The 937782-nt window shown below is 47.0% G+C and overlaps 294 protein-coding genes across 294 annotated transcripts; 147 read left to right on the top strand and 147 right to left on the bottom strand.

The window, feature by feature from the left end:
- Window positions 1-1103: 1103 nt before the first annotated feature.
- BHQ10_006340 (uncharacterized protein) lies at window positions 1104-4725 on the top strand (the record flags this gene model as incomplete). The annotated part of the gene is made up of 3 exons (XM_040878916.1): window positions 1104-3567; window positions 3614-4561; window positions 4622-4725. The coding sequence occupies 3 exons, from the start codon at window positions 1104-1106 to the stop codon at window positions 4723-4725; spliced, it is 3516 nt and encodes a 1171-aa protein (XP_040734844.1).
- A 1646-nt stretch (window positions 4726-6371) lies between these two features.
- BHQ10_006339 (uncharacterized protein) lies at window positions 6372-7565 on the bottom strand (the record flags this gene model as incomplete). The annotated part of the gene is made up of 2 exons (XM_040878914.1): window positions 6372-6774; window positions 6868-7565. 2 exons carry the CDS (start codon window positions 7563-7565, stop codon window positions 6372-6374), a joined length of 1101 nt encoding a protein of 366 aa, XP_040734843.1.
- A 333-nt stretch (window positions 7566-7898) lies between these two features.
- Window positions 7899-8379, top strand: BHQ10_006338 (uncharacterized protein; the record flags this gene model as incomplete). The annotated part of the gene is made up of 2 exons (XM_040878913.1): window positions 7899-8004; window positions 8066-8379. The coding sequence occupies 2 exons, from the start codon at window positions 7899-7901 to the stop codon at window positions 8377-8379; spliced, it is 420 nt and encodes a 139-aa protein (XP_040734842.1).
- Window positions 8380-8966: 587 nt separating this feature from the next.
- Window positions 8967-10177, top strand: BHQ10_006337 (uncharacterized protein; the record flags this gene model as incomplete). Its single annotated transcript, XM_040878912.1, has 2 exons — window positions 8967-9493; window positions 9550-10177. The coding sequence occupies 2 exons, from the start codon at window positions 8967-8969 to the stop codon at window positions 10175-10177; spliced, it is 1155 nt and encodes a 384-aa protein (XP_040734841.1).
- A 2641-nt stretch (window positions 10178-12818) lies between these two features.
- Window positions 12819-16466, top strand: BHQ10_006336 (uncharacterized protein; the record flags this gene model as incomplete). Its single annotated transcript, XM_040878911.1, has 8 exons — window positions 12819-12823; window positions 12904-12974; window positions 13040-13271; window positions 13323-14716; window positions 14779-14940; window positions 14997-15158; window positions 15807-15972; window positions 16043-16466. The coding sequence occupies 8 exons, from the start codon at window positions 12819-12821 to the stop codon at window positions 16464-16466; spliced, it is 2616 nt and encodes an 871-aa protein (XP_040734840.1).
- A 172-nt stretch (window positions 16467-16638) lies between these two features.
- BHQ10_006335 (uncharacterized protein) lies at window positions 16639-17798 on the bottom strand (the record flags this gene model as incomplete). The annotated part of the gene is made up of 5 exons (XM_040878910.1): window positions 16639-16962; window positions 17033-17359; window positions 17425-17583; window positions 17658-17723; window positions 17796-17798. 5 exons carry the CDS (start codon window positions 17796-17798, stop codon window positions 16639-16641), a joined length of 879 nt encoding a protein of 292 aa, XP_040734839.1.
- Window positions 17799-18474: 676 nt separating this feature from the next.
- Window positions 18475-19371, top strand: BHQ10_006334 (uncharacterized protein; the record flags this gene model as incomplete). The annotated part of the gene is made up of 3 exons (XM_040878909.1): window positions 18475-18553; window positions 18611-18890; window positions 18957-19371. 3 exons carry the CDS (start codon window positions 18475-18477, stop codon window positions 19369-19371), a joined length of 774 nt encoding a protein of 257 aa, XP_040734838.1.
- A 679-nt stretch (window positions 19372-20050) lies between these two features.
- On the top strand, window positions 20051-21452 carry BHQ10_006333 (uncharacterized protein; the record flags this gene model as incomplete). Its single annotated transcript, XM_040878908.1, has 5 exons — window positions 20051-20083; window positions 20160-20214; window positions 20274-20348; window positions 20410-21313; window positions 21365-21452. The coding sequence occupies 5 exons, from the start codon at window positions 20051-20053 to the stop codon at window positions 21450-21452; spliced, it is 1155 nt and encodes a 384-aa protein (XP_040734837.1).
- A 451-nt stretch (window positions 21453-21903) lies between these two features.
- On the bottom strand, window positions 21904-22814 carry BHQ10_006332 (uncharacterized protein; the record flags this gene model as incomplete). The annotated part of the gene is made up of 2 exons (XM_040878907.1): window positions 21904-22726; window positions 22792-22814. The coding sequence occupies 2 exons, from the start codon at window positions 22812-22814 to the stop codon at window positions 21904-21906; spliced, it is 846 nt and encodes a 281-aa protein (XP_040734836.1).
- Window positions 22815-23302: 488 nt separating this feature from the next.
- BHQ10_006331 (uncharacterized protein) lies at window positions 23303-24078 on the top strand (the record flags this gene model as incomplete). The annotated part of the gene is made up of 2 exons (XM_040878906.1): window positions 23303-23372; window positions 23435-24078. The coding sequence occupies 2 exons, from the start codon at window positions 23303-23305 to the stop codon at window positions 24076-24078; spliced, it is 714 nt and encodes a 237-aa protein (XP_040734835.1).
- Window positions 24079-24589: 511 nt separating this feature from the next.
- BHQ10_006330 (uncharacterized protein) lies at window positions 24590-28504 on the bottom strand (the record flags this gene model as incomplete). Its single annotated transcript, XM_040878905.1, has 3 exons — window positions 24590-24621; window positions 24675-25313; window positions 25363-28504. 3 exons carry the CDS (start codon window positions 28502-28504, stop codon window positions 24590-24592), a joined length of 3813 nt encoding a protein of 1270 aa, XP_040734834.1.
- Window positions 28505-29536: 1032 nt separating this feature from the next.
- Window positions 29537-31691, bottom strand: BHQ10_006329 (uncharacterized protein; the record flags this gene model as incomplete). Its single annotated transcript, XM_040878903.1, has 3 exons — window positions 29537-29668; window positions 29725-31549; window positions 31639-31691. The coding sequence occupies 3 exons, from the start codon at window positions 31689-31691 to the stop codon at window positions 29537-29539; spliced, it is 2010 nt and encodes a 669-aa protein (XP_040734833.1).
- Window positions 31692-32072: 381 nt separating this feature from the next.
- BHQ10_006328 (uncharacterized protein) lies at window positions 32073-33077 on the top strand (the record flags this gene model as incomplete). The annotated part of the gene is made up of 5 exons (XM_040878902.1): window positions 32073-32151; window positions 32207-32507; window positions 32567-32751; window positions 32807-32958; window positions 33021-33077. 5 exons carry the CDS (start codon window positions 32073-32075, stop codon window positions 33075-33077), a joined length of 774 nt encoding a protein of 257 aa, XP_040734832.1.
- Window positions 33078-33260: 183 nt separating this feature from the next.
- On the bottom strand, window positions 33261-34078 carry BHQ10_006327 (uncharacterized protein; the record flags this gene model as incomplete). Its single annotated transcript, XM_040878901.1, has 2 exons — window positions 33261-33948; window positions 34008-34078. 2 exons carry the CDS (start codon window positions 34076-34078, stop codon window positions 33261-33263), a joined length of 759 nt encoding a protein of 252 aa, XP_040734831.1.
- Window positions 34079-34586: 508 nt separating this feature from the next.
- On the top strand, window positions 34587-35368 carry BHQ10_006326 (uncharacterized protein; the record flags this gene model as incomplete). The annotated part of the gene is made up of 3 exons (XM_040878900.1): window positions 34587-34661; window positions 34718-34772; window positions 34821-35368. The coding sequence occupies 3 exons, from the start codon at window positions 34587-34589 to the stop codon at window positions 35366-35368; spliced, it is 678 nt and encodes a 225-aa protein (XP_040734830.1).
- A 476-nt stretch (window positions 35369-35844) lies between these two features.
- BHQ10_006325 (uncharacterized protein) lies at window positions 35845-36746 on the top strand (the record flags this gene model as incomplete). Its single annotated transcript, XM_040878899.1, has 3 exons — window positions 35845-35874; window positions 35933-36080; window positions 36142-36746. The coding sequence occupies 3 exons, from the start codon at window positions 35845-35847 to the stop codon at window positions 36744-36746; spliced, it is 783 nt and encodes a 260-aa protein (XP_040734829.1).
- Window positions 36747-36879: 133 nt separating this feature from the next.
- Window positions 36880-37932, bottom strand: BHQ10_006324 (uncharacterized protein; the record flags this gene model as incomplete). The annotated part of the gene is made up of 3 exons (XM_040878898.1): window positions 36880-37012; window positions 37075-37796; window positions 37918-37932. The coding sequence occupies 3 exons, from the start codon at window positions 37930-37932 to the stop codon at window positions 36880-36882; spliced, it is 870 nt and encodes a 289-aa protein (XP_040734828.1).
- A 386-nt stretch (window positions 37933-38318) lies between these two features.
- On the top strand, window positions 38319-39780 carry BHQ10_006323 (uncharacterized protein; the record flags this gene model as incomplete). The annotated part of the gene is made up of 5 exons (XM_040878897.1): window positions 38319-38399; window positions 38455-38486; window positions 38555-38677; window positions 38806-38899; window positions 38944-39780. The coding sequence occupies 5 exons, from the start codon at window positions 38319-38321 to the stop codon at window positions 39778-39780; spliced, it is 1167 nt and encodes a 388-aa protein (XP_040734827.1).
- Window positions 39781-40353: 573 nt separating this feature from the next.
- On the bottom strand, window positions 40354-42042 carry BHQ10_006322 (uncharacterized protein; the record flags this gene model as incomplete). The annotated part of the gene is made up of 1 exon (XM_040878896.1): window positions 40354-42042. The coding sequence occupies one exon, from the start codon at window positions 42040-42042 to the stop codon at window positions 40354-40356; it is 1689 nt and encodes a 562-aa protein (XP_040734826.1).
- Window positions 42043-44596: 2554 nt separating this feature from the next.
- Window positions 44597-45238, bottom strand: BHQ10_006321 (uncharacterized protein; the record flags this gene model as incomplete). Its single annotated transcript, XM_040878895.1, has 3 exons — window positions 44597-44848; window positions 44904-45117; window positions 45177-45238. The coding sequence occupies 3 exons, from the start codon at window positions 45236-45238 to the stop codon at window positions 44597-44599; spliced, it is 528 nt and encodes a 175-aa protein (XP_040734825.1).
- A 243-nt stretch (window positions 45239-45481) lies between these two features.
- BHQ10_006320 (uncharacterized protein) lies at window positions 45482-46723 on the top strand (the record flags this gene model as incomplete). Its single annotated transcript, XM_040878894.1, has 4 exons — window positions 45482-45704; window positions 45754-46340; window positions 46395-46632; window positions 46683-46723. The coding sequence occupies 4 exons, from the start codon at window positions 45482-45484 to the stop codon at window positions 46721-46723; spliced, it is 1089 nt and encodes a 362-aa protein (XP_040734824.1).
- Window positions 46724-47006: 283 nt separating this feature from the next.
- BHQ10_006319 (uncharacterized protein) lies at window positions 47007-48282 on the top strand (the record flags this gene model as incomplete). The annotated part of the gene is made up of 2 exons (XM_040878892.1): window positions 47007-47300; window positions 47359-48282. 2 exons carry the CDS (start codon window positions 47007-47009, stop codon window positions 48280-48282), a joined length of 1218 nt encoding a protein of 405 aa, XP_040734823.1.
- Window positions 48283-48602: 320 nt separating this feature from the next.
- BHQ10_006318 (uncharacterized protein) lies at window positions 48603-52244 on the bottom strand (the record flags this gene model as incomplete). The annotated part of the gene is made up of 2 exons (XM_040878891.1): window positions 48603-49752; window positions 49807-52244. 2 exons carry the CDS (start codon window positions 52242-52244, stop codon window positions 48603-48605), a joined length of 3588 nt encoding a protein of 1195 aa, XP_040734822.1.
- A 1100-nt stretch (window positions 52245-53344) lies between these two features.
- On the bottom strand, window positions 53345-55778 carry BHQ10_006317 (uncharacterized protein; the record flags this gene model as incomplete). The annotated part of the gene is made up of 8 exons (XM_040878890.1): window positions 53345-53761; window positions 53809-54342; window positions 54393-54575; window positions 54629-55257; window positions 55309-55461; window positions 55515-55524; window positions 55594-55603; window positions 55654-55778. 8 exons carry the CDS (start codon window positions 55776-55778, stop codon window positions 53345-53347), a joined length of 2061 nt encoding a protein of 686 aa, XP_040734821.1.
- Window positions 55779-61240: 5462 nt separating this feature from the next.
- On the bottom strand, window positions 61241-67093 carry BHQ10_006316 (uncharacterized protein; the record flags this gene model as incomplete). The annotated part of the gene is made up of 5 exons (XM_040878889.1): window positions 61241-61659; window positions 61743-61819; window positions 61927-62132; window positions 62225-63716; window positions 63771-67093. 5 exons carry the CDS (start codon window positions 67091-67093, stop codon window positions 61241-61243), a joined length of 5517 nt encoding a protein of 1838 aa, XP_040734820.1.
- Window positions 67094-67493: 400 nt separating this feature from the next.
- On the bottom strand, window positions 67494-74312 carry BHQ10_006315 (uncharacterized protein; the record flags this gene model as incomplete). The annotated part of the gene is made up of 6 exons (XM_040878888.1): window positions 67494-68057; window positions 68112-68569; window positions 68622-71829; window positions 71907-72079; window positions 72461-74017; window positions 74072-74312. 6 exons carry the CDS (start codon window positions 74310-74312, stop codon window positions 67494-67496), a joined length of 6201 nt encoding a protein of 2066 aa, XP_040734819.1.
- A 977-nt stretch (window positions 74313-75289) lies between these two features.
- BHQ10_006314 (uncharacterized protein) lies at window positions 75290-76533 on the bottom strand (the record flags this gene model as incomplete). Its single annotated transcript, XM_040878887.1, has 4 exons — window positions 75290-75811; window positions 75877-76251; window positions 76311-76461; window positions 76517-76533. The coding sequence occupies 4 exons, from the start codon at window positions 76531-76533 to the stop codon at window positions 75290-75292; spliced, it is 1065 nt and encodes a 354-aa protein (XP_040734818.1).
- A 2202-nt stretch (window positions 76534-78735) lies between these two features.
- On the bottom strand, window positions 78736-79248 carry BHQ10_006313 (uncharacterized protein; the record flags this gene model as incomplete). Its single annotated transcript, XM_040878886.1, has 1 exon — window positions 78736-79248. One exon carries the CDS (start codon window positions 79246-79248, stop codon window positions 78736-78738), a length of 513 nt encoding a protein of 170 aa, XP_040734817.1.
- Window positions 79249-79816: 568 nt separating this feature from the next.
- Window positions 79817-80679, top strand: BHQ10_006312 (uncharacterized protein; the record flags this gene model as incomplete). Its single annotated transcript, XM_040878885.1, has 4 exons — window positions 79817-79823; window positions 79884-79898; window positions 79948-80008; window positions 80082-80679. The coding sequence occupies 4 exons, from the start codon at window positions 79817-79819 to the stop codon at window positions 80677-80679; spliced, it is 681 nt and encodes a 226-aa protein (XP_040734816.1).
- A 435-nt stretch (window positions 80680-81114) lies between these two features.
- BHQ10_006311 (uncharacterized protein) lies at window positions 81115-82167 on the top strand (the record flags this gene model as incomplete). The annotated part of the gene is made up of 5 exons (XM_040878884.1): window positions 81115-81219; window positions 81280-81357; window positions 81427-81743; window positions 81792-81866; window positions 81918-82167. The coding sequence occupies 5 exons, from the start codon at window positions 81115-81117 to the stop codon at window positions 82165-82167; spliced, it is 825 nt and encodes a 274-aa protein (XP_040734815.1).
- Window positions 82168-83099: 932 nt separating this feature from the next.
- BHQ10_006310 (uncharacterized protein) lies at window positions 83100-87092 on the top strand (the record flags this gene model as incomplete). Its single annotated transcript, XM_040878883.1, has 4 exons — window positions 83100-85658; window positions 85716-85940; window positions 85993-86349; window positions 86418-87092. The coding sequence occupies 4 exons, from the start codon at window positions 83100-83102 to the stop codon at window positions 87090-87092; spliced, it is 3816 nt and encodes a 1271-aa protein (XP_040734814.1).
- Window positions 87093-88937: 1845 nt separating this feature from the next.
- BHQ10_006309 (uncharacterized protein) lies at window positions 88938-90979 on the top strand (the record flags this gene model as incomplete). The annotated part of the gene is made up of 4 exons (XM_040878881.1): window positions 88938-89178; window positions 90320-90381; window positions 90441-90731; window positions 90785-90979. 4 exons carry the CDS (start codon window positions 88938-88940, stop codon window positions 90977-90979), a joined length of 789 nt encoding a protein of 262 aa, XP_040734813.1.
- Window positions 90980-92017: 1038 nt separating this feature from the next.
- On the bottom strand, window positions 92018-99189 carry BHQ10_006308 (uncharacterized protein; the record flags this gene model as incomplete). Its single annotated transcript, XM_040878880.1, has 3 exons — window positions 92018-93879; window positions 96583-98903; window positions 98957-99189. The coding sequence occupies 3 exons, from the start codon at window positions 99187-99189 to the stop codon at window positions 92018-92020; spliced, it is 4416 nt and encodes a 1471-aa protein (XP_040734812.1).
- A 1012-nt stretch (window positions 99190-100201) lies between these two features.
- BHQ10_006307 (uncharacterized protein) lies at window positions 100202-100630 on the bottom strand (the record flags this gene model as incomplete). Its single annotated transcript, XM_040878879.1, has 1 exon — window positions 100202-100630. One exon carries the CDS (start codon window positions 100628-100630, stop codon window positions 100202-100204), a length of 429 nt encoding a protein of 142 aa, XP_040734811.1.
- Window positions 100631-101806: 1176 nt separating this feature from the next.
- On the top strand, window positions 101807-103429 carry BHQ10_006306 (uncharacterized protein; the record flags this gene model as incomplete). The annotated part of the gene is made up of 1 exon (XM_040878878.1): window positions 101807-103429. One exon carries the CDS (start codon window positions 101807-101809, stop codon window positions 103427-103429), a length of 1623 nt encoding a protein of 540 aa, XP_040734810.1.
- Window positions 103430-104094: 665 nt separating this feature from the next.
- Window positions 104095-106677, top strand: BHQ10_006305 (uncharacterized protein; the record flags this gene model as incomplete). The annotated part of the gene is made up of 7 exons (XM_040878877.1): window positions 104095-104261; window positions 104315-105127; window positions 105175-105241; window positions 105292-105481; window positions 105541-105721; window positions 105774-105932; window positions 105996-106677. The coding sequence occupies 7 exons, from the start codon at window positions 104095-104097 to the stop codon at window positions 106675-106677; spliced, it is 2259 nt and encodes a 752-aa protein (XP_040734809.1).
- An 830-nt stretch (window positions 106678-107507) lies between these two features.
- On the top strand, window positions 107508-108041 carry BHQ10_006304 (uncharacterized protein; the record flags this gene model as incomplete). Its single annotated transcript, XM_040878876.1, has 1 exon — window positions 107508-108041. The coding sequence occupies one exon, from the start codon at window positions 107508-107510 to the stop codon at window positions 108039-108041; it is 534 nt and encodes a 177-aa protein (XP_040734808.1).
- A 404-nt stretch (window positions 108042-108445) lies between these two features.
- Window positions 108446-109432, bottom strand: BHQ10_006303 (uncharacterized protein; the record flags this gene model as incomplete). The annotated part of the gene is made up of 1 exon (XM_040878875.1): window positions 108446-109432. The coding sequence occupies one exon, from the start codon at window positions 109430-109432 to the stop codon at window positions 108446-108448; it is 987 nt and encodes a 328-aa protein (XP_040734807.1).
- Window positions 109433-110771: 1339 nt separating this feature from the next.
- Window positions 110772-112085, bottom strand: BHQ10_006302 (uncharacterized protein; the record flags this gene model as incomplete). The annotated part of the gene is made up of 1 exon (XM_040878874.1): window positions 110772-112085. The coding sequence occupies one exon, from the start codon at window positions 112083-112085 to the stop codon at window positions 110772-110774; it is 1314 nt and encodes a 437-aa protein (XP_040734806.1).
- A 1365-nt stretch (window positions 112086-113450) lies between these two features.
- Window positions 113451-114575, top strand: BHQ10_006301 (uncharacterized protein; the record flags this gene model as incomplete). The annotated part of the gene is made up of 2 exons (XM_040878873.1): window positions 113451-113810; window positions 113868-114575. The coding sequence occupies 2 exons, from the start codon at window positions 113451-113453 to the stop codon at window positions 114573-114575; spliced, it is 1068 nt and encodes a 355-aa protein (XP_040734805.1).
- A 169-nt stretch (window positions 114576-114744) lies between these two features.
- On the bottom strand, window positions 114745-115947 carry BHQ10_006300 (uncharacterized protein; the record flags this gene model as incomplete). The annotated part of the gene is made up of 1 exon (XM_040878872.1): window positions 114745-115947. One exon carries the CDS (start codon window positions 115945-115947, stop codon window positions 114745-114747), a length of 1203 nt encoding a protein of 400 aa, XP_040734804.1.
- Window positions 115948-116231: 284 nt separating this feature from the next.
- On the top strand, window positions 116232-117098 carry BHQ10_006299 (uncharacterized protein; the record flags this gene model as incomplete). Its single annotated transcript, XM_040878869.1, has 4 exons — window positions 116232-116517; window positions 116573-116731; window positions 116786-116982; window positions 117039-117098. 4 exons carry the CDS (start codon window positions 116232-116234, stop codon window positions 117096-117098), a joined length of 702 nt encoding a protein of 233 aa, XP_040734803.1.
- Window positions 117099-118204: 1106 nt separating this feature from the next.
- On the top strand, window positions 118205-118936 carry BHQ10_006298 (uncharacterized protein; the record flags this gene model as incomplete). Its single annotated transcript, XM_040878868.1, has 3 exons — window positions 118205-118297; window positions 118363-118766; window positions 118849-118936. 3 exons carry the CDS (start codon window positions 118205-118207, stop codon window positions 118934-118936), a joined length of 585 nt encoding a protein of 194 aa, XP_040734802.1.
- A 780-nt stretch (window positions 118937-119716) lies between these two features.
- On the bottom strand, window positions 119717-123515 carry BHQ10_006297 (uncharacterized protein; the record flags this gene model as incomplete). Its single annotated transcript, XM_040878867.1, has 5 exons — window positions 119717-120397; window positions 120456-122848; window positions 122892-123051; window positions 123100-123147; window positions 123207-123515. The coding sequence occupies 5 exons, from the start codon at window positions 123513-123515 to the stop codon at window positions 119717-119719; spliced, it is 3591 nt and encodes a 1196-aa protein (XP_040734801.1).
- Window positions 123516-123943: 428 nt separating this feature from the next.
- BHQ10_006296 (uncharacterized protein) lies at window positions 123944-126071 on the bottom strand (the record flags this gene model as incomplete). The annotated part of the gene is made up of 6 exons (XM_040878866.1): window positions 123944-124759; window positions 124811-125153; window positions 125215-125501; window positions 125555-125708; window positions 125804-125944; window positions 126004-126071. The coding sequence occupies 6 exons, from the start codon at window positions 126069-126071 to the stop codon at window positions 123944-123946; spliced, it is 1809 nt and encodes a 602-aa protein (XP_040734800.1).
- A 1837-nt stretch (window positions 126072-127908) lies between these two features.
- BHQ10_006295 (uncharacterized protein) lies at window positions 127909-129659 on the top strand (the record flags this gene model as incomplete). The annotated part of the gene is made up of 2 exons (XM_040878865.1): window positions 127909-128490; window positions 128544-129659. 2 exons carry the CDS (start codon window positions 127909-127911, stop codon window positions 129657-129659), a joined length of 1698 nt encoding a protein of 565 aa, XP_040734799.1.
- A 517-nt stretch (window positions 129660-130176) lies between these two features.
- Window positions 130177-131827, top strand: BHQ10_006294 (uncharacterized protein; the record flags this gene model as incomplete). Its single annotated transcript, XM_040878864.1, has 4 exons — window positions 130177-130665; window positions 130721-131234; window positions 131289-131427; window positions 131515-131827. The coding sequence occupies 4 exons, from the start codon at window positions 130177-130179 to the stop codon at window positions 131825-131827; spliced, it is 1455 nt and encodes a 484-aa protein (XP_040734798.1).
- Window positions 131828-133029: 1202 nt separating this feature from the next.
- On the bottom strand, window positions 133030-135059 carry BHQ10_006293 (uncharacterized protein; the record flags this gene model as incomplete). Its single annotated transcript, XM_040878863.1, has 5 exons — window positions 133030-133380; window positions 133575-134004; window positions 134058-134283; window positions 134345-134876; window positions 134931-135059. 5 exons carry the CDS (start codon window positions 135057-135059, stop codon window positions 133030-133032), a joined length of 1668 nt encoding a protein of 555 aa, XP_040734797.1.
- Window positions 135060-136484: 1425 nt separating this feature from the next.
- BHQ10_006292 (uncharacterized protein) lies at window positions 136485-137120 on the bottom strand (the record flags this gene model as incomplete). Its single annotated transcript, XM_040878862.1, has 2 exons — window positions 136485-136805; window positions 136872-137120. The coding sequence occupies 2 exons, from the start codon at window positions 137118-137120 to the stop codon at window positions 136485-136487; spliced, it is 570 nt and encodes a 189-aa protein (XP_040734796.1).
- Window positions 137121-137975: 855 nt separating this feature from the next.
- Window positions 137976-138958, bottom strand: BHQ10_006291 (uncharacterized protein; the record flags this gene model as incomplete). The annotated part of the gene is made up of 5 exons (XM_040878861.1): window positions 137976-138008; window positions 138064-138141; window positions 138298-138544; window positions 138649-138696; window positions 138945-138958. The coding sequence occupies 5 exons, from the start codon at window positions 138956-138958 to the stop codon at window positions 137976-137978; spliced, it is 420 nt and encodes a 139-aa protein (XP_040734795.1).
- Window positions 138959-139472: 514 nt separating this feature from the next.
- On the bottom strand, window positions 139473-141652 carry BHQ10_006290 (uncharacterized protein; the record flags this gene model as incomplete). The annotated part of the gene is made up of 4 exons (XM_040878860.1): window positions 139473-140447; window positions 140498-141039; window positions 141096-141396; window positions 141458-141652. 4 exons carry the CDS (start codon window positions 141650-141652, stop codon window positions 139473-139475), a joined length of 2013 nt encoding a protein of 670 aa, XP_040734794.1.
- A 597-nt stretch (window positions 141653-142249) lies between these two features.
- Window positions 142250-143436, top strand: BHQ10_006289 (uncharacterized protein; the record flags this gene model as incomplete). Its single annotated transcript, XM_040878858.1, has 4 exons — window positions 142250-142318; window positions 142382-142635; window positions 142685-143220; window positions 143285-143436. 4 exons carry the CDS (start codon window positions 142250-142252, stop codon window positions 143434-143436), a joined length of 1011 nt encoding a protein of 336 aa, XP_040734793.1.
- Window positions 143437-143977: 541 nt separating this feature from the next.
- Window positions 143978-145720, bottom strand: BHQ10_006288 (uncharacterized protein; the record flags this gene model as incomplete). The annotated part of the gene is made up of 2 exons (XM_040878857.1): window positions 143978-144562; window positions 144617-145720. 2 exons carry the CDS (start codon window positions 145718-145720, stop codon window positions 143978-143980), a joined length of 1689 nt encoding a protein of 562 aa, XP_040734792.1.
- Window positions 145721-146361: 641 nt separating this feature from the next.
- On the top strand, window positions 146362-147294 carry BHQ10_006287 (uncharacterized protein; the record flags this gene model as incomplete). The annotated part of the gene is made up of 1 exon (XM_040878856.1): window positions 146362-147294. The coding sequence occupies one exon, from the start codon at window positions 146362-146364 to the stop codon at window positions 147292-147294; it is 933 nt and encodes a 310-aa protein (XP_040734791.1).
- A 153-nt stretch (window positions 147295-147447) lies between these two features.
- BHQ10_006286 (uncharacterized protein) lies at window positions 147448-148975 on the bottom strand (the record flags this gene model as incomplete). Its single annotated transcript, XM_040878855.1, has 4 exons — window positions 147448-147813; window positions 147867-148204; window positions 148259-148589; window positions 148670-148975. 4 exons carry the CDS (start codon window positions 148973-148975, stop codon window positions 147448-147450), a joined length of 1341 nt encoding a protein of 446 aa, XP_040734790.1.
- A 1500-nt stretch (window positions 148976-150475) lies between these two features.
- BHQ10_006285 (uncharacterized protein) lies at window positions 150476-152710 on the bottom strand (the record flags this gene model as incomplete). Its single annotated transcript, XM_040878854.1, has 4 exons — window positions 150476-150921; window positions 150971-151106; window positions 151158-151974; window positions 152025-152710. 4 exons carry the CDS (start codon window positions 152708-152710, stop codon window positions 150476-150478), a joined length of 2085 nt encoding a protein of 694 aa, XP_040734789.1.
- Window positions 152711-155222: 2512 nt separating this feature from the next.
- BHQ10_006284 (uncharacterized protein) lies at window positions 155223-159761 on the top strand (the record flags this gene model as incomplete). Its single annotated transcript, XM_040878853.1, has 3 exons — window positions 155223-155611; window positions 156567-156752; window positions 156824-159761. 3 exons carry the CDS (start codon window positions 155223-155225, stop codon window positions 159759-159761), a joined length of 3513 nt encoding a protein of 1170 aa, XP_040734788.1.
- Window positions 159762-160138: 377 nt separating this feature from the next.
- BHQ10_006283 (uncharacterized protein) lies at window positions 160139-162532 on the bottom strand (the record flags this gene model as incomplete). The annotated part of the gene is made up of 2 exons (XM_040878852.1): window positions 160139-161928; window positions 161977-162532. The coding sequence occupies 2 exons, from the start codon at window positions 162530-162532 to the stop codon at window positions 160139-160141; spliced, it is 2346 nt and encodes a 781-aa protein (XP_040734787.1).
- A 1695-nt stretch (window positions 162533-164227) lies between these two features.
- On the top strand, window positions 164228-169397 carry BHQ10_006282 (uncharacterized protein; the record flags this gene model as incomplete). Its single annotated transcript, XM_040878851.1, has 9 exons — window positions 164228-164631; window positions 164686-165123; window positions 165170-165438; window positions 165489-166022; window positions 166074-166346; window positions 166878-167236; window positions 167312-167373; window positions 167567-168793; window positions 168845-169397. 9 exons carry the CDS (start codon window positions 164228-164230, stop codon window positions 169395-169397), a joined length of 4119 nt encoding a protein of 1372 aa, XP_040734786.1.
- A 1378-nt stretch (window positions 169398-170775) lies between these two features.
- On the top strand, window positions 170776-172836 carry BHQ10_006281 (uncharacterized protein; the record flags this gene model as incomplete). Its single annotated transcript, XM_040878850.1, has 5 exons — window positions 170776-171067; window positions 171212-171311; window positions 171361-171373; window positions 171420-171787; window positions 171837-172836. 5 exons carry the CDS (start codon window positions 170776-170778, stop codon window positions 172834-172836), a joined length of 1773 nt encoding a protein of 590 aa, XP_040734785.1.
- An 887-nt stretch (window positions 172837-173723) lies between these two features.
- Window positions 173724-177345, bottom strand: BHQ10_006280 (uncharacterized protein; the record flags this gene model as incomplete). Its single annotated transcript, XM_040878849.1, has 6 exons — window positions 173724-174429; window positions 174484-174696; window positions 174754-175324; window positions 175394-175667; window positions 176490-177067; window positions 177132-177345. 6 exons carry the CDS (start codon window positions 177343-177345, stop codon window positions 173724-173726), a joined length of 2556 nt encoding a protein of 851 aa, XP_040734784.1.
- A 430-nt stretch (window positions 177346-177775) lies between these two features.
- On the top strand, window positions 177776-179539 carry BHQ10_006279 (uncharacterized protein; the record flags this gene model as incomplete). Its single annotated transcript, XM_040878847.1, has 3 exons — window positions 177776-179163; window positions 179223-179367; window positions 179432-179539. 3 exons carry the CDS (start codon window positions 177776-177778, stop codon window positions 179537-179539), a joined length of 1641 nt encoding a protein of 546 aa, XP_040734783.1.
- Window positions 179540-180610: 1071 nt separating this feature from the next.
- Window positions 180611-183398, bottom strand: BHQ10_006278 (uncharacterized protein; the record flags this gene model as incomplete). The annotated part of the gene is made up of 3 exons (XM_040878846.1): window positions 180611-182248; window positions 182307-182428; window positions 182474-183398. The coding sequence occupies 3 exons, from the start codon at window positions 183396-183398 to the stop codon at window positions 180611-180613; spliced, it is 2685 nt and encodes an 894-aa protein (XP_040734782.1).
- Window positions 183399-185197: 1799 nt separating this feature from the next.
- BHQ10_006277 (uncharacterized protein) lies at window positions 185198-186115 on the bottom strand (the record flags this gene model as incomplete). The annotated part of the gene is made up of 1 exon (XM_040878845.1): window positions 185198-186115. One exon carries the CDS (start codon window positions 186113-186115, stop codon window positions 185198-185200), a length of 918 nt encoding a protein of 305 aa, XP_040734781.1.
- Window positions 186116-188121: 2006 nt separating this feature from the next.
- On the top strand, window positions 188122-189915 carry BHQ10_006276 (uncharacterized protein; the record flags this gene model as incomplete). Its single annotated transcript, XM_040878844.1, has 2 exons — window positions 188122-188368; window positions 188453-189915. The coding sequence occupies 2 exons, from the start codon at window positions 188122-188124 to the stop codon at window positions 189913-189915; spliced, it is 1710 nt and encodes a 569-aa protein (XP_040734780.1).
- An 863-nt stretch (window positions 189916-190778) lies between these two features.
- On the top strand, window positions 190779-192713 carry BHQ10_006275 (uncharacterized protein; the record flags this gene model as incomplete). The annotated part of the gene is made up of 2 exons (XM_040878843.1): window positions 190779-191008; window positions 191069-192713. The coding sequence occupies 2 exons, from the start codon at window positions 190779-190781 to the stop codon at window positions 192711-192713; spliced, it is 1875 nt and encodes a 624-aa protein (XP_040734779.1).
- A 120-nt stretch (window positions 192714-192833) lies between these two features.
- BHQ10_006274 (uncharacterized protein) lies at window positions 192834-194081 on the bottom strand (the record flags this gene model as incomplete). The annotated part of the gene is made up of 1 exon (XM_040878842.1): window positions 192834-194081. The coding sequence occupies one exon, from the start codon at window positions 194079-194081 to the stop codon at window positions 192834-192836; it is 1248 nt and encodes a 415-aa protein (XP_040734778.1).
- A 791-nt stretch (window positions 194082-194872) lies between these two features.
- Window positions 194873-196792, top strand: BHQ10_006273 (uncharacterized protein; the record flags this gene model as incomplete). The annotated part of the gene is made up of 1 exon (XM_040878841.1): window positions 194873-196792. One exon carries the CDS (start codon window positions 194873-194875, stop codon window positions 196790-196792), a length of 1920 nt encoding a protein of 639 aa, XP_040734777.1.
- Window positions 196793-197268: 476 nt separating this feature from the next.
- BHQ10_006272 (uncharacterized protein) lies at window positions 197269-199543 on the bottom strand (the record flags this gene model as incomplete). The annotated part of the gene is made up of 3 exons (XM_040878840.1): window positions 197269-198454; window positions 198512-198756; window positions 199118-199543. The coding sequence occupies 3 exons, from the start codon at window positions 199541-199543 to the stop codon at window positions 197269-197271; spliced, it is 1857 nt and encodes a 618-aa protein (XP_040734776.1).
- Window positions 199544-202540: 2997 nt separating this feature from the next.
- BHQ10_006271 (uncharacterized protein) lies at window positions 202541-208861 on the top strand (the record flags this gene model as incomplete). Its single annotated transcript, XM_040878839.1, has 3 exons — window positions 202541-204526; window positions 205929-207253; window positions 208669-208861. 3 exons carry the CDS (start codon window positions 202541-202543, stop codon window positions 208859-208861), a joined length of 3504 nt encoding a protein of 1167 aa, XP_040734775.1.
- Window positions 208862-212884: 4023 nt separating this feature from the next.
- Window positions 212885-213970, bottom strand: BHQ10_006270 (uncharacterized protein; the record flags this gene model as incomplete). The annotated part of the gene is made up of 1 exon (XM_040878838.1): window positions 212885-213970. The coding sequence occupies one exon, from the start codon at window positions 213968-213970 to the stop codon at window positions 212885-212887; it is 1086 nt and encodes a 361-aa protein (XP_040734774.1).
- Window positions 213971-214813: 843 nt separating this feature from the next.
- On the top strand, window positions 214814-215779 carry BHQ10_006269 (uncharacterized protein; the record flags this gene model as incomplete). The annotated part of the gene is made up of 1 exon (XM_040878836.1): window positions 214814-215779. One exon carries the CDS (start codon window positions 214814-214816, stop codon window positions 215777-215779), a length of 966 nt encoding a protein of 321 aa, XP_040734773.1.
- An 831-nt stretch (window positions 215780-216610) lies between these two features.
- BHQ10_006268 (uncharacterized protein) lies at window positions 216611-218650 on the top strand (the record flags this gene model as incomplete). Its single annotated transcript, XM_040878835.1, has 6 exons — window positions 216611-217133; window positions 217188-217471; window positions 217526-217661; window positions 217715-218080; window positions 218145-218249; window positions 218298-218650. 6 exons carry the CDS (start codon window positions 216611-216613, stop codon window positions 218648-218650), a joined length of 1767 nt encoding a protein of 588 aa, XP_040734772.1.
- Window positions 218651-219211: 561 nt separating this feature from the next.
- On the bottom strand, window positions 219212-223303 carry BHQ10_006267 (uncharacterized protein; the record flags this gene model as incomplete). Its single annotated transcript, XM_040878834.1, has 3 exons — window positions 219212-219244; window positions 219300-222971; window positions 223076-223303. 3 exons carry the CDS (start codon window positions 223301-223303, stop codon window positions 219212-219214), a joined length of 3933 nt encoding a protein of 1310 aa, XP_040734771.1.
- A 3413-nt stretch (window positions 223304-226716) lies between these two features.
- Window positions 226717-228329, top strand: BHQ10_006266 (uncharacterized protein; the record flags this gene model as incomplete). The annotated part of the gene is made up of 2 exons (XM_040878833.1): window positions 226717-228185; window positions 228236-228329. The coding sequence occupies 2 exons, from the start codon at window positions 226717-226719 to the stop codon at window positions 228327-228329; spliced, it is 1563 nt and encodes a 520-aa protein (XP_040734770.1).
- Window positions 228330-229106: 777 nt separating this feature from the next.
- BHQ10_006265 (uncharacterized protein) lies at window positions 229107-229429 on the bottom strand (the record flags this gene model as incomplete). Its single annotated transcript, XM_040878832.1, has 2 exons — window positions 229107-229335; window positions 229398-229429. 2 exons carry the CDS (start codon window positions 229427-229429, stop codon window positions 229107-229109), a joined length of 261 nt encoding a protein of 86 aa, XP_040734769.1.
- A 254-nt stretch (window positions 229430-229683) lies between these two features.
- Window positions 229684-230810, bottom strand: BHQ10_006264 (uncharacterized protein; the record flags this gene model as incomplete). The annotated part of the gene is made up of 3 exons (XM_040878831.1): window positions 229684-230285; window positions 230338-230699; window positions 230758-230810. 3 exons carry the CDS (start codon window positions 230808-230810, stop codon window positions 229684-229686), a joined length of 1017 nt encoding a protein of 338 aa, XP_040734768.1.
- A 471-nt stretch (window positions 230811-231281) lies between these two features.
- Window positions 231282-233183, bottom strand: BHQ10_006263 (uncharacterized protein; the record flags this gene model as incomplete). Its single annotated transcript, XM_040878830.1, has 3 exons — window positions 231282-232423; window positions 232624-232932; window positions 232991-233183. The coding sequence occupies 3 exons, from the start codon at window positions 233181-233183 to the stop codon at window positions 231282-231284; spliced, it is 1644 nt and encodes a 547-aa protein (XP_040734767.1).
- Window positions 233184-234036: 853 nt separating this feature from the next.
- On the top strand, window positions 234037-235208 carry BHQ10_006262 (uncharacterized protein; the record flags this gene model as incomplete). The annotated part of the gene is made up of 5 exons (XM_040878829.1): window positions 234037-234110; window positions 234174-234290; window positions 234352-234552; window positions 234621-234785; window positions 235046-235208. The coding sequence occupies 5 exons, from the start codon at window positions 234037-234039 to the stop codon at window positions 235206-235208; spliced, it is 720 nt and encodes a 239-aa protein (XP_040734766.1).
- A 150-nt stretch (window positions 235209-235358) lies between these two features.
- Window positions 235359-235819, bottom strand: BHQ10_006261 (uncharacterized protein; the record flags this gene model as incomplete). The annotated part of the gene is made up of 2 exons (XM_040878828.1): window positions 235359-235472; window positions 235532-235819. The coding sequence occupies 2 exons, from the start codon at window positions 235817-235819 to the stop codon at window positions 235359-235361; spliced, it is 402 nt and encodes a 133-aa protein (XP_040734765.1).
- Window positions 235820-236734: 915 nt separating this feature from the next.
- BHQ10_006260 (uncharacterized protein) lies at window positions 236735-241607 on the top strand (the record flags this gene model as incomplete). The annotated part of the gene is made up of 3 exons (XM_040878827.1): window positions 236735-240335; window positions 240386-240664; window positions 240718-241607. 3 exons carry the CDS (start codon window positions 236735-236737, stop codon window positions 241605-241607), a joined length of 4770 nt encoding a protein of 1589 aa, XP_040734764.1.
- Window positions 241608-242279: 672 nt separating this feature from the next.
- BHQ10_006259 (uncharacterized protein) lies at window positions 242280-244087 on the top strand (the record flags this gene model as incomplete). Its single annotated transcript, XM_040878825.1, has 4 exons — window positions 242280-242361; window positions 242424-242535; window positions 242595-242676; window positions 242747-244087. 4 exons carry the CDS (start codon window positions 242280-242282, stop codon window positions 244085-244087), a joined length of 1617 nt encoding a protein of 538 aa, XP_040734763.1.
- Window positions 244088-244866: 779 nt separating this feature from the next.
- On the bottom strand, window positions 244867-247733 carry BHQ10_006258 (uncharacterized protein; the record flags this gene model as incomplete). Its single annotated transcript, XM_040878824.1, has 3 exons — window positions 244867-245271; window positions 245322-246455; window positions 246504-247733. The coding sequence occupies 3 exons, from the start codon at window positions 247731-247733 to the stop codon at window positions 244867-244869; spliced, it is 2769 nt and encodes a 922-aa protein (XP_040734762.1).
- Window positions 247734-249358: 1625 nt separating this feature from the next.
- Window positions 249359-252582, bottom strand: BHQ10_006257 (uncharacterized protein; the record flags this gene model as incomplete). Its single annotated transcript, XM_040878823.1, has 2 exons — window positions 249359-252438; window positions 252489-252582. The coding sequence occupies 2 exons, from the start codon at window positions 252580-252582 to the stop codon at window positions 249359-249361; spliced, it is 3174 nt and encodes a 1057-aa protein (XP_040734761.1).
- A 361-nt stretch (window positions 252583-252943) lies between these two features.
- On the top strand, window positions 252944-253853 carry BHQ10_006256 (uncharacterized protein; the record flags this gene model as incomplete). The annotated part of the gene is made up of 2 exons (XM_040878822.1): window positions 252944-253224; window positions 253283-253853. 2 exons carry the CDS (start codon window positions 252944-252946, stop codon window positions 253851-253853), a joined length of 852 nt encoding a protein of 283 aa, XP_040734760.1.
- Window positions 253854-254095: 242 nt separating this feature from the next.
- BHQ10_006255 (uncharacterized protein) lies at window positions 254096-254835 on the bottom strand (the record flags this gene model as incomplete). Its single annotated transcript, XM_040878821.1, has 4 exons — window positions 254096-254270; window positions 254322-254428; window positions 254484-254668; window positions 254790-254835. 4 exons carry the CDS (start codon window positions 254833-254835, stop codon window positions 254096-254098), a joined length of 513 nt encoding a protein of 170 aa, XP_040734759.1.
- A 1235-nt stretch (window positions 254836-256070) lies between these two features.
- On the bottom strand, window positions 256071-257300 carry BHQ10_006254 (uncharacterized protein; the record flags this gene model as incomplete). Its single annotated transcript, XM_040878820.1, has 1 exon — window positions 256071-257300. The coding sequence occupies one exon, from the start codon at window positions 257298-257300 to the stop codon at window positions 256071-256073; it is 1230 nt and encodes a 409-aa protein (XP_040734758.1).
- Window positions 257301-258480: 1180 nt separating this feature from the next.
- On the bottom strand, window positions 258481-260352 carry BHQ10_006253 (uncharacterized protein; the record flags this gene model as incomplete). The annotated part of the gene is made up of 2 exons (XM_040878819.1): window positions 258481-260231; window positions 260286-260352. 2 exons carry the CDS (start codon window positions 260350-260352, stop codon window positions 258481-258483), a joined length of 1818 nt encoding a protein of 605 aa, XP_040734757.1.
- Window positions 260353-260877: 525 nt separating this feature from the next.
- BHQ10_006252 (uncharacterized protein) lies at window positions 260878-262218 on the bottom strand (the record flags this gene model as incomplete). The annotated part of the gene is made up of 1 exon (XM_040878818.1): window positions 260878-262218. One exon carries the CDS (start codon window positions 262216-262218, stop codon window positions 260878-260880), a length of 1341 nt encoding a protein of 446 aa, XP_040734756.1.
- A 3236-nt stretch (window positions 262219-265454) lies between these two features.
- Window positions 265455-268981, top strand: BHQ10_006251 (uncharacterized protein; the record flags this gene model as incomplete). Its single annotated transcript, XM_040878817.1, has 4 exons — window positions 265455-265781; window positions 265830-266180; window positions 266227-268562; window positions 268612-268981. The coding sequence occupies 4 exons, from the start codon at window positions 265455-265457 to the stop codon at window positions 268979-268981; spliced, it is 3384 nt and encodes a 1127-aa protein (XP_040734755.1).
- Window positions 268982-269221: 240 nt separating this feature from the next.
- BHQ10_006250 (uncharacterized protein) lies at window positions 269222-271063 on the bottom strand (the record flags this gene model as incomplete). The annotated part of the gene is made up of 1 exon (XM_040878816.1): window positions 269222-271063. The coding sequence occupies one exon, from the start codon at window positions 271061-271063 to the stop codon at window positions 269222-269224; it is 1842 nt and encodes a 613-aa protein (XP_040734754.1).
- A 1000-nt stretch (window positions 271064-272063) lies between these two features.
- Window positions 272064-272936, top strand: BHQ10_006249 (uncharacterized protein; the record flags this gene model as incomplete). The annotated part of the gene is made up of 1 exon (XM_040878814.1): window positions 272064-272936. The coding sequence occupies one exon, from the start codon at window positions 272064-272066 to the stop codon at window positions 272934-272936; it is 873 nt and encodes a 290-aa protein (XP_040734753.1).
- Window positions 272937-273233: 297 nt separating this feature from the next.
- BHQ10_006248 (uncharacterized protein) lies at window positions 273234-274022 on the top strand (the record flags this gene model as incomplete). The annotated part of the gene is made up of 2 exons (XM_040878813.1): window positions 273234-273308; window positions 273366-274022. The coding sequence occupies 2 exons, from the start codon at window positions 273234-273236 to the stop codon at window positions 274020-274022; spliced, it is 732 nt and encodes a 243-aa protein (XP_040734752.1).
- A 394-nt stretch (window positions 274023-274416) lies between these two features.
- Window positions 274417-275360, top strand: BHQ10_006247 (uncharacterized protein; the record flags this gene model as incomplete). Its single annotated transcript, XM_040878812.1, has 4 exons — window positions 274417-274678; window positions 274735-274911; window positions 274967-275151; window positions 275205-275360. The coding sequence occupies 4 exons, from the start codon at window positions 274417-274419 to the stop codon at window positions 275358-275360; spliced, it is 780 nt and encodes a 259-aa protein (XP_040734751.1).
- Window positions 275361-276457: 1097 nt separating this feature from the next.
- On the top strand, window positions 276458-278404 carry BHQ10_006246 (uncharacterized protein; the record flags this gene model as incomplete). Its single annotated transcript, XM_040878811.1, has 8 exons — window positions 276458-276500; window positions 276593-276655; window positions 276725-276830; window positions 276880-276990; window positions 277042-277320; window positions 277367-277616; window positions 277666-277979; window positions 278026-278404. The coding sequence occupies 8 exons, from the start codon at window positions 276458-276460 to the stop codon at window positions 278402-278404; spliced, it is 1545 nt and encodes a 514-aa protein (XP_040734750.1).
- A 282-nt stretch (window positions 278405-278686) lies between these two features.
- On the bottom strand, window positions 278687-280189 carry BHQ10_006245 (uncharacterized protein; the record flags this gene model as incomplete). Its single annotated transcript, XM_040878810.1, has 1 exon — window positions 278687-280189. One exon carries the CDS (start codon window positions 280187-280189, stop codon window positions 278687-278689), a length of 1503 nt encoding a protein of 500 aa, XP_040734749.1.
- A 2669-nt stretch (window positions 280190-282858) lies between these two features.
- BHQ10_006244 (uncharacterized protein) lies at window positions 282859-283788 on the top strand (the record flags this gene model as incomplete). The annotated part of the gene is made up of 1 exon (XM_040878809.1): window positions 282859-283788. One exon carries the CDS (start codon window positions 282859-282861, stop codon window positions 283786-283788), a length of 930 nt encoding a protein of 309 aa, XP_040734748.1.
- A 1379-nt stretch (window positions 283789-285167) lies between these two features.
- Window positions 285168-285940, top strand: BHQ10_006243 (uncharacterized protein; the record flags this gene model as incomplete). The annotated part of the gene is made up of 2 exons (XM_040878808.1): window positions 285168-285402; window positions 285465-285940. The coding sequence occupies 2 exons, from the start codon at window positions 285168-285170 to the stop codon at window positions 285938-285940; spliced, it is 711 nt and encodes a 236-aa protein (XP_040734747.1).
- A 10032-nt stretch (window positions 285941-295972) lies between these two features.
- BHQ10_006242 (uncharacterized protein) lies at window positions 295973-297108 on the bottom strand (the record flags this gene model as incomplete). Its single annotated transcript, XM_040878807.1, has 2 exons — window positions 295973-296949; window positions 297036-297108. 2 exons carry the CDS (start codon window positions 297106-297108, stop codon window positions 295973-295975), a joined length of 1050 nt encoding a protein of 349 aa, XP_040734746.1.
- Window positions 297109-297646: 538 nt separating this feature from the next.
- BHQ10_006241 (uncharacterized protein) lies at window positions 297647-298915 on the bottom strand (the record flags this gene model as incomplete). Its single annotated transcript, XM_040878806.1, has 1 exon — window positions 297647-298915. One exon carries the CDS (start codon window positions 298913-298915, stop codon window positions 297647-297649), a length of 1269 nt encoding a protein of 422 aa, XP_040734745.1.
- A 1838-nt stretch (window positions 298916-300753) lies between these two features.
- On the bottom strand, window positions 300754-302656 carry BHQ10_006240 (uncharacterized protein; the record flags this gene model as incomplete). Its single annotated transcript, XM_040878805.1, has 7 exons — window positions 300754-301339; window positions 301392-301567; window positions 301621-301677; window positions 301738-301782; window positions 301835-302140; window positions 302198-302331; window positions 302383-302656. The coding sequence occupies 7 exons, from the start codon at window positions 302654-302656 to the stop codon at window positions 300754-300756; spliced, it is 1578 nt and encodes a 525-aa protein (XP_040734744.1).
- Window positions 302657-304092: 1436 nt separating this feature from the next.
- BHQ10_006239 (uncharacterized protein) lies at window positions 304093-304974 on the bottom strand (the record flags this gene model as incomplete). The annotated part of the gene is made up of 2 exons (XM_040878803.1): window positions 304093-304658; window positions 304722-304974. 2 exons carry the CDS (start codon window positions 304972-304974, stop codon window positions 304093-304095), a joined length of 819 nt encoding a protein of 272 aa, XP_040734743.1.
- A 364-nt stretch (window positions 304975-305338) lies between these two features.
- On the bottom strand, window positions 305339-307394 carry BHQ10_006238 (uncharacterized protein; the record flags this gene model as incomplete). The annotated part of the gene is made up of 4 exons (XM_040878802.1): window positions 305339-305419; window positions 305535-306153; window positions 306300-306456; window positions 306734-307394. 4 exons carry the CDS (start codon window positions 307392-307394, stop codon window positions 305339-305341), a joined length of 1518 nt encoding a protein of 505 aa, XP_040734742.1.
- Window positions 307395-308153: 759 nt separating this feature from the next.
- BHQ10_006237 (uncharacterized protein) lies at window positions 308154-309353 on the bottom strand (the record flags this gene model as incomplete). Its single annotated transcript, XM_040878801.1, has 3 exons — window positions 308154-308628; window positions 308682-309017; window positions 309088-309353. 3 exons carry the CDS (start codon window positions 309351-309353, stop codon window positions 308154-308156), a joined length of 1077 nt encoding a protein of 358 aa, XP_040734741.1.
- A 6039-nt stretch (window positions 309354-315392) lies between these two features.
- On the top strand, window positions 315393-318959 carry BHQ10_006236 (uncharacterized protein; the record flags this gene model as incomplete). The annotated part of the gene is made up of 1 exon (XM_040878800.1): window positions 315393-318959. One exon carries the CDS (start codon window positions 315393-315395, stop codon window positions 318957-318959), a length of 3567 nt encoding a protein of 1188 aa, XP_040734740.1.
- Window positions 318960-320050: 1091 nt separating this feature from the next.
- BHQ10_006235 (uncharacterized protein) lies at window positions 320051-322234 on the top strand (the record flags this gene model as incomplete). The annotated part of the gene is made up of 3 exons (XM_040878799.1): window positions 320051-320300; window positions 320368-320697; window positions 320760-322234. 3 exons carry the CDS (start codon window positions 320051-320053, stop codon window positions 322232-322234), a joined length of 2055 nt encoding a protein of 684 aa, XP_040734739.1.
- Window positions 322235-322434: 200 nt separating this feature from the next.
- On the bottom strand, window positions 322435-323424 carry BHQ10_006234 (uncharacterized protein; the record flags this gene model as incomplete). Its single annotated transcript, XM_040878798.1, has 1 exon — window positions 322435-323424. One exon carries the CDS (start codon window positions 323422-323424, stop codon window positions 322435-322437), a length of 990 nt encoding a protein of 329 aa, XP_040734738.1.
- Window positions 323425-324427: 1003 nt separating this feature from the next.
- On the top strand, window positions 324428-325536 carry BHQ10_006233 (uncharacterized protein; the record flags this gene model as incomplete). The annotated part of the gene is made up of 4 exons (XM_040878797.1): window positions 324428-324494; window positions 324550-324846; window positions 324906-325286; window positions 325340-325536. The coding sequence occupies 4 exons, from the start codon at window positions 324428-324430 to the stop codon at window positions 325534-325536; spliced, it is 942 nt and encodes a 313-aa protein (XP_040734737.1).
- An 861-nt stretch (window positions 325537-326397) lies between these two features.
- On the bottom strand, window positions 326398-327567 carry BHQ10_006232 (uncharacterized protein; the record flags this gene model as incomplete). Its single annotated transcript, XM_040878796.1, has 3 exons — window positions 326398-326551; window positions 326609-327140; window positions 327204-327567. 3 exons carry the CDS (start codon window positions 327565-327567, stop codon window positions 326398-326400), a joined length of 1050 nt encoding a protein of 349 aa, XP_040734736.1.
- A 3023-nt stretch (window positions 327568-330590) lies between these two features.
- BHQ10_006231 (uncharacterized protein) lies at window positions 330591-331762 on the top strand (the record flags this gene model as incomplete). Its single annotated transcript, XM_040878795.1, has 2 exons — window positions 330591-330606; window positions 330660-331762. The coding sequence occupies 2 exons, from the start codon at window positions 330591-330593 to the stop codon at window positions 331760-331762; spliced, it is 1119 nt and encodes a 372-aa protein (XP_040734735.1).
- A 1070-nt stretch (window positions 331763-332832) lies between these two features.
- Window positions 332833-333960, top strand: BHQ10_006230 (uncharacterized protein; the record flags this gene model as incomplete). The annotated part of the gene is made up of 2 exons (XM_040878794.1): window positions 332833-333153; window positions 333208-333960. The coding sequence occupies 2 exons, from the start codon at window positions 332833-332835 to the stop codon at window positions 333958-333960; spliced, it is 1074 nt and encodes a 357-aa protein (XP_040734734.1).
- A 214-nt stretch (window positions 333961-334174) lies between these two features.
- Window positions 334175-343730, bottom strand: BHQ10_006229 (uncharacterized protein; the record flags this gene model as incomplete). The annotated part of the gene is made up of 8 exons (XM_040878792.1): window positions 334175-334916; window positions 334964-335100; window positions 335155-335590; window positions 335649-335969; window positions 336426-336817; window positions 336868-340413; window positions 340463-343542; window positions 343604-343730. The coding sequence occupies 8 exons, from the start codon at window positions 343728-343730 to the stop codon at window positions 334175-334177; spliced, it is 8781 nt and encodes a 2926-aa protein (XP_040734733.1).
- An 862-nt stretch (window positions 343731-344592) lies between these two features.
- On the top strand, window positions 344593-345830 carry BHQ10_006228 (uncharacterized protein; the record flags this gene model as incomplete). The annotated part of the gene is made up of 5 exons (XM_040878791.1): window positions 344593-344614; window positions 344684-344735; window positions 344787-344919; window positions 344977-345273; window positions 345327-345830. The coding sequence occupies 5 exons, from the start codon at window positions 344593-344595 to the stop codon at window positions 345828-345830; spliced, it is 1008 nt and encodes a 335-aa protein (XP_040734732.1).
- A 247-nt stretch (window positions 345831-346077) lies between these two features.
- On the top strand, window positions 346078-347385 carry BHQ10_006227 (uncharacterized protein; the record flags this gene model as incomplete). Its single annotated transcript, XM_040878790.1, has 1 exon — window positions 346078-347385. One exon carries the CDS (start codon window positions 346078-346080, stop codon window positions 347383-347385), a length of 1308 nt encoding a protein of 435 aa, XP_040734731.1.
- Window positions 347386-347774: 389 nt separating this feature from the next.
- BHQ10_006226 (uncharacterized protein) lies at window positions 347775-348385 on the top strand (the record flags this gene model as incomplete). Its single annotated transcript, XM_040878789.1, has 4 exons — window positions 347775-347795; window positions 347869-347994; window positions 348055-348252; window positions 348311-348385. 4 exons carry the CDS (start codon window positions 347775-347777, stop codon window positions 348383-348385), a joined length of 420 nt encoding a protein of 139 aa, XP_040734730.1.
- A 548-nt stretch (window positions 348386-348933) lies between these two features.
- On the bottom strand, window positions 348934-349854 carry BHQ10_006225 (uncharacterized protein; the record flags this gene model as incomplete). The annotated part of the gene is made up of 1 exon (XM_040878788.1): window positions 348934-349854. The coding sequence occupies one exon, from the start codon at window positions 349852-349854 to the stop codon at window positions 348934-348936; it is 921 nt and encodes a 306-aa protein (XP_040734729.1).
- A 793-nt stretch (window positions 349855-350647) lies between these two features.
- On the top strand, window positions 350648-354166 carry BHQ10_006224 (uncharacterized protein; the record flags this gene model as incomplete). The annotated part of the gene is made up of 1 exon (XM_040878787.1): window positions 350648-354166. The coding sequence occupies one exon, from the start codon at window positions 350648-350650 to the stop codon at window positions 354164-354166; it is 3519 nt and encodes a 1172-aa protein (XP_040734728.1).
- An 872-nt stretch (window positions 354167-355038) lies between these two features.
- On the top strand, window positions 355039-356804 carry BHQ10_006223 (uncharacterized protein; the record flags this gene model as incomplete). The annotated part of the gene is made up of 2 exons (XM_040878786.1): window positions 355039-355482; window positions 355545-356804. 2 exons carry the CDS (start codon window positions 355039-355041, stop codon window positions 356802-356804), a joined length of 1704 nt encoding a protein of 567 aa, XP_040734727.1.
- Window positions 356805-357000: 196 nt separating this feature from the next.
- BHQ10_006222 (uncharacterized protein) lies at window positions 357001-357667 on the bottom strand (the record flags this gene model as incomplete). Its single annotated transcript, XM_040878785.1, has 3 exons — window positions 357001-357076; window positions 357143-357483; window positions 357539-357667. 3 exons carry the CDS (start codon window positions 357665-357667, stop codon window positions 357001-357003), a joined length of 546 nt encoding a protein of 181 aa, XP_040734726.1.
- An 892-nt stretch (window positions 357668-358559) lies between these two features.
- Window positions 358560-360942, top strand: BHQ10_006221 (uncharacterized protein; the record flags this gene model as incomplete). The annotated part of the gene is made up of 5 exons (XM_040878784.1): window positions 358560-358807; window positions 358862-358937; window positions 358992-359356; window positions 359404-359832; window positions 359880-360942. The coding sequence occupies 5 exons, from the start codon at window positions 358560-358562 to the stop codon at window positions 360940-360942; spliced, it is 2181 nt and encodes a 726-aa protein (XP_040734725.1).
- Window positions 360943-361065: 123 nt separating this feature from the next.
- BHQ10_006220 (uncharacterized protein) lies at window positions 361066-362748 on the bottom strand (the record flags this gene model as incomplete). Its single annotated transcript, XM_040878783.1, has 4 exons — window positions 361066-361529; window positions 361597-362080; window positions 362148-362491; window positions 362559-362748. 4 exons carry the CDS (start codon window positions 362746-362748, stop codon window positions 361066-361068), a joined length of 1482 nt encoding a protein of 493 aa, XP_040734724.1.
- Window positions 362749-367838: 5090 nt separating this feature from the next.
- BHQ10_006219 (uncharacterized protein) lies at window positions 367839-368856 on the bottom strand (the record flags this gene model as incomplete). The annotated part of the gene is made up of 3 exons (XM_040878781.1): window positions 367839-368178; window positions 368240-368591; window positions 368643-368856. The coding sequence occupies 3 exons, from the start codon at window positions 368854-368856 to the stop codon at window positions 367839-367841; spliced, it is 906 nt and encodes a 301-aa protein (XP_040734723.1).
- An 885-nt stretch (window positions 368857-369741) lies between these two features.
- Window positions 369742-371659, top strand: BHQ10_006218 (uncharacterized protein; the record flags this gene model as incomplete). Its single annotated transcript, XM_040878780.1, has 2 exons — window positions 369742-369978; window positions 370025-371659. The coding sequence occupies 2 exons, from the start codon at window positions 369742-369744 to the stop codon at window positions 371657-371659; spliced, it is 1872 nt and encodes a 623-aa protein (XP_040734722.1).
- A 2071-nt stretch (window positions 371660-373730) lies between these two features.
- On the top strand, window positions 373731-375195 carry BHQ10_006217 (uncharacterized protein; the record flags this gene model as incomplete). The annotated part of the gene is made up of 3 exons (XM_040878779.1): window positions 373731-373973; window positions 374040-374606; window positions 374680-375195. 3 exons carry the CDS (start codon window positions 373731-373733, stop codon window positions 375193-375195), a joined length of 1326 nt encoding a protein of 441 aa, XP_040734721.1.
- A 106-nt stretch (window positions 375196-375301) lies between these two features.
- On the bottom strand, window positions 375302-375922 carry BHQ10_006216 (uncharacterized protein; the record flags this gene model as incomplete). The annotated part of the gene is made up of 1 exon (XM_040878778.1): window positions 375302-375922. One exon carries the CDS (start codon window positions 375920-375922, stop codon window positions 375302-375304), a length of 621 nt encoding a protein of 206 aa, XP_040734720.1.
- A 5822-nt stretch (window positions 375923-381744) lies between these two features.
- On the bottom strand, window positions 381745-383924 carry BHQ10_006215 (uncharacterized protein; the record flags this gene model as incomplete). Its single annotated transcript, XM_040878777.1, has 2 exons — window positions 381745-382856; window positions 382919-383924. The coding sequence occupies 2 exons, from the start codon at window positions 383922-383924 to the stop codon at window positions 381745-381747; spliced, it is 2118 nt and encodes a 705-aa protein (XP_040734719.1).
- Window positions 383925-385960: 2036 nt separating this feature from the next.
- BHQ10_006214 (uncharacterized protein) lies at window positions 385961-387484 on the bottom strand (the record flags this gene model as incomplete). Its single annotated transcript, XM_040878776.1, has 2 exons — window positions 385961-387082; window positions 387176-387484. The coding sequence occupies 2 exons, from the start codon at window positions 387482-387484 to the stop codon at window positions 385961-385963; spliced, it is 1431 nt and encodes a 476-aa protein (XP_040734718.1).
- A 3094-nt stretch (window positions 387485-390578) lies between these two features.
- Window positions 390579-392168, top strand: BHQ10_006213 (uncharacterized protein; the record flags this gene model as incomplete). The annotated part of the gene is made up of 2 exons (XM_040878775.1): window positions 390579-390843; window positions 390895-392168. The coding sequence occupies 2 exons, from the start codon at window positions 390579-390581 to the stop codon at window positions 392166-392168; spliced, it is 1539 nt and encodes a 512-aa protein (XP_040734717.1).
- A 1040-nt stretch (window positions 392169-393208) lies between these two features.
- BHQ10_006212 (uncharacterized protein) lies at window positions 393209-395098 on the bottom strand (the record flags this gene model as incomplete). Its single annotated transcript, XM_040878774.1, has 1 exon — window positions 393209-395098. One exon carries the CDS (start codon window positions 395096-395098, stop codon window positions 393209-393211), a length of 1890 nt encoding a protein of 629 aa, XP_040734716.1.
- Window positions 395099-395699: 601 nt separating this feature from the next.
- BHQ10_006211 (uncharacterized protein) lies at window positions 395700-399755 on the bottom strand (the record flags this gene model as incomplete). Its single annotated transcript, XM_040878773.1, has 3 exons — window positions 395700-395886; window positions 395948-396114; window positions 396168-399755. 3 exons carry the CDS (start codon window positions 399753-399755, stop codon window positions 395700-395702), a joined length of 3942 nt encoding a protein of 1313 aa, XP_040734715.1.
- A 1310-nt stretch (window positions 399756-401065) lies between these two features.
- On the top strand, window positions 401066-402089 carry BHQ10_006210 (uncharacterized protein; the record flags this gene model as incomplete). The annotated part of the gene is made up of 3 exons (XM_040878772.1): window positions 401066-401205; window positions 401259-401905; window positions 401968-402089. The coding sequence occupies 3 exons, from the start codon at window positions 401066-401068 to the stop codon at window positions 402087-402089; spliced, it is 909 nt and encodes a 302-aa protein (XP_040734714.1).
- A 325-nt stretch (window positions 402090-402414) lies between these two features.
- On the bottom strand, window positions 402415-403096 carry BHQ10_006209 (uncharacterized protein; the record flags this gene model as incomplete). Its single annotated transcript, XM_040878770.1, has 3 exons — window positions 402415-402557; window positions 402638-402998; window positions 403076-403096. The coding sequence occupies 3 exons, from the start codon at window positions 403094-403096 to the stop codon at window positions 402415-402417; spliced, it is 525 nt and encodes a 174-aa protein (XP_040734713.1).
- A 405-nt stretch (window positions 403097-403501) lies between these two features.
- On the top strand, window positions 403502-404192 carry BHQ10_006208 (uncharacterized protein; the record flags this gene model as incomplete). The annotated part of the gene is made up of 4 exons (XM_040878769.1): window positions 403502-403547; window positions 403624-403646; window positions 403769-403840; window positions 403902-404192. 4 exons carry the CDS (start codon window positions 403502-403504, stop codon window positions 404190-404192), a joined length of 432 nt encoding a protein of 143 aa, XP_040734712.1.
- A 508-nt stretch (window positions 404193-404700) lies between these two features.
- On the bottom strand, window positions 404701-406080 carry BHQ10_006207 (uncharacterized protein; the record flags this gene model as incomplete). Its single annotated transcript, XM_040878768.1, has 1 exon — window positions 404701-406080. One exon carries the CDS (start codon window positions 406078-406080, stop codon window positions 404701-404703), a length of 1380 nt encoding a protein of 459 aa, XP_040734711.1.
- Window positions 406081-406533: 453 nt separating this feature from the next.
- BHQ10_006206 (uncharacterized protein) lies at window positions 406534-407406 on the bottom strand (the record flags this gene model as incomplete). The annotated part of the gene is made up of 4 exons (XM_040878767.1): window positions 406534-406901; window positions 406964-407078; window positions 407137-407290; window positions 407357-407406. The coding sequence occupies 4 exons, from the start codon at window positions 407404-407406 to the stop codon at window positions 406534-406536; spliced, it is 687 nt and encodes a 228-aa protein (XP_040734710.1).
- Window positions 407407-408180: 774 nt separating this feature from the next.
- BHQ10_006205 (uncharacterized protein) lies at window positions 408181-409579 on the top strand (the record flags this gene model as incomplete). The annotated part of the gene is made up of 3 exons (XM_040878766.1): window positions 408181-408534; window positions 408587-409238; window positions 409458-409579. 3 exons carry the CDS (start codon window positions 408181-408183, stop codon window positions 409577-409579), a joined length of 1128 nt encoding a protein of 375 aa, XP_040734709.1.
- A 304-nt stretch (window positions 409580-409883) lies between these two features.
- On the bottom strand, window positions 409884-410515 carry BHQ10_006204 (uncharacterized protein; the record flags this gene model as incomplete). The annotated part of the gene is made up of 4 exons (XM_040878765.1): window positions 409884-410035; window positions 410094-410254; window positions 410310-410382; window positions 410446-410515. 4 exons carry the CDS (start codon window positions 410513-410515, stop codon window positions 409884-409886), a joined length of 456 nt encoding a protein of 151 aa, XP_040734708.1.
- A 479-nt stretch (window positions 410516-410994) lies between these two features.
- On the top strand, window positions 410995-412972 carry BHQ10_006203 (uncharacterized protein; the record flags this gene model as incomplete). The annotated part of the gene is made up of 6 exons (XM_040878764.1): window positions 410995-411056; window positions 411650-411696; window positions 411761-411909; window positions 411967-412569; window positions 412622-412753; window positions 412817-412972. The coding sequence occupies 6 exons, from the start codon at window positions 410995-410997 to the stop codon at window positions 412970-412972; spliced, it is 1149 nt and encodes a 382-aa protein (XP_040734707.1).
- A 375-nt stretch (window positions 412973-413347) lies between these two features.
- Window positions 413348-414172, bottom strand: BHQ10_006202 (uncharacterized protein; the record flags this gene model as incomplete). The annotated part of the gene is made up of 1 exon (XM_040878763.1): window positions 413348-414172. The coding sequence occupies one exon, from the start codon at window positions 414170-414172 to the stop codon at window positions 413348-413350; it is 825 nt and encodes a 274-aa protein (XP_040734706.1).
- A 2315-nt stretch (window positions 414173-416487) lies between these two features.
- On the top strand, window positions 416488-417432 carry BHQ10_006201 (uncharacterized protein; the record flags this gene model as incomplete). Its single annotated transcript, XM_040878762.1, has 1 exon — window positions 416488-417432. The coding sequence occupies one exon, from the start codon at window positions 416488-416490 to the stop codon at window positions 417430-417432; it is 945 nt and encodes a 314-aa protein (XP_040734705.1).
- A 1099-nt stretch (window positions 417433-418531) lies between these two features.
- Window positions 418532-420192, top strand: BHQ10_006200 (uncharacterized protein; the record flags this gene model as incomplete). The annotated part of the gene is made up of 4 exons (XM_040878761.1): window positions 418532-418553; window positions 418617-418669; window positions 418718-418897; window positions 418945-420192. The coding sequence occupies 4 exons, from the start codon at window positions 418532-418534 to the stop codon at window positions 420190-420192; spliced, it is 1503 nt and encodes a 500-aa protein (XP_040734704.1).
- A 98-nt stretch (window positions 420193-420290) lies between these two features.
- Window positions 420291-420676, bottom strand: BHQ10_006199 (uncharacterized protein; the record flags this gene model as incomplete). The annotated part of the gene is made up of 2 exons (XM_040878758.1): window positions 420291-420580; window positions 420655-420676. The coding sequence occupies 2 exons, from the start codon at window positions 420674-420676 to the stop codon at window positions 420291-420293; spliced, it is 312 nt and encodes a 103-aa protein (XP_040734703.1).
- Window positions 420677-422891: 2215 nt separating this feature from the next.
- BHQ10_006198 (uncharacterized protein) lies at window positions 422892-424559 on the top strand (the record flags this gene model as incomplete). Its single annotated transcript, XM_040878757.1, has 4 exons — window positions 422892-422993; window positions 423058-423545; window positions 423600-423867; window positions 423921-424559. 4 exons carry the CDS (start codon window positions 422892-422894, stop codon window positions 424557-424559), a joined length of 1497 nt encoding a protein of 498 aa, XP_040734702.1.
- Window positions 424560-425332: 773 nt separating this feature from the next.
- Window positions 425333-426369, bottom strand: BHQ10_006197 (uncharacterized protein; the record flags this gene model as incomplete). Its single annotated transcript, XM_040878756.1, has 4 exons — window positions 425333-425382; window positions 425435-425980; window positions 426027-426164; window positions 426213-426369. The coding sequence occupies 4 exons, from the start codon at window positions 426367-426369 to the stop codon at window positions 425333-425335; spliced, it is 891 nt and encodes a 296-aa protein (XP_040734701.1).
- A 520-nt stretch (window positions 426370-426889) lies between these two features.
- On the top strand, window positions 426890-427703 carry BHQ10_006196 (uncharacterized protein; the record flags this gene model as incomplete). The annotated part of the gene is made up of 4 exons (XM_040878755.1): window positions 426890-426958; window positions 427080-427197; window positions 427265-427567; window positions 427624-427703. 4 exons carry the CDS (start codon window positions 426890-426892, stop codon window positions 427701-427703), a joined length of 570 nt encoding a protein of 189 aa, XP_040734700.1.
- A 475-nt stretch (window positions 427704-428178) lies between these two features.
- Window positions 428179-430611, bottom strand: BHQ10_006195 (uncharacterized protein; the record flags this gene model as incomplete). Its single annotated transcript, XM_040878754.1, has 4 exons — window positions 428179-429933; window positions 429983-430385; window positions 430434-430512; window positions 430572-430611. The coding sequence occupies 4 exons, from the start codon at window positions 430609-430611 to the stop codon at window positions 428179-428181; spliced, it is 2277 nt and encodes a 758-aa protein (XP_040734699.1).
- Window positions 430612-431207: 596 nt separating this feature from the next.
- Window positions 431208-432002, top strand: BHQ10_006194 (uncharacterized protein; the record flags this gene model as incomplete). The annotated part of the gene is made up of 4 exons (XM_040878753.1): window positions 431208-431282; window positions 431442-431525; window positions 431583-431906; window positions 431976-432002. 4 exons carry the CDS (start codon window positions 431208-431210, stop codon window positions 432000-432002), a joined length of 510 nt encoding a protein of 169 aa, XP_040734698.1.
- Window positions 432003-434414: 2412 nt separating this feature from the next.
- On the top strand, window positions 434415-437263 carry BHQ10_006193 (uncharacterized protein; the record flags this gene model as incomplete). Its single annotated transcript, XM_040878752.1, has 9 exons — window positions 434415-434681; window positions 434732-434857; window positions 434906-434922; window positions 434970-435211; window positions 435260-435334; window positions 435382-436654; window positions 436701-436839; window positions 436887-437089; window positions 437140-437263. The coding sequence occupies 9 exons, from the start codon at window positions 434415-434417 to the stop codon at window positions 437261-437263; spliced, it is 2466 nt and encodes an 821-aa protein (XP_040734697.1).
- Window positions 437264-437728: 465 nt separating this feature from the next.
- BHQ10_006192 (uncharacterized protein) lies at window positions 437729-441743 on the bottom strand (the record flags this gene model as incomplete). Its single annotated transcript, XM_040878751.1, has 13 exons — window positions 437729-438232; window positions 438293-438814; window positions 438866-438918; window positions 438973-438994; window positions 439053-439133; window positions 439931-440027; window positions 440093-440294; window positions 440346-440507; window positions 440559-440874; window positions 440927-441071; window positions 441127-441417; window positions 441479-441546; window positions 441597-441743. The coding sequence occupies 13 exons, from the start codon at window positions 441741-441743 to the stop codon at window positions 437729-437731; spliced, it is 2610 nt and encodes an 869-aa protein (XP_040734696.1).
- Window positions 441744-442744: 1001 nt separating this feature from the next.
- Window positions 442745-446856, bottom strand: BHQ10_006191 (uncharacterized protein; the record flags this gene model as incomplete). Its single annotated transcript, XM_040878750.1, has 5 exons — window positions 442745-442816; window positions 442878-443747; window positions 444751-445438; window positions 445497-446182; window positions 446248-446856. The coding sequence occupies 5 exons, from the start codon at window positions 446854-446856 to the stop codon at window positions 442745-442747; spliced, it is 2925 nt and encodes a 974-aa protein (XP_040734695.1).
- Window positions 446857-447661: 805 nt separating this feature from the next.
- BHQ10_006190 (uncharacterized protein) lies at window positions 447662-451688 on the top strand (the record flags this gene model as incomplete). The annotated part of the gene is made up of 10 exons (XM_040878749.1): window positions 447662-447824; window positions 447889-448296; window positions 448347-448411; window positions 448471-448684; window positions 448752-448798; window positions 448869-449006; window positions 449103-449305; window positions 449362-449509; window positions 450576-450793; window positions 451304-451688. The coding sequence occupies 10 exons, from the start codon at window positions 447662-447664 to the stop codon at window positions 451686-451688; spliced, it is 1989 nt and encodes a 662-aa protein (XP_040734694.1).
- A 2057-nt stretch (window positions 451689-453745) lies between these two features.
- Window positions 453746-455579, bottom strand: BHQ10_006189 (uncharacterized protein; the record flags this gene model as incomplete). The annotated part of the gene is made up of 2 exons (XM_040878747.1): window positions 453746-455371; window positions 455424-455579. The coding sequence occupies 2 exons, from the start codon at window positions 455577-455579 to the stop codon at window positions 453746-453748; spliced, it is 1782 nt and encodes a 593-aa protein (XP_040734693.1).
- A 417-nt stretch (window positions 455580-455996) lies between these two features.
- On the top strand, window positions 455997-457289 carry BHQ10_006188 (uncharacterized protein; the record flags this gene model as incomplete). The annotated part of the gene is made up of 1 exon (XM_040878746.1): window positions 455997-457289. One exon carries the CDS (start codon window positions 455997-455999, stop codon window positions 457287-457289), a length of 1293 nt encoding a protein of 430 aa, XP_040734692.1.
- A 483-nt stretch (window positions 457290-457772) lies between these two features.
- Window positions 457773-459386, top strand: BHQ10_006187 (uncharacterized protein; the record flags this gene model as incomplete). The annotated part of the gene is made up of 1 exon (XM_040878745.1): window positions 457773-459386. One exon carries the CDS (start codon window positions 457773-457775, stop codon window positions 459384-459386), a length of 1614 nt encoding a protein of 537 aa, XP_040734691.1.
- Window positions 459387-459681: 295 nt separating this feature from the next.
- On the bottom strand, window positions 459682-461780 carry BHQ10_006186 (uncharacterized protein; the record flags this gene model as incomplete). The annotated part of the gene is made up of 2 exons (XM_040878744.1): window positions 459682-461506; window positions 461569-461780. The coding sequence occupies 2 exons, from the start codon at window positions 461778-461780 to the stop codon at window positions 459682-459684; spliced, it is 2037 nt and encodes a 678-aa protein (XP_040734690.1).
- Window positions 461781-462493: 713 nt separating this feature from the next.
- On the top strand, window positions 462494-465099 carry BHQ10_006185 (uncharacterized protein; the record flags this gene model as incomplete). Its single annotated transcript, XM_040878743.1, has 3 exons — window positions 462494-464593; window positions 464660-464935; window positions 464995-465099. 3 exons carry the CDS (start codon window positions 462494-462496, stop codon window positions 465097-465099), a joined length of 2481 nt encoding a protein of 826 aa, XP_040734689.1.
- Window positions 465100-465914: 815 nt separating this feature from the next.
- On the top strand, window positions 465915-466662 carry BHQ10_006184 (uncharacterized protein; the record flags this gene model as incomplete). The annotated part of the gene is made up of 2 exons (XM_040878742.1): window positions 465915-466337; window positions 466414-466662. 2 exons carry the CDS (start codon window positions 465915-465917, stop codon window positions 466660-466662), a joined length of 672 nt encoding a protein of 223 aa, XP_040734688.1.
- A 6139-nt stretch (window positions 466663-472801) lies between these two features.
- On the top strand, window positions 472802-475224 carry BHQ10_006183 (uncharacterized protein; the record flags this gene model as incomplete). Its single annotated transcript, XM_040878741.1, has 5 exons — window positions 472802-473170; window positions 473235-473262; window positions 473313-474067; window positions 474116-474912; window positions 474972-475224. The coding sequence occupies 5 exons, from the start codon at window positions 472802-472804 to the stop codon at window positions 475222-475224; spliced, it is 2202 nt and encodes a 733-aa protein (XP_040734687.1).
- A 296-nt stretch (window positions 475225-475520) lies between these two features.
- BHQ10_006182 (uncharacterized protein) lies at window positions 475521-479138 on the bottom strand (the record flags this gene model as incomplete). Its single annotated transcript, XM_040878740.1, has 1 exon — window positions 475521-479138. One exon carries the CDS (start codon window positions 479136-479138, stop codon window positions 475521-475523), a length of 3618 nt encoding a protein of 1205 aa, XP_040734686.1.
- A 1294-nt stretch (window positions 479139-480432) lies between these two features.
- On the bottom strand, window positions 480433-481877 carry BHQ10_006181 (uncharacterized protein; the record flags this gene model as incomplete). Its single annotated transcript, XM_040878739.1, has 3 exons — window positions 480433-480785; window positions 481118-481298; window positions 481536-481877. 3 exons carry the CDS (start codon window positions 481875-481877, stop codon window positions 480433-480435), a joined length of 876 nt encoding a protein of 291 aa, XP_040734685.1.
- Window positions 481878-489040: 7163 nt separating this feature from the next.
- Window positions 489041-491446, bottom strand: BHQ10_006180 (uncharacterized protein; the record flags this gene model as incomplete). Its single annotated transcript, XM_040878738.1, has 6 exons — window positions 489041-489264; window positions 489319-489447; window positions 489949-490056; window positions 490106-491074; window positions 491132-491289; window positions 491367-491446. 6 exons carry the CDS (start codon window positions 491444-491446, stop codon window positions 489041-489043), a joined length of 1668 nt encoding a protein of 555 aa, XP_040734684.1.
- Window positions 491447-492477: 1031 nt separating this feature from the next.
- On the top strand, window positions 492478-496397 carry BHQ10_006179 (uncharacterized protein; the record flags this gene model as incomplete). The annotated part of the gene is made up of 6 exons (XM_040878736.1): window positions 492478-493086; window positions 493140-494766; window positions 495216-495362; window positions 495429-495876; window positions 495936-496088; window positions 496148-496397. 6 exons carry the CDS (start codon window positions 492478-492480, stop codon window positions 496395-496397), a joined length of 3234 nt encoding a protein of 1077 aa, XP_040734683.1.
- A 1096-nt stretch (window positions 496398-497493) lies between these two features.
- Window positions 497494-499176, top strand: BHQ10_006178 (uncharacterized protein; the record flags this gene model as incomplete). The annotated part of the gene is made up of 4 exons (XM_040878735.1): window positions 497494-498057; window positions 498114-498666; window positions 498721-499043; window positions 499111-499176. 4 exons carry the CDS (start codon window positions 497494-497496, stop codon window positions 499174-499176), a joined length of 1506 nt encoding a protein of 501 aa, XP_040734682.1.
- A 430-nt stretch (window positions 499177-499606) lies between these two features.
- Window positions 499607-501553, bottom strand: BHQ10_006177 (uncharacterized protein; the record flags this gene model as incomplete). The annotated part of the gene is made up of 8 exons (XM_040878734.1): window positions 499607-499725; window positions 499792-500016; window positions 500078-500186; window positions 500244-500309; window positions 500372-500522; window positions 500586-501151; window positions 501208-501290; window positions 501352-501553. 8 exons carry the CDS (start codon window positions 501551-501553, stop codon window positions 499607-499609), a joined length of 1521 nt encoding a protein of 506 aa, XP_040734681.1.
- Window positions 501554-501988: 435 nt separating this feature from the next.
- BHQ10_006176 (uncharacterized protein) lies at window positions 501989-506601 on the bottom strand (the record flags this gene model as incomplete). Its single annotated transcript, XM_040878733.1, has 5 exons — window positions 501989-502969; window positions 503022-503762; window positions 503815-504369; window positions 504428-506152; window positions 506215-506601. 5 exons carry the CDS (start codon window positions 506599-506601, stop codon window positions 501989-501991), a joined length of 4389 nt encoding a protein of 1462 aa, XP_040734680.1.
- Window positions 506602-507119: 518 nt separating this feature from the next.
- On the bottom strand, window positions 507120-509140 carry BHQ10_006175 (uncharacterized protein; the record flags this gene model as incomplete). Its single annotated transcript, XM_040878732.1, has 6 exons — window positions 507120-507154; window positions 507209-508149; window positions 508230-508377; window positions 508426-508470; window positions 508535-508662; window positions 508725-509140. The coding sequence occupies 6 exons, from the start codon at window positions 509138-509140 to the stop codon at window positions 507120-507122; spliced, it is 1713 nt and encodes a 570-aa protein (XP_040734679.1).
- Window positions 509141-509448: 308 nt separating this feature from the next.
- Window positions 509449-511143, top strand: BHQ10_006174 (uncharacterized protein; the record flags this gene model as incomplete). Its single annotated transcript, XM_040878731.1, has 7 exons — window positions 509449-509562; window positions 509613-509771; window positions 509830-509968; window positions 510022-510237; window positions 510296-510888; window positions 510942-511064; window positions 511117-511143. 7 exons carry the CDS (start codon window positions 509449-509451, stop codon window positions 511141-511143), a joined length of 1371 nt encoding a protein of 456 aa, XP_040734678.1.
- A 20-nt stretch (window positions 511144-511163) lies between these two features.
- On the bottom strand, window positions 511164-512489 carry BHQ10_006173 (uncharacterized protein; the record flags this gene model as incomplete). The annotated part of the gene is made up of 1 exon (XM_040878730.1): window positions 511164-512489. One exon carries the CDS (start codon window positions 512487-512489, stop codon window positions 511164-511166), a length of 1326 nt encoding a protein of 441 aa, XP_040734677.1.
- A 478-nt stretch (window positions 512490-512967) lies between these two features.
- BHQ10_006172 (uncharacterized protein) lies at window positions 512968-514639 on the bottom strand (the record flags this gene model as incomplete). The annotated part of the gene is made up of 3 exons (XM_040878729.1): window positions 512968-513036; window positions 513093-514490; window positions 514547-514639. The coding sequence occupies 3 exons, from the start codon at window positions 514637-514639 to the stop codon at window positions 512968-512970; spliced, it is 1560 nt and encodes a 519-aa protein (XP_040734676.1).
- A 1194-nt stretch (window positions 514640-515833) lies between these two features.
- BHQ10_006171 (uncharacterized protein) lies at window positions 515834-518198 on the top strand (the record flags this gene model as incomplete). Its single annotated transcript, XM_040878728.1, has 9 exons — window positions 515834-515855; window positions 515944-516087; window positions 516137-516847; window positions 516913-516923; window positions 516985-517013; window positions 517067-517482; window positions 517532-517634; window positions 517685-517946; window positions 518001-518198. The coding sequence occupies 9 exons, from the start codon at window positions 515834-515836 to the stop codon at window positions 518196-518198; spliced, it is 1896 nt and encodes a 631-aa protein (XP_040734675.1).
- A 4941-nt stretch (window positions 518199-523139) lies between these two features.
- Window positions 523140-525245, top strand: BHQ10_006170 (uncharacterized protein; the record flags this gene model as incomplete). The annotated part of the gene is made up of 3 exons (XM_040878727.1): window positions 523140-523456; window positions 523509-523676; window positions 523730-525245. The coding sequence occupies 3 exons, from the start codon at window positions 523140-523142 to the stop codon at window positions 525243-525245; spliced, it is 2001 nt and encodes a 666-aa protein (XP_040734674.1).
- A 1062-nt stretch (window positions 525246-526307) lies between these two features.
- On the bottom strand, window positions 526308-527474 carry BHQ10_006169 (uncharacterized protein; the record flags this gene model as incomplete). Its single annotated transcript, XM_040878725.1, has 1 exon — window positions 526308-527474. The coding sequence occupies one exon, from the start codon at window positions 527472-527474 to the stop codon at window positions 526308-526310; it is 1167 nt and encodes a 388-aa protein (XP_040734673.1).
- Window positions 527475-530565: 3091 nt separating this feature from the next.
- On the bottom strand, window positions 530566-533498 carry BHQ10_006168 (uncharacterized protein; the record flags this gene model as incomplete). The annotated part of the gene is made up of 7 exons (XM_040878724.1): window positions 530566-531726; window positions 531775-532625; window positions 532679-533090; window positions 533156-533187; window positions 533241-533262; window positions 533312-533374; window positions 533481-533498. 7 exons carry the CDS (start codon window positions 533496-533498, stop codon window positions 530566-530568), a joined length of 2559 nt encoding a protein of 852 aa, XP_040734672.1.
- Window positions 533499-534000: 502 nt separating this feature from the next.
- On the bottom strand, window positions 534001-534833 carry BHQ10_006167 (uncharacterized protein; the record flags this gene model as incomplete). Its single annotated transcript, XM_040878723.1, has 3 exons — window positions 534001-534082; window positions 534135-534239; window positions 534295-534833. 3 exons carry the CDS (start codon window positions 534831-534833, stop codon window positions 534001-534003), a joined length of 726 nt encoding a protein of 241 aa, XP_040734671.1.
- Window positions 534834-535327: 494 nt separating this feature from the next.
- On the top strand, window positions 535328-537721 carry BHQ10_006166 (uncharacterized protein; the record flags this gene model as incomplete). Its single annotated transcript, XM_040878722.1, has 4 exons — window positions 535328-535527; window positions 535601-535682; window positions 535733-537274; window positions 537326-537721. The coding sequence occupies 4 exons, from the start codon at window positions 535328-535330 to the stop codon at window positions 537719-537721; spliced, it is 2220 nt and encodes a 739-aa protein (XP_040734670.1).
- Window positions 537722-538108: 387 nt separating this feature from the next.
- BHQ10_006165 (uncharacterized protein) lies at window positions 538109-539874 on the bottom strand (the record flags this gene model as incomplete). The annotated part of the gene is made up of 2 exons (XM_040878721.1): window positions 538109-539459; window positions 539516-539874. 2 exons carry the CDS (start codon window positions 539872-539874, stop codon window positions 538109-538111), a joined length of 1710 nt encoding a protein of 569 aa, XP_040734669.1.
- Window positions 539875-541080: 1206 nt separating this feature from the next.
- Window positions 541081-541873, bottom strand: BHQ10_006164 (uncharacterized protein; the record flags this gene model as incomplete). The annotated part of the gene is made up of 5 exons (XM_040878720.1): window positions 541081-541089; window positions 541150-541297; window positions 541366-541419; window positions 541588-541670; window positions 541871-541873. The coding sequence occupies 5 exons, from the start codon at window positions 541871-541873 to the stop codon at window positions 541081-541083; spliced, it is 297 nt and encodes a 98-aa protein (XP_040734668.1).
- Window positions 541874-542886: 1013 nt separating this feature from the next.
- BHQ10_006163 (uncharacterized protein) lies at window positions 542887-544643 on the top strand (the record flags this gene model as incomplete). The annotated part of the gene is made up of 2 exons (XM_040878719.1): window positions 542887-543093; window positions 544182-544643. 2 exons carry the CDS (start codon window positions 542887-542889, stop codon window positions 544641-544643), a joined length of 669 nt encoding a protein of 222 aa, XP_040734667.1.
- A 694-nt stretch (window positions 544644-545337) lies between these two features.
- BHQ10_006162 (uncharacterized protein) lies at window positions 545338-546546 on the bottom strand (the record flags this gene model as incomplete). Its single annotated transcript, XM_040878718.1, has 1 exon — window positions 545338-546546. One exon carries the CDS (start codon window positions 546544-546546, stop codon window positions 545338-545340), a length of 1209 nt encoding a protein of 402 aa, XP_040734666.1.
- Window positions 546547-547828: 1282 nt separating this feature from the next.
- On the top strand, window positions 547829-549559 carry BHQ10_006161 (uncharacterized protein; the record flags this gene model as incomplete). The annotated part of the gene is made up of 3 exons (XM_040878717.1): window positions 547829-547913; window positions 548025-548126; window positions 548172-549559. 3 exons carry the CDS (start codon window positions 547829-547831, stop codon window positions 549557-549559), a joined length of 1575 nt encoding a protein of 524 aa, XP_040734665.1.
- Window positions 549560-555044: 5485 nt separating this feature from the next.
- BHQ10_006160 (uncharacterized protein) lies at window positions 555045-556717 on the top strand (the record flags this gene model as incomplete). The annotated part of the gene is made up of 2 exons (XM_040878716.1): window positions 555045-555804; window positions 555852-556717. 2 exons carry the CDS (start codon window positions 555045-555047, stop codon window positions 556715-556717), a joined length of 1626 nt encoding a protein of 541 aa, XP_040734664.1.
- An 8011-nt stretch (window positions 556718-564728) lies between these two features.
- On the bottom strand, window positions 564729-568751 carry BHQ10_006159 (uncharacterized protein; the record flags this gene model as incomplete). Its single annotated transcript, XM_040878714.1, has 8 exons — window positions 564729-565474; window positions 565625-565718; window positions 566149-566642; window positions 567473-567643; window positions 567703-568247; window positions 568374-568490; window positions 568545-568567; window positions 568629-568751. 8 exons carry the CDS (start codon window positions 568749-568751, stop codon window positions 564729-564731), a joined length of 2313 nt encoding a protein of 770 aa, XP_040734663.1.
- A 517-nt stretch (window positions 568752-569268) lies between these two features.
- BHQ10_006158 (uncharacterized protein) lies at window positions 569269-570603 on the top strand (the record flags this gene model as incomplete). Its single annotated transcript, XM_040878713.1, has 5 exons — window positions 569269-569394; window positions 569454-569476; window positions 569521-569637; window positions 569740-570299; window positions 570398-570603. 5 exons carry the CDS (start codon window positions 569269-569271, stop codon window positions 570601-570603), a joined length of 1032 nt encoding a protein of 343 aa, XP_040734662.1.
- A 587-nt stretch (window positions 570604-571190) lies between these two features.
- BHQ10_006157 (uncharacterized protein) lies at window positions 571191-571921 on the top strand (the record flags this gene model as incomplete). The annotated part of the gene is made up of 2 exons (XM_040878712.1): window positions 571191-571244; window positions 571301-571921. 2 exons carry the CDS (start codon window positions 571191-571193, stop codon window positions 571919-571921), a joined length of 675 nt encoding a protein of 224 aa, XP_040734661.1.
- Window positions 571922-572819: 898 nt separating this feature from the next.
- Window positions 572820-573659, bottom strand: BHQ10_006156 (uncharacterized protein; the record flags this gene model as incomplete). Its single annotated transcript, XM_040878711.1, has 2 exons — window positions 572820-572986; window positions 573050-573659. 2 exons carry the CDS (start codon window positions 573657-573659, stop codon window positions 572820-572822), a joined length of 777 nt encoding a protein of 258 aa, XP_040734660.1.
- Window positions 573660-575117: 1458 nt separating this feature from the next.
- BHQ10_006155 (uncharacterized protein) lies at window positions 575118-576566 on the top strand (the record flags this gene model as incomplete). The annotated part of the gene is made up of 2 exons (XM_040878710.1): window positions 575118-575566; window positions 575624-576566. The coding sequence occupies 2 exons, from the start codon at window positions 575118-575120 to the stop codon at window positions 576564-576566; spliced, it is 1392 nt and encodes a 463-aa protein (XP_040734659.1).
- Window positions 576567-576710: 144 nt separating this feature from the next.
- BHQ10_006154 (uncharacterized protein) lies at window positions 576711-578279 on the bottom strand (the record flags this gene model as incomplete). The annotated part of the gene is made up of 1 exon (XM_040878709.1): window positions 576711-578279. The coding sequence occupies one exon, from the start codon at window positions 578277-578279 to the stop codon at window positions 576711-576713; it is 1569 nt and encodes a 522-aa protein (XP_040734658.1).
- Window positions 578280-578710: 431 nt separating this feature from the next.
- BHQ10_006153 (uncharacterized protein) lies at window positions 578711-580479 on the top strand (the record flags this gene model as incomplete). The annotated part of the gene is made up of 5 exons (XM_040878708.1): window positions 578711-578948; window positions 579005-579202; window positions 579259-579820; window positions 579876-580118; window positions 580182-580479. The coding sequence occupies 5 exons, from the start codon at window positions 578711-578713 to the stop codon at window positions 580477-580479; spliced, it is 1539 nt and encodes a 512-aa protein (XP_040734657.1).
- A 1286-nt stretch (window positions 580480-581765) lies between these two features.
- BHQ10_006152 (uncharacterized protein) lies at window positions 581766-583487 on the bottom strand (the record flags this gene model as incomplete). The annotated part of the gene is made up of 3 exons (XM_040878707.1): window positions 581766-582485; window positions 582552-582900; window positions 582952-583487. The coding sequence occupies 3 exons, from the start codon at window positions 583485-583487 to the stop codon at window positions 581766-581768; spliced, it is 1605 nt and encodes a 534-aa protein (XP_040734656.1).
- A 988-nt stretch (window positions 583488-584475) lies between these two features.
- Window positions 584476-585519, top strand: BHQ10_006151 (uncharacterized protein; the record flags this gene model as incomplete). The annotated part of the gene is made up of 1 exon (XM_040878706.1): window positions 584476-585519. One exon carries the CDS (start codon window positions 584476-584478, stop codon window positions 585517-585519), a length of 1044 nt encoding a protein of 347 aa, XP_040734655.1.
- Window positions 585520-585966: 447 nt separating this feature from the next.
- Window positions 585967-587086, bottom strand: BHQ10_006150 (uncharacterized protein; the record flags this gene model as incomplete). The annotated part of the gene is made up of 3 exons (XM_040878705.1): window positions 585967-586252; window positions 586310-586739; window positions 586795-587086. 3 exons carry the CDS (start codon window positions 587084-587086, stop codon window positions 585967-585969), a joined length of 1008 nt encoding a protein of 335 aa, XP_040734654.1.
- A 1120-nt stretch (window positions 587087-588206) lies between these two features.
- Window positions 588207-588677, bottom strand: BHQ10_006149 (uncharacterized protein; the record flags this gene model as incomplete). Its single annotated transcript, XM_040878703.1, has 2 exons — window positions 588207-588502; window positions 588566-588677. The coding sequence occupies 2 exons, from the start codon at window positions 588675-588677 to the stop codon at window positions 588207-588209; spliced, it is 408 nt and encodes a 135-aa protein (XP_040734653.1).
- A 2683-nt stretch (window positions 588678-591360) lies between these two features.
- On the bottom strand, window positions 591361-593053 carry BHQ10_006148 (uncharacterized protein; the record flags this gene model as incomplete). Its single annotated transcript, XM_040878702.1, has 2 exons — window positions 591361-592379; window positions 592426-593053. 2 exons carry the CDS (start codon window positions 593051-593053, stop codon window positions 591361-591363), a joined length of 1647 nt encoding a protein of 548 aa, XP_040734652.1.
- A 7331-nt stretch (window positions 593054-600384) lies between these two features.
- Window positions 600385-601870, top strand: BHQ10_006147 (uncharacterized protein; the record flags this gene model as incomplete). The annotated part of the gene is made up of 2 exons (XM_040878701.1): window positions 600385-600795; window positions 600848-601870. 2 exons carry the CDS (start codon window positions 600385-600387, stop codon window positions 601868-601870), a joined length of 1434 nt encoding a protein of 477 aa, XP_040734651.1.
- An 81-nt stretch (window positions 601871-601951) lies between these two features.
- On the bottom strand, window positions 601952-602743 carry BHQ10_006146 (uncharacterized protein; the record flags this gene model as incomplete). The annotated part of the gene is made up of 1 exon (XM_040878700.1): window positions 601952-602743. One exon carries the CDS (start codon window positions 602741-602743, stop codon window positions 601952-601954), a length of 792 nt encoding a protein of 263 aa, XP_040734650.1.
- A 1893-nt stretch (window positions 602744-604636) lies between these two features.
- Window positions 604637-605119, top strand: BHQ10_006145 (uncharacterized protein; the record flags this gene model as incomplete). The annotated part of the gene is made up of 1 exon (XM_040878699.1): window positions 604637-605119. One exon carries the CDS (start codon window positions 604637-604639, stop codon window positions 605117-605119), a length of 483 nt encoding a protein of 160 aa, XP_040734649.1.
- An 814-nt stretch (window positions 605120-605933) lies between these two features.
- BHQ10_006144 (uncharacterized protein) lies at window positions 605934-606847 on the top strand (the record flags this gene model as incomplete). Its single annotated transcript, XM_040878698.1, has 2 exons — window positions 605934-606016; window positions 606073-606847. The coding sequence occupies 2 exons, from the start codon at window positions 605934-605936 to the stop codon at window positions 606845-606847; spliced, it is 858 nt and encodes a 285-aa protein (XP_040734648.1).
- Window positions 606848-607218: 371 nt separating this feature from the next.
- BHQ10_006143 (uncharacterized protein) lies at window positions 607219-608487 on the bottom strand (the record flags this gene model as incomplete). The annotated part of the gene is made up of 4 exons (XM_040878697.1): window positions 607219-607368; window positions 607427-607458; window positions 607513-608293; window positions 608359-608487. 4 exons carry the CDS (start codon window positions 608485-608487, stop codon window positions 607219-607221), a joined length of 1092 nt encoding a protein of 363 aa, XP_040734647.1.
- Window positions 608488-609768: 1281 nt separating this feature from the next.
- BHQ10_006142 (uncharacterized protein) lies at window positions 609769-610260 on the top strand (the record flags this gene model as incomplete). Its single annotated transcript, XM_040878696.1, has 3 exons — window positions 609769-609849; window positions 609959-610033; window positions 610132-610260. The coding sequence occupies 3 exons, from the start codon at window positions 609769-609771 to the stop codon at window positions 610258-610260; spliced, it is 285 nt and encodes a 94-aa protein (XP_040734646.1).
- A 1444-nt stretch (window positions 610261-611704) lies between these two features.
- Window positions 611705-612379, bottom strand: BHQ10_006141 (uncharacterized protein; the record flags this gene model as incomplete). The annotated part of the gene is made up of 1 exon (XM_040878695.1): window positions 611705-612379. The coding sequence occupies one exon, from the start codon at window positions 612377-612379 to the stop codon at window positions 611705-611707; it is 675 nt and encodes a 224-aa protein (XP_040734645.1).
- Window positions 612380-612863: 484 nt separating this feature from the next.
- Window positions 612864-619803, top strand: BHQ10_006140 (uncharacterized protein; the record flags this gene model as incomplete). Its single annotated transcript, XM_040878694.1, has 14 exons — window positions 612864-613289; window positions 613340-613462; window positions 613521-613602; window positions 613653-613835; window positions 613895-614068; window positions 614124-614148; window positions 614227-614766; window positions 615034-615257; window positions 617340-617522; window positions 617576-617749; window positions 617806-617830; window positions 617887-618456; window positions 618510-618608; window positions 618657-619803. The coding sequence occupies 14 exons, from the start codon at window positions 612864-612866 to the stop codon at window positions 619801-619803; spliced, it is 3975 nt and encodes a 1324-aa protein (XP_040734644.1).
- A 236-nt stretch (window positions 619804-620039) lies between these two features.
- BHQ10_006139 (uncharacterized protein) lies at window positions 620040-621991 on the bottom strand (the record flags this gene model as incomplete). The annotated part of the gene is made up of 2 exons (XM_040878692.1): window positions 620040-621154; window positions 621202-621991. 2 exons carry the CDS (start codon window positions 621989-621991, stop codon window positions 620040-620042), a joined length of 1905 nt encoding a protein of 634 aa, XP_040734643.1.
- A 479-nt stretch (window positions 621992-622470) lies between these two features.
- Window positions 622471-623428, top strand: BHQ10_006138 (uncharacterized protein; the record flags this gene model as incomplete). Its single annotated transcript, XM_040878691.1, has 2 exons — window positions 622471-622584; window positions 622724-623428. 2 exons carry the CDS (start codon window positions 622471-622473, stop codon window positions 623426-623428), a joined length of 819 nt encoding a protein of 272 aa, XP_040734642.1.
- Window positions 623429-623764: 336 nt separating this feature from the next.
- On the bottom strand, window positions 623765-624413 carry BHQ10_006137 (uncharacterized protein; the record flags this gene model as incomplete). The annotated part of the gene is made up of 2 exons (XM_040878690.1): window positions 623765-624058; window positions 624132-624413. The coding sequence occupies 2 exons, from the start codon at window positions 624411-624413 to the stop codon at window positions 623765-623767; spliced, it is 576 nt and encodes a 191-aa protein (XP_040734641.1).
- Window positions 624414-624999: 586 nt separating this feature from the next.
- On the bottom strand, window positions 625000-628864 carry BHQ10_006136 (uncharacterized protein; the record flags this gene model as incomplete). Its single annotated transcript, XM_040878689.1, has 6 exons — window positions 625000-625264; window positions 625318-625991; window positions 626042-626416; window positions 626469-628626; window positions 628740-628780; window positions 628838-628864. 6 exons carry the CDS (start codon window positions 628862-628864, stop codon window positions 625000-625002), a joined length of 3540 nt encoding a protein of 1179 aa, XP_040734640.1.
- A 694-nt stretch (window positions 628865-629558) lies between these two features.
- Window positions 629559-631480, bottom strand: BHQ10_006135 (uncharacterized protein; the record flags this gene model as incomplete). The annotated part of the gene is made up of 6 exons (XM_040878688.1): window positions 629559-629654; window positions 629714-630068; window positions 630123-630391; window positions 630446-630510; window positions 630567-631331; window positions 631399-631480. 6 exons carry the CDS (start codon window positions 631478-631480, stop codon window positions 629559-629561), a joined length of 1632 nt encoding a protein of 543 aa, XP_040734639.1.
- A 1003-nt stretch (window positions 631481-632483) lies between these two features.
- Window positions 632484-633338, top strand: BHQ10_006134 (uncharacterized protein; the record flags this gene model as incomplete). Its single annotated transcript, XM_040878687.1, has 3 exons — window positions 632484-632838; window positions 632895-633061; window positions 633120-633338. 3 exons carry the CDS (start codon window positions 632484-632486, stop codon window positions 633336-633338), a joined length of 741 nt encoding a protein of 246 aa, XP_040734638.1.
- Window positions 633339-633754: 416 nt separating this feature from the next.
- Window positions 633755-635539, top strand: BHQ10_006133 (uncharacterized protein; the record flags this gene model as incomplete). Its single annotated transcript, XM_040878686.1, has 8 exons — window positions 633755-633800; window positions 633855-633879; window positions 633932-633991; window positions 634061-634088; window positions 634137-634482; window positions 634535-635089; window positions 635138-635395; window positions 635448-635539. 8 exons carry the CDS (start codon window positions 633755-633757, stop codon window positions 635537-635539), a joined length of 1410 nt encoding a protein of 469 aa, XP_040734637.1.
- Window positions 635540-635775: 236 nt separating this feature from the next.
- On the bottom strand, window positions 635776-636350 carry BHQ10_006132 (uncharacterized protein; the record flags this gene model as incomplete). Its single annotated transcript, XM_040878685.1, has 2 exons — window positions 635776-636186; window positions 636258-636350. 2 exons carry the CDS (start codon window positions 636348-636350, stop codon window positions 635776-635778), a joined length of 504 nt encoding a protein of 167 aa, XP_040734636.1.
- A 746-nt stretch (window positions 636351-637096) lies between these two features.
- Window positions 637097-639253, top strand: BHQ10_006131 (uncharacterized protein; the record flags this gene model as incomplete). The annotated part of the gene is made up of 2 exons (XM_040878684.1): window positions 637097-638587; window positions 638642-639253. 2 exons carry the CDS (start codon window positions 637097-637099, stop codon window positions 639251-639253), a joined length of 2103 nt encoding a protein of 700 aa, XP_040734635.1.
- An 11054-nt stretch (window positions 639254-650307) lies between these two features.
- BHQ10_006130 (uncharacterized protein) lies at window positions 650308-652416 on the top strand (the record flags this gene model as incomplete). The annotated part of the gene is made up of 3 exons (XM_040878683.1): window positions 650308-650853; window positions 650909-652219; window positions 652270-652416. The coding sequence occupies 3 exons, from the start codon at window positions 650308-650310 to the stop codon at window positions 652414-652416; spliced, it is 2004 nt and encodes a 667-aa protein (XP_040734634.1).
- Window positions 652417-653349: 933 nt separating this feature from the next.
- BHQ10_006129 (uncharacterized protein) lies at window positions 653350-654850 on the top strand (the record flags this gene model as incomplete). Its single annotated transcript, XM_040878681.1, has 2 exons — window positions 653350-654027; window positions 654086-654850. 2 exons carry the CDS (start codon window positions 653350-653352, stop codon window positions 654848-654850), a joined length of 1443 nt encoding a protein of 480 aa, XP_040734633.1.
- Window positions 654851-655568: 718 nt separating this feature from the next.
- BHQ10_006128 (uncharacterized protein) lies at window positions 655569-659717 on the top strand (the record flags this gene model as incomplete). The annotated part of the gene is made up of 4 exons (XM_040878680.1): window positions 655569-655611; window positions 655707-656156; window positions 657058-657936; window positions 658858-659717. 4 exons carry the CDS (start codon window positions 655569-655571, stop codon window positions 659715-659717), a joined length of 2232 nt encoding a protein of 743 aa, XP_040734632.1.
- A 607-nt stretch (window positions 659718-660324) lies between these two features.
- BHQ10_006127 (uncharacterized protein) lies at window positions 660325-660888 on the top strand (the record flags this gene model as incomplete). The annotated part of the gene is made up of 1 exon (XM_040878679.1): window positions 660325-660888. One exon carries the CDS (start codon window positions 660325-660327, stop codon window positions 660886-660888), a length of 564 nt encoding a protein of 187 aa, XP_040734631.1.
- A 740-nt stretch (window positions 660889-661628) lies between these two features.
- On the bottom strand, window positions 661629-668836 carry BHQ10_006126 (uncharacterized protein; the record flags this gene model as incomplete). The annotated part of the gene is made up of 5 exons (XM_040878678.1): window positions 661629-662624; window positions 662673-664461; window positions 667572-667674; window positions 667736-668579; window positions 668651-668836. The coding sequence occupies 5 exons, from the start codon at window positions 668834-668836 to the stop codon at window positions 661629-661631; spliced, it is 3918 nt and encodes a 1305-aa protein (XP_040734630.1).
- Window positions 668837-669276: 440 nt separating this feature from the next.
- Window positions 669277-671185, top strand: BHQ10_006125 (uncharacterized protein; the record flags this gene model as incomplete). Its single annotated transcript, XM_040878677.1, has 5 exons — window positions 669277-669515; window positions 669568-669748; window positions 669809-670392; window positions 670447-670769; window positions 671025-671185. 5 exons carry the CDS (start codon window positions 669277-669279, stop codon window positions 671183-671185), a joined length of 1488 nt encoding a protein of 495 aa, XP_040734629.1.
- Window positions 671186-671835: 650 nt separating this feature from the next.
- On the bottom strand, window positions 671836-673648 carry BHQ10_006124 (uncharacterized protein; the record flags this gene model as incomplete). Its single annotated transcript, XM_040878676.1, has 7 exons — window positions 671836-671995; window positions 672057-672220; window positions 672279-672363; window positions 672420-672445; window positions 672494-673340; window positions 673503-673550; window positions 673602-673648. 7 exons carry the CDS (start codon window positions 673646-673648, stop codon window positions 671836-671838), a joined length of 1377 nt encoding a protein of 458 aa, XP_040734628.1.
- Window positions 673649-674319: 671 nt separating this feature from the next.
- On the top strand, window positions 674320-675905 carry BHQ10_006123 (uncharacterized protein; the record flags this gene model as incomplete). Its single annotated transcript, XM_040878675.1, has 11 exons — window positions 674320-674376; window positions 674429-674466; window positions 674526-674576; window positions 674627-674633; window positions 674700-674744; window positions 674809-674844; window positions 674902-675023; window positions 675078-675103; window positions 675155-675185; window positions 675243-675597; window positions 675660-675905. 11 exons carry the CDS (start codon window positions 674320-674322, stop codon window positions 675903-675905), a joined length of 1014 nt encoding a protein of 337 aa, XP_040734627.1.
- A 1163-nt stretch (window positions 675906-677068) lies between these two features.
- BHQ10_006122 (uncharacterized protein) lies at window positions 677069-677920 on the top strand (the record flags this gene model as incomplete). Its single annotated transcript, XM_040878674.1, has 1 exon — window positions 677069-677920. The coding sequence occupies one exon, from the start codon at window positions 677069-677071 to the stop codon at window positions 677918-677920; it is 852 nt and encodes a 283-aa protein (XP_040734626.1).
- A 544-nt stretch (window positions 677921-678464) lies between these two features.
- BHQ10_006121 (uncharacterized protein) lies at window positions 678465-679435 on the top strand (the record flags this gene model as incomplete). The annotated part of the gene is made up of 2 exons (XM_040878673.1): window positions 678465-678829; window positions 678889-679435. 2 exons carry the CDS (start codon window positions 678465-678467, stop codon window positions 679433-679435), a joined length of 912 nt encoding a protein of 303 aa, XP_040734625.1.
- Window positions 679436-679682: 247 nt separating this feature from the next.
- On the bottom strand, window positions 679683-681081 carry BHQ10_006120 (uncharacterized protein; the record flags this gene model as incomplete). The annotated part of the gene is made up of 7 exons (XM_040878672.1): window positions 679683-680029; window positions 680087-680150; window positions 680206-680276; window positions 680327-680345; window positions 680403-680690; window positions 680744-680764; window positions 680815-681081. 7 exons carry the CDS (start codon window positions 681079-681081, stop codon window positions 679683-679685), a joined length of 1077 nt encoding a protein of 358 aa, XP_040734624.1.
- An 881-nt stretch (window positions 681082-681962) lies between these two features.
- Window positions 681963-684448, top strand: BHQ10_006119 (uncharacterized protein; the record flags this gene model as incomplete). The annotated part of the gene is made up of 4 exons (XM_040878670.1): window positions 681963-682062; window positions 682125-682156; window positions 682209-682283; window positions 682337-684448. 4 exons carry the CDS (start codon window positions 681963-681965, stop codon window positions 684446-684448), a joined length of 2319 nt encoding a protein of 772 aa, XP_040734623.1.
- A 2275-nt stretch (window positions 684449-686723) lies between these two features.
- On the top strand, window positions 686724-687437 carry BHQ10_006118 (uncharacterized protein; the record flags this gene model as incomplete). The annotated part of the gene is made up of 1 exon (XM_040878669.1): window positions 686724-687437. The coding sequence occupies one exon, from the start codon at window positions 686724-686726 to the stop codon at window positions 687435-687437; it is 714 nt and encodes a 237-aa protein (XP_040734622.1).
- A 270-nt stretch (window positions 687438-687707) lies between these two features.
- BHQ10_006117 (uncharacterized protein) lies at window positions 687708-688890 on the bottom strand (the record flags this gene model as incomplete). The annotated part of the gene is made up of 3 exons (XM_040878668.1): window positions 687708-688421; window positions 688479-688751; window positions 688831-688890. The coding sequence occupies 3 exons, from the start codon at window positions 688888-688890 to the stop codon at window positions 687708-687710; spliced, it is 1047 nt and encodes a 348-aa protein (XP_040734621.1).
- Window positions 688891-697141: 8251 nt separating this feature from the next.
- On the top strand, window positions 697142-697790 carry BHQ10_006116 (uncharacterized protein; the record flags this gene model as incomplete). Its single annotated transcript, XM_040878667.1, has 3 exons — window positions 697142-697347; window positions 697425-697641; window positions 697704-697790. The coding sequence occupies 3 exons, from the start codon at window positions 697142-697144 to the stop codon at window positions 697788-697790; spliced, it is 510 nt and encodes a 169-aa protein (XP_040734620.1).
- Window positions 697791-699535: 1745 nt separating this feature from the next.
- On the top strand, window positions 699536-700993 carry BHQ10_006115 (uncharacterized protein; the record flags this gene model as incomplete). The annotated part of the gene is made up of 2 exons (XM_040878666.1): window positions 699536-699796; window positions 699866-700993. The coding sequence occupies 2 exons, from the start codon at window positions 699536-699538 to the stop codon at window positions 700991-700993; spliced, it is 1389 nt and encodes a 462-aa protein (XP_040734619.1).
- A 1118-nt stretch (window positions 700994-702111) lies between these two features.
- On the top strand, window positions 702112-704811 carry BHQ10_006114 (uncharacterized protein; the record flags this gene model as incomplete). The annotated part of the gene is made up of 1 exon (XM_040878665.1): window positions 702112-704811. The coding sequence occupies one exon, from the start codon at window positions 702112-702114 to the stop codon at window positions 704809-704811; it is 2700 nt and encodes an 899-aa protein (XP_040734618.1).
- Window positions 704812-705601: 790 nt separating this feature from the next.
- BHQ10_006113 (uncharacterized protein) lies at window positions 705602-707533 on the bottom strand (the record flags this gene model as incomplete). The annotated part of the gene is made up of 3 exons (XM_040878664.1): window positions 705602-705720; window positions 705778-706649; window positions 706707-707533. The coding sequence occupies 3 exons, from the start codon at window positions 707531-707533 to the stop codon at window positions 705602-705604; spliced, it is 1818 nt and encodes a 605-aa protein (XP_040734617.1).
- A 798-nt stretch (window positions 707534-708331) lies between these two features.
- On the top strand, window positions 708332-709116 carry BHQ10_006112 (uncharacterized protein; the record flags this gene model as incomplete). Its single annotated transcript, XM_040878663.1, has 2 exons — window positions 708332-708588; window positions 708645-709116. 2 exons carry the CDS (start codon window positions 708332-708334, stop codon window positions 709114-709116), a joined length of 729 nt encoding a protein of 242 aa, XP_040734616.1.
- Window positions 709117-711590: 2474 nt separating this feature from the next.
- On the top strand, window positions 711591-719003 carry BHQ10_006111 (uncharacterized protein; the record flags this gene model as incomplete). The annotated part of the gene is made up of 4 exons (XM_040878662.1): window positions 711591-711941; window positions 712004-712179; window positions 712235-718897; window positions 718955-719003. 4 exons carry the CDS (start codon window positions 711591-711593, stop codon window positions 719001-719003), a joined length of 7239 nt encoding a protein of 2412 aa, XP_040734615.1.
- A 315-nt stretch (window positions 719004-719318) lies between these two features.
- On the bottom strand, window positions 719319-720428 carry BHQ10_006110 (uncharacterized protein; the record flags this gene model as incomplete). The annotated part of the gene is made up of 1 exon (XM_040878661.1): window positions 719319-720428. One exon carries the CDS (start codon window positions 720426-720428, stop codon window positions 719319-719321), a length of 1110 nt encoding a protein of 369 aa, XP_040734614.1.
- A 687-nt stretch (window positions 720429-721115) lies between these two features.
- BHQ10_006109 (uncharacterized protein) lies at window positions 721116-722431 on the bottom strand (the record flags this gene model as incomplete). The annotated part of the gene is made up of 3 exons (XM_040878659.1): window positions 721116-721662; window positions 721718-722177; window positions 722248-722431. The coding sequence occupies 3 exons, from the start codon at window positions 722429-722431 to the stop codon at window positions 721116-721118; spliced, it is 1191 nt and encodes a 396-aa protein (XP_040734613.1).
- Window positions 722432-725643: 3212 nt separating this feature from the next.
- BHQ10_006108 (uncharacterized protein) lies at window positions 725644-728901 on the bottom strand (the record flags this gene model as incomplete). Its single annotated transcript, XM_040878658.1, has 7 exons — window positions 725644-725787; window positions 725842-726403; window positions 726478-726633; window positions 727267-727309; window positions 727362-727955; window positions 728005-728104; window positions 728152-728901. 7 exons carry the CDS (start codon window positions 728899-728901, stop codon window positions 725644-725646), a joined length of 2349 nt encoding a protein of 782 aa, XP_040734612.1.
- Window positions 728902-729384: 483 nt separating this feature from the next.
- BHQ10_006107 (uncharacterized protein) lies at window positions 729385-736045 on the bottom strand (the record flags this gene model as incomplete). Its single annotated transcript, XM_040878657.1, has 11 exons — window positions 729385-729569; window positions 729629-730236; window positions 731090-732060; window positions 732117-732170; window positions 732228-732360; window positions 732784-732857; window positions 732904-733623; window positions 733670-733967; window positions 734015-734999; window positions 735085-735828; window positions 735880-736045. 11 exons carry the CDS (start codon window positions 736043-736045, stop codon window positions 729385-729387), a joined length of 4938 nt encoding a protein of 1645 aa, XP_040734611.1.
- A 3899-nt stretch (window positions 736046-739944) lies between these two features.
- Window positions 739945-742593, bottom strand: BHQ10_006106 (uncharacterized protein; the record flags this gene model as incomplete). Its single annotated transcript, XM_040878656.1, has 4 exons — window positions 739945-741835; window positions 741894-742137; window positions 742202-742406; window positions 742480-742593. 4 exons carry the CDS (start codon window positions 742591-742593, stop codon window positions 739945-739947), a joined length of 2454 nt encoding a protein of 817 aa, XP_040734610.1.
- Window positions 742594-742970: 377 nt separating this feature from the next.
- On the top strand, window positions 742971-744705 carry BHQ10_006105 (uncharacterized protein; the record flags this gene model as incomplete). Its single annotated transcript, XM_040878655.1, has 4 exons — window positions 742971-743091; window positions 743173-743737; window positions 743799-744287; window positions 744345-744705. The coding sequence occupies 4 exons, from the start codon at window positions 742971-742973 to the stop codon at window positions 744703-744705; spliced, it is 1536 nt and encodes a 511-aa protein (XP_040734609.1).
- Window positions 744706-745264: 559 nt separating this feature from the next.
- On the top strand, window positions 745265-747712 carry BHQ10_006104 (uncharacterized protein; the record flags this gene model as incomplete). Its single annotated transcript, XM_040878654.1, has 1 exon — window positions 745265-747712. The coding sequence occupies one exon, from the start codon at window positions 745265-745267 to the stop codon at window positions 747710-747712; it is 2448 nt and encodes an 815-aa protein (XP_040734608.1).
- Window positions 747713-748191: 479 nt separating this feature from the next.
- Window positions 748192-749787, top strand: BHQ10_006103 (uncharacterized protein; the record flags this gene model as incomplete). Its single annotated transcript, XM_040878653.1, has 1 exon — window positions 748192-749787. One exon carries the CDS (start codon window positions 748192-748194, stop codon window positions 749785-749787), a length of 1596 nt encoding a protein of 531 aa, XP_040734607.1.
- A 114-nt stretch (window positions 749788-749901) lies between these two features.
- BHQ10_006102 (uncharacterized protein) lies at window positions 749902-750852 on the bottom strand (the record flags this gene model as incomplete). Its single annotated transcript, XM_040878652.1, has 4 exons — window positions 749902-750570; window positions 750624-750702; window positions 750764-750776; window positions 750828-750852. The coding sequence occupies 4 exons, from the start codon at window positions 750850-750852 to the stop codon at window positions 749902-749904; spliced, it is 786 nt and encodes a 261-aa protein (XP_040734606.1).
- A 336-nt stretch (window positions 750853-751188) lies between these two features.
- On the top strand, window positions 751189-754068 carry BHQ10_006101 (uncharacterized protein; the record flags this gene model as incomplete). Its single annotated transcript, XM_040878651.1, has 3 exons — window positions 751189-751582; window positions 751637-753920; window positions 753981-754068. 3 exons carry the CDS (start codon window positions 751189-751191, stop codon window positions 754066-754068), a joined length of 2766 nt encoding a protein of 921 aa, XP_040734605.1.
- Window positions 754069-754635: 567 nt separating this feature from the next.
- Window positions 754636-755679, bottom strand: BHQ10_006100 (uncharacterized protein; the record flags this gene model as incomplete). Its single annotated transcript, XM_040878650.1, has 3 exons — window positions 754636-755018; window positions 755096-755277; window positions 755345-755679. The coding sequence occupies 3 exons, from the start codon at window positions 755677-755679 to the stop codon at window positions 754636-754638; spliced, it is 900 nt and encodes a 299-aa protein (XP_040734604.1).
- Window positions 755680-757342: 1663 nt separating this feature from the next.
- BHQ10_006099 (uncharacterized protein) lies at window positions 757343-758822 on the bottom strand (the record flags this gene model as incomplete). The annotated part of the gene is made up of 2 exons (XM_040878647.1): window positions 757343-758284; window positions 758355-758822. The coding sequence occupies 2 exons, from the start codon at window positions 758820-758822 to the stop codon at window positions 757343-757345; spliced, it is 1410 nt and encodes a 469-aa protein (XP_040734603.1).
- A 1678-nt stretch (window positions 758823-760500) lies between these two features.
- BHQ10_006098 (uncharacterized protein) lies at window positions 760501-762129 on the bottom strand (the record flags this gene model as incomplete). Its single annotated transcript, XM_040878646.1, has 4 exons — window positions 760501-760666; window positions 760766-761178; window positions 761270-761785; window positions 761872-762129. The coding sequence occupies 4 exons, from the start codon at window positions 762127-762129 to the stop codon at window positions 760501-760503; spliced, it is 1353 nt and encodes a 450-aa protein (XP_040734602.1).
- A 2955-nt stretch (window positions 762130-765084) lies between these two features.
- On the bottom strand, window positions 765085-766687 carry BHQ10_006097 (uncharacterized protein; the record flags this gene model as incomplete). The annotated part of the gene is made up of 4 exons (XM_040878645.1): window positions 765085-765617; window positions 765680-766078; window positions 766157-766472; window positions 766529-766687. 4 exons carry the CDS (start codon window positions 766685-766687, stop codon window positions 765085-765087), a joined length of 1407 nt encoding a protein of 468 aa, XP_040734601.1.
- Window positions 766688-769418: 2731 nt separating this feature from the next.
- BHQ10_006096 (uncharacterized protein) lies at window positions 769419-774735 on the top strand (the record flags this gene model as incomplete). The annotated part of the gene is made up of 5 exons (XM_040878644.1): window positions 769419-769670; window positions 769747-769774; window positions 769830-772222; window positions 772278-774590; window positions 774652-774735. The coding sequence occupies 5 exons, from the start codon at window positions 769419-769421 to the stop codon at window positions 774733-774735; spliced, it is 5070 nt and encodes a 1689-aa protein (XP_040734600.1).
- A 1045-nt stretch (window positions 774736-775780) lies between these two features.
- BHQ10_006095 (uncharacterized protein) lies at window positions 775781-777643 on the top strand (the record flags this gene model as incomplete). The annotated part of the gene is made up of 4 exons (XM_040878643.1): window positions 775781-776121; window positions 776173-776331; window positions 776385-776685; window positions 776741-777643. 4 exons carry the CDS (start codon window positions 775781-775783, stop codon window positions 777641-777643), a joined length of 1704 nt encoding a protein of 567 aa, XP_040734599.1.
- Window positions 777644-778045: 402 nt separating this feature from the next.
- On the bottom strand, window positions 778046-780166 carry BHQ10_006094 (uncharacterized protein; the record flags this gene model as incomplete). The annotated part of the gene is made up of 4 exons (XM_040878642.1): window positions 778046-778241; window positions 778297-778446; window positions 778497-779817; window positions 779869-780166. The coding sequence occupies 4 exons, from the start codon at window positions 780164-780166 to the stop codon at window positions 778046-778048; spliced, it is 1965 nt and encodes a 654-aa protein (XP_040734598.1).
- A 955-nt stretch (window positions 780167-781121) lies between these two features.
- Window positions 781122-782655, top strand: BHQ10_006093 (uncharacterized protein; the record flags this gene model as incomplete). The annotated part of the gene is made up of 6 exons (XM_040878641.1): window positions 781122-781226; window positions 781277-781372; window positions 781419-782267; window positions 782326-782390; window positions 782446-782557; window positions 782617-782655. The coding sequence occupies 6 exons, from the start codon at window positions 781122-781124 to the stop codon at window positions 782653-782655; spliced, it is 1266 nt and encodes a 421-aa protein (XP_040734597.1).
- Window positions 782656-782918: 263 nt separating this feature from the next.
- On the bottom strand, window positions 782919-784860 carry BHQ10_006092 (uncharacterized protein; the record flags this gene model as incomplete). The annotated part of the gene is made up of 3 exons (XM_040878640.1): window positions 782919-783462; window positions 783527-784444; window positions 784499-784860. The coding sequence occupies 3 exons, from the start codon at window positions 784858-784860 to the stop codon at window positions 782919-782921; spliced, it is 1824 nt and encodes a 607-aa protein (XP_040734596.1).
- Window positions 784861-789980: 5120 nt separating this feature from the next.
- Window positions 789981-790754, bottom strand: BHQ10_006091 (uncharacterized protein; the record flags this gene model as incomplete). The annotated part of the gene is made up of 1 exon (XM_040878639.1): window positions 789981-790754. One exon carries the CDS (start codon window positions 790752-790754, stop codon window positions 789981-789983), a length of 774 nt encoding a protein of 257 aa, XP_040734595.1.
- Window positions 790755-791155: 401 nt separating this feature from the next.
- On the bottom strand, window positions 791156-793930 carry BHQ10_006090 (uncharacterized protein; the record flags this gene model as incomplete). The annotated part of the gene is made up of 1 exon (XM_040878638.1): window positions 791156-793930. The coding sequence occupies one exon, from the start codon at window positions 793928-793930 to the stop codon at window positions 791156-791158; it is 2775 nt and encodes a 924-aa protein (XP_040734594.1).
- Window positions 793931-794463: 533 nt separating this feature from the next.
- BHQ10_006089 (uncharacterized protein) lies at window positions 794464-796209 on the top strand (the record flags this gene model as incomplete). The annotated part of the gene is made up of 5 exons (XM_040878636.1): window positions 794464-794536; window positions 794592-794672; window positions 794727-794837; window positions 794910-795129; window positions 795276-796209. The coding sequence occupies 5 exons, from the start codon at window positions 794464-794466 to the stop codon at window positions 796207-796209; spliced, it is 1419 nt and encodes a 472-aa protein (XP_040734593.1).
- Window positions 796210-800049: 3840 nt separating this feature from the next.
- BHQ10_006088 (uncharacterized protein) lies at window positions 800050-801321 on the top strand (the record flags this gene model as incomplete). The annotated part of the gene is made up of 1 exon (XM_040878635.1): window positions 800050-801321. One exon carries the CDS (start codon window positions 800050-800052, stop codon window positions 801319-801321), a length of 1272 nt encoding a protein of 423 aa, XP_040734592.1.
- A 1179-nt stretch (window positions 801322-802500) lies between these two features.
- On the top strand, window positions 802501-804418 carry BHQ10_006087 (uncharacterized protein; the record flags this gene model as incomplete). The annotated part of the gene is made up of 5 exons (XM_040878634.1): window positions 802501-802749; window positions 802802-802899; window positions 802960-803307; window positions 803369-803509; window positions 803569-804418. The coding sequence occupies 5 exons, from the start codon at window positions 802501-802503 to the stop codon at window positions 804416-804418; spliced, it is 1686 nt and encodes a 561-aa protein (XP_040734591.1).
- A 2352-nt stretch (window positions 804419-806770) lies between these two features.
- BHQ10_006086 (uncharacterized protein) lies at window positions 806771-808635 on the top strand (the record flags this gene model as incomplete). Its single annotated transcript, XM_040878633.1, has 5 exons — window positions 806771-806952; window positions 807007-807041; window positions 807112-807867; window positions 807948-808072; window positions 808129-808635. 5 exons carry the CDS (start codon window positions 806771-806773, stop codon window positions 808633-808635), a joined length of 1605 nt encoding a protein of 534 aa, XP_040734590.1.
- Window positions 808636-808679: 44 nt separating this feature from the next.
- Window positions 808680-813209, bottom strand: BHQ10_006085 (uncharacterized protein; the record flags this gene model as incomplete). Its single annotated transcript, XM_040878632.1, has 5 exons — window positions 808680-811780; window positions 811826-812415; window positions 812463-812664; window positions 812712-813095; window positions 813146-813209. The coding sequence occupies 5 exons, from the start codon at window positions 813207-813209 to the stop codon at window positions 808680-808682; spliced, it is 4341 nt and encodes a 1446-aa protein (XP_040734589.1).
- Window positions 813210-814173: 964 nt separating this feature from the next.
- Window positions 814174-816458, top strand: BHQ10_006084 (uncharacterized protein; the record flags this gene model as incomplete). The annotated part of the gene is made up of 5 exons (XM_040878631.1): window positions 814174-814211; window positions 814259-814675; window positions 814828-815091; window positions 815165-815186; window positions 815544-816458. The coding sequence occupies 5 exons, from the start codon at window positions 814174-814176 to the stop codon at window positions 816456-816458; spliced, it is 1656 nt and encodes a 551-aa protein (XP_040734588.1).
- Window positions 816459-816524: 66 nt separating this feature from the next.
- BHQ10_006083 (uncharacterized protein) lies at window positions 816525-820176 on the bottom strand (the record flags this gene model as incomplete). The annotated part of the gene is made up of 4 exons (XM_040878630.1): window positions 816525-817777; window positions 817835-818645; window positions 819322-820062; window positions 820123-820176. 4 exons carry the CDS (start codon window positions 820174-820176, stop codon window positions 816525-816527), a joined length of 2859 nt encoding a protein of 952 aa, XP_040734587.1.
- Window positions 820177-820497: 321 nt separating this feature from the next.
- BHQ10_006082 (uncharacterized protein) lies at window positions 820498-821676 on the bottom strand (the record flags this gene model as incomplete). Its single annotated transcript, XM_040878629.1, has 1 exon — window positions 820498-821676. One exon carries the CDS (start codon window positions 821674-821676, stop codon window positions 820498-820500), a length of 1179 nt encoding a protein of 392 aa, XP_040734586.1.
- A 1220-nt stretch (window positions 821677-822896) lies between these two features.
- Window positions 822897-826330, top strand: BHQ10_006081 (uncharacterized protein; the record flags this gene model as incomplete). Its single annotated transcript, XM_040878628.1, has 5 exons — window positions 822897-823370; window positions 823422-824055; window positions 824112-824381; window positions 824434-824562; window positions 824829-826330. 5 exons carry the CDS (start codon window positions 822897-822899, stop codon window positions 826328-826330), a joined length of 3009 nt encoding a protein of 1002 aa, XP_040734585.1.
- Window positions 826331-826766: 436 nt separating this feature from the next.
- On the top strand, window positions 826767-828077 carry BHQ10_006080 (uncharacterized protein; the record flags this gene model as incomplete). Its single annotated transcript, XM_040878627.1, has 4 exons — window positions 826767-826867; window positions 826926-827107; window positions 827160-827925; window positions 827978-828077. 4 exons carry the CDS (start codon window positions 826767-826769, stop codon window positions 828075-828077), a joined length of 1149 nt encoding a protein of 382 aa, XP_040734584.1.
- Window positions 828078-828183: 106 nt separating this feature from the next.
- On the bottom strand, window positions 828184-828671 carry BHQ10_006079 (uncharacterized protein; the record flags this gene model as incomplete). The annotated part of the gene is made up of 2 exons (XM_040878625.1): window positions 828184-828546; window positions 828600-828671. 2 exons carry the CDS (start codon window positions 828669-828671, stop codon window positions 828184-828186), a joined length of 435 nt encoding a protein of 144 aa, XP_040734583.1.
- Window positions 828672-829040: 369 nt separating this feature from the next.
- BHQ10_006078 (uncharacterized protein) lies at window positions 829041-830125 on the top strand (the record flags this gene model as incomplete). Its single annotated transcript, XM_040878624.1, has 2 exons — window positions 829041-829217; window positions 829271-830125. The coding sequence occupies 2 exons, from the start codon at window positions 829041-829043 to the stop codon at window positions 830123-830125; spliced, it is 1032 nt and encodes a 343-aa protein (XP_040734582.1).
- A 1477-nt stretch (window positions 830126-831602) lies between these two features.
- BHQ10_006077 (uncharacterized protein) lies at window positions 831603-834868 on the top strand (the record flags this gene model as incomplete). Its single annotated transcript, XM_040878623.1, has 9 exons — window positions 831603-832009; window positions 832069-832256; window positions 832308-832466; window positions 832533-832666; window positions 832718-832793; window positions 833040-833087; window positions 833151-833559; window positions 834385-834481; window positions 834536-834868. The coding sequence occupies 9 exons, from the start codon at window positions 831603-831605 to the stop codon at window positions 834866-834868; spliced, it is 1851 nt and encodes a 616-aa protein (XP_040734581.1).
- A 345-nt stretch (window positions 834869-835213) lies between these two features.
- On the bottom strand, window positions 835214-836299 carry BHQ10_006076 (uncharacterized protein; the record flags this gene model as incomplete). Its single annotated transcript, XM_040878622.1, has 1 exon — window positions 835214-836299. One exon carries the CDS (start codon window positions 836297-836299, stop codon window positions 835214-835216), a length of 1086 nt encoding a protein of 361 aa, XP_040734580.1.
- Window positions 836300-836784: 485 nt separating this feature from the next.
- Window positions 836785-838388, bottom strand: BHQ10_006075 (uncharacterized protein; the record flags this gene model as incomplete). Its single annotated transcript, XM_040878621.1, has 2 exons — window positions 836785-836928; window positions 836985-838388. 2 exons carry the CDS (start codon window positions 838386-838388, stop codon window positions 836785-836787), a joined length of 1548 nt encoding a protein of 515 aa, XP_040734579.1.
- A 429-nt stretch (window positions 838389-838817) lies between these two features.
- On the top strand, window positions 838818-840695 carry BHQ10_006074 (uncharacterized protein; the record flags this gene model as incomplete). Its single annotated transcript, XM_040878620.1, has 6 exons — window positions 838818-838892; window positions 838947-839221; window positions 839284-839833; window positions 839890-839977; window positions 840043-840241; window positions 840296-840695. 6 exons carry the CDS (start codon window positions 838818-838820, stop codon window positions 840693-840695), a joined length of 1587 nt encoding a protein of 528 aa, XP_040734578.1.
- Window positions 840696-840857: 162 nt separating this feature from the next.
- On the bottom strand, window positions 840858-841385 carry BHQ10_006073 (uncharacterized protein; the record flags this gene model as incomplete). Its single annotated transcript, XM_040878619.1, has 1 exon — window positions 840858-841385. One exon carries the CDS (start codon window positions 841383-841385, stop codon window positions 840858-840860), a length of 528 nt encoding a protein of 175 aa, XP_040734577.1.
- A 3000-nt stretch (window positions 841386-844385) lies between these two features.
- BHQ10_006072 (uncharacterized protein) lies at window positions 844386-845352 on the bottom strand (the record flags this gene model as incomplete). The annotated part of the gene is made up of 3 exons (XM_040878618.1): window positions 844386-844494; window positions 844548-844730; window positions 844784-845352. 3 exons carry the CDS (start codon window positions 845350-845352, stop codon window positions 844386-844388), a joined length of 861 nt encoding a protein of 286 aa, XP_040734576.1.
- Window positions 845353-845780: 428 nt separating this feature from the next.
- Window positions 845781-851433, top strand: BHQ10_006071 (uncharacterized protein; the record flags this gene model as incomplete). Its single annotated transcript, XM_040878617.1, has 2 exons — window positions 845781-846657; window positions 848534-851433. The coding sequence occupies 2 exons, from the start codon at window positions 845781-845783 to the stop codon at window positions 851431-851433; spliced, it is 3777 nt and encodes a 1258-aa protein (XP_040734575.1).
- Window positions 851434-853777: 2344 nt separating this feature from the next.
- Window positions 853778-855505, top strand: BHQ10_006070 (uncharacterized protein; the record flags this gene model as incomplete). The annotated part of the gene is made up of 3 exons (XM_040878616.1): window positions 853778-853991; window positions 854041-854404; window positions 854452-855505. The coding sequence occupies 3 exons, from the start codon at window positions 853778-853780 to the stop codon at window positions 855503-855505; spliced, it is 1632 nt and encodes a 543-aa protein (XP_040734574.1).
- Window positions 855506-856415: 910 nt separating this feature from the next.
- Window positions 856416-865164, top strand: BHQ10_006069 (uncharacterized protein; the record flags this gene model as incomplete). The annotated part of the gene is made up of 7 exons (XM_040878614.1): window positions 856416-856839; window positions 860077-860334; window positions 860391-860577; window positions 862568-862961; window positions 863014-863114; window positions 864811-865017; window positions 865083-865164. The coding sequence occupies 7 exons, from the start codon at window positions 856416-856418 to the stop codon at window positions 865162-865164; spliced, it is 1653 nt and encodes a 550-aa protein (XP_040734573.1).
- Window positions 865165-868618: 3454 nt separating this feature from the next.
- Window positions 868619-869083, top strand: BHQ10_006068 (uncharacterized protein; the record flags this gene model as incomplete). Its single annotated transcript, XM_040878613.1, has 3 exons — window positions 868619-868709; window positions 868766-868856; window positions 868939-869083. 3 exons carry the CDS (start codon window positions 868619-868621, stop codon window positions 869081-869083), a joined length of 327 nt encoding a protein of 108 aa, XP_040734572.1.
- Window positions 869084-873705: 4622 nt separating this feature from the next.
- BHQ10_006067 (uncharacterized protein) lies at window positions 873706-874713 on the top strand (the record flags this gene model as incomplete). The annotated part of the gene is made up of 1 exon (XM_040878612.1): window positions 873706-874713. One exon carries the CDS (start codon window positions 873706-873708, stop codon window positions 874711-874713), a length of 1008 nt encoding a protein of 335 aa, XP_040734571.1.
- Window positions 874714-876989: 2276 nt separating this feature from the next.
- On the top strand, window positions 876990-879384 carry BHQ10_006066 (uncharacterized protein; the record flags this gene model as incomplete). The annotated part of the gene is made up of 5 exons (XM_040878611.1): window positions 876990-878300; window positions 878369-878492; window positions 878555-878855; window positions 878912-879112; window positions 879177-879384. The coding sequence occupies 5 exons, from the start codon at window positions 876990-876992 to the stop codon at window positions 879382-879384; spliced, it is 2145 nt and encodes a 714-aa protein (XP_040734570.1).
- A 1104-nt stretch (window positions 879385-880488) lies between these two features.
- Window positions 880489-882657, bottom strand: BHQ10_006065 (uncharacterized protein; the record flags this gene model as incomplete). The annotated part of the gene is made up of 4 exons (XM_040878610.1): window positions 880489-882233; window positions 882313-882414; window positions 882473-882581; window positions 882637-882657. 4 exons carry the CDS (start codon window positions 882655-882657, stop codon window positions 880489-880491), a joined length of 1977 nt encoding a protein of 658 aa, XP_040734569.1.
- A 683-nt stretch (window positions 882658-883340) lies between these two features.
- BHQ10_006064 (uncharacterized protein) lies at window positions 883341-884332 on the bottom strand (the record flags this gene model as incomplete). The annotated part of the gene is made up of 3 exons (XM_040878609.1): window positions 883341-883379; window positions 883428-883889; window positions 883946-884332. The coding sequence occupies 3 exons, from the start codon at window positions 884330-884332 to the stop codon at window positions 883341-883343; spliced, it is 888 nt and encodes a 295-aa protein (XP_040734568.1).
- Window positions 884333-884465: 133 nt separating this feature from the next.
- BHQ10_006063 (uncharacterized protein) lies at window positions 884466-887498 on the top strand (the record flags this gene model as incomplete). The annotated part of the gene is made up of 3 exons (XM_040878608.1): window positions 884466-884485; window positions 886144-886769; window positions 886816-887498. The coding sequence occupies 3 exons, from the start codon at window positions 884466-884468 to the stop codon at window positions 887496-887498; spliced, it is 1329 nt and encodes a 442-aa protein (XP_040734567.1).
- A 51-nt stretch (window positions 887499-887549) lies between these two features.
- On the bottom strand, window positions 887550-888197 carry BHQ10_006062 (uncharacterized protein; the record flags this gene model as incomplete). Its single annotated transcript, XM_040878607.1, has 3 exons — window positions 887550-887638; window positions 887690-887842; window positions 887906-888197. The coding sequence occupies 3 exons, from the start codon at window positions 888195-888197 to the stop codon at window positions 887550-887552; spliced, it is 534 nt and encodes a 177-aa protein (XP_040734566.1).
- A 1422-nt stretch (window positions 888198-889619) lies between these two features.
- On the top strand, window positions 889620-890406 carry BHQ10_006061 (uncharacterized protein; the record flags this gene model as incomplete). Its single annotated transcript, XM_040878606.1, has 3 exons — window positions 889620-889714; window positions 889824-889910; window positions 889974-890406. 3 exons carry the CDS (start codon window positions 889620-889622, stop codon window positions 890404-890406), a joined length of 615 nt encoding a protein of 204 aa, XP_040734565.1.
- A 1617-nt stretch (window positions 890407-892023) lies between these two features.
- Window positions 892024-892512, bottom strand: BHQ10_006060 (uncharacterized protein; the record flags this gene model as incomplete). The annotated part of the gene is made up of 3 exons (XM_040878605.1): window positions 892024-892204; window positions 892264-892350; window positions 892409-892512. 3 exons carry the CDS (start codon window positions 892510-892512, stop codon window positions 892024-892026), a joined length of 372 nt encoding a protein of 123 aa, XP_040734564.1.
- Window positions 892513-893800: 1288 nt separating this feature from the next.
- On the bottom strand, window positions 893801-899079 carry BHQ10_006059 (uncharacterized protein; the record flags this gene model as incomplete). Its single annotated transcript, XM_040878603.1, has 2 exons — window positions 893801-894207; window positions 898338-899079. 2 exons carry the CDS (start codon window positions 899077-899079, stop codon window positions 893801-893803), a joined length of 1149 nt encoding a protein of 382 aa, XP_040734563.1.
- A 320-nt stretch (window positions 899080-899399) lies between these two features.
- Window positions 899400-900101, bottom strand: BHQ10_006058 (uncharacterized protein; the record flags this gene model as incomplete). Its single annotated transcript, XM_040878602.1, has 1 exon — window positions 899400-900101. One exon carries the CDS (start codon window positions 900099-900101, stop codon window positions 899400-899402), a length of 702 nt encoding a protein of 233 aa, XP_040734562.1.
- A 705-nt stretch (window positions 900102-900806) lies between these two features.
- Window positions 900807-903916, top strand: BHQ10_006057 (uncharacterized protein; the record flags this gene model as incomplete). Its single annotated transcript, XM_040878601.1, has 2 exons — window positions 900807-901401; window positions 902298-903916. 2 exons carry the CDS (start codon window positions 900807-900809, stop codon window positions 903914-903916), a joined length of 2214 nt encoding a protein of 737 aa, XP_040734561.1.
- A 3591-nt stretch (window positions 903917-907507) lies between these two features.
- Window positions 907508-911788, bottom strand: BHQ10_006056 (uncharacterized protein; the record flags this gene model as incomplete). The annotated part of the gene is made up of 5 exons (XM_040878600.1): window positions 907508-908116; window positions 908175-908804; window positions 908854-908942; window positions 908998-911445; window positions 911509-911788. 5 exons carry the CDS (start codon window positions 911786-911788, stop codon window positions 907508-907510), a joined length of 4056 nt encoding a protein of 1351 aa, XP_040734560.1.
- Window positions 911789-912206: 418 nt separating this feature from the next.
- On the top strand, window positions 912207-912805 carry BHQ10_006055 (uncharacterized protein; the record flags this gene model as incomplete). The annotated part of the gene is made up of 2 exons (XM_040878599.1): window positions 912207-912346; window positions 912403-912805. 2 exons carry the CDS (start codon window positions 912207-912209, stop codon window positions 912803-912805), a joined length of 543 nt encoding a protein of 180 aa, XP_040734559.1.
- Window positions 912806-912970: 165 nt separating this feature from the next.
- Window positions 912971-915655, bottom strand: BHQ10_006054 (uncharacterized protein; the record flags this gene model as incomplete). Its single annotated transcript, XM_040878598.1, has 7 exons — window positions 912971-913267; window positions 913323-913501; window positions 913552-913644; window positions 913716-913803; window positions 915233-915276; window positions 915349-915439; window positions 915515-915655. The coding sequence occupies 7 exons, from the start codon at window positions 915653-915655 to the stop codon at window positions 912971-912973; spliced, it is 933 nt and encodes a 310-aa protein (XP_040734558.1).
- A 501-nt stretch (window positions 915656-916156) lies between these two features.
- On the top strand, window positions 916157-919443 carry BHQ10_006053 (uncharacterized protein; the record flags this gene model as incomplete). The annotated part of the gene is made up of 7 exons (XM_040878597.1): window positions 916157-916285; window positions 916346-916438; window positions 916491-916763; window positions 916879-916969; window positions 917017-918300; window positions 918347-919303; window positions 919355-919443. The coding sequence occupies 7 exons, from the start codon at window positions 916157-916159 to the stop codon at window positions 919441-919443; spliced, it is 2916 nt and encodes a 971-aa protein (XP_040734557.1).
- Window positions 919444-922018: 2575 nt separating this feature from the next.
- On the top strand, window positions 922019-924836 carry BHQ10_006052 (uncharacterized protein; the record flags this gene model as incomplete). Its single annotated transcript, XM_040878596.1, has 3 exons — window positions 922019-922178; window positions 922228-923236; window positions 923291-924836. 3 exons carry the CDS (start codon window positions 922019-922021, stop codon window positions 924834-924836), a joined length of 2715 nt encoding a protein of 904 aa, XP_040734556.1.
- A 613-nt stretch (window positions 924837-925449) lies between these two features.
- On the top strand, window positions 925450-926086 carry BHQ10_006051 (uncharacterized protein; the record flags this gene model as incomplete). The annotated part of the gene is made up of 4 exons (XM_040878595.1): window positions 925450-925621; window positions 925695-925835; window positions 925905-925997; window positions 926058-926086. 4 exons carry the CDS (start codon window positions 925450-925452, stop codon window positions 926084-926086), a joined length of 435 nt encoding a protein of 144 aa, XP_040734555.1.
- A 261-nt stretch (window positions 926087-926347) lies between these two features.
- On the bottom strand, window positions 926348-927154 carry BHQ10_006050 (uncharacterized protein; the record flags this gene model as incomplete). The annotated part of the gene is made up of 1 exon (XM_040878594.1): window positions 926348-927154. The coding sequence occupies one exon, from the start codon at window positions 927152-927154 to the stop codon at window positions 926348-926350; it is 807 nt and encodes a 268-aa protein (XP_040734554.1).
- Window positions 927155-927421: 267 nt separating this feature from the next.
- BHQ10_006049 (uncharacterized protein) lies at window positions 927422-929622 on the bottom strand (the record flags this gene model as incomplete). The annotated part of the gene is made up of 2 exons (XM_040878592.1): window positions 927422-928258; window positions 928306-929622. The coding sequence occupies 2 exons, from the start codon at window positions 929620-929622 to the stop codon at window positions 927422-927424; spliced, it is 2154 nt and encodes a 717-aa protein (XP_040734553.1).
- Window positions 929623-930254: 632 nt separating this feature from the next.
- Window positions 930255-931681, bottom strand: BHQ10_006048 (uncharacterized protein; the record flags this gene model as incomplete). Its single annotated transcript, XM_040878591.1, has 2 exons — window positions 930255-931390; window positions 931441-931681. The coding sequence occupies 2 exons, from the start codon at window positions 931679-931681 to the stop codon at window positions 930255-930257; spliced, it is 1377 nt and encodes a 458-aa protein (XP_040734552.1).
- A 1688-nt stretch (window positions 931682-933369) lies between these two features.
- On the bottom strand, window positions 933370-937140 carry BHQ10_006047 (uncharacterized protein; the record flags this gene model as incomplete). Its single annotated transcript, XM_040878590.1, has 6 exons — window positions 933370-933659; window positions 933713-934369; window positions 934451-934562; window positions 934619-935095; window positions 935936-937052; window positions 937100-937140. The coding sequence occupies 6 exons, from the start codon at window positions 937138-937140 to the stop codon at window positions 933370-933372; spliced, it is 2694 nt and encodes an 897-aa protein (XP_040734551.1).
- Window positions 937141-937782: the final 642 nt, after the last annotated feature.

Raw genomic sequence — 937782 nt, 5'->3', positions numbered from 1 at the left:
TAATATAATTAAAATAGAAGAGATCTTCTATATAATCTAGTATCTATATAAGTATAAATACTTTACTAACTTTTATTATTATATTTAAATAATTTATATTAAAAAGCTATAAAGAATAATTAAATATATAAAAAATAAGTATATTTATATAGATTATATCTTTTATATTTTTTTTTATACTTTAATATAGATATTAATATATATTTAATAATTATTTTTTCTACTTGTATATAATTTTTCTATATTTTTATATCTTTTTAATTATATATTATTATATAATTTCTATTTATATTATCTATAAGCCTATATTTTTAGCTAGCCGCCCGCGTACCTAGTCGTGGAAATGACTAGTTATGGTGTTAGCTGCTTTAATAAACACCTTCCCCTAATAATACTAGATTCTGCCTAGTATTATGCAAGTTGGTTCGTAACATTTCCTTAATAGTACTAGATTCTGCCTAGTATCATGCAAGTTGGTTTCGTAACATAACCGAGCATCTTTTCAAAACAGTACTAGTTTCTGCCTTAATATTATGCAAGTTGGCTTCCTAACACTGTCGGCTTAGGTATAGACCTGAATAGCGGCCCGTAAGATTGTAGCTAGCTACAACAGATATATATCAAATCTAGCAATATAGTATTCTAACGAAAAGTCTCTTACTCCTACCACTAGTAGCAATGTCCTCTGGTTAACATATACGAACAATCCCTAGGTTTGCAGTACCTTACTACTTTAAGTAATGTGGGGCCGGGTCCTTCCCAATACAGCACTAGCGGTACTGACGGGTTCGCGGCGAGTGAAGCAATTTATGTGTCTGCTACACGTTCACAAGACTCAGTCACCTCACCTCCTACTTTCAAACCTTCCACCTCGAATCCCCAGCCTATGAGCCGGATCAGTTGCGCACGCGTACTCTTCTGATCCCCGCTACCTTCTTCATTGTAATAATCTATCCGCATGCCCTTTCCTCCATTGACATCGGCCGTTGCAATAAAACCCTTTGGAAAAACATCCTGGGTCGGTTGAGCCATCCAGGCCCAGTTCTGACAATGCTGCCGGCTGCGTCGGCTTGGAGAGGTCTCGGCGTATAGCCCTTTACAACATGTCGCGCTTGTCTGCAGGGTTTGCCGACTTCTTCCCAACCGCGCCATCTGTTCTGTCACGAAAATCTAAATTATCCGAGAGTCGTGCACGAAGCAGGTCACGGTCAGAGACCAGCAACGGACTCGCGCAACCAGTCACCATTGCCACCCAGAGCGCTATATTAACACATGAGAAAGACGGAGATGATATGTGTGCGCTCCTCATACCAAACGATGCATCTGCCAAGGATAGCAATCGTGCTAGTACTTTGACCTCTGCGGGCTCTGACCTCTCTGCTCATGCAATTGCGGCTGACTTGTCTACAATGAATGGAAATGGATTGCTACAACCAAAATCCCTCACACGGTCGCCATCGCGATATTTGTCGCATAACGCTAACAGTCCACGTGAGGATCAAACATCCTTGTCCAGGTCTGCCATCGATGTTAAGCATAATGAGCTCGAAGGAGGTAGCACGGCGCTAAGTCGCTCCGATGATCCTACAGAAATCCCCTCACCTGGAGTTCACGCTTCCCTACCTCGCGAACTAAAAGGCCGCAAGGTATTTTACGACCCAGAGTTGGATAAAAAACTTGGCACTACGGATAAAAAGAAGAAGCTTGAGTACTCAGACTTCGTCCTAAGCGACAGATCCTCAGTTCCGGCCGACCCTCGCCTTTCCATTGTCAACTACACTCGCGGTTCGGCTAATGCGCAGAAAGCACGGCTAAGATCATCGCCTTATTCGATACGTCACTGGCCTTTCGATGCTGCAACATCCATAGGTCGCGCTGCCCCTTCGCAACTAGTCGTCACCGGATTCGATCCCCTCACACCGATTGCTCAAATAACTGCGCTGTTCTCAAGCTTCGGAGAGGTTGCCCATATCGATAATCGCACAGATCCAGTTACGGGAAGGCCTCTCGGTATCTGTCTTGTTAAATTCAAAGATACCGCTTCCTTCCACAGTCAAGGGCCATTATCGGCTTCGGCTGCTGCGAGACGTGCTTACTATGAGTGCAAAAAGGAACAACGTATCGGTACACGACGCATTCGAGCAGAACTCGATCGTGAAGGACTTTTGTGCCAGAGACTAGTGGACAAAGCTGTCGAGTCATGGCGTAAAAGCAACCCGGCATCACTGGAATCAGGCCATCGTGACACTCCTCCAAGAAATAATGAGCCTCCCCCTACCGCTCCAAAGGGGCCTTCTGGGCGCTCATCGGCACGGCCAGCTTTTAACCCGCCAGAAGGCCCCAAGGCTGCTTCGAAGCCCGTCGTATCACCAGCCATTGAAGAAACACCTATCCTGCAACAAATCAAGCGAGACCCCTATATCTTTATCGCCCACTGTTATGTCCCAGTCCTGGGATCCACATTGCCTCACCTTCAAAAACGATTAAGAACGTTTGACTGGAAAGCCGTTCGATGCGATAAGACTGGGTATTATATCATTTTTGAGAACTCCAGACGAGGCGAAGAAGAAACCATGAGGTGTTACAAAATGTGCCATATGACACCTCTATTTACTTACATCATGAACATGGAAAGTCAACCCTATGGAAATCCAAATTATGAGCGCAGTCCGAGCCCTGAACGATTACAGGCAGAGCAGAAAGCTAGGGCTGAAGAGAAGAGGGTACTCAAAGAAGTCGAATTAGAGGTTGAAGAAGAGAAACAGCAACGTGCCAGTGGCCTCGACCCATCGAAAGAAGTCCTCAGTATCGTCATACACGAACTAAAGACGAAACTACTTGAAGACGTCAAGTTTCGCATTGCCGGCCCCTTTCTTTACGAATACCTTGATCCAGAGAGGCATTCGGAAAGAAGAAAGGCTCTAGGTATTCAGGACCCCGAGGCAAGCAAGTCTAATTCATTTCAGCTTGGATTACCGAACGATTCATTCCATTCTCGTCCACTTGATCTCTTGGCTCTTCCCCGCATTCGCAAGTCATATCATGACCAAGTCAATGGTACAAATTATCTGGACGAAAGACGTGGGCATATACGACGACGAAGGGATGTGCGACCGCTTCATCATCGTCTTCGCCATCTCCATGAAGCTGGAGACTCTGATGATGACATGCGAACACCTATGTCAAGGGACACAGACGAAATGGGGAGCAGATCGCCGAGCCAAATGAGCTTCGACACGTCTGTCACAGATACTGAGGATGATGCCTCCAACGTATTTACCTCACGAAGTCCCTCTGTAGACCCTGAGGCTACTGACTATGTCGACACGGCAGATATCAATAGCGAGCAGCATGAAGATCTGGTGCTTCAGCAAGTTGACCCCGATCTGTCCAAGAAGAGAAAGAGAACTATCGAGGGGGGACTTGATCCTCGAAAGCGACATAAGGAAGCATATGATAATCCTAATATCGATACTGTGACTCTTGATGTTGACGCTCAACCTGGCTCCTTCGATATTGCCAGTATCGACGATGACTTGATCCTACAGTCTGCAGAAACTATACTTGGTACGTGTACCCTGAAGAATTTAATATTTGAACATTTGCTTATTAGTGGCGGAAGCAGAGGCGGGKATCTACTCAAAACCAGAAGTTAATCTTGATGTCTCTTTTGATCAACCACGACCTAGCGTCTTGGACGACGACGCGCTCGTTTTGGACCTGGATGGCTGGCAATCTCTGATCAAGGATGACGAGGACCTTGATTTTCTCCGAGAAACTATGTCAAATACGTTACCATCGAAGGTCAGTGATATCACCATTTGGGCCTGGAAGCAGCGAGAAGCAAAGCTTTTGAATCGGTTCGGGGAAACTGGCCCGGTCTTTACCCCGACAACTATTCCTGGATACTTTGTGCCCAACTCAACCGGCTCAGCTCGAACGGAAGGCAAGAAGAGAATATTTGAAGCAGAGAAGTCGAAGTATCTACCTCATCGGATCAAAGTACAGAAAGCTCGAGAGGAGAGGGAGGCATTGGCTCAGAGTGACCCTCAGTCTGTTCCAGTTGAATCTGCAAAGGCCGGTCCAGCAAAGCCTGTGAACAATTCTACATCTAGATCCACGAGAGTTCAGAACCGCCGACTCGCGGCTGATATCAACGCGCAGAAACAAGTCCTTCCACCCCAGGGTGGCGATGGCGATGCTTTACGCTTCAACCAACTCAAGAAGCGTAAAAAGCCCGTGAGATTCGCGCGTTCGGCTATCCATAATTGGGGATTGTATGCCGAGGAGAACATCGCTGCCAATGATATGATTATTGAATACGTCGGCGAGAAAGTCAGACAGCAGGTGGCTGATATGAGAGAGAGAAGATATTTGAAAAGCGGTATAGGAAGCAGTTATCTTTTCCGAATTGACGAGAATGCGGTCATTGACGCCACAAAACGTGGCGGTATTGCGAGATTTATCAACCACAGCTGCACTCCTAACTGTACAGCAAAGATCATTCGGGTGGATGGTAGTAAGCGAATTGTAATTTATGCATTGCGAGACATCAGCAAAGGTCAGCCTTTCGGCTCCCTGAGATGAATTTGCAGGTCATGATGCTAATGATAAATTGCAGATGAAGAACTCACATACGACTACAAGTTCGAAAGGGAATGGGATAGCGAGGACAGGATACCCTGCTTATGCGGATCAGCAGGTTGCAAAGGATTCCTCAATTGATACGCGCTACATTTATACATTTCAGGGTAACATACTCGACGAAACTTTAATAACGGATATCTTATTTCCGGGATGCATTGGATAGGCGTACTTCGTGGAGGGCATGGCTTGCGGCGGCTTCATTAAAGATTCGGCGAACATGGAACCGACTCTTGTGCTTCTGATAAGGGAATTATGGAGTCTACTACTATGTGAATGCATGTGTGGTTGCTATGTATATTATTTGAACTTCATTTGGCCGTGAACCAATATATTTATGTCAAGCTGAACTGTATTCATTGAAGAAAGAGACGACGGCTTTGACATCTCACTACATGCCATCGGCAAAGAGTAGAGCCCGTACGTAGCTTGACATGCAATGGATGATAGACTATTGTTGAGAAAGGCAGATCACTCAAGCCAAAAAGCCCCAGTAAAGGAGACTTCCGTTGGAATTCGCTCTAATGGCTTTGATAATCTCTGTCTAGCTCCGCAAACTGTAAATTTCTCTTGCGACAACGTCCCGGCTTTCGCTGACTGCGGCCATTGTCGCATTTACTTTGTCGAACCGCATGATGCAGGAGGTACTACATATTCACCACCACAGAGAGCTTCGTGATGCGTGGGGACTTTGTAGGGCACGGTTATTCGGTAGAATGCTGCAGATTATTGAATGCTGCATCTCGATTCGGCACGACGTCAATGTTTTATGATAAGACTCTGTGGATTTTTGAAGCAATGTCCACATTCAATGCAGGCAACAGACGTCTTAGACTGGAATGGAGTAAGCATAACGAAACTTGTGGCAGGKCTGTCCGCCGGTAGGCATTATTAGCTGAAACTCACCTAGGTGACTGGGAAGAAGAAAGTTGGCGATTCCTTCTTTGATTTGATATTCATGGCCACAGTTTGCACAGCAGAGCTTTCCTTCCATCACATGTGTTTCCATAAGTAGTTTATGTAGATCTCTTAGCATAGTCTCGTCGACCTGCTCGTCACTGGGTTTGATGTTCGATATATCGGGGAATCCAAGCTGTGCAATTCACATGCAATGTCAGTTTCGAGATCTTGGAGCTAGGTTACGGACGAAAAAGGGACGAGGAAGTGGCGGGCTTTGCAAATAAACCAAGCAAGTACCAGGAAACGAGAAAGAACCTACTTCTTGAGCTGTGATTCTCAATGAATCCCAATCAATCCGGGGCAGAATATTTCGGATCAGGCTAGGATTGAAATCAACCTCTTGTTGTTCTAGCTCTGCGTCCTTGAAATGAAGTGGGGTGGATGCTGGTGAAGCCCGGCAGGCCTTCACAGCGCATGTGAGGAAATTGACAGTGATTAATTTCATCGTCAATATTTTATGGTCGAATTGCCGCACGGGTTAGGTCTTGAGTGTTAAGATTGGGAGTTGTTGACGTGTGGAGGGGCAAGAAATTTTTCCAGACTCCGACGGCACTTCCGTGTCGGTCACATATCATTGGTTGATCTATATCGATAGCCTAGGTTATACAACACCATGAATCTTCTAAGCAATATTCCATTTCAAAGGTATAATGTAGGTTATCTACCTAGGGGAAGATTCTGACTCAAGATTTGTGTGTGCTTGGTGAGCTCGCCAGCGTGCTTTCAAGGAAAAGTTTTATAACTAACGTCCACGAAGTGGGAAATCATCATCGGAGGATGACTTCCACAAGATCCATGTCATCGATGTCGTAATCCTTTAGTTGTGAGTCAGGGTCGAGGACGTCTCCGTCAAACGAGAGAAGAACTTGACTGCCCGGGGATATATTCCTCTTGCTCCGAAAATTGGTTATGATCTGTTGGACAGGCGTCCGGGGCAGGACTTTCACTCGCAAATCACCATAACCTGGACTCTTCAGAACAATGTGAAATGCCTCGCTATCGGCGGTTTGCGAAGGAGCTGAAGGTGCCGAAGCCAATTCCTCTGCTTCAGCCCGAGCTTTCAAGAACTCATCCGTCACGGCTTCAACGTGGATGCGCAGCACATCACGGGACCCCCCCTCCTCAAAGTCTAAATCATCAGATAGGGACGACGAAGAACTGATTTCAAGACTTCTACACGTTGTCACGTCAAAAAGTCTCCTTTTATTCCAAGTTAAATATACAGAATCAGTCATCTTCTGATCGAATCCCTGACGCGCGCACCACGTTAAGCGAATATCTCGAAATCGTTGTGACATATGTCGCCGAACAATCAGCGGTTTGGTGTTTTCAATCTCAGATGTGACCAGTATCTCTACCACGACCTCGGCTTTCATTTCTACTTTTCGATCTGCGTCTTCTTGAGTACCATTTGCGGCCTTTGCGTTTCCAGCGTTCGCTAATACTCCATCTTGACACGACGATGAGCTCCGAGCCTTTTCTGGCGATAGTGTAGGTCGGTGACGGGATAAAGATTCTTGGAACCGTGGTGGTTCTTCAACAACTTGAACCCCAGGCGAGGGCGTTCTCTGTTTCTCGGCAACAGCCAGCTCATTTTCGAGTGCGACCTCATCAATATCCTGGGAATTTTCTCGGCTTTCAACATGTTTGGTTTTATTATTCTTCGCTGACTGCTCGACCGGTGGTGACGAAGCATCTGATTTATTCTCGTCAGTCTCTGAAGCATCTTTTATCGACTCGTCATCTTGGCCTGATATGCGGCGACGCTTTGAAGAACGGACGGGAACTCTGGTCGACTCGACGACAGGTTTCAAGGCGGATTTTGCGGCTTCTTCGCGACGTTGCTCTCTATTCGCCTTTAGGATATCCTTGTATGTCTGATGGGATCTGCGATAGAATTCGGGCGCCGAGGGTTCGTCATCTGTCTTAGCCCAGGCTGGCTTATTGAAGAAAGAGCGCATCAAGACGCTATTTGGGGCGTTTCGGGCCGTATACTATGTCATATAAGTAGCTTCTGTATAAGTTGTCAAGACGGAATGAAGTCTCGGTCTTTTTGGCGATGACGATAAGATGTATTGATCTGCGTAATAGTTAATACGCTTCATTTTGTGGGGCAGACTGGGATTAAAAGGCGGAAATATTACCGCTAGGCACTAATCAGAGCTAGCGCCATACGGAGCCATCCTAGTTTCGTAATATACTAGCATCAGCCATCCGATAACATTGCCAATGCTTTCGTCAACCATCGACCGGCTGAACGAATAAGACCAGACACGACACACGCTCTAGACACCATGGACAACGGAAACCCAACAGAAGGCAAGGATCCTTCGACTTTTCTTAGCGAGATCACTGGAGCTCCAGTGACTGTGAAGCTCAACTCTGGCGTCGTTTATCAAGGTACGTATGGGACAAGATTCTTTTTATCATTTGGCGTACGCTAATCAGGATCACAAAAAAGGCGAACTCCAGTCTGTCGATGGATACATGAATATTGCATTGGAAAAAACAGAGGAATACGTCAATGGGCAACTAAGGCGCTCTTATGGTGACGCTTTTGTTCGTGGAAACAACGGTATGCTATTTCGCACTCATTATGGGGTTGACTTGGCGAAACTGACTGAAGGTAGTACTTTACATTTCAGCGCGATAGTCACAAAGCCGGCTCCGATTGAAGGGGACCATTTATACTCTGGCATCGTATCTACTACCACCGAGACGAGTTCCGATCAGACCACGAACAAGAAACAGAATTGTGATGTGGCTCAACAATAACACTCGAGCATGGCGCATGGTTTCGGATAGTATAGCTACTGCCAGGTAATGCAACGAGCATAGAGTTGAAGGTCAAATCTTGTGGTTTAATATTCGAGGAATAATGGCGCGATGCTAGTCGGTGACAGGTCGTGATGGTGCGACTTTATCCTAGCTATACCTCAAAGCCGTGAAAGTGAAATATTAAATGATATGCGAGGAGAGAAGCCAGAGATTTATGATATACCTCATATTAATTGTCAGTCAGTAAGAATGCGTATCAGTCGGAGGACAAATCATCTACGGAGAGCTCGAGAGTAGGAAAAGAAACCCCACACTTGAAGATTCGCCATCGGCCCATTCAGGACCTGCGCAGATAGCATGTGGCTGTGAATTTTCCAATATAAATCTCCTTATCTCCTGGGTAGACAGAATCAAATCCCTCCCTTGACGCTCACTGACAGAAAGATCCGTGGAAGTCCATATCTGACACTTCCTCAGTTCTCGCCAACCTTTTTTTTTTTCTTTTCTCTTTTGGTCCAGTGCGGGGTCATTGAGGCCATTCATACAGAAAACAACTTTTTCCCTGGTCTACAGACACCGACAACATGTCGCTTCAAGCCATCAAATATGCCAACAATCAGTTGCAAATCATAGATCAGCTGCAACTCCCGTTTATTACCGAATACATTCCAATTCGTTCTGCGCAAGATGGTTGGCATGCAATCAAAGAAATGCGCGTTCGTGGCGCACCCGCTATTGCGATTGTTGCGATCCTGTCGCTTGCGGTCGAGTTGAGCGAGTTACAAACTGCCGGGAAATTGTCGTCTTCGTCGGAAGAGGTTGGCCTATTCATTATCGAAAAGCTACACTACCTTGTCACCAGCAGGCCGACTGCGGTCAACTTGGCTGATGCGGCGCTCAAATTCGAACGTACGGTGACTGAGCACATCCAAACTCAGCTTTCTACGGGACAGTCACTCGTTGCAGCGTATCTTAAGGAAGCTGAGTTGATGCTGGTTCATGATCTTAGCGACAACCAGAACATCGGCGCATATGGAGCAAAATGGATTCTTGAACGAGCAGCGGCGCAAGGACAGAGCAAAGTCAATGTGCTTACTCATTGCAACACAGGGTCAGTAAGCCGATGTTTCTATAATGTCTTGTTTGACATGCTAATTGAGAACACAGATCGCTCGCGACTGCAGGTTATGGCACAGCATTGGGCGTTATCCGATCGCTTCACGCAGGAAAGGCTTTAAACCGCGTCTATTGCACAGAGACCAGACCTTACAACCAAGGTGCGCGGTTGACTGCATATGAACTAGTACACGAGAAGATGCCTGCAACCCTAATTACGGACTCGATGGCCGCCTCTTTACTTGCCAAAACCGAATCAAAAGTGTCGGCCATTGTTGTGGGCGCAGACCGGGTGGCCGCCAACGGCGATACTGCGAACAAGATTGGAACATACGCTCTCGCCGTACTGGCGAAGTATCACGGTGTTAAATTCCTAGTGGCCGCACCACGCACAACTATTGATCGAGGAACTCCGTCGGGAAATGAAATCGTGATCGAAGAACGTGCCCCGTCGGAGGTGACAACCATCAAAGGTCCCTTGCAGGGGCGCGTGGGAGACACTTTGCAGATGGAGACTATCCAACTGGCAGCCACCGGCATAGATGTATGGAATCCTGCATTTGACGTCACGCCGGCAGCTCTTATCGATGCCGTTATCACCGAGAAAGGGGTAGTCGAAAAAGGTTCAGACGGGTTTTTTTATTTCGACGCGCTCTTCGACGAATCGGCTTCTTCGTGATGCGTCGTCAGGTCGTCACGGGATTCTTGCTGATCGTTATGTGTGCCATCTTCTACTGCCGCTAGAAGTTCATCTATCTTTTGCTCTAGCTTAGACAAATGATTTTCCAAAGCAAGAGCTGTGTTTTCGCCGCTAGATTTCACTCGGATTAGCTTAAATGCCAGGAGAGGGGGGGGCTTAAGACACACTGGGCTAGATCCTTGAAAGCCTATCGTAGTCATATTAGGTTAGTCAACGATGCGTGACGGGAGGTATACTGAAAAGGGGGCAAGTTTGTTGAGCTGAAAGGAGGTATCTCGATTCGTGCGGGCAGACACTCGTACCTTTGCTAAGTCTAGGTCGTCTGCTGAGCCTGCCATTKTCCCTTTTTGACAGCCCCGCCGTAAGGGATCAAGTAACGGGATTTGTTTGTTCGGCCTGACAGATAGGCCCGGTCAATTTGACGGGCTTCACTTCTTAATATTATGCTGTCGCGCGAGGGAGAATGCGTGTAGGGCCTAATCCAGTCAATCAATGGAATGACATAACACTGGAGGAAGAAGTAGTTGCTAAGCAATGAGGGGAGATGCGGAAGTCAGCATACGTAGTGGCTCGGAATGGCTAATGTTCCGACCCGCTAGACAGATTCTAAATTTATCCCTTTCACTAGTCTGTTGTTACGTCAATGCACGACTCCTGAGCTCTTCTTCACCTCGGTCTATCTCATCCTACTCCTAGTCTCGGCATTAAGAAGATATTAAAATGCAATTGGTCGATCATGCATCTCATATTAAACTCCTGTGACATGACTTCGAATGCTTTTCTGTGCTTGGTTTAGCTTGACTTGATTGGACTTCAGCCCTAAGACTGAGGGCTGATTACTGGACGAGTTTATATTGAGGCTGAATATCAGCTCAACAGCCTCATCGTGACTTCTCTGATGGGAGCATTGGCCTATTACGAAAGTGATCGAATTACCATACATAGTAGTCTACGGAATAGCTCAACAATGTGACCAACTAGCAGAGGGCTCAAATCTCAATGCCGTGGATTGAGTCAATGCTCGGGTCACATACTTTACCAAGTCCTTGACGGTCAAAGCATAAAAATAGAATGTGCACTGCCACGCTTCTCGCGAACCCCTTGTCCAGGAACCATCAGTGGTTCGGTTCCCCTGAATCCTCTGCAGAAGCATTTTCGGCAGGAATTCGATAGTTGATTCTACAGATCGTTCGATAGCGTTATCTCTCGGTGGGGAAAAGGGCAGGAACATTCCTTTGTTCTTTCGAGGGACGACAGCGTATGGTATTGAACGTGTATATCAAACCGAGTCGTTCCAAACCATTGGTTCTCGCGTTCACCTCGTACTATGTACGTAGCTCTTTTGACTCTTGACAGGTACGGTAAAGGTGTTGTATAATAAATACAATGTCGTACAATACAAACCACCGCCAATCATTCAAAGTGGCATTGTATCGGTGTCATCATATGAGCTCTCACCGCGCATGCACAACTACTGACAGAGAAACATACCGGATGACGAAATATGTCCAACCACCACAGCTCCGAGTCAGCAATTCACCCCTCTGATAAAATTACTTTCTCTGTGCAGTGCGTACGTAGTATTAACACTGTTTGAGACATGGTTTCAGGAAAGTGGACACCACCCAGGGCCCGGGGTGTCTGTTGCCAGGCAGGGGACTCGCCAATGTCTGGATCTCCCAATCGCCACGCCTATGCATAGCCCACATTGTGGAGATCTTCGGTACCCGCGACCGCCATTTGGGCCTGTCCACTCAGTACGTACTTGGCTACAAAAGCACATACTAATGTAAAACAAATAAACAGTACAACGGACGAGGCTTCAAGCTTGGTCAGTACGCCCGTACCAATAGTGTGGCTGGCATTGCCCCTCCTATTTTTATCCATGCGTACTGTACGACGTAGTACGGTACTGTATACAGTTACACGGGACAGCATTGTTTGTGACGCACCAGTAAGTGTATATGTATGTTTGTATTGACCGCGTAATTACTGCTCGGCCTGCTCCTTCCCTTTCCTGAAGAGGAGCTGTTTCCATGTCGAACATCATTCAGGGCGTCGTTTCCTTCTTCGCAAGGCTATTGGCAAGTACTACGAGTAGCTCAAGCTCTGTTTTTGACTGCGCTGTTCTACCAGTGGGGACCCGTGTATACATCTCGTCTCCGTCTCCATAACCACCAGATTCCTGTTATTTATATCCTCTGTCCCTCTCATCCTTCCTTCTTTCACCCCTCCCCTTCTTCTTCCCATATTCACCCTCACCGTGTACTTACAACTACTTTTTTAAAAGTATCATTCTTCTCTCTGTCTAACTAATTTCATCCTTCTCCGTTCAAAAGTACGCCTCTCGCCATCCCCACCCTTAAATCTCAAACACCGCCCAGCAAGAGCTGCCTCGATCTACACCTCCAATTCGCCAGTCTTCAGCTTCCCCCCCCTCCACCATTCGCTCTTACCGCCTCCCCACCCTTTTCTCACGCCAAACGAAACGCCTCCTCATCAATTCTCTCTCCTAGGGCCTTGTGGTTGTCAATTGACTTGTAGCAATCTGTTTCTCTATTTTCCTGCTATCGCACATCGTCTATATCCTTCAAACCTTCCTTTTCATTGAATAGCAATCATGTGGTAAGCACTTCTCCCGAACACGAACCAGTGACCAACTCTATTTTGAAAGCTGGCTGGATAAGCTAACTCTATTATCAAAGTGGTATCTTCGGTTATATCAACTACCTCGTCGAGAAGGACCGTCGTCACATTCTAGAGACTCTTGTCAATGGTAAGTGTTTCACAGCCGACTTTTCGATCGTCTGCACAAACTGACCAACACTTTTCTGCTTCTAGGTCTTTCCAGACTCGAGTATCGTGGATATGACTCCGCCGGTCTAGCTATTGATGGGGATAAGAAGAATGAGGTCTTCGCTTTCAAGGAAGTTGGAAAGGTCGAGAAGTTGAAAGAGTTGATTGCACAGTCAAACGTCGACTTGGAAAAGACTTACGAATCCCACGCTGGGATTGCCCACACTCGCTGGGCTACTCACGGACCTCCTTCTCGCATCAACTGCCACCCTCACAGGTGAATCCTATCCTTCGGACCAGACACTTTCCAAATACTCACAGCTCGCAGATCCGACCCCAAGTGGGAATTCTCTATCGTTCACAATGGTATCATCACCAACTACAAGGAGTTGAAGGCACTTTTGGAGAGCAAGGGCTTCCGTTTCGAGACTGAGACCGATACGGAATGTATCGCTAAATTGGCCAAGTACCTCTACGACCAGCATCCCGATATTGACTTCACTGTCCTGGCCAAGGCGGTCATCAAGGAGCTCCAAGGTGCTTTCGGTCTTCTCATGAAATCTGTCCACTACCCACACGAAGTGATCGCTGCTCGCAAGGGTTCTCCTCTTGTCATCGGTGTTCGCACCTCCAAGAAGATGAAGGTTGACTTCGTTGACGTCGAATACTCTGAAGAGGGTGCTCTTCCTGCCGAGCAAGCCTCCCAGAACGTGGCCATAAAGAAGTCTGCTGCTAATCTTCTCGCGCCCCCTGACAAGTCGCTTTTGCACCGCTCACAATCTCGCGCTTTCCTTTCGGACGATGGAATTCCCCAGCCTGCAGAGTTCTTTCTCTCCTCCGATCCCTCTGCTATTGTCGAGCACACCAAGAAGGTCTTGTACTTGGAGGATGACGACATTGCTCACATCCACGAAGGTCAGCTCAACATTCATCGTCTGACCAAGGATGATGGCACCTCCAACGTCCGTGCTATCCAGACCATCGAGTTGGAATTACAGGAGATCATGAAGGGCAAGTTCGATCACTTCATGCAGAAGGAAATTTTCGAGCAGCCCGAATCTGTTGTCAACACCATGCGTGGTCGTCTGGATGTTGAGAACAAGAAAGTGACCCTTGGTGGTCTTCGTCAATATATCTCCACAATCCGTCGTTGCCGACGCATCATCTTCATCGCTTGTGGTACCAGTTACCACTCCTGCATGGCCGTGCGTGGTGTCTTTGAGGAGCTTACCGAAATTCCAATTGCTGTCGAACTTGCCTCCGATTTCTTGGATCGCCAAGCTCCAGTCTTCCGTGATGACACTTGTGTGTTTGTTTCTCAGTCCGGTGAGACTGCGGATTCTTTGATGGCACTCCGGTACTGCCTTGAGCGTGGCGCCTTGACTGTTGGTATTGTCAACGTTGTCGGTTCCTCAATTTCTCTTCTCACTCACTGTGGTGTGCACATCAACGCTGGCCCTGAAATCGGTGTTGCCTCTACCAAGGCCTACACTTCCCAGTTCGTTGCCATGGTCATGTTTGCCCTATCCCTCAGTGAGGACCGTGCTTCCAAGCAGAAGAGGCGCGAGGAGATCATGGACGGTCTTTCTAAGATCTCTGACCAGTTCCGTCAAATCCTCAAGCTCAACGACCCCATTAAGGATATGTGCGCCAAGTTCTTCAAGAACCAGAAGAGTCTTTTGCTTCTTGGTCGTGGTAGCCAGTACTCGACAGCTTTGGAAGGTTGGTCATCTGTCCTTTTACCCATCTTTAGTAATATTCAGGAACTGACATATTGGTTGTAGGTGCCCTCAAGATCAAGGAAATCTCATACCTTCACTGCGAAGCTGTCATGTCTGGTGAATTGAAGCACGGTGTCCTTGCGTTGGTTGATGAGAACCTTCCCATCATCATGATCCTCACTCGCGATGATATCTTTGCTAAGTCATTGAACGCATACCAGCAGGGTAAGATGACGCGTACCAACTTGCTACGAGATCATGACAGCTAACTCTTCGAATAGTCATTGCCCGTGGCGGTCGTCCCATCGTCATCTGCAACGAGAACGACGAGGAGTTCCCTACTTCCCAGACCGAGAAAATTGAAATCCCCAAGACCGTGGACTGCTTGCAAGGTCTCCTTAACGTGATTCCCTTGCAATTGGTCGCCTACTGGCTTGCTGTTGGTGAGGGATTGAACGTCGATTTCCCCCGAAACTTGGCCAAGTCTGTGACAGTCGAGTAAAGCGTTTACTTCTAAAAACTTGGTTCGCGCTGGAGTCTAGGGGAAAACGATAGGCATTTCATTGGCCCGGTTTATATTTTCATGTCTTTTAGCTTTCAGTTGTTTTGATCGGATAGTAAAACACTGGTGGGTATCTTGACCTTAGAACATTAATGACATACAATGAGTTTCATATCTACAAGAAGGGTGTATGTACACAGGTAATCCCCATTATCTGACCAACACCATTTGGTTGTGATATTTTCGATTAATTTCTAAGCTTTATATAAGCTAATGCATCTCGTAGTAATGATATGTGGAGAACCCCACCACGATGCCATAATCGGCGAAAATGACATGATCACTCTCTAGCATCTTCACTACTTCTCAATCATATCTAGTCGAGACTATACGTTGAAACACACAGAACAAGAGACAAATATTTTGATCGACAATATGACTACTATCAAAGGACCTGGTGACCGTGAAACCTATGACGGTCAGTCAATTGTCTATGCAGACTCCCCGCATTGGCTGCCACGACTTGCCAGCTTGCTGCCTACTGAAGCTCTGTAGTGCAATTGACACTAATTTTGTGCTGTGCGGATAGGTACCGGTCTCCGAATTGCCATTGTACATGCTCGTTGGAATACAAAGATTATCGACGCGCTCGTATCCGGGGCTGTGAATAGCCTCATTTCGACCGGAGTATCGAAGGATAACATCGTCATCCAGACCGTTCCTGGCAGCTATGAATTGCCAGTTGCGGTTCAAAAGTTGGTTCACTCTGAATTGCTCGTTCGTGTATACAACAAACTAAATATGTCTTTCGCACAGTATATATAGGGCCTCCCACGTCCAAGCTGCCGCTAGCTCGACAACCGGCGACATCGCCGCAACAGACCTTCTCTCCTCGTCAACCTCCGACTTGACTCAGCAAGCTGTCACCACCACCTCCTCTTCCGCAGCGTCTGCAGCATCAACAGCCCCCTTCGACGCAATCATTGCCATCGGTGTGCTCATCAAAGGCGAAACAATGCACTTTGAGTACATTTCCGAGGCTGTCTCGCATGGCCTTATGCGCGTTCAGCTCGAGGCTAATGTTCCCGTCATTTTCGGATTGTTGACTCTGTTGACCGAGGAGCAAGGTCTTGAACGGGCTGGACTCGGTAATGGGAAGAAGCATAACCATGGAGAGGATTGGGGTCATGCAGCTGTTGAGTTGGCTTTGAAGAGGAAGGGGTGGTCTGAGGGAAGAATTGTTGCATGAGCAAGTTTCATCGAGAAGAAGAAATCGGTTGATACGAGAGCGCTGGCCCTCTCCTTGAGAGAAGATTTACAAGTCACCGAAGTGTGGCAGAATTTGGCCAGGCTACTTATATAAATGGAAGGAAAGTATTCAATGCAACAAAGTAAATCATATTCTAGGGTCTCTGATTGATTTATTCTTCCATTTGCTCTCCCTCGCCCGTTTTTTCCTCTTCTTCTTCATCTTCGCCTTCAAGGGCCGCCTTTGCAGCCTTCTCGGCCTCTTCCAGCAGTTCACGGGGCACTTCCTCATGTCTTCCCTTAGTTGGGCCGTCAAGTGAACTGATCCATGTCATCTCAAGTTCAAAATCCTTATCTTCTTCATGCGCAACGTAGATGATCCGAGCTGCTTCCTTGACACCCTCGAGGAGACTGAGGTTTCCGGCCGGAAGGTCAAGTTTTTCAAGTTCTGCTTTTGCTGCTTGTCGTCCCTTGCCAGTCGCTGCACCGTAGTAACCCTATAAGATTCGAGGTCAGTTACTGTCCACAACCAAAGATCGGAGTCAACGAATATGTTGGATTTCTTACCCAGTAGAGACCACTGGGCTCGATCATATACAGCCCAGGGCCACCAGCTTTGAGATCCTTAGCCTTTCCACCAGCTCCGACGCTGGGTCCGGTTCCGACTTGGCCATCCACAGATAACTCTGTCTCTGAATCCCAGCCTCCCACTATCGAAGTAACACCGAACGGACGGACGCTAGAGTATAGGGTGTAGGCTTGTACGTAACCGCCAAGTCTGTTGGCGAGTGCAGATGTGGGAATTGGTCCTTTGTAGGTCTTTCTCCAAGAAGCGGCTTCATCGCGGGCTCTGGAGACGAAATGTCGTCCATCGGGAACAAGGCCGGAAGAAACCTATGATACGCGAACAAGCACTGATCAGCAAATATGACTATAAACAGAGACGGGGGGATACGTACGATGCCAACGTTTCGGTCAACAGTTGCTATCCTCTTATTCGCGCCAGGCTTCAACAACTTGCTTGTAATCAATTTCTCAACAGCAAGGACAACACCATCTTTGCATCTTATACCAATCGCAGTGCCTCCATTCTCAACTGCTTTGACTGCGTATTCGACCTGTTTGAGTCAAGAATTGAATCGAGTTAGTATCTTGCTAGATTCGATCAGCTCGTGCTGTAGGTGTTGCCTACCTGGAAGTTCCTGCCATCTGGAGAAAAGACGGAGTTTGAAAGATCGTAGCCTGTTCCGATAGAAGTCTGCAAAAATTTCGATTGGATTAGAACTAAAAGTTGATGATGAATGGGTGCTGGCTGGAGGGTTTAACCCACCATGATGTTGGTTCGGAGACGGCTGAGCTCTGGAAATGTTTAATGAGTTTCTCTCGAAACTGTAGCTACACAGTCGGTCTATCGAAACAGTCGAATCTGAGCACAGGTGATGGATTGAAGTAGTCTAGTGCTTCTTCAAGGATGAGTGCGGTTGACGGAAGCTGTTGCGATGCTGTGGTGCTGATTGATGATACTGGAGCTCTAGGAGCTCGGATCGCGTCACCCGTATCTGCCTGGCCGACACCTTGCAGCCTGAGGCATCATCAGCAATGACGAATCACGTGATTTTATTACCCTTATATTTAGAAAGAGTTTACAACGTCGTTTGAGATTGATGCAAATGTCATGATAACCAATTCAGTATAGCACTGCCTGCAAGCTTCAAACCTCTAATCGAGTTAAGCGGGCTTGTCAGCGTCCCTGTTCTTGCAGAAGGTCATGAGTGCTTCGATGCCCGATCAGGCAGCTATTACCCAAGGTCGACTTCCTATGCTTGAAGAGACATTAAAATATTGTAAAATAATAACTGCCAGGTATATTTTCGGTTACTTAATTCTTCTTCTAGCTCATATCGAAAGAAGTTCAAGAGATACTATTTGTTACTGACTCCAAACTCGTCGACTCAGAATAACACAGTACTTGGGACTTCAATTATTTGAAACTACAGTTCCGAAAGAGAATGGCGTCCAATTGTCCCTATTGCGGCCATGCCGCACATTCTACAGCAATGTATATGACTTGCGAGGAGAGCACATTATGTCAGCAGGTTAGATAAGATTTACCTTATTCGTTATCTACGTCGTGATACGGTCCAGATCGAAAGCCCGACCGATGTTATGCAAGCGTTGTCACTGACGGAGAAATCCAGTGCGGTCTATCAGAGTCTGACGCCTGGCTTCGAAGTCAAGAGGATGAACTCGTGGCTCGCTTCTCTGCTTACAGTATCACGCCACAAGTCGAGCAGGTCTCAGTAGAGAGCAAGCCGGCTGCGAATCGCATCGTGTATGCCTCTGCTGCAGCTCATAGCTTCATCGTATCGCCGTATAACATGAATGGTCATCCGAGTGTACCCAGTGAAAGCAACAAAGCTACTTGGTATGTCTGTTCCCGGCTTGTAAGCCAGTCCAATACCGGAGTACGACTAAGTCGACTAATCTCTAGGGTAGCGCAAACGGCTTCAAGACAATCTGATGCATTCGCCCCGACGCCGTCCGAATCGTTCGATATGGAGATGGACAGCGAACCGGAACTCTCTGATACTGCGACAAGAGACAGCAAGCGCTCGAGTTTCAATGTTGACAACCACTTCCAATCACAACTCATCGGCGGCTTGGACCCTGAGATTTCAGAGGCCGAGCCGTACATGTCGCTTGGATACGCGCATAGTCAAAGTAACAACACAATGAACCAGCCTCAGAACCAGAGCCTAGCTCAAGGMGCGCMCCTGCCACAAGAACCTTCTACCGGGTCGACATACAGCGCATGTAAGGACCCTGTGTATAACGCGCGGAGTTGGTGGGACTACGGCGGAGGGCATGAATATCGCTGGGACTGTATGAGGGAGCATGCGATGTAATGTTCTGCAGCGCTGTCATTGAGCTGTTCTCGAAATTAGTGTCGTAACTTGTACCTTTAGTGAGCTCTTTAGTGGCAAAGCGGTTATCCGGATGATCGGAAGGGTGTTAAGGTTGCTGCTGTGCGACTCAGGCGCAAAGTCATACCACCATTATTCGCATGTAATATGACGCATACTGCTGAACAAGATGTTGTCAATTCAGAGAAACCATATAGCAAGCTCAGACAGTTGAGGTGAATCCAACTATCCAGAAAAATAATGAAGCTGGAGAAGGTCAAAGATGCGACGTACGTAATTTGAGAATGGATCCGACGCGGGTTGCCGGCTGCCAATGTTTGGCGTGCTTCGATCCGATGCTCGTCACTTACCGTACTTACCGTACACGCTCCGAGATCCGGAATGAGCTCGGCGGCAGGCAGTCGGGCGCCAAGTCGGCTGTCCTGCGTAATTCTCCTGTATTAGCAAAAATACCGCAGCGAAAGGCGGGCATTTTTCCTTTCGCAGCGGATCCCGCCTGTAACCATTGCATCCATCCCAAACTGCCAAACAAGAACTTTCGCTGCGTGATTTTTCTCCTCATTATTCCCAACCTCTGCAATTGCTCTCCCCTCTCCCAATCGTTTCTGTTTCTTGTGGCTTGTTTTTTTTTAGACGGAAGGAAGTGATATAAACGATCAAGATGTTCTCTCTCAGATCTTCGCAGCCCACGCAGGTATGCTTCTCATAACGCGCCCCTCCTAGCAAGACCAAACTGGGACGGACTTCGGACTGACAGCACCTTTGTTTAGGCTATTTTGCGCACTGCCACTTCCACCAGCCGCCCATCCTATGTTGCAACGAGGTGTAAGTGATCGTGTAAGACACATCTTTCGTGAGAATGCAAGACTAAAGCTGGCGTATAGCTATGGCCACAGTTCAGTCTGATATCTTCAAGCCCACAAAGTACGGCGGCAAGTACACAGTGACTCTGATTCCAGGTATGTTTATATCGCAATCGGATGTGCGTGGTGCGGTGACTGAATGCTTCCTATCATCTAGGTGACGGAATTGGAGCCGAGGTCGCCGAATCAGTCAAGACTATTTTCAAGGCAGACAACGTCCCCATTGAATGGGAACAGGTCGACGTCAGCGGTGTGGACACTGGAAACAAACACTCCGAAGAGCTTTTCAGAGAGTCTATTGCCTCTTTGCGACGCAACAAGTTGGGTCTCAAGGGTATCCTGCACACCCCTGTCGAGCGCTCAGGTCATCAATCCTTCAACGTCGCTCTGCGCCAGGAGCTTGATATCTACGCATCTGTTGTCCTTATTAAGAACATTCCCGGATACAAGACCCGACACGAGAATGTCGACCTCTGCATTATCCGTGAGAACACTGAGGGTGAATACTCGGGTCTTGAGCACCAGTCTGTCCAGGGTGTCGTCGAGTCCCTCAAGATTATCACCCGCGCCAAGTCAGAGCGCATTGCCAAATTCGCTTTTGGCTTTGCTTTGGCAAACAACCGCAAGAAGATTACTTGCATTCACAAGGCTAACATCATGAAATTGGCTGATGGTCTCTTCCGCAACACTTTCAAGAAGGTCGCCGAGAACTACCCTACTTTGGAGACCAACGATATGATTGTTGACAACGCTTCTATGCAAGCTGTCTCCCGCCCCCAGCAATTCGATGTCATGGTCATGCCCAATCTGTACGGTGGTATCTTGTCTAATATTGGCGCTGCCCTCGTCGGTGGTCCCGGTATTGTCCCTGGTTGCAACATGGGCCGCGAAGTCGCTGTTTTCGAGCCCGGATGCCGTCACGTTGGTCTTGATATCAAAGGAAAGGATCAGGCTAACCCCACTGCTTTGATACTTTCCGGATCTATGCTCCTTCGTCACCTTGGTTTGGACGAACATGCCAACAGAATCTCCAAGGCTGTTTATGATGTTATTGGTGAAGGGTAAGTCTCAAAGCCAATAGCTCTAATTGCATCATGTCTAACGTCTTACAGAAAAATAAGAACTCGCGACATGGGTGGTGTCGCCACAACCCACGAGTTCACTCGCGCAGTCTTGGATAAGATGGAGGCTTCTTTCTAAAAATTTTTCGCTTTTTGTAACTCGGGGATGGCGCAGTGAACTTTTTATTGAGACACATGTACACTTATATTCATAGAGTTCACGTATTTATTTTAGATTTTTCATCTAGAATACTTTCTTTTACAATGTAGTATTTGTACGTTTAGAGTTTGCTCTTGAATTGTAAATGGGTAGGCGTACACGCGAAGTAGCATTTTGGGTATCAATTTTGATGGCTTCATCACCAAGGTAGACAAAGCACATGATGGTAGCATGACTCTTGTCAGATTCATGCCGTACAAGCTGACGAACGAGTTCTTACTTGCACTCTCTGCTCCGTGCCTGCCCATCACATGAGATGAGCACAGGGCGGAAGATCCTGGCGCGAGACAGTACAAGGAGCTTGCATGGACCTTGAAAAGAAGGCGCATATAATCATGGTGATTGTACGAAGGCTGTGACGATCAATTTTTTAAAACGCAATGCGTCTCTTCCTTCCAGTGTACTTTGAATCAGCCTTGACAACCTTTCCTTTCCGTGTCATCTGTTCCTTCTTCCTCAAAATCCACGATTTGCTGCCTTTCTTCTCTTGTAACGATCTCGCAATCTTGGCGGCGTTATCCCTCTTGCGCGAATCAACAATATCAACACCATCCATGCCGCCGACGACGCCAGTGATATCGCCAGTCAAACCTCCTCCACCAACAGTAAGTACGAGGTATGTCTTGCTATTTTTGGTACCGGGATCATCTTCCAATATACCAGCACCAAAGCCCGCCTTGACGGCAGCCGAACTGATCATGCTACGTTGAGCGTCATTCTTGGGATAAAACTGACAGACCGCGCGTCCACCCCGTCGCAAACTCGCATATAGACCCTCAAAGAAACGTTTCAATCTGCCCTCGGGACTCACGTCGCTAGTCTCTGCATTGCACAGCCACTGAATAGCACTAATACTAATCGCTGCATCGAACGAACCAGGCCGGAATGGTACTCCCTGACCGATATCTGCCAGAAACAGATCCCCCTCAACTTCTCGTTGTAAAGCGACATCAAGCATGCTAGGCGAAACATCCATGCCAATCCACATATGAGGGCCGCCCTCGTCCGGTGGCACACTGGAGAGAATTTCGCCTGATAAACCTGATCCACAGCCGAGGTCGAGAATGAGTGATGGACTTTGTAGGTCTAATAGTTCTAAGGCTCTGTGTGTCATGTCCGCCTGGATGTTGCGGATTCTAGAAGAGGTGGTATATTTTCGGGATTCATTGTCGTTATAGAAGAGATCGGGGGGACTGCATAAACTGTGTTAGTTTGTCGTTCGACTGAGCAAATCAAACGAGAGGTTCAGCGAACGCACAGGATATCCTCAGGGCGCGACATGGTGTCGTATATTGTATATTTTATGCCAAAAAATGGTACTCAGTTGATAAGAGCAATATGCCTCTGTGTATCAAGCAGAATTGATCGCAAAGCAGTCTGATCGTGGAGGTTGTTGGTGGTTGTATGAAGAAGTAAATTTGTGGCCCGCAATAAATTCTGTGTTGCCTTAGACCTAAGGCAGAACAGGCTATCCACGGGACCCACAATGATTACGATAAGCGCCTATCATCATCAGACTATTAAGCCAGATGGATATAACTTCGTAATATTGCGACCTGTATGGGTATATTCTTACATACCTGTCTACGCTACCTACTCACAAAGGACGATCACACAGCCAGACTGTTCTAGACACTCAATTCCTTGACCTTGGAGGAATCAAGGCTCATATCGCTACGCTACTACACCTGACTCAAATAAGCAAGGTCCTACACTCTTTACGCCGCTTCATATAGTAGCCAACATCTATTCCCTACACACCGTCGAAGATGTGGATTCTCCCACTAGTCGGATACACAGGCGTTGTCGTAGGCTTCGCTTTCCTAACTTTAGCTATTGGTACGTATTCTCGACCTACGTCCCTTCCATGCTCAAAAGCTAACCACCGTCCTACAAACCAGCTTCAGGATTATACTACCTCTCCGAACTAGTCGAAGAACACACCGTCATTGCCCGCCGCATCCTCTCACGACTCATATATGGCGTCATCGCAGTCCAGATCCTGCTATGGCTCTTTGACAGTTTCCCGCTCACCCTCTCCCTCCTCTCGATATTCTCCCACCTCGTTTACGCAAGCAACCTCCGCAAATTCCCTATCGTCAAATTATCAGACCCTCTATTCGTCCTTTCTTGTTTGCTGGTTTGTCTGAATCACTGGGTCTGGTTCCGGCATTTCTCGAGACCACCGGCCCCATCATCCTCGTCGCGCGATGCGACATCATGGCGTCGACCGTATCAGCCGGACTACGAGAATATGCCTACCTTCACTGAAGTGGCATCCTATTTCGGGTTGTGCGTTTGGCTGGTTCCATTTGCGCTGTTCGTGAGTCTGAGTGCTGGTGATAATGTGCTGCCGAGTATTGGGTCGGAGTATGCTACGGGCACAACCGCTGCTCCTTCGACTTCTCTACCTGAAGGTGGTAGTGGCAGGAATAAGAACGTTGGCCTTGCGAAGGCGCTGGTGGATGGTGTTAGGGAATGGGCGTCGGAGACGGGTGAATTGTTGGGGTTATATCAGGGAGATCGAACGAGGAGATTTCTGTAATTTGGATCATTGCATTTCACAAAGAACTGTAGGATATGTCATCATGACCACGTCGCTGGTGTACTCTGAAAGAATATACTGTAATTGTAGGATGAAACTAAGTTTACTGCAGCGAAATTCGCAAAGTAAGATTGAATGAATGATGATGATGTGTTGTCATGTATATCAATGGCTCACGTCAAGGACAGACTGAACAGAGTAAAAGAGTATAAATATGAAAAAGAAGGGTATAAATATAGAACAACTCAAAAGCAATCGGTGATAAAACGCTCCAAGTTCACGCTGATTGAGTGAAAAAGACAAGCAGGCCATCAAGACCTTACATTGCCCCTTTCTTTGCAAACAATTGAAATGGTTGATCTTATTAACTAGTCATTGAAATCAAGCCATAAGAGGGTTAGAAGAAAGTAGGTAAGAGCGTGTCATGTAGGGTTCGTGAGATTCTTCACATAAATGGCGTATATGGATGAAAATTAACGGATATATCTAGCAAAAATGAACAAGAAATTCATCATTCAAAGGCGGATTCGTGTGTGACAAGAGCTGCAAGCAATTGTTAGTTATATGTTGATTATTCGATGATGGTATCAACTCACTTTGGTCGTCTCCCATTCGAGGCGCAGAACTCTTGCGATGGCCCATATCCATGAAGAGCATAGAACTTTCTCTCCGCTTCGCTTTGGTGGACCTCATGTTTTCGTTAGGATCCAGCATACGTGTCGTGCGTTGGGCATTAGAAGGCTGACGACGAGGATCGATGCCTCTCTGTGCTGCTCCGTCATACGATGGGATCATGGGGATGAAGCCGGTGTCGTAGTTCGCTCTTATTGCATCTTGGGACTGATGATGATCGGCGTCGTCTGGGACATAGAACGAAGTCTGGCCGTACGACGGTGTCGGTAGCTCTGAGAACATTTGACGTCGGGGAGAACGAACATCCTCTGGTATCAAAGAAGCCGGTGCCGCTAATGTTTCCGTAGGGGGTATTTGCTGTGGTGCATTATTGAAGATGCTATCATACTCCGTGAGAAACATGGAAAAGACAGGCGCGGGTATGTTCAAGGTCGGTGCAAAGACGATTCCGATGTTGCGGACTGTCATTTTGTTCACGTCGGAATTATTAATGATGGTAATGAGAAATTGAGAAAGAGCCATAAGAAGAGAAAGATTCGGCTTGGGAAGCATATGCACCAATGTGCTGAGAGCACTAATCTTCCGTTCATGATCATCCAGTTCTAGCAGAGTCAGTTTTAAGTTTCAGAACGTCGCGCCAATGATACTTACCAGGTACCCGTCTGAATTCAGATTGAAGCTCAAGGGTTAAGACAGTGGTTGGTAGCTCTCGTAAGTATTGTTTGAACAGTGAAGCTACTGCATGGACGTCGTAGTAATGATCGCCTGCCGAAAAGTCTACGTCTCCCTCGGTATTGAAGCGTTCTTTGAGTGCCTTAATCACCAGGTTCGAGCCACTTAGCCTGAAGATCCCCTCTTCAGAAGCAGCGTTCTTGGCTTCCAAGTATTCGATACAGCGGTACACCACAGCAGGAAGATTTACGTCGACGTCTCTCGGCCCGCAGTACTGTACTGCTTCTACGAGAGGCATTCCAAAGACTGGTCGAACAGATCCTCGCCTCTCTGTTGAAGATTTGTGATTTTGGGACTCGGAATCTCCGGCCTGAGCTAGGTCTGAGTTCGAATGTCCTCTGAAGCCCCAGATACTTCGTTTCTTCTCTTTCACCGAAGTTGGAGCCTTATTGCCCCAGGCGCCGACGTCTTGAATGACAGAACCATTAGTTGGACCAGATATGATCTTTGAGTTGTTGTATCCCGCATTCATAGCATCGGAAATAATATGGTCGTTTGATGTCGGAGATCCTCGACTGGCCTCATCCACCGTTGTTCCAAAGACTGGAGGTTCAGCAGGAACAGCATCATCATACTTAAAGCTCTGTACAGAGTCCTGTACTTCAATATCGGGGCTCTCAGTACCCTTGTTGCCTTTTTTGCTGCCTGCAGGGAATAATCGCGGCTTCGTATTTGAAGTAGCCGGATGTTTTGTGCCGTTTGACGACTTCGCGTTCGGCTTTTCATCCTCGGATGATGGTATTTCAACGTAATGCAACAGTGCATCAACCCAAGAATCTCTCTCTGCATCGCTTTCTGCGCATAGAACATGACGTACAAGGGATGAGGTGTCCTTTTTCTTAGGTTCGAGAATGAGAAAAGCGTGACGGTATTGATTGTCAGAGTCATCTTCAGTTCGAGACGGAGATTGATTGTGTCCGCCTTGAGATTGCTTGCCTATCTGTGCATTGGGTATCTTGATTGTGCCTAAATGAGCTCCGCCGGGACCTTCAAAATACTTGAGCTCAGGACCATGCAGCACAAAGTACCTGGATTTCCAGCCACCGAAATTCTTGCCTCTCTTGGTGAGATAGCCTTCTTTCCTTGGTCGACCGTCAGGGCCGCGAACGAGTTCAGGTGTTGACTTGCCGTTAGCTCTCATTAGTACAGTCTCATCATCGCGCGGCTCGATTGCGTCGGAGCTCAAGAAGCGACAGATCACCAAGGCTGTAGGTTCTGTCATTGGTGTATCAAGAAGGGTTTCGAAATATAAATTCAACGCTTCCCTTCTGGCATCAATCTTGGCTGGAGAGTGACCACTGAAAATGGCTCGGTCTGGTAATCTTCCTTGGAAGTCACATGATTGGCGGACTTGCTGATCAAGCTGTGGAAGTGCAAGAATCGCCTTTTCTACACGCCATAGCTCCGCTCCATCAAAGCGTGAGAAGACACTGAGGACAAAAACGGGTTCCTCCTCGGGTCTGCCGCCGATATAACTGTGTCTAGAAGGGCGAAGCCGAGAAGATGCGACTTTGACTTCGATAGACGGCAATGCATTCGGTGGCAGAAGAAGACCAGGGTAATTCTCGGAGACGAGGCCTTGATAGATAGTCTTATTGAAACCATATGGAGAATGTGGACTATCAATCTCGACAGAGACATCAATGGTTGGAATCTCAGGTCCAGGACCATCGGCAGTGTGAAAATTTTTCTGCGGCTGCAAGCTAGGCTGTATGTTTGCACGAGGAGATTGAGGAAGACCTGTGACTGTGCCTCTTGGTGACATCGGCGGCGAAAAGGGCAAACCTGTTCCTTCTCTGGGTTGTCTTGGGAGGGGAGATCCTAGGGGTCGGTCTCCAGGCCGAGGACTCAGAGGTAAGCCAGGGGTTGGTGGAGACATAGCCCTTCGATCGGCCAGCGGCATAAGCTCTGATTCTTTCGAATTGACAATTGCTGCGAGAGATTCTGTCGCACCATACTGCCCACCAGCCATTTGTGAAGGAGACTGAGCGACGATCTTCCTGGGGCTAGAGGGGAGTCCGGTAGGTACGGCAGGAAATGATGATTGTTCACTAGATGAAGGCTCAGACGTTTGCTTCTTGGACCTACTGCGAGCTTCCTGTTCGCGGACAACAGCGGCTTCACGTTCCTTATCATCATCTTCTCTTGTTCTTCGCCGGCCTCTGTCGCGATCTTCGTACTCAGAATCGGAGTTCTGAAATGCATGCGGGTCTATTGGGGAGCTACGGCGAGCCATATGACTGAGATTGAGCGGAGCGGGAGGAGGTTTGCGATTTGGCGGCGGCAGCTCAGGGGGACCATGAGTGTGTTGCATCCTCGAAGCGTACTGGTTGGCGGTTCCTGTAGGAAAGGTATGCGCGTGAGGTGCGGGACTGACAGTATCTTCCGGTATTTCAGCCTCTAAGATCTCGTGTGAATGTGGAACGGATAGTGGCACTGGCGCCACAGCTGTTTTCGTCGAGTCTTGGGTCTTGGGTGAATCATCTTGAGGCGAGCTGTCTGAATGCTGCGGAGGGGAAGTATCCACGATAGTAGTCGAGTTCGACGCTTGAACTTTGGCCGACGCCTCCCTCAACGGCAAAGACTGTTGATTGTTCGTGGGTAAGGGCGGGGCTTGACTTTGTAGTTCTTTCAACTTTTTCTTGTACCGATCCTTATCCTTTATAGCGCGTTCTAGGTCCCTGTTTAACCCTAGCACAAGCGCACGTTGTTTTTCGAGCAGCCTCCAGAGTTGATCATTCCGTGCGATTGCATGTTGTCTATCCTTCAAAAGATGTAGAATTACTGCTTCCGCAGAACCAGCTGCTGTAATTATATTATTAATATCCGATGGTTTCAACGAGTTGAGGTCGATCGAGGAGTTTTGTGAATGAGAGGCGGAGGATATAGACGAAATTGCGGAATCGATCGAGGAAGTCCGTGGCATAGTCCTTGGTCCACGATTATGGAGGGCATTCGGTGGGGTTCGTGCTGGCGAACTGAAGGTCGAGTCGTTAGAGGGAGAAGATTTGACAGCGTCGGCCATTGTATGGCGCTCGCCGCTGATAGCATCCTCATTCATTCTGCATGCTCAAGATGACAAACTCCGACCTTTGCTTGGCTTGACGAGATCACCCCTGAAGGCGGAGACGAGGGTATTCAATCTATGTATTTTGTAAGAATTTCGTATAATGTATAAAGAAGTCGCTTGTGTATACCGTGCGCGACTTAATGAAGTGTACAGAACGTCATTTGTTGCTCAACGGAATACTTGCTGGATTGGACAGAGACAGAAGAGGGGCGGTCGCAGTAATTGTCTGAGTGAGAAGGGATCACGCCCATCCGAGCGCAAGGTACAAGAGGCCTCGTGATCGCGTCGAGGCTGGTGGAATGTTCGGATTCTTCAGAGCGCCTGCAGTGCTCTTCAACCTTGGTCTCGAGATAAGTAGCAGTCCAATGTTCAACGAGTAAATTGCATGAGAAAGGGGGTGGGCAGATTGGTTGCAGTCAGGTAGCGGGTTGCATACAGAGTCTGAAAAACAAGAACATGCAATCGAAGCCACAACAAGAGCAAGTACTCACGAGCTCTGAACACTTGATCACAACGTGAAACAGTCCCCTTGGAGGGAGTAGCAGTCAGTTGTGTACGAAACTCGAAAGAAGGACTGAAACCCACGAGATCCCCCCTGGCGGCAATTTGATATGAGGAGAAGGGACGGCCGGGGTCAACTGGGCAGGCGCCTGGCCCGAAGCGGCATGGCGCCTAAGGCCAGCAAGCTGAGGCCGCCCGTTCATTAGCTCGTCTGAAATTACCCTCATTTACTCATTTACCGCATCCCTTGTGGCTCTGAATTATTTACTAGAAGTTGTAGGAAGAGATTTCGTACGCTCTGACAGTGTGCGGCCATTAGATAGTGATATATACACAGAAGCTATGGTAAGATGATTTTCCAAATATCGCCGTGAAACACCGCTGTTTGTGAGTGGCTGAATCACGTGCTCCTTGAAGACATCAGACTGCCAACTCGACGGCCGACAAAGATGCATAACGCCGCAAACCCCCTGGAAACGCCTGCAATGATGGTTGAGAATGGTCGTTATTGTACAGTATAGTTCAAACAATGTTTCCAGCCATCCCGAGAAAGATGGCCTGCGCGGCGAGCTGTAGAGACCAGAAGCCGACTTTCTTGAACCGCCGCATGCGTGCTTGTTCGTCCACAACATCTGCGGCGAACGCGTCGTAAGTCTGAGAAAAATTTAATTAGTTTGACAAATTATGGACGGCGAATATTGAATACGTACCGCAGCAGAGAGGTCATCCATAAGTCCACTATCAAATACAGTCCAGCTTCCGTCAAAGTCGCTCAATCTCTTCACCAGTCGGCACTGTATAGGAATGAATGTATGTCGAGAGTTGATGTATGCAACGATCGGTCGAATCAAAGCACTGTTGATGTAGGAGAGGTCTTTGGTGAACAAGGGGACAACGGCCCGCACGTTAGTCAGATGGATCCGTAGATCAGTAACGAAGAATCGTTTATCGTTCTCATCGCCGACCGGAATAAGACTTGTTGTGGTTGTTGCTGTGTTGGTATTTTGTGGGAATTCGTGTGTTTCTCCAGTCTGGTTGTGCGATGTCACTGTAGCTTCGAACCGGTCGTAAAAGTCCGAGACAAATTTCGCTATAGACTCACTGTCGTCCGTAGGTAGCATGATATCCGCAACGATATCGACATTACCTTCGTGTATCCAGGAGAAAGGACCCTCGACGCCACGGTTAAGATGGTCAATATTGAGACCGTCTATCCTGATTCTGTTCTGTCTTCCCCAAGGGGTCCCTTTCACAGCTTCCTCACCGCTGGTAGTCAACTGAGCTCCTGTGAAATTGTTCGTCTGACGAGGATGGATGGTAAAGAGCGAATTGTCAAAAGAGCCCGACATCATATTTGCGGACAAGAAATCATAGAAGAGCCACTGCTTCCTAAGTTGAGGTAGATCGCACGAAAATATGCTCACTGCAAACGGTCTAAAATTGTTGGGTTGATAGACTGTCACAAGCAAGTCTTCCATCTTGAAAGAATCGATCTCAAAATCTCCTGGATTATGCTCATGACGGTAAGACTTCGGATCAGCATTGTAGTCTGTCCAGTGAACATGAGTACGATCAATGACACCCCTAATTCCTTTGACTTCCACATCTCGTAATAGTCCTTTGCCATTGAACCATTTGGTGAAGGACAGCGTCACATTAACAGTATCAATTGAAACATCAAATTGAGTATAATTGGTGTCTTCTTCCGTGGCCGCATGACTCGGATCGACTTCTTTTGTGTCGCTTGTCGCTGAAGCGGCGGCAGCAGCGGCGGCGGCGGCTGTCTTCGAGGAGCCCTTGCTTACATGTCCGTTGCCATGGCCAGGCCTGCGAGATACAAACACATTCTTGAAAGTAATAACACCGTCTCTCCATTTTGGTACGATGGCAGATTCGAAGACGACTTGGACTCCGGAGGACGACGTTAGGTAATTTCCGACCCAACGAGCGAGGGTTTCTTGCGCGAACACAGTATTTATGGTAAGGATGAGCAGAGAAAAGAAAGTTGTTGTTCCCAGAATGATCCATAGGACGTGGCCTAGTAGCACCCATGAGAAAAGGGCACCAATTTCGTCAAGCGTAAAAGGACGAACGCTCCTTATGGAAAACCATTTGAATCTGACCCGCAACCTGGACCAGAACCCAGTAGCCGCAGCTAATAACTCTTCTTTTGTAGGTCGATGGAATTGGTGAAGGTTGGGAAGGCGTTCACGGAGGTTCCGATGGAGTAATGAGTATTCAGCATTGTCTGCTTTTGTTTGTTGCGTGACTTTTTCGCTCTTGGACTGGCTGCTAGGCTTTTCAGCAGGTTCGTCTCGCTTAGTATGTAATGCCCGTCTCCAGATCTGTCGTGAAGAATTGGATAATACACCTCGCTGTGAGCACTGATGTCGATTGGGCGTACATGAAGTCGCCTTTCCGCCGCTGGAAACGACAGTACGGGTTGTTGCTCCGTTCTCGACAACCGAGCTCGAAGACAGTCCGAGCAACAAGAGACTACCAGAAGCGAACTTTCCACTAATCTTGAAGTTATTTCTGGTGTGTGAGTCGTGAAATGCTCCGGTTTGATAGGGGCTTTGTGTTATGAAACTCCGTCTAAGGTGGTTTGAAAGACCGAAACTGACGCTTGAACGAACGTCATGATAAAAAAGCGGACTGGCTGCCTGTCGAAAGACATTCAGCTGATGTCCGATTTTGTGAGACATTCTCTCCGTTACATTCTGAACAAGACGATAGAGCCGACAGACAAGAGCTGGTTGAACGGCAATTCGAGAATAAAGAATGATACGGAGAGGAAGGTCCAGGCTTGCCCGAGAAAAGCTTCTGCCGCCGCTGGGACAAACTGGGCTTAGCAATGAAATCATCCTGGTGGCTGTTTGCCGTGTTTGCACTCAACTTTTTTTTCCCAACCCCACACACTTTTTCGATAACTGAAAGAGCCAGTACAATAATTCCGGTATTTATCAAGCAATTATCTTAGATATCTCGAGGTTCAGGGGACAAGATATTCGAGATTGACTTATCACACCGCATATAACCCGGAAAAGAGGCGCCTACCATGCCTGCTCCAACCGCACTCTTGAGCAAGCCTGAAGGCACAGAAGACGCTGTCTTCAATAACTCACTTCAGGAACAAAGTCCGTATTGACGATATTTCGACGACCCGTTAATATTAACTAACAATGCTTCTAGACGATGATGAAGTCCTGATCGACCCATCTCAAAATGCCCCCGATTTCACCATCGAGTCTATCCAAGAAGATAACACAGAAGATGTCATGCACGTCGACGAAGAAGGCCGTCCGGTTTTCACCCCAGCCAAGGACACGCCTGGTGTCTACCGAGTCGAACAGAGAAAAGTTCCCATTCCCCCCCATCGAATGACACCATTGAAGACATATTGGCCAAAAATTTACCCTCCACTCGTTGAACACTTGAAGCTCCAAGTACGAATGAACGTGAAGAGTCGCACAGTTGAATTGAGGAACAGCAAGTATGAGCTATATATGATTAATTTTGGTCAGGACGCAATTATTAATGGTATCTCCGCAGATTGACCAACGATCCATCGGCACTTCAAAGAGGAGCGGATTTCGTGAAAGCCTTTGCATTATCATTCGACGTGGATGATGCTATCGCCTTGCTACGATTAGACGACTTATATATCAACTCTTTTGAAATCAAGGATGTCAAGACTTTGAGCGGTGACCATCTGAGTCGAGCAATTGGCCGCATAGGTACGTACTCGATGGCCCACGAAGTGACCGATTACGGCTAACCTTTCCCCGACAGCTGGTCATAATGGAAAGACAAAGTTTGCCATTGAAAACGCGACAAGAACCCGAGTAGTTTTGGCCGGTCAGAAGGTTCACATCTTGGGCACATTCAAAAATGCCAAGATGGCTCAAGAAGCTATAGTTAGTCTAATCTTGGGTAGCCCTCCAGTAAGTTTTCTTCGCCGCATCATTTTGATACCCTGTTAGTATGAACTAATACGTCGAAACAGAGCAAGGTGTATGGTAACCTACGGACCATTGCATCTCGAATGAAGGAGCGGTTTTAGGGAGTTGTTCACTCTTTTCGATTTCATTTGGCGCATGTGTCGGCGTTGGGTTACAATGAATATACTACAAGGTTATATTGGACGAGTACATGATTACCACGAGAATTCACAACCGGTCTATAAGGCTATGATTAAACTTTCCTAAGTACACCGTTCACTGAATAGATTCACCAAGTCTCCCTGTTAATCCTTCTTCAACGGTGTGTACGTCTCTTGAATACCGTCCTTAGTGATGATCATCATCTGTAATCCATCACCCACTTCAATGTGTCTCTCAACCGCACTGGTAAACGCATCCCGCACGAGCTCCTCCACAGTATCCTGGGGTAGAGGTGCAGGGGTGCGTCGTTCCAAAGCATGACCCTCTCCACTTCCAGGAATATATTGATTCTTGAAGTTGACTTGGTTGTCGAGAAAAGGCATGATCAGACTGGACGCCGCGCCTGCAGCTCGGCACTGCTCTCGCTCGTAAGAGCCCACAGGATCGTAACTGTATAGGGCACCCCGTCCTTCTTCATCCAACCCGCCGAGAATGGCATAAGCGTAGTATGGGAAAAATCGTTTCGAGTAGAGGATTGTCGACAGACGCTGTGCACATGCGTTGACAGTTATGGGTTTGCCGTGTTGGTAGCGGTACACCTTGACGATGCTGTCGAGTCTCTCTTTCAACGCTTGTCCATCTGCAGCAAAACCAACGACAGACAGAACAATATGAGCGCCTTCTCCTGTTTCGTCATCGCCGCCTATCTTGAAGAGCTTGGGTGCGTATCTGGAGTTGATGTTGTAGCCTGAGGTAGAACGAGTATCGCCGGCCAGAATGCAGAAATCGGATCCGGCAATACCGAGAGTTGAACCACCATTATCCGTGTATCTGCCATTGAAACAAAATGTTAGCGATCTGATCAGGAGCTCAACAGCGTGTTGACGAACGGGTTGAAGCTATGCTCTCTGTTCTCATGTCCAGTGGTCGGAGCACTAAAATGAGGTAGAATAGACGCCATCGCAAGGATTCAAATGAAAAATTGTTAATTCAAATGATCCTTTTGAGTGAATATAATGCTTTTAGGAGTTTTGAAGGTTGGGAGAAGGCTCTTTGAGATGAATGTGGTTTTGGAAAGGTGCTGGTGAGCTTTGGGATGAGGATAGTGACGCGGAGCTGTCGCTGCCTCGCAGGATTATGTAAGGATGTAAGAGCTCTCCAGCCAATCACATACAACGCATGCACCAAAGACGAATTTGTCCAGCTTCACGATTGACCACCGAAAACAATACACAATTACGAGCCTTGAACTTAAAAGAAAGGTCAACCATTCGAAATTCTCAGAGCTTGTCACATAGCCTCAGCGCCGTCAGACTACAACAGCTGATATACGTCCCAGCGCGTCATCCTCAAAAGACAGGGCAGGGCGCCTGAAGGCGCACCGAAATTTATCTGATAATACATATCTTTAGTGCTCAGCCTGGAAATTGATCATTACAGGTCTGATTAACACGCGAAAGACGGGGAAAATGCTTGGACTGGTGTCGTATGACAGCAGTAGCGAGGATGAAGTAGAAGTCCCTGAGGTGAAACCCTCGTCCAAGGTGAGTTCTTTGAGCTTGGAATGCTGTTCGAAGTTATATCACTAACTTTATGGAAGGCAAAGGATCAGGATGGAGACACAATACTTGAAGAAAGTACGAACCTAGAAAAAGGTTAGCATACCCTGTCCTACCAAGTAACTCTATGCTAACAAACGATAGAGGGACTCTCTACGGACCATATTGATACACCACCATTAGAGTCGAGACCTATAAATGGGCCTGTTCTTGGGCCAGAGCAGCCAACAGAGATAGTCGGCCCTTTCATAGAAGAACAAGAACCAGGCCAATCCTCACCATATTCTGCCTCCCGAGCCCTGGTACAAGATCTGACGCTGCCTCCCGTGCCTTACCTTGAGATACCTCCATCACCACCTGGATCACCAGACCCGATCGCAAGTGGGAAAACAACACAGTTTCTAGCATTGAAGAAACAAGGTGTACATTTCAATGAAAAATTGTCGGCTTCTTCTTCGTTGAAAAACCCGAGTCTGTTCCTCAAATTACGTGAGCATACGGGTATCGATGATGAGAGTCAATACGCAACAAGTCTTCCATCGGATATATGGGATCACAGTTCACTGCCTGCTTGGGCATATAAAGAGGAGCTTTTGAAAATGCAGCAGGCTATACGCTCCAAGATTGAAGAAGCGAAACAAGGAGACAAGAATCGGACCATTGACTTCGTGTCCTCTACGCGTCGTGAATGAATACCTAGGTAAGGCTTTTAAGATTGCATTTGTTCTCTCTTAAGTAAATCTGAACGCTACGAAGTAGCTTTTGAATGAATATAATGCCGGAAACGATACATTTTTCGCACCGTGGAACTATATCAAGCTCTGATCGCCACAAAAATGGCTAATCTTCAATGAGATCAAGTCCACTACGATGCACTGGCTCTCAGAATAAAAAATACAAATATTTTATAACTTAAATATCAATTTATCCCGTTTTTGTCGCTATAGACCTCATAGAGGTGAAGAGACACCAGCCACGTTGTGGTGTGGCTTGACTGATGCGGACTGACCCACCGTCCTCTGTCAGCTTCCTGCCTAGACAAGGTGAGAGCTCTCTGAAAGCTCCCTATCAACCATCAAACACCCACTTCATCACGACCTCGACCTCACACCTACATTTTCCTACATCTCAGATTTGCAGCAGCTTCTATTAATACGCACCTATAAAGATGGATCATTTTCCTGGAACCTGGGGTCGTGTAAGTCGATGCGTTCTCCAATACCGCGTGTGGATCAATGGTGTTGACGATATACCAGCCTAGAGACGACGTTTACGGACCTTATGACCACTCATATCTGCAATCGTCCGGGCCCAAAACTCACACACAGTCGCCAGCAGTGACAGGAACCTCGGTCATTGCAGTAAAGTTCAATGGAGGTGTAGCGATGGCCACAGACAACCTAGGTATGGTGCCTTGAACCACCAGGCCTTCATCACCAATACACTGACTCGCGGTCTCCAACAGCATCCTATGGCTCSCTCGCTCGATTCACCGATGTAAACCGTATTCGCACCTTTGATGATTCCGCCATCGTGGGCTTTGGTGGTGACGTCTCGGACATGCAGTACATCGACCGCCTGTTGGGCTCTATCCAGATCCGAGAGAACTACTCAGCTACAGGCAGCACACTCAATGCCAAGAACCTACACACCTACCTTTCCAAGGTTTTCTACAAACGCCGATCTGAGATGAACCCTCTTTGGAACCACATATTGGTCGCAGGGTTCGATAGCGACGGCAAGCCATTCCTCAGCTCCGCCGACTTGCTCGGAACTACTTACAGTGGACCTCACCTTGCAACCGGCTTTGGTGCTCATTTAGCTGTCCCTATTCTCCGTCGTCTTTTCCCGGAAGAAACGCCGGTTGAGGATATTTCCAAGGAGCAAGCAATACAGGCTTTGAGGGATTGCATGAAAGTCTTGTTCTACAGAGATGCACGAAGCTCGGATCAATACACACTTGCGGTCATTACTGAGGATGGCGTTGAGATCAAGGATAAAGAGAAGTTGGAGCAGCAGAGCTGGCAATTCGCCGAGACCATCCGTGGATATGGCACACAGGTGAACTAGGATTGATGTATATGGGTTGGCCATGATTTCAATAGAAATACATTATGATTAGTCTGTTGGACTTATTTTGATTTCATCAATTAGTGTAAGATGATATTATATCCGAATTAATAGGAACCACCTTTCTATACATCTAAAGTTTGGCAGTTGGCTTGTCAAAGAACACTCGGTTAGAGCATGTTCCTACATCCTGAAGAGACACTTCAACGTGGTCGCCATCTTTCAACCAAAGTTGGGGCTTTCTGCCCATGCCTACACCTTGAGGACTACATTGATCACCCATTAGCACCAGTTTCATAACCAGGTGTGATCGACCAGGGTAACTTACGTTCCAGTAAATATAACATCTCCAGGCAACAAGGTAACTCCCTGAGAAATGAACGCAATAGTCTTCGCAACCCCGAAGATCTGATCCTTTGTATTCGACGACTGCACGATCTTCCCGTTGAGCTTGGTAGAAATGTCCAACGCATTCGGGTTACGGATCAATTTCGACGACACAATGCCCGGTCCAAAGGGTGCCCAGCCATCGAATCCTTTACCCAGAGACCATTGGCCGCCACCTTTTTTTATTTGCCAATCGCGATGAGAAACGTCGTTGCCAACGGCGTATCCAAACACATAGTCTAGAGCCTTTGACTCAGGTACGTCTTTCGCTTCCTTGCCAATAATGATGACCAGTTCGCATTCATAGTCTAAACCCTCACCCTCTTGAGCCATGTACGAGACTGGAATGTCATCAGTCGGACCGGCGATCGAGGTAACGGGTTTATAGAACAGGACAGGATATTTAGGGATAGGCGCATTAGACTCTATCGCATGTTGCTCGTAGTTCAATCCCAGACATCGCACGGTCTTGATATCTGAGCGAGCTAAGGGGGCTAGAAGGAGCTTAACTTCGGCGAGTTGGTCCGTGACTTGGTGCTCGCCGAATATGTCGCCTTTGATGACTCGGGCTTTTGTGATTTGGGAGATGTCGGTTTTGCCAGGGGGAAGGACGGCATCGCCGTAGTATATCTGGCCATCCTTGGCTAGAAAGCGGACTAGACGCTGTTGTAGATGTTAGCTGGATCACGAATAGGTAGGCAACCACAATGCCTAAATGCATGAGCTTAAAGCACAGGGATCTAGCTGTAGTAACATTCCGATGTGGGAAAATAATAGCACCTACTGTGAATGTCGACATACTGCAGAGATTAAATAGTTCAACCACTGGATTGCGGTGTCAATGAATTAATTGAATACCAAAATGACTCATCCAGAGTCGTTATATACATAGGATACAAAACTCGGACTTGTCTCCCCACGTCCATACAATTTTTGGAGATAGCGAATCGATCTCGGCGACTCGGCCGATAAGCCGCACCTACGTAATCTTCAGCAGCCTATAGGGTTAGGGTTCCACATTCCGGTTACCGGCTATATGGGCCAACCACGGGCACCCTCTTCAACCCATTCCAACCATCGTCCGTTAAAGCTATCACTTCATCTATGCGATCCAACGAATAAGCTTAAAGCTGCTACAACAAAAGAGACACAAACAATCGAGCTAGACATTGCTTGCCTACTAAGATGCGACGATTATCAGGTCTGCAGCGAGAGGTCCTCTCGTTGTACCGAAGATGTCTGAGAGAAGTTCGAAAGAAGCCAGAGGTACGAGCTGCATTAGAGCAATTGTCGTATAATGACTTCTGACGAACTTGAATAGGACACGAGAGCCAACTTCCGCGCTTTTGCACAGTAAGTTGCCCGCGATACCCGAGTAATTCAGATTTGCATTTCTTGAAGCTAAGCACGGAAGCTTCCAGGTCAGAGTTCCGTAAGCAGCTCGACGTGAACAAGAAGGACTTTTCGACAATCGAACATCTACTGCGCAAAGGCCACAAACAACTAGAAACGTATTCATCGCCAGGGATTAGAAATATCAATTGGTGAGCAACTCGAAGCTTCTTCCTCACGAATCTTGATTAGTCACGTGGCAACATGACAAATTCGATGCCAAGACTTTCTACGAGCTGCTGTGGGTCTTCCCGCACCTTCTAGCAGCCTCAGGCTCTAGCTTATCTGATCTTCTGCCAAATACTACGCAGGTGCTGGAAGCATCTACAACCACCGAGACAGAATTGGTGGCTATCGCGATAATGGCGGATCACGTACGCAACGACCTATATAAAATCTACATCTGCGCTTTTCACAGGAGAATTTTCTTTCGATCATTAGCATCACTTTTCAGCCTACAACCTCCTTGAGACTCACACTCAGCAATCAAGCACTCATCTCCCATCTGTTCATCGATCCAATCATCATCCACACTCCAAAGATCTTTCTAAACAACCGCCACAACTCAAACGAAATGACCTTCTACACTACAACCCTCTCTCCTGGTGACTTCTTGCCCCTCTTCCAACTTATGGATGACTATTGCGACACACGCCGCCCAACAAAGCCAGCCCAGTCCCGCCGTGGCGAACCATCTGCAGCTCAAGCAGCCCCTGCCAAGCCTCAACTCTCATCATTCACACCTAAATTCGATGTGCGAGAAGCAAACCAATTCTACATCCTGGATGGCGAGCTCCCCGGCGCACACCAAGAAAACATCGAGATTGAATTCACCGATCCCGAGACGATGGTGATCAAGGGCCAGATCGAGCGCAACTACGACATCACATCTCCTCACTCTTCAGAGTCTACAAATGATAACGACGATGTCATGTCTGTTCACAGCGATGGCGCCTCAAGCACACACTCAAACTACCACTCACCCACCGTCGAGGATGAGGACGAAGATGGCGCGGTCAAAGTAAACACTGTCCAATCCACTTCAGTCAACAAGCACCAGTCACAGCCAGAAGTTCAGCAGCCTTCGTACAAATACTGGGCTTCAGAGCGCTCGATCGGAACTTTTCAGCGCACATTCACCTTCCCAACTCGTGTGGACCAGGATGGGGTCAAGGCTACGTTGAAGAATGGTATTCTCTCGGTCATTGTGCCGAAGCAAGCCATCCAGAAGGCCAAGCGCATTCGCATTGAATAAATGCATTCCACTTTTATACACACACACACACTCTCTCTCTCTCTCTTCGCTGATGACATGCATGGTTGCAAGGCGTTAATTTAGCTTGGGATTGTACTTCACATTTGGATTTTATGACTGTGCCATTTTATCGATGATGAGAGGCATTTACTGGATTATGGGCAAGCAAGGCTCTAGTGATTAGACATTATTTATGAATAATTTTCAAAATCAAATCTTGGTGAATTTTTCTGAGGAAATGTAGACTAGCTGATGGTCATCCATCCATACCCAATTATATTTCAAGTAATTTGAACATATACACACATATCTGTGGAATATCACAAAGGAGAGGCAAACTTGCAAAACGAAGAGACAGAAATCAGACTCCACACATGCTAACTCTTCTTCAAATCCCTGTATACCAACGCCCCCAAGGATATAAAGCGTGAAACAAAATAAATAGTGAAGTGGTATATAAACGAAAAGCGAGGTAAATGAAGACACGCTGAAAAGTAAGACGAGAGTATAACAAGAAAACATGAGAAAAGGTGAATATTTAGTAAGCGATTGTGATGATGAGTGAGACATTCATCATACGGCAACTCTGCGAGTTTTGACCAGTTTTGTGCGGCCGCGGCCAGCACTGCGTGATCGGGCCCGCCCCCGAGGTGCTTCGTAGGTTTGTGCCTTGTCTACTGGAGGTTTGTGGGTGGAGATAGCTCGTTGAACTGTTTCCTCTATTTGTTCCTTTGCAACTTGTGCAAAGGCATGCTTGGGAAGAATAGGCGAAAAAGGGCTTTGTATCTGCTCATCATCCATATCGCCCTCAGAATCGCTCTCTTTATCATAAATGCCAGCTGCCTCCGGGACAGATGGGATGTTCAAAAGGCTGAGCTGAGCATAATACCGGGTCTGTTCAGAACCGGTACATGGTATCTGCTGACTCCCTGAACTGCTGCTCCCGGATGGAACGAGATTCTGAAGCATAACCTCGTTCGGTTTCGATAAGCCATCGGCAAAGTATGAGCAATTGTCTGCAGGGCTTCCCACTTTGTACCGCGCAGGACTAGACACTGGAGAGCTGGCGGGMGAAGATCCGGACTGGGCTGAAGAGTTGCTGGAGTGGATTGAGCTGACAGAACTGTACCCGCTGTCTGCGTTTGTGTTGGAATGAATTTTTTGCATCCTTGTAAATCCGATTGCATCCGAGGCGATGACTCCAGGCGTCTCCAGGTATTGCCCATCGCCCGCTACGTCCAAATCTTCGAAGCAAAAGCCATTTTCGGGAATAACAACAGCCTCATCTTGATGTGCACTATTCGAAATGAACACGGCGGAGTCACCTTGAGACAAGACACTTTTGGGAAGTTTTTTGTGGGATGGGGATGTCGTAAGAAGGCGAATACGATCGGTGCTTGCTGGAGATACAGAAGCATTGACGATTCTTAAAGTGCCTTTCTTGAAACCACTCAGGTGGGAGTAGTCTAAGGCGACCGGAGAGGTGGCGCGCTCGTGATATCGAGAGAGCGGCATGAAGTCATCATCCTCTTCCCATTCATGTGAAAGCTGTGCAGTAAGAATTTCTGGTATGGGAGGTTTCTCGTCTTCCTGTTGGATCGATGATAGCGGCGTGCGATATAGACCCCAAGACGGAGTTCGCGTTGCAACTCCTGGCCTACGGAACGATTTCCGACGACCCATGAGAACGTAAGAATCTTCAACCGGAGACCTATCTTCTGACGTCAAGGTTTCGACCGATGAATGTAGATCGTGACTTCCAATATCCGAAGGACCAAAATGGATGACGGGCTCTCTGCGAGTTTCCCCAACAGTCACTCCTTCCGACTGCGACTGAAAACTAGGCCTGTGAATCATTGAGGACCGTCTCGAAAGTCTTCTAGAGAGGAAAGAGCTCGATCGTGACAACGAGCTATCTTGTTTCATTAGAACAAAGTCGTCAATGCTCGACCAGCGTTTGCTCCCCTGTAAAGAACCTCGCGACTCGGGTTGTAAACTAGAGAACGACGTGAAAGACCGCACCCGATTACGATCCGTCAAGTCCGTTTCGGGGTTAGATTTAGGTAAGAGATCACCCGTCCACGGGCTCTTCCAGAACATGGACTCGTCCAGTGGTGGGCTCTGGTCATGATTAGGACTTCTAGGAGACTTTCCGGCCTTTGTTTGTGCTACGTTGAGCGAGGATAAGTTTGTTGGTGGTTTCGACAATCGCCTCGTGGTTTGAGGTTCATGGCGCACTTCTTTCGAGGATGCGTGGCCCATTTGGAGAAGCTTGTATTAGCTCTATCATCAGTTGGCAATTAGCATGCGGATGGCAAGGAAATGTGTACAAGAGGATAATTTACCTTGGAGATTTTCTCTGTTACGGTCTATATGCGACAGAACTTCTCATGTACATTGCATGATCTGTATTCTTTGGCGGCTGAGAGAGGTACCAACTTTGGAGTAAGCAAGTCGCGAACTTGACTCGAGTAGAGCGATGAGCCTCAAAGAGTTAGAGAAATGGCCGTTTCACACAAGCATATGGTTTGCCTTGTAGATCCGGCAATTGAGATAAGAATACTCGAATGCTTCAAAAGGAGTTTCAGTAACGTGGAAGACGACATTCGACAAGCAGAATAACGTCAACAAGGCCGAGACCGAGCAAGGTCGAGACTAAGTTGATATTCAATTTCGAGCTAGGGCCCTCGGGCGTTGAGCATCAAAACAGGGACGAAAGCGTTGTGCTCTATCGTGGTGTATTTTCCAGAGACGTCTACTGGAATGAATTACTGCCGCATGCTGCGGTGGTTCCAGCACAGACATGATGGAACCAGACGTCAGAACGGATTTACTGAAATTAAGAGGTGCAGGACCGAACACTAGCGGGCTGTATTCAGGTGGTTGTGATGGATCGTGGTCGTCGACAAAAACAAGGTATTGTTCGAAAACGGAGCATCTGGCGCGGGTCGATTGGTGCACATGCCTCAGTGGCTGAGGACCCCCTGTGCGTCCCGGTTTTACGTAGCTTAGAAGCTCGCATTTGCGGGGATCAGTATTGCGGTGCCATCCACTCAGAGAGGCACGATATGTCCTGTTGCTGCACCTAGGCGGTGTAGTGTAACAGCTAGTCTTTGATCACTTTTACCATGCCATGCTTTAATGCGCCGTCGATGACATACATGCAGGCCGGCTGAGGGTACATGGGATCTAGGCTCTGTCTCACGCAATGCTATTGCGCATTGTGATGACTGCTGAACAGACCTACTCGATTGCATGTTGGTTAATTGCTGGCGAATCTGCGGTGTAGAAAGGTGAAGCTTATAGTCGGCTTCCGCAAACGGCGTTGTTCGGTTGTCCCTCGACGATGTTGTTGTTCAGGTACCCGCTCTTGTCACCAGCCACAAAGGAGAAATGATAGGTGCAAACGGTAATTATGTATTTTTGCATTCCTGAAATCGGTCGAAACTCGTCTGGAGTCAAAATGCACAAAAGACGGATGTTTGAAAACAGCAATCACAGATGAAATGAGATAAAGAATGCAGAAAGGATGACTTCTGACCGCCCCCGCCTACAAAGGCAATTGCAATTGCGCATTGCCGTCTTTCCTAACGTGACATGTTACAATCCATCTGCTGAGTCAGACATCACCACAATTTCAACAACCCAAATGCTACATTCTTTTATCCTGCAATTGGCGCGATTTCTTCGATCAGTAACCAGCGATATAGTTTACCTCCCGGGTTCCTCCCGCCGGAAGCTTCAGAGTTGGATCCGAATCACAACATCATCGCCACGAACGTAGTATACCAGGCAGTCGATAGTGAACACTACAATACAACGTGGGAGCTCTGCATGGCGAGTGGCGAAGACTGGAAGTTTCCGTTCCTGGCGGTTGGTAGCTTCGATAGTGCCTGTAAGGCGTTTGTGAGACGAGTTGATGCAGCTGGAGGTGCCCAAACTCTGGGGTGGCTAGCTGTGGAATATTTGGCATCTGAGGTCGGTGTGAAGCAAAAAGCGAATTGAGCCTGAGGACATGCGAGTCCCTTGCTTGATGCGCATCCAACACAGCAGTTGACGTAGCGGATTTGTACAGATCATAACTGATTAGACGCGTCTTACAGCTAGAAAATCCAATTTTGAGGATATCAAAACCTACTAGCCTTCAGAGAGAGCGCCTCGAAAATAGCAGTGTCATCGTGAATGAACGGGCAGATACATACGAGGATCTACAAGAAAATGTGATCGAGGACGACGATCGAGTAAGATCACAAGTCCCGTAGTTACAACGGTTCTAACAGGAATCTACGTACTAGGAAACCCTTATACGTGAAGGCGTCGAAGCACAACTGACCATTGACTATGACATTGCATTTTCAACATCGTATCATGTACCTGTCATGTTTTTCCGCCTCAGAGAGATCCCGCAGGTTGGCCCGGCGGCATTAGATGACATATACGATTCCCTCGTCCCGCGCCAACACCAACAGTCATTGAGAAGTAACGGCGTCATGGGCGGTATCAGTTTCGGAGTAGGTCACTCATCGTGATGTTGTCTGTGGTCTCCTTGAACTCACTAAGAACAGTATCACCCTCAATCTGGTGTTCCAGCTTACTTCATTCATCCATGTAACACCGCGAGCGCCATGAAAGCTATTGCCGGCAATAAAAACATTGAGCCCGAAGATTATCTTCTCACATGGCTCGGCCTTGTTGGTGGCTGCATTAATTTAAGTCTTCCCAGCCGGCTCTTCGTGAGATCATAGTCCGGAGCGATTGACGGTTCGACTTCATACATGTCGACATGAAAATTACTACCGTGTTGATCGCGAGACCGTTAATCCTCGTCCGATGATGCTTCCATCGAGACATCACTCTCATCTTCATCCATAGGTGCCTCGCCTTCGTCACTTTCTTCTTCACGATGACGCTTGGTACCGACTGTCGCGGCAGTCGCGGCTGAAGGGGGAGCACCGAAGATAGACTTTTGTAAGTCGGTCGATACGCCTGTGGGTGCAGCGGCGGTTGCCATGTAGGTGCCTCGAAGCTTCGCAATGACATGAGAACTCCCTTTGGCATACACGATATTCTATGGCCGATGTATTAGCGCTAGTCTTGTCGCAGTCGTGAAAAGTACAACTTACTAGCTCTTTTCCGAAGAAGTCGAATCCTTGAAGAGCACGCATAGCTTGAGTGCTGGCTTGGATATCTCGGTAAACTATATGTGCCTGTCCTCGCATCTTGGCCGTTTTCAAAACTACTACATCCAAGACGGGTCCGTATGTAGAAAACAATGTGTATAATGCCATTCTCAGGTCTGGTTTCTTGATCTTGTCGGGGAGATTCTTTATGTAGAGCCTGTTTGAAAAAGACGTTAGTTCTAAGAAGCTCATGAATCACTAGCTCGAGATACTTACGTCTGGTTTGGGGCGCCGATGTTTTTGGCATTTGCCTGGCCGTTCTGAACCTTGGTAGCCATGTTGAGCTTTGTAATGAATGCCAATTCTCTGAAATCAAAGGGAACTGTTTGGAGAAAGTGAAGATTAGAGACGTTCCCGTAAGAAAATCAACTAGCGCGTTACTTAGCTACGTAAGTCACGTGAACTGGGCGGCACGGCGTCATCGTATCCAACAGCGGCCCCTCACCAGCATAGCCATCACAAACAATAATCACACCCCGGCAGTAGAGAGAAACTCCTGTCGTTCACTTCCAATCAATAATATGGCTTCTTCCGAGGTTCACCATCTATTCCACTCCCCAGTTGCGGACCATTCGTTCTCTCAAGACAAGGGTACTTTGGCTGTTGCTCGAGACAACAATGTAGAGCTCTACCAGGCGTCAGGCAACGAGTTTACATTGAAAGATGAATTGAGGGGCCACGACAAAACCGTCACAAGTGTTGACATTGCGCCAAACAGTGGTCGCATTGTGACTTGCTCGCAAGGTATATAAATCGACTTTCGGTCAAACTTCTCGAAACTAATTTTACATAGATCGCAATGCTTACGTCTGGGAGCAGACACCCAACGGTTGGAAGCCCACCCTCGTTCTTCTCCGAATCAACCGCGCTGCCACATACGTTCGATGGTCGCCCTCTGAGCAGAAATTCGCCGTCGGCTCCGGAGCTCGAGTGATAGCAGTCTGCTACTTTGAAGAGGAAAACGACTGGTGGATTTCCAAACACTTGAAAAAGCCCATCCGTAGTACCATTACTACGCTCGCATGGCACCCAAACTCCGTTCTTTTGGCTGCTGGATCTACGGATTCTCATGCTAGAGTGTTCTCTAGTTACATCAAGGGCATTGACGAGAGACCGGAGCCTTCAGCTTGGGGTGAGCGACTTCCGTTCAACACCGTCTGCGGCGAGTTCTTAAATGACTCTGCTGGATGGGTGCATGGTGTTGCCTTTTCACCTAGCGGAAATGCCCTTGCATTTGCTTCTCACGACAGCAGTGTGACTGTCGTTTACCCGAGTGCTCCTGATCAGCCACCAAAGGCCATGCTCAACATTAGCACTCGTCTGCTTCCTTTCAACAGTCTTGTCTGGAGTGGTGAAGACCAGATCATCGCCGCAGGTCATGTAAGTATCCTCTCTTATTGTTAACCTCTCGGGTGTGGACTAATTCTGTTACAGGACTGTGAAGTATATCGTCTTCAAGGCGATGAGAACGGATGGGAACTAGTCGGCTCACTTGAAAGCAAGCGTGGTCCAGCTGGAGGTGCTCGGGAAGAGTCTGCCTTGAACATGTTCCGTCAAATGGATCTCCGTGGTCAGGCTCAGAGTACCACCCAGCTTGATACTGTTCACCAGAACACCATCAACACCCTCCGCGTACATGAGGAGCAGGGCGGTGTCGTGAAGAAGTTTACCAGTAAGTCTATCCTATCAGTTGGTATTTTTCCAGAAGCTGACATCTCGCAGCGAGTGGTGTTGATGGTAGGGTTGTTGTGTGGACTATTTAGCAAGTCCAGTATATGTACTACATACATACATACATTAAATCCCAAGAATTAAACAGTCACCTGATTCATCAGCTGAACAATATAGGGTTCATATTCCACTAGTACTAATCGAGTAAAAGCCGAGTTACCCCAGATTGGGCAGGTCGTGTGACGACATCACATCCTTCCTTCAGTGTGTACACTCCAACATATATTTGTCGCCTCCAGGTCGCAATGCTCGACTCGTGGCATATATCACTATGAATGAACCCAGAACTCATACGTTGAGCGTCTATTCGCAATAATGACGCCATTTACACAACCATTGCATGGCCTGATCAAATGCCTCGCACTCATCCTACTCGCCACAACCCTGCTGGCTGACGCCGCTGTGGTCCATGGCGACGCACAGCAGACCCGAAAACAGAAAGACCAAAAGGATGTCACGGATAGGACTGTATCCGAAGCCCTGTTCGTCGAACTCGAGGAGTCAGCACGCCTGGCGGATATCGCTTATTGCGTTGGGACAACTGGAATCCACAATCCGTTCGGATGTCTGAGCCATTGCGAGGACTTCAAGGGGTTTGAGCTCATTACAGTAAGTTTGTAGAATATAGACCATTTACAAATGACATTCTAAGCTGATACTGTAACAGACCTGGAACACAGGCCCTTTACTCTCCGATTCCTGCGGATACATCGCTCTGTCACACCCGCCCGCGGCGAAACGTATAATAATCGCTTTCCGCGGCACATACTCGCTGACGAATACCATAATCGACCTCTCAGCCGTTCCGCAGACGTACATCCCCTACCCAACCGACGGCAACAATAACACCAGCAAGGGATCAACAATCGAACCAAGGAAATGTCAAAATTGCACCGTCCACGCCGGATTCTGGACATCATGGAAAAACTCTCGCGACACGGTTCTTTCTGCCGTGACGCAGTCGCGCGAGATGTACCCGGATTACGAAGTAATGCTCATCGGACATTCTCTCGGCGGCGCAGTGGCTGCATTGGCCAGTCTGGAAATGTATACGCGCGGCCTGGATCCGCACGTCACCACCTTTGGCGAGCCCAAGGTCGGAAACGACAAGATGGCCGATTTCATCAACGAGATTTTCAATCTTTCGAGCGAAAAAAGGGGGGATGATACGCAAATTCGATACCGACGCATAACGCATGTAAACGATCCGGTGCCTCTTCTCCCGCTGGCGGAATGGGGATATGTGCCGCACGCAGGTGAAATTTTCGTCTCGAAACTTGATCTTCCGCCTTCACGTGAGGATGTCGAACACTGCACTGGGAATGCAGATAAGCGGTGTATAGCTAGTAGCGAGGGAAATGGCGAAGAAGAGAAAGTGGTGGATTTCTCTCTGCTAGCTTTGGGTATGCAGCAACAGCAGGAGATTCTATCATCTACAACACCATCCGAAGAAGACGAAGTGAGGACGCAATGGTCCCTGGTATCAGCCCGCTATCGAATCTGGGAATTATTCTTTGCGCATCGCGATTACTTCTGGAGAATTGGTCTGTGTGTTCCTGGCGGGGATCCTAGTTCTTGGAGATGGACGTAGTTATATTTTTGATTTCATTGTAATGTACATAAATAGGTCTATTAGTTGATGGAATGGTCAGGCGTTCTAATCTTTTTTATGATGAGATTGTATCATTATGTTGCTTGGCGAATATCAAATAGCATCTTTGTCAATCTTTGAAGCCTCCGTGCCTCTCCGACATATGACAAAGGTTACATGTAAATATATAAACAGTATATGCATTCAAGCACCTATGTAAAATCAGAATTTACAAAACGACGGCCTCATGGTATTGTTCAATATAGCACGAAAGAAAAGAACCGAACATAAAAAAAGAAATATATAAAAGGAAAAAAACATCATTGCCCAAATCCCAAATTCGGAATAATAACAGGCCCATACTTGACCACACTTCCATACGCGCCCTCACCCTGAACCATAAAATCCGCAGCGAGACTCAATTTACCTCCTCCACGCTGCATATCTGTCTGACCGAATGTGCCGGATACAACCTCTGGGTCATACGCGACGATGGCGACATAGTTGCGCCGACCCATGAGACGCCGGTACTCGCGCGGTTGGCCCGTGACATCTGTTTGGAAGAGCTCGAGCATGTCTTCTTTCGTGTCTGTTGGTTGGGAAGGGGTTGAGCGTTGGCCGTTGGCGGGCACGTACAGTGGTTTGTTATTGTGGAGGAGTTTGAGGATATAAGAAGATGGCGGTGTGTTGACGACTGGTGAGGCGATGAGCTGGTACATTGTTTTGTGGTCCGAGGGATGGCTGGGATCGTGCACCAGACCTGCGCCGCAGACATTGACTGCGCCAGACAAGAAAGTCATGCGGATTGATTTCTGTTTTGCGATGCCCTGCAGCGTGCGGATGAGGTATGTGCGCTCGAGGTCCTTGGAGTCGTGTGTCCATTGGTCGCGAAGCTCGTCGAGGATATCAATCTCGCCGAAGGGGTTGAGAACGCCCCCCATCAATCCGGTCTTGCCGACTGCCCTTTTGACGGCATCAAACCCAGAGCCTACTGCGTCTTTTGCTCCTACAACACCTGCTACCGAGCTGGTCACTTTACCCAGGAGGTTGTATGCACCGGTAACAGCCTTCTTTCCCGTAGCAACCGCATTTGCTATCTGCTCTGTGGATTCAAGTCGTGGATAGATCAAAGGGACCGAAATCATCCAGATACAGTGCTGTACGCTCGGAGGCAGTAGTGCGATCTTTGGGAACAGTCCTTGATACGTGGGACCAGCCATGACCTGGTGAGGGTTTCGCTCTGATCGACAGTCGGGGCCAACGACAACGACTGCAGGACCTAGGTATTTGACAAAATGCCATCCTGTACCCGTTATCGTGAATAAGTCATGGTCGGAGTGCATATTACGGAGAAGCTCCAGGGTTGTATGATGTTGGAAGAGTAAATACATCTCAATACCGATACGGCCAATGTTCTTGAACATGTTTGAGAATTGCATATGCTGTGGGTAAGAGCCAAAGCCATCGAATCTAATTCCAAGATTAGCATGAAACCAGAAAATTACATAGTGAGAAGTGACATACATATCGTGATCATCCAGCTGCAGGATGTATGGAATCTGCGCAAAAGCCTCTCGAAGATGCGGCTGATCGAAATGACTCGTATAAAAGTGGAAATAAGCATGCGAAACTTCCTCCTCGTGTGCCGGTGTCCATGGAGCATTTTTTCGCTGCTCCTTACCATGTATAGTTAGCCATTGCTTGAGCAATGGTATCTCCTTCCAGATCCTATCTGCTGAAATCTGACCACCAAGCCCTAACTGGCAATGAAATCCTCCGACTTCGGCATATTTCTGCATAATATCCTTCCACATAAAACCCGCACCGCCTAGACGAGCTCGCTCATTGGCACTGACATTCAGAGAAAAGTCGTTACCTGAGGTAGCGATGAATCTCCAGTTCGTTTCGTGTCGTCCCGCGACAAGAAATTCGTACCGGGTGCAGCCAAGATGAGAAGTGATCGCATATGTCCATTTAGCAGGACCCGCATCATCCATTTGCAAATCAACGTCGTACTTGTAAAATACCCAGCGCTGGTGTTGGTGTATATTGACTCCCTTCAACTGTCGGGGGTTGGGGGACAAATCCACACTTTGATGAATATGGATCGTCGGAGGCTGTGGAGCGTCCGTTACCAGCAAGATGGACCCTAGCCAGAGACCCCGTTCTAGATCCATGTTACAGTACCGCAAGTAAGGCCCAAAGTAGACACCATTCGTAGCAGCGACTTTGTATAGCTCGACTCCACTGCTCGGGGGAGGACCGGTGACGGCAGTTCCAACTGTACTAAGGCCCATTACACTACCTTCGTATAAAGGTGTCATAGGAACACCCGGTGATGCTAGTGGTTTACCACCAAAAGTAGAAAATGACGGGGAGGTGAGAGGGTGAGCACTGTAAACACTGCCGACGGGCGACATGGGTGTGTCGTTCAGGTTGAGCGGCGTGGGTCCCTTGGGAAATTCCCATTGAGTGGACTGCGTGGGAAGATGGATGTAGTAATATTGACCAGAGTTTGAATCAAGGTGCGCAATCCACCCTTCCGGTAAAGGAGGAGGTGATGCTGGAGGAAATCCTCCGGGGGCTGGAGAAGCGCTTGTTTGTATACTCTGCTCAATAATGGTGCCTGTTGGCTGTGCTTGTTGGGGCGACATTACTTGCTGTGGCCCCTGGGGAGGTATTTGTTGCGGTACTTGCTGTTGCTGTCTTGCATCATTGGCAAAGGCCGGGTGGCTCTGCACAGATGGAGCAGGAGAACTGATCGGGGGAATTCCTACAGCAGAACCCACCGCTGAACCAGCAACGGAGGGTGCCCCAGTCGAAGCTGGGTGTCCTTGAGGAGGAGGAGGAGAACCGACTACTGGGCGTCCCTTTTCATTAGGATATTGTTGAGAGGTATTGGCACCAGGCACACTTGAGTAAGCCGGGGGCGGAGAAGCAGAAAGGTTCATTCGCTGAAGATCCTGCTCCAGAGCATTCGAAGGAATTGCGGGCCGGTCAGCAAGGTTGACCGGAGGAGCCTGTTGAGGTATAGGCTGGGTAGATGTAGGTGGAGGGTATTGCTGGGTGCCAATCTCGCTAGAACCTTGGTATACAGTGGGCGGTCCATGTGGTTGCGTACCCGGTTGCTCGGTTGGCGTCCAGGGACGAGTCGTTTCAGTCTGCGCAGTATATTGGTTCGCTCGCTGTTGCGCAGCTGCATTTCGTGATTGCAAATTCGCCAGAGTAGATGTGCCCGCAATCCCCGCAGCCGCGAATCGAGCCTCGATATCCGCTCCAGGTCGTTGACCGGGGCCAACAATTGGTGTCTCAGGCGGCGGAGGAGATCCTCTCTGTGCGCGAGTTGTCGAGTTAGATGCCGTCGAGCTAATGCGATTGATTGAGTCCGGATTGTTGGCTCTCAAGCGAGCCTGTGCTGCACTCGTAGCCGACGGCGGCGGGAAGTATTGTTGATTATATCTAGCGTCATTAGACTCGGCTGCCACGGGGCGAGGAGGCCCGGGAGGGGGGAATTTCTGAAAAAGGGCATCTTTATCAGGCGTATCCGGACCAGGGGACTCTGGTAATGGCTTTGGAGGCGCATTACCCCGTCGTTCGGCCAAAGACGGCTTCTGTTCCCGTCCATCGCGAGGCCGCAAAGCGGAGGGGTAATCTGCTGGAGAGGTAGCACCCGTAGATGACGATAGGCTCTGCGCAGGACTGGCAATACGACTGTTTGGTTGAGGGTATGGCGCAGTCTGACTAGAAGGGGAGTATGATTGTGAGGGTCGTGGTCGGTCATCGGGATAAGGAAGATTATTAGGAGCTGTTGGCTGCGGGGTAGGCGCGGCCGATGGAGGTTTGTTGATTCTCAGAGGTTCCACGATAGGGGATTCATCGCCATCTCGTCGAGCAGCCGAAGTGTTGTTCAGAAACATCTCCTCCCCCTGTCGGCCATGATAATTAGTGTTTGTCGGACTCATGGTGAGCTTCAGCCCGATTGCGGGAGGCGCGCGATGACAGTGAGATCTGTGCCACAATTTTTTTTTAGTATGGATGCAACCAAAAAATATATGCAGATATATTCATGATGGTCATGTTCTGTAACCGCTCTCTATGCGATACGACCATCCTGAGACATTAGTAAATGCAGGCTTACCTGTTGGTAGTATGAATCCAGTTCACACTTGGAGGAGGGGCAATCTTATCGGCTGGKCTGCAGGGAAACGGCGCTCCCGGATTGAAGAAATGCAACTCTTGCACGAGTCGTAAGTGTTTTAAAATATCAATCAACTGGTAAATAGAAATGAGAATAAAAGGACACGAGATAAAAGACACGGTTCAGGAGCCGATGAGCAGACTACCAGATTGTCCAAGGTCAGGCGCCAACGATGAAGAAGAAGCGATCTCAAGCGGCGATTGGCTGGACTAGAGCTGGGGGGAAAAGCAGAGATTCGGGCTGCTGGAGCGGTGATTGGCTGAGGGCGGGAGACATCACAGGTCCTCGGCGGCTACCTTAACTGATAGAGTTAGTTATTATTCTGCCTTCTTGTGTATACATAGCATGCCTTGATTATTTGAAGGGATAAGCATTCTGACTATACTCTATGCAGAAAGCACTTCAATAGTTCGCCTTTTGTCGCAAAGTCCAGTAAATACATGGTAAAGGAGATTGTAGAGTGATTGGCGCACCTCAACAAGACCCGCTCTGCCGCACCGGGCCGAGACCCGCTAGCCAGGGTTCGCATCTATACATAGTATATATCTCTCTGGACTGTGTGATTCACCTGCATATTATACACCATTGAAGTACGTAGTATGTAGTATTGATGAATGGTGTAGTATTGATGGTCTTCTCGTGTATTGAAGTCCTCTCTGACAAAGTTACATATAATCTATATGCCCAAATGCAAAAACCAAACAACCGGCCCAATCCTCATATCGCTTGCTCACATGAATATCATCATAAAAGTACAAAATCCATCCCAAACCCGTGTATCTTCCCAAAGGAATCCAGAAGTGAAATCAAAAAAAGACATTGTGTAAAAGCAGACATGATCATGTAGTGTATATGCAGTTTAATCTACAATCCAAAGTTGACGATTTGTATCTCCTGCTGGACCATAACATCTGACCAGCCCACATTAGCCGAGTGACCAACAGTCATAAGCTGCTCGGTCTGTGCCTGATAGACCATCTGAAGCAAGTGTCGTGTAGTAGTCGCATTGCGTCCGATGCCTTGCTTTTCCATACTGCATATCAGATCCATTGCCATCATCTTCTGAACCGCCGACGAGGATGAGACACCGGCAATGAAAAGGGGAAATATGATAAAGCGAAGATCAAACTGGCTCGAGTGAACGATTGTCTCTGCAATGTGGAAAATATTGTTCGTGTGGTGAGCAATAATCTCGTTAGAGGCCCCTTCTGGTCCCAGTATTTGTCCATTCCATAAGCCGGTGTAGGAAAAGAGCATGCAAGAATGGTAAAGCGACAAAGCCTAAAACGTCAGTACTTGTTCAAAGAATGAAAAATGTGAAAACGTACATTTTGCAGGACCTCACGGGACCGCTGAGGTAGCACTTTCATGTTCTCACAGAGGTAATGTGCCTGTGGACAGTCCCACAGTCGATGAAAGCTGTCCCTGATCTCGTAAAGGCGGCCCTTAGGGTCGAAAGCCTGGTTCGGAGATCGTGGGGAACCGGTAGATTCGTCGCTTCGGCGAAGGTCGGCAGCAAGAAAAGCGAGTCTACTTGCAAGGAGGAATGTCTCTCGGTTGAAGTGAAGTACAGAAGGCAAAGTGTCATGTTCCTCTGGATATATCACGCTGTGCCCACTGGGAGCTACAGGGTACAACTGGCTTCCTGAACCAGGAACTAGGTTGTTGTCAAGCATGGTTTTAAGAAACTCGCCAGTGCCCGCACCGCTGAGTAAAGCGTAGAGGTCGATGTTGCACACCAACCAGACGATGTAAGGATAGTGCTCGCTACCAAACTGCGATATCCTCATGAGAGATATCTGAGTCAACCGGGCCATGTGATGTGACCATAAATTTGATCCGGCCTCTTCGGCAGCAGCGACCTGCATTCGCGTTAGTGAGAACAGAGTATACAATGGCAATGCCATCTTACCTCATAAATCAAAAGAAGGAAGTGGGTGAGGAAGAGGCCGTCGGAACAAAGATCATTTGTATCACGGAGGGCGATCTGAAGGGACGGGAATGCTTGGTGATAGTGTTGTAAAGCATCAATACTTTTGCTGCGATGCTGACGAGCTAGACTGAGAGCAGACACGGCCATTATAGCATGATATAACTTTGTGAGATGTTAGCATGACCCATAACGGAAGTGTAGGTTGCTTGACTAACAGGTTGAAAAGTAGATGCGAGATCTTCAAAGATCTCTACACCTGGCGTTATAGGACTAGAGATGGGGGAGAAAAGATCGTGACTGGATTGGCCCTGTATAAGTTGTTTCCAGACCACGTCGCGGAAGTGAGCGAGTAGTAGCTCTTCCTGGCTGCTGTATCGAGCAGTAGCCGGGTCTAATGTCAAGGGACCATGTTGTTCGGGAGGGAAGAAGGTAGGGGAGGCCAGAGTAGAGGCCGAAGTGATATCCGATGCCGGAGAGAGCCTTGCCCTCCTCCAGTTGGAAACGGGCGAGCGGTGAGTACTCTCTTCGAAAGTGTCGAGAATTACAGTGTTGGGGTCACTGACTTCGCTGATGCTGTGTAGGTCGTCTTTTTGGCTCAGCGTTGAGCTGGTTCCGGACCCCCGGCGGATCTTGAGATGTCCAATGTTGAGATCGACGGATGATGAATCATCGGTGTACTCTGGCAGACTTGAAAAGCTCTCCGGATTTACGATGACATGATATGTGCCCGGAAAGCTAGCTTCTGCTTTCTTTTCACGTTCGTCATCTGAAGTCAACATGAAGAAAGGAGGCAGCGGGTCGTGTACACCGGGAGTGACAGGCGGAGAATGAGAGCGTGCTTTGGCTGTTGAAGTTAGCACATGTCCGAATAACCGTAGTATCTAACTGAACGTACAATCCCATACTGCATTGCCGGTGGTGGAGACCTCGGTCATACGTTCCAATACACGAGCAGTGTCGTCGCGGAAAGTCAACCGGGGACTGTAGTCGCAGCGATGACCTAGACGAGCACATTGGCCACAGCTAGGACGACATTCATCACATTTTACTAGATGGCGTTAGCTTATCTCAGTGTCTAAGTTGGGGACAGAATAGCCATACCTTTGCGGCTCTACGAATGAGTAAACAATAATTGTTAATATGTAAAATCAAGGTAGACGTCATTCAAAGATAAGCTTACACGGCACGTCCTAGAAGCGAGTCAAAACCAAGCAGAATCCAAACAGTCAAAAGCACTCACCAACAACCTGTTCGCGATCGAGACGGCAGGCGTACTCGAGGTGGAATGTTCAGAGTCATAGCACTGGGAGCGCTCAAGCCCGGCGGGGTCGTGGGACTACTGGGTTCGTCTTTTGGGGCAATCATTGGGAGGCGGAGGGAATGTTTTCCGGCTATTATAGTTCCATCTTTGAGTGGCAGGGTGCTGGTGAGTATCATGGTAAAGTTCGAGCGTTTGTTGATGATGCGAACTATTGTTTCGCAGCTGGTTCTTCGGCGCAACTGGCTGTCGTATAGTATTCAGCCAAGATGTGGCATGCTAAAGGTAATTATGCAGAAGGGAGAAGGTGAGATGAGTGGCGTATGTATGCGTGTATGTGTGGTACGGAGAGAGTTTGAGTCAGGTTGCTGGCGAGGGAAGAGGATGAATATATAGAGGTGAGGTGTTGATAGCAATTGGAGCTAAAGTTGCTGCTTGACCGATTTGGAAGGCGCAGGCCCAGACCAGCCCTGAGTCCTGACCAAAGCAGATCCGCCCCATCAACGTGATCACGGGGAATACCGAAAGAGAAGCAAGCACTCGAACTAATGCATGTACGGATTAGGTGTACATGAAGAGTAGCTCAGGCAAAAGTGAGAACGAAAACCCGAGCTGTGCAGAAAGAGTCATCAGATGGGTGGTAATATTATTCTACAGCTAGTACTAAGCCGCCTGGAAACGAACTATACTATGCAATAAAATCGTGACAAATCTCTGACAGGGTTGTTAGTACGATACCGCCAGTACATCAGCAATACTGAGATCGTATTTCGTGGCAGTTGCTGCGTACGCCGTCTGTGTATGAAAGTTTCTGGCCCACAAAGGCACAAACCACGCGGTGGCGGTGACATTCCTGCCCTTGCTGGCTTCGTACTCCGTATGTGGCGGAGAAATGAATTGGGCCGTCTAACACCGAGCGCGAGAAAAAAACGATAGTACAGAAAGCGGGAGAAAAAAAAAAAAAAAAAGGAAAAAMAGAAWAAATTACGACCAGGGAAACAAAGGCAGTATGCGTAGTATCTGGGGAAAGAGAAACGATGAGGCTAAAATTGGAATGTTTTCCCTACTACATACTATGTAGTATGTAAGATGTACAGACTAAGGGGAGCGACGAAATGAAACTAACGGGACCAACCGAGTTCTCCGAGCGCCGGAGTCCGTCCGGGTTACGTGCCCGATATGGCTTAGTGTGCTTTGGTGTCGATTCGATCAGGGCTAGCGCGCTCGCTAAGCTGGACGGATTGGCCAATGAGAAATGGTTACTGCAAGCCATGAAAGGCGCTAGGCCGCATGAAGCAGTATGGTGGTTCACGCCTAGCTGAATCGGGCTTATCTGCAGGCTAAGCGAGTCCTTGTTTTGTCTGTTTGTCTGTTTGTGCCAGCCAGCCTCGACCAGACCAGACGTGACGTGACGGTACCTGGCTGCTATGGGACAACATTACTCCGCGGTGCTGCAGTTTCCTTGCATTCTCTCGACAACACTCCCACACACCCTCAGAACTGTTCATGCATGCATGCATACTATGTATAACGAGAGAACAGGGGAGAAGAAGGGCACATTCTCTCTTGACATCTGATGCTCAGCCACGCCCCCTTTGGTGTGTCGGTTTGGCTGCGATACTCCGCCTGAATGATCGATGTGAATCGTCGAGTTCGTTGGCCCGAATCATGGCAGAAGAAACAACTCTAACCCAGTTCAGTCACATTGCACGAACACCGTGCTTCGGTGCTGACAGAGGACTGGATTCGTTCGATCGTACTGTACGAAGTATGTCAGAGTGGGACATCTGCCAACTTTTGTATTGTACCATACGCACTAACCATATACACTAGTACGCCGTACTATTCGTCCGTGGCAAATTGCAGATTATTCCACATGGCTCGGAATATGCACCATGCACAGTCGTTTTCCATTTATTTTCTGAGACGCATTCCATGCATTCCGATGTCAGTCCAAAGTTCTTTTTGCTGATTGACAAGTAGGTTGGACGTCATTGTGTCGTCGACGCTGTAGCAGTCATGATCTGTCGCAAGCCCTTTGGAGGGCCCATTGGAGCTCAATGCTGTAAGCGTATCCGGTCAATCAGCGCCGGATAATAGGGTCTGGCCTTATCATGACTCAAGACCTAAGCGCATTTTACTAGTATACAATACATTGTCGAGAGTGTCTAGACTACAATTAGTAATGGTAATCGTAGACTTGTAACTTAGTCAGTTAGTTAAAGTCTGTACAATATGGCTATGGACGGAGTACGGCGCATCACTCCGTCGGTGGGAGCCAGTGAACTCACGCTTGTTTCGTCAGTGATGAAATGAAGAAACAACTGGAGAATCCAGTCATCCAAAGCTAACACTGCGTAGAACGGACAAAACTCGGTAGTGTTTAGGCTAGATGATCCTACAACTTGCGATCGGAATGTACACGACAAACCCTTTCGGCCGCCCCGGATGCCAAGCTTTGTCTAAGCACTTCGGTTCCACTAGTGTAGTATTTGGTATCGTGTGTATTATATTACGGGTCTTTCACACCTTGCATTCTGCTTTCCGACCGTCGTTTCGCCATCGTCAAAACATCGTCAAGCGTGGTTCATGTTCTCGATCGTACTGCAATCCCGGGGGAAATTAGGATTACCGACCAAATCCGAGAGACATCATGTCATACCAACTTCATGCGCCAGCAGGGGGAAAAAAACAAAGAAGCTAGATACGAAGACCAGCCTTAGCCCAATGAGATAAGAGCATCTGGACCGGATTCTACTACTCCGTACAATGTCGGTCTTAGACTTTCGCTTCGAGCCCAGCACAGTGGTTCAGCACATGCATGCCAGTATGTGGTCAAAGCGCGGCGACTGAATCAGTCAATTAGGGTTCGGAAACTGCAAAGTCTGCCGTCCACCAATGGTTCGACGCCTCACTCCTTTTTCTTATAGCTTTTGTCGGTCGGATCACGACATGGGAAGTAGATCGGCCTTATCATGATGCCATGCCATGCCTAAGTTTAGTATCGTCACGAACAGCAAACGAAATATGTAATCGCCGGGTGGATCTTGTTCCCAAGGACTTTGCGATTAGACTGGTCACTTACGTAGTCTACTGAACGTACGAAGCTGATTTCAAGTCTGATCTTAACAAATGAATTATTATGTCCAGGCCGCCGTCATGGTGATCGATCGGCCCCGGCTCGGAGCGTGTTGATTTGCGTGCAATATTGGGGTCAGACCTTACTACTAGCCCTATATGACCTCTGATATACTATGTACTGTACTATACCATCCGTAACAAGACTAACAGCCTGACAGTTAACGTGGATGTCGTCCTGTGCGGCGCGTATCGTATACGGCGTATCGGTACATACAGCGTACCACCAGAGAAAAGCGGCTAGACCAGGTCAGAGCGTTTGAAGTTTAAGAAAATAGAAAACCATGTGGTTGTCACATGTGGGGCGCGATGACAGATCAGCTTGGCCAACCCTTTCTTTTCCCTGTCATTTTTCACTCGGCCGACTGTAGTACGTAACTAGTGTCTAGCAAAAGGAAAGTCATGATTTCCTTCTTCAGCTGTGCATACAGGATGCATTACATCCTGACCCTTCTTCCCGTGCAAGTAAACTCCGTGGATACATCTCCGTGCTTAGACCTTCAGTTGTTCCATGAGACTCTGAGTATAATTGTAAAAATCAATAGCCATACTTATAGACCAGAGTTTATTCTACTCTAATCTAGCTTTGACTCATGTCAAAGTTCTGGAGAGTCGCATGTGTAGGATTGTAGGTCGCCGAAGAAATCTGCTTTCTCATGAACTCCATGCAGACCGTAGCCATGGCTGGCTGATCGTCATTAGGGCTGAGGCGTCGTGGTTGCAAGCGAACTGTTTCAGTCTGCATTAGCAGAACACCCGAACACAACAAATGCAATCATTCGCGATGGAAAAGTCATCCTGAATTAACCCAACAACCTAACAGCCCAGAAAGGCAGGTGAAGTCGAAAAGGGTGTCGACGCAATTAGTCTGCATGACGCCAGCACGAACTATTGCGCTGGTATAGCAGGGACGTTAAGACTTTTTACGGAGTCCTGGGCTTGTAATTTTGAGTTCGGGCGAGTCGGTGCCCACACAAAAGAAACAAGGTCAGATCCTTCCCACTCAGTCGGGACCGTATTTTTTGAGCTAGTTAGACTGTCTACAGAGTAGGTAGACTCTGTAAACTCGCACGTACGCCGTATTGTCAATACGGTCTGTACAGCGTCAGCTTGGACGTATTGAACCATGTTCCCCCTGAGGGCCCTAACGTTTTAGCAACCAAGTCTAATGTCGCCGTTCTCGCAAATGATTGGTGTGATCCCGCTTATCACTTCCTGTCTAGGCTTAGATTATCCGGCGGGCCGCATATGCACATTGCAGACTCATCAACTTCTCCCAGAAAAAGTGGGGAAAGTAAATCACGATTCGATTCGCCCTAGTGCTAGCCTACTATACTAGCACATAGTACATACATAGTGCGTACCATTGACCTTAAGGCTATCGAGTTAGACCAGGGCTAGACCAGATCCTAAATCCGAAATTGACTTATCACGCACATGGCAAGACCTGGCACACTAACCAACATCCCCGCGGACCTTGAAAGAAGGTAGGGTTGAGCCTAGTCCTCCTTCCGAACCAGGCATTGTGCCCAATTTAACTCTCTATACGAAGCTGTCAAGCTGCTCTCCTCCGTGCGCGAATGAAAGTCTAAATGAAAGAGAAAAATAAAAACTCTAAAGTTTAACTCAATTCGGAATTGCTAGTGGGTATCGCGCGTACGGCATACATTACTCTTTCCATCCTAGGCGCGACGTTTTGTGCCAGATGCAATATATTATATCTAGGAGATCTGATGGGACCTAATACGTGGTAAGCAGTAACTAGTAACTTAGCAGGTGGAAATATTTGAGAATATCCGCGCAGTTCCGTATCCTCTGTCGAGAGGAAAAGTCAATGGATCTGACCATGCTGACTTGGGCCGTGTTGGCGCTCAATTCAGAGTTTCTCGTGTTCGGGACGAAATCAAAACATAATTCAATACCGCACAGATACCTGGTAGTCCTGCAGCTTTCCAAGGACAGGGGTACGGATCGATTTCCCTTAAGCGCCGAGAATAATCATCACTTCAATGTATACAATATAGATATATCGTGTCTATGATTTCTGACTGGTCTATATGACTACTCTGATCACATAACATACCCACGGAGAAATCTCGGGGTTTGTTTCATGTCTCCCCTGAGATGTCAATACGTACTCTGTCCATATGCTGTATACATAGTCGTACGCGCTCCGTACGTAGCGGTAATGTCAAATCGTATTCAATTGCAACTTGAACATGCTAAGGCCATCTCGTCGATCTTCCACGTGGTGAAAATTTTCTCTCTCCCAATCAGCTTGCCCCTACTCCGAGTCCGCTATATCACACTAGTAATCCCGGTAGCGTATACCCAAGGACGACAAACCGGTCGAGATGGACTTAGTGAAGTAGGCTAAGCAAGCCCACATCATAACGTGGCTAGGGCAGGGTCTAACCACTTCGCTCTTCGCTCACAGCTCTCGTAGGGCAGATTTAAGAATCTGCTGGATTGATTCAGCTCGCTCTTGCGCCAGCCACAGCTCCATGCGTTGTCGTTGTCTGTCACTCAGGACCCCCGCGCCCGCTTCGCTAGTGGCCTGTGCAGCCGCTGTCCCCTGAGAAGCCACTTTGATGAATTTTTCTGCTGCTCGGGCACGCTTGAGACGAAGGCTTTCGATAGACGGGTCGATCTCAGCGAATAGGAGGCCATCACCCAACATTTGTAATCGTTCTTGTAGCGCCGGGCGGTCCACTGTTTGTTTCTCTCCGGATAATTCATCCCCTATCCTATCAAAGACGCCCTGTAAACCGGTGTAGAGGTTGTCCATCACTTGTCGCCTGTTCCCCTGTAGGCATTGTTCGACACACTTGATGACGAACTTCAGCTGATCTGTGGCTCGTTACGTATGTTAGTGGATCGATATAGTCAAGTTTCAACCATTTCAAAACTCTAAACGGCTGCTGTCAACTCACCAGATGCAGGCACTTTAACTGTGGGGTTTATGCACCGGATCAAACACCTGGTACATGCTGCTAACGTCTCATTCTCCCTGTCATGAATCAGTTACTCAGCCTTACCGGACAGAAGAAATAATCTGAAGCTAAAAGCCCGAGGAGCATGGAGAGCAGCAGGGGTCTACGCTAAGCTTGGACTCACAGGGCTTTGGAAGAGTGGTCCCCATCGATATCCATCTTGACATTGTCGCTATCATCGAGGTCGGCAATAATTGGCTCAACAATCATGATGGCGTCCGAAAGGAGGTCCAAATCAGGTCGCCGGATCTCTGCGAAATCTGCCAACGCATTTAGTGCGTGTGGGCGATACGCCACGTTATTTCGCTTGGCTTCTCTGAGAATAATCACCTGGCAAACATGGTTAGTAGCCGGCCGCTCCGCAAGTCTAATCGCCAGACTATTGAATAGGGCTGCAGGAAACTAATCTGTCTTGTGCTTACTTTCATTTGTTGGCTGACGTCTCCCCTGGATTGCCAAAAGGTCCGCGAGTTTTCCACGAATTTGACAAAAGCTTTCAAAACCTTCTCCTTACCGTCCCACGTTTTCCCATTCACGGCCTTTTCTAGAATCGGCCAGACGATTTCTGCTGTTGATTGATCGAGGGATTTCCCGAGACTGATGACCACGTCAGCTGTCGCAAGGCAGGCACTGTGTTTAATGGTCCAATTGGACGATTCTAGCCGCTCGGATATAATTGCTGTGATTTCTTTTAGGTACAAAGCGACTGCACGAGGTCCACCGACGTTGTCTTGCCAGGTCTTTTCGAATATCTCGCGAGTTTGTTCATCAATGTCTTGTTTGGCGACAAACACAAATGGTAGGGCTGCCGTAGCGAAGTTTGCAAACCTATCACTTGACAGCTTCGACATGGAATGTAGAATTTCTCCGGCGACTGTCCGCTGAGAAGTCTCCTCCGAATTGAAATATAGTGATTTGGTGAAAGCAATGGTCTCTAGCACGCGCTCGTCACTTGCCAATCGGATCATATATCCGATAGAGGCACTGTACGAAACACTGACTGTCTCGTTGCGGTCAAGAACGTGCTTAGTCAATAGTTGTATAAATCTGTCGGCATAAGGACCAAACAGGAGTTGCTTTCCGCTTAGGAGAGCTAGGACTCTGCTACACCCGACCTTCGAGGGCAAGCCCACAGCAGTGCGTAGAACTACCTCTAATCTGGCGGCAACCTCTTTCATAGCAGTTTCATCCAGACCGTCTAGAAGATATCGTTCAATGCTTTCCATCATCGGGGACATTCGAATACTCGATAGACGCATTTTATCAATCTCCTGTCCGGTAAGTCCGTATTTGTCTGCATTCAGATGGACGTAGTTCACCGCCTGAGGTTCAAGAGAACTTAGGGAAGATAGGAACTTCTCCAATATATGAGCCATGAATGGACGTAGAAGACCACTTGGACTCTTCTTGATGATCTGTACCAATGTCGATATCGCATAACCTTGTACCTCTTGTGCACTTGACTCCATACCGTCTTGACCTAGAAGGAATGGGATGATATGTCCTAGCATAGTCTTTGCTCGTTTCGAGTCTGTATCTCCGACTTCGAGGGTGCGAATCAAGATATTCGTAATGACTTGGCAAAGCCGCAAAGCTGCTGTACGTACAGACTCCTTGATGTCATCCATGACCTTGAAGGCTTTGCTTAGAATCTCATTGAGATACTTGTCGTACTTTTCAATCGAGCGTCCTTGTAACAGATCTGCAATAGCAGCACAGCTAGCTTGACGAACTCGCCACTCTCTTCCCGCGATGATACTGGACAACAAATCATCCATGATTGCATCGAATTGGATATCTAGCAGAGCTGTAGAATCCTTGACAAGCGCTTGCCAAATGTCGTTCATTGACCTTTGCACATTCGGATTTGGGTCAAATCGGTACCGATACAACTTGGGATAAATCTTCGGGTTTCTAGCAAGATATCCGCTCACACTCGAGTCCGACAAGACATTACTGAGGCCAAACCTGCCAAATGCTGCTCGGCTTGACCAGATTGCATTGTTTGACGCCAAGGACATGAATCGATAAACGAGACTTGGGTCACCAACTTCAGATGCCAGATTCATGATGTCCTTGTACGTAGTGACTGATTTCCCTTCACCAGTCGGAAGAGCACCGGGCTCGAAAAGCTCCGTGTCGCCTGTAACTTTGCCTCCCATGTTGGCACCATTGCCAGTGAAAGAGCCAACCAGATCGCGCACGAGATCGTCTCGCAAATCCTGGTCACCCATTTCATACACCAGACTCAATCCTCTCGAGCCTGTTTCTTGTACAACCTCATCCCGATCAGCCAGGAGACCAGCGAACGCAGCCTGGAATGCCCGAAGCCGTTGTTGCACTCCTTCAAGCTCTCCGCAATCTTTAACGAGACAGAGCGCCCAGATAGCGGATGCCTTTCGTAGCGAAGGCTTGGAAGCCTTGCAATCTGTGATTAGCTTATCAGCCAGCTCTGAAAGGATAGTTGCTGGGATCTTTGCATCCAATGGAGTCTCGTCCACGTCAAATTCACCGATCAATGACTTTGATGCCCATCCTGCAGCAGCAGTACTCAAAGACTCTCCGACTGGGAACTGGACTTCTGGTTTGCGAATTTCATGCAATCCATGCAGCGATGTCATGATTTCATTAAACGCCGCTTGATCTTCACCCCCATCACGTAGCACAACCAATGACAACTGACCTAATGCGTGAATTGCATTTTCCTGCTCTTTCTTAGCCTGTTCTTCAAGCTTAGACTGGATAGTCTTCCAACTACCAGCCTCGGATAATTTGCCGTAATTGAGTACTTGTGCGAGCGCTAGTTGGCCAATAGTCACTTGCACAGCCTCAGAAAGTTGTGAGTCTCTTGATTGATCCAGTATCACAATGACGAGCGCGATATATTGTTCGATTTGTGCTTCAGGAATGACACTCAATCTTCTACGATATGCCAATCGACTAAGCAGATACGATGCAGCAAGAACAGCTCCTCGGACTTTATTGGCTGCTTCACCGACAGCACCTTTCCATCCTGTGCTTGTATTGAATAATTCAGAGAATACATGTTGACAATCGGTCTCGGTGACGGATGTATGAGAAGCGAGAATCCCAAAACTCCTTGCCGCAATGCGCTGAAGTACATGATCGTTAGTCGAGTAGATTCGCTCTAGAATTGATGGAGCTTTGGATGTAACTGTTGCTATGTCTTGGTTCGAAGTCAATGAGCCGATGTCAAGAAAGTCTCGACCGCAGTCGCTGCTTTGGAGTCCGGTTGATCGAATGACACCGGTTAGAGCACTATTCAGCCATGTCGTCATCACCGAATTAGATTGTTGAGAGATAATATCCCTAACGCCGTGTCTCATTTGCGCGTCGGATCGAAGGAGGGTCTCGAGTTTATACTCCCATTCTTGGTCTATGTCAATAGGTGCTTGCGTCTTTGATAATGCTTCCCAGACTAGTAGATTTTTGCAGAAGCGAACTGCTGGTGCAATAACACCGCGTGAATCGCTTTTTGATGGGTCTGAATCACCTAGTTTCACCAGCAATTGTGCTGCTTGCTGAAAGCTGGGGAACTTGTATTGTGGTAAATCCTCCAACTTTGTTGAAGATGGTGCACCCCTGACAGGGTTGAGCATTCGATACCAGTACGGATGGAGACCCTTCTTTCCTTCTTCAATGACCTCTCTTGTTGCTTGTGACGTATTAGCAATAGCAAGAAGATCGATCCATCGAGCAGTGAGGTCCCAATAGGGTAGACACCGATTGGCATATCGTACAGCAGTATAGTGCGTACTGCGAACGATAGGGTAACCAGTCAACGAAGAATCCGTGCCGGGTTGGCTCTGCATCTGGAATTCGAGAAAGTTTCCAAGCTCAGACTGTACGCCTTCAGGAAGGTTTCCGGTGCAAGAATTCAGAATACTGCCCAATGCTTGCTCTATGCTAACGTATATCTCTGCAGCCGAGGCGTCCGAAGCAAGTGAGCTAAAGAGCCATCGTAGAAGATCCATATCAATGTAGTCTACGCCGCCACCTGACACAATTTTTGGAGACAACACGCCGATACTTTCATATGCCAATCCTCGTAGACCGACATCCGTCTGAGACAATCTTTGACCACTAGCACCTGGATCTGGCCACCCCTGCGACTCGACAAATTGACGTAATCCAACAACAGCATTTGGCGCAATAACCTTCAAATCAGACGGCGCGCCCATACGAACAACCCAGGTGATGAACATGAAAATCTGAGACCTTAGCTTGGAGGCCTGCAGACCCTGCGCAGATTGGGCAATAGACGAAAACAAGCCTTCGTCGAGTAGCTTGCTAATCTCGCCGGTGTATGTGGTTGCTTTCACGGATTTACCAAGAAAGCTCAGGATCTTGACCTGAAGCGGGATACGTGCAGAAAGAGCCGCATCGCTTCCTGTAGTTCCGAAGTAGAGCTTATACAACTGTTCAACAACCTCAGCATCTTCGAGGTCGGGGTTGAATCGCTTCAGAATATCGTCGCCAATGTCTGAGAGGCGAGAGTTAGAGTCAGCGGAGAGTATGACAGCTGGTAAAAATCGATCTGAATTGTCGAAAGCGCCGCTCGCAAGGAACTTTGCGACGAAATATTTCGTCTCTGTCAGATTCAGCCCGCCTTGCACAGTAGGATTCCAAGTTTCTTCGTAAGTGGCCGATTTGTTGAGAAATGTGTACTCTGACGGAGACAGCCCGGGACATGTACGAGCGTCTTTCGCTGCTTGCGACAGAAGCAGCAATTTTCCCAACCAAAAGGCCAAAGATCGCGTATCTGCCTTTGAAAGAGAAAGCTTCTCGCCCAATTTCTGATCCTCGGGACTATCCTTTGGCGGCAGCCGTAACAAAGGCAACAACCTCAAAATCAGATTAAACACACTCGCTGTCTGGGCGGATGTAACATCAAGCTCAGCAATACCCTGCAACGCAGCAGGTAACAGCTCTACTCGTGCCGACGCATCAAGTCGATCGATTCCCTGCTGAATATAAATCAGATCAAAATGTCTGATTAACTGCGAGCTCTGTTCCTTGAACTGCTTCAACAGCGCGGTAACGGGTAGCTGTATTGATTGCGGCTTTATCCTCAAATTGATATGTTGACAGATTGCGATGACCTTGTTGCGCACGGCTAGATGCTCTGATGCTAGTTTTAGGAGTAAGGGGGCTAGATATGTCTGGAGCAGCTTTTGGAGCTTCTCGTCTGAGTCGGCCAGGGCAATTCGGAGCTCCACTTTGGAGACCAAGCTGAGCTCGCGAGCTTCAGGGCTCTCGCCTGAGGACATTATGAGCTGTGGGATGTTTCGGAGAGACTCATGGATGTTTCGAGTTTATCGTGATGAGATTACCATGTGCAGACCTGACCTCGAGCTATGTATGTATCTGTTGTTTATACGCCACAGCCAGGCAGCGGAATTGGATGATTGTAAATCATTGACCGCTTCTGGAGCCCGCCAAATGGAAGTATGTAGAAGTTCACGTGACTTGTACAGTCGGCTCTTTGACAATGCTTTTTCAAGAAAAGAAAAGAAAATTAAAGAAGAAAAGTTAATTTGTCTTGTGTACTATTCAATTAGTGTATTTCATTGATACTTATTGTGTTCCAAGGTCGTCGCTCTCTAGATTACCGAATCGTACATCATCTCTATAACATAATTCATAACCAAGTTCGTCAAACATCTCCAATCAAATATACACTGGATCCTGTCGCCGTTTCTCGGCCGCCTCTCCTCTCAAGAAACGATCAACTTCCCGCACGGCGTCATCGTTCTGACTGGGTGAAGTTCTTCTCTGTCCATCGCCAAAAAGACACTGCCAAAGATCATCTTTACCAACTAGCTCGCCTCCCGAAACGCCTGAAGCCAGCAATTTGCCCAAAGTAGCATCTTGCATTTCAAGAGAATTAGCCGAGTCGATCGCTGTTTCGGTAAGATTTTCTATAGTGGTTCCGTTTTTGAGTCCAGGACTTGGTGAGTGCAGGACTTTTTGCTTTTCCATCTCCTTTTCCTTTTGTACGATGTGGCTCAGTCTCCGAGAGACGGAAATTTGGTAGATTGATTCCTCGACCGTGTCGGAGACGAGATACATCCATACTGTCGTTGGGCGATGTTGACCGATACGATGCACACGAGCTATGGCTTGTAGCTCGATTGCAGTGTTGATCAAGGGCTCGCAGAGGAAGACATGGGTCGCATTGACAAGATTTAGCCCAGACGAATGAGCTCGAGCATGCAAAAGGAAGCCTTCAGCCTGCAGTATTCATTAGCCATTAATCATTCAATATAATCGCCATATAGAACATACCGCCGGATCCTCTTTAAACCTCTGGATCCCATCCTTGGCCTCCACACTACTGTATCCTATCCCGAACCGAGAAAAAGCATTGGCCAAAACTCCAAGAAAGTCTTTGTATTGAGAAAACACAATCGACTTGGCTCCAGGATCATGCTCCCGTAGCCACATCAGATGTCGAGACAACGTATCGATCTTTGTGCCGAAAGAAGTCGGAAGATCAATGTCCTTGATCTCTTGCAAAATGCCAGTGCTAATGTCTGAGTATATGCCATTCTGCGAGGGTCGCTCATGTTCAATCTTTGTAGGAGTTCTTTCCTCTCGTGCAAGCAGCTCTTTTGGCTTGTATGTGATTTGATGGAAATCGTTTGCCTTGAGCTTCTTCTTGCATGCTGGACATGTCCGGTGTTGATGCCACCAGATGCGTAAACAGTCCTTGCAATACTTGTGACCACAGACAGTCAAAACGCCTAGGAATGTTAACATTGATACTTGGACACTGTGCGTGTGAAAGTAACTTACCAACTTCAAACGTGCATTGACAAATAATACACTGTCGTGTACTCTCATCTGGCTCCGACTCATCTCGTAAATGAATCAAATACCGTCGCTTAGATTGCAGACTATCCAGTTTCTGCTGCATCTTATTCTCGGCTTCGAGTTTCGAATCGTAGGCTGCCTGGTCAACAGGCTTGCCCACGCTTTCTTCGTCGTATGGTGCGACAGTGTCCGAAATTTGTTGCAATTGTCTATAGTATTCCAATCTGTTATTCATAGTGTCTCGGAACAATTCAACTTCCTTGTCCAAGGCTGTGATGACTTTTGCTTGCTCTGCTGATATCTTACTCACGCGCTCAAGAGCTTCGTTGACAATAACAGCTTCAGCTCGAGCTCGTGTACTCCCTTCATTGGCTTGCCATTCCAATGACGTAGTTAGGGTGCGCATATCGCTGATGATCCCTCGTAGCGATCCAAGATCGGCTTTTGGCTTCAGCTTTTTACGGGTTTCCATAATCTTGAGGTATAATTCAGGAGATGGGCCCTTTTCCTCATGTGCCTCGGCTGTTCCGACCTCGACTTCATGTTTAATCAAGAAATTCGTTTGACCAGTAAGAGCATCATGACGATCGGCGTACATTACACGAAGGCCTTCCATGTAGACGTACATTTCATCTTGATGTTTGGTTGATGTCTCGTACTCATTACCTTCGAGCTCACTGGTTTTCTCTTCGTCAATAAGCGACTGTCGAAGCAATTTGATCATTGCGTCCCTCCACTCGTTGAATTGCTCGCGGTTTTCATTCATAGCGTCACAGAAATCCTCCAGTCGTTCGAATAACCGGCGCGCCTCAATTCCCAATGTCGGAAGTTGAGCTTTCAACACAGGGATTTTGACAAATGAATTATTGTTTGCTTTATCATCAAGAACTTTGATGTACCTTCTGACCTTTCGCGCGACGTCTTTGAGTAGCTCCTTTCGGATCAGCTTTGCTTCATCGTAGGCTTCTCCTTCGGCTTTCTCTAGGGCCTTGAACTCTTCCGAGTTAGGCTTCGTCATCTTCTCATCGGTCTTGATTTGATAGAAAGCATTGGCGGTGAAGAACTTGCAAACATGCTGTACTTCCAAAGCTGCTCGAAGACGTGCTTTACATGCTCCGATGCGACTTGTCTTTCCTGACTGATCGGCTTCATCCTTTCCACTTTCGACGTCCGAGTCTTGATCTGAAGCGTCCCCGCCGCTACTTTTGGATTTTACAATTTCAGCTTCCAGTTGCTCCCTACAGTCACTGACCATCTGGGTTGCGCGCACCAATCCTTTTTGCCATATCTCTAGAGCCTCTCGCCGCTGAAGGGCGTTCTCAAGTAATTGACCACGACGAGCTTGCGAGAGAAGCAACATACGTTCTTCGGCGCGGATGGAGGTCTCGTTCTGATCGATCATTACCTCAAGTACCTCATCTACAGACCTTAATGGCCCGTTCCTGATACCTAGCGCTTTACGGTTTCGGTGAGCAACTTCAGGATGTAGACATGTCTGACGAAGCCTAGTAAGCCAGCCTCGCATCTTCTCTATCGAGGCCTGGGATTCAGGATTCCAATCCTGATTAAGAGGAGCACCAGTAGAATCGACACCACAGGCCTCGCACATCTGTTCGAATAATTGACCATAATGCTGCTCCTCAATCGCAGTAAACGGAATGGTTATAACGACCCTCTTCTGTGGTGGCAATTTCATTTCATCCCTGATGAAGTGCTTACTATGTCGAAGTGATAGTCTCTTGACGATTGACTTGAAAGCTGGGTAATAGGCGCTGTAAAGTCTGCTCCAGAGATCAATCGAGCCGCAAAATGGCTCATATCTCAAGAACTGCAATAGTCCAAAAAAGTCTCTCATGTCTTTGCGGATAGGTGTTCCCGTTACAGCCCAAGCATTCACTCGTGGAATAAGACGGGCGACTTGAGCCGCGTTGCTGACGCCGCTTTCAATCATTTGAGCCTCATCAAGACAGACACGCCACCAAAAAATGCGTACAAGCGGCGATTTTGGGGCTGTGAATCGCTTTTCATTGCGCATATTCCGCTGCGGCGGGTCGGTCGCAAAATGAACCTCTTTCGCGAGGACATTATATGTGGTCAAAACCACATCGGTATCCCTGAATATATCCAGAAGCTCTTCTTGAGACATTTTAGAGTTAGCTTGATAGCCCTTGTAATCGAAGACTTTAAGCGAAGGCGCGTGGTTTTGCAGCTCCTGCTTCCACTGTTCAAGGATTGCAGGTGGCGTGATGATGAGAGTTGCGCGCGAATTGACAAGAGATTCATGTGCATCATCATCAGCCATGGCACGCTGATGGAGAGATATCAATGTAATCATCTCAACTGTTTTCCCGAGACCCATCTCCTCAGCAAGAATGCCGCCTCTCAGGTTTCTATTCGAATCGTACCAGGGAGACATGTCGGTCGTCACAACCCTGTAGAGTTGGCTGGAAAAACAACGGCGGCCATCCACATCTGTAAATTCTTGAAAAGACTCCGGTAGGCCCGCTACTTCCTTTCTCCTTGGAACTACATTCCCATATTTATCTAGCTCCACGTGTTCCTTCTCCAACAACCACCGTACCGCCCGATTCTGAAACGGAAAGAGCTTGCATTCGACCAGAGGACATTTTATCTCACTAGATGCCGCTGGGGTATTCGCTGGAACATGAACATTATCATAAAAGTCCCGAGGCGTCCATTGGACATGTCTCTTGTTGAACTGGTCTGTCGTTTGCTGGTACAAACCTTCTCCAGACGGTGTATATTGAACAAAAGCTATTCCCGGAGGACCCTTGACTTTGGCATTTGCTGGGATGAACAAAGTATCTTTCCAAAGGACATCGACGTACAGATGAAACGAGCGGGAATCTTGACAAGAGAGGCGAGCCCGGTAGCTGAAGAGGGAACGATCCCCATTAGGAGTGTCTATCGAGGTGGCGCAAGTTGCCAGCGACAAATGCGAAACGAGATTTCCAACATCCCCTCCAAACAACTGAAACGAAGAAGTTTGTTTTTTGTTTTTTGTCCGTATATCCAGCCAGTGCTCGTTCGTATTGTTGTCAGATGTGGGGCGATCGGACGGTTTGAGGTCAGATGAAGATAACATGCGCTTCTCGTTTCGATACTTCAAAAGAACGGGCAGGTCATAGGACGGGGGCAGTGAATGTTGAAGACTTTGCTCTGATAAATTCTGATAAAATGATTAGTTTAGCCCTCTACGTCAGATTGATGCGCGCTTGTGTGCCAACTTGCGATAAAACAACTTACCAAGTCGATAGTAATTCGACAAAGAACAACATATTCCTTTCGATGAGGCGTATCTGCTACCTGGACCAAATCTGCAGTCGAGTCATCATCTAATTTGCGACGCTTGTTCGGCCGTTCATCGTTTGGTGAGATCTGCGATGCAATGAAACTTTCTATCGACTGCGCAATAGAGTCTGTAACGGTTAGCTTGAATCGACTCATTTTCAATCAACGATCTAGTGTACCTGTGATGTTCTGCCTGTACGTAACGACAGTCATGGCTACACCTACCCCAGCCAGCTGATGAGTAAAAGAAAGCAACGCGATGAAAGAGGCAAAGAAATGAAAAGAAAAGAGAAAGAGAAATAATCAAAGCATGGGCCGAATATGGTTGTAATTATGCACGTGACTTGCTTATCGGACTCCACTGTGGGGATTAAGTAAGCTTCTGGTGGGTCCCCGATAACCCAATGTTATCTTATTGTGAAATCTATATACGAGGCACAATGAAAAGAGTAGCGAACATCAAATTTCTGCAATATTAAATGATAGTCATAGAAATAACTAGTTCGGACCTCGTCCCAGAATGCTCCTAATACTAGGCCGTCCTCCAGCAGAGAACCAACTATTCTGAGCTGTCGATGACAAGGGCTGCGAGTCACTACTAGGCGTCACAACAGTGCCATTGATTGCTTGCACATAGGTGCTATACGTTGTCCCAGCAGAGGTCTCCGTAAAATCTTGAGTAGTCTCTCCAGAGGAGTAAGAGCCTGTCGTATTCCCATAATAATGCGCCTCGCCCCATTGGTGGGTCTGCACATCGATCGGCCCTGAAGTAAGCGTGTAAGTAGATATGCCGAGGCCTCCGGTGGATGATATTGACAATCCACGATCCATAATGGCGTCGATAGCCGTAGAGTTTGCTGTCAGGGCATAGGTGGTATTCACATCGATCGGATAGCTGAATGTGGTTGAGTATTCTTCCAACTTTCCGTCGAGGCCGAAGCCTTTAGCAATTGATACTCCAGTAGTTTTCTGGATATTTCTCTGGCTCAAACCGTCTTGGTTGAGATATCCGTCGTTATAAAATGACAGTTCTTGGGTCCATGAACTTGACCCCGACGTGATTATGAGGTTTCGGTGTGCAGAAACCGAATATGAAAGGGTCTCGTTTGTAGTCGAATTCGCAACCAGATTTCGTGAAAAACTGAACTGCGGTTCCGGAGCATTGATAGTCGGTGGCACGCCAGTCGGCTTGATAGTATTTTCCCCGCTATCATTAAGGTAAATGAAGACTTTACCCGTAACTATCCAATATGAATTAACAGTTTGGGTCAGACTTATGTCGTCACTGCTTGGGGTATCAAGACCAGCAACTTTGATCTCGAAGGAGTGTGCTTTGCCATCGAGCAGAAGTGGAAGAAAAGGCGAGATATCAATTTCTGGTTCCCGCAGGTCAAATGCATCAATTCCGACGATCGGCCGCCAGAAGCCGGGTGCGACACCTCCAGTAAAAATGATTGGGAATGGCCACACAACTCCAGCAAGTAATCCATCAATATAAAGCTGGACCTCACGGAAGGGGGAATAGCCGTAAAGTACGCCAATAGTCGAGTCAAAGTCGTCTGTGTCCTCGTTCAAAACAGCCGACCACCAGAATTCCTCCTCTGATTGACCACAGGCTGAGATAGAAACCACCGCTCTTTGCGCATTGCTAGGAAAGGTTAGATCAACAGTAGCGTTATCAGAAGGGACATTAAAAGCACTGGCAGCATCATCCACGGATTTGTGAGCCGAGATTGGGAAGATTAAATCCGCCGTTCGTACGTTATTCTCCTTGGTAAAGGATGCCGTCAAAGTAGTATTGAATGATCCCGTGTACGTGCTGTCAATCAGGTTGCCGAGGTCAAATATGATTTTTTGAGGAGTTTTCCACAATGTCAAATACTGCGACATTTCTTTGATATAGGTCCACGCAATCCCGTTGGTGGTCGGCTCTGCTGTGGATGTCCTGAAGACTTCTGTATCGTTCAGGTACATCAACGCCAATCGATCAAACTGCCGTCCTCGTGACGTGACCGTAAAATTGATCCTGACAGTGTCAAAGTCGCAATCAGGTGGTGTAAAATTTCCTATAACCATCATATAAGATAGATGTATCGAAAACAACTCGATAAATTACTAACCAACAAATGGCTGTCCATAGCTATACCCAAAAGAATATTCCATCAACAAAATGACCTGGTCACATCCTTGACTCGGAGGGTCAAATTCGACAGGTTTGTATACTTCGAAGTCAATTAAAACCGAGCTCGAGTTCGTGGTAGAAGCCTGTCGGCGCAAAACATTATTTGCATAGTCATTGTAAGCAGCCACGAAGGAGTACAACCCGAACAGGCTCAAGCAAAGAGCGCCTGAGGTCTTCATGATGTCGGATGTATTAGATGCAGATCTGTGACTTTTCTCGCTGGAAGGGAAAGTAACATCGCCTTTGCACTCTTTCGCGGACACAAGGTCGGATTTTATAGTGTCATAAGGCGAAATAGTGGGTGATTGACGCGTCCTTTGATACCATGCGATTAACCTGCAAATGGCCCACACAGGGATCAGGAAGATAACCAGGATCGCTAAGTACGAGTCAATGTGACCAAACTCCATCGAGAAGGTGTGTAACGAAACTGCAGATTAGCGTTGGCTTTAAATTGTGTAGCAACCAAGCAATCATTAATTGTGGAGATTGTTGACATCGATTGCCCCTGCCCCTGTTTGGTTACTCAACGGTCGATTCGATAAATTGTGTAAATGGGCTTGCAAATTTCGGCATCTTGTTTCCTTCTCAGACAGCACAGGCTAATAAACCATGTCCAAAGGCACCGACTTGGTTGGTGGACAATGATTCCAAATGGAGAGATCAGCACTCTTGCGGGATGTTTATTAGGCTAGTCAAGCCGTCGTGTACGGTGGACTGCAACTATATCAAGAGCAGATTCGTAATTCATCTGTATTAATACGTTATCTTGGGGATTCCTCCATAGACTTACAATTCTGTTACTTGAAAGATTACCGTTATCTTCTCTATGTCTATTTACATATATGTTGGTCGCCGTATAACAGAGCATTCAAGCTTTATTGAGGTTACAATCGAAAGAGGAGGCGCTCCACAGACCCTTGCCATTTTAGGGCTAGATATTAGAAGCGCATACAATGCTCAGATTGCAAAAGATATAAGATAGACCACCAAGCTATCATCAAGTACATGAATTTACAAGTGGATAGTACTACAATGATGAAAAGACTCGAAGTATATTTCTATCACAAACAACGAGCGTTATCATCACACAGAGGAGGTATTCAAATGAGGTAAATGAGCTACTTGTGTTGTGTTCTGGGTGCTAGCTGTCTAGCTACTCAACCATAAAAATCTCTGGTTTCGCGACGTATAGCTCATCCAGACTTTTAATTTCCTCATCTGTTAGCAGCTCATTCGAAGCCAATGTAACAGCCTCTGCGGCCTCATCTACTCTGTCAACACTTGCCAAGCCGACAATAGGATTGACTCCCTTCTTCAAAGACCACACGATAGCAATTTGAGCCATACTACAGTGCTTTTCTCCTGCCAGCTCCTCCACACGTTTGATAATTTTAGTGTCTGCTTCTGTCACTTTGCCGACTAAAAGTTGTGAGTACACGTCGCTCGTCTGACGAACTGTGGGCTGCTCTTGCGTCACCTTGTATGGGCGAGCAAGGAGACCACGAGCCAGAGGAGACCAGGGAATAATGCCAATACCAGCATCACGGCAATATGCATGCATCTCACGCTCTTCTTCCCGGTATAACATAGAATGGTAGTCCTGCATGCTGATGAATTTGTGCCATCCATGCTTGTCGGCAATGTTGTTGAGAGCTTGGAATTCCCAGGCGTGCATCTAGAGAAAGTAAAGGTTAGCTCTGGCTATTGATTTTAAAAACATGACAAAAATGAGGTACATACCGAACTTGCGCCGATGTAACGTACTTTTCCACTCTCCACAATGTCATTGAGTGCTTTCATGATCTCTTCACGGGGCGTGTTGCGGTCAAGTCGATGTATCTGCAATACATCGATATACGTACCCAGTCTCTCGACACTAGCGTCCACTGCATCGAAGATATGCTTGCGAGATAGTCCAATCCGATTGACCATGATGCCATCGTTAACTGCTAGCATACGGAGTTTCTCCTCATCTGAGCGGCCAACGAAATCTGCGAGCTCAGGGATGCCACCATAACATTTTGTCAAAATAACAACCTTTCCACGTGCTACGTTATAATGCTTCAGTGCTTTGCCAATGATGCGTTCCGATTCGCCAAACGAGTATACATCGGACTGTACGAAGGTAATTAGAAACGCATGCACTCTTGACAAGAAAGAGTGAGGGAACTTACTGTATCCCAGGTATTGATACCTAGGTCTAAGGCATGCTTGAGGATCGGTAATGCCTGCTCTTCTGGGATGGCCCATTGCATATGATCTGAGGAACCAAGTGACATGGCGCCGAAGACCACTTTGGAAATTTTCAGGCCAGACCGGCCAAGTCTTGTCATGGAGTCAGTAAATTCAAGCTCCCATATACAGTTAACATGCTTCTAACCGAGTGTATTCCATCATTTTGCGCGTGATGCTTCACTTATAGTGCAATCAATTAAGGTCGATGTGAATGGGAAAGTTTTTGGTGAAGAAAGAGTCTTGCTCTTTATCCATATCTGGACTTTTCCTCCTTGATGGGGTCCCATGTTTCCCTATATATAGATTCTCGGATTACCAAATTTTCCAATTAACATAGGTACATATTGGGATATGTCCTCGATGAGGTGAGCATTGCTTCGTTGAGCATGTGGTTTACTCTTACAACCCTAACGAATAACCTCGTTGATTGGTTGGCAGACCGGGTGGACCCAATTGCTCACATCAGCAATTCTGACTGCGAGTAGACGAACAAAGTAGACGTTTCGTACGAAACGATATTTGACAGGGTGTTCAATGAGCAGTTTCATTCGGCGACAATAGAATAAGAGAACCTTTCTCACCATGGAGCTACTAATCGATCGCCTCTCATCTCATGCCACCATCGGGTCTGTTGGAAAAGCTCGCCCTGCGATCCGCCAATGAAGAACCACCACTTTCTGAGAAACCATGGCTGTGCTTCCCAGCTGCGGAAATCCCACGGTGCGCCAGATCCAGTGGCACAGTTCCCGTCTCCGAGATATGATCCCCAGCAGATCAGCCCGCCCTTTTCAAGGTCGTCACATAATTCCTCTTCGTCAAGTATAGGTGACTCCAAGGAACAAGCTTCGATAATTCGTTCTCGGAGGGTTGGAAAAGGCAGCCCATCGAGATATGGATGATGGCGGTGTCGAATCTGTGCTATAGTTGGTCGGAGGTGTGGAGCCACGTCGTCAAATTTTTCTTTAGTGATGACCATCCCAGCGACATCCTTCGAAAGAGGACCCCGGTAAAATGGGGATTCCGTCTCAGGGTTGCTGAGCATGCTAAAAGTGAGACCCAAAGATTCAATGCTAGCTCGGAGAGCAGCAATTGTAGTAAACTGTTTTAAGCGAAGATTATTGGCATAGACGTTAGGCAAAGCATGTACATGAATGCGCGTCCTGTTTTCAGGAACGAGTATTCTGTCCGTACGAAGGGGGACATTTAGCTCGTCTATCAAAACCGTTGCATTATTCAACGGACGGTGTGGTCGTCGAATAGAAGCATGGCGCATTCCAGCTCGAAAGATTTCTGAAACGGAGATTTCCCCAGACATGATTTGATTGTACGCAGTCTCGTCAACGTTATCGATCTCCCGCATCAACTGACTAAATACTCGTTCTCTTAGCGGCAAGTCCAAAGACTTCACGGACTGAGCCTGTATCAGCGAGCTGTTACTTTGATTTATTGGAGACTGGCCCGTCTGTAGGGTTCCACTGGTAACTGAATTGCCTGCTCTTGAAGAGGAATCTGATGCAAGCGAAGGAGATGTTGAGTGTGAACGCGCGTGAGGCGTTGCTTGGCTCGCTAGCCCACAACCTAGTAAAGTTGCAGTCGACGCAGAGTCATTAAGAACCGGGTTTTCTACACATGGATCCTGGGCGTCGAGCAATCTTTCCAAGGCTTGCATCCGCTTTTTTTGCCTTTCTCCTGTCTATCGGTCAGCCAGACAGCCTTGATGGGGAATAGTAGCTCGAACTAACGGTAACCCTTTTGAGCTATTCTGTTTTGCTGCTTCCTCCGATCCGAAGCCGGTTTCTTAGGGCGTGCATCAGGCATGGTAGTTGAGCAGTTGTTACTATGTTTAGACGAGGATGGTAATTCAAGCAACGATCATAGATGAATTACTATGTACAACGGGGTGATGAAAAGTCCATCATTCTGACCCACTTGTTCACCTATGATTGGTGAGTTTATCTAATGGGCTCCTTCCTAAATAAGAGAGAATTTTGGGCAGGATGCCACCTTTCCTGTGTACATGGTACCTGTATGTTATGCTCAACTGTGCTCATTGCTCACTACCCAGTCGCTGTGTCTGCACGATAGGCAAGACACCGTGGAATCTTTGCATCGATGGAATCGCACAGCTTAGCTTGTTGGGTGACAACGCATCAAGTGGCCCTACCTGCATTAGGCCAGAGATAGTGTTAAGATTTACTTCAGCAGGATCGCTTATAACGTCAGACTACCACCCCAGTATATTTATCTATGGTTCCTTGATCGAATAACAAATTCATGACATTCATAAAAGTCCTGGGGATCCCCAGCTTCGAAGCGACCGCCCATCTACCCAATCTGAGACGAAAAGACCAGATGTATGTGTATCTACATGAACATTTTGGCAACTGTCATCAGCCCATTGATGCTATCTCCAAGTCCAGCGCCGCCAATACCGCCGCCACCCAATCCGCTCACGGTGCCGCGACGGCTTATCTGCTCGAATTCGCGATTTCCCACGAGGCCGCTCGGTAGCCGCAGACCAACCATGGCCAACAGCTTCTGCAAAACGCCTCCCGTGATCAAGGGCACAATGACGAATAGGAAGACTTTGATGGGGTTACGACGACCATAGCTCCAGATATCTCGTAACAGACGCTTGATGCGGCGGATCATGCGCTCAATGAAGCCGGATCGAGGACGGACACCCTTTCGTGAATTGGACGAGGTGGAGAAGAATGAGCTGGTCGATCTGTTCTTGCTACCACCTCCAAGACTGAATATTGATGGCGCCGAGTGTCTGGAATGGCGCGACGAGTAGACGGAATTCGAGCGATGAGGAGATCGTTTGCGTACCCAGCCGCTCCCCGAGACAGAAGAACTGCCATCGAACCAACCCATATTTGCGATTGTAGTGCGCTTGTTGATAATCTCCGATTAAGTGGCCGCTATCGATTTGGGAAGCTCTGGTCAATTCAATGGATTGATCCACAATAAGCTCCTATCCGTACCAAGGACTGACTGTGGTTCTATCGCGGCTCTCTTGATGGACACACTTGATGAGAATGTCCAGATGACCCGCTATCAAGCATCAAACGACAGTTGAGATCGAATGATGTTTGAGATAATGCATAGAACCAGTCCATCTGGCGGAGAAAGTAATTCATGCAAGTAAGACAGAGCTGTGAACAATTGTAATGAGGTGGCTGGGACACACAGTCATTGGACATTTCTTATTGGTTGTCTTCAATTTAGCCTGCCAGGGGCGCGAAGGTCAAAACTCGGTCACGTGGATGATATAGAAATGTGGCTTTACATGTGGCGCAGTAACATGTGATAGACAGCGACGTCATCTCAGGAAAGCAATTAAGGAACCCCCCGCTGATTATTCGCTGTCTTTAAAAAAGAATCATCGTTTTCTCAAGTTTTACTTTCCACAGATAATTCAAGTTTAAACCAGTCCGTCGCCATGGCAGGTAAGTACCCCTAAGGGAAGTGACCTAGATTCTCACGCCTTTACTCACATTTCGTTCTAGGCCAACCAGATTATTGTAAGTGCAGTCTCGCGAGGCTGACGATGATTGGACTCACACGTAACAGACAAAGTCTTGGGGGTCTCCCCTACTGCGACGCAGCAAGAGATCCGAACTGCATACAAGAGGTGCGCATCATACATGCGGTTAACCTCTCTGGATCTTGGAGTGATAGGCATACTAACGCTCAGATACTTTCAGGGCTTCTCTGCGAACCCATCCTGACCGGGTATCCGTCGACGCTCCCGACAGGGCTTCCCGGACGAAAGAATTCCAAAGAGTGAATGACGCCTACTATACACTATCCGACCCAGAGCGTAAACGGGACTATGATGCAGCCCGAAGAAGCTATTTCGGCGACGACCGTAGCGAGAGTGCCGACGAAGACATACCCCGTGGCGGCGCTGGTGGGTTCCCATGGTCTTCATTTGATTTTAGTGGCTCCGAGCGAGAACGAGAGGGACGTGACTCGAATCAGTTCGGTTCGATATTTGAAGAAATGCTTCGTGAAGAAGGGCTCGCCAGTGATGAGACCGATACGAACGGGCAAAGGAGAGCTGTGCCCACGAAGAAGTTCTGGTCGATTGTTGGCGCAGTCAGTGGTGGTGCTTTGGGCTTTATAGTTGCAAATGTCCCTGGCGCGTTAGCTGGTGCTGTGGCTGGTAACAGACTAGGTGCTGTCCGAGATGCGAAAGGAAAGAGTGTTTATGATGTTTTCATTGAGCTGCCACAATCAGATCGTGCCAGACTTTTGAGCGAACTCGCGGCGAAAGTTTTTCAAACAACTTTAGGTCGTTGAAGACTGACTCTGGGCTGTTTGAAGCTTTGCGGCGAATCTAGGCCTCAGTTTTGTTGACTACGTATCAGGATGGGCTGGAGGGCATAGCAATAGTTTGGGCTTTTCATTCACGTTTCGCTTTTTGGGCGTTCACTATGGTCTCTACTGTATTATACCATCAATTCATTTAGATCAGTACCGAATGTGCGTATAAATAGCTGAAACAATCTCTTATCGTGGAGGGCGATTTAACGTTATCGATAAGCAAGACCCTGCCCCCTCACTTCACCGCTTGAATAGACCACATGGCGCGGTAGCTTTGCCCCTTGATCAAATCAACATTCAACTGCTCAATTCTCGTTTCCATTTGTACGACCTGAGAAATTACAATTGAGCATTGTTTGAATCTCGATCAGCATATATCATCCCAAGTTTCAATTCAGTCCCACAGAAAAAATGGCTACGGCCGCTGCCAGCGTTTACCCCTCCCTGGAGAATCGTCCTCTCAAGGGCACTGTTGTCCTGTTTGATGTTGACAAGACTTTGTCGCCTGCTCGGGGGGTATGTTCTTGATCACAAAATATCCCAAACTTCAGATTCTACGAATAAATTGCTAATTAGCTCCAATTGCAACAGAGCGCTTCTCCCGAAATGTTGACCTTACTGTCACAACTCCGCCATAAATGCGCCATTGGTTATGTCAGTACTTGATTCTTTCGAGGCCGTCCATTCTGTGTACAGAATATCTAATGATTATTGCAAAACCAGGTTGGCGGCTCAGACTTCTCAAAACAACAAGAACAACTCGGCTCCTCCACCGTGTCGGTCACCTCGCTATTCGACTTCTGCTTCTCCGAAAACGGGCTCAATGCCTTTCGTCTCGGAAAACCGCTCGCCAGTACCAGTTTCATCCAGTGGCTTGGAGAGGAAAAAWATCAGAATGTGGTCAATTTTCTGTTGAAGTACCTCTCTGAGGTTCGGTTGCCGAAGAAAAGGGGTACTTTCATTGAGTTCCGTACTGGGATGATTAATGTTAGTCCTATTGGAAGGAATGCTACTGTTGAGGAAAGAAACGAGTTTGAAGAGTGGGTGTTTCGTCTCGCTATGGGTTTATGCAAACTAAAAATTTTCAGATATGACCAGGTTCACAACATCAGGAAAACTCTTGTAGAGGCTCTTAAGAAGGAGTTTCCTGACTACGGTTTAACGTGAGTAGAATTGGCAACTAGACTACATAATATGCTTACATTCTATACAAGATACTCAATCGGCGGACAGATCTCATTCGACGTCTTCCCCACTGGATGGGACAAGACCTACTGTCTCCGTCACATCGAGGCAGAGAAAGAGATCACCGGGGTCGAGTATAAAGATATCCACTTCTTTGGCGACAAATGTTTCCCCGGCGGAAACGACTACGAGATTTACAGCGATCCCAGGACTATTGGTCACTCTGTCACCGACCCCGATGACACCATCAAGCAATTGAAGGAGCTGTTCCAGCTGTGAAATAACAGCCCTGAGAGGAAGTCCTCTATGCTATAGTCCCAGGTGCTCGCGAATAGTTTATCGCGACTGAAACATTGCTCCTGATTATGAGGAGAATCCTCTACTAAAAGTGCCTAAATTTAATATGACCGACCAATAAAAAATCATTTTCTGGCAAATTATTCCAAACAACACGACTGATAAGCCCGAAGTATATGTTAGACACCTTACATTGCAGGCACCAATCGTGCTCCACCAGGAAGTTGCGATCTCCACGACCTCTTTCTTTCTTCATTTCCCTAGTTCCCCTTTCTCCGAATCTCCAATTTATCTCACATCCCTGAAATTCCTTCTTGTTTCAGCTTCTCGTCCACAGTCCCTATCCACCGCCGTGCAGATTCCCACATCTTATCGCGTGACGCTACACGCTGACGTCTGACGGCATTAATCCACCTTATCCCGGCAAGGAGGGAGAACAGCTAAGCTGCTTAGGCCTTAGCCTCTTATTTCCTCCGCGAACTGCTGCTACGCATTTACCCGTTCGACTTTTACACACTCTCCACCTGTTGAACAACGCACCTCTTCATCAGTTGCTGCTCTATTCTACAGCACTAAGAAGCTCTCGATAATAGTGCAAAAGCAGTGCTTTCTTCTTGTTTCCTCTTGTTGCATTTCGCAGGGTGGAAGGCGTTGTTAGCGACACGGCTTGCTTCACTGGTTGATCGGTCACCTATATCTCTTCGTTCGCAAACGCATACGGAATACTATTCAAATTCGCGTATCGGTGACAAGGGGATGGATTCGGCGATTCAACAGTTTTCTGTGTGCGAAATCTCTTACTAGCTTTTTCCGAGGCGCTCATCCGACCAGCCTCTCGGCTCGACATCAACGAATTACTCCTCGGGGCGTACTTACGGACAACGTATCAACCAGAAAAGAACAAAAATCACAAAATGGATATTAATTCGCTACTTGCACCACAAGACTCGGCTGCGCAGTCGCGCCAGTCAAACGGTCAAGCACGCTCTAACAACAAGGGCAATGCCTCGACAACCTCGGGCCAGGCGTCGAGTACATCGCCACAAAAACCACGAAGAGGTCGCGCCGCAGGCTCGAAATATAGCTCTGGTCCATCGCCAGTCGCCCGACAAGCTCTAAAATCTCGTCTGCCCGAGCGAGCTACTGCATCCAACCCACCTGGAAACTCCACTAGCCAAGGAAATTCGTCTGGAAAAGGCAATGGATCGATGACGGCTCTAGCAGAAGCAGCAGCGCTTCAAGGTCAAAGTCAGCCTCAAAGCCAAAACCATCCCCCTCACAATCAAAAAGGTAATCAAGGTGTCTATTCGAACATGTCCATCTCGCCCATCTATCCCAATCCGAAACCAGTCAAACTTGTGCAGAATCCGCCACGTGCTCCAGAACCTCGAGAATTTGTGAAACGTAACTTTTCTCAATCTTCCTTGCACCCAGAGGCCCAGCAACAGGCCAATCAGTTGTCAAGTCATATTCAAGCAAACCCTCATTCCTACGAGTCGCATGTTCAGTTCATTCAGCTTCTTCATACTGGGTTCGTGAATCATGTTTATCCGCCACATGATCCTGACGCTCACGGCGATCCAAGAGCCTACGATTTGTTGAAAGATTTGCGCAGCGCTCGAGAGGACATGGATAAGCTCTTTGCAATGGGGGAAGACTTGTGGGTGGAGTGGATTCAAGACGAGACCATGGTGGCACAGACAGTTGATGAGAGGATAGCTGTCATGGAACTTTGTCGACGGGCGGTTGAGGAAGAGTATGGAAGTACGAAGCTTTGGACGATGTTTGGAGAGTGGATGCTTTATCTCTACAACTCCGCAAACGGGCAGGCGGGTCAAAATCAGTGGAGCGAAGAGGATCGATTAGTCGGTCGGGAAGTGTTTAGCTGGCCATCCGTCTTTGAAATATGGCAAAGGGCAGCTGATGCTACAAGATGGCGCATTCATGATAGCCATCTTGTCTGGTCAAAGTTTCTTGAGCTCTGCATCCAGGACTTTTCACATTCCCAAACCAACGAAAAGGCGACCCAGGTCCGAAACACTTTTGAGTCTCGCCTTCAAACTCCACATGCCGCGTGGGATGAGACTTTCCAGATTTTCTCGGGTTTCGTCAGTCAATATTTCAATGCGAACTATGAGGAGATTATGGCCAACACCGTCGCCAGAGCATCGGACGCAAAAGCGAAATATGCAGCTCGGCAGGACTTTGAGCACAAAGTACAGAGGGCGCTAGAGTCAAAGGACCGCAATCTGGAGTGGGCTGTATATTCAGAGTACATCGAATGGGAACTGTTACAGGATCCTCGTAAAAACATGTACAGTCCTCATCTGATCAATGCTTTATATCAACGAGCTCTACTACGGTTTCCTACCGATGTGCCGATGTGGGAGGACTGCGTCATGTTTCTGATACAGCCGCCTGTGCCTGTACCTCCTAATGAGATTGCACCCGTTCTTCCGACCATTGAACGTGCGACGAGACATTGTCCATGGTCAGGATCTTTATGGTCTCAATGTCTGCTTGTTGCAGAACGCGAGGGTCTTTCGTTCGATCAAATCGTAGAGCTCAAGCATAGAGCTACTAGCACAGGCCTCCTAGATGCTGGCGGTCTCGAGGAAGTCATCAAAGTTCACTCGATGTGGTGCAGTTACCTACGCCGACGTGCATTCCTACCTGACGCAATTGACGAAGATCTCGACGTTGCCGAGGTCGGTATTCGTTCTGCGATTGAGAGAGTTCAAGAGCTCGGAGAGAATAAGTATGGCAAATCGTATCAAGGGGACCCTTACTTTCGTCTGGAGAGGATTTATACGCGTTATCTGAGTGAAAGCGGAAGCTGGGATAGCGCTCGCGAATACTACAAAGGCCTTATAGCGACCCGAGGTAACAGCTATGAATTCTGGCTAGACTACTACAACTGGGAAATCATGTCTTGGCGAACATTTGTGGAGCCTGCCATGACACCGGAAGCTGCTCGAAGGACTCCGGGACCTAGCTATGCCACAGGTGTGTTGAAGCAAGCCATCAGACGACCTGATTTGGATTGGCCGGAGAAGATCATGACCAAGTACATTGCGCATTGCGAGGACTACGAGGACGCCGACGAACTTCAGGAAGCTCTAGTTGAGACACAAAAGGCTATGAAAGCCGTGGCACGGAGACGACAAAAAGAGGCGCTGGAGCGTGCTGCCGCGCAACAAAGCGCTGCAGCGAGCGCAGAAGCAGCTCAAGCAGCAGCAGTGGAACCCATGGATACGGAGGATGATGCTGTATCCGCTGTTCCGAAACGCAAACGCGAAGAAGACTCTCTTGAGACTACCGAGACACCTCACAAGAAAGCCCGTCCGGAGACGATATCAAACGACCACAAGGAGCCAGCAGAGTTGAAGAGGGACCGCGAGCATTCCACCGTCATGGTCAAACGCATGCCTTCTGACGTTACCGAGTCTCAGATTCGGCAATTCTTCCGCGATGTGAGTTTCATTCTTGTTTCTACCTCTTGTACTACAAACGTGCTAACAATTTAACAGTGCGGACCCATCGTGGACATTAAATTTCTGCCCTCTGAGCATGGTTTTGCAACGTCTGCTGTGGAGTTTGAAACTCCTGAAGACGCAGCCGCCGCTCTTACTCGGGACCAGAAACGAATTGATGGCCAAACTGTCGATGTCGAAATGGGCAGCGGCTCGACGATCTATGTCACGAACTTTCCTCCGACCGCCGACGAAGCATTTATCAGGAGTCTGTTTAGCGAGGTAAGTGCAACATAGATACTTTGAGAGATGGAATCGTACTGATAGTTTCCAGGCTGGAGAAATTGTTGAAGTTCGCTTCCCGTCTCTCAAGTACAACACACATCGCCGATTCTGTTACGTCCAGTTTAAATCGGCTGATCAAGCCATTGCTGCGACTAAACTGAACAACAATGTTGTCGGCGACGGCCTCAACCTCCAAGTCAAGATCTCTGATCCTTCGGCACGCCAAGATCGTCAAGGGCCAATGTACGAAGAACGAGAAATCCACATTTCGAACATCCATTTCGATGCTCGTGAAAACGACCTGAAGGAGATTTTCTCAAAGTATGGCACCATCGAAACTGTACGAATTCCGAGCAAAGTGAGCGGCGAGCACCGCGGCTTTGGCTTCATAGTCTTTTCGAAAAAGGTACGTGAACTTACTCGTTGTTTCTTAATCGTCACCTTCAGTTGAATCATAGTTAACGGCATGTCTAGGAGGAAGCGACTGCTGCCCTTGCTATGCACAAACAGGAACTTCGGGGACGGCCATTACAAGTCAAGATCTCTCAGCCGGCATCCGTCAAAAGAGCGGCTACTATCATCACCCCCAAAGCACGATCAGAATCAGCCGAACCAGGAAGCACAGACTTGGAAAGTCAAAGAGCGGCTGATGACCGCGCGGCTCGAACGTTGGGATTGATGAATATTCCTGACACAGTGAACGATAGTCGCATCCGAGCAATTGCCGAACCATTTGGTCCTCTTGTCAAGATCGTGCTACGTCCTGATCGCGAGGGAGCTATTGTTGAGTTTGTTGATGTCAAGGCAGCTGGCAAAGCTTCGTTAGAACTGGAAGGACATGAGATTGCTCCTGGTCGCCTAATTCGAGTAGGCACTGCCAACGATGTGTTGAAACGAAGTGGGTCTTCGGTTTCCGGCCCCGCGAAACTGAAAACTACCAAGACATTCATGCCTCAAATTGGTGGGCCTATCAAGCGTCCAACACAGCCAGGAACTGGACGTCGGGGTGGATTAGGCTTCAAGCGAGGTGGAAGTGTGGCCTCAGCTCGCAACGACGAGCATAATGAAAATGCCGAAGGAGCGACAGAGCAAAGGCCGCAGAAAACAAATGACGATTTCCGGGCCATGTTCAGCAATGGAAAGCAGTAGACCGGTCTTTCATAGGATCGATGCCGGTTCCTGTATCGCCCTTATGTTTTCTTTTTACTCCTCAAGCTCTCATCTATCTGTTTCTCTAATAATTACGAAAAGTCTCATCTGATATTACGACGAATCTGTCACACCAGCTGGCATGCTGGATCTCATCGGGTGGATGACTGTTTATAATGTTTGTCTTTGTTATGATATGAAAACTATGTTACAGAAGGAGGTGTATAGAAGAATTAATATACATCTTGACCCAAGATATAGAGTGCCATCATTTCAGATAAAGTTGTACATCTGACTTAAGGGGTTGAGTGCAAGGAGAACTTGAATGTATGATGACAATATTTAATTGACACTTGTTTCAGGTCATATATCTATTTCACATGGCTAGGTGTATTTGTCTCAATCATACAAATAAAAAATCATACCAGAAAGAACTCATCTCTAGATAGGTTCTACTATAGTCACGATTGTCACCTTGTCATAGCCCCTTTCTCCTTTTCTTATATGGCCACAATTTGAGATAGAGCTTTACAACTAACTCAAGATGGTCTGAGCTACTTGTCTTACTCATCAACTCTACCTAGATGAAAGTACGTGTACTTGACTTAACAACAGAAAGTCATGGATGGAAAGAGTCATCTTGCAATGATTTATCGGCCTGACCCAGGTCTATAAGAAGTCGCATCTCACAAATCCTCAACACCGAATACCTAATCCTCAACCACCACAGTCGAACAAACCTCGGGAATAATGGCTGACAGATGATACACAAGGAAAACAGTCGAACTAAGTGCGCAGGAATATGTCCGCATATTCAAAGAAGCCTATGATCTACGCATGCCCCCTTACGACCTCATAGTCTGGGATACATTTCTCTTCTCCAAATACACCAACATTGAGCAAGTGTATGGTTTGTTGATGATGTTCGACTGGCCGATATTGTATCTGTCGGGCAGCACCGATGAGAATATTCGAATGGTTGGTAAGTGGTGCAGAGAAGGCACTTTCGTCGACGAAGTCAAAAAAGTCATGGAAACAACGACATATGATTTTGTGGACATGGAGTTTCTTGAAAAGAATAGGGCAATTTTCGAGAAGTCAACTTCTCAATTCCAACTTCCCACTCCTAACTTTCATGTGTCAACTCTAACTCAGCCACGACGTCAGAGACCTAGGTCACGATGTATAAAGACAATAACTTCCACACAGCCTGCCACAGAACCTCTGGTAGATGTGTCACTTCCAGCTACACAAGAATCCGCACAGCCTCCAGCAGATCGGGCAGGCACTGTACGAAAGCCTAGAATCAAGAGAGACTTGCAGTTCCTTAATTCGAACCGTGAGATACTGGATCTGGGACCAATGAATCTGTCTAGCGTCGACAACGCCCACAAAGAGACATGGTTCATGCAAGCGAAAGCTTGTATCAAGTTGCTTCTTCCTGGAACAAAGGCGAGGATTTCAATGTACAGACGCGAAAACAGTAAGATTCATACCTTGCTTTCGGCGTGGTTGTCTGGGGCATTTTGCCAGAACCAAACTGGGTGCTAGAAGACATCCATTTTGATCTTTGGTACAACATGGGATTTGCTGGTGTCCATTTCAAACACGGCAATGATCTACTACTTTCACGATATCAGAAGGCGTTTGCAAAGATACGGGGTATTGGTGCCATCAGGTTTTGCATCTTTGATGTCAAGTGGAACAATTCCAGAATGAGCTTGTGGTGTGACCTCAAGAAAGAATGGGAGTGCTCCAAACCCATTATCAAGGCTCTCGATTGGTTTTTTCTCCATACATGATCCAAGCCGCCGCGAAAACAGTGTGTACCGACTATATCATTTGATGGCTCTGAGTGATCACGAGTATCTTCGTCTTAAGGCGATAGATAAGACAACGGTGTTCGATGAATCGATGGTAGATTTCTGGCTACGTCGAGGTTCCGAGAGCAAAGAAGCAGACTCAATTGCTCGGAGGGATATCTACCGCCGTGTCCTGGAGCACATCGATGATCCGCAGGATCTAGTTCATGCTTTAGATCATTTTGAGTTGCCAGAATTCGTGCAGAGTGTGTATGAGAAGCTCGGTATGAAAATGACTAAACGTGAATTGGGACTCATTTGGGATGATTCTTGGTGATGGTAGCACTCGTTTGGTTCACTAGTCTTGATTCATACATTTGTTGTCTTGTAAATATGATTTAGTTAGTGTCGAATTTGTAAGACGGTATTCCGGTTGAGCATGAGATCGGCAAGTGCAAAGGTCTTGATACAAATAAAACCAAGTTCTGCATATGACCGCATCAAGCATGGAGCTTGTACGTACTACAGAATAGAGTGGGATGGAGGGGTCTGCATATTTCAAAGGATTCCTCCGAGGTCATCTGCTCACCCATTCCTTGATTTTCCCAGCGATCTAATTGCCCACACTACACTTTACTCAACCGATGGCGTGCATTTCGTATGTATGCGGAGCACTGCACTAATGTAGCGCCGTAAGTGCTAACCTGCTAGGTCGTAAGGAGTAAGGAGGCTTGGAGTTGTTGCAGGAGAAGGACGATGGACCAATAATTGAGCTGTTGTCTACACCGACTTGTAGAACAGAAGTATGAGAATAAGAGCTCGAGCACTAGTACTAGCTGATTATTAGAGGGTCAGTGCTGATCGCGTAGTCTAGATGTTTGTCGAAGAGAGTAGATGGTTTGAAGAAGAAGAATTAGTAGAGTGGGAGAAGGAAGGCATTCCCTTATCCGGCCTGGCTTATTAAGGTCACTTCTTCTGCCGCAGTCAACCTTGAAGTACTTTTTCCTCCTCGAACTCCCCGACTAGACATAGTCGCGCCACCAACGACCGGAGCGCACTCCAATAGTAATTTGATATATCACCTAAGGCTCTTATATACAACAACCCGTCTCTTCTACCCCAACTGGCCGTGGTGGCTGCGATCTCCTCAACCCAGGCCGGTCGGATACAACCACACCTAACACCATCAACAACCACCACAACAATGGCGCCGACAGAATGGGACCCTTTACTCCCAAATGCTAATCACCAAACGGGTCGCAATTATACAGGCATATTAACCAAGACGATTGTCTATGGTATTACTTTGGTGTTGTTCTTGATCGGTGGGTGTTCTTTCTTCTGTAAACGGTGATGCCTTGCGGCTATCCCAGCTACGTCATCGAATTCATACACCGAAGAGAGGTTGCTGATGAATTTCTACAGCCTACGCATTCACCCTTTCGTCGATTATCCTGCCGAGCTGGGTCAGTTATCATAGCGAGAAGGTATTTCTACATCCATATTTATTTTCTCTATCCGATGGTGGTACTGACTTGACCGACAGCCTCCGCTACACTACTCCTACGGTCTCCATCGCCGCTGCTCCTCCCTAACCGACATCTGCGAACCTTTCCCCCAATACGAAGACTGCCATGGTGAAGACCGCTATTTCTGCTCCATGTGGCGGAGCGTCGGCTTCCTCATGACCTTTGCCGTTGTTCTGATGTCGCTCGGAATAGTCGCATATGTGATAATTCTCTCCGGAGGGAAGAAATTGCGCGAAACCGGTTGGGGCGTGCTGAGTACGATTATTGTCTTGTCAGTTGCGGTGCAGGTGGCTAGTATGGCTTTGATTGTGGGTTCCCTCTTTTCGGTCTTATACTCGTCAGAGTGCTAATGGTTTATCAGGCGTATCTTTTTGACAATGATGAGCGTTTCTTTGTCGGTTGGCAACTCGACAAGTCATTTGCATTCTGCACTGTTAGCTGGTGCATTTCGCTTTTCTGCGCCGTCGCTATCGTCGTCGCGGCACGTACCTTACCTTCAGAGGGTGGCTATGAGCTCGTTCCGGGCTTCGGATATGACGCCGAGGAGGTGAACTGACCGACTTACGCCAGTCGTGTACCACAAATATACTATACCCATCGCAACACAGCCTTCTGCCTATATGGTCTTGTCTTAATCTAATATACCCCTTTATCCGTCGACATTTCTCGAAAGTAACCGAAAATGAGGCAAATGTCGGCGAGTGATGATACTACATTCTGAGCTTTCGCCATTCTTGTATTCAGCATGTTGCGGCTTCCTCGTTGCATTTCTGTTCTGGTTGATTCGGCGTCCAAACTTGTCTGTGTCTTGATACGGCTTTTTCTTCATTTTGTGCCTTTTTTCATCATCTTTCAGGTACATAGTTACATTATATACATATCCTCAACTATTTTTAGCCTACTTGAAAACTACAGTCTGTAAACGATACGGCAACTAGCTGCTCCAGCCATGTATTCACGGTTATCTGATTGTGAGGTACGTACATGGACTCTGTAACTCCAGTCACCTCTACCCTCCGACCAAACGCCCACGATGACCCAAAGAGAGAGAATCATAATTAGTACAGCAGAAGAAGAATTATACACTGTCCGGTGGAAGGGAAAAGAAAAGATCCAGAGAGAGAAAAAACTACGCCTTGTTACGCCAAGAGAAAAGGGAAATAGTCTTGAAGAGAAGAGAGGAGAAATGAACATTTGATGAAACTGCTAACCACACAGAGCCCGAAGAATATTGCAAGGTATGGATATACAAGCTGCTCCGTGGTGAGGACTGAAGCGGATGATTAAGAGGTAAGAAATCGGGGAGTGTGATTGACATTATTGAGAAGAAGAAAAGAATGAAGTGGGTATTTGGTATTTGAGTATCAAAAAGATACCCCATGTCTTCATGATATTCAAACACATAATTGGAGTTTCTCGGATTGTGTCAGAAGGTCGAATGATACTGGGACCGAGGAGCGAGGGTTACAATCAATGTGAATGGACAAAGGAGAGTAAAGGAGGTGTTCCAAGTGGAGAAAGAGAGTATGAGACACACAGTCGGTTGATAAGTGGCTATCGACATGCAATTAAATTCATCATCAACATTCCTTACTTAGAAGTCAGGAAGAGGGAACTGCGAGTGGAAAGATGGAAGTGGAAGACCAACAGGACGGCCTTCGTGTTGTTGGTGGTGCTGTAAATCAGTATGTAGCTGAGCATGGGCAGTGCGACCATCATGCTGCTGCGAAGGATTGTAGGACGAGAATTCACGGTAGGGAGTAGAGAACGGCAAAGTCGAATGAGTAGTTGCGTGCTGTGGCACTGGAGGCGGAAGATGGAACGCAGGATTGACGGTAGCCAACTGAGTTGGAGGCGGAAGCTGGTATGAATGATGATGATGATGTTGTTGTGGATGGTACTGCTGGACGTGGTTCGAAGGAATGGGAGCAGCTTGGTAATGATAGCCACGACTAGCGTCACGATAGACGTCAGCATTGGCAGCATTCTCGTAGATATTTGCAGTCTTGGACGAAGACTGGCCAAGACCGACGTTCCCCGCGCGCATGTTGGACTTCTTCACCCGCTTGCTGTCTTCATCCTTCTTGTCCACCTTACACTGATAGCGGCTCGAGAAGACAGGCAAGATCTCAATATCAGGAAAGCGTCGCACCTCTGGGGCTCGACCATGGAGTTCCTCCTCTTCAATCTCGCGAGCCACCTGTTCGGAAGTCTTGTCTTTACCCTGGATGTAGTTCTCGATCTGGTCGATCAGCTCGCGCACCTGGTCGAAGGTACGATACTCGCCGAGATAGGGATAGACAAATTCTGGCACGGGGCAAGGAACGTTCTTTGGAGAGGCTTTGCGACGGCCTGTGGGAGTGAGGCCTGGATGTGCGGTTCGTGCGGCCATAGACTCGAGGGTCAATGCTTCTGGAAGATGGCCTGCCGCTGCGGCAGCAGTGATACGCGCCTTCTGAGATCGAGCAACTTTGCCGGCTGGACGACGAGATGATGCAGCAAAGTAATGGGGATCGCCAGTAGGATATTCCATGGAACCAGCACTACGACGAGTACGGTCCTGACGATCCTGCTCACGCTTGCGTAGCACGACGTTCCAGAACGAAATTTCACCCCATTGTTGAAAGTTATTCAGTGCCTGACGCACAAGATCGACCTGCTTCTGGGGCCACTGGTTGGAGCAGGTGTATTTGCTACGCTGGTAGTGCTTGCGGCAGTACCAGATCCATAGACGCTCGGGAATGTTCTGAGTGGGTTTCTTGTTGCGGCCGAAGATGTGTGAAACGATCTTGCGAGCGTTGATGTCCTCGGGATTAGGATTCTCGGTGCACGGGCCCGTGATGCCGTTCTCTGGGTCGGTGTATTGACAGAAAGGAACATATTTGGAGGATTCAGACTTCTTCCCGTCTTCTGAATCAGCCTTGATTGCATTCCCAGCAGTTCTGCTTATGCCACTACCGACTGTGGTGGCAGTAGCATATGACATTGCATCACGATGGTTGGACGCGCTGGTGTAGTCAATGTCTGTCCCATTTTCGTTACAAACGCCGTCGTAGGCATGAGCCGCGGCACCCGCAGCGGATACAGATGGGAAGCAGTCATTGTGATGGGTATACTCTTGATGTGAGGAAGAGGTGACCGGCGTGAGAAGAGGCTGCTGCCAGTACGAACGCCCTGCCGAATCGTTGTGCTGATAAGTCCAATTAGACTGTTGAGAGTACGTAGGATCAGTAACCAAGTCAGCCATCGCCATAAGTTTATGGTGGCTATGATGGTACTCATCAGGGGCCCGGAAGCCAAACTCGCGTACAGGAACAGGTTTCTCGACAATCTTCGACTCTTCTTCTTCAGGAGGGAGTACGGAATGTTCGGTTTTGTGGTGCGAAGACATCAGAGAAGCAGACGAAGCAGACGGAGGAAACGTAGATGAAGGGGTGAAAGTAGTAGGCGATAAACCTGAGGCTGTCAATGACGCTGAATGAGTGTGTTGGTGTTGTATGACAAACTCAGAAAAACGAGACAAGACGGAGTCGTCAACAGAAGAACGATCGTGGCTCACAACAGGAGAGGGAGAAGGTTTGGAGATGGCGCTGGTCTTATTTAAGATGGATCCAAGCTCCATAATTAGAGAAAAGAGAGAAATGGGAAATTGGAAAGGGAAAAGGGAGGACAGAGCAATTATGACTCTCTTTGTGACTGCCTCGTTCTTCACAAATTGCCAATTAATCGCCTGACTCAGACCGGCGGTGCCGAATCAGATCGGGTAAATAGGTTGCTCGAAGCAGGGCAGCACCCCGTCAGATGGTTTCGATAGCCAGAGAGGCATAAAACGAGGGAAAATTGCTGGAAGTAGAACCCCCACAATGCGCAGATGGAGTGACTGATACTGTACCAAGACTGTGAAGCTGTTGAATTGATCCCAGCAAGGATCATACAGAGCAGCACTGATTTCAATTGTGTTGTATAGGGAATCACTGCAAAGTACGCTTTTTGTGGTTATCCCAGCTTTCAGAGTTGGGTGGAATGAGCGAGGAAGAGATAGAAAGACGTTAGATTAAGAAGACATGAGAGACTTTTATAATGAGAGAGATGATGGTCTATGCCAAATATTCAAGGAAAGATCCGGCTCAGCGTTGAATCAAATACAAACGCTGAGCGGACCTTTCCTGGGCAACTAGATATTGTCATGAAACCTTATTGAGTATCTACAAACGGCCATTGTTCTTCTACCAATTACCTTGTCAGGAACTGTTGACGGAGTTGCCCCGGAGAGAGCATGATTATCACTACTCCAAGGCAGAGGAAACTGACAGCAGAACATTATCTGACACCAAAGGAAAAGCTCTTGATGAACTAGGTTAAAAAGACTCCTCTTCTCACCGAGTATGACAAACAAGGACATATAATTGGTGGTTTCTCCGCCAAATCAGAATATCTGATTTTTGATTGGACGCAAGTTTCAGTTCGGTATTTCGCATACAAAGACTTTATTTCACCGTTTGAGGCTCTTTTCAGTGTTTGTTCTTCGGTGGTCTTCCTTTTCGATAATTCTTTGATAGGGCTACTCCCGAGTCTGCTATCATGTGTTTGCTGATATCCATATATGGCAAAATCAAGAGCAAACTCGTCAGGGGCAAGACCCGTAACTACCCCTCGTTCTATCCACAAACAAAGTCATATCAATCCCGAGTCATGAAAAAGCTGACCCCGCAATATCTTCGTCAATATATCCACCTTGATCCCATACAAACACCCAGTCTTTGTCAGAGCTCGCCTGAACGACAAAGATAACTTTATTCTCACCGAGATTCCCGTTCTAGGCAAAAGTGTGAGAGACGAGCTGCATCCAGCAGGCGCATTGGATTTCTTGCTGGGGCTCGAGGCAAAGAATGACGTTTCTACAAACGGAAAATTAGCGGCCATTTCCAGATCTAGAGATATGTGAACAACATTGAGTCAAAAGCTAAGCCCCGCGAGTAAATAGTTCAATCCACTATCAGAAATTTACCTGGGTATCATTCCTAGTCTATTTTCATCTGCTGGAGGCAAATTAAATAGTCGGGGGTCTTAGGGAGCTAGACTCCCGCTTTCAGACTATCTCCAAGCTGAAAAGACAGTCTCATCACATTTATCAGCGATCTCGGCGAAATGGAGATATCATTTGTATAAATTTATCGAAGTTAGTAAGAAGAGAAGATTGAAATTCAATAAAAATTACCCAGTTACATAGTCATAACAAATACTTGAGTATATAGTTATGAACTCCGCATAACACATATTTAGGGAGAAGAGGGGTAAGGGTTTTATATACACGTGATTAATGGCTCGAGGGCCAGTGGCAAAGAAATTATTTGTCGAACAAAGAGATACTAAAAGCCCACGACGTAATTACACCCAGATGCTTTCTTTTACCTGCTCAAAGTGGCCATTTCACGAGGATTGACGTTGGAAATATATAGGCAACACTCAGATCTTACAGCTCAAGAATAAAGGAGGCGCTGATGCAATATGGCAAGCGAGGATTTTTACTTCGAAACTGTATATATATAGGTGTGTCGCGAAGAATGAGGAAATGATTGTGCCTTCGTCGGGGGAGTTAGGGCAAGTTTAAGCACGGACCAGGTGTCACGGTGCTAGCCAAATTTAGCTCCGTAGGGCTGCAGAAGCGACCCACTTATGCAACCTAACCTTATTCTCGGGCATTTCCCAGACTCCGCCAGCCTTGAAGAATCGTGTCATTTCATCAGTGCAAGTCGTGATGGAATATTGTACGGTAGTCCAAGTTTATAAGTACATTCAGAAAAAAGGAGAGAAGAAAACTAACATAAATAGCACAAACAGAATGCAGACCATGCAAAAACCATGCAAACCTCGTCAAATACGATTGCCGCGCCTTTCCAATTTTGTAACGCCCGACATTGGCCAGAGCCAATAATGCTTTTACCGGTGCTGAATTAATCACCACCGTCATAATTACTGCCGCAACGTAGCCAATCATGATCATCATCCATCGTACCGTTCATCGATAACTACCCCCCCCTGTCACTGGAACTCGAGGTGCGTATCTCCTTACCTGGCGACTACTGTCATACCCTCCAGGCCCGATATCTATTGATTGTATTTCTTGGCTTAGTGCATCCATTCCACCTGTGTATCCACTAGAGGCTGGGGCGGCAATAGGAACCTTGGCTGGAATGGGCGGCCCACTATCCGCGAAAGAGTAAAGTGGTGAAGACCGTGGCTGTGGATTGGGGGAGATAGACCTCCGTCGCGGTGGGGTACTATACGTTGTCGGGGAAGGCGCGTGATGTTGTTGTGGTTGCGCATACGGATCCTGTCTGTCATAGTCTCTAGTGGACGTCCGAGGTGGTGTGTAAGTGGTCGTTGTCGAGGTGCGTTGGTGACGTTCATAGGATTGCCGCGGTTGTTGTATCACGTAAGTACTGCGAGGTCGAACGCCACTCCGAACAACAGCATCCGGGGTTGCGGGAGCAGAATGATGCTGTTCACGGGGTGACGCGCGAGCGGCGTACGAAGAATGTTGGGGGTTATGTTTAAATCGAACGATGACTTCCGGCTTCTTGTTCTTCTTCTCTGGCTCGGGTGCCCAAGACTCTGATGGAAGATGATCTGAAGGATCAATGATTCGTCCATCATCTCCAATTATGGGACCATCATCTGTGTTTGCCTGAGACGGTTGACTGTTCTCGACGTTCCGATCGGGTGTCGCATACTGTGATCCACTTTCACGAGTAGCGGACGGTGAACGTCTGGGGTTGTAGGTGTCAAACGAGTCGGGAGAAAATGGCACGCTAGACACGTCACGCTCGTCCCTAGATGGCGGACGAGGGCTTACAGACTTTCTATAGGATAATGGACGAGGATTTGGGCTGATCGATCTAGCCCTATCCATTATCGGTGCCGGAGAAGTGCGCAATGGTCGAATGGCGGAGCTCTGCTGCGGTACGTTCGGCACATAATTCGTAACTTCCCGAGAAGGAGTACCGCTTTGAAAGCGACCATAAGAGCGGTCCGGACTGTATGCTTGTTGACTGTCGATTGTTTCGTTTGTCGTGTTATAGCCAGGAGCAAGACTGACAGGAACTGATGAGCTCGGTAGTTCCGTATGAAAAGATCTAGGTGGAGCCTGAGATGGTCTTGACATTGAAACTGCAAGATCTTGTTCGGCAGGTGATACAACTGAAGATCGATGTGAATCTCGGACTTCAGGTTGTGGAGGTGTATATTCTTGTGGAGAGTAAGCTTTGTAACCGGCAGTGCCTGATGAATGTGGAATGTTCGTGTTGACGGTCGTCCGATGGATAGGCGGTGGTGGAGGCAAGCCCTCGTCGTTTTCGTCTTCCACAGTTGGTTGCATAGCAGCGTATGCAAACCGATCATCTTCAGGTGCCATAAGCTGACGCAAAGGGCTATGTCGACGCGGGTCCGGCTGAATGAGTGCGTTGTTATACCGATAATGGTCGCTTGCTTCAAAAGAGGGTTCGCTTTGGGCATTTATGGCATATTCATCGGATGGTGCCTGATAAGCGTGTCTATCAGGTATGTAGGGTATCGGCTCCGTACCATAACGCGTGTCATCAGGATGGGAGGTGCGTTGCTGATCCGAATATTGAGAGTACTTCTCTACAGCTTCATGAGCGCCTCGAGCCTGGTAGCTATTAGGGTCATAGGCATCACTGTAGCTTTCTGCAACGGGACGATGCATTTGCCTTTGAGGCTCTCCATAATAAGCGTCGTTTGGTTCCTGATAGGGACGTGGCTGAGCACTGTATAGATCATCCTGCTCAACAACATCATTATAAATGACCCCAGAGGCGCCACGGTCATATTGATTGAACTGAGATGCTCGGGACATTGGCATATCCGCGTGCCTCGAGGATGGCCGAGCATCACTTTGCCGATGAGAGCTCGTTGGCCGAACATGATCTGGGTTAGGTCGTGGAGGTTGGGTGTTCTGAGGCACCGGCGCCGGATAGTCTTGAACAGCCACTGCGGGAGCGACAGGTGCGATAGGAACGACAGGTGCAGCTGGTGGAGCAGATGCCACGGGGCTCGCTCGTGATGGGGAAGCGCTGGTCGGGTCATCTGGTAGGGGTCGGCGTTTAATCGGCCGTGGCTGTCGCGGTCCTGAGAGTGATGACGAGCTAGTAGGCGTGGTGGTGTTATTGCTAGATCTTGACTGCGGCTTCTCTGTCACCACAGTTCTCCTCTCAATGACGGCTTCATCTTCCGGACGAGTATCGTAGTATGTCATCTCGAGCCTGATGTCGCCTGCATACTTGTTCCTGAATCTCAATTCGTGCCATGAATCGCTCTGTCCTCCGCCAGGGATGATCACTGAGCTGAGATCCACCCAAGTTTCTCCGATCAAGTCCGTTTTCTTGTCATCGTTGAAAACAGAAACTTTCAATTGGAGGTAATCCGGCGATTCGTGAACGGTATATCGGATTTCCTGGTCCCTAATTGTGATGTCAGTACTTCGGCAATGTTCTGGAAAAGTTGATGTCCCTACCATCGTGGAGTTTGACCACCTCTCATGTCAGTGTCTGTCTTCTTCGCTTCCTTTCCTAATCGTGCGGCAACGTAGGGATTTTGTTTGCCAATGGTCTTTCGATTGGGTAGATTCTTCGCTCGGTCGAAAATGACCACCAATGTGCCGATTTGGGGACCATCAACAGACATGTCTGCAAATATGCCCGCAGTATGCCCATGGGCAGTGGGCATTTTGACCAGTTTCTGTGCCATCGTGGAGGAGATGAGACTGCCGAGTCTCTGACCGTGGCGCTTTTAATCGCTGAAGGGGTTCGTCCGATACTCTAGGTATTGTTGTCGATATCAAGCATCCTGCAGAAAGTGGTGATGGTAACAATAATGTAAGTCGAACCGAGCCTGTCTTGCGAGACACGAATATCGGAGGATTGAATGCAAGAGATCAGAAGAAAAGAAAGTGTAAGCCTGGCAGTAGGCGCAGCTGTCTCTGGTGGGGGCTTGTTTTGTTCTGGCCTAATCGGGACTGGCCAGGGCGGGGAGGCTGGGAAATGCGCGCTGCGTCACTTGGGAGGTGCGGTGGCAGGGGACGTACTAGGCCATATCGGGAATAATGGATATCGATGAAGCAGCCAATAGAAGAGCATATCGTAAGCAGGGCTAGCGCGCTGCCTTGATCTCTGAAGCGGCATGCGCGTCTCTCGAGCCCAATTGGCCAATAAGCGCCAAACCCTGCAGCGTCAATGCACCACTATCGTCTAACATTCGTCCAGCCACAATTATAGCACGTGATATACTCGGATTATGTACTATGCTGTCTCTTGCTTGTTTGCTGTGTGATCCTTTTCAGCCGAGCTTTTGCAGGGGTCACCCAGCTAAAGCTTATCATGGACGGAGTACGAAGACCTGCTGATGCTCGAATCAGCACAGCGCATTGGACGGCAGACGCAAAGGCCCTCACCTTGTCTGGCCCTTTCTCTTCTACCCTACCCCTGTCAAATGTCGTGAGCTTGTGACCTAATCAGCAAATCTATTACTTGATAGAGCAATTCAAGTAAGACACTTGTGCACATTCCATTTATTCATTGTCTTGGTCTGGGATGTCATGTATCAGAATGGATGTGGCTGGAAGAGCGGTCACTTGAAGCTTTGATTCTCTGGGTACAGTCAATGGGGGTGAAGAGACGAGAAATGGAAGCAAATACAGGAAAGCCAAGCACAAGTGTCGAAGGTGAATGAAACAAAATGATAAAAGTTCAAAATCAGACGCTTAAATTGATCCCGCTGCAACAGCCTTGATTCTCTCTTGCAACGCCGTTGGATCCAAATACACCGTAAAGAAACTCATCTTCTCATCTCCCGGCTTTCTTCCAAACACAGCCATGCCAGGAATGAAAATTTCCTTTCTTTCCGGATCTCCCTTTACTACGTACACAATATCGGCTTCTTGATATATCCGATCCGGGAGAACATCCACATGCTTAATAGTGTGCTTCATGCTATCCAGATGTGGAAATTGGGAGTCGAAGAAGTCGATAATGTTGGATTTGCCAGTGATTGCCGGGCTCGAGGCAAATGTCAGAACGCAGTCATCAGTATAAAATTTGGGGATGGCGAGATTGGAGTCCAGGGCGTCCATATGTTTGTGGAATTCCTTGAGCCATTCTATGGCCTCAGCATGTTGGTCTTGAGCCGCCATTTCGGTAACGCAGGGTATAATCACGGAGGAGAGAGGCTCTGATGCTCATATTGTCAGATCGTGCTGCTAAACTTCTAAGGTTCTTATGAAAACAGGGCTGGGGAGTGTGGCCTACTCGATATATAGAGTGACTGAATACTCAATAGAGGAAAGGTAGAAATAGTAATACCACTACCAGTTTGAAGAGTCAATTGTATCTAGCCATTATATATAGTTTATAATTATCCATCTTTACATATTTGCCATGAGTTGATGACATTTTGTTTTGATCGGTATATAGCGATCAAGATGCCGAGCAACATGTCTGCTGAATAAGCGAAACGTGAATGACAAATGACCTCCCAACCAACAAAATCCACTTCAGTGTTAGATCCTCCTCACCATTGGTCCAAAATGATATCATTCCCAGGTATGTCTGGTAATCGTCGAATCGAAGAGTAATCTCGTCTCTGGATGAATGCGCAAGTGGAGTTATAGTTATGGATGATATCCATTGCCGTCGCGCAGATTGAGGCCGAGATCACTTGGGCTTCGACTAATATTGAGGATTGCAATGCTCCTCTTACCGATTTTCTCTGATTCCAAGTGATCTTTGGTAGCCTTAAAATATTAGGTCCAGCATCGCCTTCAATAAAATCAATATGCTGTGACGGTGTGGTGGTATTCGACGCTGCCTCTACCCTTCATGCCTTGCAGTCGAGTGCAAGATACGATGACCAAGCAGCAATGGTCAGCAGGGATTTTGCCTAGATTCCTGGTATTTCTCCTGGAAGTTTCGTCTAGATCTATGTATTTACTTTTCGATGAATGGTGGCCGTAAAGGCAGCGGCAATACAACAATATCTTGCTCGTAATGGTACGTATTTTGTTGCATCCAATCTCAAGTTTACAATTACGCAGGAAAACCACGCTAAGATAGGGTTACTCAAGATCATTGGTTCATTATACGATAAATAGCGAGTCCCCACTTGAATGTTACGTACCGTGTATTGAGTTGTAATTTTATCCATCGTGAACTTTTTTGGAGACTGCAAAAAAAAATCAAGACCATCTCTGATTCCACGACGAGGTGGTACCACTCTACATTATACTCTTTTCAGCATATCCCTAAATACCAGACACTCATATCATTACATAAAGGCTATCTGAAAACTAATTTCCTCACTTCTGGTCGCAATGGCTGCGCCAGTGCTTCCTCTCCCTCAAGTCAAGCTCCCGCAGCTGCCATCGACAAAACTGACGACTGAACAACTCTACTGGAGATCCTTCAAGAACCCTCTTCTCGTGTCTTCGCCATCCAACAATCCGATAAACCTCATCACACAACCTTCCGTCCCGTCTTCGTTATCTGCTTATCCTTCCGCCGCCCAGCCTCCCGATGTCTTCACCGTTACAACCGGTGCGCGGGTTCAAATTTACTCGGTCCGGACACGAAAACTCTTAAAGACAATTACAAGATTCGACGATACGGCACGGGGTACCGATATTCGACCTGATGGACGTATTATTGCGGTTGGCGATGACACTGGCACCATACAAGTTTTTGATGTGAATTCTCGTGCCATCTTGAAAACATGGAAAGATCACAAACAGCCCGTGTGGGTGACGAAATTTTCACCTAGCGACCCCACGACGCTGCTGAGTACGAGTGATGACCGTACTGTTCGACTGTGGAGTTTACCAAGTGAAAATAGTGAGAGGACATTTACTGGACACACGGACTATGTTCGAAGCGGTGCTTTTCTTCCAGGCTCTATGGCTTCGGCTGGCATGGTTGTATCCGGAAGTTATGACAAAACAGTGAGACTGTGGGATCCGCGTGTGGACGGTCGCGCCGTAATGACCTTCCAGATGGGCGCTGCAATTGAGTGCGTTCTACCTATGCCTTCTGGAACGACAGTGCTGGCTGCTGCAGATAATCAAATCGCAGTCTTGGACGTGGTGGGTGGCAAGCCTTTGCATATGATCAAGAGTCACCAGAAGACAGTCACATCTCTTTCATTGGCATCAAAAGGTGAACGAGTGATCAGTGGTGCTCTAGATGGCCATATGAAGGTGTTTGATACGACTGGTTGGTCGGTCGTGGCTGGGTCGAAGTATCCATCTCCTATTCTTTCATTGCGCGTCCTCACATCAGGCCCTGAGAGGGAGGATAAGCATATTGCTGTTGGTATGCAATCCGGTCTCCTCTCAATCAAGACCAGGCTTTCAGGCGAGCAAAAGATCAAAGAACGAGAGCGTCAGAAGGAAATGCAAGCTTTGATGGAAGGTCGAATCGAAGAATTTGACAAGAAGGAGGCAAAGAAAGCCCGGGGCCGGGGTTTCGAGAAACGCACACGTGGGCAGGATTTCCTTGGTGAAGGCGTCGATATCATCATTCAAGGACAGGAAATCAAAAAGAGAAAGAAGGAATCCGACTGGGAATCTGATCTCCGTCATGCTCGTTACTCTGAGGCACTTGATCGGGTACTGGCCGGGACCGATAAGACCGCTCAATTAACGCTCATCACAGCGCTGCGACATCGTTCGGCTCTCCGGACTGCGTTGAAAAATCGTGACGAGGTCACTCTTCAGCCGATTTTGAAATGGGTATATAGGCATATCATGGAACCACGCCTCGTGAATATTTGCGTTGAAGTTGGAATGAACATACTTGACATCTACTCCGGCAACCTCGGTCAATCAGCAGACGTCGATGCGCAAGTCCTCAAACTTCATAAGCGAGTGCGCGAAGAGGTTGATCGAGCACAGCAAGCCTGGCAAACGAAGGGCATGTTGGATATGCTCAAAGTTTCTTGACATTTCGTCATGAGGAACTATAAAGAAAAGTTTGGTCCTTGGATACCCGCATGGATTGGAGTTAGATTGGCATGACTGCATATGGGTGTTATTGTATAGATATTTAATGAATCGTTGAAACCTCGACAGCAAGCTCCAAATGATGTCGTAGATCTAGTCTTGGTATATTAGAGACGTAATTTACAACTTCAGTTGCTAAGGTAGTAAGCATTCTGACCGGAGTTCACACCGTCAAGCACATTATGTATTAGAAATACCAGTTATTTACAGTGCACACCACGTGCCATTCAAAAAATACGTAAGTGTGGCGTATCGGTTACATGGTAGCCGAAACCTGCTTCACAATCGAGCAGCCCCAGATCCAGATCAAACTTATTTACAGATTCCCCGGATTTTTCTTTCTCTTTTACTTTTCTCCTCTTTCTGTTTTTCTTTTTTTTTTTTTCGATAGGGTTGATACTGACAAATGTCGCTCGTGTCATTGGCCTGAGTGTAGTCAATGTTGCACATACATTCAGTCTCGTGCATACTACATTCCAATCATCTACAGGCCTCGGGACAATTAGTCGAGATATTGATGACGAATCAAAAGCTGTCTTTTGATGATATGAACTTGTAAATATATATATGCATGCCATGAGCGGAAGTTATTGAAAACAGCAAATATGAGTTCGAAACCTCAGACCCAGCGCACTTCGAGAACGCGCGCTAAAAGAGCCTGTATTACATGCAATGCCCGACGGGTCAAATGTAATGTCGTCGAGAAACAGCCTTGCGATAATTGCCGGGCCGCGGGCTCGCATTGCGAGATTGGAGTGTCGAGGAGGGGGAAGTATGTTTCCTTCAACTCGCGACAAATATGTGGCATGGACTGACCTCGTCTAGATATCCTCGTTATATTGTTAGCCCTCATCCAAATGTGGTACATGCAACTCCACAACTTGCAGAATCCGTGAAAAGTACAGCGAATCCACCTAGAGATGGATCAAGAATCAAACGGGACATACTCTCTCCCGACACCAGCGCGCACGTTAACAGCACAACATTCGAACCACCGCGCCCGCAAGTCAAAAGCGAACTCGATCAGATCATTTTCTTCGGCGAATCCAGTCCCCTGACATGCGTCGTCGAAGAAGGCAACAAACCCCTCGAAGCTGGTGGCTCAATAACCCAATCAAACAAAATCCGATGGCAATATCCAATCCCCGAAGACGTATGTCGGCGATCGGCCAGTTTTTCGCTCTTCGCAAGTCGCAAGGCGCGCAAAATTGAGCAATTGACGCGTGAAGGGGCTTTTGACTTTCCCGAGCCTGCTGTGTGTGAGATGCTTCTCAGGGCTTATTTTGAATGGTTCCATCCTTGTTTTCCGATTGTCGATAGGGTGGATATTAGCAAGTCGTGTAACGACAAGACGATATCGCCGCTGTTGCTGCAGTCTATGCTTTTTATCGGTGCTAGTCTGTGTAGTGATGAGGCGCTTCAGGCTTCGGGGTTTCGTGATCGTTATGAGACCAAGTTCCATTTCTACGATCGCGGTAAAGAAATTTTTGACGCGGATTGTGAGACAGATTCGTTGTCGAAGTTGCAGGCGGTGTTTCTGTTGAGTTTTTGGCGGAGTACCCCTGGCCACGAGAAGGATACCCGGTATTGGTTGGGAGCTGCTATCAGTCTTGCTCAGACCGGAGGCTTGCACATGCTGTAAGTTATGACTGTCTTTCTAACTTGGCTTATCTGACCGATCATAGGGCCAAATTATCTCTTCTAAAACCCAAGGAGAAGAGTGTAAGGAAGCGGATATTCTGGTCCCTTTACGTAGGTTTAGTTCTTAATACCTGTGTTTCTGCCTATTGACCGTTCTCTAGATTCGTGATCAACAAGTCGCCGCAGCTTACGGTCTACCACCCCGAATCCGAGACGAGGACTGTGATATTCCAATTCTAGATGAGACGGACTTTGATGAGTCAGGCTTCGTTGGAAATAGGGCCATCTTTGGCACACAACGACCCGAGCATATCTCGTACATAATACAGATGGCAAGGGCGGCTCGGCTGCGTATGTTTATTTATCCGTCATGGAGAGTGAGTGAAGTCTTGTGGCTGACCTGCATATAGTTCGAGAAGTAGTCTCGGCATCATACCTCCCCGGCAGACTTCGATATGATCCCAAGGATCGTGAAAAACTAAAAGCCCGATTGGTGCAATTCGAGTCAGAATTACCTCCAGAACTCAAGCTTTCACAAGCATTAGAGAATGGTACAATGTACTTTGCGGGAATTGTCAATATTACTTACAAGTTAGTTGTTGTGATCATCGTGTTGGCACTGAGCTGACCGTTCCTATTTTAGTTATCTATACATACTTCTTTACCGACCATCATACCTCGATCCTTCTGATGAAAAGAAACAAAAGGAAGGAAGACTCGCTCTTCAAGCTGCGTGCCAGTGTACTCGGATCCTCGAGGATATGCTATCTCACAATTTGATTGAGCATGGCATGTTGCATTTGTAGGTTTACCCAACATAAGTTCTAAAAGCAAGCTGGGTACTGATTCTTTCTCCGCGGTATAGAATCACCAACATATTTGCCGCCCTCTGCATCCATACCGTGCAGTTCTCGCGCTCTGAAGGCACAGAACGAAAACTCGCCGAACACCGAGCAAAGCTCTGCTTACTTGGTTTGAAGGAACTACAAAAATCCTGGGATTTAAATTACTGGGTCTTGGAAATATTCTTTCATTGTCTAGATGAAAACACGGCGGAATACTTGAAGATATCTGAAGAGAAGAACAACAGCAACAAGACAGCTATCATAGCTCACACAACCCTGAATACCGACCATATGAACATCGACTCAACGGCATCCACAACGGCGGGCATTACAAACTCATCGAGACAGTTGCAACTACGCAGTAGTCACTTGTACCCGGACTCAATCAAACCAGCCTCAGCGGTGGCTTCAGTGGAAAGCTCTCCTCAACCTCAGCCACCAGCGGTACAACCAGCACAGCAGCAGGAACCGCAACAGCAACAGCAAAACCAACACCAACGGACAGAAGAAGTCCTCGACGAAGATCAGCCTCAAAACTGGTCGGAGATGACGCCCTTATCTCTGCCCAGCAATGAAGTCGACATCGACTTGACAGAGCCGTACTTATTTGACGAAGAGTTTGCACGGAATTTTGGGTCCTGTACACCACGACTGGACGCATTGAATTCGACGAATTTGGACTTTTTGTATCGTTATCTATAAGTCTGAGACGTGCAATCAAGTCTGTGCCTTTACTAGCTTTCTATCGTAAAGTTGGTGTAGCATGAATCCATGGTCAAGCCCAAAGTAGATAAAGTTTATGACGGCAAAGGCAAACCTTCAATAGTGGCATAAACTGTTCGGCCAGTAAATAGTACCTTTTTCCCAAGAATCCAGGACTCAATCTACTCATACCGTGGAAAAATCTTATGCATTGGCATCTCGCCTCTCGATAGTTCATAAAAATAGATTATGCTTTGCATCGATTACACTGTGGAGCACACATCAAGACTATGACATACAAGTTTTCCAACGACAGGCGCGGAGTACACCTCCGCCCATCCTAATCAGTCCTACCACGACCACAAACTCTAGCGCCCTAGATCAAGAGAACGTGGTTAGGTTCTTCCCGACTCACATACCCACTATGAAGTATCTTCTTCAAATCATCACCTCTCTTACTATCAGACACTTTTCGCTTTTTGGGCTCGATGATCACAGAGGCGACGTTCTACTTCCTAATCGGGAAACACTCTGGCACTTGATGTCATTTTAAGATATTTAGGTTAAGGTTGACAGCTTAGCTTTCCCATGGTCATAGGATTCATTGCCACGGCCTAAAGGTACGTCGGTAGCTTGGGTAGGTCTATATAAAGAGGCCGCATCCTGGTGTTTGTCTCTATCTTCGAGTTGTTATTATCGCTGAGTTTTCTTGTTTCATGTTCATTATTCTCTTTTCATTTCATGTTCTTGCATATCTGTTTGGTTTCATAAAGCGTTAAGCCAGTCCTTTACATTCTATTCTATTGCCAGACTTCAGTTCTCAAGCGAAGATGTCTTCCGACGATACCTCAACCAGTTCCTCATACTACTACAGCTCCGCAACAACAAGCACAACAGGCAGCGAAACAACCGGCCATCGATACACAACAACCTCCCACACCGACCCAACCGGCAACACCGTCGTTCGCACCGCGCACCAAGACCTCGGCGAACCAGCAACCTACGAAGAACGGCGCTTCGACCGCACAGGCCAAGAACTCGTCTCCTCGAGAGCCGGTACGGGTGCAGGCATCGATCCCAGCGGGGGCGGAGGCTCAAGACGCATAATTCAGGATATGACGGATCAAGACAAGAATTACGATCTGTCGTCTACGGGCGCCGCGTCGGTGGATACGAGTACCAATCAGGATTTGTATGCGCTGCAGGATACCTCGCTCTCGGATTTCAGGCCGCAGGATTCGAGTGTAGCGGCGACGAATTCCCCGGCTGACGATGTGGTGGGCAGTGAGAGGCATTATAGGTCGGATTTTGATGAAGGGGCTGTTGATCCAGTGTCGGGGAGGACGTATCACCCGGAGGATTAGTCTGATTGCATGCGTGTATTTGTTATGATGCTTTCTGTATGATGTGCTGCTGCTTTTGCTCCTTCCGTTTCATTCAGCTTGTCTACGCGTTCAAGCGTTCTCGTTCTTACTCGTTTCGTTTCATTCTTCCTCGGCTTGATGTTCGTTTCGTTCTGCGTTCTGTTGCTCACCCAAGTCATTCATTCTGCGTTCGACTGCTTGCATCATGCCATGTTCGTTCTGTCTGCGTATCGCCTTCGTGACGCAATTATTGGTGCTTTGCGTTCGATATTTGCGAGTTTCGTGTACAAAGTCAGGTCAGCGAGCATTGCGTGATTTTCACTGTACATAAACCCAGCAGTCAAATTTATACCATTCGAGATTTCGATATTCTTTTCATTCTGTATAAAGTACAATATGAGACTTCATTGTCCCTCCAAAGCAACATTCAACCGTGAGAAGCCCTCCGCCGGCGGCTGGAGCCAATTCCGCTCATCATAATTCCACCCCTCAGCCCCTTCAATGACGTGAAACGTATACGCATACCGGCTCTTATCGCTCGTATTCTTCTCACTCTTGTGCAGCACATTCCCATGAATAAGCACCAAATCACCAGCCTTGACATTCAGAACCTCAAAATCTTCGTCCTCTTCCTTCCCAGAGGCTTCCTCATCCTTGCCGAGTGGCAGACTGGGTCCATCGTTGGTGATGAATGTTGTACCACCTCCTTCGGCGCGCACGAATCTTCGACGGATGTGGCCGCCTTTTCTGCCCTTGTGGGAGCCCTTCCACATGCCCAACGACGCATTTCCGGGTGTCGCGTCCTGTAGCGCAACCCAGTACCCAACTGCAGACGGAGGCGAAGTATACAGAAACTCGGAGTCGCGGTGTGCAGGTACCGGTCCACCTATGCTCGGCTGCTTGCAAATCAACATACTCTGCAGGCACTTCGGATCCTTGAACCCCAGTGACTGCGCAATAGCCGCGTTACGTTTGGAGATTGTAACCTTCTCGAATGGGGGTGATTTGCTATGCAAAGCATGACCAATCTTGTTGATTGCAAGATGCTTCGGCTTCAATAATCGAGGCGTCTTATCCTGAGTGTTTGCATCAGGTGGCGCAACTGCATCTGGCTCGAAGAAGAAATGGATCTTGTCGCCGGAGGAGAGGAAGTAGTCGTCTCCAACGTGTTTGGCTTTTTCGTCGTCTTCGGCTTCACCGTCGTCTCCAGTGGTGAAGCGAGTCATGGGGTGACTTGCGAGGTCGAAGTTTTCTAGGAGATTATTGGTGGTTGCGAGCAGGGATTGGATCTCCTCTGAGGACAAGTATGAGGGGATCACGAGGAAGCCATTTTCATTGAAGAACTCGACCTGCTCGGGGGTGAGCCCTGCTTCGTTGATGGTACCTAGCATTTTGTAAAATTGACAAGACGTTTCTTTCTGTCAAAGGAGAGTTTGGAGAAGAAGATGGAGTGGTTGTGCGCGGGGTTAAAAGTCGGAGCTTGCCGATGCTTATCGATTAAAAAAGCTTATCTTATCGACATCAACATCTGATCAAGATAGCTCCTTGCAACTTTTACTGAGTATTCTAGAGAAGAATGGATGAATTTGGATATAGAAAGAGAACTGTCGATACATAATAATGGTAATGGCCTTCTCGCACAGTCACTTCAAGTCGGGGCGTCGCGGATCTATGCACGGTTAATTATGTTGTGGAATCAACGGCCAAAGCAGCATACATACCGTCATTTAGCTAGCACTGCTCAGGACTGGTGTCCGAGGTAATCTCATACTCATTCATTAATATAGCGTTATTGAACGCTATATTGAGGATGAAGCCAGTTGTAGGGCCTTGGTCAACACTCAAACTCCTATCTAACGTATATTGCTTTTGTTTCGTGTCTCGCTATCAAACAAATATTAGCATGTGTCTGGTCTCAATAGTGTAGCGTCATAACAAACCTTGATTTCCCACCGATTTTGCCTCAAGCGGCGTTTTTGGTAGGCTCAATAGTCCTTCAATATGACGGAAAAACAGACGAAGCGTCTTCTTGGGGCACTACTGCTCAGTGATTCTTCAAGCTCAAAGGATGGCCTGGACACAAGATAGCGGGAATAAGTAACACGTAGCAAGGGATAAAGATGCTAGATTAGCATTTCCCTATTCTATACAGAAAGGTACGTAGTCGATCGCCACCACGGCGCATTTATGTAATAAAAAAATACATGTCAACAAGATTTGACTGCGTAGGAAAAGAAGTAAATGAGTGTCTGGCTGAATCCGTAATAGAAACATTGAAAGGAAGAAGATGGAAAAATGTTCAGCGGCAGTTGGCAAGGTTTAATACACAGGTAAGCTCGCTTGCCCAGTGCAACGTTGCCTAGGTAGACAGACAATGGCCATTCTCCCGTTCTTGTGTACACTATAACCAGTTAAAAGAATCCTTTCATGGGCTTTTCCCAAATCATTGACCGACTCGTATGATTACTTCCTCGTGGCCGCCGAGCAACAGCTCAGCTTTTGCGTGCAAATTAGTCTTCATTATGCCAAATATCATATTTGTCCATTGACTCGTATGTAGTGCTAATTTCAGTCTCGAAACATTCATAAATCGTGTATATGCGTAATATGCGTAGAATTTAAATAAAACCAGAGAATGCAGACCACGAGGTTTCCCGAAACAACCGCTCATATGCTGGTTGATATGTCAATAAGAACGTTCGTCTGTCATAAGTGCAACCATGTACAGCTTCACTCTGTCAACCGAATCCGTCCCTCCCGTCTCCTTGAATGCAAATAATCTGGAATCTGAAAACTCCAATGACAAAGCATCCCTGCAATGAACCCCACGGCATCATTCTTGAATCCAACCAGAAATCCAATCGTGACGAACATCACCGTATACCTCTTCTTGCGTTCGTCGTCACTCAACACGGGCCCAATCTCGCGTTCACGGTCACCTAGTATGCCAGCTGGCATGTCTTTCCGTAGGTCACGAGCGCCTGTTGTATTCAGGCTTTCGCCTACGCTAGCCAGTTCCAGACCGGCGGCGATGACCATGATACCAAGAAGGGCGTAGGGGAATAACTTAAGTAGTCCCACGAGAGTGTTTCCGAAGAATAAGCCGATCAGTAGTTTCAAGACTCCTAGGAATACAATGCTAGACCCCGACCGGGAACCGAAGCGGTACTGGGCTGCCAGACCTCCTGATCCGTGACAGACGGGCATTGCGCCGAACCAGCAGCTCACGAGGTTCATGATCGAGACGCTCAGGCCGACGGATGTAATTGATGGTGTTGTCACTTCAGGGAGCAGGTCGCCAGCTAGGTGAACAACAGCAATCACCGAATTCAACGTGGTAAGTGGTAACTGCCCAACACCAGCTTGAACAACTCCAACCCGCCAATCGCCATCACTAGGAACAGTGAGAACGGGGATCCACGGCCTGAAATTGGGTAGATCCCTCCCCTGCGTCGCAGTTATTATCGCAAACACCAGACCGACCGCAAGCACTACCAAAGCATACGGAATTTGTCGATAATAGTTCGTCGTCAACAGGAACAAGAAAGCTATAATGGCCCAAATACGGTTATCGGTCCATGATGGTGTAACCCATCCGAGCTTTGAGAGACTGCTACCAGCAGCAATAATCAACGACAACCCCGCCCCGACTTGAATTCCCTTGACCACAGGGATGGGAATCACATCTGCGAACCAGCGCAATAGACCCGTCACCGAAAAGACAAATATACAAGCAGCTACAAATATGCCGGCAGCGGCAATCTCGCCATTCGTAAAAGCATTAGCGATTGCAACGGCCGCGATGGCTTTCATGGGTTGTACGGGGAGTGGGATGCCGAAAAAGAGTCCCGTCAAGATATTGGCTATGCCGGAGAAGACGAGAGTACTGGATAGAGAGATGGTGCCATTTATAGATAGTGCAATGGCGATGGGCAGGAAGGTGCCCAGGTCACCTAGCGAGCCTGATATTTCGGCTATGGGTTGGGTTTTGAGGATGTGTAGGTTTCGCGCGGAGAGGTCGCGAAAGGTGTTTATGAACGACATCGTTCATATGAAGAAGCAACGACGGGATGTTTATATATACATATATGTGCAAGGCGTATGTACAGAACACAAGTGAGGAAAATGAAGAAATACGGAGGGATTACGTAGTAGGGAGGTTGGCAGCACGTGAGACACCAACGTTGTATCATCACGAGATTCCAAGTCGGTGCCTTGGTGCCTGATTTTCAAGGTGTCCATGTCTTATCTTATCGCATCATATCTCCGCGGTAAAAGAAGAATTATCTGAGGGCATCATCTAGAGAGTGGACATGAAAGATCTCTTCCGCAGATATCACTCAGAGACATACTTCCAATCAAAGAAGGAGTATGAATACGTATTGTAGACACAGATCCATCGGAGGATATTCGACCAATCCGGGATCCGAGTCAGGTCACACATAAGACCGGCATATAATTGATCAGGACAGGGATGGTGTGATCCTAGCCACATATTTATGCATATTGATCCCAGTTATCAACGCGCGCATTTTTTTTTTTTCCAAGCATAATCCAGAGTCCATATATCGTTCACAGATCGCCATATGCGATTCTATGTACACGAGGGTTGCATTTACGAGCGAGAAGATGATTGGCTCGGGGATCACTGGGGTTGATATCGCGATTATGGAGGAGTCCCACATCTTCGGGGACCTCTGATCGACTCTGGCAAGACGCAATAATTGAGCGAAGTCTATGCAATTCATCAGTTCGTTCCGAGAAGTTGTACAGACCGGCCCCTTTACTATATACACAAAGAGACTGCCGTATTTGTTACTTTCTCGCCGTCTAGTCAATTCCATGGGGTTCGTACCTGTTGGATGCCGCGAGAGTGCGACATCGAAGCATCGAGACAGATACTGAAGAGCCCGTTGCTCGGCATTTGTAATAAGAACAGCGTAGATCCTGAGTAAGTTGTAATAATCTTAGAGACTGTAGCTAATTAAAGCGCAAACAGACAAATCAGCGCTAACCCCATCGAGTAATCCTCAGGTATCAAATTACAGCAGATACCGGAAACATTACCAAATTCTCTTCTTTTGACCAATCAGAGAGGGCGTGTCAGAATACGATCATAGCACACGGATAGCAGAAGCGTATTCATTACATGATACCGACATAACCCTTTCGGGCTCCATCTCCTGGCGAGGTCCCCGTTGCCTTCTTCCTCTGCATATATCAAAACATGGCCGTTCACTACATCCTACATGTATCCCTGCTGTCTGTGTGACATGCCATTTCAAGAAGGCCCTACCACTACCTACAAATGCGACAAACAATGTCAATCCGCGCACAAGCTTAATTCTAACTCCCTAGTCACTAGTGCTACGACACTTTAAGAGAGCGGGACATCAGCAGGGCCCAACCATGTTCACACCCATCCACACAGCCCTGGGGGCACTGCTGCTCTTCAGCGGCTCATTTGGGCTGCTACTACACAACGGACGCGTCTTTGGCATTTCGTCGATTCTACGGACTTGTCTGTTGGATCCTGGGTTGTTGTTTCGCGGTAGTTGCGACAGGAAGAAGCAAGAGAATAAGCCGACAGAGGAGGTACGGGAAGACGAGAATTTCCCTACATTGGCGGGACTGATTACGAGTCCGTTACTGGTTAAGCTGCTGGTTCCTTCGTTGCTTCCTGCGTATTCTGGGGCAGGGTCTACGACGACGTGGGTTTCGGCGGCTGCGACGGTTGGGTTAGGGTTTTTGACGGGATGGGGAACGAAGGTATTCGATTCCTGCTGAAATCCTCTGCTTAGTCGATTGACTACTAACACAATGTAGAATGACCAAGGCTGCACATCCGGCCACATGCTCTGCGGTCTATCTCGTCTCTCAGCACGCTCCCTGATCGCTACCGCTGTCTTCTTCACTAGTGCTCTCGTCACGGCCAATTTCTCCCCCTTTCTGACAGGTGTGGACGTCATCCCTGCATGCGACGATGGCGCCATTCCCTGCTATTCCCCCGCGTATCCCTCCGGACATGAGTTGGCTGTCATGACGACAAGCTGCGTTTCGGCATTATTTACTACTTTCGTCCTTGGGCCAAAATTTCTGACGCGTTCGTACACGTCGAGGCGAGTTTTTGCCTATCTTGCGGGTGTCCAGTTCGGGCTTGGATTGCTGTTCTCTGGCATGGCCGACCCCCAAAAAGTCATTAGATTTTTCGCCGTGTTTGGCGGAGATGTCGACAAATGGGATCCATCATTGGCGCTGATTATTCTTTTCGGAATCGGTCCCTCGCTTATTGGGTTCTTGATCTTTGAACCGGGAAAGAAAGAAAAATCGCCCACGTTAGCGCATAAATGGTCTCTGCCAAAACTCACAGTTGCCGATATTAAATGGCCGTTCGTTGTGGGAGCAATGACTTTCGGTGTGGCTTGGGGTTCAAGTGGCGTATGTCCTGGACCGGCTATTCTGAGATCTGTTCTTCAACCGATTTGGGGCGTTCTTTGGATGAGTGGATACTACCTGGGTGGTGTTGTAGGATAGCTTTAGACTTGACCTTCGTGTATATGTTATTTGTATTGTAGAACCATAGAGGCGTATTTTCGACATTTGTGTTAATTTTATTCATTGCTAATAAAGTATTAGCCCGTTTCTATCAAAGCAAAATATACAAGAAGCTAATTACATACAGGTAGCAGGGAAAAGGAATATCTTACAATTCAGTTTTCCGAGTATACATCCTCTCGGGGATATCCTGCGCATCATCGAAGTACCCCTCCAACTCCATCCATTCTGCCGCAAATGCTGTGACGAGCATACTCCAGTCCTCGACAGTCGGGAGGTCGAGATGTTCGCCGTCATCATGTATAGAGTGCCAGACATCCGGAAAATGTTCTCTCCCATCTTTTTTCGACGTAGCAATAATGTGAAGAATATCGACTCCTCGGCGCAAGAACGGGATGTGATCATCCTGAATGGTCGTCGGAACACTGATGAGATGCTCACCTTTATCGGCGTCGATGAACCATTGCGGCTCATCAACTGCATGTTCAGGCTTGACATCGTAGTTGGGCGATGACTTGAACTGCTTCAAGGTCCGGAGTCGGCCCTCCAACTCCCCAAGGCTTTGGTATGCCCAATGCGTAGTGGAAAAGTAGGAATGAATCAGCGGGTCTTTCGACCCTAACAAATCCAGAAGCATAAACAACGATATGGAAGACAATGGCGTCCTGTATATCGACATGGGTGAATAGGATGTTTCTCCCCAAGTCTCTGCAAGTGATCGCGCCCCATACAAGGAGTCTGAGTTTGACCATTCCTGAAAAGCCTCCTCTCCGTCGAGGAAGAGTACTTGGATCCCGGTATATGCATCAAGCCCAGCGTCCAGCGCATCGCCTTGTGCTTCCATATCCTCCCATTTCCGCGTCAGCGCCGCATCTATACTTCGCACAGCATGCATAATCATTGCGCACGGCGCCGCACTATCAATCGCACCGATAAACCCCGTTGGGCTGTATTTACTATCGTAGTGCGCGACAAGGGTCAATCTCCCCACATCCCCCTTCGATGCCCACGGTGGATCTCGCGAGGCTATAAGATTCACAAAGGGGACTTCCTTTCCTCCGCTCACGGGCGTTTTGGAGGTTGAGTTTTGGAACTCGATTGTCCAGTCTGGGAGGCTTGTCTTGAAGAAATCGTTGAAATGGTTCAAGACGGCGGTCGAGCCGGGGGTTCCTGGTACGCGCGTCCGAAGGATCGGGGCTAGAAGTTTGCCATTGTGGATGTCAAAGTCGTTTCCTGGTCGAGGGAGTTTTCTTAGGGTGTCCTCTGATAGTTGTTGATATGCCAGGGCGAATTGAACCAAGAATAGGAACGAGATAAGGCGATGCCACATCGAGTGGACCGCGATCGCCATAGTGAGACCGCTGCGTCGACAATATATAACAACAGAAAMAAAAAAAAAAAAGAAGAAGAGGAAACTAACTTCGAAACCGACACATCATGGAAGTAGACTGGCCGACTACAAAAGATGATAGTTGTCATCTGTCGACTGAAGAGGGAGCGCCAAGACCGTCAGCTCCCCGACAGATTGCTCTTGCACTCCGATTCGCTGCCGCCGCCATCCTTCTCCAAGCTTTTATTTTGACGACATCAAAAAGTTCAAGAATTAAAGCATCGCTAATTGCATCACTTACCAGAATGAGGCCTTTTCAATCGCTCGTCCCGCAGCTCCGCTGTGTCGTACTTTCGCCTCCGGTCCCACGATGCGCCTATCGACACAATTTCCGGAGTAAATTCGGATTACGCAACTATTCTACAACCAAGCAAACGTCTTCGTCTCCAAAACCAACCCCGTCAAAAACAGCACCGCCTAAACAAGCTGCCAAAGCCAATGTTGCTCCAAGGAAACCTGTCAAGCCTGTCGCAGCAAAACCCGCCGTCAAATATTCCCCATCCCAGACTTGGAAGCCGACTGCTCAAAAGGGTATGTTGCAGTTTATTCTAGTATACTACCACAGTACAAAGCTGACTGTCGATAGCTGCGCCGGAAAATGTCCTCATATATCACGCTGGAACAGGCAGGATAGTATTCCTCGGCATGTTGCGTACGGCAACCATATTCGTCGCGGGCGTTTCTGCCATGATCATTGCGCCGGCCTTTTTCGCCGATGAATTTCCTTCCTATCTTGCACCACTAAGTATGTGACATCCTCATCCTATACAATGGCAGAAATTGTACTGACTGACTTCAGTTGTCGTTGGCGGCGCACTCCCACTTATATTCGTCGCATATACCACAGCCCCCTTTGTGAACAACATCTACATTCACCTGCCCGTCTTTGCACGAAAATCTCGTGAAGCAGCGCTAGAATATGTCAAAAGTCTCCCACCGACCGCCACACTATCAATTCGAACGATGAAAATCACCACCATCCCGCGCACGACAGAGGTGCGCATATCAGACCTTGTCCCTGATAAAGCGATCTTGAGGCCTGTTTCATTTAGGAATACGTATTCGCTGGGTTGGGGGACATTGAAACAGTTCTATACATCGCCTACGAGTAAGAATGCGCGGTCGACGCCGAAGTTTTATCCGGAGTTGTGGGATCATATTTTTACGCAGATACGGAGTCAGCGGGTCAAGTGATGTTGTACTCTGTTTTGATATGTATTATGTATGTATATTAGTTGATACCTCTCCAGAAATAGGAAATCCATCTCTCGCAGATTACAGACAGCTTGGCGAGTGTATGAAAGTTGCCCTCGCTTACTGGGCCTCCTTTGATGCTGTTCCTGTGAGCGAATATCTTCAGAATTTTGACCACTCTAGGAGAAACCCCTGAGGAAAGTCGGTGAATGAACCGCCGTACTTGAGACAAACACACTAACTAGGCTTGTAACGCGAGGATTCTCGACTAGGAGGCGTCCTTGCCACGATCTCAAACGACTGCAACTCAGTATCCTACAATCTCCAACTCCATGCCAGCCAGATCAAGACTCATTCAAACATTTTTTCCTATCTTAAGTGACGTAGCAGTCTGAGTGAGGTTAAAATAAATAACCTTTAGCGCCCTGAGCCCTTGTCTGATTTCTCTCCTTTCACACAAAACTGAGAGCAACTTTCACGTGCTACCAAACCGGGGCTTTCCTTCCTATCCATCTTAACATCGTCATCTTGTTGCTACTGTGCTCTGGTGAGGTGATTAGCTCTTCTCACAATAGATTCCTTTCTGTCTCTTCTCCTCCCCTCAACCTCTTCCCCATTCTCAACTCTATTTCCGTCGATTCTTCTCTCCTGCTCCAAAAAGTGATCTCTTCCAGAATCAAAGTAAGTTTCCTTCTCTCCTCTTCTTCTCTTTTTTCTTTCATCCTTTCTCTTGGCACTGCTCCAGTCTATTTTCTCTCAGGCTTTGATCTTCCTTCGTCTTGAGAGACGTTTCGCTCTATCTAACAAGCTCAAATCTCTTCAGATCTTTGACTACAAGTCACTTCTCTTCAATCATTCTTTCATATCTCCTATCAACTTTCATCTCTTTCAAGGTAGGTTCCTTTCTTCATCATACCAGTTCTATCCACGACAACCCTCATACGACTTTCCCTCCTCAATCGTTGCTCTCAAAACTAACCAACTCTACCCTTCAAGCACCCTTAACCTTTATCAACAACACAAAATGGCCGCCGACAAAGGTGAAAACCCAGTCAACATGTCCCAGGCGGAACTCAAATTGATCGCCTTGGGATGTCGCTTCTCCGAAGGAGGCAAGGTAAGCAAACAAATTCCCTGCCGATTTTGATTCATGACCCTCCCACTCACAACTTTCTCCTGCAGCCGGACTATGAACAAATCGCCAAATACGGCGGTTACACCAAGGGTTCCGCCCAGGTCATGTACCGCAAGGCCCTACGCAAACTCACCGACGCTTACCCTATCGAAGGCGACGCTGGTGCTGCCTCAGCCTCTACCCCTACCGTTGCTGGCACTGACCCCGTGACTCCATCTGGAAAGGCGAAAACCCCAAAGACGCCTCGAAGCCGTGCTACCGGCGGCAAAAAGCGCAAGGATACTGGTGTTGCTCCTGGTGTCGAGGATCAGGGCGCTTTTACACCATCTGGCGCCGGCCCCCAGACTCCATTTACTCCTAGCGCTGAGAACTTCCTTGAAGCCGGTGCTGACATGGCGATGGAAACACCCACTAAAAAGCCCAAGAAAGCCGCTGCGAAGCAGCCTGTCTCGTAAGTTTCCCACCTATTTCAGACCACTTTTCTCCATCCGAGTCTAGAAACCTGCTAACAGTTTTGATTTTTCTGATATTAGATCCTTCACCAGCGTTAAACCCGAGGATGACAACGATTTCATGAAGGACGAGCCCCTTTTCGACGAGCCTGCTATCAAGATGGAGTAAACCGACCACAGATCTGAGCAATGACACTTTCTGGAAATTGGGTATGTCAGTTCATTGCAACTTTGTATCATGGCTATATTCTAACATGTCTCATACTTAGGCTTTGATTCTCGTCGATAATACACCATTTACTACAATCTGAAGCACAGCCTCATTCTTGAAGTCATCAATTCTCATCTTTTTCTTGGTCTCAGTCATTGAGCAGTATACCGAAAACTCAAAGAAAAGAAAAAGTGATCTCAACTCAGTGTTATGATGGATATCTGGAGAAGTTCCCCACCGACTTGATCATATTTTTTTTTAACTTGGGATTGGTTTGGTCTTGACAATGAGAATGATGCTGGATTGGGGGAATTGCATACTTTTTTTTTTTTTGGTCTTGTTTCTTTCGAGAAGGGTTGGGGATGGTTCGATGGGGTTGGAGAGTTCCTTCTCAGTTCAGCTTAACTCAGATAGCTTAATTACATTGGATGATCGATTTCTTCAAGTTTTGTTTAGGAAGGAGATTATATGACCAAGATGGACTGTGTCTGATAAGAAAGTATGTATTCGGTCCCTTCCCCAAGATGACAGTTGAAGACTAAGTAACGAACGAGTAATTAGTTAAAAGATAGATTCCTAATCTATGGATTATACATACATGTATCGAATGTCAAAAGACAAGACGGACAGATATATTTTAAGGAAACACTGAAAATACCCGTGACAATTTCACCTATATAGTAACCGAATAACCCATAAAAGTTCCAGATAGAAAGAGAAACCGAAATATCTAAACAGTTACAACGTCTCAATAGCCTTGCGAAGAATCTCCAGTCCTCGATCGGATACATCGACATTGTCGCCCTCACGGAGCATCCAGGCTACATCACTCCACCATCCGAGCCCGACAAGACCGCCACCCTTACGACGCTCGAGACTCTCAGTCAATCGACTCGTATGCTCCCATTGTTTGGCAGAGTTCTCTGCATTCTCAATGACCTTATTGGGGATGCCGCACATCGAGGCACAGTGCATACCGAAACTACCCTCAGCGACGCCGTCTTCTAGTTTGTAGAGGAATGTGACTCGTCGCTCTTCGTCGTCGACGTGGATCCGCATTCGTTTAGGGGAAATTTCCGGGTGGTTCTCGAACTCGGCTGCAAGGGAATGGTAATGGGTTGCGAAGAAGCCTAGGGCTCCAACGTGTGTGGCGATGTGATGCAACACGGCCTGTGCGACGGCTACGCCGTCGTAAGAGCTAGTACCACGACCAAGCTCGTCAAGAATCACTAATGATTTAGGCGTTGCCTCCGATAGGATTTTCTTTGTTTCAGACAGCTCGACAAAGAAGGTTGATTGAGCCGCGAAAATGTTGTCGTTTGCTCCGAGTCGAGACATTATTCGATCGACAGGGGTGAGACGAGCGCTTTGGCATGGTATGTAGCAGCCAATCTGAGCCATAATGACCGCAACACAGGTCTATTTTTATTAGCAAGAGAGAGAGAGAGAGAGAGAGTAGCAATGAGGGTATACGTACCATGCGAAGAATTGTCGATTTACCAGCCGCATTTGCGCCGGTCAACAGGTTGATACTGGCTCTATCACCTCCCAGCTGCACGTCGTTCGGAATAAAGTCGGTGACATTCAACATACACGGATGTCGGAGCTCTTCAAATTCGAGCACACTTTTATCACTGTCGACAAACTCTGGTCTGCAGCTTGGTTGTCCCAGAGACGACGAAGCTTTGGCCAGACTAATTAGACAATCTAATTGAGCGACGATTCTAATAGACTTCAACCAAGTCTCATACTCCTCATCAAATCGTGCATAGAATCGACCTGCGACTTCCTTCACGATCTGATTGTGAGTTTCTTGTGCCTCCTGAAGCTTGCGGATAAGTGCTCGCAGTTCTGGAAAGTAGTAACGCTTCACTTGTTTCGTTGCCGACATCTGATCCCAAGTCTTTGGAACATTTTTGACCTTGATAGGTACCTCAAGTTGGTAGATTTCTTTGCCATTATCTCTGTAACAGATGGTGGTCGATCCAAGATCACGGCGAGCCTTCTTCAGCAAATTTTCTAGATCACGATGTATCTGCTCGATAATTGCTTGAGAAGCATCGAAGTCTTCTTCGATGCCTAGCTCAGGAACGAGAATACCGTTCTCCTTGGCTTTGAGTCGATCAAAGGCGGTCTTCCAATACTCGAGTGGTGACACTAAGTCTGGCATAGATGAAACGAGTTTGCCGATAAGCCCTTCTCCAGATCCGAGGTCTTTTAGCAAGCTCATAGTATATTCAATCTGCTCGAAACCTTCAAGAACGCGTAGAAAATCCTGCGCCTTGCAAGCACCAGCGTGGATACGAGATATCAGTCGCTCCAAATCCGGCATTTTGGTTAATTGTGACGAGAACTGGTCACGAATAGTGGAATCAGCATTCAACGCATCAACCGCATCAAAGCGAGCATTGATTTTATCAATATCCATCAATGGATGGCAAACCCATTGCTTGAACATGCGTTTGCCGAATGGAGTGATACAGCGGTTGAGAAGCTGGAACAAGGTACCCTCAGATCCGCCGTCAAACGAATTGGCAAATATCTCCAAGTTGATCAGAGTCTGACCATCTAGAACCAAACTCGTAGCCTTGCGGATGGGATCGTACCATGTAAAGTTACCGATGGAAATTAGATCACGGTCAAGCTTCAGAACCCTGAGGTACTGAACCAAAGCACCAAATGCCGACATGGCGTTTTCTTTCTCACGAGCTTCACGTAAGACTTGAGGCCAGGCATCGATATTGTCACTGTCTGGGGACACGAAATAGTCCGAAGCGTCCAATTCTCGCACTGCAATATCAGCTTCCCAGAACTCCTTGCCTGGTTTAAGATGATTCCAAAGAGTCGTCGGGCCAGTGTTGTTCTTCAAAATACGCATTGCTTTCTGGCTGACAGCAGATTTCTCCAGCAGCAACTCTTGGGGTCGCGTCTGGGCGACAAAGGTCTCAAATTTGGTCATGTCGGCATCATCCTTGAACTCGGACAAGTAGAATTGACCAGTGGCAGTGTCCACGAATGCAAGCCCAAAGGCGGGTGCTCCATCAAGAATGATTTCTTTAATTGCAACGCAATATGTCGACATGTCATCCTGAAGCATAGAGCCTTCAACCAGTGTTCCAGCGGTAAGAACGCACGATAGTTCTCGCTTGATGATCTTGTCTTCCTTGCCACCTTTAACCTTTTTATCGTCACGCTCACGCATCTCCTTGCCCAATGCTGACTCTGATTGATCAACTCGTGCAATCTTAAAACCTTTGGCAACGAATTGGTTTGCCCAGTGGTCGAGACTCATCTCAGGCACACCGACCATACGCATGTTTACTCGATCGGTGAGTTTGAGATCAAACAGTTGATGGCCAATCGTCGCATCATTCTCGTAGAGTTCATAAAACTTTCCCTTCTTGAAGAAGACAATAGTATCCCAGAATTTCTGTTTGATCTCCCAGTACTGCTTCTCGAATGGGGAAAATTTACTCCACGCCAAAGGTGGAATGTATATGTTACGAGGGTCGTAGTCGGGATGACCAGGTGGATTCTTGTCCATGTCCATGATATTGGCCAACCATGGATATCTCTTCTCCGGCTCGGTCTCATGTGCCTTTTCCTTGCGCTTTGTTCCACTCGAAGAAGGCTGCCGTTCTTGTCGCTCTTGACGAGGCTCCGTGTTTTCTGGGTCATATGTCCATTTCTGTGCGGTGCCTCCTGCCGACGCTTCTGGGATGTCCAAGTCAAGGTCTGCATCTGTTGGGCGGACAAGTTCTTCGGGAGTTCCTTTATTGCGTTGCGCGGGCTTCGCAGAGGCTTTCTTCCTCTTTTTGTTCGGGCGAGCATCTTCCTCCGACTCATCGGCAACGACAAAGTCATCCATTTCTACACAATTAGCCATGGTATTGATGTTGAGTAGGTGCCATACCATCATCAGACACAGGATCATCTTTTCCATCATCCTGAAATTCATCTTCACTTTCAATAGCTGGTCGACGTCTCTTTCGGGATGGTTGGGGTCGGAAGATCTCCTCGTCATCGTCTACGCCTTCACTGTCGGATTCCAGATAATTTATTTTCTTCTTCGTCTATTCTTCATAAGCACTTGTCGTTGGAAAGGGACGGACAGAACATACCCTCCTGGACGGCGTTAAAGACTGATCATCTTGTGCATTTTTGCCGGCCTGTAAACCACATTGCTTGTCAATATAATCCTCAACGCATCCCATCTTTGCCAACAAACCTTCGGAGTTGCAGAATCATCCTCATCCGGCTCAATCACATCACTGCTCGGCGCCGGCGTCAAGTTCGGGACAGAAGTCCTCTTGGTAGACGACTTAGTTTCGCCGGCGCGTTGCGCTGGAGATGACGCAGGTTCTGCCGGAGGTGCAGCCTTACGCGGCGCTGTAGAAGGAGTTGCTGGCGAAGACTTTTGGAAGAAACCCAAGATAGACCGCTGATTCTTCATGTTTTGCGTGCTGGAAGTCGAGCGCTTCAGGGCAGGTGTTGATGCGGGAGGCGGCGAGGATGCGACGCCGCTTCCTTTGGCCATTGTCAATTACTGATCAGCCAAAGGATGACTGTATCGATGAATAACGGATGGATTCAGAGATTTAGCATTGTAGTCAAACTCTCGATGTATTGAAATAAGTCTGGGTGTGGAGTTGTGTGAAAGTGAAAGTAAGGAAGGAGCTCCCCTGGTGTACTATGGTAGGTAATCAACGCGTCCAACGCGTTGAGTGGTTTGCTAGCGCGCTCCCGCCCAATCACCTTGTGCCGATTGCGGCCTCATTATCAGAGTTCGCTATTCAGGGCTTCTCCCTGAGCTTGAATGCAATTGAATGGGAATTAAATTCGCTGGATGCTTGATAAACAATGAGAGCGGGTCTTCCTTTTATATGTACAGTATATAATCACCTATATCATACAGATTCCATCAACACCGTCTAATAATACAAATCTATCTTATACATCGACCCTTCATTTCGAATTCCTGTCCGGGTTATTATTATGATACTTCCTGAGTTTGAAAGGGGCCTCTGGCATTTCCTCCACCTTGTTGATAGTGTTGATTTCGCCTGCAGCCTTTTTCTCCTTGAACTCTGCCCATCCGGGAACGTCCAAGCCCTGTTTCTCAAACTCCTCGTCATCGATAAGCTCGATCAGCTTAAGCTTCCACTTGCCAATCTTGACGATCAAAAGGCTGCCATCAATTAGAAAATCGGGGGTCTTTCCTGGAACCCAGGTCTTGATAGGAGTGAACTCCAACGCGTCGGACATCTGACCCGAGTCTCCGGGTCGGCTACCAATGGACACTCCCCTACCAACGATAAGACGGTGGCCCTCACTATTAGACGAGACCAAGCCAGCATTATAAAGAACTTTGGCAAGAGGCTGTTCGAGCACAAGGGATCGAGGAAGTAGAACACGGTTGCTTTCCATGTTCTTGTAGTTCAATGGCTTGGCATATGGGTTTCCTGAAGCTCTGTTCATGAAGCTGTATTGAGGGTTACTAGCCAGGTTTGTAGGTATGTTGGGGGGCTGTGTTGGCGGCGGGGTTGGCTCCGAGGTGGATGAACGAGGTCTAAAGAGCTGTCGGTGCTGCGTTGCTGCGGCCTCCGCCTCTGTCGGGCCGTGGACGAGGTCAACAAACTCTTTGGCGAGCGCATGCTGTGCGATTCTCTTCGAAGGATCTTGCGCCGACTCTGCCATGATCTCGGCAATTTTGTCGAGAGGCAAGAAAGTAAACATTTTCAAGTATTTTTCCACTTGTTCATCAGGCGTCCGTACGAAGTACTATCATTCGTTAGCTGAGCACAGCTACTACAATGATAGGAGACTGCTCACCTGGTAAAGCTCGAAAGTTGAAGTCATATCCTTGTCCAGCCACACTGCATTTCCGGCCGATTTTCCGAGCTTCTCGCCCGCGGCAGTAGTCAAGAGGGGAGTGGTAAGGCCAACTGGCTTGTCCACATCCTCTTCGACTGACCTTCGGTCAATGTCTATAGCCGTATTCTTGGCTACGTGTTTCACAGCGTCCATGCCAAAAAGGATATTGCCGAATTGATCGGCACCTCCAACCTGAACCTGGACGCCTTTTTTGAACAACACCCACCAATCCCATGCCTGCATAAGAGGGTAGGAGAACTCGGCATATGACATGCCGCTGCCCTCCAAGCGAGTTTTGACCCTGTTAGCAAAGTAAGTAATTCTGTCCTTGTACAGGTTCACCCGAAGAGCCGTATACGTACGTGTCTCGTCCCAACATCGGACCTAGTCTCATGTACATACCCAAATCTCGCAACACTTCGACGAATGGCGTCTTGTTCCACCAGGTATTATTGTTCGTGAGAGCTCGTCTCCACACCCATTCTTTTGTGTAGCCATAACGTCGACCGTAGTCCTCAATACTGGCGCTGATTCTTTTCAGTTGCATGTGCATGGCGGCCATGTTCGCCACTCGGACACTTCGATGTTCAGTAGCTCGGGGCCCGAGTCTGCCTGTAGGATCACCGAATTTTGCTGTTGCGCCTCCTAACTGTATGACTGAGTTAGCCACGGCCAATGATAACCCAGGCTTCGTAGACGTACTATAAAGTGAACGGGGTAACCCCAATTGAAGGCCCACGCCAGAACCATAATCGGAAGCATATGACCAACATGTAGAGAGGGTGCTGTCGGGTCGACACCGGTGTATAGGCCTGTTCTTTTATTCGTAAAGACTTTATCGAGGACTTCTCGTTCACTGGATTTCCAAACAAAAGTTAACCACCGATCACCATCGTAATAACAATTGCAGAGTATCTGAAAGTTCCTGTACAAGGTACGAGGGATGCTGACCCAACAACCTGATTCACAAGTCCGCGCTCTTCGAGATGGTCGAGGAAAGCCTTCCGTTTTCCCGCCCTAATTTCTTCCGCAAACCCTTGCCATTGCTCCTCGGCCTCCTTCATACGGCGTACATTTTGCTGGGTTATACCCCTTTTCTGTAAATTTACCGGTTCGATGTTGGATGAAGCAACAGCTCTTGGTCTTTGTACCAAGGTGTGGAGTGAGTGTTGTCCGGCGCATGCGCAAATCGAGCTCGAACGTCGGGTGACTGAAACATCTCGGAAAAAATGCACTCGGCAGGTTGTCACTCGTCTCATGGTGGGTAATGTCTGGCCTTTTCAAGGCTCAGATGCCAACGGAAAGAGAAAACAAGAGGTGGTGAGCTTGATGCGCAAATCTTCGGTCACCCGAAGCTGAGCTCCGAAGGAACAAATAATTTCTGGAGTCATACTAAAATAATATTGACGCTAATCCAATTAAGGCTAGAATATCTCAAAAATCAATCTTACAGCACCAGTCAGTCAAGCAGCCAGTAAATGCAACATTTTGGTATCTTCTGAATACTTTTGGCAATATGTATAGTCGATTGAAGGACACGAGTTGTTACATTCAGAAATAGTTCTAGTTCATGTTGAACGGTCCGATAGTAATCTACTTGTTGGGAGAACACCTGGGGATCGTATTGGTACGAGCATCATTCATATTCGATTAAAACTAAAACAATGACAGATATTGGAACATCCCCTTCGGAATCGGCCTTTCGATGAGTTAAGCTCTGATGAGATAGCGAGGACGTTCGAGGAGATTCAAGGTGGAAACCTGTTACGTGTATTAGCAACACATATCACCAAGAAATCTTTGCAAACAGAAACAGAACTGAATCAAGATCAGAAGGAAGGCAACGGAAAATATCCACACGGCTTTGCGCTTTCAGAACAGGTCTGTGATTTACATCCGAAATTTTTCATCCTAAGATTCAGGGAAGGAGACAGTGAAAGACAAGTCGAACGTACCTTTTAGACTACTGGCAAGAGTCAGGATGTATCCTGTTTAGAATTAGTTCGCATTGAACGTATTTCACTCATTCAAGCGTTCTTCATCACAACGCTTTGAAAAGTGTGTCCAATCCTTCATCATCCACCACAACCCCTGACATGACACCACCAAGTAATGATTGTATGGATCAGAGATGCCTTCATCGCGTCCGTTGATTAACAAGGTTGGTTGTGCCGAACGCCTATATCACTCTCTCACCCTCTTCCGTTCTGCAATCCTTGAGCTTCCGAGGAAGAGAATCAACAGCCCAGTGAAGAGGACGAGATAATCAAATAGAACACACTAGGCTTTCATCATCTAATGAGGAAGAAACATTAGCATATTTGAAGCGTCTAGCTGGGAATTGGAAGTGTGTGGCTCACTTGTTCAAAACTTGGAAGGATGGGAGAAAGAAGAGAAAAAATGCGAGTGGTGGGACATTTTTATACTTAGCGCGTATCCTCCGCGCTAGTGCGGATTGGGGCAGGAGCTAAGAAATTACTCTCGAGCACCTTCCGACTCTACACCTCGCGATCAATCAGTCAATTGGTTTTGTGTATAGAACATTGATACTAACATTCATTCGTCTTGATTTCTTCTTGTCTTGTTTGACATTGCCAAATACCTCTTCATCTGCGTTTTTTGCGGCGATGCTCGCCGCTTCCGTTCGCCGAAGCCCACATGCTTTGCGAACTTCATCTCGACTAAGCTACCTTGAGATCTGGAATTTCGCTCGTCAACGAGGTCTCGGTCGCGCACAGTCCCTGCCTCTGGTCGGACGAAGAAACAATCACCATGGGTCGTTGAAACCTTTGCAGCAGGTTCCAGAAATCGAGAACATTACCACTCCACTTGAGCGTTATAAGAATGCTGGTTAGAAGAGCCTGAAACCCAAAAGCCTTTCCAATTGTAAGATACTAATCAAGAAGTTTATAGTCGATTTTCCGAAAGCGACGCATAATTTTTCATCTTTATTGCAAAATGCCAGCCCTGGAGATACCGTTGTCCTTCATGGATACTTGGGAAACCGAGCAGACATATCCAAGAAGCTGTCATTTGTTAGATTGACAGACTCCACAATGAGACAAAACATTCAACTCATTTCTTTTGCAAAAAATGAAGTTCATCAGCATTTGAAGTCTCTTTCTAGTCATACCCCCGTTGCAATTCGTGGAACAGTACAAGCGAAAAAGAGTAGCGGTGAAGGTGAACGCGAAGGTCCAGACGTCGAGAAGATTGATAGTCTTGAAATCAGCCTGACGGACATTTGGCTCTTGAACGAGTTCTCCAAGGAGATCATCATGACTGCTGAGACTGTCTTTCCGGCAGAACAGAGGCATTTACAAATACGGTCAGACCGAAGCCTTCGTGAAGCACTACGGTTCCGCTCAGAAGCTCGCAAGGTTTGCAGAGAGGAACTTGAAACCATGTCTCCACCGTTCATAGAAATAGAGACGCCATTGTTGTTCAAATCTACACCTGAAGGTGCACGGGAATTCATAGTTCCCACTCGCCGCAAAGGTCTGGCGTATGCTCTACCTCAAAGTCCTCAGCAGTATAAACAGATCCTTATGGCCAGCGGTATTCCTCGCTATTATCAGTTCGCACGCTGTTTCAGAGATGAGGATCTAAGGGCTGATAGACAGCCTGAGTTCACTCAAGTATGTTTTTCTCTATTGTGATCTACAGGCAAAAACTAAAAATGATGAAATAGCTCGATTTAGAAATGTCATTTGCCACTGGCGAAGATGTCATGAATTCCATCGAAAAAGTGATCCGCAAGCTGTGGTCAAGCCTACTCAGTATTGATCTCGGCACAGAACCATTTACTAGAATGCCATACCAGGAAGCAATGGGTCGGTTCGGCTCCGATAAACCTGACACCCGTCTTGGAATGGAGATTGTTAGACTTGACTATATGCTACCGGTAGATCTCGTGCAAAAGATCACTCCTCTCAAAGATCCCATCGTTGAAGCTTTTAAGCTAGAGAGTGAAGATAATGATCCAGCCAAAACACTAGAGCTCGTTACCCGCTTCCTTGACTCCCCTGCCGGGGCGGAATTCAACAAAAATCCAGAGGGTGGTCCTGGAATATTCGTGTACGATGCCAAGAGACCCCTGCGTGGTCTGATGCCTTTTGGTTTTGAGGCTGCAGAGCAAGTTGAAGAGCTCTTAGAGCCAGATCACGGCGACCTTATCGTTTTGCAAGCACGCAAGAATACCCCTTTCTCCGGAGGATCAACGCCTTTAGGAGACCTTCGAAAAGCTCTCCATTCCGAAGCTGTTAAGGCAGGTGTCAAGGAGGCACCGAAGGGCTTCAATTTCTTATGGATTGTGGACTTTCCTCTTTTTTCCCMAATTGATGAGAATGAACCCGGACAAGGTGGCACGGCGGGCCTCGCATCTACACATCACCCTTTCACCGCACCTAAATCGGCCGCTGATGTCGATCTGATGGTGACAGATCCTGCTGCAGTAGTAGCCGACCATTATGACCTTGTAGTTAATGGCGTCGAATTGGGAGGTGGCAGCCGACGTATTCATGATGCTCGTGTGCAGGAGATTGTCTTCAGAGATATTCTCAAGATGCCAGCTTCACGCTTGACTGAGTTCTCGCATCTACTAGAAGCACTCAAAGCTGGATGTCCACCTCATGCCGGTATTGCGCTCGGATTCGATAGATTGATTGCTATCATGCTAGGCAAGGAATCTGTCCGTGACGTTATTGCATTCCCAAAGTCGGGCAAAGGAGAGGATGTCATGGTAGGTTCTCCCAGTGAGTTGTCCGAAGAGGGTTTGAATACCTATCATCTCCGTCTGAGGGAATGACCAGTTTTGGATCTCCCAAAGCAGAGAAACCACTCCTGTGGTGATGTATTATATGTATCATACGATCTATGAATACCCAATTCTTTATCATACTCGGTCTTACACGCTTGACACAAGTCTATCTACTCAGTGGCTATGTGTACGACATTTTGTAACGTTGAAAACTCCCTATCGCATGTCATAAATATCGGATACACTGTGTGATGATTCATATTCTTCAGCCGTGGAGCATTAGAGAGCCCCGCTCATACATCGCAAGGCTGAAGGACTTTTCAGGCAAGTTGATTGGTTCAAAATGAAAGGATTTATTACGCAGAGCCATAATCAGTCATGGTGATTTGAACTCGAGGGCATTCTCTCGGCAACGTGCATGTATGTAGCACATAGATGCAACAGAAAATGTGTTGTTTGTACAACTAAAACCAACTCATCCCTTATTTATCAGTCTCTCCCTTTTTTTCAGGAAATTTCACGGAGAAATCCTTGACACATCCAAGCTCAAAGAGAGATTATCGTCATGGCAGAGCCAGTGAAGCCAATCTTGGAAAAGATGCGACTCCTATGGAGAAAAGCAAGATCATCGACCAAAAGCCCGCAAGATCTTGGAGTTCCTGCTCGACAGGAGGAACCAGAACCGAGCCCTCAGCCTACAAAGAGTCCTGAAAGCGAGAACGATCAAGACCTGTGGCGATTTGCTTACAATGAGCTTCAAAAGGAAGATCCGGAGCTACTTGAATATTATAGCCTTTCACTCAAGTGTATAAATCCAACCAACTCCGACCCACTATCAAGCCCGGAGTCAACCCAAACCATTGTTTCCGCTCTCACCAAAGTCCGCGAAGAGAAGCAGTGGAAGGTGGCATGGGGTACACGTCAAATTAAGGTCCGCGTACAGGTTGTAAAGTTGATCAAGTTCGCTCTCGGATGCAATTCGATCATTGGGCCAGCTGCAAAGTCCCAGCCGTATGCGGCCTTGGCTTGGTCGGGAGTGACTGCTTGTCTTTCAGTGAGTGAACACTCCGTATTTTGACGATATAAATAACATTCTTACTCGTTTTTAGTTGCTTTCGGATGGTCTGAAGCAAGCAGAAGTTATGCTGGCAGGGTTCAATTACACTTGTGACAAACAACCGTACTGGGGGATTTACGAAAAGAGTCTCGGTCCAATTCCGCCGGATATACTAGGAACCCTGGTCAAGCTTTATGCACACATATTGAAGTACCAAGCAACTGTCATATCCCACCTGTCCAAGAAACAAGTGCAACGTGCATTGAAATCCAAAAACCTTTGGGAGGAAATGCGACTGAACGTTGAAAGGCAAGACAAGGTCTGTCTGGATATGATCAACATGATTGAACGTACCAATACCCAGAAAAGGTTCGATGCGAAATGGAAGGCCATTGAAGAGTCACCTGCTGTGCAAAGGGAGATCAGAGATTCACTAGGCCTCATCAGGTCAGAAAACCAATCATGGCGAGACCAGGAAGACAGGAGACGACTTCTAGAGATTCTGTCCAGCGACTGTGACTATGAACGTGGCAAAAATCTGAATCCTCATACTGTCGCCGGAACGTGTGAGTGGTTTTTCAAGCACGAAAAGTTTAGGACGTGGCGAGACATGGATTCAGCTTGTATTTTGTGGCTGTCGGCCGGTCCTGACTGCGGGAAATCGGTCCTTTCACGAGCGCTTATCAACGACGATATGCTAACTACGGAAGAGTCTACATCAACAGTCTGTTACTTTTTCTTCAAGGAGGAAGATCCACAGTGAGTCACCAACAGCAATGCCTTAAGTGCTATGCTGCATCAACTATTCACATTGCATCCCAATCTTATCAATTGCGCCCTAGACAGTCATAATGCCTTTGGGAAGAATCTGCGCAACAACTTTCTCAGGCTATGGGATATCCTGCTGAAAAGTGCCGAGCAAAATGAAGCAGGGGATATCATTTGTCTTATTGATGCTCTTGACGAATGCAAGGAAAATGACTGCAAAGAGCTTATAGCCTGCATTATCCAATTTTATGAAAAGGGCATTCAAGATAGACCTCTACCACACCTCAAGCTCCTGGTGACAGGCCGCCCATACGATTACATCGCGGAGCTTCAGAAGCTTTCCCCCCATCTTTATTTCTGCTTTGACAAAACAGTCCGACAAAAGCTATAAGAGACGATATTAAATTGGTCATCCAAGCAAGGACCCACAAACTCACACGTTTTGACGACGGCAAAAAACAAGAAATTGTGTGCCTTTTCAACAAACAGGAAAATTGCACCTACCTTTGGTTCACGCTTAGTTTCAATATTATTGAGTCCGCACCTTCCGCATATTCCAGATTATCTGATATTGAAAAGCTTTTGGCTGAAATACCCCCTGAGGTAGATGCGTACGAGCTTATTTTGAAAAGGGTTCAGAATCAAAGCGTGGCTATGAAATTGTTTCAGATCGTAACAGTATCCCGGTCTAACCACATCGACGATCTCATTGTTGCTCTTACTCTCGCAATCGGAAGCGAGAAAATCAAGACATATGAAGATATAGATAAGAGCTTGTACAAGTCCGAGTCTTACAGCGAGATTCTACGAAACTTGTCTGGGCTGTTTCTTGTCATTCGGATGGCGACACTGAATTGCATAAGGCCATATCAGTGGCTAAAGCTTTTGTGACGGAATGTTTGATCGAAAATGGAGCAAGTATCGAAATCACCAATAATAAAGGCGAGACACCGTTACATGTAGCGACCAAATGCGAGTTTTGGATAGACGTGGATAGCAAGATAAGGTGGCTTTGTAGAAAGGGAGCTACAGTAGAAGCTGAGGACACCTCTGGGTCATCCGTTCTTGGTCTTATTCTGGCGAGGGTTGAGAAAGAGTTACAAGACTCGCGAGATACTGCGGCTATCAATAGCGCAGCAGACAGCGTTCGTTTCTTACTGATGGACAGGTAAGCAAACACATCCCACCCGAGCGTCAAGATGCCCTTGGAGCTACTAATGGCGCGTAAGCACCTTCCGGAAGACTTGAGCAGCGTGTTTGACGAATACAAAGCATACAAGGAGAAAAAGGGCATACCATGGGCTCTGTCAATAGTCACTATGAAATTGCTTCTGATACTTTGATGATAGGTATCGTCGATTAAATGCTTAGGGGAGAAAAAGTCCTAAATTCTCACTACCTACTTCAGCTATCAAATTCCCTCTCACTACCTCCAACTTGCCTTTTTCTGAATTAGTCAGTACTCGATCCATTCATATCCAGCAGATGACCCGAAATATGACTACCTACAAACCCTAAGCCACCCTACAAGCCGTACTTGGACAATACCCATGATTACAAGCAAAACTACACAATCCCAAATATGAATCATCCTCATTGGACAACGGCACACCGACCGTGCCCGTAACCGGTGGCGTGGGCACAGGTGCACCGTATGCGGTGCAAGTGCATGGTCCCGGAGGACAGTAGCCGTAGTTGCAGCAGAAATTGCAGAGACCGACGTAGTTTCCTGGTCCGGTGCCGGCGACGCAAACCGTGCCTGATGTTGAGGTACTTGTTGATGAGGTGGTTGTGGATGTGGTCTTGGTGGTTGATGTACTTGTTATTGTGGGCGATGTTGTAGTTGTGCTGCTGGTTTTGGTACTGCTTGTGGTCGTAGTGGTAGTGCTTTTGGTTGTGGTCACTGGAACTGAGGTTGTGGTTACTGGTGGTGCAGTTCCGAGACTAGGAGTAGCAGCACAGGTTGAAACGTGCAGGCCCTGTACGAGCGATGCAAGACCAGCAGGTCCTAGAGGATCACTAAATCCAGCTGGCAGGCTTCCAACTATGTCATCCCAGAAGAGAAAGGGTCAGCTTAGTGCACAGGAAGGGCAACAGGGAGACAAACCGTAAGCATTGAAGTTATACAACCCACAAACACATCCATTTATAATCTGCTTCAAACTCGTACCCTGGAAGACAGTAGCGCCATTCCGAGTCACAGAAAATGTCTGGGTGCCGACTCCCATAGGGACCTGGAACGCATTCGCCCCAGCCGATGCCTGAAAAGTCTGCGAATTACTGCCGGAAGTCACAGTAATCTCAGCAGCGGCTGTGAACAACGAAACTACAAAGACGGAGTCCTCCATGGTCTGGTATCCATTGGGGCGGCCAATGAAGTAGTTTCCGCTGGAGTTGCTGGCATTGGGATCCATGCAGGTATCTGTCGCGTCACAGTCGACGTCCTTCGGAGTAGGTCTGTACCAGTAGATGAGCTCATCGCTGGTGATGTAGCTGTCGACTGCTGTGGCGCCGGCTTTGAAGGCTGCGATGAATGGTTTGGCGAGATCGAGCCAGCCGTCGTGTGGCCTTTAACGAAGTATTAGCATACATGTTTCAGCCTAATGACAAAAGGACCTTACATATCATTGACCCATTTGGAAGCTCCATCGTCCGTGTGAGGAGAGTCAAGAGGTCCGACATAATGAGACTCGCCGTAGTCGTTCCATGTAACAATTTCAATGAATCGAGGGCCTAGTGTCAATAGCTCCTCCCAGCGATTGTACCATAGCAGATCAGAAGGGAAGACCCAGTTCTTGCTGTAAGAGACTTCGGGGCCAAAGTGGGTCGAGAACCAGGGAGAGGCAGCTATTTATATCGCATCAGTCTTGAGTAAATAGAAAGCACGAAGCCACCCAGGTAAACGTACGAGCAATGTATGCCTTTCCAGCGAGAGCTGAGATATATTGCTGATCACCCTGTTCCACCGTCACATTTCCAGTAGCATCTGGTGCCTTATTGTTCCCATCATTCGGCCACGCCATCCAATTCAACAACCCATCAACATTCGACAGATCCGTGCCATATGAAGGATGGAAATTGGGCGCAAAGAACAGTTCGGAGCCAGCCGCCGAACGCAGTGCAGCAACATCAACACCGTCTCCGGCAAAGGACGAAACAAAGACTTTGTTATCGACCATGAGCTGGGCGGGTAGACTGGCATACTGAGCAATCTTTTGCCCGATGGCGGTAGCTTGGCTGGTGCTCCACCAATTGAAGTCGAAGGAGATGAACACTTTCATCCCATTGTTTGCGGCCGAGGCGTAGGCATAGCCTAGTTGTTGATCTGTGTAAGGGTCGACGCCGATGTTGAGGGCGAAGGCGTCGATGCCATATGATTTGGCGCGTTGCATGTCAGCGTCATAGTCGGCTGAGCTGGTGCGGTCACTGGTGATGCCAATCTGTAATGATACGGTCAGCCATTGTCGTCCCTATAAACGAATCCACCAACGTACCATGAAATGAGCAAAGACAAATCGATCAGTCGACTGTCTCTCGCTCAAGGAGCGTTCCTGGCTCGGATGCCCCTGAACCAAGGTAGTCACAGCGGACAACGCCGCAAGAAGAAAGCTCTTTACAATCATCGTGATCAAAGACTCTCAAAGTAGAATAATTTGATCCCTAATGTTGACCATGGGATACGAAGAGGAGACCCGGGGGCTGACTCACTCATATATAGGCAACATTTCGTCCCATGTTCCCCATCCTCATTGTTGGATTCATTTGGGCCTAGCGGACATGGCTTGCTGACAATGTAACTGTGATATACTCACGTTGGTTTCTTCAGCAATATTCCCGTAAACAAGATGATCGCCTGGACGAGTGAATAAATCCGATTGGAACTACGGCCGAGCATATTCGAAAACGAAACATATCATACGCAGCTCTCAATGTAAGTCGACCTCCCTCGAGGCATCGAGAGAGGTCATAGGCTCAAAGACCCGCTAAACTAGCTGGGAAAGACCTCACGGTCATCAATTGATCTTCGTCAAGTGATGATGATTCTTGGCGGCGCAGGATAGGTTGGGGAGGATGTAACATCGCCAGCCCCAATATGGAAATCTATGAGAATTGGCGCGAAAATTCTGGCTAAAGTGCCTGTAGAGCTAATAATAGTTTAATCGAGCCTCAAGGTAAATTAAATCAATATGTATATGTAATTATTGATTCAAGGTTGGAGTCTTCAACGTTGGTTTGGCCCACCCGGCAAGAAAGACTGCTTGACGTTGATATATTCCCGAAGGTCGCCTCACTCATCAACCAGATGCGTTCACGGATGTCTCTGCAATCCAAGTATTTGGAGATACAAAAAACAAGTACTATTGTCAGAGCACACATCGCTTATCTCCCATTTCTGTCGGCAGATTAAAGTGATGCTTGCCGGTATAAACAAGGAACAACAAGAAATCGCCGCTCGGGCTGGCAGCACATGAATGAAGTTAGGGCAAGCCATCGAGTCACGCCATGGTTACATCCTGTCAACCTCCCACATGAACGCTTGTACGACGGGAATATGCACTGAAAATAGAAAATGGTCAATTCTATGTACGATGTAAAGAACAGGCTCATGATTACGAGAGAACGATCGGTGGAATTTTTACATGTCAGGTGGTATGTCTCAAACATCCCCGCGCTTAATGTTCAAACCGGAGTAGGGCAGTCTTCAGTAGATCTTCGAAAGCTGCCAGTAATTAAAGTTGACCTAACTATGCTCACTTGATATATAACACCATTTTCGCTGGGAATGCCTAAAAGCATGAGATTACATCGCGAGCTGCATGCACTGACCTCTCAGCGTAGTAGTATCAAAATTCATTCCAGGCCATATGATATAAAACATCCTTATCCAAACAAATCAAACTTTCGTGACACTCAAGAATCCATGATTAGCTACTTAAATCAACCAATCTTTGCATTCGAAAAGTCCATTTCTGAAATACAAAAACACGTCAGCTGTCAAAACACGAAAATGCCGGCTTAAATCCTCCTCCTGCTGGGTTGAATCGTCACTAACCTGGATGCTCCTCCTGAAATTTCTTGAACAAATCCATCTTCCGCTGCTCATCACTGGTCGGCTTCCCTATCTCCTTTTGTCTCTGATCAAACATCATCTTCTCCACCATCGCCCTCGTTTCACCATCCAAGTCACCCAGCGACGAATTCTCGGGCGTGATCTTGGTGACGTCGATTTTGGGTGCGCTGGTCACGATGTGCGGCCACCATTCCATTTTGTTGACTTTATCGAGGTGGATGGTTACTTGTTTGCCCGTGGGAATGGTTTCGAGCATCCATGTAGAGTCGTCTGCGTGAATCGCGTGGGGGAAGTCGCCCTATTCTCGTAAGTACATAGTCCTTAACCTTTATTCACGACGCTCTTGGATATGGATAATTTTTACCTCGATAATCGGCGCCTGCCCTTTGAGAGCAACCTTGATCTTTGTCTTTGTAAGAACTACATCCAGGTCCCTCCCCTTGATTGTGCCTGGTACAGGGATTGAAACTTCTGCTTCGCCGATTGTTTGTGTCCATTTGTAGGGTAATAGTGCCTGCTCGGCCTCTTCCTTGGCCTTGCGCTCTTTCTCTTCTTGTTCTCGCAGGGCAGTCTCCTCCCGGGTAGGACCGTTGGGTTCTTCGATGTCGTCCATATTAAACTGAGTGTTCTGGAGAAATGGAGAGGTGAGAGTCGATTTGCGAATTACTGCCCGCCTGCGATGTAGCTATCGCGAGTATGATATCAGCTACCGTAAGCGGGGTATGGGCTGTTGCTTTGTAAGGTACGCTTGGTTCGTGGTCTAGAAGCACCGCAAGAACTATACCACAATAATATGTGATTATATGAGAGGTAGAATGACTCAAGCAAGCTGTTTTATAAGGGAAAAAAAATACAATTGTATGATTGTTTCTAAGAGCTTCTGGCGGATTAAAGAACCGCCCCGCAGCAGATCCCATTCCCCACATGAGCATCGACCCTAACCCTGATTGCAGCTTTAAGGTATTTGATATATCCATATACAAGATACAATATGCATTTGACACTACCACGCTGTGTTCTTTTACAGAAGCTACACGGTAGCGGAAAACTATATTTTTCGAATGGTCCCCAAGGGCAATGTCCCAAGATGCGTCGGATAATTTTGAATAGTGTTCATTTTATCGTCTTTGTTTTCTCTCGTACAACAATTCGATAAGCGTCCATGACCACCGAGGCACGTACTTCTCAGCTACACAAGGGAAAAGAACGCGCAATCTAACAATAACGCCTTATTTCATGGTAGACAATAGATAGAAAGAGTTGTCCCTCCGCACAATCTTTTGTCTTCTCTCCAAGCTCTTATCCCCCTCACGATTCCACGTAACTCGTTGGGATGGACTTTGACATTCGGGTCGCATTAAAAGGAAAGAGAAGGAAAAGGATAAAGAAGATTTTTGGAGTCCCGTAAATCCCGACTGGTATCGCATTGTGTGAAAATTTTTGGTTTTAAAAGTTGTAACTTCATTAATTACATGACAACACCGGAGTTGGAGGCGATACGCTGGAGAAGAGGTTAGTTACGTGGACATGGTCTTGGACCTCTGCAGATAACTTACAGGCCAGAGCTCAGCAGCTTCCTTTCCAACGGGACCAGTGATGGCAGAGCCCTTCATTTCACCCTTGGCGTTGACAATCTAGAGTTCGTTAGTTTTTAGTTTCTGATCTCGATAGCGGCACGGAGAAGGGTGATTCGACATCGAAGCTTAACGAGATCTTCAGACAACAATTTCAAGACAACTCGTATCTAGCGACTATGCAAATCACCCTTTCCCAGTAAGTGAATCACTTACAACACCAGCATTGTCCTCAAAGTAAAGGAAAATGCCGTCGGGTCGTCGCCAGGGCTTGCTCTGACGGACAACGACAGCGGGCATAACTTTCTTTCGCAATTCGGGCTTTCCCTTCTTAACAGTGGCCATGACCATGTCGCCAACACCAGCGGCGGGGAGACGGTTGAGGCGGGCACCGGCACCSGTAACGGAGATGATGTACAAGTTGCGGGCTCCGGAGTTGTCGCAGCAGTTCATCACGGCGCCACTATATCACGTTAGTTCTTTCATATCATTAAACATCGTTTCGTGATCGTTCGATTTCGTGGCAGGAAACATTCGCAATTTGACGTTGATCCGGGGTTCACGTACACAGGCAGACCGAGAGTCATTCTAAGCTTGTTGCCAGCGGCACCACGACTATACACAAATATTGGTTAGCTTCACGATCGAAAAATTCTTGCAAGTCCAGATTCTCCTCTTGTCGCCCATCCAGACTGTATATCAAGCGGAATACACAGATTTCTCGAATAGCAGTCGAATATAGACGAAATCGGTTGTCGTAGTATGGTTGTCCAGCTCCAAAACCGTTGCAACGAGATTTTCAAGCCCATTCCACCCAAATTCACCAACCAGAAGAATTCCAGGATAAAAGAAATAGAACTCACCCTCTGTTCGACATTTTGGCGGTATGTCAAGTTAACTGTTTAAATTGGCTGGACGGGGAATACGCAGGTCGGGAGAGAGAAAGGTCGACTGGGTGCGAGTCGAAGGTATTCACACAACCAAAAAGCGGGTCGGGAATTGGATCTCGCTTAGTGTGTGAGCGTCGGCCTGGAAGACGAAATCTTGGCACACGCGCGGTGATTGGCGGAAGTGCGGGATGTAGGTCGTGCCCTAATACTAGTCCCAATTCAGACATGCCCTAATAGTTTTACATTCCGGGGATGATGTCCGTTATGTCAATCTGTATGGCTATATTCTGCAACAAACTGCTTCTAGCGCTGCTGGATTAATGCTTAATGATACATACAAACATAAATAGAAGATGACAACAGATCCCAGAGAGACAACTACCAGATGTGATGCAACATCCAATAATCGAAAAAAAAACACCATAAGTCCAAAACACCATTCCGATTTTCGTCCCGGACGCCAGAAACTCAAGATGTGGCCCTCGCCCCCCTGGGTACTGACTATGATTCAGTCTTCTCAGGCTCTTTAGATTCACTATCAACCTGCTTTCCTGATCCTACCTCGGTCGTTGTAGGTTCTTCTGCTGTAGTCTTTTGTTCTGCTTTGGGCTCATCGTTAGCTTTCTCTTCCTGTTTGGTTTCAGGCTCTTCGGCAATGGTTGTATCAGCAGCTGGCGGGGATGGTGCAGCCGGTTCGGTCTCTACAGCAGCGGCAGCAGGTGGGGATGCTGGAGGTGTTTTCTGCTGTCCGACAGTTTCTTCTGACGGAGCAGCCTCTGCTTCAGTTGCCGTTACGTTGGCATCCTCCATATCAATATCTGAGTGCACATCGCTCAGAGCTGATGCAGGTGACTCGGCACGCGTGGAAGGTTCCTGGGCGTTGTCCTTGGTTTCCGCAGCTAGCTTCTCTTCTATCTTCGAGCCTGTGTCTGCATCGGAAGGAGATTGGCGGCTTTCTGCTCCAGTTTCTGGTGCCGATGTCAGGGGCTTCTCGGCCTCGATATCAGCCGTCACATCCATCTCCTCGTCCTGGTCAGGCACTGCAGAGGCTTCTCTGGGTGTTGCCATGCCACTTTCCAAGCCAGAGTCCGCAGCATCAAGGTGACGATGACTGATGTGGTTTCTTCGGCGGGCTGCTCCTGGCTGCCGACGAACACCGTTGGCAGCAAGTTCGTCTTCGTCTTCGCTGTCACTAAGCTCACCAGTCTTTTCGACATATTGATCGAAACGACGTTGTGTGTATCGCTTGTCTTTATTCTCATCTTCATCGAGGTCATCCATGATTGCGTCTGCCTCGTCGTCCAAGCCATCGATAAGTGGATCGCGGGGGACGTCAGTCATTTGTACGGAAGGTGCGAAGCCAGTGCGTCTGAGGTTCTCAATGACTTGATTACGGATCTTGTCAAGATATTCCTTCGTATTGGCATTATCCATATTCGATGGTCGCACGTCCAGTTCGTAGTCGGGCGAGAAGTACTGTATACTGTTAGCTTGAGCTTCACGGTGTAGAATAGCGACAGCCTTACCTCATAGTAGTCGTTGTAGGGCAATTGCGAGTCGAGTTGCTCGTTCAGGAGAATACCCGTCTCAAAAGCCCAGGTACGGGCTACGTTGCGCATAGTATAGCCACCACMTCCCAAAACCAAAGTTGGCAAATTAAAACTCTTCACAAAGTTGACACAGTTGGCATGACCTCTCATGCTGAGGTTGAAGCAACCAAGACGATCGCCAGACAAGCTGTCTCCACCACACTGTAGAACAACGGCCTCGGGTCGGTACCATTCCATGACGTTGCTGATAACCGGCTCGAAGATGCTCTTGTAGGAGACATCGTCGATTCCGTCACGCAGAGGAAAGTTGACGGCGTAGTATTTTCCTGATCCAACACCGATATCGCGAAGCTCACCAGTACCGGGGAAGTATTCTCCATACTTGTGGAAGGAAACGGTCATGACACGATCTGTAGTATAAAAAGCCTCCTCGACACCATCACCATGATGGACATCAATATCAATGTATAAAACACGCTGCTTGAATCGTAGAAGTTCGAGGATACCGAGGACGATGTCTGTAGACCGTTAGTTAGAACGCTGGTCTTTGCGATCGTCTGACACTGGAGCTTACCGTTCACATAACAGAAACCGCTAGCCTCGCTCTTCTTAGCGTGGTGAAGACCTCCTGCCCAGTTGACTGCGATGTCACACTTGTTGCGGTTCAAACGGGCTGCGCCTTCCATACTACCTCCAGCGCTGATGCCACAAAACTCGAACAAGCCATCAAACACTGGACAATCATCTCCGACATTGTACTTGCTCTGTTCTTTCGAGTACTGCTCCATATTGTCGGGTGTCACTTTCGATAAAAAGTCGATATATTCATCCGTGTGGAATTGGGTCATTTCGTACTTGGAGGCTGGTTTGGCACGCTGCATAAATTAGCGCAACTAATCTTTAAGTAAGAGCGATGCGCAAGCTAATAAAACTCACATAAATCTCCATCTTTTTGTACAGACCATAGTTCATCACTAGACTGTGGGCCATTCGTATACGGTGTGGCTTCATGGGATGGCCTGAGACGTAGGCATAGTTACCGACGTCCGAATCATAAAAATATGCCACTTTCTTTCCCCGATCAGCGGCACCATTCAGGTTGATCGGGTCAAGGGGTGCAACGCCAGTCATGGCTATGCGTCCTCGTTGACTGCACTCGAAATCGGGGTGGCAGGACAGAAGACCGTCTCCAAGTCAGGCTTGCGAGGATTGAAAGGATAGCAAAGGACTTGAAAGTCCTGTGTGGGGTGGCGAATAGCGAGATCAGTGGACTGCAAGTAACTCAATGAGGCGAGCAAAGAAGTTAAAGGCTCTCACCAACACCGAAGAAGTGAAGGGTGTGAAATAAGGGAAGTTGAGGGGAAAGGGAAGAAAGTGATGCGCATAGATTCCAGAAAGGAAAGACCAAGGCGGTAAGGCGGGAGCGGGCGAATGACATCGCGCGCTGGCTGGGTGGACTCTCGGAGCTATGGACGACGGACCGGGCTGCTGATTGATCTTGCCTCATCAACAATTAACACCCTTCCTATCACCTCAGACTAAAGCAACTTTACGAATCTTCTTTGCTCTTTCAAATCCTGTACCACACTTTCAAGTTCCATCTTCTTGTCTAGTCGCACCTGGTACTTCCAGCTTGAGCTCTGCAACTTGCCTCAAGCTTCCCGCAAAGGGAGCTCTCGCCCTCATCACAATCCTTCACCACTCTAACTCGATTACGAATCGCTCATCATGGAGCGAATAAACCGCATGCTTCAGACTGCCCATGGCATGGGAATGGGTAGCGCAGCCCCAGGAGCTGTAAGTAGCTCAGCTTGCGTGACCACGAGACCATTTCAGTCAAGCTAACATCATCGCTAACAGGACAGCCCCAACTTGATCGATAATTCGGAGACCGTTCACATCTCGTCGTTGGCGTTGTTGAAGATGTTACGACATGGCCGAGCTGGTGTTCCTATGGAAGTCATGGGTTTGATGCTGGGAGACTTTGTCGATGAATATACCGTGCGAGTTGTGGATGTGTTTGCTATGCCTCAGAGTGGAACGGGTGTGAGTGTCGAGGCTGTGGATCCTGTTTTTCAAACGAAGATGATGGACTTTTTGAAGCAAACCGGCCGGTATGACTATAGTTGTACGTTCTTCGAGCAGATAACTGATTTGTGACAGACCTGAATCAGTCGTTGGCTGGTACCACTCGCATCCCGGTTTCGGTTGCTGGCTTTCGTCCGTCGATATCAACACCCAGCAATCCTTCGAACAGCTCACCCCTCGCGCCGTTGCCGTCGTGGTCGACCCAATTCAGTCCGTCAAGGGCAAAGTCGTCATTGATGCCTTTCGACTAATCGCACCACAGACCGTTGTCATGGGCCAAGAGCCTCGTCAGACCACATCTAACTTGGGTCATCTCAACAAACCGTCTATCCAAGCTCTTATCCACGGCTTGAACCGTCACTATTACAGCCTTGCAATCAACTACCGCAAGACAGGTCTTGAGGAGAACATGTTGATGAACCTACACAAACACGTCTGGACAGAAGCACTGCAGATGAATGACTTCCATGAAGATGGTAAGAAAAACGTGGACAGCATGCAACGCCTCGTCGAGTTGGCGGAAGGTTACGAGAAGCGAGTCAAGGAAGAATCCACATTGACCAAGGAGCAATTGAAGACTCGATATGTGGGCAAAGTTGATCCTAAGAAACGTAAGAACACGCTTTTCAACGCTTTACTTGATAAGGCTATGACTGAATACTTACCGTTTAATAGACATCGAGGACGTCGGACAGCAATTAATCGAGGACAACATCGTCGCCGTGTCAAGACAAATGATCAACAAGGAATCGTCAGTTGCAAGGGTGGCGAATGGACAAGATAAAGAGAACGAGGCACAGATGGACGTGGATGATGAGAAACTATAACCGTAAAATTACTTCTCTTCTAATAGATGTCGTTGCATTCTATAAACATGATTTAGCACTTGTAAGCCTACATCGAACTGTGATATAACTACACATTACGATCTTGTTCTCATTATTTCTCACTCAGACAAGTATTTATTGATAGATTGACTCTGCTCGAACGCGGAGCTCAAGTACTCAGGATTAATATACACTTTTTTGTGCTTGACAGAAACACAAACACAAACACAAAATTGACTCTTGACTTCACCAACACACCAAAAGAAAAGAGGGGATTGCTCTAATAGAAGTTTTGCAAAGGACATGATCAAGATGGATGCAGATAGGTGGACCACATGGCATTGAAAAATAACCCCGGAGAATGCACTTTAATAAGGGGAGGGAAAAGAAAGGAAAACATACAGAAGAAGGTAGTGACCAAAAAAGTAAAAAGACATGATTAGAAGAGTGTAACTTCGTATGAAGGGGGTAAGCGGGAAAGGGGAAGAATGTGCAATGCCAGTCATAAAATCATTCGACTAGAAGACATGGCTGGACTAGACTATTTCTTCTGAACTTCCTCTCCGGCAGCACCAAAGAAGCCGGTCAAACTTCCCTTCATGCTCTTCATCTGCTCTTGCCGTGCCTTCTCTTCTTCTTCAGCCATCATCTTGAGCCATGTCTCTCCGTTCTCACGAATTTCTTGCTCCATCATCTCATAATTCTTCTGACCGCGTTCACGGATCTGGTCCCAGAGCATCTTCTCTTCGGAGGGGCCTTGGCCGTCGATACTGCTCTGTGGCTTCAAGCCGAGAAGACCGGCAAGGTTGCCGACACCGCGGCGGGGGCGGCCCTTTTGTTCTTCTTCCAGTTGTTTCTGGAATTTTTCGCGCATCACCTTCTCGCGTGCGGCGAATTCGGCGGGTATGTATGTGCCCTCGAATGATTTGATGACGGGACGGACGTCCTCGACGTTCATGCCTGCTACATATTCAAGGAAGGGGATCAAAGCGACGAGGGATTTGTCCTGAGGGTCGCCTTTCCACTTGGGTAGGATGATGGCGTTTTCGGGCTGTTCACGAGCGTGACCGGGTACGGTATCGATGAGGATGACTTTGGAGAGGTCACGATTCAAGTAAGACAGATCCTATCAAAAGTAAGTATTGCGTGTAAGAATCGAAATCAGAAGGGTGAGATCTACCTTGACGTATTCTCCATCCTTGTACTTGGTGGCTTCGCGGAACAAAGGCCATCTGATGATGCGGAAAGGATCGAGCTTTCGCAAGACCTGGTCTGCCATCATACTTGGAACACTGGTGAACAAAACAAGCTCATAGTACTGGTTCAGATAGCGCAGGAAATAGTCGACACCAGGTCGCTTGGCCACACGCCAGCCGTGCTCTCTCGTCCACTCGCTGTGAACCAAAAGGTCTTCTAAACTGAGTACCAATGTATACGGCTGTCTCAATGAGGGATCTTCTTCAGGCAGCAGCTTATCAAAGGCAGGGTCTCTGTAATAGCTAGTGAAGCTGTTCATACGAGCCTTGATTCGGTCCCAGAAGAGTCCAACACCCCATCCAGATGGAGCATCTTTGTGAGCTCGAGCTTCTTCCTCCGAATCCCAATTTCGACCCATATAGACTGTTCCACCGAGGAGACCACCGAGAAGGATACCATACATCACATTAGCGACGCGAGCTCGGCGACGGTCCAGCGAAGACTCGTACGCCTCCTTTGATCGGCTGCCACTAGCGCCTTCATCTTCGTAGTCTTCGTAGTCATGCTTGGAAGGATCCTCAGTCAGATTTAGAGAAGTCGTTTTGCGTCCTTTGCGCGCTGCATCAAGTTCTGCTCCCAGCGTAGATGGGATACCTTGTGTCAAATCCGGAAGAGGTTTCTGCGGTTTTTGGGCCTGAGCCGGTTCCTCGGCCTGGGCTACTGTCTCGAATTCGGGCTGTTCGGGTGACACATCAGGTTCAGACGAGGGTTTCTCAGATGTAGACTTCGCAGACGTAGTCTTAGCGGTACCAGTTGAGGCGCTCGCTGCTGCTTTTGCTCCTGAAGAAGCGCCAACAACAACTGGTTTCGACTTCGGCTGCGCCGATTGATTCTTGGCTGATGTATTCCTCTGCTGAGAAGGCTTCGACTGTGACGAACTCGCCTTTTGGTTGGGGAGAACGTACGGTGTTTTCGGTTTATTGTTCTGTGCGTACCATCGTGGATATGAAGATGCCGTGAGGGATGAACGGAGGGTGGAAGGCACTGGGCGAGCCCTGGCGAGCGGCAGAACGGAACGAACAAGCATGATGCAGGAGTGTGTATGAAGGAAAGACAACTGCGAGATCTATATAATCATTTCCTGGTCATCAATGCCCAAGCGCCTGGTCCAATCGGGATGAATGCCTGGCTTAATCGAGAAGAATGGTCGACATCAATTGATTGATGATGTCTGTCTCTAAAAAATCCAGTGAGAAGCTCGACCACGAGCGTCATCCATCAGGCCAGTCCCGATCTGTCCTAGCGCCAAAACAAACTCGGCAGAACTGCCGGCCCGTGCCAAGAAATTGTATCCCGCCTTTAAATCTTCGTTCTTTCGTCCCTCTCTTCTTTCTCTCTTCTTTTCTTTCCCATAAATGAAAGTTGAATCCACCCAGATTATCGAAATTTGACCCATCACTCTTCCTCTCCCATGGATGCCGGGTTGTATTAGCTGGGGAGACCCAATGAATCTGATTCAGTCTTGCACCCAAGAGCGGCAGCTAGGCCTCCTGTGAGCTGTGCAGCCCCGTATGCGAGACACATCTATTGCCACCATGATGTCTACTATCTATAATATCCATATCTCAATATAAACAGACTATGAAGTTGCGCTTTTCCATCTCTTGGTATTCCTTTCAGCTAGACACATGAACCCGGATCGGTATATATAAGCGAAACCCATTCGACATGGCCGCCCTGGAAGCTGAACTCAGCAAGCTCACTCTTTCGAGTCCTTCCGAGGACAAAGGGAAACAGAAGGAGAAGGAGAGAAATGACCGTTACAACACGGATGACGAGGATTTCGACGATGAACCTAGGGAAATCCCGCCTTTCAGATTTTTCGACCTACCTTCGGAAATCCGTTTGAAGGTGTATGAATACGTGCTATTCGGAGAAACGAAGAGGAAAGGACCACCGCGCACAAATGGCAACGCGGGCTCGTCACGCAAAAATAAAATTCCAGCGCCCTTGTCCCATCGACTTTCCCTTTTTCTTTCGTCGCGACGCATCCATGGCGAAGCCTCGGTTCTGTTCTACTCTGTGCAAACATTCCGCGTTTTTCAGATCCAGGATTACTCTAAACAACCTACGCTAATCAGCCTTGCGCCGTCTTACCGACCACTTATAAAAAAGATTGAACTCATCCTAGGATCAAGCTGGACCGCACCTCCAAAGTCATGGAAAGTCACGAAGCACCTTGGCTTGACGGAAATGACGGGTGTTCGGACATTGAAGATCTTTATCCAGTGCGATCCATCGCATCCTGTCTTTGAGGGGTTCCGAGTTTCTTCGGACTTTTATACTGGATTCGCCGGGGGTTTGGTGCAGAAGATCCTGGAACAGTTGCCGAATTTGGAACAGGTTGAGTTTGACGCTTGGCCGTCGGTGCAAAAAAGTGGTCCTTTGATGAGACGCTTGCTTTCCGAGGTAAGGGCCACGAATGTAAATATTCACTGGGGACCTGAGCGTGGATGGAATGATTGGGAAGATGAAGATTGGAATGCTCCTGCAAGCAAACCGGTGGCCGTCAGCGGACATAAGAGTTCCGTGCCCGTCACTTTTAGGAACCATGTATCGGCTACGGGCATAACGACAGTCTCTCTTCATATTGACAGCTAAGCGCCATCACAATCTTGTTCAGGGAAATGTCTTGATGGCCATGTACAACACAAAATTATATTCTCTAAATGCAACAATGAATAGCTCATGAACGCCTGAATGAAATCGGTACGGGCCATGACCGCACATATATATCATCATCATCATCAATCATTACATATACCCGCCTGTAACCTTATGATTCTCTAACTGCTTTCCAGCCTTCTTATCCTCTATAAGCATCGTCATCGCATCAACAAGCCGCGACGCTGCCGCCGCCGAGATCTGATGATGGAACACAAGCCGTCCAGTCGGGAACACCGTTACACCAGCTCGCTTTCCATATTCCACAAAGGCCGCTGGTGGAATACCGGCTTCTTCGAGGTCCAGAACGATCATGTTCGTCTGCACGGGGAGGCTGATTTTATATCCGGCTTCGCGCAGGGAGTCGGCGGTTTGCTTGGTTAAAGCGTGGACCTTGGGTAACAAAGGCATTGTATATTCTAGGGCGCAGAGGGCGGCAGCAGCCATCATACCAGGCTATGAATGTTAGTTTTTGGTGATAGGTACCGATGTCAAGGAATATAACATACCTGCCGCGTACCACCACCAAACATCTTTCTAAACAATCGGGCACGATGTATAAACTTTTTCGATCCAACAATAATACTTCCCATTGGGGCACCGAGACCCTTTGCAAGACAGATACTGACCGAGTCGAAATTGGCGCAGTAGTCTTTCAGACTGACGCCCTCGGCTGCTACGGCGTCAAACAGACGGGCACCGTCGAGGTGCATAGCAATAGGCTTTTCGCCTTCTTCAACGGGGAAGTTTCGGACATAGTCTGAAATTTCCTTGGCGTCTTTGAGGGGTAGAATAGTACCGCTTAATGAGTTTTCCAACGAGACCACGCGTGTTGGAGGGAAGTGAACTGAAGCATGTCAATATACGTGTGATTTATTAGCTAGGGGGCAGATGGACGTACTGTTCCCATCAGCAATGATATGCTTCTTGACATCCTCCAGCGTCAAATGCAAACCATTCTTCGGATGCACCTGCGTCACAGAAGCCTGGGACATCACGGGCATAGCACCGGTCTCCCAACAATGGACATGGGCCCTATAGTCGAGCAACACTGTGTGCGGCGGTTGCGTCAAATGGGTCCGGAGACAGATCTGGTTTCCCATTGTGCCGGACAGAGCCCACATGGCGGCTTCTTTGCCGGTTAACTCGATCAGACGCTGCTGCAGGCGGTTGACGGATTCGTCTCCTGTTGCGTCGTACATGTCGTCTTGGAAGGAGGATTCGATCATGGCCTGGCGGGTTAGCCTTATTCTACATATACGTATATATTCCCGGTATCGGTAGACCCTAGGATAGACAATAAACTACTCACCTGCATCATATGTACCGTCGGCACCGTAACCGTATCCGACCGAAAGTCATGCTCAMCCCGCCGCTGAGCCTCTCTCAACTTATGAATAGAAGGCATCGTGAACACGGGCGTCTCATCCTCCGCAGTAGAGTCTGTGTTGTTGACGGCGGCAGTGGATACATCCGACCGACCATTCATCTGATGTCCCTCTTCGTCCCGTCCACCATGACTATACCCATTGTTCAGAGCCTTGATGGCATCCAACTTGGAAGCTTTCTTGGCCTCGAATCTCTCCTCCTCCACGACCTCTGTGATTCCAGGGGCCATTATATCTGTAATTTAAATAATAATAGCGTCTGTATCGTCGTATTATATTTTCTTTGTGCAATTGATCGATCGTCAAATGTTATATGCCGTTTTCGATGAAGGCTGTCGGGGAAGTGTTTGCAGAGACGAATGAGTGCAGGTCGATTCCGCGGGAAAGAAAATTCTTGTGGGAGGGGGTGTATGGTATTTTTCGGCAAAATGAGTCATAGGGTTTGCGGTAATTTTTGTTAGCCCTCTCTTTCGTTGAGAAGGGAATGGCGTGGTGGGCCGGCGATGGGCTTAGGGTTTGTGGTTGCACGTGTCGGCCGTTGTACACTGTACGTTCAGTCAACGGGATGGTCGGGTGGGTGCTCTATAAGAGATGGAGAAGACTGAGATTATTAGAGGCGCATATTTCAAGGCGGAAAACCTATTCTCAAATCAATCGTCGTTCCAAGGATTCCTCAGGCACGTCCCACAGAAAGCCCATCGCTGGATCCTGACTTATGTACACGCCACGACGCATCACCATTTAGTGGTGTTTACCTAAGATTTGCAACTTCAACCTACTCATTTGTAATGTCTCAGTCCGGGGTATTTCATAAATGGTAGGGATTATCCATGTGCTTGGATCGTATCAGTGCTGGCGAATCCAGGCTTTATCGGCTTAGTACAGGTGTTTTCGGCTCTGAGCTTCTAGATTGGAAGGCTATCGGCTCTGCGCGAGTCTACTTTATCGCATTCACTAAGAAAAGAGGATGCTGATCTAGAGTTCACTAACATATCTTATTTTCTTGTTTTGGTAGTCTTGTCTTGTCTTGTCTTGACGTGACCAACGATGACGCCGTGGTTTTAATTATTTCACCATTGGCCAGGCGCATGATGAAGCCATCAATTCCAATTCGTGAAAAGCATGTCGAAATAATATACTTCGTAGTGAATTAATGGAACATTGATTTGAAACAGAGACATCCCCGGAAGATAATCTTGTTTCCACACACATGGAATCCGAGCACAAGATAGAACCCCTGCTTCGATGGATACACGACAATAACTCTTTGTCAGGCTCAGCATTGATAGGTGAGCCTGTCTCTAAATCCCTGTAGACACTAGACACTGAACAAAGTAAATGTGCTGGTGGACCTCAAGCTACCAGGAAAGCCGGACGGCCTGGACCCATAATCTGATATCGTATTAGTAAATMCCGGCTCCAGCCGGTCCCTGCCGCGACCAAGCGAAAACGTCGCTGTCAGCATTCTGATCGTTCGTGCATCCTATAGACGATCTTTTTTGATCAGTCCCATTTTTATTTCTCAGTACAGCCCCTTGTCTATGCTGGGCCAGACCGCTGCTTGTGGGAAAGACCTGTGACTTGCGCCCTTTCCACGGGAAACCGAAGTATTGGACGATCTAGCGGCGATGATTGCACGGAAAGAGACGTTTCCCATGTATGGAGTACTATGGAGTATGGGCAAAGCTTGTATCTAAAGCTCTTTCAAGATCGACTGCGTGGTCGTTCTTTCAGGTGAAATTTACGTCTTGAAACCCAGAAACGTCCCAAATACCAGTCATGTCGAATGGGAAACCGTCCATCGTGCCGAATGTTCCGGAGATGGACATCATGTCATCGACGATGTCGTTGTTTGTTGTGGTTTCAGGTAGAATGATAGCGGCAGGATTCATGGCCATTGTTTCTTCGACCGGGCCTCTGTATACTGCTTGATCTTCTGGCTGACCGCCTGCTGCGGCCGTCAGGTTGCTGATCTCTGGGTGCTGAGTAATGATTCTTTCGCAATGGTCCAAGCACATGTCGGCCACGTCAAAGTCTTCTTCGTCGCGAATTTTTCGTAGAAAATTTCGTAAGTTGTCAACATTTGTCAAACATGACCGCGCGATTTCTTGGTCTGTAGTTTCGAGCGCACAACGTACAAGCAAGGTGGCCGTGGAAGTGAGGTGGAAAGCGCTGTCTGGACGAAATTAGATCTAGACTGGCGTGGAAAAGATACATTGACTTACAAGGCAACCAGAATTCTCTAAAGTTTGCCGGTTGTAATGAGCACATAAAGTGGACGATTTCTTCTGCAGCCTTGCGACACTCGGTTTGAAAGTATCGACGGGCTTCTGGGTTGTCGGTTTCCGTATTATTTACCTCCTGTAGAATCATTAGCATTGAGGCAAAGCATGGGTCACAAAAGTAACCTACGTGGAGTTCCACTCGACAAACAAGCATCTTTACAGCAAGGAACGCCAGATGTAAGCTGCTTGCTCCACTAGCAGGATTCTCCGATTCAGATACTGGGGCACGCAGCCATTCCGGCAATGAGTCCTCCCAGGTATCGAGATCGGTCCGTATATGTCTGAGTTTCTTGGAATTTTCCCGACCAGGTTTATTCTGCAATTGGTAAACCAGCGGCAGCAGCTCGCCTAAAATTTCTGTCAACCGACAAAGAGAGATATGGCAATGTGCCGCACGAATGTGCTGGCTTGTGGCTCTAGGCTGTGTCACCAAAACCTCTACACTGGGCAGAGGAACATCATATTGGCTTTTGGAGATCTGAGGCGGCACGCCGTGTCCAAAACTTCCCCATCGATCATGGATGACAGCACCCCACCACAACCTGATTCGTTGCTTTTTGTCACTCAGAGGAACCTTCCAATTGCTTGGATCTCTATTCAGACCTAAACAATGCGCGAGCGAAACTAGCCGTCCGCAGCTGATCGCATTGCCTGTCATGGAGAATATGGGACGTCCTGTAAGATCCAGTAACGCTGCGCTTACTGTAGACAATCCCGGTGCCGAATAATCTTCGTGCAATGCTGCCACAGTCAGGTTGATGGCATACCGGACATCAGGCTTGGGGTGACGGGCAAATTTCGGCGTATGTTTCCAATAGACAAGAGACATCGCATATACATGACACAAAAGGGTAGTTGGTAGGTCATCGGCATCAGAAATATATGCGTCCCAAAAGGCTTGGCCATCAAATACGGGAAACGCCACATTGAATCGATCGATGAAGCTGTCGAGATCTATTAGAGTACATTGCTTTTTCGAGGCACAGAAACTTACAGTCTGACTAAGTCTTGCTTGAATGGTCCAAGTAGATGCTCCAGGATCTCTTTCTGATTTTCACCTGGTGGACACCCAATGCGCACACCTTGGCGCCGCCTTGAAACCGTAGTGTAGAGAATCGGCTTTCGAGGGTCGTTCGAATATACGTTATACGGCTTGTTCCCATTCTCAATCTTGCTCGATCGTTCCGAAGGCATGAACTTCTCAATTACTTGAGCGTCTTCCGCGGCGACCGGACCCACGATCAGCACTGACTCATTTTGAGGGTCGTCGATTTTCCGGCGCAAACTTTCATCACGCTTCTCGCTGGGTATATGAAAAGTCGATGAGCCGTTCACTTGCTCTGATGCCGAGTTATCGTAGCTATCAATATCTTGGTCAAGAGCTTCGGACCTCCGCTTGCGCTTGTGCCCCGCGAAAGATGACGATGAAGCATGCTTGTCAGTTCCAATGGTTGGTGCATCTTCTGGCATAGAGTCCTCTTGGTAATGGCAATCGGCGCCTTGGATTCGGCATAACACACATGACTGACCCGGAATATCGACCGTACATCGCGACTTGCGCTTGCGACACAGGTCGCATGCTCTTACTTTGTGAGATCGATAGGGTCGCGAACCCGTATTGACGATACCAGGGTTTGCCTTTGGAGCCGGCGCATTCGTAGGAGGCGTGTTCGAAGGCATGGTGGTGAATTCGCGCCGCTAGCTGGCAGACATTATCTCGTTCGCCGACAGATTATTTGATGCGGCAGACCGATGTCGGCGCATTCAACTGGTATTAGTCTTTGCCTTTGACGTCGCACAATATGCTGTATAGTCGCCGTGAAATCAGTCAGCGAAGACAGTCCATGACCGCGCATCCAATAAACTGCTTGCAAGGGACGAGTCTTCGTCAGCTCATAATCAATTGATTAGCAAACTTTCTGCTGTTCAACCGAAGCCGCTTTAATCGGTATCCGTATCAGCGACCAATCATAGCCTTACAATTGATGGCTGACTAAGATCTTAGTCATTGGTCCATCTTAGTGCCTCAGCGATAAAGCCTATATTGTCATCTCTTACTCTGATGGTCTAATCCAACGATCAACAATACTATAGTATAGCACAATGTAGGGATGCTGCATGACAGGATCCACGCTGACCTGCGAGAGATTTTTGTGTTCTTTCAGATTTCGTCGAGTTGGCTTCAGTCACCAGTCATTGGATCCTCTAGTGGAATAGTTGCCTAGTATAAACATAAGTGTAAATGGAGTCAACCTGTGCCAACCGGAGCGGGTGCTGGAGGCATGTTTATCCTTCATTCACGCTGAGACCGTATAATCACGTCAGGTTCTATGGCGCTCTGGGCGTGGAAAAAATTGACTGGCTGAGGTGGTAGATTAAATACCTGTACGGCAACTTAGGGCTTTTTGCGTTTAGCTACGAATTTTACCTAGCGAAGCAGCACTAAGTAATTTTCGATGTGACTGCTTATTTAGAGTTAGGAAACCAGCCACTGGTATCTGGCCATATAGAATTTTCGATTGACCCAACCTGAATTTAGGCCTCATTTTCTATGTTTGATCGATTTACGATAATCAGTAAGAACACTTCCTGAAACAGCTCAAAATGACTGGAAATTGTGTAAGGCCTACTACCTAAGTGACTACAACGGATTTAATCGCAACTCAACGTGGTACGAATCGTTTGAACATGGATTGGACTTAGGTCTCATTGCCCCCAGCACTTGCATGCGGCGCAGGATCAACATATGTTGCCAAGGAGAAATGCTGGACGGTAGGAAGTTCGGAAATTCGATAAGGCCTCCGAACCCTGTTGACTCGAACTTGATAAATCCCAACAGGACCCTGCAGTAACAGGGTTGGCTGCAGGGGGAATTAGGCTCCCTGATGGCCACGAACGCTGCGCCGCCCGAGCTCCTCCGTTACAGTCCAGATATCATGCCATTCACCATCCCAATCCTAGTAGATGGACCTAATGCAGAATACTAAGTGATGTGATATAGGGCCCGCACTCATCTCGTGTACTGCTGGCATTGGAAAAATCCAGCGCTAGGCCAAAGGCGCTTGATTTCTTTGTTCTGGACCCGATAATTACGGAGGAATTGAAGCCCCGTGGCAAGGCAACCATCGCATTTGGTGTCTTGGCTAAGGGCTTCTCAAGGAATTTCATATGGAGGTAGTCATCATCATCACTGAGAACGAGAAATTCAACTCAAATCGTACACGTACTAGCGCCAGTTCGTTAATACCTGAAACGTGTATCCATGTAAGGTACGTTCTGGGATTCATTTCAGCCGTATTTTGTCTACCTCGGTAAGTATATGACCCGAGATAGCACTCATTTATACAGAAGCAAGACTGATCCTGGAAAGCAGAAAATATTGCATGGAGCTTTGCCTGTTTGAACCAATCAATCAGGTTGAAAGACCTTTATTCGAGATTCCTCCTTTACAACGTCAAAATTTGTTTACTTTTGTTTACTTCCCCCCTATCTATGCAGTTCATGTACCTGTTATAGTGTCCCTCAACCAGGCCTTTCATACCATGGAATCCATAAGTATCGTGAGACCATTAGTGAGACCATTATATCTGTGGCCGCACTTCAACAAAGCGTTTGAGTTCATCGCTGGTTACCCTACTGACAATTTTGAGTTCATTGTGGGCCAGACCCCATTGTCAACATTTAATGAAACTTTTCTTTTCGTGGTATCCTACTACGTGATCATATTTGGTGGCCGCGAACTCATGCGAGACCGAGCGCCTTTCCAGCTCTCGTCCTCGTTTTTGGCGCACAATTTCTGTTTAGCGGTCATCAGCAGTGTTCTGCTCGCTCTTTAAATTGAGGCTATCGTTCCTACACTAATGCGCAAAGGCGTGTTATTTGCCATATGCGATATTGATGGCGGGTGGACGCAGCATTTGGTTGTTTTGTACTATGTGGGTGTTTAAAATCTTGGACTTTGACGATTGTAGATCGAAAGCTAATTATCTCTGTCCATCGATAACAGTTGACTTTGTTAACCAAATACCTCGAATTTCTCGACACTGTATTCCTCATCCTCAAGAAAAGATCCTTGACTTTCCTGCACTGCTACCACCACGGTGCAACCGCGGTCCTCTGTTACACGCAATTAATTGGCCACACAGCCGTGTCATGGGTCGTGATCACCCTCAACCTTGCTGTCCACTGCATCATGTACTGGTACTACTTCCAGAGCACGCGCGGTGTCCGTGTCTGGTGGAAAGAATGGGTCACTCGGCTACAAGTGATTCAGTTCATGATCGACCTTGGATTCGTCTATTTTGCGTCCTATACATATTTCGCCTCGACATATTTTCCCTGGATGCCCCATATGGGTTCGTGTGCAGGCGAGGAGTTCGCGGCTTTGATTGGCATTGGCGTTCTGACTTCATATCTCGTGCTGTTTCTTGGATTCTACTTTGCGACGTATAGAAAAGAAGTGAAGCCGCGTAGTTCACGTGGAACTCTTCGTCCTATGTCTGAAGCTGAAGCTATTACCTCTAGCGGTGTCGAAGCTACTAAGCTTACAAGGGGCAATCTCTCGATGAGAGCTCGGGAGATGTAAGTGCCAAGTTATGTTTCTCGTATGGAAAAACGTAGCTTCCTCCCATCTCCAGGGCTCAACTGCCAAGGTCAAAATTGTATGGGGAAAATCTAGGTCGATTTTGAGCTTCTTTTACTCTTTCTTGGGGCTTAGAATGTATATTTCATATATTTTATAGTATGGTGTATACAGTCTAATCCAATCGTTGTGGTGTGTTATGGGATATTATTTAAAATTCGATTTTGTTAGCGACCCCAAACAATGTTGTAAGTCCGTATCAACAAAGTTGATGGCTGCCTTCGTTGGTCCGTCTTGGTGCCTCAGCGATAAGGCCTGCATAGCATGTTCTCATCTCTTACTTTAATGGACTAATTCATGGATCTACCATGTACTATGTAGTACAACCAGTCTCATTGGCCGATATCAGCCACTCACTAATGGACCAAACATGCCATTCTACAGCCTGTAACACAGGCACAAATAGTCCCCGTTAAACAAGCAATATTCAATCTCACCGCTGATCATTGCCTCAGGCTACCAGATATCTGTTCGAGATTACGTCTACGCCATACCACTTCTGGTAGGATAGATCCCATATACTGCGCTAAGCTATTCAGAGTTAGATCATATGTCTATTATTAGGGCAGTGCACATCTCCGCTGAATCAACAGACAATCAAAGACGACCTCTAGATCAACCACAATGCTCATGTTGTTTAGGACCATCTGGCCATTCAACAGTCGCGGCGACGTCCCTATTCGCAAATAGCTGCACTTAAAACTCTATTGTCATCCCCCGCATTCGCCGTTGAGAAGACTGCTACCCACTCGCCGTTTCAGGTGCGAAACACCAAGCTCTTATCAAGTGGCTCGACCGTTAAACTGGGATTCTTGGCTTGGGCATCACCAAACTTGTCCGGATGGAATGAATGACTCCGCTTGTCGTGTTACATGATGCATGCCTATGAGCTAGCTTTTGGTTTTCTGTGTTGGAATCACCGACCGTCGCCTCGGCAGCCCATGTAGACCGCCAGACGATTGCGAGGATGGATCTGGACACGAAGGAGCACAGGAACGATAACGGTACCTCGAATCATGAAGAAAGGACTGTGCAGGAGTCAAGTGCTTTTAATCACTTGCCCCTCGACGTCATCCGGAAGTAGGTTCTTCGCGGGATCAAAACACGAGCTAGTCTCATAATGAATAACAGCTAATCATGAACTGATATAGGATCCTCTACACAGTCGATGCCAACACGTTCGCCTCCCTCGCCGCCTTGAACGAGCAATGGAGGCAAGCGTCAAATGATGCCGAACTCTATGCACACCACCTTGCCCGATGCCCCTTATACGCAGCATATAATGGTACCAATACTGTATTGACGGATACACAGAACCTCGGCTGGTTGAAGCGGGTGTTCAGCCGAGAGATCAGAAAGAACGCATTTCAAATCTTTCTACGTCCGCGCAAAACTTTGGTGACATTAATATCAAGCTCGGTTGGATCGTCAGCAGCACTGCCAACAGGCGAGGCGATAAAGTTCGAGTTTTCTACAAACGGTCGCATTCTGCTTTGCCTCAGCTCTTCTCGTATTTTCGTTCTAGATCTGACTGCATCAGAGATCAAAGTGTTATATGAATTGAAGACTTCGCGCATGCCTCTGGCTGCTACGATCCTTGATGATGGTCGTGTTCTCGCCGTTGTCTCACATCGCCACCAGGTCAACATCTATCATTTGTCTAAAGATGAAGCGAAACATGTCCAAGTATTGACGTTGAACGATGTTCCGCGGGCTCTCGCTCTTGCGCCGAACGGGAGTGTACTTGGCATTGCATATGACGGGAGCATAGAAGTACACGCGTTGGGTGAAGATGTGATACCGACTCAGTGTCGAGCTGTTCGCTGCGGGAGGATTGATACTCTATCGTTTTCCCCAGATGGGTCTATGCTCCTTGGTTCATCCCTAGACTGTCCTGATGTCGGCTTTGCCACTATTACAGCACCGTTTCCAGCCGACTCAATGGCTGATTTGAGTAGCCAAGAGGCTCATATGTGGACCACGCAGATATTATTTCCCGATATAGTACCTGGCTACAGTTATGTAACATTGTTACCAAGTCGAATCAGCGGTGATGACGACTGGATAATGGGTTTTGACAATAGCCTCAAGAGTTTCCGAGCGGTTCGGCCGAAGGAGCCCAGAATCGGTTCGACCTATTTTCCAGGACCGGCTCCCCAAGACGGCACAGAGGAGTTTATGCCTTCGCTGAGCCCTGCCGTTGACCCAAAGGGTGAACTCGTTGCCCTGGCGTTCCGTGGTGGTGGCCTGTTTCTATATGGGCTTCCGGACGATCTCAATGCAACGCCAATAGAGTTTAACGATACCAGTATTTTGACGAACTCAACCTCTGAAACCTCCGGAGCCGTCGTCAAAGGGCCTGGAAAAGGGTTTGACCAGCCATCGCTATTCATTGGAGGCCGAAAGGTAGCTGATATTCCTGGATTGACTGCCGCTCGCTGGGTAGGTCGAGGACGTTCTGAAAAATTTGATGTGTTTTGCCGACAAAGACTGGTCGCAGTCGCGCCAGGCGGTGTCACTTCTTCTTCGCTCGGGGATGAGACCATACCGGTGGATGGAGGAAGAATATCGATATTTGATTTCCGAACATCAATAGAAGATGGCGAGACAGTCGAACTGACGATTGAGCTTGGAGTGGAAGTGCCACTAGTACTTCGAGAACCCGATGCAAATCTTGAACAAGAAGTGGAGCTCGAGAGACGAAGAACTCAGCTGCGTCGTGGTGTGAGCAATGCACCAAGATCAGAGGTAAGGAACTCGCTTATCATTCCTGTTCCTCCGATACCAGACATGTCAAGCCAAAGAAGTCAATCGTCGGTCTCTCCAACCTTGGGTCCCGAAGTTGGCGACGTTACATTGTTTTTGGAAGGCCCGTACAGCAATACCGCTCCTCGTTCTCGAGATACTCTACAGCGTGCAGCAACTGCAGCAGCTAGCAATCGGCGACCTCAGCATGTGGTTCGGGAACCGGAACGCCCTAGGGTACCTGTCCTGCATATTCCTCATGAGAGCGATGCAGACAACTGGGTACCGCCTCCGCCACCTTATACACGGAATCCTGACCAACCACTTCCTGAGCATCTTAGACAACTGCTACTTCCTACAATGACAGCCCCTCCTGGTGGTGCTATGGAGCTGCTACCTCAGCAACCGAGGAGAGCGAGTACGAACGAGGTTGATCGTGCCGAAGGAGCTGGTTCCGGTGGCAGCTCTGGTATACTTTCGAGACGTTGGAGTACGCGTAGGCGTACCGTCGATGCAAGCGAAGATGCTACTAGTAGGGCTCGTTTGAACTTCAGGCCACTGTCTTTCCATAGAGCGGTAGCTTCTTCAAGCGGGCATCCGCAACCTCCAGCCACCCAGGATCAAATCCATCCGCCTGAGCGGTCGAATCAACCTGCAGCGTCTGGGGAGAGCGAGAGAAACAGACAATCTTCTACAATGCAACGTCAGGTATTGCGAGAATCAACCGATAGCGGGAGTCGAGCAGCACCTCCGGCAGTTCTCAAAAAGCAACCCAGAAACAGCAGACTATTCGGTACATTTCGAAAAGCAACTAGCCACGGCTCAGTAGCCAGCCAATCTAACACCGATGATCAACAGCAATACCTACAACCTCCTGGCTCAAGAAGAAACAAATCGATTATGCGCAATGGCAGATTCTCACGATCATCGCCAAACCTCGCCTTTGGCGGCAACGGGGCAATAAATCGCATGTCTACTATATATAGCAATGCATCTCGATCCGCAGACCATCAAAATGGCGGCGTGCACCGGACCCGGTCTCGATCTGAAGCTGCACAACTACCTCCTGCGCCACTAACGGAGGAAGCTCTACAACACGCTCTCGAATTGCAGCATGCCTCAGACGGAAGACGATTACAAACACAATCGGTACCTATGCATACCGAGCCATTACCGGTACAGCAGCAACCACCACAAAACCCAGCAGCACCCGAGACAGACTGGCAACAACCGAACCCACTCGAATCTGAAGACTGGCGCGCACGAATAGAAGCATGGAACATGAATACAATCAATGAAAGAAGGAAAAGCAAAAGCAAAAATGCGCGATGCATCGTCATGTAAGAAAATAAAGTTTGATCCTCTTGTGTATATAGATAGTTCGTTTTTTTTCTCTTTCTTTTTTGATTTGGTATGTCTGAAGCGAAGTTTTTGTTACCTTTGCTATGTCATGATTTGAATTTTGATTTGTTATTAATGTTTTATACCCATGTCAGTGAGTCAGATTGATGCGGACTATTTGAAGTTAAAGCGATATACATGTAGGACTTGAGTCTCTACCATTTTACATCATGCTTATGTAGTCGTATCTTATCAAGAATAGGTTTGCTCAATTCAAACTAGCAACATAAGAACATAATTGCAAGACGCGACAAGCAAGTATCAGCACGAAGAAAGGGTATAGGGAATTCATCAATCATAAACCAAGTAGTATCATCAGATCAACCACCTCCTCCACCACCGCAACCACCACCACCACCACCCCCTCCTCCACATCCTCCACCTCCGCCTCCACCACAACCACCGCCTCCGCCTCCTCCACAGGCACCACCACCGCAACCACCGCCCCCAGCACCAGCACAAGCGCCCGATGCAACGCTCGCACCACAAGTACCAGCCGCACAATTGCCATACGCACCGGACACAGCGCTCATACAAGCCGGGTTACACGGATACGCACCCCCATAGATATACGGATCCGCCATATACGGCGCATAATACGGCATGAAGTACGGATACCCATAAACCATCGGGTAGTACGGATCAACAGCCTCATTATATGACCTTGACTTGTTGTTGGCGTTGCCGTTCCGAGCTTGCTTCTGCTGTCGTTTCAGGTTCCGACGATGCGCTTTGTCCCACATCTGTCGTAGGCGCATTGCCTTGAAATGAGCGTTGGCGTCATATTTGCCGTCAGCACCCGTTACGCGCACGGCGTTGTGTGCGGATATGTGTGGGTTTTTGTCTGGTTCGGGGGAGATACTTGGATCGTCGTGCAGGCTTTCGGCGAGGGTGCGGGCACGTCTGGTCGATGACGAGGGGATGGACAGTGTAGGGTACAGGAATGACTCTCGCGTGGCTTCGCAGTACCAGCATGTGCATTCGCTGTACAACTCGCCATTGGTCATCTCAAAGTACTTCTTGGAAGTCCACTGGAATGCATCTGAGAGCTGGGCTTCGTCAACCTTGTCGTCGTGGTCGATGAAGGCTGGGATGCCCACTCGGACTTTTGATGTCTTGGCCTGGGAATACATAAAGTATCGGCTGGGKGACATTTGGTGCGTGTGCCATGCGAGGTCGACGTCCAAGGTAGGCACGGCCATCTTTCTGGAATGGGAAATCATGATCTGGAAGAAAACGTCGTATTTGCGAATCAATCTCTCCATGGTGGCTGCGACGGCAGGTGAATGAATCCAATCGAGATTGTCCATCTTTTGGATAAATGTGCCCTGACGGATGACGGCTCCAACTAGATCCAGGCCGAAGATTGAGCTGTTCTCCCAGTAGTGAGCCATCATGCGCCGTATAGATATTCTTTGCTCGCGCTTCAGTCTGAACGAGTTACGGCGGCCGCCATTGATCCTTATCACGATACTTATGTCAGACATAAGAGCCTCTACGAGTTTCTTTACGTCAGTCATGATCTGTCCTTCCTTTTTGGGCTTGGTGAGTTCGGAAACCGCGTCTTTGCCAGCACGAATGAGTTGGTTAGGAAACATGTGGTCGTTGCTGGTTATGTAATTTGGCATACCCTGAAGATTCAGATAGGTTCCGGGCATAGGGCGATGTTCCTGCAGGAGATCATCAACATCTTGATGGAACCGAGCGACCCTCAGGGCTTGATGGTCATGTTTGAAACTGCAGTCCGAAGACTGGCAGTATGTCAAAAAGTCTTTGTCAGCATACCCAGAGCATCCTTCAAAGGGGGCATCTGGATCGGTTCCAAAATCGCCAAAGGTCCAGGCAACTTTGATTGATCGCGAGCAATTGAGACATTTCAGTTCTTTCTCCTCGGGGTCGTCTAAGTTCTCCCACTGATGTCCAGTGTTCTTTGTAAAGTACTCCAAAGCTTCGTCGCCAGGATTGTAGTCTAGCGTTTTGTTGTCGATAGCAGCGTCGATTAATTGCCAGGGGAATTCAGTCGCCCAGGCGCGCATTCTGCCGCCTCGAATGCAATCCTCTAGATAGTTACGAGGATTGAGCATGTGAGCATGCCAGACCATGAGAACATCTATTCACACATTAGTACAGGTTGAGCCTATCTTCGGATGTCACTTACCAAGGGGCGGAAGGTTCTTTGCCAACCATGGTGACGGATATGCACTAGTAATAGCAGTGTACGACTTTTCCCGAACCGAATATATAGTAGGAGGCACCTCAGACACCGGTACACAGTGTGCCCACCAGTCCGCATAACGGTCTACTGCTCTAGCGGTGTACACAGCCCAGCGCTTCTCCCTAATACGGATAAGAGCCTGGTTCTTTTGGTTCTCATCCTCAAACTTGAAAGCCTGTGAGTCATGGATACCGAATAATCCATCGATAGAAGAGATGGTTTCTCGCAAGTCGGCTAGTGAGGCAAGTAGCTTGAGATGTAGAATACATCGGTCTTTTTCTACCGTCGTTTCCTCTGCGAGTCCCGGGTCGGGGAAGTTGAGGGATGGAATGTCGACGACGAATTGTTCGTCGTCTAGCTGTTGGTGCTCTTCGTATGTTGGCGGTGCCTCTCCGTCTGAAGATGCATCCTTGAGGTCTTTTTCTTTCTCGATTATTTTCTCGCTTTTGCTTTCTTTGGAAAGCGTAAGCTTTGAAAAGGCTTTTTCAACAACGGTCATTTTGACGGTGTTGAAGGGATGTGATTAAGAGTTCACCATGAGAGTAGTGGGTGAAAGAATGATGGAGTAATCATAAATGTATCGTCTATCATATGTTGCTGGATGCTTGGATTCAGAAGGAGTTACCCGGGGTTCACGGCCGACTTATATACGCGATGCTTTGGATAGCTGTACGCGGACAGCCAATGAAAGCGTTAATTTAACGAGTAGCTTCGGGCGTTCTATCTCGTACGGACACTGCCCCAGAAAAGCAACAACTTGCGGGATGATACCAAGGATGCTAAGCCCCTCGTGTCTATATTGTGGGGGAAGATTTAATTTAGGACGGGCAGTTCATACTACTTGCAGACCGAAACTAGAAGACCAACATGGCACTAGGATGCCATTTAGCCGATGATTCGACGGTAAAACTTCGATTCGAAGGACACATTTCCTTGATTAGAAATGGATGGCCTTGCCCGAGTCAGCCTCTGGGCGTATATATTAAAAAAATTGCAACATCGGCCGTGGCAATGCCCCCCATGACAAGCATTTCTTTGGCATTCAAGCATTCTGATACGGAGTCATCCAAGTGTAATTGTCCAATCACAACAGTGTCCTCCAGCTGAAGCCGATCGCATCGTCATAAGAGCCGCGGCGATGTTCAGGCGTCCAATTTGGGAAGGTTTCCAGAATGTTGCTCGAGCTCACTTGGCGACTCGGAAGACGTTGACTGGACGACTAATTATTGATTACTCACTTAGTGATGATATACCGTAAATTTGATTGGCTTCGTTGGATCATGTACGGAGTTCTACGGTAGAAGGTCAGAGGGTCCCTCTAAGCCTCCTCTTGCCCCGACGAGAAGCGCTGATTAGTTGGGACTCGGTCAATCACGTGGCTCGAATGTCCATACGACGTAGTGCCTCAGGTGTCAGTTTCTGCCTTAGACCGCTCATCACATGACCTGTCCCCGAAACCGGCAACCCCCACTTGCCGGCTCACGTTCCAGCGCTGACTCAAAATCCCTACAGAAAAAGAAACGAGAAAGGAGAAGAAAGAGGCAACTTTGCTAGCTAACTAGCAGATAGTGGGGTGATATCGCCTAACATTAAGACCGAGCGCTGCGCGATCATCGTATGATCGCCTAAAACAAATTTTCCAGGGTCAATCCAAGCGACCTACGAGGATAGTCTACTATCTGCCCACCATCCAGCTCGTCTTTGCGACATCGGACGTAGCCGCTCGCGCTGATCAGAGAAAACAAAAACACCAACCTATCGGCGACATTCACTAAATCGCAATATATCCTGTTTCGATCGAATAAACCAGCCCTGCGCATAGCCGCGGGCCAGCCAGAGTGGCGGCGCACGGGGTGACGAGCGGCATCGGAGGGGGAGGGGCCATAGGGGTTGGCCAGATATCGACTGGTTCTCAGAATGCGACGCCATTGACTAGTCCTGCCCGTATTCACGCGAAGATACATTCTGGTGCGTCTGGGTTAGTCAGTAGGAAGCGCAATGGTGCTGGTGCCGGACTGGATAGCTCGCCGGGTAGCATCGACGAGATTGATGGTGATGAGGAGAGGAAGCGGCAGCCAGTCAAGAGGGCTTGCAATGAGTGTCGTCAACAAAAGGTAGCAATAGTCTGTGCTTGTTATGATATTTATGCTGATCGTCTTGACAGCTCCGCTGCGATGTGATCCAAGAGCCCTTTATGGACTGTTCCCGCTGCCGTCGTCTCAAACTCGATTGCAAAATCGAGTCCAACTTCAAGCGAGTCGGAAAACGCAGTCGCAACGCCGAGATGGAAAGGGAAATAATCGAGCTGAGGAGACAAATTGCAAATGCCAATGCAACAAATGCGTCGTTGAAAACTCAGGTGACGCCGGCCAAGCAGGATGTATCTGCCATGTCGACACCACTAAGTGGAGCGATGTATCAGACCCCGACTCCGCTGTCGACAGATCAGTACATGGGTTCACATGAAGCGGTTGCGTCTCTGTTGGACTTGAGGTCTGGGTTTGATGGGCAGAATTATATGCGGTCTGGCAGCCACCAATTCAAGAGGATAGAGGATGTTATGGTGGCAACAGATCGGATCAACGAACTATTCAATTTGTAAGTGCGGGAGAAAAGTACAACCTCATCTGTTCACTTGGCTAATTGGACCAGGTTCTTCACCTTTTATCATCCCTATCTGCCGTTCCTCGACCGCGAGGTCACACCTGAAGAGTACTACGTGACCTCACCACTACTCTTCTGGATGATTATCAGCGTAGGGGCACGCCGATACCAAACCGATATTCAGCTACTGAACTCGTTGGCTGGTCCGGTGACACGTCTTGTCTGGAGCACAATCGCCGACATCCCTCAGAGCTTCCATGCAGTCAAGGCTCTTTGCTTGCTTTGCACTTGGCCGTTCCCGACAAGTAGTACATCGACTGACCCGACGTTCATGCTATCCGGCCTGATGGTCCACGTTGCGATGCAATTGGGACTTCACCGACCTTCTCATACTCAGGACTTTTCCAAGTTTCGAGTTGAGCTTATTGAGTCGGAACTGCGGGACAAAGTCCGGACGTGGGCTATTTGCAACGTAGTTGCACAAAGGTAAGCCATATCTTTCCGTCTGTGCTACCTGTCACTAACTAGTCAGGGTTGCTACTGGCTACGGACAACCCCCTTCGACACTGTATGACTGGACGTTAGGTGCTGGTGAACTCCTCGATGTCAACTTTCAGCTACCTAGGGAGATCAAGTCTCGGCTACAAATCGAAGTGTTTGTTGACAAAGTTACAAAGGCATTGTATAACAATCGGAGGAATCCAGTGGGCTTGGCGGAAGACGGTCAACGATCGTCTCTGATGTCGTTCTTGACTCGGGATTTTGAGGAATTAGAGGATCAATTGAGATCTGAAAACGATGGTACGTTTGATCCTATCTGTGAATAGCAACGAGCATACTGACTTTGTTAGTGATTACGGATCTATATCTCAAAGCAGCGAACCTTCACCTACAGCTATGTTCTTTCTTTGACGACCCCTCATCGCAAGGATACCGAGAGCGTTTGCTTTCATTGCATTCAGCGACCTGCAATTTTTTGGAATTGGCATTGAACTTGGAAACAAACGTGGGCCCCGTGCTTCCTTATACGCCATATTACATTTACCAGATCATGCTCGCGGCGGGATTTACTCTGATGAAGCTTTGCAAGAGTTTCTTCTCAGCTCATATAGATCTTGAGTACACGAAAAGACTGTTCAATCGAACCATCTGGTCCATCCGAGCAATTTCGGTCTCCAACAACGATCTACCACAGCGATTGACTGAAGTTATGACCCAAATGTGGAAGCAAGGGGGCGCTCCCACGCCACGACCGGCCTCTGCATCATCGGAAATCGACGATCAATTACAACTCAAGGTGCGATGCCGAATGAGTATGTCACTTGTTTTTGATTCCGTCTGGCGTTGGCGAGAGGACGCTTTGGCCAAGGGTCGGAACATAGAAGGTATGCTTCTGCTTCTTTTGACCTTTGCAAAATTCTAACAGACTGCAATAGCATCACTCAAAAACCCCACCGACCCCGATTCCAACGGCGACACAGCAGGCTCATCTCTCGCTCCACGCGCGTCGTCAACCACACCAGGAGTAACCGGCGACCCTAGCCTGGCACCTGCTCCACCACTGCCACATGGTCTATCACTATCCTCCTCTTCCACTGGGGTCAACAACCTACCCAGTGGATTCATGGAACCCAATTACGAGGTCTTTGATCCGCTGAACTGGCTTCTTGACGGACTGGTTGATTTCCCGTATACGATGCCTATGCAGGGTATGGAAACGCAGGGAATGGTTTGATCATGCCAATACATACATTTGCTTGCTGGAGTTGATTTGAACATATTACTGCTGGGCGGATTTTTTCTTTCCCATTCAACGGTATACCGACTTTATCATTGTTTTACGACGTTATGTAGCTATCTTAGTGTATATGTGCCTTTTTTATCGTGAATACATTGTTTGTATAGTCGATCATCAATAAGTCCATACCCTAGGGCCTGGTGGGAAAGTGTCGATGTGGGGAAACGTCAACCCACAGATGAACCTCAGATCCATCTCGCTCCTTCAATCAAGCCTTCTACGTACCACGTACTACGTAGTACACAAGCCATGGAATCATCAGAAGCGCCGAATAGCAATAAGATGACCTCCAACAGGAAGCGGATTATCACACATAAACGTGGCCTCTTACCTATATCATCATCATCATCCTCATCCTCAAGATCAGCCTCAATTTCGGCGCCATCATCGTCATCAGCCAAAACAATTATTCACAAAACAATAAATCCCAGCGCTGTTCCAGCAATCATCCAGCTTCAGCGACCGGTCTTTTCCTCCTTGAAGGAGACCGCTCCAGATCGAGAGCATGAAGACCAAAAGTCTGAAAAAGGGCGATACACCACCGACCTAGACAACGATGAATCTAGTCACAGGGTAATTCGCATCGAGTTCGATTCTTCGCACGCTCCTCAGCCGTTCTTAGAGCCGGAACGACTCCAGAAAATCATGGAAGCGAGGCGCCATAGGAGGTCGAATGAACTCGATGATGAGGAAGGAGACGCGACCGAGGACAATACAGCCACAGTGGCTACAGAAAGAGAAGTCCGACGAAGAGCAGCACAGACGGATTATGGCAGCATGGCGATTCGAGATCGGATGATTGTTAGTGGAAAGGGGAGGAGAGGGTCAAGGAGGTGACTTGATCTGTTCGATCGATCTAGACTTGTCTGCGACCAGCCGGAGTCAAAAGGCTACGGAGATCGGTTTGCGGGAAGTGAAATACCCAATGACATCAGCGCGTATCCGCGACGACAATGTTGTGGTTTTTTCCCCCTTTAATCAATTCATTCTTTGATTCAATTTCTCTGAAAGGGTCATTAAAGGAATGATAATATCTGTATTGCGACCGTGCTGTTTGTCAACTGTTCGCGCACCTGCTCTGTATCTACGGAGGCATCATCGATTCCATCACTTGATTACAACAGCTACCAGACCACAAATGGCAGCGCAAAAACGAAAAATGTCGGCGGGTGCAACCTCATCGACTGCAAAACGGAGCAATAGCTCTCAGTCAAATGGAGCCAACGATATCAAAACCCCTCACCCCGGCGCGCAACAAGCCGAAGATTTTGGCATTGTCCTCCGCGAGTTCTACCCTCCTGAGATGAGTAATGCGCGCTGCGACGCATACAACAACGGTACACTCGAACGGCCCATCGACACACTCAACAGAGTCTACGCGGAGACCGAGAAAAGCCGAAAAGCCATCAAACCCCGAAACGCAGTTGTGCATTGGTTCAAAGGCGATTTGCGTCTGAAAGACAACCGAGCGCTGAAGATGGCGTCTGACTTAGCTGCCAAAAACGACGTTCCGTTGATATGCATGTATATTAATTCACCACAAGATTTGACGGCCCATTTGTCAAGTCCGGCGAGAGTGGATTTTACGTTCCGGAATTTGAAGGTGTTGCAGCAGAAGCTGGATGAGTTGGATATACCACTGTACATGGAGACGCAGGAAAGGCGGCAAAATATTCCCGGAAGAATTGCGGAGTTATGTGAGCAGTGGGGTGCGAGTCATTTGTTTGCCAATATTGAGTATGAGGTCGATGAACTGAGGAGAGAGGCGAAACTTGTACGGCTGTTGGCTGATAAGGGTGTTGCGTTTGAGACAGCGCATGATTCGTGTGTTGTCACTCCTGGTGCGTTGCAGAGTCAGCAGGGGAAACAGTATGCGGTGTATTCGCCGTGGTATCGTGCCTGGATGGCCTATTTGCACCAGCACAGTGATCATAATTTGAATGTTCTGGATACCCCTGGCAAAAATCACGAGAGTGCGCGAAAGCATTTCAAAGATTTGTTTGGCTGTGAAACTCCGGATGCGCCGGAGAACAAGCGTCTTTCAGACGAAGAGAAGCAGCGGTTTGAGAAGATGTACCCTGAAGGCGAAGAAGAGGCGATGCAGAGATTGGATACATTCCTCAAGACCCGCGCAAAGGATTACAACAAGATGCGTAGCATGGTGGACGGTCAATACACAGCCGTCCTCAGTCCGTACTTTGCTGCTGGCGTACTAAGCGCAAGGACAGCCGTCTCCAAAGCCAAAGATGCCAACAACGGCTACCTCGACGGCAAGAACGCCGGCATCGCTTCATGGATCAGCGAAGTCGCCTGGCGCGATTTCTACAAGCACGTCCTCGTGCACTGGCCATACATCTGGTAAGTCCTTTTTAAAATACCCATTTCTCTATTCAATCTAACAGTGGACAGTATGAATAAATGCTTTAAACCCGAATTCACCAATGTCAACTGGGAATACGACACAGACCTCTTCACGCTCTGGACCGAAGGCCGCACTGGCTTCCCCATCGTCGACGCCGCCATGCGCCAAATCAAGCACGACGCCTGGATGCACAACCGCAACCGCATGATCGTGTCCTCCTTCTTGTCGAAGGATCTAATGATCGACTGGCGCCGCGGCGAGCGGTACTTTATGGAGAACCTGATCGACGGCGACTTTGCGTCCAACCACGGTGGATGGGGGTTCGGATCTAGTACGGGCGTTGATCCGCAACCTTACTTTCGCATTTTCAATCCGCTGTTACAAAGTGAAAAGTTTGATCCCAACGGGGACTTTATCCGGAAGTGGGTGCCGGAATTGAGGGCTATCAAGGATAAGAAGGCGATTCATGATCCGTATGCAAGAGGTGCAGGGCCTGTGGCGCAAAAGGCTGGGTATCCGAGGCCGGTAGTTGAGCATGCGAAGAGCCGGGATAGGGCGTTGCAGAGGTATAAGGAGGGGATTGAGCGGGATAAGCCATGATCTAGGCATTCGAAGTAGTAGCTAATCTTCAATAATACTTAATCTGTTGATCACAAGTATCATATTCATCCATTGCTTCATACAAGAGAGACACCGGAGCATGCCGAACAATACCCGTTACCAGATCAATACCGGAGATCCGGTGCAGGGTCCCAGCTGAGTGGGCGCAGTGGGGCGTGCCAACCACTGACAAAACAAGTTCAAGACGAAAATGACATCATTGAAATTACAGTCGTGTATGTGTAGTACAATGTCCACATGCGGCTGTGCCAAGACTTTGATTGCAGATTTTGCCCTCGTGATCTCCCCTGGATTTTCGTGTAAGATAAAGTACCGACGCACTACACTGGCCCTATTCAAGTACTCGCGATATCTAGTGAACAGCAATAGAAGACTACATACGTAGTAGAGAAAGCCAGGGCTGAAGGCGTCAAGCCACCCGATGCATCGCCGCTTGCCGCTTGCCGCTTGGCGACCCGCTTGAACACTCACTCACATTGGGCAGTAGATTTCATTATGTAAATCATCTACTTTGTATGAATTTACTCCGTACCGCGCAATACGAGATGGAATCAACCTCAGTCGACCTGAAAGATCTTGGATTATTGATCGCGGTGTGTTGACTTACTTCGCATTATCAATGTGCATGTCGTACGCAGATTATACAAGAAGTAAATAGGCAAAATATGCAAGAACACGAGGGCTGTGCGCCGCTTCGATCGACTCGCAGTCTCGCCGAGCGCATAAATACACGCCGGATGGGGGTTAAATACGAGCTTGGGGTAAAGCCCACCGATCATTTCCACGATCCACCTATCAGACCGTTTAAGACATACAGAAACTGTTGAAAAAACATGGAAAGACATCAAATGCGCGCTTCGGATTGGTTGATGATTTATCTCGGCAATAGGATGATGTCGTATCGGCCGGTGCGCTGATTGATTCGTTTGATTTCTGTTGCAAGACTAAGGATGGGGTAAAAGAGTCACTGCATTGGCATGGAATGATCGCGTGGGATGGGCTGGAGAGGAAAACTTTTTCGCTGCATAGTATGTATAAGTAGTTGCTTCTGCCTCGGTCCTTCCTCCAGGACAACCTCAATACCATCCTTTCTTTTTTTTTTTCCTACTCGCCACTGTCCTCTACATATTCGAATACACGACGTTTGTGTAGAAGACTGATTGTGCTCACCGTCTCTCCTTGCAATCAATTGTCTACTCATCTATTGCTTTAGCAGTTAGAACACACGAGTAGCATCAACACAATCCGCATACACGTACATTACATAGAAGACATTCTAGACTCATTCGACCTCTAGCCCTTGCGACAATCACCCACTGCGCCAATCCTTCTTCTGTCTATTTTTAAGAAGTTCAAAATGAAAACCTGGATCAACCCATTCACGCGCCATGACCGGCAAGAATTCCTCGGCGTCGTGATCCCCCTCTCTCAAGCAACTCGCTTCCAGCACCTGAACACCGTGACCTCCGACTCTGAGACGCCCGACCACAAACCACAAGACGCCGAGGATAAAGACAAGCTGGACCGAATCGGATCCGAGGAAAATGGCGCTGCTTCCAACCCGGAGTATAGCCATCAGACCATCGAAGCCATTCGCGCCGAAGTTGAGTCTGAGATCTCGACATCGGGACATGACACTACTTATGACCGTAGGTTCTTTCTGTCTTTTGTCTCGTAGCTCTTTCCGAGCCGGATGCAACATGCCCTATGCGCTTAGTCATGCCGATGGACTGTCTCGTAGATTGCCAGACTCGTTACGAAATTACCGAAAATCGGATCTAATGGACTTATAGGAAAGGCTAAAGTGATCAACTTGGCCATCCAGGACATCGGAATGGGCCGTTATCAGTGGCAGCTCTTTATTTTGTGTGGATTTGGCTGGTTTGCGGACAAGTACGTTTCCATAACTCTTCTTGTGGTGATTGATGCTAACATGACTTAGTCTCTGGCTTCAGGTATTGTAATTCAACTTCTAGGTTGGCTACATACTAACGTGACTAGGGCATTGCATTGACCTTGAACCAAGTGTCTCAAGAATTCGGCATCTCCGATACCCGCGTACGCTTCACGACAGCTGCTTTGTTCGTCGGTTTATGTATCGGCGCTTCCTTCTGGGGAATCGCTTCTGACGTTGTTGGACGTCGTTTGGCGTTCAACATGACTCTTCTGATTTGCGGCATCTTTGGTATTTGTATTGCAGCAAGCCCTACTTGGATTGGTGTATGCGGTTTGGCTGCTGCAATGGGTCTCGGTGTGGGTGGAAACTTGCCTGTTGATGGTGCTCTCTTCCTCGAGTTTCTGCCCTTTGCGTCGGGTAATTTGCTCACTTTACTGAGTGTTTGGTGGCCCGTTGGCCAGTTGGTGGGAAGGTATGTTATCAATTTGTCCTCAAGAGATGGGTATACTAATTAGATATAGTCTCATTGCTTGGGGCTTCATCCCTAATTACAGCTGTGATGCCGATTTGCTTGCCTGTTCGGCCGTTTCTCCTGGAGAAGCATGCTGCCGTAGAGAAGACAACATGGGCTGGCGATACCTGTGTCTCACCTTGGGAGCTATAACGTTGGCCATGTTTGCTTGCCGCTTCTTCTTGTTCCATCTCTACGAGTCTCCCAAGTTCTTGCTTTCTCGTGGCCGCCAAGAAGAGGCTGTGAGGACTGTACATGCTATCGCATACAAGAACAAGGCCAAGACATGGCTCACTGTCGACATCCTCAACGAGATTGGAGGTCATCCCAGCGAAGGTGGCGACGCAAAACTGACCCGCTTCGAGATTATCAAACGTTCTCTTTCAAAATTCTCTGGCGAGCGCCTCGGCCCCCTTTTCCACACCAAGAGACTAGGTACCACTACTGCACTTCTCTGGTTCTGCTGGGCTACTATCGGAATGGGATACCCTCTTTTCAACGCCTTCTTGCCACAATACCTTGCTCACGCAGGATCCGACGCTGTCACACCGATCAATATCACATACCGAAACTATGCCATTACCTCCGTTGTTGGCGTTCCTGGCTCAATCATCGGCTGCTACACCGTCAACATTAAATATATTGGTCGCAAAGGCACCATGGCAATCGCAACCATGTTGACTGGCATCATCCTCTTCTGCTTCACAGTCTCCAACGACTCCAACATCCAACTAGTTTGCAGCTCTCTGGAATCCTTCTTCCAAAACATCATGTACGGCGTCCTGTACGCCTACACACCCGAAGTCTTTCCCGCACCGAACCGTGGATCCGGAACTGGAATCGCCAGTTTTTTCAACAGATTGTGCGGTGTCATGGCTCCGATTGTGGCCATCTATGGCGCGAAGAATAATGCAAGTGCGCCGGTTTATGCTTCCGGTGGCCTGATTTTGGCGGCTTTTTGTGCGATGGTGTTTTTGCCGATTGAGACGAGGGGGAAGCAATCATTGTAATGATGTGACTATCCACTTGTACATAACTTTCCAGGATCGGTTATATACAACATTGAATAGACCTGTCAGCGAGTTATTGTATATATTAGTACCTAGGTGGCTAGGTTGAAAAAAGTAATTGAGATATTCATATCCCAGTCGTCCGAAAACTCAAATATCAAGCTGAAGAGTCAGGAAACATAGTTGGTCGGTGGACACATCAAAACTCGATAGTCAATATATTTTTTTTTGGCACACAGCACTGAGGCATGAGATAAAGATGTAGGAGTTATGGCTGTCTGTAGCCGTCAGGTATAAGTAGAACCTGACTCTTTTAAATCTATATATCCATCAATTCAGTAATTAGGAGTATTCCCAGTAATAAATATCGAGATGGATTAGTGTATTTGTGTTCTCTTCACATCCGTATCAAGTAAAGTTCTTTGTAAAAAGATGCGAAAAGGGGGGTTTCACTTATTGATCAAGCCAGGTCTTGGTATGCTGATATCGCAAACCTTCTCACAATTCATAATACGATCATTCCGAATAGTCAACACAGTCGCACAAGTGGTTGATGTCAGACTTTGTAATTGTGTAGGTGGCGCCTGGTGATGCATGTTATTTGCCTACCTACTGTTGCCTGCAGCCGTGAATGTATAAATATTGAAAGACTCCGGAAGTAAAATTCGAGAACACTTGGTATTCACTTATCCTCTCATTAATACTTTAACAAAGAAAGAAGCCAGGAGTCAGTCGTACGGAACGGATTATTGGGTTTATATGCTTTTAGGTATGGATTGCTATTACGGAGATGAATAGAATGTGTGATAGTACTCTCGAGGGACCTTTAGATAGCTCTATACTACACAGGTCTTTTCACTAGATTACTGCTCAATGAAATGCGTCATCTAAGCAAACAGCTTGTCCACAAAAGTGGTCTTCTTCCCTTCCTGATCAATGTCATACATAACCTCATAGTGATCAATCTCCTCCTTCAGTCCATCGAGACTCAGATCCGCTGTTCCAGGCCAGACATATTTAGTTCTGAAGATCAACTTCCAGCCCACGAACAGAACGATAAAGAATCCAATCATGCCGTAATCGAGGAAGAACCACAATACGCTCCACCCTCCCTTGAGAAAGACATCGTATCCTCCGGCAAGAAGCATAAATAAAGTTCCACCCATGGCTAAGTAGGAGGTATACGGCTGGAAGCGTCCCTTGTAGGCGAGAGTATCACGCGAGATACCCTGTTTCTTGAGAGACGAGTAGAAATGGCGATATGTGAATGCCGTGAAACCGTAGTTGATCATTTGGCAGCACGTAACGAGATCGACGAGGTAGTCCATTACCTCTGCAGAGGAGCTGTTGACCTGCAAGAAGGCCAGGAGACAGAATGATAGAGATATGGCGAGGGCCCAGATGGGGACACCTTTCTTTGTGCAGTAGGATAGGATTTTTGGTGCGTGCCCGGTGATGGACATTCCGTGTAGGGTTCGGGTTGCGGTGAAGAGGAGACCATTGCCGGCGCTGAAGATGGATGTCATGATCAGTGCGTTTACAATGTGAGGCAAGACGTGGATTTGAAGCCGTTGCATGGCGATGACATATGGCCTAGCGCATCATTAGTTCGCAAAATTAAAGGTATTGTATACAAGGAGAACTTACGATGCTGCACCGGTACCAGATCCGGAAACGGTGCCCCCTAGAATGCCGAGGAGAGTCGTATCATTGTATGGAATGACGATTCCCATGCAGAGGGAAGATCCAACAAAAAAGACAAGGATACGCCAGACGAATGAGCGGAAAGCCGGAGGTAGAACCTTTCGAGGAGCCTCTGTTTCGGCGGCGACCATTGAAATATATTCAGGGCCGGTGATTCTGTTCAAGTGTGTCAGCCTTAAAGTCTCCGGGTGAATGTAGACGGGAAATACCCACGAGAAACTGGCTTGGTACATGCACGACAATATACCCAGAAATCTGCCTGTGTTGCCCGTAGAATGGTGCTCAACAAACGCGCCCGGCTTGTCCCAATACCTGAACCCATACCGATCATGGATCGGATTGCCTCCCAGCATCGTAATAAAGGTGAAAAAGAACAAACCTATCATCAAAACCACCTTGAAGATCGATAGATAAAACTCCGCGATACCAAAGTACCGCACACTAATCACATTCAACAGCGCATAAATGACTATCATAGCCACAATGATTGCCTCAACGGGTACCTTGTCCGTCCAGAAAGTGATCATGATATTCATGGCGACAATTTCAAAGGGAACCAGAAACGCCATGTTCAGGAAAAAGTTCCATGCCATGGCGAAGCCCAATGCGTCGTCGACCCATTCTCTGCCGAAACGGATGAAAGGGGATGGGACAGGCATGTATGTCACCATCTCAGCAAAACATTCGTTTACAGCCCACATGATGAGGCCCCAGATGAGAAAAGCGATGAAGAGACCGGCTGGKCCGCCYTTGGGGAGGGCGGAGGCCATTTGCACGTAGAGAGCTGTATCGTTCACATTAGCTGGCTGTCGAATTTGATGCTTAGTATCTTCTTTGGAAGCATGTGACTTACAAGTACCAATCGCACCACCAATAGCAAAAAGCTGCACTTCTCTTCCCCTCAGCTTACGATGCAGAGCTTGCGAGCCAGCAGGGATACTAGTCACTGATCCCGTTGTGGCTGCCTCGCCATCGCTAGGTGGGAAGGAGGAATCGCTGTTTACATCCTTGGATGTGGCAAATGCTCCCTTTTCGGGGTATGCTGCGTTGATTGACATTTTGTCCCAGCTGTGTCTGTGACCAGCATAAGGGGGGGAAGCACGAGAGCTAGAATCAATCCCAGTGGACTGGACAATAAGTCGTGCAAAAGTCAAGGATGGATCTATCGAGATTATTATGGTGTTTAGGCAGGGCTATCAGTAGGGCACCTGCAGTTCGGGGGAGTAAGATAAGTTGACGAGGCTTGTCGTGTCGAGGCAGCGTTATCATTGCGTCGGTCCGTCCGATGTTAATGGCTGGCTTGGGAGAACAGCGACGACATCATTTTCATATCTAAACAGCTTAGTATAGTTTCCACGCTTGGACCTTTTCTTAACACGCATGTATAATTCTTGAGATATTCATTCACAGAAAAGTAAAAGGTTTCTGGAATATAAGACAGACCTGATTAGATTTCATAAATCAGGATGTTGTTTACCCTAACGGTAGCCCGTCCTATTAACGGAATGTTGATAACGTGAACTGGCACTGGAGTTGCAAAAACATCGATTATTATTTGAATGTAAAGGAATGCATTCTACGAATTACAATAGATAAATATGATGTGTAGAATACATATACTGTCCTTCGAAGACGACAGTAAACTCTGATCTATACAAGGAAGCCCTATCTAAGAGTGTCGGGCAGACCGACAAGATCTCTACTTGGCATGACTCTTCAGTCGACGATGACAAAGACACTAAACTCAGGGGAATTTGTCATAGTTACTACAATTTCAGTGGCAAGGATCTGTGCAATGAACAGAGGGTAAGCCCTTCTCAACTAATTCTTGAAATCACCCTTTGACAAGAATTCTTCATATTGGTAATGTGGTTGAAACTCCACATATAATGTCTCCTATATTATGTATCAGCTAACAGATGTTCTCGGATGCAGAGGGACCAACGTACCGGTGTAGAGGCCATTTTATAATTATAAGCTGCTTCCTCGTCGCTCACGATCATCTTCTCAAGCCCAGTTCGATCAGCCAACAACTGAACCTTGCAACTCCGCTCCATAAGGCAAAAAAGGAAAGCTGCCTCATCTACAGTCTGGCCCACGGTAAGAAGACCGTGATTCATCAAGATTGAGGCCTTTCCAGTCCCCAAACTCTTAGCAATCTTCTCTCCCTCTGACGACTCGTTCGCAATACCACCGTAATCAGAGTAGACTGAATGCGCCTTATAGAAATAGCACACATCCTGATTTATCATCTCAAGAGGCCTTGCGAACGCTGACCAAGCGCGGCCGTGGACTGAGTGTGTATGGCAGATGGCATGTACATCTTTTCGTGATTTGTGCACTGCGGAATGGATCTGGAAGCCCGCAGCGTTGATCGAGCCCTCGGTGTTGCCGCCAATAACCTCGCCATCCAAGTTTACGCAGATCATGTCACTGGCCTTCAACATTCCGAAATGTACAGCAAGTGGGTTGATCCAGAACCGGTCCTCGAACTCTGGGTCTCGTACACTGATGTGTCCTGATATACCTAAAAAAAGTCAATCAGACTAACGTGGCTTCAGAGTCCGCTAGTCTGCATACCCCAAACATACCTTCAGCGTATCCCTCGCGAGCAAAGACTCGGAATGCGCCGGCCATATGCTCTAGCTGCCATTGACGCTTCTCGGCGAACGAATCAAAAACTGGGATGCCTGGAAGAGCCTTGCCATTGTGCGCCATAGCAGCCATAACGTCGACATCTTTTGTCTCGGCTGACTTGACCGGCACGGATTGGATAGACGTTTCAGGGGTTGCACTGGGTGCCATTCTGACGGAAATGTGCGCTGCTGAGCGAGAATGAATCAATAATTCAGATTTTTATGTTGCGATACTCTGAGTAGTTGATAGGTACTAAAAGCATATCTATAAGTCTCAGACGATGATTGAGATGGAGGGGTGCTTGATTGGGGCTAAGTGATCGGGCATAATTCACCAGGTCGGAGGGTCCGATTGATCGAGTCGGGGTTGCCGATATGTAGCGTTATGGTTGTACTACCGGAGACGACGCGGGGTATGCATGCATATTTGGAAGGCAAATGAAATATAGAGTTGCGGCCAATTTGGACTCTATGAAAAGGTGACGAATCGTTATAACTTGAATCAGAATTTGTAAAAACGGTGAGCTGCTCATGCCTATATACGCCATAGCCCTAATCAAGTATAGATAGCTGAAAAGTACTAGACATCCATTGCCGAAATGATCGTGTTAGCAACGGCAGTGGCCTTGTCACTATTCGTCATATATCACTTCGTCTATTGCACGCTGTGGACAGGTCCCCTGCAGAAAGTCTCCGGTCCCAAAGCATACGCGATAACAAAATGGCGTCTTGCCCTTGACGACTACAATGGAGTCAGAACACGATCTATCCACTCCTTACACCAAAAGTACGGTACAGCAGTACGCATCAGTCCAAATGAAGTATCTTTCTCATCTCTCTCAGCGTTGAGGACAATCTACGGTGCTGGATCGGGCTTTGAGAGAACGAGCTTCTATCGCATGTTTGACGTCTACGGCAGACAGAATTTGTTTACCTTTGCAGGCGTCAAGCAGCATGCCGACAGGAAAAAGCTGTTGGCACACGCATACTCGAAGAGCGCGATATTGTCCCCCACTGCAATTGCAAAGCCGCTGATTGAGAAGAATGTGAAGAGCTACTTAGAATTACTGGAGTACGAGAAGGGCGTGACGGAGGAGATATTTCAGAGCCTTCACTGGTTTAGTCTTGATAGCATTACTGGCTTTCTCTATGGGGACCAGCATGGGGGAACTCATGCACTCAAAGGAGACTCCGGGGATAGAGCACTTCTAGGTGATATCATTGACCCTAGCCGGAGGTTACTGAGTTGGTATGCCGTTCATATGAAGAATTACACCAAATGGCTTTATACCCGGACCGGATTGATGGAGAAAATTGTGACGAATCTGGGATTATTGCCAATGAAAAAGCCCGCAACGTACACTGGTATTCGAGCACATGCGTTGAAGGCGTGGAATAGCTTCGAGGCTTCAGTCACTGAAAACCCTCCAACTCGGGACATTTCTATCATGGAGAAATTATGGCGACACAGCATATCCGAGAAAGGCACTCAACTTGATGGACTTGATATCGCGTCAGAAGCAGCAGATCACTTTCTAGCCGGAATCGACACGACCAGCGACACATTAATGTTCACAATATGGGCACTCTCACGCCCTGAGAATCGAAAATACCAAGAAAAGTTGATCCAGGAAGTTGACAAAATCGCCGAAACAGACTGCAATGCAGATGGAAATCCTACAGCTGAGGTTGCAGACAAGTTGCCATATCTCGATGCTATTATTAAGGAGACTCTTCGACTTTATGCTCCGTTACCAGCGTCAGAACCACGAACATCTCTAGTTGATACAAAGATTGATGGTTATATAATCCCAGCTGGCACGGTGGTAAGCATGTCGCCATATACCCTTCACAGAAATCCAGAGGTGTTTCCGGAGCCGTTGAAGTTCAACCCAGAGCGATGGTTGGGTGAGAATGGCGATTGTGCGGAGATGAAGAAGTGGTTCTGGGCTTTTTCGAGTGGAGGTCGTATGTGTATCGGGTTACAGTACGTTTGATTGTTCATTCTTGAAGTAGACAGAGAAGGTCTAACAGTTTTCAATCTAGTCTTGCAATGGCCGAAATGACAACACTGCTTGCAGCGATTTACAGAACATACACGACGAGTGTGTACGATCGACAAAAGGGAATCAGCCCAGGAATTACGAGTCGGTTTGAAGTCTTTTATGACGAAACTCTTCCCAAATTTGAGGTGAGTCCATATACGGTTTTCAGCTTATTACACAGGCTCAAATGCTCATTGCATCTTAATCTAGGAGCATGAATGTTGGGTCAATTTCATTAAACGGCAAAGCAACACAACATGGTCATATCACAAGCAGAGATTTGGCACCATTGAGATGTTTCCTAATTCATTGACCTGATCGCCGAGACACATCTCCAGGTCTTGAAGACCGCAGCAGCCGCATTGTGGGTTGCAATAGCAGTTTGTTCAGCTTGTAATTTGAATATGAATCATGAGTAAAAAGACAAGTTTCGGCATTGGGTTGGCGCAAATGTGACCCACTGAGTGAGATGTTCATTTGTAGGAGACTTGTTATAAACGAAGACACCTGCCCATTGATTCCTCTCAACTGGGTAGGTTGTGCGCCTTTGTTCAAAAGGTAGTTTCCCCTCTTGATACTAGCCGATCAGCCGCTCAATTTAGTACCGAGGGATGAAGTCATCCTGCATACACCAAATGATCTGTTTTCGGGAGTTCATATGTTCCGCCATCGATACATCCTATACTGTCTTGCCACGTTATGCAAACCAGTCGTACCAAGAAAAACATGTACCCCTTTTCCGCCCCCTGATTTTGCGCACCTCATCGAATAAATCAATACTTACATCGCTTGTGTTAATGACGTGCGTAGCTCCCAGTACCTTGGCGTGATTCAATCGAGATGCCGTATAATCAATGATGATGAAAATTTGGCAAGCAACCATTGCACAAGCGTAGTGGCCAAAGAATACGAGGAAAAAATATGAGCGGACTATTCTATGCCTTCGCCATTTCCAGAACGTACTCTTACAGAAAAATGCCGCGGGCAACAAGTTGGAACTGCAGCTCATTGTCCTTGAATGTGAGAGAGGTTAAATAGTTCAAGTGCCATTGTCCCTAACAGAGAGATCCATGTGTAACCACTGCCAACCAGTGTTAGGGTTTCTGACATTCTGAAAGGCAAAATGATATATGTTGCTCAAGTTGATTGGCCATTACCTAGTCTGGAAAGAGTGTTCATGATATTCATGAAATCTTTCGAAACAAATGGTGGACAATTTATAGAAATAGATACCAAGATTATTGTATTTTAGATTAAACTGTAAACCCTTCTTAGCTTTTACATTATTATTTTTATCTCTAAGTAGTTTTTTACTATCCAGCTAGAGCTACAGAATGAGGGTGGTTAAAGATTGAACTCAACTAGGCAGCTGTCTCTTTTTAATTTATTCTAGAAAGTAATAAATTTTAAAAGAGTTTCCCTTAGCTTTTTTTCATCGACAGCCTCCTCATAAGACTTGGATTTCCGCCATTGCATAAGGAAGTATGACCACAGGATCTCCAACTCCATAGGTTTGATAGTCTCCTGAGCGAGATGCATATGGCGGGKTTGCGTACGCCGAGCTCGTTTCAATGTTATAATCAAGACCCAGAAGCCGATTTGAAGCGTTGTTGCTATCTGAATTTCTAGTTCATTGGTTCCAATTTCCAAACTTCCTGTGATGTCAATCCAGGGGTCGAAGAGCTCAAAGGGGTCCAAAGCTCTGCCGTTAAGGGTCGCTCCCTGCGTATGAAATATTGGGCCCGTAGCGAGGATCGCGCCGTCTGTCGTTGAGCCATACCAGTCAAAGGTGGTCCTATAGTAGCCAATCCCAGATACGTTGCGCAACTGCGGATCGATTGAAGTCCAATTACTGATCGCTGGCCCACTGAAATTATCATATTGATATATAGTTTCCGTGTGGTTGGTTGCATCATATATGTTGGCTGTGGGTTCCCATCCGTGAATGGTGATGTTCCAGATGTCCAATGTTTGGCGTTCAGGAGGGTTGGAGATTGTCACGTTTACCGTGGATGAATTGAACAGATTGATCGTCATCTCGCCACCTGTGAAAGATTTGACGACAAGAGAATTTGCTCCGTAGGTGACATTAGCTTGGAGGCTGGGGTTCGGGACAGCATGCGTCTTCAATCCAGCGCCATTGCCATTGAAGTTGTCGGGTGGACCAATTGCAATGAGAGCAATTGCATCTTGCGTAAGAATCACTTCAACCGATGTAGTCAAGGAGGTCTGTGTATATGCTGCAATCCGTTCAATGCTACCAGTCAAGGAGTCCAAAAGGAATGGAACCCCTTCTCCGGTTCGAAAAGTGATGATCTGCGTTGACGCAGCTCCTTGATTGTAGAGATAGACATAATGAGTCAATTCCGTGGCATTCCATCGGTGGACAGTCAAAAGGGTGGTATTGACAAAGGGCAAGACATTTAATTCCTCGAGGGCAGAGACGACATCGCTTTGTGAAGGCACAATTTTGACATTCGTGTTAGACAAGATCGATGCCATGGTGGCATTAACGTAAGCGTCACCCGTGATATTATTCCCGGGAGTGGAGGATGGTGTCGTCCCTATAAAAATAACAGGAAAACCAGCATTCGCGTATGACGATATGTATCCAGCCGCAGCTGGAGGCATAGAGCTCTCATTATTCACCAAGATCGCCTTGTACGAAGGACCCTGGGCCGCGAGAACGCCATCTGTCAGAGTACCTGTAGGCAGTTCCAAATTTGCAGGAGATATGTAATTCCATGTATATCCAGCGTCGTACAATCCCTGGTCAGACCAAATGGTCCCAAGACCGGTGCTGAAACTGTAACGATAAATGGCCAGGTCAATTTGCGGTACCCCGTTTTGAAGAACAAAGTTAGTTCTTGCAACTTGATCAATTATGGAAGGGTACATTGACCATGATGGCTGGCGCACATTATGACTGCCTGAGTAGCCCTCCCAGATAAAAGCCGTGTAACCTGGCCAGGTCGTATTCGGATAGTTACCACTATAGGGTGAGCCGTGGAAAACTTGGAGGTTCACCTTTCAGAAGTCAGTATGTGCGAATTAGACGATATTCAACCCCTTCACTCAAACCTACCCCTCCTGCATGATTCGACCGAACATCCAACAGCAAAGTCGGCCACGTCAGGGAGTATGATTGGCCATAGTGAGCCCCTGTCTCACTACTCATGATACGAGCTTGAGCCATATTCACGCCCCCTGCAAATTGACGTTAAGCGTCGACATTATCGTTGAACTCCAAACTCTCGCACTCTGGCGCATCTGCTACAGAGGAAGCTGCAACGAAGTCGATAGGAAAACCGTAAGGTTGGTTAGAATACTGAAAGCCGCGAGAGTGGGCCCATTGTTTGAAAGTCTGTAGGTATTCCAGATAGCATTCTGTCAGGGTCTGGTAGTAGTCATTGACATATTTTTGGCCCTGGTCTGGCTGATCATAATAGAATGTACGGGCAGGATAGGATGTGAAAAACAATGGTAAGGCAGTTGTAGGAGAATACCCACGTCTGGAAAGGAAAGATTGAGTGAAATTGTCTGTCCACAAGAGGGGTGCCACCAGTTCTGCCGAATCCTCCCAAGCGTACATGCTGACAGTTTCAAAGTCTCCAGCAGTAATGGCATTTTGGTCCATGAACTGTGTAGACAGCTGCGCTCCCGCGGCACTGAAGTGGTCCACGATGAAGGATCCATTCGATGTCAATGGGTAATTGTTTGTTAAGCCTTGACGTGACTCGTACTGACCAGTACGTCTCTGCCAAAAGGAAAAAAGGATCCACTGGTCAGAGACTACTCCTGGCACCGTGAAATTCACATTGCCATCCTGGACCATAGCAGTGAGATCGATCATTGTCGATTGGTTCAAGAATATTTCGTTGTTAGTGGAGCGAGTAGTTTGCCCAGCTACCGCAGCAACCAATGTTGCTGGACTTGCGGACGTGTCTGGAAATACCCAGTAGCCTGGACTGCGTCCTGAATATGAAAGATCCGGGTCAGGCAATGGTCCTGAATATTGCTGTCCACCACTGATATTCAGATGTCCATACTCTAGCCCAGTGCTCAATCCTGGCGCTGTCTGATCCTGGACTGGTACCCCTGCCCCCTGGTTTGGACCTAGTGCGAAGTCCATATTCAAATCGTTCTCGGCAGCAGCTGATGCAAAAGCACCAATCATATTTTTCCATGCTACAGACCCAAATCCATATTGTCCCCAGTCAACTGCTTCTTGGCCTTATATTCCTGGTGTCGGGTCTCCGTAAAGCTGATAGGAGATTAATTCAAATCCGCCGAAACCAGCACCTGAACATTGTATCAACCATAGGATGCCGCGGACTAGCTTCAGAATATTGGTTATACATACATCTGAGCTCTTTAATATCAAATTTCACACGTTCTTCATCAATATAAGCATCAGGAGCCCAATAGCGGACTTTTGGGCGTGCATTGGAACTCGGATTGGCAAATGTGCCTCTATCCCAAGCATCACTCGTCGTGCCTGAGGTTCGATTTCTCCCCGCAGATTGAGCCAAGCGCGCCAGCCAAGAAAGTACCAGCAGTACGTAGATTGAAGTGACGTGCATTTTTTGAATTGGCTTGAAAACCCTTAGGGGACAATAGCATTCATAGATGTTGAGACACGCGCAGTCTTATATGCCCCAGTTCTCACGGTAAAAACTATTCCAAGATGCCTCAAATAAAGTATTCTCGGTCATCTCGCTTTCACTTCGCCCGAACGATTCAAATCCGGGTCCGTATTCCCCGAAGGACTCTTGTAGATGGAACCATCCATGGGTAGTTTTGCTAAAGTGTTAAGCTACCTGAGATCCACGATTTCCTTACATCCCCCGCGATGGCAACTTCTGTTTGCAAGCCGGGGAATATTCTAGCCCAAAAATAACGAGCCTTAATCAATTGTTAAATCCATTGTTTTGGTATCGAGAGGAGCTTCCCCATGCTCAGACAAGGTTTCACCACTTGATGCGGGGAATTGCTCATTATGGCCTAAGAATATTCACCGCGGACCGCGGTGAATTATTGCTCGGACCATAGCATTATTTTCAGGTTCTTTTCCACAATGATTAACATGGGTGCGACTTATGAATCTCTGCAGGGTAGTGGTGCCAATGTAATGTATAGCCCACCTGGAGGCTATTTTAACCACACTGCTGGCATGTCAGGGAACTCCACGACTGGTAGCCCGACCCAGTATCACTACTGCAGTGCCTGCACCATCGAACGCTCTCAACGGATCGAGCACAGATTGCGGCAAGTGGTACATCATAAACGAAACCTCATCAAATAACACAAGATAGCTAGCTAATGTTAGGAATCCATCAGGTTGTGGAAGTCGACGACTCCAGTATAGTATCTGTCGCCAACTCAATTTCTATAACGAATTTTTATTTCTTGAATCCTGAGATTGATGCAAACTGCACGAATCTTGAGCTTGGTGAAGCCTACTGTATCGCTGCTGTTGGAGACATCAGCATTTACTCTGGCTATCCTACAACAACCCCCTTGTTCACTGTGACAACTGCTAGCTTTCTCCAGTGTCGATACATCCATTTCCACTGCCACCAGCAATCCAGGATATATCTATGTACCGAGATATTTCCCGACTCTGCGCACCGGGCCCCCGGTCAGGCTGCGAATTATATAGAAATTATGATAATAGCACGTTACATGCCAACTCTTGCAAACTAATCGCATGGCTCAGTGAGATCACAACCGACGATTTTCTCGCATGGAACCGCAATTTCGACTCTAACATGACCACATATCCCTCGCAGCCGGGTTAAAGCCACTGCGACTTACTAGATGACAGTACCGTTAGTGACACTCCCCCTTTTTCTAAAAAGGAAATATATACGTAAGTAGGGTGCTGAGATAAATTATCATATCCCTAAATTGACTAGCACAGCCTTACCGAACAATCAAGTATCACAAACCATTCCAAAGTAGGGGAATCTCAGATCAGAACGGGAAGGTCATCTCAGGAGGACGAACATACAAGTCTGCCCATGCGCCGTCGCTGGTAATATGTGCAGAGGGCCCTATCTGAGCCCGTTTATAGTCAACCTTCATCCAGCCCACTTCTTCCAGCGTGCACCCCTCTACCGGCTCAAAATTATTCTCTGGCGGGGGACTACCACAGCCCTCTAATTCCTCTTCAGTCAGAAACCTCGGTTTCCATCGGCCTTCAATCAGGATCACAAAGGCGCCATCTTCTACCTCCTCAGGTGGAATGCTCAGAACAGACAGCAACGCTTCCTCATCAACCATTATACAGAGTCTGTAACGGGCTGACATCCCCTGCGAAGCACGATTAAATGGAATGCCTTGCTCGGTCTCACATGCACTATGCGCCCACTGGTTGAAATAATCACGCACAATAGCTGGACTCACGCCATCGAATCGTGTTTTGTCGTCCATCACAGTAGGCTTGAAATAATCAAGTAGGTCAAGACCATCTGCATATTCAAGTGTATGGTTTACATGGTAGAGAAAGCGACGCATGAACTCTTCCCAGTCGGAGTCGCTCTTGTAGGTACATCTGTAGACGACAAGGCCCCATGACTGGAAGCCGTCGCTGAGCATATGCCTCGCGATAAGATCGGCTTCATTATTATCATGATCGGAGGCCGGGACTGGATCTCGTTTAGATTTCTCGGGTGGCCATATTGGTGGCAATACGAGAGAAGGGAACTGTTTCTTTATATTATTGGTCCATGCTTGTCGCGTGCTGTTATTTAGTGATTGGCGGTGGAAGTTCCAGGCGACTCGCGGTAGCTTGGAGAATGAACTTGGTTTTGACAGGGTCCAGCTGGCAGTGCTCGGTAATTGGCGTCGATTTATGAGAAGAGGTTTTGCACCCCGAGCGTAGGGCGTCATCTTGACAGCTTTGGTGGGAGATGGGAGATGGGAGCTGCAGTGCGTTTGTCACCCAAGCTGGACATGTAGATTACCGTCCTTCACCGCCTAGTGACTAGACTGAATTTTGTTGCGATCATTTCCCTACGCATATATCAATCATTTCAATCATTTTGGACTACCGATAATATGAGTTCGCTTTTGAAGCATTACACTTTCTGAAGCCAGGAGAAGAGCCCAATGTAAGTTTAGTAGTACGAATATACAAGTTGAAGTACTTAAATCTCTTAAACCTATTTCTGCAGAGCTACAGGCTCAAAATATGAGCAATATAACAACTAATAATCACTTAATCACTTGTAGTCAACAGTACTTAAAATATACATAAAGGAATGCGATACATCCACACCCCCGAAGGTCGGGCCACGCCCTTTCAAGCACATTCTCATTCTGAAATCAGCATAGCATTAAAAAAAGAAAGAAGAAAGATTGAATGTGGCATCAATCAATTAGCTGTGGAAAAATGTATTCCAGGCGAATTACGAATTTTGTCGTTAAAGTCGACACAGGCCCTGTACCGAAGATTGCGGGTCGTTCCTGATCAGCAGGCGATCGCGGGAACGGGCCGAAGCCCGATATTCCATCTTAGTTCACTTTCACAGTGTTTAACGCAGGAACAGGATGGATTCTCCTACATGATACACCAACCAGACAGGCAGAGAAAATATCTCTAGAAGAAAAGAAAATGACAGGATTACTTTACCGCTATCCCAAATATGGTGAGTGCAGCGCATATATCCACTCAACTGTCCTCATTGGATGGCGAAMATCCCTCCCCTTCCTAAACTAGCGTGCATGGCTTTGCACAATCTCCTGTATGGCAGCCTATTTCAAGTAATTTCTCTCTTTTAGTTAGACACACAGTACAATACGTTACTAACGATCACGAATCTAGGTCCAGATCAAACTCTATTCTTCTTAATTTTAGTTAAGAATTACCGAAGGCACTTTCTACCAGATCGCATCGTCTATTTGAAGGGGCGGCACCTGAGCTCGTCCGTCACTCCGCGACAATGTTCGCTTGCCGACAACACGCATTCAGGTTATGAATGCCCGAGCCTGTTTCTGGACTCTGATGTGACCTTGGTTCCTAGACTGAGCAGTTTAACAGGAAGATCAGGAATACCGTTGCATACTTATGCTGAGGCTCAATGAAAGGAAACATTGGAAGGCCTGGCCAGATACTATATGAATCAATTTCATCCATCCATGAAGTCGATGCTATCTCATTACCATAAAAATCTTCTACCAAGTCAGCTGTAATTGAACAGCATCGGGATACCGGGGAGTCGTCAGAGGACATGCAGTATAACACTACCTAGGTTTAGGTCATCATCCCCTTGTTTAAAAAATGATGGATGAAACCCCTGTCAATGAGCAATTTCAGGTTCTAATATTCAATAGCGTGATTCTTATCCGAGAGCAAGCGCTAAAGGATTGTAAGACCTCTTGACGTTACCACTATAACCTCAAGAATATACAGCCTTTCCACTTTCTGAGCAGCATTGAATGTTGTTGACGAGTGACTAGGATTTGAGAAGAGAAATTAGGAATAATACTTCTTCAAGAGAAAGGATGAAATGGCGTGCTAAGTACTATAATGTGGGGGTTTGAAGAACACCACCTTAGCTACTGCATCTGATATTACCAACCCCAGGATTTACGCTACATGTAAATTTAGCCTAGGCATGACGATCTCCCAGCCAGCTCTTTGTGGCTTGGTGCGTGATTGGATGGKCAAGCACCATTTGGAAATGTATTGTCGAGATTCCCCGGGCCACTCAGGCTGTCACTTTAAGATTCGCAGTATGAAAATGCCGGAGGACGACGACTAGAATCTTGATGGTGTGAGTATGCAACGCACGGCAATATAAAAGAAAGCTGGGTTTTCCTCGATATTAAAAAAATTGTCTATATTGGAGTAAGGGGTAAAAAAAGCCCTACTCTTTAGCTGCCTCTAATTGAATATGGCGGCTAAGCTATTCTCATTCCTCGCCCTTGAGGCACTCTTGGGTCTAGCACGAGCAAGCCTTCAGTGTTCTGGACAGTTTGAGAAGGTCTCAGCTGGGGAATGGGTCAATCGTGCAAACCCGGGATGGAATCTGGGAAATACCCTTGATGCTTTGCCCACCGAGGGGAGTTGGGGAAACGTCGCTAACTTCTCGACATTTGATGACTTGGTTCATGGAGGATTCAAGGGACTCCGTCTACCCGGTATGAGTGCTTGAAATTTCAAATATTCTTTGCTTCTCTAAAGGGAAAACAAAAGGCCAGGAGACTGACTTCAACGACATTTAGTCAGCTGGGCTGATCATTTCATCACGGGAGCACCGAGCTACACCGTGAATGCTACCTGGTTGCAACGCGTTGAGGATGTCGTAGACGCTGCACTGGAGCGTGGCCTTCACACCATTGTCAATGCGCACCACGAGTCGTGGTTTGATCTTCCCGATGCCAATGGCAACTACACTGCTATTGAACAGCAGTTCTACCAACTGTGGTATCAAATTGGAACCAAGCTAGGCTGCAAGTCTTCGTTGCTTGCCTTTGAACCCATCAATGAACCATCGGCAAACACGGCGGATCAGATTGCAGAGTTGAACAAGATCGAGGCTTTGTTCATCCAGGCACTCGCCGACAGCGGTGGTTTCAATGCGGACCGTGTTGTGACTCTGATTGGACCAGGCGAAGGTCTCGATATACCCGGCAACCTCGTGTTGCCTACAAATATCACGAATCCCTACGCTTTCCAGTTCCATTACTACTCTCCCTACGAATTCATCTTCCAGGCATGGGGAGAAACGCTGTGGGGATCCGACTCGGATAAAGCAGGCGTCGATACTGATTTCTCTGAAATTCGAAACAATTACACTGATGTTCCTCTCCTGATTGGCGAGTGGGATGCTAATCCATCGACTGAGCGTGCAGCTCGTTGGAAGTACATTGACTACCTGATCCGTGACGCCCGCAAATACAACATCACTACATTCATGTGGGATGCCGGCTCAGATCTGCTCAACCGCACTTCCAATACATGGACTGACCCTGTCGCCCATTCAATCATCATCGAAGCTACAGCTGGAGTCAATAACAGTCTTGCCGACAGCACCGAGGACGGTGGCGCTACTACACAGTGGTCGTCTGCCTACGTCTGGCACCAACTCGGAACACCAGTCGTTGACATTACCAACCCTTATATCTTGAATGGCAATCAGCTAAAGAGCATCAGTGGACCACACGGAAATCTTGTCCACGGTCGAGACTATGTTGTGAGCGGAGCCAATGTGACGTACAAGGCCAGCTTCCTCTCGCAATATTTGTCCAGTAGCGCCACCGCTGCTCCCGGCGAGAAAGCCGTCCTGACCCTGAATTTCTCACACGGCACATTCCTCTACGCGACCCTTATCGAGTGGGATACACCAGTTCTCGCTACGACCGAAGTATCTGCCGCTTCTGTGGGCAGCAATGATCTGTATATCCCTATCACCTACAAAGGTTATCCCCAGGTTGCTGCTGTTCAGGCGACACTCTCAGACGGCACGTATCTGTTCGATTCCTGGACCCAATGGCTTGGACCACTTCAAAAAGGTCGAACGACCTCTGGTAGCCAATTCAATTGGGATGCTAGCAGTGTGACCATTCTGAACAGTGCCGTTCGAGCTGTGACCCAGGCTGGTATCGAGGCTAATTTCACCGTGGAATTCTTCCCTCGACTCGGCAACCAGGGACCGAACGCAGTCAATGTTACCATCACGCCTTGAAGAGAATACCTAATAGTATGACTGCAGCGGTGGGTTCCAGTATCGATATGCTGCTATGATGCGTAAGGACACTTATCATTGATGCTATATGTCTTCTTAGTATTCATTCCAATTTAGTCTTCTTCTTCTTCTTCTTCTTCATTTTGTGCAGATCTTCAAATTACTACTGGTCTAGAGCCACCCCAAAGGATCCCCCGTCAACCCTAAAGCCCAGGGTATTGCCGTACAATCACATGCCAGCAGCTACTAATCGACAGTCCACCCTTAGTTTCGAACCCAACAGAAAAGCCAGTTTACAGGAGGATTTCTTCGCTGAAATTGATTCAGCTCCGATTCTCTCTTTAGAAAGTTTCCCTTACAGCTGTCGCCTAAAAATAGCCAGAGCTTATACTCGTAAATCAATAGCCACTATTTACCCGCTCAGCCGCGGTTAGTCTCAGCATTGGCGATTGCTGACGGGGGAAGTCCCACAGCGCCAGGAGAAATCAAGTACGTAGGTATCTATGGGTATAAACTATTCTAAGTATTCATTTTTTTTTTCGTACGTAGTACCATTTGATAGCTGAGTGACTAAGTCTATATAAATTATTATACCTATATACCTGGGTACACTGGATGACACTTGTTCAACGTATGGGAAACACGAGACTCAGCCCACTAGACCCCACGGTAGGCATCCCCCGACACCGACGGGACGAAGGCCGAGATTCCATATTCGTTCACTTTTACAGTGTTTAATGCAGGCACAGGATGAATTCTGCTACTGTTCCTGCATTATATACCAACCAGACAGGCTCTACTAAGCTCAAAAGAACTCGGTCAATCTCCGCACTAATTAGTGTTTTCATACCAGAGACGCTACAATGACTGAACGCTCCACTCCACCGTCCCCCATCCGTGAGCTGCGAGATGCATTTGGCGATCCCAAGCCTCCAGACATCAGCCGAAAGATTACGGCTTKCGTCGCATGTCGCAAACAAAAAATCAAATGTCATATGCCGGGATCTGCGCCGCCGTGTACTCGGTGCAGGAAGCGGGGGCTTTCGTGTACAGTGAATCGCAGTCTACAGATGCTACTGGAAAGTGATACCATGTAAGTATGCCGGAGATAAGTTAGGGCCGCATTGACCACTAATTGACTTTGGTCTTCTAGGTGGAAACACGAGATGGAGAAGAAGATACAGGCGCTTCAAGATGAACTTAGCAGGATCACTCGACATGGCCTTGTACATTCTCAGCATGAAACTCCTACCACAATAGCAAGTGGTGTTGGTAGTGAAGATCCCGCCCCGTCAGCAGATACGAATCTTCAACATGAAAGTCAATGGAACATTCACCTAAATCCAAAGTCGGGTCCGGGTGCGGTCCCAGGGTCTTACATCGCGCAGGCATCCACACCTACATCACCAGCCACAACCCATCAAGACCTCATATCAAAAGGAATTATTAGTATCGAAACTGGAATGAACTACTTTGAAAAGTACCATCAATGGCTTGATCACTTCGTTTATCGAATTCTCGGAGACCACGACAAGGTGACTTTTGATGGTACACGCGAGTCATCACCACTCCTGATTGCTGCAGTGTGTACAATCGGCGCCCTACATTCTCCTTCTAGGATAGATGACTTTAGCGCATGCCGAAGCGAGTTCATTGCATTGAGCGAGAAGCTCAGTCTTGCGCAAACCGGCGGTATCGCGGATGTTCAAGCACTTTGCATTGGAGCATTCTGGCTTCCGGATCTGTCCTGGTCACTGGCTGGGGCAGCTGTACGTCTAGCCACTGAACTGCAGCTTCATAAGAGCTTCTTCAAAGTTTTAGATGGTGATCAGCAGCATTATTTACGCACTCGCCTCTATTATCATGTATACGCCTGTGATCATCATGCCTCCATACCATTCGGAAGACCTCCGATGACTCGTGAGTGTGAAGCTATCCGGGAAGCAAGGAAATTTCTCAACTGCAAATATGCTACGGAAGACGACTCGCGTCTCGTCAGCCAAGTCAGTCGCTGGAGCGTTCTTTCAAATATATACGACACGTTCGGTGTCGACGTCGACCGGCCACTTTCAGATACTGAAGTACCCTGCCTAAGAAAATTCAATCTTGCACTTGACAATCTGCGAGCAGAGTGGATTGACAAGTTTATTCCGAATGACCATGTCGGAAACTATCCTCGCAAAGGGGTCAATTTGCAGTATTATTTTGCTAAACTATATCTTTGCTCTCACGCCTTCCGAGGAGCGGGCTCACAAGAATTTCAGTCGAGATCGCACGAGGTGGCTATGGAAGTGGACCACGTAGCCAATACTGCAGTGCTATCAGCCCTATCTATACTATGTTCTGTACTTGCCGATGTCGAGACTCAATCATTTCTGGATGGCCTACCAACCTACTTCCACATTATGATTACCTTCGCTGCTGTGTTTCTCATCAAGGTATCGTCCAGGCCTTCATCCTATGTACGGCTTGATGTACAAGAAGTGAAGCGTCTTGTAGAGGATACTGGCAGGACATTGAAACGCGTAACATCGAACATGCATCCACGACATCTACTCGTCAGCATCGCCAAGGGTATTGAAAATCTGTTACAGCAGTTCAGTCAGACCGATGAGCAAGTCTCTTCTACTACTAACACTGCTGCTCCAGAGACAACCACACAAATGCCTGAAATGGATGTTTGGAATAGTAACTTTGCGTTTGATCCATACTTCCTCGGCGAGTACGATTTCTACTCTGATCCGTCTATGGATGTTGGTCTTGACTTCTCTTTCGAAAACGTGGCTCTTCCAGAGTAAAATCGGGATTTAGTCTTTTTGAAATGAGGTATATATGCTAGTGATAGCGAACTTCAAGACACAACATTGATTCATGATCAATGACATAATTCCCAAAAGATATCCAGGACGAGTTTCCGTCTACCAGTTAAGCGCCAAATCAAAAATATCATAGTTCCTCCAATTATAATTGTGCTTTGCCTTTGCTCCGTCAGCATTTCCTATAGGACGGGATAACAGCAACGGAATCTGCTGCTCAGACAAACCACCATGCGACCTCAATGGATGATCACCAATCGTAGACAAGTCATGCTCATCCTTTCGGCTCCCAATGACCGCATTTTTCTTCGAAATGACGACAAAATCACCTTCCCTATCCAGCGGCATTTCATATACCTCGGACGCCGCTTTTCCGTCGAGGACCTGCTCAACCTGTGGCAGGGACTTGGTGAAAGCAATCATATCAGATATATGATTTTCCTCTTTTGCATAGACTCGTACAAAGGAGCCAAGAGCTCCATGGTGCTTGACAAACGGGTCGGTGATGGGGCATATGACTCTTGCAGACTTTGAGCCCCATTTCTCAGCCAATGCGTCTTCCAGAAATAGAATATTGGGTTTTCCATCATTGTCAGATTTACTGCTCATGCCGTGGTCGCCTGTGACAGCAACGACGGCGCCGCGGGCGACTAACTGACCAATTCGCTGATCAAGTGCAATGAAAAAGTCATTGGCCTCTAGTGACCCGGGCGCGTGTTTGTGCTGAACGTAGTCGGATAGCGTAAGATAGAGTAGATCCGCGCGTTTTTCTTCAAGTAACTTGATACCCACGTCGAGCACGTAGAGGGATAAATCGCCCGAATACTGACTAGGCGCCTTGCGTCCAATCCAGTCTTCCACACCTTCAATACCATTTTCGGCAAGTGTACAACTTGTTACCCGCTGGGATGAGAAGCAAATATCTCCCTTGCTAGGCTGGAGTCCATGAGCCAGAATGCGGCGTAGCTTGTCTTTAGCCGTGATAGCCGCAACTCTTACCCCGTGTAGGGACATTTGCTCTAGGATCGTGGAACCACGGAGCAGAGAGTCATCCTGTATCATCTTTTCTTTTCCTGTCTCGCGGTCGAGGAAGAAGTTACCTGCGATTCCATGGATGGCAGGTGGCTGGCCGGTGATTATGGAGACGTTGTTGGGGTTGGTGAAGGATGGCATGCATGAGTTTGCCGTGGCGTGGAAACCCTGTTGGACGAATTGCGCGAGGGTTGGGATAATGCCATCGGAGATTCCTTGGGTAAGGTATTCCGGGTCGAAGCCATCTACGCAAATGACGACTGTAGGTAGTTTGGGCAGGGCGTAGGACCGGCCGTGTAAAGTGATGGAATCAGCCATTATTACGAACAGTGAGATAGTTCAAATGAAGATAATAAGATGGTGTACAGTAATCTAGAGTGAGACGGTTTCCCTTATTTATAACTTAATAGTGTCTCCAGCACTGAACATACTAACTCAAAAGGACGGGACGAAGGCCGGACGTTAGGGCTAATATTTAGGGTTAGTGCTTGAGACAGTGGCGGACTTCGTCCCGGCACCTGCATCTTCTTCCATCCATTATCCTAGATGCAGATAGGAAATATTATCTGCCGTGAGGTATGATATTGGCCATGTTTGAAATAGATAGTTAGCTATACGTCCCATCGGAGCAATGAGCTGGGAACTTTAGGGGTTCCAACCCCGAATGCATCAGATTTTGTTACTTTGTATGGCGTATTCTCGCTTCCCATTGACATTATGCCTAGGTGGGAAAGGCTCTCAGTCAATCAAATATCAAATACCATATTAAAAGTCAAATAGGGATATCTAGATACATGCGCACACCTTTGCATATTGAAGGTTAAGACTTCTCGATTTGTAAAGCTACCAAAGTGTCACGTCTGTAGGTATTTAAATTATTAGCTACATTTGGAAATCAGGGTTAGGGCTATGATATGCTTCATCAACACAATTTGATCCAATCAGAGACGTCCATAGATGGAGAAGCACTAGGGGGGATCCACAGGCGGGTATAAGCTTTATTTTGATTTATCACAACATACTTAGCAGTTTTGATACCAAAAGATAAATATGATCACATGTTCAGTTTAGAGTGTGGCGCTTGTTTTGGGGAGGCAAATTGAGCAACTATGCTGCCGTCTCTTTCAAGGGAGAGTGCTAACACCACTCTGGTGACGCCGCAACCTGGGCAGGACGGAGGCAATCGGGTTTCTTTTGGTTCAGTGGAGGATGATTCTTTTGGGAGGTTACAGGAATCTCTTTTTGGGGAAGAGGAGGATTTTGACGAACTCGAGGATTCCCCATGTCGAAGATTACGTGGGAAACGCCCAGGAAGAACACGCTTGATTTATCTGAATACTGGAAGTTCTACGTCTGGGGCAGAAATTAGTGGTGAGGATGAGCTTAATGAAGATAATGAAGACGGGAGAGATGAAGACAACGAAGACGGCGATGACGAAGATGACGAAGAAGACGGCAAGGAGGATGAGGACGGTGAAGACGACGAGGAAGAAGACGTTCACGACGATGAATCTATTCAGTCAATAAAGGCTGAACCCTTACCTGTGACGCAACCAAATCATAACGACGGACAAAGCAACTTTTTAGAACGATACCAACATGAAAATAAATGGCTTGAATTAAAAAGCAAACCCATTCCAAAGTTGGAACCTGATCGGAGCAAGTGGGTCGATGAATGGTTTCAAGCTTTCCAAGAGGGTGTCCGCTTGAAGATTCCCCGTTTCGTCAATGACGGATCTAAAATGGCCATACTTGACTTTTTAGCTGCTGTCGACCTGCAAGATGCCGAGACATTAGGAGAATTGATATTCATGGGATACAAAGCTGATATTGAACTGAGCGGGATGTCAGAGACATTCCACTTTGAAAGCATCCTTCTCGACTTTATGCTTCTGCGGTCCGATAGAGAACCCGCCACCACAACCCAGGGCGAGGATAAGTCTCACCATATCAAGGAAATGGATCAAATCAGAGAAGACTGGTATGGACTTTGTTTCAGCAATTTCCCGTCCACAGAATACGCTCTAGATGCGTGGCTTGAAAAGTGGAGGTTGACCTACGACCGCGGTGTTGCCCTAAAGATCCCATCATTCATTGAGGACAATGGCAAAGAAGCTATATACACCTTCCTCTATCGTGTCAAAAACGAAACAGGATTTTCTTGGTTTCTTCCATGTTATCGCTCTGAACTGGAATTTAACGATCCTGTCCCATCTTTTGCTAGTATTCTTGATGATTTCCAGCTTGAGTGGATAGGGCATAAGGAAGTCGCTGAGGAAAAAGCGGCCGAAGCGAAGAAAAAGTGCGTCTGCGGACTGAAGAACCACCAGAAATGGGTTGAATGTTACTACCTCAACTCATCAATCAGGCCAGAAGGATGGATACCAAAGACTACGGTTATGGCCCGCATCGATGAACAAGCAAGAACCGACAGAAAGCTCAAGAACTTCATCCGAAAACACAGAAAGAAGCAATCTCCGCCCCCACCAGAACAAGAAGAGCCGAAAAAAGAAGAGAAGCCGAAAGACGCGGAGACAGAGGAAGAGAAAGAAGCAAAACGCGGTCCAATCCAAGTCATATTCCCCCATCTTTCGGGCGAAGCCCTCGAAACCAACGAAAAGATAAAAACCAGCTTTTTCGTCTTCAAGGATTCGCCAATCCATTTCTGCAACGACCGTAGCCGATTCATGACTTTCAAACAACGCGATCCGACCTTGCCACAAAACAGGATCCATTGTATGGATCCCTTCAAGACTACTATCGGTATACACGGAGTCGGGCGCGTAAAAGTTAAAGCGACAACGCCCGATGGGGTTGAGAAGGGCGTTCATATAGAATTGCACGAGGTCAAATATTGCCCAGAGGCACCGTGGAACGCGATATCGATAGACCTATTTAACTCCTGGAGATATTATTTTGATGAAGTGAAGCTTATGTTCTACTACATCACAAACAAAGAGCGCAAGTATTTTGCGAAAGTGGAAGAGAGATTTGGTCGACGGATGCTCGAGTATAACCTGGTTGAATAGAGGCAATCTAAATGTATAATACCTACGTCTGCCTAGCAAATCTGAAATAAGTGAAAAAGGGGCGGGTACCGATCATACAAGAGGTGCAAGGATGTATGTATATTTGGCGACGTGTCATGCCATACATTTCTACTGCTCAAATCTTAATTAGATCAACTTATCAAGGCTGTGTTATGACAACTTATTTGTATTCAAATCATCAGAGAATATCTAGGTATCGTATACTAATAGTCATGCTTATGCTCATGCCATGCCCATGTCCATGAAAATTATACCTAATCCATTGAAGCGCAAAAGAAAAAACATAAATCATGCAAAATTCATTAACAAGGAAAAGCAAAAAACAACGCTAATATTCCGGTCCATCCAAGTAGCTGGAATCAGCAGATGGTATGACAGTAAACGCCGGGGCCCAAAATGAAACAGAAGTGAGAGGATATGTGTGTTACATTGATAAAATAATGGATGACAGCAGGTTATACCATTTGTTCGGCTGGACCTTTTCTCCCTCTCCGTTCGAGTAGAGTTGCATTAGCCATGTTAAGTTCGAACGGTTGTCTAGCTGCTCGTGCCGCGTTTTGTCGCGCTGCTGCTGCAACAGTTGCGCTGTGTTGACCATATCCACCGGCTGCTGGTTGCTTCTGACGCGCAGTCGTTGTGGCCCCGCCATATCGATTGACTGTTCGTGCTTGAGCAGCACTGCTTGGTTGTGTTCCCAAATTAGTCTGGCGCAATTTGGCTTCCATAGCGGCGACATCGTTGGCGGCGGTTTGTGATGATCGCGGAATCTTCGCAGGTGGATCTCCTTTTTGGTTGTTGGCATCTTGCTCGTAATAGGCTGCCTCTTCGTCGTCGTCATAATCTTCGTTAAGAGGGTTGAGCTGAGAACTGAATCCTGCCGCTGGGTTGGCACCGCGGTATCCTTGTCGGAAATTCTTTCTTCGCTTGCCTTCCTCCTCTTGTCGGTGCACTGCATAACCGACATCAAAGACCTCGCGCAGATTAACAACGCCAGGCGAACGGAAGTCCATTCGTCGCTCAGCGGCTGAAAGGGGTGTTTGCTGGACGTCGAACATTTGAGAAGCATTTTCCTTGTGGCGAGAAATTTGAGGAGTGGCTAGAGGGGGGGCATCAGCAGCAGCATGTGTCGATTCATTTGTATTCTTAATCCATGGGTGGTCAAGAAACTGGCGAATAGTGTACCGTTTATCGGGGTCAACCGTGAGAAGGTGAGATACAAGATCTTGCGCCGGCTTGGAGATGTCATCCCACCATGGCGACAAGAAAGTGTATTGTCCTCGGGCGACCTTTTCCGTAAGAACTTGGATACTTTCGTCGTAGAAAGGTGGGAAACCGCAGAGAAGAGTATAAAGCACACAACCAAGTGCCCACATATCAACACTCTTTGAGTACCGCTCATCCTTCACAATCTCTGGTGCAGTATAACCCACGGTACCACAGGGCGTCATCGTCTGGCTATCCCAAATGACTTTAGAAAGACCAAAGTCGGCAATCTTAATCTTGCCAATACCACCAGCACCCACACCAGGAATGTATTCACCCTCGTCTACTTTGTCTTCGTCGCCAGGCTGGCGTGGTTTTGGATTTTTGCTGGGTACGAATTCAGTAGGGTAAAACAATAGGTTTTCGGGTTTGATATCACTATCAGAATACATCAGCGACCATTTTTCACACACTTCTGTTGGGCGGGGAACCTACCGATGGACCACGCCCGAGATCTCGTGAAGATACTCGATAGCTTCTGCAACTTGTGTAATAACGTGACGACTGAGTTCCTCGCTAAAGTATGTCAATCGCACGATTTGGTGGAACAGCTCGCCACCTGGGCAGAGCTCGAGAACAATATAGTAGAACTGGGACGATTCGGAAAAATCAACCAACTTGACGATGTTGGGGTGATCGAGTTGGCGCATAATCTGAACTTCCTTGAGGATGTTTGCTCGCTATAGACATGTAACAATATATTAGCAAGGGTAACGAAAGAGAAGCATATCACGCAATATTGACAAGACAGATCAGGCATAAGAATAGAGAGATATGTTCAAGGAAATGATGCGGATATGGAGTAAAAGAAGTATCTCGCACCTCCACGGCTTTGTGTTTCTTCTTATACGGTTGAGGGTGTTGATCGTCCTAGATCCCCGTCGACAGACGTTGGCGATGGACATTACGGCAGTCGGCGCATGAGAAAACAGATAATGACAAAACAAGTTCAAAAAAGCAGCGACAACAGCAAAACATAATGGACGCGCAACAAGTGAACAAAGAAGGGAAAGAAGATGGGAAGTACTTCCTGATCCATACCTGATTGTTGTTCATTTCAAATTTTCGCACGACCTTGATGGCCACCTCCTCCATGTGCGAAAGTGTATCTTTGGCTCTGTAAACATTGCTAAAGGCTCCGTCACCCATTTTCTCGACGAGGATATATCGATCTAGGCCAGGATATTTGGGCATCTTTGACTTGCTATGTCGCTCCTCGGCGACTAGTTTCTCGATGTCGGCCCTTGAAATCTTATTGTTACTGGTTTCCTTTTGCTGGGACGGTGCTTGGCCGTTTCCGCTGCCATGTTGGATCGTGTCGAGGTTATTGGCGTATTGTCCCTGGGGTTGCCGTTGTTGTTGGGCGTGGACAGGTGTGACATCGGTAGTTGGTTCGGCGTGAGGCGTCACTATGCGGGCTTGTTTGCCATGACGGATAAAGTTCTTCAGGTTCTGTATTGTGCTCATGGTGGCGGTGGGGAATCTATTTAGGTTTGGAATGTGAGGGAGGAGCGGAGAGAAAGGGAAGAAAAGAGAAGAAGTGCTCGAGTTGATGGAGTACTCCTAAGGAAGGAATGTTGAGACAGTGAAGGAGAGAACCGAAGAAATAAGGAAAAGGACAGAGGGTAGGAAGGGGATGACGAATGGGGTAGTTAATCAGAAAATGAGAAGAGGGAGGAGAGAAAGTCTCTGTAGGGCATGACAGTTTGGGTAAGCGATGACGGAAGAAGAGGAGCAGGGACCAACGGCGCTGATTAGACCACTGTGGCTTGACTCTCCTGACCGGCCGTTGTACCAATGACGACGCCAGAAATGACTTTTATTTCCTTTTTTTTCTGCTGCGTGTTGATTTCTTCTGTCTTCCAGCTCAGTTTGTTTTTGTCTGGATATTTCAGAGCACTCTCAAGCGCTGAGAGAATGCGACAAGCAACTAAAAGTGATTTCAAAGAAAAGCGGGAAATGACGAGGGGCAACTCTATCTTCGGGAACCCCAGATGACGACGGTCAAGTCAGAATAGAGGGAAATGACAATTCGGTTTAACAGTAGATGAACGGTGCAGGAAATAGCAAGCAAGTAGCAGCAGCAGCACCAGGGGGTTGGGAGATATGGAGGAGGCAAAGGAACAAGAGAGCAAATCAGAAGTGAAATCGAAAGAGACGAGGGAGCGCGCGGAAGGTGGGATGAGGTCAGAGGGAAAGCGACTGCCGTACATTAGTAATTGACCGCTAGCCGGAATCGGCTAGCGGCTGGAGCATCTGTGGCTGACTCAGGCATCCACGGGCAGATAAAGTGGTGGGGCCATGACATCAGGCTCCCACTGCCTTCCAGGCTGTCTCCGCCGATGCGTCATTACCCTATCGACGTGCTCTATGAAAGATGAGCTGAGAGGGGATCGCTATATCAAGTCTACGCTATTGACTGGGTTATATTGTATGATCACCAATTTGTGAGGAAGTCCCCTCAGCCCGTGCTTCGTATACTGAAATATGTTGACACAATCAAACGCATCTCGGTATGAACCATAACATTTATGACCTTGGGGATATGGAGTCGCAGGGAAGATGTAGGGACTAGCATAGGAGATGTCTGATTGCGTTGAAACGTGCTCGTAGAGCACAGAGAGTGTCACCTGATTGCATCATCAAAACTACAGCTTCAATTTGAAACCACATCAGCTACATTCTACAGAATGTCATAGGTTCGACGTCATCTTAAATCCGAGATAAAGTAGATAACATTCCTGGCTAGATTCATCAAATACCTCGACGATCTCCATGTTTCCCCGTTTCCTGTACCTATTGAAAACTCTCTTCTCTACCATGACGCCGCAAACCATGGATAAGTCTTAGCCTCACCCAGAACCGCAATGAAACTGTTTAGTGACCTGTTTCACAATCATGACACCTCAGCCAGTTGTGGTGCGTTTCTGACTGGTCCGGATGAGGTCGTTTTGACGACATGCCCAGTCCCTAAGGCCTCGAGTGAACGGTCTCGGCCGTCCACACAAAGTCAACCTTCCCGCCAATGATTGAAGACCTTCCACATGGCTATCGTGCCAAGGATGCTGGAAGGTTGACGTATCTATGTGTTTCGTTGCATTGAATTGACTACCAGGTTCGTGAATAGATAGCCTCAGGCTTCCAAATCATTGTATATGATCAGTCTGACAAGACCTATCACAGCACTCGGCACCCAGGGGCAATTGGCCCCTCCAAATATCTCACACTGTCACACAGTCTGACTGCGGTTGCAATATTTCATTATCTGCCTGTCGGGTATTGGTTGGGCGATACACTCGTAAATGGCACACCAACCACGTTGTGCGTACCTGATACGCTGCGCAGTCGTACCATGATGGAGTGTACTATGGCGTTAATCAAGCCGATGGACCGGCTAGAGAGTTTCGAGAAACCAGCAAGTCGAAACCAAACTAGCGACAGAGGCTAAAGTGTAGATCAACCTGTCAAACGGCTTGCCCACGTCTTGGGTTACCGATCAGACGTCCGGTACTCATATGAGATGCTAGATGTAGTTTAAATGAGAAAATATTGGTCAATATGCCAGCAATGCAGGAGTCACACTGCGAGGATGAACCCCGTTGGCTTCGCAGAATAGGAGACCTGCATACGTAGTAAGTACTATTGAGTAGTGAGGGAGCAGTGGGAGAGCGCGCTGATTCGAGGGTTACCGTTGCAGCCAGATTGCCCGTTCGTGACTGGCCTGAGGCCTCTCCTTCCGAGGAGTCGTGCCTTAGCCCCCTCTCGAATCCCTTCGCTCTTTTCCCTCTTCCGCTTCCCTACCTCTTTGATTCACTTCCATGTCGATATGTCCAAGTAATCTATTGATGGCGGATGTGTCGGTCCCAGCGTTGTGGTAGCTGAAGGATTTCGACCCCAGAAGCAATTTCTCTTCATTATCGCGCTTTCCTCACTTGAGACGGTGGCTGTCACTGGCTGACGGGCCATTTACCACCAGAATAACTTCGTCGGCTTTTCTCTTTACTACATACTACACCATCACTATCTCAAATCGCCTGTATTTTGCATACAAGGCTTTCCGCCGACGCAACCTTCAACCCCTCGCTCTTTATCGTCGATACCACATATACAGTGCCAAACGTGTCATCTCAAGTCTCACGTCACCCGACCGCAGTCCACCACCACGCTAATCGTGAATACCACCTCGCAAAAACCACCGTGTCTATATCTCAAGTGTCTAAACACCGTTTCATACTTTCAATAACTTAGTCGCGATCCGAAGTTTTAGCGTTTCATTCTATGCGACTTACTATAGGCTTGTTTTTCCCAAGAATGCAACAATCAGCCACATTGGTAGTTTTTATATAGTGTCTTCAAGGCACTTGGTCATTATTGTCCTGTCAGATGAATCGCCACTGAGCTAGAAATTGCTCCGCAAAGCACGATTTTTGGATACAGCGACACGGAATCTATCGTTATATCACGATGCCGGATCTTGAATTCGTGGGCGCGATGAACGGCTCCTCACATTACGACCGTCCTCTTCTCAAGGGTCACAAATCGCTTCCTCGGCGCCGGCAACCCATGCCTAGTATTGAAACGACTGATAATAGTTCACCCATTGATGTCAAGGATGATTTTGTCAACGGTGGTGACATGCCTATCACACCAACATTGCCGCTTACACCTCCGAATCAAGTTCAAGATGACGCTCAACAAGACAGCCCGCCGCGCTTGAATGGCCAACCTTCACTTCCGTTGAGCCTTCGTAACATGGCAACTCCTACGACAGGCTCTCACCAGTTCAGTCCTCCCACGCCGGATGTCACTCCACCACGCACGAAAGATACAACGCCAAAGGCTCGTCCTGTTTTCCCGTCTCTGCAATCCTCGACAACGTCGCGAGCCGATTCTTTCCAGACAGCACGGGAAAACTTCTCCGATGATGACACTACAGACGGCTTGTATCCACCAGCTCACTCTTTGATTGTCCAAAAAAAGCAGAGATTATTTCCAGAACCATCACCTCTCGCCAACGGCTTCGATAGTGTTTCTAGCTCCACCGAGGGCGAACAAGATAAGACAAGAGATGAAACCACGGGAACTGGCCTCGTGGCCAAGAGCTCGGAAGTGACCGAGAAAAATCAAGATCTCAAGCGTACGGCGAGGCTGGCCTCGTCACCACTACCCAGATCCCAGATCAGGAAGAGATCGGGTCAAACGCGTCGAAATACCACGGTCCTAGAAAAGGAGAAACTCGAAGTGGCTCTACCGGAACCCAAAGAGGGGCCTCCTTCAATGCGCAACAATGAGCAGTCGCCCGGACCTTCAAACCCTGAAAAAATTGATGGAGACTACGCATCTGAATTGACAGACACTGAACAAAAACTCATGGATCGGGTAAACACGTGGAGACATTCTGGTGCATCGTTCACTTCGACTATTGAGGCCATGGTAATTGAAACGTCACCTCCAAAGCAGCGCACGCTGAGACACACTGAGAAAAGAACGTCGTTACGGTCAGTCAGCTCGCCACAGCCGCGATCGACACGGACATCTACGGAGTCTAATGGAGATTCGGCCCATCGCTTGGTGCATAAAGCCGGTCGCATATCGAATGATAACCGCAACAGTGTCGCATCCGACATGTCAGTTCCAGTCAGCATTACGTCTATCAATAAAGACGTGCACGAAGTTATTCCCGTCGTTGTTGTTCCCCAAAGGCGTTCTTCACTCAAATCCTCCACATCCAGCACTAGAAATCAATCAGTCGTACCGTCCTCCACTTCTAGTCGTCGCAAGGCTAGCGTTTCTCGCAGCAGAGCTAGTGATCAACATCCACCTCAAAGAAGCCGCACTATGTCTGATGCTACCAGTTCAGCAGCAGGGCAGAGCGGACGGGAGAACCGTGGCCGTGGTGTCGGCCGCCCTCCTATACCAGCGCGCAGCTCGTCCCTTTCAGCTCCGACAAGTCGCAACAACTCGCACACGACCTCTCTTACTTCTGATAGCTTGCGCCGACACACTGAACAGATGCAACTGGCTTTTGAAGTGCCACCACACAACACATCTGATGTTCTCCCGTCTCCAAGACTAGTGCTCCACGAAGGTTCCGATCCTGCGAACGGGGATACCCCTGTGTCTGCATTTCCACAGAGCAATATTGAGGATATACAGCGACTTCATGCACCGTCACTACATTTCACTCAGTCATCCGTTGTGTCATATTCTCCAGGACCCATTGAAATTAACGAAGCCACGATGGTTACTTATTTTCCGCATAACAATGATTCGCTCTTGGTGATTAATCCTTATATGCAACCTGAATCGAAGGCTGTCAAAGCTTTGCGTGGCCAAGACCTGAGCGAACATGTTGTTCTACGCACCCCGACACACTCTACAGCGGCGTTAGACGTTGAATCGCCTCTTCGCAACCCTCGTACGCCTCCAAAGCCACCGACACAGAAAGCTGTACTTCCGGAACCTGTGGACAGCAGACAACCAAGAACGGAACTCAGTCGACAGGGAAGCAACCCCCTAAGTCGAGGATTCGGCTCAGTGAAGCGCGCACTAAGTGCCCGTCGAAATTCAGATGGTGTACACCCACAACCATTAACTCGTTCCCTATCGGTTAGATCGGCCAAGAGTCGGAGAGCTGAGAAAGCAAGAGATAGCCAACTGTACTCTTTTTGGCGACCGCGTGGATTTTGGGACGATTTTGACAGTTCTCCGAGCAATGAGCGCGGTCCAGTGACCCCGAATCAGCGAAATGGATATCCGACGACAACAGATAGAGAAGACACATATGTGAGTAATTCTTTAGGATTGCCACAGAAGCGAGTGATACTCAGTGGACCTCTTATACTTGCTCGTCGCATTTCAAAATCAAGAAAGGCGCGTCGTCAGCAAGCTCGGCGTCAACAATTCAGCCATAGCGATTTGAATCTTGCCATGGGTATTGTTCGTCCGCATTCGCCATATCAACGCCAGACAGTTAAATATAGGTTGCAGAGAGGAGTCCTATTCCCAGTGAGGTCCTTCCGCAACATCAGACAGCGAGTCAAAGAGGCACGACAGCAGCGAGCTCGCGCAGCACTAGAAGCACGTCGAGAAAGATTGAAGCAAAGCATTGGGCCAAAGAAGATCACAGACCCGTACGCGGTTGGTCCTTTCAATCACGGCGTCCCATATGAAGACAGCAATTCAACCCGAGGGTATTAGATATAAGAGATAGAGACGATCGGAGCTTATGACATTACGAAAAAATACTTGACTTATGATTTACGAATACGTGGAGAAAGCAAAACGACTACACGCTTCCCCTGAATGAACGACGACTGAATGTGACTACAGATTACGAGATTTTACGACACGATTGAATGAAGCGGCATGTTTGTTTCGAGGCGCGATTTCGATGCTTATTTTGAATTTTGATGATTGATGATTTCGATTTGATACAAATGTATACTACCATGTCTAGTTGTTGATTATTGATTTATATGCTATACTCAATCACGCGGGGTTGAACTTCGGAAAAATAACCGCCATTACCGCCTCGTGCCGTACAGTACAATCTCGTAACAATACACCCAATACCAGATCTGTACGAAAAACGATGGCACTGGATCGATGCGATTGGCCAGGTCTGCCCTAAAATCTCCGCAAAACCGCAAAGCCCACAAATTTCCGAAAGTGGTAAATAAGATGAGAAAACTTTCCCCAACCTAGCCTGATTAAATCTCTAACTAAAAGCTTAGTCTGAGAGCTAGGAAAAGGGAAAGGAAAAATGATCTGGTTTGGAAAACTTTCTCTTTCCGTGTTGATTTACGTATCGAATAAAGTGGTCTGTTGTAAGGCGGATTTTTGAGTGCAGATGACTAACCTTGGCGATGACAACGACCATGGCGAGAGCAATGGGATTGCAAGCACTGAACCCACTCAGTTAGGAGCAGAGCCACAACCGGAACCCCAAACGCAAATGAAGAAAAGCGGGGTGAACGTACATGGTGCATGTCCGTCTGGACAACCTCTCGAGCATACTACTGAAAATGTCCACGGCCATGAGAATCAGGATCAAAACGAAAACGAGACGAACGAAGAAGACATAACACCCAGCCTGACCCGCATCTCAACCGACCCCTACGGCAACACCTACCCCGAAGGCGGCCTAGAAGCCTGGCTCGTCGTGCTAGGTAGTTTCTCGGGGCTCTTCGGCGCTATGGGCCTAATCAACACCATCGGCACATTCCAAACATACATCTCCACTCACCAACTTCGGGATTATTCATCTGGAAGCATTGGATGGATATTCGGTATCTATGCCTGCCTCACTTTCTTCTGCGGGTTGCAGATTGGGCCTGTCTTTGATGCAAAGGGCCCCCGGTTGTTGGTGCTGGCGGGGKCGGTGGTGATTATGGTGTCGATGATCGCTTTGGGGTTTTGTACGCGGTATTGGCATTTTATGCTTGTGTTGGGGGTGTTGATGGGAATTGGGACGTCGTTGATCTTTACGCCCGCGATTGCGGCAGTAGGGCATTATTTTCATGAGAGGAGGGGTGAGGCGACTGGTATTGCTGCCATGGGTGGTTCGGTGGGCGGTGTTGTTTTCCCGCTTGTCCTTGAAGCGTTGTTTCCGAGGATAGGGTGGGCGTGGGCTACGAGGGTGATTGCGTTTTTCTGTTTGATATCGCTGGGTATGGCGTGTATGCTGATTAGGTCACGGTTACCGCCCAAACCGGCCTCGAAGGAGAATATCTTGCCTGACTTTAGGATTTTCCGTGATCCCATATTCACGCTTACGACGGCGGGTGTGTTCTTGATTGAATGGGGCTTGTTCGTGCCGGTGACATATATATCCTCCTACGCACTGGCAGAAGGCTTTTCGTCAACCTTCTCATACCAAATCCTGGCAATCCTAAACGCTGGCTCTGCATTCGGAAGATGGCTACCAGGCTACATAGCAGATTACCTCGGTCGCTTCAACACCATGATCCTGGCCTCGCTAGGCTGTTTGGTAACCACCGCCTGTCTCTGGTTACCTGCCGGTGGCAGTCTGGCGCTGCTGGTTGTCTATTCGGTCCTCTTTGGCTTCTTCAGTGGAAGTAATATCAGCTTGACGCCGGTTTGCGTGGGTCAGTTGTGTAAGACGGAGCATTATGGGAGGTATTATGCTACTGCTTATACTATTGTTAGCATGGGGTATGTCTCTCTCTTCTCCTGCCTTTCTGCTGTGGATATACTAACCAGTTAGGACGTTGACTGGTGTGCCCATTGCAGGCGAGATATTGTCGAGATGTGGTGGCCATTACTGGGGTCTCATTGCCTTTGTGGCGTGTTGTTATTTTAGCGGAGCGATTGCATTTACAGCTGCTAAATTACTCAAGGTCGGATGGAGACATCCGTGGGTTGTGTTCTAATACGTATACATGAATATTTCGGCATAGACATCTCGGTACATACAAGTATTCATCATTGAAGGGGCTTTCGGTGTATATATTTCGGCTCAATCATAAGTTATCAAGTTCCACCATATTTACCTACCCTGTCTCAGATCAGGCTTAAACGCCTCCAAATGTCGTCTTACATCATGTGAACTCACGGCCGCTTTCCAGACAGCTTGGAGGTGAGTTCCGAGAGCAGAGGCAAGTTCTGAATATGGACCCATTCTGATGGCAACACAACATAGATCTTACTGGCTTCTCTTACAGGCACCAAGAAGCCAAACGAAATAGCAGGTTCAGTTTACAAATCCCAAGTATCAGAACATCCTCCCAAACGGTATAAAATCTTAGTTTTTTCAGGGTATCAATCGTGTTCTACGTTGACTGGTTTGACTTTACGCTTTAGAGTTTCCGATATTATCCTACAAGCCTTTATGAAATGCGTAACCAGAGCAAAAATCCACGGCCCGACGGGAGGAAAATCCGCAAAGTTTCGCAACTCAACCCTAAACCCTTGGAAATTGATTGGGTGTACTAAGTTCCTAAAATGGCGAACTTGATGAATATGTGATATCAAATGAGGCGGCTTTGTAGAATGATGTTGAAGGCTGTATAATACTATTTTCCTCCCTTCTTCTGCTTCTATTCTTTTCTTCTTCTCACACACTAGTTGAAGCTACCTGCCCTCTGCCTGCTCATTAATGCCCACGAAACACACTCAAACAGCAAATCAATAAAAAAAAATGAGGGTTTTGGCTCTTCTCATGACGCTTTGCGCGTCCGATGTCATTGCAATTCCACAGGGTAATGGAAACGCTCATGTGGGCCCAGTCAGTGTTCAGATTTCTACCAGAAGCGTCCCTGGCATCTCAACGAGACCTGCGCCGGCTATCTCGTCAAGCCCATCTATCCCCCGAATCTCGCCTACCCCTCAAAGGACATCTTTCAGTGTTTCTCTACCACGCACATCACTGTCATCCCCCACACCACCTCGACCGTCGTTGTCTCCGGTTCCTGTTTGTGCGACAACTACAATATACACTACGACGACTGCTAATTGTCCTCCGTCACCCTCGCTATCGCCGAATTCTCTGATTTTTCCTACTTCAACTATAACAATCACTTCGTCGCCAGTACCGGCTACTGTCACGGTAACTGTGACGGCAACAACAGGAAGTACATCTCCATCTGCACCTCCAGGTCCCCCACTGCCGCCAGTGACGCCCCCTCGTCCGTCATCGGTTCCACCACCTGCTGCTTCTTCAAGCCGTCGCTTCGGCCTTCCTTCAGTAGTACCGTCTGCACCGGTACCCGTCCTGCCAAGTTCACCTGCAAGGACCCCGACTGCGAGCGTGGTCGTCCCTAGCGGTGAACCCAGTGGCAGTGTTGCTATCGGTCCGGCTGCACAAGGTACAAGTACGACTTCACTGTTAACATCGACAACACGCGAAAATATTGGTGGACCAGCGGCTTCTCCTTCAACACCACCTGCACCACCCTCGACAGGTCCACCAACGACAGGTACGGGCGAACCAACGACAACCAGAGCCGTACAGTCTGTTGCTGCTTCTGTTCCTGCTCCTTTCCCTCCACCACTAGGTGGACCACCAACTACTATTGTGGGTGGACCGGTGACAACTGTACCTTTGGGAGGCCCACCGACGATCGAGCCTCTACAGTCTGCTCCTGCACCACCTCCAATTCCATCACCCCCTGGTGGCCCTCTTGGTAGTCTTCCTCCTGGACCATCAGCATTCACTTCCGCGCCTCTGCGTATGATGCGCCGAAACTTCGATCACGGCAGTTCGAGTATGCAATCAAGCAGATCATCGTGTACGTCGAGGCCAACTCCGTCGTCGACAATGACGAAGACTCATCGATGGCATTATTGGCATTAAACAGGTCTTTCGAGGGAAAGGAACAAGCTGGCTGTGGGAAGCGGTAAGCAATATGCGATAAGTGGTGTCGGAGGACATAGAGGGAACGGAGGATGAGAAAAGTCTAGAATTACTCAAGTTCAGAAGCTAGTTCTAATTTAGATATTAGAACTAAAATATATCTTGTTTAAGAATACATAGTATCATCTCATCAATCTTCATTAGTGATGTAGCAGAAGCCTACACTAAGGCCCGCACGGCCACGTCTAACCCTATTTAACCGAATGGGGAAGGGCCTTCCCGTTTGGGGTATCCGCATTTCAAATTCTCGTACCACCGACATCATCCTATTCCTTTATGGGACATGCTGATAAAACCCAAGTTTCAAATATCATCCAAACAATGTTACAAGCAAAGGCAAACATGTCTATAACTAAATAGTCTGACGTACTACTTTGCTTTCAAAAACATAAGAGTTCTCAATCCTCCCTTTCAAAAATTCATAGACCGTGAATGTAACAGCCTGGCCAGGCGCAACCCGCATAATACGAGGCGTAATACCCTTATAAAAAGATTTGAATCCTTCCTGGCGTAACATGTCAGTCGTAGTTCCTATAATATGTGATAGACTGCTCTTCCCAGGAGGGGCCGGGGTCTGCTGTATTCTAGTCTTGATAGTATCAATCGGCGCGTTGAAAAATGGACCAACGGCACCAGATATCAAGCCGATGATGGTGGTTTGATATGATGGCAGTTCTTTTACATCGCCTTGATTGTGCACTCCGTGGTGATTTTGCCGCTGCCACTTCTGCAGGCGTGTCTTCAGCTCCGTATAAACCGTGAAATTGGCGGCTTGATTAGTCCCCTGACGAAGAGCCGTTAAAGTGACGCCCCGCCAGAGAAAGCCAATGCCCTCTGTGCGAACTAGTGTTGAGATTGCGTGTGATGTACTTTTGTATTTTGGAGTCAAAGCGCCATTTGGAGCTTTGTGTAAGGCTTGAAGGCGAATTTTGATTACTTCGACGGCGTTGACGACTGTGACTGCTTCCGTTATACCTGCAGCTAGACCGGCTGTAAAACATTCTCAGATATTAGGCTCCGACATAAATTAAGTGAAAAAAGAAGTAGATCCAGAGAAAAATGAGCCTTACCGAGAAATGTCCCATTTCGCGATATTCTCATTGCATCATTGTCGGTAAGAAGTCGCTTATAATATTCATAGGATGTAAATCGAATGGCCATCTTGGGAATGATTCCTCCCAGAACTGGTCCTAAGCCTCTGTATAGACTAAAAAAGCCCTCATTTTTGACAATTCCAACTGCAGTCCCGACAACTCCTCGTGGTGGTGGCTTGATTACACATATTAGATGACAGATTCATGGTAAGGGTTCAGAAGAAGCTCACTTACCCCAAAGCTATTGGCTCGTCGCGACAGTTGCATGCGTACTTTGATCGTGTCTGTAAAGTACGAGCATCGTCAAACTACTGTTGGACAAGTATCAGGAATTTGAGCCAGGATGCATACCTAAAGGATGACAAACTAGCACCTCGCTCATTCCTGCTCCTCCTCCGGCTATAGTACGACAGGTTAGTAAAGCCTAAATTTATAGCGACAGAAACATGAGATTACCGATCAATGTAGTCGCTGTCGACGTTGAGCGTGTGCTCTCTGAACTTTTTCGAGACATTTCAGCGTGTTTGAAAATTTGAATTCTAGTAACGATATGTGATTGTGTAGTAGATGATTGAAGAAACAAAAAAGATAATCCAGAAGTTTATTGTGTTCTGTGTTCTGTGTTCTGTGTTCTGTTGTACACAGTAAACGGCTTCAAGGCTACGGCAAACGCGACCGATTTCTACACTGAGGGAACAATCCAAATCATACACTGCTGATCCGGCAATATCGAGATTGGGGCACACCCCTTGTCTCTCACTTAGCTGACAAGGATTCAAGAATATCAAGACAACCTAACCCGGAACAAAGACCAAATTTGGTTGATTCTACACTGCCTCACTGTTATCTCTTGGCTCATGGCACATAGTACCATTTTCGCGATGCCTTGTGTGATTTCCCAACAGCGGACGTGTATAACATTGTGTTCGAGACGATGTCATCTCTCCTGAAGATTGTCTGTGGCAATGCGCGCATTGCTCGGCAATCAACTCGGGCAATTGACGAACCGCGCATAGAGAACGTGGTGGACCTTTGATGTGTTGGTCAGGTTCTAGGCTGCACATAGCATGCAGGTATCAGTCTTCAGCTCCGTATCAAAGCATTTCTTGTGATACTCGGAATGTCGCATGGCTTGCAATTCTTGGTCCAACAGAAAAAGAAAAGAAAAGTCGCTCTTATCGTGATCCCTGCTGGTACAGGTGATTCATCCTTGCAAAATCATTTGTTGATGTTCAGTCTCGTTTTTGGCTGTCTTGATCTTCGTTTCTGGGCATCAAGAACATGGCGATGTTAGGGCTTGGCTGTTCCTTGGCTCTGTATCTTCCGATAGTACATTGAGGAGCAATATAGGTGTGAGTGGGACATGCATGCCACCCAATACAACGAGCTTTCAAGGCATAATCCTGGTAATTCAAGTGATACCAGCGTCTACTTGTCTGAAATACCCGAGAAGACACCAACCGATCTACATGGCAATGCCGAGATGTTACTGGGGCTGCATTATCGGAATTAGTCACTTGGCAAGTCTCGGCTCGCCGAAATTTTAGGCCTTTGTGGCTATTATTATCACTTTTTAAAAAGAAGACAGACATATGAGTATATGAATTTCTACATTGAGTTCTAATGCTCTCGATTCAAGTCTTAGTCTAAACTATTCTCGACCCCTGCATAAAGATTCTCATCTTCAGAGACCCAAATGCCTACGGGGTTAGTTCTCCTTCGGCTTCGTCGGAAAGTTCTTGGGAAGCCAACTTTATTTTGTGTTTCGGCATCTCGGGTACGTAGATCACGGGTGAGTAGGAGGGTCCTTTGAATCGACTTCTCGTACAAGTTGAAGATCAACACCAAGGTTGTTCTGTCGCAAATTCTCTACTAAAGAGGAGCCGAGACCCACCAGTCATTTACAAGCTGTCTACCTACAAGTTGCATAATCATGCAGGGTCTAGTATGTAAGTATGGGGCCGCTCACGTCGAGGTTATCTGCACAAGACAAACTTTCCTCAGACGGAAGAGTATTGATGTTACAACGATTAGATTGCCAATAGCTTGGCTTTGTTGGTATAAAGAGGGAATTTAGCGTGGTGGATCACACGTAACGCACTTGTCCTTGGCAGCATGTCTTCACCGGCCCTCATATTGCGATATTTGGTGCCTTGGCCATACTAGATTTGGAATACAACGGTTAATATTTATGTAGGACTGGCGTCATACAGAATTTGTGGATGCAAATCTTAGGTCTTCGTAGGCACTATAAGTGGTATATGCTCTCATTAGAGTGAAAGGGGTCCGAATATAGGAGTCTCAAGGCTAGACCTTGATTGGAAATCTCAATTTAATCTATACACCAACAGTCTCCGCTAGCATTACTTGGCTTCCGCTCTGTTTGGCAAGTAGATCTAGGTTCTTCAGCTCCACAGTAGTGAACGGAATACCCTCAAGACGCCTCCGGGTCTCCATCTCAGTAGCGTTCTCGCCCGGAACACGGATTCTATCCACCCCTTCCGCTTTCTCGCAAGACCGGATCCTCCCCAATAGAGTATCCATTCTATCAGCTAGCTCATCCCTCGAATCCAGAAACATCTCCGGCTTGAACACCATGAACCAATGGCCCACCCCCTGAGGATCCTTGGTGTTATTGTACTGATCATTCACACCCCCAGCAAAAGAAGAGGCAGTGAGCAAGCCACCAAATATGTCCATCATCATTGCTAGTCCTGAGCCTTTGGCACCCCCGATTGGCAACATGACCCCTTTTAGAGCTGCCTCTGCGTCGGTGGTAGGCCTCCCTTCAGCGTCAAGAGCGTAACCCTCAGGTATGGGTTCTCCTCGTCGGGCAGCTTTTCGAATCTTGCCCCTCGCCGCAACCGTAGGACTCATATCAAGAACAAAATCTCCTTCTTTGCCACCGGGGATTCCAACTGCTAGAGGACTTGTACCCAATAATGCTGCTTTCCCACCCCACGGAGGCATTGCGCGGGATGCATTAGTAAAGGCAAAAGCACCATACCCCTGTTTGATGGCGCGTAAAACATACGTAGCACCCATTCCGTAGTGATTACTATTCTTAACACCGATCACGGAAAAGCCGTATGTGCTAGCAATCTCAATACCTTTGTCAATTGACATGCATCCAGCGACAAAGCCAAAGGTGTTGCGAGCGTCTAGATGAGCCATGATGGGAGTTTTCATGATAAACTTCAACTCCGGATTTGGATCGAGCACTTTGCATTTTATGCGCTCTATGTAGCCGCTTAGTCGGTTGATGCCGTGCGTATCGACTCCTCGGAGGTCAGCAAGAACCAGAGCATCTGCTATCATGGCAGCGCGATCCGCTGGGACATTGTACATTTGGAGTATAGAATAGGCATAGTCGTAAGCTTGAGAGGCTTTGATGTGGACTTGTTGGTCTGTTTTGATGCCCATTTTGAAAAGAAAAACAAAAGCTGGTTTTTCACAGAGTAAAAAGCTGTTGAAGGAAAGTTTGATTTTGATGCAGGAAGATTTGTTCCAAAGCTATAATGTAGATAATTTCAAACACTATGGATAGTATCACTTCCAGTATCATTTCCATCTACGCATATTTCTATTTTGAGGTTTCCTGTTCCCACGTCTTTCCCCTTCCAGATCAGGTATTCCCGAGAATCCTACGCAGGCAATAGCTCTCACGGAACAGTTCGGACTTTCCAACAACACATCTCATGCATACGGGCTTGTTCCTCTTTCGACTTATGCAAGTCCGTCTCAGAATATTGCTCATGAGGTGGAGGATGAGACAACAACTTTGATTCTTCTCATTTGGCACTGATAAGAGGGGAGTCTCGGCGAGTGGCAACTAGATAATGTTTCCTTTCTTGGCTCATATCCAGACATCAGACTGCTTGATCACGAATGCCGTGATCATTGGTGTGGTGGAGCTGAGGCACTAGTTGCCTATCTACGAGACAGGGGTCGGCCATCGAAGGAAGAGGAGTGGTCCCTGTGGATACGAGCGATATATTCACAATTTTTCGTTATCGATAGTACGCCTTAATCAAGTTGAATGTTTACTTGGCATTTGACCTGAAGCAAGTGCCATAAACGGTATAGGTTCATGGGGGATTGGTTGTGGGAGGATGTCACAAAGACCTCTGAAGGCACACGCAGAGACAAGATATATCGGGGAAAGAGAGCTGTTCCCCCGAACAGTTGACATCAAAAGTGTCAAAAAACTCTCTTCCTTTTTTTATCTCTGTTGTCTTGAATAAGCAAACTTAGTCTAAAATCAAAATGGGTTCTATCCAACAGTTCAAAATCTATGTCTTAGACCCCTTTCATCAGGATGCTATCGACCTAGTCCAAAGCCTTCCTCATGTTCAGGTCATTCTCCCTGATGACCCTCAGAAGACATATTGGCACGCCGATGCAGACGGAATCATGATCCGCTCAGACTCTCGTCTGACAGAAGAAGATTTCGCAAAAGCCGCATGCCTCCGTGCCGTTGTCAAGCAAGGCGTTGGCGTCGACAACATCGACCTCGCCGGGGCAAAAAAACACGGCATTGCTGTCCATAACACTCCCGCACTAAACAGCGAGAGCGTGGCGGAACTCTCTATGGCGCTGACTCTCACTCTGAGCCGAAGAGTCTCTGAAATTGATCGTGCGGTACGCAGTGGTCAAAGAGTCGTTCGTTCAACCATGTTGAGTACAAGCATGTTTCGCAAACGAGTGGGTGTCGTTGGGATGGGTAATATAGGCAAAATCGTTGCTCAGAAATGGATTGGAGCCTTTGAGTGTGAGATTGTGGCATATGATCCATATGCACCTGCGGATGCGTGGAAGGGTCTCAATCATATCCGAGTCGACGCTTTGGATAAGCTTTTGAAGGATGTCGATGTGGTCACCCTTCATGTGCCGCTACTCGAGTCGACCAGAGGTTTGATTAGCGATCACGAGCTTAGTATCATGAAGGATAATGCTATTCTTGTGAATTGCGCTAGAGGCGGCGTGGTAGATGAGAAAGCCCTACTTAGGGCTTTGGATGAGAAGAAGATGGGCGGTGCTGCGCTTGATGTTATGGAGATCGAACCTCCCACTTTGGATGTTTACGGAGAGTTTTTGAAGCATGAAAATGTTATCATGACTCCTCATATTGGAGGGAGCACGAAGGAGAATCAGAGCCGGACTGGAAGGGCTGTGGTTGAGACGCTGATGGATGTGTTAGAGGGGCGTGAGGCTGGTGGAAAGTTGGTTTGATTCATTCATCATCTACAGCTATTTGAGTCTATAATTACCTCCTACGTCCTTCAATAATTTGTTCGTAGTCCAATTTTCTAAAAGTAGACAATTAGCCCTAACTAGAGCCAACCTGGTCAGAATTCACCAGATAAAAGCCCACCACACTGTCTCAACATATAATTATGAGAAATGAATTTTGACTGCAAACTGAAGAGAGTGACCGGAAGAAACAAATAAGCGACAGCTCACATTGCCAAATTAGGCAACGGTTCAATTGCCCTGCCAAGTGCGGCTGGCCAAGCCCTAATCTCCAACGACCGATATTCGGAGAATTCGCAAAGACTGATAATCTTTTCGCAAATTTAAGTAATCTATGCACTATTATACGATGGATCCACTTGGTAATGCCGTGGTGATATGGACATGGTTTCCGCACGCCGCAGCTGAGCGTGGCATATGCACTCATTCACGTATCCGTTAGGTGGTGTTGAATCCACACGAGTGATTTTCCATTGAGGTACTCGATGCAATGTTAGTGTAACAACTTGGCTTAGACGACGCATTTCCACAATTTTGAACATGGATATTGATAAGGAATTCTAAGCCTGCATTGATTGTTGCTCTTGGCGATGTGGGATCTCGCTGGGTGAGGAAGGTATCATCAAAATCGGACAGACAAAGGGTCAGTCAAGTAATCACCATTATTCAATCATTTTTCTGCGCAATAATTGCTCGTGACTCACTTCGCTCTACCTCAAGTCTTCAGGTTGACTGCATTAACTTTCTCTGATACCTCAAAAAAATTCGATATACAAGCAAATCTACTAAAAAGCACCCACATAGGCCAAAATGTCCTCCTCTCAATCGACCCAAGATGGCAAACAGGCAGTATTCAGAACCCTCTTCCGCAAAAAGAACCCTTCCCCAACCAGCGAGACAACCAATACCGACGAATCATCATCACCATCAACAACTTTAGAAACCTTCAAGGACCAACAATCCAACATCCTCCCGCACAATAAACTAATGATCGTCTTCCCAACCATCGCCCTGGCACAAATGATTTCCTATCTAGACCAAACCTCTGTCTCGACCGCCGTGCCTGCAATCGGGGCATCTTTGAACATGGGACCATCCATCTCATGGATTGCGACCAGTTTCTTGCTCGCGAGTACCAGTGTTCAACTCATCAATGGCCGGTTGAGTGATATCGTAGGCCGGAAGCCATTGCTGCTGACGTGCATGGGTATCCTGGCGGGTGCGAATCTGTGTGCTGGGTTTGCGCAGAATGCGGCTATGTTATTTGCCTTTCGATCTATTGCCGGTTTAGGTGGTGGTGCCATGTATGTCCCCTTCCTTCCCTCGAACCTAGGTATTCATAGAACGAAGCTGATAGTGGGTAGAACCGCGCTTGTCATGATAATAGCAAGCGACATCACAACACTCGAACAACGTGGTAAATATAACGGCTTTATTGGCGCCATGGTCGGTTTGGGTAATGGCATCGGACCCCTGATAGGCGGCGCATTGACGCAGCGCGCTTCGTGGAGATGGTGTTTTTGGTTTATTGTCCCCGTCATACTGGTCGTGATGGTCGTAATTGCGATTGTGATTCCGCCGTCTCCGGTTAGGGGTAATACATGGACGAAGGTGAGGATGGTTGATTGGTTGGGGTTGGTGGTGAATCTGGCTGCTGTTGTGTTGGTTCTGGTACGTCACTCTTTTCTACCTTTCGCAATGCATTCGTTTAACCTTGTGGAATAGATTCCCATCTCCCAAGGAGGCTCGACATATGCATGGAACAGCGCCTTGGTAATCGCTATGCTTACCATCGGCGGCCTCCTCATCATAGCCTTCGTGCTCGTGGAATGGAAATTTGCAAAACTGCCCATGATGCCCAGTAAGCCCCCTTTCCCTTTTTCCTCTTCAAACACAGTAAAACAGACCTGACAGATAAAGTCCGCCTCTTCCAAAGCGACAAATCCGCAAACCTAGTGCTTCTCCAAGGCACCCTGCACGGCATCGTCTACTGGGCAAACCTCTTCTACATACCAATGTACCTCCAAACCGTGCGCGGCTACAGCCCCATTCTCTCCGGCGTAATCATTCTACCCATGGTAGCATCCCACGGCGTCGGATCACTGGTTTCGGGTCAAATAATCTCAAAGACGGGCCATTACGGGCCTACCATCGTATTCTCGAACTGTGTCTGGTTGGTAGGTGTCTCGTTGCAGACGATTTATACGAGATCGAGTCCTGTGTGGGCCATTTGTTTGATCGGATTTCTGCAGGGGATTGGGATTGGAGGTGCTTTTCAGCGTTTGTCTTTCTCTCTTCCTGTCTCGCTATCAAGGGAAGATGATAATACTGATTTCTAGAATAGCTGGATTGGTAGCGCTATTAGCTCACTCCAGAAAAGCAGATAGAGCAGTCGCAAACTCTCTTCGGAACTTTCTGCGTATCCTTGGTGGCTCAATAGGGTTAACCAGTACGTCCACCCTTCCATTTATCCTCTTTAGTACTAATAACGGACCAGTCTCCGGCACAATCCTAAACAACACCCTCAAAACCCACCTTCAAAACATCCTTTCCCCCGATACAATCAACACAATAACATCCTCCGCCTACGCTCTATCATCCATCAATCTGTCCCACAATCAATACGAGATGGTTATGGATGCATACATGGCTGGTATGCATACTATATTTGTCATGTATGCGCCTATCATTGGGGTGTGTTTTGTATGTGCGGTTTTGATTAGGGATGAGGGCGTCGCGGAGAAAGATGCTAAGCCACCGGCTGTGCCTCTTGCTGAGAGGGAGGTTAGGGATGTAAGTGAGGGTGTTTCGGTTGACAGTCCGCCGGTTGGAAGACAGGCGCAGGTTTAAAAATTCATATCCTCGTATCTGACAGCAAGGATCAATCTTTCATAGGAAAAGACGGTTTGATATTCGACATCTAGTGATCATTCATGAACCCCCAAGAGAAGAAGTATGGTGCCTTGTAGCAACTCAAAGCAAGATCAAAATGCAAGTAGGATAGATCAAAACAACCATAAAAATATATTCCTAATTCGAGACTGATTTCAGGCTCAAGGCAATTGGCCTTGGGGTATGATAGCCAAAATGAAAAGTCAAATGCAACCGACAAACACGCTAACGCCCAAAAAAGGTTATGCATATAACCTTTGACCTAACTTATAACAAGAATTGAAATAGTCAGGTAAAGAAGACCCGTCGTCGGAAAGGTTCAGACGAGAGTGTATAATGTAACGCCTTTAGTATAAAGACAACAACCGATATCACAAGTAGGGATATGCAAGATGGTTTAGGTTGAGGTTGGACGTGAAGGTACAACCGAACTGAGAAGACAGAACAACCTCTTACTGAAGATAAAACAAGTCGCTACCAAATGATAAGAAAAATCATAATATAATCGAAGAGAAATCATCAGCTGCTATGAGATCGCAACAACAGCTTTTGCTAAGCCATGCGTTAGTGCTTAATCAAACAATAATCATGATAAGTATCAACTTACTCGATCGACTTCAACTTCTCCCTCTTCAGTGCCTGGGCTATCAGTTTCCGCAGATATCTGCCCTGACGTTGTGATTGCTCGACCCTCCATGCCAGGGCGCTGTTGGTGCGCAGACACAGGCGCAAGGTGTCCTTCAGGTCCCGCAAGTCGTGACTCTTTGTTCTTATCCATAAAATTTCCACCAAGTGTCGCGCACTTGAGAATGGTCTGGATCATTTGGTTTTGTTTCAAAGGCTTGGATAGATATTCGTCCATCTGAGCCTGTATACACTTTTCTCTGTCGCCCAACATAGCGTGTGCTGTAAGGGCGATGATTGGAGTGCGAGATAGATTATTCTCACGTTCATACTCGCGAATCTTGGCCGTGGCTTCGAAACCTCCCATGATAGGCATTTGGACGTCCATGAGGATGATATCAAACCGCCGGTTCTTGACGGCATCCAAGGCTTCCTGACCGTTGCCCACAACTGTGACTCCGTGGTTGCATTTCTCCAGGATCTTGACTGCCAGCTTCTGATTGACCTCGTTATCTTCTGCAAGCAGTATGTCAAATGACCGCGAGTGATCTGTTGTGATCGGTGTTGAGCGACCTTCTAAGGCAGGCAACATTCCATTACCCAGATCAATCGGTTGACATGGAGTTGTCATATATGAGGTGATACCGAGATCGAGGGCAGACTTCAAGCTCACAGACACCACTGGACATAATAGGACAATCGGTATGTATTTGAACTCGTCGTAGGTTCGTAACGTACGAGCGGTGTCAACCGTGTCCACGATGATGACGTCGTAAGCATGACCGGACTCCTTTCCTGACGGATCGTGAATCTCTGGTGGCGGTACTTCATCTTCATCCTTGACAACCAGAGGTTCTAGGTCGAGTTGTTGCAGCATCAAGGTGATCTGTTCGGCATGTCCACCAGTGTGTCCCTTGTCGATAAAGAGAACACGATGGTTCTTGTAAGGAATGAGTTGTGAGCTGATTACATTCAAGGATTGGTCTGCAAGTTTAACGACGCAAGTAAAGTGGAAGGTACTGCCATGACCGTATTCGGAAGTGACCCAAACATCACCGCCCATGAGATTGACAAGACGTTTGGAGATAGACAGACCAAGACCAGTACCACCAAACCGACGAGTTGTTGATCCATCGGCTTGTTGGAAAGTATCGAAAATGAGATCAAGTTTGTCTTCCTCAATACCAATTCCAGTATCAGAAACAGAAAACTCAAAGGCATATTCGTCTCTGGCACACTGCTCCCTTTCGGATTTGCTGATGGTCAATTTGACTTCACCATGTTCAGTGAATTTGATAGCGTTTCCGACCAAGTTGAGAATAATCTGACGAAGACGGAATGGATCACCGATAACGTAATCGGGAACAGAGCTATCCACTTGATATGCCAGGTTGAGGAACTTTTCATTGGCCTTGACCGCGAGGGTCTTTAGCGCATTAAATACAGTTCCTCGGACGGTGAAAGGAATACTTTCGATAACCATCCTGTTAGCCTCAATCTTGGAGATATCGAGAATGTCGTCAATAATGGTCAGCAGACTGTTGGCCAAGTTGTGGACCACGTTCAACATCTCACGGGGATACGGTTTCAGGTCGTCGGTATCCAGAGTGAGCTGTGTCATACCGATGATACCGTTCATCGGTGTTCGAATTTCGTGGGACATATTAGCCAAGAACTCTGATTTGGTGCGATTGGCCTGTTCGGCAGCCTCCCTGGCGGCCGTGTTACGTTGAATACTGTCACGCAAATTGGAAACCATCTTATTGATCTTGCGCTTCAACTCGTCCATTTCACCAGAGGCATTGACGGTAATGAGTTTGGTGAAGTCACCATCAGTAGCAGCATCAGTAATTTCGCCGAAAGCTCGGACTTGGGATGTAAGATTCTCGGCCATAGTATTGACATCCTCTGTGATTTCTTTCCATCGACCTGCGATGCCCTCAACATTAGCCTGACCACCCATCTTTCCGTCGACACCGACGTCGCGGGCAACCCTCTTCAACTCTGTGGCGAATTTGGCCAAACGGTCCACCATGTTATTGATCGTGACCTTCAGAGTGAGGATCTCTCCCTGTGCGTGAACTTCAATCTTCTTGCTGAGATCACCTTTGGCAATAGCCTGGGTAACGTCAGAAATACCTCGCACCTGCGAAGTAAGATTCTGGGCCATGGTGTTGACATTGTCGGTGAGGTCTTTCCATTTACCCTCCACATTATCGACCTTTGCTTGACCACCAAGAGTTCCATCTGTACCGACCTCTCTGGCGACTTTGCTGACTTCAAATGCAAACTTATTCAAACGATCCACCATGTCATTGATGGTGTTCTTCAAATCCAAGATCTCACCCTGCACATTGGCGGTGACTTTCCTGGTAAGATCACCCTTGGCAACAGCGGTAGTAACCTCCGCAATCTCACGCACGTGAGTCGTGAGGTTGTTGGCCATTCGGTTGACGTTTTCGGTTAGGTCTTTCCAAGTACCTTCAACATCGTGAACTGTGGCTTGACCACCAAGTACGCCATCAGTTCCGACCTCCTTGGCGATCTTTGTGACTTCTTGAGCGAACTGGCGGAGCTGGTCCACCATGGAATTGATAATATTCTTAAGCTCTGCAATTTCTCCTTTGCAGTTGGCCTGCACTTTCTGGGTCAAGTCACCCTTGGCGACGGCTTTAGTGACGTTGGCAATATCACGCACTTGTGTGGTCAAATTGTTGGCCATGGCGTTCACATTGACTGTCAATTCGTTCCACATGCCTTGCACCCCTTCGATCTGTGCCTGTCCGCCTAGAACACCTTCGGTACCGACATCACGAGCGACACGTGTGACTTCTGTGGCAAAGGTACGGAGTTGATCCACCATGGTATTGATAGTCTGTTGTAGTTCGAAGATTTCACCATGGGCCCGACTTTCGATCTTCTGACTAAGATCACCGTGTGCGACAGCAGTGGTGACGGTTGCGATTTCACGCACTTGGTCAGTAAGATTCTTGGCCATGATGTTGACGTTTTCTGTCAGTTCCTTCCAGATACCGTGCACGCCAGTGATTTGGGCTTGTCCACCTAGTATTCCTTCGGTTCCGACTTCACGGGCCACCCTGGACACCTCACTACCAAACACTTGCAGTTGGTCCATCATAGTGTTGATTGTGCGTTTGAAGGTTGCAATTTCTGGGTCCATCTCCAACGGGTGAATTTGCACCTTCATGGAAAGATCACCATTGGCAACCTGGGTGATAATACCGCCTATTTCTCGTAACGCCTTTTGGAAAGCTTCATTCGCTTGCTGATGTTTGCGCAGTTCACGTTGCAAAACTCCGACATCCTCGTGCTCTACTTTGACAAGCGTTCGCCGTGTACGTTCTTCTTGCATGTCGAGTTCTTCTCGTACACGTGCGATAATATCCTTTTGTACGCTGATTTCATGAGCCTGTTTCTCGACATGGTTCTGAAGCGATCGAAGGGTTTCAGCACCGCCACGCAGCGTTCTACGGCGAGTGACGAGAACTCCATTGGCGGCATGATCATCATCTTCATTGTCATCGTCGTCTTCGTCACTTCCCTCGGTATCATCCTCATCATCGTCATCATCCGCAGTATCATCATCATCGTATTTGCGCTTGAGTTTTCGCGATCTGCGGGGTCTCTTGTACTGCTAGAAGAAAGGCCCGAATTAGCTTAAAGCAGAAGGAGGGGAAAGAAGCAACAATAAATGCAAGACAAAGACGGAAAAGCAAAACAAACATTAGGATGACTGACTAATTCTGTCTCTAATTCATGCACTCGACGTATCAAGCACTCTAGTTCAGTGGTAAATGCCTTTTTACCCGGAGTATCTTCTCCAGGGAGTTGAACGCGCTTCTTGTCAAAGCCGTTTATCACCCGTTTGACAGGGATCTCTGCATCATCGTCACTGGGCGGAGGCTCGACGGCGAGAGTTTTCAGGATTGCCGCAGCGGCGAAGAATGGATCCTCGTCACTCCCCATGCTGATTTGTTTGTCCGTACTGGCTACCGAGAAGCGGCAAAATGTCGAAAACTAAATCGATCAATATTCGGTCCGGCCTGTTACTGAACAAGGCTCGGAGAGAAAATGTTACCCGTGTCTTGACGGTTAAGGAAGGAGAGATCGATTAAGGAAACGACATGAGTGTTGCGGTGGTTGGGTGATTTTGGGCGGTGAGGTCGATGACTCGCAACAAATAATGAAAGAACCACTAGCACAATCCGATTGAGGGAGTCGTTGTATAGTTGAGGAAACCAAGTCGGTGCGGTTCGTGCGATCGGATCACAAATGATCAGAGCAGCGAGATATGGCGATATAACGCGTTGATAGGGTGTTGCAGCGATCGAGGTCAATGGTAGGGACCTGTCTATAAAGCAGGCACAGTGGTGGAGTTAGTCGAGACACCTCGGTGGGAGAAAAATGATGGAGAGAGAACAAAAGCACGGACAGTCATGGGCAAATGTGACAAGTCAAAGCTGGTCGTAGCTTCTTGGGATGATTTGAAAGCAAGAGCGATAGAGGGAGGAAGGAACAGGGAAGAGGAGGGGAGAAAGGGGAATAGCCTACTTCCGCCTTAGTACGGAGTTTGCTGTAAGAGGCATGTACATGCACGTACTCGCGATTCGCAGTATTGTACACACTTTAGAAAAGGAGGAGGATCAGATGAGAAGAAACCAAGAGGAAAAAAAAAATCAAAACCACCACGCAGGTTTCGTATCGGAAGTCGAGCAAGATGCTTCCACCCTCTGAAGAACGAAAGAAGGGAAGAAAAAAGCGCGAGGCGGAGCGATAACAGCAGCAGGGCTACTGGCCGATTAGCAACTTAGCGATTTCCTTCGGGAGTGCCGTACGCCTCATTCGGGTGGTTACTTACGATGTTACCTGCGTACGCTTCGAATAGGTTATTTTACCGTCTCCTCTTGTACGGAGCTTGGCTGTATCTGGTGTAGCTGCTCCTCCTGAAAAGAATAGCAACCCGGGGCAAGGACGTCCACCAAATAATCAAACAGAAAAACATGCATCGCCGTGGATAACGGATGAATGGCAGTGTGGGTGACTGATTCTTCTTTGGGCTTAGTGCAGCATCAGGGGATGGTCCGGTCGAGATGCCGCCAATGGGAAGCACACTAGTGGATAAATCTTGCAGTAGTTCGTGGCTCCTACTGGCCAAGACTCAGATCAGCTGGTGTATGTGTGGAGAGGAGTGGGCCCACTTAGAGTTTGGATCAGCCAATTGTCAATCAGGTGTGTTTTGTGCATGCCGTGATTGATACGGTGTCAGTACGGGGTACATGCTGTATAGTTACTATAGTACCAGGTCTGTACAACAGCTGGTACGTGCGTGGTGAAGGAAGACGTTTATTTAGAGTCGAAGTCACGACTCTAAACCATCGCGACTCCTAGTGTCTACCAACTTCATAGTAAACTTCTCTCGGGAAAAGGCAGGTATATTTCATACAAGACGGCCACGAGTTTGTCGATGGGGCAATCCACTTAGTGCCAGCTCCATAGGGACTCCGTAGCCCTCCGTACCTACATAGCATAGTAAAGCTCAAGACGGCGGAAGTCCAAAGTTTTCAATCTGTTGGAGTGTTGATTGGCCGTACTGGAACATCCCATCCGCTAAAAGTTCAAACACAACCTATTACAGAAAATCATCTACTCACTAACTTCTATCAGATTAGTACGGTCTCTTATCCAGATGTTATCTTCTCTTATGGGAGGATTACGATTCCCTCTATCATCCATTCGTCTATTCAAGCAGGTGCCAGAAAGAAAATCTTGCAAGCATTCGGTGTCCTTTTTCATAGATTGCTTAGAGACAGCTTTTACCACATCCGCCAAGACAGCTGAAGTTTCAATGCCATGAACCATACCCCGTTCCATGGTACTATCACGGCACCATCTGGGACGTACCTATTCCGAATCAGATTACTTTTTAGTATCACAGGGGCTCATTATTTTTGCTTTGACATCACACCAATAGCAGACCAGGGAACAGATCAAGTCGCAAAACATTTTTAAAAAAAAATATCATCGGTGCCTCGGTTCACCGAATCACAGATTGAGTTTCATTGGCACAGTTTCAAGTGCTTACTTAGTACAGAGCTAGCTCATTCCATATCGTATCAGAAATGAATATCCGCTTGTTAGTCTACCAGAACAATGGTGATCTTACGAACGCCCACATCTGTAGCACTATTGCAGTATTAAGCAGCACTTCAAGCCCAAGTCATGTGATACTTCAGGCACCTGAGATGAAGATCCAACGAACTAATTCGTAGTCAACATTGTCACTCAGAAACATGTATTCGCAAAGCCATTTTCATGCGAGCGATTGCATCAGTCAAGCAAATAGCGACCGGGCAAGCTGTAAATCTAATCTAAGCACTCCGCGCCAGCGTAGTTCATGGGTATTTAAATTGACGACTCGACGCCAAGATGCTTCTCGGACTGGCCCCTTACTTTCCCAGCGTGCTAGTATGCTACACACTTTTTGCCGGTAGAAGCTTCAAGGTGAAATACGTACAGCACGTAATATACCAACCCAAACCCCAGAGAACATCGCTGTAAGAACGCCGATAATACGACTTATCCAAGAAGAAATGATACATACAACTAACTAGCCAGTACGTACACATGTCAGACCTTGGCAGGGCTTGTAAGACGACGTCATCCATCAAAATTTCAGGATTGAGCGGCAGCACTATATCAACCATCATATACCCGTACTGCTGCCATTTTGGACTAGTATCACTTGACTGGTTCATGCGATTGTCGGGCATATCGCGTGTTAACAGACACTTTAGTTGATTCGACTAAATGTTGGAACAATATTAGTGTTGTACCGGTACTGTACTGGGAATTTCTCGCCATGTGCTGTGTACAAATCAGTCCGCTTTTTCGGGAAATTGTGACTTGGATAGATCATCACGGGTGAAGCTAGTTTGTGGTTGAGATATGGGGATGCTATCAGTGCTCAAGGAGAGTTTCCGGAGTGACATCGTCAATTTGGAATCAACCTGAGTATAGGAAGATTGACTTGGTTGAAATAATTTAGGAGGTCGTTACCGGTTAGAGTGTATGGACAGTATATTGCGATCATCACGATCGTTTACTATGGTCTGGCAGCTTCGTAACTTTAACTACTTGAAGATGACTAAGGCATCAAGGCATCAATGCCAGTCACATGATACCATGTGACTCATGCAAAACCGCGGGGCAGCAACTGCACAGGCAGGTTGAATAGCTTACCGTATCGAATTTTGACTAATTTTGTCCGAAAGAGTCATACACACAGCGACAACCGATCCACTCAATTTGAGCTACTTGAGACGTCGCTCGACTCATTGTCACAGTCATTGAAATACGAAAACCAACAGATCCAACACGAAATGGCGTCTGACTTGACAGCGCCCGTTTTGGACGCTTTGTCGTCAACCGACCAACCTCTCCTATCTAACGAAACCTTCCCCTCCGTCCCGTTCTTAAACATAAAATCTGCATTGGATCGCCTAGCGTCACGGTCGATGGTGGAATATGAGGCGATAGACAAAGAAGCTCTCGTTTTGACAGAGGAAGGCGAGTCCATTGCCGCCAATGGCTCGCACGAAGCCAAGGTCTTCGACGCCGTCGTTGCAGCTCTCGACGGATTGAAAATCGCAGATCTCCCCGGTATCGTTGGAAAGGATATCGCCAAGGTCGGGCAGGGCAATGCCTTCAAGCGAGGCTGGATCAAGAAAGACAAAGACTTGTTACGAGCGAACACAGACAAGATTGAAGATGAGACGAGACTGTTACTGCAGACCATCAAGGAATCACAGACCTACCCTGACGGCAAAGTGGTCGCAGACTTGAAGAAGAGGAAACTGATTGCGGTACAAAAAGTGATTAGCTACAAGTTCAAAAAGGGTCCCAAGTATGCGCGGGAATTCGTCAAGGAAGAAACCGACTTGACAGAGGAGATGCTCACGAGCGGAGCGTGGAAAACCGCTCATATGAAACCATACAACTTCAAGGCAAAGGGAGCTCTGACTCCAAGTGGCGCATTGCACCCTCTCAACAAAGTCCGACAAGAATTCAGGAATATCTTCTTCGAGATGGGATTCGAGGAAATGCCCACCAACCGCTTCGTCGAAACGGGTTTCTGGAACTTCGACGCCTTGTATGTACCGCAACAACACCCGGCTCGTGACTTGCAAGATACCTTCTACATTTCCGATCCTCTCAAGGCCGACCCTCCTCGTGAGGACCCTCCCAACAACCCTCATTTGAAAAAGGTATCGGCTGTGCCATCATCTGCCAAGACGCAAGAAGACAAGCCCCTCGACTATCAAGCGTACTGGGACAATGTTCGCGCTGTCCACGAAACCGGTAAATATGGCTCAATTGGATACCGGTATCCCTGGAACCCCGACGAAGCTCTTCGCCTTGTCCTCCGAACACACACAACCTCCGTGTCGACATACATGCTACACAAACTCGCCGCCAACCCCCGTCCTGCCCGCTACTTCAGTATCGACCGCGTTTTCCGAAACGAAGCGGTCGACGCCACTCACTTGGCCGAATTCCACCAAGTGGAAGGTGTCATTGCCGATTTCGGTCTTGCGCTCGGCGGTCTGATCGGCTTCATGGAAGTCTTTTTCGCGAAAATGGGTATCCATCGCCTTCGTTTCAAGCCCGCTTACAACCCTTATACCGAGCCCAGTATGGAGATTTTCGGATATCATGATGGATTGGCTAAATGGGTCGAGATTGGAAACAGTGGTATGTTCAGGCCGGAGATGTTGGAGTCTATGGGATTACCGAAGGATATGCGTGTGTATGGTTGGGGTTTGAGTCTTGAGAGGCCTACCATGATCAAGTGAGTTCCCAGTTATAGTCTAATTATTGCCTACTAACTTCGAAAAATAGGTACGGAGTGAGCAATATTCGTGAACTTCTCGGCCACAAAGTCGATTTGAACTTCATCGAGTCGAATCCAGCTGTTCGTCTTGACAGGGATTAAATCATCAATCTAGCAAAAGACTAAAAGAAGGAACGAGACTCAGCGGAATGTGTAATGATCACGGTATAAAAAACAATTTCATTCAAATAGAACAGATAGAACAATTCCCTAGCTGTTCATCTTCTATCAAATAATCTACGATGTCCCGCCCGTATCTGTGCCCCAGCTCGTAATCTCAGAATAACCGTGGCTCTTCAATAGGCGGGTATGCTATAATATTCGGCGTATGGATGTATTTAATGTTATGTTCTACCTCCTCTCTCATGGAAGTCATCTCCTGAAGAGAAAGAGTGAGGAGGCCTTGATATGCCGTTTGCACCATTCTAGTAACAAGTCCTTTTTTGTGATTTTTTTTTTTGTTTCTTTTGTATTGTGTGTAAGGTATGGATAGTATGGATGTAGATTAGAGTTTGAGATCTAGTCTCGGGGTTGATTTCATTCTTTTTTTCGAGATTTTGTTCTTTCATTGAGAGGTTGAGGTTGATTGGGAACGAATAGGATTGGATATGTATATCGTTCATACAAGTGTCATCTGTATGAATTAGCATTCTCGTTCGTTTGCTTGAATTTGCCAGAGCTAAGGTAAACTCACCATCAGGCACATAACCCTAGTCCACATTTCATCCCCCACTCCAGCACACACATAAAAAGAACACGAAGAGAAAGAAAAAAAACGCATCAATCATATCATCGATCCCGATCCGATATCTGAACCGAGTCCGTCAACCCATTTTTAACCCCAAAAACAATAATCCCCTGCTTGAAAAAGCCGAAAATTTATCGCTGAGCACTCCAGACACTCTTCAAATATCCATCGCGCTGCGCAAGACGGTTGAGCGAGTCATCAGCCTCGCCGCGAGCGCGCACGAATCCGCTGAGCGCATAGACGCCGTTCTCGCCGGTGTAGCGGCCGTTCTCGTCAACGTTGCCGATGGAGATTTGCACGGAGGCGTGGTCGTTGGCTTTGATAATGCGGTTGGTAGCGCTGCACTTGCGGGGGACGTAGCTGTTGTTCGTTAGTCTTTTTCTCTCGTCAAGAAATTTTCAAGAGGGATCGGGGGCACCGACAGATCGACAATCTCTCCCTTTTCGTTCTCCATTTTGGCTGATTTGTGTGGTTTTGAAGGTGGTGACTTCGAGGGGCGTGGTTGATTGAAGATGGAGGTAACGAAAATTTCAATGTGCAACTCGGCGTCCCAAGCGAATTTGGTCTGTTTGGCTTACCCGTCGAATTCGAGAAATTGGGTGGGGAATCGTTGTGTGGGTCATGTGACTTTGCCGGAAGCGTGCGTGTGTTTATTGTGGCTAGTGCGTATATATAGTTTCTTGTTATGATCTCAACTCTTAGCACCAACTATAAAGAACTCTTCTCATCCTTCAAAACATCCCTTTTCCATCGCACATCAACGTTCCTCGGCCCATCTTTCCCGAACTTCACTAAAATTACTCTCTCGTCATCCCCCTTCTTCCCTGAACCAACCAACTCCGGCCCCGGATGATCCAATGCCAGAACAGCTCTCTGATCATCCAGCAATTGCAGACTTCGCGGGGAGACAAACTTATCTGTCCACGGCGGATTGCCGGCGTGAATAAACTCAAGTAATTCTTTCCTTCGCGCTTGTCTCTCCGTTGCATTAGACGTAGGAGGAGCTTTATCCAAGAACTGAGCAACGATCGAAAGAAGTAAAAATTGAGGCGGATAAAGAATTATTTCTCCCGCTTGAGCTTGCTGTAGCCAGGTCGATGCTGGTAAGAACCTGGCTTCGTTGATCTCCACGCCGCCGTCTGAAGAAGGAACTTGCACTTCCTGCCTTCCTCCTTCGGGTAATCCTTGCGCTAGACTCTCACCTGCTGCGGACGAGTCCGGAATGGGTAAGAAGTAGAGATACATCTGCGTCGAGAACCGCTTTGGCAGATTCGGCGGTGTTATCCAATGCGTAAATGGGACCAGATTATCTTCAACATCGTCAGCCCACTCCATACTTTTGGAAATAGAGAAGTTACATACCAGTATCCATCTCAGCCTTCGAATTCTGTCTCTTCAACCACTCCTCAAAGCCAATCTTATTACTGTGAATGTCATGCCTCCCCTTCTCCCTCTCCGCCTCATCTACATGCACCAGTTTCCTGGGGTTAGTAACGTCTCTCGCAAGTAAGATTCCACTCTCCTCAAACAGTTCCCGGATAGCTGCCCGCCGATAATTGATGGCATCATAATGTCGCCGCGGATCTTCCGGGCTGACTGTGAATTCTCCATCGTGTCGGACGGAGATGTTGCCTCCAGGGAAGACGTGCGCTGATGCGAATGAGGTTGAAGTCTTTACGCGGTGGAGGAGGAGGACTTCATTTTCTGGGGAGATGAGGACGACGCTTATCACCGGGGTTAGGGATTGGATTGTTAAAGTTGATTTGACAGTATTTGACTTACCTTGAGCTTGGGCGAGGGATTGCTAGTTCCTTCTTTTTGGATTTTGCGGACATTGCTGAGTCGGATGGACTACGAGAGCTTTGGCGACTTGCTATTGCTGAGAACGATCGATACTGGATATGACAGAAAGGATTCTTCGCGCGATAGCGTCTAGTTAAGATTCCTCCGTGGTGAGAAATAGAGCTCAGGTATAGGCCAACCGTCTTGGTACCACTATGATTATAGACTGTAATTCTCTGGTACCTAGTGACAGGTAGCATTTTACCTTCAATGATGTACCAAGTAGGAAACATTAGACATAAGCTGTAACCTCGGTTGCATGCTAGTATGTTGTTGGACTACTGCACGACGGAGCCAGGAAACGCGGGGAGAGCAAGGGCCGAGGCTAGCCACCTCCGGATCTACATACAAGTATTTAAAAACTTAGATCACTAGCAAATTCAAGCTGAATAGTAAATCATAATACATTATCACTTTTTTTCTATCTTCACTCATACAATCATTGCTTATACCCGTCGCAAAACCTAAGAGTAGAGCTTCTTGTCGAAGCTGTGAAGGCCGTGGACATTACCCTCTGCCTGGGCACTGCCACTACGCAGTTCGAAGCGAACAGTCTTATTGTTGACTGATTCGTGCAAATCCTGGACGCTGCGCACACCAATGTCTTGCAATGAGTGCTGGATACCAGCAATAAGGTATGGCACGAATTTGGTCACGGAGCCGCGGTCAAGGACAGATCCAGACACACCTTGTGCGACAAGGACTCGGTCTTTCTCCGAGAAGTATCTGGCAGTACCAGCATTGCTGGCCTTGCTATCCTTTCCACCCTTGCCAGCCTTCTTGTCCTCCATAGCGTCAATGCTACCCATTCCACGGTAGGCCTTGACAAGCTGACCCTCGCTGCTGACAAAGTATTCACCAGGAGATTCGGTGGTACCGGCAAGCAAGCCACCCATCATGATAGTGGAGGCACCCATAGCAAGACCTTTGACAATGTGACCAACGTTCTGGATACCACCGTCGGCAATGCAAGGAACACCAAAGCGGGCAGCAAATGAGGCAACGCTGTGGACAGACAAAGCCTGGGGACGGCCAACAGCCATGACCTCCTGGGTAATGCACGCACTACCGCTGCCCATGCCAATTCTCAGGCCATCGACACCGGCGGCGATCAGACTGGCGGCCTGCTCTCGCGTGACCACATTGCCGCCAATAACATCAATCTGAGGGAAGGTCTTCTTAACCCACTTGATCATATCAATCTGGTACATACTGTTTCCCTGACTGCTGTCAAGAATAACAATATCAAGACCTGCATCAACAAGCATCTGCAATCGTTCCTTATCGCTTTCGCGAGTACCGATAGCAGCAGCAGCAATGAGTTGCTTGGAGTGAGGAAGCTTGGATGCAAGAGGGTAGTGGAGATTCTTTCTCAAATCAGAGCGGGAGAGCAAAGAAACGAGGTTTCCGTCCTTGTCAACGATAGGAAGCTTGCCCTTCTTGGAGTTACGCAACACCTCGTTGGCCTCAGCCAAGGTGGTGCCGGCAGGAGCGGTGACGAGATCGGTAGACATGACTTCGGTGACGGGATCTTGGTCGGAAGTGTGGAACTGAATGTCACGGCTGGTGACAATACCGACGAGTTTGGATCGGAGAGTACCATTTTCTATATGCTAAATTAGCAATGATCGCAACAAGAATGAATAATATAAGTATAGCATGAGGAGCTAAAATCAGATAGAAATCTTTTCTCCACACAGCTTGCGCTGACTACGGTGGAACGAAAGTTATTTGTAAAGATGTTGGAACATCATGAAAGCGAAAAAACACGTGAAAATGACGGTAAAAACAATAAAGAGAACCTACCAGTAACAGGGAAACCACCGAAGCCCCAGGTAGACTTAAGCTCCTTGGCCTCCGCAACAGTAGTCTTGGGAGAGATGACGACAGGGTCAAGAATGAAACCATTCTCATATCTCTTGACCTTTCGAACCATCTCGGCCTGGTCTTCGGCAGAGCAGTTGTGATGAATTACACCGAGACCTCCGAGAAGCGCCATGTGGATGGCCATATTGTGTTCGGTGACAGTGTCCATAGGAGAGGACAAAAGAGGCGCCTTCAATGAAATGCGCTTGGTGACGGGGGTATCAAGAGTAACTTCGGAAGCAGGGAATCCTGATGGAGGCGTCAGTACAATTTCGATTTTTGTATACTAAAATGAGCTATGCCATACCAATATAACCAGGTAAGATAAGGAAATCATTATATGTCAAGGCACCGTGCTTGTCAGAGTCAAGCAGGGTATCGACATCCAACCCATCTCGGGTAGGATAGTCCTTCTCAAGGATCTCCAGAGCCTTGGTGTAGTCCTGGATATCTCCCTTGGCTTGGAAAAAGCCCTGGGCGTCGCCGTTGGTGATAGTCATGGTGATAAATTGAAAAATACAAAAATAGGGAAAATTGAGGGGTATCAAAGAGTAAAGTCAAGAAGAATGGATGAGAAAACAGTCAACAGACAACTATGATAGGTTCCTGCTGACGGGGAAGAGTTTCCTTTCCCAAAGAAAAGAAAGAAAAAAAAAAGAGAGAAGGAAGAGGGCGAGTTCTGGATTGAGGCAGATAACTTTTTTTCGGTTGTGGGGTTCGAAGTCACGCTAGTCTCGGATTGGTCAAGACCACGAGGCGGTGAATCATGGCCTGAGGCAACCGCCTCTCGTTATCGATAACACCGATGGTTATCGATTATTGGCTGCTTGCTTCGACCACTCGAGTATTTTATTCATGATGATTCAAGCTAAATACCCTCATCATGGGTGACTAAAGTATGATCCTGTCAGAAAGGAGTAGGAATACTATTGTGGCTGACATGGCTTTGATTTATGGGACCCAATATTGAATAGATCGTGGACATTTGGACCTCTATCTACTTGGGTAGGCTAGACAGTGTCGATATATAGTAATTTCCAAGGTCATGTACAGACCAGACATCACGCAGATTCAAATTCATTGTTAATGCCGAGGTACCATTTGAATCAAAAATAGATGCTTTAAACACGACCATTGGCTTCTATCTGACTACGGGTGGATGACTTCCCATATTTTACTTCAGTCACTATCAATAAACCTTTTGTAAGCATGGTGTCGGACTGCCTCGCGATACAATGACGACAGCATGATCTTCGATAAAGTCAAACGAATGAGCTATTAAATACATAAGATATAATGCAGATTGTGAAATACTTGCTATTGACTCTTAAATGCTAAGATTTTATTGTCAAGATGGCATCGCAAGAAATGAAACTACCAGGCACTTTCCAGCCTCCTCGTGTTCCTCAAAGCCAAGCAAAGCCAGGGTAATGATATATGTATATAATGTCATGTCTATGACAGGGCTAACTCTAATGTTCTTACCAAAGACTCGAGAAAAATATGCAGCCGGCTAGTGAACCAACACAACTTAAAGGCGATGGATTCGTTGATTATGTTGGAAATAACAAATTGAAAGACAAGAGTGTGCTGATTACGGGAGGCGAGTAAGTGTATATCTCGGATGTTGCCTGAGAATACTTAAACGAACATTAATGAATATGTCAGCTCCGGCATTGGTCGAGCCGTTGCTGTTCTTATGGCAAGGGAAGGCGCCGACGTTACAATCGCCCATCTTCCCGAGGAGCAAGAAGACGCGAAAGACACCAAGCAAATGGTGGAAGCTGAAAAGAGATCTTGCTTTCTCTTTGCCGGTGATCTGACCAACTATGAAAATTGTCGTCGAGTTGTTGACGAACACTTTCGAAGGTATGAATATGTCTCGATAATCGCATACTGATGGGCATCGAGATATGTACTAACGCTAGGGCCGATAGTTACGGAAGTCTCAACATCCTTGTCAACAACGCATCCCAGCAATACATGTGTAAGGCCTTCACCGATATCGACCTCAATACTGTTGAGCATATCTTTCGAAGCAACATCCTACAGATGTTCGCAATGACCAAGTATGCACTTACATACATGAAGAAAGGAGACACGTAAGTATCGCCCATATCCACTTGACTGGAACTCTGTACTGATTACCCTTCTTTCGAGTATCATAAACACTACTTCTGTGGTCACTTTTCGTGGTTCTCCGAGTATGGTCGACTATGCAGCGACCAAAGGAGCTATCGTAGGATTCACACGTTCCTTAGCAACCCAGTTGATTTCAAAGGGTATAAGGGTCAATGCCGTGGCGTAATATCTTAGAATCCTGAGTTTCACAAAAACAAGTACTTACGACCTGATGCTAAAGACCCGGTGCCATCTATACCCCTATTCAACCCGATACACGAACAGCGAAGCAAATGGAAGGCTGGCATACCAAGAGCCCACTCGGACGTCCCGGACAGCCAAGCGAGGTTGCTCCTACCTTTGTGTTCCTGGCTAGCCCCGAAGCTTCGCTATACTGTGTGTGAGCCAGCCCTTCTTGGGTAGAGTGAACTGACATTCATTCATAGACGGTCAAACACTGCATTGTTATCCTATCGGTGATTGAGTCGTTCTATCCTCTGCCCTGGGACATCACCTGAATAAAAATTTCAAATTGTTCTAGTCTATCGGGGAATTTAAATCAGCCATGAGGCAGCTTCCTCTAATGCATTATCCCAGCCGTTTTCATTCTTCCAAGTAGCGACACTTTCGATCTCGTCCTTTCCTAGTTTTAGACCATTGTAGAGATGCTGAATTAAACTATTAATAAGACCTATAGTGTAGCCGTACAGGATATGATCATGCTTACCGGAAACATTCCCTCCCCATCCCGTGGTCCGCAAATCTTCGCATCCGGGCTTTCCCATCGTATATTGTCTTCGACCATGGCATACTCGAGTCGGAGTACATATAAAACAGGCTCGTCCTTGAAGAAGAACTTCAGAGTATTCGGTACCTGACGAGCCGAAGAAAGATGGATGAAGCCCGACTGTAGGTCTAGATCGCTGACGGGCAGTCGGTCTGGTAAAGACTCGGGAATGGGCGCACTTGACGGAACGAGTTTGTAGACATATTTCAGAGCATCTGAAGAAGCCATCTTCACTCTAGGAATGCCAAAGAAGCTGATCAATCCAATATGTAAGATCTGGCCTGAGCTCGAATCTGGCTTTTGCAAATCTTGGAATGTCGTTTATGGTGGGGCGATCTTACTTCTTCGTGGTCGTCATTTCGGGGATTAAGCACCAAGGCTTGAAACATCTGAGTACGGATATTACACAAATTCTGGCAATAGTCTGCTACAAATACCGTAATTACAATGAAACGCGGCTGTTTGGCGCTAGTAAGTCACATGACTTTCCGCGCAAAGCAAGCCTCAGCAACCGGCAACGCGCGGCTATGCCCGATCGGGACAAATGTAAACAAGGCGGACGGGCAACCCCTCCCGAAAAGATCACAAACCTCTGGGAAGCTGCGACCGAAACCAGGCACTTGCCCCGTTCCTGCTAGTTTTGTTGTCATCGTCGTCCATCATCAAAGGTCAGCCTTATCTGGCGGCACCACTCGGCGAGTCACTCAACTATTCAATATCACCATCTCGGCCAAACTCCTTGCTCGCACGTTGTTTGTAGAGCCCCTTGATTGAAATATATACGCCGGCCGTCGATTAAGCCTTTCATTGTTCATACGCTGCTGGCGCAGGCATGTGTTCCTTGGTGTCGAATTGTTTGCTTAACTCATATCTTCGAACCTCCCGCCTTTCGCCCTACACTGCGTAATGTCACATCCATCAGCTTTCAGACGATCACAAACCGATATCGGGACCTCTGCCTCGAGCCCGTTGCGGCACGATTCCGTTGCTTCTACGACAAGTTCATCAGCCTACTCTGTCTTCTCGAATAATGCGGCGCCAAGTCGAAGTAGTACCATCTCTTCGAATGCTTCTTCCGTGAATAATTTTGGCCACAAACGTGGCATGAGCGAAGTCAGTGTCTTGGCTTCGAATACTTCCAGTATGCACGACAGACGGCCTTCCGCGGCCGAAACTTATGGCAATATTCGACGCTCTTTGCGCCCGCTGCCTCAAGCGCCCAATGCCTCTCCAAAGAGCTCGCTAAAGGAAGGCACAACTCGCCATGCCAGGAGCTACACCATTGATGATACGGTATACCGAAAGTCTGTATCTCCCGCAGGAACACCTGAGCGTAAGATAAGATGGCAGGACGAGGAGCAATCTCCTCAGCCTATGACAGAGTACCCCTTCCCAGCATCAACGCCTCCACGACCGCGTTCTCAGCACTCTTACAGTCAGAACAGCCCTCTCGCACCCAACCTGACTGCGTCCTTTACGGCCCCGGAACTCGAGACGTTTCAAAAATCATCGACTGGTCACCTTCGAACTCTATCAAAGTTTGCAAAATCTGGAGAGACCGAAGACTTCGCCATTGATTCGGCTCTGCCTTCAGTTGTCGGCCTGCAGAATCGAAGACGGTTGAAACGATCAGACTCTATCCGAGAAACCACTGTCACCAAAACCAAAAATGTTTCGTCATCATGGGCAGCTGGCAATTGGATGGATAAACAGAGGCAGTTTCTTCAGGCGTACGAATATCTTTGTCATATCGGAGAAGCTAAAGAATGGATAGAAGATGTTATTCAAAAGGAAATCCCGCCCATTGTTCAGCTTGAAGAGGCCCTTCGGGATGGTGTGACTTTGGCCGAGATCGTACAAGCTTTATATCCCAATAGAGCGCTACGAATCTTTAGAAATCCGCGTCTGCAATATCGACACTCCGATAACATTGCGTTGTTCTTCCGCTTTCTCGACGAGGTCGCCCTACCTGATATATTTCGGTTCGAACTAATTGATCTGTACGAGAAGAAGAATATTCCCAAGGTTATCCACTGTATCCATGCTCTTTCATGGCTGCTTTATAAAAATGGAATCGTTGCTTTCCGGATAGGGAACTTGGTGGGCCAGCTCCAATTCGAACATCATGAGCTCGAACAGACGCAAAAGGGATTGGACAAAGCAGGAGTCAGTATGCCTAGTTTTTCTGGAATGGGTGCGTCTTTTGGCGCCGAACCTGAGCCCGAACCGGAACCGGAGCCTGTTGAAACCGAAGAAGAACGTATCGAGCGCGAACTACACGAAAACGAAGACTCTATCAGTGACCTCCAAACACAGATCAGAGGTGCTTTGCTACGGGTCAGATTGGGCAAAGTTATGAACGAGCTTTGGGACAATGAACATGTGATTGTTGAGCTACAGTCCATGATACGAGGTGATTGGGCGCGTCAAATCTCTGGCTATCGATTACAAATGCGCCAATTCGCAGTCAATCTTCAGGCTATCTCCAGGGGTTTCTTGGTACGAGCGCGCAGACAAAGCGACGAGGAATGGTGGCAGCTTAAGGAGCCGGAAGTCTTGAAAATTCAAAACCTCGTCAGAGGCCGCAAAGTCAGGGACCAGATATCACAACTAAAGATGAGGATGCGACGCGAAGAATCTGGAGTAAAGTCTATTCAAGCAGCAATCAGGGGCGCGCTACAACGAAAACATGCCTCTGACCGAGTCCAGCAAACTAAAGGTGCAGAAAACGAGGTAAGAGGCCTTCAAGCAGCTATTAGGGGTATGCACGCACGCCAGTCAGTAGGTCAGACGCTAGCTCAGCTAGAGCACGAAACTCCATCCGTTTTATTCCTCCAATCAGTCATTCGAGCCTCAGCTCAAAGGGCTCGTGTGGCAGGCTTAAAGAAGGAGCTGACGCGGGATGAAGACAAAATATGCTCACTGCAGTCCTCTGTTCGTGCTGCAGCAGTCCGTAAGCAGCTCAAGTCTCTCCACGATCAACTTAGGCAACATCAAAATGAGGTTGTGGACCTGCAGAGTATTATTCGGGCCAACGCATTAAGGTCCAAACTTGAAGAGCAACGGTCCTCCTTAGCCGGTACAGAACCAGAAGTACTGCTTCTTCAGTCCATGACACGTGGGATGTTCCTCAGGAAACGAGTCACGTCCGATCTTCAAGATCTTGAAAAGAACACGTCGCTATTCACAACCTTGCAGTCTCTCGCTCGGGCTGCTCTAGTACGAAGAGATATTGGACAGATCCTCTCACAGCTCGAAGAGAACGAAGATGAAGTTGTACAACTTCAAGGGCTAATTCGAGCAATGCTCGTCCGTATCGATGTAGGCAACATCTTGTCGGACCTAGAGGCCGAAGAAGACATCGTCACGGACTTTCAAGCACGCATTAGAGGTTATCTCATTCGACTACGATTCGCCGAAAAGCAACGCTTCTTCCGAGAAAACATGGAAAAGGTTATCAAAGTCCAGAGTTTCGTTCGAGGCAAGATTCAAGGTCAGGCATACAAAAGCCTCACCAGTGGGAAGAATCCTCCTGTGGGCACCATCAAAGGTTTTGTCCATTTACTCAACGATAGTGATTTTGATTTTGATGAGGAAATTGAATTTGAAAGACTCAGAAAAAATGTTGTACAGCAGGTTCGACAAAATGAGATGGCAGATCAGTACGTCTCACAATTGGACATCAAAATTGCACTGCTAGTCAAGAACAAGATTACCCTGGATGAAGTCGTCAAGCATCAGAAACACTTTGGTGGACACGTCGGATCTCTACTGTCGAATAACAATATCCTGTCGAAGGACCCATTTGATCTCAAAGCATTGAACAAGACCTCACGGAAAAAGCTCGAGCAATACCAAGTTTTGTTTTTCTTGCTCCAGACCCAGCCACAATACCTCTCCAGATTGTTCCGCAAACTACGAGAACAAAATACCAGCGATAAGGAGTACGACAAGACCAAGCACATCATCATGGGTCTTTTCGGCTACGCACAAAAGAGACGAGAAGAATACTACCTTATCAAGCTGATTACACGTTCTATCAAAGAAGAGATACAGAGTTGCCCGTCTTTGCAAGACTGGGTTCGATGTAACTCATTCTGGCTCAAGCTGTTCGTGGCATACGTCAAGTCGCCAAGAGACCGGAAGTTCTTGCGAGAGATTCTCAATCCTATTGTTAAAGAATGGATTCTTGAGAACCCGGATATAGACCTTGAAAGCGATCCTATGCAAATTTATCGCACTGCCGTCATCAACGAAGAACTCCGAACCGGACAGAAGAGTCAACGACCTCTTGACATACCGAAAGAAGCTGCTATTCGGGATCCCGAGACAAGGGCTATCTTCATCCAACACCTTGAAAACCTTCGCGACATCTCAGAGCAATTCCTTGGCAGGTTCCATGAAGCGCTTCCAAAGATGCCTTTTGGCATACGCTATATCGCCAAGGAGTTGTATGAAATGCTCATCGCTCAGTACAGCAACGAAGATCCTGGTCTCGTTTTACAGGTGGCCGGCCAATGCATCTGGAAGAATTATCTCCAATCTGCTGTCTTGGAACCCGAGAAGCATGGTGTAGTCGATCATAGCTTGGACCCTAAGCACAAAAAGGATCTAAGCGAGATCGCAAAGGTTCTCTCTCAGGTGGCATCAGGACGTCTGTTTGGCGAAGAGGGTGTCTTCCTCCAACCGTTGAATCCTCATATCGGCAACTTTATTCTGCGTCTAGGTGATATTTGGGGCGACAGTAAGTTTCTCTTTGAAGCCTTTTATTCAAAATGTCTAACTTGTGTCTAGTGATCTCCGTGCAAGATGCGGAATCGTATTTCGACATTGATGAATTTAACGATCTGTATGCTAAGACCAAACCAACCCTGTACATCAAAATGTCGGACATCTTCTCCATCCATCAACTTGTTGCATCCGAGATTGACTTCCTATGCACACGACCGGATGATACCCTCAAGGAGATCATACGTGATCTCGGTAATGTAAAATCCAATCAGCATGAGCTTATGGCTGTCAGGTCTTCTGAAATCAGTCTGACACTCCATCCGAAGCTTACCAACATGGAAGGTAAGAAATTACATTCTACGAGAGCTATGTGCAGGTACTAATGTGATATATAGATCCGGAAGCCGGCACCAAAGCCCTGTTCATGGAGACCAAGAGATGCATCCTTTACATCATCAGAGTTCAGTCTGGAGCAAATCTTATGGAAATCATGCTCAAGCCTCCAACGGAAGAGGATGAACAAAGATGGCTGTCTCTGGTTCACGATGAACTTTCCGCGAACAACAAAAGGAAAGGTGCTTACTCTGAAGTCAATACAGCGCTAGATCTGAGCACCATGAATTATGCGGACCTAAAGAGTGTCGCTCTCGAAAATATACTTCGATTAGAGCAATCTGGAAAAATCAGCCGGCATAATCAGTACCAAGACATATTGAATGCGATTGCGGTAGACATTCGAACCAAGCACCGCCGAAGGATCCAACGGGAACGAGAGCTAGAGAGCGTTCGTCTGACATTGTCCAGATTGAATGATCAGGCTGAATTTCTTGAACAGCAGCTTAAGACTTATAATGACTACATTGAGCATTCGATGACGACTCTTCAGAACAAAAAAGGAAAGAAGCGATTCCTGATGCCTTTCACGAAGCAATGGGACCATGAACGTGAACTTCAGAAAACGGGCCGAGTATTCAAGCTTGGTTCCTACAAATACTCAGCACGTACTCTTGCCGAAAAAGGAGTGTTGGTGCACTGGAAAGGCTATACAGAGCGTCAATGGGACCGGGTTGACCTCAGTATCTCTAGTAATGAAGTTGGTGTGTTCATTCTCGATGGAAGTAGTGGTAATATGATGATACCTGGTGCCAACGCCCAGGTACCGCTCGACGACCTCTTGCAAGCACAGTACAACAATACGCAATTCCTCGATTTCTTCGAGGGCACTTTGCGAGTGAACGTTGATTATTTCTTGCATCTGATTATGAAGAAGTTCTACAACGAGTGATGACTTCTATTTGCTACATCCACTTGTTTCGATGATGATACATGCCATCAACGGCCTGACTTTATGGCTTTAATGATCTCAAAATTACGTTCAATGATATCCTTAGTAGGGCTTCGGAGTGTCGACTGTTTTGATATGGTTTCCAGGCAAGCGAGTTGACTTTTATGTTTTCATGTTTTATTGCAATTGTTATGCATATTGATTTGATGCTTTGTTTCTGTTTACTGCCGCGATATTGCACATATTTTATATCCCTGTCTCGTTTTGTACACTTCTCAAGTGAGATTGAGCTCAATCACCGTTGAAACCCTCATTTTTAAATGCTGGGTGGCATTCTTCCCAACCTGTACGTAACTTATCTTTGGCGATAGTCGCTATTATTTACCACTCGATACCAGAATAAATTCGATTTCAGCAGATTTTCGAATAAGTTTGAAAAAGAGATGGACAGTTCACGTGACCGAACTCGAAGGTGCGGCGGAACCGCTGCCTCAGGCCAGCAACTCCTGATGCCATATGGCATCAGGCACGTTTGTTTGGCCACCCAATCTCCTGTCCAAACCATCTTGAACCAGCCCAGCGCGACGTTGGCAATATCGTATCTTGATATTTTCGATAGAGATTTTTCTTTTCTTTCACGGCCATTTCATTTGTTTTAAAGAAGAAGATACGATGGATTTCAACAGTCTCAAAGAGCAGGTTAGCAACCTGACCTTGTACGATATCAAGGCCGGTGTTCGCAAGGTTCAAAATGGTTCGTTCAATAGCAATTGCTTCAATCCAAGTAGCAGCACTAATCTCTTATTGGATATGTAGCTGTCATGAATTATACCGAGATGGAGGCCAAGGTCCGAGAAGCCACCAACAATGAACCGTGGGGCGCATCGTCGACGTTGATGCAGGAGATTGCGAGTGGAACACACAACTAGTCAGTGGGATTGCGATTCAATGATTATGCTTGGTTATTAATAAGTTTGATCTGAACAGTCACCTTCTCAACGAGATTATGCCTATGATTTACAAGCGATTCACAGAAAAGACGGCGGAGGAGTGGAGGCAAATCTACAAGGTCTGTCGATCGACATATCTACAGACCGAAAAGTTTAGGGGAAATTGGAACTAAACAATTGCATGGATAGGCATTGCAACTCCTCGAATTCCTCATCAAACACGGCTCCGAACGCGTTGTCGACGATGCTCGATCCCACTTGTCCCTGATCCGCATGCTTCGCCAATTCCACTATATCGACCCCAATGGCAAGGATCAGGGCATCAATGTGCGCAACAGATCTCAGGAGCTCGTCAAATTGCTGGGTGATGTAGACGCCATTCGCGCAGAAAGGAAGAAAGCTCGCGCCAACCGCAATAAGTTCGGCGGCATGGAAGGGACTGGCGGTGCGTTCTCGAGCGGCGGCGGTGGTGGTGGCAGATACGGCGGTTTCGGCAGCGATTCATATGGTGGTTACAGCGGAGGCGTGTTTGGAGATGGAGGCGGATTCGGCGGTGCAGGCGACCCTAGCGATTTCAGGGACAGTGCCAGACGATCGAGCCGGTTTGAGGAATACGATGAAGAAGATGATGAGCCCTCTGCGGCGCCTACATCCCGACGACCTGCAGAACCTAGAGCACAGGCCAAAGCGCCTCAGCCGCCACCAAAGGGGCAAGATGTTGATTTATTCGACTTTGGTGATGATGATGTCCTTGCGGCCCCGGCGGCAGTACCGTCTTCCACGGCCGCTGGGAAGAAGCCTGCTACCGGTATAGATATCCTCGGCGGCACCGCCGGGGGAGCGGACGACGATGACTTTGATGATTTCCAGTCTGCCTCACCACCTGCTCCCGCGCCAACGGCGGTTACCACAACCGCAAGCACGCAATTCGTTGCACCGAAACCAGTCTCCGCAGCCCAAGGCGCCGATTTGACAGGTCTTGTGGGGTTCACATCAAACACCACCACGCCCACAGGCTCAACGACAATGTCCCCGCCTCCTCTATCGACAGGCTCGGCATTCGCAGCACCAGCAGCACCGCTCCAACAACAACAGAAACCATCCGGCTACCAAGCCCCAACACCAAACTACTATACCTCCGTAAACGCAGGCTTCAACAACCAGCCCTCCGTACTATCGCCCACCTCAACTCTCAGCGGCAGACCCGGCATGGGCGGAACCACATCCTCTTTCTCCTCCCTCACCTCCCCAACCAGCACTACAGCATCATCCCCATCTCTCACCTCAGCAGGCCAAAAACCCGCCACCAAATCTGCCGGCGGAGACGTCTTTGGATCCCTGTGGAACACCGCAAGCGCCAGCGCCGGAATCCAGAAGACTGCAGCGCAAAAGGGACCTAATCTGGCAAGTATGGCCAAGGAGAAGTCCAGTGCCGGTATTTGGGGCACTACTGGAAACACATCAAATAACAACAGCGGATTCTCGTCGTCTAACAGGCCGGCTAATGGAGGGGGGGATTTGCTTGGTTGAGATTTCAAAGTACAGATTGAACTATAAGGAAGATGGTTTAGTAGATAAGACCTTTCTTCATTTTTCTGTTGCGTACGATCGATTAGCTTGATGTGTTAGTTACTTATATAGCCTTTTGTCTTTTTTTGCTATTGTCTGTTATTTCGCCGTCTTGATTCAATCATTCAATGTTGACTATAATGCCAGTTGATACTCTAGCCCATTGATATAATGCTGGTTGCGATAGACAAAATTGATGTTTACTTCTGGAAGTTTGAAATTATGTTGATATACGTGATACTAACCTCGATGCCAAACGTCCATGGACACCAAATGTCAATAAAGCGAACTTGATATAAAGTCATTATATTCAACTATAATACAACAGCGATCATGCACCACTTTCGACCATTCAAACAAGAGGGAAAACCTATTGTCAATTCCGACGTAATACCATGATTCCATGCCACTGTCATTGCCATAGAAAAGAAGAAAAGTGTCCTTAAAACCAAAATGCAATTCCTGCATTAAAAAGAAAGTAAAAGGGGAATGGGAATTATGTAACAAGTAGTTGATGTTGCGGCGAAATGGACAGAAATGTTCATACAAAAATATAAAAAGAAAAAATCTTGTCCCCGACAAAATATATTCCAAACATGAATTAGAATGTAGATGCAATAAAATAAAAAGAATCAATCATTGAATCATTCATGTCATGAACATGTCTCTCCTGTCCCTATCCAGTTTTGGCTTTGTCGAAAGAAAATAGAATGAGATGAAAAAACAGAGGAACGGATTGTTTATCGGAAGTCGTCGCTATTGCCTTCGTCAAGCTCAAGCTGATCAATGCGTTGGACGAGTTCCTTCGTTTCACGGGCAATTTCAAAAGCGATGGGAGGCAATTTGGCGGTCAGGTCACGAAGTTGTTCGGGGCTTTCGATCTCTTCTCCTTCAGCTGCTGTGTGAGATAAACGGTCTGAGCATTCGGCTAGGCTTTGAACAACTGGTCCTAAGCGTTCGCGTACTGCGGGACTGATCTCGGCTTTGTCCATGGCATGGTCTGTCGATGCAACCACGTTGCCTACCACAATCGATATCGCGCTGATGTGGTTACGGATGGCTGAGATATTTTCTGCGCCACGGATGCTGGCCACAAGCGCTTGAATAGTCTGCACAAGGCCCTCAGTTTGATCCTCAAGATATAGCTGTCAAATGATTAGTATCTAGGTCTACCATAGACGATTGGGGAAAATACCTTCAACTCCTCCAATTCATGGTCTTGAGGACGCACGGCGCCGTATCCTGCCTTTCCAATAGCAAGGCCCTGAATAGGAATTCCACTGCGAGACATTGTTCGTCGCGAATGAGCTATACTTCGAGTCCTGGCTGACGGACTGCTGATCGCACTATATACAGACTCATTGTTGCTCAATCGAGATTGACTGGCAGCTATGCTGAAGTAGCCGGGCGATTGCATTGGAGCAATATTGTCCTCGTTTTCATCTTCAAAATCTTCAATGGGACTGGCTTGAACTTTGACCAGGCGCAAGAGCTCAATGACTGCAGTGCTTAGGTGAGATGCAGCCGCATCAAGCAAAGACACAGGCGATAGGCCGTTGGAGCCGGCAAAGTTCTTGGATGCCGTGATCAGGTTGTTGGCAGTGGCCGAGACTCTGGACTTTGCTCGTTTCTGTGCAGGAGACACCTCAGCTCCGGTCTCGGTGTCATTCATCATATGACGCACAGCTACAACGACCACTTTCATCTGCTCGAGGACGAGACTGGGCTCACCAGAACGAGCTGAACGCAACAGTTCATCAATAGACATTTGGAACTTGGTGACATGTGCATCTTTGACCAGTCCATGCTCATGGATGAGTTCGTTCTCTCTCGCGGCCATACCAACGTCGGTATGTAGATTAGGAATTCCGACAGTCGATGTACGCAAGTGTCGTAGCTGAGTCTTGGCCCTGACATATCGATTTTTCCACTCCTTGACTTCTTCCTCGAGTCGGTTGAAATCGCGAGAAAGCTTTTCTTCTTGTTCCCAAGTGGCATTACTTCGTTCCGACATGGCCCTCATTTCCTTCAAGAAGTTGCTAGCGTCGCGGCGCACTTCTTCGGTGGTCTTCTGTTGCTCTTGCAATTGCGACTGAAGAGATTCGTGTCGTATCTCGAGGTCGCTGTATCGTTCTTGAAGCTCGACATCTACACCCGCACTTTGCGCAGCCTCGATTTGTTCCCGCAATTCGCGCTCTTTCTGGGCATGTTCTTGCTGCATTTGTTCTAGCTTATTCTGAAGGTATGTGTTTGCATTTTCGACGTCGGTGAGTTTGGTCTCCAGCTCAGACTTGACGCCTTCCCATTCATTGCGTTCACTGGTACTGATCTACATACTGTCAGCACTCTTCATTCCTCAATCTTAGATCATACACACCTGTGATTTCTCCTGCTCGTCCTGCAAGCGAGATATTTCCTCATCTTTGCTCTTCATCAAAGCTTGGAGTTCATCAACACGTTCTTGTAACGTTGTAACTTGGGCTTGGCTGTCTGACAGAAGTTTTTTCTCCCCTAAAGTGGTTGTCGTTCCTCTTCGACTCTGTAAGGCGTCCAGTCCAAAAGCATCGCTGCGTCCATCAAAATCGTCGTCCAATCCGCCATCATCGTCATCCTCCACGAGAGTACTCTTATTCGGGACGATCGTATTGCTCTGAAATGACTTCGCCAAAGGCTCCTCTCCGCCAGGGCTTATTCCACCGCTGAGAGATTGCTGACGCGGAGGGAATCGTCCACCAGGAGGCCCGCCAGGGCCTCCGGGACCCCCAGGACCAGGAGGATACCCTCTGCCACCAGGGCCACGCGACGCTGGTCGAGACCCGCCGGGATATCCGTTCGGTGGAAATCCGTTCGAACCAGGTCGAAAACCATTCATCGGCCCGTTTCCTCGAGGCGGACCACCGCGCATACTACCTGCAGGACTTCCAACACGCGGGACATCTGGACCAGCAAACTGGGGGAACCGTCGTTCCAACTCACAAAAGACGTCGGTAGCCAAGTCACGGAATCGTGGATGCTGCAACGATGCAAGTTTCTGACGAGCCTGGTTTCGCTTTTCGTGAAAGTCTGGCCGAGGTGGTAGTGAAGGTGGAATATCTGTCCGCGGAGGCCGTCCTGGACCTCCGGCAGCTTGTTGACGGCGGACAAGCTCATCAAAAACGTCGGTACTCAATTCGTGAAATTGTGTTGGTGATAGTCTCAAAAGTTTATCCCGAGCTTTGTTCGTTTTCATAGCAGCCCTATCACTCGCATGCGGGTTTCCCAGAAACCGGCGAACTGCATTGTAATGTTGAGCAAGCGAATCTTCCATCCTGCGATAACGGCCGCCTTGCTGGTCTGGTAGCGTTCCTACACTTGATCTGGCAGCAACAGAACTCGGAGGCGATGGGTTACCGGGGTCGCCCGGTCGTCGAGGCATCGGGTTGCCACCATTCAGACCTAGAGAGCCAGTCGGGGTGGGAGCACCTGAACTCGGAGGAGTCGCTAGATTTCCGCGATTCTGTACTGACGGAGAGAGGGGAGCATTGAGTCCGAGTTGATATTGGCCGATGCCAGACCATTCGCTGTCATCAGCGGAGACGGGGGACATTGTACCGTTGCGGCCATTCATATCGGTCGGTAGTTATGGTGTAGAGAGGCAATGAAAAGAAACAGAATAACAGATGGCGTACAGTCCGGTCACCCCATGTATTCGAAGAAACGAATTTCAGCTGAAATGCGCAGATAACCGATCTGACTTGAGTAGAAATCGTCGATGAACAAATCGCAAAGTGATAATCCCCTCAACATCCAGCCTCGTTGTGTGTGGTTGGGCGCCGGCAAGGTTCTCGATACTGCAGGCAGCGGTTTAGGGAGAGCGTGTCTCAGGAGTATACTCGTCACACCGGCCGGGACGCAAGGAGCAAGATAAGAAGGGCAGCGCAAAAAGGACCGCGATAAACCACAGTCATAAATATATGTACGACGTAATAGTAGGGATGGCTGAAGAATTGAACGGAGAGTCTGTACAGCACAAGTCGGGAAGCACAGAAGAAAGAAATCGGGCTGGTCTGGCTGGAGTGGAGATTTTTGCGACGGACATGCTCCTTCCTCCAGACGAGGGAAAGGGCAAGGCACGAACGGCTTGTGGCTAGACCAGACTGTCCGACCCGCCCGCTCCTTCCCCGTTGACTGACGAGTACGTACCTGACACAGCCACAGTTCTCCTTTCTCTCTGCTCTCTCCCTCTTCTCTTTATTCCACTTCTACATTCTATTCGTGTCTTGTTTGCGCCAGGCACACAACCCTTTTACAGTGAACTGCGGAGTATGCTGTATACCTCCCCTCAACAAGCCGGCAAGAGAGATCACTGGTCACCCTGCCCTGAAGCCAAGCATCCAGGCACAACCCGTCTACCAATCATCGTGCCAAACCGACTTTTCTATATCACCCCATAGTATAGACGCTCATTTCGTTCGCATGACCCAAAGTTCCAAACACCTGGTTAAGTGAGCTGTCTCGACTCTCTAGTCCCCTATCAATCAAATCAGTGATTGCGATTCTTTCAGATAAGCAGGTCTAATGAATTGCAAGGAATAAACTCCGTCGGGATAATTAAAATTGCTTACTCCATTCTAATTCCTGCCGCTTAGCCTCGTAGTATCCTAGGGAGACTGCTTTCTGGTACAACATAGGACCTTTCCTCAGTCCGAGGTACCCCTTCTTCTTGAATACCTTTGTAGCATTGTCAGTCAAGCCATTCACCACGATCCTCCGAGTTCAAGTCCCCTTCTTTCCTCAGACAAAGGTATGGACAAAGTTAAGCTTTGAACTTATCATGCAAAAGTATGTACTAAGTAGTAGACGGCAAGTACTAGAGAGACGCCACCACGAACCTATATCAACCAAAGTTCGCGCCATCACCTTGCAATCCCCGTATTAACGTGCTAGTCGTATATGAAGTACCAAAGACACGCATATCATTCGTTCTGCAAGCAGGAAGATGAAGGATCATGGCGTCGTCCCACGCCTGTTGGGGCTAGCAAGGACGGTTTACTTTGGTCACTAGGGCTAGTATGGTATAGTAGATACGCCAGCGTATTATTAACACTGCAAACGTACGGCTATTGTAACTTTTGATTGTCCTTGAATATCTCGGGCCGACCGATGTGATATTGAAATTGTGCTACAAAAGGGTATCTCTAAATAAACAAAAGCAATGAGAATCAAGTCAATCATGTCCCAGCTATCCGTCCGTCAGTCTGGACCCTCCTCAGCCTTGATCACCTCGTCAGACTCACCCCCCTCAATTTTGACCTCCCTCTCCTCCTGCTTTAAAAGCATCTCCCTTCTATCTTTATACCACCTCTCGAGACAAGCCCGTCTCTGCGCCTGCGTCATCCCTTCCACCACAAGCGCAAACTCAGTCGCATTCGGAAACCCGAATTTCTGCGCCATACTGCAAAACTGGCGTTTGCGTACGTCCTGCGGAGGATGGAATTTGAATTTAATTGTTTTGCTACCGTCTATGGTGCGAATTTTGAAGTTTTCGTAGTTGCTTAAATTGCTGGTGCTGTTTTTGAGGCGATTGTTGGGTTGAGAGGACGAATCAAAAACGTGCATGTCGCCCTGTAATGGGTCGTTGTGTTGTTCGGCGCGACGGCTGAGACGTTCTTCGACTTTGGAAGAGCCGATGACTTCGTTGTTGAGATGGCTGTATTCGACGCCGGCGCCTGCCAGGATGGCTTGTACGGGGTCGTGTTTCTTGTTGCCTTGAATTGACGAAGAAGCTGGAGTCGTTGTTGATGGCGTGTCACCACGTATCAAGGCTGCTATCTGGCTAATGGTCTCATTATCGTCGTCATCACCAGCACTGCCAGATTTGACCGAGGCATTGTCAGGGATATCTACATCCCCGTCCTGCTCGAGTTCAACGCCGACGACTTGCACGCCTGCCTTGCTCTCGGCAATATTGGTCTTGTTCACGATATCTCTCAGAACGATATTGTTGTTCTGATACTCAAACAGATTGGAAAGACCAAAGATCTCGCCCTTTTGATCCTTCTTCTCCTGCACTCCTTTGAAGTACCTTCGCTCAGTGCTGGCATTGTATCCGATATTGGCTTGCTGTTGTTTGTAAATCTGACGAGCATAGACAATCTCTTCAATGGTACCTGCAGAAATGAGTCGGAATACTTCGACATCTCTGTGTTGTCCGATTCGATACGCCCGATCCTGCGCCTGCAAGTCATGAGAGGGGTTCCAGTTCGGATCGACCACAACGACTTTATTCGCAGACACAATATTCAACCCAACACCTCCTGCGCGTGTCGAGATCAAAAATACGAATTGCTGAGGATCCGAGTTGAAATCATCGACAGCTTTCGCTCGATCTTCGTAAGACATGGCGCCATCCAGATAACTGACGTTATAACTAGTGTGATTGAAAAGCATCTGAAGCATTTTCAACAGTCGAACACTATGCGAAAACACCAGGACTTTGTCACCGTTGGCATGCCACCATTTGAGGAGCTTTCGAAGGACTTTCCACTTTCCACAGAATTCCGGATTGGCATAGTTGATGATCGAATCCCGGGTTTGATAGAGCTCGCGCCATTGATCTGGGACTGCAAGCTGTAGCATTTCCAAGTCTTTGTCTTGCTTTTCCCGCGGGTCCTGTCCCTGTGGTATGAGGATTGCGAGGTGATTGCTGAGTTTTTGCAGATTTTGTATAGCTGGAAACACGTAGTTTTGCCATTTCTGGCCAGACGGTAGGAATCTATTGCAGCACCAACCGGATTTCTTCCCTGAACCACAGTCACACATTTCTGATGCGTTCTTGATATACACCACTGCATCGCTGTTCAAGAAGTTTTCATATGCATCTGCTTGCGTGTCTGTCAAAGGACAGAAAACTACCCTATCGCTCTTTTTTGGTAGTTGATCCGCAATCAACGTCTTCATGCGCCGAAGGAAGAATTCCGGGAGCAAATTCTGCACGAGTTTCTTGGCTGTCTTGCGCGCTTTGCTCAGCTGATACAGAGTAGCATCATGAGACTGACCAATCTTCAAAGGATCCGCCACAGCTCTCTTCCACGCAGTTACCGGGCCCAGCTTCCCGGGATTCGTCCAATTCAACAACGTCCACAATTCCTCATATTTGTTCTGAATAGCTGTGCCCGTAAGCCCAATCCGACAGAGAGCATTAATCTCGTTCATCGCTATAGTTGTCTCCGACTTGCGCTCCTTGATCTGGTGGCATTCATCGGCAACGATGCAGTCCCATTCCACCATATTGATAGCATCCTTATTCATGCGATACGTCACATACGTCGTAATCAAAATCTCCAACCTGCCAGCCTTAGCAGCTTGCAGCGCTTCTTCCTTTCGGTCACCATGAAACACTCCAACAGCCCACCACCCCCAGCGCTGTAATTCAGATTTCCAGTTCTCAATCAACGTGCCGGGGCAAACAATCAGTGTGCGCGGGTACCAAACATCGTCCCCGCTCCGCCTCAACTTCCTCATCCTTTTCATGTCTCGCTCATCTGCCGTTTTGCCGTACGCAGCAGTAAGAAAAGCAATGACCTGCACCGTTTTACCCAGACCCATATCATCGCCCAATATCCCACCTTTCTGATAAACGAACAATTCATGCATAAACGCAGCCCCTTCAACCTGATAATCCCTCAACCACTGCGCAATAGGCGCGGGAATCAGACCCAGAGAAAACGGTAATGGAACATCCTCGTAAGGTTTCGGGGGCGTGATATCCCTAAACGCAGGCTTCTCCTTTAAGAATTCCAGGTTTTCGTCATCCGAGAAGTCGACATCGTCAAAGTTTGGCGGTAGTCGTAACCCGGCTTCTTTGAGACGGTTCATGCGCGCATCGAATTGGGAACGGCGCTGTTGTAAGAAGTCTGGTAGTGTATGTTCCATCAAATCGTCTTCGGACGAAACAGGGTCTTCTGTGAAATCTCGCGTAGGCCATTTGGACTTTCGTGCTGCTGCTGACGCTGACTCTACGGGGAGTCGACCGACCAGCGCGTCGCGAGCAGGCACTGATCTCCTTTTCCGACCTGGGTTGACATCGCTTTCTCGTTCTTTTCCCTTTCCTTTTCGTGCTCGATGCGCATTTAGAGAGGCGCGTTTGCGTTGGATGCTTTTCCGGTTCTTGAATTGTTGGTATGCGGCTTCGCCGTCGTTGAATTCGTCGTCGAGGATACTGGAGGAGGAGGAAGAGGAGGGATCGGGAGATTCGTCTCGTTCATGTAAGCGGCGTTTTTTATGGCTATTTATAGGTTCTTGCTCGTCTCGTCGCGATTTCTTGGGTGAATCTGTTGTCTGTCAGATTTGCCTGATCCAACATGTAGACAGACATTGTTACCAGCAGATGACTTTGGCTGGACAGAAACAATCTCCAAATCATCGTCATCATCTGAATCGGTCACAGTGACAACTGAATCTATATCCGACGCCATGTCGCATGCTGTTTATAGTACTTAGCTGTATCTAGTTGTAGGTAGTTGGAGCTTATCAGTCGCGGGGCTAGACTTCCTGCCGGCCCAAACACTCCGCATCGGGAAAGGAGCTTTTAACTTTAAATTTTGCGGCGAGATTTCTTCAATTATCATCCATATCAGATTTCATTACACCACTACGCAGAACCGAATACTCTTAACGCTAAACTCCACTACTATCTTTCATCCATAGCCACTGATTGAAAGCACAAATTGCATACACATTCCCAATTTGGACATCTACATTGCGCAAAAAACTTATCACCGGACAACCAAAAAGACATAAAAGGCACTCCGTGCCTCTCAACCTCACGACACAAAAATGCCACTCGACACTTCAACAACCTACCCTCTCACAAAACTCCGCCTCGACGGTCGACGATGGAACGAACTCCGGCTGCTCCAAGCGCAACTATCCACCAATCCCGCCAGCTCAGGCTCCTCATATCTCTCCATGGGCAACACATCGATAATGTGTACCGTCCACGGTCCCCACGAGACCAGCGGCGCAGGTAGCGCGACCGAAGCAGTGGTTGATGTCGACGTTAATATCGCTGGGTTTGCGGGCGTGGATCGCAAGAGGAGGGCTGGGGGGAGTGATCGGTTCGTTCCATACCCGTTAGGGATATGAAGTAGAATACTGACTGACTGACTATGGCAGACAATCAACCCAACTCTCAACAGCACTCAAATCCGCTTTCCAGTCTCACCTCCACACCTCGCTCTATCCGCACAGCACAATCACAGTGCAAGTTTCCGTCCTCTCGTCTGACGGCTCCCTCTTCGCCGCCGCCATAAACGCATGTACCCTCGCGCTCGTGGATGCTGGTATCCCCATGCCGGGCTTACTTTGTGGATGCACAGCAGGCATGAGCGGTAGCGCATCCACGCCTCGCGATCCATCTTCCTCATCAGCAGAAGACTCGCTAGATCCGTTACTTGACTTGTCGTTGCCCGAGGAGCAGGAATTGCCGTTTATAACGATCGGGACTACGACGGCCCTGCCCGCGGCGTCGGCGGCGGCGGCGGAGGATGATGTGGATGATATGAAGGTTTCGGTGCTGCATATGGAGACGAGGGCACATACGTCATATTTGGATGCGATGCTCGCGGTGGGTATTGATGGGTGTAAACAGATTAGGGAGATACTCGAGGGGGTGATCAAGGGGTCGAATGGGGGTGTTGTGCCGGGTTTGGGAGGTGGTGATGAGAGTGATGAGATGGATATATAATGTATGATATACAGCAATGATGTTTACGTAGATTATCCATGATTTTTACGGAAGAATAATGCCAAAGCCAAGACCTCACTCGAAAGTAAGAATCTCAGAAACACATGATTGCATTTCCTCAAAGGACTGACTTGTAAGCTACTGGCAAGTAAAATAGACACCAATCTACTAGCCCTTCTGCAGAGTTGAGAGGTAGATGAATCTATCGCCGGAACACGTTTTAGGAAAAATATGGAAACATTTTAAGCAGCGCCAGAGTTGACGATCTTGGCGGTTCCGCGGACGGAGCCGCTAGAGGTGCCAAGTCGCTCAATGTCCTCGACGACATCGTATCCCTTGGTGACCTCGCCGAAGACGACGTGCTTGCCATCGAGCCAGTTGGTCTTGACGGTGGTGATGAAAAATTGGGAGCCGTTACTATCGAAGCCTGTTAGTGGATGACAGCTTCATGGGAGAGGAAAGGCTTACGTGTTGGGACCAGCGTTGGCCATGGAGAGAAGACCAGGGCGCTCGTGGCGGATTTTGAAGTTCTCGTCGGCGAACTTATCACCGTAGATGGACTTACCACCGGTACCCTAGACAAAAATTAGCATTTGATTGGATTATACACTCAGACAACAGAAGACATACGTTGCCGCGGGTGAAGTCACCACCCTGGAGCATGAACTGGGGGATGACACGGTGGAAGGAAGAGCCCTTGTAGGTCAAGACCTTGCCAGTCGAATCGGTGAAGCCGTTGCAGAGCTCAGCAAAGTTCTTGGCGGTTTTGGGGACGACATCGTCGTAGAGCTTGAATTCGACACGACCTGTCTTGGCTGGTAGGAATTAGCATTTGATTGTAGATGTGGAGTGATGACTTGATAGTCGAAGATGGCTCAAGATGAGTCCAAGAGCTTGAGCTGAGCTGATGCAAGAGGGGCAGGAAGGATAACTTACTTTGGCCAGCAGGGCCGTACTCAATTTCAAAGAAGGCAGTAGACATGATTGCAGATGATTGAGAGAATGCACGAGAAGAGCAATTGAAACCTGGGGAGAAGGAAGTAGGACGACGGATGAAGGAAGCAGAAGCTGAAGTGGCAGGAGAAGAGGKAATGAAGGAGGAGACCGAGCGAAAAGCAGAAGGTGGGGTGGACAGTGATGCTCTGAGGCTTCGGGAGAACATTGTTGCCATTTTGCCTTGGAGTGCTAACAAAAGCAGCCTGTTCTGGAGGGGCAGCGCAAGTCACGGGCGAGGGGCAGAATGAGGGGTTCTTCTTTTTGGGTTAGTCAAGCCTCTTGGTAAGTTAAGTTGGTATGCGGGTATCGGTATTACCTGTACGAGATTGAGTCGTATTATGAGACTACTACCAGACCACCAACACTTGTGTCAGCCGGCATGACTTTAATATACAGCTCAAGAGTAAAGGTATCGGTGTCATGTATCTTCCATTTCCTGACTCGATAGATGGATTATACGTACCAATCAAATAGCCAATTGAAGCAGTTCAACCAGCCAAATAGACAAGATCAAGAGAATTTTATGCCGGTTTGGTGATGCGAGATGAATGCAGCACAAAAGCGTCACGGAAACAAACAAAAGAGTAATTAAAGAGTAGACAAGGAGTAATACACTTCAGAAGCAAGACAATGAAATAGTATTACAGATGGTAGCCTCGGTTGAAAGGATAGCAAGATGATGAATGGCAAACAAATAAGATGAAGTTCACGAGAGAGAGAAAAAGGAGACGTGGAAGGTTCTGCTTACTAAGGCGACAGCTACGGCTAAGCTATGCAAGGAGAACTTAGCCCCGAATTTAGCAGGCGTTGCCGGGGCGGAAAACGGATCCGGCAAGTAGATGTAACAGGCTTGTTTCTGGAATACTTGATGGTAATATACTGCGTATTGATACGCGCAATACAATAATTCGATACGGATGTAGTGATTAATTAGTCGACACCTAAGGTACGTAACCTGGATTCATGTCCTGATCACGGAATACTCAGGAAGCGAAAGGTCTGCCTTCAATTGGCTCATGCAAGAAAAACAAGGTATGCCTTGATTCATTTACCATTGAGACAGGTCTCGCCCATGTCCATCGCCGTGCATCTTATGGCTCSGTCAGCTTGAGCCAGCTATTATCGATAGCATACCAAGGTAATATATTGTTGGATAATACAGTCGTCAAGTAGACTCATCAATCGTATTCTCATTCTCATTCCATCCGCATCTCTATCTGATCAAGAGTTCTTTCCCTCTGTCCTATCCTCACTCTGATTATTCCCATTCGTTGGTGTCGCCGCTCCACCTTGCTCCAATTCATTGCTCGCTTCCTTGTCAGTCGAAAACGTTGTGTTTTCTGACTGCTGCTGGTCATTTGCACCAGCCAACTCTCCATTCAAAGAGCTAAGACCTCCTTCAATATCACGTACCAATCGCACGAATTCCTCCGGCACCAGCCCGGATTCACCCGTCTTTGGATCCTCTGCAACGAGCCAACCCTGACCATGTCTATAAGATACCAGAATCACCTGCCCTTCTTTCAAGGGGAGTTCATTCTCATGCTCGCGCGTAAAATCAAACAGCGCAACCGCTTTGCCATGCATCTCCTCGTCTGGCGACCCAATAGAAAAGTGATAATCGCGCGAGTATCGGTCAGAATAGTCGTCTTCGTATACGTAGTCTCCTCCATGTGCTGACTCCTGTGTGTTTGCTGCATCTCCGGCGCCTTCGCTCCCGCCATAGGCATACTGAGAATATCCGCTTTCGCCGGCTGGGTATGTAATGTATTCGCCGCCAGGTCCATCATTTGCGTCCTGATCGCCTTGAACGTAATACGTCTCACTTCCGTCTCCATTGACAGCCACCAGGGTGCCACGGTCAACCGGATTATTCGTGCCGCCACGCCCACTATCGCCAAAGACCCTTCCTGTATCTCCAAATATTTGCATGGATTTGTGCTTGCGATAACGTGATGTTATGATAGGACTGTGCAGATCTTCATCTTCACTATACGGCGGTCCATCACCGAACGATACGGCCGGCAGCTGTTGTCCAAATGACTCGGATGTCCCGCTATTCGACGACCATGAATGGCGTGAGGGTTCCCACGACGCGATCTGCGGATCAGATAAGCGCCTGCTCTCACTCGCCGGGGTAGACGCTCGCGACGGAACTGGCAGCGGACCGTAGTGTAGCGGATGTATGGGCGCATACGCAAAGTCGCGCACTAAGGCATATGGCAAGCTAGAATGGAAAAGTGGAAAGACATGCGAAACGGGTCGCGACCGATGCTGAGATGTTTGTGAGACAGTAGAGTATACTGATAGACGCTCCCTAGCACTAGAAGATATGCGTCGCATCGGCGGGAGKCTAGAAGGCGTGTCTGTAGCGATGGGAGGAAGCGCGGGGTTCACGGCACGAGTGGCGGCAGCGTTGGGCTGGGGCGAGGTTGTCGTTGTTGTTGCCATGATGTGACTCTGTTTGCGAATCGAGGTCGCAAGATATATCTGAAAGAAGAAAAGTAGACGGCGACGCTAATACGGATCCTCCACTTCTACCAAGAATTGCATATCGAAAAGTCAACAAACCGTCAACATGCAGTGGATAATTAGTCGCAATTAAGCGCTCTCGACGATGTTCTGCCCTGCTCGTCTTGTGTTGTTGCGCAAGGATACCAAATCCCGGACTCGACGCTCTTTCGAGTTCCCACCTTTATCCAAGTTGATTAGACACAGTATGATGTGCTGCACAGATGTGATGTACACGGAGAAACCACAGGCTGACACGACCAGCGCAGTCGCAGCCTTGCGAGCGAGAAACACAAACAGCGCACTCTCTGTCTCTGCAGAGCGGTAATCAAATCAAATGAACAAGCAAAGACAAGATTAAAACACAGAACCAATAGGTATGCAACGAAGAAGAAAATTGAAACAGTATACTGGATATGTGTCCAGGAGAGAAGCAGACACAAGACAAGGAGCGTAGTGAGTAATATGCTGATAATTGGATTATTATTGTGCCGCCAGAAGGATTGTCAAATGGCAACGGGGTCGGTTTGGATTTAGTGCATAAGATTGGACTGCTAATTATAGCAAAGCGGTCTGTTGCACTAGAGGAGGGGGTTTGCCAGGCTGTTTTGTACACAATAGATATAAGTATAGGCTGAAGAAATGTTGGCAGAGAGGAAACAAGGCGAGGATAGAAAGAGGAAGAGAATATTATTGTAGCACAGTGTTCGCAGAGGTTGAGGCAAGAGAAAGAAGACGGGATTGACTGTTCGCGATCGGAAAGAGAGGGCTGCCATTGGACGCGCGGGGGGAAAGAGGCTACCGGGAGACGGCCAATCAGACTGCATACTTTGATATGTTTCGAGTTGTAGTACGAGTCTACCTATGGCTATTCTTGGTCTACACTTACTACGTAGTATTCCTTTTGTGTTTTGGAGATTTGTGACAAACATCAGATCATGCCGATTCACCTGATTTATATACTACCTAGTATACTATGTATAATCAACAAGCGCCAAGCGTACCAATCCAACTCGCTGCTGAGGATATCTGATCTCATCACGTGATCTGCAGGCTAATTTGGCGTGTTTCAGGCATGCATGCACTGCATTGTTAGCCGCGGTAAGGCAGTCCTTACTCCTTACTGGTTCGCGAGATCTATCTCAGGGTCTGGAATCTTCAACCGCTCTTTCTGCCCACGCAGCCATTCGATCGCTTGTGCCTTCGTCTCGTTTCTGTCGCCATAGTCGGCCTCATGGTCGAACTGCCATTCCAGCAGTGCTTTCATGACGCCGTTCATGAATGCACCGCTTTTTCGCAGCCGGAAGATTGTTTTGATATCGCTTCCGTTCAGGATTTGAGGCATCGAGTGTACGTCTTGCAGTCTTTGCTCGAGGACAAATTGCAAGAAAATCGAATAGCGATTCAAGAAGTCTTCTGTTCTCGACTTGGCTGAAAGGATATCCGTCAAGAGGGTGAATAGGACTTGGAGTCTCCAGGTCTTACCCCACGACCGTATGGGTTTTCCAACTGTGCTTCGTCTTAGACTCTCTTTGTTGTTGCAATCAACGACAAGGTCGATAGTCGATCGGATTTCCTTCATATTGTTCAAAGAGCCTTCTAGTAATTTTGTCATTTCGTTTGTAGATCTGATTGCCTTGATTGCCGGCTTGACGACTGGAAAGGGGGGAGTATCTTGTGGCTGACAGAGCAGCGCAAGCGGACACCATAAGGCCACCTGCCAGACCAGTTCAATATCTTGTGACTGCGCCAGTTCGATGGCCACGATATTCTCGTTGTCCGTCGACAACAGTTGTGATACAGTCTTGCAAGCATCCGGCCACGCTAGTGGCCACACATACTCATCCTTATCTGCTGCCCACTGCTCTGCTTCAGATGCCTCACTCTCCTTCAACCTATCCAAAGCACCCTTCTGCTGCTCCCCCAAAAATACAGGCTGATAAAGTCTCAATCTGTGAATCCAAAACAACGCAGTAACCGGATCCGGCCCAGTAACCATCTTCTTCAACTCCAATCCAATCCGCTCCGGACTGATTCTCGTACTTATCAAGCCTTGAATCTCCGGATCTTTTATCGCCTGCTGCGTATTACCCTCATCAATCGTAAAGCCAAGCGTACTCGCAAGTCGCGCAAACCTCAAAATCCGCAACGGATCATCCGTAAACGTAACGTGCGCATCAAGCGGCGTCCTCAGCACTCTCGCCTCCAGATCTTGCAGTCCTTTCTGCGTATGATCCTCAACTTGTTGGTAGTCAAGATCATAAAAAATCGCATTCACCGTCGCATCCCTCCGATACGCATCCTCTTCCGCCAACGACCCAAACTCTCTCCCCACCACCTGCTTCGGATGTCCATCTGGCTGAAGATCCTTCTCCGTCCTCAAATTCACAAAATCAATATCCAGACCAAAAATCTTGGCACTCGTTGTCTGTAGATGTTTGCCCTTTTTCGGATTTCGGTCGATTTCATAGAATCCTCTGATCTCAGCTGGGATGCCGGATTTGGTGGCTTGGATTCTGTAGATGTCGCCTTTCGTCTTTGGCTTGTTTTCGTCATCATTATCTGATGTCGATGCCGATAATTCGGCTGGGGGTGGTTCAGATGAAAGAAATTCTCTTAAATGATTCGCAAACTCAGGCCCGGTCATGATACTCATGGCCACGTCAATGTCGCAACTTTGCTTTCCAAGGAGTTTGTCGCGTACCCAGCCGCCGACGAACCACATGGCGCCTGCATCTTGATGGCTGCCTGGAGTCGATGCGAAATGATCGCGACAGTCGAGGAGGAGAGTTCGCAAGAGTTGTTCTGCGGGTAAGAGGTCAATCTGAGTTGTGCTTGGTGTTGTCGTTTTGACATTGTGTTGATTTATATCTGGAATGTTGTAAGCCTTGACTTAGTGATCAACAACTTTGATAGAAGTAATACCTTGATCAGCTAACTTGACCTTTTTATTCGGTGGCTCGGGAGTATTGATCTCCTTTTTTGTATCCATGATAATGCAGTGTCAATAATCAGATCTCTTTATATAGACGGTCCGATGCGCGTCCAATTCATTCACGTATTGACGATCTGCCCGCCCCTCTATAACTCGAAAGAAAAAATATGATGCGGCAAGGTTGGCTGTGGAGTCATTAATCCAATTGACTCAACTCAAGGGATGGTCATAAAGAACCGAACCATTGTATAACGTTGAGATGAGATTATGCAACGAAGGAAATAGTGGAAAGTGGAGGTTGAAAAGAACTAAAAAACTGTGTTCATCGCAGATCAACGACGTAAGCATGCAGGCTACCCACGACGCATTATGTATTGCCCAGTACGAAACAAATAATATACACTCATAATGATTCAGATGAATTTCTATTAATGCAACTATATGGGTATAAAAAGCAAGAAAATCAGACTCCGTTAATGCAAGTAGGCCATCCCCCATCCAGCTCAGCAAAAAGCCCTCAGAGAATGAATGAAGAAAAATAGAAAAAATAAGGTAGTTGAAACCCAAGCAAGAAGTTACTTTTCAAGAATTGAAACCATCGTCGTCGTCGTCGTCGTCGTCCAAAGCAAGAATCCTCCGTCGAGCCAATGACCCTGTGGAACGAGCTTGTGGTTGAGAAGGAATGGTCGATGTGACTGTTACGGTCACTGTCTCGACGATACACTCACCGCCGTTTCCAAGGTCAACTGAATGAGTCGGGTTTGTAGGTGATACAGAAGCTACGATGGTAGCAGCAGGAGCACCAGAGCCGACGGTCGCAGCAGCGGTCGCAGCGACACCAGCAGGCATAGTACCAGCAACGGTATGAGTACTCAGGGCCAATGTAGCTAGTACCGAAGGAACAGCAGATGCACCCTGGGCAGCAGCGACAGGAGAACTGACCCCCTTGGCGAGAAGCGAAACAGCAACACTATAAGAGATAGAAGCAGTAATATTGACTGGCGCGGTAGCGGTCACCTTCGGCACAGTCGGTGCAGCAGAGAGACTCTCGAATACAGACTGTATAGCAGCCTCGCCGTAATTTGTGATTGACACGAAAGACACGCTTTTACTACCGCTATCAGACACGACTGCGCCTGTATCTCCGACCGTCTTAGCGTCGGCAATCGTCACATCTATACATGTCGTATAGAGTTCGGGCAGAGTGACAGTGCCGCTGCCATCCATTGTGGACCAATCCCAAACCCAGTACAGAGTATAGTCCTTCCCGACATCCAAGTCATTTGGTAACAGAACGTCAGTCTGACACCACAGATTTGCTCCTTGAAAAGAACCAGTCTCTGCTACGCGATGAAACTGCGTTTGTCGCTCCTCGGATATGTAGCCGATGTTTATCTGGTAGCATTGTCCATCATCAAAGTATTGACTCGTCAGTAGGCGGCCTCGTCCGTCACCTCCTTTACCATCGAGCGTCCATTGACCGTGGATACCGAGCAGAGTGTCGTCCTCTTTGGGCTGAGAAGTGCCATATACATATACGACACCACTGTTTACGGGTTTCCCGGGCTTGGTCCACGGTGTGGTAACATGTCCATTCTCCTGATACCGTAAAGCCATGTTTGCGCCTGGATATGCCTCTAGTTTTGGAAGACTGCTGTCGGTGTAGTTGGAAGTTTGCTGTGACGGTCTGCATATGCGCATGCTGTCGTTGAGTTGGCTCGCTTGGTTTTCAGGTAGTTGCCACTGCATGTTCGTGTCGTCAAATCCTGGGGCAGTGCGTAAGATCATGCCTCGTGGATAACCAGTAATGCCTGTGAAGCTGCCGTTGGGAGAGAGAAGAGATAAAGCTTCGACCCAGCTGTGTGCGTGAGCTAGGGAAGCGAGAGTCATGACCAGCACGAGGGAGGATTTGATGACCTGCATCTCGTTTCGTGTAGGTGCGTCGTCAAAGCGAATGTTCGATAAAGAATGAGTGTAGATATCTAACCAGCAGATATCTCGATGTGTAGTCACAAGGAAGGAGAGAAAGACTGCAGAAGAAAGAATGCAAGATGCAAGAGCCTAAGAATATAAAGGAAGACTAATGCAGGCGTGGAAAAGTAGGCGATTTGCAGAAATTTCTACCCGACGACGTGCGCAAGGAAGGAAAGCGTAGTCAGAAATTTCCCAGTCACAGATCTTGGCGGGTCATGGCGCCCTATTGTGAGTAGTATTGTCGAGACATGTGAATAGAGCGAATAGGGCGTTGATATGATACATTCAACATGACTATTATTCTTGTCATTATTGTAGGGTGTCGCCTGAAATTCTGAATAGCCTGATTGACGCGGCCTGGCCTGGACCTTGGCCTGAAAGTTGCATGTCCAATCTCCGTTCTTGAGATGATTGGACATGGCACAGGCGCCAGGAATATGGAGGCCTTCATTTGAAGAGAAGTAGAAAGCTTAGCCCTTGGCTTTGGTGAAACGACATCCTATCAGTCCAAAGTAGAAAGGTGGAGTGGAGATAAAACGTGGAATGCAGGGTAGGCAATTCAAACAATCTGATAACCGATTGACGCTAGTAGCCGCTCGTTTCACATCTGGCACAGGCCATGTTTCGCTCTACGGCGACAGGGACATGGGTATATAGACCTTGATTTGTCCTTGGCTTGGTTCAAGTTGGTTGAATCATTTTCCATTCTTATTGATGGAGTAATTCTTCGTGCCGACGTTCTTCGCAAATACTGTTCCTACAACATACCTTTCCCCAAAAAGAGTCACTTTGGCAGTCACGATTAATTCACTCTGCTAGCAAGCAAGATCAATGACTCTTCGTGGTACTGTGTCAATTTTTGACAACGGAGGCCATTCTACTGTTCTGATTGACTGTGACCTTTCGATTGTGTCAGTCGAAGAATTGCATAATAGAGAGATGGTCTTCTGATTGGCCAGTCGGGGGATTTCAACGCGAGATCATGGATATGCGCTCTCGGCCAATCAAGTACCCGTGTCTATAATAGTCCGACACACTTGTTCTTGGGAGAGTCTTTGCGTTTTGGATTGGGATATCTAGTTTGATGAATCAAGCTTCCCGTATTGAACAAGACTGTAATAGGGGACTATCCGTGTTCGGGATATTGCCTGGTAAAAGACTATTCTTCAGTCTTGGTGACATAAAAGATCACAAATCCCAAGGATCCCAAGCTACGACAGACAAAGAGCACGGTTTGACCAGAAATGGCTACTCTGTCACAAGTCGGCAACAACGAAATGAAAGAGATTGCAAGCTGAAAGTAAAGGCGGGGTCGGCCTTAATAAGTAAATATCACGGTAGTATTTTCTAAGCCCCTCTATCAAGCCTGACTGATAAGCCTTCCCGCGATAAAATCGCAACGTCCTTGATATAGATTTGAAGTATTTTGGTGTAGTAACCGAGCGCGTGTCCGAGTTTTCTAAACATCTTTCAATGCTTCAATCTTTTAGTGTTCTTCCCCGACACACCATCGGACTCTTGGACACAGCTGAACTGCCTGAACAAAGACTCCGAAAAACCCGGGTAATCTTCCACGTGGATGATCTCGTGTTCGCTTGTAGGCAATACACATCTATAATGCGTATCATTAGTCAGAGAGAAAGTGAAAGCGTCAAAACCCGAGTAGGACAATAGAAAGAGCCGTTGAGTCTTTGTTCTGTTTGGTTTGTTTGGTTGTTTGGCTGAATAAGAAGATTCAATCCGTCCTTCCTTGTCAGGCTTAGCGTAGGATCCTTCGACACGCTATCTCCTAAACAGGACTAGACAGCCCGAGAGAAACTCTCTGACCGCTTTCCAATCCGGGCCAGACTGTGGCCAACCCAGAAACCAGATGGCATGGACGTTGCTTGTCTGGTGGTTCGATCGATGTGCATGTTTGGCAAGAACTGGTTCAGAATATCGGTGATATCAGCTGAAGATCAAATGATCCGGCAGTTCAACCTCCGCTGACTAACTCTATCAGCCAAACGTCAGAACTACCATGTAGTAGACTGCCCCCACTGCATACGACTAAGCACTAACGCTTATCGCTGTGATCTGATGCAACTAAAGACATGCCAGTTCCTCATAGGTCAGGGCTTGGGAATAAGCTTATCCTGGCTGTTTTGTTAATGGATGACCGATGTCCGATATCACCAAAATGGATTCCGATTGAGTTAGTCAGTAGAATGCATACCTGTGAGTGATACTCTACTATGTATGAGTCTATCTACTAGATAGTTTGCACACAGACACTACGTAAAAATAGTTTACCAGACGATCGCTGGCTAGCGATCACAATGGCACATCTATCGAGTCACTTCTGGCCAACGCAGATAAGTCCCAAGAAAACACCAGTCAATATACTCGTCTTGCGCATTGGTACTCGATCACCAGGTGATCGAGTTCTTATGATATAAGCATTTATTCAGAGATTCTTTGTCTCGAGCTTTGTGTGAATGGAGTTGAAGCTGGTTCACCCGGAGTCCGACCTAAGCTAAGCCATCCGCGCTTGCCCCGATCAGGAACCAACAAAAAAAGGTTGGCCCCCCCGAAAATAATTAATCCATCCCCAGGCTACCTCTTTTCCTTGTTTTAGCACGCTCACCGTCAACTTGCCCGTTCGATCTGTTGTTGCGTTGTTCGCTTTTTGCTTCAACATCTTCTGAGTCTATACAACGCCGGTGCTTTTCACCAAAGTACCTTACCTGTTGTTGTGAAGGCGTGGGAATTGAAGAAAGAGTGTGAGTACCTTCCATGTTTCGAGGTTCCCCCTTTCTCTGAGCGATGATGTACCGGGGTACCTCCCACCACCATACACACCACCCTGGAAAGAGCATTTTGCATGCCGAACACCTAAGAGAAATTGTGCCAATCTTTTCTGGATTATGTTTTCAAGTCTCGCTACTCAATTCTAGTGGCAATGGCACTTGCCGTTCATTCAATTGACCTCCTGGCTATCATGGCGGTGTACCGAAACTGACGTGCTTCAATCTAGTCATTCACAAATACCCTGGCTTATACACGCAATCCTTTCTCCATGTCGAACCAGTAATTCAAACGTCCGATACAAATTCTTCCTTCGAGCTATCATCCTTCGCACGTCGTTGTGAGCTGACGTTCAAGGGGTAATTCGCCACTTGAACAAAATCCACCCGCGCGCCGCAATGGCTTCTTTCATCCCCCGTCAGTTTCGCGCAAGCTCGCAGGATGAAGCACCTGAACCCAGCTGGTTGAGAAACAAGATTACCGGTACTCTACAATCTGTAGCTCGTCGTGCCTGCGCTCATCCCATCCATACAATTGGTGTCATCGCTCTTCTTGCCAGCACCACCTACGTTGGACTTCTCGAAGGAAGTATCTTTGATTCCAAAAGTGGATCTGGGCAACTAGATCCTGCTTCCTTGTTGCACGGCAGCCGTAACTTGCGTCTTGGAGAACAGACTGCCTGGAGATGGCAGCTGGAGGATAAAGTGGCCTCTGATCCTAGCGAGGTATGTTTATCTATGGTTGTTGGCTTCATGTGCTGACAAGTCGCATAGATTTCCCAGCACTTGGCCCTGACTACCTTTATCTTTTCCGATTCAACTTCGACCAACACTCCCGCCATTGATGACATTATCATCCCAGAAAATGTCTCTGCCATCCACGTTCCGCAAACCCCTAACCTCTTTTCTTCCTTCTTGCGTGACTCCTCCGTCGCTCTCGCGGTTCCATACAACGAACTCCCGGACCTTTTGCGCGCGGTGCAGGAAATCAACGACCCATCAACCGAAGATGATGGACAGGAGGCCCGTAAGTGGATCATGAAGGCTGCTCGAGGAGAGGGATCTCGCCGTGCTCTGAAGCTTTACGTCTCTGACGCTTGGAGCTCTTTGGTCGATTTGATCAAGGTACGTTCATTTCTTCGATTCAAAGAAACGTGCTAACTATATGCAGCATGCCGAAACCATTGACATTGTCATTATGACATTGGGCTACATCTCCATGCATCTTACCTTTGTGTCGCTCTTCCTCTCAATGAGACGACTAGGTTCGCAGTTTTGGCTTGCCTTTTCTGTTCTCCTCTCCAGCGTCTTTGCTTTCTTATTCGGTCTTTTAGTCACCACAAAGATGGGCGTTTCAATCAACATGCTGCTACTTTCCGAAGGTCTCCCGTTTCTAGTTGTTACGGTCGGTTTCGAAAAGCCCACACTCCTCACCAAAGCAGTCTTGTCAGCATCGCTGAAGAACAAGGCTGTTGCCAATGGTAACAGTCGCACTTCCAGGTCTATTCAGGACTCCATTGAGACGGCTATAAAAGAAGAGGGCTTTAATATCGTCCGGGACTACCTTATTGAAATCACTGCCTTGGTAATTGGTGCTGTCTCTGGAGTGCACGGTGGTCTTCGCCAATTCTGCTTCCTTGCCGCCTGGATCTTGTTCTTCGACTGCATTCTATTGTTCACATTCTATACTTCAATCCTCCTTATCAAGCAAGAAGTCAATCGCATCAAGCGTCATGTTTCCATCCGAAAGGCCCTCGAAGAGGACGGTGTTTCTCGCCAAGTTGCTGAAAACGTGGCTGCTAGCAATGACTGGCCCCGGGCGGATTCCAGCAATAGCAAGGACGGCAAGACTGGCACACTTTTTGGCAAGAAAGATCAGGCTGGCAGCGTTTCAAAATTCAAGCTTTTCATGGTTGGAGGTTTTGCATTGGTTAACGTGATCAACCTAGTGTCCATTGGTTTCAGACAACCCGACCAGGAGAACTCTCTTCCCGTTTTGTCGAGATTCTCCAGCGTGCTCGCTTCGGCTCCTATTGACCCCTTCAAGGTCGCGGACAACGGTTTGGATTCTATCTATGTAACTGCCAAGAGCAACAAGATGGAGACCTTGGTTACCGTGCTGCCACCCATCAAATACAAGCTTGAATTCCCCTCAGTTCACTACGCAGATTCTGAGCACGGCGGCAACTTTGATATCGAATACTCCGAACAGATTCTTGACGCCGTTGGTGGAAAGGTCTTGGAAAGTCTTTTGCGAAGCGTCGAGGACCCCGTAATAAGCAAATGGATTATTGCAGCCTTGACTCTTAGTATTGTTCTCAACGGTTACCTGTTCAATGCCGCCAGATGGGGCATCAAAGAACCCGAGACCGAAGCTCCCAAAGTCGCTCCTGTCGTCGAAGCTCCTAAAGTCTTTGTCGAGTATAAGGATGATGGCAAGAAGCGAACAAAGGAAGAAGCTGAGGCTTTGGTGAAGGAGAAGAAGGCTTCATTGTTGAATGATGAAGAACTCATTGAATTGTCATTGCGCGGTAAAGTCCCTGGCTATGCTCTTGAAAAGACCATGACCGACCAGCCTATCATGTCTCGTGAGGACGCTTTTGTCCGAGCTGTCAAAATTCGACGCGCCGTCGTTTCACGCACTCCTGCAACTGCAGCCGTTGCCAGCAATCTGGAAACATCCCTTGTACCATACAAGGACTACAACTATACTCTTGTTCACGGAGCATGCTGTGAAAACGTAATTGGATATCTTCCTCTTCCTCTTGGTGTTGCTGGACCGATGGTTATTGACGGACAAAACTATTTCATTCCTATGGCTACTACTGAAGGTGTCTTGGTTGCTAGTACTAGTCGAGGTGCTAAAGCGATCAATGCCGGTGGTGGTGCGGTTACTGTGGTCCATGGCGATGGCATGACTCGTGGTCCTGGTGTCAGCTTCCCTACACTGGTTCGAGCTGCTGAAGCTAAGACCTGGCTTGACTCCGAAGAGGGAGCAAGCGTTATGAGAACCGCCTTCAACTCAACTAGTCGTTTCGCCCGTCTTCAGCACCTCAAAACAGCTCTGGCCGGTACTAATCTTTACATCCGATTCAAAACCACGACCGGTGACGCCATGGGTATGAACATGATTTCCAAAGGTGTCGAAAAGGCACTTGAAGTGATGGCTACTGAATGTGGATTCGACGATATGAACGTCATTTCCTTGTCTGCCAACTACTGTACCGATAAGAAAGCCGCTGCTATCAACTGGATTGATGGTCGTGGTAAGTCCGTTGTTGCCGAGGCCATCATTCCTGGAGATATTGTCAAGTCCGTTTTGAAGAGCAGCGTCGACGCCATGGTGGAACTCAACATTAGCAAGAACTTGATTGGAAGTGCCATGGCTGGTAGTCTTGGTGGTTTCAACGCTCATGCATCCAATATCGTTACTGCTATCTTCCTGGCCACAGGACAGGATCCTGCCCAGAATGTAGAGAGCAGTAACTGTATCACACTTATGAAGAAGTATGTCCCTCTTTTCTTGAATTATCAAGCATATACTAACTCGTACTAGTCTTGATGGAAACCTCCACATCTCCGTATCCATGCCATCCATCGAAGTCGGCACAATCGGAGGTGGTACTATCCTCGAGGCTCAGTCTGCCATGCTCGAAATGCTCGGTGTCCGAGGACCTCATCCCACCAACCCAGGTGAAAACGCCCGTCAATTGGCTCGCATTGTTGCCGCTGGTGTTCTGGCGGGTGAGCTCAGCTTGTGCGCTGCTCTTGCCGCTGGACATCTTGTCAAAGCACATATGGCACACAATCGCAGCGCAGCACCCAGTGCGGCGCCAACACGCTCTTCAACTCCTGTCTCGGCCGCAGTCGGTGCTGCAGCTGCACGATCTAAAGCAGGGTTGAGTATGACTACGACTGGTAGATAATCTGCCGATGAAGCATGCATATATGATACTCGATCAACGAAGTGAGGTCTTGAAAAATTGAAGCTATTGATTGCCTTCGAAAAAGGACGATCTTCACATAGAATGGCGTTTCTTGTTCATTTGCTTCTTTTGTATGGGTTTTCGCCCAAGTTAATGACAGTCATATTGATACTGATACACCATTATATTATAGAAAATGATTACTCATTTCTGGTCTGATGTTACTGTAGCTGGGTTGGCTTACAATTTAGCCGACAAATTCTCATCCCCAAACACAATCTTTCGATCCCAGACACTTTCCGCCCTCCAATCTTGAGATGCGTCCCGTGTAGTATAAATCCACCTTGACATGACCTCTTTCGCAACCGCATCCCCATCTCTGACCGCATCATGAATCAACAGACACCCACAAACCAACCAATCAATATCCCTCAGATAGTCCCTCCCTCGCCATGCCAATTCCTCTTTATCCTTTGACCGCAAATCTTTCAGTATCTGCCCCGCCGCCGTCCTCAACCTACTCGCTTCTGCCTTCAACCCAGCCGACTCCGCAGCACGAAACGAATTCGCAAGCCACTCCTCGAAGATATCCAGCACTTTTTCTCCGTCTTTCCCTCTCTTCACAACACGCACAAAATCATCAGCCATGATATCCGTCGTCCCCTCCCAGATCGCAAGCACATTACAATCCCTGAACAATCGCGCAATGTTCAGTTCCGGATCCTCGTTCTCGAGATACCCGACCCCTCCCAGGGACTCCATGCACGCCCTGAGACCATTTATTGCACTTAGAGCCGTTTGGKCTTTGGCGATGGGCGTGAGGAGGCGGTAGAGTGCGTTTATGCGGTTTACGTCTTGCGGTAGGATACTCGATGCCGCCGCTGCGGATGTATCTTTTGATCCCTCGGATCGACCGAGCAGCGCAGCAATGAAAAACGATAAATGCATATGAGCTGTATACCTGACATGCTCCTGTGCCAACCCTCTGACGTGCGCTGGAACATCGCAAAGCAGTTTTCCGCCGACGCTCCTGACTCTAGCGAATGCGCGACTGACTGCCAGTCCACGACCCCAGGCGCCCACCGAGGAGATTATATTTTGCATGCGCGTTATGTTTAGGATGTGTGAGATCTCCTTAACGCCCTGACCCTGCTGGCCGATTAGGAAGCCGCGCATACCTTTTATCTCGAGTTCGGCGGTTGGAAGGGCCTTTGTACCGAGTTTGTTTTTGAGGCGTTGAATCTTGATTCCATTGAGCTCTGTTTGTGCGGTGGTATTGTTAACTCTTCGTCGCAATGGTGCGTAGAAAGCGCTGATTTGGTTGTCGCCTGTCTTGGCGAGGAGGATGGTCATGTTTGCGTCTGTTGCGGAAGAGAACCATTTGAATCCATCGATGCGCCAGGGGCCGAGGGGTTGGCCGTCTGCATCTAAGCCGCTATCACGGGCTTGTTCAGAGGATAATCGAATAGCGATGGTCTCTGTACCGCGAACATCGCTTCCTCCTTTCCGCTCAGTCATCCACTGCCCACTCGTCCACGCGTACCCATTCTCGCGACTGATCAGTCTCTCTCGCGCGCGTTTGAACACCTCATTCGTCTCAGAGTTGTCATTAAGATGCTTGCCCAACAACTTCGCAGCCCCATCAGTCATCGCACTGGGACAAGTCACAATCCCTGAACTTCCGCTCCAGATATGGTACTTGACAAACTGACTAATTCTCGGATTCCATCCTTCGTTACCGTCCCTCTCATATGCAAGCGCAACAATACCCTCCTGGATACCGATCTCTTGTAATCGTCTCCATCCCTCGCTTGTAACTAAGGGATCATCTCTATTCTCCTCCCCGAACGAAGTCAACGGTTTCAGGTAAGGGAGATTTTTTTCTGCGTCAGCGACGTAGCCCAAGACATGTTTGGAGAGGACTAGTCGCGAAAACCGCAAAAGATCATCTGATATTGAGGAGGGTGTTGGCGTGGGGAGATGAAAGTTGATGATTCGGCTGAGAGCGCGATCTTCGAGGTACTGCGGCGGTATTGAGGGATGGGCTTGGAAGAAGCCTTTTGTTGCGCTTGATGGTTCCATGTTTGCAATATATTACATTGGTAGTGATTATGTATGGAGTGGGATTGTGGATATCACTGTAGCTCCAGGTCTGGTTGTTATGTACGTAATTATAGAGCAGCACCATAAGACATGGGCTCGAGCCTTTGTACTGTAACCGTAGAGTGCCTCGGCATGTGATAGTTTGGGATGACCTCAGCTCTCCCCGCGAATTCAAAGCCCGCTGAACGCTAAACCAATTGAACTTGAGGTTGTCAACGTAGCTTACTCATAGTGTTACACACCACTTTTCTTTTGTATGGACGATGTCGAATAACTATTTCTTGTACATGCTACTACGTAGTGTCTCATTGGCACAGGAGACCTCTGGCACATGTCCGTCGCAGCAGCGGTCTCACCGGTACTCAAGGAACCGTAGTCAGAGAAGAACTGATCTACACAACAGTCTACCCGTCCTCCGTGTTGCTTATTCATTCGAGAGGTGAAGTTGAGAGACCAACATTGATATCGCTGTAACCCTAACCTTTATTGAGCTAGATCTAAATAGGCATAGCGTGGAACCTGACAAGCGGAAAACCGTCGAATTTTGTACCACAACAAAACTTCCTTTCTTCCAAGCTCTTCCTTCCATCATCATCATCATCATCCTCAAAGTCTCTGCCGACACCACCTGTGCGCGGCTTCTGGCTTGAGGTAATGGTGTGAGAAATGCAAATTCCTTGCAAGGTATGTACTATTATTTACTCTCTCATAATATTTCTACCTTAATGATGAACCTCAATTATTGGAGCTGTCTTAGCTTTTGCAATGCTGATAGCTTTTATTATTACGCAACTTTACTGATCCTTCTTGTCGCTTATTATTCTATGAAAGTCTTTTCTCGTTTGATTTGAACTGTGCTAATCTCTCTTACAAGAGCTAGGGCTCTGCGAGTGCCAGTTTTCAACCCTTGCATCCTCCTTGATAACGGGTCTTGTGCTGTGAAACGAAAGACAGTAAAACAAGAATTCAGATATTTGAAATGGCTACCGATCCTCAACCCCAGCTTGAGACGGTAGTCGTACCTACCCCCGAGATGCTCTATGCAACGGAAGCAGATTCCACCGACGCGTCACAACTAACCATCCCAGAACAGCGTGACGATGCCTCTGCAACCGCAGAAGCAAAAGCAGAGGAAGGACCGTCATACAAACTCAAATTCTGCACTGTTTGTGCATCAAATAACAACCGCTCCATGGAAGCACATTTACAGCTGTCGCGTTCATATCCGGTCATCTCCTTCGGGACAGGATCATTAGTGCGTTTGCCAGGTCCCTCGATCACGCAGCCTAATGTTTTCAACTTCGACTCTACGTCGTATAATCACATGTACGAGGATCTTTACAATAAGGATCAGCGTTTGTATCGCAATAATGGAATTTTGAATATGCTTGACCGCAACCGAAACCTGAAATGGGGTCCGGAGCGATTCCAGAACTGGGTACCGGGTCAACCGCGCCTGGACCACATTGCCAAAGGCGATAAAGGAAGTCTGGGCACTGAAGCCGGCGTTGTCGATGTCATCATCACTTGCGAGGAGAGATGTTGGGATGCGGTTGTCGATGATTTACTCAATAGAGGCTCACCATTGAATCGGCCCGTGCATGTGTTTAATGTTGACATCCGTGATAATCATGAAGAGGCCTTGACGGGTGGGAAAGCTATACGTGATTTGGCTGATAGGCTGAACACGGCGGCTAATGAGGAGCGTCAATTGTATGACGACCCTGATTCATGGGATAGAGGTGCTAGTGAAGCGAGACAAAGCTTTGATGAGAAAGTTCCGGAAATTCTTGGTGCGTGGCAGGAAAAGCATCCTAATCTGCCGGCGCTATGGACATTGTCGTGGTTTTAGATTGTCTAGCGGTTATACCCAATTGCCATTTCATTTCTTCCTATACTAATTCCATATATCTATGATGCCGTAGCTGATGCAATCATTACTTTATAAATTTCTCTTATATCTCTGGTGTTCTGTGTTGAGTGCTTAGTACGGAGCTGTCTTATCTCCGCCTGCCTTCCGATAACAACATAGCTCCTCACTTCCCCTCATCTTTTCACATTTCGAGAACCTGCAAGAAATACCTCGTCTACTCTGTCGCTTGCTACTTGGAGTATACATACCATCAAGAATATACAGAACGATTCTACGATGACTTCACAAAATGAATTCACGTTCGTCCCCGCGTTGATCGTGGTAGACATGCAAGAGGACTTTTGCCCACCAGTACATCTTCCAACACGACTCCTCCAGACACCTACCCAACTAACACACCCATAATAGAACGGATCCCTCGCCGTCGAAGGCGGCCGCGCAATCGCTCCCCTAATCAACAACCTCCTCAATCTCCCCGCCTTCGCAATCCGCATCGGAACCCAAGACTGGCATCCATCCGACCACATCTCCTTCGCCTCAAACCATCCATCCCCGCACAACAAACCCTTCGAATCATTCATCGACATGACCAACCCAGCCCCCGGGAAACAGCACGAAACAAAGTCTCAACGCCTCTGGCCCGTTCACTGCGTTGCCTCTACAAAGGGCGCAGAAATCATTCCCGAGATTGCGCAGACCAACAAACTAGACGTACTAGCGAAGAAGGGAATGGATACGAGAGTTGAGATGTACTCGGTGTTTAGCGACGCGTTTCAGAACATGGATCCTGCGCTTCACCATAGATCGGTTGATGTAGATGTTACCGCCGTGCTGAAGCAGCGCGGTGTCACAGACGTGTTTGTCGTTGGTCTCGCGGGGGATTATTGTGTTAAGTATACGGCGATCGATGCTGTGAAGGCGGGCTTTAGGAGTTATGTGGTTGAGGATGCGGTCAGGTCGGTGGATCCGGGCGAAGGGTGGAAGCAGGCGCTTAGGGAGTTTGATGAGGTTGGGGTTAAGGTTGTGAGGAGTAATGGTCCGGAGGTTGGGAGGGTGAGGTCGTAGTATTCTTGAATTTATTATTCTGTTTTGATATTCTGAGGTGTATTACGAGCGGAATACCACGATGGTGTATAGCGTTCCTCGAATTGGTCATCATAGCTTATCAATTGCTTGTACGAGTCACTGCTATGAAGTTTTGATCTCATAATCCCTTCGTGTCCAATGGTTCCGATATAATGGCCTTGGGCATAGAATGAATGTAACTTATCGCCGATACGAAGCAACATACCCCACCGCATCGCCTACATATGCCTATTTTCTTGTCCACCTCACCATATAAACGCCAGCACATATTTCTCCTCCAATTCAATCTCGCATACATATTGATTTCCCACGCATAAAGTCATAGACAGAGATTATACAGCAATTCTATATTCACAAAAGAAAAAGAAGAAACATGTCCGCCGAAACATTCACAGCCATCGACGAAAAGCTCTCCAATCTAGATCCATCTACCACCACCAACACAGAATCCGTCCTACCTACAACCATCGACAATGAACCATTACCATTCTGGCTCGTGAACGTACCGCGCGATCAATGGCCGGCGTCATGTCCTGAGTTTCTCAAGGAGCAATCCGATAAGAACATAGGGATACTGGCTACGCCGGACGAGGAGTATCAATGGATTGGCTGGGAGAGGGTTAAGGAGTTAGTTCGTTCGTACTACCTACCTTCTATATATCTTTCAAAGGAGCATGCTGATAGTAGTTAGAAACGAATGAGATCGGGAAATTCCAACGTCTACCGTCCGATTTGAGGAGGTATCTGGAATACATGTTCCATCTAAAGCAAAAGTATGGCTCAATTATGGACTTTGTGGTTTCTGAGAGATTACATTGGAATCAAGAAGGGGGTTTGCAGCCGCGAGGGGAGCCGTTTGAATTTGATGGTACAGTTTCCGCCTTCCTTGACAAGAAACTCTTGCTAATTGTTTCCCCGGGAAGATGATCTCAAGATTCTGTTTAATGATTGGCCATACGGTCTCGAGAAAGGGATTGTCCATCTAGTCATCTGGACCAAGTTTGAGCTTGAAGAAGATCCTGCTACAGGCCTTTTGACGGAGTCTATGTGGAAGAAGATTGAAGATTATGTTGAGAGAGTCTTTCGCTCTCATATACCCGCTGATCAGGTACGTTTGAACTTGTGGTGGTAGTTGGACAGTGCTAATGTTAGTCTTCACAGGTGGTGTGGTTCAAGAATTGGAAGTCTCTCAAGTCTATACATGCGATTGAGCATTTCCACGTGATGCTTAATCATCCAGACCCTGAATTTATCAAGGAGATCACGAACGGGGATGTTCCCTTGGTAGAGAAGGTGACGCAGGGAAGGGCTCTGTGAGAAATCTTGTCTATTGTTCGTAGACCTTTCGGGTCAGCCAGACGTTCAGTTGTCGAATTTGCCGTTTGTTCTAGATAGATATAGAAACATTTTTCATTTTGCATTCACGGGTCGGAGAGGTACTGGTTGGAAGACAAGGACAGTCAACCCAATACGAATACGACTGTAAATATCAGGGAATCACTGATAGATTAAGTTGTACGCATATTTAGATCAAGCTGAGGTGAAACGCGGATAGTGGAGTCCATATGCGTCAATGCTTCTCCATGAAGACCGCTTGGCGCGTAGACAGTCGTTTCTCAGCGAATGATCCAGTAATGTAGTCGCACGCGGTGCTAACTCAGACTTGGCTAATGTACCTAGAGGTAAGTCAGGTTAGATCGATCAGAATCAGATAGGGATGTAGTATTAGGGTGCTCAGAGAGGCGCAATAAGGTGGGGGACCGGATGGTCGGGGAGACAGTAGTTACTACCTAGTAGTTAGCCACAAATGATGGCTTGGTCTGGAATCAGTTAAGGTGGTCAGTAATTAGTTAATTAGTCGGTAATCGTCGAATATGGCTGCCTGACATCGTCATGAGCAGAAGGAAGATGATGATGAGAAAAGAAAAGAAAAGAAGACGAAGAAACGAGGTCACGGGCGACGTCGTCATAGGCTTTATCGGGCGGGAAGGAGGGGACCTTCCAATCTTTTTCCTCCCAACGTCATTCTTAAGCCCGTACCTTTCTAGCTGGTTAACGTCTTTAAACCTCTTGCCTAGTACTCTAGATCTAGAATCAATCTATGACTGGATCTGTATATCCTGTCTGACTCACTCTTCGGAAAACTCGACTAGTCATTCATACTAGCTCTTACTGCTGGCCTGATTTAAGCTCTCGGAATTTACTCCTCTTTTTTTTCCCAAGAGGGGCTGTGTGTTTTGGCACAAACCGCATCCCGCATATCTTGTTGACAACCAGATTTCCTGCAAACAGTCTATTTAGACCGCATCGAAACGACTCAGGGAATTTTATACGTTTCGACCATATCGCTCCGAATACGCCGTGAAGTTTGAGTGATCAGTTGAGGCAGAGGGTAGTCATCGTCGACCATCATCATGCCGCTTCCCCACGTGCACGCACACCGCCGCTCGTCTTTGAGTAAGCATACACAGCTTTGTCGCATTTATGCACCGGAACAGTGGTATTGCTGATTTCCGGATCTGGGCAGTTGCTAACTATGATTTCGACAGGCAATAAATCCTCCGACAATGAAGCCGAAGACGAGACCGTCGTCGAACCCGAGCAGGGCAATGGTAGGACGGATCACCAAGCAGGTATCATGGCATAAGGCATAGCTGATGGAACAATTACAACTACTACAGTCCTCTCTCACATCATTTCTCAACTTCGCCCCGGGGCCGATCTAAGCCGAGTCMCCCTMCCCACGTTTATCCTCGAGCCACGATCCATGTTGGAACGAATCACAAAGTACGTCGGCGACGTGAGGAGGACACTGCGCGTACTGACTGTGATTTAGTTTCATGGCGCATCCGGAAACACTGCTTCCAATGTCCACTATCGACGATCCGCTAGAGCGATTTGTATCGGTAGTCAAGTTCTACCTCAGTGGCTGGCATATCAAACCTCCGTACGACACGCTATACCCCAGTACATCTAAATAGGTACTGATTTGCCGCAGAGGAGTGAAAAAACCACTCAACCCCATTCTCGGAGAAATTTTCACCTGCTACTGGGACTACAACGATGGCACTCGAGGCTATTACATATCAGAACAGACTTCTCACCACCCTCCCAAGTCTAGCTACTTCTTTATGGCCCCTGAGCATCATATAAGAATTGACGGCACTCTCAAGCCGCGCAGTAAGTTTCTCGGAAACTCGGCTGCCAGTCTTATGGAAGGCACTGCAGTATTGCGATTGTTGAACCGCGGCAAGAATCCCGCCAAAGGCGAGCGATAGTATGTCAACCGTGCATCTGCGCAGAATGAAGACTAACGACACTAGCCACCTGACACAGCCTAACATGTATGCGCGCGGTATCCTTTTCGGAAAGATGAAATACGAACTTGGCGATCACAGCTTCATCAAATGCCCAGAAAACCATCTTGTGTGCGATGTTGAATTCAAAACCAAGGGCTACTTCTCTGGCACTTACAATGCTATTTCTGGAACGATAAAAAATGACCAGACGGGCGAGGTCTTCTATGAGATTTCAGGTCTGTGGAATGGTGAGATGTACCTGAAAAATAACGCTGTATGTTCGCACTTCGGGATTGTGGTAGAAGTATACTAACCTACTGTAGACTGGGAAAAAAGAGCTCCTGTTCGATGCGACTCACGCCAAACACACACCTCCTCTAGTCCGACCTCTCGAAGACCAGTCCCAACGAGAGTCTCAAAAACTATGGTACAGCACAGTTCAAGGATTGAACGCCAGGAACCATGAAGTAGCGACGACAGAAAAGACCAAGATCGAAGATCAACAACGTGAAGAAGCAGCAAAACGAGCCGAAGGAAATGTAGAGTGGCACCCGAAGCTCTTCCGCGCCGTTCGGGGTGGACCTGGCGGATCAGAGGAGGGTGAAGAAGATCTCGACTGGATAATCAACGCCGAAGTGTATGTCACCTATGAAAAATCCGAGATTCCTTCTAACGAGTAGTAGTGACCCCAAAGACATCGAAAAAGCACACAAACAAATCCTCGGCATCTACCCCGTCATCCCCGGCCAAAAAGCATCCCTTGAACTCCATACCTCTACTAATCAACCAACTATATCATCCGCATCCTCGAAGTCGTACGCCCAATCTCACGGCGGCGACCTGATAGACTTCGGCGACGAGATGACCTCTACTGCAGGAGCTGCAGCCGCAAGACCAGCCCATGGGTCATCGCACGATTTACTTGGCAGCGACACTTCGACTGGATTGATGGCTCCATTGCAACCCGTTGGGTCACAGATAAATCATGATCCACATCCTGTGAAGAGGGTGGATTCGACGACGGATGATGTGGATGTATTTGTTGATGCGGAGGAAAAATAAATAGTTCAAATGTTAATTGGTGACATTAGTGGGTACTTTGATTAATTGGATACACCTATTTCCAGCTTCGACTGTTCGATGTAGAATGAAACGACAATCTGTACATTTCCAAGTCGCTTCTACCTCCTGTCTCTGAGTGTCTCATGAAGTGAGTATAGTACAAATGGCATACCGTGCCAAATCCAAAACGCCCCAACCCGGCTTTTTAACATACCAAACATTGCGCCATATGCTTCAGATATACCAAACCAAATAAACATCCCAGAACAAAAAATCAAAAAATCAAGCAGATAATTCCCCCCTTGTCCCTAAACCTCTCTCTAAATCTCTCCTCGACGCCCTCGAAGTCGAATCTGCCGGTGACAGCGACGCCGCAGCGCCCGCCGAAGATCTAATCCCCTGATCTCTTTCCTCCCTCTCCTCATCCATATAATCCTTCTCCTCTTCCAAGTCCTTCTCCACATCCTCTCTCAAACCCAAAATATCAGGCGGAATATGACTCATCTGCACACTCGGCGCACCCTGCATATATCGCAGCTGTTCACGAATCGTAGACACCAGATGGGACAGGTACTGTTTCGAGTTTTTGTTTTCGATCTTACGCATTTCAGATAGTGGGGGGAAGAGGCTGAAATCCGGGCCGAAGTGGTTTCGGAATGTGACTGTGTCGGGGATGTTTGGGTCGATTTTTTGTACGGCGTCGATGAGGATGGATGTTTCGTGGGCCCAGGCGCGACTTACGTTTCGAGGCGTGTAGCCGCCGCCGCCGACGACGAGCATGGGCAGACCCAAGGTTTTGGTGTATGCGACGCAGGCGCCGTGGCCGGTGACGTTGAGGTTGAAACAACCTAGTCGGTCGCAGCCCAGACTATCGGCGCCGCATTGTAGGACGATTGCGCCGGGTTGATAGGTTTCGACGCAGGAGCTGATTACGTCTTTATATAGTTGGAGATAATCGTCATCTTCGATGCCGTCGTTTAGGGGTACGTTGATGGCGTGTCGCGAGCCTGGGTTTAATGGGTGAGAGGGTCCGTTGCTGTCCAGCGCACCGGTGCCAGGGAAGAAATTATCCTTGTCGTATTTATGGAAGGAAACCGTGAGGACGCGATCAGTCGACCAGAATGCTTGTTCCACGCCATCACCATGATGTACGTCAATATCGATATACATGACGCGCGGATGAAATCGCAAGAGCTGCAATATCCCCAACACGATATCATTCACATAACAAAACCCACTTGCCTCCGTCTTTTTCGCATGATGCAACCCGCCCGACCAGTTAATCGCGATATCTGCCTGATTATTGATAAGTTTCCTCGCCGCGTCGACCGTCGCACCGGAATAGAGCGAACAATAGTCAAACAAGCCATCAAAGATCGGACAATCGTCCCCAAAATTGTAGCTTGCGATCCTATCCGATTGCTCTGCTGCTTCCATGTCGGCGGGAATAACCTGTCTCAAAAAGTCAAGATAATCTGCTGTATGAAACTCGGCCATTTCCTCGAACGTCGCTGCGCGCGACAGATACAAGTCCATGGCATGATGCATTCCGTATGCGAGGACGAGTTCTTTTGTGAGCACTAGACGCCATGGTTTCATGGGATGGGATTGACCGAAATGATGCGCTTCGACGGCTGGGTTTGCGTGGTACGAGACGGTGTAGCCCTGCGGCCGAGTGATACCATTGTGTAGGCGCTCGTGGTTGATTTTTTGGTCGACGCTGAAGGTTACGGAGCGCGTGGTGGGGGGAGTGTCGTACTCTTGCACGATGGCAGATCGTGCCATGGATATTAGCTTTGCGACGTAATCGGCTGTTGAATCGCAGTGAGTGCTATGAGTGCGCTGTAGTTCTATGTTGCGTTCGAGGTCATGAAGCTGTCATCTTAAATCGAAGCAAGTCGAAGCAAGTCTAAAGTTGAGCTAGACGCAGAGTGGCGGCACGGCAGTGAGCCGGTTGGGAGATCGGCTAACCGTTTTCGGATGGATTTAATGCCTTACTTTTCAGGCTACAACAGTCTTAATTTTTGATCGCATCGACACATCTGACCCACAAGGCAGACTTCATCTTACGAAATAGATTTGATACATATGTTGCCACAACGGAGCATCTTATAAAAAGTATGAAAATTCTGAAATGAAACCAAGCCTGTCATGCTTCCCGGCATTCTGGCATATCCACATTCAGGTTCTAGAATCGTGGGCTTGATCGCGCCCAAGTCGATCCAGGATCAAAGTGGGTATTCAAAGACTACTATGTATGTAGTAAATGCGTCTATGAAGACGTTGATCGTTTGATGGGGATTTTCAAGCAGCGAGCGATTTGAGCGGTGTGTTGGTTTAGCAAAATTATGCGTACTCCGTAAGTAGTACTGCAAAGTTAGGGCTAGGGCTTGTCCATCACATGCCCGAACCAACCATTCCATCAGTGTGGTCACGGTCCGGGGCGAACCATTTCGGACATTTCTTTAGTCATCAGCATGCTACCGAGACGGTAAATCGTCAACAAACAAAAATCATGCGTCGAATGTCAATCCGAGTAAGGTGTGTGCGGTGTGCAAAGACTACGTAGCAACAAGTATATATGTGCTGTGTCATGATTCGTGACACGGCATATGCCGATCTGGTACCTGCATATGACGGCGCGAATCGGCCTATGCGATACCAGCAAGGCGCTCTGCATTCGACAAGATCACACCGACAGTCGTTTTTTTCAGAACTTGCAGACCAAGATTAATTGAAGATATTGAGTGATGACTCGTAGTATGCCGCATTATCGCTAATATTTGCTTCAAATTGAGCATCGCTAGGTTCTCCATTGCTAAAGTACTTTTAGACCGACTATCGTAGGGCAACACTGCCTAGTCTTCGACCGCTTATGTAGCTTCGCGCAATCGTCAAGTCATCATAAAATATCGGTCTTTGAGCGACAGACCATCGATCTGCTTGGTAGCATCAACTTTGCTTCTTCAAGAGTGTGTTGTACATGGCCACGAAGACTAATCGCGATACTTGTTTGCGACGAGTCAACCTCAGGTCGTACTCTTATAAGAGTGACCTGGCCGGCTCATATCGTAACATAACTAACATGAATGCCAGATGTTGTCAACATCAATAGACCACGTGGGTGGCCAACAACAAAGTTCGGAACAAAGCGTTGAGGAATGAGGCATAATCATTACCATGTGGCAAGCCGATAGTGGCTCGATCCCATTCCAAGCCTATGTGTACGTGGCGCTCCGCAGTGTTCCGATCTGGAGAATAAATCGGTAAATTCGAAATGTGTATGTCAAAGAACTTATTGATTGCTCTCATTTGTGTTCTTTGATGCATCCGACACACTCACCGAGTTCTCCGGATGCATCAGCCTGGCTCCTATTGGGCCAGGTACAGTCAATACTACATAGTCGTAGCCTGAATGAGATGGCACCATTCTTATGATTCACAGACAATAGCAACTTAACTTGGAGTGCTAGACATGCTGGCACGATTACGTGGCAGTGGTAAAGATCGCGTAATGCGATGGCGACTACCGACCGACGGGAGAGCAAACTTACCTCGGAGAGCCCAACCCGGTCAACACAACACCTCAAACACCGGCAAAGACCGTCATTATTATCGAACATCAGACAGGAATTAAAGCCTATTTGTGAAAATTGTTTTCTCCATACATCAAACGAAACAGTGTCCATGGAAAACGGGCCCGTGGAGAGAGCTTTGTCACAATGTTACGAGAGTTAAATGGCCACCATCGAGATACTCTGATCCGAGCCAATTACTTAGCCGGCTTACAGACGGTGCTTTGAGTTCCCTTACGCAGCTAGTGCAGTCTAGACTCAGGCACCGAGGACAGCAGCCAATGACAAAAAGTCCCCTGGCCCCGACAGGGTGATCGCACGGCGCTAGTCTGGTGGAGTGGTCGCTGCACACGTAGACTTGTCCCTGTCGGGTGTGTCTACGAGTATGTAGTACGATGCAAGAGATGAAACAGGACACAACCACTGAACCAGAGAGGAAAGAGCGACAGTCTCTCAGGAAGTCTCGACTGACGCTGGCCCGCCGCCCCACTCCCACCGGCGCAGCTTTCCCTCGACCAATCACAGTTCGGTGCCTGACCTTGGCGGCTGCTGGGAAATGAAGTCCTTCGCTAGCGTCCCGTTAGTCACTGCTCTATATGGCCTAGCGTGTCTCTTCGCAGGCTCGCTCCTTCCACCAGTGTCCACCCTTTATTAAGCCACCCCCCCGTTCCCTCTGAAAATTCTCTCGTCTCCTTCTCCCCTTCATATATCCCGCTGCATTCCCACTCTCGCTTTACTCCCTTCAGGGATTCTTTCATTCAGTCTATTTTGAGCCTGCTGTCGCTCTGTCACTCCTTGAAACCCACGCTCCTTATATTGCTTCCAGCGCCGCTTCGATTCCTCCCATCTTCTACACGCATTTCAAAAACGAACATCACAATGCAGTTCAAGAACTCGATCCTCCTATTGACGGCTCTCACTGCCGGCAGTGCTGTCGCCCGCACTCACGGCCACCAGCGCCGCCATCAACACCATGAGCGCGCTGTCGGTGACTGGGTTACTGCTGTGATTGACGGCAAGACCGTCTCCTGGCAAAACACCTACGCCGGCCCTMCCGCCGCCGCCGATGCTGCCCCTGCAGCTGCTACCACCACTGCCGCTGCCGCCGTCAAGGAAGTCGCCGAAGTCGCCAACGCTGTTGTCAACTCCGCTACCCACACCTCTGCTTCCAAGACCGCCTCTGCTACCGGCTTCGGTGCTACCACCGCCCCCTCCGGCTCTGGTTCCACCTACTGCGGCAACGTCGGAAGCCCCTATGGCTCCAACATCATTGAGATCTCCGAGGGCGACTTGAGCAAGTACGACTACACCATCACTCTCGACGGATCCCAGATCGACGAGGACTACGATGTTATCTTCTGGAACAAGTGCAGCGCTGAGGGTCTCCTCACTGGTTTCTTCGCTACTTCTTTCCCCTTGACCGTCACCGTCTCCCCCAAGTCCAAGTCCTACGTCGCCATCGACACCGACACCCAGGGTGGTTTCATCGGTTTCCCCTCCAGCTCCTCCATTCCTCGCAGCACTGTTGACGGAATCGTCCTTGGTTTCTGGGGTGAGTTCGACTTTGCCGACTCTGCCAACAACGGCTGGTCTGGATTCGATGTCTCTGCCATTGAGGCCAACATTGCTGGCATCTCCGATTACCCCGGTCTCCTCATCAGCGGTGACGGTCAGACTTCTTCCATCACCACCGGTCTCGGTGCTGTCTCCAACGCCTATACCCAGGCTGAGACTGCCATCGGTGGTATTGGCGGTAATGTCGCCTCTGGTCCTCTTGCTTTGACTGCTATCCTCAACTACAGCGGTTAAATTTAAAATATTGGATATCCTTTGAACATTACTTCTTCGCTACATATTCTCCTTCACTTTTGTTTCTATGTCTATTACAAGTAACATGACATGACCGGCCTGCTTTGTTCAGTCCATACCGTCGCTGGGGAGACAGGTCGTTACGTTATTTACATTTTGATACGTCGTATACTTACCTGTAACAATTGATTTTGGAAACAAAGACTTTTTGATACCTTCTTGTACATATATGGGACATGACAATTCTGATTAAACTGTTACTACTGCCAATTCCTTGATTCGATTCTTTTGAGTGATGGGCTGAAAATAGCCAAAGCATAAATATAGAAGCCTCGAAAGACAAAAACAAAAGAACGGATGTGAGCCAATCGGGCCTTAAGCGCTTTGCCAGCAGGCGACTTTTACGAACGTGTTTGTCTGACTCTGAAACATGCTTTCTCAGCCATTGACGCCAGCCTCCGGGATTGTGCTGACCGTTTACAAAGCACGTACATGTCGTCTGAGACAGACTCAGCCACGATGAGAGCTACTCCTTTTCAGTGCGGAGGACTATGCACTGTTTAGGTAAGTACCTAAACTATGGGCACGGGGTCTTGGGGAACTAGGTTAGCCACTGTATGTGGCATGCGTTAAGCGCCGGAGTTTCCAGACTTAGGATCAGGGGTCATACTACTAGGGAGGAACTACTCCTAGCCTATCAGGGGCGAATGTTGTTTCACGAATGGTAAGACTAAATCTACGTATGGAATTATAATGTCTGAAGAAGAACAACTGGGCATGAACCCATAGGAGAGCATTCCATTGCTTTGACCAAAGTTGACCCTGCAAACAGAGAGTCAACCCAGGGTCTCCCTTCGCTTTGTGAATCATACCATCCTGTTTCCTTGTTCCGAGAGGAACTTGGACCTTAGAAGAATAAGGGGTTATGCCGTGAGGTCGTATTCTCATTTTTGGGTGCGAGGCTAGTCCTTGTCCAGGAACGGGCGTGGGGATAGGGGGTGTAGGGTCTTTCCTCTGGTTCCTGCCTTTCACTTGGATTGTCGATATTCTCATCTAGGACAGTGGTCATGGCGTCGTAACCCATCATGATTTTGCAGGAGGGAACACGCAGTGCTACTTGAGGCATGCTACACTTGACGATCGAGAAACGCAGTCTGACAAGGTGAAAATAGACAATCAAAACATCCGATCAATAGAGAGCCGCACTAGTCCCAAACAGGCCAAATTCAGATCGCGCAGTCACATGATCCCGCGTCGTAATGACTATTCATCTTGCGTCATATCAAAAATCATCAACTACGTACACAAAATCAACGTCCACAGCTCTCTTTATACCAATCCTCTCAGACTTGCCTTTCGATTTTGTCTTGATCAATATCATGGCCCCCATAAGACGCTATCTCCGCATTAGCAAATACTCCGTCCTCGAATGTCGCATCTTCCTCGAAAACCCATCCGATGCGCGATGGCTTCTAGACTCCAATTCTCGCGACCCCGTCCTTCCGCGGATATTTAACACTATCAAACCGCTTGTATTACCTAAGCTGCGGGAAGAGAATGAGCGTGCGTTGGCAAAGAAGAAGAGTAATCCTGTGAAGGATGTTTTGGTTGAGGGTATGTATCTTGCGTCGTCTTATTAAAGAGATTCGAGTGATGGATGTTAATAGATGTAATAGATGATTTTGAAGTTGCCATCTTTTTGCGAGAATCTGGAACAAAGCATTCCTTGCTTACGAAGCAGAAGAGCTTCGGAAATAAGCAAAAGATGAAAAGTAACTCGAATAAACTTACGGGATCAACGGCGGAGATTCTCGTGGAAAGCGATGATGAAGGCAACAACGGGCGAACCGGTATTGACATGAGCGCCATCCCTGAGGTGGTAGACTCGGAGGAGGAAAAGTCCGACGCAGAAAAACGGGCTGGAAAGGCTGCTGCACTGGCAACGGATACTCTCGACGACAAAAAGCTTCAACTTACGACGAGTTATGATGGATTCGGTATTTGGGGATGGGTGCTGTGTTTGCTCGTGACACGAAAAGGTCAGAAGGGTCGCAAAGGAGTGGATGGCGGTGCTGGTGCGGCTACTTCTGGGCAAGCTTTGATGGAGGAATGGATTGGGACGCAGATGCAGCCAGTTCTTGATGAGGATTGAATTCGCAAATCACTGCAAACAACCTCTACTATAAAGTTGTGAAAGGAGCTCATGCTCATGGTCCCTTATTTTCGCAGCAAGTGACAGTACCGTGTGACGAAACATTTCGGTCTAATAGACACCACTTGTCTTGTTCGACATCACTACAGCATTCAGGCATCAAGTATGTGCTCATGGAAAGTAATGCGGACTGTTGATTATCAGCTATAATCTCACCACACTACGAGCCGAGTCCTACCGCTCATGCTCAATAAAAGCTTCCCGAAACATTCGAGATGATGTGATATTTCGTCAACGAAGACGCTCTGAACTTCCTTATCTATGGCACGATTACATCAGCCTTGAACTTGACAGTGTCTCTACTGAATACTTGGATTGCTTTTGTTAAGGGTATAACCAAGTGTGTCGATGTTTACAACAAATCACTGCCAAGCATGTTGGTCGCATCGAGTGGTGTCGACCCTCTGCATGATATCATCGTCATCACTACAGGTCAGAACTTAATTGTCGTACATCTCATTGACGTGAAAGCCCGCACTTTGAGCGGCGTTGGAGGAGAAAATTTTGTCAAGAATGTCAGTGATAATCGTCGAAGTCTGTCGGGAAATTCCATACACCGAATCGCGATCACTGACATCCTCTCTAGAAGCGATACAAAACAACTTAGTTTCTGTATAATCCAAGAGTGTGGATATAATGGAGCTTGTACAAATGTTTTCGGATGCTGTAGTTTAGTGACTAGTATTCCAGCGCGCTGAATCCCATGTAGCAGAGTTGAAGACTGAATAGTGAAATTCTTGAAGTCTCGCAATTTCATGGGTAGTAGCTGATGAAAGAGAAGAGATGTAAAATAAACATACCTCCCACGAAAGACTCTGGATTTCCTTGCCTACTTTTGTATTCTTCAGCAGAGTTGATACGACTTCGCATGAGCTCTCAAACAAGCCCTGTGATCTGTCTCCAAGTCGTTTCCAGATTGTTCGATACAGCAAGAAGTCTTGATCCATGCACTCGAGATGGATCATTAGGTGGAACTCAGAAACGTCGTCATTGTTCGTACACCTAGGCGGCCAACCCAGAAAAGATGGAAAAGTTTGTTGCATTTGTCGAAGATCTGCGATCGATTTTCTTGTGATGATGTTAATTTATCTCCTTTTCAAGAACGGCACATCTTCCCAAGGTAGGTGTTTGATAGGAAGAAATACATACTCAATCCTCTCTTGAAGACAATCGTTCTCATGGCTAAAAGACAACTCCAGAATCCTTTCGCTCGTACTACTCGTCATCAAAATTCCTCGATATCCTGCTTTCTAGGATTGCTTGACCCTGTTTGTTCCAGCCATCTGCGTCGAGATGATTCTGTCAATCTCACTACTCAGCTGTGCCAAGATTTTTGGTAGCTTATATCCATTGGTAATTGGATGAGACTGTATCGCGAACATATTTGGGGTGGTCGACCTAGTGCAAGAGCCAATTTCGTATCTATTGCATATACACTAGCTAAAACTCGTTTTCTGATTTCAACAAGAAAGGCCGCACTCGCGTGGTCTATGCAAACGCTCGGATGGTGAAGGCCAACAGCGTATGCAATGGTGCTCAAATCGCCCAACTTTTGCCAAGTTCGATCATCTGCACCATGGTCGATGTCCTCTGTTAGTGGAAGGGAAAGTAGGAGGCGACCAGAGACATACCGTTCCGACCAACCGTCTTCGCGAGACTCACTATCTGTTGCGTCGCAAGCCAGCACAGTGGGTCACTCGTTACACCAGCCTTATGACGGAATTGGAGGCATATCTCTCCAATTGTGGTCGACCTAAACTGCAGTCTGTTTTTGTCCATCTTTGCATCATTTGATTTCGCGAAAACAAGGTCGGTTTCTGGGATAAAGATAGAAACAGCCACCAGTAGCTGAAACAAAACGCAGTTTTTATCCCACAGAGCACCAATTAGAGATATGTATTGCCTCGAGATCACTTCCTTACTCACTTGTATCTTAGTGATCATATTTTTGAGCGTTTACCGGGGTAGATTGAGCAGTGAAGTCTACAAGTCTTCAATATCATGCAGTGCTGCACTATAGACTGTTCGATTGCATCAGAGAAGAGGTCTGTTACGGGAAGCTCTAAAAACCCGTTGCCAGTAAGTCTATACTTTGTTTTCACCAAATCACGGTACCAGTTAGTCATAAACCGCTGCCCAGAATGGCCGAACAAACCGGACCAGAGATAAAGCTTGTATTCAGGGCCATGAGTCTAAGGAAATCAGGTGAATCCGCAGTACGATCCCCAGTACTCTATACTAGCTAAACATATCTAACAGCCTGCGTTCCCAACATCGACGAAGCCAGAGCTATCCCGGACGTCTTCCAGAAATTTGGCCTGGACGACATTGACACTGCATGTGGCTACGCTAATGGGACTTCTGAGGAGTATCTCGGAGAGCTCAAATGGTAGGATCGTGGTCTTACAGTGGCTACTAAGTTGGCGCCTGCTGTAACTCCTGGCCCAACTACCTATTCTCACGAGCCAGCAGACTTGCGTTGTGGGATTCAAGAGTCTCTGTCCGCTCTCAAGCAGATAGGATCGATTTGGTGAGTAGGGTCTTTCTGAATGTAGACTAGATTCGGGTGCTGTGCATAATCTCAGACAAGATGAGAGAATTTGGAATGAGTCCAATACCCGAGAAGTCTATAATCGAAAATTACAGTGGTACCTCCATTTCCCTTACCACAATACTCCATTCGAGCAGATCCTGCGGGAGGTGAACGAAATGTATAAAGATAGTCTATTTCGTCGCTTCGGCTCAATTAGCTCAAGGGCACCTATCAATCAGAAATGATAGATATCCTGATCTTCCTTCTTAGTTTGCCAGCGATATGGTACGTAGTACTTCAAAACATGAATTTGTGCCCTAAGATGCTAAGTGACATTCTTGGAACTCTTTGGTCTCAATTTTTTTCTTATGTGTGCAATGACTCCAGAGACACTCTATCGTCATTTGGAATCCGTCTCGTTGAAACTTGCGACAATTCCTTACTCATTAAATAGCTTGCTACGGCCTGCCTGACCCTACAGCATTGAGGAGATTTCTCCTCACAAAAATCCTTAGTTACAATCAGCATACCACATTAGCGTATAGCAACACATATTAACCAGCATAGCTCACACCTAACTAACCCCCTACACTAAGATCTTTAAGTACATAGGCTTGTTGCATGCATATTGATAAGCGTATAGACGACAAGCAAACTAGTAGTGACGACTAAACACTAGCTCGGCACGTCAACTGTCATATGATTCGATTCCTCTCTATTTGACACATCGACCGTATCACGACATTACAACTCAACGACATTCGCACGGGTGAGCAAGATCAAGAACTAGCTATTATTATCTATTTGAGTCGACTTTAATCTCCGATATTCCGAAACATTTCATGCATTCATTGTAACCTTCTAAACCTTTAGGCGCAAAAAACGTGTATGCTTTAGAGCGGGGCTGAAATTACCAAAAATGGGAATTTAGCAGAACCACCAAATAAAGTCAATGACGACACTAGACGGAGGTATGGATAGAACAACCAAGTCATGTCTTGCATGTCTTACCACGCAGTCGGGTTTGGAATCAACCCATGGATCGGACGCCATGTGCTCGTATACGGAATGCATTGGCCAAAGAACGAGAGGGGGCCGAAAAGTACCCTGTAGTGGCTGTACTCAGCCTCAAGATTTACCTAGGCAAGTCCGGACGAAGTACAAAGTCGTTGTCATACGCTTGTAAAAACGTTAGCTGATATCTCTTGGCTACATACGTGCGACGAGTGATGCATCTCATCTATAAGTACGGAGTACTAAGAAATGTAGTAAGGCTAAGTGCCAATAGTGTAAAATGCCTCTTTTTGTCGGTGAGTCAGTTTCGCGACGCTCGGACGACTAAGGCGCGCTTGAGTCTGATCCCCTGTCGAGCACCAGGTCTGGTGACTTACGATGGCATCGAGTCTAGTACATTATGTACTTAGTAATAATAAAGGTGTACGTATACACGAGTGCCACGGTGCCACAATGGTGCCTGGTTCGGTGAAAAGGATTGTATGGGCGATATGAATGGTAGTTGGTCAATGATGTCATCATCTACTTGATAGAGTATGCAGCGGGCACTCTTTGGCAGATAGCTCCATGATCTATCATATTCTTTAATAAACTAGTGAGACAGTGGATGATCACGTAGATTAAAATTGTATTGAAGACTGTAAATCAAAAGCAAGTCGGATCTAATTGCCGACGGGTATTCTCGGATGCCACAAACAAGAAAGCAGACAACATGATGATAAGCCAGGAAAAAAATCAAGCACAATCATAGAAGATCTAATTAAAACAGAAATAAGACATGACAGAATAGGAAGAAAAAAAAGAAGATAAGAAAGAACAGAAGAAAGTCTATGATTCAGGTCCGACGTGGCGGCACAGGAACGCAGCCAATCAGTGAGGGTCGACAAGGCATCAACGAGTCAATGACCTATCAGTCGTGTCTTCGATGTCTGATTGGCGTGATAGAAAATCAAGTTTCCTGTCAATGTCACTTGTTTGTGTACCCCGCCGATCGTGTTTTGGACTTTGATATCCTTGATCAATCGCGCGCGGGTAGAGTCACATGGTTGGTTGTCATTGACCCCTCCCGTGCCCTAACTAGTCTGACGGGCTAACGAAACGAACGGGGATTATCATCGTGAAACGGCTGCTTTGAGGTGATCGGATGTCGATGATACGGATTTTGCGTAATCTCGTCGTCTTGATAAATGTGATTCCCCACACTAACAGTGTCGAAAGGCCCACAGATTCGTGATGTTCGTTCTTGCTGTCTGTGCGATGATTTCGTATGGACGATGACCGGGTCGTAGATCCGAATTGAATTTCTTCGAGAGAAAAGAAAACAGGTAGAAAGGAATCCACCAGGTATTAAACAAATGTAGAAGTATGCATGTTGTATGATGTGAAAACTCCGAAACCGAAACCGAATATCAATATCCCAAATGATGTGAAACCGTAGGCCGAACCGAGACCAGCACCCAAATGCAGTAAATCTGTGTAGATATCACTTTCTATGCGAATTGCGTTGTTGTTGGTCGGTTTGTTGAAGGGCAGAACCGGCTGTACCCTCTCCTCGAGAACCGCAATGTTTGACCGTTAATCGTGTACCGTTGGACGTGTATGTAGTTGAATGCATCGAACAGGGCAGGTATCGTTTATTTCGGGGTCGGAGGAAGAGGGCCGGTTGGAGGAGGACCAGGGCAGGGAGGGAAGGAAACTTGTGTGTATGAAGGCATGTTGATGGTGGATTCGAGAGTACTGAGAGTACGTGATAGTTGTTGTAGTGATAAGTGTTGGTAGTGAGTAGTAGAGACTTATCAGCTTTGAAGTTCTTGAATGGATCTTGTTGTTACGGGTCAAGAAACTTTTTGGGACCTGTCAAGGAGAAACTCAGGGTATTTATAACCATCCCGGGCGAAATGACAACACCCTCAAAAAAAATAATTTTAGTTTAGCCAATTACTACGTATGTGGTATGGTCACGAAAAAAAGCAAAATACCCATCCATCGTTACGGTCTTTACTTACGGCTTACTCCGTACCCGTACTTAGGTTCTCACCAATTTACCGGCCGTCAGCCTTGTTCCATGTGTGAGGCTAAGCTCCACTCAGCCCACTCAGCTGGTGTGTAACCAACCCATTCCTCAGGCTGACTCGTTGAGTCACAGGACGTATGGCAAGTCGGTGTGCTAGGATTCCTGGGAAGTACACGAAACTAAAACAGGTAACTATCGCAGTCATGACGCACTGGTGGATCTGTGCGAGTCGTATGTCAAGTAAGGTATCAGATATCAGGTACGGAGTACGGAGCAAGGGATGATGAGATACATTAGTAACACCACCATGATTCAAGCCTGAAAGGAAATGATTTTACTTGTGGATTTTCAGGCAAAGTATTAACGCACGTCGGATAGTAGATACTAGTTTAATAAGTGTGCCACTCCAGCGGTGTAAGTGTTGCTGTGTCCACTGCCTTGAAACAAGCCCGGTGGGTGAGTAAGCGAGCGCAATCCGGCCAAGGCGGACGGCGCAGAGGCCGTTCATTCTCATCTTTCTCAATCAGGCTATCAGGACACAGCCCTGTTTCTGAACCCATGCTGCACCCAGGCAGCAGGAAGCATGCACCCCTGATCTGTCAAGGACGATAAAAATCAAAATGTCTGTGTGTCTGCATAAGTCTACGAGATAAGGACTTAGTACGCCGTAAACAGAATCGATAGCTCTTATCGACCTACCTTGCCCGCTTTGTAGTTTATTTAGTTCAAAGTTTACTACGCGCTCCGTGCCTATCATAAAGAATATGTACGTACATCGACTGTTCGCAATTTGTCATTAGGGAAAATGGTGAAATCTGCCGGTATACAATGAAAGAGGAAGAGGAAAGCGAGCCGACATACATGTACACGGCTGGCTGGCACCAGCCGTCAAAGAACGGTGTATACGGAAAATAATTTTTTTCTGCGTCTTCATTCCATGATCAAATCTATTCAAGTAATCGATAATCATCTTCTCCATATCAAAGGGGCAATCCCGAGAACTCCGCAAATAGTACGACATTCATGATACGTGCGTATTCTTGTTACACATGTTACAGAGTCCGACCTGATCCGCACCCCACATGGCCTGCGTAACTAGCAAATTTTAACATAAGGTTGCCCGTTGAGCACCAAACTCTTTGTCTCATTCTGGCATACTCCAGAAAGAAAGAAAAACTTTTTCGTCTCCCGCTTTTTTGTAAAGTAAATACTTTAGTATCCACTGTCGAATGATCCATAAAAGGGGTATCTCCGTTTTCTATCTCAAACATAGCGTTTTTTGTATGGAATATGGAATAGGGTTGCCCCTTTTATGGAGCCTTCTTTGATCATTCTTTGAGTCTTCTCCCGTGTAGCCTGTTTCGGTTAGTATTGTATTACACTTCTGTATACATTAATTAATAATTACGGTGAGTAGTTACTCCGTACATCGAATTTTTAATATCTTATTCAGTGTACTTGCTTCAAGTAGAATGTAGTGTTTTTGACAAAGCCTTTTCCTCCTCTCGACTTTGTGCCTGATAATAGGATTAACTTATGTCGCGATGTAACTATCAACTTACGGTGAGATGGTACTAGCAGGGTGGTGTACGTCAAAAGATGCGACCGACTGCCCAATCACCCGAGACCGATCGATCACACGAACTACTAAAAGGTCGCTAGGTTATGTACTACGGAGATTATGTCAGGTATATTTACTTGCTTGCTAAGACGTGACTAACTAAATGGGTGCTTAGCAATAGGTGTTAGGCATGGATCAATATGATTATGGATTCATCAGCAAGGCTGTCCTGCCTAGTGCATCCGCACTGCATATGCAGCGTACACACCAGCTGAAACAGTAACACCTGACAGCCCAATGCTATGCAGACGTGGTATACAAGATCTTCGCGATCCCTGCATAACATGGTCCTAGCATATTTAAAAATGCAGATTCGATGTAACTGCGCAAGTACGTAGCTTGCAGATTGCTAGAATGCCTCAAAAAGGAGACATTGGAAATGAAATTGCACCCGTAGTATTGCATAGCGCATATATAGTTACAGGCCCATCACAGCGGGTCTTGTTGGAGTTTGTCTCGTTCTCCGATTTTCGTCTTGAAAGAGGTCACGGGACTACGATCAAATTTCGTACGTACGTATTAATTTCCCAACTACGCTCGATGCACGTATGGATGGAGTACAAAGGGGCTGTTTTCCGCCGGAGGATTCGGAATGTCTTGAAAGTTAAAATATGACTACATAGTAGATCTTTGTTATGTAGGAATGATGCAAATCATGATGATCATACCGAGATATCCGTATGGAGCAGCACAGCCACGACCGCCAGAGAGCAATCCTTACCCATTGGATCAGTGGCTGTAGGCTTCTCCGTAAATTGTCTTCCACATGGGAAGAGAAAAACGTGTCTTTGCTTTTTTCTCTTTCCGTGTTTCACATTGGTCTCCACGGTTCGCAATGTCTTAAACCGTATTTGTTCTAGTACCCGCGTAATTGCAATACACATACTTGTACGGAGGCATCGCGTACCTAACTCATCTTCCTTTGCTCCGTACTCCATAGTTCAAATTCATCTCTGTCCATAATATGCACTTCGTTTTTAGACTGTTATTGATATCTATTCTTTCCATTTCTCCGAGCAACTCGATTACCAAATGAAAAGTACAGAGTAAAGTCCGAACTCAGTGGGGCTCAACTAGACTTGGTCAATACACACACATATCCACTCAATACCCCGAATAATTAACACCGACAAATACGCACGATCTACAAAAATTGACCCTCTAACGGTCCAACCAAACAGTTCAACAGAAAGAAAAACTCTTCTTTTCGTAAGAACTAACCTAACCAAGAAAAGGAAGACTTCACCGCTTCTCACTCTCAGTCCCATGGCTCTGGATACGAAATCGAGCGGCAAAAGAACAGCCACTTCTCCAGCCATTTACGTAGTTTAGTTACTAATCAGAGTATTCATCTACACATCTACTCACGGAGTACGTGAACAGGTTATTTGACTGGTTCTCGCGAAACTGATCAGCCTGAGATCACTGCCCGGAGCAGTAGGATGACAAGCCACATTCAATTTATTCGAAGACTCGGACACTCGAATTACGACAATCGGAGCCGATCGAAATTTTCGTTATCATCACGCGACTTGGCTATGGAGAAGACAGAGGACGTGTATGGAGTCAAAAAAATTTCGATCACTTACGTAGTTAAAAAGTCAATGTTTTTACCTCGGTTGAATGACGACCCCCTTTTATGGAGTATGACAGTTACCTGTTCCCGTCCAGTTCGCCACCAGCCAATTTTGTTTGAGTTCTCTAGCCACAGCACTTATGCAGGAACCAAAAGACAAATCTGAGGTACGCTTTACGTACAGTTGACGGTACGGTAACGGGTAATTTACCGCGTACCAAAGATTTTTTGGTTATCACGTGAAGGGTCGTACCCTATAATGTACGTCAGGGGTGGACGTCTTTACTGGCGAATTCGTATAAGAGGATATGAGATATACCATTGCTTGAATATGGTTCGAAAATCGACACTGTAGCATTGCTCGAATCTAGAAGCATCGAACGCGAAGACTCGATTATCATCGATGTTACTCAGACATACGTGGCTCGAACAGTGGCTGTGAGAATTAATACCAGGTTCCAAGGAGAATTTCTCGTATCTTGTATATGGAAGCTGAGTTACAAATCCTTCAACTCATGTATGAGCATCAGTATCAGCTTCTGACGATGCCACATCGATGGCAGTACCAAGGCAAGTACAACATTCCCGATTTGGAAGAAGCGGTCTTAAAGCAGCGGTGCAGGAGACAAGGAGCGAGAAGTGCTTAGGCTACTTGACGATGAAAGAGAATGTGATACTCTATCCCAGCACAGGTGTTGAATATAGCTGTAGACTGCTATAACCACACGGTTACTAAGAATATTGGCAAATGAATGATGGGGCTCACGGACATAGAAAACTCTACGTGCTGAGACGCGAGCTGTTTTCGACAAGAGTTGGCAGTCACTCCTAGAAAAGTATACTAAATGGCGTCGGTCCTGTTGTAGAATCAGTCCAGCAGACCTAAGCCTCCTCCGGGCACGATATATCTTGAATCAAGGAAGCGGACAGCTGGCTTACAGATACAAATCTATGTGTACTTCTTTGTAGTATTGGTCAGTATACAACCTTTGATACAACGTAGACAGCAAAATAACGATTCGAACCCAGTAATTTCAGTTTATGTCGGAGTAGAATACAGGAGACCGATTGACTGGTGACTTTTGAGCTGATGAGCAACCCCAGCGTACTCAAACGAAACAGGCAACAATCCCCTCGCCTTCCACGGACGTATATGAATTTGTTTTTGATGACGAATTTTCGCCTGGGAAAACACAAAGACCTGATTCCTTATACTACCTTCGAGCGGCTTTCGGTGGTTGCGGTAGATCCGCAACGAATTCTCCCCAATAATCTCGAGTATTTTCTGGGCAGGTTTTATGATATGTGATCATAACCTTGATGACAGGGTTTGACTCATCTGAATTCTGGAGGTCTCTAATTGAGTCATACAAGCATTCAAAGAATTGCCAAACATTCCGCCGGTTCACTACCGACTGATCTTTTTCGATGAAGTCGAATCCATCAATCAAAATATAGATTACCTGACCCTTTTGAGCTTTTGGGAGCATATCCATGAACAAATCTATGATAAGGTGGGCTTCCTCATCACTTTTGTTATTTCTTGGATTATACCTACGGATGCCTTTCGAAAATTTAAGGACAAAATCCTGCCTTTTCCAATGATCGCGGTCATAGCCATACAGCTCTGAAGTCATATACCGAATCATGCGTTGCATAGTAGTCATTTTATCGTTATTTGCAGGCTGCTTAGCACAAAGGTGCATTATAGTAAAAGCTTCTTCGTCTTTTGATAACTGCTCGTAGAGCAGTAAGATGAGTTCAGTTAGCAAAGACACTCCATCCGCCCCCGGAGACAAATTCACCGAACAGTTGTTGACCACAAGTGCATCGGAGGAATCCGAAATCAGCCAATCGCGAAATCGTTCACCTCCGACGAAGTCTTTGATGCGGTTTTCGTCGATAGGTTTTCGAATTTGCATGATAACGCTTTTCGTCTCTTCAATAGATGCACCATGATCAATAGGTAGTTTCACATCTAACAAGTCGTTGAGTTGTAGTTTGGGAATAAAATTACGGGAGTATCGGTTGTTCACGCCAGATTCAGGTGCCGGAGCCTTGACATGCGCCGTAGCAAGCCCTTCATTTCCAGCGATAGACTTATGGAGAGTCATAGATTGTTTTCCTTGTCTAGCTGCAGTAGCATGTTCTTGTGTTCTGGGAGCAGGCGCGGTCTCTTCAGTAGCGTTTGCTTGAATATTGACATATCAGCTCAGTCAGTTGCTTGGAGGTTATCACCCCTTTTTTAACACGTGTTTATGGAATCAATCTACTTACAGTTACGCCACTCGGCCTGTGCAATCAACCGCATAATATGACCTCCCAGCTTCTTCTTTGTGGTCTCCTCCATTGTAACGTTTTTCTGTCTTGTCTGTCGCTATCCTTCGAGTTAGTCTAGCGATATTTTGATGAAAATTCTCGATGAATAAGATACAATCATTGATCAACTGCTAACAGGTATCTTGGTTTCTAAGAGAATAATCTCTGCAAATGAAAGTATAAGGTTCATCTTCCAGTGAGTCCTTTCTATAAGAAACTTCCGTGACTCATGACAATGTGATGATTACATGCCCGGAGATGGGATGTGTATGAATCATTGATTGTCAATCATATTATTTAATGAGATAACTGCATACCCGTTAGGGAACTTATTCGATGAACATTATGTACGATGTTAACGATCAAGATCATTCTTGAGAAACCATATCTCAAATCATTCCCTTCAAAGTTCTCGGAAAGTTAGGGTTACAGCAGGACAGCCCTATATTCTGATACACAACAATTCTACTCAGTCATATTGTGTGGTATACCTAATGACCCCAGCCTGTGGCCTTCATTTTACGAAATGTAGCATTTTATAGAGGTGGCGGACTATTTTTCCTGTATGCCTATTTCTTCAGAAACGTCAAGGCTGCAACACAAAGAGCATCCACACCAGCTCTCATCGTCGGCTGTATCACAGGCGCAAACAAAGCTGAGTGATTCGTTGGTATTTCTTCTGTAGGATTTTCTTCTTTCAATACTCTGTCCCATAGTTCCGGATCAATCCCTCCAAGAAACCAAAAGCAGGCTGGCACGCCCTTGCTGGTGGCCAGCGTAGAAAAGTCCTCGGCAACATTTGACCTCGATATATCTCCATCAAAAGAGTCTCCAAAATGTGTTTCAAAGGACGCGGCTAATTGAGACGCGACATTCTTGTCATTGTTGGTAGGTGGGAAGCGACGTGTTGGCGTGAATGTTGGTGKTTTKGGSGAGCCGCTAGCCATACATTCTGCCTCGACAATACGTCGAATAGCAGATAGTATTTTATTACGAGTCTCGAGTTTCACCGTCCTGAAATCAAGCCCGATTTCAGCGCGATCCGCAATGATATTCTCGGTCTGTCCGGCTTGCAGACTTCCAACCGTAACTACTCCCAGATCAGTCGGGTCAATCTCCCTGCTCACGATGCTCTGCAATCTGACAACAATATGTGCAGCAAGTAGAGCAGGATCCACCGTCTGATGAGGCAGAGATCCATGACCACCGCGCCCGAACACGGTTACCTTCATACTATCAGCAGCCGCCATAATTGTCCCGGGTCGTGACCCAATAGTCCCCGCACGCATACGCATCACATGCTGCCCAAAACAATAATCCGGAACAGGAATCTTAGAGTAGAGCCCATCTTCAACCATGGCCTGCGCACCACCGCCCCGTTCCTCATCCGGCTGGAAAAGTACAATCAGCGTTCCGCTCCATGCATGTTGAGTGATTGCAAGAAGTTCGGCTGCTGCGAGAAGACACGTTATGTGCATATCATGTCCACATGCATGCATCACTGGTTTTTCGACACCTTCGGCGTCGCTCATGGTGACCGAGCTTGCGTATGGAAGGCCTGTTAATTCCTTGACGGGAAGCGCATCCATATCAGCGCGGAGAAGGATAGTCTTTCCAGCGCCATTCTTGAGTACTCCTACAAGACCATAGCCCCCGATATTTGTGTGGATTTCATATGCTTTCAGCGCAGATAGATGCGCTGCGATTTTCTCAGATGTTGATTTCTCTTGCCGCGAAAGCTCGGGGTGGGCGTGGAAATACTTGTACAGATCCTCGTACGGGCTAAGATCTAATGAGGCGCCCTTCAAAATGTCTGACAAACCGTGTACCTGTGCCATCTCAATCGCTCCTTTGTTATTGAATGTTGTTGAAGAGATGAATTGCAGATGACTCAGTGACCGGTAAGCGGGACTCTTGACCGGCAGAACCAACCAGTTGACAAGACTTGAGCGGGGTGAATGGCGTCGATTTGCCGATTACCTAAACGAGGGTTGCGATGTAAAAGTGTCGGTGAGTTCCATACTTGGTAGATTTCTAGTGACTTCATAGATGGTTTGAACTTTCTTCACTCGGTATCTACTTGTGTCCTTCTAGGCCAGTCAATTGGACCTGTTTTGTGTACTTTTTGACCGAACCGCCACACCCCGGTTGATTGCTTTAATGTATTGAGATTACTATATCGCCGAGTCTGCTTTTTGCAATTTTGCTTGCTTCTAAATTTACGAAAATACTAAAACAACCTCTCAGTTGTTAGGATTGTGACAGACTTATCGATGACCCCAGTAAGTTAGGGTTTCGTTTACCGTTGCCCTACGAATGTGGTCTTTCTATGGAAATAGGAATCGGCACCCTCGGAGCAGTGTTGGGGTGCCCACGGACAATAAATCAAGGATCTGTTATTTCATTAGTTAGACATTAGAGATTAGACGTACAGTGTCTGCCTGTCCATAGTCACGTGTAGAGCAGACTTTGCTTTCTGACTCGACTCTTGTTCTCTCACCGATACCTCTCCTAGAAGTCCCAAAGTCATCAATCGAACACGTTACTAGATCGTGCCGAATTTTTGTATTCATTTCATGTTACTATGCCTAACACCTTCAATATCACCGATGACCGCGCCGTCGGGGACGGACCCCCGATCCGCACTGGCTTCCTTGATCTACCGTACGAACTGCGACACCAGATATATTGTCACTTGATCCCTCGCCGAAAAAAAATCTCTGCCGTATTTGTTCGCAATCATGCATTGAAATATTGGTCCTGTAGCAACTCTGGAGGTGCAGATGGCAGCACAGTGCACGTTTTACAGTTATCAAAGCTGATCTGTGAAGAATGTCTGGACATACTTTATGGAGAGAATACCTTCTATCTATGCATTAACATTGGAGCGGAACGTGACTTAGAGTTTTTCTTTGCGGAGCAGAACAGGCGTCGACTACGACATGTGGTTCTCGTCACAGGGCCTGAAAAATATACCCGCAGATTTTATGGATGTGTGATCGAACCATACCCAAGCTCGCCAAACGAACCATTGTGGGCTACAATCCTTCCAAATCTGAAGTCTCTCACCATATATATGATGCAGCCTACTCAATCCCAGGGACAACTGACCCTGGAAGAAAAAATCGCTATGTGGGTGGAGTGGATACGTCCATATCTACAGTTTTTGAGGAGATATATCCCAAAGATATCGCAAGTCCTAGTAGTCAATGATGGTGGTAACGAGGCCGCAGAGCTTGTTGAAAGGTACCTATCCCATAGCGGTCGACTGCAACATTTTTATCTGGACGACTACCCACCTTGGTGGAAAGGATTGGAATGGGACCGCCTGTTAGGGTGAGGGTGACTTGTTCACAGACCACTGATTTTTCATATCCTACGATGCAAGTGATTTTTTGATGGCACGATCATCCAATGTAGCCAATTTTCTACATGATGACAAAATTGACTAGCTACAAAACAAAAAAATTGAAAACTGCTCATGTTCTGCAGAACATCAATTCATTTGCTATCTTGCCACACTTGAAAAAGCTATTCTAGAGACCGATATCAAAGTCGTATCGTATCAGTCTAGTCCTAAAGCTGGTGAATAAAGCACATAAGAAAGTCATAGCAAATTTTGCATGAGTCGTGATAATCGTCAACGTGAAATCCACCTTCAATGTCACCACATTGACTAACCAGCTAGCTTCACCTTCACCAACGCACCAGGAGAATCAACCGCCTGCGCACCTAGAATAAAGTCACGACTAAAGTCGATATCCCTACTCCGAACAATCTCCTTAACATCAAACTCAAACTGTCTAAAGACAGAAGCTAGGATGATGAAGAGTTCAGCACGTGCCAAAGCCATGCCCAAACATGTCCGAGGACCGCGACTAAACGAGATGAGATAGCGCTGGAGTCGAGCGGCATCTGGCCCAATCCATCTCTCAGGTTTGAAGACTTGTGGCTCGGGGAATTTTTCTTCGTTGAAATGGACCAGATTTGGTGACATGCCGATAAGAGTGTTGGGTGGCAGCAGGTATCCTTGGTACTCGAATGCCTTGTCTGGGAATTGGCGAACGAGACGGTGCGTGACTGGGTTGGCGAGACGGAGACCTTCGTAGATAACTGCTGATAGATACGGAAGCTTTTCGAGCTCAGGCAAGCTGAGAAAGTCGTCGGGATCTGGGATCGCGGCTTTGAGCTCGTTGAAGAGCCGCTGGCGGATTGTAGGGTTGGCTGAAATGTGATATGTGGTTCCGCGGAGGACATGTGCTCTGTACTCTGGTCAGTAGACAACTCATTCTCAAGTCTTGCTATCAGTCTTACGTTGTATCCGAGCCAGCAGTAATCAGGCTGAATGCCTCATCTCTAAGTCTCGCTGGCCTTAGTTCGTCTGCTGGTAGCTTGCTGTTCAGCAATTCGTGAAACACAGTCCAGTGGGCGGCGGTTTGATGAGCAGTATCTTGACCATTGCGGATAGCTTCGACTTGATGAGAAAGTTCCTGAACATATTTTAGCGAGGCAAAGTAGAAAAGACATCATAGATAGGATTTACTTTGCGGAAATCGAGGATCTTGGCCACTGCCGGTGTAAGTGCCTTGCTCACGCAATCCTGTAGATGAATTCAGTACTACTTGATATCGTATAAATCATCAAACAGTATGCATCATACCGGTAGAGAATAGGTAAAACGCATCAGCCACGGGATATGAGTATTCTACCCTCGCAATTAGCAATCTCCCCTTGCAAAGGAATAGTTTCCAACGTACCAGCAAGCTAACTTTCAAGAAATACGCCACATTGTCAGTATCCTTTTTGCCAAAGTCCGGTTCCAAAACAGTAGTTGGCTCCCTTGCGAAGCAATAGGCGTTTATGATGTCAATAGTCACCGCGGGGAAGACGTATTTCAGATTCAGCGTCTCGCCAGTTAGATTCGCTTGTTTGAGTCGCTCGCATAAAATGGCTGTAGGACGTAGGATTGTTGGGACCAGATCCATGACCGACTTTCTCGAAAAGAAGGGGTTGAGTGCACTTCTACGTAGGCGGTGGAGTTCATGAGATGCTGTGCCGATTGACTGCGTAGCATATAGTCAGTATCTCGAGAATAAGATGTAGGTGACTCGAAGACATACCGCAGGATAAGGACCAAAGACCTCCGCAACATGCTGTGGTTTCACTTGTCTGCCATTTTTCAGGTTGAAGATCACCTCAAAGTAGTCTGGGTCATCGATGTGGACAGTGTCTGGGTCAATTCTGATAATTGGGCCTGAGCCAGGAGTCAGTGACTATATTCTCGAAATTCTGTCAAGGGATTGACCGTAAATCTTGTGAAGCTCTTTGATCTTGAAAGCGTACTGGCCTTCAAGGTACAGGTCATAGTACCATCCATAGAAAAAGGTCACCTTCGCAAGAAATGGGCCTGGGATATGAGCAGTGTGGTGGAACTTGAGGCGATAGACGACAACCGCTGCAAGGTAGAGGAGAATACATGTCATCAACCAGTGCAAGAATGGCATCACCACCTCGATCATCGTGTGATCGTGGAATGACTTGATACCTGGTTCGTAGAACGCTTCAGACTGTCGAGCCATAGAGGAAGTCACGACGCTGAAGCTTTTGCAGGGAGAAAGAGATTTGCAATTGCGGGACGTGTGAAGGCGTGAGAGATATTTTCTTATCATGCCGAGGAAGTACGCCCTGTCTATAATAAAGCCCTTTGTCTGAAGTGGTTTTCCATATATAGTTAGCGCGTTGGGCATTCAGAGAATCTTCTTCACACTGCCAAACACATATACCACGCCCCGTAGTGTGCAGAATGTAGATACTCCCTTTCATTTTCATCTTGAATAACAAGTAATAGACACTATTTGGAATTCTTTTGGTCTCTTTGTGTTCCTATCTTTTGTAATTGAATGTTGACTTAACGACATGGTAAGATAGCGAATCCCTCCCTCAACAAAGGGATTAGTCTGACATTATGCCCAAGAAGCGGTTGCCCGACTTGTTCTTTAAAAGTCATATGGTCATTTGATATTTTCTGTACTGCTGATTGTGTAAGCGGCAATCGATTCCCCGGGATACCACCGTGATAATCATATTTATGAAAGAAGATGACAGCAACTGCCCAAGGAGAAGCCAGTGACATAACTTTAAAATCACTCGTGTAGAATCTTTCACCCTGTTCAGTATTTATCATTTGAGTATTTTTGAAGACCAGAGCGCGGTCCATCCTGTTTTAGAGTCAATGGGAGATATGCATAGATGTCATTCAGCACATATCTCATTTGTCGCTCGAGTAGCACATCAATCAAGTGGATGTAGTACAGTTAAACTTGACTTGTACTGTCTGTGAGCTGTTTCAAAATTAGGGAACAAAGAATAGTAACCGAACCTTTTTCCAGATTCAACCCGCCGAGTGCCTTGACAGTTACTCAAATACGGATTGCTTTCTAGGAGTCAGCAGCATCATCCAACGGTGCTTTGAGCGGCGTGTTTCTATCCTTAAGTAACTGCCCGATTGAGACTGACGCATAATTTCGATGCGCTTGATTCGATCTCCCTCTCGATTTCTGGGGTACAAGTCCACCTGTGGAGCACTCTATCCACAACTGATAATAAATATTCTCCGAAAACAAAGCCTTAGGATTACTAGGCCATCTATTTGAAATGGCATACCTAGATGCAGTGACTTTCATCATACGAGGAACATCCTTGAGAGCCCCAGTGATACCCAAATACAGAACGACAGCGAATACAGACTTAGGGCTACAGGGCATAGGGTTAGCTAACAGCGCGTTTGCGGGGAAGTGATCTAGAACTCGTGGACTAGACGCGAACCATACTTTGATTGTTTTGCTTAGTCTTATCCGTGAAACTTAATCTGTATACTGTATAGACTTGTAATTACATTTCACTTATTTCGTGGAAATGAGATTGCGATGTGACATTGAGACTTTTTTTGTGCTCTAGTCTGTTTTCTTTAGATCAACCGAAAATCCAGATGCATGAAACATGTAGCCACTTAGGTCTACAAACCAAACTTTTTAATCATAGCATCCACATCCTCATCTCCAATCGAGTCGATTTTTTGACTAGCAACCCTCTCCACAGCCTCATCAATCGGCTCATCACCATTTAACAAGTCAAACCACCCTTCGGTATCATCCCTCGCCAGCAACCGATCAGCCACAATAGCCACATCCTCCCTCGTCACCGACCCCTCCACAGCAGTGACGTGACCCAGTGCAATCTTTTTCGTCGCGGGGCCATCAATCAAAGTGCCCGGCCTTAGGCTGATACTCTGAAACTTGCGGCTCGGTTCTCGCTTCTTTGTGACCGCAGCAAGCGCGGTTTGGTATTGATCTGCTTCGTATTTTGCTTTGCAGTAGTCTGGAAGACCCTCGGCCCAGAGCCATTGTGTGCGTTTCCAGGCTTCTTCGGAAAACCAGGCAGGTTTCACTTTGCGGCTGCCCAGGTGGCTAATGAGGAGAAATTTTGTGACTGAAGGCGTTGCGAAGGAGCTGGCGATGAAGTATTTTGCGGCATCTTGGTCAATTGCATATGTGCGCTGGGGTGCGCCTTTTCCGCCGGCGCCTATATGGTGTTAGCATCAAAACATGACATCAACTGAACGGGCCAATCAAATGTAAGACTTACCAGCGGCCCAGACCACGTATTCTGGCTTGACCTTATCCAAAACCGCCTGTGCGTCCGCCTGGCTTTTGACGTCGTCTAGGCTAGACAGTAGAACTGAAACTTTGCCCGGTTTGCCGTTTCCGAGCGCCAAAATGTCGGCTTCGTGCTCGGCATTACGAATCACGCTGGTGACATTCCAGGAGCGAGCGAGGAGGAGCGGTGTCAAGTGGAGAGCGATTTTGCCATGGCCACCGAGGAGAAGGACTTGAGGCATGGTGTATATTAATTGAGATGATATATAAGATAGTAGTATATAAGATGGATATATTGATAGAATTATAGATTATGGAAATGGTGATATGATGGATAAGTTTAAAGTCAAAGAAAAGATTATGCGGGGTAAGCTGATCAGAATGGCGTCATTGAGATCGATGGTGGGTTTTAAGTATCAGGCGGCGAAGGACGGTATACCGTATATAAGCTATGTTCGACGCATTCAGGATAACGGTAGAGTAATCCTGTCATCATACTACATACTATGTACTGTATACACGTTCTCGAATTGCTGGATTAGCTCTGATTGATTGCAAGATGCAGTAGAATGAAGTACCAATTGCATCAACATATATCTTCAATATTCAGTAGCTCTCACCCGGCAAATCATGATGACCTTCTGGATTATCCTGCGTGAATGCTCTGAAGGTATGGAATTCAGTATCCTGTATTTGTCAAGGTTAGTCGAATGCTTCGTCAGGTTGAGAGTTTTGCTCTCATGGTTGAAGGCGAAAGAAGAAGAAGAAAGTAGTAGTAGACAGATTGAGAGACTCGACTTACACTTAGCGACAAATATGTCTCGATATTCCAGTAATTGTTTTCAATAGCTGCGTTACGTGTACCGAATGCTGAGTTTGTGCCGGACAAAACTATATTATTGTCACCGTCACCTGGTGCTGTTTTCTGGGTTAAAGGCTGGCTGAGTTTCAATGGCAATGTCCAGGTGACTTTCCATTGAGCAGCAAGTTCACGAATGAGATGAATGGTTTGCTCGCCTCTCAATGACCATATGGAACGTATTTCTTCTAGGGCATCGGTACACAATTGCAAGGCCCCGGATACCCGCTTGCGGACAGATGCTTCTTTGGATGCCGCGGCGAAAAGGTGCGTAACAGCGGCTCGCACCAAGTGGTACATGACGAAAGGTGGTGCATTGGCTAGGCTCTCGATTTTGCGGTATCTCTTGACTATATGTGAGATAGCCGTGGACGATGTTATCATTGCCTGCGCCGCAACTTGCGCAATGTTCTTCCTTGGGTCATGGAGAAACGGTCGATTTATGGAGATGATAGCTACCTGGTAAGACATCTGCAGTATCAGCACAGAGACTAATGTCGGCTCGGTCGTGGTGAAGGCGAGCTGTTCAAAGTTCTCGTCACGGAACGCGTTGAAAGTCTCCCTGCCATCAATAAAAAGCTGGTCCCACATTTCATTTGGCAAATGCTTGGATTGAAATTGGACGGAGTATCTGTGGGCATATGTACGGTAAGAAATTATTGACCAACACTAAGTTCTGAATTAAATCTTTCCATGGGTAGAACTCACAATCGGTCCATGTGGCAGTCATGAAGGTGCCATAAATGACATATCTTCCCGAAGAAAATCTGTTCGTCCGTCATCTGGTTGGCTTCGAACGATGTCTCGAAAGGCGGAACTTGAATTTGATTGATGTGTAATGTGCTTCTGCCCAAAATGGCCATGCCTAAGCTTTTAATTCACCAAAGTCAGGCATGATATGACAGAATTATCACCAATGGCCAGGCGGCCTCTAGATAAGGGACAATGCATACCGATCCACGAAATAAAATGACCAAAAAGCTCTTATTTCTGCTCTTAGAGGTCCAGATGGGAGTACTACGCTCAACTTGTCTGCTCCTAGAACATGTATGCCAAATTGCACCACTAGGCTAGCGGCAAGGGCTGCGAAGATACGTTAGTGTCGACGTACTTAAACAACATGAAAGGAGAAAGCGGCATACATAGATGCATCCAAGCAAGATTAGTAGTACCCAGCATCAATTCTCGCCAGCTCATTACGCTTAGAACCTGAAGGAGAGTTAAGGAGGGCATGGTGTGATAGCAGGGGAGAATGAGACTCTCGGCATAAAGTGCTAGAGTCTTGCCTGCTTTGGAGGCGGAAGGGTGATCCGAATAGCAAGCGCCGGCTGCAAGAATGGCACAGTCAAGTGCTTTCTGGTGTAGCTGTTTGACTTTCGAGCCATCTACGGCCCAAGATCGGTATGCTTGGTAATTGACGAACTGATACCATGGGTTGACGTAGTTCCAGAAACAGCCGAGAAGATCATCAACTAATTTTCTATCTTCCAAATAGCAGGAGACGTCTTCATAGTTAATTTGAGACAAAGGCCAAGGTTGGTAGGGCGCTGGCTTGGGGACGTCGATGAGGGAAGAGAGGGCACTGGAAGGTCCTGTAAAGGATGGAACTCCTTGATTGTCGAGTGATAGCTTCCATCTCACGGTGCCCAGCTCCTGTTGAGCAGCAGATGGAACTCTAACAGGTTCGGTATGTGTGTTTGTGGTTCTAGCGTTCGCACCATCTGCGAGTTTATGATAGAGCTCCTCTTCCTGCTCAAGCATATCAGGATCATCCTGTTGCTGTTGCCGCTTGGCATTGATCATTGTGGTAAGTGCTTTCACCTGCTGCTCAAGGCGAGTTATATATTCTTTCTCTTCTGTACGGTTCCTTTTAATCTCATTTACCGTCAGTTATTCCACCATGGCCAGGATAAGACTCTTGCACAGGAACACTAGGCTGTGTGACGGGATAGGCACGAGGGTAGCATACCGGCGGGCGCGCATCTCAGTCACGATGCACAGACGTGAATGTTTTTTACATTCTGTGCAGACAGGTCTCAAGCCGTCGCATTTTCTCTTGACTTTCCTGCACCAATCGCAGGCAATAGAGATGCGGTTTCTGGTCGGAGAAGTCATTATCCGCCTTCAAGTACAATCAATCCCTTGAACTGTGTGCACCACGCACAACGTACCAAGTACGCGTTGTGCGCAAGTATCCGGAACTGTAAGATACTTTAAGTATAGTCTCCAGCAGGCATAGGAGGTAGGAAGTTGGAAGAAATGACTGTGGTACAATACGGGCGATTGGAGATAAGGGCCGGTAAGAAGTCAAATTTAACTTTTGCAAAATTAGGTAGAACATTAACCCTAAATAACGGTCTAACCCTTGAACTGTTGTAACCATCAAATAATGTCGGACCTTTCTCTCCAGTGATATGCTCTATAAATAAATTCCTAGCTGGAGTGTGACAGAAGATTGTTCTTAATTACTGAGCATTCTCAAAGCAATAGCATATATCATATAACATCCCACAGATGGCATTCTGCGTGGTAGTCGACTGACTACACCAAGCCACCAGATAACTAAGAGGCAGGAGGTGTACCATTATAGTTGCCACTTTGCTCAAGAGCAATGGGGATAGATGCAAAGTCAACAAATGTGCCGGGGTCCTTGGGAATATAGGATGGGAAGCCATCGTAGATCTGCTTGACAACACCCCACGAAACCTCGCCGTTGACATCGTATGTAGCAGTAGTATCAAAACCGGTAGTATTGACTCCGTAGTACACAATAGGGGTAGTGTCCATGTCAACTGTTGATCCGACGTGGGTAAGGACCTCACCGGAAGGACTGATCACCCATGAAGTACCAACACTTGTATGAAAAACATAGGCACCCGAGAGAACAGCGTAATGGGTCTCCGCAGCCATGTTCACGAAGGTGCCTTCATACCATTGCTTTTGAGGGTTGCTGTCGTCTACCAGGTAAGGGAAAGCCGCTAAATGGATGTTTTCCAACTGGGCCTGCATCGGCAATGTCATGCTAGGCCAGAAGTGCCTGAGATGGCATGGTTAGTGACATAGCACAGATATTCACAGTCCGTGACTTACTCGTAGCACTCCAACATCCCAATACGACCGTATCGAGTGGTGGTTACTTCCAGCATCTCCATAGTGCCGTCGCTGAACATATCGCGCTCACTTCCTGATGGACGTAGCTTGTGGCGATGGATCAGAACATCACCAGAAGGCGATATCAATGCCTGACCCATAAATATATTCTCCGTGGTCTTGTCACAGAAGCCGAGACCTACATAAACACCGGTATCCACCACAGAATCCACGATGCGGGCCCAGTTGCCGTCGCCTACTGTGAGGCAGTTTTCGATGTACTCGGGAAGGAGAACGGTCGGCCAGTTCGTGTCATCGCCAAAGCCCATCGGATAACTGTGGTAAGATATATATGCATTAGCATGACTTTATCAGAACACGAATGAATGGTCATCCTGTAACGTACCCGGGAAACCAGAGTTCGGGGAAGAGAACAAGACTGGCGTTTTCATGAGATGCTTCTTGAATCAGATCAACAGCTTTGTCGACCGCCTGGCTAATATTCATCGTAATGCCGGTCCAGTTGCTACTGAGCAGAGGAAGAGGCCAATTAGGAGGGTATGTGCGGACCATGGCAATAGTGAAGTTGCTGGCATCAGTGTGAGATGCACAAGCTCTGACAGACACCACCACGCCAGCCAAGCTGACGGCCATACCGAGGAGAAATCGCATTGTGGATTAGCTTGGTAAACGTTCAATGTCGACCGATTTTGAAAGACTAGTAGACTAGAGCATGAAACCTAGAAGCGGCGCACGAGGAATTTATATAAAAAATTGGCCCATACATCTTCTATTCGACCTGAACCTCGGAGATCCGAAATCATGCCGATATCTTCTACGTAACACTACAAAAGAATATACGAAGAGTTAATCATGATATCTGTATGGATCCTCCTGATAGACAGATCCGGGCTGGTAAATTTTCCATTTCGTGGAATCCGGGTGTGCTGTATGTCGATAACGATGAATTAGGGTTAATTTTGCGGATGTTTGAAGTCCGCAAAAGATAGGATGGCAGACACCAACTGCTTATGATTTGTAACCGAGTAGAAGTCCACATGATGTGTGGGTATCAAGCGGAAAACTTGACTAGTCTATCTAATTTTGCACAGAACTAGAAATTCAATTCTTTCATGAAATACGTCCTGAAGTTCATGGTCAACATCGACGCTATCTGCGGAAGTAATGCTCCGCTAAGATAGTAGTAGAACCGTTGGGAATGTCTCCTATCTTGTGTATCTCGCCGAGAATCTTGGATTCATTGAAGCCGCTTATCATGTAGATTGTCAAATCGGAATGTCAAACCCAATGTCATCAACGCGAGTTCGACAACGGCATTGAGGAATGGAGCGTACCATAGACTCATAATCGTGCTTTCTCTCATTTCCGATGCCGGCTTGAGTTCTAAATGTCAGCCCGGCTTTGGCGCTGCGAACTTGTTCGTTCGATATTCAGGGTATCTCCTGTCTTAGGAGCCCTACGAGCTTCCTCAACACCCTATTCACCTAGTGATCACAATACTATACTAATGCCTAGGAAAAGATATCAAGAAATATAATAAGTGATTTCCATTCTATACCTTCTTATTGCCGCTTCGGTGCTAGTGGTAAAATCCTCCAATAATAATTTAGGGTTAGGGTTGACAACGTCGATCCTCAATTACCCAGAAAAGGATTCCGATTGATGATATGATAACTCTGATGCAATCTTATGTGCCGAAGACGGCCTTGTAAGCACCTTGGTTTGACAATTCATGGTAAATATCAAATACCCAAGTCCAGGTGTACTCTGTCGAGGTGGCTCGCCATTATCTAGATGTTCCCTCTTAGGACACTACTGGACACAATTGCGCATTCCAGTCATGTGCATCTGCAAATCACAGAAGTCTAGGTATGTACATGATCACAGTCTTGGATATCATATCGATTCATCATTCGAGGCAAAGTACCTTACTTGAAGTGGTCATACTTGACCATTCCGGGCAGTCGCCTCCCCCTTTTCAAAGTGACACTTACTTACGACTTAAACTGACTTGTGTCGTGAGCAAGCCTTTAGAAATCATACGAATAATACTATTATCCGAAGGTAAATTGGAATTGGGGCCCAATTACTCAAATAGGGGGCATACTGTATTTGCCTTTGTGATTCGGCTCAGCTAATCCCACGCCATCTAGCATCCCTTCATAGTTTACAATGTCCGCCCATATAAATCATATCAATCAAGTCATGGCTTACGATTGCATTGAGAATCCTTCAACTAGATTCTTAGATGGAACGCTTCATACGTCGTACCTTAGTTGATACACAAGCGGCCCAGACCGCATCGCACTGTCACACACCACACTAGTACTCTAGTCTCACACAACAAGCTGGTTCGCGAATCACTAGAACAGGTTTTGGAAAAGATTGACCCTACTCCTAAGTTTTAATAAATTAACTTCGAAATCGCGTGGAAGACGGGTGGGACGCGATTCCGCGTCTTCTAGATTTCCACATGGCGGCCTTGATGTAACTTGACCAACTTCGTAGTAGCGACATTTGTATTTTTGCATGCATCTCATGTGAAGATTCTGACGATACGTACCGATATCATATTGACGAGTCAAGTCGCTTCATTCAATACTACGTAGTATAGTCGTTAGTCTTGCATTTATGTGTCAATCTGGAAATTGATAAGTGTAAGACCATCTGCAGTATCGAATAATGCATGGATTGTGGCGTATAAAGCAATCATAGCGCAGAGACGTCGAGAAAATTAAAAATTTCGGAGATTAATCACATCTATACCCAGAACCAATCGAACCGACATATGGATGTATCTTGCATCCTTATGATATACGAGACTCGGGCTGGGCGGTTGTTGCTACGTCGCAGTCTACTCGCCCCCAACTCGAAGCCAGAGTCCAGTGCAACGATCCCGCGGAGCACAGAGTTCGATGCGATAATGAACGTTTCGCTGTCAGTGAATTTGCGTAGTTTTCTTATACAATTTGGCTAGAGTTTAAGAGTTAACAGGCAAGTTGGATCGGGATCCTTCAGGTGAGGAAGCGTGATCGGGACACGGCCCATTTACTATTACTTGATCAGAATCAAAAGACGTCTCACCCCCATCTGCAACGGGTTCTGACTGATCACATCAATATTGAAAACTTGACCAGTCATTCAATAACCATGCTGATTATATGCCGGGCATACGCAACAAAATTTGTGGCAGTTTGAACGATAAAAGTGCCGTGATTGGCGTGCGATAGACTCATTCGTCTTTGTTAATTCTTGACATCCAACTTGATCAAAGTCTAGATTCCTTCATCGATAGATGCCGTTGGCCGAATTGATTTAGTTCGACGCCTCACTCGTTTAAGTTTGGGGTTGTGATTCGTTGGCGGGCATGGATCTAGCAAGGAATCAGGGATTTGAGATTCAACGGTCAGCAGGGTTGGCCTTGATTTCAAGTCCCTTGTTCGGAGTTTCAAGAGACCCTCAGCTTGATGCTTTTCAAGTTTAAGTATTCCAAAATACGAATTCTAGTCGTTATGCAAAAAATTTCGCAGTAACCTGCATACGTACAACCAATCTGCATACGTAGTAGAACCAATAGAAATGTGTCGACTGAGTTCACAGCCAATCAGGCCCATCCCATCGCGCCAAGACATGTCCCTTGTTCATAAAGAGGCTAGTCAGGGGCACCTCCCATAACAGGCTTAGCGTTGTGGTTGAGTGATACCGGCTCATAGCCTATTACAACTCAATACATCGCGGGCCACAGAAAAATTACAACTACGTACAAGTTACAACGTACGAAGCACAACTACATCATTGCGGAGATGAAACACTGAACAAATCAATTATCTTTTGACTTTGAGGCTGACTGAAATGCTTCAGATTTGGTCGTCAAAGCCACAATTGCAGAATATGATTGTGGGAAGAGTAGGCTGCGTGACGTGTGCTGCGTCAGCCACACCGGCATTTTGATCGGAGGCAGTCAAGTCAACATTCCAATGGTCGCCATGTCGACATGACTATTGCCTTCGATGTGTAGTACGGAGTACATAGTGTGTATGCATATATGCATGTACGAGCTCATACTCACATAAACTTAAAGAGCCATGATTGAGTTTTTAATGCGAGGAGGCCACGCGACTTGATTGTATGGGCAAGCTTCACAAGATAAAATAAACAATCAATTATGTAAGTATTGTAGTCCTGTCTGTAAACCGGCATGGACTCATATAGAATTAGGGAGTACGGCGTTTCCTCCGGAAATGAATCTGATATCATCATTACGTCCGTCAATAAAACAGAGTTCAGTCACGGTGACTTGAAGATCGTCTGAGTCTCTCGGCTTTTTACGCTGTGGTAGGAAAAATTCAGCTGAAATGGATATACATAGACAAACAAGCCTCTACTAAGCATCTACCCGCCCACGATGGCGGTATGCGTAGTGCTTAGCAGTCGTTGCGCGATATATGACGATCAGCGGAAGCGAACTTCCATCGAGTTCGTCAGAATACGGGGGTGGTTTTAGAAGACGGAGGGCTGACTTAGAGTTCTTGCGGACTCGTAAGGATGAGTTTATAAGTATGGAGTCGCTTGATCTGGATCTTGTTCCGATGCCTAAAGGTGTGAACTACGGGCCAGTGTACCAAGATTCAGGTGTGCGAAACCTGTTTACTGGAGGAGAATTGCCTGCGTACGTAGTAGTATTCTATCCGTACTCCGTATGGAGGCCCAATATCAGAAGTTATTAAGGACTGTGCCTATGCGATAGTCCGGTGGTGATTGTACAGAAGCAGACTGCAGCCCGCACACTAGCGAGTAAAATACGTACCATCGGAGCCCACTGCCGGCCCGGTACAGCACGCGACGGACCCACGCTGCACATTTCATTGTTTCAAATACCGAGTACAAATGAGCCACAATCAAGAACAGTACTTATTCTCTTCTTTTGTAAATAAAAAATCTTTTGGAAAAAAGAAACAATATTACCGGCCAAAGCACCTCTACACATGAAACTCCTTGTGCTTTATATCGTCAACTCTACACTGTATTGTATACTGTAATGTACCGACAAAGCCTTCCAGGGGCAAGGCTTCCGTCAACCACTCACAGCGGCCCAATGGGTAATGCCAAGGCCCTAAGCAAGGGGAAGAGCAACTAGCAAGCAGTAGCAGTGCCAAGCCCGCCGGCCGACCCTGGTTCTCGGAGCCTCTACTCCGTAATGCGTCTAGTCTATTAATCTAGTCGTTTAGTATTGATGCACTAAACAGTACGGAATGGACCGTTATGATTGCAGTGCGTCTGGACACAACGACCAATGGTGATTTTCGAGACAGGATAAACGATACGGTTGGCGCAATATTCTACGTCGTAGCGTACCACTAGGTAAATGTCCTCGTAACGTAAACAATTGTTGGTACGGATTGAGCGCACCGTTTCCGCCGTCTCCACCCCCCACTACTCCGTACTTCTAATTAAACTAACCGCCTTCATATTTTGACTCTCCCCCCTCTCTCTCTCTCTCCCCTAAGGACCTAAACAAACCTACCGCTTGATCCGTCAAGCCTCGCTCGCCCTGGCCCCGTTTTCCTGAATTCCCACTGATCGTCCGTGTTCTCGGCCTTTTCGATTCTTTTCTCGGTCTCTGTCATCCACATTTTCTCTTTCTTTTCGTACCATAAATTACAGCTAATTAAATTATTTTCCGCGTGTAATAGCTAGCTCGTAACAGCCATTACGCATGATTACAGCAACACCGTCTTGTAGAAACTTGAAAGAAACCAGGATCACGCGTTAGGCTACATCGTATGCTTATCCCTGCGTTGGTCCCTGCTCCTGAATATACCCAAGTAGCTGGGATTCGGTCATCAAGCCTCAAAGATTACTCCGTGATTCAATGACAGTCCATTGGTTCAGGTTTACCGGTAGTATATGTGGTGGTGTTAGCGTGCTGATTTGATGACCGGTGCACTTGCTCGCCCYCCCGGMCCTGCCATATCGATACCAAACTAACTTTCCCGTACTATTGATTCATCACTTACACTCCTTCCTCATCTTTTTCTTCTCTCTACTTTCTTCCACCCCTAACCCCTTCCCTTCTACACGCGCATTACTGTGATTTGTTATTTGGTTATATTATTTATTTTATCTCGGTTGGATTCATTCAACCGCTGCTACCGACGACAGCAAATATCCTTTGTTTGTCTTGGGGTACTACCGTTTACCGTTACCGTACGGCAATTGCTTTATTCAACCCACATTCTTCGCACCGACTTTTGTTTCGAATTCGCATACGCGGCATACAAATAACATTGCGAACCGCAGATTACAATCAAAGCGATTTCTGGAAAATTTTCAGCTACGATTTAGCGCTCGGTGTCTGTTAGGCGATCAGCAACCGTTTGCCGGAGCATGAAGTTTTGATCTGTTTCCGTCCGTTCATGCACACTCATTTAAGACACGACATTGAACGTCACAGACTGGATCGACGAAGCTTGGAAGAAATAGAAAACAGACGGATTATTGAATTGTTTGAATGAATCCAGAAGGTGCGACCTTTCATCCTCCCTACAAGGCATCCTACGGCATCAATTAATTCTCATCAGTAACGCAGAATCGTTCTAACCTCCACGTCTAAGGAGTTTCTCCTGTACTGCCGCCGGTCGCCCGTCGATTGACTTTCCCTGTTCAGCATACACTCGATACAACGTCACAATGAATAGATTCAGGAAGGGGAAGAAGGGGAAAGATGTTGAAGAGACGGAGGTTGCGCCTCCCTCCTCGTTCATGGGAATATCGAAATCAAAGAAAGGGAACAAAGATGTAGTCAAGCCCGAGCTCGACCTTTCGACCGCTTTACCGTCCACCGACAACTTTCGCACCAGTCTCTTGATGCCTAACCTCTCGGCTCGATTCAGCATGTTACGAGAACAGGACGATCCCAACACAAAATTAGGAAAGGCCAACGACGACAGCGTTTTGTTTCCCAAGCGAGCATCTCGCCTCAACTTATTCGGCCACAACCCAAACCCTCTAACCGATATCGCCGAAGTTTCGTCCATGGATGGCCGATCATCGTTTGCAACGCAAAGAGTCAACTCATACGCATCAGCTGAAGATGGGACCGATGAAGATTGGCAGAACGGCAATGTGATGAACAGAAAAAGGCCCGGGGAGGGAAACAACCTCTTCGGAGGACGACAGAAAGTTTACAAGATTCCTGTCAGTGGTTCCGGCAAAGATCTAGGGGGTATGAGAGGCAGGACAGTCTATGAAGATGATATCAACTTGTCAACGTTTCAGAAATTGAGACTCAGGGAGAAAGAGGAGAGACGCGCCATGCAAGCGGCAGAGGAAGTGCAAGATGTGTTGACCCCGGAGTCGGATGAGGGCCTTCCAGGGTTTTTGTCAAAGAGGATGACCTCGTCATCGACAACGTCGGGACAATCGAATCCACGCACCTCGACTGCAGCTACTTCCATCGATGAGCAACCAATTGGCTCAAATCAAATTACATCCATGTCCAACAATCCAAGCAAACCGGCTGGAGTGATTCCTATGAATGGCCATGTCAGCAAAACACGCCGGCTCTATGGACAAGGTCTAGCGCAAACAGCACAAGATCAACAATCATCAGCTTTAACGCGACTTGAAAGTCTCAGCCGGCAGCGCGCAGGCGGACCTCCTGATCTTCCTCGACTCAACCGTACGTTTTCCAGGAGCGCAACCAACCTTCATGACAGACGCCAGGGTGTATCTCCTATCCTACCTACTCCGTCATCCGCAAATCGCAACTACAGTCCAGTAAACTCGACAGGATCACCGTTTTCCGAAGCCCTGGATGCCGTCCAACGACCAGACCGAACATCAGACAGCAGCAGCACTTCTCCCGCTTATGGAGCAGTGCCACCTCTAAGTCCACCCATCAGCGACAATGAGGAGATTGGCACTCTTGCTGCCGCACTGCATCCCGAAGACCGGGGTAAAGCCACAGCCATGGGTCTGTTTAACAAACCAACCGGACCTTATGATGAACAGCAATTCATGCGACGTCAGCTTCAGATGCATGAAAACCGCACTGGAACTCCCACAACTCGTCGATCGTCAGCCAACAGCCTTTCACGAGGAGAGACTAACGACAATCGGCCACGGGGTATGTCCAACACAAGCTATCGCTCCAAGGCAGAGTCTGCCTCGTCTTACTACAGTGGTGACGGTACCGGGTCGAGAGCTCACAGCATCAGAGATGTTTCTCCTCCAAGACTTGCCGGTAACAACGGTACCTTTTTCTTGAATTTGGACAACAGTGACAGCGAAAGCCAAAGTGCCGGCGATGATTTCCAACCTCTGAGAAAAGTGTCTTCGGTAAGATCTCAGGCTTTCGATGGCATTCATCCTGCATTCCGCTCCCGACCTGCATCCAGAGATTCTGACGGTGTACCATCGACTCGCGAATCGTTTGAGATTCCCGAAATCAAAGGATATGACCTCAACCCGATACAAGAAACCAACCCAGCTCCTCCATCGCCAATTTTGGAAGAGGCTTCTGAAAAGGCTATTGATTCACCAACACTTGGACCAGCTGGACTCGGCCTCAACAGCATGATTCGTGCGCATTTGAGGCAAGATAGTGCACAGTCTTTGCTGCCTCTGCCTTCTCCTCGACTGCCCACTTATCAGGACCTCTCACTACCAATGGAGCCGCCCTCTGGCCCACCCCCTCCACCACCACCAATTTCCGCACCGACATCTGCGCCACCTCCACCACCGACTTCTGGATTCTCAAGTGTGGCATTGAGAGCAAAGCAGCTTCGCGAACAAGCTGCTGCCCTTCGAGAACAACAACAAGCCGAACAGGCTGAAGAGACGCGCCCCGCTACGCAAGAAGAACAATCACGATTAGGGCATTATCGTGATAGCAGCCTCGAAACACAAAAGGAGCGTGAAGAGTTTGCCCACGAGCTAGCCGAAAGACGACGACGAGTTCAGGAAAACCTACACAAGATAGGTAGCAGATCCAACAGCCCAGCGCCCGGACGAAACACTCCCGAGGCTGGTACCAGGACCGGAAATGGTTTCTCGCTGCTTAAGAATCGAGCAGCCAAGAATGGTATTCCAGATGGACTTGCAACACCGCCATCTTCCAAAGCATTGAAGAAACTTGGTATCGGTGGCCCCATGATGAACGCATCAACTCCCTCCCTTGACTCTTGGAGGGATGACGATGTGGCCTCTGGATTTAGTGGATTGGGCAAACATTCCAACTCGAGCTCGCCACAAATTGCATCTGGCCGCACTGCATCTGGTCGAGCACCCTATTCTCGCAGTACCAGCCATGGTAGTGAAGAGCCAGACTCTGGATCCAGTCGACCAGCTTCGCCTGCTAATTATCGAAGGGACCGATCAACCTCTGCATCAGCACGATCCAAAAGTCGTCCACCCCATCGCGAGGACCTCGATATGGTAGCAGAACACTCTGTGAGTCGATACGGTGATACTCGTGTCGGACAATCACCCCCTTCTATGCGCCCATCGATGGACAGTGAGTACGTACCAAACGAACGGTCTGCTTCTGATGGCTCAGGAAGCATGTCTGGAAATCGGTCTGCTGCGCCTTCACATTTAGAGCTCGTCCCACCAAGCGATGCCAGCAGCATTGGAACATCACCACGTCCTTCCCCAGTTGTTCCTCCATACTCTGCCAATGCCACTCCTCCTCTGGAAGAGGATAGAAATGACTCGCCCAGGCTCAATCGATCAGATTCGTCAAACAATGCATCCACTCAGTCGCTCCCTCAACGAGCCCCCGGCGGCAACGGTCTGCCGAAGAGACAAGTATCTAAATCGCAAATCTCAGAGCCCACCTTTGTGTCGAGCACATCCAACGTGCCGATGGTCTCTTTACCTCCTGGAGCCAGTCTCAGCAATGGCATGCCCAACACTCCTCCCATTCCGCCCATGAACCCGCGTCGCAGACGAACGACGACCACACAAACGATTCTTGGTGCAATCAAGGGTGATCGAGCCCAAACCCCACCAGCAGTTCGATCCAGCCACGACGACGAGCGACGCGCCAACTATCCTCCTAATATCAATAATATGAATAATAACTATAATATCAACCAGGCGGGCGGCCCAATCGACTCGCGACCTAGTCTGCGCAAAATGCAGAGCGAAGGTGGGCCCATGAACTCGCGTGCTCGACAGCAGGCCATGATGGCTGCGACCCCGACAATGCCTAATTATCCTCCTGCAACCGAGATTCAGGGAGGGATGATCTAATTCGATTCTGTTCAATTGACGCCATTTCATTGTACTTTGTTCTTTGGTCATGTAACAGACTTCGTTTGATACTTTTTCATGTGTTCATTGAGCATATCTGTCTATCTTAGCGATATCCATGGCGCGGGAGATTTCTTTGTTGTATAAGAGGCTTGGTTAGTAATACAGTTACAGACATATCAGTCATTTCTCGTCATTCAAGCATTGTACATTACAAAGTACTGTAGTCATGAGGAGTTCTCCTGATATAGACCAGCCTATCTGCCCACTATGAGTATTGTGATACTAGAATACATCAAAATAACTGTAGGAGAACATGCATCAAGGCATTTTGTGATGAAGGACTAATACAAAACCATTGTCAGTATCGGACTTTCTCAGACAGGCAAAAAAAAAAAAGACAAACAGCAGGTGCCAATCCTCCTTCCTAATCGGGACAGCTGTTGTTGCCCTGGCGGCACTTTCCTCTTTTTTCCTCTTCTTTCCTGCTGGCTCTGTTTATCTCTCTCTATCTCTCATCATCTACCTCCTTCACGCCACTAATTAACATCCATCCCATCACAGCTTTGTTGTCATCTCTTTCAAAGCCACGACATCGTCATCACCAGCCAGCAAATCACCAGACTGAGAAGATGCCTAGACATGGCTTCTATCTCACTACGCCTTTTAAAGTAGGTTGTCTTTCTTCTTTCTCTTTCTTTTTCATCACTTCTCATGATGGATCACTACATTTGATTTTGATTTTGCGTTTGCTTCACTTTCTGCTTCTCTCACCTGACTTTGATATGTGCTTTACTTTTCTTTTTTTTGTCTTGCTTTGATCTGAATCTGTCACTTGCTTTGAAAATGGTCCTTGAGCCGATTTTAGAAGAACCAGAGGACGAGTACGTCGATCTGTTCAGCCTGTCTGATGGGGAAGGAGCGCCTCCCAAGCGAACGGTCTGGCGCTCACTTTCAGGTCCATCGCATTTTCGCTTCAATCATGATGCTGCTATTGAGCATCAGCAAGAGCATGTAACCATCCCTCCACACAGAAAAGAATAGCACAGAAAAAGGAGGCTGAAGGGGAGCAAGCTGAGATTACACTAATCATGTTCGCCTTGACAACACCTTCGACGACTGATAATCAGGCTTCTCCAACAGATGCTAACTTGGACATAACGCAGATAACCACAATCATCGATCGACCCATGATCATCCGTGGCACCGGTGTGTCAAGAGCGTACCACGCGGAAATAACCGGCGTGGAAGCAGAAGAAAGAATTCGCCGCCATGAAGGCCGTCGCTACCAGATCGTTAGAATGGCGGACGGCTCTGAATTTGCCTTTCCTGCTGCACCATGTGAGATAGATATCCTTCACTTTATGGCTCACTTTTCAATCATTGTGTCCTTACTGACCGTGTCTAGCAGGGTATGAACGCGAGGACCCACCACCGCCGGAACGTGCAGCAGATATCTCCTTCCCGCCTGCTCTTCGCAGTCCTTCACATTTTGATGACTCCTCGTGGATATATCAGCCTCCAGGTCAGCCGCTAAACAATTTATCGCATGTATTTGACGGGGCCTCCGGAGATACATCTGGGCTAAGAGCTATGCCCATATATTCTCCCGCGTATCCAGTCACCCCCGTGAGTCAGCAGTTTCGCGAATACTCGGCGTCAGATCCTGGAGCTCAAGATGACGGAGAATGGCGTTCTGTGTCTGAGTCGCGAGAGCGCTCTGAGTCTTGGCATGAATGTATGGCTGATGTCAATATCTGTCATTTGAACATGACTTTGAGCTTGGCTAACCTTAATTAGCTCATCATACAAGCTTTGAAGCAGCTTCTTCTGTCGCGCTTGCGGATGTGTCATCCCAGGCTCAGTCTTACCATGCTGCAACAAATGACGCACCAACTCGCTCTTCGACTCGACCCCAGTCTCTGATTCTTACTACTGGAGACGAGACCTCTCTTGCTCCAGTCTCAACACTTACGAGCACCACTACTGGTCGAAACGTATCATCTCCGACTCACTTACTGGATATGGCTCTTTCTGGACGATACTCTGACCTGAAAATTGTACTCGATTCTGCTAGCCATGCCTTCCCATCTAGCACTTTCAATGTCCATCGTGTCATTATCTCACAGAGCCCGGCCCTTAGTGCAATCCTGGAACGTGTAACGGATACGAATGCAACGATCTGCATAATAGCAGCAAAGAGTTTCTGTCTCCCTCGCAGCTTTGAGTTTGCCTTAGAGCGTCACTATGGTCTGGAGTTGATCACCAAAGATAACGTGTATGATTTTGCTCGGACAGCTCATGGGGAAGTCGGTCATGGGCTGACATCTGACATGCTGAAGAGAGCGGCCATTGACATGGTATTGTGTTATGGCGCCGCGGGGGCATTTCTTGACCAACCTGACGTTGTCAACGCAGCATTCAATCTTGTCCTGGAATTGTTTGACTGGAGCAGTCTTGAGACTGCACTACAATTTGGGCTTTATCCGGAGGAATTTTTGTTGATCTACAACAGCAGCAAAAGCAAGAGCAATCATAGCAAAAACAATAGCAAAGCCAGCAATGGTACCAACGAAACCAACGAGACCGACGGCAACAGCAACAGCAACAGCAACAGCAATGAGAAGAAAAGAAAGAAGAGGCGGGGACTCCGAGGCAATAAGGCGAACAGAAATTTCGTTCCCAATAATTTGAACAGTGATGTGGTTGATAAATGGGCTCCCAGGATTGCTTCGGCTGCAATCAACTTCTTAGTTCAAAACCTGCCATCTGACTATTACTTTGACCGCACCGGTCTGTCAAAAGATCTCCAAGATCGTATTCCATCCCGTTTGCGCAAAGAGTACAGCATCGCGAACCGCAACCCGATGCTAGCAGGTCTAGCTTTTGGCGAGCACCCTGTGCCTACTCCCGAGGCAAATCGCATATCAGCCATCATCCTTGCTCTGCCGTTTTTACGATTCCGCGAGGTCATTGAGGAAATGCGTGTTCGTAGACGTCTGAGCGGGGACATGATCAAGGCTATCCTGCAAGAACGTGAAATGCGTCGTGTCAGTGCTCTGCGAATACATGCGCAGCACGCCGATGGGCAGGGTGATGTGGAAAATTTGAAGGAGCTAGGATACCGCGAGTTTGCAGTCCATATACAGACTGTTGAATATCCATTTGGCCCTGATATGGAGGTGATTCATCACGAATACACTCTGCACCGTGAATGGCGTGGGTACCAACCAGAAAGCGACCTACAGTCTGTTATTCGAAAATTTGCAGAGTAATCTAGTGGTGTAGTGGTTGGCATGTATTATACCGATTGTTTCTTAGACTCTTTTCTTCTTGTTGATACTTGTCTTGGTCATTACTTTGAGAATTTAGCGGGCCTGGTTTGGGTACTTTTGATGAGCGAGCATTGGTCATTTCAGTCATGTAAAGTATGCATCAATAAACTTCTATCCACAAACCAAGAGAAACCAAAAAATCACCAGTTGATAACCTTCTCCGGAAAGAACTCATCAATCAACTCCTCATAATAAGGCCTCAACTCCTCCACCTTGGGCAACTCATCACTCTTACTATACAAATCATACGGATTAAACGCCTTGACCGCCCTCAACATCTGCCTATCCTTCTCATTCATCAATTCCTCGTACGCACCAGCATTGTGCCACGGATAGAACGAATGATACCTTATCATCGCCAACGCCTCATCCGGTAAAGTAGACTGACCCTTGACGACATGATATAGGTACTCATCATGACCCCAAGAGAGCATAACATTGTCTAGCCCAATACCTGGGAAATAGATCCCCAGCCCATTATCGAATACCTCATGCGAATAGTCTGGATTCGATTTGAAGCTCTCCCGCCCGTAGATTATGCGGTCGTCGAACGCGCAGCCGACGGGGAATGTGTCGCCGACAACATCCCACTGGCCCTTTGCATCGAAAAAATATAATAGCTTTCCCAAATCGTGTATTAGCCCTGTAAGCTGCATCCATCTCGGCTTTCCGTCGCGCCTTATTGCTTCTGCAGATTGCAGCAGATGCTCAATCTGACTCAGCGTCGTGTCGGGATCAGACTCGTCGATTAATGTGTTGAGTTTCTCCATCGCCTCCCATACGCTCATCCGCGCGCGCGTCGTGGCTCGGAATCTGTTGCGGGCCTGCAGGTTGTACGCCACGGTTTGCTTGGTGTGTTGCTCATGATAGAAGTTTTTCACGCGGTCGCAGGCGGTTGTGTATTGGCGGAATTGGGATTTGTCCTTGGACTTGTCGAAGACGGATTCGTCGTATAGACTTTTTTCTTCTGGGGTGCTATTTTTGATGTTGTTGCTCTTGCCGGAAGGGTTGAGGGCGTTGACGGCGTCGATGTCGTCGGATAGAGCTTCTAGGGCTTTGCCGTCGCGTTTTGTATTGAACACTGCGCCGCTTTCGACGGCGGAGTCGACGAATGTTGCGCCTGGTGCCATTTTTATTTACTTTTTTCTCCTGTATAAAAATGTTTGGATTGTGTCTTAGAGTTATTCTCGCCACGGACGAATCTATGCTTATATACACCCAACCTTACCTACGTACTACCCTACCCCAGACCCTCAAATTTTCAACACGGAAGTCAGATTCCATACTCAGATCTCTACGGAACTGCCAATTCCCGGGTTTCGTAAATCGCAAAATGTTGATCATGACTCTCATGGAAAGTGGAGCCTCCAACGACATCAGCAGCATCAACTGCAAGGACATCATCATAGAACATTTACTTGCCAAATCAGGCGAATTACCGGATCTGGTTGGGAATGTAGGTTTCCATATCTGGACGAGCCGACACACGTCCAGAGCAGCGTGTGCGATAGTGGCAAAATGTGAGCCTTTCTAGAATGTGTTCAGACAGAGAAATGGTTTCCGAGAGACGAATCATCGTGAGGCAGAGCGTGGGGGGCGTGGAGGGGTGGCTTTACCCTAACCCTGTTGCCAGAGAAAATGGTTTCCGAGTCTTTTTTTCCCCAAGGATTTACACTGTTGCAACGGCAATTGATGTCATTAAGGGACGGTGCCTGACGACTACGTCCTTTATTTGGGTTCTCGCGCCATTGGTGGAAATAGCCAAGCACGCCATTTTACCATCCTCTGTCTGGAGTAGTATATAAAAGTTCAAATTTGGAAACACAGTCATACAGTTCAACTACCAGAGTTGTAGATTGAAGGTGATCAACCATAGAAACGTCCAAAATCAAGTCGATTATGCTCTTTGGAATGGTTCCGGAGGTTTGTCCGCGACTTGAGCCGAATCAAATAGCCCGATTCATCCAGATTTTGGGGGTGGAGTGGGATGAGAAGTTAAATATCCGGGCCATTTGGCGGGCGATGGTAGCATGGGTTGCGGGGTAGAGAAATAAGTAACAGTCCCCCCTAAACCACGTAATTCTCTACATCTGCACAATTCCTCAGGTACATATCGTATATACAACCAAAACCATGGCTCCCCTCGCAGAAAAACGCTACAAACTCAACACAGGCGCCGAGATTCCCGCCTTGGGTTTCGGTACTGCACCATCCACTTACTCTCGCGCGCGATAAGCAAAAACTAACAGACCTAGGAACGTGGCAATCCTCCTCCGAAGAAACCCAGCGCGCAGTCTACCATGCTATCAAAGTCGGATACCGCCACATCGACACGGCGCTTGCCTACAGCAACGAAGTCGACGTCGGCAAGGGCATCCAGGCTGCCATTGACGATGGCCTCGTGAAACGCGAAGATCTCTTCGTGACCACGAAACTGTGGAATGTATATGCCAATAGAGTTGAGGAGGGACTCGACACAAGCCTGAAAGCGTTGGGGTTGGATTATGTGGATTTGTATCTTGTGCATTGGCCTTTGAGGATGAACGATAAAGGTATCCCTCTCTCTCTCTCTCCGATCTCATCTCAGAGCCGACCCTGACACGACAGAAAGGCAACCACCCCCTCTTCCCCAAACTGCCAGACGGCACCCGCGACATAATCCACAGCCACAACCACGTCGACACCTGGAAAGCCATGGAAAAACTGCCCGCTAGCGGCAAAGTGAAAGCCATCGGCGTCTCAAACTACAGCGTGCCCTACCTCGAAAAGCTTCTCGCCGAAGCAACAATCAYCCCTGCCACAAACCAGATTGAGAATCACCCGCAACTCGCGCAGCAAGAAGTTGTCGATTTCTGTAAGAGTAAAGGAATCTTGATTGAGGCGTATAGTCCGCTGGGGTCAACGGGTAGTCCGTTGTTTACTGCTGAGCCCGTGGTCGAGATTGCGAAGAAGAGGAACGTGAGCCCTGCGACGGTTTTGTTGAGTTGGCACTGTACGTCATCCTAATCTTCATGTTTTGTTCATTGATACTGATGGTAGATGTAGTGGCCCGTGGCTCCGTCGTCCTCGCAAAATCAATCAACCCAGACCGCATCACCGCAAACCGGGAGTTGGTTGAACTGGACGCCGATGACGTTGCGCTTCTCCAGAAATATGCCGATGATCTCAAGGCCAGTGGGCAGCAGAAGAGATATGTTGCACCGCCGTTTGGTGTCGACCTGGGATTCCATGATAAGTGGTAGTAGATTCGGGCTTGATGATACAGATAGATTTGTTGGTATAGACACGGCAATTCATACTCTGACTGATTTTAAATAATTGGCAGCCAATGATTCCGTCGTTAGAAATTAGCAAAAAAAATAAAATAAAAAAAATAAAAAATAAAGCGAATGAATCAGGAAAAACAAAAAGAAACGTCCCTAGGTGGGATCGAACCACCGATCTTCCGGTGTGCGGTCATCACCTTTGCAGGCGCTGATAACAGCCGGACTCCTTAACCACTGGGACATAGAGACTTGATGATAAGACTGAAAAAATTATGATTTATATACTCTCAATGACCAGAACTCCCATCATCATCGTTAATCATATTTAAGGTCGAGATGGAACCCTAAAGGTTAATGATAGACTCGAGCATAGCCTAGGCCGGATTTTTTCCATCATAGGAACACATGATATTGAGTCGGATGATAGATATGTAGGCTCAGAAAGACTTTGTACGGATGTATACCTGATATATCTTACGCGTGGAAGATTCAATGTCGAGAGTGACAATTGGTATATATTTGCAACTGGAAAATGAACGCAGCTTCAGCCATCGACTGATACCAGCAGTTTCACATTGCAGGTTATATTTGACCACCTAGCCAGAGTAACTTGTGATTATTAGCTATCACATGAAAATACTCAGTATTACTTTTGGTATCTACTTCATATTGATGGTTGATATCCCCCATTCATATAAATAATGTTACTCTTATTACACCAGGAGTCCAGATTGTAGAGTGGAGTGATTATTTAACATAATTAAAAATAAGCTAAATCTTGCAATCTGTGATCGACTGCATGTGACATCGACGAGGAAGTGCAGTGACAGGCTGATACTACATCCTCGATGTCAATTTGACATGAAGAGGGATTTTCTTCCAAATGATCGAGGACTTCTGCTGGGTCCAATTCCTGCTCTCAGGTTGCAACTCAACATCGAAATTCCAGAAGAATTTTGCCGCAATCAACTTCATCTCGGCGTACGCCAGACTATGAAAACAAAATAAGAAAGCGCTCACATCAACAAAATTTGAAGACGTTACTTACTTCTTCCCGAGACATCCCCTCGGTCCATGAGAGAACGGATGAAATGCATTTTTATCATCGTTCGCGAAACGAGAATCACCATCATCGAGCCAGCGTTCAGGGTGGAAAGAGTCCGGCTCGTAGAAATTCTCCGAAGAGCGATAGCACGCATAGTGATGCAACCCAACGCTAGTGCCTCCAGGGACAAATTTCCCACAAATAACTTCTCCCGGTTGGGGGGTTGAGCGAGGTAGGATATTGGGTACGGGAGGATATATACGCAGAGACTCTTCGATCACAGCTTGTATATATGGTAGATAGGAGACGCTTTGAATGCTAATATCAGACTCCTCGGAGAAGGATGTGCGAATTTCTTCTGTWAAASGAGCCAGTGCTTCAGGATTCACTAGGAGATGGTACAGCATGCCGGACAATAGTGATGCTGTTGTTTCGCTACCAGCGATTAATAAAAGGTTTGCTTGCGAGACCATTTCCTCGAACGTCAGACCGTCAGGACCGGTAGCTTCGCGAGATCCCTTCAGCATACAGTGCACTGAAGTATGTTAGAGTAATCTGTGTCTCAAATAGTCCATAGGATGATTCTAAGGGTCCTCACCAAAGTCAGGTTTCTCTGCATCATGAGCCACCCGGCGAGATAGCTTATCTTTGGCTAGATTATACTGATACATCCGGTCGTCCTGCAGCTTCTTTGGAGTAATAAGCTTGACGAAAATTTTCCATGTTGATGGCAACAGACGCCTGACCAGCCGCTCCATGACACTGAACTGTACCATACCGAAAATCGAGGACAGATGTCTCGACCACACACCCCCTTTCAGCAGTGAAAACGATTCACCAAAAGCTAGATCTCCAATGACATCAAAAGTTGTAAAATTAAACCAGTGCACCATGTTCACGACACCATGGCCTCCAGTTTCTAGTTCCTTCAATCGAGATATTAAAAGGTCGACATAGCTCATAATGCAGGCTTCCTGCGCTCTCAGAGCCTTATCAGAAAAAGCATATGCCAAAAGTCGTCGTAGCCGACGATGATGTTCACCGTTGGCTGCTACCTATTGTTGTTTTCCCACATGGTTAGTAAGTCTAGTAGCTAAACTGCTCTGGATCAAGGGGATAGATACAATATTTGGCTCCCCATTTGGTGGAAGTACGAAAAAGTCTCGGTCTTTGTCAAACAGAGCTTTATGACTGCCGGATCGATGGCCTTAGAGGTTATGATTATCATATTCATTTACACTCTTGAAGAGAGAAGGGGGAGGGGTTAGTCTAACCGCAAATCTCTTCCCACGCCTGGCTTGAATTATATGACAAGCTGTTTGGCGCGATGCGCACTACTTCGCCGTATTTATCGTGCCATTTCTTAATTGTATTGTGCTGCGTGCCACACAATTCGAGAATGGAGAGGTAAACGCTGAACGTCCTTCCGAGAAACGGACCAGGATAGGAACGCAGGGGATGGAAGTAGAGGTTGTAGATGACTTTCGAAGCCGTCCATACCAACGCGAGGGCTACAACGGTCTTTCGCAGATACCTTGAGGTTAGAAGAGTGAAGAACGGACTCATTAAGGGTTATCATGTACGTACTGGTATGGAGATCAAGCTAGAAAGTGGATGGTGGTCGATCCGGTCAAATGGCATCAAGTAACTCGTCATCGTGCAATTACTTGCCGCGCGGGCCAGTCTACCTGTCTCTCTCGGCTCTGAGTCTCGATTATAGCATATAAGAGCCCTGTAGATTGTTGAGATGTGTAACGAGAAAGTTGGTCTTCACGTCACGTGTCTAGTGACTAGGCAGTATGTCAATATCGAAATCGAACAAGAGCTCGGGAGATGAAGAGCACGTTAAATACCTATCAAAGAGTCTCGGTTTGCAATAACAGCGATTCTGCGCACCGTATATAATTGTCGGGTCATCGGCCAGTGCTCGCCCTGATGAACTCGCGACCTTGCCGTCTAACCGCTATCCTTGAAGATCCATCATGCACGTTGTCTCCATCTTGATACCTGCACCGATAATCACCCATAGTGCTTCCGCGACGGATGCCATGATATGGATATATTACATCCACCACACACTTTACAGAAGGTCTATCACTGGTTATCGACATGAAATCCGACAGGGGTGTCAGTATGCGGAGGCCCGCGTCAATCGTTAATGTCGATCCACGTACTTGCTCATCCGCTCGTGATGTGTAACCGTGGGGTATTTGAGTATTTCCGAAGACCTATATCAAAGATCTACATAATCTAAGAATGACGACAAGGAGCATATCTTTTAGAAAGTGGAGATTAGCTGAGTCAGGGTTTGAATTGTAACTAATATGCATATGTTGTAGAAAGTGGGACATTCGCTGAATCAGTGTTTGAATGTTTACTCATATGCAGTGTTATTGACATGTATACGCCATTACATCCTATCGTGCTTGAGTGATGTTAATGTGCATGCAACACCCCGCCCAAAGCTAATGCCCCCAGAAAGATCGACAATACTGACCACTCCTTAGCGACCTCCTCCGAGTAGGATCGATTCCGTAGAATAGATTAACCGGATCGCTTCTGTATTTCCGCAACTGGCATTTATCCGAAAATATCACTCCCTGTCCTCGGTTGCAGTCAAAGCTCACAAAGAGTCTTAGAAGTACCACCTGGGCAGATGACCTGTGGATCTAGGCCCATGTCTCAGGCCACACCGGATCATCACTCCTTCTAATCCTTGGACACCTTGTGATCTAATGCATCTCATACATATATTCGGGGCATGACCACCCTCCGCATAAGCATCTCGTCTCCTCAAGCTTCCCATTGGAGTAGTGACTATTTGCGGCAGGTGTATGGGTCGTAGCAGTCGGAGAATTTCGCTGTAGATATTTCAAAGCTAGCTGAACTTAAGCGTCTGTACATAAATTGTAAATCTAGCCATATCCACAGATTATCATCACTATATCAATGCCTGCCAACTGCCTCAAAGAATGCCGTCGTGTTCATTGATTCTTGGTGTATATATTCGAATATCATTGCAGAAGCCTGTTTTCAATATTCTGTCATAGCGGTCTAGAGCAAGTCACGCGCTTCGATGCAGCTAGACGAGATTGGTTCATGTTCCATACACTGCACCACCTTGATGGAATGTGGCAGGTATAGACTGTATCAGAACCAATCGAGACTTACAATAGCTCAACGAGATCAATATGTTTGCCTCCAGATAGCCACCCTGTATCACAAGCTCTTACACTATATATACGTATTTCAACACCTCGTACTAACTCAACTTTAAACCTGCCAATCCCAAGCCACCAATTAAAGTCTTCAGCGACCGTACCATAGATCTTGACTTGAATCATGTGCGATGGTCATGAAAAAGTTGATGTTCTTGATATGTAGCCATAGCTATATATGCAATTGGGTTGGTTGAAATGGAGATTGTCACGCAGGATATCTATTGAACATACACACTCCTATAGATGCCAGCGTACCTGGGCATTTATAGGACAACGTCAATATTCATGTGGTTCAACTGGTACAGAGCGTGATTCCCATGTAAGTCTACAAGCAAATGTCCCTAGTTTTGATATGATGCAAAGAATCGAGACTCATTCAGACCGCTTTGGAGACGATCAGACAAAATAACGTTGGACCTGAGGTGATAATTGATATTAAGAAGTTTCTGACCCCGGATTTTGCAAGACCAATGGAGACAATTTTGCTTGCTTATGAGAGTCAAATGATAGGGCGCTGTTTGTCAACACTGACGCTGATAGGACAGACACCAACAAACGAAATGAGAACTAAACGGGAAATCCCAAAACAAACCGTACAAAGAGCGGTGATGCTTAAGGGCTTAGGGCTCAGACCGGGCAAACGAAATGGACGTATTCTATCAAAGTACGCTCCTCACTAAAAACATCCCAGAGTCTTCGTCTTTCCATCTCCTTTCTTCCTCCCCAGACAGTAACTATTTCAAGCTTACCAAGCTCGAGACACCATGTCTGAGCCACATCGTAAGTACAAAACCTGCCATACATAGGACTGACTGACTCTGACTCTCTTCTAGCATATCGCAACATCCAAATCCCCGACGACGCGCCGATCGAGTTGAGACCGTCACCTGGAGCAGGATGGGGAGTCTTTGCTACCAGACCCATCAAGAAGAACAACTTGATCTTGAAAGAGACGGCAATCTTCACTATCACGAAAAGTGCAGGAGAAGAAGCTACTGAAACCGACGTTAATAAAGCGTGGACAAAGCTCCCCTACTCCACCAAAGACGCACTTCTACCTCTACGCGAGAATGGATCGCAGCCTCCCAAGTCTCCTTTTGAGGTCTGGTCTCACAATCATTTGAATCTGAAGAATGAAGTTGCSGAGCCATACTTAGAAATGAACGAATCTGTAAGCCTCGCAACAACAACAGGCCTGTTTGTCCTCCAGTCTCGTATCAATCATTCGTGCTTACCCAACGCCAGACGCCCATGGCTTCTAACCACTGAGGACTCTACGTCGCTGATCCCAACGAGAGACATTACTGCTGGCGAGGAAATCACAAACTGCTACGTCTTTCAATTCCAGCTCCTTAGCAGGGAAGAGCGAGCTGATATGATGGGATTTGTCTGCAATTGCAAAGCATGCGATGTTTCTGACGACAACAAGGAGTGGCAGCAAATGAGTGACATGCGGCGAAGACTCCTTCGAGGAGTTTATAATCACCTCAACGGCGGAGATCAGGCCCGTCCAGGAGTTGCGTGGCCACCATCGATCATCCGTGACCCTGTTATGAAGCGAGCAGCAGAGACACTCAGCATTCCTCTCTCTAAACGATTCATTTATGGTATGCTGTTTATCGTATTGATGGAAGAAGAGGGCTTGCTAGACGACTTTGGTCTCGGTCTAATATTCCAGAGCGTGCTACCTTGTCCCACCTCTTTCAAGACGAAGAGCAACTTTGAAATCGCGGACCGCGCTTTCCACAGGGGCTATACTAACAAATGCTGGAAAGACGCTCTTGGTATTACTTTTGAGCTTGATGGACGGTCTGATGAAGCTGATTGGTCCTTTGCGGAGGGACTGCGACGAGAGCGTGCCAAACTTACTGCACAATTCGGGTTTGACAAGAAGGAATCTGTGATCGGACCGACCGTCACCGTTGGGACAGATTGAGTACGATGTAATTTGCCGACTACCTCTACGGACGCTTGGAATTTAGTGCTAGAGATCTATGTAAGTTGTGAGACAAGAGTGGTCAGACTGCTGTCATGAGGGAGGGAGACGTCGAATGATATTTACATCGCGTTCCTACCTTTTTCTATTCTGCTAAAAAAAACCTTGCATGGATCTAGAATGCTCTAAAATAAAGCTCAATATTAGTTGTCCTGTCCTGTCCTGAAGTGTAGGTCTAACCAACTGTCTTCAATTCCCACCCTTCTTACTGGGGGGTCAGCGGCGAGTCGGTGCTTAGAGTTGGTGCAGCTTCTCCATCTGGCTGGAAACAAAGTCATCCATCGTGTTTGCAAGGTATAATAATGAATGGTTGTAGAATGAATGTCAATCATGAAATCGATGAACAGCGGAGAATAGAGGTAGACATTGGAGCTGGAGTGTTCGGTAGCCTTACGATTCAGGTTTCACAGACAAGCCCTAGATGGCAATCAAACTGCTCATAACTAGACGCCAATTACTTTAAAGATAGTATGGACTCCGCTATGATAAATAATCTGGCTATTGTGTTAATCAATATTGTGGGTTGAAGTATATACCTATTACCTTTATTCTGTCGGCTTAGCCCTAACACGGAATTATGCCTCGCTAGACCTTCCATTCTGATGCACTTCACACCAGAACCCACAAGTCTATCACACTGAAAACCGTTTCAGAATGGATTCCATTTCTTTCTCTTTCGATCATATAACCTAATAGGAACAATCATTGACCACGCTTCAGCTTCAGACATGCGGTGAGCTATGTACATCACCCCTAGGAAACCCATTTCCGAACTGGGCCTTTGAAGACTACGGTTCTACAAAGCAACTCCACAATAACATACAGAAACATGAATAATGAGGGTGTTCCGTTCTAGCATTTACGGAATCCGTGCTACTATGTACTTCCTCAGGTTGACAGGATAAATATCCCTCATCCGTAGGTATCGAAGTAGACTTTCTTTCCAGATCTCGCTCACATATATCCCCAGTACATTCAGTTGAATCATATATACTCAAAATTGACAGAAAATGACCCGTCTACGCATTGCCTGCGCCGGCCTAGGCCGTATGGGAAAACGCCATGCCGTACACTTCGCCGAACAAACTCCTCGCGCGCACCTAGTGGCCGTCAGTTCCCCCGACGAAACCGAACTGGAATGGGCACGCGAGCACCTTGGCCCGTTAGGTGTGACAGTATACAAAAAATACGACGACATGCTCAAGCACGAGGGTTTGCAGGCTGTCGTCGTTGCGTCTGCGACGGCCGTACATGCCGAGCAAGCAATTAAGGCTATGGATGCTGATATGCATGTTTTGTGCGAGAAGCCATTGTCTACCAGCGTTGAAATTGTACATCCTCCTTCGTGATATATAAGAGAAAGAAAAGAGCTGACAGTGAAACAGTCACAAAGCGTCCTCGACGCCGCAAACCGCAAACCCCATCTCAAAATCCTCTGCGGCTTCAGCAGACGCTTCGACGCCTCCTACCGCGACGCACACACCAAGATGCTGGCAGGCACAATCGGGCGTCCTAGCGTAATCCGTTCTCAAACATGCGACAAACTCGATCCATCGGGATTCTTTGTTGCGTATGCGCAATTCTCGGGCGGGATATTTGTTGATTGCTCTATACACGATATTGACCTCGCGCTGTGGTTTTATAGCGAGGATGGGAAGCCAGGGCCGATGGTTAAATCGGTTTCAGCGGTGGGGATCACGGCAGTAGAGCCAGGTCTGAGGAAGTATAACGATCGAGATAATGCCGTGGGGCTCGTAGAGTTTCATGACGGTCGAATCGCATACTTTTATGCTTCGCGCATGATGGCCGCGGGACAGGAAGATTCCACCGAGATCATCGGCACAAAAGGTAAATTGACCGTCAACACGCAGCCTCAAATCAATCTCGTCAATGTCTATGAAGCCGATGGCGTGCGAAGGGAGTTGCCGCAGCATTATTTTGATCGCTTCCGAGAGGCGTTTGTGACTGAAGCGAGGGAGTTCACGGATTGTTGTTTGGATGATAAGCCTGTGCCGTTGAAGTTGGAGGGCGCAGTGCAGGCGGTTAGGATTGGGTATGCGTTGCAGGAGGCGTTGATTAGTGGAAAGAAGATCGTTTTTGACGAGGAGGGCCAGAGGGTTGAGAGGGCTGCGTTATAAGTTGACGATGGACTAGGGCAGGAGGTGACATATGACTATTCCTCATTGTCTTCTCTTGGAATGAAAGCCTACTAAGCATCACGAGTATTTACACAAATCTGATTGCTCATAAGAACATGAATTTACTAACTTGCAACCGTGAATACTCTCGAATGGTATCAATAAGAAAGAAACATATACATAGACACACCGAAGACAACAGCTCAGAGCTAACTTAGGCAGATTTCTCTCCCTCTTCTTTCTGCGTCACCGTCGCCCTTCTCTTCCTCTTCAACGCAACCTCAACCGGATCCGTAAATCCATCACCTCTCAACCACGCAAGCCCCTTTCTCAATCCAGCACCCTCAACAGCCTCTGGGGAACACTCAAGTACAGCACCAAGAAGAGCCCATGACGCGACTATAAGTGCCAATTCGCCTGTCTTCCACTCACGCCAGTATCTGCGTTTCACGCCTGTGGCCCAGGCTGAATAGATAGCTGAGCGAAAGATATAAGTGAATGCTCCTCTTCCCTGCTCAACAAATGCGAATGGTAAACCGCCCAATGCGCCGCTGAGGAAGAATCGCTTCGTGGGCAGGGTTGAGCGAGGAAGCAGGCTATTCAGCAGACATATACTTCCCCAGAAGGAACCGGTTGATGCAGACAGAATAGCTGTTAAGCTGAGAATCCGCTTGGAGATTACGTTCATTGATGAGAAAGGGCTGGAGAGAATTTTTTTGTAGCTGCCCGCTGACATGGCCAGGGCGGTGATAGTGATAAATCGAACTAATGCAGGAGCAGTATTCAAGATATGATGCAGGAAAGCAGTGCTGCAGCTTGGTGTGCTGGGATGAAGCACGGCACATGACAACGAGGCAATGTTCGGATGCGCTGGGGAAGTCAATGGCGAGATTGCCTTGACTTGTTTGGGAAGAGGATTGAGGTTGCTAGGATGTAAAATTGGCGAGATGAATGCCCTAGATAAGTTAGTCTCTTATCTTGCTCGGAGGTTGTTTGAACGTACGGCCATTTCAAATCTGCAATCGAGCCGAGGGAATCGACAAGATCATGCTGACTCGGCCATGATACAGCAGCTGGAAAGTGCTCAGGGCGCTGTGGAATGTAGCTCCCTGAAAATCGAAGTAGCATATCACCCATCCACTATTCCAAGAATTAGCTTTTTTTTTTTTTCATACAGCATCCAAATGAACATACCTTAGGTATAGTCTCCCGATCAAACACAAACGCATGAAACAACTGAGCGCACGAAATAGGCATCAACAACCAACTCCCAAACCACCACGGCTTATACTTCATATACCCCTTGATATTCAACGCATTGTACAAAAACTCCAGACTGCGAGTAGCCATATAAATTGCAACCGTCACGCGGAGTTTGCTCTGTGGGCTGATACCCAATGCAGCACCAGCAAGACTGGCGCCCACAACGGGTGCGTATTTTGAGGTTAAAGCTTGTGAGAAGCGGGGGTTTCGTTCGCGGAAGGGTTTTGCGTCGTCTGTGCGGAGGTTTGCGCGTAGGCGGACGAAGAAGCGATATAAAATGCGGTGGATGAGAAGAACCAAGGAAAGGGAAAGCGCGAGTCGAAATTTGGGAGAGCGGAGGTAAGGTTCACGAGGTGCTTTTTTGGTGCTGCATCATGACTCATTCAATACTTCAATGCCTTAAAAAGAGGAAGAAGAAACTATACCTCGTTTCGCCTTTTCCAAGCCGTGCAGTAACTGCTTCAACCAACGACATTCCACTGCTAACACCTAGAAACACCCTCAACGACGCCCGAATAGCAGCTACATTGTATTTGTTGGATGTCCGCACAATGCTCTCATATCTAGACGGCGTTGGAAGACGATTGTTAAATGCCGAGGATCGTTTGAGTATGCGCTCGTGTATGACTTTGTACTCCCTTGCGCTTAGAGAGACGCGCAACGCATTCTGGACGAGAGGATGAACAGCCGGCGCCGCGACATCGTCTGGCGGCGGACTCGGTTGTGGGGGCGGCATTTCGGTAGACCTGACGTTAACGTCAGGTAGACTAAGTGATTGAGAGATTAATCATTTGATGGAGGTACATCTGAGAATGGATGGGAGGATAGTTGTTGAGAGAAGACGCAAAGGATCTTGAAGAGAAGGTCATGAGGTTACTCTAGTCGTCGATCTGGAGAACCTCGGCTCATTGGTTGCTTCCCCGCTAACCCCGGATGGCTGAGATGTCATAGCGTCTTCTTACTACGTACGTATTAACCTTCATTATCATTTATGTATGTATACATGTTAAATGGTATAAAAAATAAAGAATGATTCTCCGCTCCATATAAATGACTATACACATGTTGAAAGCCCCAGATAGAAACAGGTATCACTCTGTGCGCCTAACTGAACGCGATTAGGAAAATAACAGAAATCCCCAATACCACCGAAGCACCATCTATCATCTTACAAATAAATATGAGACACAACGATACACTACCAGAAACTGCACCATCCAATCCAGTGCTGACAGATATTCTCAACACTAGTCGCCTGGGCTAGAAGTTTGTCGACCTGATCGCTCACGTTGAGTTCTTCGTTGGGTCTAAAGTCTCGTCCCGTGAGCTTCTCCTTGACTCGAGCGAGGACTTGTAGGGCGCGTGCATTCTGTGCTTCGCGAGCTTCATTTGCGACTCCTTGTGGTGCGTCGAGAATGCCGCCGCCTTCCAAGATGGATGCTCGACGATGACGGGTAAAATTGCTGGGTTGGATGCCGTGTTCTAGGTTGACATCGTCCACAATTGATTGTCGGCGGTCAACAGTAGAGAATGACGGTCTTTCGGGTGACTCGCGAGTTCCGAGGCGCCAGTTGATTAGAGGGTCATGAATAAACTAAATGGTGTTAGTCAGGGTCAAAATTAATAGGGAGAATATATGCTTACAGCTTCAAGCACAGCCATCAATGAGTCCTTATTCTCCCGAATGACGCGCATAACAGCTTCACACGTAATACGATAGCTTCCCTCGATGTTGCTAACTTCCATAGCAAACGTCAACATACGCGTGAGACGGAACGGCACTCTTTCCGGATACTTCTCCCGATGCATTGCAATTTCGAAACAGTCGCCGAAATCGACATGCACAACTGTACCCGTGAGTCGGTCAAGCAAAAGGTTGGAAGGATGTCGATCTCCGAGACCAAGGATATATCCGACCATCGAGGTAACACCCAAAGAACGCGTGTAATTGGTCCGTCGCTCGAGCCAGGATTCCGAACTCTTGCTCTTTAACCAAAGGACGCGGTAGAGATCTTTGCCTGTTGTATTGTCCATAGCGTAGCCGAAGACCTCGACCTTTTGCATCAAGGTAAGATTGTCATAGTCGGGTGCCATCTGCAGCATGATACGATGTTCGATGTTGAGCAAAATACGGCGGCTTTCACGGTATTCCTTAATAAGTGCATGCAATGTGTCGCTGTTGGATACCCAACCGATCAAACCCGAGTTTTGAGACAGAGGTATGGCTGGGAATTGTTGAACGGATAGATGTCTCTTGAAACTTTCGCTATCGTTGTCTAAAAGTGTATTCACGAGACCGAATAGCTGCATTACACGTTCATCTTGTCGGATATCCTCGTGTCCTTTGAGAGCGTACATGTAAGAGTTGCCGTCGCTACCCTTGAGTATCATTCTTCGAGGTCGTTTCTTTGTTTGAAGAACGTGTAAGACGGGATCGAAGCTCATGATTCTAACGATCGGCCTGCCTGGACGGAATGTTCCGGGTACTGCCAAATCAAGATCTGATACCTCCTTCAGTCTTGGCGACACGTATTTGAGATCAAGTGTTAGTAGTTGAGGCAGTTGACGGGCGATCTTGCGGAAGACATTGTAATAGAGCTCCCAAGCCTGGTTGAGATCACCAAGCTCTTCAGTTTCACGATACAGTAGGCAGTATTGTCTAGCTTCAGCAAGATCACGACCGAATGCTTGTGTAAACGAGACTTCCCTCAAGGTTTGAGCACCTCTATCAAGCAAGTCATGAAGAGGGGCCAATGTAGCAAACATTCCTTCCACATTGTGGTCACCGAAATACAATCGCGATGCTTCCTCTAGACCTTCATGCCATAACTCATGCCACAAAACAGCAACACGGATCAGTTCATTACTGACGACGTCGGCCTGTTCAACCAGTTTTGCACTATGCTGTCTCATGCTCTCCATAATATAGGTAGCCGACTGAGATCGTCGTGCGACATTTGACTTGATGGCAACGGTCACAGGGTACACGAGTGCTTGCGGATGAGCTTTGCCAACCTCGGCCAAGAGGCGATGAACTGCAGTGCGGACCTTTGCGTTAGGCTGGTTGATACGGGCAATCAATTGTGGTGTGACTGCCAGCCAGGTGTCAATGTTGACAGAAGTGAAACCCTCAGTCACAACACTATTAACATCTGTGTCCCCTCCATAGGTAAACCACAGCGTGAGCAATCTCAAGGTGTCCTGTAGCGAGGATGTAGAAGACAGTGAGATGGAACGGAAGAAGCCACGAATCGCTGGAAGAACATGCTCATTGATGATATGACCAGGAACCGAGGAGCCGTCACGACTCTGCTGAGCAGCCAGGGTAGTAACAACCTCGAAGTTGGCCAAAGCCCAGGAATGCCAGGCTTTGTAAGAGTCGCGATTAAACTGAGTTGCAGCCGAGTACGCATTTAGCACTTCTCGAACATGTTCTGGTCTCCAGTCTCCGCTTTGAAGAGCTGTCTGCCATTCTCCCTGTTTCAAGTAACTCTTCGCGAGAAGCTTCTTCAATTTTGTGACGTCTCCAATTCTGGACCGAAGGTGGTTGACATCAGGGTTGTTATCAAGCATGCCATTGACTCCATTTGTGCCGTCATGGTCAGTATGATTCGCGAGCAAAGCATTGTACCTCGTGAGATCATCAGCAAGCACAGAGGTGAATTCCTTGAGTGATTGCAAAGCGTCGACTTGGTGGCCTTGAGCCCATGCGAACTTGAAGCGAGCGTATTTGACTTCTGGTGGCACCACAATTTCAATGCCATTAGGCCCTGAAATCTCGGTTTCCAGAGATGCCAAAGTACGTTCAGCGATACCCATGCGATTTGATTTACGGCACAAGTTGGCGTATTTGATCAACATGTCCATATTTTCATGCGGCGGTATGACAAGTTGTCGTACCTTGAGCATTCTTTGCCAAACCTCTGCGTTCTGTTGACAGCCCAGAAGTCTCTTATTCCATGTTTCGCGCATCGCTTGCTGTTTTTCGGGATCACCAACGTTCTGCTTGAAGACGATGATCTCTTCAAGCTCTGCAAGCATTTGTACTCGCACAACGACATCATATGCTCGGTTATATGATTCTCCCAGAAGGGCAGAAAGTTCGGTGTCCAAGCCGTTGCGCACCTTTTCAATGTAAAGGGCCGCTTCTTCGAATTGATTGCGGTTGATGGCCAAAATAGCCCCAAAGAAGGATCGATCAGGGGTATGCTCTTTCATAACACCAAGATAAGAGTCCATAAGGTCCCATTGACCACGACCCCAAGCAGCCGCAGCAGCTAGTGGTGCAATTGCTCGTCTATGTTCCACCGAGGCTTGATTCCATTTCTCTTGAGCTAGATCAGAGAGAAGTTTCCACTCTCCGAGAGCATGTAGACACCGCATCTTGCCCATTGTGATACCAAAAGAATCTGGATCTTGTTTTTCACGTCGTTTGTAAGCTGCAAGTGCTTCTTCCCAGCGCTGGAGCTTCTCGAACCAAGTTTCTTTGAGCTCAACATCGCGATATGCTTGAGCTTTACGGAGAATACCAATGGCTGCATCAGATTGCTGAAGCTGATTGTTGATCGTAATCAAAGCCTCTACAGCGCTGGAGTTTTGATCTTGTTCGAATTCCAGCTCTTTGTAGTGAAGCGCCTTGGCAAATGCATGGCACTTGCCCGCATAGCGGCCTAAAGTTCGGATATCAATAGGTAGAGCCTTATCATCATGCTCCATATACTCTGCGAGATTGAGCAGAATCTGAAGAATTTCTGGAGGAATGTTTGGAGATGTCAATGCCTTCTCAATAGAACGTACGAGTTCCTCTTGGTACTGGTCGTAGAGTTCCGTCCAGCATGACACAAAGGCAGCGTTGAACAGGTCCTTGGCTAGAGGTTGATAGATACCAGCCAAACTGGCGCATGCTCTCAACGCTGGTGACGGTGACTCTTTCAAAAGTTCCACGCTAAAGCGCCGAATCCATTCCTGCCAGTCTTCGCGCGTTGATTTTTGCGAAGCATCCCAGGCATTCTTGAGATGTTGCTGATTCACTTGCATCTTCTTCTGTCCTATCTCAGCGTAATTTGTATCATCCGCTAAAGTTCGGTAATTCTCGTGAAGAGTCAAATCTTGTGGAAGAGACTCGCCCTTTTGCAATTTGACAACATATGATTCGTACGAGGAATTAGTGACTTGATGCTGCTTCATGATCTGTTTTTCATTAGTTGACCATCATAGGGAGAAGTTGACGCAAACGTACCTTGTTGATGAGCTGAATATAATGGGTGAAATCTTGTCCTAGTTGGAAAATGAGAGCACAAATACAATCCATAGCGGCTTTTTGAAGTGTGCGGTCATTGCTTGCAATTACCCGGGATAAGGAATGGATCATGAGCGAGGCAAAGTCAGACACGTTAACTTCGCGAGACAACTTGCCCAGAGTCTCAATGGCAGATTTGCGAATGTTAAGAGGATTTTGAACCTTGTCAAATAGGCGCACAATAGATGGGACAATCAGGTGCATGTACTCCTCGCCACTAGAGCCAAATATGAGGAAAGTATGTAGGATGCGTTCGGAAGGCTGTCGACGTGGAGAAATATCTTTTTCCAAAGTGTCCAACATCAAAGGAATCAACCCAGCTAGGTACTTTTTAAATTCTCCTTCGAGTGCGGTGGAGATCGCCTCAATCAAGGAGAGAATCGTAGCCTGTACTTGATGATTCGAGTCCCAATAATCGCGGATGGTGTCGATAATTTCAGGTAGAAAAGCTCGGATGTGTTGGCGGACAATATTGACAAGGATGGCAAGCTGATTGAAGTAAGACTCTAGTCGACCAACAGGGGAACTTCTGATCACCCCCAGGAAACCTGGAATGATTTGCCCAAGGAATGATACACATTTCAAGCCGAGGGTCTTGAATATCGTGACAATGGCGTCAATCACAGCGGAGTGGTATTGGGCTAAGGAGTTCTCCCGTAGTATGTTTTGCAGCAAAGTATTGATGACCACTGTTGGATAGTATTCTTCGCTGGACGGTGTAAGGCCTTGCATAATTAGGGCAACATCAGAAATGGGCTGAACTTCGTTGATATAACGAACATCGGGTGAGATCTCGCTGATTTGTTGATACTTGTAAGGATCTAAAGCTCCTAGGATACCCAGTAATTTGATGGTTTCCTTGCGAAGCGAGCCAGCCTGCTCGGTCTTGATGATATTGATCAACACAGCAAGGAGTTGGGGATATTCCATGTATGGTTCAATGACATAACCAGAGTTACTGGCTAGTTGACCTAGTGTTCGTAAGGCGGCTTCTCGTTTCGAATGTGATGAGAGGTCCTGCAGAGAATCTAGAATGATTGGCATAAGCTGCGGTAGGTAGTTTTTCATTTCGGAGCCACCAATGTTTGCGAGTTCTCCAATGGCCCGTAAAGTGGTTGACGCCACATTTGCGCTAGGATCGGTCGTTTTGGGCAGTAAGGAAGTGATCATAGGGTCAACATATGATCTTATAAGCTTAGTTGCATTAGCAACGAAGAGGCTAATGAGCTGTGCGCTCTCCTCCTTTTGCCGAGCTGTGCTAGCGAAACCTAGCCCTGTCAAGAGATTGACCAGAAGCTTTCTCAAAGGAGGGAAGACATATGCCGGGTTGACACTGGAAAGACGTCCGATGATACTGATTGCTGCTTCGCGCACAGCAAAGACCTCGTCATTAACTGCCAGGAACAAGCATCGGATATTCTCTGGTTTGGCTAGATGACGGTCGAATTTTCGGTCCAACGACAACAGAACTGTACGGCGAATCTCAGGATCAGGATCGCCGACTCCCACAGTAAGCAATTTATCAATGACTTCGCCAACGACCTGTATGGAGTGGCTGCTTGTCTGATTAATGATAGGATCATGAACGAAAAGCTGGCAGCAAGTTAAGGCAGAAGCTTTTCGGATCTCTGGATTATCGCTTTCAACATATCTAATGGCGACGTCTCGTACAAATTCGTTTAGTATATGACCGGAAAAGTCAAAGCTGCCCAAAGTATGCAAAGCCAAGGCAACTTCTGTGTCTGAATGAAGCTCCTGTGGGGTGTAATCTTTGGCAAATGAAGGAAGAGGTGGTAAGCGGTTTTCCGGGCATCCTAGAGGCCGGAACGGTGTGCCACAGAGGATGATACTCAACATGTCGAGTAATTTCTCTTGTATCGTGGCTTTGATAGGAGGGATATAATGTGCCATATCTACCAAGGCTTGGGTTAGAGATTCACTGAGACCGCAAGCAAATATCGGGTCAAGCAAGGCTTCCATGTACTTGCTGAGGGCTTGGCCGACTGCCAGCGACAGCATACTGATGCACTCAAACATAGGTCCTTCATTCACTCCTGCACGGTTTCTTGCTTTCAATGCCAGGCCTTCCCGAATGTAAACTATTATGGCGTCGAGGTATTGTCCAATGGCAACACCGACTGCGTTGGCGATCTTTCCGATCGCAATGAAAGCGGCATTTCGTTCTTTCTCCCTTTTGAGTTGTGCTTGGAGGTAAACCATGAATCTGTGCAAGTAGTTATTTGTAAAGTCCATGGGCGCATAGGAGGCAAGGATCGGAATCGTGCGGACAACCTGGGTCCGGATCTTGGGGTCTCGATGATCTTTTAGACGGAGCACGATCTCACAGGCGTTTCTGTAGTGCTCATTCATAAACATGGCACCTTTGAGGAGAAGTTCCCTCAGTATCAAGAGGGAGCCGTGGATCCAGTCTACATTGCTGGACCTGAGATCCTGCAGACACTCTTCGTAGATGCGCGCAAACCACTGTTGCTTCACGCCGACATCTCGGGCGGCGATTATTTCGAAGCATTCGCTTACAGCCTCGGCGGCAGTCTCTCGGATAAGGACTTTGGGATCCCGGAGAGCGACCCAGACAAGCTCGAATACTTGGGGTACAAATCCATATAGTAAAGTAGGTGATCCTTTGGCGAGTTCCCGTATGATCAATACAGCAGCGAAGCGCCTGCTTTCTTGCCTCTCTGATTGTAGCCATTCTAGTGCTGACTGTATTTCACTTTCCACCAACTCCGCCGTCAAAGCACCGCCGGGTTTTGCGAGTCGGCCGAGCGATCGAGCAGCATAGACGAGGACTGCATTATCGTTGCTTCGTAGCGCACTTCGTAAATAACTTGCAAATCGTGTTGTCTTTTGTGCGGCATCTACTCCATCAAAATCGATGAGTCGGTCGAGCGCTAGAAGACCGCCAATTTTTTCGTTGGCGTCGCTGCCCGTGACGACTAGTTGGGCAATGCGCTGGCTAACGGCATTGTAGAATTCGAGGAATTTCTCGGGCGCCCAGTCTGTCAAGAGCTATCAGTTAGTATACGAGCTTTCCCAGAAAGGGCGGCTTGATGAACGCACCTCGAGAAACTGTGAGAACATTGTCGTAGAGCTCAAAGGAAGCTCTGACACGCGCTTCTTCGTTCTTGGACTTCAGCTCAGTGAAGAGCCTCTGTACAACGTCCGTCACCGGACCTGCTTGCGCCATGATGGGTAGCGACACGGCGCACACATCTGACTATTGTTTCGGTTGCAAAGGAGATTAGCAGAGCGACGTGTAAATCTAGTCTGTCACCGACGGCAACATGACTTAGATTGAAGAGTGAAGTTGAGGTCGAGACTCTTAGTTTAGCGGAAGCCTCCAGCGGGAGCCGCGCAGACGCACGGGCCATCCCAGCATATCATGTGCGTGCTCCTTCCTTTTTCATCCATCACACCAGACACATTTCATAGCTGTACTTCCACTTATGCTTGAACAGCTACTGTTTACGATGTAACCAACTACATAGTGGGCTAGGTTGATTCAGATCTGGTCCAGACTACATGCACAGCCCGACAACATGGCAGACAAGCAATGTCAAGCCCCAAGGTGTTTCCTATACTCTTGGCACGAGGGACTGTTCTCTGTTCACGAGTCGAAACTCATGTATCATGTCAAAATGCTTGTCACTTTCGGAAAGTGCTCGGAACGCCTGAACGAAACCCAGCCTTTCCGACTCCCGCCCGACTGCAAGCCGGTCTGTTGTGACTTATCTGGAGCCAGACTGGTGGCGCCGTCAATTAGATCGACCATATGCTGACGCCAATGACCTTTTGTGATAGCTATTAATCGGTTTTTGCAAATAAACAATGGTGATTGGCTAACCAGACAGTCCTTACGCCATCGAGCACACCATCAAGTGCCGTGATCCATAATATGGGGGGCATATATAAGGAGTGAGGGGCACGCACCAATTAAGCAAATCGGGATTTCTACTCCAACTCTTCAACTTATTATATAATAATACAAGATCCTTGTAGAGAAGCTTCGATCTATAGCAATTGCCTGATCCTGCAAAATCGACACCAAAATGGTCAAAGTATTCTTAACTGGTAAGACATTGGCACTCTGAATACCTACGTAGATTGTTGACGTCGTGCTGACATGATCGTTGCAATTAGGCGGCTCCGGCTTCATTGCCGCCCACGTTCTCAACATTCTCCTTGAGCATGGGTGAGTAATACTACAAAGAATCTCGACGACACTCGCTTATACTATTCTCAGATTCGAGGTTGTAACCACCGTGCGATCCGCGCAAAAAGGTGACAAGATTCTCGAGGCATACCCCAATCTCTCAAAGGACAAGTTGTCCTACGTCATTGTCGAGGACATTGCTAAAGAAGGCGCTTTTGACGAGGTACAATCACATAAAGCACCTTCGTGTTGAAAACGATCATTGCTAAAGGATAGATAGGTCCTCAAATCTGGCCCAGCCTACGATTATGTCATTCACACGGCCTCTCCCTTCCACTATAACTTCACCGACCCTGTCAAGGAGATCCTCAACCCAGCCATCAACGGCACTAAGGGCATTCTCAACGCTATTAAGAATTATGTTCCATCCGTGAAGCGAGTGGTGATTACGTCTTCTTTTGCGGCCATTACCAATGCGCCCAACCACCCCAAGCTCTATGACGAGTCCGTGTGGAATCCAGTCACATACGAGCAGGCAACCAAAGACGATAAGTTTACCACATACAGAGGTAGTAAGGTATGTCACCCACGCCCTCCAGGAAAAATGGAAGTACATACTTACCAGGACAGACATTTGCTGAAAAAGCAGCATGGGAATTCGAGGAGAAGGAGAAGCCAAACTTTGACGTAGCAACAATCAACCCTCCTTTCGTCTTTGGTCCGGTCATTGGCTACCTCAACAGCCTAGAGAGCCTCAACACTTCCAATCAGATCATTACAGATTTTGCCTTGGGCAAGAAGAAGGACGACACTTCACCAAAAGAGCAGGTGCTATGGGTCGACGTCCGCGATGTGGCTCTTGCTCACGTCAAGGCTATCGAGGTCGCAGAAGCTGGCGGCAAGCGATTCTTCACAACTGAAGGTTTCCTTAGCAACAAGGACCTTGTGGATGCTATTCGCGAGACACAGCCAAAGTATGCGGCCAACTTGCCAGATTATGGCGAGGTTGGAGAGTTCCCTCACCCGTATGAGATTAACAACTCGAGGATTCGCAATGTTCTGGGCATCGAATTCAAGTCGATCAAGGAGTCGGTTGGTGACACTCTTGCTTCGCTCGCGAAAGTTGGCTTGTAAAGAATCTGTTGGGGAGGCGGTCTGTCTGTGATAAAACATATATAGAGTTGTAGACACTCAGAAATTCAAGAGAAGTTATGGTCTTTGATTCTCTAGCATTAAAGCGCGCAGATGGTACGCGTATAATAATGTTCTGCGCTGATGGTGCTACCGCCCGCCGTAGCGGACTACCGTCAACTTTTCGGCGATACTTTTCATCAAGGAGCTTCAAATGTGAGACCGCGTCAACAGCCGTTACTATACAGCCATGGCGGCTCCAAAACTTTCACCAACGGCTAATCTGTTGAGAAATTCTCGTCTTTTTGCATTACCGACACCATTGACTACCGCGCCGCGACCGGTTACATCCAAATTCGTCAACGAGTCGAGTTCAGCAMCCCTTCCACACCCGACCAGAGCCGCCATTGAAACACCGCCATCGGCCCTCCATCAAGGAGACTGGGGCTTGAAAAGAGCACTACCAGCAAAATCTACGATCGAAAGGTCCAGCAAGCCTGTCATTCGTATCAATGCGCTCGACACCTTCGAACATGTCACCGACTTCGATTCCGCTGGTGACCACACCATGACCCTGACGAAGTTCCAGGAACTCCATATCCCCGTTTCTCTACCACAGACTGCCCGGAAGAACCAAACAAGCTATGGCAAGGGCCATGAAAGCCCATTCGAACTCCGATACGATAATGTCTCCACTAGCGAGGGCGCAAAAGAGCTTGATGCTAAGTTATATCGGCAATCCGGGCCGTGGCTGGGCGGTCAATCCGAGGTCCAATTTCAAGCCTATCTACAGTCACTACGTCGTCGAAGACCGGAGTTGTTGGAAAAATTGCGAGAGCAATACGAAAACAAATTGACTGTTGAGCGTCGATCGAAAGCGCAGGATGAGGGTGGGTTGGACGCTGACCAGACCATTGAGCCGGTCAAAGTCACCGATGAAGAGTTCCAGGCTCATTTGAAGAGACTGCGGACGAACAAGAGGCTGGCTGGGCCCGAACTTAGTCGTCTTCTGGATCTTCACACCTTGTCATCCGATCTCCCGCAATGGGCTGTAGGCACCAGTTACTACGAGGCGACTGCGTCAAACTTGGCTTCCGTTGCCTATGCAAACCAAGGACCACCACGAACCCACCCCTCGGCTGGTCTTGCCTACACTCGATCAGGCGCAATGATCTACAACCACCCCTCATACGGACCTCAGCAAGCCATGCGCCCTGTCCAAGCTCGTGTCTTGACTGCCAAGACAAGGAAACGACGATACAAGCGCCGTCCTGTTCTCGGTGTTGCCGGTATTGCATATGAGGATGAGGCCGAGAGCATGGAAGACAACACTAGGGGTGTCGAGTACCTCGACCCATCGATTCCTGGTGGTGGTAAAGTCCTGGTGGTCCCTAAGCGAGTCTCGATATCTTCCCAGGGAACAATCAGCCTGGAAGCCAACAGGGCTGAAAAGGATGTCATGGCGCCCTATGGTCTATCCAACTATGATTCCAGTGACCCGACCAATATATCTCCGGCAGCACAGTCGACGAAACGGGATGTTCCTCGACTGGTTTGATCCTTTTGCAATGAGAATGGATTGATTAGCCGTGTTTAAGCCATATACTTTTGTGTACCTATACATTGTAAAATAAACTTTTCTATCGATATTATCTGATTCTCACCCCAAAGCTTTCCTATATATATTTTTTGACATGCCATTTCTACCATACATAGTATGTCCTCTTAACAACATTTATTGTTAAAGACAAATCACGTGACTATAAGCGATGCCAAGACAATATAACCCTTTTGGGCCGGAAGCGTGGTTTTTCGTGGTCTTGGCTCACGTGACTCAATAACCGGGCGCCAAGCCCGCACCAACCCACACAAGATTTCGAAATAATATCTCCAATTCAGCGTCAGACGGAATCCAACTATTTCGACAATCATCATCAAACCGCCAAAATGGGTCGCGTCCGCACAAAGGTACGAAGCTCTTACCTAGAGAGACGATTTGAGAATGAGTGAGACTAATTGCTTAATTTCTGGGATTCAATAGACCGTCAAGAAGTCCGCCAAGGTCATCATTGAGCGTTACTACCCCAAGTTGACGCTCGACTTCGAGACCAACAAGCGTCTTTGCGATGAAATCGCCATCATTGCCTCCAAGCGTCTTCGCAACAAGGTTCGCCTTCTTCTCAACCGTCGAAATTCGGTAGCAATAATGTACTGATTGTTGGAATAGATTGCTGGTTACACCACCCATTTGATGAAGCGTATCCAGCGTGGTCCCGTCCGCGGTATCTCCTTCAAGCTTCAGGAGGAGGAGCGTGAGCGCAAGGATCAATACGTCCCCGAGATCTCGGCTTTGGATGTTTCCCAGTCCGAGTCTGGTCAGCTTGATGTTGATGCCGATACCAAGGATCTCCTCAAGAGCCTCGGCGTGAGTTTCCCATTACCTGATTACAAAATACATTGTTTATCTAATTCGGTGTCTACAGTTCGACTCTCTCAAGGTCAACGTTGTTCAGGTCTCTCAGCAGCAGCAGGCTGAGCGCCCTCGCCGCTTCCGGTAAATCATTTCTTCCGACAAACCTCGGGGGGAAACCACTTGACGAGCAAGGGATGTGTTTTTACTTAATGTCGTGAAAGTATCAATGATCTCTTATTTTCGGCACCCACAGCGACAAAAAAGCGAAAATGACTTTCTCACGCAGGAAGATTGTTCTCTCGAAAGAGATTACTTCTTCTTAATGCTTTGATGATGATGTAGCTAATCTTGGCTGTCTTCATTGACACGACAAAGATACCAAAAAATGAATAGAAACAGGATTTCCCAAAAACAAGGTGTCGCTGATTCTCTCCGTCATATCGACGGGAGATGATGCTTGATTGCCAATTGCTTTTTCCTTTTTCTTTTGCCTACATATAGCCCTTGTTCCTACCTTTCGCTCCGATGGGAGTCGATGCTGCCCTCTTTTGGCGATGTCGAGTGGAGGCCACCTCTTTGAGTTATGACTGTCAACGTCAGCCGTAGTCAGATGGTAGACTGTACGTCTCTTCGTGGCTGGTCTTGTAGATCCATCTACGTTGTAGTATTGTAATTTCTTGTTGACGAACCAACTCAAATGATATCAAGCACGTCTTCCTCGACTGGCTCATCGCGGTCATGAGTTTGCTTAAGCTGCTCGTGTGTTTTTTGAGGTACGTAACCCTCAATCGAACCTCCTGTACTGTCTCCTGGGCGAGCAACAGGAGCCGCTGGTATATCGCCGTGCATGTCAATGTCTTTCTCTTGGATGTTTACGTCCACACGACCTTGTTTCCTAAATGTTGGACCAGTGTCGCCTCGTTCAAGAGCGAGTTGATTCGCTGCCGCTGAGGAAGTTTCATCTTTGACAGTGAGCTTCTTCATCTTTTCAGCCAGCAGATCCTTGCGTTCGAAAGCTTTCTTAGGTTCTTCCTTTTTCATCTGTCGCGCTTCTTCCAATAATTCAAGCGGCTTTGTCCTTGAATCCACTGCTCGCCTCTCCCATACCGGCTCCTCAGCCAACTGCACACGTAGATACAAAGCCCGCTCAGCGCATTGATCCGAGCACCACATCTCCAACTTTTCACGAGGGACAACCTTCATATCTCGACCTCGACCATTGTCTCCGCTGCCTTTTGGACCCCATAAAATTCGAAACTTAGCATTAGGATCCTCCTTTCTGTGTTCACGAGGACATAGCGCATAGCCGCATCGACCTTCTATATTGCGCTCGAGAATGAGATTATCAAAATCTGTGGGCTGGAATGGGACAAGAGCCGCTTTGAGAGCTGCGGCATCCGCTGTAGATGGTTGCGCGGGATTTGCTGATTCTGACGACGGGAACTCGATGAGTTCTAGTATGCGGTCTAGTATTAAGGCTTGGGCGTCTTTTTGGGCTTGGATTTGGTTTGCGTGCTGTAGCGCGATAGCCAGGTGTCGTGGATTCGGGGGCTTTTCGCCGGTGTATTTGTAGTTTTTGGCCTGTTCTGTTGTGGGAGCGTTGAGGTGTGACATGGTGATGGAGCTGTAGCTGTAGTGGAAAGGCGGAAAATCTTCAGTGGTGGGGTTGTTGTGATCGCTGAAACAAAACGCTGCGGCTTAGTTCTAATGTCGCAAGACCTGAGCCATCACTTCTAGCGAAAAGCAAATCTGAAGCAAGATACGAATATCTGAAACTCGTTGCCCTACATAGTATAACTAAAAAAAGAAGAAGAGAGTGTGAGTGAGTGGCGGGRGATGAAACGGGAAGCTCAGCGTCACTGGTGGAGAGCCAAGGCTGCTGCTCCCCACATCCTTCTTGCTTTAACTGTAGCAACCCCCGTCAACCTCTTAATCTTGCTCTTACTCTAGTCTTATACTTATTTTGATATCACTACGGACCCTGTCTGCTGTCTACCTGATGCTGCCTTTGCGTGTCCGGGCCACCACCTACGCTTCGTCCTCATTTGTCAGTTTGTGTATTTGCCAGGACCTGTCCAGTGTCTAACTATCGAGGTAAGGCCAATTGTCCCGCAGTCCGCATCAACCCGTGGTTATTGTTGTTGACTTGGCGCCCTTGCACAGCAATTCTTACAGTAACCCCAAGACCACAACATAGTTATCGTCATGTACAGATTGTCCACATAAACAGATGTCTATTTGAGAAGTATTCGATTCTGACTACTGCATTAGCCGGGTTGACACTTCAGCCTCGCTCCCTTGAAGTGTGTTGTCACTTTCCCCTCATTGCGCTAATCCCGCTGCCTACGAACAAACACACAACACTTCCCACCACACAATCACGCACTCCCGGAGCATTACCAGCCAGATGTCCGACCCGCCGTTCACGGTCAAGGCTCTTTTTGATTATACATCAGAGCATGAAGATGACCTTCATTTCTCAATCGGCCAGGTGATTACCGTGACCGCAGTGGAGGATGCGGACTGGTTTTATGGGGAATACAATGATAATGCTGGGAAACAAGAGGGAATTTTCCCTCGCAATTTTGTCGAGAGATTTGAGCCTACAGCTCCGCCGAGGCCAAGTCGTCCGGTAAAAGCGAAGAAAGAGGCAGATCCGGTMCCCCCGCCAGCACCTGCGGTCGAGACGGAAGAGCCCGTGCAAGAGGATGAACCAGAGCCAGAGCCAGCTGTTGAATTGCCTCAAGAAAAAGCTATACCACTCCCATCTTCCCCTCCAGCTCCTGTTGCTGAGCCGATTGTTCCTGTGGTTTCGCAGCCACCAAAGCAGCCACAGCCTGAGCCGAGTACTGCTCCTGCGGCCAAAGCTCCCCCTCCAGTCGTCTCCAACAAGCCGAGCTCAAATGCATTCAGAGACCGTATTGCCGCATTCAACAAACCTGCTGCGCCTCCAATTGCTCCTTTCAAACCGGGTGGTCCAAGTTCTAATACTTTCATAAAGAAGCCATTCGTCGCACCTCCACCAAGCAAGAATGCATACGTCCCCTTACCAAGAGAACAACCACCACCAAAGGCGTATCGTCGTGAAGAAGACCCGGAAATCGCCAATAGAGAACCTCCTGTATCTGAAAATTCACTGCCGTCCCCACCCGCTGAGCCAGCTCAGGACGAGGATCAACCGAAACCGACGAGTCTGAAGGAGAGAATTGCTTTGTTGCAGAAACAGCAGTTGGAACAAGCGAACCGTTTGGCCGAGGCTGCACAGAAGAAAGAAAAGGCAAAACGACCTCCCAAGAAGCGAACTGACACTCAGGAAGCTCCCCCAGTGCCCGCTGCCGCTGAAAGTACAGAGCTGGAGCATACAGAAAATCCTGAAACTCCTCGCGGTGAACGTCAGTCTTTTGAAGGCGAAGGTGGTGAGGATTCTAAGCCAGTGCAGCTTGCTTCTCCTCCTCTCCCTTCTCGGGAGCTTACGAGTGATACGAATGATGCAGATTACTCAGGCGCTGCAGACACTGAAGATGCGGAAGAAACATCGACAAGTAGGGAAGACATTGATGAAAGGCCTCGGGCGCAAAGGCATGTTGTACAGGAAGAGCCAGCGGCTGATAGTGATGACGAGGCAGCAGCAGAGGACGACGAGGAAGAGGAGGAGGAGGAAGTTGACCCTGAAGTCAGAAGGAGAATGGAACTCAGGGAGCGTATGGCTAAAATGAGTGGTGGCATGGGCATGATGGGTATGTTCGGTGGTGGTGGTGGTGGTGGCTTGGGCATGGGAATGCCTCCAAGAAAAGCCAAGGCTCCTGAAGATGCTGGAAGACAAGCAGAAGAATTGGAACCCCCCAGGTCTCCATTACACGCTCCTCCCGTGCCAATCATGGCACTGCCTGGTATGAATGTTCAAAGACCCTCCGTGTCCTCGCCTAAGGAAGTTGAAAAGGAAGAAGAACATGAGGATGTGCCAATTACTCAACAGCGTTCCGCAGAAGAGCTACCAGATGTCGAGGATGTTGTTGAAGAACATGAGCCCGCACCGCGCAAGTCAGTGGACAGGGCTCCTCCACCCCCTCCACCGCATGAACGTTCCGTCCCTCCTCTGCCTTCTGCAGAGAGCAGGCCACCTCCGCCACCCGTTCCTGTATCGCAACCTGCACCACCCCCTGTGGCATCGGAATCGCGACCTGCGGCTCTGCCACCAAGACCTCTTACGTCTCCGAGTCCTGGCTCCGAATCAGATGATGAGCTTTCAATCCATACTAACAAAATGTCACTGGATTCAACATTGACGCAAGCAGCGCCTGCCAGTCCACCACCACCTCCTCGCCGTTCTTCAACATATGATTCTGTTAGGTCTGCAACCATGTCGGAAAAGCGATTCAGTCGCGGGCCTCCACCGATCCCAAACAATCCTCCTCAGACTCCCTCCTCTCCACCGCAGGCTCGACCTCCACCACCACCTCCTCCTCCCGGGGTGCTAACTCGACAAACCACATCGGATTCTAGACACAGCATTATCCAATCACCAATCGCTAGGGATCATGACATACAAGACGAAACGACCGAGTACGAAGCTGATTATGACACTGATATAGCTCCCACCGCAAAACACAAGGACGCGCTCAAATCGCACGGTCGAGAATCCAGTATCGAAGACGGAGGTGATGAACTGTCACCTCAGTCTCCTCGATTTCCACCTCCGCTTCCACCCACAGCTCCTCGTGCTGTACCTCCTCCCCTACCGCCTAGTCAGCCGCCTAATAAAAGAGCATCGATGGACATTCCACGATCTGCGCCACCTCCTCCACCACCTCCTGCAAGAGATCTGACTACTGAGGAAGAGGAAGACGATGATGAATATGATCCATACCGATACGACTCTGGTCGTCCAAGCGTACCTCCCCCTCCTCTACCTTCAAATCCTCCTCCACCACGAGAAGAGTACGATGATCAAGATGATAGCCCTGTTTCTTTGCCACAGGCTCCTCCTCCGCCTCCTCCTGAAAGGACTGTTGCTCCACCAGCTCCACCACATGAGAAATCTGTTCCTCCTCCACCTACCGAGGCTCCTCGATCCCGGCAGAGTCTTGATATATCTAGGGCCATGGCCAACGCTCGCCGATCTATGGACATTCCACGCCCGTCCGTGGATATGGGTTTCATCGCAACCGATGTAGACCTTGCGGAGAGCACTTTCTGGTGGACTCAGCCAAAAATTCCTCCTCCTGTGTTCCAGAATCGCAAAGACTTGTTGTTCGAGATTGAGGAATCAACTTCAAGCAAACGCGGCGGTAAAACTACGGTCAGCAAAGACGTCTATGTTTTGTTTGCGGACTATTCGCAAACCGTGATCAAAGTTCGCTTCGATGCAAAGAACCCGAGTGATGTAACTTTTGAGCAACGACACGAAGCGCCTCCTAGCAAACTTCGACAAGACCAGCTAGAGACTGCACACGAAAGATTCGGAAGCCGGATATCTGCTGCTGCCAATTCGGTACAAAATACGACCGTGGGCGATGGAACATCTTACGGTCTCATCCAGCACTTACTTTCACCACTTAAGGATGTGCTTTTACCAGTGGGTACCCGGGCCTACGGTGCTTTGGTTTACGCCAATTTAGCCAATGCATCTGTACAGCAAAACGATGAAATCCGAGCTGGCGATATCATCAGCTTCCGCAATGCCAAATTCCAAGGTCATAAGGGTGGGCTTCATCAAAAGTACAGCGCCGAAGTTGGCAAGCCAGACCACGTCGGAGTCATCGTTGATTGGGATGGGACGAAGAAGAAGATTCACGCATGGGAGCAGGGTCGTGAAAGCAAAAAGGTCAAGCCGGAGAGTTTCAAGCTGGGCGATCTCAAGAGCGGAGAAGTCAAGGTCTGGCGTGTCATGCCTCGAAGCTGGATTGGATGGGATGAAGATAAATAGTCTCCTAGTCGAACTGGGCCAGAGTTTATGTTTATATCTGTGTAAGTAAGCAACCGCAGTCGTCAAGCTGTGTGTACACTGTCGTTAGGACATTGTTTCTACGTGTGTTGTCGTCATCGTACCGCGTTCCTGTCAACATACAGTGATTTCATTCTATTCTATCTTTTCTATTGTTCAATGTTGATGATAATATGCATGCCCATCATCGCTTCGTTCCAATTACATGAGTATCAAGTCTTTTGTATGCTGATCTGTACCTAATGCACATACACATGCACTGATTATTTCCCATTCGATCATTGCTTCTCCAACGGCTGGCAAATACCAAATAGCCGGCCGGAAACGTTCCGAATCATAGTGATAGGCATCAATCTCACGTGGCTTGCCTCCGGCCGGAATCTTGCTTTAGTCACAGTACTGCGAAGTGAGTGGTGACTAGTCAGTTAAAACTTAGCACGCAGTTATCTCTAGACTCTAAAGGCGGTCTGTCAGCGACGATAGCCGGCACCGGAAACCCTAAGCCTTCAAATCGGCAAAGACGGCACTTCGGCGGCCCCGCTGAGCCATCTGTGGTTGGCCGCGAACGGGATACATTCTGCTATACGGCCAATTGTGTTGCTTCTTTTCAATTCTTACTGTCCGTACCGACTCTAGATTTGAGACTCTACGGAGTATGGTCTAGAGGTTTTCTTGAAGTTTTTGTTTCTGGCTATCTAAGTGGAGCTACGTCAAAGGGAAATTGTCGTTGATTCGTTCATGGAGCACTAAAGAGGGGGGAAGCTCCATTCGTATAAGATGGCGATGATATCAGGAATAGTTGCGTTTTTCTTTTCTGTTGTTCACGATGCACGCTCAGAAGAAAGGTAGATTCGATGGCAGGTGAAGACGAGTATCTGGAGAAAACCTATGTGGTACCTGCGACGGATAGTACGAATCAGGTAGTGCCGCCTATTGACCAAGATCATGGTCTTCGTCACGAGAGCAGCCATGACAGCAGCAATAGCGACAGTGACAGTCTCCCTGAGCCTACGTTCGAGTCAACTACAGCGTCAAAAGAAGTAGGAACACAGCAAAATGCTGTGACAACCTTGGGCACGGAAGCGGTCGACCTCGAGCGCAGCGGGACTCGCGCCTCTTCCACAGTTGAATATTCAGTCTTTTCGCCTGGCATGAAACGATATATCGTCATTGCCGCCTCATGCGCTGGATTCTTCTCGCCGATATCATCTCAGATATATTTCCCGGCTATGAATACGTTGGCGAAGGATCTGAATGTTTCAATTTCATTGATCAATTTGACTATGACCAGCTATATGGTACGTACACTATCCCCATTTGTCCTGGACTACAGGCTCCGAAACAATTGCTTATGGAGTAGATCTTCCAAGGAATCGCACCCGTCTTCATAGGTGATTTCGCAGACAACGCCGGCCGACGACCGGCATATTTCATCTGCTTCGTCATCTACCTCGGCGCTAATGTTGGTCTTGCTTTACAAAACAGTTATGCCGCTCTCTTCGTCTTGCGATGCATGCAGAGCGCGGGGAGCAGTACGACAATCGCTTTGTCTGCTGGCGTCATTGCAGATGTTGCCTCCGTAGCTGAGCGAGGGAGTTACATGGGGTTTGTGACGGCTGGATCCCTCCTTGGTCCTGCCCTAGGCCCCGTCATCGGCGGTCTTTTATCGCAGTATCTTGGCTGGAGAGCCATATTCTGGTTTCTGTTTATTATTGCTGCCGTATGGCTCSTGCAGTTTATTGTATTCTACCCCGAGACAGGCCGCAAGATCGTGGGCAATGGCTCAATCCCACCGCCGAAATGGAATATGTCCCTGATCAGTTACCTGAAATCCCGCAAAGAGGTTTCAGAAGAAGATCGACTCGCTGCGGAGAGTACTCTGCCCGCTGCTCCACGCAAATTATCATTCCCCAATCCGCTGCCGACGCTCGCGATAGTCTTGCAAAAGGATACAGCTGTGTTATTGATCACGAACTCGATCTTCTTTGCGGGATTTTACGATGTGGCTGTGGCCATTACGTCGCTGTACTCGGATATCTATGGCCTCAACGATTTGGAGATCGGGTTGTGCTACCTACCCTTCGGAGCGGGCTCTGCACTAGCTGCGTTCGCGAATGGGAAGTTTCTAGATGTGAACTATCGCCGTATTGCGACTGAACTGGGTCTTCCCGTGCAGCGGAATAGGCACACAGATCTAAAAAACTTCCCAATCGAGAAGGCGCGATTACAGATTGCGTTTCCGTTGATTCTTGGCGCTATAGCGCTGATCATTGTGTTTGGATGGGTGTTGGATTACGGTGTTCATCTCGCTGCCCCGACGATCATTACATTTTTCATGGGGTTTTGTCTGACGGGCTCGTTCAACACGGTTGGCACGTTGCTGATTGATTTATATCCGAATAAAGCTGCCACGGCAACGGCGGGGAGTAATATCACACGTTGTCTGCTTGGGGCTGGTGCCACGGCTGTCATTGAGCCGATGTTGACTGCCATGGGGACCGGGTGGTGTTACACGTTCATTGCATTGGTGATGCTGGCTACGACGCCGCTGTTGTTTATTTTGATTAATTACGGGCCGAAATGGAGGGAGGAGAGGCGACTGCGTGAGATGGCAGATTAACGATGACGGCGATGATGATACATATAGAGAGCTTTTGCTTTTTCGGTTGAGCGTTATGTTATGCATATTTCGGATCAGAGATACCTTGATATTATATAGTTTACATTGTTCAATGTACATAGAGCATTCAGCATCATACCACAACAATCCATGCATGTTGTTAGGTCTAGTAACCTGTGCATCTCGAACATCTCGTCTAACCAAATGCAAAGTAAGCACGCTCCAGAGATATTCTCTCCGACTCCCACGCCAACCAATCCGACCTCGTAGTACTATATAAGTTAGTGAGACCATCCATAGACACAAAGACTAAAAGAAAGGGAGGGGTAGAAACATACGGCAACAGCCCCATAGCATTAACCTTCCAAATTCCCATCCCCAACAACGCAAACTGCATCAACACATAAACCGCCTTGCAACCCCAGATTTTCGCCCTGTTACTCTCCGTCTCGAACTTCACGAACTGCGCGTTTGTGGCAATCAGTCCCTGGATGGGACCCTTGAAGAGCATGAATACCATCATGATGCTGAAGATTTGTAGACTATTTCCGGACATGTACATCATGATTGCGTTCATGGGGATTTGTTTGCTAGGGGCGAGGGCGACTTCCCAGGCCTTTTTGAGTTTGAGGGTATCGGTTTCAATGGGTTTGCGGTCGACGGCTGACTTTGTTTCTTGCTATGAACATTGTAAGTATGAGTTGAGATATTGGTAGCGCGAGGGGTGGTAGTACCTGCTTGCCTGTCGCCTTGGTGGTGAAGCCGGGTGGGTTGCGAAAGCTGGTCTTGCCGGCGCGTTTAGCGAGAGGAGTATTCATTTCAACGACCCATTTGGGCGGTGGTATAGTAGACGTCAAAGACATCTTCGTTTATGCGACGCTCAAGACGCAGAGAGTAGTAGACGAGATAGTTCAGTGTTGGTCAGAGAGATGTCGTTAGGACAGCGGATCCAGCGGAGATATCCACAAAGCGTCTGGGATGTACTTGATTGGCTGAGCGCACCTTCTCCTTTCTGAGCTCCGACTGTCTCGGTCGTTCTTCGATATTATTTTGTCTGCTTCATCTTATGTCGAATGGCGTTAGATTGACGACTCTGAGTATATCAAGCTCATAATCACGTTAGACACCGCAACCGACATGCAAGGCTGTTGTTCTAACCACAGACGAGTGCACAGCGACAGTTAACCACACCCCGAGCCATCGCCTCCTCGACGATTCGATTATACACACCCTATATCTTCGCCTACGAGTCTACCTACAAATCGCCATATATCCATGGAGACTACTGCGCGCCAGTGACAGTCTCACTCCTACTAGCCCGACCGAACGCCCGACGCGCAATACACACAAGACACATCGACAACCCCTCACTCTACTCAGCGCCCATCGATCCATGTGATCGTCTTATCGCACAGCACTGACACCGATTAAGGCGTTTCCCATCCCTCGTACCAATCCAATCAAAGGAAAGACGTCTGATTCTCTGCCTTTTCCTTTTCGAGCGGACCGAGATATTGGCTTTATAGCCCCTCATAATATTACTTTAATACACCATGAGTTCAGGCGGAGGAGATGCGAAGCTCTTCGCAAGGGTACGTTACACGCGAGTCATTCCTCATTACGATGTTTGTGTCGATTCATTTTTATCTGCACATCTGTTCTCGACCTTGGTTATGTGCAGTCGCACCTTGTATCATTTCTCCTAACACATATCCCAATTCAATGTAATATGCTAGTCATACTGCAAACGTCACCATGTTCATCAGCGTCCTCCCCTATCATCCATACCAAAGCTCACTCTATAACCGTTCACCACAGGGCAAAGTCGCCGAGTTGCGCCAGGAACTCAACAGCGGAGGAAAGAAGGACAAGAACCACTCGGCAAAGAAAATCGCCCTGAAAAAGATTGTCGCAAACATGACCATGAGCAATAATGATATGGTTGGCTTGTTCCCGGATGTCATTGCCTGCATGACGATTCCGAGTTTGGAGATCAAGAAGATGTGCGTATAGGAATGCGCTTGCTTAGGGACAATTGAGCTGACAGGCGTGGACAGGTGCTTTCTATACTTGGTCAATTATGCGAGGGTGAAGCCGGAAATTGCGCTCAAAGCGTTGCCAATTTTGGTTGATGTACGTGCTGGATAGGAACTTGGGTATACATTTGAAGTATTAACATTTGATCAGGATATGGACGACCACAACCCGCTAGTTCGCGCTCTTGCTCTTAGGACGATATCATATATTCACGTTCGAGAATTCGTGGAGGCGACTGTACAACCTGTGAAACACTTGATGGTCGATATTGACCCCTACGTCCGGAAAACTGCCGCTTTCTGTGTCGCCAAGCTGTACGATCATCACAAGAAAATGGTTGAAAGCTCGGACTTGATTGACCGGCTGAATAAAATGTTGAAAGACGAGAACCCTACCGTTGTGTCTAGTGTATTAGCCGCTTTGGTGGATATCTGGGAGCGCAGTGAGTCTATCTCATTGACGATAGATTATGCCAGTGCGTCGAAAGTGGTGTCTGTTCTAGCAGACTGTTCAGAGTATGTCTCTCTTCTCCTTTCTACGAGTGGCGCTAATTGTTGTTCAGATGGGGTCAAACATACATATTAGAGTCTCTCATGGCCTATGTGCCTAAAGATTCTGGCGAAGCTCTACTCTTAGCCGAACGTATCTCACCTCGTCTATCACACTCCAACTCTGCAGTTGTTCTGACTTCGATCCGGGTCATTCTCTATCTCATGAACTATATCAGTGACGAGAAACAAGTCACTGCTCTGTCAAAAAAGCTGTCACCGCCGCTAGTCACGCTGTTGTCAAAACCTCCTGAAGTGCAATACCTTGCTTTACGAAACGCCATATTGATTCTGCAGAAACGCCCCGAGGTTCTTCGAAATGATATCCGTGTCTTTTTCTGCAAATATAATGACCCAATTTATGTCAAAGTCACGAAGTTGGAGTTGATTTTTATGCTTGCATCAAAGGAGAATATTGGTGTCGTCTTGGCTGAATTGCGAGAGTACGTCTATTTCCTCATTTACCGTTGGGTTTCGCTGACTGTCATAGATATGCGTCAGAAATTGATGTGCATTTTGTGCGGAAGGCTGTCCGAGCCATCGGTAAACTGGCTATCAAGATTGAGTCTGCCGCACGACAATGTATCGACACTTTATTGGAACTCGTACATGCCAAGGTCCCTTACATCGTCCAAGAAGCTACAGTCGTGATTCGCAACATATTCCGCAAATACCCCAACCAATACGAAGGTATCATTGGAGCAGTCATTCAAAATATTGACGAACTCGATGAGCCTGAGGCCAAAGCAGCAATCATCTGGATCATTGGGCAGTATGCGGACCGCATCGAAAATTCGGATGGTTTACTTCAGGACTACTTAGCAACGTTCCACGACGAGCCTATCGAAGTACAGCTCGCGTTGCTCACAGCGACCGTGAAACTGTTCATCCAACGGCCCACAAAAGGTCAACAACTAGTCCCCGAAGTCCTGAAATGGTGCACCGAGGACACTGACGACCCCGACCTCCGTGACCGAGGATACATGTACTGGCGTCTTCTATCAACGGATCCAGCTGCAGCTAAGGAGGTAGTAATGGGCGAGAAGCCCCCTATCACAGCCGAAAGCGAGAAACTAGAACCCAACACACTGGAAGAGCTCTGTCTGAATGTGGGCACATTAGCAACCGTCTACCTCAAACCTGTCCAACAAGTGTTCCGTTCGGCACGACCAAAACGGCTCGGCGATAGCCCTGCACTCGTCAAACGACCGGGTATGGCCGAATTGCAAAAAGGAGGCTCATTCCCATACGACGCTACATCAGCCGGATTAACAGCCGTCATCCCACCAACCTCAACTGCTCCTGCCCCTGCACAATCGAACGGGAACGCAGGCGACCTCTCTGCCGCCGTCCATGCTGCAGACGCTTACTTCAGTAACGTCGCGTCTCAGCAAATGGCGAATCTCGACCTGGGCGGACGAGATGATAACGGGCTAGGCGGGTTAGGCGGAACAGGCCAGATGACGCAGTACGTGGTGAATCAAAATCAGCAACAGATTTATCAGCCGCAGGGGGCGGGTGGTGCTGCTACGGGGGAGTTGCTTTTGCTGTAAATTAAGCCTGATACTAACTACTAGTACGATGAAAACGAACGAGTGAGTGAGTAGATAAGTACGTAGTGTATGGTATATAACGTCGATTGATGCATGATTATCAATGACCCCTGTTTTTGCTTCCTACTTTCCATCCCTAGCCTTAACAGCCTCTTTACACGCCAATACAAACACCCGATGAAACTCCCATACATCCGTAAAAGTGTTATATAACGGCGCCGGCGCAACACGCACAACGTTCGGTTTCCGTTCATCAATCACCACGCCTTCTTCCTCGAGGATTTCGAGTACTTTGTCCAGCAGCCCGGGTTGAAGAAGAATGCTGAGTTGAGCGCCGCGCGAGGATGGGTCTGAGGGGGTGATTATTGTGAATGGTCTCTGGTCCTTGTCGTTCGAGGTTGATGGGTCGTCAAGCGGATATTTGAGGAGGAGGTGCTCGAGGTAGCCTGTCAGTTCTAAGGATTTCTGGCGGAGGGCGGGCATGGTTGCTTGATTGAAGATTTCGAGGGATGAGGCTACGGCGCTGAGATCGAGGACTGAGGGATTGGAGATTTGGTAGCCTGCTGCACCTTCTTGGGGGACGAATTCTGTCGGAAGTAAGTATAAATAGATCACGTTTTTCTTTCATCGTGGTCGTATAAGTCTTATACGTACTGTTGTTCATCTGGAAACGAGTCTCCTTATCATGTCCCCACCACCCAGCCAATCGAGGATGATACGATGGACTCTCACCAGTCTCTTCGCCGAGCTTAACTATCCCGTGTTTCTCATGCACGAACAATCCCGCCATAGCCCCCGGCCCGCTATTTACATACTTGTAATGACACCAAACGGCAAAATCGACATCCCAATCATGCAATTGCAGCTCAACGTTTCCAACGGCATGCGCACAGTCCCAGCCGATTGGTATCCCCTTTGAATGTGCATGGGCAGTGATGGTCTTAATATCAAAGTACTGGCCCGTGTAGAATTGGATGCCTGGGAGGAATATCAGGGCTGTGTCAGAGGCATTTTCGTCGATGACTCTTAGAATTTGCTCGGTACTGAGAATGGGTTTCTCGGCGTCTTCGGGCTCAATGAGGACCATGGAGGTTGCGGGGTCGAAGTTGTGGAGTCGAATTTGGGATTCAACGGCGTACTATATGTCACATTAGCATGTTCTTCTTTCAAGTTTGCTTTAATTGCTTTGAGGGTGGGAGCAATACATGATCACTGGGAAACGCCTTTCCTTCAAGGATAATCTTATGTCGTTCCGCCGTCGGTCGATAAAAACTGCTCATCAATATGTGTATATTCCCCGTCAACGTTCCCATAACAGCAACCTCGCTGGGCGAAGCGCCCACAATGGGAGCCAGAAGCTTTGAGCCTGCATCATCCACATGCAAGTAAGGGGGAAGTAAAGCATCCTCATGAGAAACGAAGTGACCTGTGACTCCCTTTATGGCCCATGATCTGAGGTATTGATCGAGGTATTTGCGGAGATTCTTTGGCTGAAGACCTAGGGAGTTTCCGCAGAGATATGTACAGCGTGGATCTGATTCATCGTCTCCTATTGACCGCAACATGTCAGCATTGCGACGATAGGCTTTCAAAGTGGCTCGAAATCGGATACAGACCTTCGGTGTCCGCTAGCCTCTTCCTGAGTAAATCCTTCTTGGACGGAATAATGAATTGATCACGATATGACCTGAGAGGATCCCGTTCGTCCAAAGCTTCTGCATATTCCCGCTTATAAGCTCTTATATCGTCATGGTGGGGGAGCGGAGGGCGCTCTTTGATTCTCTGGAAGTGAAGCCTGGAACCCATTGCATTCGTCAAGGTAAAATATAATTAATTGAGATTTTCATTAGAAGTAACAGAAAATAGCAAGCAACAATATCCTTCTATTTCAAAAGCAAAGCATGACGTGGGAAACTTTTGTTTCATCGAGGGGCACCGTGAGCCTGTATAATATACTGCCGCTAGTCGCCGCCTCGATGTCCGTCATTGATGGCTACGAGAAAAGAGCTCACAGCCCAACATGAGAAAAAGGGACTTGCAATATCTCCATTTTCATATACGTCACATTCTGCCGAAAGCATTGTTCATGCCATCAAAGCTAATAGCCTATGTACAGGATATTCGGTCAGTCAATCACAATGCTTGAATTTGTAAGCATGCGTATTCTGCCAGAGGCGGTGAGGCAATCGATAAGATAATCAACTGATTATTCGACATCAAAACATTCCGACTTCTTCTAGCCAGAACTTCACCCCCATACATACTATATGCGGTAAGCTGAGACAAGCTGACTTGATTAAGTCGTCGATTTTCAAAATGTCTCATCAAAGACTTTCACACCTCACATGTCGAGCCATACAGCATCGAACTCCTTCCGTTGCCGAGTCTGTCCGACAAACCTGCCGACGGCCTGTTTGCCCCTTGTCGAACATCTCTCGCACCCAGTCCGCCAGTTATTCATCAGCTATTAGACAAAAACGGACGATACCTTCGATATCACCAGCAAACACACTCGTCGCGAAGCGATGTCTCCGCAGTCCTCGACCCTTCCTTCAGACCTCCGCGGCATTCTCCACAACCAGAGCAGCTCGAGTGCCGGCGATTGCGACTCTAAACCCGAGAAACGATGATGATGGGAACCCGATGGTTATAGAGATATCGCCTCGGGCCGCAAAGGTATGTGGTGTCTTCCGCCTCTTTTTTTACGATTTGGTTCTGGTTTTGGTCATGTCGTATGCACTTCGCTGTATGGGGGCTAGCGTGGGTGAGCACCGGCGAATGCACGCTGTTGTATGTTGATCTTCGCCCATGAAAAAAGCAAAAAAAATAGTTGAAGTTACACATAGAACGGCGTAAATATGGCGGTGCTCACCCACCCTACGAGAGGAGTGTCGTCACGTGCTTTTACATATGTGATTTTTTGCTCTCTTCTCTTCTCTCTATATTTGATCGCAACTACTTGGCCATCACAGCCGATCTTCTACTAACTCCAAGACAGCGTCTAAGTGAAATAACTGCTTCATCAGAAGAAAGCCAACACCTACGAGTCACCGTAACGAGCGGCGGATGTCATGGTTTCCAATACTTAATGTCACTAGAACCATCAACCAAAGTCGACGAAGCAGAAGACACCATATTCGAACCTTCTGAAACAGAAGCAAACTTGGGACCCGGCAAAGCTAGAGTCGTCATGGATCAGCCGTCACTAGAGCTGCTGTCTGGAAGTACGGTCGACTTTACGACAGAGCTTATTGGAAGTCAGTTCAAGGTCAATAATCCTCGGGCCACGAGCAATTGTGGCTGTGGTACGAGTTTTGATATTAATCTATAAGCGTGCTCTGCAAGTGGCACGCTAGATCTTGTATCATACATATTTAATGTTGATATTGTCTGTGTATATTGAGTCTTATGTATATACCATCTATGCTCTTCTCTCATGGGATTTAATTGACTGAAAATAGAATCTAGAACCTTAGGGCTATTATGCGATGCCTCTCAACTGCAGCTGGTGAAAAATATCATTTTCATGTGGTATATATCCCGTTGCAATTCATATCCTAGCACATACGACCATAGGGTGTGGAAAACAGGCCCGTCCGCTCAGCCGTACTTAAGCCACACGCCGGCTGGTTAGTAGTTGGGTGGGTGACCACCAGCGAATCCCAGCTGTTGTATGTAATTTTCTTTCTTCTTTAATTATTTTACGTTTTTGCTATCCAGTCTTGCACTGTTTATCTTCTAGGTACTATATCCCGTGTGGTGGGACCATGACAACGAAAATGCGCATGATAATTGAGTGGGAAAAGGTATTAAAATGAATAATTCATTTCTTTATACTTTTTATCAATTGATCACTTCAGTAAAGTCAAACTGATATCAAAAGTGTATCAGTGCGTTATCAGGGTAAGCACCAGCGATAAAATAGCAATTTTTATTAGCTTAAATCCACGCTTACAGGTGATCATGTAGTAAATTTACAGCCAAGTTCAAATGCGGCATGAAAAGTCGATATAATTTGACTCATTTTATCCTGTGACTTTTGGTGGCAGAATTTCTCCTGGTTACGTAGCAGGATATAAAAGAGAACAGCTGAGGTAGTTGCCGTGGAAAATGTAGTACAGATGGAGGAAGACTCGCGATATGGTAAACACGCATTAAGGGCCGCTGACAGAATACCGGGCGCTTAGGCAACTACAGGCCGCGACGAGGCTCTAAATTCGTCTGAATGTAATGGACTATTCTACATAGACAGAATGACTAGATAATGGCGTCCTGCATATCGCTTCGGTAGTTGGACCCCAGAACAATGATACACATACTGCTGGGCAGGCTACCACTGGTAGCCTAGTAGGCGATAGGAGCTACTATGACAATAAATATAATGTGCCTACATACATAGATTGCATAGAATGCAAAGAATATTATCATCACTTGTGTCTCAATTCAGAGTGACAACTTCGGCAAGGGGCCATGGTATGAATTCACCACCACCACAGTATCAGAGTTTCTTTTTGGAAACAGCTTTCCAGTCTGCAATTGCAGCTGCAAAGGGGAATAATAAAATTGAGACGCCAACCCAGCCAAAGAGCACACCAAAATCAATTCCGATACGTGAGTGTGTGCCAAATAGTATTGTACGCGAGCCTTCGACTACTGTTAATATGTTCGAAAAACATCAGCAACTTTATTGTAAACACATTCATGAACATGATATAGTTTTATGGACTTACTGCGGTGAAGGGGCCAAATGTAGCCCCATTTATAGAACCCTGGTGCAAGATCCAGAGGATAAAAACCCGTGGATACATTGGAAATGACCCAGAAGGTAAGCCACAGTGCACTCCAGGGTGCCCCTATTATCATGGCCATATTCTCGCTTGGAAGACCCAGGGCCGTCATGCCCACCCAGTTCAGCATCCAATAAACCACGAATGAACCCTTTCCATACCCATTTCCATTCATTATCACGTCCGTTGTGATGCCACGGGGATTGGAAAATGGGATTCCAAATGCGAGAGGGATAAGGGAATAGAAAAACGAGAGGATAAAGTAGGCAACAAAATTCGACATAAGACGCCAGAGTAACATATGCGAACGCTTCACAGGATGGCCTTGTCTCTTGTTGTTCAGACGATTGTGAATGGGCATTAGAAAGGGAAATGCGAAGTATGCGATAATTATCAGATATATCAGCCCGATGCTGACAGATGGTGTCGCGACGACCGGGCTGAAGGGTCGCAGATCGATTTCTGTAAAGCCAATGGATGGATTTAATGCTTGGGTGGGTATTCGAGGATCATTGAGAGATCCGCTGTTTCGCATCATTTCGATCCAACGTGGCCCGAATTTGGTGATGACTTTTCTTTGCAGTTGAGATAGCGTCGGGATTATGTAGGCATAATAAGTATTCTCGTCACGGGCAGAATTATAGACAATCTGTGCAATACCGAGAGGATCATAAGATGTACTTCCAGACGTTACAGCGGCTTGTAAGGAGCTTGTTGCGTTAGCATTGATAATCACTGCTGCGTACACCCGCTCTTCGTAGACCGCTTGTCGGACTGCCATCGAGTCATTTTGAAAGCTGTGTGGAGTGCATCGAACGAAAGATGGACTTTGGCAAGCTGAGGGAAAGTCCTCCATGATAATTTCGGTGATCATAGGGCCAATAATAGGCTCAATATCGTCATATGGAGCCATCGAGCTATCAAAATCAACTATCCATATTTTCAGAGCACACAGATTATTTTCTGTTCGAGATAACACCCCTGAAAAGAGAGATAGAACACTGAGGATAAATCCGGCTAGAAGGAAGACTAAACCTATCATATCAATCTTTTGAAGACCAAACTTTTACGAGGGACCGCTCGTATGTTGAAAAAATCAATGTGCTTACCAACTATGCTCCATCTGAGCACTACGTGCGAGCGGAGCCCCTCAAGCTCACTATGCCAGATAGGAATTACAAGTTCCTCCAATTCATTCTCCTCTGGTCTTTCCATGGTAAGGGTTAATTTAGTATTGATGACAATTCTGCCGCAGCTTTGGGCTGGCAGAAGCCGGAAGTTTTGTTGAGGGACGGTGGGAGTACGGAATTGAAGGCTTTGCCAGAAAGGAAGCGTGATACCGTTCTTTATAATCAACGGATAGGTCGGTATTCAGCTTTCAGGATATGCAGGTTAATAGTACAAGGACTTTCGGTGATGATGAATACGCTAACCCGAAACTCCGAAGGGCGAGATATTCCCCTGACTCACTCCACATTGTGATATAATGTAACGAATTCTTCGTAGCGTTTCCCCAATCACCATTCGATTTAACGTCGACTAAGCATAGAGACCGTCTATCTAGTCCCAGTTGAAGTGGTGAGCGGACAACATACCACTTTCAGTTCTCGCGTCTACATGACATGCGAATCACCACTTTGATTTCTTGCTGTTAGTGTCCGAAGCCGCTGTMCCTGCCAGTTCGCTGTAGTTTATGGTATTATATGTCTCTCTTTAGGGAAACGACAAAGGTCCACTATGCAGTAACCTACGTTTTCCTTAAAACAGTTCGAGTCCTAGACTCTTTATTCATCACTCTAACAGACTAATGACGACAGACGACATCTACTATCCAGGCAAAACTTATAGCTCAAGTACGAAGAGACAACGTCAACGTAGTAGCATCCAACGAAGCGACTAAGCATGGGAAAAGAAACGAGAGTCGATATAAACACATGAGAGATTCCTGCTTTAGCAGGTATCAGTCTTTAAACATGTGAACTGTCACGGCAAAATCCTGACTCTTAAGTACTTAAGACAAAAACAGACTTCTGTACGTTAAGGAAATTGTTGATGGATTAATGATTCTAACACTTAATGGAGAACGGAAATAGGAAAATTTGACACCTATTACAAGCACTCTTCGATCATTTCCACTAGATTCTTCGGCTTGAATGCGAACATGTCATTCTGCCACGGCTTGGGAACAACTACGAATGGACTTGAAAACAGCGCCTTCAAGGAAAATGCTAGTTCGCGATCCGTTGATCCGGCCAGGCGCGCTAATTCTTGCTGTTTTCTCGCTTCATTGACCGGAAATATATGGGTCTCATATTGAGTACCATCAAGCTCACTCACAATTTTCACTAGTTCGCGGACCGTATAGTTCCCATTTGGAACCTTCAGTGTTCGCTCTGTGATCCCAGTCTCGACAGGCAAAAGAATCGACTCAACGGTATACTTTGCAGTACTAAAATATTGAACTTGTCAGAATTTCCAGGAAAAGAAGACCGTAATGGCTATAAGCTCACTCTTCCATGGAGGAGATAGATTTGACATCGTCAAGGTCTCCGTAGTAGGTGAATGTTCGACCTTGCCTGTCAAGCCCAAAGACATCTGACAAAACGAATGTCTCGGCAAAAGCTCCGATGATTATCTCCGTGAAGACAAATCCAGGAACCTCTCTTGCCCTTTTTCGCAAATGCTCTCGAGTCGTAAGTTTGTCTCGAAAATAACGCTCCTGGAGAAAAACCGGCTGACCTATATCGACTCCAAATTCCGATGGGTAAAAATGAGTAACACCTGCCTCGATGGCCGCATCGATCATCTGCGGCTGGTCGATCATGATTGAATTGCCAGCAAGGGATATTACGACATCAAACCCTATCAACAATCAATAATTTAGAAGAGCAATCCGGAAATTGTTCAGAGCACCTTGATAAGACCTTGCTTCTTTGTAGCTCCCCAGGACAACATCGATCCCGCTTTTGGCAGCGGTTTCAAATTTGCCCTTCTTCTCTGGTGCGGAAAGAATTGCGATGCGAGAAAATTTGGCTTTCTGCTTCAACAACTCTTTGACAATAAACGGGCCGAGGTTACCACTGGCACCTACGACGATGACAGCGGAAGTGGGAATAGCAACAGACATTCTCAGGGTTCGGTTAATCACCAAAGGATTGACACATATACCTTGAGACTCTGTGAAAAATATTTCTGGGAACTAAGATAGGTATCAGGCTTTTATCAGACACGAAACTCGCCCAGCTGAGGTGAAAATCATGCACTTGTAAGCATGACGAATCGACTCAAGTCGAGTACTGCCCACTGTCTCAGAGTATAATGCTCGATGACAAATAGACATAATAGGGGATTAATCATCGCGTTTCACCACGTAGGCTGTCAATCCAAATTCTATAGGTCTGCGGACGAATTTCATTCCATGTAAGAATATAAGATGCGGAGAGTTGAACGAATCTAAGCTTTCGGGGCTTATGGCGTTCGGTAGTCCGTGAGGTTTCGGGCCGTCGGCAGCACTAACTTAATGTTCGTGGAATTGATGAGTAATCAGCATTGCTCAGTCTCAACATATCTGGTTATCGTACTTTCTCAGGCCAATGTTCTCCCTACATATCGATATGATGAGACATGGTGATATATTCGCTGATAGATTTACAGCATACACTGAAGCTTCCGAGGGCGGCCCTCAATTGCGATCTCCCACACCGCCGAGATAGTCGTAGCGAAGGAACACTATACCTTCCATACCCTACTTATGGAATCTTTGAGAAACTATTCATCAAGTTCAGGACTTGAACGCCTGCCATCAACCTCTGGAGAGATCTCTCGAAACAGTTGTCTTCAATGCAGACTGAGAAAAGTACGCTGTGATCGTATGCAGCCGTGCTCAACGTGTCTTCGAAATAAAACACAATGCGTCTTCCAAGAGGTCAGACGGCGGCGTCGTAGAGTCCCCCAAACCTTGAGCACTGATATTGTGGCTCGCATTGAGAGGCTCGAGGAAAGGATCGAAGACATGTCCGGAATCTGCTCTTTGTCTGGAAAGAGTTTTATGAGTGCCTCGGATCCCCTTCTGGGGAAGCGCGACCAGACAGTCTCAAGTCGCACGATTCACGCCGAACACGAATCTCCGGAAAGGGTCTTTCCTACTCCGTCAACACATGAAGCCCTTTCTGAATCTGGTCGTTTAGCCGTGCAAAAAGGGAAAAGCCGGTATGTGAGCAGTACAATTTGGAATGTCCTTGCAAATGATGTAGGTACATATGTCTCTGAATCTTTTGCCACACTGACCTTTGTAGGTTGAAGAAATGCAGGATGTATTGGACTCGTCAACATCAGAAGATGAGTCAGAAGACGCCGAGGCCACGAATTCTCGGTTTCAAGGTTTTCTTTTCGGCATTACTTCTCCCTGCAGATCTTTACGTAGATTCTGTCCACCGGCAGACAAGGCCTGTTACCTTATCAAGACCTATGAAGAGAATGTTGCTCCATTGTTACCAATACTTCATTGGCCAACAGTACGAGGGCTTCTCATGGATATTATTCAGCATGGGCGCGCTGCGGATAAAGTCGTTAAGACTTTGATGTTTGCCATCTATCATGCCGCGGCTGTAAGCTTGCCCGCCGATGAATGCCATCGTGAGCTCGGTGTGGCTCGAGATGTCTTATTGACTAAATTCCGGTTTGCTGTCCAACAGGCTATTGCGGAGGCAGACCTGCTGAGCACGCAAAGCACGGTCTTACTACAAGCTGTGGTATTATTTCTGATGACAGTACGCCGAGAGGATAATACCCGATTCGTCTGGTCTATGACCAGTATGGTTGTGCGGATCGGTCAATATCTTGGTCTCCATCGTGATGGAGATCAGTTCGGACTGACGTCGTTCAACACGGAAATGCGCCGACGATTATGGTGGCATATCCTGCTGTTGGATATGCGGTCGTCAGAAGAACATGGAACTGATAGGCAAATTTCAGAGGGGACATACAGTACCAAGCTTCCTTCTAATGTGAATGATGAATGTCTCTACCCAGAAATGACGGAGCCTGTACAACCGCAAATAGGCTTCACTGAGATGACCTTCTGCCTCATTCGATGCGAGGTAGCTATTGTCCTCAATCGGGTGACCTCTGCCATTTCATCGAGCTCTAGCGACCAAGCCACTCACGAAAGCCTTGAGCAGATTGGCAAGGAAATCAGCGATCAGATTCAACACAAGTACACTAGTTTCTGTGATGAGTCTATCCCGTTTCAGAAAGTCTGCGTATTGATTTCTCGACTTCTTCTCGCTAATCTATGGATTCACATTTATTTTCGCCGGTCTGCCAGCCACCTCACGCTGCAAAATATCTCTGCGAAGTCTAGAGATAAGTTGTTCCACTTGTCACTTGAAGTGATCCAGATTTCGTTCTCACTGGAAAGCAGTATATACACCCATCGATGGAGTTGGTTATTCCATGCTAATGCACATTGGTCTTATGTTGCTTTCCTGCTTTCGGAATTATGTTTCCGACCGACAAATACATTCGCAGATGAAGCATGGAAGGCGGTCGACTTAGTGCAAAACAAGTGGCATTTGACTCAGAGAAATGGGAAGAGGGGAATGTTGTGGCGACCCTTACAACGGCTACTGCGAAGAGCAACTATCATTCGATCCCAAACCAGGGGTCTGCGAGAACACAATGGTAAAGAACTATCATTGCCTGCTCTTGCCGGTACTGCCACAAACAGATACACAGAGCTAGGCCTCCTCGAAACCACAGATCAGGGCGCGGTTTCTCTTGCTGCCTGCGCCGCAGAGGGTGAAGATGCCTCATATCTTACCTTTAGCCAGCCAGATCTAATTGATATCAATCATCAGGTTTTGGCGAGTCCAATGGGGTTTTCAGAATTTGAATCTATAGCGTTGATGGCGAATTGGAACTTTCTGTGACAATCTAGCCTAATATAATTCAGGTCCAATATATAATTGTCATCCTGGGCACCATCACCGTGACCGTCATTAGAGAGCTTAATGAAACTTCTTAAAGAAGCATAAGAACTGGTTAAAAAAGTATTATAAAATTGAAAATTGGCCAAGCAAAGGTTGCTGGAGTAGAATCTAGAAGGAATTCTGGAAGCCCTAGTCATTAAAGTACTTTTTGAAGATTATAATATTAGAAATTTTCTCCCACTACTCATACGAAAAAAAACTTATGCAAGACTAAGAATAAGCGAACTTAGGTTTTTTTTGAATTTTTTGATATCTTCATAATCTTACTAAGCTCTTTAATTGGTAGCATGTGGATTTTAAAATTGAATCTAACTCTAGAGCTAAGGCTATATATACTACTCTTAATGTGGAAAAAGGTCCCTATTGATTTCTTCTATATAGACCCTTATGTGTTAGATCACATGGCAATTCTACGTGATTTATGAGCTCTAAGTTAAGATGGATCTAGGGCTATTTTTCTTTTAGTGTTGTTTATCGTTACTCGCTACAGGATGTGCCTTGATGTTAGCCTGATCATAACCAATTGCTACCTTTTCTGATCTTGGGGAACAATTACAGGTTGGGATCATCTACTAACATCAGAAGGGTACGCATACTGACATGAGATGTGATCGTTGTCGTAAACGGAAGATTATTGACGGAGGTTTACTATGTTTCAACCCGTCAAAATGCCACGAATTCGTAATAATGACTCTTCAATATCAGCTCATATTGAGGGGAAGATCGGATTAACTATTGTTGATTTGAAAAATGGAAAAACTTGCAGTATACGTGAAGCAGTGAGATCTATATAATCTTTCGTAAAACTTTCTAAAATTAATTGAATAGAGTGTGCAGGAAAATTGAGGGCCGTCAACTTGGATTTATTGCAAGCATAAAGGTTGTCCATCGCCATCGATGCGAGCAATTTGGATACCAACCATATCCATGAACACTATAGTAAGCAATCAAGATTTCTATGCCTCAGATATTGAGCATAAAATCGTTAAGCTCCTAGTCCACTTAATTCAGAACGGGGCAATGTTGTTGATGTTTCTTTCAGCAAACACAGCTGAATAGTTATCTAACATATCACATTGCTTTCATTATTGAAGCACAGGACATCTGATGTATCACCCAGAGAATCCATAAGAATAAGATTGCTCGCAAGTATTTAAAGAGACAGGCAGGACGTAGAAAGCATATATTGCTCTACGAGTTGCTTGCCGTTTGAGTTACGGATATGCCAATGAAGGTCGCGGGTCTTTCTTTCCAGTTTTATGCTCTTACTAGGGACGGGGTGGAAGCCCTGCTCCTGGGCGTTCCTTGGGGCATGGAACGCTCCACTATCAGCCGGGAAGCAGCAAGAATCAAAATAGCGACGGACTGGGTGACCACGGCCATGTTTACGCTGTTGTATTTAAAGTTTCTTTTTTGACTTTTTTATTATTGAGATCATGGAGAGTTGCTTTTTTTCTGGTTATCAAATTGCTGTAGAAATGGTGGAAAAAACAACTAGGGGGTTGCGAGAACTATTCGTTGCATTGACTACCAGCTAACCCTAGCCGTGGTATATTTATTATACTTGCGCCCAGCACTCTTGCGAAGAACGGATGAGGAACGGATTGACCATGTCCTTGTACGGGATTTTCGAGGCTAAATGGTGATATGCTCAGCTCATGGCGTACTTCAGCGGGTTTTTGGTGATAATTTCATCAATTTAATCCCCGAGCGGCCCGTATCACATCACCGATGCGACGCGATCATTCCCAGAGGCCAGTAATATCGTATTCCCGATTGTCTCGTGGAAGGGTGACTAGAGGTTTCCCGGATATATATGATGCAGAATTCCCGACTACGAAATCAACGTTCGACCTTGAACAAACCAAGCTATGATTTCGAGAGTATACCTAGTTATCCCATGCAACAATCTGGCTGCCTGTCGCATCTGATTGACACGTCTCAATCCATTGATCTTCTTTGCGTACTAGATGCTTGATGAAAACTAACAACACCTGGGTAATACATTGAAATGGCACAACCAAGTCCTAACTTCGAAAGCCTAGCGGCAACGATTAGTGAATCATCAAACGCCATCACTTCATTTCTGAAGTCAAAGAACCTTCCCACCCCATCATTCGACGAAAATGGCCCTCCAGATATCCCCAAGGACCCTGAAGTCCAAGGCGCTCGTCTGCAGCTCCTCGGTGCACTGACTGATATGCTTCACCTTGCTATGGGCCCCGCATTCTACAGCCTGTTCTCGCCCGTATGGGTTCGTAATCCTAGCTTCAATCTCCGCAATAGTCTATCACTGGACCACTCAGCTAATGTAGTGTAGAACAACCACGATCAGATGACCATCGATGTCCTCAATCAATTTGATTTCTTCTTGGCTGTCCCACTCGGCGGTTCCGCAACTTACAGCGAGATCTCACGCGCAACAAATCTTCCTGAATCTGTCGTTCGCCGAATATTGAGACATGCCTTCACCATGCGACTATTTGCAGCAACTGAGCCAGGTTCTGAGTTTGTGAAACACACCGCTACCACAGCTTACCTTGCCAAAACGCCAGCCATGCGAAGTATGATAGCTCACCAGACCGAAGAAACTCGAGCGGGATCATTGCATTTTGCTGAATCACTGAGGAAGTATAGCGCCGGCAAGCCAAATCTCAGCGAGGAGATTCTTGAGTCCGGCTTCTCGATCGCCGATATTGATAGAACTGGGCACCCAGTGGATTATTGGGCGTATGCAAAAGTGACTCCAGAAGGCAAGCCGGAGGGTTTCAGAGAGAAGAGATTTGCTGAAGCTATGCAGGCTGCAGCCGGAGGATCCAGTGCTCCCACCGAGCTTCTTAGAGATAATTTTGACTGGGGAAGCCTGGGGGGCGGAACAGTAATAGATGTACGTTCGTGACTCGTGGCAATTCATGCCCAACTCTACCCACTTCTTGTCAATTACTGACAGTTCTCTCAAGGTTGGGGGCTCCAGCGGACACGACGCTGTACTCCTAGCTAAAGCCTTCCCCAAAATCTCCTTTATAGTTCAAGACCGTCCTGAACTTGAGCCAGCTTTTCGATCATACGTCCCCCAAGAGCTGTCTTCGCAAATCACCTTTCAACCTCACAACTTCTTCAACCCACAAACAGAGCAAGCGGACGTATACATCCTCAAAAGAATTCTCCATGACTGGCCGGACAAGTACGTGGTGCAGATCTTAAAGAATCTCACGCACAAACTCAAACCGAGTAGTCGCATCTTGTTATTCGAGTCAATGTTTCCTGATGCTGCCGTCCAAAGTCAGCTCCCGCCAACGATGCTGCGCATGTTAGGCGCAATCGATCTGCAAATGATTACGTTGTTCAACAGCTTGGAGAGATCCTATGAGCAGTGGCAGGAGGTAATCAAGCGAGCTGACGATCGATTTGAGGTTCGTTTGATCGCGTCGACACCTGATAGTTTGAGAGGAATCTTGGAGATTCGCCTTACCTGAAGTAGTCTTATTCTATGATTACGTATTAGGTAGATTCAAATCATTTCAAAAGAAATTTCCTCAAACAGAGATCTGAAGCTACGTAATCACAAGTAAGCTCCTCGTATCACTTGATGTAACCCAAATCACGAAATGCTCTGTTCAAAATCTCCCCTACTACTTTATCCTTCCGCACGGTATATTCTTGCATCGATTCACCCGCTGCTTCAGCAGCCGCAGCACACTCCCTTTTCACCGTCGCGTATAGCAGCAAGTCATCTGGTGTCTTTACTAGCCATTCGCGAAAGATCCGGTGTGTCTCGACTTGCGGGCAATCCGGCCCAAACACGTGGAGATTGATCGGATATGCACCATCGCGATCTCCTTCGTCGACGAAGAAGCGATGTTGATGCCAGGCTGGCTCACGAAATAGAAATAGAAAGCCCAGCCGCTCGAGAGGGGCGACATAGGAGTCCTCGTCGTTGATGTCCTTTACTACCAGATCCATGTCGATGACATCTTTTGCCGGCAGACCTGGAACACTGGTAGATCCTACATGGTTGATGGCGACCGCCGTTGGGCCTAGTTCAGCTTCGATCCGTGCCTTGGTGTCGAGGAATCGCTGTGGCCATGCTGGATTGGACTCGACGATGGCGAATTTTAGTTTTCTTTTGCGCCAGTTGACACGTTCGACGGAACTCCCGTCGTCGACGTAGTCTTTGATGATTTCCTCTGGAGTAAGAGGCATCGTGTGGCGAAGTGGTGGAGTATTCAAGATTTTTGTTCTGCATGTGACTGTTTACTCTGTTTTGATGGGGGGTAAACAAGCCTTTTAGCATTGAGGATGATGTGATTGGCTTGATTAGTAATTGGGCGTTGTCTTTGTGTGTTAGTTGCATTTGCGACATTCTATCTGATCATTTAGTTGGCAAATTAAAAATATTTAACTTGTTCAAAATCACTCAGTCGAATTATTTACCTAGTTAGAGCTAGCCCATATCAGCTGCGTACAGAAGTGGTACCTTTTTTAGTGAGATTACTATAGCGCAGAGATCTAAAGGATTTTCTCGTTTTGACATTTCGAAGGTCGTGAATTGGTTGAATTTTTGTACCTAAAGATTGCTCCTGATCCTGAGCTGACATCATTACCCCTGAACCCTATATCAACCCACCTATTCACAAGCAGATTTGACGTCCCCCAAAAGTGGCTAGACTCTCGAGCTGCTTTGAAGATTGGGAGAAAAGACAATAAATATATTAAATCTTGGAATCACGCTTAGTAAATCATAGCTTTCGAAAAGAAGCCCCGGGGATATTTGAAGTCAGAGTCTATGTTGTATCAATTCCCTCATTCTTTCCAGATTGTTCCTTCTTGACACTCTTCCATTCAAGTCCAAAGGAGGAAACAAACACCAAACAAGCAAGACCGAGTGACAAATACCATATGGATACAAATGACTTGTTGTACACACCCAAGACGATTGCGAGTTGATCGGGTGGTACCTCCGTGCGCAAAGATGTCGCTCCTCCACTCGAAATGGTATTCGGGTCGAATTGGACCTTTCCGTTAAGACCATTGATTAATTGATCTTCCAGGAGAACTTGACTAACAGTAACAAAGACTGAGCTGCAGAGGAACTGGAAGAAATTGATTACGGATATACCGATTGGTACGTCATCGTTTGGGAGCACAGTCTGTACTGCTATGTTGGGTTGTGCGAGGGTAAGTCCAATGCCGATTCCTATTACTATCTATGTAAATATCTCGTTAGCGTCATTGTTTCTTCAGAGCTTCAATGCAGACGTCTCGGCAAGAATTCAGCACTTACCTGATATCCTATCCACTTTCCAGCACTCGTGTCGACCTCCCACGTTGTAAGTAATCCAGCGCCCACTATCATGATTGCACCTCCGACAATTAGCAACGGCGTGTAGTATCCAACTCTAGTGGTAAAAATCCCAGAAAGGATAATTGTTATAACTTGTGGAAGAAGCAGAGGTAGCAACGACAACCCTGCGCTCTGAGGAGATTTGCCTTGGATTGCCTGAAACCAAATGGGTATGTAGAACGCGAAGATAATGAGACAGGATCCAATCCCTAGATTAGCTATACATGCAACAATCACACTTCTCTGAGAAATGACTCTTCCGGGTATGGTCCTGTGATCTTTGAAGGAAACCTGGGATGCAACGAAGGCGATGAACAAGACACCAAAGACGACAAATAACGAGATTACGCGCCCGTCGCTCCAAGTGTACTGTGTACTTCCCCATTGAAGAGCAAAGAGCAGGCAGATGATACTCGGGCCTATCAAGCTGAAACCGAGAGGGTCGAGTTGTTTGATTTTTCCCAAAAATGTTTCGGCCGGTTTCTTCGGTGGAGGCCTGTCTGGACACAGTATGGCAAGTACAATGATCGCAACAACGCCGATAGGAACGTTTATCCAGAAGCACCAGCGCCAAGTGACGGATGTCAAATATCCCCCAAGAAGGGGGCCGACTACCGAGGACACTCCAAAGGCCGCACCCATAGCACCTAGATAGATAGCAGGAAGTTAGGGCGTTACTCGGGAGTTTTATCAGTATGTGAAACTAGACTTACCTGACCATTGAGGTCTAGACTCAAGTGGAAACAAAAGGTTGATCAGGACGAGCGCTCCAGATGATACTCCGACGCCACCCACTCCGGTGATGACTCGACCAATGATCAGAGCATTTGAATTGGGAGCTGTTGCGCATACAATAGATCCGATTTCAAAAATGGTGACAAGAGAAAATAGGACTAGAAAGTTCGTGAGTTTTGATGACTTTTCGTATTATGTTTTTTAATAATACTTACTCCACTTTGCAGAATAGTAGCTCTATCCACTCATGATTAGCTCCTAGGGCTGAACACATATTTGCGTCGCCTGCAATGAAAACTCACGTATACCAGACCGAAGGATAGCTGAAACATACAGAACGGCAAAAGAAAGCCAGACTCATACCAGGAAACATCACCGAAACTGTTAAAGTCGTCCGTGATTCTGGGGATGGCAGTACCGACAATTGTTCTATCCTGGAACTTTCTGTTAGTGCTTCTGAATTATTCGATATGCTTGGCATGTAGTGGAGAGTATCCTACAAGGGCAACAACGAATACTGCAAGAACCACAGCTATCATAGCAGGAATAACCTGTTTTTTGGGCGGGTATTCAATCTCGTCGCGTTCAACCTCAGGAACCGCTGACGGCTTTTCCATTTTAGCTGCCATAGTCAAAGTCAATGATTGCAGTAGAGCAGATTTTTGCTCGACTGATAATAGCAGAAAGATAAGCAGATACTATATTCAACATATTCGATCTTTATGGACTTTTATACGGAGTAAACATGCTCATGCACTAATCCGTATAGTACGGCAATTAGGGCTTGAGTCTTGGCGATGCCGAACCCAGTCTTGGCATCTCGGCCTCGGTCCCGAGCTTCTTCTACGTTGTTTATCGATCTGTCCCCGAGCTAATTTAAACATTATCTCCTGGAATAAAGACAATATACGCAAAAATGGGGCTCGGAAGACACTCAGCTCTCTTCGACCGAAGGTAATTATGACAAGGAATGTGTCTTGCGCCCCCTGCGCAAGGCGAAAAGTTCGGTGTGATCGCAAAGAACCATGCTCCAATTGCAAGCGACGCAAAAACGACCATTGCGCGTATCCTGTTACTACAACAAATGCGCGTGTTCGACGATATGAGACTGTTGTAACAAATTACGTCCATTCCCCCGAACACACAGACGATGTCACTCCGATACAGGCTCGGGGTAGTTCTACAGCGAGTCAAGTGCAACAGCGGAACAACCAAAGCCTAAACGAAGACAGTAGCCCGTTTGCAAGGGATGATCCGCTTATAGTTAGAGATAGGGGCAGTATGGTGTATCTTGAATCGTATGTCAACTCTTCCCGTGGGTAAATAAGTAAAAGGATCCTTCTGATTACACCAGGTCCACGTGGCGTAGCTGGGACAAAAGAAGCCGCGCAAACGAGGATAATTCCTCAACACCATCGCTTACTTCGCAATTTACCTCTCATGCTCTTGGGTATATCATCAATTGTAGGGATGATTTTGATCTTGCAAAACTTCATCCCACGCCGGCTGATGCGGCGCTATTATGGAAAACGTTTATCGACACTATCAATCCTCTCGTCAAGGTATCATTCGACTACGAGCTTGATCAATTGCAAGAACTTGCAACTCACTCTGGAGGCAAACAAAATTTGACGAATCCGCAACATGCCTTTTGTTTTGCGGTATACCTTCATAGTCTCGTAGCTCTATCCGAGCAAGAATGTATAACGATATTCTTTCACCCCAGAGATCATCTGCTATCTGAGCATCAGAAGCTTTATGAACATGCACTCGCCGCCAGTAAATTTTTTGGCAAGCCGGATATTCTTCTCATTCAAGCAACATGTATCTATGCAGTGAGCAATTTCGTACCATATTTCGGCGTCTACCTTTGCTGACATATTCCACAGTCTGCATGCTTCGACCGATTAAGTGCACAGAGCCTTTCATCCCTCATGGGCCTTACCATACGCCAGGCAGAGAAGTTGGGTCTTCATCGAGATGGTACAGCACTCAATCTGTCTCCATACGAAACAGAAAAGAGAAGGCGGATTTGGTGGCTGCTTCAACATCAAGATATGGCCTCGGGAGTCATGACCGGATCAGCATCTTTGACCTTAATGGCTGACTGGGATGTGAGGCTTCCACTCAACATTGAAGACAGCGATATTAACCCTCAAATGACGATTCCTCCCCCTGAACGACAAGGTATCACAGCCATGTCCTACTGTCTTTGGACGTACTACCTCATAGAACAACAGCGGTCCTTTCGCCGTACCGATGGAAGTCGCGTTGCTTTCTTATGGATCGTAGACCAATCCTTGTCCCGAGAGCAGCGAGAAGCCTTTATATGTCAGATTGAAAATGGCGCTAACCGGAGGTTTATTCAATACTGCGACCCAATTCGACCAATTGACAATATCATACTGGCTGGCACACGGGCGTTCACCTGGACCATGCGCCGAGTTCTTCTTCACTCTTTTGTGCTGAGTGGGATTAACTCGACTATTTCCACTGAAAAGCTTGAAGATGAGCTTTTCGCTATGTGCATGCGCTGTCTGGAGTATGATTTGAATCTCTATTCTCAAAGACGTCTTGACAAGTTTCGGTGGCGTACCAAGGGTTTCTTTTCATGGAATGCCTGTAAGATCATTATATTATTCCTTCACTCAATGCTTGATACTAAGATCCTCTGTGGTCGTTTATGTCATCACCGAGTCATCACGCTATCGTGAGCGGCCGGGACTCCGACCTAGCTGGGACTTGCTCGGTGAAATTTACACAGATAATCCATTCGTCTCCGAGTTCAACGAAGATCCTCGAAAGCTTCGCGCAGCGGAGATGGTCCTAGCAGCATGGAAAGCGTACGAAGCCGATTATGTCAAGAACAATCGTCGATCAAACCCTCCAAGACCTACCTTTCTCGATGACTTAGAGCGCTCGGTGGCCTCTAAAAGATCCTCAATGAACACGGCAAACAAATTCTCGAGCGGGGACACACAAGTCAAACAGAGTTCGGGAAATATGGAGTCTACAGACTCTACGAGCCGAGACCAGGGTTCATCAATCATAGACGAAAACAACCTCGTGGACACGGATTGGAATTCGATCCTCTCTGACATAGATTGGTCTTTTTGGACAAGTTGGCAATAGATCCGACTTTTCCATTGACTCCGGGGGTTCGAGGAGACAACCTGGAAAGGGACATACATGCAAAACGGTGACACACCAGGCCTCTTGTAACGCACAGACTGAAATAAAACGGCAATAGAAAGAATGCGAGACTGGATAGCAAAAAAGTAAAATAAATTGAAAAAAAGAAAGAAATACATACAACAGCTGGGATTCGCTGGTGGTCACCCACCCCTACTAACCAGCCGGCGTGTGGCTTAAGTACGGCTGAGCGGACGGGAAGCCCTGTTTTCCACACCCTATGGTCGTATGTGCTAGATATGCCCATGAAAAGATTTATATTCCCGTCAGTCCTACCCAATTAGTGGTAAGCAATATCAAATCTGGTAAACAACACAATGCTCCAGAGCGAAATCTCTGACTGAGACTTCGCTCTTGTTTGATATACTTGTACATAAAGATCTATTCATTTCTATTGGGAGATTCGGTATTGGTGTCTCGATCTTGGGGGGTCTTGCTATGTCACTAGGTCCTACCAGTACCAGTGATACATATAGTTCCTCAAGTGCATAAAGAATGGACATCCCAGTGCTGGAAGAAGTCCCGGGCAATCAACAGTAGGTTCATCTGTTGCTCATCTCGCTGTCATTACATGATCATGTGGTAATTCTACGTATGTAGCTTGAGGAGTCTTCCCCTGTATGGGTTCTTTGAATTGTGCAAGGTCCTAGCAGTTTATATACCAATAAATCATCGCAAGAGTGTTCGCAGTTTACTAAAGTCTTCCTCGAACATGATTTCAACGTCAATTTAAAGAGCCGTCTTTCACACCACTTCAACCATCGGTAAAATCAGACTCATCCATCTCCTCGCCAAGGGGAAATTCCGCCAATTCCTCCAAGTACTTTGTACGCTTTTGGGGCCATACCATTATTTCACCGGTCAGCTGTTCGATTTCTTGCTTCACTGTATCAAATGGTATCATCCAGGATATATTTGCATTCTGGGAATGGCCCCAGAGCAGACCAACAATGAATGGCATGGGAGCTGCGACATTGGCGTACGTGAGCTCGTCGGTAGATGGCATTGCAACTCGGTTAGTGAAACCCCCATATTTAAAGTCCGTAGCAGCCATAACAAACGAACCGGAATCCCCAGGCTCACAGAATATTGGGGGAGATGTTTCAGAGTTCCACGACCCCATATCTGAGTCATGATCCTCCGGTTGCCTTTCCCATGCGTCAATAATTGCTTTTTCTTGTTGATCTAGATTATTAACCTCAACACCGGTGTCCTGTACCATCTGAAATTGAGGAGGACGGAGAACCGATCGCGTATAGGAAGGACTCGACTGTTTGATTCCACCTGGAAGCTTCAGGTGTGCCAGGAATTCACTTACGATGCCCATCCTATAGAACCCCTTTCCTAACTTTGCGACAACTTTGATGCCTTGTTCGGAATCGTTGGAGCATCCAAGATAATCTCCCTCCCAACTGTGATATGATGCATTCTTCGGAATCATGGGCTCATTAGCGTTTGCCATAAGAGGTCTTTCCCATGGCTCCGGACAGTCCATCGTAATCAACGCAAGATCTATGGTTTGCAATATTGAGCCACCCAATGGCACAGTATTGTAGTACTCTGCCTGGCCGAGTCTTGCATTCCGTACCACACCAATATCCCTTTTTTCTTTGACGAAGTTGAAGTGGTTGTAGTACCATTTGAGTTCCTTATTCTTGATTCCTATAGCCTTTCTAGTGTGTTGCCGGACAGAAGCGTCCTCCTGCCCCTCCTTATTTTTGACAGACCTAAGTGCCTGTAGCTCTTTATCAAGAACACTGATGCGGTTAAAAAGCCTAGTTACATCACGCACCTGGGTCCCGAAGCTCGGGTATTGCATTTTGACGCCTGATTCAGCGGGTACTTGAGACATAGTAACATCACTCCCTTTGGTCTGTTATTAGAGAAAATATCATGCGATTACATCGTTACGGAGATGGGGTGCTCACCATCAACTACCACATGCGCATTGGTAACCCCATATGTCGTTTTAGCCCCTGTCTCCTCGTCCTCCGTTATAACGTAGCCACCCATTGTACCCTGCCAAGGTTTATTCTGGGGACCTATCTCACAGCCAGGGAGAGGTTCTTGCTTGTATTTCCCGATTAGGGTGGAAACCCAGCTCGGCTGGTCAAACTCGACGGATTGTTGGGCATTTCCGTCATCATTATTGCAGAATAAGGAACCTGCCCTCTGCTGGATCTCAATACCGACGAAATTTGGGAGAATGGATCGCATACTGTTCTCGATGGAATCCCATTTATCATCTTCTGCGTTGATTGCGTCGAAGAAAATGACAATCGACCATTCGTACGCTCGTTGGCCCTTTGAACAACGACCAACAGGTGTCATGGCTTGAAACATTTGATCAGACCCCTCAAACAATTGGAGGATTTTCTCTGCGTATTTGTGCCCAACCTCCCAATTCGCAAGCAGCTCTTTACTTTCATCAGGCGGGCATGTACAAATATGCATTCTAGACATGTATTGCCAGTCAAGGAGTTCGACGCCAACCTCGATATTTCTTTCGGCAACGGATTGAATTGCTGTATAAATCTTAATTACGGCCTTTGCCCACGTCTCGCTGTGACTGGTTTCCTTGTCATAGGTGCAATCGACAACGACACGAGGTAGGCCCCATTCGCCGAATTTTTGCTGCCGATACACCAGCTTATGAGGACGTTTTCCCCGACGAATATTGTACGTTTCGAGAATCGTATCTATTTGTGACTTCAAGTCTACAAAGTTGGCATCGGAGATAGGCTTGTCGGCATCTTTGATGGGTGTGTTTATTACAGATGGTCGAAGAAGGCGTGGATAGCCTGCCCGGAAGGGCCAACGAGTGTCGACATCGTCGGACGTAATTGTGATTTGACTGTTAATCTTTGAATCGTTGATCTCAAGTCTGGTCGTTGAATCGACATCTGTTTCGATGCAAACGACGGTCGTCGTCATCTTGTACTATATGGTGGTAAATAGGTATAAAAAAATGTTTCTGTCCACTAAAATACAGCCATAGAAGCTGGATGCTTCCAGTCCCTTTAAGTATTCTTACAAAAAGACAAATTGAATTAATGAAGAACCTCTGGCGATATCATTGAATGTTCTTCAAGAGTGTGTAGTAAGATGATGAGCATCCTACAAAACCAGATTTGTTCCAACACACAATGACTGCCCTGAATTTGGTCTCTCAATCTTTGACTTCTAGTGCTTAATAGCACTATTTTATCAATGCTCATTGTACCGTCAAACAAATTGAGGTTTACGTTGTCAAAAGATATGATTGTCTTTTCGCTTCGAGCACTTCCAAGGAGACACCACCAAAAGAGGTGTCTCAAGATCTGTATCAAAGAGAAGCCTAATGATTTGTATGATATTTGAAAAGCGAATCGTGCTAGCAGATTTGTTTTCAGCCATACGAGTAACTACACTCTTCCGGTACCTTGTGTTTGGAGCAGCGATCTATTCTCCGGCTTCCAGTATTCTTGGTTTGTACCGTTTTCTTGAGAGAAAGAAAACATTTGTTGAGACAAAAAGCAAATCTTTGAGTCTCGATGTTACTGGGAAGATACAGTCTGGGATCCATTGTCAATCACCTCTGCTTTAGGGTTTCTTTGATCAGGTGATGCGGAACGCTCCTCAGGTTGAATGAACTCAAAGATAGATAATGATACGAAACACTGTTTTGTTTTTAGACTTCTCTACTACTGAATTGTTGCTCCGAGATAAAGAAACAAAAGGCATGTCACTGGCCTCGTTAGGGTCTGCCTCAAATGCCATATCAGATGCCGTGTAAATCACCCCCGGAACCCCTTGAGTCGTGTCGAGGACTTCTGAAAATCCAAAGCATCTAAGCACGAATTCATTCCTTAAACATTCTTAGAGCCATCAACTTTTCATCGAAATACGGACAGCTCCGCGAGGTGAAAGTCTCCTACGAATGATTGGTCGCCATACGGTATGCTATTCGGGGCATGGCCAGATCACCTGAGTGCAAGTTCTGATCAGGTGTCTTTACCCGATTATCTGTAGTGCATTTCTTTGACTCTGCAAGTCGATGCCGAAGATGAAATGAATGTTTCTTTCATCAACACTGGTCAGCAGTAGCATATGAATAATGGTAAATTACGGTGTTTCGAGTGTCTGTGAGACCTGGAAGCGGCGGAAAAGGGACATCTCGGTAACTCCCGAATTCGTTCGCGAACTCATATTTCTCAACGCTAAGTGACTATTTGAATCTGTGGCATGCTTTGATAAGTCAAATCAGTCTTTATTACATCTCTTGAGTTTAGGGCGGACGCAACAAAGTCTGGTGTCGCTATTATAGTTGAGAAAAAATGGTTCAACCATAACTTCCCTGTAGGCAGTGGGAAGCAGCGGACTAATTTAACAACAGTCCGTGAATGAATCATACCTTCATGTACTGACATTGATATCTATCTACCAAATGAATCTGATCCTCCTCATGCCTTCATCAATTCGTCGAACAACGCTACACGATCCTTATAGTGCAACTCCCACGAGTGACGCTGGGCAGCCTTCGCACTCAATCCCCGCCAAATGTATTCCTCTCCGGTAGCAACTTCTTGACCCTTGAGGTGATCGTTGCATCGATGCCCCAGAGAATGTATTCCCATTCCTTCATCCCGGTTGACTTCCTTTGATCATCAATTCTCATCCGATTCGTGCATTGCCTTCATCTCCCGTTCCTTATGTGTCCCAGAATCCATAAAAATCAAATGGACGGACCCAGTCACAGTAATGCACACAACTCAAACATATAAATTGGAGAAAGGAAAAGAAATAGTAAATCGAAAAGATTAAGAATACTCTTCGATGAAAAGTACATGATAAGATCGAAGGGACAATACGCCGACTCCTCAAGGATGATCACAAGCACCAAAAAAACAAAATAGAAGAGAAGAGGAGGTTGATGTGAATATAACTTTTAATCAAAGAAGTGAAGTCTAGACGCGGAGAGAGAAAGTAAGTTAGTAGGTACGAGTCAAGTTACGCAAGTACCAGTCAACAAGTCTTCGGCCGGCCTTGGCTTCGCTGATGTGAATGAGATCGCCTTCAATGGCGTAGTCCAAGTCACTAGCAGTGATAGCCTCGCCCTCGAGCAAGCCACCTTCGACCCAGCGGATTTGACGGCTGCGCTGCTTGTTCACAAGAAGCCATGCGCGCAACTTCTCGGGCTCAACATCCAAGAAGCCGGCAAGCTTGCTCAAGTCCATGGTTGTGTAGAGTTTCAAGTAGGACTTGACAGTGGGGTTGAAGAGGGTATTCTTGACCTCGTCCATGAAGATGGCGGTGTGGTGGTCAACGGGGTCGATGTTGACGGATGGGTTGTCAAAGTCGGGGGGAGTAGGGCTGATGAACTTGGGGCATGCAGAGCGGAAGAGCTCCTCAAACAGAGGCAAGGCCTCAGGTCCACCACGTTGGAGGCGGTGGAATTGCTCGCCGTATTTCTCACGGAGGGCAGTGTGAATGGTGTCATCAAGACGAGTGGGGTGGAAGGCAACGCAGATAGCGATCAAAGCGTACATTTGGTCGTTCTTCTTGGTGATGGCATCGTACTGGTTGCTGCCCTTTTGGAAGTTCTTTGTTCGCGACACATAAACGAGGATGTGGCTGAACATGCGGATGGCGTCGGCATAGCGGCGCATCATCATGTAGGAGAAACCCACGTAGTAGTATGTTGTGAAGTGGGCAGCCATGACACGGGCGAACATGGCCTTCTTGTTCATCTCAATGTCGTCGAGAGTCTTGAGGGCGAGGCTGAAGTCACCGAGCAAGCAGTGAACGCGCAACAGTCCAATGATGGAGAAGTATCCAAGCATTTTGTACAATGGACGTGAGCCATATTCCCCGGCAACAGTCAATGGGTCTTCCCCACGCTTGATGGCAGCAAGTTGTTCGTTGATTTGTGATCTCTGGATCAAAGAGTATAGCACGTTGAGAACCGAGTAGCAGCCCCAGGTGTTGGGGTTCTCCCGGAGGAGTTGAGCCTCCTCCTCGTTGGATCCGGTGCGAGCTACACGGTTGCGGTAGCGGCAGAAAGACTCGAACTGGTAGATGAATTCATCGATGACATCCCAAGCCCAGTAGTACTATGCGAAGAAAACGCAGGAATTAGTCAGGTCACTCCAACCACAAAAACAAAATTTATAGATCAGTGGTTTTATGTTATTGTATCCACATACCGAAGGAACTTCCAAATCAACAGGACCCTCCGAGTTGAGAATGTAATGGAACAGACTGCAGTAGTTGTCGTAGCTGGCAAATTTTGTCTCCAAAGTAGCCTGGTATTCGAGCGGGGTCGCGGCCGCCGCAAGTTGTGCTTGAAGGTCCTGGGTTTGAGACGCACCACCGAGTGAAGTAGTACGGTCGAGGTCGCTCATTCCATCATCGAAGTGAACTTGCTCGCGGTAGTCGTTGACCAAGGCCTCCTCCTCGACGTCGGACTCATCACCCAGAGCAGGGCGCGCATTGGAGCGCTCGTCGTACGACATTGTGTGGGTGGTTATTGAGATTGGCGGTTTTTGTGAAAATGGAGTTATGACGCTCGAAACCGAACAGCGCTGGTGGAAAAGAGTATCCGGTTATGGCGATCGTTGCCGGTCGTTCTTAATGGTCCTGGTTGGATCTAAGGTTGGAGCCACATTCAAATTGAATTTTGAGGGTTTTCAAAATGTTCGCTTGAGCGCGCCAAGTCCTTGTGCTTATCTTATCGCCGCTGCTTAGTCATATATGCACGCATAAATTATTTCCTCTCCCGAGTCTCAAGGACTTCGGACCTGGCATATTTTTGTTTGAACGCATTCTGAGGTGAAAGATTATATGTCTGCTATTTAGTGTCTATTGCAGGTGATACCTCGCACCTTTACGGCACTCGGAAACTCCCAGATCGAAATCCGTGACCTTCTCGAAAAGACTATGCTAATTGACATATTGGTGGTTCAAGGACGATTTAGTATGCAATTTGCGGCGTGTCGTGCTCTAGACTCTATATAAAGATATCCAGAGGTCAGGTCATCTGTACATTGTACGATTTGCCATGTGCGCATAGAGGTGTGATAAGAACCTCGGACCCTCGTCATGGACAATAACAGCCACCGATTTGCTTACGCCAGTAGGCCGCTGGGCCTAACTTGAGACGCGTTCTTCCAAAAGTCTGTCAAGTACCGCTCAGAGAATTTGTTAATTCTTTATATACAGGTAAGTCGCATATATTTTCCAGGTTCATGCGGGAATGTTGTGAGCGAGTGTTTGACGGTCGCTGGCCCGTCAAGAGACCAGTTCCTGCCCTGATCATCAAGGGAGATGACGGACTCCTTGAACGCATTTCTCCGTACCTCATCTCGTGTATACTCTGTGAGACCATGTCGGCAATGTCATCCAAGGGAACATTTGAGCGAACCGCCGTCACAAACCGCCCAAAGAACCTTTCGTCTTGAGCTCTGATCATCTCGAGGATAGAAAAGTATAGCTCCCTATACCCTTCAAGTTCAGAGACGGTTCGTTTCACAGCGATTTTGCGTCTCATATCTGCCGCCTCATCGAAAATACATTCGGATCCAGCTCGCCTACATGCATTGCACGGTGAAGGTCGTCCACTGCACTATTGACAGAAATTGACATTAGCGCTGATGGTTGCTAATGAATATGGCGTCAAGTATTGTGAAAACATCGTAGCTTCCTGCGCTCACCGACCCACAGCGCTTCAATGCCTACTTGCAAGGTGTCAAAAGTCCAATCTTACCTTTCGTTTGGCGTGTTTACAGGCTGAGCATGCCGTAGAAGTCTTTTTAGTCTGCCGCGTAGAGTCCGACCGTGCGGGTTCCGAGGGGACTAAGACATCATTTGCATGGGGATTATCAAAATCACCCTTTGGAAGTATCTGTCGAGGAAAAGTCGACATTGTGCACGATTTTATGCATGGAGAGACAACAGTAGTCTAGAATAGACTTTCATTCATGTATCTGACAGAAAGCAAGACTTAAGTGCAAGTGGTTCATGAAAATGCCTGTCAAGGGATGCGAGAGGAAGCCGGGACATTCGCCATATACAAAGGGTTTTCTAGGCCATTACGGTTTGGCTGCGTGTCATAGTGCAAGACATGAACTGTTCCAAGATTATGGGCAAATAAGCCCCATGAAAAGAGACCAATATGAGGGGCTCAAAGTCCACTCGTTCACCGTATTAATTGATGTTGGGTATGATAACAAGTTTATGTCAGCCCAGTCATTATTCATCATCATCAAAATTCATCGAATTCTTCCTCCGCTTGAATCTATTCAATGTCTACAATAGAACGTCTGTTGTCTGCGTCAAACGAAGAGGTTATTGCAAGTCCCGCCATTTCATGCGTCAGGCTGGCGTAGTCCGAGAGGCGATCGCTGAACACCCCATGAGACTGCCTGGATTTCTAGCCCCCGAAACATCCTGTCGGGTCTGACAGGTTATTTCTGTGGATCACTCTCTCATTTTCATACCTGGTTCGCTTGGCCAACTTTCCAATTCAGTCGACGATGTGGCCTTGAAAAACTTGCAGATCCTGCTCGAGCACCTTGGTTTAGTGTACTTTGCGTGGTCCCTTCCTGCCAATCACGTTTGGTGAAGCGATACAGAGTTGGGCAGGATGTTCAGTCGAGCTGTCTCTTTGACCAATGTGGAGATACATCACTACTCAGGTACATATACGAGGACATATCAGGTCAAGCTGTATCCGGATTGCTCAAGTGTTCTGCATGCGTATCATGACCGTGCTACTCATCATCTGACCACCTTCACATTCTTTTACCGACCAGTATATCTTGGAGAAAATGGGACCGAAACGCTCGCCACGGGAGCAAGAAAAGTATCCGACTTTACAAACAAGTGCCGTGATGGTTCAACACTTTTCTACCGGCTGTTAAGTCCGGATTCCCACACATGTATATGGAGCGACACCCTTGGCGAATTGCCTGTCGTGTAAATGATCTTCCCAGCAAGTTTTGCGCCGGAAAATTGATCGTCTTGTACCAGGCAAGTTCATCTCGCGCGTGACGTCAAGCGTGCGCGCCGGCTAAACAGCTTCCGGATTAAGCAGAATAGAGCATTATCCTCGGAGTCTGAAAAGATACAGTGATTACTGAGAATCAGTCTAGAGTTTCGGTATAAATTTATCATCCGCCTTTTCAGCCTAATACGCTTGAAGAGATAGGTTTGAGGTCATATGTCAAGGTGATCTTACATAGATCTTACTAGCAGCTGCTCTGATTGGTCAATTACGACATGGCTGCCATCGTGGCGCGTCTGCTGTGGGGTAGTCATGTGATCGGTGGATTGTAAGGAACATTGTTGTTCCGTAAATCGACTAATGTGTACGTGGCAGGCGGTGGATAACAGCAGAATAGCATGAATTGACACTTACCTTTATTGACTCCGAAGTCTGCGAAACATACGGCGGTTTTACAAGCACCTTTTCATTGTTCATCTGCGCATATTCGCTCAGCCAACTTACAGAAAGCACTGCTGGTAGATTTGGAACTGGGCGTTATCTTCATATCGACTCCTATCTAGGTCACCAGCGAGTTGGTAGTCAACTTGCGACCTCGCGACAAAATGTCCAAGACAAAGGAAACCCGCCCTGCTGAGGGTTTCCACCAGGAATATATCGCGTCGCTTCGATACCGAAATGACCTTCCGCCCCCAGAGATGCCTCCAAAATTCTTGGACATACCTCATGAAGGACTGCAGCGATTCTTAGCTTCTGGCTATGCTTCGAACATGGCTCGGCGAGAGGAGCCAGGTGTTGATGTTGATGCTGAGGGTGGCATGCCAATTGATCTGGTTGGAATACCAGGTCTTCATTTGGGTGATGAAAGTGGTATGTTTCAACTACTTAGTACGCTTTTGCAACGTTCTGACATCTGCTTAGCTATTCTGATGCCGGAAAATCCACCACCACCTGACCCTCGCGACCTACCATTCCTAGTCTCGCTTGATCAACTCAAAAATCCGGCTGTGAAGAATGTCAACGTCAGCTTTCTTCGTCGTACTCAATACATTGCCGTGGAACAACGAGGCCCTGGTGGCTTCAAACCTGCGGCTGGAAGAGTCAAACCACGTGCGTCAGAAAAGACCAAGCTGGCCAACGATGATCCCGTATACATCAAGAAATACCTCATGAAAGGTTTTGATATCGCATATCCGCAAAGTAAACATACTGGGGAGGATACTGCTGAGCGAATCAAAGGACATACACCACAGAAACCTGAGATAGATGCATGGGCACACCCTGTTCACCCGGATAACCCGAAACTCAAGCCCGTTGGATTTTTCCCAGTTTTACCGGACTTGCAGGGATACCCAGATCCAGGTGGCTTCGTTCAATTCAAGTTCGATAAACCCCCTTTGTTGCCAGCTGCAGGAAAACGCGACGATAGAATTGATGTCGGTCTGTTGTACCCATCAGCGCCACCTGAGCATGTCCTCGAGGAACACAGCGCAAAGGCTCAATTGCACAAAAATAACCCTGCACTTTACAAGGATCCCGGACCAATTCCATGGGACTACGACTTGTTTGTTCCGGAGAAGAAGGGTTCCGCGAACAAGATCAAGAAAAACCTCGACCTTCTCAATAACGACAGGGATGATGAGGATTTGTACACACACGATGATGGAGACAGCAAGTTCCATCGTTACGACAGACTACGAACATATTCTACGAAGGCTCAACAGCTGAACTCGGAGCAGAAACAGCGCGACATCGCTTTGACACTATTCGACCCTGCCAAAGCCTCATCAAGCCAAGCTACTGATAGCGGCATAAAGGCTGCCTATTATTACCCAATTCTCGGCAAGATGCGACTCGCTCCTGAACGAGCTCGCAAAATCGCAAAGGCGGGATTGGCCCGTAGCCACGGTGAATCATCTGGCCGAGAAGACCAAGCTGATCAGATCCACGTTACTGTCCGTGACCCTGATGAAGCTGAGATCTACAAGCGAAGTCTTCATCGGGGCAATGTGGACCCTGAGTTTAAGAAGAATTTACCCCCTCCTCCGGCACAGTTGGAAGAGGAGGAAGAGAACGAGGTTGGAAACACACAAGTCAGCGCAGATGCCGATGCCGACGCAGAAGCCGATGAAGATCTCGCAGAGTATAATTCGAGACCTGGACGAGAAGATCGGTCAGATGAAGAATCGGAGTGATCTTTCAATTTCCATCACAGTCACATAGAACTTCTTTGTAATAAAGCATGCGACGGCGTCTTTTCCTGGGCTTTTTTTCCGCTTCTCTCTTCCATTCCATATAATCTTGTTTCAAATTTCGAAAAGCCGATCATACACTACAGGGGACTTCGAGACCCGTCTTGTGTTTACTCAATCACTGTAATTTAATCCGATTTAGAGGGCAACTAGCCTGTTTCTCAACGAATCAAACAGACAAACTTCCATAAACATCGAAGTCGAGAACTGCTCATTTCATACTAGATGAAATTATAGGAATACAATCCGTTTGGCGGACTGTTTTTCGCTCCAATCATTAACAATCAGCTGAACTAGTGGTTTGTTCGGTAACTGTTTTGAAGTGACTACAAGCCTTTGATTTCTATAAATGAAATATAATATTTAGGTACAGATGAGTACAGGTAGGGATTCCATGCCCAGTTGTAACAACCCAGGAAGCCCTGTGTAAATCACTGTCGACAAAACAAGTCTTGTCAGAGAGGAGAGTATGTACAAAGTAAATTCTTAGTCGATCTAAGCCATATCAACCCGATTCAATGCGTTGTATAGTCAAGGATTCTATCAACGGTCGTCAAATGCTTCATTCACTTCGTGGCGTTTTTTGTCCTCTTCTTTCGCCTCATTTTCCCTGGTTGACATTTTTGATCAACTGGGGTTGCGGTGGCTGTAAATCGCAATTGATATTGCTCAATGAGCCAGAAGAACTCGACTTTCCAGGTCAGCGAAGTATGCCTCTTCTCCTCCTCGCGGCCTGCCCCAACCTTCTCAAATGCAGCACATGCGTCATTTGATTCATCACTCGTACTGTCAATACGAGCATCGTTATTCCAACAATGATCGTCTGCGGCACATATGTCATTGCAGTGTGTGTATCGTTCTCAAACCGTCTCGTCGCTAAAGATTCACGTACCGGGACGTCGCCAAACGAAGCCGAAAAGGGAACGGTGGACGAGGATGAAGTAGAGTAGGTAAATGTATACCGCTGACCGATGAAAATAATACTAAAAAGGCTGATCAAGAGAAAGGGGATGAGGAGTCACAGTATGGTGCAGGAGGAGGTTGATATTGACCTGGTGATTGATGAGCTTAACGTCTTTGTTAGATGAGAAGGAAACGTACCATCCACTATCTTCAAGCATATCCGGCCATGTCGCTGCAACTTTGAGTCGTTCGCGCACACTAGTCAAGGGTATGATTTTGTATGCCTCTTCGTCCGGTATGGGTAGAACATTCGCAAACCAATACGGGAAGATGGCTGGGTCTGTAGGCGGTTGACCAAACACCCTATTGACTCTTTCACGCACCGCCGGCGCAGAGTTTGTGCGTTGCTTTTCGAGAAAGTCCATACAGATCTGCATCAGCTGTGGAGTCGATAGTGCGTTGAGTGGCGAGCTATCTGCCGTTTGATTATTTCGGCTCGCCGCTGCTGCTAATTCACGTGCTTCTAGGATTTCCTCCTCTGCGAGACTGATGTCATCGACGCGCTGCGTGTGAGCGCGATAATATCCATCTAGCATTCCATAACGAAGTACTTTAAATTTATGTGTCCCCACAGCAGTCAACATTATCCTACCATCAGGCAAAAAGTCCCTCCATTCGATTCTAACAGCCGTTCCGAATTGCATAAATGGCTCCGGCGGATGATCTGGATGCGCCTGCGCCGCTAGATCATGATAAAGGTTATGAATGACCATACCAAACTTACTATTTCCATAATCTAGTGCGCGACGGATCATAAGGCGATAACGCGGCTCAAAGATGTGAAGATATGTTGGTGTTGATGGGAACGCTAGCGTACAGACAAATAGAGGTATTTCGTCATCATCGTATGTTCCATCTTCCTCGATGGCTTCCTTCCGAGCTTTGATTTCGTCGGTGTAGAAGGCGTCTAGCAAACAACGTAGAACAGCGTGAACTGGATCGGACCCCTCACGGAAGGAGATGTACATCTTTTTCCGACAGAGAGGGCAGAGGTTGGAGTTATCTCTGATGCGGTTCGCGCATTCGTAACAGAAACTATGGCCGCAGGGAGATATGCAAGGATCGTACATCAGGCTGTAGCATACTTGACAGTCGAGTTCGTCTCTGATTGCGGTTTTGAGCTGTTCATATATGAATTCATCGAGTTTGGTACTTGAGTCATCGTTAAGTAATTCTTTTTCTGGGTCATTGATGGTCGTGATTTCCTCGTAGATGACATCTTTCGCATCGTAGGGTAGACCCCCTTCCCGAGCCAGCAGGTATGTACCCAAGTAGCGACCAGCGCGTAAGGTAGCTTTATGTACCTGTTTCGTAGGGTATATCATCGCTTCGTTACTCTCTGTTTTGTTTTCAACGACTTCCTCAGCAGCAAGCGTCGTTGTATTCCACCGCACACACACATCAGTACCAGCCCACTGCCGCTGTCCATCCTCGTAATCTTTCACCACCTTCTCAAAAACATCCAGAATTCTTCCCAAGACAACATCAACCCCACAATCATCCAGCGCATGTTCAGCCGGGATCTGCTCATTCCCACATCCTTTATCCTTCCAAGGACACACGAACCCTTCCTCCCTTCGGCCTTCACTACTACCATTAATACTTCCCTGCAAATACGAAATCCCTTCCCTTCGCTTCAACGGCGGCAGACAAGAACGGCAGATCGTCTTTCCACAGGGAAGACGAAAGGGGATTCGCAGTGGTAGCGAGCAAAGCGGGCATTGGAACAGATGTATCAGAGTATGCGGTTCAATCCGGGACGAATCTTTTGCGAAATTACTGCCAGCACTGTCATCAGTCGTAGGTGTAGCATTATCCTGAGTATCTGATGAATCTACTGATTCATTTCCATCGTCGGGATTGCTGCTGGATGGATAGAGATCTCGCTCGTTGTATGGAGTCATCGACATCGTTGGCGGTGATGGTGATGACGATGATGCCCCACCCCGAGGATGGAATGGTGAGATGTACAGATCGAGCGGATTCGTTTCATGTGTGAGTGAATATGTTATGAAGCGATGACGAGATGTTGGCAATCATTTTTTATTGAGTGCGACAGAGTGGTCTGAATGTGCGCGCTCGTCTGGTATGTGATCATGGGAGTTGGGGTCTGGCGATGGTGGAGGATGTTGATGATGAAGTTGGGTCCGATAAGCGCCGCCGGCAGTGGATGGAGATCGATTGACGCAAGACCGAAGATCTTATCTTATCTGATCGGACACGACATGTGATCTCCTTCTACTTTGTATGACTTCCAATGTTACGGACCTTCGAAGGAATGTTAATTTTCTACGCCGTGTCAATCATTCCATTCCAATCGTTACACTCGGATAAATTATGCATGCAGCCACCATGCAAGCCCTATGCCCAAAAAAGCAAGCACATATAATCCTTCAAATGCGACAAACATGCGAATACTGAAGACATGGACCGAAATGCTTCCTGGGTATACAAATATATACAAGAAGAAATAAACGAAATGCGAAAAAGAGTTTTGTTTCATAGGTAGTACTACGAATCTGACTCGGAATACGAGTCCTCGTCCTCTTCGAGAACCACCCGTCTCATGACGCTCTTATCAAACAAATCCAAAGCAAATCGGCGGGCAGGTAATCTGAAATGGTGGCTTTCGAGGATGGTCAGTGTCTTTTGGAAGAGTTCAACTTGGCGGAATTGTTCGGGGTGTTTGGCTTTGATGCTATATTCGACGCGTTAGAGGTCTGACTACATGCATTATTGTTCGGAAAGAAGAAACATACCCGTGCAGGTCGTTGGCTGATCGCTTGGACAAGACAGTATTGCCCATGTCGACGATCAGCTTCAAGATGCGCTGGTTTATGGGATCAGTGTCGGTCGCTGCAGTCTTGAATATTTCTTGTGAAAGACGCTTGAGTTCCTGGTCACGTTTGTGGGGGACGAATGATAACTAAAAGTATTTTAGCAGATTGATAGAAAGCAAACCGAGGGGAAGCTTCATACGTGATACAACTTCTCCAAACGTCGCGGAAGACACAGTCCCAGCGAACCACCACGCTCGTCAACAGCAGCATCCCAACCCGCCTCATAGACCATTTCCAACCCATGCTGGCTGCGTGATATGAGGCCCAGAACAAAGAAGGCGGTACCTCTCATCGTGATCACATCAGCACGCTCGGCAATATTGACAATATCCTGCACGATTTCTGTCTCCTCCAAAAAAGGAGCACCAAGTTCCATCGAGCCGACATTTCCTACTGCCCACAAACACCCTTTCACTTTCAACAGGGCCTCGGGGTCTTCTTCGCTCAGATCGAAATCGCGAATAGTACTGGCAAATTCAAGAAAATGGCCGGATTGCTCAAGCAATTTGCAGCCCTCGGACGTACGGGCTAGTTCGCGGTAGAAGTGCGGTGGTACAACGCCAATGTCTTGCATCTCAACAATGTCGTCGGGTGCAAATGATGATGTCTGTCGTCGAGGATGGTCGACGTAAGCGCGTGAAAGTGAAGCTTCGACAAGTGCAACGTAAGCATCGTTTCTGCCAAGGAACCAGTCATCCATCTCTTGCGTGATATAGTCGAGGCCATCTAGGTAGTGATAACCGACGGAAGTTGAAAGAAATCGAAGAAGAAGTGGAGCTCCGATTTCTCCAAGATGATCGAGTGACGGCCGACATTTGACAACGTATTCTAGATACTCTCGCTGATTGCAAGCCTCCTCTAAAATCTTCACGGCGATCTCGCAGACGGAAACATCGGGATCGTATAACTGGGTTACAAGCATTCTGACAACCCAGACAACATTGTTGACTGCTAGATGATGACCGACGGCATATTTGCGCAGCAGCTTGGTTGCGAAGAGTCGAATTTCTTTGCTGCCTGCAGTGAGCGCTTTGGATAGAAGCACCCTAAGATGACTTTCTAGAGTGAAATCCATGTTTCCAAGAAGAGCCTGAATGAGATCAGCCCGGTCTTTCAGCTCGATTATATGATAGAACATGTTAGTCATATGCCATCGTTCCATCATCGATAGACCCTTGGTATCACTACTCAGGACGCCTAGTAAGGCAAAATAGCCACCACTCAACGTACTTCCCATCTGTTCCTTAGAAAAGAGAGGCGAGGCTGAGGTGAGACCACTCATTCTGTCAACCTGAGCAAGACATTCTGCAATCTGACGGAGTAGTTTGTTTTCAGCGAGGTACTTGATTCCTTCTGGAGTTTGCATCAAAGTACGCAACAAGGCACAACCTGTTCGAACATAACGTTGGTTTGGCTTTGTGTTTGGTATCATGCAGAACCTATATTTGAATGGTCGATAGAACCCAATCAAGCGCTTCATGAATTTCGAGCCCTTGATGGCTTCTTCGAGTCTTTTTGGATTTGTTAGTGGACCTTCGATAATGCGAAGTATCAGATCCCATTTCCATTTGACATAATTGACATGATTCAAGACTTGTGTCTCAAGAATATGATTTCTAAACGAGGCTTCGTCCATTGCGGGATTGAGCCTATTCTTCGCTGGTTCCCCAGATAAAAGGGAAGCAGAGATATCTTCGTCAACAACAGCATATCTTCCCGATGTGGTTGTAAGGGAACCAGACCGCGCCAAAATTCGATTGATGCTTTCAATCTGGTAGATAGTCGAGGTCGATATTTCGTGGTTCTCAACGTCATATTTGACGGCTGCCGGCAGTAGAGAAGGGAGAACCTGAAGACTGAAGCTGACGGATCGTGGGAGGGAGTGCTGAGCTAGTTTCAGCACTTCTGTAAGAAGCAGAGTGGCCTTTCGCTTTAAAGATTGGTTATCCTCCACTTCGATGAGGCCGGATAGAGCTTTGACTAAGTCAGCCTCAAGCAAAGTCGCCAGAACCAGGGCCGAGAAATGTGCGGTCAGGTCGAATCTGTTCTTATCGTTTTCCTGATAGACACGCAACTGCTTGCTATCTGAATCTGATCGAAGATTGGTGACTCTGCCATATGTCGTCAGACGTCTGCCGGCGAGGAAAGATGAAGACCAGGAGGGAGGTTTGATTTGAAGCGCATCAAATAGCAGCTCCAGTATGAGGTCCCTGGCGGTAGGATCAGGGTAATTGAGTGATTCCAACAACGATGAAAGTGGCTTGGACTTATCGCGTGCAAGTACAAGCAAGCCGGGCCAGGTCTTAAGCATGGCCGAAATCGCCTTTGCCGAGGATTTAAGACGCCCTGAGCGAACCGTGTCCGAGAATGAGTCGGTGAATGGAGTGAGGACTGCCTCAAGTTCTCGACCACCGTGAAGATATTGTCGCCTATGTGGAGTGTCCATAATGTGTAGAAAGCTTCCTATTAGACTTTCAGAAGCGCTGAATGTCCCTTCCGCTAGGGCATCGTGAAGCGGTCCGATTCCCCCAGCATATGCAATCAAGCCTGGATCTTTGATCAGAATCTCAGCCAAGGTCATGATGGATATATTTCGTAACCTATCCTCATGGTGCTCCGCAACAGAAACGATAGCTCGAACCACTGCTCTCGAAATCTCATGCACACCGTCTTTAACATCAAGAAAAGCTCTAACAAATTTCAGGGCCTGTTCTCTCTCGATACTCGCTTTGCTCTCCTTAACCAGAGATAAGGTGACTAATTCATCTGTATGTAGACGGCGAATCGTTCTGATGGAAGCTCTATCTGCTATAGCATAGCGGGTCAAGCGGTACCCAGCCGCTACTACTTCCCTGCTATCACTCAAAAGCATCATTTGAACTCGCTGCCCAAATACTGACCACTCGAGGTCGTATTTCAACGTTGGATGACGCTTGAACAATTCGACCAAACTATTCGCTCTTTCAATGTAGTAATCTGGTGCCATTCCTTCCAACTCCAAAGCCTGTAATGTCTCTGCTAGAACGTAGGTCGGTGACTCCGTTTCTCCATCTGCCCCCTCCATGTCGTCGTCCGCAGAATCTGTGGCACGGGACGGTGAACGCATCGGACTTCCACGAAACAAGGCAGACAGTCGACTGCGTTGTGGTGTTGAAGGGGTCTGTGAGCGCATCAATTCGTCCTCCAGTTCCTGCCTGAGCTCTGCAAGTTTTCTATTCGACGAACTCAGCTCCGACTCGACTCGAAGCCTTTGATCTTTAGTCTGTTTTGCGTTTTTCGTCAACAGTGCTTCTAGCATGTTCTCCGTCCCGACTTTTATTTTCATCTCCTTCGCTATCCTATCCCGTATGGCAGCCTGGCGTTGTTCGGTCGTATCGACGACTGGCTCGTCTTCCTCCATGGTATTTGGCAGTCGAGGAAATGGGGATACAGCATCCTGGCGTGGAGTCACACTTCGAGAATTCTGAATGCTCTTCAACTCCAGACTGAAACTCCCCGGTTGCGCTGATGGTGCCAGTGAAGCTCCACCGCGAGTACTGATAGAGCTGCTCCCACCAGAGGCGGAGCGCCCAGCACGGGTTGACCGTGAAGCGGCATCGTTCCAGCTGGCTGCTGGTGTAGTGGCTCCTCCATCGTCATGACTCCTGGAGACTGGCCTGCCGTCAGCGCCAAGTGCTCGAGACTGAGTTGGTGTCGCCGAGTTCCCGGTATTGTACGCAGACGCCATGGGTTCCCTCCATATGATGGTCGCAACGCGTATCACCTGGCAACGACGGAGCGAAAATTCGGAGAGGGTCGCATCGATGGCTCGTTTTCTTAGCGGGGGGTTCAAGTGTATTTGAGGATGGCAGCGGACATCTAGTGCTTTTGGCTGTTTGGACTAGCACGAGCTGAATCTCGGGGAAATGACAGATCGATTAAACACTAAACATAAATACAAGCGGTCCCATTGCTAAGGGCAGTAGCGAAAGAAACAGAAGAGGATCAATTATAGTAGAGACGAGTCTGCATTGACAAGCCAGAATGGGCAGTGGCTTTGGTTGTTGTGGCATGTGAGGTCTGAGGTATCCCGCAACGCTTCTCCAGATCATCAGCCTCAGGCACTGACATAAATAGTCTTGGCATTCCTCCGCTGCTTCCCCTTGTTCCAACTTTCAACTCTATCCGCTGGTACAATTGTATAAACAACTCTCTACAATTGACAATTACTGGCGAAAGCGATATCTGTATATTAGTCTCGATCACACTGTTGTCAATGCTGCTCCCTGAAACTGCCCGTTGATTGGCCGGGTTCCAAGGTCGAGCTTTATAACAGCTCCCCCAATCACTTGTGAATGCGATTGCACATAGAATCGCATAAAATAAAGATCAAAGCGCCCAGGGCCGCACGGTTGGCGCAATTCGGGACAAGAAACAGGCGTTCCAGTTGTCAAAGAGGCGGGGATAACTCGAGCATCACAAAGATCATACGATGTTGTCTGAAATATGCGCCTCCGACTTTGGCATTATAACAGCCAAGATATAGTTAATATATCTTCAATATGTTGTCAATGATCCCGGCCGTCGCCGCGGAGCTAAGCCAGTGTTTGCCAAAGTATGAATCAGTTCAAGCTATCGGATCGCGGGCTCAGGAATTAAGAATAAGAAGCGGCGCCGGCCTAGCCATTCGCGTTTGGCGGGTGTCGGAGCTGGCCGATTGGGTCGATTAGATAGATATCGCTTCATTGATTATTTAACATTTATACACCCATGCCAGTCGTTCTTGCTTGAATGTTCTTTGTGAATATTACAGCAGATCTCGAAATCAGAAACATACCCTGATTCTAAAACAAAAGTAAGTTGTGCAATCCCTTATCTCCACGCCTATCGTCATATCTTGATACGGAGGCAATCGCAAGATAAGCCGCATTCAGGGTTTCCTATGCTTCATCCAAGCTTCTACTCGATCTATCCTGGCCATATAGCTAATATTTGACTACCAGCACCTTTTCACTATTTCTGAGTATCCTAAATCATTTCACGAAAGCCTACCACAAAATGTCTACGAAGCTTGCTGCTGCCCGCTACGGCAAGGACAATGTCCGTGTCTACAAGGTCCACCGCGATGAAAAGACCGGCTTCCAGACCGTGGTTGAGATGACCGTCTGCTGCCTTTTGGAGGGCGACATTGACGTTTCGTACGCTTTCCACCCTATCTATTGATCTTGTACACGCGACTAATTATCTACAGCTACACCAAAGCCGACAACAGCGTCGTCGTCGCTACAGACTCCATCAAAAACACAATCTTTATCCTCGCCAAACAACACCCCGTCACAACACCCGAAGTCTTTGGGTCCATCATCGGATCGCACTTCATCGAAAAATACAGCCATATCCATGCCGCCCATGTCAGCATCATCACCCACCGATGGACCCGCATGACCATCGACGGCAAGCCACACCCTCACTCCTTCCTGCGCGACGGCGCTGAAACCCGCAATGTCCAGGTTGACGTTGCCGAGGGCAAGGGCATTCAGATCGCTTCCACAATCTCGGGGTTGCACGTCCTCAAGTCCACTGGCTCACAATTCTGGGGATTCGTGCGCGACGAGTACACTACTTTACCAGAAGTCTGGGATCGTATTCTCAGCACTGAGGTCGATGCAACATGGAACTGGAAGAATTTCTCGAGCTTGGCCGAGGTACAGGCTGATTCTGCGCGGTTCGATAATGCATGGAGTGCTGCACGAGAGATTACGCTGAGCACGTTCGCAAAGGAGAACAGCGCCAGTGTGCAGGCTACCATGTACAATATGGCTGATCAGATTTTGGCTGTTGTGCCGCAGGTCGAGACGGTGGAGTACTCGTTGCCTAACAAGCATTACTTTGAAGTTGGTACGTTTCAACCCTTATATCTCCTTGAGAGTCAACTGTGACTAATATAATTTGTTCTACAGACTTGAAATGGCACAAGGGCATCAAGAACACAGGCAAGGATGCCGAAGTCTTTGCTCCCCAGTCCGGTCCCAACGGACTTATCAAGTGCACCGTAGCTCGCACTTCCAAGGCCAAGTTGTGAGCTGTCAGCTGAAACAGACATCATTTCTTTACAAGCGCTTAGAGGGTGTTTCGGGCGTTAACTTGGTACATATTTAATGTATATATCATCAATCTACTTTACTTTATTTCATTTAGAGAAAGGTCTCGTTTAATACTCCTGATATACAATGTATGAGGCACCTGATTGAAAAGTAAGATACAGGTAGATGCCACAGTAGCAAAGAGGAAAGAATAAAATGCCAAAGACTCCGTCCATGCGCTGTAGAAAAACCCAGAAAAATAAAACAAGATTTTCAAGAAAGAGAAAGATATATGGTGTACATGACAAGCAGAAGTCAGAATCATTAAGAGGCCGGAGCTGATTCTGTAGTTGTCTTGACCTTTTCGAAAACTTTTCTGATCTCGGGCAGGTGGTTCGGTCCTAGCACGCTTGTGCCACTGATCTTGATGATGTTCTTCTTGTAGGGGTGTTGGAGGCCTTCGAATGCTATGGCAGTCAGTCAGCGATTGCTCGTAATTTCCTACTGATGAATTGTCCCCAATTGACGCATCATCAGGAAAGCTTACTCTTCAACCTGGCCAATCTCTTATCCCTCAAACGGTTCTTAGGCAACATGCCCCTGACAGCCCTCTTCAAAACCTCACCACCACCCCATTTCTCAAACATCTTATCCATAGTCATGCTCTTCAAGCTACCGGGCCGCGTCGTGTGCGTATAGTACTTCTTTTGCAAACGTTTTTTACCGGTTGTATGTAAATCGTGGCATCCCACAGCAACAACGTAGTCACCGCAATCCGTGGATGGGTCGTAGATAGGTTTATGTTTGCCCATGAGATGCATTGCGATTGCGGAGGCGACGCGGCCAAGGGAACGGCCATCTGTGCCGACGTCGATATAGTGCCATGTCCTGGAATAGGCGAGACGTGTCTGAATTGTGTTAGTTGTTGCGTTCGAATTCGATAGTTGTGGTTTGGAGCTGTTGGAAGAGTTTGTTTGGTACTAACTTTTCCTAGGGTCTGCGACATGGTGCCGATGCCAGCTCTATGAGAGCAATATCCAGGTGTCCTTTATTGCAAACGAGGACAATTGACTCCCGGCGAGAACACCAGAAAATGTGGTGATATCTGTAGAGGTCTCTGTTCTTCTCACTGATGAGGTCTCCGTCGCTGCTCCGAACTTTTGGCTGGAGAACATTCTTGGCACTAAGTCACATGACTTTGGACCCCCAAAAAGGCTAGCTCACAATCGAGAAAAAGAAACCCTAAAGCGTACTAGCTGAAACACTAAGCGAAAACCCGCACTGTGTGCGAATTGCCCGTCCATCTTCAATATCGCGAGACCGAGATCAGTTTGAACGAGATCAACCAACCCTCCCTCGACGACACACACTCTCCCTTTGACTCCGGCCAAAGCCATACTATTCACCCATAATGGCTTCTACGCAGAGTGTGCAATGCTTCGGCAAGAAGAAGACTGGTATGTGCGATTCGATGAGCAAAGTGGATTTTAATGAGTGATAACAACTAACGTTAAATTTTTTATCGCAATATAGCTACCGCAGTCGCCCACACCAAGGTACGAATTGAACATCCCTCTAGCGACGATTGATTTGGTTTGGAAAATACAAGAAAAGACATGCGAATTTGGGAAGACTGGGTCGCGAAAGAACAATTACTGAGACCGCTTTTTTTTTACAGCAAGGCAAGGGCCTCATCAAGGTCAACGGCCAGCCTCTTAACCTCGTCAAGCCCGAGCAGCTCCGCTTCAAGGTACGATCGCAGACATACAAACAAGTGGGAAAGATGAGATGAAAGATTCTAATTGGATTAGGTCTACGAGCCCCTTTTGATCGTTGGCCTCGACAAGTTCGCCGGTGTCGACATCCGTGTCCGCGTCACCGGTGGTGGTCACGTCTCCCAGATCTATGCCATCCGCCAGGCTATTGCCAAGTCCATCGTCGCCTACTACCAAAAATTCGTTGACGAGCACTCCAAGAACCAGCTCAAGCAGGCTTTCCTCCAGTACGACCGCACACTCCTCGTCGCCGATTCCCGACGGGCCGAGCCCAAGAAGTTCGGTGGTCCAGGTGCTCGCGCTCGTTACCAGAAATCTTACCGTTAAACGAAGAAAACCAACAGACTCTGTTTTGTTTTTTCTTCTTCGTTTATCGTGTTTGTTACTTTCTGCTTGGAAGGGGGGCGTCTGACTTGTGTGTTCATGTGTGGAAAAAATAAGCATATTCATTTGTCATGACAGAAGAGACTTTGTTGGCCACTTGGGTTGAAAGTGTGCTTTGAATCCTAGAGATAATTGGTTTCTTTCCGACTTTACGAGTATCAACAATATTCCCGGGTTACAGACTAGAGGCTGGATGGAACCGATCATATTTTTTATTTGCGAAAAAGCGTCAAAGCTTCACTGCCATGTGCACACGACGAAAAAGGAGATGGAGAGAAATCCCGGGATACTTTTCTTTACGGCCCTTGTTTGTACGATTTCATCAGGCAGGGGTTAGTGTGGGCAACGAATATGTCAAATTTCTATATCAGATGAAAAATGGCATTTATGATTTCAAATTCTTTTTGCTTGCATTGGGTATCATATAATACATGGGACTCTAGGTTTGGAATTAGTCCATAGGTGTGTCGACCTCAGTCGTTTCTTCCACGGTTTCTCCCATATCGACAATGACAGGAGCATACTCGCCCGTCTCATCATCCTCATCAGCACCACTCATCTCCATTTCGACCTGCTCCCCATCTTCAAGCTGCAACATCCCTCGTCGCATTATAGAGTCCTTGCGTAATTCCCATCCGTATTCCGTTCGTACCCACTGCTCCAGCGCATTCATTTCTGGCCGGACTGTATCCGCTCCTTGTAATCGATGTATAGTCTGCCGGAACTCCGTCAACAGCTTCCGTAAGAAATTCCCATCGTAATCCCCGTCCATCTCGAAAAGACCGCCGTCAACATCCTCGCAATGGCGGAGCTGTAGTCGCAGGAGTTGAAGCACGTCCTTGAAGAACGGCTCTCGTTCTGTAATTGCAGTGCGACATGTCAATATCAACGATAACAGTCGTTTCCATTGTTCAAGACACGAATAATTCATAAGCGTCAGGATCATGAGAAAACAAATCTGCAACTCTCCCAAAATCTCGCCTTCGCCTTTCTTCTCATCGTTGTCCGGGAGACTATATCTGTTGACCAAATCTCCCAAAGCCCACGATCTGTCCTGCGCTGCCTCTGTTCTCTCACGCCCAACTGCACCTTCCCGCCACGTCCGTTTCAGGTCGATAGGTAGGAATTGGAGCTCTATTTCTTTTTCTTTTTGCCCGCCTCCAAACGATTTCGTCCTGACTTCTGAAGCTATTTCCGCCGTAATTCCAGGAATATTATCTGCATCTCGCGCCGCCGTACTCGCTGAATTTATACTCCAACTCGGCCTACCATCATCATCGGCGAACGGCGTACCCAATATACGCGACACGATTTCCGGCGTCACTCGATTCGTCAATTGTATCCAATCCTTGTGCACAGGCTGATCCGTAGCATCATCTTCATCGATCTCTGTATTTTCGGGAATGCCTTTGGTTTTGTAGCTGAACAATGCGCCCATCTGTCGTAATCCGCCGAGGTTGGCTTTCCAGCGCATAATCTCTAGGCGATCTTCGTCATTGTCGCCGCGCATGGGTACGAGGGTCTCTATATCTTGGTCCCATCGCCATATTCGGATTTCGGGCGGGCCGGGTGTAGCGGTACCGCTGTGTAGTATTATGCTGTTACTATTACCCGTCGAGTCTTGTGGGATATTACCGACATAGAACCATGCGCCGCAGCGTATCGAGAAACTCTCTGTTGTGCCCGTGTAGAGGAAATGCCAGCCAGGCGTCAGGTCACTAATCCCATAGAACTGTTCGGTGGATGTGAAGCTGAGAAGATCGAGGCCGACGAGAGTTTTGGCGGGGAGGCGGGGKAGGAGGATCGTGGGTGTTGGTCGAATGTTTGGCATTCTATCAATGTCTAAAGGTATGATTCAAGCTTGATGATCGGATTTCAGGGGGGATATGTATATTGTTGGTCGTGAGGAGGTAGGGAGATGATGGGTGGCGGTTGTTGTGCAGAGTTGGAGCTTTGATGTCACTGCTTCGTTTTTTTTAAGCTGGCGGAAAGAAGTGGAGACCATCAATCCGACGCCGCAATGCTCCATATCGACACAGAGCCTTAATACGTTGATATCGATGTTAATTTTACTAATTTCTTATGTTTAAACTTGAAAAGGAATGAATTCTATGTTGTCACTTGTCAAAATCCCTGGGGTGCAGAAATACTATGTATGCTCGATGTACAGAACTACGTATGAGCACAGACAGTTTTTAGGGCTTCATGAGCATACTGCCGGAGTAGGAAAATTTTATATTCTACCTGATAACAAAAAAGACATGGTCTTTTGCAGACATGGGTATTACACTTTCAGTCCGTGCGCAATTCTTCCCTGGTTCATCAAATCTCGAATTTTCTTCACACTCTCCTGCTCCTCCATCTTCGCAATCCACTCAAAATACTTGGGGTAATCCTTCTCAAGCCCCTCATTCTTTCCCACTTCCTTCAACAAGCCATATCCCACCGAAGCCCAAGTGGCAAAGGAAAGGTCTGCATAAGTACACTTGTCGCCTACAAGCCAATTACCGGGGGCAGTATTTCGGCGGAGACCGAGGTCAATGACGCCGATTACTCGGATGATCTCGTTGACGTAGCGGTCGATTGCGGATTGAATTTTTTCGGGATGGAAGCGGGCAAACCATGTTGCTTGACCGAAGTATGGGCCTTGGCCTGTATAATATATATTAGAACTAGGGTCAAGGAATATAAGGGATATAAAGAGGAAGTCATACCTGAAATCTGAAAAGCGAGCCACTGTTGGCAGAGATACTTTTCAGGAGAATCCTTGTAGGTGATCTTGCCCTCCTTGTCGTATTGGTCTATCAAAAAGAGAATAATAGCACCGGACTACGTCTTATAGTCAGCACAGTCAACCTCAAAACATGAAAGTGAAACAGCTGCTTACCTCCCAAAGTGTGACTCCCGTATTAGGATCCTTGAGCGTCGGCAGACGACCATTAGGGGTAATCTCCAAGTAGGATGGAGTTTTGGTTTCATTCAATTCTATATAGTGAATATCATAGGGAAGAGACAATTCTTCCAAGACCAGGGCTACTTTCCTGTGTGCATTAACGCGAATGTAAGTTATGCTAAGCTAGCAACGTTGGAAGTTATAGGTCACTTACCAAGGGTTTGGAGCACCCCAATGACCCCAGAGCTCGAGTGTTTGGACCATATTAAACCTGTTTGAGATAGAGGTAGAGGAGTAAAAACTGAGTCTCAAAAGAGGACGTAAATTAGTAATCTGAGCTGTTTGCAGATGTAGAGAGAGAACATTGAGTGAAAAATGACATCTGCTCAGGGGTGAGGCCCTTTATAGCCAAGTTATCCATACTTCCAACCTTGGAAGACTGGGTCCTTTGGATCGAGAACTTTTCAACAATTCGATTTCTAATATAATCTGAAAAAATCATATCAATTGAGGCGTTTGATAAGTATTGTGTAGTATTGTGGCATTTACTTGAAGATAGCGGTCCTATCAGGATGTATCTTGAGCGTCTGGATTGTTTGGAGCGCGAAACTGCTAGCGCGGATCTTTGAGAATCGGTTCTCTACGTGGGGCAAACTTCGTTCTATGTACACCGTCTTCACCGACGACTTCGGAAATTCCTGTCCTTAAAGCCGCGCGAAATGGCTAGTCATTGCATATTCGCAGATGAAAATCCTTCTCTGTCTCTGTATACAATGATTCACCTTCAGAACAAGGGGGTCTTCAGACTTCGATATGTATTCCTTGACCGGTTGCGCAACATGTCGATCTAGACGCATCAAATGCGATCGATCTTTGCCGAGCTGTCAGAAATGTATGAAATCGAATCGTATATGTATCGCTCGAACTAGATCAACTCAAAATTGCACAGAGAATACATTGTCTAGAGATACGGCGTCAAAGTCGTTATCCGCACGTATGCCTCCATGTATGCAGATTGAGGCGACTTCACATCATCGCATGCTCCAGTGGCGGAGCACGAGGCCACCTCAAATGCAGGATGCGATCGATTACTTTCTAGGCAACTTTGTTCTTAATGCCGAAAGCCCTGCTAGCCTGATTTGTAGCGGAAGTGTTGAGACATTCGATATCGTGCCCGTTGAATTGGGCCCCGGTCGAGCTGTTATCCAAGTACTTGATACGCTGACAGCCGGATTACTCGTGATTCGTGCTGCTTGTTCGCAAACGATAGAGGAACGTCAACAGCAACATGTCAAATATTGGAAAGCTATGAGCGAGTTGAGGGAAAGTCTATCATTGTACCCAACTTCGAGAGCCCTCGTTGCGCCTATATTTCTGTTTGCACTGTATGAGGTGAGTTCCAATCTCATGAATATGCCCGTTTCTTTGAGTTGATTTGGGACAGATGATTGTAAACACATCAGAGACCGACATGACCTGGCAAATCCATCTGAATGGAATGCTTGCTATGATGAAACACAATCAAAATGCAAGAGGCAGCCGGACAGCCGAAATGACAAACCTGTCAGCAGCACGACAGTTCGCAGTGGTAGAGAAGACCAGCGACATCCAGGAGTTCTTTAGCTCAAGGCCTGCAATGGACAACATTGAGAAAGCCTGGCTGCTACTCGATATTACTAAAGTCCGCCTGAAAATGCTTGTTACCATCATGGACCGCTTCCGTGCCGTTGAAGATGCCCAGAATACTACTTCTTTCAAGAAGCTCGAGGTTGAAAAGCTTCGAGTCTCAGTCAAACGTATCCAGCGAGATCTCCATCTAATTCCTAACTTGCTCCCAAAAGAGTTTCACCCCGTCAAGATACCACAAATCACAGGTTGTGATATCCCCTCAGGCCTTCCGCCGACATACATTGGCTACTACGCAGAGTCATATATAGACAGTTTTCTGTGCACGAAGTGGAATGAATATAGAGCGCTGATGCTGATAATTGGAGACTTTCTGCTGAGAACAGGCCGGTTCTTGTATTCAGGCACCACCCGGCCGAATGTAAGAGAGTCTACAGCTCTGACGCGGACGATAAGAGAAGCTGTTGAAGGTATTTGTGCGTCGGTGGCTTATTATCATGGATCTTCGAAGACAAGTAGTGCCATACGAGAACGAGGAAAGATAGATGCTGATAGTGCATGGATGCATCCTTCGATGAAGACATTGGATGCACTGAGTCTTATGTGGCCATTGCACTGCGCAATTTCGACAGAGTCCGGCGCGACAAAAGCTCAACGAGAGTGGTTGAAAGAGGTGCTAATATACATAGGTTGGAACATGCGAATACCCAAGGCCATGGCTTTGGCACACACTGGTGTACAAGAACTCACCTATTCTGAGATTTTGGCTGGTCTGATGCTGCTTGGTTCTGGCGTTTTGAGAAGCGTGTAATAGTCTGATATATCTACAAATTTTACAATATTCAGACTCCTTTTAGACTACGATCAAGTAAATCATCTCGTGAAAAGAGTATACTGAAAGAAGGTGTATTCTTATTTTTCGAGGGAGAATGTGAAGACCAGGCATGAAGCCGTTCCTCGCGTTTATTCCATCCACAATTGCTTTAGGCCGCGCACGGAGCCTAGGCTCATTCAACGAATCCAACTATAAATCATATCCAGACAGCCGTATATGTTTGTCGAATAAGAGAAAAGACAAGATCCCGCGCGCACGAAGTAAGTAAACAATTGATTGTTTACAAACGACGACCACGACGACCACCCTTGCGACGAGTAGAGTCGGAGGGGGTAGGGGTAACGTCCTCAATACGGCCGATCTTCATGCCGGAACGGGCCAAGGCACGGAGAGCGGACTGAGCACCGGGACCGGGGGTCTTGGTACCGTTACCTATTGAGATGTCAGGATCGAGTATTTTTTGTGATGATATTTTCATTTGAGAACATACCACCGGTAGCACGGATCTTGATGTGGAGAGCGTTGATGCCCAATTCCTTGCAGCGAACAGCAACGTCCTGGGCAGCAAGCATAGCAGCGTAAGGGGAGGACTCGTCACGGTCAGCCTTGACCTTCATACCACCGGTGACACGGCAGATGGTTTCGCGACCGCTGTAAACAATTAGCCTCGCTTTTCTGGTACGATTGATGTTTTGGAGATACGCACGAAAGATCGGTAACGTGGACGAAGGTATCGTTGAAAGAGGCGAAGATACGAGCAACACCGAACACGAGCTTGCCTATAAAACATTTGTTAGCGGGGATCACTATCATCAAACACGATAAGACAAAAGACAACGTACCATCTCCGGCGAGAGGGCCGAGGGAGACGTTCTCCTGAGCGGGAGCGGCTTTCTTGGTCTTAGGAGGCATTTTGTTTGTCGTTGGGTGGACTGGCAATTGTCGTGGATGGAATATGGAGAGAAAGAAGAGAAGAGGAAAAAAGAAGGTATTCAAGATGCGCCGATAAAATCGATGGTGTGCCCTAAAATTGTATCACATAATCTGATTGGTTGCTTTGTTCGAATTGCGGGAAGCGAACGCCAAGACATTTACATAAGCAGCGAAGCAAGAGCGGGCCCGAACGGAGCTTCTGTCGGGCCGAGAAAGAATTGTTAAAGTTGGATTTTCTTTGTTTTCCTTCTCTTCCTTACCACACCAGCAAAAACTCATCGTGCAAAGAATATTTCTTCGTGAGACGATTTGGTTCACTCCGAATTGGTATTTCTGTTCCCTCTCCTTTGTGAGACTCAATTGCAAGCTCAATTACCCTATCGAGTGGATGAAAGTATCCGTCTGCTGTGACTCATCTTTGAGTCTCTTGCTCTGACTGCTTATACACGACGTGAAATATGGTTCTCACCAAGGACAATGCCTCCATCGGCATAATCGGAATGGGTGACATGGGCAAGATGTATGCTCAACGACTCAGTCAAGCTGGTTGGAGGTAATGATTGTAACTCCCTCGACCCGTTTCTATCTGGTGATAGTAGATGGCCACACAAGGTAAGCTCAATTTTTTTTACTTTCTGTTTTCTCCCCTCGAATGATGACTTGAGTGCATTTGGCTCGAGTATGGCCTGGCTTTCACTGCCTCACCATTCTGGTGTTGGCGTGGGATGGTCAGGACGTCAGTGATGTAAAAAACTCGCTACCTTAATTTTTCTTTGTCTGAATTGAGACTTCCCACATCTATTATTTGTTATCGATATTTTCTTAGCAACATGCTAACTCGTCTCTCAGCCAGGTCCATATTATACCGTAGCCCTTCTAACTTCTGTGCTAACACCACTCGTGATTTTGAAGGATAAATGCCTGTGACAGACCGGATAAGTACGAATCACTGCAGGAAGAATATGCATCAGACGTATGTTCCTCTCAAAGGACCGTCCATCGTTTTGTTTTGTATTCAACAGTAAAACTTATCTATCAGTTTTCGTAGAAAGCTATCTCTATATTTCCGAATGGACACTTGGTCTCGCGAATCAGCGACTACATCATATATAGCGTAGAGGCCGCTTATATTGATAAAATAGTTGCAGAATATGGTCCCTGTACGTCGCTCAGCGTCTTGTCCTTATCTTTACTGAGCCTTTCTGACTGGATTGTTACGAATAGCAACGAAGGTTGGTGCGATTGTTGGAGGGCAGACGTCGTGCAAGTCCCCGGAACTTGCTGCCTTTGATAAACATCTCCCGTCGGACGTAGAGATTATCTCGTGTCACTCGTTACACGGTCCGAAAGTGAATACAAAGGGTCAACCATTGGTATGATGGCTCGGGTCAAGGCAGACATGCCGGATATTAACACTTTGCGTGTATTAGGTCCTCATTCAACACCGAGCATCTGATGAGAGCATGAGATTCATCGAGCGCGTCTTTGAGTCCTTCGAATCCCAATATGTCTACCTTAGCGGCGAGATGCACGACCGCATCACAGCCGATACCCAAGCTGTGACGCACGCCGCTTTCCTGAGCATGGGCACTGCATGGTACGCCAACAATCAGTTTCCCTGGGAAATCGATCGCTGGGTAGGCGGAATCGAGAACGTCAAGATCAACATCACTCTCCGCATCTATGCGAACAAATGGCACGTCTACGCCGGTCTCGCTATTCTCAATCCCGCGGCCCAGAAACAGATCAGACAATATGCAAAATCCGTCACGGAGCTTTACAAGTTGATGATCGAAGGGAAAAGAGACGAGTTAAAGACGAGGGTCAAAGAGGCTGGTGCCGCAGTCTTCAAATCGGATACCGAGGGTCAAGACCTCTTGCTGAGAGATGAGGTCCTTGATCGATTTTCGTTGTCGAATAAGGATTCGAGAGAGGAGGCACCGCCAAATAATCATCTTAGTCTTTTGGCTATTGTGGATTGTTGGTCGAAGTTAGGGATTGTGCCCTATGATCATATGATTTGCTCTACTCCTGTGAGTTTGTCTCTTTGTTAAAGCTCGGAAGTCTCGATACTGACTAGTATAGCTCTTCCGTCTCTGGCTCGGTGTCACGGAATACCTGTTCCGTAACCCAAGTCTTCTCGATGAAGTCCTTGACATTGCCATCGATGACCAGACATTCCGCTCCGATGACCTAGAGTTCACATTTGCTGCACGAGTAAGTCCCCCTCTTGCCCCTTTTCTGACCTTTTATAGGATACATAGCTGACATTATGAAAAGGCATGGTCAGATTGCGTCTCATTCGGCGACTTTGAGTCCTACCGAGACCGTTTTGAGCGTATCCAAAGCTACTTTGCGCCGAGATTCCCGGATGCAGTCAAATTGGGCAATGAGATGATGAAGACGATTCTGGAGAAGACGAGTGATCACGCTTAGAATTTTATGCCGCAGGAATCCTCGTGAAGGGTTATGATCTCAAAGACGGAAGGATTTCCTCATCGCTATGTGTTGTGAATGATACCTAGGTATGAGTATGGACAAGTATGATTTGTTGAGAATCTAGATTAGATGTTTACTCTTCAACTTTACTCATGTTGAATCAATACACGTGGGACACGCTACATCGCCCTGCTGGTTAGGAATCATATTCCTGCATTATCGAAGCTTCTATGCATATAATATTCACAAATCATGATTAGCCCGCTAGAAGAACATCAGTTGACCCTTAGAATCCACTTATACATCGTCGCGAAATGAATCTCATATAAATGCACATATCGCCCAACGCCAGTATCAAATTTATAAATATCATCATCTCCACGACTCAGAGCTCAACTCTACAGGAGCCTTCTCCCGACCTTGTGCCGGCAACTCATGAAATGGGGCTTTGCTTTGTACATCACCCGCCGCGGCTTCCACATAGTACTGCTGTTGCTGTAACTGTCCCGGCGTGAACTGCGTCGGATCTTGCGTACTGGCGGCAACGTAGCTTCGACGGCGGCGAATAAAGAAAAATACAATGCCAGTTAGAATCAGTAAAGCAGCAACTGCGGCACCAATACCAATTCCCGCTTTCGCGCCTGTGGATAGAGATGATGTGGATGCAGATGATGTGGGCGTGGACGTGGGAAGAGAGGTTGACACGGCAGTTGAAGCTGGCGACGCAGATACCGAGGTAGATAAAGTCGAAGAGGCGGTTGTGCTCGGGGGAGATGTATCGGACGCCTGCCATCTAACCTCCATACCGTATGCATTGAGATTCGCAAGACCGGTAGCCGTTGAAATTGATTCCGACGCAGTAAATAAAAACGTGCTCGTCACCGATCCTTGAAACGTGCAAAGCTCCGTTGAATACCATGGCCAGCCAGTTTTATCTAGTTGGCAACTATATGCGCTATCGAGTCCAACATTCGTCAGCAAGGATGCGATGATGAATTGTCTGAAGAAAAGACGTACCTCGGACAACATGTTGCTCTCGTCTCTGTCACAGTGCCAATATTGACGACGGTTGAGCAAGCAATTGAGTAATACGTAGGACAGATACCGGGCGAAAAATATGCGGAAGGTATAGCAGAAAAATGAGATGGGAAGCAATCCGAAGCCGTCGGCGAGGGCCCGAGTTGACGATAATCCCATAAGGAACCGCCAGAAACGACGCTATACACGTATAGATCCGTGAGGCAGGAAGCGGCCGGTGTGAAGGTTGTGGTAAGGCTTGGTACTGCGGACAAAGTAGATGTCGTTTTTATTGTTGTTGTTGACGGTGATGCCATGATGCTGATTTGGATATTACAGATCAGAAGAGACGCCCCGAATCAAGAGGTTTGGAAATTTTGGGATCGCGTTCTCGTGAGAGAATAAGAAATGAGAAAAGGGCAACCTCTAAACTCGAGCTGATCGTGCTCGCTACTAGCACACTGCGTTTGTCTATTTTCGGAACAACCCTGCTATTCCCATCGACTAACATTAGTCACTGTACCTTGAACCCCCCCTAGCAAGGATCATCGCATGCCGCTAAAGACACACTACATGTATGAGACAAATACATTTCATGCATGTGTTGGTTTTGATGCGATGCGCAAACCCGTTGAGTTGCGTCCTCGGCAGAAAGTCAGCCAATAATCATCCTGTGCGAGGGTATCTTTAACCGCTGCATTTCTGATGATATGAAAGTTTGTGAGTTTGGCGCGTTTCAGGACTCAAATATCCGCGGCGCAGTGAAATAAGAATAGAGTAATCTGGGCCCTGGCGGTTACTCAGGGTTTATGCTGCTCTGGGAAACTGGGCGGTTATGTTGACAATGTCGTTGGTTAAGGGGGTCATTCAATGCGGGTCCATATGCTCAATTTGAAGGGTCATCGGACAAATTAAAAGTCTTGCAGGTACATTAAACTGATAAGGATTCCGCACAACACACCCCGTCACTTGCTTGGTTTGAGGTTGAGTGGTGCTTCATCGAGCTCACGGAACTCCCGATGTGGTGCCTGCTTACACCAATTTACGGCCAGGCACCACACAGACAGCGAACTGCCCCAGCCCAAGCCCTAACCCTACTCCGATATTAAGATTGGCGCGATGACTTACTATGCACATTGTTACTCCACGGAGATCGTATCTTGTCATTTAATGTGTTCGGCGATTATTCCACCAGTGGGGTTGCACACGATTGCAGATTGCAGACGCAAATCCCTTACCGAATCGAGGATATGCTGCTGTGAGTGCTCTTTGAATCACCGACTATCTCCGCAAATCAGAGAAGTGGTAGTCATCAAAGGGGAGGCTTGCCTCTGAAGTTTATCGTGACTCGTAATGCTGTAAAGCTGCCCGAACAGGGAGCGGTTGGCGATGTGGTGATAGACCTGTCGTTACGTCAACAACGCTGGTACTATTTTCCAGACGTTCCTGATTACCCATCCTCGCAATAAAGATGAAAAGCGCTGTGTAACAACAGGTAAACCACAAATGAGATTGTCCAAACGAAGCGGAAATAGCGTCCCGGCGATTCGGGAGAACTAGTTAGACGAAATGGCGAATGACGTGGGCTGCCAACTCCACTTCCTTCTAGATCGTCAACATTTCGACCTGTCAAGTTTCACATTTTCTCATCACTCTTCAGCCTTTCAATTTGAATTGAACTTATATCGAGCCAAAGCAGCACTGTCGTCGCTGTTTCGGTGTCTAATATAGTGCTGACGGTAGGCTGTCCCGAGGCTTAAATGACTCCTCCGCCTGTGGTAACATTGTGTGCGACTGTCGTTTTCATACCTCGATTTTCCGACTTCAATCCACTCAGAGTACATTCTTGATGTTCTACAAGTGTCCAAACGATGGATGCGACTTTTATTTCCATTCATGGTAAGTATTAGAGCTAATACTACTCGTCTTCGATCGCAGACATGTGACGGGCCTTCACTCACCCATTGGACAAACAGATATGAGCAAGGATGCTCGCATTCTCTATGCATCTGATTCGATTGAATATATATTGGGCTATCTGCCTCACGAGGTGATCAACAAGCCATGTTGGGATTACTTCCATCCGGAAGAGATGCCTTTTGCGCAATCGGTGCATGGCCGGGGCGTGCAATTAGACAAGGCTGCTGTTTTGAGGTATTGCAGAGTGAAGCATAAGCTGGGATTTTGGGTTTGTTGCGAATGCGTCTTCTCGGTTGTATACAATGTTCTGGTGGCTTGTACGAGTATATACCGACAGGGAATGTCTAGTCAGAGTGAGTGCTCTGCACCTAGTCTTCTAATCAATCGCTAACACTGTGGTAGAACGAGCAGTAGATGCCCCAATTGTCCGTCGAATGTTCACGTCTTCCCCACGAGATCCACGATACCACATGCTTTCCTACCTTTCAAACAAATTTGCCCAGCCTCCTACGAATGCTGCCCACGAGCCGAGGGCTGCATTATTTCTGAATCGATTCACAAGAACATTAACAATCATGTTTGCAACGGACGGAGTAGAGGAAGTCCTCGGAATTGCACCACGACAACTGGTTAGCAAGAGCTTTTATTTCTGCATCCAGGAACAATGTTTGCATGACGCTGTCCGCTGTCTGGAACGCGCCAAGGTGAATAACTCGATAGCATATTTGCGGTTTTGGTACCGCAATCCGTTGCAGGATGACAATCCTGCGGTTTCCGCGAACCCGGCAGCTGTGAGCAATAATTTTGATGATAATGCCTATGGCAACCATCCTACGAATATAGGAACAGCGGCAGCTCTTGGACCCAGAATGGCTACAACACACGAAACTGTGACCGTGCCTCAACATCCCGAACATAATCCCATTGAGATCGAAGCAGTCGTCTCATGTTCATCAGATGGACTAGTCGTGGTTCTGCGCCGCGCGCGACCTTCAATTCCATTACACCAAACTCTTCCTTCCCCTCAGGCTCAGGTCGCTGCAAATGGCATATTTGCGTCACCGTGGGCAACACATCCGATCATTCCACCGTATGCCACTCAACCTATGCCAATACAAACAACCTGGCCGCCCCCAGATCCCAGCACAATATACCCAGGCTATAATCATACCTACGGCTCGAATCCAATGATGCCACCTGGTTACCCTGGTTATCCCGGTCATCCCGGCTATCCTTCGTATATGAACAATGGACCCGGCGGCCCTCATCCTCAGGATTTTCTCAGCACAATTCGCGACGTGGCGGTCTTCGCATGGGGTATTGTAGGTATCAATGGATCACTCGAGCAATACCGAAGAGGACGACCGAGCGGTGATGCTCTTCCGCCAGATGGGATACCCATTTGGAATCCGCATCTCGAAGAGGGTGAGTTCGGATTAGAAGAACAAGAGAAAGAGGCGAATATCAAGGTTGAGGCCGAGCAGCCGGAGGCGGTCACGCGGAACGAGGGTCTAACATGATTTAGACTTATAGAATCTATATCAATGATATATACGTAGTTATCTCTATAATATCGCATCCACTCATGCCTCAATGAGATGAATATAAATCAACAAGATGATACTTTCAAAATTTGTGTATATCGATCAGTGAAAAAAAGAGGGCTAGCTTGGTCAAGGCCGTCAGGCACCGCCCAGTCACGCTGCCTGTAAACAACGTATGTAAGCACGATTATGTGTACTTGAAAACGAATCATTTTACAAACACTATCTAGCATCCCCCAACTTCAATATTAAAATTCGACAGTCTAACGAGACAGGAACGGCATATTCCGAACTCCGTTACCCATCGTCGGCAGGTTCCTACTGGCCATTATCTCCGAAGCTCGGCGCGGCCAACCAACCTGATTGTATTGAAGTATTCATTTGCTTAGTGGCAGAAACTATCTCGACTCTTGAAGCGAGAAGTTTATTCGGTAGTGGACATTGGGATAGATTAATCACATCTAGACTCTTCAATAAATGAGCCAATAGCCGTTAGGAAATAACAGTTTCGAATGGGCGCGGTGTTTACTGTTTCTGGGAGAGACGTAGCGAAGATAGCTTTACTGTAATTGAATTACAGGTACGGCACTATACTCTCCGCATGAGGGGTACTTCTAGAAATTCACGGAAAACGGAGCATTCCGCGTACTGCATCACCTGCACAGTGTAAAATCAGTAAACTATTTCCCCGATAAAGTAAGAATAGGCGTATGACAATACGTGCATACGGTTATTGATACGACACGGCGGCCAAGGCACCGGAAAGACCTGCCGGAATGGGCTCGGAACTGCGGCGGGTCGAAGCTCTCCGCTCGTATTGCGTAGGTAAAGTATCAGGTATCGCCGATTACAGAAGTGTAAATTGGATGGTTGGAATTACAAATGGAGTCATTGGCTTCTCTCCACACTTGTTGACTCTGGCAGTGTCCACAATGGCTGGAATGATGGTCTGGGGGTTGTATAAGAGGGGAAGACTCCTGCCTGATTTCATGTCAATTGAAATTCGAGATTGTTTTGGACTATTAGTCTTTTGTTACTACATTTATACGAATTGACTTGGTCAAATATCGCCATCATGGGTAAAGAAGACGAGCCAAGTATGTCTATCTCACTGAACCATCGAGTCTACTTCCTGAACCCTAAGAAACTAACAGTAACAGAAACCTACCGCTACAACGAAACCCCTACTTACACTACTTCCAATGGCTGCCCGGTTCGTATATCCAGTCCCATACAATAAATCAGGCCTAATGATATCCAGGTATTCGATCCCGAATCCTCGCAGCGAATTGGCAAGAATGGCCCTCTTCTTTTGCAAGACTTCCACCTAATCGACCTTCTGGCCCACTTTGACAGAGAACGTATCCCTGAGCGTGTCGTACACGCCAAGGGTGCTGGTGCTTACGGTGAATTCGAGGTCACCGATGACATTAGCGATATCGTAAGCCGGCCCTCTAATTGACCCCAAAACGATGCTAACAGAAACAGACCACAGTCGATATGCTGAAAGGCATCGGCAAAAAAACCAAGCTCGTAACCCGCTTCTCAACTGTCGGTGGTGAAAAGGGCTCTGCCGATAGTGCCCGTGACCCTCGCGGATTCTCCATCAAATTCTACACTGAGCAGGGAAACTGGGACTGGGTATTCAACAACACACCTGTCTTCTTCCTGCGCGATCCTACCAAATTCCCTGTTTTCATTCATACACAGAAGAGGAATCCGCAGACGAATCTCAAGGATGCAAATATGTTCTGGGATTATCTCTCCACTCATCAGGAGTCTGCGCATCAGGTCATGCATTTGTTCAGTGACCGCGGCACTCCCTATTCCTACCGCCACATGAACGGCTACTCAGGCCACACCTTCAAATGGATTAAGCCCGATGGAACATTCAACTACGTCCAGATCCATTGCAAAACTGACCAGGGAAACAAAACCCTCACCAACGAAGAGGCCGGCGAACTCTCTAACTCAAACCCTGACTGGCACACACAGGATCTATTCCAAGCCATTGAACGAGGCGAAAACCCATCCTGGACATGCTACGTGCAAACCCTAAGCCCAGAGCAAGCCGAGAAATTCCGCTGGAACGTCTTTGATTTGACCAAAGTCTGGCCTCAAAGCGAAGTCCCGCTGCGTCGCTTCGGCCGATTCACGCTCAACAAGAACCCCGAAAACTACTTTGCAGAGATCGAGCAGGCAGCTTTTGCGCCCTCACATTTGGTGCCGGGTGTTGAGCCTTCGGCTGATCCGGTGCTTCAGGCTCGTCTATTCTCGTACCCAGACACTCACCGACACCGTTTGGGCGTAAACTACCAACAAATCCCCGTCAATTGCCCCCTTCATGCATTCAATCCATACCAGCGTGACGGCGCCATGGCTGTGAATGGCAACTACGGCGCAAACCCGGCTTACCCTTCCAGCTTCCGAGCAATGAAGTTTGAGCCCGTCAGGGCTAGCCAAGAGCACGAGAAGTGGGTTGGTGCTGTTACTTCGCAACAGATCCCAGTCACGGATGAGGATTTTGTGCAGGCGAATGCTCTGTGGCGTGTCCTGGGTCGTACGCCCGGTCAGCAAGAGAACTTTGTGAAGAATGTCTCTGTGCATTTGTGTAATGCGAATGAGAGGGTAAGGAAGCAGACTTATGGGTTCTTTACAAGGATTAATGCCATTCTTGGAGAGAAGATCAAGAAGGCTACGGAGAAAAATGTATCGAGGGAACAGGCTCGTCTGTAGGCAGCCAATAGAATAAGTTACATAGTATCAAAATTGATTGAAGCATTGAATCATGTACACATAAGCATCATCGAGCATCCAGTCCATAGCAAGTACTCTTACAATCCCAAAGGATTTTCCGCAGTCTGCTCTTTTCCTCCAATCTGTTGTCCTGCGCTACCACTAGAACCACTACCACCAGTGGCACCGCTGATTCCATCACCCACAGTGCGGCCAGCGCCAGATGCGGTGTTTCCGAGACCCTGGGTTGCGCCTGAGACGGTGTTACCGAGACCAGAGGTTACGTCGCCGACAGTTTTGCCGACGTTACCTAGTAGGCCACCTGCGGTGTTGGTGACGCCGCCGACTGTTTGGCCGAGGGTGTCGCCGAGGCCACCGATGAGGTTTTCTATTGAATGAAAGTGGTTAGTATTGTACCCATTAATGTCGGGAAAAATTAGCAGGGAGGGGAGGGGGAAGTACTGTTGTCTTCGTTGTTAGACATTTTTTCCGGTGTGGTTGGTCTGTTTAAAGTGTACAATTATTAATTTGATCAACAGTTTTGAGATGTTTGTTATCTTGCAAAAAACCCACCAAGCTTGATGAGTATTTATATACCAGTGTGTTCGACGGTCAGACCATCTGATATCATACCCGACTAGTTAGGGCTAGCATCCCTGATACATATGATATCATACCGTAATGCTCAGCTTGAAAAGTTGACATGCGCAGAACAACGCCACAACCGTTATGCCATCCACCCAGTGACATATCAGATCAACAGAAAAGCATGGAAAATCGTGAATGGGCACTGTGATTGATCAATCGAATCATGGAGGGTGTGCCAGTGTATACTCGATTTGTTCTAGTGGAAAATATAGACATAGTTGAATGTGAGACTAAGGGATGGCAGACGTCACGGAGAATTTGTGTGCCAATCACTTCGGGCTATGAAGAAGCCACGCTTCAAGGGTGTAACTTAATCGTGCTGATAGATTGGTGGTTTTGCCTTTGCGTAGTCTTTAAATGGGAATTTACGCACATGAATAGTTCTACGAACGTCAGATGCATAACCCTAACCCCGAATGAGGTTGAGTAGTATACCCAGGTCGTTATATGAACTTAATTTTCCTGCCAGGTGGGGCTTTCCATTTTTCAGCTGCCGCTGCTTTTGTGAGGGCGCTCACTGAGTAGATTTCAGTCCAGGCCAATGCTCCCCTATAGTTTTAGGGGGCAGTTGTTTATAATAGAATAGTTGTGCCATAAGCAGGCTCACCTTGTAGAGCAGTTGGATCGCGATTGCTTCCTAATCTATGCTTCATGATACGGGTTATAACTAAATCAACACTTACCAACAGTCAAGTGCTTTTATTGGCTTCCCTTTCGTTGCGTATCTTTTATTAATCAATCTATCTTCAGTATCATGTCATTACTGTAGCTCTCTAATACTGTAGTAGCGTATTGCTATTATTCACAATATGATTCTAATGCTAGTGCTTGAATCTAGACAACTCTCGCAGAACTTTCTTCGAAGGGACCTGTACGGATGTTATAGATATATCGAGCTCGGCCTCGGCGTCGTCCGTCGCTGCATTTAAGCTCCTGCCATTCTCGAAAATAGTTTTGACTTTTCATTTCATTTTCTGCTATTTGATATTGTATGATAAAGTATCAGACTTGGTATCTGAATTGAATGACTCAACAACGATTAGACACATGATGATGAGTGATTGTGGGAAACCCCAAATCACTGTTGTCGAGATGTTCGCATAAGGCCAGTCAAAAAATAATGAATTCTGGTATAGTCAAGTCAGGTTTGAAGTTTCCTCTAGGTTGGGCAACCAAAATGGACTGGACCTTACAATATTCATAAAAAAAGTATACGATGAAACTCTCGATGCATCACCACGGGGTAATCAATTGTGCGTAGTCATGTAGAGCCCCCCAACTACGATGGAAGGTACAGTATCTAGGAGTATCTATACATGTAATTGATGAACTTATTTGATCCGCCTTTTCAACAGGAGTTTTGCGGATGAAAATGTGCACTCAGAATCTGACCTGTTCTGGGGATTTTTTGCCGAGGGAGAAAAGCATTCCTAGAACTAAGCACATCATTCTCAAAATTGTTCGGCTCCATCCTGTGAATACAGTCCCTGTTCTCAAGACACATTGACCACAAGCTAAGTGAGATCCAGTACTAATCATAGAATAAGCCCACGCGTTTACGATGATTTCCAAAGTAGGAAGTATACGATATACAATATACAGAACGAGGAGGACTGGATATGTAAGGACGCTAGTTACCATCATGTATTTAGTTCTTCATAGCTCGTATATACACAGTAGTATAGCACAAGCGTCGGAGAGACCGGTTCCTGAACGTGTTAGCGTCGGTTACGATGGACGACTTTGCCTGGAGCTCCACTGCCGGCCTCTATGGAGATGATCCAGGCCAACGATCTAGCTAATGTGGAGGCAAAAATTGCACTTGAGCGTCGAGTAAAAACTCCTCTTTTCGACCAGACAAGGGCTTTCTGGTTGGAAACCTTGGAATAAGATGTCGCAAGCTAAAGTTTAATAAGGCTTAACAAAGCTTAATCATACAGAAACGAGGCGCGTAGCACATATTTAAACAACTAAGATTCCCCAGAGTGCCAGTCCCGCGTGGTCAGAATTTTTGACGACAAGCTCTCAGTCACTCGTTTCTAATCTCGAAAATGCTTTCTCTGCTCCTTTTGGGCCTCGCAGCCCTTCAGGCCACTGCCCGGCCCCTGGGAAGCCATTCCTTCACTGAACGGTCCCATCCATCTCTGTCACAGGTTAGAAATTGCACCTTTTCTTCGAGATCAAGAGAGAGAAATAACCAGATTTCCATGTGCGTAGTGCGCGAATGACCCTGTTTGGCTGCTGTTTCAAGAGTCTCGCCTGCAACCAGAAGCAAGCGCGTTTTGCAGCGTGTACATCGAAGCGACACAGACGCAAACAGTCACCGTAAACCCAACAGCCACACAACTTGCGTTTACAGGTGCTGTCACGGTTACAGACGCGACTGTCGATGTCACCTTCACTGCGACTGCTGAGGTCGACCAGACGAGAACATCATGGTATTCCAGCATGGCAGTGATCCCTGTCACCCTCACAAGCGTGGTTGAGGATGTGATCTCGACAACAGATTTGTTCTCCACCACTGATGCGACAGTCGTTGTGACTATAATAGATACTCTCACGACTAGCACAACCGACGCGACGGCGTATGCCACAGTCTTCAGTACTGATGATATAACCACCACTGATACCACTGTGTATGCCACACAGACATCCACTCTGGATGTCACCATCACTGCGACCACGGTGACCAGCACCGCCACTAGGTAAGCAAGCATAGTCGAGACCAGGAATGAGGCCGAGTATTGATCCTTCGTTAGCCTCGTGACCGCTACCGCAACAGCCTATCTGGTAGCAAGAGACGACGAAGTCGAAGCCAACGATGAGGATGATGACGAAGAGTACGATAGTTGTCCCGCGCCAGAGCCTGAATGCACTTCTCCAGAATGCATTCGCTCTAGCTTCTTCAACGAGATCAGAACGATCGCGGCGAAAGAGCTGAGTAGTGCATGTTCCTGTCTGGTAGAACCTTCAACTACCACAAAGACGGTTACGAGGACTGGCTCCGCGGTGGTTCGGACGGCGGCAGTAAGTTATTCTATCATCTAACCCAAATAGTTCACAATCTAACTTACCTCCAGTCTACCATCTTCGCAACCGCCACCGATGATATAACAGCAACTGTGACACGTGCCAGCAGCCATGTGGTGGTTGCAACGACCATTATTGATCAGACGTCTCTCTTCTCTTTGACCACCACCGAGACCGTCACTTCCCCAGTCACCGAGTTGATAGATGTTACAGCTGTCTCTACCACCACAACGACGACCACAACAACCACTGATGAGACAGCCAGTGCCACGACAATACTCGTCACGTCCGTGACCATCGATGAAACCGCCTCTGCCACAGCCACAATCACCAATACCATCACGATCGATCAAACAGCATCAGCCACGGTGACCGCCACCCAAACCACTACCACAACCGTTGCTCCTACCACCCCTACGCAGAGCTGCAGTGCCTTGTCAAGCCCCTACACCAACTCCTATGGCCAAAAATTTACGCTCAACTGCGGACATTACTATCCTATTGAAAGCGGCGGCAGTGTCGGGAGTGGAACATTCACTCACTTTGAGCAATGCCTCGATCTGTGTTCGGAGTATCCTGCGTGTGTGGGAGTTGATTATGATGCTGCAAGTGGTTACTGCGAGTTGTTCAACAATTCACATTCTGGGTCGAGCTCTGGGTTTGACTCGGCGCTACTTATCGCTGCTTAGATTTTTTTCGTTCTTTCGTTTTGAAATCTTGCCTTTCATTTCAGCCGAAATCTATTTTTTTTAATTCCATATTGAGAATCAGTGACTTGTCGAGGTTCGGGTAATTCAACCGCCAAATAGTCCATTAATATCACTACGCATTAGCGACACTGCACGTAATATCAGCAACATCGGAGAGATGCTTAATTATTACAGCCTCTTGATTTTGGCTGTTTTGCTGTTTTAAAACGGCATAATGGGAAGTTGGTTGAGCAGCGAATGAGGCAAGGTTTCAACCATATCGACAAATACGACTTTTTAAACAGTCTTCCCAGAGGCTCGTATGGAGGCATATAAAGCTCAGTGAGCAAATCAGTATGCTCAGCTGTGGATCACTGAGCGTATCCGTGAGCTTATGTAAGGCTCACTGAGCTGATCACGGCGGTCCAGGGTGTGCTCAGTTCTACCCAGCGAGTAGAAGCGGCGAGGTGAGCACCAAAACGGAACAGGAAAGCCGCGACGCGTCAGGGAAAATCAAGGAAGTAGGTAGTATAATATCTTGTCGTTCGATAGGAACGAATTATCTAGATTGATGAGAGGATGGAAAAATTCCGGAGTGATGATGCGCCACTATTTCAAAGTCTGTGATCCTGTCTGTTTGAGAAAGTATGTTTTCGATCATATAAAGGTACTCAGAATGAGACCTATCTTTGATAGGAGCAACAAATTTCACCATTCAGTAGATTGCTACTCATTTTGTAGGTATTGATATCATGACTTGATCGCAAAAGCATCTATTCGTGTGACCACTCAGCCTTCTTCTTCTCTGCAAACGCAGTCATTCCTAAAACAAGAATTAGTCGCTATTTCCACATGATCAATCCAGAAAGGCTTACCAATCTTCTGGTCCTTGCTGCCAAACAATCCATGGAACAATCGCCTCTCATACTCCACTCCCTCCCTCAACGATAGCTCCTGACTCTTATTCACAACCTCCTTGGCCGCAACAACCGCAACACGACTGTATTCCGCAATCGTCTCCGCAGTCTTCAATGTCTCGGCCAAAAGCTCCTCTTTACCACCATCAATAACACGGGCCGCAACACCCCATTCACCAGCCTCTTTACCGCTGAAGTTCTTGCCAGTTAGAATGAGTTCCATCGCTCTGCTCTTACCAATTGCACGGGTCAAACGCTGAGAGCCGCCAGCACCGGGGACGACGCCAAGTTTGATCTCAGGTTGACCGAAGGTCGCGTTGGATGTGCAGTAAATAACGTCGCACATGAGCGCGAGTTCGCAGCCACCGCCGAGCGCATAGCCGCTAACAGCTGCAATGACGGGTTTGCGGATAGAGTTGGCGAGATGAGACCATGGAGCGATGAAATTGTTGGAATAAGCAGCAGAGAATGTTAAGGGCGCCATTTCTTTGATATCGGCGCCCGCTAGACGGTGTTAGTGCATGAGGAATAAGGCAGGAGGTAGACTGACCAGCAAATGCCTTTTCACTACCGGTTATGACGATGGCGCCAATGTCTTTGTCTTGGTCATATTCGCTCAATGCATCGTTTAGTTCTTGGAAGAGAGGGCTTGATAGCGCATTGAGAGCTTTGGGTCGGTTCAGGGTGACTATTTTATTAGTTGATTGAATAAATTACTGGCTATAGGGAAGCATACTAAGTCCAACGCCCGGCTTGGGTGTTTCTGTGAGAATATATTCATATGAAGCTGGAGATGCAGATGAGAAGCGTCGGTAACTGGCTCGGGTCAAGTATGATGTCAAGGCGGAGTTTGTGCTGGAAAGAGCCAGTCGCGAGCTGCGAGCGAAGGCCATTTTGTACTGTAAACCGAGAGAAAATATCAATTGTCTTAATTGTCGTTCAACAATAGATGAGGCCGACCGAACAGATATGTTGTTTAGAATGAATGTAGATGATAGTTAACAATCACATTGACATTAGAGTACTCCCGAGGCAAACCGAGGGTAACCCGTTTATCCGCCGCGCCTATTTGCACTGTTTGCATACATTCCGATCCGGCTAGACTGTCAGCCAGCACGTGCTTTGTGGCTCATGCAGTTGCTAACCGGATGCAGCCTGGAGCTGCCTCGCCGCCTCAGCGATCAGGCACAGAATCAGGAGGCCACTTTTCTTCAAGCAAACAACAGCCTGGTCGAATTCGTCAACAACCACCACTTTGCCTGATAATTTTCCGGAATTGGCAATTCGTTTCAATCAACTACAGGAGTCACGACTGTTGGTTATTTCTATTCTTCACGCTCATTCTCCGAATTTGTCCCCCGTCTCTACAACCTTGAACTTCGCAATCTCAACGTCTCCAACGAGTCAGTTGCGATGGATGTCCCCGAGCCGGATCAGACACCTTTCAATGCCGTCCAGGCTCAGACTTCTAAGCTTGCCAGGGTGAGTGCATCTCCTCGAAGCAGCGCTGCGATCACGATTCAGGAAGAGCACACGCATGCGCTTTAATCATGAATCGGACATGCGCCCGAGAATCTCCAAGCTGACGCATATTTCCGTTTAGCAATACCAAGCATACCTAGATCAGTTGACACCATATACCACATACCGATGGATCGGTAGCGTGGTGCTGCTTCTCTTCTTCTTCCTCCGCATCGTCCTCGCGCAAGGATGGTATATCGGTTTGTCTTCCCCTTAGCCGCACACATGAACGTAACAAATCAAATCACTAACAGACCCGGGAAACAGTCGCATACACCCTCGGCATCTACCTCCTCAACCTCTTCCTCGCCTTCCTCTCCCCCAAGTTCGACCCCTCCCTGACCCAAGACGAAGGTCTCGAAGACGGCGAAGCCGGTAGCTCGTCCTTACCCATCAAACAAGACGACGAATTCCGCCCTTTTATCCGGCGCCTGCCCGAATTCAAATTCTGGCATTCGGCTACTCGCGCAATTGCGATTTCCTTTGTGTGTTCGTGGTTCAAGGTTTTTGATATTCCAGTGTTTTGGCCGGTGTTGGTTATGTACTGGTTGATTCTGTTTTTCTTGACTAGTACGTCCGCCTCTTTAGCTCATCTTGGATTTGGATAAACTTGCTGACTTGAATAGTGCGACGACAAATTCAACACATGATCAAGTATCGCTACATTCCATTCAATATCGGCAAGACCCGATATGGACGTGATTAAACCTGAGAAATGATTCAATTCGAAACGGAAGAAAGGTATCATCTATTTACATGATAAGGAACGAAGATGACATTTGCACGAACACGACATACCATAATAACCATCTATTACCTACCATACATGCATACGTGCATACATTCATCCGCCATCGGCATCCATCTTGCAGATCTGACTTGACGGATCTGCTACGGCCTGATATGACACGGAGACTGTCTTCTTTTCGTCGGCAAGAGGAAAGAAGAAACGAAATACATCAAAAAAGAAAGAGAGACAGAACCTTTATGTACTATTTTTCTTTACTTTAAACTTTCTATTATCGTTGTTATTAGTACTTAATTTTTTTTTTTTACTTGTAAACATTGCAATTTCTAGAATTTCGCCAGATTCGGATCTAGGGCTATGATGACAGGGGTGAAATAAAACCACTACTAAGCATATCACATGCAGATAACACCAGTCCAAATTATTGATCTACCTAATAAGCCCACATACACTTATACACCAGCAACCTACTCCCCAACCGATCATACTCCAACCGTCCAATCCAGCTATCATTCGTGCCATCCAACTTCCCAAACACGCTTGCGCCCTTCCACACAACGACCTGTGCATCCAATTCTCGCGGCGGCGATCCAATCATGATCTCCTTCGCGAATGCGGGTCGTAGCAGGTGTAGTCTCTCTTCGAGGAAGGCGTGGAATCCGTTGATTTGGCTTCCGCCGCCGACGACCATGATACCGCCGAGGAAGTCGCGCATTTTCTTGTCGTCGGAGCGAGCGGCGTGGGTGATGGAAGTTAGGATTGCTTGGTCGAGGGGGTAGATGGGGAGGATGTCGTCGCGTTCTTCGATTGTGGGGATGCGAGTGGTTTGAGGGGGTGGTTGTTGGAGAGGTTGGGTTACTACTGTTTGCGATGGTTGGGATGGTTGGGAGGGCTGGGATGATGCGCCGGCTGGTGTGGCACCGGTGGCAGGTTGGCTGCCTTTTTCGGTGACTTTCTCGGGGACAGGTGTGCTGTTACCAGCGGCCGCAGCTGCGATTCCATTCAAGGGTGTGTTGAACTCTGGGGCCGGCGAGCCGGCGACTGATGACCGAGGCGTGGCATCGGAGTCTTGCACACGACCGAGAGCATTCAAATGGGACCGTGCAGGCGTGGCTTGTACATCACCGGTCCCATTAATTTGTGCCTTGTCGTCTTCAGTCGACAGATCTGGCGGCGCAATAGCTCTTAGTATTTCAGATTGTGCTGCCGATGTAGGATCATTTGGCTGACCATCGTAGATATCGTACGATCGAGTCAAAAGTTTGCGGCGGCCCTGTAGCTTATCTTCGGCGCTGAAAATACTAGGTTGAAAATATCCCATTGGCGCAAGATAAACCTCGTCGTATGCCTTGAAAGTGTATTTCCTTGTATCCTGGCCAGATACACGCAAATGGAAATCAAACACTTGTACCGACACGCCACTTTCATTCATGGTGCAGATGTTCTTTTTTAATTCTTCTGCTAGCAGGAAATCGTATCGTCGGTTTAGGTTGATATCGGCATAAGGAAAATGGTCATAGAGCATCATCTTGATGAATGTCTCGGTTACGTCGAATCCGCCGTATTTCAGGTTGATGCGTGAATTTTCAACGCACATTCCTTCATCCACACAACATATGGAAGTCTTTTGTGCTCCAATATCCACTATACAGGTAGTTGTATATCCGGCGCCGAACGCAGCTGCCAGACTTTCCTGGATGAAACAAACCCGCGCGAAAGAGAACTCTTTCATCAACATCTCCAATATCGTCGTAACATATGCCCTTTCGTAGAGATCGGGGATCACAAAAACGCAGGAATACTGCGGCCAGTCTTTCTTACTGGTCAATCCTAGCTGTGTCTTGATTGCGTCTTCTAGAATCAGAGAGATATCCAGAAACATCAACCTGGCATTCGGATAATCCTTCTCATTGCACCATCCATTCCGAATCGGCCACGACAATTTGTATCGCGGTTTCGAGTCATCCGGTATTCTAAGCGCTTGCTGTCCAGTGATGTATTCCGGTGGTGGGTTGGAAAACTCTGTCCATTCTACACGCGACGGGTCATTGTGTTCGGGAATGTGCTCGGGGACAGTTCGACGGTTGTAGTTGATGACCATTTCTTTGGAGTTTGGTAGCATTCGTCGTTTATTTTGTCGCATGTGTGTTTTGAGTTCGGCGGACATGGTAGTGTACAGCGATGCAAACTTCGAACCATTAGCATAAACAGTTTCTCAAAACTGCAATCAGTCATACCTCTGGCCCAAAGCGCTTCTCAGGTGGAACATCTTCCTCCGCCTCATCTTCGTTCAATTTGACTCGCTTCGGTCTCGGCTCAACGCCATCTTCAGACTCATTCTTTGTCGATTTCCTAGCAATCACCATCGGCACCGTTTTCGGAATCGCATCACTCGCCAACCCGATACGTAAATTCTGACTTCCCACATGAAGAACAATTACTTTTGAGCCTGCGGTTTCTGCTGCAGTTTCTTCGGCCTCTTCCATGACAGCGTCGCCATCGGCTTCAGTATCCGGCTGTTCCTGTTTGCCTAGAGCGAGTGCGCGGTCGCGGTCTTTGGCGGTTTTGGTCATGCGGTTGCGGGCTTCTTCGTTTTGGAGACGGTATGCGAGGAGTTGGTCGTCTCGTTTGAGGTAGTCACTAATGTAGACTTTAGCACTGAATGTAGGGAGATCGACTGCAACGTACGTGTAATAGTTCTTTTGATTGATTGGGGCTACCACAGGCCAGCTGGAAAGTCCCATGCTGTTGTCGGTTCGTTCGAGACCTACAATAGACATTAGATATCCCTTCCTGAATAATGATGCAGCGTATGTAGCCTCATACCTTCATCTCTAAGAGCCTTTTCCGACTTTTTGCCAACCATTTTGACGTTGTTTTGAGGATTGACCGTAGAACAACAGTCTATCGTAGAAGACCTCAAGGCGCAAGGGCCGGTGTTTCGTCGTTGATCGAGTGATCCGTTCACAGCGCCCACTCGTATTTCTCAAGGGAGACCCGTTGTATAGCACAGCGAGCCACAATATTGTAGTCAGTCTCAATAAGTCAATGCCTACAGCAAGAAGTATATCGTGAATGGTGGTCGTCTTTATCACACCCGAGCTTTGACCAAGCGGGTGGCTCAGGCAGGCCAGGCCAATCCCGAGCCAATTCCTCATCCATAATGGTCAATGCGGTCACGACTCTTATTTGAAATCAGCACAACATTTTCATAACAACGGACTACACATCATTCTACACCCTTTTGCGCTCCTCTACTTCCTATACGTGTGCATTGGAAAATACCTCCAACATCAAAGTTCTATATTACCGCCGACGAACGCAAGTGATTTACAAAGGGGAAGCCGTCGCCGCAACAGGACAGACAGCATTCGCGATCACCCAGTACCTGTATTACGACTCTCTACCACCGAAACCGCACCGATTGATCTCTTCTCTGCAATATCATAATAGACAATAAATATGGGCGGCTCACTTTCGCGAATGTGGTCCCTGATCTGGGCCAAGAAGGAGATTCGAATTTTGATCTTAGGTCTTGTATGAATATTCTACATCACAGTGGTGATGAGAGGGTTTGGCTTGTTGCTAACAAGTATCCAAGGATAACGCGGGAAAAACGACACTGTTGTATAGATTAAAGGTGAGGATCTGCTGGTCTCTTTGTCCATGTACGTGCTAACAATGTCTTATCTATAGATTGGCGAAGTTGTCACGACGATTCCTACAATCGGCTTCAATGTCGAATCCGTTACTTACAAGAATTTAAACCTGAATGTTTGGGTATGCAGCCGGTTACCGCCCCAAAATAGCGCAAGGGATGAAAACTGACATAAACAGGATCTCGGCGGTCAAACCTCCATCCGTCCATACTGGAGATGCTACTACGCCAACACCGCCGCCGTCGTCTTCGTGATAGATTCCACGGATATCGAGCGATTAGGGATTGCGGCCGATGAGTTGGCGGCCATGTTGAACGAGGAGGAACTCCGCGACGCTGCGCTGCTGGTCTTTGCCAACAAACAGGATCAACCCGGCGCAAAGGGAGCGGGAGAGATCTCGGAAGCGCTGAAATTGGGCGAATTGCGCGATCGGAATTGGAGTATTGTTGCTTGTTCGGCTATTGATGGTAAAGGTATTAATGAAGGCATGGACTGGTTGGTGGTGAGTTTTCCCATTTTTTGCGACAACTCGCGGCTTCACGATAGGGCGAAAGCTGACGATGACTTATAGCAAACAATCCAATCGGAGAATGCATGAACAAAGGCGTAATGGTACATCTCATGACTTCACTTTGTAACAGCATCAATTCCCCAGGCGTCTTCCTTCCTTATCCGACCTTTTGTATTTGCCGCTAGTTTAACCATCTTTTTGGTCTTTGAGTGGCTTCGAATCCTCGCATATTTTGCATGGTTTGCTCTAGACGTGGTCCGTATCGATGTCAAGAGCTGGTCAGTGATTGATCGATAGATCGATAGATCGGTGGATTGACTGGCTGCTTCGTTGGTGTGATACTGGCAGATGCCAGATCTTTATTCTATAATAGCTGCTTTTAATTATGATAGTATATACCTTTCTCCTCGTTCCACTGCTCTTCCGTTCGATTTTCTGGATGGACTAATGAGACGGGTCAACACGGTTCACCGATATCGTAGACGGGGTGGCTTCGTCACGTGTAACCCTGGACCACGACATGCCAGTCAATTCGTTTATCAGGAAAAATAAAGGGTGGAAGCTTTGCCAGCAGATCGTGGAGAATTGTTGAGCTGGTCCATGCTGAAGCTTCGAAGGTGGTTAGTGTTGATAGTGAAAGTCAAAAAAAAGAGGAAGGAGCAAATTGGCATGTGATCGTGGCTTGCAACAACACCCTAACTAAGTAGTTATTACTCTTCTTCTCTGAGAGATTCAATCATTTTTGCACCTTCGATAGAGCATTCACTATTCAGTAATCCCAAAGCTGGAGCTACCTATCCAGCATCAGTCGTTGCGAATTTCTCATGCTGCTTCAACATGCCTTTCTGGTTCGTCTTCTCGACTATACAACGAAGCAACGATGATCCACACAACACAGCTCACAACCCACACTCTCAATCAATAACTCAATCAATCAGCTCAAATACAGCTAACAGCGATATAGCGGTATCATAAAGCTTTAGAGAGCGAGCTATCAAACTGTTGGGATTTTGGGGCTTTCAAGAGAGATATTGCAATGCCAAGAATCACATGCAAATGTGGGATGACGAAACTAGCCTCCATAATCTTTGATTTGTCTTTTTGACTAGTTGAGGTGAGGGCTATTTGAATTGATTTTGTGGCACAGCTCCATAGCTCGTGCTGTGGAGTGAAGAATGGATTATGGAGGTGACAGATTGAAGTATTGTTTACAGGTTTCACTGCGACATTGATATCTACCAGGTGGCGGGGCATTACAGCTCTTTGTAATTGCTAGACGTAAGTCTGCTCTCCTGCACTGTCTATATTCAGAAGTACTGTTATCGACTGAATACTAAGTTTATTCAAGCAACTACGTAGTATACAGCATGCTTAGACACAGCCCAATCAATCGAAGACAAGGCCCGACATCGCATGCACATCATCAACACTCCAATGAATCATATACACTGTTAAGGAGTGTACAGAGCCAATTGCATTTGACTGCGATCGGAATGTATCGAAAGTACCGCTGATATGATCTCTCCAATCTGGCGAGCCAGATCGAGTGTCGTGGTGGCAGGCCGGCGGATGATTGGCTGCCTGAGGGACAACGGTTCAGAGTATAAACCTCAGGCAGTGAGGCACGCTGCGCCCATATTTGTCCTTACAGGCAGCGCTTCGATCAGCAGCACTCAGCACTGCACATGCCGCTGACTCGGCCTCTGATTGACAAATTACTGTTTGCGTTTTGTTGGGATTGCGCAGACGCCATCTGGTCAATTGGTATTTCGTACCGTAATGTTACCCCCACTAGTCTCTCTCAGGCTTACTGCAGTACCGCGATACCACATCCGGACAAGCGCCAGGTACGGTTCGTACTACGATACCAATCTACCGCCGTACTCTCCGGTCTCCTCCCCTTCACTCCCCCATCCCCATACACTGAAAGTGTGATAGTATGAAAGAAACTCTCAGAAACAGCTAATGATGCACGCTCTTGCCGTCGCGTGTCGAACCCACTATGGAATTATTCCATATTTACCCGCCAGCTGCATGAGGATGCGCTCTTTGCGCGGGTCAAGAGGGGAATTTCTCCGTGGTCGGATGCCCTCATGTGTCGATATGATAGGATCAATGGAGGAAACAGATGCAATTTGAGACTCAAAGACACGAGACGTACTGACAATCAATGGTGGGGTCTTCTTGTCTGAAGATGGATGCTCTCTCTTTTTGGTCCCGTGTCCACTTTTGCTTATCCTATCTGAGAATGAGGGACATGAGGCTTCCGTATGGAGATGGGATAGGTAGCTCGTGCTTAGAAGAATTAAATAGAGGCTAATCGCAGATTAATTATTCTGGGTGGGACAGTCTGTTCTCTTCTGCTCTTTCCTCATATACCTCTCCTCCTCCAGCCTTCTATATCTCTGTGCTTCTTTCCTTCCGTCCTTGTCCCGGTCTGCTCCTTCCTCACAGTCAACAATACACCTTCCTGAACAACATTCTGCGTGCTTCTTCACCATGAGTGTCTATACACTACACTCCCCCCTCAATAGCCTTGATGGCTTGAGCATGCCGCACATCATGGTTGGCGTGGCCCTCGTGCTCGTTTTCGGCCTAGTTGCTTCTATCGTGGTTCTTTCTCTGCAAAAGTCAAAGTTGGATTGGAACAAGGGTTTCCTTTCCTACATTCAGTTCGCATATTCTTGCTTTATCAAGCCTCATGAGCGTAACAGTGAGGGCGAAGCCGGTCAGCAACATGCGCTGGAGAGCTTCTACCGCGCTCAAGTACGTATACCTTGATTTCATCGTTCCGGTGTAATTTTCTGACTATTCAGGCTTCCGTCTATGATGCTACTCGCAAGAAACTTCTTCGCGGCCGTGAAGATATGCTCGCATTGTTGGCTGCTCAATTAAAATACCGCCAATCTCAGCACCAAGTTTCTAAGCCGGTTTGGGTTGATGTAAGTATAGCCCATGTTATCTGCAGGCAATTGGCTAATATGTGACAGATTGGTGGAGGCACTGGGTACGATCCGAATTTAAGTCCGAAAAGAATGAAACTAACTCGAGCAGCTACAACATCGAAGCTATGAATGCCTTCCTCCCCGTCGACAAATTCTTCTCGCACGTATACCTGGTCGATCTCTCTCCCTCTCTTCTTGAAGTCGCCCGCCAACGTTTCGAGCGTCTCGGTTGGAAGAATGTGTCTGTCATTTGCCGTGATGCTCGGGAATTTCGTTTGCCTGGTGCTAATGGTGCTGCCAACGGCGGTGCTGATATCGTTACTATGAGTTACAGCTTGTCCATGATTCCTGGTCAGTACAACATACATAGTAATATGACTTGAAGCTGACATTCGACAGACTATTACAGTGTCGTTGACTCGTTGAACCACCTCATGAAGTCCGATGCCCTTCTTGGAGTTGTTGACTTTTATGGTATGTTAATTCTTCTTGTCTTGACAGGATCAAGCTTACGTGGATAGTTCAAAATATCGTTGATGTTTCTTGCCGCAACTACACCGGTGGTGTGTTCAACCGACATGTCAACTGGCTTGGTCGTGCCTTCTGGCGCGCATGGTTCGACTTTGACCGTGTCAACCTGGATGCCGCCCGCCGAGACTACTTGGAATACAAGTTTGGAACTATCATTTCGGCCAGTGAACGGAATTACTTACTCGGCGGTATCCCATACTATATCTTCTTGGGTTGCCAAAAGGACTTTGTTTCTGGACGATCAAGCATCGAGATGCTTAATGCTTCTTGGACCGAATCACCATATCTATCTGCCGCCAAGCACCGACAAGAGATGAGCGACGCTGTCGAGAAAGCCACCCCTGAGGTCAAGTCCAAGGCATACGAATCGGCCGTTGTCAATCTTAGCACCAATCTTCCTCTGCCAGCTGCTTTTTACCAGAACCACCACCACCGTATCTACTACAACGATCAACTTTCCAAGCACACCCAATTCAAGGACGAGTACATCTATGCTTTCAACTGGGAAGATCCTCGTGTCGACCACCGTTTGTTGAACATCAATAGCGAAGATGTCATTTTGACTATTACAAGTGCCGGTGACAACATCTTGGACTACCTCCAGAAGAGCCCCAAACGCATCCACGCTGTTGACATGAACCCTAACCAGAACCACTTGCTCGAGCTTAAGGTAGCCTCTTTCAGAGCTCTTGGCTACAAAGATGTCTGGAAGATTTTTGGAGATGGCAAACACGCCGAATTCCGTGAGCTTCTTTTGACCAAACTGAGTCCCCATTTGTCTAGCCAGGCCTTCCAGTACTGGCTCGAGCAAACCGACGTTTTTACTTCCAAGTCCAACAAGGGTCTCTACGAGACTGGAGGATCCCGCGTTGCCATCAAGTTGGTCAGATATCTATTCAACATTTTCGGTCTCCACGGTGTCAATGACAGACTGTGCGAGGCCCAAACATTGAACGAGCAGCGCGAAATCTGGCCTACTATCCGCCGTGTTTTGATCAGCAGAATGCTCAACTGGGCTATCGTCAAGACTGAATGGTTTGCCTGGAAAGCCGCCGGTGTTCCTCCTCCTCAGCGTAACATGATCATTGATGACTACTTGAAGCGCAAGGGTCTGAGCGGTGGAATCAAAAAGAACGCGGACGTTAGCGGACGTGCTATCTGGGAGTATGTCGTCGACACATTCGACCCAGTGGCCAAGGATACCCTGATCAGCAACGACAACTACTTTTACTACCTCTGTCTCAAGGGCAAGTTTTCACGACAGTAAGTACGTTCTCTGTGTGATCTTGATCATTTCTAATGTTTACAGGTGCCACCCTACATACTTGACCCCCAAAGCACATGACAAGCTCTCCTCTCCTGGCGCATTCGACGGTCTTCGTATCCACACTGATGGTCTGAACGAAGTCATTGCTCGCATCACACCTCGTACTCTGACCATTGCTGTGGTAAGTACATCCAGCAGAGAATGTGATAATGTACTAACATTGCATAGGTAATGGACTCCATGGATTGGTTCAACCCCGAGGAAGATGCCGCCGCCAAACAAGCACAAGCATTGAACCGCGCTCTTAAGATGGGCGGTCGTGTATTACTCCGATCCGCCAGCATTGATCCTTGGTATATCAAGGATTTCGAAGCCAATGGATTCACTCCTCGCCGTGTTGGAGCACGATTCCCAGGGACATGCATTGATCGGTTAGTTTTTACCCATCCATATTTATCAGTCATACTAACCTCGCGTACAGCGTCAACATGTACGCATCTGCATGGGTCATCACCAAAACATCCGATGTCGATGGCAACACCCGACCTCGCCGCGAGCTCGGCGAGCGATCGAGCAGTGTTGAGATGGAGACTCTCACCCTTTAATTTTCATTGCCACTCTGTCTTCTTTCTTTGGAATATTTGATGTTTAGCGAGGCGAAGTGATTTATTCTTATCAGTCTTATTTCGTTATGAAGGCGTATAAAAAGATGATACCTTAGTTGATTTGTCTATAGATATGATGAACATATACCTTTGATAAAACTTCTCGCATTTCGATTATCTCACGGGATTCTGCTAGACAATGATCATGTATTTGTACAGAAAACTTTTTCGTAGGGGAAGTACGAGAAAATACAAGAAATAAATGAGGAGTCTCATACATCACTCATGGGCCTCAAAACGGCAAATAAACATATTCAAACATCGAAGAAAGGAAGAAAAAAAAAAGACGTCACATCAAGATGTGTTTCCCACAAATCCGTACGCCTCATTGTCCTGGTAACTCAGTAGCCCATAACCCCCTACGACCGCTTGGTAGCAGATCAAGCGTCAGGATCATCAGAATCCTTATTCATCCGAATCAGTGTCTGAATCAAGACTCAACAGATCAAACCGATTCGATACCGAAGAAATCTGCCTCCGCTTACTTCCCTGCTGCATCTCACAGGACCCCTTCCCTTTAGGCATAGGCAGGGCCGACGAAGCCCGATCTTCCGACGCCGTAGCCGACAATGTCGACGATTGCCTAGAATTCCACGGCGCAGCGCACTCGTCAACCCCAAAATCAATCTTCATGCCTTTATACGCTGCTCTCGATCTCATACAGGACCGCGCAAACATCGCATTGTGTACTGAGTTTGTGCATATGGAGATACTGCGATTCATTTGGTCGATTTTGATGTTGATAACGATCAAGTTGTTGATGTGCTCGAGATGCTCGCGAATGAGTGCTGGTGTGATGTTGGCGTTTGCGTTGCGGATGATGAGGTTGCGGGTTGCGCCATTGGTGATTATGGATTGTTTGATGTAGGGGCGAAGCGAGAATTCATGGTTGCTCCAGGATAGATCAACCTATCATATATGGTTAGTATTGGGCTTGTTCTTGAGGGGGAAAAAGGAGTAGGGAGGTACTTTTTTGTTGTGAATATAAAATCCAATTTGTTTCCCACGAGCTAGAAATTCGCGTGCCGCTGCTGCATCTACGAATGTGACGCGAGCCATACGTTCTGTGAAGCGCATGTAAATCTGGACAAGAGCTCCGCCTCTAATGGATTTTGTGATGTCGAGGTGTGTGCAGCGTTGCGGGAGGTTGCGCATTTCGATGGTGTGTTGTTCGTCATCGTCGTCAACACCATTGGCGGTAGAGATTTGTTCTTGTTGTTCCTCTACATAGATGCCTTGATTCTCTGTCTCCTCGAGCTCTAACTCATCGTCGTCTTCTTCCTCAATGCTGTCTCCGGAAGGGTAGGGATCGTATTTGTACACTCTGTGATTAGGTTTGTGGTTTTGTCGAAAGCTGGTTGATGCCGGGTTTGAAGATGGTGTTTGTGTAGTTGAAGAGGCGCCATCGGACAATTGATGGGTTTCATGGTATGGCTTCTGAACAGGATTTTCATCGTTTGGGATTGGTGCAACTGCGTCGTTGACAAGAACCTGTTGCTGTCAGCCAGTATTCTTTACTTCTGTCTAGGCATGCATTCTTACATCGAGGTCTTCTTGACTAACGCCACCTCGTAAAAGGCTCTCCTTGAGATTTTCTGTCTGGTGTTAGAAAACTCATCCCAACGCGAGCTCAGGAGAGGTGGACCTACCAAATTGCCTGGCTACTCGAAGCTAAAATATCATATTAGCTTCAGGACATGCTTCCCTAACGAGGTAAGAGTAAACTTACAAGATCCTCGTACTGAGGTTTCAGAATCGTAACCGTCTCCGGCTGAGAAGCGAAGAAATCCATTGTCGAATTTAGCGAAGCCTGTCATGAAAGTTTGTGAGCATCAGACCAGAAAAGGTCATTCAGAGGGAAGCAACTCACCAAGTCCACACTGCTTGTAGAAAGGGCAAGGCGCAATTATCAGTCAGTCTCGTTGATGGCGAAGGCGAAAAAACAGCCTCATCAAAGATAACATCAGGAAAGGAAAAGACCTACTGTTGCCCCGGGCTTTTGTGATGATATGCAGGCCCTGCTACAAACGGTATATAGGCAGAAGACATGGTCAAGCCCAAATCTGATGTCACTCCAACGGAATCATGACAATAAGATGGAATATTTTATTCTTCAAAGCACTCAAGAAGAAAAAGGAAGAGGTCGCGTGAGGAGGTGGCACAAAGGACCGTCTGTTTGTTTGTTGCTGGGGCTTGGAAATAGAAGAGGGGAAGAAAAAGGAATGGGTTCATGCTGCACGACTTTATTGGGCCACATTGCAATGCACATGAGGTACTTGAGATGTCATATTGGAGACTATGCAAGGGTAAGTACTGCCTATGTTGTGCATGCAGGATTGATTTTTGAGATTGACTGAGGTCAACCGTTGTGTTTTAACCAACCTGGCTTTAATCCACTACAATCAAGTGTATATGTATCGGCATCATATTCAGCTTCCTCATGATATGCTCATCCTTATCGAAGAGATGTACTATTCTCACAAAACAACAATGCACCTCCCATGCCCGTGTATATCGGCATCATCATTCGTATTAGTCTTATTAAACCTTCATGTTTGTTGAGATTTGACCTCTTTCCCTCTGTCTAGAAATTTCCGCTGCTATCACCTCTTCAGCCTCCGGAGCTTCAATAGGATGCTTATTGAAGTAATGTCTCGCAATTAAAGCAATGATACAAATTGCTCCCATCCAGATTGTAGTTGCACTATTCAAATATCAGTCAGTAAATTGACGTTATACCAAACTGCACAGAGGAAAAGGGGTACGTACCTAAATCCAGGAATATACCGTGGCGCATCATGGTCAGGCCACAAAAAGACACCATAGATAGAAGCAGTATTTCCCAAAGCGTTGACGAGACCAATTGCTACAGCTCGCTTTTCGGCGGGAAAGCAAATAACGTTGGCTACCCACATGAGGACCAGGGGTGAGATGCCGTAGATGCAGCCGAAGGCAAAAGTGGTGAAAATATCTGAGAAGATCAGTAGCTGAGCGCTAAGAGGAGAAATGAGAAGAAACATACAGCGAACAGTGTTGCTCGTACTGGCGCAGACGACGATGAAGCAAGCCGTGCCAATGGCCGCAAAGATAGAAATACAGACAGCCTTGTTCTTAAAGTGATCGGCGGTGAAACACATGCCCAAGATGCACACTACAGCGCATGCATAAGGAGGAATAGTATGATCTGTCCTGATCTTAGCATCAATTTTTGACTAATAGGAGGCGAACAACTCACACTGTCCATCCCAACTAGTCCACCCAAAACTCTTTACAAGAGTAGGAATAAAATACTGGATAGTCTGAGCACCCGTAACCAGAGCATAAAGCAGTGCAAGAATCCAAGTACGCCAGTCTTTGACGACCATCTTGAAAGCCTCTTTCTCGGTGATTCGACCAGAAGCGCCTTGGGCATTTCCAAGACCATCGTAGGCTAGACGCTGGGCGGCGAGAAGTTGCTCATCTGGTGTCAGCCAGCGTGTGTTGGAGGGGTAGTCTGCCATGAAGAACCAGAGGATGCAGCCGACGAAGGACGAACCGCAGCCTTCGATGATCTGAAATCGAGTTAGCGCTGTCTGGTGTAGCTTGGGGGAGGTGAACACGTACAAAAAGCCAGCGCCATCCAGCAATACCCCTAGCTCCATCCAGGTATTCTGTGATCACACCTGCGAGCAAGCCGGAAAGACCACCAGCTACAGCCACAGCAGTATAGTATACTGCAAACCGACTCGCAAGTTCATATCGTCGATACCTTATTTCAATATTAGACAACATCTGATTCATGCCCAGACTTGGAGAAAACATACCAAGAAGAGAGATAGAAAGCAATACCCGGTGCAAACCCGGACTCAACAAAACCAAGCACAAATCGAACACCAGCAAGCTGCTTCCAATTGTTCGTCAAAGCCATCATAGCTGCAACGATGCCCCATACTATAGCAAGGCCGCATAAATAGAGGGAAGGACGAACACGGGTAATCAGCATGTTGGATGGCACTTCGAAGATGATGTATGAGACGAAGAAGAGGAGTAGAATGACTGAGTATTGGTTTGAGGTTAGGTGGAAGTCATTGGCGAGACCGCCAGTTTTAGCATTTCTATACATGGGCGTCGGTCTCATCGCTGTGATATATGAAGGAATTTTAGATGATATCTTACCCGATGTTTGCTCGATCAAGAAATCCTAGGACGAAAAGGACCCAGCAACATGGCTTCAGGCAGAAAGACTGGTCAGTCGCACGTCTTGCTGGCAATGTATAATCTTAAGCCCACGTACAATGATACGAAAATCAAGCTTCCGAAGCAACTTCTTCTCCTCCGGACAACCAGGTGAATACGAAGCTGCAAGAGTGATAGCCAATGCATGATCCGCATTCTCCTCCCAGTTCTGGGAGGCTTTTACCTCGACGGGCTGTTCAGACATCTTGACTCCCGTAATCCAAGACGCAATGTTGGAAGAAGATATACACACGGAAGGAAGATTTCTCGGTGCTGCGAGTACAGAAACATAGCCATATAAGTAGACTTCATCTCCACATTATTTCGATCATGGACCGGACATGTTCCGTGGGGTGTCCGCTTCTTGAGAATCTGGGGTAAGCTGGAGAGTCGGCGAAATTGCCGGTTCACGCCGACTGAACAGAAGCTCTGTCTAGTGGTTGCAGCTGATAACATGAGTTCAATTGTTATTTGAATGCATAGGATTATCGAGAACTATTTCAGATACTCCGGTGAAGCACTCAAATGATTTTGGGCCTGCGATGGACCTGCTCAGAGAAGAGAGACTCTCGCCCGAAGTCATCTTGAGAGTTTCTTCCTAGGCTCAAACTACCTAGCAAAGTAGAACCCGTTGTAGGCTATTGTAGGCATGTAAATCAACAGTATGTTATAGCCACATGATATTCGATAATCCTTGAACAATGAGTCGGGCTTATCCCGGTTTTCCCGACGGTCACATCCCCGAGTGCCCGGTCAGCTGTTGGATAGTGGCGGTCCGAGTGCGTAGAACAATGTGGAGTAAACGCCGGGGTGAAGGTTTTAGCCCTAAGAAGACATTACTATGTACTTATTTCTCTTCGACCACTAAGCTTTGGCCAAGAGAGTAGCTAGATTTTATATGAATTAGACAGCAGTCTAATTTATGGGGAGTGGTAACTTTGGTGTCCTTGTTACGTTCATAATTACTAGGGTCTATGATGTTAAGATACAGGTTTCTTGTTTGTTCCTAAAACGAATCGTATGCTAATAGGATGGATCTTATATAGTGGAGCTCGATACCTCAGAGAAACGGGGGACAACTGGTTGGATGCATGGACCTATAAAAGCTCTAGGTACCTAATTTGTTCTCGGGGTATTTGCAAAGTATTTCGCATCTCTCCGGGTCAACTGTTCCAAGGTTGATCCGAAGTTTCATAGAAAAGTAGATTACAAAACTGACGACCAATCTTCGTTTCTGATATACTCTTCCATCGAAGTGAGCGAAAGCTTGCTATGAAGCTAGAAGATCTGTTAGCAACAAAGTCTGATCTGATCTAGGCACCTTCAATGGAAGAATTACCTGCTCAGCAGTCAAGACTGCTGGATCGCCTCCTGTAAACCCAAACTCATCCACGTAAGTAAAAGTCTCCGTGAACTCCTTCTCAACCTCATCAGGCACACCAGAAAAAAACTCCTTCGGCGAAACATGCTCATAAACAGCCTTGACACCAAGAGAATTTGCCCAAATCTCTGTCCATTCGGGCAAAGTCAAAAACTCAGATGCGGCCAGAACTTCTGTTCCGACGGGTAAATCAAGCACCAACGCCTTGACGAATTCACCAGTATCCGCCTGAGGGACGACGAACGGCATCTTGAGCTCAGGGGAGAAAGTCCTTTTGACCACGAAGCTTCCATCGGCTTTTTTCTGGGGCGCCATAGGTGGAAATGTTTTCCAATTCGTCACATAATGCCCTAGTTGTACTAGGCTCATGCGTTTCGCCAATTCAAGGAATTGAGTCTCGATGGTTTTGATGACATCTACTTTGGAGTTGTTATGCCAGGAATGAAGGAATTTCCCATTACTCCACTTGCGAGCGTCGCTCAACGAGGAATACACAAAGCGGTCTAGGGTGCTGATCACCGAGGGCGAAGCAGCTACTCGCGCAATGTTGATTCCTTGCTCGACTTCGCGGTCGTATGCATATTGCAGAGATGACTTGTTGCCGGATGCTAATGCGCCCCAAAAGTGGGCAAAGAAATCGGTATTGGAAAAGATGACATTGGCGCCTTCAAATGCTGGGTAGAGTGATTTCTCGTCATCCAAGTCGGCCTGAATGATTTCGACACCCTTCGCGATAAGGGTCTGGGCTGTGGGGCTAGAAGTGTTGCGCGAGATGCCTCTGACTTTCCATCCTGGTAGACTGAGGAATGTGTGTGCCACGGATGACCCCTAATTGTACCAATTAGTGAGCTTATTCTAATGTCCGGTAATGTTCATGTTACCTGAAGGCCAGTGACCCCAACGATGACAATTAGTTTCGACATCTTTCTTCCGAGCTTAAGAATATATCTCTTGATAAACAGAGAATTGAATACGTTCATTCAGTGAGCCCTATTTATACAATACATGCACGATGATCCACCAGTGACATCTTTCTGATCGTGGTTTTTCTGATGACAAACCTATGTCGGTCGAAGCTTTTATGCGTTCGCGAATATAGTACAAATTGATTTATGACTCGGTATTAGGTTCGTCAACTAACTAGTCTAAACGAACTTGATGATTATGAAAGCAGCAGAAATCGGGGCAGCTAACTCTCCGCTATAACAATCCTTCTCGGCGGAAGCAGACGTGCTCGGCTCAAAAGCTCGGTCGAATGACTCGAATCCTAGAAGAGGAAATCAAATCGGAACGCGATCTGTGATTTCAATTTTCTCTTTATATTCCAGAGAACAACCGAGGCAGCATAATGCAAGTCACTCGGTTTCGCTCCAGTTTTCTATTGTCATAATCTTGGAGGTATGGCTCGTTTTGCTTGCCAGGCATGCCGTAAATTAGGGTTTGGTGTCTACGTGAGTCACCCGAATGACTTCTTCCATATAAATTCTCGTTTTTGCTGCTCAAACACTGTTTCCTAAAATGATATACCGGACTTGGGAATCATCGTATCAGTATTCGTTTCATGCGGAAGCTCGTTGCGAGGGTCGATGCACTCTTTGGAGCAAATCATATCGTGAACTGTGTCAAAAGCACCATTGACCAGGTTAGATTCGGTGTAAAATTTTTATTAAGTCAAACATAAAGGAATCACCATATATATAGTTTCCTACATGATGCGAGTAGCTCTATATCGTAAAATGATTTGACATTGTCTTGAAATAGATGCAGAACCCTCAGAATACTTGGACGCACTTCTTCACGAATAGTACCTACTAAGCACTCCCCTCCTCACTCGAGCCAGAAGATAACATATACCAAGCATCAATATGACATTTCTGTTCCACCCCGGTGTCGAGTTACACTGCAGGTATCTGACAAATCCCTTGCAGATGAGACGCATACTGATAGCACGGAAAAGCAATCCATAGATGCTCATTAGTTTGTACGAACCCCATGCCAGTTTCTTGGTAAGGTAGAAGTGAATACAGGCCACTCTGTAGGTAATGCGCATAGTTTGGGAGCATTTGGTATTGGTGAAATGTCCCATGAACGACTGACCGCTTGGCGTCGTAGTGGCGTTCCACCCATAGGCATGCGCAGATCCACTGCAGGACTGTAAACACTTGTTGTTGACAGTAACAGAGGAATTGCTATCCAAGCCAATCAGTTTCTGCACAATGGACATGTCAGATACGAATACGCGTTGAGATATTGGGTCGGAATACTGTGGTAGGCTTTCCGACTCGGTCTCTAACCCAGTCAGGGCATCCGAATAGTCAATGATATTGGTGTAGAACTCCGGAGTGAGGGGCTGTATCATCAAGCTTGCAGGTGGTGCCGAAGTATAGGTTTTTACAGGAGATCTTCGAGTAATTGGATGAAGGCCCAAGCATTTCGCTGGCGTATAGACAATCTCAAGTGGAAACGGGCATTGATCGACGAGGTCAAAGAGATACATGCGAAAAAATTGCTCAAGTACTCTGCATTTAACACACGTTAGCTCAAAGGGAGCATATCTCAGAGTGCAACTAACTGTACCTTTCTGGTTTTGATGCGTTACGAGGGATATTATTCTTCTTCACATCCGGTTTGTTTAAATATGGCAAATTACCTCGGAACCGGATTCGCAGAGCTTCAACCACAATGCGCCCTATAGATGCAGGGATGACAAATGACCATTTGAGAAGAAATATCGTCAACCCCCAGGAAGGCTCTAGAAGAGGATCGACTGGTGTACCACACGAGAGTAGGCGACTAGAGATTTTGGGCTTCCCTTCAGGAGTCATCAGCGTCATATTGGAATGAAGCGGACCTCCTTTTTCAGGAGAAGGATCCAACGGATCCATGAATCGTAAACTGAACCATCCCTCAACCTTCTCAAATGGCGATGCAAAGATGTCTTTGGCCCAGCTCCCTTTGTAGTACTTGGCTGTGGGCGCAGAAGACATGAACTGAATTGTTTGATCGCCCCTGAGTCCTCTACCTGTCGTAGTGCTGACAGTCGTCGCGATTTTACTCTTTTCGAACACTGAGGCTTCCTCCCGGGTAACTCGAAAGAAGACATTTTTCTTCTCCCCATAGGAATTGTTGATCTCCATAATGACTGCACTGAGCTCTTTTGAAGGGGAGTATAGATACCAGTAAGAGATGGGGCTTTTAGTCCAGAGACAAAACTGCGGGATGCCGATCAAATATGCGTGGGGATAATCAGCTGGATTTTCGCCCTTAAGATCAGATCATTACTATGGAGGAAATTTATTGTGATTATCGTTCGAAAGGTTGTACATACTTGGCTTATGAGAAAGTGCTTCAGTTTCTGTTTCAGGCTCAGATGACCATCTCCACGATAGAGATATTGACTTGAATCCATGCCGAACCAGATAAACTTCCGGAAAATTCTTATGATGGAAGATTTGTATGGTCCATCACATGGATTCGATTCGCCACTGTCAAAAGATATCAAAGCACCGATGTGACCTCGAAAACCGACGGGCATACCGATGAGGAAGTAGTCGATGCCATAATGATACTTCTCTGGAAACATCCTCGCGTGCGTTAGTTGCGAAGGGAACAGCAATGGTTTCCCCAGCAAGCACTTCTCTTGCTCTAGGTCGTCGTCATGAAACCACAGAAGTACTTTCCGTTGGATGTGTGCCACGGCGACTACCCAGAGAAAGACGATACTTGCGAATGCCAGGGTGGATAACGGCAGCACCTCGGTGAGGAAACTCCACCACCCTAGTTGCTGCAAAGCATCTATGATAGCAAGAAAGCATACAAAAGCGAGATCTTTGATCAGAGAGGTGGAATCGGATCGAAATGATCGGAAGATGCTGACGCTGCTCGAAAATGAGACTAGCGTTAGTGGTAGAAACGAGTAAGATGTAGGAGAATTCATTTTAAAAGAATCAGTCTTTTCAAAGGTTCCCAAACGTTACTACTACCTGGAGTGTCCGCAGTTTTTACCTTGACGATACCTTAATATATGTGGTTTTCAAAAATCAGGGAGGTAAGTGGGAGAACGATTCTGCATTCAATCTACATGCCGTTCTCATGTATGGCGTTGAAACTAGAAATTTCGACTACCTGAAGAATGTGCCACTTTATGCAATTCACCTCTTTAAGTAATCTTTCTGCATCAGAGTAGCTGATGCATATTCAGAAACTTTAAAATTTGTTCTGACGCGCAGTTTCCAGTTGAGCGGTAAGGAAAGTTGCTGTCAGAATATCTCAGAATCACCAGATCAATAGCATAATCGTCGATAGACATCGCTTTAAGGAACCCATGCATCAACTTGCATTTCCAAGAATGTAGGAGGTCTCTGATGATTGGGTTTTCAGAATAGAGTGAATCGTTCTTATCAGAAGATGAGGGTAAGTCAAGTGGCAATTTGCATCATATTAACTTTGACAGGAGCCCATACAACTGATGATATTAAACATCACCTCCATTTCACAACTTTTCACTGGTGAATGAATAATATTTGTGTTACCCAATTTGCATCTCCGCGGCACTCATCCTTACTTCAGCTGGTGTGAGATATGGTCTATCCAGATCAGGAAAATGCTCCTGATATCAAGTGTATGGAGACTCCAGGGCTATCGACAAGGTATAAGTGAAGGCCCCGAGAATGAAGCGAACATTAAGAGATTACGAGTAATCAAAGACGTAGTATTTCAAGTGTTTCAATTTGATCACAGCAATGACTTACTGCGAGAAAGCCCCTTTCACCAAAGTGGTGATTATAGGGGCCGGATTTTCCGGATTGGCCATGGCATGCCAGCTTCAACGCAAGCTTGGGTGCAAGGACTTTGTCATATATGACCGTTCGCCTGCCCCTGGAGGTGCTTGGTGGGCAAATAAATGTATGTTAAACCGCGTTGACAAACTCCCCACGGGGTGTCAAGAGGAACTGATGAATTTGTCAAGATCCAGGATGTGCTGTCGACATCCCAGCTGTATTCTACAGCCTTTCGTTTGCCCCGAACCCCAACTTCTCTATGGTTTTTCCTCCGCAAGTCGAGGTCCTGGACTACTTCAACCAAGTGGTCCGGAAGTTTGACGTGGAACGACATATTGTTGCGAACATGGAATGGGAAGGGGCATATTGGCAAGACTCATCTGGTACTTGGCTTGTCAAGCTAAGAGACCTTATGACAGGGGAGATCAAGTATCAGGAATGCAGTATTCTTATCTCAGCCGTGGGAGGGCTGGTCAATCCAAACCCGTTCGATGTTCCAGGAGTCGCTGAATTTCAAGGGGATATTGTTCATACCGCACGATGGAAACCGGATTTGTCACTTTCACAGAAGGATGTGATTGTTGTTGGTAATGGATGTACGTTGAATCCCTATCTTTGATTTGTCCAAGAATTTAAAGGTTGTTAGGCTCAGCCGCCCAACTCATTCCGGCCATCATCGGACAAGCCAAAAGCATCTCACAATTTATTCGGGTATGTGGTGTCATTTCACTCAGAAATCGTCGAGGTATATAACATTCTGATATGGACAGACACCGCAACACTATCTGCAAAACGACAATCTAAAAGTCAACGACACATGGCGCCTTGTTTTTCGCCATGTGCCTGGTGCCCTACTGCTTTTCAGATTCCTCGTCTTTCTCTACTTGGAAAGCACCGCCGTACGATTCCGCCTGAATGGTGGCACGAAATACCGGAACCAGTCAGCCAAGGGAAGCAAAGCGTATATTCGAGAGAACGCACCTGGTAGGTGATAAGAAAGTATATACCCTGAGACATGCTGTGGTTCCTGCTAACAAATTTTGTATCTCAGAAAAGTATTGGCCGCTACTCTCCCCGAAGTATGAAATCGGATGCAAAGTATGTCTCTTCCAAGTTTCTCTAGTCATCCAAATACAACGCACCTATGCTAAAGATAGGCTACCGTTAGCGCCGCGTTTTTGACAACAGCAAATACATAAGCTGTCTTCAGCGAGACAATTTCCGCCTGACAGACGATCCTATCACGGAGTTGCAATCGCATGCAGTCGTGACAAAGTCAGGTAGGAGATATCCTGCAGATGTAATCGTGAGTATTATCCATTCCAAGATTCTCCATCAAAGAAGCATAGGAAAGTATACATCCTTGAAAAGTGCTGACGGCTGCGGTCTTTGTACAACATAGCTCCTCGCTACCGGATTTTCCTTGACCCAATACGATGTAGAGCTCGTTGGTCGGTGTGGTCGTACGAGGTCACAGCACTGGGAAGAGTACGGCTATAAAGAAGCCTACAAGACAATTGCAATGTCACAATTCCCAAACTTCTTTTATGTCTTGGGGCCGAACTCTGGCAAGGGTCATACGTCTACTATCTATTCTATTGAAAAGTAAGTCAACCGGATCCCCCGATGATATTCAAGACTCGGCTAGAACATACCTTCAGCTATGTCGACCTTATCTGCCATGTTATCAGACCGGTTTTACGCGACCAGGTCTCCTCTGTCGAGGTCAAAGTCGAAAGTGAAAGGCAATACAACGAAAACTTGCATGCGGCAATTGGACAGACCATTTTTGACAATTCTTGTTTTAGCGTAAGTCCACATCTCTCTCTATGATCATTGAAAACAGATTGTTACTTACCATTGGATGAACAGTACTTTATTGACAGGAATTCTGGCAAGAATTGGTTCATCTACCCCTGGAGTTCCTTTCAAATGTGGTATGACACACACGTAGGAGGGGCAAGTGACTGGATCTACCAGGTAAGCTCAAATCTTCCTTTACAGCCTCAAAGTTGTGCCAAATCTCTCTGACGCTCTCTGTAGGATCAAGCCAATAGAGTGAAACCGTTACTTTTCTCTACAATACTTTCGATGACTCTGGTGTCGCTAATCGTCCTGTTTCTCTCGAATGCAACCACGAGCGGCAGTAATATGGTAAAAATCGTGCGTGATGGAGCGTATGCAAGGGTGTTCCGACGCCAACTTTGATCATGGTGGAAGAAAGTATACATGGAACAAGTTGCGGTGTTTCGCGTGGTATAGAAATGACCATACTCGAAATTTGAGACTCGAGTTAGGGCAACGAGCTACATAAATTTTCGGGATTATTTGAATTGACTTACTTCTCTTCTCTCATGGTTTACTCCGCTATTTAGAATGTTATGCTCTTTTATTCTAATATCGAATAGTGGATCTCGAGTGAGATCTTTTTTTACCAGACTTGGCCTGGGAATGACTTTAAAGTATATCTAATTGCTTCGGCGCTGAATACTATAAGGCAGCGCCGGAATGTATTTTCACCTTAAGCAAGTGCCTACCTAGGAAGTATCCACAAAGGCGATTAGCGCGCATATTTACCATAAAATAGGTAGTATTAGTACATATATGTGGTATACAAGACGCAGCAGCAACCCAGCTCTGATTGGTCGATCTGTGAACAATGGAATTGAAGCATCTCAGATCGGCGGAAGATTCTCTGCTTGCACCTCCTCAGATACATTCACCCCGTCGAATTTTTCAAAATCACGCTGCATTGAAAGCATGCTCCATTCCGAAACTTATCACTGATCGCATTCACAGACGTGTCCGCTTTTCATACGTTGAAAACATATCACGCGCTCCGGATATCAATCCTAACTAATCGTTTCCTGTTCAGAACAGCCCAACGTTGGGCATGGGGAGCCATACCAACACACATGAAAATGCACTACGCAATGGCGATATCTCTGGACCCAAAAATTCAGACTGCATCACGCACAACAACGTCAATTCAGGAGCCGCCCATCTGACCGAAGACATCTCGCGGTCCAACACTTCGATGCCGACGTCCCTCATGCAACAAAAACTCGCCTCGCATCCAGCACGAACACACCAGTTAACCACCAAGATAACTTTGGAATCAATACTGGCAATGGATATTCTCATACTGGAGCCATGGCTGATTGGAAGAAGCCATTCAAATAATGCGACAAGCAATGTACACGATCCTAGGGCAAAGTCCCACCAGCATTGCCTGGTAAGAATATGTCAGCACCTCCCCTTCAATAATTGTATATATAAATTCTGGGAGAATAAAAAGGAGTATAGTAGAAATAACTTGATTTCGCTTTAGGTTCCTAATTATCATATTGGTCGAGATATGGTTCGCTTTGCTTGCTAAGCTGTATGTTAGGGCTTACAAGCGGGAAACCAGTTGTCCTTGATGTTGCGATTGCGTGGAACGGACTGATCGCACGTCAATAACGAAGCTTCCACCAAAATACGCCTCAACATCAATGACTAATCCATCGTCAATGATTGGCGTGGATTCGGGAAGGTCTTGGGAATCGAAGTCTACCGCCCATATGAATCCTGAATGACTTTATCCCAATACATTCTCGATAGGTTGCTGCTATCAAACCTCATATTTGAGAAAGGCATACGAAGGCTCCTTGCAAGGATCGGCGCAGTCTATAAAGCAAACTATATCCTGAACTATGCTAAAGGCACGCATGTGGCCCAAATGGACAGGCCTCAACATAAGATTCATATTCAAGTCGAGGAAACCTCCTTTTGCATTTGCCGCACATCCGGTAATCACAATCTTCCGACTTATGCCGATCCCGGTTCATCTTTAAAATGGGTCTGTGGCACATCGGGCATTCAAACATCTCGCAAGTACGCAAGTGCCATCGACAAGGCCGCGTTCAGCCCAAATATTCATACTGGGCATGACCTGGCTACTAATCGAAATATTGGAACCTTTACGGAGATTCCTAGCATCCGATAGAGGATCGAAGTGACGGCGTAGATCGCGGAGCTTGGTATGGCTGGATCCTTCAACGTTCTCCCTGAAGCGATGCTCCGGTAGACACGTGGCTCGGCCCAGAAGATGCGAGTGTGGTTCCAGGCATATGAGGGGAGGTTATGGTTTCGTGAGGGGTTGATCGTTCCCATCCCGATATTCTCCTTGTCGTAACACCGTGCGAGAAGTGCAAGAAATATATCACCGAACTCGTGGGCGTGGTTTCGAGCTGGTTCATGCGCTCGCCGTACCAGCAAGTTCAAACCCTCACAACAATCAAGTCCTCTGCACCTGAGAATGGTCCTTCTGAGCACTTTGTAGATAGTCTTTGATTTCGAAGTCGATGTGGACGTCTATCTCCCTCATAGCCGATTGTATGTGAGAAGAGTGGCAGCTCTCTCTAGATATGATCTCGATTGGAAGACATCATCTGTCTTCCTAGTCATGGACAGCTCCAGTTTTTGATGGCCCATTCCTATAATTGACTTGAAAAACTCATTTTCTGCGATAGCAATACCGTGTTCAAGATCGAAAGTCGTGTGCATTTCCGTCAGCAAATTGGAAAGGAGTCTTGGTAAAGTGAGAAATAGACTGGGTGCAGGTGGTCGACTTTGTATCACCTCTTCTGCCAGAGAGACGGATTCGCAAGGGCATTGGAAAAGATATTTATCCTTGCTCGGACATTCCCCTGACTGTTCTTGGGCCAGATGCTTTCCATCTCCTGTAAGTCTAGAAGCCCGTACATGATCGAATCTCGCCTCCACGACCTGTGAGAGAAATGATTGGGAGACGAATGATACTGACTCGCAAAGAACAGAATTTGTTAGGTACAGTCCTTCAAGTTCACAATCATTGTTTGTAGGGGAACCTCGAAAGTCTAGTATCAGAGGTTAGTACTGAATAGGCAGTGATCCAAGGTCAAATGGGGAGCTATCTACCTTGCGAAGTCTCATTTCGTCTGCAAGCAAGCCGCCACGATAACTTTGAAGTATCGTGCTCTCCCATCATCATCATACGTGTGGTTCCCAAAGCCCGATATGGACATGCTGGATACCGAAGGCCTTGGATACTGATATTCGGATTTATTCTTGCTGCTAGACGGTGGTCGAAAAGCCGAGGATCGAGTTCCTTCAGTGCGGTACTTTTGGTAAAGTCGGAGATCCTGATAGCTGCATTAGAAAGCTTGACAAATAAAGTATGGGGATCAATGTAGACTCATAGAATGTATCACGTCCGGAAGCCCGATCCGCATCGCACTCACATTCTTCATTATCTGAGTCAAAGATGGTAATAACTTGAGTCTCATTGGTGGATCACCATATGCAGAGTGGTGTGAGGCCGCGAGTCGCGACGAGACAAAGGTAATCCTTTCCAACTCGAATGAAGGTGATGCGAATGACACAGATGTATAATGACTAGACATCTGGACACTTGGGAAAATTGTCACTCGACCAGGACGGCGACCGTTGTAGTATATAGAAATAGAGACACATTCATCTTCTCCCAGAGACTCTATACCTAAGATGTATTCTTTTTTAGAGAAGAAGAAGATGATGAACATTTTCAGGAAAGAAAGAGGGGAGACAACTATTTATGCGCGACCCTCCATAGGGCAAACGGGCCCCACCAGCATTGCCTGGTAACAATATATCGGAAATCACCTTTGAATAGGTGTGTCTGAAAGTCCTTTGTCGTACGTAGCACATGTGATGGCATTGATGTCGTCAAACGGCTGGAAACAATGAACTTGTGTTACGTGTGGGCGTGAAGGACTCGGTGCCTTATAGAGGTTCGGTGTGTTTAATTGTCAAATGGCGGTGCCCTGGATGGAAAAAGAGTTACACAGAAAATATTGTATAGAGAAATTCTGAATAAAAGAGAAACAATTTCATTGTTATATGAATGTATATATTACAATGCGCTAGAGCTCCGCCTGGCCTGTGAACAAGATGCAAGGATGAAGGAAAGGTATCAACGGATCAAACGCCAGACTCAAAAGACATGAGTCGAAATCCAAACGGTATATGTATCTTCAAAATAGACTATATGATGGGAGCTGCAGTAATAGCATGCTTGACAGACGTTGGGACGTTCTTGTACCACTGTGAATCTACCGTCGGGCTCAGCCCGGAAGTCGTGGTTGTTGTTGGGTCACGACAGCCGCCGAACCAGCCGGGGTCGTGGCAAGTAGATGTAGGGGTGGGTGTCGTCGGAGATGTTGCGGAAGGGAAGATACTTGTGGCGCTGATCGTCGTTGTGGGGTCTTTGCAGCCGAACCAACCTGGAGTCTTACAGGTTGTGGTTGTAGTTGTAGTAGTTGAGATGCTGGTCGTGGTAGTCGTTGTTGACGTCCTTGTGGTCGTTTTGTCCAAGCAACCCCACCATCCCGGTGTTTCACAGGTCGACGTTCTAGTAGCTGAGGTTGATGTGGAAGTGGTAGTAGTTGTTGTGGTCGTTGTAATCTCAGACCCGTTGCTCTTATAGAACTTCCATAGCTGACAGTCGTAACATTCCACTTCCGGAACGCAAGGTGGTACCTCATCATACGCTTCCAACACCTCCTTGATCACGCTTTTGATGCGATGGGTGCCAATACCCACTCTCCAACCTTTGTCCTCAACGGTGTCGTATACGCACATATTCCCAGCGTGACATGCAGATTCCAAGGCATATCCAAACCAGGTGCAAGTAGCACCCACACCATTACATGAACCCATGTATATAGGATCGGCAGTATGGCCGACATGGAAGAGACCAGTGTTCCTCCGCTTCTGAGGCAGTTGAGGATCATATCCGGGTGGCGTGGGCAATCCCAGCCTTGCCGCAGGTAGTGCATCAGGAATCGCCTCAAATGCTACGGTTGGAAGACCAAATGTAAGGCCAAGTAAACCACTCATCGCCCCTCCCAGTGAGTGACCAGTAAGCCAAACACTCGAATTCGGATAGAGCTCAGTAGCATTGGTATAGAGCTCAATCGCCGCGCGATAGTACCGGCTCTCGTCTTGCATGGCCTCAGTGATGCAAGTCACATTGGCAGTAAACACATCCGTAGAGCAATCACAGACTTGGCGTGTTAAATAAGAGCCTCCTTGGCCGCAGCAACAACTGAAATATAGGTTGTCGTTTACTTTATCATTGGTAGTCGTCTCAGCTCCGTCAAACAGAGCCGGTGAAGTACCCTTCAGAGATATGACAACGGTACTGTTTGTCTCATCGGTGTACACATGACCCCTAAGTCCATCTCGCTGCCATCCAAAGCTCGCCGACCAATTAAATCGACCGCTGATCTCGTTCCAATCGCCAGAGCCGGGTTCTTCGATGTAATCATTTGCAGTCATCTTAGCAAACGTCAAGACAGTCTGCTTATCGGTCATATTAGGCCCATCAATCTCTTCCGTTATCCAGGAATCGTCGGACAGTATAATGGCGGCACCGGATGACCTTGCATGTGCTAGGTAGCTCTCGATCAAGGACGGCCGGCGGTCCGCCAATCTTTCTATCGTCAGGCCATTGGATAAGGCAAATAATCCGGGTTCTAATTCATCAACGGGTTGCGGTAGATATTCATCTTCGGATAGGATCGATAGCTTTGTGTCCGGTGTCACGTCTAGCCTGAGATGTAGGTCCGGTTGCTCGTAGGTACCGCGGTGAAAGATATGACGTAGTTTCTGTAGAAAGGCATGAGCAGGAGCTTTTATTAAAGGGGCTCACAACACTCACAAATTCATGCTTCAGTGCTATCGGACTCGGTCTGTCATTCCCTTGAGGGATGTGTGGTGGAAGGATGGGATTCTGATAGTCTGCTGCAGGCGATCCAGGAACGGTGGCGATGGCGAGGCCCGCCTGGAGACCGAGGACCAGGCTGGCTATCCTCATCGGGCTGAAACGTGTAGACCAAAAGCGATTCTGTGGTCGAGTAATTAATATGGTTAAGCAGGATATGAATATGGTCGCACAGTGACTCGAGGGAGTCGTGTCAAGGAGTGTAAGCCATTCGCATCGGCCAGAGATGACGCATGGAGAGAGTGAGGCAGACACAGTAGGAGCGGCTGGGCTTATCGGCGTACTTATCGGCCGTCACGCGCCAAGCCTGCTATCGGCGCACGAGCCAGAAAGGTAATCGACACGTGATCCCCACCGGTCAGTTGAGCATCCATTCTAGCCGTGACATCCAATCATTTATCCACTGTGGACGATCATCGCATGTTCTTGAAAATCTGTATCTGTCACTCCGGATATGATCCAGATCCACCACACGTGCGGTAGCTGTACATCAGTCTGTCTCTGGGATTCATGATCCAGCCAAAAACATCCGTGTTTTCTTTGCCTCTTCAGTCTTGGCAGCAAACATCCAGTACCCGCGTACAGAAGTTCGAAGTCCAAGATGAACATAAGGTCGGGCGAAAACGACGCCGGTCGGAAGTGGTGGACTTGACACAAGACAGCGATGACCTGGCAACTACAGACTTTGAATCAGGCGTCGAATCAAGTCAAAATCTCACACAGTATCCCGTTCTCACTCCTAATGAAGCACATCAATACCGAGTGGCTGGTCTTTCGCTGGACCAAGAGCTTCCTGGAGGAGATTTTCCCCACGCACCTATAAAAGATAGAGACAAGAAGAGAAAACGATTCAAGAGACTAGCGCGAAAGTTGCAACAACAGTGGCCTCCTATCTATCTACCTGGATCTCAGACAACTGAAAATACCCTGCATATTCAGCACTTGGGTGTTCTCACCACTATCTTACACCGATCTCTCTTAGAAGGTGACTTTGTGCGCGCTGGTCGCGTATGGGGCATGCTGCTCCATGAGAGGTTCGGTAAGGACCCGGTGGACATACGTCACGGAGGTCGATGGGGCATCGGTGCTGAGATATTATTTCGCCAGACCMCCGCTGGCACAAATGCGTCAAATAACMCCAGCCATATCTTCACACGTCCAGGATTCGAAGCAGCAAAAGCTTACTACGAAAGACTCATCATTCAATATCCATCTCGGTCTGCTCGCAGTTCGGCTAGCAGCTCTCTACAGTTCTATCCCGCTATGTTTAGTCTTTGGGTGTATGTTGTCGACTACGAGAGTAAAGTGGCAAGAGACGCTCTTGAGCAGGAAGAGGATGACATGGACTCGGAGCCATCGGCAGATTTCGGCGCAAACATGTCAGACGACGACAATAACGCGCATCGAAACGGAGGCATGATGACCCGAGTCGCCGGTATTAGGCGCAAGGAATTAGCTGGAGCACTAGAGATTGCAGCTCGTATGGATGAAATCATGGTTGGACCGCCATATTCCGACAGTCCGGCACTTTTGCGACTTCGCGGTATGGTGGCTTTGTGGGTTGGCGACCTTCAATTGTCGTCATTGGGCCGTCAGGAAGAGGATGATGAAGACGCTGATATGTCTGATGACGAAACCAGGATGTCCAGGAGTGCCTCTGCTAGTCGTCTTCTTGCAAGCAGAGAATTGCACATTGCTTTGGAGAGGCGGGCCATAGAAAGTTCCAAGGCGAACGAATTATTCGAAAAGGCAAAGGCGAGACAGCAAGGCGCGAGCCAAGCCACCGAAGATCCTGACTTATGATTCGACCAAGGCATTTTATGTGATACCCCTGATCTGCTTATACCAGAGCCCTCGTTGTTTCTCATGTAAATAATAATAGACATAGATGTAGAATCTGATCACGTGCCCTGAAATCTGACAGCGGGCTGGCTCGGCAGCTCCGCGCCTAATCGATAGCTCCGACTTAACTAGCTGTTCACTAGCTTAGACCGACCCATCATCAAAATAAATAAAAACGACAACAAAGAAAGCTTTCAAGAGAATCCGAAATAAACTGTTTGCATGATGATTGATTTGTATTAAGAACCCGATACACCGCACATATTCTGGCTGTTACGGCTCATAGTCGAAGAAAAAATGGGCTTGGAGGAGTACATTCGTGCAAGAAGCGACCAATATTATGCGCCAAACCCCAGGGATGTCAGAATACACAGTCCTCAACAACAAAAGCCCACCGAAATAGACAGATCCATAGCTGGGAATCGCATTTCATCTTCAAGGTTCATGAGGCCGTCGATGTCCTTTCAGTACCAGGACTTTGGATTCGGCAGTCAACAACCGCATCAGTATGATTTATCAGTAACAACAGCACAACAGCAGCCTGAGAAAAGCATTTTTGATACTGATATTGAAAATGCTGATGATACGACTATTACTTTGACCAGTATTGCGGATGTTGAGGCCCGAGATCGAGATCATGCTGGCCGAGGTATGTTTGATCATGATGCGATCTCGCAGGATTGGGACGCAAGTGTCCTTTCTGAATCCGATCACCCCATAGATCGCAATGACTATTATGGAGCTGAAGAAGCGGTCAAGACTCCGGCGAAAGCTCCAAGACATCGCAGGAAAACGGTTGTTCCGTTGGCAGAGACCGAGGATATCAACTATGCCAATGTCTACAAGGGCAATGACCGCCGGCAGACACTTGAGTGGGATCCAGCGGAGATACCTCGATCCGCCACAGCAGCGAGTAACAAGAGGAACTCCATTTCGCGCATTCCTCGCGCCAAATCTAGAATGTCCCTTCAACGCAGTGATAGTGATCCCGGCCTTCGTTCTGCAAGGATGGCATCTACCAAAGAAGCTGCGACGACAGCCAACACCAGGACGGTACAGATACCGTATCGCACTGGGTACAGTAAAGCGAGCAATTTTCCTCAGAGCTTGGCTACAACACCCAATAATCGATTCAATTTTAAGAGTGAGCGATCTTATGAGCGGCTTATATCGCAACAGACGTCTCCCACGAGGCAAGTCAGTGGTCCCAGGCCACAGCCTGACTCACGACGACAACAGCAACAAAGACAGCGACAACAACGACGTGTCAGCTCTGCTAGTCCTCAGAAAAGTGGAAGAAGCGGACAGAAGTACCAAGCAACTCCGTCGAACAAAGCTAGGCGTCTTTTGGACGAAACGGATGATAGCTTTGACGACGATGAAGAAGCAGAGGAAGAGACTCAAGAGATCAGCGTGGATATCGACGATGAAAGTTCCGGTAGTAGTGTCAACGCCCAATCCTTGACAACTACAGACATCACACAGAGAAAACTATCACTATCAATCATCACATCATCGGAAAGCATAGACAAGCGCTATCAGAAACTAGCATCAGATTACCCAGACGAAGTCCTCCAACAAATGGATTTTTCGGAACTCGAAAAAGAACCCTTTGACCACAGCCCCGGCAGCAACAGCCCCCTCAAAGATCAAAGAATAACGACGACAACGCCCAAAAAGAGTAGAGCACCATCTCCTCCTCCMCCTCCATCTCCACCAGCCCCTCCCCCTCCGCCACCAGATACATCAACCTCCCCCTCCGAAAAACTAGCCTACATAATGACCGCCCTACGCAACCCCACAGCTCGCCAAACCTACATCTCCAGCATGCCAATAACCGACTGGGAACTCTTGGGCGACGAACTAATCGATCAAATGGGCGAAATGCTCAAGATGATTAAAGATTCGAGACAGGCGAGGCGCAGGACGACGGCGTTGTTTGAGGCGGAGATTCGGAGGAGGCATGATCAGACTATCAATGAAGCGGGGGAGTTAGATAGGAAGTTTGTGGAGATGAAAGAGGGTGGGCTGGGGGTTTTGAGGGCTTTAAATCCTTGATCTTCTAATTTGTTCTACGGTTGCTGTTGTTATCGTTTGTCAGTGCATTTTGCTCGGCGTTTGTCTCGCTGCAGCATACAACTTTACAATTGCCGAAAACCCTGATTTGCATGCCCTCGTTTGTATAATACTAGAACGTATACTTGATGATTCGTAATACCTCCAGAGCTCACTCATATTCCTAGCGCCTAAGTGACTAATAACACTATGACTAAAACAATAACACCACGCAAATGCATCAATCTGACATATAAACCATAGACAATAGAATTGAAAACTCTAATAGCCAGCTCTATCACTCTTTCGAAGCCCGATCAACAACAAACATAGCCGCAAGCCTCTTATAATCCTGCAACAGTTCGGCGACATCACCAATACGCAGATCTTGCGGATCATCGACTTCAAGGAATCGTCGAATCGGTGGATCCGACTGTGATAAATCTGCTGCCGGAAATGGTATTGTTGATGTTGTCAGCGGTGAGGACCTTGCGTCTATCTTTGAAGAAGACGTCAATCTAGGTCGTTCGGGCAGTGTACCCGTGGTGGTAGCGGTAGTAGGAGCAGATGGTGGCGTCTCTGGGGCATTGCGGCCGAATCCTCGAATCATTCCTGGGATATGGCTCAGGGGATTGAATGTATTTCCAAAGTTCTTCATTGACTCTAATGGGGTCGTCACTGGGCTAGGGCTAAAGGTGAAGGAGCCACCGCCACCTGGACTTGGTGTGGAGGTACTATGGAGGCGCCCTGCAGGGAGTGTGTTAACTCTCTGAGTGCCACTTGTCCCGTTACTTCGAGCACTATCTGCGCTTCGATCTCTTGGGGTTCTCCGGCCCTCTCTTCCAGTATACCGTCTGTCCTCAGGCTGGAGCGTCGGCCGCTGCATAAACCCTTCCTTCGATTCAGGCGTCAGAGAGGTTTCCTCATTCCTCAAATCGCTCTCAATCAGCACCGTTGGACTCGTCACAAGACGTCGAGCTTCGTCTAATGTCTTTGGTACTAGAGTCTGCTCATTGATTCCACGATTGTTTTGCATTTCTTTCAGTCGCCCAAACAAGAAATTGAAGCTGTTGTCTAAGGTATTGCTAATATTCTTTAGTCCCTGGTCGGCGGTATTGCGCACCGCATCGTTAGCAGCACCCAACACCTTTGCAGGCGGTTGGAAAAGATTGCTCAAGCGCCGTTGCTGAGCTGCTGGTGCAGACAGCTGAGTTCGTGGAAGTGTCCCAGAAGGCGTCACTTTTCCTGACCTTGGAGCCCGCACGGTACTGGAAAGCTCGGCCGGGGGAGTTGTTGCTGCGTTGAGCAATCGAGGCTGTCCGTCGGCGGGGGCATCTGTGTTGAGACTGCTGAGATCAACAGACTCTAGAAAACTGATTGCAGCTTCTAGATTTGTCAGACAGTAAGCTGACTCTCCGTTTATTTTGCCGACAGATCTGAAACGCTGGATAAATGACAAATTGCTGATCACATTTATGCCTTCCGGAGGCGACGTGATCAACGTGTATATAAGAGCTGGCAGAATCTCATCTGCAGAGGACGACGATCCCAAAAGCACCGTCAATGCATCCACAATTGATTTGTGTGCCGAGATCAAATGTTGAAGTTTGCCCAATGGGTAATGTGCGTCACTCATCTTCTTCAAGTCGTCACCAGCGGCTGAAAGTATCGTGTTCGCTTCTTTCTCCTTTTCTTCATTTGCTTCGGTCACCTCGATGCCCAAGTCCCTCAACCCCATACCCAGGAGCGATAGGGCTGCGGTTTTGGAGCGTAGCTTCTCATCTCTCACTTCATCCATGGTACTTTTGTGGCGCCATAGCTTGTCATAGACCTTTTCACAGACTCGTCTTTCGACAGTTTCTTCCAGTGCCAGCTGTTTCAATGGTAACTGTTTTCGTGCTTTCCGTCTTTCTGCTATTTCGGAAACAGTCAACATTTGCTGTGTTGCCGTGGTGGGACCTGATTTGGACGGTGAGCCATCTCGATTGATGCGGGACGCAAGAGTCGAGATGTGTGTGGCAATGTGTGAGTCGGTCTTGATATAGAAATCTTGAAATAGAGACGATATTCTTTCGATGGATGGAGGGAGCGTATGTACTCTAGCACTTAGAGACTCGACGAATCTGTTAACACCAACAAAATCAGTTTAGAAGAATAGCAATCAAAACATCTTATCATTTAATACCTATCACTCAAGCTCGCCAGCTCAACTGGAAGTTCAAGCGGAACATCATCGCCTGATGATGCGCCAGTGCCTGCATCATGATTTACAGCACGCCCTGTCTCGGAGTCTAATGAGTCGCGCCTTTCAAAGATGTCCGGTCCAGCCTCATCACCCGGCGGTTGTTCGGATGTTTGCTCTGCATTTTCCGGACGATCCGTCTCGGGTTCTACCATACCGGATATCTCGGTTACGTGGGGGATTAATCAGATATCAAATCCCTCGCATTGTTTGGAGGAGGAACAAGGAAACCAGTTGGACAAGTGTCGGAATTCGAAGCTTAGCCTTGTGAGGGTCCTGCGTTACGCGGCTGACTAGGAAGCTAGCTTTATCTTAGCTCGATCGGAGTGGAGCGCTTAGTCTGCAAAATCGATAGTAAACACAGACTAACTTTTTGGAGATCAGTTACTCAACCAATGAATTGTCGTTTATTACTATCTGACCCACTAAATCCCCTTTTTAGCAAAAAGACGGAACAGTGGCGTGACTCAGGCAGCGATAAGACGAGGCCGGCAGACAAACAGGACAAACAGCCCCGTGGTCTCAGACAGAACGACGGGGAACAGGCGGAATCATCGTCTCATATGCTCATTATTAATCCGACAACACGACAACAACAACAACATCATCGATATTACACGTCTTGTCGCTCGCTTCTTCCTATTACAAAGCACAGGGCGAGGGAAAAACCGCTTACATTTGACTTGCGTCGCCACCCACTATATACGGATCAGCCCAAGCGTGTCCACGGAGCCTCATCCTCAGACGCCTGCACTGTTGGACCTTACCGCCTCCCATGGAGCAGTAAGGCCCGTCGTTGCCCTCACTTCACCAACTATCGCCACGTCTCTGCAGTAGTACCTGCATATCTCTACGATACATTCGAACTATGGGACAGACATCGTCCACGCAGCGAGATCAACGGCCAGAACACCCCTCACGAGCTTCTCTTTCCTCCCCCCATCACAGCAATGGCCACAGCGGTACTCTGAACGCTCAAGAGATGTCGGATCGATCGGTGGGCGGCCAGCCCCCTCACGATGAGGGGTTTGCGTCGAACTCAAACAACATTTTCAACCTGATAACAGATCCATCGTCATCAAATACACCTAATCCAGGTTTCAACGACACCACGATGTCAAACAGTACCTCCAGCTTCTCACATGACCTTCGAACGCTCCCCGAACCCGTCCAACAGGCACCTCCCCGCAGCACTTCAGCAGCTTCGCGTCTCTTATCAAGAAGACAGTCTACGATGTCTAGGCTAGGAACACGCATTCTCCCGAACTCTGTCATACGAGGTCTACTCAATAGTGAGGAAGAAACTGCAGCAGAGGGACTTGCACATCGAAATGGTCGGATTATGAGACCTGTTCCCAGAACTGAGGTTATCCACAATCCCAGTCGGTTTTCACCGTTCAACGCTCTAGGATCCCGTGGTATTAGCCGACGGCGCTCAATACGCGGGCCCTATCCTCTCCCACGAGGTGATTCAGCCCTGATTCCCGATTCGCCTCCTAATCCAACCTACGTCAACCCAGCCGTCAGTAACGTCGCTGCTTCAGAGAGAGGGTGGCGTCGTAGCCCACGTCTGAGTCGAGTTCGAAATTCACTATCCACACCCATTTCTCACATCTTCGGTGCAGCCCCGACCTTGCCAGACCCGGAGGAGACGAGAATCCCACCACAACGGCCGTTACGTTCGAGCGTCACAGAGGGCATGGATCAGTTACTCCCCTCAATGGACCCGATGGACATGGGTATGGATTTGGATGTAACTCCTACGTCTGATTCAGCGCAACACTCTGTGACTGATTTACAACCACTCTCTTCGATACCTCTTCCCAGAACGTCACAAGGTTCAGGGCCTGGTCCCATTCGGCGTCTTCCCGGTATTTTACGCACTCGCTCTTCGCGACTTCCGCGCCGAGAGGAGCAGACGCCACTCTCCCGCGTATTACAAGTAGCCGCAGCTGCAATCGCGGCCCAGCTCTCTGGAAACACGACCCCTACGCTTCCTAACATTGAGTCACTTGGTAACGAAGGATTTGACGCATCGTTAGAGAGTCTTTTCCAGAGTTTACAACAAGCTACATCAGCTCAAGACAATCAGATGGACTCTTCGGGAAATCGCAACGCTTCCCAGCCGGGTGCTCCAACTCCTTTGAACTTCCTCCGAGTTTTCCGCTTCTCTAATAGCGATAGTCCAGCTGGTCGAAACGCAAGTCGTGGAAATGAACAGATGGACATGGAGGATGGTGGTGAGGAAAATACAGAAGGTCGGACTGTCACCTTAGTTGTTGTAGGAGTCCGCTCTGTTCCGTCCAACGGACCACTCGGTAATCCTCAAAATGGCGGGGGCATTGGTCTAGATGCACTCCTCGGTCTGCCACATCTTCCTCCGATTAATGGCAATACTACCCAGGAAGGAGGTAATCTCGGCAACCATGCATCTAGAGTACCAACCTCACATTTCAATAATGGAGGCGTTAGCTCTTCTACGGACAATTTGAACAGCGGACATTCTCGTCCATCATCAGGCATTTTCCGAAACCCGTTGGAACCAATTTCTCCAGCGCTTCCAAGTGTGCTAGGGGACAGCCCTCCTGGACCATATCCTCCACCTTCCACTCCGGCTGAGGTACCTACTACATTATCTTCTGGAAACTCCACCCCCAACCGCAGGCCATCATCCGCATCAGCCATGTCTCCAAATTTCTTACCTCAGGTCCATGAAGAACCGCTACAAGAATCTACTCAATCCGAATCGTATCCTCCTACTGCTGGCAGTGGTGTACGACAGCGACGCCGCAGTGACTCAGAGTTTGCTCGCCATCGTCAGTTCGGTTCAGGATCATCCAGGCGTCATGGTGTCGTGGAACCTGATCAGCCCACACCATCTGGAGGCCGTACCTGGGTCATTTACGTTGTTGGTACCAATCTCTCGGAGAATCACCCAGCTTTTGCGACTCCGAGCTTGTTCACTGATGTAAGTTCTCTATCAATTATACAAGACATTGCTTGTGTAAGAGTGTCAAGCTAATATATCTTGCAGAACCCGACTTATGAAGACATGATTCTTCTCTCATCCCTTCTTGGTCCCGCGAAACCCCCTGTAGCTACGCAGGCAGATGTCACCTCAGCAGGTGGACTCTTCCGCCTTGTTGAGTATGCTGGATTTCTAGTAGCAGAAGCTCTGGAAGGCGAACAGACAATTAATCTTGGCGAAACCGAGAGGTGTTTGATATGTCTCAGCGATTATGAGGCCGCAGAAGAAGTCCGGCAACTTACAAAGTGCAAGCACCTTTATCACAAGGAGTGCATAGACCAGGTATTTTATATTCCATTCGACCTTTCTAGCTATAGACCAGTTACTAATCATTCTTTTAGTGGTTGACTACCGGACGAAATTCTTGTCCTCTTTGCCGTGGTCAAGGAGTTACAGAGTCTTCTTCTAGCTCAAATCCTGCGCCCCCTCAGGAAGCATCTGCCTAAATTTCACCATCCTAGGCATTCTGATCTAGCATTATGAAACAACCTTACATTGCGACTTTCATGTACAATTGTTTGACTCATCCATCCGGCGGCGTTCTTACCATTGCGAGCGAATTCATTTTCGGCATTACTTGGGATCGTTCTTTTTTGGCTTTTCTTGCGCGGGTTCTTCGGAGTGATAGCATACGGCCAGGCTGACATTACTTTTTGACGAAGGACGTATCTACTTGATTGAGTGTGTAGTCATAGTTTCTTGACTTGCTTTCGTTTCATCGTCCATTTTTTCTGCGCTTTTCTTATTATGATACCACATGATCTGCTGCATACACTGGACGTGACGCATCAGTAATTGGTGTTTGCGAGTTTTCTTTTTTTTTACACTCAGGGCATTTTTGAGTCACGATAACAGACATAGTTCACATTAAGAGTAGATACACCGGTTTCATATCGATCATGACTTATCATCTCAAGAATTCCACAGAGAATTCACACAGTTGTCGATTAGGGCTCTGATCTCATCGTCCACTGTTCTGCGGGCGCGATATAACCCTAACCCTATAACTGGGGAATCGGCGTGACTAAATGGAACCCCGCAATCTTTTTTCTGATCAAACGACTTCACCCGCAACAACTTGGGATAATAACACTCGGTGATCAATTGAATGAATACCATTGTCAGGCTTTGAGAGATTTTTATAACAACGAACCTTTTCTGTCAGCAATTGAGTGAACCACCATAGGAACGAGACGTTGAAATACAGCATACCCTCATTCCTCGTGAAGCATAGCAAAGGGAGAAAAATACGATATACAAAATGGACACACCAATCCGCCTCACAGTCCTCATATCCGGCAACGGCAGCAACCTCCAGGCCGTCATTGACGAGATTGCCAAACCCACCGACTCAAAACTCACAAACACGCAAATCGTCCGCGTCCTCTCCAACCGCAAAACCGCATACGGCCTCGAACGAGCCGCCAAAGCCGGTATCCCCACCACATATCACAATCTCGTAAAATACAAGAAGGCGCATCCAGCAACGCCCGAGGGTGTACAAGCTTCGAGGGAAGAATATGATGCGGAGTTGGCGCGGTTGGTGATTGCAGATAAACCAGATCTAGTGGCTTGTTTGGGGKTTATGCATGTTTTGTCGACGAGGTTTTTGGTACCGTTGGAGGAGGCGGGCATTAGGATTGTGAACTTGCATCCGGCACTGCCGGGGGCATTTAATGGGGTGGTAAGTGATTCCTCCCTTCGTATCGGTTTTGTTCCCAGCTGGTTTGTCGGACTAATCACGTTTTTGACGGTTGTAGGATGCCATTGAGCGCGCTCATGCGGCCTGGCAAGAAGGAAGCATCACCAAAACTGGGGTTATGATACATAATGTGATTTCGGAAGTCGACATGGGACAGCCTGTTCTGGTTAAGGAAATTCCGTTTGTGAAAGGTGTTGATGAGGATTTGGAAAAGTTCAAGGAAAAGGTACATGGAGTTGAATGGGAGGCTGTGATTGAAGGCCTACAGATCACGATTGGTGAAATTAGGGCGAAGCGTTCTTCTTGAGAGCCTGCAAAGATTACGGTTCCCACATGCATCAAATTTTGAATCCCTTCCTCGAAAACGAAGAATCGAAAACGAAGAACATCTGTCTGTGGCGCGTGGATATATGCTCAGCCATGTAATGCACCCTGTCCAGCTGTATCATTGGATTTCAAAAGGCCTGGCACGCTATGCCATTCGCGGTGTAGCTTTCAGGATACTCTAAGCAAGAGATAGTTGCAACTAGGACGAACCAAAAAGCAAGATACGTCAACACGGAACAGGCGGATCATGTACCGTCATCCTCTATGAAAGTGCAGAGATGCATAAGCATTCCATTATTGAGAGAAACAAAGCCTGTGAGCTGGGTCGAATCTACTTCATGTACATATACTTTTTTTCTATATGCATATTGTCGTGTTTGCATTCATGTACGACGTACATTGCTTCCGGCGGACCAAATATGTACGAGGGCTATGTATGTACATGGCAGCCTACTAAAAATCAGGCGCAATATCCACCTTAATTCTTTCCAAAGCCTTCTCATCCTCCATCTCAGTTCCCGGCCGAGAATCAATCAATTCACGACTCGCGACGGTCTGATTAACGATATCCTCCGCCTCCGGAAACCAACAGACTAGCAACTGTATACACAAAAGCGCCCGTCATACAGCCAAACAATCAGTCAAAGGTATAAAGATGCGTAGCACTCGCTGAGATATGAACTCAATGCTTACCCGTTTACCCAGCCACGGGGTACATCAGACCCGGAAAGTCGGGCGTGAACCCCAGCAAAAATGCAAGCATAGCCCGCCAGTTGATTCCCTACTAGTACCTATATCGACCATGAAGGTTGTAGAGGCCAGGGATATTGAACTTTTACTTTTCGACGATTCAGTAAATCGGCGCAGATGATACCTACAATGGTCGCAAGGAAGATGGCTCTATCCTTAAAACCCCCAAGCTGAAGGGGCAGTTTTATATGTTTCTCTCTATGATCAACGAGTCTTCTAATTTAGGTATGAATTGAGGCTCGGCTTTGATAGTATTGGTAAGTTCAGCTTCCTTAAATTCACAAAATCTGTCCGGCCTTGTACTTCCGTTAAGCAATTAAAGCAAGCATCATGGAGTCGCTGGCGTCTGTAGTGGGCTTGGCAGATGCGACGCAATCCCTGTTCGTCGTGGAACAATTAAGTAGAGATTGTCATTGTCCTCAATCTTTGCCCCTAGTCTTCTTGACTTGGTGCTAGGTACAAGTCCATGTTGGTCAGTAAGGACCTACGTTTGCCTAAAACATAATTGACGACGACATGGAAATGTAGAGCAACTTATGATTTGAAATGTGCATCAAGGAAATCGACCTAGTTAAAGACTCAAGCAGAACTTGAAAAATGTCCGTCTGGATGTTTTATAGGTGGTCTAACAACTATAGCTAGTTTCTAGGGCCTGGGGTCTCAGTTGGCTTTCGTATGATCCCGTGTCTGTTTAATCCGTACAATGTTACATTTCTCTTGCATACACTGCATGATGCTATATTATGAATATGTTCAAAACCAATGGTATCAGTTGGAATGCAAAAAGATTATCCGCCGCACCTTAAAACGAGTCCGTGGTGACAGGGTTTCGGATTCGTCACGAACGTAGATCCAATCGGGACGATAAATCAGAACGGAGATAAGGAGCACCCCGGGGAGTTAGTACTATACAAGGATAAGAAAGTTGATCAGCTTTTTAAAACAATTCATCAATGAACCACAATGCAGTATGGAGTCCTTCTTGCGCCCTTCGTTAGTAATGCTATGTCGATACTGCCCTATCCACCTAGCCTGGACAGTCTCGTGAAGAATGATGCATAAAACTTAGCCCTAGCCCTAGCTCTAATTCCATACCGAGCAGCACCTACTCAAGCCAAACAAGAATCGAAATGCCCTAGGTACTTGTATGTTGTGCAATTTACGGTATATGTTGATAGATTGCATGGTTATTCAGCAAACAAGCTACATAGGTAAACCAACTGGACACTCAATCTACACACGGTAGCACTGATATCCCTTGAGTGTCATTCATGTCGAAAATATACATTTCAAGAATGACTCTTGCCATGAAGGTTCTTGCGAAGGATCAGATCGATAGAACACATTTCACAAAACTCACCCCATATGCCGCCAAAGACGAAGATTTAGGTCTTGTCAAATTAGGCGAAGTTGATCCTGAACGGCCGTGGCTATTTCCTCATCCGGACAGACAACATCCAGAGCACGACTCTCTCTATATAGACCGAAGTTATTGGGAAATTATTAGCGAATGAACATCTCCATGTCGAGAACCATAGTGCAATAGCGCACAACATTCTCCAAACCTTGATGAGCAATATCAAGAACGGAACAAATTTGACGAGGTTCATCTACTCGCCTAGAATCTTACACTGTTCTTTTGATGAATCTGCTGCGGTTGGCTATGGCAGCACTTCTGAAGGAAAAGTATACTTATTTCAGGCGCAGCGTAAACGATATTTAGCAACTTTTTCAGTCCACCTTCCAATTTTCGAGTTGGGATGCCAATAAATCTTGACATCGGGTCCTGCGAGCTTGCACATATCAGAGGCTAACTCTGAGTGTCAAAACTGCTTTATCGATTGTAGTTCGCGGATCTAATTCAACTAGATAGGCGGTATCTGCTGAACAAGGTAATGATACATTTGAAATGATTACGCAGTCTGGTCCAGAAATTTAGATGAAGACTAGAATTAGCTCAACTGTTGCTCTATACGTGTCCAATCGATACCGCTGAATAGGGCTTACAGACATTGTTATGATGCTTGAAAATAGATTGCCTTCTTGATATGTTCTGACTCGCGCAGTCTATTAACCAGCTACTCAGCATAGATCATAGCTAGTTAATGTAGAGCCTTGTGAATGGAGGCACAACTGTACCGTTCTATTCGATTAAATTTTCGCAATTACCCAAGCCAAGCAAATCAGATTGCTTGATAGTAATATCATGCGCTGTACTATGAATAGCAACAGACTGCATATTGCCACGTCTTTTTTCCATCAATCAGCGAATGAGTCATAGATGGTTGTATGTAGGGCTGGCTGGATTACATGCATTACTTACCTAGGTAGGCAACTTCTCTTATCTAGTCAGTCAATTAGTCAACACACATACATGAAAGCAGAGTCAGATAGCACAGTACAGAGCTATAGAAGTACGATTAAGAACCGGGCTCAATTGAGCAACGACCCAAAATGCAATTCTACTTGATGATCAGATAGTGAGAGAATTCGACTCATTCTCGCCCACTCTAGTCATTTCATTGCTGAGACGACAATACTTAGATATATTCTTCAAAATGAAATGTAAAGTCTGGAACCGCAGATGCAGCCATTCTGCACAGAATCCTTCGGAATTTTCCGAGATCGAGTAAGATGTGATCCGAGATTACAAATCGCGAGACATTTTATCAGCGTTTATGATGAAATTCATCTGCCATATGTCAAACGTCAAAGAAATAGAGACAAGTAGGGAGCAACGAACACAAAGAGGAACAGAAAGAAAATGAGATTTGGTCTAGGAATACGTATTTTTGTTGTCTGTGTTACTAATATACCAGTAATCTAGATAATTTGTCGCACAAAGAAGGCAATGATGTGCTCATTGACTTGCTAATATGTATGTATTTCTGAAATAGCGATCTTCAGTTTGTTGCAGTTGAGTGATTTAGCCCTAGCTCGGTGCTTTCCTCTCCGAGCACGTACCCATGATCGACGATTAGCCACCATACTCACGCAGTAATCTACAATCCCTGGTGAAGTAGTAGCTGACGGACCAAAATTACTCATGTATACGGTGCATACGAAACTGACTCGCCAAACGAGCTAAGAACACACAAGCATACGTACCACGAATCCAGGCGGTATCCAAGGTTGACACTTATGCAGAGAAATCCCGTTCTGAAGACGCATGTTCTCGATATGTGGGAAATAAGCAAAATCCGGGTCACACGGCATTCGATGCCGTATTACGCCCCTCGATATGACATGGAGGACAAGATAGTCCACTGTTGCAGTTCGTTGTGTCATTTGTGTCACACGACGTAGAAGAACAGGGTGGGATCACCGATACCCTGACTGTTGACTGTTCAATAAATTAGGATACATGGTAGTACAGAAGTAGCTATTATTAGTTTCTCTCTCTTTCTTAGTAGTCTTCGGACTCGCTGCCGAAATTATCACTGAAAGCGGCGCTGCATCTCGACAAAGATGAACCCAGTCTAGCCTCCTTGCTTTTATCACCTGTCAGGCTGCAACGGACCAGTACTCAATGGTCAGAGTTTTTGCCTAGGTACGCTTGCTTAGGCAGATGCAAGCACAGATCAGTGATTTGCGTCGACCCCTGCAAAATGTGTATGCCGATTGGGCCCGTTTGCTCCCAAAAAAAAAGGGAAGGAACAAAATTAGATGGCTGGATAGATTGATTAGACGAATCAGTGCAGCAGGCCTCGCGGTTGAGCGGCCAAGTCCATGCTAAAATCTGTAGCTAAAATAGCCCGAAGAAACGTCTTCTAATTCGATACCGGCGGTGCTACCTGGTACGAAATACGCAGGCCAAAATTTGCGGAGTGAGTGCTGGAGGAGAGGTAAGTCGAGTCGATCAATGTCGGATGGTCGGATGTCTTTTATGCAGGTTCATGAACATGGAGGTCAGACCGGGGACTATTGGGTGATCTTATATGGCTGCTATAGATGGCCTGTCGCATCCCGAATGTATGTACGTAATTTTAGGCGTATCGCTGTGTAACGATGATTACATTTTATTCTTATTCGGGCTAGCAGGCCACCCGTCGACGGGTGGAGTCCTGTCGCGCCATCCTTGAAAAAGACTAGCTGATATGATCCCAGTGTGGCGATTGGCTGGACCACCAATTCTATTTCTTGACATCTGTTTTACTTTTTACGGATTACCAAGTTTTGTGTCACTCTCTCTTCTTTCTTTTTGTTTTCGTCTTTGTCTAAGGGGCTTAATTTCCTTTCTTCAGTCTGATTAGCCTCTCGTGTATCCCTTGAGTTGTCTATTTGCTCCGCCTACTGCTCCGTCCATGCGACGGAGTAGAGTTCTGCCGACCCAAGGTAGCATCGCTATGCTTTCTAGTAGGCTGGTTGGGGTATCACTGCCTGTTATAAACAATGGACAAGCAGACAGACACGCTGACCTGACACATGACATGTTGGCTGTTGGCCGGAATGGCAGTTGTCTACATGCATCTCAAAGCCGGAGTACATACATAGTACGTAGTCTTGTTTTTCCGATTCATTGTCCAGTAATAAGACTCTCTGTTAAGCACTGTCCAATCTCCAGTGCCCACTATCTGGATCGACGTTGCAAATCGCCGCGGGACAAGCAACGGAGTCTAGAACTCCACGTAGGAACCGACACTAAATCATACTACTAATGCTAATTAAGTCTACATTTTCTTCTTTTATCTGTCCTCTTGTACACTCAATTGGCAATCGCAAATTCATTCGAGCGTCGAACAACTGTAAGTCAATCACAGGCACGAGGCTCTGCGAATTCACCCGGATATTGGGCTGTCTAACTCCGTTCCGCCTGTTAGCGTCGCTCTCTCTTTCTTTGGAATGCATCATCACCTCAGACTCAGTTTCCTTCTTGCCTCAACACACACCTCTACCGACACATGCTCACTCTCACTACACGCTTTTCGACCTACTCCCTGAAATATACCGATCAATCCACCACGATCTCTCTCATGTCCTGCCATCCCGTCCGTCGCATCGCATGCTCTCTTTGCTCCCTTTCTTTCTCCTTGCCGGAGACTATACACGCCCTGGATAACTCGTCTCAGGACCTCCGTTGAGTCCCGGTATCGTTGCATTGTTCTTTGTCGATCGGTTTCAAGTCTGTCTTTGGCGTCGACATTGACTTGTACAGCGACATACAACATTCAAGATCATCAATAACAGATACAGAACACCCAGGAACGTCGGCCGATCTCGCTTCGGTCTACAACCTCCGCCGAAGCTTAATACTCCATGACGCACGGAACTTGATTTTCTTCAGCACATCTACTAGCAACTAATTGCTTTAATAAAGGCTGGAAGAAGACAGTCTGGCATGCAATTAACCGATAATTAACTCTGATTTCATGGCGCAACATTTCTTCCCCCATGGCTCATCCCACGCCAGCTTTCAGGACCCCCAGATGCCTCAATACAGCCAGCCCAATTCATATCCTGCGTTTCCTCTATTGCTCGGCTCCGGTCAAGTCCCTGATACGCTACTATATTGGAACGACAACAATTTGCAGACTGGGGTAGCTCCTATTCCTCGTCCGACATTTCCCTCGCTACAGCAACAACATCTTCGAACACAGCTCCAACACCAACAACAGCCCCAGTCACAACCACAGCTGCAACCGCAATTACAACAGCAGCAGCAACAATTCGCTGCGGAGCAACGCAAGCATAAACGGACACGGAGTGGATGTCTCACATGTCGAAGTCGGCGGGTCAAGGTGAACACTTGGTGGTTGATACTGAGCAATTGGATTGAACAAAACTAATCAATGGAATACGTAGTGCGATGAAGGTCGTCCGGTATGCGACAGTAAGTTTTGCATGGCAAATCGTAATTTGTATGTGTCTGATACTTTCTAGGATGCAAAAAGGGAAATAGACCCTGTGAATACGCTCAGCCCAACGCAAAGTCAACAAGCAATCGCAGGTCAGCACGAAGACATCCGTCACATGAAAGTATATCGTCGGATGAAGACAATGTAGAACAAAGTGGAAGTCTGGATGTGATTCCAGATGAGGATGAGACGGCCGAGTTTCCTAGTAGCCTGCCTTCGATGAGGATGGCATCTGATACAGGGTCGGCCAAGAGAATCAGAGCGCATTCACCAAGCAGTAACCGTACTGGACCAAGTAATCTCTCCGAAACCTCTTCTGCCAGCAAATCGAAATCTCTATCACCGGCCTCGGATTGGGTTTCGTCCTCTCAATCGTCGGCTTCTTCTGCGACTTACCAACAGCAACGGGGTCGATTCCTGCAACGACCGGCGCGCAATCTACCAGATATTTTCAAGATCAAAAGGCTAAAGGAACATGTTAAATTCTTCTTGACCTATCACCAGGAAAGGATCAACCACCACCATTATTTTATGAATCTCGCAAGCGACTTGTTTTTCAGAGGGACACTAATAGACATGGCTCTTGAGTACGAACCGTTGTTGTATGCAGTGGTGGGCTTTGCTGCGTATCACCATACCTTGGAACAACCTCAGGGGAAGCTCAATGACTTTTTGAAATACTACAACCAATCAATTCAATTGCTTCGGAAGTCTCTTGCGTCTGGAGAAAAGCACAGCGAAGCTACGTTAGCTACCATCCTGCAACTGTCAACATTTGAGGTGAGTTTTATCGGCTGACGTTGGTTGATTAATCGCTGATTATGGTAGGAAACGATTGGAGATTTCGTGAACCTTGTTGATCATCATCAAGCGGCCGATCAACTGATGCACGAACTACTTACTCCACAGACAATTACAGAAAAAGAAGTACATCGATACCTGTTTGTTTGGCATTCCCGCTTCGACCTTGTTGCTTGCATTCTCGCCTCGAATGAAGCCATCTTGGAACGCGAGTGGTACACTTCGATAGAGAAACACGATACTGCTCTGGCGGCGCGAAATCTGGACGACCCCATCATGCAACTAAATGCGATGACATCACGGGTGCGACTCTTCGCCATGGATTATGCATCTCTTTTCGCCAAATTTGCGAACGGAGTCATCAATCTTGAACAATTTCAAACAGGCTACGACTACCTCAATGAACTCATCGACGACCTTCATCAATCCCTAAAAGCATACGACGACTGCGAAGAGATCACCATGCCAGGCCCTGCTGTCCCATTACAAGGGCCCGAAGATATCCTAGACACTGACATGACGTGTCGTTTCTACCGCGACTCGAAATATTTCATGAACTTCCTGTGGCCGGACGTACTCGCCACAGTACTCATGTTCAAATATCAGTCTCATCTGATGACTGGCCGCCCCGACGGAGTCGAATTACAGAATATCGCACTACGCATCTGCCACCATGCCGAAGCCATTGCGCGATGGCCCGAAATGGAAGTTGGCACAGCTATAGCAGGGCATAATTGGCTGATTCTGATGACCCTGTTTCTACCACGGGACAAAAAGCACATGCAATGGAATAGACGAATGTTCGCCCGGATGGAAATGAGCGGGTACGCCTCTTCCCCACCCTCTAACCCTCTATTATTATTGCCGATTCTAACGTGAATAGATACGTGTACGCCCCCCGTGCGCGCCGCGCTCTGGCAGAACTATGGAACGACCCCAGTGTCGAGGAATGGTGGGATCCAGCCGACGAAGAAGGCTGTCCCAGCATCATCAAGGAAATACGCAAATTAACAGAAGAGCGAACAACGAGTCCGCGCGATCATCTGCGCGAAGAAATGAGAGATCTCAAGTCGTTGTTTTCGGGTTTGAGTGTGAGTCAGGGGGCATCTCCTGAATCGCTACCTAATACGTTGTAGTACGCACCAAACGCAGTACTAGTGAATATCTATATAGGCATGAAAAAGTGGAGGAGGGATGGTCTTTGGGTCTTTTCGGGTTATGTCTTTTGATAAGATTTGGGTGTTTGTTGAACTTGGGTGGGTGGACTACTGATTATTATCATCGGATACATTACTTATGGGCATGGTGTTGGGTTTGGACTTCTTTTGGACTTTTTGAGTATGAACATTACTCCTTTCGGGGCTAACATATCTTGGTACATCATTTGATCACTATAATACATTATATACAAAGCAATCTAGAAGATGAAATGCTAAGTGTAGATCTTTACACCATCCTTAACTTTCACCTCCCTCGCCAACACAACTGTCTCGTAACCACCCACAATCTCCTTTTCGCCAGCCCCTTGCTCACTGATATCATAATACGGATCTTCGCCCCACGGCAAAGCGTCGATATCAATCTCATCTTCTCGACCAAGCAAGCATTTCAGTACCACCCCAGCCCCGGCTTTGCTCATGACCACGTTACGTTCTTTGCAGCGTTCGTCGCAGACACATTCTATACAGCCCTGGGGCGTGATGCACGTACACGCCTCGATGCGTCGGACGGCACGCACAAGTAGCGAGTCGATAAATTCAAAGGCTTTGAGCGCAATACCAGACCCCGAGGCGCCGCCTTTGGTGTCGTAGAAGGTTAGACGCGCTGGTCGTTGACGATGAGGGGGTTCTATCTCTTCCGCAGGGTTCTTGTTTCTGGCAAATGAGGATTTGGGGACGGTGGCTGAGCGGGTTGATGATGTTTGGATGCGGAGGTGGCGGGTTGTGTTTTCGTTGGTGGTGGTGGTGGCTTCGTTCGCTCGTTTGAGGTTTTTGCCGAGCTCCTTTTTGGCGACTTTGCATTCTGTGCGGACGTCGCCAGGTAAGGAGATGATGAAGGTTGGGAACAGGGACAGGACTGCGTGTTCGGCGGCGTGTATGGCAGCTGCAATATTGAGTCTTCGGGATTCTAAAATCTCGAATGCGCGTTTAGGAACATCCAGCCACATACCCTTCGTGAACGTGTCGATGGGCGGATTATCGACTTGAACGGCGTCAAGGACGCGGCCGCGTTTATCGATCTTGAAGAAGCCATAAACGACAGCATGGATCTGAATGATGCCGTAGTATGCTCTAGCAGTCCGGCCGATGTGGCGGATCGCCTCTGTTTCGATGGGATCAATGTCCGTGTAGTCGCGCTGTTGGGTGTTCCAGTCTACTTGAACTTGGACAACTCGTGCAAGACGTTTTTCCGGGTTGAGTTCACGGACAACATAGGTTTGACCTTGGTGCATGAATATTCCGCCTTCGTAGATTGTAAAGAATGCCCGCGATGTTTCCACTTCTTCGAGTACTATGTTCCTGTTGTGGGTGATATCAATGACGGCAAAGGAACTATCTTCCATGTCACGAAGGGACACAAAATCCGACGGTTTTGGTCGAAATCGGTCATTGCAATGGTAATACCCTAGCGAGTCTTTGATAAGTCGAGTAGATGCGAATTCTTCAAGCTGCTCGCCAAAATAGACTTTATCCTCTTCTGGTTTGAGTGGCATCTCGAACGCAGCGCATTGAACATGGCCCTCCAGCACGAGTTCATTAGTCAAATCGACCTGCAACTCGCAATTCGGCTTAGTGAATATCTCGTCTGGGTTGGCCATATAGTGCTGATCAGTCGGGAATCCATCTCCAATCAGGACCGATAGTGAATCTTTGTTTCGTCGACCTGCACGTCCACTTTGCTGGCGCAGATTCGAAATCGAAAAAGGGAATCCGAGCGTTATAACCGCATCTAAAGAGCCGATGTCAACTCCTAGCTCGAGTGCGTTCGTGGCAACAATGCCCATGAGTTTTCCGTCAAACATTTCTCTTTCGATTTGGCGCCTGTCTTGTGGACTGTAGCCGCCACGGTAACCCATAACCAGATTCGCTACCTCTGGTCTTTCCAGTGTCTGGAATTCGGTGCGCACTGCTGCCAGAACAACTTCGCATTGTTTTCTAATCCTGCAAAAAATGATCACCCTAACACCGCGCAGGATCAGCTGACAAAACAAACGCGCAGTCTCGGTAATACTATCACCTCGGCCAGAGGTGGGATCCTTTGGGTCCTTGTACGGCGTATTCCAGCATATGAACTCTTTTCGTCCTGCAGGCGAGCCATCAAAATCAGTCAATCGAACGTCTTCAACCCCGAAAATGGTCCTGAAATGGTCCTCAGGATTAGCCACTGTCGCCGAACAGCTGATGAATCTGACATGGCGATTGCCCACTGCCGCACATATTCTTCGCAGTCGTCGCATGACAAATGCAACGTGAGAGCCAAACAGCCCGTTGTATGCATGCAACTCATCGACGACAACGAATTTCAGATTCTGCAGAAAAGTACGCCACGAGCCTTCCTGCGGAAGGATGGTAACATGCAACATGTCGGGATTCGTGAAAATAATTCGTCCGTCGTCACGGATCGTGTTTCGTTCGCTCATGGGCGTGTCTCCATCAAATGTCTCGACTATCACATGTTCCAAACCCTCCATGAAATTGAGTAATTCTTTCATACTGCGCCGCTGGTCTTGCGCAAGAGCTTTGGTAGGAAAGATATAAATCCCCCTACTGTTGGGGTCCCTTTCAAGCTCATGAAGCATCGGGATCTGATAAATAAGGGACTTTCCCGAACTCGTCGATGTCGAGACAATGACATGATGACCTTCATATAGATTGTTTATAGCTTCCGCTTGATGCGAGTAGAGCTGCGTAATTCCCTTGGTATTATAAAGCGCATTTACCAGATTCTGCGACAGCTGAAAGTTCAAATCTCCATACACAGGAGGCTGCGGATCGAACACTCTGTGTCCGTCAGGGACGATTTGAGCTGTATACCAATCCATTTCCTTGATATCTGCAATAATCTCCGCAATCGGTTTCCGTTCTTTCGGTATCACATCTGGTACTTTTCCCTTGATTGGAGTGTCGGACTCTTTCTTCACCGGTGGAGATGGTATGATCTTCTCACTCTCCAAACTCTCCACTGGATCTGCACCCTCATCCTCGCACTTGACCAGAAACGCATCAATAGCGTCCGAGAATTTCTTATTTCTTTTCTCAATCAAGTTGACCATTTGCTTCTGACTATAAACCGGCATTTTCAGCTCATCGTTTCGCAGTCGCTTGGTGGGTCGTGTTGGTTCCCCGGTCTTGCTATGCTGAACCTGCCGTTTGAGATCTTCATCCACAAACTCGAAGAGTAACACATCTCTGGATTCCGGTAAATCATCATCCCTGCTTTGGGTGAACGCACCAGTAGTGGTGGCAGTGGTAGTAGTGAAAGAATGCTCCTCGGGAATAAACCCTCCACCCAGGTTCGCACTCTTCGCATTCATCCATTTATATTCATCCCTCTTCCCGCCGCCTTGACTCGCATCTTCCCCCACACCTAGAACTTCAAGAACGCCTTCATCAACATACTCAAACCTGACAGCCTTGGGAATCAACACTTTGATCCTAGCGACATCCTCAACCGACAATTCGCGACCACCCATCTGAGCTTGAACAGCCGTCTTGATCGTCTCAAAGGTAGTTGCGAGATGTTTCCGTGTGCAGCAGAATGTGTATACCAGATTCAGAGCGCGATGGGTTTGGGAAAGTCGTTTGAATGCGTCCGGCCATGGCTGGGAGGGTTTTCGCTGCTCCAGCTGTTTTGCATTGGCGGTATTGCGTTTGGCGCGTGCTCCTCCTCGCCCTCTCGTGGACGACGAAGATCCTTTTCTGGGTTTGTTGGATGGTGCTTCGGTGATACTGGATGGGGTTGCTCTCAAGGCCGGATCAATCAGGTCATCACTAATTACGATTGGTGATGGCGCAGCCTGCTGCTGCTCCCTCTCCTCGAGCGCAGACATATCATTTTTCGTAAAGAAACAAATAACTCATGCCCTTTCCGATCTCGATCCAAAATGTGTTTCAAGGAAAAGAAGGGATGGTCAACTAAGGCGACGAATCGTATATGATCGCGAAAAACGGCACGCGTGATCACATGACCAATTTACCACTCTAGATCAACCAATCAATCACGTCCATTCCTTTACTCGAAGATCTGAACTCAAGCTGGGACCAAGCATTCGTTACGATTTAGAGATTTCACTATTTTAGCTTCTCGAGTCAAAAATATGGAAAGCAGGACGAACCGGGATCCGATTCGGGCTAGTGCAAAGGGCTAGGGTGGTTTATTCTCCGGTACACTGTCAATACTAGTACTCGGGGTACTACGTACGTACGCACGTACGTATCCTGGGGAATAGGATTCTGATTAGGGTTGGGTGCATTGGATTCGAGATATGTTACTAGTAGTACTACGTCCGTACGCTTGACGCGATGTATCGACTGCGCGAGAATAAATGAGTGGAACGTAATCAATTGGTATGGAGCTTGAAGGTCCATTCTCAGCGTAGCAGACAAACATACATAACATGGCAGAGTAGCAAAATGAACAAAAAATACAACACATATAAGAAACAAAACAACGCCAATATTCACAAAAAAAAAGCAAGATGTAATATTCATTTGCAAAGCAAGCAATCAATCAATCAATCCCTTTTTTCTCTTTCCTTTTCGCGTTTCCTCACTCTGTGCTCGATTTCTTCACTCGATATTTCTTGCCGTTATTTCAGGTATGTGGAAGGTAGAAAGAGAAAAAATAGAATAGACGGAACGAGCTGGCCAAAAAGAGAAAAGTCGACTCAAACCCATTTCCTCTTCTCCATCTAAAACAGGAGACTCAACCGAAGCCAGCAGAGGTGTGGTATCATAAAATAAAATGAACATCTTTCAACAGAATCAACAAGAGACAAACGAGGGCATATCAAGGTCGAGGATAAGATGCACAGGAATCGAGTATCAAAAAGGGCAGGAAGAAAGAAAAAAAAAATATCATGGTAGAAACGTTTGTCCGGTGAGTAATGAGGGAGATGGATGATACGTGATACAACAGTAAGAGACTGCCTTCTATTTTTTTCTTCTTCTTTCGTCTCACTGGTAATTGCGAGATTGGTTTTCTGGGGCTATGAGAATCAGCCGTCAGCCCCAGGAATGCGAGACGATGTATTGCAACATTAATCCGTGGTCCAATTTGCGATGCTCTGGTATATTGATCCAAGGCGAAGGCAAGAGAAGACGTCAACTTGAGATGGCGAGCAGCTACTTACGTTGCTGGTACACCTGGTTGTTCTGGTACGGCGAGTGAGGGTAACTGCCGTACATCTGGCCGTTACCCTGAGGGTAGACTATGCCGCCGGCACCACCAGGAGCGTATTGACCGGGGACTTGATTCTCAGCAGGCTGATAGCCGATCGGAGGCAGTTGAGGTCGGACGCCGCCGGCGTAGCTGGGTGGTTGGCCTCCTTGAGGGTCAGTGGGAGCACCACCCTCGACCGGACCACCCTGTGCCTGAGCTTGGGCAGCAGCCTGACGTTCCCGCTCCTCTGCAGCCTTGCGCTGGTTCTCCTCTTCCTTCTTGCGAGCCTTCCATTCCTTGCGGATTTCTTTGAACTCTATTGAGAGGTGTTAGTCGAGTCCGACATAAAGACAATCCAACACACAAGGAAGCGGGAGTGGTGATTGAATAACGGCAACAGTCTAGTACAAGACAGGAAAGTTGAGGTTGTGCAAGTCTAAATTAACGTTGACGCCGGTGTCAACGCTACTGCGATAGCCGCGTGCTCTAGCTGTGTAACCCGACTAAGTATGCGGGCGTCACACTAGCCTCCTTTGAGCACAATGCGACTAGCACCAGATACGCCGATTCGACCACCAACATCGCGTCCACGATTTATAATTACGAGCGAGGGTAGAAAGCAGAACTGGAAAAGAGAATAAAACATACCTTCAGGGGTTCGCTTATTGCCGTGCGATTGCATGGTAACGTGCGCGTTGAGGTGGTTCAGTGTACCATATGCCTTCTCGCAGCCATTCCACCCACATTTGTACATACGCTCAATCTCTTCGTAACGACGACGCGGGCGTTTGTGCTGCTGAGCACCGGGAATGGGAACGAATGAGTATACCTAGAAAGACACGTGAGTTGTTAGTTACAGGTCAGAAATTGGTGGAAAGACGCGACTTTGCATTCCATGCCAGGAAGAAACTAGAAACTTCTTCTGGCAATGGTCCGCCCCAGGAGATGACATGCACGATCGTTTATTTGATTTGACAGGGTTTTTTCCTTTCTCTTTTCACTTCGACTTTTTCTCCTTTTCATTTGACAGTAAAGAAAGATCGTGCGCCAAACCAAACGAACGTACCTGACCTGGGCGCGGACCTGCAGTCGCAGCAGGGGAGGCAGAACCAACCGTTGGAGGAGCAGGAGAGCTATAAGGACCCTGCATGGCATGCTGCTGATGAGGATAGCCATGCGACCACTCTGGGCGCGCATACATTTGTGGGGGCGGGTGTCCCTGGTATTGAGACATGTCGTGGCCCTGGGGTTGGTAGGGCGAATAAGGTGGAGGGTAAGTTGGGCTTGAGGCCGCAATGGATGGATCTATAGGCAGGTCCGCGTCAGACTTTAGGTTCGACTGATTGCGATGGTCATCATTCTTCCCATCGTTCAGGTTTGTGGTAGACGAACTAGTTGTTTGAGCCATGGCTAGCGCACCGTGTATGTGTATGCGGGCTGAACAAAAGTCGAGATGTAGTTTCGCGGTGCGTGCGGCGATCGGATTGCGAGCGTTGCAATAATTCTGAAGTCGAGGTTCAGAATAATACGACGATTAAGTGGTGATCAAAGAATGGCAAACCTGATTGCGCGTAATCAGATGAAGGCCTTTTAACAATTTGCTCAAATCAAGCTCTTGCTCGGCGAGGCGTTTTGATATCTTTGTAGAAACAAAAACTCGCCAGACAAGCAACACGCGCGTACCTTTCAAAAAGCGTCAATCGCGTAGAAATAAGCTAATGCTTATATCGAGCGTCCCCAATTGACCGTGCCACAAGAGCTACCAAAAATGGAGATACGTCGTTGTGGTGTTTTGACAAACGCGAAAGTCACTAAGAAACTAGAACAGACGCGATGGCAAAAACAAGCGTTCACGGCTCACGACAAGACAAACGCTGTCTGATGGGGATTTAAACCAAGCTCGGGTGATTCGACGCGGTCGCCAGTCTAAAAAGGCACGGACGACAGGCGATTTGTTGTGATAACGAGCCTTCGGATCCTCTCTTTGGGGGAGGAAAAGCAGCGAGGCTTAATCGACTTTAGTCGCCTTTTTTAGGGTGACCACTGAACAGACCAGACGGAAACGCTTCGCAATGTACGTAGTTTGCGGCGGGKGGGCGAAGAACTTTGTACTAGTCCGGCGTAGTGTTGGTGCTACTGTAGTGTTGTACCAGCACGAGGGGGGAAAGGTACCCAGCGGGAGACGAGAAAAAAAAATGGGCTTGACCGAGAGTGGGATAAGTCTGAAAATGAGGCCGGGTCTTGATCCTGGATAGGTAACTGGTCCAAAGGCACAAAGCTGGTCGAGGGTAACTGGATTCGGGATTTTTCACAGGTCCCACGGACAGTAGCGTGAAATTATGAATGCTGGGAGATAAAAAGTTGGAATCGGCTGACTTTGGTACTGTAATTTTCGCCCTAAAAGGCTAAAAAAGGTGCGATGGCGTGGCCAAGTCGACGGATACACTTGGAGAAAAAGGGGAAAGCGAAGAAGCGAAGTGGGTTTTTGGCTCGCTTTTTGTCTTGTTGGCTGGTTCGTTCAGAGTTCAGACGGATTGGCTGTTGGCTACGCAGAAAGGAGACAAATGCAACTTCAGGCCTCGTGGGATCCGTGGGCACGGTGGAGATAATTTCTGCGCGTGGAGCTTGAGGATAATACACGGGGCGGTGATTGGGTGGCGGGAATTGGTGTTGAAGGGGCGCTTTTTTCTTACTGGAGGCGATCCGGGATATTAAAGGATTTGGCTGTTCGGTTCCCTTCGTTTTGCTGGTGGACGCTGACGCTGGAGCGGAGCAGTAATATCTCTTTGCGGCGCAAGCGTAGCAGGTTGGCCAACGAAGGTGCGGGCCCCACAGTGATGAAATGATTTTTGTCTGAAAGTAAAAATGGAAGATGGACGAGCTGTTCACAGTTTCGACAAGCAGTGGACAGTCTACTCCGTATTTGAAAGATGATCGCCACACCACAATGGCCTTCTTCTTTGCTGCTTGCTGCTTCTTTTGCTGCTTTTTCCACGCACGGGCGGTTCAAAGGCGGGAGATGTTGGCTTGGCTTGGCGGACAAACTCTCTTCCCTAGAATTTTCGCTTTGCCGCGACGCGCTTTTCTTTTTTTGTCAGTGAACTGTTTTGTCTCTTGGGCGTGGACCCTAGACTCAGTAGACTGGGAAAAAGCAAACACCTGCACGGCGCTTTCCCCGAAAGCGACAGAAGGATCGCAGGTGTGGTATCGAGTGTATAATTTCTAAACCAGTCAGAATGGCGCGTTTCAAGCACAAGTGGCAAGGCGGGCGAATACAATGAGGGGAGGCGTGATGATACGTCAATGCGAGGAGAATAAAAGTGGGTGTCTTACTGCCGTAGCTGCAGTGCGCACACGCGATAACAAACGACGTTCTGTTCTCCTAGGAGTGTGGTATGGAGTCCGGCACCCGCGACTCGGGCGAAGCACGCTGCACCGATGGTATGTATGTATCGAGGGCGTATTGTGCTAAGTAAATGGAGCTCCCGCGTTGGTGCCGAGATGGACCGGTAATACGTAGTGCTAGGCTGTGGATGAGATGACAGCGTCGTAGACACTTGTACCAACGAGGTTAGGGAGTTGCTGAAGATGGCTTAGGCAGCGGGCTAGTGATCAAGTGGGCGTAGCGCAGGTCGGGGAAGCGGTGACGGCGCGTACACTAGTCGACACGCGATGAACTGTTTACGCTGTGACGTGACGGTCGCTGATAACGAGAGACAGCAGTTCTGTCAAATGGAAGGAGAAATGATGAAGGAGACGCGATAGAGAGCTGTCTGGATGATGCGCGAGATGTTAAAGGTAGGTGGCTTAGTGAAGGAAAAATAGCGCGAGAATAATTAGCGAGGGGGAAAGGGCCTTGGATGTTGATTACTAAGAAGGAGGTAACCGGTATTATCGTACACAAAAAGTAAAATACTGCTTGTACCATACCGGCGCCTCCGACGTATTGTTTGCCTATTATGGGCAGATTGTTTGCACATAAATAATCTCTCCTCTACGAATATCGTCAACCATCTCGAGTCTGAATGCGATTGTGTTCTACACAATTAGAGTCTGTATCTTGCATGGTGGTGATACAGATCCAGCCTTGCCTAGTCTGCTACTAACTCAGCAAGCTACAGCTAACTCCCCTAGCGCCCCAAATTTCCAGCTAAACTAGCGACGGCCTGAACTACGGACTTAGGTTACGCCTGGCTCATGGCTCSTCCCGTCCACCGTCACCGTCGCTTATCATAAAAGGGCATAGTGCAAAGGCAAGTCAGGAACGTGTTTTTAGCGGTATCGGCAGACACGAGTACTTGAGCATGCGTACTTGCAGAGCATGTACTACATAGTATGTACACATAGTATGGCAATCACAACAAAGGTGCTCCGTAGCGAGATGAACATTCCGGCAATCGAGATCCGTGATTGATACTTGATGAGATGGTTTAATCATCCTCGTAATTACGAAAGGGTCTGGCGCGAGACATTCCTCCACCAATCACAGGCCAGGACTCGCTCACCTCGAGTACCAGAAGTGGGGCCGAGTGTTTTGCCTGACTCGCAGGTTGTTCCCGCGATTTTCAATCGACCAGAACTACAGTCAGCACTGATAGCATTTGGTGGCTATCAGGGAGTCCAAAGTCTCAATGACCAGGGACTGCGACACTAGGAGAACCCTGTAATCACTCCTCCTACGTACTAGTAATCAGTGAGTGCTAAAAGGGGCGGGGAGATAGAAGCCACTTAGCCACAATCTGCGTGGAGATCCGTCTATGCCAGACTGGAATCTGAATCGATATGATCATGGAGGTTAGCACGCGCCGAGTCATTCGTGCTAGCTGGATATGTCTAGTCTACAATTAGTCTCATAGCCAAGCACATACCATGTCATGATATTCAACATCGAACATCGACGAATGTACTCTGTACTCTGTACATTCGGCAATTGTAGATACATACTACGTGAGCATATGCACGTGAACAACCCTCCCTGCGACCGAAATACCCCCGGACCCCTTATCCAGCGGAACAATGCCTTGACAAGTCGCAGCGTAACAATGAAAATGGAAGAGTCGTACGTATGCATCTCCCCAATTCATCCAAATTGTGTACGCCTACCCCAGCTGATTGGCTCGTACAATCTGACCTGAACACACCAACGAGTGGGGGCAGCGGCTCAACACTCCTCTTTGAGAGTTTGGGTGGCCCGGTATCTCTTATGCATGCAGCAGTAATAATATGCAAAGTATTAGAAATAATAAGCCTGGAAGAACGCGAATTGACATCTACCGACGTTCTAGCTAACTTAAAGTTGGCGCTACTATCGACAGGGAATAATTCAGGGAAATTGGAGAGTGGACGTCTGTCAGGCCCCAAGGCCCAAAGGTCAAGACTCAAGGCAATGTGCCGCGGAGACCGGGAGTCCGTACTGGTGCTATCCGTCCGCACGGAGTGGGATAGTGAGATGATGATCATGAGATCTAGACTGTGTGCGTAGACTGTCACTGATCATTTGGCCCCATTATTTGGTGATTGATAACATAGTGAGTGGGCGAAAGGCTCACCGCTCGATGTCATTGATAGATTGATTGTATCTACTACAGGTATGTGGTAGAGTACAAACAATCTTTGATTTTGCGACATCTACAATCCGACATTAATACATAGTATACGCAAAGACAAGAAGTCCCAAGAGATCTGTGGAAGACTCGGTGCCAACCAGGCCATGCTATGTTATGTATTGTAACACAAATACTAGTGGACCCAAGACCGATCATGTGCCACGCCTGATCCGTCATCCTCTCTGATTGGCGTGCTATGTATGGCAATGGGGCTAGCCTATCACCTCATCTCCTCACGTTCAGAACCTTGCTCATGTATTTCGACCTCGATACTCTGACAGTTTCAAGGAATAAGATTGCGAGTTGAATAATAGTACACGGCTGGACGCTGCAGGTCGAGTATGGGGTAGCAGTAAGGCACTTATGTCCAGACAAGGTAGCATCGAGTGCATTCCGGTTTTCGGGTACACACTACACAGCGGGCTGCGCAATGACAAAGGCAGCCTGGCACGGAGCGTTGTCCGTACATCAAATATGAACTGTGGATCGCTGCATATCTTTCCGCGTCTACCGTACTATGTACAGTGCACATATACGCAAAGATCATCGTATTCGGGATTAGTACATACTATGGCACAACAATGAATTGAAGTACAGAACCGCGGTTGACTCGTGAAGCACGACGTATCAATGAAGATCCACTCCGGCCACAAGTGACAAGGCGAAGGGCGAAGGTTTTCGGGTGTAGATGCGCCAGTCAGATAGCAGGACGAAATGACGGACCGCAAGTCGATGCTGTTTTGGGCTTCGTGCATGCTGTTCAAGTGCATATATCTCCCCGAGTACGTACACACACATAGTACACACATAGTATAGTGTGTAGTATGCTCAACCTGTCCCAAGAAGGCAGGGTATTGCACGGCTTGGCGCGGCTGGCACTGTTGGCACTGGCAGCGGGATTTCTCCGGCCAATACGGTATTAACGATACACGGAAAGTCACCGATCATCACTGATCGGTCGTTTAATCTATTTGTACATCGAATAGGAAAGTACTTCAATACAATGCACTTGATTCCAATAGAATATACTTTCATTTCCATCGAGTCTATCGCTGAACCAAGGTTGACGATTCTATTTTCGTTCTCCTTCGTTCTCCTTCGTTCTTCCATTGTCCTCCATACTACATAGTCTGCAGAGCATATGTTGGCTAGCTATCTCCGTAACTCCGGACGGTGGAGAGCGACGAGACGTGTACAAAAGCCTAAAGCCCCTTAACCTTGCACTTGCTTGTGCTAGCACTCAGTCCGTCCGTCAATCGCGTTGCCGAAGTACCGAAATACGAACCAACTGTCATCATTGTTCGAGTGTAGAGCATGACTCCCAATTCAGTGAATTTACCCTTCGAGTGGAGATGTCCTTATCAACAGTAGTGAACCAAGTAAACCTAGTAAACCAGCGACCCATGGGGCCACCACAAGTCCACCACAAGCAAACTCTACAGACGGCATGTTCCGCTCCTTATCTTCTTAAGGCAAGTAAATCCATTCAATCTCTCTCTTCGTGACTCTCACGTCCACAGAAAAAGCAACACAAAATCGAACAAATGAGGGGAAATGTACCGTTCTGATTGGCTCGATATGGCCTCATACACCTTCTGGCTGTACGTATTCGGATTTGATAAAACCTAACAATTTCTCCGTTCTTTTTTTGGACCTGCGAGGTTTCAGGGAGGCAGAGACTGATTGTCAACTGACGACGGAGTAATATGTGGTGTCGGTCAGCACTGAAAGTTTATTTTGTTTTTTTTTTCCCTCGCGGTGAATTGCCATGTACGGATTGCTGTGCATGTATGAAATCGCTCGACGTCGCTTGAGTGTACTCTGGAGAGACTGCTCGTATGTACAGTGGGTAGAGAGACTAAGGGAAGTGGGCAGGCCAGCGGGTAGACCGTCCGGTCTTTAGTACTACATAGTAAACAGTCCGGTTCTTTCTTATTTTGCTTTTACATACTAGTAAGTTACCTACTGAGTACAGACAAGTATATCAACCTCTTCCCTCAAAAGTAGATATGTACGTACGTATATGCACAATCAAAGTAGCAAATTAATCAGACAAACTAAGCTTTTAATCGTTACACTGCCTTTCCACCCCCATACCTAAACACTATTCCGGTAGTTTACTAGTAGGACCATGTGCTCAACGTCGCACAAACACCTCTCGAACCAAACACTAACCGACTAACTAGCCCAAGAAACCATGCATACCAATCTGATCTCAACAACTCACTAGTATCTAGCCGTACTACTCGACTAGAACGTGCATCGAGACGTGCTCTACTACTTTTCAGGACTGTGTCGAAAGTATCTAGGTACAGGTGATACTTGAAATTTCCATGCATGTTCTTCGTGCGTTCTAGGATATATATATATATATATATGTATACATTCGAGTTTGTACATCGAAGTGTACCTACGTATAGAACTAGTCGAGTGGTACAGACTATATATAAGCCACCTAATTTCTAGATACATGATTAACGTCAACTACCGGACTCGCTTCATGTTATACCTAGGTAGTGCCTGCTAGTGTTCGTGACTGTGCATGTTTGGTATTCTCGAAAGCTGGAACACCAAAGCCACCTGCAGCACAGTCAACTAGCTGTTCACTTGCCCATGTCCACCTGCTAGGCCTAGCTAATATTAGCATTATAGCTTAAATTTCAACGTTGGAATGCTTGGACTACGTCTAGCACTTGAACTAACATCTAGTGAGCATCCACTACCCTCAACTGAAGTACACACTACGTTTCAGATCGCTTTAGAGCTAGAGTAGCTGATAAGTATTACTTGCATTGTGMAAATCTAAATTAACAAGCCGATCGGCAAAAACCGCATGTGCTATAACAGAAAGCAGTCAGTCTATCATAAACAAAATAACCCTGCAAAACGCCTTTTTCCGAATAACGTTCGGTCGAATAGTGTCGATAATCTTTTACGTTGGAAGGATAATACGGAAGCAACTCGTCTACCAGCGTCGGTTGTTTCCAAGAGGAGCCGAGTTGGAAGCAGTGTAACCACCACCGCCGCCGCCGCCGCCGCCACGGTGCCAGCCACCACGACCACGGCCACCTCCCCAACCTCGGCCACCACCGCCGCCACCGCTGTAGCGAACCATCTCCTGCAGACGAGGATCGATCTGCTGCTTGGCCTCGCTAAGGATGGTGACGAGATCACGAGCCTGCTTGGAGTCTGGAAGAAGTTAGCATGCTATAAAGGAAAGGGGTTGATAAGAAAGGAACTCACTGTCAGTGGTAAAGAACGTAATGGCCGTTCCCTTTGCACCGGCACGGCCAGTACGACCAATACGGTGAACATAGTCCTCCGAGTTGTTGGGGTAGTCATAGTTAATCACATGAGTGATATCACGAACATCTTAAGAATTACACAGGTTAGCAAACAACGCAGTCATTTCAAGCGGCATGACCTCTGGACCCTGGTCAGTCGCGCGAAGACTAAGACTTGATGCACTCCTCTCTTGGATCGTCACCAAGTTAATTCAGTAAGCCCATGGGCTGGCAATGTTCACGGTCCTGAGTGACCTTGGATATGATGCAGCTTCACCGAGATTCGATAAAACTTTCCGCAACTCTAAAAATATCCCGGAGATGAATAAAGAGCCTGGAAAGCAAATGAGCAAATCCGCTAAACTGCACTGTGAGTCCAAGGTCCTCCTGGCTGGAGCCAGTAAGGTCGAACCCGAAAAAGCCTGGACTGGTCATGTCGACCAACATGTCTGAAGAGAGAAAAGGCACCGTGCCATATGTCACACGACGTCACTACGGGTTAGAACTCGACAGAGTCGAGCATATCAAATCTGCCAACGGCAGAACAGAGGAAGACAGGAAGGGAAGGGGAGTTAGGTTGTAATCATACCAATACCACGGGAAGCCACGTCAGTAGCGACCATAATGGGACTTTTTCCGTTTTTGAATTCTTGCAAGACCCAGTCACGTTCGTTTTGCTGTTTGTCACCGTGGATAGCTGTTCAAGATTAGTAAAAGGTCATTTGTACATAACGAATAGAACTTACACAATGCTGGCCATCCATCCTGGCGCAAGAAGCGAGTGATTTCATCGGCAACACGCTTGGTGGCAGTGAAGATAAGACACTTGTTCTTGCGGTCGTCCATGATCTTCTCGAGATGCTTGATCATCTTGTCGCGCTTTTCAAAGTCTGAAACAACCTCGACGATCTGTGTGATACGGTGGTTGGCGGAGAGTTCCATGGAACCGATGTTGACTTGGATAAAATCGTTCAAAAAGTCGCTGGCGAGTTGACGGACTTCCTTGGGCCATGTGGCGGACCACATGCAAGTCTGTCGGTCAGGGCGAATCTGGCCAATAATTTTGCGAATTTGAGGCTCGAAACCCATATCAAGCATACGATCTGCCTCATCCAAAACAAGGTAGGTGACACGACGAAGGTTGGTCTTGCCAGCTTCAAGCATGTCAATCAAACGACCGGGAGTGGCAATGCAGACCTCTACTCCACGGCTGAGATCACGAATTTGAGGTCCCTTGGGAACACCACCGTAAACACAAGTGTTGCGAATGCGAGATGAGCGTCCGAATTTGCTGATTTCGGTCTGAATCTGAACGGCCAACTCACGAGTGGGGGCTAGGATGAGGACAATGGGACCGTCACCGGGCGAAAGAAGGGGCTGTGCGTTGATGTGAACGATAGCAGGAAGACAGTATGTCAAGGTCTTTCCAGATCCAGTTTCGGCGATACCAACAACATCGCGACCTGAAAGAGCCATGGGCCATCCTTGAGACTGGATAGCGGTGGGCTTTGCGAAGCCTTGTGCCTTGACCTCAGACAAGACGTAGTTAGGGAAACCAGCCTCATCGAAAGACTCAACTGGGCGAGGAACGTTCCTGCCGGTGACAGCCATCTGGTGTTCTTTGCGGAAAGCATCGATTTCCTTCTGGGAACGGTTTGTAACATCTTCGTGCTCTTTGTAGAAGGATTTCTCGAATTTGGGGAGAGTGGAAAGATCTGAGTAGAACGGGTTAGCATGATGCATTCGATTAATATCTGGTACTGTAAACTCACCCCAGTCTTGAGTTTTCAAGCCAGCGCCGAGTGCGGCCATACGATCACCACCACCGCTGCCGCCATAGCTACCTCCACCGTAGCCGCCGTTACTGTAGCCGTTGGAACCGCCATGGCCGCCGTTAGAGTAGCCACCGCTGCCGCCACCTCGTCCTCCTCTGCAATGGTGTTAGTGTTATTCAACAATGTCGAGAAACTAGTTCTCGAGTCTGAACGAGAAGACTTTAATACATACCGGTAACCACCACCACCTCCTCCATAAGATTCACGGGAGCCACCTCCGTAGCCACCGCTGCCGCCGCCACGATAAGACATGATTAGGCTGATGTGTCTGGTAAACCTGGGAAATGTGGATTTGGCGAAAGAAAACAGTCAGTCGTGAGATCTCGCGGGAGATACCAATACTGAGATTTTTTTTAATGAAAGAAGAGATGAAACGACAAAGACAAGGAAGGAATGAGGAAGAAAGAGTTAGCGTTGAGAGACAAAAATTTTGCAAGGAAGAGTTCAAATCTTTTAAGTAGGGGAAGGGGCGGGCGGCAAAAACTCAGCACTAGCGCCAGGCGGTAGTACGGTTCCGACAGAACAGGCTAGCGTGCTGGAATATAAACCAATCAGGCACAACGAAGATAAAAATTCAATTTTTGCAGAGATTGTTTGCTGTTTGGGCGTTTGATGGATTACGGCCGGATCTGAGAAATAGAGAATGAGCCAGGTATGGGAGCTAACTCCTACGAGAAGAAGCACCCTTTATTGAGTCAAGTCAAGCAGATCAGATTGATGTGAAGAGGTCAACTACATAGTACACATTGAAAGACTTGTGGCTGTACATTACATAAGCAGAACGGATAATTCACGGAGTTACTTGCCCTTTTGGAAATTTTCTGTACTCTGTACCTGAGCTACACGTTCGCTCCTACCTCGATCAGTCGGAGAACTTCTCTCGACCATTTCGCACTCAGGCTTGTTATTGCCTAGTGTATCTCTTCAACATTGTCTATCTTATTTTTGTTTATTCTTGTACCGAAATCGACTTCTTTTGTCTATGCGCGACTTGTTTTCTGGTTGTCCCTTTCTCAGGCCCATTTGCCGCTCCGATTTCTCGACGAATTTCTTGACCAGCGACCAACTTCTATTACCTGATCATCTGCCATTCCGCTGAAATTTACTTTGCGAACAGTTCGTCCTCCTCGAGCCACACGAGTCCGTTCGTACAACATTGTTGAGATTTCCGATTGTCTTCTAACATTCACATTGCTTGGAGCTGCATCGCTATAAAACAAATTTCATCGCTCGTGGAGTCCGGCTTCCTAGTACCTCAGTACCGACCGTCTATGCATGGTGCAATGCTCCGCTGTAGCAATGGGTTCTTACAGAACCTAGGTGCTGGTGCGCGTTTAGGCAGGCGATTTCAAACTGATACATTATCGAGACTCGGTGCCTCATCACATGCCGGGTTCAGCTTTGCTAGAAGCAACTCATCTTTCGCTTCGCAATCACGGCCTCCGCGTGCTCAGTATGAAGAAATTTTCGATTCCATTGACGGTGCACCATCCAGAGTTAAATTGGCCCGCAATGCACCCAGAACATCGGTTCGCAATGCGCGGCTAGGGGACACCCAGAACTTTAACCGCCATCTAAAAGAAAAACAAAGAAGAGACGTCTCTGGAAATAAAGAGGAAGTTGATATGCTTATGGAACTTGCCAAAGGAAAAGGCCTTCCTAACGGGGTCAACTCGTCTGTTGTTACTAGAGAACTGCAATGGTTACAGGATCCGAAAGAGTTCGGAATACGAATTGCTAGACTTTTACAGACAAACAAAGTTCCGTTAGCTGTTGCAATGATAAGACGAGCGGAGTCTATGAAGATGGATATTTCCACAGCTTGGAACAGGCTTTTGGGGCATTGCTTTGAAAGAGGCGCGCCGCTAGCGGCTTTCCGGTTCTATAATGATGTAAGGATCTTATTGACACTCTTCGCTGTGGATGTTATCTGACTTTTCCGTAGATGAAGAAAAGGGCGCGAGCCCCGACTGCCCATACATACACTATCATGCTGAGAGGTCTATGTCGAAAGTCTCTACAATCTGGCGTGAAGCCGGTCGACCTTGCGTACAAGATATATAGGCAATTGCTGGATAATGACTCGGAGGTCAGACCCAATCACTTTCATTATCATGCCATGCTCGAAGTCTGTGGGACATATCACGACATGGATATGTTATGGACTGTTGTTGGAGATCTTCCTGAGCTTGGTCCCCATCGGCCTACAGCACAAACATACACTCTTATACTGCAAGCTATTCTTGGCACTCTCGATCACAGCCTCAAAGATATACCCGAGGATCAAATGGCGCTGAGAAAAGAGAAACGCGATACGCTAATTCTCGATGCAAAGCGAATCTGGGCAGATGTCATAAACCAGTGGCGCAAGGGCGAGCTGGAGATTGATGGACCTCTGGTTGCAAAAATGGCTTGGGTTCTCATAGATCCCATGGATGAGACCAATTCGTACAATGCCCTTGCATTGTTCAAACAAACAATGGGTATTCCTATCCTTGTTCCTGACCCCAAAGCTGCGTCATCGCAAGCCTCCGAACAGGGGGAATGGGAGGCCAACTTGCGTCTCAAAAAGGGACGAGAAGGGCCTGAAGAGGAAATAACTTACACAGCCTGGAAACCCTTAAAACCCAAGGACGAAGAGATGGAGGAGCTAGAAGACGACTTGATTGTGAAGGAAGAAGGACAGGACACAGAAGATCTCGTGGAAGATCTTGGAGATGTCTTTGACCCTGTGGAGGAAGTCAACAAAGAAGGCGGGCCCTTGTTTGTGAAGCCAGATAACATGCATCTTCACATTATTTTAACAGTGTGCCGGATCTTGACCAAAGGCACGGCCCCAGGGAGGGGTTATTGGAACCTTTTCACTCTGGACCACAACGGTTATAACGTCAAACCCGATCCAGGCAATTTTTATGCGTACCTGCGGCTTCTTCGAATATCTCGATCCAGCCAGACTGCTCTTGACGTAGTTCGCCAGCAACTCATTCCTACGGGCGCACTGGATGGCAAGGCGCTACATATAGCCATGAGTTGCTGTCTCCGCGATCGAACCAACCCCAATGTGCTCCTCATTGCACAAAGTTTCCTGTCTCTCATGCAAGAACACCTTCCTTTGCCTGACCCTAGACCACTGATCAGTTTTATCGAGCTTGCAAACGTGCTGACCGAAAACCCGCAATGGCTTCTTGTACTCCGAGGACTAGAGGAAATTGATCCTAACGAGACAAATCTCACCATCATGGGCCGCAATATGAGATGGGCACTCCAAAAGAGCGTCATTGCGAGCCTTGAGCCACATGTCAACAGACTCTATGAATCCATGGAGAGAGCGCTACAGTCGCCAGTGAAATTCTACTCCTTGGGGCCTAATAAGGATCCAGACGCTGTGAATGGCCATCATGCGCTTCAATTCATGGTCAAGTTCCGTGAGCTACTGGACAAAGTGCTTGGAACTCAATATGCCAATGTGATGACCAAGTCAGATCGCGCCCGTATTCAACCGTTGGCGATTAAACTCAGGAAGTTCTCGAACCCGGAAATTATGGCGAAGATTGAAGAATCTATCGTTATACGTCCGATGAGTCATCATTATTCGCACGACTGAGTTGAGGAAGTTTGGAGATGTTTACTATTCGCGTTTTTTGTAACTTTCTTGCCTGTATTATACATTCCTCTCTTGTACTTACTGCATTTCCCACAATCTGCATGACATGGCGTTCTATTTTGGGATTGGTGGCATGGACTTTGACTACATATTTGCACAATACATATCATCTTCCAAATTGGATTAAGTACCTGTTGATAGACTGATAGCGGCTAAGTACGTAAGCGCGCGGGTCAGACGGGACGGGCCAGAAATGCCACTCTAGCTTCTCCTTGTCCTCGTTCAATCAGACAACAACCAATGCGTTGATTGCCCTACGAATTAAATCGCTTGTCTGATCTATCACATTAGTAGATACAGACACCTTGTCTTGTATCTTTTCGACAGACACTTGGCCTCCAATATTGAACCTATAAGCTTTCTCAACTTCAAAATCCAAGCTCGATAGCTGGTTGCCTGCGGGCCAAACACCACTGCGACAGAACAAGATGGCGTCACCCTCACATTATAGCATTGAAGATGATGACGACCTTCTGGACAACGACCTGATTGACGCGGATGATGGTTCGCTCACTCTTCTGCAGTGATAGTGCTGAATGAATGATACTGATACGTTACGCAATTCCATAGCTGCCATCGAAGCCGACGATCCCTTAAACACATCTGACACAACACCTCTACGAGGGAACATCAATTCAGACGCAAATGCAGGCTCTTCCTCATCACGGAGCGCCGGCGGACTCGGCGGACTATCCTCAAATTACCTCACATCCTCCATACCGGGCGAAGATCGTCGCGCGCCGCAAAATACCATTGACGAAACTGTATGGGAAACACTATCTCGCGATCTATTGGCAGTATGGGAGAAAATGAGACAGGTCCTTTGGCCCAAGTATTTGCTTGGCGGTCTTTTGGTGCGCAGTGGTGGTGGCATTGGAGGTGCTGCGGAGCGAGGAGAGGCATCGACTGGCGCTGCTGGATTTGGTCGGAATTTGCGCGGTTTGGTGGGAAGATGGCCTGATGCCGATGTTGTGCTTCAGAGTGGAATGAGTGAGGGCTTGCGGGATTGGGATTTATGGTATATCTTTACCTTTATTTACCTCGAACATAACGATGACTGACATTTGTGTTCTACAGGGGCCCTCTTATCTTCTGCTTACTTCTTAGCATGTTCCTTTCCATGCGAGCTCATGACGAACAAGCGTCCCTTGTCTTCTCGGGTGTTTTTTCTATCGTCTGGATTGGAGAGGCCATTGTCACTTTGCAAATCAAGCTGCTTGGAGGGAATATGTAAGTCTTTTCTGTGACAAACCTTAAGGTAAAGAGTTTAAGCTAATTCGTTTACACAGCTCATTCTTCCAATCCGTGTGCATCATCGGATACACCTTGTTCCCTCTAGTCATTGCTGCACTCTTGAGTGCATTGGGTCTACCGATGATTGTGCGAATTCCAGTTTATCTCGTCCTGATCGCTTGGTCTCTTGCCGCCGGAGTCAGTATCCTTGGTGGCTCGGGTGTGCTTCGCAATCGCGTGGGTATCGCTGTTTACCCATTGCTCGTCTTTTACGTTTCGATCGGCTGCCTCTGCTTTATTAGTTAGATAAGTGCCTCTTCTTTGCCGGATTATGTATCAATCTCTTGACGTGATTCATCTTCTTTGCCTACAGCTCTTTACTGAGCGACGACCTTTGAATGGACCTGTTATCTGTCCTGTTTATATGTTTGTATCCTATCCCTCTTATATCATGTATCATGTACAAGTAGTTTCAACGAGGATTGTTCTATACCAAGTCTAGTATCAGCTACATACACCTAGGTATGACCTGTATTGTTGTCATGTCGTTGCCGTGGGGCATGCAGCGGCATTAGTTAGCGTCCGTCACACATCAACAACCAGCGGAGCACAACTCATGGACAACAATCCACCAGCTTCACCTTCGTGATACAATTACCTACACCGATCATCCCTTCTCTGCCATCGACTCTCCTTAAGTCTTCGATCGAATCTGCCACTTCGCCAAAACTTAAAGAACTACCTTTCTTTGCCGACCGGTTTCCTCCTACGAAGAAAGCGATTGTCTGTCGGCGTCTGACCGAGTCACGAAGCAAAGACAATAACAATTCTTCGATTCGCCCGGTCGGCTTTCTTTTGCGCCCAGCGAGGGGTACCTTATTCAAGAATCACAATTGAAATTGGATACGCTCAACATAGGTCAATACAAACGGTGCTTATTCGTTTGAAGCGAGAAAAGGACGCCGAATCGGCGATTATCTTTCTTTTTTCTCTCTTATTTGTTGGTGCTATCTACAACTTCAGTTCTACCTAGGCTTCTTCACAGTCGGTTGCTCGGGATCGTACCACGATAAGCACAGGCGACATTATCGTTGAATTGCTCGGTTTTTGCTGTAGTCTTGAATCTCTTTTCTTCATTGCATCCCACACGGTATCTTTTTTGGTTACGTACTGAGTGGAATATACCCGAAAGAGGGGAACTGAAGAGCGTACTGGTAGGGAAAACCCCTCGCGTCAATCCATCAATCACCCAGTGCTAGTGATTCTAACATACGGTCAAAAATAGCTCGAGCGACGAATTAACGATACCGTGAGAATCGTTACTTTCTTCTTGACTTCTTTTTCGGTCGCTTTTACTCTGCCCCAACTGTAATTTACCCTTTACTCGCCTACCCTGGACACGATGTCTACCGCCTCGGAAGAGAAGAACATCCCCGCTGCACCTCACAGTGATGTCGATCTCATCAAGGAAGACGCGGTTACCGCCTCCGATAATGATGCCGCAGAACCCGAGCGCCCCGTGCGAAGAAAGCTCCAAGAAACGCGGATAACGTCAGAAGGAAACCCTTCGATTCCAGATGATGACGAAATTGACGATCGCGGCCGTCTAAAGAAGAGGTCCCACGATGACTTACAAGCTGAGGAAGGCACAGCAGAACAACAAACCGATAGTGGTCACCGCAGGAAGAGGTCGCGTGATGCGAACGATGATGATGACTCGACAAAAATCGATGTTGACCGAATAACTACCCCAGAGCCGACCACGAACAAGGACGACCCATCGGCGCATATACTCAGTCCGAAGAAGAAGAGAAGCCTTGATCAATTACAAGAAAACGGTTCCAGCGTACGAAGCGAAGCGAAGGCAAGCATCCAAGAGACCGAAAAAGAGCGTGAGACGAAGAGACATCGCGACGCTTCACAGGACAGGCAAATCGCTGCTGATGGTGGCGCAGCCCCGGCCAAGGTAATTATATGTCCTTTGCAATCAATTATACCATATTTACTGAACTATTATAATAGTCATCTTTACCAAAGAGCTTCCTAAACACTTCCGCCGTTTCGCCCTTTGCGTCACTAGGCTCCAAGTCATCTGAGAGTGACGACGCCAAATCACAAACCACATCTTCCTCCGCATTCGCTGCCTCCGGTCTAGCATCATTCGCAAGTTCAGAGCAGTCGCCTTTTGGGACCTTGGGAGGTTCAACGCCGACATCGTCAGTCTTTGGCAAATCGACTACTACGACAACATCAACAGAAAAGCCTGTGGGGACCGGTTTCAGCCTAACGTCGTCTTCTGCCGCTTCTCCATTTGCCAATACAGGCGCTTCTGGATTCGCATCTCTAGGCGGCTCTGGATTTGGACGCGGCTTTGGTAGTGGGGGATTTGGAGGCAGATCAACGAAACTAAGCAGCTTTGCATCTGCTACAGGATCAGGTTTGGGGGGTAAATCGACAGCAAAACCATTTGGCGCCGAGGGAGACGAGGAGGACGAGGATGAGGAAGAAGAGGGTAATGTGATCACGGCCGGTTTTGAGAAGGAGAAGGAAGACGAACGATTTTATGCACAGCAAAGTTTGTATACATGTTGCAATAAAACGCGAGTAGTTATGCTAATGAGTTGAATAGTCGAGACCGGTGAAGAAGAAGAAAAGACATACTTCTCCTGCAAAGCCAAATTATTCCACTTCACGAACAAAGAATGGAAAGAGCGAGGTGTGGGCACATTCAAGGTCAATGTCAAAGAGCCTCCAAGCGATGCCGATGACGAGACACCGACGAAGAAAAATGCGCGTATGATCATGCGCGCCGACGGCGTTTTGCGTGTGATGCTCAATTCGCCCATCTTCAAGGGTATGCCAGTGGGAGAAGTCTCAGGAGAAGAGCCCAAGGGGAAGCAGTTGAATTTGGCAAGTGTAGAAGATGGTAAAACAGTGCCATTGCTCCTTAGGGTAAGTTTTGCCTCCTCTCTATAATATCAGCTTTCGTATTGTCAGTCACTAACTTTTATTGAAAAAGGTCGGCAACGCAGATTCTGCAAAGGAATTATACCACGTGATAAAAGACCTCCAGGAGGATTTATGAACAAATGAACATGACGAAGAAAGGGCCTTTCCTGCATATATCGACCGACAGAAATAGAACAGCCATCAGAGTCATTCCTCTTATACAGATTCTTCCTCCTCCTTCATTTCGTTTTATTTATAATTTTACGATAAATAAGAGACGGCTTTTATTAATTCTGATTCTGGGATCGTCGTATCATGGTGTCAATGTCTGCATGGGCGAATATACCCAAAGCATTTGGTGGAAGCTATTCTTGGGAATCTTCCTTTGGGGTTGGTTTTGTTTCTTTTTAGTCATTCGGCAAATTACCATTTACTTCTTGTGTAACGATTACCTCTTCCATGATCCATCGTAATAGAAGATAAAGATTTACAATGTAAAGACCTAGGTATAAACACGCTGCACAGATCCTCCATTCATCAGTCTATCCCAACATATTTACATCTATTCACTCCCCCATCCCCATGTCCCAAAACCCAATCTCCAACTCAGTCGCTCTCTTGAAGATTCCTACCAACTCTTCCACTCTACTCGGCGAAACCTGATGCATATGTTCCTCCAGTAATGCTATCACACAAGTCAGCCTTAAAATGACCTTCCTTTCGTATACAGAGAGAGGGAGGGAGTACTCACCAGACCCAGTCTTAACAGCAGTCACATAATCCTCCGCCACATAATTCTCAATCCACTTCCAATATCTATTATTCTCTTCCCCCTGCACGGTATGATCGGCATCGTCGTAGAGACGACGCGCAATTGCGCCGTAGCCGATTAGGCATGGTGCCAGAGCCATTTGGAGAGCTAGCCAGTCTTCGGACTGGCCTATGTCGAGGATGTAGCGGCTATAGGCGACGCATGCTGTTCCCCCGAGAATCGTTAGTGAGTTCTCAAATTAAAGATGGGGAGGAGGAGTGAGGACCTTGTTTTTCGGGGGTGGCTTCCATTTCTTCGCGGGTTAAGCCGAAGCTGGCGCAGTAGTCGATGTGGAGGGCTGTTTCGGTGTTGATGTGTAGAACTATTCTCGCTGACTGAGCATAGGATCAGTTCTGACTTCAGGTTTTGTTAAAAGAAGCAAAGTGGCTTACGGCAGCTATGGATTTCATGGTGCGAGCTTTGTAGGAAGCGAGGGCATTGCTTCTTGCGAAATGGATCTGTATTGATGTGAGAGGATTTGATCTATGATCTAGACAGAATTGTAGTCATGAAGACATACCAAGTAGAGGTAATCCTGTACAAGATAATCCTTGAAGTTCTTCAAAGGAAGGCTCCCATCTCCCAATCCTTGCACAAAGGGATGATGCGTAAACCTGTGCCAAATGGGTCTCATATCCGGCCTGTTGAGGACATAGTCGACGAATTGACCACTCGAAAACCGTCAGAACCAATGCCATTATTAGGTCATGGTAAACAGAGGCAGGTAGACTCACGGTGCAAAAGGCATACTATATAGCGAATGAAAGTGATTGATCGGCCCACTCCCCTGACCCATATCAACACTGAGTTTGATCCCAGCTTCGACGTACTTTATCGCCGAACGGACTGACGTCTTCAGATCATTTCCCTTTGCGAGATTCGCAGCTATTGCCGACGCAAGCGAACATCCTGTGCCGTGTGTATTCTTCGATCTCAAATACTCTGTTTCTGTTAACATCACCACCTCCTCATTTACATCGTCACCAGCAGAATACAAAACATCAATCACAATCCTTGCCTCCTCAGTCGAATTCGCTCGCACCCGCTTAGATGTAAACGGTAAATGACCCCCCTTCAGCAAGACGGCTTTTGATCCGAGCCCCTGCACTCTTTTGGCAAGTTCGATCATTTCATCTACATTCTGTGGTTCATTGACTGGTGAATGGCCCGCATTTTCGAGCAGAAGTTTGGCTTCGGGGATGTTGGGGGTTAGAACTGTGGTTAGTGGCAGGAGGTTTGTGCGGACGTGTTGAATTGCGTCTTGCGGGAGAAGTTGAGAGCCAGATGTTGATATCATTACCTTTTCTGTGTTAGATTATATCTTTGATTTCTGGGAGATAGGAGAATGAAGTATACCGGATCGAGAACAACAGTCTTGACCACATGTTTCTTCAATTCCTCTGCAATTACATCTACCGTCTCTGCGGACGATAGCATTCCTAGTATAACAAGTCAGTCCATCAATCATCCAGAAAGACAGACAGATACAAAATTAAATACCAAGTTTAACGACATCAGCCCCGACATCCTCCAAAGCAGCATTGATCTGTTTCCCGACAAACGCCGCCGGAACAACATGGATATCCTGGACACCCAACGTATTCTGTGCCGTTAGGCCCGTTGTGGCTGTCAAAGAGTAGATGCCATGGGCTGTTAGGACTCTCTGATCTGCTTCGAGGCCGCTGTTTAATCCTTTCAGCATGTTTGCATTTCTTTTTCGTTGTTAAATGGATCATATAAGACATACGCTCCGCCTGAACTATCAGATCCCGCGATGACGAGAACCCGAGGAAGCATTTTCCTGGATATAATGACTGTTACCTAACAAGTCCTGATTGAGTTTCTCGGTGTTGTAGATGATTCAGGGTCAATACTTGATAAATGTTGTCTTACTTTTCTACACGAGTCAAAGCGATGTCGGAAGACGAATAATTCATTGCGGGTCCCGGTGTATGTGGACACTTGAGTTGGGGTATACCCGCTGGGACAATTCTACGTGCTTTAAAGACATCATATGAACCATATATACACTGCCATTCAATCAACTCGCATTATTATCATTTAGAGAAACTGGGGTCATCACAATAAGGATCCTCATCAACGCCAATAAACAAACCCGAATGCTTGATGATATGTCCTAAGCCAACATGAATTTAAACAGCGAATCCATCTCAACCCATTGCCGACCACATTTCTTCAAATATGCATCGACTACTCCCTTGACTGTAGCAAACCTTGCCCTATTGTACTCAGCCATAGCGTGAATATTATCTTTGGCATCACCGGCTTCTTTGGCAGCAACTGACTTGGCCTTGTCGACGTCCCAAAGACCGGCAAAATAAAGTAGTTGATTGTACATTTGCTTTTCAGTATATTCGTAGTTCATACGGCCCAGACAACCCTCTGCACGCCCTCGTGGACCCAGACAGCGGTGACCGTATACACTCATTTGTCGCGTGCGATTGCCGCAAGAAGAATCGTCGCATACAAGCCAGCCTTCATAGTATTTTGCTGTTTGGGCAAGAATCTGGCTTTCCACCTGTGCGACTATAGAGATTGTTGAGAAGACATTGGCGCAGGCTTCATTTGGGCATACCACACCATGTGGAGAGCACATATTGGGTGATGAGCTCAAACCTTCAAAGACAGAGGACTCGCCGCAGTGTCGGCATCGGAGACTTAGACGAGCAGCATGTTCAAAGCGTACAGCATCGGGTATTTGTGACTCCAAGGGGTATATTTCAGCATCTTGTTGGGCATTGGATCGAGAAGTATTAATCTGATACTTTCTAACGTCCAATCCTAGACATTCCGCAATGCGGACAGGGTCTGTGCCTGGAATTGGTGCGCAGAGACGCTCAATTGGCGGGAAGATCTGCTTGAGCAGGTAATATTCAATATCAGGCTTGAGCTCCGAGTCTGGCTTCATAACATCCTGAGGTGTGTACGACCTCTTCGGAGGCGGGAGGTTGGCAGTCTCAGAGTCACCATTCGTCACGACGTACGCAATGACATCGTTGGGTCGGATTGTCTTTCCTCGAGCAATTTCGCGCAAAGCAACTTGAGCAGGAGGCATGCTCTCTTTGTTCGGGTATTCCTCGGGTCGTTTCGAAAGTTTCTTCAAATTTCGTTAGTCCGCAGTCTTACTGATATAGGGTCAACAAACTTACTGTATATATAACGTATTTCTGAACCGGAATTTTGTACTCCTTCATCTGGGCGCTTATGTCCCGTAGGTAATCGTGCACCTTATTGAGCACTACTTCCGAGTCTTCACCTGAAAGAATCTCATCAAGAAGTCTCTTCGACACCTCCTTAGACAGAGCACAGTATTCACGGCGCTTCATATCAAGACCCTTGACTTCAAGCTTGTCGACATATTTACCATCAACTTCGGTCATGTTGATAGCAGCATACTTCTTCTTAGCATGAAGGAGCAGACGGCGGAAGACATTGTCAATGTCGATTTCGAGAAGCTTGTAGCGCTCATTGACGGATGTCTTGAACTCCTCGCCGACTTTGAGAGCATCACTGATGGTGTCCATATTGGTGTTAATCATAACGGAGTCGGTATCTCCATAAATGACTCTTAACTGTTTAGACTCTGCAAGGTCTTTAGTGCTGCGAAGAATCTCACGACCTTTGAATGTTGTAAGCATAGCCAATGGGCGGGCATAGAAGCGAGATTGTGTATAACCCAAACAACCGTACATTGAGTTGGCTGTTAGCTTCAAGGCCATTTGCTTGGTATCCCACAATGCTAGTTGTTCAGTTGTCGCCCTCTTGTCTTTCATCAGCTTCTTAACCTCTCGACGCCGTGTAACCAGGTTGGCAATGAGTCGGGGCAGGATGCCTTGATCTTGGTCAGAAGAGGGTACTTCTGGAACTTGCTCTTCATTCTCATTCTCAGCCTGTAAGAATGTTAGCTATAAAGTCAAACACATCTCTACAAACGGAACTTACAGTTGAGCTTCGGTCAACCGTTGTGAAGCAAATGTTGAACTCTTGAATAATACTGGGATACAGACTGTTGAAGTCCATGACGAGGACAAATCGGTCGTAAAGCCCTTTTTCTGGTTCAAAGACGAGACCACCCTTATACTTCTCCTTCTTTTTCTTATCGGTCGAGTCATCATCGTCATCCATCTTCTCTTCAAGGGCTTTGAGCTGTCTGTTCGAGTACTTGTCTGGACAGATGTATTTGTTGCGGTGGAATTCATGAAGCAAGATGTACTCGTTACGCTCAGCGCGAGTTCCAGTGAGGGTTCTGGCCCATGAGTTACCAGCCAAGTTGGTAAGGACCTTGGTCAGAGAAAGCATTTGTAAACGGATCACCAGTGCAGAGATAAAATAGGTGTCAGCCTCGCAATGCGTGACATATTTCATCAAGCCTTCTTTGGTCGTAGCCCAAGTCTTTAGCGCAGCTTCATTATCAAGCTCGCTACGAATGTGGTCGTCACTCAAGTAGAGCTGACACATCTCGGTTAATGTCCACGACTGACATTTGACCATGAGAGACTACATAACGCTCGCATTAGTACGAAGAAATCAGTAATCAGTGTATTGGTGTGCATACCTTGCCCATATCGTTAGCGAGATCACACATCATTCGACCAGCGATAAGATGCCTGTCAGCAAAGAACCCCCCTCCCCGGTTGAAGTTCTTTGGCCATTCAGTACGCTTCATTCGACCGACTCGGGACCAACCCGGGGTTTTCTTCTCTTTCAATCTGTTCAACAAAATCCCAAGATCAACTTCTTGAAGCTGATGACCCATAATTATATCAGGATCCATTCGCTCGAAAAGAGCGAGGAACTTGCTGAGAAGGAATTGTTCGTTCTTTTCCAACATGTAGACACCTCGTTGTTTCTTAACTTCAGCTTCGAGGCCAATAGGATAGGAAGTTCCCGAAGGACGCATGACTGTGAACGTTTTGCAAGGCATTTTCTCAGGAGGCGTGGTTTCAGGTAAGGAAACATTTTCGTAGATACGAGCACTCGCGACTAGAATCTCTTGTTTATTTTCCTTGACATTAAGCTGAGTCCTGAAAGACAAACTCATCAAAGTCAAGGGAGGCGTCTCTAGCTCTGAGTCCGGGATTGTGGAAATTGTATTAGGTTTCGAGACCTGACATTCAAACTTGCACCAAGATGCGTTGGTAGCTGCTGAAAAGTCTGCTTCACCGATCTTTAGCCAGCAAGGGCCCATGACATGCTTCCACAAGACGAATTGCTCGAAAAGTGCTGTATTGGTACCGAATACGTGCGAAAATGTCTCACCAGTGGTGTCCATAGGTAGTGCGGGTTTGTCGTATGGGTAAAGAAGCTTCAAGTAGTCACCTTCTTTAGGGATATTTGGAAGCTCAAATGCGTACTTGCGGCTGCATGGTTTGATCTTGTGCATGCCAACTTTGAGCTTTGTCATCATACCATCAACTTCCTCATAGACATCCTCCATGTCGACTTCTTCATCGGTAACTTGCCCCTTCTTCACACGAGTTTCACGGGGTAGGAAAAAGAGTTTGCGAAGGATGTTGTCGMCCTTGACAAAGGAGCTGACATASGAGCCAGTCTTCTTGTTTTTGACCTTGCCAAAGAGACACAAACTGCCGTTGATTTCGGTATAGTCGAGCCAAAAGAACTGAATAGTTCCGTCTTCTTCAATGACATCTTGTGCTCGCACTTTGCCGAAGCCAACATTTTCTGTTGCGGGACTGCTGAGAACGTTGAGCTTGCTTGTCACATTGTCCCATGTTGCCTCCACTTCAGCGGGTGCACGTGGTGGCGAGGAGCTTAATGGCGAAGGGTATGGGAGTTTCTTGATCTTTGGCGGTGGTTTGCTTCCGGTCATATTGACACTAGAAGATTTGCTATCGTGATGGCCTGTGGCTTGAGCCACGTCCATCATATCTTCGTCCTCGTCTTCTTCTTTGATAACGTCCTGGTCATTCTTGAAGGACTTTCTTTCAATGGCTTTTGATATGGGAGATGAGGGAAGAGCAGCGTCACTCATTGGGACATTTTCATCATCTTCACCGCCCAATGCCAACGTCCCGTCATCGTCATAGTTAGGAATATCAATTTCTTGCTTGGGCGGAAGAGGAGTGTCCTCGCCTTTGCCACGCATGCGACGATGTGAGGGTTTTGACTTCTCTGAAAGCGGAGGTGATAGAATACGGACTTTGCGGCGTGTCTCGGACTTGATAATGTTTTTGGTCGGCAATCGGGAGGGCAGGATATTGGTATCGACATCTCCTAGAAGGTCTGCCATGAAGGCTTCATCTTCGGCAGTCGCGACAGGCTATTTCATGGGTTGTCAGCACTAATAGCACCAGCTTGTAGACCAGTCGTCAGAATACATACCTTTGGCTTTGGTGCAGCTAAAGCATTGCCCGTGTTGAAGTACTTTGTGATACCATTGTCAATCTTTTCCTTTCGCTGCTTCTCTTCTTCTCGCTTCCGCTTCGCTGCCTTTCCTCTGGCGGGGAGATCATCATCTTCCTCGCTGTCGCTATATTCTACTCGGTCCTCGTTCCAGACTTCGCGTCCATCGTCCGCATATCCCTCGCCATTGTCGTCAACCACAAAATCGTCCTCGTCAAGTCGTTTTCGAACAACCTTTTTGTAGCCTTCTTCGTCGACTTCGTCGTATATAGATCCTTGGTCTTCGATTTCGTACGTGGAGAGACGCTTCTTGCCAGCGGCACGAAGGGCTTTGAGCTCGGCGAGCTTTGCTCGAGCTGCCGACATTATGAACGGAGTATGTTAGAAAGCTTCATATGCAGAGGTAGATAATCAGGTATTTCTGTGCAGTGTAATTGTCAATGTGCAATTGTAGGTATGTAGCATAAAGGCGTGTTGCGTCTTTCAAGGGTGGAAGGAGCTAAACTAATTAAACACGCTGCGGGAATGTGGACGCGCCGGACAACGCGACGTGACGGTGCACTAAGCCGCTTTGGTCGTAATTAGTATAATTAGTGGATCTCTGCTTATTTACCCTAATCCTGCCGCATCTCTCTTCGACTCTCTTCAACAAGATCATTATTGATGGTACCGCAATCTCCTTCAAGAAGAAGTTACACCTTGGCTAGCAAGATAGATGCTGGAATACAACAACTACAAGCATACCATTCCGTATCAATGATCCCATTGCCTTCTAGTATTACGAGATCCCTGGACTCTACCAGTCCTAAATAGATGATGCCTTCAAATCTGAATTCGTTATATTCATTGATCGTCACAGTCCAAAATAAGATCTTCAAGATTCGCTAATCGGATACAAAACTGTCCTCAGAATCCGATTCTGTTTGTATAATCAGTCATCTGTAGATAAAAGCCAAGGACAAACAGAGCTCACCTATTATAACCTCATAATCAAAAGCTCCTCCTACATTCTGCGCAAGGGCATCACTAATGACGTTTTGCGCATCAAGAGGGATGACACTGTCGGCCACTGCACTCGTGATAATCAAATGAAAACCTCTGTTGTTCGGACCGAGCTGAGAGACAAAGTCGAGAATTCCCTCCGCGGTAAATTCACTATAAGCATGAATTGCAAGGAAGCGAAGGCTTTTCAATGTAAGGAAAGACGGCCAGAGGTCATCATCGAAGCCTAATCCATTGACTGAGAACCGCTCCAATTTCGTCAGATAAGGCATCATGGTCATGACATGACCTGCTGTATAGTAATCAGAGACTTCTTTGAGATCCAGCTCGCGAAGTTCGGTCAATTTGCAGATTGCTCGTAGCAGGCTTGCCTCGTTTTGCACAACGGCATGACGCTTTCGTTGAAGGATCAGAGATTGCAGGGACTCCGCCTGGAGTGATAATGCGTGATGGAATTCCTCGTTATTTTCTGTGAAATAGCATCGCATTTGCAGTGTTTCAAGACGTATTCTGTCATCAACGAGTACTTTTGCAAGAAGACTCATGTCATCCATACCCATGAAATCTCGAAGCTGCAAATGGCGCAGGCTTTCACACTGACTGATCCATCCAGCAACATCCGTAAGAGTCTCTTTGAACGAATCATCGCGGGCGGTAGGTTGAGAATCCGTTAGTACCAGTCGCGTCAGAGCTTTAGGTGGACCAAGGGTTGGAAGTTGAGCAATAGCTTCGATGGACAAATTGGTCAATACCAATTTCGTAAGTGAGCCAAGATGGGCGTTCAAGGAGATAATGGTCCGCGGTCCAATAAATGACAAACTGATAACCTCAAATGTTTCCAAAGAATTAGGACGTAAGCTGTTCAGAACGCGCTCGGCTTCGGCATCTGCTTGAAAACCTTGACGATCCAGCCTGGGACATGATAAGTTTGGTCATCCAATAAAGAACACACGGAATATGAAGAACCTTGGAGTGTTTGTTTAGATACTTACCATCTGAAAACCGAAAGACTTTTGAAATCCGGGCAATGCTCTCGGATTTCTTCGTCAGCTTTTTCACTAAAGGAAGCCCCATTCCAGATATAAAGAGTCTGTAATCTGGGTAAATGTATAGCCCATTGTTTGAGGGCAATTCCGGGTACTGGTACTCATCAGTCGGGATATCATAGATGTATATGGGGCAACTTACTGTTGCCTCTTAGTTCCTTGATCATATGCGCCCTATCAGTTATCACTGTTCGATGTAAGTAATCATTAGATATCCGATAATATCCAACGGGTATTTTCTGGTAACTCACATGTACCAACTCTCTGAATGACCCAGGAGGTATTGGTGAAATCTCCCTTCGAGGACCGAAGTCTTTTATGACCCTTGCTCTCATAATTCTGATAGATGAGATCACCAATTCCGCTCGCAAAGAACTCACTGTGTCCACTCAGTCAGATATATGGTCATGGAGCACAAATTTCTATGAAAGAATGGCTTACTCTCGTATAGGGCCCTTAAATCCGGTGTGCGTCAAAAGTTCCCTAAAATCATCCAAGTCCAGATATCTGATATAATCACAATAGGGCAAGAATGTCTCCCCGTCTGATGTCGACAATATAATTGACCGCCACATGAGCACCCATTTACGGAATGTCGCAGCTGATTCTACGGCGTCTCGTGGTATCGTGCTCAATGATGGCACCTTGGAGAAATCAAGGGCGCGCGGTCTGAACGACTCATCTTCTGCACCTCCGCCAAATGCTGGAGATGAGTCGTATAGTTGATAAAGAATGGCTAGGGCTGGCTCGGCGAGCCATCTTGATACCAATGCACATTGAAACAGTGTGTTGTGGTCGACTTGTGCTTTGAGAAAGTCCAAGATGATGAGGAGCACATCGCCGCTTAGGACCACCATTGTTCCAAAAGGGTTGCTCTATTTTGACGATGGGAGGGTTTTCCAACGAGACTCGTACTCAGATATTTATCTATGAAAAAGGGAAAATAGCAAGAGTCGAATAGAAGATATCGATAAGGCAACAAGGCACGTCCTCTCATGACGTTTCGGGAAAGCGTGTGCAAGCGACGCGTTTGATTGGTGGATCGACCACCCTATGGGGCGTGTACAATATCTCTTGCCATGTTGACTCCTTCCCTTTTACCTTTTCTTCTTCTTTTAACACCGAGTGATAAGCATTAACCCTCACAATAGCACAGCAACTAGAGATGCCCAAGCTGTCATTCTCTCTCAGGCCATCTGCAATACTACAACTGCACGATGCCTTGGTGTGCCTGAGCAAATTTAATGAGAGCGTCTCAATTGAGGCTGAATATGGCCTAGTAAGTGCACTCCATCTAGTAGCCTGGAAGTCACTAATACTAGATATAAGCTACGCCTGAGTACGTTAAATACTGCCAAAACGGCATATGCATCCTTTGTTCTAGACGCCGGGAAATTCTTCTCCAAGTACAGTTTTAGTACACGCGGGGAACAGCAGAGTTCTGGACAGAGATATGTAGACAAATTCGCATGTCAGATGTATCTAAAGGTAATACACCTCGGAGCCTTATAGTAGACCATTGCGCAGGTGCTAATAAGCGGTCAAGGCTCTGCTTTCAGTATTCAAAGGTCGAGCCGGTGAGACACGCGACAAGCAGACCACTGTAGAACGCTGCGACGTTGAGCTACATGATTCCCCGGATGAAGCTGAATGCAGGTTACATATACAGATGATCTGTGGCCAAGGTGTGTGTATTTCCGCCAACCTTATTACGGTGGATTTGCTGAACATACGATAGGTGTTGTCAAATCTTATAAATTAACCTACGAGCCTGTTTCTGTACAGCACGCGCTGTTTGATCAATCACGAGTACAGAATCAGTGGATAATTCAGGCAAAGATCTTGAGAGAGATCATCGATCATTTCAGCCCGACTGCGGAGCAATTGGATATTTATCCTGATACAGGAAAGGCCATTTTTACCAGCTTCACAAATAAAATTAGTGATGGGAAAGGTATTTTCATCCATTGTCCTCTTTGACTCTCCAGCATTGTGGCTAATTGATCGTTAAGAAATCCTCAAACAACCGGTCCACACATCCGTTGCTATAGACAGAAAAGATTTTGAAGAATTTACCGTCAAAGATGGGTTACACGTTGCTATCAATGTTAAGGATTTCAAAGCAGTAGTATTCCATGCAGACACCATGAAGACATCGATCACCGCACGTTACACTCGTCCTTGTCGGCCTCTTCAACTGGCGTACGCATCAGAAGATGGCATTGATTCGGAATTCACACTCATGACACGTGGAGAGGTTGATGAGGCTGATAATGACGATGATGCTTCGAGACCTGTATCGCAGCTCTCGGCCAGMCCAGCCGCTAGACGTGTTGCAGCGCCTGAATCAGCTACTATCCCTGGTGCCTCGACAGCTTCCGCAGCTTCATCAGCAGCAAGAAATACAATGCCACCGCCCTCTAGTCGACCAGCTATATCCTCTCGAAAGCCGGAATTAATGTCAAGTGCTGCGTCGAGAGCAGCATTGGCGGATATTCATGATAGCCTTTTTGTGCCCGCGGATGACGACAGGCAGTGGGATGAGCAGGTATATGATGAGGCAGATGACCAGGATATTCTTGGCTGGGATTCGAATATTGAACCGGTTCGTCCATGAATCCGTCGAAGTTGAAATGGTGGTAAGCTAATTGTCGATAGGGAGCATACCATGAGGGTCGTCCAAAGCCGCTGACGGATGACTACCCGACGTTGTCACCTGATAGGCAACAAGCACGCAGCGACGCTGAGACGGCCATTCCTCCAACGCAACCGATGTCACAGGTATGTTTCGTATTAGTATGATTCCGAAAACTCAAATACTGATTTATGGTAGATACGAAACCTCGGTCTGTTTGACTGAGCTCGCTTTTATGGCATTTCTCATGATGAAACCACAATCCAACTCGTGGCACAGCCGGCGCCAACTCGAACGATCCTTGCCTTCTCCGCGTGTAAGACATCAGCAGGAAGCGGGATCTGGCTCAGCCTCCCTTTCACATCCCCACGTTCATCTGTATCAGGCCCACAATTGCCATGCTCACCCCACCCACAAGAAACAACAGTCTTGTCTCTTGACAAAACAGCGATAGCATGCTCACTTCCAGCCATGAACTGCACGACAGATTCCCAACGTACAAGCGACTGTTGACTCCCAGACGATTGTTTGTCGACGCCCAGCTGGCCACGATCGTTGCGGCCCCAGGCAATAACCGAGTTGTCAAGGGTATTATGTAAATAAACTCCATGCCAACTGGTCGATACCTCGTACCGACTTTCGGTCAGACTGCTTCTTTGTAATGTCTGCACTGGAGGCGCAGCAGATACGATATTCCATTTATCATTCGTCCCAAGAATCGTATACATATACTGACCTTCCTTAACCCCAGTTTCATCCTTCTTGTAGCCATCGATGAATGTAAATTCTCGCCCACAGCTCACACTCGTCGGCACCGCTTCCAATTTAGTCACATCTATCTTCATAGGCGCCCAAACCGCTTTTGCCCGTACAATATTTATATCATCTCCAAGCTGCCCCTTCCTCGAAGCTCCCCACCCATAAAAATCTCCATTCGACAATATCGTGACAACATGATTCATCCCACTACTAATCGTTTCAATGCGCGTGTTCAGTGGCGGAAAGTCAGTAAGGACATAATCATCAACATCGATAAAGTCATGATCATCCTTATTTCTTGCAGGCGGTGTGCTTCGCAGGCCAGGTCCAAGACCTAATTCACCTTTATCGCCTGTTCCGAGGGAGATCACTATATTCTTTCCGTCCCCGTTCTTGTCCGTACTGGGGATGCTAGCGACGAAACAACTCGCAGACCAGGTCGCGCATACGTCTCTAAAGCGATCAATCTCCACCCCTGTAGCACCAAGACGGAATATTACTCGCTTGAAGCGCGTGAGAACATCGCCGTCCTCTCCTCGATTCAGATCCGTCCTATGGACCCCGCATCTCAAATCCTCATTCAATCCAGCCGCATACACAGTTCCACTCTCGAACAAAACAAGTGTATGATTTCCGCCGCAGGATATACGCTTCACTGTATCTCTTGTTTCTACCGTTTTCCCGTTGTTTTTGTTTGGTCGGCTATCGGTGTCAATGTCAAATATACATTTTGTTGCCTCAGAGACATCATCTCTGTGTCCGATGCCTAGTTGACCCGATCCATTAGATCCGAGAGCGAGGATTCTCTCCATTATACCCTCAATTCAACCTTGATTGAATAAAGCACATTCAAAAGGTCAGAAGTATGAAATCAATGTTTGAAGTGAGCTCACAGAATTGAAGGACTTGTATAAGCTTAACTGCATTGGTCTTAGTGTATTTACTGTGATGGTTATCGACACGTGATGTTATCGATAACAATATATTGAACCAATCATCTCCTGTTAGGTTGTCAGAAAACATCTTCCTCGTCTCCAAGAACAAATAGGAAAGGAGTGCTCTGAGGGACTTTCCTAGTGGGCAGTACTGGGAGTGGCTAGTGTGGCTGAAGATTCATGTTGTATTGAAGTCAAATGGTATAGACGCTTTGCACAATAAGTATCCTACTGAATAACAGACGTGAAACACACAAAACGGATAGACATCATAAAAGGTGCATGATCATTGTGGTAGAAAGACATCTTAATTCTTCAAGTCGTTGATGCTTCGTAAAATGTAATTAACGCTTATTCAACCCTTGACGATCCAGCCGCTGTGTACCATAAAGTCAAATATTCGGCCTGCTTTTGCAGCATCGATCTATTCGAGAGTCAGTTTTGATCGCACCTGACGTAGATATCGGCAGAGATACATACCTTGCAAATAGCCCGAGCATCTTTCTTCTTCAGCGTGCCGTTTTGCTTCATTGCCTCTTTCAGCAGCGCTTCTTTAATGACTAGGTAGGGTTTGGGTTGCACGTGAACCGCATTACAGAGCTCAACTTCTTCTTTGGTCAAAAGATGAAGGTCAGGTGCGCCCTCGTTCTCCAGTTTCCATTGATTGATCCCATTCACTGGTTGCACGACGTATTTTGTCTTCGTTGCAGGTTGAGGAGTACTTAATCCATCGCCATTGGCAGCAAAGGCGAGATCAAAATCGTTGAGTGGTTGATTGACTTCGGGTGCCGCGGATTTTGCGGCTTTTTGGAATCGTAAGGGTAGTTCCGGGGTAGTGAGTAAACTTGCTTGAGATGGTCCCTCGGGCTGTTGGATCTGTTTTGAAGGACGAGTGGATGTAGCAAACCGATCAAACGAGCCTTGTGGGATGGCTCTTTGAGCTCTCTGCTGCTTCTCTTGCTCATATTTCTCCCCACTCTTCAGGTCCGTGATGCCGTACTGGCGCCATTCTTGTAGTTGTGCTATCGCCAATCGCAAGTTGTGCTCATACTCAAGACCTTTACTAAACTCCTCAAAATCTTCATGGTTCATCATGCGAGCAAAAGGTTTCGCCTTGTTCAACACTTCTTTCTCTTCTTTTGTTCGTTTCTTCTCCTGAGCAATGTTCTTGCGATATTCGAGTAGATTGTGCTCAAATAGGATCTTCTTTCTTTCTGTTCGCTGTGTCAATCGTGAATTGTAGATTTCCATGACCGTCATCTTTAGCTCCATCTCGGGTTCCATTTCGCCATTTGCATTAAGGCCATTTCCTGGTTCGAATTGCATATGTTGCACAGCTTCTTCTGCCTCGTTGCAGAACTCGGTCTCGAACTCGAGACGTCCAGGCATGTAACCCTGCACTTCATGACACGACGGCACACTGGCAGTGGGTTTCTGTTTCGGCGTTGCAGGCGGAGCAGTCTTGGCGGCTTCCTTGCGCTCTTCGATGCGCCGCTTCTTGCGAGATTGGAATTCTTCTTTGGAAATCTCATCTTGGAGCGTCCTATCTTCGGGATCGGCGCGAGCCGGTAAAGGAAAATTTGGGCTGTTTATGTACGTGTCGATATAGTGATCGCGAACCTCTTCTTTCGAACGGTAGCCCCCGACATGGTCCGCAATATCGGCCCAAGAACCAAGTCCGTAAATTTCAGCACCCTCAAGCAAGAGCAGTTCTTCATCAGCACCCCAATCTTCTGTGTATATTGGTACCGAATTCTGCTCAATAACGTGGAATGGATGAGTTCGAGGGTCATGAGTCTTGGAAGACTCGCCAGCCGCAAAGCAAGGCACGCATAAGTCGTATTCAGGGCAGGACGGGTGGGCGCATGATATCCGAACCTAAGTAGCTTGTCAACACAACATATTTTGCCTAGAGACGGTCGAAGTGTACTTACAGTCGACGTGATGTCTACAGAGCAGACATCGCAATGGTATTTGGTACCGCCGTCCGTACCGCGCGTGGCGGTCTTCTTCCGGATTACGCCCATGGGTTGCTCGCTTGTCTCATCCTCCGCCTTTTCCGGGTCCGTGTCGGAAATTTTCGTGTGCTCTCCAGAGATGGAGAGGCGTTGTCAGTCTTTAATGGGATTGTTGTTCGAAAGCGTGCCTGGGGTAGTTGATGATATCAAGTGACTGATCTCCGCGTTTAAGTGGAGTTGCGATAGACAGGTACGGGTGTGTACGTGGTGGCGAACGAGATATGTGAGAGTATGATGATGGACTTTCGGAGATGAGCAACTTAATATGTAGATGTTAGAAGTATTGCATCCGTTGGCGTAGGTTATTGCGTGCTGTTAATTCTGAAGACGAGTTGAACTGAAGTTGTGATCCTGGAGATGCGATTGGGTAAGCGCGACATCGGCAGGCGCAAACCATAACTAAACCTTGGCCCTTGCGTCTGATGAATCATGTGATGGACACGTGACTAAATGAAGCCAAGACGGTTTCATACCAATTAGGAATAGTCGATCGTCGCCTTATTGTGGCTGTGGCTGTGTGCGCAGCCTCAAAGTGGCATGTAATCAATTTGAGACTCTTTACATCGCTCGTAGGGGTTCAGTATTTCGATTACAGTCTTGCATACACGCAGAGACAACCCCCAGATTGAACTTCATCTTCGACTTTCTAAAAACTGGGAATAGACGGTGATTGATCCAGCAAAGCCGGAGTATAAGACGGTTACCCCTCACTCGGATTGAACTGAACTTCTCACCGACTCGCCCCGCTGAATGTCCAAGAGTTATGCTTGCTTATGGCAGTGCTTTGTAATAATACATTAGTGCATACATCGCCCCAGGACAACTCCCCCCCAACACGCCGACTTGTGTTTTGGTTTTCGTAACCGAGTCCACCACCTCAGACGTCACGTTATCATCAAGCAACTCAAAAATAACTCCTTACAGTGTCGAGACTCAACTCAAGTCTATATCTTCTGTCCGGCCTTTGTTGTTTTGACGGACGCTCAGCCTCGGTGATTGTGTCGCTTATCGCTGTTGGGTGTGTGGCTGATCGGCAACCGTTGTTTTCCACTGGTACTCCGGCGCCATCGACAACTGGCAGCAGCACACTCCGTTCTCAGCTCTGCTCAAACAGACTCTTTTACACTTCAACATTGTTATTGTTTCCTTCGTTAAGAGCTACTTGTCTCTGTCTCGCATTTGCATACAGTCGAACCAGACGCCATGTCGTGGAATATCACAAAGAGTATGTGTCGACCGTTTCAATTTCCCATGACACAAACGGTCGATCTCTTGAGACACAACTATAAACATTAGATGCTAACACTTAACAGAGCTGAAGGAAACGCATTTAGCGCCCCTAGCTGCCTTTGGACGCTCATCGTCGACATCGACGATCAAGGGCGAACCCGCCGAAGAGACCACCCCAGTACCATCGCAACGACCCACTATAACATCACAAGTCTCCAATGGAATTGGTATGCTCTTTCAATAAGTAGTCACCGCAGTGGCTAATAAATCATACAGTCGACTCCGAGGCCCTAGTATCACCCCCGGTTGCTTTAGTCAAACCCGGTATATTGATCGTGACTCTTCACGAAGGAAAGGGGTTTTCGCTATCTCCCCATTACCAACAGATAATCAATTCCCATTTTCAAAATCCGAATGGCCCTATACGCCCGAATTCCTCCTCCTCACACTCCGCGCAGACCGCAGGGTCTTATACACAACCTGCCCGCCCCCAGTCTACCAGCAGTGGTATCAACGCCGCACCTACAATTCACGGCCGCTACCTGACCAAGTATCTCCCATATGCGCTTCTCGACTTTGATAAGAACCAGGTCTTCGTCGATGCCGTGTCTGGAACTCCCGAAAACCCATTATGGGCTGGCGACAACACCGCCTTCAAATTCGATGTTTCGCGACAAACCGAATTGAGTATACAGATATATCTCCGCAACCCAGCTGCTCGGCCAGGAGTTGGGCGTAGTGAAGATATATTTCTTGGAGCTACCAAGATGCAACCGCGTTTGCAAGAAAATACGACTTATGTGGAAGACCCCAAATTGAGCAAAAAGGAAAATCAAAGAGCGGCAGCTGAGCAAGAAAGAACTGTGGGTCAGCTGGGAACTGAATGGCTGGACTTGCAGTTTGGGACCGGTTCGATCAAAATTGGACTGTCTTTCGTGGAGAATAGGGCTCATAGCATGAAGCTAGAAGATTTTGAGCTTTTGAAAGGTGAGTAGAGTAACCTTAAGGTGAATCAATATGTCGACGGTGATGCTGACTATGTTATAATATAGTTGTTGGCAGGGTAATTAAGCTCCGAAGTTCATGATATATCTGACCTACAACTAACATAACATCTATTGTAGGGATCATTTGGCAAAGTTATGCAAGTGAGGTCAGTTCTAATGCTGCCTACCAGAATCTGAATGCATACTCACGATACCATAGGAAGAAAGATACCAAACGTATCTATGCGCTTAAGACGCTCCGCAAAGCACACATTATCTCCAGATCCGAAGTTGCACATACTCTCGCTGAACGATCAGTGCTGGCCCAGATTAACAATCCATTCATCGTACCATTGAAGTTCTCCTTCCAGTCCCCAGAGAAGTTGTATCTTGTCCTCGCATTCGTGAACGGTGGTGAATTATTCCATCATCTACAACGGGAGCAACGCTTCGATATCAACCGAGCTCGGTTTTATACTGCGGAGTTGCTGTGTGCGCTTGAATGTTTGCACGGATTCAAGGTCATTTACCGTGATTTGAAGCCGGAGAATATCCTTTTAGATTACACTGGTCATATTGCATTGTGTGATTTTGGACTTTGTAAACTCGATATGAAGGATGAAGATCGAACAAACAGTGAGCCATTTGTCCATGAAATATTTTCGATTCACTAACATTGGCACAGCCTTTTGCGGTACACCCGAATATCTTGCTCCAGAATTGCTATTAGGCAATGGGTATACAAAGAGCGTAGACTTTTGGACGCTCGGAGTTCTACTCTATGAGATGTGCGTATACATCAATTCAGGCACAGAAAGCAAAGTTACTGACTGCACAGGTTGACTGGTCTGCCACCATTCTACGATGAAAACACAAACGAAATGTACAAGAAAATCGTCCAAGAACCATTGACATTCCCAAGCCACGATATCGTACCCGCCGCAGCTCGCGATCTCTTGACCCGTCTTCTCGACCGCGACCCTCAGCGTCGTCTGGGCGCAAACGGAGCCGCAGAAATCAAGGCACACCATTTCTTCTCGAATATTGACTGGCGCAAGCTTCTGCAGAGGAAGTATGAACCTACTTTTAAGCCCAGCGTGGTACGTATATCTCTTTCCGTGAAGAAGTCGTGGCTTACTGACGAAACCATAAAGGTCGACGCCTTGGATACGGAGAATTTCGATCGTGACTTTACAGAAGAAATACCAGTTGATTCAGTCGTCGAGGGTAACGCGCTTTCCCAGACCATGCAAGATCAGTTCGCAGGCTGGTCCTACAACCGACCTGTCGCAGGCTTTGGTGACGCCGGAGGCAGTGTCAGAGACCCATCTTTTGCCAGCATCCCTGAATAAAGTGGATAAATATGGACATCTTGCATTTTCGTCTCTCTATCAGCCTCAATCATCAACAAAACATACCAAATGATATACAATGATGACATCCATCATTTATCTGTCCACCTTGGAAATCTAGACAAAGATAGGGAAACAAGTATGATGAAACCTGAAATGAAGAACCATTGCGCGGATTCTGTGTTATTTTTCTATTTGCGAATCATCATGTTTGTCGCCTAGCGGACGCATTTTTTTCTTCTTTCTTTTGATTTCTTGTGTGTGTGATCTGTTCCGTGTCTCATAAGTTTGAAACTTTTTTCCATTTACATATAAATCGAGAGCGACAGGCAGGTCCTTTGTTTTGCTTGAGAATTCGAAATGGATATGCTAAAAACTACGACTTTCCTCGAGTCGGTATGAAGTCGTAGGGTACGGTGTTGGTCGGGTGGTTAGGAAAGTGAATTTGTTGTCACGGCCGCCGTCAGTTCAGACCAGCAAATCATTTCGTAGATTCTTGGGTGGTTTCTAGAGAGATGGCTACCTACCCAACTAGAATTGGCGCGATTCAGCCTAACGATCAGTCCGTCGAAGGCGTAATTGATGATCAGATCAAGAAATTGTCCTGATTCGAGGCTGATTCGCATGTTTTGTATGCCCGCGAGTCTGCCTGAGGCTCGTCTTTCACAACTAAGTGTGTCCGAGTCGTGTTGACCTAACCCTCAGATTCGATGAGATCTGTCTACAAGAAAAAAAAGAAAGAAAAAGATCCTTTGCCGAGAGTTGGTCTTGGTAGATCATGAGAGCCCCTGAAACGTCTAGCCCAAACTGTACATAAACCAGCCCTTGATTTTCCTTTCTTTTTCCAGGACTTAACGCCGGTACTGACCTACCGGTTCAGGACATGGTTACATACCTACCATGCCTAGTACATAATAGGATCTCTTTTATACGTCGTATTTCGACGTACATCAAGTCCGCCTAGCGAACTAAGAACTTTTGATGAACTCAAGACCTATATATAGCTAAGAACCATGACGTACGCGAGTCGTGTGCAAATTTTATGTACAGTATATTGCATGTCAAGATCCTCGGGCGTTTTTGGCAGGTATCATGAAACGTACGTCGATTCGGGTTGACCGCGAGGTCCGGCGTTTGGAATAGATGGGCTGAGGATCTGTTGGCGCGAGGCTGTAGGAAAAAGTACGAATCGTGGCCAAGGATATCCCTACACAGCCTTGAAGAGTATGATATTGGCTGACCTCGATGCAAGTAACCAATCAGTTCTTGCAACAACAAAGGATACACACAAATAGCAAGACATTGCTAGGCTCGTAGAATGAGTTTTTGGATGCTGATCATAGTGATCAGCGCAAGGCGGATCTCGGAAGGAGATTGGCAGAGGTCATTTTTTCATCAGTTTCATTGTGAGTACGTAGTCCAGTAAGGAAATAGAAATGGCCCCTGTCAGCCGCGTGAGGTTGCAATTAGGACATTTCAGAGGGTCGATTTTGCTGTAACAAAAAAAAAAAAAAGAGAGGATGGAATGAAGTGAGTGTGCCAACAAGGCAGTCAGAAAACCTTCCATCAAGACTCGGTACACTAGGCAATGGTGTCTCTATGCAACTGATCAAACAAAAAATTTCATCTCCATAATCAAGGACCTGATTGAAGTTTTCATGGTCATCCCCTTCATTCATCCACGTGCTCTCTTCGTAAAATGAATTTGTCGTTCTCAACTCCCCTGCGGAGACGAAATCCAACAAAGTCGAGCACAATGAAAAGTTTTTGACTCTAGAATCTGTTCACAGAGTATGGAGCATCTCCACTACTTACATCAGTCATATCATGTATGAATAGCTACTAAACGAAGCTGCGTATCACCACTATGGAGGACATAGGATAAGATACGCGGGTAAACATTCAGCAGCCAATCAGATCCACAGTCAGCGCTGATTGACAAGTAAGCGCGAACACACGGAGCACGTGGGTGGGTCCGCCAACTTTAAACCAACCTGTCTTCTCTACGTAATATGTTTGGGTCTATGATTCTCCGGATGGTCACCGAGATGATTCGTGTCGTGGATGGAATACGGGACTATTGAACGCCTCATTCGATGGGCTCGATGGTTCATCCAGCCTATCGCATTTGAAAAATCTAGAAAGTGTGCCAGTTGCATGGCAATTTGTCCGGGAATGAAGGGACGAGAAGTCAAGCACGTGTTTCGCATCGGAACTATGCGCCGGCCATCTCTATAATGCATACGGAGTATGGAGACAGCACATTCTTCTTGCTGGAGCCAGAAGAAAAGCTTCTAGAAGACAAGCAATAACCAGCAAACATTGGCAAACCTTCCAGTCTGGGGCCTTTCAGCGTTCTGAAAGGAACCATCAAGCCACCTGGTCAGCCAAGGCAGAAGCATGTGGTATGCGCGATCTTATGCAGGGACGAGCACAAAAATAGGGAGTTCAGGTCACATGCAGGCGGTTTGCAGAAAAATACCATAAGCGTGGAAAACTAAGACCCGCTATGTCGAGAACGTCTAGAAGAATTTTAGAAGCTTCTCAGAAAACTCAAATACGCGAGTGGCGATGTACACACGAGTCATGCTGGATTGATATCTGATGGGACTAACGTGTCGGGCTGAAGCACGTTGTTGAGGTATGTCTGATGACTGGGATTTGTTACACTATGGAGTTCTAGTGAGTCGTTGGTCTACAACCTGATGTTGATAATTTCCTGAGGCTGTAACTGCAAGCGACTACTAATTACGAGGTTATTACATAGTAAGTACGTTTACGTATTATGTAGTAGCTACGTTGTCGTATCTGCCTGAGACTGCCTGACTTAGTTTCGTTGACAAATTGACAGGATTGAAACATGTGCCGCGCAGTCTCAAACAGGCAATGCGATGAACCATGCGACGATTCTATCAGGTAATTGTTTTGCATCAGATGCTACACAGGGGAGGCTTGCCCCGTCTTGTCGCGTCACAACACCTTTCTTGCAAGTTGTATGCAGGCGCAGTGCATACATAGTATGACTATGCCGCGCTTTCCGTGGATCTGACATTCTTGTCGGCTACCTCCGAGACGATAGCTCCACAAGCCATGCGAAAGTCCCATTCTCTACATGCCAGTAACGTGGAGACATGAAAATTTTCATCGCGGCTAGATGCGAGAGAGGTGTGAAGGCATGTCGTGTAGGAGACGTGATTGGCTCCGAGCCGGAATGCCGGATGCTCTTAGACCAGACCGTGCCGGGATGGGCCATGGTAATAGGCCAAGCGCGTTTAATAAGGGTCTCGGACCTGTCGTGCAGTTCGCCTTGTACTAGTAGGCTTATCCTATTGTACACTGGTACAGCATTATTGGTGAGATGCAGCAAACCACTCGAGATGGCTGCTTCTCGCAGGTAACTATGGTTTCGACTAGTAACGCAACCTCCGCACGGAGTCCAGCTCTATACGGATATGGCTTKCAGCTTCAACGTATTACGTTCGTTCGCTCCGGGTAGTTAACACCAAATTCATCTATCTCAGCTTGGCTGCGCCTTTCCCACGGCACATCGAGCGCCATCTTTCTTGTCAATTGCTTGTCAATGCTTGAGTCAGCCTTGAAGCGATCCTATTGTGCTGTATTTAGGTATACTGCGGCGTTTCAATGTGTACAGAGACACGTACGACATGATGTTGTATGATGCCCAGACTATGCTGGGGTATAGTCGTATTATTAGTCACAGGTACTTCTGGAAATTGCTTTTTACTGCGTTACACGCGGCTGCAGCATGCACCACCTGATATAGTTCTATACGGAGTATTTGCGCGATCGTGATGAATAATTGTGTTGCACATGTCATTCATGAACCCGAGTCTCTTGGATTGTCGAAGTCTACGTAGGATCGTCTCATCCATGTTCCTGCCAGGAAGGCATCTACAGATGATTCATTGTGATGTACTTGTACATAATCTCTACAATGCTCACAATAATCAGAACAATACTTGCACACATAGTTGTAGCTAATAAGAGAGGCATAAATGGTGCACGCAGGTGTTGCCTCTTCGAGCGATGCCAAGCCCTGCAGTCGATGACAGCGGCCAAGACTCGAGAGCAATGAAAACGGCTGTCGAGAGCACGTTTCTCATTCCCGCGCTCTTATTGGCCAATCGCCTACCCCGGGCCGATCAATCTGCCAAGTAGCGTCGCTGCACAATTGCGGGCCAATGGCTGATACAATACGGTATTATCCGATCGTATTTTTATTTTTTCTCTTCTGCTTTTTGCTATTGGCGTTTCGTTTTGTTTTTTTTGCCCGTTTTGTGAGACTGGCCGTTCGGTCGAGTCTGTTGTGTCGTGCAAATGCAAGTAGTCCGTGGTCGTAGGTGTACGACTGCTGCACTCGCAATAAGGCAAATAATTTGAAATTTTATTCCACCTTCAACGTGGGACTGTATTAGTACAATTGATATAGTAAGTGCAATGAATGGACGCATTGAGAGATGCTAAGGCAGAGTCGCCGCGGTGGGCCAGACCAGACCCCGGCGTCCCTAGTCATACCGTATCACTGTGCAGGACTAGTCGTACCGGACTCAAGCCTAGCTGGTGGGGCTCGACTCGACATATCAGCGCTCCGGATACAGCAACGTGCCTCTTCCTCTCTGACCAGCCAAGCTCAGCCAAGCAGCCCCAAAATGGTATATATAATTACCCTTCTAAATCCCGTCTCTCGTCTGGGATCTTTTTTACTTCACTGTGCTAATACCAAGCCTTGAGGCGTCGTTGCTCAGTCCGTGGCTTTGCATCTTTCGGTAAGTGGCAGTCTTGGATATCTCTTGGTAGTCCGAGCACTTTTTTTTCCTCGCCTGTTGATCACACGATCACTTACTCGTTTTATTTATATTTTAGATAAGATCAGAAATTCGTCGTCGACGACGTTTCGAGTGAACGACAGACAACGACAAAATGACTGCTCTCGGTCCTATGCCCCCCCACGGGCCCGATATGGCCGGCACGCACCCTCAGTACGAGGAGATGCACCCGACAGAAAAGGATGCCTTTGACGTGCTCCTCCGTCCCGATGACAGCTATACCCCCGAGGGTGTCTACTGGGCCGATCTGCCTCTGGGACAGCGATTCAAGTTCGTCAACAAGGTCGAAAGTACCGAGGCGCGCAGAGAGTTGGGCAATCTCGGTAGAATGATCAAGGCCGATCCTCTCTCGCCCGTTACCTTCTACTTCAAAAACATGGTTTTGCCTGGTGCTGGTCTGCTCTTGGAAGGGTAAGACCAGCTTTTACTACAAATTGCGTTGCAACCAACTAATATCATTTAGTTACGTCTTGTTCTCCGTCAGCAATGTCCAGTCGCTTTTGTCCGCCGCGTTCCCCGACTGCTGGAAAAATCACACAACTTGCAATGCCCAGTGGATTAACTCCTTGACCTATTTGGAAATTGCTGGTATCATGGTTGGTCAGGTTCTTGTTGGTTATCTCGGTGATATGTACGTTGCCTTCTTTGTGCTATTAAATGACTTTTCAATACTGACGAAAGCAGGATCGGTCGTCGCTGGGGTCTTATTCAAGATGCCACCATCATGTTTGTCGGTCTTCTCATGCTTACTGCCGCGTACGGTGTCACCGAGAACGGCTGGGTCATCTGCTATGCCTGGTCTCTCTTCTTCTACAGTATCGGTGTTGGTGGTGAATACCCTATGACTGCCACCTCCGGTATGGAAAACGCCGTCGGTTCCGGCCGAGTCTCTACTCGCGAGGATCGTCTCCACCGTGGTCGCAAGGTCGTCAGTGCCTTCTTGATGCAGGGCTGGGGTCAGCTCCTCAACCAGGGTCTCCTCATTGTTCTTCTGTTGATCTTCCACCACGGCTCCGGCAGCCCTCCTTACTCCAAGGTCGCTGCTCAGTGGACCTACCGTGTGTCATTCGCTATCCCCGCCGCCGGAACTCTCTGGCTCACCTACTACCGTACATACCATATGAAGGCCGCCTCCAAGCAACTCCAAGCCATCAAGAAGAAGGCTTCCGTTACTGGATACGATGTCGAATCTTTCCGTCTTACCTTGAAGTACTTCGGTCCTCGTCTCTTTGCCACCAGTTTCGGTTGGTTCGCCAACGATATCTTCTTCTACGGTAACAAGCTCTTCCAGAGTCAATTTATTACCGTCATCCTACCCCATGAGTCGTCAATCATGCCCAACTGGTTGTACAACCTGCTGAACATCGGTGTCTCTCTTGTTGGCTACTACCTTGCTTCTTTCCTCATCGACAACAAGTTCTATGGACGTAAATGGATGCAACAGATTGGTTTCTTGATGTGCTTTGTTCTCTTCGTCGTTCCCGGTTTCCACTACAAGTACTACACCTCCAAGGAGCACATCAAGGAATTCCAGGCCATGTACTTCTTGTCCTCTTTCTTCAACCAGTTCGGTCCTAATTGTGTTACCTTCTTGGTTGCCGCCGAATGTTTCCCTGCTCCCATCCGTGCCTCTGCCCACGGTTTCTCCGCTGCTATGGGTAAGCTCGGTGCTTTGATTGCCGCCATCGTCTCCTCCTACACCACCGTCCAGCAACGTTTCTACATCTGGCCCTGGTTCGGTCTCGCTGGTATGCTCGTCACCTTCTTGTGGCTTCCGGACACCACCGGTCTTGACCTCAAGGAGCAAGAACGCCGCTGGTGGTACATTCGTAATGGCCGTGAGCACGAATATCATGGTGTTGCCATCCACCCCCAGCACTTGTCTGTCTGGGAGCGCCTCCGCGGTGCTGGCAAGTACTACGATGCCGAGCTCGACTACAAGCAGAAGGTTGAGGACTACCGTCAGGAGTGGGAGAGCGGTATTGCTCGCAAGAACTCTAACGAAGATGGTGAGATTGATGTCGACGCGGAAGAGGCTCTCTTCGAGGGTGCCGTTCACAACTACTTTGAGCGCACCAGCCCCATGTTCCGTGGCACTGAGAAGCTTGGTGGTCAGCAGAAGTTCTCCAGCTTGCCTCCTGCCGCTCAATCTATCGAGAGTGACGAGACTGAGGCTGCTGCTCCTGTTACTGAGAAGTAGATTACTTGCCTCTCACTGTGTCTACTATCCTCCATCTACTAATTACACGGTTTAATCTAATCATCGAGATAGAAATGCATTTTTCTATTCGCTGTTTCCTCCGACTTTTCCTATCTCCTCTTCTTGTACTCCTCTTTCCTCTTTGTGTGCATATACCACTTTGAATTGACAGCAAAGATAGACTTTACTCTTTACTTTTTGATCAAGTCGCTTCCTGTTTCGCTGACGAGTCATGGGAACGATTGATTGATTGTATGGAACTTATGTAAATATTTATATGGATACCCGCGAAATGCATTAGTTTCATACCTAATTCTCACTGCTTTTGAGAAGATTGATTGCTCCTAGGTTCTCTCTTTGCTTTAGATCAGATCGATGCTCGGATGTCGATAACATTGGAAACATACCTACTGCCAGGAGGAGTACTTTGATTGATAATAACCTAACTCGATCCAATAACTCGAATATATTTTCAGCGAAACCTGACCATTCAGAAGTCACTTCGCCAAGCGGACACTTGTGTTATCTTCATTGGTTTTGTTAAGTTTTCAGAGATAATATTCTATCTCTGTACTATTTCGGCCAACGGACTTAGGGCTTTTTTGCCTGCCTTTACTCAATTCGGAAAGGTAATAAGATAGGACCTATATTGCAACAGTCCATTCTTAATGATGGTTTTATTTGAGCACTGATTGTTCAGAGATTTTCACATCTTAACTCGAAAATGGAAATGACTTTTCACTTCTGATGGTATTGATATTATTAATCTCGACAGCACATGGCTGATTTCCTTGGTAACACACAAAGCACGCAAATATGCGGCACATCGTAGGACTGACAGGATGGTCACTACGTGGTAAAACATGATCTCATTAATGGCATGAACCGTATCCCGTGGGAATTCGTGTATGGGTGCTTCTGCTCTGAAGACTCCACATTTCCAACATCTTCTCTCAAATTCGGGCCTGCGGTCTGTCCTCCACATATCAGGAACGTGCTCTTTCAATAGAATAGACATGACGGTGCGACGGAACTCGCCGCTGACCCAAAGGGAGGAGCATCCTACTTTGATTCTGACTGAACTTTCTCAACAACCTTCAAGACATGCTGGTAAAGGGGGTGATCGGTCTCAAGGCCGGTGATCTGCTGAGTAGCCTCGGCTGCAGATTTTTCCTTGAGAATTTTGGCAAGTTCCTTGCTCTCATCATCTCCCTCGACATTCTGGAACTGAAGAGCTTTCTCGATAGATCCGAGCAAGGCGTCAAATTTCAAGCCACGTTCGGCCAATTGGGCAGCCGGTCCAATGAATCGCTCCTTGCGAGAAAGCTTGCGCAATGGGGCACGACCGACACGCTCGACAACATCCTCAAGATAGTGGTTGGAGATACGCTCAACAATCTTGTCAACATATTCCTTCTGCTCCTCATCGGTAATATCATGCTTGCTGACAATCAAGGTCGCAGTTTCGTCCAAAGCTGCGTGGACGGCCTTGTGGATGGTCTGATCGGCTAGAGCATCGTGGATGGTCTTCTTGCCAGCCTGATAGCCATAGTAGGCGGCAGTTGCGTGGCCAGTATTGACAGTGAAGAGCTTGCGCTCAATATAAGGCTCAAGATGGTCGACCCAGTGGATGGCAGAAATGTCTGGATGACCGTATTCTCCAAATGGAGTCTTTTCAACCACCCACTCGTAGTACTTCTCGATACGAACGTTGAGGCCTGCGTGTTCGGGCTGAGTAGGGACAATGCGATCGATAGCAGAGTTGGCGAAGCGAGCGCGTTTGGGAAGAGTTTCGAGACGGGACTTGTCGAGGTGTTCTTCGATGTGACCGCGAAGAGTATCAGTTGCATTGATGGCGTTCTCGCAAGCGATGATAGCAATGGGACGCTCCACTTCACGGGCGTCAATACCCTTGGCAATGACGGGGGCAATGAATTTTAGGATGTTTGGTCCAACGGCACAGGTGACGACGTCAGCAGTAGCAATTTCCTTGACAACCTCTGGTTCTTGAGTCTTGGAGCTCAGAGCACGGTAGTTGGTGATGGTCTTGGTCTTTTCGCCCTCCTCGCTGATCTCAGTGACCTCGTAGGTCTTGTTGCTGTTCAACGAGTCGATGACCTGTGGCACGACATCGACGAAGACAACCTCGTAGCCAGACTCATGCAGGAACTCAGCAACGAAGCCACGGCCAATGTTGCCGCCGCCGAACTGAATTGCTTTTTTACCCATGTTGGGAAGTGATGAACCGAGCTAATGCGCGTGTTACAGATGGAAAGGAATGAAGTGTGGAGAGACAATAAGCTTTTCTGTAGAGAGGTCGTTGAGAGCTTCGCGTGAAGTATGCAGAGAGGTGCTTGCAGGATGAAGTTTGAAGGAAAGGAGAGGATGGTTGAGATTAAAGGAAAAGGAAGAAGAAAAAAAGCGATGGAGAGAGAGAGAGAGAAAGTTGAGGTTGTTTATGGAAAGGGAAGGAGGGGCAACCAAGTGACACAAAGCTGGCCAGGACGTGCCTTCACCCAGAGCAACCGCCTTCGCGCCTGCCAAACGGGAAACGATGTCATCGCGGGGTCTTCCGTCATACCTTGTTTGTGCTCCACCAACCACACTAGCTCTCTTCGCATACAATCACTACAAAGTACACTGATCCTCTCTCATATACTCCGTACTTAAGTAAGCACTTAGGTATACCTTACTCGTTTGATACTACAATACCTCATTCAGAAGCGATATCCCGACATCAGAGCCATCAATCCCTGTGCGAGACGCCCGGATCCTCCCCATTCAGTTGTGTCCCCTCGGTGAAGGTATCACATGCGAATCAGAACGCTCAACCGTGCCCGCCAAGGACTGGAGTAGTCCGACCCTGCGATACAACAGAGAAAAATACTATGTAGACACAAAGCTGCCTGGATGGGCAATCGTTCGTTTGTTGCGCAAAATTATCGGGAGATTGCGGGGGCGGGGCTGGCTGTTATCTACGGAGCACAGTATACCTGACTCTGTTTATGCTGGCCTTTTCTCCGGAGACTCCAAACGCTTGTTCAAGAGATGCGTTCTGTCTGGATATCTAGTCTTTGACCAAGGATATCCCTGAGGTTAATCCGAACCGTGACGTGCAGGTTACATAGAAGATGATTCGGGATGAATCCAGTCCAACCGTGACTTAATGGTTACGGCGGTACCAATGATGTGATACATTGTTCTAGCAATCCTTACCAGTTATTTAGTTCCTAAAACGATGCGACTACCATTAATTACGAATTAGACACAGACTCGGAAAGATGTCGAATTATTTTCAGTTTCTGAAAAGTTCCGTGTTGGGACAAATTACCGCAAATAAATACCTCAGATGCTATACAAGCTAGACCGGCTTGCAGTCAAAAATCACTCAGTTCACCGAGGTGCCATTATCGACCAGTAGCATACGAAACTAGGCCACCACGCATATACCCGCAATACTGGCACAATCCCGATTATTATCGCTTTGGCTGGTCGACTTGAGTACCTAACATTGAAACATAGTTTAGTCGTACATGGGCTTACTTCTACTGTTTGCTGAAGTCGCTTCATGGCAAATTGAGCCGAGTGCGCAGGCAATGGTTGGAATCAGATATATTCACATATAAACAACCTAGTACTGGATTGCTGTCTACACATCCTCGATTTCCTTTTCTGAAACAGCTGAGCCTCCAGAGGCTGGTATTGTGATTACATTGATAACAATTGTGAGGAACGAGAGTACCACGGCAGACCATGTCATACCAAGGAATCTGCTTCCCCCTTTGGCAACTATTCCATAGTCTTGACCATGTCGGTTGATGAGGTTCACAAACTGAACAGCAATCACCGACGCTACGGATGACGAGACCCCTAGACAAACAAAGCCGAGCTATACGCCATACGTTAAACTTGAAGACAGGTCAGACGATTCTAGATGGGTGGCTTACCACAACAAAGAACAAATGCGCGAACATGGATGACTTTCCTCCAGCTTGCGTGAGGAGAAAATCCATGAGAAATGCGACTCCTGTCGCTGCCACCCCAATGATATACAGCACTGACATGGCCTTGGTAGTCATTTCCATGACTTCAAAGTCATCGTTGATACTATCTGGCCAATTGATGTCCGATATGTTGAATCCCGCCTTGAACTCCGCAGAGAACACGCTTATCGGATCGAATGCAAACGGAGCTTTGCGTTTTGAACAGCCCGTAACATTCATTCCGCCCTGGCCGCCATTTATAAAATTTCCTTCACAATATGTCAAAACGTGTATGGCATAGAACTCCTTTAAACCCAGATCGGCTGTCGTGCTGTTTACCGCTGATTGGATTGCTGAAGTAGGTTGAGATGCTGACGTATCGAGCTATCCGTACCGAAAGTCAAGTGTCAGTATTTGATTCGATCAATAGTTACTTTCAAGAATACAAACCAACATAACACTCGCATTCCGCAAGACCGATTTCTGTGACCCAGCAAACAGACACAGCATACTGAGAATGAATGATATCAAGGCAAAGACCTTGGATACCGTATTTAGTGTGAAGATCATATTTGCCTGGTTCCCCAAGCACTGAGCGTAGAACGGCCCAGCAACTGTCGATATCGATGTCGATGAGTAAAAAGGTGAATATATTCAGACAGTGTAGCTTCAGGTTCGAGTATAGTGTAGGTACGAGCGAGCATCAATTCTAAAACCTTCAAAAGGAGGTTGTAGGAAAGAGGCACGAGCAACATTTTATTGCATCTGCCCCATTTCCTTCCAACAGAAACATCCACATTGTCAATGACAGGCACGTCCGGATCTGGGACATCATCCAGTAAGCTTCGATTAATTTTGACTCAAGGCTATATGCGTCAGATGAGTATGTCGAGTTTCAAATGTAGAGGGGGAAAGCCTCCAGCCTGGCGGAGGCATGTTCTTCATCGTCATCGTGAAGTTTGTTTATCTGAACGTCTGATTGGCTGGATTTTGAAGTGGAGCGTAATTTGTCCAATGATAGCGGATAGTCCCAGCCATCGACGAGAACCCGAGCCCCACTTAGGGCTGGGGATGAGGGCTGAGGAATGTCTGCCACTTCCTGGCACCTCACTTGCTCTACGAAAGTCATTCATTCAAGGGTGAAGCTTGGGTGACTGATAGTATTGCTTGTTAGAAACTTGTAAACCTCTACAGTTGCATAGGAAATGAACAAGGAACAGTCAATTATGGCCAATCCAGGCCATACCCCCACCCCATAAATCATTTTTTTCCAAAGTGATCAATTGACTGAATAATAGAGCAGAAGAAAAAGTAAGAAGAATATATTAATCTAATTTTCACGCTTCGGCCTCAACCTCAACCTCTGCGCCCCCATTGACGGCTGTCTCAGCCTCTCCATTCTCAGCGTCAATATCAATCAGAGACTCTGAGGATGGTGGCTCAGGTGGCCCTTCCTTCTCAAGTCTTAGATATTCGTCCCATTCGGGGAAGAGGTCATCGTCAGCTTCGACGCCCTCAGCACCGGGGGGAACACCGATCAGACGCGCAACCTTGGCTTTGCCGGATTGTTCCAAGGATTCTTTCCATTGGACGACAAGCTTGGGCGCTTTAGAGGGTTTGTAGGTTTGCGCGAAGAGGACTGCTTCGGCGATACGGTTGGTTGAGACTAAGAGGTCGATGCAGGCGTCGATGTCGCCGATGGTCCAGAGGGCGGAGAACGCGACGTTGTGTAGGCCAGCGACGGAGGCTTGGTCGGCGAGGGATCGGAGCCCATCTGCGTTGCGGCTAGAGGTGTAGAGAAGGAGGAGTGAGCCGAGGTCCTTGGCGTGGGTGAAGCATTCTTGCGCAAGACTCAAGTCCCAGGCGGTCAGGGCTGCGTCACCGACGGTCTTCCATTTGTGCTCGACGTCAGCTTCGCGAGCGAGTTCGAGGGCAATGTCAAGACGGCTGAGGGAAAGAGCAAGATCGAAACGGTGTTCGGAATCTGGCGAGACCTCAAGAGCGAGCTCCTTGAATCCTTGACCTTCCAGGAAGCGAGCGACCTTGTTCATTTGATCGCGGGGGATGTCAGCCAGTAATTCGGCAGCAGAGTCCATATCACCTCGGAGAACCAAAGTCTGGTACTCTACTACTGACAGCGAAAGCGCAAAAGACACGATTTCAGCATCTTTATCGGCGAGGTAAATACGTCCATCACGAGGCAAGTAGCCAAGGATATACATGGCCTGGTCGAAGTGTGAGATGGTGTAAGTCTGATCACCGACCAAGTAGTTCAAGCGGTTGGTTGAGTTTGTGTAGATGAAACAATCACCAACCCATTCACCGGTCCGGACAGTTTCGCTGATGTCGGTGACGACCTCGAATGCGGACTCAACACCATCTTCGTCGGCTTCTCCAGAATTTAGACCATTGACGTAATTCTCTCGCGAGAACCGAAGGATATAGCAAGTATCCTCACAGGCAAGAGCGACGAGCTCGCCAGATTCAGACCAGTAAACCTGTAACGATTAGCGTGTACGGATAAAGAGGGCGCTTGGCAGACTTACCTCGCGTGGTTCAACCTCAATACGGCGAACGAGATTGCCTGTCTCCCAGTCAAACAAACCAATACCACCCTGCCCCTTGACGCCTAGAAGAACACCACCAGAAAGTCCTTCTGCTTGGAAACCGACATCAAGTCCTTCCTTCTGTTCCTTGAAATTCTTGAAAATCTTGACGCTCGTTGCAGACTCCCGAATAGCATAATCGTTACTGTTGTCCCTGGAGCCCCATGCGAAATCTAAAGCTTGACCGAACGCCTTGTTACGCCATGCAAGTGCTGTGTAGATAATGTATTCACCGTCACCGCACACAGAGACGAAACGACCATTTGGAGAATGAGCAAGGGTCTGGGGGTAGATTTCGCACGAGCCCAAGTCCTTGGTAGGCAAAGCGAGAGGAGCACCATCCTTCAACTCATCGCCTCTGATGACTGTCGAGACGACCTCGGTGTGTCGTGAATAAATGACTTTTCCGGAACCATCCATGGAAACAGCTGGTTCCTCCCGACCCATCTTGACGACGACAGCACCATCATCGAAACCCATCGCAATACCCTGTCGACCTCGTTGGTAGCTAACACACCATGCTCGCTCAAGTCCATAATTGAGCGATTGCTCCAATCTGTACGTGTTGGCATGCCAGACTTTGACTGTGCCGTCTTCGGATCCGGAAATAATGACCGGAAGTTCAGGGTGGTAGCATGCAAAGGAAACGTTGCTAGTATGTCCTTCCAGGGTCGCGATCAATGCCTTGGTAGTGTAGTCCCACACTTTTACAGTCTTGTCGTCAGAAGTCGTTAAAAGGTAGGGTTTATCGGCTTGTCCGTAGTAGTCGACACTATTCACACCTTTCGTTTCTACAAGCTTGTTAGTGCTGACTAGTACACCGAAAGTGTATTAGAAAACGTACCATGCGCTTCAAGAGTGTAGTTTGCATGTCCCGAGCCAAGGTTCCAGATCTTGACTGTCCGATCTAAACAAGCAGATGCAAATGTGTTTGTGTCCTTGGGGTTGATAGCAAGTCCCATAACATAATGGCTATGGCCTTCAAAGACCTGCACACATTTCCAGCCTTTCTCCCAATCCCATAGCTTAATGGTCATATCATCTGAGGCGGTAAGAACGAAAGGCTGGGTAGGGTGAACAACTATCGATCGGATATAGTCAGGGTGAGCCTCGAAGGATGTGATTTTCTCTGATGTGTTGTAGTTGTAAACTCGCAATTGGAAGTCATCGCTACCGCAAACAATCCAGTTCTTTCGGGCGATGAAACGACCGGCGCGGACGGGTACGTCGGTGAGTTCGAATGTTTTGATGATCGACTAGAAGACATCAATCGTTAACCTTTGTATTGGTAGAGTTGAAGTGTCGAGAGCAAGTGTCATACCTGAGTTTCGTACGACCAGATGTAGACGTGTCCTGAAATGGTCAGTATGAAATACCAATTGGTTTTTCCTATAATAATAGCTTACCGCTGTACAAAGTCGTCAAAATCTGTAGATATGTTAGACAGCGATCAGTCGCAGATAGGGGTCGTACTTACCCATGGCTCTGTCGGATGGAAGTCGATACCCTTTACCCGCTCGGAGCGAGCAAAGAGTTGTCTCTGTGAGAACAATTGGTTAGTTATTTTTTTCTAAGTCACGCTTTCGTGTATACGAGGCTTCGATGCGTCATATCCAAGTCGATTATCCTCTTCAAACTAAACGCACCTTGATATCGAGCCGCATGTTGCTTGTTTGTTGGTATGCTGAGGGGGTGGGATGTGCCCGTGAGGACGGGCTCGTTCAGAGCGAAATAGCACCAGGATATGTTTTGTCGCGGTAAATCTGCACAGTGAATATCTGAACTCGTGGGTATGTCAACACTGATAGGCAGCAGTGTCGCGGAGCTTTTGTTGTATGCGGTGCGGTATTGATGTGATCGCGGAGCATTAATGTGTCCAGTTCGGAGTGGGCTGTCTTAAAGGGGTTTAGTGCGCCCACCCATGAGTCGGTCATGACTTTGGGCATTGTGTATGCTTTAATGTTATTAAATGAATACAATGTTTCTGTTCATAGCTTTCAACCAATATAAGAATAATGGATGACTACCTGTGAGTGTATCATGCCAACAACCTATCAACATTCAGTCTACTGCTAACACATTCGTTGAAGACCAGAAAGGCATAAATTGATCTTGTCTAAACAAATAAAAGCTTATAAATACATCTATACTCAATCTTTGGCGCAATCAAGGCTTTCCAGGAGTATGTGTGTCGCGAGAGAAATATGTCCATTGTCCGGGCTTGGGCTTCTCAGCAAGCTCCTCCCACCTTTAAATACATTAGCAATGGCAAAGACATACTCGAGGAATTGAAAACTCACACTTGGGCCTTAGCCAACTCATCTACAAGACTGAGCTCGCCCTCAGCCACTTGAATGACTTCCTCGATGAGACCGGCACCGATTTTGTTTTCGATTTCCGCAATTCTACAGTATATTAGTCCAATGCACCAGAGGCCAACCGAACTTCTACATGACTTACTGTTCTGCTTCCAATGAAGGCTCACTTTCCCAGTTGATAGTCTCTGCGTGGAAATCTGAAGCGCTTTCAGGCTGGCTGGCCTCTTCGATAATTGCTTCCCATTGCGCGACTTCCTCTGGTGTCCTCAAAGGTCCTTCGGTGATAGGTCCAACTGCTCCGTCCCATTCTTGTGCCTTGGTGCCGCCGTAGATATCATCCTGCTGGATTCCTGCAAAGGTGCCATTTGCCAATCGAGCTTTTGCGAATTGTTCGGGGTTCTCGGCGACAACTTTCTTAACGCGCTGAAGCCATTCGTCAAAACCGGGGGGTTTGGAGGCTTCGACGATTTGAAGGCGGTGGCGGGTGAGAGCTTCTACGGACTGGCGATAGGCGGAAGACTCTGGGAATTGTTTAAGCTTCTCGAGTGTCTGGGTGTAAAGGAAGATGAGCGTGGAGCGAGGACTGGGGTGTGTGACAAGCCCGGTCAGACCGGTGGGAGCAAAAGGCTCCAAGTACCGGGCTGGCTTGACATTGGCGAATAATCTGAGAGCTGGCCTCATATTGAGACGGCGCAATTGAGCGGAATATATGAATTGGTGTCAATTCCGCAGCTGAGAAGCGCAATTGTAGGTTGAATCGTCGCTTGGCGAGCAGCTTTGGCGGAGGTCGTTGACAGAAGTCGTGCCAGCCGGAGCGGATAAACTAGTCTGGGTTTGGCGCCACGCCCAAAAGGGACAGATCGCCCCGTCCTCCAAGTTTCCTCCAGGAGTGCCACCTCCATTGCTTGTCCATGTTATACATCATCCTACCACTCATCTTGGAACGTCCCTGGCCACGGACTACGGCCTGTGGAATACTCGAGTAATAACCTATACAATTTTCTATACCTTCTTTCCGATTATTTCCTCCTTGCATACACCGAACTCCCGCCGTTAGTCCTTATCAATGCGCCGATCTTGACAGCTCGCCTGGAACGCAGATGTACTAAGCACCTTGACGATCCTTTTCTTTGAGGAAGATTTCCTTTCAGTCACTCGCTTGTGACACCGCCACCATGAAGTCGTCTTTGCTGGCGTGGTCGCTTTTTTCACTCGCTATAGTCCCTTCCTTCGCTACGAACCTCTACAAAAGACAAGAGGAAACAGACCAGGTTGAAGATGAGCCCACCAGCACCATCTTCAATGGCATCGAAGTCCCACCAGAGCTGGAGTTGAATCCAGACAACTTCAAGTCTACTATCTCAGATGGCTATTGGTACGTTTTCAGCCCTAATAACGTTATTGTTCAATTTACTTTCTCAATGGACAAGCTAACAGTCGATAAATAGGCTTGTGAAGCATTTCTCGCCGTCCTGCCCACACTGCCAAGCTATCGCGCCTACATGGCAAACATTATATGAATTCTACTATGTAAGAAATTCCGAGAATAATCTTCCGCGCTCAAATCTGACGTGCCACAGACCTCCGATCCTCTTTCAACCTCCTCGGCCAAATCGCCCGATACCCAATCCTCATTGAATTCATTTACAGGATATTATGATTTTCATTTTGCAGAGATGAACTGCATGGCGTATCGAGATCTGTGTGTGCAGTTGGATGTCAAATTTTATCCTACATTCTCTCTTTATCACGATGGTGAACTGGTAGAGCAATACTCCGGCAAAAAGGATATGCAGGGATTGAGCAATTTTATCGAAGAAAGGTTGGAGCAAATACGCCCTGGATCTCGTCCTGCCAATGGAGTCAAACTGCCTGAACCCGGAGATCATAGTGTGGATGTCAATGAAGAACCAGACGTGCCTCAAGCGAAAGACAAAGATCCTGCCGCTGGCGCCAAAGCCGCCGAGAATCATAACGAAAAGGTATCCCAATTGACCGAGGCAGATGAGAAGGCAACGAAGCCCGCTCCTAAGACCTCTAAGACAACCGAAGAGAAACCCTCGATTGTCTACAATCCTCAAGGAACCTCGGTTCCACTAACAGCTGAGAGCTTTCAGAAGTTTGTCACAAGAACGCGCGATCCCTGGTTCGTCAAGTTCTATGCTCCATGGTGCCATCATTGTCAGGCTCTTGCGCCTCCCTGGTTGACAATGGCGAAAGAGATGAAGGGCAAGCTTAATGTTGGCGAAGTCAACTGCGATGTTGAAAAGCGGCTTTGCAAAGATGCTGGTGTTAAAGGATACCCCACCATGTTGTTCTTCAAAGGGGGAGAGAAGGTCGAATATGAAGGTCTTCGCGGAGTGGGCGATTTGATCAGCTACGCCCAGACAGCAGTGGACACTGGCGCTGGCGTCAAGTATGTTAATGCATCAACGTTCAAGGAAATGGAGGAAACTGGCGACGTCATCTTCCTTTACTTCTTCGACAAAGCAACCACTTCCGAGGACTTTGCAGCTTTGGAGCAGCTGGCTCTACCTTTGGTTGGACATGCTCGACTCGTCAAGACCGACAGTGAAATCCTCGCAGATAGATTCAAGATTTCTACATGGCCTCGCTTACTCGTTGTCAGAGACGGACGGCCAACATACTTCAATGCTTTGGCTCCATATGACATGAGAGACAACCCTCGAGTCTTGGAGTGGATGCGAAGCCACTGGCTTCCGATTGTACCAGAGCTCACAGCATCTAATGCAAAGGAGATTATGCAGAACAAATATGTCGTTCTTGGTATCCTCAGCCACAAGCGATCCGATGAGTTCCGACTCGGCCAGGCCGAACTGAAGAACGCTGCTTTGGAATGGATGGACAAGCAAACCCAGTTATTCCGTTTGGAGAGACAGGAACTCCGAGATTCTAAACAATTGCGCATCGAGGAGGCCGAGGATCGTGATGACCAGCGAGCTCTACGCGCGGCAAAGAGCATGCACATCAACATTCGAGAGGAAGACAAGAAACAAGTCGCTTTTGCCTGGGTTGATGGTGACTTCTGGGACCGCTGGTTGCGTACTACCTACGGAATTGACGTGAAGGACGGTGAGCGAGTCATCATCAACGATGAAGACGTAAGTGACCTATACTCAGAATGAGAAGTATCTTTACTAACCTGTCCACAGAACCGACGATACTGGGACTCCACCAGCAGCGGTGCCCACATCATGCCATCCCGAACATCAATTCTCGAGACCATCCCTTTGGTAATCAGCGACCCACCAAAGCTTCGATCCAGATCTACAATCGGATTTTTCGAAGCCACATTCTTCCATACTCGGTCCTTCATCGTCAACCACCCTGTATGGTCAGCCATCATCCTCGTCATCACCTCCGTCGCCGCATACATCGCGCATCGCAGGAGAGTCTTGCGACGAGGAGCTTCAGGTTATGGAGGTCCTACCAGTGGCGGTATCCTCGGATACGGAACCGGTACTGGTGGTACTAGTGGTGGTGGTTTCTTCCGTCTTGATGGTAAGGAAGGAGTATTGAATGGAGGATCAGCTGGCAAGGTGGATTGATTAATGACGAATCATACACGGTGTTTTTGGTCTTACTATTTATTATGTAACTTTTCTATTCTATTATAAGATTCTTTGTGTACTATGCTTTTTGGCTTTCTTAAAGGGTTCTTTGCGACTGTGCATTCCTGATTGTATGAAATACTGATAAGTAACCTTTTTTCATTTTTTCCCACTGACGTCTTCTGTTCCTGCTTGTCCTCTACTGTCAGGTCTACTGGATATCGTCTACTCAGGTAACAATGGTCACACAAAAGAGCTGACAGGAAGAGGCTTATGATAATTGCAACGCAGATCGATTATGATGGTATCAAATATTACTTATACGAGGAAATTTCCTCATTTCATCCCTCTTATGCACCTATTAGAAGCATCTCTCGAGAAGTTTCAAGCAACGGCATCTTTACTATCAGCACCATCCTTAGAGACAGTGACAGCAGTATCATCCTCCTTCTCGCCCTCCTCCTGAAGAGGAGGCACACCCGTAACATCTTCAATGTACAAAGAATGCTCAACATTAACCTTGGGACCCTTGAACCAGTTCTTCGCATCAACCACCCACCAAATCGAAACCGCCAACATAGGCGCGCCATATACCAGGCACGTCCAATTCATCAAATCAGCCGTCAAATCATTACCCGTCACACTCGGCAGACACAGGATAGGTAACATGACGAACACAAACATCGCACCCGTCGCACCGATGGGTTTACTCATTTTCCCCAAATTCCAAGGCCCCGGTTTAAATCTGTCGCCCACAATAAAGACGCGGATCGCGATGGGGATTGCGAAGGCAATGAACTGAGCAATTGCGCCGATACTGAATAGGGCGCCGATTGCGACGGTGCCGCCGAAAATTAACAGACACATTAGGATGCCGAGTACGCCGTTGAGGATGACTGCGTTGACTGGTGTTTGCGTGCGGTTGTTTACTTGTTTCCATAAGCCTGAGAGCGGGAAGCAGTCGTCGCGGGCGTAGGCGTATGTAACGCGGGAGGCGGCGATCATGCATCCCTGGCCCATGGAGAAGCCGCAGACGATGGTCAGCGCCAGGATTGCCATGGCAGTCTTCTGCGGCAGTACCTGTAGCAAGTAAGAGGCCCATGGCTGACCGAGGTCAGAGCCGATTACGGAATCGATGTCGGTCACGGTGTAGGCGACGACGAGCTGCAGGAACCAGCCAAACAGACCGCCGACTGCGGATGTCATTGTGATGGCACGCGGGGACGCGATATTGGCGTTGGAGCATTCCTCTGATAGATGGAAGGGGGAGTCGTAGCCTGACATGGTCCAGATGACGCCTACAAAGGACATGAGAATGGCAACACCGTCCGGGTAATCGGTACCGTTGTAGATTGTGCCCCAGACATCAGCCGCAGAGGTGAATTTGGGACTGTTACTGGTCGCTGCTGGGATCGTGATGATGGTAATGAACAATGCGATAATGTTGAACGTTGAGCCCCACGAGTTGAATGTTGCGATCCATTTGGTAGGCATACTGCTGATGACGGTGTGAATGATGAGGATGAGCACGGTGAGCAGATACGTCTGCCAGGTTGTGGGGACGTAATCCGGGTTTGCGATGCTGCCTGCAGCGAGAATCATGGCGGCCAATGCATAGTCGACCGATGGAGCAGCTGTCACTTGCCCAATCCAGTTTGACCAGCCTGTGATCCAGGCCGCAAAGGGGCCGTAGCCGGGGGGCGCGAGAACTGCTGCTGCATAATATAAACCACCACTATACAACCATAGAATTAGTACGCGGTTGGCAGTTTTGTGAACGATACAGCATACCTCGTCGGCATAGCAGAACACAACTCCGCCATAGCCATAGCAACACACTGGATGAAAACCATGGCAATTAACCAACCCCAAACCATACCACCGGTACCTGCATACCCCATGCCATAGTACAACGTACTCGCAAATGACGGCAAAAGCCCCAACACAGCGAAACTGACGCAGAAAGTCGTCCACAGAGAAAACTCGCGCTTGAATTCCTGCTTGTAACCCAATGCTACCAAGACCGCATCGTCAGAGGCGAGGGCATGATCGGTTATGGGCACGTCGCCGTCGGGGAGGACTGATGTGACCTGTGCATGGTCGACGTCGCGATACTTCTTTGGTGATGTTGATTCTTCGGTAGCTGACATGTTGTATTTGCATTCATTTGTTAATGTTGTCTTGTCGGGGAGAGATAAGGTATAAGACGCCTCTCGGGTTTGGATATATAGAAGCGCTGCTCTCAACAATGTCCGCGCATTTCATTCATCAAACGCGATTCATCTCACTTTATAATTAAGTAATCGATGATAGCAATCAGTACCTCATCAAATATATCTGATCGCCTCCGCAACGCTAGTATGTGTCGGGAATGTTCATGCGAGCAACCATCCTAAATGACAGCCACCAGAGATAAGGGTCGCAGACTAGCCTCGGGGTATACCACAAGTTCTGGTGCTAGGGAACGTCAAGGCGCAACCCCATGCATGGCATACGTCGGTACGTACTAGTATCTACCGTAGTACTGCCAGTGACTGGAGAGATACAACGGGGAGATTGTCCTTTTGTCTGGATGAGCTAGAGAATCCTCCATGGTTGGTGCCATTGGTTACACAGGCTGGAGTACCACGCGGTTTGACATGGAATCAGTAGTCTTCTATCGTAGAATGAAGATGATGTATTGATAATTCGCCATAGTCATAGACAAGAGCTACATGAAACATAGCGCATCTCATCTGGGAGCTGATTCGAGAACTGGAGGTGCTAACTCGCAATGGCAGCTGTAGTTGGGTTGTGTAGGAAGGATAGGATCTCCCCGTCTCCACAGATAAACAGAGGTCTTATCAGAGCCAACTTTAGTGTACTTCATAGTATGTCCACAGATAAGCCGCCAAGGAGCCACCCTGACTCTCCGTTTCAAGGCACAAATCAGAGCTCATACTCGCTTTGTGCCACGCTTGAAGTTTCCCTCATGGGTTAAGTGTATGAACATGGTCCGATCAGTGACCAGAAAGGGTTACTGGGGTGTTGTTTCTCGACTGAGCTTCGATGCGCCGCATCAGTTGACATAGGACCATGTCACCATGTGGCATGGCCTTTGTATGTGCCTACATATGCAATGCGAGAGTCGGTACTCGATATTTAATAGTGGAGATATCTGTACGTTCGCAGCTCGGAGACATGGACCAATGATCGCACACAAAGGAAATAGGCAGTTGATGTTCTATATGCTATCAAGGTTTGTTTGTATTCTACAGAAGCGGAACCATCTAGTTGACTTGGGTCCCTTCGCAATCTGCTCACACGCTTTGTTCCACCATTCGGTGGTACAATTCGTTCAAAAAAGATGTACGCGTTTAGAAGGGCTGTTCATAGGGTTAGAAAGATGCGAACGAGACAAGAGCACGTCACGGTAGGGAACTTACGCTGTCCTCAGGAGGAACGGTGCGGTCCAAGTACTTGTCGAAGAAAGGAAGTTTCTGGAGAATATCTTTCCTGACACGAGGAACTTCACCGAAGAAGAAGACGGCGAAAAGACCGGCGGCAACACCAAATCCGCCAGCAATGGTGCCACTATCACGAATATCGATCAGTATGGCTCTTGACTTGTGAGATTTCAGCGTAACCATGGTGTAACTTACGCCTTGGTGAGCTTAGGGAGGGTTATGCCATGCCAGTGAGTAGCAACGGTGTATCTGGTGATGTCAACGTCAGTCCAGTCCACACATTCAGTCGCCACGTCAAAGTCTTGATCGGGTTGAGCATTTGCGATCTTTAAATTCCATGCACCGTGTTCCTACTCCACACACTTTTTGCTATATCCAACTGAAAGACGTGGCGCAATGATCGATCGGTGTACTCACTGAGGTCCGTAGGGGGATCGGTACGGAGGGCTGTATGAAGCTCTCTTGAGCAGATTCTGAGTGAGGGGGGTGTTGTAGACAGGCTATAAGGAACAAGAAATCAGCATTGTAACCAGTCAATTACAGAATCCCAATCCCCATCCATGAGTGCTGAAAGTATGCCGAGAAGTGTAAAGACGTCTGATGCTGTCATCAACCGAACTTCCGGTTGACAACTCTCTCCATTGCCGCTTGGCAGTGGCATATTCCATTCACCTCACAATCTCTCAGGAGCGCAACGTACCATTTTGACGTTCTTGAACGACAATTGACGATATCAAAAGTGGTCTGGATAGCGAACGAACCTCGAAGTGCCATCGAACGAAAACCGGAACTCATCACGGAATCGCGGGTGAATTAGTGGGCTATTCCTGTTTGGGAATAGTTATCTCTTATTGTACCACGTGATCTGACAGGCTGATACAATGTTACAAAAATCGACTTCATTTCTTCTGATCTATAAGTCAATTTCTTGGTTGATTGATGATGATAGCTGCAAAGCCAACTATAATGGCTTCTACGGCTTTATACAAATTTTCAACTATCTGACATCACAAAGTCCAAGATGTCAACAAAACAAGCCTCCTTGCGCCGCCGTTTAGCCTGCGATCGATGCCATTCATTTAAATTAAAGTGTCCAAGACCATCTCCCAGGAACGATGATACATGTACTAGATGTCTCAAAGCCAGGGTCAACTGTTCATACAGTCCTTCAATGCGTGGCCAAGTTCGGCCAAAACATTTGCCGACGGTGACGACGTCTAGTAGTGTTATTCCTGTTGATAGTTTCAATAAGGGGTTTGACAGTGAGCTCACAATGCCGAATTTTGAAACAGATGGTATCTATACTTGAATTCCGTTAACGAAGTAAATGGCTGATAGCCAATAGATGACATGTTTGGAAGCATGACTATGGACTGGACTCTTCCTGATAACAACCTTTTGATTGATAACTTCAATTCTATATCTCAACCTCTACCTCCGGGAACAGATGAGAATAAAACAAGCAGTTCAGGCAGTGATATTCACTCTGCCCAGAATCATGCAGACATTAGGAATGATGGCAGCCTTAAGGACGATGAGATTCGGGTCTTTGAACACGAATCAATACAGAGACCTAAAAGATCTACCCATTATCTAGGCATCGATGTGCCAGACACACTACAGTCACCGAATGTCTTCCTGCAACTAACCAGCATGTCAATCACATTGGAATCTCTAGCACGACAACTGCCATCGTTCACGGTCCACAAACAAGCAATGAATGCCGAACCCGTACAGCCCGGAACCTCTGATCGAATTGGAGATATTGTTTCCGATGACGAGGTCAATTTCGGAGTTGGCAAGTCTTATGCCTTGACGCACAAGTTGGCCGATATCTACATACCACTAATAGAGCAGACACGACAACGAAAGGAACTCAGCGGCGGCGGCGTTCGAGAACTAGAAGGCAGGCCAATGGGATCGGTCGATTTTTCACTGCTATGGCTTCTATTCTCATGCCATAATCGCTTAATCGATCTATGGCACGCGATGTTGTCACACGCCAAGATGGTCCAAGACACAGACCGGTATTCTCCAGGTGCAGTTGGAGCACACAAAGCGCGATGCGCTCGCTTCAAGATGGGTTCTTATGAACCGTCGTCATCATCTACCGTTGTTGCCATGGAGATCATTGTGATACAGGAACTCGCGATGCATCTTGCAAGCAGACTTAATAGCCTTATTGAGGTTATGCAGCCTGATAGCACCGATAGATCTCCCACTATAGAAGACAATTTGCAAAGTCTCGAGGCGACTATCTTGACGGCAAAAGCACTCCATGAACGGGCCTTGGCTATGCGCGCGGAAATATCTCAGCTGAAGAGCATGTTGGAGGAATCAATTGCAAAAACTCTTCAATAAAGAAAGGGTGACTACTATGTTCAACAGATATATTCAAGCCATAGGATCATGGCATGATTAGTGCGGGGGATATCGATGTTTTCAAACGGCAGACATGTGATTGGAGGAACATCAATAGCATCCCACACTATTATAGTCTCTGCACAGTCATCAATCACCTGCACCAGGTGACTTGACTAAGATACTCGGGTCATCGCCTAGCACAGTCTGGACCGATTCATCCCGAGTATGTTCTGAGTCCCTGGACGGTGGGAAGTATGTATCGGCTTTCCGGATGAGTCTAAGTACGATGTACAGATGCACTTCTAGAAGCACACTGCAGATGACTGACAACCACGCCCTATAGACGTCTGACATATAATAAATATCTGCTAGGGCTCATGTTCTACAGAAACATGTAAAATGAAAAATAATTATTTAAGATAATATTGAAATAATATAAAATAGTCGACGTCATCGCCATACTTCCAAGTTCCCCACAGCCAACGCTCAGCGGGAGACTTCGGGATTCCGCCTCAATCTATCGCCTATCACACCTCCACCATTAACCATCACTAGTCAACCGCCAACGCACTTGACTCGGCCTTGGTTTCTTGTTTTGAAGCCTCGGTCTGATTTCGTTCACAACTACAACAACTTCATAGAAATAGACATCACGACTACATCGCCTGGCGCGATTCAACGACCATTTCGACACTTTATCGATTTCGACCAAATACCACAGCGCAGGCGACCTACCGAATGTCACAGTCAGACCCCTCCAAAATGTCGACGAATCGCCCATTCCTGGCGAATTTCCTCGCCGCATTCAGAGCACAATCAGCCTTCAAGGCACCCTCCGCGGCTGGATCGCAGACTTCCTCACAAATAACCTCGGGTGCGCGAGCGATAGCCACCAAGGCGACATCATCATCTTCATCATCGACGTCGACTCTTTCACCGTCATCCTCATCACAAAATGCAACTACATCAGCAAATCCGTCAACAACTACGACAACGTCGTCGCAAACTCAACAACATCMCCATCCACATCATCGATCACATCACCATCACCACCACCMCCCTCCACATCACAGGCCTTCGCCGTCCACAACACGCCCACAATCACATAGCCGGACCCCGGCAACAAGTCCTACTACAGCAACAGCAGAAAGCACATCACCCACATCACCATCACCGGGTTCAGGTCCCATTCCAATCGTATACAACCACGACCGCCGACGTCGTGGCAGCGACAGTTCAAGCGGGTCGGGCGGGTTCCGGGACGCTTTGGGCCATGAGAAGTGGTACATAGGCGGGAGAAGCGCGACGGGCGAAGAGCGGTTCTATAGACTGGGGATGGTGACGAAGGCTGGTGGACGGATAGGGGCGACCGGAAGGGTTGGGAGCGTTGATCAACTTAGTTTGTAAACAGAACGAAGGGAACAAGTTGAGGGGCTTTTACGGATGGAAAGAAAGAAAAAATGCTACGAAGTGCCACGACTATTGAATGGGAATACAATGACTCGGAGCCTTGGAAGGCAGTCGACCAAGAACCAGCTGAGGGTTTTCTCGATATCACCTCCACCGTATACCCACCCATCTAGGACGGGAATCAAGATGACTACACTATCATCTTTCTCTTACCGAGTCGTTTAGACTGGTCTATTGTTGATCGAGTTGGCTTACGCGTGATGATCAATGCATCATAAAAAAATGATTCATGTATTCAAAATATTATCTTTGCAGTCAATCAAAATGATACCACATTACAGACTATCACGAGTTGTGTCAAACTCAACAACGCTTTCAGGGTTGAGAATTTTCCTAAAAATTTACATTCCCGTGGAAATGAGCTGCTGGAAATTGGTGTCCACCTCCCGAGTTATAGACCTGTCCAATATGATAGTGACCGGATTTGGCATTCTCCGTAGAAGGAGAGGAACTTGTGTTGCCGTACCTATTGTTCCCTCCACCTGGTTGTTGTTGCAGCTTTTGTTGCTGCTGCTGCTGATCTGCAAGATCTTTAGCAATTTCTTCTTTGATTTCATTTGACCATCTAACCAATTCCCCACACAGATCTCGAAATCCCTGATCCTCGCTACTTGCAAATTTAACCATGTCACGGTGATTTGCATGAATGCTGATGGGATGGTAACCTTTCAAGGTGGCAGAGTCCTTGGGCACAACTGTTCCAACCACAGACAGTCCCTGTTCTTCGTAAAAGCACGTCACTTTGATATTCCTGCCATTTGTGCGAGAACTTCCAATCAATGTGTAGAATTCATCTTGAATCTCTTTCAGCATTTCATTATCTCGATCTAGGATATCCAGTAGTTTTGTATTGGTAGACTTGATAATCCCAAGACATTTTGCTGGGATGGTTGCCCAGCGTGCCATCCAGGATCCCTCATGAGGGGTGCCCATGAAAATGATGGCTTTGGTGCACTCGTATATCCCACGAAGATGAGCTTCGCCGCTGTATTGTGAGAGTAAAAGTGCTTTCTTACAAACAAGACCCCCCAAACTGTGGGCCACAAATATCAAGGCGCGAGTTGGGGATTTGATGGAAGCTCTATCCGCCGTCAGAGCATTGACAAGGTTGCAAGCATGATCCTTCAGGCGGTTATTGCTAGCCACTGATCCGCGCACGACATAAGCATCATAGCCATAAGTCAGGATGCGAGCGTTGCGGATTTCAGATGGAAGGAGAGTCTTTGGCCACGGCTCGGATTGTCCCGCGGCCGTCCAGGTGCTTTCTCGATTTCCAGTCAGACCATGGACAAAGCATATGTCGACTGTGGCATCGGGACATTCATAAAGCACCTTGATTCCAATCGGGAATGGAATAGGCGCCGAAGAGCCCTCGGTGGACTGCCGATTGTCACCACTACTCTCTGAAGGGGTGGCTGGTGATCGAGAAGATCGTTGGAATCCTTTCCACGCCATCCTAGAGCGTACTTTCGGTATTTCAAGAAGTTTCTTGGAAAAATGGCTACTCTTGCGAAAGTGAGAATACTGCGTGAGCTTGAACATCATGAATTTTGCCAGGGAATTCTGTAGTTTTTATGCTTGAACAGCGAACAACCTTGGAACTAGATTTGCTGCATCAGTGTTGCGGATTTTGACTTTGGAATACCTACGTTAGACAAGGCTGACATTGTGGTATATCGCTCTCGCTCTCTGACTGGTGGTGTCCATTTTTTCAGCGGATGGTTGCCGTACAGTAGTACAGGATATCAATAATTCGGAGAGAATCCATATCTACTGGGTCACGACACAGGGCCTGATGAAAGGTCAATTGCAACCTGAACCGAGTCGTGTTTACGGTTTCACGAGGCTGAGCAGCGCTTGATTATGTCCATTGGCCCGTAGACCATGGAGGAGGATGCTACACAGGCCATGAGATACCGTGTATGTCGTTCTGTTAACTTCGGCGGCGGGAGCCTACTGATCGTACACCGTAAAGCACATTGGATGTCTTCCCACTCGAATTACGGGAATTCACTGTTGACATTGAGATTGTGCTGCGACTAGTATACCATCGCTTAGAGATAGCTTGGTCGTACCTTCCTTTCTTGGACAATCGACAAGGGCAGGAGCCGGAGAGCCGGAGAACTAGCAAGAAGGATCGGACAAAGAAGAAGATAGGAGAGATATGAAAGGCTACGGGGAGTTATAATGATATCGGAACTCTCATCGACACTTACCTACCTAGGTAGGTACCATTGAACTGGAAATAAGTAATCACATTCTTAGGGCTGTGATGTATGGGTTGACTTTCTGAAATTTCGACGTCCTAATATGGTAATACCACAGCAGAAAGCATTCGATTCTTCAAAAGATCCCCTGACAATCCTTTTTTGTATTGTGTCTGGTTAAGGCTGTTAGCATAGCTGCAAGATAAAGAACACATGTCATTATTCCAAGATGGTGCAGCTTTCATTCTCTACCTATGCCTGTACTTTGACGAACAGTATTGTCACGGTTCTTAACAGCTTCACTCAAAGGTGTCAAAAGACAATGCTAATTACTGATCTCTACCAACTGTTTGTGATAGCATCTCCAGATTCGCGGCAGAAAGAGTAGTAGCATCATCTTCGCACCTGCCTGTAATGTGCACTGCACACTGTCAGTATGGAGCATATCTTTGTACGGCAGGCTCTTTGCCTGATATTGTCGTTTTCTACCTCAATGGGTTCCTTAGACTATATAATCGCCAGGACTAGCAAATCAGTCTCTCCATCATCATCATCATCATCATCATCATCAAACCTGACAGAACACAACCTCTCTTGTTGCGCTTCTACACGACACAATGGATCTTAGCAAAGTCCTACCAAGCAGCTCAGATCCAGAGCATCAACACACCGAGCCAAAGGGAGATCCCAACATCAAACTAGGTAAGAGTATGCTAATTCAATACAGCAATTTCTGTGGAAGTGTATACATGGGTAAGTAATAATCCCCGTCGATAATATGTATCTTGATAATTAAACTCGCCTTATGTGCAGGTCAACCTTCCAGTACATTGAATGCATGCAAACAATCTTTGAGCTTTCCAGAATTGTACAGTCGCTACTACGGCATTACATTCACTTCTGAGAATGCTACATGTATGTGGTTACCTGGTTGTAAAGAGTACGTAACATGGCGAGAAGATGGCGGCCTACTTTGGATCAAGGGAAAGCCTGCCTCAGGAAAATCCACTCTGATGCGATATGTTGTCAAGAACCTGGAACCTACAGGCGAACGGACAGGAAGTCAGCACGGAAGTACCAGCAACCAGAACGAAGACTTAGATGGAAAGAATCAAGAAATTAAAGGAAGCATCACCCTTTCGTTTTTTGCTCATGGCCATGGCTCTTCACTGCAAAGGACGATGCTTGGCTTTTACCGAACAGTTCTCTTTCAACTCCTCGAGGAGCAATCAATCCGTGAAGAGAAAATTAAAGCGCTGTCAAACCTTGAAGAACTTTTCAAGCGCCAATGCGATTCTAGAGGACCGCCAGGGGACGGTTGGCAATGGGAGCTGTCACAACTAGCCCAACACTTTCAGCTTGTACTCACCGAGGTCTTAAAGGACCACCTGGTGTATCTGTACGTTGACGCGTTGGATGAATGCGGCGAAGATACTGCCAGACGCCTAGCAGAGACCTTTGAGAAAATGATACAACAAGCTCCCTTCAGACGATATGAGAGAACGATCGACTCATCCACTGGCGAAGAGAGAGAAGAATCCGTTGGCAGAAGACTTCATATCTGCTGTAGTTGTCGAAATTATCCGTTGTTGATCAAAGCAACGGAGAAGAATACCGTTCATATATGTGTTGAGCACCATAATAAACACAGTATCCAATCTTATGTTTGGTCTCATCTTGATGAAAGTTTCAACGCAGATATTTCGAGAACAATTATCGATCGTTCTGATGGTGTTTTCATGTGGGTGTATCTCGTGGTAGAGCGTGTGAAGACTCTATACTCAAAAGGATATTCCAAAAGAGAAATTGAAGGCAGTATAGATAAAACTCCTCGGGACTTGGAGAAGTTGTACGAAGATCTCTTGCAAAGCATGCTCGGCAATAAGGACTCACTACGACTGGTTTATTGGGTCTCTTACGCTATGTTGAGTTCGGAGGAACTGCGTTGGGTCTTGTTTCTTGAGGCCAATCCATCGGTCAAGTCGTTGGAAGACTACAAAAAGGCTCGTACTTTAACATGTTATTGTGTCGATCTCAAAGGAAAATGTACCTGCAATATGATGGAAAGAAGAATACAGAGTATGGGCTATGGCTTCGTCGAAATTAGAGAATCGAACGGCAAGGAGGTTGTGCAATTTGTTCATCAGTCCGTCTACGAATTCTTTCTCGAGAACGATGCCTTGCTGAGACTATACAACAGTACATCAACCCCAAATCTCAAAAACCACCACCAAGTCGTCAAGAAAGTGAAGAAATTGATGGCTGAAACACGTGCCAGATACAACAGAATGATGGAACTTGTTGGACGCAACTCGTCGCTTAGTCTCACAGACGGAGTATGGGAGTAGAGCACGCTTGCGTACGACTGCAGACTTTTGCCAAAAAGAAAGATTACCTTTTTCTGCATTACGCAGTGATGTCCAAAGCAAAGAATGAAGAAGAAATGGAGTGTCCAGCTGCTTATGCTCTCTTGCATAAAGAATCCACTCCGCACAAAGCAGTGAGCGGTATGTAATGGCGCGAACTACTGGGGAATGATAGCTAGCAATCTCAATACTACAATTTCGGGTTTAATACAGATATCGCATTCAATTAAATACTTAGCATGATACTAAATAACAGAACCCACATCCCGCATCACCTGGCAGATTGAGATGGAGATAGGGCTGGGCACAGCACGTGGGAGCACAGTGTGGAAACACCAAGGGCTCCTCTTTTCTCTCTTTAAGGTTCCCGAGGTCGATGGAGACCCTATACCGTCTCGTCCTAACTAAGTTATGGAGTCTGGTCGTACAGACTCCAGAGTAAACGGGGTACTCCACCATGATCCCCCCCCTCCGGAGAATATGGAGATAGTATCCATCTGCACCACGCGCCTACCCCATGTGATGATAGAGGTGTTCGGTTGAGATGTCTAAAACCCACATCAATGTTAATGGATAAACCCATCCCATCCCGCCCTCCACTCTCCTGTCCTCCACTGCAGCTAGACGTGTACGCCCGTATGTACTTCCGCCTCCCAGAAGAAGCAAATAACTGGTGTGTATGTAGGTACCCAGTTTGGCCCCAGTCTGTTAGTTTGCGGGGATCTCGAGCCCATCCCATACACCTGCCGTCCGTAGTGTAGGTTTTAAAATCGCTAAGGATCCAGTTTATTGATGTCCATTACTATTTTCCGGCGTCCACGAGGTTTGTGGGTATGTAGTTTAATTCAGCCCTAATTAACCATAATGTATGTACTTCAAGAGTTCTAAGACACAAGAATAGAATAGATAGAATCAATCACATGATAATTTTTTACGAAGCCTACGTAAGCAATTCTCTACTAAATTAACCTTTCCGCGAAGGATTCTCAACTGCGACTCTGTACTATCGAAGTAACTCCCTCACTACTGTAGTTAGTAACGGCTGAAAGCGGAAATGCATTCTCGCGGGCGCTGTACACTCAACATTTCAATGTGTTGGTTGGTTATGGTGACGTGTTTTATTTTAGTCACTCGAGTACCTCGTGACTACTAATTAACTAACTTACAGAGATGTTCATTGAATAATAATTAATAATTCATTTTGTAATTCAAAATATCCAATAGTCAAACACCGATGATACCACATATTTCTCAGGAGTACTACGTCGTAACAATCTCGGAACGCATTCCGTTCTCCAGCCCCCTATACAACAAAACCCTCGCCGCTATAAGCCGGCTTTGAACGAAATCGGACGTGAATAAACTTCGGAATGAAACGGTCATTTTTTCTTCAAGGTTTTTTTTCTTGGTTTTTCTTTTTGCTTTAGTGTTAGTGGTTTTTGGCGTTCCATGGTTGCGCGAGACGAAGAGGCGAAGTTGAAACTTCGAAGGGAAAAGTTTGTTCCCAGGTCCATGGGTCTGTTTGGTTTGGATTCAGATTTTTTTTTTCTTCTAGATTCTTGTGATGGCTTGATTCAGTTAGAAGACTCTGACAGTTGCGTAGTCGGTGCATAGTGGCAAGCTGCAAGCCGCAAGATTGATAATCAAATAATCAATCGTACATAGTAATCCAGGAGTACTAACTACGGAGGAATTAGTAGTGTATGCAAATCGGCAACTTTGCCGGTGTACGTAACACGCATACATAAACTTTACCGTACGGCTAAACCAACTGCCGACGAGAAGCGAAACCTTTCAATCTATTTTTTCATCGGCTTTCTGGTCCTCGTGCCGAGTCTTGTATTTACAGCTACACCGCAGACACACCGTATGAATATTTTTGGACGAAAAGTTCTGTAGGCGGAGCTTATTCTTCTTTTGGTTGCGATTCTGCGGCGGTGCACTGGACTAGGAAGTCGGTCCATGATCTTGGGCCGGATACGGAAGCCGATGGATATGGCATGTTTTCGGCTTGACTGTTCGTATACGTATGCATATTTAGGTAATAAGTGTTCAGTAATCCTCGAATGTGAGTAGCGACAGGGATCAAACCCTTGTCCATAGTTGTCTTATCATATTCATGAAATAGACCGTTCATAGCTCCGTACGTAGTTGTGTTTCGTTCTTCGTCGAGGTTATGGCATACAGATTGGCGGGTCCTGATCGCCAAGCGATATCTCGCGCTATCCCCAAAGAGGTATTTGTAGGCGTCCACCTCATTCCATCTTGCCCAATCAGACCGGACAGACTAGGGTGCGAGTCTACGTCGATGCGCAAATATGTCTGCATGTCTGAATTGATAGCTGACAGGTCATATTCTATATTGGTAGTGGAACGTAGAAGATACGATACTTGAAGGGCCGCTTCAGCCTGCTTGAGCGTACTGTGGGTAGTGGATATGCGGCAGGTCCACAATAGAAGCGGGAGAAGCCTCAAAGGAAGCTTGAAGCTTTGCGACTTTAGCCTCCTGTTCTGTTCCTTGAAGTCTCCAGTGCGGGACGATGGGTCTGACATCTGAGATTATCTGATACAGTCCAGATGATCAGAATCAATTGAGCAGAGGATCGCATGGAGTGTTCTTTGTCATGTACGTAATCGAATACGAATGAAGATAAATCGGAATGGCCGACAATCGACATTCATCCCCTTCTCGATCGAACATGCCGAACACTTGCTGTGGTTGTAGTCCAAGGTGCGTGCAGAAAACGAGAGGAAAAAAAATGGCTCAATCACATGACGCCTCCTCCGGCCGCGCGGATCCGTTCTTCCCTTTTGGTACTCCGGCTGCTTGCCTAGCATTGTTAGCAATCCTTGTCATAGTTTCACATAGGCTGCGATGTTATGATTCTCATATCATACATAGTACGTAGCTAACCTGCCCTTTTGGTACGTGAATGCATTAGTCTAAGATAAGTCAGGTCTAAGGAAAGACCCAAGCCGATGCCCGGCGGGTATCCCGACGGAGTACTCAATCTAATGATTGAGTACGTAGTCTACACAGCTTCAATTGTATACACTACTATGTATACATACAGACCGAGTAATGGTGATGGCGCGATCTTATCTTCTGCACAAAGTGGGACGAACGGTCCAGGAACCCGGTCGGGTGGCCTAAGGAATCCACTTTTGTCGACGGACGAGATGGAGCTTCTTGGAGGGGAGAATTTAAGCATACTTTTGGTGTAGTTCAAACCATATGATCTGACTTCTTGCAGATGCTAGATGGCCCACATGGCCGTTGATATCAAAATGAACCGTATCTTTGATTAGTAGAATTAACAATAGTACTGTGCATTCGGTTTGACGGAAATGGCACATTGTGTTCAATGTTCTGTAAGAGACAATGAATGACAGACACAAGGAGAACTCCGGCGACAGGATCTCGATGGTGCCGAGGCCAGAGTATTGCCTACCTGGGCAGTAGTAGTCAGACTCGAAAATCAGTCACATTTACTTGGACGTCTCTGATTTGCCAGGTCTAGCCAGCCACTCTGACTTGGACAGACTTAACCAACTAGTACGACCAACAAAGGACGAACTCAATCAATAATGATAGTATTTATGTTGACTTTTACTACGTAGTCTTGTCAACTTGAGATACCGCCTCACTGTCTACAAAGTAGCAGTCAGGTATTCGTGCGTGCAGTTGTCGGCCTGATATACGTTGTGGTACTTCTTTGTTTGTTGTTGTCTTGTACTAAATGCTTACACAGTGTTTGTATAGCATTACGTACGTGTGTGTATCATGGTGTTGCCGGGCGGCATGTTCCGATTGGAAGATTGTTACTTCCTTTTCCGATTGTTGGCATTCTCCCTTGTCTTCGGTCTTTGGTCTTTCGTCTTTCTGTCTGACTGCTTTCCCTGTCGTTTCTGCAAGAACCTTGGAAGCGATTCTCGTGTTGATTGAGCAGCAAATGGTAATGTGGTAGTCAGCATGATGTGTGTATAATTACGTAGTCCGAAATAGACATCCAAGTCTGACCGTTTAGATTTCCCTGTTTTTGGACAGCACTCACCGGCACGCACTTCGTCCTAAAACACACGGTGCTCCTTACTGTTCCGGGAGGGGGGCCCCCTTTTTTGCGTCATGTCGCCAATCAACGACGCTAAATTCGAAACGGMGCTTACGTAAGCGCGCATATCATTGGGCGATGCAAAAACATATCGGATGATCCTCGGAAATGCTTGTGAGAGACAACCCGAGTGTGCATCGTGAGATTGTCTTCATTTTCTTAGTGCTCACGTTTACAATATCATCTATCGGTCGATGTGCTCAGTCAATCAGTTGTCAGACAGACTCATAGCAAAAGCAACGACATGACTATATAAAAATAAAACATAAACTGTAAAATAGAAAATATAAAATACACAAGGGAGACGGATATACACTCGGCATTGCTCCCGGCACTCAGCGAATCACTGGAGCCGAATCAGGCAGTCGACGTAGGTGTTCCTGATTCGGCTCTCTCGCCGCTTTATTTTTCTGTTCTCGCCTCCCACTCTGACTTTTCGCTGTCCCAAATCTCGGCCTCGCCCTCCCTTTTCTTCTTCCTCTCTCTCTACCTGCCTTTCTCAGCAAGAGTCACCTCTACATACATAGTTGACCATTACAATACACTTGAGTCTACTGACTAGGACACTTCCGGAATTGCACTCACGCCACTCCTTTGTGTTTGTCAAGTGTTAAATTCTGTGACTCTTTCCTCCTAGAATACTCTCTCTACACGTCTTCTGCCCTCACCACCTCCCTCAATATCCCACTCAACGGCTCGCTGCCGAACACATCCACATCAAGGTTCCAACAGAAAAAAGAAATCAACAGACCCTGGTCAGATTGCGCGTGTGGCTTGACGCGAAATCGAATCCGTTCGCTTCATCCAGCATTTGCCAGACCCACCACAGCGTCCCTTGGTGGAGCCCAACTTGGCCGGTCGCGGATAAAGAGAAGTTCCCACTCCCACGCACCTTTTTTTTTCCACCGTGGGGACCTTCTCTCTTTACCACTTGACTGCACCACCGACTCCAATTTTCTTCTCCAACACCACCTCCCCCCTCCTCTTATCACCACCACCCTGTCTGATCGGACTGCTCTTGTGCCTACGAGTGGAGTCTTTCGTTCTTTCTTGATATTTCTGTCAATTCGATCCTTACTTGTCACTCGTCGTCGACAGCTTGACGCGTCGTGAGTCGAACATCAAAAGGGAAGGAAGGGAACAGATACCCACCTACAAGGGAAAAAAAAAAGAAAGGAGCCATTCGACACGACATCGTCTGGGAATCACGTCGTTGAGGATACATTACCAATTGGATAATTGAGGAAGTTTTCGAAGAGAAAAACAAAGCAGAAAAACAACAAGAAAAGAGTTTTCGCGGTCGCGTTCCCCTCTTGTTTCTCCATCATCAACACGACATCTCTTGTGTGCTCATAATGGATCCTCGCTCGCATCCGTCGCGTCCTCCTTCGACGTCGATGCCTCAGGGCTCGACTCCTCTCTCGAGCATGCAAATGCCGCAATACCCAATGCAGCCGCAGTACCAGGTCTCGCAACCCCATACGCTTCCTCCATTGCAGCCTCATCATAGCCAGTCGCCGAATCCATACATGGGCCAGTCCTATCGTCCCGACATGGCGCGTTATCCTGCCACTTCGGCTCACGATGTCTACGCGACTGCTGCGCCCATTGGACCTCACACTCCTGTGAGCAGCCTGCCACCGACCTCGTTCCTCGCCCACCCTGGTGGTCAACCTCAAGGCCAGCCCCCGCAAGGATATCAGTCTCCCCAGACTCTCTTGCCTCCTACATCTGGATCTCAGAGCTACCCCCAGCCAATTGCGCCAGCACCACCTCGCGACCGTCGTCCCGATTACGCGGCGATGCCCTCGGGCGCTTTCAGTCACCCAGAAGGCAGAGCTCCTATCTGGGCTGGCGCAGACCCAATGGCTGGTGCTAATGGTCAGGCTCCTCTTCCTGACAATCGGGAACCTCCTCGCACTCAGGTTGTGGGTTCGCAGGGACGGAGGGGTATTCTCCCAAGTGTTCCAGGACGCGCTGCAGTGCCCAATGGTGCCAATGGAACTGCTCGAAGCACCACGATTCCGGCCAAGGACGCCGATGGCAAGTTCCCTTGCCCTCATTGTACCAAGACCTATCTTCACGCAAAGCATCTTAAACGCCACCTGTTGAGACGTGAGTTCTTCCCAAATTATACACTGATCACCTATTAACAAAAGCAGACACCGGCGACCGCCCCTACATGTGTGTTCTCTGCAAAGACACATTCTCCCGAAGTGATATTCTGAAACGACACTTCCAAAAGTGCTCGTTACGCCGTGGCAATCCCACAGGAGCGAGCCATCTCTCGCATCCTCAGGCGCACCTGAAACGGTCTCAGGCCGCAGCCAATGCTGCAAAATCCGTTCAGGAAGAAGTCAGTAACTCCATTCCGCCTTCCAATGGTATTGCGGGTACGACTTATGGCGACGCGCACGTGAATGGCCATGGCCACACGCTGGCTCCGGCTGGCCGACCTGGTCTCACGGAGCAGCAGCCTCTGGGATATCCGATGTCCTCTGTCCACGGGCTGAACAATGGTCACGTTGGAGACGCGTTCAACCACGCCCAGGCAGATCACAGAGCTTCCTGGATGGCTGCTCAGAAGCAGAGCCCGTACCTTGTTCACTCTTCTGGTTCTGCTGAAGGTCCTGGTGGCCATCCGAATAATATTGACCGTCATTCGTTTGAACAGGCTAAACCTCCCTTGGTCGATCCCAAGCGTCCGATGATGCCCGGTCAGCCCCAGCAGCCCCAACAACAGCACCCCGGCGAACTCGACTGGACCACCATGTTCCAGCCCGGTGCTCCTGAAGGCTACATGCACTCCGTTTTCCCACAGTCGATGGCTCCTCAACACGAGCCTATCCACTCTCACGTCGACCCTGACCGTAAATACTACCCGACCACGACCGCTGGACCTCATCAGGATGGCGGACTGAACGGACTGTACTTGGCTTCCACGAGCTTGAGCGGTGACGGTATGCGTAATCCCAGCGGAGTCCTGAACAATGAAAAGACCAATCCACAAGAGCCTATTGCCACTTGAGAAGTTTTTCCATTTGATTTACTGAACGAGAAACATGAAATTGACTTTTTCTTTTCTTTTATTGGAATACAGGATCCGTCCAAACCGCTAGACAATAGGTTCGTTAGAGTTTAGAGGAGGAAGGGGGTTATGTTTTCCTTACTATACGACAGAAGGTATCGGTTCAGAGTGGGATTTCGCATCTTTGAGTATGCGAGTTTCACGGATCTACAGCACGCGGAGTTCGTTCGATTGTCGCTTGTTCAAATTTTGACCTGAACAAGTCTTAACCGATGCATTTCCCTCCTCGCTCTATCGTCCTTCGAATATGTTACGGCCGACCAATGGTAAAACAGCAACGCGACTACTTTTTTTTACAATTCGATTTTTCTCCGTCATCCGTCATGAATGGTACATTTGAGATGGTGGGTGGGCTCAAACCGGCGTCAAAATCATCAATAGACATGGGGCGTGTGTTTTCAGTTTTGCAGTTTGTTCATATGTGTGATTATTCGAACGGATTCTTCTTCGACCTGATTTCTTCAATTCATTCCAACGATCTCACCAGAATACGGGGGCCAAAAGTGGATTACACCAAAAAGAAAGAAAACATTCGTTTCGATACTGTTATAGAATTTGGTGGCTGGGAGGAAGTTGTTCATTATTCCTGTCTAAATTGTTGCTCTCATTTCCTGTTCTTGTTTCTTGTCTTTCCTGTTTTTGTATGCTTGTTTGGGTGAAATCGTTATTGTTAACATTTTAAATTCAAACTCGAAGACTCCTCTATTCTATCTTCGAGATTCTTGCATTGAAACCTTGTCTTCTCTTGTGTCTCGTTCTACATGTAATTTTTCGTGTCTTGATCATACATACACACGAGTCTACAACAATCATCATATTCCTCTCTATCGGCTTCGAGTCCGGTTTCTGGCTATGACTTTGGTATTTGTTGTGGTACATATGGAGCACGACATGCAGCAGTCATATGTATGTACGTGTATTTGATGATTTAGACTTCTCCGCTACTGCTTTCGCTTCTACTTCTGCTTTTCGGTGCTGTTATATCACCCGTTTGTCCTGGCTTGTCTTCTCTGGTGGAAAAAGTTTTCAGTCCTTCTTGATACAAGATTGATAGCGTCGTTGGTCATGCGGTGGGTGGCACTCTGCTTTTTTTTTTTCAGGTATCTAGCTTATAATTACAGTATATTCTCGTTTTTTCAAAGACCACTTCGAAGTAGAATGCTCATATTCTGCTACACTGTACAACATCTCCACTTGTACAGCACGGCATAGGGTTGGACGGGAGAAACCCTAACCGGTCACGGTTGAAGCCAGCACTCGCTTCCCCCTCGCCCTTGAGAAACCCATAAAAGTACATATCAACGCAGGATATAATCTCTTCCATCGTATCTTTCTAGCACATACGACCATAGGGTGTGGAAAACAGGGCTTCCCGTCCGCTCAGCCATACTTAAGCCACACGCCGACTGGTTAGTAATTTGGTGGGTGACCACAAGTGAATCCCAGTTGTTGTATGTTTTTCTTTTTTCGTTTTTGCTTTCTTGTTGTAAGCATATTAAAGTGTGTCATGCGTACACTTGATTGCAAAAGCAGTGCGCGCTTTCTACAGACATCGATTGTTTTAATTCGTTTCACCTGCCCTATCGGAAAAGCTTTGGACTAACGATATTCCAGATGTTTCATTGTATCGTATCTAAATGTAAAGATAACATAACATCTTTTGAGATCCCGATACAGTAGAGAAAAATCCATAGTTCGCTTTTAATAAAACCCTCTATACAAACCAAGGTACATAGCCCTAGATTACTACTCTAGCAGTCATGGCCCAATTATGAGTTGTGCAGGACGCATCTAGATGGAGCACCGCGAGTCATGTCTCTGTTCATTATTCTGCTCGCACTTTTTCCCATGCGAGTGATTTGAAGGAGTATTCAACTTATGAGACAACACGTTAAATCGGCGGCAAATTCTACCTTGTAGGCGGACTTCGTTGCTTGCCATCTGCTCATTGTCCTTCCCCAGGCCATGCAAACGCTGAACGTTCGGCATCATTGCCTCAACTGGGACGTTTAGGCTAGCATTTGTAATCTGCAGTTATGTGATGACAACATAAAAACTTATATCAAATCGAGTGGAGCGCACTTTTCAACAATCCTGGAGTAGCCAGAGATACTGAGCCTCCGTCGTGGCCCTCTGATACTGTGCCAGAATACTATTACCACATTGGCCCCGAGGCAGGAGTATCCAGAGATGGCCCACACCTTCCATGATATTTCTTTACACCGCTTGCGGGTTTGATGGGGAATGAATGAATAACTGAATTTCCGCCGTATCTACCAGAAGTAGCTAAACCCGTACCAGCACTGCCCTTTTTTTTTATCGTCAAATACCGAACTATAAATGAAAATTTGTGACATGCATCCTCGTTACCATTGTTTCTCTTCCCCCTATCTTCCACGCTATATAAACGCGCAACAAACGGGTCCAGGCAATTAGCAATCATTGATCAACTCCAAGCCAAAGTAGGGGACATCCAGGCGGATATCAGGAAGACGACAGCCCGCTGTTCCTGCCTTGCGGATCCCGTTTGCAACTTCGCCCTTGTCACCCCAGAAAAGCACATCGTGATCCCACTCGTCTATGAAAAAAGATAGTCGTTGAATGTCGCCGTAAGTGACCGGCTGCGCGCCTTTTGGCCTGTGCCTGATCAAGTATTCTGTACATATGCCTAATGTTAGATATAAACCTATCATTGTGACTAGTGGCAATAAGTCCATAATTATGTTAGTATCAGCTCGGAAAGCATAGCCAAAAACCCATTGTATAAGAGACTTGAATACCATCAGGCTCAGACTTTGCCAATTGGTCACGAACGACTTGATTGGTCCCGAATCGATTTCCATACCAACTGAAGCTGCCTTTCGCCAGACTGCTTCATCTCTTGACACATTGAATAGAAGCTCGACGCAATAAAGGTTGAAGCATATGAAGGACTGGACACAAATCTGTATAATAAGACCTATGAAGTCCTGCAGAAGATGATCGTAGCCATCAGTGTAGAAGAAATATTGTTGCCCAAAGTTTTTCCACTGGTCTACAGGACTACTCCAGCCCGTTGTTATCAAGCTACCACCTTTGTAGTCGATAGCTGCCAGTGTAGCTGACCATATTACAAAGACCCCAAGATATGCCCATATGATAAATCGAATGCGGCAGACATTAGGCAGTATTGAAAGCATGGACGGCTGACTTTCCTGGGGGAATGAAGGGGAAATTTGACAAATATTGCGCGTCAATGGAGATGGTATTCTGGGATGTGTAGATGGAGGCGCAATATCCCTTGTTCCTGAAGTTGATTCAGCATTTTTACTGGATACAGGCATTGTAAATTCACTTTCACTGCGTGAGAGATTTGAGTGATTTGAGCGGTGTAAAGATGTAGGCAAATTTTCGAAGGTATGAGAGCCCTGGTAGGCTTTGGCGTTTGTCAAAAGATCTGAGCTCCAGGTCGCAACTAAGTCACTTTTACTGATAGCACAGGTAGACACAAGAGTCTGGAGTAGAATACCAATCCCCAATGCGGTGATTCCTATCCCGTTAAAGTCTAGTGCGTTCGGATAGCTGGTAGTTGAATAAGTTGTAAACTCATCTTTGTACGCTTTTTCCGCGGTACAGCCTCCGGTCACTTGTGCGTCCAACGTAACTGATGTCATAGCTCCAAAAGTTATTATGAAACCAAGTAGATAAACAGCGTTCATATGCCATTTATTAGGAAAAGAAGACTTTGAGCACGAAAACAGTCGAAGATTTGAATTTCTCTTCAGTCGACTTTCCCGTATAAGAGCCCATCTCAGCGTAGTTGCATGGATATAACCAAGACAATCGAGAAGAACATTGACCGCAGTACTCAAGCCTAGCGTAACCAATAGCTGTACGCCTTTTGACATCTTGTAGATCCGATGCCCGCGGCGGTTATATTCACCATTTCCTTCCAAGCCTGCAGTAAAGCAAAAGATGCTGGTTCCAATCTCGAGAGATTTCCCTTTGAAAGTGGGATCCAATGGCAATTGAGCATAGATCATGTAAACACCGATTACTACGCAGAGAATTGATGAGCTCCATCCTGAAAAGAGTGCCAGGATGCAAAGGTTGCGAGTGCTAAAATGCTTTTTTGAGACTGCCCACAATGCAGATTCATTTTCCGGTGATTTAGGATTTTTCCCTTTGTCAAGGGAACTACCCTTTAGAGCATGTGCATTTGAGAGCATATTGTGTTTCTCAAATGGACAAAAAAGTTGTATAAAGCAGTCTTGTGAGCCTTCGAAAAGCTGTCTGAGGATCCGCCGTTTTCAGGAGAACTGCGAACAGAACATGAACTCTGTAGTGTCGAAAACATGCTCTCAGCTATGGAGGTTTATCTTACAGGACACTATATATCATTGCCAAAAGATGAAGCGCATGAGATTCCAACGGAGGCAGGCAGGCTGTGCCGGCAACTGAGGCTCAAATTCCTCAAATTGGCCTAGACTTCATTCCTCACTGTCCGCATAAATGGAGAAACTATTAGCATGAGAAATAGTTGCCGCATGCTACGGCTTAAAATAAATTTGCCCGGGCAAAGCGCGAGATTTGTAGGATTCTCCAGTGAGGCCTACGAGGCCCCTTGCATTGGACAGCACATCCAATACATTCCGTGATGAGTTTGGCTATCATGCTTGTCGGAAAACATGTACTTTATTTAGTTTTGTAACTAGATACGAAGAATACTTATGTTCCAATATACCATAGTGGAGATGGAGATGGTAGTAACATCCATCATTTTAATCCCGCAGCCAACTGGGGGCTCTTGAAATCCATATTTAGTGTGAGAGGGAACTTAAAGGAAATCTTATAATCAGTAATAAAAAGCCAATTGTGACATACATTAGAGGGATTATACTTAGACTACGGACCTCGTACTGTAACATAAACAGGCGAATAAGAAAAATCAAACATGATGAATTTGGTCAAAGAAGGAAACCATATTGAGAAAAACCACAGACTATTTTTCTTGATAATCACTGGTTTCAGATTGACTTCTTCAATTTAATACTAAAGCGGAACGTGGCTGGAGACTTCTACGAGTATGAATTGTACTGTATAATCCAAAATTCGATAATATTTAAGAGGGCATTTGCACCGTTTACATAGATAATAGTTATCATATTGATATCAACGCATCGTACGCAATCTGGAAGTCATTGTGCCTCTTTTGTTTGCTGTATTGCTATCATTCTTCCTTTCATTCGATTGAAACAGAAAAATATGCTTCGGGTTGGTCTGACATTTCTTCTTGTCTGCTTGGTAGCCTTCTACTTTAGTCCGTTTCGGTTTGCTTCACCATTTTCGAAAGAATTGAAGTCAGGTGGGAGCGACGCGGAAAACGAGATTCCTTTTGACCGTAGTAGCAGTATGGTCGCCTGTACGAAAACCGACTGTCAACCTAGCGACTGTCCTGTCGACTGTACTGAATGCTGCTGTCTTCCGGATCACACGTTCAACGGCCATAAATGCTGCAAATGCAATCGCAACAGGTTAGTTTTCTTCTCCTTTTTAGATCAGTCGCATCACGGAGTATAAATTTCCACAACTACAAACGCTGATAAATCTTAGTAGTAGTCATGCCAAGCTCAAACACGAAGACTTATAGGCTTCCAATCTGGGTATCCTTGACAAAAGTTATGAAATGGAATCGGAGATGTTGGAGTAGGCGGTACCAGAGCGAAAGGTGTATTTATCATCATTAATATAAGTAATACCGAAAGGGGGGTTATGGTGCTACTGAAACTTCTTCTAGTAAAACCTCTCAATATCACTTAAAAATTCACTTGCCAGTTTATCGACGCTACGAAATCTTTGATCAGAACCTAACAGAACATGGTTAGATCATACAGAAGCTGTATTTACAACACAGCATTCAACTGGTACGCACGTCGGTGGCACTATTAAAGTTATCAATTCACTTTCAAGTTGCCGGAGGATCTCCCGCTAGTGGAAGCGTCTCCACGTGGTATAAAATTGTACGTATTACATTCCCCAAGTCGTCGCTTCTGGAAACCGGCGCAAATTTCCTCGTCAAATCTGTACTTCTAGGTACTAGCCTCTTATGATATCCCTACAGTTGCATGTATAACTATATCAAGCTAATTAAGTTGACACTCACTACATAATCATTTGAACCTAGATAGATAACTTTAAGTATCTTGAAATTTATTGGTAGTCGAAAGATATATTGTTCAAAATTACTGGCTAGACAGAACATTGAGCGCTCGTAAATGTGGTAGTGATCTAATAAGGAAGTTACCAAACATATGCCATGGTTACATGATATTTCCTCTCAGCCAGCATAGAACTCATTACTTTTCTAAGAGGTTAGTTTCTAACCATGGCAAAAGAAAAACATGTTCTGGAGCCTAGCTTACCATTGACCTATGTACCGTCAGAGGGACACGAAAGTTGCGGGCAGCACTGAGGGTAGGCCTGTTTATAAAAGTCTCATTAGAACCATCCTTTATGAGCGAATTGTGAACGTACTTGACTGTAATCGTAGTTCGACACCGAGCATCCTTGGCTTTCAGAATCACTGTAAGTAATACAACCTTCATACTCCACTGTCCCATCTTCAGAGGTTGTCTAGCCACGACATAGTGGGTCAATATCTTGCCTTGCTTCGAAGTAATGCAAATATATAAGATAGCTCTTTGGTTTGAGGATAATAACAGAATGCAGTATGTAAATGGTTATTGTTGAGAAAGTATTGTCTACTTTATATTCCAAATTATTGCCTGTATTTATAGTCTTCTCTTAAATTGCTGTGCAAGGGAGGAGAGTGCTGTGACAACCCCCTTGATGGGTGAAAACCTCATTCCGCAAGATGCACGTCTCGACGCGGCTACAGCACAACAGAAGAATACGCAAGTTTTCATCTTTACACCTGTGTACCAATCCAAATCCAGGTTCTCATCCGATTTAGACATCACTTATGTGAAAATGCAGTAAATCACATGATAGCGTTCAGATCATCTCTAATTCAGTCATCCGTACCGATATAATCATTGAACTTTCAAATAAATAATTGGTGTTTAGACGCATAAATTGATCGGACATCCAAAAAAATGTCAGAAATAAAGCAAAGATAGTCACTGAGTGCGATACACTACTGGTATTTTGCTAACGAGTGGGAAAGATGGATAAGAGACGTATAGATACGGCTGTATAACCAGACGGTTATGGACAGAAGTAGTTGAGAAACCAATAAGGTCGCTGTTCTGTATAATCTGCGTTCTGACTAAAATAAGACACGAGTTGCTATACATGGTGGTAGTAAGTAACTGCTTATATAGATGATGATCATATCGCTGTTCTGATATTCAGATCGCCGCTCGAAAGATCATATGACTGATGAGCTCTTTCCTGTTCTGTCCTGGTATCACATCCCGATCTGACGCAGTTCTCTAACGATCGTCCCTAATAATATTGATACTGTGCGTGTTCTTTATAACTAAGACACTCTTCGGATATCCTTACCCTCAGTATACGCAGACTATCCAACCTTGCGTGGATTGCTTTAGTCTCAAAAGAGATTCTATTCCTAGATAAGGTAATAGAACAAAATAAGTACATGACACATCATGACCTGATTCCTTGAATTTGTCGGTGAAATTCATTTATAAAAGCCTGAATATCTCCCGCATTGGGCCAGAAATGGATATTGAGTGCGTGCCATTCTGCTGGGTAGGGTCCACTAATGCATGCCACTAACTGGAAAAACATAATACCTGTATATTGTGGGTTTTGCTTGAATAGGAAATCTGTAGTCAGTACTTACTGGTGAAGTGGATCAACAGCGCAAGAGGTTGATATCAATGAAATACTTGAGTAAGACCAAGGTCATCGTCAATATCGATTGAATGAAACGACGCAACGTTTCTGAATTTGCTCACTCATTGAGTCGAGAGTCAAAAGATTCTCATTAAAAAGACGCAAGATCCAAGTCCTCCTCCATCTCAGTCACACGCGAGTGAGCTGTCGAACAGCCTGGGAAGCAGAGATCAGATTCGCCACGTTTTTCGCGCCAGTAGCTTGTGGACTCCCGCAAGCTACGACTGCCATTTACTACCCAAGACCACTTCTTCGCAAATGCATCCGTCACCTCCCATCCTTGCGGATCCCACGGATCCCCCCATACTACCACACCACCGCGCCCACATCTTACGAGCTGGAAGCCTCGCAAATCGCGACAGAGCTCCGCTGCATCGTATGTATCCTCACTACGACGCAAAAGATTATCTCGAAGTTCGCTCACTGGCAAGAGGTCAATCCATGGATGATGAGGAACGGTACATTGAAGAACAGTGGGCCGTAGACCTGCTGGCAAGCTTTGGAGGATATTTTGGTCGGTATAATCCAGTGCTGTAAAAGGAGACTGAGCGCTCCGCGCCATAAGCTGAGATGTATATCCGAGAATCTGTGCATTGGCAACCAGTGATCGTGTAACGTTAAATTGGACTAGACCTAGGAGTGGCTCTGTGTTGAGACATTCCTGCAAATAGCGCTGCGCCATCCATGTTGAGAACCGTTGAATAAACTGACGCGTCTCCTCCGAGTCAGGTTGAMAAGCCGTAAAGAAGGCTAACTCATTTTGTAGGCTGTTCGGCGAGAATGGGTTCTGCCGGACTAGGTCGAGGCCGTGGTCGAGGTCGAGCTGCAAGTTTTCTTCTGTGTTGCCGCGTGTTGAGCTTCCTTGTTTAGCAACGTGTGGGAATCTAGTTCTTTCTCGCCATCCTTTATTTTTTTCGCATTCGCTCGCAGGAGCCGAGGCTGCATGTTAGCGATACTAACGCCATAAAAGCGGGTGGAACGACATACGTCTAGCCCTTTGATTGATTCGATCTTGTAATTTCTTCCTCTCCTTGCGATCAACTATACCGGTCCAATCATCCCTGCCGCCCGCCTGCAACTGCTGAGGCATGAGTAGCAGAGGAATTTTCCGAGTAGACATCAGTTATATTTTGCAACATGCTTAGTTCTCTTTCTGACGCATATCATCGTATGATGAACATGATAGACACGAAGATGTCTGTGAGGTTCTGCATTCCGTTACGCAATTAGTAATCCGTGGCGACAACGTCTTGACGTCAGTGATGGTTTGGCAGTAATTTACTTTATGTCTAAATACTCTGTATATTCTGTGTATCTAGATTTTTCCTGTCAATTAACACACATACATCTATACATGTATTAACTCCAGGATATATATAACGCTATGCTTTTGATGATTAAGCGGCAAAAGAGCTGGAGATTGGGCCCTTTGACTCCTATTTTGATGCCTACTTAAGAACCAACTCCAATGATCTCAGAGCAAGGAAAAGCGAACCTGCATTGGTACTCACACAACTTCCTGTAGCATTGGTGTCCTTCATTAGATAAATGTAGGCTTCTGCGACTTCTTCCGGTGCGTCGACTTTATTCAGCGTCGTGTGGTCTTTGATTTCGTCGGGTACTCCGTGCTGCCCCCATAATGGAGTTGCGACCACCCCAAGACTCACTAGGTTAATTCGAAGCGGTTTGAGGTCCAGGGCCAAGTTCCGGGTAAGTCCATGCAAGCCCGTCAAATAACCCGCAATCAACGACCAGCCAGGAAATGGCTTCTGTGAACTAGATCCCGCGGTTAATGTAATCGACGATCGATAGCCCGGTTTGAGAAATCGGGGTGCGACCTTGGCAAGTAAAAGAGGCACTGCAAAACGGATATGACCAGCTCGGTGTATCGTTTCTAAATCTATATCTTTCAAGAGGGTAGTTGGAAGGCTGTTACCAGCAGTGAAAACGATATGATCGATTGGCGCGACGGCGCTAAGTAATTGCTCAAGGTGCTTTTCCACATCTGAATGGGACAAATCGCAGACATGACCAGATACTGTAGAAACCATGCATTTCTCCCTTAATTCTTTGACGCTTGATTGGACTCTGGTTTCGCTGGAAGAAGCAATGTGAACTCTGGGCCCCTCAGAAATGCACTTCTCCGCAACACCGTAACCTATCCCAGAGCTGCCGCCGATGATAAGAATAGTTTAATCTCGAATGGTAGGCATATTGAATAGACGGGCCGCATGAAGTGGTGGCGTGGAGTTCGAGTAGAGTTTCTTGACAAGCACATGATCAACCAGACATGAGGAGCCATGGGTACCATATAAATTAGAAACTACGAAAGAAATAAGTACTAGTTGGATTAACCCATGGTAGATGTTTTCCTTCTTCACGGCCGCCGCCTTCGTACGTTCATGTCGTTGCTGAAGCCAAACTAATGCAACTCCCTGATATCCCTCAGTACCGGAACCACCATTCCTGCACGGATGAAATAAAGCCACTCTGGTTTGCAGCAAATTATACGGCTATCTCGGATATAATAATATGAAAATGCATTTGTAATGCCGGTATCACCATGAGAATTGGCAAATTGCCTCATGCTCCATGCTCGTCCGTTTTTCGAAGTGGATAAATAAGGTCTTGATTTGCTCCTCCTGATTGGCTCCGGTCACTGATCCAATTGACGCTAATGCAAGTGACTGACAGCCAAAACCCTAAGCAGTGGGTTCACTACGTAGTAGTATTGATTGTAAGTTATGTGCTAAGCTAATTTAGTTCTTCCAGCCACGCAGAGCCCTACTGAAACCCATGCCTATAATGTAATTACAAGTTTTTTCGCAGAGACACCAGCCTTTTGCAGATCAAGAGCCTTTTGCAACTGTTCCAGTCCCGACCCAACAATGACTGGGTCGGGCTTAGCTTGAAGCTGTCCACTAGCCAGACCTTCGGTCACAAATTCTCCCCAAATCAATTCACCAATTCCCTGATTCGGAGGGTACGCAATTCCGTACGAAGAGACTGCCAGGATCATCGCGTTCAGCTTCTCTTAAAGTCAAAAGATAGTTTGGTATACGTACTAAATCTCGGATTGAACTTCTCCGTAGGATGATCGTAGGGTAGTACACTGACGACCCTGACGGTCTGGTGGAGATGCTCAATCGTTGTCTTTATAGGAATAAAGCTTTGTTCCTCGGCAATAGCATCGAAAACTCCGACAAGCTCGCATCGATCGAGCTCTTTGACGAGGTCCTCGACTAGAGAATCTGATCGGTAATCAAACACCACGCTCGCACCCAGTGATCGCACAAAGTCATGATTAGGGGTAGACGCAGTAGTAACAATCCGCAATCCGGAAGCGGCAGCAAGTTGAATTGCAGTGGCTCCAACAGAAGATGCACCCCCCCATATGAGGATAGTTCTACGTAATGTCCTTGGACCAGGTGCGGGACATGGCAATCCTAGATATTCAGGAAGGTAAAGACCGGCAGCCGCCGTCGAGACTGAGAGAGGTAAGACAGAGGCTTCCTCATAAGAGACGGTGTCGGGGATCCTTGCCATAAGCCGTTCTGACGCTACTGAATACAATTGGAATGCGGAGTTGGCATAGCTTCCAGTTTGCGGACTATGCATGTGTCTGAAGTAGCGAAATTGGAAGAGAGCGAGAAGTCAGAAATCAGTACAGTGGCCACATTCCTCATCACGCTGTATTTTTGCAACTAGGAGGACAAAGAAAAGGAGAAAAACTTACGCCATGACTCGTTGTCCTTTTGAGAACCGCGTTACTCCTTCACCTACTTCTTCCACCTTGCCGGCACAGTTGCGGCCCAGAATAAAAGGATATATGTTTCGATAAACTCCATTTTGTCTGTGCTTCTATTAATTGGGATTGCAACAAATGACAAATTGAGACGATTCTCACTGGTTCTTCCAGTCGATTGGGTTCTAAGCAAATTCAGCACATAGAACACATCCCACGGTCATTTCCATCTATAAAGATACATACCACAGCAATTGCATGATTCTTGATCAGCACTTCTTCAGCTTTCGGCCTGTAAAACGGTGCCTCGTTGATAACCAAGGGCCTCTGTCGGGGTGCAAGAAGCCACGCAGCACGATTGTTTGGCATTTTGATGATTTACGTTTAACTCGTGCGAAGAGACTTTTTTTGCAGTGTTGTTACAGTTCTAGGCTGTGAATCTGGAAAATAGTCATTTTATATATGCAAAAATAAGTAACCCGCTATGTTCATCGTTACTTGAATCGAACAATTCCCGAGAGTTTGTATCGGATGTGGAAACTTTCTATCCAATCTCACGGTATAAATTACGATCATACTCGTGATATTATCCTATAGTAAATCATCTAGTATGCGTGTAGCTTTCGGCCCAGTTGGGACAGCCTAATATCGGATCCATGGGTGAATTGACCCACATTTTCACTGACTGATGCAAGAAATGTTACGTAGTTCGACTCAGTAATCATCTTGAGACCTCGCGGATTTTGGCCGGATATTAGCCAAGTTGGCGAATATTTGTCATCCAGTGATATTTAAGATCTGAACTGCTGCTCCTCCAAATCGTTCCTTTACACATCCACTCTTCCATAAAACATACTGAGACCAAGTTTTTGCTCGTTCCTTGTACATGATGTCTCTCAATCAAGCTGCCTGGATCAATTCAGCTGGGGAGAAGCCACTTACTGTTGGTGCTGCGCCTATGCCGAAGCCCGGGCCAAGAGACATTGTGATAAAGAATGCTGCTGTGGCCATTGTACGTCAAAAATCATCAAGATTGTTATATTCAAGTTGTTCGGCTAACATCAGGCGCAGAATCCAGTTGACTGGAAGATCCAGTAAGATTGGCCCTTTTCCTGAAAGCATGATACTCACCTTTTAGGGATCACGGCCGTTATCTTAGTACATATCCTTTTATTCTCGGTGAAGATGCCGCTGGTGTGGTAGAGGAAGTCGGATCAGAGGTTACTCGCTTCAAAAAAGGCCAACGTGTTATCGCGTAAGTTTGAAATCTCTCTTGGGAAACTTTTTAGCTTTGTTGTTTGTTTTTTTCTTTCATCACCTCTAGGTATCTTTGACCAGTCCCTGATATATGGTACAGACACTGCCCCGGCCTTATGACTAGAAACCCAGCCAATTCGGCATTCCAGCTCTATTCGCTAGCAATAGAAGACCTTACGGCAGAATTGCCCGATTCCTTGAGTTTCCAGGAAGGTGCAGTATTGCCCCTTGCTCTTTCCACTGCTTCAGCCGGTCTTTTTCAAGACGATACCCTTGGACTCCCACTTCCATCACCTGAAGATATTCAACAACGGAACGAAACGATTCTGGTATGGGGAGGTGCATCTTCTGTCGGATCAGTTGCTATCCAACTTGCCGCTGCATCAGGACTGACTGTCGTCACAACTGCTTCACCACGGAACCATGATTTCGTCAGATCTTGTGGTGCCCATACTATTCTAGATTATAAGTCACCAACAGTAATTGAAGACATCGTCAGCATTCTTCGCAATGCGAAATTCGTTGGTGTCTTTGATAGTATTGCCGAACCCCAGAGCTTTGAGGCAATAGCCAAGATTGTGAATACTCTAGGAGGCCACGTCAAAGTTTCAAGTGTCTTGCCTTATGACAAGCCTACGGAGACATTCGCTCCAGTGTATGGTAAGTGCATTAATATTTATTTTGCTTTCTTTCCGTGGATCAACTCTACCTTTATTCTCTCATTGCCCATAGCTAACCACAAAATCGCTGCACCGTAGTCGTTGCATTCTCCATTGTGCAAGATCCAAATACGCACATCGGCCAAGGGATCTGGAGGGAATTTGTGCCACGAGCTTTGGAAAATGGAAAGCTAAAGCCAAAACCGGAGCCGTACAGTGCCGGACGTGGCCTCCAGGATATTCAGCGCGCTTTTGAAGTGCAGAAGTCCGGTGTTTCGGCAAAGAAGATTATTATAGAGTTGTAACAATCTGCCTGTATTCTGGAATCTACGTATAAAAGAAGATTGAGGCATCTTGAATGATAAATACTATACTGGTATCCCTCCCTATATGCCTGTATACTTCGCACTTTAGACGAGATGAAGCGCGTGTGAGTTGGCTCTTATCCCATGATAAGTACAGATTAGGCCGTCGTATGCAATCGGTAGTTCAGGAACAATGTTGGACATCGACTGGAACTTACAATACATGTCACACATAGTCCCACGTTACAAATGCCAGAAAGACGGGGGCCTGCCTTTGTGGATACCTGTCAGTGTATTGCATAGAGTTTTGACTGTCCCTGCAAATACGCCCCACAGTCTGAGAGCAATTATGGATCTGTGGCGAGGGTTTTAGCTTGTATCAACGCCATCCAAACTTGGATCAAAGACATTTCCTCTTTTGCCTGAAGTCGGAGATTTGTCATATCACAAGAATATCTGCTGGCTGGGGGTATATGAACCCAGTGACTTCCAGTTTGCCCGTGCCGAACTGCAAATTAAAATGGCCAAATAGGAAGAGAAAAACAAGAACTGAACCTAGCTAGAAAGCAATTCTCAATACATACAACATGACGGTTTTCGGAACTCTATACTCTTACCCACGCAACCCGCGGGCGATGAAGGTATGATTTACGAGTGAGAAACAATCCTCAGTGTGTACTGACTAAGGTGTTTCCAGATCCAAGCAGTTGCTGCATTCAATGATCTTACCGTGGACCTTGATCCTAATTTCGTGATGTTCAAAACCAATCGATCAGCCGAATTCCTTGAACAGTTTCCTCTAGGAAAGGTTCCTACTTTCATCGGTGCTGATAACCTGGCACTCTTTGAATCGGACGCTATTGCGCAGTATGTTGCTGAAAGTGGACCAGCCGGAACCAAGTTACTGGGTGCCACAGCGAGACAACGAGCTGTGATCAGTCAATGGGTGCATTTCGCTGACCACGAAWTTTTCGAGCCATTAACAACCTTAATCATGTGGCGGTATGGTATGGGTGCATTCGACCGTGTTCTTGAAGACCAAGCTCTTCAGCGCTTGGAGAAATCTTTGTCAATTCTGGAAAAACACCTTTCGACTTCTCAACATGTTGGCTCGGAAAGCACTACTCTGGCAGATATTTCGGTGGCTGCAGCTTTGTATTGGGGATTCGATCAGATCATCGACCGACAGATGAGAGCTAGATATCCAGCGGTTGTCGAATGGTATCAACGGACCCTCGGCCATGAGAAGATCAGATCTGCTTTTGGGGAAATAAAACTCATTGAGGAGCGTAGAGCATCACCGGAGAAAGCCAATTGAGTCCTGTGCATGCGATATACTTTGCTTTCAGACACCGTTGTCTTTGCGTGATATGCTTCTCCAGTGACTTGCACCTCGGGAGAGGAAGGAATAGAGAGGAGGGGAATTGATTTGGAAAGCTTGCGCTATGTGCATCGTAAAATTCTTTTGATAAAATCACGCTGTTTAATTCAAACTCCATGAAGTCTATTCTTGTCCTCATCTTCAATTTGTGCCAGGGGTCATCGGGCTTGCCTTAGGGACCACCATCATGGAAACCTTGCTGGTTACCAACTGCAGGTATTCTTATTAGGCCTTATAGTAACTCATACGAGACCAGCTAAGTTGGAGCCATGGTTATGTGTAGTTTCAATGATGAGTTACGTAATGAATAGAGATCCGATATTGATTGACTTTATCAATAAAGATGCAGCTTGGATACGTCTAGAGCCAGAATCATTACAGCAGATATGTTCTCAGCTGAATAGTGAACAGCTCTATGGATTAGCAGGATTTTTATTTCCCCTTTCCCTATTCAAATTTACTTTTGTCAACAAATGATTGCATCGATAGGGAAATGAATCATCCAGTAGCTTTTTGCATTCCTTTGAGTATTAAAAACAATACCGTATAAGTGCTGGTCAGTGCTCCTCCGCCTCCAATCGATGGCTTAATGTGGGCTCTCTGTCAATTAATTTCCTAAGCTATTAAAAGATTGATCGGCCCGATGAAGCATCTCCAAGGTATGACTTCTTAAAAAACTTTCGACGTCCTCTGGCGTGACACTTGGATACCTGTAGCAATCGAGCCTATCGCCGAGGCTAGCCTCCGAGTTCATGCACCAGTAAGAAAAGCATCTGGAATTAGTTTAGCATTGTCCAAATCACTGTAAAAGACGAGCCGAATTCATATCAAAGGCTTACATGGGCGCCCAACTTGAAATATCTTCCGGATTCATGTTGAATGATTCCTCGACGGTTTGATATAGCTCATCTATAGACCCTTTTTGCTTGAGATGAAGTGGGATTCCATAGACCGTCTCAAAGATTCCCTTGATGTCCTTGATGCTCTTGCGATCGCCCCGAACTTTGTCCAAGTCAGCTATCACAGAACAGATCAGGGGGGTTGAAAAGAGTGCAAGCAACTCACATCGGAATACCCCTTTGGCATTTCTGTCAAGAGCCAAGGCGGCAGTATACGCTGCAGCAGTCGTGCAAGTGGTCAAATCCCACTGCTCATCCCCTGTGCCCCAGAATGAAATTGAACGATTGTCGGAGTTATAAAGCCCAAAGAAATCGCTCCAGAATGTCTCCATCAATCCACCTGTTAGAATGTGCACGCCTGACACTTTCTTAGTCGTGAGATACTCCATCACGATTTGAGCCGACTTCTTCGGAAAGATAGCGTCGCGTGGTATTTTGGTGTAGTCAACCGCAAAGTCACTCGCGATATACCTGTTTACGCCTGCGTCCTCACAAGCGTCGATCAATATTTCTTGTCCATGTGTCATCAGCTCTGGACCCCCATAATAGCAACAGACCACCACATCGGATCCCTGGACAAATTTCCGGGCATTTTCCCGGTCATCGTACCCCCCTTTTATGAGGACGATCCTCTTTGATTGAGAGATTGACGGAGGAAGCTTCTGCAGGCTTCGACAATATCCTCTTATCACGATTTCTGGATATTTGAGTAGCTCTTTGACGAGGCATTGTGCAAGTTTGCCCGATATTCCGGCGATACCGACGGTTGTCTGCATTGCGAACGTATCAATACAAATAGCTTGATGATCTTTTCTTAACGACCCAGCGGCCAGGCGAATAAAGGATGAAGAGAATCAAAAGAAGAAAAGGAATATTCTAATGATGGTGTTAGACTAGTGTCTAAAAAATCACAACGCCTTTTTATGGTGTCCGATTTTATGCTCCAAAAGGCGTAAAGCGAGATGGAAAAATCAGCTCATCGTTACTATAGAATCCACTTTCGTCATCAGGCTTTCCAGATCTTGATGATACCTGCTTTATAATCCTAGGATGACCTTAATCCCTGGGGTTCGCTTATGGCACGCAGTCCACAATGCCACATTATACAATGCCATCGTTGACCATGTGGGTATTTGCCAGTTGATTGGAGATTTTGACTCTAAGTGAATAATCGGACTGTTAATGAGCTAGGCTTTAATAAGTTCTGTGACCAGAATCAACCACTTCTTACAATACCAGCCTGGGTAGGTACCGACGACTTGGAACAATGTAATGTTGTCTTATGCAAGTCACTGACACCTGATCCGCTATGGCGCTATTAGCTCCTCAGCCCCTGATATACTGAGTCACAACCATGGAACCATGAGGAGAATTTCGACAGTGGCAACTTCACTTTACCCGTCAATTGCGCTGTCTCTACGGAGTAACTTGGATTTAAGGACCGGAGCCCGAATGTCAAGTAATTTATACATGTAACAATACTGTTTCGTATCGTAATTTCAATTGCCGCCGATAAATCGGGCCTATCCGCCGAGGTGAGCGATTTTCCGGCATCAATAACTACACCCACCAGAGATGCTGCAGCAAAGCCCGTGATGCCCGGTAACGATTTACATAATGTTCCTACCAATAACCAATCCATTCAGATGCTGCCGGTGTGCAACCCTTGCCGCTCTCGTAAAGTGAAATGCGACCGTGCTCAGCCAGTCTGCGGCTCATGCACGCGATTGCGACTGGATTGTTCGTTCCAGAGACAATCCGTCACCCCTCATCCAGACATCGGGGATGATCCTGCGGACTATACGCAGGCCGGAACGAAGCGGAAACGAGCTCGACAGGCGTGTAGAAGTTGCCGGGTTGTTAAAGCCAAGTGCTCTGGTACAGGGCCCTGTGAGAGATGCGTCTCTAAACGGATTTTTTGTGAGCTTAATACGCCTGAAATCCAGACGAGCGATGGCCATGGTCCGGTTCATAATGTACCGACACCACCTAGTAGATCAACTAGTTCTACATGCCTACTAGTCTGGCCGCTGGACAAGGCAAGGACAAGGGACTATCTTCAAGCCTACTTTGATACAACGAGCAGGATAACTTTTGTCTTTCTCCACAAGCCAACCATCCTCGCAGATTGGAGCAGAGGCATCCTTGATACCAATCTGCTTAAATGTATCGTCGCATTTGGGCTTTTCCTAAGTAATGGTCCACCAGAAGCACAGGCCATAGCTCGAGCCTGGATGCGAGAGGTCCAAGATGAAACCCTCCAACGAATTGGGAGACATACAATCACGCATCTTCGAATTCTCGTGTTGTTAACACGCTTCTGCTTCCACGCCGGTGATTTCGGCGGCGCGTGGAATATTCTTGCTCTTGCTGCGCGTGTGGCGTTTACTCTGCGATTGAATTATGAGCACGACAGACTAGATCCTATCGTGCAGGAATCGCATAGACGGCTGATCTGGGCGATATATCACCAAGATCGGTTGTTTTCAGGCGGTATTGCGGATTTTCAGGTTTGTCCGGTGGAGAAGATGCATGTTCGTCTTCCGTGCGATGATCGGAGTTTTGAGATGGGGCTTACGTCAAAAGCTGGATTTATGAAAGACGATGATATTGATCCAAGTGCCAATATGGATACGCATGCTTTTAAGCTTAGGCTTCTTGCGATTCGAGATAAAATTTTGAGGTCGGCCTATGGATGGATGATATTGATGTGGCGACATTCGAGCTAATCAAATGGCAGGTATACCAAAAACGTTCGAAGACAAGGCAACAGCCCAGCCGAAAGCAGGGCCGAGATGGAAGCACTTCAGATTGAGCTCAACATGTTTGAGCGAAACCTCCCAGCAGAGTTCAGGCTCACACCTCAAAGAGTAGTGATTATGGGCCATTCTCGCGAAGCCAGTATTTATGCTGGACTGCATTCGCTATGGATGATGTGCCACTGTGACCTCTACCGCTTCTGCGTTCCCGGTATTCGCGAGTCCGTATCTAAAGAAGCTTTGGCCTCGACACATCCTGACTTTGTCGAGTTCTGTCAGCGCACATGTCTCGACTTTTCTATCCGATTTTGTGAAGCATGGTCCAATTTCTATCACCTGGAGTCCAGCGAATGCCTTGCCGGTGAGTTTTTGGTTATCTCGATCTATCAAGTTGCACAAATACTGCATCATCTGCAGCATCTGTTGCCTGAAGAAGGCGATCATTGCATCGTGTCCCTAAAAGAGAAGCTCGTTGAAGCGCTTGAAATGGCTAGGCCTTGTGAGAGGGTGTTTACTAAAGCGGTCGGATGTCTGAGGGATTCTGAGCGTTTGATTGACGCACTGGGACGGAAGTCGATTACGCGAACTGCATCGTCATCAAGTCTCGACGATGGAATGGAAGCTAGCGGTCAAAAACATCTGGCATCACAACATTCCGTCCTGGTTCACATCTATAACAGTCACAACCAAGAAGAAGAGTCTATTGAGCGGCCCGCTGTATATCAAGCAGATAGTTCGTTAGAATACGCAGAAAACGAGGCAGCGAGATATTTGCCACCTAGCATGAATTTGAATCAGTCAAATCATGGGATGGAGCAACAAGAGGAATTCGAGCAAGGGTTTTCCGATGCCTCTCTATGGAACCCGTTTAATATGGAGCTTAATGGGTATTATGATCCTGAGCTGGATTTTCTGTTCGTATAATTGAACGAAGGGTGGGACTTCCCGAAAGTTATCTAGTTCTCTAGACATGGTGTCTATATCTACAGCCCTAAGAAATATTGTTCCTATAGCTATCAAGTATTGTTGACGAAAAATTGATATATATTCGGGTGTAACATACGATAACTAAGCTTGACCCCGCTGTTTCAGACGCTCTTCCATCTGCTGCTTTGGACTCTTTAGATTCACCTCCGGAAATCGATTGTCTTTCTGCCACGGCAGGAAATCGCTACCATCTACAAGCCAGCGAAGGACTACCCTCTCGTATTTTGCTACCAACTCACTGTATGTATGTTCAGCGGCCAGATTATGCATCTCATGCGGATCAGACACGCGATCGTACAGCTCCGCGGGCTCGTATAAACGATAGATATAAGCATACTTTTCATCTCTCAAAGAGATCGCTTTCCCGACGATGGTGGTGTCTTCGTGCTGAAGGCCCGCTTTGATATCGTATGGGTACGGCGCCTGTTCAAGCAAGGGCTCCTCAGACGTCAAGAATCCTCCTTCTGAGAATGCATACTCCTTATGCTCTGTTGCATCACCGACAAGGATCGGAATCCACGATTTGCCATTATGAGGAAAGTGTTCACCGATGCCTGACAATTCGAGCATGGTGGGTACTAAATCGACCATCTCCGTCATGGTATTGATGGTCTTATTCTCGGGTAGTCCAGCACCGCCGATGATCAACGGCTCTCTCACGAGTGTCTCAGATAGACCCGATGGCCACTTCTCAATTAAGCCGTGGTCTCCGAGGTACTCCCCATGATCAGTAAAGAACATGGTGACCGTATCCTTCCACATCCCAAGTTCGTCTATCTTATTCAAGATGCGTCCAAACTGATCATCCAAGCGAGTGATCATTCCAAAGTATGTGGCTTTCACTTCCCTCCAAATCGCCTCCGTTGCGCGGCCAGTACCGTATCTTTCTCGGATGGCCTGCATGTATCGAGGCTCGTAGCCTGTTTTCTGTTCTGGATTAGAGATGACAGCGGTCATTTTGTCCCGGTCGTACATTGAGAAATAGGGCTCTTCCACTTGAAAAGGGCAGTGTGGGAAGAGAAGAGGCATGAAGAGTACCCACGGCTTATCGTCCGGCGGACACTCAAGCCACTTCAACGCAGACCGTACGACCGCCTCGTCGTAGTCTAGAGCTTGACTCGCGTTGCGCAAGCCTTTATAAAACAGCCTGTTCCAAATATTCTCCTTGTCGACATTCTCATCGCTCCTCCCTCCCGCGAATTTCGGCATAAATTCAGGCGTTTCTAAAAACCCGTACTCGGTCACACTGAGTTCCGTGACTGTTGGCGCAAACGTGTCACCTCTAGGTGCCAAGCAGGCAATGTGGTAGCCATTCCCTTTCATGCTTCGGAAAATATTGGGCTCCCACGGCTTAATGAGGTTCTCGAGACTGCGATGACCGCTGACGTGCGGGTAGCAACCGGTGAACATGCTGCATCTTGATTGTGAGCAGACTGAGGCTTGAGTAAAGCAGTTGGTGTATAAGGTACCGCGACGACGGAAGGCGTCGATGTTCGGAGTGTTGATCCCGGCTTTGCCATCTGTAGTGCAGCCGAGGGAGTCATATCTCAGCTGGTCTGGCATGAAAATAACATAGTTCGGTTGGTCTCCGCCATTTGGCGAGGAGATCTTTAGTGGGAGAGGCTTGGCAGGTTGAGAATAAGACGCCATTTTGCGATCTAATGGTGAGATGAATTTTGAATTATAATTTCTCAAAGCATTGACCATTTCTCTCTTTTGAAGGAAAAGCAACAGTATGATTACCGCCGAGCGCGGATAGTATCCGGTCCTCAATATGCGAGGGAAAGCGGGCGTTTCCCCGAGATAACCAGATCTCGAGTGAAGCACCCTGAGAGTTTTACGAGACTCGAATCACGCAAAATTAGCTTCCCTCGGATTTCCCAAAGCGCCATACTTACCAGCTGGGGTCTCCATCCGGGGCCGGTCGATGCAGGTTGGACTGCCTAAGGTATTTACTTAGAAAGGCCTCCGCGCCTATCTTGGTGCTGATTTTGATATCAGTCGAAACCATTCTACTCTACTCATTGGCTCCATAAAGTCTTATTCTTTTTCACAGTCAAGGATACACTTGACACTGCGTCATGGGTAACATATCTGATGCGTCCCGGTATTTCAACCAGCCGCTTCTGCTCTCTGTTCTCGTCATTGCTGTATCAACATTCAACTATGGCTTCGACAACCAAGCCTTTGCGACCATCCAAGCTATGGATGCCTTTACTACACAATTCGGAGAATATGACAAAGCTAGTGGCACTTATGAGCTCAACTCGGTCTGGTTATCACTATTCAGCAGCTTGAACTATATTGGATTCGTCGTTGGTGAGTGGCTTTTTTTGTCAAACCATAAACTCTTCTGACGAACTCTTCGTTCCTAGGTGTTGTTGTTGGCAGTTTTATCTCTGCCCGATTCGGCCGTCGTAAATGCATGTTCATCATGAGCGTATATGCGCTCGTCACAGCTACCATTGCTGTCACATCCAACACCAAGGATCAGATTATGGTTGCTCGCATTCTCAACTATGTATACGTGGGCATAGAGCTCTCCGTGATTCCTGTCTTTCAATCCGAAATCGGTAAGCAATGGCATATCTTCTGAAATCTTACAAAATAGACTAACATAAATGTCCAGTTCCGGCACCGGTTCGCGGCTTGATAGTAGGAACCTATCAACTTAGCCTCAACTTGGGCGGCGTCGTCATCAACGCGGTTTGCTTCGGAACCAGTCACCTCGAGGGCAACCGATCCTGGCGTATCCCGTTAGGATTATTCTACATTATCCCCACCATTATTGCATCCTCGGTCCTTTTCATCGCGGAATCTCCAAGATGGCTGCTTCAACGCAACAGGGCTAACGAGGCAAAGGCGAGTCTGCAAAAGCTTCGCCAAGGAGCCTTCACAGAGGAAGAAATCAACAATGAATACAGAGAACTTGAGTTTGCCCTGGAAACTGGAGTAGAGCAGGGTAGATTTATCGAGCTATTCCAGGGGAAGAATCTCAAGCGGACTCTGATTGTGATCGCAATGAATTTCTTTCAACAGGCTACCGGGCAAGCTTTCTCGTCCCAATATGGCGGTGTCTATGTGCGGACACTGAAAATTTTCAATCCAATACTATTCACCTTGATGAATAGTATCATTGGATCCTGTGTAGTTGTTGCCACGTTACTATTCTCCGACAAAGTGGGCAGACGGTAAGTTCACCTTGTCCTGATATATACAGTCTTGTTCCTCTAACAAATCGACTAGCAAGTTGCTTATGTTTTCATCCATCGGTATGACCGCCGCCCTTCTTGCTATGGCAGGCCTAGGCATTAATGACCCGGTCTCTGTAACAAGAGAAAAGGGCATAATTGCTTTAATCATCATCTTCTCTTCCGCTTTCTCAAGCGGTTGGGGTCCGCTGACCTATGTGGTCGTGACTGAAATCACTTCGCCCCGACTACGAGATCATACCTCTCGAGCCGGGTTTGCTACCAATGTCTGTCTCAAGTGAGTTACTACGAAGGTATACAGACTGAATCTATGTTTGCTAACAATGATACTTACCATTAGTTTCGCCGTCAATTTCTCCGTTCCCTATCTCGTCTTGAAAAGTCAAGTCGGTCTCGGTAGCAAAGTTGGGTTTATCTTTGGCGCCATCTCTTTGCTGTCGCTGATCTTCATATACTTTTGCGTACCTGAATGTAAGGGTAAGACACTGGAACAGGTCGACTGGTTATTTAATAACGGTGTCAAAGTACGCCATTTTGGAGCTACGGATGCATCGGGAATGCTTGATGGTAGCCTTCTGGAGAATGTTAAGGGTAGTCTCAGCAAAGACAACACATGCAGACATGTGCAAAAGGTTTGAGTTGAGGCAAACTTGAAACTCGCTTGGGGATCTCTTTTCCTAGGACATTTAATCATCGCATAATCTATAGTTGGCTTGAATACACCAAGGATACAGTTAGCTCTGAATTACAGTAACAAGATAGTATACGCATAGCAGGCTTTAGGGAGATTTATATCATCATTTATATTGATAATTTCTAGCCGAGGATTGTAGTGATGTAGAAAAGTAAGGTGTAGACTGTCGCCCGTTGAGCAGGACAATCCATCCGAGCTGTTGCATAACATCCCTCGCTCCCGCAGAAGGACGCAGGGTTCTATCAAGAACTGTAATAACAATCCTAGATAGGGAAGGAATGGCTCGTAGATGGCTATTGATTTCCTGCAATACCTCTTGGATAGCTTCGGCTCCAGTGTCAATCACACCACTACCTTTATAGATCATATCGATTACCCTCAGCCCGGTACACTCCTTTTGAAGAAGCTGCAACTTCTGCAGCCCGTCTTCCCTAATCCTGATCCGCCTCGTCGGTTGACTACTGCCCACCCCATACCCAATCTGTTCTTCAATAGCCGGAAATGTCATACACAGAGATGACAATGATGCCGCATTCACGGGTCCAATGCACTCTAGAAATGACCTCAGAAACGACGGGATACGGGCTTCCGGCTGTTTTGGATCAATTTCCAAGAGTTCGAATTGGTTTTCACCATACAGAATCGCTCTTGCTTCGATGTATACCTGTCGATTGACACATAATAATGCTGTCCAAGAACGTCTCCTTCGAGAGATGTCAAGCATAAAGCTTTCGATATTGTCCGAATCAGAGCTATCTCGAAAGATGTAGATTGGAAGTGAACTGGTGAGAAGGCGTTTGTAAATGATATTGCGAATTTCTAGAGGTAGAGCGAGAAAAGAGTTTGTTCTACATCTATCCGACGAAGGTACTGCTCTTGGTTTAGACGATATTGAGTTGGGCATGGTGGGCTTACGATAGCCGGAGATACGACGAGCTGTGCAATCAGGATATTGACAATATGAAGACTATCAGTGTGTCTGACCACGAGATTGTATTCTATACTTCTATATATAATGCAAATACTGTGCTGATTTTGAAGAATATAAAAATCTGTGAGATTTTCTTCCTTTGTTCGTTTCCTTTGTTTGAGAAAAAGCCCTAMCCTTAMCCTGCCGCTTTGAATTTATCTGAAACAACCAAAAAAAAACTATACAAGACACCGCTAATCATATGCTATATGAGGTTATGGTGCATCTGATGTTGCTTGGCATTAACCAGAAGACCAGTCTTAAATTTCACTCTCCTTTTTGTCAAGACCTGTTCTCGTTTCGACGTGCTCTGTAGAGAGAGAATGTGTTCCAACAAAGTACGACGCAATGATGGTAAGCCCAGCAATGCATGCGTACAGAATCCAAGCATTTCCCAAGCTCCATGCGTACGAAGCCTGCACCACCTGCCGCTGGGTGATGTCTGCAATAGATTGAAGTTGGTCCACGTTCACCTGCGCATCTTGTCCCGAAAACGTCGCTACCATATCTGGAGACAGTCCTGCATTTACAAGATCCGACTGCTTCAGGTTCATGGAGCCCTGAAATACGACTCCACCGATCACGATGGATACTGCCTGTGCCAGGCCGCGCATGAATGTCAGCGTTGAAGTGGCCGTAGCGGTCTCCTGTTGCGATACATTTGCTTGAATCGCAACTAAAGGAGGTTGTATCAAGAGGCCAGACCCTAGTGCTCCAATAATCTGGTATATCATGATCTTGGCAAGACCAGTTGAAGATTTCAAGTCAATCAACAGCCCAAAACCCAGGGTCATCAAGACTGCGCCTATCCAAAGGAGAGCGTTATAGCGACCCGTGTAATGGATCAGTAACCCACTGATAATGCCACCCAAGCCTTCTAGGAACACAAAAGGAAGGCCTAGAAGACCGGATTGTAGTGGTTGCGCTAGCTTTGCTGACTGAAAATAGAGTGGGAGATAGTACTCTGGACCCATCATTGCCTATCAACGCGGATGTGTCAGCGGCTGAGAACAAATATGCAAAAGTGCAAATGAAATATGACTTACGAATGCGTGGAACGCGCCAATGGCAATTGCCGCCGCGTTAGATCTGTTTTTGAAAACTTGGACTGGCATGACTGGATACTTTGCTACTTTGGCTTCCACAAAGTAAAAGACACCGGAAAGAGCGAGACCAACAATAATTAGGACAAGAACTTTTGGTGATTTCCAGTCCGTATATTCGCCACCTATGTTGAGTCCGAGAAGAGTCATGAGCGTCACGGCCAGTAATGACGCGCTGCCTAGCCAATCGACTGCTTTTAGGCCTCGCCAAATTGGAGTCCGTGGGTTGTGGACGTCCATGAACAACCACACGACGAGAAATGTCACGGCAGCGATGGGAATATTTGTGTACCTAACTCACGCTCAGCTGTTAATCTTTCAGATACAGAATAGAGCAACTCACCAAATCCATCTCCATCCCGCATACTCGGCAAAAGCTCCTCCAACCACGGGTCCAATGGCCCCAGAAATAGCCCATATAACATCGCAAATACCTAAATACAGAGTCCGTCGCCTCAAATCGAACATATCACTAATGACAATATTAACAAGCAACATAATAGCACCGGCGGCAGCTCCCTGTAGTGCTCTTCCAGTTATAAGCATCCCCATACTCGTCGAAAAGCCACACACAAAAGAGCTGACTATGAAAAGAGCCACCGCTATTAGGAAAACCACCTTTCTACCCCATATGTCGGAGAAATTGGTCCAGACAGGACCTGAGGCGGTATCAGCAAGAACATATGCGGCGCCTACCCAGGTATATCCAGATGTGGATTGGAAGTGTTTTGCGATTGTGGGTAACGCTGTTGTGACGATGGTTGTGTTGACTGCAGATATGAATAAGGCAGCGTACAGAACAGAGACTAGGGTGAAGACGCGCAGGCGACTTCGTTGAATTGGTCTTTGCTCTTCCAGTGTGAATGCTTCGGTAGCCATGTTAATAAAGTCGGAAATTGTTATTATATAGACGGCGCCTTAATATGTTATTCTTATTTGAGGATAAAGCAGATTGTGCAGCAAATTATTCTGTATAAACACCAGGGAGCTTGTTCCTATAAATATTGAAGTGTTCCTTATCTTTCGCAGGCATCAACCAACGATTACTAAAGCATCCTTTATCATCATTGGATGTTTGAATGCTTCGGAGTCCGAGGCTTCCAAAATGTCGCTATTTTTTATTCATCTGACAACATATTTCTATCACAAGATTATTTATGTACAGATATCTTATCATTATTTGGATAAAGCAGATTTTGCGACTGACTATTCTGTATTAATACCGGAGAGCTTGTTTCAATAAATGTCGAAGTTGTGACTTATCTTTTGCAGGCATCAACCAACGTTTACTAAAGCGTCCTCCAGTAATCATTGGATGTTTGAGGGCTTTGAAACCCATGGCTTCCCAAATGTCGCTATTTTTATTTGATAAGTCTATAGGCTCGAAAGAGTCTCATTTCCGCTGTGTCCACTGTCATTCTTGAGTTGCATTGAGTAGCGTTAATCCTGATAATATATTCAATGGCGAATGTATTTATATGCATAATATTTTGAGTAGTGATAGAACTCAACCAAACGAAGATAAACCCTTGCATGTATGAAGCCAGGCTATATATTTACGATACTAATATCCCTACATATTATAACTACTTTGTAAAATATAGGGCGAAGATAAAAATAAATGTTACCGAAAAGGACTAATATCTTGCAGACTAAGAGATTGCGATTATGCGCTTGGAGGTTTGGAATAGTGTCATATTGACTATATTTTTTTCATTTCAATTTTTCTTCAATATTCACAGGCTTGCATAGTAATTTGGCTATAGCTATGTACGTGTGTAGTTGCCACTAACTCGCTTAATAATATGAGAGAAGTCTTCTTACCCCGCTCGCCTTCAGGAATAGCTAGCTTTCTCTTAACAAAATCATGTCGCTTCGACGACGATCGTGCGATTCATGTTTTACTTCACGCCGAAAGTGTGATAGAGCCCTACCTATCTGCTCAAGGTGTCAGCGGAATAACAAGAACTGCCAGTACGCCTATCTTCCATTGCCCTCGGATGGACAGACAGCACAGCCTGGCCATGATTTAAACCAGATTTCGAGATATGACCAACGCGAAACAACACCCGTTGCTCTGAATGTCGCTAAGGTAGAGGTTCCATGGCATAGTATGCCATGGTCACTAGGCCAATTGGGTACGCAGCCACGAGTGGTCGGTCTGGAGAGCCATACATGGGTATACACACAGTTCAGAGATTATCCTCAGCTATTTGCCACACGAGGTGAAAACATTTTCATCCATCCGACATTATATCGTACCTCCTTCCCTGCCTCCATTCGGACAGCCTTTGGTATATGTGCCGCGACCTTGTCGCTGAACCAGCAAACACGTCCTCTGATATTCCAGGCTGTGGATGCGGAAGTGCTCAGCCTGCTACGTTCGCCGTTGACTGGGTCTCTATTTGAGAAACTGGCAGCGTTTCAGGCCCTAGTTCTGTATCAAATCGTGAGGGTCTTCTATGGGGACATGAAAGAGCAGTGGGCGGCAGAACAGCAGGAATTCATTGTGAGGTCGATTGGCCTGCGGCTCCTTCGTCAAGCAGAGGCAGAACTACCAATGCCTCCCACCACATGGGAGACTTGGGTTCTCGCGGAGAGTGTTCGGCGGGCTGTCCTGTTCTCTTTCAAGTTATATACAGTGTATTGGAGTTTCAGAGCGGGTACCTGCAAAGAGAACGGTGCACTAAATCMCCTGCCGTTATCCGCCAATCCAGGGCTATGGGACTCTCAAAATGTAGACTTCGAAGATGTGGCAAGAGACACCATTATAACGCACGGGCAGCTTCTTGAACGCTGGCAAGCTGCTCCGCAGCGTAAGCTCGATCGCTATGAAAATCTTCTCGTCGTTGCTTGGAAAGGAGCTCCCACGGTGGAAGCGTTGTCACACTGCCGGATTGAGGGCTTATAAGGAGACAAGTATTGGTTCTGTATCATATCATTCTGCACTATGCTAGTAAAGGCTACCTACAACCATACAACCATACAACCGTACATCGATATATGTGCATATGGCTGTCATATTTTTCTCTATCTATAAGTCTTTTGATCAAATATAGACCCTTACGACTATGACATAGATCCTAAAAATGGTTAGGTGCAAGTAGGCACCATTGACGAACGAAAAAAAAAAAAAACGTGATCAATTGATATAAAGAGGTAAGATAATTGATTGACCGAAGAAAGAAACGATCTATGACAAGTGCACCTTGAGGCAACCTTGCTTTAACCGCACAGCGAGATTTCGGGAGAAAGTTGCCCAGTCCCAAATTATGTTGGAACACGCATACATCTCTCAGCACATACAAAAACGGATCAAATTCGGCCCAGAATATCTTACTGATATGTTTTCGCAATACTAGGGAGCCACAAGTACTCCACGGTATCTCATTTTACCATCCCTCAGCTTTTGCATAGCATCCTGGACACCTGTAAGGGTCATTGGGAACTTTTCAATCTGCGGCTTGATCCCGTATCTGGCGGCAAAATCCAACATAGTTCTCATACTTGCAGTGGCTGCAACGCCAGACCCGATAATGCTGAAGTTCCCGGTGATCAGGTTCAGTGGCGTGACACCATCCAAGTTTTCAGTGCTGACCGTGAGGGGGAAAATCTTTGCCCCATTGGCCAAGATTGGATAGTACCTGAAAACCGCAAGTGAGCACTTATTAACGATCAAACAGAGAAACATCAAAACTTACAACGGCAGATTTGGGTTAACGCTTGTGGTGATCATTAGAATATCCAGGGGACGGATGGAATCCCACGACTCCACATTTTTGGTAGCGTGGAACTCCGATGCTCCAAAGTCAAGCGCCTCCTGCTTCTTTGACTCCGTGCCTGAGAACACGACAACCTCGAGTCCCATTTTGGAGGCAAACTGTATTGCCATGTGTCCTAGACCACCAATCCCGATGATGCCGACGCGGTCTCCAGGCTTCACTCCGGAGTCGTATAAAGGAGTCCACACGGTTGCTCCTCCGCACATCAGGGGGCCAGCATCCTCAGATAAAAGCGCGTCGGGGATCTTGTACAAAGCAGAGATATCCCAAGCTAATGCTGTCCCAAAGCATCCCTGGTCCCCGTCTGCAGTACCGTAGGAGGTGCGGTTGATACATAGTGTCTGGCGACCTGTTGACATCGTCAGCATCAGCGGGTGAAGTTGCCATCACCTCGGCCGGCATACCTGATACGCAGTATTTGCAATGACCACAGAACTTGTGGTACCAGCCCATGCCAACTCGATCCCCAACTCGAAATTCTGACAAGTCTTGCACGGAAGACCCGATCTCGGTGATAATTCCGATACCTTCGTGTCCAAGGCCCTGATCAGCGTGACGGTAATGTTCATCGGTGCCACAAACACCACAGTGTGTTATCTTAACACTGACTTGGGTTGGTCCCAGATCACGATGACCTGCTGCCTCAACCACCTCTCCATTGCCGGAGCCTTTAAAATATGTGAAGTCGATGCCCATGGTTGCAGACGAACTTTTTCAGCGGAGCTTGGGGAAGAGAAAGAAAAAGAGATCTGCCTCTTCTGAAAGACTTAATGGTTTTTGATTGTGATAAAAGTCGTGGCTCTGTTGCTCGTTTTATATGTCAATTTGCCTCTCAGTTTCTTCTAAATTATATCATTACTAAGAGACGGTAACTACCACGTATTCAACTAAGGCTGCGATCTCCACATTTGACCGCATGCGTCGCTTGGTGTGATGAGAGATTAAGGTTCCTGAAGGTCCCGGTTCTAAATAAGCCTTAGATGGAAAATCACGGAGAAGGTTTTTAATTAATTAAGCTTTGAGTCTAGGGCACGAGGGGCGCGAATTACTTACACGTAGTCATCATTACTGATCTGACATTTACAATGACATATATCTTGTTCTCATACTGTTTTTACAGGTTTCGTTAGATTAAGCTAGTAGATGACCTTGATAATCATTTTCTCCAAGCGTGCAGTATCCTATTTCCAACATATACCCGTCCAGTATGGAAGAGAAGGAGTGGAATTGCTTACCTATTCAACTGTGTCGGCGTACTCGATTCCTCTCCGGCCGGCCGGCTTCTTATCATGTCATTACGTACCTGGGTATGGAGATCCACATTTGACCGCAGGTGGTTAGATTAGCCAATGAGCAGTTTAAAAGTCTTCAATTTTGGGTTTACTATAGATTGATAGATAGCCTAAGATAGGCCTGCTATAACCAATCAGGTATCGCATGTTGGGGCTTACAGGCACAGACTATTGCAGTAGTATTGCTAAGCCCAGAAAGACCCCGATCCAGCCAATCAGATCGCCAGATACTCGTGATTCTTGATGCCCTAAAAGTTGCTCATCCAACCCTAACACAAATTGATACAGAAAACCCTACTTATGCGCATTGGATTGATAACATTGAAGGCAATGACAGGTCACCTTCACCTATCCGGAACAATAATTTCGTTTATTTACAATTACACTTGCAGAGAGACTGTAAGCTTGCGCCGAAGGTATAAGTTGACGCCCTTACCCTAACATGCCATGAGTATTTTTTCCATCTCACACAAAGAATTTTGTTTATCAACACAAGAACAATTGTTTAAGACGACCGACCGCGATCAATTCGGTACATGTGCAACAACTTCGATTTCAACCCGCATGTCATCCTCGCCGAGACGAGTAACGCCGACGCACGTCCAAATGGGCTGATGATCCGGCATGTATTTCTTAAAATTGCGGACCATGGCAGCTATAGCCTCATCATTAATAGGAACGTGGTAAGAATTAACGCGGAAAACCTGATTCCAGCCTTCGCCACCAGCATCCCGGAGGTTATGTTCAACGTTGGCGAACGCTTGGTCAATTTGAGCGTTGATTTCGCGGAAGAACTCTCCAGTCTCACGATTCCATCCACCTTTTAGAGATTCAGAGATTCAGCAATATGAAGAAGAGAAAATAACTGAAGCGGAATGCTCACCCTGGCCTGCGCATTCAATGCGATCGCCAATTCGGACAGCTTGGCTGTAGCTGAACTTTTGCTGGTTTCTCTCACCGACACCCTTGTAGGCAAAATACTGAAGATGAGACATGGTGGAGGATATTTGGGCAGCTTCTTTCGTTGGAAACAGTTAATAGAATTTTTTTTTCCAGGCATGATTCAAATGCATCAACATTTGAAAATGTTGCTTATAAATGGGCCTGAAAAGCGGAATTTGACTTCCGCTTCAACTCTGCCGTGGTTGGCCCTCAAGTGGGCATTATCGAAGACTTGCGATTTCCTTTACCAACCGTTAGTATTAATATCCAATGATTTAATCGTCTGAAAAACATTTAATCAATGCAGAGGAAGACAATGGGGCACGCATCTCGTTTAAGTTACCAGCTTGTGCGTACAGTCAGCGCTTAGACACTTTCGCTTAGGTAGGTGTTCCTCCGCGACAACCCGCTGGTATGCCCTATAGAAACTTTGGTTTTGAATCCCATATTAAAGGGATACGGATGGTCGTTTGGCTGAGTTTGCCGTGTGACTCCAGACATTTGATGAGTTGTGAACCTCGACGTCGTCAAAGAGCTTCCGAGGCATATGCTTTATGGCCTTACTATTCCTGGAGGGAAGCGGATCTAAACGAGGCATGTACAAATATGGAAATACTTTCTGTCGACTATCAACACTTACATACGTCCCTGTTTACATATTTATGTACGTATACTCTCTGATTTCACTCACTTGACTATCCCCCCTAAAAATACATGAACATGCACCTGATCAATCCGCCGTAACAATGTGACACATACAATCAATATCCCAACCGAGAATCTCGACACTCCGAAGAGAAAATTGTGATTAAAGCACTCTTGAATAAGGCAGCACTAAGTATATTTCGACAAGACCAGTGCTTCTTAACAATTCATAGGCTTTCACAATTGGCGTAAATTGGTAATCGGTCGTCACCTTACACATGATAAGTATAATAATTACTCTAGAGAGAGTCGGTGACTATTTCGCTCTTCGTTATAGATAGATCACATTTGCCTGTTCAATAGTCGTTGCAGATGTTGAGTTAGCTCTAGAAAAATCGATGATGATAGGCTTGTCACATGCATCGACCAATCACACCTATATTATTGTCGATCTGAACTTCAAGCTATTGTAAGTGATACATGTGTACCATGTCTGCACTTTGCAAAGTGCAGCAGCATCGAACCCAGATTTGAGGGCTCATGGGGTCATCTTTTTACACCATTTGCATTTTACAGCGTCGACCATTGGATAGAGGGTTAATGAAAAGAAAACCAGAGTATATCATCATACTTACCTCAATACGTCATCCCATCTGTTCGAACTCTGTTCTAACCGACTTGTGTCTCGTGTCATGTAACGTCTTACACATGGCAAACAACAATAATCCTGAGATGTGTAATGTGAACAAGATGTGCCAACGAGCAAGTTTCTCCTGAACCCAGATTTTTGAAATTGATAGCTCGCCTAGTCCTGTGATGGTTATTCGCCTATACTTACTTTATTAGGCAATTTATTAGGAGTATTACGTTCTATTTCCACCCCTGGACCAGGAAATCCTTGTAGTTTAGCCATGTTCGAAACTTTCCAGACAATTAACGAATAATCCTTGAGTTTCAATTCTCTCCGCATTCAGTGACGTGGTTCGAACGGAGAAACATTGTGGAATGAACCTGGCTTTGCCCCTTGATAGAGAAAAGGAAAAAAAAGTTGATGACATGCATAATCTTACATTCTATTTCTGTTCGTGATTTGCGGTATACCTAGGTACGTGTAGACAATTTAACAGAATGAGAGTTATCCACCGAAGTAGGTTTTACGTCCCCATTGACATACAAATTGTTACCTTCGGTAGGATATAAGTAAAAATGCCTTCGAATGTGCGATGATACCAAGCGAGGGGCTATCATATCGTCTGATTTACCAGTCATAGAACATAGACTGTGGCGATTCAGACAAACGTGTCTCCTAAAAGTCGAACTTTAATTCTTATTGAGAACAATTAAACATTACCGGATGCAGGGGACGGTTCTTTATTATAAGTCTCTATTGATTTCGATTGACAGATCCATACAAACCTTGAAGGAAGTCCGTATCGGGGTTTTGAGCATATATAGAGATGTACATATCATGCTCGGCATTGTTAGTGCACTTAGTGCTTGAGGGACCTACATAGAGATGTTTCGCCTTTTGTTGAGTAAACTTTGAGTTCGAATCAAGCTGTTCAAGATTTCAAGAAAGACGAAACTGTTGGGGAGAAATAAAATGATGCGTATCAAACGCCAATTGTCCGCATCCATGCAGAGCGTCATTCAAAGTCCCCATCTGCAATATCCGCGCCCATATCCATCTCATTTCCATTATTCATATCCATATCCTTGTTTTTAATACTTCATGCTCACATCCACATCCGTTTTCATAATCCATTCAAGATCCCCATACCGGTGGATCTGTATACCCACATTAGGTCCCATTCCCAAATGCCATATCCTGGTCCAAACTCCACAAGTCTCGAATCTTTTTTAATGGTATTTTCCTTTCTTTTACCATTTCCCCGATGCCCCATCAAAATGAAAGACATATAAACCCAGCGAAGCTGAGGTAACAAAGGATTGAGAAAGAAAAGAAAAAAACGAAAAACACAAGAAAAAATAATTATCAAATACATGTGTTTCTCTTTGAATCGAGAGACAAAAAGGGAAGAAGAATACCAACAGGTAAGTTGAGAACCAATGACTGACGTCGTTGTCTTGCTATGGTTTGATTGTGCCTACAGCCTGAGCGATGGGATGAACAGTATCGAAGAACTGGTTGATAGTTGAGATGACTTCCTTCATCGAGTTCTTTCCTGTCGACAAACCGTTGACGCATAATCCGAATTTTTGGTTTACAAGGGTTCCAACAAGGACCGCAGCTACAGGGCTGGAAAGGATCCCTTCGTGACGATGAGGTTGGCCAACACCTGGGAAAGATAATGCCCATGAAGCAACGCAGTGCTGTTCTGGCAGACCGAGGCTTATTTCGAGCTGTGCCAGCATACCCATACAGTTGCGATAAATCAATCGAAGTTGCGAGTCCCGATCATGTTGCTGAATCTGAGCGGTGGCAGCGAATGCGGCAGCAAAGCCCGTGAAAGTCGGTGAAGACTGACTCTGTTGTTCCGGAGTTACGGTGGCCATCAATTCGTGTAGGAGATAGGAAAGGATGATATGATAACTGCCCACCAAGCAGGTATAGCAGTTGATGGTGGCTAATATCAGGGAAACTTGGACGTCTTCGAAAGGTGTTCCCTGCCAAGATGATTGACCAGACGAAGTTGTAAATGAAGCAACGGGACTGATTTGAGGGGGCATGGTAGTATCTCCTCCTGATACCAATATCGGCTCSATCGCTGAGCCCGGTGTTTGTTGCACATACGAGGGGCGCCGTGAGTTGACAGGCGTGTGAATCTGCGGGATAAAAGGGTTTACCGCCATTGAGCTGGAAAGTACTGTCGCCATTGTTTCCAGACCGCCATCGACGAACACTCTCACAGCTTCAAGGAATTGTTGTGAATAACGCAACACAGTTCGTGATGCTGAATCGAGGTTGTTCAAGGCGATGATCGCATCCATATTTCCGAGCATGGTGAGTTCTTGCGCTATTAGGCTCTGGCAATCTAGTAGATGCATATTCATATCAAGCAATCTTCGCAGATTCTCTTGATCCCACCACTGCTCTCTATCGTCGAGGCAAGGGAACGCTGTAATGAGTCGCATTAGTTTTTCGTCAACTGACACACAAGTCATTGAACTATGACAGACGGGTTTAAAGCTTACGGTCATCAAGCTCAAATCCATCCGAAACTTTACTGCAATCACTCTCAGGAGTCCAATCCTGCTTTCTGGCCATTGAAAATGACGTCGCCTGCGATGGTGCCTGGTGCTCGTGCTCATTCTCCATCGAAGGAGGCGTTATCAAGCCCGAAAAGACAGGCACCGTACAGTCTTCAAACCCGCTGTTGACTTGATAGCATTCTTCCGACTGGAAGCCTAGTCCCACGATTGTCATTCCATCTGGAACTCCTTCATGGTAGAAGCCGACGGTGTTGTCCATCGGCAGCTGGTCAGGTACGCCTGGCGATGATGGTCCCCCTTGCGTACGGTGGGGTGGGTGCCTCATCGTGGCTGTCTTTTCGGGCCTCGTGATTGTTAGAACTCTATCCTTCGACTTCTTCTTACCCACAGGACGATCCATTGAGCTGATGGTGCATGCTATACGTGCCTTGCGGCAGCGCTTGCATGGCATGAGAGAGGGTCTCCAGATGTCCCTCTCGCATCGCAACTTCTGCATACGACAGCGATCGCAGGCAAAACGGCGCGGCTGCTGGACTACTTCAGGGTGGTGAAGAGGATGTTGATAATGATGACGTCCTTCTAAAGGAGCCAAGTGACTTTGGGCGATCATTTTTATTCGGTTGTCACTGGATCCTTCTGGAATAGAGTTTTTGTGGGCTCGCAACAGAAAAATCAGCAGCAAGAAATGAGTGAGACAGGTGGGTTGAGTTGTGAAAGAAGCTGCCTAGACTTGGAAAGATAAACGAATGTGAGGCTGCTTGTTCTTGAGTAATGTGGCTCGCTGGCTCTTCGGCACTTTATTCTTTTCCCCTTTGAGTCGGTTTATTGCTGGACCAGAATGATCAATTTATTTAGGGAAAGGAGAAGCGTCGTGGGTTAAATATAGAGAGAGCTTGCAACGAATGAATAGTGTCATCGGGAGGGGAATTAAAAAGGATTTCCCTGGGGGTGGCGTTCTAGGCAAAAAGAAAAACACACATCCGTGACGTTCTTGGATCCTGACTAGCGCTTCAATCTGTCAAACACAACTCAAGATGGAGTTCCAACTTTCCAAGATCTCCTTCCGATCGTGATTGAGTGGGCTCTCCGTATAGGCTGAGAACTTGTCTCCATGATAACCTTACTGGTTCATTCGACGAGAAACATCATTGGCACGCTCACAAGGGATTCTGTCGACTCCCTATTAACCTTGCAGCGTGGACTACTACGGCCTTGTTACATGGAGAAACTATAACTCGCATTCGCACTTAGGATGCAGGAGAAGTGCTAGCTTTGAAAGCTAGATACGTACTGACGAGGACCCGCTCATAGTAGCACATCCATGCATAATCTTGGACGGTATTATCATTTCCACTCTGAACTATCCATACACTTTCCTAATTACTGACTTGCTCAATTTGGGCCGCCTAATGTTTCCCGGATAGGCCAACACTCTAACCCAATCGGATGTTTGCGACGTCCTTGGGCCAGTCAATGGGCGGTGCAAGAAAATCCATTCGAAGAGCGCCGAATGAGAGTCATGCCAGCAGCAGTTTTTGCGCCAGCCACATTCAGATCCAACATGTAATGCAAGCTTTATCCATACTGCTAATCAAGAAACATGATGTGTTAATGTTTCCCGCTAAGCTTCCCAAGACTGTGCTCCCTGGTCGTTCTATCTATTTTCGTTCCACCAGTCTATGTTCAATCTCATTGTTGACTTGTCAGACAGGAACAAGCATGGGCCAACACACGTCCATAACAGCCCAGGGAGGTGGTTATCTGTCGGCACCCGCGTTACTTTACAGCACCAGTGTCATGTGCGGCAACGCTCGTTGATTGATCAATGCTGAGTGCTTAGCTTGATCAGTGCGGATCTGCAGCGAGCCTATTTGCAGGATCGTCAATAGCGTCTGAAATTGACCGGGGTGCGAGGGGATTGTGGAAGTACTACGACGAGCGAGCAGAAGAAAAGCCTTGTTGTCATATAGCCTTGGGTGCCCAAATGTACAAAAACGACCAATTAATTCTTAATTCTTTGTCAGTGTCTTACTCGAGAGATATCTTTAAGCAGAAAGTTCTATCTATAAAAGGTTCTGAGATGAATTTGAGACGAGTCTGGCAAATCTAAGAGGAGAACCGGTGGGACGAGATTCTGAAGGTGCTCGTCGTGCAACCCGAAGAAAACAAATTATAGCCTATAACAACAATGTGTACTCAAATTACCCGTCACCATGGTAAAACTCAAAGCATAATTGGCACAAAATACGAAGCGGCGGTGTCAAAGCCGTCAAATCAGCGTAAGGTATTAATGGCTGACATGAGGGTCTTCGCTGTATTTCACTGACTGATCTGCAGCTAACTGTCAATGGTGCCAGCCACAAGTGACTGTTATTCAATTGGCTGTGCGGGCTACTGAAAGGGAAAACGAGAGAAAAAAATAATATGCAAGTATGCAAATACTTACGTGCGCGAGTACGAAATTTTAGGTCTGAGGAAGAGCGTGTGGTCGTGTCACTTGCTAGCGACGCCACTGATAAAAGCCACGTTCTGTGCGGTGTGATTGTGTGATTAAGCTTACCCAAACCTTACACAGTCTACCACGGACGTGGTATCCATAGGATTATGACAGGTGGTGTGGTCAAAAGACAGTCAATGAGTTAGTGCGACGAGCTAGGAGCGTAAAAAGCCGCAAACTAGGGCTAGCAAGGTGGTGTGGGGGGAAGGGTCCAGTCAAACGGGTCTACATTTCCAGTGCTAAGGACACCCGAGCGATATGTGATGGATAGAGATGGAACACTAGCCACTGCGATACATACCATGAAATCTTTAGTGGAAAATTCGTATTCTCCCTGTGAATATTGCGCCCGCAGTCCGCAATACGATATACCCGTAGTCTAAGCGATTCGACAGCAGGAGAAAAAGACAAAGGAAAAAGAAAAATGGGGGATGGGAAGAAAAGAAAAGAAACGAAAGACAGCCACGGAGTTAAGAAACAAAAGGTCGAAAGGTGTCTGTCTGAATAAGGAACAGAGGTTCCAGCTAAGCCCTGACGAATCTCGGGAAAGCCGCGCGCTAGCGGGACGACCAAGTGGGGCCGTGCTTACTATGTACGATCTAGTGTGGGGAAGCAGATGATCAGCCAATCGAGTCGTCAGGAATTTTTTGGGGCAAGATGTACTACTACATTGTGCAATTTCCGGCATCATATGGAAAATACTATATAAACTACGGAGCGGAAGTATAGCCGTGGTCACTAGGTGTACGTAAGTACCGGCCCCATGATGTAGCATTGGTTGGTTACGAGCTGGCCGAGGGAGCCGAATAAATCCGTGGGTCCGGTAATATAGAGCCACCCGCAACAATATAGACCACTATACTCCATGGCGCAGCCAGAAAGAAGAGCGAACCTCATCTCGATGCATTATATCCACACCATACCGAAAACCAGATCTGACCACTCGTCGACCGAGATCCAGCGGACGGTCTGTGCTGAAAATAGACGGGACGAACCCAAATTTAATTGAGCCCAATTTACGTATTTCCAAGAATAAAAAGCAAAACTACATCATGCAGCTGTCTCGGGGAGGTCAGACAAATCAGAATTTGATTATCTTAACTTACAGTCATGAGAAAAAGAAAGTAGAAAACAGATCTTCCGATCCCGTACAACCCCGCTATTGCTGCTGCTTCCACCAGAATGCCATTTTTGCATGCACTGGGACCACTGCGCAATCAGTGCAATGCATCTGACACAAATGATCTCCCATTCCAAGGTCCAAGTTAACAGTAAGGTTGTCTTCTGAGCCTCCGATTGGGTTTTTCCCAATTTGGAAGTCAGTCAGTGCATGGTTCGTTCCTGAGTCAGCCCTGACCAGATCTAGGACTGAGTAGACCATTGAAAAAAAGTACATCTCTAATCAGTAATTAATTCATTGTTATAAATCACTGTAAATGGATCTCAGATTTCTTATACTTACCTCGGTCTAACCCCTCTATGGATGCATATACGAAAATCAGATGCCACTGAGGGGCACAACGTCAGCATCTTCTTTTTATATGGCCATCTACAAAGCATCTCGCATCCTTGAATTGGGATATCAAATGCATAGCACTTGGATTATTATGGGCTGAAACGAGCCAATCGCTGGTTTGATGTACATGTACTTTTCAAGCAATTAATAGAACTCGTATGAATCTTGAGATCTGGGCTACAGATCGCGGCAAATCTCCTCCGTCCAAGATTCGCCACTAGGCTATGTATGTATCTACCTACTATCAGTAAGATAACGCAATCCAGGAGAATCTCAGATACTCGGAGTAATAACGATGAATCAAATGATTCAAGTCTCCTGACAGATCGTGCCGTGCACAGTCAGATCTTACGAAAAGCAGATTCCGCAATGTCACTAGTTCTATGTTTATGAAACAGTGGGTCATCGGATTTACTTACGAGCTATCTGCTACTACTTGAGTCATGTGAAGTTTGGTCATAGCTTGGGTTCGGCGGTACATGTATGGTGATATATGACATGTGTGAACGGTGCCCTAGGGTTTACTCGACTAGCTTTCGCGCGGGTAAGAACCGACCGTTCATTTACCTCAAGGCAGGCACAATGGTTGTTGCGTCTCCTGAACTGATAGTAAGAAGTTTTATACATTGTTCCTGATACCGAGTCTGAATAATCTTAATTGTGTTCCGCAAAGGGCTATATTCTGCATTTCCGGTATCAACAGGATGTATTCTGTAACAAATAGGAGACGAGCGGTTGGTCCTATCTGTTGGTGGCGTTGAGTCAAGATTTCGATTTCTGCTCTAATTGGATTAGTCTGCTTAGAGTTGTCCACGCTTACGCAAAGCTAAAGAACTGTCATATGTGCGGCCTTTCTTCTCTCCCACTACTATCATGGAAAGCACAATTGTAATTGACGGTGAGCGAGATGACACCACTATAACAGACTAATTTAGTGCTCATGTCGTGTGAATGTATGCCGAAGAAATTATAATCAGAATTGACTCAAGTTTACTTTTCGAAGTTTAGATTAGAGGCTCCAATCCCAGAGTTCTAGTATATCTAGCTAAACATACCTAGCCTATATTAAACAGATTTATAGGTACCTGGCAGGGATACAACTACGATAGGTACCGAAAAAGACATCCTGGCCTGTCAAATCTCTTAATTAACAATAGACATGAACGCCGCTGTCACCGTAAGTGGACATTGACGCGACAAATTGGAGCAGAAAATTCATCATTCTGCAAGTTGACATATGTCAATTAATTGGTCACCTCAGCTGGCTGTTCTCATGCAAGTCCATGAGACATGTCCAGCCAGACTACAAGACTCAATTATCTGACGATACTCGGAAATGCACCTCTTTTATCAGATTTCATTGGAGGATAATACTACTCCAGATGCGGATAAGGGCAATAAATGACAGACAAAAAGGGGCTTGACTATCTTGACATACTCATCCATGTAGATGCAGTGCAGTGTTAATACCTAGGTATAATTGGGATGAGCTGCAGATCTAGTACTTCGGTAGGTACCAGTGATATTCTCATGCAGTATTACAAATTGTTTCATTCCATCAAAGGACCTTCAAGCATCTGCATCTATGAGAAATCCGGTGACGCTAACCTTCGTGTTACCACATACAATCCCTGCTCCTTCCACTGAAAAATTGTCCATCTGTATGTGCGGTTCATCCTTGTATAGTTATCCTTATACAAGACGACACTCATAGTCGGAAAATTCTGGTGTATCTAAGGTTTTTGCTACTCCGAGTTTTGCCTGCATTCATTGCATTAGTCTAGGAATACGAGGACTAGGTTACCTCAGATCTACAGACGAGCCTCTGAAGGTACTAAAAATTTTATCCGGCACGCTTACGTAGCATCTGCAGTACGTATTTCGAAAGTTTTCTGCTATCTTCTCTACTGTCTACCAACCATTCATCAGAACTAGACAGGTATTGGCGACAACAGATTAAGCCGCATATGAGATGGGAGCACAGAAATTGGAAGAGGATGATGGATTTAGGTAATAACTTAGCCATTGCAATCCATATCTGGCTATGTTTCTCGTATACTGACTCTGACTGTCGGACAAAGCATGTGCTCAGACGAGATCACAAGACTATTATTCCCTTCCCTCATTTGTCTTTGTCACTCTTGTGTTGCTAGAACAGGATTCAAAGCTTTTCCATAAAAGGCATTGATGCGAGATCAAAAATTGAGATTTAGTCATTGAACGAAATTCGGGCTGCTTTGGGTAATTCGACCGCATTCTTCACGCTTGCCGTTCTTTTCTATCAATAAGTTTGTTTAAACGAGCCATGATGAGTTGGAAAGGTCTTGATTGAAATACCGATTAAGTGTTACTCTAGTATTCTCTCTTCAAATGCTCAAAAAATGATAGATAGAAAGCGTGTACTTTCCCAAATCAGTTAACAGAACCTCAATAGCAGTCGAAGATCTCCAAGCTAATGGTCTGCACCTAGCACGAATTTTCTAGGTTTCTGTTAATTTCAAATGACCGAGTCATTTGGCCAATGAGACACTGATTCCTATACATTTTGATCATTTCCGCCTGCCTCGCGTTTCAATGCTTCACTAAATGAAGCCTCAGATTCGGTGTCATAATGCTGAATTCTCAATAGCTATGGAGATCTTGTTTCATTTTACATTCTGGTGTAACTCAAATTCCAAATCCTCCAAATCCTTCAGATTGAAGATTAATATCCACGAGTGGTATGAAAATCCGAGGCGCGTATGTTGCAGCATGAAAGGTTGCTCTGTGACCCCATTTCATCTCAAATCCAGCGGGATGGTTCATCGATCTGACTGAACGAAGCTAGTTGTGTGATGTAGGTGCGTAAAATCCGGTGTATTGTCTCAGAGGTTCATTGAAAGATGACCTATGTTGTGGTTCCCTCTTTTGACTGTCGTACGACCTTCTGCTTCACTAAAGGTGTTTCTAACGAATCAACTGCTTTTGAGGTTTGGTTCAGAGTACGAATAGACTCAAAGCTAATCAGGGCATAGATTACGACACGGCATATGCTGTCTCAGTGATTGTGCGAACTCAATGCGCTCAAATGTTGATTCGGTGATCGCATATCTCACGAGACTAGCAGTGAACTCGGTCATCTGGCTTATCTGTCCCTAACCGATGCAGTATGACAAGGCTTGGCTTGAGGATAGCGATATCATCAGTTTGAGCAAGTGATCTATTGAACTTTGGACTTCTTGTGTAGGAAGTGTGAAGCTCATGTAACCTGCATAGATCTAAGGCGCGACTTGATTTTGCTTCAAATGATGTCCGCCTCCGATTCCTAATATTGGCAGTCCACGGTGTCTGTATGAGTAAGTAAGCTTGCTCTGAGTCCTTTAGATGTCAAACATCATGAAAGTCCTTTCTCCTTTCGGTGCGTATTCGCCTCGTTCTAAATGGGACCATTGACAGGGTGGCCTCTAGGTCGAAGCTATTCTCTGGACCGTCTTCAATCTAATCTCAATTAAGATAAAATATCAGTGAACAAAAAACAGTCGGCATAATCCTGCGATAGAAAGTCACTTTAGATATCATCGCAAGACAGACTTAGGGCACATTATTTAGGGTTAGCTAGGGTAATCATACAGACCATTGATTGGCTGAACTAGAATAGAAGCTGTTTGCGGCAGAAAGCTCACCGCCCTGGAATGTATCCCACATCGACGTAACTTTTCTCGCGCAAACTCAAGAATGAAGAGCTTCAGATATCTAGATATTCTGGGCCAATTGGCTTCATTGTTGGTTGCAGACCTATAATTGCATTCTTGTATATCTAGTGAGCAGTGAGAAATTGTGGGTGAGTCGGTTGAAGCCTTTTTACTGCATTTAGTTCTCAATAAGAATCATGGAAGTGCTAACAATCGATCTCACGCGCAGGTTCCAATTCCACCTGTATCCTCAGAAAATGGCAGCCACCTACATGCCACGGCTACACCATATCAAGGGCATTTCGTTCGCTTCGAGAAGAGCTTATTTACCGCAAATCCCTCGAGCCACTCCATGCTTCAGCAAACGATTCGCGTCCACTGAAGCGGAACCAATCGCTACAATAACAAAGAAAAATAAGAAATCGCCAGTCCGAAAATTCATATTCCGCACTTCGCTGGCTGTCGTTTTACTTGGTGGATATCTTTATTTCACCGATACTCGAGCTAGCGCGCACAGATATATCGCCGTACCACTTGTGCGTTGGTTGTATCCGGATGCGGAGGACGCTCATCACGCTGGTGTTGCGGCGTTGAAGGAGTTATACAAACTTGGTCTACATCCGCGCGAGCGCAGCTCTCCGGATCTAGATGGAGAATTAGGGACGGAGGTAAGACACACTCTTAACATTTTTGCGTTGAGTTCGTAACTCATACAATTAGGTCTTCGGCTACACCCTTTCCAATCCCATTGGAATCTCAGGCGGATTAGACAAACATGCCGAAATCCCTGACCCGCTCTTTGCCCTCGGTGCAGCTGTTGTTGAAGTCGGAGGCACCACTCCATTGCCTCAAGATGGCAATCCCAAACCACGAGTATTCAGGGTAGTTTCGCAATCAGGAATGATTAACCGATATGGTCTCAACTCCAAGGGTGCCGATCACATGGCCAAGGTCCTGAAACAGCGTGTTCGAGAATTCGCATATGCCTGCGGATTTGGTTATAGTGATGTCGGGGAAGAGCGCGTGTTGAACGGCGAGGCTGGCGTGCCGCCGGGAAGTTTGAATGAGGGCAAATTGCTTGCCGTTCAGGTCGCAAAGAATAAACTTACACCGGAATCGGATATTGCTGCTGTCACGGGAGACTATGTATATTGCGTCGATCGACTTGCGAAGTACGCAGACATTGTGGTCGTGAACGTGTCGAGTCCCAACACTCCAGGTCTACGGGGACTGCAAGCAGCAGGACCCCTGACCGAAATCCTCAAGGGCGTCGTAGGCGCCGCAAAACGTATTGACCGCAAGACCAAGCCCTTCGTCATGGTCAAAGTCAGCCCCGACGAAGACTCCGAAGAACAAGTCGATGGTATCTGCCACGCGGTCCGAGAATCCGGCGTCGACGGCGTCATCGTCGGCAACACGACAAACCGACGGCCTGGCCCGCTACCTAACGGATATGCTCTATCGTCTAAAGAAAAACAAACTCTGACCGAGACGGGCGGCTATTCTGGTCCGCAGTTGTTTGAGCGCACGGTAGCGTTGGTGTCCCGTTATAAGCAGAAATTAAGTGACGCGGAGTCGCCAAAGACGATATTTGCGTCGGGTGGTATTACGAATGGGCAGCAAGCACAGCAGGTTCTTGATGCGGGTGCGTCGGTTGCGATGATGTATACTGCTATCACGTATGGTGGAACAGGCACCGTCACACGTGTGAAGAATGAGCTTCGAGAGCTGAAGAAGACATAGAGTTGAAAATTAGCATTCTATATGTATCATTATAAATTATTTTATTATCATCCACGTTACGCAGTGATGTATTCGAGGAGACTACGACAAATTCTCCTCAACCTCTCTGACAACCTTCCTAACACCCTCGACCTGATGCGCAAACCTCCCTAAAAACATCCCATCAACAGCCTTGCCCAAGCCGCCTGCACTCCACAGGCCCGGTCCAGCACTTCCACCATACAAAACTCTAACGTCGCCTTGCCTCTTTCCAATCACAGCTCTTATTCCTGCGACAACAGCCGCAACATGGTCAACACCCGCCGGCTGCGGCTTTCCGATAGCCCAGACAGGCTCATATGCAAAGATGACTGGCGCATGATCCGGCAACGCTTTGAGCACAGCACGGATCTGCGTTTCGCATTCCCTGACTGCCAGTCCGACAGCTTCAGAGGCGACTTGGCCCGGCGCACTCAATTCACCAATACACACCAGCGGAATCAGACCCTGTCTCGATACCGCAGCCGCTTTTTTACCTGTGATTTGATCTGTCTCACCAAACAAATCCCGACGCTCCGCATGCCCCAATTCAACAAGCGAGGCACCAATCTCCCGAAGCGCCAACGGCGAAACTTCACCCGTATACGCGCCCAAATCCTCCCAAAACGAGTCCTGACCACCCAACAGAAACGGCGGTGGCACACCCTTTTGGTCCTCCGTTGCAGGTAACTTCGACTCCCATTCCCGAATAATTTCAGCACACGGGTAGATGGTCAGAAAATCCGGGATCAGGGCTAGGAGTAGCTTTGAGCGGTTTTTGGCTAGTACGATTTCGTTTTGCGGGTCGAGGAGGTCGCGCAGATACTGGAGGGTGCGAGAGGGCGTAAAGTACATTTTCAGGGAGATTATGAGTAGCTTTTGCGGTAGGACCGGGTAGGTCGCTGTGGTCGCCATAGTTGTTCTGATTCGCTCTACTGATAGTTGGAATGATATCTGATCCTTCGTCGGTCAAGAATGGCCAATTGGTTTGCGCGTCGAGAGTCTTGAGTCGTAAGATCTGATTTAGGTGAAACCCCTCGGAGCAGAACGGATGAAGTCGATCCTGATGGTTGGCTATTGTCGCAGCGATATGAGCGATAATCTTGTTGCCGTTATCCACAATGATGTCAATTACGATTCGCAGTACTGTGCTCCGTGGACGGTGTGTGCGGAGGGATGAGCAAGTAATCTGCGAGATTTCGCGATCCTAGAGATGATCGGGTCAGATATATGTTTCAACGGACATTATTCTTGGGCTGATTGCATATGATTTCAGAGTAGAATATGTACCTGGTAGGCCGTAATGATAGCGGGGTTGCTGGTATGAAATATGGAGAGGCCCTGGCCCGCTTTTCTTAGGCCGTGGAGAGGTGGAATGGATAATCTGGGGCGGAAGTGGTTTCTGGGGATGTGCGATGTTCAATGAGCTGTGCCTTGACTCTTACGGTCTGGGAGAAATGATTTCGAAGCTATCCTAGAATGCTTTTACCGTCTCTGGGTGTCAAGGAACTGTAAACAGTGAAGCCGACGGGCAACTCGGAGTCGGCGCCGACTGCCGTGTCTAGCGAAGTATACCACGGAGATGCGCCGAGCAGTCGGTAACTCCAATACATCTCTCTTACTCTACACTATGCAGCGGGGAAAAAAAACATTTCCACATTAGAATTGCCCATCAAAACACGCAGCTTAGCCAGCCATACACTCTCGACGGTCTAGGTCCGTGAACAGCCCAGTGTGCCTGATCCACTCTGCAAACTGCCACAAAAGTGTCTTCGTCACGAGTCGCAGCCAGACACGTTGGCTGTAATGATACGTGTATCACGTAACATGGGATCGCCACAATAGGAAATGCCGTCATAGCGTCACCTTGCAGCCAGCATCCGATACGTACGGAATACGTACGTTGTCAATTCACCTATTCTTGAAGCAGGATGCCGTTCTCTTTTCTTTCCTGTTTTCTTTTATTTGTTAGTATTAGCCGTTAGATTCGCTATCTAGTCACCTACAGGAGCTCAAACAAATCCATCTGGTTGTGGATATAAAGTGGCTGTTTTCGCATCACATGCGACTCCATAGTCTTCAACACGGAGTTGGTCCGGGTAAAGGCATACTTCTGGCAATGTCCTCGCATACCATACCTAGGTATACTCTTCCTGCTAGTCACAAAACAATCACGATAATAAATTGAGTACCCAATGAATTGCCTCAAATCTCCATATCGGTGGATCATCTCAGTCAGACAGACTCCAACTAGTACATGTAATGCCCTATGACGCCAAACTTGGCACCGCTCAATCAGATTCATCTTGCATCTAAAGAGGCAAAGTGATCGATAGCTGCATCTCGACATGTAGAACAGAAGATAGATCTACTAAGTCACTATCAAATAATGCCATATAGACCTTGACCCTCGGTGGAGAACCGAAGAGTCTTCCAATGTTGGGTACAAGCAAGCAAAGAGGCAGGTTGTTTTCGTCCCCACGATCAGACAGGTCTAGTATGTGGAGTTAGCCAGAAAAATCCATGGGGAGAGCTGGGGAGGGGCTAATGTTGGAAGAAAGAAAGCGAGGCCAACGACCCAGTACGTTAGTATTAGTATTTCAGGGACGACTGCTTTAGCCGTGAATATAAATACGATCAGAAGCCCCTCCTTTGTCTTTCATTTGTGCTCTTCATCTCATTCTATATATAAACACCATCGATCAAAAACTATCTATCTACATAAATTTCATCCTTTACAAACATACAATGGGCTCCGACCTAAAACCCCTCCGCATTGTCATGGCCGGCGACGAAGCCGGCTACGACTACAAAGCCGCCATCAAACAACTGCTCGAAAACAGCCCGCTCGTCGAATCCGTCGTCGACGTCGGCGCAACCTCCCTTACAGACAAGACCGCCTACCCTCACTCCGCCGTCGAGGGCGCCAAACTCATTGCAGAGGGCAAAGCTGATCGCGGTCTCTTCATCTGCGGTACAGGACTCGGCGTCGCCATCGCCGCCAACAAAGTGCCCGGCATTCGCGCCGTGACTGCCCACGACCCTTTTTCCGTTGAGCGCTCTATTCTGAGTAACGATGCTCAGGTTCTGTGCTTCGGGCAAAGAGTTATTGGTATTGAGCTGGCCAAGAAGTTGACTTTGGATTGGTTGAACTACCGATTTGATCCAAAGAGTGGTTCTGCGGCGAAGGTGCAAGCGATTTCGGATTATGAGAAGAAGCTTAATGCTTAATTTTTTTTTTCTTTTGATTGTTTATATTTTCTACTGCAAAATACCCACAGCATTGAATATGCCCACCGGCTTTAGCGAACTGAGCGCCGGGACCACCAATGCACGACACGCTTGGAGATGGAACGCGCCTTGGATGAGTCTATACCGGTTGAAAAGCACTTTAAAGACATTGGGACTACTGTTGATTAGCTGACATGTGTATACAAAAACTTTCCTTTGTCATACTGCCACGATACAGACTGTTTGACTAGAACAAGCTCCATGTATCTGAGAGAAGCTATTCTATAGATGGTACACTCTGATTGGTCCAAACCATCTGAACTAGTTAACTATATGTTTAAATGGTTCATGTTCCTATCTCTTCAAAACTCCAATTTCACGTTTCGCATAAAGTATTCTTTGACAAGCATGTCTTCAACGCCGTAATACATAGGAATGCTGGCGATCTTGTCGCGATTAGTCAGTCGGAGTTGAATGATTCTGCGGGGATCCATGTCTTTCGATGACCTCAATTCATTTTCCGCGCGCTCCTCCGCGGTCGCCGACCGTCAAATTGACTTGACAATACTTTTATGTTAAGCATAATCTTCCTTCTCTCTTTACAATGAATCACTCGCTCTTCTTTGATGTTATATAGCCGAATTGGTTTTGTCTTTTGTTTGTTGGGCTCATTTGACCAGTCACTCGACAACTTCCCGCTGTTTCAAATCAGTTAGTTAATTACAGGCGACGGCATTAACGATTTATTCTTATTCTACTTTGTTATCTTACTGCTCCCACTTCTACCCATTTGCTTGGTTTGTACCCAGCCGTCATGTCCTTCACGTTCAAAGAAAAAGGCAACAACCTCTTCAAAGATGGCGACTACGCCGGCGCAGAAGAGATGTACTCTCAAGCGTGAGCCCTCTCTTTCCCTCTCCTCTCCTAATTCCTGCTAAGAGATCTGCGAAAAGCATCCAAATGAACCCCAAAGAACCCAGCTTCTTCACCAACCGCGCCGTCACACGCCTCCGCCTCGAAAAATGGGCCGGTGCCGAACAAGACGCTCGCATCGCAATCGATCTCCACGGCGGCTCAAAGGCCGCTGCCAGCCTCAAGAGCTCCCTCTACCTCGCGCAAGCTCTTTTAGAGTTGCAACGGCCGCAGGAGGCATACGACGTTGCGATCGATGCCTATAGAGCCAGTCTGAGTGCCATGAACGCGCAGACGGAGAATCTATCCAAGATTGTCTTGAGAGCAAAACAACAGATTTGGGCTGCAAAGGAGACTGCCAGGCTGCGAGAGATGGATGGGACGCTGGCGAGTGTGGAGTCTTTAATCGAAGCTGATCTCGAGCGCGAATTGAGGGAACTCAAGACGCAATTGGACAGTGGCGAAATAGGGGAAATCGGATTCAATGAAGACCAAAAGGCGCTGCGCGAAGAGGCAGAGAAGAAAATACGGCATGTCCGGGATGCGTTCAAGGCTGCGTCTGGTGGCCAGCTAGAAGAGCGGGTTGTGCCTGATTATCTGATTGATAATATCACTTTTGAGGTTATGCATGATCCTGTCCTTACGATCTCCGGACATAGTTATGATCGTTTGGGGATTACTAAGTATCTCGAGCAGGCTCATGTTGATCCTGTTACGCGCGCCCCCATGACGGTTAAGGATTTGAGGCCTAATTATTCCCTCAAAGCAGCTTGTGAGGAGTTTTTGGATAAGAATGGTTGGGCTGTTGATTATTAGTTGCCTTCGCCTTTTTGCGTTTTTTTCTGTTGTCTATATTTTGATATTCCTGTTTATTATTCCCCTCATGGTCTGGAGCGTATTGATTTGGCGTTAACTTGGTTGCCTGCAATGTCTTTAGGCTGGTCATTTTTTCAACCTCCTTTTTCGATGGAGTGCATGACACACATAGCGAAGAGATTATTTAGGCAAATGCAATCTTTTTTCTTTGGATTTATTGCGGTCTCAAATCTAGAATACATTATGGTGTATCACATTTGCATAAGTAGGCAGCCGCGATAGCCACCAGTCCCATGATCTAGATACCTTCCCAGGACAATACAACTTTGACAACCTATGTTTCATTGATACAATTCTCAGTAAAAGATGCATTACGCGGAAGTACGCGGAGGAGAATGACCTACCGTTCCACTCTTCAGATCCTCAATAGCCTCATCCAACCGGTTCGCAGGATAAATTTTGGTAAGGTCCCGAACTGGAAACTTCCCTTCATTGAAAAGATCGATGAGTTGCGGCAGTATCTTATTTTCACCCGTTAATCACTTTAAAGGCAGTCAACTTATGGGGGCAAGGGAGTACCTTTTTAGGATTCGCCGCCCCCTCAATAACCCCTACAATCCGTTTACACGAAGTTAACAAATCCAACGCATTAATTTCAATCGTACCCGTTGGCGGCGGCACACCCACAAGCGCCAACGTGCCTCCATGCGCCAGCGCCTTCACGGCATCCGAAAGTATCGCTGKCCGACCGGAAGTATCGAGAATGTAGTCGACGCCTTCGGGGTATATTGCTAGTATCTTATCTGATAGACTGCCGCCACCGGGCGGTTTGAGGCTGTTGATTGTATGTGCTCCCGTGAGAGAGGCTGCTATTTCCAGTTTTGAGTCCACGATGTCCACGGCAACAAGGTTCTTGACGCCGATTGCTTTGGCGGCTAGTAGGCCCGCGAAGCCGACGGGGCCCATGCCGATGATTGCGATTTTGGAGGTTTCGGGGTCGGGGCGGAATTCGTTCAGGACTGTGCCTGCGCCGGTCAGGTAGCCGCATGAGAACGGAGCTAGATATTGCAGGTCCGATTCTTGAGTCTGAGACGGTATTTTGATGACAGACTTCTCTGTCACGACGGCCAGTTTGCTCATGGACGACTGCCCGAAGAATTGGCCATGGACCGGTGTACCATCTGGCAAGGAGATGGGTGATGATTTGTCTGCGCGTGCAGTAGATAAAAAGTTTGTCTCCGTGCAGCGAGGACAGCTGCCATGCCGGTCACTGAGACAGGCCTTGCACTTGCCGCACGAATGGAATGACAGAACGACAGTATCGCCTGGTTTGAGGGATTTATCTTGGACAGCAGAGCCTACTTGTTTGACTATGCCGGTGCCTTCGTGACCCAAGACGGCGGGAAAGTGGCCGATTGGCATGCCGCCTTCTTGGACGACGATGTCCTAGGTCAATTAGGTTAGATAAATGTTTTGATAAAGCAGAATGATTCGGATAAGATGAGACAAACCGTGTGACATAGTCCCGTATACTTTATCTCAACCAGAACTTCAGATGGTTGCAATTCATCAAGAACGACATCCCGCAGGACGAAAGGCGCATTCGCATTTTCCAAAACGTACGCAAGAGTGGTCGTCATTGTGTGTTCTTGCTGATTCCAGCTTCATTAGATATCTTGTGAGAAACCTCTTCATAATGCCCGGTTATATAGTATCTCCCAGACCAGACTTGGACCGTACCCGAAGCCAGATGCCGGATTTCGACTCCGCGTCGGTTTGGCTACACCCCGCATTCTTAGCTTGGGTTGCCACTAAGTACAGAGCCCGTAGCTTAGCCATGGGGGTGGTCCGGAATCTAAGCGGGGGTTTTTCGGGTACATTGCAGCTAATTTCTTTGGAGGATTTCCGACATAGGGAGTACAACTAATCCCGCACCAGCGCAGCTCTTGGGGTGTGCGTGCACCTTTCTCAGGACCGTAAGGCGGTACAGGTTCATCCGAGGTGACTTTCCAGATCACCAGGTTTATCCGTACATCCGTACATAAGGATTCGGAGCTGATAGTGTCTAGGCTGCGATGATCTGGAGTTTGGTCAGGTCATAGATAAGAAGGGTCTGTTCTCGTTCGCGAGGGCATTCACTCTCGAAAGACGTGACTTGTCGACAGGGTTATGCTCGATTGACTCAACAGACCCGAAGGTAATATCTGATCATGCGCATATTTGGTTGTTTGCCATGTGATACTCCATCAGAGAGAGTGCTTGAAGAACGTGGTCCAACGTAAGCTGGCACGAGGGCCATCATCTTGTAATTCATGACGGGAGATTACCAGAATTACACCACCATGTGTAGGTGTCGTCACGTATTTCTCAACAAACTACACATTCAGAGCTTGCCATTGGCTGTTCCGACATGTGCCTAGCTAATTCAAGTATAAATCCGTATTCAGTGCCTGTAATTAATACGACACAATCACATTCTTCAGTGTTTTGCTTACCGGGAGTGTAATCTATTACGTAGTTTTGCATTTGCATGGTTGAACCCCTTCCTTCTCTTCCCCCACCATCCCCGCGTCGGTCTAAATACTCGAGCTCTCTCCTGATTGTTTGTTGTTTTGTTATCTGAACCCTATATATAAGTTATCGCAAAAGGTACGTTTGTTGCGTTTTGTTGTCCCAGGGCGTCTGTTTTCAGCTTTCGTCTGTTTATATGATCCATGTTGCTGGGATGATGAGATGGGACGAGTTTAGAACCCTTCGACAGCTGCTGTTTGATGAACAGAACACAACGAAGAACAGACGAAATAAGCTTATCTCATCCGAAATCATTACTTTTTGCGGCCCACACGAGTCGATTCGCGATATGAGCTGACAGCAAATTGCGTTGCAGAATATATATCTATTCCCTACCTCGACCATCCACAATGTCTTTGCAAGAGAGATTCGAAAAAGCCACCGTTGACGTCAAGAAACTCAACAACGCCACGAACTCAGAGAAACTTGAGGTACGTATATGACAGTCAAGTCAAGTCAGCGCGATGTCGAGTTTATCTGCTCTATCGCTACCATTCACTGCTTCAAAAAAAACTGACTGTTGCTTCTTTGGAAATACAGTTTTACGGCTTGTTTAAGCAGGCAAGCGGCGAGACTATCAACCCGGACAATAAACCCAGTCGCTGGCAAATCGAGGTAAGAAATAAATCCTGTTCCTTCTTCTTTTCAAAACTCCCAACTGTGCTAGTCATGTGCTTTTTGCGATCTATATTAATCTTTATTCTTCGCTACAGGCATCTGCCAAGTACAGTGCTTGGGAGAAAGTCAGCGAACTTTCCGTCGAAGAAGCGAAAGAACGGTATATCGAACTCTTTGAAAAACTCAAGGCGAAATATGGTCTGCAGGAAGAAGAAGAGAAATAAAGAAGACCGATCATGTCGCCATTGAATAATTGATCTAAAGGGAAGAGATTCCAAGGACACAATGCCAGAGATGAAGGAACTTATATATATGTAGCTGAGCCTTTTTCAACGTTCACTATATGAATCGTTTCATCCACGATCTTCACAAGTAGGGTCATTGAGTCCATTTTTGTAGTGTATGCTCCTGAAGTTCTCTCTTTTTGAGCTGCCAATAAATTTCTCTCTTGTTTACGCCTACCATGACTGTCCTAGCCAGTCGGGTTCTGGATGGTTCATCGCGGCGCACCATGGAACATCTTGTACGCTATATGGCGTAAGTGGTAGATCGTACGGCATTCGAAAGCCCACAATCGAATTGTCATCCTCCATTTTCACCGGACGTGGCATATCTTTTCTGAAAGAAGGTACCATCTGCGGCCTTCCAGAGTCTCTTCTCCACGAATCACTTACCATCAGTTGTGGCCAAACAAGGACACCTATCTCCCAACTGCAAATTCGCACCTCTCCGTTAGAGTTTGGTGCAGCTCCCCAAGCTTGCGTGGATAGATTAGCCGAACTGATCATGGCCCAGTCAATAGTATCCATGTTGGTCTTGTCTGAAAATCGGATGTAGGTTTTGAGGTGAGGTGCGGCACGACGTCGGCCTGCATCTGTTCGTTGTATGACATGTCCTTCAGCATTCGACTGATCTCCAGCCCAATGACATAAATAAGGACGCATATATTGAAGCTGTTTTTGTTGTGTGAGACTCTGTAGCTTCATATGTATAGATCCTCCGGATCCGTATCCGTTCAATGATCTCCGTACTTCATCGGGGGTAGGAAATATTATCGAGTACTTAGGCCTCTGAGTTTTTTTAGTGGGAGGTAAGACTGAGGTCGGACAAAGACTATCAAAGAAAATGTCTTTAAGCCATCTGTCTGTTTGGCCAAGAGATGCAATGGAAGAAACCTGAAGAGTTTAGAATGAAAGGAAATCGCGGATTGCCAAATTAGATCATACCTGTACCACAACATGTGGACTTCTAGTTCGTTCATTCTCGTCCAGAGGAACTTGACGGAGAGTATCTCTCAAAGCTGGCCAGCCCCACAAGGTCGACCTACTCGAGTCTGCTCTGACAAGTCTTTCCTTCGATGGAACGCTGGCTATCAAGGCGGCGCGAATTGCTCGGAAGTCAAATATTCGGAGTTGATCAACTAGCGAACCTGTTTTCCTTCTTCCATAAAAATTAAGATAGGCTAACAGGTCTCGCTTGAACCTCGCTCCAGTCCCGAATAAAGTATTTTCGTCAGCTTCAGAATTTCCTCCAGGAGATAGAGGAAGAAGCGGCGATCGCCAGACAGCCTGTGACATGTTCGCCCAATCTCCGGCAAGTATGTTAGCTGTATGAATGATGACCCTAAAGTAAAGTCAGATGATACGTCAAACCCCAGATTAGAGAGTCCTACTGGGCAAGGTCATCATGACGAAGAAGGACCATCATCTTCGAATGATGCGTCCCGAATGGCTCCGGCATATAGGCCACAATAGGTTCAACATTGGGATAGCGAGCGCATGCTTCCTGGAAGCAATTAGTACCACTGACACCCATGAGAGGTGGCGTTGACTGTACATCTATTCGAATTCGATTTGCAGAGTCTTGTTTCCACGACCCGTGCACTATCTTTACTTGCACAAGATCTTTCACGTCCTGATCAAATTGATCCATGAGAAAGTCAATATCGAAGCAGTAATTGAATTGCCAGCATTCCCGAATCATGGGATCGCCCAGGATGTCGTGTAGTTGGATTGTATCGATATTCTTGTCGGCAGGGAGATCTCTGATATGCGTGAGCTGTATGGGTGAGCGTATGATGCGAGGCTGTTCCTCAGCATTATTGATTTTGAGTTCATCATGAGGTTTCCTGCATTTTATGCTGTCGATACTGTGCGATGTACGATCAGTGTGATCGGTTTGATTGTCGTGTCGATCATTGTTTCGTAGTCTGTCGCGGGAAGTCAATGGTGGCGTGACGGATCTACTTAAAGATGCGAGAGTCGCTCTGTTTTTCTTCGGGGCATCTTTGTCGTTCTCATCATCAGAATCAGTTGTCTTTCTCTTCTTTGCCAGGGGTAACATGCTAGACGATTGGAGGATTAATCACAAGTTTTGTCAAGGATGAAGTTGTTTATACGCGGGAAGTGGCAGCTCTAGCCCTTTGTTAGGCTTACTTGGGAAGCAGCACAGCCCGCTCTTTGCCCAAACAATTGGCTGTCCTTCCCTGCATCTTTTGCAGTGCCGCCAACACTTCTCACTTTGCGTACATCTTGTTACATTTCCTAACCAATCATTTACTACATTTATGCGCCGAGAAGCTTTGTCTCGCATGCACCAGTGTGCTTTATAAAAAGGGTCTACAGGATGGGAATATTCAAGTCAGCCTCGCGTATTACGATGTCTTCGTTGTACACATATCAGTACGCAAAAGCGTACTCTTCTCGACAGGTTGATCCGACTTCAAAGAAGATCGGATTTTTAATATACCATTTTGTGAAACGGTCTTTAAGGCATCGATGAAGTAGTCGGTGTTTTGGATAATTTGGTGTCTCATACCACAAGCACAATGGGTCTTTCAAAGCTTTTTAAGAAAAAGAACCCAAAATCTCAGAACACCTCGGCCGTCCAAAATGACCAGTCAACAAAACAGATTCCTCTCTCAGACATTGGCCCTGAACAACTCGGAATTGTTGTTGCGAATTCCACAAATCCTGCCTATCAGGAAGCGTGGAACCAACATTGGATGACACTCGACAAAAGCGAATGGGATGATTGGAGTTTCAAAAGAATTCCCTCTCCGTCACAAGTGCAAAAGACCATTCAGGATATGGACAAGCTACATCGCAAAATGAACCCTAGCAGAAGAGTAGCAGATCCAATGTTGAGATTCTTCAAGGCCATTGAAACAGTGATGGCCGGAGCTGTCATCGGCATTCAAGCATATCCGGAGGTCAGCTCTATTGTTGTGGGTGTAGTTCGCGTCATAATCAATGTTTGTATACACTCCTTACTATTCTTGCTTCCGGGCTGATTGATTGCCAGGTTGCAATGAATTACTTCAATTATTATGTAAAACTGAGCAAACTTTTAGAAGAGCTTGTGGACGATATAGAGGTGTTGGACAGGTACACCCGGGATAACGCGAAGTCGCCCGAACTACATGAGGTCAGACATCAAGACCTGATACATCACTCCTTGGTACAATAAGCTGATTATATGCTAGACTCTGGTCGCTCTTTACACAAACATACTTGCCTTCTGTCGACATGCACGCCGTGTTTTCTGTATCCAGGACCAGGAACGAAGTATTTGCTCTTCCTCGATTTTGATAAAGAAGGTCACTAATGGAAAACAGGTCTAAGTAGCTTTGCTGTCTTGGTAAAAGTCCAGTGGGCGCCATTTGAGGAGGAATTTGGAGAGATACGATCAAACCTGAATCGCTACACTGCTAAACTAGGCAGACTAACTGCAGTTATCACGATGAATACGGCTTTAGACATCAAGGAGGAGTTAAAGAACACTTCCTCGACTCATGCACGTACGTTTGTTAATGAATGAAATGTCAAAGGGATATAAGCACTCGCTAACTTGCGCTAGAAAATGAGAGAAAGGAATTCTTGGACTGGATATGTAAAGACAAGATTGAAGAAATCCACAACATCGTTCGTAAACAGCGGCTAGCGGATACTGGCTCATTTATTTTTAAAAACAAGGCGTATTTGACATGGGTTTCGGAACAAAACACGCGTCCTCTTTGGATATATGGAGCAGGTAAATATTGCTCTTCTGTCTACGGAAGAGTCTATTTACTGACGACTTGTTGCAGCTGGAACCGGCAAAAGTGTCATTGCGTGAGTGTGAAACTATCTCGACTGTGATAATGGGATATCACTAAAAGTCTCTAGATCGATGATAATTGACCACTTAAGTCAAGGCGGTGATCAGAATAATTACACAGTGGCATATGTCTACATTAAAGGAGAGGATACCGATTTGCGAAGTTCACCTGACCGAATGGTCTCCATGCTCATCAAACAGCTTTGTTGGAAATTGAAAACACTTCCAGATGAAACTCTGCACTATTACCGCCAATGCAAGAAGGACGCCCGGCTTCCTGTGCTTGATAAACTAACAGCTATGTTTGTGGAATGTGTAGGCTCTCTAAGCCACGCATTTGTGATTATCGACGGACTCGATGAATGCGAAGAGAAATTCCGAAAACCTATTCTGGATTTTGTTTGCGCAACAAGTCAACAAAGCAATTCTAAATTTCTCGTTACGAGCCGATGGGAGTGGGATATTAAACGTGCCTTTTCCCGTATAAAATCTCTAGTCATTCCCAACATCACCTCTGATCAAAAGGATATTGTTAAAGTTGTTAGACATCGCGTGGAGAAAGAGCTAGGGCATTTGAGCTCGGATACTCAGGAATTTATCATCCAACAACTGGTCGAGAAATCGAATGGAATGTGAGTATATCGGAATTCATTCAAATATGTCCATGCTGATTCCAGAGACAGTTTCCTGTGGATCACCTTTCAGCTTGACGACCTTTCACAGGTATTAGAGAGTGACATCAAAACCCAGTTAAGCCTACTTCCATCCAACTTGCAGGCAACATATGTGCAAATTTTTCAAAAAATAAACAAACAGCCGGCCACAAGCAGGAGGCTCGCTCAACGTTGCTTTTTATGGTCCTTTCATACAGAAGTTTTGCTAAGCAGCGACGACTTCAGGGACGCAGTTGGCCTTGTGAATGAGCACGAGAAGATTAAGTATGACGAATCTGAGCTAACAGCCGTTACAAAAAAGCTTATCAGGGTTACCAACTTCGGGTTGCAACGCGTGAGGCCTATTCATTTTTCTTTGAAGGAATTCGTCGTGGATTCGCAGTCGGGGCTGCCTCTGGAACTGCAGGATATGATTCCTGACACCGAAACAGCAAATGCTCGCATGGCCAGTGAATGTCTTCGGCACTTACTGGCCGACATACCTAATGATCATTTTTTGGGAAATATATTATCTTATTGTGCGAATCACTTTGACACTCATATTCGACGTCTTACCACAATACCGGAGGAAGTTCTGCAAATGCTCGATCGAGTCTTGTTAACAGGAGAGCAAAGGCTCTTGAAATTTCTAAGTTGGCGTTGGCCGATTGAAATTAATGGAGAAATGTGGCCTGATTTCGCCTGTGTCGGTAACCCGCAGTCAATTGATCCATTATTTTTCTTACGGAGTACGAGATTGTACCAGATACCTACAATCCAGGCACGTTATGCAACAATTGAGCGCATCGAAATATACCCACATGACTACCTGCATGTTGCTACAATGGCTGGGTTAGAGGATATTGTCAGTGAATTGCTCGAGCAAGGCGCTGACCCAGATAAAGTGGATACTGAATACTTTACACCCTTGCAAGTTTTGTGCCTTGAAAAATCTGTTTTCTCAGAGAAGATTGCTACGATGCTACTCAAAGCAGGGGCAGATCCTGACAAGGTCACGACGGACGACAGATCAGCCTATAGCCTTGCTCAGTACTTCAAACGCGAAGAATATCTACGAATTCTGAATCAATTTAGAAGTGCGAACAAGGATTGAAACGTCGGAGAATATGTTAGTGACAAGGAACATTCTACGAGGAACATCGTCTCCTTGCTTGACAACACGAAGGACTTTCTAAAGCTTAGTCTAACATTGGGCGCAGGCATGGTTGCCAAACGACTCCTCGAAGACTCGTGAGTCTCGTTCATCATTTCCGAAATTTGAAAAGGAATGTATTTAGGGAATTTTGAAATTAGCATGTACTGTATATTCTTAAGTATAATTGGCAAACTGATAATGCCAAACCTTAGCCAGAAGCGCCTCAGTACCGCATACTGTATTCGGCACTGGGGGGCACTATCCATCCTTCTTGCCCTAACATTGGCCGTTCTCCCATGCATCTTTAGCTGTGCCGTAGACGCTTGCATCACCCAATCCAATGGAATCCTCTCTTTATGCGCCGACCAGCCTTGTCTCACAATGCACTACACTGTAGTACTTTGTGGCAAATAGCTTCCATCAAAGTCAGCCTCGCGTGTCACATCCCTCTGTGTATTTATCTATGGGCTCTTCTTGAGTACTCAACTTCCAGTTTGACTTCACAGATGCCTACTTAGGTGATTCTGACATACTATATCTCGCAGAATCTCAAAATGCAGCTTTTACTCTGATTATCTTACCGAGGGACTTGATGCATATACACGATATGCAATGTCTATCTTAACGATATTCCGAAAAAAGAAGAAAACCAAGTCTCAGAAAGTGACAGATGTCACGCCAGTGGAACAACCCTCCAACCTAAACATCGGTCCTGATCGCATACAAAATGTCATCGAGACTTGCACAAGTCCTGCATTTCAGGAAGCATGGCGGAAACACTGGGACGATCTCAGCGACAGTGAGAAACGCGTATGGAGTCGCCAATATACCCAAAGTCAAACTCCATTACAATTGGAAAAAACCATGAGAGAAATGGATAAGAACCACTTGGACGAGTCGCTGCTTAGGAAAATCTCGGATCGGACCCTTAGTTTTCTGCAAGTTGTCGACTTATTGATGCGCGGTGCTACAGTGGCAATTCAAGGGGCTCCGAGTGTTGGTTCCGTGGTTCTCGGAGTTTTTCGTGTTGTTATTGATGTTGTTACCTTTCTCTTCTAGAGTGCAAAAGCTTGGGCTAATTTAGGGAACAGTCTGCAATCACGTACTTTGAGTATTACGAAAAGTTGACGGACATGATGGATTATCTCACAGGTCTTCTTCGTACGTTAGGTGTTTACGATGGCATCAATTTCAAAGAGCCACGGCTGCATGAGGTGAGACACTTGATATATACTGCTGAAGAGAGTGCTGAAAAAAACCAATAGACCTTGGTCTCGGTATACACAAATATACTTGCCTTCTGTAGATATGCACGCCGAGCTTACCTGAACGAAAGCAACGACCAAAGTCGGTATATCCGTTCTTTTCATGAGGAGCTCAAACTGAAAAGTGTCAGGTCCAAATGCTCTCGAAATCTTCGCAACAGTGCAATGGGCTCCCTTTGAGAAGCAATTTGGCCAGATTCGGGATAATCTCCAACACCAAATCGAGAATCTGAATATAGTATCCAACGCCGTAACTATGAAGTCAGTGCTGAAGTTTGAAGAATACATGAACAAGAAACAGTCTCTCAAAGCACGTAAGTTACATATCAATACTACGAACGGCAAGCTGCTCGCTGACGACTGATAGAGAACGAGAGACGAGATTTTCTTGGCTGGATATGCAAGCATGATGTTGAAACCTTGCACGATGAGGCCAGCAATAAACGATACAAAGACACCGGATCATGGCTGATTGAGACCCAGGCCTTTAAAAGTTGGATCAGCCAGGAAAAGGAGAATATCCTGTGGCTGAGTGGTCCTCGTACGTCTTCCAACTTAGAAAACATAATTTCCTTCAGACTGATATCTGTTATGAAGCTGGCACAGGAAAGAGTATTCTTGCGTAAGTCTGCGAATGAGCTGTATGATATCCGACTTCAATGTTGCTAATAGCTGCAGCTCGGTAGCGATAAATCATCTAATCGAACGTAGCAAAAATTCGAAAGACACTGTTATATATGCTTACTTCAAGGGAGAAGACGCGAATTCGCAATATTCGCCAACACAAATGATATCCAGTCTGATAAAACAACTATGTTGGGCTCTTCCAGCACTCCCTGCGCCCGCCATAGAATTTTACAATAAGTTCCTAATGAACGGACGAAAACCGTCTTTCAATGACCTGGAATCTCTATTCCTGAAATGCTCAAAGCTTTTCGAACGTGTCTTTATCGTTCTCGACGGCTTAGACGAATGCGAGCAGAAACATCGAAAGCTGATACTCAGTTTCGTGCTTGATCTTGGACGCCAGGACGAGAACGTGAGGGTTTTTGTAGCCAGCCGAATCCTGATTGATATATTGCGTGCTTTTCGACGTCAAAAGGTTCTAAAAGTGAGCTCTAGGAATAGTCTTGCGGAGGGCGATATTGCGAGACTAGTCAAACATCGAGTAGCGACAGAGCTCAGTCATATTGATCCAGAGGTACAAGAGCTTGTCATCAACACAGTGACTGAAAATTCTAAGGGAATGTACGGTTTCTTATCTAAATTGATCTTTTACCCCGATTGTTAATTTGCTTCAGGTATCTTTGGGTGGACCTCCAATTGACTGATATTGCCCAAGTCCCTGAGGCCGACATCAAAACGCAATTAGACCACTTGCCTGCTGGGCTAGAAGATACGTACGTGGCCATTCTCCGAAAAATGAACGCATTGCCACAAACGACTAGGAGCCTCGCGCAGACTTGTTTTCTGTGGGCAATCAATGCTAAAGTCATTTTGAATTCAGGCACCTTCGTTGATGCGGTCTCCCTAGCACACAAGGCTGCGCTTCATCAGACGAAACCATACGACGCTCATATCCTCAACGAAATCACTTTCGGCCTTCTCACAATAAGTAATCTTGTTTTTATTCGGGTGAGAACCGTCCATTTTTCGTTAAAGGAATTCGTAATCGATCCAAACGCCAACCACCCAGACGACCTACGGGATTTTCTCCCTGATACAGAAACTGCAAATGCTAAAATGGCTATCATGTGCCTTCAGCATCTTATGAGTGATACGGAACCACAAGATTCTTTCCATACATGCCTCATGTACTGTGCCAAATATTTTGACAGTCATATCCAGAGTCTCACCGCAATCCCGGAGGAGCTGTGGAGGGTCCTCGACTACATATTCCTGGAACGTCCAGAGATATTAAAGCGGATTTTGGCTTGGAGATGCCCTTCACAAGGTTGGGATTACCCGAACATTGCATGCATGGGTAATCCCAAATATGTTGACCCTGATATTTTCATGCAATGCACGAAACTGCATGAGATACCTGCCATCTGGACTCGGTATAGAATTGCCGACAGATCACTGCGAAACTATCCAATTGACAATATCTTTCTAGCCACATTACATGGTCTAGATGACATCCTTAAGAAGATGATCTCCCAAAGTGTTTATATAAACAAAGCGACAGCTGATAGATTCACGCCCCTTCATCTCGCTATAGGGCTATCAGACGATAGCGAACAAACTTATTCCGCGGTGAAGATCCTCCTTGACGCCGGTGCAGACTGGAATTATGATGCTCGCCATGTTCCCAGCGGGAATCCGCGCGAAGACTATCAAACCCCTCTGAATGCGGCACTTTCGTATCAAGTATATGCAGCAGTCAAAATTATTGTCAAGCATGAATCTTTCAATCTTGCGGTTTACATGAAGACGATTCCTGCGAAGTGCGCGGATTATATAAGGATATTGGTCGCGCAGGGTGCTGATATCAATCTGCGAGACGAGTATGGAGATACTGCGCTTCGGATAGCGAGGGATGATGGGAGGCAGGATTGTGTGGAGATATTGGAGGAACTTGGTGCTGTAGAGTGAACTGACATCTGAGATTTTGAATATTTGACGAGACCTTTAGAGACGCGACAGCTTATACCACGGATAGTTGTAGAATGATTTGGCGAATTTGTTTGAGTTTTGAGACATTTTCTATAAGAACGTTATTAGTATTACACCCAGGTATCTTACCGTCACCAATCTAATGTAAAGTACCGCTCGTGCTAAAATACTAGTAATACATATAGCTAGAAGAACACAGACTTGGAAAAACTTTTTTACCACAAGAATCTCTGGACCTTCCCAGGCTCCTGTGGCCATTCAAATCCCTTATACAAAAAGACATACCCAGTCACGGCATTGATTATCAGAAACCAAACGGTCTCCATAATTTCAGGCAACGCAGTGAAAATCTGCGCCTTAAAGCTCGATTGCCGCTCCCTCTTAAATACCTCTGGAGTCGGTTGACGGGGAAGATGTATTCTCCATATCACCCAGGGAATAATGAAATATCTCGGCTCAACGAGGGGTGCAGTAATGAGTGAAAGGGCAGTTGCAATGAGCCAGATAAGCACGAAACTGACGCGAACTTGTTGGTTTTCACGCTGTTGTTGGCGTATCGCAACATGTGCTTGAATCTTGGCCAGGATTTCTGGAGTGAGGACTTGAGTTTGTTGGTCTTGTTTCGATTTGGCAGCAGCAGGGGAAGATAGTTGTTTTTTGGCATTGGATTTTGTTGCTTGCTTCTTTTGTTGTTTCTTCGCTTCCTTTTCTTGCCTTTTGCTTGGCTTTTGGGTCTCGGGATATGAAGGGAACGCCTCTTGTGGAGTCGCAATTTGAATTGGCGGGGGCTTCGGTGCTGCAGGCGAGAAGATGCCAAACGCAGTAAGGACAGCCCATGCACACAGAAAGTAAACCGGAACCACTACGTATTTGACAGTAGGATAGACCCTAGTCAGAAGTCGAAAGATATAGAAAACATAGTGTCGGTTATCGGCCAATGTGAAAGGGTGCACAATGGTGTTGAAATGTACGGCTGCGAGCATCAAAGGTATGACAGCCAGCGCAGTAAGTATTGACGGAAGTCTGTGAGCATTGCTCAAATTATAGTCGAGATATTTGGGAATGAAGCGTCGAGGAACAACGGCATTCAGGACGCCTATTGAGATGAGGGGAAATGAAAAGAAAACAAAGTATGGCCAGATGTATAGCATCTGAGGTAAATGAATACCGGCTGTGTGGAACTCTTTATGTCCCAATACAACGCTACCATTCCATAATACAAAGGCACCAAAGGCGCCTAGTACAATGAGGTGAGGGATAATCGATGCTACCACGAGAGGCAATTCGCTCAGCGCAGCGCATCCTAACGACAGTCCGGTCTTGAAGTAGTCTAAAAAAAGTTAGAAGAGTAGGTTAGAAACGTCAGGTATAACTAACCAGCAAAGCTTGCTTCTTCCACAAGTGGATCATATAGCTCGGCCTGGAAGCTCTTTAACATAATCTCAAGTGGTCCAGTATACCCGCATGACTTTGTATTTTGCCGAATAGTGCGAACGGCCTGTAAGCCGCCCATAAACACAGAAACCCAGAATATATTCGTCTGTCTGAATACAAGAGCTATGCATCCAGTTGCAACGAAAGCCAAAGTCTTAAATGACACATGACCACGTAAAGCATCAACTGCCGTCTTTTTCTGGCCGTTCGCATCTGATCTTTTTGTATCCCAGATATATGCCTGAATCACGACAATGAGAGCAAGAATATCGGTATAATACAGCCCAGAAAAGAAAAACAGCGGAGGGAATAAGCATATATTCAAAACAGTATGGCTAAGCCAAGCTCCAGCTGCTCGAGTATTTTGCTCTTTTCTGAGTAGATCCAACAGCGTCTGAAGGCGCCATGGTAGAAGGATAGCGGCAGCAATAGAATTCGTAGACCGCAAGTCAACAACATTGACCTCCTCGGAAGATCCTTTCAGTAATGAGCGAACAGTGCAATCAAGGTAAGACCATAGATATAGTCCTGGTGGCGTGGTTATTTTAGGGTCCCAATTAAACCAATCATGTCTCCAGTAGGTTTGAGCCTGACCAACATGGAAGACTTCGTCAAGATACGGCTCTTGCACATTATCGTTCACTAGCTTCCTCCATAACAAAAAGGACAGCAGGAAGAATGGCACCAAGTACCGGCCGGCTAGGGTAAGACCAGTCTCGGCTTGAGAGCTCATGGTATATTATGCGGTTTTTCCTTGATTTGAATCAGAAGCCAGAACAGGGGTCGTAACATCAAATCTGCGCACTGGCCTCCGAGCCTTCCAAGCATTCAATTGGGGCTCTATAGCATGGTTGTGAAGGACGAAAAATGTGAGATGTTGTTGTCTGGCTCCAAAACAAATCCCAAATTCCGAAGCTCCCGTTGGCTCGATGCAGTGCAAACAGCGCAAACACTGAACAGACATTCCCGCCCCGCAAAAGATTATCCATTCGCGATGCATAACTTGCAAGAGATAAACTTGGAAATTATTTTAGCTTGAACAACATAGACCCGATAACAATGGTGGGAATATAAACATTGATATGCCCCCCTTTCGTGAAGCGCGCAACATCCAAAATTCGCCTCTGAAAAGCGCCCATTAATCTACAGAAACACAACTCAATCCTCCTTAACGCGTCGAATCTCCGCAATCCACGACAACCACACGACTCAATGGCATTTCCCCCGCAACGAGGCCTGACGCCTCCAGAAATAGAGTTTCTGTCGGAGATGGAAATGGTAACAGTCGTACCTCGACAACGATTAGACGAACTCGAATTGCTATCTGTACGTGAAAGAATCGGACCCCGCAGTCGGCCTCATCCCCGCGGAGTTCGAGATTGAAGATCTACATTCCGCGTTCGCGGATTGATACATTTGCTACGTATCAGAGAAAAACTAACATGGTACTTGCAACACACTTCAGGGCCCGACGGAAAAACTCCTACCACCACAACGCGCAACACTCCCACTTTGGCTCGCAATCCTCCTCAAACGACAACGGCGTGTGAACATCGTTCCGCCGCATTGGCTCCATCCCGAATGCCTGCAAATTGTCCTGCAGTTCGAGACAGAAACGAAAGAGTATTCAGATACATTCTCACCACCACCCGTGCTACCTGGTCAACGGAGGGCAGGCGACGATGGACGAAGACAACCGACCGCTCCTCCCCGACCGAAGTACACACTGGACGGACAACGATATTACCCAACACCGCCATTCCTACCGCAAAATACCGCGTTAACAGCTACCGAGGCCCAAGACGTGGAAAGAGAGATTGCCCTACCATATCACTGGCTCGAGGTGGGGAATATGCTCTTAGACGCTGCTAGCGATGACCTCACTGAGCCCGACCAAGTACGGCGCCTACTCAAAGATCTAAGAGAAGTCCGAATGTCGAAAATGAGAAAGCGCGTCGATTCACTAGACGGCGCAGCAACGGCTGGAGGTGGTGTATCGCTTACCGGCGTCGGAGCCATGGAAATTGGCGAAATGAGAGGGTTTGTCGCGGGAGTAGTTGAGGGACTACGCAAAATTGGCGCGTCGCGCGAGCAGGCACGGAGAGAACAGCTTGCTGAAGAAGGGTCTGTTCAGGGCTATACTCAAGATGACGACGATATGGAGTTCTAGAATGACCTTTCCTGCGCTGCATACTTGGATTTCTTTCGCATTTGTCACTGGCGTTTCGTTTTGGGTAGGATGATTGACGCATAAAATAGTTGGCGTTGCTGATTTAGCGGGAGTCTCTTTTCTTTTCTTTGTTTTGCGATAATACCCAGATAGTGAAATGATATTCATTGCATCTACAAAAGTCGTATTAACTATGCTAATTAAACCAAGACGCCGTACGGAATGCTCGGAACCAATACTGTCCAAGTCGTTGACAGGTATCCAGTCCAGAAAGAGGAATTCTAACGACTATAAAAAAGGCAATTCAATTAAATCCAGATGAAATTAGCAAAGCGCTTATAAAGCAGGACCCTGCGCATGAGAAGTCTCCCGATCTTTCTGCTGAAGTTTCCTCCTAGCCGCCAGAATCATATCATCTCTTCGCTTCTGCAACAGTCGCTGACGCTCACTCTTGTTCTGTGACCAGGCGCTTTCCTGTTTAGAGGATATTTCTTGTTCTTCGGCGATTCGCTGGCTCAGGTTGTAGCGCGATATAAGGTCTTGGGACCCGGACTTGGCGGCTGGTATAGGTGTAGTATTGGTAGTGGGACTGGCAGGTTGTGGGATCTGGGGTTGATATGATGGTGGAGGCTGTATAAAGTAATCGAGTCAGTCAAGCGAATTCAAGGTCAGCGCAAAACAACAAACGATTGACCAAACTTACCGTATCTAGTCCTCGTCCAGTCAATATCCTCTCTGTAGTCGCCGCAACACTGCCTCCATTCCTCTGCAAATCCCACATGATGTCCCTCCGATTCAACTGCGGAAACATTTGCGATATCTGCTCAACCTGAGCGGGATCAATCATGCGACCGCGTGACCGACCAGCACCATTCGCACCTCCATTGCTGCCATCACGATTCAGGAACCAGCGTATAACCAGGAAGGAGACAACTGCTAAAGTGAGCAGGGAGGGGATGTTGATGGAAGGTTCTTCGTCGACCATTTTGGTTCTTTTGGGCGGATTTGGTGGTGTGATGTCAGTTCAGCCGCGGCCCGATGCCCGAAGGGTGAAGTTGAATAAACAGAGCGATAATATAAATGTACACGAAGCGAAAGTTGATTATGTTCTCTGAGTCGCAGTATTAAGTCAACAAATAATTCGAGTTCAAGTCGCTATCTTCCTCCTTCAAGCCGCGATCAGCCTGACTTTGTCTGTTGTCTGTTGTCGTCGGAGTGTCGAGATGCGGCAATGGCGACGGAGTCACGAGGGTGGCGATCTTGCCTAAGGCGGCTAAATACTCACGTGCTCGGGGTTGATGCACCGACGCTTAGGGTTACTCTCATGGTTAGGGTTATTGGAAGAAACTGATTTGCACAGAAAAGAAAACCTCCATATCATACGTTAAGCAGAGATCCATTTCTCTTCGTCACGCATTCCAAAAGCATATATGATGAACAATATGAATATGCAAAGCCCATGTACAGTTGACGACATCCGTTTAACACCAAGTAGTCCACACACTCCAAGAAACCGATAACCCAAAAGCATAAGGAGTAATCAAGACAGGTTATAAAAAAGAAGTCAACAATCACTTCATGTCCGCCGGCGTTAATGCCTGCACAACACTGGTGCCTTCACTAAACCTCGTCCTGAAGATCCGGTTGGCATTCTGGAACATGCCGTCCTTGAGCGAGACGACAATGAATTGGGAGCCCTTGAAGCGCGTCTTGATTAGACGTCCAATGTTTTGCGTATGTGACAAATCGAGAGCGGCATCAACCTCGTCAAGAATGTACATCGGAGCCGGTTTGAATTGGAGAAGAGCCATGATAAGTGACAGAGCAATGAGCGAACTGAGATAACGTTAGACCTAATATGGATAAAAGTGTGGTTGCGAGAAACATACCGTTGACCACCACTGAGCTCAGTAAGACTCTGCTTCCAGACCTTTCCTAGAGAGACCTTGACCTCCAAACCATCAGAAATCTCTTTACCCTCTGGAGGATCAAGCTTGGCAAAACTGCCAGGAAGCAACTCGGCGAAGATCTGACCAAAGTCTCCATTGACCTTGCTCCATGTCTTGTGCAGCGCCTCTTTCTTGTATTCGTCTAGATTGATAATGGTCTCTTCAATCTTGTTCTTATCACGAATGACTGTTCTCATCATGTTCTTTAGGGCGACTTCCTTCTTCTCGACACTGTCGATCATATTCATGACCTTAGGGTTGATCTTCTTCTTCATTCCCTGGAAACGTTCCGTCAGGTTTCGCAAAGTAGATCTGCACTCTGCAATATTCTGGCCTCGGAAATCATAAGGAGTATTCGGGCGGCCAAAGCTGTCCTTTTCTTCCTCGATCCACTCATGCTCGCCCTCCATGTTTGCAACCATCTGGGCTGCTGCTTGTTGGTCTTTGTGAAGTTTCTCGAGTTGATGTCCAAGCTTTTGCATCTCTAAGCCTTCCTCAGTGATGCGGGCATTTTTGGATCGGATTGCTTGCTCGAGATCACCCAACTCGTCGTCGAAGCTGGTCAGTTTGGCTTGCTCCTCTTCCAGCTGAGCTTGTGCAATATCATGGGCATCCTGGGCATGTCAGTATTGCCATCTACCACAACTGAGAAAGTGTATCTTACCTTGATCCTGGTTTGTTCTTTTTTGAGTGTTTCGATCTCCTCAACCTGAGCTTGCATGGCACCGTCAGCTTCAGCCAACTGTTCCTCTGCAGCAGTAAGGTCACTTCCGGCCTGTTCAGACTCAAGACGCGAAGCTTGGAGCTCCTTGTGCAGAGTTTTGACAGCAATGGAGTTCTTGTTAAGACTCTTCTTCAACGTATCGAGTGACGTTTGAAGCTCGGCTAGCTTGTCATCCTTATTGTTGTCAAATTCCTTCATGTCTTTTTCGATTCGCTTGATGTCTTGCTGAGCTTCTGCATGTCGGGCTTTCGCATCGGCAATATTTTTCTTCAGTTGCTCTATTTGTTCCTTCATCTCTTGGACTGCTTGGATAATCTAATTGAAGATTAGTATAACTTCCTACATCAGGCCACTAACGATAACTTACCGAAGATGAGCTGTTACTGTTGATCTGGTCCTCTGTCAGTTTGATCTCGTGATTCTTGAGATCAAGCTCTTGTTTCAAAGACCGCACAGCGTCCAGCTTCTTCTTCTCCTTTGCCATAGTCTCTTGCAGAGTAGCCAATTGCCGCTCTTTGCTTCGTAGTTCTCTATTAATTTCGTGTAGCTTTTGAAGGACTACAAGCACACCACTTGAGTTTGGTGAGCTACCACCAGAAAGTGTTCCTGATGGATCATACACATCTCCCTCCAAGGTGACACTCTTTAACCGAACACTTGGGTCGAATGTGACCGTCTTTGCGGTTTGTGCATCTTCGCAGATAAGAGTGGAACCAAAGACGTAGTTCATGGCTGCAGATACTTCGTCATCATATCCAATGAGCGATAAGGCAAGGTCAACTTTTCCTGGCGCCAACCTCTGCGCAGCTCCAATCTTTTCGGCCGAGGCTCTGAAAGCTGAAATTTTGTTCAATGGAATGATGGTTACACGCTTGCGAAGCTTGCCGTTCTGAAGCAATTGGGAACCAGTCTCTGCGGAATCAACAACCACGTTGTACAGTCGTCCACCGGCGCAGATCTCAAGAGCCGTGCCCGCATGGGTCTTTTCCTTATCCAATGTGAACAATTGTGCAACAAGACCTTTAACCTTCGATCGGTCAAAGCCTTGGTGTGGGTCGGAGTAGGAAAAGTCAAGGTTCGCTACTTTCCTATTCATCCCATCCGCTCTTTCTCGGAGCTCTCTGATGGCGCGCTGGAGATTTGATTGCTCTTGATAGATCTCTTCCTCTTTACCAGGCTCGAATCCTAGCTTGGCCATTTCGGCATCCAGTTTACTCGCTCGTCCTCGTAACGACTCCAAATCTTTCAAAAGACCTGAGTTCTGTTCTGCTGCCTTTTTGGCACGAGGTTCCTCTTCCTTAATTCTCTTTTCAAGATGCGTCACTTTGAGCTTAGCCTGCTCCTGTTCTGTTGAAGCAGCGCTTGCTCGGTTACGCGCGTCTTGAAGTTGACCCTGATAGCCATTCTCCTGGCCTTCCTTGGATGCAATACCAGTTTGCAGTGTCTGAAGCAATTCTTCCTTTGTCTCTACTTCTGCGGTTTGAGCGTCGAATTCGGCTTTCGCTGTATCGTATTTAGCTTGAAGTTTCTCGTAGACTCTCCTCTTCTCCTTGAGCAATCTCTCGAGTTCGGTGACACTCTTTTGGCTKGCCTTCCTTTTCTCTTTTTCTTCTGCCATGCTGGCATTTTTCAACTCAAAAACTGTAGCTAATCGAACCAATTCGTGCGAATTTTCTTTAACCTCATTTTCCAGAGCTTGGAACTTGCCACCTTTACGCAGTTCCTTTTCCCGAACAGCCTTGACACGCTGAACATCTTCCTCGAGATGAGTAATCTCAGTCTTGAGCCTTGTCGCATTATCTTCAAGATCCTGTATCTTCTGTTTCTTGGCGTCATATTCTTCACCAGCAACTTTAAGTCGATCCTTGCTCTTCACATAATCGTGAGCGACCACTAAACGAGTTAGACGCTCAACGTCGTTTTGTGTCTGTTGAAAGTCGAGGAAAGCACGCTTTTCGCCGCGAAGTTTCTCGAGTTTGGGTTCGATTTCTTCGTTGAGAAGTCCTTCAATTTCGCGGACTTTCATCTCCTTCTTGGCCATGGTTTTCGCCGCCTTTTCTTTCCTATCCTCGAACATTCGGGTACCAGCAGCTTCTTCAATCATCGACAGAATTTCAACAGCCTTCATATTCAACACTTTCGTAATGCGACCTTGCATAATCAAAAAGTTCGGATTGTTGATATTCAACTGTACACTCTGAAACAAATTCTGAACGGTCTGTTGTTGCGCGCGATGACCGTTGATCAAATATTTGCTAGTACCGCCGAGAACGATCTGGCGCGTTACCGATATACTGCCATATTCCTCAAAGCCAATTGGCGACTTGGCTTTGTCGCGATTATCGAATACGATGGTCACACTGGCTTTGGTGACACCGGCCTGGCCGCGCTTATAAATGAGATCTTGGAGGTTTTGCGCTCGCACCGTGCTCATATTCGTAATACCGAGGACGAAGCAAATGGCATCGAGAATATTGGATTTTCCACTACCGTTTAAACCGGTGATGGAATTGAACGACTCGTCCCTGCGCGAAAAAAGTGTCAGTAACCAACATTATCACCCCGCGCGTATCCCAACATCCGTAGAGTAGAAGCCATCGCAAACAATTCCGGAGTATCGCAAAAAGAGAAACCATACCATCCTGAGATGACCGTTCGAACGGCGTACGACTTGAAGCCCTGTAGTCGATAGTCAACACATCATTCCGTCACCATCACCGAAGAACAAAGACCTACGTCGATAATAATCTCCACAATCCTCATCGTTGCAAATCTCCCGATTAATGAAAGAACGTGATTAAGGTCCAAGTAGGAGAAGAAACATTAGTATCCGGATTTGCCTGTAAGGAGGCAGCTTGTGCAGCTGTTGAACGTGGTTGTTTTGGCAGCGACCGGTCGCAGTTTGTGTTGATTTTGGCGGAGTCTGTTGTTGGYCCGCCCGCCAAAACTGTTTATGGTTTGCCTATTTCAGCTTAGCCGTCACGTGCTACTAAATGTAAACGACTAATCGCAAAAGCTAGATTTAATTTAGATTAGCGTTTACCTGATATAAGCTAATCCTATACCGGTGGTCGTAAATAACCCTAATATCAAAGCTGCCAGCATCTGCCATCTAGAGACGGGTCATTATTCGAAACCTACTTATCCAAGGCATCTGCTACTATTTACGCTACATAGGGTGAAAGCATTACGTCGTCTACAGTACTACGATCCTTGACACAATTCGACACAATGGCTCAATCGTCAAAGCACACACAAAACTATGAGTGCAATGCATCACCTTTTCGGACACTAGGAATATTCATCATTTATCCAGAGAATAATGTAGTTCCCACCTTGCCCAATGGCAGACCGTCGCCCACTAGTTAACGCCGATTGCCAAACGTGTAAACGCTCGTTCCCATGCTACCCAATAGACAAACATGATGAATACGCGAAGCATCAAAAGAGACCACCACTATGAAGCATGAGGAGGGAATCCGGGCCGTTGTTGGATGCCCCGGCCAGGATCGAGCCGGTTATCAAGGTCTTCGTAACGGAGTATGAACTCGCGCTAGAAGATAATCATTAGCTCGGAGGAGATTTAGGTCGAGGAATCTGGGTAGAACATACGCGAATCTTTTTCCAAGAAGCAGGATCCCACCATAAATACACGCCACGTTCACTCACACCACGTTCGACATCAACGGGGCCAGGGTAATTTTCGTCTCTGGTAAGCCAGCAGCGTTCGACCTTGTGATACCGCCATTTGCGGCCCATCAATTCTTCGGCGACAAGCTCTTGCAGAACGTCGCGCGGCATACTGTAGAAGATATAGAAGAGGGTTTCATCGCTGAAGCTGGGTATCCGTGATTGTAAAGGTTGTACATTCGCAACATTGTAACAGCTGGGAATTGCGAAGTCCTGTTCGAGAGGAACTGCAGACATTGAAGCAACGAACGGCGACGCAAAGGAATGATGCAGGGGTCTATTATAGATGATTAGAAAGATTCTGTGCTATAATCAAGACATGAAAACTTACTCAGGCTGGTTGAGATCCAGTCCCAGAGTCATTAGGTCCTGTCCAACAGCGAGACTGGCCACATCTGGGCTCTCACTATGTATCATCCGAAGTAAGCCTGCAAGTCCAAACTTGTCTAGCTCACTCATTTGGGAAAGAGGCGGCTGATCTGTGCTTTGGCCTGAACTCGTTGGATCCTGGCTGTCCGCTGACACGCCACCAGATTGCGATTGACGTTGTTGCATCTGACTGCTTTCATGCTCTGGAAAGTTCTCGGAACGGAGGCCGTCCTAAAATCGGGTTAGTTCATCTGTCTCCAATACACAGAAGTGCGGTATGCCTACTTCTTTGTCCTGAGCTGATACGCCATTCGTCCCTTGCGGAGATCTCGACGTCGAAATGCCTGGAGCTACTTTCATCAATATCAAATTTAACACTGAGGTCCAACATGACAACATGACATACCTGTTGAGATTGATGCTCCTGGTGACATGACGCGATTGTTCTCTTGTCCGTTCAATGCTGAGTTCAAAATGTTCCGAGCTTGTGTAGACTGTGTTTGATTTGAAAATGCCAAACCAGGGCCATAGCTGCCAAATCCTGTATTTGTTAACACAGAGCCCCTACGCTCCTGCCCAATATCATTCATGCGAGAAATCCCGCCTGGGGGTATGTCGGCAGCGTTCCTGCCTAATGGCGGGAACTCTTCAATGTTTCCTGTCTGCGGTTGTCCACCACCTCCGAGCTGGCCACTGATGCCCTGACCACCATTTCTGAAATCATCTAATCGGTTTGCGAATTGAGCGCCAGATGGAAATACGTCGTCTTGGGGAGGTTGTTGCTGTGTGAAGTGTGTTTGAGTTTGGGAGGCTCGCGACGGAGGCTGACTCGAGGGGGGTTGTTGTCTTTGAACCGGTGTTTGCTGGGTCGCACGTTGTCCTGCATTTGCCCAGACTGCTTGAGCAGAGGACTGGGCCTGGTTCGGTTGGGGTACTCCTGATAACGAAGGGAATTCACTAGCAACGCGGAAATCAGCCACCTGTTCTGTCCAGAATCGCGCAGCCCAGAATGTGCCCAAAAATACATACGAAAGGTCTAAAGGTGTCGCAGGTTGCGAAGCACCGAGGCTTTGTGCAAACGTTCCCATCGATCCGATATTTCGTTGCTGGTGATTTTGCAACCCTGGAGCTGCGCCCATAGGAAGACCAAAGTTCCAGTTCGCATTAGACCCTATTATACCAAGTTTCAAAAATCAGCGAAGCTCGATTTGACTGCAATAACCAGCAATAAAGCGCACCTATCTTTCCGTTGGGTAGCCGACTCGTCGCCATGGATACGTTTCGAGCTTGTGCCTGTTGTTGTGAGGGAAATCCGGGCATGCCTCTAAGTGGCTGCGGGCCTGGTCCTATAGTCATTCAACACACGTTAGCTCGGCACATCACAATAGCTCGTCAATCTGTGAGCTCCACAAAGCGAAATCCAAGAGTGCGATGCGGCCATTTCGAGTTAAGACCGCCAATAAGACTTTCTGACGGCCGGTGCCGTGTATCGACCAGCATATCTTCACGTATTGTTCGTGGAATAATATCGAAGGAACGTGACGGCTGGATCGCGCAATTGCGGGAGAATATGCGAACACATTTCGAACAAGGTGCTGTCGCATGGACATGTGGTGGGGGAGGACAGTGCAACTGACCTGGCCTATTCATAGTGAAAGAAAAAGTTGTGATAGCGTCTGACGGTGTCGGAGCGAGCAATGTTCGTAATATCAGTGGATATTCAGGACAATCTGCTCAAAAATCAGTGTCCTTAAAATGTGATAAGTTTAACTTGCGGCTCCAGTTGCGGTGCTCCTCGAGTTGATTGCAGGGCGAGCAGTAATAGCCGCCCGCCTTGGCCCTAGCCGCGCGCTTCTTCGTGTAAGCACGGACCATTCAGAAAGTGATGGCGTGAATGATTCACTTTTAGATTAACCTATACAAGCCTTCAATACTTATGTCTTCCATTGCCCTCGTTACCTATTTTCCGTAATAGCCGACAGTCGTCGAGTCAGTGAGGCAAATTTAGGGCATATGCATGCGAGGCTCAACTAGCAAGTCAACTAACTTATTCCTATCGGCATAATATTAGAAACCGGCGCATTTCTTAATCTTAGCAAGGTCATTTATATTCATTTCCAGACTGTAAATCTGTTATACATACTAAGTAGAAATTCTCCTCTGAGGAACCTTGTTGAGGTGCAACTGTTGGATTCAAGCTATAGGGTCACGTGCACGAGCTTAAGCGCTAACTTTGTGAGCCGTCAAGCCGCTCAATCCAACAATTACAGGGGATGTCGGAGACACAACGAGCAGCCTACAGCAATCAAAATCCGGCATCACGATGAATCGTCAATCGGTCGTCCGTCTTACTCGCCAATTGGGCACTCCTCTGTCCGCAGAACTCCCCCCGGCGTTTCTCGCTCCCGCAGTACACGGCAAAATTCAGTCCGCGAACTTTTCATCTACAGCATCCAATGCCGCCCGCCAATTCCCCGATAAAAGCAAGCAGCGCGGTGTCTCGGCCATACATATGACAGGACCCCGACATCCATTGACTGTCGCAAAATTCCCATTACCTGTACCTGTTGCTCGAGAAGCCCTGCCGCCTCGCGAATCCAATCCGGATCATGGACTCTGGGATTTCTTTCCTCCCGACAGGCTGCCGATGAGCACACCAGAATACGATATCGCACATGGTAGGTAGATGCGTCTTCTCTATATATACCGATGGACTAATTCGTGGTATGATCAGGTCGCTCGTGGTCCGTTCAAGAATTGCGTGGAAAGTCCTGGGAAGATCTACACTGTTTGTGGTGGGTTTGTGTGAAGGAACGCAACCGCATTTCAACATCAAACATCGAGAGAGATCGCCTCAAGGCAGGTTTTGGAGAGGCGGAATTAATTGATCGTGAACGAGTGGTAAGGATCCTTAAATATTGCGGTTGACTTGTCTGTTGCTAACACTGCATGATACAAGGTCCGATCCACTCAGAAAGCTATCAAACATGTACTTCGAGAACGGTGGTACGCCTGGGAGGATGCGCGACAGATTTGGTTGAAGGAAGCGGATGAGCAGTGGCAGACAGAACACGCGAAGGCACAACTCGCGGCGAAGGCAAAGAAAGAGGCCAAGAAAGAGGCCAAAAGGAAGGCATTAGCGGAGAAGAGAAATGCAAAAGCGCAGACAGAAGTCTAGCCTCGACTCTGTATTCCCGGCATACTCGATATTACTTGACTGTAATATTCGAAGAATCTACCCTGACGAAACAACATTCTGCGTACCTGGACTTTTTTTGTATCAATACTGCTCTTTTTATGCTACTTTGGAAGGAAAATGTACATTAGACCTATACAATCCAATTGACCTTCAGTATCGTGTCAGCTTTTATGGCATGGCAACAGAATCCACCGCTTCTTTGGTTTGGGCTCCGCGGGCGGGGACCTCCTTAGTCTTCCCCCAACCAAGACTAAATAAACTATGTTTGCTAGTGCGACAGAGCATAAACAACTTCTCCCTTCTGTATCTCACACCCACTCGAATACCCTCTATTTACACACAGTAGTATCTGTGTTTTTGTTCTTGTTTTTAGTCCTCGCAGTTTGATCACCACCATGGATGAGATTGCCCCCGAATACGATGTCGTTGTGCTAGGCACCGGTATGATGATGAAGCTCTACCCCGCAGCGAGATCCTTGTACTAACTGCTCCCAGGCCTGACCGAATGTGTTCTGTCTGGGTAAGCCATTGAAATCTTGCAGAAACTAATGACTGGTGACTCACAATCAAAGTGTCCTGAGTGTCAAGGGCAAGAAAGTGCTTCACATTGATCGCAATGATCACTATGGAGGGTAAGACGAAAGACCCCCTCATTCATACTCACGTCACCACATCTCCATAGATTGCTAACACTGCTATAGCGAAGCTGCCTCTGTCAACATCGAAACGGTAACTACCATCGGTTCTGACCTTTTCATCATCCTCTAACCGTTGCAGCTGTTCAAAACATACGGAAATGTTCGCGACGGCGAGGAGCCATGGAAGAAATATGGCCGCGTGAACGACTGGAACGTGGACTTGATCCCCAAGCTGCTCATGTCCAACGGTGAATTGACAAACATTTTGGTTTCCACCGACGTCACAAGATACCTTGAGTTTAGACAAATTGCTGGAAGCTACGTGCAGCAGGGAGAGGGCCCCAAAGCCACCGTTGCCAAGGTCCCTTCGGACGCTGGTGAAGCTCTCCGTTCGTCTCTTATGGGTCTGTTTGAGAAGAGGCGCGCCAAGAAGTTTTTGGAGTGGGTTGGCGAGTTCAAGGAGGATAATCCCAGTACTCACCTGGGTAATACACATATTTCCCGCGCTTGGATGTTCACTTGCTAACGTCACCCCAGGTCTCAATCTGTCCGCCGTCACCATGAAGGATGTTTATGATAAGTTTGGCCTGGAGCCCTCAACCCGCGACTTTGTCGGTCATTCTATGGCTCTATACCCATCAGACGAATATATCAACGCCAAGGGAAGAGTGATTGAGAGTATCAACCGTATCCGCTTGTACGTCAACTCGATGGCTCGCTACGGAAAATCGCCTTATATCTATCCTCTATATGGTCTTGGAGAGTTGCCCCAAGGTTTTGCACGTCTATCTGCTATTTACGGCGGTACTTATATGCTCAACACCAAAGTCGACGAAGTTTTGTATGACGAGAATGGAAAAGTGTCTGGTATCAAAGCAACCATGAAGGAACGTGATGAAGCTGGCGAGGGCATGAAGTTCACCACAAAGACAACCAAGATCATTGCCGATCCTTCTTACTTCCCTAACAAGGTTAAGATTACTGGATATGTCATTAGAGCTATCTGTATCCTTAAGCACCCCATCGACAAGACCGACGGCAGTGATTCCCTTCAGCTCATCATTCCTCAGTCCCAGGTTGGACGCAAGCACGGTAAGTTTACTTGGGCATAATCCGACTAGTATGATCTAACGTGACCAGATATCTATATCGCCATGGTCTCCTCCGCACACAACGTCTGCCCCAAGGGCTACTATGTTGCGATTGTTTCAACCATTGCTGAAAGCGAAGCCAACCACCATGTGGAGCTTGAGCCCGGTTTCCAGAGACTCGGTCAAATTGAGGAGAGGTTCATGGGACCCCCTATTCCTCTGTACGAGCCTCTTGATGATGGCAAGAAGGACAATGTTTTCATTTCCAAGAGCTACGATGCTACTTCACACTTCGAGACCACGACCGGTAAGCATTATTACAACAGTATAACAAGCCCTGGTAGCTAACAGATGTGCAGACGACGTCCGCGATATCTACGAGCGTGCGGAAGGCCATGAGCTTGTCGTTGAGGGTCTCCGCGAGGGCCAGAATCTCGTCGCTGAAGAATAGATTGCTTTTTTGACTCAGAGCTCCGGCGTTAGTGAAGAAACATGATATCAAACAAGTCGAATACACGTGATCTGGCAGCTTCATGATACTACAAGGGACAAAATTGGTAATAAAATCATTCTTGTAGCATATGATGTGTTCGTTTCGTCTATCTTGATCACCCTTAATTATACTTGGCCTAGATCTTAGTTATTATCCAATGTTAAATCTGACCTTTTAGTGTAATCTATAATGATTTATAATTTCGAACCAGCCGGCGGATCCGTATTAGCCTTCTGATGCTCACTCAGCACACAAAGTGCATCATCTTCCACCCTCCTGATCTCAGCCCTCAATAGCGCCAACCTCTTCCCGATCTGCGTAACTTCACACACAACCCTGATCTCAGAATGCACCGGCACTGGTCGCAAATACGTAACATTCAGATTCCGACTCACACCTCCATATTGAAACACACCGGGCGTCCCCACGGCCATGACGGGTATTGAAGTCAAGATATCGATTATGGTTGCTGCGCATCCGCCGTGCAGATTGTTCAATGCGTTGGTCATGGAGGGTGTAACGAGCATTCGGAATATAGCGCGTGCTGGGGGACCTGGGTTTGCGGACTCGAGGCGCACTTTGGCAGTTTGGTCTATCATCCATCTCTAGAGAAGAGTTAGCACTGAATGCATTGATTAGAGTAAAGACATGTGAGGCACAGAGGTAGGTTGCGTACCTCGTCATTTGGATCTCTGGTTATTATATGTTGGAGCATATCTCTGATGCCCGCTTCGAAGTCATGAGAGGAGGCATCGTTATCAACCCCCATTTTCAGATATATTGCAAGGCCGTCAGACGCACAATTATATCAGCAGTTTTAAATTGGGACGTAGGCGATCCGTTTATGTCAATATTCATAAACAAGCACACAGCTGATAGAGTACACCATACACTAATGAGGCTGAGTTGAGATTGCGGCAGCGCAAGCGATTAAATTACCTCGGTCTAAACTACAATGATTACAATGTCAGTCGCCGAGGCATTCAGCTAAGCTGCTCAGTATATCGCTAGCCTCATGAGCGAGTCCGGATAATTTAAATACCAAAGACAGATTTGATAAGCAGAAAATGCGATTGCGTATGAGTATCGCATTGACATGACTTGCGACATGTACTCAGGCTGGTCGAGAAATGGATGATGATGAATGGAGACCTCCTTCCCTGTCAGCCAATCATGTGTCTGTATTTGCGGCGTGTCGCGCGTTTTGATATATCCGTTCCTGACCTTGAACTTCATCTATGCTACAATTAGCAACGTACTTGATTACCCTTGTGACAACCCGTTATATATTGAGACTTGATCTGTTGAGCGATTTTTTGAATTGAAAAACAACACAATACCCCTAATTGCGAGATATCGACGAGACGAAAACGTCTACGCTCCTTGCATTTTCAACTCCGAACCGAATTCAATTGCAAACGCCTTGCAAAAGCGTTCACTGGCTAAGGATCAAGACGATATAAATAAAGTATGATCAAAGATTGAAAAATACTGCCAGATCCCGTTCGGAACATCATGGTCGAGTCTCGCTCAGCAAAACGAAGGAGGGTATCCGATGTAATAGATCAAGACGGCGACATCGAAATCCCCGAAACGCCTCCAAGTGCACACCACGGCGAAGATGAACTCACAGCAATGGATATCGATGATCCAGAGGTCGATGCAGCTCTAGCAGCGACACCGTCCAAATCGTCCCGGCGAAAATCCACCGCAAACAAATTAACTGACGCCGAAGACAACGAAACCCCATCGAGAAGTGTTCGAGCGAGTGGTCGACAACGGAAGGCCCCTGTGAGATACGAGGATGAGATACAAAAGACTGAGACCCCGCGTCGGTCGCGATTGTCTACAGCGACTCCTTCGAAGAAGGCAATAACAGCGAACGGGATACGTGTGGCCCTAAAGCACGGTCAAGTCGATGCCAGCGAGTCTAAGAGTCGTTCGCCGGATGTGGATGTTCCAATGGCACGAAGAAAGTCGACAAGAAGGCCTGCGAAGAAGGAAAGCCAGAATGAGTCTGATGAGTCGAAATCTGATGAAGACCCAGATGCAGAACTAGAGATGATGAATGGAGGAATGGATGATAGCTACGATCCGGTAGCTGCGCAGCTACAGGAAGACTTGATACAGGATGTTGATGCTCATGAAAACACAATTCAATCGAACCCGCTACCTGAATATGCGGAGACGTTCAAAAAACTTTGTGAAGCCGAGTTTCGGCACGAAATCAACGCTGGGAGCAAGTTCGTCCTTGAGAAACTGAACAGGAAACGGTTGACACCTTTGAAGGGTTTGGATGCAGAATATCAAAAAGTCTATCAGCTAGTAGAACAGACTGTCACAGCAGGAGAAGGAAACTCGATGCTACTGATGGGCTCACGGGGAAGTGGAAAGACCACAATGGTAGAATCGATCATCTCTTCGCTGATGAAGAAACACAAAGATGATTTCCACGTCGTTCGCCTAAACGGGTTCTTCCATACTGATGACCGTCTCGCGCTACGAGAGATTTGGAGACAACTTGGTCGTGAAACGGATACGGAAGATGAAACTTCCAAGGTTAATAGCTATGCCGATACCATGGCTACATTGTTGGCGCTGTTGTCGCATCCGGAAGAGCTCCAAAATAGCTCGGACAACTCTAATGGTATCACAACGGCAAAGTCAGTTGTCATCATCCTTGATGAATTCGACCTTTTTGCGACACATCCTCGACAGACACTACTATACAACCTGTTTGATATTGCGCAAGCGCGCAAGGCACCACTGGCCGTCCTGGGACTGACTACCAAAGTGGACGTCACCGAAACGCTTGAGAAACGTGTCAAAAGCCGCTTCAGTCATCGCTACGTCTATCTACCACTAGCAAAGTCATTTGAGGCATTCTCGGAGGCCTGTCTTTCTACTTTGACCGTAGAGGCTTCAGAGATTGAGGACAATGATTTTGGTGGTAGGATGCCGGCCAAACTTCCGCAACTTTTAGATGCTTGGAAAGTGTACTTGAAGGTGAGAAGCACTTTATTCGATAGCAGTGTGATTGAAGCTAATAAGAAATTGTAGGGTCTCTGGGAGGACAAAGATTTTGAGTCCCATTTGCAACGGATATACCACCAAACAAAATCCGTCAAGGAGTTCTATTCTAGTGCCCTACTCCCGATATCAAATCTCTACCATAGCGCGTCCGACGTAGAAAGTGATCTCGAAATTCCAACATCGGAGAGCTTCASGAGCCAATCTCTGACATGCCCAGACCCGGGCCCTCTTCCATTCCCATCATCCCTGACAGGCTCTACAAGTGCAACATCACTACCTCTATCACTTCTGCTGGCAGCCACACGTCTAACAGCTCTCTACGATCCGGGCACGGACGTAGCCACTTCCCAATCCCTCGCCCTCTCGTTCCCAGCTGCCTACGCGGAATACGTCCGTCTTTTGACTTCGGCCAAAGCTACTGCAGCTGCTCAAGGAGCTGCTGCTACGGGTGGTCGGGTCTGGGGACGTGATGTTTCACGCGAAGCCTGGGAGAAGCTTGTTAATTGGGGGCTAGTTGTGTCCCTTGGATCGGGCAATGGGACGACCGACGGAACGATGTTTAGAGTCGAGATTAGTTTTGAGGAGGTTGCTGATATGGTTGGCGGTGGTGGCTCGTTGGGCAAATGGTGGCGCGCCTGAACATGTATATGTGTTTATATGAAATGTATGATATACGTACGGAACTTACTAGCCAAACACTTCGTCTGCATCGTTCGTTGTGTATATAGCATGACCTTGATCTAACCCTACCATCAAATTTCATGTCCTATCCGAATCCCTAAAACATACTGGTACCTACGTGCGTCTTGCTTGTATCATGTATATCAAATCCATCATTTACACCGAAAAACCACTCCCCTCGAACTCACGAAATTCTTTCCGGAACAGGCCATTGCCCAATCTCACATCAGTCCAATTTCGAACCTGTCTGCCCTTTAGGACCAGAGTGCATGCAGCTTCGTACGACGACTTGTTCCACGCGCACGGGGCATAACGGATACCCACGCGAGATCAACGTCTCTCTCTGCCGAATCCTGTCTTGTACATACTACATGCAGGACTCCTCGGATCCTTGTCCTCCTATCAATACACGCGTGCATATCATGCCTATGTATGCAGGATACATGCATGACATGTGCCAACTACGTATGTACGTATCGTATGCGATTGCACAGATTATGTGATACATGTCGTACATACGCGCGGCCAGAAAGTTGTCAAGTACATCACATCGGCCATATTCCCCCAGTACTCGTGGCAGGAGAGATGATCTACATTCTCCCTTTTTAGAAAGATGTGCTCTTTTCTTCTCGATGGATCTATCAGTTATATGTTCGACACATTGGGCAAAGTATCGCAAGTCGTCTCACATCAGAGGTTTTGCCACTGGTCAACTTGGGCACATATGTGGATAGGGATGCACAAAACAGGTTTCGTTTGCTATATCGACCTCAATCGAAACCTTGCAGGCATTTCATGTCTGTTCAAGGTATTTGAGCCGTCCATAACAGTATTTTCAGACCCATAGATCATTTTATATTACCATCAATCTGTACAACAACAAAACAACGTCTCACAACATACCGCACATGTGTAGTCATCAAGGAAACACCGAAGAAGAAACAGCTTCAATTCCAAGCTATGTTCTAGACCGCAAAAAGCCCCGAACACTCGGTCAAATTCTGACAGACCCAGCAGGTTTCTGGAGGATGTGCTGTGCTACATACGTCTTTGGGTAAGCCGTGTTACCGGCTCCATGCCTCTGTTTTACGTACGTGCGTAACGCCGATAGTTCCGGAACATTGACACCAGCTGGAAATGAGGAAGAGACATTCGACGAAGTATTAAGTCCAATTATCGAAATCGGGACAGAAGAGGGAATTGCACTGCTGATGTGGTTGATTACGGGCCTGTCAAATTCATCAGTTAGGGTTAGTGCTCCTACAACATTTGAACTAAGGTCATATCCCCAGTCCGAGGTTGCTGATCATTATTGAGCGAGTCATTCGGAATCTAGACCTCCAATTTTACTAGGATATATTTGACAATATATCTATGACTCATGTCATAACACCAGTATAATATCGATATACGAATTCCATTTTGAGAATATACAGGTACCGATCAAACAGATACCATACAGATACCTAGGTACATATTTACATATGTATACATATATGTAACTGTAAAATCGAAGAATGGTAAATTTCCAGGTTAACACGGCACAATCGCTGCCTTGCATGCATATACGTGCCTCCGTATATGCATACCCTAACATTCGTGCTACTAATAATCTTAACGGTTTAACATGGACCCATGAAGGTATACCCCCTTTGGCGCATTTTAAGTATCGGACTAGCAGAGACCAGCATTGATGGATGTATACAACCGTTTCAGGGTTTGTATGTTGTATATACAAGACGTGATGGGGACCTTGGATGTTCCCTAACTATTTGCGGCACAGTAGATAGGGGTTGAAGCATCGTGATAGCAAGGCCTCGCCCATCAGTCATGTGTACTGCTGTTCCGCAATGTGATGGCCACATTGCTATGTGACCAATCCCTTCAAAAAGACCACTTGAGAGCGTGTGCAAGCACTGCTGTTTGGCAGGGTTCTTGGTTAGGGTAAATGGAGGTCTTGGCGTGCAGATATCATGTGGCAGAGCTGTGTAGGTCATGCAACGTCCAGCAGGGATTGAGCGGCAGTTCGGGAAGACGGAACGGGAGGCAGTCTGAGAGGGTGGAAATTTACAATAGCTACGAGAGAGGCTCATGATTTTTTCAGATGTGAATACATGATTGTTGACACATGTTTTGACAAAGTTCCCGTCCTCCTGAAACACCGTGAAGAATGTCAACATCTCGTTGCATTTTACCTTCCTATTTCGGTAAAAGCCATTACAGACCTGGCCAGTACGTATCCTCTGCTGCTCTCCACAATCGTAGGCATGTCAATATCATCCCCAATTATGCTATGACTATCAATTACAGTATCTGAATAATTTGTCACGGAGTCTCTCCAAACAGTAGAGCATCAACGATCCATGCACGACATGGAGCCTGAATATTTGGGCATCGTGGGTCGAGCGGATGATCGACAGGGTTTTGTCCCAGCTCGATTGGGAAGTATATTAGTACATCTTACTACCAGTACTACGTATGTATGTACTAATGTTACGTAGTAACGATGTATCATTTATTAAAATTCATCTAATCCTAATTTGTCTCATGACTCGATCGTAAGACTCGATGGCCAAGTGCCTTTGATACAGGGAGAATTGGGACTATCAAGAGGTTAAATTAGGGCTTGCGGGCAAGCATCCCGTACCACCAAGTTTTGAGCACTACCCTACTCCGCAATTAATTTGCTTGTAAATTCATCAACGGTGTAGGATTCACTAACGATGATCAACTGACTACAGTCTAAATTCGGAGAATGGTAATGCCGCACAACCCACGGAGTTTGAACGCGCAGACAGTCAGACTACATACATATATACGTAAACGCAGAATCCAGAGCCTAGCTAGATCTAGTACTACACCGTTCAAGATAAAGTTGCATCTGCTTCCCTGTTATTTGCAGATTTGTCAACCGGCTAAGTTTCACCGATATTTCTTCACAAAGCTTAAAAAGTTAAGAAATGTCGATTATTCGGTGTATTCGTTCTGATTAGCGGTGCGCCATGAACTAGAGTCTCCATGCATGCATGATCGTTAGACTAATTTGTCGATTTGCGGAGGGACGTACTGGAAGCTATCCATTGGTTGATATCTAGCTCAACGACATTTCGCAATATGGTTTCCTAGGTATGCGGTATGACCTGTGGATAGGTCCATTGATTGTTGTTCTGAGAGCATTCAGGTATAACATCAACTCCATCAAGGGATGGATATTCACACTATTCTACGATCCACCACGTGAGATCCTTCGATCTTTTTGGCCAATCATAAATGATGTCATTTAATCCGCTAATTCCTCTAGACGAAATCCATCACGAAGAAGGATTAGGCAGCATTTCTCAGTAAGACTGGAAATTTGAAAAGAGAAAGTGAGTATTTCCCGAATCCCGTTAGCGGCTTTTCCCCTTCAAGCGCCAAGCGGCAAGCTTTAATTGAAACTTTATATACGGGACTAAGCTCGCAGCAGGATCATCTGTTGTTTGACAGAGCAGTTCGAGGTTGACTAATTTGTGAGCTAGGAGAACAAACTAAAGAATCTAAAGTATTTGACTAACTCAACCCAGTTCAAGCCACAGATTATGTGCGCGCTATCAGTAAGTTACGTATTCGGCCATTGAGCCGAGTGCATCAATACGCCCTGGATTGGTTTTCTATCAATATCGAGTTATCGCGTATTCCGTACGAATCCGTCCTTCAAAGAACCGGCCGAGGTCCTCCGTACTGATGGGCAGCCGCAAATAGGCAATGGGCGGTTAACCACATTTTAGTCCGAATCATGAAACACTCATCGACTTCCTTAAGAGGACTAATGCTGATCAAGTCTTTGAATCCGTGTCGTCATAGATGTTCCGAGATACGTACGGTACGATCGATTTCAAGAGATCAGCAGATTGCTGAGCAATACACCGCCACAGTTACCTGATGATTACTCATGATTATTAACTGTGGCCCTTGGAAAAGAATGTCTGAAACGAAGACTTGAGTTTTTCGATTCCGTGGGTACGTTTAACTTCGCCCTATCCGTCTTACGTACATACGTATCTAAGAAATCCTGAAGATAAGGCGGATAAGACCTAGTAGATATTCAGTCTGCATCAAGGGGGATCTCCGGAGTAACAACGGAGACTACGTACGTAGTCGGTACTCGGTAGTCAAGTTTCACACTTCAACGGCTTCGGTGGAGATTCGGGCGTCGTTTACTTATTCACGAAAGGTCCTGCTTACAAAACTCCTACTAGCTTCTAAATGGCCAGCAGAAAAGAAAAGTAAGTGCTTTCCCAAAACGGAAATATGTTCAATTCTTTTCCGTTTGCAACCGCGCGAGAAAAGGGGAGCTAAGTGGAGCGAGCCCATCGCGGCAGTAATAGAGTTTGGTAAGAGCCGACTACGTATATTATTCTTCAGTTTATGTTATATTCAATGTTCGGTACGAAAGACCATCTGACCTGAAAGGCTAGGGTAGCTGAGGACTATTCGAGAACTGCCACAAAATTTGGCTTAAATTTTTAAAAAACTAAATTTAAACAAATTTTTCTTATAACTTTTTTTCTTTTTTGCTTTTGATCCACAGGGCGAACGAACATGTAATAATCGATTACCCTTACAACACATGAATTTGCCACTCGCGTGGCCATCGAGGATCATTCTCGGCGTCAACTCAAAATTAGGAAGAACTAAGGTGTTATTTCGGGCTGCTATGAGCTAGTATCAATACGCTCAGGGTACTTGTACTACATACAACGTTTTCGTATTACACTGCAGACTACTACGGACTGCGAATATGTTGTGTCAAAAATATGATACGTCTCGTCTTTTCCAATTCTGCAGAGGTTCTAGAAACTGTTCTTGTTTCTGATTGTTTGTATTTTTTTTTTGGCATAGCTAATGTAAGCGCGAAATCGATTCGAAATAAAGTCAATTTGCCACTCCGATTATGCAGGGGTAGACAGAAGAAGAGGAGGCCAGTCACACTTCAGAGAACAGACAGGGTTCTGAGCAGTCCAAGCATTTTTGACATCTGCAGGGTCGTATCAGAATGAACAGTGTACGGGGAGGTACTGGCGTACTACGTAGGGCACGTAATTTAAATATGTTGCCGCATTGATCGATGGTACATACTACGTCGTGGTGTAAGTTACAGATCACCGTATGTATCATCCTGTACTGTATCCGTCATACGTGTACCCACTGAGTCCACCGTCCACTTGCACCAGTTGACGCTTTTCCGCAAAGAGGTGCTCCACGTGTTGCCATTAGAGCTAAGTTTTCTTTACACTTACATACAAGCGGGTCATACATACAAAACTCGCGTGGCACTGATACGATGATAATATATTAGAGTTGTAGCTATCATAAGACTTATCTTTATTCTCCATAATGTACGTACAATTTTTGGGTTTACTATGTATGAGAGCACGTAATTGGTTTACGACTCGGCTACGCGGCTGAACGCCTCCAACGCCTGAAGCAATGATTTTTGTGGTGGATGGCGCAAGCGAGTTTGTCGAGGATACTGTTATCTGTGCCTAGGTATCGCGATGCGAGACAATCATGCAATGTCTTTGGACTCACAAGCATTATACAGACCAGGTACGACGCGAAACGCTAAGAATCCTGGTGGCATGACTACCTACGTACGCAGATACAACGACACCGCTACGGCTTCAAACACCAACTACGGAAAGCTGGCCCATAGTTGAGCCCAAATATAGGGTTTAAATATACTCCATAGTAACAAACCTAACAAATCCTTCCAAGGCTCCTTCCGTAACTAGTGGATATCAGCCGTCAACGACTACTCAGTGGACCTTTCCGAGAGCTGTTTCAGATTCAGCAGCAGAATTTTCTCGCGTAAGTCTCGAAATTGAGATCGTCTTTTCTAGAATCCTTTTGATATACAAAGGATGCTACTGATATAGCCCTAATTCGTACTATGTAGTAAGTATATGTACTCGGAAATTCGGGCCTTTTGACGCAGAAAGAACGGTCTGCCCGCATGATATGACAGGTTTGGGGGTCTCCACCCCGTTGGGGAGAAATGTGTCAACTCAGTCCATTTTGAAATAGGGCTGAGCAGGGATATACCTTGTCAACGACGTAGGAATTGCCGAAGGCGCGACGGTGGGCATAGCTGTGAATTGAATAAGCAATTCTTTAGTACGTTAGGCGAGACTCGGACTACTGACCTTTTATTCCGAAGTTTGTTTACATAACAGGATTGACAAGAATTTTTTCCTGCATATAGTTTGACACTGTTGAGAGCAACATCCTCGGAGAACGAGTTGAACGGCCTTGCCGAAAAGTCAATATCCACAACTGAGCCCAAATTATCGTGTTCGTGTCTTGACAACCCCATACGAGGAGCAGAATGGTCCCAACCAGGAACATCTGAGTCTGAGCGCCTTCCACATTTTGGAAGGCTTCATCTCTGGAGGGAATGGAGGGCCGGGCCTTCATACAGGCCAACCAGGCGCTCGAGGGCCAAGCGCGGTCATAATTGTTGGTTGGCTCACTGACTACTGATACCTGTCATCGACTCAAGGGGCTGACTGGCGGTTGGCTGAGTCGTCCTGTCTTCCACGTGGCCAACGGAAAGTTCTGCCGATAGCAGGCTAGTGTTTGAGGTGTCCGTCCGAAAAAAAGTGTTGGTGTCATATACAAAGTGCACTGATGCGGAACCAGTGGATGGAGTGGCTCTGTAATCTGGACAGAGTACCATACCATCATACATACTGTGTACAGTGTAACGACCATGAGTACTACCCCATACAAAACGTGGACTGTTAGTACAATACAGTTACTCCACGCCAGTCATATACACTAATCCGCAAAGAGACTAGAAGCGGCATGGCCGTTCCCGTGACCTACGCAAAGTCTTGGCGTAAACCCAAAGCGGAGGTTAATCCATTTCAGGAAACTGATATGAGGAACCGTTATCAGCAGTCTGCGAATCACCTGCTTGTTGCGTGACGCCTCCATAGGGAAAAGCTCGTTTCAAATGTTATTGGTTTCAGAAGATGATGATATTCCTACCAAGGATGATGATCATCGTAGACCTCGTTTGGCGGTTGAAGTGATTGATTGTTGTTGGGTACTAGAATTAGGTTTGGACTAGCTAGATTGCCAACCCGAGATGTTGGGTCCTCGTGGCTTTCTTTCATGCTCTCAATGGAGTCGATTTCTCGAATCAAAATTCAACATGCTTGGCTGAATGATACGTCCGTAAGACCGAGGTGTCAGATAGCCGGGATAAAATATTCTCCATCGGCATCTTGCCGTGGTTTACTTCATGATGATTGGTACGTAGAAGTTTACGACTGATTGGATACATTATCCACCATGACAGACATCGCTCACTATTCAGTCCACTGTCTATACCGGTGGAGTCTTCGATATGAGACTGAAGGATGCCTCAAGAAGCCGAATCTGTTATCATAACCAACAAAAAATATAGACGATCACTTCACCGCCATTCTCCTCACATGCAGAGTCATATATCACCTTCCGGCGTTTCCGGTAAGTATATCATAAGTACTCTGTACTATTCAGCCCTCAAACAGTAGAGATCATCAACCACATGGCATGACAAACGATACATCTCCCCTCATGTAGATTAATTTTCTGACCGGTCAATCTTGAAGCTCATAGCAAATAAGAACTATACTCCACACTCCGCCACGTGGAACAAGGATATGATAGGCAGTGGAACTTCTTTCCCAGATCGCAGGACAGCTCTGGATTGACAGAAAATCAAAAATTTGGCCGAAGTATTTCGCTTTGACCGCCAGCTGAGATCTTACCTCACACAAAGGCAGAACAAAGGCTTGCAAAGGCTTGAAGTGAAAGAAAGAAAGAAGAAACGTGGTTTTGGCACGGCCCGTGCGGGACTTGATGAATCAGATGCATGAACCTGGTAACTAAACCCCCGCAGAGGTAAAACCGTATGTACCTACCTTGTCGCGTACGAGTCACGATGACTTTGAAACAAAAAATCTTACCTCATGTCGTCTCAAATCTCGATGTGTCTCTACGGAACAATATCGGATTTCGTCTACAAGGAGTTAGGATTCCGAATCACCTGAGGCACCCCAAGGACCAAGAGCGCGAGCGGCTAACCTTGTAGCCGATTCCCCCACCTCGTGTAATCCTTTTGATGACTCATGCCACTTTGTGACGACGACGATCTTTCACACACTATCGTTGCTGTAAGCAAGCGCCTGCATGAATAATGAGTGCCTAATACTTACACGCATAGTAATTATCTAGATAGAGTCAGGTTACGGAGTCTACGACACTCCCGCTTCCGAGCCTCGTATTGGGTTACCCAATTCGTATTCCGTACGGGTAGTCGGCAATACCTGCATGTGAAGCTATCTACACGCCTTTTTGTTGTTTTTGTTGCTGTTAAGATTCAACGCTTTGTTCTCCTAAMAAAAAAAAAAAAACCATATCTTAGTCTTACCTAATTTATTTGTTTATCGCAATAATTTACCTAATCCACATTTTACTTTCTCCCAACATCTCAACTCTCTTTTCTATCTAGTGGCTGAMAAGCCACTAGCAGCCTGAATGCCATTTTCCACGTGGTCGTGGGTTCCTCCTTACCTCCTTGGTCGGGATGCACTTTGTATTTATCTTTCGCGTACGTATTCGTCGTGTCGTACAGGCCAGACTAGGCGAGATTGTAACTTACAGATTCAATTTATTTCGTCTCGATCGCTTCCGTGGATAATCTAACGAAAAATCACAAAGCCCGAGAGCCCTAATACGGATGTAATACCTTGGCGGGGCTACCGGGGTTTCGAAAGAAATTAGCTTCCCCCTATCTCCCCATGCCGAGAACACGTGCGGGCCAAGATGGGTTTCTTAGTGGTGCTTTAGTTGAACTTTGATGTTAGGAGGTATGGAGCAGTAACTATGTATGTAAAAAAGGGTGAAACTCAATTCGATTCAAGGGCTTGGTATTCCACATATTTGGTACTTAGACAACTTCATTTTCGTTCTTATTTCCGGGATCTAGAAGGATGCGTGGCAAGTGAAGAACACACGTTGCACGTATCAAATAGCTCATTTCCAACGGAACCAACCTTGACGAATGCGGAAAAAGCACGGAGTATATAAAATATTTGATATAGCTGGCCAACGAAGACTCGATCCTTATTTTTGACATGTGTCGAAGATCTAGGTCGACGCCATGATGCGTCCAATACAAGTCTCCATCCGCACGCAGCCTTGTCGATCATTCTACCCATCTGTTCGGTCTACCAGTAGAATCGTTGATGTGTAGGCATCAATCAGAAGACAGACAGGTTTGAAATATCGACTATCGTCTTCATGGCGTTCTAAGATAGGCGCTCGCATTAACCTGCATAAAGAGTACGTACACCATTTTCTTGGCGATAGAAAGAATATCCTCCGTAAAGGTTCATGTAACTATCGCATTGTTGGGGTCGTCAGCAAACGCGGGAATGAGGTCAGGTAGTTTGCGCCCTAAAGTAAATAACGGCTTGAAAGGTTTGTTTGTGACGGATCAGTTGGAATTACAATTTTGTGAATAATACTATCGAGAGAGTTCTCCGAGACAATAGTTTCATCTAACACTCAAACGGTAGATGATGTATCTCGTGCACATGTTGTTCTCTCGAGTCATTCAGATGAATAGACAGATCGCAGATGAGTCGATAGCTGTCAGTCGATATGATACATCTAAATCAAACTCGTACTAGTCAAGCTCGACTTAAACTTCGTACATGCCAGACTAGGCACAAGATAGAGTAATATCGCTTGCAAGTGAATCATAGATACAGGATGTGCACAGTCGTATTGAACATTGTACTTACGGCAGTTCAAGTCTAATACATTACTTACGCCTGATTGCTTGATTCTTGCATGCCTGCCGATGCGCCCCAGTGATCTTCATAAGGCGGCTGCTTTTTGGGTCGATACACAGCTTGTCATTGGTCATCACACGGACCCAGAGCTGCCCAATCGGGGCTAGCCTAGTCCCACGTTGTTTTTTTGGTGTCCGGCACTAAAACTCTAACACACGTACCTAAGATACCGTATCGATCATACAATACCATTTATTCCCGTACCCACGTTTTCATTACCAATTCCTCCCAAAGCGGAATGTCCTCTTATTCTCTGAGGAATAAGTGGAAGCTGGAGTCGTACTTTGCGGATAAGAATCCCTCCATGCCAATAGTCAAAGATTTATCATCAACTGCCACTGACCCACCAATTGCTCAAAACTGGAAGTCTGTGCTTTGATGGTTTCCCCTATTTTCCAGTTGTTCTATGTTGGCATGACTCAGTTTGTGTCGTGGCTGGGTACCTACATAGTCAGCCATTCTGGTACGGGGATTACATCGCGTGCTGAAAAAGCAAAGAATAACCCTGCCTTGCTTTTATGCAAAACTTACGACATATGTAGATTGTCGTACACGCTAAACTCAATTAAGTTAATATGTAGCATGGTAGGCCCGCTTTTCTGAGCCCCTCACAAGGGAACCTGTCTCCACCGTCACATACATCGTTACATACGGTATTTACGGAATACTCCTCCGTGGTACCACAGCCAACGAGTCAACGTAAATACACGTTCTCGTATACATACGCACAGCATACAACAAGTCGTCGACTGGGTGGTACCCGCTGAGGAGTCTTCATCCATTTCGATTGTAACATTTTCCATCTGTGACTCTATTACTCAATAGCAACACGCTTTTATTACCAATCTACATCCTGCGTACCTAACTTACCTGAATTCGCCGCTGTTCCGAGTAAATACTAAAATTACGTTACCTGCCCGCCTGCCTTCCCGATTGCCTCATCGCAATATCTTTTTCCTCTTTCCTCCTTACTCTTACTTTTCCTCCACTATATCCCATCCCACCCCTGTACCTGATTTTCTTCTTGCCTCTTTCTTAAAACCTTCGTCGATCTTCACCACACACTTATTACTCTAATATATTCCCCCCCTCCACCCCCCAAGTCCTCCTGACCTGGGTTCAATGACTGATATATCTGCTGGTAATTCGCTTCCATCAGATCTACTCACCACTCTACCATACACCGCTACCACCGCTGCGCACCCACCTGACACCACCGCAGMCCCCTCGTCCGCCGTTCCGCCACCTGCCGCCAAATACCCTTCCACTACCGGCTCCATCTCAAAAGGCAATCGCAGGTCCCTTGCCGGCTTCGCTTTGGAAAAGACTTCGAACGTGTTCGCAAACCTCACCACCTCTTTGGCCACCATCTCCACGCCTGCTTTACGGACTAGTTCGTCGACCGGTAGCCTCTCCAGGCAATCACACAAGTACTCTCAGGTTGGTGGTGCTTCGCTTCCGGCGGATCGGGAGTTAAGCAACGAGGAGCTACCAGCCCTGCCTCTTATTAAAGCCCCTTCGTCAGGTCTCAGTCGCCGGGGTACAGTGCGGCTGATACCACAAGAGCCTCTCAATCTGGATAATACCGCGTCCTCGCGAGCGAACAAGATGCATCAAACGTCGTCAAGGCTCCTCCGCATGACGGAGGATGACCGTCCTTTTACAAAGGTACGCCGGAGTCTTGGAGACGAATCACAGCTGAACAATGCGCTAATTCTTACAGGACTTCAATGATCTGTTTGCTACTTTGATGGTGAGCTTGAAGCTGGATACTCATCGTGTGCGCTTCACTAGATTTGAGCACACTTTCACATCCGAAGAAGCGATCAACAACTTGGGATCTCTGAAGTTCTCTCAGTCAAACCGCATGCCAGACCCCAAGGATCCTTCACGCATCGTCACTACGACAACTACCACCACTTTCTCCATGGCAAAAGAGATGGCTCGATCTGTATGTCAACGTTTTGCTGACGCACGCTTCGTTGAACCGGTTGATGGCAGAGGCAACCCATTTTTCCCCATGAAAGGAGGTCTTTATCAATTAACTCCCAAGGGAATCAACATTCTCCAACGTTTCTGCCAACGAAATGGTATCACTGCCCGACATGTTATGGAAGTCCTGGAGTCTCCACGAAACACTATGCAGCTGGTCAATTTGGAACGTGATACTGAAACCGACAAGCTCTCCACAGATCGAGCAACCATTGAGGTTATTTTCCGTCGCTTTGCCGGGCAAGACGGCCCTAATATCAAAACCTCCACATCCAGCTCCGACTCCGACTCGCTAAGCGATTACTCTAATGGTCTCGTGGGTGTCAAGATGGCGAAAGAGAGGAAAATTGGCGACAAGTTCTTTGCGAATACTTTCACCGGAAAAGCAGCAGTTGACTGGCTCATGGATTGTTCGACTACCAACGACCGTCGCGAAACCTGCTTGATCGCTGCTCTGTTCATCAAACATGGTCTCATCACCTCCGTTCAAGAAGATCGACCTTACGCTGCGCAAGAACCTACCGCTGTTGATTTCCAGCCTACCAAACATGCTATTTACACAGTGACTGAGCATGGACAACGTGTATGTGGATGGATTGCCCGTGATAAGAGCAACGTCTCGCAATACGACGGCCGAGGTGCACGCGATTCCAACAATGCTCGTCTCAACCACATTTTGCACGATCCGGCACTGCGCTTGCTCTTCCGGGAGTTCCTACGCTATTCCTTGTGCGAGGAGAACTTGTCTTTTTACCTTGATGTTTCCGAGTTTACATCGCACTACCACCGATTGGAAAAATCCGGTGCATTGAACAAGATCGAAACCGTTCGAGAGACCCTTGCTGCAGCCTACGGTCTTTACAATGCTTTCTTGGCGCCTGGCTCGCCTTGTGAATTGAACATTGAGCACGGTCTTAGAAACAGCCTTGCCAGCCGCATGACCAAGGCCGTTGGAGATGATGAGTCTATGCTCAAGAGCCTTCAGGAAGTCGTCAACTTGTTTGAATTGGCTCAGACTTCCGTCTTTAAGTTGATGTCAAGTGTAAGTTTTACTTCTTTGTTACATGTGAAATTATGACTAATTTTTGATAGGACTCTGTTCCCAAGTTCGTTCGTGATCCCAAGTACTCGGTCGTCCTACAGGAGCACGAATTTGACCTAGGGACCAATGGTCGGTCGTATTCACCCACACCTGCTCCTGTCCCAGAGCGATCCTTGAGCCGATCTGTGCGAACATAACGTCCATTTATGAGCCTTCGAAAACTATCAATCTCTTAGCATTTGACGTTTTCCAGCTACCATTTGTCATTGCCACGATAACTTGATAGACATGGCTGAACGATTATCCTTAATTCCAACCGAAACTCTCTGCTTATTATCAGAGCGCTTTCGAAAGAGTTACGATTTTCTTTATTCTCTATGGGTTACACGATAGACGTCGGGAGGGGCATTGGTTACATCTTCCTTTTTCGTGTACTTTTTTTTTTTCCTGGCAGGAGGTCATATTGGGACCAGCGAAAAGAGCCGAAATACGAAAACGCCTGCATCTCTTTCCTTTTTCCTTTTCTCCTTTCTCCCATGAAGCATTGAATGGGCGTTGTCATTGCACATACCGGTTTGCGGGGTTTTTACAATTTTTCTTCACTTGATATCAAAATTCGCACATTTTGCATGTGGCTATTTCTTCTTTTGCATCATATGGAAGCATTCTTCCTGTTTGCTTACATTTACTTGATACACAAGCGTATAGTGGGAGGCTGGTTTTCAGTTTACCTTCATTGTTGACTACCATTTTCGTTTGTCACATCAATATCTGATACTTTCATGTGCATGTATATATCCTGATAATATCATGGGCATAGACGGATGTCTAGAATTGAACTACAATCCTCCAAGCCTCAAGTAGACAACGTAAAAGTAGTTGCTGCTGCAAGTCTCATAGAGGGCTCATATTGAAATGAGAAAGTTGATATGAAATCACGTGATTGACTCTCGGMAAGCCGCTAAATAGATTCTCCGAGGCGCATATCATCAATAACCTTACTGAGACCGACATGACAAGTCTGCTCCATGACAACTCAACTTCACAATTGAGCTTCCCACGGATCTCTTCGCGGCTCACTAAAGGGAGATAGAAAAGAGGTGTACGCGCCACCGGGAAAATACAGCAAAATGGCGACTGACCCTCTTCTTTCCGACCCTTTGCTGTCCTTGCGACGAGCAATCGCAGCTCAAGCTCTCCCAACCCCGACCACCTCCTCAGACATCTCCAACGCAGCAGACAACCTCACAGACGACCTCGCAAAGGCTAACCAATTGTACTTCGCCCACCCACTTCCGCACACCATACCACTCAACACATTAACGCGTTTCGTCTCCACGGCAAATAACGATGCCCAGGTCGATTTGCGCAGTATCTTCTTTGCATGGCAGAAAAAGGATGTCGCTATTCCAGAGTACATTGCGTCGGCGCAGGAGGTGAATGAGGCATTAAAACAGAAGAAGGAGCAGGAAGATGGCAATGAAGAGCAGGTGTTGAATTTGGTTTTCGTTGAGCGCTTGGATTTGATTACTTGGCTTGAAGGTGCTTCGGATGATAGTGAATATATCAAGCCTTTGGAAGGTGCTGCAGCTGCAGCGGCAGCGGCTGCCGCCGCCGCTGCTGATGTAACAGCTCCTGCCGTGGCGGCAGATGCTACTACTGCTGCTGTGCCCAAAGCTGCGGTTCCAGCGGCGGCAGCTGCAGGTGCCAGACCGACTAAAGTGATTGATCCTCAGTTACAAGAGATTTACAACGGCGAGCGGAAGTTGGGTGATCGGAACACTGTCTTGCGTGGTATCAAACCCACGGTATGCTTCGCCCCACAAGCTTCTTGCTTTCTTATGTGTCAACTAATGGATATTGTAGGACTTCTCGCATATTCGCAAAACCGCAGAGATCTTCCTTGGTCGCAACCGCAGCTCGCGCGGCCAATATCCACCTGGAAGCAACAAGGGCCCACCAGGCAAAGGAGGAATCATTGTCCCAGCTCCCTCAGCCGGTCTTGCGCTTCCCAAGAAACCGGGTTCTTCCTCGTCATCAGGAAGCTCACGACGTCCCGACCCCATTATCCTCCTTTCTCCGTCCGCCTCATCGCCTATTCGTCTCTCCAATATCAAGTCATTCCTTCAAGATGGTGTCTTTGTACCCCCCGACCATCCCACATTAGCATCACACACAACCTCGAACATGCAAATCATCACCCGCCAAACACGCATCGGAAACGCAGCAGGCAGCCAAGGCGGCAGCGCCGGTGCAGGCGGCGCCGCACAAACTAGCCGAAGACCAACACGCTTCATCCTGGCTGACAGCACAGCAAACTTCAAACCCGATTACTGGCAAAGACTCGTCGCCGTCTTCACGACCGGTCAAGCATGGCAATTCAAGACATACAAATGGTCTAACCCGCCAGAACTCTTTAGACATGCTGCTGGTATCTACGTCGGTATGACTGGCGAACATGTCCCGAATCAGATTAAAGATTGGGGTCGAGGTGTGAGCACCTTCACTCTTTCTCGCTGGGACGAGAAGAAGGGTGTTGACGGTGCTGGACGATGGCTGGATCGGGAGATAGTTGAACATATCTGGGATGTCATTGAGAATAATATGAAGGCCAAGGGGTGGACGAAATGAGTTGTTCCCTTCGATGTCTCGTATTTTTTCCCTTCACTTCTTCATTTCTCAATCTGTGTATTTTGATTCATCATTTTTTCTCATCTTTTTTTATGTTTTGGAGCGAGGGTATGCTAAAATCATTTGCACTGCATTCAGTGGCCTCTTTTTTTATAATGTGACATTTTAGACGGGTTCAGTGCTTCGGACTAGGCGAGATCGAGTCAAATAAAATATCAAATTAATGTGATAACGGCAAATACCTGTAAGGAACTAACAACTGGGTGCGCCAATCTACAGAGAATATCAAGAATGAAGAGAAAAAGAAGGAAAACAAAGCTCTGAACTGCAGCTCTCAGTCTTTGTTATGTCCCTATTCATCTTCTCACGTCAACTTTTCACATATGATGTCTGCCCTTTCACCTCTCTCACCTGCTTTTATCTTTTTTCACCCCTGTTCTTTCGCTGTTCGGCCTATTGTCTTGATTTATTTCCTGTTTCAGCCATCCATTCTGACATATCCAGGTTTCTCTTATCATCATTTTAAGGCCTTGGTCTTCTGTTGCTTAGAAACTTCCTCCTGGGCTAAACTGTTTACATAGCATCTGATCTGCTTTTCGCATATTTCATCTTCCATCACTCACTCTTCGCGCTCCTATCTTATCGGGGTTCGATATCCAGACAAATCAATCCCAACAGAGCAGTCAGCTGTTTCGTCAAGTCGGGATTTTTCATTACCATGACTGAATCAAATGGAACTCAGTTCTCTATTCCTGAGTCTGGTACGTTCGCTATCACGCGTCACATTTTACCCGCTGTTTGATCATAATAAGATTCAAAGTTTCCTCGCTGACTTTGGCTCTCTGCTATACTCTAGATCAGACACGTTTCTTTGACCACCTCTTCGAGAAAGCCTTTGAAGGGCCCGTGAGTAGGGCTATCGAAAAGGTTGATGAAGCTGCTCGACATGTCCAAGAACAGGCCTTTCTCAGATACTCCGAGCAAGTCGAATCACTGGACCAGAAAGTTGATAAAACGGTCAACGAAGCTATGGAAAGGATTAATAGAGCTGTTGAAAGGACCCATCAACAAGCTCTCCGTAAATTTTTGGGTCACATCAAAGAACAACAAGCAGCTATATTGGAAGTGAACGAAATTGTCAAGAAAGCTACCGAACAGATGATTGAAGCCGCTGAAAAGGCCCAAGACCAAGCTTTTATCGGTTTCTCAGAACAGATTAGAGAAAACGAATCGCCTACCCGGATTGTCAAAGGAGGGCTCGATAAGGCTTTGGACGAAGCCTTTACCAGAATCTCGCAACAATTTAGTGAGCTTCGATTGTCTAATTCAGCCCAGCAAGGGGCTGAGAACGCGAAGACAACCCAGACACTGCAACACAGACTAGGCTCAAAAGCCCCAAAGAATCGGAGCACGGTTCGAGGGCAAGTGAAGAGATAGAGTTCGTATCTACTCGAGAACTTTTTCGAAGAGATATTGAGCCAAATCAGACATTCAATCAACAACGATCTCTTCCTTCCTTCTTTCTTTCTATCATGCAGATCTAGCCCGCAGACAAGATGAGGAAGTTGTCTCTGGGAGATCATTTTATTGTCATATCAAAGAAGCTGCAGGGTGACATGCTCGTGCTTATGATTCTCTCTCAGTTTTTATCGGGGTAAACTCACTTATTTCTCGTCTAAGGAGTATTCATTCACTTAGTCAGCTTCGTTGGTTTATTCTAAGCATATCTCACTTCATTCTTCCTCACTCTTCGCCTCTAAATTCCATTTCCTCAACACAACCTCTAACCTCACTATCAATCCATACTTTTATTTCTTATTTACGTGGGCTTTCCTCTCAAAATATCTTTTCGCGTCTCACGATCTACGTATCAACGCGTCGATTTTCTCTCTTCATCGCTATCAAGCCTGACTCCTCTACTGCGTGGACTTTTCTCTTGATCGATCTTGTCAAAAAGACCTCTGACCTCTACTACCCGCCATTCATCACTTTTGATCCGCTCTTGTCGGGGTGCCTTTTTGGCCAAAGCGATACCACCATTACCACCAGAGCAATCAACCATCTTGGCGAGCTTATTATCAATGAAAACATGGCTGATTCGAATCTGATGCGGACAAGCGTTCATGTTGACGGTAGGTACACCATGCAGCATCTTTTTTCTCAAAGTTCGATGATTTAAATCCGTGCTGAACCCTACTCTACTGTAGGCCAGGTGCCCTCAATCGAGCTTCTAATTGAGAAAGCTGTCGAAAATTCCATGAACAAAGCTCTAACAAAACTCGATGAACATATCGACCAAGTGACCAAAAAGCTTGACACGACTGTTGAAAGGACTTTGGATCAAGTTTTTGCCAAATTTTCGGAGCATGTCAACGAAATACAAGAGTCTACCCGAAAGGCTGAACAAGTTGTGCAGAAGGCTCTCGATGAGACTTTAATTAGATTCTCAGACCGCTTGATGGAGCTTCAATCACCTGGCCGAATGGAACAAGGTCGCCAAGATCGTGTGGAAGTGGAAGAGGCAGGAATCTCGACGCATACTGTGATCGACGGACCCGAAGAACCGGAAACAGAGCCCATGGAACTTGAAGAGTCGGAATCCACTTCCAGAGCTGATATCGAAGATGATGACTCTGATGAAGGCTCCGTCGATGGAGACTCCTCAGACGATAAAGGCCTATCGGAAAATTTGCCCCAAGTTATCTGGGAATACCCACGCCCAGGTAGGACCTATGCAATTCACCTAGACGACGAGCTGAAAGCTATGCTAGCAATAGACGATATTGATCCGCCTCCTATATTGATAGCTCATGCTTATGTCACTGCCAAAGTTAACAAGAACGAAACTCGCTATTGTCATTGGGAGTGCATCACAAGAGGCAAAAAAGAGGGCTTCTACTTCCGGAATGTCGCAACCCAGAAGTACCTGGGCGTCACATTTCGTGGGTATTGGCCAGAGTTGAATGCAAGGAATGATCGGGGGAACACAAGATTTTGTCCAGAAAGCATGGGAGGAAACAGCTACCTGCTGCAGGCCCGAAAGGATAGGTTTTCCGCTTATGTTACAGCTGGGTATGAAGCGTTTGGTAAGTGTACATGGTTTGATGAAGATGATATCGAATTTTCCTGTGACAGGGAAAAGAACAGCTGTTTTAAAAAATGGAAGTTCAGGAGGATTTTTGACCAATGAATATGAGTTACGAAATATGGAACCTAGGCAGAAAGAGAAGGCAGCAGGAGATCGAGGGCGAAGGTGAATAGAGCGATGCAAGGTCATTGCAATGCATCCAAAGTCTCTCTCAGCATGTACCAGTTAGACAGGATCATTATTTCAATTGCATCAAGATATTAAACGGTACCAAGGTTATAACAAACAAATGTGCCTTTTTGTCAACTGAATTAGCTCATCCAGTGGAATCGTCAAGGTAGATCTCGAGAAGCTTCGTTCTAACAATTACATTGAGGAATTTATTTCCTGTGTGTTCTCTATATACCTTGACTATTACTGTATCAGTATTTTTCTGAATTTTCGGTTCCTGCTGCCCGTAGTTTGTCTTTCCATCAGTGTCGCCGTGACGGCCTTACCCATGAGTAAGGGCTTCTACCGGGCAACTAGATTACCCAATTGGGAAACCACAGAGTCTTTGAGGCACCGGGCATCAAGTGTCGTTTGCACTCGATAGTAGCTCACGTGAGTGTATATCTCTACAAGCCCAACCCCCTTTCTCTTCTTCCTTTCCCTGGCCTGAGCTCTCACAACCGTCTTCTACAGTCACTCAGCTAGTTCAAATTCTTCCTTAATTCATTATCTCACTCTGACAACCTCCCATCTAACTTATTGTCTGGAATCGGCACAACCGTATCAGCGTCTGAGATCCATCGTCAACAACCATGGCTCCCAGCTCTGGCGAATCTGCAAGTGGTATGTACGCTATTGAGCATTACCTCTTCTGAAGACCGTTCCAATCAACTCCGTGCTAAATTTTTAATTTTCCGCTCTATTCTAGCGCAGGAGATCTCATTTGACATGCTGTTGGAGAAGGCATTGGAAAAGATTGTCAACGAGGCTTCTGTTAAATTCAGCGACATCGTCGAAAAAGCTGTAGACAAAGCCATCAACAGAATCTCAGACCATGTTGCAGATCTTGTCCAGTCGTCAGTCTCCAATAAGTCTGTACAACAAAAAACTGTGACCAATGCTGCGACAGAAATGGGGGACGAAAATAGAGGCGAAGAATCACAACAAGACGTGATGGAAATTGAGCGCGCCACTATAATTACACCAGCGCCATTGAGGGGGGAAAACGATAGGTACGATGATGCCTACCTGGTGGAGGATGATCACCTTTATCATGCGGCTCGGCACCCCTGTCCCGGTGAGATGTACACCATTCATTTGGAGGACTATGACGGATTTGTACTTGCTGTGGACAAAGAATCAAAACCAGAACTTCGATGGGCCTCTGATGCGTGGCCTGATGCCGAGACTGAGCTACGCAAGCGCTGTTGGTGGAGATGCATGGAATTCATTGGGTGGCTTTGCTTCCAAAATGTGGGCACGAAGAAGTTTCTGGGCATCGAGGACGGTAATTTCATCAACCATGAGCCGGTTCTCTGTGTTGGTTTTGACAAGATTAGGAAGTCCACAAGATTTTGTTTGCGGCGAACGCCTCATGGTTCCTACATGCTTCAAGTACCATATGGTACTCAATTGCTCTCGGTAAAAGCTATCGACTATGTTGATTGCCCTGCTGCTGCTTGGCTTCAGGAGAAACTGTATTTGAGATGCAAGAAGGCCGATGAGGATAATAACCCTACAAAATGGTTGTTCAAAGCAATCAACTCAGAAAGTTTGATGAGCCGTTAGCTTTATTGAGACAAGGAAGACAATGCCAAGGAAGAATTGAGGAGGAAATTTGGACAATCTCAGCAATTCACCTGTATGTAACACTTTAGCCAACAACGAATCAATGAACGATCTCCTCTCAGAGATATCTCTAMAAGCCATATTTCGATGTCTTTATCAGATGGAAAGTGTGCTATACTTGAGTTCAATGGCAATTTATTAAAAACTCTGCGTATAATCACACCTAGAGCCAGAATCAAATCAAGTCACATCTCAAGGGTTGATATTAGGGGATATTTTTTAGTGTATTGAAAGATAGTAACATTGCACCCAACGCATGCTTGCATAAACAAATATAGGTAACCTAATAAGCTCTTTCCCTGTTCGTTCTCTTTGTTGTTCAGAGTCGTCGGTGCTTTTCCTTCTACACGCCCTCCGCCTTCCCTTTTCGTTTGTTTGTCTTCCTTCCCTCTTCATTTGTCACCTCTCAGTCAGTCCCAATTGTCCCGTTCCAATCTCTGACTCTCCCATCATCTTCATACCTGATTCTCGGTTACCCTTTCCGGCAAAGGACCAATACAACCATATCATTGACGAGTTTATCGACAACCATAGCTCAACCGCCAAAATGACGCAGAGCAGCGACGCTGCCAGTGGTATGTATACCCAAGATAGGCCCCCTCCCCTCATGCGAGTAACTCGTTCCTCTAGCCCTGTGCTGATCTTTCTCCTCGATTCTTGTCCAGGAACGGAGTCGTCTCTCGACATGCTACTGGAGAAGGCACTAGAGAAAGTCGTAAACAATGCCATCGACCAGATCAATGAAGCGACCACCAAGGCCATCGACAAAGCCATCAAAAATTCCGTCGAAACTGCCCTCACAAATTGTGTCGGAAATGCCATTGAGAACGCTGTGCAAAATGCCGTTGAGTACGCCGTGGAAAGTGCTGTGGAAAGTGCCGTGGACAACACTATTGAAGACGCTGTAGAGAAAGCCGTCGAAAAATCTATGGCCAAATACCTCGATCCTCCTCGAAAACTCGTTCCATCTCATCCTACTGAGCAGCAAGACGCGAGCCAGAATGAGTCACAAATCGATATGGTCAGCGAGATACCAGAGACTCAGCGAGGGCCCATGGAAGTCAACTCAGTGGCAGAGAATATCACTGGAAACCACCAAGCACGATGTTGAAGACGACCCTGTACATGAAGAGGCGTTGATGAATCTTCTCGTGTGGGACGCGGACTCAATTCGTACTCCTCCATACCTGTATTTTACATTCAACGAAGACAACTGCCCTGCAGTATCGATATAAGACAGGCCTCAAACACTGGGTGATACGTACGAAGGACCCCAAATGGTCTCTAGAGACACATCCGGCCAGTGAAGGAAGCCTGGTAGCACTACCCACTTAATCAAAGACCCAAAGACACATGAAGAATCGGAAGAATTCATATTTCGAAATAGATTATTAGTCAAAACTTTCCAGGATATCAAAAAGCTACACTAACTTCTAACCCTACATGTTTCCGACCAACATCAAATATCATTGCCCACGAACAATGATACCAGACTCAATTAAACCAAGTCTCCAGAAAAGTTTCCAAATTGAAATTCATCGAGAAGTGAAGAGAGAAGAGAGAAGAGAAGAAAAGTAAAAATGAATYCGCCTGCCTCAGTTACGCCGTTTCGCGCCGCCCCAGCCAAAACCCCGCCATCACAATAAGAACCCTTTTCGAGAAGACTCGTTATCATCAAGTAGATAAGACAGTAAGAAATATAACGCCGATACAACACACACAAAGTCCAATACACCTTCATTAGTGAATATCAATGATCAGAAAAAATAGTTAAAATATGAAGTATCATTCCGATGAAGTGAAAGAAAAGCACAGGCAATCGAGAAAAGAAACGAAAACAAATCTAGGGTATCATGTCATTGGCGGGACTTTGCTGTCATCCTGCGCTCCAAGAGAAGAAAGATAAGGAGGAGATATGGGGGGTTTGCTAGGGACATCCTTCATCGTGATATCCGTATCGGTCGGTGAGGCTTCATTTTTTATCGTCTCCGCTCCCTGGGCCGGTTGCGACTGCGGTTGCGGTTGAGTTTCGCCATCTGTCGATAATGGTGGGGTGGTCGATTGAGCTTGCGAGGTTGGTTTGCTGGATGGTGCAAGAGCCGGTGTAGTGGCTTGAGCCTGAGTCTTTTCCGTTGTTGGCGTTGCCATCGTTCCTCTACGACCCATGTAATCACCCAAACTCATCTTTTTCTTGACAGGACTAGGAGCTGTGATGCTGCCACCTGGTGTCTGAGCTGGCTGTGATACAATATCCGATGGTGATTGGAGCGACCCAGGAGTTGCCGCACCCGGTGTCGAAGGCACTGCGAAGTGATTGGACGGTAATTGAACATGAAGGTGACTCATCCGACTATTGAGAGGCGACATCCCAGGTACAAGCGTGTTGTGGGCTGCTGTTGATGGCAAGGGTGGTTTTGCCATGACCTCGTGAGATGCGGACTTGACAGAGGCTGTATCACTTGGACCATCCTTCATGTCTACATCTTCACTATGCGAAGAAGATGGCCGTACACCAGAACCCCAGGATTGTGAAAGGGCTACCGAAGACGGAGAAAGAGCGACATCCGTGGGTGTTAGACCTGCAGACAGTTGTTGACGCTTAGTCGGCCATTGGGTCTTTGCGCTGTCTTCCAGGCAGCGTTTCAACAGTCGTCGACCTAGAGGAGCGAAATTAATCTGAGGAGGACGAGTTTGTTGCGATTCGTCAACGTAGGCAGCGCGTGAGAGAGGTGATCGCGCGTTGGTGGGATCAGATACTTTGCGTGAGAAATGTCGGGGATCAGACAAGCGACTGGCAGCTGTGTCCACCTTTAGAGATTTGCCAGGAGCTGGTACACTCGACTGCTTCTGTCATATGTTAGTGATCAACTGAGTAATTTGGGGAGATGAACATACAGGTAGTGGAGCAGGCAGATTCGGATGTGAAGATGTTGCACTGCCTCGCTTCTTCTTGCGCTGTCCGTGCTGATCATGCTCGAGCTGCTCGAATTTCTTTTCCACTGCTGCGATTTTGCGTCTATCTCGCGCCGACAATTCCGTATCTTGCAAGGCCCATTCAGGCGGTGGATGTGTTGGAGTCATATCGCGACTACGGGTCTGTCCACGTACGGAGCCAGATGTTGATCGATTATCGGCGTTATCATCGTCGATGGCTACCTCACTACCCGCACGACTCGTATTAGAGCGACCAACACTCGTAGGCGAGACAGCAGATTTAGATTTTGCCTTCCTCCGCTTGCCATTCATTTGTTTCAAGCTTGGGTGACGACGGCGATCAACAGCAGCTAAGAGACACTGCTGGGATGGAGAGCAGGCACATCCGCCAAAGTTAGCGAGAAGATTGCTCATGGAGATCGCTCGGGCTTCCTCCTGATCGCTGTCTCCAGAGAACTGGCGGTCGATATACCACATCGCCGTGACTTCCGAGTCCGCGGGAATATCCTGATTGGCGACGAAACAGAAATGATACTCGATCCCATTGGTGATGAAAGTCTTCAACGTGACGTTAGGGCGACACGAACGACGAACGTATCGAAGTTTGGAACCTTCTTGGCGACAATCTATGTAAATAGGAAGTTGAGGATGGAAAAAGACAAAAGGCTGAGGGTGATGTAATTCTGGCCACCGATTTGCAGGATCAAGACAATAATCACGAAGCTCGCCTATTTTACCTGTGACCTCGCCGACAATCTGATCCTTGTGGACAGCGGTTTGAGTTCGCAGCAATTTCCAGGTTGGATGTACACCTTCCATCTCGATATCCCTATCGATCTGGGTATCTAACGATAGTTGAGGCCATGCGGAAGAATCCAGAACGTCTGCATACGCGAAAACATCCTGTGGGGGACGACCAGTACCATCTGGTGGGATTGTCGACGGATCTTTGACCCATGATCCCATACCATTCATTAGGTGTATGTTGTTGACTAAGTTGCTCTCCCTGTCCTGATAACCTCGGTCGTTCTCGTATAGATGCAGGAATTCGTGAGAGTATAGAGGGATTTGCGGTGGTGTAGATGTGAATTTCGTGGGACTCATTGAGTTTGTCATGGACCCTGATCGCTTTCGAGGATCTGGTTGCAACTTGGGTGGTACGTTGACAGAGCTCACTGACGCTGATGGTCGATGAGAGGATTTTGGCTTTTTGAGGATACCCGGCTGGTCCCTAGAAATGGATTCACTGCGGTGGTGTCCGTTGACCAGTTCCTCTTTGTGGTGTTTTTTCTTGTGGCTCTTTGACCCAGAGCGTTTGGCCTTCCGGTCACCGCTATCATTTTGCTCCCGTAAACGACGCTGTCGCTCAGTGGCCCGTTTTCCGTCCAAGTACAGTGGCGAGGGTGAACAGTCTGTACAGAAGTGTACGTCCGGGACCTCCTGGCCATGGTAGTAACACTCGATGTGTTGCCATGTTTCGCACTTCTCACAGAAGACAGTATTCCCGTCATCGTCCTCAAAGGCACAAATGCATTTGATGGTGTAGGGCTCTTCGTCTTCCAGAGGGACAGAATCGGATATGGCGCCATTCAGCGCCGGGGAGTGGATAGAAGCAGTGACCGGATACGAATCTCCGGTCGAATGCGTTGTTGCGAGCAAGGAGGTATCTGTCATAATCCGACAGATGACCTCCTTTACCTCAACAGGTGATGGAAAAAGTTCCTCAGCACCCAGCTTGATGGTTTGATTCCTCAACGCGCATGTCAAAAGCCGCTGAGGTCGTCGTCGTGTATATCGGCAGAGGTTCGTCTAGATAGCTGCACGCAGATGTCTAGAAGAATCGACACGACGACAGCAAAGATAACACGTAGTGTTCCTGTGGCGATTTCGTCGACGACACGAGAGCGATGCACGTCACGTTAAGGTTCACGAAAAATCGCGATGATAAATGACAGTATCAAGATCAAAGATCCAGTTGTGACGGCTGGTGAAGAGATCGACGTTGTGGCGAGAGAAGAAGACGATAAAAGTACAGGGTCGAGGATTCGCGTTCGTCAACGAGTTCGAGATTTGCGACCGGAAGCTAGGGAGGAATCGAGTCCAAGAAGGCGATCAAGGATTATGAAGGAGTCGACGCGCATTTGGTGGAGGGCACGAAACGGTGGAAAACCTGGAAAATTCGAGCCGTGAAAGCAAAACAAGGTCGGGTTCGGTATTCGAGAAACGGAACGTCGAAGAGGTCGATGGAGGTGGGAGAAGAAGGAAAATACGGTCGTCAAGTCGAGAAGATAATTAATCAAATGAAGAAATAGAAGGTTGAAGAAGAAGAAACACCAAGGGAGGGGAGGAGGAGGTGGTGGTGGTGGTGAGATTGACGAGAGAAAGAAGTAGTGGTTGAGGATCGAAGGAAGGAAGAGAAGGAGTGGACGAAGGGAAGAGGAGCCTAAGGACACCAGGCTCTCTCGCTGTGAATGGCTGCTGCTGAACCTGGGCCAGCCAAACCAAGCGAAATGAGCGAAACGGGTAAGGCGCGCTTTCCGGGCAGGTTCAACTTGGCCGTTCAGCAGGAAAGAGCGGCGGCGGGAACGAGAGAAAGGGCGAGCCTGCCCTTTCCGCACAATAGAATGCCAGCAAAAAACATGGCAGCAACAGGCTAATCGCAATGAAACAATAATATTGTAAAGTGTACTAAGCAAAAAGAAAAAGAGCCCGAAAATGGAAAACGGAAAAATTGAAACATGGAAGACTCGAATACGAGCAGAGGAATCTCGATGCTCAACGGCGCGAGACTCCTCACAAAAGTTATTTGCTCATTTTTTTGCTAAGGGTTGTCTGTCAGTCTGCTTTCTGTCGGTCGCAGAGGCGAGGGCGGTCCGCGTTGGGTCGGGAATGAGGGAGAGACACACGTTGGAGAAACAGGTTAGACACGTATGCCGACTGCCTCCGACCAGCCACTCAGCAGCGCGCAAATAAATGGGGTGTCACGTCCAGGCGGATGGGCAGGCGGTGTGGCCAATGGCTGGCCGTGAATCAAGTCGCTACCCCACTCCGATCGGCCCTTTTGCTGCCTCTTTCTGGCATGGTATCAGAGCCCGAGGTTTGGCCCTAGGTTAGTCAGCCAGCGGCGAGACCAATCGTGTTCTGGCTGCTGAGTCAGCTGTCAGATGTCAGCTTTCGCTTGTTGCTTTCGACCATTGTAGCGCTAGCCGCTTCCAGCTTGGCGTCAATCAAACACCACGAAAGTGCACGTGCCATTGCTGTGGTATCGGTCTATCAGATGACGAGGGAGGCTGAGCAGTGTGACGGATTAGAGCTCGTAGGAAGGTCAGGCAGGACAGATTAGTAGACTTGAGGGCATAAAAATTAAGGTCTGGAGGGAGAAGGATCGATGGCCAAATATCGATGAATCCTCGGCCAAAGCGTAGTCAAGCCATGATAGCACGAAGCTTAGATTAAGCACGACGTGTAACACGTGTAGTCAAAAGTCGAGCTTCAATGACAAAGGAGGTAGAAGGATGAAGAATTCAGGAACCAGCTCAACCACCTGAAGAAGTAGCCATGTTTAGTGCGTGCCAGCCAACATGGCCTTGTGCCAAGTCATGGATTGTACACGCCATGACAAATGACAACAACAAAGAGACAGCTGTGTAGGCTGAGATTCAAAAAGATTGGGAAATCAGGCAGGAAGGGAAAAGAAAAGAGTTGATCGAGTAGCTCAAGTGTGACAAGGGACGAAAGCATGTCATCGGGGAAAAGGAATATCAATAAGCAGCGATATCGATTAATCACTCAGTGTCACAACGGCGGCAACCCATAAGCGGTCGATTGCCTGCAGACTGGAGTTGATAATCAGGCCAACTGAGGTCTGGCAGTGGAGAGCTTGAATAACAGGGAACGAGGACAAGACAAGAAGACAAAGTCAATCAGGATGTTTGACGAGGTGGTGAAAATCGAAGCGAAGCCTCGTTGAGGGGCTAGGTGTGCCCTCTCAATGATTGTGTGTATGGGGGTGGTCGGTGTCCTCCGTAAGAAATTATAGTACTGCAGTAGTGCAGTTTCGGGGGGTAAAAAAAGAGGTACACAAGGGCAGACAAACCCACGCAAGGGATGTAGAAAAAGGAACAGCACACATGAAGAAATCTTGAAGACAAGATGAGTTAAAGAGCAAAAGAGCAGAGTACCCTGAGAAGAAGAACACCGAGAAAAAGAAGAGAACGGACTCGTGCTGTGATAGCAACTAACTTAATTCCCATTTTTGCCACAATTAGGCTCGCTTCGGCGGGAAAAGACAGCGGGCCTCCCGCCGTAGTAGCCGTCGCTGAACCCGTGGTCATGCCCATCCACTGTCCAGCCAACGCTATAGCCACTAGTTTGTCATATAGTTTGGAATTGACCCGGTGTCTCAGTGTAATGATTGTATTTTAACTGATTGGTGACAAGTGACTCTTCCCTGTATAGGATGATTGTATTATTATAATATGAACTATCTATGATCGACGATCGACGACTACAGGCAGTTTGCATTACTTTGTCTGAGCAAGGTAGCCACGTCAAATGTACTGCCACAGATGAGTGGCCTCCGCCACATATCACAGTCCAAAAAAAGTGCTAATGATTAACTCATATTCTCGATATTCAAATAAACAAACGGGTATCACTCAATCCATACACAACCCAAGCAAGGTATGCCGAATAGATCGCTCCCAACCAATATCACTGTTAAATCACAAAATGCCCAACTCCACCGTGTTATAATATTATACAATTTCCAGTATCGATTGCAAAATGATTCGCTCAGTTTGGTGGTTCTCTGGATCTATGTCAGTCGAAATTGATAGAATATTCGTGGGTAGTACGCACTCGTCTGTCATGTCTGTCTCGGCGAATTCTAGCCATTCTCCAGTAAGAGCCTTTTTCCAGAATCGTACGCTTCCATCGTCTCCTGAAGAGATCAAGCAGTCGCCTAGCACAAGTCAAGTCAGCAGTGAACCTTAATATGAGCCCATGGCAGAGTGTTGGCATACCTGCAAACGACCATTGTACCTGCCAAACATCCAAATGATGACTATCAATACAAGCAACCTCCCTATATTCATGGCGAAACGGAGTATCAACATTCGTTGGACGGGGTGAAGCCGTTACCGGAGCCCGGTTAGCCAGCGCAGACCCGATTCCCGACTGTGCCGTGGCGCGTTGAGACGGCGATTGCGCTACAACCTGTCCATTCCGATTATGATGATGATATCCATGATTGCCATTCCCTGACAAGGATGTGTAAACCTCGAATATGCGGACGAATCCATCCTTGCAACCACTAGCGATAAGATCGTATCCACGAACGGAGCCATTAGCCCATGAAATGTCGCGAACAAGMCCGCCGTGMCCCGCCAATTCGACAGCGTGATAGAATCGACGGCTCGAGTCAGTTCTGTAGATTTTTACTGTATCCATGGCAGCGACGACGAGAGACAAGCTCTTCCGATCACTATCGGGTTTCAACGAGTGCGTGGCATCGAACGAGTCATGGTGAAACTGCACCCGAAAACTAGTTTCTTCTCCTCGTGCTGGCGCGGTACACACCCTGAACTGGTCAAGGGCCTGCCATTCCCCGAGCGTGTCTGGCATAACAGGCTCCATCACCATGAGATACCCATCTCGGGTAATGAGAGCCAGCCAAGTGTCCAAGTCAATATTGCGAAAATCTAACGACACAAAGGGCACTCTGTGAGGAGCCGGCAAGCGGAAGATGGACTTGAACCGGCGGCCTGAATTGGGAGGTTGAGTAACATCTTCCTGCCAAATTTTGAGGCGCATGTCCTCTCCTACACTGCCAATATGCTGTCCTGTAAAAGGACCATTCCAAGTGGCCTATCCGTAAAGCCCCCAGTCAGTCATACATCCTTTCTAGTAGAAACACTCTACCGGTATCGTAGACTTACATCTCGAATCTCAGCATCATGCGCACGCCACGTATCAGTCAACTGCCACTGCCCATCTTTCTGGTCCCAAACCTTCAATCTATGATCCGACGACCCCGTCACAATTCGATCACCGTAAAAATTGAACTTTGTGACTGTGACCAAGTCACGATGGCCAGACTCGAAGTCGGTAAAATTCGTGCCCATCCTGAGACGGACGTGTCTTGCTCAAATTCAGCTTGTATTACTTCCCATCAATTCCTTACATCAATTTGTGAGACAGGTGTAACTTGGAGTTGTTATTTCGGTGCGTTGCCATATGTACGACCAAGCCAAGTGGACGTGGATGTCTGAAGCAGCTCGAGTCAAGCAAATCAACATCGCAAGGTCTAACCCCACGAAGCTGCTTCGGGGAAGGCGCCGAGATAATGCGCAATATCAGGCCTCTAATTGGCTGTCGCAAGCTGCCGCGTTTCCAAGGCGGTGAATCATTCATCCGGCAGAAAACAATCAGATAAAGCCAGATTGCTCTTCTACTTACGTCAATTACCTGCCCCATTTTCAAATATTAAATGGGTTGAATCCTGAGAAAGAGAGAGAGGAAGTGCTTCGGCAACTATAGAGTCAAAGCAGGCTTTTCGTAAAACATGGCGCCGTCAACTGCGCTCTCGACGGCGGAAGTCTGCAGCCTCTGGGCGCTGATAGGCACATCCATTGCTATTGTCGCCAACTCCTTTCACGGCGATGGTGAACCGCTCATGGTGTCTTTGGCATTTAGTATATTCGCATTCGCCACGACGTACAGCTTAATTCGATGGCTGGGACCTAGCTTTATCAAGGTCGGATTGAAAGGGAAGGATATGGCCAAAGCCAAGAAACCAGAGATGTATGTATACTTCAATCCTCTATCGCTGGTATTATTTATTGATCTTTAACAGACCTGAAACGATGGGCGCCGTATGTGCTGTGGTGTATCTCCTGCTCATGATTGCTTTCATCCCTTTTCCTTTCTACAAGGATATTGTGGCTGCAACATCTGGAGGCGGAAATCGCGATGTCGTCTTGCATATCGAACATGTCGAGACTGGACGTTTCCTTCATCGCTTTCCCCATAACAAGGTTCGAACTTTCCTCCCTTCCCCTTTTTGATCACAAAGATATCGACTCTAACAATCGCAGCTGGCATCCTACCTCTCCGGCCTTTTATCTCTCCAAGCCATCACCCTCCTCGGCATCGGGGACGATCTCCTCGACATCCGCTGGCGCCACAAAGTCCTAATCCCCGCCCTCGGCGCATTCCCCATGTTAGTCGTTTACTTTGTCGATTTCGGCGTAACTCACGTCGTAGTGCCCATGCCTCTACAACGCTACTTTGGGCAAATCTTCGACCTCGGCTTTCTGTATTACGTCTACATGGCTGCCGTCGCAATTTTTTGCCCAAACAGTATCAACATGCTCGCGGGCGTCAATGGCGTTGAAGTTGCGCAGTCACTCGTCATCGCTGTCTTGTTGCTGTTAAACGATCTTTTGTATCTGAGTCCGTTTACGCCTTACCCGCATCCGGCCACGGACTCGCATTTATTCTCTATATACTTCCTTCTCCCATTCATCGGCGTGTCTCTGGCACTACTGTGCCATAATTGGTACCCATCCAAAGTCTTTGTGGGCGACACATACTGCTATTTCGCGGGTATGGTCTTTGCTGTTGTCGGTATACTAGGCCATTTCAGCAAGACGTTACTCTTGTTGTTTATTCCGCAGATGTTTAATTTCTTATTCTCCTGTCCGCAGCTTTTTCATATCATACCTTGTCCTAGGCACAGGTTACCAAAATTCAATGCTGTGACGGGGTTGTTGGAGAATTCGGTGACTGAATGGCCTGTTCCACCGTCGCCGGTGATTGCTGCGGCATTACATCTTCTTCATCGATTGAGACTTGTCGGGATCAAGACGAATGAGAATGGAGATATTACCGAGTCAACGAACTTGACGCTACTCAATCTCTGGATTCTGTGGTTCGGTCCTATGAAGGAAGATCGACTTGCGTTGAGTATTGTGTTGTTGCAGACAGTCTGTGGGCTTATTGCGCTATTTGTTCGGCATCAGATGGCGTTGCTTGTTTTCCCAGCGGATAATAGGGGTTTGTGGTCTTTTGTATGATTTGACTCAGTATAGACGATTCGATTTTCGTGTATCATTCAACATATCTGTACATAATATTAAAATTTGTTCCATACAACATGCAGTCAGTACTATCACAATGTGTCTCGCAAGACTACAGGATGCGGCTGGGCTATGGACATCATGGTGAATTCTCTCATTTTTCTTGATCCCTTTCGGAGCTTGAAATGCTAATCAGGGTACAGCATCAGATCTCTTTTGAGATATGCTTCAGGCCCAAATGCCCTGCAAGACATCGAAAGACGATCGGACAGAGAGCATTACCTTTATGGATTAAATGACGATCGCGAACGAGCTCGAGTGCATGGCAGCGACGACGCCTTGGACTTCAGCCACTATACAAATGTCGCGATAGACGATACATATCAATTGTAGCGGCTCTCTATGATTACAGTGAATGATAATTTGACACACGTAGGTTTACTTAATTTCAAGACGCGATCTCACGTAGATTTGTTCGGCTGGTTATGGGCTCCCCGTATGTAGAACTCAGATGCGACCGTCGTATCTATTCGGGAAACCGACCCTAGTACACAATCAACTAACAGTAGATTCAAACCCATCAGCATACAGGATCATGCTAGAATCCGACTGGCCTGGTTTCAAACATTGCTTCTGGGACCGCATACGCATAAAATGGACGACTAGTCTTGGATAGCCAAACACATTTGGAACATAACGACTCATACACTCGCACGCCGATACTATGATTCGACTAAGAAGCGAGGATCAGAAACATTCATCGATGCATTTGACTTATAAAAAAGGACTTCCTCTTAGTGATAAGTTATATATATACCTAGGTAGTCGTCTCGGATCTAAAGATGGTTATATACAACTAATTGATATGATCCAAAAAGTAACATTTGAGCGGTACATGTATGGGCTCAAGGTCAAATTGCAGATTAGACAATCCCTCCGAAATAGAAAAAATAATACCACACATATATCAATAAGGAGGATGGAGTGAACAGGGATATTATTCAGGGTCATACATAAAATTGCGAGTTCATATCGTTCGTTAATCACTTCACCAAAACCCTAACACCTTGACTCGAAAGTTTAGGGAACGGCAGGAATAGTTCATGCGCAAGGGTAACATCCTCGCGAGTCGTTTCGTATAGTTCAAAATCGACTTCGCGGAAGACCTTGGATAAGGCGAGCAGCATTTCGGATCGGGCGAGGCTAGTTGGTGGACATTAATATACTATTCTGGGATTTTAAGGGGTATGGTATGGTAACGAACTTCATTCCAATACACTGCCGGGACCCTTTGGTAAAAGCGACCATGTACTTCTCAAGGTACTTGCGTTTTTCCAGATCCATCCATCGTTCGGGCACAAACTCGTATGAGTTTGGGAATATGGTTTCGTTGTGGTGCATGAAGACGCTTGTCATGCTAACGGGGGTCTTTTGTTGAGGTTAGAATATTAGACTTGTTTAAGAAACTTATTATTAGTAGACTCACTCCTGCTGGGATAGTCCACTCTCTGAACTGTAGGGCGTGGTCCGTAGAAATTCTGGCTAGTCGTGTGCTAACACCGTATGAAAGTCTATAGAAGAGAGCATTAGTATAGACACATTTAGGGCTTAATGTTGCTTTGCGTACCTAAGTCCCTCCAGCATAACAGAGGTCTGAAACAGTCAGTAAACAGTAATTTGTGGGAAAGTGGTGAAACTTACCAAGTAAGGCAACTTCTCCAAATCTGCCAATGATGCATTCTGATTCGGATCTTTCTCTTCAAGTTCGGCCTTAAGCTTCTCCAAAGTCTTTGGATTCTCCAAAAGATAATAGGTAATCCAACTCAAAGCTTTGGCGACCGTTTCGCCTCCAGCGCCAATCACGACCTGAATCTCCTGCGCTAATCGCTCCGCACTCTTTTCTTCCGGCGGCAAATTGCTATTCAAAACATCATGAAAAAACGTCGGATGCGCAAACTTGACTTTATTCTTCTCATCACCAGTAGCATTGTGACTCTCAATAACAGACAATATAAGCTCCATGCAACGCGCTTGAAATCTAAGCATCAAACCCATTCCGGGATTGAGCCAAGCAACGAATGAGTCCGGTAGCGATTTCATAATCACAAGCAGCCATGGAAACGGCTTGAAGAATGCACTGCTCTTCGCGATCCCACTCAACGTCGCGCTCCACTGCGGGCTGAAATCCGGGGTATCCAAAAAGTTAAATCCGATCCCCATAGTATAATCCGATATGATGTCCGTCGCAAAACAGCTGTACGCATGCTGCGTGTTGATCGGCACACCCGTTCCTTTAAAGCTCTTCAGACGATCGCATAGCTTATTTGCTAGGGTTTGTATTTCCGGCTCGAGCTGGCGAACCCGCGCCATGGAGAAGTATGGATTCATGTTCGACCGAAGAAGTCGGTGGTGGGCATGGTCCAGGACGGCAATTGTCGCGCGCTCGTTACCAAACATGTTGGCGTAGAATTTGTATTTGTTGCGAGGCGACTCTCGCGAATAGAGTACTTCGTAGAAGCTTGGATCATCGACGTGAAGCTCCCACGGACTAATACGAACGATTGGGCCTACATGACTCGAACAAAGAAACGGTTAGCCACCCATTATTCGACCACACAAAGGTGAAGAACTAGATCTACCGCACTAACCATACTCTTTGTGCATTCGGGCAATCTCAAACGTATATTTTCCATGACAGACTGCATCATACCAAAACTCATACCATGCAGTAGCGGCAGCAAGCTTCGGTCCTGGAAACCTGGACAAAGGTGACAGCCACAGACGATGGACGACCAATCCAATCACATACACTGAGTAAGCGCATGCTGCGCCGCAAAGAAGATGTGATGGCTCCATAGCTCCAGAGACGTGCAGGGATTAATCGATTGGTGCCGACTGGATCAGAAACGGTTACAACAGAGATGTTTCCCTGCGTGGATTTCGAAAATCACCCCCAGTGGGTAGTTGGGCATGGTCAATTAGCTAAAGAACCTTCGACCTCCCCATCACATGACTTGAAACTAACAATTACTCTTCTCAATTACGCGTTTGACTGCTTTGCAGCTAGTCTGAGTATTCCGTAATGGGCTTATAATACGACAATATTATTGAATCATCGAAGTCGACGACATGCACCTAAAGATCTAGTGGCCGAAGCCCACCGCGGTCTGAAGAAATTAAGTCTAGGACAGGTCATAAGCACTTCCGCTGCGCTAATCCTATATTGGTAAAGTGTGCGTGAAACTAAGCTTTCATTGGCCAATGCCCCCCGGAAAGAGCTTTCCGATAGCCGTAGGTCAGGCTATACTGAAGGAGATTAGTACTATTTAGGGCTAGTATATCCGGCACGTGCGGTGGTCCACTTGTCGCCCTTTTCTCTTGCGCTCTTTGTTAGTACGATCTCCGTCTGACTTGCACGATCACGGTGATTGAAACATGCCACTTCCCTATCCTCTTCTCTAACTTTTTCCTTCGGGTTATTATTTTCTAGTTATATCAGCATCCCACTGTTGTGCTGTCCGCTCGCCATGTCGGGTGAACAATCGGACTCGAACTCCACAGCTGGGTCCACTATCACGCCTGAGGTATAGCCAAATCCCGCCTAGTTTTAGGTTGCTGAGTCTAATCTCTGGATAGGATGGTCCTGCGCTTTACGATGATCTTAGTGACTTCTCGTAAGTTTTGAGCGAGATGGAATCTATCTCATGTGTATCTAATCGACCTTTCGGAACAGAGATGCCGCAAGCTCGACGGCCTCGTTAGCGTCGAGTGTGTTCAATTATCAGTAAGTTGAAATGACCGTGGGTCAATCGTTTCTGCTAACAACTATACCAGATATGAGGTTTGTTTGGATTATTCGAAGAGAACAATGTGGAGGACTCCTTGCTCATGGATATCTAAATACTAGAATGGACGTCGATACCATGCATACAGAGAAGGCGAATACGTCATTGTATGTGTTTTTTCCTAGCACCCATCATCTAGATATCTACAGCAATACTGACAGACTGCAATAGCCTAATGATGAAAGGGAGCAAGACCGCCTCGACTTGGTGCGTATAGCCGTGTGCATCGTAATTGACTAATCATCATTGCTGACTCCCGACAAGCTTCATCATATCTTCCTGATGGTTCTAGAGGGAGAGTTATACTGTGCTCCTATTCCAGAGAATATATCGCAAGTACTGGATCTTGGCACAGGGACGGGGGCTTGGGCGATGGATTTAGCAGAGTATGTCTGACACCAAGCTGAGAAAGGATACCGTGAAACTTACACAATTTACAGCCGATTCCCGCAAGCAATAGTCACCGGTGAGTAAAAATATCTGCTGCTACTCATGACTATTTATCTAACTTACACAGGAACGGATCTAAGTCCTATACAATCGCCTTGGTATGTCTCACAAGGTCCCCGATAAATTAGTGACACACAGCTTACGTTGTTGTAAAGGGTCCCCAACAACTGCCAATTCCAAATAGATGACTTTGAACTCGACTGGAACTTCTCCTATCCTTTCGACTTTATCCACGCTCGCAGCATCGAGGGTTCAGTCAGGGATTACAAAAAGCTATTTGGTCAAGCATTAGAGAACCTCAAAGACGGCGGCTGGTTCGAAGTCGCCGACGCCACTGTCGGAGTCTTTTGTGACGATGACAGCTATGAACGAGCGCCGAACTTGTACAAGTGGCGCGACAAATTGATTGAAGSGAGCCATATCTTCAATAAACATATGGGGGTTTCGCAAAACTATAAGCAGTGGATGATTGATGCGGGATTTGTGAATGTGAAGGAAAAGGTTTTTAAGGTATGTCGTCATGGATGAGGTCTTCTTCTCAAAAAGAAAGTGGTCTCGTTGACAACCAACAGGTGCCATATTCCCCATGGGCTAAAGACCCAAAGATGAAGGAACTAGGAACATACCAGCAAGCGATGATGCTGGAAGCCTTGGATGCATATTCGTATGCTTTATTCACCAGGGTTTTGGGATGGACAACACTCGAAATCCAGATCCTGCTCGCCGGAGTAAGAAAAGAACTTCGTGACCGAGAGTTCCATGGCTACTCGCGATTTTATTTCGTATATGGACAGAAGCCGTCTCCCCATGTTTCTTAATGTCATATTGGGAGGACTAGGGACCGAGGATGAGGAGAAAGAGAGATCTGGATTAACGATTTCGGGATATTTACTCATACATAATATGCACTCGGATTACATATAAGTAGTTTTCTTTCTAGCGTTCATACCCATCTTTTCTTGCTATGGGCGTTCTTTTTGATCAAAACACACACACCCACAAGTCAATCGCATAATCGGATTTAGACAATTGATCTTGATTGTTCGAAGATTAGGCTTTGTGTCTGAATATCAGTGGATACCTGTAAGCCGTCCCGAGGTCTGCTCGAAGTAGGGTTACGAAATACCTAGAATGGTAACGGTTTGAGAGTCGGATGCACAATGACGCGACCGACACAATCAAATATCGCAAATACGTCTTACTGGTCGCCGATTAAGTAGCCTGTTTGATAACATTCCCGCATGATTTCCCGCGTTGAGTCCGAATGTTGACTCGGATACGTCTAGAATAGAGCAAAGCCAAAATACCTCCAGGAACAATTACCGGTGGAGTTTCCCCACGAATGCTAAGATCAGACAAAAATACTTCAAATATGCGTGACATGTGACTAGTCCACGAACCGAAAGAGGACTAAACCAAATCAGAGTACAGTCGGTACAGTATTTTGGCCATTCAAAATACGCCAAAAAATCCCATCAAATGCACATTGCATAGCAGCAAAGGGCGCATTTTTTCTAGTGTGGGACCGGCCCGTCACATGGGCTACGCCATCGAATCCTCTAATACTACGTAGTACGTGCCATTACATTTGTAGCGGTATAGTATTTTTTTTATTTCTTTTCGGGTACATAGTTTTAAGTTTTCTTCAATTCTCTCCCTTTCTCCGTAGATATTCTTGTCAATTGCATATATACATATATATATTCAAGAGCGGAACGCCAGGTCCATAGGGGTAGCCGAGCCAGATTTCTTTCCCGTGGCCACTCGTTTAGATCCGGACACCGAGAGACCGGAGAGAGTCAACATATCAACCATTCAAAAACATCAACAGAGAAAAGGAAGGGATTAAAAAATGAGAGGGGGAACAACCCTCGCCATAATTGGCTGCGGGCAAATCGGAACTTCTATCCTTGAGGTCCTATTAGCAACTCTCTCCCAACCATGCCCCAACCAACAACACAACACCTTACCCATACTCTCCATGAAACTAAAACCATCCCGCTTCATCGCCTGCGTAAACACCCAAGACTCCGTGTCGCGCCTACGCACCAAATTCGGGCATTTCGCCCGCAGCGCATACCCCAATGTCCAAATCTCCCAAGGGCGGGTACTCGAAGTCGTGGCACAGGCTGATATAATCCTTCTCGGATGCAAGGCTAGTCAAGCAGCGGATATTTTGAGTGATCCGTCGTTACGAGAGCATCTTGCCGGGAAGTTATTGTTGAGTACATGTGCGGATCTGTCGGTGCAACAGATTGAGCAACTCATATATAATGATGCCATTGAAGAGGAAGGCACGGAGTCAGAGAGGTGCTATATCGTGCAGGCTCTGCCCAACACGGCGGCAAGTGTGCGGCAATCAGCGACGTTGATTAGTGAAACAGTTGCTGGCGCAGATACGACGCTTCCGCCGGATTTTCAGAAGTTGACGACGTGGATATTCTCCAGTATTGGGACGGTAACATACATGCCGGAGTCGCTGATGAATAGTGCTTCAATGGTAAGCGGGCTGGCTCCCGCTTTTTATACGGTTGCGCTGGAAGGTATTGCCAAAGAGGCAATAGCCAGAGGGCTCAGTGAGCCCGATGCAATGCTTTTAGCTGCCCAGGCCCTGAAAGGGACGGCGGAGATGATATTGTCAAGGAAAGAAGAGAATAAGGGACTGTTTGCGGTTGATGAGGTTAGAGACCAGGCAATTGCTTCGTCGACGGGGAGTGGTGCGAGAGGCGTTGTTGTGTTGAGACAGGCTGCTGTCAAGGACAGTTTTACCGAGGCGATGGGTCAGGGGATGGAGAAGAGGGATGCTGAGGGATACCTGTATTCGAATTGGTGATTAGACTGGATATACTAGACTACATAGACTTATACAAGACATAGACGTTGTTGTATTTCGGGCTATTCGAGCGCGTTTCATGCTTAGGACAAATGCCTTTGGTATTGCCTGTTGTTCCGTCGGAATGTAAATAAAATTACAAATCATTCCGGTAGCTTCTTCATTCATGATGTCTGGTTCGTCTGAATCTGTCCGAGTCAGTCAAACATTCAAGTCTCATGATAAATGTTTCCACAATCACAAGCTTCAAAAGTCACGCAATTCAAACATCGCGGATGAATACATTTCTGATTTCTCATCAGATTGCTTCTAAATGGTTGATTGGGATGCAGTCATGGCGTTGGAGGGAGATCAGATTGCGTGCTGGTGGTTATGAGGGGAAGTATTAATAATGCTATTTCAGTGAATGATCAGTACTACATGTAAACCACGTACAGACGACCTGAGTATAAAATAAACACACATCCCATAATCAAGGCAAAATATCTTGCCCTGCATATCAAGCAATAACTACTGTACCACAATATAAAGATACTATAGCAAAATGGCTTCCGCCGCCGTCTCCTCCATCTCAAACCAGGCCCAACCCGACTTCAAAGTCGCAACATTCCCTGTATCTCCTACTGACTCACGCAAACACCATGTCAAAACGATATTAAACTACTACAAMCCCGCCGCAGACGGCTCACCCCCTCCACCCAGCATCAGCGGCAAACCAGAAACCTATGAGCGCGAAAGCGAACCCTTCGAAGTAACGGTACACGACATATCCGGCAACGAACTGGATTACACACTTGACAAGAACGGGTTTCAGCTGTACTATCATGAGAGTAAGCAGAAGCTGTTTGTTGACGAGGAGGAGATCAAGAATGAGTATTACCCGGAGACAGAGCAACTGTTGAAAGATGCGTAAGTCGCTTGCTTCTGGCTCGGCATTATGTCAGACCATTGATTGTGGGAAATTCTAGAACCGGCGCATCTAAAGTATTCATCTTCGACCACACAATACGTCGTCCCGAAAACATTAATGGTCAAAATGTCCCCGGCGGCCCTCGCGGTCCCGTCCAGCGCGTCCACATCGACCAAAGCTACCAAGCATCAGAGAATCGGGTGACATACCACCTCCCCGACGAAGCCTCAACTTTACTCAAGGGTCGCTTCCAAATCATCAACGTCTGGCGACCCATAAAAACAATCTACAAGGACCCCCTCGCCGTCGCAGACGCGCACTCCGTGCCCGATACCGACCTCGTCCCCGTAAAACTGATATACCCCCACCGCGAAGGCGAAACGTACACCGTCAGACCCAATAAGGCGCATAAATGGTATTATCGGTATGGGCAGACACCTGATATTGTGACGTTGATCAAATGTTTTGATTCGAAGGTGGATGGGAGAGCGAGGCGGGTTCCGCATACGGCTTTTGTGAATCCGGAGACTGCAACGGGTGAGTACGCGGAGAGAGAGAGTATTGAGATTAGGGCTTTGGTGTTCCATCCTGAGGATACTGAATGATTGTTGATTCAATTTTGAAGAGTTATAATGAACCCTAGGAAGAACCTTAATAATGAAGCTTTTTAGCGTTACCCCTTGGTAACAAAGCATTGATGGGCTGATACAGAATGACATAGCAAACGCAATGGATATGTGGTCATTTGGAAGATTGTATCGGGAGAATATATTATTCAATACCATTGGAGTGGTCGAAATTCAAGTTTATATCTAATGCCATCTAAGTTCAAATCAAAAGCACTTTTCAAACTTAAATCCACGACAATGATCTAACCTCCCTTCCTCTTCCCCACGGAACAACCTCAACCGCACCATCTGCCGATCTAACGATATCCGGAATCTTCTCACCTTTCTTCTCCAAACGAATCTTCTTTGTTGAGCTTGCAGCAGGCAACTTGTAGAATTTGCGACCAAAGCCCGACAGGAAACCCTCAATGGCTTCCAATGTGAGCTCGTTTTCATTAACCCATCCCTGTTCGGTAGCGGCTTCGAGAGCTTCTATGACGATTTGGGATACGTAAGGTTGAGTAAAGCAGMCGGCTGCAGTGGCTCCGGCGCCTTTCTTGGATTGGACTGGGTGAGGTGCTGAGTCGCTTCCTGGAAGAGTGTCAGTGTGTATGGTACAGGGGGTGAAGATGGTCGCAGAGTACGAACCGAAGAAGAATTTTCCGGATCCGTCAACGACGGCCTTGACTAAGGCTAGACGATCTTCGGGTGTCTACATATAGTGAGCAAATCCGAACCTGATACCAAGAGATCTTGATATAGCTTACCTTTGCAACTGGCTTGCAGAAGTTGAAAACATCGCTAACGGCATCATCGATTGTGATATGGAGATGGTGTGCTGACTCTTCATTAGACTTCATATGGCAATATAATACAACAGGTAATTACCTGTGATAGTTCCGGCAACCTGTATAATAGTAAGTAACAATTCTCGGTCGCTAAGCCTGGTATGTGAAATACTCACATTAGGTCCACAAGCACGAACGGCGTCCAAACCCTGCTTCGTACTAACATGCTCCAAAATAATCCTCAATTTCGGAAACGCAGCATGCAACTTGGCAAGTTGAGGGATGAAAAGAGGCTCGGCATTGAGCACAGTCACAACGGGTTCAGTCTGCTTTCCGACAGCGCTGGCCGGAGTGCTGATCATCTCGCCGTGTAGGTTGAGAACGAGGTCGTGTTTCTCCATGGCGGCGAACACGGGGTATAATTGCTCTATGTCAAGGACACCTTCGGCGGAGTTTGTTGTCACCTTTTCATTTAATATGAGCGTTGTTTATTTAATTTCAGTCTGCAAGGGCTTACACCGGCAGGATAGAATTTAACCTGAAGAACAGCTTAGTTAAATACCCTCAGAGCGAAACAAAGACACCTACCCCATATATAACCCCCGACTTGGCTGCCTCCTCAATTTCTTCTTCCGTCAATCCAGTATGCAAATACAGAGACATGAGAAATTTGACATTGGGCGCGAGCTTCTGCAGCTTGTCGTGATACTCAATTGCTTGTGAGACACTGCCTATCTTGGGGGTGAGATTAGGCATGACAAAGACTGTATCGCAGCCCCCCTTTTCTACTAAGGGAGTGCATAGTTCCATCATGGCATCTTGCCGGAGATGGACATGCATGTCCGCCTTGATCATTGTCAGCTTGATGTAGAAGTCATAGTTGGAAGGGTCTAATTGTATACCGTAGGCGGCAATTCGATGGATGCCAAGTCTTTCAATTGCATCTTGATCTGGGACTGTCTACGATCCAATGTAGATCACGTGTTAAGATCTGACAATCTTATGAGGGCAAATGTCAAATGCTCCAGACGTTGCGGCGTCACCCAAAAAAAGAAAACGTGGGGATATTCTTGGCAGCAAGAATGCCCCGCCGAGGGCTCGAGAAGTCACGTGCACCTAACCATCGATTTGAGGCGGCGATCTCGGGATGTTGATGTCACAGTACGAAGTCTCGACGAGGAGGCAAATGTGTTAAAAAACTTTGATTCTTGACTTTTCTCGTCTGTTGATTCTTGAAGCGGTGAATCGGATCTACGCACAGCTTCGGACTATCGTCAGGAATTCATTTGCTTGATTCTCACTAGCCTACATGACTCAGTTCGTGCCTCAAACAGGGCAATACGACCTTATAATCAGCCCATATTAAGAGCCCAGCGGCCAATGGTGAAAGCGCTGTTGCTCATCGTCGTCCTTCTTTCTGACAGGTCACATGATCTTCCTCGGCCCTCGACATCCGTCGCCGATATCGGGATCCACTATTAGATAAACTTGCAGAGATTCTCAGCGCCGTCGGCCAATCACCGCCTTCCTCTTTTTGCTTACGATTCCGACACCGGCGCGAGCCCCTCTGCAGGGCGGTTAGAAAAGGCATTGTCTGCGCTGCTGCAAGTTGTCGTGTCATCTCTGACTTCTCAATCATACTTATCACATATCCTCTGTTGACTGACATTCAGTCGTGTGTACTCTGATTGTTTCTTGATCTGTTGTTTTGTCGTGTTAAGATACCATTCCACACAATGCCTGGTGCAGACCGAAAACCAAAGACCTTGTACGACAAGGTCTTTGAGGATCACATCGTGAATGAGCAAGATGATGGCACAATTCTCATCTATATTGGTATGTACAACATATCTTTTGCTCATCGTCAATGGATTTGTACTAATACAGTCCCATTATAGACCGTCATTTGGTCCACGAAGTCACATCTCCAGTACGGTTTTCGCCCCTCAACTACTCGAGCGTCCTACTAACAACTAAACTAGCAAGCTTTTGAAGGATTAACAAATGCGGGACGAAAAGTCCGTCGGCCAGATTGCACCCTGTCTACCGTTGACCACGTACGTTTTTACTCATTACCCGCATTGAATACCTCGATTCTGACATTATCTAGAACATCCCCACCACCTCGAGAAAAACGTTCAAAAATGCCGAGACCTTCGTTAAAGAGACCGACTCGCGTCTCCAAGTCATGACACTCGAAGAGAATGTAAAGAAATTTGGCTTGACATATTTTGGCATGGACGACGACCGCCAGGGTATCGTGCACATCATCGGACCCGAGCAAGGATTTACACTCCCCGGCACAACCGTTGTCTGCGGTGATAGTCACACCTCCACCCACGGTGCCTTTGGTGCTCTCGCCTTCGGTATCGGTACCAGTGAAGTCGAGCACGTGCTCGCTACTCAGACGCTCTTGACCAAGCGCAGCAAAAACATGCGTATCCAGGTTGATGGAGAGCTTTATCCTGGCGTCAGCAGCAAGGACGTTGTCCTTCACATCATCGGAGTCATCGGTACTGCTGGTGGTACTGGATGCGTTATTGAATTCTGCGGCTCAGTCATTCGTGCCTTGAGCATGGAGGCTCGTATGTCCATCTGCAACATGTCCATCGAGGCCGGTGCTCGTGCCGGTATGGTCGCCCCTGACGAGATCACTTTCGAATACCTCAAGGGCCGCCCTCTAGCACCCAAGTACGGATCCGCTGAGTGGAAGAAGGCTGTCAACTACTGGTCTAGCCTTCAATCCGACGAGGGTGCCAAATACGACTCCGAGGTATTCATTGATGCCAAGGACATCATTCCTACTGTCTCCTGGGGTACATCGCCACAAGATGTGTTGCCAATCACCGGTGTTGTTCCTTCTCCGGACGATTTCGAAGACGAAGTACGCAAGCTCAGCTGCAAGCGTGCTCTTGAATATATGGGTCTCACTTCTGGAACACCTCTCAAAGAGGTTCCAGTTGACAAGGTCTTTATCGGCTCATGCACCAATGCCCGTATCGAGGATTTGCGTTCCGCCGCCAAGGTTGTCGAAGGTCGCAAAGTTGCCTCGAATATTAAAGCCGCTATGATCGTCCCCGGTTCAGGTCTTGTTAAGAAGCAGGCCGAAGCCGAAGGTCTTGACAAGATTTTCACCGATGCCGGTTTCGAATGGCGCGAAGCTGGTTGCTCTATGTGCTTGGGCATGAACCCCGATATTCTCTCTCCGCGCGAGCGATGCGCCAGTACATCCAATCGTAACTTTGAGGGACGACAGGGTGCTCATGGTCGTACCCATCTGATGTCCCCTACAATGGCAGCTGCAGCTGCTATTGTTGGCAAGCTCGCCGATGTACGAGACTTGGTGCAGCCGGCAGCTTCTAGCCAAAAGGCCGCTGCTCCTATCACAATCCAGCCTGAAATCGAGGAGGTGGATACTGAGAGTGACCTTGAACGCATCCTTGACATTCCCGAAGACAACGAGCCCCACGCAAACACTTCCGGCGTTGGCTCAAGCGCTGGACTTCCCAAATTCACTGTCCTTAAGGGTATCGCTGCCCCTATGGACCGTGCCAACATCGATACTGACGCTATCATCCCCAAACAGTTCTTGAAGACTATCAAGCGAACTGGCCTTGGAAGCGCACTCTTCTACGAATGGCGTTTCAATACCGAGACCGGAGCTGAGCAGCCAGAATTCGTCCTTAACAAAGAACCATATAGAAGTTCCAAGATCCTCGTCGTAACAGGTCCCAACTTCGGCTGTGGTAGCTCTCGTGAGCACGCACCCTGGGCTCTATTGGATTTCGGCATCAAGGTCATCATCGCCCCTTCATTCGCCGATATCTTCTTCAACAACACCTTCAAAAACGGCATGTTGCCCATCGCCATCACCGACGAAGTCGCTCTACAAAAGATTGCCGCCGAGGCCCGTGCCGGCAAGGAAGTCGAAGTCGATCTCCCTAACCAGGTCATTCGCGATGCCGCCGGTAACGAATTGGCTCACTTTGAGGTTGACGCTTTCCGCAAGCACTGTTTGGTCAACGGTCTCGATGATATTGGCCTTACTTTACAGATGGAGGACAAAATTCGCAGCTTTGAGACAAAACGTACCATCGACACTCCCTGGTTGGATGGAACCGGTTACCTCAAGCGTGACCGTCGCGGTCCCACGAAAGTGGAGGCTGCTCCAGTCCCCAAGACGAATCGTGGCGATGTCAAGACTGAACCACTTGAGTGGTAAAAGTTTGATTTTCTTTCTTCATTGTTGCGTTGTTAAGCTCTATCTATTCCCAACTTCCGGTTGTGCGTTTGCATAAATTGACACCACAAATTGGTTCAATCTTTACCAGAACATTTATACTTATGTGTCATGATTATCGACTAAAATATGATAATTGCAAGAGAATATTAATACCTGCCGGCTCTATTTTTCTCCGATTTTGTCTTATGAACATCCAATCCTAATGATAATGAATTTGAAGCTGCAAGTTCACGTACATTTGAAATGATCAAGGAGTTGAAATGATGATAGTTGTCAAAGTCGTAGCAGCTCTTTAGCGGTTCCAAGTTAGGGATACGGTAGGGTTACACATCTCCCAAAAGCAACACTATTCACTACTTGTCAGACATCTCCCAGTGAATTAGCATCTGTAACTTTGTATCGAGGCCGGAAAAATGAATTGGTATCAACCTCGGCCGATAGGCAGCTGAATTGATCGAATTGTGGATCATGATTTAGCAGTGTAGACATTTCACCTCGACCTAAACCCACCGGAGTGGATGTGACTTCGACGCCTCAGCAACAAAACAACAGTCCACCAGCCACATTTTTTTTGTCTCGGATTAATCAATTGCTGAGCCCACTAAATGGATGGTATTACATATTTTCGAAACATAATGCAAACCAGTCAACACCGATTTGATCCGTAGAAAGATAATCTTACAGAATGTAATGTTATTGTTGTACAACCAATCCATTAGGGCACTTTACAAGGTTCTTACTTGAGCGTACCACAGCAGCTTTAGATTAGGCTTAGGCTAAGCACCAGTAGTACCTTCTTAGCGCCCCCAACAATTGCGATCTCATCATCTCGATCACACGAGGCTCGAGCGATACGCTCTACGTAGCGTGATTTTAGCCCAGTGCCTAGCCTCAACACTAACCCCACAGTTGTGGCGAAAATCGAGATTAAAAAGAAGCAATTATTGGATGTTACTAGCCACTGAAACTCCAGCTATTGATTGACTAATTTATGGTGGACTGCGTACGTATGTTGCATGCTCGAGTCTTTGTTGATGGTGACCGGATATCCATGGAAGCAACACATGTAGTTTAGTCCTCGGTCTCCCACCAAACAGCGAGGACTCGAGACCCGAGTACCCCTCACTAATTTAGCCTATCACAAGAGTAGGTGCCACCAGGTAGGTGGCTGTGGAATTGACTTCATTTCTCCAGGTCCATTTATTGAGAGGGGTAGAGTTCAAGAGAAGTGGGCATGCCACAGCCGGCGAAAGATCAACATCTGAACCATTGATTGTTAGAGCCACGACCCTCGAATCAGATCTCACATGGCGCAAGAATGGGAACGAAGAGCTGCGTGACATTTTCATGCATCTCGCTTGCTTGCCACTGCGTTGATACATACATAGCACATACATATTGCATGACGTGCTCGATTTCATCATTGCTTTTTTTGGAAGATGATGGTGTGTAGATTCATCCCACCAGACGTGTCTATGCATCATGTCTCCTCAGACGTCATTTTGTCTGATCGTCACCTATATGATACAATTGATATAGATGCCTTCTAATAATCTGTTTGTTATAACGAAAAATCCATCCAAATGAACCGGGCATTTGGAAAGAAACCATGGCCAAATCCCCGGCTCAAAGCAGCAAAGCTTGCCCCTCACTCTGGAGTTTCTGACTCTCTCTAGCTTCCCATTTTCAGCCAGCAACAGCACAGCCTCACCTAACTAGCTCAACCCATCACAAGCCTCCGGCGCCGCCGATGGAGGGGCTGCGGAGATACGTAGCTAATTGCCTCAAAACCGAGTCTACATTTTACCATACAGACACTATCGATTTCCTGGACAACATTGAAGCTTGGTGGGGGGATTCTCGTTATCAGTGGCCATGCCCATCTGGTCCTCCGAGATATCTCCAGCGAAGGAGCAGAGGCCAGAGAGGAGAAAAAGGAAAGTTAAAATAGCAAGCAGCTTGTAAAATAAAGGATTAGCTTCGATTATGTAGCTTGATCTAGGTCCAATGAATGTGTAGAGATGGTACTCTACCCCTCGTATGCTCACATTATTGGGTAAAGCTTTTGTCTTGTGTCCGATCATAGATAAATTGCGAGCTTGCTCAGGTCAATTGGAAGTATAAATATTGCCTGCTTTTCCCATATCCCGAGCAACTATTTTTCTTGCATCACCTCATTTTGTATACAAGAATCATTGATAGCCCTATCCCACCCTAACCCTTACCGTACATACCTCTCTTAACTCTCATCACCATGAGCTACAACGACAACAACGACTCTTACGGCTCCGGTGGCCGCTCTGGAGGTCGCTCCGGTGGCTTCGGAGGCAATGACGACTCCTACGGCTCTGGAAACAACAACAACTCCTCTTATGGATCCGGTAACAACGATTCCTATGGATCAAGCAACAATGATTCCTACGGATCCAGCAACAACGACTCCTATGGATCATCCAAGAACAACTCCTCCTCCTTTGGAGGATCCTCAGGCCGTGGCGGTGACTCCTACGGCTCTGGTAACAACGACAGCTCCTACGGAAGCTCTCGTGGTAACTCCGACTCGTACGGATCTAGCAACAATGACTCTTATGGGTCTAGCAACAATGACTCGTACGGATCAAGCAACAAGAACAACAACGACAGCTCCTATGGAAGCTCTCGTGGAGGTCGTGACAACTCCGACTCCTACGGCTCCAGCAACAATGACTCTTATGGATCAAGCAAGACCGACAGCTATGGATCCGGTAACACCGATTCCTACGGTTCTGGCAACAAGGGCAGCTCCTACGGCTCCAGCAACAACGACAGCTACGGCAGCAGCCGCGGCGGAAACGATTCGTATGGCTCTAGCAACAACAACAACAATAGCTCTTACGGCTCTAGCAACAACGACTCCTATGGATCTAGCAACAATGACGATAGCTACGGCGGCAACAGCGGTAGACGGGGAAACAATGACAACTACTAAGCGTTGTTCACGGAGGCTCGTGTCTGTCTGGTCATGATCATGTCTAGCTAGTTGGGGGAATTGGTTAATGATCAATTGATGTTCATATTTATCAAGTCAATATTCTATGCGTACTTTTGAATAGCAGCAATGGTTGCAGAATGTAGCAATCAGAGTATCAAACTTGATAAGGTATCTATCAAAAATAAAGCTTTTATACACCATAACTCAAAACGAAACGCCGGCAATGCCATGTTTACACCTCAAAACAACAAACAGAAAATAAGCCCATCATGAACTATCGTCACCCTCATCTGACTTGCTCTTCGACTTCTTCTTTTTCTTCTTCTCTGTACTCTCACCTGCATCATCGGCATGTTTCCGCTTCTTTTTCTTTTCTTTCTTATCTGCGTCTTCCGTTGGAGGCACAAAGTCTTTCTGGCGTTCCTTCATCTTCTCCTCCCTCTTTTCTCGCTGTTTTTCTTGAATTTCTTCCTTGCGAGCGCGTTCTTTAGCCTGCTTGGACAAAAAGTATTCGCCAGACTCCAATTCCTTGTCGATCTTGCTCTTCTCTTGTGGCGGCGGGAAAGGTGTGTAAGCCTTTTGCGATTTGTCGGTAACCCTGTGAGGAACACGACGTTTCGAGAGAGTGCGTTTCTTAAAGTTTGGCAAAAACCGATCCCACGATTCTGTAGCGAGCGTTGGGTCCTTGGCGAGTTCGCGTTTGATCATGAGTTCCTTGATGTGATAGATTGGGTGAATGTTTGCCATGCAGTCTTCGATGACTCGGCGCACTTCCTTCAACCCTTTGAATGGGCCCATGGTGGATACGGTATTTCCTTGAACGAGGATGTATGTGCCGGTCAGAAGCTCCAGAGCTTTCAAGGTAGATCCATTTGGTCCGAGAATACGTTGTCGGCGTTTCACAAAGCGCTCTTTATTGTTGACTAGACTGCGTATTTTGATTATGTCGCATGCGACGCCGTCTTCCAGGATTTTGAGGGCCTAGCAAAACTCTCGTTAGTGGCCATTTCAGGGCAAAGTAGTAATGTAGGAACTAACCTGTTGTACCGGTACACTTCGTGAAAGCAACTTGATCAAATCACGAGCATTAAGGATCGCCGCAGGGTCGAATGTTTTTCTTGTAGTTTTGACGGTCATACTACCCTCGACCAAATCGAGGGTACAAGCGATTCCCTGCTTCTCCAAAGTCCTCGTAATCAACGGCCATGCTTCCTTCAAGTATACTTCGCGATATTTGGGGAAAAGGGTCATGAAAGATGACTCCTCGGCAAACGTGCCACCGGTATTATCTTCGGGTTTGAATTCATCAATCTGTTGATCAAAAAGTCATGTCAGTCGCTGCTCGTCTAATTGAAACCAATCGGTACGCTGCTGAAAATCATTGACGAACCTTCCATTTGTCGATATCGTCCGTGTCCCACGGCTTGTCCCTTTTATATGTTGAAGGCATTGTAAATTGTCAAATTGCGATCTTGCGCACGCTTTGTAGGCGATGGATAGGAAGTTTGAGACCGGGAAGGCGGCGTATCGACTTTTTTTTCTCTGCCCGCAAAGCTTCTAAAAATGGTTAGCCTATAATTATTGATGCCTTGGTGCCTCAGGCACCATATATACTCACTTCCTAACAAGTCTTTTGCTACAGCTTTTATTTAATAGTTGAGATTTACTAAGAGGCAGCGATCTACTGATCGGATGAAAAAAGAAGTTTAGAATGTCTGCCAGCCCATGTGAGGGTGTTGGATTGAAGGTTTGAGGTCGACTTATAAACATGACTCGAGATCCTTGTAACAAAATCTCAATTGATAAGCATTTTCTTTGCTCGAAAACAAAACACTAGAACATCATTCAACCGTTATGGTAAGAATGGTGAACCGCAACTGATAAGATGGTTTTCAAGATGGCATTCGACCGTGAGGGCTCCTTCAGCCGCTTGCTTTGTTCACTTTCGAAGCGGATAATTCCGGGGTTTGGGCCCGATATGTGAGTATTTTGGTAAGATTTCTGTTAGTATCATCTATAAAAGAGCTGCCCAAGTTCTTGCTATTGATTGTGTCTCATCGATCCTTTCAGCCAACAATTTTAGTCGGATATTCGTCATGGGGCAAAGGGCACCCTTTGCACCTTGTCGTATCGGCAGACGATTCCGACCATCGTTATCATCCCACGCCTCTGCACGAGCTTTTCGATGTTCAATTTATCAGAAAGAGATTCGCGTCTGACGCCCAATGCTTCCAAGGTTCCTTTCCTGCCTGATACCGACGGGGGTCCGGGCGGTGAAACCAATGATAACATGGGCTTGACTCCTGATAACCTTAATTCTTTTTCTGTCGTAGCATTCTTTTACTGTTGTGTGTTATTATAGATCTTTCCGGTTGAATGTCTCTCTCGATGCAGTATATTCCGTGCTCGTGTAGCTGTCGATGAGATTTCCACTGTGGATCAATCGCATTGCGACTTTCTATACCTTTCTGATGATCATCAGGAGTAGTAGGCAAACTAGTGGCAATCCACTCATATTGCGCCGATATCGAGGGGCCTAGAAAGGTTTGATCCGTCAATTGGGCAACGATGTCGATACATCCAAAAACTGGATCTCCGGTGTGAATGAAAGTCCAAAAGGTTCGATGGGATTCGGCGGATATTGATAGCGTGATTCCTCTCCTTCAATGATTCTTAAACTTTGAAGCGTTCACGCTACCAGTACTCAGTGGCTATACCAACAAAGTATCTCCACTCGACAACAGTGTCAACCTAGAAATCTTGCGAGGGCTTTTGACGACCCTTAAGTGTTTCATTCGATTGCGGACATTATTTTTGATCAAACAGAAATGATTCGAACGATCGCAACGCCTTCGAATCTAGTTGTAGTCGAAACGCCCAGTATACCATTGAGTCGTGATCACGATGTGTCATTGACATGACGAAACATCGCTTCGAAGGCACCATAGTGTGGCTCAATATATAGAGCGAATCGTGAGTCGGATGCCGCTTGTGTGTCTGAGGTTGTTACTCGAGGTTGTTGCAAACTACCTGGGTACTTCGGCCGGCATTCACCAGGCACTGATGCTGCTCTTTCCTTCAACAACAGATTAGGTGATGACCAACTCTTTGATGTTGGGCAACTGGCAGTCATTCTTCTATTTTTCAACTCATTCCTTGTTCTCAAATGAAAAGGCCATCATACGTACAATGCACAACACGAAAAACAGTGAAGGGTTTTTGTGTTTCGACCAGATGAAGTCTATCTATTCAAGAATCATGGCTGCACGTGATTGCTGAGGTCTTATTTCTGAGTATGTAACAATCTATTGTCGTCCATTGTTTACATATCACTTTGGTTTGGGTTTTGCTGATGAAACGCGACACTATAGAGGTTTTCGACCAATGGCGACATATCTGGATACAGTTAGACATACCGGCATATCATTCTGACCGCAACCTACAATGGAAAATAAGCCTTCAAAGTATGATCATCAACTTCCGCACGGGCTCTCTGTATCAGCGTGTCGAAGTCGTCAAGAGTCATGTGTAATCGATGGGTCAATGGATAAAGGGCCAGTGATTCCAGCAACTGATGGATATTGGACCTGTTCGAAGCACCAATTTGGTGTGATCGTGGGTCTAAGGTTCTCAAGGTCAGTTCGATCTGTGCAATAAAGCTCACTCATTGCTTTGCCAATATCTTACCGCTTGACCAGGCAGATAATGGAAGTTGGATCATTCTCATGTCAACTTCTTGCAAACCTGCTGCTGTCATTAGAGTTACAAGTCTGGGAGCGACTCTCAAGTCCTTGAGATCTTCCAAGGCCCTCATATAGCGTCTGCTCCATTCGCGGAGGGCATGTCGTTCAGTGATGGAACCGTTGTCGGATTGGACATTGAAATATATTTCTGTCATTTGGACCCAGCCGCCACGTTTTGTCACACTGTTTCGGATACGGTACGTTAGGCGCATTTGCGAGGATTGTGGATTGTGGATTGTGGTAGATTCATCATCTTACCGCACCAGGTCGCGGACGTATGATGACCAGCGAGATCGATCTAGCCCAGAAGCCACGAGTCTTGAATGGACAAGATCGAAATTTCGTGAAGGGAAGGTGAATGGGCGATTGAGGTTGTCTACCTAGTGGTCAAAAAATCAGCGTCCGCTTGATGACCCATCGATTCCGGAAATATCATGTTTTCAGGTCCTGGCTTAGAGCTCCGTCAGGCAAGCCATGATTCCGGGGACGAGGGGTGTTCGACCGAAGAACGAGAGGAAGACAGTTATAACGAGAGTTTGGATCAAGAAAATGCGTACCTGCAACCACAGATTATCCGGTATATCAAGCGGCTGCATATGGGGGGATATGTCGACTCCAATGACCTGTTGCCACGTCGATAAGTGATTGTTCTCTATGTCAGAGCCAGTTCACACCAAAATACCTGGCAGTGAGGATATCGTTCTGCTACGTCGAGTGCCCAATTTCCAGCCCCGTAGCCACAGTCCAAAACTCGTCGAGGGTTACGAATCGGGGGAAATATAAGGCGGTTGTCGAAAACTAGGTTAAGCACTTGGTGCTGAAGTTCAAGTCGATCGATCTCATCCTGAGGACATCAGTAAGTTCGTGTACACACGACTGTTTTCATAAGCCCGATTCGAGTCGTAACTTACATCGTCTACAGGGCATAAATAGATGCGATTGTTGAGCGAGTATTGTTGAAACTCACGGCCGTGAATGACGACGATTTCTTGCAGAGCGCTGTCGAGCGAAGTAGTGCCGACATTTGGGTTACTATAATCATAGGTCAGTCTCTATACATTTGTTGACTTTGATACAAGTATATCACCTCATGGTTCTCTTTAAAATCTGGCTGTCTTCCAAATACTGATTGAGTTTTGTCGACAAGGCTTGCGGTAAATCTATCGAATCAATCTGGCTGTATTAATCGGAACGCGACGAACAAGCTGACCAGGGTTATCGATGGAGCAATAAAACACTTAAATACGAGACTGGGCAGCAACCGTAATATAAGCATATGCAGAGCCTTACTTCGTTGGCACAACCGATATCCAGTCAAGGCACACTTGAACCCCTGGAATAGTGAACGAAAACGGGATGTGGTCCTGGCCGCGTGATAGAGAACGGATTCTGGTCCTCGACTTACAGAAGATCTTCCTTTGTGTGTTATGTGCCTCGATGTAGCCGGCTGCTTAGAAAGAATGATTCGCAGAAGTGAGCTGGATGAAAACGTCGGTATCATTTAATTCCACACAATTCGTTATATGGCTTCTCCCGGCTGACTCCACGGCGCGTTAGGTGTTTTGGTGCTGGTCTAACGACTTGCTATGGTGCCATCCAAATGAGTCGATACAGAATGAAAGATATGACACTGGTGCGAAGCGTAATACGGCCGTCATGACCGTAATCTTGACCAGAGCGGACGAGATATCTTGTTCCTCGAAGCAAGTTTGTACCAACCGAAGCGCAGTGAATGGTGATAGGCCGGCACGACGCCAGAATTTCTCCCACTAGCCAGGAAGTCTTCCAATGCAGTGAGAGAAACTCGCATCCACCCTGTGGACCCATGTACACACCATCCCAGTGACAAAGGATCCCTAGACTTCTTGTCAAGGGATCGGAAAAGGCCAAAAAATCTCTTCTCAAGCAAAGGACTGTTCAGTGTACCGTATGCCAGATGCGAAGAGGCGCATAACTAAGGCATACATCTACTGCGACGACGCACCTTCCAATTCGGGTTGCCAAGTCCAGGCTTGCAAGTCGTGGAGATCAATCTATTCTACGCGAAAACACCAAGTTGTCGAGAAATATCTTCTTTGGGGAACAAGAATTGATCGCCATGTACCAATACTACAGCCCCGAAGCAACGAACGCACCGGCAGCAGCCTATGGGAGGTAAGCGCAGCCCGTTGCCAATTGACAAATTTTTTCGGGTCTAAGCCGCTACCTTGATTGAGAGGTGGCAGTGGGCTTCCCAAAAAGGCACACAATAATAGCGCCGCTGTTAAGTTGTCCTAGGGGGAAGAGTCGGAAATTTTAGAATGCTAACTTTACTAAATCGAGAACCTGATCATGCAGGTCTCCATACGCCGAGTATGTTAAATTCTCTTATTCGTAACTCACCGCCCTTTATGCGCCTACGGTCAAGTCAAGCCTCGTGAGGCCGTTGATGGATGGCGTGGGATGAATGTTACGTCAAATTGAGTGGCTGTCTGGCGACACTTCCAAGCTTTGATATGTAGTCTCACGGCAAGACCAAATGATCTCGAAGACCACGAAAATGCATTTACATCTCGGACGTGTTGTATCATTAAGGGTGATACATTGAACATCTTGCTTTTGAGTCGGAGGTGGCTTATTCCTGTTTACCGGCCCGTTTCACAAATCATGCAGGTTGTGGTCAGTGTTCAGTTTCATCAATTGGCTCACAGGGGCTTAGCAGGTTCCTTAGATTTTGTGAAAGGCTGGTTTCCATTTGCTGTCTGTCCCCAGCCGGCAACCCACCTACGACAACACTGGTTGAAATACCGCCGGACTGGCGCACCATTCCATAGTTCCCGTCTACCCGAGGATAAAATACATGATCGGACGCATGTAAGGAATGTTTATGCACGCGATAGGCGGGAGCGGATAGGTTCCATGGTGCTATCCAGACTGTCGGGACGGCCGTTGTGCGAAGAAGGAGAGGAACGCAATTTTCAAGGAAAGATAAGGGACATTTTGGGGAAAAGGTTCCCCGGCCCAGCGCCATGGTTCACATTTAATAAGCTGCCGTCCTCTGCCGTCCTCTAGGTCCTGATGGTTCCGTTAGCCCCTCGCGGTGGGCCCGCAACTGTATCGTAGTCTATATTACAACAAAGCTGATGTTGTAATCCGAAGGTGGAAGCGAGGGACTTGAAGACGATCATCGTATTTTTGCACGTTGAAACAACGGTCTCACACTATGCCGACACGGATCTTTGTGCTGCAGGATGGACTGCGACGCTACCGTCGCTACGAATGTAGCTGAAGTTGAAAAGGGAGCTAACAGGCCCTTAGTCTACGGGCCTAGTTTAGTGGCCTTGCCCTAAAACTCGCGGTTGTCAGTGCGGCCCACGTCAAACCTTGCAGATAACGAAGTTGGCAAGAATTAATGATGAAATCCCGTTGTGGCTCCATGGGGAACCACTTAGTGAGTGAGCATTTCGACTGACTGGTGAACGAGGAGGTGATTTAATATATCGAAAATTGGGTCTTGCTGCTAAAACGTGCTAATCCACTTTTCTTCAAGGGGCTTCCACCGAACAATTCGTTCTTTCGATCTATTTACTCCATAACTGGTTTCTCTCACGGGGTCACATGGACTATGCGCGCAAGCACTTTGATTGTGGAACAGTGGCATTTGGCAAATTCCTCGTCCATCAACAAGAGTACAATAGTACCGCATGTACATGACCTTTTGAGGGCGTATGTTTCTTTGTTGAAAGTCACTCTGCTGTCATTTCTCGGCCAACCATTTCCCATGCTAAGCAAAAGTTCATGAGCTTTTCTCGCTACTTCGGCAGGTCACGAATGATCATGCAGGATTCTCTGCAAGGCCCCGCTTGGTTCATTAACACTCATGCGGCCTGCCTAATCCAGTATGCTCTCGATTCTTTAGCAGGATACAGAGTCTGCCGTGTGATACTACTTCGGAAAAATCGGCTTCGTCTTCCTCTCAACAGAGGCATGCTACTGACGCGTTGTAGGTGTCGGTTTGACATCTTGGACTGTCAGTAAACATAAATCTATTTGGACACAACGAACAACAATTGTTTTAAATACTAAGTATAAGGAAATCCCTCTAGCCCATTGCTGGCCCATGTACATGCGGCATCGGCGTGATTCGAGCCACTGGGGTGTTCGGCTGACCTATTTGATGCAAGAAAAATCCTCCAGGACCCACGTACTACGTACGTGAAATTCCAAGCGGTACGTACACTGCAGTTCTTTCGTGATATGATCCACTATCAGCCAAAGCCACAAGCTCGCGATGCCCAAATGCGCATCTCAATGAGCCCCTCATCTCACTGAATTCAGATTCAAGGCCTGCCAGCTACGTGCCGGTACAGTCGAACTACCGAGATCCCGACTTCAATTATCGTCACCCTTACTTCGAGGTATTGGCCGGCAAGTCATGATATTTTTTGAGCATCACTATATTACTTGCTACCGAGAACCTGCTTGAGAAATGTGCAAATTGTCCGAGTCGATGGCTGCGAATATCATGAGTTATCCATGTTGGTAATGGCCTACTACCTACACAGGACTAGTCAAAGCTAATATTAGCCTGATGAAGCCGATTTCTTGTGCTTTGCATTCTCTTCAAGATCATTCGAGGACTGATGACACAGGCAACAGAAATCACATACATGCCTCATCTCGGACCAATTGATAGATGATTCTTCATAGGCACCTTCCACTAGCACATAGCGGCACATCAGCGCCACGTCACTATTTAATATGTGTCTGTCTGAATTACCCAGACTGCTCGGCTAGCGGCTAGCGAGCCTTGACTGTATATTGAGATATGGGCCTGCAGGACGTACGATCGACTCGATGAAAGTCGCTAAGTTCAACATTGCATGCTAGTTGATTTCTCACCTACATAGTACACGAAGATATTGAAGACCAACGCTGTCATGCATTTTCCTTTTCTTGCGATCTAAGTGCAGAGTCTGCAAGGCTAAAAAATAGACTGCATATGCACAATACGCAGGGTGCCAGCAAATGAAATTAGACTGTATGTGCTGCAGGTGCGGGCGAACACATATAGCTGCATCTGCTGTATTGCTAGTGTGATTGTCAGGCAGCATATATTGAGTTACTAGTACGGTATGCACATTTGTCTGATTCGGGAAATAAGAAACATGAATCGAAAGTCCATAGATAACTTGACGTGGGAGAAAAGAAGAAAATTTCCCCGGCAAATCTTTCAAGACTCCTGGGCACTAGTAGATTACTTTCATCATAAGTAATACCACAACATCTGCTGATATGTAACAATATGAAATGAACAAGGTCTGCCTTCATCTGCCCCAAACACTAATTACTCTGCAACTTTGAGAAATACTGTCGCTGCCGCATTTGTCAGGCCAACACGAGTTGACTTTTGCAGGGTGGGGCTTTCCGATCCCGCCTGTCATTGTTTCTTATCCGAGACCGTTGAATATGAGGATGGGGATCGATGTCGGGGAGAGAGAGAGCCTGGACCATGGCGTCTTTGATCTTTGAGGCAATCGGCAATAGGCAATAAAAACCTATGGAGAGTGAAGTATCAGCAAAATAGCAGAGGTTTTCTCGTACTGTGACATCGTTGAGTATATGAAGATTTGTTATGATCAGGGCCATGGCTGCTGGCCAATCAGAGCTCCGATGGCTGAGGCGGTGACGATGCCAACGTGTGACCCGTCACGTGCTGGGGCTACGATTGGACGATGGCTGTCGTCATCGGGGATGGCTTCAAGCCCACCTCCAACCTCTCTTATCTCGACTGTCTAAACGCCGCTCTGCCAACTGCTTTTACTGAAAACGTTCACCAGAAAGCTTCTTGCTTTCCTCAAATACACCTTTCAATAAAGATCCTCTCCAATCCAGATCAACTCATCGCAAGGCAACGGTCCAAACTAAGCGTCGTCATCGTCGCCTTATCTCAACCTCACCTTCTAGAGCCTCGCAGCCATGAAGCTCCTCTCCGCTCTCCTCCTTTCATCTGCCCCTGTCCAAATCTGGGCTGCTTCCCTCCCACTCTTCGGACAGTCTCCGATCAAAAGCTTAGAGGACACCTTCCCCGTTGCTGGTGAAAACCCTCTGGAATACTGCGCCGACCCCAAAAATGACATTCTCGAGATCGTTTCGGTGAATTTGACGCCTAACCCACCTGTTCCGTATGTACTCAAAAATCTCTACATTAATACAGCTTTGGCGATGTGGTACAGCGTTGCTAATATATCTGTGTCAACAGTGGCGAAAACCTCACCATCGAAGCAGAAGGCATATTCCACGAGCCCGTTGAACGGGGAGCCAAGATTCACCTCCAAGTCAAATATGGTCTTATCCGATTGGTGAATGTTGAGGCCGATTTGTGTGAGGAGATCGAGGGCAATACAGAGCTCACTTGCCCTCTGGACGGACACAAGAAGTTTGTCAAGGAGGTTGAGATTCCCAAGGAGGTTCCTCCTGTAAGTTGATATGCCACAATCTTACTTGGATATTAGATAGCGTTGACTAATCTGTGATACAGGGCAAATATGCTGTCCTCGCTGATGTTTATACTGAGGACAAGACTCGCATCACCTGCCTTCAGGCTCACGATATAATTTTCCATTAAATATACTTATGTGTTCATCATGTTGTTGAATACCATCTCTGACTGATTGATTTCACGCCCATGCCTTATCATTACGCAATAACCTTGATGTCCGCCCCTCGCTCTTCGCTCCAGTTTGTCTGCTTGCTCACTTCCATGATTATTTCTATTCACAGCGTTCGGTTCATGCCCGCTTTTGTCTTTTTGAAGGCTTGTATCGCCTTGATTTTATTGGCGGGKTGTTTCTTTWTWCTCTCTTTTTGGCTTCTGTCCTGCATATTTGAACCCCAGTTTTGTTTTCTCGGTGAGATAATATTAAGCTTGCTCACTGTGTCGTGCTTTTTGGTTCTCATGTAAATAGCTGCATCGTGTGAGATACGCATTGTATTCAATAAAACCACATTTGATCGCAATTCTATCCATGTAAACGAGATCGATTTGCCTCAGGTTATGGAAGATACTCTTCCTAAATATCTAGGTAGTGTTTGAGTTTGTAAATTAGGTAAGCTTGACTATATAAGTTATAGGTATTTATACGTAGTCCCAGTACTACATAATATCTATGACAAGATTTGAAATTTGTACGTTCCACATCCATATATTTTTTCGATCAAATCTATGTACTGGACGAGAAACAGGAAGAACAGACACCATGCAAAAACGCCGATAAAGTCATAACAGGATGTACTACTAGCCAAAACCGAAGACAAAGACTTCATGGGGCAATATTTTACTCCCCAAATAACCTCCGCACTCGTCGCAACACACTATCTTTCTCGGGGTCATATGGATGATCCTTACTAGGAATCTCGAGCACAGCCGGAAACGCATCTGTGAATGAGTCGACGGATGGTCTGATTCGTTCCGCGATCTGCTCACCCATTATTAGTCTTGTGTTCCTAGGAGGTAGGATCCGGGGGGATAGGGGGTCGCACATGTTGATTAATCAATAGCACGCCAATATCTTTCCTTTCCTGCGTGAAGTTCTGAAATGCCTTTTCGATTGCGGACGTCTCGGTCTTGGAGTCGACGACGAGGAAGTTTCGTTGTGAGTCTGGGGGTTCGGTGACATGCTTTATTGAACATCAGTATGCTGATTAAGTCGTGTGTATGGTAAATGGGAGGTTCGAGGTCATAGTGTTTGGGATTCTTACGCCGATGCCTGCGAGGAGAAGACCAGTAACGGAGCTGTGGAGTTCGCAAGATTAGTAGATGAACGACACATAGGAATTCAGGGTATAAATTACTCTTCATCTCCAATCACTGCAAGGAATTGTCGGTCCTGGTTCGATCAGTAGCTGTTGCGGGGAGATTGGATGTGTGAACTGGGATACCTTGAAGGCAGCAGCAGCAGCCATGGCGGGGATTTTCCGTGTATTGTCCGGTGAGATCCTTCTATATAGAATTTTTGGTCTTGTCCGGTTGAAGTATAATGTGGAAATGACTTCAACTGTTGCGCATTTGTTGTTCTCGCACAGGCTTATTGTCTCCAAGTGTTCGGGAGCTTGAAGCTACGGAAGCAAGGCCCCCGCGGATTATAGAGCGCTATACCTCTTTCGGTAACTTGTTAGCAAAGGTTCGCCTCTTGTTTACCAGCACGTTCAATCATGATTCATTATTAATTCTTGTCCTCGGCCATCACTTTTCCAACGCCGATCGAACGTCGAAAGAGATCGCAAGTCAAGGGCCAGCAAGCTCTTGCAAAATTTCGTTTATCCATGCAGAAATCCACATAGTGTCTCATTTTTGCAAACTTCACATTCGTCATGCCTCGACTTGTACGCCGACAACCGCTTTCTGAGCGTCTCGCCAACTTCTTCAACCCTTGGGACTTTTTGCTATGGATCTCAGAAGAGATTGACTCTAGCGACTGGGCTCAGCTAGAGAAGGATTGGTCACAGCCTTTGGGATTCGGCCTCAATTTTGTGTTCTTGATTGCTCGAGCAAACGTCGCTACAGGGACGAGCAGGGCGGATTATGATATTTTTGGAGATGATCGAAGTCGACTGTCTATATTGAGCTGGGCTGTGAGTTGTCGTCTTTGCTACGAGACCTCAGGAAAAAGGTGCTAACTGATTTTTTTTTTTTGGATATAGGCTACTTTTGTCGTGCATACTCTTACATGGTTCTCGTTAGCGAACGCTTTTTACACATTCTGGCGTAAACGGCGATATCGTCTCTTCGAAGCTTCGATCGATCGAACACCCGCGACACCATCGGCACAGCGAGTAAAAGTCTCGTCGAATCCGATGTCCACGTCTCCAATCAGTTACATTCGCAATATTCTGGCGGGCGAGACGGCCGAGTCGCGACGACATCCCGATCCCAAGCGAGATGTCTGGGAGATCGCTGTCTGGGACCCGTTCCCATTGTCACTGCGTCTCTTATGCTCGTTCAGTCCGGGCCATGTGCTTGTCTACTGGCTGTTCCTGCCAACACTACCTACCGATCCACGACCAAGTGTTACCATTTTCACTACCATTATCCTTGCCGTTCTACTCACCGTCCAAATGTCATTCCTTTCATCTTCATTTTCTCAACAATCCAAGGATCTAGCGGTGGTACATAAAGAAGTCATGCACGAATATGACACTAAATTTGTACACCCTCGAACTCAACCGTTAATGCGAGATGTGGGAGTTCAGTTCTCGGAAGAGCACGTTAGACATGCAGGCTCGGATGAGAAGTACAACCAAGTCGAACTCTGGACACCAACTCATGTCATCAACCGGGGCTTCAAAACGAGCCCAAACCCCAATTATCTTAGCCACGTTGATCCCGAGTCAACAGGCAGACAGGTGTCGCCTTCTCGGCGGCAATCGTTCATGCCGACCAATTCACAGGCTGGTACTCAACTTCAGACACCTAATCATTTACGAGACAACTCGCCGATAGTTCAGACTCAGAATCAGCTATCGAACAYCCGCCAGCCGCAATTCAGACCGCCAACGACTTCCACTGGTACGGGCGATGGTGGTAGTCTCGGTATATACTCCCACGCCAACTCCCCTCTTCGAAAGTCAATGTCTACGAATTTTATCGAGGACAGACAGAGATCTACACCCAGCTTCAATGATAGGCTTGCCGCTTTGACACCTGCAAGGAAAGGCTCTAGTCCTTTGAAACGTACCAGTACGCCTGGAGGAATCACTTCATCGTCTGTTGCACAGCCGCGTTGGGGACATTTAAATGAAACTCACCGTCGAGAAAGTGGGCGATTCTAGGACGTTGGACACGAGGCTAGTGTATTCAGATAATGCACCTTGCCTAATTGCCTAATTGCCTAATTGCGATGAAGAATTCTAAATTGCCTAACCTTGAGCACCCCTGACCCTGGTGTATAATGCATATAATGTACATCAATAATGAACTTCTTACGAGATTTCAATTGGTGTGATATTTCAATCGACGTAGCAAACGTCGCGATAAACTATTGCCTAACATTCTGCTGATGTTGATAGCGATATGTATGTAACACCGCAGCTCTAGCCCTAATATGAAATGCCGGCATCAACCGTCAGAGATCGATCTACCACTCGATGCGCGCTTCTTCAATGCTTCACTGCAATCAACGATATGCGAAATCGTCACATACGCATGGAGATCACGTCGTCTTATTTCTAGCTTCGCCAGATGGCTCCTTCCCCCTCGCAATCGATCATGCGAGATCGAATATGAGGCAGGTGCGTTGATCCATCATTCTTGCTTGAGGCAAGAACATTACTGGTATCCTGCACTTGCAACCTGTGCTTTGGTCCTTATACCCGAGACGTACCGTATTTCTCACGTGTCTGAGGTTAAATGTCCTGGAGGAGGCTGACATTCCACGCGTTGTCTTTTGCAAGACGCAACATTCCTTACCGCAATCCGACCAACCACAGCCCGCAAGACATTGTTCTAACGACATCATATCCTTATCGAAGAGTGCCTGGAATTTCCAATGTCAGCGCATTCTGACTCGCGACGAATGTCCGCCTCCTCAATTTTTCCCATTCGCTGGACACCAGTCCTTGTGACTGTCTCGCCAGATGCCATATCGTCATCCCACCAAAGTATACACGCTACAACCAAATATTTGTTCGCGGCAGCATGGTATCGCATTCAAGACCTCTTTGTTCGATCGCGCCAAGCAGATCATATTAGGAATCTGGAGCGGCTTGCAGAGACTCATTATTCTTACCCATACCTATACTCCCAAGACTCACCCCATCTGCATATGCACTTTACAGATGCAACCTTTTCAGTCAATGAAAGCGATGAACCGCCGATATTGATGTCAGGTGCCCTTTGCAGTCACTGTCACGGAAGCAATGTAGACGGAACCATCAGCTCGAACATCGCCATGGAGCCTCCACAAGCTAGTCGCATTGAGCCTAAGAAGTCGTTTGATCGAGATTGGAAGGAGATTAGACAGCGACTGGAGCGCAAGATTGCTGCCGCCGCTGCCCAAGCGATCTCTGGAAGACCCGGTGGAACGGACAATCGCAGCAGGCCTCGATGGGCAACGCCGCCAAAACAGAAAGAGTCTCGATTTTATCAGGTCAAGAACGAGGATAGATTTACTACAAGAGGCGCTAATCCAAGGACAGGAGTGGTCAGTCCGAGCAATCGCACGGATAGCTCGAATGAAGATCATGTTCCCCGTCCTCGAGTTAGCCAGAAATGGAAAGTCAACGGTGACCAGTGGGTGAGTGTCAGTGTTGCTCATACGCCATCGCCGCGGTCATCGCCTTTAAGCTACACACTGGGCAAGACTGTGTCGTCTGCCGGCTCCGGATCAACGGACCTCTCTTCGTCGGATGACTGGGAGGATAGATTCGTGGTACATATGCCTTCTGCCGACGACCCCAATCCACCCTCTATGACTGCGGAACAGATCAGATTGTATCAGGAAAAGATAGGAAAGCTCCACGGAGCACCTTTTCCCAGGCACGAGATGGATGCGTCTAAGCCGTCGTCTGGCTCTCCGGAGCCTAGACTCCCACAGCAAGTGAAGAAGATGAGCTCGATCCCTGTTCTGCAACGAGGTACAACTCCAAATTCTTTTTCGACCGACAGCAGTCAATCTATCTCGCCCCCGCTGGATGGACCGCGCCAATACTTCAGCCCTGACGAAGTCGGACGAGCTCGAGTCAGTCCAGTCACCGATAACCCTAAGCTTAAACAAAAGGCACTATTCAAGAAGCTGAGAGAAGAGTGTTTTATGGGCTGTATGGGCGTGGATGAGAAAGCTGCTAAAAACCCCGATGAGATCCTACTTTTTCCAAATTCGGACGACGAGAATGATGCACAAGTATCACCCGTTGCAAAGTCGGACGAAGAAAGCGACAAAGACAAGTCAACCAATACACCACGCACGTTGCACGCGTCTAAAATGCCGCATTCTTCCGGTCACAATATTGCTAGAGCAACTCAGAAAATCCTAGGCAAACCTCAACGTGCAACGCCTCTAGTCATTCCCCCAGCATTGACGCCGGCACAGCCGACAAAGATACCAATACCATCGAGCACTTCTCCGACTACTGGTCAATATCAAGCGAAAGAAGATGATAGCGCTGTGTTTACGTCCTCTGTGACCAAAAAATCAGTATTGCAACGGTCTCGGACTCGTCCAGTATTGAGGCCATCGTCTCGGCCGCCTAGGTTCAATAAGGATTATAGTCGAAGAACTCCGGAGAATGATCTGTTTTTCGAAAGCTCTTCCCCTGGATCCAGTCATGGGCCGAATGATAGTCCAGCGGAATCGTCGAAATCTGCGTCGCCAGATTCCTTTGGGGAAGGGTCAAGAAACGGCACCATCACTTCGCCTCAAAGCAATGATTCCGTCAGACTGAGTCCTAGCGATAAATTCAAGCACACCGTTTCATCAGAATCGCGGCTCCACAAAGTTTTCTCTCCTACGATAGCGAGACCACGGAACAAAATACCAGGCGATTTAGAAACTCCAAAAACACCGCATGTTGCTGAATTAGATGGACAGCAAGTACCTCAACAACTACCGAGTCCACCCCTGAGCTGTTCTCCCTCACCTCCCGCAAAACCCAACGTAGAAACCGTCGCGAGCAATGAAAAGCTCCGCAACAAGGAGAAAAGAGATACTCACACTATTCGTATGGAAATTCGAATGAAGGCCGAAAGAGCAAGGCAAGGTGCTGCTGCTGCTAAATCTGCATCTGAACGGTTAGCAGCTGCTCGACAGCACGCCGAACGACTGGCTGAGGCACGAGCTGCTTACGACAAGGCCAAGTCTCAGAGCACTGCCAAGAAGACTAAAGAGCCCCTGGATGAGTTGAGACAGCAAAAGCTGAACACTGAAAGGATCAATGAGGCGAGAAAAGCTTACAAGGCAGCCAAGGCAAGGGAGGAGGCTGAGCAGGGAGAGAAGCAGGCAAAGAAAGAGGCAGAAAAGGAAGCAACAAGACAAGCAGAAATCCGTCGGAAAGAAGCCAAAGTCAAGTCCAAGCCTGTTTCTTCATCGAGTTCGAAGTTGAAAACCGAGCCCACTGTCTCGTCGGATGATGCAAAGCCAACTCGAAAGACTCGTAAATCAGCGGTCAAACGTCAATTGAGTCCCGAAAGAAAGAGCAGGCGCGACAGCAAAGTCTACAAACCGGAAACCCCTCTCAATACCCCCATCGAACCCTATTTAAACGACACTACCCTGAGTTTTGGCGTCTTCTACCTCTCCTTCACCAAGTTCCACTCCTTCCTTCGCGACCACAAAATCTACTCCCAAATTCTTTTGTCTTGCGAAACACTCTTCCAAATGGCCTCTCACTGCCTCAAAGTCTGCAAACGCCTCGCCGACGCATGGCTCGAATACCAGCAAAACGGCAGCCTACCACAATCATGTGTCGACGATTTCGGCGACCTTGCAGCGGACATAGGTCAAGCACTGGTAAATTTCGCGGTGTTGTGTTTTGTGTTCGTCGTTATGATCAAGATGGCGGGTTACGTTGTCGTTGTGACGAATTGGATGGTGTGGTTTACGAGGCCGGTTGGATGGGTTTTTGGGAATTTGTTGAGTGCTGTTATACAGTGATTCTTCATCTGTCCTTTCAGTATTGTATAATGAGTGAGTGATCTGAGCATAAGGTTGGAGCTTAGGAAAGGATAGAGCTGGTCTTGTGTTTTGGTCTTTGGATATCTTTAAGCGTTTTCTTGCTTTTGCTATGGTAATTGTTATCAATGTATGTAGTGTTATGCTAGTGATCTCTCTCGCCATTGTTAATAATGAATGAATGCTTAATTCTGAGTCTCGGGATCGTCCTCATGTCGAATGCCAGGGATACCAGTCCAAATCAACTACACGGATCATGTGAAAGAACATAAAACGAAAATAATATCTCAATTAGATTGGTATCTCTTCTCTTCCCAAAATGGAGTACTACAGTAGATATCTCCTGAAGCCCGATTCTCTCTCTTATGCCTTCCTCCCTCGTTTCCTCCCCCCCTCACGATTCACCACAGATTATCGTCATGTGATGAATGGCCTGCTAAACGGTCTATACAAATAATGCTGCATGTTGAATGGTATCAAATGTTGAATTTCGTCACGTCGTCTTTGCTTGCTTGATTGCTTTTTCGTTTCTTTGAATAATGTCATTAGCTTTTTTGTCCTGTTGAAAATTTTCCCGAAAAGGAGTTGAATTTGAAGATAAAGTGGTGGATATTGTAGGAATGTAAACGCCGTTGAGAGTGTCCTTTTCCCCCTCTCGGATGCTTGCTCCTTATGATAAGTGATAAGGTAATGTTGAAATGTTGAAGTGGGTTTTAGTGGTATGGTAGTTATGGTCGTTGGTTGTGTCTATAGGTTGAATTGATGGGGTTGATTAATTAGTGCCGTCGGTGACTACAGGGGCGGTGGTGACGACTTCAGTCTCAAAGTCTTTGATGACAAGGCCGTCGAAGAGGCGGAAGATGTCGTCCTTTTTGTGGAAGTCGTTGTTCACTATTCCAGTTGGTTAGCTATGCAATGGGTATGAAGTTTCAGGCTTGGTGAGCATACCGATATTGAGAATGTACCACTCATCCATAACCCGCTGCAAAAGTTTCCGGCTCGGGCTATCTGCAGGATGACATTTGGCCCAGTCATCGCCGAGCTGGTAAGCCTCATCCTTCCAGGCCATGAAGCTCACACTCTCGACAATTGTAGGCTGAATAATCTCCTTGGAAGCAAAGATGCCCCAAGTTACGGCGTTGGGGCCTTCGTCACTTCGCGCTTTGAGTTCTCCGGTCTTGTTGACGCAGTAGTATGTGAGATCGGGATTCTTCTCAATTCGTCGTAGAATTTCGTCGACGTGTTCCGGTGGAACGAGGAGTTCGAGGTATGCTTTTTGATACACGAAGCCGTTGCGGGGTCCCCAGCCGTGGACGGGATCGTTTGATTTGACGCCGTTTACGGCGGGTTGCGAATTGATGGTGAGGAAACCGCGTCTATTCAAATCGAGAAGCTCATTCTGAATGTCGCTGGTCTCGAGAGTGACGGATTGGTCGCTCCATGGCAGCCTGTCCAATTTGCCGTTCAGGTAACGCAGAAAGATTTCGGAAAGGTCCTTGATAGATTTTGGTGCGCCCCAGAGTTTAATGTTTTGTTCGTTTGTTCCTTTCAGTCGCACGCCGTAAGCGTTCAACTCGCCAAAAGCGGGGGAACGAGCGTCGGTCCAGCGTCCGTTGGGGTATTCGTCCCAATCGGCTGTGCGGGCAATATAAGAAGCATTCCTGTTCCGCCAGAAGATCGGACGAACGTCTTCGCTGCGTCGGCGTAGACCGAGGGATCGTCGCCACGGCAGAGGCTTGTGGAGAGGAGATTCTTCAGACGGTAGAAGTCTCAATTCTTCTAGGATGAGACGGGTAGCTTGTGCAAGGTTCATGGTGTAGCTATGTCATGTCAGTCATCGTCACCCCAAGATATGGAAAATATAGGAAGAGGCTTACAAATGAAGGTGGTGGATTTGGCCAGATCCCAACAGTTTACGGCACATTTCAGCCACTAACTTCGTACCAATCTCTCGGACTTTGGCGTCATCGGCTTTGACTGGTTCAAGCTTTTCCAGCCAATCTGGAGGAATGCGGATCTTTGTCCAATTCGAACGACGCATAAAAGCATCGTATGTTGAAATGGGCATAATGCCAGGAATAATAGCGGCATTTATTCCCTTTGCACGACACTTGTCCACCCAGTTCAAGAAATTGTCCACATCGTAAAACATTTGTGTGACAATGAATGTACTCCCCGCATCTACCTTTTCCTTCAAATGGTCAATCAATTGATCCACATCAGAATTATCATCAGCTCCCTCCGGATATCCACCAACGCCAATATCGAAATGGTTCCCATATTTCTCCCGAATGTATTTGACCAAGTCCTTGGCATATCGAAAGCCTCCCTCTGCAGCCTCCCATTTTTCCTGTTCACGAGGCGGGTCTCCACGTAGGGCGAGGATGTTTGTGCAACCGGCGTGATAGGCAGCTTCAAGGGCGGCGTCAACACGTTCGCGAGGCATATCGGTGCATGTCAAGTGCATGCAGGTCTCTAAACCAAAGACTGTCTGTGCAATTCGGACCATTTCACAAGTCAATTCAGATCGGCTGCCGCCTGCACCCCAGGTGACGTCGATGAAAGCTGGGCCCAGATCATGCATGCGGTCCATACGGTCGTATAGGTTCTGAACACCTTGTGCAGTCTTGGGGGGAAAGTATTCAAAGGAAATTCCAGGTCGGCCGGAGGCCGCCTGTTCTTGGAGCTTTTGCCCGACGTGCATATTGCTGTCAATATATGCTCAATACAAGGTAGCTTGCAGTCAGGTTATAATTCAATTGCAAAATCAAATATGACCAGAACCGAACTCAATCCCGGACAGTATCCACGTTAGTACCTGTAATCAATGGTACAAGTATGAGGGGCACAATAGGAAACAGTGCTACACAGTGCTGAAATGACAGAGTGAAATTGAATGAAAGAAGAAATAAAACCCCCGGGACAGAGAAATGAAAGCAACAAAATCCCGAGAAGCTGAGAGAAAGCAAGGTCACCGGCGATGGATGCTCTTCATAAAAAAGGACCCTAAACCCGTTATCGGAGTCCGGAGAAACGACGCTAGCTCGGATTGGGAAGTCCCCGCCAATCGCTGGGAGTCTTAAAGCAGGCAATTTGTTTGCGATAATCGTACCAGGAGCGAAGTCGATGATGAAGAGTATAGTAAATTACTCAGGGGATATAATTCTGCTATTAAAATCAGTCTCACTTGGAGTAAAAGGGTACAGGACGTGCAAAACAAGGGATCCTCAAGTTGTATACTCGGTCAGCGACGGAGGGGTGAGTGACCAGCCAATCACAGCCGACTATTTCTCAAAAGCTGATTGGCTCATTCCGATCAGAGCGGGCCCTAGTAGATGCCCCTCCTTGCAATTTTTGTCTATCAACATTCGACAAGGTGATACTTCAGCTATTAGTCACCACGCAGGACAGCACAACACCACACCGCGCTCGTGACTATCGCATCTCAGCTTTGAACCTACCACCACAAGCGATTCGCTGTCAGAAACTCCAAACACTCAACATGGCTGCTCCCTCCGCCGATCAAGACTACAAGACCAATCTTCTTTCGCTACTGATAGCCAACAATGCGCTTGCTTTTGGAACCTTTACACTGAAATCCGGTCGCCAGTCGCCATACTTTTTGACCTCGAGCCGTCTTTATACTGCGCCTCTGTTGCGCCAGGTGTCGGCCGCGTTCGCAAACACCATCTCGTCCCCGCCTTTTGTGAATATAGCTGCGGACGGCAGCATCACTCCAGAATTCGACATTGTTTTTGGGTATATTATCCACCATTACTGGGAACTCATGCGAGCCAGTTAACTGACTTTGATAGCCCCGCCTACAAAGGAATCCCCGAATGTGTCGGTGTCGTCAACGAACTCGCTACCCGGGACGCTCTCGCCGGCACAAAGACATGGGACAACATCAGCTACTCCTTTAATCGGAAAGAAGCCAAAGATCACGGCGAGGGCGGCAACATCGTCGGCGCACCTCTCAAAGGCAAACGTGTCTTAATCGTTGACGACGTCATCACCGCTGGTACCGCACTGCGCGAAGCTGTCGGCATTATTCAGAAGGAAGGCGGAACCGTTGCCGGTGTTGTGCTGCTGTTTGATCGCCAGGAACGAGTCAGCGATACGGAGCAAAAGAGTGCCATTGGAGCTGCAGAAAGGGATCTCGGGGGCAACATTCCAATCCGAGCAGTGCTGGTGTTCCAGGATTTGATTGATAAGCTTGGAGAGAAGATTGGGCAGGAGGAAGTGCGCAGGTTGGAAGAGTACCGAAACAAGTACAAGGCCCAATAATAGCTGGACGATGGGTATTTAACGATTTATGCTAAAATGTGGGCGGAATACTGCGGAATAAATATCAGTAGTTTGAAGCATATATAACCAGACGCAAGTTATAGATCTTGTTTATGTAAATAGTTGTACAATAAATAATATACAAAATATCTATTATCTCGTTATGCGTATACATTTCCGAGTTTGATCATCTTGGCCGAGGAGTATATTTAGCACACTCCTTCATCAACCCTGGTGTCAAATCATACCAGCGTTCCATTAGCAATCGTAGCACTGGTCTCTACCTCTTTCAGAACGACGCGTTATTCCAAGCTCAGCCCTGATCAAGGACAGTAACCCGATGTATTTTAGCCAGGTACCGATCCTAGCGCGAGGACTGACACAGGCACATTCGTTTTACTCACGAACAGAGCATCAGCCCATATCCGTCTCCTTTTCCCGAGCCTTGCTCAAGTCAGAGATTAGACGCAAGGGATTCTGATAGACGACAATATGCAATATCGTGGCCAATCAGAGTCACGTCTGTCAAACCCCCGATCGTCATTGTGGGGCATGGCTTCTCTGTCGATGGGCCGATGGGGCAAATGACAGCATATGAGCCAATAGTAAGCTGTGATATTTTACACTAGGCCTACACGGGCTAGACCCATCTACTGTGTAGTGTTTATCCCGACCTCCTCTTTCTATGTCCGAGTTGCATTGTGATACATACATCTGATCTATTGAGTAGAAGCATGTTGTGGGAACTACGAATATAAAAGCTAACAAAGAGCTGATATGGAGTATCGAATGTGCCGAGACGACCAGGATCCGTGTGCAGCAATTCGTTGACCGATACAGACCAGGCAAGGTTCGCAACTCGATATCCATCATCCCGGTACCTGGCTAGGATCGAGCCCCATACACTGACTCAGTGCTCATCTATCGTATGCAAGGAGAATGTCTCCTATTGATCGTGGCTCAGAAGTTTTCGCAGAGTCAAGTCGAAGGCATCCCGAACCTCGTGTTCCAAAGTTGCTGCCAGCATTGTCTTGACTCTTCGCTGGCGTACACAGTCTATAGCTGTCCAATGCTTCAACAATACGTTATCAGCACTGTGACACATGCGTTCGTGGCGTGTGCATCAACCAATGTGATAATGGTCTCAGTTGAAATAGCTCGGACTTGAGAGCGCTCGGAGATAGGCCGCTTTTAAACGAGGCTCTTTCGGTGCTACATATACCTACGTGTCTATCTCTTCTGAAGTGCTAATTTATGATCAGAGTCTAATGATTTGGCCTCGTAGACGGATATAAAGGATCCGTGTGATCGTTTAGAAATGGAATAGAGCTGTCGCTATCATAAGATGGCCACTTGCTAACTCTCGAATACACAGATCACAAAGCATGTCTCAGAACTTAAAAGGCTCGCCTCTGATAGACTCTGACTTTGTACTCGTACTATCTTAATCTCTCTCTACTTCGATGATAAGTAGCAATCAGCTAGCTTCGGAGTCCTAGAGACTACTTGCCTTTTGTTACCGCAGACATAGTCAATAAGGAATTACTTTCCACCGCAGCGCGGCAGTCGTAATCTATAAACAAGATATAGCCCCTGGTAGATCATCCACTAGCCGTATCCAGCTGCTGAACTAAGGCATTTGGAAAAAGTAGCTAGCCCTAAGCTGCATCCCTTTGCAGCGCAACACGCATCTTTCCAATCAGAACCCTCATCTCTGCAAAAGCTGCACAATCATATTTCCGGCAGTGCGTAGTCGTTATCTGACCCATGATGATCGCGAAGACGTGCCGTGACCCTGTTCCAGGGGCAAATAGGAATAAAGTGGGAAAAGCGACAAGCCATCACTGCTTTAAACAATTGCCTAGACAGGGAGACATTCCAATCTTTCCTTTTCAGACCCTTGAGCACACTGTCTATACACCTGTCAGCCTTCAAAGGGTCTGATATTGATACCCTTCCGGCCTTGTACATTGTACGAAGACTTTTCTCGGATCTTTTCCTCGCAGCAGCACGCTGACCATTGGCGGAGACAAAGACCCTGTAACCTCGAAGAGGCTCATGGTCAGATGTTCATGGTTGATTGTTACTCCTCTGCCTGGTTCTGATTGATCCTTTCCTTGGATTGGATTCCTCCCTGTCAAACTTGTGTGTATCCCCCTCCTCGTGTAGGCTTGTTAAACTTCGACCTGATAATACGAACAGTTCTCGCTTTCTATCAGGGTTTCTTGTAGAAATTCTTCACCATTTTATTGTCTATATTGAGAAAGTATACTTACCTACCAGGTTCTATTTGTACTGGGTATAGGTATACCTTGACATATGTGAGCATCCGAGTCTTACAAGAGCTTCCTTTCCGTTTGATTATGCACTGACCGGCTTCTTCTGTATAGAATACTTGTTATACGGTATTGATGATAAGAAATCTACACATGCATCGCCTATAAATCGGCATTCACTCTCCATCGCCGCCCACCATGATGTGGGTCACAGCAGGTCTTCTACTCACTCTCTCTGCCACAACGACTAGAGCATGGCCCTACGACTCAGATCTCACACACTACAATCTCAACGAAAACCAAACCGCAAACACACCTGCAGATTACTGGGGCACTTGGCCAAACCATGAATACTTCCCATCTCCGGACAATTGGCGAGTCCCAATCTATTCGTTGTTCTTGGACCGATTTGTGAATGGAGACCCGACGAATGATAACATCAATGGTACATACTATGAGCATGACCTAGACTCAACGCAGATGAGGCATGGAGGTGATGTGGTCGGGTTAGTGGATACGTTGGATTATTTGCAAGGAATGGGGATTAAGGTACGTTCTATTACTTTGCATTACTGGGTGACTTTCCTAACTCAAGTGTTACTCTGATAAAGGCTATTTACCTCGCTGGAACAGCACTGATGAATCAACCATGGGGCTTTGACGGCTATTCAGCTCTTGATACAACACTGTTGGACCAGCATTATGGTGATATCGCTACGTGGAGATCAGCTATCACGGAAATTCACAACAGGGGCATGTATGTCATCTTTGACAATACACTTGCAACGTAAGTCTACCTCAAATAACTCAAACCAACTGTTTTCAGAAGCTAATGGTTATAGTATGGGTGACCTCATCGGTTTCGAAGGCTACCTCAACACAACCGCCCCATTCATATACGAAGAACACAAAGTCGAATACAAAAGCTCTCGTCAATACGTCGATTTCCACTTCGGAAACGACTACAATACCACCTGTGACTATCCACGATTCTACAACGAGACTGGATACCCTGTGGACAGCTACGTGTACGATGACTTGAAAGGGTGCTACAACAGCGACTTTGACCAGTATGGCGACATAGAGGCTTTCGGCGTCTTCCCGGACTACCAGCGTGAACTTGCAAAGTTTGCTTCCGTGCAGGACCGTCTTAGGGAATGGAATCCATCAGTTAGAGAAAAACTTATTCGGCATGCTTGCATCATCATCGCGTCTCTAGATGTAGATGGTTTCCGTTACGATAAAGCGACCCAGGCAACCGTCGACGCTCTGGGTGACATGTCCGAAGGCTGGCGACAATGTGCGCGCGCTCACGGAAAGGAGAATTTCTTCCTGTCTGGTGAGATCACTGGTGGAAACAATTTCGGTTCTGTATATCTTGGACGAGGTCGACAGCCGGATATGTGGCCTGATAACGTGCAAGATGCTGTTCTCATGACGAACGAGTCGTCAGATAAGTATTTCATCCGTGAGAATGGACAGCAAGCTATCGATGGAGCTGCTTTTCATTATACGGTTTATCGAACACTAACCCGGTTTCTGGGTCTTGATGGAAATCTTGCTGCTGGTTACGATTTGCCCCCTGACTGGGTGACAATGTGGAACCTCATGCTTTTGTCGAATGATATGGTCAATGCGAACACAGGAAAGTTTGACCCTCGCCATCTATACGGTACCACCAACCAGGATGTGTTTCGCTGGCCGGCTATTCAGAATGGAACTGAAAAGATGCTGTTAGGCATGTTTATTACAACGCTTCACATGCCTGGCGCACCTCTTGTACTATGGGGTGAGGAGCAGGGGTTTTACATCCTCGATGCCACCGCAGACAACTATGTCTATGGCCGTCAGTCCATGTCGCCGGCTACTGCTTGGTGGTCCCATGGATGCTATAGAGTGAATGTCACTCAGTATTATCAGTTTCCCCTGGAGTCGGCACTGAATGGCTGCGAGGATATCTCGGTCACATATGACCATCGAGATCCGGCACATCCTTTGCGCAATATTTTGAAGCACATGTTTCAAATGAGACAGAGGTTTCCTGTTCTTAATGATGGGTATCTGTTACAGTCATTATCGAAACAAACCCACAATGTCTACCTTCCTGGTTCTAACGGAACGCCAACAGAGACCGGAATGTGGTCTGTTCTACGTGGTCGATTTGAAGGTATTCAAGATCTGACCAACAATCAATCAGTATGGCTCTTATATCAGAATGACAATACAACGATCAACTACAAGTTCGATTGCAGTAGTCAAAACACAAATCTGTCTCTGATTGCGCCCTTCGATGCCAATACAACCGTCAAGAACCTTTTCTACCCTTACGATGAGCAAACACTCAAATCAAGCCCAGCCAAACTTGGTCTCGAAGGGTCGACAAATTACAATGGTTGTCTTGATAACCTGACCATGGTGCCATGGGATTTCAGGGCATACGTACCTAAGGCAAAATGGGTTGGACCGTACCCTATGATCACAGAGTTTCAGCCTGGACACGATGCTCGTATACTCTCCAGCGTCCGTCCAGATCAGGCAGAATCAGTCCCAATTCAAATCTATTTCTCAGAACAAATGGACTGCAACTCCGTAACAAATTCCATTCTGCTCAACTCTACTACTGAATCCAAACAGACGGCAACTCTCAATTCCTCCAGCGTCTCTTGCCAGAACATAAACGACGGTACGACCAACTTCATTGGTGAAATCGCAAATGCCTGGGTCTGGAAGGCAACCCTTAATAACGTCTACAATGGCATACACCGTATCACCGTCGCCAACGCAAGCAGCGTCGATGGCACCGCAACCAACGCTATCGACCACTTCTTACTCCGAGTTGGCCAGCACGACAATCCCATGATTTTCAGTTCTGCGAACTACTCCACCAGTCTACTACACAAAGATGACAATGGGACCCTATACGTACAACATCATGCCGCCGGAGCTGATATGTGGCGGTACTCGACGAACTGGGGCTCGTCGTTTTCATCCTGGCTGCCTTATACAGGTGGCAACGACACCATCACAGAGCTTCCTTGGTCGGGTACTTCTCTACAAGAATGGACCGGCAGTCATGTACGTGTTGAGTACTTTAGCAAAGTATCTGGTAGCAGCGACTATGTTCAGGAAGGTGACAGTGACTGGGAGTCTTCATTTCCACGCAGATTCCCGCACTTATTCTGGAACGGTCCGTACAACCAATATGGGTTTGATGCAGGGTTGAAGAACGAGATGGTTCAAGACTCGGATGACGGGTTGTGGAAAGTCAAGTTTTTGACGGAGTGGCCTGCTCAGGGTCAGGTCAGTATCTGGGGCATCAATCCAGACGGCCAGCCTGATCAAGGCTTTGTATTTGGTGATGCCGATGGAGATTCTGTCTTGGATCGTCTCCCTCCTTCGTCTCTATCTGCGGTCACTATCAACATCACCCACCCACCACCTTCATCGTACCTCGGCTGGGAAATTCGGATCCACGACGGTACCCAACGCTTTGAATTGTTACCGGTCGGCTCAGCAAATATCCAGATAATACTCTTCTCCCTCTTCCTAATCGTCCCTATCCTCTCCGCATCATTTGGTATTTGGCTCTTCATGAAATCCTTCTACCGCGTTAAATTCAACCAAGTCGGTGTGACCGAAAAGACTCACATCCTACCCCTAGCATTACGCCGAAGACTGAAAAGAGCAAGACTCGACGGCATCGAAGTCAAAAACCCGTTCTTACGTCTCGCCAATCGGTCGGGATTCTTGCAAACGACATCTGCGTTTGCGGGTGCAACGAGCGGGGAGCGTCGACGGATGGTCATGATTGCGACGATGGAATACGACATTGAAGACTGGGCTATCAAGATCAAAATCGGTGGCTTGGGTGTGATGGCACAACTCATGGGAAAGAATTTGAGTCACCAGGACCTTATCTGGGTTGTGCCCTGTGTTGGAGACGTCGACTATCCAGAAGACCAGCCCGCAGAGCCAATGTTTGTGACCGTTTTGGGCAATTCGTACGAAGTCAAGGTTCAGTATCACGTCTTGCGGAATATTACTTACGTCCTACTCGATGCACCGGTATTCCGGCAACAGACCAAAACGGAGCCGTACCCTGCACGCATGGATGATTTGGATAGTGCGATCTACTACTCGGCTTGGAATCAGTGTATTGCTGAAGCCATGAAGCGGTTCCCGATTGATCTGTATCATATCAATGATTATCATGGATCATTGGCTCCGTTGTATCTTCTTCCTCAGACTATCCCCGCGTGCTTGTCGCTACACAACGCCGAGTTTCAAGGTTTGTGGCCGATGCGAACGCAGAATGAGAGAGATGAAGTCTGTTCCGTGTTCAATCTTGATGTCAACGTTGCCACTCGTTACGTCCAATTCGGTGAAGTCTTCAACCTCTTGCATGCAGGCGCTAGTTATTTGCGAGTCCATCAACAAGGCTTCGGCGCCGTAGGCGTCTCGAAGAAATATGGCAAGAGATCTTATGCTCGCTACCCCATCTTCTGGGGTTTGAAGAAAGTCGGAAACTTGCCTAATCCCGATCCATCCGACACCGCAGACTGGGATAAGTCCGTCCCCAAGGAAAGCGATTTCACGGTTGATCAAGACTTTGAAGCTGGCAGGGTCGAACTCAAGAGACAGGCGCAAGAATGGGCAGGTCTGGACCAGAACCCTGAAGCTGATTTGCTGGTCTTTGTTGGCCGCTGGTCGATGCAAAAGGGTATTGACCTTATTGCTGATGTTATGCCGTCCGTTCTCGAGGCAAGGCCCAATGTGCAATTGATCTGTATCGGGCCTGTTATTGATCTTTATGGCAAGTTTGCCGCGTTGAAATTGGATCGTATGATGAAGCTTTATCCTGGACGAGTATTTTCCAGACCTCAATTCACTGCACTGCCACCTTTTATCTTCTCCGGCGCTGAGTTCGCATTGATCCCTTCGCGAGATGAGCCGTTTGGTTTGGTTGCTGTTGAGTTTGGTCGAAAAGGTGCATTGGGTATTGGAGCTCGTGTCGGTGGATTAGGGCAGATGCCCGGTTGGTGGTATACTGTTGAGTCTACTACTACGTCGCACTTGCTTCATCAATTCAGACTCGCGATTGATGGTGCACTAAACTCCAAGGTCAAAGTTCGCGCCGAAATGCGTGCGAGATCGGCCAAACAGCGTTTCCCAGTCGCGCAGTGGATTGAAGATTTGGAGATTCTCCAGAGTACGTCTATCAGAATCCATACGAGGGAGACTATCAAGTCGAATGGACAGATTTCTACGCCGACTGGGTACCGCACTCCAAGCGAAGCTATTGGTACCCCGTTATACCTTCCAATGTCCGATCATCATCTCGGTACACACACACCTCCACTCATTGAAGCAGGAAGTATGGGCTACTCAAGCCTGCGACAAAGCAGTCTTGGTCCTCAGCAACGAAATACTATTGTTTACAGCAGAGATCCAAGTCCCGATGGAGATGAGCGACGCGCGTCAAACTTGTTCCGTCAGTTGTCATTAGGTGTCAGGGCGGGACCTGGTCATACCGCTGTGATTGAGCGACGAAATCGACTCCGAAGGAAGAGTCATGTTGCTGCTTCAGAAGACGTGACTGATAGCGAGCGTGAGGGCGACGAGACTGAAGACGAGAACTTGCACTCTTACTTTACGGAAGACGAGTTCACCATGACACCAGAACATGCCGATTTGAGTCGGCGGATGGATGACGAGCACGGTCTTCCATCTCCTGTCCACTTGCTAAACGCCAGTCAGGTCAATGGTCACTACTACCCTTATATACCAGCATCACCTGGCTTTTCCGAAGGCGAAGATTCCCTCGCACCACCCACTCGCCCATTTGCAACCGCTCCAAACCGACTTAGCAACTCTTCCGTTTTGTCCTTTGACTCCGTCGTCGGCGACAAGAAAAACTTCAAACTGCAAAAGGTCGATCCCTTCTTCACCGATGCCACAGGCGAATTTTACCGTATCTTCGAGAAGAAACTCGAAGACCTCAACGGGTCAAACTCTGATGGACAATTGTGCATTGAAGAGTTTCTGGTCAAGAGTGAGAAGAAATGGTACGACAGATTCCGTGCTGCTCGTTTGGGGCGAGATTGGTCACCTGTGCCGTCGATCAAGGGTAAAGGAATACTCACTTCTCCGACAAACTCGATTTCGAATGGGGATAGCAACAGTGATATCCAAAAGGGTGGCGATGAGTTCCTCCTGGGAGAAGACTATAAGCCACCTACAGGACTCAAGAAATGGATGCAACTTCGGATTGGTGACTGGCCTCTATATTCACTTTTCTTGGGTCTGGGCCAGATCATTGCTGCAAACTCTTACCAAGTCACTCTTCTCACTGGTCAAGTTGGTCAGACCCCAGAGAAGCTATACGCAATTGCGACCACATACCTCATCACGTCCATCGCTTGGTGGTGCGTATTCCGAAGCTTCAAGTCCGTCGTCGCCCTCTCAACACCCTGGTTCTTCTACGGTCTCGCTTTTCTTCTGATCGGCATCGCACATTTCGAGCACAACCCCGTCAACCGCGATTGGATCCAAAACTTTGCTAGCGGCATATACGCAACCGCCTCTGCCAGTGGCTCAATCTTCTTTTCTCTTAACTTCGGCGACGAGAGTGCGGCCCCCGTCAAGGACTGGGTTTTTAGGGCTTGCATAATCCAAGGAACTCAACAACTCTACGTCGTCGCGCTGTGGTACTGGGGATCCTCCTTATCGAAACAGACAMAAGCCGGTCTCGCCAATGTACAACCCATAATCAACAGCTGGAAAATCACCGCCATCACCGTGCCCATAGCAGTCATGCTCTGGGCAATTGGTATCTTACTCGCGTTTGGTTTACCAGACTACTACCGCCAGACGCCCGGAAAGGTAGCCTCGTTCTACAAATCGATTTTCAGACGCAAGATCATCATGTGGTTTTTCGTCACGGTGCTTATTCAAAATTTCTTTTTGTCAGCGCCCTACGGCCGGAATTGGAGTTTTCTGTGGAGTTCACAGCACGCCTCGACATGGCAGATTGTTCTCCTCGTCGTCCTGTTCTTTGTCCTTGTATGGGGCATAATGTTGGGTATCATGTTCTTCCTCTCAAAATCTCACAGCTGGATCCTGCCTGTATTCGCAATTGGTCTTGGAGCACCTCGATGGGCTCAAATATGGTGGGGAACTTCAAACTTAGGGCAATACATCCCCTGGGCTGGAAGTTTCGTCTCTGGCGCGCTTGTATCGCGCAGTCTGTGGCTCTGGCTGGGCGTGCTGGATTCCTTGCAAGGTGTCGGATTTGGTATGATCCTGTTGCAGACTCTTACCCGGCTGCATATCTGTTTTGTGCTTCTGGGCGCGCAGGTACTGGGCTCCATTGCGACCATTGTAGCGCGTGCTGCGGCGCCGAATAAGATTGGGCCTGGCGATATTTCGCCTGATATTGGGACAGGGATTAACAGTCTTTGGACGGCGTGGTTTTGGGTTGGATTGTTTTTCCAGCTTTTGATCTGGTAAGTCTCTTCTCCATATTATGAAAGGAATTGTGCTGACTTGTATGATTGTTGCAGTGCTGGGTTCTTCATGTTCTTCCGTAAAGAGCAACTGCACAAGCCCTAATGTTACATGACTAGGAGGACATCGGTTTTGCTTTTTTGGTATTGCTTACTACTTTTAATTCATATAGACATTTACCTGTTATGTATGCAGGTTTTACTGTTGCAGCATATTTGACTGCAGTTTCCTTGTACGAATATTTATGAGCAAGATATATAGACTTTGTGGTTTCTTCTGGGTGGTTATGTCAATATCTAATACTTCATGGATTTGCTTACGACTTCTTTACATGTGTTGAGTGCTTCGTCTACACGTACGCGATTTTCAATATCTACATAGGCATAATTATATGATTCTTTTACTATCAAGGTAATTTGACTATAGTCTCGCCTCAAACTTTACATCATTCTCCAACACATACCGATACCGCGCCTTTCCAGCATCCATATCCGCCAACGCAGCATTCACATCACTCATCGGCCTCTTCTGAATCCAAGGGTATACTCTCTTCTCAGCAGCCAACTGCAACATCTCTCTTATATCATCCGGTGACCCAATATTCGACCCCGTCACTTGCACCTCTTTCTGAATCAAAGACCACGCCGGTAACCCCGGAAGAGGACCCTCAGGAGCCCCGACCTGAACAAACGTGCCTCCAACCTTGAGCAGACGCAAGTACTGGGCTAACGGTAATTTCGGCGAGTCCACTGTACAGATAATCAAATCGAGCGTGCGCGAATACGTCCTTGCCCATTTCTCCTCTTCTTCCGTAGCAATGAAAACATCCGCGCCTAACCCTTCAACTGCATCTTTGCGTTTACTCGACGTCCTCGAAATAGCGACAACGCGATCACAACCCAACGCCTTCGCAAACAAGATCCCCAAATGGCCCAATCCACCTACCCCGATAATACCAACACTCCTTCCGGGGCCGGCACGATATCTCTTCAAGGGCCGAAAGACAGTAACACCACCACACAACAATGGCGCCGCTTCAGCCGACGGCAACGAATCCGGAATCCTGAATACAAAATGCGCCGGTCCCCGCCAGTAGTCCGCATMCCCGCCGTACGATTTACTCTTATCAGCGTCACGGTATCGCGCATTATATGTGCCCACTATACGTGGACAGTAATTCTCTAGTCCATCCGCACACGCCTCACAGTCAGCCTTCAGACAGGAATCACTCTGCGCGCCGACCCCGACGCGGTCGCCAACACGTATCTGCCTCGATGCAGAAGAAGAAGGGAGCGACGCAACCCCCGCACCGACGCGGACTACGGTACCAATGATTTCGTGGCCCACGACGCAGGGGTAGTCGGCAGGCGCCCAGCCGGAACGCAGAGTGTGAAGATCTGTGCCGCAGATACCGCAGTGGCTCACCCGGACTTCGATGTCGGTTGGGGTGAAGGGTTTGGGAGTGAAGGTTGTGTATGTTAGGGGGCCGGTGGCGTTGTGGGCGACCCAGCCTTTAAATGTATCGGACATGATGATTCCTTCAGTCTTTACGCCAGTAATGGTTATTTGCAGCAATCGACTGAGAATTAAATGTATCTCGAATATTGAATTTGGTTGTAAGAAGAAAAGTAATAGAGCTAAAATGTGGAGATGTAGAGATGTACCCCAGATAAGAACCCCAATTAAAGAGCCGAGGCACGTCGGGTTAGCCATGCCGATCATCAAAAAGCTTGAATTCCACAGTATTTGGCTTCGTGAAGTCTGATGCTCGAATTATCGAATTTTAACACACTGCTGACTGTCTCTCTCTCTCTCTCTCACATGAAACATTTTGCGAGACTCAAGGGCTTCGTCTTGGAATCCAGAGACATCTACGGCAAAGTCAATTCATGCATAAAACCAATGATCTATGGCACTGATGCCATCTAGTATATACTGGCCCTCTGGCTTGTATCAAATATGTCCATCGCCTCTATCATCATAAGCCACAATAGTCGGTCGCGTTATCTGTTGCTCCCTCAAAGATGAAGGATGAACAGTCCGACATTCATTATTCATCAATGCAACCTCAAAACAAATTCAACACCTGAACGCCCAGTACCGAAACCCCAATATGCCACCACAAGTCGTGTATATATCTCAGCCTAGGCCCAACAACCGAACAAACAATAGACAGGAATTGGAAAATCTCTCATACCAAATTTTTGAGCTCGAGGATCACTCCAAATCCTGACTGTGCGCATGATCGATATGTTGCTCTATGGTGTCACTAGGCGACTCGTTGAGTCTACTAGACGAGCATCTCAACATGGAAAACGAACTCGCATAAGAAGGGTACTTATGGTGGGACGAGGTGTTGTTCTTGCCCGGTACGAACGTTAAAGGGTACGTATCATTTTGGTCTTGATGATGATGATGCCCGTTCAAACCTGCCACACTCTCCGGCTTTTGCGGAAATAATGTTGGAAGTTGTTTCGGTAGTTGTTGTTGCTGTTGGTAGTGCTTTTGTGTACTGCGACGGCTGAGGTCCGGGTCACAGAATGTCAGTGGTGAAGTGCCTGTATATGTATTTGTATGTTGTGTTTTCCCGCGGAATGAGCAGCTGAGCACGAAGCGGCGGTAAGTGGGCAGGCAGGCGCAGATGAGGTATGTGCCTGTCTCGGCTTGGGTGATGATCATGAGGTTGATGGCGTTCCAGCTGTAGTCTGTCATGGAAACATCTTGGTAGAACCACGCAAAGCGGAGGATTGAGGTAGTGAGGCCTCTGTCATTGCATTAGCTTACTGACATTCAACACAAGACAGACAGTAGGTACGTACAGACTTCCCACCAAAAATGTCACTGCCAATCCAACCTTCATCCGATTCTCCATATGCATTCGCAGTATAATCGTCATTGGCAGCACCAAAATAATCACATCACTAATAATGTTCGGAAACGTGCCCCAGACGTAAAATGCCTGTCTACTAGCGCATGTACTCCTCACGAAATGATCAAAATTTGCAAAATGAGATCCGCAGATGAGGAACTCTGCGAATGTGTTTGCGATTGTCTGCAAGACGAGAAATACCATCATCACACGGACGAATTTATTGATTGTGAGTGGCGGAGGGAAGACGCGATTATACAAAAGCAAGATGGCGAATTTGGGCACGTTGAAGAAGAAGTTGTACAGAATTTGAATTGCGAAGAGGTATCTGAGTCCGATGACTACTTTCTCCGTGTAATTTTCGTTGAGGTATGCTTGGTGATAGCCGATCATGGCGCATTTGACGTATCCTTTTTTTGACGGGACAGACTGTCAGCTCGTTGTATTATTGTATGATGATGTTCGAGGAGGAAGACAAACCAATAGACGCCCCCGCAATCCCCAATTGCCCAGCGAGCGAAACCAGAATGACAACATCGTCCCATCCCCAGGCCTTGGGGTACTGCACTCGAGTTAGTAGCCGGAGAGCGACGAAGAAGATCTGGATACCAGCAAAGACGCTGGAGAAGATCAGGAGTCTGTCTCCGATGTATGGAACATCCATATCGAGTCGAGAGGGAGATGATTCATTTGTTTGACCAAGAATGAATTGATTTGACAAGTCAGAGAGCTTTGGTAATGTGGCTTCAACTTTCTCGATGTGGACAAAATAATCGATAGCTTGGTAGTTTAAGTGATGAAGATGTTAAAGTCTATTCAGAAACCATTGCGGGTTCTGACTCGAGTATAACACTGAATCTACCTCAACATATTCTCGTCGATGCGACCCCTCTGTAAATAGCATAAGAAATTCAATACTACAAGAGAAAGTGGAGTGACTATCGTGGTCCCGATTGATGTCTACTAAGAACATGGATCCGACTACCGTCTAACTAAGCGTAGAACTAAGAACTAGTTCTGTGTAAAGTATGCGTCTCGGCAGGTATGACAAGGCTGTCAGCGAAGCTAATGGCACTACGGGATTGTACGAGTTGTGGACGTCACTTTTCAGGTTCGATGTTGGTTGGCATCAAGTTCTGGATAATGTCATTGAGCATATTATAAGCTCGAGACAGTAGTTGTGGTCTTTGCATATATGCCTACCCATGAATCCTTGAATATCTTCAGGTTTGTATCCGTGTTATACGAGATAGTCCTATTCGTGTATCACAGACACAATCATACAGACGAGCTGAACCACGCGGGGGGCGGGGGGCCATAGCAACGACCACAAGCCGACAAGGCTCAAGCCTACACTCAACTCTGAATGGACTTACATCTGCTGGCACGTTTCTGACGCAAACCAACACCCAATCAGCGAAAGTGCAACCCCCTATTGGTCAACACCAAGCCCTAACACCCTCTTCAGAATCTTCACACTCTTCACCAGCACTTTAGGCCCCATATTAGCTACTTACTATATGCACCTAAATTCAAGTTAAAATAGCCAAAGCAGATACATCTCCGCAATTGAGTAAATTATGTTCCAGTATTATTACACGTGGAGTGCTTATCGTAACGTCTCAGCCGCTGTTAAGGCATGTTCTGGAGTACCGGAGTTTCTACGTGGCCGGGACAGAGCATTGTATTGATAATGGGGACGGCGCTTGCCTTTATAGGAAGGTAATCCGTTTCTATGTAGTATCAAGAGACGATTTATATGTAATCTTAATGGGTATGAAATTCACTGTATAGAAAGTACTATAAAAATTCGCCCCTTGCCTACGAACGACGACGACGTCAATTGACTAGTCCCATTCATAGCTAGGTAAGATGCTACGAGCGTAATGATCCTGGATTCGCAACACGGACTATCTGACAGTCTGCGCTGAGGCGACGATAAATCCTGCCGATGCACTGCGCTCGAACAGATCCACAAGACTAACTAGGTCCTCATCGTACTGCTCCGCAAGTAATGCAACTGCGCAAGTCTACAGACTATCAAATACCCTTGACTCTACACCAGCGCATCAGATAGGCCAGCCTTCTAGAACATCATTTGCATGGAATAACAAGCCACTCAATACCTGATTCGTATGTAGTGATGACATGCATGCATGCATGAAACGCGTGGACTATGCTCTGCATCAGCCACGGGAAGGGACGCATTCCTTTTTCTGCAGATATTTAAAAAAACGGTTTTCCATCATGCTCGCCACCTGAAACGGCACAGAAAAGGTCGATCTAGACTTCCTGCTACCTATGTAGGTAGAAGCTGATAGTCTTGTAGTTCATGTCTTCAGCAGGGACAAGTCGGGGTTACTGAATCCGTGACTCGGCACTATACACTTTGATAGTTGTCAAAGCTGAATAAAAAACCCTGCTGCCAAATCCAAATGACAAAGAAAGTGGTATATTCATACACAAACAGCGACGCACGCAAAGACTATATTTCATTAATCTGTATATCGGGACTCTCTCGAACCGCTTCACCCACTTCAACCATAAGATAACCAAAGTCGTCTACTCCGGCACCCGACCAGGACGCATATCCGACCTCGTAGGCACGATAAGAGGATGCCACTGTGCAAGGAATGTGATAGCTACATAGCACACCAATTAGCTCAACACTCAAAGATAAAAACAAATAACTATCATAGGACGCAACACGCGACATACCCCACATGATATAACAAGCCGAAAACGCGAGGATGAGACTACTTCTCCAGACCCTTTACATCACAACGTAAGTTAGCATTTATGCCTGGGAAAATAGAGAATAGCCGTATAGCCAGTAGGGGTGGGTGGGGAACGTACGTCTGATTATCACCCTTTGGCGCAAAGAACCAGGCACAGAGACTGGCTAGGATCACGAATACGAGTCCGATTATGATACTTGCTCTGTATCCAAGCTTGTTAGATACCCTACGTAAGAGACCTTGAGATCTGCAGGGTTGAGAGCTCACCCGTTCGCCATTGTGAAAATGTAACCTTCCTTCTATCCAGCGCGCGGTTTATGGGTGTAGAGGACACGGTAAAGGATTCGTTGTGGATGATTGATGACACGAATCTCGGGTTTTGTATGCGTGCGTATATAATATCGACCGACGCTTATAATGTGACCGATCTTGCAGCAAGAATCAAGCACCGCTGTCGAGCTGTGTACGGCGTAAGCTCCAGGCTCCCGTCACCAAATCCAATAGTCTCGCGGTCGATCGTATTAGCGGATATGTTTAATGTCTCAAATGCGGCATACAGTAGACTCGATAGTCCACTCGATGAGGTCGTTTGTGCAGGTCGCTTTGTTGTTTCGTTGTTTTGTCGAGGTAAAGGTAAGATTGTGGTGACGTTGAGCTTGAGTCTATGAATTAAGGTAAGCACTGAGCAGCGGCTGCCGGCTCGAGGCTTGGCATTCGTAGCAACAAGCTTCATGCGGATAAATCATGTGATTAATATCAATGTGATCTCCGTTGATTTTCTTTTTCTATTTTCCGACGCTTGAGGAAATTATATGTATAAATATAGTTCTGTTTGCTTCGAGATAGCTGAAAGTGACTACAGTGACTATACTTTGTATGGACGCTACGCATAAACCAGATGCTCTACTCAATCAATTCGAGAGATAGGAAATAAGAAAGTACATAGAACAAAATCCCTCATAGAAACGACCAATGGTAATCCATGGTCCGGGAATCACAGCTCAAAAAGACCAACTAACGAGGCAAACATGACTCAAACTAGACATAGTATACCGCAGTTTAAGCACCCTCACGGCTCTTACGGTAGTTGGCCTGGTGTCAGTTAGCCATGATGAATAATCAACAAAATGGCGCAAGACTATGTACTTGCCTCCTGCTCGACTTGCAGGCCATCGACGACGGGAGCCAATTCGGAGAGAATCTCGTATGCTCGCTTGTGGTACTCGAGCTGTGCAGCGATCAAATCTGCGAGGTTTCTCAAGGGCTCGGGGGTATCAAGGACCTTTAATGCGCCAAATCAGTATTAACCCACCAAAAAAACAGAAAGAAAACGCACATTCTTCATCACAGCGACAGCCTCCTCGGTCTGCCCCACAAACTCATCCTCAGCCTGCTCAATCTCAATCCTCGCATCCTCACTAATATTATCCAAATCCCCACCGGCAGCAGCCTTCTTCTTCGCCTTGATCGAGTCCAGGCTAAGCCTCGAATTCTCAACATTGCGACGAGCCTTCGTCGCGAATGTTAGGTTAGTGTTCAAGGTGGTATTCCATCCCGCCAAGAAACGAGACTGGATCTGAGCGTCTTGCGCCAAACGAGCTTCTCCAACCTTTTCAAGGGCCAAAGCATACTTCTCCAATGCGGTTGAGAGCGGGTCCTCGGCCGGAGAGGTCTGGGCGATTAGCTGCGAGCCAGACAAGGAAGCGCGGGCGATGGCGTGGCTGAAGGTTTTGGGTTGGGGTTTGGCGGAGGGAGGTGCGGTCAAGGCAGCTTGGGCTTCAGCGGGAGAGGAAGCGTGGGAAAGCAGGTTGACCTTTTCGCTGATGGTGCGACCAAGGTCGTTGAAGGATTCGCGGATGTTAGGAGGGTAGTCATAAGCCTCGTTTGAGTATTGGGAGCTGTCCGTAAAACCCGTCAGTATTATCACTCTCTGAATAAGGAAAAAAAAAGTTCCCGGTCGAGATATACATACGTCACAGAAAGAAGCTTCTGGTGCACCTGCTTCAAAGCATCAACACGCTTCTCGAGCTCGAGATAGTCGTCCGGAAGCTGGGTCTTTTCATCAGCCTGGCCAAGCTGTTCCTTGACAAACTGCTGAGTCCGCGCCGCAAAAGGCGTGAGCTGGGCGCTACAAGCTATCAGCAATAATCCAAAAAAATAAAAAAAAAAAGAGGTTGTGTCTTGTGCGCTCATCCGGATTTCTGGCAACAAACATGACGGAGCGCTGATAAGGAGGGGCAGAACAAAGAGCTTACTTGAGGTTCTTTCCAAAGGCCTGGAGTTTATCCATTTTGGTCGATGAATGCGAGTATATTGGTGAAGAGTTCTCGGCGTGATTATCTAGCAGATGACTGGAATGAAACAATGTCGTGGCTCGTGGAGATAGATGTTTGATGTAACTTAGGGGATCTGTTAGGCTAACTACTTATGTAACTATCTTCGACGGCTGAAACTGAAACCTGGTTGCCTCAGGCAGCAGGAGCTTAGCTCAGGCCCCACTTATACATTCCGCTCCAAGTCAACAAGGGATGCTAGGGATATCTTCACGAAAGATCAAGTCTATATACATGAATTACAGCAAATTGAAGCAGTGAATTTGATAATCATGACAATCATAAGTGGAAAACCATACAACTCTCACACCATTCCCAGATTAATCGACATCATACCATAAATCGGACTAGACAACGCCGGAACAGTCATAACAATATGGAAACAGTAAGGACTCGAAGTAACCTCAACAGTGTGATAGCGAGCTCACGTCAGCGTCGCCATCATCGCACGAATCAGACGTGAATCGGGAGCTGCAAAAAGTTAGCCAAGTTCTGATTATGTGTCTACGAGCAAGAGGCTCACCCTTTTTATCCCTCTTCACTTCAATAATCTCATCCGTCTCGCCATCGCTTCGACGAATGATCTTATCCTTGATGATATCCACCGAGCCAACATGTTCAGGACGACGCTCGATCTGCAGCATCCGCCTCTCATCCTCAAGCCTGCGGATCTCTTCGCTGACTTCCAGCTCGCGACGAGGCCGTTCGACTAAAACGACCTGTCCTGATTCTTCTCCACGACGCTCGACAATGACAGGTTCTGAATATCGTTGTGGCAGATTAACGGACACCGAGCGAGGTCGAGTTTCAATAATATCTGGACGATCAAGATAACGGCCGGAACGGACTCGTGAAGGGCTGCGGTAACGGAGCGGAGACGGCGAACGTTCAACGATCAACCGTTCGGTGCGGGCTGGAGAGTGTTCTACGATGAGACGTTCCGTACGTGCCGGAGATTGCTCTACCACAAAGCGTTCAGCACGGATTGGTGACGGGGATCGTTCGACAACTAGACGCTCAGATCGCCTTGGTGATGGTGAAGCAATAACAACTCGCTCGACTAGTTCTCGTTCACGCACCGGTGGTGGTGATGGCGATCTAAACTCCCGGTATAACACTACACAATTAGCATGACGGTAAACGAGAATGGTGTCCCAAATGCTCACCTTCAGAGCGTTCAGAACGGCGTTTAATATCTTTGCTCATGCTCACGAGCTCGTCAATCAGCTCTTTGGAAAGAGCTTTCTGAATGATCAACACTTTCTCCTACAATCGATCAGTATTCGATCTAGAACATGACCAAAGAGACCAACCTCTTCGATATATGGATAACCAAGGGCTTGCACCGCTCGACGATCCACCAAACGCTTCGGCATCTTCGTCTTGCCCTTTCTCGGGTACGGCTTATCCTTTTCAATAATCCTTTCCTTGACAATCTCCTCTCTGACCGGGCGGCGCATCTCCCTTTCACGAAAATGCCGAAACTCTTCGTCTCCGTACTCGTCAGGCTCCGCAATGTCGATCTCTTCGTACAGCTCGTCGCGCTCAACGAATCTCGGCGGTGACGAGCGCCTGTGTGGACGCATTCCTCTAATGGGGGGCGGAGGCGCTCTCTCAMCCCTTCGAGCCGGTATTCTATCAAAAGTATCAAGCGAAGACTGTCTCCTCACCAATCTCGGGGGACGAAACGGCTGCGGTGATGGCTCGCGACGATGATGCACCAAAGGTCCCGAGCCACGAGTAGCGTAGTAATCATCTTCTTCCACGAACCGCTCTCTGCGGCGACCCGGTGGTCCGTAGCGGTCTTCTTCGACGACGCGGCGCTCAAAGCGGTCGTCGAATCGGTCACTGGGCCGACGGTCTGATCTTTCGAATTCAGGCGGTGGTGGGGGTGGTGCTCGCGACCGTGATCGTGATCGGTCTCGTTCTCGAAAGGGAGGCGGAGGCGCGGGACCACGGTAAATGCGCTCGTCGCGTTCACGTGTGAAGCGTTCTGCATCCCATCGTCCACCGCCGCTGTCGATGCTCTCTGTTGCAGAGCGGATTTCGTCGTAGGTTGGCATGTTGTAGTCTGGTGAGACGACCTTCTGTTTATTCAGGGGAACTAAAATTTACCCGTCAGTCGAACCACGGGTGTGATTGTAGCAACCGTGGATGACCGTTTCCGCTAACTGATGGTTGATGGGCGGTTGAAGTGACTGTAGAGCCTCAGCGGGCGGATGAGGGGCGATGACGAATTGAGTCAGCCTTGTCTGTCGTTAAGAACAATGGTCTGATGTATCAAGTGAAAGAGCAAGCTATGAGCTACACAAAGAAGCCACCTTTACAGATGATCACTTCTCAGCTCTAGATTTCGGCAGATGTACGGAAAAAATTAAATAATGACTGCCTGAGACGCTGTTGGGCAGATGCCAGTCAAACCAAACAGTCAAGTGACGATGACGCCGAACACGAGTACTAATCCGAACGAGACTAGCTTATCTACCAGGGTTAGGGCTGATATACTCATCTCTCTTTACTCAAGAGTACACTATCATCCAGATGATCTACTGCGGAATCTTGACCACCACCTTGCCGGTAATACCATCGTCTATGAACCTGTTGATCAGGTCTGCCGTATCCTCAAACTCATAGACCTTGACTACAGGCTCAATCCGTCCCTCCACAGCCTGCTGGAGCAACTCACTCATTTGCTTCTCGCTGCCCACCGAGGATCCAACGATCGATATTCCTTTATACCATCACTAAGCATCAGCCATTGCCCTCTTCCCGAGGAATTGTAAGACTCACCCCTAGCAGCACACATAGTCGCCGAAATAGGCAACTCAAGGTCATTCCTCGGCAATCCCACACAAACAATCATGCCCATATTCCGTACCACATTCGGCGCCATCTCAAACGCCTCTTTCGTGCCTGGCACGACGATAGTAGCATGCGCACCTTCACCACCCGTCAACTCATGCACTCTCGCAGGGACGTCCGTCTCAGTCTTGAAATCGACAAACGCCTCCGCGCCACACTCCAGACTAAGCCGCCGTTTCTCCTCCCCCGAATCAATCGCAATGACACGATACCCTTTGTTTCTTGCCGCAATCTGAACACCCAAATGCCCCAATCCGCCCCCGGAGCCGGAAATAACTACCCAAAACCCACCGTCTTCCCTTTTCTCTCCCGCTTCACTTCTTTTTGCATTCTGTAGAAAAACGCTAGAATCAAGCTTCTCCACAGCCCCAACCATCGTCAACCCCGCACACAACAACGGCGCCGCAACTTCCTCCTTGAGGTCTGCCGGGATCCGTGTCAAGAACCGCGCATCCGCAACGACATACTGCTGCAATGTCCCGGGGACATGGCGACTCGTATTCCGTTGCGAAGCACAATTGTGATACCATCCTCTACTACAAACAGAACAGGTTCCGCACGCGCTATACAGCCATTTCACACCTACCCTTTCACCCACAGAGGCCAACGATGGTGGCAGAGAAGGATGTGTCTTGACGACAGTGCCGATTCCTTCGTGTCCAATTATGGGGTTGTAGGACGCCCAGTTTAGGACTGCGCGGACTTCGGAGTGGCTGTCCCCATTTCCTATTAGTTTGCTTCTAAAAATTCGTAGATGGGAAAGAAGATACCAAAGACCAGTACAACTCAATTTAATCAAAACTTCATTCGGCCCTGCTGGTTCTGGCACGGGGATGTCGTCGCGGATCGAGATGTGGAATGATTCGCCTGGTGAGAGGACTTGGGCTGCGCGTTGGATTTGGGGGATTATTGTTGTTGCCATTTTCTTCTTTTATCACACGGGTAGGTTTGATTTTTTGACTTCAATCATTTAAAGGATTTACTGGTTGTTTTGGTTGGTTTTGTATAGCCACTGTTCTGATGTATGCTGTAGGTGGGAGATAGATGTCCCGATATCCTTTGCCGTTGTTCATGGATAGCCGAAATTGGTACATCAGTACAGCGAGACAAGCAACCATGAACGAAGCCCCGCAGATTTCGACTGAGATGTTAAGATCGAGATGAGTAATCCTGAAAACCGCTCAATGAATTGTATAGGTTACTACGTAGCTAGCATGAAATAAGCAGTGCAAATCTAGTGTTTTCGCCTTCCAAGGTTATCTCGAAATGATGTATAGGGGTATCACTTATCATTCAACAACATAACTATTCTACACCTCACCAGAGCAGCTACTAATACTACTACTCTAGTATATTCCAAAAACTCCCAAAACCAACTTCTCCACCAACCACCGCGCCAACTGACCCGTAACAGCAAGCGCAACAGCTCTCAAATAACCACAATTCAGCAGAATATACAGCGCCTCAATATTATTCAGCAGCACCAGATGTGTCGATGCCGTTCCCAGCGATAAGAATGACATCAGGGATGGCATGTTGAATGCAGATGTGAGCGTCGCGAGTAACATGGAGGGGTTGCCGAACAGGCCGAAGATTGAAGTTGAGCCGGGTGTGGTGCTCGTGCTGGTGACAGCAGCATCACCCAGCGCCGGCGCACTCGGCATCGACGCAGCCGACGTCACAGTCGCAAAGGTCTTGTGCAACATCGTAACAGCAGGGCTGTCAGCCACCGAACTCCCGCCTTCGGGCACCGCGACTTCTTTCGATCCCCATATCACCATGAGTATGGGGAACAGTTTCGGACAACTACTCACAAACAACGCCGTACTAACGGCGTTTGGGCTCGGAGGTGGTGGCGGAGGAAGAGTTTGGAACTGAGCGGGTGAAGTTGATACGCGGCGTAATTGTCCTTGCCCTTGCTGTGCCGGTGGTGAAGAAGGATCGGGAGGCCAACCGTAACCACTTGTAGATGCATTTCCAGTGCTATACGCTGACGCTGACGCTGAAGGATGCAATCCCAGCATATCCAAACTCGACGGCGAGCGACTCACATTCGCAGACGCAGAGACGAAACCCGTCGCAACTGTAGGCGTCGACGGCGTCTCATTTGTGTCTGCGCCAGCGGCAAGAGACGACGATTGCGTATGCGACCGTTTCGAGATTACCGAAGCACCCAGACGAACGACTAGATGATGCGCCAGTGTCGCCAATGCATTGAGCGAGAGAAAGAACAAGTATTGCACGATGATCGGGGTTGTGGACAGCGGCGTCGATGCGAGGGTAGACGATTTCTCGATGCGGGCCCATGTCAAGTACACGTCGAAGAGGAGCAGGAGCACGCCGAGACGTATAATCGAGCGCTACCCAAATACTCATCAGCACAGTCAATACACCAGTCAATTGAGCGTAGACTTACATCAAAAGCCTTATCATCCCTCCCCAACCGATTAAACAATAAATGCCGATAAACCTATTCTCATCAGCACCTCTTCCCCAACTCCTTTACTCAAGACATGAGCGATCCCACCTGAGGCTTTATAAGCACCAAATCAATGAACAACACCACATTATCATGCTCAACATATTTATCGGCGAACCGCTTGCAGCGCGGACACTGCGTCAGTCGCACCCCTTTGCCGAGCGCGCGGTCATCGGCTTTGCTGTAGGAGGTGTACAGATGGGAAACCGGGTAGGAGCATTCGATACATATAGGCATTTCGTCAAGACATGTTCATGAACAATAATGGGGTTTGACAGCGCAATTGCGTTGCGACGTCGGAGTTGGAGTTGATAGAATGATTGACAAGTTGATGGTAGCTGGATCTTCGGGCGAGACCCCGTGCTAAGATGGGAACGGTTAGCGTTGTTTACCAATCAATGCCACTTCAGAGATACACTTTCAGCCAATAACGTTGTTTTATATGTCTGTAGTTGTGCATTTACATCGCATCGCTCATTAGGTATTATAGTTTTATATCGTTCAGACTAGCTACGGATCAAGATCAAGCCCGTCAAGTTCACCCTCCAACCCCAACAGCCCTTTTGCATATTGTCCTCGTAGCCTTTGCTCCACCTTGACGAACCGTCTCTCGTGGTTTGAATCTGGTGTGAGGTGCTCATCGCCTTGCACGACCCGACGGGTATAAACTGGTTCATTCTATCAAACAATTAGTATCATCCAAGTCTATTGACGAACAACTTACCTCGAAAAACTCTGGCCCCCGTACATATGGAGGCCCCCGTCCTACTGCAGCCGTGCGCATCCATGCAGCTTCACAGCCAGCTGCAATCGCCTCGGCAGACTGCCATCCCGTCACACGAGAGGTACCGCGAAGTGTCGACACGGTCCAGTCTCGCTGTGTCGGATCGGTATATTGAATACCCGCGACGAACAAAGTCATAGTGGCCTGTATCCATGCACCACCCAGATTTGGGTTCAAGTTGCCAACTTCCTGCACATATAGTTGCGGATAATATATACCAGCAGCTATCCTTCCAGTAGTCTGAGCAAACTGAGCTGTCGTGGCAGCTGCTGTTGTCGCCGCCATCATTGCGGCTGGGGGCATACTAGGGTGCAGGCGGTTTAGTATTATCCTACCAGCATAGTAATATCCCCAGAGCACAGCAATGCTGTCGGATCGGAATTGTATCGCTGGGCCAAAAGGTGAATCAACTGGTGTTGTGGTATCGGGTGGTAACGGTGCAAAGCCTTCTCCCAATTGACTTTCATAATACTCATACGCAGCTAGTATACTTTCCCATTCGGCCTCTGCTTCTTCCAATGTTGTGTCATCATCATCCACAAAGCCCGAATATGGCGGTGATTCGCCCATGGTAGTGAATGCAGCGGGCGCTGGAACTGGACCTCCTGTGGGCGCCATACCATACATCGGTTTCTGTGTCGAGCTTTGGCTTGGTGGTGGCTATACCCGTTAGTGGAATAGCTTGATAATTGAGAATGATACATACCTGATTGTTACCAGGCGGCCCTTGTGGTCCTCCAGGAGGTCCCATCCCAGGTGGCCCTCCAGGCTTTCCCCCTGGAGGTTTGGGTGTAAACCGACCGACAAACTTGAAAAATCCGGGATGCGGACGCCAATCACTCCCAGCAGCCTCAAGGCTTTGGAGCTTTCTCTTGCGATCTCGATATCCAAAATCCATCATGCGAGCCATCAAAAGGACAAGATGGTCCCAACTGCCATAGATTGCGTCTGCTCTGCCGAGTCCTGCACGAGGAGGAATTGCATCCCATCGTTCGATTGGGGTACTAGAACTGATTAGTGAAAAGCGCTACTTGTGAGGTGTAAAACATACAGTAGTCTGTTACCACTGAGCATACTCTGAAACGTATCGTGTTTTGCGTACCACCACCACAAATCACATTGTATTCGAAAGTTGTCAATATCTTTTCGTGAAAAATGCCTTCTCTTGACCTTTGAGTAGACGTCCACTCGCCCGATTTGATCATAATCAACAGCTCTACCTATAAGCCGAGACACAACTTTGGCGTCTACTTCAGACTCTTTCGCGGCAAACGGATCGTCTTCCGCGTAGGTATACGATGAAAAAGGGTCGTATGGTCCCGACCAGGCAGATTTTTGCGACCTTACAGTCCGACGATAGGCTCTGAGATCTCGTGTCAGCCCTGCAAAGTCGATTTCTTTCAGCAGCTGTGCGGCGCCGGCGACATGTCGATCCCACTTCGTATGATCCGCTGCAGTGACTTCGTAGAACGCAAGAAGTAGCGTGGCAGCGAGAGTAGCTACTTGTTTTCGACGCACAGGGAGGCCGACAGCCTTGGAGACTTTTCTCAGCGCATATTCATAATGCTTGAATGTAATTGTAAAATGACTCTGCTGTAGTCTGGCAATATGAAGACTGCTGATGGCCAGAATAGACTGTAATAGTCCTGGATGCTCAAGTGATTTCAAAGGCATGATATAACTCCACAGCCCTTGCTGCGACACTGGCACTGGTCCGCCAAAGAAAGGCGCCGGGCTCGCGTTGTGTCGCTCCATGATCGAGATGGCAGGGGCCGTGGCGTGCATAAAATGTACCCAGATTCGGGCGGTTTTGGGATTATTCAGCGGCGAGGAGCCCATTGAAGGTTGATAATTCGCAAGGATGTTTGGCTCGTTGAGATACGTATTGTACGATCGCATGACATCCTGTTGTGCCGAAGCCATGATGAGATTCATTTGATTGTATCCCTCTTCCTCAGTCACGTCTTGTTGCTCGTCGTCGGAATCGACGTCGTAATAATCATCTTCCAAGTCTTCATAGATCGTCGGTATCAGGGCTGCTTGGTTCCAAGTACAAGGACCAGTCATCAGCCACATACATCGCCAGGTCACTCGACAAGAAATTGTTCAAACAGGTCTTACCTTCCTGTTCAGCATCCCACGCGTAGTAGACCTGAGCCTGCTGGAAGGTATCGTCTGTGTAGAACCCGATGGTGTCCGCCATGCTCTGCACGGCTGGATCGTGCTGGGCTATCACCGGATGAGTGTCTGGATTCTGGTAAGACGGTAGGCTGGCGTGTGCCGTCGTCTGCTGATAAGCAAGGTCATGACTGCCTTGGAAGGCGGTCTCGGGCAGCGTCAGGTAAGCAAGCTGATCTGCAGATGACCATGTGTGGACATGGCTGGCGAAGTCGTCCCCMGGGACATGGATCGCTTGGATCGCTTGAGGCGCGATGGTCGGATCTGTCTGTGGTGTCTGAAGAGGGATTGTAGGATAGACAGGTTGGTGTAGGTGCTGCTGCTGAATGGGCTGGGTGGCATAAGTAGCGACTGCGGGGGGTACATAGGGGAGGCGAGGTGCCAGTAAGCGCTGTTGACGATTGAGCGCTTGCCCAGCGATGGGCTGTCTTTGTTGATGTTGTTGTTGTTGTTGGAGTCGTTGAAGTTGTTGCAGCTGTTGCAGTTGGACTTGTGGTGGCAGAGGAGGAAAGTGCGTCACAGGGGCCTGCAAATTGGCAGGAACCCTCGGGTCGTAGCCCGCGACGGGACCCAACGCATTTTTGAAGATGACTCTCTGCGTGTATCCTTCGCAGTCTCGCTTTGCTTTGATGCAATTATTGCATCGCGGCTTCTCCTCCCCGCACTTGATGCGTCGTCTTCTGCAAGCTGAGAGATGTCAGTAAATAAATTGTTGTGTTTTGGGAAAAGGTATCGTACTCAGACATCCTGTCTTGGTCCTCCTCTTGCGATCCCGAGCGGGGGCAGCGCTGGTGTTGGCCGTCGCTTCGGATTGCCCTTCTGACGGTGTTTGCTTCACAGACTCAGACTCTTTTCGTTTCGCAGGCTTGTCCCCACCATGGCGTGTGCGATCTTGCTCGTCCATCCGGCCAGTGCCTGCTATGATTTGAATTGGTGAAAAGCGACCGGTGAGAGATATGAGGGGAAAGAGGATGAAACTGATTTTCCTAAACTTACTGAGATGCTTGATTTATGCTTATCATATATACTTATGGTGTTAACTTGAACTAGTGGAGGTGTGTAAGACATGCCCTTAATTGATTGGGAAGACCGGTTTCCACAAGAGCCTCCACCTGGTCGTTGGATGGAAATTGACTTTGAGACTTCTCTCGCGCAGCCACTCGGAAATCGAAAACTGGGGACAATGCACGTTTGAGGTGTCAGTCAACGGTGAGACTCCCACATACGTCCGTATGCATCGATTCCCCTCTATCATTGACGGGGCATGTAATTACTAGCCGATTACTACTAACTACTAAGTTGATCAAAAGCATGGCTGATGCATCGGCTACTGTACTACCAACCCGGCCCTCTAGGATTGTCACTTCTGTGATGTGTCAGATTTTTCTCAGAGCCGGAGAAGCAACTCGTGCAACAATGAGATCTCCTGGGATTAACCGCCCTTGCCATGCAGAAGCATGGTCACTCGCCCGTGTGTGGTTGTGCAGAGATTGTGGGGAGGTATAATACGCATGCTGATATTGGACTGACACCACAGGAAATGCCACCCATGGTCTGCGTGGCCAGTGACCTCCTCACAAGGCATATTCATTTTCAGCCTCATTCTTTTGTTTATTCTTTACGGAGTAGACTCGGTAGAGTCTAAAATCTGCGGAGATACATGGTCGAGTTGAGTCGGGGTGGGACGCTCCTCGCGGTTTGAGTGGTGGTTCGAGACTACTTGGCTCGTGCTTGGGTCGGAAGACTCAAAAGGAAGATCCTAATTACGGTATCTCCCGATCTCGCACAAGTCACCGTTTAGTATGGCATTACATGCAAAATACGTAGTCGGAATCTCTGGACATGAGGCCGATTGTCGCAAGGCAGACTTTGATCCAATTCATACTGTAATGATGGAGAAGCTGTGATAGCACTAGTCTGCTAGCGCAATTGCGCCGAAGTGTCAGACGCGAAACGAAACGGAAATCAACAGACCCACGTCAACATCAACTGTACTCTGGAGACAAGAGACCCAAGTTGACCCAAAAACTAGCAAGGCCAGGACTTAGCCACTTTGGGACTCATATTGCGAGATAGGCTCATTTTAGTGTCGCTTTAGCGCACCCGCCCCGCTAAACCGATTTTCTGCCGCCCAATCCAGGCTATTGTGGCCCCCTACATAGTACTCAAAGCTTTTAGCACCAAGTCTTCGACTCCTCGTACGTGCATTCAGCTCGATTGTGGCAGACTGGCACTGAATCGTCTGCTTATTGGCAACTGCTAAGCCATATGAAGGCGCAACGAGCCACAGCGAGCAGTGGGTACGGGAAAAGTTGCCCGTTTAGGATTAACATCAATTCTCCGATTCATCATCCTAGCACCTTAGCACGAACCGTCATCCGGTGGCTTTCCCGCCCAATTTCTGATTAGTGATAACAACACTAATATGTCGAGAGCAGATTGGACTTGATACGTCCAGCGTAAAGCTTGGCTCGCGCAGTAGGACGAATTTGGTGATCGATTCGGAGGAATCTTTTCCCCATTCGACGTGAGATCTGACCCGTGGCCCGATTTGCTACGGAAAACGTCCTTAGTCTTAGTTTCCATGTGGCCGACTCCAATGACATCCGACTAGGGTCTTGTCGAATCATGGAAATTCGTCTCCTGCCGATCGCTAATGTCCTTACGAACGATCTAGCTGTGTACGTAGCACTCGATAACTTGCCAAATTATGGGTCAGATCTCGGGTATCTACAGACTACAATCCTATGTCTTAGGATCGGTTATTATCAAGCTTATGGTCTTACTATGCGCTTGAAGAATTTTCCAAGCTAGTCTCGTACGTACAATGTACATACGAGACGACGAACCACCCTAGCCACGATGCCTTATATGGAAGTACACATCCGGGGAGATATGCATAGAACTTACGTTCCTTTCCGGAAATGGAGGCAAGTCACTCCGACAATGTCAGTCGATTTACCCCTTTTCGTCCAAACCATATAGTAATCTGCCCTTTTGCCTCATTCGAGTGAATCGAGTCTTGTCTTTGGTTGATGCTGGTGCACACGCCCTCTCAGCTTCGTATAAACCCGAGTCCCGAGGAGAGCCAACACGAATAGACCCTCAAACTCAAAGAGAGAAAAAGAAAATAAGAATTGAGCTTGTAGAAAAGGGGTAAATAGTAAACATGAAAAGCTACCAAAGTCAAAGCATAGACCTTAAAGGCTTAAAGCATAAACGAGCTGCATTGCGGACATGTGGATGCGGCTATGAAAATTTAGAATTGTCACCGGCGACTTAATTGGGCGGTTTCATTGAAAATTGCTAGGGTCACGATAAAGGTTGAGGTCATACATACATGTACCCTAGAAATAGTAGAAGTTCGAAAATAGAAAGGTCATGAGACTCGAGAGTAGGTGCATACTATGGCTTAGCTGGACATGCACAGGGGATCAAGGGTTCTCTCAATAATATGTGAAGAAATAATTCAGGGATTGACGAGAGCGATAGGATAGAACCAGTCTGTTCTCTGGGTGATTCATACAAATCCCGAAGAAAAAATCGACATCATTGTTCAGCTACGAATGGAAAAAGAATAGCTTTGTCTTGAAGATAAAGGAATGTTAAGAAGGTTACGGTGGAAAAAAAAGATAAGGTCCTATTGGGAATCGAACCCAAATTTGCGACATCAGAAATCACCGTGCTAACCATTACACTATAGAACCGATGTTCTCCAGCTTGGCGCTTATTTAGTAATATATTATGTTACACAACAGATTATCTAGCTGGCACTGATTCATTGCATACTATGTCCATTTTGAATCCATCACAAAGCAGGCAAAAACTGTGAAGTCTCATGACACCAACCCCTGCCTAGGTGGTTTATGAGTTCCATGCATTTGAAATTGCTCACTAGGGTCTTTGTTAGTGGAGTATTTTCTTGCAGATTGTTACAGCCATGCCCCGCAAGAAATTATACCTGCCTTTGAGCCGGCCCTGCGCAATGCACACATACGGGCTTACAGCTGCTCAAAGGGAAGTTTCTTGGTCTGATCTATTCAGGCTCAGACGACATGTGGGTCTTTCTCGAACTACGTAGGACGAAAAACTACATCAGACGAAAAGTTCAAATGAACAAATCTGATGGTGTTTTCATACAATCATCCCCCAATGGATTTCTTCCTCTAGTGAACTGGCAGTTGGGACACTCAGTCTTTGATCTTGGTCTATCATTAGGAAAGCTATCTTCTCCGTGATGACGTACTCGTCCGAGGAACCTAGGCGTATTTGTAGCCCGATACTCCGGCTTCTCTATGGCACGCTCTAACTTAACGAAGAGGATTTCTAGGAAACTTCTATATCCGACATGACGACTACTTTGAAGCTTGCTGTGTTTACTGGAAGCTTATGTATCCTTTCAACACTCGTCCAACGTGTCTTTCCGTCGTTGGATAGATCCTTTTCTCGTGCAGAAGCTGATCAGATATTACAAAAATCGTTTCAGATGTCGTGGAGGACTGGTATCCCCCCTCAGTCCTGTAAGTCTTTTGCCTGTCCAAGTGGTAGAGATGCGGATGCTCATGCCGATGACAAGCACACAACAGGACAATATAAGAGCTAGGGAAGACGGTTATGATGGTAACGCATAGGAAAGCAGTCTTTACAGGGAACCAGCACCGGTAAATCGGTTTGCTCGATGCCCTTCAATATCTAGGAATCCATGATGACGGCTAATGCAACATCATCAAGTACAGCCTACATCTCCCAGACTACATTCATACATTCTCGCTCTTCTATCGAAGCCTATAATAGAAATTTATTCTATAAGCCACGCCAAGTGCTATATTGATCTATGAAATGTGTAACCGACGAAATGACGGTATTTGCATTCCAACGAATATCAATCTCATAACCGCGACTATTCACCACCCAAGATCCAACCATGAAGTCCCATTCACTGAAAGCATATTTATCCAGAAACACCCGGACATCTTTATTCTCTCCCGGTGTCAAATAAACCTTGGCAAACCCCTTGAGTACTCCGTCCACATACACCTGAACCACCTCATGCCCAGCAACCGCCCCTACATTGATCACGTTTACCACCACACAAACATCGATCGGTGACTCAATATCGACATGGAAGTCACCAAACTCAAACTGAGTGTATGATAAACCATGTCCAAAAGCAAACAAAGGCGTGGGATGTTGGCGCGCACGGTATCCCATTTTCAGCCCTTCCCTATAATGCACCTGCAATTCTTCGTCCGTCGGGAAATTCCCAAAGGATGGAGAATCCTCAATTCGTCGCGAGAATGTCACTGGAAGCTTGCCCGAAGGGTTGCAGTCGCCGCTCAAAAGATCAGCGAGCGCGTTTCCAACTTCTTGTCCTGCGAACCAGCATTGGAATATGGCGTCTACATGATCAATCCATGGCATCATGTTTATGGGGGATCCAGTCTGGTTGAAGAGTATGCTCTTGGGTGCTGCTTGTGCCACAGTGCTGATCAAGTCATTCTGTAGGGGGGACAAGTCCATGGACTGACGATCGAAAGACTCTGACTCGTACTCTTTGTTGTTTGCGGTAAAGATCAGAGCAATATCACATTGATCAGCCAGCGCAGAAATTTCAGGTGTAATACACGAAGGCAGGTTTTCGCTGAAACCCACCTGCGTTGCTTGCGGTGCCATTGTGAAGACTGGCGAGGGCGAGGGCGCAAGAGTCGAGAATGCATCGATGATGACTTCGTATTCGTGGCCCGCTTCCATTTCGATTGTCGCGCGCACTTCAAAATCGCCTGGCTGCATAATGTATTCAACTCGCACATCGGTGAATCCATCATGTTGCAATATGGTTCGACCATCAACCCGGATAGAAGTTCTACCACATGCAGAAATGCCAAACGTGTGAGTGCCGCTGGTTCGGGGTTTGAGGACGAAGCGCATACGACTGCAGTGCTGCGGAGACAAATCTTTGATCCGGTTATCAATGACTAATGTCCGTGTTCGCTCTAGGATTTCGTGGTGGATAAGATTATCGTTGGAAAATTCCGAGCCATTGTACCAATAGCAATCGACGCCAGGTTTCCCAGTGCTCGGAGCAGTCATCACATCAAGACTAGCGGAAGGTATCTTCTTGAAAATGGGAACTCCTAAATGGTATTGGATGTCCGCGTTGACAAATTTTCGCCGCAGAGCTTCAATTGGGGAAATGCAATATGTCGGAGTCATAGACGCACTTCCTCCGCCGTGTATCACCGGTTGTGAGGCAGGAGATCCAAACACAGCTATCTTGAGAGGCGAAGAGGTTGAAAGCGGCAACAAATTCTCGTGATTTTTTAGCAGCACAATTCCTTCTGAAGCCGCTGATCGTAACAGCTCTGCTGGGGTTTCCTCTCTTGTGATGTCTCTCTCGGGGCTGGTATTCTCGTCCGAACCAACCTTAGCCGCAAGCTTGATAACGTCGGCAGCAAGGGAGTCAATGTGCGATTCACAAATATTTCCTTCTTTCACGGCTTTCAGAAGGTATTCGCCACGAAATCGTGCGGGTCCTGGTAACTCTAAGGCAACGCCCGCGGTGACAGGAGGGACAGTAGAGTAGACGCCTTCAAAGTCGGAAATAACAATTCCATCAAACCGCCACTCGTTTCTCAACAATTCCTGGATAAGTTTCTCATGCTCGGACATGAATGTACCATTGACCTTGTTATATCTGTCAATCGCTGTCATTATATAAACGTACATTCGAGTATGTAGCGTAATGTGCCTACGCTGTCATTATTGCCCAAGGAGCCGACTTGCTCAAAAGTACTTGAAAAGAGTAGGCATATAGCTCTCTCAGAGTCTTTTCATCTACCACAGTGTTGGATTTCTTGCGTTCGGTCTCACACTCGTTTCCCAAAAAATGCTTGGGACAAGCCGACACGCCTTCTGACTGCACTCCATTCACAAATGCTGCACCGAGGAGCCCGGAAAGTGTTGGATCTTCCGAGTATGCTTCAAAGTTTCGGCCACCTGCGAACGGAGTTATCAATACAAATCTTCAATGTCGGGTCTCTTGAATATGTCTCGAACTTACCCAGAGGAGACCGATGGAGATTGATTGTTGGAGCGAGGAGCATCCCAACATTTTTCACCTTGCATTCCTTACCAATTGCTTGGCCGATCTGAAACACGAGTTCAGAGTTGAACGTCGAGCCAACACATGCCGCGCATGGAAAGCATGAAGCTTTTGTGGACGCGTGAATGGATTCGCCCCTGACGCCGTTCGGACCATCGCTCGTCTATGCGAAGTCTTAGTCAATTTGTCGTATGGTTTGAAGCAAACGAAGAACACAAGCAATAATAGAAGCGTACTTTGATTGCTTTTATTCCGTATTCTGGTAGACTAGCCGTGCGCCAGTACGAGGCGCCTGCGAGCAAGGAGACTTTGTCCTCGAGTGATAATTTCTGTATTACTTCGGCCGCCATGATTTCACGATAATGAATGTGAGTCAATGGTGATCCATTCATGCATTCTCCAGCGATGCGCTTCCCCATTTGAGAATTCTATATCTGGAGCTATGGGTCGGATCTCCCGGCGTACGTATGAAGGGAACGGAAAACCCGAGTCCCCAGAAAACTTTGCTAGAATCCACCTCCAAATCTCCTATCATTAACATTGTTTGCTCAGTATAATATTTGTGGAGATTCTGGGGTATCCATTCCCAACGGTCCCTAAAACCCCGCAAACTTTCTGACTCGGTGTGATAGGAACCGAGCTGCCCTCCGAATGTAGGGTCATAAGAGCCGGCTTTCGCCAGATCATCCATCTGTCAACCGATACTCACGAAATTCAATTATACAAGATGGCCGACACGAAACTATCCAGCGATCACATCGAGCTGAGCGAGCCTGCATTCTTCCAGCTCGATCGTGATTTGTCTCTCTGGAACTTGTTGCAAAAACATCGAAGAGCTCTTCTCATCTGTAAGACTCCAGGCCCTAACTATCTTATCTATAATTATACATCTCACGGTAACTGGCAAACTACTCACACGTCCCTGACAGGTAGCATCTCATTCTCTTCAGCTATCCTCTTCGGGTATGACACAATCGTGAACGGGGCAGGCATTTCTATGCCTGCCTTTATCCTTTACTTCGGCAAGGTCGATGCTTCGGGGAGTCTGTATCTTCCCTCTCTCTGGACTTCGCTTTGGACCTCCATGTCCGCGCTCGCCCAGGCGCTTTCAGCCACAGCAGCAGGATACTTGGTTGACTATATCGGAAGAAAATGGTGCGGCGTGGCTGGCGGCGTCGTCTCTCTAGCTGGTGCGGCCGTGCAGTACACAGCAACGACATCTGGCAGCTTACTGGCTGGTAAGATTGTAAACGGTCTCGGAATCGGCTTGGCCATGGCCGTTGGTACAACATATGCTTCTGAAGTCGTGCCCCCTAGATTGGTCCCCGCTATTCAGAAAGGTATCGTCATCTTCATCCTCTTCATGCAAGGTGTGGCCATGGGTATCATTCGAGTCTTTGTGCCGAATATGGCAGAGCATGCATTCAGAACTGTATTTGCTATTCAGTTTGGTGTTGCTGCACTGGTGATAATTGCTTATACACTGGCGCCAGAGTAAGCTTTCAATCCGCATTTTCTGGTGTCATTTACTTTCAAGCTAATAACACTTCTCTAGATCACCTAGCTACCTGATCATGAAAGGCCGTCATGAAAGTGCCAAAAAGACTATTAGTCTTTTGTACGGCGAGGACTGTGAGCGAGACGAACGCTACGCCTACCTCGTCCAAACCATCGCCGAAGAAAATACGCGCCATTCCGATCAAGCAAGCTATCTTGAATGTTTCCAGGGGACAAATCTCAAGAGAACCCTCGTTATGAGCTTTCTTTTCGGCGCTGTAAACATCGGCGGAGCCCCGTTTCTGTCTCAGTCGATTTACTTTCTCATTACGGTGGGACTTCCGGTTGTGCATATTTTCGACGTCTCCATCGGTGGGTTTGCCCTCGCTATCATCATAATCGTAGCTACTGGGATTGGAATGAAGCACATTTCTCGTGATAAAGTCTTTATCGGCGGCTGCGTTATCAATTTTGCCGTTATGTTGATCGTGGGATGTTTATACTACGCCAAAGGGACGGGTCCTACCTGGGCTATTGCTGTTTTGATGTGAGTAAATCAGCTTCCTTAGCTTTGGATCCGGAAAAAGAACTAATATCTATCCAGGAATGTCCTGATCTCTCTGCAAGCCGCTTTCATGCAGGCTCCAGGTTGGAGTATCGCAGCCGAAATCTCGAGTCTTCGTCTTCGCGCCAAGTCCATGTCTCTTGGAATCATGACCCAGACAATTACTACCTGGGTTTTCACATTCACTGTACCCTACATGTATAACGTGGACTCGGGTAACCTGGGGGCCCGTACAGGCTTCGTGTTTGCCGGCCTCTCGATCTTTCTCATTTGGGGCGCTTTGACTGTTGTGCCAAATACTACCGGTCTTTCGCCTGGTGACATTGATGATTTGTATGAAGCGCATGTGCCGGTTCGACAATTTGCAAAATATCGAGAAGGGCAGGAGAGCAATGCTTAGATGTGAATGTGCTAGCATTGCAAGTCTTGTTTCCGGGTGATCGCCATAGTACATAGTATATACATTGATACTTCTCAATACAAGGACCTTTCGATATTTATAAAAAGTGATACTTCCATCCCAAGCTACCTAGGCTTGCTCAATTTTCGCATAATCGATCTAAATACTTTTAATGATGGATTCAAAACCCGAATAAAGGACTATCCCAATACATTATCTTGGCTCACAGCCAGTCGTACTGACCACTGATGTTTCGAAACCTTCTACCACTTTACCCCAGTGGAGAACCCCGCGGGGTCTCCCTTTTGTCAAGTGATGCATTTCGAAATCCCCACTATAAGAAAAATACAAGCAAGAATTCGTCCATCCAATAAGAATCGAGCTCTGACAATCGCACTTGGCTAGGGTTACTGACCATCGGAATTCCCGAGAAGAGCTTACCTTTCTCGGTGTATCTGACCCCGATGAGCGTCACGATATTGTAAAAAGAGTGAATTTATACATGAACGAAGAGTGATGGCCAAACAACGCAAAATATTCTGCTAGAAGTCTTTAAAAAATGCCACGCCACTGGAGTGAAACGGTAGACTGGATATGGGCATCCAACTGGGACGAAAGCCGCGATGTCGCTCGCATCGTGCAATTCCGGCGCTCATTCGCCCTCGAATCAGTGCCATCTGAATGTCTCATTCACGTCTCCGCTGACACGCGATACCGACTTTATGTGAATGGACGCAGCGTATGCTTTGGTCCTGCCAAAAGTCACTTGGGGGAATGGAATTACGAAAGTGTCGATATTGCGCCGTTTTGTAACGTCGGCCGCAACACCATCGCCATGCGCGTGTTGCGATATTCGGCGCAATTTCCGGGAAATATGTCGCTTACGAGGGCAATATTACCGGGAGTTATTGTGCATTCTGATGTGGTGGTAAGAGATCCAACCCAAATATTAATAAATATTGCACGTATCATAGCTAACGAAGGGAAGCCTGAGGTTGGGACCAACAGTAGCTGGCGGTGGAAAATAGATGAGGCCGTACGCATAGGTAGTAAGTCTGCTTGGGACCCAAATCTTGGGCCTGTGCTGCTGTCTATCAATGAGGATGTCGATGGCTCCAAGCAAGACTTGGACTGGGTACAGCCCAACTTCGACGACGGTACTTGGCTACCGGCCGTCAAGGCTACCATGAAGGCTCCCATGCTTCCAATTTTAGATCAGAGACGCCTAGCCAAGCGCTCAATCCCGCTTCTACCTGAGACCCCAGGCCGGTTTTTAGAGATCGTCAAATGCGACGCCGACACCCCCAGCCTTCAAGACTGGAACCATCTTATTCGACATGACCAACCACTTAAGATCGAAGCTGGCCGTAGAGTTACTGCCGTTTTCGCCGCAGAGACGTACACAACTGGGTTTATCTGCCTACAGATGCGCCAGGGCGCTGGAGCCAAAATCCGCATTCGTTGCGCAGAGTGCTTTGAACAGCCATCGGCCACACCCAACCCATTTGCTCGCATCAAAACTGACCGAACTGATGTCTCGGGAGCTCTTATGGGTAAAGATGACTACTATATCTGCGGGCGAGACACGCCAAGCGATGTTGTGGTCACCTATGAACCATTCTGGTTTCGAACATTCCGATACGTTGAGCTAGAGATAGAGACTCGGCCTTCTTCGCCATTAGAAATTTTGCAGATGACATTTCATGAAACCCACTATCCGCTAGAGAAAACGACACAAATCACAAAATTCCCTTCAGTTGAGGAGTCAAAGTTATGGGATATTAGTATCAACACGCTGCGCAACTGCATGCATGAGACCTACGAGGATTGCCCGTTTTACGAGCAGAATCAATTTGGCATGGACTCGCGATTACAAATACTTTTCACCTACCAGCTCTCCAACGACGATCGACTTGCCCGTAAATGCATGCAAGAATTTCACTCTAGTCGCCGGTCCGACGGGCTTGTTGAGACGCATTTCCCGTCGCCGCTTCCTGGTGTTAATATCCCCTATTTTTCGCTCTATTGGATCTTCATGGTATATGATCACATGATGTACTTTGGCGACGAGACGCTGGTGCGTCGCTATCTTGGCACAATCGACGGTATCCTCGACCACTTCCATCAGCGCATCGATGACAGTAATAACTTGGTAGGCCGCATGGCATGGGACGCATGGCCGTTCGTCGACTGGACGCAGCAATGGTCTGATCCGGGTCCTGACCACGACTTTCGTAATCTGGCTGTACCGCCTGCATACGCTCGTACGGGATGTATGACCTACAGCAGCTTGATATACTCACTGACACTGCAACGCGCTGCTCAGCTCTGTGAATTTGTCGGCCGGCGGGATACTGCATCTGAGTATCACCAACGCGCCGCTCAGCTGAACGCAGCTGTCATGAAACATTGCTTCCGCGGAGATTTCCTTGTTGACGGACCTGATAGCCCTCCCGAAGAGCGCAGCCAGCACGCACAAGTATTCGCCGTTCTCTGCGGCGCTCTAGAAGGCGAAACTGCTCGCACAGTCCTGCGCCACGCATTGGCCGACTCGAGCTTTGTGCGATGCTCTTACGCCATGTCCTTCTATGTCTTCGAAGCTGTGCGAACAGCAGGTCTTTATGACGAGCTGCGGAGTACATTGTTAGAGCCATGGCGCGACATGGTTCGTCAGAATTTGTCCACATGGGCCGAGTCAGCAGCTATGCCACGTAGTGACTGTCATGCATGGAGTTCTGTTCCAATTCATGATTTTGTTGCCAATGTAGCTGGCCTGACCCCCGCAACGCCCGGATTTAAACGTATACGGCTGGAACCTCGGCGCGAGCTTTGGAAGGAGATGTCGGGCTCGTTTGCAGTAGGCAACGGCTCAATAGCCATGTCGTGGAGTCCAGGAGAGCCGGTTGAGTTGGTGCCCTCATTCGATACCGATGTTGAGATTTGTGATGGAAGTGCAAGCACACTTTACAATGTGAAGAAGGACACAAAGCTGAGGTTCGATATTTGAGGACCGGACACGGTAGCTGAATACCTACGTACTATTTTAATAAGACTACGCCTGCATTTGTCATCCCATATACAATTGGAATATATAGGTCTTGTTGATCGACAATAACCTTAGGAGACACTCAATATCAATGAATCGGTACCCCGGGTCATCATTGACTTGGGCTTTGAAGACTTGTGAAGGAATGGTTCCAAATTTTGAACATCATAAAGCGATTTTTGAAAGAGTCTGAGTTTTTCATGCTCGCCATGTAGATGTTCGTTCGTAGAAGCCAGCATGAAGGTCTTCTAAATCTAGGAATCTCTCGCGGCGCTTGAGGCTTGACCGCCTACTAAATTCAAGCAGTTCCATTGGGTCAAGAAATATGGGGAACTTTAATGATTCTGCCGGCGGTGACAAAAAAAATTCCCGTCTCGACCGTCACTTTTCTTCACTTTGGTTCTGGAATAAATATCCAACAAAATACACAGACCAAAAACATGTTCGCCGTACCCGGTTGGTCGATATCGACCTCCGATCTGAAGTCGCAGAAGGATGTGTCGTCGAATAAGAACGAAACATCCAATGCCAAAACACCAGCAGCACCTGCGACCGGAGCCAACCAAATTGGGCAAGCAGGTGGTAACGAGAGTGCCAAGAAGAGAAAGAGAGACAATGGCGTGACCAAGTCTAATGTCGATGAGATGTTTAAACGACATATTGAGGGCCATATCGAGAAGAGCGGCAAGAAGAATAAGAACAAGAACAAGAAGAACAAGGAAAAGAAAGAGAACGGACAATCTGGAAGCAACGAGGCAGTAGTTCAGGAGACAAATGCTGAAGCTGGAGAGGGAAGAGCGAACAAGAAGCAGAAGAAGGCTCGCGATGAGGAAAAGAAGACATCAGTTACGGCCGGTGACACTCAACCCGCTACGACCACCGTAGTATCATTACCACCAGCTCCGCCCTCCACAGCAAAACTCACTCCCCTCCAGCAGAAAATGCGCGACAAGCTCGTATCCTCTCGCTTCCGTCACCTCAACGAGACTCTCTACACTACTCCCTCCAAACAGGCCCAGGCCATGTTCGACGCAAACCCAGAGCTATTCACAGAATACCATGATGGATTCTCACGACAAGTCAAAGAATCATGGCCCTCGAACCCCGTCGATGGCTATATTGCTGCTGTCAGGAAACGTGCCACTGTACCAGCTAATCACGACAAAAGGAGGCATAACAGCCAGAACAATGCAGGTGGTGTTGCACCTCTCCCACGCAGACCAAACGGTTTCTGCACCATAGCCGACTTGGGTTGTGGCGACGCCCAATTCGCGCGCTCCCTGACTCCCTCCGCTAAGAAACTTCAACTCAAACTTACCAGCTACGACCTGCAGTCTCCCGACGAGGCACTCGTTACAAAAGCTGATATTGCGAATTTACCAGTGACAGATGGAAGTGTCGACGTTACGATCTTTTGTCTCAGTCTCATGGGTACTAATTGGGTGTCCTTCGTCGAAGAAGCGTGGCGCGTACTCCGCGGTGATGGCAAAGGTGAATGCTGGGTTAGTGAAGTCAAGAGCCGATTCGGCAAAGTCAATCGCAAGAAAGCCCAAATTGGGCTCAAGCGCGACGACGCAGCGGGACTGTCAAATACGCAAAAGAAGAAGTTGAAGAACAAAAAGAAGAAAAAGAACGGGAACAATGAATCTGATGATGAGGATGACCAAGACGATGAAGAAATCTACGCCGAAGACGCCCAACCATCTGCCTCTAGTGGTAATGACGACACTGACATCTCCGCGTTTGTGGAGGTATTCAAATCTCGCGGCTTTGTGCTCAAGCAGGAATCCGTGGATAAATCGAATAAGATGTTTGTCAAGATGGAGTTTATTAAGGCTGGTGGGGCGCCTACAAAGGGCAAATATGCGGGGATTACGCCGGCGCCGGCTGGAAGGCCTGAGAAGAAGCAGGCGGCTGCTCCGGTGCAGACTAAGAAGAGGTTCATTGATCGAGATCGTGGGGATGATGAGAATAAAGGCATGACGGCCGAGCAGGAGGCCAAGGTTCTCAAGCCGTGTGTATATAAAATTCGATAGGCCTTTCACCGCAAGGATCGTAAATATCACGAAATACGTACTTGGATGCATATAATCACTCTTATTACTACATAATATTCCGAAAGCGAAGAGGATTGTATTTCGATGATAAGTCTAATTTCCACCCAATTGCCCAACAGCCCGACCCATCTCCTCCTCATCATAGATCCGGAACCCTTTCTCTTTCGTCACACTAGCCAACTGCACGTTCTTGGCGTCTAGTTTCTCCTCCATCACCTGTTTCAACGTCTTGAGCACAAGCGTCTCGGCCTCGGCAAGGGTCAATGATCGGTGATACTCATTCTGCAATTCAGCCTGGGCACCTTCGCTTCCGGAGCCGATAGCTTTGGCGTCGTATCGGTAAAACGTTCCCGACGGTTCGGCGTGATATCTACCTTGATCAGCATTCATCTCAACAGCAGAAGACACAAAGACGAACAGCTGTGGGCCATCCTCATCATAACCAGCAATCAGCAACGCAACCCCAAACGGGCGACTCATAACACTCTCCTCCCCATCCGCACCTTCACCAAACCTCAGCGCCAAATCGCAAATAGCCTGTGTACAACTCTCGACGCGGAGCGATTCCGCAAAATGGAACGCATGGTTTTGGCATTCGACGCGGGCATGTTCAATCATTGAGCGGGCGTCGGCTTGGAGACCGGACATGGCGCAGCCGATGTGTTGGTCGATTTCAACGATTTTCTCGACGGAGGAGGTTTCGAGGAGGGAGGAGGTTACTCGTTTTTCGACGCCCAGGACGACGCCTTCTGATGTTGCTACCTGTCATTGATGAGCGTTATTGACACAGGATGAAGGAGGATGGGTGGACGTACTCCGATGGCGGTCGAACCAAGTTTGATAGCTTCTAAGGAGTATTCGACCTGGAACAAACGACCTTCGGGGGAGAAGGTGCTATCAAATGACCATTAGTTTTTCAAGGCCCCTTCGATGCATTAGGGACAAAGCTCCATACTTGATACCGCGGTCTGTGAAGCTTTTAGCTATGGTTGATAATCATTAGGATGGCAGTAGCTTACCGTATTCTGATCGCGCAATAAACATGATGGCGACTTATCTGTGATTCCTGTCTATATGAAACAAAACGAGCTTCGAAAAGAGGTAAAGACGTAACTAGTTGAGTGTTCGTGAAGATGGATGATAGCAACAAGATGAGCGAGGATGTAGCAGGTAGCTCGAGCTAAGAGCTGTCGACGTAGTCCGCCGGTGCCTGGGCGGAGAGTGGCGCTAGACCAAATCCAGAATCTCCATACAAACTGTTTACAAGCAGCTTGGGCCGCATGAAAGCTACAACCACATCCTACGAATTCGAACGCGTTGCTCTTGAGAACTAACTATTTCGCGACCCGGACAATCACCAGCCAACTTACATTAAAGAGCATGTCCGCCAATGATCGCCGTGCTGTTAGTTACAACCTAGGCGGCGGTTCACGACCCCGCGTCGCCTCCAGTCGCGCTGAGCCTGATTATAGATCATCTTTGCAAGACAGGGACAACAGCAGCGCCAAATCCCCGCGGCTATTGTCAGACGCTCCCAAAATGGACCACCTTCGCGGAAGTACACAGAGTCCAAGGGGATTGCATAGGGAATCGAGCAGTGCAACGGACCGACGAACGGAACGAACAACTATAACGTCGCGCGAAAAGATTCATGTCAAGACGCGGAATCCGGCCAAGGGATCGCCGAATGCAGGAAATCGAGGCGAGTTTGAGAGATCACGTTCGAAAAAGACGGCGTCACCGCCGAGGAAGAGGGAGAAGGAAGTTGCAGATGGTAGTCAATACCGACTCGATCTATTGATCGTGACATGAGCTGATAATTGTATAGAACCCTGGGTACCCCAAGCGACGTTAATTGCACATTCTGCTGCTCCATTGGCAAGTCGTATTTCCGTCCCMCCTCTCGCATCAACATCMCCGCAATCACTCGAGCCTATATCTTTCAAAGAGCTATCTATGGAGGAGCAAGAAAATGCCGTATTGCAGGACATATTGTTTGTTTTCATGGGCTACGAGGGCCAATACATACGCTACCATTCATCATACGACCCATCCGTGGAGAAAGACAGACTAGTTGGTCCTTCGTTCCAGATCGGGCCCGGTTTAGATCCGAGTTTGAAGGATTTGACGATTTCAATGCTGAAAATGGCGACCCATTATAGCGCTTTGGAGGCCTTTATTGATGTGCTTAGTCGGCCGGAATATGGAGCCGTCAGTCATGCTCTGTGCGCGGTTATCCGAAAGCTTCTCAAAGATTATTTGATTCTCATAGCGCAACTTGAGAATCAGTTACTGAACAATCCAAACTTTACATTGCATGTCCTTCACCTCCAGACGATGCCCACGAGCCAGAGCTTGTCGCAGTTACACTCTCTTAGTCAAGAATTACTTCGACGGAACAAGCTTCTTGATCAGGACCTAGACGAGTCGATTGACGACTTTGACGACGTGGACAATATTCTCGAGCAGCTGAAAGAAGGCGGCGATCTAGTTCCTGGAAGTCTATCCAGCAAAAAGATTTGCAAAGGCGGTAATGTTCTGGGACTTTTGACGGAGCGACTAGCCACCTTTTCGGGAGACCCGGCAACAAAGACATTGCTTCAGACGTTGCTTCGCGAGGCTAGCAGACCGTATATGTCGATGCTGAATGAGTGGCTGCACCATGGTGAAATTAGAGATCCTCACGCCGAATTCCTGGTCAAGGAACAGAAATGGATCAAGAGAGAAAAGCTTGAGGAAGATTATACGGATGAATATTGGGAGAAGCGTTACACAATCCGCGATAATGAAGTACCTCCACAGCTGGAAAGCGTCAGAGATAAGGTGTTATTGGCTGGGAAGTACCTGAATGTTGTCCGAGAGTGCGGCGGTGTCGACGTCAACAAGGCAGTCAAAGACGTGCCCAAGACATTTGACGATCCTCGATTCCTGGACAATGTGAACAGTGCTTATGCCTATGCCAACACATCTCTGCTGAACCTTCTCCTTTCCGAAAACTCACTTACCACGCGCTTCCGTTCCTTGAAACACTATTTCTTCCTCGACAGATCCGACTTTTTCGCTTACTTCATGGAACTCAGCGCCTCGGAGCTACGCAAACCTGCCAAACTCGTCAACGAGAGTAAACTTCAATCTTTGCTGGATCTGGTACTACGACAACCAGGAAGTATCGCTGCATCAGACCCATTCAAAGAAGATGTCAAAGTGAAAATGAACAAGATCGGTTTGACTAGATGGTTGATGCAAGTTGTCAGCGTCTCCGGTATGGATCAAGATAACCCCGACGGCGGACTCGAAAAATACCAAACCCCAACGCCTCAACCAGCCGAAGATGAAAAAGACATTATCGGCTTCGACGCTCTTGAGCTTGACTATCTCGTTCCCTTCCCATTGTCTCTGGTCATCAGCCGAAAGACCGTGCTCAGATACCAGCTAATTTTCCGGCATCTTCTCTCTTTACGGCATCTCGAGAACCTCCTCGTAACATCCTGGCAAGATCAACAAAAGACCCTAGGATGGCGCCACAAATCCTCGGACCGGAGACTCGAAATGTGGAAACGAAGAGCATGGACACTACGCGCCAAAATGCTTGTCTTCATCCAACAACTTTTATATTTCTGTACTGCTGAAGTCATTGAGCCGAATTGGCAGAGTCTGATGGAGCGGGTTAATGGTACCGCTGCTGGGACTCAGAGCAGCAGCCTACTACAGAGAGACGAGGTCGATGGATCGAAACAGGTAAATCGGACGGTCGATGAGTTGATGCAGGATCATGTTGATTTTCTGGATACATGCTTGAAAGAGTGTATGCTTACCCAAGCTAAGCTTCTAAAGGTACCGCTTGGCCCTCATATCTCTAGCGCGAAACAAGTTGCTGACGAAGATATACAGATACACTCTAAATTAATGACATGCTGCACAATGTTCGCCACCTGGACTGCCGCTTCCCTAGCTCGAAGCATGTCCACTGCAGACCCAGATCTGTCCGCCGGGGCGCGCGGAGCGCCAGCCGACGCACGTCCATACGATGCCACGCGATTAGCGAAGCTGGAGGATACGCTGAAACGATACGAGGATCATTTCAATCGGCATTTGCGTATTCTCTTAGACAGGTACGTCCATATCAAGCCTAAAAATTGATATGTTGGAGAGTTATGCTAACAGGGTGATAGTTTGAACTACTTTGCAGCGACGGAGAGTGTGGTCCTGCTCAAACTCGCGCATTCATTGAGTTCGATTGGAAAGGATGATGAGTCATGAGTATGAATGATGTTGTGTTATTTTCAGCGTTTGCATCATGAAGGGTCTGTCTGTCAGGTAGGGTGTTTAAATAGGGAGAACATATTGGCGCGCATGGTTATCAGTCTTCTTTCGGCACTGTCAATTATCCGGTATTGCATAAATCCAATTTCACCGATACCCATTTGCACGGAGATATATACCAGAACAATTCACATTCTTCATCTACTAGTATATACACATATTACCCAGATAACGGGTCGATATGCTTCGGTGCGCTTCACGATAAAGCCGCTAGTCAATCATCACAGACATTGGTAACTAATACAAGCGCGAGCGTGTAAAATCCAGACTGGACGGGAGATGAGCGTATCTAAGGAACGGTCCCTATGGATCTTAAGATAGATAAATCTTGATTGACACCATAAGCGTATGTATATAGGTAAATCCTACTTAGGTTCGGATTTTGCTAACCCATCATAGTTCAAAGGAAGCCCACTGAAGGTCCTTCTCTTTCAATTGATGAAGATTGAACTTTTTACACTGAAAACACAGTTTATCCATTTTCGAGAGCCTCGTTAGGGTCAATCAGTCCAGATCCGTCGACTTTGCTACGCTGTCGAATCCATTCAAATCCCTTTTCAGGGCATTGACCTTAGACCAAGCCCTTTCGAGGCAATCTGCACCTAGGGGTAATCGCAAAAGTCCTTGTTTGCCTTCTCCCAATCCGGTGCTTTCCACTACTTCTACAACGCGTCTCATTCCTTTGGCAGGGTCACCAGGCTGGTTGCCGTTGTAAGCGCGGAAGGAAGCCAGAGCAGCATGCAGCGGAGTTCCCTCGTAGTCCTTTGTCATAGGGGCCTCGGGCTCAAGATTGCCGGACAGGAAATCAGTACGAAATCCGCCAGGGATAACGATCAGGACCCGAATGTTGAATGGGGCAAGTTCCAAAGCCAAAGCTTCTGATAGATCTATATATACTCAGTCAGTATTCGGATCCCAGGTAATGGAATATGACATAAGTTGTTTGGAGTGGCACATCACCTACTTTCCAAAGAAGATTTACTTGCTCCATATATGCCTCCGGAGGGTCGTGGATCCAGTGCAGCAATCGAGCTTACATTGATAATGACACCACTTCGTTGTGCACGCATACTAGGTAAAGCCGCTTTGATGGTGCGTATAGGACCATAAAAATTGGTGTTGAATTGGTTTTCAATTTCTTTCTCACTGCCACGGCAAAGTTTGTGTAAGGAAACAGTAGGTTGCAGTTAACAGTTTCGGTTTATCTACCTACCTCAGATCTTCTATACTGCCTAATATCGAGTACCCAGCGTTATTGACGAGGACGTCAATTCTACCATGGAATATGTCTTGCACGGCATTCTCCACTACACGTTTCGCGTCTGACTTATCAACGTCCAGTTGCAGCCAGGTTCCGCCGAGTTTCTCAACGGCGGGATGCGATGTGGATGCTTTAGCGACATTTCGGGCTGTAGCAATCACCTTGTGCCCTGCTTGAAGTACTTCTAGCGTAAGGGCAAGGCCAAGGCCATTCGAGGCGCCTGTTATGAGCCAATTCAAAATGGGCATGGTTTCTTCGCCTTCATGCGGATTTTCGCTGTTCATCATTCTCGATGAAGACCCACGCGACTATAGGAAAGGACGACTAGATAGCTAGAAACGCGGGCAGTAAACATCCTTGCAAGTGCCCGGAAGACATCACATGTCTATCGGGAACTGGTGGCGTTGTAAGGCCACCCATTACTCATCAAGGGTTTGGGCCGGCGCCTTTACCTTTCGGGGTATTAATATCTCAGAAATTCGCCAATTGGCCATTTCACTATCTCCAGATACGCTTATTACTTCTAAGCTTAATTACCAACTAGTGATCGACCTCCATGAAATTAAGATCCTACTACTCTTATCATTCAAGACATAAAAAAAGTATTTCGATTGGAGCCCATTATCCACCTACGTATGATTTGAAATCAAAGCAAGCTTCGATTTGAAATCATGGTTCCTTGCGAATCAGGGTCGTCATCCTTCAATCTCTAAATGGTGGCTCGGGCAAATAATCTTGGTAGATATAGCCAGGGTTTTTAAACTTTTAGCCATTCTGCTTCTATACTTCATAATTTGACCTCGTAAAGACCATGCACAAGGTTTCATCCTGAGCAATTCCGGATTTACGTGATGCACCTAGTAGCGCTCCATTGGATGCCCAAGAAGCTTGATGTCAACAACTAACTAGCGCATGCAATAAGGCTGACCCTAAAATGTTTTCAAGAAACAAAAAAGAGATTCTTCATTCTTAATGATTCTTTTTGACGGCAAGAGAATGGAATGGTGGGTGACATTCACAAGCCACCGGCATACGTTTGATAACCGGCTCGATCCGAAATGCCTTCGTTCTATGCATGACTGCCTCTTGTCGGGGTATACACAACCAACATTTCAGCTACGTACTATTTCAATTGAGTGATAAGGACCAGGCGTCGGAATAGATCCCTATTTTGACGAAGTTTCCTTTACATGGTCTATATTTGCAATGGGTGAAATGACGTGCAGTCATCTTTAATTGCAATTTAGAACATATTTAATTACTATCGGACCCTAGCCCCCAACCTCAGTCTGACAACGCATGTGGTAGCACCCGAGATGAGACCCTATGGCTTTAATGAGGGGTCTGTGTTACGTTGGGTCTTTCTTGATCTGTCGATCATAAGTACGACTGGGATTTAGAATATTGTAGATAGGCCGGCTTGCTAGTTCCAAGTCTAATACGATCGAGAATTCTGTCGTGCGATGATATCATTGTTGAAGCATGCTTCAAAGCGTCGAAACGGACTCTCATCTCTCGATGGGAAACATAGCGTTTACGCCATTCATCATGTTTTGTATAAGGTTTTGGCTATGTAACTAGAAAAATAGACTACTGAGGCTCCTTTTATATCGTCAGTCAGGTTTTTGAAAGTCTCAAGCTCAAAAAAGCTGTGAAGTAATCTTGGGCTGTTGTATCATGCTCTATAAATAGAAATCTAGATATATCCTCCTTTCATCAAATCTGAAAAAAGCAAATTGAGACTCGAGAACGTGAAAGGGCATAAAGAAAGAAGTAATGAATAGATAGGCGAACAGAATAACCACAGAAGGGTTGATATCAAAAGCTACATGGAAGACGTTATTCCACCGGCGCCAGGCATAGATCTAAAATATATACCTGTATTACACATGTGCAGACTGCCCAATCTCTGCGACATTGCCTGCCAGGTATACTTCCAATATTCATAGTTCAGGAAATATGCCCGGCATTCTCTACCAAAGAAATATTTGCTTTTTGTAGAGCTTTCCCTACTGCTTCAACGGTGGCATCCAGGCCTCGTATCATTACATGCATGCAGCCAGTGTCTTCACTCGATGGAGCGATGCTTGGAATTGAAGACGAAGAGACTCTTCCGGCATTACCAGCAGCCTTGTTACCACCGTAAGTATTCTTGACCTGATTATTTCTCTCAGAATTTTCCTTCGCGCCAGCCGGGGCGTGTTCGAGCTTGGATTTCAGTGACAAAATAGCAAATCGAATCTTGGCAAGACTGTAGGAGATGAGCAAGTATGTCACTACAATTTGCTCTCCAAAAGGGACTTCGTATTTTCCCATCACGAGCCGACCGCCATCCGAGAGGCCTAGCAAAACATTAGTGTCGTTGTGAGAGGGCTCCTCATCGGACCGCACAATTGCAGCACAGAGGCGCTGGAGACGGCGAAGCACCGCGCGGATAGTCATAGCAGAAAGTATGAGTACACCTTGGTCATCATCATTCTCGCAAATTCTGCACTGTGACAGCTCCTTCCAGGGGCCGAGGGCCTGTTGAACGCACATCAGGGTCACGTCAACTGATAAGGAGCCATTGCTATTCTCCAATTCGCCTAGGCGGCATAGTAAATCGGCGTGGTCCTTCACGCAATTGCAGGCATTCGTCTGCGGCAGTGAAGTGCCTAGTGTCTGTAGTTGATTCTGATAGGGATCTTCTCTTGTCGTCATTGGTCTGTCCCCGGAAAGAGAATTGTTTGCACTGTGAGTTCCAGCATGATAAAAAGAGGACACAGGATGAGCGCTGAAATCAAACGTGTCCGGTGAGTAAAATTGTGTGTCCTCAGTAACGGTATCCATTACATCGTCCGTCAAAGAGATGCTCGATGACTTTCCAGTGGGACATGCAGCTTTATTTGTCGCCTATAATAATAAAATCTCATCGTTAGCTTTCTGATGCGGTGCGGTCTACAAGGCATGTAGGACTATTTACCTTCGCGTTTAGATCATTTCTATCCGGGCTGAGAGCGATACTAGAGATTAGATCAAGACCCATGGAGTCCGGATAGCCCTTTCCGTTGGCGAAAAACATTCCCGGAACGGACTCGACCGACGCATCGAGCAGCATATTGTCAAAAGCTGTGAGATCTTTGAAGATGCTGGCGTTGTTAAAGTTGGCGGTGCTAGGAGTGGTGGTTGCCGTAGTCGTAGAGGACGAATGCGGTGGCGTTCGTTGTTGTTGAGTCGCATTATGATTTGTAAAGGCCTCCCTACCATTATTTTCCCTGCGATTTTTGGTAGTGCCTTTAGGTCTTCCGAGCTGATTGGAGATGCTGTACACGCATTCGTATCGAGAGTTCTGACAAGTCGTGCAAGGCATACCACCGGAACAACGAGTCTTTGCTTGATGGCAAGTGTCGCAGGCCAAGCGCAACTTCCGCGCTTGCAAAGATGATTTCATGGTCACTGTCTCTCACTATGTCTAGCCGCGGCTCACAGTCTAAAGGTGACAAAGTCGCCGGCTGGCTACCTGCACCGCGGGGTCAATTCAAGGTTAAGATTGTTTCCGCTGCCAAGGAACTAGGTACCTATGCTGCTGCCAAATTACCCAACTACCTGTGATATTACTGTGGCGGTAGGTTGAGCAACCGCCATGAACGTCTCTACATACAGTATGTAGCTAGTGCTGTAGAAATCATTTCTCCTTCTTCTGTTTCAAGGATCTTCTACTGATATCTATATAAGTGGTTGGATCCGCATGCACGCCTTATTTGCATTCCTAATTGTCTATTGTGCATCTGTTGGATACGAACAGCAGAGATTAGGTTTCAGCAATCCTTCGCTAGCTAGAAAAGACTCTACGACCTACCTACCTAAATAGTACATGGCTGGCGGCGGAACTACCTGTAGTCACCTCTTAGCGCATGGATGTCTTGCATGTTTAAATGTTGGTTGCCACTACTGTGACGAAAACTGTGAAAGCGTTATCGTCGTTTCGCATTCTTCATCAGCTTTAATTTGGAGCCTACTACCATTTAGGGTGCTGATAAGTCGCCGCTGGCCCCCAAAAGCGATCAAGTGTACACTATCCGTGCTAATACCTCGGGTATGTCTAGTGAGCTAGGCTAGGGCTACCGGCTACTGCGCCTTGTACACCTTGTATATCATCTTGTTTTAGCTACGTGGTCGCACCATTGCGCCATTCCGGGATACGGAACAGCCATGAGTCTAGGTGTTGGTATCGAGTGCTCTGTGCGCACTATAGTTAGAGTAACGTCCGCATGCGGAAGCCATGCGACATGTGTTTTTATATCATTCAGTCTAGCATATATCGAGCCTCAGATCCTTAAATCCGTATGATTCCATGTAAAATGGTCTGTTATTGCGTGCTGTCACGCAATTCGGTCGACGTGTACTTTTTCTTACACTTTTCATTAATACCGCTATTAGCGAAAGGGCTGATAAGGGTCCTGGATACTATAAGGCTAGAACTAGAGACCCCTGTAGCGTGCGTATATATACTCTTGTGACAAAAGCAGACCATTTATCTTTATGATCTCGAGAATTCCATAAATGCATACCCAGGCAGATATGTATAGCTAGGAACATAAATATATTAGTAGATGCAAACTTTAAACTCCCAGGTTCCTGCGCGATCAAATATCCAACGCTACCCAGGCCCCCTATAACCTTGCATGTATGTATAATTTGTTTCTTCACGGAATTGACGATATCTGGTAACTGTTGTTTAGCCTTTGACTACCTTGACACCACATCTCTCTCACTCCACTATTCTTCTGATTACTAGGTTTATGATCCTGTTGACTTTTACAGGCTGCAAAATATGCATATGCACATTCTAAGGATAAGTACCTCGTATTATAAATTGCAGAGCTCTTTAGACTTGAACCAATGTAATCGGTGCGAAATTTGTTTCTTGATTAAGATAGATGAACTCACTTTAGACCATGGGAACCGACAGTTTCTCTACATTTGATAGGATGGACCTTCTGCTCGGTGATTTATTTGAACACCATGCATACATATGCATAACAGTCGAGGAATTAACTATACCTATATATGCATGAATTACGAGAACCAGCTTTATAGTCTCTTCCTGCATTTAAACAACCCCTGCTCTAAACAAACTCAAACTCGAGCAGGGATTGGAAAGCTCCTTCTTTGGCCCCAGAGCTTTCCCCAATAAACGTGAAGCGGGGATCAGCGGTCTTGAAAATTTCAATGAAGTCTTGCACGTTACGTTCACGAGCGTTATGGGCCGCGAGCATGATGGAATCCTCGATTCTATAATCGGATATTTATTAGTGGGCCGTGTCTCATTCTCGGAAGGTGAAAGAATAACAGCATAAAAAATGGAAAAGAGGGATAGACAAAATTACTAACCTGATCATTTTTTCAGTTAGTGTTCCCCTCCTTTTCTCGGGCGCTGGAGGCACGATACCCTCGCTTATTAGGACTCGGGGACGCCGCCCATTGCTTTCAGCAGACTTCTTCTCCAGGGCTGGAACTAGAGCTTTAATGATCTTGACGCTGTTTTCATCATCCCAGTCGTGCAATATATGTCGAAAAATATAAACATCTGCGAGCGTCTTTTGTTCCGTGAAGAAATTGTGTGTAGCGAACGTGATCCTAGAATTTAGGTCGTGGTATGGGCTTGATGAATCGGATGACGAGAGGAATGTGACGTTCTCACGCCCAAGGTCCATTGCATCAACGGACATATCCTGCACAATGAACTTTGTCTGCGGACAGATAGGGGCTAGTGAGACGCAAGTGTGGCCAGAAGAGCCACCGCACTTCAAAAGAGTTAGTCTTGTTGAAATAGTAGGGAAAGAGAGAATAAGAGAATAGATCAATGACAGGTTAGTGGAACGTCAGGATACATACATCTACCACAGTAGCGTCTCCCAAAGCACCCCAATCCCACGCCGTCAGAAGACGATCAACGGACCAAAGGGGTGTATTTACGCGTCCGGCTAGATACCCATGATATTTTGCATTCAAGTCGGTCTCTTTGTGAAAAAATTCGAATAGGTCGTCTTTAGTTCTATAGGCTACATTGAATGCAGCATGGGGGGCATCGCTTGCTCCCAGTGCTCTCGCTTTCAAAGCCTCAGCAAGCTTGATCTGTATCGCGGCTAAAAAATCGGTATTGAAGTCACAGATATCCCTCAGATGCTTGTTGCGTGCGAGGGCGGCTGACGCAGCGCTATGTGCAAAAAGTCCTGGTGTATACTCGGTAAAGATGCCATTTGTGATTGCGTAACGGACAGTACGTGTGAGCTCGTCCAGGGGCAGGCCAGTAGCAGCAGACAGGTCTTTGGCCGAGATAGATGAGCCAAAAGGTACATTTTGGGCAATGGAAAAGGTATTGATAATGTTAATGTTGGCGGTATCGGAGGCCTATAATGTGGATGATGTTAGTCTTTTAGACCTCCCTTTCTTCCATCTATCCAAACAACTGTTCAATCAATGCTCTGCCCACGTACCGACCATGCTAACGATAATACTTGATCCACTGGGCCCATGGCCAGGCGGATTATATCTTTTGCTGCATCAATTAGGTCATTTCGAACCTGGCGTACGGCCTTATCTGTCGAGGCTGTCGTTTCAAGTGCGAAATCGGCATAACTCTTCTCAGCAAATGAGGGCTCCGGGAGACCAGCCGTCTTGAGAAGATTTGAAAGTTCTGTGACCTTCGATCCAACGGTAGAAGACAAAGACTGGAGAGTCGTTGGGTGATTCATGTTTCCTCCAAGGTTATGAGTCAATTCGTTATATCCTTTTGCTCGGTATGTAGTCGACGTGTATGTAATGAAATAGAGTACTTATGATCGCGTACTTTACCTCAATCCCCTCTTGACTATTTAATCAACGTCCGGTCCTTTGTCCGAAGATTAAAGTTCATTGCATTAACACTATTTTCGGAGTTGAGGCCTCATCGTTGTGGATTGATGGAGAGCCAGTCAATTAAAACTCCGTTGGGCTAGTAAATATCGTTGTTAAAGGCCCGGATTCGAACGGGCCTACGGCTACATTTCTTGTCCTGTAACTACTTTTTTTTTTCTTTTTCATAATCCCGCCAGATAGGTTATATTACATGGATTGTTATACATGTAAGTAATATATCCGAGTGAACTCCGAGAAAATTCGCCATCGTAATTTTTGTATTGAACGGTCACGAACACATGGGGATTAACCTTTCAGCTATCCATGCATGCTTGAAAATACGGTCAGACAAGCAAGCAACAAAAGGAGCTTGATTGTAAGAGTTGAGAGAGCAATTCCAACAGTGCCGAGCAACTTTGATATTGGTCATGCCTTTGAAAGTCATCATAGTCGGGGCTGGTATTGCCGGCCTTAGCGCAGCAGTATCTCTATGTGAAGCAGGGCATACAGTCACAGTGAGTAATGCCTCTTAAGTGGCACAGAACCTTAAAACTTGAAGTTTTGTTTCAGTCTTTTCGAACGAAATAACCCACTAAATCTGTATCAGATCTTTGAAAAGTCCAAATTTGCAACGGAAATCGGAGCCGCGGTAGTTTTAAGCCCTAATGCCGTAAGGGTACTCTCCAAATTCGGATTCTCGTGCGACAGAGCTCAAGCTCGACAATTGCAGTTGTGGGAAACAGTTGATGGAACAACATTGAAGCTTCTTGGTGTAGTCGATCACAGAGAGGCAGAACAAAAATATGGCGCGCCGCTTTACGCTATACATAGAGTTGACCTGCACAATGAGCTCTTGCGGTTGATAGGCGAAGAATCAAAGAAGCCAGCTACTATCCATCTCCGCTCGAAAGTAGTGGATGCCGACCCCGAAAAAGGTTTCATCGAACTTGAGGACGGAACTAAGCATTACGCAGATTTGATCGTGGCTGGGGATGGCTTACGTTCAGTTCTCAGGAAGGCCGTTTTCAAAGGAAAAGACGTAGACGCGAAACCAACAGGTCTTAGCGCTTTCAGATTTCTGATTCCGACGCCGGAAATAGAAAGCTGTCCTAGCCTGGCTAAGTTGTGGCAATGGAAACAGCCTGGAGTCACAATCATAGCTGATACAACGGACACTGTAAACGAAAGACATATGGTGTGGTACGACTGCCGCAGGTGTGTACTTTTCTCTTATGAAATAGACCCTTTCTTGAAGTTACTTTATATTATTGATACTTTCCAGTGGAGAAGTACAAAACTTGGTGGGAATTCACCCAACGAGAACCATTCCTGGAAATGGTGATAATTTACAGGGTTTGCTCCGCGTGTTCCACACATTTTCGATTGATAAAAGGCGTACTAATCAGCAACTTGAGGAAAAGATGTCAAAGCATCCATGCTTGAGGAGTTTGCTCATTTTCACCCCGATCTTCTTGAATTGATCAAGTTAGGCTACGTTGCTTCATACTCAATCACGTCCAAACTGCTAACATTGAATCTAGAATTGCTCCAGACATTACGTATTGGCCACTGTCAATTCACGATCCTCTTCCTCGGTGGTCCTATGGTAAAGTTGTGCTTATTGGTGACGCCGCTCATCCAGTAAGTTGACGATTACATTCCGTATCAACACATTGTATTCGACTCGGGCTTTGTCCTGTTACTGATGGCTATATGCCTAGATGCTACCATTCGGTGGTCAAGGATCAAACCAAGCAATAGAAGATGGCGGTGCGCTAGGATATTTATTGCGGGGCGTGGACAACCATACAGACATTTCGGACAGACTTGCTTTATTTGAGCAAGTCCGCCGCAATAGGGCTTCAAGGGTACAGATACTTTCAAAGGCCAGAGTTGGACTGGAAAAATCTGTTCAAGAGGAACTCCAAGAATACGCCGATCCACCAGGCTCAGGTACGTCTACTTGTATTGGAATAGCAATGAATCAAAGTTAACGTATGATGGAGTGGTTCCTACAACCCATGCTGAGCGCACAATGCATGATTTTGGGTATGTTTCCTTCTGAGATATTACAATCATACTGAAGAAAAGAGAACTTAATATTTTACTAGGTTTGACCTGATTGGAAAATGTAACGAAGCTCTCACGCAGCCAGTTGCCAGTGCCTAGCCTAAAGAGAGTTAGATGAGCCCTGAATCTCGTGGTACAATGAAACCGAGCTGCGGTGGTTATTAGCGCTTTTGTTTTCTCTCGTGGCTCTGGAACATATCAGGCCCTTACTCCTAGGTACAATATTCGGTGCTTTATTAATCATGGCTATGTGTACGAAGTTGTAAGCGTTAATGTTATACATATAGCTGCCCCTGAGTCACTTCCCACTTTAAGTCCATAATTACAAATCTTGTCTCAAATAAACCGCCGTTCTTATAGCCTTATGAAACCATGGGAAAGTTCGATAAGCAGATAATTGTTTTCATGAATACTGAGATTTTTGGTTTTAAATGTCGAAGTTGCTGTAGAACTACTGAAAAAAGCATTGGGAAATCCTTGGTGATCAAAGTAATAATATTCCATGGTTAGGGTGCGACAAAACTTCTACTTTTTAATTCACCGATTGGATATTCAAGATTTCATATTAAAATAAGTTCATCGAAAAGTAATAGTAATCGCCTCATATTTGCATTGATCCGACTTCTAGCAAAACCAGTGCAGGAGAGACACCTGCTCCTCAGGCCGATTGTTGAAAGCGACCTGCGGCGATGGAGTTACAAAAATTATCACTTGTCCCACATAAATTTGCAAATATACATTGATCATGCTGCAGAACTAACAGCAGATCGAAGAGGGAATCTTTTCCACGCTGCTTCAAACCCTGCTCCACGGATGAAGTCAAAGTGCTTTGTGCCATCCATTGGCTTGGATGATCCCGAGTCGATAGCCGCGATTCCTGCAATCAGGAACAAGTCTTGCTTGAATCGAAACTCGGGAAGATGATCGTACGGCTTGGATGTTTGCTGAGTATGAGCCATGCATCGGATAAGCTTGGACATGTGGCCATCATCTTCATGACGAGTTGCCCGATCAAAAACTTCCGCCCAGCCCTGATTGGGATATCTTGAGGGATGAGATTTCAGCCAATCCAATCTGAGCTCAGGAGTTCCCTGACCAGCATATGACAACAAGAAAACGCGGCCGGTATGTTCAAGCAAACGGGCCTTTTGGGCCCGAGTGAGAGATGGCTCATTCAAAAACAAGGTATGACCAATGCTCGACGTTACACTGTGCAAGAGAAAAAAGTCGAAGGCACAAACATACGGAGGGCGTTGGGCACCGGCAGTGAGGTAAACTATATCCTAACCGTCAATGATGATAATTCAAGTCAGATAGAACAAAAAAAGGAATCCTCACCGGCAGTATTTTGCAGCTCAGCTGTTGCACGCTCAAGATCATTAGGGTTGACGCGATAACGAGCAGCAATTCGAATGAGCTCATCTTTAGCATTGACCAATACGCCATCTCTAGCGGGCTCACGATCAAGACACATTTCCCCAGTTATAGGGCGCGTTTGAGTATGATAATCCGCACTGGAACAATTGCGGATCTTCTCATCAGCTCGACAGAGGTCAACACAGTCACTCAGTGGAATAGCGGGCTCCTCTGCTTTTGCAGCTAGAGCCTCAGCTGATTGTAAATATAGTGTGTACCACCAGTCGTGGTGAACAGCTGCCTGAGCGAAGCCTTCTGCGAGTAATCTTGGCTGATCAAATTCGAGAGCCATGCCGATGTGAATGATCCCATGAACGTAACCTAAATTTTGACAAGGTAACAAACAGATGTTAAAAAATCATTTGGAGGAGTCCACATTTAATATGAAGTGGTACATACCCATGTAGATACGACAAAGCATGTCATTCGCAATCTCGCTACCATCCACCAGATACTTTTGTAATAATGCTTGGTAACCGTGCGTATCGATATAGTCTTCAAAAAACTCGCAGAAGTTCAAGAAGTTCTCCTCGCGACCCAAGCACCTCTTGAAGACTCTGTCATCTGCTAAATCTTTGACTAAAGGTTGTTGTATTGCCATCGGCCCACGTTGGTAAAGCCCATTTCGTTCATGTTGAGAACGTAGAACGGAAGGTGTTGCACCAAGAGCCCAGATTGTGATATCGTGATGAGCTATATGATTATGAAAATAGACCTGATCCAAGTCAGCAACTACTGGAGTGCAAGAAATTAGAAACAATGAGATATTACCCCTTTGTGGTCTTCTGTGGTCGTGAAGATATGATGAAATGAATGATTCTGTTCCAGGAGTTCCTCCAATGTGCGAGAGCTCTCTTCGGTGACGGTGTCTGCATGTATGAGACCCGGGGTCTCTGTCGGACCGAATTTGAAGCTCTTTGTCGTAGCCATGATGATACTTGTAATTAATCAATACTTAAAGCCTATTTCGAAACTTCTAGTCTTTTCAAGACAGAGGTGTGCCTCTGCTGGTTAGGATAGGTGATATGTGTTAATATACCTCTCTCCGGCAATATCTAGGCCAACTAGTTTTAATGGACTAGGTAAATCTAGAAAGAAAACATCTTTCTGCCCACCATTTCTGACTGTTTCATGGCGTTAATGATCTTACGAGAAAATGTTCAAGGCTGACGAATTTCTGAGTAATACTGGGAAGCGTGAAAAACTTTTGGTGCGTACCGCGAGGGATTGGACAGAGAACTACTGTCAATACATCCTTCAAAATATCCCGGTAATACGATTGTATCTTAACTCATGAGGTGGTCTTTTGGGTTCGATTATGTTCCAATATTCGTAATTCTGATGTTACGGACCCCAACAATGTGCCAAAACTATCTCAATACGAGCTATATCTACAGTGTTGTTTTTTTCCCCATTGATACGTGTGAAGTGTAACTTGCTAAAACAGGAGCTTTAACTACTTCTATCATATTCGAATTCAAGTTTCGTAACGATTCGGCATCAAAATCGCCTCCTTTTCGATAAGTGTTGCTAGTGTAATAATTAATGCCGCGCTTTATTATTTTAGGGTTAAGCAGAAAGCACCTTGCATATGCAACCTTGTCTGATCACGACTAAAAGAAACGTGCTAAGATCCATGTGGTATATACATGTGTCTTGCATACGATTTGACAGAAAGAATTTATAGAACGTCCATGTAATAATTGGCCGAGTACCCACTCATAGTCTTCCTCTGTCTGCAAGAATTCACTAGCTCTACGTATAAATGCACCGGTAAAGATGATTAACTCATATTTTCCTTTTTTGGTAATTCATTGCGGGATTGTGTGCAATCTTCACAATTTCCAATTTGAGTATGAGCATACTCCGATCTGCGAGCTTGCGATATGAGGTTTCATCCGAAAATCGCCGGTGTATGAAATTCCTTGGGCGAAACGCAGTATGTTTTAGTCAGTCGTCGATGACTGAACGAATACCTAATGTAGCTCGTGATTGATAGGTTACTTAGGACATAGTATAATAAAATTTAATTGCCTATCTCAGAAAAATAGAAGTCTATTCTAGTCATAAGCATTGTTCATTACCATTTTTCGAGGGAAGATAGTAGGGACTACTGCAAGGCAAAATGCTTCGCGAGAGATCCCTTCTTTTCTTTGGTGATTTATCACTTCCAATTCACCTTGAATTCTCTCAACTCCTTAGATCTCAGAAGGAATACTCCTTTCTCGCAAGGTTCCTGAACCAAGCAAAGGCTGCTTTGCAGGCTGAAGCCACGAACCTTTCTATAATTGAGCGCAAGAGTCTACCGCCCCTCACAGACTTATACAACCTATCAGAATCAGAGAATGGGAACGGTTTCAAGCATCCAATTTTGGCCCCTGCACTCCTCGTCATCCTACAGCTTGGCCAGTTCATATCGTAAGAGTTCCGGTTCCAAGATTTTGCTTATAATAAGCCCGAAGAAAGAAAGAACTGACAGATTGACAACGAGAAGATGGCATGAAGCACACCCCGAAAAGCGGTACCCGGAGTCAGATTCAACCCTTTTCGCTGGGATTTGCGTTGGCCAGATTTCCGCAACAGCGATTTCGCTTGCAAAGTCTCTTACAGAGCTACTTCCTCTTGCTGTAGATGCAGTAAGAATAGCATTTCGTTTGGGCAGGCTCACAGCAGCTGCAAGAAATGACCTGGAAGCAAGCTCGGATGAGACTTGGGCAGTAGTTATACCACGAGATACAATAGTACGTACTGAAGATATTATCGATGGTATTATCAGGGATTCGGTGAGTAAATTTGAATTCACAGCAATTAGTATCAAATGACCTAATTTAATACCAGGGAATTTTAGCCCGGAGAAAGCCGTATGTTACAGCATATTTCCCTAAAACAGTGACAGTTCAGGGGCCGCCATCTACACTACGACTCGTTAGCGACTCCTTACAAAAGGCACGCGAATCATCGCCCATGTATTTTGCATCCGAAATACCAATATATGCACCATATCACGCACCGCACTTGTATCGTCGAGATGCGGTACTTCGAATCTTGAAGGGGATCGAGTCTTTCGAAAAGGCAAACGACATCTGGTCGTCGGGTCAAGTGAAAGTGATATCTCCTACCACAGGTACACTCTATGATGCATCGAATAAATTAGATATCATGTCAAAGGCGCTTCATGATATCTTACTAAATCCGATCAATTGGGAGCAGCTATGTAAAGGTTGCACCTCGTTTGTGAAATCTTCACAACCAGTCAGATGGACTATTCGTACTTTTGGGCCATCTAAAGCTGCAAAAAGCCTTCTGTCTGCGATTAACTCAGAGGTAGACCCTGAGATTGTTCTTGAGGAGACTTTTGCTTCAAGCAGCATTTCTCAAGCCCCAACAACTGCGAAGGAACCGATTGCTATAATAGGGATGAGCGGCAGGTTTCCCAACTCAACGAACCCCGATGAGCTCTGGAAAATTCTTGAGCAGGGAATTGATTGTCATAAAGTGGTAAGGAATTTCTACGTGCAAATAATAATCATAGATGACAGTATCTAACATCTTGCTTCAGATCCCTGCCGATCGATTTGATGCATCTCTTTATGTATCCCAAGATAAAAATTCTCGAAACAAAAGCAAATCGCCATACGGCTGCTTCATCGAAAAACCAGGGATGTTTGATCCCCGATTCTTCAACATGTCTCCAAAAGAAGCAGCGCAAACTGATCCCCAGCAACGCCTGGCGCTCGTGACTGCATACGAAGCTTTGGAGATGGCGGGATACGTTCCAAACAGTACCCCATCTACACAATTAGATCGGATTGGCACGTTTTACGGCCAAACGACAGATGACTATAAAGATTTGAATACATCTCAAGATATCGATACCTATTATGTTTCCAGCGTCATAAGAGCTTTTGGACCGGTATGATCATGCGTTATTTGACCTCTATCATCTTTTACGGCTCAAATCTTCAACATACTAATATTTCTTATCATAGGGTCGAGTTTCCCGGAGTAACCAATTGGGTAAGAATAAAATATTACTTGTTTTCTCTTGAAATATTTATTGACCTATTTCCAGGTGGACCGAGTGTCAGTGTCGATACGGCTTKTTCATCAAGTGCGATGGCCCTGAATATAGCCTGCACTTCTATCTGGAGCCAAGAATGTGACACAGCAGTAGTTGGAGGCATGTTGCTTTTGGGCAGTCCAGAAATGTATGCTGGTCTGAGTAAGGGCCATTTCATATCGGAAACAGGTCCCTGTAAGACATTTGATGATGCCGCCGATGGTTATTGCAGAGGAGAGTCTGTGGCTAGTATTGTGATAAAGAGGTTAGACGCTGCCAAAGCTGACAATGATAACATACTCGCTGTTATCCTGGGAGCCGGGACTAATTACTCAGCTTATGCTGCATCAATAACCCAGCCACATGGCCCGACGCAAGAAATGTTATATAGGAAAGTGCTCAATCAAGCCGGCCTTCATCCCTTTGACGTTGACTATGTCGAAATGCATGGTACTGGGACTCAGCTAGGTGATGCAGTTGAAATGAGCTCCGTTAGCAACGTCTTTGCTCCAGTTTCACCAAGACGCCCTGCAGATAAACCCCTCCTTGTTGGCACTGTAAAGCCCAATATTGGTCATGGAGAATCCGCCTCAGGAATAACTTCACTAATTAAGGCGCTACTCATTCTTCGAGAACAACAAGTTCCTCCTCACATTGGTATCAAAAGCGGAGTTCTCAACCACACGTTCACGGATTTACAGAGACGCAACGTTCACATTCCCCAAAAGACTACAGCGTTCCCCAAGAACAGCTCTCGAAAGCGTCGACTCATGATCAATAATTTTGGTGCCGCAGGAGGGAACTCTGCCTTTATCTTGGAGGAAGGTCCAACATATGAGAGTCGCCGTATTGTTGATTCAAGACTGGATCATGTTATCAGCATTACGGCTAAAACAGCCTCATCACTTCAACGAAACATCGATAATCTCATTTCGTATCTAGAACAATATCCTGAAGTGTCATTGTCGGATCTCTCTTATACCACAACAGCCCGTCGCGTGCAACATCCTCTTCGAGTGTCGGCAATTGCCTCTAACGTTACTGAGCTCAGGGCACGCTTGGTTCAACTTTCGGAAACTGGGGTCTCCAAACCAGCTGGCGCTAAATTGCCTGGTGTTGCCTTTACATTTACCGGCCAGGGATCAGTATACCTGTCACTGGGACAGCAGTTGTTTGAGACTAGCAGTCAGTTTCGAGCTGATCTGATACGTTTCGATCAGATTAGCCAGGGATATGATTTTAGAACTTTCCTACCTGTAATCGATGGGAGCGCTCTTGATCTAGAAAATCTTTCGCCTGCTCAAACGCAGCTGGCACTGGTCTCTATTCAGATTGCTCTGACCCGTTTATGGGCATCATGGGGTATCACGCCAAATCTCGTCCTTGGACACAGTCTTGGAGAGTACGCTGCTCTTTGCGTGAGCGGAGTCCTATCTATTTCTGACACTTTATACCTTGTTGGTACTCGAGCTTCTTTTCTGGAGACCCTCTGCACGAAAAATACCCATTCGATGCTCGCCATTCATTCCACCCTTGATAATGTCAAGTCAGCAGCTGGTGATAAACTAGGTCGACTCGAATTGGCTTGCGTGAATGGACCCGAAGATATTGTGCTAAGTGGGCTAATCGAAGATATCCAAGAATTGAGTCAGCATCTCAAAATGCACGGATTTAAGTGTACAGTTCTGAAGGTACCATTCGCGTTTCATTCATCGCAAACAGACCCCATACTCGATTCGTTTGAGAAAGCTGCACAGTCTGTCAGATTCCTAAGACCAGAAATTCCGGTTGTTTCAACATTGCTTGGTCAAGTTGTTGATGAAACAGATGTTTTCGGTCCATCGTATCTACGACGACATGCACGGGAGCCTGTCAACTTTGACGGAGCAATTCGACAATCTTGCCTGGATGGTTTGGTAGACACCCAAACTCTGTGGTTAGAGATTGGACCAGAGCCTGTTTGTCTCGCGATGGTTAAAAGCATACTAGGTGGTGAAGTAAAAGCCTTCCCAACACTTCGCAAAAGCGAGAACCCTTGGAAGACGTCTGCAAAGACAGTATCTGCACTTCATTCTCTTGGATTTGATATTACTTGGAAAGAATATCATCGTGACTTCGAAAGCGGACAACGTCTCTTACATCTTCCTTCCTATGCATTTGATGAAAAAAACTACTGGATTGACTATAAGAATGACTGGCTGTTACATAAGGGCAAGGACGTTGTCGAGAACAAGGAAGCTCCGAGAATTCGATCCGGCCCGGCTACGACAACTATCCAAAATTTGATTACAGAAGAGGTCAAGGATGGGAAAGCTTTTATTGTCTTTGAGTCTGACATGTCCGAACCCAAGTTAAATGCCTTGATTGCAGGGCACAGTTTGAACGGACTCGCTCTTTGCCCTTCGGTGAGTTTACCTTTCTTTCTCCATGAAGAGTCTGACGTGCTGAAAATTCTATCAGGGTGTGTTTGCAGACATGGCTTTAACCGTGGGAGACTATATTCGACAAAAGCACCAGGACAAGCTACCTGTATCCTCAGGATACAACATTGTGGATATGCAGATCGTGAAACCTGTGACTATTACAGTTCCACGAGTTGAAACCCCCGAGCTTCTTAGGATAAGCGGCACGGCAGATTTTCAAAAAGGCATTGTCGAAGTTGCATTTGGCTCATATTCTTCCCAAACTGGAAAAACAGACCAAAATGCAAAATGTATAGTGGAGTTTGGCGACGCTAAATCATGGCTGAATCAGTGGTCAAGAAGCGCGTATTTGATACAGAAAAGGATAGAAGATCTCGAGAGAGGGGTCAAAATCGGCGACGTGGATAAGCTCTTTGAGAAAACTATCTACAGACTGTTTTCCGCCGTTGTTGATTACGATCCCAGATACCATGGAATGAAAGAGGTCATGATTAACAGCAATGAGTTAGAAGCGGTCGCACTGGTAAGGCTTTATGAGGGCGCTGATGCAGGCAATTTTTTCTGTTCTCCTCTGTGGCTCGATAATCTCGCTCAACTGGCCGGCTTCATAATGAATGGAGTCAACGTGGTCGATCCGCGAAAGTTTGTTTATATCTCTCATGGTTGGGGAACTTATCAGCTCGCCGATGTCATAGACCCAGCGAAGCCATACCACGTTCATGTGAAGATGCATCCAGCTGAGAAAAACGTTGTGGCCGGCGAAGTCTCCATATTCCAGGGAAATACCATGATTGGGCTTTGCAGCAGTATCAAGTTTCAGAAGGTCCCTCGATCGTTGATGGAGATGCTGCTAGCGCCGCCGTCCCATCATCAACAACAATCAAACGCACAAGTCCCAAGTCACCGCATACCAGCCTCAAGTGCTAAACAAGTACGATTGGCCCCGGAAAGGAAGACAGTCATAACGAATTATCCCTCTGCGAAATCTACAGCAGGAGTCAAATCAGTGGCTTTGGAGATGATCGCTCAAGAAATAGGAGTCTCGGCAGTCGAATTGGTTGATAATGCGACGTTCGTCGAATTGGGCCTGGATTCACTAATGGCATTGACTATACTGTCTAAACTTCGGGAGTCGCTACAATTAGATCTACCATCTGACATCTTTCAGGAGCTAACAACTATCGCGGAGTTGAGGGATTACTTGGAAAAATTCGAAAACGCGACTGAAGATGATGTAAACACTCCGAGCAGCGATTCCATGTCGCCGATTTTGGCCACTCCGGAGCCCTCATTTGAGGATGAGACCACCATCGCAGGTGACATACTAAACTCTGTCTACTCAATTATGGCAGATCAGATCGGAATTGAAGTAGAAGAGCTCTTGGCTGTTGACGATCTCTCTTCTCTCGGACTGGACTCACTGATGAGTCTCAGCATTCAAGGAAGCATCCAGGAAGAACTCAGTCTCAAGTTAGACTTGCAACTAGATGGAGCTGCAAAATTGCCCACGTTGGAAATTATCCAAGAGGCTCTCGGCCTTTCGCCTGCAGTGCTAGAAACAGTGCCACAACCACAAACACCACCAAATTCACACAAGGCTTCTATTGGCCCGTCTGCTTCGACATTATTATTACAAGGGAAGCCCAGCTCGAGTTCTAAATATCTATTTATATTTCCAGATGGTAGTGGATCGGCAGCCGTATACGCTAGACTGCCAGAAATAGCTCCTGATCTCGTGGTGTACGGCTTGAACAGCCCATATCTGAAGTCTGCCGACAATTACACTTGTAGTGTCGAAGATTTAGCTACAATCATGCTACAAGCAGTTCGATCAATTCAACCAGATGGTCCATACTCTCTCGCGGGCTGGTCAGCAGGGGGGATGTACGCTTTTGAAGCAGCGCGACAACTCATTCAGGCTGGTGAGATAGTGTCGAAGCTTATCCTCATTGATAGTCCCTGTCGATCTAAATATGAGCCCATGCCAGTCGACCTGCTGGACTTTATCATGTCTAGTACTATACTAAAAGGTATAATTGATAAGTCACCGCCGAAGAGAATCGTTGACCATTTCAAATCAACCATTCGTGCGCTCCAAAGTTACTCACCGAAGGCAATAGACGCTTCTCGCACGCCTGAAGTGTTCGTCATATGGGCCGAAAGGGGATTGAGTGAAGACTTGGATGTTGGTGAAAGAGGGAATGTGGACTGGAGTCGTGGAGTAGCGAACTGGTTGTTTCAACGCGAGGCAAACTCCGGGCCTCTGGGATGGGAACAGTTGCTTCCTGGAGGTCCCATTTCAGTGACTAATGTGGCGGGCAACCATTTCTCTATGGTCAACCCATCGAATGTAAGTATATCATATTACAGCCTTTGGAACATAGATTTATCGCTAACACCATTTTTTGCAGGGCCAATCCTTAAGCCGAGCAATTGCAGACGCAATGCAAGGCGACTCGAGGGACAGGAAGCAGCATCATTGGAGGATATTCTAGTTTGTAGGAAAGAATTCACATGGATAATACCCATAGATAAACATTTTTTGTCTTTGAAGCCAGCTCTAGATGATAATAATAAGTGCATAAATATGATCCATCTATACCTAGATAGACGCGATAGAGTGTTCCTTTCAAAATTCGTCTAGTAGTAACTTCTATAATACTTCGTGTATTTTTTAAACCCGGTATAGTAAATTATTTCTGCTCAATGACAAGGTGTCATGGCTGAGCTTGATACAAAGAGTGAGCATATCATACTCTGTTGTCTTCAGTGATTTTTACTCAACAGGCGGCATACTTCAACGATGAATATTTTTTGCAGAACTCCAAGTATGCGCAGAGAGGCTAGACAAAGAGCCATTCACAAGTACTTTCAAAGGCTATGCCAACTATTACCATCACTTGAAATATTCCCATGTTGATCACTCGTGCGCCACCATCCGACTCAGAAAATGCTTGTACGAAACCATGCAGTGTCTGTTGGTTCATAATATTAGATATCACATACCTCAGTTGTTTTCCTATGTGTCTGAAATCGATTAATCAGCTCAGCATATCTTTTTTTATCAGAAAAGGAGTCCGTCCAATAAGAAAGTCGCCCCGAAAAGTAAATTACCAGATAATCCCCCGAGCGTGACGGTAAGTCGCCGGATGGGGCATTTTCATTTGCTAGCCTTGTGTATTATTCGTATTAGTACGCCGAAGCCCTAATCCTACATGCCTCTCTTTATCTGGTCCAAACAATTGCTTCGCAATTTCCAACCCGACCGAAAAAAATATCACCGGTTGGCTTGCTTTGAAATCAATGGGTACTCGCGTAGATCCCTCGGCGTTGCTTATTTCATAGTTCAGTTCCTGGATCTAGTAACTTCTTGAGACAGGGGCTCAAAATGCTTAGAAATCGGTGCAGGCTTGAGATAACATTGACCCTGGCTGATTTATATTAATTGTTTTGTTCTTCGTTGTCTTCAATCTGTTCTATGTTGCTATTCAACCTCGTCTCTTCTATTGCTTTTCTGTCTCGGTTTGCCAAACAGCAACAATGGCAGTAACGGACGCAGTACCGGTCGATTCGACCGACTTGGGCGACACAACGTCGACTTCCCCAGCACACTCCTCGGGCAACAACACCGATATCGAGAAAGCCGGTGATGATATTGAAGCAGTCACCCCCGAGCCAGAAGAAGATCCCCATCCAGCCACAGGTTTCAAGTGGTGGCTGCTTCTTATTGCCATTTACAGTACCACTTTCCTCTATGGATTGGACAATACAATCGTTGCCGATGTGCAGGGTTCCGTTGTCGAGAGATTTGGCCAAGTTGAGAAGCTGAGCTGGATTGGAACCGGTTTCCCTCTTGGATCTGTGGCGGTTATTATGCCATTGTACGTGGGCACTCGCGATGAGACTGGTTTGTCTGACTAACGTTTTTACAGTGGGTTCGCTTATGGAACATTCAACAATAAGTGGGTATATATCATGAGCCTGGTAATCTTCTCAACTGGAAGCGCAATTTGCGGCGGTGCTCCGTCGATGGATGCTTTGATTGTTGGGCGTGTCATCGCAGGTGCTGGCGGCGCTGGACAGTACTTAGGGTTAGTTATATACATCACTTTTAGCTCCGTTTGAGGACTAATGTATGGCGCAGAGTTCTCAATCTCATCACCCGATTTACCACGATGCAGGAACGATCTCACTACATGGGTATGACAGGCTTGACTTGGGGTGCTGGCACAATTCTGGGTCCTGTCATCGGCGGTGCCTTTGCCGACTCCTCGGCGACCTGGCGCTGGGCTTTCTACCTCAATCTGGTTATCTATGGTGTTTTCTCGCCTATTTATTTCCTCTGGCTGCCGTCTATTCCCGTTAATGCTGAGAAGTCCTTTTTGAGCAAGTTCTTGGCGATGGACTGGGTTGGTATTACCTTAAACGCTGGTATCTATCTCACGGTAAGCTTTACCTCCTGAAAAGACCAAAGAAGCCAGTTCTAACTTCAGTATGTAGTGGGTAATGGCCCTGACTTTTGGTGGCGCCACGTACGCCTGGAACTCCGGACAAGAAATCGCCCTCTGGGTTGTGTTTGCTGTTTTGCTACTAGGATTCGTTCTTCAGCAGTATTTCTTGGTTTTCACGAGCGTCAAACAACGAATATTCCCCGGACATTTTCTTAAGCGCCGGACATTGGTTCTATGCTTTATCGCCACCAACTGCGCCGCAACTTCATTCTTCGTGATCGTATACTATCTGCCGATCTATTTTGAATTTGTGAATGGCGATGGTGGCTTAAAGTCTGCAGTTCGCCTCCTCCCTGTTGTTTGCACTTTCGTCTTTTGGTGCATTGCCTCTGGGACAGCAATGCCATATGTGGGATATTATTTCCCCTGGTATGTAGTCTCTGGTATCTTGATCGCAGTTGGTGGAGGTTTGATGTATTCCGTGGATATCAACACATCTACCTCTGCGATCTATGGATATTCAGTTCTTATCGGTTGTGGAGGTGGTGCTATCATGCAAGCTGCCTATTCGATCGGCCCTGCAAAAATTATTCCGGTATGGGAAGACATTCCTGCGGCTATTGGATTTATTAACGTTGCGCAAATCGGTGGTATCATGCATTCGCTTGCTATCTCCGGTGCTATCTTCCAGAACTATGCTTTCAGATATGTGAGTGAAGCACTTGCAGATTTACACCTCACGGCTGGGGAAATTCAGTCTGCTATCGCGGGAACGACGAGTACCGTATTGAAGAACCTTTCTCCGGAAGACCAGGCTCTAGCAACTCAGGCCATTGTTCACGCCATGCAGAAAGTATATATCTTGATTCTGGTAGCAGGTGCCGTATGTTTCATCTGTGGTGTCTTGATGCGACGTGAGAAGTTGTTCATGGAAAAGCCTGCTGCTGGCTAAAATATCATCACAGTCGGGACCAGAATTGGATAGCATATACCCGAGGGAAATTTAGAACTTGAATACCATGGAAGCTGCAAGGTGGTTGCATGAAAAGCATAGTTATTACAGGATACTGAAATTCACATTTGTACTAGATCAGTGTAGCTCATTTTAATATCATTTATTACCTATAATTTTCATTCAAACATTAGGCTTTCACTGTGTTTCCTTCAACAACCTCCTTTAAGCTGCATAATACATATACTTTTAGACTAGAATCTACTCAGTAAGCTAGACTATAAAATCTCTTACAAAAGCAGTATTAGCTGAAAAAGAAAAACTCTACGTAGTAGAGTAAATATGGTTTGTACAGGCAGCTACCTAGCTACCGAAGTAAGCAGGTGGTATACAAGGAAATATCTATAGCTTTGCCCTCCCGCTCTCAATCTCATCCCAACTACTCCTCTCCAATCTCTCATAAACCGGCTGTTTGGACTTGCCGTCCTTGCCCGAATTAAGCCAATACAAGGAATCGCCGCTGCCATCGGCGACAGGATCCCAGCTGCGTTTTGATAAGTCGCCTTTGGCTTGTTTGAATGTTACTCCTGTTGCAACTCTGTGCAGGCCGTTAGTATAGACTGATGTCTGAGGGAGGTAAAGGGTGGACGTACTCTTTTGTGACGCGAACGAGTCGCGGAATGGCGTATGTCGGTACGCCTTGTGAGCGGAGAAAGGTCCATAGGCTTTTTATGGCGGCTGCCTCTGTCTCAGGGGTGCGTCGTTCGAGAGTTATGCCTGCTGCGCCTGCTTGGCCGTCGTAACTATTCTCGTAAGCCAGGTTATCAAACAAGAGGATCAAAAGAGGACGTACTTTTTCAGCTTCACTCCATAAACAACGGCATCCTGCACATTCTCCATCCGACAGATATGATCTCGCACTTCTCCCGCAGAGACATTCTCCCCTTTCCAACGGAAAGTATCACCAACGCGATCTCCGAATCTGATCCAACCGTCGTGATCACGAATCAACAAATCACCCATACGCTGAAATAGATCCCCTTTCTCAAACACATCTGTCAACAATTTCTTCTCCGTCGCTTCATTGTTATGCAAATACTCCGTCAACGACAGCCGCGTTCGCACTCTACCAATCGCCTCCCCTTCCTCCCCCGGACCAACCCTCACACAAAATCCTGTCTGAGGGTCTCTGTACGGCTGCTCAGTCTCTAGATCAAACTTTATGAGGTACGTATCCTGCTCAAACATCCGCCTAATCGGGCCATGGAACCCAACCGCACCCGCACCCCACGATCCTCCATAGAAATTATCGAACCGCGCCACACCCTCTGTAGATCGATAAATCTCGCGAATCTCAGCAACATTGAACCGCTCACTGAATTTATCCCATATTTCGGCTCTCAATCCATTACCGTACGCCACAACGCAATTGTGGTTCTTGTCGAACGGCGAGGGCGGAGATGCGAGTAGATACCGACATAATTCGCCAATGTACAGCACTCGCGTAGCACGCGAGTCATGCACATCCTTCCAGAATTGGGATGCAGAGAATTTCCGGCGGAGACATAATGTACCCCCGTTACCCACGGAATAGCATAGCCCACCGAAAAACGCGGTGCCATGAAATAAAGGCAACGACGAGTATATGCGCATCGGGAAGTATTTGGATGGATTTCGAGTATCCTTTGGTAATGGTGTGGATACTACGAGGGTCATGGAATTGCGGATTGCGCATGCTTTGGGGTTTCCTGTTGTGCCGGATGTGTAGATGAGCACTGCCAGGTCTGGGGGCGATCTTTTCGCCGGTGCGATTGCTGCAATGTCTGAGGCTGAAATTTGGAAGAGGGTTTCTGCGGTAATTTGTGCGATATCGGCTGGKATATCCGAAACAGAGTTAAAGGAAGATATATTGAATGTAAATCTCGGGATGTCGTCCGATTTAACGAATGCGGCCAGATCGGGCGTTGAAATGATGAGTTTGGATGTGGAAATTTTGAGACAGTGTTTGAATGTCTCGTCTCGCAAGTTTGTGTTTATCAGTGCTGCGACGACACCTAGTTTTGAGAGAGCGTAGACTGTGAAGACCATTTCTGGGGAATTGGTTGTGTAGACTGCGACAAAGTCGCCAGTCCGGATGCCTTGGGCATAGATATAAGCAGCCAGGCGATCGGAGTCTGTTATAGTCAGTAACATGTACACCATATTGTGAGCTGACCAGAACTTACAATCTTTTAATTGATCATACGTCCAAGTCTTATTCTCAAACCACAACGCCTCCGCCGAACCCTGCTTATTCACCTCAATAACCCTTTTGAGCATGGCGTACAACGTGCAGGTATCGCCCAGCTGGCCAATCCGTTGCCCAAGGCGTTTACCAAATGCAGCTTCATCTCTGAGGCTGTCTATGTCGGCCTTGATGCCGAATTTCGCATTGGCGTAGGCGGCTGTTGCGAGCGCAAGGGCTGCGCCGCCGATGGCTGCGGGTGCACCGATGCTGCCTGCTGCTTGGGCGAGGATATCCATTTTGATGTGTATGGGATCAATTAGTGTGTGTACATAATATAAAGCGAGGAAAGGAAATAAAAAAAGATCAATTATATGCTGAGCAATGTTGTGTTTAAGAGGGGGGATAAATGCAAGGACTTATCTCCGAAGTACGTAGTGTGTAGCTTGCATTAGCCTAGAGCCAGCTCTAAGGACCAACTCTAAGTGCCTCGAATATCGGCAGCTGCATCGGATCTTGACTTTGTCCTCCACTTGGCCCTAGAGCATTTTTCCTTATTGGTCTAGTATATTTAATTCTTTCTAAGATTTGACCTGTTCTTTGCTACTTTCATTGTCCTCGAAGAATCGGATTTACCGACTGCTTGATGTCGCCCCACTTACCCCGACAGAGACTCGATGAAGACGTTGACATGAGTGTAGATACAATACTGATTATAGCATATTGTTTAATGATTCTACCTGTGTTCTCATCTTATTCTAAGTATTCAGTTGTACCGTCAATCAATTTCTAATCGATGAATAAAGATTTCCCCGTCTTCTCCAATTCTGAATGTGGAGAGATGTTCCATGTGGAGATCAATAGCATATTACCAGACAATACCAAAATTACATCCTATCCGGCGCATATTCTAGCCGAGGAGTAAGTCAATACCTGTATCAAACACAAGCGTAAGATTGCGTCCCGGCTTCTCCAACGGCAATTCATCTTCTCTCTTCATCTTCTCAGCACATACAACTACCGCACTACGCGACTATTGCTGTTCAAGCAGACTGGCAGGKGAATTCCTTTGATTGAGCCGAGGACCAAGGTGATTGATTGGAGCTGTCTACTGCGCTAGTCGGATAAGCTGGTCTTATCAATACTGTTTACTCATCTTGAGTCGAGCAATACCCGGAGCTGCTTATACAAAGAACCCGAACCCGACTGAGAAGTAATTTTCTCCTACTGCTAGTGATATACACATACATCAAAATGTCGTCGGCTTCACAACGTCTTTCAGCTATTGCCAGCCAAATTAGCGGCGGGGGCGAGTCCCTTGCCAGAAAACGAGTACTCGCAAAGAGCGCCGATGATATTGTAAGTCAATAGAATTGCACTACGCGATGCCCTACAACTAACGCATACAGGTCATTACACTCGCCGTCCGGACACCACTCACCAAAGCCAGAAAAGGTGGCTTAAAAGATACCCCATTAGACGATCTCTTAATCTCTCTATTGACTGTAAGCCAAACCCCTCCATAGCTCAACTCCGCATGCTTACCAACAGACCGTCCGCGAAAAATCCAACCTCGACCCCAACCTCGTTGAAGATGTCTGCGTCGGCAACGTCCTTAACCCCAGCGCAGCATACCTAGCTCGCTCCGCCGTCCTCGCGGCCGGCTTCCCCGCAACAACCGCCGCATCAATCGCCAGCCGCTTCTGCTCTTCAGGATTGCTAGCTGTCCAACAAATCGCAAACCAGATCATCGCCGGCTCCATCGAAGTTGGTATCGCTATTGGCGCAGAGTCCATGAGCACAAACCCCGATGGAGGCGCACCCACATTCTCCGATAAGATTCTGAACCATCCACTCGCATCCCAGAACCAGCAACCAATGGGCCAGACATCGGAAAATGTAGCTGGACAATTTGGATTGACTCGCGCACAAATGGACGCATTCGCAGCATCGAGTTTTCAAAAGGCCGAAAAGGCGCAGAAAGCAGGCTGGTTCAAGGACGAGATTATCCCTATCAAGACGACAATCAAGGATCCCAAGACCGGAGAATCCAAAGAAGTCATCGTTGACAGCGACGATGGTATTCGCTACGGTACAACAGCCGAAAGTCTCGGTAAGATCCGCGCGGCGTTCCCTCAAKGGGAMCCCAGCCATACCACTGGTGGAAACGCGTCGCAAATCACAGATGGCGCTGCTGCCTTGATAATGATGAAGCGTTCTCGCGCTGAGCAGCTCGGTCAACCAATTATTGGGAAATTCGTGGCGGCTACGGTGTCTGGTCTCGAACCTCGGATTATGGGTATTGGGCCAAGTGTGGCTATTCCGAAGATTCTTTCAAAGACGGGGTTGAACCAGGAGGATGTCGATGTTTTTGAGATTAATGAAGCGTTCGCTTCTATGGTATGATTGCCTCGCTCATTTTTTCTCCTGGAAGTGTACATACTGACATGACCGGCAGGGAGTATATTGTGTGCAGAAATTAAATCTACCACCGAGCAAAGTCAATCCCCGTGGTGGAGCAATGTAAGCCGAATCCTTCCTTCAGTTATCACAATAAACCCGTACTAATAATGAAAAGTGCCTTTGGTCACCCCCTCGGCGCCACAGGAGCACGACAAGTTGTCACAGCACTGGCTGAATTGCGGAGGTCTAATAAGCGAGTTGCAGTCACATCAATGTGTGTAGGCACGGTAAGCATCCCTTTTCAAGCATATCGGCAACACAAGTTTGTAATCTGACGTTCATTTAGGGCATGGCTATGGCGGCTGTTTTTGTTTCCGAGCATTGATCCAGGACTAGTTGATATAAATGTGTATATAAGAGTCATAGAAACTGACGTTTACATGCTTCCATGTAATAATAAGTCAATACTCGATCTACTTGAAAATACTGGCAGAATGTAATAGTAAAAGAGGTGATATTAATATCTTCAAGAATGTAAACTAGGCATCTACCAACGAGATCAATATACCATAGGCAGTTGTCTGAGGCTGAGGAAGAACGGAATATGATAGACAAACCCCTTCATACAACTCAAGACGGATCTCGAGATTAAACGGTAACTGTGACGGTAACGGTAACCGTAGGACCAGGCACTGTCACCGTGACGGTCTTCCAGTGAGTGATACCCTTTGTAATGGTGGAAGTAACCTGAACGACCTCCTCGCCACCGGTAACCACAGCGGTAGCAGTAGCAGCGGGCACGGAAGTGGCGCCGACAGAGGTAGTCTTTGACGACACTACATTAGCGACTGCAGTCGCGGTCGCCGACGTAGCTGCCACAGTTGTAGCAACGGCAGTAGCTGTGGTTCCTGTCGAAGTACCTGAGGATACAGCTGAAGCAGCAGCAGTGGCAGTGGCAATGGCAGTAGCACTAGATCCAGCCGCGGCAGAAGCAGCAACCGAAGCAGCACCCTCAATCACACCGATATTGGCATTTGCGCATGAAGAGCTTCCGGCACAGTTATGGTAGACCGATAGCGCAGCTGATCCACCACACATTTGAGTCGAGTTTCCGCCGCAGGGGAAGAGACATCCGCCCACGACACCGGCGATTGGAGCGTTGGCGGCGGCGATTGAGTTTCCGCAGTAGCATCTGAGAAATTCAATAATTAGAGACCTGTATACCACATATTGTTACTATTGGGGGAAGGACTTACTGAGTCGAATACTCCAATCCAGCATACGAATAACCGGCAGCAGAGCAGAAACTGATACACGTCTCAACCGTCATATCATCCTTGCTCTCATTTGAGCCATCCAACGTCCTGGTCGAAATATTATCGAACGCGCATCCGGAATACTCCCAACCCAGGCTCTGCGTAACATCAGTGTAGTAGTTCGCCAGCACCGTATCACTGATCACAGTTTTATCACTATTACATTTAGAAGGAGTCGCTTCTTCAGGACCATAAGTGACCGGATTGCATCCCGGGAGGGCATCGACCACGGGACCAATAGTCTCATCTACAAAAGCGGGTAGAGTACAAAACTTAGATTCTTCATTGGTGAAGAGATCAAAGAATTCAGAGCCGTCTGCGGCAAGACAGTCGGATATCAAGCCGCTGTCGTTGAGGCAGTTGTCGACCGCATATTGCAGGGTATCAACGTCCCAGCCATTGACGAAATCACCATGGAACCCATATCCCGTAGGATCACCCATAGCCCAGACGAAAGGTTGCGTGGTATCCCACCACTGATCCGCGAAAAGATTTGTCTGGTAGATAATCTCATAAAAGATTGAAACTAGATGCACGGGATGCGTATCCGGACAAACACCGTCGTTATAAGCGCCCGAAATGGGGTAGGAGACGTGAGATTTGTGGTCTGCAGAGTCGAGGTTTACACCATCCCAGCAGGATGGGAAGAACACCTGGGCACGTAGACCGTCGGGACAGTTGTAGTCCGGGAACCCGTTGGTTTCGGCTTTGGCTGGGCCGTTGTAATCCAGGCACGCGTAGCTGACGCCTTGGGCGGCAAAGTCGCCGGTGTAGTTGCGTCGGAAGGGGTCTCCGGCGAGCATGCGGAAGCCCTCAGGGAAGGCTTTCAGGGGATCGTTGTTTGCACCGGGTCGTTGACTATCCCAATCAGCTATCTAGCCAGCAGTGCGAAGCTGAGGAGGTTGTACTTACAGGTAGTAAACCGTAATACCACCAAGATTTCCATCACCATCACCCGAAACAGGAACATCCACAAACGTCCCGTTCTGAGCACGATAATACAAATGCGGAACCCAATAATTCGACAAATCAGCCTTGATGGGGCATGAAGAGCATGAGGAGGCACGCGCGTCTTCGTATGTCATGTTGAATCCGAAGCCGTTTCCACCAGCGATAGAGTGCACATGTCCCGAAATCGCTCCGGGGCTGACGATGGGGTCAGCTCGTTCGTCGACGAGACGGCCGGGACAGGGCATGCGGAAAAAGGCTGATGTTGGAGCTGCTGTCCAGAGGGTGGCTAAAAAGCCGGTAAGGAGGGTTGATGTCGATTTCATCTCGACTCTTGACTACTAGCCCTAAGAATGAAAGTGTATTTGTTTTTTGTGTAAGGAATGTATAGATGGGTGAACGAATCTATCGTCACCTAGTCACGAATTGAAAATGAATGTACAGAGTCACAGACTCTTAACTTGCAAGGAAAGGAATGAAAAAAGAAGGAAAGATACTGGATGAATTGCCTCTAACAGTTCTTGTTCCAGTATCAAGAAAGTAAATGAAGAAGATCTCGCCATCGAGAGATCGGTATATATAACCTTCCGAGCCTCATTGACTAATAAATTAAAGATCCATTTTACTTTCGGCACTTTCCAGGTCCGACATATGGGGACTCTTTACGGAGACTAATCGGAATTTTTGAGGAGTTCATTGCGAGGTGGGCTTGCATAGGTATTTCTTTATTTGGAAAGGTCGATGGATATGAACGGGGATTTACTGTTACCATTGTGGTGGATGTAGTCATTTTTAGTGCGTACTATTTTTTTCTAGGCGCTGAGGCTAGAACTTGAAACAGTTTCTCGAGATTAGGTAGTAGGTACGACAAGTAATGATCATAGCTGTAAGCAGCCGCATAATGATTACCTTAATATCCTGAGAGTTGGTATTGTGATATGAATAGCAATCGAAACAAACATTCACGCCACTTCCCTCCGGCTTTGACGAGTAAACGGTGTAATCCCATATCAGTCTGCATACCAGGGGCAAAGCTTCTTTGTGATGTATCAAAATCTGCAATTCCGTGATAAGCGAAGGTCCAGTACATCTCTAGCGCTTACATGTATGTAGGCCGTATTCAAACGAAGGGGTTTCCGAGGTACATACCGTGTATGATGTTCAAATGATAGGCACCCAGCATTTTCCCTTTTCGAATTCCAAAGTAGGGTCGTTCAAGTTTAGCCCTGACTTTTTTGTCCCTGCATCTGACCTATGTGTCCCTGGCTAGGTAATTCCTAGCGGGGCCATGGTTCATGAAACAGGAAACATTGAACAACATTTCAAAAGGATTTCAGGGGTCCACCGGTCGGATAGTAATCGTTACTTAGTGAACCGTTGGCGCTTCCACAGGCCTAGACTGGGCCTGGCTGGGAAAATGGCAGGCTAAAATCAGCCAATTGTCATGCCGGCCACAAAAACGATGAAACATCGGCGCTGGCCACTGATGATTGATCAATCCTTAATCTTCATCTAAAACGACGGCGGCTTTAGAGTTTGCCGCTGATTTAGCGCCACCACATCATTGTTGCATTCATAAACAATTAAACACATCATTTTAGGTCCAGAGTTGAGTTATTGTGTCTCGTTTACCGATTTACGTACGTAGTAATTGGTGGTGTCTTTACCTTCGGCGAGTCAGTGGCACAAAATTGGCTTGGGATCTGTACGAGCCTATCCTTGATTTTCCGGGCGTCATTGTTTTCGATATTTGTATCTTTTCCAACGAGTTTAGAAAGTGGCTCTTTCGAGAGAATTCAGAGTGGCATAGGTTCCAGCGAGCGCCACAGTGTCCATGCAGTGTACGTGCTCGAATTCATTCTTTTAAGAGTGGTAAGCTAGTAAGATGACAGGTCTAGAGATAAGTCACGTATATCTAGTTGATATTACATGACGCCCATACAAATAATGTGGAGCTGAAAGCTCCGAAATGGATTATAGTTACTGGTCCACGTGGCCATCTAGAACAATCATTGCTGGAGACCTCTCGACTAATGGCATTGAAGATAGGCAGTAGTAGTGTCTGGTGTGTTGCGGATCATAAAGCATCTAGGAGGCTTTCAAGACTTGATATTAGAAATGATCTCAGTTACAGGCCATCCCGTCTTTCTGCTCCATCTCCGTAACTCGTCTATCATCTCCGCAGATTTCTGATCATCCCGCAGCCAGGGACCACAAAAAGCTATCGGCCCAAAAGAATTGACCCAAACAGGGGCCGAATTACTCGATATAGCCAATGCACAGATCTGGTTCGCGTGGTGTTGCAGTCTGGTATGTAATGTCCGAACATGCTCCATGTTTTCCAGTGTGTTTAGTGGTTGTGGGATTGGTTCTGCGAGGAATACTATACTCATTGCCGTATGGTAGTATTGCAGGCTGGAGGCTATTTTCGCGTATTGTGCTCACTTAGTAGATGATTCTTTGTCGGAGACAAGGTAATACGTACCGTGCCAGCCTTTGATAGTCCATAGACATGGAAAACTACTCGATTCCATCAACCCCGGCGTCATAAGTATAGGCTCAAATGATTCTGAAAGCGAGACCATCCAATTCTCAAGCTCCGTTTTCAATGTCTCCCACTCCATGATATCAAGAGCAACTGCATCTTTAGCAAGACACCGATTGATAATCTTTCCGAGTAAGAAGGTGATTCGGGCCGGGAAATCCTCTGATTCTAGTGTTTGATCTAGATAGACGTAAGCCGACAAGTCAATTATCAGACTGCGTTTTTCGATTAGGGCAACTGTTATGTCTTCGCGGAGATAGTTCCAGAACCCAGCTCCAAAAAGACCTGTTGTGACATTAAGGTGGTGGCTGGCCAGTAAAGAGTATGAACCGTGGAGGTGGTTCTGAGCTTTGACGTTTTCTTTAGTCATATCAGAGGAGGAACTCCGTGCCAAACATGAAAGACGAGAGACAAATATACTGACGAAAAATAATCTCATACGAGCGCAAAAGACATATAGCAGCCAGTGTCTCCTCAACAACTGAACAATTTTGTAGATTAACGCTGTTCCCGGTAATAGCTATCAATCTCCTCGCACTTTCCAAGTGATAGAATTCAGCAACATCCAGCAGGTTTTCCTTTTCCAGGGGATCTTCGCGTGATGGGCTAGAGTAATGTTTACTCGCCGCCGCAAAGGCAAGTATAGCGCTGAGCAACAACGCATTCTTCCGAGCTCGGATGGGCACGGTATCTTCGAAATTTCGCTTTCTGTCATTAAGATCATACCATGGCGCTAGATTATCGATATAATGCCTGAAAAGTCCGGCAATATGGGGGTATCGAAGGGCAATCTCGGGGTTCTCAGTAGATTTGTATCTAGGATCAAGAAAGGGGATTTGAGTATCATCACCGGGATATGGTATCGAAGTATTAGGTCCGCTGGGTAGTGGGGAGGTAGATTCCTCCGGTATCACGTATTCTACTTGCTGTAGCACTTGTAAAGATGCAGGGATCTCCAACTGCCGCAGTCGCGTTCCTGGTGCGGATGGATTATGTCCTTTAATCCAATGGCAGTCGACTGAACTCCGCTGACAACGTGTACAGCTAGGCCGCTTCCCGTCGCCTTATCGCGAGAAATTGAGAGATATTAGAACTTTTTCTGGGAAACTGCGAGATTGGGGTTCCAAACTAACACTTGAGCTTGCGCCGTCTACATTGTTGGCTAAGAATCAGCACATCAGCGATGGGAGTTCGTTTAGGATCCTAACATATGAGAAAGACATACCAACCTAAAGGCATTAGTTAGCGCCAATAACAGAGCTGGGACATACGAACGATCAATTTTCAGTGGTCTCGGCATATTGACACATAAATATGGGTTTTGCGAGTTCTTTGATGATTAAAGGGTTTTGCGAGATGCCAAAGAATCAATTGGGGTGCGGAAAAGATTTTGCGAGCTATGGATTTTGTGGGGAGCCTGGATTGGCGCCACGTCTTTGTCTATTGATATAAAATGCGAGCTTACTATACGGCGTGTACGCAAAATACAAATAAAAAGCTAAATTTTTCGACTCAAAATAAGGCTGCGTGATGAAATCCCTGACACTGTGCCTTTATGTTGTACTACCGACGATCCGGCATACCATATACGAAGTCTGGAAGAGTCACTAAATTGATATGCATGAGGAAATATAAAATACTGTAAGATTCCTCAATAAGCAAGAGTACCTTCACTTCGAATTCCAACATTCCCTTCATAAACGGAAGATGTCAACCATCATGAACCGGATCGCCATGCGAATACCTCACAGAATGTCAGGCAATTATTCCATTAAATCACGATGGATAACTACTAGGGCCCCGAATAGACTGAGCAGTTACCCTACTTCAATCCGTCCATCAGATTCAGAAATACAAAACGCTCACCTGTCTCCTCAGCATCTGGAGATTGCTATCCGAAGCCTGCATCAAGATGGTCTAGTTGTCGTTGAGAATGTGGTACCACATGATGTCCTTGATCATCTGAATGAGAAAATGATACAGGATGCATATACACTTCAGGCAAGAAAAACGGATAGCCCGTACAATTACAACCCAGGAAATATCCAACAGGATGCGCCTCCAATGAAAAAGTATTTTGACTCGAAGATATTCATGAGTGAGTCGTCCCAAAAATCACTAGTGGGACTCAACTTGCTAACTATTCAGATCCAATAGCGACACAAATAACATCAACAGCTCTCGGTCCCCGTCCCAAATGGACTTTTTGCTCCGGCAACACTGCAATGCCACCAACATTAGAACACCCACCAGCCTCCCAACCAGTGCATTCAGACGCGGATTTTGCGCACCCAAATCACCCATTTGCGTACGTAATCAATGTACCTCTGATCACAATGACACCCGAAAACGGATCAACGGAGGTCTGGCTAGGAACTCACACAGAATCCGGCTTACATATCCAAGAAGGTCTACACGGGGAGCGAGCAAGTGGGCGTATCAAATCCGGAGTACTCGAAAGGCGTCGCGCAACCAGACCACCATGTCAACCCGTTGTACCAAAGGGGTCTATCGTAGTGAGAGACTTGAGACTTTGGCATGCCGGTATTGGTAACCGCACTGATCAGGTGCGAGTTATGTTGGCTATGAGTATGTATCTACCCTAGCTTTGGAAAAACGTGAGAAAAATACTGATTTGTTCAAGTACATTTTGCGCCTTGGTATCGAAATCAAATGAAGCTAGAGTTGGCGGATGATTTACAATCTGTAATTGATAAACGAACGGATCTTGAAGTTCCGGTGAATTGGGTAAGTGACTCGGAAGCTATGGAGCGTTATCTGAACCGAGGTTTTGGCAACGCATACGATTTCAGTCAGACTCCTTGAAGATAGTTGAAGAATTGGAAAATATACAACTCGTAATGAGAATTGAAGCAAACCCGGAAAACAAATAGATGATATCTAATTGTCATATTTGACTAAATCATAAGAGCCCCCCTTTTTCAACGCATTCTGATAAGCAGGCCTTTCATGAACCCTCTTCACCCAACTGGCCAATTTCGGATACTTGTCCTTATCCAAAAACTGCCTCTGATCTGCCGTGTCCATCGGAAACGACAGCGTAATATCCGCCAGCCCGATCTTGGCGCCCGAAAACCATGGCTTTTCATCTGACAGAGCATGTTCCATAAGGTCAAAATGAGGATCAAGGCCCTGTTTGAGAATCTTTGCGATCGGATTGAAGATTGCAGACATCAATGGACGGACTAGCCAGGGTGACATGGTCGGAATGATTTCAAAGTAGATGACACTATTTACCACTCCAGTGAAGGAGGAATTGGCAAATTCGAGGAAATAGCTGTCGCGCTCTTTGTCATCTCCTGCATCGGGGACCCATTCTCCATTCGAGTACTTTTCTGATAGTAGCTGTAGAATCAGACGAGATTCCGTTACGATTGTTTTTGTTTCATTGTTATTATCGTCGTGTAAAAACGGTAAAGGGCGGAATAGATTGACACCCGGGATTTCGATCACGGGTGACTTCCCCAGAGGAAATACTTTTTTCAATTCTTCTGGTGCTCTGCCTTTTACACGCTTGTAATTTCTCAGGTTGTACTGTAATCCGCCTGAGAGGGATAGCTCTTCAAGAGCCCAGAGCACCCGCAGAGACGAAGAGGAGCTCAAATGATGTAATGTTGGTGGAGGTAGTTTCTGTGTTGCGCTAATATCAGCCATTTTCTGTGAATATTTCTTCTTCGGATTAATAGAAATAAGTCCAAGTTGGTGGAATCAAGGGAGAAAACATGAATGAAATCGAATGTCAACAAACAGGAAGCTTAAAGTGGGTCCAGCGCAATCACGTTACCACAGCAGCCCTAACCCCTGTTCAATATCACCATCTAGTGAGATCCCCCTCATATGATTTCCACGTCGAGATTCGGCTGGTTTTCTGTCTCTATATATCCAGGATGATAGTATGGTTTGGGGATTGAAAGCTTTTTACGTGCATGGGACATTAAAAGTCATCCGAAGGGGAGATACATGTAGTGAATCAACCATATTTTATCTAATAGCGTCTACATATCTAATGGATGTACATAAACATTATTCGTCTAGGTCTCCTTGCCAAGCTATGATCACGCAATATTGTCCGGTTCAGGTCGTCGCATAATTGGGATCAGCGTCTTCGGAGGCCATTCACTGGAATAGTCCCTCCACTTGAAAGGAACTGAAAAGTTGTGATGTCCAGACCCTACCCATTGTCCTTCGTCTTCTTGAGAGATCGTATGCTTCATCAACTTCTCTGTATTAGGCAATATAACCAGCGCACGAGTATTTGGCGGAATCAACAGCGCCATGTCGAAAATATCTGCTTCGCTCTCGATCGACCACCGACATTCTAAACGTCCGTATGGAGTGTCGTATTTAGCCTCCGCCGAGTCGATTGTACCACCCGGGATGGGCGCTACTTTGACCTGCTTCCAGCCTGCAGAAAGAGGGCTCACACCAGCTACAGTAGAGTGTAGCCAGTTAATGACAGATCCCAGGGCGTAGTGGTTGAAGCTAGTCATTTCTCCCGGATTAATAGACCCATCGGGAAGCATGCTATCCCAACGCTCCCACACCGTCGTCGCACCCATGGTGATGGGGTACATCCACGACGGGCGATTCTTCTCCTGCAACATCCGGTAAGCGATCTGAGGGTACCCGCTCTTAGTAAGAGCATGTGTAATAATTGGCGTGCCAGCAAACCCAGTAGCAACGCGGAACTTCGCTTGTCGTACGAGTTGGACGAGACGTGATGCTGCAGCCTTGGCTTGTTCAGATGTTGAGTGGAGATCATAAATAATGGCAAGGCTGAGAGCAGTTTGCGTATCCCCGACCAGCAACCCTGAAGGCGCGATATACTTAGCCTGGAATTTCGCTTTAAGTCGGTCATAGTCCGCCTTGAATCGTATAGCATCTTGTTCCTGATCTAGGACCTTGCTGATCTCTGACATGACAAATGTTATATGCACTAAGTAGGCGTCTGCAACGAGTGTGCCGCTTGTACGTGCATCACCTGGTTCTACAGGTGGCGCTGCTGGATCTAACCAATCTCCTAACTGCCAAAGATCAGGGTCCCAAAGTCCGTCAGAGCCGCGTCGGATTCCCCGGTCGATCCAGGCGAGCATACTTTCATGCTGTCGACCAAGCATGTCACGGTCGCCATAGGAGAGATATAGGGCCCAAGGCGTCAGAATTACTACATCATCCCACACAGCTTGCGGCGTATGAGGCCACAGCTCCTCACTGATTACATTTGGGACCACAAACGGAGGCACACAGCCGTCTTTCTCCTTTAACTGCTCAGCCGCAACATCTTGTAACCAACCACCTAGCATCCCTGCGGTATTGTAGAGAAAGTTCGCTGATGGGCAGAACACCTGAATGTCTCCAGTCCAACCGAGTCGTTCGTCCCTTTGAGGGCAGTCAGTCGGGATCGACAGAAAATTCCCGCGCATACTCCACCAAGCATTGTCATGGAGCTTATTGATCATGGGGTGAGAGCAAGAAAACCATCCGCTGCGAGTCATATCGGTGTGCATCACGAGTGCTGTGATGTTTACGAGCAGTGATCCATCCCGTTCTTCGTCCCAGCCGTTCACCTGGACGTATCGAAACCCGTGAAACGTATACTGAGGCGACCAATCAACAATCTCAGTACCGTTCAGAATGATTTCGTCGGTACACTTGGCGTGTCGCAGTGGTCGAATACCGAGCTCACCATTCTCTAGCACCTCCGCATGTATGAAAGACACTCGAGAGCCAGAGAGTTGCTTTAGAGATCTCACGCGAAGCCGACCAACTAGGTTCTGTCCGAAATCGAGAACTGTTGCCCCGGATGGCGTCTTTTGCACTGAAATCGGGGTAATTTCCTCGGTGACACGAACAGGTGGAGCATCAGGCGCTACCAATGTCGCTGTTGGAAAGTCAATTTCTTGTACGGAATTCCAGCTCGAATTGTCGACATAGGGGTCAAGGCTGCGGCAGTTCCAAGACGCATCCTCTTCGCGGGCATCGTAAATTTCGCCGTCGTAGAGTTCACTGCGCACAATTGCACTTGGAGTACAAGTCCACGTGCTGTCAGTACACAAAGTGAACTGATCTCCTCCATGTCCGACATGAATTTCAAGTTGGGCCAACGCAGCTAGTCGATCTCCGTAAAGCTGTCTTCGCCCCCCACGAAAGCCGAGGCGTGTAGCGTACCAGCCTTCCGCCACCTCTACGGCAAGGATATTAGAACCTTCAGCATTTAGGAGCGATGCAACATCGAATACTTGGTAGTTCAAACGATGGCGGTAACTGGTCCATCCTGGGGCGAGGCACTGGTCCCCCACCAGATGACCGTTAACAAAGGCGCGGTATACACCTAAGCTTGTTATATAAAGGCGGGCCTTTTCAACGGTGCTCGTCGCAGAAAGTCTAAAATCCTTTCTAAATCGAAGCGGTCGCAATGGGCCATCGGGCTGTGGTTCACTAGAACTCGCGATAGGACGGGCAACCCAGTCACTGCGGTCGAGTAATCCACATTCAATGGTCCGCCATGGCGACCAAGCGGTAGGCTCAGCCTTGTCATCAGCGGCACTGCAACCGTATGCCCGAACCCGAATCTGTGCACTTTCCCTGGACTGTAGAGGAGTACTTGGCCAAGGTACTAGCACCGATTCAGTGCTGGTCACATGATAGGTTTCATCCTGCGATTCAGAACGAACAATGTGCACTTCGTAGGCCGTCTGTTTCCAGTTGCAAGGGCTACTGTCGGCGATTGTGAGGAATCGCCATGATAGGCGTGGAGCAGCCGTTCCAATGCCAAACCCAGTCGAATGTTGTTCGACTGAGGGGATTTCAATCGACAGTTGGCTGCTCATGGCCGCGGATTTTCAATTTTTCAATTTTTTGTCTTTCCTTCAGCCATCGGCTGTTCGCCAGCTCAAACATATTTATGGCTACACCCTCGCGAATCATTCCCACGAAATACCGAGCAGATGGAAAGCCGGATATGCGCTAGGACGTGGAGTAACTCCCCGCAACATGATCCAAGCGGAGAATGACCTTGCGGCGATTTCGAGCGCTGATTCGTCAGTCGCCGCCTTTTGGATAAAAGTCTCTTCAAAATGTGGGGATAGGGAGAACGCAGCCGATGAAATCTCAAGTCTATTGTGAGGTGAATTAAAGATTGAAGTTTATGAATATCTCCATGGGGTGATATGCTTCGCACTGCCTTCAGATTACTGAAGTGTCCCCAAAGTAGCTTTCGGCTGCCGGGTTGCTCGGGGTTTCGATAACCGGATCACAGGCTGTTGCAACTGGGCTATAAATATAGATCAAGAGAACCAGAAAACAGCCTATTTGAAATCTGCAGAAGCATCAGTCAAAAATCTGCGTTTCATTATTTTACAATATGGCCAACTTCTATGTCGTCACAATCGCCCTCGTTGTGGCACTTGGGGGCTTCGTGTACGGGGTGGATTCAGGTCTGACTTGTCAGTCTTAACAGAAAGATTGTTGCAGCTGACAGAAGCACTATAGGAATCATTGCAACCACTCTAAGCCATGATACATTCAAGCATTACATGCTGGGTCCAGCTGGGGTGAATGCCGCTTTGACTGGTTGGTGCCTTGATTAATTCCTTTTTTTCCAACTCCACCTCTGACACTCGAAAGGTGCTATCGTCTCTCTGTATAATGTTGGGCAGGCAATAGGTACTTTTGCTGCAGGGTACTCAGCCAACAGATTTAGTAGACGGTGGACCATATGTGCCAGTGCTGTAATTGGTATGTTCACTCCTAATCCCAATCGGATCACTCGTTGGGAAGTAAGAGGAACCGAATTAACATTTCTTCCAGCCATTATCGGCGCCATCTTACAGACCGCAGCTGTCAATCCGGGCATGATGATCGCAGGCCGCTTTTTCGCAGGCATGGGTTGCGGTATCATCCTCACCGTCGTACCGATCTACATCGCCGAGGTCTCGCCTCCCCAACAACGCGGAATGATCGTGGGTTTGCAGGGGTTTATGATTGCTATTGGATTCTTTGTGGCCAATTGGATTGGCTATGGAGGTGCGTATGCAAAGGGAGCTGCTCAATGGAGGATACCCCTTGGCATGCAAATCCCAGGGTCATTGGCATTGGCAATGGGATGTTGCTTTATCCCGTATAGTCCGAGATGGCGTAGGTATTCCACGACCTGTACTCACACATCATGCTAAGGAAGACCGAAGTGATTCAGCAGGAACGATACGAGGAAGCCCGAGCTGTCTTAACTTCTATTCACGGAACCGATCATGACGACGACGTCGCTGGACAAGAACTGGCCCACATTCGAGCACAAATCCATGTTGAGGCCACTCAGGTCACCAATTTCAGGCTCGCAGTCACCAGTCTGCTCTCTCCCCGATACCTTCACCGCACCTTGATGGCCTGTTTCATCCTAATCATGGGCCAGTTCAGCGGCTCGTCCGTCATCCAGAACTATCAGAGCAGCTTTTATGCAGCTGTGGGGTTCACTGGCAAGACTTCACTTCTGATCAGCGGAATCTACGGCATCATGGGTGTGCTAGGTCAGGTAATCTACCTATTTATCGCTGCTGATAAATGGCCCCGAACTCGCACGCTGTGGGTTGGATCTATCTTTCTCTCGGTTATGGTTGCCATCTGCATGGCGCTATCTGCCTCATACGGCAGCGCGAGCAATACCAACATTAGTGGTGCCCGTGCCGCAATTGCCATGATCTTTTTGTACTCCGGAGGCTATGCTGTCTTCTTCAACGCTACCATCTGGGTTGTGCCTTCCGAACTATTTCCCTTCTTCCTGCGCTCAACAGGCATGGGTCTAGCCGTATTTACCAAGGCAGTAGCGGCCATTGTCCTGTCTCAGATAACACCAACTGCGTTGCAAAATGTCGGTTGGCGATATTATTCGCTGTTCATTGCTACCAACTTTGTGGCTGCATTTGTGTATTTCTTCTTGCTTCCAGAAACTGGAGGTAAGTCTCTGGAAGAGATTGCGGAGTTGTTTGGAGATGCCCTAGCAGCGGAGCCGTCTGATAAAATCGAGGCTGAAGAAAAAGCTGTTCCTTACAACGAGCAAGCCGACTTAGAGTCAAAAACTTTCGGAACCGCTCATTTAGAGAAGACCGTCTAGACTGAAGTCGAGTAAGATCTCAATCGCGTCGCCTCTGCCGCTCCAGCCTTGCTTATCACCGTTGGGAGGCAACGATGGGAAACTAAAGTAGCTTTTTTAAATTGTAGTAGTACAATCAAGACACTTCTTCTACGCCGTAATTATCATCCAGAAGCCAGCTAAGAGCGCTGTCAACGATTGCCTCGCCGCTCATTCCTTGATCCTCTAGAAGTCGAGACAACTCATTGTACTCCGTTCTTTCTGCGAAATTGTTTTTCGTCCCAACAGGCCCGGGGCCAGTGGCACTTAGACTTTTGTAATTGGAGTTATCCGCAGCCATGATTTCGTCCGCGGGCTCGATCATATATAGAGAAGGTGTGGCCAATTCAAAAGAGGGGTGTTGGGCACCAGTCAGTTGCCTCTCTGAAAGAGCTGAAGAATGCTCGGTGAGGAAACGGGCCATCCAATTATCGAGAACAAACGGGTCTGACATGGAATCCCTGCAGGAATTCTGGAAGGTTCGCAAATGAGTGATCTGTGAATTTCTAACGTCAGCAGTGTACAACCGATGGTTAACGAAGGTTTTTACAAAGAAGATGCATACATGATGATCGACCACGGGCCAGTAAGACTTGAGGCTCATGAGATATTGGAAATTGAAAACCAAGCGTTGCCGTGCCAAACCTGGTTCAGGTTGATCATCACTAGTCAGCAGAGTGTGAAGGTGAACGCTGGAACTGACAACTGCTATATGTCCGTAAATGAAGTAGTCCATTTCGCAGTGGGGTATGGTTTTCGAATACTGTAAAATATCTGAGACAAAAGCAGCGCTCTCCTTACACTTTGCCGCCCTATCTCGAACATTCCACTGCGCGAGTCGCGTGTCCAAAAAAGGGAAAAGGAGCATTTGGCGAAAGTGGTAATAACCAATGTGCATAGATAAATATGTCTGTCCCAACCTTTTCCTCACCAAGAGCATGAAGTTGTCGTAGGTATAGACGAGACTGGGAGGCAGATCCTTTGCCCACTGATCAAGGCTGTGTTCCAGCACAGCGGCTTCCGTGCAATATCTATCGAAGGAAACCTCATCCTTACTTAGACGTCGCAATAAAATATTGATTTTCGTAAATATATTCAATGTTCGCGCCATTTGAGCCCACATGTCACATCGGGACGAAGGCGAGGCTGGAGTTTCAGACAGAAGTTCGGGGTTGAGTGAATTGAAATCTGCATCGTCAATCTTCGGAAGGGGTGCCAGACCATGAAAGGGGTAAGTGGGCTCAGTCGCCATATCTGAAGCCGACCAGTGACTGGCAATATGAATGGAAAGCCATGTCCGGCGGAGTTCTTCTCGAAGGACCACAGTTGCGGTGCTTCCGGGAGACAAGAGGTCGGCATGTAAACGGGCCAAACCAACATAGACATGCTTCCCACGGATACTCCCCTCGCCACTGAAATAGTATCCGACCAAGATAAACCCTTGTACGGTTTCCAAGCTTGGAGAGACCATGCACTCGTGACAACGACGGATTGCCTCTGTCGCATAGGGCTTTCCTCGGGAACATGGAGGGATATTCCTGAATATTCGATTGGTGGAGAATCTACCAGTGCGCAATCGACGATTAGCAAGAAGGGAACATGGTCCGAAAACTCAGGATCAATTACCGAGCAGCGAGGGCACACATCGCATATACATGAACCATGGACGCGCTACCGTCCTTGAGGCGTTGCATAAAGCTTGGTTCATGAAAAATGGTATGAGCGATATTATGGATATAATGGAAGTACAAGGGAACCAGCTCGAGAAATAGCTCTTGCGAGTCGAGAACACCAAGGCCATGCTCTTTGCTTTGTCGTTCACCACGCGTCACATTCTCTGGAACAGCCGTGCTTACACTCTGCCGCTCAGGACCCTGCCTTAGACTACATGATATAGACAGTGATTGGCAAAGTCGACAACTGTCCGAATTGGAAGCTGGGATACAGCGCCGTTTCCGGGAGCTGATACACCGGTAAGTGTTCATTAGTTATGATGTCGACATGATTAAGATAGAACGAATCTCACCGGCATGTTGCGCACGCTCCAGCTCGTGGTCTCTTATATAGATCGCTTTTCATGGGCCCCATCGGTTGCTACATGTAATCGATTGCCTGTATAGACCTGAAAAGCACCAATAATCCTAGAGCATGATGGCAATCTAAGAAGCAAATTGGCAGGCTCAATGACTGTTGGCGACCTGACCGGGACGACCTAGTCTTTGAGCAACCCTGAGTCGGTTTACTGAGCTTGGCTTATGAAAAGTCCAAGTGTATTTATCTCAAGAAATGCAAGTCGATAAACTATGTTGCTCTTTTCCGTTGTCTGCAGTGCCCACGGGTTCAGAGTTGCTCGGAAGCTTCTGAACCCAGAGAAGACCGCCGTTGATTATCCGATTGTATGAATAACCCTTGATAATGCTAAAATAAAGACTGTTTCGATATGGTGTAACGGTAACATCGCCGTCTCTCATTAGAAAGACACGATCACGGCAGCTCGGGGTTCGATTCCCCGTGTCGGAGCTTATGTTTTTGCTTCTTCTATATACATATACACATACATACGACTTAGATAATTATGGTCCCGAATAAAAGCACAATTCTTTGTACAATGTTACTTCCTAGATCTATCCTTGTTGCTCTAACATCATGACCGGCAAATTGTCTGTCCTGTGAGAACTGTCGAGTTCTGAAAATACGCTGTGTCCCCAACCCGACGAACCTGGTGGTCAGTGTCACCGGTGTTCCACCACCGATAGACAGCGCATCTTTGTGCTACCTGTGAAAAGACGTCCTCGTATGCTATTCGCATACGAAATGATTTTCTTAGGGCAAGAATTGGCAGAGATGCGCTCCTTGTTAATAACCCTTGGAGTTAAGCAAAGTACAACCACGAATGAACAAAGAACAGATTTAAATGTTTAGTAGAGTATTCAATCTCGTTGGGGCCAAGATGATGCAAATGGATTCGATAACTTCACAAAAGCCGATTGTTGTTGAAACGCTGTAGATGTTTTCAAGGACTGCTTATACTTAGCTATCATTCACCCATCTAACGTCACTCTCGAGAATCTGCCCGTCCTAGTGAGTATTCTTAGCTTATTCCACATAGATTCACTACGATTTTGAGCTTACCCGATATTTCTACATCAGCCTATATTTCACGAAAGGTGGTTTCTGCAATTGAGGGCATCGGTTACCTTCCAGATTTCAACCAGACGGGCATTGTTCAACATTCTGCTTACAATGGAACCCTCATCATTGGAGTAGAGGTGAATTCTAGGTAGGCAAACTCTTCCTCGACTAGTAGCAGCTAAATTTAAATGCTCCATAATGTTTTTTTCAATTTTTAAAGACTAACCCCTTGATATAGACTTGGCTCTTGGGGTTTCATGTACAGCTAAGAGATATAGGATTCTCTGAATATAACCTAGGCTCTCATGATATATGCTTGTTTCCAGCTTAGATCTAAGATAATATTGTACCTTTTGGTGGCGATTCTTCATAAGTTATTATTTAAGGCTAGAGTACTAATATATAGTTTATAAAGTTTTTGCTACTTATGTGTGGTGAATTAAGAATAGTAACGGGTTTTATTTTAGACGCCGCCGTCAAAATCCGTAAAGGACGGGTTTTGAGCAAAATCACCATAATCTAAGACGGGGTTTGGAAACATCGTAACCCGTGACGGGAAAAAGATGTATGGGCAGATCAGGACATTTTTCTTTATAAGGGTCAACACATCCTTCTCCTTTATCACATAAATGCATCTTCTTTTATCACCATCAGCCATCATTTCGAACAAAGACACTGAGAAAAGAAAGAATGGTCTTCAAAATACTCATAAGTGGCGCTGGCATTGCTGGCCCTTCCCTCGCTTACTTTCTGTCGCTCGCCAAAGCCGGCCACCAAATAACTATTATCGAACGTTTTCCCGCTATTCGCAAAACAGGTGCTCAAGTCGATCTCCGCGCGCAAGGAATCGAAGTCGTTAAACGCAGTGGGCTCCTGGATGCCATCTGCTCCAAGCTCGTCCCCGAGGAAGGTGTTTCATTTGTTAACTCGAAGGGAGTCGTACAAGGGTCAATTCTAGCGAATAAATCTGGACAGGGCGCGCAGAGCTTGACGTCTGAGTACGAGATCATGAGGGGGGACCTAGTGGATATATTGTATGATGCTACGAGAAGATTGGATGGAGTAAAGTACATCTTCGGAAAGGAGATTGAGAGCTTTACAGAAGAAGATGATGCTATAGAAGGGAAAGGGAAGGTGGCCGTGGTCTTTTCAGACGGATCAATGGAAACATTTGACCTCCTCGTCGACGCAGGGGGGCAAGGGTCTAGGATCCGAAGGTCCATCCTACCTCCTAATGCAACAGACCCATATCGACGAGTCGGATTACACGTTGCATATTTTTTCGTTCCAAGAATCGCAAGTGATGATAATCTGCGAAGAGTCTACAACTGTTCTGGCGGCCGGATGATCTTCAGAAGAAGCCATAATGCCACAGAGACACAGGTTTATTTCTTCTTACGAAACGATGACCCTAGGTTATCCAGCATCTCTAAAGCAGATATTGAGACACAGAAAGCATTTTGGGCGGATCGCTTCCGCGATGCCGGATGGGAAACGGCCAGGTTTCTTGAAGGGCTAAAGACGACTGAAGATTTCTACTGTCACGAAGTTGTCCAAGTTAAAATGGATGCATGGTCGTCGAATGGCGGCCGCTTTGTGTTGCTGGGTGATGCGGCATATTGCCCGTGTCCATTAACAGGGATGGGCACGACGGGTGCCTTTGTAGGTGCGTACGTTCTTGCTGGGGAGATTCTTCGGCATCCGAATGATGCAAGGATGGCGCTCAGAAATTATGAGAAAACACTTAGACCGTTTGTGGACGTGATTCAAGAGCTGAATACCACAGCGTTAAGGTTGGCGATGCCGGAGTCACAGTGGGGGGTCAATGTGCTTCATTTCTTGATAAGGTGGTTGTGTTGGTTGAAAGTTCCAGATATTGCCGCAAGGCTGTCAAGAACAGAGAAGGGTGGGTGGAAGGTGCCGGAGTATGAGGACTTGAGGGGGTTTTCTTCCCAACACTAGATTAGAGAAATCATACTGTGTACTTGGGATAAAAAAAGATGATTTTCATATCTAGTAAAGGACGGTAACATTCCGAAGTATTCTTTCAGCGGATGAAGATTTCGTACATTTAAATCAGTTTAAAACCAATTAATATTTTAGTGGGTTTTTGTTTCACTTTCTCTCAAACTAGCTATATCTGTTTTCACGCAGGTAACATCTTCTACTAGGATATCGGCGATGTGTCTAATTATAGGTGATTCTAACTACATGTTCAAGAGCCTTAGCCTGTCAACATCTACATAGCCCAAATATATATTAACAGACTTAGAGAATTACGTCTTCACTTTAATAAGACTCTATACACGAAGCCTGATACATACTGTGCCGAGGGTATTAACTATCTCATGGATATGATGATTGCTTCAAAGAACCAGAATTGAACGAGTGTCGAGGGCTGTGGTGGAGGTCATAATATAAAGAACGGCGAGACTGGAGATGTCTACTATTTCTAAAGTGAAAGGGACGGAGACGAACGAAGAGGCCTTCTGCTCATCATCCTCTTACTTCCAGACTACATGTAGGGAGAATCTGGCATACATAGAGTGATCGGAAGAAAAGATAGTGAACAAATTCAACTAGGTTAGATAGGAGGACCAGTGTGAATGATCCAAAATCATCATGAGAATTATAAAACTATCTAGTTCTGTTTGATGTAAATGTAGTAGAACAAATATACTGAAGAAGGAAAGGGCAAAAAAGTAAAAAGGTAAACTCCGACACGGGGAATCGAACCCCGAGCTGCCCTGTGAAAGAGGGCGATGTTACCGTTACACCATATCGGATGTCGGATGATAAATCAGTGTTTATTTTGCACTATATAACCAATTGCAATATTAACGCCACTTACTGAATCTGATATACATCGAATAGTAAGGTTGAATTGAAGTTCTTACAGAAATCTTAAGTATTTCTTGTCGATTTTTAATTGTAAGCTCGTTCGCGAGTTGACCCACTGTACTCTTCAACTGAGGGGGTGTCAGAGCCTGAAAAGGTAAGTTAGGTAAAGCGAGCTCTGAGTCAGCCGGGCATCATCATGTCTTAGAAAACCCCCTCACTCCAAGAAGATTCAATCCTCCCATTGACCATTCTGCAAGCCTTTTCGCTATTTCTCAGTTAGAAGCTGATACAGAGAGCAAAATGTCGCAGGTTCAGACACTTGCCCTCGAAACTCAACGGCCAGTAGTCGTCTGCCAGAGTGAAGAGGATACAACTATCTCACCGCCACTAGAGCTTCACCAGAATCAGGAAACAACAGATACCTCTATTGAACATACACAAGGACCGAGTCCCTCACAGCATGTCTTTGAGGCAGCAACGGTGGTTCCAGTCAACCAGGCTCGTAAATTTTCCATTATCACATTGCTTGTCATGGCAAATGTTGTTCAGGTAAGATCCTAGTTCTTTATAAAAGCAGATATGATCCTGATAACGACAATAGATGACCGTAAACTTTGCTGGAATCGCCGGCGGAAGTACTATCATTAATGCGATGGGCGCAAAAGCGGCCTATGGCTCATGGATAGCCGCCAGCTACGCGTTAGTCATTCTCATACCTATGCACACTACTTTGATAAGGACTAATCTCGCATGAAACAGACTGACTCAGGGGACATTTGTTCTCCCGAGCGGTCGACTGGGCGACGTCTACGGTTACAGATTGCTGGTGCTGGTCGGCGGCGCATGGCTTTCAGCCTGCACGCTGGCTTGTGGCTTCTGTACTAACATCTTTGCCTTTCTCACCCTGAGAGCATTGTCAGGCCTAGGCGGAGCCTTTATTATGCCGAATGCAGTAGCGATGATTTCCAGTACCATTCCTCCAGGCCGAGTACGCAATCTCAGTTTGGGCATTTTCGGGGCCTCGGCGCCTATAGGAGGATATCTCGGGGCGCTGTTCGTTGGTGCTTTCCTGGAGAAGACAGAATATAAGTGGTTTTTTGTTTTTATGTAAGCTTTATCAAGCTTTCAAGCATTGTAAGAGCTCGAGAAATCTGACACACTGTCGTAGAGCTGGCATGGGTATCGCTGTCATTCTTGCTCTTGGAATTTTGAGTCCGTCGGAGAAGCCCGTCGACCGAGGTGGAAAGATTGATTATATTGGATCAGCACTAGGGACGGGTTCATTGATCATCTTCAACTTCGTTTGGAAGTAAGTTAGATCAAAAAAAGGATACAGGCACAAACACGGTCTAACGATTTTGCTTCTAGTCAAGCGCCCAGCGTTGGCTGGTCGACCCCTTATGTGATCGCTCTCCTATTTTTGTCTCTAGCCCTGTTTGGAGCTTTTATCATCTGGGAAAAGAAGTTTACATCTTTTCCAATGCTGCCTCTCGACATATTTAAGGCTCCGTCACTTGCTATTCTCCTCATAGTCGTCCTTTTTAATTACATGGCCGTGGGCACTTTGATTTGGTACCAAAATCTTTGGTTGCAAACCGTCTGGCACTGGTCTCCTTTGAAATTTGCTGTTGGCTGGACCCCATTCGTTATCTGCGCTGTAGGTGCTACCTATCTTGCAGCCTGGATGATCCCTCGTGTTGCAGCACAATGGATTCTTGCAATCGGTACGGTTACGATACTGGTGTCGAATGCGCTCATGTCAACCGTGCCGCTACACCAATCTTACTGGCCTCAGGTTTTTCCATCCGTGGTGCTCTTCTCGTTCTGTCCGGATCTGGTATACACAGCCGGACAGATCATTGCCAGCAACTCTGTTCGCCGAAACCAGCAGGGTATCGCCGGCTCGATTATTGGGACGCTCAATCTATATGGAAACAGTTTGGGGTTGGGATTTGCCTCTACGATTGAGGTTCAGATTGCGCAGCGGTCTGGCAGCAAGGTTATGGGTTATAGGGCGGCACTTTATTTTGGTGTTGCGATCAGTGCAGTCGCTCTCGTGCTGGACATACTTTTTGTTAGAAGGGTAAAAGATGATCATGAGGGCTGGCGCGAGGAGGACCGCGAGCTGACAGAACTTTTTGAGTTGACACAACATGCTGAAAGTACTGGTGTTCATCTGCGCAATGCAGTTGACTCAACCCTACACAATAGCGTTTGAAGATCCATGTGTTCGTCAACCCAGCTAGACAGCTAGCCCAACTTAGCAATAGTGGTTCATCTCTCATGGTTCTACTCTGACTATTGCTAGGTAGAGCTGAGGTGATGTTATCAGAAGCTTTATTATTGACTACTATCAGGTCAACACGGTTCATCTATATGAAGGCGAGTAGTATGGGGATAACGGTGAGTTGGACTGGCAAGTAAATAATGGTTCATACTTTTTCATATGAAGCGGGTATCAGAAATGGCGCTTAAAGATAGATCAGATTGAATATGCATATATCCCACGATAACGTTTAGAGTTAAAATCAGTCGGTCCACTTATTATATTCTCATTCATTTTTCAATGTTGAACTTTGTACTCGAGAAGACGGAAAATTGAATTCGCTGTTCAATGTTGAACATTGAATGTATACATATATATATATATAAGCCCCCCTACAGGCCTGCCCTCGTCATTAATTGATTAGTCCTAGGCTTAGTAATTGTAGAAATCTACTTGAAATCTGGGGTATACCTTAATAGATGTTCCATATCAGTTGAGTCGGGGCTGCGTGGTTGACCACATGTATTAATACTGCTGACATCAGCAAGGATCCATGCATACATATATACACCAGGAAAAACAATAATGAAGCATGCTACCACGCTGCTCAGATACTCTACCTGGTTCAATCGATATAGGTACCCACAAATCTAAATTCATTTTTCGTCCTCTCTAGCAAAGACATGCTTCCAACTCTAATCATTCAAGAAGTGAATCGGAAGCTCTACCTTCATGTCCCGTTTCGACTTGGAGCAAAGAAAAAACAGAAAACTGATTGCCAACAACCCGGCACCGGACTGAATAGGCCACCCAGTCCACACTGAAAACAAATCTAAATAAATTTAATAGACGCAGAAATGTTGTGTCAACGTTAGGGTTCATAAAAATTGGAAACAAATTATTCTGGCATCTAGAAAATTTCATGCATATATTGTCAAAATTGTCAACCAATGATATGTCCGATATGGTGTAACGGTAACATCGCCCTCTTTCACAGGGCAGCTCGGGGTTCGATTCCCCGTGTCGGAGTCGGATTTTTTGCTCCTATCTTTTTGTTTCTATCTTGACACTTGCGTTTATTCACATATGCGCTTGTTCACGGCTGTATGAGAACGGATGTACGAGATATAACTCTGCCAATAGGGTTGTACACTCTTGCAGGACTCAACTTTGTCAATTACTCGACGGGCTTTTTTCACTTCGGTTCAAGGTCTTCTACCTACCTAGAAATCAGCGCTTGCGATAGCAATAATTTAGAGGTTCGATGTTTGCTGTGAACCAAACAAGGACTTCACACCTAGTAAGCCAGAGCGTGCGTAGAAATAAGATCCCCCCTGAGGGGTTCTATCAAGAAGTCCTGGTTGAGACATCGAAAGTTAGGTAAAGCTAGGTACATACGCTCGACGGACAAGTAAACCAGGCCCTCTCTCGGCAAGCCGTCTTGCAGGAACCAGACCAGTGAAACAGCCGGGATCTTAGGCTGTGAAAGACAGCTCCTCTGCATGGGCGTGCCCAAGGGTTCTAGCGCCTTTAGGCGTCTCTCCGGGCTTGGTGAGCGCCGCCAGAAACCAAAAATGAACAAAAAAGTAAGCTCCGACACGGGGAATCGAACCCCGAGCTGCCCTGTGAAAGAGGGCGATGTTACCGTTACACCATATCGGATCGTGTACATTGCGCCTCCAATTTTGTTCAATATAGAGCTCTGAGCTTGGTGGGAGTAAAAAACTATAAGCCGACACGGGGAATCGAACCCCGAGCTGCCGTGATCGTGTCTTTCTAATGAGAGACGGCGATGTTACCGTTACACCATATCGGATTGTTGTCGAGAGAGTAATTATATTGTAAATATATACCTACTCTATTCCTCCACGAGAGACTTGAATCAAAGAAACTTTTTCATCTCAATTAGCTGCGGAACGCGCCGATCAACCCTCTTTTCCAGCGTTGTGATTGGCACCATGTTCGCAATATCAGATTAATCCTCAAGCCACTAATTAACCAAGTCAAGGCCTGAATCCCCGTGCTTTTGCCCCCCAGTTCCATTCAAGTTAGCGCAAGGACGCACGTTGCAATCTGAGCCAATCTCGCAGTTATCTACATAGTAGACCTGCGAGCTAGTCTCGATGCATGCTCAATTTCTACTCGAATAGGAAGCCACTTGCGGAGATTATCGCCCCTCTTCGATAACAATACTTCGCAGCGAAAATATGGATTTCTTATCTTTTACTTTTCTTTCTTGGAATCTTTTGATTTCTTCCTCTCTTACATGCATCGTGACCGTATCAAATCAAAAGTATACTCACAATGTCGACAATTGACATTGAAGAAGGCACCAAAAGCCCCGCCAATAATCCTGATGTCAAAGATGTGAACGTTTCGCAAACACTAGATGCAGAAGACAAGCCTGAAGAAGGCTCAATTGTTGCACCGGATCAATTCGATGCGCGGTATGAGACCAGCAGGAAAGAGATTTGGTCTTATTATGCGTTCGTCCCCTCTCCTTCAGACATTGATATGAAGTGACTAAATGGGAGAAATAGGTATTACATTGGAAATAATGGATTGACGTTATTCAGTACGTCCCCAATTCCCCCACCCCCCCAAATCTTTCGTTATCAAGATTAGGTACTAACAGAGAATCACAGACTTCGCACCAACAGCCTTCCAAAACCTCCTCTCCCAAGCCGCCGACTCCAACTCTCAGCTTTTTTTTGCCGGTAAACTGCGCTCCATTAACAGCATCGTCCTACTCTGCAACGGCATTTCCTTTGCCATCCAAATTGTCGTATTTTTAGTAATCGGCAGCTTCGCTGACTTCGGCACCTGGCGACCTAACATCCTAATCGGACTATCGCTCGTAGCCTGGGCCATCGGATTCGGATGGTTGGGTGTCCACGAGGCCGGACAATGGGAGGCAGCAACGGGGCTCTACATCGTTGGACTGATTGCGTATCAAACGACCCTAACTTTCTGGACAGCTGCATTTCCCGGTCTCGCACGTAATACAGCAGAAATGAAACGCGCTGCTGATGAATTGGTCTCTGGCGGTATAACGCGCGACGAATACGATTTCGCAGATACCATGAAACGTAGCCAACTCTCCAACATCGCCTTTTATGTCCAGTCTATCGGCGAGATTTTTATTTTGGCAATCATTGTGGGGATTATGTTTGGTCTCGACGTAAACGCGAGTGAGGCAAACAATAATTGGGGGTTGAGTGTATTGATCGCGTTTGCGTCGGGGGTGTGGCTCCTGTTGGCGATTCCGTGGTTTGTGTACGAGAAGAGGAGACCGGGGCAAGACCCGGCACCACGGAACATTTTTATGGCGGGATTGTGGCAGTTGTATCATGCCGGAAGGCAGATTTTGAGGTTGAGGCAGAGTTTGATTTATCTCATTGGTAACCCCTTCCCTTTCCTTTTTTTTTTTCTTTCATTCGGTTTTGGGTGTGTGAATGCAGGCTAACGAAGATACATGTAGGATACTTCCTCCTCGGTGACTCGCTGAATACAACCGTCACCGTCATCGGCACCCTCCAGAACAGCATCGTAGCCTACAACACCCTGCAACTAACCTACCTCCTCATCGTCGGTATCGCCGCTCAGGTACTCCCTTCCTATTATCCCCTCCCCAAAAATACCCAGCGCTAACTTGTGACTAGGCCGCCGGCATCTACGCCTTCTGGTTCATCCAACGCCACCTACACCTCTCCACAAAAACCATGTTCAACATCATCGCAATCGGCATAATCCTGCTCGACGGCTGGGGCATGATCGGAATTTGGACCACCCGTTTCGGCTTCCACAACGAATGGGAAGTATGGCTCTACCAAGCCTATTATGGGCTGTTTGTCTGCCCCTGGTACTCGTACAGTCAAATCATGATCTCCGAAGTGACTCCGCGCGGCAAAGAATTTCTTTTCTTCTCGCTGTTTAGTATTATTGGAAAGACCAGCAGTTTCATTGGGCCGATTGTGTCGAGCGCGATTATTGATGCGACTCCCAGCGGGAATGAGTCGACGCCGTTCTATTTTCTGTTTGCATTGAGTGTGGTTAGTTTTGGGGTGTTAGCCGTGTTTGTGGATTTGAAGAAGAGTCGGAAGGAGCAGGAGGACTTTTTGATTGATGAGGAGAGGAGGAGGGGTGCTTCTATTCCTCCTGTTGTTTAGATGGAGCCGTGAAAAGATTGTTCATTAGAGTATCTAGGTATAGATCAATAGTCAACAGAGACAGAATCAAATGTTGACTCAGATACAAAAGCAGATCCATCGTCCATTCCAAACGCCACATCCGTGCTGGATGTCATGTCAAATCCTACGTCTGTGCCGAATCCAAGATCAGTAGACTGCATGTCGATCGACTGGTTGACGTCGATGTTTACGTTATAGTTGCTAACATCAATAACGTCCAAATTGTTGCTCGTGAAAGAGGTGTTGTCGATACCAGACATGCTGTTTAGGCTGGCTAACTGAGCGTTCAGCTGCTCCAATTGCTGATTTGTCTGTGATTGATCGTTGAGTTCCAGTTGGTTAAGTTGATTGAGAAAGTTGTTCTCTTGTTGTTGCTGCTGTTGCAGGATATTATTCATGCTGTTATTCTGTCCGTAATTTTGACCCGAGTTCGATGTCAAATTGTTGATGATAGAAAGTCCATCGTGAAGAAGCGAATAGTTGTTTCCCTGTTGTTGTCCTCCAAGTTGGCCCGTCAGTAGTTGCAATTCCAGTTGCTCAATGATGTTTGAGTTGCCTCCATTTTGTTGATTCCCCATAGATTGAAGTTGCTGACTGAGCTGTTGGTTCGATTGCTGCTGCTGCAAGTTCATCATTTGTAGACGTTGCTCTAATGCCTGGATTTGTTGGTTCTGCATGTTTATGTTAGCCTGCTGCTGCGCTTGGGCCGCATTATATGCAGAGGCATCGGCTTGGCCGGTCCCACCAGCACCAGCTTGCACACTGATGTTGATCTGTGGAGGAACCTGTCCAGGACTGGCTGTCGGGGCCGGCGATGCTCCAGGTAGTATTCCAGTGATCGGGTTCTGTGGCTGAGCGTAACCCGGCTGTGGGGTGCTCGCCATCGGCGGAATCGAATTATGAAGCTGAGGCGGCGGCTGGAAAGTGTTTCCTGGCATTGCCGTTACTGAGCTCTGAGGTGGCTTCCCTGTGATTGCGGTGATGGGATTGTGCGGCGGGAGAGAAGTTGGCGGGGGTGCGTTTGTCTGATAAGAGATATTTTGTTGCTGCTGAGTGACGTTATTCACAGGAGGACGTCCAGGTGTGACTCCGTGATTTAAAGGATGGCTATCGTAATACTCGTCAGCCTGACCTCCAGACACGGAGGGTCTGATTGGCATTGGGCTTTGGCTTGGCGGTTGAGTGTTCGGACCGTATACGTGTGGCTGAGGGGTTGGATTATGTGCATGAGGTTGACCTAGGCTAGAGCCCGTTGGTGCATATGGCTGGCTTCCTGGGAAAGGATGGAGATTCGATGGGGAGCCATGTACAGGCGGAGATCCGCTAGACTGTGGAGTAAACTGATGGCCACCTTGGCTCGGCGCAGGTGTCGAGGGTGACGAGAATGGATGGTTGTTGGACGGGCTTGTTTGCGACTGGTGAGGACTTTGCTGGTGGTTGGCATGTGAGTTAAATTGACTGTCGTGAGCCTGCTGAGCATTGTGATGACCATTGACATGTGGGTGAGGCTGATGTTCTGACGGGTGAACATTTGCATCATCAGGGCCATTATTAGTCAGATGACCTGATGTTGGATTTGTATTGGACTGTGCAGTCTCAGTCTCTGGCTCTTCGTCCACCGTTGGCTGATGATAATTGCTGTGATGTTCAGAGCCATGCGGCTGATTCGAATGAGCTGCTGAGTGTGGTTGCTGTGTATGTTCATTTGCATGGTGCTCAGGATTGGCATGATGAGATGCAGGGTGCGATGCATCATGCGGAATTGAATGATCTGCGCCAGGCTGTTCACTCGGCGGAATTGGGGCCATTCCAGCTTCACTGGGAGGAATAGAGGCTATGCTATCGTCATGCAACGAGTTCATTTCGCTTGCTGGGATAGGAGCCATGCTATTGTCATGCAACGAGTTCATTTCACTCGCTGGGATAGGAGCCATGCTATTGTCATGCAACGAGTTCAATTCACTCGCTGGGATAGGAGCCATTTCGGAATCGAAACTGTGTAAGCTCGCGGCGTGAGCTTCACTCGGTGGTATAGGAGCCATGGTATTAGCGTGTGAAGTAGCCCATTGCATCTCGCTCGCAGGAATTGGCGCCATTTCGTTCGAATCAGAGCCATGCACACCTGGCGCCATGTTTGGTTGAGTTGAAGAACCCGAATTATAGCCAGGCACGCCAAGTGTGTTTGCTTCACTCAAAGGAGTCGGAGCCATGTTCAAGTTAGGGTTGTATGGGCCTGGCGTACTCACACCTGCTATGGCAGGAGGAATACTATTCGTCCCACCCACAACCGGTGTCGGCTGATGAAGTACCGTAGTGGCTGCGACTCCTTGGTTCAATGGTATAGGAGCTATTTGAGGCGCGCCTGGCTGAGCTTGGCCTACAATATTGGGAGTAACTATCGGTGCAGTAGCAGCAGCACCTATGGCTGCTTGGTTCTGAGCTTGTTGAAATTGCTGCTGTTGCTGCTGTTGCTGTTGCAATGCTACTTGATTTTGAAGTTGCAATATCTTTTGCTTCATCTCCAACTGTTGCTTAAGAGCGTTGAGTTTTTGAATCTCCTGTAGCTGTGCATTCGCAACTTGAGCTTGCTGGTTTGGCTTCTGATTCGTACGAATGCGCGGGATTGTGAGACCAGTTTCCTGTCGTACGTATTGTCGTAATGCCTGCCCACCGAGCGCGCCTGCGACTGCTGCTACCTTTTTCCCGACTTTCTTCATCGAGTCCTTGTCCATGTTCTCGACCATGTTTGAGGCTTTGTTATAAGCCGCCTTTGATGCACTTGCTGATCCATCAATCATAGCTTTGGACGCATTTTTCAATCCCGGCTGTAATGACTTGCGTCTCACTTCTTGACCATAGACTGGTGATTGAATGCTCGGCTGAATTGAAGGAAGAGCACTCTGCATGGGTAGTCCTGTCGCACCCAAGGCAGAGAGTTGTGCCAGCTGTTGATTCATAGCTAATTGAGAACCAGGTTGAGAAGCTGCCGGAAGTTGTGGCAACTCAGCCATAGGCATGACAGGAGAAATCGAAGAAATCGAGGACCCTGACCTGATTGATGGGGCTTTGCGACGGACCGAAAAGGACGGTTGGAGAGCTGACTGTTGCTTTAGGGCTGCAGCAGCTGTAAAGTCAGTATCAGAGTATATTGGATCAGGGAGGAACTTACCAGCTTTGGCCTTTTGAGCCATCATAATCTTTGCAACGACCATATTATTTGCCTGCTTGATAGGATCAAAGAATGTCATTTCGACAGCTTCAGCACATGCGTGGCGGACGGGCATGTTGGTCCGTTTCGTACAGAGGAGACATATAGCCCATTGCTCGCAGTGATTGCATTGAATAAACGAGTCGCTTTCGGGGTTTACTGGGGTGTCACATTTGGCACAGTGTTTGACTGCGGTATTCGATTTCGCCACAGCCTGTCCAAGCAGAGCGAATGGAATAGTCCGCTCGAGAAAAACTGGAAACATGATATGAGAGTGTGAACGAGCACCGCCGGACTCAGCGCATGTCTCGCATGTAATCATGGTACACGTCGGGCACATGAACACTTTCGCATTGAATGAAAGTTTGTGGTTACAGCAGCCGCAGAGAATATCGTGAGCTTCGGCGGAAATGGTTGCCAAGTCTCTGACCGGTTTCCGAGCACATGTTCGATAACTCTGAAAGTACCTGCGATCCCTTTCTGCTTCGCCCATGACCAGTTGGAATCGTGAATGGGGGTGGCGGACCAGTTCGCGGCCGCTGAACGGTACACTTCATTTTGTTAGCCTGCTGTAGCAAGCTGAGAAGATAATACTTACTGGGACTTGCAGTCCAGACATTTGACAGAATTGTATTTCGGGTCCTTGGTTATGTCGACGCGGTAGAGAAACGACGCAAACCTGTGAGTTGGGTCGTGTTCTCGGAGTCCTGGGTCCTGACAGTCTTCGCAGAACCGGATCTGTGCATTGTAGTCCACGATGCATGTCACGCATGTCCAAAAGTTTTGTCCTTTTTTTATTCCTTGATAAAATCAGCATGATGCTTTTGAATTGAGCAGAATCACCTACCACCCTGGCAGCGCCCGCAATGCGATAAAGTAGCACCGACATGGCAGCTGTCACACTGCAAACTATACATCCCAAGCCCTATATCATCCGGGGCTCTTGTCATGGTCAACTTGCCATGCGCGTGATTCGCCAGCAGGTCACGACTCGTCGCTACACAGTTGACACAGATATTGAACTCGCAGTCATTGCACGACAGACTCGAATGAGATGGATGTTTGCATTTCGTGCAATACGCCGGCGATGGGCGCGCACCTCGCGGGGTTTTCCGGTCGAGCAGATATTTAAAGTATGGCTGGTGAGCGGCGGGGTGTGTCCGGTGGCAGTCAGCGCAGAAGTTGAGGTCGCAGAACAAACAGGAGATGTGATATGTATTGTACGGGAGGCCTGGACGTCGTTAGCAGCCATAAAACCAGAGGGTATTGATATATGCTGACCTTTGCCGCAGTGACAGCATAAGCCGACATTCTGTCCGGACGGAGCGGCCATCATTGCTTGCATGTTCAGACTGGTGGTGGAGAAGTTTGGGGTAGCCTGTATCTCTTGGAAAGGAGAAAAGACCGATGGAACGGCGCCGTGACTGCTATATAACTCCATTCATTCATTCAGCCTTGCCGTGTCGCGAAGGCTGAGTTGACCACGCGTTAGTCAGAGAGCTCATGCTATTATCTGACTCTGTACGGATTAAATACAGAGTCATAAGAGTTCACGAGGAAGGAAGAGACTCGGACACTTGCCAAGTTCCTTCCTGTTTGGCACTAATAGACAACTTTAAATAAACAAGCAGGCTGATTGGCTGAGACGAGGTTTAGTTCCGAAAGCCAGCCAATCAGAGACTGTACCAGCCGAGCTGGCTTTGATATGGCACATCTGATTGGGCAAAGAGCTCGCCCGACATTGCTCGGTTTGGGCCAACGTGCATGACTCTGATATATTATGTGCCATCTAGTAAATAGTACAGCAGCTATCGGCACTGCCTCGTGTGGCTGAGTGCATTTTATGCCGCTGTCTGTCAAGCCTCATGTTGACATGTTGAATGCTCGGCATAGAGCTAGCTCTTCTGAGCTATTCCCGAACGGGTATCGTGGTCGCGGAACGAAAGGACTGGCGATCGATCGATCTAGATTGTGCTCACGAACACCCAACATGCTCAATGCCCTGCGCAGGTTGATAGCAGGTCAATTGGACCTGCAATTCAACAAGATGGTTCCATTTTATGTCCAAAGTACTCGGTATAGTGATCGAATATAATATGTGCGTATTTGAATTCCGAGCGGGAATGGGTCCAACCCGAAAACGCCCCCGTTACGTCAACTGCCCGCTGCATCGATCGGCGCAACTTCGCTTTCTCGATCGCAATCTAGTGTTTGTCGACATGTTGACAGTTGCTCGCGTACATTTCCACCTGAAAGAAATTTCAGTGCTGGACGACGTCATATGAAACATAACACCAGACCACCGCAGAATGACCATTTCTCGCAAGTACCTCTTCGGAGGTGAAGCGTACGTCTACCCTTCTACTTTTCTCGAAGAATCTACTAAATATACAGTCCCTGGTCAAAACAAGACTGGACAGCCTGCGACGACCGCGTCCGCGGCGGCGCTTCCACCTCTCAGATCAGCATCAGAGCATCCACCGTCGACCATCCCAGCACACCCGCCTACTCCTCCTCCGCTTTCTTTCACGGTCATCTCGACATCACCACCCTGGGCGGCGCCGGCTTCGCCTCCCAACGCAACACCACTAACACCCTACTCTGGCATCTCGAGAAATACGACGGCATCGAATTGACAATCGGTAAATCGGATGGAAAACGCTATGCATTTGTTCTCAAGGATGAAATACTACCCAAGAGACCGGATGGAAGAGAGCAGAGTTCGCTGAGTTGGGAATATGAGTTTGCCGTTCCGCCGCCAAAAGAAGGGGAAGAAGGGACGAAGGAGGGCACGATAGTGAGGGTGAAATGGTGCGATTTTATGCCTACGTACAGGGGAAAACCGAAGGAGGGGTTGACGCGGTGTATAGCGGCGGATAATATCAAGAGGGTTTCTTTGATGATGCGAAGGTTGTTCCCCATTGCACACCATACTGAAATACTTCCAAGCTAACGTGTTGCAGTTTCTTCGGCACGCAACAAGGCGACTTTGAAATCGAAATTAAAAGCATTGCTGCCTTTCGACAAAGCGACCAAGTTGAACCTCCTCCCATCCGTCAAGACGGCGAAGACATGACCGAGAAATTGCGCCAACAAGAACAGCAACGAGGAGGACGCCCGCCACCGTCCCGCGAAAGCGAAACAGATGCTATGATATCAAAGACGTCCAAAGAAGCGGACGAACCGAAACGACCTCAGAAACGGGGGCCGAAGAATCCGATTCTGAGGTTTTTATCGTCTTGTTGTGGGGGTTGATTTTGATTCATTCCAATGTCAGATATTGCCATTATTTCATAATAGCATTATTTTAGCGGACCAGCGCGTGAGTCATTCATCGCAAGTGGTAGTATTGTGCCTGATTTAAATATATTCTGGAAGAAACCGATCGGAGCGGGTATTGCGGCCTTCCGCACCGGCCGTGGAAAGTGTGGGGTAGTATGATTTCATGGGTATATCCATATCCGCCTGTACGTAGTATAAAACCTGTACTCCCTGTAAGATTCCTAGTTACCTATTAAACCGATTGTCTTCACGAATTGTATACTTATACTCCGCTACAGTACACACTCCAAAATGGCTCAATTAGCATACATCGGTCTGGGGAACATGGGACGGGTACATCCTCTCCTCTCACCCCCGCTCACAGAAGAGACATACTAACTGAAGAATGTCAATGTAGGGAATGACCAAAAACCTCGTCCAAAAAGGTTCCCTCTCCTCACCCATCCTACTGTACAACCGCACATACTCCAAAGCCGAATCTCACGCCCTCACCCTCGGCGGGCCATCTCACGCAAAAGCCGTACGCACAATCACCGAAGCTGTCTCGCCTTCTAACATCATCTTTACCTGTGTCGGCGACGACGCCGCGGTCGAGGACATTTTCAGCGTCGCACTATCCGAGAAGGAGGATGTCGCTGGAAAACTGTTCGTGGACATGTCCACCATCCACCCAGACACATCCCGCAAACTCTACACCCGGATCGCCGACCGAGGCGCGCGGTTCGTCTCCTGCCCCATCTTCGGTGTCCCCGCAATGGCCGAAGCAGGACAACTAATCTGCGTGCTCGGCGGCGCCAAACCTGACGTTGAGCGCATCTTGCCATACACAATCGGCGTCATGGCGCGCGCCAACATCGACCTCTCATTCGACCCATCAACAACCCCGGAATCAGCTCAAGACGTCGGCAAAGCCTCTACCATGAAACTAATCGGCAACAGCTTCATCCTCAGCTTCGTCGAACAACTCGCCGAAGGCTTGACACTCGCCGAAAAATCCGGCGTCGGAATTGATCCTCTAGCCCAATGGTTGGAATTAATGTTCCCGGGGCCACTCCCGAAATACGTGGAACGCATGCAGACAGGCGACTACTACAAACGCGAATATCCGCTATTCCAAGTTGATTTAGCGCGCAAAGATTTGAGGCATGTGGCGAGTGTTGCGGAGGCGAGTGGGATGAGGATGAGGAGTTTGGAAGTGGTGGATGGGTATTTGAAGGATGTCAAGGCGCATTCGGGCGAAAGGGGGGATATTGCGGGTATGTATGGTGCGGTTAGGAAGGAGTCTGGGTTGAAGTTTGAGAATGATGAATAAAATTCCAACCCCTTCTCGAAAGGTATTATAGTCTATATGTATATTTTGTAGGTAGGTAGCATGGGATCAATCAACGACAGCTTTTTTATCGGCCCAACTTGGCTGGATGCTTCGACAAACAGCCTCATAATCTTTGAACTTCAACGGATCGTCCTCCGGCACACCAGGCGTGGTCCAGAACATGGCCCAATTACTCCCATTCAACTTCCATGTCCCCCTCGACCGCTCAAAATACCATTTATTAACCGGATTGTCCATTCGACTGCGCCAACATACGCCTCGCGGCAGGCATGAGCGCACCATTGCATTAAACACGACGTCCGCAACGCCGCCTGCGCCCTGGCTGCGTTTGAGGACGGCGAATTTATCGAGATAGGGTACTAGCCGGTGCACGTTCTCGGGGTTGTTGCGTTCAGATTCAGGGATGGAGGGTGGTGTTTCCCACGTCAGGATGGCGCCGCCTTCGTATTCGCCGGCGATAATCAACCCGGCGAGTCGGCCGTTGACTCGGTTGAGGTAGTCTTGAACGTCGAGTTTGCGGTCGAAGGAGTCTTCAATTAGATGAACTAGACGCGGGAGGTCGATGCGAGGGTCGTCTAGGGTGAGGTGTTGCCCGGCCGGGCTGTCGGGGGACCAGGGGGTGATGCGTGGATCGGGAAGGATGGTTAGAGGCATTCCGCGTTTGAGAAAGGTGGACTGCACGATGGAAGGTGTCGTCTGGCCGAGTCGTTCTGACGGCAAAGAAGATGAATAGACCGGTTTGTCGGTCAAAAGGTTGTGGATAAGTGGGTTTTTTGAGCGTCGAGTTCCGACTTGAGATACTGAAAGAACATCTTGCAAGGGACGGGCTGAGTTTGCAACGTCTCCCGGTGTAGTAATGATGCCAGACGATGATGGTGGAAGGAGAGTGAGAGTTTGCTGTAGGAGACGTAAATTTTCAATATGCCCTTTTATCGCGCTGTTGTTCACCCCATTCTCTAGCACAGGTTTGTGCTGTTGCTGCGGTAGTGGAGCAACTTCCGTTGCAACGAAGTTCGAAATGGGGTTGTTTTTTGTCGCTGCGACACTAAGATCCTCAGTTCCAGGATCAACATATTCAAATGAAGCCATTGCTTCTAGAAGCTCGGCCTCAATATCCCTAAACTCCTGTTCCATATTCACAAAAACATGGGACCGCTGCGGTCCCTTGAAGGCCGGGATCCCTCCCACAGGATCAAGCACAATCAGACGGTCTATAGACACCTCTTTCTGAAGCGCGGCAAATTTTTCTGCCGTAATACGCGGATCCTCATCAGGATCATGTTCTCTTTCTAAGCCAGCTAATTCGCGAGTCAGAGCAAGCATTACATCATTGCTCCGTACAGACGATGCTTTACATGTCTGGTCCGAATAGGCAACCGGTGTTACAACGACGATATGATTCTTCCGCAGAGGGCGCAACAACACCTGCCGAGAAATGACCTTTGGAAGTTCTCCGTCCTTGTTCCTGACCAGTACCGAGTCAAGTCGACGCGCTTTACCGCCATCACAGGCGTCAATCGCCGCCGAGAGTCGATCAGCTTGCTCGGCCGCAGCTTTTCTCCACGCCGCCTCGTCTTCCACTGGACCAGGATCAACAACGACACACGACGCCATACCCAGTCGCGTCAATTGTGACAAAGTCGTGGCCACTCCATGTAAAGTCTCATCATCCAACGATTGCGCATTACTCAACTTGACCAACGCAACATGCAGCGCTTCATCAATACTTATCGCCGTCTCAATCTCAGGCGTAGATCCCTGCCTAAAAACAGGAGTCTCGAGCACCGACCTCGTTGCTCCATAAAACGAGCCCAGATTCACTCCCGGTTTCTCAATCTCCTTCGAAGGTTGCAGTTCAACGGTAGTCTCTTTATGCCGTGTTGTTGGTACTTTTGTCTTCCTGATAGACGGAAAGCGAGACAAATACGCTTTCGCCTCTCGTTTCGTAGCCGCAGAACTCAAGAGACTCAAGAAGAACTCCTTATCTGCCATTTTCTCGAGGGCCCGCTGGCGACCGGAGCTGCGGTCGTGGCTTTTGGATAGCGGTTCGGTCCATGTTGACGCGGATGTTGAAGCTGGTTTGCGGTCTGCGTGTTGCGATTCTTGGTGGTAGGAGCGTGACCACCATTGCGCTGGGAGGTTGCGGCATGTGGACCAGTCATGGTTCTACGTACTGTGTTAGTTGGAATGTATAAATGTTTTAAAAGTTTCATACCCTGTGAAGCAGAATCCGAGAAGATTGGAGGCTCATGATTCATCGTAGAAGGACCGAGTCAATTTATCAACGTAGATTTGGCGGTCAGGAAGCTCGGTTGTGCGTCTGATGTCGGATAGTGTCTGATTGAATATAAATGATTTATACCGAGTAGGAAATCATGTTACATGAACAGAAACAATGAACGAGCTATTTATCACATCCAATTCATGGTGAGCACAAGATGAGACAATTGTTTCTGACAAAAGAAAAGAAGCAGTCAATCAAAATTATGACGCATCCTCGGCGAGTGGGGCCTTTCACCGCCGTGCGTGTGGCCGAGATAAGATAAGATAACAATTATAAGTGTTATCAATTCGTGTTCAAGATGAAATGGTAGATTGTGTATTTACTATGTTCTTGACTTGACTAGTATAATTCAAGCCGGCGGAAACATATGCCTCGCTCCGATAATAACGGCATTTGGATATGCCTGCTGCTCAGCCACCGACTTTTCCACAGTCAAGAGCAGCCGCGTCGTTCGTATCCTTAATTCTTCAACCAAGTAACCAAGTCAGCTCAAGATATCCTAACAGCAGTAAAGTAGCGAGTTTTGGGTGTACCTTCAATCTCCACCTCATAACTAACAGCTCCCTCCTCGTCCCGGTGCATCAACACAGGTAACATCGGCCGATTCCACCTCTTCTCTTTGACTCTCAGCTTGAGACCCACAGTCTTTTTATTATTCACCCACAACACGTCGTCTTCATCTTGTTGTATACCAGTATGTGCTGCAGTGGTGGTGGTGGAGGTAGTAGTAGTACTGTACTGGTCTCTTTTTGACTGCCGTTTCAACCAATCTCTAAACACACGAATAATCCCATCCTCAACCGTCACCGCACTTATAAGCATTCTGCTGTTTGGCATGATCTTGACCAAATTCACAATCGAGCACAACTGCGAAAAGTCCTCGAATTCTTCAAGGCTGACTTGTTTCTTGACCAGCATCGGGGTCTCTATTTCGTCATTATTGCCATCATCCTCGTCTCTTGTCTCGCTGGCATCAATCTCTGGCCGAAAACAGGAATAAACATTCGACAACCGCCCCAGATACTCTGACGTCTTAGTGCAGCTTTCGTACAGCGATCCGGGGCCCTCGTATTTATCGTTCAGACCGGGTGTGCCGAGGTACGTGCAAAAGAAGTGCGGATCGGTGAGTTTAGAGATGGGATGGAAACATTCGAGAAGGAGCGTATAGTCTTTGAGAGATGATATGAGCAGCAGTCGATAGTGAAGAATGCGCAGGACGACGGCGTGGAAGCGATGAGAAACGCTGGCTAGAGGGAGGAGGGCGCGGGTTGTAAAGGGGGTGAGAATTTGGACGAGGATCTATAAATATGCTGGTATTAGCGGTGATTCACCTGGGTGGAACATCGGGAAATTTCGCACCTCATTGGGAAGAGTGTATAGAGGTGTAGATATTGTATAGTCGATGGCAGCCATATGCGGGGTGGATATAAACCGAAGATGTTTGCGACACTTCACTAGTGGCACAAATGGTGCAAGGAAATAAGTAAAAAGTGAAATATATGTCAACTATCTATACAGAAAGATGAAATCCTAGTCAATGAATGATTGGAAGAAGAAGTTGTACGTAGTTAGAGATGGAGTAGATGAAGATGCTTCCGATAAGGGCGTGCTTATCCGCTTATCCTCTTATCTAAGGCCCGCGTCGGCCTGAGGCATCAATATTTCCGTCTCATATGAATGAACAAGGGGAATGAATAACGTGTCAACTATATATTCTGGATATTATACAAACAATTAATACACAGAAATCGACTTGAAAAAAGCAGCATTCTCATTCCCCTCAACAACCTTCGCCACAGGTGTTGCAGCAATCAGATCTGGACTCTGTGTTTGTTGCTGCAAATACCGTAGATACGCTCCAGTGCACGATTTCCACGCATCCCTCACTTCTCGACTGGTGTTTTGCCCTTCCCAGACCCAGATCTTCCTTCCAGTGTCAAAGATGAAAATATCATTGCTATTCAAGTCCGATAGTCGAATAGTATCACCCTCTTTGTCTAGCTCGAATTGATACCGACCAGACCCGTCAAACACAATTCGCAGCAACCTCGGTGGTCGTGCAGCAGCAGGTATAGAACTTCTGATCGGACGTCCAGTACGATAAGATGGTTGACTTTCGCCTCCACCCAAAAGATCAACGACAATCTTTGCTCTGGCCTCCGTCTGCGACAAGACCTCCACATCGATATGCTTCGCAAGCGTCAAATCATTAACTACCTGCGCAGCCTTGGCCTTTTCCATTGGACTCGAATCCTTGCCCTGCCACACCCAGATTTTGTCATCTTTCTCGAGAACAAAGACATCCGCGTCATCCAGGCTTTGCCATGTAGGTTCTACTTCATGCACAACGACCGAATGACCATGTGCCGCCGCAGTGGGTTGACTAAAGATTCGAAGCAACGTCGTATAACCTGCAGGCTTCTGCCCAATCTCAACGTGGTGGAATCCAGAGCGCACTCCTCCTTTCCTAATAGACAGCCTGGGAAAAAGACTCAAAAATTCTTCCGAAGGATGAAGCTGCGTTTCGCGGTGTTGCGTTGCAATCCCATGTAAATACTCATCCAACTCTACAGTCTTGTACGCCGCAGTCCCGGCTTCATCCTGCGTCGTCTTTGCGCCGAGCCAGAAGAAGATATCATGTCCCAATTTCTCCGGCTGATTTTCTTTCCGCGGGATGATGTATGAATAGAGGATAATGTAGCTATCTCCGTCGTAGAACTGACCATATAACTGCACCGGCCAGGGGACGACGTGAAAGTTTTCAATGCGCCATATCAGCAGACCGGGCTGAGTACCGATCTGGGCGTTGTTCCAGGCGGGCTCTGTGGCGGCGGAGTTGTATTTGACTTTGTGGTCGATGTCGGTGCCGATGAGCCAGATGTTGGTGTCTTCGAAGTTGAGTTGGTCGGACATTTTTACTTCTATCAATTGACCTGATATGAATTAATGGAGAGAGCTGTTTGTAGTTGTAAAAAGATATATGCGGGGTCTAGACGTTTCATGCATGCGGGGTTAAGCCCTATGTGGTACATCATGTTGCCATATTTATGTAGGAACCCATCTCTTCCAACTTCAATGAACTGCCTCTTTGTCTACTGAGTACTGACTACAAAATAGTAAAAGCAAAAACCCGATCAATGAAGAGGAGCATGTATTACAGTTCTGGATATTATCCACCGCTGATTGGCCGCATCAAAAAAAGGCTGAGATTATTCTCAGCCGTGGCGGATACCTACTTGAACATATTAAGGTATATATTCTGGACAACCCAACAGGTACGCTCATCCCCTCTCTGCGGATGGACACCCGGCTTAGTGCATGCATCTCAGTCACTGGATACTAGGTGACAGGATCGGACGTCTTTCAAAATAGTCAATTGATCCGATTCTGGAATCCTGTCGATTCTGAAACTGCGTCGCAAAATGAGGCAGATCAACAGACTCGGGTCCTCCGACGAGTCAAGACCATGCACCTAATCAAGCTAATCAAACACTCAACCGACGCTCGAAATGGGTAATTGGATGTAGCCCTGAGCGGGCTCTGAGCTCCAGCTGAAATCTTAAAAACTGTTGAAAACGCTAAGATCAACACGGTATAACGTATAACCGCGTCTGGTCCACATCCCGGGGCGCCAGCCGCCAGGCTACAAAGGTTTCGGAGGCGCGAACTCAAGATAGAAGACAAACCGAGCCAGCCGAAATAATGACGGACTAAACTCGATGTGAATGGTATCTCCGAGCGAGTTGCTTTTTATTCACCTCTGTTTGGGTATGCACAATGCTTATTCAACTTAAGCCAAGTGTATTAAGTGATCCTTCGATAAGGATAATCTGATTTTGGCTTTAATTTTAGTATTGATCGGATTGACCGTTTGACATCCACAAACGGACTTCTCCGTGATGACGAACTAGATTGTATACGATTACGAAGGTTCGTACGAAGTTCGGTAGTATCGTCTAGAAGAGGAAAATGCTGCTCCGTTTGACGAGAGGAAAGCTAATCTGTCGCCCCGCTGTTTATCGTTTGTAATATAAGTATAGATGCCATGCCCGGGGAGATATGAAGTTTGTCGACATTATGTAGACTTTCCTCCGCTATCGTCAGCTTGACTAGATTTCTATCATACACACAACATGGCCGTTGAAAGCACAATGATCGATCCAACTGAGCATCCCATCCTCACTGGATTAGTGCTTCTCGTCCTCTTCCTCGTTATTCGAAATCTCTACCTCTCTTTCCGATCCCATCAACGAGCCAAAGCGCTCGGCTGTCTGCCAGCTGTGCATGGACCATCTGGACCCTTTGGTATCAGCTTCTTCCTGCAAGTCGCGAAGGCAGCCCGCGAAGGAAGCCGAATCCAGCTCCATGATTCTCTCTTCAAGAAATACGGACCTACCTTCAACCAAAAGACCCCAAGCAATGATGTCTTGTTCACTATCGATCCAGAAAACATCAAGGCTATATTGACCTCTCAGTTCAATGACTTTGGACTTGGTCATCGCGCAAAGACTTTCTGGCCGTTGTTGGGTGATGGTATTTTCAATGCCGATGGTCAGTTGTGGTCGCATGCCAGAACTTTGTTGCGCCCTCAGTTCACAAAGGATCAGGTATTTCCCTATCTTCCAATTCTAGTTGGATATCTTGACTAACAGAGATAGGTGGCTGACCTCCAACTCATGGACGAACACATCTCCGACTTTCTGGCAAAAATTCCTAAAGACGGCTCTCTTTTCGACATCCAACCGCTCTTCTTCTCCTTTACAAACGACTCTTCCACCCACTTCCTCTTTGGCGAGTCTCTGGCTCGCTCCAAAAATGCAACTGGTCGCAGCGACGCAGCCGAATTCGGTCGCGCGTTCGACAAGTCCCTGGAATGGATCAGTCGACGGGTCAGCGCACAGAAACTCAGCTTTCTTGTCGACGGCAACAAAGAGTATACATCTGCCTGCAAATACGTGCACGATATTGCTGATCACTATGTCCGCATCGCTTTGGAATCGCGCAAAGAAGCTAAAGTCTCTGATCGATATGTGTTTTTGCAAGCGCTTGCCAATGATACCCAGGACCCTAAAGTTTTGCGAGACAACATTCTGAATCTGTTGATTGCGGGCCGTGATACCACTGCTAGTCTGTTGAGCTCGGTTTTGTTCTATTTGTCGCATGCGCCAGCTGTATGGGAGCGATTGCGTCGCGAAATCATCAATGAGTACGGCGACGCAGCTCATCCAACTGGTGAAATCACTCATGCCAAGATCAAGAACATGCGATACTTGCGATACGTTCTCAATGAGGGTAAGTTTCTCCTGTTACTACCAGGGCGTGATGAATTGCTAATGTAGTGATAATAGCCCTTCGTCTTCTCCCACCAGTCCCCATCAACAGCCGAATGTCATTCAGAGATACCTCCCTCCCCCGCGGTGGTGGCCCAGATGGGAAGGGACCCATCTTCGTCAAAAAGAACACAGTCATTCCCTTCAGTCTGTATTCCATGCAGCGACGAAAGGACATTTGGGGCCCGGATGCCGAGGAATTCAGACCTGAGCGATGGGAAGAAAATGCCTCCTCACGGACTTGGGAGTACATTCCGTTCAATGGTGGACCGCGTATTTGTCTCGGACGTGAGTATCCTTGCCACCCATCAAGCAATTTATCTGAGCTAATGATGAATAGAACAATATGCACTCATCGAGGCGAGCTACACGCTTATTCGATTGGCGCAGAATTTCGATACCCTTGAAAATGATGGCGGAAGTCCGGTGCCTGATGCAAAGATGGATTTGACGCTGACGCATCGCAATGGTGTGCATGTGCGAATCTATAAAAGCAAAGCGTGATATAATTGCACATGTTGTAATTCATAATGCCATTCATGATACTTTGATCGTTTAAGCAGAATGTAAAAATAGACAAAAATTCAATTACGAGATGATCTAAGCTTCGTCCAATCATCAAGCTTTAAATCTGTTAAATACGGTAAATATGCATACAAGAAAATTACGTTTAGCATCCCGAGGTCAATCTTCAACGTTCCCCATTCCATCCGACATTGAACGCCCATCTTCCAGAGTTCGGGCGAGGCGACAAAATGGGCCGCCACGAAGAAATAGTCAAAGAAGTATCCCGCGTAGTCAGCCAATTCCACAAGCTCAACCAGCCTTACCGCATCTTCCACGGCTCAACAAACAGCACTCGACCGCGGCCAGGCAGTACGCAAAACTTTGTCGACATTAGCAAACTCAACAATGTCCTGCGCGTGGATCGCAGCACCAAGACTGCGGCCGTTGAGCCCAATGTGCCCATGGATAGACTTGTCGAGGCCACGCTCAAACATGGCCTTGTGCCGCCGGTAGTCATGGAGTTCCCTGGCATCACCGCCGGTGGAGGCTATGCAGGCACGAGCGGTGAATCGAGTTCGTTTCGGCATGGGTTTTTTGATCGAACTATTAATTCAGTGGAGATGGTTCTTGCGAATGGCGAGGTTGTCAAGACCAGTCGCGACGAAAAGAAGGATCTCTTTCGTGGCGCGGCTGGTGCGGTGGGAAGTCTCGGGATCACGACGCTGATTGAATTGAATCTCGTCGAAGCTAAGAAATTCGTCAAAGTGACTTATGAGCGCAAACCAACCATCAAAGCAGCCATTGAAGCTTTGGAGAAAGATAGCGCGAACCCGGACACGGCGCCGTTTGAGTATATCGATGGCATCCAATTCTCCCCGAATCATGGTGTGGTCATCAAAGGCGAATTGACCGACGATTTACCAGCGGACGTGAAACCACAGACATTCAGCAACCCCTGGGATCCCTGGTTTTACCTCCACGTCGAAGAAATTACAAAACATCAAGAACTCGTCACAGAATACGTCCCGCTAGCCGAGTACCTATTCCGCTACGACCGCGGTGGATTTTGGGTTGGTGCATCAGCATTTAAGTATTTCCGATTTGTGCCCTTCAATAAATTCACACGCTGGTTCCTGGATGACTTTTTGCATACCCGCATGCTCTACAAAGCGTTACATGCCAGCGGCGAATCAAACCGGTATATTGTCCAGGATTTGGCCCTTCCTTACGAAACGGCCGAGGAATTCATTGATTACACTACAAAAACATTTGATATCTGGCCGTTGTGGTACTGCCCACTGAAACAGTCTCCTACGCCGACTATGCATCCACATAACACCGAAACTAAACACACAGGCCGTCTGCTGAATATCGGCCTATGGGGATTTGGACCTGCAGAATCAACCGAGTTTGTTGCTAAGAACCGCGATCTAGAGCACAAACTCAATGACCTGGGAGGCATGAAATGGCTGTACGCGCATACGTACTACCCCGAAGACGAGTTTTGGAAACGGTTTGATCGGAAGTGGTACGAAGGGTTGCGCGAGAAGTATGCTGCGACGGGGCTGCCGAGTGTATGGCATAAAGTCAAGGTTGCGACTGCTAGCAGCAAGAGCAGCAAGGGTCTAGTGTCGTATTGGCCCATTGGCGGATTCTGGGGAATATGGAAAGCCATTACGTCCAAGGAGTATTTCAAGCATAGGAATGCGACGTGGAGGACTAGAAAATAGCCTTTTTCGGGGCTATCTACATAGATAGATGTATCATACATGTATAATAGAATAGACGAAATACTTCACGTATACCAGATCGGTATATATCAGACGGACTCGGCTTAATTCAGCACGAACAAAAAACGGCAACCGGTGAGACCCGGTTTATTTGTGTATTGTAATCGGGTAAATTCATTACGCTTCTTGAAGCAAATTACGTCAGGGACAGTCGTTGTGCAGCGTCCACCGTCCACCTGCCCCGCACTTTTGGTGGGATCCATGTAAACATACATACGTACCATGTTCGGGGGTAATTTTGAGTTCCATAGTACATACTCTGGAGCCCCGCCATGCGAGAAAGGGAGTTGTTGCATTGTGTCTTTCTCTCTCTTTGCTCCTTCTCTTCATTTTCTTGTCTTCGTCTGTTGCAAATTAAAATTGAGGACAAAGCAAAATGGTCGAAAACGTGCTCGACGATATCTCGCACCGGAGATTCAATCCTCTCCGCGGCTCATACATTCTGGTTTCTCCTCACCGAACCAAGAGACCATGGCAGTGCGTCGATCCGTCCGTTTGTGAAAATGGATTCGTACTGACAAATTGACGAAAATAGAGGACAACAAGAATCGCCATCCAAAACAACCCTCCCTGAATATGATCCAGCATGCTACCTCTGCCCTGGAAACACTCGCGCTCAGGGCGACGCCAACCCGCAGTACAAAAACACCTTTGTCTTTGTCAATGACTACAGTGCCGTCAAGGAGGAGCAGGCCGACTACCAGCCCGAGGACAAGGGTACCTTTTGTCTCTCTCTCGCATTGCAAATTAGACACTAACATAGTAACAGGAGCAGAATCGTTCTTCCTCCGCGCCGAACCCGTCGTCGGTAAATGCTACGTTCTCACCTTCTCCGCCGCCCACAACAAAACCCTCGCCGATTTGTCTGCGCCCGAAATCGTCCCCGTGATCGACGCCTGGACAGAAATCTATGCCTCCCACTTATCCCCTAAGAATCCCCTGGCGGCCGTTGCGCCAGCCACACACCTACCCCCCGACGCACCCACTACGAGCTTGACAAAACCCAAATCGCAATACCGGTACATGCAAATCTTTGAGAACAAAGGCGCAGCTATGGGATGCTCAAATCCACATCCGCATGGCCAGGTGTGGACAACCAGCAGTCTCCCCGAAGAACCAGCCATTGAACTCGAGCAACTCCAAAAGTATCGCGSGAGCCACAGCGGTAGCCATTTGTTAGGTGACTACGTTGCCCTCGAGCGCCAAAAACAAGAGCGCATCGTCTTTGAGAACGATGGCTTTGTAGTTGTGTGCCCTTGGTGGGCGACATGGCCGTTTGAGACTATGATCATCTCCAAATCGCACAAGCGCGCGCTCGTCGATTTGGATGCCGCCGAAAAGCTGCAGTTGGCGGAAGCAATTGCGGAGATTACGCGAAGATATGATAATTTGTTCGAGACGCATTTCCCGTATAGTATGGGTATTCATCAAGCGCCGCTGGAGGGGACGGAGGAAGAGGTTGAGGCGTCGTGGTTGCATTTGCATTTCTATCCGCCGTTGTTGAGGAGCGCGACAGTGAGGAAGTTTCTTGTTGGGTATGTTTTTTCCCTTCTGCCTTTGGGTTAATAACAATGCTAATTGTGACAGGTACGAGCTGATGGCTGAGCCTCAGCGCGACATCACCCCCGAACAGGCGACAATCAAGTTGCGCGCTTGTGGTGGAGAGTTGTATAGGAAGAAGCTATAGATCAAACATGCCGTACATCACATGAATAATGAATTCATCTATCGTATTCACACTTCACAAATTTCAGGCCAACACCATGACCTTGATAGAGCTTTTATATCAGCAATCAAGCAAGATAATMCCCCCTCTCCGAGCCCATCCACAACAACGCCCCCGACGCAAACAAGAACGGCCACACAATCCGTCCCCTAAACTCCGCAGACCCATACACAAACCATTCCGACGCAAAATGTGCTAGCGCAATCCCATACGTCCAAATCGCAATGTCGTATGCCACGGAATTGTGGATGTTGTATGCCGCGTAGGCGCGCACCACTGCAGACAGGAATGTCCAGGTACCGAATGTGCGTGCTGCGAGTGGTGTGGAAGGGGATTTATTGTTGGTGGTACGCGAGCCGATGAAAATTTGGGAGTGGTACAGGGGGCTGCGGTAGGACTGAATCGAGTTTGCGGTGGAGATTATGGATGTCTATATCATGTCAGTCAGTCAGTAGTCGGTGTGGGAGAAAGGGGAGGGCGTACGAGTAGTAGCCAGGCTGGGAGCCAGCCCTCGTCGGTGTTGAGACGGAAATGGTCGAGGATCGATGATGCCATCTTTTATCGTGAGTATCGCGAGACTGTCAAGTCAAAGATTCAAATTGAGTAAATGGGTCAATTATTGAGTGAAGCCTTGAAGTCAACAAAATAGAATAGCTGAAAGGGATGGCCAATCACATGCAGGGCTCCCCGATGAGCTCAACAACTTTCTGGGCCTAGTGCTTAGCCGAGGATTTTATCGCCGTCGCTCCTTGCTTCCTCTCCGATCCCGTGTCCGACGGTTTGTTGGGGCTTTTGACTCGTCTATTTCTTATTCTTGGATTGAAGAAATCTGTCTCTTCGAATTGATCGGGCGACGTTTCTTCCCTTAAATTTCTCGCTACCATCTCTATTTCTGGTGGCAACATGACGTTCCAACAACAAGCCATGGAGCAATTCAACGTTTATCTCGACAAACTCGCCAACTTCAAGGCCGCAGATATGTCGCAATCACAAACGGCGTTGGTGTTCGGATTGGGTCTTGTGGGAGGTGTATGGCTTCTTACTCAGGTTTTGACGTTCGTCAGAGTCTTGTTGAGTTTGTTTGTTCTTCCGGGGAAATCTGTACGTCCCAACAACCTACAATCGAGTAGTCCGAATACTGACAACATGAATAGTTACGCTCATTCGGTCCCAAAGGTAGCTGGGCCTTGATCACCGGTGCCTCCGACGGTCTCGGAAAAGAATTCGCCCTTCAGATCGCCCGCGCCGGCTTCAACGTGCTCCTCGTCTCCCGCACCGAATCTAAATTGGTCTCTCTCGCTGACGAGATCAAATCCAAAAACCCAGCTACTCAAACCAAGATTCTGGCAATGGACTTTGCGCAAAACAAGGACTCGGACTATGAACAACTCAAAAGCCTTGTCAACGGTCTCGATATTGCGATCTTGATCAACAATGTCGGCAAGAGCCACAGCATCCCCGTGCCCTTTGACGAAACCGCCGAAGACGAAATGAACGATATTATCACCATCAACTGCCACGGAACTCTGCGCGTCACCAAACTCGTTACGCCAGGCATGATCCAACGCAAGCGCGGTCTCATCCTGACCATGGGTTCATTCGGCGGTTTAGTGCCCACACCTCTCCTAGCCACCTACTCCGGCAGCAAAGCATTCCTGCAATACTGGTCCAGCGCTCTCGGCGCCGAACTCGAACCTTACGGCATTACGGTCTCCCTCATGCAGGCCCATTTGATCACATCCGCCATGTCCAAAATCCGTCGTCCCACGCTCACCGTGCCCACACCCAAGGTATGGGTCAAGTGTGCATTGAGCAAAATCGGACGCAATGGCGGGTCCCCGGATTACGTCTATTCTTCCAGCCCGTATTTCAGCCATGGGTTGATGGCGTGGTTTTTGACTTGTGTGGTGGGTGTTTTCAATAGGAGGGTTATGGGTATCAATCATGATATGCACGTGTCGATTCGGAAGAGGGCGTTGAGGAAGATGGAGAGGTCGAAGACGAAATAGATTCACCAACATTAGGGTTGCAATCACGGTATGGTACGAAGTGCATGGCTTGGTGGTCTTTTTTTGACGCTGTATTCTTACTTCCACGTTCTTACTTTATTTTTAATTGATTCGGGGCATTAGATGTTCTGATAATGAATGAATGGGTTTATCTGTACTCACCTACTTATTGCAGCATATATGTAGTCAATGTGTTTGAAACTAATTGTTCGTCTCTATCATTCTACTTGACTGAACAGCCATAAGTGAGAATCATTTCTTGCCAGCCTCTTTTAAGAAAGCTTTAAACTGAGAGGAACACATCACTACCTAGGTAAAACGGATATAAATACAGAAACCGTGAAGAATCGTTTACCGAAGAGGCATTTCCGTACGCTCACCACACGGCATCGAGTCTTTGATTCAAAAGGATCAGAGCATCCAGCCAGTGGCTTGACCTTCTTCGCACATGTAAACTATGGAACCATCAAGAACGCATCGATTGCATGACAGGACACGATCTCGCTGATGGCGTAGATTAATGCTTCGGGTATTATGTCTTTGAGAATTGGTGCTAGTTTTGAGTCAGGATTGTGTTGTGGCAAAGGAATTTGTTCGGTAATACCTTCAAAGGTTGAAGTTGAAATGTTGGCTAGTTGACAAACGAGAACAAAAAGCAGTATAAATACTAGATAATCTAATTTGGTCATCAATTGCTGACAAGCAGGATCATCTAGTATGTAACTAGGTGGAGGGAGAACTTCCCAAGATAATATCAAGTGTGGATTAAAAGTTGAGAACGGACGATTGATGGACCAAAAAAGGATCACCTGGGCGACGTAGGAAAATTCACAGCGCAGATCATCTCAGCTATTGCGAGGCTGACTTTTTCAATTCAAGGAAACTATAGGTTGTATTTCATTAGGCATCTATGCAGCTTTGAATGCAGCCTACTACGAGCCTTGTACAGCCTCGTCCTTCATAATCTCAACACGACCAAATACTTCAATTGTTGACAAAGGACGGCGTCAATGAATGAGGCGCTCTTTCAACCATTCCGACAGGSCCACACAAGCCATAGTCTAATCACAAAGAATATAAGTTTCGAGTGTTGTAAAATGGTTCAGAGTAGACTCCCTCATATCATAGGTTACAGCAGTAGCCGCCTCAATACAATTCGGTGAATTGCTCACTCTCCAGGCACATTGAAAGAAACACTGCCTATCGTTTCTCATGATCTAGGATTATAGTCTTGGATCCGACATTGTTGATCTATAAGCACTTCGGAGGATAGAGAAGTTCTTCCAGAACTATATACATGTATAACCTGAGCAAGGCTGAGCCAGGCTGGGAAGCATGATTTTGCGAATCAGCCCCGTGCCAGCTATGGCACATGTCTCCTACGAATACCCCTCATCTCCCTCAATCTCTACACCTAGTGAATTTGGTGGAAATACACAATTTCCTAAAAATTTACGAAGAGCTCACAGACTAGACAATGGCGGAGATTGTGGGAATTGTTTCTGCCGGCGTTGGCATTGCTTCTTTTGCTGCACAAGTTTTCGGCAGCATCAAGACCTTGAAAGATGTTTATGAGTATAATCAAAAGAAAGCACCGGAAAATCTCGATAAAATAGTTGACCGTCTTGAATTTTTGAAATTGGTGTTGGAAAAATTGGAGCCATATGAGGGAAACCCAATTGTTGACCGTGCACTACGCAGTTGTCAATCAATATTCAGAAACGTGGAGGAAGCTTTGGATGTGCTTTTGCAGAAGGTGAACAGGAAGTCACCTGGAAAGAAGGCCAACCGGAAGCCAGCCAAATTTCAAGTTTCTGAAAAGATTCGCGAACAGATTGACGAAATACGCTCCGAACTTGTATGGGTGATCATGGCGCTGAATTTGTTCGTATCAATCATTCCACGAAGGCTAGCTTTCTTTGCTCACATTTTTTTATCCTTAGGTCGAGCTCGATCTGCTTGATGCCGCCTTCAACACCCGAAAACGGGGTTCAGAGAGTTATTGACCATAGCAACTCCCTAAGTACTGTGGACAGCCCAGCTGACGATAAAGCTGTCCATCGTGCGAATGCCAATGACGTCTCAGCTCTCTCTTATCCTCGAAGCCCTCCAATCACTCAGCGGACATCATGTACTGTGCATCATTGTCACTGCTCATGCCATCTTACCAACAATAGCCTAGGCCGTTACTGGGGGTTCGAATATACGCCGATGTCGATCATATTTGGCAAGTGTGATAATAAAAGATGCGACATGAAAAATGTTCGCTGGAGTTTTCGATTGGCTTTTAACAAGCTCAGCATTAAATGGGCATTTCTTATTGACTTGGAAGTTATCCTAGGTGCGCAAACATACTCTTTACGACCTGCTCTCAGCCTGCAGCGAGTAGTAAACTATACATCTCCAGGGTTTGAAACCCTTTGGAAATGTAAGAACCTATATATCACACTCTCGGAAGCTCAAGATCAGCTTCGGATGCTGGATAGATCGCCATCGCCCCTTCGACATCACGTCAATCCAGATGGAAACAACTATGTTCGGGTAAATCCTCCTGCGTAGATACTGGTGAAGTTTGGCTAAAATTCTTCTTAGGAGCTTCTCTACCATGGTCCTTGGTCTAATCAGAATGCTCAATTTGCTCTGCTTTCCCTGCTTGTTAAAGAGTTAGGTATGACACTCGAGAATGAGAATAATAAGTATCTACCCCTGTCAAGTATATGTCGATGGATATCAGGACTGAGCATATAAAGATTCCTCACTCGATGCGCCTCATGGATAAGGGATGGTTTTCATCTCGAACTACTTCACTTTATTCTCAAGTTAGGGTTCGACTCGAGTAGAATAGATTCGCCACTATTCCAAGATTGGCCTAAGCCTTGTTCACCTGGTTGGAGACCGGCAGAACATACAACAGATCCGTTCTTCCTTGAATACCTTGCTGCTATTGCAAAAGATGATCCTGGTAAGTGATGCATGTTTTGATTGCACTAATGATCCTAATTCAAGAAATTCCTCATTCTCCTAGGATTTGGAGGATCAACAACCCTGCAAGACGCTGTTTTGTGTGGATCCGAGGCGGCTGTAGACAATTTGCTTTCAAGCGTGGATAATTTGGAGAATCATCGAAACTTCCTAGGCCAAACACCCTTGCATCTTGCAGTTTCCAATCCCCACATTTTCGAAATGATTTTGGATGCTGGACATGATATGGATGTTACAGACCGATGGGGTATTACACCCTTGATGTATGCGGCTGCCATGGGAGTCAGTGACGTTGTGCAATTGCTCATCTCTAAAGGTGCAAACATCACGACTCGCGCTACAGCTTACGAGATGGACTTTATGTACTATGCGTCTGTACGTGATCAATGGGATATAATCTTTGAGTCACTCAGCGCTATTCAATTATACCGCGGTGAAGAAGTCTTCCAACCGTACGTTTGTAATGCCTTTTGGCATTTAGTTACTAACGGCAGGCGAGTTGGTGACTCAAGACTGAGATATTTCGAGAGGCTTGCTGAGAGTTGTACCGATGTGAACTTTACATTCGGAGATCGATTTCAAGGTAGAGAAGAAAATAATTTATTGCACTATGTTAGGTGCGAGAAAGAGTTCCAAGCACTTGTCCGCCAAGGTTTTCATGGTTTCAACCAACCCAACAATAGAGGAGAACTCCCATTATACTCTATTGTACGCGGATTAAATATTGCTTTAATTCAGTGCTGTCTGGATCACGAGACTGATGTCAATCATACCGACTACAGCGGCCGCACCATTATCTTTAGGCTTTTTGAGAACCTGATCGGCCTAAATTCTACTACCTGGGATACAATTGACTCGATCAAACTCTGTCTTGATCGAGGCCTCGATATTTCTCACGGAGACAGTTGCAAATGTGCCTGTTCCAGCAAAGGCTGTGATACGTCGTCAGCATTTGATCTGAATTTCCAACATGGACTTTTCCGATTGAGACCGGGTTTCATATGGACCTTCGAATGGTTATCGATCATTGAAGAATCCCATGGTTACGAGGCATCTAAAACCATGATTTTATCCTTGCTTCGCAGAACACGGTTTGATCTGCTTGGCATAACACATGCCTGTTGCAACGGAGGCCAAGGCTTGAGAGGAGGGGGAAAATTTCATTTTGGATCTAGTGTAGGAGATGTTCACGAGGTGTCGGATGAGGATCAAAAACTTATCGTATTGCTGGAGGAGGAAATGCAAGAATATAACTCAAAACATTTAGACACACTCAGATACGAGTGGATGATTCTTCTGAGGCAAAAATACAACAAAAAAGTTGCAGAAGACCAGGATCAGAGGAAAAGAGAGGAATACTACATGTACGTGAATGTGAGTGAAATTTAAATAATCTCACCTTATTCCCTGTTTTAGCTAACAATATAGTCCTACTTTATCGTTGATCACCAAAAAGCAACCTACGAGCAGGTACTTGTCCCCGAATCGGTCCAGTATCAGCCGCACCTTGAAATGTCCGAATATGCATTCTGGCTTCAACAGGAATATTTGCGGAACCTCAATGCGGAGAATGGAAGTCTCAGGGAAGAATGGTATGAGAGACGAACTAGATGGTTTGCCAAACTACTCCATGTGATGGGAGTTTCGAAGCAGAAAGTGATACAAGCGATGGAAGTGGTGCGCCTCAAAAGGACCAGGTCGGAAAAGATCGATGTAAAGGCCATCATTGACCAGTTTACAACTTCTATGGAGGCAAGCTAGTGGAGATTTTCTTACCTTAAAGGTGTTGATCAATTTAATTTGGCTGAAATCAATGGAGAAGTCGAGATCGTGCCAGTCACTGACTTAGGATACGTAATATCATAGATAAGCGAAGTTGGGAATTGAAGCTAAAGGTCTCAGAAGTAAACATCTAATACTATGAAGCAGAAATACTACTGGTACCAGAGTATGCGAGAATTTTTTACCTTGTGTTCATATCTGTCGTCCTAAAATGATCTGACCGGATCCAGAAATGGAGGTAATTAGGCTCTTACTACTTGACAGAGAATTCAACAAATAATCGATTGGACACCCATGACATCGAGACGACAAGCATGCATGATATCAAAATATGGCTATACAATTCGGAGGACTGCTCACTCCTCCAGGCATGTTGAAAGGAGCACTAGACACGAAGAACTCCCATCTATTCTCCGCTTCGCATATGCGAGCTAGATCCTCCAAATCAAATAGCTCGCCGATGGGAATTCCCCAACCAGCCAGCAGCACTTCATGCATAAAAACACCTTTTACTTCTCCAGTTACACGGGAATAGGTCTCTTTGGGAGGGTAGACTTCGAATGATATCGCGTCACTAGCAACAGCTGCAAACCCCGTATCCCAGATCCAACGCAACATCTCCTCTGTACCCTCAACGCCGGCATGCTGAGGACTGCGCGTTTTGCCGTACGCAGTCTTGTCCTCGCTTGTCATTTGCGTATCCCATTCCCGCGTAACTCCTATCCGTACGAAGAGTATATCTCCGAATTTGAATTCGGTATGTTGTTCCCTCGCTACATCTTTCAATACATCCAGGGAGATTGAATGATCAGAGAATGTGGAATAAGTGATGCCATGTCTCTCTGCATATGTCACATAATCGAGCAGCACGCCGCGTCCGCATATACCTTCCTTCGCCCAGTGTTGAAGCCCTATGCGCGTATTATTTCGATCTGTAATCTCGGCCGCTGATACACCACCATAAAACAATCTCGGCGAGGAGGATGACGGTTCGCCAGCTTCGGTCGTCGCTGAAGAAGAAGGAGCAGCAAAATGCCTTAGTCCGTCCCACTGACTAGACTGTTGCGGATTAATTATATACAAATCATCAAACGCGATCCCACCCATGATAGGCAGAACATGATGTTGTGTCGGCTGACGATTGAAGTTTGCGATCTCGAGTTTTGTCAGATCCCAGCCAAGAGAGATTCGTGTGCCGGTGCGAATACAGGATGCTGCAGCGTTGCGGACGATGTCTGGTGTTAGGATTATGAGTCGGCCTAGACCTTCGGCGTGCGAGTTTGGGGGACCGTTCCAGACTCGTCGTGGGTTTGGGAGTTGATCGTAGGGGGTTTTGTGGATTTTGAGGATTGAGGATAGCTCCGTGATCTCGAGAGTCGAGGGTGGAAGAATGGGAGGGTCTTCGGACATCGAAAGTTTGTGTATAGTAGCTTGATATGAAGATTTTGAGATTGGTGAACTGTTCGATGGTTTGATATATGCTTCTCGGATCTCAGGCGCGATAATTAACATAATACCTAACAACGAAAGAGGGAAACAAGAAAGGAAGAAAGGAAGAAAGGAAGAAAGGAAGAAAGTAAAAAAAGTTAGCTGAATTCAAAAAAAGGAAAAAACACGCGCCAGGTCACGTAACCTCTACGAATTGTATCACTTTTACCCCGAATCATGTTACGGAGCTTGCCACCAGTGGGGAACTCTGGGGTCCCCGCACTTGGTTTGGGGAAACTTGGGCTGCTCGGATCTATATTATATTGCGCTACATACGGCGAGTCAAGATTTATACTCTACTTGTGCACATATGACTGGAGATATGCCGAAATCTTGCTATCTGAAGTGTCACCTACTGGATCAAGCTGTTATAAGACTAATAAGAAGAATAGCCAGACAAGATGCAATTAGAAATGATCTTTGATCATCATTGTGCAAGTCTTGCTGATGAGATACTCATCAATCGCAACATCTTTACCACTCTCCTTCCCCCATCCACTATCCTTCATTCCACCGAACGGTGCTTCGGCAGCAGAGCTGTTTCCTACGTTCTATGTAACCTTCAGTATCTAGAAATTTAAGTTTAGAAATGAGATTTATGACATACCACTCCAATCATCCCAGCTTCCAGATTCTCCATCATCCGCCATATTCGATGGGTATTCTCCGTGAAGACATAACTTGCAAGACCGAACGGTGTGGCATTTGCCCGATTTGTAATCTCTTGCTCCGTGTCAAACGAATATATTCCAAGAACTGGACCAAAGACCTCTTCATGAGTCATTATCATGTCGTCCGTCATGTCGACGAGAATGGTAGGCTTCATGTAGAATCCTTTGGTCAGGTCGTTCGCCTCGCCTTTCTGAAGTCTGGTACCCGTCCCAAGAACAATTTTAGCACCTTTTCCGACTGCATCTGAAACGAGACCTTCCAGGCGACCAAGACTGCGTTCCACAGTGACGGGTCCCATTGTAGTATCGGGATCTAGCCCATGACCAACTACCAGTGTCTTCGTTCGTGACAAAATCCGTTCTACAAAGTCGTCATAAATAGCACGCTCGACATAAACACGATTTGCAGTAATGCATGCTTGTCCAGCATGCCTCCATTTGAGCGCAAACAGTTGATCGATAGCAACATCCAAATCTGCATCAGCGAAACAGATCAAGGGGCAATTACCACCAAGCTCGCACGTCGACTTTTTCAGATTATCGGCACATAGGCGAGCAATAATCTTACCAACACGAGTACTGCCGGTGAACGTCACTTTCTTCACTAACGGATGAACACACAAAGCCTGTGCGACTGCAGGAGTATTCTCAAGACTAGTTGTTAAAACGTTAAATGCGCCCTTGGGAAAGCCAGCCCTAGTAGCGAGATCGGCAAGACACAAAGCTGTCATCGGTGTCTCTGGAGATGGCTTCACCACAATCGTGCATCCTGCAGCCAAAGCCGCACTGACTTTGCGTAGCACGAGTGCGATTGGGAAATTCCATGGCACCAATGCTACAGCAACACCTATAGGCTGTTTGATGGTAACTGTTCGTCGATTATCCGCGGCAGCTACCAACGTCGACCCCCGAATCCTATCTGCCTCCCCGGCAAACCACCATGTAAAGCTAGCGCCATAATCTATCTCCCCATATGCCTCGCTAAGAGGTTTACCAGTTTCGTAAACTAGGATCTTGGCCAAATCGTCCTTTGCGGAGAGAATGAGTTGATACCATGCAGAGAGAAGTTGAGCACGTTTTCTGGGATTCGTGCGGGAGTAGAGTTGAAAAGCTGCATGTGCTGTTTGTACTGCGTTGTCGACATCCTCCGGAATGCAGTTGGGGCATGTAGCCCAATGGGTGCCTGAACCGGGGTCGTCGATTGCGAAGGAATTATTTGAGAGTGAAGAGCACCATTGACCGTCGACGTAGCATTTATTGTGAAGTAGTGTTTTATCGGATAATTCAAACGGCACTCGCACTTCATGAGCCCCGCTATTGGTCTCTGGATCATGAGACATTTTCAGATTCGCAGATGTGAGTTCGCTGATTATGAATGAGATACCTGATACTTTACTAAATAAAGTACTGGAAAATGCAAATGAGCTAAACCTTGAAGATACCTTAGGATTCTCATAAATTATGACACCAGCTGATTTTCGAAATGATCACAAGCTAAATCATAGTTGAAATGTCTCCCCGGAATGTAAATCGCTTATGCTGTGGCACCCTCCGGCTGTTGTACCTTCAGAGGAGTGGCACGGTCCGCGCAGATGCCGAAGAATGGACAATGGGAGCAGATCATTAGATGATCTTTTCGGATTGAAGAAGTTAATACATGGGGGGATATAACAGATACTTTTGCACACTTTACCGGGGCAAAGTGCTGATATTTCTTCCTTCAAGATTTGCACCACTATTTGACTCGACACCTAATACTCAAAACAGCCATGACTGGAAAAGAAAAACACGGCACGACCGTGTACAACAAATTGGTCACTGTAGCCGTGGCCTTAGGGTCTCTGGTGTGCTCTATTCTTCCTCGACCTTACCAATTCGATACTAATCGTGAATGATAGACATACGGTTATTCCTCCTCGATAATAGGGAGCACCATTGGCCAGCCGGGATGGTACTCATTCTTTAACCTACCTGAGGCCGGTGAGCCAGGTTACACAACTACCACAACCGAGGCTATCGCGACGGCGAATGGCCTGTACAGTGCGGGCGGTGCTGTCGGTAGTCTTTTTATCGCATGGTCAGCTACTTCACTTGGTCGGAAGAAGAATATCCAATTGGGAGCACTACTTGCCCTCATTGGAGGTGCACTACAAGGCGGAGCAGCGAACCTTAGGTGAGTTGCACCTAATTCAGATCTAAGTGAGAATGATAATGTACTGACAATGATATCAACAGCATGTTTCACGCCGGCCGTTTCATTGCTGGCCTTGGAATCGGTATCCTAGTCACAGTTTGTCCAATGTATCTATCCGAGCTGGCACCTCCTAGCAATCGAGGTTGGCTCGTCGGCCACCACGCAATATTCTTAGTCTTTGGCTACGTTCTGGCTTCCTGGTTAGGTTTCGCCTGCTATTTTGCAACCGACAAAAATCCTTCATTTGCATGGAGATTCCCTCTCAGCATGCAATGCTTTGGACCATTGATCTTATTGCTCACGTCAGTTTTTATTCCGCGGTCTCCACGGTGGCTACTGCAAAAGGGAAAGATTGAAGAAGCTTGGGGTGTGCTAGTAAGACTGCGAAAGACGCCTTCTGATGTCGATGATCTGGCGGCGAGGGAAGAATTGTATCAGACGAGAAAACAACTGGCCTTGGATCAATCGAAACTTCAAAGTCTTGGGTATGGGCCGTGGATGGCAGTCCTTAAGAAGAAAAGCTATCGCAAGCGGATTATCATTGGATTTTTGACTCAATGGGGAGCCGAATTTGCTGGTCCACTAGTTATCGTGCGTTTCTCAATCACAGCCTCCCTCTTTGGATCAAAAGCTGATAGTATAAGCAGAATAACTACTCTGTCATACTTTACACGAACTTGGGACAGACTGGCTACATGCCTCTCCTTCTTTCAGCCTTGTGGCTCACTACTGCAGGTTGGTTCTCAATACAAACGTGATTCCAGAACTTACAATTCATTTTCACCTAACAACTATTTTAGGGTTTATTTACAATCCGCTAGGTGCCTGGCTTCATGACCGCGTCAACTCTCGCCGCTGGATGTTCATTGTAGGTTTGATAGGATGCTTAGTGACAACCTCCGGTCTGGCTGGATGCGTCGCTCGCTACGCTGGTACGACGAATAAAGCCGGGAATGCGGCGGGKGTCTTCTTCATTTTCCTCTATCTTGCTTTTCAAGGGTTAGTACTTTCCTCCCAGCTGATTATGTTGGGACTAATTAATTTTTGCCTTAGAACATGCTGCGACACAACAATGTACCTCTACGTCTCCGAAATCTTCCCTACCGAAATCAGACCCATCGGAATGGGCTTTTCTCTCTTTGGGCAATTCGCTGCCACACTCATTCTCTTGCAGACAGCTCCCATCGGGATCCAAAACGCCGGCTGGAAGTATTATCTAGTCATAATCTGCTGGTGTATCTTCTTCATACCACTAGTTTACTTCTTCTGGCCTGAAACTGCGCAACTTTCCTTGGAAGAGATCAGTGCCAAATTTGGTGATGATGTTGCTGTCCACTTTAATGATATACCGGAAGATCAACGCAGAGGTTTGGATGAGTTTCTGAAAGGGCAGGATATCCTGCATATGGAAGATGATGGTGAAATGGGCAAGGCTAGCGTTAGTCAAGTTTAAAACGCCGCGTGAACAGCCCAAGCTTCTTGATTTTATTTGAAAGAAAATGTTTGTTATGGGTGAACACAATTTACTCAATTAGAAATTATCCTAGTTAATCGAACAAGTATCATTGTACATCCAGTCAAATAAAGTAAGATTTTGCAAAGCATCGACAGAAAATCATCTGGCAGCCTCAAAAATCTGAAGCATTCGAATAAATTTACGAGACAACCCCCAGTACTGTATTCGTTGCAGCAGGTCTTGCGTTCCAATGCTGACATGAATGGCGAATGTCTTACTAGAGATATCATCAATGCCAGTAATATAAGCTGGACCACCATGGGAAATCCAATCGCTAATGAGTGGACTCCGAGATCCTCTGGTAGCATTCTCAATATCATCTAACTTGACGAATGGGAAATCATCCCTTTCAAGACCATAATAGCCAGGATCGCCGCTGTACTTCGCAAAGGCCATCAAGAAGATCGAGCCCATAAAGACACGCAGAATCTCGCAAGGGGCGGATACCAAATATTGGTTGGCAACGGCCAAGATTTGAGCTGCGTGCCACACCAATTTTCGAGTTCGCGATGGATCGCTTGTGAACTTTGCCGTTAGTTTATGTTTTGCGGCCTCAATTAGCTGGATACTCGTATGGTCCTGTTGAGCAGCGGCGACGTTTCGGACGATATAGACTACGAGCTCCATTACATCGTCTGAGCTATAAAGATTGCAGTAATGAACAATCAAGCGCGAGATACTATACGAAGGTCATTAGTAAAGAATTGAAGGATTAAAGAAAGAAAGTGGCGGGKCTTACTTGTGATCAATCAACTCTTTGCTCGAAATTGGATTCCCAATGGAACGGCCAAGGTTTTCAAAACCCTCGAGTAGAGCTAGTTTAGCTTGTCGCTGAACAGACAGCAAGGACGGGAGACGCAACGCCTTGCTGAGGTATGGAACTTCGAGCTGCTTCATATCCCATAGGAGCCGCCCAATGATTTGACTGCATAGCCGTTTCCCCCATGATGACAATTCATTCGGCACAGATCTCCCGGCCATAACTCTTTCTAGAACAGCTGTCACGGATACGCTAGAACCCGAATGTAGTGAAAGCGTTCTCCACGCCTGGGCAGATGGAGCTTCCCACAATGCCTCAGCACAGGGGAATCTATATGGCAATTCTCCAAGGTCAACGGCACCACGCCGACCTGTCAGTGTGGCAAGGCTGCAGTCATACTCAAAAGAAGCCCAAGTCACTCGCTTTTCTCTTTCGCGATCTATCCACTGTATCCACTCTGCCTGCACGTCATCCATGTTGGTGGATATGGAGGGCTGCAGATCTGCTTTCTCGGCCTCGATAGAGAGGCGAGAAGTTAAAAGCCCCATACCTCTCAAGCCACCTATTAGGGAGCCGCGTGAACGATCTGCATCTTGATATAATTGATGGTTCCCAGAACCCAGGGAATAGATCTGATGAAGACAGGATGCGCTGAGATAGGACAAGTCAGAGTAATTGTTGCTATCCGAGCAGGCCTTCAGAGTGTCAGTTGATATATAACTCATGGGAATAAGGAAGCTAAAGAACTTACCAGCCAAAAGATCATTCGCGTGCATATCTCACTGAAAGCTTTCGATTCTGCAAAAGAGTCTTGATCATCCCGCAACATAGCCCCAATGCAAGCCATACTGGCAAGCAACACAGTCGGACATTTGAATAAGTTCCACGTTGGGATGTGAAGGATAGGCAGAATTGGATGGAATTCAGCAAGGAATCTGTCAATCGCTTCTTTTAATAAATGAAAAGCAGTAAGCCTGGTGGCATCGTATGGCGAGTTCTCTAATTTTGGTATATAAGGAACAGATAGAAGCTGGACAAGTTCTTCTAGAGCACCCACATTCTGTCCAAAATCCGAGGCGACACTTCCATGCAGTATGTCACGGAGAGGTGGTAGTTGACACCGTGGCGGGAAACGTTCGCGGTTCTGATCGAATGGCCATTGTTGCGAAGCAGGTAGAGCCTGACTATTGGCATGTGTTGTGAAGTTTCTACTGCTATCAATTGGTAGTGCGCCCGGGTCATGAATCTCGATACTTCCATATCCATGACTGTTGCCGATATTAGAATCTGTCAAAGGTATGATTGAATAGGTAGTATTTGTCAAAACAGATGAGGCCTGTTGTATTATTGGTTCTTGAAGTTGAAAGTCTAACCAGTCCAAGCCTCCCGACCCTAGATTCATCGTCGTAGGCAGATCATGGGACATTGAACAAAGAATTGACTCCTCATTATTCGATTGAGTTTGAGTGGTAAGGTTGGTATAGGGACCGAAACTATTGTCTTCTGTTTGCAACAGATTCCTTCTCTCGGAAGGTCTACCATAACGCGGAATTTCAAGATCATCAAAAGCTGAGTGTCTTTCCTCTTCAGGTGTAAGAGGAAGATCGTAGCGTGAATTATTGGATTGAAATGGTATTGTCTGATGTATGGTGTCTTGCAAAATATCATTATCTTGCTCAGGCGTCGATTCCGGTGGGTGGGGGGACGTAGAAGGCACCTCGTCGTCATGATATGCACAATGTGATTGTGAATTGATACAAGATTGGCATGGCTGTGTCCGGTTACACTTCAACTTCCTTCGAATACACTGTGAACATGACTTCCGCGCACTTTTCTTGGGAGGAGTTTCGACTTGATGTACAGCCCGCAGGTGTCGCAATAAAACATCATTCCTTGCAAATCCTTTTTCACAATGAGGACAGCATACGCAAATCCGCTGATAACGTGGATTATGAGATGCTACATGGCGATCAAGATGGCTTGGGCGACTGAATGAAAGATCGCAATTGCCGCATTGATATCGTTTTTTAGCTGCTCGATTTGCGTTAGGCCAAGCTTCGAAGCAAAAGTTTAGAAAATATCCATTTACCTTTGTTTGTAATATTGCATCGTCTGATTGAGACAAGGGGGACTTCATTGTGTTGTACATGTTGATAATGCTGATATTCCAAGCCGAAAGCATTCTCTATGCTGATCATTGAAATCTCTGAGCAGGAAATCATGCGGGGCCCCATGGGGAAAACTTAGTTCGCATTCAGTAAGCCTTGAATTAAGGTTTTGAGAGTCAAATTTTAGCTCGAATAAGATGTTACAACCGAGCTAGGATATTAGCGTTAAGAAAAAGTGTTTTTCTTGTTCGAATGGATTCCACATGATACAAATCCGATTCTCCAAAAATCCCGAAGTGAATTACTTCAGACTCGTTCACATCAGTATGCATGATGTAGATTGCCTTCCCAGGTTGGGCAATCCGGCATCAGGATCAACATCATTGGGGGGTGGTACACTCCGAAAGTCAAACCCCGCACGGTTGGAATACGATGTAGCAAATAGGATTGTGGTAGAAGCGGAGGCAACAAGTATGGGGGAAACCAATGGCGACGAAGAGCTCTATCATCAAGTTGAGATGAAATCTCTCCGGATAAGGTACGAGAAGAAGTAAGTAATTTCGTGTAATCGTAAAAAGGATTGCACTTACGGCTTTACTTTAAGACAAAGTATTATTTTTATGCTATGTAGTCTTCAATTCCATCAGAAAACTTTTTTAAGAGATCAGAAAATAAGAATTTGTTCCATTATGCTAATGCGGTAAATATCCCAAGGCAGATATAGTATCTGAACCAAGATTATAATTGTATATCAATGTACTAGGTACTTCCCAGCATGAGGAACGCAACATGCACCCGTAATATCAGCACATTCCCGGCATATCCCGAAATTGTGGTGGTCGGCTTATATACAACGTCCGCCATCGACCTATAAGAATATTAGCAATCCAAAGTACGCCACTGCATTCTTGAAATCCAAACATGCAGGGTGGATGTAGACGTACTTCCAGATCAACTCCCGTAATGAATGCCGCCTCATCGCTGGCGAGGTAACAGCATGCATTGGCTACATCCGCTGGTGTTGAAGGGCGACGGAGTGGAATGGTATCCACAAATGCTGCTCTATTTTCCTCTGTGTCTGGCTTTCCAAGGAATAGATGAGTCCTACTTATACATAAGTAATTGGATCAATATTTCACGATAAGTGGATGACTCACATTCCTGTACTTCCAACTACCGGACAGACGGTATTGAATCGTATCTGCTTGGGGCCGAACTCCGCAGCCATTGACTTGGAAGCAATGCTTACTGCGCCTTTGGATGCATTGTACCATGTCAGTCCTGGACGAGGCCTGATTGCCGCTGTTGAGCTGATTTGAACAAAGACTCCCGGGCGGTTGTTGTTGAGGAAATATGGCACAATGACGTCTGTCGACAGATATATCGACTTAACATTGACATTCATGACGAGGTCAAAATCTGCATCTGTCACTGAAGTGGTCGGTTTGTTGGAGTAAGTAGCTCCGGCATTGTTGACCACAATATCCAAGCCCCCGAAAATATCTGTGACTTTGTGTAATATCTCTTCCCATTGCTTCCGTTGCGTGACATCTGCGACGATGAATTCGCATCCAAGTTCTTTGGCGACTTTCAGGCCCGATTCTTCAGACAAGTCGGCAACGAGGACTTTGGCACCTTCTTGTACGAATTTTGTAGCTATGCCTTTGCCGAAGCCCGAGGCAGCACCGGTGACAATAGCAACTTTCCCTTCAAGTCTTGGAGCCATTTCTTTTACTGTAGTTAGAATTTCGAGTGGATATATCCGTCGCACGCTGTCATTTACTTTTTTTTATCGATGATTGTGAATTTAAAGACAGTCAAAGCTCGCTGGTAGAAAATTCATCAAGTCGTTCTTGGATGAAACAATCTCATAAGCTTGTGGTGGCACAGGTGAACTTACCTCGACTTTCGCTCGGAGTGTACCACCGGAACCGAGAGCTACGCATGCATACTTTCGAAAATAATCTAAACAAGCTATATTGTAGTGACATCGAGGAACTTACAGAATAGCACATTTCGTTAGTAGATTCAGTTATATTATCAATTGCTGCGTGAACAGCTTTCATTTTCGGTTGTATTTAAATTCTTTTCTTATTGCATTTCTCGCGACTTTCAGCCTTCTTTCTAACAGAATCTGCAAACTTAACATCTACCATGACTGGAATACGAAAACTTTTAGTGCTCCCAGGGGATCACATCGGTCCAGAGATTATAGCAGAAGCACTGAAATCGCTAAAAGTTCTTGAAGAAGAGCGACCCGGTTTCAAAGTACAATTAAGTTACGGACTCATCGGAGGCGCAAGCTTAGACAAGACGAATAACCCAATTACCGAAGAAGTCCTTGAAGCTGCTCTTGCCAGCGATGCGATTCTTCTGGGATCTGTCGGAGGACCAGAATGGGCGCATGTGCCGGGTGCTCTCAGTCCGGAAAAGGGCATTCTACGTCTGAGACAGCGTCTTGATGCATTCGCGAATATTAGACCTTGTCGCTTTTGTGCATCAAGTCTAGTTGAACAGTCATCGCTTAAAGCTGATGTGGTCAAGGGTGTCAATTTCATTGTGGTACGAGAGAATTGCGGAGGAGCATATTTTGGACACAAGATCGAAGCTGAAGATGAAGCATCGGATCTATGGATTTATAGGCGAGATGAGGTTGAGAGATGTGCTCGCGTATCAGCAGCTCTTGCGCGGACGATGGCCGGAGATGATAAGAGGCCAGCTATCGTCTGGAATGCGGACAAAGCCAACGTATTGGCAAGTGGTCGATTTTGGCGAACAGTGACTCATGACACATTTCAGCGTGAATTCCCTGATATAGAACTACGCGATCAACTCGCTGATAGCGCTGCCATGATTATGGTCAAAGCACCAACAAAATTGAACGGCGTGATCCACACCGACAACACATTTGGAGATATCTTGTCTGATATATCTGGGGGCCTCGTCGGATCACTGGGAGTACTTCCTAGCGCAAGCGTATGTGGTATACCTGGCGAAAGACCTGTCAAGGGTGTATATGAAGCAGTCCACGGTAAGCGCACCTGATATTTCGGGAAAGAGCGAGGCAAACCCCATTGCTCAAATTCTCAGTTTGGCGATGCTACTTCAATACTCGTTCAGCATGCCACGAGAGGCTCACTTGCTGGAAGAAGCTGTACGAAAGACGTTTGACTCGCACGATAGTAATGGTTTGGAGATTCGTACCAGAGACGTAGGAGGTTCTGCGTCCACGCGGGAAGTCGGTGATGCTGTTGCATCTCAATTTCGAACTCTCCTTAGAGGCTGATAGCAAGTTAGCTCTGTATTGAAGGACTAACGAGGTCATAATAATGTGTATTTGTGTGTTATATCCTAGATGTCAGGTTGAGGGTCAAGTAGTAGACCAGATTGACCTATGTCAAGTCTTAGACAATTTATTCAATTTCAAGGGCAAGAAATATTAGTCAAGCAGTATTGTGTCCCTCAAAGCCCGAGCGGCTGTTGATCTTACTTAGCACAGGGGTCTAAACTGAGGCCGATAGCACGCGATAGACATAATAAACGGTATAGTTCGCGAATCAAACGACTTTTTGTGCCTATTATAAGGATATGGAAGTTTCTCTAAGCGACAATGCATAAGAAGCACCAGCCTAGGCTCCTGCGTCCCGACGTTGACATTTACAAAATTTGAATTCTCAGGCGMTTTCCCACAAGAAGTTGTGGGATTTTCAATTTACATTCTTTTCTTCTTCGTATCTTTATTGCTTTTTCTGATGTTCGGGCGTCGCGAGGGCTGTGCAAAAAGTACCTCTCATTGGCAGCTTCATCTTTCAATCACTCAGCCTGATAGTATCTGATTCGTCGAAGCCCATCAATGCTTTTATTAAGTCGGCTTGTGTAACAATCCATGCTTCTACTGCATATAAGAACCAGGTTTGATATATTGGGCGGGACAACACATGCATATGACTTGGAAAGCCCACCAATACTGCAAGTATGTCGGCGGGAGAATTTTAATCATTGCTTTTTGTTGTTCCTCGGAGTAACCCGGAGTAAGATTCATCTGACGCCACAATAGAATAGCACAAATCTGATTTAACGCGGGTGTCGTGCACCGCACCATTCCATAGCCTTGCGAACATTGCATCCAGAAATGAGCCTCACTCAGCCTTGGTTGTTGTAGGAAATCGAGTCTGCGGGGCTAACCAGCTCAAATTGCGATTTAAGTATATTAGGAGGCTCTAGGACAGTGATGCTCTTTTTTCTTTCTCTAACTTCATGACCAAAAATATTGCCCGCGACGTTGAGAGGGAAATCTTTCGAGCTCATAAAATCTGATCCCAATGCCGGTTACCGAAGACTTGTGGTCCTGCTGCGAATGCGATAATGGGTCCTACAATTGGGGATATGAAAATAGCTGTGCTACTTGTGGCCACACTCGTTGTAAGAAATGCAGGGTCGAAAATGGTGGCCAACAAACCCTCTACATCTCTCTCCAAAAGGCAGTGGAGGAGAATAATATGGACATAGTCCTACAGTTACTCAATAACGGTGCCAATGTCAATATGAGACAAAACCGGATGTTGGGCATGCGTGATTTTGACCTTGATGAAAATGTACTTTACGATGTCCCAAATATTTTATTCAAGAACGGGCTAATGTTAATGTGAAGATTCGTGATTCGGAGACACCTCTTGTTATCGCTATTCGTAATAGAAATTTGGATATAGCAAAGGTTTTAATCGAGAATGGGGCTGATATCAATGCGAAGAATTCGAATCATGATACACCTCTTCATCTCGCTATTATACACAGACTTTTGGATATAATAAGGTTTTTGATTGAGAATGGAGCTGATATCAATGCAAAGAATTTCTATCTTGATACGCCTTTTCATACTGCTGTTAGATGCAGACTTTTGGATATAGCAAAGATTTTGATCGAGAATGGGGCTGATGTTAATGCGAAGAATTCAATTCTTGATACGCCTCTTCATACCACTGTTAACCGCGGACATTTAAATAGAGCAAGGGCCTTGATCGAGAATGGGGCTGATATTAATGTGAAGATTAATCAACATCTTGGTTCGCCTCTTCATCTCGCTATTCAGAGTGAACATTTGGATATAGCAAAGGTTTTAATCGAGAATGGGGCTGATCTTAATGCGAAGAATTCGAATCTTGATACGCCTCTTCATCTCGCTATTCAGAGGGAACATTTGGATATAGCAAAGTTTTTGATCGAGAGCGGGGCAGATATCAATGTGAAGAATCGATATTTCGGTTCGCCTCTTCATCTCGCTATTCAGAATGGACATTTGGATATAGCAAAGATTTTGATTGAGAATGGGGCAGATACCAATGTGAAGATCAATCAACATCTCGGTTCGCTTCTTCATCTCGCTATTCAGAATGAATATTTGGATATAGCAAAGGTTTTAATCGAGAATGGGGCTGATCTCAATGTGAAGAATCAATATCTTGAAACGCCTCTTCATCTCGCTATTCAGAGGGAACATTTGAATATAGCAAAGTTTTTGATCGAGAACGGGGCAGATATCAATGTGAAGAATCGACATTTCGGTTCGCCCCTTCATACCGCTGTTAAATGCAGACTTTTGGATATAGCAAAGATTTTGATCGAGAATGGGGCTGATGTCAATGCGAAGAATTCAATTCTTGATACGCCTCTTCACATCGCCGTTGGACGTGGAGATTTGAATATGATAGCGCTCTTACTCGAGAAAGGGGCCGATGCAAACAAACCCAGAAGGTCGGGACACACGGCTCTTACTATGGCTCTACAAAAGCAGTTGCACGGGGTGGTGGAGACTTTGCTACAAGCCGGCGCACTGATAAGAGAGACTATTCGGGACCAGGTTTTTTCGGAGCAAAATGTGTCTCAAGGAATCACATTGGAGATTGTGATGGATTGGGATATTGCCTATTTCATGGAAAACGGGTTGTCTGGGGTCGAGGATTTTCGCAGGACAGTCACACTTACAGGGTCGGTGCAAAATGCACAGATGATGTCGTGCGAAGATTATGTGGCTCAAACCTGGGGTGATTCGGGGCTCAGAATTCTTGATGCCATGATTAGAGCCTTGAAAAGCAGAACTGTTGTAACGGATATCTTTGATGACCAACGGGTACGATTTGTGCTTCACAAGGGGACAATGAGAATCGTCGCCGAGGCACCTGAGGGAAAAATTGTTGACTTGATGGAACAAATAGCGTGGTTGGGTTGTGTATTTGCACGTGAGCAGACGAAATCCGAACATGGACCTTTCCTAGCGACTGGATCTTACTTGATCTCTCCTAGATCTGGGACCTATCAGCTGCGTATCCAGAGTTATCCACTCGAAGGGTATCCAAATGAGTCATGCTGGACAAAAATTTTGCGAAGTGCCATTCTCGCAGTTGGATATCCAGTGCGCGAGCGTCGGGAAGGATTTGGGCTGGAAATCCCCTTTCCACTTCTTCTACGCTTTGCGGATATATCCGTATGTATGGAATACGGCGGCGGCACTCTTTTGGTAGGACCATCAAATATTTTGTTCCCTTCGCGAAAATTGGAAGATGGCATCCAGTGGCATATCACAGATGCAACCTCCGCTAAAGAAGCCGCCGAGGTCATTGATCAATCGCTTGACTGGATTCGCACTGACAACATTGGTCAGCTCGGCGAGCACAGGGCGTACCTTGGATATTGCAGTCGGGCACTGGTACTACTAGGAACTCATGAGTTATTATCGTCTCAAGCTACAAGCGAGCTTTTGAGCTTGCTACCTAAATCGAAGTCCCGAATTGAAATGGCGCACGAAGGTACGATGAGCGCCGGATTTTCCATCCGCGGGATCTTCAACACGACGGTAGGCGGTAAATGGACTCTACCACCACGGCTCAATGTGTCTTTGGAGGATAACCGTGATCTTGAAGACTTGCTCAGGGCGGCCAGTCGCCGTCCCATTTTGGTTTACGATCATAACGAAGACCGCGGTTGGCTTGTCCCTGAGCTAAGCTTGGTTTTTCATATGGCTTTGACGTATTTGCATCAAGCAGATGTCTATCAGCGGTACCCGCTCAACGTGCAAGAGGCTCTCCCTTACCTGACTGCCGCAGTTGACGACGGATTAAAGGTGTATAATTTAGTCAAAGACAATTGGAACCTTGAGCTTTACGAAAAGATTGAAGATGGTCAATTGAAGACTTTTGGCATGGTGATTCGCGATTTCATAAAAGACCTTCGAAAACTTCGAACAGCAGAAAACATCCGGCGGATAGAAAAAGGCTTCAAGTTGCCATTATTCTCCAGTCGAACACTACGCGGATGGGACTTCTCTGAGCTCGCTTTTAAGGCAGAAAATATTTTTCAGAGAGAGATGAAATGGAAAAATGGCGGTCCCAAGTGGGCCATGCTAGGCGACACCCATGATATGCTCGTTATCCTAGGTAGCTGTCTTGGAGACTTGGTCCGTCCTGACCTTGAAAAAACAATTGTCACGAGTGGATGGGAGACTACCCCGAAGGGAGCTGGACTGCTGACGGCGACTAACTCATGTGTTTTGCAGCTTGCTCAAAAAAGAATCCTACTCACAGTCAATGAAATGACGCCCAAGCAGCCGAGTAAAAAGCTATTCTGGTACCGCCCGACTGTCCATCCCGGGTGTAACTGCTACAATGCCTGTTTGTCCATACACGAGATAACTCAAAACGGCACCAAAACATGCACGAAGACACAGGATCCTCGAAAACTAGAATTTCACGGTGCCACCGTGTTTGGTTGCGCGAATCCTTACCATAAATCTTTGGAACGGGGGGCTCGTTAGCGATAGCTCTCGGTTCCTCACGATTATTTATCGCTTTTAGAGTTGATTCAGCATAGCGCTTTCCATGGATGTATAGATAAAATTAGTATCTTACAACGTGCCTTATCTCTTGACTAGAATCATCCCTATGCGATATCAATTATGTTCGAAATGCGGAGGTTTTCCATCCAATTATAGACATACAGTACTCTTATACTGGAAGGAAGCTGTGGGTGAGCAATGCTACGGGAATTAGCTAGGTAGGGTTTAGGGCTATACCGAAAGAGGCAGACGAATTGATTCAAAATTCTAATTTCCTTGCCTGAAGAGTAGTGGACATTATGCCAAGCTTTCTTTGTGGTCTACGATAAACAGCAAACGGGCTATAACTAATCAAGGCGGACACTACCAGGTTTGGGTTTTTCTCTTGTTAAGTCTGCGAAAGGTTTCGTGAAAATTAGTTATATATATAAACGTAAGATTGCAACCAATCAGTGCCGGTACTCTACGATAATTCTTTTGCTTAATGATCTAGCACATGTCAAAAACCGCGTGACTGTCGAGAAAAGCACTCGACTTGATTTTTTACTAGTACACGATACAACTGCGTAGTGTTGTTAGGGCTAGGGCTTACCATCATACCAGAATGGCATGATGCATGCATAATAAAAGTATCCACATAGTCATCTTTATCAAATTAGTCGTATTAAAAACTATCCGCTACCAAGTTCAAAGCAGTGAAAGCATGCCGACTCAACCGGCACACCGTAAGTCGTCTCTGGACATGCCGAGTCCTATTCATCCCGATCCCGATGCCGATATCCACTTGCCGACTTTTACTTCGTTCCGTGGTAAAGATTGGCCCTACTACGTAGCGGCAGAGATTTATTGTGGGTTCCTTCAAGAATTGACTTTGGTAGAGTTTGGTGCTCATATACAGGTTTATTCTACTTTCTTACGTCGCTTAAAGGGCCCTTGAAAGATTTGACGGGCGTGTCAATACTCAATAGATTCCTCTTGTTCCTGTCATTATTCTCTCTTGAAAAAGTTGCAGAAAAAGTAATTTGGAATCTGCCCACGGTCATCAGGTGTTGGCTACTCGAGTAGTTGAACACTGGCCAGATGATCGGAATGCTTGACCGAAAATTCGTATTCAGTAGTCGGGTCTATCTTGGTGGAATGGATCCTTTCTAGAAAAAGATAAGCTTCCACGAGAAGTTTTGGATTTTCGATGGACCCTCCGTGATTTCCCGTATGCACTCTGGCGACTTTTCTGTCATGACGATTGGATCTGATGGTGGTTTATCTCAGCTAAACACAAGCATCACCAGTATACATTATATCCTATGTTCTTAGAGCCATACATCATGTCACTCGGCAGATAGCATGATCAAGTGCAACTTGGTGATCATTAGTAGTGGCTACAGTCAAAGTGAGGCAAGGCTATCCTACGTAGTAAAATCTTCACCGATGGAGTCCGGGAGTCATGGAGTCATACCACAGTGGATCTCGAGAAGAGTGGAGCCGTAGCTTCAGGCTTGATCCAGCCACGGTGAGCCACCAAAGTTTGCCCTGACTCTAGGAGAAAAGGAAGATGGTTGTTTGACATTCCAGCCATCTATATCTCTATACTAATTTGGATATATGTAAATAGACGCAGCGTATGGACGACGAAATAGTAAATATCGATCGATAAATACCATATACTACGTAGAGATAAGGAATTTACAGTCAAGGGATAATGCTGTCCAGCCAATCGGAGGGCTGGATCTGCCGAATGATGTGCGGATGGTCCCACTATATGCCGTATCCGGCATAGTGGCTGGGGACCCTTTTCCGCTTGCGGCCAAGATTGGATTTCTTGATTCTGTTTTGCTTTTTCTGTTTTGTTCTGCTTTTCTTCTGGAATTGTGTCAGCCCTTCGAAGGGATAGATGTATACAGTATCTGTTTTCATCTTGCTTATTTCGGCTGAATGCCACACAACATCAATAGTGATGGTCTCGGCCGTCCAGTATCAAGGGGGTAATGTCAACAGCGCCTGTTGTCAACCGCTGATGGCAAGAGCTCGCTCGATCTTTGGTGAGATCCACTCCATAACAGGAAGGAGCAGGCCATGATGGCCTATCGCCCGACGGAAAGAGCAGCCTGCCGAACTGGGAAGCCATCTCATTCGGTCTACGAACCCATCCATCCCCTCCATATTTCCTGATCCCACATCCGGGTCCCCCGTTCAAGTTTTCAGTCCCGCGTGATCTCCCCGTTTTATGTCCGGGTCTAGAAAGTGTTATAAAGTCTGCTCCTATCCTTTCTCTTCTCTGTCCTTTGTATACTCACCCAACCTGTATACATACACAACACATACAATGGCGGTCTCTCAATTCTTGAACAAGCTCAAGGGCAACCCTGAACAGGCCGAGCACGCAGAGACATCCACCTCTACGCCGACCTCTGGCACTGCTTCTCTGGCCGAGAAGAATGCCCGATATGACGATAGCAAGGTGCCTTACTTGACATGGCGATCCTGCATCATGGGAATCATCGCCTCCATGGGTGGTTTCATCTTTGGTTACTCGACTGGTACGTCTCTTTTGCTACGCTTTTTTTTCCTGGCTAATTTCAATTACAGGACAAATCTCTGGCTTTTTGACCATGTCCGACTTCCAAATGCGCTTTGCCCAGCACAGCGACTCTGGCTACTACTTTAGCAACGTCCGCTCCGGCTTGATCGTCGGTTTGATGTCCATCGGAACCATGATTGGTGCCCTCGCTGCCAGTCCTCTCGCAGACCGATTCGGAAGAAAAATGTCCATCACATTCTGGTGCATCATCCACATGGTCGGTATCATTGTACAGATAGCTACTACGACCCATTGGTACCAAGTTGCTATTGGCCGTCTCATTGCTGGTCTTGGTGTTGGTGCTTTGTCTAGTCTTGTTCCCATGTACCAGAGTGAATCTGCTCCTCGTCATGTCCGTGGTGCCATGGTCAGGTGTGTATTCCCCTTTCGCTTAAGATAGCCCCCGCTGACTTTTGTAGTGCCTTCCAATTGTTCGTCGCCTTTGGTATCTTCATCGCTGCCTGCATCAATTTTGGCACTGAGACCATGCACTCCACCGCCGCATGGCGCATCACCATGGGTATCGGTTTCGCCTGGCCTTTGATCCTCGGTATTGGTATTCTCTTCCTGCCCGAGTCTCCTCGTTATGCCTACCGCATGGGCCGTATCGAAGAAGCCAAGGCTACCATGACCAAGCTGTACGGTGTTCCCGAAAACCACCGTCTTGTTGCCGAAGAAATTTCCGACATGAAGGATAAGCTTGATGAAGAAAAGGCTGCTGGAAAGGCTGGTATCTTTGAAATCTTCACCGGTCCTCGTATGCTTTACCGTACTATTCTCGGAATTGCCTTGCAATCTTTGCAGCAGCTTACTGGTGCCAACTTCATTTTCTACTACGGCAACACTATTTTCACCTCCACCGGTCTTAATAACAGCTATGTTACTCAGATGATCATGACTGGTGTCAACTTTGGTGTTACCATCATTGGTCTCTACATTGTCGAGCACTTTGGTCGCCGCAAGTCCTTGATTGCTGGTGGCATCTGGATGTTTATTTGCTTCATGATCTTTGCCACCGTCGGACACTATTCTCTCGACCAGGCCAATCCTCCTGCCACTCCCAAGGCCGGTACTACTCTAATCGTCTTTACCTGCTTCTTCATTGTCGGTTTCGCTACTACCTGGGGACCGATCGTCTGGGCTCTTGTAGGTGAACTCTACCCAGCCCGCTACCGCGCCACCTGCATGGGAATCGCAACCGCCTCTAACTGGACCTGGAATTTCCTGATTTCCTTCTTCACCCCTTTCATCTCCAGCGCCATCGACTTTCAATACGGCTATGTTTTTGCTGCCTGCTCTTTCGCCGCTGCAGTGATTGTCTACTTTTTCGTCTGCGAGACCCAGGGCCGTACCCTTGAAGAAATTGACACCATGTACGTCCAGCACGTCAAGCCGTGGAAGAGCTCTAGCTGGGTTCCACCTGCCCACATCCGCCGCGCCGAAGAAACTAACGAAACTGAACCTTCTTCCTAAATCGTTTATTTACGACCTCCGACATAAGCTTTCGTGTCAGAAAAGTGGCTTGTATTATATTACTGCATTTATCATTGGTGAATTGTGGCTTKAGTCATGATCGTTGCATAGGTGCATGGGCGCGGGATTTATCATTGTATTGCATATCAATTTATTTATTTATTATTCTGTTCGACCAATCACTCTCTACTCGTAGTGTCGTAGGCGCTAATGATCCTATCGTGGTCGAGGTCAGCGGTGAATTGAACTAGGGCTAAGCATCTTAGTACGCCTTATTAAGAGTATGACGCAACGGGATCAGCCACCGGCTTCATCAATGGCTGCTAGCATCTGACACGTAGGCAGATAAGGAATTTGATTGATTACTTTGAATCATATTTCGCTTCAGTTGTTTAGTTATTATGGATGATAGTCGTACCTGTGTAAACTGGAGTTGATGGACATGGTCTGGCTTGGCTGTGTTCCATGAGCTCTCATCGACCTTGGCATCAACATCGATATCAACATCTTAGGGTATCTAAGATGTTACTATCAAAGAGCGGTATCTCTCTTAGTCTCTATATATATTAATTCGTATATTGATGTTCCATCCTTCGTGTGTGTATTGTGGCTTATCACGCCAGTTGATCGTCGCTTTTGACGTCAGGTCTGTGCCGCGACGTCATGTCTTCCTATCGTCAACACTAGGACGACAGTCTAATATCTGGGGTGATATATCTGGAGTATATATTCAGGATTAATTCTCCGAATCCCCAACTTCTACCTTTCTCTCCCCTTTTCCTTCGTACAGAAAACCCGAGACAAGAACGACTACAGATCCGCGCCAAGACTTTCCAATTTAGGAAATTATCCATCCTCATCTTTCTTCTTTTTCTCTCAAGACAAAACAAGAAAAGACAAGACACGCAAAATGCCTCTCTTCCACCGCGACACCTCCTCAACCGCTTCATCCTCCGACTATCCCCGTCACTCTCGCCACGACGTATCCCCCGTCGAATCCACCGAGTCGCGTCGTACCGGCCTCTTCGGCTCACGACGCCACTCAACCTCTCCCTCCACACATTCCACCACCACCACCAAATCACACGGCGGTAGCGGTTTTCTTCACCGCAACCGCGAAGACCCTTCCATTTCTGTAGCGCGTGAACAAGTCGTCCTCGCCGAAACCGCCGAACGAGAAGCCGACCGCGCGCTTGTGGCTGCGAGACAGGCCGTAAGAGAGGCAAGGGAGCATGTGAGGAGACTAGAAGCAGAAGCCAAAGAGGAGGCACGCCTTGCAAAGATCAAACAGGATCAGGCGAGAAGTATTTCGAAGAGGGCTAAGCCTTTGGGAAGTAAGTTTTTCTTTATCCTTTGATGGAGGTGGATGTGTGCTGATGAGGTTTAGGATTCGGAAATTAAATATACAACGAATCGAGGGTATTGCCTATATCAGGACTGGTGGATGATGTTTCGGTGTATGTGTGGAGTTGTGTGGAACAATTCTCTATGATGTTGGACATGATATATCTTTCTTATTTATTGTATTATTACCTACCTACCTACCCTGTGTTTCTTTGTTCATCGATTATTCTTTGATATCCCCTCCCTGTTTGTCCACATGATATGTCAAATTCCGACTCTATTTCTATATCTCGATTTCTTATGAGCTATGACCATGACTATGATACAATGAACTCTTTTTCAGCAAACTTTATATCAACCCAACATGGGTACATACCTGGTCGCGGTATTAACCTAGGTAGACAATGTGTAGTACACGTAAATATTTGTGGCATCTTAACATTTCTATTGTTGCCGATAAGCAATACAACCCGAAATTTTCTTTATGAGGTATTTTTTCAATGATTTCTTTCTCGTTGATCAATATTGATATCCTGTTATGCAGGACAGTACCTGAAAAGGAATGTAGTATATATAACACAAACCTCCTATTTGACATGTCTATTTCTTGCTCCCACAATTGTACAATCTCTTTATAAGTCGATTACAATAATCTTCTTTTGTCAAACAATATGGCCACACGATAAATCAAGGGTACCTGATGAGCTACTTAGGTAGATGGAACAAACGAACAAACAGCCCATCCCATTCCCTCCTCCTTTCAAGGAAATGAAAGCTTTGCCCGTCAACAACGAGAATTTCCGGTGAACAAAATTGCTGGCCTATCTAAGATTTAGGTGTGACAGAAGAGATTACATCTCTCCGGGCAACAGTTTCTTCCACTGATATGTCATATGGTGTGATGACCAGCCTGAGACAGGACTTTCCCGTCCAAAAAAATAGATATAAATAGTGGGCATCTCCCCTCTGGATTTCTCTTCTGTTTTTATTTTCTTGTAGTGTGTCAGGCAGTTGTGGTCTGATTATGTATATATCTCTTTTCTGGTCTTGTCGTTGTTTCATACATTCTTATATTGATGCCAGCCGCCGTCCATTATCGATAACATGGCGTTGTGAGCACGTTCATTTTTCTACTGCTTCGCTCACAGAGTCTTCCCGCCTATCCTCAACAGAATGATATTGAATGAGGATGATAGAATTTCTACTATATCATCGTGGACCATCCCGCATACCTGGATGCTGGAATTTGTCGCAAAGGTACCTTCGACAACCGATGTTCGTCTTACGATGTGTGTTTATTATACTATACCAACGAACATCAAATGGCCATATGAGGAGATTTCTCTTCTCATTTCTGGCACGGACATCCAGAAGTATCCAGAAGTGGGGTTGTGTCAGCAAGCATGTCCATTTTCCCACCATGAAGACGCAGACATAGTTGGGCAGTCCTTGTATACGATTTCCGACAGCGCGGAGCCGCGCAGACCGATCGAATTGCCAGATATGCAAATGAGAGTCAGTCAAGGCTGAGAATTGTGCTCAGCCAGACGATCGTTTAGAGTTAAGTGAAATTGCCTATGTTGTCTTGAATATCTGAGTAAGTTCCCCTTTCTCGACTGTCTTCTCTCCTCCTATTCTCTCAGAGATATTTCTGACTGATAAGTTTCAAAAAGATTGAAGCAACGTCAGGAAAACCCGAAGACTGCGCTGAAGATTGGCGGGKTCAACAAAAAAGAGCTCGAAGCACAAAGACGAAATGGCTTCAATAGCGTTTAGACGGACCACATCAGTCCGCATCACGAAAGAACCGTGCATATATCGACCCCGACTCATGGTATCCCAAGCCCCAATACAGGCCAGAATGATGCCTAGGGGAGCATTTTGTCGGCGGTGGAGTCCAAGGACGGCACATCAACCGGCTATAACGACCAGCAGGACGATGGAACTGGGGAATATCACGCTTAAAATGTAGAGAGCGACGATGAAGAAGACGAGGTTCCCTCGGTCATAGTATGCATTCGTCTCTCTACACCTCTTAGTTCAATTCATCTCTAAAATGCAGAGTTATTAGGACTCGGATGTCGACCACACTAAGATATCGAGCAAAACGAGTCTGACAACGTCGTGACTCCTTAACAAAAAGGCGCAATGCGTCTCGGACCTCCAACGCTACACTAGGACTCCAGGAGTTGATAACCCGCATCTCAGCGGTTGAGCGCGAGATCCATTTACTGTCCACGGAGATGACCGACCTCTTTTGCGACCACCCGCACACTCCGTACAACTAGCTAGATGCGTCCTACGTTCAAACAGAAAACCGAGCTCCTCGCCCAAGCGTGTCCGTTTGAGCACTCCGGCAGACTTTCCCAAAAAACGAGTACGGATTTTGGAGAAGATAATAGAGTAATTTGACTCTCACTACTGATTATGTCATATAACGGATGGGAGTTGACCTATGATGGTTGTTTATGTGGTCTACGACGAGAGGAAGTTGGCTCCCTTCCTCTCTTTTCTGTCCTCCGTTTGCTTGAACTTCGTGTCTAATGAAATTTATGTTCGAAAGAGTTAGAAATGACAAATTGCATCTGTCAAGTATCACATTGGAGAACTAAGAGGAATCCTTGAAAGGTTATGAAGCGAGGGCGTTGACCTAGACGACATGTCTTACTACGATTGGGGTGGAAACAAATTCAAGGTCAAAGAGCAACATACCGTCCAAGGGGCGCTGAAAAACATGTTCCACTCATATGTGACTGAATATGCATTCTACGTTCAAGACACGAGTAAGATCCTTCCCGATGTTTGGTCAAAACTCAGCTGACAATTACTCGATATATGAAGATGCAGGAAATCTGCACTCTACACATGATCGATTCAGTCTTCCGCTTCGACCAAGTGCAACTCCTCTGCCCGGAGTAGACCAGCAATACGTCGGAAGGAATGAAATTGGACAACTTCACCTTTTCCCTTCCGTACTACCATCTCCCACTCTTCTCCTACTTAGCATTTCATCACACAACAAAATTATCCTATCAAACTTGGGTGTATCTACGAGTTTAAACTGTGGAAAGATAAGGTACGTTTTTTATTTGATGAATTTCAGGTTATTTGGTGATGAAATCGGTGGTGAGATTTCTTGAAGCTATCTGGGAGCCGCCTTGCAACCATTGCGGCTCAACCACGGATGACTTTCCCAAGAGTCAACTATCGCGCTGAGACGCACCTAGTCCTGAATGCAACTCAATGCCTTGAAGTCTTGGCTAACGGATCACAGGGGAGGCCAATCATGGCGAAACGGAACCTGAAAGGGGGAAGGGGCGCCAAAGCAAAGGACGCCACTTCACGAGAAGGGACCCCGACACCACAAGCCAAGCGTGCATTGTCTGATGGAGCGGCGTCACCTGAGCTGCGCTCTGTTTTCATGACGGAAATGCGAATTTCGCTCACTCTCCGAAATTTCAATGCTTTCTCGCTGAAATCCGGTCGTATATGATTTTGACGAGCTCTTGGATAAGGCCTTGTGTTGGCTAAGCTTCCGAAGCCCAAATTGAAGATGAATCTTATGGTACTGATAGCGAGTCGAACGTCTCTCCTGAACCGAAACGCCAGATTCATACCTCCGAAAAGGCCTACAACGCCGCTGCCGCTTTCGTCGCTTCTTTATCGAAGACGGAGTTCATCCCCCAATTACGGAACGAACTTCGTGTTGTTGTATCCAAGTGGATGGTGTATGTATCATCTCCGATTCGGTCGAACTCGAGCTAACGTCGTATCCGCATTGGGTAGCGAAATATCCTGACTACTACGAAGAGGCCGCATGAAGTCGTCTGGTCTCAAAGGTGGTACCGCTGTTCTCATGGTCTCCGTCAGAATTGAATTATCTCCACCGAGCTAGATACATCTGATATAATCACGCAACCTGTTTCCAAACATCTACCACTGCAAGAGCTCGGGATCAATGGTTGGGCACTTGCCAGTGACAGAATCTATCTATGTGAGTGAAATGATCATAGAACCCGCTGAATCAATGACTAATTTTTGACTTGTTGCAGAATCAACAAATGAATTTTCACGGGCATCGTCTTCCAGCTCGCAAATCACCACCGACGACGATGATGCGAGGGAAGTTATCGACATAATGATCCATGGTGGAAGGGAAATTTTCCAGAGACCCTCTTCGTCTCGCTTTGCATCGTCCCAGTGGATTTAGCACCGATTATACGAAATACATCAACTAGGAATGTATCAAGGAGATAATCAACTCCACCTGCGTACGATTCGGCCAATTATGTTTTGCACAGATGGGCGGCAACGCTCGAGTCGAAGTGCAATGATGTCGAGAAGTCCTTTGAGAAACTTGAGGCACATGTGAGAATGGAATACTTGGGGATTTCAAGGCACGGTGGTCACAATGACGTAAAGATCTCAGGATTTTGGGCTGGCTTTGAAAGGGATCATTCAAGATGAACAACTTCAAGAATGGGAGGCGTTGGGTGGGACATTGTCTCGTGGCCTATTCTTGCTCCTCTACACTCTTCCTCGAAATCTAACTCCGAAATAGAGAAGGAAAAAGCCAATTGTTTCAGTCTTAAATCCGCCAAAGTTGGAACTTTTATAAAAGTGGAAATTGCTGGAAGCAAAGCACTCTACACGCGAATTGGGATACTCTTACCCAGAATCTAAAAGGGCTGGGAATGGAGTCTCATGCGAAAGCAGCATCACCAGAGTTTCGCAAGAAAACCATTGGGGAGATGAGCAGATTGAGTATTATCAATTGTCCTGAGGAGAATGTATGAAGCTATCAATGTGAGTCTTCGTACTGTTCGTGGTATCGATTTGATCACTGCTAACATTCCCTCCAGACGATTTTCTACTCTCGTCGTTGTAATTCTTCCCATTATTCGAAGAGTCTATATACACATTGATTGAAGCAATGAATTCGTTTTCAGAGAGCCTGGATAGTAGCCTGACCGATGACGACGGAGCTTGCATCGTATATCGGAAAATGCGTCAACTTAAGGTCACACTTCTCAGATCACAAGAAGAACCCATCCACGATGGTAGAGGACTGCGAGAAGCGTACTGAAGTCAGTCTAGGCAGATATAAGCTACACAGGGTGTGAAGCTGCTCGCAGATCTTACGAATGGTGGCCCGAAGATGACTGTTGACAATATGCACTGGGCTACAGAAGGATAGCAAGAAACTCTATTAATCTACAGCTTCCCCTTGGTAATATCCATGGGTTTAATAAAGCCGAGTCGTCTTCTATCCAGCGGATCTCTATCGATGATGTTTCCGTGCTACATAAGATATCACTCGTCTGGATAAGCCGGGGTACTTTAATACGAGGTATATGGGTGTTTCTGTGCTTCATTCATAGGGCAAGAGACCGAAAGGGATTGACAGCCTTTACTAGTAAATGAAAGACCACATTCCAACCCAGCAAGGCCTAGTCCCGGAACCTAGCCAAGCTGTTTGGTGTTGTCATACACGATGAAGCCTATAAGGTTAAGAACCAGTCATCCCAGGGCTACCGTGCTGTTCAGGCTCTCTGTCCTCGGTTCATCATTCTCTTGACAGCGACTGCGATGATCAATAGCCCGTCAGATTTCAGGGCGATCTCTTACGTGGCCTCGTCAGAATTGAGGATAACACCGAAAATCTAAACAATGGGATTTGTGCTCTCCCAGAACTCATTTTGAATGCCAAATTTACAGAAAGCAACTCGTTAGTCTGGACATCAGATCTACGACAAACTCTGCGGCAAAGTTCCACGTCGTGGAAGAAAGCAATATAGGGATTGTGACACAACTCGCCACCACATTCCCATTCATAGTATTGTATCCGGAGCCTGCTTTGACTCAGAACGACATAGTCGAGCGACAGAAAGATGTAGGAGAGCGTAAGCAGATCATTGAAGTATTGCCTAAGCATGAGAAGGAATGCTGGAAGCTAGAATGGATATTGCCTAAGCATGAGAAGGAATGCTGGAAGCTAGAATGGATCCGCAAACACATCAACGCCAACAATCGCCAAAGCAAATGCTTCCATGGGCCAATAAAGCTTCTCTTCATCGCAGAAAACATTGCTACAGCGTCCACGCTTCACCTAGTACGTACATCTCTTCCTAGACTTTACGATCATCACTGACTTCTAACCTTAGTGGATTGAGCATCACTACCCTAAGAAGAACTCGCAGTACATCAATGGCCTTACAAGTCTGGCTAAGAAACTAGAGATAATCCGAAATCTCCAAAGCGACTAGTACGAAGACCAGGGAAATTATTTGAGCCCCAGCATCCTAGTTGCTACGTCTAAAATAACGTCGAATGGGTTCAACATTACACGAGTAACTCGAACTGTTATTGTTGAAGCACTTTCTTCGTCCGGAATGGTTAAGCAGACAGTTGCGCGATCAAACCGTCTTGGACGCCTGCAGGAAATTATACTAAAGAAGAAAATAAACAAGCTATAGAACATCCTCCACGAAGAAGAAAAGAATTCAAATGGGTTTCTCACGTACAATCCGAAAATCAACTCACTGAACGATATCATGTTCGCCCCTGCGGCGGTCGACGACTGGGTATGGGGGGACCAGCGCATCAAGGAAAACCCAGAGTCTAGGAGCGTCAGTTCTACGAATTTATGATTCCTGACTAGATCATCGCACAGAAAATCATGACAAGGCATCAATGACAGTCAACTGACAACGCGCAAAAAAGTTTCCTGGCTGCGACGAGCTGATGAGTGTCCTGGACATCGCGGATGAGAAAGGAGTCGCCATTCCGAATAATGAGTATCAGCTACCCGCCAACCCAGATCCAATGACGATTTCAGAGGCTGTCAACAGACGCTAAGGGTTTTCCGAAATGACAAGAAGAGCACAGGCAAGATTGCCAATGGACTCAAAGAATCCGACAGAAAAAGATGAAGATTTACTGCCGACGACTACACTGGCCGACCTCTGGAGATTGGATCAGCAGAATGCAGATGGCCCCAAAGTCTACGAATGAGAAACGACGCAAGTACTGCAAATACCTCACGCCAATCACGATATGGCGCACGGACTGGATTTATTGACCAGACGATGAGACACCAAAACCACGCTCCATGCGACGTCAAAATCACTGGGCAGTTGGTTGAGTGCAATTATTAGAAGAATCAAGCACTTAGCAGTCCATCAGATGAACAGAGTGAGTATTCACCGAATACGAAAATCTCGTTCCATTTGACACAGCTAATCTGGGCAACAGGCGGGAAATCTAAAGGCAGAACATTCCGAGTCATTTCGGTCACAGGGAGCTCCTCAGTGAACCAATTATGATCGAGTTCTAGACGACGCTATGAGAGCACTCGAATCCGTGGTACCACGTCACAAGTGCAGACCAGATGGCCAAGCGTAATGACGAAAGAATCTTCGTAAGTTGGATCCAGCCTGAGAACAAATTCGAATTTGACTAACAAAATAGGATTCGTACATATCAATGCTTATACAAACAAATGGAAGAGCTGGAGAATCCAGGGCATACAAGGGGAAAGTCCGGTCTCCTTCAGGAAGCACACAAGGATCCATATCCTCTAAAAGGACTAGGGTCGGCAACTCGAATAACACCGCAAGGTTCTGCTCCTTGAGCAGATGTTGGAGCTTGTCGTTCTACTTGCTGCTGTCAACCAAACTCAAGAAGTTCTCGCCTCCAAGCGGAGAGTTGCCGAATGCGAAGGCACCGTTCTTTCTGGAGCATGACAAAGTGCTGGTTTATCCCACACCGGCCTCAAATGGGCAAGCAAGATAGAAATCAAAGACCGAGAAACGAAACACTAGTAGACATAGTGGATAAGACATAAGATCGAATGATAACACGATTATCTCGATCCTACTCGACACTACCTATTACTCATCAAAATCATGCGCTGGGGGCTGTTCTCACCTCGCAGCAACTCGAACCTCTCCGCAATACAGCCTCCCGCGCAACCGCAATATCAACGACAAGCTTATCTCCCGTTTAGTGGAGCAATTCGAAGTGCGTGTTCGTCGATTTACATTTATGGATCGCCTCGTGGTCATCGCTACCTGGGAGACCTTCGAAGTCTTGATCAAGGCTGCCAAACCCGCTGTTGCTCCCAAAGCCATAGATTTTGCTGTCAGAACTGATCCTGTTTCTCATCGGTATGTTCAAGTTACAAGTCCCAACGAGCAGTATTCCAGACAGAGTTCACAATGAGACTGAACAGGGAGGAGGACTACGGGATTTATCATAGCTCGACTGATGTCAACATTCCGCGGATTAGATTGGTCTTCGCCGCCGCGATATAGGGGGGATGATTCACACATAGATATTGAAGATAATATCGACAACTATTTTCTCTATGTGACGATGACTTGAGATGCAAAAAATGGAGCTGGAGCGTATCACCTAGCGGTGGTAAAAGACTCCCAGAAAGATCAAGTAAGTGGATGCTAGCAGTGACGAAAATCTCAAAATATTGACGTTCCTTAGCTTGCCTAGCAAATCGAGGATAACCATCGACGTGAAAGGGCCTTTCAAGTGTCCGAAGAAATCGCTTGAGTGGTACAAACGAAGCCCGAGGACAAGTAATTTTGGAAGCCAATGGGTTAGAGCTCAATACTTTTGGACTTGAGAAGTCGATACTAGTCGTCGCGGCCGAAAAAGTAGCCCGGGTTATGCGATATCTGTTTGGCATAGAGAAGGGACAACATCAACTCACCGTTTCTCATCCTGGTTTACTGTGATCAAACATGCAGCGAAGAGTGAAAATGCTGGAGACTCCCTGATAATGTGCTTGTCATAGTAGCAACACTCTGATTTCTACTCTCTGTCCGATGTATCACCATTTTAAACAAATTCGTCAATCATGGACATGAACGACATATCGAAAACGCCTTCAAATAAAGAGGTAAGTACCACGATCATGTTATTTCCATGAGGTCAAAACTTCGTGTACTAATTTAGAATCAACCACTACAAGAAACGGACTTGGAACTCGATCCGTGGGTTAAGTTCTCTCGTAACGCGTCTTAGCCCTTGGAAACCATCATTTTTGACGCCCGTGGGGGCACAGGATGATGTATATCACCTATTTCTTTTCCTCTTTTCGTCGATAGGAAGGTCACGTGCTAACACATATCATCAACAGTCTGAGCAAGAAAGCCCTACACCCGCTGTAAGACTTACCGCTCGGATGATGAGCCAGCTCTAGAAAGCCTCAACGTCACAAAAACCCACCAACCCGTTTTTATTGCCTGAGACTCATCCAGAAAGTTTCCTGAGAATTCAACCTACGCTCTCAAGAAATACGTTTTTACAGACAGGCACAGGCCGCGGTAGGAAACATGCCCGGATCGCCAGGGGTTGGAAAGAATCGTGACAAGAGCAACGAATCGTAGGGTGACAGTATACGGCAGTAGTTCGGCAAAAAGAAATGACGAGCCCAAATGAGGAAGAGGATTGGATTTCATCTACGGCAAATTCGACATTTCAAAATACCACATGCCACATTTTGCGCGTGAAATCCAGCAGGGATTTCAGACGAGATAATGAACATAGTTGTCTGGATCTTATACGCGTCGCTGTTAGAGCCATCAAGAGATTCGTCTCGTTGATGAGGTCAAGACTTACTGGACGCTACCCAAGAAAGACTTCCTAACAACCAAATTTGGTAAGAAGGTTCCTGATATGTAAAGTTAGTGTTGTGGCCAACAATTAATCACAAAGATACAAGGCAACTTGCCGTCTACATGGACTTCTATGATTGCCACTGTGGGCGATGTGCAAATCATATCAACGTATCTTCTGACTGCGACATCGGTAAGGGATTTCTCAATGTGTTGAAGAGTTTTCAAGAACGAGGTCTGACTTTGAGTTATAGGTCGGATTGCGTGCTATTTGGCAAGATGAACAAACATCTGTAATGTGCCTAGCTTGACTCAAAGGTTACAACACAAACATGACCGGGCTAGATATATGAGTTGTGATACAGAAGGTGCTGGCTTTCTGGATCATGATGTCCTTGGGCCCTGTTGAGCCTCAGACCCAGAAATTCGAGACTGGCCAAAATTCAGGGCCAAGACGAGAGAATATGCAGTTTTCATACAAAAATGGGCGTGAGAAAAGTTCGCGACAAGACGACTTTCTACAAATTTTCGAGAAGGTCTTCAATAAAGGTGGCCCGATAAAACAAATTTTCAATCAAGTGCTGCTGTGAAAAGGATAGTGTCACCCGGTGGAATATGTGAACATACAATAGTGCTACCCCTGTTATAGCTTGAAAGGATCTTCTCTTAACTTAGGCGAATGAGATAAAGGAACTACATCTCCCCCTTTATACCAATGAGATGCCATTCGGGATACAGCTCAATACAGATTTTCCACATCAGATCGGAAATCTAATCCTTACTTTTTTTAAGAAATCGTGCTGTAGATTGCTCGCTTCGAGAAAGATTAATAGTAGATTCCAGAATTAAGAGAAGTGAAATCCACTGGTCTATTCACTTTTCGACGATATAGATGCCAAGGGATTGAATGGATCTTTCATCAGGTCATTTATGACCAGAATATGTTAAAACACTGTATAACCTCACTAACCACCATGAAATTGTAAGAAGCGTATAACACGCAAAGTGGCATAGCAAAATACAGAGAAGGGTAGCCAAACAAGCAAAAGCTGAAATCCGAAGCGAGCCACTGATAGAAAGTCGATGGTATTTTGAAAAGACTAGCTCTGGCTCGCGTATGACAAGGCCGGCAGGTCTATGTCTTTCTAACATGGGGATGTCCCAGACAATAGATGACATTCAGATTTTAACCATGTGATAAGAAGCTTGACATCTATCGCCACTACTCAAAAAGTCATCAGACTCACGAGAAACTGCCTCAAAAAGCTCGTTGGCTGAGATCAGGGCAATACAAGGAGAAGTGACGTTATGTACGATTCTTTATACACAGGTGGATACTGAAGGATTCTATTGATTTCTCCATTATTACGCTATGCTCTGAGACAGTCTTTTGTTTGTCACCGATATCGCACATCGGCCTTGATGCTACGCCCCGGGTGTGCCCAGGGCTCAGAGGAGGCTGCCAATATAATCTCCTGATACAAACACTTCACTCGCTGGTGAATGCCGGGCGTGTCCTTGTGACATGGGAATTGTTGGAAAATCTTAAAGGATGACGTTGTTGTAATATTAATTCCTTTGTTTTATGTCCCCTTACGGTACCGCTATTTCATTATGAGGATGAAACTATTTGTCAAATACCGAAACGTTCACGTTTTCTCCAAAGAATCGGCCTCCAGGATCGGACTCGCTCGTGCTCCACTGGCTGATATAAAAAGGGCCCATTTCCATTCCCCCCTCCCTCGAGAAGACATGTTTTTCCCCAAAGTCAGACGGCCTGCCTCATATTTTTTACCAGAATGTTAATCATCATTAAGGAGAGACAGCTATCCTAACGCCATTACTGTTAATGTTTATCTATTATAATCTTGACTTAGCTTATTATTCCTCAACGGAATGAAGAGTCGAGCTGCACACATCTTACCCTAAGCTTCATAGAGCATCTCCAAAGCAAGCTCATCCATTCCCCGAGCGTCCCCCATGGGCTGTTACTTTTCTTCAAAAATAGCTTATGGGAGCACGTGGACCCTCGAACACGTCACAAACAATTGTGACGCCAGAGTTTGGTGGTACTATGCCGTGAATGCCTGCTGCACATCCAAGTGCCTCACCGATCTTCTCATGCGAGCCTCAAATGCTCCAAAAGCTTTTTACAGACAATGGAGACAGCGATCGAGGAAGTATCAACTCCTCGTCTCCATGGACCTCAAAATCGCCTCCACAAGGTTTGTCAACCACCCTCTAACTTTGTCTGAATCAGCTACTGACTGCGTATTAACAGAGGCGGTGGTATACAAATCCACCCACAACTTCCGTGGCGACCTGTTGCCACGACGGACGAGAGCAGAAGGAGAGACAGACGAGAAGCGAAAGTGAGTTTTCCATGACAGTTTTCTACTTTTTAGTTGTGTATCGACGATCATGGCTCSAACAGTGACTAACTGAAGCTTGCAGTTTTTCGAGCAATCTCTATCTTCGTGTCTTCGGTCTCAACTGCATTGACGCTGTGGCCAACCAGAAGCTTGGAGTCAACCAAGATTGGTCATACAACTTTGCCAATCTCCTCGGTAAATGCGGCCAGAAAACCGTTTGTACCTAGCTCTCCATGCTCGCACTTCATTGAGATCTCGTCAATGATGGGTTGGGGAACAGCTACAGCTGACATGGTGTTTTTGTTGAGTGAGAAAACTCAACTCATGACAGTTGGTTTGGGATATCGAAAAATTCTTCATTCAACGACGAGGTCGCCAACAGATCTCATCAGCAGTCACAACGTGCATTGTGGAAAGGTACATCTCCTCTTGCCTTCTTGGTTTATGATCAAAATGATTACGACGCTTACAAACTTACAGAAATTTTGATCTACCGAACTAGGGCTGATAAGTTCCGCATCGACCTTTGGAGGTGGATAGCAATATGCGACCGAACTCAGCGGACGATGTTGCCAGGAAATTCAAGTACATTCTGGAATTATGCACAATGCTTTAAGTTGGGATGCCTACATCAGCTTCCCAATTATTGCTGGCGCAAGCACCAGCACCTCACACAATCGCTTCCTGTCAACCCAACTCGAATTCAGGCTATTGAAAGGATAACTTCTTCGACCCCTGAAGAAGTTCCAAGAGCAGGGAGGATTCATATACTATCCGGGTTTGCCGTTTGAGTAAGTCTTTAGAGCTTTGAAACCCAGGATCGTTTATTTTGATCTCAAGATCACTGACTTTATGTTTTCCTGTTCAGGCTAAGAGCTGCTCGAATCTCATCGCTCCTCCGTCTTCATCATCTCGAACTCCCCATCGAAGCTGCTTACGACCGAGATACCAATACAAGCTATACATAAACTGGCCAGAGGAATTATGTCTTCAATATTGTCAAGTTGAGATTAGCGCTGAGCACGGTCGGGTTGAGGACCTTCCCGACCATTGCATCCTCACATCACCGACCCGAGGGACGGAATCTGGACCGGAAATGCTCAGCAACGAAATGTCGGGAAAGGATCATGTTTTCTTATTGGCCCCTAGTCACTAGTTCTGGTCGTACAGCCAAGTGATTGATGACGAACAGGGCTCGCGCATGTCGACAAATATCTTGCGACAGTCAACGAGAAAGACTACACTTTGTGGATCGGTTCGTTCCACACCATGACCAGGGTCTACAAAGTTATCTGTGGCACAATAGCAAGATAGCTCAGGCGGATGAAACATTCTTTGTTGTCTCATTGTTTATCCTCATTCGTGTATGCTCTGCTGACACGCCAACTTGTGGAGTACCTCGTTTCCAAACGACAATCTGAAAACCACATCAGGAGAAACCTTGCAAAGTTTGAGATTCCAAGGCGAACCGATTGGTCATGACTTCTCAATACGATAGCCGGAGAGTCATTTGGGCAAACCGCGATTGCAATCCACAGAGCCTATGAACTCCAGAGAAGTTTTCCGTCGCCGGCATTGTTGATCGATCGTGGTGAATTATACCAATATCGACGATACTCGATTTGTGCGTACTTCGGCAGCGTGAATGTGTCGCTTGGGTTCACGGAACGGAAGACTTTTGGGATTCCAAACTACCTGCTGTCTTGGGACTTTTCTGGGCCGTACTTGCACGCGCAGTATGTCCCGTCAATAAGTCCGCAGCTCAACATTATTCTGGGCGCAAAAAACGGCCACTGGACTCATTTCTTTTTTGGCTGCCATTCATGAAATACTTGCTTCCAGAGCCTGAAGGTAAGTTGTCTCCTTCACTCCATCACCATATTTTTCAGGTTGGCTCACGTCTTACAAGCCAGGATCCCGGCCGATTTTCTCCGCCGACATTGGTGTTTCTTTGATAGCACTGAAAGTGATAAAATGAGCGGCGCCAGTTTAATGCTGGGTATAAGGTATGGTTACCTCCTATCGTTTGAAGGAACAACAGCTTTGCTCTGATGAACCGTGCTAATCTCATTTTCGGTCCTAGCGTTAAACCAAGCAGCCAGATCTTTTCGAGTCCGAATACCATCGAACCGTCGTTATAACCCTCACGTCGAGAAGGCGGAAAACAATGCTGAGCAAAGTAATCTCGTTCGGGTATAATCAGGTTGCTCCTCCGTGTTCAAAAGCGACTTAAGAGAGGTCCAGGACATCGACGTCTCATCAATACATTCTTTCGGATCTCAACGACGTGTGAAGGTGCAATATGTTGAAGAGGTGTACAAGACTCAACCCTTCTTGTATAATCGCTGTTGAACATATTATACCTCCGTCATTTGAGTATATGGCCGAACTCAATCAAAGCTTTTGACGTGATCTCGTGACGCAAACGACTTGATCAAAGAAGTGTTTCGATTTTTTCAAGCGACAACACGATTCTTTTGAGCTCTACGAGTTTGATTGAGCCTGATGACGACTGCTGCTGACATACAAGCGTGTCTCCGCCCGACAAAATGACAGTTTCTTTCGGCGTCCGCGACTACATCTTTGTACACATGGGGAGAACTTTGCATTGGAGCATAACAAACCTAAACAAGAGATCGTCAACCTTGCCTTTGAGAAGTCCACAACCGATCGACTCTCAAATTTAGAGCGCTCTCGGTTCACGCCACAGTTTGTGCTTGGATTAACTCTGGCATTGATTCCACAGCTTGGATCAGGTGAAGTCACTCTCATGTTTGTCGTGGTGCGATACGTTTGACATGATCTTGAACAAAGGAGAATGGGTTGAAGAGATTCGCGGAGGATCTGTTCCATTCAATACAGAACATGCTGCTTCTTGACTGGTCGTCAGCTCTGTACGTCACTGAATGGGTCATATCTATATTACTATGGCTCGTTGCTGTGGGCATTCAACTTTGAGGAACCTATCTATCGTCTTTCAATACAACATTTGGAACATATCTGAGTCCCGCTACATGGTTCACCGAAGTTTACAAGGGGTCGACATCTCTACCTTAATCGGTTTCATTGGTCTGAAGTCCGCTGGAACGGCATTTCGCGATCTCTACTAGGGCCACAATACATGGTCTTGTGGGATTTGAGAGTGACTGGCAGGGATTGATGAAATTCCCTGACTCGGTTTCTCCGCTGATGTCAAGGGATTCCAAGATTGCGTACCATCGTGCGCTCGGAATACCCGATCAACGAGCAGAGAGTCGAATTCGGTCATCGAAATAACACATTGAGGACACATCTTTCCACGACTCCCTGACAGATCAGGTGAGATTTGAGGAAGGTCTCCAGCAGAAGAATCTACGAGATATAGAAAGGAAATGACAAGCGAATAGTTGCTTGATTGGTTTCATCTTCTTTATCATTCTTTCAACCGACGCATCAACTTGAGAAACGGCCTTGAGAGACTGTTCGGTATCCAGAATATCTTCACGCTTTGCATGAAAGGACTCATATATCTGGGCAGGAAGAATGTTGCCCAGGTCTTCGTCGTCAGATCAAGACTAAACACCGCGAAGGATTGCTGCGAGCGCATATGCAACATTCATTTCACAACAGACTGTTGGAAATAGTCTTGGGCGAACTATCTTAACTACTTCGGATTTCAACCTAAAAAATGGGTGTGAAATACAATAATCGTCATCGACATCTGAATGGCTAGAATCTGGCTCAGATCGCTGAGTGTCAGATTCGACAGCCAAGCAACACACAAGGACGTCGAGTCAAAATATAACAAGGACTTGAAAAGCAGCATACCTGAAGTTTAGTTAGTGTCATCAACATCTGATATAACTGGGATCCTGCTCTAAAGCTCTCCCCGCGATAGCCCCTAGAAGGTTGCCCATGATCAACATATTGGGACACATACGAGACTCAGCTGCAACCGCCGAATTCAGACCCGACCTATGTCGTGCTCCATGGGAAGAACCCCGTTGTTTGAACATGATGTTTGCCCTCATTTTTGTAACTGTTTTTTCTCGCACGCAGCAACGTTGAAGTCCTCGATCTTAAGCGACAACCTAGAACCGAGTGTTATGAGAAACGTTATTCTTTGGCATCGTGATGGTCAGAGATTCTGAATCGCCCTGCCTCGATCCAAAGGATTGTTGACTCCGTTCTGAAGCAGACTCCGACACGAGTTACTCCTCGCCTCTCACGGGCATTTCTGTGGCTCTCCTGTGGGTTATGTGTACATGTTTCAGTGTAAGGCGAAGACGCTTGTATCCAATTCGAGGTAACTTCTATTTGAGAGGATCACTTCTTTATGTGTATCATACTATCTATATACCATGTACTTTTTCGAAAAAATATATTCAAAACCGTCCATTCCTCCATAGTACTTGTCCATATGCTTCTCCGTGTAGCCTTGCCAATCATTTTAGAGCTTCGCCTTTTGATGGCTATCGCTTTCTATGATCTACATTGCATGTTCTATTTTTTGAGCTCAAACAGACATCTAGCCAAAAATGGTGCGGGGAAGCAGTGAGACTAATGGAAACTATCGCAAACCAAGTCAGATCACAGTCGTTGTTATCTATCATTTGCGGTGGGGTAAGGCTCGGCCGAGGGTTTTAGATAACTACTCCAGATTGTAGAGGGCGATACAGTTCGTGGCTTCTTGCTATCTCGGGTCGGGGAGTTCTCCGGATGTGTCTTATCGGAGAACGCCGTTGAACGGATTCTTGATAATGCTACTACAAATAATGCATAAGGAGAACGAACTTCTTGTTCAATCCGGACTTTTGATATTTGAGATGATTCAAATGACCCATAAATCTTCGAGAAAACATTAAGCCAAATGTCACACCAAAATAGTCCAGTGCTCATTCCCACCGTTGATATATCCAGTTTTCTTACCAATCCTTTGTCCAAAGAGGCAGAATTAGTAGTCTCGGAGATTAAGGATGCTTGTATGGCAGTAGGATTTTTCCAAATCATCGGTCATGGGATTTCGCCTGATCTCCAGGAAGTTGTATTTGAAGGAGCAAAGAGCTTCTTCTCCCTTCCTCAGGAAATCAAGGAACACTATGTTGGTTCACCGGGAAGAGGCTACGAATTAATTGGAACTCAGGCTTTGGATCCAAGCACCAAACCAGATCTCAAAGAGGTAAATATTATTCTCCCGCTTCAACAATTTGTCATCTCATGCTCACGGAGTCCTTTCTGCAAGGGATACTTCGTTGGCCGTGACGTTCCAAATCGCCAACCACCGTATCGAAATTTTGAATATCCTAATGTCTGGCCTACTCAAATCATCCCGGATGCACAATTCAAAGATCCCATATTAAAATACCACGATGCAATCTGTAATCTTGCATACCAGGTCATGAAAATCCTTGCACGTGGCCTAGCGAACCTCAACACTCAGATATTAGAAGACTTCTGCCACGAGCCTATCGCCAGCGTCCGGCTGCTACACTATCCCCCTCATCCCGCCAGCGACGACCCAAGACTAGTAGGTGCCGGAGCACACACCGATTTTGGAGCAATCACTTTGCTTTTGCAGGAAGATGGCTCAGGTTTACAAGTAAAGGCTCCGGAAAATGATGCGTGGATAGACATACCACCTCAGAAGGGGGCCTACGTCGTCAATGTTGGCGACATGCTGGAACGATGGACCAGTGGGAGATATAAAAGCACCATCCATCGAGTGATAAATACCAGCGGGAAGGATCGGTATTCTGTTCCGTTTTTCTTTGATGGCAATCTTGACTTTCTCTTAAAGCCGCTGGATAGCCCTTCCGAAAAAGGTATCACAGTAGAGCAACATATGAGATCCAGGTATATGGAGACTTCTACTTCTTGACACGTTGCTGAAATTCCGGGGTCGTGTTTAGAGGCAAGGTAGAGACAGATTATAATTAAGCCGTTCATCTTTGCTTTGCGTCAGGGTAGATTTAATTACTTGTACGGAGTTGAAGGAGCTACATTCAGAATTAGTATTCATACAACGGTCAATAATAATTAAAGAGTTTGAGGAATGGCTTACGGCCAGGGTTTACGCGATCATCGACATCATCACGAAGCTTAACCACTTCAAGGGCGGCAATGACGAGACGACTCCTGCGACGCCAAAGCCACAAATACAGTTTTTGAAAGACAGATTGACGAATTTACTAAGGGATATTTGACCGAAAATGTAGAATTGTTGTGCTAGTTAATATCATGAGATGCGGAGGTCCCCTGCTTTAAAAATTTTCAGCCTCGAAATTCACGTAACAGCAAAGCTCAACCTGACCAAAACCCCATTTACAGTGTTAGAGGGTATAGTTGTATTCCTTCGTGGCGACAAGTGTTTAGGGCCATTTCCAGAGGGAAGTAAATCATGTAATCACACTTGATGGCTAAAGCGAATACCTAGATAGAAATTGAGCTTCAGCTGGTGTTACATGTGAGCCATTCAATGACAAACCGCATCATCTTGTTTATTCAATCTTATACACCGCAATATAAGGTGCCTCCACATACCTTTCACGGAAATACTTTATCTCTACAAATGAGTTCGTGACTTGAAGCGACTGATGACATACTTGTTCATAAATGTTGACCTCAAGCTGTACACATATCAACACCCACACCGGGTCTCACCCAATAATTTTTGTACAACGCTACGGTTCGGAATAATTGTATATTGTTGCTGATTCTAGGCCATAAGTTCTTAGGGCTACTAAACCACGTGCCGCTTGCCGCATAGGTGTACGACGTCCATCCTTCAGCTGAGTAAGCGGCATGAGTTGTACAAGAGTTAAATTTGAAGCATTTTGTTCTGGCGAAACACCCAAAAACATGGACATACGTGAAGTACTGGAGCGAAAGTAGATTTCATTGCCGAATCAGGTAATCTTTTATCAGCCACTCATCCTGAACGCATCTTCCCAATCTTATTGATAACGGGGGTCGACTTTCCGAGAAGAATTTCTGAAGCACCTTTGACAATTATACGGTACTGACCTTCCTTGCGCTTGATGACAACCGCTATACACTTGCGACCCCAAGCTATTAGCTTACTCAACCGCAACTTTGAACAATGGCCTCCTCGTGGGGCTGCTACGCCTGCCTGTATTTGATTGTATTTCTAGGGATATGACACCAGTTAGCGTGTGGAATCTAGGACTTCCGACGTACTGGTGTTCACGAATCTGTCTAGCAATGTCAGTATGCAGGTACGTTTGTCTGAATGGTCACTGGGGATAAGGACAATTCATGTCCCGCCCGAGAAGATGGTCTAGGGGCCTATACACTTTCGAAACTATTGGGGCTCTGTTTCTTGAAAACCCAGCCATATGATGACAAGTTCGTCGAGGGGCTTCGCTGGTACTCACTACGTCTTTTACGTCTAGTTTCTTGCCTGTGTTAACGGGTGACGTGAAGTTTTCCACTCGATATGCATTGCTTTACTTTTCCTGACTTAGTCCACGTCATTTATATCCGGTGGATTCTCCTGCGATCTACGGCGTCACAGTTTTCTCTCCTAATATGCATGACTTAAATTAATTGAGGCGTTCTCTGGGTCTTTCTATCTGATTTCGTCGGGCAGTGTATCTTTGTGCATCGAAGAAGATGTGAGGGTGTGATCAGATGAGTCCTGGTGCTCGAAGATAGTGTCCATTGGCAGGCTTGTCTGCAAGAATGCGAAATTTCTTGACTTCAAGTCTAAATATCAATCGTTATTGACCAATCAATAGATCGAATTAGGCGCCAGATGTACAAAAAACAAGCGGGGTCAATATTGATGTTCCCCGTTTCTTTGTCAATAGCATCCTTGTATTGTGCTCACGCGTCCGACTGAAATTTATACCTAGTTACAGACTTGAACGAATTAGATCCATTTTATTCGCTCTTACAAACATTCCTTCAATGCTCATTGATTACAAAATTCCATGTCAGCGATATTGCTGCTACAAGCCCCTGTCTGACTCGGACGTACATGTGTATTCTCTCTTCTGCAAGAGCTACATCCCCCATTCAACACAATACAGACATTAGTGCCTAGGCACTCTCATTCCCGTTATTATCCATAAAATTTTCTCTGTAGCCTAGAGTGACTCGTTCGGGAACTAGGTACTGGAGAAATACTGAACCATGTCACTACCACAGCCTCTCCCCCGCGTCTTAGCAACAGAGGTCGTTGTCCCAGCAATGCGCGACATAGTCGACAAATACAACGTCGCTCGCGCTACGACCTTAGAAACAGTCACTCCAGAGACAGCAACTTTTGATAACGTGCTGAAGCCTTTAGCCGAAGTCGAAAATGGCGTTCAAGGCAAGTTTGCCATGATCGAAATGCTCCAATATGGATCTCCATGTCTCGAAACTCAGGCGGAATACGACAAGGCGCGTGAACTCTATATCAAGGCTCAGACAGAATGGTCAGCAGATGGACGTTTCTTCAAGCTTTTGCAAGCGGCTAGGGCGAAAGACGATTTCAATCGACTAGATACTGAATCGCAACATTTACTAGAGAAGGAGCTTTTACGGTACAAGCATGCAGGACACGGCTTGCTTGGGCCTGTCCAGCTGGAAGAGTTCCAGAGACGCAACTCGGAGATCTTGCAACTAGAGAGAGAGATTCATCAGAATATTGCAAGAGAGAAAGGAGGAATATGGTTCACCTTAGACGAGTTGGACGGTGTACCCGAGAGTGAACTAGCGAAGTGGAAGGATGATATTGCTACAGATGACCCAGATAACGATAGTCAAAAAGAGAAGACAAAGGGAAAATTCGTATCCTTTTCGAACGGCGGCACGATTGCGGTTTTGACCTATGCCCATTGCCCAGAGACCCGAAAGAAAATGTACTTGGCGGACAATCTGAAGCTGGGAGAGAACAAGCCGATATTCGAAAAGATCATCGCCAACCGTGCCAGGCAAGCACATCTCCTTAAATATGCGACTTACGCGGACCTGAAACTCACGGAGCGAATGGCGATGACCACAAAGTGGCTGAAGGATTTTCTACAAGGTCTACAAGTGGCCCTTTGTCCCCTTGGCAAGGCAGAAATCGAAATACTACAACGCCGAAGACTTTCAGACTTACAAGCAAGAGGGTACTCCATCGATCAGAAAACAGAGCAGAATTTTCCGCCGTGGGAAAAAAGATACTACGAGCGCTTAGTCGAACAGGACTTTGAGATCGACAAGGAGAAAATAGCAGAATACTTCCCACTTGATACGACAGCAACCAAAATGCTGGAAATTTTCGGATCATGGTTTGGTATTCGATTTGATCCAATTCCCGATAACATGCGTACCGGCGATGTGATATGGCATGACAGTATACAAGTATACTCTGTGTGGGATACGAAGGATGGGGAATTTATTGGTTATTTGTATTTTGACTTGCTCTGGCGCAAGTACAAGTTCAGAGGCAACCAAGCTGTCAATCTTCAGGCTGTGCGTCAACTTATTTACGCATCATTTACCCTTCTTTGTAGAGTTGAGATTTTAACTAATGTCTTCAGGGCTATCTTCGACCCGATGGTACTAGGAAGTATCCTGCGAATATCTTGATGTGCTCCTTCCCTACTCCGACACCAGGAACATGTGTCTTACTCAAGCATCATCAAATCTGGACTCTCTTTCATGGTAAGCACGTATCAAAGTTGAGGTTATATGCATCTGTCTAACAGAGAATACTAATCCTGCAGAAATGGGTCATACCCTCCACGACATCCTCTCCAAAACCGAATACGTCCGCTTCCACGGCTACGAAACAACACTCGATTTCGTCGAATTGCCAAGCAGCTTTCTCGAGAACTGGTGCTGGAAGAAAGATGTTCTGAAAAAACTCAGCTGCCACTATACAACGCTCGATAAGAAATATCTCTTTGAATGGCGCAAGCAGAATCCCGGTCAGTCAGATCTGCCCAGAGAGATTCCAGATCACTGGATAGAAAAGCTCGCTGAGCATCGGTACTTCAATCGGGCTCTTTTCCATTTACGTCAGCTGTATGTTATTAACATGCCTTTCTTCTTTATCAAAACTGTTAGGGTAACAAATTCAGGTCCATTTCTATGTTCGATCTTCAAATACATTCCCTGAGCAATGAACACGAGATTGCAGATCTTGACATACAGAAACTTTTCTACAACCTCCGCAAGGAGATTGAAGGCTTCGACTTTTCACTATGCAACGATGGTTTCGAATTTGTAACCTTCAATCATCTAACAAACGGCTACGACATGTGTTATTATGGATATCTATGGTAAGTTGCTTCAATTCCTCGCCCCAATTAATAGCGAGACTTCACGGACTAATTCACTTGACAGCTGCACGGCTATAGCCCAGGATATCGTTCAGACATATTTCACCAATGATCCCTACAATATAGAGACATGGGCCAAGTACCGTAAAGAAGTGTTGGAGTATGGTGGAAGTCATGCGAACGAACTGGAGATGTTGACAAGGTTCCTGGGACATCCTCCCAACATGGATGCTCTCGTACAAACTTTGTCACAGGCTTACCAGCGAAATTAAAGAGTTCAAGCCCTTCATGACTTAATTAAAAGAAATATCACTATAGATCTATTTAAGAAATCATAATATTATTATATGATTATTTTGTTCTTAACGTACCTATAGGCTGCCGTACCAGTTGCCGTGGGAATGAGTCCCATCGTTCTTACCATAATGCAGTGACAGCAAATGTCATGATAGTTGGCTCTCGATCCATAAGAGATTCTCACAATCAGTCTCACGCTTTCCCAAAATCTTGCTTGTCGTTATCTTTGCTGTGACTCAGCAAAATATTACAAAACAATACAGAAAATTGGTAATAATAGATACCAACGCCGCAACACCATCCCTTTAATAGACAATTATCACTAGGTGCCATATCCTTTATCACCATAGATAAATATCCTTAAATTTTCTGATATTGTCATAGACTTACAAATACAGAGAAGCATAAAAGCTAAAAAAAAAAAAGTCTTTATTACTAGGTTTATCTTCAGAATAAGACGGTGGAGCGCTCTTTATGAGCCCTACTAAGGTTCAGTAAGCTTGTGATATTATTTCTTAGAAAGTTAATGAAGCCGTGCAAGAGCAGGCTCGTAAAGATAATAAAAAGCTTCAATGATAGCATAAAAAGTAAGCCAAAGAGGCTAAAAAGGCCACAAATACTCAAATCCGACAGGAAAAACGTGAACAGCGCCAACAAAGAGGCTGCGGAAAAGCGGTGCCTCAAGGACGAGCAAGAGCTGGCTAAGCTAGCTAATTTATAGTGTTAAAATAGCGTTATAGTAACTCCTAAGATTTCAAACAGGCATCAAAAGCAGATCTCCAAGCAAGCAGAGCTAAAAGCGCAGCCTAGGTCTCATTCGGAGGATAATAGGGTGGTTGTTACTGTGATTCGTAGGGGTCGCACGATACGGCCCCTTGCGCGTTTTCGGGACTACTATGTAGGTAGAGCGTCGCTTGTATTTGGAAGATAAAGAAAAAAACTCAGTTCATAAATCTACCAGTCATGACATTTTTAGAACATACGAATAGGATGTAAACAGTGACCATAACCCACACAAACCACAAACGCCCATCCATTACCTTTTTGATATGTATAAAACCTAGACAGCGACACAAGAACTAACGACGTTGCGTCTTGCCCATACCTCTCTTTCCAGAGAACAAATGCTTCGCCAACGACACGGTCTGGTGACGATCAGCCTCACCCTGGCGCGCCATACGATTCATCTTCTTCTGTCCCAACTTGGTCAATCGCTCTGCCTTACTGCGCGATGTGGTGTCTGTGACGCCGTCTGTCAATCTGTTCGTGGCTGCTTGGCTGCGAGCGCGGCTCTTGGCGCGCGCAATTGCGTCGCGTGGGTTGTTGGAATCAACATCCATTGCATCGTCACCATTACCATCAGCGCCATCGCGATTCAATGCACGGCCGCGAGAAGGTTGTGATTGACTCTGTGCGCGGGTGACAGCATCAAAAGTATCGTATCCAGCATTATCGAGAGCCTTCTCCATCTCCGAGAGTCTCTTCGCCTTGGCGCTACGCGGTATAGCGGCTCTGTTCTTGAGCGATTTTCTCAAGCGGGCTTCGTTCTTCATCAATGCTTTCTTCTCGCGGATCAAGTCTGCTTTCATGCGGATTTCGGCATCCTCAGCGTCTTCGACACTGTCGTCCGAGTCGTAGAACCCTTCTGCTTCGAGTTTTTCCTCCTCTTCCTCAAGAGCAGCCAATTTGGCTTCAATGTCAGGGTCAACGTAATCATAAACATTCTTGCCGTTCCAGATTTCGGGTATCTTGTCGTATTTCCACTCGTCGTTGGCAAGGGTGTAGTTCTTTTGCAAATCGACACTGTACACACCAGCGCCGCCGTTCTCTTCTTCGATATCGCGTTCGAGTCTTCGGCGGTTGGGGTCTTCCTTGTCGTATTTCTGGAGATTCTTGACTGCGTCGGGGATAAATGACTCGCGAACACCGCCAATGGGCTGTGCGACGTGGATACGCGACAAAACTTCACCAAGACGTCCGCTTGGATTTCCGCTGCTGTTGGTACCGGCCTTGAGTTTCTGGGACACTCTCTCTGCAATGAGCTTGTCGCAAGCGGCATTCTTGACGTTTGTCACGCCTTCGGTGGTAGTGCAAGACAGCTGAAGCATCTCAACATTTCCCTGCTTCAACACACTATCCAATAACTCCTTGGTCTCCGGGTCCAGATCTTCAGGACGCTTGACATCAATCTTGTTGACAACAACAAAAACAAGCTTGTTCGCAAACAGAGGCTTGATACTGTTGAACAACTTGACCTGATCGACAACAGAGTAACCGCACTGCTCCGACAAATCCATGAAATACAAGATCGCCGACCGCAAATGCGCAATGGCCGTAATAGACTGCATCTCAATTGTGTTCATCTCCTCAAGAGGGTGATCCAGAATACCAGGAGTATCAATCGCCTGGAACCGCAAATACTTATAGTCAAAATGCCCAACAAACAAACTCTTCGTCGTAAATGCATAAGGCTGTACATCAACATCGGCGCGAGTAATACTCTTCAAAAAACTAGATTTTCCGACGTTTGGGTATCCGCAAATCAGCAACGTGCGAGTATTGGGGTCGATGGATGGCAAACGACCCAAATGCTGTCTGACTTGCTCAAGATACAGCAGAGGATCTTTGAGACGTCTGCAGATTGTGGCCATGCGACCGAGCGCAGCACGCTTGAGTTGTTTGCATTGGAAGAGCGATTGGGCGTATTTGATCAGTCGAACGTAATCGCGAGCGACGGTTTCGATGAGATGTTTGGCGGTGGAGATTTGACCAAGCGCAATTCGGAAATGGTCTGCATCGTACAATGTGTTCATCAAATCCTTGTCTGTTTGATGGTTATCATTAGCCAGCCGATCGAGCAAATACCATTTATACAGAAAGACATAGGTAAGCGGGGATCGTACGGAAAGGATGAATATCCTGCAAGCGAGGGAAGCCATCGAGGATAGCCTGGAACTTTTCGCAAAAAGTTTCCGATGTGAATTTGACCTTTCTCGTATAGAATGCTTTTCAATCGTCAGTATGCCATTTTCGATAAAATTAAGGGTTCTTTGAAAGAAATACCTCGAATACGACTAATCTGAAAACCAGCACGAATAACGGTCGGCAGTCGTCGTTGTGTGCGACTAAGGACGATATCGAGGAATTCCTGGTTGGTCGGCACCGGAGCGATCTAGCAGAATCAATCAGCATGAAATTATCTTTGGCGTTTTATTTAATCAACAAACCTCCTTCCATGTGGTCTTCATTATGGGCAGAGGACAAGTGTTTGGCGAAACAATCTGTCCAAGCCTGTGTTGATGTGATGGTCTTGATAAGTGAGGAAGGAAAAAAAAATATTCGTATCAAAATTCTAATCGATTGGGTCGGAAAGCGGGACACTCAGGGCCATAGAGAGAAGGTTTTCGCGAGGCGGTGAACGGCTTTGTGCGGCAGTTTTAGCCGAGTGAATATTTCGAACAGGATCACCTTGAAAAATATAGTCAAAAACTACCTAGATAGAAGTGATTATTTATTTATTTATTTATTGTAGATGATGGCATATCGACTGACAATTGAATGGTTGATGAAACTCGATTTACACTGAAATCTTTGCAAAGTGCTTGGGTTGGAGGACGGTTTCGATACGCATGAATGACTTCACTTCAGGCAAGGCGAATAGAGAATAGAAACATTCATAAGCTCAAGCTACTAGGTATCAACCCTATTATACAAATGTATCACCCCGGCCATAACCATGCATAGACCCCTCACCACCCATGCCATCCATCCGTCACACGATCAAAACCCAAAAAAAATGAAACCAGCAGAAAGCAAGCAAACGTGTATATAAAGCAACTCGTAACGCCGTACCCAATTTTCTCCAAGTTGTAAGACCAAATGTTTAAGAAGACTTCTTTTGAACGAGATTTTTCTCCAGACATCCTTCCGATCATTCGTCATCTAATTGATCCTTGGGGAATTCAAGGACCTATGCACCATTAGCAGTCGTCGTCTCCGGCTGGTAAAAAACACTCACCATATCGAACCAGCCACCACCACCAAATGTACAAGCACTTGGCCCACGATTCTCGAATCCAAGCGCCTCATAAAACGGCACCATATGGTCATGCGCGAGAAGCGCAATGCGCTCCGCAATTTGTGCTTCCTTGATGCGCTGAATATACGACTTCATCAATGTTGAACCAACCCGCTTCTTCTGGTGCTCTGCCTTGACGGCAAGCGAATGCAATGCCACCGTGCTGCCCTGATCTTCATGTCCAATGTAGTTCTTTTCGCCGGCGTCTGGAAGACTGCGCTTGTTGGTCTGCCAATCCTCGGGGATCTTCATCGATTCCTCCGTGACTCGTTGCGATGATGTGCGGGTCGCAATAACGTGTGCAATCAACTCCGGTCGAGGCTTAGTTTCGCCCTGGTCGAGGATCGGTAATGAGAATATTCCCAAACTCAACTCCGGACATTTTGTGAGACGATACACGAACTGCACGTTTTCACAACATTAGTACTACTTCGACCAGGATCAACATGTCAACAAACCTTATCCTCTGAAGCCCGCTCATGTTCTGGAAAAACTTCTTCTACCTTCACGCAATCCTCGACATTATTCACCGTCAACACGCTCGTAAAAGGATAAAGCTCGTCCAAGGCTGTGCGCTGCCTTCCTTGCGATGGTCGTCGGAACAGATATGAGTAGTCAGGTGCATCGTCGTGATCGACCGCAACATAATCTTCAACTTCTTCTTCATCGTCATCGTCGTCGTGTCCGTGTGGGTTGAACGACATATAACCGCCTACAGGTCCGGGAATGATGCCGGCGCTGTTGAAGATTCGTGTCAATTCGCTGGCGGTGGAGGCGCTCATGATATTCTCGTCGGCATCGGCGAGTCCGCTCTCCGCGGGTGGTGATGCCATGTTTTCCGTCATTTCGTGTTGGTTGTTCGTCGGTGATTGCAAGGGATTGATTTGGTCGCGATGATTTTCACAAAGAATTGACCGTGAAAGGCCTGTTGTCTGAGTGAAACAATAATTGCAATGAGTCACTGAGCTATACACGAAGATGGATGTATTCAAGTCCGGGTATGCGTACGAATGGTGTTTCCAGGCGAACCGAAGCAAATCCTGAAAGATACACAAATCCGGGCAATCAAAGCTTGGACCCCGCTGTACGTATCGATACGGCAGGCAAAAATCAAATACGACGAGATACCGAGAAATATCTCCTGTACGCTTGTAACGTGTTAATGACGATGTGTGATGAACCCAGGAGATCGAACCCAGTGCTCTATATAACAAATGCAGGCTAGATCTGAACCAAGAAAGAGGAAAAAGAAGAGGAAAAACGAAGCGGAGGAAGATCTGGTGACCGGAACGTATTATGACGGTAATTACCTATACGGGACTTGGAAAGAGCGGGTATTCTTCGTAATTGGTTACCCCACGATAAGGCTGAGCCATAATTTACACACGATCTGGGCCTTAACATCATTTGCACCATCATTGTCACGCATCAATTACCTCGTAGACTGTTCAAATAATCGGTCATGTGTTCTTGGTGGTTACACACTGGCAGTGAACACGACCCGACTGAATGGAACGCATCTTTTCAGGGATATATATCATCAAGCTACTAATTATCGAATTGGTATCGAATATTCTCCCGGCAGAATGCCGATGATACTCGAGTCAGGTAACGGCGATGATGACGCGGACAACATTGACAATACCTAAGTTGGTAGGTACATTAGTGACATTTGGACCATATCCATACGGCTGCTGTGCAACATCCGCGCATGTAAGCAAGACAATGTCTGCATAAGCTCAAGTCCTTGCCCGTTTCATCGGCTCATCTGCCGCTCGGATCACATGAATGACAAGCAGATGAAACATTTCTAGAAGGCCGCAGTTTCTCTTTATTGGCCGGTTCTCGCCATGCTAAAGGACTAATCATAAGTTTCATAGATTCTGGCTTATCGGGCCTGTGGATGGAGAACCCCGGTGAACGCTATGCGCTCGACGTCATCTCGCTAATCACATTGTACCTAGGTAGACAATCAAAAATAATCATCAAAACCGTTCTCGAATAACAGAAAGTCGGTTTGTTTACTTTAAATGACTCCACCACATCAACTATCCAAGGTAGACACATAAAAATTGCAGCAGGCTCATCGCGCCAGACGCACCTCACCGTATCCGGAACTGTTCTCCACGCTTTTGTTGAGCGCATTCTGCTCACTCTCCTCCCCAACCACTGACAACTTACACCCTCTCCCATCCCCTGTTGCTCATGTCCTTTGGTGTCGAGCCCTTGAAGCGCCCGTCCTAAATAAGTGCAGACAGGGAGTCCTCCAGTCTTACTACGCGCTATTAAATATCCCTTTCGGACCTCTTGCTTCTAGCGTCGACGCTAGTGACGTTACTACAACAATCCAGTCTGTCGAGTTCGAGCTCTTTCTGCGCTGACTAACTATGTCTTTTGGGTTATAACAGCTCATCTCTGCCTTCTTTCTTGCATCCTTGTTACAACTGAAGCCATCGCCTTTTTCTGCGGTTCTCCGTGCTCGTTTCAGGCGTATTGTCATCACACAACCCCGCCATCGCGTTGATTATCCGTCGACCGCTCCCTCCGCGTATCGTTATCTGGTCAAACAAGAGTGAAGCGAAACAAGGGATATTACCAAGCCTGTCAAGATGTGAGCGCTCTTATCCCATATTTTTGACACTGTACTAATAAACAGGCGCATCGCCGTGAGCGTCATCAAGCCCGACCAGTCGGACGCCGACATCATATCCCTCGATGTCGCCGGCGACATGACACTCGAAGTTCTCAAAGCCGTCATCGAAAGCGATTCCAACATACCCCCTTCCGCACAGCGATTGGTTTTTAATAATCAACTCCTCAGCAACGATGCTCAGACGCTAGAACAAGTGGGGATACTCGAAGGAGACATGTTGCTGGTTCACGTCGGAGGGGGTCGGCCTCAACCTACGTCACGGAGTCTGGGTGGCCCTGCAGCTGGATCGCAGGCATTACAGCGACAGCAGCAGTTACAACAGCAACAACAACCATTATTCGACACCGAGACTCTGCGTTTGAATTTGTTGGGTGACCCGCGAGTTATGGAGACCGTGCGCCGTCAGAATCCAGATTTGGCTGCTGCGGCGGAAGATCCTCGACGATTCCAGGAAGTCTTACTTGCTCAGAAGCGGAGGGAACAGGAGCTGGAACGTGAGAAGGAAGCAAAAATTGCAGCACTTAACGCCGACCCATTCAATATCGATGCGCAGCGGGAGATTGAAGAGATTATTCGACAGCAGGCTGTCACAGAGAACTTGCATAATGCTATGGAGCATCACCCAGAGTGTACGTCTACTTTTTTATTGTCTAGATCGCCGGCTAACAAATGCAGCATTCGGCCGCGTGACTATGCTGTACATTCCAGTCGAAGTGAACGGAAAACCCATCAGAGCTTTCGTCGACTCCGGCGCTCAAGTAACGATCATGTCGCCCGAGTGTGCAGCAGCTTGCAATATTATGCGTCTCGTCGATCAACGCTACGGGGGTATTGCCAAAGGAGTGGGCACAGCCAAGATCATTGGACGGGTGCATTCGGCGCAGTTGAAGATTGGATCTATGTTTCTGCCCTGTTCCTTTACAGTCATGGAAGGAAAACACATTGACTTGCTCTTGGGCTTAGATATGCTGAGACGCCATCAAGCTTGTATCGACCTTAAACGGGGCGCATTGGTCATCCAAGATCAAGCTGTCCCGTTCTTGGGAGAAGCCGAGATCCCGAAAGAATTCCAAGACGAGTTTGAAGATGAACCCGTCATTCGCGGAGCAGACGGAGCAGAAATTGGTGCCCGCTCAGGCGCCGTCACACACCATGCTGAGAATCAACCTGCCCAGCCTACACAACCCCAAACTCGGACATTGGGAGGAGCATCACAGTCATCAACATCGTCACGCTGGTCCACAAGCTCGATAAACAAGATTGTCGAGCTGGGATTCAGCCGCGAACAGGCCATATCTGGATTGGATGCAAGCAATGGCAACGTAGACCAAGCCATTAATTTCCTGCTTGGAGGTTGATTTTATCTATTGTATTATTAAGAACAAGATTTGATTCGCATAGACATACTCTTACTGTCCCTTCACTTTCTCCAGTTGTTGCCGCTGCAAGACAAGCGCCTCTTTGACCCGTCCATACATGACCACAAATAACGCCGCAGCTATTCATAAAATCAGTAGCCACTTGACCATAAGGGAGGAGAGAGACTTACAAATAACCAGATACGGTCCGTAGCACCCCGTCAACCCCCATTTGATCGTCTCTGAGCGATCATCCCACCCCCAAATCTCGACCACACAAAGCAGCGTCGTGAAAAACGTCTCTACAGTCCAGGGGATAACTCCTAACGGGACGAGCGGCGAATCTACCCAACTTAGCCTTCCCCTCAAACATTGACCTAGACAGAACGGGAAGGGGGATTACATACTTTTCACCAAGCCCTGGATTACCAGCAAACAGACAGGAACATGGAACAACAACTCGCACCATGTGAACACAACAAACCAATCCGGTTGCTCAAGGACAAGCTTGTCTTGATACGTCTCGAGGTAAAAATCGCGCAATACACGGCCTAGTGTAAAGAATGGGAGGTAAGGTGAGGAAGAGAGCCATGTAGGCCAGAGATCGAGACAGTCGACGCAGGTTACGAAGAAGAGGTGGAGGGAGAAGAAGATGGTAATTAAGAGGTCGGGTTTGCGGGAAAGGAGCGGGCGGGACATTTTTTTTTCTTGTTCTTCTCTTGAGGTTTATGGTTGATTGAGTTTAGCGTGTATATATGTCAAGTGCTGGGAGTATGTGATGGTAGACGGTGAGGCTGATTCTTTTTCTGTTTTCTTTTATCTTTGAGTCTTTAGGGGTAGTGTCGGCGCTAAGCTGTATGTGGTAAATCGACAACAAAGTGGCGAATCAGCGGCGTCGACTACGTTTAGGCCGTATACAGATGTCTCTAATCTGAATTCTTCACTGGGGGAATTTTTTATGGCATTTTGGCACGGACTAGGAGGTATCCCTTGTAGCTTGATAGACTGCATTTCGAAAAATCGAGTGATGCCGTGTAAGCCAGAGGACAAACGTAGTGGATCTTTGAGTAGATCATCTGTCGATACGATGATCTGATAAGACTGCTAAGCTACCTCCAAATTCCTCATCTACAGCCCAGTAAAAAGCATGTTGTAAAGAGCAGTCACACAAATAGTCACAAGCCCAACTACATCTATATAGTGACGCCGAGCTACAGCCTAGGATTCTGCAAACTGAGACATGGGGTTGCTGTTTTTTCATTTCTACCGGTATCAGGTCACTCAAAAAAATAGCTGTCTTGGTGCATTTGCCTGGTGACAAACACAGCGGGCGGGGGTTCAATAAACTAAATTAATTCCATGACACTAGGACCTACCAAGAAAAGCTTTATGATATGATGCGGCATGATAGTTGCCCTCACGACCAGTTAATTAACCAAATAACCATAGGGAACTCGTATTGAGCTTGTAGTGAGCTTGTAGTGTGCTTGTAGTGTGCTTGTAGTGTGCTTTTAGTGAGCTTCTACGGTAAGTCCTTGGTAGTTGTTTGCTTACTAGGAAAAATCTACATATGTCTATAAGTTATGGTTAGGTGGATATGGTGTAAATTACTCGGCTAGAAAAATCTCCGACCGTGGGCGCTGGCCCTCGGCACTGCTGACCGGGACGTGCGTCATCTCCTGAGGACATGCAAGGGATTGGCACATGACCGACCCTTGGCAGGCGACTAAGTGGTCTAGTCTAACTACTTATGGAATACAAAAGCCCTAATTCAATATCGTCTATAAAATCGTTAATCAATGGAAGAAATCGATGCTTTCTTCACACCTACATGTGCCGAGAACATGTACACACTCAGAAAACATCTTGGTGAGGTTTCTAGAGTAGCTATAGCCGCTCCGCCAAGACCATACGCGCCCTACACGCGAGTCGTGACTAGAAGAGCGGGTCCAGTAGGTTGGTTTGACGGAAGGTTGGTTTGACGGAAGGACGCTATCGATGTAGAGTCAAGTAGGAATCTGTAGTCGTCCTTACATAGCTGCTGTCTATTATCACATCCACATCTGAAGCCCTCCACAGAACCAAATAGTATCAAATTTTCTTTCAAAACAATCAGCAGAAATGGCACTCAGCCATTTGTTTTACTTCATTTGCATTGCCGGAGCCCTCCCCATCGCAATCCAAGAACCCCCCCCCGCCCCCAACCCAAGACCCGGGTGATACCCAGACCGAGGTCGATGGCCCTGGTGGCCTCAAAATAATATACAAAGGGTGGGATCCCTTATCTTATCATTGATATTTGGAGATTCTAACGTTTCTTTAAAGACCAGAAAAGTGGTTCGAAGATAACTGGTGGATGGTTGTTGGGGGTATCGGCCTCCTTGGTTTACTCGCCTTGATTTGGCGACGACTGTACGTATCTCTACTCCTGGCGGCCTCCGGAACATGATCACTAATGTTTCAACTACGCAATAGAGACAAAACGGAAACATGGAAGTTCTGGTTGTGGGACTTTCGCCGCCGTGGCCGAGAGGCCGAGTATATCGAACTCGGGGAGACGCGAGAGCGGAATCTGACCGCCAGTGCGCTCCAAAATCACAATCTGGAGGGGTCCGGACAACAACCCCTTGACGATACCGAATCGGGGGAGACGCGAGAGCGGAATCTGACCGTCAGTGCGCTCCCAAACGACAATCCGGAGGGGTCCGGACAAAAACCCCCTGGCGAGAACGAGACGCCAATCGAGACCGAGGAGGGCCCCGAAGAGACAAATACCTTCGTGGTGGCGGGGCCATCAAGAACTCGACAGTTGGACGTGCGGGAGGGCACCCGATCATCAAGCCCCAAGGGAAAAGAGCCTATTAGGGGATCTGATGGGCCTCTGCTGGCAAAGATACCTTCGATTTAAGGAGAGGGGTTATTAATATTCACGTCAGGAGGGCGCCAGAAGTATAGATTAATGATTGTATGAAACAAAACTGTATATATTATGATTAACCATGAATTAATGATTGCCCATGCTTCTTGAATCATTTCCTAACACCATTTCGACTCCAGTAATCCACAATAATTATGCTCAGGGCCCATCTATCTTTATCAGTATAAACCAGTTTCTGCCCTCTTCTTCGCAAACAACAACCGCATTCCCTCACACAATGCATCAGCACGCCAAGCCTTCTGTGAGAACCTCTGTCTCGGTAACAACATCCACAATTATATGCGCAGCAGCCACCCACTGCTTTGCATGCACTTTGAATTCTCTCCTCGGGATATACCAAGTTTGCGTTACGGAAGAGATCTAGCTGTCGGATATAACAGCCCTTTGGCTTGTGAAACAGAAGCTGATAATACTTGTGGGTAATGGCCCACCATTTAGTGTTATGCTCTAATAGTCTTTTTTGAGCCTTCTCAAGGGTTTCCTCCTCCTCTCTTGTCATATTCCCATCAATCTTTCGAAGTTTCTCGAGGCTGTGCACAATTTCAGCATCAGAAATCTCAGCTTGTATTATACTTATGGCTTTGAACTCTATGTTGAGCATGTCGTCAATCCAAGACGTCTGAGACCATCTGAGACGATAAAAAAACTCGACGAATTTGACCGCATTTTGAAGACTGTGAACTCTATTGACGTGACCGCGATCGAATAAAGCTTGCTCAATCCGTGAGAACATCTTGGCCAGGGCGGTTTCGTTAGGGGACGGTAGAATCTGTGTGTGCTGCATAGAATGTCAGCCTTCGGTCCGCCTTGAAGTCACCACAAAGAGGGATGGATGGTCAGGGCAACATATAACCAAAAACAAAACATACATTCAAGACTCGGGTAACCACATGGAGAATGTAAAGCGTTCGGAGGTGTTACGAGGCGGCAACCGGTAGTTCAATTGTAGGTCTTGTAGGAGAACGGTTGGGTCCGGGGGAAGCGGATTAGACGAAGAATGTGAGGATCACGTCTACTGAAGAACTGCAAAGTAGGTCGTAGGAATACTAGACAATATTTATGTCAAGTAAGTCAAGAAAGATGTTAACTGTGAGATGAAATGAAAAAGAAAACACGTGTGAAGCGAAAAGTGGGAGGTGCAAGGTGATTATATACCTCCTGCTCTGCGCAGGCAGCTGCTTCCCCGACGTTTGTAGCCTGATCCGATCATGAGTAAATGAAATACTACCCATGGTAATTGAGCGATTACATACAGACTCTGGCCGAAGAACTGGTAAATATCTCATCAAATGATATCAGACTCTGCTACCTGCCTAGGCAGCTATTCACGTCTTGAACGGAACGACTAGGCAGGCACCTACATCGATGTCTCGCATAGGCTCCCAGTGTTGCCTGAGTCTTAATGCATATTTGCGTAGATGAATGTAAAGAGATAGAACAAGGAACATTCATACTCAAGGTCACCGCGAAGGCGTGATATGTGTACTTGCTTTACCTCTGATAGCTCATCAACAGATTGTAGCGCTCGAGCGCCCTTCCCGTTCTCAAATATCCCCTCCTTCCTGACTTTCCGAAAACTCCGTTCTCCTACTGCTCCAAAGGAGCATGCTCCGGTGAGATACCATTCCGGCTATCTCCCGGTTGGAGGTTGTCCAACCGGACTGGCTCATTGTTGTTGTCGGCGGCGGTGGCACGGCGAAGACGACGAAGACGGCGAAGACATCCCCAATCCCACAACCAAAACTTCCAAGTTGTCTTTGTAACGGCGCTATTAAGAAATTAACCAACTGTCGATTCCGGGAGGTCCACAGGAGATTAGATCCATACCAGCGGTAACACAACACAGCGAACGCTACCAGGAAGATCATGCCGAATAACAGCTGCCCAATGAGGTCAGAAAGAACTCTCTTTGCCCTTATCAATATTATTAGCGAAACTGCGAGTCTAGTTACGATTAGATATGGAAGCTCACCCGAGAAGTTCATCATTTGTGCCATCCGGCACAGGCACAGGCATGGTGGAGGCCTCCTCGGACCACAACACGAAGACAAGCAAGACGAAAACCAACAAGCCCATTGTTGCTGGTGGTGGTGGTGGTGATGTTGTTGTTGTTGTTGTTGTTGTTGTTGTTGTTGTTGTTGTTGTTGTTGTTGTTGTTGCTACTGCAAAAGAAAAAAAAAAGAGCTTCTCGGACGATATTTCAAAAAAAAAAAGGCTTTTCGTCGATGATACTTGGGAAGAAAGAAAAGGGAAAAAGGGGGAAACGTCAGTCTACGATAGATACTCTCCTTGCCCCAATGCCCCAATGCATCAGGGAAGCCGCGTCTTTGCACCTTCTTGTTGATTCAGTTCATAGGGAGATACCTTCCCGATCTACTTTCGAGAAATGCCAAGATCTGTAGGTAAAGATTATAGTAAGTCCGGAGTAGGCGTCACTTTTATATTCGTACGTAAACAGTTCTGAACAATGATGTGTTAATCCTTGCCAGTAGTGCCTTCATGCCTTCCGATTGCATACTTCGGTCTGTATGCTTAGGGGAAGGAACTCTCCGTACTCTTCATACAAACGCGAACACTTCTCCCTTCAATGGGACCGTATTCCTCTTTTTTTTAGCGCACAATTGGAGGTTAGATGATTCATGTCCCTGTGCGTTCATCGATGACAAGTACATGTAACCTTGGAACTTTGCGTTGCACTTTTCTTTGCCAGCCGCATAGTGGTTAATGGCAATATATCATAATCCTTCTTGTCTTTTGATACGGGACCCAAGGAAAAACACAAACACAGATCACCATCTTCATCTAGCAAAAGAGCAGGTCGCATAACCATGATCAAGGCAATTATTACACTTCCGCCCAATACCGCCACGGACACAGATAGAGAAAGGTAAATCCGCTCTGAACAGATGGTATGAAGCAGCAATCGCTTTCCGTCAATGCAGTGACTCGTTTTCATTTACTGAGCGCCATATTACTATAGGGTTATTCCTCTTCGTTTTCTGTCTTCGTGGTTTCAAGGCATCGCGTACACGTCCATACCTATGTATATTGTTATTTAGAAATAGCATGTATGATCCAAAGAGCGATACTGTGTTTGACTTGATTATATAAGACATATATACTCCTATATAAAAAGAACTACATCCTCCACCTATATTACGGTGGCCAATAAGGCTGCGTTTAACCACACGCATATCGCTGAACTCCTTGCCTGTATGGAGGATCGTATATTTTCACCTTGTCTGCGCGGACTACACTGTGATCTATATTTCTAGCTGAACAAGCATAGAGTTTGCCACGTCCTCGTCGTAATGAAAAAGCTCTTTTAGCCGCCTTGATGAGCTAGATTTGAAGTTTAGTGAGCCTAGCAGACAATCGTGATCTCTACTTTAGGGAGATTACATTTAGGTTTTCGAATGTGGATCCAGTTCCAGTGGTTGTATTCCCGGAGCGCAGCAAGCATTGGAAGAAGAAATAGGAACAAAAAGGAAGCAAAGCAATACTTGAAGAAATTCATAATGGCACAAATACCGCGCGATCCTGATTCATGAGGCGGGTAAGCAATATACAACGGCTCCTCATGCGCACCTAGTTTCATAAGGAACTCACTCTTGCGCGCGGGATGGAACTGTTTGGCGACTACCTCATAGGTATGTTGCAAAATGCGCACTTCGGCGCCCTTCATGTGGTGGCCGAGAGTCAATTGGGCATTTGCACCGGCACCGAATGTGAGTGACTTGACGCCTGATTTCGATGTGGTCTGAATCGCGTCTGTGACGATGTGCTCGAGTTCCCAGTCGTATAGGATACCCCCATCTCGACCATTCTGATCGATATAACATCAATCAGTAAGAAACACAAAGCCCTAGATAACCCCCGACAAGTCCGATGATGCATAAAGACGAAAAGACAAAAGACATCGTGATTCTGTGTAGCACAGGGAAAAGCACTAGATATAACGAACGTATACTGAATCAGCTAACCTAGATCTAGCCACTCGGACTGGCCTTGTATTTAGGGCCAAAGCAGCAGAATGGCGACCGCAGTGGCGCAGGAGTGGCTGTTTTGAGATAACATCAAGTAGGCATAAGCACGTACGCCAACGACGCCTTGATTTATGTACAAGCACGTAGGCCAACTAGGTACAAGTTTGTGTACAAGCACGTACATTAACTAGGCCTCAATTTACGTATGGTCTTATAGTTATGTCGACTACGCATATATTCGCTTACTAAGCTATGAATCCGCAATATTAACGGTCGCCTTCACGCGGTTTGCTAGTATAAAATACATTTTGTCGCCTATTTAGCCATAGTATGCGGTATCTGTACGGTCTCTTCTGGGGATGTTTTGACACCGCCGTCCATCTTTCCATCGCCGATGCGAAACCCATCTGACTCGGTTTCTTCCTTGCAACTTTGGGGATCGGCTTGGGTGAGCCATTTTTTGATCCCGTTCCCTCTTAAGCACTAGGGACACGTCCTCGGCTTTCAATGTCTTCCGGTGGTGGTGGACAGTCCGTCTGCGATGATGGCGATGACTGTGGTGGCTGTCGTTGTCGTTGGGATCGGAAGACGATCCATCCGAATTGTCTGGGTCGCTAGGATCTCTGCTGTTTCCAGAATGACCACTGGAGTCACTGGGCCGTCGGACGGAGGGTTCAATTGTTTCCGGTATTGGAAGGTGAGCTGGTCTGTTCCCCTTGTCGACATTCCTTGGATTGTTATTTCATAGAGCGGACTCATCGTCCCCTTCGGATTCCGCGTCTTGTGAAGCCGTCGGCGATGGACCCGCCCTGAAACGGTCGAGGAAATTCTGAGGCCGGGGAGACTGCGAGTTTTCAACTCTAGCTAGGATACGCTGCTCTTCCTTCTCTGTGCTCCTGATAAGACTGGCTGCAGAGAGTGGGAATACCTGATTATTTTCCTGTGAGTTGAAAGAGATATCGGGCGAAAACGTTGGGTCTCGTCTCTAACTGCCGCTCCTGAATTCTTGTCTTCATCTATCATCGGAGTTTCTTGAACGTCCTTTTTAGTAAAAGTCGCCAGCTCTTCACCCTTCATTGGCGTATAGCCCTCAGAGGTCGCTGATTTTTTGAGCTTTGCTGACGGGTTGGTATAAGAAGCTACTGAATCTTCAGGCTTTGTTGATTTATTAGCTTTTGGAGTCGTCCAGACTGTAAATGCAGCCCGCATTTGTGCCATTTTCTCCTTGTCTATGGTAGACTGGACGGTGTCTCCCTCTTTATTGAAGAGAGAGTTGGGTTAGCGTATTGTCTTATTGTGAAGAGGGGGAGGAATAGCATACCGGAGTCCATTGCGTAAGATGGCTTCTGACTCGGTCTGTCTGCCAAGCGACTTGACAAGCTCTGAGGAAGAGGGAAAGGATGAGGAAGAGCAAAGGATTGCGGAAGAGGTAAAAGATGAAGAAGAGGGAAAAAATGAGGAAGAGGGAGATAGGGAGAGGGAGAGGACGAGGAGAGAAGGAAAGTTGGGGGAGATGGGGGAGATGGGGGAACGAGGCAGGTGCGCCCTGGCCCATGACGAACAATGCAAACGGTAAACGAGACAGATTTGGAAGGTGCGCCCAAGGCGTTTGAGCTTGCTTGCGTTTCAAGTGTTCACGTACTTTGCAATCAATAAGTTGGTACAGACAGTTTCAGTAGTAACAATGTATAGTGAAGCGTGTCTAGACGTAAACGGCGATTGATTGCCCTCTCCTCTTCCCACATGACCTGGATGATGCCTAATTCCCACATCCATCGTCAGCTGGGTTTGAACAAAGAAAATATCGAGTCTCTGCTTGTAATAATAAAACCGCGCGCCACCACAAAACACATCTCCAAGAATAGTCGTCGGTGCGCCGAGGCAATCATGGCACGGCCCTATTAGCTTTTCCGCCCGGCAGCACGATTTTCAGCAAAACAGTGGCTTCAGGTGTATATGTGGAAAGTCGACTTTTGGTTGCAAGTAATCTATAATATGTCATATCTACAAAACTGGAATCCAGTTGAAAAAGAACTGCAAGGGCTATCGGCATAAACGATCTTGGAAGTGGCCGAGAGCACAGGATTGCCACAGAATGCGGAATGGTATCGGAGAATAGCCATGTGCTTTATGCAATTGGAACACCTCCAAGAAGCAGAAGAGCATTAACGAGCTGCTACAAACTTGCATTCCCGGAACTGGCTGGCCCCCGCCGGTCTGGGGCGTGCTGAGAAGAAACGAGGACGATACCAGGCAGCAATACACCTCATTACACTGAGCTCAGAGTCCTGGAAGACATCTTGGAATCTCAATATCTGCCACCTACAGCTCAGCAAAAGCACAACCTTGCTGGTAGATATGAAGATATCGCCGAGACAGCACTTGTAGCTGGAGACCATAAATTGGCCCTGCAACTTTTTAGAAAGTCTCTCGACTTGGTCATGGGTCGACAACGATGTATGGCTCGGTATCTTAATGCACTTCCCAAAAGTGATACCACAGAGCTTGTTCGTGCTTTCAAGACGTTAGATGCTAGAATCCTCGCGAGCATTCTGGAATATGCCACATATCTTCGGTCCTTCATTTATCGGAATGTGACCTTTCTGGGTGCATTTCCGGAAAGTTGCAGGAGTATTCAAGATGAAAGGAGCAGTTGACTGGATTCAGAATGTCTATCGAGAATTGATTGCAGCTGCAAGAATAGATCGATTACCCATTCTAGAGTTTCTTTCAAGTATCATACTGGCGGATATATTTTATTTCTATGGTGGGAGAGAGGAAAACGCGATGCACATTCGGAGGACGGCGTTAAGATTTCCTCCGACCTTCTTAAGTTCGAAAAAAAAGTCTCAAGTATCAACACACTTATATTGGTAAGACCCTACGCCCAATGTTTGGTCCAAAATGCCTTCCGGTCAGGAACAGGGACGTAAGATGCCGGAAAACAGATCAGATTACTGAAAGGGTACTGTGTTAGTACTAATAGCCTCGTTGCAAACGTTCCCAGCTACCATATGTGGTATATGACGACATTTTGATGGGTATCTGGAAGATAAACAACGGAGAGTGTGAGGCGGGACGTGTGTGGCTTCTTTCCTTTATGCAAATGGTTGTTGATGGTTCATACGGTGACAATGAACTGGAATTTCAGCAGTTGAAGTACATGACTGCAAAAATCTTCTGTCTTTGACGGCGAGGCCATTTTCGTATGTGAAGGCCGATGTGGAGCGATTCATGATCGCTGGCAAAAGGGCTACTTCAAAATTTGAAATGGTCTACTGTGAGATCTCTCGTCAAAGGTTGAAATCAATTACATGTCTAGATGCACAGGTGTTGATAAAAGGGTCCCGAGTCGGACAGTTTTGCAAGTATTCATCCTCGCCTTGAAATGTAAAGCATATTCTCGTTGCATAGCCCGTGACACTTCAAATCAATATATAAATCGATCTGTTTCTCATGTTCTGTAAATTGTAGCGTGTAAGATCATTCCTAATTCAATCTCGAGCAACTCCCGAGACCTTCGTGACTTAATCGAAAGGAACATCACTATAGATCTGTTCAAGAAATCACAATGTCACTATCTGAAGTCATGGACGTCGATAGAGGTTTTGCAGTTATGGCAGCTTTGTGAACTGAATCTGCAGCGGCAGCACTCGTCGTTGCAATAAGACTTTACGCGAGAGCACAAACCAGACTGGTCAGCGGGGATGACTAGCTCATGTTCATTACATTGGTACTTCCCCCCATAATTAGATATATCCCATGTCAAAGAAGATGACAATTGCATTCAAGTCGGAAAGCCACGCACAAAATTTGCTCTATCATCTGTCTATCATATGCCGGAAATAAATTTGATTTAATCTAGCAGCATTTCCATGTACACCATAGTGCATTCTGTTAGGCAATCCCACATACCAATGGGTACCGTGCCACTCCACACAGTTTTGAAGCCTCTTTTCTGATAATAGAGCTCATTACCCAGTTCTCGGATGGCCACCAGTACCAGCTTTGGGTTGGTGATGCTCTGGCTAATGTTATCCGGCTGCTGTGTTTCCATGACTTGCTTCAGTTGGTGAAGGTCAATGCCGTTGACCCAAGAGTTACACGTGGCATCCGATGGTCCTAGTCCATGTACTATGGGTGCAGTATCGGCAGCAATAGTTTGAAATTTTCTGCCAGCCAATAGCCATTTCACTTCGTTCAGCAGACGGGCGCCCAGCCCCATCGCTTGATAGCGCGGTGACACTGCGAATGCTGTGAGCTCGAACTTTGGCGGGTTTTCATTGGTTACCTTGTCAACGGTTGCAGTCTTTCGATTCACCCATTGAGCGCCACTCAGGTTCTTGCTCCACTGGGTGTATGTTTCGATGTCGCCATCACCAAAATCCTTGACACTGCATGTGGCAACCACGTCGTAGGATTGCCCAGGCGTGATGATCGCAAGGACTATTGTGAAGCCTTGGGTTCCGATAATGTCTGCAAGTTGCGCTGGGTCGGCCATCCGTATGTGCCTGGTTCCAAATATCTCGGGATGCCGGCAATATGTTGCGGTGTATGACTCATTCAAAACCTTCTGAATCGCCTTTAGAAGTGGAAGGTTGGATGAATTCGGCCGAACATGATCGGGGAGCAATAGTATGGGAACAATATTCGTCATTTTTCGAAAATTAATTGTTGATTCCCAGTAGTAGGGGCTGGGTCGAGAGAGCAAAGTTGTGTATGCTGGGTAGTAGAAAATATATGTGTGAACATTCGACGGGTGTATTGTTCTATGCACTAAAGAAGGAATCTAGCTATTACATGGCATTCCAGCACAAAATATATAGACACGCACCAAGTCACATGAAGATAAGAATAGTATACCGGCGATAAGAATGATAAATGGTATACACAATGAGCCACGCTGATTCGCTTGCCAAGGATATACCATCTACCATCTACTACAACTGGTAGACGATAACCCAGATGGACGACTAACTAGCTAATCACTGTAATATTAGAGGACAAAGCAGTACAGTTAATTGCCAGGTCGATAGATGGACCCCCGGCCCCCGTATATGCACTGCTGCTGTAATTGTATGTTGGGCTAAGCATCATGATTTGCCCGACAGTAGTCCCATATTCCTCGGCCAAGTCCTTATAAACACCGTAGGTAAATGTATATGGTTGAATCACACATTGGCTGGGTGAGCAGAGTGGAATTTTGACGTATTGTCCCGGCTCTAGAGGATCGGAGGCGCTTTGATTGCTCATGCCGTCCCCGACTAGAGACTCTACTGTAATGTTGAGTCGTTTGAGAGCAATGCGTTCGTATGTATCACCATTCACAGTGTAGTATAAGCGTGGACCACCCATGATGCATTCGTTGGTTGTCTCGTTGTTCCATGGTAGGATACAAGACTCATTGTCGGGTTCGCAGACTTGTGGTGGAATGAGGATTTCTTGTCCGACATTGGGCACAATTTCTACATCGGCCATGATGTTGATGCGAGCGATATCACATGCGCCCCGATTTGTGGCCTTTGCAACGTCAAATATGGTTGTGCCAACCACGGTGATTGGGTATAGATATTCAGTCGTATTCAGTGCGCTCGAGTTGCAGGACAGCCCGGTAACTGCATTTGTGATTATGGCGAATATTGCCATCAACATAAGCTTGATTCTTGGCTTTGATTCCATGTTGATCCTTCCGACCTTTTCTGGGACAGTGTTTCAGTAGGCTGTTTCATCAAGAGTTTTAAGTCGAAGTAATTATTGGTTCAATTACGGCCGGAATGAGCACGCTTTATGTATCATCAATTCTTGCGGGCAATGGCTTCAAAGATTTGCAGTCTATAATCATAATCGTCGGTAAATTCAGAGTTGGTTCGGCCGAAGTTCTCAGGTGGCTATGATTAAGTGGTCATAGTGAGAAGAATCATGCACAAATAATGCTTCCTTAATAGTGACCCATGAAAACTAGGTAGCATTGAGACCCAATTTCCGCATGACTAAAATGATCAACAGTTGACATTTTGCACCTAGAAACGTTTCATGATCAGTGTTGGTAGGCGAGACCCGGGATATATACTTTTCCGGCGATTCTAGTAGGGTCTGTTGATCTTGACTAACCTTGAATGTCACATTCAATTGGGAGAAGACCGACTTTTCAATCAAGTCGAATAATGTATAGTTTAGTCGAGAAATGGACGATATGTAGCGCCACAACTCGCTAAACGACCTAAGTGGGCTTGGAGTCACGTATGACTACAACCTTGGAAAAATCTTCCTTCGTGGTACGGAGCGAGTACCCCTTCACTATTCTTAGATTTAATTTAGCTTATATGTAATCTCTACATTTTGAATGTTTTATATAAGTCTCCCTGTGAGAAAACGTGTTGATAAATGACTACTACTACGAATATCGGCACTGTTCATGTCATCCGGCATGCCGAGGGTGTTCACAACACAGCCAACGACAAGACCATCCCGGATCCAGAATTGTCATTCAAAGGACTGCAACAAGCCAGAGATTTGCATGATACTTTCCCTTGCAAACAGAATGTTGGCATGATTCTGACCTCACCGCTCCGCCGAACACTCCAGACTGCAATTGAAGGGTTTAGCGATATCATTGATCACACAGCTTATCTCCTTGGGAAATGTGTTAACAGTATTGCAAATGGGGTGCCATTAGTGCTTGATCCGGATCTACAAGCACACTCCGCTCGTCCATGCGATACGGGCTCTGATATTGCAGCCTTGCAAGAGTTTTTCCGCGAAGTATCCTTTCAGAAGTTGGACAAGTATTGGCACGTTAAGCAAGGCGTATATGCACCGGATGAAGAGAGCCTACAGAAGCGGGCTCATCATGTTCGTCAACGTTTGATTGAGCAATTTAGTGGACTGGCTCAATTTAGCAAGGGCCAGAACAATCATAGACGAGACATTGTCGTTGTCTCGCATGGTGGTTTCCTTACACTACTGATGCAGGATAAAGGTTTTTTTGTGCCAGCAGCTAAGTGGAGGACTTTTTCTGTATTACTGTCTTCGAATAATATGATTAGTTTCGAGGAGATATACAATTGAACAGGGGTTCAGGACACTATGTACCAAATGATCGACAAGTTGCTCACGTAGTGGAAATATACATATGACGCGGCCCCCCGCAGTTAACAAAAGAACGCGTAGTCTGGCTCGATTCAGTCGACATTCTTGTCAACTAGCCCTGTATAGATGTTACTCCTAGTAAGTACTACGTACATACGTAGTAGCATTTTTTGCACCAGGGACCGGGGCATATTAAGGTATTGACATTCTGACGAAGCTTGCAGATCCAATCTGCTCATAACTTTCTTATCATTTAAGGTTGGATCGATAGTGTATGATTTAATATAACAAGTGGTCGGTCTCAGATCATGAAATAGTTTATATCAACTGGTTAGAAACGCAGGATTCACTGATGGCATCGATTCCAATGACCAGCAAACGTCCAGGAGAAGTACCTGTAGTCTCCGCTAGTGGGGCGAATCTATTACTGGTTATTATAGGAACATCGACTGTTTTGAAGAAAGTCATTTAGGCTCGGCCGACGTTAAAGCAGATGTCGGCCGATCCAATTGACCGAGATCCCTGAAACAACCTTGGAAACAAAGTACATACGAGGGAATTTCGTCAACTGCATATTGTGATCTTCACTTGATAGGGTTATTGGCCGCGTAATTGTGAATTGAGGGGAGGATCTATGATCAAGGGTAGACTGATCAGAAATGTCTTCGTCGATAATATAAATCTCGCTCAGTCGGGGATCTCGGGAGTGAATTATTTTGAAGATCCCTTTTGATATAATTGCTGATAGTTACATGATGTTGGCAAATATACTCTCTCTCCTGGCAGTTGCTGCTCTGCCTGTTGTCCAAGCAGCCAGCTCAAACTCAAGCTACCCAATCATAAGCACCAAGAGTGGTCCAGTTAAAGGAACCGGGTCACCCTATCGTGACAATGTGACTGTCTACAGAGGCATACCATATGCAGCCCCTCCAACAGGATCACTACGTTGGAAAGCTCCGTCTGCAGCTGCACCGTGGAATGAAACGTTATCTGCCACCACTTTTGCGCCACAATGTGCGCAACCGGTTTCCTCCGCTGGTATCTTCTCAAATGGCTTAAACACCACCAGTGAGGACTGTTTGTATTTGAATATCTGGACACCAACTTATTCCGCCGATGAACTTTCATCTCTGTCTGAGAAGAAACTACCGGTCTATTTCTGGATCTTTGGTGGCAGATTCGAAGGAGGTTCAGGAGATGTCAAGACTTATGACGGTTCCGGTCTTGCAATCAAGGACATCGTTGTGGTTACCATCAACTATCGTCTCGGGTCGTTTGGATTTTTGGCTCATCCAGACTTATCCGCCGAATCAGGGCATAATGCTTCTGGAAATTACGGCATCCAGGATCAGCAGTTTGCGCTTCAATGGGTTGCGGATAGCATTGCTGCATTTGGTGGAAACCCTGATCAGATCACAGTTGGTGGCCAGTCTGCCGGTTCAGCTAGTTCGCTTGATATGATGTGGTCACCACTCTCCCGAGACCTCATTGCAGGTGTCATCTCTGAGTCAGGAGCTCGTGGTCCGAAAGATCCAAACACTGGAGGACTGGCGACTAGCTATCGTACCAAGGATACTGCCGAAGCTCAAGGCGTTAGCTTTCTTGAAACTCTCAATGTAACATCTGTTGCTGAGCTCCGTGAAGTACCGGTGGAGACTTTGATTGACTACGGAAACGAATCGGATGATTCCGTCTTTACCGAAGACAACTACCTATCAGCAATAATTTCCAATCCGCCTCTCTGGCGTCCGGTCATAGATGGCTATGTCCTCACGCATACATACGGCGAGGCTCTACGCTCAGGTGACCACGGCGATGTTCCCATATTAACGGGAGGCAATAAAGATGAAGGAGATATCGGTGTGGCAACAATCTCATCTTATAATTCTACGTACTCAACTGTATTTCAGAACTTTTCGTCTGAGTTCTTTGCTACATATCCGGCCTACAATGATACTCAAGTCGCTGATGTCAGCGACGAGCTCGGTCGTGACATGAGCCGTATCGGGACATGGCAATGGTCTGCTGCTTGGGCCGCAGGCGGCGCAAAGTCCAACGTTTATGTGTACTACTGGACACACGCGCCACCGATTGGAATGGATAATGTATATCACGGTTCTGAACTGTGGTATGTTTTCAACAACATACCTTACGCCGACTACGAGGCCAATATTACCTGGACTGAAGAAGATCTTGAGATCGAAGCTACCATGTCAGAGTATTGGGCCAACTTCATTCGCACTGGAGACCCCAATGGTGGTGACTTGACATATTGGGCACCAACAGTTGCTGCTAATCAATCCATTATGTGGCTGGGCGATTCATGGGGAAGTAACTATCTCTCCCAGACTACCGCGAGGTTTGACTTCATCACAAGCTGGTTTCAGGTTTTGCATGAGTGGTAGAGTGTGCAAAAATCGTGGAGAAGCTTGGATTGAGCAATCAACCAACTCATTGAGTATTGGACCTGAGTATTGTTGGAATCCCTACTAAGCTAAAAAAAAATGTACTGTTATTTATCTCAGCAATAATTCGCTTAGATCTAACAAGTATCAGCAGCAAGCATACAATGCCCAATCAAGCCCAGACGATGATATTATTACCTCATTCAGGTTTACTCAATGGCCAAGCGATGATTGCCAATTAAATCATGTATAACGATGTCTCATATACGTTCGAACACCTAAGGGACGATAATTACAAAACTCACTTTCTTCCAAGACAGACTTGCGGTGCAAGCCATGAGGAGATTGATTGCATTTCTATGTGGTATTTGAGAGATACATACTGCGTGCAGTGAAGTGTGTTGTGTACAGTTGTTGTATGTGTTGCTGCTGAGTAGAAGATTCGGTTGATAATGATATGATGAGTAGAAATGTAAAGAGATAAGCAGAGAAGAGATGAGGAAAGGACGAGGATATGGCTTCTCCTTGTTTATCAGTGGAGAGCCATCCTTTCTGGTTCGAACTATTCTGGAAGTATCGAAACCTATAAAACGACAGAGAGAAACAATCGCGCAGCCCTTTTGAGACATAACACCCAGCTACCCAAGCACCCGGTGAGATTCAAATAGTCCAAACGGTATTGGAGTGAAAAGAAACTGGCGCGAATCTCATCCCGGAAGTTCCCGTAAGCGTTAGAGTCACCAGGCGTAGAAAACGTAAATCAACTAAGAGTAACATTTCATTAGTATCTGAAAGTGACTGCAATAGCAGGATTCGCACATGGGAAGTGGGAAAAAATATTACATGCGCTAAGTTTCGGCCTTGAGCAGCAAACTCCGTTAAACTGGACTCCTTCGCCTGCATTCTCAATCCATGGCCTTCAGGAAACCAATTTTCGGGTGATCCTTGGCACGAGAACGTCGGCTATGAGGATGTGAAACTATTGGACAGTAAGAGAGGAAGAAAGGAAAGGAAGTGCTTACTGAGCTGCCATTTGCCATGTCATTTGCCTCGTATTCGTTCAGTATGCTTGTGCATTTCTGATTTGCCCAAAATGCACATATTCAAAAGATTCTTTGAATCCAAGATAAAGCCCAAATCGACGCCAAACATCAATGATTACTCCCGCTTCCACATTTCCAATATAACGACTATCCAGTATGCACACGATCCCCTGATGTCCTGAAACGTCGCGACCTTCCCTGCTTGTTGGCGTCGCTGCATGGAACAGACCGCAGAATGGAAAACAAGTGACGAATGTTCTGTTCGTGTGCAACACGCTATATTGCCCCCTAGGTGCCACTGCTGAACGAATAGTATCGGCTCCGTTTTCGGATCTTATGGAGTTTCCACGGGATCGAGTTCCTGGAACAATACGGTATCTCGAGTGACTTTCGCCATTGAATTCTGATGTGGGAGAAGAGACACTGTGGAGAGGGCGGTCTACTTTCTCAATACCATTCGGTGGATCTCGTCGAACGCGCATCGGTGCTGCTTGTTGTTTCATTCCATAATAATGAGCTAATAAGTCAGCTGAGGAGCCCTTTTGTAGGATCGTTAAAGTTTCACGTGAGGATGAGAAAGATGGAACAGATATTGCCTTCCGGTGGGCGTATTCCTGCTTTGAATGGCCTGAAGCACACCTATCTGATCAGACACTATCAGACTTACAACCACCCTCTTCCTCCTCGACTTCTTTATAAACTTCTCTTCTTCTTCTTCTTCTTCTTCTTCTTCTTCTTCTTCTTCTTCTTTATGTCTCCCAAAACGATCGTCTTTCATCGAAGTTTATCTAAGAATTCGTATCAACATCTACATTATGTTTATTGTATCATTGTACCTAACTGCCTTCTGGTTTTCTCTTCTTAATTGTCTTTATGAGAGTATTCATAAACAATCCATAACTTTGGCCATCTAAGTGTATTATAAAGACCAAAATCAAGAGCTCTAGATATATAAAGTATCAATATGATACAATCCAACAGATCACGACCCAATAATTCAAACAAACTTAGCGTCGTATCATTCATTTCGCTCAGAAATGGGCTCGTAACATCGTTGTAAGAACACAGCTCATTTAGACCATCTTTTGTGAAGTGTACAGCTGATGGCTCCGTGCCGGTCGAAGTCGTTGTCGTTGTCGTCGAGATGAGAGGAGGTGATTTGGCTGGAACGTGATCGATATACTCCCTATGCAACAAAAAATCAAATCAGTCTCAGCCCATGAACTTCGATTTCCAATGTTATGAGGATTGAGAGGCAGTGGAGTAACTGAGGGGATATCTGAGAGAACTTACTACAGCGCTCTGCTTCTAGCACTATTGAAATCATATCTGACATTAAGGCCCTTGATGTTGCCTTCGGCGCGGTTGCGGTTGCGGCTCTTTGGATCGGTGTTCGCGGCGATCCGGACGACTATCATCAACACCACCACCACCACATTTTGTGTTTCTGGTTACTGTTGTCGTCCGACCGGTTGGAGGTTGGTCGTCGGCGTCGTCGTCGGTTGCGGCGACAGTAATCTATTGATTCGCGGTCTCCATGCATCGATTTTCTAATAGAAACCAAACGTAAGACTCGTTGTGAGCGTCGACAGCGACCATACGCATGTTGGCGGTAGGTGAAGCCTGTCAGACTCGCCGATGGCTTCCTCCAAATCCCACGGTAGGAGTAGGATCGCCAGCGTTGTCCAAAATCGGAAGTTCGTAATGTTGAACGTTCTGAGTGGGAAACCCGATAGTGGGATAGGCATTGAGGACTAGACCAACTCCCTACCAGTGATGCTGCCTTTAAGGTATGATTTACCAAAGGTAAAAGCTTCAGGTGACAAATCCAGATTTATTTTTGTAGGGAGAGCAGTGCCTTCGGAGCACCGGCCTGGTCAGAAGACGAGTCGCCCCAAAAATACTAGTCTAAAGAAACCACATCTGCAGATGATTATGGCCCTAACTTGATGTCTGACTTTATTTTCTTTCACTCGTCCAGCCAGCACCTTTTGTGGGGTCTCGCATTTTTTATATGTCAGTAAAATATGGTGAGGCACGGCCGGCACAGCCCTGGGAGCACAAAACGACGACAAGCAAGACGAAAAAAAACAGACCCGTTGTTGCTGTTGCTGTTGCTGGTGTTGTTTTGACTCAAGCGAATCTCCTCGTTGCCGTGTTTGAGATATGTTTGCTTTAGACGATCTGCGGCGTACGTTTCTATTGTGAAATGTTTCTGATCGATTGCAATCAGACTCAAAGTACCAGAAGTCCAAGCGTTGCATGGGATTCTTCATCTTGATCAGCATCAAAATTGATGCGATATGAAATTTATACTGTAGGTATTTATACAGATTGTAACGCTCTAGTGCCCTATGCATACTCTGCTCGCTCTAGAGATCAAGCCAAAGATAAACAAGTTTAAAAACGTTCGTTTTGTCAACCAAGGCCCAAGAACATTAGTTTTTTGAACAAAAAGAAAAAAAGATACATACTCCTCCCCCATTCGACATGATTAATATAACAACAGGTCATGAAAAAAAAAAGAGAGCTGAGAACAAGATACAAATCATCGAATGCTGTTGTCTATTTGGACCCTCAACTCTTGCGCCATCTGAACATATTCCCCCGGCAGCCCATTCTGCTGCACCAACACCAACATCTCCGAAATCCGCGCAGCCATTACATCGCTCCCAAACACCGCGCCTCCAACACGCAAGGTATCGCTAAACCATCGCTGAATAATATACAACAAATCAGTCGCAATGTACTTCTTGTTTGCGCCTGTAAATGGCGCTTCGTCGTTGTAGAACATGTTTTCGAGGGTTGTGTAGATTGTTTCGTGGGCTACTTCGAGGTCAAGGAACAAATCGACGACCCAGGTTGGAGGGCCGACGTTGCGTTGGTGTTGAAGGGAGTAGCGTTCGACGATGGGGAGGATGCTGGGGACTGGGAAGACGATTTCGGACATGCGCAGGCGGCTGCCGAGGGAGCGGACTTTTTCGATTACTGCTTCATAAGGTTGAGCTTGGCCTTTGGCGACGGTTTGTTCGTGAGTTAGCTCTAGAAGGTTTTCCCATGTTGAGAGGATGTCGGTCATGTTGCGGTGGTCGGCTGCATAGTATATTTGTAAACAGATGTCACAGTAGCCGCCGGCATCGGCGTATCTATTAAAGAGCTGCAAATCTGTCAGTACAAAAATTTACTTTGCTAGGGCTTGAACGTATTAAACATACCAATGTGAGGTCTTGGATAGGTCCATCAATCTCCTTCAAGACCGCGTTCTTGCTTTCCTTGCTCAACCGCTCATCCTCTTTCAGCCGCTGCAACAAATCGTCTTGAATATTGGCAACATCCATAAGATTGCCAATCTCCTGCAGAAGCCGTTGTCGAGATTGTCGCCCAATCTCATGGGTGAATGTTGAAGCATTGGCGCGAGCTTGACCCAAATATTCAATGCGGCGACTCAAAGGCAAAACAAATGCACTTTGCGCAAGTTGGAACTGAACTCTAGCGGCGTCAAAGTACCGCTCGGATTGGGCATAATAGCGCCAAAGCAGATCGGCATGGAAGATATCATCGATCGACTTTCGTTCCAAATATGTCACGACAAACGGAGACTGGGTTGCAAGAAGTCGATCACTCCAGCCTTGCTCTAGGTACCAGTCGTACAAACTAGTCAGGAAGACTTCATCGTTCGAGTCGGATATAACACTGTATGCCTCGTTTCTCCGCTTAGCCAGTGGTGTATACTGGCCGTCAATCACACCAGGGTCAGTAGCCGCCGATTTGTCCACCGCGACAACGATCTTGAAAATAAGGTCGTAGCATTGTTTGCGGAACGCATAGTGTACCTTGCGCGAATCCTATTCGATATTAGTATATCAACTCTTATATGGTTCGATGTTAACCAACCTCCTCTTGGCGGCCATCCATCATCCAGTTGAGAGCCAGATTGGCCTTGTCTGAGCTTGAAGCAACGTTGAGACAAAGTTGAATAGCGCCTAGTTATGTTAATATAGATACCAAAATAATAGAAGAGAAGTCGGCGCGACATACCTGCATAAAACTGATTCGTAATGTAGCTGTCCACAGCAGACACCAGGTTATCCATTGGCAGCTCCTCAGAAACTTGTCGGAACAAGCGTAAACTTTCATTCAGGAGATTTCTTCCTATTTCCGAGTTTGCACCTGCTTCCGTTGCTCGCTTGAGTAATTCTTGCGCTTTGAAGATAATGACATCCTCTGCACTGCAGAAATTTCCACATCGACGCCGTAACGCATCGGCAACTGTTTCCACATTCGATCCCTTTGCGATATTTCGGTTGACGATGGCCTTGACCAGCTCCTTAGCAATCTCATAGCCCTTTCCAGTGCTGAACAGTTCTTCAAACGTAAGTTTCAAGAAGCGCTGTCTTGCGTCATCGGGTAGAGCGAGGACAATTTCATCCACTCGCTCATCGAACAAAACCAAAACAAATGAGATGCCCTCGATGGTATCCGACAGAAGCTGTACCAATGAATGTAAGGCACGGTGTTCCGCTTGAAGAGCAATCTCTTCTTGTTTCGTGGCCGCACGCGAAAGTGCTTCAGGCCCGCTGAGTCCTTCAATGAAATTCTTATTAACCTTGAAGAATTCTTGCAAAGCAGACAAATCCCGTTGAATGCTATGCAGCTTGACGACGCTCACTGAAGGTGTCACATCTAGTCCGGTCTTAGAAGGCTTCGCAATCGCGATCTCCTTTTTCCAGATTGAGCGAAGCAACCTTGACATGTACAGTGCAATACCTGCGTGGCGAGGAGACGGGAGAATGGCGTCAATCGCTGGGGTGCTGTTATCTGCAACTGCGTTTTCGTTCATAGACGGTCTTCCACCATACTCAATAAAGACTTTGCGTGCGTATTCCAGAACATCTGGGTCGTTGATCTTGGTCAGACGAGAATCAGACGAGATTTCCATTCCTTGTCCACATGCGACAGCCAAAGCTGTGGCAAGAGCCTCACTGCGCCCATAGACTCGAATAAAATTCTTGGTGTCACCCTCGAGTCCATCTTCACTACCTCCATGTCGCACAAGCGCGGCAAATATATCGACAAGACGCCTTCTTCTGATAACGTGAACGCCCGTATTTGTCAAAATGGCGAATTCCGCGGCACTCTGGTCATATTGAATGGCCAACTCGTTCCCGAATCCGTTGGCCGATGCGACAGCTGTCAAGGGGGTCGTAATCAAACCGATGTCTTCGGCTCTGCTGCCCAAAGACAGCCATATCGCCGACTCTGAAGGCTTAGGGGGAACAACATTTTCATGAGCACGAGCAATGCGACCAGAATCTGGTGCCGAGATGAACAAAGTATCTTCTTTTTGCGAGGGGTCTTTGCATGTAAAGCAAAAGAAATAGCCCGGAGGAAACCGCTGAGCCAAACGAGTAGGATCGAGAGTGTGGATAGGGACTTTTGTTGTGGTTGCAGTCTGCTGGAATTGCATCGCGCCAGGTACAGCTGCTGGGGTGTCGAAGGGGGGAGTTTTCACAAAATGAGCTTGCATACTAGTGGGAGGGCTAGTACCGCTAGGCATAGGTGACCAGCTATAAGAGCCAGTTGCGCTGAGATAGATACGGTAACCAGTAGCTGTCGTGGCTACAAGATGGTACCGCGATGCCTCTGGAGTCGGCACGGGACAGATAGAGACAATCTTCACTTTGGGATTCAACGCCTCATTGGACGGGATAATGTGACCGATGTTGGAATAAATGTCGATGACAGGTTTCGTGATAGCTAGTGCCAGTGTCCCATCCGGCTTTAGGTGGAAGACTCTAATTGTAGATAACGAAGACAGCGTGTAAAGAAGATTCCGAGTGTCATCCACCACCATCTGTTCAATAGACTCAGTCGGCTTCTGGGCGAAGCTCAACGACGGCGCAAACGATGCAATCCGCGAGCTAGTCTGGTTGACTTTGGAACATCGCCCTTGAAACCACTTCTCTTCCTGTTGATACTTGAATTCATAAACGTCGTTATCGGACGAACTGGCAAAGAAAATTCTTCCCGAGGTGTCCGACGAAGTGATGACATGCACATCAAGGCCACGGATAGATGTTGACATCCCAGTCTGATATAACGTCACTTGTTTTGCACCACCAGACACGATTTCGCAGCCCATACCCAGCAGGATGATATCGTTAGTGGTGGAGATGACCAAAATGTGCGTGATAGACGGAAGGAAAACGCCGGGGCGAGGTTTGGCAAGCTTAACGGCATTGATACTGTTCGGCTGAGACTCGTATCCGACCAGCTGTGGATTGGGATGCGTATAGTCCCAGAGATAAAGCGCATTGTCAATGGCAACCCAGGCGTGATTTAACTCGGCGAAAAGACCCATGCTCGTCGAAACTTGTGCGCGATTGTATTGGTCGAATATCTGGTCGGGGATATTGTACATTTTTATCTTGTGGAATGGCGCCCATGCTGGATGGGCAGGGATCTCGTAGTCCGATGAAAACCCTTCTATAAACAACAGTCAGCAAAGATTTCTACTGACTTTCCAATACAACACCGCAATTGACGCACGAGAAAGATAATTGTCCAGATCCGGATACCGAGCTTCCTGAGCAAGAGTGTCATTGACGGTCCGCGCAGCGCGTTCTCTTGTGCTCAGGGTCTCGCTCTTTATTTTTGGAGCTACCGGTGACAGTCTCTGAAGGGCTGGCGCTGGTGTTGATTCCTGCGCGGCAGGCGCTGATGGCGTCCTGGGCTGAAAGAGCGGTCCATTATTGATATTACTCGCTGCCGGGGTCTGAAAGAATGTTCCTGGCACTGGTCGAGTCGGAGTTAGAGCTGGATAGGACATTTTGTAGCCCTGTCCGTGGCTGTCACAGAACGTCTCCCCGCGTCGAAAAGAAGCGGCGCGAGGATTAAACGACGGTGTAAAGCTAATAGAATATAGGCCAAAATTAAAAGGGTCTAAGACGAGGAGACCGTGTGGCTCATGTAAGCGATGAATGAGCTCAGTGCGAGACCGAAGCTGTTGTGTTGAGCTGGCGGTGATGCATAAGTACCAAGTAGAAAGGCGGCTGGTCGAGTAAAGCGCGGAAGTTGGAAGCTCGAAACAATATTTTGCGCACAGACCAGCCAGCCCAGCTCTTTCTTGCCGGCTCCCTCCAAAACAATAAATACTTGTATAGCATCAGTTTTTTATTCTCTCCGTTTGCTATATGCTTGTTCGCTTTTTAATGATTAAACAGTTCTATTCTCCTCCCCATCTCAGAATGTTCAATGCGATTCGTTTCTCGTCCCGCATGGGATTGCGCACTGTACGATGGAATTCAACCAGCAGCTCCGTCCCTCCGTTGATGGCCAAGCTTCGTTCAGACCTCAAAGACGCAATGAGGGCAAAGGACACACCGAGGTAGCTTTATCTGATGGTCTATTGGGATTCAGCAATTGATGTGGTATTTTCTACAGACTCAACGTCCTACGAGCCCTCATTTCCGAGACCAACAACGCGGCCAAAACCGCATCTCCAATTGAAACCGATCTTCAGCTACTCTCCCTAATCAGAAAGAAGATTGCTGCCTCCAAAGACGCCGCCGAGCAATTCCAGAGCGCTAATCGGTCAGATCTGAAGGAAAAGGAAGATGCCCAAATCACCGTGTTTGAAGAATATGCCGGGCAGGTCCAAACCATGACACCAGGTGATATCAAAGCTGCTGTCGAGAGCACCATCGCTCAATTGGGCACAGACACTAAGCTCAATGTGGGCGCTGTGCTAAAGAACATATTTGCTCCTGGGGGAGCTTTGGATGGGAAACCCGCTGAAAAGTCCGAGGTTGCTCAGATCGTCAAGGAGCTCCTCTCCAAAAATTAGATCCCGACGATGCAGGCCCGTCGTTACTTTTATCTTCCTCAGCATGTACTACTATATTTCTTCTCTAAACAAACATTAATCGATATGCATCCGCATTGATCTGGAAAGGAATACAACAGATACGATGCGTCTAATGTACATAATACTGTCAACATGAACCAACTATCAAGAGCACCACAGCACCAATCCACCAACAGAGGTCGAAATGACACCGAACCACCACCAGCGTTCAATGATGACAGGTTCAATGCTTCTTATCATGGAAGATATTTGATTCTCTGTTCCATCAATCGCCACAGCCCTCTTCGCCTTTCCTGCTGCCTTGCTGGGATTCAGAGTCGTGGTGGGCAACATGGAAGGAGGTCGGTAAAGGATATATAGAGGTTGCATGGGGGATCCGTCGAACTGGGCCAGATCAAGTCTCAGTATACCATGGTATTTATCCATGTATATACGGTAGCTCTGTCAGAAGTCAGCAAGCTGCAACTGAAAACGATTTGTTCCTAGTTGTTCTCACCTCGAAGAGCACACTCTGATTGTAGTGCGTGTATGTTGAGTGATGTCCAGCACAAGGATCGGACATCAATTGACGTCCATCAGAGTGAATCGGTGTCAACACCAGCGAGCCGTTCGTTTGAAGCGAGTAGGTGCCGTGCTGCCACTGCATTATCCCCTTGGGGCAGTCGGGTTGCGTTGCTGTATTCCTCTCAGGATGGTGTCTTGGAAAAGGCGAGGAACAAACTCACGGTTGGGAATAGCCCGATAATATGCTTCTTCATAGTAGCCATCGTCCGTAAAGGAATATGATATTCCTGTCAAGGGAGGTTCTAGAAATGCGTCTGCAACGGGGTCATAGAAGCCCTAACTGTTGATGAGTGAGAAGCGGCAGAAGTTAGAGACATGAACGTACCGGGCCGGTAACAACTTGACGCGACTTTGACGACCATGTGCCCGTTAATTTCGTATCTACCAAGGCTTGTGCTGTCCAGACCAAGGAACTAAATAGTAGTATTAGTGACCTGAAGTGAGTAGTGACTGCCATCGTGACTGTTGTGATGTGTCTCCCAGCAGTAGCGAGCAACTGAGGATGTACAACTGACCATCGACGCGTGTTTTACGAGATACGAATGTGGGCCAGAGCCTTTTCTTTTTTTGTCCTTGAATTTATCTGCATTTTCAATGTTATGGTTGTTGCTCATTGAGGAATCTCCAAATTCCAAGCTCTCCGCGGAATGGAATCCAGTCTATGCCCATTTAGTCCGTCCCGCACTTGCCATGACGTTGTGAGCCTTCTTTTGTACATTCTTCTTTGCCCTCCCTTGTTTTGCTACTTGTTCTATGATTTGTTGAAATTACTAGATGGAAGGAAAAAGCCATGGCCGGTGTTCAAGTAGCCAAGAAGGAATTGAGGCGGAAAATCCATAATCTGCTGAAAGATGTCCCGCGGGACTCGGTGATTGCTCAATGTTCGGATACCTTTGGGTCATCGACTACAGAAAAAATTATCATACCTTTATTTAGCTAATCTCACTAACAATATCCATTATCTTAGCTACGGTCGTCGCCAACAAACTTTTCACATTGCCCGAATACACCAATGCACGCCGAATCAGCATATTCCTCTCCATGCCCACAGGCGAAATATCAACCACAGGAATAGTCCAAGATGCCCTATCCAAGGGTAAAGAAGTCTTCATTCCCTACACCCACAAACTCGAAACAACCGGAATCCCCAGTCAACCCAAAGTCTCTGTAATGGATATGCTTCGTCTCGAGTCAATGGAAGAATTCGAGTCCCTCGTCCCCGATAAATGGGGGATACCGTCACTCGACAAGCAGTCCGTCCCTGAACGACAGAATTGTCTAGGTGGTACGGGTGTATTGGAAGAAAGACCGCGAGGAAATCCAACTGATCTAGGATTGGATCTGATTGTTATGCCGGGAATGGCATTCGACACTGATTTGCGGAGACTAGGTCATGGGAAAGGGTATTATGATTATTTTTTAAATAATTACAATAAGGAAATTGCAGGCTCGCCGCGGGCAAGCCAGAGACCGTTCCTTGGTAAATTGAAGAGATCCCCCCTTCCGTTTCTGTTAGGCCCAGATGCTGATTGGAATCCGCAGTTGCTATTGCGCTCAAGGAACAGATAGTAATCCCCCCCGATGAGATACCGGTTGCCAGCCATGACCAGCCCGTAGACGCAATCATCGTCGGTGACGGAAGACTGATATCCGCAAAAAGTTCATAAACCGGGAAATAACATCTCTCCACAGTTTCCTTTTTCATGCCGCCTTCAAAGTGTAGTATTTTTTGGTGTCCTTATCTAAGAAAACAAAAAGAACCCTTAAACGCCGAACAAACAGAATCGACTCGCCTCATTCGCCCATTTATTTGCGTAGTAACGTATGAGATTATCATTGAACCGCTTGAATGAGAGAAACGTTATCGCCTTTGAGAAGGATTTGACCTGTGAATTGGCAACGTCAGCAATCACCCTCACTGCGCAACCATAATTGTGGCAAGAGTGAGAAAGAAATACCTAGATTCCGTCTCTTCTCCTCCTCACTCTTCGTTGCCAAACGGACCTCGACAGCATCATCCACCACAAGGTTCATAAACTCGTCGAATCCCTAAATCAGTCATGCATACAGATCAGCTACTGTCTGAAGCTACACAATCAACCAAGCGAATCAAGCAAGACGTACGCGAATCTTCCCTTCTATACGGAAGGAGAGCTGCTCATATAACCAGATCGACACCGTGGAGCGTTGTTGCAATAGCTTGAAAATAAAGTGGATTGGCGCAAGGAGCGTCTTTCGTCCGCCTGGGTTTCCGCGACCGGTCATGATGATTCCTAGACGTGTAATCTGGGGGCGTAAGTTTTGAGGTCAGGAACGTAACGGTGCGGTGAGGAAGACGGAGGTGTGTTGTCGTGTGCTTAGAGGATTTGATTTGAGGTGGAGTTTGCGGCAGAAGTTGACGAGCTTATTCTGTCGAGGTGCCTCGAGCAGAACTAAACCTTTCTCGAAGGCGGTGAGAAAGTTGACATTAGGGTTAGGGTCAGTATTATTGCTGCGGCTAATTTTTTTAGCTTGTTTGGATTCCGTCACCTCCCCATCCCACCTTCCTCTTGAACCCCAACAGACAACCTCCCAGGCGCGCTGCCTCTTTATTCCAGTCCTGTTGTTTCAATAATTTCTTTCGCCTTATTTGTTTCTCACCAATCCTTTCAACTTTCTCGAATTCATGACGCAAAGTAACAACAAAGCTGTGTGAACTCTCGCCTGTCAACGGCCACCATCTACTCCTCAGCTTTACCCATATCTACCCCTCCTAAAACACCGACCATGACAAGCAAATCCAACGATGGGCAGCCATTCGCTGCTGTCCTGGCAGCAGTTGCGACAATGCAGGGTAACGTGTCGCGCTCTGAAAAGGCCCAAGCACATGAATATCTGGAGAAATTCCAAAAATCAGTACGGACGGGCTGTCAATAGATGAGGCTCTTTTCTCCATGCTAATCATGCTCTCTACAGGTCGAGGCATGGACAGCCACGCATGCTATGCTCCAGACTCCCGAAATCCCCATAGAGGCGAAACTTTTTGCCGCGACAACGTTGAAAGGAAAAGTACGAGCGAGCAGAACATGCGAACGATAAGACAGTAACTAATAATGATCAGATTACCTACGACCTCGACCAATTGCCTCCCGATGCCGTACCGTCTTTGCGGGACTCCATGTTGAATCAGCTTGCCGCGTTTGCTTCCGGACCGCGACCGATACAAACACAACTCTGCGTGGGCTTGGTGAATCTCGCCATTCAGATGACTTCATGGAAGGACGTCCTAGCAACGGTGGGCTCGGCGTTGGGAAGCAATGCTGGAGACTGTGTACTGGAATTCTTGAAGATCCTCCCAGAGGAAGTGACCGAAGGTCGCAAAATCAACCTGAGTGTACGTTCGATCGATCATATCATCCACCTACTATACAACTTGCGTCTGCACGAGCATCAGCACCGCGTATGATTTTCGCCCAGGATTAAGTATCTAATTCGTCAACGATCAATAGGAAGATGAGCTTGCAGCTAGAACCAAGGAGCTCTTGGACGATAATGCGGACCAAGTTATGCACCTTTTGACACAGTATTCACAATCGTCAGGTATGTTTTTCTCATGTTTGTGTTTGTATTTGCTAATTATTATTCAGCTACCGCTGCGACAAATCCTCGATTAATCGACTGTATAACATCTTGGCTACGTGAGATTCCCGCCACTCAAATAGTCGAGTCGCCGTTGCTCGACGTTATATTAAAGGCGCTTGACAACGACGCATCCTTCGACGCCGCTGTGGACTGTATTTGTTCGATTTACAGAGATACCCGAGAGGTGGACGATTCACTGTCCGCTATACAGAGACTTTATCCCCGAATAGTGGCACTTCGCCCGAAGCTCAGAGAACTTGCAGAAGCCGAAGATGTGGAGGCATTCAAAGGTTTGACCAGGTTGTTTGCTGAGGCTGGAGAGGCTTGGGKGGKTTTGGTGGCAAGGATGCCGAGAGAATTCCGCGGTCTCGTCGAATCCGTACTCGAGTGCTGTGTTCTCGACAAAGAGCGGGAGGCGGTTTCTTTCACCTTTAATTTCTGGTACGAGTTGAAGCAGTACCTAGTACTGGACCGTTATGCCGAAGCGAAGGCCGCTTATGCCGATATTTTCTCCCGTCTAGTAGACATCATGATCAAGCATTTGGAATTTCCGACCCCTGAAGAAGGCGATTCTGCAGATCTTTTCGATGGTGACCGTGCACAAGAGGAGCGATTCCGTGCTTTCCGTCATTCAATGGGAGATGTTCTTAAGGACTGCTGCGCCGTTATTGGGGTCACCGAATGTTTGATGAAGGCATATCAACAGATTCAACAATGGGTATCAAAATATGCCTCTCAGGCAACAAATGCAAATGTGCCTCACTGGCAGGAGCTTGAGGCACCACTTTTCAGTATGAGAGCTATGGGGCGAATGGTCGATTCGGAAGAGAGCACAGTGCTGCCGCAAGTTATCCCATTGATTGTTCAGATTCCAGATCACGAAAAAGTGCGCTTCTCTGCAATTATGGCGCTCGGTCGGTATACAGAATGGACAGCCAACCATCCCGAAACGCTAGAAGCACAGCTTAATTATGTGATTTCGGGATTTCAGCACACATCGCAAGAGGTCATTGGAGCGGCAGCTCTTGCCTTTAAATATCTCGGCAGCGACTGCAACAAACTTCTCGGAGGACATATACCACAGCTACACTCGTTCTACGAGTCGGTACTGGACAAGCTCAAACCACCGAGCCAGGAAGAAATAACTGAAGGTGTTGCTGCAGTCGTCGCAGTGCAGCCCCTTGATAAGATTTATGAATCGATGAAGCTGTTCTGTGATCCGATTATGGCGAGAATCATGACTTTGGCAAACAATGCACAAGACGAGCAAGGACAGAGAGCAGTTGCAGGTAAGTTAAACGTAATGATATGAGTGAATTGAGGCTAATGTATCAGATCACTTGCAACTTATTACCATCTTCATCCAGCTCGTCACGCCATATGTTGGGCCACATGGAGAGAATCCGGCAGTGAAATACTGCGGCGAGATTATGCCAATTCTCAATACGCTTGTAATGAACTTTACCAATTCTACGCCGATATTGGAACGAGTTTGCCGTTGCTGGAGATACATGATCATTTCTTACCGAACTGCCATGATTCCTTTGTTGCCAAGTCTGGCACAGAGCTTGGCAGCAGGGTTTGAAGGGTCTCGAGAAGGTTGTTTCTTGTGGGCTACGGATGCAGTCGTTAGAGAGTTTTCTGAAGGCGCTGAACTGGTTGATGCAGCTACGAGTCAGGCTGTGTATCAATTCTTCGAGCAACAAAGTCTTACTTTCTTGCGAATTCTGAACGAGTTGCCTCCTGAGCAATTACCAGATGTGATCGAAGACTTTTTCCGTCTTGCCAGTGATGCAATCCGCTTCTACCCCAAAGAATGCGTTACTTCCTCGCTGGTGGTATCTATCTTCTCCGCGGGCCTCAGCGCTCTCACATTACAGCAAGTCGACCCGCTTATTGCAACACTGCATTACTATCGGGATTTGTTGAGCTTTGGCTTTGAGACGCCGTCCATTTCCAACTTTAGCGACCCGGATGGACAACCATACACAAACCCACCCGAAGTACGGAATGCAGTGAAAGAGCTGGTCGGCAACCAAGGTCAACTTCTGGTTGAGCGGGTTTTGACGGGAATGATGTTCAGTTTTCCAGAAGATTGCTTCCCCGATGCTTCTGGAATACTCATGACACAGTTCGAGCTGCTGCCACAACAGACTGGACTGTGGGTTCAATCGACGATAGAACGACTTCCAGCCGGCACGATGAAGCCAGGCGAGGCTGAGAGGCTGTTGACGAGTATATTCGAAAAGATTCAATTATCAGAGGGTCGCAAGATACGTGTGCTTCTACAAGGTTCGCTCTTTTTCCGTTCTCCTGCAAGTTCATTATTGACTCATGTAACAGACTTCACGAATTCTTACCGACGACGGAACGTTGCACCACGAGACGGTCTTGGACGGTTAGAAGCGACGCGTTTCCGTTTCAGCGGATAATTAAGAATCACAAGCAGATACCCTGAATGAAAGAATTATTCTCGTTCATCTTACGAATTCGTCCATCTGCATGGCTATGGCCAGCGTATAGAAGGAATGAACAGATAATTGGGCCAGGTCATTGATCATTGCTTCATCTTGGTCTATGTAGCATATTCCACGTATACAATCAAGAGGAAGAGAGGAGAGGAGAGGCAGAGAAGAGAGGTCCTCACGCTACGTACTGTCCCTTCGCGTAGGCTGTATTTTAAAAGCTTACCGCGCCAACCGCAAAACAGATATCAGGATATATTTCCGTCCCATGATCCATAGATGACACTTACACAGGTCTTGAGAGGGACTTCTGTGCATGAATCAATACATGTATACTCAAAACATCCATCTACTTCCAAAAAGTCGTACATGGAAAATAAAAATGCGCTGGTCCGGTCATCGGCGCCCAACGACACCAGCCGAACCGGTAACGCGGTAAGCAGGTAGGCTTAGGGCTTTTCGCCGGAGAAGAGGGGCACCGACATTCCAAACCCTCAGATAGAAAATCATAACTGGATCTCAGAGATGTGTAGACGCATAGATAAAGACTAGCTACGGGAGATAAGAAATATTATTCAATTTTTTAAAGTAAACTTCTCACCAGACTAGGGTACATACGTAGATGGCATATGCAACTGTTTAAAATGACTAAAGTGCACTTCTGCAGCATCTGCGCGGAGCTATTTTCAGGGATATTTACCCTATCACCGTCTAGATTGAGTAGATTTCTCTAGCTTTAATGTAATATGAATTGAGTAGCCTGTAGGGTAGAGGCATGCATCCGGCCACTTTAAGCGCGTGCTTAGCGTTGTCATTTCTTTTTCTCCTCTTCGCTGCCACGTCTAGCAGACGACGTCGTACGTTGGAGGTCCTCTGTCTAGATGCTAAAGGCTAGGTGCATATGCACGCTTATATTAATAAGTCCGTACTGGCGGATCTGGCGATCGCCGACTTCCCTCTATCCAATTCCAAGCCCTAGAAAAAATGTACTGTGTAGGGGAGATGGCGGGGCTAGTCAGGTATTGGGCAGGACTCATTCATTGCGAAAGTCGGAGATGTGGAAATCGATTTTCTGATTCCTTTTTTCTAATTTGTTTTCTTTTTTGGATTTTTATTGATTGATTCGAGCTGGGAACAGGGGTTCAATGTTCTGAGGATCTAGGACAGATATTCATGAATGTGGTCGACTTAGGGCTAGGTAGAATTTTGCCTTGAAAGAAACGATGTTCATATCCATCAAGTCTAACGAATATTTTCCACACCTTTTGTGAAAACTGCACTCCTTCAATATTGGAAACTTGAAACTGAATGCCAGATATTTAGGTAGGTACTACATATTTCCGCGCTCATTCTAATTCCAGGTCCAAGGAACCAACATCAGCCTGAAACGGAGAAACGACTCTGCCCTAGACATTCAAGATCGACAACACTGTCATAGTCCAACAAGGCTATATCTATCTAGTCCCTAGCTACATCCATGAGCTAGGCAAATCGCAGATATATACGTAATTGTGTGGCTAGGCGCGGGTAAATTCATTGAGTCCTAGTTTCTTTTGCTGCGTATGTAGTATGTACTGCAATCTTAAGTCTGCTATTTCAAAGTCTTTCCGGGGAGGAGTGAAGCCTCACCGGAGAACATTGAAGCATTTTCTTAATCTGTCATTTGATAAGTCACTGGTCAGTGTACTAGCCCGGCTGATCATTTGAGAGATTTTGTGTCTCTGTTTGGCATCCGCGGATTGCGATATAAAATATTTAACCACTCAACAGTGAATGCTCTGTCAACTGGCATATGTATTCCCTAGGTGCATTTATAGGCAGATGTATCCAGCCTACATATAGCTCAAGGCACTCAATAAATTCACAAGATCGGTTGATACAATTCAAGAATTTGGTCGGTATGAACGAGTGCAGGCGCATCGAGCGGCAGTTGGAAATTCGGTATTTCTATACACTAGCAGTAACATCAGGTACATATTCATCTTCCAATAGATGCTCGACGTGATTGCGTGATTACTTTTGATCATGTTGCTCTCGAGTTCAGCCTCTATTTTCGGCCTCAAATACCGTGTTCTTCGCTGACTGAGAAAGATCGAACGTATTCTTCTTGACGAAGGAAGAATCGTGAAAGATTTCCCCGCGAACAGGGTCTCACGTAACAATACAGTACTACAGGCGTAACTTACAATCGACACGTGCTTTTAGCAGCAATCAGCACGGTAATACCAATACTAGCCAGCTAACTGTCCCAACTGTCTGTACTTCCCCACACAAAACCCATGCATTTCTCCATCTCCCCATCTGATCAACCTCCATGCTCCATTCACTTGCCATCCCTCATCATCGCTTGCATACACAATGACCGCTACCTCGCTTGATAGTCTCTGATGTATGCGTCTTCCAGATTTGACTCCGTTTGTCTCTGGGCCAGGACAGGAGGCGTTGGATAACGTTCCCGGCCATCCGGCGCTCGAACCTCGAACGTCCTCACATCACACCGCATTCCGATCATTTCAACACGAAGAAAAAGATGACAGCAACAATGGCCGACACATCGCGAGACCACACAAAACACATATCCGAACCAAAAAAGCGAAAGAGGAATCGCAAGGCGCAACCAGATAAGAAATTCGAATGCCAGCACGAGGGCTGTGGCAAGAGCTATTCCCGAGCTGAGCACTTGCATCGCCATCAATTGAACCGTAAGGTTGCTGCAGCTGGTCTAGAGATAACGCTAACTAATTGTTTTAGATACACCCAAACAGATTTATCGCTGCGACTTCCCCGACTGCTATCGCTCTTTTGTCCGACAAGATCTATGTATTCGGCACAGAGAGCGACATACAACCCATGGCTCGCAATTGCAGAAACGCGACAGTTTCACCCAGGCTGCTGGTCGCCCGAATATTTCCTCTTCGCCGCAGTCGTTGCATGCGCAGGACGACCCGTCTGCCATCCTGTCTCCAACGTCGCAGACATCCAAGCCTATCGCTCCCTATGACGTGAATGGAAAAGACTCGTACATGTCTTCTAGATATGGTGGAGCTTCTAGCAAACAAACCATGTACGGATCAGGCACACCGTTCGGCTCTAACTTTCAGGGCAACTCGTTTGGTGCGAACACGTTGCGGGATAATGCAACGAACTCAACATATATCGGAGATGGTCTCGGCAGCCCAACTGCATACATGTCGCAACAAGGACTGAGTATGCCGGAACTTGGCTATACCAGCTCAGAACTTCCTCAAGCACAATACGGAACGACCGGAATGACACTCAATTCAGTCAACGGCATGGTCACAGAAGGCGAAGGAGAGATGGGCTTCGATTCGTCGTATCCGTATCCGGTGTTTGGTGGTGAGTCGTCATACAATAGATCACCGTTTGCTATGGCAGATGACTTTGCGGCATGGTTGTTCAACGAACCGACCGGCACTTCGCCTGTGAATTACTCGAATATGATGACAGGGTATACCGATGCGCCGCAGACGAATCCGATATCCTTTCTCCCGAGCGACCCGTCTTCCTACAATGGATTTAACAACCTTGTTTCGCAACACCCAATGAGCGTTACGAATATTGTCGACTCGACACCACCCGAAGCCATGATGTCGGAAGAAAAGCGACAAGATATACTACATCTAATAAGCACCCGATTCAACGAAACGGCGCATTCGGCGGTGAACACGCGGAAAGACTCGCTCATGGAAGGAAACGTCGATGCGGATGGTCACATTCTTAGTCTGCGAATGATGCAAACGTACGTCGGCTCGTATTGGCTCCATTTTCATGCGCAACTCCCAATCTTACACAGACCTACCTTCGTCGCAGACCGGACCCCGTCGCTACTGCTGCTGTCTCTCATGGCAATTGGAGCGGCGACTCTCGAGCGGATGCACGGCCAGACTGTTATCGACGGAGCGGCCGAACTGGCCAATTTTTTGGCATGGCATATCAGGTGGGAGATTTTCATGGATGTCGACTGTCGGCCGCCAGCGAAGCTATGGGTTTTCCAGACACTGCTGCTGTTGGAAATATACGAGAAGGGCTACTCGACCCGAGCACTGCATGAGCGGGCTCATATCCATCACGATACTACGCTGACCTTGATGCGTCGGGGTAGTTCGTTTTTAGGAAGGTCTGCTTACGACACGCCGGCTAGTTTTAGAGACAGGTCGGCGACTGGGACTACGGATGGTGACCGAGAGGATCCGTGGTCGTACTGGATTCGGACGGAAGCTACACGACGAGTCGCTTTTGGTGCGTTTGTCATGGATTCGATCCATTCGACGATGTTTGGCCATTCGGTCAAGATGGTAGCTCATGAACTGCGGCTGCCGCTTCCTTGCGACGAGGCTCTGTGGTCGGCTGGGAGTGCTGCAGAGGTGTCACGTATGCAGACTGTGCTGCAGTCCAATGGAGTCAAGCCGACCATGTTTTTGGACGGTTTAAAGAAGACTTTGACTGGACAAAAAGTCCGTACCAACGCATTTGGTCGGATGATTCTGATGGCAGGGCTGCTCAGTGTTAGCTGGCACATGAACCAGCGTGATCTGCAAGTCAGTTCGCTAGGAGTTACGCAAGTACTCGGAGGACGTGATAAATGGCGGTCGTCGTTACTACGGGCGTTTGACAACTGGAAACGCGATTACGACGATGCGCTTGCAGAATCAGGCCACCGGCCGTATTCGAAGAATAGTCCTAGTTTCTACCAACAGCATCTGTTACCTTTCCAAGTTGACGAAGATGATACATATGAATCGCGGACGGTCTTGCATCATCTAGCGCATATGGCTGCACACGTTGATGTTGTAGACTGTCAAGTTTTTGCAGGCGCGGGTCGATTACTAAGTCGTTCCATCACGCCCAAGGATTATAGTACAGCCCGCGAGAAAATGACCGAACGATGGGCTACCAAAGCTTCTGCCCGAGATGCCACTTTTTACGCGCTGAAGTTTTTGTGTCATGTGCTACTCCAGCCTACAGGTCCTACTCTGAACAAAGGAGATAAAAGACCCGGCTATTCTGCACTGGAAGACTACCTGCTCCATCGGTCCTGGGTCGTCTACTTTTCGACGCTCGTCGTCTGGTCCTACGGCTACGCCTTGGAAGGGCCTATTCCTTCACCGCCAGAATTGAGTAGCGAAGCCGCACAGTTACAGGACATGCAGCGATTCCTGCAAACGGTTGGCGCGGTTCGAGAACCTAATGATCTGGAGCATGTAACCGGTAGGAATCAGTGTCTTGGGCTGTTGTTGCATTTGCGGACGAGTTTTCTGAATACGCGGTGGGAGTTGCTTCACGAGGCGGCGTTGCTGCTGGACAGTTGCGTGCAGAAGCTGAAGACGCCGATGCGATGACCCGTCGTACGAAGTGTTCGACTGGAAGTAATTGATTCTGTATATACCCATGAATAATGATGTAACTATTTAAACGAGTATTCCAAGAAATAAGTGTAACCACAGTACGTATTAGTAGAAGGATCTATTTATGTACGAGGGGGGGGCATCCACCGGTTACCACAACAACGGACGCTCGACCACGCCTTATCCACCGATCCACCCCCCTGCTTGACTCTTCACACTCTGTTCTCTCTGTTCTACACTCTCTTGTCTAACTCGAATATTTCGAACTTCATCTGGAATTCCTTCGAACACGGAACTATTCAGTTATCGGATTCCTGTCTATACACAATCTCTGTACTCGACCATACCACAATTTACGCGCTACTTGACTCGACTGTGAAACAATAAAACATCAAAATGGTACGTTCGTCATCTGTTTATCATCAATTGTTGTCTCTGTGTATATTGTGCAAGTCGCGAATGTTTGGGTGTTGTCTCGGCGCATGATTAATCCGTTTCCTCCCACCTCTCCTTCGTTCCAGTATTCTCACTGTAAACAACGCCACTACCATTTCTCACTCAATCTTCCGTTTTCCTGCAATCAAAACCAGCTTAATAAAACGTCGAAATGTCTAACTCCGATCAGGCCTCCACAAACTACAAAGAAGCCTTCTCCCTCTTCGACAAGCGCGGCAACGGCCGCGTCGCCCTCGACTCTCTCGGCGACCTCCTGCGCGCCTGCGGCCAAAACCCTACGCTCGCCGAGATTCGTGATTTGGAGGCTTCCATCGGCGGTGATTGTACGTTATGAACCCCCAAAAAACAAACAAAACCAAGCAAAAGAGAATTCGTGCTAATTAGAGACGGTGGCAGTCGACTTCGACTCCTTCCAAAAAGTCCTCAACCGCCCCGGCGGATTCCGCGACCCCGGCGAGCCGGAGGAATACTGTCGCGGATTCCAGGTGTTTGATAAGGATTTGACTGGGTTTATTGGTGTTGGACAGTTGCGATACAGTGCGTCCTATAACCCCCCCATTCACACTCTGTAAGAAAGACGCGGGCTAATCAAAGGGTTTTGAGCAGTCCTCACAAACCTAGGCGAGAAAATGACAGACGACGAAGTAGATGAATTGCTCAAGGTTGTCGACACGAGTTCAGGCGAGATTAATTATACCGGTTTGTCTCACTTTCATTTTACTATTTGTCGCGGGCTGCAGCTAATTGATGTATTGGTAGACCTCGTCCGGACCATCCTCGCAAATTGATCGCTTCCTATATATACCCTTCCTTCTTCGCTTCGACCAACTTGATTAAACCATTTTCTTACGAAAGAATGAGACGCTGGTTCTGTTTATATTCTTTTTATTATCTGTGCAGGTGAACTGGTACGGCGTCTGGCCGTTATTGTCTGCTTTGCTGCGAGAGTGTCTTGTATTTTATGTTACGTATGGTGCATATGGAATCATGATCATCAAAACCATCCTCGGTCCAGTAGTCCACGAGTAATTTCAAGTTTGGAGAGGAGGCTATTTAATCCATGCCATCCACTCTGCCTCCATCCCCCTCAATACCGCATTCCGCTCAATCATCGCATTTGGTCCACCTCCTTCTGTGTCTGTTCCAACATCCAAATCTTCAGTCCCCACTATCGAGCCTGGAAGTAGATAAATCGCTCCGTCCTGCTTTGCTTGTCTGAATCTGATTGCATCACCATCCTCCCCTTCTTCTTCTTCATCCTCTTCGTCGACGTCAAGGTCTTGATCGGTAGTAGAACCACCTGCAGAGTTAAAGAGTCTATACCCAACAACGACCCTGCACCGCCCACACCTCAGCAACAAGCGCTTCTCAAACCCATCTTCGCGCCGGATTATGACTGGCGTCGGATCTGGCAGGAGTGTCGACAGCGGGATTGTGTAGTGCGCTTGTTCTGTCCTTTTTCTTTCGTCTGTGGTGGTGGGAGGTACCACCGCCTCTCCTCCACTAGTTGCTGTTTTTGTGTCTGTCTGTGTAATCGTATCGCGCTCCTCACTCTGATTCTCCTCATACGACGCCTCCCGCCTCGAATCCCCCCTCAAATTTCTATCCGATTTCCTAGAGGAGGGAGGTAACTCAAGTATAAGCGCTCCATCTAACCCCCCCGCCGCCCCCTCCCCAATATCCGCTCCTCCCTCTATCATAGAGGCCATTCGCCGTCTAGGCAGCGGTGTAGTCGAGGATAAAAGCTCGCGCGTCGATGCAAGCAATAAATGGGAGCAGAAGCGGCAGTGGTATGTCTTTATCGGGAGTCTCTGTTTCGCATTCGCACCTGCATCTGCGAAGGGTTCGGTATCCATCTTGTCGGGATTGTTGTTTTATTGCGCGGGAGCTGGGTATCAGTAGTAGTTTCGTAGTGAATTATTGAGTATCGTGCTTATTTGTATTAGGTTGAGGTAGACGTGGAACTATTTTTGATTGAAGATGAAAGTTAAAGGTTGAAATGGATTTATGAAGCTAGTTAACTTTCTCTACCTTGAGTGGGTCCGGCGTCATGTATAACTCCGCCACATAGCCCATACTTCGTATAAGCTGCTCTTAACATGCTCATGCTATGCATATGCAAATCAAGACAACCCCAAATCCTTATAAAATGCCTCCGTCTTCGGCTCTCTCCCCAAAAACTCCGTCAACGACTTCATCTCATCCTGACTACCACCCTTCTCCAACACCGTCTTTCTATATCGTCTACCCTGCACCGGGTCCATCGGATTCTCCTTGAAGATCGTATAGAACATGTCCGTCGAATAAACTTGCGAACTCAAATAACCATAATAACCAGCGTCGTAGCCGCCCATCAAATGGCCAAAGGTTGCCTGGCCGTTACCCCATTCATCTCCCTGGCCGAGAGCTTCGGGACCTTCGATTTGAGAGATTTCTTTGCGGAGGGTGTTGTATGTTACTGTCGGGTTTAGGGATATGATTGCGTCGTGGGAAGCGGGTTCGTGCATGGTCATGTCGAAGATGCCAAAGTGGAGTTGTCGTAGATTGAACAATGCGTCGTTGACGTGTTTGGTGCGAATCAGGGATTCAATCACATCATCCGGGATGCGTTCGGGGGCGGGTGTGTCAGGTGTAGCGGATGATTCGGACCATGCTTTGCGGTAGTCCTCCGATAGAGTAGAGTAGTGTCGACTCAGGGACTTGAGTTGAGATGGTGTCCAGCACCAGTTTTCGAGCATTTGGCTGGGCGCTTCAACAAAGTCGCGCACGGTGTTGGTGCCGTGGAAGCGGGAGTAGATTGTCTTTGCGACTAGGTCGTGAATGCCGTGGCCCAGTTCGTGGAAGAGGGTGACGACTTCGTCATGTTTCAAGAGACTGGGTTTTTTCTCGGTTGGTTTAGAGAAGTTGCATACCAATGCGGTGGCCGGATAGCGTTTGTTGCCGTTGGAGTCAATGAAGCCCTGCAAAAGTCAGTATGTAACTATATCTGCAGTGACAAAAAACGTACTGGCTGCAGGTTAAAGTTGGCAGCATGGCCATATTTTCCCTCACGGGGATGCAAATCAAGATACAGATACCCCACGAAACCACTACCCTGAGCCTCGTCATCCCAAACACTAAACAATTGCACATCCTCATGCCAGACAATATCCTCGCCCTTTCCAGACGTAGCAATACTAGCCCTATCCTCACCCTTGACTTCAACAAACACCAGCCCAAAGAGCTCCTCGAAAATCTCCAACATACCGCGAATCGTCGTCTGCAGAGGGAAGAACTCCGCAATCTTCTGGTGATCCAGCTGATACTCTTTCTCCAGCATCAAACGGTCATAGAACCTATGATCCCAGAGGAAGTAATGACCATCAAACTTTTCTCCACGAGACTCCACATCCGCCTTTTTGAGTTCCTTCAACTTTTCAATCTCTTTCAACCCACCAGCCGTCAACCTCGACCTCAAATCACCCAAAAAGGTGTCCACAGTCTGCGGCGTCTTGGCCATCTTATCCTCAATCCTGAAAGCAGCATGATTGGGGTATCCCAACAACCTCGCGGCCTCATCACGTAGAACCATCGCTTCCTTGAACAATGGCACATTCGAATTGCACTTATTCTCGTTCCCAATTGACACACGTTTCCTCGTCTCTGCATTCTTCGCATATTTCAGCGTCGGGAAGAGATCGGGATACTTGAATGATAGCCGCAGCTTTCCCTCATTCTCATCTTTACCCTTTTCGAGTCCCGACAGCACATCCTCGGGCACACCGTCGAGCTCTGCAGGCGTAAACCAGATACCGCCATTTTCTTCATTAAGCGTCTTTTGAAACTCGATGCTCAACTGGCTGAGTCTCTTTTTGATCTCCTTGAACCGGTCTCTCTTCGGACCAGCAGGTAATCCCAGTCCATTGCGGATGTAATCCTTGTGCTCCTTCTCCAGTAATCTTCTCGATTCGGGGTCCAATTCCTCATTCTTTTTAAGCGCAGCATCCACCAACTTGAACAAATCCTCACGCATAGCAGTCTCAATACCAAAATCGTCCAGCAATTTCTCCGCCTCGCTCGATGCATCGCGTAGCTTCTGGTCGGTAGATACAGCCTGGTAGAATCCGATAATGTGTGCCTCTAGCGTCATCGCATTCTCGTCATGCGCAAGCGGGAGCAAAGCATTGCTGAACGTGGCATCCTCCGGTTTCACGCCGTTGGCAACTTCATCTTGAACCTTGCGGGATCGCGCAATCAAACGTTTCGTGTCCTCGATAATCGACGTCGGTGTCGCGACAAACGAAGGGGGTGCCTGAGGCGGTTTCTTGAGTAGTTCAGGCGCCATGTTGGATGTCGTGATACTTCTAATAAATTGCTGTGATAGATGAAAAGGTCTTGATGGTGATAATGGAGAGTGAAACTGCTTGACTAGTGCACTGAGCCTAGACGAAGAAGCGGGGGAGGGGAAACGGAGCGGAGGAGCCAGGATGAGGGCGAAGCTCAGGACGAGCAGGAAGACGAGAAAAGACGGTCTGAAAAGGTGGCAGCGAAAGTGATTGGATGAGTCCAGTTTGTGCAGTTCTCTAAATGGCGACAATTGATTTGAGTGGTAGGTAGTGATGGCTTGATGATGCGTGCGTTGTCAATCGTTGAGAGCTTCCGGAGCTTACGGTTGCCTGAGGCTTGACTCCGGAGCCAAGACTTCTATAGTTACTGTAAAGCATGCGATTGACTACAAATTACTCTATAAGACGATTACGGATATTACGGATAGAATAGATAGAATATATTGTTTGATACTGGTCATCTGTATTTGAAATGACTGACTGTGCATTTGCATGCGGTAAAGATACACCCCAACTCCGAAGAAATGAACCGTCTAAACACCAGGAGTCCCAGAAAAAAGAAATACGAATAGCTTGCCATGAGAGTTTATTACAAGGCGGTTTGGCGAAAACAAACAAAAATCATAAGTCATCAAGCAGCATCGGCTGTAGCAACCGGCTGCGGAATTTTGGTAACTTGCTCACCAGCACGAACGACGCGCTGGCCGTTGGTGTCGCGAACATAGTCGACATTGGTGTTCTCCTTTTGCGCGCGCTTCCAGATCTCAACCTCGCAACCACCACGGATAACACCGACACGCATGGTAGAAAGCAAGTTGTGGGCAGCGTTGGAGTGGAAGTACACACCACCGTTGAACATGGCAGTGGCGTCCTTGCCGATACCCGAGTTGATCATGGCCCGACCACCCGGATGGTCCTTAATGAAATCGGTCACGTCGTGGATAACACCGGCAATAGCAATCAAGCCACGGCCATTCTTTGCTTGCTCAACATAGTCGTCCCATTCCATAACCGGCAGCTGATCAAGAGGAACACCCCAGTCGAGCTGGGTACGGCGCTTATCGAGCTTCTTCTGGAGTTGCTGAAGACGGCCCTTTTCGATTTCGTTGGCACGGAACTGCTTCAAGTCGTAGGCGAGACCGAGCTGCTTGCAGGTCCAGATGAACCACTTGGTAGGGTCATACTGATGCCATTCGATGGCATTGCGGTAGTCAGACGGGAACTCGTGGTGGAAGTTGTGGTATCCTTCGCCGAGGGTAACGAGAGCAGTAATGACGTGATCGCGGGGAGAGTTGCGGTCATCGAATGGCTGGTCACCGAGCCAGTGGGCCAACGAGTTGACACAGAAAGTAGCCTGCTGGACGAAGAAAATACGCAAAATACCAGCATAGACGAAACCGCCCCACCAGTCACCCCAGCCAAGACCAGCAACCATCATGGGGAAAACGAGACCCATGAAGGCGACGATTTTAATGTAGTGGCGGTGCTGGAATTTAACGACGGCGTCCTCGTTCAAGTCGGTGATATCAGTGCGGCCGATACGCTTGGGGTTCTGCTTCATGACCATCCATCCCAAGTGCGAGTACAAGAGACCCTTGCGGACGGAGTAGGGGTCTTTTTCGGTGTCGGTGTAGCGGTGATGAGCACGGTGGCCACGAGCCCACCAGCGGATGGAGCCCTCGACGGCACCACCGCCAGCGGCGGCGAGGAAGATCTGGAGAGGAAGGGTGGCAGAGTACGAGCAGTGAGCCCAGAGACGGTGGTATCCTGAGTATGTTAGCCTGCCTGTTTTACACCACGTATGTAGCGTGACTTACCAGCTGTGATTCCGAGACCAGTATAAAAGTAGTAGAGAACGGCCCAGACAGCAGTCTTTAATTGCAAAGGAACCCAGAGAGACTGGATGCATCCGTAGAGTGGGATGCCAATGATAAAGTACACGTTCAACCAGTCGACGTGCTTGTACCAGTTCTTGAGGGTCATTTTTGTGTCAGCAATGTGCACCTTTTTGGTGTCAGCAGCAGGCCGAGGCCTGGCATCTGCAGTGGTAGCAGACATGCTGAGTGGTGAGTCTTCAAGTGTCAATCAGTATGTTCCAGTCGGTGTGTGCATACAATAGACAACAAGATAGTGTGAGGTATGAGGTGTATGATTGACAAGAAGAACGACGGCGTGAGGAGAGAGCTTTTTAAAGAGAGTAAGTGGTGGGGAGGCAAAAAAAAAGAGAATGATAGGAAGCTGCAAAGTAAGGTTGGGATGGGTCCACCCGCTCCAGCAATGATCGGGCGACGTTGGGGGAAGGGATTGGCAGTTGGCCTGGCCACCTGCTGTTTGAAGCCGAGGTTTCTGCTGGTACTGTACGGAGTATATGTCTCTATCCGTTTGTGGCTACGGAGTGCTACGGGTGCTTGAGCGTCGAATCTCGTTGACTATTTGTGACTATACTACATAGTAGAGAGACCTAGGATGATGACTGATAGTCTCGATTCAGAAGCGATATGAGCCCATTGCATCTCACTTCGATCTCGAGTGACAGGAGATAACTCGGCCAACACATCCGAGAATTGCTCAGTATACTGAGCAATCATGAGCAACATCAGTGTGTAACTATGTAGAGGTGTTTCGTTGAGCGTGAGAGGCGGTTGGCATGTTGGTGGGTTATCGGTATCGCGAAATCCCAACAATTCCAGACGTCGATTGATCTACAGCTTCTGATTGGATGATATGGAGCTTGGATCCACATGCGGACCAATCAGAAGATCCTATCTGTTGACTAGCCCGGATCGAGTTAGTCTGGCATGTATGTACGGGACCAGACAATCCAATGTCTGTCTCCTGCTGCAAACAGTGCAAACTTTATGATAGTCGACTGTGAATTAATGAGATCGGGTGAATGAATTCATTGCACACGGACGGAAATAGATGTTTTATCTTGTCACAACACTTTTACTAATGTAGCAGGAGAGAAGTGGTGGAATATCAAATGAAGATGATCGGAGGCTCGCTCCAGTGGCGTAGTGGGGCCGCCCCTTCTGCCCCAACGCTTCTTTCTGCTCTATTTTCGGCCTAGCGCCAACACGTGTTTGACTTTCGGCTCCCGCCTGTCCGCCTCACGTGATGACCCCAAATCTACCATGATTGTTGATGCTCATGTCTAGTGGTTGCACATGATTCATGAATGCCGAGGATGTTTGCAACTGCATCTGTGCCAGTGTACGGAGTATCGCGGTGATGTCAGGTATGACTTCACTTTCAATGAAATCAGTCCCGAATGTAAGGCAGATACATTGTACGATGTTCGTCAGACTTTCTTCGTCGGGATTTCTCGTTTGACAGTTGATGTCATGCTCGACAATCAGAAAGACTACACCTGGTGAGACACATGACAGTGGCTAATTGCTTCATGTGCTGGAGTTGAATGTGTATATTTCTGTTGGTCAGACCTTTTGGGTCTGGAACGAACAAATTCTTGGACATACCCTCTGGATTCTGCAGGAAAGATTCAGTAATCTACGCCCTTCCTTGGTGGCCAATGCTGTGCAAAGCATTTTTGACGCGCACTACGATGACGTGAGAAATAAATGATATGCAATGAAGCGAGGCCAAGAGTTAGATAAGTAGGATGTGGTAGATGACACTACCTATATCAGCTGAGATGGAAAACAGAATTGAACATTCAAGCTAGAGTTACTTGCACGTGTATCAGAACTAAAATGTGTCTTCGGAAGGATAGAAGCTCTGACTGATTATCCCTTTATGGTGAATGGGCAACCGCTAATACTCTCCGGCGTAAATCCAGGAGAAGAGAAAGTAACGTTGACTTGCGTAACATGAGATGGCATCGTGAAATCGATATCAATACGAAACGTTCCTACCGTTTTCATCATGTGAAGCAATTGGGGTGTTATTCTCCCAATTGTCAGCCTGGGTTCCGGAAGATCAAAATCTGCGTATTGACTGGGGCAAAATTTCGCAATTACATCTGCAAATGCTTTAATTTCGGGAGACTTGTCAATGAATCGGCAGCGGATAGTTCCTATTTAATATCTTTAGCGTTGTAGTCTTGCTCAAAAAGGAAATAATTTATACCATGGAAATTGTCTGCGCTCTCTTCTGCACCGCTGACCGTAGCCGATGGTTCTAGATAGAATGATGTCACGACGAGACGACGGGCGACTTGATCAATAATTGCTCCTGTGCTAGGCTCGTTGAGAAACTTGTTAACGATCCTCTCGAGATTGCCATTTGTTAAAGCCTCTTTATCATCTAGATCTGGAAGGCGTTCTGGAACCGGAGGGTTTAGACGAATATAACGCCTGGGCTCTATTCTCGACAATACGCCAAAGGTTTCTCTCCAACTTCTTTCAGAGTTAAGAATTTGCTTAAATCGTCGACGTACTACATTGAGCGCTCCAACAAGAGAGCTCGAGCCAAGCAATAGGATATGCTCATCGTCATCTACCGTCGAAAATCCGCAGCCTACTGATAACAAAAGGTCAGGGTGTCTTTCAGGCATATCCGGCCAGATTCGATGGGTCTCCTCCAGTGCAATCTTTGAAGGATTGTTGTGATAGAGGCCTCCATCGTAATAATTGGTGGTAAACAGCCCTGCCTTCCGGAAAGGAGTGAAGTAGGTTGGGGCAGCTGTCGTACACCTTGCCGCCTCCCAAACACGAATTTGTGTCTCTTGTTCGTCGTAAACTTCGAATTGATATGTCAAGCTGTAAAAGTCCGAAAGATGAGTATCTAGATACATTAGCTTCGGTTTTATAGGTCAACACCACGGAGCAGTTCGATGACATAAGAAAAGATGATAGTAAGCCGTACCTTTGTCGTGTGGGCGAACGTAATTTGGTAGTAGAGCAGCGCCATCTCCTTCGCTCACGGTAGCGGTAGCAAAAACCTTTGGAGCTGGTCGCAGGCTTCCACTAGACTCCAACTGGAAATTGTTAGTTTTCTAAAACTAAGATATAACTATTTCCAGAATTGTCTTACCCTGGCTTGCACCAGATAATCATCTGCTGTGTTCCCAAGAGAATCCTTCAGAGCGTCAACAAGGCGGTTGCTAAAATATTGACTTCCATGAAGAAATTTGAGAAACCAATTTCTCACTGAATTGGAAAAGGCTCTGTCACATATTTGCCGAAACATCGATTCGGTAAGGTCAAATCGCCAATCTTTGATTCCGATAGCAAAGGCTACGAGCGCACCAGCACTGGTKCCGCCTATAACGTCGAAGAACCTCTGAATCGGAATGAGACTTCCCATTTTTTTCTCCACTGCTTCTAGGATCTTGAGTTCCATAAGGGCTCGGACGCCACCGCCATCCAAAGCTAGGATTCTACGGCCTGCGAGCTTGGAACGGATATGGATAAAATAAGGGGGCTCGAAGGGACGAGAAGCGTCGTGGAGAAAACAGCTTCGGATACAGACCACGCGGGAATCTGAACCGACGTTCGTGTCTGCAACAAGCTGTATACAATGATCGCAAATAGAGTGACCGCATGGCAAAATTTCGAATGGGAGATTATGCAAACAGAAGCAGCACATCAAAGGGAAATTCAATCGTAAATCAGCGTTTTGTTGAAACAACAAGGATAACTCTCGGACGTGTTGTGCCCAAACAGCGCCGAGACTAGCGGGTGATATACTGGAGGGGGATGCAGAGCTGTTTTCAGACGATGTCCTCATATCAAGCTCAGCCCCCAACATTTCAAGTTGCTCTTCTATAGCTGGGAGCCAAGAGCTCATGAGCTCATCTACCTCTGCCCTCTCGAATCCACCGAATGCAAGTGGGAGTGCTGTAGCTCCTTGGTGAAAGGGTAGAACGTGCCCGCGCCTTGAATTGTGACATCTCCGGCCGAATCTATCAACGAAAGAGCATGGAACTGACCTCTCACAAAATACTTCAAACGCCAAACGAAGTTGTGCTTCATATGAATTCGGGCTTGCTGAAGAACGTAGTCCACCGTTATCTCCAATTCTAAATGAATCCATTCTGTATAAATTCCCTTTGAATATGTCAATGAGTCGAGCGTTAATTCGGTACGATCGAGCCACGTCAAGAGCGATGATTGTGGCTAGAACCGGTACTAAATCTCTCACGTATCTTCCTGTTGCTTCTTGAGGTAGAATACTGGCCCGGAAAGATTTCAGAAGCCGAACAATGTTGTTCGACAAATTGTGTGGTAGAGGGCGTACAGTAAACAAAGTCTCAAGGAAATCAAAAGGCTTATCTAGAAATTTGGTATAGTGATTAAAAGCTAGGTGAAAGAGCTGAACTTGATCTTCCGATGGCAATAACATTCTCACATCGGCTTTGCGCGACTGGGAGCTGCGAGTGGCCTTTTCTACCATCTCGTGCAGCTTTTGAACTTGAGTGAGGAAAAGGGCTTCATTCAGACCACTCTCTGCTTTAGGGATATTGATGAATTCTACCTTTGCATAGAAACAATGCAAAAGTTGTTCGACAGTAGAGATGGAAGCACCGATCCGTTCATATTGTTCAGCGTAAAGCATGGCTGTCTTATTTTCCTTCAGCATGCCAGATTGTTCTTGGATAATTTTGGTGCGGGCAGCGTCGGGGTCCCATACGGATGTGTCCGAGGCTTCATTGAGCACAATAATGAGATGTGGAAGAAAAGGTTGATTGACAGCAGCGCTCTCTGAAACCTTTGCCCATTGGATCACCTGAAGAAGTACGTGCTCCATAGTTTTGGCGGACTGGCCGCTAATAACGTGGACAACAACATCGGAGAAGTTGTACAACAGACGAGGGAAGAGTCTTTCGACCAGCATCTGTCGTCGTATGAATCCTCCACCAGGGACGTCAAGGTCTATTGCCCGCTTCACACTCTTCCTGAGCCATGTGACCGCCGTCTGCGCAATGTGTGTATTTATTGGCGAGGCAGAATCTATAGAAGCGGCCATTCGTTCCATATCGTCACGGATTTTTGAACCTGAAGGCGCCACATCACCACCACCGAAACCTTCACAATCTGCATATAAAAGTGGATGATTCGCATCTGATGGATCCAAGTACGGATCACGATAAAGATGGACATCCCCTGAGGTCGGGTTGGTAGTACTCCGTGTCCCCGAAACGGGAATTTCAATTTGATTGAGATCCAGTGTCGATGCTGAAGAGTTTTGCCAAAGCCGCTTCATCAGAATTTTAATCAGCGTACTCTTACCAGATCCGGTAACTCCGACAAAAGATACAAGTCTCGCATAGCATGGCCCAGCTGTATTGTAGGCCTTTTGGGACTCATAAATCAAGTGCTTGAAACGAGGGAATTCTTCGAAGTCGAGCTTGCCATGGTATGGATCTTGACTGACGGCGAACCAAACAGCTATGGTATCGCGAGCATGTAAGTCTTTGAACGATTCAGGATTGAGATTGGTGCTAAGCTCGTTGGATATGAGGTGACTATAATCCATTATTCAAGAGATTCTCGCACACCAGTTGATATATACTTACTGCTGGCGAAGAGATACTTTGGCGTGCTTTGGGTCATTCCTTCGATGCGTAGCTGGCACGTTCCAGCATGAATCACAGAGAGGAGTTCTGCAGAAGTCGCATCGCCACTGCGCTGGACTCTGAGGTTGGCAATATTCACAAAGCGATAACTCCTCCTCAGTGAATTCAGATACTGGCCTGTTCGTCATCGTGGACATTAGTACTCTTAAAAGTTGGGGGCGTTGCCGGACATTATCTTAATCAGCTTTTAAATGAAATTGGACAAATGTCTCCAGAGAGTTCTCCAATACAGCAAGATTGGGGTCAGCTGACGAGACACAGCCTCTCTCACCGAGTGCGATTGTAACTTGACTGGTCAATACGTAGGAGCGCGAACACGCAAGATAGCCGGCCTTTTTTTGATAGCCTTGTGTTTTTCTTCCTATCATTGGTCAATATATACGACAGCCCATAGAAACATGGGTTCATTCTGGATTTAGATATGCACTACGATATGTATTGTCAATACTCGATACGAGGCTTGCAGAATGAGTATTCGACCACACGTTTGACTTGAATTGGCGCCGATTAGAATCTATCACTGTATAGCATAATCGGTAGGCTGGAGCCAAGCGCGTAATACTCATTTCGAGTTATTCATGCAAGGTTTTAAGACGTATATTCACGACATGAGTTTGAT

This window comes from Talaromyces amestolkiae (genome assembly GCF_001896365.1).
Source record: "Talaromyces amestolkiae strain CIB chromosome Unknown scaffold11.1, whole genome shotgun sequence".
NCBI lineage: Eukaryota > Fungi > Ascomycota > Eurotiomycetes > Eurotiales > Trichocomaceae > Talaromyces > Talaromyces amestolkiae.
Note: the sequence above shows the minus strand (reverse complement) of the source record. Positions and strands in the feature narration are given on the sequence as shown.